We start from the raw sequence: 1,153,433 nt of genomic DNA on the forward strand, positions 1-1,153,433 counted from the left end.
CAGCAGGGATTGCCATGTCCCGCCAGAGTTTAAGTGATTTGTGTTTCCTGGCCCTGGCAACGTTAGTGCCACACTGCTAGTACACTGCCATTCCTTAGTTGATGTCCCCATACTGTTTGATGGCAATTCTGTGGTGGGGTACGGGTGTGCCTCACCACAATGGCTACAGGGGATCCATTTGTATGCACTCATGTGCGCGGACCATTTCTGATGTTGTTCAGCGTACATTTCAGTTGTGATTTTGATATGCATGTTGCTGATTTGTGTAATGGGGGAATGGTGTGTTGTGCGGTGTGCATGTTGTTTGGAATGGCCTGTTTGGCGTAATGGATTGATATGTTTGCCGTGGCACTCACTTCCGGCATGTGGTTTTGTCTCTGGTCCATTGTGGGCTGCCTCACTGTACAGTGATGCAAATATGTATGTCCATTCTTCTCATGACACAAGTTCACGCCCAGTTGGAGTATGCATCTCCCCCCCCCCATTCACGGCCAGTTGGAGTATGCATCTCCCCCCCCCATTCACGGCCAGTTGGAGTATGCATCTCCCCCCCCACTCACAATCCACATCACACTGACATGTGGTCGGCCTGCTACTCACCAAGTAGCCACGAACGTTGTCCAGCATGTCGCTCCATGTATCGTGGTATTGTCGAGTTCCGCAGGACCATTGCATCATGGGTTGAACCGGGATATCGGGCACAGCAATGTGTGATGATCTTATTGGAGTCACATACCATTTGGACGTTGATGGAGTGGTATTGCTTTCTGTTACGGTACACTACCTCATTGGCATGTGGGACCAGCAGTTCTACATGGGTACAGTCGATGGCCCCGATGCAACTTGGGATGCCTGCCAGTGAATGGAAGCCAACTTTGGTGTTGGAGATCTCCTGGGCAGTCCGTGGCATGTATATGTGTTGACTTGTGTGCTGCAGGAGGGCATCGAGCACCTGGTTCAGTGTGCGTGAGAATACTGGTTGTGATATGCCATGCATCTGACCTACCGTATGCTGGTAGGTGCCTGTGGCCAAGAAGTGGAGCACTGTTACTACCTTCAGTAGAGGGGGGATGGCAGTACGGATGTCAATGAGACTCACAATGTCGTTGTATGTCATGTCTACTATGGTGGTGATGGTATCCCAGTCCAGACGGTACAGGGTGTGTATCTGCTCAGGGGTTAGGTTGACTGGACTGGCTCTGATCCTGGGAATTGGTGGCTGCCTCTGTGGTATCACTAGGTGCACTGGTGGTGCTTGCTGCGCCTGTCTTGCCCTCCTCCTCCTCCTCCTGCGTCTCCTCTGTGCTGCCTGTTGTTGTAGCTGCTGCACAGCAATCATGTCCTCTAGCCCATGTAATGCTGCTAGTATTGCATCCATCTTGGTGTGGGGAGGGGTGTGGTGTGCTCTTATGTGCTGCCAGTCTCCATTGCCTCCACCTGTGCAGATTTTGTCCACCTGTGGCAGGTGGGAACTCTGCTGTCCTCTTTTAACGTGTGGTTCGCGATGCCGGTATTAGCGCCTTGCCGGTAAGGGTTCTTTGGGTCTACTACATGCCGGTATTGCCATGTACGCATGGCTCGTGATGCCGTGATATTAGCGCTATGCCGCTATTTCCGGTCTGAGGGGCAACGCGCTCACGGACTTGCCGCTAATAGTGCCACCGTACTTTGCGGTGCCGCTAATAGCGGTATGTCCGGGTCGTGATTGGGGAGGGGATTTACCGATACCGGTAATCCCTTACCGGTAACGGTATGTCCCTACCGCCTACCGTGTAATGAGGCCCAATGTCTCTTGACGACATAAAAAGGAAGATCAAGCAAATAATAACTCCCGAAGATTCCTTGACTTGGCTGCAGAAAGGAAAGGATTTTACGATAGATCAAGATCTATTATACTTCCAAGGCAGACTTTATTTACCGTGTGATGACTTACAGAAACAGGTCATCACCTGCTATCATGATTCCTTAATAGAGGGACATCCGGGTGTAGCCAAAACCTCCGAAAAAATTAAAAGACATTTCTGGTGGCCGTCCTGGAGAAAGGATATCAAAGACTTTGTGGCCTCATGCGTCATCTGTGCACAAAACAAGAGCCAGAGAGAAAAACCAGCCGGGCTACTACATCCGATAGACATTCCACCGTGCCCTTGGCACACCCTCTCAATGGATTTTATCACGGATTTACCCCCTTGTTCCGGATATAATACAATTCTAGTAATTGTTGATCTTTTTTCAAAGATGGCTCATTTTGTTCCACTGAAAGGATTACCCACAGCTTCCATTCTAGCCCGAGAATTCCTTGTAAACATCGTTCGCTTGCACGGGTTCCCTTCAGTCCTAATCTCTGATCAAGGGAGCCAATTCATTTCCCATTTCTGGAGAAGTTGTTGTCGTCTTGCACAAATTGACGTGCGACTCTCTACCAGCCACCACCCTCAAACTGACGGGCAGACTGAGAGGACTAACCAAACTCTGGAACAGTATCTTCGTTGCATGTTACAACAATCAGAGGGTACTTGGAGGGACATTCTTTGGATTGCTGAATATGCGTACAACAACTCAATACATACCGGAACAGGTAAAACCCCTTTCTTCCTGTTGTATGGGGTTCACCCTCGGACCTCTAATTTAGATCCGCCTCAAGATCTCGGAACACCCGCTGTGGACCATCTTCATGCGACCATAACTCAAACATTTAAGGAAGCCGTCGCACACCTTCAACGAGCCAAAGAATCTTATAAGAAAGGTGCTGATCAACATCGGAAAGAGGCCCCTCAGTACCAAGTAGGAGACCAAGTCTGGCTGTCTACTAAACATCTGTCTCTAAAAGGACCACGCACCTTCAATCCAAAGTACTTAGGACCCTACACGATCACGGCTGTGATAAATCCTGTGGCGGTTAAATTAGAATTGCCCACTCGAATGAAAATACATCCTGTTTTCCATGTTTCACTCCTGAAACCTATGCAACCCGGAACCCGTCTGACTAAACCTCCAGAGCCAATCCAAGTGGACGGCGAAAACGAATACGAGGTCCGGAACATCTTGGATTCTAAGTTTTTCAAGTCAAAACTGTATTACCTGATTGATTGGAAAGGGTATGGCCCCCAGGAGAGATCTTGGGAACCTTCAGAAAATGTCCATGCTTCTCGTCTAATCAGAAAATTTCATCGGACCTTCCCCAACAAACCAAAGCCTCCGGGGAAGACCAATTTGGGAGGGGCCTTGAGGGGGGGTGCTGTCATGACCACTGCCTCCAAGGTGTCAGACCTAGCCCAACATCCTTGGAAGCAGGGTCATGGCCCTTATTCCAGGCACAAGCCGGCCCCCGTAGGGGCCTTTTGGACCTTGTCCTGGCGCCAGCGGCGCCAGGCTCATGCTCATAAAGGGACCCAGTCCCGGCACTGGAAGCGCCGGGCTCATATAAAAAGGATTGGTGCTTGGGTGGACTTACCTCCGGCAGACCATGCTGCTTTCCTACCTGCAGGATGAACTCTTCATCCAATCCTGCTGGGACTACTTTAACTGCTGGGTGGGGCCAGCACCACTCCCAAGAATTACATACTGGAACTCTTTTCTTACCTCTGAAAGCTGTGGAAGAAGACGCCTAAGCACTACTGAAGGCTATTTAAACCACACCCGATTGGTTTCACGTGCTTCGCGTTATTCTGCAATAGCAGCAGGACGCTCACCGTGTCGGCTCCAGCTGATCTTCTTCTTCTGCACCTGAAAACAGGAAAATCTTCAACTTACCTTCCTGAATCCAGCTCCAGCCTTCCGCGACATCTGAAAAGGAAAACGAGAGCATTAGAGTAGCACGAGAAAGTACCAGAGCTGCTCTTACCACCTTCCGGCGCCTTCCAAGGCCTTGTGCCGCGATTCTTCGTTCTCCAGCCATCTGCAACTACAAAGAATACAGGTTAGCGATAACTCTGTGATATCTGCTTACCTGTGCCACGGTCACCGCGAGCTCCGTTCAGCGCCATTTGTCCGCACCTGTAAAATACAAGAAGGACATTATTAGAGCTCAGGACTCCATTTCTACTCACGTGCCTTAAGTGGTGATACCTGTCCATCCTCCGGCACGATCCTTCGGCATCAGTCTTCATCGCCGACTGCACCGCGACCTGAAAAAAAGGGGAAAAAGACTTTTAAAAGTGCATTTCACTTCAGATGAACTTTTTGCTTGCCTGCAAAAACTCCGGACTTCTCCACTTACCGGATCTGCATACCGGACCTGCAAAGAGGCAAGATTCTGAAAGGACAATAAAAAGACTCATATAAGGCACTCACCGTTCGTGCAGCTAACGACGGTCTTGCCTTCTGGACTCTACCTCCGCAATAAAAGGCTGAACTATCGTCCAGTGAAGTAACTGGCTACAGCGCCCCTGCACAGACGCAGGATGGAGAGCGCCGCTTTTACCTACCTAAGGTGAGCACGTGCGGCCTAGGAGAGTTGTAGGAGTGTCAGGAAGGGGAATGGGCCGAAACCCCGTCAGGCAGACGTTAACCCCTGTTTCTTCTCTGCCCGCAGACATCTCACTCTCCAGATTAAGATCACAGTAAGGAGGGGGCCCTTCCAGGGTGGTGCCAAAGACCTGCGAGTGACTTTGGAAGGTTCGGAGAACGCCCAGACCAGACCCGCGCCTCCGAGGGATTCAGGTGAGCGTTACACTCATGCACCAGGGTTTGTCTTTCACAGACGTGTCCGTCGGTGGGTTAGGGTTTTCTAACTCCTTTAGGATGGTGAAAAGTTCTTTAGCACTGGATCCTGCATTGTTTATTCTGACGTTGTAGGCTTCCTTCTTAGTGCAGATTATCTCCTTTTTTATAAAGGGAGAAGATATTCGTGAGATTGGTTTTATTTTCAGCTGATGGAGTCATTTTCCATAAGGTTTCCATCTTGGCTTTCTTTTTCTAAGTATTTTGAGTTCAGGTGTATACCAAGAGTTCAGATGAGCTCTAGGTTTGCCTTTGCGCAGCTTTAGTGGGGCAACGGTGTCAATGGCTTTGGTCATGACGTCATTGTAGGTATTTACTAGTAGATTGAGGTCAGCGGTGGCAGGGAGCGTATTTAGGATAGGGAGAACCAGTGGCATAAGGGTTTCCGCAGTAATGTTACGCTTGTTTCTGGTCAGACAGGCTGGTGCAGGCGGGCACTGTTTGAGGTTCTGGTTGTTAATGCTAATGTCAAATGATATGAGTAGATGGTCAGTCCATACGAGAGGTTGGGGGGCTTTGCAGGTGATATTGCAATTGTGGGCAACAAGCCAATCAATGGTTCTGCCTTTCTGATGGGTGGGTAGAATGTTGAATTGAGTGTAGTGGTGTTCAGAGAGGGCGTTAGCAAGGGAGGACGCAGGAATGTCGTTGGGGTCGTTGTACTCCAGGTTAAAGTCACCTAGAATGATATCCTGTGAGAGAGGCTTAGAGTTTTCAGCTATAAGAGAGGTAATGTCTTCCTCGAAGGTACTTGTGGGACCTGGGGGCCTGTATATTAGTTCCAGAGTGATAGTATTCTTAGGGGTAATTTGTATTTTAATGCTGAGGTGCTCGCATGATTTCAATGGAAGGGAGGTAACAGATCTAATGTCAAGCGATAATTTAAATATGATAGCTACACCTCCTCCGCGAGCATTAGGTCTGTCGGCCCTAAGGATGGAGTAATTGTCGGGAACCGCAAGGGTTAGATAGGGACCTGCTGCATCATGTAGCTATGTTTCTGTAGTGGCAAGGAAGTCGAGATCTGTTGAGCGGATGATGTCAGCAATTTCAGTGGGGTGAGCAACGAGGGATCAGACATTAAGTAGAGCACCTTTTAACGAAGCAGTGTTAGCAGCGTTGGTGGTGTTCTTATTAGTGGCCTTAGTCATAGATGTTGTAGGCAATTCGCTAGATAAGGTGTGGAGTCTGGAGCCTAGTCTATTGTTACGGGTAGTAAGGTTAGGGTTGGCTGTGGGCCGGTATTCTGGTAGCTTGGGGGGGGTTCTGGTTGGTAACGGTGTAGTCATTTTTAGAGGGGTTGGGTAGAGGGTGGTCTGAGGTGGCGCTGATTTTAGCGGTGTGGTATGAGTAGGCACTGTGGGGGAATGGTGGGCAGGAAGGGTGTGGGACACGGGATGGGGTAATGTCTTGGGCAGCCGAGTTTGGCTAGTCCATTGCTAAGAGATATGTAGCTATCTGCTGCATGGCGTATTGTTGGGCATGACACAAAAAGGGAACATGATGAGGATGAGCCAGGCGGGCATAAATGAGAAAGCAATGTAGGTCGGGCTGTAGAACTGTGGGGTGCTAAATGCTGTGGGCTGGACACATGCAGGTAAGCACAATGGGCAATTGCAGGAGATTGGGCATATGCAGGTACGACTTAGTTTGTATTTTAACAGAGTGGGCAGATTCAATTATGCTAGTGGTCTAACAGGTAGGCTACTACTGTTGTACAGGTGGCACGCACAGATAGGCAGATTCAATTTTACTAATGCAGTGCAAAAACAGACTAGATTTGACTATGCAAGTATAATACAACAATAGGCTAGTTCGATTTTGCTGATAGAATGCAAAAGATAGGCAGATTCAATTTTGCTAATGCAGTGCAGAGACAGGCAAAATTCGACTATGCAAGTATAATGCAACAATTGGCTAGTTCGATTTTGCTGATAGAATGCAAAAAATAGGCAGATTCAATTTTGCTAATGCAGTGCAAAAACAGGCTCCATTCGACTATGCAAGTATAGTTCAACAATAGCCTAGTTCATTTTTTGCTGATAGGGTGCACAAAAAGGCATATTGAGTTATGCTAATGCAGTGAGGAAGTAGGCTAATTCGACTTTGCTAAATAGGCTAATTCGACTTTGCTAGTGAAATGCGAGAGTAGGTTAGTTTGATTTGGCTGATACAGTGCAGAAGTGGGCACGCTCAGTTTAACTGCAGGAATACAGAAAGCATTGGGTGTTCATATAAATCACGCAGTAGATACCATTTGAAATGTAAAGTGTGCGTAGACACAATTGGACAGATGCATGCACAATAAGTCGAGACTCGGGAGCAAGAACAGCGATGTGCTTGGGGTTCTAGTGATCACTAGAAGTGATAGTAGAAGGGGCTGTGCACACGCATTTGGCAATGGTGGGGATGATTTGTGAAAGGGGTAATGGAGCGCATAACTCGAGGCTGGAGACCTGGTCGGAACAGTCAGGCGGCATAGACCAGCAGTTCTTGTAACAAACGGTCGCGCATACGTGCAATAGATCAGGTATGCGAGTTAGTCATCTTTGGGACGGGCGGTGGCAATGCAGCAGCTAGGCAGGGGTGCAAATGTTACCTTATAAAAGGAGAGCCAGAGGGTCTGGCAAACGGCAGTCACGGCATCAAACAGGCATACAACAGGCGATGGCCTTGATTCCCTTGGGTCTTGGAAACCGAGGGCCGGCGTCGCCTGCCGGCGACCAATGGCTGAGAAGAAGGCTCAGTAGCCAATCGGCAGAGGGCACTGACTAATGCTGGGAGCCTGGGTAAACAAAGGCAGCTCCAGGCGAGGAACGGGTGGCCATTTTGCAGTGGGTTCGGTACCTCGTGTACCTAGGTGGAGATATAGGCACAGAAAGTGCTACTTCTGGTGGAATAATGCAGGACGCTGGTATTTCAATTGCAGGGCTACCACAAACGCCTGTGTGCAACAATTAGAGGCTTAATTGCACATTTGCAAAAAAATAGCGCTAAGGTGGCAGTGCTTACCAGAATATGTTCGAGGTAGAAATATGCTGTTCCTCTGTAGGCCCGCTGCTCCTGCAGGGTCGGGACCTACTCGGTGGAGCTCCTGCTCCTCGGGTGGGGTGTAAAACTGCAGTAGGCATACAACAGTAACTTAATTGGATTGGAATACAGGGCAAAATAATTATGACAAATGTGGCATGCAGTTATTTACCTTGTTGTTAGGAATCGCTGTCCTGCACAGACAGGTGGAAAGGTTCCCGTAAAGAAAAAGTTATCCGCTCTGAAAACATCCAAGGCGAAATCTTTCCTTTCTCATATGACACGATTGAGAGCACATGTTAGGCTGCAATGTAGAGCCCCATTTCTCGCTAACTACCAGTTACCATGGCGACGAGGGGGACTCTCCTCACGCAGACACGCTACCGTGAGACCATCACGTGAGATTAGCAGACGTGACGTTCGAGAAATAAAGCCGGCCCCAGAGCTGCGTTCGGCGCTTCTGATTGAAGTGTTTGGACTTCGCTATTGTTTGCTGATACCTTGCACTCCGTTTCAACCTGTTTTTGTTTTTGCATTGCCTCGTCTCAGCCCTCCTGCAGCTTATCCCGTTACCAGGACCCATTTATCTCTGAACCAGACTTCTCTGCCTAGCGATTTCATCCCTTTCAACCCGCAATTGGTCGACCTCCCTTCTGCTACATGGATTGCTTACTTCTTATGATTCTATTCCTATGCCGTCCGTATATAGCCAACCTGTTTCTGTTTACTCTGGGCTGCCTCTGATCTTGTGTATGTACCTGTTATTGCCCGCACATCACCAGACCCATTTTGATCAACAGACTTCTTTTGCCTGAACCCTTTTCTATACATGCACGCTCTGAGTGACTCCATATCATCCATCAGGAGTGCCTGATACTGTTACACTCACCTGGACCCCACAGGGGTGTCGATCGGACCAGGACAGCTGTGGACTCCTTCAACATGATGCGTAGTGCAGAGATGACTGTCTGGGCTGGCCCGCCTAGTCTTGTCTGCTGGACCCGAAGAAGTATTTTCCTTATGTTCGTAAAAGATGAGCTCTCCATCCTGCGTGTCTTGCAGGGGCGCGTAGATACCAGTTACTTCACTGGTTTGAAGGCGTTGGGAGAGTTCCGGTAAGTATTGACTCTGAAGTCCCTGGCGGGATTGGTAAGTATCAAGGTCAAAGAGTTCAATGTGCCCGATGTTGTCCCCTTCCTTCCTTAAATTGCAACTGAGTTCGTGAGAAGAAGGTCTCGTAGCTGCTGCTGGCGTTCAGGTAAGAGTCTGTGTTACCTAATGCTGTCCGGTAACTATTGCATGCGTTAACGTGTTGTTTTTCTCCCTCTTTACAGATGCGGCATATGAAAATGTGGAGAGTTATGGAATAATACCGCCGGTATACGTCTATGGTGGTAAGAGGTTGTATTTGTTGATTCCCTTGGCTCACCTTGTTTTTTCTTGTGTCCCCTAGGTGCCGGATTACGATGAAGAAATGATGCAGACAGTGCCAGATCGAAAGATGCTGTGAGAACTGGTGAGTATGGGGCCGTGCTGGAGCTGGCGAAGCGACGCGTGCAAGACTGATGTACTTTCCAGGTCCGGAGATGAAATGGTTCCGGAATTAGGTGAGGAATTGGAAATAAGTTTGTTTTCTAACCTTGTCCTTTTCTTCTTTATTCTAGGAGCTCCGGATTTGAGGCGGGCGTAGCAGAAGACTGGATGCTGGCGGCAGGCACGCGGGCGTGGCAGAAGACTGGATGCTGGCTGCAGGCACGGTGAGCGTCACGCTGCTGGATGCAGAATAACGCAAAGCATGTGCTGCTGTTCGGGTGTGGTTTAAATAGCCTCCAAAGTAGTTCCAGGTAAGAAGTTCCCTAGAGCCACGCCCGAGTATAAAATAGTCCCTGCAACAAAATAGTCCCATCCAGGCCTCATGTAGGCTTGCACTCTTTTGCAGCATGGTCTGCATCAGGTAAGTAAAATCTATGAGCCTGGCGCCTATGGCGCCAGGACTGATTTCTATGATGAGCCTGGCGCCTAAGGCGCCAGGACTGAACCCAGACAGCCCCTAGCCGGGGCTGCTGAGGTTTAAACAAATGTCTGGATGCCTGCTCCCAGAGCTGAGGGCCTTGGTCCTGATGCCCGGGGTAGGCATCATGACAGCACTCCCCCCGAAGGCCCCTCCTAAAGTTGTTCTTCCCCCTGGCCCCGGTTTGTCTGGGAAGTTCTGATGGAATCTTTTCACCAATCGAGGTGCATGAACGTGGTCGCTAGGCTCCCATGATCTTTCTTGTGGACCGTAGCCCTTCCAATCGATCAAATAAAAAAGTTTTGATTTAATCATCTTGGAGTCCAGGATATTTTTTACCTCGACTTCAGGTTCTCCATCTATCAAGATGGGGTCAGGTGGTTTGGTTAATCTTGTCCCTGGTTGAACTGGTTTTAGAAGTGAGACATGAAAGACAGGATGAATTTGCATTTTAGAGGGTAATTCCAATTTGACGGCCACCGGGTTGATAATGGCCTTAATGGTGTAAGGTCCCAAATATCTAGGATTAAAAGTCTGAGTTCCCTTCAGAGGTATATGTTTTGTAGCCAGCCAAACTTGATCCCCAATCTGGTATTGTGGAGTTTCACTTCTATGTTGATCAGCATTTTTCTTGTATTTCTATTTTGCTTGTTTCAAATGTTCTGTGGCTTCCTTAAAGGCTTGTGTTATAGTAGAGTGCAAATGACTAACTGCGGGCATTTCTAAGTGCTGAGGCGAAATGAGTTCTGAGGTTCGAGGGTGATGTTCATATATGGTACAAAAAGGGCTTTGTCCGGTTCCTGAATGTACAGAGTTATTGTATGCATACTCTGAAATCCATAAAATATCTTTCCAATTGCTTTTGGTCTGGTCTAGCATGCAGCGTAGGTACTGTTCAAGGGTCTGGTTGGTCCTTTCCGTCTGACCATCGGTCTGGGGATGGTGACTTGTTGATAGCCTCACATCGATTTGTGCCAGTTGAAAACATTTCTTCCAAAAATGCGAGATAAATTGACTACCTCGGTCAGAAACCAATACGGAAGAGAATCTGTGTAATCGAACAATGTTTCCGAGGAACTACTTGGCCAGAATCGAAGCAGAAGGTAACCCCTTTAAAGGAATAAAGTGGGCCATCTTGGAAAAAAGATCCACAATAACTAGGATGGTGTTAAATTCATTACATGGAGGTAGATATGTAATAAAGTCTAAAGACAAGGTGTGCCATGGTGTAGGTGGAATATATCCAAAGGTTGTAAAAGGCCAGCGGGTTTTTTCTTCTGGCTTTTGTTTTGGGCGCAAATGCCACAAGACATCACAAATGACTTTACATCTTTTCGCCAAGTGGGCCACCAGAACTGTCTCTTAATTTTCGCTTCAGTTTTTGCGATACCTGGGTGCCCTTCCATCAGGGTGTCATGGTAATTGGAGATGACTAGTTCTTGTATTTCCTTGTGTGGTAGAAATAGTCGTCCTTGATAGTAAGGTAGGTCATTGACGACTGAGTAGTCTGGGCATTTCTTTACCCAGTCCTGCAGGGTTGCTGGATCGAAGAGTTGTTGGACTTTTGAATGAATATCTTCTAGTGTCTGTAGAGTAGTTATGCCAAGAATTCTTTGCTCAGGAATTATTGGCACCGGTTCCGGGTTTGCATATGCTTCTCCCATCCCTATTCGGGATAAGGCATCTGCTTTGCCATTTTTGCAGCCTGGTCGATAAGTGATCACGAAATCGAATTCGACAAAGAACAATGCCCATCGAAGTTGTCGCGATGATTGGGCTTTGGCTGTTTTTAAATACTGCAGGTTCCGGTGATCGGTGATTACGGTAATAGTATGCCTGGCACCAAGAAGATAGTGCCGCCAAGCCTTAAAGGCGGATTTGATGGCTAATAGCTCTTTATCGGTAACCACATAGTTTAACTCAGGTGCAGAGAACTTTCTGGACCAAAACGCTACTGGGTGAAGTTGACCGGTTTCAGGATCCTTCTGGGACAGGACAGCTCCCATGGCTAAACTGGATGCATCAGTTTCTACTATGTATGGAAGCTCAGGGCGTGGATGCTTTAAGACAGGTGCTGATGTGAATTTTGCTTTCAGCTCTTGGAAGGCCTTTTCAGCCTCTTCGGTCCACAAGAAGCGTTTGTTTTTTCGCAAAAGTGCTGTGATGGGGTGTACAACATGGGAGAAGTCTGGAATGAATCTGCGGTAGAAATGAGCAAATCCGAGCATGCTTTGTACCCCTTTGACTGAACTGGGTGATGGCCACTTGAGAATTGCGTCCACCTTTCGAAAGTCCATTCGGACTCCTTTTGGAGTCAGGATAAATCCAAGAAATTCAACTTCCGTAGCATGAAAAACAAATTTTTCCAATTTTGCATATAACTTGTGCTGACATAGTTTCTCAAGGACTGCACGCACGTGCTTAACATGGTCTGATTCTGAGGAGGAGTACACTAGAATATCATCTATGTATACGACGACACAGACGTCAATGAGTTCACGAAGGACATCGTTCATAAAATACTGGAAGGCTGCTGGTGCATTGCACAACCCGAAGGGCATCACCTGATATTCGAATAATCCGTAATTGGTGCGAAAGGCAGTCTTCCATTCGTCGCCTTTCTTGACATGTACCAGATGATATTCCCCTCAGAGATCTAACTTAGTGTAGATACAAGCATCCTTTACTTGGTCTAGTAATTCGGGGATCAGAGGCAATGGGTATCGGTTTTTTACCATAATCTGATTTAATGCGCGGTAATCTAGGCACGTTCTAAGGACACGTTCCTTTTTTGGCACGAAGAATAAAGCTGAGGATGCAGGAGAGTTGGAAGGATGAATAAAGCCATTAGCAAGGTATTGGTCCAAGTATTGCCGTAGGTGGCGATTTTCAGGTTTCGTGAGGGCATAGATTCTACTGCATGGGGGTTGTGCACCGGGTAGAAGGTCGATTTGACAATCGTATGATCTGTGAGGAGGTAATGTATTGGCCTGTTCTTTTTGAAAAACATCCTGAAATTCTTGGTATTCCTGAGGTAACTGCACGATTGGGTTAACGACTGTAGCCAGGCCTTTGTTCAAAGTTTTCTCCGGGTAACAGGTGTGTGCACAATCCGGGAAGGTTATTCTTTTCTCTGGCCAATCTATACAAGGATTTTGTGTTTCCAACCATGGCATCCCCAGTATTATCTGGAACTGTGGGTCTTTGATTAGATCAAACACAATAGTCTCTCGATGCCCATCTTGACTCAACAGTGTCATCTCTGTAGTGGAATGAGTTACAGGCCCGGAAGCAATCTCAGTTCCATCAACTGTGGTGATGACATCCGAAGTGGTCTTTTTACAAAGAGGTAGATTCATCCTTGACACCAATTCGTGGTCCATATAGTTTCCTACGGCCACCCGATTTCCACCACCAACCTATTGAAGGTTGCAATATAGGTTAGCAGATCCTGGTTACCTTGTCGTAAGGATAAAAGTTCGTTGTCCAGGGCTTGACCCTGTGAGTGTCTGGCGAATAGTTTTTCCATGCTCCTTTGAAAACCCTGAAAATCCCAGAGAAGAAGATCATCCTGGTTGACTAATGGAATGGACCAATCCGCTGCGCTGGCACTAAGATATGACAATACAAAGGCTACTTTGGCTTGGTCATTTGGAAATACTCCCGGTCTGCATAAAAAGTGCAAGCGGCATTGGGTCATAAACACGGCAAACCTTTTGGGGTCCCCAGCAAAGCGTTCGGGTGGAGCTAACGGAATATTTCCTGGTAAAACCACTTGCACTGGATTGCTTGATGAAATGGGGGTTGGGTTTCCCCCATATCCAGGTAGGGGTGTTTGCCCAGCTTGGTTTTGCAGTACTTGCCTAGCCAGATCATCCGTGCGCTTCTTTGAGGCAATCAGTTCTCTCCTGAGGGCATTAGTCTCTTGGCGAGCGGCATGTACTTCCGCCCTAAGTTCCCCCAATAATTGGGCCAGTTGGTCGGTTTCCGAGGTTTCCGTAACACCCGGGTGGGTATTTGTAGAGAGGCTTCGCGTTCTGTTACGCTCACCTGGACCCCACAGGGGTGTCGATCTGACCCGGACAGCTGCGGTCTCCTTCAACGTGATGCGTAGTGCAGAGATGACTGTCTGGACTAGCACGCCTAGTCTTATCTGCTGGACCCGAAGAAGTATTTTCCTTATGTTCGTAAAAGATGAGCTCTCCATCCTGCGTGTCTGGCAGGGGCACGTAGATACCAGTTAATTCACTGGTTTGAAGGCGTTGGGAGAGTTCCGGTAAGTATTGACTCTGAAGTCCCTGGCAGGATTGGTAAGTATCAAGTTCAAAGAGTTCAATGTGCCCGATGTTCACTCTTGTCCCCTTCTTTCCTTAAGTTGCAACTGAGTTCATGAGAAGAAGGTCTCGTAGCCGCTGCTGGCGTTCAGGTAAGAATCTGTGTTACCCAACGCTGTCCGGTAACTATTGCATGCGTTAACGTGTTGTTTTTCTCCCTCTTTGCAGATGCAGCATATGAAAATGTGGAGAGTTATGGAATAATACCGCCGGTGGTAAATCTATGGTGGTAAGAGGTTGTATTTGTTGATTCCCTTGGCTCACCTTGTTTTTTCTTGTGTCCCCTAGGTGCCGGATTAAGGCGAAGAAATGATGGAGACAGTGCCAGATCGAAAGATGCTGTGAGAACTGGTGAGTATGGCGCCGTGCTGGAGCTGGCGAAGCGACGCGTGCAGGACTGATGTACTTTCCAGGTCGGAGATGAAATGGTTCCGGAATTAGGTGAGGAATTTGAAATAAGTTCGTTTTTTAACCTTGTCCTTTTCTTCTTCTTTATTCTAGGAGCTCCGGGTTCGAGGCGGGCGTGGCAGAAGACTGGATGCTGGCTGCAGGCACGCGGGCGTGGCAGAAGACTGGATGCTGGCTGCAGGCACGGTGAGCGTCACGCTGCTGGATGCAGAAGTAGATTAAACCTCCCGATACTTGCAGTAGAGCCATATGCCATACAATATGCATTCTCTAATGTTTGAATCTTGCCAAATACTTTAGGTTTTCCAATACTTGAAGTAGAACGATATGTATATACTTTACATTCTCTGATGTTTTAATCATACCAAGTATTTTAGGTTTTTCAATACTTGAAATAGAGACATATGCATTATATCTTGCATTCTCTGTGGTTTTAACATTATCAAGTGTATTAGGCTGACTAACTGATAATAGCAGACACTGGCCCTATCCATAAGGGGGACGGGGATTTAAATGGGTGAAGGGTTTAGCTGTGCTAACGAAGGGCAATACTGCATTGTCTGAGCATGGCTGTCTCCAATCTCATAAGGGTGTTACTCACCCATTTGATCCTTCCTCGGTGCACCACCGCTAGGGGGACTATTGTACTGAGGATGCCCAACCCTGGCTCCATGGGAGAGGTCTCCCCCTAGGGGAGATTGGGACGGCATCCTCCGATTCATCACACAGAGCAGCAAGGAGGTGCACAGGAATACAAAGACTTTGGAGATGAAAAAAGGGTTGGGCAAATATAGCATATCTCCAGGCTATGTATGTGAGTGCTGTCAAACCCCCAAACCTGAGGCAGCTTCTTGCCAAGCCCTAGCGTATTATTGCCCAGGGGGGGCTGGATATAATCATAAGGATCTCCCTGAAAGAACAAGTAAAGCAAGAAGATCAATGCAAGCAGGAAAAAGAAGGAACATAGTAAGACCAGCTACAAAACCATTATATTAAAAAAAGACAGTCACAAGGGGCCACGGATGGGGTGGTGTTCAAACACAGTTAGGATGCATGCTGAGCAGTCGAAAAGCAGAGCTTCAGGGTATATGGGTATGGACCACTTGGATTCTTCATTATGGCCAACAAAGAGAAAAGCAGATGATAAACCTTCTTTGCCTTTTGAAACATAGGTCAAGAGCAGACTTTACTCTTTAGAGATGATATAATATGATAGGTTATTTAGATTGCGCTTAATACCCAGAGGTTTTTAAGCGAGGAGCCGGGATCGAACCTGTGTTGCTCCATGTCGTCCTGCTTCCAAGGCAAGCACTTTGCCCCTGAGCTATCCTCCCGTGACAATGCAGATGCAGAACAGCAGAGGATGCTGCCCAGCAACAATACGGTAAGTGCCCAAATAAAAGTAATGTCTAAAAATACCTTCCTTTTGAAAAACTCCCACAATTATTACAAATACTAACACACACCCACGCTAATGAAATACACAGTAAATACAGGCTGATTAGCTATTTTAGGCATGCTGCTACTGGAAATTACCACAGGAGTGATAAAATAGCCAATTGGGGCCCAAGGCAGTCCCTGCCTGAAGGTAAGGCCAAGGGTGTGAGGGTGCCGTGGATGCCTAGGAATGTCACCTGGTCGACACACCCTAGAACGGATGCAGTCCGAGTTGCTAGACAGTCTCTGTATCTACTCTTTTGAGGCTTAGGACTAGCAGGAGACCTCATAACATCTGGTGATGAGGTGGGCAGAGGGGGATTCATAAGCCCCCTTCAAGCGATTGCTGTTGCATCCTCCGGCGCTGTGTGATTCCACAAGATCCTCCCTGCGCCAGGTGGGTTGAGGACGCAGAAGCCACATTCCCAGCTGATTCAGGACCACGACCCAGCGGTTGTGGTCTGTGGCTGTTGTGCCACTGTGCCTACCTACGATCCATGAGTGGAGCTTCCTCGCTGCATTTGCTGTTTTGGCTGGCACCGGAAAATCCCAGCGCCTTAGTGGCTCTGAATCCATACATGCTGATGCAACCTGCTTTAAGCAGGTGGAGCCATATGCTGCCAGGTAGCTGCCTGGTCGCTGCAGGATCCTCCAGGTCTCATCTCAGCTCCCTGTGCTGTAAGGGTGGAGCCACAAACCAGCAGATCACTGCATGGTGATTGCTGGAGGTCCAGGCCTCTTTCAACTCCACGTCCTGAACTGGTGGAGCTTCTTACCACCCTTCCCATCTCTCACAGGCATGCTAGTTTACAGCTTTGACAAAAGGGTGCTCATGTGGCTACACTCCAGGAGTCTACCACACACACGATGAAGAGCGGGATAGCCAGTATTGCCAAACCTGCATCTGTTTGGGGGTATTGGCATGCAGCCCTTACAAGGGTGCTTGTGTGGCCACCCCCTTACGACTGGATACTTGCACAGACATTGAAAAGTGTACACAATTGTTATGGGAGATGATGAAGAAGGGGTCTCAACCCCGTCTAGGGCTCCTTCACAGGGTGGTGCACGCCCTTGAGGCAGCTTGTCAGATCGTGCCCGCAACATGGCTCCTTGTACCTTCACAGAACATTCTGTGGCCACATTTGAAGTGGCTACCACCCCTGCGACACTGGGGCCCCATTGGGACCTGTGGTGGAACGCTTAGAGATGTTCTTTGTTGGGCAAGGGGAATGGATGATGAGGCAAAGCAATCATTGCTACTGTTCTACACTTGTTCTGAAGTTCACCAACTCTTCAAAACATTACAGGTCAGAGACCGGTTAAACAGTGAAGACAGACACAAGTGATGATAGTTCAAGGGTGTTTATTGAACTTCAATGGGTTGGTTAAATGCCTATCTAAACCTAAATCTAAGGATGGGAGCAAGCTACGATCATCAAATAATAATAATGCAGTCCTAGTTAAGTCTCTGTCAAAATAAAAGGGTCTATACTAATAGACCTCTTGCCAATCCTTACTTCTAAATACAAAATGGTGTGGGCCAATGATTTATGCAGAAAAGAAGATTGTTCAAGAAATAATATGTCAGGATATGTCTACACACAATGCAAGATTCTTCAGTTTTAATTCCAGGTCTTACGTTTCCTATTCTCGAAGGCTCATGAAAGATATGGTCTTCGGTGAAAAGCTCAAGGGCACTTTCCTTCTTGCAATCCTCTTCAGTCTTGCCGTTGTCCGCCTCATATTAAACTGCCATCTTGGAACTGCTGTTTCCTCGTGTGCTTTGCCTTGCTCAGAGTGTGCTTTTGTGCTCCGCCTTTTATCCGTGTGGGGACGTGTGATGGAAGTCAGGTGTGTGTAATGATCAGTAATTGCCTGACCCTGTCTTAGCATTGTAGTGGGACATGTCAGGTAAATGACTCGGGTGTTAGTCCGTTTTCCCTCCCAGTGAGTTGTCCGTGAGAAAGTGTTTGTTTTGAAAAAGGGTGGGGGGGTGATTCCCTACGTATCCTACCTGGTAGGATGGTGTAAATGTATTACAGTGAAGGGAATATTGCATCTCGCCATCCGTTGTCCCACTTCCACTCCCCAAAGACCCCCCATCCTGGTGATCCTCCCGCACTGGTCCACCCCCAAGAACTGGATACAAAAGCAATGGCCATTTCCTGGCCACCTGGAAGACAGATCCCTGGTATCACGAAGGCTGGTGCTTGGAAGCACTGGACACGGTGGAAACTCGACCATTAGCGTGCCATCGGAGTGCAGGTATGCGGTCAAGTCTTTTTTGATTGGTTCCTATATTACGTCTTTGGGCCCGCCCCTCAGTGCATTGCAACTCTAGGAATCTTTGTTCCGCTCTGCTCGCTCTGTTTTACCCCGGTAAAACCATTCCTGCTAATTTTTGCCTTCAGTGTTTCCTCTTTCTTGCTTACAGTCTTGTGCTCTTGTCCTTGCTTCTTTTGCCCTTTTAGCCATGGGCGAGCCTCTTTGTGTTCCTTTTCGCCTATGGCTCTGTTGGTCTTTCCCGATCTACCTGCTTCTGGCTTCTATCTCTGTCTGTTATTTCAGGCTTTTCTTTCTCTCATCCGCCCTCGGACCGCCTGCCCTGTTTCCCATGGTCTCACCTTGTTTCCACGGCTCTGGGCGTTCTCAGCTGTTTCTACGGTAAGTGGTTTAAAGTTTTCCTTTTTTCTCTCTTGTTTTCCGCTTGCGTACCGCAGAGTGTAGTTCCGCTGCTTCTGCTCCATTTCTATGTTACGCAGCACGTTTACTTTCTTCCTTTTCTCTGTTTTCTATTTTTCATTTTCTTGATCCTTAGTTACGAGTCCTTTTCCTTTTCTACATTTTTACGGGGCTCGACTGTCCTGTCTATCATTACGTTGCTACTAATAACACCTGCCTCTAGTGAGTCTTTACTACGAACCTCTTACCGTCTCTTACGGCGGTGTTCTGAACACAGGGGTTTGTTCGATCCTCCTTACAACCTCCAGTGGATTTATACCGGATTAAGGAAACAGTGTGCTCTATATTGGAACTTTCCTTCCCAGCAGCCTATTACAAGCAATACTTCAATCCAGCTTTCCAACACTACTTCTGGATAAACGTCTGGTGCTATTCAAGACAATCAACAAAGGTATTTATTTTGCGCCACTTGGCTTTTTTCCCCAATAGGGCTGCGCTGTGGGAACGCACTTTGTGTTGGTTCTGTCTTCACAGTCCAACAAAATTGGCGAGCTGCCAGAATAGACCTTATCTCTTCAAAAAGAAGGGATCCCCAAAAGAAGAAGAAGAAGAGACCTCAATCTTGACGGATTCCGAGATTTCCTCCAGCGACAGTGAAGGCGAGACCCAGGTGAGAACTACAACCTTTGACACCTGGGAACTAGCGGGTAATACACCTTCAGGTTTCCTACAGCTATTTCACAGTGGAAGATTTGGAACTTGTGTATTTTGCATACAAGATGTACCAGAGGGATGTTGATTATTTGCATGAGGAATACGACTTTCTTCTTTGAGGATGTGGGCTGCCTGAAGAGACAAGAGGTCCAGCTGCATGTAGATCACTCTTTCCAGCCTATAGCTCTACGTCACCGCAGGATCCCCTTTCACCCTGTGCAAGAAGGGCTAGAAGGAACTCAACAAGTTGGAGCAGGTGGGCTATATTGAGAGGGTAGTGGGTCCCATGCCCTGCATGTACCCAATTGTGGTAGCTAACAAGCCAAAGTGCCCTGAAGAGGTGCAGATCTGCGAGGCGTTAAGAATGCCACCCCCTCTCACCCTCAATGACATTCTCACTGATTTGCAAAGGGCCATGGTCTTCGCTACAATTGATGTGAAGGCAGAGTATCACCATTATTGTTGCATGTGGACTTTCGCCCCATCATGACCTTCTCCTCCCATGTCGGTTTATTTAGATACAAACGGCTTAGCTTCAGGCTATCGTCTGCCGACAAGGTGCTTCAGCACATGATCTGGGGAGTGTTTGCTGGAATACCTGAAATCCTGAATGTAAGAGATGACGTTCTCATCTTGACCTACTCTAAGGAGGAACACATGAAGAGGCTGACCGCATTGTGCCAACTTCTTGAAGAGGGAACATCGAGATCAAACCCATGCCCCCTCACCCCAGGCGCATATACAGAAGAACAGCAGGAAGAACAAGGAGTGCACTTATCATTTGAACCAGGCCCCAGCGCACCCATGGGTGACAAATATGCTGAAACACACCCACTTCACCAACAGTGCAACTTCCATGCTACATTAGAATAAATGCTGCAATATCAGAATCTACAAACACAAAAATCCCTGTTTAAAGGCTTGCAAATGCCTATATGAATTAACATGGTCTAATTGCACAGTGTAAAGCCATGTTTCAGGAAAATTACAGCCAAGTTAATTTCTCTCACTGAACACTGGCTGCAGAAGCCTTCAGCAATGCTCCTCGCAAAACCCACGAGGAGCCAAGGTCGCGCATTCAAGATAAGATTGCTTTCTGCAGACAAACATTTTTAATTCTCCACAAATGCGAGTAAGCCACGGCAACCCAGTGTGTTTTTTTATTTTCTTTCTGGGAAAGAAAGACATTTTCGCAAAGGCTCGCACAACATTTGAAACATAATTGTAACAAGAATGGCTCAGCCCAGCCAATGAGCGCTCAGAGCTCAGGTGCGAAATGCTTGCTTCAGCTAAAAAGTAATGGGAACAAAGTCATAATGCAACAAGTTAGAATTAGGTAATGGGGGGCTGGCACAGCTAAACCAACCCACTGACGCAAAAGGCTAACATCCAATTGTCAGGCTCTCTATAAGGGCTACATAGGTAACCTATCACTTAGCAGCCAATAGCACGAGGAGATAGGTTTCTGGGAGCTGATCCAATTCTGTGAGGTCAGCCTGTAGTGTGATTACAAAGCTGGCTTGCAAGCCAGCCCCAGGGGAGATGGCGCCAGAACTCTCGATGTGCACGATGCTCTGCGTGTTTTTTTTCTTTTTTGCTGCCCAGGAATAAACGCAGTTTGGAACATGTGGCTGCCTGCTGGGGTCTCTGTTGCATTTCTGGGGGCCATATGGGAGGTGTTGGGGTCTCCCATAGATGGTGAGGGTATGGCTGCTGGCCCCCTACTGCCCTGGTGGGGGTCCAGCTTCTCCCCAACAAGTTGGTGCCCTCTGTGAGGCTCATTGTAACATGGGTGAATGAGCACTGCCTGTGCAAGCCCTGCGTTGAACTGCACTCCCTGCCGCTGACTCAAGGAAGCTGTGGGACCCTCGCCTGCACCTGAAGACCACCGGAAAACGCGTAACCGGCTAAAGGCATTGGGGGCCACTTGGAAATACCCCGCTTGAGGGCAGGTGAGAGCCCTGCAGGAGAAGGGGTCCGGTGAAGCGCCTTGAGGGGGTGTCCAGCAGCAGAGCAAGTGCCAGTGCAGCATAGGAAATGTAAGTCAACCAGCAACATGGGCTTTGAGGGGGGGAAATGTTTAAAGTATTATGATGCATTGTTGATCAGTTTGTTGCAGAAATGTTAAGTTCTTTTGTTTGGGTAGAAACTGGGGGAGGCATTGGAAATTGCGTTGTAGGTGATTGTACATTGTTGCAAAATTCGGCGCATTGGTGGTGATCGGCATGAACATTGTAGTTGGGACTGGAGCGCTGGCAGTGGTCCCTTCTTGTGTTTATGAGGATATTGGGTGGGGTAGTGGCTCCCCACATATAGAAAGGAGTGCCACGCTGGTTGGTCCGGATGGCGATTTCATGTATGGGGGTCTGGATTTCCTATGAATTGACGTTATAGATCAATGAGTAGATGAGGTTCCCTGCTAATTGAGAGTTTTAGTTCAGTGAGTGGATGATGTTTCCCCGCAGGAGGTAGCTAGATTGTTCCCGAGTGCGGAAGATAATTGACTGGTTAAGCTCCCCTGGTGAGGGGCGTGTCACACGTGAAGCGACGCAGTTTTTAAAAAGAGTTTTTATTGTGTTTTACCTTGTTCCAGTTGAGACAGGAAGACAGCTGTGGGGATTGTGGGGTTTTATTTTGGGATTTTTGTGGGGTTGGGAGAAATGGGTTATTGTTCTGTGTATGCACATTTGTCTGTTCATTTGCACTGTGTTTTTAGTTTGGTGACGTCACCTTCAGATTGATGCATAGGACAAAGAGTTTTGATGGTGAGGAGATAGTGGTGTGGTTTTGGATTTGGAGAATAGGTGACCCAGAGGCGGTGTGTGGAAGACACATGCGCAAGATTGTAGGGGTGTGCCAGAGAAGGCAATGGTTTGGTGAAGATGGGCTGCACGTGGAGTGCACTGGCTAAGGTGCGGAGCCAAGAAGGCTCACAGAAGTTGAAAAATGTTCAATTATCTTCTAACTTTTGCTCCCTGAACAGCGGACTATCGAAATTTTCAAATTGAATAGAGGTAAAATGTATCACACAATACAGAAATGACTCCCCTTCACCTGTTGTGTAGCACACAGCTTCCATGCCGAAATAAGTAAGTAAAACATAGTGTGCAAAGATTCAAAAGTACTGAAGGTAAATAAATGAGACTATGGCTGCCCATAGGCAGCTTCTCCAGAAGCGTGCAGCAATCGCTAATGACACACATGCATAGCACTTACACAGGAAAGAAGCTGGGGAAAAAGCACCTGGCTACAGCTGAACGGTGTGCACGAAGGGAAGGGAAGTGGCGAGGCATCAGCAGACGCTGAACCAGCACGAGCAGAGGGAAGAGGGGACTCACCCTTCTGCACCTCCGGGAGTGTAATATTTGATGACACAGATGGTAAGAAAGGAATGAATTGCATGAGAGAACTGAAAACAGCAGAAGGACATTTACACACCACACACACACACACAATCACAATACACTAAAGAGAACAAACAGGAAGGTGCAGAACAACCCACTAGCAGCACAGGAGTGAGCAAGGGAGGGCTGCAGTGCATGGAAGCAGATTTGAAGGCACAGGTACAGAGGAATTAAATTTAAAGGGAAGATAACGGGGGAGGTGTAAGGAGTAACAATAGCAACAGAGAGGGGGAACTGGAAAGGGAAGAAAGGGATTGGAGGAGGAGAGAAGGACTGAACGAGACAGCACAGCCAAACATGATAGAGGATCAGTAAGGGGTGGTGCAGCATGCATGGGGTTATGGAAGAGAGGAAGGAAGGATAGCGCGCTAGACATTGACTGTGTGCATTGTAGATTGTGGCAAGAGAACAGCGGAGGCAGAGAAAGGCAGATGAGGACAAGCAGGCACAAAATAAATTGTTAAAGTATGCAATGGGAGGGGCAGTTAAAAACAGCCTCAACACACACGCACAAGCATCACAATAGCAGTGTCAACAACCACCACAATATGCACCACCCATGTGGGGAGGATACATGGGGCAGGACGGGATCATTTCAGCAGACACCACAAGCACAAACGCAGGCACTGTCACCACTACATGTACAGACACAACAAATGACAGCACCACTACACCAGGACTGACAAGAATAACAACCCAGGGGCACTGCACAGCAGTAAGCACCCATACAGAACACTGACACAATAGCAACGGTACCGGTTACATGACTGGGAGGGGTCTTCCTGATGGGGAACAAACCTTTCAAAGGACATAGATTGGCATTATACACCTAATAGGACAGCCCAAGACAAACTTGATTTGACTTACTCTGCCACACACACTCATGCTCCACCTCCCCGACAGAGCGGGCGAAACGCACGCCGACACACACACACTCACGCACACTCAATAATGCAGAGGACAATTGAATAGTGGTGGTGATAGGTATCAAAACATTTTCTTTTCTGGGTACGGTGGGGCGACTAGGCCATGCATTAGGGAAGAGACATTTGTGACATCATGAGCGATGTGGATATGACCACCTTATTAACAGAGAAATCCATAACTTGTTAAACACCAGGCATACACATGTTGAAAGTAAGGAAGATTGTTTAAGCATAATGGGGGTGCATGGTACAGAGGGGGGTGCATAATGATAGCGCATCACAAGAGAGTACATTTAGCTACATTTTGAGCACACATCTTTCAGCGAGGAGAATGGGCTCATGAATACACGAATAACACAGAACAATTAAATGAGACACACAAGGTGGAGGAAGGTGCACTTGAGGGCGGGCGTACATTTCATTGACAGTTCACCACGGGAGGAGAGAAATAGAGGCAAAGGGTGGATGATCAATGTTCCCAACAGACTCAGTTTGGCGACTAAATAACACAGTGCAAGTAGTATTGCCACTAGCGCTTTTGAACACAGCACTGTCACAAAGGCATTAGCCAACACACATAGGGAAAGAGGTAATTGCTGCACGAACTGGAGAATAATGGTTGTATTAAAATTTGAGAGCAGATATTGGGGGGAGAAATATATTGTTTAAATGTAACAGTAATTACAGTAGTGGAGTAATAAAATACTAGACTAAATGAGTAATTAACAGAGTAGGTAGGGTTTAAAAAGTGGACATGGGGTGGGATAGAGAGAATGGGAGTAAATTGTGAGGGTTGGGTTTGAAAGAAAAGAGGAAATAAACAAATAAATAAATAAATACAAAGAGGGGGGAGGGACAGGTAGCGAATAATTGGTAGCGAATTTCATTAGTACCAGCTTAAAGTGCCTGCAGTTCACTGTGAGACACGCCCTGAGAAGTTGAGAGAGGAGCCATAGAAAAAAAGATTTAAAAACCCTGCGATTATCTTAACTAAGTAACATGGTCCACTTAATTTAGAAACACAGCCACCCTATATGACACATTTACCACCCTGATGTTTCCCTGTTTAGCTTATCAGTGCCTGATGCCCCACGGGACAAAGGCACGCACTATAAATAGCTTATACAGTAAATATAAAGATCCAAAGGCCCATTTGTACACTAGCACCTAAATTGTGTATATATGATCCAAGTTTTTAATGAGTATCTTCACATAAATTAAGTGCCTACCCATTTTCTGGGTACATTTCGAATAGCGCAACAAGTTACGGTCAGACCGTCATTGAACGCCACCAGGTGGTGACAGGATGGTGCATAAATGTACCATTGGCTCCTCCCACTAGGACACTGAATAGTGCAAGAGTAGTGCAGAGAGGTTAGGTCAAGAAATTTAAGAATTTGTAAATGCTCAGGTCTCAAGCGCTTCCATTTAATTTCTCGCCAGATATAAAGGACCCAGGGCAGGCCTGAAGACAACGGACAACCAACACCCAATGGCTATGGACTACAGTGGGACATTTTCCCCTCCTGACAGACTTTGTTAGATGTGTGAGGCGTCAAGCCCTACAAAGCGGTGGCCACCCTGGCAACGAGGGAGCAACGATCAACAGGGCCAACGCAAGAGATTTTCATGAACTGCAAAATAGCACGAACACTCCCGAGTTAGGGAAACATGGCCATCCTATGGTCCAACGCACACTAGCAACTAGAATAGGGACCGACACACGCATGTCCAAAGTTTAATTGAGTTTCATATTACATTTTGTGCACCTACAGCTGTAACACTGTTTTGTTCCTTCTCTTTTCCCCGCACATGCAGGTTGTTGCGTATGTATGCTGTTAGAAATGTGTAGGAAATTTCCTTAATGTTATCTTCCATTAGTAACACTGACTACTACTAATTAAACCATCGTGAAGCATTCCCCACTCAATTGCCCACCCTATCAGGAACCTCAGACCCCTTAGAGCACGTTACCCTGAAGTATATTTCCTTGCTTCCATTGAATAAACAGCCCAAGATTTTCCCTACCCATATTCAGAAATTTTGAAAACACGAAATGTCCAGGGGGAGGTTTCATTTTTGCCCTTAGTTATTGTTTAGTTCGCGGAGCTTGAGGTTACTAACAAGTACTAACGTATTAACGGTTTACAGTGATAATACCGAATGAAACAATCTTGAAAAAAAAATCTCGAAAAAAATGGCCGAAAAAAAAATATTGAATTTTTTTTTTATGACGTTTTTTTTCGAAATGGGGGGGTTCCCCCCCAACCCCCCTTTTTTTCTATTTTTTTTTATTTTAACCCTTTTTTTTTTACTTACCTGACCCCAAAAACACATAAATAAATAAATAAATAATTCAGTATTTTTTTTTCCCGAGATTTTGTTTTCGAGATTTTTGTCATTCGGTATTATTTTTTCGGCCTTTTGACCGACCACCGTATTAACCCCTTTCTTGCGATTTTCAGGCGGGCAACTTTATCATCTCATCAGCTGCAAGGACCCAGCAGCGTAAGTGATTATGGGCACGCAAATAAGGACTTTTACCTTCACGATGGGACTATTAATGATGAACGAAATAATGGGGGTGGTAATTTGAAAATTATATGTAATAGTGAGCATTACCGCTGTATCCCCTGCTAACATTCCCTAACCTAAGCAGGAAGAGTTACGGCGTCAGTGGGTGAGGAAAAGCTGCTGCTAAAGTAAGGAGAGGTAAGGGCAGACACAAAGGGAGTAAAACATACACATAACACACATAGCAGAAGTGACCAACAACATGCACACATGTACAAAATTGGTAGGGACACCACTGGAGAGAGCTGTCCTGACTGCTCTTTAACATATGCCGTGAGAGAATTGATTACAACAGAAATTACTACAGCAGAGCATGATGCCCGTGTATCCCAAGGTGTGAAGAAGATTGCAAGGGAAGACAGCAACATTGAGATTGATAAAAAAAAAGGGGGGTAATCCCCTATGGAAGATGATTACATAAAGCAGCTAATTGGAGAACAACTGTATCTGGAAAGTGACCAGAGAGAGAAGAAACAACGAGCAAATGCACAAGTGAGCAAGCTGCAAGAGAAAAAAAACAAAAGGAAAAAAAAATAAATAAATAATAAAAGAAGAAAGAAAAACAAAAAGAGAGAAGAAAAAATAAAATAAAAGAGACAAAAATATGATAAGTGCCTAACGGAGTGAGACAAAAGAGCGAAGATAGTCACTTGGATGGAGAATGAAGAAGGACGTATACTGTTAAGGTACCAGCCTTATGTTACCAGCACAACAGTGACAAGAAGTGGACAATCATGCTGGATGCAGGAAGGTTGAGAGAAGTTGCGAGATGAGAGCAGGAACATCACTGCTTATGGACTACTATTGAGCACATGCATCTAAAGATCAAGAGAAACTACCACTGAATTGGGGAGGAGACTGTTCATTGGTGCGCATCAGCATGCCCTTGTTGGTGATAACCAAGGAAGATGTGAAGAATGACACATTCACCAAGATGGAAAACAACAGAAGAAGAGAAACAGACAGAGGAGTAAAAAGAGGGGGGAATTACTTCTCGAGCGAGACAGAAGAATGATTGGGTGAAGTACCAGCATACTAAAGAATGATCAGCAAAAAATGCATCTGAAAAGAGAAAACAAAGAACTAGCTAGTGCTTGCATGGTAATGGATGACATCATGACTGCCTGGTTGATTGAAGGTGATAACGGAAGGACTTGTACCGAGCACAGCATCATTGTGCAAGATAGAGATACATTTATTTTATTTATTTATTTTATTACATTTGTTATATGCCCAGACCCGGGGGTATCACGGCGTAGTTACAGACAATGGGATAATGCAATCTTAGAATGAACATAGAGGTGTAAAGTTATAACAATCAAAAATGTACAATAATAGGAATCAATAATATACACTAATATACAAAGCAGTCAGGTAAAATAGTTGATTGGAGGGGATTAGTGCACTGGTTCAGTTAGAACTTGTTGAAGAGCCAAGTCTTCAAAAGGCTTTTGAATTTGGGGAATGAGGTTTCATTCATAATGTGGGTAGGTAGCGCATTCCAATGTCTGGGGGCCAGTGTTTTGAAGCAGCTGCCCCCTGCTTTCTCTCTTTTGTATCTGGGGGTTTCAAGGAATGCGTTTTTGTTGGACCTGAGGAGTCTGGTCTGGGGCTTCATCATGACTGTGTTGTTTAGGTATTTGGGCGCTTTGTTAGCCCTGCATTTGTGGGTGATGCTCAGGGTTTTAAATAGAATTCTGGCTTGTATGGGGAGCCAGTGGTGGTCTCTTCTGGTGTTGGATATATGTTCAGATTTTTTGATGCCTAGAGCTGCTCTGAGGGCTTTGTTTTGCATGAGTTGAAGTTTAGCTATGTTGGCTTTGGAGGTGCCAAGGAATAGAATATTACAATAGTCTAGCTTAGACAGTATGAGTGCTCTGGCTAGAGTAACACAGTTGTTGGTAGAGAGGAATTTACGGCTGAGGGAGATGAGTTTAGAGGTGTAGGAAGTGGATGAGGCTAATGTGTTTACTTGTTTAGACATGGATAGTGTGGCATCTAAGTACACGCCGAGGGTCTTGACTTGTTTAAGAACAGGGATTATGGTTCCATCGATGGTGAATGATTTAAAGGTGGGCTCAAGGGTGTTGATTTTGCTGGAGGAGCCTAGTATGAGAAGCTCGGTTTTGTCGTCGTTGAGACAGAGGCTGTTGTTAGCCATCCAGTTTTGGATGAGTGAGTAGATTTGGTTAACCAGGAGGGAGTCTTGTTCATGGTTGCCTGTGAGAGGAATGAGGATTTGGGTGACATCGGCGAAGTTAGTATAGATGACACCCAGGGCATCCAAGGCTGCAAATAATAGCTTGGTGTAGGCATTATACAGAGTGGGGGATAGGCAGGAGCCTTGCGGCACACCTGCAGGGACAGACACTGGGTCTGCTGATTCTTTGCCGATGGATACTCTGGAAGTCCTGTCAGCCAAGAAGGATTTGATCCAGTTGGTAGCGTTCTGAGCTAGGTTGAAGTTGTTTGCTAGAGTGTTACAGAGTTTGTCGTGGTCAACCAGATCGAAGGCCGCTGAGAGGTCCAAGAGCATCAGAAGGCAGAGTTTACCTGCTTCTCTGGTGGCATCCATTTGGATCTTCAGATCAAGGAGGGCTGTCTCTGTGCTATGGTTGGGACGGAAACCTGACTGGCGGTCTCCTAGTAGGTGATGTTGTTCCAAGTGGTTCTGAATTTGGCAGTAGGCTATTTTGTCGATTATTTTTAGGAGAAATGGGACCGTTGTAATGGGTCGGTAGTTAGTGGGTATTGTTGGGTCCAGGGAAGGTTTTTTTAGAAGTGGTGTCACCCAAGCTTTTTTGATACTGGTGGGGACTGTGTTTGTGAGGAAGGAGGCGTTAATTAATTCAGTGATGATAGGTGTGAGAGTGGGGGCGCATAATTTCACTAGATGGGATGGGAATTGGTCTTCCTTGCAGTTGGAGGCTTTGAGTTTCATTATAGTGTCGAAAACTTCTTTGTTAGTCACTGGTGAGAATTGGAATGGGGGACCAGTAGTGGCGTTTGAGATGGTCGTTGATATGGTGGGTGGAGTTTTGTCAGCTAGGAGTGTTTTTTTTACTATCGATTTTGTTTTGTAGTAGGAGGATTTTGGATGAGAGTGCGTTTTGAATGGTGGTGCACCAGTCTTTGCTAGCGTTTGAAGGTGCTGAGATTTGACAGGGGTTTTCGAGCTCTCTAAGAATGGTAAAGAGTTCTTTGCTGTCTGAGGACGCGTTAGCAATGCGGAGGTTGAAGGCATTGGCTTTTTGAGTGATTATTGCTGATTTGTAAGTTTTGTTGGCTTCAGCGAAGGCTGATGCCGATTCTGGGGTGTTGTTTTTCTTATGGAGGTGTTCAAGTGATCTTTTAGTGCGTCTTAAGGCTATAAGTTCTTCATTAAACCAAAAGCAGGAGCGTTTATCAGGTCTACGGGTTTTAGTGGTGATGGGTGCAAGTAGGTCGATAGTTTGGGTGAGGCATTGTTGGTATTGTTCTGCTAGATAGGAGGGGTTGTTGGTGCCTAGAACCATATGGGCAAAGGAGGCACTCAGGGCTGGAGTGAGTTTGTCGGAAGAGAGCTTTTTGATATTTCTAGTCTCAAATGTTTCTGGTTTTTTAGGGGTGATGTGTTCGGTACTGGCATTGTCTATGGTGAAGTTAATTGCATAGTGGTCTGACCAATTGACTGGGAGGATGGAGTCAATGGTGACTAGAGAGTTAAGAGTGAGAAGCCAGTCTAAGGTTCTTCCTTTTGAGTGGGTGGGTTTATCTACCAGTTGTATGAAGTTCATCTCTGACATGGCTGTATAAAATGTAGATGCTTCTGAGTCGAGGGGGTCATTGTATCCTAGGTTAAAGTCACCGAGGACTATGCATTTGGTTTTAGGCTTGATGAGGGGCGTTAGGAGTAGTGGGATGTCCAAGTCAGGGTGTGTGTTTTTGTTGGGTGATCTGTACACCAGGTATACTTGACTAGTAGGAGTTCATAACCTTGTATCTGTTCTATTGGGCATGCTCTGATTTCCAGGGTGGTTTTGGCTATTATGGCAACTCCGCCTCCTTGGGTATTTGTCCTGTCTGTTCTCAGGATGCTGAATCCTGGGGGAATAGCAAGGGCTAGAAGTGGTCCTGCTGCTGGGTGAAGCCAGGTTTCCGTGACCACCAGCATATCAAGGTGTTGGTCTACAATGAGGTCATGAATATCTATAGCATGGGCACCTAGTGAGCGGGCATTGATGAGTGTAGTTTTAATCTTACATTGCAAGATGTAAGAGAACAACAGAAGAAGACATCGGAATGCAAATAAGAGACATGGTGAAAGGAAGAGCCGGACTAAGGGAGAAGATAGCGGTGTGCGATATGGTTCCAGCAGTAATAAAGGTGGCCACTCCCTGTGATCAGAGGAAGTACGAAGGGAAGTGAGTGTGGTGGAACACAGAAGGAGAACACTCCTATATGTACTGTTCATCAACAACAATGCAAAAAATTATGGACACTTCAAGGAATTGACAAAGATTTGCAGACCGGAAGGAGGTGAATGTTGCTTGGTGGTGTGGTCGACAAAGTCGACCAGAGGGGGGACTGAAGAGGGAAAATCGAGATCAAACCCATGCCCCCTCACCCCAGGCGCATATACAGAAGAACAGCAGGAAGAACAAGGAGTGCACTTATCATTTGAACCAGGCCCCAGCGCACCCATGGGTGACAAATATGCTGAAACACACCCACTTCACCAACAGTGCAACTTCCATGCTACATTAGAATAAATGCTGCAATATCAGAATCTACAAACACAAAAATCCCTGTTTAAAGGCTTGCAAATGCCTATATGAATTAACATGGTCTAATTGCACAGTGTAAAGCCATGTTTCAGGAAAATTACAGCCAAGTTCATTTCTCTCACTGAACACTGGCTGCAGAAGCCTTCAGCAATGCTCCTCGCAAAACCCACGAGGAGCCAAGGTCGCGCATTCAAGATAAGATTGCTTTCTGCAGACAAACATTTTTAATTCTCCACAAATGCGAGTAAGCCACGGCAACCCAGTGTGTTTTTTTCTTTTCTTTCTGGGAAAGAAAGACATTTTCGCAAAAGACTCGCACAACATTTGAAACATAATTGTAACAAGAATGGCTCAGCCCAGCCAATGAGCGCTCAGAGCTCAGGTGCGAAATGCTTGCTTCAGCTAAAAAGTTATGGGAACAAAGTCATAATGCAACAAGTTAGAATTAGGTAATGGGGGGCTGGCACAGCTAAACCAACCCACTGACGCAAAAGGCTAACATCCAATTGTCAGGCTCTCTATGAGGGCTACATAGGTAACCTATCACTTAGCAGCCAATAGCACGAGGAGATAGGTTTCTGGGAGCTGATCCAATTCTGTGAGGTCAGCCTGCAGTGTGATTACAAAGCTGGCTTGCAAGCCAGCCCCGGGGGAGACAGGCCAGAACTCTCGATGTGCACGATGCTCTGCGTGTTTTTTTTCTTTTTTGCTGCCCAGGAATAAACGCAGTTTGGAACATGTGGCTGCCTGCTGGGGTCTCTGTTGCATTTCTGGGGGCCATATGGGAGGTGTTGGGGTCTCCCATAGATGGTGAGGGTATGGCTGCTGGCCCCCCACTGCCCTGGTGGGGGTCCAGCTTCTCCCCAACATTCTGTTGAAACATAGGCTGATGCTCAACAGATGAAAGTGTTGTTTCCTCCAGTCAGAAGCTGATGCTCAACAGATGAAAGTGTTGTTTCCTCAAGTCACAAGCTACCTTCTTTGGCTTTGTGTTTCATGAGTGGGGTTTATCTCCAGATCCCCTCAAGGTCAAGGACATAAAAGATGCAGCAGCCCCTACTTCCCCGTCGGAGGTGTGCAGTTTCGTGGGGATGGTGAATTTCTGTGAGCTCTTCATCTCCAATCTTGCCTCCCTGACAGAGCCTCTCCGGATTCTGTCCAAGAAAACCCAGAGTGGAGGTGGGGTCACGAAGGACAGAAGGGGTTCATCAACACCAAAGGCGCACTCATTGCAGCAAAATCCATGGCATACTTTGACCTGTCCAGGGAGAGGGAGCTGGTAGTTGATGCCAGCCAGTCGGGCTAGGGGCAGTACTCACACAAGTTGAATCCCATGGCAATAGATGTCCTATTGACTGTTGATTGTTTTCACTGAGAACATCCCAACCATGCCCCACGCTATCTGCAAGACATCAAGGAAGGTCCAGACCTGGCCCGGAGAGAATAATTCTCCAGCACCTCTCACTATGATGTGATATGATAGGTTATTTATAAAGCACTTAATACCCAGAGGTTTCTAATCGCGGACCCGGGGATCGAACCTGTGTTGCTTTGTGTTGTCTTGCTGCCAAGGCGAGCATGTTGCCGCTGAGCTATCCTCTTGAGACACCAGAAGCATGAAAGCGGGGGACACAGCATCATACCACATACGCAGCAGTTACAGTGCAATCCTCAGCACTGGCAATTGACACTCAAAGCTAGAAGTGGAGTCCCTAGACCACTAGAGCAGGAGCCAGGGGACACAAAACCCCAATCAAAGCTTACTTACTCCATGGGAGCTGGGACCAAGGTACTCTAACATGGACTGGGACGTTCAGCTTCTCGGGCCACCATCACGATTCCTCTGCAGACTTTGAAGAAAGTGGGCGTGACTTAACCTGCTATTTGTAATCTTTTCTGTTTCTAACACCTCCTGGGCAGGGAAGATGGGCCAGATTGGCTAGGGCCAGTGATCCAATTGAAGGAGGAGGGGGCATGAAAAGTACAGGAGGAAACAGAAAGCTGTGGGTTGTTCGGGTCAGAGGTCAGAGGAAGTAGAGATAGTAGACCAAGAGACCAGTAGGAGGCAGGAAGGAGAGGCGGAGTGTGGAGGCGATTTCTGGAGAAGGTGGGGTATTAGCTAGTGGATGCAAATGGTACTGCTTTGTGAGTGTGCGAGAAAGTGTGATAGGTGTGGTTAGGTGATGTTGTGTAAGGAATGAATGTGAAGTGTATGTGACTGAGTAAAAGGAGGGTATTGAGTAGGAGGTGGGTGGAGTGGTAGTAATATGGATGGGAGAGTAGTAGTGTTGGGGGTGGAGTTGAGGAGCAAGTTGCGTGGAGGAGGGTGGAGGAAATAGTAACGGAGTAGAGGAAGGAGAAGTAGTGTGAAGAAAGGATTAGTAGATTGGAGGAGGGTGTAGTAGTGTGGCAGAGGGAGGAGTAACATCAAAAGGGTGGAGGCAAAGCTTAGAAAGGATGAGAGGTATCTGAGGGACGGAGGGTAAGAGGGAAAAGAGTACAGCTGAGTGGAGTTGGAGGAAGAGAGTAGTGAGAGGTAAGGAGAGGAAGAGGAGAACTTGAGCGTGGTTGAAGGAAGACCAAGCCAAGTAGGGTGTTTGCAATGCATAAACCCATGGCCCTTAGAACACTAACAACTGGATAGAGTAGGGACAGTTTTAGGAAGTCTCAAACGAAGAGAGTGTCCCCTATCCATAAAATGCTTTGGTGGTGCCCCTCCTCTATTTAAGTAAGGCACAGTCTTGTTCCTTTCTTATCCTTACTTCTAACATCAGACAATTGAGGGCAAGGGAACTATAGATGAGTGTTGTAACTTGAATGTCGTGTAGATATGTGAGACCTCCGTCCCCAAGTGCCGCACAGGGAGAATGATAAATTCACTCCCTATACAACCTTTGAGGCCACAGGTGGAGAAGAATCCGGAACCGCGAAGTACTGGAAGCCCCACGGAAGCTGTAAAGAAAAGCAGCGTTAAGTACCAAGCAAGCAGGGTAAAGCACGGGTAACCAAAAAAACAGGAAGGATCTTACCAGGAATTGATAGAAGTAGGGATTCCGGGGCTCAAGTAGGCAAAAGGTCCCGAATAGGAGACACTTACTGGGAGTCACACCAGACCCCACCTGGAGAAGACCTGCAAGCAGGACTGAACCAGATTGTAGGTAAGGGTGGTGATGAGTCGTAGTTCATACAATGTTCCAGATTCTGTGTAGCAGTCCAAGCTGACAGAACAATGAAGAGCGGGATCCAAAGAGAAGTCCGTGACAACGATCCGAGGTCAAGAGCCAAGTGTATCAGTCCAAGCCAATAAAGCACAGATATAACGTGATCCAAAAAGAGTTCCTAGAAGAGTTAGCCGGGTCCAAGATCAATCGTAACACAAGGTGAGAAATGCAGGCCAAACAGGGTCTCTGAGAAAACAGCTGTGAAGCGCAGCACTGAAGCATTCCACTGCTTAAGTACCGTTTGCTTCCTGATCACGTGATCGCAAGTCCGGGTCACGTGATCGCGAGTTCCGGTCACGTGACCGCGAGTTCAGGTCACGCGATCGGATAGACCCAGCAGTACGATGCAAAGAAGCGATCTTGATCTTTTGATGGCTTAATCTCCACGGCAGCTGCCAATGAAGAAACGGTTGCAGTCGTGACTGTGGAGTGGTAGCGTGAAGCTGCTGCTGTAGCTGTGTGCGAGCCGGTCTGGACCGCCAACGTGAGCCCCGGAGGGTAAGTGGGGGGTGTATTCGGGCCGAGGGGGAACTGGGATCACTGGTGGGTCGGATGGAGGGCATGACAGAGCCCCCCCGCAAAGGCCCACGACCGCGTGGGCAGGAAGGATGCTCCCGATGGAACTGAGCAACCAACCGGGGGTGCCTGGTCATCCGAAGCCGAGACCCAAGACCGCTCCTCCGGACCGTAGCCCAACCAGTCTACCAGGTACTGTAGCTTGCCCCTAAGGAGGCGGGAACCCAGAATACCGGAAACCTCAAAGACATCAGGGGTATCCAGGGACACTGGGGCAACCGGGGAACGGAGGCAGGACAAGGTTTGAGAAGAGATGTGTGGAAAACAGGGTGAATCCGGCAAGAAGACGGGAGTACAAGGCAGTAGGCCACTGGACTGATGACTCGGGAAACCACATAAGGGCCCACAAAACGAGGCAGAAGCTTTCGACAACCCGCCAAATGGAGATGTCGGGTGGACAGCCAGACCCGGGAACCCACCGCATATAACGGGGCAGGACTACGTTTCGAGTCAGCGAAAGCCTTCATGGATGAATGGGCCTCCTGGAGGTGAACCACGGTCTGGGCATGGATAGAGGACATATCTCTAACACAGGCAGCTGCGGCCGGGTTGACAGAGGAAGAAGAGTCAGGAACTGGGAGAAGACGGGGGTGTTGGCCATACAAAGTGAAAAAAGGGGAAGAACCGGTGGAGGAATGTACAGCATTATTGTAGGCGAATTCGGCAAAGTGAACGACCTGCAACCAGGTTGCTTGTTGTTGCAGCATCAAACAACGCAGGTATAGTTCCATGGATTGGTTGGTTCTCTCAGTTTGACCGTCGGTCTCGGGATGGTAAGCCGAGGAAAACCGTACATCAATACCAAGCAACCTGGTCAAGGCACGCCACAACCGGGATGTAAACTGGGACCCCCTATCAGAAATGAGCACAGAAGGCAGACCAAAGAGACAGAAGACAGATTCAAAGAACAGCTTAGCCAACATAGGTGCAGACGAAGTACCCCGGCAGGGAATGAAATGGGCCATTTTGGTGAAAGTATCAACCACCACCCAGATTGTGTCGTAACCCTGGACCCTAGGTAAATCAGTCACAAAATCCATGGTCAATGTGTGCCAGGGCTTGGGTGGTATAGGTAGTGGTTGCAAGAGGCCAAGCGGGCGACCCCTGCGGTGTTTACTTTGGGCACATACTGCGCATGTGTTTACATAGCAGACAACGTCACGTTTCATGGATGCCCACCAACACCAGCGTTTCAATAGGTCCAGGATACGGGCCTGGCCTGGATGACCGTTGAAGGGGGCGTCATGAGACCACTCCAAAGCCAGATTTCTGGTATCAGTGGTGGGTAGAACTAGGCGGTTCTGTACATATGGCAGCCTGTCATAGTACAATGGGTCCCATTCGGACAGCTGCTCGGGATGCTGCTGGACCCAAGTACGGATTGCGTCCAGCAATGCCAACGGAGGTGTACATGTGCATACAACGTTCTCATGAGACAAGAGAGTGTCGGGAAAGATAGGTAGCGAAACCCCCCCGGGGGAACGAGACAACACATCGGCTTTACCGTGCGTCAGACCAGAACGGTGTTTAATTTGAAAGTCGAAGGCTGCAAAAAACAAGTGCCACCTGACCTGCCTGCTGTTCACACATTTCAGGGAGGCCAGGTCCTGTAGATTCCGGTGATCTGTAAACACAGTGATCTTGTGTTTGGCCCCCAACAGATGGTGTCGCCAAGTGCGAAAAGCATCCATCACTGCCAGAAGCTCCTTCTCAGTAACAGTATAGTGGGCTTCTGCAGAGTTGAATTTGCGGGAATGGAAGGCCACAGGGTGTAGGTGTCCTGTAGCGGAGCATACTTGTGACAAAACTGCCCCTAACGCAAAAGAGGAGGCATCCGCCTCAACAATAAAAGGTAGGTCAGGGTCAGGATGCTGGAGGACAGGGGCGGTGGTGAAGGCATTTTTTAGATCCTCAAAAGCCTGCTGATGTACCTCCAGCCATTTGAAAGGGACATGTGGACTGGTGAGGGAGGTGAGGGGTGATACTATGGAGGAGAAGCCAGAGATAAAACGCCGGTAGAAGTTGGCGAAACCAAGAAACGACTGTAATGCCTTCAGGGTCTGCGGGGTCGGCCATTCTAGGATCGCTCGAACCTTGGAATAATTCATCGCCAAGCCACCAGGTGTGACGTTGAACCCTAGGAACTCGATGTTGGTCACATGAAATTGGCATTTCTCAGGTTTCGCATAGAGCGAGTGTTTTTGCTAGCCGGGACAATACTTCTCGAACATGCTGCACATGTTCTTCTAGGGTATGGGAAAAGATGAGGATATCGTCAAGATACACAACCACGTATATGTCCAATATGTCATAGAACATATCATTCATAAAGTGCTAGAAGGTGGCTGGGGCGTTGCATAGTCCGAAAGGCATGACCATATATTCATAAAGGCCGTATCGTGTACAGAATGCGTTCTTCCATTCGTCCCCCTTTCGAATGCGGACAAGGTTGTAGGCACCTCTCAAATCCAACTTGGAGTAGATAGAGGCGTGGGTCAATCGGTCCAATAGCGGAGTGATAAGAGGTATTGGGTACCGATTTTTAATGGTAATGGCATTGAGCCAGCGGTAGTCCACACACGGACGTAGATCGCCTTCTTTTTTAGGCACAAAAAAGATCGGGCTGGCAGCTGAAGATGTGGAGGGGCGTATGTGACCCAGGCGCAAAGACTTTTCTATGTACTCTTTGAGGGCTTGATCTTCAGACTGTGACAGGGAATAGATACAACCTGAGGGTATGGAAGCCCCGGGGGTCAGATCAATCGGGCAATCATAGGGACGGTGTGGAGGTAGGGTTTCAGAAGAGCCTTGATCGAACATTGGAGCATAGTCCTGGTACTCCGCAGGGATGTTTGCGGTGACTAAACCCACTACATGCGGATCAGAGGGAGCCCTGTTTTCTGTGATACTGAGTCGGGCAATAGCGCCCAACGCTGATACAGGCGTGTTCTCCTCTCCATTCATGGGGAGACAAAAATTCTGGCACAGTTCGGATTCAAAATGCACGTGACCCGAACCCCAATCAATGTGCGGATTGTGATCCCGCAACCATGGCATTCCTAGTATAACACCGAACTGGGGCATGGCTATCAAGTCGAAGTGTATGGTTTCCTTGTGGACGGACTGGATCGTCAGTATGAGTGGTGCTGTTTGTTGTCTGATGGGTCCAGACGCGAGTTCCGTCCCATCAACTGCTTGTACCAGTTCGGGTCGATTCTTGTTTACCAGGGGCAGGTTTAAGGCTTGGGCTAAAGTAATATCAATGTAGTTCCCGGAGGCCCCTGAATCAAGAGTGATTACTACGGGATGGATGAAGCCAGGGGCGGGCTGCAAAATGGCTTGTACTCGGATGGGTCTAATTCTGCCGAACATCGGGACTGGATCCGAGGAGGAACATGAGGAGCTCGACCCTCCCCCCGTGTCTAGGGTCGAGCTGTGTGAAAAACCTGGTTCTTGAGTTTCGGTCTCCGGGGACATTCTTTCACGAAGTGGCCACCCAACCCGCAGTAAAAACAGGCATTCTCTGCTCTTCTACGTTCCCTTTCCCTAGATGTGATGGGGCTCCTTATACCTCCAATCTGCATAGGCTCTCCGGTGGTGTCTGAGGTGGACGAAGATATGGCAGGGCCTGTGGAATGGGGAAACCCAGCCTCCGCTCTCCGTTCAGAACGCCGTGCGTCTACTTGAAGGGTCAGATCCACAAGGGCTGGGAATTGGACGGGCAGGGACGGGACCACAGCTAATGCATCCTTCATGGGATTACTTAATCCTCTGTAGAAGACCACAGCCTTCTTACTTTCTGGCCATGATGTTTCGGCCGCTAGTTGGTTAAATCGAGTAATGTAATCAATGAGGGACCCCCTACCCTGGGTAAGCTCTAGTAACTCTAAATCATGAGACTGCCCCTTACACCTGGTGTCAAATACTCGTGACATCTCTGATACCAGTTGGTCGAAATCATAGAGAGCGGGGTGGTCATTTTCTAATAGAGGGTTTGCCCATGCCGCAGCTGTACCCGCTAGGTGTGACAGGGTGAAGGCCGCCTTAGTGGTGGGATCAGGGAAAGCAAGAGGCCGGCATAGAAAGTGTAGTTTGCATTGATTAAGGAAAGTCCTGAACTTTCTGGGGTCTCCATGGAACCTTTCTGGGGCCGCCAAGGGAAAAGGAGATGGCAGAACAACGGGAACGGACGTGGAGGCAGTAGGAGCCGAGGTTACAGGAGGAGGTGGCACGGGAACTGGAGCAGCGTCCCCAAGCTCCGGGTCCGCGGGCAAGGGATGTTGGGCACTCTGCAACAAATCAAGGCGTTGGTGGATTGCTGTGTTGGCAGCGACCATGTCGGCCCGTAATACCGTGATTGCTTGGATTATAGCAGCCATGGGGTCCTCCGCGGTACCCTCCATACCTGACACGACAAGGCTTCACATACTGTTGTAACTTGAATGTCGTGTAGATATGTGAGACCTCCGTCCCCAAGTGCCGCACAGGGAGAATGATAAATTCACTCCCTATACAACCTTTGAGGCCACAGGTGGAGAAGAATCCTGAACCGCGAAGTACGGGAAGCCCCACGGAAGCTGTAAAGGAAAGCAGCGTTAAGTACCAAGCAAGGAGGGTAAAGCACGGGTAACCAAAAAAACAGGAACGATCTTACCAGGAATTGATAGAAGTAGGGATTCCGGGGCTCAAGTAGGCAAAAGGTCCCGAATAGGAGACACTTACTGGTAGTCACACCAGACCCCACCTGGAGAAGACCTGCAAGCAGGACTGAACCAGATTGTAGGTAAGGGTGGTGATGAGTCGTAGTTCATACAATGTTCCAGATTCTTTGAAGAGGGGTAATCCACAAGAAGTCCGTGACAACAATCCAGGTACTAGAGCCAAGTGTAGCAGTCCAAGCTGACGGAACAATGAAGAGCGGGATCCAAAGAGAAGTCCGTGACAACGATCCGAGGTCAAGAGCCAAGTGTATCAGTCCAGGCCAATAAAGCACAGATATAACGTGATCCAAAAAGAGTTCCTAGAAGAGTTAGCCGGGTCCAAGATCAATCGTAACACAAGGTGAGAAATGCAGGCCAAACAGGGTCTCCGAGAAAACAGCTGTGAAGCGCGGCACTGAAGCACTCCACTGCTTAAGTACCGTTTGCTTCCTGATCACGTGATTGCGAGTCCGGGTCACGTGATTGCGAGTTCCGGTCACGTGACCGCGAGTTCAGGTCACGCGATCGGATAGACCCAGCAGCACGATGCAAGGAAGCGATCTTGATCTTTTGATGGCTTAATCTCCACGGCAGCTGCCAATGAAGAAACAGTCGCAGTCGTGACTGTGGAGTGGTAGCGTGAAGCTGCTGCTGTAGCTGTGTGCGAGCCGGTCTGGACCGCCAACGTGAGCCCCGGAGGGTAAGTGGGGGTGTATTCGGGCCGAGGGGGAACTGGGATCACTGGTGGGTCGGATGGAGGGCATGACAATGAGCTTATAACACTTCTATATACTCATTTTACCTGAGTCAAAAATCAAAGCAACTTCAGCCAGACATACAATTATATGTGTTTTATATGAAAAAAAAGGCAAAAACGTCAAACAGGCAAAGTGTATAGTGCAAACAGCAGTTATTCACAACGGCACATACATGGAGTGTAAACAAAACATCACATTCATCTTCTGACGCTCATTTCCTAATCAGAAAAAACATATGTTGCAACCCTAATTATTTACAGTAACATATACAATCAGAAAAGACATATGTTGCAACCCCAATTATTTACAGTAACATATACAGAAAGAAAAAGATAAAGTAAAAAATTCACATTCATCTTGTGAAAGATCTCCTAGATCATATCAAATGTAACATATTGAGTGACTTAAATATTTCTGGAAGTGAAAAAAAAAATTATTTTATATTTTCACAAATGCTTCTACGTTACACATCTTCCCAAAGTCACCGTCCTCCTAATTTGTATGATCTATGGAGTCTGGGTCTTGGATTAACAAGATATCTTTGTATTTGCCTACGTGTCAAAAAGTCAAAGTCTCACACTATTTAGAAAAAGGCAATTGAACCTTATTTATCTTCAATATTGCTCATAGTGTATTCACGTTTCGGTGGGCTATGTATAAATGTTCTACAACCACCTTCTACAGGGCGTCTAGTTGATAGACCCTGTTTAAAGTGTAAAGAGAGAAGGAAGTGTGAGGGAGTTTAGCTAAAAAGTCATCCCATCTTTAGGTCCTCATATCCAGGATGAGATAGATCTTAGGGGTCAATATTCACTATCTACAAACCTGGGTTCAGGGATGCCTGGGTTCGGGAGGGTGTATGTTATTAGACGAGAGAGAGAGAGGGATGGCCATAGAGCCCATTGTAGAACAAATAAAAATCCATTAACTGTCTGTGAATCTTGGAGTGTTTCTTGTGCAATCTGCGACACCCCGCTGAGCACCAGGGAGCCTTCAAGTGTTGGATGCACTGTGCATGTGGTAAAGATATAAAACAAATGGGGCAATGGGGGGGGTCCAGACGCAGACCAGCTGTGAGCCCCTTGGTTAGAAAGTCTGGGTAAGTTTTATTATGCTGTTTCTACAGGTTCTTAGCTTTTGGTGGGATGGTTGCTATGTTTGGTGTTCCTTGAGGGATAGTGGAAAGCTGTTCTATGTTGACACATCTTGCATTGCTCTGGAGGCTCGGTAGCATGTAAGTGGAGTTTGCATGTGGGTGTCTAGGTTGACATGCCTGGGCTCTGTGGTTAGGTCTGTGGCTCAGTGGACCAATGCATCCACTACACAGGCCTGTGTTTGACCTCATGGTCACAGGATTGAATCCTGGCAGGTCCACTCAACCCTTCATCCTTGCAAGGTTGGTAAAATGAGAACCATTAAGTTGGGTAATAAACATCTGTTATCTGTCAATAATGCCAAGATGCCCCTCTGGTGGTCAACTTGCTCCCTAAAAATGCACCTGTTATGTTATGTTACCTCCCCGACAGGTGCATCTTAGTCCGGTTATATGGCACCCTGCAGCTCTTAACCCATAGTCTGGATAATATTTCTGCACATCATATTGCTTACGCCTGGGACCAGTGTCCACCTGCTAGTTAGTAAGCTTCTAGCTAAGATGACTGAGAGGAATGTAACATGATTAGGCTGTTCAATGATTGTATGAATACTGTAAGGAAGGGAGACGTGGTGACTGGATGAATGTTGTCCTGTCCTGATAGCCAAGGAACATGAAGAGTAGGGAACCCAGTTGAGGGTGCGCTTAACACTGGTGTTGTTTGGGTAAGTGAAACGGAAAAAGGCTATTTAAGGAGGTTGGATATGCTGCAGTAGCAGGGGAACAGGTGATTTCCTTAGGTCACCTTTTGAAACAAACTGAACAAAAAGAGAGGTGTCCTCTGCTTGCTGCACTCTCCAACAAGGTTCTGTTAATTTTACTGGAAAGTAACAATGCAAGTGAAGATTTTACGCCTGTGTGGCTATGTTTATTTGTAATCAACTTGAGGCAAAATCAACATGAAAGAAATTGAGCAGACTTTCTGGGATTAGCAAAAGAAATCTCAAATTACCTCAGTGTATCCAATATTGATAAGGAATAATTCAAACAAATTAGGTGACACTGATAACTTGCTCATTTAAGAACTCAAAACATGGTGATTCCGTAAGCATCAATAAGAGAGTCAGGTGGGTAGGGTTTAACAAATTGTAAAGTGCTGGTGACTGCCTAATAATGTCCTGACAGCCATCTATGAATGTTAATGTTAAAGGCATTTGTTCCGTGCACCGTCACCACCGAATGGTCCCCAGGCGCTCTGGCGGATCCGAAAAGGGGAGAGGTTAGGAAGGTTAGGGGGATTGCGTGGGAGAAAGGGAAGAGACTGGTGATGTGCTGTTGGCAGCCTCAGTTCGGTTTGCACCGTCCGCTGAGGTTAGGTGTGCTTTTCGGTTGGGAGCCGTCATGTGCTGCTGTGTGGGGCTATGTGTAGTAACTTTGTTGCTGTCGTGTGGTGAAGTGTGTGTGGTTTGTTGTGCTTTAGAGTTATGGTTGTGTTTAGTTAGAGTTTGAGATGTGTATGTAGAGGGGTGAGATTGTTTAGTGGGTTGGTTAGTGGCACCACCGTTTAGAAGTGGCGCATGCTAATCTTCACAATCCTGTCTAGATGTGGTGAAATGCTAATCTTTACAGTTCTGTCTAGATGTGATGCAAGCTGACTTCACAAATCTGTCTAGATGCAACGCAAGCTAATCTTCACAATTCTATCTAGATGTGACGCAAGCTAGTATTACAGTTGTCTACATATGACGCAATGCTAATCTTCACAATTCTGTTTAGATTTGATGGAAGCTAATCTTCACAATTCTGTCTAGAATGGCGATAGAATGTTGATGCATGTGTGTGACTGACAGCTCAGGAGAATGTTGATGAGTGCTTAAGTGTGAATGTTCTGAACAAGTCAGTTGCGGGCCTGTGCTGGAGTGCACGAGTATGGCCGATGGGTGGTCTCATTATGTTTATACTTAAGAGTAACTGGAACCGATTAACTAATGTATTTATTTATAATAAAGGACTTTCTGACCAAGGAGGTCACAGCTAATCTGTATCTGGACTCCATCACCTTTCTTCTTTTGTTTACTCCACCTGGGCACCCTGTGCTGGAGGCATAGGAAAGAGAGAGTGGAGAGAAAGAGGTGAACAAGAGTGCGGCAGCCCCAGACCCCAACATTCAGTTTCGGATGGCCAATGAGATACAAAATTATAAGAGACCAGGATCCCGAGGAGGATCTGCTTCCCAGGTGCCCATTGTGTAACCCTATGTACCCCACACACAGATGTGTCTGGTTGAAGCAAGGGTCATTTTACCCAACTTGCTGGAACAGTGAGATATAGGGAATGGCACAGTGGGAGCCAGAGCCGTAAGCCAGCAGAATTATTTGTGTGCACATCCACACAATGTTTTATGCTGGATGCTGTTTTCCGCTGCTGAGAACTTTACATTTACAATTAGGCTTTTTTTAGGGGGGGTGATGAGGAATCCACTACGGTTTTGATACCCTCACAACTGACCTATGCTGATCTGAGAAAATGGTGAGTGCCTTAGTGGAGAGAGAATCGAAAGGCACACTCTTTAAAGATTAATAGGATATTGGTCAAGATTTGGTATCAACAGCCCATGTTAAAGTAGACAGGTGACCTCATGTTAAAGTGAAATTGTTTTGGCATTCAGGTAATACACAGGAGGTTCGAAGCCTTAATTGATACCGGGGCAGAGGCCTCTTTGATTTATGGAAACCCTTTATGATTACTGGATTGGGTGGCAAAGAAACCTCAGCCATACAAACTGAAATTGACATGAAAATTGGGCAATTAAAAAGAAGCACTTACCAAGTATTAATCTTTCCCTTGGCTGAATAAATTATTGGATTTGATATTCTGGAGGGGCTGACCCTGGGGTTGGGAGGTAAGACATATCAATTTGGTGTAAGTGCCTTCACCTGTACACCAGTCGTAGTTGGTCAATTAAAAATAACCCCTGTGCAAGTTCTGATAGCGACTAAAAGGGTGTCCATGAAATGATATCGAATATCAGGTGGGCAAAAAGAAATTTCAGAAACGATCAAAGGATATGTTGAAGCAGGTGTATTGCGTTCTGTTACTACTGCCTGGAACAATCCCATCTGGCCTTTCAATAAACCAGACGGCAATTTCAGAATGACTATTGAGTATCGCGAATTGAACAAATATACTCCTTCATTGGTGCCTGCGGTATCTGATGCCATAATGTTGGTTGAAAATATGCAGAAATTTGAGGGCACCTGGTACGCTGTGTTAGATTTGGCTAACGCCTTCTTCACAGTGTCGATTGTGGCTGAATGCCAAGAGCAATTCGCATTTTCTTGGAATGGAAGACAATATACTTTTAATCGTTTGCCTATGGGCTATATGCATAGTCCAACAGTCACTGGCTGGTGGCTGAACATTTGGATACAATTCCATGTAAGCCTGATGTGCAAATTGTGCATTATATTGATGACATACTAATTCAAGGTAAGGATGAGCAAAGTGTGCAAATACATTTGGACCTCAACAGGGAAGGTTTATGCAAGGAAGGATGGGAAATAAATGATGCTAAAATACAAGGTCCTGCAGGAACCGTAATTTTTCTAGGAATACAGTGGCACAGTGGGCATTGTGAAATGGTGCCTAAAGCTAAACAAAAGATTCTTGAATTTCCGACTCCAAAAACCAAAAAACAGACAATTTATTGGTTTATTCGGATTCTGGAGGCAGCACAGCCCACATTTGGGACTCATTTTGGCACACCTTTACAAAATTACAGGTAAAAAATGTGAGTTTCTATGGTGTGAGGAGCAGGTAATGTCATTTCAATTGGCTAAAAGTACCATTCAAAAAGTGCTTGATTTATGGCCATTAAGAGAGGGTGAAGTGGAGTTGAACGTGTCTACTCAAGATTCCTATGTAAATTGGTGTTTATGGCAAAAAACACGATAGAGAACAAGTACCTTTGGGGTTTTGGAGTAGGAAATTACCTGATGCAGCTGATAGATATACCCCTTTTGGAAAACAATTGTTAGCCTGTTATTGGGTTTTAATAGACACTGAACAGATGACTGTTGGTCATGATATAATCATTCGACCGGAAATACCTATCATGCAGCGGGTGCTTAGTTCTCCAAAAACACACAGAATTGGACATGCTGAAGAAGCTAGTGTTATTAAATGGATATGGTACATACAAGACCGTGCCAAACCTGGCAAAACGGGCATAGCAAAACTGCATGAACAAGTGGCAGGTGTGCCGCTAATAGATCTCGAACCGGAGGGTGAGAGAACTGTGAAGAATCTCCAGTAACTTGGGAATCCCATATGGACAATTGACTATTGAACAAGCTGAACATGCTTGGTTTACTGATGGCGCAGCTAAATATGTAGGGATTGAACGATATTGGAAAGCGGTTGCATACAATCTTAAAACAAAAAAGGTGCTTACTACCTCAGGTAAAGGGAAAAGTAGCCAGTTTGCGGAACTATATGCTGTATATCAGGCATTGAAACAAGAATCGCCTGGTAACTGTCATATTTACACTGATTCATGGTCTGTTGCTAATGGTTTGGTGGTTTGGCTACCAACTTGGAAAAAGAATGGATGGAAAATTCACACAAAAGAAGTGTGGGGAAAAGAGATATGGCAAGATATTGCTGACATGATAATGCAGGGGTCCCCAACCTTTTGTGCGCAATGAGCAAAATTGGCATATCAAATTAAATGGTGAGCAACATCCATTTTTCGACGGAACATATCGGCGCACAGTTGGCGGACAAATGATTGCAACACAAATTAGAAATGTAACAAAGTTAAAACTGTGTATAGAACATTACATTTGCAGTACTTATAGTTATCTAGACCACGTGTTAGTCTACCCAAGGAAATGTGCAAGGCCTTTAACTTCATTTGACATTAAGTGGTTGTTTACAAGAAATGTTATGAAAAATGAGTGGTCAGTAGTACATTTTTAGACAGATAGAACCAGTCAAAAATATAGTAGGACTAAATAAACATTGCCAGGGGTTTCAGGTTCCCGAGCAAAATATTGGTGCAAACGTTTGGACAGTAAAAATGGCCACAAATGGAGCACTGATTTTTCATGTCTACTTTGGGATTCTACTTATGAATTTATGGGCTATTTATGGCAAATGGTGCACTCCTAAGCAGACAAGATCGGCAATACTGTTCCACAATCATTGATGACTGCCTTGTGTATTGTTTTTTCTTCGGGAATGTTATGAAATATTTCATTTCTTATTGATCAAAGAGTAAACACAACCCCCTTGAGTTAATTTTCCAATGGCCATGGTAGGCACCATGAAGATGTCTGACAGTCAGAGAGGCTGGTTGGCGATGCCTACGCTCGAAAAGGAGGCATTGGAAAGAATTACTAATTCACAATAAATTAAGATATTCCCTTAAAACTGTTAAGCATTTCATAGGCCAAAAAGGAAAGTGTCAGTTTGTTTGAGTCTTTAGGAGAAACTATCCAGGACAGAGCTATTGGCAAACAGTGCCCCCAAGTGCAGGAGTTCCAGGTTACAGAAAGGGATGCACCATGGTTTGTTGCAGAATGTAGAATCTTGAAAAGAAAACTGAACCATGATTTAATGAGTGGTGTGTACACTGCTGGTCAGATGTATACTTTTAAAATGGCATAAAAAATTGCCTTAAAACAAAAAAAAGAATTTGAGACACAATGGGAGCTTTATTGAAGGACACAACATTGTTTTATGTTGAATGCTGTCGTCAAGATAGGCATTATGCCATCCCCTTAGACAAGTAGTTCTTGGACCACCAACCCCTCACAGTTGTAGGCCAATTCCCTTACTGGACATTAGGGCTCATTCAAGTTTGGTGGCATCTCAACAGTACCATTACTGCCACTTTGTCCAACGGTATCACTGCCAGATTCCAGGTGGTTGTTTGGTGGTGTGGCGGTGTTAGTCTCCAATGATGTAGTCCATAGAACTCCAGGCTGGATTACGGCGGTATTTTATCGAGAGAAACATAGTTTGGCGTAATTTACATTTTATTGGAGTCTGTGACAAATCTGTGGATGCTACCACCTCTCCCCTAGGGGGGAGACCATTCCCATGGGGCCAGGGCGGTACGTCCGCGGTACAATAGTCCCCTGAGGGTGGTGCACAGGGAGAGGATCACTTGGGAGCGGAAACCCCTCATTGGACTTGGAAAGACCCTCCCCTGAGAACGCGATATCCCCCCCAGTCACCAGACCTTAGACCCCCTTCCTATAACCCAAATAACAACCCCTTCCCTAATAGGCTCATGAGTTAAAGTTACCCTGCCATTTCTCTAGATAGGTACTGGGACTATGAAGAGCACAACCGACCCAAGGGTTATCAAGGGTAGAAATACTGAGACAAGGAAGAATGGGGAAGAGTTGAAAGATATGCTATTGACAACCACTGAGACGAAGAAGATGCATAGAGGAATGTAGAGTGCCCTGCATAACCAACGTGAACATTCTAGACAACTTGGAATAAGTACTGGGATGAAGAGGAGGAGCGGAGGCATGAAGAGTACTAAGAACCACAATCAGCAGTCTTGTTGTTGCTGGCTGCTCATTGGTCAATGCAGAGTAGAAAGGGAAAAGAGAATCAGGAAGAAGAGTTGTCTAGTCCTCCATGGAGGAGCTGCAGGAGCCAGCACAGTGCAGGAAGATGCAAGGAAGCACACAAGGATGCCAAGAGGGGAGCTCAAAGGACAAGGGCCAGTCCAGAGTGGAAGGACCAGAAGGCAAGCTGGCAGAGAGAAGCTGCCGGTGTTCCTGAAGACTGGGAAGCGCGTGAAAGGAAGACCACGCTGCCCAGGGAAAGATTGACACAACAGTGTTCCCGGGCAGACCAGAGCCCACTACAAGGCTCCCTAGAGGTATGGGGAGTACTCAGGCTGGTTGGTGGGAAACTAAGAAGGTGCAGTTAGTATCTTAATAGTCACAGTACCTGGCGTGCACGTGAACCAGGTCTGTCCGCAACAAGAGAAACTTAAGGATCTGGGACCCACCAAACGAAAGCAATAAGAGTCATCTTCCTCGTTGCGATACTTGGGAGGAAAGGGCTCCAAGTACCCGCACACAAAGAGGTGTCTGTGACCCACTACACGAGAACCACACAAGTCCTCTTCCTCATGGTGGTACATGAGAGAAGAGGGCTCCAAGTACCTGCACGCAAAGAAGGGCGTCTGGGACCCACTACACGAGAAACACAAGTCCTCTTCCTCATGGAGGTACTTGGGAGAAGAGGACTGTCAGTTCCCGAACATAACGAGGGGTCTGGGACCCAATCCCATAAAATGGGAAACCACAGAGTAATTTACTAAGGCCCATACTTGGCAGGGAAGTGGACCAAGTTAGCCCAAGCAGAAAGAGAGAGAAGCAGAGACGTGGGACCTACAAGAGAAGGAACCAGGACAAAGGAGTCATTGCCCCTGGTTGTGGTCCAAGAAATAGAGAATTGCCAAGAGAAGGAACCAGGACAAGGGTGTTGTTGCTCCTGGTTGTTGCGAGGTTTGTGCAACAGAGATATATCTAAGACCTTTATCGAACTTTGTTTTACATTTAAGAACGTTGGGTTTGGAACCTTTGTTACTTGGAACTGTTTGATTGGATCTACAACCTATTCTTCTAATTTAAGAAGACCTTTTGTTTTTTTATAGTTTAGTCAATAGTGTGAGGGATGGAAATAGGCTTCGGATTTGTGACAGTGGACTATTTACTTTAGACAAAGACATCCTGGCAGTTTCCTTAGTTTTGGTTGAGGTAGGGAAACCCCTCTTAGCTTTAGGGAAAGGCAGGAGTTTCCCCAATCCCCACCCTTTTACTTTCAATAAATGTATTTGCCAATCAACATGAGCCCACTGTGTCCGAGTCCTACTTCTACACTCACAGGTCACCAATGGTTTATTAAGTCTTATCCAACTGTGATACGCAGACATCTCAGCATCTGTCCAATACACAAGCTCGTGGAATTATACATTGTTTTCCACCACCAATAAAGGTGACAGGCAGGGATGTCAGTTGGTCCCAATGTATTCCTTTTGGATGTTGATTCTAGTACTTCTCTTAGGAAAGTTAATCCACCCTCCACCTGGAGGGTTCATTTTATAGCATGCTTCCTTATGCAGAAGACACAGCTATTTTGGACTTGGGTCCGGCAGGTCTCCAACGGGGCCTGCTAAACACAAGTTACTATTTTGGGAACTATAGTTTGAAATTAAATATGCTAAAAACAAAAAATGATGGTATTCAGATAAAGGGTGAAACCTTGTAGCTACTTTTTAAATGAATGTAGAGATGAGGGGCAGTCTCATTTTTATTTGAGCCTACACTTCTCAAAGTCTCGGGAGGATAGTTTAGGGGCAACGTGCTCGCCTTGGAAGCAAGACGACAGGGAGCAACACAGGTTCGATCCCCGGGTCCGTGCTTAGAAACCTCTGGGTATTAAGCGCGTTGTAAATAACCTATCATATCATATCATAAAGAGCGGTGCTTGCGTCAATCATTTTAAGAAGATAGCTGATAAGGCATCATTAAGGATTAAAGGGCTTTTTACATTGTTATTTCAGGTTTGGGGCATTCTGATTAGAGAAGTGCCTGGAGGTATATAAGGCAAAGGTCTGTTCCTTGAATTTAAGGCTGCAAAATCTAGGGTGGTTAGAACTGTCATTACCTGGAGGGGTTGCAAAATAAATTCTTGTGCCAAATAGCGGGTCTCCCTGCAGATACACCTGGTAGCGCCTTGTGAGCTGAATTGGGGGTGTTCAATTTGAAAGTGTCAGGCCAGTTAAGAATGTTACTTATTTTTTAAAAGCACATCTGTGATTTCCTGCTAATCATGAAGTGAATTTCAGTGTAAGTGCGATAGTAGCCTCCCCTGGTGAAGAAAAATACTTGTAGTTATGGGCAGTTGTAAGGCAATGCCCATTTGTATAGGGATGGGATATAACTAATTTGGCGCATTAAGTCACCACAAAATAGCTCCAAAAGCAAGAGCGTGTCCCATGGAAAAAGAGTCAGATGTCCAAAATATACATAGGCTGCCCACTTTAGCCTTATATACAGACCTACGTACACATATAAGATGGCAAGGAGAAATCTGTGAAATAAGATCCCCAGAATGCAGTAGGCTGGTGGTAATGATACGTTTAAATGTACCTACTCCTCAATAAATTAAGAAGGTGTGCAGGAGGAAGCACAAAGTGCGCTTGCAAAATAGGAGTCAAAGATTTGGTTCATTTTCTGTTAATTTCCCGTTGTTTCTCGGTTTTGCATAAGCATGGAATGCATGGGAGCAATGTTTTATATAATTAATTGTAATGATCAGGCTTTTATATAGCAAGTTTGAATATGTTAAAGTTGATTTTTTATTTGGGGCTTGGTCTGTGTGAATTGTATACAGGTCATTACATAGTAGGCTTTAAAGATCACTTCATTGGATACTTGGAGGTTACCTCCTAAGAATTACTTGGGAATATTATGGCAAATGATGCGTTTTAAAGCTCCAGAGGGCTGTTACATTGGTGAAAAAGTGGTTAGGAATAAAAAAATAATACCTTTCTGAATTATTTGGACCATATTTCCTCTGCCCAAAAGGGATTTTACACAAGACTTAGTGGCAAACATTGGTCAAACCTTTGAGCATTTGATGACCACTTCATAGAGGTGTGTGGTGGTGTTACCTAAGTATTTGAATTAATTAATTGGCTTGTTCGTTTAAACCTATTAACAGTTTGTTTGTTTGTTTATTTTATTTATATAGCGCTCCAGACCCGGGAGTAAAAGGGCGCTTAGGACAGGTTACAAGGCACAATACATATATAGCGTTTGCAGTAATACATTTGTAAAGTTATGTACAGTATATACAGACAGAGGAAGTTAAAACTTACAGCTGAGGCATAGGTGAGGCATGTACAATATAAACAATTTGTCGTAAGCTAGATCTAACTTAAGGTTGGTTTTTAATAAGTAGCCAATCAATGACAAGTTTCCTGAATAATTGGAAGGATTTAGTCGATTTAATGTTCAAAGGCAGGGTGTTCCAGAGTTGAGAAGCGAGGACCGTGAAGCTTGAACCGCCAGCTATTTTAGAGGTGAATCTGGGCACAGTAAGGCATAGAGTGTTGGAAGATCTAGTGATTCTAGTGGCTGGTTTCATGGTGAATTTGTTGGTGAGGTAGGGAGGGGCTAGGTGGTTGAGGGCTTTGTAGGTGAGGCTAAGAGTTTTTAAGTCATTTTTTTGTTAACTGGACAGCCATTTGCATGATATTCTTGTGGCGGATATATGCTCACGCCTAGGAATGTTTAGTGCTGCTCGTAGCGCTTTATTTTGGAGAACCTGAAGTTTGTTGACTATGGATTGGTTGGCACCTAGGTAGAGGCTGTTGCAATAGTCTAGCTTAGATTGTATGAGAGCCCTAGCCAGCGTGAGGCAGCTGTTAGTGGATAAAAAAGGTCTGCAGGCTCTAATTAATTTCCCTGTGTAGGAGGTAGCTGAGGCGGTCGTGTTAACTTGTTTGGTGAGGTTGGTATTGGCGTCGAGATAAAAGCTGAGGGTTTTCACATTTTTAGCGACAGGGATAGTGTTACTGTCGATGATGATGTTGGAGTAGTCAGGGCTCAGTTTTTGTAAGTTATTAGGTGATCCGACAAGGAGAAATTCAGTCTTCTCATCATTCAGGCAGAGGCCATGTGTGTCCATCAATGCCTGAATGATGGAGAAGATTTTGTTGATCCTGGTGTCATCAGCATTGTAGTTGCCAGAGAGTGAGGAGTATCTGGGTGTCATCCGTGTAGTTGGTGTAGGTGACACCCAGATGGTCCAGTTTGTCAAAGAGAGGCTTTGTAAAGATGTTGTATAAGGTGGGGGAAACACAAGATCCTTGTGGGACACCGCAGGTGATGGGGATAGGGTCTGCTGTTGCCGCGGAAGAAAAAACCCTCATGGTTCTGTTAACCAAGAAGGATTGTATCCACGTGACAGCCGAGGAGGAGAAATGGGCAGCGGAAGAGAGGTGGTTGCAGAGTATTTTGTGGTCGACCAAGTCGAAGGCTGCTGAGAGGTCTAGAAGGAGTAGGATGGCAGCCTTGCTTTTGTCTTTAATGTCATCAATCTGACTTTTGAGGTCAACAAGGGCGGTTTCTGTTCCATGCTGAGGTCGAAAGCCAGATTGACGCAGTCCTAATAGTTGGTTAGTCTCTAAATAATCCTAAATTTGCAGGTAGGCAACTCTATCAAGGATTTTTAACAGGAAAGGAACCGTGGTGATAGGCCTGTAATTAGTGGTAATGGCTGGGTCTAGAGATTGTTTTTTTAGAAGAGGGAGAACCCATGATTGTTTCAGGTTGTTGGGTACTGAGTTGGTGGAGAATGATAGGTTTATTAGCTTGGCAATGAAGGGGGATAGGTCTCTTGCTGCATCTTTGATGATCTGAGCGGTGCAGCTGTCCCCTTTGCAATTTGATGGTTTGAGGGATGTTATGATTTTTTGGACTTCTGGTATAGTTTCCTTTTTGAATGTGAAGCCTGAGGTGGTATTAGTGGTAGTAGGTATGCTAGGGGTGGAGGGGCTACTGTTGGAAAGTTGTAGTCTTTTGACCTCAATTTACGTTTGCAGGCCAGTGATTTTATTAGCAAGGGCATCTTGGATGCTCATTGTCATGACCACTGCCTCCAAGGTGTCAGACCTAGCCCAACATCCTTGGAAGCAGGGTCATGGCCCTTATTCCAGGCACAAGCCGGCCCCCGTAGGGGCCTTTTGGACCTTGTCCTGGCGCCAGCGGCGCCAGGCTCATGCTCATAAAGGGACCCAGTCCCGGCACTGGAAGCGCCGGGCTCATATAAAAAGGATTGGTGCTTGGGTGGACTTACCTCCGGCAGACCATGCTGCTTTCCTACCTGCAGGATGAACTCTTCATCCAATCCTGCTGGGACTACTTTAACTGCTGGGTGGGGCCAGCACCACTCCCAAGAATTACATACTGGAACTCTTTTCTTACCTCTGAAAGCTGTGGAAGAAGACGCCTAAGCACTACTGAAGGCTATTTAAACCACACCCGATTGGTTTCACGTGCTTCGCGTTATTCTGCAATAGCAGCAGGACGCTCACCGTGTCGGCTCCAGCTGATCTTCTTCTTCTGCACCTGAAAACAGGAAAATCTTCAACTTACCTTCCTGAATCCAGCTCCAGCCTTCCGCGACATCTGAAAAGGAAAACGAGAGCATTAGAGTAGCACGAGAAAGTACCAGAGCTGCTCTTACCACCTTCCGGCGCCTTCCAAGGCCTCGTGCCGCGATTCTTCGTTCTCCAGCCATCTGCAACTACAAAGAATACAGGTTAGCGATAACTCTGTGATATCTGCTTACCTGTGCCACGGTCTCCGCGAGCTCCGTTCAGCGCCATTTGTCCGCACCTGTAAAATACAAGAAGGACATTATTAGAGCTCAGGACTCCATTTCTACTCACGTGCCTTAAGTGGTGATACCTGTCCATCCTCCGGCACGATCCTTCGGCATCAGTCTTCATCACCGACTGCACCGCGACCTGAAAGAAAGGGGAAAAAGACTTTTAAAAGTGCATTTCACTTCAGATGAACTTTTTGCTTGCCTGCAAAAACTCCGGACTTCTCCACTTACCGGATCTGCATACCAGACCTGCAAAGAGGCAAGATTCTGAAAGGACAATAAAAAGACTCATATAAGGCACTCACCGTTCGTGCAGCTAACGACGGTCTTGCCTTCTGGACTCTACCTCCGCAATAAAAGGCTGAACTATCGTCCAGTGAAGTAACTGGCTACAGCGCCCCTGCACAGACGCAGGATGGAGAGCGCCGCTTTTACCTACCTAAGGTGAGCACGTGCGGCCTAGGAGAGTTGTAGGAGTGTCAGGAAGGGGAAAGGGCCGAAACCCCGTCAGGCAGACGTTAACCCCTGTTTCTTCTCTGCCCGCAGACATCTCACTCTCCAGATTAAGATCACAGTAAGGAGGGGGCCCTTCCAGGGTGGTGCCAAAGACCTGCGAGTGACTTTGGAAGGTTCGGAGAACGCCCAGACCAGACCCGCGCCTCCGAGGGATTCAGGTGAGCGTTACAGAACGCGAAGCCTACCACAAATATCCCACCCAGGCGCAATGGAAACCTCGGATACAGACCAATTGGCCCAATTGCTTGGGGAGCTGAGGGCCGAGGTACATGCATCTCGTCAAGAAACAAATGCCTTACGAAGGGAATTGATCGTTTCCAAAGAGCGAGCGGACGACCTGGCCAGGCAATTGCTACAAATTCAAGCTGGGAAAGCACCTTTGCCTACCTCGGCAACCTCAAGCAATCCGGTGCAGATTAATCTGCCAGGGAATGTGCCCCTGGCTCCACCAGAATGTTTCTCAGGTGATCCTAAACGCTACGCAGTATTCATCAACCAATGCCGCTTGCACTTTTTGTGTAGACCCGCTGCATTCCCAACTGACCAAGCTAAAGTAGCGTTTGTACTTTCCTATCTTAGTGGCAATGCGGCTGATTGGTCCATTCCTTTAGTGACACAGGATGATCCGGTCCTCCAAAACTTCCAAGACTTTCAGGCCAGTATGGAAAAGTTGTTCGCACGACACTCACAAGGTCAGGCCTTGGACAATGAACTCCTATCGCTAAGACAAGGTAACCAAGATCTCCTGGCGTACATAGCATCTTTTAACAGACTGGTGGTTGAAACCAGGTGGCCAGAAGACAAGAGGATCACGCTTTTCCACAGGGGGCTACGTGGAGAACTTAAAGATGTCTTAGCACAGGTGGTAAATCCTCCGCAAGAGTGCTCCGATTATATCGACCTAGTAGTTCAATTAGATCATCAACTACAGAACAGAAAGGCCGATCGCTCCAGATTTGAAACCCGGACGTTCTCAAAGACTCTAAACCCTGCTAAAGGAAATGATTCCGTGGAACCCATGCAGATAGGCATTGTGAAAGGACCTTTAACTCAAAAGGAACGAGAAAGGCGAAGACAGTTACAGCTGTGCCTCTACTGTGGGAAGTCTGGACACTTCCTTCGAGATTGTTCAGTGAAACCGGTCAAGAAAGCCTTGGGAGCTTCCGATAAGGATGCAAAACAACAAGAATCGGGAAACGACCTCGCCCGGCAAGCGTAGAGGTCCGCTTGCCGAGCGTAAAAACCAGTTCCTTGACCTCGCATTTCGTACTGCCCATGGTCCTCATAAGCCCCGACCAACCAAATCGTATGCATGCTATTAAGGCATTCATTGATAGCGGATCAATCGGTAACTACGTGGATCAAGATATGGCAGCTAGGATGAATCTTCCTTTATGTCCTAAATTGGTAAAAGATGTAATCAGTACAGTGGATGGTACAGAAATAGTTTCCGGACCAGTCTCTCACACCACCGTGGAAGTGACGCTGCTCTGCCAGGACGGACATCGGGAAGGAATCGTGTTTGATGTAATCAAGGCCCCGCAGTTTCAAGTAATTCTAGGAGTTCCTTGGTTGGAAAAACACAATCCTCAGATCGACTGGCGAGCCAAGGTAATCCGGTTTCCAGAGTGCGCCCAAACTTGTTATTCTCGGCCCGACATCAGGCTGGCAGCCATCGCTTCCGAGAACCTCCAATTGCCTCCTGAATACCAAGAGTTTAGTGATGTCTTCCAGAAAGATCAGGCCAACACCTTGCCCCCGCACAGATCATACGACTGCCAGATAGACCTGATACCCGGATCCACTCCACCGTGCAGTAGAATATATGCTCTTACTGAGCCAGAAAATCTTCACCTCAGACAATACTTAGACCAGTAGCTGGCTAACGGATTTATTCGTCCCTCAAAATCTCCAGCTTCTTCAGCTTTGTTCTTCGTCCCGAAAAAGGAAGGTGACCTGAGAACGTGTATAGATTACCGCGCCCTGAACCAGATTACAGTCAAGAACAGGTACCCGCTGCCTCTGATTCCCGAACTATTGGACCAAGTAAAAGGCGCCTGCATTTACACTAAACTGGATCTCAGAGGAGCTTACCACTTGGTACGAATCAGGGAGGGTGACGAATGGAAGACGGCCTTTCGCACAAAATACGGATTATTCGAGTATCAAGTAATGCCTTTTGGACTATGTAATGCACCGGCCGCCTTCCAGTTCTTAATGAATGACGTTCTCCGAGAGCTTATTGATGTTTGTGTAGTTGTCTACATTGATGACATCCTGGTATACTCCTCCTCAGAAGCTGAACACCGACGACATGTCACCGCAGTTTTGCAGAGGCTTCGCCACCATCGTTTATTTGCTAAGTTGGAAAAGTGTACCTTTCATGTAAAGGAAGTCGAATTTTTGGGGTTCATTTTGTCACCCAACGGTGTTCACATGGACACAAGAAAAGTGGATACTATCACCAAATGGCCGTCTCCGACTTCGGTAAAAGGAGTACAGAGCATGTTGGGCTTCGCTAATTTTTACCAAGGTTTATCCCCGAATTCTCTCGAATAGTCCAACCTATCACGGCTCTCCTAAAAAAGAACAAAAGATTCGAGTGGACTCCAGAGGCCGAACAAGCCTTCCAAGATTTGAAAGCCAAATTTATTTCTGCTCCAGTCCTGAAACATCCTTGTCCAGAACTTCCTTATATCGTCGAGACCGACGCATCTAGCCTTGCAATGGGGGCGGTTTTGTCACAAAGAGATCCTGAAACACACCAATTACACCCTGTGGCGTTTTGGTCCCGCTCCACCCCCGCACCGTAAAGGACGTGCGCAAGCGGTGGGATGATCTGCGCCTCCGTGTACGCAGCATTTTATCGGCCAACAGGAATCTGGCCATGGGCACAGGAGGCGGAGGTGGATCCCCGATGAAGATGCAGGAGTGGGAGGAGACATGTGCCAGCACCATTGGCATAGAATCCATCGAGGGAGTGGGCCGAATGGAGTGTGGTGTGGCAACAACGTCAGACGGAGGTGAGTGACCACGCAAGACACAGCAATGCCAAGCATGAGTCCCTCCCCCAAATGTGAATTGGGAATCAGCTAATGGATGGGGTCATCACACACACACATGTACACAACCCTGCATATATGCCCTGCACATCCCCACACAACCACATGCATGCAGCACCTCACACACGTGTCACCCTGACACATGTCCGGATGACCCACCCATCTGGCCAACAACCTGCAGGCCCAAAGTAGATGTCCAAATCCAAAGAACTGCAGCAACAACAACATATGCATGATGCACGTTGACCCATCACTGATGTTATCCCTGTCTTGCTCCCCCACAGGGTCACAATCTGACAGTGAGGAGCTGGACTCTGCAACGCAGGCCCCACCACCCAAAAAGCAGGCCAAGGGAAAGGATGCAGGCACCAGGCCCAGTACATCGAGGGGCACTGGGATATCTGGAGTGGCCCAGTGTTCAAAAGCCACCCACGCAACGACCACACCAAGGGTTGAAATGCCATCCGACACTGTGGCAGCACCCCCACCACCCACCCCCACCACTCAGGAGCCAGTGCCAGAAGGCACGCCGTCCGCAGCCAATAGCTCCGTTGGGGAAGCAGCAGCCACGGCACCTATGAGTGATGTGGACGACCCATGTCCGACACCGGAAGGGCAGCGTACACCCAGCCCCCAGCTGTCCCCACTCCACAGCCCATGCAACACATCCAATGGCAGCATCCATGAGGTGCATGCCGGAGATGCAATGGATGGGTCATTCAGTCCCGTGGCGAGCTCACCTGATGTCGGCCACATGCAGCAAGCTGCGCCGAGGAGTAACAGGGGCAGGGCCGCAGACGACACCATGAGCCTGATACGCCAGCGCCAGGAGGAGCTCAATGCCCTGGTTGCCCGGCAAGTGAGCGAGGCTGCCTCGACCAGGGAGGAGATCCGGGTGTTGTCAAGGGACATGAAAGCTGCCATGGACAGCAACACGACGCGCCTATGTGACGAGATGGCCGCTGTGAGGCAGGTCCTAACGCGCATTGCTGAGGCGATGGAGAGCATGCGTCACTCACAGGGAGCAGATCAACCAGCCACGCCCTCGTCTACTAGCTCCGACCAGACAACCATCCTGCACAGGTCCAGCCGGTCCTTGCGGCGGTCAGACTCACAACCCCCCAATGGTGGTAGTGGAGGAGGGAAGTAGGGCCAGCCTGTCCCTGTTGACACTTGGGAACTAATGCAGCACTGATGTGCACACCATGTTCGGTGGAGTTGTGGGGGGAGGGGGGTGAGGGTGTTCGGTGGAGTTGTGGGGGGAGGGGGGTGAGGGTGTTTGGGGGAGTTGTGGGGGGAGGGGGGTGAGGGTGTTTGGGGGAGTTGTGGGGGGAGGGGGGTTGAGGGTGTTTGGGGGAGTTGTGGGGGGAGGGGGGTGAGGGTTGTTGGGGTGGAGGGTACATGCACGTTTGAATGTCATAATGCTCAATACACACGTAATGGCATGGATAATCACATGACTGGACATTGATAATTGTGTATGTGTGCTTTATTGTTGAAGGGTGCACTGTGATTATGTCCTCCATACACCCCGTGCCCTGAGCTGAACACCAATTGCACCCTCCTAATCCATGTGCATCAGAAACAATGGTCTATCAGGTGCTGCCGCACAGCACGTCCCTCATGGGCATCGCCACCTGCATGACCTGCAGCCCCCTCTCCTCCATCCTCATCCCCGTCATCATCCTCAGACGGTGGTCGCAGTTCTATGTCAGGGGGCATTGGCACATTCCGTCTGATACACATATTGTGAAGCATGACACATGCCATGGTGATCTTGGCCACCTTCTCATGCCCGTACAGGAGTGCCCCGCCCGACCTGCTGAGGCACCGGAAGCGTTCCTTCAATAGGCCGAATGTCTGCTCGATCACCACGCGGGTACGGGTGTGTGCATGATTGTAGTCCTCTTCGTGCCTGTTCTGTGGGTTCTGCACAGGGGTAAGGAGCCACCTCTTCAGGGGATAACCTGCATCACCTGCATGGGTGCAACAATGGGTATGTGTAAGTGTCTACATAATGTGGAGCGTGCACATATCACACAAACAAACATTGCATATTCAACGACATCCACTGATCCAAGCACGCATGGCAATCAGGGTAACTGCAATGTGGGAAGGTGAGGTGGTCCTTGCAAGTGGAGATGCACCATGCATGCATACAGCAGGGATTGCCATGTCCCGCCAGAGTTTAAGTGATTTGTGTTTCCTGGCCCTGGCAACGTTAGTGCCACACTGCTAGTACACTGCCATTCCTTAGTTGATGTCCCCATACTGTTTGATGGCAATTCTGTGGTGGGGTACGGGTGTGCCTCACCACAATGGCTACAGGGGATCCATTTGTATGCACTCATGTGCGCGGACCATTTCTGATGTTGTTCAGCGTACATTTCAGTTGTGATTTTGATATGCATGTTGCTGATTTGTGTAATGGGGGAATGGTGTGTTGTGCGGTGTGCATGTTGTTTGGAATGGCCTGTTTGGCGTAATGGATTGATATGTTTGCCGTGGCACTCACTTCCGGCATGTGGTTTTGTCTCTGGTCCATTGTGGGCTGCCTCACTGTACAGTGATGCAAATATGTATGTCCATTCTTCTCATGACACAAGTTCACGCCCAGTTGGAGTATGCATCTCCCCCCCCCCATTCACGGCCAGTTGGAGTATGCATCTCCCCCCCCCATTCACGGCCAGTTGGAGTATGCATCTCCCCCCCCACTCACAATCCACATCACACTGACATGTGGTCGGCCTGCTACTCACCAAGTAGCCACGAACGTTGTCCAGCATGTCGCTCCATGTATCGTGGTATTGTCGAGTTCCGCAGGACCATTGCATCATGGGTTGAACCGGGATATCGGGCACAGCAATGTGTGATGATCTTATTGGAGTCACATACCATTTGGACGTTGATGGAGTGGTATTGCTTTCTGTTACGGTACACTACCTCATTGGCATGTGGGACCAGCAGTTCTACATGGGTACAGTCGATGGCCCCGATGCAACTTGGGATGCCTGCCAGTGAATGGAAGCCAACTTTGGTGTTGGAGATCTCCTGGGCAGTCCGTGGCATGTATATGTGTTGACTTGTGTGCTGCAGGAGGGCATCGAGCACCTGGTTCAGTGTGCGTGAGAATACTGGTTGTGATATGCCATGCATCTGACCTACCGTATGCTGGTAGGTGCCTGTGGCCAAGAAGTGGAGCACTGTTACTACCTTCAGTAGAGGGGGGATGGCAGTACGGATGTCAATGAGACTCACAATGTCGTTGTATGTCATGTCTACTATGGTGGTGATGGTATCCCAGTCCAGACGGTACAGGGTGTGTATCTGCTCAGGGGTTAGGTTGACTGGACTGGCTCTGATCCTGGGAATTGGTGGCTGCCTCTGTGGTATCACTAGGTGCACTGGTGGTGCTTGCTGCGCCTGTCTTGCCCTCCTCCTCCTCCTCCTGCGTCTCCTCTGTGCTGCCTGTTGTTGTAGCTGCTGCACAGCAATCATGTCCTCTAGCCCATGTAATGCTGCTAGTATTGCATCCATCTTGGTGTGGGGAGGGGTGTGGTGTGCTCTTATGTGCTGCCAGTCTCCATTGCCTCCACCTGTGCAGATTTTGTCCACCTGTGGCAGGTGGGAACTCTGCTGTCCTCTTTTAACGTGTGGTTCGCGATGCCGGTATTAGCGCCTTGCCGGTAAGGGTTCTTTGGGTCTACTACATGCCGGTATTGCCATGTACGCATGGCTCGTGATGCCGTGATATTAGCGCTATGCCGCTATTTCCGGTCTGAGGGGCAACGCGCTCACGGACTTGCCGCTAATAGTGCCACCGTACTTTGCGGTGCCGCTAATAGCGGTATGTCCGGGTCGTGATTGGGGAGGGGATTTACCGATACCGGTAATCCCTTACCGGTAACGGTATGTCCCTACCGCCTACCGTGTAATGAGGCCCAATGTCTCTTGACGACATAAAAAGGAAGATCAAGCAAATAATAACTCCCGAAGATTCCTTGACTTGGCTGCAGAAAGGAAAGGATTTTACGATAGATCAAGATCTATTATACTTCCAAGGCAGACTTTATTTACCGTGTGATGACTTACAGAAACAGGTCATCACCTGCTATCATGATTCCTTAATAGAGGGACATCCGGGTGTAGCCAAAACCTCCGAAAAAATTAAAAGACATTTCTGGTGGCCGTCCTGGAGAAAGGATATCAAAGACTTTGTGGCCTCATGCGTCATCTGTGCACAAAACAAGAGCCAGAGAGAAAAACCAGCCGGGCTACTACATCCGATAGACATTCCACCGTGCCCTTGGCACACCCTCTCAATGGATTTTATCACGGATTTACCCCCTTGTTCCGGATATAATACAATTCTAGTAATTGTTGATCTTTTTTCAAAGATGGCTCATTTTGTTCCACTGAAAGGATTACCCACAGCTTCCATTCTAGCCCGAGAATTCCTTGTAAACATCGTTCGCTTGCACGGGTTCCCTTCAGTCCTAATCTCTGATCAAGGGAGCCAATTCATTTCCCATTTCTGGAGAAGTTGTTGTCGTCTTGCACAAATTGACGTGCGACTCTCTACCAGCCACCACCCTCAAACTGACGGGCAGACTGAGAGGACTAACCAAACTCTGGAACAGTATCTTCGTTGCATGTTACAACAATCAGAGGGTACTTGGAGGGACATTCTTTGGATTGCTGAATATGCGTACAACAACTCAATACATACCGGAACAGGTAAAACCCCTTTCTTCCTGTTGTATGGGGTTCACCCTCGGACCTCTAATTTAGATCCGCCTCAAGATCTCGGAACACCCGCTGTGGACCATCTTCATGCGACCATAACTCAAACATTTAAGGAAGCCGTCGCACACCTTCAACGAGCCAAAGAATCTTATAAGAAAGGTGCTGATCAACATCGGAAAGAGGCCCCTCAGTACCAAGTAGGAGACCAAGTCTGGCTGTCTACTAAACATCTGTCTCTAAAAGGACCACGCACCTTCAATCCAAAGTACTTAGGACCCTACACGATCACGGCTGTGATAAATCCTGTGGCGGTTAAATTAGAATTGCCCACTCGAATGAAAATACATCCTGTTTTCCATGTTTCACTCCTGAAACCTATGCAACCCGGAACCCGTCTGACTAAACCTCCAGAGCCAATCCAAGTGGACGGCGAAAACGAATACGAGGTCCGGAACATCTTGGATTCTAAGTTTTTCAAGTCAAAACTGTATTACCTGATTGATTGGAAAGGGTATGGCCCCCAGGAGAGATCTTGGGAACCTTCAGAAAATGTCCATGCTTCTCGTCTAATCAGAAAATTTCATCGGACCTTCCCCAACAAACCAAAGCCTCCGGGGAAGACCAATTTGGGAGGGGCCTTGAGGGGGGGTGCTGTCATGACCACTGCCTCCAAGGTGTCAGACCTAGCCCAACATCCTTGGAAGCAGGGTCATGGCCCTTATTCCAGGCACAAGCCGGCCCCCGTAGGGGCCTTTTGGACCTTGTCCTGGCGCCAGCGGCGCCAGGCTCATGCTCATAAAGGGACCCAGTCCCGGCACTGGAAGCGCCGGGCTCATATAAAAAGGATTGGTGCTTGGGTGGACTTACCTCCGGCAGACCATGCTGCTTTCCTACCTGCAGGATGAACTCTTCATCCAATCCTGCTGGGACTACTTTAACTGCTGGGTGGGGCCAGCACCACTCCCAAGAATTACATACTGGAACTCTTTTCTTACCTCTGAAAGCTGTGGAAGAAGACGCCTAAGCACTACTGAAGGCTATTTAAACCACACCCGATTGGTTTCACGTGCTTCGCGTTATTCTGCAATAGCAGCAGGACGCTCACCGTGTCGGCTCCAGCTGATCTTCTTCTTCTGCACCTGAAAACAGGAAAATCTTCAACTTACCTTCCTGAATCCAGCTCCAGCCTTCCGCGACATCTGAAAAGGAAAACGAGAGCATTAGAGTAGCACGAGAAAGTACCAGAGCTGCTCTTACCACCTTCCGGCGCCTTCCAAGGCCTTGTGCCGCGATTCTTCGTTCTCCAGCCATCTGCAACTACAAAGAATACAGGTTAGCGATAACTCTGTGATATCTGCTTACCTGTGCCACGGTCACCGCGAGCTCCGTTCAGCGCCATTTGTCCGCACCTGTAAAATACAAGAAGGACATTATTAGAGCTCAGGACTCCATTTCTACTCACGTGCCTTAAGTGGTGATACCTGTCCATCCTCCGGCACGATCCTTCGGCATCAGTCTTCATCGCCGACTGCACCGCGACCTGAAAAAAAGGGGAAAAAGACTTTTAAAAGTGCATTTCACTTCAGATGAACTTTTTGCTTGCCTGCAAAAACTCCGGACTTCTCCACTTACCGGATCTGCATACCGGACCTGCAAAGAGGCAAGATTCTGAAAGGACAATAAAAAGACTCATATAAGGCACTCACCGTTCGTGCAGCTAACGACGGTCTTGCCTTCTGGACTCTACCTCCGCAATAAAAGGCTGAACTATCGTCCAGTGAAGTAACTGGCTACAGCGCCCCTGCACAGACGCAGGATGGAGAGCGCCGCTTTTACCTACCTAAGGTGAGCACGTGCGGCCTAGGAGAGTTGTAGGAGTGTCAGGAAGGGGAATGGGCCGAAACCCCGTCAGGCAGACGTTAACCCCTGTTTCTTCTCTGCCCGCAGACATCTCACTCTCCAGATTAAGATCACAGTAAGGAGGGGGCCCTTCCAGGGTGGTGCCAAAGACCTGCGAGTGACTTTGGAAGGTTCGGAGAACGCCCAGACCAGACCCGCGCCTCCGAGGGATTCAGGTGAGCGTTACACTCATGCACCAGGGTTTGTCTTTCACAGACGTGTCCGTCGGTGGGTTAGGGTTTTCTAACTCCTTTAGGATGGTGAAAAGTTCTTTAGCACTGGATCCTGCATTGTTTATTCTGACGTTGTAGGCTTCCTTCTTAGTGCAGATTATCTCCTTTTTTATAAAGGGAGAAGATATTCGTGAGATTGGTTTTATTTTCAGCTGATGGAGTCATTTTCCATAAGGTTTCCATCTTGGCTTTCTTTTTCTAAGTATTTTGAGTTCAGGTGTATACCAAGAGTTCAGATGAGCTCTAGGTTTGCCTTTGCGCAGCTTTAGTGGGGCAACGGTGTCAATGGCTTTGGTCATGACGTCATTGTAGGTATTTACTAGTAGATTGAGGTCAGCGGTGGCAGGGAGCGTATTTAGGATAGGGAGAACCAGTGGCATAAGGGTTTCCGCAGTAATGTTACGCTTGTTTCTGGTCAGACAGGCTGGTGCAGGCGGGCACTGTTTGAGGTTCTGGTTGTTAATGCTAATGTCAAATGATATGAGTAGATGGTCAGTCCATACGAGAGGTTGGGGGGCTTTGCAGGTGATATTGCAATTGTGGGCAACAAGCCAATCAATGGTTCTGCCTTTCTGATGGGTGGGTAGAATGTTGAATTGAGTGTAGTGGTGTTCAGAGAGGGCGTTAGCAAGGGAGGACGCAGGAATGTCGTTGGGGTCGTTGTACTCCAGGTTAAAGTCACCTAGAATGATATCCTGTGAGAGAGGCTTAGAGTTTTCAGCTATAAGAGAGGTAATGTCTTCCTCGAAGGTACTTGTGGGACCTGGGGGCCTGTATATTAGTTCCAGAGTGATAGTATTCTTAGGGGTAATTTGTATTTTAATGCTGAGGTGCTCGCATGATTTCAATGGAAGGGAGGTAACAGATCTAATGTCAAGCGATAATTTAAATATGATAGCTACACCTCCTCCGCGAGCATTAGGTCTGTCGGCCCTAAGGATGGAGTAATTGTCGGGAACCGCAAGGGTTAGATAGGGACCTGCTGCATCATGTAGCTATGTTTCTGTAGTGGCAAGGAAGTCGAGATCTGTTGAGCGGATGATGTCAGCAATTTCAGTGGGGTGAGCAACGAGGGATCAGACATTAAGTAGAGCACCTTTTAACGAAGCAGTGTTAGCAGCGTTGGTGGTGTTCTTATTAGTGGCCTTAGTCATAGATGTTGTAGGCAATTCGCTAGATAAGGTGTGGAGTCTGGAGCCTAGTCTATTGTTACGGGTAGTAAGGTTAGGGTTGGCTGTGGGCCGGTATTCTGGTAGCTTGGGGGGGGTTCTGGTTGGTAACGGTGTAGTCATTTTTAGAGGGGTTGGGTAGAGGGTGGTCTGAGGTGGCGCTGATTTTAGCGGTGTGGTATGAGTAGGCACTGTGGGGGAATGGTGGGCAGGAAGGGTGTGGGACACGGGATGGGGTAATGTCTTGGGCAGCCGAGTTTGGCTAGTCCATTGCTAAGAGATATGTAGCTATCTGCTGCATGGCGTATTGTTGGGCATGACACAAAAAGGGAACATGATGAGGATGAGCCAGGCGGGCATAAATGAGAAAGCAATGTAGGTCGGGCTGTAGAACTGTGGGGTGCTAAATGCTGTGGGCTGGACACATGCAGGTAAGCACAATGGGCAATTGCAGGAGATTGGGCATATGCAGGTACGACTTAGTTTGTATTTTAACAGAGTGGGCAGATTCAATTATGCTAGTGGTCTAACAGGTAGGCTACTACTGTTGTACAGGTGGCACGCACAGATAGGCAGATTCAATTTTACTAATGCAGTGCAAAAACAGACTAGATTTGACTATGCAAGTATAATACAACAATAGGCTAGTTCGATTTTGCTGATAGAATGCAAAAGATAGGCAGATTCAATTTTGCTAATGCAGTGCAGAGACAGGCAAAATTCGACTATGCAAGTATAATGCAACAATTGGCTAGTTCGATTTTGCTGATAGAATGCAAAAAATAGGCAGATTCAATTTTGCTAATGCAGTGCAAAAACAGGCTCCATTCGACTATGCAAGTATAGTTCAACAATAGCCTAGTTCATTTTTTGCTGATAGGGTGCACAAAAAGGCATATTGAGTTATGCTAATGCAGTGAGGAAGTAGGCTAATTCGACTTTGCTAAATAGGCTAATTCGACTTTGCTAGTGAAATGCGAGAGTAGGTTAGTTTGATTTGGCTGATACAGTGCAGAAGTGGGCACGCTCAGTTTAACTGCAGGAATACAGAAAGCATTGGGTGTTCATATAAATCACGCAGTAGATACCATTTGAAATGTAAAGTGTGCGTAGACACAATTGGACAGATGCATGCACAATAAGTCGAGACTCGGGAGCAAGAACAGCGATGTGCTTGGGGTTCTAGTGATCACTAGAAGTGATAGTAGAAGGGGCTGTGCACACGCATTTGGCAATGGTGGGGATGATTTGTGAAAGGGGTAATGGAGCGCATAACTCGAGGCTGGAGACCTGGTCGGAACAGTCAGGCGGCATAGACCAGCAGTTCTTGTAACAAACGGTCGCGCATACGTGCAATAGATCAGGTATGCGAGTTAGTCATCTTTGGGACGGGCGGTGGCAATGCAGCAGCTAGGCAGGGGTGCAAATGTTACCTTATAAAAGGAGAGCCAGAGGGTCTGGCAAACGGCAGTCACGGCATCAAACAGGCATACAACAGGCGATGGCCTTGATTCCCTTGGGTCTTGGAAACCGAGGGCCGGCGTCGCCTGCCGGCGACCAATGGCTGAGAAGAAGGCTCAGTAGCCAATCGGCAGAGGGCACTGACTAATGCTGGGAGCCTGGGTAAACAAAGGCAGCTCCAGGCGAGGAACGGGTGGCCATTTTGCAGTGGGTTCGGTACCTCGTGTACCTAGGTGGAGATATAGGCACAGAAAGTGCTACTTCTGGTGGAATAATGCAGGACGCTGGTATTTCAATTGCAGGGCTACCACAAACGCCTGTGTGCAACAATTAGAGGCTTAATTGCACATTTGCAAAAAAATAGCGCTAAGGTGGCAGTGCTTACCAGAATATGTTCGAGGTAGAAATATGCTGTTCCTCTGTAGGCCCGCTGCTCCTGCAGGGTCGGGACCTACTCGGTGGAGCTCCTGCTCCTCGGGTGGGGTGTAAAACTGCAGTAGGCATACAACAGTAACTTAATTGGATTGGAATACAGGGCAAAATAATTATGACAAATGTGGCATGCAGTTATTTACCTTGTTGTTAGGAATCGCTGTCCTGCACAGACAGGTGGAAAGGTTCCCGTAAAGAAAAAGTTATCCGCTCTGAAAACATCCAAGGCGAAATCTTTCCTTTCTCATATGACACGATTGAGAGCACATGTTAGGCTGCAATGTAGAGCCCCATTTCTCGCTAACTACCAGTTACCATGGCGACGAGGGGGACTCTCCTCACGCAGACACGCTACCGTGAGACCATCACGTGAGATTAGCAGACGTGACGTTCGAGAAATAAAGCCGGCCCCAGAGCTGCGTTCGGCGCTTCTGATTGAAGTGTTTGGACTTCGCTATTGTTTGCTGATACCTTGCACTCCGTTTCAACCTGTTTTTGTTTTTGCATTGCCTCGTCTCAGCCCTCCTGCAGCTTATCCCGTTACCAGGACCCATTTATCTCTGAACCAGACTTCTCTGCCTAGCGATTTCATCCCTTTCAACCCGCAATTGGTCGACCTCCCTTCTGCTACATGGATTGCTTACTTCTTATGATTCTATTCCTATGCCGTCCGTATATAGCCAACCTGTTTCTGTTTACTCTGGGCTGCCTCTGATCTTGTGTATGTACCTGTTATTGCCCGCACATCACCAGACCCATTTTGATCAACAGACTTCTTTTGCCTGAACCCTTTTCTATACATGCACGCTCTGAGTGACTCCATATCATCCATCAGGAGTGCCTGATACTGTTACACTCACCTGGACCCCACAGGGGTGTCGATCGGACCAGGACAGCTGTGGACTCCTTCAACATGATGCGTAGTGCAGAGATGACTGTCTGGGCTGGCCCGCCTAGTCTTGTCTGCTGGACCCGAAGAAGTATTTTCCTTATGTTCGTAAAAGATGAGCTCTCCATCCTGCGTGTCTTGCAGGGGCGCGTAGATACCAGTTACTTCACTGGTTTGAAGGCGTTGGGAGAGTTCCGGTAAGTATTGACTCTGAAGTCCCTGGCGGGATTGGTAAGTATCAAGGTCAAAGAGTTCAATGTGCCCGATGTTGTCCCCTTCCTTCCTTAAATTGCAACTGAGTTCGTGAGAAGAAGGTCTCGTAGCTGCTGCTGGCGTTCAGGTAAGAGTCTGTGTTACCTAATGCTGTCCGGTAACTATTGCATGCGTTAACGTGTTGTTTTTCTCCCTCTTTACAGATGCGGCATATGAAAATGTGGAGAGTTATGGAATAATACCGCCGGTATACGTCTATGGTGGTAAGAGGTTGTATTTGTTGATTCCCTTGGCTCACCTTGTTTTTTCTTGTGTCCCCTAGGTGCCGGATTACGATGAAGAAATGATGCAGACAGTGCCAGATCGAAAGATGCTGTGAGAACTGGTGAGTATGGGGCCGTGCTGGAGCTGGCGAAGCGACGCGTGCAAGACTGATGTACTTTCCAGGTCCGGAGATGAAATGGTTCCGGAATTAGGTGAGGAATTGGAAATAAGTTTGTTTTCTAACCTTGTCCTTTTCTTCTTTATTCTAGGAGCTCCGGATTTGAGGCGGGCGTAGCAGAAGACTGGATGCTGGCGGCAGGCACGCGGGCGTGGCAGAAGACTGGATGCTGGCTGCAGGCACGGTGAGCGTCACGCTGCTGGATGCAGAATAACGCAAAGCATGTGCTGCTGTTCGGGTGTGGTTTAAATAGCCTCCAAAGTAGTTCCAGGTAAGAAGTTCCCTAGAGCCACGCCCGAGTATAAAATAGTCCCTGCAACAAAATAGTCCCATCCAGGCCTCATGTAGGCTTGCACTCTTTTGCAGCATGGTCTGCATCAGGTAAGTAAAATCTATGAGCCTGGCGCCTATGGCGCCAGGACTGATTTCTATGATGAGCCTGGCGCCTAAGGCGCCAGGACTGAACCCAGACAGCCCCTAGCCGGGGCTGCTGAGGTTTAAACAAATGTCTGGATGCCTGCTCCCAGAGCTGAGGGCCTTGGTCCTGATGCCCGGGGTAGGCATCATGACAGCACTCCCCCCGAAGGCCCCTCCTAAAGTTGTTCTTCCCCCTGGCCCCGGTTTGTCTGGGAAGTTCTGATGGAATCTTTTCACCAATCGAGGTGCATGAACGTGGTCGCTAGGCTCCCATGATCTTTCTTGTGGACCGTAGCCCTTCCAATCGATCAAATAAAAAAGTTTTGATTTAATCATCTTGGAGTCCAGGATATTTTTTACCTCGACTTCAGGTTCTCCATCTATCAAGATGGGGTCAGGTGGTTTGGTTAATCTTGTCCCTGGTTGAACTGGTTTTAGAAGTGAGACATGAAAGACAGGATGAATTTGCATTTTAGAGGGTAATTCCAATTTGACGGCCACCGGGTTGATAATGGCCTTAATGGTGTAAGGTCCCAAATATCTAGGATTAAAAGTCTGAGTTCCCTTCAGAGGTATATGTTTTGTAGCCAGCCAAACTTGATCCCCAATCTGGTATTGTGGAGTTTCACTTCTATGTTGATCAGCATTTTTCTTGTATTTCTATTTTGCTTGTTTCAAATGTTCTGTGGCTTCCTTAAAGGCTTGTGTTATAGTAGAGTGCAAATGACTAACTGCGGGCATTTCTAAGTGCTGAGGCGAAATGAGTTCTGAGGTTCGAGGGTGATGTTCATATATGGTACAAAAAGGGCTTTGTCCGGTTCCTGAATGTACAGAGTTATTGTATGCATACTCTGAAATCCATAAAATATCTTTCCAATTGCTTTTGGTCTGGTCTAGCATGCAGCGTAGGTACTGTTCAAGGGTCTGGTTGGTCCTTTCCGTCTGACCATCGGTCTGGGGATGGTGACTTGTTGATAGCCTCACATCGATTTGTGCCAGTTGAAAACATTTCTTCCAAAAATGCGAGATAAATTGACTACCTCGGTCAGAAACCAATACGGAAGAGAATCTGTGTAATCGAACAATGTTTCCGAGGAACTACTTGGCCAGAATCGAAGCAGAAGGTAACCCCTTTAAAGGAATAAAGTGGGCCATCTTGGAAAAAAGATCCACAATAACTAGGATGGTGTTAAATTCATTACATGGAGGTAGATATGTAATAAAGTCTAAAGACAAGGTGTGCCATGGTGTAGGTGGAATATATCCAAAGGTTGTAAAAGGCCAGCGGGTTTTTTCTTCTGGCTTTTGTTTTGGGCGCAAATGCCACAAGACATCACAAATGACTTTACATCTTTTCGCCAAGTGGGCCACCAGAACTGTCTCTTAATTTTCGCTTCAGTTTTTGCGATACCTGGGTGCCCTTCCATCAGGGTGTCATGGTAATTGGAGATGACTAGTTCTTGTATTTCCTTGTGTGGTAGAAATAGTCGTCCTTGATAGTAAGGTAGGTCATTGACGACTGAGTAGTCCGGGCATTTCTTTACCCAGTCCTGCAGGGTTGCTGGATCGAAGAGTTGTTGGACTTTTGAATGAATATCTTCTAGTGTCTGTAGAGTAGTTATGCCAAGAATTCTTTGCTCAGGAATTATTGGCACCGGTTCCGGGTTTGCATATGCTTCTCCCATCCCTATTCGGGATAAGGCATCTGCTTTGCCATTTTTGCAGCCTGGTCGATAAGTGATCACGAAATCGAATTCGACAAAGAACAATGCCCATCGAAGTTGTCGCGATGATTGGGCTTTGGCTGTTTTTAAATACTGCAGGTTCCGGTGATCGGTGATTACGGTAATAGTATGCCTGGCACCAAGAAGATAGTGCCGCCAAGCCTTAAAGGCGGATTTGATGGCTAATAGCTCTTTATCGGTAACCACATAGTTTAACTCAGGTGCAGAGAACTTTCTGGACCAAAACGCTACTGGGTGAAGTTGACCGGTTTCAGGATCCTTCTGGGACAGGACAGCTCCCATGGCTAAACTGGATGCATCAGTTTCTACTATGTATGGAAGCTCAGGGCGTGGATGCTTTAAGACAGGTGCTGATGTGAATTTTGCTTTCAGCTCTTGGAAGGCCTTTTCAGCCTCTTCGGTCCACAAGAAGCGTTTGTTTTTTCGCAAAAGTGCTGTGATGGGGTGTACAACATGGGAGAAGTCTGGAATGAATCTGCGGTAGAAATGAGCAAATCCGAGCATGCTTTGTACCCCTTTGACTGAACTGGGTGATGGCCACTTGAGAATTGCGTCCACCTTTCGAAAGTCCATTCGGACTCCTTTTGGAGTCAGGATAAATCCAAGAAATTCAACTTCCGTAGCATGAAAAACAAATTTTTCCAATTTTGCATATAACTTGTGCTGACATAGTTTCTCAAGGACTGCACGCACGTGCTTAACATGGTCTGATTCTGAGGAGGAGTACACTAGAATATCATCTATGTATACGACGACACAGACGTCAATGAGTTCACGAAGGACATCGTTCATAAAATACTGGAAGGCTGCTGGTGCATTGCACAACCCGAAGGGCATCACCTGATATTCGAATAATCCGTAATTGGTGCGAAAGGCAGTCTTCCATTCGTCGCCTTTCTTGACATGTACCAGATGATATTCCCCTCAGAGATCTAACTTAGTGTAGATACAAGCATCCTTTACTTGGTCTAGTAATTCGGGGATCAGAGGCAATGGGTATCGGTTTTTTACCATAATCTGATTTAATGCGCGGTAATCTAGGCACGTTCTAAGGACACGTTCCTTTTTTGGCACGAAGAATAAAGCTGAGGATGCAGGAGAGTTGGAAGGATGAATAAAGCCATTAGCAAGGTATTGGTCCAAGTATTGCCGTAGGTGGCGATTTTCAGGTTTCGTGAGGGCATAGATTCTACTGCATGGGGGTTGTGCACCGGGTAGAAGGTCGATTTGACAATCGTATGATCTGTGAGGAGGTAATGTATTGGCCTGTTCTTTTTGAAAAACATCCTGAAATTCTTGGTATTCCTGAGGTAACTGCACGATTGGGTTAACGACTGTAGCCAGGCCTTTGTTCAAAGTTTTCTCCGGGTAACAGGTGTGTGCACAATCCGGGAAGGTTATTCTTTTCTCTGGCCAATCTATACAAGGATTTTGTGTTTCCAACCATGGCATCCCCAGTATTATCTGGAACTGTGGGTCTTTGATTAGATCAAACACAATAGTCTCTCGATGCCCATCTTGACTCAACAGTGTCATCTCTGTAGTGGAATGAGTTACAGGCCCGGAAGCAATCTCAGTTCCATCAACTGTGGTGATGACATCCGAAGTGGTCTTTTTACAAAGAGGTAGATTCATCCTTGACACCAATTCGTGGTCCATATAGTTTCCTACGGCCACCCGATTTCCACCACCAACCTATTGAAGGTTGCAATATAGGTTAGCAGATCCTGGTTACCTTGTCGTAAGGATAAAAGTTCGTTGTCCAGGGCTTGACCCTGTGAGTGTCTGGCGAATAGTTTTTCCATGCTCCTTTGAAAACCCTGAAAATCCCAGAGAAGAAGATCATCCTGGTTGACTAATGGAATGGACCAATCCGCTGCGCTGGCACTAAGATATGACAATACAAAGGCTACTTTGGCTTGGTCATTTGGAAATACTCCCGGTCTGCATAAAAAGTGCAAGCGGCATTGGGTCATAAACACGGCAAACCTTTTGGGGTCCCCAGCAAAGCGTTCGGGTGGAGCTAACGGAATATTTCCTGGTAAAACCACTTGCACTGGATTGCTTGATGAAATGGGGGTTGGGTTTCCCCCATATCCAGGTAGGGGTGTTTGCCCAGCTTGGTTTTGCAGTACTTGCCTAGCCAGATCATCCGTGCGCTTCTTTGAGGCAATCAGTTCTCTCCTGAGGGCATTAGTCTCTTGGCGAGCGGCATGTACTTCCGCCCTAAGTTCCCCCAATAATTGGGCCAGTTGGTCGGTTTCCGAGGTTTCCGTAACACCCGGGTGGGTATTTGTAGAGAGGCTTCGCGTTCTGTTACGCTCACCTGGACCCCACAGGGGTGTCGATCTGACCCGGACAGCTGCGGTCTCCTTCAACGTGATGCGTAGTGCAGAGATGACTGTCTGGACTAGCACGCCTAGTCTTATCTGCTGGACCCGAAGAAGTATTTTCCTTATGTTCGTAAAAGATGAGCTCTCCATCCTGCGTGTCTGGCAGGGGCACGTAGATACCAGTTAATTCACTGGTTTGAAGGCGTTGGGAGAGTTCCGGTAAGTATTGACTCTGAAGTCCCTGGCAGGATTGGTAAGTATCAAGTTCAAAGAGTTCAATGTGCCCGATGTTCACTCTTGTCCCCTTCTTTCCTTAAGTTGCAACTGAGTTCATGAGAAGAAGGTCTCGTAGCCGCTGCTGGCGTTCAGGTAAGAATCTGTGTTACCCAACGCTGTCCGGTAACTATTGCATGCGTTAACGTGTTGTTTTTCTCCCTCTTTGCAGATGCAGCATATGAAAATGTGGAGAGTTATGGAATAATACCGCCGGTGGTAAATCTATGGTGGTAAGAGGTTGTATTTGTTGATTCCCTTGGCTCACCTTGTTTTTTCTTGTGTCCCCTAGGTGCCGGATTAAGGCGAAGAAATGATGGAGACAGTGCCAGATCGAAAGATGCTGTGAGAACTGGTGAGTATGGCGCCGTGCTGGAGCTGGCGAAGCGACGCGTGCAGGACTGATGTACTTTCCAGGTCGGAGATGAAATGGTTCCGGAATTAGGTGAGGAATTTGAAATAAGTTCGTTTTTTAACCTTGTCCTTTTCTTCTTCTTTATTCTAGGAGCTCCGGGTTCGAGGCGGGCGTGGCAGAAGACTGGATGCTGGCTGCAGGCACGCGGGCGTGGCAGAAGACTGGATGCTGGCTGCAGGCACGGTGAGCGTCACGCTGCTGGATGCAGAAGTAGATTAAACCTCCCGATACTTGCAGTAGAGCCATATGCCATACAATATGCATTCTCTAATGTTTGAATCTTGCCAAATACTTTAGGTTTTCCAATACTTGAAGTAGAACGATATGTATATACTTTACATTCTCTGATGTTTTAATCATACCAAGTATTTTAGGTTTTTCAATACTTGAAATAGAGACATATGCATTATATCTTGCATTCTCTGTGGTTTTAACATTATCAAGTGTATTAGGCTGACTAACTGATAATAGCAGACACTGGCCCTATCCATAAGGGGGACGGGGATTTAAATGGGTGAAGGGTTTAGCTGTGCTAACGAAGGGCAATACTGCATTGTCTGAGCATGGCTGTCTCCAATCTCATAAGGGTGTTACTCACCCATTTGATCCTTCCTCGGTGCACCACCGCTAGGGGGACTATTGTACTGAGGATGCCCAACCCTGGCTCCATGGGAGAGGTCTCCCCCTAGGGGAGATTGGGACGGCATCCTCCGATTCATCACACAGAGCAGCAAGGAGGTGCACAGGAATACAAAGACTTTGGAGATGAAAAAAGGGTTGGGCAAATATAGCATATCTCCAGGCTATGTATGTGAGTGCTGTCAAACCCCCAAACCTGAGGCAGCTTCTTGCCAAGCCCTAGCGTATTATTGCCCAGGGGGGGCTGGATATAATCATAAGGATCTCCCTGAAAGAACAAGTAAAGCAAGAAGATCAATGCAAGCAGGAAAAAGAAGGAACATAGTAAGACCAGCTACAAAACCATTATATTAAAAAAAGACAGTCACAAGGGGCCACGGATGGGGTGGTGTTCAAACACAGTTAGGATGCATGCTGAGCAGTCGAAAAGCAGAGCTTCAGGGTATATGGGTATGGACCACTTGGATTCTTCATTATGGCCAACAAAGAGAAAAGCAGATGATAAACCTTCTTTGCCTTTTGAAACATAGGTCAAGAGCAGACTTTACTCTTTAGAGATGATATAATATGATAGGTTATTTAGATTGCGCTTAATACCCAGAGGTTTTTAAGCGAGGAGCCGGGATCGAACCTGTGTTGCTCCATGTCGTCCTGCTTCCAAGGCAAGCACTTTGCCCCTGAGCTATCCTCCCGTGACAATGCAGATGCAGAACAGCAGAGGATGCTGCCCAGCAACAATACGGTAAGTGCCCAAATAAAAGTAATGTCTAAAAATACCTTCCTTTTGAAAAACTCCCACAATTATTACAAATACTAACACACACCCACGCTAATGAAATACACAGTAAATACAGGCTGATTAGCTATTTTAGGCATGCTGCTACTGGAAATTACCACAGGAGTGATAAAATAGCCAATTGGGGCCCAAGGCAGTCCCTGCCTGAAGGTAAGGCCAAGGGTGTGAGGGTGCCGTGGATGCCTAGGAATGTCACCTGGTCGACACACCCTAGAACGGATGCAGTCCGAGTTGCTAGACAGTCTCTGTATCTACTCTTTTGAGGCTTAGGACTAGCAGGAGACCTCATAACATCTGGTGATGAGGTGGGCAGAGGGGGATTCATAAGCCCCCTTCAAGCGATTGCTGTTGCATCCTCCGGCGCTGTGTGATTCCACAAGATCCTCCCTGCGCCAGGTGGGTTGAGGACGCAGAAGCCACATTCCCAGCTGATTCAGGACCACGACCCAGCGGTTGTGGTCTGTGGCTGTTGTGCCACTGTGCCTACCTACGATCCATGAGTGGAGCTTCCTCGCTGCATTTGCTGTTTTGGCTGGCACCGGAAAATCCCAGCGCCTTAGTGGCTCTGAATCCATACATGCTGATGCAACCTGCTTTAAGCAGGTGGAGCCATATGCTGCCAGGTAGCTGCCTGGTCGCTGCAGGATCCTCCAGGTCTCATCTCAGCTCCCTGTGCTGTAAGGGTGGAGCCACAAACCAGCAGATCACTGCATGGTGATTGCTGGAGGTCCAGGCCTCTTTCAACTCCACGTCCTGAACTGGTGGAGCTTCTTACCACCCTTCCCATCTCTCACAGGCATGCTAGTTTACAGCTTTGACAAAAGGGTGCTCATGTGGCTACACTCCAGGAGTCTACCACACACACGATGAAGAGCGGGATAGCCAGTATTGCCAAACCTGCATCTGTTTGGGGGTATTGGCATGCAGCCCTTACAAGGGTGCTTGTGTGGCCACCCCCTTACGACTGGATACTTGCACAGACATTGAAAAGTGTACACAATTGTTATGGGAGATGATGAAGAAGGGGTCTCAACCCCGTCTAGGGCTCCTTCACAGGGTGGTGCACGCCCTTGAGGCAGCTTGTCAGATCGTGCCCGCAACATGGCTCCTTGTACCTTCACAGAACATTCTGTGGCCACATTTGAAGTGGCTACCACCCCTGCGACACTGGGGCCCCATTGGGACCTGTGGTGGAACGCTTAGAGATGTTCTTTGTTGGGCAAGGGGAATGGATGATGAGGCAAAGCAATCATTGCTACTGTTCTACACTTGTTCTGAAGTTCACCAACTCTTCAAAACATTACAGGTCAGAGACCGGTTAAACAGTGAAGACAGACACAAGTGATGATAGTTCAAGGGTGTTTATTGAACTTCAATGGGTTGGTTAAATGCCTATCTAAACCTAAATCTAAGGATGGGAGCAAGCTACGATCATCAAATAATAATAATGCAGTCCTAGTTAAGTCTCTGTCAAAATAAAAGGGTCTATACTAATAGACCTCTTGCCAATCCTTACTTCTAAATACAAAATGGTGTGGGCCAATGATTTATGCAGAAAAGAAGATTGTTCAAGAAATAATATGTCAGGATATGTCTACACACAATGCAAGATTCTTCAGTTTTAATTCCAGGTCTTACGTTTCCTATTCTCGAAGGCTCATGAAAGATATGGTCTTCGGTGAAAAGCTCAAGGGCACTTTCCTTCTTGCAATCCTCTTCAGTCTTGCCGTTGTCCGCCTCATATTAAACTGCCATCTTGGAACTGCTGTTTCCTCGTGTGCTTTGCCTTGCTCAGAGTGTGCTTTTGTGCTCCGCCTTTTATCCGTGTGGGGACGTGTGATGGAAGTCAGGTGTGTGTAATGATCAGTAATTGCCTGACCCTGTCTTAGCATTGTAGTGGGACATGTCAGGTAAATGACTCGGGTGTTAGTCCGTTTTCCCTCCCAGTGAGTTGTCCGTGAGAAAGTGTTTGTTTTGAAAAAGGGTGGGGGGGTGATTCCCTACGTATCCTACCTGGTAGGATGGTGTAAATGTATTACAGTGAAGGGAATATTGCATCTCGCCATCCGTTGTCCCACTTCCACTCCCCAAAGACCCCCCATCCTGGTGATCCTCCCGCACTGGTCCACCCCCAAGAACTGGATACAAAAGCAATGGCCATTTCCTGGCCACCTGGAAGACAGATCCCTGGTATCACGAAGGCTGGTGCTTGGAAGCACTGGACACGGTGGAAACTCGACCATTAGCGTGCCATCGGAGTGCAGGTATGCGGTCAAGTCTTTTTTGATTGGTTCCTATATTACGTCTTTGGGCCCGCCCCTCAGTGCATTGCAACTCTAGGAATCTTTGTTCCGCTCTGCTCGCTCTGTTTTACCCCGGTAAAACCATTCCTGCTAATTTTTGCCTTCAGTGTTTCCTCTTTCTTGCTTACAGTCTTGTGCTCTTGTCCTTGCTTCTTTTGCCCTTTTAGCCATGGGCGAGCCTCTTTGTGTTCCTTTTCGCCTATGGCTCTGTTGGTCTTTCCCGATCTACCTGCTTCTGGCTTCTATCTCTGTCTGTTATTTCAGGCTTTTCTTTCTCTCATCCGCCCTCGGACCGCCTGCCCTGTTTCCCATGGTCTCACCTTGTTTCCACGGCTCTGGGCGTTCTCAGCTGTTTCTACGGTAAGTGGTTTAAAGTTTTCCTTTTTTCTCTCTTGTTTTCCGCTTGCGTACCGCAGAGTGTAGTTCCGCTGCTTCTGCTCCATTTCTATGTTACGCAGCACGTTTACTTTCTTCCTTTTCTCTGTTTTCTATTTTTCATTTTCTTGATCCTTAGTTACGAGTCCTTTTCCTTTTCTACATTTTTACGGGGCTCGACTGTCCTGTCTATCATTACGTTGCTACTAATAACACCTGCCTCTAGTGAGTCTTTACTACGAACCTCTTACCGTCTCTTACGGCGGTGTTCTGAACACAGGGGTTTGTTCGATCCTCCTTACAACCTCCAGTGGATTTATACCGGATTAAGGAAACAGTGTGCTCTATATTGGAACTTTCCTTCCCAGCAGCCTATTACAAGCAATACTTCAATCCAGCTTTCCAACACTACTTCTGGATAAACGTCTGGTGCTATTCAAGACAATCAACAAAGGTATTTATTTTGCGCCACTTGGCTTTTTTCCCCAATAGGGCTGCGCTGTGGGAACGCACTTTGTGTTGGTTCTGTCTTCACAGTCCAACAAAATTGGCGAGCTGCCAGAATAGACCTTATCTCTTCAAAAAGAAGGGATCCCCAAAAGAAGAAGAAGAAGAGACCTCAATCTTGACGGATTCCGAGATTTCCTCCAGCGACAGTGAAGGCGAGACCCAGGTGAGAACTACAACCTTTGACACCTGGGAACTAGCGGGTAATACACCTTCAGGTTTCCTACAGCTATTTCACAGTGGAAGATTTGGAACTTGTGTATTTTGCATACAAGATGTACCAGAGGGATGTTGATTATTTGCATGAGGAATACGACTTTCTTCTTTGAGGATGTGGGCTGCCTGAAGAGACAAGAGGTCCAGCTGCATGTAGATCACTCTTTCCAGCCTATAGCTCTACGTCACCGCAGGATCCCCTTTCACCCTGTGCAAGAAGGGCTAGAAGGAACTCAACAAGTTGGAGCAGGTGGGCTATATTGAGAGGGTAGTGGGTCCCATGCCCTGCATGTACCCAATTGTGGTAGCTAACAAGCCAAAGTGCCCTGAAGAGGTGCAGATCTGCGAGGCGTTAAGAATGCCACCCCCTCTCACCCTCAATGACATTCTCACTGATTTGCAAAGGGCCATGGTCTTCGCTACAATTGATGTGAAGGCAGAGTATCACCATTATTGTTGCATGTGGACTTTCGCCCCATCATGACCTTCTCCTCCCATGTCGGTTTATTTAGATACAAACGGCTTAGCTTCAGGCTATCGTCTGCCGACAAGGTGCTTCAGCACATGATCTGGGGAGTGTTTGCTGGAATACCTGAAATCCTGAATGTAAGAGATGACGTTCTCATCTTGACCTACTCTAAGGAGGAACACATGAAGAGGCTGACCGCATTGTGCCAACTTCTTGAAGAGGGAACATCGAGATCAAACCCATGCCCCCTCACCCCAGGCGCATATACAGAAGAACAGCAGGAAGAACAAGGAGTGCACTTATCATTTGAACCAGGCCCCAGCGCACCCATGGGTGACAAATATGCTGAAACACACCCACTTCACCAACAGTGCAACTTCCATGCTACATTAGAATAAATGCTGCAATATCAGAATCTACAAACACAAAAATCCCTGTTTAAAGGCTTGCAAATGCCTATATGAATTAACATGGTCTAATTGCACAGTGTAAAGCCATGTTTCAGGAAAATTACAGCCAAGTTAATTTCTCTCACTGAACACTGGCTGCAGAAGCCTTCAGCAATGCTCCTCGCAAAACCCACGAGGAGCCAAGGTCGCGCATTCAAGATAAGATTGCTTTCTGCAGACAAACATTTTTAATTCTCCACAAATGCGAGTAAGCCACGGCAACCCAGTGTGTTTTTTTATTTTCTTTCTGGGAAAGAAAGACATTTTCGCAAAGGCTCGCACAACATTTGAAACATAATTGTAACAAGAATGGCTCAGCCCAGCCAATGAGCGCTCAGAGCTCAGGTGCGAAATGCTTGCTTCAGCTAAAAAGTAATGGGAACAAAGTCATAATGCAACAAGTTAGAATTAGGTAATGGGGGGCTGGCACAGCTAAACCAACCCACTGACGCAAAAGGCTAACATCCAATTGTCAGGCTCTCTATAAGGGCTACATAGGTAACCTATCACTTAGCAGCCAATAGCACGAGGAGATAGGTTTCTGGGAGCTGATCCAATTCTGTGAGGTCAGCCTGTAGTGTGATTACAAAGCTGGCTTGCAAGCCAGCCCCAGGGGAGATGGCGCCAGAACTCTCGATGTGCACGATGCTCTGCGTGTTTTTTTTCTTTTTTGCTGCCCAGGAATAAACGCAGTTTGGAACATGTGGCTGCCTGCTGGGGTCTCTGTTGCATTTCTGGGGGCCATATGGGAGGTGTTGGGGTCTCCCATAGATGGTGAGGGTATGGCTGCTGGCCCCCTACTGCCCTGGTGGGGGTCCAGCTTCTCCCCAACAAGTTGGTGCCCTCTGTGAGGCTCATTGTAACATGGGTGAATGAGCACTGCCTGTGCAAGCCCTGCGTTGAACTGCACTCCCTGCCGCTGACTCAAGGAAGCTGTGGGACCCTCGCCTGCACCTGAAGACCACCGGAAAACGCGTAACCGGCTAAAGGCATTGGGGGCCACTTGGAAATACCCCGCTTGAGGGCAGGTGAGAGCCCTGCAGGAGAAGGGGTCCGGTGAAGCGCCTTGAGGGGGTGTCCAGCAGCAGAGCAAGTGCCAGTGCAGCATAGGAAATGTAAGTCAACCAGCAACATGGGCTTTGAGGGGGGGAAATGTTTAAAGTATTATGATGCATTGTTGATCAGTTTGTTGCAGAAATGTTAAGTTCTTTTGTTTGGGTAGAAACTGGGGGAGGCATTGGAAATTGCGTTGTAGGTGATTGTACATTGTTGCAAAATTCGGCGCATTGGTGGTGATCGGCATGAACATTGTAGTTGGGACTGGAGCGCTGGCAGTGGTCCCTTCTTGTGTTTATGAGGATATTGGGTGGGGTAGTGGCTCCCCACATATAGAAAGGAGTGCCACGCTGGTTGGTCCGGATGGCGATTTCATGTATGGGGGTCTGGATTTCCTATGAATTGACGTTATAGATCAATGAGTAGATGAGGTTCCCTGCTAATTGAGAGTTTTAGTTCAGTGAGTGGATGATGTTTCCCCGCAGGAGGTAGCTAGATTGTTCCCGAGTGCGGAAGATAATTGACTGGTTAAGCTCCCCTGGTGAGGGGCGTGTCACACGTGAAGCGACGCAGTTTTTAAAAAGAGTTTTTATTGTGTTTTACCTTGTTCCAGTTGAGACAGGAAGACAGCTGTGGGGATTGTGGGGTTTTATTTTGGGATTTTTGTGGGGTTGGGAGAAATGGGTTATTGTTCTGTGTATGCACATTTGTCTGTTCATTTGCACTGTGTTTTTAGTTTGGTGACGTCACCTTCAGATTGATGCATAGGACAAAGAGTTTTGATGGTGAGGAGATAGTGGTGTGGTTTTGGATTTGGAGAATAGGTGACCCAGAGGCGGTGTGTGGAAGACACATGCGCAAGATTGTAGGGGTGTGCCAGAGAAGGCAATGGTTTGGTGAAGATGGGCTGCACGTGGAGTGCACTGGCTAAGGTGCGGAGCCAAGAAGGCTCACAGAAGTTGAAAAATGTTCAATTATCTTCTAACTTTTGCTCCCTGAACAGCGGACTATCGAAATTTTCAAATTGAATAGAGGTAAAATGTATCACACAATACAGAAATGACTCCCCTTCACCTGTTGTGTAGCACACAGCTTCCATGCCGAAATAAGTAAGTAAAACATAGTGTGCAAAGATTCAAAAGTACTGAAGGTAAATAAATGAGACTATGGCTGCCCATAGGCAGCTTCTCCAGAAGCGTGCAGCAATCGCTAATGACACACATGCATAGCACTTACACAGGAAAGAAGCTGGGGAAAAAGCACCTGGCTACAGCTGAACGGTGTGCACGAAGGGAAGGGAAGTGGCGAGGCATCAGCAGACGCTGAACCAGCACGAGCAGAGGGAAGAGGGGACTCACCCTTCTGCACCTCCGGGAGTGTAATATTTGATGACACAGATGGTAAGAAAGGAATGAATTGCATGAGAGAACTGAAAACAGCAGAAGGACATTTACACACCACACACACACACACAATCACAATACACTAAAGAGAACAAACAGGAAGGTGCAGAACAACCCACTAGCAGCACAGGAGTGAGCAAGGGAGGGCTGCAGTGCATGGAAGCAGATTTGAAGGCACAGGTACAGAGGAATTAAATTTAAAGGGAAGATAACGGGGGAGGTGTAAGGAGTAACAATAGCAACAGAGAGGGGGAACTGGAAAGGGAAGAAAGGGATTGGAGGAGGAGAGAAGGACTGAACGAGACAGCACAGCCAAACATGATAGAGGATCAGTAAGGGGTGGTGCAGCATGCATGGGGTTATGGAAGAGAGGAAGGAAGGATAGCGCGCTAGACATTGACTGTGTGCATTGTAGATTGTGGCAAGAGAACAGCGGAGGCAGAGAAAGGCAGATGAGGACAAGCAGGCACAAAATAAATTGTTAAAGTATGCAATGGGAGGGGCAGTTAAAAACAGCCTCAACACACACGCACAAGCATCACAATAGCAGTGTCAACAACCACCACAATATGCACCACCCATGTGGGGAGGATACATGGGGCAGGACGGGATCATTTCAGCAGACACCACAAGCACAAACGCAGGCACTGTCACCACTACATGTACAGACACAACAAATGACAGCACCACTACACCAGGACTGACAAGAATAACAACCCAGGGGCACTGCACAGCAGTAAGCACCCATACAGAACACTGACACAATAGCAACGGTACCGGTTACATGACTGGGAGGGGTCTTCCTGATGGGGAACAAACCTTTCAAAGGACATAGATTGGCATTATACACCTAATAGGACAGCCCAAGACAAACTTGATTTGACTTACTCTGCCACACACACTCATGCTCCACCTCCCCGACAGAGCGGGCGAAACGCACGCCGACACACACACACTCACGCACACTCAATAATGCAGAGGACAATTGAATAGTGGTGGTGATAGGTATCAAAACATTTTCTTTTCTGGGTACGGTGGGGCGACTAGGCCATGCATTAGGGAAGAGACATTTGTGACATCATGAGCGATGTGGATATGACCACCTTATTAACAGAGAAATCCATAACTTGTTAAACACCAGGCATACACATGTTGAAAGTAAGGAAGATTGTTTAAGCATAATGGGGGTGCATGGTACAGAGGGGGGTGCATAATGATAGCGCATCACAAGAGAGTACATTTAGCTACATTTTGAGCACACATCTTTCAGCGAGGAGAATGGGCTCATGAATACACGAATAACACAGAACAATTAAATGAGACACACAAGGTGGAGGAAGGTGCACTTGAGGGCGGGCGTACATTTCATTGACAGTTCACCACGGGAGGAGAGAAATAGAGGCAAAGGGTGGATGATCAATGTTCCCAACAGACTCAGTTTGGCGACTAAATAACACAGTGCAAGTAGTATTGCCACTAGCGCTTTTGAACACAGCACTGTCACAAAGGCATTAGCCAACACACATAGGGAAAGAGGTAATTGCTGCACGAACTGGAGAATAATGGTTGTATTAAAATTTGAGAGCAGATATTGGGGGGAGAAATATATTGTTTAAATGTAACAGTAATTACAGTAGTGGAGTAATAAAATACTAGACTAAATGAGTAATTAACAGAGTAGGTAGGGTTTAAAAAGTGGACATGGGGTGGGATAGAGAGAATGGGAGTAAATTGTGAGGGTTGGGTTTGAAAGAAAAGAGGAAATAAACAAATAAATAAATAAATACAAAGAGGGGGGAGGGACAGGTAGCGAATAATTGGTAGCGAATTTCATTAGTACCAGCTTAAAGTGCCTGCAGTTCACTGTGAGACACGCCCTGAGAAGTTGAGAGAGGAGCCATAGAAAAAAAGATTTAAAAACCCTGCGATTATCTTAACTAAGTAACATGGTCCACTTAATTTAGAAACACAGCCACCCTATATGACACATTTACCACCCTGATGTTTCCCTGTTTAGCTTATCAGTGCCTGATGCCCCACGGGACAAAGGCACGCACTATAAATAGCTTATACAGTAAATATAAAGATCCAAAGGCCCATTTGTACACTAGCACCTAAATTGTGTATATATGATCCAAGTTTTTAATGAGTATCTTCACATAAATTAAGTGCCTACCCATTTTCTGGGTACATTTCGAATAGCGCAACAAGTTACGGTCAGACCGTCATTGAACGCCACCAGGTGGTGACAGGATGGTGCATAAATGTACCATTGGCTCCTCCCACTAGGACACTGAATAGTGCAAGAGTAGTGCAGAGAGGTTAGGTCAAGAAATTTAAGAATTTGTAAATGCTCAGGTCTCAAGCGCTTCCATTTAATTTCTCGCCAGATATAAAGGACCCAGGGCAGGCCTGAAGACAACGGACAACCAACACCCAATGGCTATGGACTACAGTGGGACATTTTCCCCTCCTGACAGACTTTGTTAGATGTGTGAGGCGTCAAGCCCTACAAAGCGGTGGCCACCCTGGCAACGAGGGAGCAACGATCAACAGGGCCAACGCAAGAGATTTTCATGAACTGCAAAATAGCACGAACACTCCCGAGTTAGGGAAACATGGCCATCCTATGGTCCAACGCACACTAGCAACTAGAATAGGGACCGACACACGCATGTCCAAAGTTTAATTGAGTTTCATATTACATTTTGTGCACCTACAGCTGTAACACTGTTTTGTTCCTTCTCTTTTCCCCGCACATGCAGGTTGTTGCGTATGTATGCTGTTAGAAATGTGTAGGAAATTTCCTTAATGTTATCTTCCATTAGTAACACTGACTACTACTAATTAAACCATCGTGAAGCATTCCCCACTCAATTGCCCACCCTATCAGGAACCTCAGACCCCTTAGAGCACGTTACCCTGAAGTATATTTCCTTGCTTCCATTGAATAAACAGCCCAAGATTTTCCCTACCCATATTCAGAAATTTTGAAAACACGAAATGTCCAGGGGGAGGTTTCATTTTTGCCCTTAGTTATTGTTTAGTTCGCGGAGCTTGAGGTTACTAACAAGTACTAACGTATTAACGGTTTACAGTGATAATACCGAATGAAACAATCTTGAAAAAAAAATCTCGAAAAAAATGGCCGAAAAAAAAATATTGAATTTTTTTTTTATGACGTTTTTTTTCGAAATGGGGGGGTTCCCCCCCAACCCCCCTTTTTTTCTATTTTTTTTTATTTTAACCCTTTTTTTTTTACTTACCTGACCCCAAAAACACATAAATAAATAAATAAATAATTCAGTATTTTTTTTTCCCGAGATTTTGTTTTCGAGATTTTTGTCATTCGGTATTATTTTTTCGGCCTTTTGACCGACCACCGTATTAACCCCTTTCTTGCGATTTTCAGGCGGGCAACTTTATCATCTCATCAGCTGCAAGGACCCAGCAGCGTAAGTGATTATGGGCACGCAAATAAGGACTTTTACCTTCACGATGGGACTATTAATGATGAACGAAATAATGGGGGTGGTAATTTGAAAATTATATGTAATAGTGAGCATTACCGCTGTATCCCCTGCTAACATTCCCTAACCTAAGCAGGAAGAGTTACGGCGTCAGTGGGTGAGGAAAAGCTGCTGCTAAAGTAAGGAGAGGTAAGGGCAGACACAAAGGGAGTAAAACATACACATAACACACATAGCAGAAGTGACCAACAACATGCACACATGTACAAAATTGGTAGGGACACCACTGGAGAGAGCTGTCCTGACTGCTCTTTAACATATGCCGTGAGAGAATTGATTACAACAGAAATTACTACAGCAGAGCATGATGCCCGTGTATCCCAAGGTGTGAAGAAGATTGCAAGGGAAGACAGCAACATTGAGATTGATAAAAAAAAAGGGGGGTAATCCCCTATGGAAGATGATTACATAAAGCAGCTAATTGGAGAACAACTGTATCTGGAAAGTGACCAGAGAGAGAAGAAACAACGAGCAAATGCACAAGTGAGCAAGCTGCAAGAGAAAAAAAACAAAAGGAAAAAAAAATAAATAAATAATAAAAGAAGAAAGAAAAACAAAAAGAGAGAAGAAAAAATAAAATAAAAGAGACAAAAATATGATAAGTGCCTAACGGAGTGAGACAAAAGAGCGAAGATAGTCACTTGGATGGAGAATGAAGAAGGACGTATACTGTTAAGGTACCAGCCTTATGTTACCAGCACAACAGTGACAAGAAGTGGACAATCATGCTGGATGCAGGAAGGTTGAGAGAAGTTGCGAGATGAGAGCAGGAACATCACTGCTTATGGACTACTATTGAGCACATGCATCTAAAGATCAAGAGAAACTACCACTGAATTGGGGAGGAGACTGTTCATTGGTGCGCATCAGCATGCCCTTGTTGGTGATAACCAAGGAAGATGTGAAGAATGACACATTCACCAAGATGGAAAACAACAGAAGAAGAGAAACAGACAGAGGAGTAAAAAGAGGGGGGAATTACTTCTCGAGCGAGACAGAAGAATGATTGGGTGAAGTACCAGCATACTAAAGAATGATCAGCAAAAAATGCATCTGAAAAGAGAAAACAAAGAACTAGCTAGTGCTTGCATGGTAATGGATGACATCATGACTGCCTGGTTGATTGAAGGTGATAACGGAAGGACTTGTACCGAGCACAGCATCATTGTGCAAGATAGAGATACATTTATTTTATTTATTTATTTTATTACATTTGTTATATGCCCAGACCCGGGGGTATCACGGCGTAGTTACAGACAATGGGATAATGCAATCTTAGAATGAACATAGAGGTGTAAAGTTATAACAATCAAAAATGTACAATAATAGGAATCAATAATATACACTAATATACAAAGCAGTCAGGTAAAATAGTTGATTGGAGGGGATTAGTGCACTGGTTCAGTTAGAACTTGTTGAAGAGCCAAGTCTTCAAAAGGCTTTTGAATTTGGGGAATGAGGTTTCATTCATAATGTGGGTAGGTAGCGCATTCCAATGTCTGGGGGCCAGTGTTTTGAAGCAGCTGCCCCCTGCTTTCTCTCTTTTGTATCTGGGGGTTTCAAGGAATGCGTTTTTGTTGGACCTGAGGAGTCTGGTCTGGGGCTTCATCATGACTGTGTTGTTTAGGTATTTGGGCGCTTTGTTAGCCCTGCATTTGTGGGTGATGCTCAGGGTTTTAAATAGAATTCTGGCTTGTATGGGGAGCCAGTGGTGGTCTCTTCTGGTGTTGGATATATGTTCAGATTTTTTGATGCCTAGAGCTGCTCTGAGGGCTTTGTTTTGCATGAGTTGAAGTTTAGCTATGTTGGCTTTGGAGGTGCCAAGGAATAGAATATTACAATAGTCTAGCTTAGACAGTATGAGTGCTCTGGCTAGAGTAACACAGTTGTTGGTAGAGAGGAATTTACGGCTGAGGGAGATGAGTTTAGAGGTGTAGGAAGTGGATGAGGCTAATGTGTTTACTTGTTTAGACATGGATAGTGTGGCATCTAAGTACACGCCGAGGGTCTTGACTTGTTTAAGAACAGGGATTATGGTTCCATCGATGGTGAATGATTTAAAGGTGGGCTCAAGGGTGTTGATTTTGCTGGAGGAGCCTAGTATGAGAAGCTCGGTTTTGTCGTCGTTGAGACAGAGGCTGTTGTTAGCCATCCAGTTTTGGATGAGTGAGTAGATTTGGTTAACCAGGAGGGAGTCTTGTTCATGGTTGCCTGTGAGAGGAATGAGGATTTGGGTGACATCGGCGAAGTTAGTATAGATGACACCCAGGGCATCCAAGGCTGCAAATAATAGCTTGGTGTAGGCATTATACAGAGTGGGGGATAGGCAGGAGCCTTGCGGCACACCTGCAGGGACAGACACTGGGTCTGCTGATTCTTTGCCGATGGATACTCTGGAAGTCCTGTCAGCCAAGAAGGATTTGATCCAGTTGGTAGCGTTCTGAGCTAGGTTGAAGTTGTTTGCTAGAGTGTTACAGAGTTTGTCGTGGTCAACCAGATCGAAGGCCGCTGAGAGGTCCAAGAGCATCAGAAGGCAGAGTTTACCTGCTTCTCTGGTGGCATCCATTTGGATCTTCAGATCAAGGAGGGCTGTCTCTGTGCTATGGTTGGGACGGAAACCTGACTGGCGGTCTCCTAGTAGGTGATGTTGTTCCAAGTGGTTCTGAATTTGGCAGTAGGCTATTTTGTCGATTATTTTTAGGAGAAATGGGACCGTTGTAATGGGTCGGTAGTTAGTGGGTATTGTTGGGTCCAGGGAAGGTTTTTTTAGAAGTGGTGTCACCCAAGCTTTTTTGATACTGGTGGGGACTGTGTTTGTGAGGAAGGAGGCGTTAATTAATTCAGTGATGATAGGTGTGAGAGTGGGGGCGCATAATTTCACTAGATGGGATGGGAATTGGTCTTCCTTGCAGTTGGAGGCTTTGAGTTTCATTATAGTGTCGAAAACTTCTTTGTTAGTCACTGGTGAGAATTGGAATGGGGGACCAGTAGTGGCGTTTGAGATGGTCGTTGATATGGTGGGTGGAGTTTTGTCAGCTAGGAGTGTTTTTTTTACTATCGATTTTGTTTTGTAGTAGGAGGATTTTGGATGAGAGTGCGTTTTGAATGGTGGTGCACCAGTCTTTGCTAGCGTTTGAAGGTGCTGAGATTTGACAGGGGTTTTCGAGCTCTCTAAGAATGGTAAAGAGTTCTTTGCTGTCTGAGGACGCGTTAGCAATGCGGAGGTTGAAGGCATTGGCTTTTTGAGTGATTATTGCTGATTTGTAAGTTTTGTTGGCTTCAGCGAAGGCTGATGCCGATTCTGGGGTGTTGTTTTTCTTATGGAGGTGTTCAAGTGATCTTTTAGTGCGTCTTAAGGCTATAAGTTCTTCATTAAACCAAAAGCAGGAGCGTTTATCAGGTCTACGGGTTTTAGTGGTGATGGGTGCAAGTAGGTCGATAGTTTGGGTGAGGCATTGTTGGTATTGTTCTGCTAGATAGGAGGGGTTGTTGGTGCCTAGAACCATATGGGCAAAGGAGGCACTCAGGGCTGGAGTGAGTTTGTCGGAAGAGAGCTTTTTGATATTTCTAGTCTCAAATGTTTCTGGTTTTTTAGGGGTGATGTGTTCGGTACTGGCATTGTCTATGGTGAAGTTAATTGCATAGTGGTCTGACCAATTGACTGGGAGGATGGAGTCAATGGTGACTAGAGAGTTAAGAGTGAGAAGCCAGTCTAAGGTTCTTCCTTTTGAGTGGGTGGGTTTATCTACCAGTTGTATGAAGTTCATCTCTGACATGGCTGTATAAAATGTAGATGCTTCTGAGTCGAGGGGGTCATTGTATCCTAGGTTAAAGTCACCGAGGACTATGCATTTGGTTTTAGGCTTGATGAGGGGCGTTAGGAGTAGTGGGATGTCCAAGTCAGGGTGTGTGTTTTTGTTGGGTGATCTGTACACCAGGTATACTTGACTAGTAGGAGTTCATAACCTTGTATCTGTTCTATTGGGCATGCTCTGATTTCCAGGGTGGTTTTGGCTATTATGGCAACTCCGCCTCCTTGGGTATTTGTCCTGTCTGTTCTCAGGATGCTGAATCCTGGGGGAATAGCAAGGGCTAGAAGTGGTCCTGCTGCTGGGTGAAGCCAGGTTTCCGTGACCACCAGCATATCAAGGTGTTGGTCTACAATGAGGTCATGAATATCTATAGCATGGGCACCTAGTGAGCGGGCATTGATGAGTGTAGTTTTAATCTTACATTGCAAGATGTAAGAGAACAACAGAAGAAGACATCGGAATGCAAATAAGAGACATGGTGAAAGGAAGAGCCGGACTAAGGGAGAAGATAGCGGTGTGCGATATGGTTCCAGCAGTAATAAAGGTGGCCACTCCCTGTGATCAGAGGAAGTACGAAGGGAAGTGAGTGTGGTGGAACACAGAAGGAGAACACTCCTATATGTACTGTTCATCAACAACAATGCAAAAAATTATGGACACTTCAAGGAATTGACAAAGATTTGCAGACCGGAAGGAGGTGAATGTTGCTTGGTGGTGTGGTCGACAAAGTCGACCAGAGGGGGGACTGAAGAGGGAAAATCGAGATCAAACCCATGCCCCCTCACCCCAGGCGCATATACAGAAGAACAGCAGGAAGAACAAGGAGTGCACTTATCATTTGAACCAGGCCCCAGCGCACCCATGGGTGACAAATATGCTGAAACACACCCACTTCACCAACAGTGCAACTTCCATGCTACATTAGAATAAATGCTGCAATATCAGAATCTACAAACACAAAAATCCCTGTTTAAAGGCTTGCAAATGCCTATATGAATTAACATGGTCTAATTGCACAGTGTAAAGCCATGTTTCAGGAAAATTACAGCCAAGTTCATTTCTCTCACTGAACACTGGCTGCAGAAGCCTTCAGCAATGCTCCTCGCAAAACCCACGAGGAGCCAAGGTCGCGCATTCAAGATAAGATTGCTTTCTGCAGACAAACATTTTTAATTCTCCACAAATGCGAGTAAGCCACGGCAACCCAGTGTGTTTTTTTCTTTTCTTTCTGGGAAAGAAAGACATTTTCGCAAAAGACTCGCACAACATTTGAAACATAATTGTAACAAGAATGGCTCAGCCCAGCCAATGAGCGCTCAGAGCTCAGGTGCGAAATGCTTGCTTCAGCTAAAAAGTTATGGGAACAAAGTCATAATGCAACAAGTTAGAATTAGGTAATGGGGGGCTGGCACAGCTAAACCAACCCACTGACGCAAAAGGCTAACATCCAATTGTCAGGCTCTCTATGAGGGCTACATAGGTAACCTATCACTTAGCAGCCAATAGCACGAGGAGATAGGTTTCTGGGAGCTGATCCAATTCTGTGAGGTCAGCCTGCAGTGTGATTACAAAGCTGGCTTGCAAGCCAGCCCCGGGGGAGACAGGCCAGAACTCTCGATGTGCACGATGCTCTGCGTGTTTTTTTTCTTTTTTGCTGCCCAGGAATAAACGCAGTTTGGAACATGTGGCTGCCTGCTGGGGTCTCTGTTGCATTTCTGGGGGCCATATGGGAGGTGTTGGGGTCTCCCATAGATGGTGAGGGTATGGCTGCTGGCCCCCCACTGCCCTGGTGGGGGTCCAGCTTCTCCCCAACATTCTGTTGAAACATAGGCTGATGCTCAACAGATGAAAGTGTTGTTTCCTCCAGTCAGAAGCTGATGCTCAACAGATGAAAGTGTTGTTTCCTCAAGTCACAAGCTACCTTCTTTGGCTTTGTGTTTCATGAGTGGGGTTTATCTCCAGATCCCCTCAAGGTCAAGGACATAAAAGATGCAGCAGCCCCTACTTCCCCGTCGGAGGTGTGCAGTTTCGTGGGGATGGTGAATTTCTGTGAGCTCTTCATCTCCAATCTTGCCTCCCTGACAGAGCCTCTCCGGATTCTGTCCAAGAAAACCCAGAGTGGAGGTGGGGTCACGAAGGACAGAAGGGGTTCATCAACACCAAAGGCGCACTCATTGCAGCAAAATCCATGGCATACTTTGACCTGTCCAGGGAGAGGGAGCTGGTAGTTGATGCCAGCCAGTCGGGCTAGGGGCAGTACTCACACAAGTTGAATCCCATGGCAATAGATGTCCTATTGACTGTTGATTGTTTTCACTGAGAACATCCCAACCATGCCCCACGCTATCTGCAAGACATCAAGGAAGGTCCAGACCTGGCCCGGAGAGAATAATTCTCCAGCACCTCTCACTATGATGTGATATGATAGGTTATTTATAAAGCACTTAATACCCAGAGGTTTCTAATCGCGGACCCGGGGATCGAACCTGTGTTGCTTTGTGTTGTCTTGCTGCCAAGGCGAGCATGTTGCCGCTGAGCTATCCTCTTGAGACACCAGAAGCATGAAAGCGGGGGACACAGCATCATACCACATACGCAGCAGTTACAGTGCAATCCTCAGCACTGGCAATTGACACTCAAAGCTAGAAGTGGAGTCCCTAGACCACTAGAGCAGGAGCCAGGGGACACAAAACCCCAATCAAAGCTTACTTACTCCATGGGAGCTGGGACCAAGGTACTCTAACATGGACTGGGACGTTCAGCTTCTCGGGCCACCATCACGATTCCTCTGCAGACTTTGAAGAAAGTGGGCGTGACTTAACCTGCTATTTGTAATCTTTTCTGTTTCTAACACCTCCTGGGCAGGGAAGATGGGCCAGATTGGCTAGGGCCAGTGATCCAATTGAAGGAGGAGGGGGCATGAAAAGTACAGGAGGAAACAGAAAGCTGTGGGTTGTTCGGGTCAGAGGTCAGAGGAAGTAGAGATAGTAGACCAAGAGACCAGTAGGAGGCAGGAAGGAGAGGCGGAGTGTGGAGGCGATTTCTGGAGAAGGTGGGGTATTAGCTAGTGGATGCAAATGGTACTGCTTTGTGAGTGTGCGAGAAAGTGTGATAGGTGTGGTTAGGTGATGTTGTGTAAGGAATGAATGTGAAGTGTATGTGACTGAGTAAAAGGAGGGTATTGAGTAGGAGGTGGGTGGAGTGGTAGTAATATGGATGGGAGAGTAGTAGTGTTGGGGGTGGAGTTGAGGAGCAAGTTGCGTGGAGGAGGGTGGAGGAAATAGTAACGGAGTAGAGGAAGGAGAAGTAGTGTGAAGAAAGGATTAGTAGATTGGAGGAGGGTGTAGTAGTGTGGCAGAGGGAGGAGTAACATCAAAAGGGTGGAGGCAAAGCTTAGAAAGGATGAGAGGTATCTGAGGGACGGAGGGTAAGAGGGAAAAGAGTACAGCTGAGTGGAGTTGGAGGAAGAGAGTAGTGAGAGGTAAGGAGAGGAAGAGGAGAACTTGAGCGTGGTTGAAGGAAGACCAAGCCAAGTAGGGTGTTTGCAATGCATAAACCCATGGCCCTTAGAACACTAACAACTGGATAGAGTAGGGACAGTTTTAGGAAGTCTCAAACGAAGAGAGTGTCCCCTATCCATAAAATGCTTTGGTGGTGCCCCTCCTCTATTTAAGTAAGGCACAGTCTTGTTCCTTTCTTATCCTTACTTCTAACATCAGACAATTGAGGGCAAGGGAACTATAGATGAGTGTTGTAACTTGAATGTCGTGTAGATATGTGAGACCTCCGTCCCCAAGTGCCGCACAGGGAGAATGATAAATTCACTCCCTATACAACCTTTGAGGCCACAGGTGGAGAAGAATCCGGAACCGCGAAGTACTGGAAGCCCCACGGAAGCTGTAAAGAAAAGCAGCGTTAAGTACCAAGCAAGCAGGGTAAAGCACGGGTAACCAAAAAAACAGGAAGGATCTTACCAGGAATTGATAGAAGTAGGGATTCCGGGGCTCAAGTAGGCAAAAGGTCCCGAATAGGAGACACTTACTGGGAGTCACACCAGACCCCACCTGGAGAAGACCTGCAAGCAGGACTGAACCAGATTGTAGGTAAGGGTGGTGATGAGTCGTAGTTCATACAATGTTCCAGATTCTGTGTAGCAGTCCAAGCTGACAGAACAATGAAGAGCGGGATCCAAAGAGAAGTCCGTGACAACGATCCGAGGTCAAGAGCCAAGTGTATCAGTCCAAGCCAATAAAGCACAGATATAACGTGATCCAAAAAGAGTTCCTAGAAGAGTTAGCCGGGTCCAAGATCAATCGTAACACAAGGTGAGAAATGCAGGCCAAACAGGGTCTCTGAGAAAACAGCTGTGAAGCGCAGCACTGAAGCATTCCACTGCTTAAGTACCGTTTGCTTCCTGATCACGTGATCGCAAGTCCGGGTCACGTGATCGCGAGTTCCGGTCACGTGACCGCGAGTTCAGGTCACGCGATCGGATAGACCCAGCAGTACGATGCAAAGAAGCGATCTTGATCTTTTGATGGCTTAATCTCCACGGCAGCTGCCAATGAAGAAACGGTTGCAGTCGTGACTGTGGAGTGGTAGCGTGAAGCTGCTGCTGTAGCTGTGTGCGAGCCGGTCTGGACCGCCAACGTGAGCCCCGGAGGGTAAGTGGGGGGTGTATTCGGGCCGAGGGGGAACTGGGATCACTGGTGGGTCGGATGGAGGGCATGACAGAGCCCCCCCGCAAAGGCCCACGACCGCGTGGGCAGGAAGGATGCTCCCGATGGAACTGAGCAACCAACCGGGGGTGCCTGGTCATCCGAAGCCGAGACCCAAGACCGCTCCTCCGGACCGTAGCCCAACCAGTCTACCAGGTACTGTAGCTTGCCCCTAAGGAGGCGGGAACCCAGAATACCGGAAACCTCAAAGACATCAGGGGTATCCAGGGACACTGGGGCAACCGGGGAACGGAGGCAGGACAAGGTTTGAGAAGAGATGTGTGGAAAACAGGGTGAATCCGGCAAGAAGACGGGAGTACAAGGCAGTAGGCCACTGGACTGATGACTCGGGAAACCACATAAGGGCCCACAAAACGAGGCAGAAGCTTTCGACAACCCGCCAAATGGAGATGTCGGGTGGACAGCCAGACCCGGGAACCCACCGCATATAACGGGGCAGGACTACGTTTCGAGTCAGCGAAAGCCTTCATGGATGAATGGGCCTCCTGGAGGTGAACCACGGTCTGGGCATGGATAGAGGACATATCTCTAACACAGGCAGCTGCGGCCGGGTTGACAGAGGAAGAAGAGTCAGGAACTGGGAGAAGACGGGGGTGTTGGCCATACAAAGTGAAAAAAGGGGAAGAACCGGTGGAGGAATGTACAGCATTATTGTAGGCGAATTCGGCAAAGTGAACGACCTGCAACCAGGTTGCTTGTTGTTGCAGCATCAAACAACGCAGGTATAGTTCCATGGATTGGTTGGTTCTCTCAGTTTGACCGTCGGTCTCGGGATGGTAAGCCGAGGAAAACCGTACATCAATACCAAGCAACCTGGTCAAGGCACGCCACAACCGGGATGTAAACTGGGACCCCCTATCAGAAATGAGCACAGAAGGCAGACCAAAGAGACAGAAGACAGATTCAAAGAACAGCTTAGCCAACATAGGTGCAGACGAAGTACCCCGGCAGGGAATGAAATGGGCCATTTTGGTGAAAGTATCAACCACCACCCAGATTGTGTCGTAACCCTGGACCCTAGGTAAATCAGTCACAAAATCCATGGTCAATGTGTGCCAGGGCTTGGGTGGTATAGGTAGTGGTTGCAAGAGGCCAAGCGGGCGACCCCTGCGGTGTTTACTTTGGGCACATACTGCGCATGTGTTTACATAGCAGACAACGTCACGTTTCATGGATGCCCACCAACACCAGCGTTTCAATAGGTCCAGGATACGGGCCTGGCCTGGATGACCGTTGAAGGGGGCGTCATGAGACCACTCCAAAGCCAGATTTCTGGTATCAGTGGTGGGTAGAACTAGGCGGTTCTGTACATATGGCAGCCTGTCATAGTACAATGGGTCCCATTCGGACAGCTGCTCGGGATGCTGCTGGACCCAAGTACGGATTGCGTCCAGCAATGCCAACGGAGGTGTACATGTGCATACAACGTTCTCATGAGACAAGAGAGTGTCGGGAAAGATAGGTAGCGAAACCCCCCCGGGGGAACGAGACAACACATCGGCTTTACCGTGCGTCAGACCAGAACGGTGTTTAATTTGAAAGTCGAAGGCTGCAAAAAACAAGTGCCACCTGACCTGCCTGCTGTTCACACATTTCAGGGAGGCCAGGTCCTGTAGATTCCGGTGATCTGTAAACACAGTGATCTTGTGTTTGGCCCCCAACAGATGGTGTCGCCAAGTGCGAAAAGCATCCATCACTGCCAGAAGCTCCTTCTCAGTAACAGTATAGTGGGCTTCTGCAGAGTTGAATTTGCGGGAATGGAAGGCCACAGGGTGTAGGTGTCCTGTAGCGGAGCATACTTGTGACAAAACTGCCCCTAACGCAAAAGAGGAGGCATCCGCCTCAACAATAAAAGGTAGGTCAGGGTCAGGATGCTGGAGGACAGGGGCGGTGGTGAAGGCATTTTTTAGATCCTCAAAAGCCTGCTGATGTACCTCCAGCCATTTGAAAGGGACATGTGGACTGGTGAGGGAGGTGAGGGGTGATACTATGGAGGAGAAGCCAGAGATAAAACGCCGGTAGAAGTTGGCGAAACCAAGAAACGACTGTAATGCCTTCAGGGTCTGCGGGGTCGGCCATTCTAGGATCGCTCGAACCTTGGAATAATTCATCGCCAAGCCACCAGGTGTGACGTTGAACCCTAGGAACTCGATGTTGGTCACATGAAATTGGCATTTCTCAGGTTTCGCATAGAGCGAGTGTTTTTGCTAGCCGGGACAATACTTCTCGAACATGCTGCACATGTTCTTCTAGGGTATGGGAAAAGATGAGGATATCGTCAAGATACACAACCACGTATATGTCCAATATGTCATAGAACATATCATTCATAAAGTGCTAGAAGGTGGCTGGGGCGTTGCATAGTCCGAAAGGCATGACCATATATTCATAAAGGCCGTATCGTGTACAGAATGCGTTCTTCCATTCGTCCCCCTTTCGAATGCGGACAAGGTTGTAGGCACCTCTCAAATCCAACTTGGAGTAGATAGAGGCGTGGGTCAATCGGTCCAATAGCGGAGTGATAAGAGGTATTGGGTACCGATTTTTAATGGTAATGGCATTGAGCCAGCGGTAGTCCACACACGGACGTAGATCGCCTTCTTTTTTAGGCACAAAAAAGATCGGGCTGGCAGCTGAAGATGTGGAGGGGCGTATGTGACCCAGGCGCAAAGACTTTTCTATGTACTCTTTGAGGGCTTGATCTTCAGACTGTGACAGGGAATAGATACAACCTGAGGGTATGGAAGCCCCGGGGGTCAGATCAATCGGGCAATCATAGGGACGGTGTGGAGGTAGGGTTTCAGAAGAGCCTTGATCGAACATTGGAGCATAGTCCTGGTACTCCGCAGGGATGTTTGCGGTGACTAAACCCACTACATGCGGATCAGAGGGAGCCCTGTTTTCTGTGATACTGAGTCGGGCAATAGCGCCCAACGCTGATACAGGCGTGTTCTCCTCTCCATTCATGGGGAGACAAAAATTCTGGCACAGTTCGGATTCAAAATGCACGTGACCCGAACCCCAATCAATGTGCGGATTGTGATCCCGCAACCATGGCATTCCTAGTATAACACCGAACTGGGGCATGGCTATCAAGTCGAAGTGTATGGTTTCCTTGTGGACGGACTGGATCGTCAGTATGAGTGGTGCTGTTTGTTGTCTGATGGGTCCAGACGCGAGTTCCGTCCCATCAACTGCTTGTACCAGTTCGGGTCGATTCTTGTTTACCAGGGGCAGGTTTAAGGCTTGGGCTAAAGTAATATCAATGTAGTTCCCGGAGGCCCCTGAATCAAGAGTGATTACTACGGGATGGATGAAGCCAGGGGCGGGCTGCAAAATGGCTTGTACTCGGATGGGTCTAATTCTGCCGAACATCGGGACTGGATCCGAGGAGGAACATGAGGAGCTCGACCCTCCCCCCGTGTCTAGGGTCGAGCTGTGTGAAAAACCTGGTTCTTGAGTTTCGGTCTCCGGGGACATTCTTTCACGAAGTGGCCACCCAACCCGCAGTAAAAACAGGCATTCTCTGCTCTTCTACGTTCCCTTTCCCTAGATGTGATGGGGCTCCTTATACCTCCAATCTGCATAGGCTCTCCGGTGGTGTCTGAGGTGGACGAAGATATGGCAGGGCCTGTGGAATGGGGAAACCCAGCCTCCGCTCTCCGTTCAGAACGCCGTGCGTCTACTTGAAGGGTCAGATCCACAAGGGCTGGGAATTGGACGGGCAGGGACGGGACCACAGCTAATGCATCCTTCATGGGATTACTTAATCCTCTGTAGAAGACCACAGCCTTCTTACTTTCTGGCCATGATGTTTCGGCCGCTAGTTGGTTAAATCGAGTAATGTAATCAATGAGGGACCCCCTACCCTGGGTAAGCTCTAGTAACTCTAAATCATGAGACTGCCCCTTACACCTGGTGTCAAATACTCGTGACATCTCTGATACCAGTTGGTCGAAATCATAGAGAGCGGGGTGGTCATTTTCTAATAGAGGGTTTGCCCATGCCGCAGCTGTACCCGCTAGGTGTGACAGGGTGAAGGCCGCCTTAGTGGTGGGATCAGGGAAAGCAAGAGGCCGGCATAGAAAGTGTAGTTTGCATTGATTAAGGAAAGTCCTGAACTTTCTGGGGTCTCCATGGAACCTTTCTGGGGCCGCCAAGGGAAAAGGAGATGGCAGAACAACGGGAACGGACGTGGAGGCAGTAGGAGCCGAGGTTACAGGAGGAGGTGGCACGGGAACTGGAGCAGCGTCCCCAAGCTCCGGGTCCGCGGGCAAGGGATGTTGGGCACTCTGCAACAAATCAAGGCGTTGGTGGATTGCTGTGTTGGCAGCGACCATGTCGGCCCGTAATACCGTGATTGCTTGGATTATAGCAGCCATGGGGTCCTCCGCGGTACCCTCCATACCTGACACGACAAGGCTTCACATACTGTTGTAACTTGAATGTCGTGTAGATATGTGAGACCTCCGTCCCCAAGTGCCGCACAGGGAGAATGATAAATTCACTCCCTATACAACCTTTGAGGCCACAGGTGGAGAAGAATCCTGAACCGCGAAGTACGGGAAGCCCCACGGAAGCTGTAAAGGAAAGCAGCGTTAAGTACCAAGCAAGGAGGGTAAAGCACGGGTAACCAAAAAAACAGGAACGATCTTACCAGGAATTGATAGAAGTAGGGATTCCGGGGCTCAAGTAGGCAAAAGGTCCCGAATAGGAGACACTTACTGGTAGTCACACCAGACCCCACCTGGAGAAGACCTGCAAGCAGGACTGAACCAGATTGTAGGTAAGGGTGGTGATGAGTCGTAGTTCATACAATGTTCCAGATTCTTTGAAGAGGGGTAATCCACAAGAAGTCCGTGACAACAATCCAGGTACTAGAGCCAAGTGTAGCAGTCCAAGCTGACGGAACAATGAAGAGCGGGATCCAAAGAGAAGTCCGTGACAACGATCCGAGGTCAAGAGCCAAGTGTATCAGTCCAGGCCAATAAAGCACAGATATAACGTGATCCAAAAAGAGTTCCTAGAAGAGTTAGCCGGGTCCAAGATCAATCGTAACACAAGGTGAGAAATGCAGGCCAAACAGGGTCTCCGAGAAAACAGCTGTGAAGCGCGGCACTGAAGCACTCCACTGCTTAAGTACCGTTTGCTTCCTGATCACGTGATTGCGAGTCCGGGTCACGTGATTGCGAGTTCCGGTCACGTGACCGCGAGTTCAGGTCACGCGATCGGATAGACCCAGCAGCACGATGCAAGGAAGCGATCTTGATCTTTTGATGGCTTAATCTCCACGGCAGCTGCCAATGAAGAAACAGTCGCAGTCGTGACTGTGGAGTGGTAGCGTGAAGCTGCTGCTGTAGCTGTGTGCGAGCCGGTCTGGACCGCCAACGTGAGCCCCGGAGGGTAAGTGGGGGTGTATTCGGGCCGAGGGGGAACTGGGATCACTGGTGGGTCGGATGGAGGGCATGACAATGAGCTTATAACACTTCTATATACTCATTTTACCTGAGTCAAAAATCAAAGCAACTTCAGCCAGACATACAATTATATGTGTTTTATATGAAAAAAAAGGCAAAAACGTCAAACAGGCAAAGTGTATAGTGCAAACAGCAGTTATTCACAACGGCACATACATGGAGTGTAAACAAAACATCACATTCATCTTCTGACGCTCATTTCCTAATCAGAAAAAACATATGTTGCAACCCTAATTATTTACAGTAACATATACAATCAGAAAAGACATATGTTGCAACCCCAATTATTTACAGTAACATATACAGAAAGAAAAAGATAAAGTAAAAAATTCACATTCATCTTGTGAAAGATCTCCTAGATCATATCAAATGTAACATATTGAGTGACTTAAATATTTCTGGAAGTGAAAAAAAAAATTATTTTATATTTTCACAAATGCTTCTACGTTACACATCTTCCCAAAGTCACCGTCCTCCTAATTTGTATGATCTATGGAGTCTGGGTCTTGGATTAACAAGATATCTTTGTATTTGCCTACGTGTCAAAAAGTCAAAGTCTCACACTATTTAGAAAAAGGCAATTGAACCTTATTTATCTTCAATATTGCTCATAGTGTATTCACGTTTCGGTGGGCTATGTATAAATGTTCTACAACCACCTTCTACAGGGCGTCTAGTTGATAGACCCTGTTTAAAGTGTAAAGAGAGAAGGAAGTGTGAGGGAGTTTAGCTAAAAAGTCATCCCATCTTTAGGTCCTCATATCCAGGATGAGATAGATCTTAGGGGTCAATATTCACTATCTACAAACCTGGGTTCAGGGATGCCTGGGTTCGGGAGGGTGTATGTTATTAGACGAGAGAGAGAGAGGGATGGCCATAGAGCCCATTGTAGAACAAATAAAAATCCATTAACTGTCTGTGAATCTTGGAGTGTTTCTTGTGCAATCTGCGACACCCCGCTGAGCACCAGGGAGCCTTCAAGTGTTGGATGCACTGTGCATGTGGTAAAGATATAAAACAAATGGGGCAATGGGGGGGGTCCAGACGCAGACCAGCTGTGAGCCCCTTGGTTAGAAAGTCTGGGTAAGTTTTATTATGCTGTTTCTACAGGTTCTTAGCTTTTGGTGGGATGGTTGCTATGTTTGGTGTTCCTTGAGGGATAGTGGAAAGCTGTTCTATGTTGACACATCTTGCATTGCTCTGGAGGCTCGGTAGCATGTAAGTGGAGTTTGCATGTGGGTGTCTAGGTTGACATGCCTGGGCTCTGTGGTTAGGTCTGTGGCTCAGTGGACCAATGCATCCACTACACAGGCCTGTGTTTGACCTCATGGTCACAGGATTGAATCCTGGCAGGTCCACTCAACCCTTCATCCTTGCAAGGTTGGTAAAATGAGAACCATTAAGTTGGGTAATAAACATCTGTTATCTGTCAATAATGCCAAGATGCCCCTCTGGTGGTCAACTTGCTCCCTAAAAATGCACCTGTTATGTTATGTTACCTCCCCGACAGGTGCATCTTAGTCCGGTTATATGGCACCCTGCAGCTCTTAACCCATAGTCTGGATAATATTTCTGCACATCATATTGCTTACGCCTGGGACCAGTGTCCACCTGCTAGTTAGTAAGCTTCTAGCTAAGATGACTGAGAGGAATGTAACATGATTAGGCTGTTCAATGATTGTATGAATACTGTAAGGAAGGGAGACGTGGTGACTGGATGAATGTTGTCCTGTCCTGATAGCCAAGGAACATGAAGAGTAGGGAACCCAGTTGAGGGTGCGCTTAACACTGGTGTTGTTTGGGTAAGTGAAACGGAAAAAGGCTATTTAAGGAGGTTGGATATGCTGCAGTAGCAGGGGAACAGGTGATTTCCTTAGGTCACCTTTTGAAACAAACTGAACAAAAAGAGAGGTGTCCTCTGCTTGCTGCACTCTCCAACAAGGTTCTGTTAATTTTACTGGAAAGTAACAATGCAAGTGAAGATTTTACGCCTGTGTGGCTATGTTTATTTGTAATCAACTTGAGGCAAAATCAACATGAAAGAAATTGAGCAGACTTTCTGGGATTAGCAAAAGAAATCTCAAATTACCTCAGTGTATCCAATATTGATAAGGAATAATTCAAACAAATTAGGTGACACTGATAACTTGCTCATTTAAGAACTCAAAACATGGTGATTCCGTAAGCATCAATAAGAGAGTCAGGTGGGTAGGGTTTAACAAATTGTAAAGTGCTGGTGACTGCCTAATAATGTCCTGACAGCCATCTATGAATGTTAATGTTAAAGGCATTTGTTCCGTGCACCGTCACCACCGAATGGTCCCCAGGCGCTCTGGCGGATCCGAAAAGGGGAGAGGTTAGGAAGGTTAGGGGGATTGCGTGGGAGAAAGGGAAGAGACTGGTGATGTGCTGTTGGCAGCCTCAGTTCGGTTTGCACCGTCCGCTGAGGTTAGGTGTGCTTTTCGGTTGGGAGCCGTCATGTGCTGCTGTGTGGGGCTATGTGTAGTAACTTTGTTGCTGTCGTGTGGTGAAGTGTGTGTGGTTTGTTGTGCTTTAGAGTTATGGTTGTGTTTAGTTAGAGTTTGAGATGTGTATGTAGAGGGGTGAGATTGTTTAGTGGGTTGGTTAGTGGCACCACCGTTTAGAAGTGGCGCATGCTAATCTTCACAATCCTGTCTAGATGTGGTGAAATGCTAATCTTTACAGTTCTGTCTAGATGTGATGCAAGCTGACTTCACAAATCTGTCTAGATGCAACGCAAGCTAATCTTCACAATTCTATCTAGATGTGACGCAAGCTAGTATTACAGTTGTCTACATATGACGCAATGCTAATCTTCACAATTCTGTTTAGATTTGATGGAAGCTAATCTTCACAATTCTGTCTAGAATGGCGATAGAATGTTGATGCATGTGTGTGACTGACAGCTCAGGAGAATGTTGATGAGTGCTTAAGTGTGAATGTTCTGAACAAGTCAGTTGCGGGCCTGTGCTGGAGTGCACGAGTATGGCCGATGGGTGGTCTCATTATGTTTATACTTAAGAGTAACTGGAACCGATTAACTAATGTATTTATTTATAATAAAGGACTTTCTGACCAAGGAGGTCACAGCTAATCTGTATCTGGACTCCATCACCTTTCTTCTTTTGTTTACTCCACCTGGGCACCCTGTGCTGGAGGCATAGGAAAGAGAGAGTGGAGAGAAAGAGGTGAACAAGAGTGCGGCAGCCCCAGACCCCAACATTCAGTTTCGGATGGCCAATGAGATACAAAATTATAAGAGACCAGGATCCCGAGGAGGATCTGCTTCCCAGGTGCCCATTGTGTAACCCTATGTACCCCACACACAGATGTGTCTGGTTGAAGCAAGGGTCATTTTACCCAACTTGCTGGAACAGTGAGATATAGGGAATGGCACAGTGGGAGCCAGAGCCGTAAGCCAGCAGAATTATTTGTGTGCACATCCACACAATGTTTTATGCTGGATGCTGTTTTCCGCTGCTGAGAACTTTACATTTACAATTAGGCTTTTTTTGTTCCCAGTACCAATGCATTATCAGGTTACCCTTTGTTCCTACCGCTTGGACTTTACCTGGAGACTTTGAGTGTGTGTAGGTGAAGTATTCATGCAGAGAGATGAATGTTGGGCCAAGAAAAAGTCTTTATTATAAATATTAAACCCTGCTTAAATCTTCTCCATCCTACTCTCATCCCTGCCTCTCCAACTGCCATCCTTGGTACTTCTGTCCCCCAAGGTCCTAGCTCTGGCGTTACAAAGGAACATTCTGGACTTTGCACATGTGGGGCACAAGGACGCCAGTAAAACAAAGGCTTCGAGATAAGGTTGGTTCCTGGACCTGGATATCAAAGTTGATGAGACCCTCAGCTGATGTGTATGGTGCCAGGTGGGAGCTGATGTGTATGGTGCCAGGTGGGTTATTCAGCCACCAAGGAGTCTCCCATTGCGTCAACTGATAGAGCCAAGAGCTGTGGACGGTCCTGGCATGGTTTTTGGGAGAATACAGCAGTCTCATAATTTTCTGGTTCAGTTTGATGTATTCTCCCGGTATCCAATGGTGAGGTTCGTGGCTTCCATGACCGCGGCTTCCATCATTCTGATCCTGTAGGAAATGTTTGCTGCTTATGGCGTTCCCAACTCCATTAGGTCAGACAATAGGCCGCCCTTCCAGCGTGATGACTTTTCTCAATTCCTAACATTCTATGGGATAAAACAATGTTGCATCTCTCTCTCTGCGGGCCCAAGGCCAATGCGGATGTTGAGCGTTTCATGAGGATGCCCAATAAGAAGTCCCAAATTGCCCTCGACCTTAATCAACACCTGGATGACACTTTTACCCCCTGATGTCCTACCAGACAACTCCACATGCCACAACAGGGGTTGCTCTGGCGGACCAAGGGCGCAAAGTACAGTCACTGATCCCAGATCACACATTTAGAGGACTGTTGTTGCCAAATCTGGAGAATCAGTGCTTTAAGTGGCACCGTGAATCGAGCAGGGCTGTTAGGGGGTGTGGCCTGCAAGTAGGCGAGGCCTGACAGGCAACTCCCCGCCAGGCAGCCCTATACAGAAACCATCACCCGCTCCCTCATGGGAGGAGAGGGTGATGACCTCTGCATCTCTTAGCCAAAGGGATTCCTAGCAGGGGTTGGCACCTCCTCTTTTCTTCCTTAATGGTGGCGCCGACCCATACCAGGCATCCCTTTAACTAAGAGATGCAGCGATCACCGCCCAGTGATCGCTGCATCTCTTAATAAAAGGGGTGCCTGAGGCCTGCACCACCATCATGGTAGAAAAGGTGAGACGGCAGACTTTATTTCTGAAGCCTTTGAAGATCTTGCACATGAGTGAGAGCTTCAAAGGCTTCAGAAAAAAGGTCTTCTTTTCTAGCAGCCTCGCATTTTCTTCCATAAGTGTGGCAACAATTATGGGGGATTTGTTTTCTAAAGCCTGAAACTCCCACGTCAGGATTTAGACAAAAAGGCCTTGGCCTCTTGCAGTCTCATCGGCTGGGGCTACTGGGTACTTTCGGGAGCCCCGGCAGCACCCTGTCTCGGTGACACTTTTCAGCAGTGCTTTAAGTGTCCTATCAAATTGAGCCTGGGCTCTTAGAGAGGCGTGACCAAAAAGGGGCATGGCCTGGCACCACAATTGAGAGGCAACACTAGCCTCTGCGGAATGCCGCCTCTTAGGCCACGCCCCTGTAAGAGCCCCAGCTAGATTTAGCAAAAGGGCAGTGGTCTAAAAGGAGGCATTCAAATCATGTATATGTTGTCAACTAATTGCGGCACTGACCCCTCTGCTATAGGCACCACTTTGCATCGATCATCACCCTCGCACCTGGGGTTTCGAGGGTGATGATCCCTGCATTTGTAATGGAAGGAATGCCTTGCAGGGTCGGCCACAATGGAAAGGCAGGCAAGGCTTGTTTTCTAAAACCTGAAGATCTTGAGTATACGTGAGAGCTTCAGGCTTTAGAAAAAAGCTGTGGCTTCTAGTGGACTGGAGTTAGCAGGGCACATTAGGGAGCCCCTGCCCCGACCCACACAAAAAAGCCCTGCTTTTCGGAGGCTGCGAGCAGGGCTAAGCCCCAGCTAACCCCAGGCCACTTAAAGCCCTGGCTTGGTGTGACCCAGCAGAAGGTGAACACCAAGCAGACACAAAGGAGACGGCTACAAGAAGCTGCCATGAATGTGGGGGATACTGTGTTGGCAGGCACGAGGAATACATGACACAAGCTTCTGAGAGAGGCAGGGAATCACTCACACGCAACAGCAGCTGGTTCCATAGGTTCCGAGGGTATGTCAGGGTGAACTCACCTGGGTCTAAGCCAGACAAGCTTTCAATATCTGACATGGGCTGCCAGCTAGAATCGGACGACGACAAGAGAGAATGGAGGCGGTCATGACGAGCTGCTACCCAGGCAGGATGTGACAGACGTGCCTTGGTACCCCAGGAGGCAGAAGAGGAAGCTTAGCTGCCACAACATTTCCAGGACTATGTACTGGGGTAAATCCCAAGGTAGGACACCCAAAAGTCAAAAGAATCATACAGTCAGTGGTCAGTTTGTTACTATTTGTTTGGTGTTCATGCAGTGGAGTATTTAGGCTTTCTGCTGCCCTATGCCCAAATAAGTGCATGTGCCCCCCTCCAACTTTACTGCACCGCTGCCAGACTCTGTACCTTCATCAGATTCCACCCCTTCAACAAACTCTGTCTGTGTTGTCCAAACTCACCGCATCACCCTCATTTTGTCTCCATAACATTATAAGGACGTTTTTAGGGCAAGGTTGTAGGGATTAGAACGTTATTGCTTCCTCTCTATTTATTCAAGCCTGTCATCGTCCATGCTATGTTAGCTGAAAGAGTGTTTTCATATTAATTTCAGGTGCCCAAGATTTGAAGAAGGCAGTGTGTTCTACAGTGAGTGCACTGGAGGTAATTCTCTACTTTTGGTTAAGTCCAAAAAAAATCTTTTAGATGACGTGATAATAGCATAAACTGTCTGCCAACTGGACACAAGCGAGAGAAGGTTGGAATGAGGAATTTTGGTTTCATTGCTAATATTTGGTTTCTCTCACAAATATCCTGCTGTCACTCTATGAGAAGCATCTAGACTGGTCTGTAATATGAATGCAACATACCTACATTACTACACTCGGTCTTGTCAAATGGGAAAGTTTAGATATGAAATATAGGCAAGTGCTGCAGACACATCTAATGAAAATGTTGAATAAAAAGAACACAACCCCCTTCTCATGGTTACAGATCTGATTTTAGAAGGGTGCAAAATGGAAATAAGGCAAGTTACCGGCTGCAGCCAATGTACCTCTAATCCCTTGGGCTCCAACGCCATTAAAATATGGCAAAATCACAAGTGAAATTTGTAAACTCTGCCTGGATTTGAACACCTCAGTAAAGACAGTTGGAGAAGGTTCTTGGAATCTTTAGCTGTGCATTCTCACAATGGGGTAATGGATAAGGGCAACACTGAACATTCATGTGTGGGAAGCAACAGCATTCCTTGTAGCTGCACAATGCAGGCACCTTTTATAACAAATTAAGTGTTACATACTGTTTACATCATTGCTGTGTGTGCAATTGTTCAAAATACCCAACACTCCAAGAGTGAAATTGAGCAATCAATTGGGCGTTCCAGCACAACATTACCTTTGTGGGTGTGGTTTAGGCTATGGATCTTGCCATCTTGCTTTTAAGGTAATTTGAAAGGTTTGTTAACTCTGTAGTGTAGGTTGACTGTACAATAAGTGGGAACATTTTGAGATGTGTGGGTATAGATATAGATGTCCTGCTGTCGTTTGAAGTACTGTTTCACAGTAAGGGTCCTATCTTTGTATTTAAAATATATTTAATGTAAAGATTACTTCTAAGCATCACAGTTATGCATTGTGTGACATACCTTGTATTTGGTTCTCCTGGTAGTACTGGGCGTGCTTGATAAACCCAGCAGGGATGCATTTGCCTACTTAGTATTTAGCAGCTTCTGTAAAGATGGCTGAATGGATATCTTTATGGGACACCTTTAAAGCTGTGAAACAGTGTGTACCTTTGGCACACAGTTTTTGTTCTCACCCTTCTATGGCTTTGGGTATCCTTTCACAAGTCTCTTGGTGCACCTGCGCATTCAGATTTACTCTTCGCCATTTTAACTTCTCTAGGATCAATTTCATGTGTGCACCTTTTGGGGGGCCACAGACCTCTGAAATGTGTGGCCGAGGAGGGAAATTAGTGTTTGCTTCTGAACATTATTTTCACCTGCGGGAACTCTGTGCTTGACTGAATCACTAAATACCTAAAAGACACTGGGTTTGGGACGGGTTCCCTTTTTTCCCAAACTAAAGTCCCCCTAACAATAAAGCTTTTGCAAATATCAAGCATGTATACATGTTTGGCCATCGAAGACTTTAGCTGTTCGAATGGAATGACTGCTAACAACACAAAATTAATTGCAGTGACAACTAGTAAATTGAAAATAAACTGCAATATAATGCCGCCCTAGGCCTGGGCCTAGTCGGCCTTGTTGTAAATACGTCTATGTGTTATGTGTTCATGTTGTCAAAGTGTTGATAGAGATGTTGTGATGCCCTAAGTCACAGTGTGAATAAAATGACGGACACATCTACAACATCTACAAGGTGATCATCAAACCTACCCTCATGTATGCCTCCACAGCATGGATGATCTGACAGGAGCGACACCGGATGAGTCTTCAGATGGGCTGGGAGGATAGCTGAGGGGCAACGCGTTTGTCTTGGAAGCAAGACAACGCATAGCAACACAGGTTCCAATCCTTGTGTTTAGAAACTGGTCCCCTGTATTAAGCGTGTTATAAAAGAACAATTATAATGATAGTCCAGAACAGGGTCCTACGATAGCGGCTGGAGCTCCACTCTTCACTGGGACAGCTGACCTTCACAGAGAACTGGACATCGAGTTGTTGGATGAACATCTAGTGAAGCTGAGCAAGAACTTCTGCCAAGGACTAGATCAGAACGCAAACCCTCTGATCAGGCGACTCGCTGCCACCATCAAAGGCGTTGCTAGGGGGGTCTAAGAGGGCTATAGCCCCTGGTCTTTTGGTTGTAGCCCCGGATAGAATCTCAGGAACTAGAACCAAAACGCTAGCTAGCCCCCAGCCCTGACAGTTCCGACATTAGTGTAGCCCCGGGTCTTTTCCAGACCTAGCAACACCCCTGGCCACCACCATTTTGACCACTACCCACAGCCCATCACAGTGAAGACCCTGTGAAACCAGCCTTACTGTGACAAGACTACACAGACCATGAAGAAATCTAACCCACGATTACACACTCAACCCGAGAGGATGGAGTAATTAGGTTCAAGCCTCTGTATCCAATAATCACTGCTGATGGATAAAATCTATCAGCAAGAAGAAGAAGGAAGCTGCATCCTCAGCACGGGGTGCAGTCCGAGTTGCTAAATAGTCAGTCTGTTTCTATTCTTGTAAGGCTCTGGACTATTCGGAAGACCTCATAAGAGGCACAATTCCCTAGAAAAGGTTCTTTGGCCTTAGTCCTTCTATGTAGAGGAGCCGTCAGAGGAATGTGGACTCAACAGCCCTTCATCCATATGCAGTCTGCTAATTGAATACACTTACATTGACTAATACTATCATTGGAGTGCTTAGAAGCAGGAAAAATCCGCTTGAAGTACTATATGAAAACGTGATGTTATTATAATAATTGCACAATACAAAGTATAATAATCTTTTTTACCTGTATGGCCAAGATTCATAACTTGCATTTTTAGTGATGGTATAAAATGAGGGGCATGACTGTACCTCAGAGGGGAAAAAAGAAGATACTTCCAGTAGCGGAGCAAGCAGACCTGAAACACTGTCAAGCACAAGAGAGTTAGTTCAGCATCAGAAAGGAGAAGCCAGAAGGGAACACAAGACAAAGGGACAATTAGTCTTGATGGACATGGCACAGCTAACTATGGGCTAATTTAAATGAGGTACTGATAAACAATGATTTTGGTGGTTAACCATAAAGCAGCGCGAAAATACAGGAAGGTGTGAGTTTACCACAAACGGCAAAGAGGAGGATGCGCTGAATGAATACTAAAGGCCAAGTGGACGAGTTGCAGCAGACAGTGACACACTTCGAAAACGCCTGTTTATATATTATTTCAGATTCAGACTCCTCCTCCTCCTCCTTGAACAGCAACCTTAGCACGTGATGCCATACAGTGCCTCCACCCGGAGCATTATGAGGTCAGCCTCTGTACGTTCTCTTTGCGAAGACAGCCCTCCTCAAACACCCGCGCCACGTGACTGGCCATCATGTGCATCAACGAACCGAATTACAGCACAAAATCATCATGATGGGGACGTTCGGGCCACCTGGAAGCGCACGTGTTTTTTGTTTTGCGGTTATAGCCGTTAATATCCTGCAGCGAAATCTCAGCATGGGTCTGCACCCTGAAGGTAAACACACCCTCAAAGTTTTGCTGTCACGGGGCCGCTGTTTCTGATGCGTTCCTAGCTCAGTCACTGGTCTGGCCTTTGAGACAAAGTCAACAGTTTGCTTATCCCTGAGCCATTGGTAATTCTGTTTTGTTCTGTTTAGGTAAATAACATTCTAGATGCAGTTACATAATTTGAAGGTATCTATGTGTCACCCATATATGCAGCTATCCTTAACGTACATAAAGCCAATATTGTTTGGCCAAACGGTCAAGTGCAGCCCTCCCTGCACTTGACAGTTAGGCCAAAGAATATTGGCTTTATGTACAGTCCCCAGCCTCACCGACTGGGCTTTCCATACCATCTCCGAACCATCTGCATTAGTACAAGCCCTTCCTTTGAGACGATGGTCGCCTATGGGAAACCTAGAGAAGCCAATCCATAGGTTACCAGACACCTCGTTCCTACTCAAAAGATGAGTGTGCTTTGGAGCATGCCAAACAGTCAGTGAAGCACTGACACTTGTGGCAAGGCCAGTAAGAGGGAATGGGAACCCATCTCAGCCAGGGGTGGGAGGCCTACCAGGGAGCAATCGAAAGCCATTTCTTCCCCTAAGGAGGGTAGCAGTTGAGAGAGCCCCAACCCCTTTGTACTAGCCTGTGCTTGTGTAGTACTGCTTCCAGGGGAGCCGACTTATGAAATTCCCGGGGGTGCCCAAATATAGGAAGTGACATCACCAGCGGTTATAAGACTGCATTTGCACGTTGTTGCCAACTTGGTGCGAGGGGTGTGGGGGGGCGCTGAACAGGGGAAACATTGGCTAGCAAGTACTGCATATACTAAAGTCAAGTAAGAAGGAGGTTTAAACCTCCCAGTTGCATTCCAGTAGGCCAACACTGCCCCTACTCCACCCCTCTATAAGCATCCAGGTTGTAGTAGCCCTCAAAAGGCAGAGCAACACAACTAGGATGGGAGAACAAAATGTCATCCCATCCTGTGAGTGTGTCAAAATTCAGAGCAAAGACTATGCGTGTGCCTCCTACTTTGGAGCACAATCTCACTAATTTGGTGCAAATCTCGCAAGTGGGTGCATGGGAATCCCATGCGTGTGTGTGGGCTGCAGACCCCGGATCACATGCTCACGTCTTCAATGTGAAACTCTGTCCAAGGCTCTTTGGGCAAGCATTCAGGATGGGTCTCACACCTTTAAACAGTGTGATATATTGAGTGGGCACCTCACTCCTTGGAGCATAGTATCAACCTTTGCTGGTAATCTCACAACTGAACATACAGTTTCACTCTTGCTCATCACAGTGACCCAATTTATATTAATGGAGTCAGTCTCCCATCTGGGAAGACAATTATATTTCTGTTAAAACACTCTGAATTCTCACTCTAGTTTTCTCGATCTATAGATCCATACCATATTAATTCATTGTGTGTGCAGGGGTGATAACTTGTGTCTGAGAGAGCTCATTCTTTCATTCAGGAGAGATAAAGGGGTAACAACCCCCTGTATGTGGGATCAGGCTCATTTTTCCCCACGGCCCTTCACTCCAGAATAAGTGAGCAAGTTTTAAGACCCTGCAGATTCTGCTATCCTACAGGCTCGAGCCTTCTATCCATTGCCCCATCACGGCTTCCAACATTCTGAGCGGCAGTTTATGTACAGCAGGCAGCTCGAGACATGCCTGTTGCCAATTGAATGTTGCCAGATCTACTATTTAGACACTGGGAGAGTGCCATGAACCCACATTCGTGGTGAAGATGTACTCAACATACAGAACACAATGATATAGTGTGGCAGTCCTGCTGAGAAATGACAATTCGGTCTGTTTAAATGTAAAGCAGAGTGGCTGCGAAGTACACGCACTGTGCCATTAAATATAAAGCAGCTGTGGTGGGTGGAAGTGCTACTTCAGTGGCATCAAGAGTATGCAATTCCCTTTGGGGTAGTGTTGGTCATTTCCCATTGAACTATAGCAGCCCTATTGAGAAGTGCCATTAAAAGTGAAGCTATCAAGTAGGCTGGATCAGTGCTGCCCCATAAAAGGGGTAGAAGCCTCTGTGAGCAGTGGCAGTACCGTTCCAACGGTGAGAAGTGTAGTATTTTCACATTAACTATGCTTAAGCACTTTGGGTTATTGAATAGTGCTGCTACATTCTGAGTCCTTCCATCCCTTTAAATATATTAGCTCTTGTATAACCACGGCAGTGTTGAGTTATTCTGATGATGATGAAGATGATATCAGACTTGCTCAATAGTTCTGATTCTCTATCATTAAATGTACTTCAGATCTTCAGCGTCTTGGGAGGATAGCTCAGGGGCAACATGCTTGCCTTGGAAGCAAGACCACATGGAGCAACACAGGTTTGATCCCTCGGTCCGCGCAACACGCAACACAGATTCGATCCCTCGGTCTGCGCTTAGAAACCTCTCGGTATTACATGCATAATAAATAACCAATTTAAATAAATAAAACTACAGAGAAGTGCTAGGGCCTTGTCAATAAGAGTGTAGCAGCTCAACTGAGAAGTGCTGATGTTGTCCCATCAAAAGTATAGCAGCCCCACTAAGATGAACTGCCATTGCCTCAACAAAAGCATAGTATTACAATTATGGAAGCCCTTTTGCCAAGATGGGTGCACAGATGTACAAATACATCCAACTCAAAACGATTTTTAGAAATTGAGGCACATACTTGCTTTGCATCTGTGCCTCCATTTCTAAAAATCGTTTTGGGTTGGGTGTACCTCTACATCTGTGCACCCCTCTTACTAAGATGGGTGCACAGATGTACAAATACACCCAACCCAAAACGATTTTGAGAAATTGAGGGACAGGCTTGCTTTGCATCTGTGCCTCCATTTCTAAAAATCGTTTTGGGTTAGGTGTACCTCTGCATCTGTGCACCCCTCTTCGCAAGAGGGGTGCACAGATGTTCAAATACAGCCAACCAAAACGATTTTTAGAAATTGAGGGACAGTCTTGCTTTGCATCTGTGCCTCCATTTCTAAAAATCCCTTTGGGTTGGGTGTACCTCTACATCCGTGCACCCGGGTGCACAGATGTAGAAGTATACCCAACCCAAAACGATTTTTAGAAATTGAGGGACAGATGCAAAGAAAGGGCCTCTTGCTTTGCATCTGTCCCTCAATTTTTAAACATCGTTTTTTACCCGGCTTTCACCGAGGCCGCCAGAGAGAGACACAGTATGGATGGAACAAAGGGCCATCCATAATGCGTCTCTTCTCTGCGCGCTGGGGATGCCTGGGCCCCAGAGCCCCGGCCTTCTCGGCGCCCCGACTGCTTCCTCTCACGCCATGTCTCTGAAACAAAATGTTCCAGTCTCTTTCTATCTTTTCTAGAGTCAGTGTGCAAAAGATGAATCAATACTAGCAGCAACAGGAGAGCATCCTGCCCGTACCCCCACGCTATCAGCGAGACATCAAAGAAGGTGCAGGCCCGCCCAGAGAGAACAACCCTCCATAGTCCCTCACTGTCAGTTTCACCAGAGGCCGAGAGAGGGAGTGGCACAGCATCAACCGTAATATACAGCACTTACAGTGCAATCCTGATCCGGCAAAAAACACCCGCAGCCAGCAGTAGAGACCACCAGAGAAGAAACCGAGTGTACAAAACCCCAATCAATGCTCACTTACCCTGTGCGAACTGGAACTAAGGGCCCCTAACATGGACTGGGGCATTGGGCTTCCTGGACTGCCATGATGATTCCTCTGCAGACCGCGTGGAGAAAGTGGGAGTGGCCTAGCCTGCTATTTGCAATCTTTTCTGTTCCAACACATCCTGGGCAGGGGGGTGCAGGGATGACAGGGCTGTTACCCTCTTAGAAGGGTCAATAAGGAGGACGCGTACACGGAGTGAGAGCGAACAACTCTTTATTCAATGGATCTCAAACAGGAACTGGCGCTCTCGCGCCTTACCCAGAACTCCCCTTTCTTCCTCCCACTCCCCGTTACAATAGCTCTGCCTTCCCAACGGCGGGGGCCGCACTCATTAACCCTTGAGTGCCTGGCAACACCACCCCCGAACAATATGTCCAAACATCAGAGTCAACACTCTTCAACTAATCTCGCCGGCTTCTTGACGGCTCTCTGAGGTCTCTCGTCGAGGGTACTCGGCCCTGATGATTCCGGAGTTCCTTCTTCCTGACTTAATTTTCCTGGGTCTCTTCCCGGAGGGATCCACAAGTCATCCCGCGATTCTCGCGGCTCTGGAGAGATCGACCGCTGGGGCGGTTCCACTCCCTCTCGTCTGCTGTAGTGTCTGAATTGTTGACAGTTCCTGGTGACAGCTCTGTTCTGGTCCTCGGCTGTCACCATCGTGCCTTTTACTGCGGTTACCCTCATGGGGCTCGGGGCAAACCGCGGATCTGTCTTCCTGGGCGTTGGTTGTTGAACGAGCACTTCATCCCCTATGTGAAAGTCCGGTGTCACCGCGTGGCGGCGGGAATCAGTGTCCCGTATTGCTTTCTCTTTTGCCTCTGCGTCCCTCTGGAGTACGTCCATGTTAGGCAGCTCCTCATATGATGAGTTGTGAGGTATGCGGGTTCTCACATTGTAGCAGAGCATTAACTCCGCGGGCGTCTTGTTTGTGGCTTCATGGGGGGTGTTTCTATAGTCCCGTAGGAGTCGGCACAGTGCCTGGTGAGGATCGACTGCCTCTACTCTGGCTCTTTGTCTCGTCTTCTTGATTGACGCCATGAAGCGTTCGGCCATACCGTTCGCTGGCGGGTGGCGAGGGGTTATCTTCATGTGTTCAAACCCCAAGTGTTCCGCTAGTGTCCTGAACTCGTACCCGCAGAACGGTGGCCCATTGTCGGATTTGACTGTTTTAGGGATCCCCCACTCGCTGAACACTTCCTCTATTGCTGCCGCTACTTGCGGGAATGCGGTGGTGGTGACTGTCTTGACGATGGGGAATCTTGAGTGCTCGTCTATTAAAAGCAGGAGGTAGTCACCAGCTTCCGTCGGCCCATAGAAGTCCATTGCTACGCGCTCCCACGGACGTTCTGGAATCTGTGTGTGTTGTAGCGGGGGTGGATGTTCCGGAGGGGCTGTGCACTGGCATGCATGACAGTTCCTCACCCATTCTTCTACTGCTGCGTCTAAAAATGGGAACCAGACGTGGCACCTCAGCTGCTTCTTCGTGTTGTCGGCTCCTCTGTGTCCCTCATGACGACCTCGTTCCTTAGCATGGCGGGGAGGACGATCTTGCACCCTCTGAGGAGGATGTTGCTGTCCTTGACGGCCAGTTCTCTATGTATCCTGGCCAGCCTCTCGATCTCTTGTCTGCACACCCCTGGGTGTGCCAGCATTGCTCTGTGATAGTCGTTCCACTTGTTGGTCGACGTGAGGCTGATGGCGAGGGCTGTGGTAGGGTCAGCGGCTGAGGCGGCGGCAACCCTCTCAAGGGACAGCGCTGGGGGTAGTGAGTTGGATGATATGTACTGCACATAGGTGACGTCCCCTTTCCGGGTCAGTGGCGCCCCGACGGGATGTCGTGACAGGTAGTCAGCGGGGTTCAGGTCACCCCCGGGGCGGTGGACAATGTCGTAATTGTATTCCTGCAGGCGGATGCCCCACCTCTCAATTCTGGGGGGCATTTTGGTGTGTGGGTTCCCAAATAGGGACAGCAAGGCCTGGTGGTCCGTGATTAACGTAAACCTTTTCCCAATGATGAAGTTATGAAAATGCTCACAGGCCCAGACAGCGGCTAGGCTCTCCTTCTCTGCCTGGGAGTAGGCGAGCTCCGGGGTGGACAGTGCCCTACTCGCATAGGCGATCACATGTCTTGGGTGGACATCTGCGCCGCTGGTTTGGGCTAGGAATGCGCCAAGGCCCACCGGGCTCGCATCCACAACAATTTCAGTGTGCCACGATGGGTTGAAGTATGCGAGGCGGTGCGCCTCCGTAAGGGCTCGCTTGATGTCGGGGAACGCCTGACGGCAGGCAGGGGTCCACTCGAAGATCGACTCCTTTTGTAGAAGTTTCCTCAGCGGGTCGGTAATGGACGCATAGTGGGGTATGTACCTTGCACATTAGCCCGCCATGCCGAGGAACGAGCGGACATCTGCTACCTGTTGTGGCTCACCCAGGTTGGTGATCGTGTCGACCTTGTCAGGATCTGGGAGCATCCATTCGCGGGAGAAGATGTGTCCGAAAAATTTCAGTTTTGTCTTGCTGAACCGACACTTGGTGATGTTGAGAGTGAGGCCCGCTTCCTGAAGTGCTGCGCACGTAGCATGCAGGGCCTTGTCATGGGACTCCTTCGTTGATCCAAAAACGAGGATATCATTGCTTAATTTAGCGTGCCCTTAATGGGTCTGATCACCTGCCGTATAGCCTCCTGGAAGATCTCTGCAGCGGATGAGATCCCAAAGTTTAGCCGCCGGTATCTGTAGAGTCCATCATGGGTGGCGAACGTTGTGATGGGCCTGGACTCCGGGTATAACTCCAACTGATGGTAGCCTTGAATGAAGTCGAGCTTGGAGAACATCTGTGCGTTGTTTAGTTGGACAATCATGTCCTCGATGCACGGTCCCGGATGCCTCTCACGCTGAATAGCGGTGTTTGCCACCCTCATGTCCACGCACAGCCGGATCTTGCCCCCTTCCTTGGGCACGACTACAAGGGGAGATACCCATGGCATTGGCCCCGTGGCAGGTTCGATAATACCATCGGAAAGCAATTGTTGGAGTGCCTCCGACACCGCTGCTTGTAGGTGAAAACCGACTCTCCAAGGATGTTGCGGTACTGGCTTCACCAAGGGGTCCATGTGAAGCCGGATGGGAGGGGCCTTGAGCTTGCCCAGCCCCTTGCATAGGTTGGGAAAGTCTCTTGCGATGTCAGCTTGTGTGATCAGGTTTTGTGATTGGTAGCATGTTACGTGCCGACCGAGTCTCTCAGATTTAGGCTGTTCGAGGTTGCCGTGATGGTGTCTCCCGTTTTCACGTGCATCTCAATTAGCCCCAAGCGAGACGGCGTGTGGTAGCTGAGTAGGCATCGACTTCTGGCAAGTGACCGGATGATGTGTATCGTCGTGTCAACCTGCCGGCCGTTCAAGAGGAGACGTTGCGTGAAGCATCCCACTGTCTGTAGGGGGGTTGCAGCTCCCCACTGGAAAATCCTCAAGCGAGAAAGTTCGAGTGCTGGCGGGTTCGGTATCCTGGCGTAATCCTGCTCACCCATAATGTTAACAGTTGCACCTGAGTCAATCATGAATTGGAACTGGCAGTTACCCATTTTGACGGGGATTTTGGGGGCCTCTCTGGCCTCTTCAGTGTCACGTATGAGATTGACAAATTCGTCCTGGTCGTATGGGTCGTAGGACATATCGTATGCACCTTCCTGCTCGTCGTGGTAGGCAGTCTCGTACATGTATTCCATCGGTGGGTGGTCATATTCATTGGTGAGATGCCTGGGTTGATCTGCCTGGTCAGGCTGCAACAAGTATCCCTGTGGTTGGTACTCATCAATGGCTCTGATGTATCGCCTTTGTCCCTGTCCTTGTTGGTGGTATCTGGGTTGGTTGTATTGTGGAGGCGGCGGGCGGAAAGGCGTCCTGGTCTGTGCTTGAGGCTTCATCGGCGGAAATGGTATGCCTTCTCGGCACACCAAGTGAAAATGACCCTCTCTTCCACAGTTTGTGCACCGTTGGGATAACGCAGGGCATGACCCTGCATGTGGAAAGGACATCCCACAGCGATAGCATTGCCTTTGTTGGCGGGGAACTTGCGTGGGTTGCGTTCTGTATGGATGTGACCCTCTGTCACCTGGACGAGATGGCTGTATGGCCGCGACGAGCTCAGCTGTCTCTTGTTTGGGGTTGCCTGGATTGCCCATGGATGTGGCTTGGGCGTCGACCCTCTCATGTATGCGGGCGAGCTCGCTCACCTCTTGGATGGTGAGAGGTTTCTTTAAGAGCTGTTTCTTGAGGGCAGGGGAGAGACATCCTTCAATGACTCTCAGTCTTATTGCTTCCTCTAGCGAGAATGCGTCAAATTGGCAGTTTGCGCCTTTCACCCTTAGGCGGGTTATGAACTCATCGACAGTCTCTTGTGGCATTTGGGTGCACTTGTTGAACAGATAGCGTTTATAATCACGGTTGACTTCTATGATGAGGAGTTTATCTAACGCCGTGATCAAGTTTTTGAATGTGTTCTGTTCAGCTGCAGGGATCGTCTTCACTACGGTTTTTATCTCTCCTCCTACCAGATTGAGGAAGATGTCCCTGATGTTGGGAGAGTCACCATCACCAGACCCCCTTACATAATGTTGGAAGTCCTCCATCCAATCAGTCCATCTCGGTCCCTTCGTGGCTTGTGGGGTCATGGTGAAGGGCGGGGGTAGCCGTAGCTGAATTGGCTGAGTCGCGCGAACCTGTTGAGGTGCGCTGGGCCCGGACCCGGAAGTGGAACCCCTTCTGCTCATGATGCCTGGTGGTGGTAGCTTGTGGGGGTTGCACTCAGCCCGTGTGGCTGCTTCGGTTGGTGAGCGTGCGCGTGACACCCACCTGGAGTCTGCTGCCGGGAGTGGGCAGGTGGCGTCCTTGGTGTTGCAGGGAGGGGCGGCCCTCAGTATTGTCAGGCTGTTGTGGTGAGTGCAGGAGGCAGGAGGACACCCCAGGCGACCTTGAGAAGCTGTTGGAGGGCGTGGGTGGGATCACCAACACGCGGATGCAGGAGAGGCTAGGCGGGCTGTCAGGGCCCAACCACGCACTTCCTTGTGCTTCTGCTTTTACTGGGGAGCAGGCGGCCCTCTCCCGGTGGAGCGGAGGGAGAAAGGATGGTGGCGCGTGAATGCGCGCGTCTGCGGCGTGCAGCCACCGCCAAAACAGGAGGAGGAAAGCAGGAGGAGGCCCGGATGTGAGCGGGCGTGCGTGCGGCGGATTGCCGGCAGGAACGTCAGACGCGCACCAGCGCGAGTGTGTCGGACTGCCAAGGAAAGGAGTTTGGAGGCTCGGATGCGCCCCAGGCGCGGAGGTGGCGGATTGCCAAGGAGGAGGAGGACTCCGTTGTGCGCGCGGGAAGGCCTCGTTGCCAGTGTTACCCTCTTAGAAGGGTCAATAAGGAGGACGCGGACACGGAGTGAGAGTGAACAACTCTTTATTCAATGGATCTCAAACAGGAACTGGCGCTCTCGCGCCTTACCCAGAACTCCCCTTTCTTCCTCCCACTCCCCGTTACAATAGCTCCGCCTTCCCAACGGCGGGGCCGCACTCATTAACCCTTGAGTGCCTGGCAACAAGGGCCAGATTGGCCAGGGCCAATTATCCAATTGAAGGAGAAGGGGCCATAAAATGAACAGTAGGAAACATAAAGGTATGGGTTATTCGGGTGAGGTCAGAGGAAGTGGAGATGGTAGACCAAGAGTTTAGTGGGAGGCAGGAAGAAGCAGCAGAGTGTGGAGGTGATTTTTGGAGCAAGTGAGGTATTAGTTAATGAGTATAAGTGGTACTGAATTGTGAGTTGGCTGAGTCAGAATGGATCTTCATCAGTCTGGGTTTGTAATTATCTGTTAGGAATTAACTTGGGTTCAGGAAGGGACATGCTACATTAGCATCAGGAAAGTACATGACACACCAATATTTGGGGTTCGGAGGGGACCCTGTTCTTGCGTATTGGGGATATTAGTTTGTCAGGCACTATAAGAGTGTCATGGCCATCATGGAACAAGCAGGAAGCACAGTACGCTTTGGGCCATGTTGAGTTACCTGGATATCCTTAGTAAGGCAATGGAGCAAGGCAAGGCCAGGCAAGGGTCAGACAACCAAAAACCCCACTGGGGGATTTCGGAAACAGATCCGTAAGATCACGGTCCTTTCGCGAGACTTCACGGGAAAGTCTGTTTAAGGCTTCCACACTCAGCAACATGTGCCAGACCTTCCAGGAAGGAGTGGGTGAACTCCTGATTCTCCAAAGACACTAACATGGAGCTGAATCACAAACCCCTTGGTGTACAAGGATGGACAAGCGCGCTGTTAATCCCTGTGGTGTGCACGTTCTCCCAGTGGAATACAAATCAACTCTGCTACGCCTCTTTGTAGACTGGAACTGCCTCCAGGTTGTTGCTGGACAAGATCTGGAGATGTGCAAGAAAATTCTTATCAGCAAGGAGAGAGAACATCGCCCCAAGCGCAGGTACATAGTACACTAGGGACCAGGGCTGGTTGGTGGGTTGTGGGGAGTTGGTACACCAGGGCCTACAACAGTGTTCCTTTTCTGTCTCTCAGATACTCAGAAGAGAGAGGGGACCTATTGCACATACAAGAGGAGCAACGATGTTCAGAGGCTACTGGAGAGAGACCAAGCCATAATCTCTCCATTGGACACTCCCTGCAGGCTGTGCTGCAGCAATTCGGCCTTGCAGGGAGGCTTTCATGCAGGGAATCAGGAGCAGGCATCAGTATCCCAACGTTCCTGGAGGCTGGCAAACAGGTAGGATGCTACAGAACGTCTTGGCCACAAAATTGTGGCTTCCCTGGATTTTATGGATACCGATATGTGGGACGACATAGCCACATTACTCCAGGTGTTACACACACAATTGAGGGCCAGTAGAGCAGAGACTGATGCACTGCGTCAAGACCTGATTACTACCAGGGATGCCCAGGATGCCGTGGATACAGGCGACACACCATACAAGCAGTTTAATCCTGCTACACGTGGTCCTGTTAGGAGGTGTCCCAAACCCGGTGGTGGTGCACCTGTGGCAGTACTGGTCCCTATTCAGATGATCACTCCAGTCCCTGTGCTTAGGGCTCCCCGGAAAGGTTCAATGGAGATCCTTTGAAATATGCACAATTTTTTATGTATATTGCCTTTCTTTTATTTTGTTGAAATTCTATTGGCTTCAAAGTACTTAAAGGAGTGTTTTATTTTTTTATGTTGTGTTTTTCCTTTGCAATGACGTAGGTATGTTTGAGAAAAAAAAAACAATTTGAGAACAGTCATGAATCTGGAGACTTCGTCCCTTCTTCCCCACAGGTAGCCACCTGCTTTGAGGCTAGGGAGGTGAGCTCACTAAGCAAAACTCTCCTTAGGTGTTTAGGAAAGCAGGACCTCACTGGGAGTGACTCCCCTCCAAGACCAGGACAAGGACTCCTCCCCCACCTTCAGGACAAGGTCTCACATTCCCATGAGGAACTCCCTCTACCTAGAGTATTATCTGCCTACTTGGGAGTAAGAAAGACTGATAGTGCATCAATATATTGGCCTCAAAACAACCCTGACATTGCCTCTATGGGCTCAAGGTAATGCTGAACTCTCTGTAGGCTGGGCTGAAGGCTGGAATGATGGGGAACAATACATCCCCTTTGAAGTCTTAGAGCGAGAATAAAGGTCAACAACCCTTGAATGGAGAGAGAGAACCCATACGCAAAGGCAAGCCTCCGACGGATGTTGGTGAGGGGCGGAGCCGTGCGGAACAGCAAAGCCAGCTGTGGCACAGAGCAGGGACGTCATTTTAGGGTCACCAGAGGTCGCGACTGCGACCTCTGAGATCTCCCTTGCAACCTCTAAAAAAGAAGACATTTCTTTTTTTTCTTTTCTTTTTTGTAAGGCAAGCTCCTGGACTGTGGCCAGCACCATGTGGCTCTTTACTTCTGGAGTGGCTGGCTTTCTTGTTCAGGACCCTTAAAAAAGGAAGACAAATAAGAACAGGAGTGCCACAAGTCTAACACTTTCAGCACTGACCCTAAATGAGAAAGAATAGGGATACCAAATAATGTCTCTTTCTGGAATTCTATACAATAATTGCTAGACTCATTAAAAGGTTTATTTCAGGCACATTTCATGAGTACCAACAGAGGTTGGGTGATATTGGGTGTGTATTTTTTCTATATAAAGCGCTTAAGCGTAAGTGCTATATAATAACACATCATTATCATTTGGTCATGGACGTCTGCTTGCATTCACAGTAATTTGTTAATATGGGCCTATACACACTGATCTTAATGATGCATATGGCGATCCATTCTTGTATGAAATGTACAGCACATTATAGTGATATCGTAACCATATTTTTCGTAGTATACAATGCTATGTGATGCCTCTTCCTGTTTTGTCAACGGGTGAAAGATCGTGGTTCATCACTTCTCGCGATGTCACTTTGGGGTGGGGTCAAATGACATCACTTCCTGTGATGTCATCAGGGGGTCAAGGGTCATGTGATGTCACTTCCGCTACCCCTGGCATTTTGGTGAAATGACATCCCTGGCACAGAGCGAAGAGGACAGCGAAGGGAGAGCTGTCAGGCCAACTCATAGACCTGCAGGGCCTAAGAAGCAAAGGCTGCACAAATCAAAACCTACCTGGAGATGCAACCACACCAAGGACTTGGTGGACCCAGTGCTAGAGAACTGACCCCAAAACCAGGAACCAAGGGAGGATTAAATCCTCCACTCTCCATGCGAGAGCAAAAGGGAGAGAGAACGGTGAGACGAGTGGGACCCGAGAACCACTCGTACCCAATCAGGGGGAGCAGCTAGCTGTGGAGAAGGCCACTGTTGCTGAAGGGACGCATTCACCCTGAAGCAAACCCTGCAACACTGAAGGTACATGGGTTGCCCAGGTTGGAGGGAGGCGGAAAGAGCGAGTGGGAAAGAAGGAAGTATTGCCCTAATCTCATACAAGGGTCAAAGAGGCCTAGGGACAAAGAAAGCACGAGAGAAAGATAAGGGTTGTGGGACCCCGAGAAACCAGAGTAGTATCAACCTCCAGAAGGGACACAGGAACCCAAAAGACAAAAAAGAGCCACAAGGAGAGAGGGGTTACTAATACCCCAGATTGTTACATGAGACATTGGAACAGAGGAACTCAAGGGAGCCAAAGTGGCCTAATAAAAAAACAAGGAGCAGATACGAGTGGAGCACAAAGACACCCAACAGGGGAGAAACCCACCAATGTGGTAGAGAGGGATCAGGGAAATATCCGCCCCCCACCTACAGAAATTTGGCCAGATTGTTGTTGCAGGAATTTAAGACTTTTTTTTGTTGAACTTGGGAAACTTGAAGAACTTTGATAATCTGCTAAATAAGAAGAGCTATTGTTTATGGATAACCTGTCGATCCTAAGCCAGGGAGAACTCCTGGAAAACCGAGATTGATCGGGGTGAGCAGCCCTGAGTGTAGAACACTGTAGCTAATTTCCTTTTACATTTTTCTAAGTGGTAGGGCCAGTTTAATGAATAGGTTTGGAACAAGGACTATTTTTCTTTTCACTATTGATGAGCACCTTAGTTTAGTTTTGATAGGAAGGGAATGTCCCCTTTAGCAGTAGGGTTAGTGAGGCATTGGACCTCATTACGAGGTGGGCGGTAAGGGATTACCGGCACCGGTAAGGGCACCAGTGCCGGTAATCCCTTACCGCCCTACTACGAGTTCCCTTTGCGGGTCCTTCCTTAACGCCTGTTTTTTTTCAGGCGTTAAGGACGGGACCCGCAAAGAGACTCTAGTACCGTTATTAGCGCCTTCCCCATTCCCATTGAGCCCCATGGGGGCTCAAATGGGAATGGCCCTGGTGAATGGGGAATTACCGGTCCCGCCAACCTTGGAATGGACCAGTAATTGCTCCATTCACCAGGGCGGAGTCGGAAGGAGTTTGGAGGCAGCCATGGCGCTAATAGCTACTTCCAACCTCGTAATGAGGCCCATTCTCTTTTAAGTTAAATAAAGTTACTTAGAAACCATGTCCTCTGATCTGAGTCCTTCTTCTGGCTTGACACATATAGTGTTAGAAGTGGCATCTGTACCACCTGATACAAGGATGGGGCACATGTTAGTTTGATGCTTATGCTCAACGCAAAGATTCACAATAAGGCTACATCACAATCTATGGGGTTTCACCTATTAAGCACTGTCGAGGTACCCCTAGGGAAAGACACCTAATAATGGGCGGGCATTAGCATTTCCCCGTTGTGATGAATCTAGGCAATTTGTCCCTTCTTCCCAGGGCGGAGCCACCCGCTTTGAGGCGGCTAGGGTGGTGAGTCTGCTAAGCATGACCATCCCTAAGCATCAGCAAAAAGCAGGACCTCACTGGGAGTGACCCCCATCTGTGGGACAAGGACTCCCATTCCATAATATCTGCCTATATGGGAAATGTAGAAACCGATGTTATGTCTATATGGTTGGCCTGGAAAGAGGCGGATACATTACATGAACTCAAAATTGTGGATACCAAAAATAACTTTTTCAACACCATGATCTGCCAATCCGCTAACTGCAATGGAAAACCTTTTTTCGAGAGCCTAACATCTTTAGAGAAACAAGAGGCACTTCAAACTACCTTTTCGCCCACAAGATAGGACTGTTTAACAGTCCGGGCCACTTTCGCAACTAAAATTACTAATGCAAGAGATAACATTCAAAGCACTTTGACCACCATCCCTATGCCCAATGTCCAACCAACTGCGGATACACAAACAAGCCACCTTCTCACTATCGCCAATATCCATTTTAAATATGCAAAATATATGATCTTCCTTGGCATCCTACTTAATGTCCCAAAAACGTTCTCCAGCCAAAACCTATTCTGGGACATAAAGATTTATTTGCCCCTTAACCAGATTTGTAAATGCCTCTGTCAGGACACCGATTCCGGGGACACGTTCCCGATTACCCGACAGACTTTCGGGGGTTAGAGTAACGAGGGACAGCAATACGCGTTCTCAAGGTTTATTTCGAAGGCATTGGGGGTTGCCATGGCGACGATGGCCGCTACTTCGTCTGCAGTCACGGGTCGCTCCGGTTTCCCGGTCACGTGACTCCCGCGTTGTGGTCACGCATATTTAACTCCGCCCCGGTTGCTGCTTCGGTGCTTCTGATCGTTTTCTTAGGATTACTTCTTTGGCGCTTGATATATTTTGGATCTTGTCCCTTCTTGACCCCCTGCCTGTCTTTGGATTTTGCTCTTGTCTTGCCCTTGGTACCTTTGCTTCGGAACTTTGCTACTCACCTGGCTGACCCGGACTTCCTTGGCCTCGATTCTTGTCTCCCACGTTGCTTTTGGCTGCTTTCCTGGATCCTACCCGGAACTCTCAGCTATTTCTCTCAGTCTACCCGAGGAAGGATCAACACACCTAGGCGTACGCGTGCCGGCGGGAATAGGTTACAAGTGCTGGACTAGAGACTGCCTTTAGCACTTCTGGATTATTGGAACTGCCTAGGCGTACGCGTGCCGGCGGGAATAGGACTTGCAACGAACAGCATTCTTCTTGCTCATCTGGACTTCCGTGGGATCAACCTTTTCATCTTCGCTGTTTTCTGTCTTACGGAGATACAAGTAAGAATCCCTGTTGTCTGTTGTTCCTTCTATAGTCATCTGTTCCTTTGCTTTTCCTTGTCTTATCTGGTCCTTGTATATTCACAGAACCTGTCTACTTCCCGATGTTTGTCATTATCTAATCGGAGTGTGCTGCACCTACCCTACTGACATCAGTGAGCCGTCAATCGGTCCTGTGAAACCGTCAATCGTTCAAAAAAGGGAGTTGCAGCCTTCAGGAGTTCCAGAGGGTTCTAATTCTCATCAAACATCTTTCAACCAATTGACCGCTCAGATTGTTTACTTTTACACGACTGAGTGTTACATTGGTGGAAAGAATATACCACTGCACTACGGGTTCAACAGCACCTTTTCTCCAGGCGCTCACCCTATTAAGGTTCATATATCTGACAGAATCAGAAGCCTTAAAAAATGGACACTGCCAATGATCCTTTGGCTACGTTGGTTCAGTTAGTGGCTGATTTACGTGCTGACATGCAAACTGCCCATGATGCTACTCATCGCCGTATTGATGATATTCAAGCGGGATTAAGGGTTGGCGCCATTGAACCTCCATCCATTGCAGTGGCTTCCGGGTCTGGTATGGCCGGTGCTCAGGCCAGGGGAGACTCGGTCCCGGTAGTCGTGACTGCACAATTTCCATTGGCTCCTCCCGAACGTTTTTTGGGCGATCCAAAAAACTTTAGAACGTTCATCAATCAATGCAGATTGCATTTCCTTTGTAGACCCACATCGTTTCCCGATTCAACTACTAAGGCTGCTTTTATATTGTCTAATTTAGGGGGTACTGCTGCAGTCTGGGCTAATCCTCTTTTGGAGCAAGGTAGTCATTTGTTGTTTGACTGCGACGCTCTCATAGAGGCGCTTACGAGAGTTTTTGACAACCGATATAAGTCTCAGACAACTGATTTGGAGTTACTGAATTTGCAGCAGGGCGATTCTTCGTTATTGACGTATCTGGCCAGATTCAACCAATTGGTTGCTGAAACCAACTGGCCAGAAGAAAAGAAGGCAGCCTTATTCTATAAAGGTTTGTCAGACTCGCTCAAGGACGTTATTGCTACGGTACCTGTGGTCCCCGTCACCTTTTCTGACTTTTTGGATCTGGTTCTCCAGATCGACGCCCGTAGAGCAGAAAGGAAGGGGGAGAAGAAGATATCACCCCCGGTTCCTATGAGTCTGCCAAATCCGGCTTCAAGCAATGGGGAACCGATGCAAATAGGGGCGATAAGAGGACCACTCTCTAGTGCAGAAAGAGAAAAGCGTAAAAGAAACAAGTTATGCTTTTACTGTGGTGCTTCTGATCATTTCTTGAGTCTATGTCCCAAGAAACCCGCTAAGTCGGGAAACTCCAAGGCCCGACAATAGAGGGAGCCCCTATGTCGAGCATTGGTCTTCCGGGCTTCACCTTCTCAGTTCCTTTCACTATTAAGGTCGTCCTTGCTTCTCCGGACGGCGAAAACTGGTCGTCTGAAGCGGTTTTAGACTCGGGGGCTACGGGAAATTATGTTGATCTCCAGTATGTGAAAGACTGGAACATTCCCCTGATACCAAAAGAACAACCCGAAGTGGTCAACGCAGTTGATGGGACCACACTAATCTCAGGGTTGGTAACGGAGTCTACAGTGCCCTTGAATCTAGTCATAGACGATTGTCACAGCGAAATCATTTCATTTGATGTCATTACTGCACCTCAGTTTCGACTAATATTGGGTCTACCATGGCTTCGGCTTCATAATCCTTTAGTGGATTGGGTTGCTGAGTCTGTTTCGTTTACATCAGCTTATTGTTCAGGACATTGTAGTCCATCTACCCAAGAGAGCAACAACCCATCTCAAGCCTTATTGGAAGCTGTTTCAATAATAGGGGGTACTGTCAATACGGTTTTACCCCCTGAATACAAGACTTTTGCTGATGTCTTTGACAAAGGTGAGGCAGAAAAACTACCACCTCACCGTATGTATGATTGTCCCATAGACCTGAAGGAGGGAGCTAGAATCCCCTCTGGGAGGATTTACTCCCTTACCTTGAAGGAAGATGCGGTATTGAAAGGATATTTAGACAAATCTATGGCTTCTGGTTTCATACGCCCCTCCCGTTCGCCTGCTGCATCTCCCCTGTTTTTTGTCCCGAAAAAAGAGGGGGATCTGAGACCCTGTATTGATTATCGGGATCTGAATGCAGTCACGATACGGAATCAGTATCCCATACCACTGATTTCAGTTCTTCTAGATCAGCTAGGATCCTCCGTGATATACACCAAATTAGACCTCAGGGGTGCTTACAATCTAGTGAGGATAAGAGAGGGGGACGAATGGAAAACTGCGTTCAAAACCAGATACGGCCTCTTTGAATATTTGGTCATGCCATTTGGGCTATGTAACGCCCCTGCCACATTTCAACATTTCATCAATGATGTCTTTCGGGACATGATTGATCGCTTTGTGATCGTCTATTTAGATGATATTCTGATTTATTCCCCTTCTAGGGAACTGCACATTCAACATGTTACGGAAGTACTTCGACGCCTGCGTAAAAACAAACTATATGCAAAATTAGAGAAGTGCATTTTCCATTCTACTTCAGTGGAGTTTTTGGGCTATGACATCACCAACCAGGGTGTTCAGATGAGCCAAACTAAGGTCAAGGCGGTGTTGGAATGGCCCGTTCCAGTTACTCTAAAAGCCTTGCAGTCCTTTTTGGGGTTCGCAAACTTTTATCGGCGCTTTATCAGGCATTTCTCTAGCATTGTGGCTCCACTTACTGCTTTAACTAGTAATAAACATCCGTTCCGATGGAATCCTGAAGCACAAAAATCATTTGAAACCCTCAAGGAAGCCTTTACTTCAGCTCCGGTCCTTCAACATCCGAATGTCAATCAACCGTTTGTAGTAGAGGCCGATGCTTCTGATGTGGCTGTGGGGGCTGTTCTCTCCCAGTTTTGTCCGGACACAGGGGTTCTTCATCCTGTGGCTTATCACTCACGCAAACTGACTCCGTATGAAGTGAACTACACTATCACCGAACGTGAACTACTAGCTGTTCGGGAGGCCTTTACTGTTTGGAGACATCATCTCTTGGGAGCAGAAGCACCGATTCAAGTGTTCACTGATCACAGAAATCTACTAGCCCTTCAATCATTGAAATGCACTACTGCGCGCCATGCACGTTGGCATGAATTCTTCTCGATGTACAACTTTGTACTGACATACCGTCCTGGGACGTTGCACTCCAAGGCAGACGCCCTATCGAGACTGCATGAAGATCCAGTGCATCGGCCACAAGAGGGTCGGCTACTCTTACCCAACCAGGTCGTCTGTGGTTGCACGTTGCAACCATCCCTTAAGACAGCCATTCAGCAATGGGTCATAGAAAAACACCCCGAATTAGAGGAACTTAATCTGGATGTTATTCAGTCTTTGCCATATGTTCAAGGTAAAATTTATATACCAGACTCTAATACCCGCAGAATAGCCATATCTTGGTGCCATGACTCCATGTTGGCCGCACATCCTGGTCATCGAAAAACATTGGAACTACTCAAGCGCTGGTGTTGGTGGCCTGGCATGTCAAAAGACATCGCCTTGTACATCGCAAACTGCGCAGTTTGCGCTCAATGTAAAATTGTTCCGGCCAAACCTATGGGTCTTCTTCAACCTCTGCCAGTACCTGCCAAACCCTGGGTGATGCTCTCCATGGACTTTGTTGTGGAATTACCTTTGGTTGGTGGTTTCGACACTATTTGGGTCGTAGTCGACAGTTTTACGAAGCTAGCTCTTTTTGTGCCTTGCCGGGGTCTTCCTTCCGCCACTATCCTAGCTGATCTGTTTTTACGCCATGTCTTCAGATTCTTTGGTCTTCCAGAAATCATAATAACTGACAGGGGCACACAGTTCACTTCTCGCTTTTGGAGACATCTTACTCAGTCCTTGGGTATCGACGAGAGGTATTCTACGGCCTACCACCCACAAACTGATGGCCAAACAGAGCGACTCAATGCCACCATGGAACAGTACTTAAGATGTCTTATCCTACAACACCAAGAGTCCTGGTTTTCCATTTTACCTATGGCTGAATTCGCTTATAATAATTCCATGCATTCTTCTACGGGGGTCTCCCCTTTCTATGCCATGTATGGACAACATCCACGCTCCCTACCCTTGGATTTCTGTATATCTTCGGATTGTCCAGCGGTCCAATCTTGTCTTAGAGACCTGACATCGTTGCGCAGGAGCGTTTTGGAACATCTGACACATGCCCAGGAACAGGCTAAGAGGTATGCCGATCGTCATCGCCAGCCAGCACCTCGGTATACTACAGGCATGCGTGTTTGGCTATCTACCAAGAATCTCAGATTCCCAGGTCGCAAGACCTTGTTACCTCGCTTTGTAGGTCCTTATGTTGTCAAGGAGGTGATTAATCCTCTTGTGGTCAAGTTGGAACTACCCTCTACCTGGAAAATACATCCCGTTTTCCATGTATCCTTGGTCAAGCCTTGCTCAGAGCAGGTGAGGTTACCTGCCCGTCCCCCCCCCCTGTTGGTACAAGGGGTGGAGGAATACGAGGTCAATGCTATTTTGGATACTAAACTATCCCGTGGTGTACGTTTGTTTTTGGTGGATTGGAGGGGTTACGGTCCGGAGGATCGTACATGGGAACCTGAATCCAACCTCCATGCTCCGGAGCTATTGTCCGACTTTCTGAATTCGCAAGGTCTGGGGGGACCTTTGGGGGAGGATACTGTCAGGACACCGATTCCGGGGACACGTTCCCGATTACCCGACAGACTTTCGGGGGTTAGAGTAACGAGGGACAGCAATACGCGTTCTCAAGGTTTATTTCGAAGGCATTGGGGGTTGCCATGGCGACGATGGCCGCTACTTCGTCTGCAGTCACGGGTCGCTCCGGTTTCCCGGTCACGTGACTCCCGCGTTGTGGTCACGCATATTTAACTCCGCCCCGGTTGCTGCTTCGGTGCTTCTGATCGTTTTCTTAGGATTACTTCTTTGGCGCTTGATATATTTTGGATCTTGTCCCTTCTTGACCCCCTGCCTGTCTTTGGATTTTGCTCTTGTCTTGCCCTTGGTACCTTTGCTTCGGAACTTTGCTACTCACCTGGCTGACCCGGACTTCCTTGGCCTCGATTCTTGTCTCCCACGTTGCTTTTGGCTGCTTTCCTGGATCCTACCCGGAACTCTCAGCTATTTCTCTCAGTCTACCCGAGGAAGGATCAACACACCTAGGCGTACGCGTGCCGGCGGGAATAGGTTACAAGTGCTGGACTAGAGACTGCCTTTAGCACTTCTGGATTATTGGAACTGCCTAGGCGTACGCGTGCCGGCGGGAATAGGACTTGCAACGAACAGCATTCTTCTTGCTCATCTGGACTTCCGTGGGATCAACCTTTTCATCTTCGCTGTTTTCTGTCTTACGGAGATACAAGTAAGAATCCCTGTTGTCTGTTGTTCCTTCTATAGTCATCTGTTCCTTTGCTTTTCCTTGTCTTATCTGGTCCTTGTATATTCACAGAACCTGTCTACTTCCCGATGTTTGTCATTATCTAATCGGAGTGTGCTGCACCTACCCTACTGACATCAGTGAGCCGTCAATCGGTCCTGTGAAACCGTCAATCGTTCAAAAAAGGGAGTTGCAGCCTTCAGGAGTTCCAGAGGGTTCTAATTCTCATCAAACATCTTTCAACCAATTGACCGCTCAGATTGTTTACTTTTACACGACTGAGTGTTACATTGGTGGAAAGAATATACCACTGCACTACGGGTTCAACAGCACCTTTTCTCCAGGCGCTCACCCTATTAAGGTTCATATATCTGACAGCCTCCTTTAGAGACTGCGTTGTCCCACATTCAATCAAGGCAGTTACAGTCACTACGCAGCCTCAGTCCTTAAAACGCAAGAAATCTCATACCCATTACTAATTGTAAATTCTTTCTCAAGATTCTTGATAAATTTGCTACTTCCCAATTCCAACCCTACGTGGAATCTAATGGTATTCTCCACAATATACAATTAAGCTTTCGACCCTCATACAGTACTGAGACAGTTCTTTTAGACATTCAATCCCACATGTTAGAAATCATGGATGAGGGAAAAGTGGGAATGCTTGTTTTACTTGATTTGTCAGCAGCTTTTGATTTAGTTGATCACGACTGCCTCTTGTATTCCCTACACCACCTGGGTCATTGCTCCGAAGTGGTTGTCAGCCGGTTTCGCTCCTTTCTATCCAATCGGGAATCGAGAATTCAATGGGGTCCTGTCTCCTCTACAATAGCACTTATTCTGTGCAGAGTACCCCAGGGGGCGTGCCTATCGCCTGTTCTGTTCAATCATTACATTAAACCACTTTACTCACTTCTAGGTGAACTGGGTGCATTTTTCACGAACTATGCTGATGACAACCAATTATTTCTGGAGATAAGCGGTGAATACATACAAGACTCTGCCACCTTAGCCATCATCTATGACCAAATTGAGATTTGGATGTCTAACACTGGTTATGCCTGAACGGGAATAAAACAGAGCTCCTCAACTTTGGATCACGTCAGGCCTTGGCTAAACTAAGTACAGACTACAAAAGCATCCAAATTGGGAACAGGACCATCCAAGTACAAAATAAGGTAAAAATCCTGGGCTTTCAGCCGCAAGCCTCACTGGATGCAGATGCCTATGTTAATCAGGTGAGTCAGAACTGCATTTACCATCTTCGCCTTCTTAAGAACATTCGTCCCTACATCACAGAAAATAATTGTGCAACCATTGCCCAAGCAACCATTTTAACAAGACTTGACTACTGTAACTCGCTACTAATCAGAGTCTCACTTTCCAACCTGAGAAAATGTCAAATCCTGCAGAACGACACAGTGCGCATTGCAAAACAAAATCACAAGAAGGGAAACCATCTCAGATCATAGTAGGGACCTTCATTGGCTTCTGATACAGGAACGCATAAACTTTAAAACAGGTACCATATTTCATCGGTGCATCTTCGGAATAGCTACTTTATACCTAAACTCTCTGACTCCCTATGATACCCCAACCAGAGCACTACGCTCTTCCAATCAGATGCAGGTACTTTGTCCGGGCTTCAAACGTTCTAAAGGCCTAGGAAGATCTTTCCTGGATAAGGTAGCACATTTCTGGAATACACTGCCTCTTGTGCTTAGACTAGAGGCTGATTTAAAATCCTTTCAAAAACTACTAAAAACTCTGCTATTCAAGTAATCTGAGAAATCACCATTGGCATCTTCTATGCTAGGTCTATCCATCTTGTCCTCTATGTTTGTATCTTTGTGTAAGTGTTTCTGCACCCCGATGCCTGCAGGCTTTCGGTGCATTATAAATAAATAAATAAACAAATGAATAAATAATCGCCTGCAATCAATATTGACAGTACTTTTCTATCATTGGCTCAAGGTAATACTGGAGACCAGCTGGACTCAGCTGTGGATGTACAGCAACACGCCCCTTTGATATATTGGAGCGTGAATAAAGAGACCAAGAATCTTGGATGGATGAGACAGAATCATACGCACAGCGGCGAGCCTCTGGTGTACAGATGTCCTGGAGGGGTGGGGCCACGTTACACCACAGAGCCAGTGGTAGCATGGGCAGAAGCGAGGAAGCAGAGAAGCTGGAAAGCAGCGCTGAGAGAGGCGATACAGTCAAACGAGGGACGGGAGAACCGTCTTATCTCATGGTGTGACCAAACTGCCGCCATGGTGGGTCAGGGACCCACGAGCCAGCGCTGGGCCAGGAGAGAACAGAGGAAAGAATCCTCCATTCTGGATACGAGGACTGAGGAGTCTGCTATGACAGGCAGCATTCAAGACGCAGAGGCTCATGGGTCGACAACGCAGTGAAGAGAAGCGAATGGCCACAGCTCTGCTGGGACACCACTCTGTTGGAGCACACACAGAGGTACAGAAAGTACCAGGGTTGCCCAGAAACCAGAGAGATTAATATGCGCAAGAAATACTGAAACCAGCACAACGCTTAAAGAATCCAGAAAGCTAAACAGCCCTGAAGGGTCCTAGAGAAATAAGAGACATTTGGGAAACCACAAAGAGAAGGGGATATGGTGAGTTTAGGCACGTGGGTCAAGATATAAAGCCAAAGAGGAGAAAGTAGATAAGGTGGTGGAAGAAGAATAAGAAAATAATTCCTGTATTTAAAGGACTAAAGACATTTAATTTAGACACAGACTTTCAACTTTTCCTGAAGACTTTAAAAAGAGAGCCAAGTACCTTTTTGTTTTTAACTATTTGTGAAAAGAAAACCATCTCCAAAGTGAGACCCCCAGAACATTGGTTCGGAAAAACAGGGTGAAAAGGCTATTGCTCGGGTTCATTTTTAGGTTGTTTTGAATATAGTAATAGGGCTAGATAACAGATGGTTATGGAGTGAGGACTGCCTTTTTTAGTTGACTTGACTGACCAGCACCCGTGGTTTACCTTGTAGGTAGGGAAATCCCTCTTAGCAATAGGGACATCGAGGCATTTTTCTTTTAGTTTACAATAAACACATTCAAAAATGTCATCCCTGAGTCCGTCTTCTTCTTCTGGTTGGCCACATATGGTGTCAGAAGTTGGATGTCAACCAGCTGATAGAAGTTTGGGAACCATGCTATTTATAAAATAATCTCTAAGAACTAAAGATCCCACACTGGCCACCCCACAGTCAATAGGGTTTTATCTATATAGTGGCGAAGTACGGAGTCAAGTGCAGTTTGACTTCATGTTTGTCCAAGAAGGCCGCTTACCTGGTGTTTGCTATTGCTGTTCCGTGCCTGGACGAAGAGGAGGAATCACTACATAGAGGCGCCCGTGGTGCGTAGCACCAGCATGAAGTGCAGAGCCAAGTGCAGTTTGATGGCAGTTCAACAAGGCTTGATTGGCTACAGCATGTTGCAGCGGATTCAGCGTAAAGTAATCAATCCCCTATACAGAACCCAGCAGTAGACAAGTCCACGACAACAAAGTGGCTTGCATTGTAGGGCTAGCTCCCACTGAGCTGTCAACGTGCTTAAAGGTGCATGCTAGGCTCAAGGTAAGTGATGGCCTTGATTGCATTGGTGATATGTTTACATTCTGAGGCAAGTTACGTTACAAATAAAGGGCACCTCCTTTGCCGCCATGGGGGCTTGTTATTGTAACAGCTTCCATGCCATTATAAGGGGCCAGGAGAAATGTTATAATCTCAGGAGCAAGGAGGTTACTCTACTTGATAAAGAAGTAACCCGAGTTTTGGAAGAGGAGGGCACATTGACCATAGAGAAGTCTGTGCTGCATAAAAAATGTACTTCATTTTTTCAACAAATGAGCTCTAAAACATATAACCAAGTGCTACATGACCTCCTGTAGCTATGATACAGGAGGGAAGTGCTAGTGGATTAATGGTTTTACCAGCGAGGACTTCTCCGACCAAGGTCCAACATAATCAGTCCCATAGCTCCCTTTTCAAGGCCTGTCTGAGTCTTGAGGAAGAAGTTCTAGATTTAGGCTTTCCCTCAACCAACTTAAGCGCTTTGCCTTGTTTGTTTTTACATTCACAAAACCTGACAGAGGAAGTCATTGAGAAATTGAGCTGGAGAGTTCCACATGGATCGAATTTTGGGCAATGTTTGTCATTCCCTTCTAGTGGTGACGACTCAGTGCAGCCTGATTTCTCTGTGTTGGGGGGCAGTTCCTCACCTGCCCTGAACTTATTTCTTCAAGCCCTCATCAGAATTTATGACAATATCAGCCTTGAATTGAGATCACACTCGATAGTGTTGATGGACATTAAATCCTTCCAAAAAATTGGAGCTGCAAACATCACAATCTGAACACTAAAGTGAACCCCGGGTGGAGAACACCGGCTCAGTAATGTGTCATTTGTCTGATTCAGCCTCACAGAGTTCGCAGGACAATGTTGTTCAATAGCCCCTTTCGGCATGTCAGTCAGTCAGGGCCGACAAGTAAGGGGGAAGTGATTCCTAAAAAAAAGGGAAGCGGAAAAACAAGAGCCATCCCATATCTTTAGTTTAAAAAAACAAAAATCCAAAAAACTGCATACCCTATAGCTGACAGCTACTCAGGTTCAAAGAACCAAAAAAGTTTGAAGGAACATTTTACCAACCTCTCAGTCCTTAGTCAATCAGGATTGTCACTATGCCTCTAATAGGGGCCTGGATCAGGGCATGGTGATAATTTCAGACACCAAGCTCAAGTCTGATGCTATTGACCTATGTCTGGTAGTTTCTGAAGTTGGGGAACAAGCAGCCAATTCTGGTCATAGCTCGAAGAAGAGCATGGGTCCGGAGAGAAAGAATAATTTGAAAAAAATCTAAGAACATATGTTTTTCCCCCTGCTATACAGCGACAACCGGACGAGGTGATCATGTATCCAACACGGTCCCCGTCGTACAGGACTTTTCCTCAGGAGAGAATGATAAACTCCTGAGGGAGAACACTACAGACAATCAATTTGAAGATGGGGCGTGCAGAACCTTAGTGGATAAGAGTCTGCTTGTGGAGGAGAAGCAGCTGAGGAGAGGGGAAGGGGAACCCATAACTGTTAAGATTGCTCATGTGAAAAAGGGGTGGCACCACCTGTGGTCCTTTTAATCTTATATTTGAATCACCTTTTCATGAAGAACTGGATTTCCCCCTAAACAGATGCAGAATATTAGCAATCTTCAAGGGTCTTCCCTCCTTGTCGGAGCTCTCCTCTGCAGATTTCACAAATTTCACAAACCCCTCCTTGTCAGAGCTCTCCTCTGCAGATTTCACAGGTTTTCCCACACATTTCACAAATCCCTCCTTGTCAGAGCTCTCCTCTGCAGATTTCATGAGATTTCACCAATTTCACGAGGTAGGATGCTTTAATAAATGCACAGTGCATTTTTATTCACAACATCCGTGGTGGTTAGTATACTCTGCTTACGAAGAACTATTGCAAAGAGGCTATGGCCTCATTACAACCTGGCAGCTTCGGATTGCGGTGATTCCGTGACGGCGGTTATAAAGTTTCCGTGTCCACAAGGTTGCGGAAAGACCGTCCGATTACGTGCTGTCGGTCGCGCGCACCACACGGACGCAGAAACGTTGTTACCGCCGTCACGGAAAAAGCCACGGAAATGGACATAGCGCTGCCACTAGTAGCGCAAAACCGTGTCCACCTCTGTCGCCACGGAAACGGAACCAGAAATACCATGATCGCCAAAAACCGGAAACAGAGAGGCGGCAATCATATAAAGCACAATCCATTGCCATCCAGAGTCAGCACAAGCAAAATCCATACTGTGAGAAGGCAAAAGGGACCACCAGCATGTCTGCCAGGATTCCCGCGCAGAGACAGCGCAAACAGCGCTTCAGTGAGGCGGAGCTAACTGTGCTCGTGGAGCACATAGTGGAGCATGCAGAGATGCTGTTCAGTGCCGATCAACGGCGCGCCACACAGCAGCGGAGGAAGGAAGTGTGGGCAGAAGCAGCATGCAAGTGCACAGTTGTAGGCGTGACAGTGAGGAGCGTCAAGGACTGCCACAAGAGGTGGGACGACCTCAGGCTGAGGGTTCGTAACCTCATCTCCACACACCGCCAACGCAGCAGTGGGACAGGTGGAGGACCCCCTTCCTCACTGAGGCTGCAAGCATGGGAGGAGCGTTGCAGCAGTGTCCTCCACCTTGAGGGCATTCATGGGATCGGGGAGGCTGAGGCAGGAGTGAGCCCACCTGCAGATGCTGGTAAGTGGTCAAACATGAATGCCATAAAAGAATATGTTGATGGCATTACAGTGCCAAAGGACCCATTAATAACCCCCCACCCCCAGGCAGTGCATGACTGGCCGAAAGGACCAATTAATAACCCCCCCAACCCCAGGCAGTGCATGACTGGCCCAAAGGACCCATTAATACCCCCCCAGGCAGTGCATGACTGGCCCAAAGGGCCCATCAAGATCCGTATGGCACCCAATGTCACAACAATGCATACCCCAAGCAATCAGATGCATGTAACGAACACCATACAATGACCAACCTGTATGATGCATGTGATGCACCCATCAGCCACCACCACAACACTAATTGCATGTCCTCTGTGTCCCCACAGCCGTATCCAGTGACAGTGACACTGCACAACAGGCCAGGCAATCAGCACCGGCACATGCCCAAGCCACCGCCCCCACACAAGAGGCTGCTGTCAGCCCCCACTACCAACTGCAACAGATGTGCCGGCCACCACCACCGACATCCCCAAGGTCTCCACGCTGCCTGAGGCAAGACAGGTGCCACGGGAACCCACCATGCCCACCCAAACCAACACAGAAAGCAGCTGCACTGCAGAGGAGGCGGCATATAGTGACAACAGTGCCCCGGTAGATCACTCTGATACTGGGCCACAGGGGGCGACGGCCACATTTGATGACCTGGGTTCCTTTCATCAGCTGGAGTTTAGCCCCACTTCACTCAGAAGTCCCATGAGGTCACCCACCCCATCCATGGCATAGCTGAATTCCCGCATGCAGCGGATGGAGGAGCAGCAGGCAACCCTCACACAGCTGGTGGAGAGGCAGCTTGAAGAATCTAGGCTGCAGAGGGAGTGCTATAGCACGTCAGTGCGTTGCCTCTCAAGGTCTATTGGATGCTTTGCAAGCACAATAGTCACCCTTGCACGTCATGTGCGTGAGGGTAACGACAACACCTCCAGGCTCATTGAGGCCATGTTGATTGGGCAACAGGCAAATCTTGCACGGATGCCATCCATACCGGATTCTGTGCCATCAAATACCACCACCCCATCACGCTCCACTACTGCCAGTCCAAGGAGGCGCTCAAGTCGGCTAACGGGGCTCTTGGCAAGGATGCACAGGCACAGAAGCGCACACGGAAGTGATGATATGTGTGTGGGGCACTGTAGGACACACGTGGAGTTGAAGGGTGTGATGGGTGGGTACGTTAGGGTGGTGGGGTAGGTTGTTTTGGGTGTTTGAACATTTGGGGCCTGGGTGGGGGTGGGTACGTTTGGGTGTTGGGTGGGCTCGGGTGTACAGCTTCCCTAACCATTTCACCTCCTACCCTGTTGTGAATTCATCAATATATCATCATTTGAAAGCAAAACATACATGTGTGGACATCTATCATTTCATTTGCAGTACAACTAATCATTTATTGTCATCACTCTATGCATTGCTGTGAATGTGCTGTGTCTCAAAAGTAAATGCGAATCAGCTCATCCCGTGCTCTTTGGCCATCAAGTGCACCCCCAGGGGGAGGTGGTGCCATCCCATTCCCATCCCCATCCCCATCTCCATCCCCATCTCCATCCCCATCTTCTTCATCTGCGTCTGGGGGCATTGGGATGTTCCTGCGCAGGCACAGATATTACCCGTCTTCAATGGGCTGTACAGCAGTGATCCCCCAGATCTGCTCAGACAGCGGAAACGGGCCTTCAGCGGTCCGAATGTCCTCTCAATCATTCCACGTGTGCCGACATGTGCCCTGTTGTATGCCTCTTCACGCCTGTTCCTTGGTCTCCGTACAGGTGTCATCAGCCATGGCGTGAGTGCATATCCAGCATCACCTACATGGGATGAAGATGGGGGGACATGTCAGTGTTTGTGGTATCATGTCTTAATCTGATGCTGTGCTATCTTGTAACATTGTTCATTCATGCATATGTGCCATGCAGTGGTTTGAAGTGTTCATTGGGCATCACAGTGGATGTCCCCAACTGGATTTTGGCCTACACATTTATGTGCATGTGCACTGTGCCCTACGGGTGACATTGGATTGTGAGTATGTCATAGTGCAGAGATGTGCACACATGGCAGAGTGACTCCACTGTACTGAAGTAGTCAATGCACGACGTCTCATTTACAGGCATCTCGTGCATTGGGAGGGCAGTGTTCCATTTGTGGGTGGGTGTCTGCAGTGGCACAAGGTGTATGGGACAGTGACAGGATGGGCTGTGGCAGGGTGTGTACAGGCACATTGTGGTGACCTATCATGTCTTCCTTTGTGATGTTTGTCTATTTGGTAGATGGGACGGGGGGTGATGCATGTGGGGTCCAGCGGCACACTCACATTGCTCATTGGCCTGGAGACATACATGACGCTTCAACAGGGTCAGAGCATTGTCAGCTGTACTCACCCAATAGCCATGTGCTTTGTCCGGCATAGCGTTCCATGTACCGTGGCAACGTGGAATTCCGCAGTACCATTGAGTCATGGGTTGAGCCTGGGAAACGTGCGCAGCAGTGTGTAATCAGTAGCGTGGCATCACATACCATCTGTACATTCATTGAGTGATACTGTTTCCTATTGCGGAACACCATCTCAATTGCACGTGGTACTGTCAGCTCAATGTGGGTGCAGTCAAGTGCACCTATGCAATTTGGCATGCCTGCTATGGCATGGAAGGCCAACTTTGTGGCAATGACCTCGGGGAAGGCACGGGGTAGGGCTGTGTGTTCCGACACATGGCGGAAAAAGGGCATCCAGTACCTGTACCAGGATTTTCGAGAAACAGGGTTGTGATATGCCGTGCAGCTCACCGACCGTGTGTTGATAGGTGCCAGTGCCAAGGGAATGCAGCACAGACACAACCTTCAGGAGGGGGGGGATGGCAGTGGGGGTGTCTATGGCTGCTGATGTCGTCCTCAATCATGGCAGTGATGTACAGGATTGTTGGGCGGTCCAGCCGGTATAGTGTGTGGATCTATCCTGGGGTAAGGTTCCAGGGTGAGGCCCTGATGCGTGGTATTGCAGGCTGCCTGCGGGGTAGTGGTGGCTGCACAATGGGGTTTGCCATAGGTGCAGGGTCGGCTGGTTGGTGCCTGCGCCTCCTCCGCCTCCTCCTCTGCACCATTACTGCCATCATGTGCAGTGCTGCCTGTTGGTTGAGTAGGCCCAGTCCAAGTGCTACTAGAGCTGCTGCCTGCATGGTTCTGTGTTGTGTTGGGCTGGGTGTGGCCCTTTTGTGGGCTCCCATTGTGCTGCTGGGTCCAGCTGGGCTGATTTGGTGCACCTGTGCCCTGATTCTGTTCAGCAGGCACTGTTTAACGTCATGTTCGCGGTGGCGGCGGTACCGCCACCGTGATCACGGTTTTAATGACTTTTTTGGCGGTGTTTCCATGTCCGCGCTAGTTGTGATGCTCGCGGTGTTTCGTGTTGCCGGTAACGGAGGGGTTTCCGTGCAGGTGGACTTTACGGGACCCTTAACTCCGTGGTGGCCGCTTGAGGAGGTGCTATTTCCGGGGCCACGGGTCATGATTGGGCGGACGTGGAAACGGTGCCGGTATGGTTTTACCACCGGCGTTAACTCCGGACCGGTGTACTTGTAATGAGGCCCTATGTCTCTTACTCTCCTAATCTGTCTGAAGGCATTTTTCCAACTCTTTCTGTTGGGAGCAACAGTGCAGAAGAAAGGAGCCATCCCATGCCTAAACCCTCTAACATGTGTTGTAAACTTGACCCAGAGGGACGTAAGCTGGTTTTTGCCACCAGCCAAAACAACGTAGATGGCGAAGACTGGTCATGGATTCCAGCCACCTTGTCTTCCCATGTTGGAGTTCCTCCAGAAAGCTAATTGTCATTGCTTCTCCCTCCTGTGTTTAAACATACAAGGTTTCAATAGTTTCCCACAAAATGTTGGAGCATTTTAAACAGATTAGTATTTTATTATTACAGGAGATTTGGCTCGTAGAATCACCAATTATTGATGGCTTCAGAACCATTATAAAGAAAGCTAAAGAGGGTCCGTGAGGCAGACCCTCGGGAGGTTTACTGATTAGTGTTCAAAACAAAATTGCTGTTTAAAACAATTTGGGGGTGGTATATTGACATATTTGAGTTCTATATTGGTGGTATAACTGGCCAATCATCCCACTAATAAAGTGAACATAGTGTTACTGATTAATATATACTGTAACCATGGTTCAGCAAATGAAGACCACATATGGTCCGATTTAGAGATAATCTTATTGTGTTGGGTTTCTACTCACTTGTCTCAGTTGATCATCTGTGCAGGTGATTTTGTCCTGATTTAGGAAATGTACTGGACAATGTAGTTGTCTCTCACTCTTCTGGTTTATTGTTTACATCGACTGCCCTCAACAAGTGGGAAGCCAGGGGTCATGCATGGGAAAGGTTTTTGAACAAATGGAACCTCTTAAAAATCAATGGTTAATGTTTGGGAGGAATGGTCCAAGCAAGGCAACATGGTTTGGCTAGTGTACAGTTCCACAATTGATTTTATCTTTACCTCCAATTCTCTCATAAATAACATTTTCTCTCTAGTGATCTCATAAAGTGTAAATAGCGATCATGCAATGCTAGCCCTAGCAATTGGGCTCAATTTAGGGGATTCACATAGGGGGAGCACTGTATGTAAGAACACCACGGTAAACACTCAGGGAATCGTGTGGGTCAGTCATTTCACAACCTGAGAAGTTTTAATGATAGGGTAATTATAACTTGGAGAAGCTGGTCATCTGTAGAAAGAGTGAGTAGATACTCTCCCAACTGCTTCTCTGCAAACCTAAAGAAATTGGCAAATTGCCTTGTCCACTAAGGAATGTTAGAAACAGCGCCCTTTCATCACATCGCTTCGACACTCCTTTGGCATAGTGATTTAAAATTGCCACAGGGAAATGCATCAGGAAATAAGGAGTATGCAGAGTGATAGCCAATTGAGTGTGGAAGAGAGTGTTGAAGGGCCCCGAGGGTTAAACAGAAGTACAATAATTGCTACAAAGTTATATGAAATTAAACCAAGAAATTATAAAGTTATTGATTAATAATGATAATAGGAGATTTGGCGAGTGCTAAATGGCCATAAAAATGCACAAATAGTATCTGTAAATCCTCCTGGGTCCTTCATTTCCACAACTTATTTGCCAATGTGAATGATTCATCCACTAACAGTGTAGAGTTATCCCAAGCCATCTGGGCTCTGAATTTTAACATGGATGATCTGAAGTCAGTCCTGTTAAGATTGAAAAACTGAAGAGGGTGTGGACCTGACGGTCTGTCATATTTGGCTTTAAAGGAAAATCTCAATTTGTGGGCTAACATTTTGCAAACTCTGTTTACTCAGATTGCTGCAGACTTAATTATACCAGATTCCTTGCATTTATAAAAAGGGGTTCACAATGTCCCCCAGAAGTTACAGGCCAATCTCCGTAATAGACACTTCCAGTACGGTTCTTGTTAGCCTTGTATTAAAAGATTTGCTCAGTTGGATTGAAAGAACTAAGAGATTTAGCTACTATCAGATAGGGTTCAGGAGGGGTTTGGGGACTACATTAAACAGCCTATTTTTTACATTATGACAAACGAAGGACAGTAGAAGGTAGGGGCGGTCTCTATATTAGACCAGATTCGATTTGTTTGGCAGCTTTGATAAAGTGGACAGAGGTCGTCTCTGGACTAAATTGTCCAATTGAGGCATTCCTCCCGGTCTTAATGTGGTCTTGCTTTTTCACTCTGACAATTGTTTGAGAGTTCACTTAAATTTGGACTCGACACTCTCCAGGTATGTACAGGTTGAAATTGGGTTAGGACAGGGGTGTGTGTTAGCCTGCACCCTTTTCAACCTGTACATCTGTGATCTTCAGGTAACCCCTCAAATGTCCAATTCATTCCCCCCTAAATCGGATTCTCTTGAGGTTGGATGTTTGGGCCTGACTCTTCCTGACTCCACCCCTATTGGGTTAAAAAGAAGTCTGGATTGGGTTAGGTCATATGCAATAGAAAATCGACTAGAGACCTCTAAGTCCCGTATTCTGATTTTCAATAAATGCCCAAAGTATAAACATTTCTGGTGGCTTGTCAAGCGTGATGGAATTGAAGAAATTGATAATCTCATATATCTGGGGTTTATATTTGCAAATAAGAACCAACTGGCCCTTACAAAGGAGACATTATGGTCCAAAATTGAATACTTCTTCGCACAAATGAAGATCATTTTGGTCAAATGCTAATGTTACTTCTTGAAACCTCTAATAGAATTTGTCAATTCCAAAGTGACGCCGACCATCATGTATGGTCTGGAGCTCTTATTTATCAAGAGCGGGAAGATGCTTAACGTATATGAGGGTAAAATCAGGCGTGCCATTCTGGGTTTGCCCTCCTCTTTACCCATATGGTTTATTCGCCTAGAGCTTGGATTACATTCCTGGTGATACAGGTATAAATGGAATCAACTTTTATTGTACATGAAAATTAAAGGTAATGGGGGGGACTCTCTGTTTAATACGTTAAGGGAAGTCTTTCATGCAGGCCCTGACCGAGTTAATGAAGAGGTGTGAACGTTTTTGGTAGAGGCAGGTATAGACTTTGACTCTCACTCATTGGTAATGAGGAAGAAATTCAGAGCATTAGATTTCATGGAAAACATAGAAAGCCTACAAAATCGGAAACTATGTACAGAATATATGAACCCATTTTAAGGTTTCAGGTTTCCGATGGTGTACATTTTAAAATCACCATCTTGTAACCACAGAATGTGGCTTTTAAGATTCAGAGTCAGTTGTCTACATGCACTGGAGAAGGTTGGACCGCTTTTAGGACTAGCTGCGGAAAGGCGTACATGCAGACTCTGTAAAACAGAGAATCTGGAAACACTTTGCCATTTGACTTTGGATTGTCCCCACTGATCATTGCGAAGAATGTTTTACTTTGAAAGATTCAGTCATTCTCCTTTCTGTGGTTATTTCACAAAGGTTTTGGGGGAGACTGATGACAGGTAATCAACTGTCCCTTTCGATTTCTCTTGTTGCTTTTTTAATGGAAACCTTCCCAATTCTAGGTGGCATCCCGAAATTAACTAACTTGGTTCGGAGTTTACATGTCTGATTATACCTAAAGCTGATTTTATTCAAAGCTGCATGTGAGCACATTACTAAGCACAAAAGCACTTTAATTACTGCCCTGGATCTATGTTAATGTTTTTTTTTTGCTGATTAGACACTAACTTCTTCAAAGAATACTTAGAGAGGACAGAGATAACGTATATAAATATACATATATATATATATATATATATATATATATATATACATATATATATATGTACATATATATATAAATATATATGTACATATTTATATATATATATATATACACATAGCACTGGATGGAAGGGGCATACTTTGGTTCCCTGCACAATTCACCTCCACAGCTACTGATGTTCTCCTCCGACTGGTTTCTGTGCTTATAACGTCAACAGGGAGGCAATCTCACTTGCAGCAAAGAGCCAGTGCAGGTGTAATCAATCAATGTTGATTCCGCTGCAAGGAATTATGGTAGCTGTAGTTATTAGGTTTGCAGGGAACCTGCTCACTCCCAAACACCCACAGTGGGGCGGGGGGAGTAGCCCACAGTCTGGCACTCCAAAGCCAGGCATACAGCACCATGGTGCAGCACCCTCTAGGACCCTGGAGCTTGGTGGGATGGAAATGAGCATATCCCACTCCCCTAGGTGCTTTCAGGGGAGGCCACCCCATATGAAGTGTTGTAGTGTATAAGGGGGGAGACAACCGCACCATTAAACACAATGTAGAAGTAATGTAGCACCAACAGTAGATGCGCGGTACGAGAAAACACATAGAACGAAACTCCATTTTTCAGTAGGCCATGAAGCACAGTCTTGTATGATCGCACTGCACCCGCCAAACTCCATGAATCCAGTTCACTAGGCCCAAACTCATTAAGGCAGAATGAATCCGCACAGCCAGTTCTCACGGAAGCTCACTTCCCCCTTGTCCCTCCACTGTTGCAAACATTTACTATCTTTCAGAGGTTTGCGCCCTGCAAGAGCGTGAGACAACACCAGGCTCTGTGCTGCGTCCATTCATCTCCACCAAACTGCCAATAGGCCTCTAACCCACATCCATCGAGTGCAAATGCTAGGCCCACAAAACTGATTCAACCCTCAAACCTCTGCATTCCATGATAAGCAAACAATCCTCCTGTCCTAACACAAATCAAGGATCCATAAAAGATCCAAGTATGCGCGACTGTATTTCTTCCAGCATAAAACACAGCCTTTGTAACTTGGGGTACAGGGAGGGATAAATTAATGATCAAACCCAGGGTGGAGACCTTGAGTGCGGGAAGTGCGGTATCAACAAAGCCCTGAATGTGTAGGTCAGCATGACTATATTTTATCCTCCCTTCCTCCTGGCACCATTTTCTGTGCTGCCTAGGTGCATGCCACAATGATGGAATAAGGAGCTTAGCATGTTAGTTTAGATGTAACATTGTATTATACGAGCAACCTGACCTTCACCCAAAACTGAGATGAGCCCAGCTGACCCACGTGGTTCCTGATCGACGGAAACAGAACTAACCAATTGTAGCCTGGCATCCCCTATGGAGCAGGCCCAGCTATAAGGTCCTACCAATCAGTAGCACCAGTTTGTACTGTATATGATAATGCCACATGGGTTTTTAAGCTCCTGTTTATCCTTATATTAACTAGAGTGCTCTCGAGCAGCAGAGTCCTTTGCTGATATATTGTATTCTGTACAATTAAACCTTTGTTATCCTTGTTATCCTGGCCTATTTCCCTAGAGGGTTGTCTTTATTCTGGAGTGTGCGTAAAAAGGGGCTTGCCTTAATTTTGGTGACCCTTGAGATGTGATTCTATCGTCCCCGTACCTGCAGAGGAAACCAGGTGGCCTCTCCGGAAGGGCCATGCCCACCTATGGTGACCAGTCCCAAAACACGTACGCTGAGTGGCCTTGCGGGTGCTGTCTTTTTATGCCCATTTATTATTTACTTTTTGAAGGATATTAAGGATAAGGATCAACGAGCGAGAGAAAGAAAACATTCAGAGGAGGAAGGCAGAGGAAGCAAAACTAGTTCAAAATGAACTAGTGAAGGTAGCAGCAGTATCGACTGTGCCGTCCCCAGAACAGATGGAGAGGAACGCCTCCATTGCAACCCAGGCAAGGATAGCAGCAGTTTGGGCTGACGGTGGGCAAGGACAATGGGGAGGAAACCAGCACCTTTCGGGACCCAGTGGCAAGGAAGGCAGCAACAAGGACGAGGTAGGTTCTGAGGGCCTAGGGGAGTGGGATTTGGAGGGCCAGGACCAAGGGGTGGCGAGCATGGACAGTGCTAGACGTGTGGGAGGTGGGGGCACTTTTTGAGGGAATGTTGCAGCAGGCAGGGAGGGAATTATATTTACAATCAACAACAGCCTGAGTATCCCAACCCAGGTAGCCCCCAAGGGCCCGCTCGTGGAATGACTTACCATACGAGAGTCACCAGGCCTATACGCAGTTACCTCCTCAAATCCCGGCCCTTACCACCCACCACACCAACAACAAGCAATGCAGCCACACCAGCCCCGCCTCAACCAGCAGCCCGCCGATAGCAGAGACCCTTTCACAACTGCACCCAACGGAGCAGCGGCCCCATATCAAGGAGCTACCATGGTATTTCCGTTCCCCGGGACAGACATGTACCTCGATTTGGACAGGCCTCAGAGAGCACTTGTTTGTCCAGTCTTGTCAATGACTTTACATCCAGAAGAGGAACCGCTGCTGGGGGCAGAGATAGGGAATAAACAATTAATCTTCATGGTGGACTCAGGAGCAGAGAAGTCGTGCATTAGTGAAGGAAACTTCCCGCTGTCAGGAAAGACTCTCGCCCGCAGGGATTCTCTGGGGCTGTTTTAACAGTTCCTTACACAAACGATATAGACATCAAGGTGGGAGGAAAGGTTGTACGAGCTTCCCTTCTCTATTCCGAGGGTTCTCCTAGCAACTTGCTTGGTAGGGACCTGCTTAGCAAATTGAACATGACAATTTCATTTACAGACAGAGGGATCGTCTGTGTCACACCTGGCATGTGCTCCCTACGAACAATGTTGGTAATACATGACTTGGCCGGTGAAGTGGCAGCAAGGGGTATCCCCGTCAATCCTGACATGTTTGTTTACGGTATCAAGTTACTCGCACATGCTGTCCCCCAAATTACCAGAAAAGAGTGGAGGGTACCCACTGACTTCATTTTTCAACCTGTAGTGCTCCCCGAGCTGGTTACAGAGACAATCCTATCATTAGATCTGGAAGACCTGGTGGTATCTGCAAAACAGATTGTAGTGCTCGGTACTGACCCCCACAGGTGCCATGGCGGACTGTGTTATGCATCAACCATAATGTGCCCCTAAGAGAATTGTCAGATGAAGACCTTTTCGAGGATGGCTATAATAATGGAGAAATCATCCTCGAGATTTGCTTACCTTGTGAAATAATGGTGCAATATCAGAAAGTGCAGAGTCCCCTCATGGCTATTGTTAGTGGACCAGCCCCATTCAGCAAGACAGATTTGAAATACGTACCTACACATTTATGGACAATGAACCCACACGATATAGGGATAATAAAAGACGTGACTCCTGTCAAAATAACACTCAAGCCAGGGGCAGTACTCCCACGGGTGAGACAGTACCCACTGTCCAGGGAAGCAGAGGAAAGGATCCGAGAAACAGTACAGGCCCTGTTGCACCAATGGATTATAGTACCTCCACCTCCCCATGAAATACGACCATATACCCCATTAAAAAGGCAATGGGGCAGTTGGAGGATGATCCAGGATTTGAGACCCCTAGATGACGTAGTAGAGAAGGAGTCTCCACTCGTCCCAAACCCTGCCTCCATCTTGTGCAGCATCCCCAAAGAGGCAACTCATTTCGCTGTTGTGGATTTGAAGAATGTCTTCTTCTCAGCTCCCCTGCACCCAGACTCACAATACCTCACAGCCTTTACCCTGGGCGGAAAGTGATATGAGCACACTTGTTTACCCCAGGAGTACTGTGAGAGCCCCATCATCTTTAACAGGATACTAATACACGAAGACCTAGGGAACATCCGAGTACCCAGCATGATAATTCAATACGCAGATGACCTACTGGTCTGCAGAGGCAGCGAGCAAAGCTGCATTGCTGCAGTTGTTATCAAGAAAAGGGTACACAGTAGACAATGCGAAACTCCAATACTGTCAACTGGAAGTGCTTTACCCAGGGCAACTCATTTCCAAAGATGGAAAAAGGATAATTCCTGACAGGGCCGCAACAGTACATCCCACTCCCAAACCACTTACAGTGAAGGACATGCAAATGTTCCTAGGGTTATGCAACTATTGCAGGGCATGGATCTTTTTTTTCTTTTCTTTTTTTTAAATTTATTTTATTATTTCAACAAACAACACTACAAACATTACAACTTTTTAAGACGTTCTTGATCAATTTTCAAACATCATATTATTGCTCTCCTCTGTCCTCCCCCCTCCCACCCCACAAACTTGAGCCGACATATCTGTGCCACTAACTTGGGCATCTACAGGTGACTCGGTTATTGCCAACACCTCCTGATTTTCTGCATCCTGATCCACTTGGTGGGGATTTGCCATTGAGGCCACCAGCTGTCTCCAGGCTATCCGGGGGCCTACCTCTTCCTCTCCCCCACTCGTACTGCTTCATACCAGACCGTGGTTTCTGCTTCGGCCCATTTCAGGAGGTCTGCCCACCACATCTCCACTCTAGGCCTGTGGGTAGCTTTCCAGCTCATCGCAATTCTGCGTTTGGCCAAAATATACGCCATGTCTTTCATTTTACTGATATGTTTTAAGTTATGTGGCCTAGGAAAACTCCCCAGCATGCATGCCCAAGCAGACCCCAAGTCCAGCTCCACCCCCTGCTAGGCAATCTCGTTTGCAGTTCTACCCAGAATGTCCCCACCTCCGGGCAAGCCCAGAACATGTGTAACAACCCAGTCTCTTCCTCTCCACACCTGGGGCATTTCTGTATGGTCGAGCCACCAAACCTGGCTATTCTGCCGGGGGTCAAGTAAGCTCTGTGGGTGACATACTGTCATGCAACGCATTTCCAGGTGGCGTCTGTGGCCCCGTTTGCGTTTGTATCCTTCCTGATTCCTGTTACGCTCGGCACTACGTGCACTCAGCAGTCTAGTCTTTCACCCGCTCGAGTGCACGTACCGTTACTTAGACACACCCAAGCCTCTGATCTGTGCGTTGCAACCGTTCCACGGTCAGCTGTGCTTCCCTTTTGCTGCCGTGGTTCGCCTAACACTTTTTTTCTGCTCCTCTGAGCATTCGCCTTGCTTTCTTTCTCCCTCTGGGTCTGTTCGTTTCCTGTTTTTCTTGTCCTGCCTTGCCCTCGCTCACGGGGCTCTTTCTCTTGTCCTCTTTGCTATTCTCCTCTATGTGCTTTCCCTGAGCGCTACTTTCTGCGCTCAGCCGCTACTCATGTTTTGGAGTTCCACTCCCTCTATTTACCTTGTTGCCGCTCGCCTATCCTACATTCCACTTCCCTACAAGCCCAGTTGCCATCAGGAGACCTGTCAGGCCCTTGTACACAGTGTTTTTTTTTTGCCTGCATTAGGCTTTTTTTCCCCTTTCTGTCCCTCCAGGGAGGGGGTCACGGCCAGGGCGTGTCTTCCCGCTCTCACTGTGGCTTCCTCCTGTGGGGGACGCAATCAGCAGAGAAAAAAAGAAAAGAAGGATTACAGAGCACATCGGAGCCTCAGTCCAGTGGAGGAAGACTCGGACACTCCAGGTGAGGAGGTTGAGGAGGGAAGTGGGGATATTAGTACCCTACCATTGAAGACAACTGACACATACAGCTGGATCTGCTGAAGTCTTGCGTTCCGGGACACCTTCTTATGGTACCTTTGGGCTCTGTCCCACTGTCCCTCTGTCATGGGTTCTCCCATCTCTTCCTCCCAGTCAAGTCTCAATTGAAGCAACTCCTTCCCCGCTTTTGCGCTCAAGAGCTCATATATCCGAGATATTTCGTGCCCACCCTCCGAAACATCATACATCATTTCTACAGAGGCGTCAGGTTCTTCCGCCAGCACCGTCTCAGGCCACCTCCCCCTCACCCGTTTCATGATCCTGGTGTAGGTGATGTATTGGCCTCTATGTACCCTGTCTCCTCCACCAGCCTCTCGAATTCCACCGCCTCCTACTCCTGCCATATGTCCCCCAGAGTGGCCAGGCCTTCTGGCTCCCAGTATTTGCGGACCCCTTTGATCAGCTGGGAGTCTTCCCCACATAATGCTACCAACGGGACCTGCTGTGAGAGCGGGTCTGTGTCACCCACCGTTCTCCATGCTCTACGCCAGACCTCCCAACCCAGCACCAACAGTCTCCCCATCCCTGCCACTTTCGTTTTATGCAACCACACCGTTTCTTTTAGAAAGTATGGGGCGGGGATGCCCTGTAGGAGCCTGGTCTCCGCCGATTCTTTATCTGACAGTCATCTCGCCACATATGACAACTGTCCCGCCAAGTAATATAATTCAAAATTCAGCAGGTTTATGCACCCCTTGTCACACAAGTTTTGTAATTTCCATAGGGCCACCCTATTTCTGGAATTGTGCCATATGAAGCCCCTGCACAGGCTATGGAGCTTAGAAAAAAAGCGTTTGGGGAGCAGATATGGTATGTTTGTGAAGAAATGCAGCAGTCTGGGCGAGACCACCATTTTGAGCAGCGCTGCCCTTCCCATCATGCCCAGGGGTAATCTGGGCCAAAATACCATGCTATTTCTTATGCCTGCAACCGCCTCCTCTGTATTATGTTTGTGTTCCGCTTCTAACTTGTGGTATATGTTTCTGCCTAAGTATCTGAACGTCTCTGTCTGCCAGGGTATTTGTAAAATGGTTTTTAGTGGAACATTTTTGTACCTTCCCAGGGGGAATACGCTGGACTTCCCGGGTTTCACCAATATGCCTGAGAGGGCGGCATAGTGGTCCATCACCTCCAACACATATTGCAGGTTCTCCTCCGGGAAGCGCAGATAGAGGAGCATGTCATCTGCATACAGTGATATTAGATGTGTGTTCTCTGTAGTGCGCACCCCCACCTACCCATATTGTTGCCTGAGGCAAATAGCTAATGCTTCCAATGCAAGTATATATAACATAGGCAACCAGGGACATCCCTGCCTAGTTCCTCTACTAAGTTGCCATTTATCCGAAATTATAGCGCCTGTCCTGACACTTGCAATCGGGGAGCTATAGAACATCTTGACCCATCTAATATATCCCGGTTATATCCCGTATCCTTTCAGGGTCGCTATCAACCATGGCCACCTCACTGAATCAAACGCCTTTACCGCATCCAATGACACTATGGCCAACTCGCCTGGGTCATTCTCTGTTGGGTCCATGATGGCTGTCCTGAGGGTGTAGCCGCCTCCACACATCCTCCAAACCAAGCTCTACCAACAGTGTCCCAAATGCTTTGGCCGCTGGCCCTGGTTTCAATGTCTTGCTGTCTGACCTGTCCCTCCCGGGGTCCAGGGTACAGTTAAAGTCACCTCCCCACAGTATTGCACCACCCAGCAGGGGGCTAACCCAGCTATACAGGGACCGAAAATAGGCTGCAGTATCATGGTTGGGGGCGTACAAGTTTATGATGCTCACTTCTCTGTTTTCGAGGAGTCCCACCACCACCACCATTCTGCCCTCCGAGTCTGTTGTCGACCGAAGCAACTGAAACAGCTCGTGTGGTGCCACCCATGTCACCACTCCCCTAGCATATGCCGAATATGTGGCTCCTGTAACGCTACCCTTCCATTTCCTCTTCACTAGCTCTAGTTTCTCTTTTGTGAGGTGGGTTTCCTGTAGCAATGCTACATCCACCCTCATCCTCTTCAGATACATCATTATTTTATTGCGCTTCAAATAACTGTTAAGGCCCCGCACATTCCAGGTCACTACTCTGAGGTTACCTGATGCCATTGTTGCACTGTCCGCTCACATCCCTCCCCTTCCTGTATCTTCTTTGGTGGCTCATAATCCGGCTCATTCTGTGGTGTTTGGGGCCATATCCTTCTCCAGATTTCCAGTGCGCTCCGAAAGCGATCTCACGTCTTGTCTAAGCAAATTCACATCCTCCTGGACCGCTCCAACCTTAAGATCTAATGCAACTTTCAGTTCGTTCATGGCCAGGCCCAGTTTGGTCTCCCAGGCGACTTTAAGGTCCGCAATTGCCGCCAGCACCTCCTGGATAGTGCCGGGGCCTCTTCCGTCACAGTGGTGGTTTTGTCCTCGCTCCGGGCTCCCTCTGCCCCGGGTGATGTCTTTGCATAAGCCCCCAACGTGGGCTGCTTGCTCTTCGGTCTTACTATTTTGTTCGACATTATGCCGTATCGCCCGCGTATGTGTTGGCGCAGCCGCCTCTATTGCGAGGGTCCACTTGGTGTAGTGCTGTTCCGGAGGCTAGGGCTTGGTAACCTTGTTGGGGGACCTCCCCTGCTGCCCGCTGCATGCTAGGAATGGGCTGTGTCCTCCCACGTATGTGCGCCCACTTGTTACCATTCAGCTGGCCCTCTGGTGGCCGGAAGCTTCTGCCCTTCCTACCCCTTACTGCGCCGGGGTCTGTCCGGGCCTCGCGGCCTTCAGGCTCACCGACATGTCTCTGGCTTCATTGTGCAGCCCAGTATCTGTATTAGCACTATCTCGCCCCACTCATAGGTAGTGGGGCCTCCCCGGGCTCGCTCCCATGCAGGCAGCTCATGTGTGTTGTGCACCATGCGCACGGCTCCTGAGATGCAGTGTCTTTATTCATACTATTGTTAGTTTTAATGATTAAGTTCATTTCTTTTTTTCCCCTTTTCTTTTTTCTTATTTTTATAATTAAGCTTTCCCTTCTCAAAGGGTCCCCAGAGAGTCATGCCACCAAAAGTCCAGCCGCAGCCCCGAGCGGGGGGAATCCTGTGTGGCGGCCCTCTCCGGAGTCACCTTCGCCGCTTCTTTTCACTGCCTTGCCCCTCCGAGAGGCCCGGCCGGGCACCACCCTCAGGGCTTACTCTTCGTTCGGCCGGGCCGCTGCGTCTGGGGAAACTATCCCCTTCGTTCTTTCAGCACCTCACGCCGGTGCGCTCCAGTCAGGCACTGTTCTGTGGGGTCCCCGCAGGGGGGCTCTCCTGCCTGTATCTGCCTTCACAGGGGCTGGCACCCCTGACTTGCACGGCCCACCTGGCTCACACCCCACGCAAACTCTCCATAACTGAGCGTCCCGCTGGCAGCCGCCCGAGCCCGGAAGGCACCACCACAGCTGCTGTATCTTCAAAGCGCCCGCCGCCTGCGACACTGTCTGGCGTGCGCTGCCTTCAGATACCGGCCTCTCACCGCCGCCGCACCTTGGCCAGGGTCAAAGCTCCAATGCTCATGCGGCCCCCTCAGCTTTATCCTAGCGGGGGCTCCGCAATCCGGGGTGAATACGTTCAGGGCCGCCTCCAACCCTGCTCGCGGTGTGGGCTATGTAGCACAAGATGATTCACCACCTCCTTCCACTGTGTGTCCCCGGCGGTGAAGTCGGGGGTCCTCTGCCATCCAGCTGCAGCTTCCAACGTCAGCGCTTACCTCCTCAGTCTGACCGGCCACTTCCAGCCAGGCTCAGCGCTGGTAATTCGCTGCTGAGGTATATACATGCAGCAAAGCCGCAGCGGATGCCCCCGCAGTACCAGCCATCTCTATCCGAGGCACTGATGTTCCGGTCAGTTTATGACCCTTTGTGTGCCGCCGCCATTTTGGTAGCCCACAGTTTCGGGTGCTCGGCTTACTCCTTTCGGCAACAGCTCCCCTTAATCACTGTCGATCCGCCTCGCACTGCACACGGTGTGTGCCCTGGATCTTCATGCATCTCCGGGTGTGCCGCCAATCTGCTACATCGCCCGCATTCTCCCTTAATTCCAAGGATCAGTAAAGGATCTGCGGGAGCCCCGGAGAGATGCGTCCCCTCACGTAGCCATCAAGCCACGCCCCCGCAGGGCATGGATCTTAGACTACGCAGCATACACCAGGCCGCTCTTACACGGCCTTAAGGAGGCCCAGAAGGAGAGCAACAAAATTGAATGGACCCCAGAGATGATAACTAGTTCAACGCACCTGTCCTCACCACCCCAGATTACACACAGGAATTTTACATTTTCTCCCACTCAAATGGCACACTCTTGACAGCAGTACACACACAGAAGAGCACCATGGGTCATAAACCACTAGCATATTATAGTGGCACACTCGATTCTGTCATGCAGGGACAGTTCGCCTGCGAACAAGCTCTTGCTGCTGCAGCCTTTGCCATTGAAAAGAGCTCCACAATTGTCATGGAGTGCTCAGTAACATTGTACGTGTAACACTTACTTTTTGCAATCCTAGACAGCTCCAAGTCCACACTCACCACACAAAGGGCATCAGCATATGAGATAATACTGTCTAGCCCACACATAACATGTCTTTAGGTGCAAGACAGTAAACCCAACAATGTTCCCCACACAACCATGCATCAACAGAGATTTGCAACAGCATGATTGTGCCTCCTGTGAAGGGAAGATGATGATATCTGCAAAGCAAAAGACAGCCCCCTAGAAGAGGGAGAAGTGCTCTTTGTTGATGGGTCAGCATCAATTGATCAGGAAACAGGTGAACAACATGTTGGGGCAGCAGTGGTACGCCTAGAAGAGGGAGAATATGAAACATTGGTAAGGAGGAGACTACCCACACACTATTCAGGACAGGCAGCCGAACTGGTAGCGCTCATAGAAGCCTTACAAGCCTCTAAATGGTGCTATGTAACAATTTATTCAGACTCTGCCTATGTCACCACCACAGTGCACGCAGGTCTGTCACTCTGGAGAAGGAGGGGGTTCAGAAGAGCAGACGTCTCACCAGTACAGCATGCTGCCCTACTCAACATGCTGATTTCCGCCTTCGCAGAGCCCTCTGTGGTGGCGGTCGTCAAATTCACAGCACATGCACACAATACAGATGAAATATCACTGGGAAATGCAGCGGCTAATGCGGCAGCGAACGCTGCAGCATATCTCCCAATGCCAACATCGGCTGAATACGTTGTAACCACAGTAAGCAACAGGGCAGACACAGATGCATACACAACTCTCCGTATCGCACAAATAATTGAACTGCAGCCTAGGGCACTGTAACGCTCACCTGGTTCCCACGGGGGCGCAGATCTAGTCTGGATTACTGTGGCCTCTTCTAGCGTGATGCGCAGGACCCGGAACACCGATTGGACAGGACCTCCAAATCGTGCTTCCTTGGCCCGTAGGAATATCCTTCTGCAGATGAGAAAGGGGATTAACAGTCTGCAGAATGGTGTGCTAGTTCCCCCCTTTCCCCCTCCGTTCCTCTCTATTCCTCCAAACCCGGTTTAAGCTCACCTTATGGTTTGGAAGGTTGAACTCTCCATCCTGCTTCTGGTGCAGGGGCGCGCGTTCGTCCAGTTACTTCACTGGTTTTCAGAATGGCGCTGGCAAAACCCACTTGACTTTCCTGAGCGATGCGCCGTAAGTATGAAAGTTCAAAGTTCAAGTGAGGCCCCCTTTATGCTGTCTTTCTCACCTGTGATCTGTCCTTTATTTCAGGTGCAGAATGAAGGCGATGCGTCGAGGCGTTAACCTGCCAAGGTGAGTAGTAATGAGGGCGATCCCTCTAGATGTCCTTATCATTCCTCTGAAATGTCTCCAGTCCTTTCCCCATAGGGGCCAGGGTACGGTACCTGCCAACGGGGCGGCGCCGACCCGAAATGTGGAAGAAAAGCCGGTAAGTATTATGGCTGTTAATCAGGCCTTCCTTCTGTGTGTCCTTCTGCTCACCTTTTGTTTCTTCCTCTCTCCCCTAGGTGCAGAGATGTGGCGTCCGATGCTGACAGCCGCGATGGAGCCGGGAGATGTCTCGAGGACAGGACAGGTGAGTGAAGCGTGGCGCTGCAGCGAGCAACACAATGCTTTTAAATTGAAGTCTTCCTTCAGGGATGCTGGCGAGAAGATTCCGGATGCAGGTAAGAAGCTTGAAATAATCCTTGGTTTTCACCTTTCTCTTCTCTTCCTTCCTTGCTTCCAGGTTCAAGACGGGCGTGGCTGTAGTCCAGGAGCAGGAGCAGACACGGTGAGCGTTAAGCTGCAGAAAGCAGAACAACGCCAAGCATGAGCTGCAGTCTGGGCGTGTCTTAAATAGCCTCAAAAGAAGTCCCAGGTATGTATCCTTCCCCAACTAGGTATGTATCCTTCCCTGGCCACGCCTGAGTGAAAAAATAGTCCCTATGAAAAAATAGTCCCTTTCAGGTTTCAGGGAGGCCTGAAGCGTGCAGCATGGTCTGCATCAGGTAAGTGCACAAAACACCTCCCTTTATGAGCCTGGCGCCTATGGCACCAGGACTGATGTCCAACATGAGCCTGGCGCCAAAGGCGCCAGGACTGAGTCCAAAGAGTCCCTATAAGGGGCCGCTGGGCTTTTACCCGAGGGCATGATGCCTGCTTCCGGGGGTGCTGGGCCTGGCCTGATGCTCCGGGGGTAGGCATCATGACAGCACTCCCCCCAAGGCCCCTCCCAAGGTCGTTCCTTCTGGAGGTTTCGGTTTGTTTGGGAAATTCCGATGGAACCTTTTTACCAGCCGAGGTGCATGTACGTGATCACTGGGTTCCCAAGACCTTTCCTGAGGCCCGTACCCTTTCCAATCAATTAGATAGAAAAGCTTTGATTTTAAGATTTTGGAATCCAAAATGTTCTTTACTTCGAATTCTGGCTCTCCATCTATCAGGATTGGGTCTGGTGGCTTTATTAATCTGGTTCCTGGTTGTACTGGTTTCAAAAGTGACACATGAAAAACGGGGTGAATCCGCATGTTGGCTGGTAGATCGAGCTTGACTGCTACTGGGTTAATTATAGCTTTGATTGAGTAAGGGCCTAAATACCTTGGATTAAAAGTTCGAGGTCCCTTGAGCGATAAGTGTTTGGTAGCCAACCATACTTGATCCCCAATTTGGTACGGAGGTGCCTCCTTTCGATGTAGATCTGCATTCTTTTTGTATTTCTCTTTCGCATGTTGCAAATGTGCAGTTGCATCCTTGAAGGCTTGAGTTATCGTAGAATGCAAATGATCCACTGCGGGCATTTCAAGGCTCGAAGGTGAGTCCAAGTCTGAAGTACGAGGGTGATGTCCATATAGGGTAAAAAAGGGGCTTTGACCCGTTCCAGAGTGTATCGAGTTATTATAAGCATATTCAGCCACCCACAGAATATCCTTCCAATTACCCTCCGATTGGTGCAACATACATCGTAGAAATTGTTCAAGGGTCTGGTTCGTTCTCTCCGTCTGACCATCGGTCTGTGGGTGGTGGCTGGTTGAGAGTCTTACGTCGATTTGTGCCAGCTGACAACATTTTTTCCAAAAATGAGAAATAAACTGGCTTCCCCGATCGGAGACTAGTATGGACGGGAATCCATGCAAACGGATGATATTCTCGAGGAATTCCTTGGCAAGAACAAAGGCTGAAGGTAATCCTTTCAACGGAAAAAAGTCGGCCATTTTGGAAAATAAATCCACCACGACCAGAATAGTATTGTAACCATTACAAGAGGGCAGGTCCGTGATAAAATCTAGTGACAGGGTGTGCCAAGGTGCTGGTGGAATGTCTAAGGGCTGAAGAAGACCGGCGGGTCTTGTCTTTTTACCTTTGTTTTGGGCACAAACTCCACAGGACCTCACGAAAGATTTAATATCCTTTCACCAGGAAGGCCACCAGAATTGTCGTCTAACCTTTTCTTCAGTTTTGGCAATGCCAGGATGTCCTTCCATCAGGGTGTCATGATGACGGGAAATAACCAGTTCTTGCAATTCCTTTTCTGGCAAAAATAAGTGTCCTTGGAAGTAAGGTAAGCCATCCTTGACTGAAAAGTTAGACCCCTTTTTGATCCAATCCTGCAAGGCTGAAGAGTCCAGGACTTGTTTTACTCGTGCTTGAATGTCTTCAAGGGTTTGTAAAGTGTTTATTCCCAAAATTCTTTGTTCGGGAATTATCGGCACAGGTTCTGAGTTTGTGTCTATTTCTTCCATTCCAATTCGGGATAGAGCGTCCGCCTTACCATTCTTAGAACCGGGGCGGTAGGTGATTACAAAATCAAACTCAGCAAAGAACAAAGCCCATCGGAGCTGTCGAGACGATTGGGCCTTGGCAGTTTTTAAATATTGTAAATTTCGGTGATCAGTGATCACGGTGATGGTATGCCGGGCGCCGAGGAGATAATGCCGCCAAGCCTTAAAGGCGGACTTAATGGCTAATAGTTCCTTATCGGTAATCGCATAATTTATCTCCGGCGGTGAGAACTTTCTGGACCAAAATGCTACGGGGTGCAGTTGGTTGGTTTCAGGGTCTCTCTGAGACAGGACAGCTCCCATGGCTAAGCTGGACGCGTCGGTTTCGACGATATATGGCAGATCAGGAGGCGGGTGGTTCAAAATAGGTGCGGACGTGAACTTAGCTTTCAACTCCTGAAAGGCCTGTTCGGCTTCCTCGGTCCATTCAAAACGTTTATTTTTTCGCAAGAGTGCAGTGATGGGTTGCACCACACGTGAAAACTCCGGAATAAACCTGCGATAAAAGTTGGCAAAACCAAGCATGCTTTGGACACCTTTCACTGAACTAGGTGAAGGCCATTTGAGGATGGCATCCACTTTCCGTGAATCCATTCGGACCCCTTTAGGTGTCAGGATGAATCCGAGAAACTCAACCTCGGTGGTATGGAAACACATTTTTCCAGCTTGGCAAACAGTTTGTGCTGGCGCAGTTTCTCTAGGACGGCCCTGACATGTTTTCTGTGATCAGATTCCGAAGAGGAGTACACAAGAATGTCATCGATATATACGATAACACAGACATCGATGAGTTCCCGAAGGACATCATTCATGAAGAATTGGAAGGCAGCAGGCGCGTTGCACAACCCGAAAGGCATCATCTGGTATTCGAATAGTCCATATTTTGTACGGAAGGCCGTTTTCCATTCGTCGCCTTCTTTTACTCGTACCAGATGATAAGCCCCCCGGAGATCTAACTTGGTGTATACGCAAGCATCCTTCACCTGGCCAAGGAGTTCAGGGATCAGAGGCAGAGGGTAACGATTTTTAACAGTTATCTGGCTCCATGCGCGATAATCGATACAAGTCCTAAGGTCGCTCTCTTTTTTAGGCACGAACAACAAAGCTGAAGATGCCGGGGACTTTGACGGGCGAATGAAACCATTGGCGATGTATTGATCTAAATATTGTCTCAAATGCAGATTCTCAGGTTCAGTAAGGCATAAATCCTGCTACACAGGGGTTGTGCACCGGGCACCAGATCGATTTGGCAATAGTACGATCTGTGGGGAGGTAACGTGTTGGCCTGTTCCTTTTGGAAGACGTCCTGAAAGTCTTGGTACTCTGGAGGTAGTTGCACGGGGACAGAGGTTACTGATGCTAGATTAATCTTTGGATTTTCTGGGTAGCAGGTTTGTGCACAATCCGGGAAGGTTATTCTCTTCGCTCGCCAATCAATTTGAGGATTATGTGTCTCTAACCAAGGGACTCCGAGAATAAGCTGAAACTGTGGAGCCTTGTGTGTTACCGGTCCAGAGGCAATTTCGGTTCCATCTACAGTGGTGATGACATCTTTGCTGGTTTTAGGATGCAGAGGGAGGTTTATCCTAGAGACCAATTCTCGATCCACATAGTTTCCTATAGCCCCGCTATCGATGTATGCCTTTATAGCATGCAACCGTTTTGGCTGTTCCGGATCTATGAGGACCATTGGCACAATGAAATGCAAGGTCTGAGAGTTAGTTTTCAAGCTCGGCAAGCGGACCCCTACGCTTGCCGGGCGTGGTCGTTTCCCGATACAGAGTTTCCATGGATTTTATCAGCGGCTCCTACCACCTTCTTGGGCGGCTTAACCGGGCAATCTCGAAGAACGTGTCCTGAGGACCCACAATAAAGGCATAATTGCATCTGTCGTCTTCTTTCCCGTTCTTTTTGAGTTAGGGGTCCTTTAACTCCTCCGATTTGCATAGGCTCCGAGGCATCAGCCCCCTTGGGGTTAGCGTGGGTTTTGGCCCACACCCGGGTTTCAAACTTGGACCGATCTGCTTTTCTGTTTTGCAGCCTGTGATCCAACTGGACCACTAAGTCTATATATTCAGTGCATTCTTGGGGCGGATTTACAACTTGTGCCAGGACATCTTTAAGTTCTCCGCGTAGACCTCGATAGAATAACGTGATTCTTTTATCCTCTGGCCAACCAGTTTCCACAATTAGTCTATTCAAGGTTGCAATGTAGGATAGAAGGTCTTGGTTGCCCTGTCGCAGAGATAGAAGTTCGTCATCCAGAGCCTGTCCCTGGGAATGTCGAGCAAATAACCTTTCCATGCTTGTTTGAAATCCTTGAAAATCACGAAGAATCGGGTCATCTTGAGTTACCAGTGGGACTGACCAATCGGCAGCACAGCCGCTGAGATATGACAATACAAAGGCTACCTTGGTCTGATCATTAGGGAGGGCCCTGGGTCTGTATAGGAAGTGCAAACGACACTGATACATGAATACAGCGAATCGTTTGGGGTCCCCAGCAAAGCGTTCGGGTGGGGCCAGCGGCATGTTTGCAGGTAGATTAATCAGCACAGGGTTACTGGAAACCACAGGAGTGGGGTTCCCCCCGGAACCGGGTAAAGGAGTTTGTCCAGCTTGACCTTGCAAAAGCTGTCTAGCCAGGTCATCAGTCCTTTCCCTTGTTACAATCACTTCTCTTCTGAGGGCATTAGGCTCTTGACGAGCAGCGTGTACCTCGGCCCGTAATTCCCCCACTAGTTGGACCAGTTGGTCAGTCTCAGAAGTTTCCATAGCGCCTGGGTGGGAATTTGTAGGTAGGCTTCGCATTCTGTAACGCTCACCTGGTTCCCACGGGGGCGCTGATCTAGTCTGGATTACTGTGGCCTCTTCTAGCGTGATGCGCAGGACCCGGGACACCGATTGGACAGGACCTCCAAATTGTGCTTCCTTGGCCCGTAGGAATATCCTTCTGCAGATGAGAAAGGGGATTAACAGTCTGCAGAATGGTGTGCTAGCTCCCCCCTTCCCTCCTCCGTTCCTCTATATTCCTCCAAACCCGGTTTAAGCTCACCTTATGGTTTGGAAGGTTGAACTCTCCATCCTGCTTCTGGTGCAGGGGCGCGCGTTCGTCCAGTTACTTCACTGGTTTTCAGAATGGCGCTGGCAAAACCCACTTGACTTTCCTGAGCGATGCGCCGTAAGTATGAAAGTTCAAAGTTCAAGTGAGGCCCCCTTTATGCTGTCTTTCTCACCTGTGATCTGTCCTTTATTTCAGGTGCAGAATGGAGGCGATGCGTCGAGGGGTTAAACTGCCGAGGTGAGTAGTAATGAGGGCGATCCCTCTAGATGTCCTTATCATTCCTCTGAAATGTCTCTAGTCCTTTCCCCATAGGGGCCGGGGTACGGTACCTGCCAACGGGGCGGCGCCGACCCGAAATGTGGAAGAAAATCCGGTAAGTATTATGGCTGTTAATCAGGCCTTCCTTCTGTGTGTCCTTCTGCTCACCTTTTGTTTCTTCCTCTCTCCCCTAGGTGCAGAGATGTGGCGTCCGATGCTGACAGCCGCGATGGAGCCGGGAGATGTCTCGAGGACAGGACAGGTGAGTGAAGCGTGGCGCTGCAGCGAGCAACACAATGCTTTTAAATTGAAGTCTTCCTTCAGGGATGCTGGCGAGAAGATTCCGGATGCAGGTAAGAAGCTTGAAATAATCCTTGGTTTTCACCTTTCTCTTCTCTTCCTTCCTTGCTTCCAGGTTCAAGACGGGCGTGGCTGTAGTCCAGGAGCAGGAGCAGACACGGTGAGCGTTAAGCTGCAGGAAGCAGAACAACGCCAAGCATGAGCTGCAGTCTGGGCGTGGCTTAAATAGCCTCAAAAGAAGTCCCAGGTATGTATCCTTCCCCAACTAGGTATGTATCCTTCCCTGGCCACGCCCGAGTGAAAAAATAGTCCCTATGAAAAAATAGTCCCTTTCAGGTTTCAGGGAGGCCTGAAGCGTGCAGCATGGTCTGCATCAGGTAAGTGCACAAAACATCTCCCTTTATGAGCCTGGCGCCTATGACGCCAGGACTGATGTCCAACATGAGCCTGGCGCCAAAGGCGCCAGGACTGAGTCCAAAGAGTCCCTATAAGGGGCCGCTGGGCTTTTACCCGAGGGCATGATGCCTGCTTCCGGGGGTGCTGGGCCTGGCCTGATGCTCCGGGGGTAGGCATCATGACAGGCACCCCCAGAAGAACAGGATTTATGGCTCAAACGTGGCTGCATGCTATCACCCACGGATCTCTTATGGAGACAGCAGAGCACAGGGAAGGTAGTAATGCCCGTGGAATTATTGCATAGAGCCTTCAAGCAATTGCATTACGCATCTCATAGCTCAAAACAACAAATTGCAGCAGACATTCAAGAGGACTGGTTTGTCCCAAATATATAAGAGCACCTAGCAATGATGGTAGTCCAATGTACAACGTGTCAAGTATTTAGCACAGGCATGACAGTGAGAATGATGAGAGGAACTTTACCTCGCCCCATCGGTCCATTCTGTGAACTGCATATTCACTACGCACACATAGGAGAACGATGCAATAGGGCACGATATTTGATTGTGGTGGTGTGACGATTCTCAAGGTGTGTTGAGGCCGATCCATGTGCCCACACAGATGCCAAGTTTGCTGCAAAATGTCTCGTCAGAGGTCTTCCCCCGCTGGGGAGTGTGTGATGTCTTAAGGTCAGATAATGGAACCCACCTTTTCAATGAACTGTTCAAAGAAATAACTGCCCTCTTAGGAATTAAGCATCATATGTGCTCAATTTACCACCCACAAGCAAATGGTGTGGTGGAGAGGATCAACAGCCTCCTTAAAAGCAGACTGTCCAAACTATGCAACACCCTAAAGAAGAATTGGGTGTATTGCCTGCCCCTGGCCCGGTTTCCTCTACACAGCCCAGTACGGACCACCACCTGTGACTGGCTGACCTATGCAAACACCTCTGTCACCAGTACGAAGAGCATCAGATGCTCATAGAGCGGCTGCAATTCTGGGGAAAGAGTTCAAACAATATCTGTCTCAACTGACACGTGCAATAAAAAGTATTGCAAAACAAATGGCTCTGCCATACACAGAAGATGCAAATGCATCAACTGTACCACAACCTGACGGCGCACCTGTGCAAGCACTGTTACGGGTTAAATGATCTATGTCAGAAGCTTTGCGCGAAAATGGAACAATCCTAGGTTCCATGGGCCCTACGAGGTTGTGTATTCGACCCCCTTGCAGTAAAAGTGAAGGGGTTAACATACTGGGTACACCTCTCAGACATCCGTTATGACTGTGTGCTTCATTTTGTAGCGATTTTGTTCACAGTAATGATGCTTGAATTGGGAATTTACTGGGGAACGTCTTGTATCTGGGCAGGCCTCTGAAAAAGAAGGGGTCTAGGGGACCAAGAGGACCTGGTACATTAGTATATTGCCAAATGCAACTCATTTAACTACTTTAACTTCTAATGTCAGGGAATCATTTTTTTATGTAACTAAAGTATTTGTCGATGTCACAGAATTGTTCCCTGTACGTTCTGATGTAACTGATTTCACCCCAAGTACTGTATCCTCCATTGAAACAAGGCTAGGTACCAACCCAAACCAAAACCTGAATGAAAGAATGAACAAAACTGTACCTGTCAATATCTCAGAACCAAACACTATAATAAAAGCAAGACTGGGAAACCAAGAGTGAGGACGTGTCCAACCATCTCTCCTCCCAGGGCCGAGACAACTAGCTCATCAAGAAAGCATTTCGGGCGATTCCGAAGGGAACAATCAAGAAATATAATCCCTGGGAGAACGGGATTAAAAGAAAAATAGCAGCGAGGTGCCAATAGAGTATGCCAAACGACCCGCGAGCCCAGCCTGCATCACACGCGGCGCCGCAGTGGGAGTCGGCTCCCCCACCCGCCGGGGATCGTGTGCCCAACAAGCAGCATAAGCGGGACCCGCCGGAGGGAGAGGCCGCTGCAGCGGGAGCCAGCACAACATCAAAGCTGAAAGCAGCGGACCAGCTCTCCCGCCCGCCGAGGATCGAGCGCCCAGTCTGCATCATACGCGGCGCCCGCCTGAGGGAGAGGCCACCGCAGCGGGAACCGGCGCGGCAGCGGGGGAGAAGACAGCGGACCCGCTCCCCTCACCCACTGAGGCTCGTGCAGAGAGGATCGTGCTGGGGAGCCCCGGGGGGGAGGACTGTGCCCGCGAGCGACCGCGCTCCCCCAGCAGAGAAGGTATTGGGCCTGCAGCATACGCTGCACCCGCCCCGGAAAGAGGGATGAAAGTGGCGGGCAGCGGACCACGCAAGTGGACACACTAGCGGGAGGAAGGAGGTGGATCCCCATGGGTGAAGAGTGGACCCGCGTCTGGGTGGCCTCCCTCCCCCAGCAGCATCGGAGCCCCTCGGGGCACCAATGAGCAGCATTCCAGAGTGGCCCGCCGAGGGCTGGCTTGGGCCACCTGGAGGCCACTCTGATCACTAGTGGCATTAAGGAAACACGGGGCGCGGGATTCCCGCGACAGTGTGCTTTTGGTACCCCCCCCGGACTCCAGTAACCCCTGGGCACAGAGGGGCCTGAGTAGGGGCCCGCAGGGAAGAGCAGCCCCGGGAGGGGAACTCCAAGAGTGCACAGCCGTCAGCACCAGTAAGCCCCCCGCCACATAACCACCATCACAGAGCACCATGCAACGCGGTGATCACGCAAATAGACCTGAGCAGACCTGAGCCAGTTAATCCCTCCCCAAGCAACATGCACACGGCGGGCTAACAAGGAGGAAGGAGGGCCCTAAGAAAGACAAACTGCCTGGGGACTGCACTCGGAGGGGGGGGCCGAGGGGGACATTGTGCCGCGGCTCCCCCCTGGTGATTGTTGGTGCGGCGGAACTCAGAGCTTAATCTGCAGCCGGAGGCCGGCTCCCCCCTACGACACAGGTGGTGCTGTGCAATAACCCCAGAACTGCAATCAGGGACTCTCCTTGGGCACCTGGAACAGGCCCACAGAAACCCCCACAGAGAAGCACCATCAGCTCTGATACAGTGTATAAATGCCCAAGTCGCGGGCGAAGGCCGCAGCACACTCCTCCCCGCAGAGAAATCAGGGCAGGAACTTAAGGCAACTCTGTGGGACACAAGGCGACCTCACACCCTCCCAGGAAGATTTCCCCCCGCTTGGCTCCAACTCAACCCGAGGACAGATGGAGGGAACTTTAATGAACAAAGAGGACATGCAAACGTGTTTTAAAGAACTTCAATCACAGCTACTCAACTCTGTTCAGGAGCAATTTAAACTTCTAAGGGGCGAGATGGTTCAATCAATTCAAGAAATCAGACAGAACGTAACCAAGTTGGGGGAGAGAACCGACACAGTGGAAAGAAAATTGCAGCATCTAGAGGATGACTCCTTAAAATCAGAAGAAATACTAGATAGAGTAGCCCAGACAACCATGTACCTTGAACAGCAGTGCGAGGACCTGTAAAACAGATCGAGGAGGTCCAATGTGAGAATCAAAAATCTGCCGGAAACCAGAGGTGACCCTGATCTGAAATCGACGGTAACGCAATTGTTCGCCGAGATCCTGGCCGAAGAGGAGGGCCCGGGAGTAGGGATCGATCGCATCCATAGAGTGGGGCCAAAAAGAGGAGGCAAGCCGGGATTGAGGCCTAGAGATGTGCTGGTGGCCATAACTTCTTACCCAGAAAGAACAGATACTGAGAAAAGCCAGACAGGCCCCCCCCAATAAAAGTGAATGGTCAGGAAGTGTAACAATACCAGGACCTGGCTCAGTCCACCCTCCTCAAAAGACAAATGATGGGCCCGGTAGTTCACCTTCTGTCAGCGACCCAGGTGAAATACAAATTGACTTTTCCGTTTGGCCTCCTGTTTACAAGGGAGGTGTCCTAGCACAGGGTCACCTCCTGCGAAGAAGGAGAAAGGATACTGGGCATACAAAGTGGAGGGGAAGACGTACACTTGAAACCTCAGAGGAGGCTCAGGGGGCCAAATCAGCGGGAAGGGTGGGAGATGGTCCTCAAGAAAGGAAGCAACAAGAAAACCCAATCAACCACAGGGCACGTCAACGCCAATCAGGACCTCAATACAAGTTAAGGGCCGCTGTAGCACACATCAACGGGAAAAGAAGGAAGTGATTGAATCGCCTGAAGATCTATTAGCAGGCCGAGGAGAGGAAGAGGAAGAATACCAATGGATTCTCTAGTGGGGTTTAGGACTCCTCACAATGTGTTTATGAGGGGAAATACGAGCCAGGGGCACTGGACACCTCGTCCCAGGGCATGTAGCAACCCGGCTCTGACCTCAAGGGTTCTTTTGGGGGGGGAGGGAATAAGGGGAGTTAACAAGTTGAGACGGCGAGATGATTTTTTTTTTAGGCAGCATACAGAGTGCAAATGGAAAACGGGGCGACCACGAAGAACCCACCCATCAATTGTCCCATGAATACAATAAATAAAATCCCGGTGACGGTCCTCTCGCAGAATGTAAGGGGCATGAACACTCCCTTAAAGAGTGCCAAACTAGATAGGCAAGCCTGGAAGCAGAAAGGGAACAGCCTACTGTACCAGGAAACCCATATTAAGAAAAGTGAAAAAGCTTGTTTGAAGATAAAAGGGATGAGACATATTTTCCAGTCAAACGCGGAGGGAAAAAGGGCAGGAGTCCTGGTAGCCATAAAGGACACTTTGAAGGCACAGATCCAAGACCACAGAACCGATAAGGAAGCGAGATATGTCATCTTGAACATCACAATGGAGGGGAGGAGGATCACCCTGGCTTTGGTCTATGCCCCTAATGTGGGCCAAGAGGCATTCCTAAAAGAATTTCTGGGTACACTGGAAGATTTTGCGATGGGAGAAATTATACTGGGAGGAGACCTGGCCTGGCCTGGCACCCCACTCAGGATAGGACAGGTAGAGCAGGCAAAGGCTCCAAGGCCCCCTCTGTGGCATTGAAGAGGGCATTTGACTCCCTCTCCCTCCACGACACCTGGCGAACAATGAACGGGGGACGGCAGGGCTTCATGCACTGTTCTCATGTACACAACTCATTATCGAGGATATACTATATATAGGTCTCCACGAACCTACTAGGCACAATAAGGGAGGTGGAGACGGGTCCCATTGCCCTCTCGGACCACGCCCCAATAACTTTGTCTCTAGCATTCAAAACCGGGGAGGGTGGAGTGTGGGCCTGGCGATTCCCATCGGAGCTCCTACAAGACACAATGCTGACGGAAGAAGAAATCCAAGAGAAGATTGATACTCAACGAAAATGACGTGGGGGAGACCCCGCAGGACACTGTGTGGGATCCCTTTAAGGCGGTACTGCGGGGGGAATTAATAGCCTTGAAATCTAAAAGAGTTAAACAGCTAGCGCAATGGGAAAGGGACCTCGAATCACAATTGCGAGATCAGCAGAAGGAGGCAGCGGCTAACCCAAGCAGAGCCAAGAGATGGGTCATGCAGCATATCCAGGGCCAATTGGAACTCCTCCATACTCGGAAGGTGGGCCACTCTCTCATGAGGACGAAACAAAGATACTACATTCTTGCCAATAAGGCGGACGCCCTACTCGCCCGACAGCTTCGGGAGATGACCAGGGAAAGATCCATAATGGCGTTGGTGGATCCATCCGGCTCCAGGAAAACAACCAACGATGAAATGGGCGAGATTATGAGGATCTTTTATCGGGACCTGTACACCGCCAGCAATCCAAAAGAGGAGGATCAAGAAATATATCTCCAGACAGTGCCTCTACCGCAGCTCACAGAGGAAGCCCGTGAAGCACTAGATCAAGATATCTCATTGGAGGAAGTGATGCAGGCCATCAGGCAACTATCCAAGAACAAGGCACCGGGCCCGGATGGGTATACGGATACATTCTATAAGAAATTTCGACATGTACTGGCCCAAGACTTACTAGTTTGTTCAATACGTTCAAAACTCGGGTAATATTACCCCATCAATGAACGAGGCAAAACTAGTGCTCTTTCCGAAGCCGGATAAAGACCCCACCCTCCCAGGGTCATACAGACCGATTGCCGTGATAAACCAAGATGCAAAGCTCTTCACCAAAGTCCTAGCTAATAGACTGACAGTACACTTATCCTCTTTGGTGGATGCAGATCAGTCGGGCTTTGTACCCACAAGGCAAACAGCGGACAACACCAGGAGAGTGTGCCATATAATAGAAAAGGCAGAGAGTACGGGTATAGAGGCTATATTAGTAGCTTTAGACGCTGAAAAAGCGTTCAACAGAGTTGAATGGTCGCAACTTTTTCACACAATGGCACACATGGGCTTTGGAGACTCTTACATGAGAATGATCAAGGCAAACTACAAAGTCCCTCCTTAAGAATAGTCGTCAACAGCTTCTCGTCCAAAACTATCGCCCAGATGAGAAACACTAAACAAGGGTGCCCACTAACCCCCCTTCTGTATGCCCTGTTTCTTGAACCACTCCTAGCGAGGATACGACAACAGCACCAAATCAAGGGAGTGCAGATGGGTGGGCTGGAACATAAAACCATGGCCTTCGCGGACGACATGATGAGGGCTCTGACGGACCCCACCAGATCCCTGCCTACACTTATGAGCGAGTTGGAGGCATTCGGGGCCATCTCAGGCCTCAAAATAAACAAAAGCAAATCTGAAGTAATGAATCTGTCTGCCGATCCTGCGACAATATCGAGTCTGGCCCAAGAGCAAGGAGTGAAACTGGCACGGGACAGTATAACCTCGGAATCAAACTCACCTCTAGGATCCAGCAACTGTACACGGCAAATTACTCAGAATTGCTTGCACACCTCGTGGTGGGGATGCACCTCGGGGGTCAAGATGTCGATTCTCCCTAAAGTTCTGTATTATTTCCAGGCCCTCCCAATTAGGCTCCGCAGGTCATTCTTTTGCTCACTAAACAAGATGACATCTGCAGATGTGTGGCAGTGCAAGAGACCAAGGGTGGCAATGGCTACCTTGACAGCAGCAGTGAGGGAGGGGGGCCAGGCTTTCCCACATTTCAAAAGGTACTACGAAGCGGCACAACTGCGAGTCATCAAAGAGTGGGTGGCAGACTCCCCACAGGCCAAATGGACAAAACAGGACATAGCTGTCACCGGGGGCCCACTCTCGAACCTCCTTTGGTCTCACAAAAGGTACAGACACGCTAATACCCGTCTGAGTGAGATATTAAGTGCTCCCCTCGATGCGTGGGACTCGGCAGTGAAGAGGGGGAACTTGACGACACATCCATCCCCATTTACGCCGCTCTTCCATAACCCAGACTTTCCACCGGGGATGGACCCGGAGGCCTTCATGCCTTGGAAACAGGCAGGCTGCACAAGGGTGGGCAATATGTACAAAGACAAGTCACTTAGGTCATGTGAGAACTGTGTTCAAGAACTGGGAGTAGCGAAGACGGAAAGGTACCAATATATCCAACTGAGTAACTGGCTATCCACCCCGATCAATGAAGAAGCGGGGACGAGAGACCTCACGAGGTTCGAGACCTATATGATAACAGATCCTGGCATGCGCTAATTGATATCCAATTTGTACGCTCACCTGAACTCGCAAGGGGAAGAGGTTAGGTGGCTATATATGAGGAAGTGGGAGGAGACACTGGGGAAGGAAATTCCGCAATGCATTTGGAGGAGGTCTGGCAGAGTGTCACTACATTGACAAGATCTATTCACCTGAGGGAAATGTGGCAAAAAGTCCTGCTGCAATGGCTTTTTAACACCAAAGAGACTGAAAGAAATGTATCCCAACACGGATGGCTTATGCTGGCGTGGATGTCGCCAGGTAGGAGACTGGAGTCACATTTGGGGAACCTGCCCGAACATCACACGCTTCTGGAACGAGGTTAGGTTCCAAGCAGGGAAAATGGTTCAAGCATTGGAAAACCTTGGGGACAGAGTCTGGCTGGCGGGCATATGGTACCCCACTCAGAAAACGCACATCAGGAGTCAGCGGAAGGGGATCATGGTCCTGGTGGTAGCCACCTGGCTGGTGATAGCCCAAGGGTGGAAGCAACAGCCACCCCCGACACAACTTCAATGGCTCAGGAAGGTATGGCACTTTGTAACAATGGAGTGGATGACATGCAAGCTACAGGGAGCCACTGAGAACTTTCAACTGGTTTGGGGCCCAGTACTCCAATCCTTGCAGAGTGACTATATGCTTCAATGGTGCCCCCATAACATTCAAATCCTTAATCTATTCTGAAAATGTAACTCTGTATTGACTTAAAAAGGCTGGTAGCCATGCTTTAGTCATCTCGAGTCTTAGGGAATAAGGGGGAGGGGGATAGGGGGAGGGAGAGAGGGGGGTGTTACTGATGTTGACTTAAGTTGTATCCTAAAACCAATAAAAAGATTTAAAAAAAAAAAAAGCAGGACCAATGTATAATGGGACCGGTGTGAATAGTAGCAGCTCCCAAACCACCATATGTAATAGCAAAATGTTTCAACTACTAATGCCAAATGTAAAAAACTCTTTGTGTTTTGGAAGCAGTAATGTAAATATGGCTAGCAACAGGAGGACAATAGTGAAAAAAGCCACGCAATACGTAATAGAAGAAAGGAAATACAAGCACGCCAAAATAAATATGATGCGTATGATGTTTTAGGACTAGATGCAGTGAAAGATATTCATCACCCTGAACACTCAAACAGTTGGTACTCCGACATGATGTCAACCGCCGCCGCCGCGATTGGCGGATTCTTCCGCGTTGGGGTTGGCAACACAGAGGTAGGGTGTTTTAGTCCCCTCTCTGTGTCCTTGGACGCAGCTCCATTCCTCCTCCCGCTCGGCGGACACTGCGTTGCAACCCTCTCGGAAGTTTCTGTTTCTGGGTTATCTCGCTCCTGACGACTGACGCTCCACTCCGGATCTGTCAGTGGTGTTCCTTGTTTTTCTGGTTTCGCTCTGCTTACGAAGCATTTTTCGCCTCTCCCTTTCTCCGCCACCGCTCTCGGCGGTCTGCTGTATTTCGTTTACTCGCGGCCCCGTCCTCTCGGACTCGGCGCTGCCTACTTATTCTCTCTGCCCAATATCGTTCTCTTTTTCCTTTCTGCTTGTTTACTGGACCTTCGGTCTTACTTACCCTCCTTTACTTACCTGGCTGTGCTCTCCTGTGTCCTGCACGGATCCTCGGATATTACCACACCTTGGCCGGCGGGGCTCCTGCTTCCGGCACAATCAGCTGTTCTTCTTTTCCGATCCTCCGGATCTTCTGCTCCACAAAGACTCTCCAGCCTTACCTGCTACATCGCCCTCCAGTCAACAGTTCGTCTTGTCAGCGGAATTAAGAAAGAGTCTACACGCCACAAAGTTTTTTTTCTCCCTATTTGGGTTTTTCCCTTATTCCAGCTTGATTCCGGAAGAGGAGTCACGGGACGCTGTCTACCAGCGGTCACTGTGGCTTCCCTCTGTGACAAGCATGTTCACCTAAAAAAGGAGAGAGACTACCTGACCCGGCGGCACCAGCAAGACACCGACAACGACTCCAGCAGTTCAAGTGTGGAGAGTGTGAAAGAAGGGGGAGAAGAAGGAATCAGGGTACTGAAACCATCACAGATTGCAACGCCGAAAAGCTTCAAGATGTCTGCCGAAGAGCAGGTTCAAGAGCTTTGGAAGCCTTTCAAGCAATGTCCCAGGAATTACAGGGAGCAAAGACAGAGAATGCCCTCCTTAAGCAAATGGTATCCACTAGGGAACCCTCCCTTCCGGAATTACCACCCATGGTGGTCAGGAAAGTTTGATGGCTCTCCTAAGAAGGTGAAAGAGTTTTTGGAGGCGTGTACGGTCTATTTCACTTTCACTTTCAGGCCTCGTACCTTCGCAACGGATCAGGCCAGGGTGGGATTCTTAATCTCCAATATGACCGGGAACGCGCCACCCCATTGGTGACAAGTGGTAATACCATTCCTCAGGACTTTTCTGGGTTCCAGAATCTACTAAAGCAGACCTTTGAATGGCCAGAGTTGTCCTTTACAGCCTGTGAGGATTTGCTGGATGTCAGACAAGGCTCTCTGGACGTATTGTCATAAATCTCCTCTTTCAAGACGTTGGTGGCTGGAGCAGGATGACCTGAACCAGCACAATATGCCATTTTCAGAAGGGGTTTGAAGGAGGAGATCAAAGATGAGCTGGCCAGATCTCCCCGCTCACCCACTTTCTCGGATTTACTCGCCGCCGCTCTTCATATAGAGTATCGTCTCCAAGAAAGGAGGACGGAGCACCGGAAACAAAGAGGTTCAGGGTTTCCATCGGACCCCCTTTCACACTCTTCCCCTGGTCGCTCCCCTGCAACATCTTCCGACGAACCAATGCAAATCAGCGCCACCAGAGCACCTCTGTCTGCCGCGGAAAGACGGTGAAGGAGAGAGAAGGGACTGTGCGCATACTGTGGTTCTGATCAACACCTTCTCAAGGACTGCACAGAACTGCCAAACAAGAAATCGAGAAACAAACACCCTCGGCGCCAATAGGGACGAGTGTCCGGGGGTATTCAGGCTTTTCTCATCGTCCCTACGTTTCTCTTTCTGTATCCTCTCCCGACTCCAAAGATGATTCTAGACTCATGGTGATCCCAGTGATCCTCGACCGGGAGGGCAAACAAGTGGAGACCCTAGCCCTGCTGGATTGTGGAGCTGCGGGTAACTTCATTGATACCCTGTGAGCAGACAAGGTGGGCCTACGCAGGATAGCGCGGAAAGAGGGTCAGAAAGTTGAAGGAGTAGACGGGTCACCGTTGTCTTCCGGTCCCATCACACATACGACAGTGGAACTTTCCCTGACAATCAATCAATATACGGAAGTCCTGAAATTCGACATCATCCGAGCTGCCCATTTCCCCATTATCTTGGGCATCACATGGCTTCGTAGGCACAATCCTCGGATAAACTGGACCAAGAATCAGCTGAGCTTTTGTTCCCCGTATTGTACAGCCAACAGCCTTCCGGTGGAAAGTCGAGGAGACCTTCAGCCGGTAAAAATATTCTCGAATAACCACATTGGTGTCCATGCATTGCCCAGCTATTGTTCGGGTTTTTCAGATGTTTTCCAGGAGTGTCTTCATGCCAAACTGCCGCCTCATCGGCCAGAAGACTGCACAATCGATCTGGAACCAAATGCCCTGGTTCCGTTCAGAAGAATGTTCTCTCTCACGCAGACTGAGAAGCAGGTGCTGCGAAGGTATTTGGACACCAACCTGGAGAATGGTCTTATTCAGCCCTCAAAGTCTCCCGCAGGAGCTCCCTTGTTTTTCATCAAGAAGAGAGGCACCACCGATCTTAGGCCCTATATATACTACAGGGGTCTAAACAAGGTTACCGTACAGGAACGATATCCGATGCCGCTTATAACTGACATCATAGAGGCGGCACAAGGAGCCAGAGTGTTTACTAAACTTGATCTCAGGAACGCATACCATTTGCTTCGGATATCCAAGGGAGACGAGTGGAAAACAGCTTTTCGCACCCCATTCGGCTTATATGAGTATAAGGTGATGCCATTCGGACTGGTGAACGCACCAGCAGCATTCCAGAGATTTATGGACAGAATGTTTTCCGATATGCTTTCGATGTCAGTCATCATTTATCTGGACAATATTTTGGTTTTCTCCTCCAACATGAAGGAACACGTTGTACAAGTTATTCTGGTATTAGACCGCATTCAAGAGAACCAACTTTTGGTCAAGGCCGAAAAAGTGCAAATTCGCCGTCCCTTCTGTGCAATACCTTGGATATGGTTTGTCGGAGGAAGGGATAGCCATGGATCAAGACAAGGTCCACGCCATTCTCAAATGGCCTGCTCCTACTTCAGTCCGGGAAGTACAGAGATTCCTGGGGCTTTCGAACTACTATAGGAGGTTCATCCCAAATTTCTCTGAGGTAGTTTTTCCCATTACTCGGCTGCTCAAAAAGGACGCTTCCCCGTTTCAAGGGTCTGCTGAGACTGAGAAGAGTTTCAGTCATCTCAAAAGCCTCTTATGCTCAGCTCCGCTTCTTCAACATCGGGACCAGACGCAACCATTTATCTTGGAGACCGACGCATCAGCCATCGCGATTGGGTCAGTGTTACTTCGGACAATCAATGGGGTAGAACATCCGGTGGCCTACTTGTCTAAGACACTCTCTCCCAGTCGACTAAACTATTCAGTCCTTGAAAAGGAGTTGCTTGCCATGAAACTGGCCTGTGAAGAATGGCGTCACTTACTCATGGGTGCCCGCACCAATTTCTAATCAGAACAGATCATAAGAATCTGAAGGTTCTTCAGGAGATGGAATGTTCGAACTCCAGACAGGCACGATGGGCCTACCTTTTTTCACAATATGATTTTCAGATCACGTACATTCCAGGGTCGCTCAATCGGTTGGCTGACGCATTGTCTCGCAAGGATTCCTGCAGAGAACGGGCCTCGATCAATGTCGAGCTCATGTTTCACAGGAATCGGATCCTGGCTCTAGTTGGTTCTTTTCTTCAAGAGGTAAAGACAGCGGTCATTCAAGAACTACCACAACTGTCCTTGCATCCCAGCTCTCTCTATCAAGAGAAGGACGGCTGGGTTTTCTATAAGAAGCAGTTGTACATTCCGGAAGGTCCTCTACGCAAGAAGATCCTAGGTTGGTGCCACAACTCACGCACTGCGGGTCATAGAGGAGGAAACAACACCTTCAAACTCATCTCGAGATCTTTTCTCTGGCCCAATGTGAGGAAGGAGACATTGGAGTATGTGAGGACTTGTCCAATTTGTGCCAGGGCCAAGTATCCGTCGGGCAAACCCCTGGGACTGCTGACTCAAGTTGAGATACCTACTCGCCCTTGGGGACTGATATCCACAGATTTTATCGTGGATCTTCCTGAGTCCGAATCGTGTACTTGCATTATGGTTACAGTGGACGCCTTTTCTAAGATGGCATATTTCTCTCCTCTTCTGAGACTCCCTACGGCAACTAAGATGGCGGAGGTCTTTGCACGTGACATTTTCAAGTTACATGGCCTACCCGATAAGATAATTTCTGATCAAGGGAGTCAGTACATCTCTAAGTTCTGGACAGCCTTGTGAAACCGATTGGGGGTTGAAAGAGCCCTTTCCTCGGGTTTCCATCCACAATCCAATGGCCAGACAGAATGTCTTAATGCCACTCTGGAACAATACTTGAGATGTTACATCACTCAACATCAGGATAATTGGGTCTCTCTGCTCTCCACCGCTGAGTTCTCCTATAACAACACCAGACACTCTGGCACCGGTCTCTCCCCGTTCTACTGTACCTATTGGGTGCACCCGCGGTCGGTTTTACCAGAGGTACCCAGTTTTACTAACTCCCTGGCCGCTGAGGAGGTTTTGGAGAATATTAGGGAAGCACATGCCACCGCATTACGAAGCTTGGAAGTCAGCAGGAGACAGACTAAGATTGGAGCAGACAGACATCACAAAGAATGCCCTGAATGGAAGCCAGGCGACAAGGTGTGGTTGTCCACGAGGTTCTTACCCAGATGGACACGGCCTTCTAAGCTGTCTCCTCGCTTTCTGGGACCTTTTCCCATTCTCTCGAAAGTCAATCCTGTGGCTTATCGCCTTCGGCTCCCTCCCACACTTAGTCACATTCACCCAGTCTTCCATTCCTCTCTTCTTAAACCTCACTATCCTGATCTGCATCACAGAACTGTTCCCCGACATACGTCCGCGCCTACGCCAGACAGGGAGGAATATGGACAGAACATGTCACAAAGCTAACATGGATCGCAGCAATTGAAAAACCAGTGAAAGTGCACCAAGAAGAGACTATGAACTATGTTTTTACAGCAAAGGAACTGTCTCAGTGGGATCAAACCAACAGTGTAACAGAACTATACTAATTCCAGATCTCCAGAAAGGCATTGCAGCACTGATGGATTATTATTGGGTCTGCGGCCAGCAAGCATAATTGCACCTCCCACCTTCTTGGAGGGGCTATTGATCGATAGCGATGCTGCAATCGGCCCTGTTGGGTGTACTGGAAGAGCACCTAAAGGAGGGACATTTGCCTGATAGAGAGCCCACAGTGCCCCCGACAATAGAGGTGCAGCACACAATGCCACCCTCTAAATTTCGCATCCTCTCCGAGAAAGAACATTATGACCAGCTGCAAAGAAAGAAGAGATCCTCAAATGATCTATCCCAAGACTCATCCGACCTGCTTGCCGATGAATTAAGCTCTATGCCGCTGAATCAAGCTCTATAATTATCAGGTTTGCCAATCCGGAATCAGGGAACTCTCGACGTGTAGCCGTAGAATTCTCCCTGCCAACGTCTCCCTTTGTATTCCAAAAGGAAAACTACAAAGGTAGCAGTCAGCCGAAATTCAGGGTCGCTGCAGCAGCCGATAAGCAGGAGCCGAAGGGTGGTTCCTTGGACACCCGATGGACGACAGATGAAGACCCCCCGAATGGAACTCAGGAACCGGGCTTCAGACACAATTTCACAGATGCAACTTCATAAGAGTACGAACAAAATACGATCAACATATGGACTAGAACTAGCTAGGAAAGAACATGACTATACATCAAAAGGACATTCACTGAATGGGTTTGGACACTTACAAACAGCTCTCCGATGAGACTTTATGGAGGAGCTCTGCAATACCCAATCTACCCTATACCCGACGGCACGAGGACACCTAAACGGTATAATAGGCAGTCTCTAGTCCGTACCTGTCCAGCCGAAACGAGGACGCCTCATGAACCAAGCACCAAGTGGAAGTCTCTAGTCCGGGCGCACAGTATTGGGCAATGCAGGCTCCCTCCAGATTTTGTATCCGAAAGCTTGACAACCATAGTTCAGCAGGCAGTTGTAGGTAAGGTAACGTTCCGGGTCGGTAATGTGAGAGCAGCGAAGAGACAAATCAGCAGGCAGTAGCAGGTAAGGTGGCGTTCCGAGTCGGCAGCGTGTGAGCAGTGAAGTATCCAAACAGCGGGCAGATGCAGGTAAGATAGCGTTTCGAGTCGGCAATTTGCAGGAGGCTTTCAATGAAGGATCGAGGATACTAGGAGGATTGGAAAAAGAGGGGGAGCAAGGTAGGGCAGATCAGAGGAACACGGGCCAAGGACAAAAGGACAAAACAAGAACAAGAGTTGGAGCAAACCAGCTAGTGCTAAGATTGAAACAATCAGAAGCGGTGAGTGCGGTCACCCGGAAGTGTTTTAACGGGTGGCCGTACGAGCGCGTGACTCCTCCCCCATGAAGCGCGATAGCGTTGTTTGTGGAGCGGCAGCCAAAGACGCCATGGTAACATGGATGCTGATGCTTTGCGATGGTTTTGGCGTTGTGGGAACTTTGTGACCTTACGTGTACGATAATGGGGAGCCTTCCTCTGGGTATTCCTGACAATAATTCAGCAGAGACATTTTTTGCATCAGTAATGCCCAGCATCCAGGCATGAGCAAATGCAAAATGGCACCAAATTGTCAGGTGGGAGCTGATCCAGTTGGCTAATGATAGCGAACAGGGATTCAATGTCATAAGAGTGGAACTAAGAGCCCTAAGACTAATGACCATGCAGAACCGCTACGTACTGGATCTCCTGACAGCCATGGAAGGAGGTGTTTTCAAAAAGATTGCAAGTTCATGTTGCACATTCGTACCTTCTGAAGACGCTGAAAATGGGACATTGCCAGACATCATTGCAGCCATACATGAACTTGGGGTAAAAATGAAAAAAGAAGCTGGGGTCAAAGAAGAGGACTGGTTCACCATAGCCTTCAGCTGGGTCTCATCATGGCCTGGAACATTGGTGAAAATGTTGGTCCCCATCATCGTGGTTGTCCTGGTGATGATCTTCTGCACGTGCCAATTGGGCCTCCGGTGTTGTGCCAAAGCTGTGCCTAATAGCGCAATGATGATGGTTAGTATTGGGAATACTAAGGTACCTCCTGATACAAAAGAAGTAGAGGTACAGACTGATCAAAATGACCACCCGTTCACTACATGGTCCCAATTCCTATTGGAGATATAGTTGATAACTTATACCACACTGTCATGCCACGGGACTCGAGACAGGTTCCAAGAATTCCACGATTCGCCAAGAGTCTTGCTAAACCTAATGTAGTACGGAAATACGGCAAAAGACTCCGAAGTTACCTTGGCAACGGTGGAAGCCATTGTCAAGGGGAGGGAGTCGGCGTTCAGGATGCAAACACTAGTCACATGACTTGCTCTTCTTAAGCTCCGCCCTGTTCTAAGTACAGTGCTTCTGATTGAGCCTTTTTGGTTACTGCTTCGTTCTGTGCTCTTTTTGTGATTTCTGCTAACGTTTTTCGGACCTGCATTTGGATTTCCCTAGTCTGTCTTGGTACCTGGAACTTCTGGTTTTTCGATTTACGGCACTCGTCCCTGGACTCTCTACTTGCCTGCTCCTTGGCTCTGTCGCCGCCCGCTTGTGTTTTTGATTCGGACTGGTATTTGGCTCGCTGTTCTTGATCCCTTGTTTTTTTTTTTTACGCCTATACAGATTTCAGGTTTTCCTCCTTTGAGTTCCTTTCTTGTGTACTCATGTTGTTACTTCCACGTAATTTTGTACCGATAACTTACTCAACTCTCGTTTCCTTGCGAGATAGGATTGTTCAGCCTCAGCTGCACCGCGGGATAGTATTTTTTTTTTTTTTTTTCCAAACTTTATTTATATTTTACAATAACCGGTCGGCATGGCTCCAACAGGGAGCTTCTGAATGCAATATCCCACAACAATTCCCCCACCCCACCGCCCCCCATCCCCCGTTTCCACAGTATCTTTGAGAGTTCCTACTCATTGCCTTAGTCACATGGACTTTTTCTCTCCTTGTCTTCCCGCTCCTCCCTCTTACGGACCTGAGTTCTGGGTGTTTGGATTATCAGGGTCCGAAGCTACAGATTTGTTCATCAGGTAGGTGATATATGGTCCCCAGATATCAGGAGGGCGTGCGTGTAAAGGTAGTGTACGAATAAATTCAGTGTCCATATCTTGGCAATAAGTTATATCCTTTTCCCAGTCAGCTACCCTAGGGAGTGGGCCCCTGCCCCACGACATGGCTATTCTCCTTCGTGCTAGCACCATGAGGAGTGCCGCCAGCTTGCGTGACGATGGCTGCAGATGTCTTGTGAGGCCGAGAAGCGGGCCCAGCGGCAGGGGGGTCATCTGCTCTCCTATAATCTCGGATGTTGTTTGTATAACGGTGGACCAGAATTGCTGGATACCGGGGCAGACCCATGCCAGATGAAAAAAGTCGGCGTTGGGACAAACGCATCTCTCACACTGGGCCGACGCCTCTGGGTGGTGCCTGTGTTTTTTGGCGGGTGTGTAATATGTTTGGTGTACGAAATTGAAATGAATCAGTTTGTAGCGAGAATTTAGCGCCACTTTTTGAGTTTGTCGCAGAATGTAGGCCCAGTCTTCCTCACTGATTGGTTCCTGCAAAACCGATTCCCACCTGTGTTGCACTTTAGGTAGGAGCTTCCTCGTGTCACTCACCAGGGTTTTGTACAGAGTTGACACCAGTCTGCCCTCTCCCTGTGCTAATATTGTGTTGTGCAGCAGCCCGCGGGATAGTATCAGCCTCCGCTGCATCGTGGGAATAGGAGTTCTCAGCCTCAGCTGCACCGCAGGATCCTGCCAGCCTCTGCTGCTACGTGGGAGTGTTGTGTTTTCCATCCTGGCCACCCCGTAGGCTTCGTTGAAGACCCAGACCCGGACTCAGCCTCAGCTGCACCGTGGGAGAGATCTAGTGGATCTATTGCGGTACGGTAACTTGTGCTTCATTTCTGTTTACTTTTGGGTTCAGGGAAGTGGGTCACTCCAAACCATACGGGTTAGAAAGGAACTCTTCTCTCACGTTTGGCTATCCAAAGGATATTATTTCCTCCTCATACTGTTTATCTAACATAGGGGTTAGGCTATTATTTGTATCATCGATCCCTCAGTCTACTCTGTTCTCACGCAGTGGTTTCTGTTACAGGAGATTCCACGACTACTGTCTCGAGTCCTTGTCCTAATAGTTCTGGGTCTTGCCACTAACAACACAGGTTAGTGTAATAGATATCTTGCTCGAATTTTGTTATAAAGAATTCAGGTTATTAATTACTGTATCTTTCTTCACAGCCACGAGGTCTCCAAGGATTCCAGTCTTTCGATTAATCAATCTTTGTGTATGTTCCTTTGTACATTCAGAGAGGTATATTGATAGAAAGAATTCTTCCTCTACACTACGGGGTCAAGTTTGTGAGGAAGGATTCTGACACACACAACCATTGTTCCTCCCCCTGGCCCCGAAAACTATAAAGAGGTATGGGTAGATCTGGTGGGCGGTGGAGGGTGCATCTACATGACATGTACACCTGAACAGTATGCACAAAGGGGGAAGGTTACGACATGTGTGCAGACCCTGGATGGCAATTAAGGGAACATCTGCATGGGATGAGGTAGTAAGGCACACAAATGAGCGTAAATGTGGCGGGGGAGAATTTGTTACTGTAGAAGTAATGAAAGGGGGGGAATGGTGGCATAGAAATGAGCATATCCTGCCCCTCTAGGTGCTTTCAGGTGAGGTGAACCCCATATGAAGTGATGTAGTGTATGAGGGGGAAAAACCACACCATTAAACACAATGTAGAAGTAATGTAGCGCCAACAGTAGATGCACAGCACTAGAAAACACATAGAACAAAACTCTATTTTGCAGTGGGCCATGAAGAACAGGCTTGTATGATCGCACTGCACCCGGCAAACTCCATGAACCCAGTTCACTAAGCCCAACCTCATTAAGGCAGTATTATTATTTATTTATTTGCACTTATAAAGCGCGCTTGCAGCCCATAAGGCATCGAGGCGCTGTTACAGAAAATGTGAAGATTCAATTTACAGAGGGTGCCCAATGGGCTCTTGGTTGCAGGTAAAGGAACAAACATGCAAAGCATTGTTAAACGGAACAAAATGCAAGGAACTGTTGAACCACCTCATGATGGATATACTTTCAGACAAAGGCCCTCATTACGACCCTTGCGGAAATCGGAAAACGATGGCGGAAATGCAATACCGCCATCGAATAGCGCTCGGTGCGACTATGACCCGTCACCGCAAAGTACGAAGCCATTAGCGACACCGTAGTGAACGCCAACGCTAACTGCACCAAGCACGCGCGCGCGCGCGCCATGCGAAACCGCAAACACCACCATGGCGCAAGGGTACGCCAATTCCGACCCTAGCGGACATGTACCTAACGCCATCAGGCATGGCGTAATGTACCATTCCGCCATGGTGAGAAGTACGGCATCGCGAATCAACCGTAAACGGCCCCACTGAGTGCCTGTACACCGCTCCCTGCCCACAAAGTACAACTCCCCGTAGGTGCAATGAAGTCACAATGCAACCAGTGAAATGTACAAGTCACCCATGCATGGCAACGAACAAAAGAAACACAAGAGGGGCCAATGGGAGCTGCAGGGCACAGATGGCACGAATACAGAAGCCATCCCAATGGACATGACCACAGTCCCCCACCAAGAAACGCACGCAAACACAGGCACCTGTGACCAGCAATATTCCGAGAATCACATCATTCCACCAGTCCACCTGGCTGACCGGCATCTGTTACACAAAACCCAATCCCCCGCCCCTGAGCATGACAACATTCAAACTGTCATATTGGCAGCCCCCATCCCTGACCTCACGGGCTTAGTAGGCAAACGCGCCCAGTACAGTACCACGCAACTAAACTCCGAAGCTGGAACCCAATGCAGATCTCCTCACAATACATCGCCCCCCAAATAGGCATATGCCACATCACTTGCAAAGAAAAACGCTACACGGGCCAAATCAGAATAGAAATTTAATGCACATCAAAGTCACCAAGCCCATACAGCCATCAGGCCATGAACTCCAAAACACTAATCACCATTGTGGGCTGCATCCGCAAGAAATGACCAGCCACTACTTGTGTGTCGCCCTGTTCCCTCATGGTACACAGAGCCACATTCACGTACGAAAAGGCAACATGGAAGCGCACAGAACCGCAGGGCCGTCCCAATGGGGAGGCACTAGTCCAGCTGAAAGGCCGAAATGTTGCTCCGAGCCACCAGTACTGCGTAAGGGCATGTGGGCCATTGGCGATCGTCCCATAAGATCGTAATGCTGGTCCACTGATTAACACGAAGCAGCAGGTGTCGGGAGTAAAACCCATCTGCAGGAGTGGCATACAGATGGCAGTGGCAAAAGGGGAGGAGATACCTGTCAACCAAAAGAAAAGAAAAAGAACAGAATGGCCATCAGAACCACATTCCAACAACTCACTTCAATGATCACACGAAATCCACAGCCATATGCATGCTAGCCCACTCCAAAGGATCATCACCACCCCAAAACCACTTGCGACTCATAACCATCTATATCGAGGTGCAAACACCATCACAAACGAGTGTACCTGTGCATGCGTCTGTCAAAACAGAATCCATCAGATGGGAATGTTAACGTGCATGGACACAAGTGTCTGAGGGCGCGTCGAGACAGGGAGGGCTCAACAAGGCCAGATAGACGATGGTCCCACTATGGCAGCCCTGCATCACATAGCGTAGGGGAGGCGGATAGATCCCAAGAAGCCCTGTACATGGCAAACTCTGTATCAAATCACCTGCCCATGCATCCATTCATCATTCCCTCATCCCGGAATCAAAACGCCTGAATAATTACTCACATAACATTAGAAACATCCATTGAGTCTGTGCGTTATGCAGCCTGCAAAATCCACAGTGCCCCAGCCCGTAATTCCAGTGTAGTGAAGTAACATGTATTTGGGAACGTCCGGCCTCATCGCCCACGTAGCAATTGCGCATCCCAAACTATTCATATCAATCATTGCTTCCTCGCCATGGGCCCTGTCTCAAGGACATTGAACAATAGAACGTTATATTTGCAGTCAGACCTGTGGGCATCTCCTCGCCGCTAGCTGGAAACCGAAAGCGCCGCCCTTCGAATTCCTCATTTGCAACATCACGCCGAAAAGGCATCTGTGGCCGTTTGAAATCACTAATTATTCCATCGAGTGCGGCTGTGTGTGAAAATGGCAACTGCCTTCACCCACAAATGGGACGCCCCGCCCGTCGTTGCAACTCGGTACAGTGATGCATGAGGGCCCACCGTTACTCGAGTACTACGTTCCACTGACCCTTCACAAGTCTGTTCGCGACTGCACAGATAGTATGTGCAACAATGGGACCACAGCAGAATGAACATGTCAACCAATGTTACACGGCCATCGGGTACAAATACATGATTGCAATAGCAAGATGCCATTCCCCGATTTGCAGCGTTGTGCGCGGGACATGCTCGGCCAAAGGGGAGAGCAGTTTGCACAGGTGGAATTAATCACCACAGGTGGAGGCCATACAGACTGAAAACACATAAATTGCACAGCCAGTCTCCTCCCACAACCACACCGAAATGCTACCGGCAGGACTCGCGATGTTGGCCCTGGGGGACCTGATAGCACTGCAACTACTCCAACTCCAAGAAGAAGACGAACACCAACTACAACCGGCCGCACGGAGGAGACGCAGGAGGAGGAGGAGGCCAAGGCAGGGCCAGCAAGGGCCGCCAGCACAGCCACTACCACCACGCAGGCAGCCCGCAATCCCACGCCTCCGAGCACATCCGTTCGACTTCACTGCTGAGCAGATCCACACCCTCTACCGTTTGGACCGGGACACCATAGCCGCCATTGTGGACATGACACAGGCTGACCTTGTCAGCATGATAGATAGCCCAACCGCCATCCCACCCCTACTGAAGGTGGTGTCTGTACTCCACTTCCTGGCCACAGGCACCTACCAGCACACAGTCGGACAGTTGCATGGCATTTCTCAGCCACTGTTCTCACGGACACTATTTCAAGTGCTCGATGCCCTCCTGCAGCACGCAGACGACTACATCTCTCTACCACGCTCGGAGCAGGAAATTACCAACACAAAAGTGGGATTCCATGCACTTGCCGGCATACCGGGTTGCATTGGTGCCATCGACTGCACCCATGTGGAATTGGTCGTCCCACATGCCATGGAGGCCCAGTACCGCAACCGAAAACAATTTCATTCCCTGAATGTACAAATGGTGTGTGACTCCAACAGGATCATTACACATTGTTGTGCCCGATTCCCTGGATCAACCCATGATTCTATGGTCTTGAGGAACTCTACAATACCACGCTACATGGAGCGACACGCAGGGAACAGATCCTGGCTACTCGGTGAGTCTCATTACATGCATGATTATGTGGGGTATGTGATTTGGCAATGACCTGGTAGGAAGGGGCGGGGGTGTGCGTACGTAGCAATGGCATTCCACATGATACGTTTCTCGTCCACATACAGGTGATGCTGGATATCCACTGAAGAGATGGCTCCTCACACCAGTCCGGAACCCACGGGACCAGCATGAGGAGGACTACAACCATGCCCACTCACGTACCCGTGTAGTCATTGAACAGGCATTCGGCCTACTGAAGACTCGTTTCCGCTGCCTCAGCAGGTCTGGCGGGGCACTCCTGTACCGCCATGAGAAGGTTGCAAAGATGGTCATGGCATGTGTCATGCTCCACAACATGTGCGTACGTAGAAATGTGCCCATGCCCCCTGACGCAGAACTGCAAGCACCTGATGATGGTCATGATGAGGGTGGGGATGTGGCAGCACCTCATGGAGTCTGCGAGGCACCGGAGGCCCGTGACATTCGTCAGCATCTCATTGATGTATGCTTCTAGCACTCACGCCTGGTGGCTGATACATGGACACGGGACTCGTGGCACTGTGTGTGTCTGGGACATGCACAATATGGACTGTACGCCTATGATGGCCTAGTACACAAAGATCAATGTCCACACATCTCATTGGTTGATCGTGCACTTTTTATGGCATATGTGATGTCATGTTGAACACCCTATCGACCCGCCACCCAAGTGAGCCCAACACACCCCCTCCACCCTCCTACCTCCCCCCCGAACACCAGTGTCCAAAGATGCTCATTGTCAGTGGGCTGTCGCTATTGCAAGCCCCCTCTGCGGGTATCAGGGGCACCCCTGCCTGTGGAGCGCAGGTTCCTTCCAGATCTACGTTGGGGGCTGCCCTGGACGGAACTTGCAACGGATGATGTGTCTGCCTGCTCACGTCCATGCATGTCCCTAAGGGTTTGCGAGAGCTCAGTGAGCACACGGCGCACTGCGGCAAGTTCGGCACATACGTCTTTGGACGTCGCATGCAGTTCCCCCCTCAGGCTCTCGGTGCTTCTCTCCATTTGGACTCTCAGGCTCTCGGTGCTACTCTCCATTTGGACTCTCAGGCTCTCGGTGCTACTCTCCATTTGGACTCTCAGGCTCTCGGTGCTACTCTCCATTTCTGCCCTTAGCGTCTCTGTACCTCTCTCCATTTCTGCCCTAAGTGTCTCAGTTGATGTTTCTATGTCTGCCTTAGTGCCCCCACATTCATCGGCATGGTCCTTGAGGAGTGTGGCCAGTTGCTGCTGTTGTACGATTACCTGGTCGAGGGACTGTTGCCTCTGCTGGGCCATGGCCATTTGCGGGGGTGTCACAGAGGGGCTGTTGTCCTCATGTTGCCTTGCCACAGGGCTTGTGGGGGATGGCCAGTCGTCGTCTTGTGGGTGCCCCTGCGTGGTATCCTCATGTTGTACGGGATGGGACAGACAGGGGGATTGGGACAGGTCATGGATGGATCTGACTTCGACATCCCCGTTTTCTGTGTCCGAGCATGCTGCCATCAATGGGGTGTCACCTATGGTGCTGCTGCCACCAGAGGCAGTGCCTTCTGTGGCATCCATTGGGGGGACCTGTGGTGGTGGTGTTGTGGGCATGCTGGCTGCTGGGGTGCCTGTTGATGTTCCCTCCTCTGTGCTGCAACCTGATTTGTGCTGCTGCCGTGTCTTGATGCGTGCAGCTGAGGTGGAGGGTCTCTGGCCGTTGGTCTTGGCCCTCTTTGCAGGTGTGCTGGTAGGGGTGTCCTGTAGCTCGTCGTTTGGATCGGACCCTGTGGTGGAGTAAAGGAGGGCGAGGGTTATTGATGGGTCTGTGGGAATTGGAATGGCATTGTATCACATGCATTGGGGTGGTACCTGAGGGTGATTTGGGTCGGGTCCTTGGAGGTGCTTTGATTTGTGTGTGGAGTGAGGGTGCAGTTGTTTGGCAGCCTGCAATTTGGGTGTGCCTGCTGCACGTGTAGTGCGTGTATTAGGGGTTTTTAATTATTTATGTATTTATTGTGGGTTTTAACGTGCGCTATCAGGCCGATGTGTGTGGACGTTCTCCTGGACATGTGTTTCTTTTGCACTATGTGGACGCATGGTACTTCACATGGATGGACTGTGTGGATTTGGCATTGTTTTATCTGGCCCACCTACCTGAATCTTCGGATGTCTGCACTCCTTTCTCCATCCCTCCGACTCCCTCTATGCTCTCCATTCCGATGGTGGAGGCACAGATTTCTTCCCAGGGGGTCAACTTGATGGGTGATTCAGGACCTCCCCCGGTGGCTGTGGCAATGTTGCGGTTGGCAGAGAGTATGCTGCGGACGCGTATCCGCAGGTCGTCCCATCGCTTGCGGCATTGCTGTGGGGTGCGGGGTGCGGTCCCCACCGCACTTACCCGCTGTGCCACCAGAGCCCATATGGTCTTCTTGTTTGCAAGTGCCGTTCTGGTCATTTGCGTGGAGAAGACGACGGCAGCATTCTCCTGGAGGGTCTCTGTTAGCACGGTGAGTTCCTCACGGGAGAAGTGGACCTGCCGCTTGCGGTCGCACGCTTTCTTCGCTACTTTTCCCATTTGTCTTGGTTTCGCTAGGGTGGGTGACGGGTTGGGGTGTGTTTCAGGGTAGTGATTTTAGTGGTTGTGTGGTTTTAGTGGTTTTATAGGTGTACGCCGGGATGTTTCCCGTTCCGGGCCCATGTTTTTACTTCCGTTTCCGTATATTTCCGGTCACCGTACTTTCCGGTAGGCGCACACTGCGGTGACCGCTAAGAGGGGTGGCGGTATTGCACCTAGGGCGCCGTACGGCGGCGGTGTGGGCCGTTTTGGGGTCATTTCCGCCATCGCGGACTTTGCACTTCCGCCGTGGCGTGGTGCTCGTGCCCGATGGGTCGGAATGGGCCGCACTTTGCTCCTTCGTGCAATGGCGGAAACGCTATTTACGCTGTGGCGCTCCGGTCAGTCACTTTCCGCCAGGGTCGTAATGAGGGCCAAAGAGTTTAGTTTTAATAGCCTTGCGGAAGGCTAGGTGTGATTCAATCCGTCTTAGGTGAGGTGGCAGGGCGTTCCAGTGCGTGGCTGCTTGGGTGGGGAAGCTGGAGCCTCCAGCTCGCACCTTTCGTGAGGTGGGTGTGACAATCGTGTTGACATAGTGTGATCTTAAAGGTCTGGTGGCCGTATGCCTGGTGATTCTGTCGGTCAGGTAGGGCGGGGCGAGGTCGTAGAGGCATTTGTGGGTGAGGGCAAGTGTTTTGAAGACAATTCTCTGTTTGACAGGGAGCCAATGGGCTTGCCTTCTGATTTCAGAGATGTGGTCTCTTCTGGCGGTACCTGTGGCTGCCCTCAACGCATTGTTTTGAGCTAGCTGCAGTTTGGCAATGTTTTTGCTGGAGGTCCCAGCGAGGAGGGCATTGCAGTAATCTAGCCTTGACCCAATAATTGCCCTGGCAATGGTGAGACAATTGTGGCAGGCCAGGAAGGGTCTAGCCGCATTGAGGATTTTAGCGTAGTAGGCTGAGGAGGTGGCGATAGCATTGACCTGTCTATCCATTGAGAGGTCGGAGTCGAGATAGACTCCGAGGGTCTTTACATAGTTTGAGACCTTGATAGGCATGTTGTCGATGGTGAAGGATGAGTACTGGTCTCCAGGGTTGCCCAGTGTGAACGGTGATCTGATGAGGAGGAGTTCAGTTTTGTCACTGTTGAGGCAGAGCCAATTCTCTGCCATCCACGACTGGATAGTGGAGTAGATAGTGGCGAGGGTGTTGGTGTCGGCTAGGTAGTCGCCCGTGAGTGGGATGAGTACCTGTGTGTCATCCGCGTAATTGGTGTAGGATATGCCGAGGGAGTCCAGGATGCAGAACAGGAGCCTTGTGAAGAGGTTGTAGAGTGTTGGAGCTATACAGGACCCCTGGGGAACACCGCAAGTGAGGAGGCTCGGGGTGGCGGATGCAGACTCCGAGAAGACTTTCATGGCCCTTTCTTTGAGGAAGGAGGTGATCCATTGACAGGCTTTCGGGGAGAAGTTGGCTTGGGTGGCTAGATGGTGGCACAAAGTGTTGTGGTCCACGAGATCAAAGGCCGCGGATAGATCAAGGAGCAATAGGAGGGCAGGTTTGCCTGCATCTCTAAGATCGTCCATTGGACTTGCAGGTAAGCTGCAGGATTTTGAGGAGGAAGGGTACGGTGGTAATCGGTCTGTAGTTACCATGGACTGCGGGGTCCAGAGAGGGTTTTTTAAGGAGCGGGCGCACCCAAGCTTCCTTGAGTCCGGATGGGACGTGGCCTGACTGGAAGGAGGAATTGATAAAAGCTGTGAGGAAGGGGGCTAAAATGGGTGCTGAGTCTTTGATGAGACTAGCTGGGCAGGCGTCGCCCTTGCAATTGGAGGGTTTGATGGAGTTGAGCAGGGTAATGACCTCTTGCTCGGTGACACCTTTGAATTCAAATAGCGGGGAGGCGCTGGTCCTGAAGGGTGTCTCAGCGTGCAATTTGGCTATGAGGTTGGAGAGGGCTTTTTGGTGGCCGCGGATTTTTGTTTGGAGGGTGTTGAGCTTGTCGAGCATGGCCGACTGAATGCTGTTGCACCACTTGTCATCTTTGATGATTGATGGAGGGGGGCAGATGGTTTTTCGAGTTCCCTAAAGATGGTGAATAATTCCTTGTACCCTGACTTGGCTTCAGCGATCCTGGTATTGAAGGAGGCGGCCTTCGCTAAGGTAATGTTAGTCTTAGAATTTGGAGATTGTTTTGAACTTCAGTTTGGTGGCCGCAGAGGGGCTGGCTTTCCAGGCGGAGAGGGCCGTCCTTTTTTGCGCATGTTTGGCTTTTTTTGCGTTTTTTAGGGTCAGTGGAGCAATAGTGTCAACGGCTGACGTGATGATGTCCTTAAAGGTGTCAGCTAAGGTTTCGGGGTTGTTAGAGGAGGGGGCCTGGAGGGCAGGGTTGAGGAGGGAGGGTGCTAGATTCTCAGCCGTGAGAAGGCGAGAGCTCCTGGCGTAGGTTGCTGGGCACGGTGGGGGGGGGGGGTGAGGGCCACTTTCCTGGTTACGAGGGTGAATTGGATGTAGTGGTGGTCCGACCAAGGGATGGGGGTGTTGGCAGTGATGAGAATGGTGCAGTTGTGATGACTGATCCAGTCGAGGGTGCGCCCTTTTACATGAGTGGGCCCAGAGATGGAGTGTGAGAAGCCGAGGTTGGACAGGGCTTTCTTGAGGGATTTCGCCGGGTGGTCCTTGGGGTCGTTAAGCCCTAGGTTGAGGTCGCCCAGGAGTAAGACCTGTGAAGTTTTTTTGATGTTGTTGGACAGAGCATGAATAAGGGTGTCCGGGAAGTCAGGGGATGAGCCTGGGGGTCTGTAAACAATATGCAGGGAGATGGTGCAGTTGGGAAAAGCGTCCATTTTTAGAGGGAGGTAGTCGCAGTTAGTGTCAAGCGAGCCTCCAGCTTCTCTGATGGTAAGGGATTCCTTGGCGATGAGGGCAACGCCTCCACCTTTCTGCAAGGTGCGGTCTTTCCTAAAGATGGAGTACCCTGGAGGGATGGCCAGGGATAGGGCTGGGCCTGATGTTTCGTTGAGCCAGGTTTCAGTGAGGATGAGGAGGTCGAGGTCGTCCTTGATGAGCAAGTCGTTGACGTCGAGTGCGTGTGCAGGTATTGATCGGGCATTGATGAGTGCACATCTGAGTGTGTAAGCAGAGAGCGGTGTGGCGGTGGGCGGGCTGGCCGGGGTGGTGCATGGCTCGGTAGTGGCAGGTGGGGTGGAGTACGAGGAGGATATGGGGGCGGCATGGGCAGTATGCATGGCATTGGGCAACATAGTACATTGATTAGCAGTGGGGGCGGCATCAGCATGGGCAGTATGCATGGCATTAGGCAACGCAGTACATTGATGAGCAGTGGGGGCGGCATCAGCATGGGCAGTATGCATGGCATTAGGCACCATAGTACATTGATTAGCAGTGGGGGCGGCATCAGCATGGGCGGTGGGCAGGGGAGAGCCAGTGGGTTTATGCTTTAGCATAGGTGCAAAGTTAGAGTTAATAGAAGTACAATTGTTTGTGGCATCCATGAGGCTTTGTTTGTGGGTAAGGGCATTGGGAGACTGTCGTAACGTTGCCTTCGAGTGAGTGGCATTATCAGTGCTGTGGTTGGCCTTAGTGAAGCAGCGCGTGGTGCTTAGGGGCTGGCTCCTCACGCCAACCCTTGTGTTCCGGTACCCTATGTTCGGAGTGTAGGTCAGAGGAATGCTAGGCAGGGTGCGTGATCGTAGTCGTGCATTCCTGTGTTGGCAATGCGTGTTGCACATAGCAGAGACCTGGGTGGGAACACGTGGTGGGTGAGACTGATAGGCGAGAAGGCTGGTGGCCTTACCTTGTGTTGGCCTGTGCGTGCCTGGAGGCACCATCCGCATCGTCGAGCAGCGGAGAGCTGCAGAGAGGGAGCTTGACCTTTTCTCCTGGCCTTCGCTCCTCTGCGGCTTCGCCTGCCGGTGAGCCCCCCCTCCATTAGAGGCAGGAGGGGAGGGGCGAGCAGGAGCAGGGGACCAATTGCGGGCCTGGCGGAGGCTAGGCGATTCCTTGGTGTTGTGGTGGCCACGGCGGCCTGTCCGTGTAGTTTGGGGTCAGTGGAGGCTGTATGGGGCACAGATGAGCACTCCGGTGCTGCGGCGGCAGGGCGACCAGCTGATGTTGGTGTGGAGCGCCGCTGTAGTGCTGATGGCATCTCTGTGCACTCGTGTGCGACGACTGCCAATGGCACGATCCTCTTCGTGTGAATCCGCACAGCCAGTTCTCACTGAAGTTCACGTCCTCCTTGTCCCTCCACTGTTGCAAACATTTAGTATCTTTCGGAGGAATGCACCCTGCAAGAGCGTGAGACAACACCAGGCTCCTTTCAGTGTCCATTCATCTCCACTAAATTGCCAATAGGCCTCTAACCTCCACTCAGCGAGCACAAATTCTAAGCACACCACTGATTCGACCCCCACACCTCTGCATTTCATGATGAGCAAACAACCCTCCTGTCCTAACACAAATCAAGTGTCCATAAAAGATCCAGGAATGTGCAACTGTATTCTTCCAGCATAAAACACAGCCTTTGTAACACGAGGTACAGTGGGGGATAAATTAAAGCTCAAACCCAGGGTAGAGACCTTGAATGCGGGAAGTGCAGTATCAACAAAGCCTAATGTGTTGGTCAACATGACTATATTTTATCCTCCCTTCCCCCGGCACCATTTTCTGTGGCACCCAGGTGCATGCCACAATGATGGAATAAGGAGCTTATCGTGTTAGTTTAGATGTAACATTGTGTTATATGAGCAACCTGACCTTCACCCAAGACTGAGATGAGCCCAGCTGATCCACGTGGTTCCTGATCAATGGCAACAGAACTAACCAATTGTAGCCTGGTATCCCCTATGGAGCAGGCCCACCTATAAGGTCCTACCAATCAGTAGCACCAGTTTTTACTGTATATGATGACGCCACATGGCTTTTTAAGCTTCTGCTTGTCCTTAGATTAACCAGTGTGCCCTCGAGCAGAAGAGTCCTTTGCTGATATATTGTATTCTGTACAATTGAACCTTTGTTAACCTTGCAACACTATTTCCCGGCCTATTTCCCTAGAGTGATGCCTTTATTCTGTAGTGTGCGTAAAAAGGCACTTCCCTTCAAACTTTCACCCTCCAGAGCACATTAAACATAAACAGCACTGGAAGAAGGGGCGCACTCTGATTCCCTGCACAATTCACCTCCAAAGCCACTAATGCTCTCCTCTGACCGGTTTCTGTGCTTATCATTTCATCAGGGAGGCAGTCTCACTTGCAGCAAAGAGCCACTGGAGGTGTAATAAATCAATGTTGATTCTGCTGCAAGGAATTATGGTAGCAGTAGTCCTTAGGTTTGCAGGGAACCTGCTCACTCCTAAACACCCACAGTGGGGGAGGGAGGAGAGTAGTCCACAGTGTAGCACTCCAATGGCACACATATATCACCTTGGTGCAGCACCCTATAGGACCCTGCAGCTTCCACCCTGCAGAGCACCTTAAACATAAACAGCACTGGATGGAAGGGGCACACTCTGGTTCCCTTCACAATTCTCCTCTGCAGCTCCTGATATTCTCCTCCGACCAGTTTCTGTGCATATCGCGTCATCAGGGAGGCAGTCTCACTTGCAGCAACGAGCCAGTGCAGGTGTAATCAATCAATGTTGATTCTGCTGCAAGGAATGATGTTAACTGTAGTCATTAGGTTTGCAGGGAACCTGCTCACTCCCAAACACCCACAGTGGGGGAGGGAGGGGAGTAGCCCACACTGTGGCACTCCAAAGCCAGGCATATATCACCTTGGTGCAGCACCTTATTGGACCCTTGAGCTTCCACCCTCCAGAGCACCTTAAACATAAACAGCACTGGATGGAAGGGGCGTACTCTGGTTCCCTGCACAATTCACCGCCACAGCTACTGATGTTCTCCTCCAACCAGTTTTTGTGCTTATCATGTCATCAGGGAGGCAGTCTCACTTGCAGCAAAGAGCCAGTGCAGGTGTAATCAATCAATGTTGATTCTGCTGCAAGGAATTATGATAGCTGTAGTCTTAAGTTTGCAGGGTACCTGCTCACTCCCAAACACCCACAGCTGGGCAGGTAGGGGAGTAGCCCACATATATTACAGGGCTTGTGGTAACAGCCCTGTAGTTATGGTTACCTTGCTAAACCCATAGAAAGAGCACTTTTTGGGCATTTTGTAACTTCGCCCCCCCCGGACGAATGCTCACAAAACTTTGCAAAGAAAAGTATATGGTCCTGTCAGATTGATTCTGCAAAGTTTGGTGAGATTTCGTGCAGGTGGGCAAAGTTATAGGGGCGTCCCAAAATGGGTTTTTCCCCCATAGACCCAATGGAAATAAGAATTGCGCAAGGAGCGGTGGCTTGGTCCCAAGCACGTACTTTTGTAGGTTTGGTGAAAATCCGTTCAGTAGATTTTTTTTAAAACAGCCAGAAATCAGGTAAATCAAATTAGTGATATCTGGGTTGAGTACGCTGACTCACTCCCCTGTTTGGTCTGCGGACGGGCCTCCGATTAGCCCAAAGGGCGGCGTGATGTCAGCAGACATCGGACACGCCCGATAATTGGTTGGTGGAAAGCAGGAGCTGCATCATATTTTTGGGAAATGCTCGCCATGTTGGATTCGCGGAAAGTGCCCGTTGTCCGCTAACATTGCGGTAAAAACATTAAAAATTACAACATTGGCCAAGACCTTAAAAGATGGGACAATTGAAATCTATCACTCATCGGGCGCATTAACGCCCTGAAGTTGAACTTGTTCCCCAAGCTCACGTATGTTGCCATGATGATCCCTACCAGCCCTACATCAGCATCCATGAAAGACCTGGATAAAGCAATCTCCAAGTTCATATGGAAGGGGAAGAAAGCTAGAATCTGCTTATCAGTCCTGCAGGCCTCTAAGGCAAACGTAGGCCTGGCGGCACCCTTGCTCAAGGCATGTCAGCAAGCTGCGCAGCTGTGTTGGATAAAACGATGGTTGAATGCAGCTGATAACTCCAGCTGGAGAGCAATGGAAATCGTCCTAATGCAACCTCTCAACCCAATTGAGATCATGGCCACTCCCCCAGATATGCTCCCGAGCAATATTAAGAAACATCCCATACTCGGGCCAACATTATTCCAGTGGCACAAGCTCAGATCAGCGCAATGGATCCAAATGCAGCACGTACCGCCATAGGCCAGCATGAGGGCAACATTGCACCTCAGCACGAAAAGCACTTTTAACCAAAACCTGCAGAATGGAAGCAGCAGTCCTCATGCGACATCAGACTCACAACCCCACAAGAGCTCAGAAATTCAGAGAAATAACAGAACCATACATTGAGAGGAGGAAAGGTGAATGAGGGAAACACCAGCAACATGGGAAGGCATGGGCAAAAGAAGGAAACACACGCTATCAATATGAACACTAACATTCAGCGGCGCCACACCACAACAAGGACAACTCGCCTATCAGCGCCACATGAAAGCAACTCAGTTTGGGGGTAAGGAGGGTTAGTTGATGGGGAAAACAGTTAACTAGGCTGTAGAGACAGAGCATGGAGAGATCAGCCCGGAGGGAGGGTGGATGGAGGCGGCCTCAGAAAGGTCTAAGTGCAAAAACTGAAGGACTCCGTCGATCCCAAACTAGAAATGTGTATTATGTCCTCTTCTCGTAACCATTCATGCACCAGTATTTTAAATTCAATCGACTGTTATTCTGTCTAGCAATAAAAAGATGTTTTTTTAAAAAAATACACAACATTGCACTTGTCAAACTAATTAAACAATCTCTGGGGAGGTGTGGGGTGATGAGGATGGGATGGGATATGACCATAAGAAACCACAAATTAGGTGTTTTTTCATCCCTGAAATCCGTGAACAGTCCGGATGTTTAGGTACAGTCTTGTGATGTTCGCGAACATCTCAGATGTTTGGGGACATCCATGCCTATTTTCGAATTACACGGTCGGTGAAATGCAGTTTTTCGATGGCTTATAACTTTGGCGCCACTCAATGAAACTGCATGATGCAATATCATTCTAGACCTGCCCCTGAATTGTTCTGCAAAGTTTGGTGCTGTTTTGCCAAGAGGGAGAAAAAGTAGAGGGGGCGGGGGTCCCAAAATATTTGAGGTTTATAAATTTGGTCCCATTTGATGAATCTGTACAAACGTTTGCAAAAAGATTTTAGGCCCAGAATTGAATGGATTTGCAAAGTTTGGTAGGATTTTGTCAAGAGGGGTCATAAATTAGGCGGGTGGCCTCAACATTTTTAGATGGCTTATTACTTTGTTGCCATTTGACGAATGTATATACAAGTTTGGAGACAGATTACAGACCGAACCTTGAATGTATGTGCAAAGATTGAATGGATTATGTCAAGTGGTGGCTAAGTTACATGACTATTTTATATATGTACATTTTGACACTTTTCAAAAAATAGAAAATGGATGGACAAATTTGCAACAAACTCATGCAAGGAGAATTGGCCAAAGCATGGTTTTGCAAATGTGTCTGTGTTTTATTTTTTGAAAAGTGTCATAATGAAGGTACAAAAAATAGTGATATACCTCTGCGGTATAGCCTGTGGCCATGGGCTTTGCCCATGACCCAGACAATCTGGCTACTGGCCATGACCACAAGGGACCGGCAATGTGTTTAAATTGGGCATGGCCACCAGGGAGCGGCTATGTGGTAAAGTTTTTCGAAATCGCTATAGGTTTCAATGGTAAAATAATTCTGCTTGTGGCTACAGCCTGAAGTGCTGGACAAGATTGCAGCAAACATTTGCGAGGAGCATCAGCATGGACCTCAAAGCATGGTTTTGCAAATCTGTCCTGTGTTTTACTTTTTTGAAAGTGTCAAAAAGTAAGTTCAGAAAATAGTGATATCACTTGTGCCTGGCCTTCGGCAAGGACAAATGTCTACTCTGATTTGCCTATTTGGGAATGCGGCATGGCCGAAGCCTATGCCCCATGGATTGTGGAAACTCGCTATGGCTGCAAGCCATGAGCACTGGCCATTGGTCACATTATGAGGGTATAGTGAAAACTGAACTAGAATGTAGGGTGGGAGCAGTGGATAACGGGGGTGGTTCGGTGAGCTGGGGTCATGGTCGAGTCTCATGCCCAAGACAATTCAACCATGACTTACATCCCCAGCATGCTCTCCTGATACCGACACACATAAGTATGCGTTGCAAAAAATATGTTTGTTAAAGGAGGTTTACAGTTCAGGCAGCCTCCTTTCCTCCTCCACCTTGAGTCACGATGACCTGGCTGGCTCCAGTGCACTCCTGGGAATGTCGCTGCAATCTGGGAGTGGCAACTGTACTCCCCCCTTATTCACCCGAGGTCTGAATGTCTCTTGGAGAGTGGTGAGTATTTTCTTGAATAAAAAAAAGAAATCAGAAAAATGAAAATTTCATTTTACTTTTTGTGTTTCCTGAGCACGGCGACCACCACGCTTCATCTGCTAGCCATTCAACATTCTGGGTCAGCGTGCATGGGGCCAAAGGGGTGATTGCTAGAAGAAATTGCTCTTTGGTGCTGGTTGCTTCGTGGCAACTCCAAGATGGCGCCTTGGAGAAGGTACCCTAGCAGAAGGCTCAGAGTCCTCCTCCATGCAACCATCTGCCTGCCAATTGGCCCGTGTACCATCCTTATGGGCCTATCGGGGATCAGCAGGCTTTCGCCGGCCCCCTCACAAAAGGCTCACCTCCTAAGGCCCCTGTCTGCTCCCTGTCTGCTGCCAGGACATGCCCCTGGGAACTGTCTCCACCGATTCCACTACTCTAGGCTGCTCCGAATAATGCTTCTCTTTACCTCCCGACGATCATCAATATGCCTGACTGTTCTCCCAAACCACTCCATCAGGTGGGTTCTGCAGTTGCAACAGCAGAATAAAACTCCTCTCTTACCTGTATCCTACTCTACAACTTTGAAAACTGCTCCTCGCTCCTCAGTTTCCTCTGCACCTCTTTATTATCTCTTCCACCATTCCACAGTAAGGCTACACTGTTTTCGTGTGCCTCTCAAAGTCTGTTGCCTGATGAATTTACCATGCTGCTTACCTAAAACCCATAACTGGCTGTCCCCCCTTTGCTGTATTAATGTGTCTGCCTGCCTAAAACCGTAACTAGCTGTCCCCCCTTTGCTGTATGAATGTGTCGGCCTGCCTAGAACTTGTAACTAGCTGTCCCCCCTTTTGTTGTATAAAAGTGTCTGCCTGCCTAAAACCGTAACTAGCTGTCCACCCTTTGCTGTATGAATGTGTCTGCCTGCCTAAAAATGGGAACTAGCTGTCCCCCGTTTGTTGTATGAAAGTGTCTGCCTGCCTAAAACCGTATCTAGCCGTCCCCCTTTGCTGTACAAATGTGTCTGTCTGCCTAAAACCATAACTAGCTGTCCCCCCTTTTGTTGTATGAAAGTGTCTGCCTGCCTAAAACTGTAACTAGCTGTACCTCCTTTGTTATATGAATGTGTCTGCCTGCCTTCAGATTTGAACTAGCTGTCCCCCCTTTGTTGTATGTAAGTGTCTGCCTGCCTACAACCATTACTAGCTGTCCCCCCTTTGCTTTGTCAATGTGTCTGCCTGCCTAAAAATTGTAACTAGCTGTCCCCCCTTTGTTGTATGAAAGTGTATGTCTACCTAAAACCGTAACTATCTGTCCCCCCTTTGCTGAATGAATGTGTCTGACTGCCTAAAACTGTAACTAGCCGCCCCTGCTTTTGTTGAATGAAAGTGTTTGCCTACCTAAAACCATAACTAGCTGTCCCCCCTTTGCTGTATGAAAGTGTCTGCCTGCCTAAAACCGTAACTAGTTTCCTCCCTTTGCTGTATGAATGTGTTGCCTCCGTAAAAATTGTAACTAGCCGTCCCCCCTTTGTTGTATGAAAGTGTCTGGCTGCCTAAAAACTGTAACTAACTGTCCGCCTGTAATGAGGAGGCAGGAAGGCAGGGATAAAGAAATAAAGAAATCCTTTATTCAGGAAGATTCAGCAATAAATAAACCAAAAATCAGAAGATTAGGCCAGTCTTCTTATTTCTTCTTGGATATGGGTTAGCCTTCAACCTCCTCTTCTTAATCCTCGTAGGCCCAGAGCGTCTCCTGTGTGTCTCTCTCTCCTTCAGGTCGCAAATTCTGAAAGAGCATGGAGAGAATTCACACAGTCCTTTGTTAGTTTCACCCTTAAATAGGGCCTGAACACTTGTTAACCAATCAGAGGCTTCGTAGCTACCAAGTCTATAAATGCTCGCCCAAGCCACGCCCCCTTTTCCTCTGTTCGTGTTTGTCCATGCCTTGCTCTCCTCCATCCCGGCTGCCTTAATCTTACTGTTGCCGAGGGGAACTACAGGTAACCTTGCTATGAAACATGCCTGGGGAGCGGGTATTGTTGCCTCATTGGTTGTGTCCGTTCCATCTGTCCAACTCCACGTCTCTGTGCCCGTATTGGTTGACCCATGGTTGCTGCTGCCGTCCTCGCGTTCATCCGACTCGAGGTTCGGCTTGCAAAAGTCTGTCACGCCGTCGAGGTGAACACCGTCTGCCTCGCGGTCTTTAATAAATGACCCGCGGCTGTGGTTTTCCCCGCGGTCTTTAATAAACGACCCGCGGCGGCTGTAGTGTTCCGTACGGCGAACGCTGGTTGTCTCGTGGTCCTGGTTAAAAGGTCCGTGGCTGCGGTCTTGAGACTCGAAAGCCTCATGTTCACAAACCCTCCCCGAAGAATCGAGCCGTTCTGGACGATCAATACTTCTGGACAAGTAGTCTGGGACTAGCTGGAATGCAGCAGGTTTATGAACAGTTTTGAAATGATATGCCTGTAGAGTCAAAAACCATCTTAAAATACGTTGATTTGAATCCTTCTGAACGGCCAGCCATTGTAAGGGATCGTGATCCGTAAAGACTGTAAATGTTCTTCCCAGTAGATAATACCTCATAGTCTCCACGGCCCATTTAATAGCAAGACACTCTTTCTCTATCGTTGAATATGACTCTTCATGTTTCAAAAGTTTACGGCTTATAAAAGCAATAGGGTATAAATCATCCTCAGTGCCTTGGGAAAGAACTGCTCCTAAACCGGAACTAGAAGCGTCTGTCTGTAGGAAGAATTCCTTCTTGAAATCGGGACACCGGAGTACAGGTAGTGCAGATATAGCTTGCTTCACCTGGTGGAAGGCTTGGAGAGCCTTGGGGTCGGAGGTCAAATCCTGTTTATAAGAGGATTTTAATGCTTCTGTCAAGGGTGTTGCAATTGAATAAAACGTGGGAATAAATCTCCGGTAGTACCCTACAAAGCCCAGGAAGGCACGCACCTGTTTGCGATTGCTCGGTATAGGAAGTTTTAGAATAGCATCAACTTTGTCCAACTGGGGTCTAATTTCTCCCCCACCAGCCAGGTATCCTAAGTACCTAGTACGTTGTGCGCCTATAGTTGTTTTCTTGGGGTTGATTCTCAAACCTGCCATGTCCAGGTCTATTATCACTTTTCGTAGGTGTCTGAGATGATCACTCCAACAGGTACTGTACACAATTATATCGTCCAAGTATGCCGAAGAGTAATCCCCATGAGATTCTAAGATCTGATTCATAAGGGACTGAAATGTAGCCGGGGCTCCATGTAGCCCAAAGGGCAAAACAGTGAATTGGTAGAGTCCCGACGGTGTTGAGAAGGCGGTTTTGATTTTGTCCTCCTTTCTTAAAGGTATCTGCCAATAACCTTTGGAAAGGTCTATTGTAGTCAAATAGTGTGCCGCCCCCAGCCTTTCTATAAGTTCATCTACGCGAGACATAGGGTAAGCTTGATATGTTGATATGGCATTCAGCTCCCTGTAGTCCATACAAAACCGAGTAGTTCCATCTGGCTTTGGGACTAAAACGATTGGGGACGACCAATGACTGGTGGACTGTTCAATGATTCCCATTTTCAACATTTCGTCTACTTCTCGTTGAACCACCTCTCTCTTGCTTTCGGGCAACCTGTACGGTCGTATCCTCACAAACTTATTTGGATGAGTCTCAATTCTATGTTCTATTAGGTGGGTTTTTCCGGGTTTATACGAGAATACATGTTCTAACGGACTAAGTACCTCCAGCAGTTCCTTTCTTTCTTTTGCGGTCAGTTCGGACCCCCAGTGTACTGACTGAAGTGCCGATTGGTTATTCAAATCACTGGCATGTGAAACATTCATAGTCTTTATTTCCAGGGGTTTGTCAGTAGCTTCTTTCCATTCTTTTAACAGATTTATGTGGTAGTTTTTTGACTTTTCCTTTCGTCTGGTTGTTCTATTAGGTAGTTGACGGGTCCTAATACGTCTAGAACAGTATATGGTCCTCTCCATTGAGCCAACATTTTGTTATAAGAGGTAGGTAATAGTACTAACACTTTATCACCCTTTCTGAATGATCTTACTCGGGTGTGGTGGTTGTAGTACTTTTCCTGTTTTACCTGGGCTTTACCAAGATTGTCTTGTGCCATGTCCCTTAATTTGGTTAGGTTTTCTCGCAGTTCTAAGACGTAATCGGTAAGTGAGTTTTCCTCTTCCTGGCTTTCCCATTCACTCCGTACTATGTCTAATACCGTTCTAGGTTTGTGTCCGAAGAGCAACTCAAACGGAGAAAACCCTGTGGATGATTGGGCAGTATCTCGTAGTACCTTGAGTACCCATGGTAGGACTCTATCCCAGTTGGCACCTGATGGTTCAGTGATCTTCTTCAGCATGTTTTTAATGGTTTTGTTATATCGCTCTACAAGACCATCTGTTTGAGGATGGTATACCGAGGTTCGGAGCTGACGTATTTTCAGTTGTTTGCATACCGCCTGCATGATACCAGATACAAAATTTCTCCCTTGGTCAGTGATGATTTCTGCTGGTAATCCTACTCGGGCAAAGAATGGTACTAGTACACTACACACATTAGCTGCACTGATTCCCCTCATTGGGAAAGCTTCGGGGTACCTTTTTGCGTAATCCACAATGACCAGAATGTACTTGTGTCCGTGACTGCTAGGTTCCAAGGGACCTACTATATCGATCCCAATCCTATAAAAGGGTTCTTTTATTAGTGGCATTGGATGCAACAGAGCTTTGGCAGGTATCCGTGGATTGGTCTTCTGACACACTGCACATTCCTCGCAATACCGCCCCACGTCCCTGTAGATTCCTGGCCAGTAAAGTCTTTTTAACACCTTCTCCAGGGATGTTTCCTTGGCTAGATGTCCGCCTGTAGCAGTGTCGTGAGCTAGCTCCATCACTGTTTTTATGTAAGGTAGGGGTACTAAAAGTTGGTTGACTTCGTTGTCGGTCTGATCCTTGGTTACCCGATATAATAAACCCCTTGATGACTTGAACCAGGGATATCTTGTACCTTTATCGGGATGGGATATGGCTTGCTCCCATGCCACCTTCAAGGTAGGATCAGTTCTTAACTCACTGCGGTATGTGGGAAACTTGTTCTCTGGCATTCAGTCAATGAACCCTGTATACTTAGTCCCCTCAGCCCACTCCCTTTTAGTCTGTCTGACTTCTCTTCTGCTTTTCTTGTGTCTGTGGGTGGGCTTGTCCCTTATGTCTACCTGTGCGAAGGGAGCAGTTTGTAACCATTCAGTTTCCTTGACACATTCTTGGAAGGAAGGTAGGTCGGTCCCTATCAATACTGGAGAGGGTAAATGGGGTATGATGGCAACCTTCATTTTATTTTCGACCCCTTTTACTTCTATGACTACCTCTTTCGATGGGTATGACTTTGTATCCCCATGTACACATCTGATTGGAATTTGTGACGCAGCCCCCCCCCCGAACCCACTTACTTCCGGTCTGACGGCTGTCTGCTCGCTTCTGCTATCCAGTAGGGCTTGTCTGTTGACTCCGTTCACTCTCACGTCTAAGTAGTATGGATCTCTACTTTTTCGGTATTCTTTTCCTTGTATGAACCCGATTTCCATTGGTTCCGGCTGCTTGGCTTTCCTGGGGCAAAACCTTGCGATATGCCCCCAATCACCACAATCAAAACACTGAGGTTGTCTGTTGGGGTTAGGCCAGGTCACCACCTTTGGTTCTCCTCTCACTGTCTTTTGCTCTCCCGTTCCTGTTCCCCTCATGTGGGTTCCTTTGGGTAGCTCAGGAGGACCACTTTTGCCGGGACCAGCCTTCTGGAAGTCAGAAGCTATATCGATAGCTTCCGGCAGTGTGGGTCGGTGGTGTTGCCTTACCCATCGTTGCATGGGTGGTAGAAGCACCTCAGTAAACTGCTCCAGTTTTATTTTGTCCACCACCTCTTGCACGCTGCTACTGGCGGGTTTCAACCACTTGTCGGTAATATCATGAATGCGATAGTATAGTTGTCATGGGGTTTCCCCCATCTTAAGCTTGGTGTCCCTTAACCGGATTCGATATGCTTCATCGTCCATTCCCATCCTTTCGAGGATTGCCCTTTTTATTTCGGCGTAGGATGTATCTCCGGCTGGGTTGGCGGCCTGGTATGCCCCTTGCATGCTTCCGGTTAGTAACGGTGCTATGTAGTGGCCCCACTTCTCTGCTGGCCACTGAGCATTCCTAGCTACCCGTTCAAAGTTCGTGAAAAAATACCAGGGGTCTTCACTGGGTTGGAATTTCTGGAGGACCGTCGTTGGGGCCGTAGGGTTTCCTCTAGCCACCACTGCTTCTGTCATTTTCTTTAAGGCTTCTTGATTAGCAGCTTGTAATTGCAATGCTTGTTGCAATGCCTGGCGATCCGTTTGCGCTTGGTGGGACTGCACTTGGATTGCCTGTTGCAGTTGTTGTTGTCCTTCAGCCAGGGCTTTTATAATGTTTTTCATTGCGTGCTGCCGATCCCACCGCTGCCACCAAATTTGTAATGAGGAGGCAGGAAGGCAGGAATAAAGAAATAAAAAAAATCCTTTATTCAGGTAGATTCAGCAATAAATAAACCAAAGATCAGAAGATTAGGCCAGTCTTCTTATTTCGCCTTGGATATGGGTTAGCCTTCAACCTCCTCTTCTTAATCCTCGTAGGCCCAGAGCGTCTCCTGTGTGTCTCTCTCTCCCTCAGGTCCCACATTCTGAAAGAGCATGGAGAGAATACACACAGTCCTTTGTTAGTTTCACCCTTAAATAGGGTCTGAACACTTGTTAACCAATCAGAGGCTGCGTAGCTACCAAGTCTATAAATGCTCACCCAAGCCCCGCCCCCTTTTCCTCTGTTCGTGTTTGTCCATGCCTTGCTCTCCTCCATCCCGGCTGCCTTAATCTTACTGTTGCCGAGGGGAACTAAAGGTAAACTTGCTATGAAACATGCCTGGGGAGCGGGTATTGTTGCCTCATAGGTTGTGTCCGTTCCATCTGTCCAACTCCACGTCTCTGTGCCCATATTGGTTGACCCATGGTTGCTGCTGCCGTCCTCGCGTTCATCCGACTCGAGGTTCGGCTTGCAAAAGTCTGTCACGCCGTCGAGGTGAACGCCGTCTGCCTCGTGGTCTTTAATAAATGACCCGCGGCTGTGGTTTTCCCCGCGGTCTTTAATAAACGACCCGCGGCGGCTGTGGTGTTCCGTACGGCGAACGCTGGTTGTCTCGTGGTCCTGGTTAAAAGGTCCGTGGCTGCGGTCTTGAGACTCGAAAGCCTCATGTTCACACCGCCCTTTGTTGTATGAAAGTGTCTGGCTGCCTAAAACCATAACTAACTGTCCCCCCTTTGCTGTATAAATGTGTCTGCCTGCCTAAAAATGTTAACTAGCTGTCCCCCCTTTGTTGTATGAAAGTGTCTGCCTGCCTAAAACTGCAACTAGCTGTTCCCCTTTGCTGTATGAATGTGTCTGCCTGCCTAAAAATTGTAACTAGCTGTAACCCCCTTTGTTGTATGAAAGTGTCTGCCTGCCTAAATATTGTAACTAGCTATCCCCCCTTTGTTGTATGAAAGTGTCTGCCTGCCTGAAAATCGTAATTAGCTGGGCCATTGTCCGGCATGTATAGCGTGCTGTGCTGCACAAACCCCTTTTCCCCCCTCCCTGGCCTCTCCCTCTTCCCTCTTCACTGCTTACCCTTTCCTACTGCCACCCGTCCCTGCCTGTTGGTCCTTAGCAGCACTGCCATCACTCTGCCACACATTCCCCTTCCTCGGAATACACCAGTTGTAATGCCGCCTCTGCTTCAACAAACCCGCCCTGTCCAAAGTCTGAATCTGATGGCCACGTTATGGAGGTACCATCACTGCTATGTTGCCAATGCTTTGAATTGACCTTTTGATTCATGCTGGTTCATGATCATCTGTGTATCTCTGAAAGACGCAGGAAACCCTAAATTCTGGGCTAGGGTATTAGTATAACTAATTAGCTCAGAAGAAAAAGTCCTGACAAGTTTAATTTATAAACAAAGTATCAAAAAGGATTTTATTGTGGCTGATACATCATTTGAAAAGACGATTTAATTGTGACTTAATCAGCACTTAGCATATTATTTACATTGCGGAAGAATTAAGAACATAGTAATCCAGACAATTCATACAATTGACAATAAATCATTCACTTGTTTGTCCACACGCAGCCACCATACATACACATTCTATAAAGTTTTTATACCCAACACCAATACATATATGATAAAGCCTGTTAAAAATCATAGCTAACAGATTTAGTTTTATAAAGTGCATTCAATGTACACGACCACTGTAGTTATGACAGAAGTGCTCTGCTCCTGGGGTGGGCCTATTAGATATGCAACATGACCACATCCCCAATTTCTCGACTGGTTTCGGCGTATTTGAATCACTTAACAACGTCTTCACCAGGAAAAAAGATTACACTCTTGTAGCTAGGAGGGGCAGCTTCCCAAGGTATCAGAAGCTTCTGCAGCAGTGGCCAAACAGGCCAAAGGTCAACAAAATCACATAAAAAAGGGTAGTGCCTCAAAAATCGGTTTAATCGCGATTCCCCAGGCAATCACAAGTCCCAAGACAGTATTCCAATCGGGGCGTCTCAGGCCTGAGCCAGCACTGAAATCATTGTGTTATGCACGTGTCTTCTGCAAAGGCTCCTCGTAAGGCACAGCTGCAGTGAAGTGCCAGAGCCTCTTATCGAGCGTCGCTAACTGTCTACTGTCTGTTGTTAGCGTGACAGAAGTACCTGCGTGCACTTGTGGGTGGCAGGGCCCTGACAGTTTGATTTAGAAAGACCACTCTAAATCGGTCTTTAGTGAAAAGATATTTATAAAAAAGATTTTTTCACTTAGGACCATAAAAGCCTATGAAATTCACTGAAAAAACGTTGTTAAAGGGACATTATGGTTAAGTTGCACTAATAAAAACCTATGAAATTCACTGAAAAACTTTGTTAAAGGAGCGTTATGGTTAAGTTGCACTAATAAAAACCTATGACATTCACTGAAAAACTTTGTTAAAGGAGCGTTATGGTTAAGTTGCACTAACAAAAACCCATGAAATTCACTGCTAAGCAACCATAACTCGTGCCACCTCAGTGCATTGCTACGACTACCAGCCAGGACATCCAAGATGACATCACAAATGGGTTTTGCCTAAACCGTCTCAGGACCACTCCGATTCACTTCACACAATTTACACTTCATATCAATCTTCTACTGAGGCTAGTATACAAGCCTCCCTTTTCTTTTATTTAGGTATTTTTCTAAAGTGGTAGGGTCAGTTAGATACTTGTGATATGTTAATGTTAACATTAAAGGATATTTGTACTGCGCATTATCACCACCGGAGTGGTCCCCTGGCGCTCTGCCGGATCTGTAAAGAAAAAAGGGTGTGGGTGGTAAAGTTAGTGGGAGCAAACGGGATCAGTGCAAGAGAGCAGTGATGTGCTGTTGGTAGCTTCAGCTTGGTTAACACTGTTCGCTAAGCTTGGAGTGCTTTAACGTTTGGTAACCGTTGTGTGCTGTTGTGTGCTGTTGTGCAAAGCTATGTGTGGTTTGTTTTGTTGTTGAGGTGTAGTGAAGTTTGTGCAGTTTGTTGTGCTTTAGGGTTGTGATTTTGTTTGGTTAGAGTTTGAGGGGTGTAAGCAGAGGGATAAAATTGTTAGTGGGTAGGTTATTGGCCTTGATATATACAGGTGATGTGTGCTAGATTTCCACGTTCTTTCTAGGTGTGGCTCGTGAATATCTCTGCATTTCTATCTAAATCCGGCCCTGGCTAACATTCACAGTCCTTTCTATATATGACACATGCCCAATATTAACTATTGTATCCAGATGTGGTGTTGACCTACCTTCGAGCCTGTCTAGATGCAAATCTAGCTAGCATTTAGGATTGTATCTAAATGTGGCATTGTTAATATTCCCAGTGCAGTCTAGATGTGGCAGTGGATAACACTCGCTATACTATCCAGATGTGGCACTGGCCGGCATCCACGATCCTCCCCTGATGCGACGCAGGCCAACGTTCACAATTCTGTCTGGGTTTGGTGCTTGCCAACATTCACACTTCTATTTAATTGTGTTTACCATTCTAACTGAATGTGATATTTGCTATCATTCACAATTCTGTCTAGGTAAGGCACCGGCTAATGTTCACAATGCTGTCTAAATGTGGTAGTTGTTATCGTTCACAATTCAGTCTTGGTCTGGCGCAGGCTCACGTTCACAATTCCGTCTCAATGTGGTACTTGCCAACACTCACAATTCCATCCAAGTATGGCACTTGGTAACGTTCATGGGGTGGGTGAGGTTGTTGGATAGTGTTGGGCATGTATGCTGATTCTGTCCTTGTGGGTTTGTCACTTGTGTTCTGTTCCACCCTGCGTCGTCTCTCTTATTTTTGTAGGAGTTTCCCTTAGTCAGTTCTGGGTGTTGCTTGTGTCATCATATATTCTGTCAGTATGTTCTTTGTGTTTCCTGTTTGGTTGTTTAGTTGTTTCAATTTGGTTCTGAGGTGTTGAAGAGCCAGGTTTTTAGCAGTTTTCTAAATTGTAGGTGATCTTTGGTGTTTCTTATTTCTTTCGGGATGTTGTTCCAGGTTTTTGCGGCCATGTGGGAGAAGGAGGAGCCCCCTAGTTTTTTCTTGACATATGGTTTTGGTTGCAGGCGGATTTCATTGCTTGATCTGAGGAGTCTCGTAGGCTTGTAGTTTGTAATTTTATTTTGTAAGAATTCAGTTCCTTGTCCGCTGATTTCACTGTGCGTTATGCACATTGTTTTGAAGGTGATACAATGTTTGATTGGGAGCCAATGTAGTATTTTTAGTGCTGGATAGATGTGGTCTCTTCTGGATAGTTTGAGGAGGAGTCTGGCTGCTGCATTTTGGATGCATTGTAGTTTCTTCAGGAGGAGTTCTGGCATCCCGAGGTAGAGGCTGTTTGCGTAGTCGATTCTTGACATGATGAGGGTGATGGATAGAATACTTTTGGTTTGGACTTGAAGTGCAACTTTAGTTTTATTTTTGTTAGGTAGGGAACTTCCCTCATAGCAATAGGGCAAGTTAGGAGTTTTCTTTTAATTTAAATAGAATTCTTGTTGGACATGTCTCTGAGTAGTCTGACTTTTTCCTCTGGTTCACCACACACCCCAGTTCCACAGGCAGTGGTGACACTAGCGAGTACCTAAAGAGGGTCATTAGGATTTGAAGAGGCTGACCTCCCTTGAGATGATACACCGATAGAAGAGGTTGAGGATATTGTCCCGTTACCCGAACTAGCCTTTCTCAAATGACAATACTTTGCCAGATTTATACCAGACCACAGCGCACATATAACTCCATATAATCATGATAATAAACAGAAATAAACAGCTAAACTAAATAACCATCCCAAAACCTCCAACCATATTAGTATAGCCCCAAAACAAATCTGCATCTTGTTTAAGCATTGCGAAAACCCTCAGCTCCCCTGAGTGGTTCACGTAAGTGCCCCGAAAACCCTTTGAAGTTTTTAATCAGGACTCCTTACCTCTTAATGTTGTTGACGCATTCTACTGCTGAAACCCGTGCGGCTTGACATTGTGAGTGACGGGCACTGGGAGAATGTGATTGAAATCCAGCCGGTCCCGTGAGCAGAGAGGGCAGCGTGATCTGTGCGGCCCGAGCACTCTGTGGAAGTTCTGTGGACGCCATCTGGAAATGCTCTGGAGCAGGAGCTAAGAGTAATCAAGGATGAGAAGAGAGTCATTGCACACGGTGTGCTTGACTTATTACATTGACTGCCCATTGCTTATTTCACATGCCCGAGCACTCTGCTTAGTCTTGTTCCTTCTTCCCTGTGTGCTCTGCTTAGTCAAGGGTGCAGAGGGCTGGAAGTGGCTGTGCGTTCGCAGCAGTGCAGCTTGATTTTTTGACGCACAGTGTCGCTGTGTGTCGGTGTACCTGTGCCCATTGCTAGGTACTTGACTGTTGGAAGCGGCTGCTAAGCATCTTCTGCGGCAATGCGGCTTGACTGTCTTGTCTGAGCAGCAGAGCGCAGGGACATCCAGCATTGTGCCTGCGCCGTGAGCAACGGAGCGTGGGGATATCCAGCATTGTGCCTGCGATGTGTGCAGCGGAGCATGGGGACACATAGTATTGTGCCTGCGCTGTTTAGTAGTGGAGCAGTAGGTTACCTGCTGAGATTTCCAGTATTGTACCAGAGCTGAGAGCATTGTGCCTGTTTAGTAGTGAAGTATTGGAACTGGGACCCCCACTGTTAGTGGGCCACTCCAGTCGTGTCTTTGCTGGGACACCCAGCGCCTGGTACTCGGTCATTAGGCACTGGGGTACAGCTGGAGACTTATACGCTGTCGTGTGGTGAGTGGAACTTGGCGGTACTGTGAGAGAGAAGGAACTCTCCTAGAACTCTGCTTATAGCTATCATCATCTGCCCTATTCTATTTATGTCTTAGCCCTCTGTTGCTTTTATTAGGCAATTGTGGGCTTTGTTTGGTCCTGTAAAGTGAAGCAAGATCTACAGCCTGAATTTTTGGTGTAGAATCTTTGCTCTGTGGGTGGTCTATTGGCGTATATGGCCGACTGGGTCAGGATCGACTCTTGGACCAGATTGATAGCCCCTAGCGTAAGAGCACTTCTAAAGGTTCAAATTGGGGTGCATTGGAGCAACTCACTCCCTATTACTAGGAGCGCCTATGATATTTGGTGAGTAATATTTAACTCTAATACGAATCAAACTATCTATTTAAAATGCCACCAGGGAAAAAACGGACACAAAACAAATATAACTTACACAGGACAAAGAAACAACTGGAAGCAGACGCCTTGCGGAGTGAAGAGATGGGAAGCCTTAAAGTAACCAACAAGAAGAAGCACAAAAATCCTACTCCCTTGGGTAAAGGGTCAATAACTGGTTTCTCCCCCCTTCCTATACCAGAAATTAAATCGAGGACCCTGTACTCCCTGGAGATGGGGGGGGGGGTAACCCAATGAGTTCTACCAACTTTGACGACATTGACAACAACTCGTTATTAGATCTCTGTTTGAGTATTCAACGAGGGTTGACCACCCATATCCCCAGACTGCCTGGAGATAAACCCCAGCCACATGATAATAATTCTTTGTCTTCACCACTCAATGCTGTGGGCCATTCGGTACCTATGAGCCGATTGTCAGCCTCCCCTAACATGGTAATGGTTTCAATGGAGGACGCGCCTGACTTGGAAGAAGGAGAACTTTCCACCTTGTTCCCTGGGGCAAAGGAACTGGCAGAAATCCAATCCTCCGTGGCTTCTCTTCAATTTGCCCTCAAAATATTGCTCCAAATGACAGGGCTTATTCTTACAAACACTAACTCATTGACCATTACCCAGGCAGATGAAGAAAATAAGGAAGCAGAGGCAGAAATCAATCTATCTGAAGCCATTGCGATGGCTGAGGAGCAGTGGTCGAAGTGGGTGGGAGTGGTCGGGAGCGGTGCTCCTCTACTTCATTTAATTAAGTTTTACCGTTCCTATACTTTTATTTTAAAAAGAAACCGTTCCTGAACAGTTTCATTTTAAAATAAAAGTGTAGGAAGAAGTAGAAACTTGCACTTTCAGCGCACTGCACTGGACGTTCCGTTAAACAGCAGGCACATGTGTTTCAGGGTTTGTATTATGCATGGGAGGGGGCATGGCGATGGGATTTGTGGGAAGAGGTGCAGTCCAGTAGGGAGTATAGTTCCACTACTTCTTTTCGTACCCTTCGACCACTGCCGAGGAGATAAATATTACATCAGATAAAGAAGCCTCAGTAATCATGGACCAGAGCAAGGTGGTCTTTTACTGTCGTAAGTAACGCAAAATGGCCAAGAAAGCGCTAAGGAGCAGGAAAAACCCGACACAGGGTACCTAATTCGGCAGAATTGGAACAACTAGTAAGGGTGGAGCTGAGTGCAGAGGAAGGAAGAATACCTACCATGGATGAATTAGAGGAACAGGCAGACGAATGGGAACAATTTAAGAATGATGCTCAAGTGGTGGAGGAAATACATCTCAAGAGCCCTGATATATCATCTCAACCCCACCCAGTCCCTGCCGCTGCCAGTAATCTTTCTACTAGATTAGCCAAGGCCGGGTGTGATCTTACATCAAACAGGATCTGTTTGATCAAGAACCTGTATAAAAACAGCGAACGCAGATGGCTACCACGATCTGAGTTTTTAATCCGTCTGCACTCAGTTCCGTAACTATGTGTCCTGAAGTCCGATGACTTTCAGTTTGTGGAGCCACTAAAAGGCCTCAATCCCTGCGTTTCTGCCCTACATTGTAAGTTTTTATCTACCGCACAGATGATCAGGAAATATCGTGATGAGCTATGGGCTGTGGATGTTGAGATTGATGCAGATCTGGATGAAGTTGACCCCTGCGTGGAATATGAGGAAATAGGTGGGCTGGTCAACTCGGTGGTGTGCCCCTTCATTCCTAATGGAAAGAAAGTAGAAGTTACAGATGTCCAGATGGTCCTAAAATGGCTAGCGGAATCTCTCCCTGAAGTATTACCTAAACACTGAAATTTGTCTTTATTGTCTTGGAACTGCAGAGGATTTGCTCATCTTCTGGCTCCGGAGGGATCCAGAAACTTTGTTGCGAAACATAGTTTAATATGCCTACAAGAGACATGTGCAACGGACATCCTTCTACTTGATGGCTATACGAATTACCAATCCTTTGCTAAAAGGGGTGATAAAGGCAGACCATTTGGAGGGTTTCTAATAGGAGTGGCTCTTTGACCTCGAGGCGGATACCCTGCAATCAAGATAACAATATGCTGGCAGTTGAGGTTGAGTATGATCCTAAGGCTAAAAGGGGAACATTTCTATTAATAAATGTATATAATCCTCCTCACGCCCTGATAAGTGAACCACTACAAGAAGCACTTCATGATCTATTAGCCTCTTGGTCAATCCTACCTGGAAATAGAGCGGTAATTATAGTGGGCGACTTTAATTGTCGCATGCCGGCTGAGGGAGGGAAGCACCCACAAAATCCTGAGTTAAGAGAGGAACGTCTATTGATTCACACCAAAACTGATATGGAGGGGCCACGTTGGCACCAATTGTTTGATGAATGGGACCTGGAAATGTTGAATGGTTGTACTGTCAGTGACCACCCTGGGAAACACACTTGGTCTAATGGGTTGTATTGTAGCATACTCGATTACATATTCATGTGCCCTAAAATGCTGCTTGAAGTTGATGATATGATCGTATCATCGAATAAATGGAGTGATCATTCTGCACTTCAATGTGTATTAAACATCCAACAAAGAGTACCTGAAAAGAGCAATATGGGCACAGTATATGTAAACAAGGTAGGTACAAACATAAGGTGGTCTGCCAAGAATATAAACCAGGCCACATCAGCACTTGAGATTGACAAATGGCCAAACTTACCTGATTTCAACTACATGTCCATTGAATCAATAGAAGATTGGATTAAGGTATTTTCTTGTACACATGCTACGGTTCCAACCATGAGTATGATTAGACCTGAGGAAGGGCTCCCCCTGTTTAACAAGAAGATTAGAGATGCGAAGAGGGACTTAAGAAGGGAGCTGCATATTAGCAAGAAAAGGCTGGGCCCTTTCGAAGAATTAGGTGTGACTGCGAGGAAAATTAAAAACAAATATAGATCAAATATCAAAAATATAAGATATGTTGAAAAAACCTTGGCTCAACAGAAATTAGTGCAGACCATTTGCTCTAAAAATGCGCGTAGCATCTGGTCACTCCTTGGGGAAGCCAGGGAGACAGTTAAGGGCCAATTGGTCAACCCGATTAAAGCTGAGGAATCAGTAAATTTCCCAAAAGGCTGCAATGCTTTCTTACAGAGAGGGGAGACTCGCCCCCAGATAGCCTTGGCACCTTTTACGCACTTTGATATATCATATACAGCGATAATTAGCAAGATAAAGATGCTTAAATCCTCCCGAGCACCGGGACCTAACGGTCTAGCCAACATAGTCATTAAACATCAGTCCGAGTTCTGAGCGAGCTTGCTGGCTATACTGTTTGAGAAGATAATGGCGCAGGGGTCAATGCCAAGCTCATGGCAGACGGCCGTGTTGATACCTGTATTCAAAAAGGGCAACCGGTTACATCCTAATAATTATCGGCTACTCTCCATGTTGGATACAACAGGAAAACTGTTTGCCTCTCTACTGCTGAAGGAGCTCCAGTCATGGGTAGACGAGGCCGATATTTTGTCCAAATTCCAATGTGGATTCAGGGAAGGTTATTCGACGAGCCATAATCTTATGGTCATGAATTTGTTGAGATCAAGGACCCGCAGTAGGGGTGAACCACCGCTATATGCTTTATACATCGATTTCAAAGCAGCCTTTGATATGCTCCCTAGAGAACGTCTTTGGTCTAAACTTACCGGCCTAGGCTGCCCTCCTGGCATTCTGTACTACCTTAGACTGTTGCACTATAACACCTCAGTCAGGTTGAGATTAGACCAAGAGGGACATCTGACTGAAGTGCAGCAGAATAGGGGGGTGAAACAGGGTTGTGTGACTGCCCCTCTGATATACAATCTTTACGTCCATGAAATACCGGTTGCTATAACTGCCGCTTCCAATTGCTCTCCTAAAATTGGGGAGGCGGTCTGCTCTGTTCTGGCGTACGCAGTTAACTTGGTCATTTTTGATCATACGATCAGTGGACTGCGTCGATCGGCTATGGCACTGTGGGATTATGCTAAATGTAATGGTCTCACCATTAAACTTGATAAAACTAAGGTCTTGCGATTTACCAGCAAAAGAGTATCTCACGTTAACCTTATGGTGGGTAATATCATAATCCCCTATGCACCACAATATCGCTATTTGGGTATTGATTTTGAGCCGAGCGGGGAATATGTGGCATGCAAACACTCTCGGAGTACGCGCGCAGCGCAGGTTACAGCACTAATTGCTAGCTTCACAAACAAACAAGGAGGCTTTACGCTATGGGGCACACGCCAACTTTATTTGCAAGTGTTCACCCCCATGATGACCTATGGGCTAGAGGCGCTATTTGATCTAGATCTCATCTGGCTTCAGGTCATAGAGGGGAAATTTTGCCGGCGAGTATTGGGCCTAGCACCAGGAATCCCAATGGCCATTATACGTTTGGAATTGGGAATACCTTCATTGAAAGCGATTGTCATGAAAAAGAGATATGGGTTATTCCTGAAAATGCATAGCGGTACAACAAATCCTCTGCTGATAACAATCAACCAGGAACTATGCAAGAAGCAAAATTCCCTCTCACCCGCTGTCAAAATGACAAAATACCTTTCAGATATAGGATGGTCTTGGCGTGATGGGGGTTACTCTAAGCAGGTCCAGAATGCTCCTGATAAGCGGGTTGAAATGTGGCACTGGCTGGAGAACTTTGCCCACCTCAGTTTATTGAAAAGCTATAAATTTGTACAATTTAGGCTTTACTCATTCATGAAACCACAAGACTACCTCATCCTGTGACCCTCCAAAACGCTTTATACTCCTATTAAGAATGGACCAGCTCCCGACCTTATTGGTCACGGGTAGAAGAGACCAGATTCCACTGGAACAGCGTACCTGCCGATTGTGTAAAGTAGATAATGCTCTGGAGTCAGCTCAACATGCATTGACACAATGTGGAAGTATGATAGACGTAATCATCACCATATTGCAAAGTATACTCATGATTTGGCAACAATCTCTGATTTATTATTTTGGCACCACTGTATAAATTCAGAGAGTATTCGAGTTTTGACTGCCCTATACAACATTTGGCTTAGGATAGAGGAAATATTGGGCATCAAGATCTGAACATTATGTCCTTATTAAATCTTAGACTCTGCCTTTGCCAGGGAACTTTCCAGACTGTTGTGACATGAGAATCATAATGTCCTGATACTCTGAATAATGTTTTTAACCTATGTTAACTATGTATTCTGCGTTAGTTAAGGTGGCATACTTTGGATATGCTTCAGGTAGTTATGATTGTTATTTCTTATTCCTTATTTTACTGAAATTGGATATTTATTGTTATTTTGCTGTGTTGTTATCATCTTATGCTATATTATTTGATCTATTTTATGTTTAATTGATGTTAGTTATGTGTAAAGTTTATTAACTAAACTGTAACACATTAAATAAATTATTATTAATGTTGTTGTGCTCCGAGGCGTTCAAGAGGAGACTGCATGATAATGTATTTGGGGTCCTCTGTGAGGCTGCAACCAATAATTGACCAAATGTAGTCCAAGAAGGAGCGTACACCAGGCAAGAATTAACACTGTTTACTGCAGCTGGGCAAGCACAAGCCAAACATCACAGTGGAACAGAGCTGGTTGATGAGAGCCGACAAAACCGCCCACTACTGCTGGATCTTTTTATACAGCGAAAACAACATTAACATAGTGAGAAACAGTTACACTTCAGGGTACAAGTTGTCAGGTGTCCCACAAGGCTTATTGGTTTGGTTGTGCCAATCCCCTATAGCCGAGCATAGGTTAATAAGCAATGATTGGAGCAAACATTCCCACTGCCCCCACTGCTCCGTCACCTTCTCCGTGGCACCTGATTCCTTCCCACTGTGCCCCAATCATTAGTTGTTGCTACATGCTTGGTAACCTCCAGGATTTTATTCACCTGCCATTGGTCAGCATGGATTGAGAACGACATGTGATACCCTGAGCTTGGGGGAAGTGTAAGGAAGGCATGGTATCAACTAGTGAAGACAGGCACAAGTGATCACAGTTAAAGGGTGTTTATTGAACTTCAATGGGTTGATAGAATGCCTATTTAAACCTGAATCTAAAGATGGGAGCAAGCTATGGCCATCAAATAATAATTACTCAGTCCTACTGGAGTCTGGAGTCTGTCAAAATAAAAGGGCCTGTACTAATAAACCGATTGCCAATCCTTACTTCTAAATACAAAATGGTGTGGGACACCAATGTATGCAAAAGAAAAGTATTCAAGAAATTATATGTCAGGCTAGTTTAGCAGTTGGCTCCCCTTGCCCATGCTTTCAGCAGGGGACAATGCAGCACAGTTGAGCTTCATACACACTCTGGCTTCTTTGCCATGAGGAAACAGTTCAAAGCATAGGTATCAGGGCCTTCTGCCAAAGTCCCTCTCTCAATGGCAGTCTCTTATTGCATAGGGCCTGATGTAACAAACATACACAAACGTTCCTTTCTCTTTATCAGGGTTTTCACCTTCACAGGTTCGTAATTGGTCTTCCTTGTTCGGGCTCAGACCACGGGCCCTCCTTGTTTGGGCTCATACCCCTTTTCCACAATATTCACAATTGGTCTCCCTCATTTGGGCTCAGACCACAGGTCCCCCTCGTTCAGGCTCAGATCCTCTTTTCCAAAATGTTCACAACTTGGTCTCCCTCGTTCGAGCTCGGACCATGGATCCTCCTCATCCGGCCTCAGATCCCTTTTGATACCAGAATTGAAGACTTATGAATGTGCAGTGATTTTTGTTTCTTTTGTCAGGATACCGTACAGAGACCTTTCGAATGAGCACATTCACAGTGCCGGACCACTCTGTCAACAGTATTGTATCTTTCTTTCTAATGTTAAAATATTCACCAGCAATTGAGCTTCACTCCCGTCTTTCATCACACGCATTTAACAATGTGCGTTCCAGCACTCGTTTTACAATGTTGCCGCTTGCAACATTGACTTCAACACAGACCAGTCTGGCATCGGCCTCCCCAAGTCACTGGCTATGCTGTTCTCTGTCGCTTCTTTGTTCTTGGAGCCAAGTCGATACCACAGCGTCTGCTGCTCCTCCCCGCATTGGGTCAGTTACGCAAGAGGATCCTCGGTATCGCCGACACACAATGCAGGATTTTTCAGCCGGGTTTCAGGGTGTTACGTTTTCTGCCTTGAAGGTTTCTTGAAAGTAACAGATTCCTGCCAAAAAGGTCAAGGTTGTTGCCCCTCTCACAAACCTCTTGTGCCTTGACGTCTTTCTCCCCTCGTTCAGCTGCTGACTCGAAACTGCTGTACCTTTGTGTGTTTTGCCTCGCTCAAAGTGTGCTCTGGTGCTCTGCCTTTTATCGGTGTGGGGAAATATAATGGAAGTTAGGTGTGAGTGATTGTCGATAATTGCCTGACCTCGCCTGATCATAGTAATGGGGCATGTCAGGTACTCGGCTCGGGTGTGAGTCTGTTTTTTCCCAGAGCGGGCTGTCCATGTAAAAGTGTTTGTGCAGGAAAAGGGAGCGGGGGTTGAGTTTCTAACTATCCCATCGGGTAGGATGGGGTAAAGGTGTTACAGGGGAGAGAGGGATATCGGGTCTCACCATCCGGTGTCCCACTCCCCGAGGACCCCTCACCCAGGTGATCCACTCGCACTGGTCCACCCCCAGGGTCTGGATCCAAAGGCGATGGCCGTGCCCTGGCCACTTGAGAGAGAGATCTGTGGGGCCTAGTGGGTAAGACACCTTCTGGTCTCTCACAGAAGGGAACCATTCACATGGCATCCGACCAGTGAGGTGCTTCGCTGACATCAGCGAGAACACAAGATACTTTTTGCTGTATAGGGACACAAAAACGTACCTTCTGATTGGCCCCTTCACGTATCATCCCTCGCCCCCATCTTTCTTCCCAGGCCCCCCTACCACTGATCATGCTTTGACTGAATCTTCCCAGACTTGTGTCTGTGTGCTTAATTTCTCCTTGGTCCAGGCAAGCGCCCGAAGGCTTGGCTTGCCGACCTTGCGTGTATCAGCTAGTTCTGTTTCCAGCACCAGCCGTCTCCTGGAACAGTCAGTTTGTGTGCCTCTTACCCCACCCTGCTGCCGTGGAAGGTCTGCACCATTTTCTTGGTGACCTGCTATGCAGGGTCTGTCTGGACTCTCCACATGCAGTCTACTCACCTGTCATTATCACCTGTTTCGACAAGTGCAGAGATACCCTATATAATTTACGCTAGCGTGCACATCACACGTGCCCCTAAGTTCCCCCCTAAACTAAAGCACCTACACCCCCTTCAGTCCCCAAGCACCTCAGGCTGTGTGCATGCTCGAGGCACTTAGTGCACAGCCGTCAATGATGCCCTGTCCCATACCGGGGGTACCCTCTCTCTCTCCCACTACTGGTAGGTCTACCCCCCTGCGCAGTGCTGTATCAGCACTTTTGTTGCATTCCTCCCTTTGATCGATCTATCAATCAACTTTCCCACCATTTCTTTACTTACTTCCTTAGGCATCCACATTCATGTTACCCTATCCATGTTCCCACCCTCTTCTTTATGCCCTTCCAGAGTGTCCCCTATTACCAAGCAATCCCTCCCATCTTGTGAACAGGTCATTGTGAAGGCATCATGGAGTAGACACAGACAACAGATTCAAATGTATTCTCAAAAGTTGCATTTAACTTAAAATGCAGCATGGAGTAAGGCCTAACTTGCCCTATGCTAAGGTGGGGTTTGCCCTCACAACTAACTTGATACAATGTGTAGGGATGTCAGCATCAAAATGATAGTGTTCAAAAGACAATTCAGACCTTCTTCCAGCTCTTGGCATATGTGCATTTCCCCTTCCCCAAGTTCAAAACAGTTCACTAAATATCAGAGCTCTCTTGTCCAAGAGTTCAAATCTTCCAGCTTTCAAAAATAACACAGTTCCTTGGGACACTTCCCAGCTCCTTCAATATCAATATTGTGTACCAGTTCACTTAGACAATTCTGTTTCTTAACTTCAAAGTCACACAAAGGGTTGTTGCAAAACACAAGATTCTTTATGCATACTTACATTGGCTTTTTCCATGTAGGGCACTCGGGCTAGGCGCAGTTGTCGGACCACACGGGTCACGCAACTGATACCCCTTCTTAAAGTTTCCATCAACAATTAACCACTGCTTCCATCTGACAGGGATGTTTTGTTGATTCCCCAGTGTCAAACTCTATAAACACTGTGCCGTACTTGCTTAGCCACCATGCACTTTGTTACACTTTTCTGTATTCCTCTGGCTCTTGCCAACACAGGGTTCCTCTTGGCCTGCAATTCCTGGGCCCCTCTTAGCTTTGCGCCAATTCTTGGTTTGTCATTTTCATATCCGCCTTGATATTCTCTTGACTTTGCTAATACTTGTTTGATGGGCCCCTCTTAGCTTCGGGCCAATAATTGGTTTCTCATTTTCCTACCCTCTTTGGTATTCTCTCACTCACCGGTCGCACACTGCAGCTTCCTTCTGCTTGGTGCCCTTCGCAACGAGCTTCTCAAGGCTTCTTCAGCTTCCCGGCTTCCCCAGACTCTGTCTCCCCCTCATGGCATCCACAGAGAGCACCACTCGCTGGGCAGACCCGGTCAGGAGGGTAACAGGACCTCCAGACCCTCTCAAGGCTGACTACGGCCCCAGCGTTTCTTTCTCCTGCACAATCTGGGTCTCCATCCTCCTTCTCTCCAGCAGCTCTCCCTCTCCAGCCGGTCCTCCCTCTCCATGTCATGATTCACCATCCATGGAAATTGTGGAATCAATGGAGGAAGCATTGAGCCGTTTCGCCTTGGTGAAAGCACTTGCAGCATTCTAGTGTTTCTGACTTGAGAGTGATGCATATAAGTACGCACCCGAAGGTTCGCTCAATGCATTGCAACCCTGCTTTTCTTCGGGTTTACATGCTGTTCGAGTGTTCCGTCCTGCCTTTCTGCTGCTTCTCTTCCTATCTCTCCTTTGTTATCCCTCCTTGACCCTCCTCCCTTCTTGTTTGTTTATTCGCTTGGTGCAGAGTCTTCCACCTTCCGCATTCCTTTGGGAGCGCTCTCAGTGCATGCAGTGCTCCGGTGACCACATTGGAGCCGCGGTCTAGCATTACTCCATCCACCCGACTCCTCAGCTGGCTCGGCTTGTTTGCATTTCCCGGATCGCTTTGGGCTAAATGCGTTCTGGCAGAGAGTTCCTGTTACCGAAAGCTCTATTCATTTACTTACCGCAAGGATCCATTGTCTCAGCTGGTTTTTGGTAACCTCCTGGCTATTGTTGTCTCGGTGCCAGAATCTCACTTACCCAGTGCATGTTGGGAGATGTAGTTTCCTTAGTCACCTGCACGACGAGAACGGATATCCATCTGCCCTTATTTGGAGTCTTCTGGAGCTCATATGTTCTACATCAACCGGGCCATCCATCTCATTCAGGGTTTTTCAGCAAGGCTTTTCCCTGATTGTGAGGTTGGCTCACTGGGGGTCCCACTGCCGGGCAAATTGCTATTAGGCAAGGTGGCCTCTAGACGAGCCCATCCTAAGATCCTCAAAAGAAAGCATGACTCCGTCTGGAGAGAGAGAAGAGAATTGTCTTTTGAAGGATCCTCTTACGACGTGTCAACAGGTGAGGAGGAGGAGGAGGTGGGTGATAAGAATATTGAACCAGTTTGTTTACCATCAGAGTGTGAGACTCCAGCCGGTTCTCCCTCTCCAGCTGGTTCTCTTTCTCTCAATGCATCAGGCATTTTTAATCCATCAGGTGTCTTAAGTGACCACAGGTGTGGGCCATTGAGTTCAATTGCCTGACTATGGAGAACTCCATTAGGTAGACATGCCTGATTGTTCCACCAGTATGCCTCCATAACCCTCTCCTTTGTCTCACTACCAGAGTGATGTTTGGAACAGATTTCATAAAAGGAGCTTTTATATTTCTCATTTTGTCTCTGATATGTGTGTGTATCAGTCAAATAGTTGGTCTCTTCACCGTCCCAGTACTAAGGTTGTGTTTCTGGGGTGACAGTTTGGAAGGAACAAATGTGAAAGGGTTGGCAATAACCTACAAAGGCTTTAGAGATAGAGAGTTAATTGTGAAAAGGGAATAGGGGATACTATGTCTCACCTAAGGACATCCTCGCCCCACATCCCAAGTTGCCTCCACCCAGGTGATCCTCCCTTGCATATCCACCCCCAGGTGCGAGATTCAAAAGCAATGGCCTTTGTGAGAAACCTGAAGGTGTCTCCCTGACTAGACTGCGGGGGTCTGTCATCCAGGTGGCCAGGACACTGCTTTTCCTATTGGATCCAGTTCCTGGGGTTGGACCAGTGCGGGAGGATCACCAGGACGGGGGGTCCTTGGGGAGTGAAAGTGGGACACGTGTAGGTGAGACGTGGTATTCCCCTTCTTATAACACCTTTTCCCAGCCTACCAGGTAGGATACACAGAAACTCTACCCCCCACCCTTTCCCGACACAAACACTTTCTCACAATATGAAAGACAAAGCACTAATCCCACATCTGTTTACCTGACATGTCCCAACACAAAGATCAGGCAAAGTCAGGCAATTGACCAGAATCACCCACACCTGAGGCCATTTCCCTTCCTCACAGGGATAAAATGCGAAGCACGAAAGCACACTTCGAGCAAGGCAGACTGCACAACGAGACGGCTATCCCAGGGTGGCAGTTCAAGAGGAGTAGAAAGGCAGCGAGAACCGAAGGGGCGACAAGGAGGAAAGTGACCTTGCCTTTTTCGAGACAGACCCATGAAGCCTCAATCATAAAACCGCAAACAATAGCCAGTGTGTGTTGCAGCAAATGTCAACGGGACATGGAGACCTCCTACACTGATAGGGAGAGTTGCATCTCAGGGAGAGATGCTTGCTACCGTGGCACCATCCTTGACTCTAAAGACAAGAAAAGCCAATCGGTTCATCACAACCGGTGAGTTAAAAGAAGAACCAATAAAAACTACACTGTGTTGAATGAAAGTTGCGAATGGCAAATTAAGGGAAAATCAAACAACTGTTAACACCTCGGGGGAAAACCAGCTGCAGAAGGGTCCGGCACCACGTGGGTGCTCACTAGAGAGACTCTGGTTGATTCCCCTATTGTTGAAACCACTGGAGTCGCAAGGAAAAGGTCAATGTGGTCATACAGGGATCTAGCAAAAACCCCTGTACAGTCGAAAGTCTTTGACTGACAAGTAATTGGAAGATGAAGGGAAATGAATCCTGCATGGTGAGAAAGTAGAAGGAACTGTGAGGCTAGCAAACGTGAACCCGACAGAGGGATGCCTGCAGAATGGGGCAAAGCATGATGCCCCAATTAACATTGTGTTGACAAGAGTGAACCCGACAGCGGGATGTCCACAGTGGATTGTCTAAAAGGACATTAAGACTTGTGAATGCAATAGTTGAAATTGTGCAGGAAATGTAACGCTCACCTGATTCCCGTAGAGGCGCCGGTCTTGACTGGGCGTATACCGTATCTGCAAAGGTGATGTGTAACACACGGCTGGCTCTTTGGGCTGGACCTCTGTGCACTGTATGTCTGACTTGAAGGGTAAGATGTCTGCAGATAGAAAATATGGGATTAAGGAACTGGGTTATTGAATGTCTCTCTCTTCTTCCCTTTCTCTTCTCCTGTAGAACCCCAAAGGTTAACGCTCTCACCTTAGGTAAGTGAACGCCGTGCTCTCCATCTGCCTCGGGGCAGGGTGCTGTAACCAGTTTCTTCACTGGATAAGGGGAGCAGGCCTCTTGACTTCACAGGACTGCTGTCCGTCGTTTACTGCACGAACGGTAAGTTTCGAGTAATTCTAATGTCTTTAAAGTCTTTAGTAATGATGTTTCTTGTTTTGCAGGGTTCCGGCGATGGCGGATGACGGGCTGAAGTGAGTTGAAGATGGAGCCCGTGTGATGAATAGAAGCGCCTGGAAGCACGTAAGTAAGCGCTTGTTGCCTGCTTCACGATGCGCTCTAACTGTCTTTTTATTTTGCAGGTACAAGTTCGGAGCGGCTGCAGGGTGCCGGAATACCCACTGGGTTAGATGTGGAAAGGAGTAATGGCACGTGAGTATTAAAGTTCCCCAATGTCTTTAAACGCACCTTGTTTTTGTCTTTCAGGTGCGGGATGCAGCGCCGAAGGCCTCCGGAGCGTGCGAAGAGTTGGTAAGCTTTTGTCTTTCAGATGCCGGAATGCAGTGTGAAGACCTCCGGAGCGCACGAAGAGTAGGTAAGCCTTTGTCTTTCAGATGCCGGAATGCAGCGCGAGGCGTTGGTGACAGCCGATGGACCAGGTAAGTGAAGAGCTGTCACTGAAGACCGTAATGCTAACCTGTTCTTTCTTGTCTTTATAGGTGTTGCTGAAGACTGGATTCAGGATGGTAAGCCTTTTTCCTTAGGCCCAGGATCAGATGCAGAAGACACGATGAGCGTTCTGCTGCAGAGGATGCAGAATAACGCAAAGCAAGATTCATCCATCGGGTGTGGTTTAAATAGCCTCCTGTAGTGCTTATGTGTCTCCTTCCACAGCCACGCCTAGGTAAGAAAAGAGTTCCTGCTTTCCAGAAGAGTTCCAGTGTTCTGAATCTAGGGAGTGGCTCCTGCCCCACCCAACAGGAAAAGTAGTTCCAAACAGAAGAGGATCAGAGGCTCAACTGGCAGGCAAGTAAGCAGCATGGTCTGCTGCAGGTAAGTCCACCCAAGCATTATGAGCCCGGCGCTTCCAGCGCTGGGACTGGGCATATTTATGAGCCTGGTGCCGCTGGCGCCAGGACTGGGTCCAAAAGGTCCCAATTGGGACTGGTTGGCACTCGGAACCTGGGTTATGGATCTGCTTCCAAGGGAGTTGGGAAAACCCTGACCTTTTGGAAGCAGAGATCATGACAGTACCCCCCCCTCAAGGCCCCTCCCAAACCGGGCTTCTCCGGGGGTTTGGGCTTGTCAGGAAATGTTCGGTGAAATCTTTTGATTAGGCGAGGAGCGTGGACATATTCAGCAGGTTCCCAGGATCTCTCTTGGGGGCCGTAGCCTTTCCAGTCAATTAGGTAAAATAGTTTAGATTTGGAGATCTTGGAGTCCAGAATGCTTTTGACTTCAAACTCGAGTTCTCCATCAACTAGGATAGGTTTTGGAGATTTAGTTAGTCGGGTTTGAGGTTGCACGGGTTTTAATAGAGAGACGTGGAAGACCGGATGTATCTTCATGTGCGGGGGCAAGTCCAACTTGACCGCTACTGGGTTTACTATGGTAGTGATGGAATAGGGACCAAGGTATCTTGGGTTGAATGTGCGTGGCCCTTTTAGAGGTAGATATTTGGTGGATAACCAGACTTGATCCCCTACTTGATATTGAGGGGCTTCCTTCCGATGTTGATCTGCTCCTTTCTTGTATTGTTCTTTAGCCCTTTGAAGGTGTGAAACAGCTTCCTTAAAGGCTTGGGTGATTGTAGAATGCAGGTAGTCTACTGCTGGTGTTTCAAGATCTTGGAGGGGATCCAAGTCCGAGGTTCGAGGGTGACTGCCGTACAAAAGAAAAAACGGGGTTTTCCCAGTTCCCGAATGGACATAGTTATTGTAGGCATATTCGGCTATCCAAAGGATGTCTTTCCAAGTTTTTTCAGTTTGTTGCAGCATGCAGCGTAAATACTGTTCCAGAGTTTGATTGGTCCTCTCGGTTTGTCCGTCGGTCTGAGGGTGGTGACTGGTCGATAGTCTCACATCAATTTGAGCCGACCGACAGAAACTTCGCCAAAAATGAGAAATAAGTTGACTACCTCGATCCGAAATTAGAACCGAAGGAAAACCGTGCAGTCGGACGATGTTTTCGAGAAATTCTCGGGCCAGAGTTGCTGCTGTTGGCAAGCCTTTGAGCGGAATGAAATGCGCCATCTTGGAGAATAAGTCCACGATTACTAGAATCGTATTGTATCCAGAGCATGGAGGTAGATCGGTGATGAAGTCCATAGAAAGCGTATGCCAAGGGCGAGGTGGGATGTCAACAGGGCGTAAGAGGCCTGCTGGTCTTTCCTTTTGACTCTTGTTTTGGGCGCATACTCCACAGGACATTATAAAGTCTCTGATATCTTTTTTCCAAGACGGCCACCAGAAGTAGCGCTTGATCTTTTCTGAGGTCTTGGCCATACCGGGATGTCCTTCCATTAAAGAATCGTGATAACAAGAGATTACTTTTTTCTGTAAATCTGTGCTGGGTAGGTATAATCGTTCTTGGAAATACAATAAGTTGTCCTTTACTGCAAAGTCCTTTCCCTGCAGATGCCAATTCTGTATGTCTGCTGGAGTTACAAGTTGCCTGGCCTTATCCTTAACTTCCTCTATGGATTCTGTGGCGATTACACCCAGAATTCTTTGTTCGGGAATGATTGGTACAGGTTTAGGGTTGATCAAGTGTTCTTCCACTCCCATCCGAGAAAGGGCATCAGCTTTACCGTTCTTTGTACCAGGTCGATAGGTAATTATGAAGTCAAACTCGGCAAAGAATAATGCCCAACGGAGTTGTCTAGAGGATTGGGCTTTTGCGGTTTTCAAATATTGCAGGTTTCGGTGATCCGTAATCACAGTAACGGTGTGTCGGGCCCCCAGCAGATAATGCCGCCAAGCCTTAAAGACAGACTTGATAGCCAGAAGTTCCTTGTCAGTAATCGTGTAATTGATTTCAGGAGGCGAGAATTTGCGGGACCAAAATGCCACAGGATGCAACTGATTGGTTACCGGGTCCTTTTGTGATAGAACTGCCCCCATGGCAAGGCTTGAAGCATCAGTTTCCACGATGTAGGGGAGTTCTGGGCGAGGGTGTTTTAAGATTGGTGCAGAGATAAATTTAGTCTTCAAATCCTGGAAAGCTTGTTCCGCCTCGGTAGACCATTCAAAACGTTTGTTTTTCTTTAACAAGGCAGTGATGGGCTGGACTATTCGAGAGAATTCGGGGATAAACCTGCGGTAAAAGTTAGCGAAGCCTAACATGCTTTGCACACCTTTTACGGAGGATGGTGATGGCCATTTGAGAACTGCATCGACCTTCTTTGAATCCATACGCACTCCGCCAGGTGATAATATGAATCCCAAGAATTCAACTTCAGTTACGTTGAAAACACATTTTTCCAACTTAGCGAAAAGTTTGTGTTGACGCAATCTTTCGAGGACCATTTTCACGTGTTTCCGATGTTCAGATTCCGATGAAGAATAAACGAGGATGTCGTCAATGTAAACAACAACACACACATCTATGAGCTCTCTGAGGACATCGTTCATAAAATATTGAAAGGCGGCCGGGGCATTGCAAAGTCCGAAGGGCATGACCTGATATTCAAATAGTCCATACTTGGTGCGGAAGGCCGTCTTCCATTCATCGCCCTCTTTTACTCGTACCAAGTGGTAAGCTCCTCTAAGATCCAGCTTTGTATATATGCATGCTTTTCTGACTTGGTCCAGGAGTTCAGGGATCAAAGGTAACGGATATCTATTCTTAACGGTGATCTGGTTCAGGGAGCGATAATCTATACAAGTTCTAAGGTCTCCTTCCTTTTTTGGAACGAAGAACAAAGCTGAAGAAGCAGGGGACTTGGAAGGACGAATAAACCCATTTGCCAGGTATTGATCCAGGTATTGTCGAAGGTGAAGGTTCTCAGGCTCGGAGAGGGCATAAATTCTACTACAAGGAGGAGTAGATCCAGGTATCAGGTCTATCTGGCAGTCATAAGACCTATGAGGAGGTAGAGAGTTAGCCTGATCCTTCCGGAAAACATCTTGGTATTCTAGGTATTCGGGAGGTAACTGGGGAGTCTCTGAAGAAATTGCTGCCAGTGCAACACCAGGTGGAGGGTGACAAGTAGAGACACATTCTGGAAACTGGACCGTTCTTGCTCGCCAATCGAACAGAGGATTGTGTTTCTCTAACCAAGGTATTCCTAGAATAATCTGAAACTGAGGGGCCTTGATCACATCGAACACGATCTTCTCATGGTGTCCATCTTGACTTACTAGCGTCACCTCTTGAGTGGTATGCGTTACTGGCCCGGAGGCTATCTCCGTACCATCCACCGTAGTAATGACGTCCTTTACAGCCTTGGGACAAAGAGTTAGATTCATCCTCAAAACCATTTCATGATCCACATAATTGCCGATGGCACCGCTGTCGACGTAAGCTTCAATTGCATGTAATCGATCCGGATTATCAGGGTTAATGAGGACCATAGGTATCACGAAATGCGAGGTCACGGAACTGGTTTTCACGCTCGGCAAGAGGACCTCTATTCTTGTCGGGCGAGGTTGTTTCCCTGCTCAGAGTTTGTAACTTTGGTAACTGCAGCTCCTACTGCCTTCTTGGCAGGTTTCACCGGACAGTCTCGAAGAAAGTGCCCTGAGTTTCCGCAATAGAGGCATAATTGCAACTGTTTTCTCCTTTCCCGCTCCTTTTGTGTTAGAGGACCTTTCAGACCCCCTATTTGCATGGGTTCCCCAGGGTCTACTCCTTTGGAAGGAGTTGGCGGTTTGGAAAATACTCGAGCATCAAACTTGGAACGATCGGCCTTCCTGTTCTGCAGTCTGTGATCTATTTGAACGACTAAGTCTATATAGTCTGAACAATCTTGTGGGGGATTCACTACTTGGGCTAACACATCTTTGAGCTCTCCACGTAGACCTCTATAAAACAGCGTAATCCTTTTGTCCTCAGGCCATTGAGTTTCCACTATCAGTCTGTTAAAAGACGCAATATAAGCCAAAAGGTCTTGATTACCTTGTCGCAACGAAAGAAGCTCATTGTCCAAGGCCTACCCCTGTGAATGTCTTGCGAACAGTTTTTCCATACTGAGCTGAAAAGCTTGAAAATCATGGAGGACCGGATCATCTTGATTTACTAGAGGGATCGACCAGTCTGCCGCATTGCCACTAAGGTACGAAAGCACGAAAGCTACTTTAGCTTTATCAGTTGGAAAGGCTGCTGGCCGGCATAAGAAATGCAACCGGCACTGATTGATAAATACTGCAAACCTCTTTGGGTCACCAGAAAATCGTTCGGGCAGAGCCAGAGGTACATTCCCAGGTAGGTTGATCTGCACTGGATTCATAGAGGATGTAGAAGGAAGATTTCCCCCAGATGCGGGTAACGGGGTCTGTCCGGCTTGTGACTGTAGCAATTGTCTAGCGAGATCATCTGTTCGCTCCTTGGAAATAATCAGTTCCCTTCTTAGAGCGTTCGTTTCCTGACGGGCTGCATGCACTTCTGCCCTTAGTTCCCCAAGTAACTGGGCTAGCTAGTCGGTATCCGAGGTTTCCATAGCGCCTGGACGGGAGTTTTGTGGTAGGCTTTGCGTTCTGTAACGCTCACCTGATTCCCGTAGAGGCGCCGGTCTTGACTGAGCGTATACCGTATCTGCAAAGGTGATGTGTAACACACGGCTGGCTCTTTGGGCTGGACCTCTGTGCACTGTATGTCTGACTTGAAGGGTAAGATGTCTGCAGATAGAAAATATGGGATTAAGGAACTGGGTTATTGAATGTCTCTCTCTTCTTCCCTTTCTCTTCTCCTGTAGAACCCCAAAGGTTAACGCTCTCACCTTAGGTAAGTGAACGCCGTGCTCTCCATCTGCCTCGGGGCAGGGTGCTGTAACCAGTTTCTTCACTGGATAAGGGGAGCAGGCCTCTTGACTTCAGAGGACTGCTGTCCGTCGTTTACTGCACGAACGGTAAGTTTCGAGTAATTCTAATGTCTTTAAAGTCTTTAGTAATGATGTTTCTTGTTTTGCAGGGTTCCGGCGATGGCGGATGACGGGCTGAAGTGAGTTGAAGATGGAGCCCGTGTGATGAATAGAAGCGCCTGGAAGCACGTACGTAAGCGCTTGTTGCCTGCTTCACGATGCGCTCTAACTGTCTTTTTATTTTGCAGGTACAAGTTCGGAGCGGCTGCAGGGTGCCGGAATACCCACTGGGTTAGATGTGGAAAGGAGTAAGGGCACGTGAGTATTAAAGTTCCCCAATGTCTTTAAACGCACCTTGTTTTTGTCTTTCAGATGCGGGATGCAGCGCCGAAGGCCTCCGGAGCGTGTGAAGAGTTGGTAAGCTTTTGTCTTTCAGATGCCGGAATGCAGTGTGAAGACCTCCGGAGCGCACGAAGAGTAGGTAAGCCTTTGTCTTTCAGATGCCGGAATGCAGCGCGAGGCGTTGGTGACAGCCGATGGACCAGGTAAGTGAAGAGCTGTCACTGAAGACCGTAATGCTAACCTGTTCTTTCTTGTCTTTATAGGTGTTGCTGAAGACTGGATTCAGGATGGTAAGCCTTTTTCCTAAGGCCCAGGATCAGATGCAGAAGACACGATGAGCGTTCTGCTGCAGAGGATGCAGAATAACGCAAAGCAAGATTCATCCATCGGGTGTGGTTTAAATAGCCTCCTGTAGTGCTTATGTGTCTCCTTCCACAGCCACGCCTAGGTAAGAAAAGAGTTCCTGCTTTCCAGAAGAGTTCCAGTGTTCTGAATCTAGGGAGTGGCTCCTGCCCCACCCAACAGGAACAGTAGTTCCAAACAGAAGAGGATCAGAGGCTCAACTGGCAGGCAAGTAAGCAGCATGGTCTGCTGCAGGTAAGTCCACCCAAGCATTATGAGCCCGGCGCTTCCAGCGCTGGGACTGGGCATATTTATGAGCCTGGTGCCGCTGGCGCCAGGACTGGGTCCAAAAGGTCCCAATTGGGACTGGTTGGCACTCGGAACCTGGGTTATGGATCTGCTTCCAAGGGAGTTGGGAAAACCCTGACCTTTTGGAAGCAGAGATCATGACAGGAAAAGGCCATAGTGACCCGACAGAGGGAGGCTAACATGCGAGAAGGGTCTGAACCCAGAAGAGGGTGATCCACCGGTAAAAATGCATGACCCAACGTACATACGGAAAGGGACTTTTTGTTTGGTTGTTTGAACACATCAAGTCCTCGAAGGCAAGAGACTTTTATTGAATAAAAGAGACTTAACCACCAAAGAGCCTGATACCTGAGAATGAAACTGTAGTTTTGGGCTGGGAAAGCTCGAGAGTGTGCTGTGCTCAGGAGTCCCGCCTTGTCCTGTTCTCAAAATGTGGGGAAGGGAGACCCCCGGCTACCACATCCTGACTTATCATTTTGTGAACACTTCTTTCTTTCTTATGAACCCTATCCCACAGTCTTTTAGTATTTAGTTGTAAGGATTGGCAATAGGTCTTTTAGTATAAGCCCTTTTATTTGACAAGATGCCACTAGGACTTGCCTTATTATTATTTGATGGTCGTAGCTTGGTCCCATCTTAGATTTAGGTTTAGATAAGGTGTTTTTCCAACCTACCTATACAGTTTAATAAACACCCTTGAACTGTGATCACTTGTGTCTGTCTTTACTGTTGGCACCATGAGTTCTTTACACCTTTCCCTGGCCACCTGAGATGAGGATCCATGGGGAAAAGAAGTGATGATACCCTCTGGTTCCTCACACCAACCAAAAGGCGTCATAATCTTCAATGTTTACTGGTGGTGCTCCACAAGACCGCCACTCATTCTAGGATGCGTATTGTCCCCTGCATTGCCCTCCTTCCCCACCTAATTAGCAGACATTATATATCAAACCCTTTTCTTCGCACCATTACAGTTTTTGAGGATCAACTGTTCTGCACAGACGGCAAAGAGCATCACGATGAGCATGGTGTTACGCTCACCTGGTATCCACAGGGAAGCCACCCAGCCGGGCTACTTGCTGGTATGCTTCTCAGCTTTGGCTGATGTGGTCTGCGGGGAAGGTTCTGCCTGAAAATACAGGAGGACTTTGTTCAAGACTGACCGACTGGGGTAAGTATGCTCCCTCCACCCCCGTATGATTTCAGTCCCTCTGGCGCCCTCTCCTCACCTTGTGGTAGAATTAGGTGTGCTCTTCGTCCTGCCTTCTTTGCAGGGGTGCCTTGTATTTCATGGGCGAGTGCGATCCAGTTACTTCACTGACGCCGGCCCGTTTGATATTGTTCAGGTAGGTCTTATTGCTGTCCTTTAGTTTTGTTGCTATCCTGCATGCCTTTCTTTGTTTAAAATGTCTCTTTTTTCTCCCTAAACTATGCAGAGCTTCAGCGCGGCGAACTGGCTTGGTTGAGCCCCACTGGTAAAACGAGTGGAATGTCCGGAGTGGTGCCAGCCGAGAGGCGACCAGCCAGGTAAGCCTTTTGAGCAGTTTGTAATTTGTAAATGTCTCTACTGCTTTCTTTAATGTTGCCTCTATATTCCTCTTTCAGGTTGTTCTGTCCGGGAGGGGTGCAGATTTGAGGAAGCTGTTCTCAGTAGCTGCGAGTGTTTAAAGATGAAGACTGCAGGTAAGATGCTGCTGCTAATGATGTTCCTTTTGTCTCCTTGCAGGTTCTGCTTTTCCGAGGTTCGAGGGAATAGCTGGACACGGTGAGCGTCAAGTTGAATCTACAAAGTAACGCAAAGCGTGTTGTCTTGCTCGGGTGTGGTTTACATAGTCCCAACAAAATAGTCCAGGTAAAGTAGTACCTAGGCTACCACACCCAAAACACTAGACCGCATAGCTTGGTTCTTAGGAACCAAGCTATGTGGATGCCTCCATGTTGGCTGACAATACATAGGCGCCAGGACTGACCCCATGAGGGCTTTTGAAGAGGATGCCAGGCTCTAGAGGCCCGAGTCCTGACCCCACCTGGCCAATGGGTTTGCCAGAGGGGGTTTTGGGCGAGGGTTGTGACACATGAGGGCAGTTAGTTTATAAACAGGGCGAACAGCCACTCTGGCACCCAGACAAACAAGGAGTTCAGCCAACTGTCTGATTTTACATTCTGTGTCTCTTTAATAATGTTCTCATGCAGACTTCGAATCATCTCGACTGCCTCTGTAAGTGTCTCATTGGTGGCATCATTAGCACGTACTGCCGTGCAGCAACTGCTGCCGATCTTGTGGCAGACCCCTCCCTCGATCGCTGTCATTAAATTGAAAACAAAATGATTCTGAAGTGCTACCAACCGCAGAGCTTACTGCGTTGAGTCCTTTCTCAGTCAAGTTTGCCAGCTGCAGCACTTCTTACCTGGTGATCTGCAGCCAATTGGCATTTGTGGCTGCTTGTACCCCATGTAGCAATAACGACGTAAAAAACACAGAAGCCTTATTGAACAATCTTAAGTGCTGAGGGATGTCATCCATGCAGACTTTGCGAGGATTCTTCCGACATGTAATTGCTACTTCTTTTGCTCCTTGTCTGCTTGTTTTCATCTCGTTCTTTTCTTTGCTTGTTTGCCATCCTCCTTCGCCGCAGTACAGAGGGGTCATTAAACAGCAGTAAGTCAGATCGAGGCATGACCAAAGCAGGGTTGTGACCACAGGCCCAGCATCGATCCATCATTGCTGTTGTCTTCGTGCAGCCAGTGTTCACCCCTAGCTCTGTCGCCCCCGCTGCTCTGAAACACAAAGATGTATAAGAGGCTTTATATGGACTCGTTGAAGGGAAGGGAAGGGAGACCCCCGGCTACCACATCCTGACTTATCATTTTGTGAACACTTCTTTCTTTCTTATGAACCCTATCCCACAGTCTTTTAGTATTTAGTTGTAAGGATTGGCAATAGGTCTTTTAGTATAAGCCCTTTTATTTGACAAGATGCCACTAGGACTTGCCTTATTATTATTTGATGGTCGTAGCTTGGTCCCATCTTAGATTTAGGTTTAGATAAGGTGTTTTTCCAACCTACCTATACAGTTTAATAAACACCCTTGAACTGTGATCACTTGTGTCTGTCTTTACTGTTGGCACCATGAGTTCTTTACACCTTTCCCTGGCCACCTGAGATGAGGATCCATGGGGAAAAGAAGTGATGATACCCTCAGGTTCCTCACACCAACCAAAAGGCGTCATAATCTTCTATGTTTACTGGTGGTGCTCCACAAGACCGCCACTCATTCTAGGATGCGTATTGTCCCCTGCATTGCCCTCCTTCCCCACCTAATTAGCAGACATTATATATCAAACCCTTTTCTTCGCACCATTACAGTTTTTGAGGATCAACTATTCTGCACAGACGGCAAAGAGCATCACGATGAGCATGGTGTTACGCTCACCTGGTATCCACAGGGAAGCCACCCAGCCGGGTTACTTGCTGGTATGCTTCTCAGATTTGGCTGATGTGGTCTGCGGGGAAGGTTCTGCCTGAAAATACAGGAGGACTTTGTTCAAGACTGACCGACTGGGGTAAGTATGCTCCCTCCACCCCCGTATGATTTCAGTCCCTCTGGCGCCCTCTCCTCACCTTGTGGTAGACTTAGGCGTGCTCTTCGTCCTGCCTTCTTTGCAGGGGTGCCTTGTCTTTCATGGGCGAGTGCGATCCAGTTACTTCACTGACGCCGGCCCGTTTGATATTGTTCAGGTAGGTCTTATTGCTGTCCTTTAGTTTTGTTGCTATCCTGCATGCCTTTCTTTGTTTAAAATGTCTCTTTTTTCTCCCTAAACTATGCAGAGCTTCAGCGCGGCGAACTGGCTTGGTTGAGCCCCACTGGTAAAACGAGTGGAATGTCCGGAGTGGTGCCAGCCGAGAGGCGACCAGCCAGGTAAGCCTTTTGAGCAGTTCGTAATTTGTAAATGTCTCTACTGCTTTCTTTAATGTTGCCTCTATATTCCTCTTTCAGGTTGTTCTGTCCGGGAGGGGTGAAGATTTGAGGAAGCTGTTCTCAGTAGCTGCGAGTGTTTAAAGATGAAGACTGCAGGTAAGATGCTGCTGCTAATGATGTTCCTTTTGTCTCCTTGCAGGTTCTGCTTTTCCGAGGTTCGAGGGAATAGCTGGACACGGTGAGCGTCAAGTTGAATCTACAAAGTAACGCAAAGCGTGTTGTCTTGCTCGGGTGTGGTTTACATAGTCCCAACAAAATAGTCCAGGTAAAGTAGTACCTAGGCTACCACACCCAAAACACTAGACCGCATAGCTTGGTTCTTAGGAACCAAGCTATGTGGATGCCTCCATGTTGGCTGACAATACATAGGCGCCAGGACTGACCCCATGAGGGCTTTTGAAGAGGATGCCAGGCTCTAGAGGCCCGAGTCCTGACCCCACCTGGCCAATGGGTTTGCCAGAGGGGGTTTTGGGCGAGGGTTGTGACACATGAGGGCAGTTAGTTTATAAACAGGGCGAACAGCCACTCTGGCACCCAGACAAACAAGGAGTTCAGCCAACTGTCTGATTTTACATTCTGTGTCTCTTTAATAATGTTCTCATGCAGACTTCGAATCATCTCGACTGCCTCTGTAAGTGTCTCATTGGTGGCATCATTAGCACGTACTGCCGTGCAGCAAATGCTGCCGATCTTGTGGCAGACCCCTCCCTCGATCGCTGTCATTAAATTGAAAACAAAATGATTCTGAAGTGCTACCAGCCGCAGGGCTTACTGCGTTGAGTCCTTTCTCAGTCAAGTTTGCCAGCTGCAGCACTTCTTACCTGGTGATCTGCAGCCAATTGGCATTTGTGGCTGCTTGTACCCCATGTAACAATAACGACGTAAAAAACACAGAAGCCTTATTGAACAATCTTAAGTGCTGAGGGATGTCATCCATGCAGACTTTGCGAGGATTCTTCCGACATGTAATTGCTACTTCTTTTGCTCCTTGTCTGCTTGTTTTCATCTCGTTCTTTTCTTTGCTTGTTTGCCATCCTCCTTCGCCGCAGTACAGAGGGGTCATTAAACAGCAGTAAGTCAGATCGAGGCATGACAAAAGCAGGGTTGTGACCACAGGCCCAGCATCGATCCATCATTGCTGTTGTCTTCGTGCAGCCAGTGTTCACCCCTAGCTCTGTCGCCCCCGCTGCTCTGAAACACAAAGATGTATAAGAGGCTTTATATGGACTCGTTGATGTGCCTCATTTATCCAGGCCAAACCCTGTACATTAGTATTCCAAACCGCCCGGCAACATTCATCTATTTTTCTGATCACTTCTTCTTCAAACCCCACCAGCCCCTCTCCGCAACATCCCACTGTCCCCTTTCCCATTAACTGTCTTGAAACACTGAACCCCGTATTCTCATCAGGGGTCTTGTGTGGCACCACAGGATATCCTGTCCCATTTAATTTTTACTCTGCACCCTCTTATGGTTCGTGAACAGAATCTCTCCCATTTGTATCCCTTCCTTAACATATTCTAGCATTATATGCTTTATGGCTTTGAACCCGTATACCTAAGGGCCCTTTAAGACGAGGTAGCAATACTTTGAGACAGATAGGGGTGCAGAATTTACTCAAACATCAATAATCAGACCGACTCATGAAGTTGGCAAAGTTAGTCTGTTTTATTTGCAATTGTCTAAAACAGGGAGTACAACGGACATCAACGGATGTCTCACAGCATATCTCTCTGTGAGTTTCATAAAAAACACAGTTATATATTAAAAACTCGTCACCACTGACGTCAGCCTACGTGGCAAACTACAAAAACCTACTTGGGAAAGTGATAGGCTTGGAGGGAACATCTAAGTATACGTTCCATACTTGGCAGGGCTAGTGATTGAGTCTCTAACATCAGGTGGGTAACTAAGCCCCCCTCTAGTACATGTCATCTACAACATCACAAATTACATGACGTTTTATTGGTTATACAAACTATGGGGCTCTCTGTTACGTGGCCCTCTATAATTGGTTGCCACCCTCGTACCCCTCTGTAGTATTCTACACACGCCAGCAAAACACAGGCTGGTACCCCAGGTGCTCGTGGGCTGGTCTTGACCATAGATACACACCCAATGAGTCTGACATCCATCATCACTCTTGCAGTCTGCCAGTCAATTGAGCTTTGAACTTGGCCTTGTAATCGTTCCTTGTGCCTGAGAATAAAAGGGAGTATAGGCATAGTCTGTCTCTTGGTTTCGGCGTAGCTCAACCCAATGTCTATTTTCATCTGACCATGTGACTAGAGACCACGTTTCGGAGCTTTTTGCTGTATTAAATACAATTAAATGATGAACCTCTGACGTCTTCAGTGTTCTTCCACCCCACCATAGACAGTGGTTTATTCTTTTCACAAGTTTTGTAGCTACTGAATGAACACTCAGGCTCACGGTGGCTTCGACTTCTTGGTGCTGGGCCAGCCACGCCTTTCTTGAATTCTCCTCCGCCATTTAGCTGTTTTCCACACTGAAATCCTGTCTTTTTCATGGGGTCCAGACTCTGCTAAAGTGCTTTGTGGACGGTATATTCCTTGGCGTTGTGGAAGGTATATACCTTGGTGCATCACTGCAATCTATTAACTACGCTTGCGTTACTGCGTCTGTACAATTGTAAAAGTGTTTTGCATTTCCTTCATCGTTTCTGTAGCATGAGCATCTTCATTGCGATCCTGAAATGTTGCTCATCTTTAACACCTCCTCCTTAGGCCCTATAGAATGCCTATGTTCTTCAACCTCTTGCCTCTTTTCTGGGTTCATCAGCCCTGCTTTGCATGACGTCACCAGTCTTCTTTTTCACTCATTTTCACACTTCTTCCGGGATTTCGTTCAAATGGCCATCATACCTTCGTGAATGCATATATGGTTTCCTTAATGGATACCTTATTTCCATGATTTTCTGCGGTACAGGCATCCTGTTGTGATCTTGATGGTCGTGTAGATGAAGATACCTCAGTCCCCAAGTACCACACTGGTAAGAATAATATCACTACCAATGCAATTCTTGAGGCCACAGGTGTGGAGTGCCGTCAAGCTGGAACCAGGAACACCGGAAGGACCCCCTGACCACTGTAAGGCAATGAATGATTAGGGCAGACAGTCACAATGATCACAATACAATATGATGGAAGAAGCTAAAGGGCTTACCCAAATATGCTGGTCAGGATGCCTCAAAGGGGTAGGGGAAAACAGAAGGGTCATTGTGGCCACTCTTGATGGAGAACACCTGTAGGTCAGGTAGCCAGTGGATGATCCGTAAACAATCAGTTAACAGTCCAGGGTCGAAAGCCAAGAAAACAATTGCCAAGGTCCAATATCCAAAGTTCAAAATGTTTGTGCAAAGCCAAAGGTCGTGATGCCTGGAGATCAAAGTTCGCCTGAGCTGGAGGAAGAAACCAAAAGCAATCCGTACAACGTTCCGTGATCAAAGAAATCAGAATCCTTAGAGATCAAAGTTCGCCTGAGCTGTAGGAAGAAACCAAAAGCAATCCGTACAACGTTCCGTGGTCGAAGAAATCAGAATCCTTAGCGAGATCCAAAAACGCTGTGCAGCACTCCGAATAGCAGCTGTGAAGCGTTTATTTCCGCGTTTCCCGTCCTTTTGACTGCGTTGAATTGAGCATGTGATGCAGTCACGAGGGAAACGTGGAGCCGCGTCACGTGACCCTCGACGCTGCAAGGGGAGTCTGCCGGCAATTGGCCGCCTGTTGCCGGCGTTTGGTCACCTGATCGGAAGCACTCCATGCGTTGGATCGTAGTCTCCGGGCGCCCGTGGACGGGCGCCGTCCCGGAGAGAAGCGCCATGGCAGATTCCAATGCAGGAAAGGTCCTAGCCGTCCCTGGTAATTCAGTTGCTGAGTGCGGTGAGAGTCATGGGGAACACGCCGGATGAAGCGTGCAGGGTTAGGGGTGACGGATGTGAGTTTGGAAGGCTGTCTGGCAATGGTGTGGCAGGGAGGAGGCGTGACACATCCTCACTGGCACTGCATGTGTCTCAACTTCCGATTTCCAATATATAGGCAACAATGGGGCGGAGCTTTTGGTGGGGGTACTTGACTCCTTCTCTACAACTTCTTTTTCAGACATGCTTTCTAGTTTTATATTATTGTCAGCGTAAACATCTTCCCTTTCTTCTACCCAGCGGATCTCCACCGTCTGTCCTTGGAAGAACTCAAAAGTCCTTCACAAGCATAGGTGCATCATGCTTCCCTCCTCCCTCTCAGTTAGCTCTTGAGGCATGAATTGTCTTGGTGTCACTATAACTTGTGGGATAAGTGAGCACACATATGATATGACATGTCATTTATAATGCGCCTGTACATGAGTGTTTCTAGGCGTGACAAGACAAGGGAGGGAAGACAGAGTGAAGACAAGACAAATGATCTTACTAGGCCTTGTATCATTCAGATTGTGCAAGTGCAAGGAAGGGGAGAAAGGGGAAGTGCCAAGGGGAGCAAGGCCTTCCAGACATGAAGACATGAAGCTCTATTATAAAGCCACTGAACTCAGAATCCTAATACCTCACCTTTGGTCCCAGCGTGACCTACAGTGGATTGCTTTGGGCAACCTACAGTTGCACCCTGCCACATTGGGGGAATGGTTATGGGTCCCGAGAAACAAGCTCCCAAGTAGGATCTATGAGCACCCTATTGTGGGGACTATATGGAGACAAGGGGTGGATATGAAGGGTGTGACGACATGGCTCTCACCTCTGGGGCATCCCTATGTACCGGGAGTGAGGGACGCAACACAGAACCCCCAAAGATTTCAGAAGTGGTACGAAGCGGGGCTTGAAAAGATAGGACAGCTCTGGAGGAAGGGTAACTTTATCACCATAATCAAGCTAGAGGAGGCTCTGGGCATAGGCAAACTTTCGTTATTCTCTTATTTACAGCTAAAAGGAGTCCTCACAGGAACGGATCTCAAGGCAAAGATACAGAGGGACCTCACACCCTTCAAAGCACTCCTAGATAAAAGACCGAAATGAGCGGGGTGATTACGGCAATGTATGGGGCCTTGGTTAGGTAGAGTAGTGGCCCCACAGAGAAACTGAGGGGTCGATGGGGACGAGATGTGGGAACCAATATTGATTTGGAACTCTGGGGCAGACTCTGCAGGGAAGTAACTCAGACATCAATCTCCTGTCAATACAGACTCCACTCCATTAAGCTACTCCACAGGTGGCATTATGACCCGGTCAGACAATTTTCCAAAACTCAAGTCCCACACGTTGGAGAAGTTGTGAAGAGAGAGCTGTCTACTTGCATATTTGGTGGGGGTCCCGAGGGTACAAATTTTCTGGGACGAGGTCCTGGGGTGTATTATAGAACTAGACGGTATAGCCCGAATCAAATGGCCCATGTTGGTTTCGTTTGGTATGGAGGAGGATGGGTATTACACTAGAATTCTGAAAATAGCTGCAGCGTTACTGTTGGCGTCAAGGGCATGTATAGGTACTAAATGGAAAAGTGTACACCCTCCAAGTAAAAGGGGGTGGACCAATGTCGCTAAAAATGTATTTACTATGGAAAGAATCACAGCAGGGTGCATGGGCTAGCAGGCCCCCTGGCGATGGAATGGGCTGAATTAATTGCAAAATATATGGGCCCGGACCCACAGACTGCAAGGGTCTAAACGGGTGGCATAAGTGGGGGGGATCCGGAAGCGATGCGGCGGAACAAAAGTGGGCTCACCAAATAGGAGGCCAGTAGCCATTGGGCTTAACTGTTAATGCGTCAATTTGCCTAAAGGTTGTAAGGTGTGTTCCACGAAGGGGAAAAAGTTGTACCAAAGAGGGTGGAGGAAGATAAAATGGGGAAAAACAACTTGAAGTCGTTTACTTTGCCTAGTGGACTCGAGGGGGCGGGGGCACCGTTCGAATCCCGTCCACAGATGACTGTTGTATGTGATTTAAACCTTCAATAAAATAAACATTTGGAGGAGAAAAAGTAAATATGGAAAAAATTGGAGACTATTTCGAAAAATATAAATACCACCAAATCCAGACTTTTTATTCACTAAGAAACTGGCCCACAAGATCATAAAGTAAATTGTACAATTTTACAATAGTACTCGATGCCTTCTTTACAATGCATTTTGGCGATATAAAGCGTATTAATTATGTGCATATTGTTTTTCCGAATCAGCAAAATGTCCTTGATAAAAGTTGTCTTGAAAATGCCCTTGTACACTTCATTCCAGAATTACCCTCTTTGCCACACGACATAGATCATCAAACAAAAAAATGGGCGGTCGTGTTAATGAAGGTCTATCTAGTGAGCGCATAGTATCATTCCTCCGAGCTATGGATGAAACGAAACTTCACTTTTCCTTTGGGGTTGTTGACTGTTTTCTGATTGGTGACTGCATTGCATTTCATACTTCGTAAGCCGTCGACATCTTTAGGTGGGTGTGACCCTGATTCCAGCTTCTTTCAAAAGACAGTTGGGCTTCTTATCTACATAGAGGCTGGGACCCTGACAACAGCTTCAGTAAGAGAAGGTAAGACTAGGGGAGGGGTGTGGAACAAGTGGGAGAGCAATGGGTTAGGGCAGAAATACAGACCACCAAACTACCGTCCAAAAGCCCGCGCGCAGCCATTACCCCTTAACTCCCCCACCCCCTTACATAGTGGAAGCAGCTCAGCATCTTTCTACATACGAAGAGGATGGAAGCACAGACCCGGTCAACGAGGTCTCACCTACTCTCCCCTTAGAACACACGCAGCCTTCATACCGCCAACGGCGTATAAGGTGGTGGTGGGACCCAGCAACAAAGACTGGATATGCTGTGGCATCACTAGCTAGAAATTAGTATGGGGGGGGCGCGAACCTGGGGGCACAAATGCAACAAGGTGGGTTGGGCTGGTGGCACATCATATAAGGGTCAACAGACCAGGTATATTTTACCAAACTGGTTAAAAAAACGTGACATTAAGCATGTTCGGAGTAGGTTTAATGCAATAAGAGATTTGCATCAACTTAATATCCATCCTAAAAAGTTAACTCATGTTCAACAGTTGCAAAAATGCCCTTGCACTCTGAAAGAGACTGCATTCTTTTAACTTACGCAGACATCACTGCCAGCACAGCTTCAAATAATGTGCAGTCAAAAACAGTCGGTTTAATAGAAGAGTTATCACTCCTACTTCATTTTCAAATGATCTTCAAGGACAGTCTGTTTAACAGATAATGCCACATAAAGGCGCCAAGTACATGTCGCGGGAGGATAGCTCAACGGCAACGTGCTTGCCTTGGAAACAAGATGACACGGAGCAACATGGGTTCGGAGCAACATGGGTTCGAACCCCGGGTCCGCGCTTAGAAACCTCTGGGTATTAAGCGTGTTATAAGTAACCTATCATATCATGGGGGGGGGGGGTGGCAACTGCTCCCTTCGTTCTTTAGCAATGGTTGCAGGAATCTCACTTTGCCCCTATAGAATTGTTTACAGTTGTTAGTTTCTGGCAGTACAACTCTGCTGGTGATTGTTGTTTTATTGTTTTATAATTGGAGGGGCATAAATATTTCCCCCAAATATGCTAGTGTGATGGCGTTGGGGAGCTTCTCCCCCGCTGAGAACATTTGAAGAAATATTTAAAATAATGTCTTAAAATAGTACATTTTACAGCACACTTGAAAAATTGGGTAAACTGCCAAACTGTTTACAATTGGTTTTGTAGGGTAACTCAGGAAAAAATCCAATAGATGCAAGTCACCAACAGTGCAAAGAAGCATTTCGCCAACTCATTTTCATGATGCCTTTGCCCATAATATGCTGGCTGCGCCCATACATTTCCATGCTGGCTGTATCAATATATGCTAGTGTGCTTTAGCACCTTGAAGTGTCTTGTGTGCTAGATGGAATTACCAATAGTGCTCTCATACCCAGGTAACTGGACAGACTCAAAGAATGTGGCAACATACTGCTTTATTAGCATAAAATAAATTGGGGCCATCTACTGAACAATAAGCTGGCTGTAGTCCACACACTGAAACCAAATTTGATTATACAAAGGTTTTATACCTCGATATGCATAATCTATGATGTAACTCTACGTGGAAAACTGTAAAATCTATAGAAAGGGGGGTTGGTTAAGAGAACATATATAACTATATGAGGAAGGTGAGCTCAGGGCCAATGCGTGTGTTTTTGAGGCAAGACAACGCAGCACAACAGAGGTTTGAATCCTGATAAAAGAGCAATTATAATAATCATGTAAATATTAACAATATTACTGGATGCCCCTTATCTGGTGAGCACACCTTGAATCATCTCTAAATACGTATGATACAGAGTAAACAGAATAATGGCAGCGGAGTAGCCTATGCAACGTAGTGAAGCATGTTGCTACATAGACCTTATGATTGTTTGCATGCTTTCCCAACCTTGGACTTTTGGCTCATTGGCAGCACGTAAGCAAAATCGACCTGAGGTGCTGAGAGTAACGTCAGACTAGTCCCCACTTTCCCTATTAGTCCATCATCTCTCATCGGTCCGACCCTAAGCCAAGGCATCTCCTTTGTAGTTGACCTTGGACCGTGTTCTCTATTATGGGACTTTTAAGGGAGGGTAGGTACACCATTTTCTTTGTCTAGAGCTTAATGACTAGCCCTTGTTTTCGACTTCTGAATCGCATGTGACGAGACAACAAATTTGTCAATGTTGACCTATTTACTGCTATTTTATTCAATTGTGCTGGGTGTGTCATTACTCCTCTCGGCCTCTAGAGACTTGTTCACTCCACCTTGTATAGGCTTTTCGCAACCTTAATTTTCCAATACTTGATTCTTGCAAATGTCTTAATCTAAGAGTAAGATCACGTACATGACTTATCCTTTTGACTCCCCTTCTGCCGTGCAATTATCTTGAAGTACCATCCTTTATCCCACGCCAATAGACTCTTTATTTCTCACACAACGCTGTTTATCCAGAGTCTCCTGACTCTGCAGCCCTGTTCTGTCCCTGAGGTAGCTTGATTGATTTCAACATGAATCCGATGTCCATCTTTCCATCATGGCCGTCCCAGCCACGTTATGCTTTCTTCTGCAGCAAGCCTCTATATGTCTCGTCTAACTTGTGTTTCTGCGTATATACACTTATTAGTCAGCAGGTACTTTATCTTCTTTGCATACATGGTTTCTTTATATTTGATTACATGTTTCTCTTGTTACTTCAGTTACGTCTTTGTTCTTTAAGTATTAGCATATAGTTTCAGTACGTCTCATTATCTTTCCTTCATGACATCACTCTGCCCTCGTCAGATTTCACTTATAGCTCAATGATGTCCAATGGTATGTCCCGACATCCTTCCACCCTATCATTGCAAGGGTACATTCGCTACGGTTGTCTGAGTGCATATCGTCTCTCATACACTCGATGTGGTATTGGGATGATACCTGGTGTCACACAGGGCTCTTCTGCTATTCCAATATGACACAGAGGTGAGGGGGCGGGAGCTAGAGATGACATGTCCACCTGCTCTTCTACACTAGTATTCCCATATAACCATATATTCGTGTTTGCTTTGCGCATAATGCCTGTAATGCTACTTTAAGAAAAAATATCTACACTTGTTCTGCCAAATATTGCAATATCCTCACATAATTCTCCATGGGCAGGACAAAGACTGATATGTAGTGGAAATGTATTTTCTGTGAATAGATGGTGAGCTAAAGACTCTGGTCGAGACTCAAACCTGGGATATAGGCTGGTAGAGACAAACTCCCAGAGCCCCCCCATACTTATGCATATTAAGTAGCTTTGGGTTTTCACCCTAAATTACTAGGGTATTCCAGACATGAAACCCTTGCTCACTGTTCTTGGAGAGGCACAGCTCCACCTCATTGACGAGGCCCAACCATGCCGAATAATGTGTCTGGGTTTGCTGTTGGTAGTCTTGTTCAGAAGAGAATTGCCTGGCATTGCGGGGCTGGACTGCCCTTGGGCAGGACAAAGACTGATATGTAGTGGAAATGTCTCTTCTATGAAAGGATAGTGAGCTTAAGACTCTGGTTGAGACTCAAAACTTGGGGATATAGGCCGGTAGAGAGAAACTCCCTGAACCCCCTTACTTATGAGTATCCCCACATAAGAACATACTCCAGTTGGCTTTACCATTAAAAATGCCTTGAGACAGTATGAAAACATGTCCTAACTGGCTGCATCAAAATGCCAGTCCAACAACATAAGAACACTTATCATGCTTGCTTTAGCAAAGATGCCCAATAAAAAATGGCAAACCGCAATAGGAAATGGCGAGACTGGCTGCATCAAAATGGCAGTCTAGGCACATAATAGCACTGGTTGCATTATAATGCCCAAGGGTCGAAATTGAGGTTCAGTAATCAGGAGCAAAAGGCAGCTGGTATCCAGCATGACCCAGTGACCAGGAGCTACCATTGGGGATCAAGAAGCTAGGTCATAGATCAAGGAGCTAAGTCATATCGTACCGTAAGCCTAACTTTTGTATAAGATGCAAATGTATCTCGTTCGTTCGTAAATATTATTTCGGGAACACAAAACATTCACATATGAACAGCAATATGAACAACATAATTACAATTCACAAAAATAAGATTCAAACAACATAGAAACATTGAAAAAAATACACAAGGAAACCACTTGAAACAAATTTCGATAAAAATGTCCTCAAAGGTGGTGCATTCTTAAAAATGATACTAGAGCACAGAGCTGGCTTATAACAACCAAATGACCCTGCAACACTAGTTTCAGCCTGCGCTCTCTGGTGGGCGAAAAAGTTGGACATGATCTATATCTATAACGTATTGCTGTGTTTAGTACTACAGGCGCCAGCTGCTGCTCATGCCTTCTCCAGACGTGTTTCAAGGGCTGTTTTTTTTCTTTAGCCAGTCCGTGACTTGCAAGGAACACAATAAGGTGGATGACATGCCAAATCAAAGATCAAGGGCCGTATTACATAAGCCTTGCCCTAGTATAGTGTAACTTTGCACAGAGGCAAATCTGTATTCCAGCCGTACATTTTTGAACTAGCCACTTTTTGCTGTGCCGCAAAATTGCACTGCACGTGCGCCAAACTGATTGGATACAGATTGTTTTTGGTTTAGATGTTCTTACAGCTTGGACGGGTGGAGTGTAGTTGGTTATTCCTGAAGAGGGTGCATAACGTTACTACACAAGAGTATTCAGATTGGATCTGCGCCTGCACGGTGCATGGTTGAGCGTGTGTGCATCTGTCTGGATTCTGCATAGTGCACACTCGACCTACAGCTGCTACAAGGGCAGCAAAGCCGCGCGTGCTGCTAACCATCCCTGGAGCTTCGAGACACCATGGGGAAGGTGAAGCGGCAAGCAACCACTCGGGTTTCCTATTGACGTTGTCATGGTACCTCTCCTAGGACACAAGGGGCTAGTGCAGCGACCCATTCTGCACCCCATTGCCATGTCGCTGATGTAGTTCGCAGCTTGCCTCCCCACTGAACTGTCAATGTATTGCCTATGTTTCCACTATCTTTGTCTCGTTCACGGTCGTTTCTCCAAAAGAAGCATCCTGCACTGTAACTGCTGCAAATCTTCTTTGGCAGAGAACCAGATATGCATTGCTACACGTTTCTAACGCTCACGTTTTCAGAATCCACAAGAAGGATATCTACGTTCAGCAAGCGGCAAATACGCCTTGTCCTTTAAGCTCCAGCACACCTGAGCATACAAGCGATGCACTGAGTGAAAGCAAATGTTGCTCCGCCAGCTCTCTGCGCCTGCGTGATTGAGCCAGTGTTTCCGTAGCCTTCACAAGCCCGTGAAAACGGGGGAGGATTTCCATTAACGTTTTCCATTTTTCTTTCAGTGGCCCCCGCGTGTTGATGTTTTAGGCTGGTGTATTCTTCCTCCAGGGGAAGACGCTGAGGGGCGGCATTCGGGCAAGTAAGCCTATCGCCCTTTCCTCCCCAAATTGTCGCTGACGTTTTCTTGGAACCCATGGTATCTGGGATGCCATCATTTTTTTTTATTTTCAATTTACCTACAAACAACCTGACGTTATGCATGGCTTGTGCTTGATTCAACTGAGCTATTAACCACCCCTCCCCACCTCGCATACCAAGGAACAAATAAAGTCAAAGTTAATCGTAAATTAGTCCTTTTTATTTCCTGAATCGTGTAGTAGCAGAACTAAGAAATTGAGGATCACTTGGCACTGTGTCACAGGCTTTTATTTGTTTTTTTTGTAAGGACTACTGTTTCAGGACCAGGATGAAGTATGTTTGGTATTTAAGTTTCAACCCATGTGGACCTGACTGTTATTGTTATTCCATTTGTGGTGCAGAGGTGTTTAAGTAGTAGCCTTCACGGTGCTAAGGTTTTGTTGTTGAGCAAATGGACTCCTATATCTAGACTGCCAAGTAAATCGTGAAGGAAGAAATGGGGGTTTGGGCTGAGAGTGAGGAGGGGAATCATTGAGGACACTGATTGGTGGACGAAGTCTGAGGGCCTCAGGCAGAGGTAGGGAGATCATTACAGGGCAAACCCTAAAGAAAAGAAACCAACATTGACAAAACCAACATTTTGGGTTTTTGTGTAGGCCTGGAGTAGCCATTTTACAGGAACTGCCATAAGGGCACTTACTTACCTAGCTGCAAGAACTCGAAAAATTGTGCGATTCCCTGGGCATATGATAGCACTGCCTGCCAAATGCCTAAGCTAATACTGTTGGATCTGTCAATGCTTGTTTTTAACAGCAAGTAGCCAGAGGCTCTCTTGGTTAACACATTTTTTATTACACAGCACATTAAATAAAATCTTAATTAGAGATAACACTGTAGGGAAACGTTTTATGTTACTGCTTGATAAAGCTAGCACATAAAGATACTGGAGTATGTGTTTTGAGAAGGGAGTGGCGGATACTTTGTGGGAATAGCCATATGGATTAGCATGACCATAGGTAGTGAATGAGTGGGTACATAACCGAACGCCCACAAGCTTTGCGTCCCTCATCACATGTCAACCTCCTCCTAGCTGTACTCCAAAGCGAGGTAAGCATGTCGGGGGAGGGGGGCTGAAGGGGGGTGCAAGTCACTAATGTCACAATAGCTGCCATTCACAGGACAATGTTATGTTAATTGCACTTGTTGAGTGCACGTACAGCGGAGGGCATCTTGGCGCTAAAGGAGGAGATGTGGGGAAATTACAGGCCGCAGTTAATTAGAAGAGCAGAGTCTTCAATTTCCACCGAAAGGTCAGGTGGTCGGTGATCTCACGCAGGAACAGGGGTAGGTTGTTCCATGATTTGACAGTGGCAACCGAGAAAGCATGGCACCCTTTGTGGACTAGCCTAAAGCGAGGCATCACCACCCATAGGGTGGTTGAAGAGCAGAAGGTGCGAGTAGGCAGATATCGGGGGAACTTATCTTGCAGAAATTCAGCACTGACCCCATGGAAGGCTCTATGCACATGGACTTAAACATGATCCGTTGCGCGACGGGGATCCAGTGAAATTGGCCTCAACAAAGGAGTCATATGAGCACCAAAAGGTGGGCAAAGGATGGCTCTGGCCATGGCATTTTGGAGTAGTTGCAGCCCATCAGTTAGATAGCTAGGTTGGGCCAAATAAAGTGAGTTACAGTAGTCGGGGACACTCAAAACCACGGCTGAAACCACCAGGGCCTAGTTAGCTGTAGGAATAAAGGGGAGTACTTTCCGGAGGACCCGAAGTTTGAAATGGTCAGATTTACACACTGCGCTGACCTGTTCATCCATCGTAAGAGTGGCAGAAATACGTACCCCTAAATTACGTACGGACGAAACAGGTACAGGAAGCGTGCCGAGGGAAGTGGGCCAGAAACCTGCCATCCAAAACATTTGGGGGGTGGACATACCCACAACAAGAACCTCGGTTTGCTGCCATTAAGTTTCAGCCAGTTCAATGACATCCATGATCCCAGCTCCTCCAGGCAACATCTAAAACAGGAAGCAGTTTCTGACTTAGGAGATCTAGGCGCACCAGGATTTGAGTATCGTCAGCATATGCATAAAAACAGAACCCGTGGGCCGCGATGAGGAGCACGAGATATCTTATGTAGATGTTGAATAAAATGGGAGACAGCGCAAATCCCTGAGGAACGGGAGCTGAACGAAAAGGAGGAAGAGAGATAGACTGGGCGCGATCAAACGACAATGCTGGCTAATAGCGTGCTAATGTTCTGAAGAACATGACGATGGACATAATGTAAGGATTTCTGTCAGTAGCATTGTAATTTGGTCAATTATAAGACTATGACTGGCATTATTGTGACGATGTCAAACAACATGTGTGACAATAATGTGTGCATGTCTGAAAATAACGCGTCAACATCAGGCACTGGCATGAAACCTGCTGGCAAGAATATAAAGATGGTTAGAGGAGGTGATTGGAATCGTTGGAACTCCTTTCCCTCATCATCAAAAAATGGAGGTATTCTGTAAGTGTAGTCAGAATTCAAGTTTGTTCACAAAACATCTTGTTTTCTCACTGTGAATGAAGACAACATATGTTTTGCCTGTACAGGCTTCCGAAGGGCTTGCACATTGAGAGTGGGAGGGTGTCAGTTGGGTGCTAGAGCATGTAGTGCGCGCAAGTAAACCAAGTGCTCTTTCTCAAACACGGTAAATGATTTGTGGTTCCAGTGGCAGATCCTGGGATCAGCCATCATTTCTTGCCATCATATCTGCTCCCTGATCAGGCTAGTTACCCTTGTCACAGGTTCCTGCTGTGTTTTAGGATTGCCTGTTGATCAGATAGTACTGAAGTATCTAGTCAATGCTATTGTCAGCAGCGAGCTGTGGTTGAGGCGGCAAGCCGTCGTTCTGGGGAAAGTAGCTTAAAGGTATCTTAAATTGGACAATGTTTGCAGATGAGGTTAAGAGATTTGCCAATTATTCTGATAACTCTGTGTGCTAATATCAGACTATCTTCTAATAGCATGATAATTTCTGCTAATAGTGTTACAATGCCTGCCAGTAGCTTGCTAATGCCTGCCGAGAGGTCTGCTGATTAAGTGAGGTCTGTCAATTTACATATGTCTGTTAATAGCTGAATTTCGTCAATGTCATGATGTATGCCAATATCATTGCAGTGTCTGCTGACAGTATGGAGGGCAGTAACTTCACAATGGCTGCGACATTCAGTGTATGCCACTCAAATGCTATTGTCTAGTAATAAGGTGGCAGTTAGTAAGGACTCTAGGTGGCGGATAGTAAGGACTCTTACAAATGCACAATAACATTAATTAAATAAATAAGGTGGCACATAGTAGTTGTGTGCCAGCTAATAACACAATGTCTGCTGGCAACGTGCAAATCATTTGTCAATGTCTAAAATGAAAATAAAATGTGAAAATATTGTGCTTTAACCCCTTAAGTGCTAAGGACGAGTATGCTTGTCCTATTTGCATAGATTGCATAGATTTCAGCATTCACCTTCTTCCACTCTGGTCACCCGAGAAGAAGCCCTGACAGTCTTCAGCCACTGAGAGCACCTGTTCTTTCCACCAGAACATCTTCCTATAGGCCTCAAGAACCACTGTGCATGCTTGTGGTGTTGTATGGTTATATTAGGATGTGTCTGGTGCCTCGGTGTCTTGATTGCGCTTCGTGAATGGGCTACCATCACGCGTAGCATCTGTTTGAAATTGTGAACAAATTGGTAATCGTGTTCATGTTTACTCTCCCTAGGTTGTTGGGTCAACTTAGTCCGTGTTGGGAGTCTCCTGGCCTGTGTGTGCAGGGCTTTCAATATGGAATCTCTCTGGCCTTTGACATAAAGGTGGGATCGGTTGAGGGCAGGCCAGTGAGTAGAGTGCCCAGAACTATAGCCATCAGGCAGGGGAACGGGCTACTTTTAATATGTGAGAGCTGGGGCATTCCAATGTAAGCATTTCAGTGCAAGGATATTGTTCATACGCTGGTGTACGGATTAGAACTAATGTGTGTTTAAGATCATATTACCAGTAGCTAATGGATAACAACATTGCTTTAGTAAATTCAACAGAGCGCGTTTCCAGTGGAATTTCCTCCTCCACTTGCAGGGTCTGAAGATGGCTAACAGTAAATTCCGAGATTTCGGTGAATGACAGTGTTCAAGTCAGGCCCCCAAATACACGGTTATGGCCTACAATTGTCACAGCCTTGCATCAATTATATTGTCTATCTAATTGGATTTGGAGCCCAGTAAAGACGGTCATCGAATAGAAGGGAAGATACTGTACCCTCGCTGTAAGTGAAGTGCATATTCACGTCTTTGCCACACACAAAGAATGTAAACATAATAGCACAGCAAGAACTGGCCATTGAGGGGGGTGGGCTACTAGTGCGTAGGAGCGTGAGCGCTGAAGTGCTCCATTCCTGCACACGTTTACTAGGCCATTCTTGCCAGTATCCTAGAGGAACATATACATTTTTTCATTTTTGTTCATCACGTATCCTTCTCAAAAAGATGAGAGAAGAGGGTAAAATGCCCACTCCCAAAATAAATGGTATATTATTTGGTTGGTATATTTAATTTCTGTAGGTATTTGATGCCTGCAAACCCTGTGCAGATTTGGCTCTAAGAAGTGCGGAGCTTTTTTACAAAGAATATGTTGTGCTCTAGTGCAGAGCATCTCAAACATGACGTGTTGTGCACAAATTGTTGTGGTGTAGGTTTCCATTTCGGACCAGGCTGCGCAACGTGGGTGGAAACTGTACGGATAATGATAATGCTTTCACCATATAGTGCTTCATGTCTAGGGGTGTGATGCACAACGTGTTTTCCTATGGGATTGTGCCTCTGTGAATCATCTTCTAAGCGCTGTGGAAGATACATGTCTGTACTCTAGAGCCATCCACCGTCCTAGACAAACTCACTGTACCTGCTAAGGCTGTGGGCATTAAGAAGGGAGCAGGGAGGAGAGAGGGCACTGGCAGAGGCAGCGCCCAGATGGGCACTTGGAATCCTGAGAACCGTATCGTTTCATGGCTACGCTGGAAGATATTATTCTGGGGTTCTAATGTTACACTCCGGATACTATCAATATACTGGATGAAAGAAAGAAGCAGTACTGAAAGCGAAGTGCCCATTTTTCTCGCAACCTTTTTTCCCCAACACATAGCTTTGCACAACAGCACACGAGGCTACCGACCGGAAAGCACCCCCAAGCTCAGCGAGCAGTGTTAACCGAACTGAAGCTGCCAACAGCACATCACTGCTCTCTTGCACTTAACCCGCTCGTTTGCACTAACTCAACCCCCAACCCCTTTTCTTGTCAGATCCGCCAGGGCGCCAAGGGACCACTCCCGTGGGGATAGTAGGTGGTACAAATATCCTTTAACATTAACAGACAGTTTTCTTTGAATTAAGGCTTGGAGACCATCAGAGCTGCATGTGGTAAGGAGTTTGGCCGCGATGGGGAGAGGGGGGATTTCCTAGGTGGTGAGGGCACAGGCAGGGTCGGACTGGGTCATAACATTGTCTTGGGCACTAATGAAAAAGTGTCAAAAAAGTGCCCACACTAGCATTTTTGTAATTTTGGTTCGGGCATTGCCTTACTGCCCTTTAGGCCAGTCCGATCCTGGGCAAGGCGGCGGACACTTCGGAGTGAATGAGCAACGCATGAGGGAGATTGGTGGCCGCCGGTGTGTCTCACGTACAAGAAAAGGGTGGAGGTGGTGGCAGGGAGGAGTGGCTGACGGGCCGAGTCTGCGGGGCTGACCCCTGCAAAAGAGTAGGCCTGGGGAGGCGAGCGGGCTGCAGCTCCAAAACCTGACACGGGCAATGGGTCTCCGCAGAAGTGGCTTGCTGGACATTTTTCTAGAACCACTAAAAGTACTGCGGCCATTTGAGATTTTACTTCTTAAAAACAGATTACCAACTGAGCAGGTTCAGTGTGTTGGTAAGAACTAGCAATGTATTGCATTAATAGTGCAGCATTTTTTATTTGGTATTTAATGCCTGTCTGTCTGTTCTTGTTCAATGGTTGGAGACTGTTGTGAGTTCCTTTATGTTCTACTGATTTAGAGATTTTATTTTCCTCTAAACTCTCTAATGCTGTCTCTCTTTCTGCTATTTCTGCCTCATATCTCTTTCTGCCTGTTTCGTTATTTATTTATTTCATTTGTTGACAGCGCCCAAACCCGTAAGTATCATGGCGCTGTTCAACTTAGGAGGGAAGGGCAGAGGATACAATATGTACATAGTCAAGGTAGCAACAGTTGGGGTGGAGACCCAGAATTACGTTTAGTCGTATTTGTGGAAGAGCCAGGTTTTCAACAATTTTCTGAAAGTGAGGTAGGATGCCTGGTTTTGGATGTGGGGAGGAAGGGCAGTCCACAGGGTAGGGGCGATGACAGTAAAGCAGGTGCCTCCGGCTCTTTTCCCCGTGGACCTGGGGATGGTTAGTGACAAAGTGGATGAGGAGCGTAGGCACGGGCGTTTGGTTCTTTTCGAGCTGCCTTGGGAGAGGAAGGAGGGTGCCGTGTTGTGGATGCACCTGTGTGTTAGGGAGAGAATCTTGAATTCACTACGTGCTTTAATTGGCAAGCAGTGAGCGTCACTTCTGACATGAGAGATGGGGTCCGAGCGCTGAAGGCCCCAGACAGCCCTCAGGGCATTGTTTTGGATCAGCTGAAGTTTAACCACATTTTGGCACTAATTTTTTCTTCCTTTTTCTATATGATTCCTGCAATGCTGTCCGCTCATTCTTTCTTTGTCTCTGTATCAGTCTCTTTTTTTCTCTTCTTTCCCTTTTTCTTTCACCCTCCCTCTCTCTGTTGGTCTCTCTTTTTTTACTTTCTTTCCACCTGTCACTCTATATCCATTTCTTGCTCTCTCAACTTTTTTCTGTGTGTGCATTTGTACCAATGTGTGTCTCTCTCCCTTTTGGATTTTTCTCTCCTGTTTTCTCTATCGTTCTTTCTTTCTCTCACTTGCTCTATATCAAATTATTTGTCGGTACTCCCTTCACCTTTCCTCAGTCTGCCCTTGTGCTAGAAGAAAAAATTGCTCACAAGTGCAGTAGTTTAAACAGCCTTACTGGTGGTTAAGCAGACCACATCCATCACAACAACTCTATGTACTCTGCTTTTCACCCTGTTGGAGAAACCACTAAGACCCACTTTACAATGGTGGAAGCAGGCTTCATGCATCTTGTAGCCCTCTGGGTTCTGAATGTTTGAGTAGTATTTCCGTTGTAAGTGATTTCATCGACTTCCCCACCTCTGATCTCAAATGTAATGGCCTGTTGCTGCCAGAATCCATGCCTCTCTTTCTTTTTTTAGATAAAAAGTTTTCTTTCTCTTGTCCTTTGGGGCCATTGGTACCCCTTGCACAACGGTAGGCAACTTGCGGTTCACCCAATGTTTGTCCTACTACTCCCATCATGTCTCACCATTGAATATACTGGCTAGCGTTGTTAGAAGTTATAGGGCAAGACATTTGGCACGCTGCAGACTGACCCCTACACCTAAAAAGTAATTTGCCAGTATTAGTGGCTCTGTCACCACTGCACAAAAGATTGTGAGCCCCAAGTTTGTTAAACGACTAGCGTCCCCTCCGATTTCTCCCACATCTTGAAGTCACTCTGCCCCCTCTCTACCTTCACCCATTCTACCCCCTCTTTCTCTACTCAACCCTACCTCCTCTCTCTTTAACCCACCACGTACCCTACCACTTCTCTCTAGGCCCACCCACCCACCTACCCTACCCCACCCCACCCCACTATCCTTGCCAGACTCACCTTAACCCCTCTCGCTATCCCCTCTCATCCTTCCTCTCACACTCTCACTTTATTTCTTACCCTCTCACTCTCATATTTCCTCTTGCTCATCATCGATGGCACCCTCAATCAATGGCTTCCTACTTTGCTCTATTCCTCTTCTCATTCTATTGCACACCTGTACCCCTTATCACATCCTCCTTTAAAACTTTGCACTCCCCTCTTTTTTTTTATTTTTGAGCATAGTGTCAAACAAACAAGCCAAGGCTTTTTAACATGAACATTCAAATGAATCGCTGCTTTAATTGCTACAAATTATTGCGACTGGACTTTTCTCCTCTTTCCCTTACCACTTTTATTCGCTCTCAGTCTCGTTCTTTTAAGGATTCGCAGATTATTAATGATTTTCTTCCCCCTCTGCCCAGGTACCAAGCAGCACTTAAAGGTGGGTGTTCCTCGGTCAGTTTTGCATACCCACAGTTTCCGTGTTTACCCTAATTCTATGGTGAAATCCCTTAAAATAGCACCGCACCCCTTCACTCTGGCTCCACCCACCCTACACCCTTTATACCCCCACAAACCTTGCCCCACTCTGCGCCTTCTGTTCATCCATCCACATTACCCCCTCTATCTGTCCCCTCATCCTACCTCTCACACACTCTCTTTATTTCTTACCCTCTCACTCTGACCCATTCTCGCTCACATTTCCTCTTGTTCATCAATGGCACCCACTATCAATGGCTTCCTCCCTTACTCTATTCCCCTTCTCATTTTGCACTCCTTATCGCATCCTCTTTTACATTTTTGCACTCTCCTCCTTGCACCCATGTGCCTATCAATGCAACATGCAAAGAACAACCGTAAACACCAAAACGATTGGCATCGCCAATGCTTGTTTAGTTTTCAGCTGTGGGAAATGTAAAAAGGGATGCATATATTATTATTTTTGAGACATGCTTGTGCACAATGGTATCATTTCTCTGTGACAAATTCCCAGGCATTGTCACTGCTTCCATGGTGTAGGCCCCTTTCCATGAGGCCAGGGAGGTGAGGCCCCTACCCGAAAGTCCCCCTCTGGGGGTGGTACTCGGGGGTGGATCTCATGGAGAGGGTGATCCTTCATGGGACCAGTGATGATGGCCCTGGGAGAACGCGGTATTCTCGTGACCCTTTTGTGCCCCACTCTACTCTCCTTATTCTCCCCTCGGGGCCCCCCATACCTCTATATGTTATAGTAAATTAAAAAGTCTTATTGATGATATAGGGAAGAGGGAGACTTACCCAAACTTAATACCACATACCACTGAGACGAAAAAGAGGGAACAAGTAGGCAAAAGCCCACCGCAGAACCAATACTTGCCGTACAGTTTTCAAGAGGCAGCCACAGTCATTAAAAAGAAGGAAGGACTCAATGGTCAGTCGAGCCAGCCTTGGAGGAGCAGGGAACGTTCTGCGGCACAGAGAGTTGTGGCGGTCCGAAAGGTCCCAGCAAGGTAGGCCTGGCTGGTAGCAGTGAGTAAGGAAGCCAGGCGGGTGAAATCCAACCGAGAACAAAGGCGTGAGCAACGAGAGATCTGAGGAACAGCCCAGAGCTGCGGAGCCGTGAGGGAGAGAGGGCCGAGCATGACGGCATCAGAAAAGCTCTGCTCCACCTCACGGAAAGACTGGAGATCGCCCCATGACTTCACAAAGGTAGGGAAAGGATTGGACCGGTTGTTGGGGCATTGGGGGAGCTGGAAACACTGAGAAGCCTTGTAAACATGTCCTGAAAAACCCAATAACTACAACTTGAAACAAACTTTGTAAATCATGAAAATATGTCCCGGAAAGCCCAAGGAGATAGAAGAGGAATCGTGCAACTTGGTATGAACTTTGTAAAGCAGATAACCAAATCCCAAAGGGTGCAAGGGGATAGCAGGAAAACCTTGTACACTGACACAAACATTAAGAATCCACCTACTTGGGATAAGACCTGGCAGGAGAGTATACCAGGTATGTCCAAGTGGGCCCTAGGTAAAATGGGGACAAGGGTCTGGGACCCATATGAAAGCGGGGAAGCCCTGCTAATGTCCAACAGCATCTGGGAACCAAATGGAACCAAGCAAAGAGAATCAACAAAGTACCTAAAGGTTGAACACCCACCTCAAGGCAGAAGCATGCATAACCAGTGGGCCTGAACTCAGAAACAGTCCCTGAGAAGGCGTAAAAGGATAAAACAGGGAAACCAGTGGTAGCGCAAATATATTTGGAACTTAAGCACTATGAAGCCAAGTCGGGCAGGTTAGTGAGCCTGACTTGGGACACCATTGGGAAAGTCTACTGTCAGGTCTAGCAGGTTAGTGAACCAGGTCTGGCAAAGACTGATAAGGTTCAATTGTAATTCACAAACCAAGGAAGTAGTGCTTTCTAGAAGACTGGAGAACTGTGTATTGTTTTTACAACTATGTTTTGTTCAAGAGCAGGTCTCTCGAGAAGACGGAGGAACAGTGTACTGTTTTCAGACAGTGTTTATTTTGTTCAAGAGAGACTGCCTCCAAGTGAGGGGAGAACTATGTTTTGTTTATAAGCAGAAGCAAGAATCGAGGGAGAGGTTTTCCCAGGAAAGTGAGGAATTGGGTTAACGTGTGCTGAACATTCAAACAGTGAACAGTTAACTACATATTCTTTTCACAAAGAACTGTGTCCTTGAGTCTACATCTAGAACGAGAGGGGTCTCCTTCTGGGTTAATGAAGCATCCCATTTTCATTTGTTAGTTTCTAAGTGTAAGGGAAGGAAATGGATTTAGACACAGGACGGTGGACATTTACTTTATGGACATCCTGACTGGTTCATTAGTATTTTAGTTCAGCTAGGGCAACCTCTCATAGAAAGTAGGGTGAGATAGGCTTTTCTTTTTCTTTTATTATTGTAAATAAAAGTAACCATTCTACCAGAACTGTGCCAAGACTCGTACGTCTGCACCCTTAGAGCTCATATACACGCCATTTTTGTAGTTTTAAAAAAATGACTGTAGGCCGAAAAAGACACAATAGAAACATATTTTGGATGTTGAATCTAGAGTACAGGTATCAAAAGTTAGAAAAATAAAAATAAAGCTGTAACTGTATATAAATACCAGTTGTAGCACTCAATGAGAACACCCATAAACAGGAAGAACAATTGATTACAGTGAGGGGAAGCACATTTTCATTCAGTACTTGTGCTTGGGTCTGCATTCTGCGGTTCCATCTTGCCTCCTTATATAATAGGAAATGTTGGTATGCAGATGCAGTGCCATAAATGTGGTCATTTTTAGTGCTAGTGCTTTTGTCATTTGTCGTAGTGTTTTAGGTTATTTTCACTTGGTATGTAGTTTTGCTTTAGTCTTGCCACATCTTATAAGAACACTAGGCTACCACACACATGGTACAATAATGGCCAGCAAAGATATTGTTACTGGTTTTAATTAGCAAAACGGCCTCTTGCCACAATAGCCAGGGTTCTGCCATGTTGAATTAGGCCCCATCAGAGTGTGTGGATTTTTGGTATTTAGGGAACTAGGCCTCAGTTGTGAGTCTGTGTATTTCTGTTTGGACATTATCCCTGCTTCCTCCAGCAAGTGTTCAGTGGACCAAGGACGATGGAGGAAGTGTGAGATGCAGTACCCATATTAGTTATTGTGTCAGGGCTTAGCTGTCCCCGGGAAGCTTTTAGTGACACGTAGAATAACAATTTATGTACTTGACAAATAGATGTAATACAATAGTTGCAAAGGGCATATTTTGGTGGGAGCAGAGCCTTGGGTGAAGGCATTGCTAAAGCGGCAAGAGTAGATGGTGGTCATACTGCCCCCCTAGAGAGTGTTGGGACAAATGGGTCTGCAATAGGATGGATTTGTAGCACGAATAAGTACAGGAATTTAATTTCCAAGGATTGTAGCCTCAAGTATGTTTTGTATGAAGCCACCTGGTTCCCAAGAGATAGCTGGAAGAATGTGTGCTAGCGGATATTGTTGTCTAATCTGTTGACTTCACTGTTCACACCTACTACACGATTGGTTTGTTTAGGTGGGACTAACATCATAAGCTACCTGAACTTGTCTTGACCAATTAGAGAATGCCATTTTAGTAAATGTTACAGGATGAAGCATTGCCGCTTTACTGTATGATTAGGACATTTGTAGGGGGTTGATCTTAGAATCGTCATGGGTGATGTACTAACAAATGGCAGGGGGCTACTAATGTATATTGTGTTTAGATTTCTGCATAGGAGGGAGCCAATAGGTAACGTGGGATTAGCATGTACTTGATACTTTGTAAAATACTGTAACTCTATGTGGGCAGACAGAGAGCGTCATCAGTTCCACAGAGCTGACTGACCCCCCCCCTGCTGTAATTTGCATGTATTAAAACCTGTTTTCCTTGCAAATCGTTTACTCCATTATTGCTTCCTTGGATTGATTTTTTTGATCGGGTTTTGGGCCCAGCACATTTGACCTCACTGCAGGCTATTGGCAAATAGCTCTTGCAGAACATGCCAAGGAAAATACCACTTTCTCAACACCAGAGGGTCTTTATCAGTTCAGGGTAATGCCTTTTGGGTTGAAGAATGCCCCGGCCACTCTCCAGAGGCTTGTGAATGATGTCCTTAATGGGTTGGATGAATTCTGTTTTGCATATCTGGATGATATAGCAGTTTTCAGTGCCACGTGGGAGGATCATGTGAAACACCTCACGATTGTGTTGAAGGCTCTTCACAAGGCCCACTTGACCATAAAGGCCAGTAAGTGCCATATTGGACAAGGTTTAGTGATCTCCCTTGGACATGAAGTAGGTGGAGGGAGGATAAAGCCTCTTCCCAGTAAAGTACAAGCAGTACAAGTCTGGCCTACCCCCACTACTCAGACCCATGTGTTTTAGGACTCACTGGGTAGTACAGAAACCTCATGGCAGACTATGGTACCATAGCTGCCCCTCTGACTGCTCACACCACTCCTAAGAAACCCAAGAAGGTAACTTGGCCTGAAGAGTGTGGGAAGGCCTTCAATTACTTAAGACTCCTTGTGCCAGGCCCCTGTTCTCAGGGCCCCTGATTACCAAAGACCTTTTATTGTGCAGATGGATGCCTCTGACGCTGGGATAGGAGCTGTACTATCACAAGTAGATGAGAAGGGTAAGGAACACCCTATTGGCTTCATTAGTCGCCAGCTTAAGGACAGAGAGCTCCGATGGTCCACAGTATAGAAAGAATGTTCCTCTGTTCGGTGGGCCCTAAGGAAGCTGAGGCCCTACCTCTATGGGACCCACTTCACTGTGCAAACTGACCATAAGCCCTTAAGGTGGCTAATGAACATCAAGGGAGAGAATCCAAAGTTGCTCAGGTGGTCGATAAGTCTACAAGGCTTTGCCTTCACGATTTAGCATAGGCCAGGTGTCCAACATAGCAAGGCTGATGGGTTGTCCAGAATGTTTAACCGACCTGAACATGAGACTCATCCAGCAGTGGTTTAATTCCCCCCCTGTCCTTGGTCTGGGAGGGGCGAGTGTTAGGAAAGATTTCCATATTATGTGTAATTTTCCCTCCCCTTGTGTACCCCCCAACTTTTTGCTGATGTTAAACACCATAGTCTGACTTTACCAGAGGAGCCCAGCATTCTGCTGCAATCCTCTGGGCATTTCGCTCACTTTTTATGGGGAAACTGACATGCCCTTAAGACACTCAGTACTGGGAGACTTTGTTTCCCTTCGTACTTTCCACTGTTGCAACTTTTCTGCAACATGTAACAAGTGTACATAGTACCTTACAGTACAATGCACTTGGGTCTAGTCATTTCCAAAGGCCCTAGATAATCTCAAAGGATTTTCTAGATAGGGCTGGTGGCAGCTTATCATTTCGTGTATTTTTAACCCTTTCCTGCCAGGTAAACTGCGATTACTGCGTTTGGCACGAATAGGTGGCCTGGCTCCAAAATGGCCATGCCACGAGGTTCTTTGTCCTGTCCTTTGGCCATCTTGCCCCTTCACCTTCGCCAGGTCTTGCCAACCCGAGTCAGTCCTTATTTGGGCATGCGTTCTCCTGCGAAATGCCAAGCAGGCTTCTACATGCCTTGTCTGTGTGCCTCCAGGATGTGGGCTGGAGTGTCTGTCCCCAATACACATTCTGGGTGCCAGAGAGTCTGGAGTGCTGTGAATGCCTGGGACCACCGTGGTCCGTGATTGGTCCACGTATGGTTTGTCTGTATGTGAGCAGATCTCCCATTGGGTCCTCTTCGTTTTGGCGTGAAGGAGATTCTGGATACGAAAAGGCCCCAAACACCCAGTTCTCACTGAACGAAGGATAGCATCCAAGTATCCTGAAACTAAGAAGCCGAGTCGAGGAATTGCTGGTGACCCGCTGGAAGGTTTGGCACCCTGAGGCTGCTGTCGTCCCGTGGGACCCCTCTGCATTTGGTCGTCCTATAAGGTCTGCGAAGACGCTTCGAGCCATTGGAATAGTGGAACCAACTATTCTTGGCACCTTCATCAAAACCTGCAAGTAAGCCTTCTCGGAAGTGTCCCTGGGCCAACCAGTGGGCTGACCAGCTTACGCAGACTATTTGCCCTGATACAGCTGCCGTTTCGAGGAGGCCCTCGAAACTTGGAATGTCACTAGCCCTGTGGTCACGGCACTCTCACACCGAATTTCATACACTTGGAGTTCCCAGGTCTGGAGTAAAGTGAGTGCGCCCGAACCAGAGTATACATGGTTACTGTATCGCCCAGCCGTGGTGACAAACTTTGCAGATGAGCTGCATTTGTGCCCCTCTTGCCCCTGAAGCCTGCTGCAGTGAAACTGGCCTGATCCATCCACCAGGAGCAGAGAAATCGCCACTGTCCCGTTTGGGAATCATCGCTGTATCTTCGTCGCTGAAAGCCACAGAGCCGCCAAATTGCCGCACTTGAACCTGCAACCGAAGTGGACTCGACTGCTGAAGTTTGGTCCGGAGTGCACCGTGGGTCGGAGAGTAATCGCAACCCTAACTGGTGGCCCCTAGCGCCTCCATCCATTTTTACACACGAGTGGCCCTTGAGGGCCCCTCTCCTTTCCACTTCTAGTGCAAACTATTCCCAACTCTTGGAATCGACTCTGCCCTCAAGTGGAGACCCTCTTCGAATAGTGGGAACCCATTCTTCATCGCCTCACCCACCTTCCTGAGCTGCTACAGCCCCTTGAAGAGACCCCGTTTTGCCCATCTGCATTACCGCATGCGCCAGCATTGCAAGCACATTTGAGCATTAGGCTCCACTCGTCTTAGGGATTGGACTGCCTCTCAGTTAGGGTTGTGTTGGATGCAGAAGGGACTAAAGACTATTTGCACTGCCTGTTTCCTTCCCCTTGTAGGTTGTGGACCCATTTCGTGAATTAACCCTTTAGACCCCATTGATCTTGTATATATCTATATTTAGATAGAATTGTGTTGGCTTAAAAGTACTACTGTAATTTGATTTGTGTGTTGAAACTCAAAGGCCTTGAAATAAATGTATTTGTATTTTTAATATATATACACCTGACTGGGAGTGATTTGTAAGTGTCCTTTGCTCTGTGGGCTTATTGAGGTCTTTCAGTCACTCTTACCCCTCCTGAGATCTAGTCTTGTCCACCACCAAGCTACCTTGATGAAACTAGGCTGGCCTTCTGAACCTCTGCCCACCAGGTCAGAGTTCATAAATCCGTCTTAACAGGAATCTAGTGGGGTAAGTACTCCCAGGCAAGCACTAGCATACCAGGTCAGTCTGACTTGCTAGAGGCGGCATGGAAGGCTGAGCTCCGAGGGGCCTACTGAAAGGTTGAAGGATGGAGCCTAACAAACTGGAGCCCTGCTGGCACTGAAGAAGATTACGACACGTGGACCGGACCCCCAAGGATCATTGCTGAGGGGCAACCTGTCAAGCCTGCAGAGGTAGCTGTGACCAAGCTGGTTGTAGATGACAGGTGAGCAGTGAAGGAGAAAAGCAGGAAGTGTTGGGGAGCCCAGCAGGAGGGGAGTCTATTGGTGAGAACGCTGGAAGGAGGAGATGGTTTGCAGAGAAACAGAAGGAGGTTAAGCAAGGGGGTGGCCAAGAAATCCCAACAAACCAGTGCACCAGTCCATGTACCGGCCTTGCCACCCTTGGGAAACGAGGGCCCCCGTGGAACACCTGCCACGAAGGAGGACATTCAGGCAATGTTGATGGAGTTGAAATGGGACTTCGCCCAAGAAATACAAGGACGTATTGACAAGTTATCGGGATTGGTAGAGAACATGCAGGCTTGCACGACAGGGGCAGAATCACAAATGGAGGAACTGGAAACTCTGGTGACAGATCAGGCCCATGAGCAAGCAGTGCTCTTGGAGAAGATGGAGGCTCTGGAGCAGCGTCTAAAAGCAGTTGCAGTCAAACAAAAGGATGCTGAAAACCGCTCGAGGCGTAATGTCAGGATTTGGCGAGTCTCTAAACGGGTACAGGACCAAGAACTCCCAGCCCATGTGGATGTCCTGCTACGCACCATTTTGGAGTTACCGGAGGAGGAGGAGTTGGTGCTGGACCAAACACATAGGGTATACACAGAGTACCCGATTAAAAATGCTTAGTGTCTGGACGTGCTTACCAGTGTCCATTTCTATGGGCATAAAGAGTGTGTAATAAGGGAAGCCCGTAAGGCGAAGGTGATGCACTTCCGAGGAGCAGACGTGCAGCTCTTTCAGGATTTCTCGCAAACCACTCTCTTCCGGTGCAAGAAATTGAATGTGCTGACTGCCTGGTTATGTGATAAAGGCATCCCCTACAGGTGTGGCTTTCCTGGTAAATTGCTCTTCGAGGTTAAAGGGGAGAGTTATACAGTGACCAAGGAAGAATATGCAGCAAGCTTGTTGGGGGGCGAGGAGTAGCAGGGCGGAGAGAGTCGTGAGAATCGGGCGGATTCGTCACAGTCTCCAGGGAGGAAATGGGCCCAACTGCATGGGCCCACAGGCAGGAGTAAGACAAGGATGAATAAACAGGACCCGCGCAGGAACGATGCAACCGAAACTGGACAGCCACTGATTCATGTAGATGGGGCCGATGTAGCTCGGCGAATGGAGACCTAAGGAAGAGGTCATAGAGAAGCACAAAATTACAACTTTGATTTGAGTTTTCTATAAGGGGATCAGGATGCTGTAGAAAGGTATCAACACTGTTTGGTATGGTGAACCTGGGGGTGGGGGGGTGCCAACAGAGTTGGAGGGTGACAGAGAAAATGTCCCACAAGGGGGAAACACATAATGATCTGGGAAAGAGGCACCATGGGAGGGTGGCCTGTTGATGATTGGTTTATGGTTTGAGTCATAAATGTTAGTGGTTTGCAAACCAGTGGTCAAGTGTGAACGGTACATGAGTGGTGGGCTGATGAACGTGGCTGGCCGCTCGATAAGAGGATCTTAGTAGCAGTGCCAATATGGTCAGCTCGATAGGCTGACACCGACACTGCGGGTGGGCACGTGGAACGTCAGAGGCCTTAATTCTCCCATGAAGCACAAGACAATACTAGGAAGGCTGGAGACATTGGGATGGCCTGAACCAATACTCCAAGAGACCCACTTGTTGCCTCAAGATGAGAAGATAGTTGAAATCAGTGAGTTCCCTTGTCGATACTTTAGTAGTGCTAGGGCCAAATGGTGAGGAGTCAGGATATTGATCGGGAAAGGGTTTGCCTTTATGGTGAGAGTGGTTAAGGGGGGAACACATTGGGGAGGTACATAGCCCTACGAGGCGAACTGAAAGACTACCCAATGACAATGACGATAGTGGGGCTGTATGAGCTGAATGATAACCATGGCATATTTTTGCGGGACTTGGTCCTGATCATTTTGGGATTTAGTAAGGGGGCTCTAATTATGTGGTGGGGGGCTTCCATTGTGTAGTCAACCCACAAATGGACAAGACATCGCCAGCTTCTCCGGCAGACCTTCAAAAGTTCAGGGCACTAACGAGTATGCTGAGAGAGTTGAACATGATTGAGGCCAGGTGCTTTTATCATCTGGATGAGCAGGATTATACGTTTTATTCATCGGTACACAAATCCTTCTCAAGATTAGACCTGATTCTAATGTCTGCTACCGTGGTGAGGTGTGCAATTGCTGTGGAAGTGGAGCCTATGGTGCACACCGATCACGCAGCAGTAACACTCACCTTAGAGGGACTCGTAACGCAGCCCAATGAGCGGGCCCCGTGGCAGTTAAATAGTGCTGTTTTGCGTGACCCAGTGCTTAAACGGGAAATGGGCAAAGTCATCAAACTACCTTAGAGGACGACGGGGGTGAAATGGAACTGGGTTTGGTCTGGCATGTGGGAAAAGCATGGTTCTGAGGAGAGTTTATTGAGAAAACAGCAGCCACAAATCAAGCAAAGACCCAGGTGTAAGAGAGGCGTTGGAAGTAGAACTTCGGGGGAGGGAACATAAACAGAAGCCCACATCACTGCAATCCAGCAGAGGAAGGGCTGGAGCCCTCCTCCCCCGTCCACGGCAAGCTCCAGGAGGAGTCTTGCAGCAGGAGGAGCCCCGCAGCAACAGCAGCAGCCTCATCGAGCTCTGCGGCATCCACAAGATCCACAATGGTGAGATACCTACTTCTAAGAGCCCACATCTAAGAAGCACGCTACCACCATCATAGGAGCGGTCCCCCTCCCACCAGAGCCCCTCTTCGCGCTCCGACAAGGCATGTGTTCCTATGCGAGGTCCACCGTCCATAAAATGGCGGCGCACGTTCATTACCATCCAATTGTTGACACGCGTTGCTAAGCAACTAGCAAGCGTGTGATTGGCCGCATCTATTTGATCTCACTCTGGAAGGCGAGAGCCGGCTCGATTTCGAAGGCGCGATTTTAAAAGGTGCTTCACCTGTCCGTGGCTTCCGGGGCAAAGGGGCCAGAAACCCTGCCCGTCCCACTCAAAGTATTTGCTACAACTTTGCCTTATTGAACTACGACGGCACACCAATCCTTCTGGTCGCCTGGCTGACTCATTCCGCGACACCACAACTACAAATACCGACCTAGTGAGTACTTTCCAAGTATCTGCCGCACGCTCACCGAAAAAAAAATGCATCATAAAGTAATTGTTAAACTCTGCCTCTAACTACATCATTGAAGTAGATCCGCACCCGACTTAACCACCTAACCCTCTCGGAAAGCTGCCCATTCCAGTTGGCGCACACTCTGACTTCACAATTGTATTGCCTAACCTGGAAACTTGCCTATGATGCCTATGCCTAGTTACCCCTAGCACATTGCATTTTGCATGTATTTAGCCAATTGCATTGCCTAACCTGGAGACTTGCCTATGATGCCTATGCCTAGCTACCCCTAGCCCACTGCTTTTCGAACGTACTTGCGAACTGCCTACCCATCAGTGTCCACACTAGCTCACAATTATCCTATTGCCATTGCCCCTCTCTGCCTAAAACGCATACTCTTAATCTCCCGGATCCACCGTACTACAGCGATCCCTAGTGAGTATTATCTGCTCATCCCCTAACCTGAAGTCCAAAGCTACCCGCTAATCACTACTGTCAACGACTATGCACACAACAAAGTGCCAACTCTCCAGCTTTGGACTGACATCCCTCTGCGCCCTCACAATAATGGCACTCTTCAATCTCCTACCCTGCACCCTTCAGGAGAGGAGCCTAAGACTCCGAGCAAGACTGCCCCGAATTTATGACCCTAAAGCCAATAGTAGTTGCTCACCTGCCCCCTTCCATAGGCACACCAATCACACCACCACTGCTCATATCTCTGCCCCAGCAAATGCACCTACTACCAAAACATTGCCCAAACACCAGTCCAACACCTTTGCCCACTTTCAGCGACACCATACTAAAAACAACCGTGCTAAACCTACATCCCCCTCTACCCGGGATCTAAACAAAATTACCTCCGTTTCAGAAGCCCTCATCAACACTAGGTCGATTATGGTGCATACCGCCGAAATCACAGACATTCTCTCTAGTGACGCCCCAGACCTCTTAGCTGTCACAGAAACCTGGCTACATGATGCAGCAGGCCCAGCCCTCATGGTAGCTATACCAGAAAACTATCACATTCTCAGGGTTGATAGACCAAACACTAAAGGTGGTGGCCTCGCTATCATAGCCAAAACTAGTCTGCCCCTAAGACTAACCACTCCCCCAGCAATCAAATCCTACGGACTGCTTGTAGGGAAACTTACTACCTCCAATAATAGCACTCCGACTATCCTTCTGATATACCGACCACCAGGCCCTCTAGGGACTTTCGAGGAAGTCTTATCCAGTCTTCTTTCTAACGACATCAAGGACACCTCAGAAATCCTGATTCTAGGAGATTTCAACCTGGGTTTCAATGACCCTAGTGACAAACAAGTCCACGCTATTGCTACAATCCTGTCCGAACACGGCCTAACCCAAAATGTACGCACTCCCACGCACACGAAAGGACGTATCTTAGACTGGGTAGCCACTCTGCACTGCTCCATAACCATCAATAAAATAACCCCACAACACTGGTCTGACCACTACCTTATTGGTTTCTCATCTGAAATCGAGCCCATGAAACAGAAAACTAATGACATGGTCCCACCTCTACCCACGAGAAGCAAAAAAGACATCACGACTGAGAAACTACTCCCACTCATCCTACCTACCTTGTCTACCATGTCCAACAATTCCGACCCTAGTGAACTTGTAGAAATCTTCAACACCACCATGACAAAAGCACTCGACACGATTGCACCTGTCAAAACACGTAAAAGTAAACAAAAATCACACCTTAACTCCTGGTTCACACCCCAGCTTGAAGAACTATGCCTTCAAAAAAGGAAATCTCAAGCCACCTGGAGACACTCCCCTACAATCGAGAATTAAACCCTGCTCACCAATATTGCCACGCTGTATTAAAAGGAAATCATCCGTACAAAAAAAACACCTTCAATAACAGAATCACCCAGGCCAACTCTAATTCCAAAGAACTCTTTACCATTCTACGGGAAATGGAAAACCCTATCCAACAGATGGACAATATCGATAAAGACAAACCATGGTGCACCAGCGTCCAAAATGCCTTGGTCAACAAAACATCTAATCTGCAAACTAAAATAGCCAACAAAAAAGCCTCCATAAGTTCAGCTCCACTGAAACGCACCTCACCCACCCCATAGATACACCACGCAATGCCCTACCCTTCCGATTTTCCAACATCTCTATATTGGAAACCAAAAAGGTTATACTATCTCTGAAGCCCTCCAACTGCCAGGGCGACAGCTGTCCGGCACAAATAATTAAGGATGCAGCTAGAGACTTAGCACCCTTTATCTCCAAGCTCATCAATACCTCTTTTAACTCTAGCTCAGTCCCTACCAACCTCAAACAATCCTGGGTGCTACCACTACTTAAAAAACAAACTTTAGACCCAGCCATCCCCACCAATTACAGACCCATTACTACCATCCCCTTCTTACTCAAAATCATTGACAGAGTAGCCTACATCCAAATTCAGAACTACCTTGAGACCAACCACTTACTCGGCTAGCGCCAATCTGGTTTCAGACCCCAACACGGCACTGAAGCAGCCTTAATTGACCTCAAGAGACAAATCGATGAGTTGAAAGACAAAGGTAAAACTGCCATGCTACTCCTCCTCGACCTCTCAGCAGCTTTTGATCTGGTTGATCATGCAGTGTCATGTGATCACCTAGCATCTGCTGCACATTTCTCGAGTGATGCCATAGACTGGATACAATCCTTTCTAGCTAACCATACGATGAGAGTGTTCTCCCCATCAGCCTGAGCAGACCCAATCCAAATTACATGCAGGGTACCCCAAGGTTCCTGTGTCTCACCCACATTGTATAATATTTTTACCAAGCCACTCTTCGACAAACTTGACAGGCTAGGTGTCGTCTACACTAACTACACGGATGATACCCAGATCCTCATACCTTTGTCAGGCAACTTTGCTGAAGACACAGCTCTGATAAATAGAATATACCTCCTCATCCAGGCATGGATGGCCTCACATGGTCTCTGCCTGAACGACGACAAAACTGAGATTCTGATTCTGGGTTCTGCTTCCAATCTAAAAAAACTAAGTCCCGACTACGCCGCCTTTAACATCGACGGCAACATAATCAAAGTAGTAAACGAGGTAAAAACCCCAGGCTTTTACCTTGATTCTACACTCGCGCTAAAAAACAAGTTAGCTCTATGGCCTCATCAACAGCCTACACCTGCAAATTGATTAGGGCCTGCAGACCATTCCTATCCTCATCAAACTGCATCACCCTTGCTAACGCCCTAATTATGTCTAAATTAGACTACTGTAATGCCCTATACGTAGGAGCTAACAAAAAAACCATTAACAAAATACAAATCCTCCAAAACAATGCCTTAAGAGCAGCCTTGAACATTCCATGCACAGAACACATTTTGAGCATTAGAAGAGACCAGAAATGGTTAAAAATTAGTGACAGGATACTACTGAAAAAGGTGTGCCTCACCTTTAAATGTCTCAATAATGCCGTTCCACCCTACCTTGCTGCTAGACTAACCAGGAAACAGTCCACTCACAACACTCGATCCTCTGGCCACTCATGTCTCGAAATTCCCAGATTCAGACTCGCCAAAGGCAGCTCGTCGGAGGCAGCTTCCCAGTTAAAGCAGCATACCACTGGAACGCATGCCCAGTCTGCCTCAGAGTTGAACAACCCTACACCAGCTTCAGACGCAACTCGCTGAACTGGATCCGCTCCAAGGACATCTGAATTCTACCTCCTACCTGGACCCTCCACAACTGAGCACTCTCTCCATCCACCAGCATTCACAACCACAGACTCTCAGCCTCTAGTATACACTTCCCACACTTGTCACCTGTGTCACTATTGCTATACCTGCCACTATTATGTGCCATATTCCTACACCAGGCGCAGACTTGCACCTACACCCCAACAAATTGCTACTGCACTGTATGTACCTACTGCATGTTGCCATGACCTGTACTTATCCCCGCGAACTGTTCTGCTTTGTGTAAACCTACTGCATGTTGCCATGACCTGTACCTATCCTATACTGTAACCAAGCTTCGAATCTTCTTGTAACTGTTGCGCCCGGATACCCGAGGGTTTTGTGCGCATTATCAAATAATAAACAAACAAACCTCGTTGCGTTCACTTAGGGTGATGAAAGCTAAGCTGGATGTGCTTCAGGCGGGCGCAGCAGCTCAATCACTCCTACATGTTGAGCAATATTACTGTACCCGGGGGGACAAAACAAACAAAATCTTAGTTGCTAAGCTGAAATCAGTGCAATCATGCCATAGGAGCAGAGCCTTTGAGAAATAAAGAGGGGAACCAGTGTTGGGATGATCTAGCCAAGGTACAAATAGTCGAATCACACTTTTTGGAATTCCAGAGGGAAAATGGAGCTGACCAAGGTGCAATTAGGTCCCTCTTTAAAAAGCTTTGGTTGCCCAAGGTATCGGTGGAAGAGAAGGCAGATCTGGTGGCCCCAATCCCAGCACAAGATGTGGACGCGGTTATTAGAAATCTAACAAGGTCCCAGGGCCTGACGGGTTCCCTAACATTTTATAAGTGCTTCTGGGTGAATCTGGTCCCCCAACTATTGAAGTTGGTTAATTTGTTTAGGCAAAGTGGGAAGGTCTCTGGAACGATGAGTGAGTCCAGGACGTTGCTTACTTTGAAACCAGGGAAGGACCTGACTGACAGCTCATCATACAGGCATAAAGCGTTGCTCAATAGCGATGTGAAAATGTACACAAAGATCTTAGCAAATAGGCTGGCAGGGGCCTTGCCCAAGCTGATTGACAAGGATCAGACAGGGCTCAAACAGGCCAGGTTGGCATTTGACAGCATCATGCGAGCACTGAACCTCATAGAAATAGGGGTGCGTACTAAACAGAAGGTGGTAGTCCTGTCCTTGGACGCAAATAAAGCCTTTGACAGTGTGGCATGGACCTACCTGCTGGAAGTTTTGGAGAATTTTGGCTTTGGGCCACAGTACCGTCGGTGGGTGTTTGCTAGTTTTGGGGCCCTGACTACCCGGGTCAGGGTTAATAAGATGTACATAAATGCGATTAGTATCATCAGAAGGAGGAGGAGACAGGGTCACTGTTACTGTTTGCTCTGGCCATGGAGCTTTTAGCCCATTTAATAAGAGAGGACCCGGAAATACAGGGATCATGGTAGCAGCTAACCAGCACAAAATTGGGCTATATGCTGACGATGTTATATTGTATCTAACAGAGGCTTTGCGCTCAATTCCACAGGCACTAGAGATCATCCATCAGTTTTGTGCCCTCTCGGGTTGCTCTATCAATTGCAGCAAGTCACTGGGTATGGACGTTGGGGAACCAGTTGCAGAATTATAAAATATTCTTCCCTCCCTACATCTCAGCTGAACTACTGATAAAATATCTGGGTATCTATTTGACGTCCCCAACCAGATATGCTCTATAAGGTGAATTTCACACGTTTGTTTAGAGAGTGTGAGGAGGACCTAGGAAAATGGGAGCATCAGCACATCTCTTGGCTCGGAAGAGTAGCAGCAGTTAAGATGTCACTTATCCCCAAACTGTTATATGCATTCCACACCCTTTTGGTCAAGATTACGGCAAAGCCCAATTGCCAACTGCAGGGGAGGATATTTACTTTTATTTGGGGAGGGAAGAGACCTAGGGTAGCTCGAAAAGGTGCTACTATGGTCACCCTGCCACTGAGGTCTGGGGGTACTCTCACTTAAACCTTATCTTATTGCTGCCCAGATTGGGCCTATGTGTGACTGAAGGGACGAATCCAGCAAGCAGTGGGCAGAGCTAGAATAAGAGGCCACTAAGCTGATTTTGAGTAATATCCCGCTTCTTACACCTAGAGCCAGAGAAGATGGAGGTAATCTGTTGAGCACAACCAAAGCATTATTGGGCTATTGGGACATGGAATGCGAATGCTAGGAGTCCAGGTGGGATTGTGCCCCCAATCTCCAGTACTCAAGAACCCTGACTTTAGCCCAGGGATGGTCGATTCTTTGCAAAGTGTGAGGTAGTGGGGAAAATTCAGCTTCGTCAACTGTACAGAGACTCGATTCCTTTGACCGTTGAAGTATGCAAAACCAGATTTAGACTTGACGAAGGGGAAAGGTTCCGATATGCCCAAATTCACCATTGGGCCACACACAGAGGTAAAGGGCAGGGGAACCAGGGAAACCAAATGGATCGAATTAACCTTAACAGATGGACTAGACTGAAAGCACACAACCACCTTCTATAGGCTATTTGACCCGGTGGACGACTCAGAAACCCTACCATAAATGGTGAATTGGCAGAACGAGTTGTGAACTGACGCAGAGTCATGGTCGCACATATGGGAAAGAACCCACAAAGCATCCCGACGCACAGCTATGAAAGAGTGTAGGTATACAATTCTGTGTAGATGGTATATGTCCCCCAGCCACCTACATGACATTAATCCTGGGTATTCGGACAGATGTTGGTGGGGTTGCGGAGACAAAGGTACGCTGGGTCATTTGTGGTGGTCATGTCCCCGGTCTCAGTTGTACTGGAAAGAGATACTTTCCCACATCAGAGAACTTATGGGCATTAACCTTCCGTGGGATCCGAGAGTGATAGTTCTAGGGGAACTCTGCTGATGAAGTAGGTGGAATTGCACCATCACTGCAACCTCTGAAAATGTCACAATCTTTGTTATTTCGACCCCCTTTACAAAATATATAATATATACAGCCTGCATCTTTCTTCTGCGCTCAGCTCCTGCAAGAACAAGAACACTGTTAGGAACAACCTTATCGTGCAGCGCTTCTGCCCATCAGTTTTATTTATATATATATATATATATATATATATATATATATATATATTTATAGCCACGGTAATGGCCATGTAGTTATGGTTAAGTGTAGTTATGGTTAAGTTGCTGTTTCCATAGGAAGAGCACTTTTTGGGCGGCTTATATCTTCACTCTCCCTGGACGAATCCTCATCAAACTTTGCAAAAAAAAGCATATGGGCCTCTCTGAATCTTTTTGTAAAGTTTGGTGAGAATTCGTCCAGGGGGAGTGGAGTTCTAAGCGGGGTCCCAAAACGTCTTTTTTCTCCATAGACTGAATCGGGGAAAAACTTTGCGCACGGCTACAGGTGAAACCGCTGGACGGATTTTGACGAAATCTGCGGCAGGTACAGGGGCTTGGTCCAGAAAGCATGCTTTTGTAAATTTTGTCACCATACATGCAGTACGTTCATTTATAATTATGAAAAAGTAGATCTGAAATAATTAGTGATATCTATGTTCGCTCCGCGGTCACACTTCCCTGTTCGGTCGACGAACAAGAAACCGATTGGCTAAGGGGCTGCCGTCATGACCGCGTACACGCGACGTCTCTGCCCATTGGCTGCTGCGAGACGTGTTCTGTGTTAGATGGTTTGGATGCGCCCGACATCTTGGATCCGCGGAAAGTGGTGCAACAACCAGCGTACGTACACATGCTTTTCTCATTAACCTATTTTGCTGTGTCACAGAGCATTGGGAAAGGTTCAGACAGTAAGAAATGGGTGATCTATGCATTTGTTCTTCGGGCGTCATGCTGTCATTTCCATGGACACCTTGTACGTACAGTAAATGTTGGGGGTAATAACGGTAGTACTTCAGTCCATGTAGTGGGTATGAAATTTGTAACCCTTCAGTCCATGTAGCGGACAGGAAATTTGTAACTCGTGAAAGCACACGGGTATAGGTAGGCAACATTGAAATTGATGACACGTCGTGAAAGTATTCTTTCTCACAATGGCTATTTTTATATTCATTAGCACGCCGCCATGGGTGGCACATGCTACGGTGGTAGTGGCCAGGGGCTACAGTCTTAACATATGGGTAAATAATGCACTTGTTCTGGGGGTCGGTCGTCATCATGTAATGTGTATTGACATCTTGTATGCAAATTACTCTTATACCTACTTAATGACGTACATTCTATGGTCTCCTTGTACGAACAGAAAAGGAGGGGTCCAATAAGGGCAGTATTTGAGCCTGTGCACTGCATGGGGGAGTTGTTACATTTGTAAGGGCACATGCGGTGTTAGGGAACATTAAAATTGCCTACATGCTGTGAATACATTACTGTTTCAAATGGCTTTTAATATATTCATTAGTACGCTCACATGGTTGTCACATGCTACGGTGGTTGTGGCCAGGGCCTAGAGTCTTGGATGCATGGCTGTCGGCCGAAGGCCGAAGGCCTTACTTCCAAGACTCTAGGCCCTGGCCACAACCACCGCTGCATGTGGCACCCATGCATACACCCCTTGTGTTGCATTTTCATTGGCAAGTTGTGGGGAGTGCGTGCAGTGTTGGGTGCATGGCCAGAGGCCATGCACCCAAGAACAAAGAGGTAGTTGTGGGGAGATCCTGCACTCTTGGGTGCAGAGCCGAAGGCCATGCACCCAATAATACACTTATACCAACTTTATGACGTATGTTCTGTGGCCTCCTTTTACGAACAGAAAACGAGGCGTCCAATAATTGCAGTATTTCAGCCTCTGCAGTGCATGGATGGAGTTGTTAGATTTGTAAGGACACGTGTGGTGTTGGGGAACATTGAAATTGACAACATGTCCTGAATGCATTATTTTTTGTAATGATTATCATTATAATCATTAGTACGCCGCCATGGGTGGCACATGCTACGGTGGTTGTGGCCAGGGCCTTGAGTCTTGGATGCATGGCCGGCGGCCAAACGCCGAAGGCCTTACTTACAAGACTGTTGGCCCTGGCCACAACCACCGCCACATGTGCCACCCATGCACACACCCGTAGTGTTGCGTTTTGATTGGCAGGTTGTGGGGAGAGCGTGCAGTTTTGGGTGCATGGCCAAAGGCCATGGAACGAAGAACAAAGTGGTAAGTACTAGAGTTGGAAGACACTGCACACCCATCCCATGTAAGATCTACAGACACACACCTAGGAGGGAATGCTCTGGTTAGAGGTACTTAACGATAACACACAATAACCCCCACTACCACACATCGCCGAGGTAGTTGTGGAGAGACCCTGCAGTCTTGGGTGCATGGCTAAAGCCCCTGCACACAAGACTTAAGTCTTAAGCAGTGGAGTTACAAGTTAATATGCGTGTGATGGATTGTGGTCGTTGTGTTCATGCCCTAGTTTCTTCACTTCATGGCTGCAGACAATGGTCCGGAAAGTACATTCATAAGCAGCTAATTTACAAGGACCATGTTTTACATATGCAGCGATGGTTGTGGATATGAACTGTACACCTTGAAACTTGGTTGTAAGGCGTAGGTGGTAGGTTACTGTCATGATCCCTGCCCCTCATGTCCCCAGCCCTCCAAGATGTCAGGCTGGAGCTAGGCCATGATCACCTACATTGCCCTCAAGGGCCTCACCATCCCTCCAAAGACCCACTTGGAGTCAGCCCTGGCGCTTGTGGCACCAGACTCACTCTCTCCCATAGGATAACATTGGGGATTGGACTTTTAATGCATTGATGGGGACAAGATGGATGCCCCCACATATTTCGGTTCCCAGAGCTGCATGTGCGTTCTAGTCTTTTGGGTGTGGTTCAGCCCAGAGGCACCTGGAATACCCAGAGACTATTTAAGCCACACCCAGGCTGAGAAGCATGCTTTGCGTTTTCTGCGCCTGCAGCGTGACACTCACTGTGTTCGGATCGGTCTCCAGAAGGCCTGCATCTTTCTTCTGCGCTCAGCTCCTGCAAGAACAAGAACACTGTTAGGAACAGCCTTACCGTGCAGCGCTTCTGCCCATCAGTCATCGCTCCTTCTGTTCTGCGGGCATCTTCGGCGGTGTCATTCCCATCCCGGCACGCCGCTTCCTAAGGGAAAAGAACAGAAAAAAGGCATTAGTAAGCATTCTGCAAATCTTCGCTTATTTTTAAATACTGTATGAGCTTCAAACGCTTACCTGAATCCCAGCCGCTCTGGGGGAACTCTGTCTCCGGAACTTCTCATCCATCTGCAAGAGGGAAAAGGCACTGCAGGTTAGCGTGGAAACATCTAGAGGCGCCGCATACCGCGCTTACCCACCGCATTTGTTCTTCATAACCGGCATCCACGATGAAAACGTCGCGGCACCTAAAAGACACAGAAAAAGAACTCTGTTCAATGCAAATCCGAAAGGGGTGCATTGCACATCGCGCTCTCACTCGCCTTCAGCGCTACTCATCTCAGCAGCACGCCGCCACCCCCGGACGCCGGCCATCATCTAAGGAAGGAAAGGAACGAAGTTGGAGAACTGTTCAAAAGACTCATTATACTTATCTGTCAGACTCTTGCCAGTGAAGTAACTAGGCAGCAACGAGCCTGCATCAATCAACACCCCCCTGCGCTGAAGGAAGGACGGAGAGTACACTATCCAAGAAAATAAGGCCCACTCTCCAGTCGAATAGCCTCCAGGGAAGGGTTCGAGGTCGAAAGAAGTCAGAACAGGCTGAGTGACGTCCCCGTGGATACCAGGTGAGCGTTACAGGCACTGCAGCATATTACTACCATACATTAGACGAGTTGATTCCCATGTGTAGAAAATGCCTGCCAATATACTTACTCCTTACTTTGTTCAGACTCCATACATTTTTTGTACAATTGGTTATCATACTTAGCAGAAGATTGACTTTTTCCAATTCTGTGATGAAAGAAAAAGGTGTGTTAATGTTTGCAGTTTTTCCACATTTGACACATTGCATAATACACAGTTAATGTTTTTTTTTTAGACCCTCATATTTAGTTTACAAACCGGTGTACTGTGCATTGCGCTCAGTTTCTGTGTTTGCTTTTCTAATCCTTGGGTCTGGGGAAAAAAATCCTTGTCGGATTAAAAAAAAACCTCCATTTCTTATGCAACTAAGTACTTCATTTTTTCCTTTCCGTGTTTACTTCATTTTTCTAATCAATGTTATGTTTGTTGCCTTTCTGCCCATTTTTAACAACAGTTAGATACCTGTAGGCGTATTCTAACTGAGCATGTGTTCTTATAGATTTTTGATACTCATTCATTTGTGTCGTTGTTACATCCTGTTTCCTTCATCTTTCCCATTAATGTTTTCTTTGTTGCGATTTTTACCAACACTTACATACCTATAGGCATATTCTACCTGTGCATTTGTTTCCAATGATCTGTGCTTATCATTTATTTGTGTCATTCTTCCATCCTGTTGGGTAGTTAGATACCTGTAGGCGTATTCTAACTGTGCATTTGTTCCTACAGATTTGTGATACTCATTCATTTGTGTCGTTCATATATCCTGTTTCCTTTATCTTTCCCATTAATGTTCTCTTTGTTGCCTTTCTGCCGATTTTTACCAACAGGTAGATACGTTTAGGCGTATTCTGCCTGTGCATTTGTTTCCAACGATGTGTGATAATCATTTATTTGTGTCATTCTTCCATCCTGTTGGGTAGTTAGATACCTGTGGCCATATTCTAACTGTTTGTAGTCTTTCACATACTTTGTTGACAATTTTGAAGTACACCTTATTACGTAAATTTTGGCTCCAAGAACATTAAATAAGCATTTGTTAGGTTAGCTGGCAACCTCAGCTTTAGAGTAATGGTGCTATCATTACATTTAAACCATCCAGAACTCTTTTTAATGTATGCAGTGTAGTGACCTGCATTGGTTGTAGCTCCTGCATGGTAGATTATTCCTACTGTTGTAAAGGTTTTCTTTCCAAGTGACACTTGACCGTGTGTAAATCCAGTTAGTTTGCAGTTGTTTTTGGTGCCATCTGCATTATAACGTAGAAGCATAACTATTATGTAGGCACTATGTGATTGTATCAGTAAGGTAGAGCGATTGTCTGAATTGCAAATACTACATAATCTGCCATGGTTTGCATTTTGTACCAGTTGCTGAAATGGAATGCTCTCACAATTTGGTATGGTAATATACGCAAATCGCTCATTTGGAATTTCTTCCTGTATCACTTTGTTACAGAGAGTGCATGTATGTTTCCACATGTACGAAATTTGGAACATTTCATTTGCAGGTATGCTTTTGTTTTCCAATACTAATAGTATGTACATTAGAAATTCTTGTGGATCTTCTTGTGAGTTCATAGTGAATCTCACTATTCCAGCAAAGTCGTCCAATTGTTGCCTTAATCCATAAACACTGTATGTGTTGTCTGGATTGCTTGTTGCGTTTCTATGCAGCACTAACATTAGCAAAAAACAATTGGTCTGTGCTGTGCAGGTAAATATTGTTAACAATTGGTGGCAATTGAAATAGAATATTCATTGCTACGTTTGCATAGCAACTTACCCCACTTTCATTTGTAAATATGAATGGCCCAGCAAGTTCTGTATCTGAGTGCATTTTTCGTTTTTTCTGTTGCTTCTTTGCCGATGTGCCTGGTTTACATTCCCTAATAGGTTCTTCTATGTTTGCGGCAATTGATGCAACTTTACCTTCTTTTCTTTTTTTTTGCGGAATTTCCTGTTGCATTTTGTTGCATTTCTGTTTCATTTACTTTTCTTTTACCACGTTTCACTTTATCTGGAACAGGGTATTGTTTCAGATGAGGGGTGTACAGTGGACACAATCTATTGTACTTTACAATGCAAGGAATATCATCTTTGACTTTACTTGCATCAAAGTTTATTAGCATTAGACCCTCAAGTGTATGTAAGCGTGATAATGCTACGTAGCTCATGTCTTCCTTAAAAACTGTCGTTCCTGTATCTATCATTGCTTTCTCTAGGGTAAGCCCTTGGGATTTATGAATGGTAACTGCATATGCAAGAGTTAGAGAAAATTGATTGCTCTCTACGTACATACATGTCTTTGAAGAGAAGGAATCGAGCCATTGAGCGCTGTATCCTTTTTACTTCTGAAAGTTTGTCAAAGCGAATATTGACAGACTGAATGCTGCTATCACGCGGGTATGATTGAAAGCCAACAACTGTGCCCAGTGCTCCATTAACTTGCCCTTGCTCTACGTCAAGGTTACGTTTAAGCATTACTCTACAATTTAATGATAATTTCAATACTTTTTCCAATCCAGCTGTGTTGGAGTTTCTATTTTCTAAACTATTTAGTCTTGTGGCTTGTTCACACATGGGTACTGTCAAACCATGTACTTCTAGTTTGTCTGTGGCTCTAATTTCTATTATTGCTTGCATTTCTTTCTTTAACATTGTTTAATTGAATTTGAAACAGCTTGCAAGAGTTGGCATTAAGGCCATACAATTGACATTTTTGTGCGCTATTTGTTCCATAACATCAGTTGCACATGCATTATCGCCATAAAGTGCATGTATATGCCGCTTTTTCAATACAGCTTGTGCTTCTTGCGATAATACACCAACTCTAATACTTTTCAAGATGTTGCCATAAGTGAGATCTGCAGATTGCTGCATGTTCTCACTTAATTCTCTGTATGGAAATGTTGCCAAAGGTTAACATTACCTATGCTACCAACAGTTTTCCGGCAGAGTTTGTGGCCTAAGGTTTTAAAAATCGGTTCACCTTTCACTGGTGTCCATTGTAGAAGATCTCCGAAAACGATAATGTGTTTCCCTGCAAAGAGTTCTTCGTTATTACTTTTAAGTATTTCTTGCAATCTGAGATGAATCAAAGCCAACATTAGATTGGAGACCCTGCTCACTTCATCTGTTAGCAGCATTTTCATTTGTTTCAATACTCTACGTAATTCCATTGCAGCTTCTGCAGAAAGTTTGTAGTAGTCTAATTTATTTTGATGCTCTACTGGAAGCAGTAGTAATCGGTGCAAAGTCACACCGCCTATGCTGTAGGCAGCTAAACCTGTGGGGCCTGTTACAACAGCTGACAGTTTGTTGTTTGTCAATTGTTGAAGGAACTTGCCGATAATTTTGATATAAGAATATTTACCCTGATCCAGCTTCACCACTAACGTAAATGTCAGAAAACGCTCCAGGTCTTGTATCACCCCTGCGGTTCACGTGTCTCATCCTCACCAAAAGCTTCTGTCCCGTTATACCACCATACAGAAGGCGGGCTTGCGGTATCCACGCTCTACGCACGGAACACATTTGCGTCGGGAACTGCGTTCCCGACGCCTCACGTGGAAGTTGCCATGGAGACTACGTCAGTGGACGCAGCATCTTCCACGTGATAGAAAACGTGTTGGGTCACGTGACCATCTTGGTGCCGGTACTTCAAGTACTTAATGATCTGGCGCCCACTTCTCGCTGCTTCTGATCCAATAGTGACAGCGGTTTTTTCTTGCTCAGATTTTGTGGTTTTGTTTGATCTCGGATTACGTTTACTGGATTGCTCTTGGATTATCCTTACCTGTTCTTGTATCTTGACCTCGGATTGTTTATGGATTATTCTTGCCTAGTGATTTGGTTTTGTCGAAATCGGACCTCGAAGCTTGGGAGACCTCTTACCTTCGTTCTTTCCTTCCTTCCTTTTCCCTCTCCAATCCCTTCCCTGTCCTTCCCCAGGGTGCTGTAGGCGTCCTCGTGCCGGCGGGTACAGGCTTGGTGCTGGACTAGAGACTTCCTGAGCACCTTTTAGGCGTCCTCGTGCCGGCGGGAATAGGTGGTTGCTGGACTAGTGACTTCTTACACCTTGGATTGTTTGGTCCACCGAACAGAGGGCAGATACCATCACACTGTTCCTACAGGAAAGAAGAAGGACTTTGCCAGGGACGTTCACTTCCAGGGAAGAAAGGGTAAGAAACCTACCTTTCCTTACCATTATTTCTTCCACTCATTCTCTGGTACTGATTGTCTTTTCTCTTCTTCTGGTCTCCAGAGTACCCCAGTATAGAGGACATTCTTGCATGAAACACTTCTGGTTAAACCGTTTTCTGCAGGTTAGTCTGTTGAGATTTTGTTACGTGTTCTCTTGAAAGGGGTGTATTTGATTGTAATCAGTATAATATTCTGCAGTCGTTGGCTGGAACCTGGAACCATCATCTACCGGGAAGTTGCGGGCCGCTCAGCTCTACGATCCCAACGACTCTACACCATCTTCCGATCAATTGGATTCTTAGACTGTCCTTTCGTACTCCTGAGAATCACATTGGTAGGAAGAAATATATTCTTCACGACGGGTCAACGCGGAACCAGGTTCCCGGATTTCTGACAGTAAAGCAGTATAGGTTTGTAATTGTGGCAGGTGCATTCGTTATTTTCGTGTTGTACGCCATGCACAATTTGTTTTGTTACCTCGTCAAAAATGGTGCGCTGATCGTTAAGTTTTTCTTGTTGTACAGTTAAGTCCTCTGTATCTTCTTGATACTGATACATGGTGTTTTCGACTTCTGCCATAGCAACTTCAGCCTCATTTGCTATTAGTGAATGTCCTAATGGTTCATGACTTCCTGTTACAGAAGGTTGACTACTGTCGGAAGAGTCTTTATCTAGTTGGGCCTGAATTTCTTCTTCCTGTTGCTGCTCATTGTGTAACATTGTTTTGTACTGCGTAAAGTTAACATCGGTGATAATGCTTTCATTTGCTTTGAAAGCATCTTCATAGCACTCATAATTATCTAGTATGTCTTCCTCTTTTCTCCATGGTTTGAAAAGTTGCAACAGAGACATGTAATATAGTTCTTTCTGATAAGGAGTTTTTAATGACAATTTCACATGATTAATTAAGCTTCGTTTGTTAAGTTTCATTAGGCTCCCTTCACAGTCGGTCACTGTATATCGATGTTTGCTTTCATCGGATTTTACATTATTTTTGTATGCAAAGTTTTGAGCTATGTGGTATAGACACATGCTTTCCAGAGTGGTACTCCTATTTGGATAGTATGTGTCCAGTAAATTGTTTTTTAGCATGTCTTGGCTGTTGGGATAATTTCTGGCAATTGTTTCTAGGTCCTCATATGATTTTAGCACTCTTTTTCTAGATTTTGCAGGACCAAGACTGAGCCATACTATGTTGTCTGATTTTTCCATACAAAGCAGTGCCGGTTAAACGATCTGCTGCTTCATAGGCCCCACATTCTCTGAGACAACATTTTTATGCCTAGGCCGTACGATTTCTGTGATAATGTTTTGTCTGATGCTAGGTCCATCCCAGAGGTCTTGAAGCTCTGTTTTTTCTGTTTTTGTTAAGTAGGCTGTAACATATCGTGCAACAGCAGTTGAATTGTCTGCAGTGTACTGCACATCTATGTTTGCATTCCATAATAGGGCAATGATTGCATTGTAATCATTGATATATTTTGATTCTTCCCTTTTTATGTAATGTGTTTTTAGGTGATTTACCTTAACATTATGTCTAACTGAAGACATGAAGTTGTTTACTTCACCTGTTTCTGTAACTGGTCTAGGGAAACCAAAGCGGCATTTGGTGTAGTATTTATCTTTGTTTTTGTATTTACGGCGACAATATTTGCCACATTTGTGTCTTTGAAATTGTAAAATCTGCCCATGCAGCTCACTATGTGTCTGTTGTGAAGGAATTTCACATGTGACATATTTTTGGATAAACTGCAAAACAGTGCCATCACTGTCGTGCCCAAATTTCGGAGCACCTTTGATCCATAAAAGCATGTGAATATGTGGCGCTCCTCTCGCTTGATATTCATGTCTCCAAAAGAAGTGTCGCACTTCTCCAAGGGGAGTAACGGTTTTATTACAAATAAAGTGTAGCATTGCAATGAAACGATGATGGAAATATCTTGAGACATTAACTGGATCTAGAGAGCAAAGTTCTCCAAGTGTTAACATATCTATGTTGTTTTTGTTGCTGTTTGCTGTGCGTAGGAACTCATGTAAATCTTCCCATTCATATTCTGCACAACTTAGCGTAACAAACCAAGTTGGTGGTCCAAGGTTTCTGATCATGCAACGTACGTCTTCATGCTGTCTGAACCAGTATTCCTTTGTACCACGCATGTTTGCAAACAAATTTGTTATACTTGATTGTAAAACCTCATCTTTTTCTTGTACTTTTTGTATTAACTGCATAGCTGACATATTTTGAAAGTGCGTTCCAGATTTAAGAATGTGTGCAACTCCAGAACATAGTGTTGCTAATTCACTTTCATAGAGTAGGTGGATATGTATTCCACATTTTGCCTAAATCTGGGATCTTGCGAATACATTCATAAAGAGCGGTATTTTGATGCCCCAATCTGAGTGGGTCTATCATCATGTCTCCCACCTTTGCCAGTAGGAAATAGCAGTGGAAAAGCATGTGCTTCTATACTTTTCCCAGATACTCATTGGTGACCCTTTGGTTTGTCGCATTTGGTAAGTTTCTAGTGCATCATCTATGCTTTCATTGGAATGCAATGGATGAATTGTGTAATGGTCCAAAAGAGTGGATTCTGTAGCTGGATCCAGACGTTCAAATTGCCCAGTTTCTGATGGCTCTTGAATTATTTCAGTTGTTTGCCTTAAGCTTTCATCAATATTTATTTCCTTGTAGTACTCATTGTTATCTTTTAGATATTGCAATGCTTGTGTAACTTTGTGTAAGTCTACTAATTGTTGCCACATTTTTTTTATCCTTTGTTGGTACTCCATTTACCAAGACTATTGAAGAATGGTCTATTGAACGTTCCACTCCTAGAGTGTGCACATTTTCCGTTAGATCTAATGGCAAGTAAACTACTTTGCCACAAATTCCTTTCACCAATTCAGAGGAAGGTAAATTTGCTGTTTTTGGACGAAGGCGTAGAATTGCTTGAAATGGGTGAACTGTTTGAATTATTATGCTCTCATCCAAATTGAGCTGTTGCAGGATTTTTGGTAATGGAACCAATTCCAAATTATTTGTAATTGCACATGAAGGAGTGTGGTTGTTGTCTAATTTTGCAGTACAGTAACTGCAACATATTAGGCGTTCAGTTATTTCATATTTGCTTTCAGCTAAAAGATACAAAGCTAATTCAAACCATTTAGAGTCCTCATTGTTTTCTATTTTGTATGCTATGTCCACATTTTTTGAGTTCCTTTTGAAAAACATTCTGCGGCAACATACACACACATGGTTTGGTACTTCAGCCGATGACCTTTTAAATTTTAGTATTTCCTTTCTGTATGTATGTAATAGAAGGTTGCTATGTGCAGAATTGTCGCTACTATGCTCTAAAACTGTTGCATTTTCTACGTGGCTTTCAATTCCAAAACACTTTTTCTGAATACGGTCCATTTCTTCTTGTAAGTATTCGGGTGTACCATGCAGAAGAGTGATATTTAAATTGCCTAATTCTGAAGCTGGACATTTTGCACAGTATATTTTGTACACTAAATTTCTTACTTTGGAATGATGTACTGCTATTCTTTTGATATCATGGAAGGTACTTTTGCAAATAGGGCCAGAAATGCAGGCTAATAAATGTCCTTTTAGTCCTGTGACTTTACGCACTACACAAATATCCATATTTTGCAGCACTTTAATTTTACTTTTGTCTTTACCTTTTACATATTGATTAAGGAACTGACGTAAAGATTTGAAAGCTTTGTTTGGAATGGCACACATTGATTTGCACGGCCATTTGTATACTGGGCGGTGTGGTTCTGCTGAATCAAGAGGTAATTCTGAGTTTTCAGAAGACAGTCTTGTAAGCAGTGTTTCTTATTCCATGATGGTAGTATTGATTTTCTCATACCCTCGTCCACTGCTATGGATGGCAATTGTGTTTGTTTGATTTTGTTTGTATGCTTCTTCATTAAAGTATGACTCTGTGCTTGTTGTGTGACTCCATTCACCAACACAAACGTGCAAAAAAATTATTTTTGTTCACATTCCGTTTATTGCTGAGTTTAATTTGTAGTTTGGTACTTAGTTTTGTTAAGGCTTTCATTCTTTTCAACACTAATATGAACAACTTCCTTTTGAGAAGGATGGCACTGTCCACAAGTGCTTGTAGAATTAACTTTCTACGGTACATTTTAAGGGGCAAGGATGGTTTTGGTCCTCTTAGTACATTCTGAAGGACTCTGTGATGAAACATTTTTGCTAAAATACTTTTTTTACTATGGGCTATTCTTACACTATCAGGATTATTAGGAACATTGTTGGCTGTACTGGCAGCCATTTCTTTCACAACATTTCTGTGTTTTGTCACACTTTTTGATGGAGGAGGTACAGTTTCGGTAGTTGAGACTTCTTCTACTATGTTACCCAACTGCATTAGGTGGTTTGTACCAAGATTCTCCACTAACTCTACAAAAGGTGGATGCTTACATTGGGCACCTTTTATTTTTATTTGCTCTAATTCTGCATTCCTTTCTACGGAGCTGCTTTTTGGTAGGCATTCTTTGGTGTCTGTTGAGAAAAAAAACGTATACTTTGGTCTGTTGTCCAATGTATGTGTGCTGTATGCGTGTGTGCAGAAGTGTGATGGGGCAGCTCTTTTGCATGGTGTGTCAACGCACAAGTGACCTCTAACTATAATTTGGTAAGGCTACTTTACTGTTTGTATACTAGTACAGTGTGCTTTACATGAGAGTAGAAAGTGCCCTACTTGTGGTGAGAACCATTATTAATAACCGAAATGCCAAAAACCTGCTACCACAACTTACTTTCACAATCTAACCTTCTAATGGATTCCCTATGTTATTTCAGTAACAAACACACAGGGATTTGTCAGCCATTCCACCTGTTATTCTTTGTTCAATAAATGGATATTTGTAGGTAGAATGGTTTACAAATGATTGCTTGCTTTGGTGCCCAAAACAAACATAACTCACGCAGCCTCTTTACGGAGTAGTTGTAATATCAAGGTTGTACTGTACTTACTTCTTTGTACAAGATGACCAGGTTTCTTCGGATATGTCATCTGCAGTCTAGATACCGTTGATTCTCAGGACAGTAGTCTTTACTGTGAATTAAAAAAACAATATCAATTACTTTGTGTGTTTGCAGCGGTCATGATACTGCAGAATTTACTGCTACTTCTTTCGTCATAGGATTTAACTTTCATATTTGAACTCAGTCCATGTGCACATTTCACTTCTCTCTATGCAGTCTTTCCATACTACTTTCAATATGGTACTTGAAAGTCCTTCAAAATAACAACATTTTTTATGGGTTTGGAAATGCCTTGTTTGTAACAATCTCGCCAAGAGGATGAGAACAAGCCACCACCTCAATGAGTATATATAATGTGGTTTTCACTAACCTGGTCAGAATGCCGGGAAGGTAACAGCAACTGCAGAAAAGAAAAGCCTCCCTGAGGATCCAGAACCCCCTCCCGGGAAAGAAAACTCCCGCGGAGGAGGAGCACGAACCCCAGGGAAACCCTCTGGGGAATAAAACCCTGGATGTGTAGATAGATGGTCTTGCGGGTGGACGATGATCCTAGGCGCAGAATCTCTGGAGGACGGTAACTCGGGTTCTACTGAGTAAAGAGAAGACAGATAAGTTACAAGGAAGGTTGAGGGACAGGACAGCAGAAACTAGTGTCGAATAGATCTAACAGAAAGATCCTACCCTGGTTAGATGCAGGCACAGATTAACAAACACTCAGTGTCGTTGAGGAATGATGACTGGTACTCTGAATCCTCCAGGGTGTTCTGCAGTGAGAAAAGTAGTGAATAGCGGAACACGAGAAGGGAAAGGGAAATATACCGAAAAGAGAAACTCACTGAATCAATAGAAACTGGAATCCTAATATTTGCTGCTTGTGAGGATGAGGGCAATGAATCAGGTAAGTAGAATAACCTGGAAAAGAGGTCTGGATCGGAAGAGTCACGGGAAAGAAGCACTGCAAAGGAATTCTGAGTAGAAGGCAAAGAGCGAAAGGGTGAGTACAGACAAGAATCTCAATAATTGGAAAAAGTACGTCCTAGAGTTCGAACTTACGGAGCGTCATGCACAACAGTAGCGACGCAATGAGAAGCAAGTCTTCGGTCCTTAAATGATATCATGTGACTTGCCGTTGGCGTCAGTTGACCGCGTGATGTGATCACGTGACTTGCCTCTGACATTTGTTGACAGCGTGGAACAGCTAGACCGCTGAGATTGTTATCGTCAGAATCTGCCGTCTTTGAAGAAGAATAGTAAAATATAGAACCACATAATTTCCTTCTTTGCAACCAAGACCAACATCGAAAAGGTGTAACATTGTTCTGTACAAAATGTAGTATGCATAGGAGAGAGGTTTGTAAGCGATAGGGCAAAGTACTAGATGGGCAAACATTTTGTACATGTTAATGAAAAGCACGATGTCCAAAAATGGGGAGACCCTCTGAAGGACATGTGAGCACCACAATCGGGAGCAATTACTATTCTCATACGATCACATTGCAAGTAGCATTACTGTAGGCAGTATAGAGTACAGAGCTCCGACAATTTCACTTACAAAATTGAGGTCTTCCCTAAATTCTACTTCTCAACTCGCACGCTTTTGGCGGCTGTTACCTGCCTTGTAAAGGGCAGACTCGCCCGCAAGCCTCCTGCACGGCCATTCCATCCAATGGACGTCTGACCCGCCAAAAACAAAATCGGCTGATTTCAGCCGCCTTTAAGAAAAAAATGGTTGAGAGCTATGCCTTATTAGGCATGCTTGCAACGTATGCACAGGTTATGCAGAGGACAGGAAGTGGTTGTGCGATTTGTTAATGACAAATCGGCATTGTTGCACTTTAAAAGGGGGAGCGTTGTTATGTGTTCCCTATGGAAATTTGCCACCATTATTTTTCTATTTTACATCATAAGGGTTCCACATTTACTCTGATTAAAATGTACATACCTGTACTCTATACTGATGCATGTGCAATTCACAATCCTTGCACAATCGCTTGTGAAGTAGGTGCTTTGCAATGGTATGCGATTTTCATTAAGAATCATTGACAGTTATTGTGGAGTGCGCAATGTTGATGACAGAGTTAAAATTAGCCATGTTCTATGTGATTGGTGGATGATTGTGCGCCCGCTTAGTTGCGTCCAATGAGGGACTCGCTTTGCTACCGCTGTAGTAAGGGTGGAAGGACTGGGTAAGAGTTACGTGCCGCACGTAGGCAGGGCTTGTCCGCTGGTAGGGCGTGTCACATAAGGGTTTCTACAGCAAATCCTGCATGGCAAAACGACTGTAGGCATCAGCCAATCAGCTGTTCACAGTAGTCATTTGTGTCGAAAGACGGTGCACACACTGAAAATGGCAGAGGAGCAGAGGGTAGGGGTTTTGCTGCTTGGAGACATTTTTGTGCAAGGCTTACAACACTATGCCGAGAGTAGGCATGTGGCACACCATTTCGATGTGCGAGGAGTGGAGGTGGTGTGGAGCGCTGACAATGATGACAATGCTGCGGCAATTCTGCAAGTTTGCAGAGATATGCTTCGAATGACCACGCCTCATTTGGTAATTTTGCAATACGAAGCTTGCCACTTGGGATACCTGACTTCACATTCTTTGTTGGCAGATTTGGCACAGTTGGTTGAAGCACTCATGACCATCTTCCCAACATCGAAATTTATTTTTTCTGCTTTACTCCTGAGAGTGCAATGGAACAACACTTCTGTATTCTGTCCAGATCAAAGCATCGGGAGGTGCATCATCAATCGCGGCATGCGTGCATTCATGCTTTCAGAGCCTACCTTAAAGGGGAAAAAGGGGAATAGTACTTTAATGTACTGTCGTCACGCTCTGATCCTGTACATGTCCGCGAACATGGCGGTACTTAGCAGCCAGCACATGTCACCACTGGGAATTGATGGGTGGAGCCACATGTAAACGAGAATGAGCGGAGCTAGGGATTGGTCTATAAAGTTTAGTAGGTGTGTTCTGACCGACGTACTTTAGTAAGACCGTCTTCTCCCTCACAGGACACCACACATCCATGGCTTTCCATGCTCGACAACAGATTATCTGGATTGTGGGAGACTCGTGGATACATTGGTTGAAGGTGCATGCAGAAAGCTGCAGTTTATCTACAAATCTCATATTGCCACATGCGGAAGTGCACTGGCATGGTGTGAGTGGCATGAGATGGGTGGAATTGGTACCTCTTTGTGTTACTTTACAGACAGAGCGTCCTCCAGATATACTCATCATTCATTGTGGAGGAAACAGTTTAGGCCATGTATCTGGCATTTCTTTACAATTTGCCATGAAGGAAGGACTCGCGAATCTCATGGACATGTTTCCAAATTGTCAAATACTTTTTTCCCGTATTGCCCAAAGACAAAAATGGTTGCGTTCTTCAGCGTTTGGTCCACAAATGGAGAAAGCGAGACGCAATGTGAATAAGGCTGTGTGTGCCTTTTTTAAGAGATGTTGGCATGTGCTCTTTCCACAATGAAAACATTTTTGTTTAGTAGCAGTTTAATTTTCCACAGAGATGGAGTCCACCTCACATATGCTGGTAATGAGATTTTTCTTCACAATGTACAAAATGCTTTGCACCCTCTTTTGCAATCACACTAACCTACCTGACAATCCGTTTTCCCCATTCCACTGTTTTTGACCCACACAACACACCACCAAAAGACTCTTTTCAGAGCTGCCACTTACTCCCAACGTACACTTTATTGCGTTTGCGCCACTTGCACCCTCCCTTTTTCCCCTCTACGACTGTCCGCAAACATTTGCTGAACTCTGCACGGGGGACTATGGCCTTCACTTCATAGTTCTATTGTTGCACTGAGAAAGGCGGCTCTGAAAAGAGCCTTTTCTGTCATTTATGTTGTTTTTACGTTCATTAATTACCCGCACTCGCCACACTAGGAGAAGAGGCGAAAAGAGGGTAAGGAAGGGCCACCAGCCACAGGGATAAGAAAGGGCAACTCAACAGACAAATATTACGGGTGATGTTTATTTAGGTAAGGAGCAAATCTTCTGGTGCTCGGTGACTGTAGCCTCAAAAGCACTTTGAAAACTCTCCCCCATGCAGAGTAATACATCACAATATGTGCACACTACTGTCACCTTTGAAAAGTAAGGGTCCACAGCATTGCAAATGGCTTGTGAAGCAGCTGGAAGGAGGCGCTCCCCCACAGGAGTGTCTTTTGTGGTGGGAGGAGCAGATTCCGAGGATGCTGTGGAGGAACTCAAACGACTACGCTCTTCACATGGCACCACCTTGCGAATGTCCGCAGTGTGGAACAAAGTGAGGTGTCGCTTCATGGCTGTCGTACCAAAACTGTACGCTCCAAATCTCCCGGGACTCAACACCACATTGCACTGGTTACACGTCACCTGGTTCGAACATGCTTTTGGTACGTTCCCATAAACGGAAAACAACTGCTACACCCACGACTCCCGCCGAGTGCTCCTAGTGCAGAGTTCCTCCACTTCATTCTCTTCCTCCTCATCTTCCTCAATCTTTACATCCTCACCCATATATCTCTCTGCAGGCCCTTGGTGAGGTGGTGATGGTGGCGGGTTTGGGGGTGGTGCAGAGGCTAATGACCCAACAGCAGCCATGGAAGCCATACCGATTACTTTCTTTTCGTCACTACAGCAGTAAAGGCAACGCACCTTTATCTACTATAGCTAGAAGGACAATGAAGATGCGCTCGGGGTGTGGCCTTTTGAAGGGGTGCAGGGGTGTGCCTCGCGACCGTCAAAGCGGTACACACATTTTACACAGCAACTCCTAAGGAGGTCTATTGTTTGGGATGTGCCAAATTACATTTTTACCCTCCTCAATAGTTTACCTTGTGTCTACAAGTTCATTTTTAGTGTTTGCGGAAGCACACAAACCGCAGAAACTAGTCCCCACGCGCAGCATAGGTGCGGTCACAAGATGACATCCTCAACACATCTGCCCCCTTATTAAAAGTCCCCTGGATAGCAAATGCAAAGAATCAAACATGCTCATGCGCACAAGTGTCCTACGGACAGTGTTTGGGTTCTCAAACTGCTTCCAAGTGCGACACAAGTGAGACGGACAGTTAGGAACTGGCGCAATGTTGGCAATCCTTTCGTTTGCACTGCGCATGTGCACGCATGCAATGTTCACTGTACGGACAGTTCCAGTGTCCTTAGGACAACTCCATTTTGTATGCCTATGAACTTGACAGCCACCGTGCCTGTTCCAAGGACGGCATTGCTTGCGGATAGGTCGAACAGTTCACGAACATTTGACATCTTTTTTAAAAAAAAACTTTTACACACAAACTCTTTCTCTACAACTACTGTACAAAACCATTTACTAAACACATACACACACATCACTCTAAAGAAACAGCGGGGGAAGCGGACACTGAAACAAATATGGGGGAATTTGGATTTAAAACGGGCTGGTTATGAGGGGAAGATTTGTCAGGGGAAGAAGGGATGGATACTTCGTCAAAACGTCTATTTTCCTCTTGCAGGTTTGGGGCTGGTTCACTAGGGAATGGAGAAGCCGGGCAGGTGCAGGTGGGGCAATGGTACCGAACATTTCCTCTCACACAGTCCTTCACAAACTCCCGTAAACTTTGAAAATTGACGTTCAACATGTCCATTTTCTGCTCTGTCCTTTTTATCCTGACTTCTTCTGTCTCGTTTGTTGCCCTTTCCTCTTTTCTTTCCTGGCCTGTTAAAAAAAAAAATACATAAAGTGAATGCCTCTACAATACTGGTCACTATTTTGCATATGCAGAGCACTGTGTACCATTATTGTCGCTGTCTTCGGACATTTCATCATGTGGGAAATACTCCTCCAGCTACTCCAAAGTACTAGCCATTTCTGAGTCAAAACAGAAAGAAATTATTTCTCCACCACATACCACAAAAAAACGCTCACCCATGTAAAACAATGACCTGCACTCACTCTTTTGCTGTAATTTCCTTTCGTCCTACTGCGTCCGTCCACTGTCCTTCCAGGCTGCCCAGTTTCTGTGAAGTGATTATGCTGGAGGCATCCTTTCTTTTTTATGGTACCATCCACTTCATTCTACATGCTTACTAAATGTGTTGTTTTCTTTTCCCAGCTTCAGGTTTCCATATTTACTTAATACTACTTATAATATCTTTATGTCCTCCTTCTACGTTGCACACTTTTTGTGTAAAACAACAGTACATTTTCAGCTACCCCCGCCTCTTTGGGTAATGTTGATCCTGTCCAACGCCGTCCGCAAACAGGCGCTCAGTCCGTCCCTTTCCAATATCAATAGGGAAGGGGTTCTGGATGTTCTATGTTAAATGTATGTCAAGTACGTAGCTTATACTACATATCTCTCAAAATCACATGATTACAGTGTACATTCTGCTCAACGACTTCATTGCCACAATTTCATGCTTAAGTTCCACCTTCCAAAAACCTATTCAATTCCCTAAAAAAAAAAACTTTGTTAAAGGGACGTTATGGTTAAGTTGCCCTAACAAAAACCTGTACACTTCACTAAAAAAAAAAACTTTCCTCCTCCCCTTTATGCTTCAAATTAAAACCGAAAAACCCGTGAAATTCGCCAGTTATGGTAAACTAAGCCCCCACCCCTGCCACCATCCCTGTGCACTGCTAACACCAACACAGAGACCATGAAAGATGTCATCTCAAATGTCAATGCTGACATCAGTGACGACATCACTTGCTTAGTCCCTTTCTTTTCATTCCCTGCCACACATATCTATGTGCATTCAGTAAAAAAATGTCACTAAAGGAATGTTATACTTCACAGTGGAACAAAACACTGCTTCACATTCTCCCATTATAGTAAGCTAAGCAACCATAACTCGTACCCTCTACGTGCATTGCTAAGACTAACACCAGAACAAAACATATCTCCTGGCAGTAGTTGGGTTCAAGCTAACCAGGCTCTTCTAGCCTACAAGCAGGAGCTAACTAGCTCCCTGCTCCCCTCAATTTCGAACCCTGAGTAATGAACCAGTCTTGGCAACACCAGATTACAAAAATCAATTCTTCATGTTCTCACATTCAAATGGCCAAGTGGTGACGGTGGGTCTCACTCAATAGACCTCAATGAAACACAAGCCATTGGTGTAATTACAGTGGCCACCTAGACCCAGTAATGCAGGGACATTTTACATGCGAGCAAGCGCTAGTAGCAGCTGCTTCTGCAATACAAAAATCGTCCACAATCACAATGGGATGCCCTGTCGCGTTATAGGTGGAACACATAGTTTTTGTCATACTGGAAAAATCGAAAATCCACTCTCACCACAGAAGGCCATTTTGTCCAGCTCATCAATTCACATAGTGAGGTTTCACACCGTCAATCCCACAAGAGTCATTGCCGAACTAGTACAGCAAGGTGATGAAGTACATGATTGCGATACCTATGAACTGAGTATGACACTATCAATGTTACGCAAGAGCCACTCGAAGAAGGGGAAGTGCTCATCGTAGATGGGTAGGCAACTATTGATAAGAGCATGGGAATCGGGCACATGGGGGCAGCAGTAATGAGAATTGAAGAAAGTAAGAAATAGTATCTAAAGTATGACTGTCCTCCAGGGTTCAAAATGTTGATTTGATGAGCATGAGCTAAAACAAGCTCCTGGGTGTTGGGCATTACCCTGTAGGCAGGAGCTACCGCAGGTTAACAAGAAGCTACCAGAGATACTTCTTTAACTTTTTGTTCATTTTGTATGAACCATTGTGTTTAAATGTGTATTATATGTGTTCTAATGCTTCTTTATTGACATTCTCAAATACTCAAAGTTGATGTCACATTTACATGTATGGGCCCTACATAAGTTGGCCCTAGGAGCCAAAAGTAGCTCCTGGTAGACATGTGTTTCAAGCTAACCAGGGTATACTATGCTAGAAGCAGGAGCTAAATAGCTCCCAGCTCCCCTCAATTTCAAACCCTGCTCTCAAACTACTCTGCTTAAGCAGCAGAACTAATAGCACTAATAACAGCATTAGGAATATCGAATGGGTGCTTTAGTACCATTTTCTCAGACTCTGCTTCCGTCACATCGACCATACATTCAGCCCTTCCAGATGGCAGAGGCGAGGGTTAAAAAAATCAGATGGCACACCTGTGCAACATGCCGCCTTACTTTCCAAATTAATTGATGCATTAGCTGTCCACACATTAGTTGCAGCAGTGAAATGTGTTGCCCACACCAAAGGTACAGATGCAATTTCTTATGGTAACGACAAAGCAAGAGATCGCATACCTGGATGTACCAAAACCCACAGTTTCCGCTGAGGAAATATTACAGCAGGTAGAAATATGAGTGCCTTACAATGCAATTCCACTGACTCAGATTGTCAAATTGCAGGGACAGGCTCCCAAGAAAGAGAAGGGGTTGGGAGGAACCAGGAATAAAACATAGATACAGAGACTTATGGTTTTAACCATAAACTCTTATTAACAAAAGAAAAGGGGGTTGGGAAAGGCCTCTGTACCTACTGTAAGGGGTTTCCCTACCGCAAACAAAACTAAGGGTCTGTCAAATGTCAGAATGTCCAAAGCAAAACGTCCAGTGCCCAAAGTATTAGGTTGGCCCTCACATTCTAAAAATCAACTCTTAAGGTGAAAAGGGAAAATGTCTTTGGCTATTAGTAGTGTACAAATTTTCAAAAAGGAAATGCGTAACTCAACACAAAATGGCCAGAAGGATAGAGTTCCTTTTTCCAGAGGGTGGTACCCTTCCCCTGGATTTGTCTTTTCTCTGTTTTATACTTTCAAGAATATCAGTTCCTGGGTGCGTGGCCTAGAGCTCCGGCAATGCGGACGGTCTCTTAGAGGCCTCCGTGATGGGCCCACTCTGCGTCTGTTTTAGGTCAAGTTCCAGCTTTTAAAAATATGCATAAATCCCACTGGAGGTGTCGGAGGCCACGCGGCGTGCAAGGAGACAAGAACCGAGGCTGACAGCCGCCTGGAGGCCCTGATACGAGCGCCAAGCTCCGCGGCCCCTCGCCGCCTCCTTCTAAAATGGCTGGCAGAGTTTGCAGAGCCCATGGCGAAGCGGGGCAGAAGCCTGGGGATGAGCTTTCTAAGCTCCAATAATAAGTTAGGCTTCCTCCCCCTTCTGATTTGGCCTCCGAAGCAGCTGCGACTCCCGCTTGGGGACCCTTCTCACCGTTGGACTCGGCAACGGCTCTGAGACCGCCAGCACCAGGCTGCCCGTGTGCAGCATATCATTCCTATAGGGGAGTGCTCCGGCCCGGGCTACGGCATCTCTGCGGGGAAACAAGCCCCCCCCCATAGCAACATCGAGCAACCGGACCATGTGTCCCAGCGCCACAGGACCCGCTGCATCGAACTCCACTGATCCGCCCCACCTAAGGCAAAGAGGCAGCTGCGCTCCGGGTCCTTTGCGCCTCCTCCCCACGGCGGCCCTGTACACTCTCTGCTAAGCTGTAAGGGGATCAACCTTGACTGGTTTTGCGGCCTACACAAGGCGAGCCCATCAATGCCTCCCGGCACCAACTGCCCCAACGCTTCATAAGCTTCAACACACGGTGGGGTCCCAGGCTGGCAGCAGTTTCTTGTGGATCTCACCAGCTTCTCACTGGGTCAGCAACTCACCCACACCATTGTCCTGAGGAAGCAGCGCCCTACCCAGCTATATGGCAAGTCACTCCACTCCTAATTGACACTTACCCAGGACTTTTATTTCAGCGATGTGGAGATCCTCGCAGTGCTTTCCTTCAAGGATATACTTCAGTGGGTCTGCCCGGCAGTCATAGCACTCCTCCTGCACAGAATGGCTCCAGTCAGCTTCCTTGTCTAGTGCATTTGAGCGGAGCGAGACACCACCTTAACCTAGCCCTTGGGTTCAGACTGCACTCCACCTGCCCCTGACCGCAGGCGGCACCCAGCTAGCGGTGTGGAACTACAATACCCAAAGGCCTCGCAAAGCTCCTCGCTTTACCAATTCCCTCTAACCTCACAGCCAGTTTACCATAAGGCACAGTCTTCAGAGGGGACCCTCACGGCCACCGGAGACAGTTCAACGCCTAATACGAACTGGGCCCCAGCTCTTCACACCAAGGACGCCTCTGTAGGCGGGGGTGCATTCGTGATGGCGCTACTTCCCCTTCTCTCTTCACTTCCTTCCTGGGGCGCCCTGGCCCATTCTTCTGCTTCCCTCTCCCGCAGTCCGCACTAAGGAGTCAGGGACTACATCAGGACCCCACACTACGCTTGTGAAACCAAAATACCCCTCTACTCCCCACCTCACACTGGGTGGCCACAATGCACGGAAGCACCTTCCCTCACAAGCCCTAACCAAGGAACCGTGATCCTCAATTTAATAACCTGTACGCCCCGACCTCGGACAATATCCTCCCTCACTTCGCAGCGCCAAGAAATCCCGGGAATACCTATCTCGCCCCAATCAGGTGCAATGGCGAAGCAACCAAAAGCTGGTAAGAACCCAGATATCACCACTATGTTCACATCGACCAATGAGGGAGAGAACCCTCCCCCCCAAGCTTACCCCCCAAAAATCCCAAGAGGATAGAGAAGCCCTTGCCACAAAAGGAGACAGAGTTTCAAAATAGGGATTGCCTTACTGCCACAGGTTCTTCAGGCTAAATATAATTGAAAAACAAAAAATGAACCTGGGCGAAATGAAATCAGAACATCTACACATTTAAACAATACCAGGTCTTGTCAAAAAATATATATTTATTTATAAGCAATTTACACAAATATTTATTGTTCGCAACATCCACATTTAAACACCACCATTCATTCCATCATTCATTCACACTGTCACTATACATGTCAATATTCCACGCTTGTGGTACTTAGACCACCGAGAACCAATATATTAACATAAATCTCAACACCTCTTGGTGATTACAGTAAGTGTTAATACAAAAACAAATAGCATCCTGCTTATTTGCTGTAACTCAACATATGTTTCGGTCGTCACAATAGGCCCCTAATTCAAGCCGGTAAATATAAGTGACCTTCTTCAGGAGACAGATGGTTCTGTTGCAACCACTCCGAAAATGTCAAAAGATGGAGGATGTCATCAAACCTCAATCTACAAACAATGTATATAACATCAGAATTCTGATCTCTTATTTGTTTAGACACAGATATATCTTGTGTGTATATCTCAGTTATGATCAGGTAAGACAGTGAGTCCATACCATATATACTATGGTGTATTGTTTATAGGGCAGGCTTACTAAGATGCTTTGTCCGCCTCTTACGTTGCAGTATAGGCGCAGAGTTATCTAGCACCTCTGCAGGATTTAGTCCATCCTTGACACGCGTCTCCTTTATTTCACGTGGAGGTGAGTGCCAAAATGTATACACATAAACTGAGATATACACACAAGATATATCTGTGTCTAAACAAAAGGAGACCTACAGGCTTTTATGACGTCTGAATTCAGATCCTGCATGATGGAGCTCACCACTAAACTAGAGCACACCGATCAAAGGGTGACTGAGGTAGAACAAAGGCTGGGGGAGATTGACGACCGCTCCCAGGACCATGGAACCACAGTGGGGGAAATCCAACGCTCGATCAGATCCCTACAGGACAAATGTAAAATCCTCGAGTTCAAACAAGAAGATCTCGAAAATAGGGCTCGGCGCAGCAACCTCGGAATTGGAGGGATTCCATCCTCTGTTCTGGACAAAAACCTGGCGGAATATGTGGGGGACTTTTTCCAATCCCTACTCCCACAACCGGACAAACCCCAACTACTGCTGGATCGCACCCACAAGTTGCGCCCCTGTCGGGGAGTCGACCCAGACCTCCCCCCTGATGTCATAACTAGAGTGCATTTCTTCACCACAAAGGAGGCTATTTCAGCAATCAGTCGCTCACAGGATGAGCTCTCCTTTCAGGGTTCGCCTTTCCAGATTTACCAATACCTCTCTCTTCTCATCGTCCAGAAGAAGAAATCCCTCCGGCCTCTGACCCTCTTTCTTCAGGAGCATCATATTCGATACATATGGCTGTTCCCGACTGCCCACAGTTCTCATACAACTGCACTTTACGCAGAATCAGCCATCTTGAGGACGCCAACAAAATCATGCACCATGCCTCGTGCGACAGAGCCACATAGCCAAGATCAGAGGAAGCTACAGACCCGGGAGCTTCCTCTCTCCCGAAACCTAGGCGGTCCTCCTGGTCGAAGGTGCCACGGAGCAGCAGGAGAAGGTAGTCGGGTGCAAGACCGTAACCTTTGGATCTTTGCCACACGCTCCCACCGACCGCCCAGCTCCGTCCCTAAGGAACTTCACCAACCTTGAACTAGCCTACGAACAATTATAACCAATACAGGGGGCCCCACCCATGGCCCATGCCCATTTCCAAGGGACATTCCAGCTATGAGTCCTTGGAATTCTACTTTACTGTTACTTAGACGTTTGGCCCAGTTGGCCAGGGGAATGGCGGAGCCCCCCTACCAGTTAAAGTTACAGCCTCTCGTTGGGGGCTCGTGTTAAAACCCCAAGAGCAGGGTGATGCATTCTTAGCATTTCCTCGAGATGGCGGTTAACTCACACCCTTCAGACCTCCCCCCCCCCCCCCACCCCCCAGATGCGGCAACAGAGATGGTCCCAGCTCAGGAGCATCAAACCCTAACATTTCTCTACCTCAATGTCAATGGACTGAACTCCCCTGCCAAAAACTCCAGGATGAAGACACAGCAGTGGCCCTGCTTCAGGAAACTCCCCTTCTACCGGTAGACTTTGAGCGTCTCAGCTCCAGATCTTATCCACTCCAGTTCTTTGCCTCAGGGGGCTCTAAGAAAGGAGGTACGGCAATCCTCTTCAGGAAGGGCCTAAATCCCCAGCTCATGGAAACAAAAACATGCCTGGAAGGACGATTTGTGGCAGTCAAATGCCTACTGCTGGAAGACCTGTACACTTTCACTTCAGTATATGCCCCCAACTCTGGGCAGACAGCCTTCTATGACTCATTGGGCTCCTCCCTCTCCCACTTTATTGAAGGCCAAGTCATAAGTCGGGGAGACTTCAATGGAGTACCAGACCATACGAAAGACAAATCTCTCCTCCCCACCCCCGGAGACTTTACTCAAGCGCTTAGCCTCTTACGCCTGCTCAGATATCTGGATGTAGTGGACTCACGGCTGGTGCTCCACCCTTCTGAAAAGGACTACTCCTTCTACTCCTATGTTCACCGAACCTTCTCAAGGATTGACCTCCTCCTGACATCCCCTCATCTGCTTAGCTACATCAAGGAGGTATCCATCGGCCCTCGAGTCCTGTCTGACCATGCCCCAGTAGTCATGGTGATCCAAGCACATGTACCCAAGCCCAACTCTCCACGTAGATGGACATTATACTAACTTATCCCCAACGAAATGCTGCTAAGGGACAAGATTGCAACAGCAATTAAACACTTTATCAGAGAAAATCCAGTCGAAGATACCTCCCTGGCAAACACTTGGGATGCCCTGAAAGCGGTGATCAGGGGAGAATTAATCGCACAGGGAGTGGCATTTCATCGGAACAGGCGGCAGGCTCGCCTGGTTCTGGAGGAAGAACTCAAAATAGCAGAGGAAACCCATAAGGAAAAAGGCTGGACTCCCAAAACTTAGCGAGCTATCCGGATCACTAGTAAGAAGGTGGAGGCCCACTACGCTGAGCACACCGCACAGCTTATGGTTAAAGCTAGACAATTCTATTATGTGAAGAACAAGGCGAACAAGCTCCTCGTCGCTAAACTGTCTAAAGCAAAACATAGTAGCACTATCATCGGACTGCGAGAACCACAGGAGGTGATATAATATGAGGAACTGAAAAAGTAACAACTAGCGGCGGACCATTTGGCCCAGGTAATGACGGCACGAACGTGGGACCAGACTAAACAGCGAGAATACCTGCGGGAAGCAGCCCTCCCCAGACTACACGATTTGACGAAGGAGAGCCAGGAGGCTCTGATTACAAGTGAGGAGGTCGAGGAAGCCATTAAGTCCCTTAAATTCCAGGCCCCGGGCCCTGATGGATTCCCATCTACGTTCTACAAAATTTCAAACCGCAGCTGGTCCCACCCCCCCCCCCCCCGGTGGCCCTCTTCAACTCCTTCGGGGAGACGGGAACAGTAACTCCTTCAATGCAAGAATCCACCACCATCCTTCTGCCCAAGCCAGGGAAAGACCTGAGAGACCAAGCCTCCTACCGGCCTATAGCCCTGCTGAACATTGATGCTAGCCTATACTCTAAAATTCTCACCAACCGCCTATCATGCGTACTACCTGACATAATTCACCCCGACCAGGCAGGCTTTATTTTGAACAGATTGGCAGGTGATAACGTTTGTAGAGCATTGAACCTGGTGGACCTAGCCTCCCAAAGCTCCCAGGGGCTGGTGCTGATGGCCTTAGACACCATCAAAGCGTTTGACAGGGTGGACTGGTCCTTCATGAGCCTTACCCTGGAGGCCTTTGGGTTTGGTCCGGCGTTCCAAGCAATGGTCCGTGCGAACTATAAATCACTGAAAACATTCCTCAGGATCAATGGCTCACTCTCTGCCCAGATCTCTCTGACCTGCGGAACTAGACAGGGCTGCCCACTATCTCCACTGCTAATCACACTTATTATAGAACCCTTCGCCCAGAAGATCAGACTGAATAGCCACATTAAGGGCCCCCAGGCCGGTTCATCTCAGCACAAAATTGCCCTATTATGATAATGATGTGTTATTTATATAGCGCCTTAATCCAAAGCGCTTTACAGAGCACATATTTAGTACAATATCACCCAACCGAAATTGGTACTCAATTATCGACCTCGGAAGGATGAAAGGCTGAGTTGGCCTTGCTGGGGTTCGAGCCTGCGACCTGCAGATCAAGCTCAGATCGCAGCAGCGAGTGTTCAACCCGCTGAGCTATCTTACCGGCATATATATCCAGATGACGTACTGCTCACGAGAGCAGAGGCCCGCTCCTCACTAGCACACGCCCTGTCTGAAATAACCAGCTATGGGGAAGTCACCGGCTTCTCCATCAACTTCAACAAATCGGTTGCCCTGGGAGTGGGTCTCTCTCCGGAGGAATGGGAAGCACTGGTCCTGATGTGTGCAATTGCATGGAAGGGGAGGGTCATTCCCTATTTAGGGGTCCAAGTACCCGCAAACCCGAAGGACACATATAAAGTCTATTTTCTTTGACTCTTCAGGGACTTAGAAGGCGACTTGAAATGCTGGGCGACCCAAGAGATCTCCCTTATGGGACGCATAACGGCCTGCAAAATGAACTTACTCCCAAGATTCCTTTACACCTGCTCTTCCCTCCCGGTCGCAATCCCAGCTCCCGCCCTCCGCGACCTGCAGAGGAAAATGCCTCGGTTCATCTGGAGAGGTAAGATAGCAAGGTTCCCCCAAAAATCAATGCTAGAAGACGCAAGATTGGGTGGACTGGCGGTCCCCGACCTGCAATCCTACAGGGTGGCAGCACAACTAGCGCACATTCACGCGTGGCAAATAACCACAGACCGCCCTAGATGGGTGGAATTGGAACAATCACGGCTCCCGGTCCCCCTGCGGTTTCTTCCACACATCCCGCCCTCTCTAAGAGAAAGATGGGAAGGACTCCTGCTGGCGACTAAGCACATGCTGAACTCCTGGGATTGGGTGCTGAAACTGAGCCCCCTATCCCTGATCTTTCACAACCCGACTTTCTCACCCGGGGCGAACCCCCGAAAATTCCAAAACTGGATAGCGGGAGGTCTCAAAACCTTAGATCAGCTGTATGAGGGAGACCTACCTTGCACCTTTGAACAATGTAAGGAAATGTTTCAGCTCCAAGAAAGAGACAGGTTCACGTGAGACAGGTTCACGTACATTCAACTACGTCACTGGTGCTGCCAGCCCCAAACTCACCGGGCAGCCACGCGCCATCTCGCCCCCCTCGAACTAACTCTCAAGGACCTCCCAGCCCAGGGTAGGATTTCCACCCTGTACAGACGTTTTCTAGGGGACTTTCTGGCCTCAAAAACCCGATGTATGGCCCAGTTGGAGGCTGACTTGGGACACCCGGTTGAGGACCAGGCCTGGGTAGATATTTGGACCCGAACACACAAGTCATCCTCTTGCGTCGCCAACAGGGAATGTGCGTACAAAATTTCACTGGTACTACTCTCCCTTCAGGCTCCATCACATGAACCAGTCCTTCGACTACGCTTGCTAGAGAGGGTATGGCCGAACGGGCTCCTTTTTCCACATGTGGTGGACATGCCCAAAGATCCAACAATTCTGGAAACTATGTTTAGCCACCATCGAACAGATCACCCAGACAGCTCTCCCCCTGGAGCCTGAGCCCGTCCTTCTAGGGGCCCCGGTATCTGGAATCAGAGCTAAACTGCTGACTCAATGCCTTTTGGCTGGGAAAATAGTGATCACCCGCTTTTGGAAAGCCCTGGACGGCCCCCATATGTCCTAATGGTGGGGGAAAATATGGGACATACTAATCGCGGAGAAGGTAACGGCGGCAAGGGCCGGATTCCTCCACCGCTTTCAGAACATTTGGGCCCCAGTGTTGGAGTATGACCAGAAATTTCCCACATTAACCTACAAGCCTACAAATATCCGGCGGGCCTTGAGAGACCAAGACTCTCCCTGAAAGGGGAACGTAGCCGAAGCAGGCACAGAAAATACAAACTAGCGTGAAGCGTCCCCCGACCATGAGCCATGGGGGGAGGCGGTTGGGGAATTGGAGGGAGTTATGGTTTGGCCTTACATGCCTTGTTTATATCATACTGTTGTCACCCTGCCTTGGTTTAAAATAAACATATTTAAAAAAAAAAAAAAAGAATGTCAGTTCTTAAGTTTCTCTTGATCAACAACACTATAGGTTCACAAAACAACTTGGCTGGATCTTGTTGGGAATCTTGGTTGTCTCTCCTATCAGGATTTCTCTCCTCTTTAATATATTTCCACAGCCCTTTGCTAATCCTGATGTATCCTTACAGGACTTTTTTAGGTAATGCATATTACACACTTTTCAACCTGATAATGCCTGGTATGCTCTTCTGCCAGGGCTTTTGTTTTATGAAGACACTTACATCTGCCTGATATACCAGGGCTTTTCTTTTAAGAGCACATTTGCAACTTGCATCTGCCTGGTATACTCCCCTGCAGGGATATATATATATATAACAGCCTGTAGTTATGGGTAAGTTGCTCAAGCCACAGGAAGAGCAGTTTTTGGGCAGTTTATATATAACTTTGGTGCCGTTGGATGAATCCTCACCAAACTTTGCAACAAAAAAAGTATATAGCCACCTCCGAATGATTTTGCAAAGTTTGGTGCGTTTTCGTAAAGGGGAGGTCAAAGTTGTAGGGGGGGGTCCCAAATCCTTTGAAGTCCTCATAGACATAATGGAAAAATGTTTTGCTCACGGGTACAGCCCAAACCGCTGGACAGATTTGCACCGAACATGCGTGAGAAGCGGCGGCTTTGTTGTGAAAGCGAGCTTTTAAAATGTGTTGTCAATCAGTTCAGTAGTTTCTTTTTTTTAATGTCAAAAAATTAGGTGAAAAAAATTAGTGGTATCTGAGTCCAGTTCGCAGACTCGCCTCCTGGTTCGGTATCCACAAACGTCTCTTGACCAACCAGAGAGCCACGTGACGTTCGCGGACATTGTACGCGCCCACTGATTGGTCATTAAAACATGAGATACATCAAAACCTTTTGAAATGAATGGCATGTTTGATTCTCGAACTGTGCCTTTTAGTCCGCGAATATCACAGTAAAAACATTAAAAAAAACATTACAGTTGTCAAACTAATAAAACAATCTCTGGGGAGATGAGGGGTAATGGGGATGGGATGTCCAGAAAAAGCAAAAAAATTGGTGTTTTTTCTTCTACGAACTCTGCAAACTTCTCAGATATTCGGGTCCTTGCTGGGGTGTTCGAAAACTTGACAAAAGTTAGAGGACATCCGTGCATATTACTGAATTATAGGGTCGGGGGAAATCAGTTTTTGGATGGCTTATAACGTTGGCACCATTCAATGAAACTGCACGAACTCTTGCAATATTATTTTAGACCCAACTCCGAATGCTTCTGCAAAGTTTGGTGATGTTTCGCATGAGGGGCAATATTAGAGGGGGTATCCTAAATGTTTGCACGGCTTATAAATGTGGTGCCGTTTGAGGAATCTGCGTTGAAGGTTTGCAAGAAGGTTTTAGACTGAACCTTGAATGTTTTTGCAAAGTTTGGTGGGATTTTGGCAAGAGGGGGCAAGATTAGAAGGGAGTCTCAACATTTTCAGATGGCTTGGAACTTTCGTGCCGTTTGACCAGTGTGCATAAATGTTTGTAAAAAGATTATAGATTCAACTTTAAAAGTTTGTGCAAAGTTTGAATGGATTTTGTCAAGTGGAATTGTTATATCATTACAGTTTGTACGTACATTTTGAGAGTTAAAAAAATAAAATAAAAAAACATGGACGGATTTGCAGCAAACCTGCGCGAGTAGCATTGGTAAGGACCCAAAAGGATGTTTTTCAACAAATGTGTCTTGTTTTATTTTTTTGAAACGTTTCATGATGTAGGTATCAAAAAATTGTGATATACCATTTGGTGAGGTATAAACTGTGGCAAATGGTCACATTGTCCAGGTCATGGCCGGACAATGTTAGCCAAAGTCCCTGACCCGGACAATCTGGCCACTGATGATGGCCATGAGGGACCGGTGATGGGGTTAAAGTGGCCATGGCCACCAGGGACTGGGTATATGGTAACGTTTTTCAAAATCGGGATAAGTTTGAATGGGAAAACAAATTCTGCGTGTGGCTATAGACCAAAGTGCTGGACGGGATGGCAGCAAACATGCGTGAGAAGCATCGGCAAGGACCTGAAAGCATGGTTCGCAAATCTGTCCTGTGTTTTATTTTTTTTCAAAGTGTAAAAATGTCAGTACAAAAAATAGTGATATAACTTTCGTGCGTGGACAGTGAGCCTGGTCTTCGGCAAGGGCAAATGTCTATTATGATTTGGTTATTGGGGAATTCGGCATGGCCGAAGCTGTAGGTTTGAATGGGGGGACAAAATTCTGCTTGCAGCTGCAAGTGCTGGACGGAATTGCAGCAAATTTGCCATAGGAGCATCAGCAAGGACGTGAAAGTCTGGTTTTGCAAATGTGTGTTTTTTTACTTTTTCAAAAGTGTCAAAATATAAGCAGAGACAATAGTGTTATAACTTTGGTGACTGGGCAGTGGGCCTGGTCCTAGGCAAAGACAAATGTCTACTCTGATTTACTTATTGGGGCATGCAGACTGTGCCATGGATTTTGGAGACTGGTCATGTTATGAGGGTATAGTGGACAATGAACTGTGACGCAGGTAGGTCCAGTGGATAATGGGGGTGGTTTGGTAGCATGTTGTCATGGTTCAGCATCATGCCTAGGCAATTCACCTATGAACTCCAGCATGCTTTGCTGATAATGATACCCATTAGTATGTGTTGCAAAACATATTTTTGTTAAAGGAGGTTTATAGGCCACAGTATTAACCAACATTCAAACAATAGGTGATACAATGTCATTTAAATGCATACTTTGCCAATATGCACTATGACCATGCACACTTGGCCTTTGCCGATTTTCATGTTGGTTTGGAGGCCCATATGTGGAGGACTCCCACATGTGCCTGCAACATTGCAGAAATCAAGATGATTGCTGGACTAGATCTACACAAAAGACAGTAACTCAGGTCATTCTAGCCATGCTGGAGTTTGAGTGATTTATCTTTTTTTTTCTTTGTATGTGTGGCCCTGAGAGCAACAGTTTGCTGAGCATGTTGGAAAATCGACCTTTGTCCCCCTTTCCGGTCTTTCTGTGCCATCTCTATATATTAATGCACTGCTTTTCATCCATCTATATACGTGCAATATGATTTCTGAAATGAGTTTGTGCATTTTTAATCCACACATGAAAGTGGGTAGTGTGAAGAATCCTATGAATCCCTCGCCGAAACCCTGCCTAATGTCTCCTCCCATGTGGCCAGGGAACGGCAGACACTTCCTGATCCTGACCTTAGGGGTGGAGGAGACGGCCCAGGGTGGTGAGGAGATCCCGTGGGATGAGACACAGTATTTTTCCTCTGAAAGGAAGTGCCTTTCTGGGTTGCCACTGGTAATGGCATATTGCTATTATACTGTCCCTGACCCCCATATAAGATCTGTGACCCAGGGAACAAGCTCTGTTAAATCTGAGCAAACCTTGTCAACAGAAAGATCTTTTAAGAATAAATAACCTCCCTACTCCAGTTGCGGCGAGAACTAACTTTACTGAAGGGGATTACAAGTCTCATAATCACCGAAATACTGGGATGAGGAAGAGGGCTGAAGAGGCATTCTGTAGCTGTAGTCAGGCAATTAAGTCTAACAGCCCACACCTGAAGGGACCTGCGAGGCACAAAAGGCCCCATCAGGTGCAGGCAATTGAAAATATCTGTAACTTTGACTGGAATTTCATAGGTTTTTATTAGTGCAACTTAACCATAACCTCCCTTTAACAAAGTTCTTTCACTATGTATGTCTGTGTGTGTATATATATATATATATCAAGTTCCCACAAAAGTGGTGCACAAGCCTACTGCCAGTGGGTGCTCTAACCTCGGTCGCAGGACTGACTGCGAAAAACACAAACAACTATTCCGCTTGATTGCTGATTCGTAATGAAGAAGCATTATCACAAGTATGGAACAAAAATTGTTAGAGCACTAGGTCCGGTATTGAGTGCATAAACACATCTTTATTTTTCAATTGTTCATGAATACAGGAATGGAATTCATTCAACCAACATGGACTTACAAACAGGATGCGTAGTCCCCAGCGCTCTTCGTCACGCCACATGTTCCATTCCAAACACTGGGACCTCTTCAGGCGAAATTACATGGTGTTTTATCTGGGTATTGTTTGTTTCTACGCATATATGAGTCATTCATTTGATGGTCATGTGACTCGCTCTCAACTCTTTAACAAACATGAATGTGAAAAAGGCTGGCACCCATCTTAGCCTAGTTTTCTAATAATCGTATCAATACTCGCATTGTGTTATCGATTACTGGATCCTTAGATTAGGTTCAATGGATCTTTATGAAACCCCCGATTAAATAGGTTTGGAGGTCTTACCTGAGCAGACTGATATGTTCAACGGGAAGCAAATGCTGAAATCAAGAATCTCCCCGACCAACTTGCCAGACTCTTACCCGGTAGGAAAATCCAGAAGGAGAGGTACGCGCCAGTCGGGGAAACCCTCTGGGGAAGAAAACCCTGGTCGAGCGCAGGATCCGAAGATTGGAGTGTGGTTCGCAGGCTGATGTCGCTAATTCGATCGTGGCGTTGAGTATCGGAAGACTTCTTCTGGAGAGGGAAGAAATGAGAAGCGAAGTGATGAATAGCAGAAGTACAGAAAGGGAAACGGGAAAACAGGAAAGAGACTAATTCCCCTGACCTCTTAACCAGCCGGATTGGAAATACCAGGAGAGAAGCCGAGAATACGGGACAAAGAGAGGGCGACTGGAACACAAGTCTGTCAGAAGGAAGTAAAGGTGAGTTAGCCCGTAGAATAAAATCCTACAATACTCGAAGAAAGATTCAGAAAGGGACTTGGACGGGAGATTCTATTATTACCCGGAATATAGTAGCTCGAGAACTCAAAGGCGGCGTTTCAGAATGAGACGCAAGATGAATCCGGGGGGGTTGTGTCTGCAAGGAATGCTGAGTAGAGAATCTTATGAGAATGTTAAGAGAAGAGGGGTTAGTAATGGGCAGAGGTAAGAGGTTTCTGCTGAGGATTGAAATTGCCTAGTTGCGAACTCACGGAGCATCCGCTAGAGCAGAAGCGACGCAAAGAGCTGGAAGTCTCTGTGTCCTATGAAGAGTCACGTGAGCGGTAAGCCGTACCTCTGGCGAATGTGAGAGGACTGGAACAGTGATAGCAGAACCGTTCGCACTGCGATCCACCATCTAGAAGGTACCACTCCGAATGGAGCCACAGAGCCGGCTTCTGGACCAAAGAGACCAGCGCTTTGTGAGTGTAACACGTTGTTCCTAATTTCTAATATGAGTTTTAAATAAACAGACAATATGCGCAGTATCGATGACCCTATTTAGTGTGTATTCTAAAACCTTTTTTTATCCTTTCTGCCCATTAAGCCATGTGGCTTAATGTTATACAATCCTATTAGCCACAACGGTGTATCCTCCGCAGCATGCTAATGACTACTCGTATTTCAAATTGCGGCAGATTGCAATGTGTGATCTTCTTACAAATTGTGCTGAAGATCTAACAGTAGTATTACCATTGCATTGTGCATACCCTTTAAATTCCTCCCAAGTAGGCTGGATACTGATAACTTGCAACCATATCCTTTAATCTGTTCTAGTGCAACATTTCCTATATAATACTAAAGTGCCATGTATTCGGTGCATTGGCCCTCTTCAAATTTCACAAGAATTCCTATGTAATACAAAGTGCTATGCGTTCAGTGCATTAACAGTGTGCCAACCAGTCTACTGCACAAATATTCTTTTCTCAACGATGTACAATAACAAATATCTAAAATTCAATTATTTAATTGATTTTAAATTTGCTAAAATCTACCATCTATAAAACCAATTAATACGTTGATTCTACACATTCTAAAAACATTCATATATATACTCCAAATCATGATAGTTTTGTTAAATAAATGTCATCATTGGTACCAAATCCTTCTAAACGCTGCTGCCAACCACATGGGCACCCAAGCAAAAAGTGAATCCAGCCAACCGTCCTGTGTGATAGCATGTGTCTCCTTTGTCCACTTTATGTGGAGAGTGCAGATTTCCTCAAATGCCTCAGTCAGGGACCCATTGACCACATCGTTGGACATTGCTGTGCAACAGCTGCTCCCTAATTATGACAGACACCTACCTCCATTGCTATGAGCATGTCCAAACCAAATCTGTTTTGAAGTGCTACCAATTGCACCGCACAGTGTTCTTCTCTTGCTATATTCAGTCCTTTTTCAGCTGAGTTGGCAATCTGTAACACTTCATAACTTGCGATCTGGAGCAACTTGACATTAGTGGCTGCTTGGACTTCAGGCAGGGAGCAGTAGTGATGCAAAAATCAAACCAGAAGCTTTGGTGAACAATCGAAGGTGGTGAGGGATTGCGTCCATGCTTTGTGATCATTCCTCCGACAGCTAGTTATTGCTTCTCCTCCTGCTTATTGTGAGCTGCCGCCCTTTCTGTGCCGTTTGTTCCTCCATCATCTTTCTTTGCAGTAACGCAGGGTGGTCGTCGAAGGGTATTAAATCTGCTTCAGGCACGACCAATGCAGGGCTGTGGAGCGTGATGAGGGAGCACCCACCTCCCCTGTCTGGAGGCAGCTGGGCATAAGCCTTGGACCCGCAAGACCACCGTTGGTCCATCACCACCAGTGTCCCACTCTGCAGTGCTAGGATGTTCGTCTTCACCCAGTTGGTGTTGTCCCCCAAGACCATTGACCCACAGTCCTAAAACACAAGGAAGATATTCTAAGAGGCTTCATGTGAATTGGTTGTTGTCTCTCATCTATCCAAGTCAAAGCATGTACATGCTGATTCCACTCCGCCGACAACTCTTTTGCCGCAACATCCTCCTCAAATCCCACTATCCCCTCGGCATGACACTGTACCATCCCCTCTTGCCATTTTCCATGGTGAAACACGAATCCCTGTATTCTTATCAGGGGTCTTGTGTGTCACCATGGAATATCATGTCCTGTAGAATCTTTGCAGTGCACTCTGCTGTGGGTCGTAAACAACTGCTTTCCCCTTCTTGCCCCCCTCTGTTGCTTACTCTAATATATGCTTTTTCACTTCCTTCTAGACCTGTTCTCCAACTGTATATAATTATCTGCGTACACCTCTTCCCCTTCATCTTTCCAGTGAACAGATACCGTTCGCCACTGAAAAAGTCCACATGTTCTACACAAAGATGGGTGCATAGCAGGTGCATTAGCCCTCTTTTGCCCCACACATTTCAATTCCTCATATCACATGTTCCCGGATGCTGTGTCCTGCCCTCCCCCAATAGTGTAATGAAACTCTTTTGTTAAATATACTCCACTAAGCTTGTGCATTTTTTTTCATTTTATTTTATCATGCTATCTGACTCTTTATGTGCTAAAAACCAAAGCAAAAAAAGAAACCAAAAAAGGCAAAACAATCCTACACCCATCCAAAGCACATCATTTGTATAATTTCTCCCATTCCCCCCACTGTTGCCATGCACACTTCTCTCCTCCTCGACGTTCCTGCTTTAAAGTCTGATTGCAGAAAAAAAGTTAGTGATAGTTGATTAATACCCGCCATCAAGTTCGACCCCTCTCCTCTTCTCCAGAGGGGGCAACGCTGTTGTCTTTGCGAACGCCTGAAAGGTGGATCCATTCATACCTGTCTGTTACTTTAACTGCTGTTGGTGTCGCGTATACCACTTTGTGGTGCTCAGTAAACCTAGGCTCTCTCCATCTTCAGACAAAATTACGTATTAACTTTTTTTTCTCGTGGATAGAGGGGCGCTGCTTGTGGAAACGTGTCCTCGCTGTGTGCCCTTGTGGGAATTGTTTGTTGGCCGGCCAGCTTAACTGTGGATGTACCTGACGAGATATGAATTTTTCAGCTTTAGTGAGTTCAATCAAATATGCATTGAATTCCTACCACAAAATCTTTGCAGTCGTATTAGTATCTGAAATTGTTCGTGCAGGAGAGGAAGGCACATGCATTCTCCTGCCAGTAACAATTTCATGCAGAGTCAAAAGATGATCTGCGCCAGGTGAGTTACATAATGCAAAAGGCGCTAAAGGGGGCAATACATTCAATTTTTGCTCAAAGGTCTTGTTAGCTCTGCTAAGCGTTCCTTAAGCAAGCCATTTAGTTGTTCTGCAATGCAGTACGCCTACAGGCGGTACACTGTGCATAGGCAGTGCCTTATCCCCAGGAGATTTTTAACCTCCTTAAAGAGCTCATTGGCAAGGTGTTGCCCACTATCTGACCTCAGTTCGTCACATATTCCCCATCTTGAGAACACGTACCGCACCAAAAATGTTGCTGCCAAATTTGTGTCGTCACGAGCACAGGGTCCCACTTCAAGGCAACGTGAAGCACATCTATCTTGCATGTTGACATAGCCAATATGCAAGTGCCAGAAGGGAGTTACGCTCACCTGGTATCCACGGGGACGCCACCCAACCCTGGTTGGATGATTTGCACTCTTGAACCCTCTCCCGGTCCCTTGGTAATGCCTCTGGTTAAAGATGGGTCTGCAATATAGGAGAGCTGGATTCAATACCAGATTGTCTTTGTTTTCCCACCTCCCTTGGCCTCAACTCCTTCCTCGCTCTTGGGCCTTCTCCTCACCTTATTATTGTAAAAGGTGGATTCTCTGTCCTGTTCCTCGTGGCAGGGGCGCATAGATGTGGGGGCGAGCAGCGACCAAGTTAATTCACTGGTGAAAGCCCCCCTGTGGGAATCCAGGCCTGCTGCGACTCCGTAGGTTTGCTGCTTTACAGTCTTTACATGCAGTTCTTATGTTCCTCTTAGTTCGAATAATAATGTCTTGCTTCTTTCCTTTTAGGTATGGAAAGGTATTTGGTGTTGTCATGCAGTTTGAAGATGAGCATGGGCCGGTAGGCGAAAGCGCGGTGTGCGCGATGCTGTCCGGTGAGTAATGCGCGATGGGCGGCGCTGTTTCACCTTTTTATATTGCTAACCTGTGTCTACGCTCTCCTTGCAGGTTGCGATGTTCCTCGCTGAGCGCCGTAATGTTCCAGCAATGATACTGACCAGGAGAGGAATACCCAGGTAAGAATTGTGTGGCTTTCTTCATTCGGGAGGAAACATGAGTAAACGCTTACTAATGCTGTCTTTCTTTCTCCTCTTTCCAGGTTATGGTATTCCAGGATGCATGTGCTGCCGGATGATGGAGTTCGTACCTTTAGGTGAGTGGAACTGAAGTCAGTGATGGATTGAAGACAGGATACTGTTCCAGGTAAGTTCCGTAGTGTTCTTTCTCTCTCTGCAGGTCCTTGGTTTCAGGTAAACTGGCATCAAAGAACTGGACATGGTGAGCGTTACGCTGCCCACAGCAGAATAACGCAAAGCATGTTCTGCTGTTTGGGTGTGGTTTAAATAGTCTCAGGTAAAGTAGTCCAGGTAAAATAGTCCCAGGCCTGCCACACCCAAAGGACTACACTGCATAGCTCAGTTCCTTGTAACTGAGATATGTGTGTGTCTCCATGTTGGCTGAACCCCCCCCCCCCAAGTTAAATAGTCCCAAGTAAATAGTCCCATTCAAATGTTGGTCTTCATGATGGTTATGAGCCTGGCGCCAAAGGTGCCAGGACTGACTCCAAGAGAGTATTGGATGAGGTTTTAAGGCCTTTGACCTGGCCCTAAACTGGAAGGCTGACTTGCCAGTGAGGGCCAGGGGCAAGGGTCATGACAAAGGGCCCCCCCGGTCGCTGTAGTGTTGCTTTTATTGTTTTTAAATGTGTGTCCTGCCAAAAACCTTTGACATGTCAAACAATTCCCCGTAAAGTCAGCCACCAATTCATGGAGTCCTGGGACAAACCACCCCTCATTTATTTCTGCCACCACGGTTTCATTGGACACGTGGCCGGGAAAGTGGAGCTGCTCACATGCTACAGTCAACACTTTTCTGGGCATTACTGGTTTCCCTCTGCTATTCTGCCTCCACACCAAATCGGTAGGAGAGCGAGCACCCCATCTGTACCCATAGATCCTTTTCATTCTGGGGCGCACCCCTCTGTGGGTCAATTATCTGTACAATGGGAAGTGCGTTAAAATGCTCTGTATCTTCAAAGCTCTTTTTCATTTTCTTCCCTGCAATAATCATGTGTCCTCTTCCCTTTGCACCGGGGTACAACCTAGTGGTCCCTTCGGGCAGGTAGGCCGCTTCTTTGGCTGCTTTGCCAGCCATGTCGTTTCCTTGGGAGATTAAGTCCTGGCCACCCGTGTGGGTGGCACACTTTATTATTGCTAACTCGACGGGGAGTTTTAATGGTTCAATCAGCTGCATCAGTAACTCTGCATGTTGGACTGGGGACACATCACTTCTCATGAACCCCCTTCTTTTTCGTCGGGCCAACCCTGAATGTATGGTGGATATGACATAAGCAGAGTCTGAGAAAATGTTAGCCACTTGTCCTTTGGAAAAGGTATAGTACACTTATTGGGGCAATTCAGCTCCTGGGCCGCTCTACCCTGAACCGTTGGTGTGCTCCACATGTACAGCTCCCTGCTGCTTCCCTTGGGGTCAGGCAACCTTAATTAATGGAATACACCTGCAGCCCATTGAAGCACCACAGGTGTTTAAAAGGTGGACTACAGATACATATAGAAGAAGCAGAAGCAGAGAAAGCAACAGCCGAGAGAGCCAAAGAAGAGGAAGCAGCCAGGGAAGGAGCTGTGCGGTAGCGTGAGAAGCCAAGCTGCGTACCAAGGCCCCAAGAGTCCTGCTGGTTCGACTCTGCAGGAGGGTGAACCCTCTATTGGGAAAGGCGGACAGCAGGCGCTGCTGGGTATTGGAGGCAGAGCTGCGTACGAGAACCAGCGAGTAATGAATGAAGCACCTGTCTCGGGGAGAAGATGTCAAAAGGACCTGCCAGGCCTGGAAGAGTGTCATGGACACTGGAGTTACCGGGGCGCTCCAAGGGACCGTGAATAGAGTAGCAGTACATGAAAGTAAACAAAGTTACATTTATTAAATACTGAACTGAATGCATTGCGCAAAGTTGAACTTATTGAATCCCGACTTGAATGAAACAAGCAAAGTTACATTTATTAAAATACCGAATTGAAGGAAACAAGTAAAACCTGCATATATTAAATACTGAAGTGAAAAGAAAAGCAGAGACTATTCATTTTGAATAGGGAGTTACGTGAAACAGCACAACTGCTAACATTAAACCTTAAAGTGAATGCAAATAATCAACTTGCTAAGATTGAACTTTAAATTGAAAGATGATTGGAAACCAAGCTGAAGGAAAGACCCTGATTACAAAGTTGAAGTAAAGGCTGAATAAGTGCTTGTTATGGAGCTGCATTTAAGAAACCACTTGTTTGGTAAAATTGTGGAATTGCATTTTAAGACTCTGGGTCTCATCACGAGTCTGGCAGTAACCCTTAAATGCGGCGGTAGCGCGATTACCGCCGCATTTAAGGTTCCACCAGATCATGGCCTTGGTGGATTTCCCCCCATCTCTTAGCTGGGGGGAAATCCGTGGCAAATACGCTGATTTTCGGCGCTATTACCGTTGGAGGGAAATCCGCCGGCAGTAATAGCGCACATTTTAGCCATTGGGCCCAATGGGGAATGAGGAATTCCCGAATGGGCCCAATGGGGAATGGGCACTAACCGTTCTGCCAAACCTGTGATCCGGCATTAATAGCGCTTGGGGGTTTGGCAGTAGGGCTAATAGCGCTGGCGGTAATAGCACCGGTGTTACCGCCCAACTCGTGATGAGGCCCCTTATTGGTTCAGCTGCAATATTAAACTACTCGGAGAGCTGGAAGTTCCTGGTTGCGTGACCCATGTGAGGGGTCACGCAACCATCACATGGTTACTGTACCGCTGCAGATTCGTTCCTCGCTCCCTCCGGCTGCTGCCTCGAGCTCCACAGCTTCTGCCTTGCCGGCAACATCACCTGCAAGGGAAGAAAGCAAAAGAGCAAACATCAAAAGTGGAACGGACAGCAATACAATACAACTAACTTTACAATACAACAAAAACAGACGAGGAAAGACAAAGGCAAACAGGAACACTTAGCTGAAGTATAGTGGCTTAGTCGCAGCAGGAATGGACTACCACGTGCAAGGGACCAGTGAAGGAACTCGGTCCAGATCATCCAAGCGCCCCTGCCAGAAGGAGCAGGACGGAGTGCTCGCCAAAACTAATCAACAGGTGAGCTTTCCAGGGACAGCACATCCCAAGGGTACCACGGTTTGGGAGAAGGGGCCTGGAAGGGGATCAGGCGCACAAGCTGGCATACTCACGCCACCTATTCTCCACCCAGGAGCAGTCCCGAGCAGCATCACCTATTACCACCAGTCACCACGTAAGCGCAAAGGGCGAAGTCGGACCCGAGCGACCTCACCCCTGGGAGGACTACAACCGTGCCCCAACGCCTCTGCAGAGACCAGGTGAGCGTAACACACTGTTTAGTTAATGGTTAATATCCCTACACAATGTTCTGCCTTCGTTATGAGGGCAAGCATAGATTTTGGACACAGACAGACTTTTCAGTTGAACTTACTGATACAGACTTTCCTTAGTTTCTTTAGGTAGGGAAATTCTACCGTAGAATAGGGCAAGTTAGGCCTTACTCCATACTGACATTTTCTTTAATAAAGCCTTTTGTTGCACATTGAATCTGTTATCTGTGTCTCCTTCCATGATCCAACATCACACCTCCGTCTCTTCTTCTCCTTCGTCTGAGACTACAATGTCATCATCCCACATCTCCATCTCCTCCTCCCCTTTATCAGAATCTTTATTGTCTAATTTAAATTGCATCCTCCCAGATGTCCACCCTCGTCCATCTCCGGTGTCCCCCCTGCTCCTTTTCATTCTTCCTCGCCTCCTCCTCTGTGACCCTCTCTGCCTCATTAAACAAAGCATCCACCTGTTGCTGCGTGCTCTTTTCTATGTCCGCCAGATCCCTTCTGTCTCCTGTGTCCAGTCTTTCCCCCTATACACACCTCCTGCTACTCCTCTTCCCCTTTTCTCCATCTCGCCTATCTGCGGACACACACCGTGGGTTGGTATACCGTGCTGCAGATTTTAATGCCAGGTACTCTCCGTACAGAGGAGGCGGGGCTCTGACTGGTTCTGTCACAGGCTCTTCCTTTTTCTCTTCATAGAGCTTCCAAAGCCCTAGAATGTTTTGTCTGCTCTTAAGTTTAGAACCTTTCTACTCAAGTTAGCAGGCATGAGAACATGTGTTCTATAACCTTACTGTAGAATGTTCCCTCCCTGGCCAAAATGTATCAGGGTTCCCCCGAAGGAACTAATCACTGGGATGCCAAAAGCAATCCAAGAAGGAGCGTACGCCAAGCAAGAAGTAACACCATTTATTACAGCTGGGCAAACACAAATCAAATAGCACAGTTGAACAGATCTGGTTGATGAAAGCCGACAAACTGCCCAGTGTGGCCAAATCATTTATACAATTATATGTTATTTGCATAGAAACAGTTGCGAATAGTGTTACACAATATTAGACATCCTACAAAGCTGTTTGGTGGGACCACGTCAGTCCCCTACAGCTAGACATAGAATCATCAAAAAGGATTGGAGCAAACAATCTTTTTTTTTTTTGTTCGTTTTTATTGGCATTTCAAAAATGAAATCGCAAACAATGCCCCCCCCCCACCCTAACCCCAACAATTTCCCCCCAATCTTCTATCCCCCCTCCTCTCCCACCTGCATACCGCACAATTAAGATAGAGCACTTCATAATGCCACTTTAGAACTTCATCCTAGTTCAATGTTTCAAACAATGCCCAGCAGGTGTAGTCTTTGAGGGCAGTGTTGGATGTTAGTCGTTATATAAAAATGTTAGCACAACATCCCAGTCTTCGGTGAACTTGGGGAAATCCCCCTGCAAAGAATGTCATCCATTCTAGCAATCGAAAGTTCCATACTTTATGGAACCAATCGTAGATCTGGGGTGGATCTTTGCTATAACCAAGAGAGCAGCCAGTTGCAACATCACAAATGCTTTTTGAGCAGCCTTTGGCCTTCGTCTAACTAACACACATTTACGTAGGGAGAGGGGGGCAAGCATGGAAAAGATTTCACATGGGTATGTATTTACCTCACCCCAGTACTTGGCCAGCTTTGAACAACTCAACCAGACATGTTTCCAATTCCCCACGTGATCACATTCCCCCCAGCATTTGTCAGATATAGTAGGTTTAATTCGGGCAAATGCCATTGCACCATGAGTTTGAGCCAGAATTCCTTAATTTGAATCGATCTGGTGAGTTTAGGGATTGTTCTCCAGAGTGTCTCCCAGTCTTGGTCAGTGATCTCTTCCCCCCTCCTCCCCCACCCCCAATGTAGCCTGCCAATGTTTTTTTATAGCTGATCTCCGGTTTGGATGTGCCTTCCCCTAATAGTTTGTATAAGTTAGAAATAAGGGCAGTGTTCCCTGGGTGTGATATTATAAATTGTTCAAAAGATGTTAGCAAACGATTTTAGATCCGTGGTGGCCACCGCCTTAATCGGGGGAGTCAGAATCCAGTGTCTTACTTGGAAATAGTGAAACATGGATTTTTCGTGGAACCCCAGCTCCCGTTTACATTGTAAAAATTATTTTACTGTTTCTCCTGAGAACATATCTGTTTCCCGCACCCTGCCACCTTCCATTCCCTGAATGCAATTGGGTCTAGGGCTGGAGAAAATTGGGGATTAAAGAATAAAGGCGTGAAGCGAGAACGGAATGTTGTAATACTGTTTTTCACTGCGTCGTCCCAGGTGTTTTCCACTGTGTGCATTATTTCACTCACATGTATATTGGTGGGGGGATTGGATTTTGGCAACCAAAGAACATCCTTTAGTCTAGGTCCCCCCATAGCTAGTTCCATCTGTACACAGCATTTCTCAACTGATTCTGCGGACTATTCCTTTATCACTCTTATTTGCGCCGCACAGTAATATGTCAAAAGGTTTGGAAGGCCCATCCTACCCTTGTCTGGTGGTAGCATTAAAGTAGTTAGGACTATCCGCTGGGTCTTATTGTGCCATGCAAAGGTAGAAACTGCTCTATGTATCTTAAAGAAAAAAGACAGCTGCTTAAGTGCTCTAGGTAGAGTAACCATCTTCACTGAGTTAATTCTGCCCAGCCATGAAATCATGAGTGGGTCCCATCTTTTAAGTTGAGATTCAATATCTTTTAGTAGGGGGGATAATTGACAGCTTATAAGGCTTTAGGGGATGGGGTGATCTTGACCCCATATAATGTGATTCTTTCCTGTGCCCATCCAAAGCACGTCTGTCTGTGCTTGCAAGTCTAGGGTTTCCGCTAAAGATAATGATAGGTTTATGATCTCTGATTTATGTATATTTATTTTCAGTTCCGCCTCTGCTCCAAATTTTTCTAATGCATGTGTGGTTGCCCATAATGTGTTTGATGGATCTGTTACCATGAGCAACATATCATCGGGGTAAGCCATTACTTTGTGCTGCACGCCGCCGAACATGACACCTTTTTATTGCCTTGGTTTGTCTTATTTTAGCCAACAAATGTTCCTGGTGAAAAGCATGCAACATTGGAGAGAGAGAGTGGATATCCCTGTTTAGTACCGCGATGAAGGGAAATTAAGGAAGATAACGGGCCATTTATTGACAACCTTGCAGATGGATTCTGATAGTTTGCTCTGATCCATTTTATATACTGCGGGCTGAACCCCAATCTCTCCAGTGTCCGAAAAAGAAAAGACCATTTTACGTGGACAAATGCCTTCTCAGCGTCAATAGAAACTAGCACGGCAGGCATCTGTTTTTTTCAACCTTCTCCAATATATGGCATACTCTACGAATGTTATCATGTGTTTGTCTTGATTTGATAAAGCCAGTTTGATCCATGTATATTAATGATGGTAGGAGATCTATGATTCGGTTAGCCAGCACCTTAGTGAACATTTTTGCATCCAGGTTGATGAGTTCGATGGGATGGTAGGACCATCAAATAGTTGGGTCTTTACCGGCTTTTGGAAACAAGATTATTTTCGCTTCTTACATGGTCGGTGTTATTTCGACCGGTTTGCAAAAAAGAATTAAACAAGTTAGTTGGGATTGGAGCTAAAATGTTTGCGTTAGTTTTGTAAAACCTGTCAGAAAAGCCATCTGGACTAGGCGATTTATTGAATGGTAGTTCTTGGATGATGCACGTCCATCGTCGTGATAATTAAATCTAAGGTTTGACTTTCAGCCAACGTAAGTTTGGGAAGTGCTACTGAATCCAAATGTTATTTCGGTGTAAGGCTCTGGCATATCGGATTTATATAGGTTGGAGTAAAATATATGAAATTGTGTGAGGATTCAAGTAGCTTCAGTGGTTGTCTCCCCAGAGGGTAATTTCATTTGTTGTTTAATCAGGGAGGCCACCCTTTGGCGAAGTTTAGCTGTCAGGAGGAGATCCATCTTATTAGTGTTTAGTAGTATCTCTGTTTTAAGTGATAAAAAGAGCTTTTTAAACTTTCGTAGTGAGGTCAAGGTTTAGCCCACCATGCGCTTCGCGGAATGTTTTCTGCACACCTGGACCTATGTCAGTTTCCATCTATTTCATAATGCATGATAATTCAACTTCTAATTCCAATTCGAGGGACATAACTGTTTGCGTCTTTTGGCATCTGCTACTGTAAGAACACCCCACGTGGTGGCTTTAAACTCGTCCCAGATAGTGTTGAATGGGATCCCCTCAGACTGATTTAGGTCTAGGTATTCTGTGATATGCACGGCCACTTCATTTCTGATGACATGGTCTTGAAGCAGGGTATGTGTGAACTTCCAGAACCAAAGCTGTGGTTTGGCAGTTGTGACATCTAATGTTACTGTAATTGGGGCATGATCCGAGAGGGTGATTGGATGTGTGGTTATTTGTGATATAATTCCCAGCAGTGGAGTGGTTCACCAAGTGTAATCTATGTGTGAAAAAGATCTGTGAACTTGTGAGAAGAATGAATAGCCTCTCTCCTCCCCCTTCGGGGGTGAGCCAGATATCAACTAAAGGTTGGTCTGCAGAAACATGTAGCAACCCGCTCGAGGGGGAGGCTGAGGCCCAATGAGTCGCCCTACTCCTGTCCCGTACGGATCCATGTCAGGTAAAAGATCTCCATCCCTAAAAAGCTCTAGTAGGTTCATCACATGTTTCAAAAATCCATCTTGGCCCAAGTTAGGGGCATATATTGTCACCACTGTTAATTGGAAAATAATATTCTAAGAACCACAAAGACATATCTACCCTCCCTGTGTGTTTTAGTGTGGATTATTTGGAGGCCGCAACTATCTTTAATTGCAATCGATACCCCTTCGGTTTTGTTCACGGCATGTGCCTGTATTATTATAGGGTAGTGACGTAGGCAGAGTTTTTCTATCCATTTTACAGATGTGGGTTTTTTGAAGTGCCACAAAGTCAGGTTGGTGCTGCCTCAAGAAAAAATACACTTCCCTATGTTTTTGTGGGGTGATAAGCCCCGAACATTTCACATCAGATACTTGAATTTTGATTATATATAAAGTATTACAAAAGACACGCAGGTATTAACCCCTTGCTAGCATTATACATTGGTGAGCATTTGCTCTGCAGATGAGATTCCCCTCCCCAACAGGGTGACCCCTGCCTGCTCCTGATAGACCTCCAACATAACTGCCATCAGGTGTATTCTCCCCCCCCCCCCCCCCCAACTCACTGAACTCCCCCCCCCTCCCCACCTCCTATAGGTTTCCGGGTGTGAATCATATTCCGGGACTAACTCACCCGGCTGCTGCGATGAAGTCCTAGCTCCCCCATCTTTTACTAAAGGAACAGAAAGATTCCTTGATGTTGCTTTCCACTCTGTCTGCTTCCTGTCAGAAAATTGCATGCTATGTTGATTCCCTCCTGAACAGTTGACGTTTTGCTGTTCCCGATGATCTTTGTCTAATTATTGACTTTATGATGATGATTTCGGGATTGGGCCTCACAACCTTGATCGCCAGTCATCTTTTGGAGGACCCCTTCAGTTTCTTTTGTGCCTGTCGCCTAAAAGCCATTCCCCCACCGTCGGTTTCTTGCTGTGTGTCGCCGCGTTGGGTTGGGTGTCATCTGTCTGGGCCCCCATAGTTTCTTCTTCCGATTGCAGCAAAGCAATGTCAGAATCCCTAGATGTAATTTATTCTTGCCTGCCATCCAGGGTGAAAAGTAGTCCAAAGGGAAGTTTCCATCTATATCTTATACCCTGTGACTGGAGGATATTCACAACATCATGCATTTCCCAGTGTTTTTGGAGAGTCGCTCTGGAAAGGTCATGATACAGCTGTATTTCCGCCCCGTTGTGTGAGATTGATGGTTTAGCTCTCGCCTCCTTAAGTATTAGTTCCTTTTGAGGGTATAGTGCGCATGCTGCAAAGACATCTCGAGGGCGGGTGCCAGGTTCTAATCTCTTTGGTCCTACTCTATGTACACAGTGTAGTGGAATGTCTATCGGCTCCTCTGTAGCGATTAGATCAGTGAATATCCTGAGTACCGCTTCTTTTAACTCTGGATCTAAAATTGCTTCGGGAAGGTGCCTGATATTAGATCTGCAGGAGCGATTTTCAAGGTTTTCCGTAATTCAGAATAATTCTTCCAGAGCCACATCTGATTGCTTGCTCTCTTCTGCCAGATTATGAATTGCTTGTTCATTCATATCCACCCTTTCCACCAAGGAGGCGATTTCTTTGCTGACCTCCGCAAATGAACTTCTGATATCAGTAGTAAATGTTGAAAATTGTAATTGAAAGTTAGAGGTAAACATCTCTTGGAACTCTTTGAAGCTGGTGGTGAAACTTCCTTGGATGCTGCCATGTTAGAAGTAATATTCTGCTATTCTGCTGTTCTAAAGAGGGTTGCAGTTCTGATGTCCTCCTTGCAGCTACTGCTTCGTTCTATGTCGCCTAATGATCCCGCACTTACAGGAGGTTGCGGTTCTGTGCGCCTTGTCCTCCGGGAGGTCTGGGAGCCTGGCTGCTTATTTTCCCAGGAACAAACAGGAGACTGAGCGTGTGTCCACACATCTGCTCTAAGCGGTGGCCATCTTGGAATTCCGGCGCAAACAATCTTGACCCCTCTGTTTATTACCACCCATGTGACGTCCGCCCCACGAATGACTTATTGGGAATATTACATCATGCTGACCTGAACATGGAGTAATCTGCCATTGGTCCGCACACGTGAGGAACACAAGACCCCGGAGTTTGTGGGAAGGGAGGCATTCACACTATATCCAACCAATAAGGGGCCTTGTAGAGATCGGCGATAACGCAAAACTCTGTTGCATCTCACGAACACCAAAACTCCTCTGCCGATTGGCTCCCTCCTGTCTCATCCCTTCACCCAACAACATTTTTCCCAGGCCCATTTTGGCCCCACTGGTAATTTCCCTCTCGTAGCATGCCTTTATGCATTTTAATTTTCTCCTTTCCCAGCGAGAGCCTGTCTCGCTGACCTTGTATGTATCTGCCGGTCCCCTTTCTCAGTGACTGCTGTCTCCTGGGAACAGCCAGCTTGCAACCTTTCTCCAGCTTGCCACTGTTGCATGGCGCTTGTGAAATTCATGTCTGCCCACTATGTAGACCATGTCAGTGTGAAACCCAAGATGACTGTTAAGTGGTTCCCATTGCGTTATACTACCATTTCTACCCCTCGCTCCTACAGCATGTACCCTTTGTTCCCATGTGTCTTCCTCCCTTGACTGCCCCAGACATCTCGAGCTGCACTTGCACACTCGGCACATAAACTACACACTGCAGCTGTCAACGATGTCCCTTCCCCATCCAGGATACCCCATCTCTGCTCCCATCATTCCTGCAGCTGGTAGGTGCACCCCCGTTGGCAGCGCTGAATCAGCACTTTCACTGCACTATACTGCCAGGGTTCCTTTTTATAGGTGTACTGCATACACTCACAAACCTTTTTTTAAATTAATTAATTTTTAAACAACACCCTAAACATTACAAACAATGAGGACATTCTTCAATGAGCTTCAGGCTTTACATTTCAAGGGTTCACTCTTCGATCCTTCCGTCTCCGACCCCTTTAACTTGAGCCCTTGTGTCCATGTCATCCGCCTGTGCATCTTCAGGCGTGACTGTTGCCAACGTCTCTTCCTTGTCATCGTCCTCGTGGGCGGCCTGGGAAGGGCCCACCATTGAGGCCACCAATTGCCTCCATGCGATTAGGGAACCCACCTCTTCTTCCCCTCCTCTAGTGGCTGCGTCATACCAGGCAGCCGTTTCTGCCTCTGCCCATTTCAAAAGGTCTGCCCACCACATCTCAATTCTAGGCTAATGGGCCGCTTTCCAGCACATAGCAATTCTCTGCTTGGGCAAGATGTAAGCCAAGTCCTTCATTTTACTGATGTGCCTCAGGTTACGTGGTCTGGTAAAGCCCCCAAGCATGCATGCCCAAGCCGACTCCACATCCAGCTTAACCCCCCTGTCTGCCAATCGTGCTTTCAGTTCTGTCCAAAACCTTCTCATCTCCAGGCAAGCCCAGAACATGTGCAGCAACCCAGCCTCCTCCTCCCCGCACCTGGGGCATTTCTGTATCACCGGGCCGCCAAACCTGGCTATTTTACCAGGGGTCAAATATGCTCTATGAGTGAAATATAATTGGATCTGCTGAAGTCTCGCATTTCGGGACAACTTCTTATGATACCTTTTGGGCTCTATCCCATTGTCCATCCGTCATGGGCTCCCCCACCTCCTCTTCCCAGTCACGCTCCGTTGGAGTAGCTCCTTCCCTGCCCTATTTCCCAATAACTCGTATATACGAGATATTTCGTGCCCGCCCTCCAAGACATCATACATCGTCTCTATGGTGGTGTCGGGTTGTTCCGCTAGCACCGCCCCAGGCCACCTTTCTCTCACCTGTTTCATGATTCTAGAATTAGTAATATGTTGGCCTACATGTACCCCGGTATCTTCCATTAATCTCAGAAAATCCAATGCCGCCTACTCTTGCCATATATCTCCCAGGGTGGCCACGCCCATCGGTTCCCAGTATCTGCGGACCACTTTTATCAGTTGGAGGTCTCCCTCACATAACGCCACTAACGGCACCTGTAGGGAGTATGGAGCTGGAGCTCCCACTGTCTGCCATGCTCTATGCCACACCTTCCATCCAAGCACCAACAACCTCGCCATTCTAGTATCTTACATTTAGGCAACCACACTGTCTCTCTGAGGAAGTAAGGAGCTGGATCCTTCTGCAGAAGCCTGGCTTCAGCCGTGTCCCCTTGGACAACCACCTGGCCACATATAATACCTGTCCGCCAAGTAGTATAATTCAAAGTTCGACAGCTTTATACCCCCCCCCCCCTATCGCACGAGTTCTGTAGTTTCCAGAGGGCCACCCTATTCCTAGAATTATGCCATATGAAACCCCTGCACAGGCCATGGAGCTTGGCGAAGAAGTGTCTTGGGATCAAATGTGGGATGTTTACAAAAAAGTGTAGCAATCTGGGCAGGACTACCATCTTAAGCAAGGTCGCTCTCCCCATCATGGCCAGGGGCAGCCTGGACCAAAATACCATGCTATTTTTAAAACCTTCCACTGCCTTCTCCGTGTTGTGTTTGTGTTCTGCCCCTGTTGTGTGGTATATATCGATACCTAGGTATCAGAACGTCACGGTTCGCCATGGTATTGGCAAGATGGGCAGGCCACCCAATGGGGTGCCTTTTGTACCTCCCCAGGGGGAACACACTGGACTTCCTGGGGTTCACCTCTATGCCGGGGAGGACAGCGTAACGTTCCATCACCTCCAAAACATTTTGCAGGTTCTCCTCCAGGAAGCGCAGATATAAGAGCATGTCATCAGCATACAGAGATGATGCGCTCCTCCTGACGTGCGGATCCCTATCTCCCTGTATTGTTGCCTCAGGCAGTCTGCCAGCGGCTCCAGCGCGAGGATGTATAACATGGGTGACCAGGGGCATCCCTGTCTTGTTCCCCTGCCAATTCGCCATTTATCCAAGATTATAGCGCCCGTTTTAACCCTCGCAATTGGGGAGCCCATCCCATATCTTTTCAAAGTCGCCAACAACCAGGGCCATCTCACTGAGTCGAAGGCCTTGACCGCGTCCAGCGAGACAATAGTCAGCTCTCCCGGGTCTTTCTCTGTTTGGTCAATAATGTGATGGAGTCTCCTACGATATCAGTTATGTTCCTGCCTGGGACGTAACCCGTTTGGTCCGGGTGTATTAGTTTGCTGATGACGCGCTTAAGCCTATTAGCCAGCACAGCTGTAAGGATTTTGCTGTCCTGATTGAGCATTGATAAGGGCCTATATGACCTACAGTCTGTACTGGGCTTGCCCGGTTTCAAGAGCGGGATGATCACCCCCTCCCGTAGGGACTCTGGCAACCCTCCGCGTTCATAAGCCTCATTAAGCATGCCCAGCAGCGGCAGAAGTAACTCTTGTTTGTACGCTTTATAGAATTCACTGGGGAGTCTGTCCGATTCCAGCACTTTACATGTGGGCAGGTGTTGGATCACTGTCTCTAGTTCATCTGAGGTGATTGGGGCATCCAGGTCTGCCCGTTCCAAGTCATCTAAAGAGGGCAGGCCTATATCTGCTAGCGTTTCTTGGATTTCTTGATCCATATTTCCCCCCACGTCCTCATACAAACATTTGTAGTATCTAAGGAACTCTTCATTCACTCCCACTTGGGTGTCCCAGATCTGGCCCTCATCGCCCCTAACTTCTCTGATCACAGGTCGCGGTGTCTCATTTTTATATAACCAGCCCAGCAGTCTGCCCGGCTTGTCCCCACCCGCATGCTGCCATTCCACATATTTCTTGTAGTTCAGTTTACATAATCTATCCCAGAGCTCACTGCTGGCTTGTTGTAGCGACCTTATCCTTACTCCTTCCTCCCGGGATGCTCCGCCCCTACTCATCATGTCCTCCAGCTCTCTTTCCGTTTCTTGCAATTCCCGTTCTATACCCCCTTGGAGCCCTCTGGATTTAGATATGGCTACCCCCGCACTACCACCTTAAATGCCTCCCATACCGTTCCTTCGGATTGCACGCTGCCAGTGTTAATGTCGAAGTACTCAGTGATCGCCTCCCTCAGGTCCTCTCGGAATCCAGAATCCTGCAGGGCCTCAGCTCTGAGCCTCCACGTCGGGATCCGCGCCCGAAGGGGCTGGTGTCGCCATTCCAGGACCAAGGGGGAATGGTCTGAGAGCACTCTGGCCTTATATTCTGCACCCACCATTTCTCCTGCAATCTCAGCCGTGGCAAACACATAATCTAGCCTTGTGTGCAGGTCATGTGGCGCCGCACAGTGCGAGTACTGCCTGTCTGCAGGGTGCAGCCGCCTCCAGACATCTTCGAGTTTAAAGTCTGTCAACAGGGCCTGCAACGCCCTAGCAGGCGGGGTGGGCTTTTCTAGCTTACTGTCTGACCTGTCCATCTTAGGATTCAGAGTGCAGTTAAAGTCCCCTCCCCATATAATCGCGTCACCCAACATGGGGCTAATTTTACCATATAGAGACCTATAGTAAGCCGCTGTATCTTGATTGGGGGCATATAGATTATAATGCTCACTTCCCGGTTCTCCAACAGCCCCCGCGCTGCCACCATTCTACCCTCTGGGTCCAGCGTCAATTGGAGCAACTGAAATGGCACGTGCGGTGCCACCCATATGATGACTCCCCTCGAATAAGCCGAATATGTAGCTCCCGTGGTGCTCCTCCTCCATTTCCTCTTAACCACCTCCAGTTTCTCTCTAGTGAGGTGGGTTTCTTGCAATAGTGCTATATCTACCCTCATCCTTCGTAGGTACATCATTACTTTGTTACGCTTTAAATAACTATTGAGGCCCCTCACATTCCAGGTCACCACTTTAAGGTTACACAGGGCCATTTATTTGATATCCCACCTCCACTCCCCATTTCCCTTTTCGCTCCTGTTGACATATGGTTTGGCTCATTCCCCTCCCGCTCCCAACAAACCCCCCCCTTCCCCAATAACACCCCACTGCACACAACCCCTTCCTTCCCCCCTCCCCATCTAACCCCAACAAGTGCCCAGCTCCATCCCTGGATCTCAGGCCCCCCAGCGTTTGGTCCTGCCTCGAAGTGTCGAGGTCAGGGATCCGGCAGGGTGTCACTGGACTACCGATGGCCTAACTAAACTGAACGTTGTGGGGGTGTGAGGGTTAGCTCTTTAGGGCTCCCGCACTGTTATCAAAATTACTCAGTTCCAGGGGAGTTGCTAGGACTGGAAAAGACCCGGGGCTAAGTTGATGTCAGAACTGTTGGGACTGGGGTCTAGCTAGTCTTTTGGCTGTAGCTCCTGAGATTCTATCCGGGGCTACAACCAAAAGATCAGGGGCTATAGCCCACTTATCCCCCCCCTAGCAACGCCCCTGCTCAGTTCTATCGTATCCTACATGCATGTGCAGCCCTAGACGCACCTTCCCATAAGCCATGTCTTGGACTATATTCCAGTCCTCATGTCACAGGATGTGTCACCCCGGGTGTCACAGCCGCATATTACTTATCTTCTCCTTCTCCTGTCTGGATTCCCGATTCTTGGGGGCAGCTCTGCGTGTCCAACCATCCCATGGCGTCCTCTGGGGTTTCGAAAAACAGAGTTCTGTTCCTGTGGAACACCTTCAACCTGGCCGGGTAGATCAGCATATACTTGTGGCCTGTTTTCCGCAATCTTCTTTTCACTGTCCCAAACCTCATTCGTCTGTGCTGCACCTGCAAGGTGTAATCGGGATATGTGGTTATCTTCGCTACCCTCCTATCTATTGTTCCACCCTTCCGGAAAAATTCAAGAATTTTTTCCCGATCCCGGTAATTCAGGACCTTGGCTATCAGTGGCCTCGGGGGGGGGGGGGGCTCCCGGCGGCGGCTTCCTCATCAGAGCTCTGTGCGCTCTTTCCACCGCAAACCCCTGGGTCAGCGCTCCTCCAGTTATCTCCTGCAACCGTATAGATTCGACGTATTCCGTGGGGTTAGATCCCTCAGTTCCTTCCGGCAATCCCACTATTCGGATATTGTTTCTTCGGGCGCATCCTTCTGCCTCCTCCACCCTGCTTTCTAGGTTGTCCACACGCTGCACCAGGGCGTGAAGTTCTGATTTGTGGGCTGCGCAGTCAGCTGTATTTGGGGCCATCTCTTTTTCTAGGTCCCCAGTGCGCTCTGCCAGTGTCCTGACATCCTGCCGAAGAAAGTTCACTTCTTCCTGTACCGCCCCGACTTTGAGCTCCAGTGCCACCTTCAATTCGGTCATGGCCAGTTCTAGTTTGGTCTCCCAGGCCACTTTCAGGTCTGCGATTGCGGCGAGGATCTCCTAGTTCTTGCCCACTGCGTCCGTGTCCCCCGCGGGAGTTTTGTCTTTACTCCTGGCCCCTTCTGCCCCTGGCGACGTCCTGGCGTAGTCATCAAGTGTGGGCTGCTTGCCCTTTGGTCTTACAGGTTTATTGGTCATCTTGCTGCCCCAGTGAGGTGTGGGCGAGCACAACCACTTATGGTCTACCGGCCTTGGTAAAGTCAGGCAGCTCTCAGTATTTGGGCCCGGTCAGTCCGTGCCACAGGTATCAGCAGGCTGCCTATTCCGCTCCAGGAATGGGTTGTGTCCTCTCACGTGTTAGAGCAGGCCTGTCCGACCCACTCAGGCTTCGAACCAATGCACCCCCAAGTTCTGGTGTGGTCTACCCCGCTGTGTGGGCTATGTGGTCCTCTCAAGACTGCAGCTCCAGCTCAATGTGGCTTCTTGAGTTGGGGCCCTGGCACTACGCAAGGAATCTGCGCATCATCTCCCTCAGGGGGTTGAGCCCGTGGCTTCTACCTGGTATCCGGCCCCTAGTGTCACTGGCCCCAGTGCGGCCTAGCTCTGTCCATGGGTCCCGGAACACAGGCTTCTGCCGCTTAGCCAATGCTTGCGTCTTGGTGCCGCTCCGTTGCTGCGGGTGGTGCAGCCCTACGGGCCTGTGTCCCCAAGTATAGCCCACCGCTGCGGGCACGCGTACAAATGCACTCGCTGCACATCCGCCAGGGAACCAGCCTCGTACCAGGGTCTTAAGCCAGGCAAATGTCTTTTAAGGCTCCCAATGCCATATGAGAGCTCTCCCACCGGGCGGTCCTGCTTTCATGTAATGTTGGCCCAAGCGCCAAAGTCTCGTCACGGCCGGGCTCACTGGGCCCCGAAATATCCACTGCTGCCGTGCTGCGGATCAGGCCGTCTCCGTGCTCAGCCTCCGTAGGTGTGCTGCGGACATGCATGGTCATGTTGAAACCCTACTATTTCGCAGGATTAATGTTGGATCCGCGGGAGCTCTTGGTGAGCACGTCCTCTCACGCGGCCATCTAGCCCCCCCCCCATACACTCACAAACTTGGCAGTCTCTTATACTTATTCCGTTACGCCTTTTGAAGAAATGTTCACTTGCTAATTTTCTCTCATATATTTTATTCATGTTTATTCAGTTTTGGCAGGGTTGCCAATGCTCCCCAGCGTTCCCACTTCCCTTGGGTGGACTCACCGGCTCTGGTTGGTGTATGTTGGTTCTCCCGCAGCAAGCCTCTGGTGGTAATTCGTGGCTTCGCTCCCTCTCACCACCTCCGCTTCTCTGTTGCTTGAGGCTCTTGCTTGTTTGATCCGCGTCTTTCAGAGCTTGTGGTTTGGAGGCTGTCTTCCCGTTCCTTTGAATGCCCAGAAGCCTTTCAACTGCGTCTGGCATCTTCGCAACATACTGTTGCCTACAGTCAGCCTTCCTCTTTCTTGTCGGTGAGCCAGTTGGTCCCACGGACCTCCCAACAGCCCCACGTTTCTTCGGTTTAAATTTTCTGGCATCAGGTATGTTCCTGCCACAACTAGAACGTAGCTTGTGCCTTTGACCTCCATTGATCTTCATTACTCAGCTCATCTTCTTCATCACAGTATTTTCATATTAAGGGTAATAGAAGTATGTTTCTGATCTTGTTTGCAAAGTCTGGGAAAGTACTTTTCCGGAGTATCGAAAAGCAAGTCAGGTTTTGATGATTTGTATGCAGAGCCTGTGGAAGTGTCTTCAGTACCCTTCCTAGGAGGGTAAGGGGAGGTATAACAATCTGCCTATAAGGCATGGGGAATGGCAGAGGTATCCTCAAAAGAAAAAGGGGGCTACCATACCTCGTCCAAAGATGTCATGACACTGCAGGGTCAGGTAGTGGCTGACATCCCCAAGCCACATGGGGAGAGGTCACCGCTGGGAAACAAGTGATGACACCATGGGATGCATCAGTGTTCATTATCCTCTACAGGTTTAATTTGGAGACAGAATATTGCAGGAAAAACAGTAATGCCCCAAGATCTACTTACAGTTGCTCTTGATGGGTTCAAAGCAGTACGTTGCAGCTGAATTACAGGAATAATGGTTCATCCCACAACCTCCAAGAACACCTAGACAATGTCCTCTTTAATTGCACCACATGCCAAACGTACTCTACAGGTCGCACCTTCAGAACGCTGAATGCGACATTGCCCCGGCCCACAGGACCATTTTGACACCTCCACATCCATTATGTGGACGTGCTTAACAGGTGCAGTAACTTTCAATATCTAATTGTTGTGGTGTGTCCCTATTCCTGTTGGCTTGAAGCAGGTCAATATATTCACCCTGATGCCAAATCAGCAGCCACACTTCTAGTACGAGAATTATTTCCCCCAGTGGAGAATATGTGATGTCCTCAGATCTGACAAAGGGACGTACTTCTTTGATGACCTCTTCAAAGAACATTTTCATTTATTGAGAATAAAAAACAAATTGTGTACAGTTTATCACTGCAAGCAAATGGAGTTGTGGAACACCTCAACAGTTTATTAATGCAACCTCTGGCAAAAATGTGTGAAAACAAGTTGGCTATATTGTCTTCATCTAGCATTATTTGCTTTACGTAACCAGCCAGGGTCAGATCATCTTACTCCACACAAAATAGTTACTGGCAAGAGGCTGTTCACTCCACTCACACCCGCACTCAGGGCCTCTGATGCACATAATTCTGCACAGATTCTGGATGATGAGTTTCAGGGATATATTAGGGACTTAACAAATTCTGTCAGATTTAGATCCCTCCAGATTGGGCCCAATCGAAGAGAGCTTACTTCACCAGCAACAGAGACCCTAGAGCAGTTCAGCAGGACACAGCACCACCAGAGCAGCAGCAACAGCTCTTCCCCATTTCCAAGATATATATTCACAATTTTGTAGGAAAATGGAATCAGCGAAAATACGAAGGCCCTTATGTTATCTACGCCACGCCTACAGCAGTGGAGGTTGCAGCCCAGAAGACCTGGCTACATATACCAGATACCCAAAAGGACAATAGATTCAACACATCTCCCCAGCAGCAGGAGGAGGAAAAAGGGAAGAGAGCCAAAAGATGAGTAATCCTGTTATCCCTTTGAACTCTCTGAATTCAGTACACTTCTTTGGGCAGACAGACACAAATGATTTTTTGCAGCAGCAAAGGACACCGTGTTACGTCAGGAGGATTATGCATTGTATGATTTTTCTTTTCTCTTACTCTCTCTTTTTATGACTGAGTTTATTTGGTTGTTGTTTAGAGGTGATCTAGTAATGCCACTAACACTGCATATGAATCAGTGAATAGTAGTGTATCAATCACTAGAACTAGAAGGGATGTTTCAAACACAGGCGTTTATATAAATGGTGATAAATGTGTGCATAACCCCGAAATTGAGAACATGTTGTACAGCCACATGAAGCTGGTGGGAAATGAGAAGTCAAATGATTCTTGCTTTGTATGCTCCTTAATTCCCCATGCAAAGGGCACACCCAGACAGTTCATAACACAAGAATTACCATCTGAGGTAGTGCAATGTGTAGTGCATCTTACCTTTTATGTAGGATGCGAGAATTGATTAAGGCACACAAGTTCCAAGTGCACTTAGTAGACATTGACACCACAGCAGCATACACAGATAATGTTATAAAGATAAGGAAGATGGCAGGAGCAGACAGAACAAAGAAGCTTCAATTGAACTAACAGACAACGGTACAGAGAAAAGGGGAAGTTGATTTTTTTTGTACCACCCCTAATAAGGAAATGGGACCAGTACAGCTACAGTTCAAAATAAGACCTCAATTACAGATGGAAGGTGCGGTTTACTACAAAAATTAGTGGTTGGAGGGAATGGTAGGGTGCAAAGCAGGAGGGATGGTCGGACAATTGAACTGCGGGTTGCCTCGGAACTCGCCAATTAAAATTACAAAAGTAATCCAAAATAGGAGTGTACACCAGACAAGAAGTAACACAATTTATTCTGGGGCCAGGCACAGCTCGGAAAGCAAATTTCACACAGAAAGCGGGACAGAACTGCATAAAAGGCACTGTGAAAGATACTCCCCTAAGACAAGAGCATTTATAATCATACAAACTAATTAGCATCAAGCCACATTCCAACATTAGGTTAGTCCTCCATGTGAGGCTAATTGGTAGAGCTACGTCCCTAGAGGGGACATACATTATCCTGAAATGATTGGGTCCTGCAAATCTTGCCACACCACCCCGACCACAGTCCAACCCCCAATTCCCACACTAAAGTGCCAAAACATTGAGACATTTGAGATGACCAGTGGATCTTTATTCATCTGCCACTGGTCATCTCCATCCGTTTCTCATGGGAATACAACCGATCATGACACTGGAGGAGCCTTGAACCATTGACAAGTTACTGTTTTAATAACAGTCTCTTTAAATACTCCCGAGAGACAAGCGGGCACTGAGGCAAAAAGGGTGTCCAACCAATTGTTCAATTGCATTTCATTAGCTTCATTTGTCATCTTCTCATGGAGTGTCTGTATTTCATTGATGGCTGCTCTCAGTGTTCCAATCGATGCTTCTCCATTGGGACCTACGGTACAACAGCTGCTCTCTGTTTTGGCACAAACCCCTCCCTCTATGGCAGTGAGAAGGTCCAAAACGTTGGAGTGCTAACAAATGTAGTGCCCTCAGCTCTTCCTTTACCGCGTTTAGGCCCTTTGCTGTTGAATTGGCCAGCCACAGTAACTCATACCTGGTGAGTTGCAGCCACTTGGCATTGACTGCAGTTTTCACACCTGGAAACAGTAAATACATGAAAAAAGGGGTTGCCTTGGAAAAAAGTCGAAACTCAGCAGGAAGTGCTGCCAGATTTTCTGCACACTTCTCGGACCAATATTTATTTGCACCCCTTTTTCTGTCCAGCACTGCTCGCATTGTTTGCTCCTTGTCTTGCTGCACCACTTTTTCCGTCAGGACGATTGACTGCTTCTTTAGAGAAAGCCCCATGTTTTTGTTGCTTTGGGGCACCACCAGAGCAAGGCTGTGCAGTGTAACAATTGCATAAACCCCACTAGAAACAGGGGGTAGCTGGGCATAGGCCTTCAATCCACAGGTCTAATTTGACAGCTGTCCCCTGCATCAGCACCGCACTCCTCATCACCTTAGCACAGCCGGTGTTAGTTCCCAAATGGATAGAACCACGGGACCTAAAACACAGAGGGAATCTTGTAAAGCTCTTTATGTAAACTGGTTGATGAGTTTCACCTGTCCAAGTCAGTGCATGTACATACGTCCCCCAAACTGCCTGGCATCTATTATTTACTTTGGACACCACATTTTGTTCAAATTCCACCAAACCTTCATCACGACATTGCATTATTCCCCACTCCCATTGGCCACCATACCACACTGCCCCTTTTATTCTAATGAATGGTCTTGTTTGACACCAGCGAATGCTTCGTCACTCTTTATCTACACAGTGCAGTCGTTTCTGTTCACTAATCATTTGCTCCACCTTTTAGATCCTTCTGTTATATATTCTACTATCATCTGTTTGGTTTCACTTTTTTCGGCCATCCTGTCAAGTTGCACATAATTTTATGTCTAAACCTCTTCTCCTTCATCCACCCACTGGACAGAAACACTTGTTCCTTGAAATAGAATCCTAGTTTTGCAGAGGCATAGGTGCATTAGGCATCCTGCTTCCTCATATGATACTGCCTGAGGTAGGAAAAGCTTGGGTGCTCCTATTAGGTGTGGGATGAGTGAACAGACGTAGCATGTGCCATTCACCCTTTCTCTTCCCACACACATTTCTTTGTAGTAGACGTTGCTTTATGTAATCTCCTGCCACTTTTTAGTATCATGATGGAACTCCTGTTCATTTTACACATTTCTTTTGGCTCTCTTCATACTAATGTTTGAACGTATACCACTTCTTTCTTTAAGGAAAAAACCATAATAATCTTATACTAATGCATCTTAATATTATTACGCTCCACAGAATAGACATTTATTGCTGTCTGTTTATAATGACATTGTCCTGCAAAACACCCTCTCCTTCTTTCTTTGTTTGTCTTCTATAAAACCTTATTGCTGAGAAGAATGTTAATGAGAGCCGATGTATACTTCCCATCATGTTGAACCCTGCCCCTCTTCCCCGGGGGAGCTGGTGCTCTTGTCCCTGAACACGTTGATGCAATTAACCTATCCTTGGCGACCTTGAATGCTGTTGGTGTTGACTATATCACAGTATTTGGACCAGTAACATTTTCTTCTTTCCACTTTCTGATGTGGATTTTTATAAAATTCTTCTCTCCTGGATACAGAAGTGCTGCTCGTGGAAATTCCCTTGCCTACTGACCACTGTTTATTTCACTTGCTTGCTCTGTCCGTATTCTTGGATGTGTCTGTTGGGATATATAGGCAAGCAATCTTCTAAGTTCTTTGAGGTACATTTGAATCTCCTCCCCCAAGATGTTAGAAGAAGAGTTAGCATCAGAAATTGTATGTGCCAGTGAAATAGGCACCTGCATTCTCTGACCAGTAATGATTTCATGAGGAGTGAGGTGATGGTCTCTTCCAGACGAATTTCGCAGAAGCAAAGAGTGCAAGAGGTAAGCAGTACAACCATGTCTTACCAAGCGTCAATGTTAGTTTAGCCAATCGCTCTTTTAGTAAGCCATTCATTCTCTCAGCCACACCATTGGTCTGTGGGCGGTAAATGGTACGCAGCTTGTGCCATATTCCCAGAAGGGCAGTTATTGCCCCAATCGAATCATTTGCAAAATGCAGACCAGTTGTCGGAGCGAATTCCGTCGGGATTCCCCACCTTGGAAATACTTCCCTTCACCAAAAATGTTGCCTCTGAGTGGGCGTCATTACGCACACAGGGACCAGCCTCAAGCTAACTTGAAAAAGGACATACCACAGTAAGCATGTACCAATAGGAGGTACATCTGTCTTACATATCAACATAGTAGATATGCAAGTGCCGGAAGGGCCCTTCCGGTTGCGGCAAGGTTCCTTGTATCACCCTCAAAGTCTGACCAGATAACATTTTGTTGACAAATTATACAATTGTTCACAAATTCAGACACACATTCATGTAAATTTGGCAGAAACCAATCCTTCCTTATCCCTGCAGCCACATACTCTTTCGATACGTGGGCAGGGTAGGGAAGCTGTTTCGGGCCCACTTTAAACAACTTTCTTGGCATTACCACTTTGCAGGTACTGTCTTGCCTACGTAATTAAATCTGTTGGAGGGAGAGAGCATCCCCTTTTCTTCCAAAGCTCTTTTTCATCTTTCCTTGCTTCTCTCTGTAATTCTATTATCTGCACGATCAGTGTTGCATTGAAGCCCTCTGGCAATGCATGTTGTTATTTAGTTGTTTTCATCAATGGTATAAGTGATTATTGTTTCCTTCTCGCCAGGGAACAGCACATATGTCCCTTCTGGCAAACAAGCTGCTTCTTCTTGCAGCTCTGTCTGCTCTTTCATTGCCCAATTAAATAAAATCTTGACCCCCCCACCCCGAGTATGGGCTTTGCACTTATTTATTGCCAATTCTACTGGGAGTGGTAGTATTTCCAACAATTTACTCAAAAGTGGTGCATGTTGTACCTGTGTGCCATTACTTCTCCTGAACCTCTCCTTTCCCATCTTGCTAGTCCTGAATGTACTGTAGATAATATGCACGCAGAATCTGAAAAGCTATTTACTCCATGTCCTTCTTACATGTTTAGTGCCTCAATTAATGCCACCAATTCTGCTGCTTGTGCAGATTAGTGTGTTGGCAGTCGTGTTTGGGAGAAAACTGTGAATTCCCCTTCCTTGTGTATTCCACGTTTGTGTCCTACTACCTCTGAACCCGAGTGCCTCTGTCCTCAGTATGGGTTGATACCTGAAGACCCATCAATGAAGATCATGCCCCCCCCCAATGTAAGTCTTCTTTTACCAGGGGGTTCCCTTCGTTCCCGTCCATCCATGCCACTCAATTATGTATACAAGCTCCTTTTTCTATTGGTTATGCAATGAATTCTGCTGGGCTTACCATCCTGCATCTTACAATTTCTATTGCAGGGTTTGTCAGTATAATTTTATAACCTGATACTGAGTTGTCAACATTGATTTGGGCCTTTCCAGTACTGCAAACAATGCATGCTCTACGTACAAAATTACTGGGCATCCCATTATTATTGTTGATGCCTTCTCAATTGCGAATGCAGCGGCAGCCAGTGCCTGCTCACAAGGAAAGTGTCCATGCATCACTTGGTCTAGTGACCCACTGTAATATGCCAGTGGTTTATGTCCCTGACCCTTCTTTTATGTCAGTACGGCTGTCATTACTTTACCATCTGAGTGAGAAAACAAATGAAACTTCTTTGTAATTGGCTATGCCCAATACTGGTGCATGTGCCACATAATTTTTGAGCTTGTCAACATTTTCATTCATCTCAGCTGTCTAATTTATGTTGCTTTTGTTTCTCTGAGCTTCCTTAATTGCCTGGGGAGTGGCCTGATGTATGTAGAGTAATCAAAGACCCGACCCATGATCTGCAATAATTGCATAGACCCAGGACTGGTTGCATTTCTTTCACTGTCTTAGGTCAGGGTGTTTTATGTACTGCTACAACCCTTTCTGGTGTTATATTTCTCCCATCTGTTGATACTCTGCCCCAAGTAAACCACTTCTGTTTGTCAATACTGCATTTTGTCTTTGTCCACTTTGTCCCCCTTGTCAGCCAGCAACGTTGGTAGTGTCACTGAGTCCTCCCTGCACTCCCCTTCTGTTATGCTACACACTAAAAGGTCATCCGGGTATTGTATCACTGTACTTGCTACTTGCAAATTGGTCAATTCCATTTGTAGTACTCTGTTGAATATGCTGGGTCCCTCACAGTACCCCTGGGGCATGCTCGTGTGTTCGAATCTCGTCCCTTGATATGTGAATGTGGTGAGATACCTGGAGTCTGGATGCAGGGCAATGGAGAAGAAAGCATTCTTCAAATCCACTACTGTGAAATAGCGTGCCTCTGCTGGATTGCTGCAGAAAATTGTTGCTGGATTTAGAACTAGCAGGAATTCTGCTTCAGCGACGTGGTTAAGAGGGCGGGATCATGTATGAATCTTCACACCGCACCCTTTGATTTTGAAATCGCCGCATTGCATGGTGATGTAGATTCCTGTATAATACCTTGCTGCCAAAGAGCAAGTAGTCTCATGTATTTACCCTCATCTGCTTCTCGTGAGAAGGGGTATTGCTTCACTTGCGGCAGCTGTGCTCCTTCCTTTTATCTTAATGTGCACTGCTCCCATTCCTTTCAATATTCCCACGTCATGGGGTCCTTTGGTCCATACATTCTTTGGAACTTCTTCCAAATCCTCCTGCATGTATTTTCTCTTTTTTCACCATTTGTGTCATCTGTGGCACTGCTCCGTCCTTCAGTCCATACGTTCTTTGGAACTTTTTCCAAATCCTCCTGCATGTATTTTGTCTCTTTTTTCACCAATTGTGTCATCGGTGGCACTGCTCTTTCCTTTATCTGTACTGGACAGGGTATGCTCAACTGGAACACTATTTCCCCCTCCTCTTCATCTTTTGCAGTGAAAAACTCTGTGCCTGTTACTCCTGTCAGTGTTAGTGTGGGATCAATGCATATTATTGATCGTCACTCCATGTTATCGTCATCTGTACCAACTAGTATAACCATATCTTTTCACACTACTACTTCTTCTATGTATAGCAGTGTGTGTGTGCCTGATGTGATGATTCACGGGCACCGTGGTCTGAATACAAATTCATTTGACAGGTGAAAGACCTTTCCCCTTATTCCTGGGAGCAATCCTAGCAGCATGTGCACTCCATACAAGAACATCTCTGTGTGGATGGGTATCCCCCTCAATGTGCTGTGTGCATAGTACGCTTCTATCAACACTGCCACCCTGGCAAGGTACATCCCAGGCTTGGTGCACACAATCCTTTTCTCCAAAAATGAAATTGTGCTGTTCAATTTGCTTAACGCATCTCTTCCTAATATGTTAATATGTGTGTCTTTTGAATACAATAACAGCACTACAATATGTTGCGTCCCTATTGCCAGTGGTAAATCTTTTGTTAGAGGAACCGCTTGGATGGTCTCTGAAAAGCCTTGCGTGTCCGATTTCTTGTTGGATAATGGCACCCCCGCACCTTCTTTTATACAGGATCTAGTTGCTCTAGTATCTATTAGAAAGGAAAAGTCCCTCTGTTCTATTTCAACTGCTACCTTGGGCTCCTCTTCAGGGTCTTCAGTTACTGCTAGGACAGGACACACTTGTACTTCTCGTGTTCACCACTATTGGGAAAATGTGTTGATCGAAGATGCAAATGGATTTCCACTCACCACTGTGACCCCAGTGTAATGGGGCACCTAATTTTGTGCCTTCTCTTGTGCGTTTGTCTGCACTGGTCCCTGCAGTACACTTACTGTACCCTGCGATCCGCTATCATTCCCCCTTGGGCCGATTCTTGTCCGAGTGTTGGAATGACCTGTGTCTGTATAGGTTGCAATTGCATCTGTTGATGTGGCATCATTTGCATCTGTTGCAGTTGTGTGTAGGTCTGCATATATTGATGCTGCAGCTGCACTCCTCCTTGCTGTCCTGTTTGTTGAATAAGTGGGCAGGGTCAAGCATAGTGACCGAAATGTCCACAGACAAAACACTGCCCTCAAACTGTTGCCCCATTCCTCTATAGCCAAATCCCTTTCCCCATGGATAATATCTCCTTTATGGCTGATATTGTCCCATGTGCAGGTTTACTTCCCCTGGATGTGCAAATCCAGGGTGCTGTGCATTTATAAATCTGGGCTGCTGTTGCATCTGTTGTACTCAACATTGTGGGTTATATGGTGTTTGCTACCACTGTTACTGGACCCCCCCCCATACTCCCCCTACCACCCTGTGGGGCGGTGTCACTTTTGGAGTCTTCATTCCCGGTGTCGCTGCTCACTTCCTCCTCACCTGTGTCTGAAGACTCTGTGTTGTATGAATCTTTGAGGGATTTTCTCCACGTTTTGTAGTTCCGTTTTTTTTTTTTTTGTAAATGGCTGGCCCCAGGAAGAAGCCACAGTGGCAAGCAATAAATAGACTGCTCTCTCGTGGCTCCCCTTCCGGGACAGCCGGAATGGGGAAAAAGCTTTGCGGCACAAAACACCCCAGTTGTGGACGGACCACAAAATGAATAGATCAAAAGAAAGGATCCAGTATGCAATAAGGTGGAATGGAGGATGTAAGAAAACAAAAGAAGAAGCAATAACGGTAAGCTCTGAAAAGGAAAACAAGTCAGTCCACTGGAGTGAGAATAAGAGCTAACTGTAAAGAAGGAGAGGGAAAGCAGCGTACCCGAGCGTACGCAGAGAAATCCAAACACAGAGTCAGAGCGAAAAGAAAGAAGGGAGGTGAGGAGCAGGAGCCGCGGAGGGGCGCAGAGCATACAGAAAGGAAAGCAGCAAGAGTCGGCGTTAGCAGACAAAAGGATACATGGAAAATACTAGCATTGTGATTGCAGGAAAGGAAACACTGCAGTTGCAACGCGTCGGTCCGCAGGGGCGGAAGTGGTAATAAGCCCCTGCGACGGCACCCAAAACAAAGAGAAGGAAACACTAGACCGTGCTTGAGAAGCGTGAGAAAACGTAACAGACATATCAATGGCAGCGGCTCGCCTTCCAGCGCAGCCACAACCTCCAAGCACCTGGGTGCGTGGCATTATGCCCCCTCCTATACCTAGAACCACCGGGTTGAACCGGATGGTTTTGATGGTATTTATTAACCAACTGTTGGGCATGCACATGGGATGTAGGCTCCCATGAGTCTTCTGACCTAGGGTACTCCTTCCAACTGACTAAGTATTCCAGTCTGCCCATACGATATCGGGAATCAGTTATTTGGGACACTTCATATTCATCAGGTTGTGGAGGTTGAGAGAATTTCATTTTTGGGACCTTCCTACGTAACGGATCTGACACCACAGGTTTTAACAAGGAGGCATGAAACACTGGGTTTCCTCGTTTGAGGTAAGGTGGAAGAGAAAGTCTAAATGCCACTGGGTTTATTTTTGCTATGATGGGAATATATATCTAGGAGATAGTTTAGAAGGCCTAATCCATCGAGGTAAGTACTTTGTGGAGAGCCAAACCAATTTGCCCGGCTAACATTCGGGATTCTTCTTGCGATGCTGATCAGCTTGTTGTTGATATGTCCGTTGACTTAGGTTGGTCTCCAAGGTTTTATGTGCCTTTGTGATGTCTGATAACAGAGAGTCCAGTGACGGAATGTTTGTAGCTTGGATCTCTGATGGGGAAAATGGTTCTGGGGTGGTATCCATGTGTGGCAAAAAAAGGGCTAAGACCAGTGGCGGAATGGATGGAGTTGTTATAAGTGAATTCTGCTCTAGGTAACAGATCCACCCAGTTGTCTTGTTGTTGATTCGTGTAACACCTGATGTATTGTTCAAGTGTTCCATTCAGGTGTTCTGTCTGACCATTGGTCTAAGAGTGAAAACCCGATGACAAGGCTCGTTCTATGTCTAGTTTATCATAACAATGATCGCCAAAACTTTGACGTATACTGACTGCCTCTGTCAGATATGATTTTGTCGGGCAACCCATGCACGCGAAATATGTCTGTTAGAAAGGTACTGGCCATTTCTGTTGCAGAAGGCAGCTTGGGTAGCAGAGAAAAATGGGCTAGTTTAGTGTAGGAGTCCATTGTAACCATATCACAAGAACACTCTCTTGAGACCGACAGATCTACTATGAAATCCGTAGAGATAACGCCCCAAGGTCTGTTAGGCATAGGGTTTTGCTGAAACAAACCTAAGGTTTTACTGGTTCTATATTTACTCCTTGCACACACGGGACATGAAAGGAAGTATAAAGCTATATCCTGCCTCATCCGTGGCTAATAGAACAAACGAGCTACTAACTCTACAGTATTTGAACAACCTCGATGACCTGCTGTCTTATTGTCATGACCAATTCATGATCTTTTGTCGTAAGGTTCCTTCGGGAATAAACAGACGACGGTCAAAAAACAGCCCTTTCTCATTAGTTAAAAAAGAGAAGTATCTTGGAGGTATAGTGGGCCTGATCTCAATCTTGGCCCTTGTGACTTCTTCGAGAAAAGTGTTGGTTTGGGCCAATGTGCGAGTTTGGGATATAACTCTCTCCGCGGATGACTGAATTTCTTTGGGAAACTTGCCAGAGAGGGCGTCAGCTACTCTGTTAAGGCTGCCGGGGATGTAGGTTACTTTGAAGTCATACTGTGCGAAAAAAGGCGCCCATCTGGCCCGACGTGAGTTAATACAGTCCATCCATGGTTTGAAGGACTTGGAGGTTTCTATGGTCTGTACGAATGAGGAACGGGTGTGACCCACCTTGTAGTAAATGTCTCCATTCTTCACAAGCTGTTTTCATAGCGAGAAGTTCTTTTTCGATCACCGAGTAGTTTTGCTGACTTGATGAAAGTGTCTTTGAAAGGTAAGCTATGGGATGTTGCAGATCTTTGTTTTTGCATCAAGACCACACCAATAGCTGCATCAGAGGCGTCTGTCCCTAGGACAAATGGTTTTGACTGATCTGGTTGTCTAAGCACTGGTGCTGTACAGAACAGGTTTTTTAGTTGTTTGAAACTTTGCTCAGCGTATGAGTTCCAGATGTGAGGCATAGCGGATTTCTTTAACAGACTTGTAATGGGTAACACCACTTCCGAAAAGGGAGGTATGAACCTGTGGTAGAAATTGGCCAGCCCCAGGAAGCACTGCATCTCCTTGACCGATCTTGGAGCTGGACAGTCCAAAATGGCAGCAACCTTCCTATTGGCCATCTGAACACCGTCCTGAGAAAAGATGAAACCTAGATATGGAACTGTGGATACACAAAACAGACACTTTTCTGGCTTTGCCAATAGTTGATTTGCCTGAAGGTGTTCCAATACTTGGCCTAAGTGTTTCTTGTGCTCTTGAAGAGAAGAGGAAAACACCAGTATTTCATCCAGATATACTATCACCTTCAGGTATATCATGTCTGAGAAAATTCTGTCCATAAACCTTTGGAAAACAACTCGTGCGTTAACCAGGCCAAAAGGCATGACACAGTATTCATATATTCCAAAAGGGGTGCGAAAAGCGGTATTCCACTCGTCTAATGCTTCCGGCACTAAGTCAATTGCGCAGTCTTTTGGTCTGTGCGGTGGGAGTTATTGAGGTATTTTTTCCTATGAATACCTTACTGAAAGGAGCCATGTCTGTTGGTATGTTGTTTATACCCAGCGTCTTTTCTGTAGATGATGATGATGAAGCCTGTACTCTACTGTATTGGAAGTTCGGTAGACAATGTCCTTTGCAGTGTTCGGAGTCAAAGTTCAATTGGTTCCGGCTCCAGTCTGTGAGGGATTATGTTTCCTCAACCATGTTATACCCAGAATGATTGGGAAATGGGCCGCTCTTATGATGTCAAAAGTGATCATGTCCGTGTGTTGTAGTATAGTGACTTGTAGTTCAGTGGCTTTTGTTATGGGTCCTGAACTGAGTGGAGTGCCGTCCACACCTTCCACCTTCTGTCCTTTTGGATTTCTGGATGCGATGGAGTCCCACCTCATCTGCCCTACAAATGAACCGGTTGCCCCACAATCGAGTAGTGCCAAAGCCTTGATCTTTTTGTTTCCCAAACCTCCCTGAACCTCTACTACCATGAGTCTGGCATCTGCAGGCGTTAGCAAGGAAGTTATGGACAAAGTTACATAGGGACTGGTGGATTCCTCTCGGTATCCCGTCCCACTTAGGACCGAGGTTTTTCGTTTCCCGAACGCTTCGAAGGGATCTCTGTACACTCTCGTATGAGGTGGTGTTCGGAACCACAGTAGGCGCACAATCCCAGGTCTCTTCTATGTCTCCTCTCTTCGGGAGTGAGTGGAGTTTGGGTCATTCCTATTTGCATTGGTTCCTCCCGGGTTTGCGTCGTCATTGCTGGAGGAGGAAGTTCAGTGACGGGGAACCAGCCTCGATGTCGTCTTCTTTCTGAGCAACATTCTTGTATCCTATACTCAATTTGAAGAGCTGCGGATAATAAATCAGGGAAAGAAGAGGGTCGAGGGATTCTTGCCAATTCGTCCTTGATGTCTTCCTTTAATCCTTTGCGGAAAATGGAATATTGAGCTTATTCAGGCCAGTTGGCTTCAGTTGCCAAACTTTTGAAAGCGGTGATATAGGACTACAGGTCTGTAGAACCCTGATACACATCCAACAAGTCCTCACAGGCCGAATATGTTATCTCTGACCTCTCAAACATTTGTTTGAGCTGTGCTATGAACCCCCCATAGTCCTGTAATAGGGGACTAGCACCCGTTACCAGAGGGGTAGCCCAAGCCAGGGCATTACCCGTGCGATTTGATATCATAAACCCCACTCTTGAATGGTCTGGGGCATAGGTTTTGGCTCCAAACGTGAAATGCACTGAACAAGCATCCAGAAACTCTTTCAGCTTTTTCGGGGTACCATCATATTTACCAGATGATGGGGTCATGGGAGGTAGTTCTGGTGGTTGCCTATCCGTGGTGGCAACCAATTGTCGGAGAACTGTGTTTTCAGCTTTCAAGTTATGTACTTCTAGATTCAGGGCTTGTACAGCCGTAAAAACCTCTTGGACTTGTTACACCGTAGCAATGGCTGAGATCGGTCATTGCAATCTGTCACTTTTGGAGTCTTTGTTCCTGGTGTCACTGCCCACTTCCTCCTCACCTGTGTCTGAAGACTCTGTGTTGTATGAATCTTTGAGGGATTTTCTCCACGTATTATAGTTCGTTTTTTTTTTTTTGTTGTAAATGGCTGGCCGCGGGAAGAATCAGGGCGATTGCGGGGAGTAAGAGGGGTAAAAAGCAGCTCTCATCAAAACGTGTTGGTTGTGCGAGAGCTTAGTGTACACCCAGTTGCCGCCACTTTGGAAGGGTGTGTGCTGTTTAGCCACTCTGCAGTCCCCTGTGCTTGTTGTAGCAGATGGACATCTCACCACCATCAGTGAACACCCAATGTCAAAAGAAGTGCACCTCATGCATCAGCGGCACTGGAGCTCTTTGGGCATGCAACGTCATCGATTTAGCAACTATTTCTCCCAAGAATCCAATGATAGGTTACCTACTATTCCTGAGGAATTGAGGCTTTTTTAGTAAGTTTAAGAACTCCGCAATGGGGGGGGGGCGACACTGGGATACCATAAAAGGGTGTCACAGAATGCGAGACTGCATCTTATACAACTTCTGGTAACACATAGGGCATATATGACGCCCCATAGAATTTCACAGTTCCCAGGCGCAGCGGCACAGGTGTGCCTGAGCTGTAAGCAGTAGAGGCAGGGATGTTACATATGTTCTGGACATGCCCGGTGGTGGAGCTATACTGGCAAGACGTAACAAATAGATTACGGAAGGGGGGTGAAACTGGATGTGCTTTCTCCAGGAGCATGCATGCTAGGCCACTTTCCGCAACCCAAGCGTAGGAACCATGTGCATAAAATGAAGGATTTAGCGTGCATCCTAGCCAAACACAGAATAGTTATGGCATGGAAGTCTCCCAAAGGGCCAGAAGTGGAGGTATGGTGGCGGGCCCTGGAACGGTGGGCAATGGCGCAAACCAAACTGAAGAATCCTGTATTGTGTGTCGGAGATAGCGGGGGTCCTCCTGCACGGCTGACCCCGTCAGGGCGGTGGTTCCGTCCTTGGTTCCAAGGTTAAAGCAGCGCCTGAGAGATCAACACAGCCGGTGAGTTGGGGAGAACGATACAAGACCAGTCTGTGTTGAAGTCAAGGTTACAAGCTGCAACATTGTATAAAGAGAAAAGCTTAATTGCTGATGGTTGTTTGAACAGTTACAGGAGAAAAATACAATACCAGTGACAGAGTGGTCCGGCGCCGCATTGGTGCTCAATCAAAGGTCTCTGTAAAGGTATCCAGCCAAGAAGTGGCAGAAACGAAAGTAAGAACATAGTGTGAAGTAAATCAAAGTGGTCCTGCAACGGTTTAAGCAAAACCCACTGCACATTTGAAAGTCTTCAATTTTTGATATCAAGAGGAAAACGTAGAAAGTGAGATTACATGGTCCGAGCCCAAACGAGGGGACCCAAATTTGAATGTTGTGCTATAGGGATCCGAGCGCGAACAAGGGATAGTAGTTGTGAACATTGTGGTAAGAAAGTGTCCAAGTCTGAAGGAGGGAGACCCATGATGAATATTGTAAGCGAGAACTTCTGCATGTGAAAATCCTGATAAGAAAGGAACTTTGGTGCTTGTTTGTTACGACAGGCCATATGTAGTAAGAGACTGTTATTGGAAAGGAGGGTTTTCGCAAAAAGGCTGCGATACCTATGTTTTGAACAGTATTCTCGTGGCAGAGAAGCCAGAGTGTGTGCAAAGCTCGAACGTGCCACCTTGTTCCATGCTGAAAACGTGGTGATGGGAAGCTAATTGCTCAACTATCCGGACATATTATTTCTTGAACACTTTCCCTTTGTACATACATTTTTGTGCCACACCATTTTGTATTTAGAAGTAAGGATTGGCAATAGGTTTATTAGTAGAAAGAGACTCGACTAGGACTGTGTTGTTATTAATTGATGGTCGTAGCTTGCTCCCATCCTTAGATTTAGGTTTAACCAACCCATTGAAGCTCAATAAACACCCTTGAACTGTGATCACTTGTGTCAGTCTTCACTGTTTGATACTATGCCTTCCTGACACCGTGCATGAACGTGCAGGGGGGAGGGATTATTTTTATGGTGTATAGGACACACTGTCAAGAAGTGGAAGGCAATTGGCCGTAATAGTTGTAGCTTTTAGGTCTACTTACCCGATAGGGAGTGAGTGGGCAGTGGCACATTTACGTTAGAGCAGAGGGTTGCATAGTAAGTGGTGGACCTTGTTAGACGAGAGTTGCAATTGGTATAGTTACGTCATTTTTTTATTTAAGGCGTAAGAAGTTTTGAAGTTGTGAAGAGAAAGACAAAGGGCATATGCATTGGTGTTTTTTCTTAACAGTAGTAGTTTGTTGTGATAAAGTGAAGTTGTGTTTTATGTTTATTGTGGCTGTGGAAATTGCGGACGGGCCAGAGCCGAACTAATATATAAACATTGGAGGAGCTGTGTAGCATGTGCAGGGGGGCGCGGTTGAACGGAGGGATGAGCAACCAAACCCTAGGCACACAAACATAGGGCATAAATGTTAAGGTGGTGGGCCTGTGGAGAGGGCCATTGTGTGTGAGTAATATGAAAGAGAGGCCTGAGGAGAAGGCCAGTGTGAACAAAATAGGGTGAACGATTTAAATGCAAGTATAAGAGTGACTGTGTATGGGTGAGTAAGGGGTTACAAGTTTTTTGAGATGTAAGAGGGGCCAAGAAAAGAAGGGGAAGAGAAAGAGTACTCTAATAATTGGGAAAAAGGGCACAATAATGTCATCCTATCATATGCACTCACCCCTTGATCATATGTGCAATAAATATCCCCAATTTCGCGATACAATATTGAAATATCACTTTCAGTGGATGAATAACACAGTGGGGAAGTGTTATCAGGAATGGCCAGCAGAGCGAACATTTCAAAAGGATATAATTGACAGTATGTATTCATAGTTTTTAGCAACAAAGAGACAGGACATTTTAAGTCTTTGGAAACTATACGAAGAAACTAAAGTAGAGAAAAAGAAGGGGGAAGCGGGAAGGGGGAAGAGGGAACAGGAGAAGGCTCATGCTCAGCCTTCTCCTTATGGATTGTTTCCATTACTAAAGCCAGGATATACAAATCCTAGGTGGGCTTCTCCAGACAGGGACAAGACAAAAGAAAAATAAGGCAGAGTCAGAACCTCATTTGAAGGATAAGAAAGAAAGGAGATACAAAATATTTAGCCGACATTAAGGAAGGCACACAACAACAATTGGCAATTGGACTCAATGTTTAGAGAAGCGGAAAAGGTAATCAAGAGGGAGATAGAGAAAAAAGGGAAGGAACAAGGAAAAGATGAGGACCAGCAGGGATGGCCAGCAGGACGTATAAAGTTTAAAATTGATAACTGGGGACAGGACATGGAAGAGGACGAGCCAGCCATAACACAAGGTGATAACACTATTTCAGTCTAGGAGGACAGTAGTGACAATGACAGTGGGGATGACAAATTTGACCCTTGTGATTTAACGAGTGTGGGTAGAAGGAGAAGAAAAGAAGGGGAAGAAGAGGAGAGAGAGGAACAGGGAACTGGGGAAATAGGCAATGAAGTAGGAGAGCAAGGATGGCAGTAGCAAAAAGACTGCAACAAGGGACTAGTGTTACGCTAACCTGGTATCCACGGGGATGCCACCCAGCCCTGGTTGGATGATTTGCACTCTCGAACCCTCTCCTGGCCCCTTAGTAAGGCCTCTGGTTAAAGATGGATCTGCAATATAGGAGAGCTGGATTCAATACCAGATTGTTTTGTTTTCCCACCTCCCTTGGCCTCAACTCCTTCCTCCCGCTTGGGCCCTCTCCTCACCTTAATATTGTAAAAGGTGGATTCTCCGTCCTGCTCCTCGTGGCGGGGGCGCGTAGATGTAGGGGGTGAGCAGCGACCAGGTTACTTCACTGGTGCAAGCCCCGCTGTGGGAATCCAGGCCTGCTGCGACTCCATAGGTTTGTTGCTTTACAGTCTTTATATGCAGTTCTTATGTTCCTCTTAGTTCGAATAATAATGTCTTGCTTCTTTCCTTTTAGGTATGGAAAGGTATTTTGGTGTTGTCATGCAGTTTGAAGAAGAGCATGGGCCGGTAGGCGAAAGCACGGTTTAGTGCGATGCTGTCCGGTGGGTAATGTGCGGCGCTGTTTTGCCTTTTATATTGCTAACCTGTGTCTTTTCTCTCCTTGCAGGTTGCGATGTTCCTCGCCGAGCGCCGTAATGTTCCAGCAATGATACTGACCAGGAGATGACTACCCAGGTAAGAATTGTGTGGCTTTCTTCATTCGGGATGAAATGCGAGTAAACGCTTACTAATGCTGTCTTTCTTTCTCCTCTTTCCAGGTTAAGGTATTCCAGGATGCATGCGGTGCCGGATGTTGGAGTTCGTACCTTCAGGTGAGTGGAACTGAAGTCGGCGATGGTCTGAAGACAGGATACTGTTCCAGGTAAGTTTCCTAGTGTTCTTTCTCTCTCTGCAGGTCCTTGGTTTCAGGGAAGCTGGCATCAAAGAACTGGACGCGGTGAGCGTTACGCTGCCCACAGCAGAATAACGCAAAGCATGTTCTGCTGTTTGGGTGCGGTTTAAATAGTCTCAGGTAAAGTAGTCCAGGTAAAATAGTCCCAGGACTGCCACACCCAAAAGACTAGACCGCATAGCTCAGTTCCTTGTAACTGAGCTATTTGAGTGCCTTCATGTTGGCTGAACCCAACCAAGTTAAATAGTCCCAAGTAAATAGTCCCATTCTAATGTTGGTCTTCATGAAGGTTATGAGCCTGGCGCCAAAGGCGCCAGGACTGACTCCAAGAGGGTCTTGGATGCTGTTTTAAGGCCTTTGACCTGGCCCTAACTGGAAGGCTGACTTGCCAGAGAGGGCCGGGGTCAAGGGTCATGACAACTAGGCCCAGAGCACAAACTCAGTTGCTCCGTCTACAGAAGGCAAAAGGGGACATACACTACATACTCTGGCAGACAATGGATAGGGATAATTTGGCCTACAGTTTACCTTCACTAAAGGCAGGAGCCAGCAAGAAGATATATGTATTCGAGAAAGAGACAGTGGAGATCCCACTAGCCATAGGGGACATCAAGAGTTTGGCAGTTATGGTAGGTGAACAAAGTGACAAGATTTAGCAGCAAGCACGGTATGCAGGGGTAAAACTAAGCACTAACATACATTACGTAGCACCTTTTAACAATTTTCGAGCACACGTGTGGAAAGCTCAGAGAGATGTATCCAGATATGTCAGATATGGGATCACTATCAGGACGTAAAATGAAGCCAGTTGAGGACCCTGCAGAATACATATTCTCAAGCACGGTCTAGTGTTTCCTTCTCTTTGTTTTGGTTGGCGTCGCAGAGGCTTATTACCACTTCCGCCCCTGCGGACCGACGCATTGCAACTGCAGTGTTTCCTTTCCTGCGATCACAATGCTAGTATTTTCCGTGTATCCTTTCGTCTGCTATTGCAGACTCTGCTAAGCTAACCTTCCATTGCTGCCTGCCACTGTGGCTTCTTCCCGTGGCCAGCCATTTACAAAAAAAAAAAAAAAAAAAACTATAATACGTGGAGAAAATCCCTCAAAGATTCATACAACACAGAGTCTTCAGACACAGGTGAGGAGGAAGTGGGCAGTGACACCAGGAACAAAGACTCCAAAAGTGACAGATTGCAATGACCGATCTCAGCCATTGCTACGGTGTAACAAGTTCAAGAGTTATTTACGGCTGTACAAGCCCTGAATCTAGAAGTACATAACTTGAAAGCTGAAAACACAGTTCTCCGACAATTGGTTACCACCACGGATAGGCAACCACCAGAACTACCTCCCATGACCCCATCATCTGGTAGATATGATGGTACCCCGAAAAAGCTGAAAGAGTTTCTGGATGCTTGTTCAGTGCATTTCACGTTTGGAGCCACAACCTATGCCCCAGACCATTCAAGAGTGGGGTTTATGATATCAAATCGCACGGGTAATGCCCTGGGGGGGGCCATACTGGGATACCATCCCCATATGTGATCCCAGTTCCCCATATGTGGACCACCTACGCGTAATCTCTCTCCTGATGGTACCATGCAGCAGGTATTGGCCTGTGCGCATGCCTGTGTGTTTTGCCAGTTCCAAGAAGGGTATAAAAGAGGTATCCTGCAGTAAGTCCCCTTTTGTAGCCACCACACACGGTTCCCAGTTCAGGCGTATACCCTCTCCACCTTGTGTCGAGGGTGCCAGTACTGCAACTAAAGGAATCTGCACTGAAATTTGGTCTGTGAGCCCCATCGCTGCCAGAGCTCTATCCCACACTTTCACCCCAGGGACACTAGATGGGACCAACTATTTCTAGGCTTCCTGATCCACACTAATTCCTTCAGAAAATATCGCGACCCAACATGTTGCAGCATCAGATGGATCGTCTGCCAACCAATCTACTACGAATTGTACCTGCCCTGCTATGTAGTATAGCTCAAACTGCTGAACCCTTAGGCCCTCTTCTTCATATGGCCTATATAGGGGCGATGGCGCTATTCTATTTCGCCCATTTTGCCACAAGAATCCTCTACAAATACGATCTAGGGCCTTAAAGAAAGCCTACCTGGACCCTACCTGGATCTGTCCTCTAGTGTCCTCTGGTGACCTATTTGTGAGGGCTGCCAGTTGCAAATCGCCTGTTGCAGTGTGTTTGTGGCCGCTCAAGCCACCAGGGCGACAATGGCTGCCTCTACGACCACACCACCCGAGCCGGGTCCTCATGTGGCTGCCGCTATCCCACTCCTTTAAATAAGCGGTTATGTTGTTGTGTCTCCAAGGTGGCTGCTGCTGCTGGGTACACCCAGCCCTTTCTTGTGCCCCTGAAGTTACTGTGTGCAGCTTCTTACCATCTTCGTGCTGCCCGGGTTGGCCAGCACCCAGATTTGTTTCCTGTCTCAGCTCCCAGGGGTTGTATACCAGCGGCGGGGCTATGCGCAACACAATCTCGGTGCACGTTGCGTGCATTCTTAAGGAAAAGAGAAACACTTTCTCTCGGGTGCGCTATCCCTTTCTGTCCGTTGGTGCCTTAGTTTATTGTGAGTGCCAGCCATGGGTCTTCCAATGCGGCGTATACACAGCACTGATGGCTGCTTTCCCTGTTTCACCGCCCAGCCCTGGTCTTCGCAGTAATGCAGCTGCCTCACTCCTCTGTTTGGTATCCCGAAATGGGCACTGCTTGGCACCCCCCTACACGACTCGACAGTGTAGCTGCTCCTCCCAAGTTATGCTACTCACGGCCGTGCCTCCTGCTCTTCAGGGCACAGACTTTATCCAGGGGTTTATACGCAGCATTTGCCTCTTGCGCGTTGCGTCGTCCGGGGTGCCGGAGAGTTCACTGCCAGTCCTCCTTCTGCACCCTCGCTAGTCTGTGCACACTTGCATCCGGGCGTCCCTCCATTCCGGATAGTGCTCTTTTGCCGTCTGCAGCTGTAGCTGCCAGAGTTACACTTTCTCGATCTGCTTCTGCAGCTGCGTTCCAGCCGCTCTGTTGCCACCTCCCTTGGGAGCATCCGACTACTTCCATCCTCGGAGTTTCATCCTCACCTTGGGGGCTGCTTTTGTGTCACGGCTGCCATCTTGCCTGCGGGTGGCGTTTCGGTCCCTTTCTCCCACTCTTCACCCCTCAGCACTGGCGAAATCTCCACACACCTTCTTTCAGCTGGCAATCTTTGTGAGGTTCACCCATGCTTCTTTCAGCTGGCAATGTCCATGGGGTTCACCCACGTTTTCTCTGATATTCAGCTACCATTGGCCTGTCGAACTCGCTACTACTTTCGGATCATTAAGGATCGAGCGGGACCAGTCCTAGGAGGAAACCTACTCCATGGCCACAAGCCACACCTCTTTTTGCCTGACCATACTGATGGGACATGTTGGGTACAATGCTCGGGTGCGAGTCTGTTTTCTCCTAGAGCAAGAAAAGGGTTTGGGTGTTGAGTTTCTAAGTATCCTATCAGGTAGGTTGGGGTAAAGGTGTTACAGGGAAGGGGATACTGCATCTTGCCATCAGGTGTCCCAATCCCCAAAGACCCCTCACCCAGGTGATCCTCCCGCACTGCTCCGGCCCCAGGGTCTGGATCCAAAGGCGATGGCTGTGCCCTGGCCACCTAAGAGAGAGACCACTGGGGACTAGCGGGTGAGACGCCTTCTGGTTTCTCACAACGGGTACACTCACCTATCCTTCAGAGATTCCTGAGTCTTCTCGACCCATAGTCGTCCTTTAAAGGCCGGCACTCCCTTCCGAGTGCAGGGAGGTTTCAACCATGCATACCTTTGCAAACTCTGCCTCCTTGGTGTTGAGATTTTAGGAGGATTTGAAAATGCTGTCCTGCACTCCTCCGGGAGCACAGCTGGAATTCCCACGTCTGGCCGGGAAAGTGACTTCCCCCATACTGGTCACCAAAAATGTACTGCGAGTTGTCTCAGAGCTCACCAATGCAAATTACAAAAGTAATCCAAAATAGGAGTGTACACCAGGCAAGAAGTTACACACTTTTATTCTGGGCCCAGGCGCAGCTCGGAAAGCAAATTTCACACAGAATGCGTAACAGAACTGCATGAAAGGCGTTATCAAAGATACGCCCGTAAAACAAGAGCTTTTATAATCATTTAAACGAATCTGCATCAAACCGGCACCCATTGAGCTTCGCTTCCTGACCTCTAAAGTATCAAAGGCTATTCATTTTTTACCGTATGATCCTGGGAACGTGTAATTTGCTATGTGCTGCCAGCCTCTGCAGCTACTAAGCAAGTTAATAAAATGTGAATTTGTTTCTAGTGAAAAGCATGCTCTGAAGCCGGTTTACAGTGCTACGGTCTAATGTTAAGCCCTGTATACTTACCTGTAACCCATCTTCATCGTCTATATGTTATTTGCTTAAAGATCAATTATTTAGGGCATTCACCAGCCTAGTGCATAGAACTGTGTGGCTATCAATGAAGCCACCTCCCATCTTAATGGGCTAATCCAGCAGGTGATAGGTTTATGCCTTTTTACCACGCTGAACTTGCCTTTTTACCACACTATCAAGGAGTACAGTGTCAAAAATAAGAACTCTTCCGCTGTTTGGAAAAAGTTTGTTACAAAACTAACACGCAAAAAAAAACATTGATTGACCAACCGGAGAAGCCTACCTAAGTACTGAAACTCCCATGAGTCTTCTTGTGTTTGAGAGGCAACGGAAGAATGCATGTGGGAACTAACCCACTATGTAACCAGACCGTCAACCTCCCAGACCTCAGGGCGATTGCGGGGAGTAAGAGGGGTAAACAGCAGCTCTCATCAAAACTTGTTGGTTGTGCGAGAGCTTAGTGTACACCCAGTTGCCACCACTTTGGAAGGGTGTGTGCTGTTTAGCCACTCTGCAGTCCCCTGTGCTTGTTGTAGCAGATGGACATCTCACCACCATCAGTGAACACCCAATGTCAAAAGAAGTGCACCTCATGCATCAGCGGCACTGGAGCTCTTTGGGCATGCAACGTCATCGATTTAGCAACTATTTCTCCCAAGAATCCAATGATAGGTTACCTACTATTCCTGAGGAATTGAGGCTTTTTTAGTAAGTTTAAGAAATGTTTTACCTCTCTTATGGCTCCGGGTTTACAGGCAGCAGCAAACGCTAAATGACTTCAAATCACATGTTGGGAGCTTTTCCAACTGGCTAATAATATGTAAAATGGGCCAAACACCCTTGGGGGAAAAACTGCGCACAATTAGATTGACCACCCTCCAAAACCGCTATGTTCTGGACTTGCCACCATGGGTGGCGTCTGCCCAAAAATAGGTTGTTCATGTTGCACATTCATTCCCCTCAATGATGCAGAGAATGGCTGCATAACACAAGCCATTCATTCAGTACATACTTTGCGCAATAAGAAAGAGAGGAAGGTTGGAGGGGTCACAGAGAAAGATTGGTTTTCTACAATGTTTTCATGAGTACTATTTTGGTTGGGTAATTTATATAAGATATTGATTCCTTATTCTGTTACTCCTCATTCTTTCTGCTTGCCAAATGACCATGGATTGCTGCGGTAAGACAGTGTCTAATAGAATACCAATGCTGTCACTCGCTGTGAAAACAGGTGAGCCAACCACCCTTTTGAAATACATGCAGCTACAGACAGATAAACAGAATGAGCACTGTATGGTTAAAGTAGAGTGACCTATTGGCACACCAGGAATGCTTTTTTATCCCCCACTCAACCCCGAGAACTATTGGGTAGAATATGTTGATTGCACACGGGATGGGGGGGGAGGTTACCTGTACCCCAGAGGAATATGCAAAGAGCAGAGGGAACCTGTGATATGTCAGCAAGGTATGGGTACCACAGTTAGATCTTTACAAGGCAAAGGAAGCAAGTAAAGTAGTTAATGAATAACTAAAGGGGGGTAATGTTGGTATGCAGGTGCAGCGCCCAAAATGTATATGGAAGTGCAAGCTGCAGAACTTCTTTTAGCATGGAGATTTGGTCATTTTTAATGTTAGTGCTTCTGTCATTTTTTGTAGTGTTCTAGGTCATTTTGAAATGGGATGTAGCTTTGCTTTAATCTTGCCACATCTTGGAACAACACTGGGATACAATGCACGTGGTAGAATAATGAGCAACGAAGATATTGTTTCTGGTTTTAGTTAGCAAAAGGGCCTCTTGCCACAGTAGCTAGGGATCTGCATGTTGAATTAGGCCCCACCAGAGTGTGTAGAATGTTGGTATTCAGGGCACTATGCCGCAGTTGTGAGCCTATGTCTTTCTTTTTTTAAATTTGTTTATTTATGAATCAGCGCACAGGAAACCATGCATTAACAATGATTATATCTCACAAAGCGTATCAGACAAAGGTGTCCCATCTCCCAACCCCAAGTTCCCGAAAAGGCGATGATACGTGCCTCATTCAGCCAGAGCAGGTGGCGAGCCCTCTCCCATCGTATAGAGGGCTCTCGCGATCAAGCGTGGTTTGAAGGTCAGGGCCGGGTAGTTCTGGTCATATAGTCCAGGACTGCAGCCCAAATGTCGGTTCACCGGTGGAGCAGTCCCGCTTTGACTGCCGTGACCTTTTCTGCTATCAAAATGTCCCATGATTTAAGCCACCAGTGGATCATCAGGGGTCCTTCTGCGGACTTCCAGGTGCGAGCCACTGTGGTTTTGGCAGCCAACAGGAATTGGGATATCAGCGTCGCTCTCCTTCCTGTTCTCGGGTACGTGTCCGGGAGTGGGATCCCCAGGAGGACCTGCTCGGGTGTCAGGGGAATTTCAACTTGGGTCCGTCTCCCACTGGGCCATGTAGGAGGGCCTGGAATGGAGGAGGTCTTCCTGCAGCAGTTTATAGAGGGCTGAGATCTTTCCCCGGGCTGGCAAGTCCTTCACCGTGAGCTCCAGCGGGGCAAAGGGCCTTGTTGCGGCCGCCCGAGTTTGGGGGGTGAGAGCACCAGTGCCTCAGTTGAGCATAGGTAAATCTGTCTGCCTCTGTTAGCTGGAAGATCGCTTTACAGCGTTTGAAAGTGAGGGGGATGGCCCCTTCAAAAAGCTGCCTCAGTGTTTCAAGGCCTCCTGCTACCCAGTTCCTAAAGTTCTGCGGGCGAGCTCCCGGGGTGAAGGCGGGGTTAAGGGAAATTGGGGTGGATGCGCTGAAGCCTCCTGGGATGCCTCCACGTCTGCGGGCCCACTCCCATGCCTTTATCGACTGCCTCGTGGCGGTCAGCACACCTGGCCAGCTGTGGCGTAGGGCGGTGGGAATGGATGGGAGGAAGCGAAGGGGGAGAGGGAGGTGGGATTGTTCGATCTCTACCCATTAAGGGTGTCCGGTGGCGAGATCCCATGCTTGAAATTGGGCCATCTGCACTGCAATGTGGTATTTTCGAAGGTCTGGGACCCCTAGACCTCCCAGTCCCGTCTTGGCCATCATCGTTCTTCGAGGGATACGTGGTTTCTTGCCCTTCCAGATGAAGCCAATGATTTTCCTTTGGAGCCGTTGCAGAGGGGGAGGGGGATTGCGGTTGGGAGGGCAGCGCAAAAGTAGAGAAAGCGGGGAAGGAGGTTCATTTTGCATGTCGTTATGCGTCCCAACAACAAGATCCCCTGTGTCTGCAATCGAGCAAGGTCCTTTTCCAATTCTGTGAAGATAGGGGGGAAGGTGGTCTGGTAGACCTTCACTGGGTCGGCGGGGATCTGAACCCCCAAGTATGGGATCGCTTGGGTGCTGCAATGAAACGGGCTGTGGTTCTCTAAGGCTTCCCTTTTGCCTGGGTGCAGGCCTACTCTGAGGGCCGTCGATTTGTGGAAATCGATAGCGAAACCCGAGACCCTCCCGAAGGCCAGGATTTCAGCTAGGGCCGCCCTCATGGAGTCTTTGATATTCGTGATCGTCAGCAGCACATCGTCCGCGTATTGGGCAATTTTGTGTTGGGTAGTGCCGATCCTTAGGCCCGAGATCAGGGGATCCTGGCGGACTCGCTGGGCTAACGGTTCCATGGCCAAGGCGAAGAGCAGGGGGGATAGTGGACATCCCTGTCACGTTCCGCATGTGAGAGGAATCGGGTCTGACAGGCGGCCGTTGACTCTCAGCCGGGTTCTCGGGGCCTGGTAGTTCGCCAGGGTCATCCTCATGAAAGTCGGTCCAAAGCCAAAGGCCGCTAGGACGAGGGATAGATGGGGCCAGTCCACCTTATCGAAGGCTTTAGTTGCGTCAAGAGCAATCAGAGCTAGTTGTTGGGAGTCTTGACTTGCGACCTCTATTAGTTCTAGTGCCCTGCGAATGTTGTCCTTCGTTGATCTATGGAAGATAAACCCTGTCTGGTCCGGGTCTATTATGCTCGGGAGAACGGAGGCAAGGGGGTTGGCCAGGACCTTGGAGTAGATATTGGTGTCCAAGTTCAACAAGGAGATGGGCCTGGCAAGGCGGCCGGCTTCAGCGGAGGTAGGAGGGAGGAGCCCCGCGGGATCCCACAGGACTAGAGGCCCCAGCCAGAGGAAGAGTCAGACCGTAGGATGGGTCAGGCAGCTGGAGATGCGGGCGTCCCCCGCACGAGTGCTGGGTGCGGGCGGCCCTGCGCTGATGCTGGATGGCGCTGTCGGGGAAGGCAGCCGGCGGGGAGAGGGAGAAGGAGCCGGAGCGGCTCAGATGAAGGCAGGCTCGTCTGCGTGGAGGTCCGCTGCACTGCTGTCGGGCCATAGGACTCGGGCCAGCTGGTGGTGAAGGTGGCCCCCACCCGGGAGCCAGGCGGTGCCAACGTCGGCGCACAGTCAGTGAGAGATGGAAGGGGTCCGATCCACGAAGCCGGGTTCCGGCAGGCGAGATGAGGCTAACAAGCCGTGGGGGGAGGGGCACACAGTTGCGGTCGCCATCTTGGGAATTGCAGCGCCGGCGCCAGAGAATTGTCTTCGCCGCGTTCCTGCAAATCTGAGGCCGTTAAGCGTCCAGGTTGCAGCTGGCGACACAGGAGAGCTTCCAGGATCTCCACTCAAGTTGTGCTGACAATTATCATGGCAGGAACCGGGGAAATCACGCTAACGGCTGCGGACCCATGCGGAGGCCATCAATGGAGCTGCCACATCGCTGATGCTCCAGGCCACGCCCCCTTTGTTTTCAGACATTTTCTATGTCTTTCTTTTTAACTGAACGTTATTTCTGCTTACCCCCAGAAATTGTTCAGCGTATCAAGGTCCACGGAGGAATGGTGAGATGCAGTACATATATCAGTTATTTTTGCAGGGCTTGGCTGTCCTCAGGAAGTTTTTAGTGAAATGTAGAGTAACTGTGTAGTGGACAGAATACAATAATTGCAAAGGGCATATTTTGATGGGAACGGATCCTTGGGTGAAGGCATTGCCAAAGCGCCAAGACTAGATCATGGTCATACTGCCCCTATAGAGTGTTAGGACAAACTGGATCTGCCCGAGAACTACATGGGATTGCCAAATCAACTGAGCTCATAGGAGCGGATATTGTCGTGTATGTTATGTTATTTGGCATTTATATAGCGCTCTATATATCATTGGTATGACCTCAAATCGCTGGTAGAATGAACACCCTCGGGGACCGCAGTCCAGGTCAGTAGAGAGACTTAGTGTTGTAGGGTGCGTGGGTGTACCAGTTATGTGAGCAGCTGGTGTAACGGCCTGATGATAGCTGCATCCTAGCGTTAGGTGTGATGGTGGAGATATCAGGTGAATGTGAGCAGTCTGCATGCGTGGACACGCAGACTGGGTTCTGGCTGCGTTAGGCATGTAGGACGCTTATGTGAGCAGCTAGGCCAGTTTGTCAGGGGATATAGCTGCATTTTATTAGAGTGATGAGGTGTTTGTGGGGTAGTGTTCATATGTGAGCAGCTAGGCCGAATTTATTGAGGGGGAAAAGCTGTACTCTAATTGAGTGGTGGTGTAGAGAAGAGAGTAAGCATGGTGATGTATGTTGGCTCATGCATGAGGTGCCTAAGCATAATGCGCTTCGAAGCAAGTGGTGTGCTACGGACAGTAGGGAGATGCCAAGAACGGCACATGAGGAGCTGGGAGGGCTGGGTACACATGGCGGGAGTCGAGGTGGGGACAAACAGCAAGCATGCAGGGGCAAGGATATTGAGGCATTACGGGGCGAAAGGGCGAAGTATACAGTGCCATAAGGGGACTTTAGAGGGCTGGGCAGGCAGTCAGTACATGGGGCAGGAGAGAGGCATGGGTGCACAGAGATATCGGAGGATGGGCACAGTGTGTCACCGCGGGTAGAGATTAACATCACGGAACTGGCGGGGGTGCGTGGTGGTATATAGACGGCCCAGGGGCTGGAGTGGTAGGGCACAAGAGGGACTTCTCAGGGACTCGTGGGCTGGGCGTACAGTCACAGGGTCCAGACGGTTCCAGGGCGGGCCTGGTGGGCAGGCATACACAGCAACACCGTAGGAGCTGTGGGGTAGGGGCGCTCAGGGACATCGCAGTACTAGAGGACTGGGCTTATAGTGTCAGGACATGGTGCCCGAGGGATACACAGTGATTGGAAGGATGGGTTTGCAGCAACGGGACAGGGGCCAAGAAGGCAGGGTACAAGCGATACAGGAGCGCTGTGGGGGATAAAGCGACATCACCGGGACCCGAGGCGGTGGGATACTTCAGGGGGTAAATATAGCAATGTCACGGGAGTAGGAGGGCTGGGGAACACCGCGACACACAGGGCCATCAGCAGCGGAAGGCGGTGCTTACAGTAACCGGACAGGGGGACAGAAAGGTAAATAGCGACATCTTGGGAACATAAAGGCATGGTGCATAGGGAATACACAAGCACAGTGCGGTACACAGTGGCATCATGGGGACTAGAGTGGCGGGCGACACAGAGGGATATATAGGGGTATTGCGGGAGTTGGAGGGCAGGGGTACATAGCGACAAATGGGTACAGAGGGGCACACAGACAGAGGGCTGGGGCGGCAGTGATAGGACGGAGGGGCTAGAGGGATATATAATGACATGGGGAAGGGGCAGGGAACAAAGCGACACACGGGTGCACTGGGTATACAGCGAAATCATGGTGACTAGAGGGGAAGGCAATACAGATGGATGCATAGCACATCACGGCAGCAGGGGGTAGGGGTATTGAACGACACACAGGGTACAAAGCGACATCATGGGGCTAGGTGTGCTGTTAAAGTGACTAGGGGCATGGAGGGGTTGGGTGTATAGCAGTAGCATGGGTTCGGTTATAATGAATATGGGGTAGTAAGGGAGCAGGGGGACACAGGGGTAGTACGGGGACAAGGGGCTGGGTGTATCGAACATCACAGGACTAGAGGGTTGCACAGACAGCAATATCCCGCGAAAGAGAGAGGTACATAGCGAGAGCACTTTATGCCAGCACGAGGGTACATAGTGATATCACCTGAAAGAGGGTGGGGTGTGCAATGACAACACAGGGCTTGGGAGTGGGGACAGTGAGACACAGGGACTAAGAGGTATGGGGCACATAGTGATACGCAGTGGGCTGGAGAGGATGGGGCGTGTAGCGGCCGTATTGGGCCAGGGGTACACAGTGATCACGCGGGGATCCCGTGCGATATCACAGGGATCATGGGTGGGGGCATAGAGCGACAGCACGGGTCAAAATGGATACAGCTTTGGAGGAGTGATGATCCAAGGATATCCATTATTCAGTTTTTGGGATAGTGTTGTCTATGTCAGAGTCGATGATCGTGTTCATTGCTGACATGGTTGGGTCTTGTTGTATTTAGTCTCTCAGTGTCTTGGGAATTCAATCGCTTCTTAAGGTTGAGGTTGTTGTTATGGGAAGAGCCACGTTTCTAGTACTTTGCGGAAGGTCATCAAGGTTTGGGTGTGTCCAATTTGTGGGGGGAAGCGCGTTCCACAGAGTTGGGGCCAAGACTGAGAAAGTGAAACATCCAGTCCTGACTGAGTTGGTGGTAGGGATCACTAAAAGGAAGGCAGTGCTTGATCTTAGGGTGCGCGTTGGGAGTTAAGGTTTTAGCTTTTCTTGCAGGTATAATGGGCCGGTCTTGTGCACTGCACGGTGAGTGATGCCCGTGGTCTTGAAAGTGGCTCTTCGTCTGACTGGGAGCCAGTGGAGGGTTTGGAGAGCAGGAGAGGTGTGGTCTCTTGGACCCAGGACGAGGAGCAGTTTAGCAGCAGCGTTTTGTGCTCTTTGGAGTTTATTAAGGTGGTATGCCGGGACTCCTAGGTATAGGGAGTTGGCATAGTCCAGTCTCGACATTATGATCAACATAACTGTGCCAAGTCTGTTCGGGAAGGAGAGATAGGGGAAGATGCGTCTGAGAAGTTTGAGATGGTAGTGGCAGCATTTAGACACATTGTTGATCTGCCGGGAGAGGGTTAAGCCAGAGTCCATAGTGCAGCCTAGGTTTTTTACTGTGTCCGAGGGGGCGGGGGAGTTGGCCCAGGGAAAGGGGCCAAGGGAAAGGATGAGGTAGAAGCGCAGTGTTTCTTCAAACCATGATTTCGGTTTTTGTGGGGTTTAGAAGGAGGTGATTTATTGTCATCCATCGGTCGATATCTAGGAGACGGGCTTCAAGGTCGGACTGGGGATTGGTGTCTGAGTTGTGGATTTTAAGGATGATTTGGGTATCATCGGCATAGTTGTAGCACGAGATGTTGTGCGGGCGGATGATTCCAGGAAGGGTGGACATGGAAGGGTATCATTTTATTGACTTAACAGTTCACACCTACTACACAATTGGTTTGTTTCAGTGGGACGGCTCATCATAAGTTACATGAACTTGTCTTGACTGATTAGAGAATGCCATTTTTGTAAAGGTTACATGTATACCTTCAGCCAATGAGGATGAAGCATTACCAGCTGACTGCATGATTAGGTCATTTGTATGGGGGTTGATCTTAGAATGGTCACGGTTGATGTACTAACAAATAGGGGGGCTACTAATGTATATTGTGTTAAGATTTCTTTATAGGTGATATCCAATAGGACGTGTGGGATTAGCATGTACTTGATACTTGTAATATATTCTAATTTTGTGGGTTTTGTCTTTAAATACTGTAACTGTATTTGGGCAGACCGAGAGCGTTTTCAGTTCCACAGAGCTGACTGACCCTCCCGGCCTGAATTTGCATGTATTAAAACCTGTTTTCCTTGCAAATCGTGCAATCCATTGTTGCTTCCTTGGATTGATTTTTTTTTTATCGGGTTTTGGGCTTACCATACAGATATGTTCCACCTTAGTATCTACTATAACTGTGGCCACAATCCACCATGTAATATCATCCGCTGAGTGTCATGTTGTATGAAATGTTGAACTAGAGTGGCATTTAAGGGTTTGCAGCATTTTCTAGGACAGTGTTCAGAGATACGGGTGTGTGCTGCTCTCATGGTTCGTCCAATATACCGGAGGCTGCAAGGGCACTCAATACCGTATATATCACTTTAATGTTCTCGCAGTTTCTTATCGCTCGTATTTGCATAATGTTCTCCTGGATTGTGAAAGAGGTGTCCTTTTTTGGGTGAATTTCTATACAGTGCAGGTGCCACATGAGAAATGGCCAATCAAGGGGCATCGGTCCCATAAGAGTTGTTTTCTTAATATGTTTTAAGAAAATTAGAATGGACCAATCGGTCCCGCAGGTTCTGTAATCTTTTGAGGCCAGACATTGGGAGTTCCTAGTTTGGCAGTCTCGGCTTCATTGAGGGCCAGTATTTTGCCAAAGCAATTCACTGTCCTTTGCAGTTCGTTTAGCGTAATATCTAATACAAACACATCTGCACACTAACCAGCCTATATGGAGGTTAGCTAATTTAGCAGGGTACAAGTTACTCTGTGTTAACGCCTCTTGCAAATCAGAAATATATAAATTAAAAAGGCAGGGAGGAAGCACACATCGTTGCATAAGACCCAAGTCATTATGTATTTCCTTAGTCGGGGACCCCATGTATCTAATCCTATTTGCAAGGTGGTGTTACTGTAAAACATCTAAATTGAGGGAATGGTTGTCAGATCTAGTTAGTCTGCGCCAATAACGTTTCTAAAACTATTACTGTAGTAATTATGTTTGAAAGATATGACTACAATATCTCTACTTCATAAACCTTACTTTATTCACTAACTCATACGGAAGGAGAGTGCATGGTCCCAAAGACATGAAAGGTTTCATTTTCTTTAATTAAGCTCTTGGGTGTGGGCTTAGTCTATGGTGTTGGCCGCGTTTGTCTTAAAGGATGTACACAAATGTGCTGAGCCTGTACGTCGGCATTTTTCAAAGTGAATACAATTTTTTCACATTAATTAACACATTCAACTAAGTTGATTCATGTGTTATTTAATGTGAAAAAGTGTATTCACTTATGATACAAACACACCATATGACAATGTACTACATTGGCTCAACATATATCCTGTGCAGTAAACACTTATGTTTGAAAGATATGACTACAATATCTCTTTACTTCATAAACATTATTTTATTCACTAGCTCATAAGGAAGGAGAGCACATGTCCAAGAGACAAAAAAGGTTTCTTACTGTAAAAAATTATTAGCATATTCATTAATCCGCTCAGAATATCACAGGAGGCTAACTTTTGCTACAGCAAATTTATATCCACACAATCAAATGCAGCAGTTGCGTCGAAAGAGGCTAAATAGAGGGAACCACATTTTCCAAGAATGGCCTGCTGTCAAGACCCTTGCCCCTGGCCCTCACTGGCAAATTAGCCTTCCAGTTAGGACCAGGTCAAAGGCCTTACAACCTCATCCAAGACTCTCTTGGAGTCAGTCCTGGCACCTTTGGCGCCAGGCTCATAACCATCATGAAGACCAACATTAGAATGGGACTATTTACTTGGGACTATTCAACTTGGGGGGGGGGGGGGGTTCAGCCAACATGTAGGCACACACATAGCTCAGTTACAAGGAACTGAGCTATGCTGTCTAGTCTTTTGGGTGTTGCAGGCCTGGCACTATTTTACCTGGACTAATTTACCTGAGACTATTTAAACCACACCCAAACAGCAGAACATGCTTTGCGTTATTCTGCTGTGGGCAGCGCAATGCTCACCGTGTCCAGTACTTTGATGCCAGCTTACCTGAAACCAAGGACCTGCAGAGAGAGAAAGAACACTACGAAACTTACCTGGAACAGTATCCTGTCTTCAATCCACTCACCTGAAGGTACGAACTCCAACATCCGGCACCGCATGCATCCTGGAATACCTTAACCTGGAAAGAGGAGAAAGAAAGACAGCATTAGTAAGCGTTTACTCACGTTTCCTCCCGAATGAAGAAAGCCACACAATTCTTACCTGGGTAGTCATCTCCTGGTCGGTATCATTGCTGGAACATTACGGCGCTCGGCGAGGAACATCGCAACCTGCAAGGAGAGAAAAGACACAGGTTAGCAATATAAAAGGCAAAACAGCGCCGCACATTACTCACTGGACAGCATCGCGCACACCGCGCTTTTGCCTACCGGCCCATGCTCTTCTTCAAACTGCATGACAACACCAAAATACCTTTCCATACCTAAAAGGAAAGAAGCAAGACGTTATTATTCGAACTAAGAGGAACATAAGAACTGCATATAAAGACTGTAAAGCAGCAAACCTACGGAGTCGCAGCAGGCCTGGATTCCCACAGGGGGGCTTGCACCAGTGAAGTAATTTGGTCGCTGCTCGTCCCCCACATCTACGCGCCCCTGCCACGAGGAGCAGGACTGAGAATCCACCTTTCACAATATTAAGACCCATTTTTAACCAGAGGCCTTACCAAGGGACCGGGAGAGGGTTTGAGAGTGCAAATCATCCAACCAGGGCTGGGTGGAGTCTGCGTGGATACCAGGTCAGCGTAACAACTGCCTCTGACACATGTAGAAGATCAACCCATTTGCAGAAGTCCCCGTATTTTAGCGGAAGCCTGTTTGAAATAAATGCTGGGGCAACATACATACTTGGTCCATTTTTGTACATCCTTACAGACACACACGGCCACCACCTTACTACTGTCATCGGTGAAATAGGTCTGTAATTTAAAGGTGAGGTCTATCTTCCCTTCTTATAAATGGGGATTATTGCATCATTCAACTAAGAGTGTGGGATTTTCCAACTTTTAAAATATGTTCAAATACTATCATCAGTATATCTGCCCACAGAATTGTGGCTGCCTTAAGGACAACATTTGCTAAACCGTCTGGGCCCTTTGCCCTAGAACTTTTTAGATTACATAACAAGATTTCCAAATCTTCTCCATCAAAATGTAAATGCCATAAGTGCTGACTATTAAATTCCAAGGTCACACAACTATTTGTGGTCTTCGCATATAGTTATTCAAAGTGCGTGATCCACAGTTAGCATCTATACAATTTGATTGCTTGGTGGATTGATGTATCACGTCATTATTCAATATAGACCCTCCTTTTTTTCTGTCCTTATTTAGGACTCGCATTATCATGGATTGAACATCTCCAATGTTCATTAATGTTTTATGCCGCTTTAACCAGTTTTTAAATCTTTGCTCTAGAGGCTTCCTACTTGTTATACCTTCCTTACCCCTCTCCCCCAGACCCTGAATCCATGATTACTCTTTTTAAAGCAAGTCTCTGGTCCTTTTTTTTGTTGTTCTTGACTTCTATGTCGTAGATGTGTGTTTGGTATTCTAAGAATGGTTTCACTCGTATCGCTGCTTGTTCTGATCCTTTGTTCTACCATTCAGTTAGTGATCATTAAAATCATCAAGTGCACAGTGTTTAAATGTGTCCTTTACATTCCACCATCTCCAACTTTTAGTAACCTGAAAATTCAGTAAACTTAGATTGTTTAGAATTCCATTTTAATCTGTTGCCCTGGTTGTTTACCACTAAGTTACTAAAAGAAGCTACCGTTTGGACGCTCCATCCTCTCAATTGAGTGTAAGAATATAAAAACCAATTGTGCATGATCAGTGAGCGATTTACCTATGTTTAAGGAAAGGCAACACTCCTAAACTGTGGGAGAGACGAGGATAAAATCCATGGTGGAGTGCGCGTTCAAGCAGTACTAGGTGACTGGGTTTATCGCCTTTTAAATTTTCATTACTTTCCAATACATTGCAGTTTATGGAAACCTCTGCCCTATTAAGTTTCCCAAGTTAGAACTGGCTCTAAATGGTCATATTTCTGTTCATAGATGTTACGAATGAGAGGTTTATCTTCCCAAAATAATCAAGTCTGGGCATGTTCAATTAAAATCGCATGCACATATGATGTTCTCTTGCCCCACGGTCAATCCACCAGTTAAATATGTCAGCCAGCTTGACCCTCAATTGATCCTCACTCTCCACTTTAGAATTGCAATACAAATTAATAGGAGCTAGATTGATGGAGGTCTTTCTCCCTTTTGGCATCCTTGCTGGATAACACGACCATCAGGAGCAACTTTTCACCAAGGCGACGTCTATTAAATTGGCTATGAGGATATTTCTAGCTTTGATTAAAAGGCCCCTGGATGGTCTGCCAATTCTTTCCTTTGGTTTCACTCTTTAGACAAGCATTGAACCCATCTATAATAGGAGGTTAAGGAGCCAAACCTCTTGAAATATTATGTCAAAATCAAATGGTTGTTTTCGCGACTTCGGTTCGCAAAAAACTGTTATATACCCTAGTGTTCAGATTAATAATCTTAGGCCCTTTTGGTTCACCAGTCAAGGCGATTCCTTGGGCCACTTTGTGAAATTGCTGGTAAACATGTCCAATTCTGCTTCACTTTACCTTGCGTCATCTCAAAGGCAAACAAGTCACAAAATGCAACATCCGTCCTTGGGGTTGGGGGGAGAGGGCCCCCCACAAACATGTGATCCGCAAGTCACATGGTTATGGATTAAAAGTCAAATGCGTATTTCCCTTAGAGAACATCGTCCTGCTTGTCGCAAGCATGTACGTATCATTGTGTGGTCGTATATGGGTAGACTAAATCAAACCCCCTCAGCAATATAGATTCCTGTGCCTCACAAACAAACATAAGAGTAACTTTTTAGGAGAAATGGAGTCTCTTTGTTCACTTGTGATCCAGATATACATTTCACTTGTTTAATGTTGAATTGATATTTTATTTCTATCACGCTCGTACACAAGTGTTTCAGAGCGCGAAATGGCCCCCAAAGCAGGGATCTGCAAATAGTGCCAGTGTCCGTGCTCTATTCAAAGGTATCCCCACATCCTTCTTTAGTACCCACTCCAAATACAAACATAAGTTTTAGCACGATCCAGCCATCGATGAAACTCCATAACTAACAGGCAAAGTACTAACCTCCATATTTAGTAATCCCCTGCTGCTCTAAAGAGGGCCTCTCTGCTTATTGTTTAAAGGACACATGGAGACGCCATCTCTGTTCTGTATGATGGTCATATTATCCTCTTCTTGTTTTTCCTCTTCAGTCAATGCTGTGCTTTCCTGCTGACAGGCTCCACTTTTTTCCTCCTTATGGTGGTCTACTTGGTTCTGTTGTTGTATCGAGTGCGAGGACATGTCTTGTGTCCTCCTGCTGGACCTGCTTCTTTTCTTTTCTTTTCTTTTTGCCTTGATAGTAGGCAGTTTGCCATTTCGAGAAAGTTTCCATTTTAACCCTTTGGTTATCTACCCCTTGAGCCATATATACATTTAAAATATTATGCTTGGTTTTCAAATCCATTCATGGCATAGCACCCAAGTATTTATGTTCTAAATTCAAGCCACATCTTGCATCCCGTCCCCTCCGATCCACTAATCAACATCTGCTTCACATTCCTCTAGCTTGTTACTGTACTAGAGGCGACAGACGTCTCTCAGTTTATGGGCCTCACTTATGGAACAAGCTTCCGCCTGAGCTTCACTCAGTGACTTCCTTGTTTAAATTCCAGAAACAAATGAAAAGGTATCTTTTTTGTGAAACTTGCTCTATTGGCCTAGCCTTAAGCAGCTAATACATGTTCTTAGTGTTCTTTACATCTTTCTGCACCCAGATGCAGATCTCGCTGTTCGATACCTATTGTTTATATGCAATGCAAATAAATAAAAGATTAAGGACCGTACCTTTTGACATTCTTCAATTTTTTTTTTTATTTCTTTGTATTAGTTGTTGAATTGTTATCACTTCTCCCTTTTCAGCCCCAGCCACTTATTTTATCACTGGAAAGTCCAGATCTAGGGTCTCCCCTGTCATCTGCGTTCTATGTTGAATGGATGTTTTAGCCAACAACCCACAAGTCTCAGCGCCATCCCTGAAAGTTCACTTATAGTTCAGAGTCACTGATCAATGCATTGTGGATCAAAAAATTAGCTCAAAGGCATGCATATTGCTCCAGAAAATTGTATTTGTCTTAAAGGCAACATTGTTTTACCCGTAACTTTAACCAACATTTCTGAGGATGAAACATGTATGTGGTTGTCTCCATCCTTGAGAGCTCTCAACCTAGGAAAACTTTGGTGAGTTGTCAGAATGTCCGTCAAAATGAAATGTTCTGTCAGAAACCAACTAATCTAACCCTACTATGATACCCATAAGTCGTTAACTAAAGCGAAGTTCGTGTTTCCTTCACTAGGAGAATGACACTCTTCTGCGGGGTTCTTGCTTCCGTCTTATAGTAGATGTAACCCCTTCAGTGTTCCATCACAAAGGACCAGGGGAATGACTCCCTTCTCCTGGTCCTTTTATATAAGTTATCCACAGTGGTCATTAAGCACTCTTGCAGAAAACTTGGATTATTCTCTTTAAATCCTTCCATGAAGTAGAACCCCCATAGCTTTATTTGGCATCCATTTACCACTCTGGTGAGGGAGATGGCTCCTTTTCCACTCTACTTGGGCAGCAGTATTGGGTAGACCACTGCAATGAGGGAAATGACTCCCAACAGTGTCTACTTGCTCAGTGGAATTGGGTTGACGACAGCGATGAGGGAGATGACTCCTGATGCACTCATCTTGGGCAGTGGTATTTGGCTGACCACTGGAATGGGAGATAACTCCAGAGGCTCTCTGGCTCAATGGTATGGTATGGTATGGTTTGGGTTGTCACCACTGCGACGAGGGAAATAACTCCTGCTACACTTTGTCTTCTTGGTTTGGCTTTCCAGACCCCTCCTGGTCTTCCAGCCATTCCTTTTACCTTGTTCTCTGTTGGGACATGGCTCCGGTTCTTCTTGGGGTTGCAGGTTCCTTCCTCTGCGATTTACGTGGCTGTGCGGCAGGCGCCAACGGGTGGCCTCGGCACTGTTTCCAGATCTCACGGTCCACCTTTCTTGGGTCACGCCACCACTTCGATTGCTTCTTCCTTCTTGCGAGTCGGCTCCCAACTGGCTCCTGGGACGTTTTAGCAGCGTCCCATTCTTTGCGGCCTCCACCTGGAGGAACTGCTTCTCTGCATCTCTAGTCCTCCTGGTTTGAATCTCCTGGGCACGACTTATGTGCTGCTGGTTTACGCAATGAGAGATCTCTAATCCGTTCTTGCTTTCTAATTTATATTGACTACTCCATCGCGTAACGTCCACACCATCTTGAAAAGTCTCTTTGACACTCTTCGTGCCTACAGTGAGCCGCCTCTTTGCAGTACTTGATTGATTTTGCACATGGCTTCTCATGTTCTTCATCCCAGTATGAACTACATTTGTCACAGATCATGGCTTTACAATTGCACATGGTTCCACTGTCAAGGGTTATGAGACAGGGTTGTAGCAATGCTTTTCCCCAGGTGGACGTCCTTATCCCCAGAAGGGGCGTCCCTCCCTGTGAGGTCCTATTGCCTATTATCACCCCTAGGGCGACTATTAGTTAGCGGCCTGAGGGCTCCCATTTTTGGAGAAGAGACGGGACGTGGTGAAGCCCCACAGCCCTCTCCTACTGTCCCTTTAACTCCGTGTTTCCCAGTGCTCCAGAAAAGATTCTGAGGTGGGATCACTTTACTCCCTTTATTAAAAATTTGAGATTGAATGCGATTTCAAAGGAGTAAAAATGAGATGTCTTCCACAAAAGAGCAAAACGTATGTGAATATCCAGCCGACTCATCCAAAAAGTTAAAACCGTATGCAAATCCTTAAGCAGCAGCAGTCCACATCTTGACTGAAAAGCAGGTTTCTCTCAAATTAACAGATAAATCAGTGTGCAGTAGAACAAACACTCTCTCATAAATGGAGCAGATGAGCAATAACACTGTGAGCTTCCTCTGCATGCAAAGAATCAGTACAACAGCAGCATAAACCTTTTAACACTTCGCTCACACAGAACAGGTCATCTTGATTAGGAGCTGTTCAGGCTTCCCTCACACAAACGGAAAATGTGAATCAGGGCAACAGTAATATAAGCTGCCAAAGTGTATGTAGAACAAGTAAAGTAAGTTAAGTTTAGTTTATTACTTATATAGCGCGCTTAACCGACAGGTATCTGGGCGCTAATACTTAGGTACACCATGGTGGGTTACAGATCACCAAGTAGGCAGTCACAGTGCAAACATTGTTTGTTTATTTGTTTATTAATTTGTAATGCGCTCCAGACCCGGAGGTATCGGGGCGCAGAATGCAGGAGGATACAAGAATAGGTTCAGCTTAAGGTTACAAGGGTTACAAGTAAATGTACAACGGTTCCCCGGTGAGATGCTACTAGGGAGCTGTAAACAAGTATGTACATACAATAAGATTGTGACTGTCTATGATTACAAAATGTACAGTGTTAATGTACAACATATTCAAACGTTTGCAGAAGTTTTATACAGTTAGAGCTATGTTTGGACATGGTATAGGGTAATTGATACATGCTGATGAGAGACAATCGGGGTGGGTTAGTGGTCATTTTCCCCTGAGCCATTTTATGGTGTTAAATCTGAAGTTGAGAAAGTTGAGAAAGTTGAGAAAGGTTTGATCCGCCCTCAAGGTGGGGGGGGGGTGTGGGGGGTGGGAGTTCCATAACTGTGCTGCTTTGCCTGGGAAACTGATCCCCACAGCTTTTGTGAGTTTAAACCTGGGTACTACTAAGCAGTCTGAGTTAGCGGTCCTAGTAGGTCGGCTAGTAATTCTTCTATTGATTCTCTCCACGAGATAACAGGGGGCAGCATTATTAATGCATTTGTGAGTCAACAAAACTGTTTTAAGCAAGATTTTGTCTTTGATAGACAACCATTTGTAATGCCTCCCTACCTCGGAAATATGTTCCCTTCTAGCAATGCTCTGTGCCGTTCTCAGGGCATTGTTCTGTGGAATTTGGCTCTTATTAATAGTGTGTTTGCTGGTGCCCAAGTACAGTGAGTTACAGTAGTCCAACTTGGAGAGGATGAGGGCTCTGGCAAGTATGGTGCACCTGTCTTTGGATAGAAATGGTTTACCGGCTCTAATCAGCTTACAGGTATCTGTTGATGCTGAGGCCATGGCATTGACCTGTTTAACAAAGGTAAAGGTGGAGTCTATGTAAAAAGCAAGAGATTGTACCTCTTTGGCAACTTTGATAAGGTTACCATTGATGTTGAAGGGGTTTATAGTGATTGCATCGAAAAAAAGGGTCGACACACCAAAGCATCGAAAACAAAGCATCGACACTCTATCTTTAACATGGAAAAGTGCCTTTCCATCTAAACCAGTCCATAGAAAATATAAATGGACTGGTTTCAATGGAAATGCACCTTTACATGTATTTTTTTGTAATGTTAAAAAGTTATATGGAGCTGTCCAGTGCTGAAATTACGGCACTGGCCAGCTCCTTGTAACATTTTAATATTTTTTTTGTATAGCCCCAACCCTAACCCCAGCCCCAACCCTAACGTAACAATCTAACCCTAACGTAACTCTAGCCCCAACCCTAACGTAACAATCTAACCCTAACGTAACCCTAGCCCTAACCCTAATGTAACCCTTAATCTAACCCTAACCCCAGCCCTAACCCCCAACCCTAATGTAACCCTTAAACTAACACTAGCCCCAACCCTAACCCTAATGTAACCCTTAATCTAACCCTAGCCCCAACCCTAACCCTAATCTAACCCCTAATCTTAACATTCCATTTCGATGGAACCATCACATTTTATTCAACTAAATGGCCATTCTATGGAATGGCATTTCGATGGAAAATATTTGATGGTTTGGTTGTCCCTGGAATGACTGGATACCGTTGAAGGAGGCATATATTGGGCCGAGTTTGTTGAGGTTAAGAGCTGTCCCTAGATTGAGGAGCTCAGTTTTGTCATCATTCAAGCATGGACCATGGCCGGACATCCATGCTTGGATGATGAGGTATATTTTATTTACTAAGACAACATCCTTGTCCTAATCCCCAGTAAGTGGTACAAGGATCTGGGTATCATCTGCGTAATTAGTGTAGGTGACGCCCAGATGGTCCAAATCATCAAATATGGGCTTAGTAAATATATTATACATTGTGGATGAGACGCAGGAACCCTGTGGCACACTACATGTAATAGGAATAGGATCTGCAGCCGCAGATGTTGAGAAGACTCTCATAGTCCAGTTGCTAAAAAATGATTGAATCCATACTATGGCATCCGGCGCAAAGTGAGCCGCTGATGCCAGGTGATTGCATAGTACTTTATGGTCCACCAGATCGAAGGCACCCGAAAGGTCAAGGAGGAGTAGCATGGCGGTTTTCCCCTTGTCCTTAGGTTCGTCCATCTGTATTTTAAGATCTATTAGTGCTGTTTCAGTGCCGTGTTGGGGCCTTAAACCAGATTGTCTGATTCCCAGGAGCTGATTAGACTCTAAGTACTCCTGTATCTGCAGGTAGGCCACCCGGTCTAATATTTGAAGTAAGAATGGCACTGTTGCGATGGGCCTGTAATTAGTGGGTATGGATGAGTCTAGTGATTGTTTTTTGAGGAGTGGAAGGACCCAAGATTCTTTTAAGTTACTGGGGATAGTACCTGATGGAAAGGAGGCGTGAATTAGTTTGGTTATGAATGGTGAAAGATCTCTTGCCGCATCTTTGATGATTTGGGCTGGGCATTTGTCTTTCTGACAATTAGAGAGTTTTAGTGAAAGGATCATTTTTTCAACCTCAAGGATTGAAACTCTTGAGAAACGAAAGCATTGAGATGGTTTTGTGGTATGCGTAGGGGTATTGGTAAGTGTGTCTGAGTTAGGAATATTTGCTTTTTTTCAGTAATCTCATTCTGGTGGAGGGTCATTTTATTCGTGAAGGCATTCTGTATGTTGGTGCACCAGAGTTTGTCCTTCGAGCATTTATCTGTGGGGGAAATGGGGGCGTCCATCTCTTTTTAAAATTACAAAAAGTTCCTTAGTACTTGAGTTTGCTTGGAGAATCCTATTATTGTACGTTTCCTGTTTGGTATGTGTTATTTCACTCTTATATAAGGCTGAGATGTTAATGAGGTTGGTTTTATTTTCCTTGTTAGGTAGGTTGCTCCAGGTGACTTTGCATTTTCTTTTTTCAGCTCTGAGTTTTGAGGTGTGGAGAGAACCAAGAGTTCAAGTGAGCTCTTGGTTTACTTTTCCTCATTTTTAATGGGGCGATCCTGTCTAAAGCTTTGTTCATAGTATTATTGTATCCATCTACTAATGGCGCAAGGTCACTAGTGTCTGCCAGAGAATTAAGGGTGGGTATCATGAGTGGTATATGTTTATCTGCCATAATGTTCTTTTTATTACTGGTAAGGGTTGGGGGAGCTATTAGGTTGTTTTTAGGGGTGAGATTTTTCACTGCAAGAGTAAAGGATAGGAGGTAATGGTCTGTCTAGAGTTGGGAGTTATGGAGGTGATTGAGGCATTACAATTAAGTTCTGCCACCCAATCAAAGTTCTTCCTTTATTGTGTGTCGGCAGAGTTACCCTTTGGATGAAGCCAAGTTCGGTAAGCGCACTGGAAATTGTTGTGGCTTGCTGGTAATTAGGGTCATTGAAGTCTTGGTTGAGGTCACCCACTAATAGTATTTGAGATGTAGCTTTCATGTTATCCGAAAATATTATAGAGATGTCCTCCTCAAATGTGCCGATGAGGCCTGGAGGTCTATACATCAGATGGATAGTGAGCGTTTGGGAGTTGGAGATGGGAATTTTAGCAGTAAGTGATTCACATGATTTGAGGTCTAGTGCAGGGGCTAGTCTTATTGCTAGGTTGGATTTAGCTATAAGAGCTATTCCTCCTCCTCTAGAGTCGATCCTATCTGCTCTGAGAATAGTGGAATTGTCTGGGACTGCAAGCATAAGGGCGGGGTCAGCAGCTGCATGAAGCCATGACTCTATTATGGCTAGAAAGTCATAGGGCCTCATTACACAGATGGCGGTGAACCATGGCGCTATTAGCGCTATGGTTCATGCCGGTAAAATACCGGCACCGCCTTGGTGGAAAGGGGAATTACCGCCCTATTCCAAGGTTGGCGGGGCGGTAATTCCCCCTTCCACCATTGCCCTTCCCCATAGGGCTCTATGGGAATGGGGAAGCGGCTAATTACGGTACCGCAAATTGCAGTACCGTAATTAGCTCCCTGGTCCCTTTGCGGGTTGGTTTTTAACACCTGCAAAAAGCAGGCGTTAAATTCCCCAACCCGCAAAGGGACCTTGTAGTAAGGTGGTAAGGATTTACTGGTACCGGTAAAATACCGGTACCGGTAAACCCTTACCTCCATCTGTGTAATGAGGCCCATAGTCTTCAGCCCGTTTTAAGTCGGCTATCTCAATAGGATGTGCTACAAGAGATCTAGCATTGATTAATGCGCCTTTTGATGTCTGGGATGTTGTTACTGGACAGGGGGTTCAAAGGTTTACTCTGGCTTGCTACTTTGGCAGGTAGAGTGGTAGGTGATTCACTTAATGGTAGTTTTTTGTAAGAGTGACCGTTGGTCTTTGGCGATAGTGAGGTAGTATAGTTATTAATTATTGCCTTAGTGTTTTGTTTATTAGATAGGCAGTCTCTCAAGGGGCATAAATTGATATTATGTAAAAAGAAAGAGGATTCAACTTGGGAACCCTCCCGTCCCCTGCACACTTTCAAATGTTTGGATTAATCCAATACAGTTGTTCAAATTGAGTTATAGGCATTGTACATATTTTTGTTTCTAACAAATATGGTCAGACACAGAAGTGTGTGATAAACAAATATATATTTATAGCCAAGCTATATTATTTTCAGCAAGAATTATAGTTCAGAGAGAAATTATTTACGGTGCATAGAAACAAATAGGAAATAATAGATGAAGCTCAAATTGTGGAAAAAATTGAGTCCAAATTAAATAGCGACGCGTTTCGAGGAAGTTCTCCTCTTCTTCATAAGGCCAAACTTGTACTCTTAATGTAAAAGGAAAAACACAAATTCAGTAAGGAAAATATTGTAGGCACAATTCATAGATTAATTTAGTGACGTTAGTTGTAACATGTCATAATATGCGTTGTAATACATGCAACATTATAAGGTGAATTATGTGGTCCATGTTTGAGAGAGAAACTGAAGGTCAATTAATACACCCCTTCTTGTAAAATAGACAGTAAAAGGTACAACATATTATAGTTCAGTGGAATGATCCCTCTAATAGGACCTATCAAGTGGATGGTGAAACATAAGCTAAAGTGAATATATAGGGAAAAAAAGCTAGTCGTTCATAAGCTCTATCAATCTAGTGGGGAAGAAATGCGAAAGTCGTTACCTTTGTGTGTAGAAAGTGTCGGAAACAAAGAATCCGACGAAGCAGGAAAAATAAGTAAACAGACTGTCTTCATGTATCAGTTAATTCCTAGAGACAGGGCCAATTCCCAAAAAGATACTAGAAATCTGTAAATAACAGAGCCTGATCAATGTCAAGCTCATTGTTTAAAAGTAACGGACATTAGTATGAAATATATAAAAATCGAATGACATACCTAGCCAGAATGTGGATGGCGGTAAATAATCAATAGAAGAGCCCACGTAAAGTGTGGACCTCAAATATCCCGCTGTCGCTGCAGGAGTGCCTCGGAATGTAGGAGTTCTGTCACGCAAATAAACAAGCTGAACAGGAATGGAGTCCTGATTAGTATAAAAAAACTCAGCAATCTAAAATGCAGTAGTGAAAATGTAACGTGATGTTTAATAAAGGCAAACTGAAATGTTAGAAATTACCATGATTAGGATGTGCACAAGGAACAATTCTTGAAGCTGATGTGAAACTGATGTCAAGATTGTGCGGCCGGTCTACAGCTGAAGAATCCAGCAGTAATGGATTAGGTAGAGTATCAACTAAAGAAAGTGTAAGGAAAAAAGAATAATATCCCTAGTCCCTATATAGACAAATGTTAATGCATTAGCGCTTACCTGGAGCGTAGGGGGGACAATCCTGAACAGGGTCTGTTCAGCCGAGCAGCTTGTTGTTCACAAACCATGGAAACAGCATGTGACCATGGAGATAAATAGAGGACTAGAGTTATAGATAAAGAAGAAGGACTAAGGAGTAATCAGGCCGAAAGATCGGCCATCTTGAAACAAGGTTATATGTTGTGATAGAGTATGGACCTCTAGATATTCAATAAACTAGAAGTCATTTGAATCAAGAAGCGCAAAAGTGCGAAATAAGATCAATTGATACGAAAAATTCATGCGGTGCAGATACCTAGTGTAAAATGTAAATCGGGCATAACAAATACTAGTCTGCACATAGTAGAGCGGGGAGAGGAAAGCTAAGAAAAATAGTTTACTGTGTGAAATAGAATTGAAATAAGCAATGAGAAAAAGGTCGTAAATTGGACAGAACGCTCTGATCTAAGAGGGGGGAAAAATAAATATAATTATCAAATCATCAGGGCAAGGTCCCTGAATGACTGCGTGTAACCTCTCAGTCTATAATAGGTGGAAGATATAAATTCACATTATTCACGAAGAGGGAAATTAATCCTAGTTCTCTCTTTTTCACATGGAAGACATAGTACAATGTGACAGTCTCAGTTGGGTAAACGCATTTAATTTACAAAGGATAAAAATTAAATGTAATAAGTTTAACAAAAATGACATAAATAAGAGTGAACAATTTTTACATTGAATTTACAGGCAATGATTTTTATGGCAACATCTATTAGTCTATTAGTCTCAACAAAGTAGTGCCTTACATCACAGTCGGACACTGGAATTGTAATGTAACTTTCAAGTTTATGTTGTTGAAGATCAAGCATTCCTTATTGACAAATTCAAATCACAAGAAACAGTTCAATGTGAAATAGTAAAGAGCTTAACTTGTCAATCCAATACGCCTCTCTTTGTTGTAAGAGTGACTGGTAGGTCGTTTGACAACTTCTAGCACCTGGTATTTTTATTGGGCAATTGAATGTTTCTGCATGTTGAAGTGGCGGGCTACCGGTGAGTATAGGTTATTACATCTTATGCTCGACTTGTGTTCAGACAGTCTTGATTTGACAGGTCTTTTGGTCTGTCCTAAATACACTTTGCCACAAGGGCACTTCATGACACCTGATGTCAGACACGTGGAGTAGTCTCTTAATTTGATTTTTTGACCATTCCTGGGGTGAGTCACTACATTACCTTTTGATTGTGTTATTACAGTGTATACACCCTAAACAAGGGAAGGTGCCTATTTTTTTGGTGGCTAGGAAAAGTTGTTTCTCCTTTGGTACTCTTTCAGCTTTAACCAGCTTGTCTCATATTTGTACCCCTTTTAAAACACATCATTGGAGGTGTGGGGAACAATTCTAATAGAGTTTGATCATTGTGAAGGATATTCCAATGTTTCTTTATACTGTTTGTGATCTGAAAACTCTGTCTTGAGAATTTTGATATGTATGGAAGTGGGGTATCTTTAACAACAGATTTAGGTTTCAATAAATCTGTACGAGAGATCCCTGAAGCTCTATCTTTGGCAATTTCCAAAGTTTCTGGTGGGTAGCCTCGGTTCTGAAATTTACCAACACGATTTGTGCATTCCTTATCTAGAACTTCTGGGTCCGAAATTATTCTTTTCAAGCGTAAAATTTGACTATATGGTAGACTTTGGCGCATCGCCCTCGGGTGGAAGCTAGAATAGTGAAGCAGATTGTTAACATCAGTCGGTTTATGGTATACAGACGTAGCAATCGTATTGTTAACAATGCTCAAGTTAACGTCAAGAAAATGTAGATAAGGGTTACCAATCTCAATAGTAAATTTGATCCTGGGGTGCACTGAATTAAGGTATCCAAAAAACTGATCTAGGTTATCTTGTGTGCCACACTAAATGCAGAAAATGTCATCAATAAACCTCTTCCAGGTTAAAATGTATGCTGCCCAGGTGGGGTGTTCCAGTACATGCTGACTTTCGAACTGAAACATAAAAGTATTAGCGTACACGGGCGCCATCGATGATCCCATCGAGGTACCCGATGTTTGTAAAAAGTATTTGCCCTGATGTCTAAAATAGCTATTGTAAAGGATTAAGTTGAGTAGCTCCAGAATGAACTGAGGATTACCTTTCACACCTGAATTGTTAAATAGCAACCATTTAACAGAAGCTATAACTTCACTATGGGGTATTGAGGTATATAAACTACATACATCAAGGCTGAATAGTATGCAGTCTTCACTGATAGCTGAGAAATCTTTAAGTCCATTAAGAAAGTCTGTTGTATCCTTAAGGTATGTGGATGATGCCTGTATAAGTGGTTGTAGTAATATGTCAATGTAGACTGCCAGTGGGTCGAAGACACACTCTGTCCCAGCAACAATCGGTCTGAGGGGTGGATTTTGTTTATCTTTGTGAATTTTAGGGAGCCCATAGAAGACTGGTGTAATCGGATGGGAATTAGTGAGATATTGATGTGGTTTATCATTAATCCATTTGTTCTCTTTGGCTTTTAACAGAGTATTGTTAATCAGTTCTCTGATTTCTGGTAGCGGGTCCCTACCTAATATAGCATAGGTGTCTGTGTCGTTAAGGAGTTCAATGCATCTTTTAACATAGAAGGATGTATCCATGATAACAATTGCTCCACCTTTGTCAGCTGGTTTAATGGTAATGTCTTCACTTTTCGGCAGTTCATCTATTAGATCTAGTTGGCAGTTTTTGATATTGATGGGTGTTTTTCTTCTATAGTCAATTCTGCTTAAATCTTGTAGGACACTCTTCTCAAATAAATTCAGAATTGAATTTTGTACATGTGGGTCAAATGTACTCTTGCGACGTATTTCCAGTAAGTCACTTTGTGGTGGTCTAGATTCCATTTCAGGTTGCGAATCTAAGAAAATTTGGTGTTTTAATTTTCGCATCAATCTTTGTAGACAGATTTTTTTCTTGAAATAATGAAGTGTTGCACGTTGGAACAAATGATAATCCTTTGTTCAAAATGTTAAGTTGTTCTGCTGAAAGGATCTTACTGGAAATATTCATCACTAGATTGTTGTCCTTTATTTGTTTCTCTTTTTTGTTTGTGGCTTTCTTCCCTCTCCGGGTCTTTCTCTTATACCTAAAAAAGCCCCCGTTGATGTATTAGGTTCAGCGCCTTTATTAATTGGAGATGTGGACACCCCTGATCTATTGGTGTCTTCTGTTTGTTCACGTTCACTAGTACGGTCTGAGGAGGGCCTCTGGATGGGTTCACCAACACTGCTGTCGCTACTGTTGCCTGAGTTTGCGGAGTTAGAGTTTTGTTGGTTATTACGATTAAAGTTTCGCTGTCGGTAATATTCTTGCCAATTGTATACTATATCATTGAGATAGTCAAAGGTATCTCTTTTAAATTTTCTTAATTTCCTCTGTTCAATTTCAGTCTTATAGTTTGCCAATTTCAGGTTGATATCCTCTAATATCTTGGAAAGGTCTTTTGCCAATTTAAATTTAGATATCTGGTCTTGGAGAGTTTTAATTTCAGAATCAATGGTTACAAGGGATTTTGACAATTCCTCAATAGTTAGTAGTATAAGATCTAAAGAACACTTATTCAAGATCTGATCCCATTTTTGTACAAAGATTTTATTTTCACTACAAAGTGTTGGTTTTAGGTAAACCCTCAGACCTCTGGGAATTTTCTTAGCTGAGTTTTTCTAGTTTCTCAATTGTTTTTTCGGGATTATCTTCACTTTGTAAAGTTTTTTCTGTATCTTTGATGAGACCAAGGATACGAGTTGCGTCTTCTGCACTGAAAGCTAGTGTTGTGGCGTGCTTGTCGGTGAGCTCATTTAACCTAGAGAAGGACATTCTAAGGTTAAGTAGTTGTTTAAGTTAAATATGGGTGCACCCTATGGTTTGTGCCACGCTAGGTGACTAGTGAACAAAATAGCAAAGGGTTTAGTTAGAAGTGCACACCTATGCTAAGTAAGTTTAGTAAAGAAATTTGAGGATTATTTTAAATACATTTTTAGGTGCGGGGGAGGAACTGGGGTCATGGCACAAGACCCCGACAATAAACAGTAAAAAGAAAGAGGATTCAACTATGTGCGGACTAGTATTGTTATGCCCGATTTACATTTTACACTAGGTATCTGCACCGCATGAATTTTTCGTATCAATCGATCTTATTTCGCACTTTTGTGCTTCTTGATTCAAATGACTTCTAGTTTATTGAATATCTAGAGGTCCATACTCTATCACAACATATAACCTCGTTTCAAGATGGCCGATCTTTCGGCCTGATTACTCCTTAGTCCTTCTTCTTTATCTATAACTCTAGTCCTCTATTTATCTCCATGGTCACATGCTGTTTCCATGGTTTGTGAACAACAAGCTGCTCGGCTGAAGAGACCCTGTTCAGGATTGTCCCCCTACGCTCCAGGTAAGCGCTAATGCATTAACATTTGTCTATCTAGGGACCAGGGATAAAGTTCCTTAGTCTCATTATTCTTTTTTCTTTACACTTTCTTTAGTTGATACTCTACCTAATCCATTACTGCCGGATTCTTCAGCTGTAGACCAGCCACACAATCTTGACATCAGTTTCACATCAGCTTCAAGAATTGTGCCTTGTGCACATCCTAATCATGGTAATTTCTAACATTTCAGTTTGCCTTTATTAAACATCACGTTACGTTTTCACTACTCCATTTTAGATTGCTGAGTTTTTTATACTAATCAGGACTCCATTCCTGTTCAGCTTGTTTATTTGCGCGACAGAACATTCCGAGGCACTCCTGCAGCGACAGCGGGATATTTGAGGTCCACACTTTACGTGGGCTCTTCTATTGATTATTTACCACCATCCACACTCTGGCTAGGTATGTCATTCGATTTTTATATATTTCATACTAATGTCCGTTACTTTTAAACAATGAGCTTGACATTGATCAGGCTCTGTTATTTACAGATTTCTAGTATCTTTTTGGGAATTGGCCCTGTCTCTAGGAATTAACTGATACACGAAGACAGTCTATTTACTTATTTTTCCTGCTTCGTTGGATTCTTTGTTTCCGACACTTTCTACACACAAAGGTAACAACTTTCGCATTTCTTTCCCACTAGATCGATAGAGCTTAGGAACGACTAGCTTTTTTCCCATATATTCACTTTAGCTTATGTTTCACCATCCACTTGATAGGTCCCATTAGAGGGATCATTCCACTGAACTATAATATGTTGTACGTTTTACTGTCTGTTTTACAGGAAGGGGTGTATTAATTGACCTTCAGCTTCTCTCTCAAACATGGACCACATAATTCACCTTATAATGTTGCATGTATTACAACGCATATTATGACATGTTACAACTAACGTCACTAAATTAATCTATGAATTGTGCCTACAATATTTTCCTTACTGAATTTGTGTTTTTCCTTTTACATTAAGAGTCCAAGTTTGGCCTTATGAAGAAGAGGAGAACTTCCTCGAAACGCGTCGCTATTTAATTTGGACTCAATTTTTTCCACAATTTGAGCTTCATCTATTATTTCCTATTTGTTTCTATGCACCGTAAATAATTTCTCTCTGAACTATAATTCTTGCTGAAAATAATATAGCTTGGCTATAAATATATATTTGTTTATCTCACACTTCTGTGTCTGACCAGATTTGTTAGAAACAAAAATATGTACAATGCCTATAACTCAATTTGAACAACTGTATTGGATTAATCCAAACATTTGAAAGTGTGCAGGGGACGGGAGGGTTCCCAAGTTGAATCCTCTTTCTTTTTACTGTTTATTGTCGGAGTCTTGTGCCATGACCCCAGTTCCTCCCCCTCACCTAAAAATGTATTTAAAATAATCCTCACATTTCTTTACTAAACTTACTTACCACTTACTGCACTTCTATCTAAACCCTTTGATAAGTTGATAGTATGTCTGACCCGGGGCTCGTGGAGTCTGGTCAGTCTTGAGCAGAGCCTGATATTTCGTAGATGAGTAAGGCATGGGAGGTTGGTTTTACTTAAGCCAGGGTTTAGATTGTGGTATGTAGGTGGGAGTTAGTCTGGAATTGCAATGTACTGTTGGACAGATTTAGTGTCTGTCGTTGTCCCTATGTGGTGTCTGATAGGTGTGCTATGTTGAGCGTTGATGTTCATCTAGGGTGGGGAGGTAGTGTGTATGGTTCCCATTGTGGGTATACTAGAGCTTGCCCTGCTTGAGAAAGGTGGAGTAGTGTCCTTGTGTCCTACCACACTGGTCAATTGTACTAGTGACAGTAGGGCAGGCAGTAAGAGTAGGTGTAGACCGGTGGTGTTGTACATAGTGCTCTTAGAAGTATTTGCGGTACAATTAGGCCAGTGAGCGCAATAGTAGGCTGTTTCAAATATAAACAGTGGTCTGAGTGAACCAGTAGGCTAGTGTACAGCAATAGGTGAGTACAACAGTAGGCTAGATGGGGTACGATTAGGTCGGTTAGCGCAACAGTGGGCTAGTTCAGGTACAAGCAGTAAACTATTAGGTACAGCAATAGGCTAGAACAGGATGTGGCTGGGCCGATGAGCGCAGCATTAAGCTAGATCATGTTTATTGCAAGTCATAGAACATGCAGACACGGTACATATTTACAGAGATACGAGGTTCAGGCATATACATAGATTTACAAATGAATTTACAGTCGTTAAACTAATAAGCACAGGAGCATGGCAGAGTGTGCAAATGATCTATACAGTTATATACACTATGTGGTGTAGCGGCGGGTGAGTTCAGCTAGATAGTCGTTTGGGCGTGAAGCCACTCTTCAGTTTTGGCTCTGAATGACCAAAAGGAAGGTTCTGCTCTTAAGTCTGGGGGTAGGGAGTTCCAACATTTTGCCGCTAACACTGAGAAGCTGGATCCTCCTGATGTTTTTAAGTTGTATTTTGGGATGGTGAGTTGGTTGAGGTAGTTGAATCTGGTGGGTCTGCTAGACTATCAGTCAAGTATTTCGGTGCTGTGTTAAAGAGGCATTTGTGTGTGATGACTAGCGATCGTAGAGTGATTCTGTCATGCACTGGTAGCCAACGTGCCTAAAGGATGAGATGTGGCTGTGACAGGGAATGTTTAGGGCTGATCTTAGAGCATTGTTCTGAAGAACTTGGAGTTTATTTATGTTCCGTGAAGAAGAGCCAAGGAATAAGGTGTTACAGTAATCCAACTTTTAAAAGATTAATGCTCTGGCGAGTGTGATACAGCAGTTAGTCGATAAGAAAGGTTCGAGGGGATTGGGTCCTCCGACGTATTCCATATCTATGACATGTAATCACCACAGCTGCTTCGGAAACTTTTCCGGCGTCTGCGTCCTGCGTCCTGCGTCGATGACGTCGATGCGCCGACGTTGAGGACCTCCTCCGACGTCATCCGATGTGATAAGTAGGACGCACGACGCCCGTAGCCTCAGTTCCGTTTTTTCCGCGAACGTGTTGCTTCGTGTTTCTCGGTTCTAAGCCTCGACTCTTTGGAGTTCTGTTCTTTCTGGTTCTTCGAACCTGTTCGTTTGTGAATTTCCTTCGGCGATGTCTTCCACTTCGTCTTCAACCCCGCGTCCGGGCTTTAAGAAGTGCGGGGAGTGTGGGTCCAAGATGTCGGTGACTGACTCGCACGACGCCTGCCTCTGGTGCCTCGGGGAGGCCCACGACACGGATGACTGTATCGACTGCCAGTCGCTCACGTCCAAAGCCTTACGCGAACGTAAGAAGAAGTTGTCGGTAGGTCGGGTGTCCAAGCCCCGGAAGTCGAAGTCGGCGGGGCTTTCGACGGATGATTCGAGGGGTGACTCTCCGCGTCATCGTCGGAAGTATCGTCGGTCTTCTTCTAGGAGTGGGTCTCGCCACTCCTCAGCCTCTTCGAGGCATTCTCGGAAGCGCCGTCACCGGTCGTCTTCCAGGTCCTCTTCCGAGGATTCTGCACGGCACGTCGGTTACCCCACCAGCCGTGCGACGCCGGAGGAATGGGCTTCCTTCGGGAAGAAAATGTTGGCGATTCTTGAGTCGCAGGGTACTCAGCCGTCCGCGCCCCCGAGTGGGGTCGGCCGTGAGAGGTCGAGAGACACCGGTCGCAAGAGTGGTCGGCACGAGTCACGGGAGCGGTCCCGTTCGGACAAGGAGGCTCGTTCTCGCCGTACCCGTTCCAGGTCCCGGTCCTCGACGCGTTCGAGACCGTGTGCTCCTGTGAAGTCTTCGAGGAAGACATCGACGTCTGAGGCGTCGAGGGCGTCGACAGGCTTTCTCGAGGCTCCGGCTTCGAGGAAGTCGTCGACGCCGTCGACGATCAGGTCGTCGAGGGACACGCTCGGGGCTCCGGCTTCGAGGGCTGTGTCGACGCCGCCGATACTGGAGGCGCTGCATCTGACGTCGACGCCGATCCTCTCGGCGCCGTTGCCGGTTTTCTCGACGTCGGCGCCGATTCGCTCGACGCCATCGACGCCTTTCGTGTCGGAGGTGCCCCGTGTCACGGGTGTACCCCCTAGGAAGGCTCTGGTTAAGAGCAAGCACTCTCGGGTGCCTTTTCGCCACCTGGAATATATTTCAGAGGCGGATGAGGATTCTGATGGCCTGGTTCCTAGTCAGGTGCCAGATGAAATTGTCTCGGGCCATAGTCAGTTTGACGATTTGAGGCAGTCACTGCATGATGCCAGTGGACTGGACACCTCTCCGGAGGTGGAATTTTGTAGGCCTGAGCCTGGCTCCCATGCCGATTCCTCGTACCGGCGCCTTATGGCTAGGGTGTCTGAGTATCTGGGATGGTCTGCTCCCCCAGGGGAGTTTGTGCAGGATGATCTGACGGACATCCTTGATGTTGGTCCCCCAACTGACCCGGTACTGCCGTTCCATATGGCTTTACAGAGAAGGGTGGCGGCGGCTTGGACTGCTCCGGAGAGTCTCCCGGCGGTGGGCAGATCCTTGTCGCGTAAATACCGTCCAGCCAGTAGCGACCCCTGCTACTTGACCAGGCACCCCACTCCGGAAAGTTTGGTGGTGCAGGCGGCCACGGCCCCGGCAAAGCAGGCGTCGTACCCTACCATCCCTCCTGATAGGGACGACAAACGTTTTGATGGCTGGGCGAAGAAAGTGTTTTCTTCTGGTGGTATGGCGCTTCAGGCGGCCAACTCTATTTGTGCCTTGTCACGTTTCACGCACGCTCTGTGGAACTGTGTTGCGTTAGCGGCTGAACATATTCCCGAAGGGGATGAACGGGATGGTTTCCTTGCTATGGTCTAGGATGGTAAGGATGCCATGTGTGAGTCCGTTCAGTCGGGTCTGGACTTGGCTGAATGCGTCAGTAGGTCCATGGCGGCGAGCACCGTGATACGCAGGTTTGCGTGGTTGCGGAAGTCGGGGTTTGCTCCTGATGTGCAGTCCCGGCTCCTCAACATGCCCTTTGACGGTGAACACCTTTTTGGCAGCAAGGCTGACGAGAGCCTTGAGAGGTTGCAGACCTCAAAAGCTGCAGCGAAGTCGTTGGGCGCTGCAGTTCGCCAACCTCCGCTTTTTCGTCCTAGGGGACAGCAGTGGAGGGGTGGTTCCTTTCGCTATTACTCGTCCTTCAGTAAAGCGAGGGGAGCTGGCAGTCAAAGAGGCCAACGCAGGGGTACCAGAGGTGGACGACGGGGTACCTGTGGTGCCAAGGCCGCTCGGGCAGTTGCCTCTTTGCCCTCAGGTAACGCCGCAGCCGCTCCTACTCAGTCATGAGGCCAGGTCCCATGGTTCGCCGGTTGGGGGAAGGCTGGCGCAGCATCTTGTAGAGTGGCAAGCCATTACTTCGGATGTGTGGGTTCTGGAGATCATAACCCACGGCTACTGTCTTCCCTTTCGGCACAGGCCTCGCGACAATCCACCGGGGAACCTCTCTTTGAAGTGTCCGGATCCGCTCCTTGCGCAGGAAATTCAAGCCCTGCTGGAGAAGGGCGCTATAGAACTGGTGCCTGTAGCGGAGAGGAACAAGGGATGGTATTCCCCTTATTTTTTGATTTCCAAGAAAGACGGGGGATTGAGACCCATCATGGACTTGCACGGTTTGAACAAACTCCTCAGGAAGGACAAGTTCAAGATGGTTACTCTCTCTCAAGTCCTCCAGGCCCTTCAGCTTCAGGACTGGTTGGTGTCACTCGACCTCAAGGATGCTTACTTCCATGTGCCGAACCATCCCAAGCACAAGAAGTACCTGAGGTTCGCGGTTGGCGACTCGCACTTTCAGTTTCGGGTCCTGCCGTTCGGATTGACCTCCGCCCCGAGGGTTTTCACCAAGCTCATGGTGGTGGTGGCAGCGCATCTCAGGCAAGGGGGGATTCACGTCTACCCCTACCTGGACGATTGGTTGATCAGGGGGAGCTCTCCCGAGCAAGTCCTGGATCATCTGTCCGTCACCTGCCACTCCCTTCACAGGCTGGGCTTCTCCCTCAATTTAAAGAAGTCCCATTTGACGCCAACACAGAGGCTCCAGTACATCGGAGCAGTGCTCGACACTTCCCTGGGGCAGTGTTTTCCTCCCCAGGTGAGGGCTCTTCACATTCAGCAGACGGTGCACAAGTTTCAGCAGGCCCAGACGCTCCCAGCGTTCGAGTTCTTGAGGTTGCTCGGCCTCATGGCATCCTGCATTCTTCTGGTGCCAGAGGCTCGCCTGCGAATGAGATCTTTGCAGTGGGCACTCAAGACGCAATGGTCGCAGTCCTCCGGCATGATGTCGGACCCGGTTCAGGTGCCGCCCTCGGTCGCCCAGGACCTTCTGTGGTGGGCCGTCGAAGGCAACTTGATGAAGGGGGCTCCATTTTGGCTTCCCTGGCCGGAGGCGACAATCGTGACGGATGCATCCCTCACGGGATGGGGAGCTCATGCCAACGGGCTGACAGTCAGCGGTCGTTGGTCTCCGTCGGAGTCCAGACTCCATATCAATCTGTTGGAGCTGAGGGCCGTCAGGCTAGCCCTGAAGGCTTTTCTGCCGACTGTGAGAGGAAAGAATGTCCTGATCCTGACGGACAACACAGTGGCCATGCACTACCTCAACAAAAAGGGGGGGGCAGGGTCACTTCCTCTGTGCAGGGAGGCGATGCAGCTCGGGTTCTGGGCCATCCAGCAGGAAGTTTCGATCTCGGCAGTTCATCTGGCCGGAGACGAAAACGTGACGGCGGACGCTCTGAGCAGGCAGAGCGCGATCTCTCACGAGTGGGAGTTGGCTCAGGAGATTCTCTTGGAGATCTTCGCCCTTTGGGGGACCCCTCAAGTGGATCTCTTCGCCTCCAGTGTCAACCGGAAGTGCGAAAGGTTTTGCTCGCGGGAATTTCCTCCGAAAGGAGCCTTGGGAGACGCGTTCGTGGTGGAGTGGTCATTCCCGCTGCTGTACGCGTTTCCTCCAGTCCCCGTCATCCCGCAAGTGCTGCGGAGGTTACGGAAGTTCGGTTCCCGGATGATCCTCATTGCTCCGGCGTGGGCTCGGAGGACGTGGTACCCGGACCTTCTCGACTTGTCCATCTGCCCTCCACGTCGTCTTCCCTACCGAGACGATCTGCTCTCACGGGAGGGGGGTCAAGTTCTCCATCCAGAGGTCGGATCCCTCAACCTTCACGCTTGGCTTCTGAAAGGTTGAGGTATATGGATTGGGACCTCCGTGAAGACGTGATGGAGGTGTTGCTTTCGGCCCGTAGGCCAGCAACGAAGTCTCTGTACCGTTGCCGTTGGCGTAAGTTCTGCAACTGGTGCAGAGTTCGGAATGTGGATCCTTTTGCATGTGACATCCCCATGGTTCTGTCCTTTTTGCTTTCTCTGGCCCACAGGGGCTTGCAAGTGGGTACCATTAAAGGTTACCTGGCGGCGCTGTCCATCTTTAAGCGCTCGTCTGAAGAGTGTTCTTACTTTAAAATCCCTTTAATTTCACAGTTTCTGAAAGGGCTCACTAATGTGTTTCCTCCGTCACCTTTCCTGGTGCCCGGTTGGGATTTAAACCTTGTTCTTAGGTTTCTTATGGGTGCTCCGTTTGAGCCTTTACATTCTTGCCCTTTGAGGCTGTTAACTCTGAAAACTGTGTTTTTAGTTGCGGTTACTTCCGCTCGCAGAGTGAGTGAGTTACAGGCACTTTCAGTTAAGCCACCCTTCACTGTTTTTCACAAGGACAGGGTTGTCCTTCGAGTTCGTCCTTCTTTTCTTCCGAAGGTAGTGACGGAATTTCATTTAGCCCAGAAGGTTGTTCTTCCGGCATTCTATCCTCCTCCGCATCCTGGTAAGGAAGAGGAGAGGCTCCATAGGCTTGATCCTAGGAGAGCTTTAAGCTTTTATGTTTCACGCATGTCCCGGGTCAGAGTGGACGATCAACTCTTTATTGGTTACGCTGGAAAGCGTTTGGGGCAAGCTGTGACGAAACAGACTTTGTCCCGCTGGATTATTTTGGCCATCTCGGAGTGTTACCGCTTGGCGGGTAAGGACCCACCGGCTGGCTTGCGGGCCCATTCTACCAGGGGTGTGGCTGCATCTACTGCCCTGCAGAGGGGTGTTCCTATTCGCAACATCTGTGATGCAGCCACCTGGGCTTCAGTACATACATTTGTACGGCATTATTCCCTCGATTCCATCAGAGGGCAGGATCTGGCCTTTGGCAAGGCGGTCCTTTGCTCGGCTATTTGATTGGCTATTCTAAAATTTTGCTTCTAAATTCTTTCCCTCCTCCTTGTTTTGGTACTGCTTTGGGAGTCTGTCATAGATATGGAATACGTCGGAGGACCCAATCCCCTCGAAGAACAAGTTACTTTCTTACCTGGTAACGTTCTTTCGATGGGATGGTCCGACGACGTATTCCATATCGCTCCCGCCCTGCCTTCCCCGCTGCAGAATTTCTTTTGCGATTGCAGCTTACGTTCAGCAAGGCTTTGTGTCTGACTGGCAGTTGACTTATGTCACTCGTTCTGGGGAGAAAAAACTACAACTGAGGCTACGGGCGTCGTGCGTCCTACTTATCACATCGGATGACGTCGGACGTCGGAGGAGGTCCTCGACGTCGGCGCATCGACGTCATCGACGCAGGACGCAGACGCCGGAAAAGTTTCCGAAGCAGCACAGCTGTGGTGATTACATGTCATAGATATGGAATACGTCGTCGGACCATCCCATCGAAAGAACGTTACCAGGTAAGAAAGTAACTTGTTCTTTGCAGGCGTTTATGAGCTTGTTGGTGTAGGCTGTGGTTGAGGCTGTGGTGTTTACTTGTTTTTTTAGCGATAGAGTAGAGTCTAGATAAACCCCAAGCATTTTGGCTTCACTGGAAACTTTTATGGTGTTCCCATTGATGATAAATGCTGAGTAGTGTTTGTCTAATTTGTTTAACTGTGCTTGGGAGCCAATGATCAAGAGCTCAGTCTTATCATTGTTTAAACATAGACTATGAGTAGCCATCCTGGGTTGGATTTCCAGATAGATGTCGTTGATCATCTTGGTGTCTTTAGCGTAGCAGCCAGAGAGTGTAATGAGGTTAAATCTGTGTAAGTTAACCACGGGTAGAAGATAACTACACAGAGAACAGATAGGAGTGGTTCTATAGAACAGGCGCAATATAGGCTTCAGGAGTGCACACTCCCCATGGAATATAGAAAAGGTAGGCCATGTACCTCGGTGGGCATTCTTTACTCAAATGTAAAAGGAAAGTCTTAGGTCTGAACAGTACAAGATTACCACAGAGATGTTGATCACAGCAGGTTCCACTCACGTAGAGAAGAAACCGCATGGGATGGCACAGTGCAAGTACCCACACACTGAGCACATAAAAGAAGGGCATCGGCCGCTCTGCATGTTGTGTGCCAGTTTGTAAGTCTTTCCATATATTCCATACGGTTCCCTTTTCCTAGGAAGGCAAGGTTTTCTTTGCACAATTCCACCATTTCTTACTTGGTGCTTGACAGTGTCCTTGTTTTGTTTTTAAGCACTGGAACCCTCCAGATTCTCCCTCCTGCCAGTTCTGTTCACTGTGTCATGTTCGAGGACTCCCCAAAGTCCTCTGGCCCCATTACATGCTTACTGTAGCAGGGCTTTGGTGGGGCGCCTGCATGTATTGTTTTTCTGGGCTCCTGTAACCCTTGTGCATCTCCCAGCCTCAAATGTTAATGTCTCTTGGTTTTTCAGGGCTCTCCCAAGACCTCTGACCCTCTAATAGGCTTGCTTTATTGCAGCTTTGGTGGGGCATCTGCCGTTTGGGTTTTTCTGGCTCCTGTAACCCTTGTGATGTGATATGGCATGTATAACGCGATATGATATGGCATTTATAACGCGCCTATACACAAGTGTTTCACAAGTGCCCTTCCCAGCCTCTGATATTAATGTCTTGGTTTTTCAAGGGTCACAAAAGCCATCTGACCCTCTGATAGGCTTGCTTTAGAAGGTTCCATGTCATTCCATCGGCTGTTTTTATTTCACTGCATTTTTAGCCGCAGATTTTTTATCGCGAAAACCCCCCATTTATTTTTTTTATGGGGGGGTTAACCCCCCCCCAAATCCCCCTTCCCACCTATTTAGAATCTAGCACCCCAAACCCCCAGAAACATTATTTCGAGGGGATTGGGTCCTCCGACGTATTCCATATCTATGACATGTAATCACCACAGCTGTGCTGCTTCGGAAACTTTTTTCGGCGTCTGCGTCGATGAAGTTGATGCGCCGTCGTCGAGGGCCTCCTCCGACGTCTGACGTCATCCGATGTGATAAGTAGGACGCACGACGCCCGTAGCCTCAGTTCCGTTTTTTCCGCAAACGTGTTGCTTCGTGAATCCCGGTTAACGCTTTGACTCTTTGGAGTTCTGTTCTTCTCGGTTCTTCGAACCTGTTCGTTTTGTGAAAATCCTTTGTGTGAAGATGTCTTCTACTTCGTCTTCGACCCCGCGTCCGGGTTTCAAGAAGTGCGGGGAGTGTGGGTCCAAGATGTCGGTGACGGACTCGCACGACGCCTGCCTCTGGTGCCTCGGGGAGGCCCACGACACGGATGACTGTATCGACTGCCAGTCGCTCACGTCCAAAGCCTTACGCGAACGTAAGAAGAAGTTGTCGGTAGGTCGGGTGTCCAAGCCCAGGAAGTCGAAGTCTGCGGGGCTTTCGACGGATGATTTGAGGGGTGACTCTCCGCGTCATCGTCGGAAGTCTCGTGGGTCTCCTTCTAGGAGTCGGTCTCGCCACTCCTCAGCCTCTTCGAGGCATTCTCGGAAGCGCCGACACCGGTCGTCTTCCAGGTCCTCTTCGGAGGACTCTGCCCGGCACGTCGCTTACCCCACCAGCCATGCGACGCCGGAGGAATGGGCTTCCTTCGGGAAGAAAATGCTGGCGATTCTTGAGTCGCAGGGTACTAAGCCGTCCGCGCCCCCGAGTGGGGTCGGTCGTGGAAGGTCGAGAGACACCGCTCGCAAGAGTGGTCGGCACGAGTCACGGGAGAGGTCCCGTTCGGACAAGGAGACTCGTTCTCGACGTACCCGTTGCAGGTCCCGGTCCTCGACGCGTTCGAGACCACATGCACCTGTGAGGTCTTCGAGGAAGACATCCGACATCGACGTCTGAGGCGTCGAGGGCGTCGACAGGCTTTCTCGAGGCTCTGGCTCCGAGGAAGTCGTCGAAGCCGTCGACGCTCAGGTCGTCGAGGGACACGCTCGGGGCTCCGGCTTCGAGGGCTGTGTCGACGCCGCCGATGCTGGAGGCGCTGCATCTAACGTCGACGCCGAATTCCTCGACGCCGATCCTCTCGGCGCCGATGCCGGTTCTCTCGACGCCGGCGCCGTTTCGCTCGACGCCATCGACGCCTTTCGTGTCGGAGGTACCCCGTGGCACGGGAGAACCCCCTAAGAAGGCTCTGGTTAAGAGCAAGCACTCTCGGGTGCCTTCTTTTCGCCACCTGGACTATATTTCAGAGGCGGATGAGGATTCTGATGGTCTGCTTCCTAGTCAGGTTCCAGATGAAATTGTCTCGGGCCATAGTCAGTTTGACGATTTGAGACAGTCACTGCATGATGCCAGTGGACTGGACACCTCTCCGGAGGTGGAGTTTTGTAGGCCTGAGCCTGGCTCTCATGCCGATTCCTCGTACCGGCGCCTTATGGCTAGGGTTTCTGAGTACTTGGGATGGTCTGCTCCCCCAGGGGAGTTGGTGCAGGATGATCTGACGGACATCCTTGATGTTGGTCCCCCAACTGATCCGGTACTGCCGTTCCATATGGCTTTACAGAGAAGGGTGGCGGCGGCTTGGACTGCTCCGGAGAGTCTCCCGGCAGTGGGCAGATCCTTGTCGCGAAAATACCGTCCAGCCAGTAGCGACCCCTGCTACTTGACCAGGCACCCCACTCCGGAGAGTTTGGTGGTGCAGGCGGCCACGGCCCCGGCAAAGCAGGCGTCGTACCCTACCATCCCTCCTGATAGGGACGACAAACGTTTTGATGGCTGGGCGAAGAAAGTGTTTTCTTCTGGTGGTATGGCGCTTCAGGCGGCCAACTCCATTTGTGCCTTGTCTCGTTTCACACACACTCTGTGGAACTGTGTTGCATTAGCGGCTGAACATATTCCCGAAGGGGACGAACGGGATGGTTTCCTTGCTATGGTCCAGGATGGTAAGGATGCCATGTGTGAGTCCATTCAGTCGGGTTTGGACTTAGCTGAATGCGTCAGTAGGTCCATGGCGGCGAGCACCGTAATACGCAGGTTTGCCTGGTTGCGGAAGTCGGGGTTTGCTCCTGATGTGCAGTCCCCGCTCCTCAACATGCCCTTTGACGGTGAACACCTTTTTGGCAGCAAGGCTGACGAGAGCCTTGAGAGGTTGCAGACCTCAAAAGCTGCAGCGAAGTCGTTGGGCGATGCAGTTCGCCAACCTCTGCCTTTTCGTCCTAGGGGACAGCAGTGGAGGGGTGGTTCCTTTCGCTATTACTCCTTCAGTAAAGCGAGAGGAGCTAACCCACGGCTACTGTCCTCCCTTTCGGCACAGGCCTCGCGACAATCCACCGGGGAACCTCTCTTTGCAGAGTCCGGATCCGCTCATTGCGCAGGAAATTCAAGCCCTGTTGGAGAAAGACGCCATAGAACTGGTGCCTGTAGCGGAGAGGAACAAGGGATGGTATTCCCCTTATTTTTTGATTTCGAAGAAAGACGGGGGATTGAGACCCATCATGGACTTGCGCGGTTTGAACAAACTCCTCAGGAAGGACAAGTTCAAGATGGTTACTCTCTCTCAAGTCCTCCAGGCCCTTCAGCTTCAGGACTGGTTGGTGTCACTCGACCTCAAGGATGCTTACTTCCATGTGCCGATCCATCCCAAGCACAAGAAGTACCTGAGGTTCGCGGTTGGCGACTCGCACTTTCAGTTTCGGGTCCTGCCGTTCGGATTGACCTCCGCCCCGAGGGTTTTCACCAAGCTCATGGTGGTGGTGGCAGCGCATCTCAGGCAAGGGGGGATTCACATCTACCCCTACCTGGACGATTGGTTGATCAGGGGGAGCTCTCCCGAGCAAGTCCTGGATCATCTGTCCGTCACCTGCCACTCCCTTCACAGGCTGGGCTTCTCCCTCAATTTAAAGAAGTCCCATTTGACGCCAACACAGCGGCTCCAGTACATCGGAGCAGTGCTCGACACTTCCCTGGGGCAGTGTTTTCCTCCCCAGGTGAGGGCTCTTCACATTCAGCAGATGGTGCACAAGTTTCAGCATGCTCAGACGCTCCCAGCGTTCGAGTTCTTGAGGTTGCTCGGCCTCATGGCATCCTGCATTCTTCTGGTGCCAGAGGCTCGCCTGCGGATGAGATCTTTGCAGTGGGCGCTCAAGACGCAATGGTCGCAGTCCTCCGGCAGGATGTCGGACCCGGTTCAGGTGCCGCCCTCGGTCGCCCGGGACCTTCTGTGGTGGGCCGTCGAAGGCAACTTGATGAAGGGGGCTCCATTTTGGCTTCCCTGGCCGGAGGTGACGATCGTGACGGATGCATCCCTCACGGGTTGGGGTGCTCATGCCAACGGGCTGACAGTCAGCGGTCGTTGGTCTCCGTCGGAGTCCAGACGCCATATCAATCTGTTGGAGCTGAGGGCCGTCAGGCTAGCCCTGAAGGCTTTTCTGCCGACTGTGCGAGGAAAGAGTGTCCTGATACTGACGGACAACACAGTGGCCATGCACTACCTCAACAAAAAGGGGGGGGCAGGGTCACTTCCTCTGTGCAGGGAGGCGATGCAGCTCGAGTTCTGGGCCATCCAGCAGGAAGTTTCGATCTCGGCAGTTCATCTGGCCGGAGACGAAAACATGACGGCGGACGCTCTGAGCAGGCAGAGCACGATCTCTCACGAGTGGGAGTTGGCTCAGGAGATTCTCCTGGAGATCTTCGCCCTTTGGAGGACCCCTCAAATGGATCTCTTCGCCTCCAGTGTCAACTGGAAGTGCGAAAGGTTTTGCTCGCGGGAATTTCCTCCAAAAGGAGCCTTAGGAGACGCGTTCGTGGTGGAGTGGTCATTCCCGCTGCTGTACGCGTTTCCTCCAGTCCCCGTCATCCCGCAAGTGCTGCGGAGGTTACGGAAGTTCGGTTCCCGGATGATCCTCATTGCTCCGGCGTGGGCTCGGAGGACGTGGTACCCGGACCTTCTCGACTTGTCCATCTGCCCTCCGCGTCGTCTTCCCTACCGAGACGATCTGCTCTCACGGGAGGGGGGTCAGGTTCTCCATCCAGAGGTCAGATCCCTCAACCTTCACGCTTGGCTTCTGAAAGGTTGAGGTATAGGGATTGGGACCTCCCTGAAGACGTGATGGAGGTGTTGCTTTCGGCCCGAAGGCCAGCAACAAAGTCTCTGTACCGTTGGCGTAAGTTCTGCGACTGGTGCAGAGTTCAGAATGTGGATCCTTTTGCATGTGACATCCCCATGGTTCTGTCCTTTTTACTTTCTTTGGCCCACAGGGGCTTGCAAGTGGGTACCATTAAAGGTTACCTGGCGGCGCTGTCCATCTTTAAGCGCTCGTCTGAAGAGTGTTCTTACTTTAAAATCCCTTTAAATTCACAGTTTCTGAAAGGGCTCACTAATGTGTTCCCTCCGTCACCTTTCCTGGTGCCCGGTTGGGATTTAAACCTTGTTCTTAAGTTTCTTATGGGTGCTCCGTTTGAGCCTTTACATTCTTGCCCTTTGAGGCTGTTAACTCTGAAAACTGTGTTTTTAGTTGCGGTTACTTCCGCTCGCAGAGTGAGTGAGTTACAGGCACTTTCAGTTAAGCCACCCTTCACTGTATTTCACAAGGACAGGGTTGTCCTTAGAGTTCGTCCTTCTTTTCTTCCGAAGGTAGTGTCGGAATTTCATTTGGCCCAGAAGGTTGTTCTTCCGGCATTATATCCTCCTCCGCATCCTGGTAAGGAAGAGGAGAGGCTCCATAGGCTTGATCCTAGGAGAGCTTTAAGCTTTTATGTTTCACGCATGTCCCGGGTCAGAGTGGACGATCAACTCTTTATTGGTTACGCTGGAAAGCGTTTGGGGCAAGCTGTGACGAAACAGACTTTGTCTCGCTGGATTATTTTGGCCATCTCGGAGTGCTACCGCTTGGCGGGTAAGGACCCACCGGCTGGCTTACGGGCCCATTCTACCGGGGGTATGGCTGCGTCTACTGCCCTGCAGAGGGGTGTTCCTATTCGCAACATCTGTGATGCAGCCACCTGGGCTTCAGTACATACATTTGTACGTCACTATTCCCTCGATTCCATCCGAGCACAGGATTTGGCCTTTGGCAAGGCGGTCCTTTGCTCTGCTATTTGATTGGCTATTCTAAATTTTGATTCTAAATTCTTTCCCTCCTCCTTGCTCTGGTACTGCTTTGGGAGTCTGTCATAGATATGGAATACGTCGGAGGACCCAATCCCCTCGAAGAACAAGTTACTTTCTTACCTGGTAACGTTCTTTCGATGGGATGGTCCGACGACGTATTCCATATCGCTCCCGCCCTGCCTTCCCTGCGGCAGAATTTCTTTTGCGATTGCAGCTTACGTTCCGCAAGGCTTTGTGTCTGACTGGCAGTTGACTAGTGTCACACGTTCTGGGGGAAAAAACTACAACTGAGGCTACGGGCGTCGTGCGTCCTACTTATCACATCGGATGACGTTGGACGTCGGAGGAGGCCTTCGACGACGGCGCATCGACGCAGGACGCAGACGCTGAAAAAAGTTTCCGAAGCAGCACAGCTGTGGTGATTACATGTCATAGATATGGAATACGTCGTCGGACCATCCCATCGAAAGAACGTTACCAGGTAAGAAAGTAACTTGTTCATCTCTCTACCCACCCCCCATATTTTTCGATGGTTTTTTTTTCGGTAAAAAAACTGCGGCCAAAAATGCAGCGAAAAAAAAACGGCGATGAAAGGACGTTGTGCCGCTTTAGAAGGGCCTCAGTAGGGCATCTGTGCGCTCTGGTTTTCTCAGCTCCCATAACCCGTGTAGCATTCTTAGCTTCTGATGTCATGACCTGTTCGGGAGCATTTGCTTCCCTTCCACTGCTCGGCAGCTTCTACACGTCTCCTGCAGAGATCGGATCTCTCCGCTGCTGTCTGGTTTCGGCCTCCATTAACGGGTCCCAGTCCCAACCATGCCTTCTGTGTGGTTGCGTCACCAGGTGAGAAAGTTGCTTTACCGTCTCCCTCTAGACCCTATCTTCTTTGCCAGCCAGGATGCCACACTTCTGGCGTATGGTTAGCCACTCACTTGCTCTCCATGTTACTGCCGGCTCCGCAGTCTATTATGGCCCCGCCCCTACAGGACGTCCTCCCGCCATAGGCTCGTCTCTGCATAGGATTCTCTTTTTCCATTTCAGGTTCCTCGTTGTTTTATGTATGTCATTACAAATAAAATTGGTTTGTTGTTCCTTTTGTGGAATTCAGGTGAGATCCAGCATTACCTGAAGCCAAAGAGATTGAAAAAATGTCAGTACCACGAGAATCCAGAATAGAAGTAACAACAGTTTTTTTTCCAATTCCCATGCAGGCAGACAAGGACAGGGTGTTACTTACAGTCCTTGTCCCCATGAGGGAAGCCACTCCCAGTGAGGTCCCACAAGCGCAGACCCCTGGGGAGGGTCTTGCTGAGCGGGCTCACCTCCCTAGTCTCAAAAGGGAGTGGCTCCCCTCTGGGGAGAAAGGACGAATAGTCCAGATTCGTCACACTACCATGATTGAAGGTTTTTAGTACATATCATGAGTTTGCCAAGTTCAGTCATCTTTTAAATAACATCTTGGGGCCTGCCTCCATGAAGCATGCTACCCATTTCTTCTGCTACTAGACTTATAAATGAGAAACATGATGTGTGTGTGTTGTCATGTTTGCCTGTGAGTGTGTTGTCATGTTTGCCTGTGAGCTGAAAGTAATTTGCCCCATTTTGAGGATGGTGAAAATGAAATAACAGTGTTAGTTAAACTTCTAGAAAGTGACTCCGACTTTAATTGATTGCATTTCAGTGAACATTTGTGATTACTTTCCTACAGTTTTGAGTTTTAACTTTATTTTAAGGCAGTGGTCTTTTCACATTTTAAAAAGTGTCTACTAATATTTACTTGGGAGATCCTTCTTCGTTGTCACATTGTTAATCCGGGGCTCTGCTTTGGGGTCTAGTACTTGTTCACACTGGTTTTTATATGTTCTGGAAGCTCCAAAGGCTGTATTTGACACCATTATCTGCGCATTTTCATTAAAGGAAACTCCCTTACCAATGCAGCTTCCATTTATAATTTCTAGCCCGAGTAATATATTGACGATCGCACCTGTCCTAAAGCATGCAGTCAAGAGGGTGGGTTCATTTGTGGAGGTAAAATTACCACCCACTGTTCATGATCATGTATACATGCTCTTCCTGCCAAAAGATGTGTGCAGTATGAAAGACGAATATCTTACCTTGCCTCCTTTTACCTCCATAGAGTCCGAAGAATGGCATTTCTGAAGAGCGGATGGCTTCTGCGTCAAAGTGAGTGAACTTTACATTTTTCTCTTGGAGTTTTTTTTGACATTCTTTGTTTTTTGTTCTTGGTCAATTGCCCAGATAGATCCACAAACTTGTTCGAGCGACAGTCTGAAATCTGCTTTGAGAGACAATATATTACAAAAGAGGAGGCAGTGATCCATGATCCAGTCTGTTTTGGTTCTGTTGTGTGGTATGAAGCATATTCCTGTTCAGGCTACTGACTCTCTTGCAGCCTGATGTTCTTTGTAGCAATGGGCAGGACTACCTTGAAAGTATGTGTGCATGTGCAAGTATGCCTATAGGTTACAAAAGATATTTGCACTTTATAAAATCTTAAAATATTTTGTGCAGTTAGCATTGTTGCTGCTTAGCAAAGTATTTGTGGTAACCAAATTCTTAATGCATTCTCCTATAGGCAGTTATGTTGGTTCATACTTATTTAGAAACATGATAGGACTGACGTATCGCCAGTTCTGCTATGCATCTTTAGAAGAAAATTGCCCCTTTGTGCATGAAAGAATCCACTGGTATTTAAAATGTGTCACAATGCAGAGTTTTAGGCAATGATAGCTTTCGTCTCTTTTTGTACTCTCTGTGCCTGTCTGAATGTTTGTTACATAAAGTAAAGGAAGCTTTCCCAAAACCCAAAATACTGAATGGTTAACTAAGGTGAAGTGAACACATGGATTGTGATCAGCTTAATGTTTCCTTAATGGTCTCCTCTTAAAGTGTGTACTTGATTATGTTCTTCAGTGGGACGTTCCTAGTGTTCAAAGCTTGGTAGAGTTGTTCAAGTTACACTTCCTGGCATAACATCAGAAGAAGAGATCAAGCAGTCACTTTCTAGTTGCAGTGGGATGAAGGGAGACAAGGTCTACAACTATTCTGGGTCTCCTCCCAGTCTGTCCCTCTGAACTAATTCTTCAATGACAGGATCTGGGTGACCTAGTTTTGTTCCTTCTCTTAGGGTCTGAAGAAAGGGAAGGACATTTCTCAAAGCCTCACTGCCAGCTGTGAAAATATAGAGAAAGGTGCTTGTTAGGGAGATTTGTCCACGTCCCTCTAGTGAGGGATATAAAACCATCAAAATTAAAGACACAACAGGGTTTCCAAACAAAATAAATACACCTCTCTAAAGTGGTAGCAATGGCAGAAAAGTGTGGTTTTTGTACAGTCTTCCCATCTTGTCCACCTAGTTGTAGAGTCTCAAGGTAGGAGGCCTCCCTAGTCCAAAAGGGTGCTGGGACACCACTACCCCACCTCTGCTCTTTTCTGCGCCATCTGTGGGCACCTCCACTGTTGCCCCTGTTGTGGGCCCATTTTCTGCAGGCTGGCTGTTCTGTTCAGCCCCTCAACCGATCCAAATGTGCTTGCTCAGGTTCATTTGTCTTCCTGCTGCATTCTCTGCTATCGCTTTCTGTCCTTGCCTCTGGTTCACCTTCTGGGCAGGCAGATTATTCTTGTTTTGGGTCATTTTTGGTCTGGAGTTCAAGTCCCTGGGTGACCGGATCCTGAAACTCATCCTGGAAAACAAGATTACTTACTGGTTGTTTAGTCATTCTGAGCCCCGTTCTCAGAAACTGGCACAGTGAGTGCTTAACCGATTGTCCTGGGTGGGGGCTTATTCTAGGAACTTATGGTTTGGGGTCCCCTAGGTCCCAGGTTGTGGGTTTGTTCATGTCCACGTCTACTATGATTGGCCATTGACTTACATTGGCCTGAAATGTAATTTTCTTAAAGGGTTACTGCCTCCCCTTTTTTAAAAGGCCTCGGGATCATCCACCGGGGAGCCACTCTTACAAAACTCCAGATCTGCTCCTCCTGCAGGAAATTTTGAGTCTGCTACAGAAAGGTGCTATAGAACCAGAACCTGTGACGAAGAGGAACAAGGGGCGGTAGTCCCCTTACCTTTTGATCTCTAAGAAGGAGTGAGGATTGAGACCCATTTTGGACTTTAAATACTTGAACAAGTTCTTCAGGAAGGAGAAGTTCAAAATGGTTCTTTCTCAGATCCTGAAGGCTCTCCAGCTTCAGGATTCAATGGTGTCATTGGACCTTCAGGATGCTTACTTTCATGTGCTTATCTATAACATGAAAGTACCTGAGGGTTGTCGTTGGCCGTTCTCATTATCCGTTTCGGGTTCTGCCATTCAGGCTGACATCTGCCTGAGGGTTTTCACTGAGTTATTGGCGGCGGTGGCAGTGAGTCTCAGGAGAGGGCAGATTCACATCTAACCCTACCTGGACGATTGGCTGATCAGGACCCATTCTCCCAAACAGGCCCTGGAACATTTCAGCATAACCTGCCACTCTCTCCACAGACTGTGCTTCTACCTCAATTTCAAGAAGTCCTACACGATACCGTCTCAAAAGCTCCAGTTCATCAGTGCTGTCCTGGAAGTGTCCTCAGGGAAAGACTCGCCACCCGGGGTGAGGGCTCAACATATTCTGCAGATGATCACCAGATTCCAGAATGCCCAGCCTCTTCCGGCATGCAACTTTTTGAGGTTGCTCGGCCTCATGGCATTCTGCATTTTCCTGGTGCCAGATCCTCACCTGAGGATGAGGTCCCTCCAGTGAGCCCTCAGGTCCCAGTGGTCTCAGTTTTCGGGCAAGGTGTCAGATCTACTTAAAGTTCCAGGCAGGGTCGCACAACATCGCCTTTGGTGGGCCTGCAATGACTACATTCTGAAGGGCGAACCTTTTTGGCAGCCATGGCCGGAGATAACAATAGTTACAGATGCCTCACTTATGGAATGGGGAGCCCATGCCAATGACCTGACTGTCAGCGGTCTTTGGTCTCCATAGAGAGCAATCAGACTGGCGCTGAAGGCCTTTCTGCCCACTGTACGGGGGAACAACTGTCTTGATAATAATGGACTACACAGTGGCCATGTACAACCTCAACAGGAGAGGAGGTGTAGGGTCACTACCACAGTGCAGAGAGGCAATGCAGCTCTTGTTCTGAGCAATCAAGAAGGAATCTCCCTATCAGCAGTTCACCAAGCCGGAGAGGAGAACACAGCGGTGGATGCTCTGAGCAGGCAGGGCACAGTTTCCCACGAGTGGGAACTAGCTCAGGAAGTCCTTCAAGAGTTCTTCACCCTTTGTAAAACCCCTCAGATAGATCTGTTCGCATCCGGTGTCAAGTGGAAGTGCAAGATATTTTCCTCCACGGAATTCCCCCCATCCCCCCGAGTGGAGCTCTAAGGGACACGTTTGTAATGGACTGGGAGTTTCCACTCTTGTATGTGTTTCCTCCAGTCCCCGTCATTCCTCAAGTCATCAGGAGGTTGAGAAAGTTCAGGAAATCCATGATCTTAATTGTTTCGGATTGGGCCAGGAGGACATGGTACCTGGACCTTGTGGACATGGCCATCTGCCCTCCAATTCGTCTTCCACAAAGAGAGGACCTTCTCTCGTGAGAGAAGGGTTGGGTTCTCCATCCAGAGGTCAAGACAATCAACTTTCATGCATGGTTTCTGAGAGGTTGAGATACAAGCATTGGGACCTCACGGAAGACGTGATAGAGATTTTGCTTTCGACAGAAAGCCAGCAACTATTGGAACAAGTTCTGCAGCTGGTGCAGGGAGAAGAATGTGGATCCTTTCAACGTGGCACACGTATGGTGTTGTCATTCCTACTGCATCTAGCTAACCTGGGGCTCCAGCTTGATACTGTCCAGGGGTATTTGGCTGACCTTTAATTTTTAAGCGCACGTCTGAAGAAACGTCTTATTTTAAGATGCTGCTGGATATTCCATTTTTAAAGGGACTCAAAAATGTGTTCCGTCCAGACGCTTTTCTGGTCCTTGTCTGGGATTTAAATCTAGTATTAAAGTTCCTCATGTGGGCTCCTTTTCAGCTTTTTCACTCTTGTTCGTTGAGGCTACTGACACTGAAGTTACTCCGATTAACCGCTTTAACTTCCCGTGTAGGGTGAGCAAACTGCTGTCCAGTCAAATGGTCGACAGTGAATTGGTCGACAGACAATTGGTCGATTGAATTTGGTCGAATTACAATTTGGTCTAATTACAATTTGGTCGAAATTAAGAGTAAAATATTTATTTTGTTTTGTTAAATATGAATGCATTGTATTTTGTTAAACAGTTTGTTTTATTTTAACATCTCAAACTTTTGAATGTTAACTTTTAAAAATAATTATACCAACTGTTTTGTTTAAAAAAAAATAATAAATGTCTATTTTTTTTTCCAACACTAGGTGGTGCTATTGTATCATTTTTGCATAGCATATTTACATTAAATTTCTTAAATATTGTAACTCGTGACGTGTTACGTTTTCGACGTAGACGCCATTTTAGAAGTTCCGTGTTCGTGGTTGGAGACCTGTTGCTTGCGCTCCGGATTTGCTGGTGGATTTTGTTTTCTTTGGGATTTATCGATGGATTTCAAAGTGGATTTTCCCAGTTTGGATGATTTTTTTTCCCTGGATCGTGTCTTGGAAGGAGTTTTTCATGGATTTGGAGATTTTCACCGCAACGGATATCTTTTTTTGCAACGCCAGGATTCCTCTTTTTCTTGTTTTTTAATGGATTTTCTAATGGATTTTTTTTTTCTTGGATTTATCGATGGCTTTTTTTTTAATGGATTTGCCCTGTCTGGATGTTTTTTTCGCTGTATTGTGTCCAAGATATGTTTTTTTTTCATGGATTTGGGTGTTTCACTGCAACTGATGTTTTCATTTTGCAACGTGAGGATTTCTGGTTTTCATGGTTTCTCATGGAGTACGTGTTTTTTGGGGATTTTGGTTTTTTGCCATTGATGGATTTAGCAGCGAGCCCCTTTTTGGAGTTGGTTTCCTGTAGTTGGTGAATGGTTTTTGTGCCTGGAGCTGGTGTTTTCTGTCCGGTGAGTTTTTTTTAATTTATTTTTAACATTTCAAATTGTAGGCTACTGCTTCCAGGAACTGTATAGGCTCTGTATTTGTAAAATTGTGTACTATGCTTGCAATTCTATCTTCATGGTCTCTGTATTTATTTTTGGTTACTTGTTGGTTTTCTAGTGATAGTGTCTGGGATAGTTTTATTTCTTGTCTATTTTGTTCATTTTTGAGACTTTTGAGGAAGTGCCATAGTGTTGGGTTATTAGAATTAAATTCTTTATTTATCTTGCTGTGCCAACCTTCCTGTACGTTGTTTGTTCTGGTTTTTTCTTTTATCACTGATGTATAGCAATTCCATATTTTAATGTCATATTTTCCCTTTCGTCTGGTCCCATGTCTAGTAAGTTGCCCAATCCATGTGTTTTCCATGTAGTCAAGTAAATTACACAATTGTTCATCATGATTAGTGTAGTAATCAGATGCAATCAAAGTATCATAATATTTAGTAACCATGTCCTCTTTGTAAACCAGTGTGTAGTTAAATGTTGTTTGTTTCTTAAAAATGCAAAATTGAATATATAAATCGTAAAAAAACATTTGGTTTGTAATTCTATTTGCGGGACGGTTCGCATTTCTATCAACAAAAAAAAAGATGAAAAAAAAAAATGGGGGCTTAAGGGGGAACCCCCCATCCATTTATAATATAAAATTGTGTGAACCACTCTTTAATTTGCTTATTTAGTGTGTTTAACTCACCGTTTCTTTCTAGTCACGTATACGGTATTCACTTGCGTGTTTTGATCAGCTGCTCTCTCTGTCACTTTCCTGACGCACTGACAGTTTGTTTGTAACCGTCATCTGTGATCATAGGGTTCGTACAAGGTGCTTTACTCTTCACTTAATGTTATCTCCTGTGACCCTTTTTTATGTTGATCGTCCTTTCGACCCGTGTATATTATTTGTGTGTCGACCATTTGACTTTCGACCAGTTGGATTCGATGTAATGACCCGTTTACATTATGTACATGGGATGTCGCCCATTTGACATTCGACCAATTTGATTCGATCAATTTGTATTTCGATCATTTTTTTTCGACCATTTGACCTATAACCGAGCAAACTACAAGCCTTATCATGTAAGCCACCACTTAAAACCTTTTACAAGGATAATCTTGAGAGTTAACCTACCTTTCTACCGAAAGTAGTTTCTGATTTTCATATCTCACAGAAAATTGTTTTGCCAACGTTCTACCCTCCTCCAAACCCTAGTAAGGAGGAAGAAAGACTGCACAGACTAGACCGTAAGAGAGCTCTGGGCTTCTACATCGCACGTCTTGCCAAGCTGAGGCAGAGTGACCAACTTTTTATTGGCTACACCGGACATAGATTGGGTCTGGCATTACTAAACAGACCTTATCCAGGTGGATAATTCTGTCTATCATAAAATGTTATAGACTAGCAGGGAAGGATCCTCCAGAAGGTTTACGAGCTCACTCCATAGGGGCATGGCTACTTCTTCTGCCTTACAGAGATGGATGATGATTCAGGACATCTGTACAGCAACCACTTGGTTGTCTATTCATACCTTCACAAAGTACTATTGCCTAGACTATGCTTCAGGCCAGGACCAAGGTTTTGGAAAGTCTATCCTATACTCCATTCATGACAAACACTGAAATGTATTATTCTTTCCCGAAATACTTACTGCCTCCTTCAATTTTCATACTGCGTTAGGAGTCTAAAGACAAGAAATGCGTGGGAGGACACAATCCATTCAAAGAACAAGTTACTTACCCCTGGTAAGGTTTTTTCGACACGTATTCCTTTTCGCCCCTCCCAGCCTATCCTACAGTAGGATTTCTGTGTTTTTCACCTTGCGTTCCTTGAGCGTCTGATCCTGTTTGATTACACTAATGCTGGTTATTCTGTGGGAAGAAGGTGAAAAACTGAACTGAAGTGCTATTTATACCATTCATGACATCAACCTCGAGATGGAGGCCCTCGAGGGACATTGAGTTGACGATGCACGGTGACCTCTGCCGAATTTCTTTTTACGAAGCAGCGGACGCTGGAAGGGAGATATCTAAAGATGAGGAATACTTGGGAGGAACATCCAGTCGAAAGAATGTTACAATGGGTAAGTAACTTGTTCCTGTTTTGCAGGATGAGTTTCAGGACCCAGTAACCCAGGGACATGAACTCTAGACCAACAATGACCCAAAACAAGTAGAATCTGCCTGCCCAGAAAGGTGAACCAGAAGCAAGGAGGGAAAGCGATGGCAGAGAATGCAGCAGGAAGACAAAATAACCCGAGCAAGCACATTTGGATGGTTTAAAGGGCACAACAGGGTCAACAGTGGAGGCGCCACAGATGACCCAGGAAAAGAGCAGAGGTGGAGTGGTGGTGTCCCATCACCCTTTTGTACGAGGAAGGCTTCCTAACTTGAGACTCTATAACCAGGAGGACAAGATGGGAAAAAGCCCCAGAAACAGTTCCAGCATGAGACATCCAGTCCATCCAGTGAGGAGGACCAGTTTAGACGGCTGAAGAAGGACATTCAGCAACCAAAAGTGGAAGCTGAAGCTAAGGAATAGGACACCAGACACAGCCATAATGGCCTAATCTTGTCCTACAATTGCAGTAACACCGCTTCCAGGCAAAATCTACCAATACTGAGATGATATGCCCTGAGGCAGCGGGCCGACCCTGTGGGTAACAGCCCGCCGCCCAAGTCAAAGGCCCGAGTGAAGCGAGGGTCCCTTAGCAAAGCCGCCAGTGACATAACCGGGAGGGTCGGCCCACAGCAGAGGGGTATATTTCCATTAGCACCAATGTAGTTCCCTACACGGGTGCTAATGGAGTCTTTAAAAAATAGTACCTTTATCCTGCGGCTTGACTAGACGTAGTGCTGCTTGTCAGTGAAGTTTGTTTTCAATGTTGACGACTGACTTCCACATGAAAACAGACTTCACTCCTCAGCAGCGCTGAGCGGCGCTGGGCCGCGGGATAAAGATCTGTTTCTTTTCTTTTTTTAAAGACCCCATTAGTACCTGCGTAGAAAACGACACTGGTGCCAAGTGGTGAAGGGTGTGCGGGCGCTGCCCAGGCAGTACAGAACTCGTGCTTGTACCATACAGTACAACCTGCCTTCCGAATCTCCTGATTGGCCAGCACCCCCACCCTGGGTGCTAATGGTAAGTATATCCTCAAGGGTTGAGGAAGGGTTGGGGGGGGTCTTACCTAGATGTACCTATTATATTGACTCTAGCGATTTCATCACTGTCTCCCCAAGAACGTCTCTTCCCATGCGGCCAGGGAAGGGCAGCTGCTGGGATACCAACCCTGGGGGTGGCTGCCCGAGGGACGACCATATGGGGGGGGGGACAAACCTCATGGGAGTAAAGTGGGCTCGCTAGATGGAATGCGGTATCCCCACCAATCAAATATGACTAACTTCATTCTGTGTTTTCGTGTTACTTGCTGTCTTACTATTTTCTCCTGGACAAATGTCATGATATCCTTTGATCTGGGCGTTCCGTAAATGCTATAAATAAAACCCTGTATCCCAAATAATGGACCCTGTATCCCCTTCCTACAACTCTGGGAACAGCCCCTTACCTAAAAGGTTCACAAGTTATACTTATCTTCCCATTCCTCAGGCCTTAATGGCTTATTGCACCACTAATCTTCATTCATTCATTTAGATTTCCCGACAAGAAAACCCGAGCAATACATTAATTACTGAGATGAGGACGAGCCAGGGAGCAGTAATGGTTACTCCTGAAAAAATCTCATACCAGCTTCCTTAACAACACAAAAGAATCATCCATCAACTACTGAGACGAGGAAGAGACAAAGAACGGTAAAGATCACTAATTGATTGATTGATATTTTATTTCTATCGCGCTCGTACACAAGTGTTTCAGAGCGCGACAAGGCAAGGGAGGGGAACAGGGGAGAACAAAAAACAGCGATCTTACTAGGCCCAGTGACGTTGAGAACGTGCAAGTGCATGGGGGAGGAGGGAGGGGAAAAGTGCATGGGAGAGGGGGAGAGGTGGAAAGTGCGAAGCAGAGGAGAAACAGATAAATAACAATAAATAAATAATAAAGGCAACAAACAGTGGTAATGCAGCCAGCAATTTGCAAGTGCTAGGTTTAAGGCAGCAGACAGGGTAGGTCTGATAAGTGCAGGAAGAAAAAGGGGGGTGCTGTACGGGTACAGATACAGACCCCAGTGCAAGGGGTGGCCCGGAGGCAGTGCGGGAGGGTGGCAGGATGAGCAGGTACCTGGGCCCAAAAGACAGAGGGTGGCCAGGTGCAAGGTGCCAAGAGAGAACAGATCAGCAGGGGAGAAGGGGAGCGAAGGCAGAAGAAAAGAGGATGGTCTTGAGGTGCTTCCGGAGCAGTAAGGCAGGGAAGCCTATGCTATGGTCGAGTGCTTCGAAACTCTTTAATCAGACCAGGAGATTTAAAACATACACAACCGACAGCAATGGGAGAGAGCTGCAGATGCTGTGCTGTGCGGTTACCTGTACGAGCACTGGTTGGAACGTTGGGGGGAGAAGATGTTGCGGGAAACGCTGCCAAAGCTAATCCGCCCAGCAGGAGAAGCAGGGTGCATGGGAACCTCTGCACGAGCAGGAAAGGCAGCAGAAAGAGAGGACCAGCACGGCAGAAGCGCTGAAAGTGACAGGTCGTACGCTGAGCCCACAATCCAATGAGAACAGAAGCAGAGAGGCGCGAGAGACGCTTGGAGCACCCGGTAAGCCCAGGGAAGCGGAGAGGGTTACTGGGTTGCCTGAAAGTGTGCACTGCTTCGAAGTAGCTATCAGTAAACAAATATGTGAAGAAGCTAGTAAATATAAAAGCTATAAGTGATGTATGTGAAGAAGCTAAAAGACCCATACGCAATTCGACGAACGGGTCGTTGATCCCGCATCAGAAAGAAAACCGAGTAAAGGTGAATGAACTTGAGAGAGGGGCAGAAGCCCTATATATGAAGGAGAGAACCATTCAAGAAATGATATGCCAACATTGGGCTGTTATTGTTTCATGGGTAAAAGAGAATTGTAATAAAGGTATGATGTGAAAGCCCTGGCAGGAGAGTACACCAGGTTAAGAGAATGGTAATAAAGATATGATATGAAAGTCCTGGAATGATAGTGCACCAGGTAAAGATAAATGTGTGACAGGCAGTAAAGAAGTCCTGACAGAAGAATATAACAGGCCAAATCAAGTGTGTGTTAAATTACAGGAGAATCCTTAGGAAATCATATGCCCTAGGAATTTAAACTATTTGAAACGTGATTCTTTGTTTTGAACTTAGTTCCCTTCCCCAGGTTCCTTTTTGCAGCTATGTCCCTGAGAACTGTGTGCGTGCCATGAGGGAGAAGCCATCCTCTTGCGCTACAAGAAACTTGCATATTGATAACAGGAACCTGGGGAAGAAAGCTATTCCCTGGCACTGTGAACATTGCCCAATTGGAACCTTTGGTTAAAGTTATATCTTTTTGTTGAAATGTGTGCACCTTGACATCCAGAGAGAATCCTTTGCACCTTTGAGTTAATTTTTAGAGTGTGAGGGCCTGAATAGGATTTCAGACACAGAACATATTTTTACTTTGGACATCTTGACAACAGACAGACCTTGTTTTTGGTTGAGGTAGGGAAATAACTTCTAGAATAGGGATAGTAAGGCATTTCACCAACCTTTTTGATTTTAAATAAAGGTTTATAGGCAAAAACTATGAGTCTTCTGTGTCTGCGTCTCATTCCTGGCTCCTCTCACTATTCACTCATGGGCTGGCCTAAGCAAGCCCTCCAATCACACACAATGGCAGACACATTTGCAGCCAGCAATCAGGTTGACCCTAAAAACCCACCAAACATTTGGGACTGCTCACACAGCTTGTGTGTTATCTTGTCTGGGGCCAGTGACCATTCTAAACTAGTCCAAACCACAACTGAGGCTAGGGGCTGGGCTCCAAGTGAGTCCATGTTCGCACACAGCCATTCTAAGTCTGCTTGTAGTTTTTCTAAACAAAGGGTGGCACAAAACAAATGGCACAGAGTAAGACTTCAAAAATAAAGACAGAATTATTATTTGGTGAATTCTAGGATCCTTTTAGGGCCACTTGTTGTGTCTTGATGGTCGTGAGGATTATGAGAGCATCCGTCCCCAAGTACCACACAGAGAGATACTTAAACAACTCCCTGTGCGATCCTTGAGGCCACAGGTATTGAGTGCTGGAGTATCAGGAACCAGGAACGCCGGAAGCCCCCAACCGCTGTAATGCAAGCAAGGGATTAGCACAGCACAATGGCAAAAACAGAAAATGACCAGAATGTATGCTGGGAATCACTAATGGGCTTACCTAGGTGGAAGGAGGGCGGGATGTCAACCAAACCCTGTGTTGGGACAGACTGAGCAGGAGGCGTTCCGAGCACCTGCAGTGTGTGACTGGCGGCAGCAAGCGGTAGAAAACACTGGACAGCACTCTGGATGGACACACACTGTGATACCTGTGTGAGCCGCGGTTGCGGGCTGAAGCGTAACAATGAAGCTGGGCAATCCGAAAGCAATCCAAAGAGTTCCAATTTCAGAAGCCAAAGAGCACAACAAAGTGTGAGGGAGAATCTGAAGGAAAACCAGTTAGCAGTCCACGAGTCAGGAAACCAGAAGCAACAAGAAGCAGGCCGTAATCCAGGGGGAGAGACCAGAGGAATCCGTTAAACTCTCCGTAGTCCAAAACTGTGATCAAGAAAGTATGATAACGCCAAACAGTGCCAAAATGAATCAGCTGTGAAGCACTGTGCAAGTGTGTAAACGCCGTTTTTAACTGCGCTGGGTAGTCAGGTGACCAAACGCCTTGGCGGCACGCGATGCACATCCCCTAAGCGTTTCCGTATCACGTGTTCCGTGGTAACAAAAACTGGCCGACCCTTCCTGTCACGTGATGCGGAACTGAGCTGGGCTGGAGGCTACGCCGAACTGCTGCAAGACGCCAAGGCAGCTGCCAATGGAGAAATGGACGCAGGGACCTTGGGCGACCATCCATGCCCGTCTGCCTCCATGTGCGCTGCCAATGGATACCATGCTGCTGCCGCCGCCCTGATTGAGTAAGTGAGGGTAATTGGGCAGAAGGGGAACTGGAATGATGGGAACTCGGAGGGGCATTGGCACTGGATTGATGGGAACCCGCATACGGGACAGTCTGCATGACACCATTAGTCTTTTTGCTTTTTCCCCCCCATTATTTTTTGGATCACTGACCTATTTCTGGTGGCCAGAGAGACTTTTCCTGAAGTCCCTCAGCCATTTTAATGTGGTGTAGGGTCACCGGTAAGGCCCCCAATCACACGGGTGCCTCTCTTGCTCCCCATTGTTGCCTTAGGGCGATGATATTACCCTAGACTGGTGTTGGGGAGTTGGTTGGTGGCAGCTGGGCTGTAGGTTTGGATTCATCAGGGTGGCAAGTATGTGTCTGCATTGGTAGCCCAATGTAACTTTTGGTAACCATTGGGGTACCTGTTTCTTTTGAATCCTGCTTTCTGCCACTCTAGATTTGAGGACTTCATTTGTTTAGGGCAAACATACGGTATGCTCAAAATGGCAGTTTTGACTATGTGAGCTTTTTGTGAGACTCAATGGCAGCCTCCATATTGCTTTTAACAGGGTTAGACCAGTGCAGGTCCCTGAGCTCTCCCTTTTACTTTGCTGGTTTGGTCTAGTCTGAGTGGCAGTTATACTGACCAACCAGTAAGTTTGGCCATCGTACCCACTGCCCCTACTCCCTCTACTGATTGGTGGGTTTTTGCAGTGCTATGTAGGGCTCTGCCAGGTCCTTGCTCTTAGTTTTGAAACTTGAAGCAGCAGGTCTGCCAAACTGCTGAAGGACTTTTCGGTTCTATGTGTATCATGAACTTAATGTACCAATGAGAAATGTACTCACGTTGGCATTGTCTGTAGATGCGATTCTTGAATGAGGGCTTTAATCCTTTTGCTGGGTTGGTGTTGATATGGATGTTTCCCACAAGATGCCCAGAGGCCAGTGACTGTGCTCTGGGCACCACGAGGGCGGCACCCTCGGAAACTCTCTTGGGGAAGAAAACCCTGAAAACCACAAAGAGATGTTTGTGTTAGCAGCGTGACTGAAGGTGTCTTTTCAGTAGCGTAGGAAGGTCCATGCCAGCAGTATTCCTGAAGTGACAGCAGACAGGTATGAAGTTAAGCTTGCAGTTGGTTCCAATAAAGAGAATCTCTGTTGCAGCGACTGCAAGCAGGTACGGTATGGGGGACCGTTGAAAAAAGCTGGCAGGATGATAACAGGAAGCCGCAGTAAATGCGATGGCGTGCAGAAAGTTGCAGCAGCACTGAAGAGCAAGGAGGGTAGCAGCCGAGAAGAAGAGACTGCAGAACAGAAGGAAACAGAGGAAAGGACGAAGGGAGGCAAGGCTAAGTTGAGAAAATAAAAAGGGGAAATATAAAGCAGAGGGCGAAGATAGGAAATCTCAAAACAGATGGACCGAAATATGGAACGAAAAATAGAAAGGAGTTGGAAAAAACAGAAGGAGAAGGAAAGCCAAAAATGAGCTAAGGCAGAAATACGCCCAGACCAAGCTTTTGGCAATCACGAAGCGGAGCGAAGTAGCGACGCATCTACCCATTCCTCTGTAGGGATATTATAGGAATGGGGAAGGTGAACACCGCCATCTGGAGAAAGTCTAGACCTGCACACAGGCTTTGTGGAAAGGGAACCAAACAGACGCCATCTTGGTTTTTGTTTTAAATAGCATGGATGGTGTCTTTTCCAATTCATCCAGAGGGACCTTGAGGGCCTTCTAACAATGCGATTACAGAAAATAAATAACAGAATGCTTTTTCATCAAAAACAATAACAGTAAAAAAATCGAAATCCTTTTTCTTTTTTTGGGGAGGGGAGACTCTTCAGCCCACACAGGTTCCTCTGTACCTGCCCCTGTATTCAGAGTCACATTCACTTTACTCCTCTTTGTTGGCCTCTTCGCTTTTATATGCAGCTTTACACTCTTCTGGCTTCTCCTAAGTCTTTTTCCTTTGCCACAACGTGTCACACTTCTCCTGCCAGTCTTTGGCCTTACCAAACTGCATCTATTCATAAAGTTCACTTTCAGGTGGTCTTATTCATGCCCCACCTTTCTATGCCAATCTTTCACATTTGCGCTCTTTTCCGTTTGTTGCTTTCACATGGGCACTTTCCCTTTGGCTGTCATCTGCTATTTGCTTTGTCCATAAACGTGTATTCATCTTATTATTCAATATGTTTAAATTCAAGTTTTCATTCAGTTTCATATTCAATATGGATCATTCGACTTTGTTTAGAGTTTTAATTAAATTCAGTATTCAAATTGCATAATGTGGCTTGGTTTTCATTTCGGTATTCAAGATGCATAATTTAAATTAGTTTCAAGTTTTCATTTAATTCGATGCTTATTTACTTATCCACAGTCTGCTAGGAGCGCCCCAGCTTTGTGTGGCTCGTCCCAACACTCGCCAGTACTTCGGCGTCCTCCCCAGTGGCTCCCGCTGCTTCCTTCTTCTCCTGTCGACGGACCCGCTCACACACCAGCGGCAGTCCTGCACATGCCAGCAACTATGCGGTCTCTACAGGGACGTGGACGGTGTCCTCTCCTCTGTCCTGCTCTCTTGCAGCACCAGCTGCTTGTTCTTGTGTAAGGAGGCTCCCACACCTGTAACAGCCTCACTGCCTCCCTCGTTTTGGGCTCCCCAGGTCCTGCGGGATCTAGGCCGGCGTCCTGGCTCCTTCTCTGGTCCCACCACGGCTGCCTCCTCTCAGAAAGGGACCAGTGCTGGTCTCTCCCACAAAGGCCTCCCCCCCCCCCCTACAGAGGTTTCTCTGTTCCTCTCTGTTCTCTGGGTCTCCATTTATACACCTGCAACCACTTGAGAGCTTGCAGGTGTGCGTTCTCAATTGGGCTTGCCGGACTATAATTAAAGTGACATGCTTGACCCTGGCAGTATTCTGGAGGCATCTTCCTCGTTCCAGTACTAGAGTGGTGAACTAGATTACTAGTGTTCACTACCCTAGTCGCTTCTTCCTCGTCTCAGTACTGTCAGATGAAAAATGTTGAAAAATATGAGGAACTGGTTTATAATAACCCATACAGGCTGGGGGAGGGTCAGGTTGGTCTTCAGAAGGGAAAGGGGGATACCATATCTCTCCTGTGGGCACCCCACTCCCAATCCCTGAGGACCATCCACCCAGATGATCCTCCTTCGCTTCTCCACTGCCAGGGTCAGGATCCAAGAGCGATTCCATTTCCTAGGGCACCTGAGTAGAGGATCCAGGGGGAGTACGAGTTAGGATACTCTCCGGTTTCTCACAGCTCCTTGAACTCTAGTTTGGATTTCCTGAGTCCCTGTTGCCTCTCTACATTTAGACGGTTAAACTTTCCATGCTGGAATAGTTTTCTGGACAGTTATTTGCCTTTTTTTCTGCTAGGGTCCTCTGCCTTGGTGCTGGAATCTGCTGCTGCCTTTTTGAAAGGTTATTAGGACCTCAAAAAAAACATCATACAACCCTAAATAAAGACGCTTTCCTAAAAGCCACAAGCGGCTACAAAACAGCCATCCTCCAATCCAAAAGTGAGACATACAACATTATAATCTCCAACTCTTCACTATTCTTAGGGACCTTGAATCACCTGTTCCACACATTGAAATGTGTTTAAAGATAAATGCTGGTGCACCAAGATCTAAGACGCCCTCCTCAATAAAATATTGATGCTCCAAACCAAAATAGAAATAAAAAAACTCAATATTTCTACTGAACCTTTGGCAAACAAAACTCAGCCTTCCGCAGCTGAACCTTGCAGCCAATTCAAATTCACTCCCCTCTTGGTTATAGAGGTTGAGAATCTAATCATCAGTCTCAAACCCTCCAGATGTAAGGGAGACATCTGTCCGCCTAATATCATTCAAGAGGCAGCAAAAAATGTGGTCCCTTTCATATCCTTCTTTTATGAACAATTCCTTCAGGACCTGCACAGTCCCAACCAATCTAAAAGATGCTTGGGTACTTCCTCTACTGAAAAAACCCAACCGTGACCAGAATATTCCCACAAACTACCACCCCATTACTACTGTACCTTTTCTGCTGAAAATACTAGACCATGCTGCATATCTTCAGATTCAGGCCCACTTAGAAGCTCACAGCCTGCTAGGTTTACGGCAATTAGGGTTTAGACCCAGACATGGTACAGAAACGGCCTTTATAGACCTGAAAACATAAATGGACGAACAAATAGATAAAGGACACCTATCTATCCTGTTATTACTAGACTTATCGGCCGCATTCGACTTGGTCAATCACGAAGCACTATACACCCACCTGTCGACTGCTGCTCAATTCTCCAACAAAGCCACTGTGTGGATCCATTCGTTCCTGAATCAGAGAACAATGAGGGTCTTCTCACCCAACGCTTCTGCAGACCCAGCCGAGGTGACTTGCGGAGTTCCTCAAGGGTCTTGTGTATCACCAACGCTATATAATATATTTACTAAGCCTTTGTTTGACAAACCTTGACCATTTGGGTATCACCTACACTAACTATGCAGTTGACACCTAAATTCCCATCACTGGGAACTATAAACTGCTGAACAAAATCTCGTCATCCAGGCATGGATGGCCACACATGACGAGATGGAATTATTCCTCATCGGCTCCCAAACAAAACATAAATTGAACAACTTCAAAGCCTTCCACATTGACTGCAACATTATCCATCTATCCAAAGAAGTAAAAACGTTGCGATTCTACCCGGACTCCTCCTTGACTCTGAACAGACAAGTTAATGCGACTGCCTCGGCCACGGCCTACATGTGTAAATTCATAAACTCCTGTAGACCTTTCCTGACATCAGCAAGCTCTGGGCACATCCAAAAGAAATCTAACTAAACTTCAAATATTGCAAAATAACATCCTCAGATCGGCCCTCAACATTCCCTTATCGCATCATATCTCAGACAACAGACATAACAACCACTGTCTGTCCATCAAGAGCAGAATCTCTGCCAAAATACTAGGCCTAACCCATAAATGCTTAGCCAACTCAGCTCCTAAATATCTGACTTGCAAATTCTCTAAAAAACGTCTCTGACTGCCCTTCTAGAGCGACCCATCAGCACTGCCTGAGAGCCCCCAGATTCACCCTCCAGAAATCCGGGGGCTGCAGTTTCCCCGTCTTAGCTCCTAAACTGTGGAACTCCCTACCTACGCACCTAAGAGCAGAACCCTCTTTCTTCTGTTTCAGAAAGAAAGTAAAAAACTGGCTACTCATTCAGGAGCTGACATAAAGCTCTCTTCATGTACATACTGTGTATACCATTACTGTACCTATTTGTGTTTGTGCCTAGCATGTACATATTGTATATACCATTACTGTACCGATTTGTATTTTTCTGTACCCTTTTTAACTGTTTGAATGCATCTGTAACCTAATGCACCTAGATACTTGAGGGTTTAGTGCGCTTTATAAATGAATAAACTAAACTAAATTAACACCCGCCTAATCTGCTCTGTGGGATGTTGTAGCATGCGCCCTCCTTTTTGCTCCTGCTGGGATCATTTTCTGCTTTGCTGCTACCCTTCTTTGCTCAATGAGCCGGTATGATCAGTCTTCACGGGTTCCTCCATCTTCCCAGATTTTTCCTCGCCATGTCTTCCCTCCTAGCTTAAAGATTGTCATTGTGCGAAGGTCATTTGTTCTTGTTCTGTGTCGTGGAGGTCGTTGTTGATTCGGTGTACCAAGCCCCTGTGCACTGGTCCCTATAAACCGCACCTAGAAAAGAAGCCTGTACTTACTTGGGTTGTTTCACCACGCTGGATCTGTTTTCACTAAATAAAACTACCACTGTGAATAATTACCTCTTGGTCATGGGGTGGCCACCTTGTCCAGAGTATAGATTCTCTGGAGGCAAGTCTCAACCACATTTCCCATTGACTTGTATTGGGGGGAGGGGAGTTCTCCTGCATTATTGAAACTTCCCCTGAGGCTTCTGGTTCTGCAACCAACCTCTGTATCTCTTCATTGGAGACTCCTCTTGTCCTACCTAGGCTTGTTTTTTTGCAGAATCCACAAATGTTGGTAAAACAGACGTACCATACAGGTTTTGTCTCATTACATTCTGTGGAACATTCTGCCTTCCTGGGAATTCTTCTAAAGTGACTTTGGGTATTTACCCTGCCACTGGACATTTATGCAAGGGGCTCCGAGTTCTAGGCCAAGTACTGGATTTGTAGCAACTATCAGGAATATTTAATGTATGTTTAAAGTTCTGCTCTTTGTTCCTGGTAAATGTGAATGCTTGCTACACTATAACAATTTTTTGTAAATCTGTATATATTTTCCCCGGGAGAGAATTGCAATGGTAATTGTTGTTAAATGGATCCTGATGTTTGAGGGCATTGTGCTGTGTGTAGACGTTTCCTTTTCACCCTGTAGCCTGATTTTAATTATCATGCTTGCATTTGATTTATTTTAATCCTATGTCTTAGGAGGCCTAGATTAATGTGTTACCTGATGGGTCCTTTAGGACTATTTTCCTAGTAGGTTAAAATGTCCCATTCCCTTTTCATCCTACCCCTGGCCTATATATGTTAGGCCCTGACCTGTGGTCTAGGAAGGGTGGGTTGTGTCTTTAGGGTAACTTTACTACCGTGTGCAGGAATGAGGGGAGTTTTAGCTGCTCCATTAGGTTGTGTTGTGGTTCCTGTGTTCCCCCACCGCTTTTATTTTGTGATTGTGGCCCAACATAAAGGCTGTATAGTGAGCAGAGTCACTTTAGACATTTACTGTTTTCATAATATAATATGTATTTTTTCAATATTATGTGTTCAGTACTTATTGGATCTGATAGAGATCTAGATGTGTATCATAATATATCATAGTGTTGTATTTTTCTAGAGATAAAGGTACATTCAATCCATCCGCTTGTATCAACCTGCTACCCCTACCTGAGAATTAAGCCTTGTTGCTCTGTCCATGTTACCTACATTTAAGAGCGGTTTGGCACCCCTTCGGGTGTGTTAGCCCCCATTAAGGTTAGTGGTTGTATAGTTCGCACCAGAGGGTTGTACAAAAACTGCCTTAACAGCTATCATACGGGTACATGGTAAGAAAAAAAAATTGCAGTGGGCTTCTATTACTCCTTTCTATCTCCACTCTGCCCAACTTCTTTTTGTAACTCTTTCCCTCTCCACCTCAGGTCATCTCACACTTCTCTCTCACTCCCGCTCTCAATCTCCCCTTCTTTCTCTCTCCCCCGTCTCCCTTAGCACTCCCTCCTCCTTCTACTACTTCTTCCTGTCTCCAACCTCACCCTTTACTCCTGCCTCTTTTTCTCTCTCTCCATCAAACCTCTGTTGCAACCTTCTACTCTCTTTCCTATCTCTCACAACCTTTCTATCTTACACTCTTCACAGCCACAACTTCAGCCTTTCACACTTGGCACCTCTCTCTCCACCAGACCCTTACCTGGACTCTCATCCAACAGCTCCACAAACCTCTTAATACTTCCTTCCACCTCTGCCTCCCGCCTGGTCTCTTGGTGCACCACCACACCACCTGACCTCACCCAAGAACCTTTCACTCTGTCTCATGGATGCATTCCTTTTATAGCTATGATTTTTTGGTTCTCTGGTTCCTTCCTGTTCCCTTTGGCTCCACGCTTCATTTGACTATTTGGGAGAATCTAGTCCTAGGCTTTTCCGCGGGGTAGGTTTATCGCAGGGCACATTATTTTAAAACACTTTAGGCTCTGCTCTCTTTTTGCTCACAGGTCTTCATGTAGTTTCAGCGGTTCAGGCAGGTTGCCTTTCACTGGGTGTCTCGTCTTCCATTCGCTTTGGGAGGATACCGTCCGTACAGATATGTAGGAAGTTGATGTGAACCAGAGCTTCTGTTGATGTCATTCTTCATCTGTTCACTTGGTTTCATTGCAGTCGTGTTGGGTTCTGGATCTTGCCATTCTGAAAAGGACAAAAGAGAAGTGGGCCAGAAAAGGAGCTGGAGGGTATTGCGTGATTGACAATGGTACCCACAGTAACAATCAAGGTAGACTGCAGGTAGGGGGCATCGGGCAGTGTGTAATGCCCTCACTCTACGTCTGGGTTGCAATCGACTCTGGCATACTCCCTGGTCGGCTGCCTAACCAGGCCGGGAGGAGTCCCTACCAAGCCCATGACCTCGTCACACAGGGCTTTGACAATGACGATATCCAAGTACCTGCAAAGGGCGAGGACTGCAGTCTATTCAGATTCCATTCCTCTTGCAGAACAGAATTCAGCCTGGAAAGGATTAAGAACTGAAGGGTCAAGGAAATCGTAGAGAAGGGAAGTGACCGAGAATTTGAGCAATTTAGGTGAAGCAGGCAGTGGGATGAAAATTAGAAGGAATTGGAAGACTACAATCTCCAGGACATGCACTTGCCCTATCTCAAATAATGAACTCAAACAATCGTTCCATTCAAATTTAGTTAACTTTCAAAGTAACAATTATTCAGTTTCGCCAATTGTCACGATGCCTGCCCCCAGACATCAGGAGCAGACCCATCTTCCCAGAGCACAGTTACCCATGAGAACTCGGGGAGGCTCAAGGGACCGCCTAGGGGCTTTATGGACTCAGTCCTGGTGCCGTTGGCGCCAGGCTCCTATTGCCTTTTATAAAACTAAGCAGGACATCCTGTAGAGAAATCATGTACAGGCCACCGTGAGGCCTTGAAGGGATTACTTTCTTCCAGGGACTATTTTTCTTGGGTGTGGTACTGGAACTATTTTACCTGGGAACTACTTTATGGTGTCTATTTAAATCATGCCCGAAGAGCAGCACACACTTCACGTTATTCTGCATCTCTGCAGCGTAACGTTCACTGTGCCTGCAGCTCAGCATCCTGTCTACAGCTACATCCGTCTTGTTCTCCGTGAACCGAACCTGCAAAATAGAAGAGGAAAAGCAGATTAGAACAGGAGCCACACCATTAGTCGTCACTTTCATCGGGGAGTCACCGCACCTGTGAGGAAAAGAAAACATCTGTTACAGCGCTGCATTGTCAGCAGCAGCACCGCGGCATACTCACCAAGGCTCCCTTCATCCACACGATCCCACGAGGCACTCTGTTGAAATCGCCGCTTGGAGCATCTGCATCTGCAAAAGAAAGAAAAACAGGTGAGCTGCGCTCCTCAAGACATTCAAATTCATACCGCAAGATACTTACTTGGTACATTACCGCTCGAGGTGTGGCTAGTCCTCTTCCTACGTCCCTCATTCCGGAGAAGCGCCACACCTGCAAAATATAGAGAGGACAATTGGTTAATCTCTTAATGAACAATATCGGTTGCTAAGATTAGTGCTTGGTGCAAAACTGACTCTTACCTTGGCGCTACCTCAAATTTTTCAGAGACGGAACATTCACGTTGTGACATTCTGCAAGGGAAGAAATATAAATAAAAGGAGCAAGAGTGAACTATAAAACAATTGAACTCTAAAACTTGCATTATACTTTGGACTGGCATAAAACTTACCTCGGAGTCATCGTTGTCTGAAAACTCTGCCGTAATCTTACGGACCAGTGAAGTTAACTGGTTTGTACGCACCCCTGCACGCCGACGCAGGATGGAGAGCCCATCCTTCCTAACAATAAGGTGAGACATGATCAGGGGAACACAAGGTGGTTTCGGAAAAGACAAAGTTAACCCCTTTTACCACGGTCAGCTAATTACCATTTTACTACTTTATGAAAATCCTCCTATGTGTCAGACAGACGAAACTGAGTGGGCAAGTGCAGTCACTCATCACTACACTACGAGTCACATTGGTGGAGACCGCTGCAGTCCAGCTTCGTTCGTTGCCCCTGTGGAACCCAGGTGAGCGTAACACCAATTCTGTACATTTGTCAGGATAGGTGCGTTCGTAAACTGAGTGAATACATTATCAATACGTAATGTCAAAAGATAGAAATGAAAAATAGTACTGACTGTATGGCCAACAGTTTCACCCTTACTCTGGCTTCGGGGTATCTTGTTCACTCCAACCAGAAGCCAAGTTGTGTTCTAGTCACCCCTGATGGATGGATTAGTACAAAAGTCCATCCATTCTGTTTCCACCGATCCGTGGTCTCCATGAATTGCTGCTGTCAATCGTTCCATTAGGTACAGGTTTCGGGCCATCTTGACCCATTCTGTCTTTCCGTGGAGCAACATTCTCTTCCAATGTGTTGCCATTCACGCCCTCCCTTCAAGAAGTAGGACATGAACCTTTTTCAGCAGTCTAGTGTATTCACCCTCCACTTCCTATAGCCCAAACAGAACCAGCAGCAGTGCTTTAACTCTTTGGATCTCATCTAGTCCCCTAATTCAGCTCAAAACTGCATCCCAAGTAGACTGGACCATAACAAAACCCCACTGTATATGCCAGTAGTCGGCCCTCCATCCGCACTTATACCAGCACATTGGGCTCACAGACTGATACATTTTTGAAAGCCTGACCGGGTCATATTGCCACCTGTGCAATAATTTAATAGCATGCAATTTGTACTGACAAGAGATCGACGTCTTGCGAGCGTCACAGCAGTCTCTGCCAAGCTTGAGGGTCAAGTTCCATTTCCAGGTCTCCCTCCCATCGTCTCAATTTATCAGTGGACCCCCTTCATGTCTCAACTAGGGCCCTATACATTGTACAAATCAATCCCCTGGAGTCAGATGATAAGTCTAAGGCCTTTTCAAGCGGTGTAAGCTCCCTTTGTAATTTTTCTTTCCATGCCCCACACGTTAGCTCCCCATTCAGTTGTAAGTACTGGAAGGCTGAAATCGTACCCAATCCTAGGGCCTCCTTAAGCTCAACAATTGAGATCAACCTTCCTCCTTCTAGCCCTGCTTTGTACCATGTTTGAAACCTTTCTGGGTTCGGTATGGTGTCTGACTCCCAAAACGCACAGGTGTCCAAGGAGTGATGGCCACGATGCAATGCCACTCATTCCCGTTCCTTTTGCCAAATACTCCAAATCGTTTCTAGAATAGGGTGTTCCTGTTTCTGATGCTTGTTAATCTGCTTACAATCACATGCTGTGCATATAGTCTGACATCTAGTGGTAACAGCGGAGTATTGCATCTTGTCTTTCGAGGATCGAAAGGGGACGTCGACATGGGCGTGCATGTAACTCTATCCCTAATGTGACATGTAGTGTATCCAAAATCCCTCACATGTCCAGGTCCCTCAGATTGTTTTTTTCCGCCCAGCTAGCTGGTCGCCTTATGCAGAGCTCCTACTTATTGCAAAATTATTATACTTCCTGACCTGGTCGTTTGTATATTATTCACTCTCTTTGACGATTACTTCCTAACCACCGCCGAAGACAGTGTGAGAACAGACTCCAATGGCTGGTGCTCCGGTTGGCTCTGCCAACGCCTGGCCCGGCCTTCTGGCCGGCCTATACAGTAGGGAGAGTGGTGTCTGGGGGGTTGTATTCTTTTCAAGAATGTCTTTCCTTCTCCCCTCTCTTTGACCTTTTGATTTTGATCTGAGCTATGGTCACAACACCATTTAAATTTTGCCCTTCCTGTAAGAGAAAATACCCCTGGAAAGACAAGCATCGGCTGTGCAATAAGTGTCTTCCCCTCAATCAGGACGAGGAGCCTCTCTGTACTGCCAGCTCCTGCGCCCGAAGACGATCAAGGAGCATCGAGTGAAGTGGTGGCCGGCCTATGCCATTTCGCAGCCCGAGGGTAGCTCCGCCGCCGAAAGTGATGAGGATCTAAGCGACAGCCATGGCTCTGATCCGTTTGGCGTTCACCTCACATCGGAGTGTTCCACGACGTCCGGCCCCACCAGACACAACAATAGTCCTGGTATGGGGAATGTACACTCTGGCGACAGGGACGCACACAATACCCATAGACGCAAACACACAACCCCTGGTACCGCCTCGGCGGATCAGTCAAAGCGGGTTTAAGGCGCCAACAGGTACGTCGAGTTCCTTGACGGCACCCGCCGATTCGTGTGATCAGCAGCCCTCCCCGCAACCACGTCAGCGGCATGCGTCCCGGCATTCACAAGGCCGTCGAGACGCCTACTAAGAGCGCACCGACGCATACAACTCTAGTTGCATACATACAGCCTAAATAGCACAACCATCTAAACAGCCTAAACCCCTCCCGGTGACGCCGAACATCAGCAAGAGTTTCGCTAAGATAATTTCGCCAGAAAGTAAACAAAGGAACATGTATAAAGATACGTCGAAAGACATGGCTAAACGCCCAGAAGAGCGGGAAGGTTATTCTGAAATTCCCCAGCCCTTATCTAGGACCCTCCTTGACAAATCTCGGCATCCTAGGCTGGAAAATACCTAGGAGGAGCTTTTTCCCCCCCTCTGGACCCCTCTGGCTCATCTCCATGGACCAGAGAAAAATGTGAAGGGTGTATGGACAGTTTGGCAAAATGTGTGGACTTCTCTGAGATATTCCCTCCTAAAAGGCCTAGTGAAGACGACCTTTATCCTGCAGTGACCAAATTCCAGAAGACATCTTGCCCTCTTCATGAGAAGGTCTTTGACCTTACAGATCAAGAAGAGCCTCTTGACCCTTATTTACAGCGGGATGATCCCTTTGAGGATCCCACTGATCAGACCCAGAATTGGGAGTATTACCAGCAGGTGGATAACCCGCCTTGTCTGTCCCCTACCCATATCCCGGATCCTGATACCATATGTATGGACCCCCCCTCCCCCCCACCTCTGCGTCAGGCATCACCTGTATATGACCAGATGGCGTTTAACGCCATTCTGAAAAAGGCAGCAGAACACTTCCAGATAGCCACGCAAGAGGCAGTGTTAGATTCAGATTTCGTGGAGGACGTTTTAACTGAGAAGCCTCCTGCAGCCAATCTATCCTTTTACTTAATTCCATCAAGATGTGCATCGCCCCTTCCTTATTAACACTCTCTCAAACCAGGGCTGTGAACCCTCGAGTGGAAAATCTTTTTCGCCCCTCACCTTCTGACCCCCTCTATATTAGGGTTCATGACACCCCAGATTCTCTTGTGGTCACGACAACAAGGAAAAGGGCAGGGGTTCCCTTGTCCACAGGCGAGGCACCGCCGGACCAAGAATGTAAAAAATAGTATGCTCTTGGAGAGAGAATCACTACTGAGGCAGGATATTCCACCCGGATAGCCAACAACATGCTGTTGGCCAGCTACTCTGATGTCCAATGGAAAATGCTGGAGGCGGACCTACTGGAGGTCCCTGAACCAGTGTGTTCTTACCTGCTTACAATTGTATCAGAGGGTAAGCAAGTAAACCACAACATCCTCAAAAACACCTTAGATGCTGCTTGACGGCAGGGAGGACCTTAACCCAGGGTACCATTTTGAAACGCCATTCCTGGTTGAAGAACTCAGGGTTCAAACCAGAGACGCAAGCGTTGGTAATCAACAAACCGGTGGAAGACTCTAACCTATTTGGCCTCCAAAGTCCAGACGCCTAACACCAGAACACCTGAAGATCCTACTGCAAGAGGTTGAGATCCTGCAGGAAAAGTGCGCAATGGAAGTTGTCCCCGTTCTATAGGTAAACAAGGGTATTTATTCAGTGTACTTCTTTGTACCCAAAAATGATCTCACTATGCACCCTGTGCTAGACTTGCGCCCAGTGAACAAATTTGTGAAACCACAAACGTTTTGAATGGTAACGTTGCAAGAGGTAATTCCTCTACTGACGCAGGGGGATTACATGGCAACATTGGAAATGAAAGATGCATACTTTCATAGTTCATTGTTGCCGGCACACAGGAAATACCTAAGGTTCATGATAGAGGACAAACACTATCAGTTCAAGGTCTTTCCCTTCGGCATTGCCTCAGCCCCAAGGGTATTTACAAAGGTACTGGCAGTTGCAGCAGCACACCTGCGCAGGCAATCCATCCCGGTATATCCTTACCTAGATGACTGGCTCATAACTGGGGACTCCTACAGAACATGCCTGCAGAACAATCAAAAGGCAATAGACCACCTATTCATTCTGGGATTCTCCATAAACAAGAAGAAATCCAGCCTAGACCCCAGCCAAGTCGAGCAGTTTCTGGGGGCTCTAATTCGGTCAGAAGACGGCCTCGTCTTCCCCTCCAACGAGAGGGTTCAAAACATGCTGTTTCAGGTCCCTCTGTATGTAGCCAGAGGTGACGGTACGCAAGGCCATGCGACTCTTAGGGATGATGGCATCCTGCATTTACTTGGTCCCTCACGCACGTTTGCACATGCGCCCCATACAGGAGTGGCCCAACAGCCAGTGGTGTCAGGCCAGCGGACAATGAGACGATCTAGTGGTTGTCTCGGCAGCCCTCGTTCTCTCTCTGCAGTGGTGGTCGAGGGGAAAACCTCTTGAAGGGGAAGACCTTCACCACCCCCACAGTAGAAGCCACTCTCACAACAGACGCATCTTTCACAGGGTGCCATGCAGTGGGGTACCCTCCCGAACCTTCTCCTCACCTTGACTTTCCGAAGAACTGTCTCTCGTTTCAGTCTGTTTCTTCTTTCTTATTCTCCTAGATTCTGGGCTCTTTCTTTCCTTGGGTTTCTTCTCTTTCTTTTCGTGTAAGTGTGGTCTAGCTCCCTCGGAGGACACCTTGACTGGTGTAGATACCAAGTCACAGGGATCTCCAAGAAGCCTACCCCAAAGTCCAGGGGAAAAGCCGGAAGGCACCAAAAAACCCTGGATGGTGTTGCAGATCTTGCCCAGATGAGATCACAAATGATGAATGGTTCAGTCTGGTAAGTAAGTAGCACCTGATAGAAACGCTACTGCGGTTTGTGAGAATAATATCTTCGAATCAAGATGGAGACTTAAGTATGCTTGTCGGATAAGTTTCCATCAAGTCTTGAGATTAGGTGTGCCTAGACCGATGTCTCCTTGTCCAGATACAGGCGTACTCCATGAGGAAGTCAATACAGAGAGGACGGAAAGGTTACAGGAGAAAAAGGACCTTCCTATAGAACAGTGCCCAGCAACTTGCTAAGCAATGGAAGTTCAGCCGCACCACTAAAAAAGATATAACGTTAGTGAAAGGAGAAAAAGGCTTGGATAATCGGAAATGAAAGGGTAAGCGGAAATAAAGCATAAAACATAGAAAAAGCTTAGAGTAAATACACTGGTGGAGGACGAGACAAGAGTCCCGCTCGCATCTGGAAATAAACAAGGGAAGAACAGATAGCGAAGTACAGAAAGAGTGTGAGGTTCGTGGAGTCCAGATATAGAAACAGATGAAAAACGAATAGATTGAAGCCCACGGTAAAAAGCTTGGCTAAGATAGTTACAGTGTAAAGAGGGAAAGTGAAAGTAAGAGAGAGAGAGATCAGGAAGCACTACTGTGTACGGGCTGTGAGACTGGAATGAACTGTGGAACGCGGAAAAGTATAGGATACAGTAAATGATTAATAAGAAACAGTAGGGAGGTAGAGGACGGAAAGATACGTACGAGGACATCAAGACTGGGAAAAGACCCAAGAAGTAAACTGGGGAGGCTGTAAGAGAGAGATTGAACTGGAGAGGAAAACTGTGTAAGCACAGTAGCGAAGTCCAAGAGGAAGTGACGAATACAACGCACCGGTCCTAGGCAACGGTGCGTTGATAAACACTAGGCGGCCATATTGGATGAGGACTAGACTGAGTCCCCATGCAAAAACAGAACGCTACCGCTAGTGTCTCCAATTCTGCAACAACTTCCAGGGGCGTAGCCTGACACAGGGTGGGGAGCCCACCTCCTTCATCAGACGGCACTCAGCGTTTGGTCCCCAGCAGTAGCATCCAACCACATAAACCTGTTGGAGTTGTTAGTGGTATTCATAGCGCTGAAGGCCTTTCAGACACAGTTGCAGGTAAAGACAGTACTGATCCTCACAGACAGCACCACGGCCATGTCCTACCTGAACAAGCAAGGGGGCACTCACTCTCTAGGGTTGTCCAAACTGTCACAGAACATTTGGAAATGGGTTCTCAAACACAAGATGTTTCTATTATCTCAACACGTTCCAGGGGAAATCAATCTTCTGGCAGACGTGGTCAGCAGAGACTTCCCATTGCCCTTAGCGTACAAATGAGGACTACACGAAGACACCATCTCCAACGTTTTTGCATAATGGGGCTTCCCAGAGATCAACTTGTTTGCAACTCTGGAGAACTCGCAATGCCCAGATTACGCCTCCAGGTACACTCAGAACCGATCCAAGGGAAACTGTCTATGGATAACATGGTCAGGGAAATTTGTAACGCCCCCTTCCCCGACTCCCCTAGTCAACAAGATTGTGCACAAGATGCACCAGAAACCAGTCACCATGATATTGGTGGCCCGATGTGGGCATGCCATCCCTGGTTTTCCCATCTGATGGAGATGTCTCTTCTCCGATGAAACTACCTTGCCCATATAACGTGCTATCTCAAGTCAAGGAGAAAACACTTCATCCATACCCGCAGACTCTCAACTTAGCGGCCTGGCTCCTGAGATCATAGAGTTCGGTCATCTCCAACTTCCTCAGAGATGCATGGATATACTTAGGAAAGCAAGAAAGCCTAACACCAGACATTGCTACTCCAATAAATGGAAATGCTTCGTCATTGTGTGCAATTCCAAGAGCATCAATCCCATTGACTGCTCTCCTACTCGTATGTTGTTATACCTGACTCACTTACTAGACTTGGGTCTGGTTTTCAATTCCCTGAAGATTCACTTAGCTGCACTCTCAGCCTATACCACGTCCCAACGTAAAGTGTCGTGGTGAAAGATCCCAGTTATTAAAGCTTTCATGGAAGGGGTTAAGAGAATTCATCCCTCCCCCCATTTCTAACCCGGCTCCCGGATGGGACCTAAATATGGTGTTAACCAGACTTATGGGGTCTCTCTTTGAACCTATGCATAAGGCAAGTCTCAAAGCTCTTAAGCACAAGACCGCCTTCTTAGTGGCAGCCACTTCGATAAGGAGAGTCAGTGAACTACAGGCCCTTTCTATTGTAGACCCTTTTGTCACAATTCAGAGATAAGGTGGTTCTGCGCACTTGCCCTCAGTTTGCACCCAAATGTATTTCTAAGTTTCATGTGAACCAGTCAGTAGAATCACCAATGTTCTTCCAGAACACCACAATGTGGCGGAAAGAAGCCTACACACACTGGATGTGCGCAGGGCAGTCATGTACTACCTGGAAAGAACTAAACCATTGAGGAAGACAAACCCGTTTTTCATTTCAGTGGCAGCTAGTAGAGAAAGGGATCAGGTCTCCAAATCAGCCATCTCTAGGTGGATTGTCAATTGCATCACACTCTGCTGCACTCTTGCCAAAAGAGATCTGCCCTTCAAGCCTAGAGCACACTCTACGCAGGGCACTGGGGCTTCCATAGCATTCATTGCAAATGTTCTTCTCAAGTCCATTTGCAAAGCGACAACCTGGCGTTCTGTACACACCTTTACAAAACACTATTGCCCAGACACTCACTCTAGGTATGATTCTCATGTGGGACAAGCAGTACTAGGACATCTGATCACTACTGTTCCTTCTCACATCCCACCTCCAACTCTGGGTATTGTTCACTAGTTTATGCACAGGATGTGATTCTAAGCAGATTAACAAGCATCAGAAGACATGCATTACTTACCGTAATAGCATTCCTGATGATTGTATCTGCTTAGATTCACATGCGCCCACCTTTCCTCCCTGCTTGGATGGAAGGAACATAGACATCCGATGAAACTACCTTGCCCATACAACATGCTATCTCAAGACAAGGGGGAAACGCTTCATCCATCTTACTACTTCTTCTCTCTTTTCTGTGATCACTCACAGTAGTCATAAGGCTCCCTCATGGCAGAAGAAATACACTCTGAGGAACCTCGACGCGTGAGGGATTTTGGGTACACTACACGTCACGTTAGGGATAGTGTTCCAGGCATGCCCATGTCGACGTCCCCTTTTGATCCTTGAAAGACAAGATGCAATACTCTGCAGTTACCACTAGATGTCGGACTATATGCACAGCATGTGAATCTAAGCAGATGCAATCATCAGAAATGCTATTACGGTAAGAGTAATGCATGTCATCCTGGGGACCCACAACCATTCGCCCACTGTGGCCGGTCATAGATGGAGGCTGTCTAATCTCACCCATTGTGGGCCTCCCCTTTGTCTAAGGTGCAGGATCAGTACCATAAGGTGGGCAGCCTTATAGTACAAGTGTATATCCGGTAGTCCCACACCCCCACTGTCCTTGGAGAGACTTGGGACCACACTAGAAACCCTGGGCTTTTTCCCTTACCACAGAACCCTTAGAGGAGTTATCTTGGTAGCTCTGAGGTAGAGGTTGGGGATCTGAATTGGAAGCATTTGAAACAGGTATAAAAACCTAGTGAGAACCACCATTTTAAGCGCGTTCAAGTGCCCCATCCAGGAGACTGTCGGCGTGCTCCATTTCTTTTTTTTTGCTCCATTTCAGTTGTTGGGGGGGGGGGGGGGGTGTGGGGGGTGGGAGGGATTCGCTTTGTACACCCCTCCACCCCTAAGCTCTCTTGTGATATATACACCCAAGTACCGAATCGTTCCCTGGTGACTTTCATACCCAGGGGCGAGAACCGCCCCATATAGTCATCCCTATTTCTATCCAGTAGGAAGAGAACTGATTTGCACTTGTTAATCTTAAATCCCGCCATCAGGGCATATTGTTCGATCAAACCAACCGCATCCAGCACCGAGGTCAATGGGTTAACCACATGCGGGTAGCATGTCTTCCGCAAAGGATCCTACTTTGTACATCTTCTCTCGTACCCTAAATCCTTCTATTTTACAGTCCTGTCTCAGCCTATTGGCTAGAGCTTCCAGTGAGAGCTCAAAGCGAGCGTGAGAAAGCGGTCAACCTTGCCCTGTCCCTCTGCTCAGGCCAAACCAATGCGAGTATCCCCCGTTTGCTGCCACACACTCCCGTGGGGAGGAATAGATTGCCATGATACCCTTCCTGAGTCTCTTGCCTATCCCAGATTTGGCAAGCAGTGCCTCCAGAAAGGCCCACTCCACCCTATCATAGGCCTTCTTGGCATCGACAGAGAGGAGAGTGGGGTCATCCGGCCAGTCTCGAGCCTCGTTTTTTAATGCAACTTTTTCTCATGGTATATGCCCCCTGGCATCCCTTGGCAAACCGCAATGGAAGTTCAGCCGCACCACTAAGAAAGATATAACGTTAGTGAAAGGAGAAAAAGGCTTGGATAATCGGAAATGAAAGGGTAAGCGGAAATAAAGCATAAAACATAGAAAAAGCTTAGAGTAAATACACTGGTGGAGGACGAGACAAGAGTCCCGCTCGCATCTGGAAATAAACAAGGGAAGAACAGATAGCGAAGTACAGAAAGAGTGTGAGGTTCGTGGAGTCCAGATATAGAAAAAGATGAAAAACGAATAGATTGAAGCCCACGGTAAAAAGCTTGGCTAAGATAGTTACAGTGTAAAGAGGGAAAGTGAAAGTAAGAGAGAGAGATCAGGAAGCACTACTGTGTACGGGCTGTGAGACTGGAATGAACTGTGGAACGCGGAAAAGTATAGGATACAGTAAATGATTAATAAGAAACAGTAGGGAGGTAGAGGACGGAAAGATACGTACGAGGACATCAAGACTGGGAAAAGACCCAAGAAGTAAACTGGGGAGGCTGTAAGAGAGGGATTGAACTGGAGAGGAAAACTGTGTAAGCACAGTAGCGAAGTCCAAGAGGAAGTGACGAATACAACGCACCGGTCCTAGGCAACGGTGCGTTGATAAACACTAGGCGGCCATATTGGATGAGGACTAGACTGAGTCCCCATGCAAAAACAGAACGCTACCGCTAGTGTCTCCAATTCTGCAACAACTTCCAGGGGCGTAGCCTGACACAGGGTGGGGAGCCCACCTCCTTCATCAGACGGCACTCAGCGTTTGGTCCCCAGCAGTAGCATCCAACCACATAAACCTGTTGGAGTTGTTAGTGGTATTCATAGCGCTGAAGGCCTTTCAGACACAGTTGCAGGTAAAGACAGTACTGATCCTCACAGACAGCACCACGGCCATGTCCTACCTGAACAAGCAAGGGGGCACTCACTCTCTAGGGTTGTCCAAACTGTCACAGAACATTTGGAAATGGGTTCTCAAACACAAGATGTTTCTATTATCTCAACACGTTCCAGGGGAAATCAATCTTCTGGCAGACGTGGTCAGCAGAGACTTCCCATTGCCCTTAGCGTACAAATGAGGACTACACGAAGACACCATCTCCAACGTTTTTGCATAATGGGGCTTCCCAGAGATCAACTTGTTTGCAACTCTGGAGAACTCGCAATGCCCAGATTACGCCTCCAGGTACACTCAGAACCGATCCAAGGGAAACTGTCTATGGATAACATGGTCAGGGAAATTTGTAACGCCCCCTTCCCCGACTCCCCTAGTCAACAAGATTGTGCACAAGATGCACCAGAAACCAGTCACCATGATATTGGTGGCCCGATGTGGGCATGCCATCCCTGGTTTTCCCATCTGATGGAGATGTCTCTCCTCCGATGAAACTACCTTGCCCATATAACGTGCTATCTCAAGTCAAGGAGAAAACACTTCATCCATACCCGCAGACTCTCAACTTAGCGGCCTGGCTCCTGAGATCATAGATTTCGGTCATCTCCAACTTCCTCAGAGATGCATGGATATACTTAGGAAAGCAAGAAAGCCTAACACCAGACATTGCTACTCCAATAAATGGAAATGCTTCGTCATTGTGTGCAATTCCAAGAGCATCAATCCCATTGACTGCTCTCCTACTCGTATGTTGTTATACCTGACTCACTTACTAGACTTGGGTCTGGTTTTCAATTCCCTGAAGATTCACTTAGCTGCACTCTCAGCCTATACCACGTCCCAACGTAAAGTGTCGTGGTGAAAGATCCCAGTTATTAAAGCTTTCATGGAAGGGGTTAAGAGAATTCATCCCTCCCCCCATTTCTAACCCGGCTCCCGGATGGGACCTAAATATGGTGTTAACCAGACTTATGGGGTCTCTCTTTGAACCTATGCATAAGGCAAGTCTCAAAGCTCTTAAGCACAAGACCGCCTTCTTAGTGGCAGCCACTTCGATAAGGAGAGTCAGTGAACTACAGGCCCTTTCTATTGTAGACCCTTTTGTCACAATTCAGAGATAAGGTGGTTCTGCGCACTTGCCCTCAGTTTGCACCCAAATGTATTTCTAAGTTTCATGTGAACCAGTCAGTAGAATCACCAATGTTCTTCCAGAACACCACAATGTGGCGGAAAGAAGCCTTCACACACTGGATGTGCGCAGGGCAGTCATGTACTACCTGGAAAGAACTAAACCATTGAGGAAGACAAACCCGTTTTTCATTTCAGTGGCAGCTAGTAGAGAAAGGGATCAGGTCTCCAAATCAGCCATCTCTAGGTGGATTGTCAATTGCATCACACTCTGCTGCACTCTTGCCAAGAGAGATCTGCCCTTCAAGCCTAGAGCACACTCTACGCAGGGCACTGGGGCTTCCATAGCATTCATTGCAAATGTTCTTCTCAAGTCCATTTGCAAAGCGACAACCTGGCGTTCTGTACACACCTTTACAAAACACTATTGCCCAGACACTCACTCTAGGTATGATTCTCATGTGGGACAAGCAGTACTAGGACATCTGATCACTACTGTTCCTTCTCACATCCCACCTCCAACTCTGGGTATTGTTCACTAGTTTATGCACAGGATGTGATTCTAAGCAGATTAACAAGCATCAGAAGACATGCATTACTTACCGTAATAGCATTCCTGATGATTGTATCTGCTTAGATTCACATGCGCCCACCTTTCCTCCCTGCTTGGATGGAAGGAACATAGACATCCGATGAAACTACCTTGCCCATACAACATGCTATCTCAAGACAAGGGGGAAACGCTTCATCCATCTTACTACTTCTTCTCTCTTTTCTGTGATCACTCACAGTAGTCATAAGGCTCCCTCATGGCAGAAGAAATACACTCTGAGGAACCTCGACGCGTGAGGGATTTTGGGTACACTACACGTCACGTTAGGGATAGTGTTCCAGGCATGCCCATGTCGACGTCCCCTTTTGATCCTTGAAAGACAAGATGCAATACTCTGCAGTTACCACTAGATGTCGGACTATATGCACAGCATGTGAATCTAAGCAGATGCAATCATCAGAAATGCTATTACGGTAAGAGTAATGCATGTCATCCTGGGGACCCACAACCATTCGCCCACTGTGGCCGGTCATAGATGGAGGCTGTCTAATCTCACCCATTGTGGGCCTCCCCTTTGTCTAAGGTGCAGGATCAGTACCATAAGGTGGGCAGCCTTATAGTACAAGTGTATATCCGGTAGTCCCACACCCCCACTGTCCTTGGAGAGACTTGGGACCACACTAGAAACCCTGGGCTTTTTCCCTTACCACAGAACCCTTAGAGGAGTTATCTTGGTAGCTCTGAGGTAGAGGTTGGGGATCTGAATTGGAAGCATTTGAAACAGGTATAAAAACCTAGTGAGAACCACCATTTTAAGCGCGTTCAAGTGCCCCATCCAGGAGACTGTCAGCGTGCTCCATTTCTTTTTTTTTGCTCCATTTCAGTTGTTGGGGGGGGGGGTGTGGGGGGTGGGAGGGATTCGCTTTGTACACCCCTCCACCCCCAAGCTCTCTTGTGATATATACACCCAAGTACCGAATCGTTCCCTGGTGACTTTCATACCCAGGGGCGAGAACCGCCCCATATAGTCATCCCTATTTCTATCCAGTAGGAAGAGAACTGATTTGCACTTGTTAATCTTAAATCCCGCCATCAGGGCATATTGTTCGATCAAACCAACCGCATCCAGCACCGAGGTCAATGGGTTAACCACATGCGGGTAGCATGTCATCCGCAAAGGATCCTACTTTGTACATCTTCTCTCGTACCCTAAATCCTTCTATTTTACAGTCCTGTCTCAGCTTCCAGTGAGAGCTCAAAGCGAGCGTGAGAAAGCGGTCAACCTTGCCCTGTCCCTCTGCTCAGGCCAAACCAATGCGAGTATCCCCCGTTTGCTGCCACACACTCCCGTGGGGAGGAATAGATTGCCATGATACCCTTCCTGAGTCTCTTGCCTATCCCAAATTTGGCAAGCAGTGCCTCCAGAAAGGCCCACTCCACCCTATCATAGGCCTTCTTGGCATCGACAGAGAGGAGAGTGGGGTCATCCGGCCAGTCTCGAGCCTCGTTTTTTAATGCAACTTTTTCTCATGGTATATGCCCCCTGGCATCCCTTGGCAAACCCCACATGGTCTGATTGAACCAATCTCGGCAGGTGACCACCCTGTCTTGCTGGCAAAACTCTGGCATATATCTTTGCGTCTATGTTGAGGAGGGAAATTGGGCAATATGAGTCACAAGATCACGGGTCCATACCTTCCTTTGGCATCACTGAAATGAGGGCCTGGACAAATGAGTCTGGAGCCCGTCCAGTCTCCATTATGTCATTTACTTTACTTTATTTCATTTGAATAGCCCAACCATGAAACCCAGAAGCGTGAGGGCACGACAAAAAGTCACTGAACAGCTCTTTCGGGAAGGGGAGCAGGACTGAGGCAAAGGATTTGTAAAACACTGAGGTGAAACCATCCTCCCCTGGGGCTTTCCCACGCCAAATCGCCCTATCGCAAGCTTGATCTCTTCTCCCATGCTTGGTGCGTCTAGAATCCTGGACTCCTCCCCCGTTAACCGTGAGAGACAGGACTTTCCACATAGTTCTTAATCTCCTCTGCAGTGGCAGACCCTTAATTCCTGTATAACCCCTCATAGAACAAGGCAAAGGCTTCCTGGATCCCCTCTGGTGAGACCTCCATTCTCTCATTCCCAACCTCTATCTCTGCCACCCACCTCTCCGCCCTTTGTTCCCTTAATCTTGCGGCAAGAAGAGCGTCAGTCTAGTCACCCTTTTCAGAAAAATTTCTGTTTCAGAAATTGTAAATTGCATACTTATTGTCTTCTCGTCCAAAAGTCTCAATTCCTCCCTGGCTCCCCTGGCCTCCTCAATACGGTCTCCCCTGTTGCTAGTGGACGAATGTGCAAGCCTGTCTATAGTTCGTATTTTCGTAAGCAACCCATTTTCAATAAGAGTACGTTGCCTCTTTTTACGTTCCCCCTCTCTAATCAATATGCCTCTCCACGTGGCCTTAGCTGCGTCCCAGACGGCTCCCTTACATAGTTCCCCTGTATCTTGATGTCAAAGAATTCTTTGATTTTTCCCCCCTCCATTTCTTCTCTAAACATGGGGTCCTTCCACAGGGACCCATTACACCTCCATTAAGAATTTCTAGGGCAGAGGTCGCTCCAACCAATATTGACTGACACAATATCGTGGTCCGACCACCTAACAGGGTGAATCTCTGATCCCAGTGCCAGATCCCATAAATCCCTTGAAATATAGAGATAATCTATTCTCGTTGATGTCCCATGTGGGGCCGAATAGTAGGTAAAGCCCCTCACTTGTGGGTGGAGGTAACGCCATATGCCTCTCAGCCTGTATAGCTCCATGGCGGTATTGAATGCCCTTGCCCCTTTTTTCTGAGGTTCTAGTCCCCCCCACCCCCCGGATTTCTAGACTGCCTGTCTAGATCAGGGTCCATCCAAACATTAAGGTCTTCCGCAATTATAAGATGTCTCAGTCCCCAACTCATGACTTTCTCCAAGGTTCTCTGCAGGAACCCCTGATTGGGGGCCTAAATTGTGGCAAATGTGAACCACATTTCTTTGATCCGAACCTGAGACCAACACCGCCCTCCCCTCCGAGTCTGACCACACCTTAGTGACTTGCATCCCAAGTCCTCGACGGACTACAATCCCTACTCCTCCTCCTTTCTTGGTTATCCCTGAGCTCCAGTACTCCCCTTCCCTCCCCCCCACCCCACCACAATCAGGCAACAGGGAATTCTATGCTCCTCTCCCCTCAGATACTTGCTCTCCTGAAAGAATATGACGTCCATTTCGGACCTTCTGGATTCGCTTGCAACCAAATACCTCTTGGCGGGTAATTAAGTCCTTTTACATTCAATGTACCTACCCTTAGATTTTCCCCAGTCCTCCCCTTCATCGGGTCAAAAAGCAGAACCGCCTGTTCGCCTCCGAGTCACTACCCTCCCAGTGTAATGAAAAAGTCTGTTAGTGAGCAATACCATAGCCATGCCATTGGTCTCAAACCACCCCACCCCCCAAAACCCCCAGGCGTCCGGCCCGTTCCAGTTACTTTCACTAGTCGAGCGCCGAACCACCAGCCAAGCATGTGACCCCGGGCCCTGCTCTTTGTCACCTCCAAATCTGGTGTCCCTCCACCTGCCCCCCCAAAACATTGTCAACACAATAACCCTTAACCGCTTCTTCACCGCACAAAGCCACATAGCTGAACCCTGACAAATAACATCACTACTGTCTTCCCATACAAGTTTGACTTTGAGATCTTCCCCATAGTCCACAGGTGGACTCTGCCATATTGGGATTGATAGAGTCCCCCCTACGGCATCCTCCAGAAATGCATTCACAACGTGTTAGCCAGGGGAGTATTCAGCTTCATAAATTTCCTTGAGCCTGGGACTCGTCTTCTGTTGAGTCCCTTAAAGCGCCGTTGTCTATCTCCATTGTCTCCTTCAGGGCTCGGGTAGACACTCCAACACCCAACAGCTCTCCAGAGACTCGGTTTATTTCGGCCTCTGTGGCCAACTTGTACTTACGATCGTCCAATTCAAATGTGATCGAGAACGGAAATCCCCATCTTTATCTGACCCCTTTTTCGTTCAGCCATTTTGTCATTGGCAAGCACAATCTTCTCTTCGCAAGGGTAAGGGAGGACAGATCCTGAAAGATGGTGATTCTTGCATTGCCTAAGATCACAGGACCCTTCACTCTAGTCTTCTCCAATATCTTTAGCTTGTCCGGATAGTTATGGAAACGTGCCAAGACTAACCATGGGCCTCTACCCGAGCCATCAGCCCTGGGTACTCTTCATCTCGTCAGTTGAGTCATCTTCGAAAAGGAGTTTTGAGATTTCATGTATTCTTCTCCTGAGGTCCCTTTTGGTCTCCCCTTCTGTCTTTGGCATCCCAACACATCTGAGGTTATTCCTCCTTTCACGGTTTTCAAAGTCATCCATCTTCAAAACCATCTCAGCCTCTCGCCTCTCAATTTCGCCCAGTCTCACGTCCATTTGAGTTTCCAAAGAGGATTAATTGTATTCAGCTGCCTGCAGTCTCTCCTCTATTTTGTCAATTTGCACATTATTCTTGTCCACCTTGCCCCCAATGTCAACCCTCATACTTCGGATCTCTTCTAGCAGTGTGGCGACATACTTCTTCGTGGCCAGCGAATCCCCCCAAATCCCCCGGGTCCACCATGGTCTTCCCTGAGGTTTGCTGTATGTAATCCACTTGGCCAGGATATGCGAATTCAGCCAGCTTTGCTTTAAACTCCATGCAGCAGTGCACCAAAGTGAGTCACCCTGAAGGGGATGGTCTCCCCCTTTATCCCCATGGGGCAGGCCCTTCCTCTCTACCACTTGTCCTGTGCTGATTACTCTCCAGTCTATGTGGGGGGCAACCCCACTCCAGGCGAGGCAGGCACATGACCCAGGATCGGGGGGGTCACACTGAGCTCCTCCCTCGTTGGGCCCAGTCAGGTTTCACCCGCATGGCCCGCGGCCCGGGGTGGGGGGCTGCACTGTCGATACCTTGTGTGCCCTGTATTCCCCCTTGTGAATCACAGCCTTTCAACACTGTTGAAGGTGACCACCAGTCACACACTGACAGGAACCCCCAGCTACTCCAGTCTCCTTGACACCCCTGGGCACAGAGGGCCGGGAGGCGGGCACATGCCCCAGTGCCAGGGGCCACATCTCCCAGATGGTTTTCGTTGTGGCCGAGGGGCAGCCTGCTCCCAGTATCACTGTGCCTCCTTATTATCCCTTCCTGGCTCCCTCAGCTCCCTGGGTGCTCCGGAGCAACAGGTAGACCCACTCCTGACCCCCTCCAGCAGCGCTGCTGGCTGACGTGCCTGCCGCTGCACCCTGACGTGCCTGCCGCTGCACCCCTCGGGGCCAGCTCCTTGCTCCAAACAGGTGCCTCCTCCCACTGAGCATTGCCCGAGCCACGTCCCTCAAACAGGGGTAATGCAGCCTGTGGATGTGGATTTCTCCCTGATGGCCTGGCTCGCGGGTGATCCCCCAGGCGTCCTCTTGTTAGTGTCCTCGTCCGGGGGTTGGGGATGGCTCTGTCCCCCAGCAGTCCACTCTTTCCTCCGGCTGGGAGCTGGCATCTGGAGCGGGCCCGTTCCTACACACACACGGTGGAACTCCGGCTGTGTGTGGCCGATATCTTCAGTATTTGGTCCCAGATATGTCTCTCAGGGTCATCTGTCGTCCGCAGCAAGCGCTTCCTCTCTAGGGGCGGGGGGGGAGTAAGTGGGGGCACACTAGCTAATTCTGGTTCTGGGTGACAGAGGAACGCGATCAGGCAACCTACATCCTAGCCCCCTGGTGCCCATACCTGAGTATACAATTGCAATCAATGAATAGCCCTAGTAACTTAATCCATGCCTTTTCTGATCGAGCTAAATCATGCTCTAATGCTATGAAAAGTTGTCGATGGAATAAAAAAAAGAGAAAATAAGAGGAAGCAAAAGAAAATATCATAATTAATAATGCATCTGGATTTCATCATCCTTCATATACTTTCATGCATGCAAAGCCTTTTATCTCATTGATACATTGTAGGGATGTGCATGCGGGCACAAGCCCAGCATTATCCATGGAGTATTCAAAGTTCATTGTTGTGTTTGGTTTCAAATTGTGATCATGAGGTTCATGCCGTAATGCCCATGAACAATCTGTGAATTACTGTGTGACTATTGAAGTTCCCTTGTACCAAAACCGTGTGCGACGGGTGAGTTTTATAACGGGATTGGTACATTATACACCTAATACCTTTTTTTTGGGAAAATGGTATCTAGGTCGGCTCTTGTCTTCATAGAAGATACAGCTCAGTTCTGTGTATTAGAAAAACATATGCATATAATTAATAATAATAATATTTATTAATGTGATATAGTTTAGTACATACGTACAAACTTTACACATATTCCAACATAAAAGAAAATACAAATAAATAAATAGATATTCATCATCATAAAATCCTATAATCATATAATATTTCAAAATGTGCAAGATTTGCAGCTATATAGCCTCCTATAAATACATACATGAAATACATGAACATCTTTGTCCAACTCTGCTCCTTAAACAAGTATAGATGAGAAGAGGAACAGACAAGCATGCATGCATATTTCCTACTGCATTATTATTATTCCAAGGTTCCAAGGTTCCATCTACGATTTAGTTGTGCACAAGCAAAAGCATCCCGCCACACCTGGAATAGTGCTATATGTAGTTTAGGGTTAAGGGTATTGACACACTGTATCCAAAATTCTGCTTGCTCTATAAATTCAGAATTATGCACAAATCTACCTAGATGTTTAATATAACTAGCTCTCATCCCATTGCACGATGTTAGAACATGTCGAGCAGTTTCAAGTTCATTGGGCAATTCACATATTCTACAATACCTCTCCGTTTTGTCTAGGCCCATCTCCTGACCCCTGGCCGCCAGTATTGGGAGGTGGTTAATACGAAGAAGTAGAAGGAAGCGCCTCAATTGATCCGACAGGCAGAGGTTTAAATAAGGCTGCGCCTTCATAAAAGTGTAAAGAACATGTGAGACAAAACTGTAACTTTTCAGCCCTTCAAGGTGAATATAATTACATTGCCAGTCCCACAACTTGAGACGATACTCAAAATTGTTGAGCAGGCACTTGTTTTCTCGACCCCACTCCGGCAGCCAACAGGTTTCCTCACATAGTTTTTTCAGCTGAGTTTCAAAATTTTCCAGCCTGCCTGCCTCCATATCCCTGCTGATACAACTAAGAAGGCCGTTCACAGGGTCGTTCTTAAGACGGATGTATAATTCCATCCGTTTTTTCAAAACCATGGCCCTGAGAGAACTAATTCCAATCTAATCAAGGCCATCGGTATACACTGGGGGAGGCCAAGGATTTTCCTCCAGTACTTACCCTCAACCAACTGTAGCCATCCCAAGTTCATATTGTAGAGGGGATCAAGCCCATAGGTAACCATCGGGGCCAAACATTGGATATACAACTGTCGTGCCGCCCATATTGAGAAACCACTCCGTTCTCGCGTGAATTTGTATATGAGTGCTGTAAGTTGTACCGCTTTTGTTCTGCGCAATTGAATACAGGTGAGATAATTTCCTTTATGATCAAATTCAACACCTAAATATTTATAACTGGGGGTATAGTTAATTTCAGGCACTCCTATCATCATGCGAGGTCTGGCTACTCTTCCTGCCGAAAACAATAATAGATTTGTTGTCTGATATTAATCACAAGTTCATTGGCCTCAGCATAACCCCATAATTGTTTTGCAGATCTTAGGATCCCACTAGAGGTATGATCGAGGATCACTAAGTCATCCGCATATGCAAGCATGGGGCAATGACTAGGGCCAATCTTTGGTGGGCAGTTGTTGATTCCCTGTAAGCATTCTGGCGCATCAGATACGAATAAGTTGTACAAAGTGGGGGCTGTGACACATCCTTGCTTCACCCCTCTAGTCTGGGGAACGGGTTTAGTCACTGCCCCAGAATTATCTAGTCGCACCTGTACCGTATTATTTGTATGTAGAAGTTCTAAATAATAGAGTAAGGTTTCAGGGCAGCCTAATCTCCTGAGTTTATTCAAATAGCATAATATTAGAGGTTAAGTAAAGCGTGATCCTTCAATACCTGTTCCTTTGTGCCTCGTCTCATGTTAGTGGAAACTTCCTTTCTTCTATATAGTTTGCTTATGCATTTTCATGCCTGTTGTTAATACAAACGAAATAACGCTCATATAGTCCCTTTTAAGAATATATTTAGGTCATGCTGCATATATCTGAGGTTATTTAAAATGTGCTCTTTAAGTACCTGATCCTCTGAAGCTTGTCCCATGTCATTTGCAATCGTCCAGTTTTCTATATTGCTGGTGTTAGCATTTTCTTACATGTTTCTAGTCAAAACAAAATTAAAATCATATACTATCCCTTACGTAGGCGCTGTGCATACTAATAATCTTGCAGATTTTGCCAAATAGATTTCTAATATTACGTGTATTTCATGCATTAAATCCTATAACCGATCGTTGCCTTTCTCTGTACTCTGCACTTTGGCGCCATATCGGTTGTTTATATGGAAGCATAACTCGCGTCACCACGCTTGTTACGCTGCCATGGCAACGTCTTTACGGCTCAGTCTCAGTGTTTTGTCAGTTATGGTGTTTAACTTCATTATTTCCTGGGCCCACGATTTACATTCCATATCGTGTCCTTATTTTGAGTACAATACATTAAACGCGTGATAGGAGTTGCTATAAACTTTGCTGGCTGGTGAGCGACTCATTTGAATTCCTCTATATGGTATCGTTAACATAAACTGTGCTTAATTTTGTCTTCAATCTATAAAAGATTAATATTCTGTGTGATCGCACATGTTGTCAAATACATTTGCTTGGCGGCCGTCACTCTCTGTTGTTGTCATGACTGCAAATTAACTTCCAAAGTGTACTATTACTGGGATAAAGACAAGGCCTGAAGTTCAAGCACATCCCACCAATTCACTTAATTATGGCCAGGCAAGGCAAACCCTTAACCACCACCTGCATCCTGTAAACCCAACCCAGGTGTATAAAAGCTGTGGCTTCAGGAAGAACAGAGAGCAAGAGCGAGAGCACAGGTTGGATTCGTAGCAGGAGCACAGGTCGGAATCTGAGTGTGAGAACTAGAGTGGAAGCCGAAGGTGAGAAGCGGAGACACCAACACGCCAGAGGAAACCCGTGGGATCCTACTGGACTGTGAATGCTGATTGGAGATCCCACCTATGGGGAGGTGAGCAGCAGGCGCTGCATGAATGCGGAAGCGAAGCTCCATACATTAGTCGGCAAGTGCGAATAGAAGCGCCTTAATAAAAATAAGGAGATGGCCCCTGAGTTCTAAGTGGGAGTCATTGCAGCCTGGTACTCTAGCAGAGTAGTCTTGGACCTAGAGAGAACCATGGTGAGATCTCCTGCACTGAAGCTGATTGCCGGCAGAAGAGATCTGAACAGTACATGGAGTACACAATAATGACATGAAACACCAACCGGAAATATGGTCTCTGTAGTGCATCAGTGCGGGGGGTCCTGAAGCGGTGGGAACTTTTAGCGATGCAGCCCCTTGTAAGAAAAAGGGAAAAGACAAACAAAATGTATGAACTCAGCCAGAACGAATTATCCCAGCCACAATGGCAAATACTATACAGCATTGCCCACAAACGAACAGCAGTAGGACTCATTATCAGATGTATCTGGTCAATATCTATCACCAATGATAGACAATAATCATTCATTAATTAATATGTGTAAATGCCCACAGAGAACATCGCTAGGTGGCGAACAGGCCTTACCAATCAATTCAGGACAAATTAATTTAACAGGAATTGATTTATCAGCCTCGCCAGACCTAGCAGCCATAGATGCCTCATCAGGATCAGAGCCAGACTCCACAGAGACAGAAAGTGAAGACAAATCAGAGCGAGGTCAAAAAGGTAAAGGAGATATTAACACATCAGAGATGCTACTAGCGAAAGTTACAAACATCATTATGTCCAAAGTGGACGCACTCTCGATCTTAATAGACTCGATGGCCAAAGAACAAGTAGATATAAAAAAACATTCTGGCAAAGGTGGCGGATGAAATGCTGAACAAACTCATAGGCCCTGTGGCTGCTACCTCTACCTCTGCCAAGGAACTCAACAGGTCAGTGCCATTATTTTCCAAGGCAAAAAAGAAAAGTCATAATTTGGAAAAGTCAAGAAATGTAACATTACATGTCCCAGACAAAAATGATCAGGGTTCTGAATCAAGTTTTTTTAGGTGAATATCATGGTTAATTCATCCTCAAACTGGGACTATGAAGAAATACACATATCTCCAATGCCCACTACCTCAAGGGGTGTAAATGAAAATACAAGATCCACAGTCAAAGACACTGCTTCGACATCAAGGAAGTGTTAAAAAAAAATTGGGAGACTCAAAGGGGACATCAGCCACCCTTTAATGCCGACAATGTTCACAGGACCAGCAACAGTGCAAATAAAGTTAATACTAAAGCACTGGTGACAAATATGTTGACTGATGGCATGACATGCCAAGTAACATTACAAAGTCCCGTGGAGAATTGGCTACGGACTAAACCCCTCAATAGTAGGCTTTCTGTTGATAGAAGGAAATACGAAGAAGTCGTGGAACATTTAAACTCTCTGACAGAACCTTTTCTTAAGAAAGGACATGGAAATCAAGAGAAAAAGATCTCTGATCAGTTAACAACTTCGCAAGGCAATCTTTTGAATATGCAAGACTGGAAAATATACCATGTATCAGACACTGCAAGAGCAAAGCAGAGATCAACAGCTAAAAACAAGGAGGTTGTATCAAGGGGTCAAATGGCAAAGAAATTGTTATATATTCCAGAAGACCTTGTGGTGATGGGCAAATTGATTATATTGAAAGAACTTCAGCCCACTAATTATAACCCATTTCTAAATTAAGTGTCTCACTCAACTAAGAGTGATTCATACAGCTGATGTCCTCCAAATCGAATTGCTGGGCATTAGTAGTACACCGACAGGGCACTCATTGAATTTTCCACACAACTAATGTTGGTCTGAATTAAATCTAATGCACAAATGTTGGAGCAGCTGGGTTTATCACTCACTATTTGCCGAAAAATCAAAAAGCAAGTACCATACACCGCGGCCCAACGACATCGGACTAAGGAATTAAAAACAATGGATGCAGAGAGTTCAGAACGTGAAATGTTACGAGCATTGCAATGGCACAATTCTCAGTTAATCTTAAATAGCCAAGAAATAGAATGCTGGATCCCAGAATGAATTAACAATGAGGTTGTATGACAAACCCCCAAACAGAACTCCATGAAATGGGTATCATGGAACGCTGAAGGGTATAGCTCCTTTTTGATACAACCACTGGAAATAGCTATTTTATTAGAATGTGATGTTTTTATACTACAGGAAACGTGGGTCCCTCAATCTTTTAATATTGATGGCTATACGATACTTCAGAGGCTAGCAAAACCTTCGATTCAGGGACGTGCTAGTGGGGGACTGGAAATTGGGTCAAAATCCCAGTATTCACTGGCTCCTTTTAGCTATACACCAGCGACCCCCATATGTTTTGCCGGCAGTGTTACCCTCCTCTTCGGATAAGACAGACAGTACACTAATTATCAACATAAACGCTCCCCCGTATGGGTTATACACCAAAACCACCCAAAAAATAGTTTGTGATATAATTATTAGATGGCATGAAACATCTCCACATGGTTTAATACTTAATAGCAGGAGACTTGAATGCCAATGATCTGCATAAAGTTGCAGACCAAACAGAACAAAAGGACAAACGGTGGAAACAGTTTAAATGTGCACAATTTAGACTCCCTATCTTATGATACAACGATCACAAAAGAACCAATTTATACTTGGACAAATGGGAGGACACAATCCCATATAGGTTATGTGACCACGGTTGCAGTTAGAGCAGGATATTGTTGATCAGTTTTGATTCAAACAAGCGACATTAGTGACCACCTATTATGGACTTGGACGGTTGATATTGATGTCAATCGGCAAAAAAAATTGAGAGGATTAAGCATTGAGGTAAACATACAGGGAAACCGTATTAAGTGGACGGCAGATAAAAGGAGGGAAATGACAAATTGATCCATCAACAAAAAAAGTAGTGTCAGAAAGCTAGAACAACCGTCAGAGGTAACCATAGGCTGTCCAATAGTTAGAAAAGACTAAGCCTAATTAATTTGGTGACGTGAAACAGGAACTGTCTGAGACATCATAAACATTCTCTGCAAAATGCCCACTGGAAACTGCTGAATGGGTGGCACATATGACAGTAAAAAATGTTGGACATGCTTTACTAGTTTGTGTAATGCCTCCATAGAATGGAATTAAATCCAGTATCAGAAAGCACAAGGGCATATTATATAGCAGAATTGTGTACAGATGATGACAATGCACTGACAGAACCCATTTTCCTGGAGGAGACATGGAAAGCACTCGTTTTAGAGCAGGGGGATGTGCCATCTAGCTGGCAATAATCAATACTAATACCAATTTATAAGGAAGGAGATAGACTAGTGCATGCAAACTATCTCCTATTGGCAATGATGGACTGAAGCCCAAAAATATTTGCGATGGTATACTAGATAAGCTCACAAAATGGGAAGAAGCAACAAACAAATTGGGACCCTATCAAACTGGGTTTAGGAAAACTTTCAGCACAACCACTAACATGTGAACGAATGATAGCACAGGAGCAACGCTCTGGTCTTGGAAGCAAGACCACGCAGAGCAACAGAGGTTCGAATCCCGGATCTGCACTTAGAAACCAAACTAAGGTACGGTATTAGGCCCTTAATAAAAAAACAATAAATAAAATAACATATATGCCATCCAATATCTAATGGCAGAAGCTACTAAGGCCTATAACAATATTCTATATTGTTGTTAGGTGGATTATAGTAAAGCTTTTGATTTGGTCGTTCGCACTTTCCTGTGGGATAAACTAAGGAGATGAGGAATCGATCCACTATTGCTTTACTATATCCAACTATTGTATATGAATACCACAATAACAGTTCACCTGAGTCAATCTGGACAGCATACTCAGTATTTCAACACTACTAAGGGGCTGAAGCAGGGATGTACACTGGCCCCAATGTTGTACAATTTTTCCACATCGGATATGGCTAAAAGCCTTAATTCGGTTAGGAATTTCCCACCAAAGATCAATGGTGAGCAAATTAGTTGGCTCACGTATGCAGATGTGCAATCCTGTTCGACAAGACCCCGCTTGAATTACAGCACACAATTGATGCACTTGCCACTTATTAAAAGAAAAAAACATATGGCCATGAACATATCAAAAACAAAAGTAATGTGCCTAGGTGGTAAATATTTTTAAAAAACAGCATTCGTCTGGAACTTAGATGGGAAAACCCTTGACATTACAAATTAATATAATTACCTGGGATTTCCAATTATATTGGAACCACCATTAACTTACTACAGTGATTCAATATCATGGAAAATCTGGAACCAATGGCTTGTGGCGAGGCATTTCATAGTAAAATGGGGGGGGGGGTATAATGTCGAAGGTCTCCTAGAAATATATTACACAAGCTTGGTACTGAGTATATTGTACGGTATATCAGTCATAGCGTGCCGGTATATTGTTGGTTTGGACAGGATTGAGGGCAAAATGCTTCGAACATTTATACATTTGCCAGATTGTGTACCTGTTGAAGCTTGCTTGAGACTAGAATATGGCCTCACAGCATTGTCAACAACCTGGGGTCTACAAAGAGTATTACTATATATAAAGTTGCATCCCACAAATAATCATTCAAATAAATTGTTGAGGCTCATAGGCAAGAAGGGTGTAGGAGAAGTTAAGAATAGATTTATGCTAGACCTACAACAAGACCCGTTGTTCTTAACATCGATGCTCGGGGTACAACTAGAAGAACTTATGAACAATTTCATTGGCATTTTCATCGTGCAGCCATTTTTTGAGCTTTTTAATACCTGGAGCTGCCTTGCTATTTTGAAAGCACAAATTCTTCCCTACTATTGCTGCTTATGTGACTGTTTTTGGCCCTTCCAAGATGGCCGCTGTGGTTTTCTTTGTTGTGTAGGCAGGCTGTGCTGAACCACCTTTTCCCTGTGCTGCACTCCCATTGGTTGCTGAGTGTTTTCTTCCATCCAATCAGGGACCGGCAGGCTTCAGCCGGCCCTCTCAGCAAAGGCCCACTTCTAAGGCCCCTGTCTGCTCCCTGTCCGCTTCCGGAGCGCTAATTGGGGTCCTCCCTGCACCTTAACCACAATGATGCTGCCACCTCACTCCTCTAAGAAATCAGGACTGCCTTGACTTTGCCACCTCCATTTACTGGATGCATGAATACAGTGGTATTAAAATGGGAAATACAACCAGTATATGTGGGAGATCCAGTCTATTTTATATGTGGAGAGAAGGCATATACAAGGTTGCCCAGAAACTGGGGAGGTACATGTTACCTAGGTCTACTGTTCCCAGGAGTGTTCCTCTTAGAAACAGCAGACATGGCCAGACTATACAGATCTAGAACCAAAAGGAGTAGCAAAGGTGTTTTGATAGCGACTGACGTAGCAAAATCATTCATTCCATTCTTGTCCCAGATAGTGAACTCCTATAACATAAGGCAGCTGTCCAGAATACTAAAAGATACCATAAACACAACGACAGATATACTATTTAACATGACGTTGGAAGAAAAAGTAATTAGGTTAATGACACTGCAAAATAGAATAGCTCTCTGTCATCCTGCTTGATCGCAGGTGGAATTTGCAAGATTGTGGGATCAGCATGCTGTGTATTTGTAGATGACTATTCCCCTACGATTTTTGAAGCAATAAAGAAAATGCATGTCCTAAGCTCCGAACTCCCTACTGGAGAAAGGGGGCTGGGGAATAGAGTCCTGGTTTTGGGGAATACTGCGTTCTTGGGGATGGAAGTTGATCTCGATAGTAGTAGTGGTGTTTGGAATATTCATAATGTGCTGTTGTTGCATACACTGCCTACCGTTAGTTTGCACCGAGGTAACTGAGGGATGTACAAAGGGATGTATGCATATGATAACGAGAAGAAAACAAACTTATGGCTGGGATGACAAAGACACAAATGAAATGAAAACAGTGAAAGAATTAATGGCTATAGATATTAATGAAGATGATGATGCTTATAGTAGCATGCAAAACTCAGATGTAAGTGCTTTAGACTTATCATCATCGGAGGAGGATACAATAAATGAATGAGACGTTTGGCATACGGCCAAAGGAGGGGTTGTCAGTCTAGAAAAATGGATACCTCTCATGATTGACGGCAAACATATTTTGGTGGCCGTGGGCCAACCGTCTCATGCACGATACAATAGAAATACAGGTTTCCGAGTTTACCAATGAGCGGCCATTTTGATGTAACAAGGATCGCCATTTTGGTTTCTAACAATTGCTCATTGCTTTCTGTTCTTATTGCTTCGCAGCACATTTTCTGCTTACACTGCTCGACTTAATATTGTTGTCTGAACGTGAAAGGACAAGGCCGCAGGGCCGCGAGGCTAATAAGAGTTTGTTGAAACACAACGTAGGCAGCGCCGGGAAGGAATGCCCGGCTCCCTCCCGAATGTAGCCTTCAAGCAGAGCCGCAGGGCATTTAATCATTTCACAGCTGCCAGCCAGTCTCGTTATATGGTAGAATATGTTAGAATAAAGCAGCTAAAGGCTTGAATTATGCTCTTCTTACGGCCCCCCCTTTACCGAACCCTGTAGAGCGTGTCGGCTCCCAGGACACGAATAGCACCTTATAGATAGCAAGGTCTGGAATGTGACTCTTCCCCCCCATATGTAGCTCGCTTCCAAGAACAGAAGCACTGTGTTCTGTTCAACAACTAAAAGATGCCTCCGCACTTGCAAAATTGCATATTGTTACTAGAATAGATATTTGAAGGTGTCATAATTGTCGAAAGTGTCCATCACACTGAGTTCAAAGAAACCCAATAAAGGGGGGTGTTAAACATGTCACAGCTGATTGTATGATATGCATTTTGTATATATGTAACTGCTGTACGTAATTCACTCTCTTGCGTCCCTCGAGGTCTAGAGATACACGTCGTGGGGCTTGAGACCGAGTTGGCCAACTGAGACTATTTGCTTTGCAATAAACCCTAGCTTTGGGAATACAACCTCGTGTCTGGCGTATCTATCGTGTGTGGTGACTTGCCTTGTTTCCATAGACATGAGGGACCCCTAGGGGCCCCTTTCACCAGAACTATGGGTTAGTTCCCTCCTTATGGACTCACTCCTACTGCCTTTGACTATCACTGTTCTTTCTGCTTGTTACTCCCATGTTGTCATCCTGCTGCGCAGTGCTTCCTAAAACCTTTTGCTAACATCCGATTCCAAGATTGAAAAAGTCAAATCTTGTTGTTTTTGCTTTGTGCTTAAAAGTCAAATCTTGCTGTTTTTGCTTTGTGCTAAAAAGTCAAATCTTGCTGTCTTTGCTTTGTGCTAAAAAGACAAATCTTGCTGTTTTTGCTTCTTGTCCAGCTAACTATCGCCCAATTTTCATTACTCCCTTTCTTGGAAAACTCTTGGAAAAGTTGGCCATCTCTCAGCTTAACCTTCATTCCAATTCTGTTGGCTGTCTCCATGACCACCAGTCTGGCTTCAGAGCTGCCAGAAGCACGGAAACTGCTCTCCTGAACATCCGTGAAGATCTGCTCTCCAACCTTGATTCTAACATTCTTTCTGTCCTCATCCTCCTCGATCTCTCTTCTGCCTTCGACACGGTCAACCATACCATCCTGCTCAACCGACTCCGTGAAAACATGGGTATCATTGATAAGGCTCTGGCCTGGCTGACCTCTTTCCTCTCAGATCGACCCTCCCAGGTCCAACTTGGGTCCTTCCTTTCATCTATCTTCCTCTCTACCTGTGGTGTTCCCCAGGGGTCTAACCTCTCGCCCTGGCTTTTCAACCAATACCTGGCAACTCTCGCCCACTGCATTGCCACTTTCTGCTCAAATTTCCAGTGTTACACTGACGACAATCAACTCATTTACAGGCTGCCCTCTGTCACCTCCTCTCCCTCTCTCATCTCTGATTGCCTAACTGCCATTCAAGATTGGTGTTCCGCCAATGATCTTTGTCTGAATGCCAGTAAGAGTGAGATCCTCCTCATCGGCACACCTTCACCATCCTTTCCCCTCACTCTCTGGCCGGCCTCCCTTGGCCCTCCTCCTACCCCCACCTGCGAGGCTAAGAACCTCAGGGTCATCTTTGACTCCACCCTTTCCTTCTCCACCGACATCTCTGAGGTCTCTAAAAAGTCAAATTTCTGACTGCATCTCCTCAGAGGTACTCTGCCTTTCCTCTCCTTCCCCCAGAAGCTCATGGTATCCCAAGCTCTGGTTCTCTCTAGCTTGGACTATTGTAACAGCCTCTTTCTAAATCTACCTGCCTCTACTCTCCGCCGTCTGCAACTAATCCAGAACAGGACTGCAAGACGTGTCCTTGGCCTGAAGCCCTGGCATTGTATCTCTCCCGCTCTGAAATCTCTCCACTGGCTCCCAGTGGATGCAAGGATTAAATTCAAAACCCTCTGCGTTGTCCACAAAGCTTTCTGGGGCCTGGGTCCAAAATACCTTCAGCTATCCCTCCGCAAATACCTCCCCTCTCGAGCTCTTCGCTCCTCTACCTCCAACTCCCTCAGGGTCAGTCGTTTTTCAAAGAAATGAGCTGGGGGTAGATCTCTGTCTTCGGCTGGGGCCTCCCTCTAGAACAGCCTCCCTGCCACTCTAAAACTTGAGGAGAACCATCTCCGGTTCCGGAAGCACCTCAAGAGCTTCCTCTTTTCTTCTGCCTTCGCTCCCACTCTCCCCTGCTGATCTGTTCTCTCTTGGCACTGTGCACCTGGCCACCCTCTGTCCTTCGGGCCCAGGTACCTGCTCACCCTGCCACCCTCCTGCACTGCCTCCAGGCCACCCCTTGCACTGGGGTCTGTATCTGTACCCATACAGCCCCCCCCTTTTTCTTCCTGCACTTATCAGACCTACCCTGTATGCTGCCTTAAACCTAGCACTTGCAAATTGCTGGCTGCATTACCACTGTTTGTTGCCTTTATTATTTATTTATTATTTATCTATTTCTCCTCTGCTTTGCACTTTCCACTTCTCCCTCTTTCCATGCACTTTTCCTCTCCCCCCTCTCCCATGCACTTGCGCGTTCTCAATGTCACTGGGCCTTGTAAGATCACTGTTTTGTTCTCCCCTATTCCCCTCCCTTGCCTTGTCGTGCTCTGAAACACTTGTGTACGAGCGTGATAGAAATAAAATATCAATCAATCAAACCCAAATTATGAAATTATAATAAAAAAACAAATTAAAAAACTGGGCCAAAGTTAAAAATGTGGAAAAGCTGAGCACATTAAAACGGTATAAAGAACACTCACAGCGTGGCTTTCAAGTAAAACCCCCCCATTTAGATATCTGACTAAATATTGCCTGATTGAATTGAAGCATTTCATATTATATCTAAGGCTAAATCTCCTCCCAACTAGAGAGTATATTGGAGGTTGGACAACTATACCTTATGCAGAAAGAGTGTGCCGGCTGTGTCATAGGGAAATCGAGACCAGCCGACACATACTTAGCGCTTGTACAGTATTAGAGACTCACTACAGGAGAGGATATCCCCATATTGTAAGGGTGATGCATCGTATAGTCAATTATCAATTTTGGAGCACTTTATTTAGTGCGGAATCGGTAGTCATAACAGCGGTGGCTTTTCACATTTGGAAAATAGCATTGAACATTTTGAAGGATGTTTTATTGTGGTACAGGGATTTTTTGTTAATTATATAAGTATAGCCAGTCAACTCTTTTTATAATATATGCAGAATGACTGTTTTCATTATTGATCAATAGATAGATATATGAAATTTGTATTATGAAATAATGGTATGAGGTTTTAATATATTCTTTTAAATGACGATTTCTTTATCTATTTATTAAAATGTGCTTAAAGTTTGTTTAATAACTAAATACACAATAAAAAATCTATCACTAAAAAGAATACTGAACTAAAAGGCATAAGCCAAGGGCTATTTAATTTATTGAAAGCAACACAGATAACAAACTGAACTATTTATCTGAATGAAATTGTATAAGATGAACCCACCTTGATGAAAATTGAAGTAAAAATCAAAAGGAAGCTAAACTGAAGGAAAGATACAAGTGTGTCAAAATTGTGAACCTGCACTTTAAGAAACTGTCCATTAAGTCTAATATTGAACTTTGAAGGAAACCTGAAAGTTCCTGGTTGTGTGACCTGTAATAGGTGGACCATGTGGTCTGAAACTGCGCCTGGACCAGAGAACTCCTTTATGTCAACAAGGAAGCTTGCTGTGGTGAATGCAGGAAACACAACTCTTGATGACCATCAGACTTGGGGAAGGGAACCCTGAGCTGTATAAGTCCAAATGAAAGACTTAAAAGCTTCAAGATACTTTCTTTTGATATCAACATTAAGCTTGGGCGAGGGGATTCTGATTTTTGGTGTCCTGGAACGGTGTTGAACCTGGGGAAGTGCACACTAACTTTTATAAAACTGTATTTAGTTGTGAGTGCAAGTATAGGATTTAGACACAGACAGATTGTATGTTGATCTTACTGACTTTGACTGTCCTTAGTTTCTTAAGGTAGGGAAATCCCACCTTAGTATAGGGCAAGTTAGGCCTTAAACCATCCTGATTTTTATTTTTATAAAACGTTGTTCAACTTTGAATCTGTTGTCTGTGTCTCTTCCATGATGCCAACCTCACAAATTGTATCAGGTGAGGGATGCATTCAACTGATAAAAGTAGGGAAACCCTAAGATATGAAAAACTGAATGACAGAGGGTTGGATCCCTCGGTGGCCACAAGGGTTCTATAGGATTTGACATCTGTAGCAGTAGGTATTAAATGATTCCTCCAGTTGAAAGGAAGTTAATCCACACAGATTTCGTATTGATTCCACCTCTAGACACATATATCAGATTGGCTCCAAGTCTAGGTTAGCCTGTAAGTTAGGGATGGCTGTATTGCCTGGGGTGATAGACCCAGATTTTAGAGGGGATATTAAAGTGGTATTACAGAATCATGGAAAAGACCAGTTTCAATATTTATCAGGGGGGTAAGATTGCTCAAGGAGTTCTGCAGAGGGCCATGTTCTCCAAACCCATTCAAGAAAGTGGCAAAAATAGTACAAAGAGGGAAACTCAAGGTTTTGGGGAGGTTGATGAACCATCTGAAGTACCTCCCAAATCAGAACACAGAAAGCCTCTAGAAGAAGAACGCAACTTAGCCTTTGCCTAAAGGAATTACCCTTTGTTGACAGAAACCTTTATACAAAGCATATCAGAAACAGAGAGTCGTGAGAAAGGACAACTGTTTTTCTTTTTGAAACAGACTTCTCAATTGAAGAGATACCACTTCAAAGGGCTAAATCGAACTCGGTTGGTAGTCACTAAAAGTCACAAACAGATTTTTTAAGAGATAGCACAGTCTCATCTAACAGGAAGTCATCTGGGTCAATATAAAACCCAGACTCACATAACCAAACCCTTTTTATTGGCCTGGAATTCACGCAGATATCCAAGCCTGTGAGGTATGTCAGAAAACCACCACACCTCTGGTTCCCTTAAATCCATTACCAATAATTGAGGTCCTGTTCCCCGCATTGACATGCATATTGTTGGGCATTTGGAAACCTCTAAGTTAGGGAACAAAAACATTCTTGTCATTGTATATAATGCCACCTGCTATCCTGAAGACTTCCCTTTGAGAAATCATACTACTCAGCAAATTTTGAATCCCCCAATTCCTTTTTTTTCTCGAGTAGGATTTTCAAGAGCGATTTTAACTGATCAGCGATCTACCTTTATGAGTAAACTTATGTGGAAAGTCAAAGAATTGTTACACTGATGCCCAAACAACGGGTTAGTGGAATGATAAGACCCTTAAAACCATACTTCGTAAATTGGTTGAACAAGATGGAAGAAACTGGAACAACTGATACTGTGGGTTTTATTTGCTGTTAGAAAGACCCCTCAGGCTTCCACAGGTTTCTTCCCATTTTAACTCCTTTATGGGCAAGAACCCTGGGATGTTCTTGATATGTTACGAGAGACCTGGGAAGAAAGAGAAGAGATACCTATTCCACTTTCTCAAACAGCCATTAGGTTAAAAGAAAATATGTCAGCTGTAAGATCGTTGGTGCAAACCGATATGAGCAATGCCCAAGAACAACAAAAACTCATCTATAATAAAAAGCTATCACCTAGATTCTTCTCAATAGGTCAAAAGGTTCTGGTCCTATTACCTACTTCGGGGACTAAATTGGTGTCTCGATGGCATGGTCCCTATGAAAGATTAGAACAAATGGGTTCTTGTAATTATAAGGTGGCACAACTAGACCATCGCCTTAAAACCCAAGTTTATCACATAAATCTGTTAAAAGGATGGAAGGAAAATCCATCAGTCACCATTTATAATACTTTCAGGTTTACTAACGGAAGATGTAGAAGATAAGTCTATGATTTCACCTAATCTTAACAACCACCAAAAACAAGACCTATGTGATTTAATAGGACCGTTTCCTGACATGTTTCGTGAGGAACCTGGGAGAGTGATGGGTGCATATCCTCATACCTGCACTCCACCTTGTAAAGTGATTTATTTAAAACCTTATAGGTTACCAGAAACTGGAAAAGAAATTGTCGCTACGAAATTAAGACCATGTTAGAAGCCAATATCATTGAACCATCCAGTAGTCCATGGTCCTCTCCGATCGTGTTGGTGGCAAAACCTGATGGAAGTTGGAGATTTTGTATAGATTTTCGTAAAGTAAAGGCTATCTCTGCATTTGATGCATACCCCAAGCCTCGCATTGATGATTTTTTTCTTTTTTTTAAAAGTTTTATTGGTCAAACACAATTTTCAACCTTTAACATATAAAAGTTCCAATTTCCAAACTCTTAGGACGTATGCGGCCTCTTTAAGAGTCATCCTGATTCTCCCCATCTTCAGAGAATCGCTCATTCATCTCCAAAAGTGCCAAGCAGATCTGTTCCACGAATTTTAGGGCACTCAATGTCTGCCCACGTTTATCAACCGTCATTAGACGTTCCCACCATTCTTCCTCGACTATTGCATCCAATGGCACCAAGGAGTTATTAAAGTAAATGTTGCTTATTTTTTGGAATCTCGGGCGAGAGAGTGTCAGATGCCTCATAGTTTCTAGGATTTCTGATTTTCTACAGTAACTGCAGCCTGCCTCTTGAGTGGTGAGCTGTTTTCTAAGGTACTGCACTTCTCTTGACGGCAGCAAATTGAGTGTGCACCGCATCAATAGGCTCCTATAATGGGCTGATGGAAATCTTGTAAGATACGGAGGGGGATGATTAAGTTGTTTCTTTTCCCAAATTTTACTATGACAATAGATATTTTGCGCCTTATGCAGGTCCGTATCAATCCAGTCCTTCTTGCTTAGCAGTTTCTTGGCCTTTTCCGGGTTGTCTTTGAGAGTCTCTGTTAGGATATTATTTTGTTGTAATAGGTCTTTACATTTCTGTCTCCAATTACACAGGTGTTTCTCGGGCTTGTTGTTTCCTGGATTTGCCAATATCTCTGGTGAGTCCAATAAACATTTGCGATAGAGGCAGATAGTTTTCTATAGGACTATCGAGGCCATAGGTTGCAGACTTAACTCATGTGTGATTGTTTCCATTTTTAGGCAGTTTGGTAGTCTGTTTCACCAGAATAGGCCTCCGGCTTCCCCAATTCTGTCCAGGAGAGATTTAGGCAGGTCTCAGCACCATGGGTCAGAATAGGGTATAACATTTAGCTTATAAAAGGAGCTGATCGGCAACATAGAATAAGTGCTGTATCTCCGGTGTAGGGCTCTCTCCTGATTTGTTAGTTTTTCTAGTCGTTCTCTGATGAAATTAATTTGAGCCTGTTCATTGATGTTTTTGTTAATTTTAACCCTGAGGTATGTTATAGTATCCACTACTTTAAGCTCCTGTTGTTCAATTCTCCACGTGAACGTATTCCTTTTTTTCCTTGCCCCTAGGGCAGATTGCATAACCAGGATCATCGACTTGTCGGCATTGATTTTCATACTATTTATATCAAGATAAATCTTGAATTCCGCAATTCGGCGCTGAAGTCTGATGCCGTTAGGTCGATGAAAACGATATCGTCCGCGTAGAGAATCGAAGCGAGTTTGTCCCTTTGAGTTTTGGTTGAAAGGTTCGGATTTTATCCTGGTACTCTTTTATATCCGCCAGGTACAGTATAAACAGAAAAGGAGCAAGCGCACAGCCCTGATGCCCTTGGACGTCAGGATTTTCTCAGTTGTATCCCCTCCCTTATAGACAATTATTTTAATTGATGTATCTGAGTAAGTGTTTTTATTGCTTCCAAGAGATCTCTGGGGCATTGCCATTTTTCAAGTTTGGCCCATAGTTGTTCTCTGCTAACTGCATCAAAGGCCTGTTCGAGGTCCATAAATCCCAGGTAGATGTTTCCTTTTGTTATGAGGGCTTGCAGTTTTAGGAGGTTTAATAGAGAAAGGTTTAGCGAAGTGCCCACTCCAGTTAGAAACGCCATCTGGCACTTGTGCAAAATCTCTGCCTTGATTGCCCAGTTTTTCAAGTCTCGTAGTAGGATTGAGGTGAATATCTTACCTATTGAATCTAAAAGGGCAATAGGCCTGTAGTTCCTCGGGTTGGTCCGGTCGCCTTTCTTAAAGATGGGGACTATCAGGGCTTCCTTCCAGGATTGCGGGATAGTTCTAGATTTCAAGATCTATTGAAACAAAGGCAGGATGAAGTCTGCCCATGCTTCCCCGTTTTGTTTCAGCATATGGTTTGAAATGCTGTCGGGGCCGGCTGCTCTAGAAGAGCTCAGGTGTTTGTCATGATCCCTGTCCCTATCTGCCCTAGACAACGCACTGGAGCCAGACCACCATCCCCCACTTGGACCTTGAGGGCCTCCCCGGCTCCTCAGAGACTCACTTGGAGCCACACCTGGCGCCTGTGGTGCCAGGCTCAAACATAAAGCAGAAGTCTGATGAGGAACAGGACTTGGCATTGCACTTGGGGCAATATGGATGCCCCCACATAACTCAGTTCGATGAACTGAGTTATGCGGTCTAGCCTTTTGGGTGTGGTCCGACCTAGGGATGCCTGGGATACCTGGAGGCTATAAAAACCACGCCCGGGCAGAGAAACACGCTTTGCGTTACTCTGCACCTGCAGCGTGACACTCACTGTGTTTGAAAGAAAAGAACAAGGACAGCATTAACATTATACTTACCGTACCGAGAAGAACCTGCTTCCATCCAACGTTCTTCCGATCCAGTGGACAGCATTTTATTGGTGTCATCTTCATTCCGGAACGCCGCAGCCTGCAAGGAAAGAGAACGAGGGAGAAAGAACATTAGTAAGCATTCTCGTATTTGGATTCCTTAAAAACAGCAAGAATAGTCTAACGCTTACCTGAACCTGAGTCGCTCTTGGTAACTTCAGCTCCGGAGACGCTGCACTTCGCACTTTACTTACCGCAACTTGTTCTCTCACCGGCAGTCGTGTTGGGACATTGCAGCAGCCTGCTAGGCACAAGAGAGACATAGGTCAGCATGAAGACAAGCGCACAGCGCCGCACATCGCGCATTCACTCACCATTCAGCGCTCAACTTCCTCAAGCAGCGCAACACCATCCCGATCCCCTTACCAGCACCTAGGGAAGAAGGGGAGACATCATTAAGGAGCGCAAGAGACCAGAAAAGGACAATTCCACAAGAACCAACAACCTACCTTATCGGGCTGGAGTCACAGCAAGGCCGAACTCATTGGAGGGGCCGCACCAGTGGAGCACCTAGGTCGCGCCACGCCCACCTCAACCAACGCACCCCTGCGCCGAAGAGCAGGACGAAGAGCACCCTATACAAGAGAACAAGGTGAGGAGAGGACATAGGGGAAGGTTTGATCCTCAAGGGGATTGGGCGTCAAATGACTTGAGACTATTAAGCTAAAACTAGATATCCTGTATTCCAGACCCAGACCCCAGTTGAACGGATTCCAGGGATGGTTCGAGATTGTGGTTGGTCTGAGCAGGCTGAGTGGCGTCTCTGTGGATATCAGGTGAGTGTTACAGTTTAATGCGATATAGGATGTCATCTCTATCGATCTCAATCATACATGGGGACGCTGTGGTCTTTTTCGTGGGAAGTTTGGTACTTTCACCCGCTCTAAATAGAGCCGTAAAATGCTTCACCCAGTCTTCCTTTTGAGACCTGGCTGGTGGTTAAAGCCATCTTGAAGTAATTGCCCTTATTTATGATTTCCCAAAGCGATCCTGTATTAGCGGTACTTATACAGCAAGCATATGTTCTGCGTCTCCCTGGGCTCTCCAGATCTTTGAGGATTTTAGCCAATTCTTGTACCTTTGTTCACATTGTTTTTTACTAGCTTCGCTATTAGGTGAGTTTCTTCGAGATAAACTTCTTAACTCAGCACACAGTTCTCTTCGCCTTTTGACCAGATCTTCATTATAGTTATGTTTTCTTACCACAGTCACAGAATTGTTCGAGTCTCTCTTAATTTCGTATTCCTTCATCAGTCATCTATATTCCATTGATTTTTCAGAATTTGTGATATTAACTTCTAGATGTTGCGTGAGTTTTGGAATAGCTGACGCTTTAATTCTGAGTCTGTTAGTGCCCCACGATAGTTCAAATGGGCACATAGTTTGTTGGTTTGAGTCCTTGGCTTTCCAGCGGAGTTCCACCTCCAATAGCCCATGATCACTGGTTGGCTGTTTTTTAACAGTGAATAATTGGATCCACTTAAGTGTGTTTCTTGCCACAAAGCAATAGTCCAGGCAGGCGCTACTTAGATTACCAAACCAGGTGTCCGCACCTGAAATGTCACCCTGCGTCTGCCCGTTAAGCATTACCATTTCTCTAATAGTCATTTCAGTGATCCATCTGTTTTCCCATGGTTCCAGGAGTGTTCTTTGCTTCAGTCTCCCTTTTTTTTATCAAGGAGCTTCAGATTCAAATCTCCACATACTAGAATCAGCTGATTTGGGTCTTTAAGCATAGAGTTGTCAATAGCTTCCATAATGTCTGAGTGGTATTTCTCAGTTTCACACTCTTCACTACTCCGGTAGGTGTTAATAAGGAGGAGTCTGATCTCGTCACTCCCTCTACTTTTAACCAATTTCAGCACCTGAGTGAATGGATGAGGGGTTTGATGCACTCTGACCTGTAGTTCGCTATCCTCTTTGATTAAGGTCATGAGACCTGCGCATGGTCTTCCCAAAGGCCCTTTCAATGCAGGATTGAGATACATTTTATATCCCTCGCATATCAGTCTTTTTATCAACCATGATTCCTGTAAGCAAATAATTTTAAAATCACTCAGAAAGTTACATTCCCCGGAATAGAGATGACCAAAACCCTTGCTGTTCCAGGAGGCTAAGAGAGATCTTGCACCAACGCCATCCTTTGGGCTCTATTGCTTCTTTTTTTCCCACCGGGTATCAGGCTTTCCTGAGGTCTTTTCTTCTCAGACTTGTTTAGAGGGATTGGTTCCTGGGCAATTCCCCTTAGGTCTCGAGTTGTCGACAGTGAACCTTAACTTTGTCAAGGTGTTGTCGGTAGCTTTCTGTTGGTCATCTCGCACAGAGCATTTACCAGACCTAGCATTACGGGGTTGTTCCGTGTGTTGAGGTCTGTTAGGGTGCGAATTAGATGGATGCCTTGTCCGCGAGTTCGGTGAGTTAATCATTCGTAATTGGGTTTGGTCTGCGGGCCAGTCATGTCACGGACGAGAGTAGTCCTTATCTCAATATCTTCCTTCGGCAGCCTCTAAGTTCTTAAGCCTAAAGCCCAGGTCCCACAGCTTGTCCTTTGTTTTCATCACCGTTTCCAATATTTTCTGCGATCTGAAGTGAATGAATGGTGATAAGATCAATTCTGCACTCATCTGTAAAGTCAATGATCGCTATATCGTCAGGTTCTAGGCTCCCTGAAGCAAGGACCTGGTTAAGCAGAATTAATGTATTTTTCCTGTTAAGGAGGATCTTATGATCTTTTGTAGTCCTTTCTAATTTCGCTTGAGATATTTTTACGGTTTTTCCCCTCAAGTGGTCCGACCGTGTCGGTCGGTCGTTCTTTGATCCCTTTTAGAGTTCTCTCTGGGTCCTTCTCTCTCGACTTCTCCGTAATATTGGTTGATCTGTTATCAGTTTTTCTCTCATGTCGTCTTTGAGATCTTCAATGCTCCAAATTTCTCCGAAGATCCTGTTTTTTTTTTTATACGAGTCAGCCCAGACTTTTATAAACAGATGATACTCATTTTCCTTCTGGTTAGATCTTCTTTCTGGTTGACGTTGGTATTTGGATTAGGGTGTTCTTTTGTCCTCAAGTTTCTGCAGGAGATCCTTCAATTTTCCCACCTTGGATGACGGTTTTTTGCCATAACCAAGTGCCTTATGGTCATGTCTTCGTTTTTCTTCCTTCCCCATTGTATATTTTACCTTTGTTGTTTTCTCCTTAGTATCTTCCTGATTCGAGCATTTATCTATTACTTGCCAGTCCGTCAGGCTGATATTCTCCCAGGATTCCTCCTCCTGATTGGGTTTCATTATTTCAATCCGGTCACTTAAGCAGTCTGCTGAATCTAGATCTACTACTGGACCTTGTTCCTTCCGATTTCGGGCCGGCTCTTCAGAGGTGCTCCGTAAGGAATGGTTGTGTGAATTTATTGATCTATTTATTTATTGCTGAGTTTTATTTCTCGTCTCGGCTTTTTTGCTGGTGGTAGCCTTTCATCCTGAGTTGGAGTGTGCATATTCCTTAGAAACGCCCGAGAGCCATTTGCTTTGCATTTAATAGATTGTTTTTTTTTGTTTTGTTTTGAGGAGTTAGCAGGATAGGTGGCGGTAGGGTTGGTTCAGCTGTCCCTTTAGCGGGATGGTTTGGGTCTTTGAACAGTGAGTAACTTGGTCTATGTTCCTTTGCATCCACTTTAGCATTGCATGTTTTTTTTCCTTTCCTCAAACCTCCCAGGCCTTTCCCTAGGATCATTGGCCCCCCCTTATATTTAGGGGGAGTCTTCGTTGTTGGAGATTTAGAAAGGGACTTTCCTTGCTGGTTAGCTGATGGGTTAATGCATAAGGAGGCCTTTATTTCAGTAGATTTCCTAATCCACTTATGGTTTTCCAAAATAGCCTCCATGAGTTGTTGCTTGTCGTTCGACTCCTGTCCTGCCAGATCGCACAAGCGGTTTTGCCACTTACTAGAGTTATCGGATTCCTTTTTGGTTCGTGCATCCAATTTGTCAGTTTGTTTACCTGCTCCTTTATGTGCAGGTTTGATGCATGGACCGAATTCAGTGAATCATTAATGTTCTCATATAGCTTTAGAAATGGAGCAATCACGATGTTAAGTGCTGCCATCACTACATTTTGAGTGTGGATGAAGTCATCCATTCTTCCTTTGCTACAGAGTTCGCTGATTCCTTTCGAGGAGGATTCATCAATCATCAGCGAGGGAGCAACTTTGTCCCAGTTGGACACAGATTGACTTATACGTTCCTCCGATTTTCTCGCTTCCTCGTCTGGTTGGTTTGCCTCTTGAGTAATTGCAGTCAATGGGTAAATGCTAGAAGAGGGTCTTCATCAAGGGCCGTGATTTTGTCCATAAGGAATGAGAGACTTCTCCTGTTTTCCAACATAATTCTCCCCGTAAGATTCCAGATATCTTGAATCAATTTATTGGCCAGGCAAGCATTAGATGGTAAAGGTGTTCCTAACCCCTAACCCCGGGGGCACCCTCGGTGAAACAGGGGATATAGGAACCATAGATGTCGGTGCTGAGGTCCTGGCATCAGATGGGTAGTAGTATTCATTCTGGTAGGCTTCCTCACAAAAGTCCTGTTGGGCCATCGTTGGCTCCACCCACTTCTTATTTTGCTCTTTTGTCAAATCGATAAACTGGGGAGGTCTGAGGGGGTCCAAAAGGTTTTCCCAGATATTATCCTCCCCGCTAGGTGCCTTACTACGACCCAAGAGATCCTTACACTCTTCCTCAGAGATAGTTATAGTGGAGGGGCGCCCTTGATCCAATCGAGCCTTCGAGATTGGTTGGCTCGATCTTGGTGGCTCTCCATCCAAGATTGGAAGATTCGACGTTGGGGTATGTCCCAATACAACTAGTTTGGGAATGACTTCCTGTTCTTCTGGAGTCATTAAGTCCTGCAATGCCTCAGTTAGAATTTTAGGTTGTAACAATTTGGAAGGGGATATGTCGCTGATGGCAATTGGATCAATCCCCCCTTCCAAATTGGATAGACTCACGGGAGGACTTGCCATTATAGAGCCTTCCTGGGTGTTACCTGGCTGCTCCCCCAACCTTAAGTGGGAGCTAGTAACATCCTTCAAGGGGATTTCCGTCGTGTCCAGTATGTTGGCAGGAGAGGACGACTGACTCGCCTCCCCACAGATGACTAACATGGCGGGGGGGTCAGTTTGATCTGTTGGTTTCAGCCCCTCCCCATGTTTCACAAACAATCCTGGAGTACGTGTTGGAAGATCACCCCGGGGTCGAACCTCTTCCGTAGCCTTAAGGCTATCCATCAGAGGTGGATTGTCCAAGTTCCCCAATGAAATCGGGGGCCAATCCACCCCCTCCTTTTCCAGGCGAAAGGCAGACGGGATTGTTTCAAGGACAAGGGGGCTTTTAGACTAGGTGTAGGAACGGGCGACTTCATAGTCGAAGGGGCGGGGCAAGAGGCAAGGCGCTGCCTTACCTGTTGCCTGGTCTTAATCCTGGTATCAGCTTCGGCAGCCGTCGAGTTACTCATCCCGCGTTGGCTTCTACCCGTAGTGCAGTTCCTCTTGATGGTAGATTAAAGCGGGGTATAGAGTACAATTCTCACTCACCAGCGCCGGCACCCCCAGCAACACCGACAACACCACTTGCGCACCACTTCCGCTCCGCTGACACAGTAGTGGGTGCTTTTGAGTGGTAGTCGGTTTCACCTCGTGCTCCTCCTCCTTTGCCTTAATCGAGACTCCACAACACTTCACTCCTTGGAAAAACATCTCGAAATAAAGTCAGCATTCTGACTTTGCAGCACAGTAGAAAGTAGAGGCAGCAGCAAGTGGGTCCTGCACCAGCATCGACAACACCACTTCCGCATTGATGATTTGGTAGATCAGCTGGGTAATGCAGTCTGTCTTTCAACCTTAGACCTTACAAAAGGATTCTGGCAAATAACTCTATATGGACCTGATAAAGAGAAAACAGCTTTTTACACTCCTTTAGGATTGTTTCAATTTAAAGTCCTTCCCTTTGGGTTACATGCCGCTCGTGGAACATTCGAAAGACTTATGGATAAGAAATTACAACCCTTTTCTGAGTTTTGCAGAGCTCGTATTGATGATATCGTTATCCATAGCAAAACATTGGAAGATCACTTGTACCACCTCTATACCATCATGAGAGTGTTAAGAGCCGTAGGGTTAACTGCCAATCTAAGGAAGTGTAAGCCAGAGCTGGAAATAGCTCAGAACTTTGTTTGGAACGCTGTTTGAGTTTTGCTTGATGTCCCTACACATGGTTTTGGTATTAGTTGTGAGGGCAAGTATAGGGTTTGGACACGGAACGATTTTATGTTGAACTTACTGACATTGATGTCCCTTAATGTAGGGAAATCCCACCTTAGTATAGGGCAAGTTGGGCCTTAATCCATCTTAACTTGTAATTAATAAAACATTGTTCAATTGGGAATCTGTTTTGTCACTCCTTCCATGATGCCAACCTCAGAACTCACAAAACTATGCTATTTTATTCTGCTGGGTGTGTGGGCGCATGCTCATCTTATCCCTTGTTAACTGTTATCTCATAGGAACATTTCCAATTCTGTATACTTATTAAGTCCTTGTGTGGTTTCTCATAATTTACAAATGAATCGTGCTTCTTGTCTACGCAGTCTTAGTTCTCTGTTTCCTCCTCGTGCTAATGTTTTTGTTTGCGTTATTGCCAAGTATCTCAAGGGTTGTTTGTCATCTTGGCTGTGCCGGTCTACCCAATGCTGTGCCAGAGGTGACCTTGAATTTTGATTGCTAATCGAATTAAGATGTTCTCTAATTCTAAATCTTACTTCACGTATTCTGGAACCAACATAAATGTTATCACTCACGCAAAGTATGATGTACACCACATATTTGCTTCTATAGTTCAAAAAATCTTTGATATGAATATTAGTACCTGCTGTGGTAAATGTATTTGATGTGTCCAGTCCATATGCACACATTGAGCTAAAACCACATTTGTAGACTAGAGGGCGTGGCCAGTAGCGCCAGCAATGTGGCTGATCCTTTGATGGCCTCTGCTCATAGCCCGCAGCAACTCGCAAGAAAATGCTGTTCCTGAGTGCGTTTTGACCCAGAAGTAGCTCCTGTGGTCGGCATTGTCGGACCGGGAAATCTTTACTCTACTGTTGGTGCAGCCCGGATTTGGGGCTAGTGAAGCCTGCGCCCCTCACCCACCGCTCTGCAAGACAATATGACGATCGGGCTGATGCTACGCGCCCTCTGCGCTCCACCCGCGGCCAGTGGGCATACCTAACCTCACTGCACCCCACACAGCAGCACCGGAGACCTGGAGCCTCCCCCCCCTCTCTGATCGCTTCCTCACCAGCTTGTCACGAACCCTCCTGCGATTATCTCGGGACGCTGGGGGAGGGAGGGCTCGGCTCCCCAATGCCACCAACGAGGAGCCCCAAGCTGGTGTTCCCCTCTGGCCTGCGCCGCAACAAGTAAGCAGCCGTCAACACCCCAACACTCCACACGTCCGGGGGCTTGTTGGCACTCCACTATCTTCTGGACGCGGTTGCCCCCCCTCCCCTCAGCTTGGGAGGCTGAGATACGATTGCAGAGGGGTCTCTGAGCGGCCCTGAAGAGGCAGCCGCTCGTGAACCGGAGCTGATCTAGAGTGATTGGCAGCTATCCAGCTGCAGCCTGGGCCTTCCTGGAAGCCTTCACTACCGCAGTACTGTGAATTGGGCCACATGATCTGCCTCCCCTCCCTGGAGCCTGGCCTGTGCTCCCCTCCTGGACACCTACATAACTTCTATAGAGGATCTTTCCAGCACCAGCGTTGCCTGCCGCTTCCTGGGGCTCCCCTGCCCACCTCCTACCCCTGCCAGTATAAGGAGGCCTGACACCCTGACTTCATTCCGGGGGGCTCCGCCAGCACGGTAAGCAGACCGCTAACCAGTACCACAACCTCTGAGTCCCCTCCTCTCCCCTCCCCCCTCCATCCGCGCTCTGATAGCCTCATAATTTCTACAGAGGAACTTGCTGGCACCTACTCTACCTGCCGCTTCCTGGGGTGCCCCTGCCCACCTCCCAGCCTCGCTGCTGCCAAAGTAAGGGAGCTTGATCCCCCGGTTCTCATCTTGGGGGACCCCACCAGTCAATAGGCTCACCAGCGGCAGTAACAGTATTGGTACCTTACAGGGAGCCATCTCCCCCCTGAATCCTGAGACAATGGCTTAACTCCTTAAACCCCCCAAGTCCACGGACATCGCCATCATGCTCCTTGCAGCAGACAAAGGGAAGAAATCGGACCCCCCGAAACTCATGCCTCAGAAGACACCGTAGGACAAAGGGACCCTTGCAACTAAGGAAGACCTCCAAGTCTTCATGTCTGATATTAAATCAGAATTTAGATCTTGTATGTCGGAGATGACCTCAAAGCTGGAACAGATGGAGCAGAGGGTCGCGGATGTGGAGCACAGGTTGGGGGAGACGGAAGACCTGACCCAAGACCTGACCCAAGAGCATTCTACTACTCTCATGGAGGTGCAACGCACAATCCAAGCCCTAATGGACCGAACCGAGATCCTCGAATTCAAGCAAGAGGACCTCGAAAACCGAGCCCGCCGCAACAATCTGCGAATTCGTGGTGTCCCCTCCTCAGTTCCCGACAAGGTGCTACCCGAATATGTGGCCGACTTCTTCCAGTCGCTGCTGCCGCACCTGGACAAATCCCAGCTTCTGCTGGATCGCACCCACAGATTGCACCAGACGCCCCCCGCCCCACATGTGATCACGAGTGTCCACTCTTATACCACCAAGGAAGCCATTTCGGCAATAGGCCGCTCACGCGATGAACTATTGTTCCAGGGCTCCCTGCTCCAAATCTTGCAGGACCTCTCTCTCCTGACGCTGCAGAAGCGTAGAGCTCTGCGTCTGCTCACACTCTTTCTCTGAGACCATCAAATCAACTACCGGTGGCTGTTCCTAATGGCTCTGCAATTCTCCCACAATGGCACCCCCCAATGAGCCACCTTGACGACGCAGCAACAATTTTACCCCCTTGCTCCCCGGAGGGCACAGGGTCTTCCTCCCCCGGCCGGGCAGAAATTGTACAAGGTAAAGCCTCCCCCAAGCCGAGGCGAGCACTCTGGTCAAGAGTGCAGAGAAACCGCAAAGCTAAATAAGGAACAGCCGTACCCAGAAGGAACACTTAGCATTGGAACAAAACCTTCTAATCCTTTCTGCAGGCCCCGTGCGGCCCATGTCCAACTCCAAGGCGCATGTCAATGTCTTTCCCTTGGCGTGAAACCCAAACCCTCTGGTTGGCAACAGGCCGGGTTGACTAGGGGATGCACTGATGTGTCGAAATCGGTCCCCCAAGTTACGGTTTTGGCTTCCCGTTGGAGGCCAATGTTAGAAGTTCCTTCCTCCCGTTAGAGGCTACTTAGAAAACCTTAGCCACAGGAGAACCCAAACCAACTCGCACCTCTCGACTATGGCTGACTTGGGCTTCACCCAACCCCCTCTCCTAGGACCTATGACCCTAAGGGTCCAGCCTCCACATCAAAAGCTGAAATTTGTCACCTCAAATGACAGAGGACTAAACTCCCCTCCGAAAACGAAATCCACCCTGTAACGGCTACAGGACGAGGGAACTTCGGTGGCCTTTTTGCAAGAGACTCATTTGATGCCGGCAGACTTTTACCGCCTTCGCAGTAGACTCTTCCCTGTGCAACTGCTGGCTTCTAACGGCACCAAGAAGGGGGGGGGGGACTGCCATCCTCTTTGCAAAAGACCTCCGACCGCAAATTCTGGACTCATTACGATGCCCGGAGGGCCGCTTCATCGCAATCAAATGCATTATTTTCAGCCAACTCTACTCCCTTATCTCAGCCTATGCTCCTAACGATAACCAGGAGGGGTTCTACCGAGTCTTAGAAGAGGCCCTCTTCCCATTCATCGAGGGACAAGTCATCATAGGGGGAGACTTCAACTGAGCCCCTGACCCACATAAGGACAGATCACACCCCCCATCCTCTAGAGACCTAAAACTGGCAAAGAGCCTGCTTCACCTCTTTTGGACCCTAGAGGTCGTGGACACCTGGAGGGTAATCTACCTGGATGAGAAAAACTTTACTTTCTACTCATACGTACACCGTACCTTCTCCAGAATTGATCTACTACTGGCCTCCCCCCAGATCCTGGCCTTTACGGATGATATCACCATTGGCCCCAGGGTCCTCTCTGATCACGCCCCGGTTTCGCTGACCCTACGAGCACACGATCCTGATCCTCCCACCCCGCCGCCGATGGAACCTATATGTCCCTATTTTAAATGACATGGCAGTAAGGGACTCCATTGCTAGATCGATTAAAAACTTCTTTACGGAAAACCACAACGAGGACACGTCCCCAGCCAACACCTGGGATGCCATGAAGGTGGTGCTCAGAGGGGAACTGATCGCTCAAGACACAGCCTTTCACAAACAAAGAAATGTGGCCCACACCGCCCTGGAGACTGAAGTTCGGGAGGCCGAAGCCGCTCACAAGCGGAAGGGTTCGTCCCTGAAATCCTATAGGGACCTACAGGTGGCACGAAAGAGCCTGGAGGCACATTATGCTGAAGCCATGGCGCACCTGCTAACTACAACTAAACAGTGGTATTACGCCAAAAGAAACAAAGCAAATAAGCTGTTGGTAGACAAATTAGCCAAAATTAAGAAGAGAAACGCCATCCTGGGCCTTTGCGACCCACAGGGCACGGTCCAATTCGCAGAACGCGAGAAGCTACGACTGGCGGTGGCCCATCTCTCGGCAATAATGACAGCATCTCCAAGGAACCAAGCTGAACAACAGAACTACCTGTGGGATGCAGCCCTCCCGCAGCGAGGAAAGGTCTTGAGGCCCCCATCACAGGCGAGGAAGTCGAGGCCGCCATAAAAAGCCTGAAACCTACAGCGCTGGGCCCAGATGGGTACTCCACCCGGTTTTACAAAATCTTCTGCCCTCAGCTGGTGGCTGCTTTGACCCTTCTCTTCAACTCATTTGCCACCACAGGAAGTATCAACCACTCCATGCAGGAATCCATTACGATCCTCATACTCAAGCCTGGAAAAGACCCCAGGAACAACTGCTCATATAGACCCATCTCATTGCTAAACCTGGACGCCAATATATACTCTAAAATCATGGCTAACCGTTTAGCGCTTGTCCTCTCTGACATCATAGACCCGGACCAGACGGGATTCATAACCCACAGGTCAATGAGAGACAACATCTGCAGAGCCCTAAACCTAATAGATGTCGCTAACCAAGAATCGCAACAACTTGCCCTACTGGCCCTGTATGCGACTAAAGCTTTTGATAGGGTGAACTGGACCTACCTGCGCCTCGCCCTCAAGGCCTTCCGCTTTGGCCCGATGTTCCAAAAAATGGTCCTAGCTAATTACCGGTCCCCCAATACCCTTTTGAGAGTCAATAGTCTTCTATCAGACCCAATCTCTCTTACATGTGGAACAAGATAAGGATGCCCTCTGTCCCCCTGCTGTTTGTCCTGGCCATGGAGCCCTTGGCCCAATGCATCCGCCTGAACCCTCGGATCAAAGGCCCACAAGTAGGCTCTTCGCAACACAAGATTGCTCTTTACGCCGACGACATGTTACTGACCTTCACTGACATCGCAGCCTCCATGAAGGCGGCCCTGGCTGAAATCGAGAGATTCAGGAGAGTAGCAGGTTTTGCCATCATCTTCGAGAAGTCGATGGCCCTGGGGTTGGGGCTGAGCCCAGGAGAAAGAGAAGCTCTAGAGAAGCAATGCCTGATTCAATGGAGTGTCAAGTCAATCCCATACTTGGGGGTCCAGATCCCGGTCCACCCGGCAAAAGTTTATCAGACAAACTTCCCCCCCCTCTTCGAGGAGATGGAAAAAGATCTTAACCGCTGGTTATCGCAAGATATCTCCATTCTGGGCTGCATTACGGCTTGCAAAATGAACCTCCTCCCACGGTTCCTCTATGCCTGCTCCTCCCTGCTCATCTCGATCCCGCTCCCCCATGCAGCGTCTTCAAAGGAAAATGATCAACTTTATTTAGAGGGGCAAGAAACCGCGAATTCCCAGAGAACCATGATGGGCAGTGCTAAATTGGGAGGATTTGGGGGTTCCCGACCTCCGTAGATACCAAATAGCAGCACAACTAGCCCACATTCAAGTATGGGTAACCGCTTTGGGGTGCCCCAAATGGGTGGAGATCGAACAATCCCGTCTCTCTCTCCCCCTTCGCTTCCTCCCATTCATCTCCTCCTCACTGCGCTGAACTTGGCCGAACACGCTGGCCTCCACTAAACATTTGGTGAGAGCCTGGGACTGGGCCCGCAGGCACAAGGGCATCCGAGGGGGCCTGAGCTCACTCTCCCCAATCTTCCACAACTCGGTGTTCTCCCCGGGCTTCTGCCCAACAAACTTTTGGAATTGGGTGTCGGGAGGCCTCGATTCTCTGGGGCAGCTCTTTGAGGAAGGCGACCCGCGCACCTTTGAACATTGCAAGACAACCTTCCAGTTAGCGGAAACTGACAGGTTCACCTACGCCCAACTGTGGCACTGGTGCTCACACCCGCAGATGCGAACAGCAGCGACCCGAGCCCCCGTTCCGCTAGATCTCACCGCAAACGACTTGCCAGCCCGGGGAAGATCTCCACCCTGTATAAACTATTGCAGTATGACACCTATCTCGCCAGGCCTTCCTACATGTCTCAATGGGAAGCGGACCTGGGGCAGGCCATATGGGATCAACTATGGGTAGACATCTGGTCGCGAACCCGCACGTCCTCTTCTTGCATCACCGATCGGGAGTGTGCCCACAAGCTGCTCCTACGCTTGTACTCTCCCCCGCACACCTCTCCGCCTTGACCCAGCTCAGTGAGGCTGAAAGCAAAAGCTGAACCTAGGCGGTAATAGGGGAGGGATGAGGGAAATGTCGTTTTCATATGCCACGCTTGGGATTGCAATTAAATGTTAATGTATATGTTCACCTGTATGCTGATTTATAAATAAACTAATTAAAAAAAAACACACACACATTTGTAGAATCCTTCTATCTATTGTGCCTTACTCAACCAGTTCTCTTCTAACTTAGTAGAATTTAGATGACTAGGACACAATATGTTTCATAATGTCAGCACTTTACTGTATGTTATTATTGGCTTTTTGTTAATATATTGCCTGATACAATAATCCATTAACAGTAGATATCAGTTTTTATTTAACATTTAATATAAACTTGTACTGGCTTGACTATATTGAGTGATCAATCTCACTGCCTGGCTGTGTTCTACCTCTGTCAGTACTCACCAGGAGACGGAGAGGAGGAGATGAACTGAACACTACAGCGTCGGGTAACCTGGACCAGTCCTGGTCCTGGTCTCTTCACTGAGAAAGATCTTTCCAATGATACACCCCTCTATGCAGTGGAAATCACACAAGCAGAGGAGCAAATCAGTTGAAAGAGCGGGAAAGAACACAAGAAAGCCGCCAGTAGCACCAGGCTGCACGAAAGGCAAAGAAATTTAGAACAAGGCCTCAGAACCAGGATATATGCAACCCTGGGCGGAAGAACTAACCTATTAATGCAGGCGATGGTTTGGGTAATTTTGAATGGTGTTGCTCTTAATGCCAACCAGGATCTAGCTGCTATGGGAAGAAAATAGATTACACACTAGCCCTACTGAATTGAATGGAAATGGATGAAATTTCCAAATTCTTACCCAGTGGAAATGCCAAGGATATCCAGTCCAAGGGTAGAGATCCAGTCACTCTGAAAATGATGAAAGAAATGAGAGGAAAGTGGGTGTTAGTAAGGCACTAAAACCCGAGCAGCACGAGGGTCGAACTAGTAATGGGATGGTGCACGTGGTGGCTTCAGCAAGGCGTCCACTATTAGTGCACTAGGTGGTTTTAGGAGTTCCAGATAGTCCGTAGTACACTGAGTGGACTCTTGAAGATATTACCAGGTGAAAGCAGCTTCTTTGATGTTGACAGGTAGGTTTGTAAAAGTGCGTTCCACAACGCTGTAGAAATAGGAGCGTGAGGCAATCCGTAAGGCAAGAGGGAGGATTGGCAATGTGCGGGCAGAAAATCAGCAAAATAGCAAAAGGGAGGCAACCTGTATGGCAAGTGGGAGGATTGACAACGTGCATGTTATGGACCCAAGGGCACCTGCCCCTTTAAGGAGAAAGCAAAACCAGCAACGGGAGAGGGAGGGGCGGGAGGAAGGGAGGGGAAAGAGCGAGGGAAGCCAGTCTGTAGGATAAATAAATGGAGTTAAGACGTATATTGTGTCCGTGCGTCATTGCATGAATGGGCCTAGGCCACCCACAACAACTGGTGACAAGAACGATTGCCCACGTCACCATCCTGTGAGGAGGGGATGTGTGAATCCTGGTGCGGCACGGAGGGCCGCAGAAGTGAAGTGTCGGAGGAGGTGCGCACTACGCCATTGCAGGAAGGAGGCCCAGTGGAACTTTTGGCGAAGAAGACCGGCATCAGAGGAGGCGCGCAATACGCCAGTGAAGGAAGCAGACCCTGTGGAGCTGCCAGCGAGGAGGACCGGTGTGCCAGACCAGCCCGAGATCCACAGAAGTCCAGGAAGGGGGCAGTAAGGAGAGCCAAGCTGCCCAGAAGAAAAAAGACCAGCCCGGAGGGGAGGAAGCCCGACAACGCTGCCGGTGAAGAAGACCAGTGCAGCAGGGAGGAAACCAGTAAACCACGTGGGAAGCCTGCAGAGCGACCGGAGGAGAAAGACCAGACCAGAGCGGAGGACGCCCGACAACGCTGCCCGTGAAGAGGACCAACGCAGCAGGAAAGAAGCAAGTAAACCGCATGGGGCGCAGCATCAAACAGCCGCCGCGGAAAGGTACGGAGAGTGAAGGGCAACAGGCAAATGCTGAGGAGCACATAAAGCATAGAAAGGCCACTTGAAAGCGATGATCAGTTAAAGGAACAGTGCCAAGACATTAACAAAACCATTTGAAAGCGAGGACTATTAATGAGAGAAGCGAACACCAATACATACCACTAGAAAGCGAGAGTTACCAGACAGCCCACAAGGGAAGGGCACCACAAAAACAGTGGCCTACTAGCCCACTATAACGTGAGGACTACCGATACACGTGCCTCAAAGAAAGAACAACCCAGTGGCCCAAAGGTCCACTAGAAAGCGAGGATCATCAAGCAGCCCACGACAAAGGGGCACTCTATATGCCCAAAGACCCACTAGAAAGCGAGCATAATCAGGTAGCCCAAAAGGAAAGGGCATTACACGAGCCTAAAGACCTATTAGCAAGCGAGGACACCTACCAAAGAACCCACAAGGAAAGGGCAACCCACAAACCCAAACGTGCACTGGAAAGCGAGAAGCTCCCACGCGGGAAAGGCGATAGACACACGAGGAGGCAGACAGGAAATGAAGACAGGCCGTCCTGCTCCCAGCCAGCACAGAGGCGCGTTTCCCAAGGACAGAGGCTAATAAAGAGTGAACCAACACAAAAATGTCCCAATCAGTAGGCGCTGCAGCAGATGGAGCCATACCAACCACAGCAGGGATAACACCCACCAACCCAATATCCTTTCTATGTAGACCGAATCCCTTCGCGCTCGAGCCTTAAGAAAACCAGGGCCAGAGATGGCAAGAATGGATGGATGAATTTGAAGAATTCATGAGAGCCGTAGGAAATCAAGATGCACCGAATAAACTAGACATCTTTACTAACTTAGTGGGCAAAGACATCAAAAGCGTCATCAAAACCACCCCGGCCCAAGAGAGAATGACGTACCCGTTACTAATCGCTGCAATAAATGGACGCCTAGTTGTGATACCAAACGGAGGCTATGAGCGGTACACCTTCAACCAGTGCACCCAGGCACCCCATGAAACAATAGGCCAATTCATCCTGCGCCTTCAAAGGAAAATAACGTACTGTGACTTTGTGAACTTTAACAACGACAAAGCCATCCGGCTGAGGGTAATAGAAGGGTGTCTGTCATCCTAGTTTAGGAAGCATTTGCTGAAGAAGCCCCTTCCCCTGCAAGAGATAGCCGAACTGGCAAGGGTATATGAATGTGTCGATGTCCAGGCCGCCAATATCAAAAACCCGAAGGAACTGGACACAGTAGCAGCCATCACCACTAACCCGCAAGGGCAGCCTCGCCAATTTAGCACCCCATCCCGACAAGACTCCTGGAACCAGACATGTGGAGCTCAACCAGAGAGAGCGTTATCGCTGCAGGTTTGAATTTCCCCACAAAGGACAGTGCCCAGCAATTGGCCAGATGTGCATGAGATGCAGCCAGGAAAACCATTTTCAGAGCATGTGTCGAGAAAGAACATCTCTACTGCCAGCCTATAGGCCTCCTACACAGATGGCGCCGAAGAGACAATATGAACCGCCAAGGCCACTTAACACACGACTGTACCCCGAGAGGGACAACACCAGAAACAACACTCCTGGTAATATTACGCACCCCAGATTCATCCGAGCATTGGAGAACCTGCAAATGGAGCCAACAAATGAAACATACAATGACCTGGAACAAATCTACCAGGTATGGACTGTCCCTGAAGAAGATCCAAGAAGGGAATTCAATGCCCGAGACCCATACGAAAACCCCCCAGTCGAGGGGCACACACCAGGCATGGAGCAGTACCCGGAATATGACCGGTACAGCAGAGAATATGTCCGGCTCATATCTGACTCGGCTGACGACAGCACGCACCCCGAGTAACAGCTCATCTGGGAGGGATCGACACACCTTTTCTTATTGACACAGGTGCAACGGTCAACGTAATGAACCAGGAAACATACTAGGCGCTTGCAGAGACATACCCCCTACGGCCTTCCCAGGCTCACATCTTTCTATGGGGCGCGACCCTACCACTGACATCCAAGGGTCAGTTCCTGTGTGATCTAGTACACAGAGGCAGAAAGTTACCAGTGACAATCCATGTTATACACAGCCCAGTAACAGGAAGATGCCTCCTAAGCTATAAGACAGCCGTTGCGCTACTCCTGATAGACATCTGCTACAACAAGTTGGAGACCATTCAAGGATTCCCCCCAACAGCCCTATCCATACGGGCCATATCCCAGAAGGTGCTCGACCTCGAGACACAGAGAGCCATATTCCGCAACCTGTTTAAAGGCGTCGGCATGTTGAAAGACACTGTGATCAAACTACACATCGACCCTTCCGTGCAACATACACCACGACACCCCAGAAGAATAGGATTTCACCTCCAAGCCAAGGTGACGCACAAGCTGCAGTTACTACTTGACAACGACATCATCGAGAGAGCAGAAGGACCCACCCGGTGGGTATCCCCACTAGTAGTTGTCCCCAAGGGGGACAGACGCCTCCGCCTCTGCGTCGATATGAGGATTCCCAACACAGCCATCCAACGGGAAAGACACCCAGGACACATAGAGCACATGCTGGTGAGGCTCAATCAAGCCACCAGAAGTTGGATCTAAACCAAGGCTACCACCAGCTTGTAATCGACCCAGAATCCAGACCAATAACAACGTTTACGACAAATGAAGGCCTCTTCCACTATAAAAGGCTGGATTTCGGAATTTCATCAGCAGCCGAAATCTTCCAAGAGACCATCCGAAGGCTGATCAGCCCAGTGACTAACGCCTTTAACTACAGCGACGACATATTGGTCTTCGGGGTAACACAGGATCAGCATGACGAAATGCTGAAGCAGGTATTCCACATCCTCCTGGAAGCCGGTCTTACACTCAACAGCCTCAAGTGTGAAGTCAACCAACGCAGTCTGTGCTTCTTTGGGCACATTTTCTCGGATCAAGGCATCAGAGCGGACCCTGACAAAATTAGCGCCATCGTCAACCTGACGAGCCCGAAAGACGTGTCCGAACTACGCTCGTTCCTGGGCATGGCAGGATATTGTGCACGGTATCTCCCTCACTACGTGACACTCACCAACCCCTTACTACAACTGCTAAAGAAGGACCAACCATTCACCTGGGAGGAACAATGCCAACAAGTGTTCTCTGCAGTCAAGCAAGAGCTGGCGACCAACCGCCAACTGGCATATTTCAACCCACAGTGGGACACGGAAATAACTGTAGACGCCAGCCCCGTGGGCCTGGGAGCCATACTGGCCCAAACCAATCCACAACGGAACACTGAAACACATGTGGTCGCATACACCAGCCGGGCGTTGAACCCCATCGAGCAAGCCTACTCGCAGGCAGAACGCGAGAGCCTGGCAGCAGTCTGGCCGTGTGAAAAATTCCACCACTTCATCATCGGCAGGACCTTTGTACTGATTACGGACCACCAAGCTCTGTTAGCCATTTTCGGTAACCCCAAGATAAAGATGCCGCCACGCATCGAACGCTGGGGCATCCACCTCCAGGAGCATGACTACACCATTGTCCACAAACCCAGAGGTGAGGCAAATCCAGTCGACTACCTATCAAGACACCCAGACAAGCCCCCGGAAACTGAAATGCAGGGTGAAGCGGAGGACTACATTGCTTACCTGTCTCTGACCGCCCTTCCCCCAGCAATCACTATGAAACAGTTTGTCCAACGCAGCCGAGTTGACCCCACGATAATAGCAGCCATCCAACTAACGAACACCAACAGGTGGCGACAGCCACGGAACGCTTTGAACCGGGGCAGGGGAGGAAGCAGACAGGAGAGACCTAGCCAGAATGGCGAAGATATACGAGGAAGCCAAGGAATGCTATTGAGAGGAAACCGACTAGTCGCCCCCAAGAGCCTCAGGAAACCCCTCGTCATGATTGCGCACGAGGGACACCATGGCATAGCCAACACAAAGAAGGTACTATGCAACCAGGTCTGGTTCCCGCACATGGACACCATAGTAGAGGACATGTTGTGACACTGTGACCCATGCCAGATAAATGCGGCGAACTCACCGCCATGCCCACTTAGACAGTCCACCTCCCCGAGGGACCATGGCAACGAGTAGCTCTTGATTTCTACGGCCCGCTGGAAGAAGGGGGCCATCTCCTAGTGGCCATTGACGAATATACAAGATTCCCCCTAGTGAAACATGTACAGTCAACGGCATTCCATCAAGTCATAGCCGAAATAGATGAACTGTTCAGTGAATGGGGCGTCCCTAACATTGTGAAAACTGACAATGGCCCACCTTTCCAAGGACAGGAGTTCGGGAAGTTTGCAGCGCATCTCAGATTCCACCACCAGAGGATCACGCCACTGTGGCCAAAAGCCAATGGCATGGTGGAGCACCTTATGGCAACCATCAAGCGGACACGCCAAAAAGCTGCTGTCGAGCAAACATCCATGCTCCAAGCTGTCTCCCAAATGCTGAGGAGTTATCGACGCACACCCCATGGCCGGACCCCAGCGGAACTGATGATCAAATTCAAACCGCGAACCAGACTACCACAGCTGGAAGATTACACCCCGCAGGAGGATGCTGAAATAAGAAAGCGAGAGGCCGAGAAAAGAAAGAAAGCTAAAGAGTGGGCCAACCAGAAGCAGAGAGCCAGAGAACCCCAAATTCCAGTAGGCGGGATCGTGCTAGTCAGGCAAGCCCAGAACAGGAAAATTGATTCTCTATACAGATCAGAGCTCATAGTGGTGACGGAAGTCAAAGGGCCAATGATCACTGCCATAGGAGACCAAGGAGAAATAACAAGGAACGCTTTGTTCTTCCGCAAGATGTTCCAGGAGGACCCGGAAGAAGATGCACCTCCTTGAAGAGGAAAAACCAGAAAGCCAAGAGACTCCCCCGAACCGCCTGAGGACCCTCCGTCACAGGCGCAGGGTGAGGACACAAGTAACCCACCTGGCCGACCCCAGCGACTCTCAAGGAAGCCCACCCGCCTCATTGAAGAAATGTAGGCAATGAACTTCCATGATAAGTAAGGGAGGTGTTATAGACGCAAGGGCACCTGCCCCTTTAAGGAGAAAGCGAAACCAGGAACGGGAGAGGGAGGGGCGGGAGGAAGGGAGGGGAAAGAGCGAGGGAAGCCAGTCTGTAGGAGAAATAAATGGAATTAAGACGTATATTGTGTCCGTGCGTCATTGCATGAATGGGCCTAGGACACCCACAACAGTGTGGACAGTAAACCGCATGATTCGTAAGTCAGAAGCAGTCCGTAAGGCAGGCGGGAGGTTTGTTTACCATGCGGACAAAAAACAGCAGGATTCTCAAAGCAGAGGCAGTCCGTATGGCAGGCGGAAGGTTCATTTCTCCAGCATTGGATCTTTCATGGATTCACATGCTTGGAATTTTCCCCGTCGTCAGGCTGGGTATCCTCGGTAAATTATATAGACCTTTTCCATAGGAAAATTTCGACACTTTGGTGTCCTATCTATGTCGTTTTGGGCCGCGTACGCCTGCGCCATTAGGACGTAGAGGTATAAGTAGCCCCGCCCCTGCGGCTCCCTCAGATTTCAACCGTCTACCAAAGTAGTGGGATTACCTCGAGTATCTACTATTTTATTAGGTTGTGCGTTCTTCTACTTCAGCTTCGACTGTTCCTTTTCGAAGTATTTCTGGAAAGGCGTTACTTCGTCCGTGTGCTACATGCGGTCTTAAGAAGGTATATGAAGGAGACGGCCATATGGACTGTATTTACTGCCTTCACCTTCATCATACGGCGGACACTTGTGAGATCTGTCAAGGCTTCTCACAGAAGACCCTAAATGACCGCAACAGACGCCTGGTTACTTGGCTCAATGACAGGGCGGGTGCGTACCCGGCATCGGAGGTAGGCTCTACAGCCTCGAGATCTAAGTCTCCTGTCCCACCTCGTTGATCAGGGTCGGCGGAGAAATTGCGCTCATCTGAAAAACGCCCCTCGGAGAAACATCCTGCGAATTCCTCCTCTTCACATAAGGCTTCGTCTTCTTCCTCCTCATCTAAAAAGGAGAGAAAAGACCCATCGAAATCCTCCTCAGGAGACCGTCATAAGTCTACCTCGAGTCGAGAGTCCTCGTCCCACAAGTCGAGGCCAAAAATAGCGGCAACGCCTCAAGGCCCTGCTCCACAGACTTCATCAACGACGGTCCGGTCGTCGACACCTGCTTTGTCTTCGGCGACGGCTCTTCCGATGGCTATTTCGTCAGGTCAAACAGATCCTATGGGAAAGATGTCATCGTCGACGGTGGCCCCGTTGGTGGGATGGCAACGGGAGGTTTTTGACCCGATTCCGCCTGAAGCCTTGCTGCAACCAGAAGCGGCTTTCTCCATCTCGTCGGCGGAGGATGACCGTGATCCGGTCGCACATCCAACCGATCTGGGACTACAACCAACTGGTTCGGGGTCGCTCTTTAGTGGAAGTGCCATTCCAGTTACCTCTTCCTTACTGAATCCCCAGGCTGTTCTGTCCCTGGAGGTGTTGAACACATTACAGAAGCTGTTGGAGCGGTTGGACACTCGGTTACCTCAGCTTGTCCCGACAGCGCCGCAAGCCTCGTCAGTCGTCGACGAGCCAGGCCCGGCTCCTCGCCCTCCACCCAGAATTCCTACCGCTTACCCGGTTGAGGAAGATCGTTCTCGTCCGCAGGAAGAAGGGGAACTGTCAGTCGGAACGTGAAGGGTCGGTTTCAGACATCTCGTTATCCCGCTCAAGGGACCCTACATGGGACTCTTAAGCGGAGATGGAAACTCCGAAGAGTCCAGCGCAGCCATCACCACCTGATGATGTGGGTGCTTTCCAGTTCATGATGGGTAAGGCATGTGCGGAGTTTGGCCTAGTCCCAGAAGAAGAGAAAAAAGATTGTTTTCTGTTCGATCATATGGGCAAGAGAAGAAAGGCGATATTTGCTATCCCCATTTTAGACCATGTCTGGCAGGAGGGACTGAAAACCATGCGTCACCCTTTTTCAGAACCGGCAGTAAAAGGTCGATTGGAAAAGAAATTCAAGGCTCCGGAATCGACCCCCACGTGCTTGACGTCTCAACCTTCGCCAGAATCGGTGGTATCCGCGGCGGCGGCCAGAAAGGCAAGGTTGCAACACAAATGCACGACCCCGCCCGATAACAAAGCCAGGAGACAAGATGCTTTTGGAAAGAAAGTGCTATAGGTCGGAGCGACTACAGTCAAAGCAGCCAGCTCCCTGGCTATTATGGCCAGGTATGATAGGGAAATGTGGCATCGACTGGCTCCTATCTTGGACCATCTGCCGGAGGAACACAGGAAGTCTGCCATGCTGCTCGTACGTGAGGGAGAAGAGGCCTCCAATCATTCCATTAACATTGCTGTCGACCTGGCGGAATCGGGCTTTAAGCAAATTAACAATGGCGTAGTGTTACGGAGGCATGCCTGGCTTAAATGCACGACGTTCAGACCAGAGGTACAATATAAGGTAATGGATATGCCGTGCGAAGGAGAACACCTGTTTGGGGAGAAAGTCGATGAAGCCCTGAAGGGCATGAAAGAAGATTCTGACACGGCTCGTTCCCTTGGAGCCCTCCAGAGTGATAGGAATTTTCGTTCCTTTCGTCCCTTCAGAGGAGCATCAGGTAACTCCTGGTTTGGATCATCTAGAGACCGAGGTTTCACCAGGCCCTCCTACTCTTCCCAAGGCTACAGACGTGCAGCCCAAGCTACTCGAAAAGGCAGAGATTACCAAACCTCCAGATGACGAGGCGCCTACTCCTCGTTGACGAAGGATAAACAGACCAAAAGCCAGCAATAACAACTAACAGGGCGTCCTGGGGGGGCAGAGTGTCTCGTCGCGTCGACAAGTGGGCATGCATAACAGACCAATGGGTTTTGGACACAATTCATCTGGGCCATTCTCTACAGTTCAAGGACAAGCCGCCACGCATTCCACCGGTGTTCTCGACGCAGCCCCACCTTCAAATACTAAGGCAAGAGGTGACGCTTATGCTGCAGAAAGGGGCTATAGAACTGGTCCCGGTGGCAGCAAGAGGACAGGGAGTGTACTCCTGTTACTTTGTCGTCAAGAAACCCAATGGAAAATGGCGTCCCATTCTAGATCTACGAGCACTCAACAAACTGCTCAAGAATCTGAAGTTCAAGATGCTTACGCTCCAAGAAGTGATCCGTTCGATACAACCGGGAGACTATTTGTCGGCGCTAGATCTTCAGGACTCATACTTCGATATCCCGATGCGTCAGAGTCACAAAAGATTTCTAAGGTTCGTCGTCGGACAGACCCACTATCAGTTCAAGGTCCTCCCATTCGGTCTAAAATAGTCTCCCAGGACGTTCACCAAGTGTCTGGCTCCAGTAGCAGCCTGGTTAAGGAAAGAAGGTCATCATGTGTACCCTTATCTAGAGGATTGGCTAGTGAGGGGGTTGTCTCCAGAAAGAACACAGGAAAGTCTGCATGCCACCATGTGCCTCCTACAACGTTTGGGCTTCGCAATAAACTTCGAAAAGTCCTCCTTATTGCCATCAAGGACCTTGCTCTTTCTGGGGGCAGAGTTCCAGACGCAGTCAGGACTGGTAAAGCCATCCGTCGAAAGGGTTCTGAAACTGCAGCAAAAAGCATCGGAGTGGAAAGTCAACACCAGAGTATCAGTGCGAAGGTACATGTCCCTACTGGGGACCATGTCGTCCTGCATACCCTTAATCAACAATTGTCTCTTCATGAGACCGATTCAAGAATTATTGGCGGTTCGATGGGCCACAGAGTCAAGGGCTTTGGTCGGACAAATTGACCATCAACCGCAAACTCGTGCAGGCACTTCAGTGGTGGAGAGTTTCCATAAATCTGACAAAGGGAATGCCCTTACTGGAACCGGTGTTAAAGATGACGGTGGTGACGGATGCTTCCCTAACTGGATGGGGAGCTCATCTGGATTCCCTCCAGGTTCAGGGGCGTTGGTCATCAGAGGAATTCGGCCTTCATATCAATGTGCTGGAATTAAGGGCGGTGCGTTGGGCCCTGAAATCCTTTCTTCCACGGATAAAGGGATTGGTTGTACGGATTATGACAGACAACACAACAACAATGTTTTATCTAAGGAAACAGGGAGGAACTCGCTCCAGAACTCTGTCATCCGAAGCCCAGGAGATCTGGCATTGGGCCATTCAGCAGAAGATATATCTATTGGCGTTCCACTTGCCAGGAGTTTTTTCTTTTTAATTTTTTATTTGTGTATGATTCTATTACAAAGTAACAAAATAGAAATGTTTAAGTACAAATCGGAGTATAAAACAGGCATTGCAAATTGATTAACTCCTAAGTTTAAAATTTAAAATCTTCATACAATAGAAAAAATATAGACACAAACATACACAGGTTTGAGATGTAATATTGATGGTATATCACTTCACCTGAATTGATGAATTAGCCTATTTGACTTCTCAATCACCGATGTTAGCATAATTGTCTAATTCTTTTTCTATCGATTTACATAGACTTGTTAGGGCGTATATGAGAGGTTTATAATTGCCCTGCATCATTCTGGCCCAGAGGAATACTAAACAATCAGTGTAATTAATGTTTACAAATGTCATCAGTAAAACAGTTCTCTGACGTTTAAAATGAGGACAATATAAAATCAAATGCTTTAGTGTTTCAGTAGTTTCAGTACACATGGGAAATCTGCAATGCTTATTTGCAACATGGAGTCAAAAACGTGCAAGCAGACTCTCTCAGCAGGGAAATGAACTGACTACATGAATGGGAATTGAGCGACCAACAACTACACCGTGTCTTCGAGAAATGGGGTCATCCGGCCCTCGACCTCTTTGCAACGAGAGACAACAAGAAATGCCCACAATACGCGAGCAGGTGGCTGCAGCAAGACTCGCTAGGGGAAGCGTTCTCTTTCCCGTGGACGGGCAAGTTTCTGTATGCCTTCCCCCCATTTCCGCTCATACGTCGGACGCTGCAATGGATCCACAGATATCCATGTCGGGTGATCCCGGTGGCCCCGTACTGGGCCAGACAAGTGTTGTTCTCCGATCTACTCCATCTTTCAGCGGCAGAACCAATGAGGTTCCAGAAAGTCCCGAACCTTCTGTCTCAGGAGAAAGGGGTTGTTTTGCATCAAAACCCCGACAGCCTCAGTCAAGCCTGGCTCCTGATTTCTCTGAGTTTGGTACGTTAGAGATTCCAGCGGACTGTCGTCGCATTTTGCAAGCGGCGAGGGCACCGTCCACGAACGCTTCATATTCATACAAATGGAGGAGAATCTGCATATGGTGCGCAGGTCAACCAGATCTGGTCCCGCTGGATATCACACCGGAACAGCTTCTACCATACTTGCTACACCTAGTTCAAAAAGGCTTGTCTGTTTCATCCATAAAAGTGCATCTAGCTGCCATTTCGAGATTTACTCGGAAGAAACATTCAACTCCGTTATTTAGTGACCGGCTGATTAAACATTTCCTTAAAGGGTTGTTTCGAACCTTTCCTCCGGCGAAAAAGTTCCCTCCAAGCTGGAGTCTTAACCTGGTTCTGGCAGCGCTGATGAAGCCCCCTTTTGAGCCGATGTCATCGTCATCATTGAAATATTTGTCATGGAAGTTGGCTTTTCTGGTAGCTATTACTTCGGCTCGACGACTGTCAGAAATACAAGCTTTAGTGATCGATCCACCGTACTTGAGATTTTTCAGTAATAAAGTCGTGTTGGCTACTAATCCTCATTTCATTCCTAAAGTACCTACCATGTTTCATAAGCACTCTTCTATAGTGCTGCCGACGTTTTTTCCAACACCTTCGTCGGTTGCGGAGAAGACTCTCCATACATTGGACGTGAAAAGAGCTTTAAAATTTTACCTCCATCGCACTCAAAGCTTCAGAGACACGAGACAGCTATTTGTGGCTTAGGGCCCTTCGGCTAAAGGTAAGCCAATCTCGAAACAAGGACTAGCCCGATGGGTGTAGTCTACTATTTCCTTTTGTCACTCAAAGGCCGGAAAACCGCTGGAGAAGCGTCCAAGGGCCCATTCGACGAGATCCACTTCCTCGTTCGACGGCGTTGTGGTCCGGCATTCTGCTGGGAGACATCTGTCAGGCGGCTTCCTGGTCGGTACCACACACGTTTACCCGGCATTATTACCTCGAGCAGCAACATGCTGAGGATACACAGATGGGTCGCGCAGTCCTACGGCACCTGTTTCAATAAGGTAAGCCCCAATTAAGGGGTCACATCCTTTGGCTAATGTAATTTGAAGTGTGATGTTGTCACTGTTAACATAGTATACGGTGATGTTTTGCCATGATAAATATGCATTATGGTTATGGAGATATTGGTTTGCATACACACCTCCATCTATGGGGGATACTGCTGTACAATCTATTCTAAGCATGTGAATCCATGAAAAATCCAATGCTGGAGAAGGGAATAGTTTCTTACCTGTAACTCCATTTCTCCAGCATTGGTATCTTTCATGGATTCACATGTGCCCGCCAGCGTCCCCTGGCATGCAAACCAGATGTCCCCCCAGACTACTTTGGGGTCGAAATCTGAGGGAGCCGCGGGGGCGGGGCTACTTATACCTCTATGTCCTAATGGCGCAGGCGTACGCGGCCCAAAATGACGTAGATAGGACACAAAAGTGTCGAAAATTTTCCTATGGAAAAGGTCTATATAATTTACCGAGGATTCCCAGCCTGACGACGGGGAATATTCTAAGCATGTGAATCCATGAAAGATACCAATGCTGGAGAAATGGAGTTACAGGTAAGAAACTATTCCCTTACCGTGCGTGCAGTAATCTGCAAAAGCGGAGGAGGAAGCAGTCCGTCGGATGAAAGCAGAAATTAAGAAACCAGGACAAGTTTTCTCAGCCGTAATGAAAGTACAAGACTTTAATCAGAAGCACTGTGTTGAGGAAGCAGAAGTGTTTTATGGTGAGGCGAAGGGCGAGTGCCGTATCACGGGGCGGAGCGAACGGATACATGACCTTGGCAAGAGGTGCTGCATGCAGCAGATGAACGCAGTACTGCAGGGTTGCATGAGCGGGCTGCAAGCACAGAAGGTTTCCCTGACAACCTTCAACGCTGATAAAAGGGAGACGCCGTAGGAGGGAAGAAACAGGGAAAGTGCACCTATCTGGAGGGAGGTGAGTGATTGATAACTCTTTGCCTAGCATCTGTTAGTAATTCATCTTGTGTTTTGGGGCTGCTTTTGTTTACAGCTTTGTTAATGCAGTCTGTCTTAATCACCTCTTTTCAGGAATCCATTTGTCACTACTTCTAGTTCCTTTGAAAAGATATTCTCCTTGCTGCAATTTGTTTTGCCCTTATGATTTCCCCTACTAGTATGTTGTGGACCACATGTCGCTGGTGGCCTGCCCACCAAAAGCTTTATATGGTTTCGTAACTGAAATACATAAACACAAGACATTGACTTCAGTGATGCACGGACCAATGTGATCTGACACCCATAACCCTTTCTCTGAAAATTAGAAGGGTATCAAAGTTTGGGAGCTGTTTTCTTAGTATCTAAAGTGGTGGAATGGCTGTTTTCCAAAGATTTAAAGGGACAAAGCGATATGTTCAAGGTGGGCAGAGTGGATAGTACTCCAACAATCTCAAAACCCTCTGTTTATTGGAGGCAGAAGAGATTTGAGGCGTTAGGTCGGCAGATTTAGCTCTTTGGACTACAGAGTGATCTGTCTTAAGTGCTGATTTAGAATTAGCATGATCACATAAGGGATAATTGTGATGCTGCAGACAACCAGCTTGATGTGTTTTAAGTATAAGGTCCGTAAGGGTGTCCGAAAAACAAGAAGCAGACAACTTGGGACATAAATTGGTGGCAAACTACTCAGGAGCTACTTGATCAGCAGCAGGGGTAAGCCAATATGTACAATCAGGTGGACAAACAGGTTCAGAGAAATAAAAATAATGGATCCCAAATCACGAATAGTTATTTTATGTAAGGGATGAATATTTTGACCTGGCATAATTTGTAGATGAATAGGAGGCTAATCCAAAAGAATCTCAAAGATAATTAGTACATGATCCATCCAGGTTCATGGAAAACCTGTGGGGAATTAACTAATTTAGGGGAACTAAGAATGGGATCAAGCATATGACTCAACTTATGAGTGGGGCTAGTAACCATCTGTGTGAGGTCCAAGGGGGACAATCCATATTTAAAGAGTGACTGGGGAGAGTTGAGGACAATTCCAGTAAAGGCTTAAATCTCCAAGATTCACTTTCCATGGTGGATAGAAAGATCCTCCAACAAGACCAAGAGGCTTTCCAATGGTGAGTGCTCAGTTGAAGGCTAGAGATAGACAAGTAAACGTGTATATATCTCTGATGGGGCGGTAGAGATTTGAGTTGGCATAAATCCAATGCTTGGGAGCATGTGAAAGGTATTTTGTGACTTTAAAATGTTATTTAAAAATTATAGGTACCCCACCCCTGGAACCTGAAACATCCTCATAGAGGATGTTATAGCCAGTAGGAATGGACCCATAGAGATAGCCAGGTTTCAGTAAAAGCTTCCATGTCAGGGGAGCATGTATTAAGAATGTCAGCAAAGTTAGACTTGTTTTTCTCTGTAACTAAAGACAAGAACGTGAGTGCACTTGCTGAAAAATTGTCCATCCCCTAAAGAAGCAGAATCCATGCTTTGGGTGAAGGGATACATGGATCAGGCTGGGTTGGAAAAGAAACCCAGAGGGCTAAGTAAAGATGCTGTAGGCTCTGAAAGTGCCACCATCAATGCAGACCGTATTACCTCGGGCAATCATGCAGTGAGCCCACTGTGCCAGCCGCTGCAAGGGGATAACGACATATAATAATAGCAAAAAGATAACATAGCCTCACCAGGTGAATGGACCAGCTAACGAGCACAACCCTGCCCCTCAAGCAGCCTCGGTGGCCATCTTAAGGCAGGAAGCTAAACCAAAGAGGAAAATCAAAGGAAGGAAGGGATGGATGAAGATGAGGTACTCTCTGCCCCCCTTCCTGGGTCCTCCCTCCAAGGGGCCTAGAAGGTCAATAACCAACAAAAGGCAAGTGGAGAGAAACCGGTGGGACATGGGAAGTAACATTAGCAAGCCTATGACTACAGGGCTTCACAACCAAAGATCACCATCAGCACATGCCAGGTTTCAGTGGAGGGGGAATGCAAGCAAATGTTGCTAGCTGGATTCTCAGCTGGACAGCCCCACATCCGTGCGGGGGTCTGGTCGTCAATCTCAATGGGAGGGGTGTCACCGAAACGGGGAAATTCAACTGCAGCAGGCCAGGCTGTCACCATCTGTGAGTTAGGCTGCCATAACGAAGGAACGCCTGACCTCAAAATGGTGGACGGCCTTTATACCAACTGCACCCACGGAACCACATTGCTGCCCCGAGGACAAATAACCCTGCTCGGGGAAATTGTAGTTACTCCAGTCCCTGCCAGGGAAAGGCTTGCTGCCAAACAGCGCTCATCCGCTGCATGTCTCCTGATCACAAGCCACAATCCAGCCTAGCACAGATTTTAAGAGGAGACCTACCCAGAGGGGGATTGTGGGAGGTAGGAGACTGTTGGAGAACTCCGAGCAAGACAAGTGGAAAGGAAGATGGAGGAATGAGAGGTCATAGCAGAGTAAGGAGGAGAGAACGAGGAGGAGGAGGAGGAGGAGGAGGAGGAGAAGATGAAGGGAGAGGTTGGAGTAGAGCGATGAAGAGGAGCAGATGGAGAAGAGGTGAAACATTAAAGATGGCAGGAGGAGACAAAACATACAAGGAAGGAAAGGAGAGGGTATGGAGTTCCAAGCAGAGAGGAAAAGGGAGTGGATTGGGAAAGGAAGAGCTTTAAAGGAGGCATTGAATAGAGAACCGCTGAATAAGTTGAAGGGAGCCAGTTCTAGGCTGATAGGAAAGCTAGTATAGATATTTTAAGACATGAGAGTGAGAGGCGGGCTCCTAAATTGATGCAAATGGGCAAGATAAGGGGTTGGCGGTAAGCAGGGGAATCAAGACTATGGGCCTCATTACGACTCAGGCGGTAAGGGTTTTACGGCGGCGTAAACAGCGCCGACCCTTACCGCCTGAGTACGAGGTCCCTTAGCGCCATGGCGGACTTAACACCTGCTTTTAGCAGGTGTTAAAATCCATGGCGCTAAGGGACCATGGAGTTAATTACGCCACCGTAATTTACGGTGGCGTAATTAACGCCTTACCCACTCCCATTATGCCCTATGGGGCAAAATGGGAATGGGGAAGGGAAAATGGGAGAATGGGGATTTACCGCCCCGCCAAGGTTGGAATGGGGCGGTAAGTCCGCCTACCACCATGCCGTAAACGTAGTTTACGCCATGGTGGTAAAGTCACGGCCCAGGCGGTAACTTACCGCCTGGGTCGTAATGAGGCCCTATGTTGGGGGGGGGATCCCCACTGCGGCCTTAAGTGGAGTGTATGCCATTCTATGATCATCTGGGGAAAGCTGGAAGTACCCTGGGGTCTAAAGCTTGTGTAAAGATTGAAGTCTGACCACTGCTGGAATATGTAATGTGCCTGTTGTTGGTACCTGGAGGCTGTGTCTAAGAAGATCAGAGTGTGGCCCTGGCAAACTCTACCCTAGCCAAGTAAGAGTCTGAGCCAAGAAAACTGCTTGGGACACTAAAAAACACAAACTATGGCTTGCCCATGATGTGATCTTAAACTAAAGGAGAGTGGGAATGACGGTCATAAGAGAAAGTCAGTTTCCGTACAGTGTCTATCCCCATAACTGGTGGTCCAGTCAACCCTCCTCCCGCTGATGCCGTACTTTTAAGAATAACTTGACTATAGAAATTCACGTTGGTCTCAAGCCATGACAGCACATAGTTACATCTTGAGCGACCTCTATTTAGTTGTATTGGAGATGCAATGTCTCCTGAAACATGCTCTAAATTTGAGCAGTGAATTTGCTGAAAGGAAATTAAGACGGGCTGTAATTCTAAGTGTTAGCTGTCTGAGCCTCTTCAAAATACCTGACAACCTAACTTAACAGATGGAGAAAAGAAATGTGAAAGTCTGGCACTACAAAGCTACCAAGCGAGTGTATAGTGTTGACCCTTGCAGGTCAAAAAGACAAGAGCCATGTTGTGCAACCATTTAAAGGTTCAGCAGGCAATTTCAAATTCAGCTTGTTTTGTACATGGAGCCTGTGACTGCAGGCTGTGGCGGCAGAAATATGATCATATTTGTGAAGTCCGCAAACCAAATTAACGGCCACATTCCGCACCCATTGTAGTTCAGTGAGAAGATCATTAGGAAGGCTCCTGAAATGATCCAGGACTCAGGTAAGTGGTCAACCTTCTTTAGTCAAGAACTCATGTAACACCCCACCAGCTTCTTCTCTGGTCTCCTCTTAACTGCTTTCCAATCCTGCATCTTTCTTACTACATTCCATGTTCCATATTCTCGCCCTATGTCATAGAGAATGCTACAAATCTCCCATTTTTACAGTATTGAAACACATATGTTCAAGCTATAGAACCATGGCTAATCACAATATATGTATACTATATGATTAAACATACAACTATTTACAACTGCACATAGTATCACATAACTAAAAATTGACACTACAGCAATACATTGATTAGCATATCAAATTTGCATTTCAGAACATTCGTGGTTAGCATATTAAATTTGTATTTCAAAACATTTGTTTGAGAAGATTTGTATTCCTGCATTAATCACCCATCGCAGGGTTATCACTCAAAATAGTCTCTCCAATTTAACAGTCTTCTACAGACTCTCTGGACCGCCCTGTCCTAATGCAGCGTTCTCGTTATGAACATCCTGAGTAACCTGTTTACCTCTTCTGATCTGCAATTCCATATGATCAACACACTTGCATACTGACATTCCACACTCGTTCTCCTGCTACTTTCACAGCACCATGCAACCTTTTTATAACTTTTACCGGCTTAGACCAACTGAAACCTCTTTCCACTCTGTCCTGTGGAAACTTAATGCACACCCAGTCACCTTCTTTGACTGTACATTTCTTTGTGGCCATTCTGACATTGAAACGAATGTTATTAGTTACTTGCTTTTTACTAATGTTTTGCTTAACAAAGCCAATATCAATGTCTTTAAGGCATGCTCTGCCTAGCCTAGCCAAGCCAAGCCAGACATGCCCTAGCATTGGGTTTCCTTCCTCTCAGCATTTCAAAAGGTGACACTTCAGTCGTAGAATGAAGAGTAAACCTATAATCCACTATTGTGTCTTCAGCTGTTTTCCACCAGTTTCCCCCCTTCCGAAATGGCAGCTCTAATGCTGTTCTCCGTTCTTAATGACTCTATTAAATCTTTGAACCATACCATTGACCTCTGGGTGATATATTAAACTAGTCTTTTTCTGTACCATTCCCCAATAAAAAAAAAAATTTCCTCTGAAACAAGTTGAACACCATAATGATAGAAGGGTAACCTTCCATTCTAAAAATGTAATCTAGGAATGTAATGATATCTTTGGTACAAACATTCTTCTCCCAAGAAATGTCCACCCAGTCTGATAGCATGTCCAACATAATACAATACTTCAGGGTTCCCTGAGTCTTCACTGGTCCCACGATATCCAGACCTACCTGTTCCCAAGGCACGGACAAAATGGACATCAGGGTCATAGGTTCCACCCTCCTAATACAGCCCTTGGTGGTATCTTCACACACTGCACACACTCTGGTGACTCTCTCGGCCTGCAAATCCATACCTGGTCTCCAGAAATCCTGTCTAGACCCTCATGTGCATTTTCCAAAATTGAACCTTTTACTCCAACCGGAGGAAACAATTTGTCCCACCTCAACACCATTCCATCTTTAATGAGAGGTTCATCAAAAACAAGTCTCACAGCATCAGGAATTACCTCTTCTGATTTCACTACTCTTCACTCCACATTCAAGTTGTTCTTTAACATTAATCCACACTTCATCTGCCAACATTGCTTCTTGCCATTCACTCTCCAACACTACCTCTTGACTGACATTTAGAACTTGATCCTCCTTATCCACTTCACCCTCAATCACATTAGTCAGTCTAGAGAGACAATCTGCTGCCTTGTTTGTTTACTACTGCCAGATATTCTATCTCCGAATTGTAAACTTGCATACCTGTAACGCTTTCGTGGTCAGAATGTCTTTCAAAGGTTTATGGTCTGAGCGTACAGAAAACCTCACACCCCAAAGAAAAGGACAACTTTTCAACTGCCCATTTGATTGCTAACAGTTCCTTTTCAATTGTAGAGTAATTTGTCTCTGCATCCTTTAATAACCTAGATTCAAAAGCAATCGTAAAATCTCCTTCAATTTTTTGGGAGAGAACAGCACCTAGCCTATGATTACTGGCATCAATTATCACCACACTCTTCCTGCTGGAATCAAAGTTTCTTAAAGTGGGAGCTTTCATCAAAGGTGATTTTCTCTCTTGAAACTCCTGTCCACATTGTTTGCTCCATTAAAAGCTCACTCCCTTCTTTACCAGACTTCTCATATGAACAGTTTTGCTTGCTATACCCGGGATACATTTTGAATAATATTCCGCCATGGCAAGGAACAACACAATTTTTTCCTTATCAGTAGGACTTGTAAGGAAGGCATGGTATCAAACAGTAAAACAGACACAAGTGATCACAGTTCAAGGGTGTTAATTGAACTTCAATTGGGTTTAAAAAACGTCTATCTAATCCTAAATCTAAAGATGGCAGAGCAAGCTACGACTATCAAATAATGATAACGCAGTTCTAGTCGAGTCTGTCAAAATAAAAGGGCCTATATTAATAAACCTATTGCCAATCCTTCCTCCTAAATATAAATAATGTGGGAACCAATGTTCTGCAAAAGAAAAGTTTTCAGGAAATATGTCAGGATATTCTAGTGGTTGGCTTCCCTTCCCATGTTTTCAACACAGGACAAGGCAGCACACTCAAGTTTAGCGCACACTCTGGCTTCTCTAGCATGAGGATGCAGTTCAAAACCTCAACATCAGGGCCTTCTGTGCCAAAGTCTCTTTGCCATTCAAAGTCTCTTATCTCAGAGGGCCTGATGCAACACGACAAACAATTAAAGTTTCTTTCTTCTTATGATTTCACATATACAACTTCTTGGGTGATTTACTGTTCACCACGGGTCCCCCTCTGCCGGGCTTAGACTCACTTAAACACAAAACCTTCAGTCGGTCTCCCTCCACCAGGCTGTGACCAAATTGATTGACTTCATCAAAATCGAAGACTTCCGACTGTGCGCAGGCTTTTGCTTGACCAGTTGCAAGACCACTTTGATTCACAATTGCTAGTTCTCTTCTTGATATAACCTTTTTCTCACGTTCACTTGTGCCACTTCTCAGCTGGATACCTTACAGAGACCTTTGATTGAGCACCCACATGGTGCCGGACCACTCTGTCGAAGGTATTGTATTTTCTTTTTAATGTTAAATCACTCATCAGCAGTTCAACTTTACTTGCGTCTCTTTTCACTTACGTTTTAACAATGTGCATTCCAGCGCTCACCATACAATGTTGCTTCTTGCAACCTTGGCTTCAACACACACCTGTCTTGTATCTGTCTCCCCAACTCACTGACTGCATTTGCTTCACTGAAGCTGCTTTTGTTCTTGGAGCCAAGGACGGTACCACGGCGGCTGGTACATCTCCCCGCCTTGATTATTGGTGTGGGAGGGCCCTAGCTATCTCTGATGCACAATGCAGTATTCTTCAGCCTGGTTTTCTGCTCTTACGCTTTCTATTCTCTAGGCTTCTAGAAAGTAATGTTTCCTTGTCGAAAAGGTCAAGGGAACTTCCCTCCTTGTGATACCCTGTTTTGCCATCTTTCTTCTCTAGTTCAGCTGCCGGTTCGAAACTGCTGTTTCCTCGTGTGCTTTGCCTCGCTCAGAGTGTGCTCTTGTGCTCCGCCTTTTATCCGTGTGGGGAAGCTTAATGGAAGTCAGGTGTGTGTGATGGTCATTAATTGCCTGACCTTGCCTGACCATTGTATTTGGACAGATCAGGTATACTGCTCGGGTTTTAATCTTTCTGTTATTTTTATTTGTTTTGGTTACACAGTAACCTTTACAAAAATAGAAATCTCTAATAAAATGTACACATCAAAAGTAATACAACTCATTAAATATTGCATATTAGTCACAACTAAAACCATATATAACAATACACACGTTTCTTCATACATAGACTTTCAAATTACAGGACTCGACAGAATTTCACAACCTTTTCCCAAGTAGAGTCCGAACCTATATATTTAAAATCTGCATACTAATAATATAATTTCAAATGTCCTTTTCTTACTTTTCATTTACACTCAAATAAACTCCATAAGCCATTTTCAGGTAAAACAAACTTTGCACTGGTCATAAGACGTTAAATCACCCTTACAGTTCACATTTTGTCTTTAGAAAATGGAGAACAGCCAGTTGAAGCCGAACACTGGAGCCATGTAGCATATCCATCCACAGTGCTTTAAGATTAACACATTCTGTATTAGGCACAAATTTAGCAAAATGTTCAATGCGTACTTGTCTAAGACCCAGACATTCAGTCAGAAGATGTTCCAGTGTTTCTTCCCTAGCCTCACTGTTAAAGGATCTACATTTGTGCGAAGACACGGAGGAACCAACCCTAACATTCAGAATCTGACTCTTCTCTAAAACATTAAAGCAGAATCTCATAAATTCCTGTTTTAAGGCTTTGCTTGGGAATTTTATGAGATAAGGTTCTGTGGTGCCTATTGTTTTGTTGTTGGAGACCAGATGAGTATACAATTTTTTATTCAGAATAGCACTGACCGTATGGTTCCAATCTGCATGCTGCAAGAGTCTCTTGACCTTCATAGGATTCATAATAAGTAGTTCTTTAGATACCCCGACCTTTGCGAGGCACTCCTCGGCCTCCCGTTCTAAATCTCGAAGTACCAAGGATGAATCCTTGCCTGCAACCAAACGCTTTCCCAGGATTCCATACAAATTGATTTCCTAGCCCACTAACAGTTTCCTGTAAAGGGAGACTCTTCGCCACTCAATTATGCTGAGTAAAGAAAACAGCCCTAATTCATGGCGTATAGCTGCTAAGGGAACATATTTCGGTAGACACCAGACCATAGATCTCAGCAGGCGGGCCTCGTATTTAAGAAATTCCCTTCTCAACACGATGGAGCAAATTCCATCCCGTAGCACAACCGAGCAACAGATTTGCTGCGATACACATTGAGACAGGGTAACAATGAGAATTTCCCATATTATTTATCAGTTTTACGAAGCTGGGAAATAAATGGACCGATTTTCTTGTCCAAATAGTTACACACATTTACCCTGTTTACAAACCTTAAATATTGGATAACCCAAATATCGAAAAACATGACATATTGAAAGTTTGACATGGTCTAGAAACCAAGCGAACCTAATGATGCTTTTCCTGCAACTTAAGCGCATGATGATGGTCTTAGTCCGATTAATAGCTAATGAGTTTTTCACAGTGTATTTCTTAAATGAGGACAGCACCTGCTGCAGACCTATGGGCGTGTGGTCAAACAAAAGTACGGCATCAGCGTAAGCGGACCACACAATCTTAATACCCTCCACTTTGGGAGCAACGAAGGATGCACCTTCCAGATGCGGGCCAACATCTGAAAGGTACAAATTAAAAATAGTTGGCGCGAATATGCATCCCTGTTTAAGAACATTACTCGTAATAATTTCTTCCGAAAGTGATCACTCAATATTGAGACAAAACCTAATTTTAGTTTCTATATGGAATTGGTAAATGATGGATAACAACTGCGTAGGCATATCTAGGGCATGTAGTTTACTCCACATTGTGGTTCTATTTACCAGGTCAAACGCCGAGCATAAATCTATTGACACCAGATAAATAGGTTGACTGCCCTTAATCCTGGTCTGATTCTGCATGGTGTTCCACAAGAGGCCCCCCGCATCCGTGCCCACTGCTTTCCTAAAGCCGAATTGCAGGGGGGAAATAACTTCTCGGACTTCCATCCAGGTCTGGATATGTTCCAAGACCATGGACGCAAAATTTTGGGAATCTGCATCCAACAGGGCGCTAGGTCTATAGCTGGACGGCATAGACCTATCGCCCTTTTTATATATGGGTACCACATACGACAAATGGCAGCTTGTTGGAAATACCCTAGATATGACAATGTCCTTAAACAGAAGAAGCAAGATCTTTGCCCACAGAACTGGATTTCCCTTGAACACAACATTGGCGAGCAGGTTGGGGCCAGGAGCCCGGGATGACGAGCATCTAGATATCAATCTTTGGATGTCAAGCAGTGAAAATGGAAAATTCCATTTACATGAGAGCAAGTCTACCGGCACCAACCACTTAGTAGCTGGTGGGCAGTATAATAAGGCAAAATACCCTTCCCAAACCACAGAAGAAATGCACACTCCTTGTTCTCTAACTTGAGTCGCCTGTCTTATTAATAAGGGTTTAAAAATGTCGAGTATTTGTTTTGGATAAGGCCTCAAGCATACTTTCTGCATCCTTCTGAATAATTTTAGCTCTCAATGTACGAGCTTTAGTTTTTCATTTATTTTTTGTCTTTTTGATCATTTCCCCCAATTGGGGAGTAAACGGTATTTTCGCTAAATGCCGAATTTCCCGAATCCTTTCTTTTTTAAGCAAGTACATAGGGGGATCGAAAACATGCCTGTGGGTTTGGCCTAATCTCTTAGATCTCCTAATCCCGAGAAGACCCAAAATAACACCCTTAACATAACTGTTAAAGTCCATATGCGTATAGAGTCAGATTTTTTTTATCACAGTCATTTCTGTCGTAATCCTGAAAGAAAACCTTATTTACTTTTAAAATGTTGCTACTGTGCTAGTTGATTCTGTTACTTGTGTTATTAGACTCCATAACAAGTGGATATGACGCCTTAGGAGCGACCGCGGTGTGCGCCTGCAAGGACAGTTTAAGCATACAGTGGTCACTAACAGTGGAGGGTAGCATTGTAAAATCAGATATGATGTTAAATATGTGCCTATTGACAAAAATGTAGTCAATAATTGAATAATCAACACCATTTGTCCATGTGTAACTGGTCGAACCCGTCTCATGACTTCATTCACACAATTCAAGCCCCAGCCCATCAAAAAGTGATTCCACATCGCTCCCTGCACTTGCTTTCTGGAATAGCCATGGCCCAAGGAGTAAAGAATTGATTCCTTATGCACCCCTTTTGAGCAAATCCCAACTTCAGAATTAAATAACCCATGATCATGATATTAAGTATTTTGCACAACATTTGGCATTCCAGAATCATACCATCGATCAAGTTAATAAATTCATTCAAATCCAGGTCAGGAGACCAATATACGTTAATTATCAGTAGGTATCCAAGAGGATCAGGGGAAATAAATTGCAGAAGCAAGGCAGTACATCCCTTGTGGATAGAGAAGAGCTTAATACACTTAAAGGCTAACGTATTTCTAATTGCAATAAGCATGCCCCCAGAGGGTCTTCCTCTCAATTTTTTAACTGCAGGCACCTGATGTATACAATAACCATCTAGCACCAAGGGAGTAAGAGCCCATGTCTCCTGGATGCAAAAGATACTAGCTTCACATAGTTGGCTAATGCTATCAGATGCCAGCATCAGAACTTTGTTTCCCCTTGAATTCCATGAAAAAATTGTGTGACAAAAAGGAATCTATAATTTCCCGTTTAAGGCTTGAATTTTTGCCAGTGATTCACTCAATGTTTGCTAACCATTTAAGATCAGTTTCTGGAATTTGGGTTTGTAAAGTTGTCCCTTCGATCCTTTTTTGATGGACGCACGAGGTAGAATCCATAAGACTCCTCCCCTCCCACTCAACACCTCGACTAATCAGTCTATTATTAAATGGTTCAAGGTCAAAGCCGAAGCAATGTAGGGCATCAATTTCTGATGCCACAAGTTCCATAATGGCCTGTGAGAAAAAGACCAATCTTACATAATCAAATCTCAGTGGGTGCATAAAATCCACCAATTTGATATCGCCAGATGAAATCATGGAAAGTCTAGGGATTTCGCTAAATAAAGATAATAATCTTGGGCAATTTAGTGACTCAGGACCACCCTGAGGAAGCATAAAATATAACATAATACTCGGATAGTCCGTAAAAAATGTGGGGCTCTCCACTCAACTCTATTGTGCGTGTCATTAATTGATGCCCTATCATCGGGCCTATGGGGAGTATAATTGACCCCCCCTATGGAGTGCTCAGCTCGTACCGGGTTCTCCCATTCGTTCAATGGGTCATTACGTAATACCCAAATATCAGTCTAAAGAGGAATGTAATTCCCCCCCCCCCTGTAGAGCACTCACCCCATCCCAGATTCTCCCATTCTTTCAGTGGCTGGGAGTTCTTGTTCCTTTCTGGAATATTAGACTCTTCAAGCTGTTCAGATGTAAGAATACGCAATGATTTAGAATGATCAAAACAAGATTAACTGTGCGGGGTGTAAATGTATAGCCGGCTGTGCCACACTAAGGCCCCTGTGCCTCAGTGGAATGTAAGTATTTGGAGCCACACTAATTGATTCACTGCCCAACCCAATCCTAGCTGGGGGATCAGAAAGATGTTTTTCACTCCCAACACAGTCCTTTGAAGACTTAAATAATTTAAGGTCATTTAAAGATCTTTCTGTAGTATCAGTATTCTCAAATAAATGGTGCTTTGCTTCCATCCAGTTAGAAGAGGCTGGGAATCTAAGTCCCTGTCTGCTTGAATCTTCTTACGTATTTTTTAAAGCCTGTTCTACCAGGATTTTTATGTCCTCGCTAGGCACAAGAGGGGAAATCAATGTTGGAGGAAGAGGAGGAGGAAGAGGAAGAGGAAGAGGAAGAGGAAGAGGAGGAAGAGGAGCGCCCCCATTGTCCCACTTAAAGGTACACCTGGGTCATGGTGCTCCCCTGAGTTTATAGCAGAGCCCCCTCCCTTTAACACTCCAGGGTATGGTTCCCCGGCGTGTACCCTCCCTTAGGGTTTAGGGTTGGGGGGGCGATTTCCCAATGTATGTGTTAATGTTGTCATGGAAGTTTGGGGGGCGTTGGAATTGCCCTCATTTTTCCCACCACTATGTTGGCAAATTTTGGTTTTTGGTGTAAAAAAAAAAAAAATTAAAATACGTACTGTCAGTCGGTTCCTTCTTTTTTTGGTTATTTTTATTTTCATTTTTTGTTAATAGAATTTTTTTGAGAGCTGAATGTCATTAGATGATTTGAAACCCTGAGGGAGTTTTTCCCCTATATGAACATCATAATTTATTTGTACCGTTTTTTTAAAATTTTCTTTTTTACTTGTTTATATGCCTGACCGAGGCCCTTATGGCTCATGGCCTCAATCAGGGTGTCAGAAGCGTCACCATAGTCTCCTCCCTCCATGACTGCGACTTCTGGTGGACCCTGAACTCCATCATCGCAGTCGGACAAACAGCTTTTTAATGCTGTTCTCAATTCTTTCAGCTCTAATACCACCTTCTATGGAAAGACCACATATGTCTCTTAAATTGGTATTGGTATTGGCAATTTTTACAGCAGGTAAATTCTTGCTTTTTTTTATCCAGGGTTTTTGACCAGACTATATTAGACTTGGCCGCCCTGCGCTTGAGGGCCCTAGCCCTCATTTTCTTCTCTCTACAGGAAGTGTCCTGAAAGGGGAGGAAGAACATTCTGTGGAAGAGTCCCTATCTCTAGGTCCCCCTTCATCACCAATTTGATCACTTCCTTCCTCCAATACCCTTAAGAGAGCAGAGGGGCTATCTTGATTGATCGCTAATTGTGTGGCCACGGGGGAAATATCACTTGTTACCGACTTCCCTTGTAACATTTTAAAATTGGAATTCGCTGAAATGATGCTCTTCTCAAGACTTTTAGTCTGATTAACGTTTGTAGACACCAGTACTTTAAGCTCCGCCAAGCTGCACAAAAATGCGGAGGATGGATCGTTGTTCCCCTTTACCAGCGCCTCTGCATACGATTTAGGGCAGGGCAACACCTCCTGATCAGTTTGCGAGGTCTGGTCATGACAGAGCATTCTGGTTTGGGCTTCACTGTGCCCCACCGGAATCACACATCTCTCCAGAGCCAAAAGATAAACCTCCAATTTACAGATCTTCTCTGTACTAGCTACAATTAAGGATCTAAGTTCTTGGATGTGCAAATAGGTCCTCTCATGCCCCTTATCAAGTAGATTTGGGATCCTTTTTAAAACGGGAAAAGTGGCGTATGTTGAGGCCGTATCCTCTGAATTAATGCCTTCAAAAGGAGGTCCTATGAGGGGAACAGTGGATTTGTAAGGGTGATATTGAATAGGGGATGCAGGACTTGAAAATTTGAGAGGGTTGGCATCCTGACAGCCAAACCCTTCTCCCTCCCTATTATTTAACCCTTCTTCCATGACCCTAGTATTTGAGCCAGAGGATTTCTCAATATAATTACTATCAAGGGGGAGGGGAGCGGAAGCCACATCCGAAGCTTCATATAGGTGAACGTTGTCATAACCCCCCGCTCTAGGCCGAGCAGGAGTGGACGGCCCCTTGGATAAACAAACCCTTCTGTCCAACTCTGTAAGTACAACAGGCACCAGGAGGGAGGTGTCTGCCCCAGATCTCGGTTTGGCTCCCTCCTCTATCGTCCCCATTTCTTGAGCATCCAGATTTTCCTGTACACTTAATAAACTTTTCTGGATAAGAGCTGGGTTTAAGCAACTTTCACCTATACTCACTTCTGTCTGTAATGAAAAAGGGGTACCTATACTATTCACTGTGTTATTCACCAGGGGCTGTTGTTCCCCTAAATCATTGCACCCATTTAACGTCTCATTCAGCGAGCCGGCGGGTATCTGGCCCCCAAACGGAAGGCTATCCATATGAAACGCAAACACAGGTTTGGCCAAGGAATATGGTTTTTTTACCACCTGAATTGGGCGAATGGATTTGCCACTGCGGAGCGAGCCGACCATACTCCAGCAACCAGAACGATCACCCGTTCTTATTTAGCCGAGAGTATAGAGAGCGCAGCTCGCGTGGATGCAGGCGGGCACAGTCAAATGACCCTTTGATCACTTAATCCTTTAGAGACGTACATGATGGGTTTCTCAATATGGACGTAATGAGGCGAGAATGTAAACTACTAACATAAACAAGTTAAAAAATTAACCCGCTAACACCTCACCGCCCACAGAACATTCAAGTAGTCCATATACTGCTGCAGAACAATCCATAGTTCCTCTGCAAAATACAGTGAACAATATTCACCCACAAGATAGAATTTATTGTAAACTAGAATCGTGGCTACTTTTTCCCGCTACAGAATAAATGCTAGGTAAGATGAGAGCGTACACAATGTCACCCTCTTAACCATGCACACGGCATAGAGCCGGTTGTTTCACAAATTTCGTTGGACAGTGTTCACCCACTTAATTGAATATATTATAAACTGAAATCGCAGCAACTCTTTCCCACTTACAGAACGAGTGTCAAATGAGATAAGATGGGTGCAGACACAGTCAACTTTTTTACCATGCAAACTGCAGAGAACAAGATGTTTCACAAAGTACAATCAGCGGTATTCACCCGCTAGATTAAACATGTTGAACACTAGAATTACATCAGCTCTTTCTCACTTGCGAAGTAAATACCGAGTCGGATGGGTGCACACGCACCATCAGCCACTTTACCATGCACACGGGAGACGCCAGGTTATTTCGCCTCTCCATTGCAGGGGCGCATTCGAACAGCGAATCTAGCTCCAGCTCACGCCCCAGCAAACAGGCACTTTCATAGCACTTCCGCTCAGGCACGCGCCCAGTGCCAAATATAGCTGGAGCCGGTAAAAGGGGTGGAGCCTATACAAAAATAAGTGAATTAGTGCTATGAGTACTTGTATAAGCACTATATTAGATGTATATGTTAAGGCAAGTGTCCAGTACGTTTTGAAGAGCTGTTCACCTTCTATTAAGTCCAACAAAACAATGGGCGAGCAGCAACAGGAACGTAGCCTCCAGGCTAACAGGCACTTCCTCGGCACTTCCCCTTAGTTTAGTATAATCTGTTTTTTCCCATAGCAGGCTGTCCGTGTGAAAGTGTTTGTGTTGCAAAAGGGGGTAAGGGGTAGAGTTCATAATAATCCTACCTGGTAGGGTGGGGTAAAGGTGTTATAGGGAAAGGGATACCACATCTCACCATCTGGAGTCCCACTCCCCGAAGCCCCCCTCACCCAGGTGATCCTCCCACACTGGTCCGCCCCCAGAAACTGGATCCAAAAAGCGATGGCTGTGTCCTGGCCACCTGAATGACAGATCCCCGGGGTCTAGTGGGTGAGACACCATCTGGTTTCTCATGAGAAAGAAAAACAAAATTGTTCACTAAATTAAGTTTTGGTCGAATAGCCTGTTCGTAAATTATGGCAGTTTTGTTAAAATTACATTTATCTCTACTCAATGTGAGACCTGAATCCTTGAAAATATCTAAGACCTTTCTTAACCTCGCATCATGTTCTTCACAACTTCTTCCATGCACTAAAACATCATCCTGAAAGCATAGGACCCCTTTTATGTTATGAAATAGTTTATGGATGATGCGTTGAAATACAGCAGCAGCAGACACCAAAACAAAGGGCATGCGCCAACATTGAAACAGACCCTCTGGAGTGACGAATACCGTAATCTTCCTGGAAGTCGGATGTAAAACAATTTGATGATAGGCCGATTTTAAGTCCAATGTACTCATAATCTTTGCACCTTTTTATAGTGCCTAGCATCTGTTATGTTGGGTAAAGGATGTCGATCGGTTATTACACACTTATTCACAGATCTCAAATCAATGCAAAGTCTTAGCATGCCGTTGGGTTTATTCACCCCTACTAATGGAGAGACCCATTCAGAAGATTCAACTCTCTCTTTCACCCCTTGCCTTTCCATCATTGCTATTTCTTCCTTCACTGCAGATCTGATGGCTAATGGCATTGCTCTCAGATTTTGTGCAACCAGGACAGAATCGACCTTCATTCTAATATTGTGCATGAATACCTTCAAATTGCCCAACTCTTCTCGAAACATTTCATGTTGCATTAAACTCTCAGACACTTTATCATTAATACCCTCTACCACAAATACTGTCTCTTCGGCATTGGCATCAAGTTTTATGTTCAACCTTTTCTGGTCTGACCAATTTGTGAGTAGATCATTCCCCTTTTTAGAAACATACATCTTTCCCATGGCTGCCCAAGAAATTACATAACCACCCAGAACCATCCCTCTTTTTCTTCTTTGTCTCAAAGATAGATTTGGGCAGTAAAGTATACTTCACTCCAGAGTCAGTCGCCATCCCTATGTTCACCCCTTCAATCGCAATGGTGGACATAGGTTTTCAATATCAGCATCATCATCTTTAATCACGGTAATTTCATCTGGCGTACCATCAATGAGGCACATGCACTCTTCCATATCCTCACACAATTCATCCACACAGTCAATACTTTCACTCTTGGATCTACAACACGATGTGAAATGTCCTTGTTTGTTGCAGCTTCTGAATAGAGCCTTGATGGCTGGACATTTATCACTACTTGAAAAATGAAACAAACGGTCACATCGGAAGCATCTTTTCCTATCTTCTTCTTCCCTCTTCTCTTTTGATTTCCCAATCCTCTTTTTCACACCTTCTTTCTTGATGCTCTGTTAATTTTTGTCGAATTTTCTTGCCTTTACTGCTGAAATCTCCATAACTTGTGGGTATGCTCCACTTATTTTGCTACTCTTATAACCTCATCAATAGAATTAATGTTTTTGGACCACAACGTCTCCCTCCCTTTTCCAAGTGCTACCAAATTCACACACAGCTGCCAAACTTCTAAGAGCTGTGATATTTTGTTCCACAGATTCTCCATTATGCTGTTTTCTCTTGCCAAAATGATATCATTCCAATATAATCCTCACAGATTTGTCGTAATGTTTATCAAGCATCTTTATGCATTTCTCATACTCTGAAAGATTTGCTTCCTCTCCTCAGACAGCTGTGATAAGTTCTCAAATTGTTCTTGGCCATAGTTACCCACACAATGCATGCATCAAAAGATACTTCTTCCTTTCATTGGCAAAGTTCAGACCATGAACTGCAAGTACATAATGGTCAAAACGTTTTTTCCCCCGTTTCCAGAGTATGTTGGGCTCCCCTTGAACATCAAGAAAGTAGCTTCGAGGTGGTACGCGTTGCATTCTTTATTTGTACGCTGTAGTCAATATGAGTTCCACTTTTCCTTTGTGTATGCAATGAGGATGTAGATCCAACAGCACAAGAGTAACCTTTAATTGGTTTTTTTAATGTTTTTTGAGTTGACCGAGAAGGAAAAGGAAAACTTCCTCTCTCTCATCTGAAATGTCTAATCTTGGCTGAAACGTGAATGTAATTGTAACATCCTAGTATATGAAGCAAACAGCACTGTGTTTTAACAAAAACACAAAACTGCACGAAATTATGGATGTATTTACTAGGCGTCGTAGTAATCTGTTCACTTGTTACTACGGTATCTAATATGAACGCACGTTGAATTATGTTTTAAAGCACCATCCTATAGGTATGCAGTTTGTAACAGCGTTGTTGCTGGTTACCTCAGTAACCAAAATGGTGGCACGAAATGTCACGTGCAGAGGTGCTTTCCTTAATGCATTTAGTTAATTACAGCTTTTGTTGGTGGTTACTACAGTAACCAAAATGGCGGCACACAGTATTACGTGCAGAGGTCCTTTCCTCTAGTCACACAGCTCATTGCGACACGCTCTCTGCTGTTCACAGCTCTCGCGCCTTGCAGGAGTGTTATCCTTTATGCCAGGCCTTTGGCATATTGTCGGACATTGTTAATATTTTTAGCAAAACATACATTTTCCAAACGGGGTGCCTTTTCCCCCCAGACCTCTTGTCCATGGTATCCTGCTCATGTTGAAAAAGGTCTGGTGTCAAAATTCTAAGATACTTACTACTGTAGTCTTGCGTCCAGACAGCTCCTAAAGAATTTCATAGTTGCTATTACCAAAGAGGTTTTGTCACCTCTCAGCAGCTGATGCCACCAATCCTCCTGTGACCTAGCTCTTTAGTTTTCCAAGTGTTGCACAAAATACAGAGAGCTCTCCTGAGTCAAGGCCGTGCAAGTGTTGTATAGATGGGGGGAGAGTTTTCCGTCGAAGCTTCGTCCTTACAGAACGTGCAGGTTTTTCCAGCCCCAGTTTCCATTCTAATTCTGGGGAATGGCACTTCCCTTGTTCTGCATAGTTTGAATCGGAGCCGAATGACTTGAGATCTAAGAGACGGCTCTGGGCATTGTCTGATCTATTGTTGGATCTCTCCTTGTACTAAGCACTTGTGTAGTTTGTATTTACTGACGTCGTCTATGGTATTAATCCAATCGGTTGTCCATAGTTTTTTCTTTACCTTCCCGGGGTGAGTAAGAAGGTCCTCCAATGAACTCTCGATCAACGATGATAAGCTTCTGCAGTCTTCTCCCCATTTGACCAATGCGATGTTCTCATCCCTACTGCTTTTGGCTTTAATCCAGGTCACCGGGGGGGGAGGGGAGTTGTTCCAAACAGGCTTAATGTTTTCCATTGAGCAGACGTCTTCATTGATGCCAAACCCAGTTCCTTCCTGACTATCTGTATCGGGAGGGATCTGGGCAGATTGCAGACCTTTTTCCAAAAAAGGTCTTCTATGATTGCCCAGTGTTTTGATGGCAAACAGTTGGTCATTCTGCATGCGTAGAAAAGCAAAATGCCAAAGCGTGGACAACAATTTAGCCCGGAGCGCAAGTCCTCGCGACACCTGAGATGATATTCAATGGCACGCAACACCGTACTAATCACGCTCTACACCGCTCACCTTGCATCAGATAGAAGCCGTCAATGTTCAACTCGCATCAGTTGGTAGCTGTCAGTCGCTCCCGCATGGCCTTGAAACAGGAAAGTGGCAGAAACAGTAGCAGGAGATCTAGCTGCACAATGGGTCCATACAACAAAGCTACTCGGTGGGGTAACTGTGTTGGCACTCATCACCAATGAAATGATCCAGAACTCGGATAAGTGGACAACCTTCTTTATTCAAGAACTCACACAACACCCCACCAGCTTCTTCTCTGGTGTCCTCTTAACTGCTTTCCAATCCTGCTTCTTTCTTACCACATTCTACATTCCATGTTCCATATTCTCACCCTTCATCATAGAGAATGCTACAGACGTCATGCATTTTATTAGAATAGAACAGTCTTGAGTTAGCAGTACCAACTTTAAGCAACCTTTGATGTCTAATGGAACGCAAGCAAACAATATTCCTTCCCAGTCTAAGATTAAAAAAGGTAAAGGCCCAGATATTTGCCCTTTATTACTCGGAGGATTAATTTAGATGATGTGCAAGTTTTTCCTATTTCTGGTTTCAAAGAGTATGAATCACCTTTGTTTTTGAGCCATCCAGTTTTTTGAGGCCACGAAACATGATTGTAAATCTGGAAACTTACCTTCTACTCTACATCTGGTGCCTCTATGTAAACATGTCATCCATGTATAATTGTATGTGGACTTCCAGGTGTGAGACCAGCATGGTGTCAAGAGACAACACAGACAAGTGAAACACAGTTTGAAAACATTTATTCTCAATGGTCGGGATGGTATAATGCCTAACTTGCCCTTACTCTAAGATGGGAATGTTCCCTAAAGGAAAGCTCTAAGTCTATCAGACCAAAACAAAATACTGTCTATGTCAAAACCTCTGCTTGCCCTCATTTCGATAGGAAACAGGGTGTATGGGATTTGGTCAACTGAATAGTGCTCAAAGTAAAATGAGTGTGACAATGGAGTTCTTCCGTAGCCCCCTTCCCAAGTTCAAGACACTCAGGTAATGTTCAAAGTAAAGTTAGCGTGACAATGGGGCTCCTCTGCAGCTCTCTTGCCCCAAGTTCAAGGCACTCGGGTTTCGAAAGTTCCTCGGGTTCTCAGGATTTGCTTGACAAAAGTTCACAGTACCTTTTCCTTGTCAGGTTGTTCCTCTGCAACGGGTCTTTCAGGCTTCCCTCGCCTTGAGCCTGACCCTCTTTACTGTTTTCTAACCCACAAATGCTCAACTGGTTCAATGTTGCCTCGTGTTGAGTGCCAAAGTTCAATTCAAAAAGTCCTCCTAGAAAAATATGACTCTTCTCTTGGTCCCTGGTGGTACTCCCTTCCCCACTCTAAACCAAGTTCCTTTTGTTTGTTGCCTCTGTACTTCATGCAGCTCTCTTTCACAGCTAAGTCTCCCCTGGTCTTGGCGCTGTTGTCAGACTGCATGGTCCACCCACTACAGGTCACGCAACCAGGTGCCTTACTTTGTTTGAGCTCTCCTGTTCGCCTTGTGGGGTCTCTGGCTCTGTCCTGGATCAACCTCTTGCTTGGGGGCCACCCCAATGCGTCTCAACATTCTTGGTTTAGTGGAAAGTCTTTGTGGGGGTCTCTGCGGCCCTGCTAGTTCAACCTCCTGCCTGGGTGCCACCCCAATGCTTCTTAACACTCTTGGTTTATGTCATGATCTCTGCTTCCAAAAGGTCAGGGTTTTCCCAACTCCCTTGGAAGCAGATCCATAACCCAGGTTCCGAGTGCCAACCAGTCCCAATTGGGACCTTTTGGACCCAGTCCTGGCGCCAGTGACACCAGGCTCATAAATATGCCCAGTCCCAGCGCTGGAAGCGCCGGGCTCATAATGCTTGGGTGGACTTACCTGCAGCAGACCATGCTGCTTACTTGCCTGCCAGTTGAGCCTCTGATCCTCTTCTGTTTGGAACTACTTTTCCTGTTGGGTGGGGCAGGAGCCACTCCCTAGATTCAGAACACTGGAACTCTTCTGGAAAGCAGGAACTCTTTTCTTACCTAGGCGTGGCTGTGGAAGGAGACACCTAAGCACTACAGGAGGCTATTTAAACCACACCCGATGGATGAATCTTGCTTTGCGTTATTCTGCATCCTCTGCAGCAGAACGCTCATCGTGTCTTCTGCATCTGATCCTGGGCTTAAGGAAAAAGGCTTACCATCCTGAATCCAGTCTTCAGCAACACCTATAAAGACAAGAAAGAACAGGTTAGCATTACGGTCTTCAGTGACAGCTCTTCACTTACCTGGTCCATCGGCTGTCACCAACGCCTCGCGCTGCATTCGGGCATCTGAAAGACAAAGGCTTACCTACTCTTCGTGCGCTCCGGAGGTCTTCACACTGCATTCCGGCATCTGAAAGACAAAAGCTTACCAACTCTTCGCACGCTCCGGAGGCCTTCGGCGCTGCATCCTGCATCGGAAAGACAAAACAAGGTGCGTTTAAAGACATTGGGGATCTTTAATACTCACGTGCCATTACTCCTTTCCACATCTAACCCAGTGGGTATTCCGGCACCCTGCAGCCGCTCCGAACTTGTACCTGCAAAATAAAAAGACAGTTAGAGCGCATCGTGCAGCAGGCAACAAGCGCTTACTTACGTGCTTCCAGGCGCTTCTATTCATCACATGGGCTCCATCTTCAACTCACTTCAGCCCATCAGCCGCCATCGCCGGAACCCTGCAAAACAAGAAACATCATTACTAAAGACTTTAAAGACATTAGAATTACTCGAAACTTACCGTTCGTGCAGTAAACGACGGACAGCAGTCCTCTGAAGTCAAGAGGCCTGCTCCCCTTATCCAGTGAAGAAACTGGTTACAGCACCCTGCCCCGAGGCAGATGGAGAGCACAGCGTTCACTTACCTAAGGTGAGAGCGTTAACCCTTGGGGTTCTACAGGAGAAGAGAAAGGGAAGAAGAGAGAGACATTCAATAACCCAGTTCCTTAATCCCATATTTTCTATCTGCAGACATCTTACCCTTCGCGTCAGACATACAGTGCACAGAGGTCCAGCCCAAAGAGCCAGCCGTGTGTTACACATCACCTTTGAAGATACGGTATACGCCCAGTCAAGACCGGTGCCTCTACGGGAATCAGGTGAGCGTTACAGAACGCAAAGCCTACCACAAAACTCCCGTCCAGGCGCTATGGAAACCTCGGATACCGACCAGCTAGCCCAGTTACTTGGGGAACTAAGGGCAGAAGTGCATGCAGCCCGTCAGGAAACGAACGCTCTAAGAAGGGAACTGATTATTTCCAAGGAGCGAACAGATGATCTCGCTAGACAATTGCTACAGTCACAAGCCGGACAGACCCCGTTACCCGCATCTGGGGGAAATCTTCCTTCTACATCCTCTATGAATCCAGTGCAGATCAACCTACCTGGGAATGTACCTCTGGCTCCGCCCGAACGATTTTCTGGTGACCCAAAGAGGTTTGCAGTATTTATCAATCAGTGCCGGTTGCATTTCTTATGCCGGCCAGCAGCCTTTCCAACTGATCAAGCTAAAGTAGCTTTCGTGCTTTCGTACCTTAGTGGCAATGCGGCAGACTGGTCGATCCCTCTAGTAAATCAAGATGATCCGGTCCTCCATGATTTTCAAGCTTTTCAGCTCAGTATGGAAAAACTGTTCGCAAGACATTCACAGGGACAGGCCTTGGACAATGAGCTTCTTTCGTTGCGACAAGGTAATCAAGACCTTTTGGCTTGTATTGCGTCTTTCAACAGACTGATAGTGGAAACTCAATGGCCTGAGGACAAAAGGATTACGCTGTTTTATAGAGGTCTACGTGGAGAGCTCAAAGATGTGTTAGCCCAAGTAGTGAATCCCCCACAAGATTGTTCGGACTATATAGACTTAGTCGTTCAAATAGATCACAGACTGCAGAACAGGAAGGCCGATCGTTCCAAGTTTGATGCTCGAGTATTTTCCAAACCGCCAACTCCTTCCAAAGGAGTAGACCCCGGGGAACCCATGCAAATAGGGGGTCTGAAAGGTCCTCTAACACAAAAGGAGCGGGAAAGGAGAAAACAGTTGCAATTATGCCTCTATTGCGGAAACTCAGGGCACTTTCTTCGAGACTGTCCGGTGAAACCTGCCAAGAAGGCAGTAGGAGCTGCAGTTACCAAAGTTACAAACTCTGAGCAGGGAAACGACCTCGCCCGACAAGAATAGAGGTCCTCTTGCCGAGCGTGAAAACCAGTTCCGTGACCTCGCATTTCGTGATACCTATGGTCCTCATTAGCCCTGATAATCCGGATCGATTACATGCAATTGAAGCTTACGTCGACAGCGGTGCCATCGGCAATTATGTGGATCATGAAATGGTTTTGAGGATGAATCTAACTCTTTGTCCCAAGGCTGTAAAGGACGTCATTACTACGGTGGATGGTACGGAGATAGCCTCCGGGCCAGTAACGCATACCACTCAAGAGGTGACGCTAGTAAGTCAAGATGGACACCATGAGAAGATTGTGTTCGATGTGATCAAGGCCCCTCAGTTTCAGATTATTCTAGGAATACCTTGGTTAGAGAAACACAATCCTCTGATCGATTGGCGAGCAAGAACGGTCCAGTTTCCAGAATGTGTCTCTACTTGTCACCCTCCACCTGGTGTTGCACTGGCAGCAATTTCTTCAGAGACTCCCCAGTTACCTCCCGAATACCTAGAATACCAAGATGTTTTCCGGAAGGATCAGGCTAACTCTCTACCTCCTCATAGGTCTTATGACTGCCAGATAGACCTGATACCTGGATCTACTCCTCCTTGTAGTAGAATTTATGCCCTCACCGAGCCTGAGAACCTTCACCTTCGACAATACCTGGATCAATACCTGGCAAATGGGTTTATTCGTCCTTCCAAGTCCCCTGCTTCTTCAGCTTTGTTCTTCGTTCCAAAAAAGGAAGGAGACCTTAGAACTTGTATAGATTATCGCTCCCTGAACCAGATCACCGTTAAGAATAGATATCCGTTACCTTTGATCCCTGAACTCCTGGACCAAGTCAGAAAAGCATGCATATATACAAAGCTGGATCTTAGAGGAGCTTACCACTTGGTACGAGTAAAAGAGGGCGATGAATGGAAGACGGCCTTCCGCACCAAGTATGGGCTATTTGAATATCAGGTCATGCCCTTCGGACTTTGCAATGCCCCGGCCGCCTTTCAATATTTTATGAACGATGTCCTCAGAGAGCTCATAGATGTGTGTGTTGTTGTTTACATTGAAGACATCCTCGTTTATTCTTCATCGGAATCTGAACATCGGAAACACGTGAAAATGGTCCTCGAAAGATTGCGTCAACACAAACTTTTCGCTAAGTTGAAAAAATGTGTTTTCAACGTGACTGAAGTTGAATTCTTGGGATTCATATTATCACCTGGCGGAGTGCGTATGGACTCAAAGAAGGTCGATGCAGTTCTCAAATGGCCATCACCATCCTCCGTAAAAGGTGTGCAAAGCATGTTAGGCTTCGCTAACTTTTACCGCAGGTTTATCCGCGAATTCTCTCGAATAGTCCAGCCCATCACTGCCTTGTTAAAGAAAAACAAACGTTTTGAATGGTCTACCGAGGCGGAACAAGCTTTCCAGGATTTGAAGACTAAATTTATCTGTGCACCAATCTTAAAACACCCTCGCCCCGAACTCCCCTACATCGTGGAAACTGATGCTTCAAGCCTTGCCATGGGGGCAGTTCTATCACAAAAGGACCCGGTAACCAATCAGTTGCATCCCGTGGCATTTTGGTCCCGCAAATTCTCGCCTCCTGAAATCAATTACACGATTACTGACAAGGAACTTCTGGCTATCAAGTCTGCCTTTAAGGCTTGGCGGCATTATCTGCTGGGGGCCCGACACACCGTTACTGTGATTACGGATCACCGAAACCTGCAATATTTGAAAACCGCAAAAGCCCAATCCTCTAGACAACTCCGTTGGGCATTATTCTTTGCCGAGTTTGACTTCATAATTACCTATCGACCTGGTACAAAGAACGGTAAAGCTGATGCCCTTTCTCGGATGGGAGTGGAAGAACACTTGATCAACCCTAAACCTGTACCAATCATTCCCGAACAAAGAATTCTGGGTGTAATCGCCACAGAATCCATAGAAGAAGTTAAGGATAAAGCCAGGCAACTTGTAACTCCAGCAGACATACAGAATTGGCATCTGCAGGGAAAGGACTTTGCAGTAAAGGACAACTTATTGTATTTCCAAGAACGATTATACCTACCCAGCACAGATTTACAGAAAAAAGTAATCTCTTGTTATCACGATTCTTTAATGGAAGGACATCCCGGTATGGCCAAGACCTCAGAAAAGATCAAGCGCTACTTCTGGTGGCCGTCTTGGAAAAAAGATATCAGAGACTTTATAATGTCCTGTGGAGTATGCGCCCAAAACAAGAGTCAAAAGGAAAGACCAGCAGGCCTCTTACGCCCTATTGACATCCCACCTCGCCCTTGGCATACGCTTTCTATGGACTTCATCACCGATCTACCTCCATGCTCCGGATACAATACGATTCTAGTAATCGTGGACTTATTCTCCAAGATGGCGCATTTCATTCCGCTCAAAGGCTTGCCAACAGCAGCAACTCTGGCCCGAGAATTTCTCGAAAACATCGTCCGACTGCACGGTTTTCCTTCGGTTCTAATTTCGGATCGAGGTAGTCAATTTATTTCTCATTTTTGGCGAAGTTGCTGTCGGTCGGCTCAAATTGATGTGAGACTATCGACCAGTCACCACCCTCAGACCGACGGACAAACTGAGAGGACCAATCAAACTCTGGAACAGTATTTACGCTGCATGCTGCAACAAACTGAAAAAACTTGGAAAGACATCCTTTGGATAGCCGAATATGCCTACAATAACTCTGTCCATTCGGGAACTGGGAAAACCCCGTTTTTTCTTTTGTACGGCAGTCACCCTCGAACCTCGGAGTTGGATCCCCTCCAAGATCTTGAAACATCAGCAGTAGACTACCTGCATTCTACAATCACCCAAGCCTTTAAAGAAGCTGTTACTCACCTTCAAAGGGCTAAAGAACAATACAAGAAAGGAGCAGATCAACATCGGAAGGAAGCCCCTCAATATCAAGTAGGGGATCAAGTCTGGTTATCCACCAAATATCTACCTCTAAAAGGGCCACGCATATTCAACCCAAGATACCTTGGTCCCTATTCCATCACTACCATAGTAACCCCAGTAGCGGTCAAGTTGGACTTGCCCCCGCACATGAAGATACATCCGGTCTTCCACGTCTCTCTATTAAAACCCGTGCAACCTCAAACCCGACTAACTAAATCTCCAAAACCTATCCTAGTTGATGGAGAACTCGAGTTTGAAGTCAAAAGCATTCTGGACTCCAAGATCTCCAAATCTAAACTATTTTACCTAATTGACTGGAAAGGCTACGGCCCCCAAGAGAGATCCTGGGAACCTGCTGAATATGTCCACGCTCCTCGCCTAATCAAAAGATTTCACCGAACATTTCCTGACAAGCCAAAACCCCCGGAGAAGCCCGGTTTGGGAGGGGCCTTGAGGGGGGGTACTGTCATGATCTCTGCTTCCAAAAGGTCAGGGTTTTCCCAACTCCCTTGGAAGCAGATTCATAACCCAGGTTCCGAGTGCCAACCAGTCCCAATTGGGACCTTTTGGACCCAGTCCTGGCGCCAGTGGCACCAGGCTCATAAATATGCCCAGTCCCAGCGCTGGAAGCGCCGGGCTCATAATGCTTGGGTGGACTTACCTGCAGCAGACCATGCTGCTTACTTGCCTGCCAGTTGAGCCTCTGATCCTCTTCTGTTTGGAGCTACTTTTCCTGTTGGGTGGGGCAGGAGCCACTCCCTAGATTCAGAACACTGGAACTCTTCTGGAAAGCAGGAACTCTTTTCTTACCTAGGCGTGGCTGTGGAAGGAGACACCTAAGCACTACAGGAGGCTATTTAAACCACACCCGATGGATGAATCTTGCTTTGCGTTATTCTGCATCCTCTGCAGCAGAACGCTCATCGTGTCTTCTGCATCTGATCCTGGGCTTAAGGAAAAAGGCTTACCATCCTGAATCCAGTCTTCAGCAACACCTATAAAGACAAGAAAGAACAGGTTAGCATTACGGTCTTCAGTGACAGCTCTTCACTTACCTGGTCCATCGGCTGTCACCAACGCCTCGCGCTGCATTCCGGCATCTGAAAGACAAAAGCTTACCAACTCTTTGCACGCTCCGGAGGCCTTCGGCGCTGCATCCTGCATCGGAAAGACAAAACAAGGTGCGTTTAAAGACATTGGGGATCTTTAATACTCACGTGCCATTACTCCTTTCCACATCTAACCCAGTGGGTATTCCGGCACCCTGCAGCCGCTCCGAACTTGTACCTGCAAAATAAAAAGACAGTTAGAGCGCATCGTGAAGCAGGCAACAAGCGCTTACTTACGTGCTTCCAGGCGCTTCTATTCATCACATGGGCTCCATCTTCAACTCACTTCAGCCCATCAGCCGCCATCGCCGGAACCCTGCAAAACAAGAAACATCATTACTAAAGACTTTAAAGACATTAGAATTACTCGAAACTTACCGTTCGTGCAGTAAACGACGGACAGCAGTCCTCTGAAGTCAAGAGGCCTGCTCCCCTTATCCAGTGATGAAACTGGTTACAGCACCCTGCCCCGAGGCAGATGGAGAGCACGGCGTTCACTTACCTAAGGTGAGAGCGTTAACCCTTGGGGTTCTACAGGAGAAGAGAAAGGGAAGAAGAGAGAGACATTCAATAACCCAGTTCCTTAATCCCATATTTTCTATCTGCAGACATCTTACCCTTCGCGTCAGACATACAGTGCACAGAGGTCCAGCCCAAAGAGCCAGCCGTGTGTTACACATCACCTTTGAAGATACGGTATACGCCCAGTCAAGACCGGCGCCTCTACGGGAATCAGGTGAGCGTTACAGTTTAGTGGAAATTCTCTTTTCCTTTACATGGGAATGTTGCTCCCACTTCAGATTTCGCACAGCTCCCCCTTTTAGAATCTCTATTGTCATTGGTTTTCACTGCTGCACACAGCTCTCCTTTTCACAGGAGCGTCCTATTCAACTACAGAGTCTGTCAACAACGTGTACTCCTGAACGCGACCACTCTGGTACTTTATATCAACAGAATCCTCTTTGTCAGTTTCACCCGACGTGTATTTAACCATACGCGGTCGAGCGATAAGATTGTATCTTGCTCAAACATACCGGGATTTTGCATCGGTTGCATCTCAGATTGTATTTTACTAACGGCGTCCTTGTATCGTTCTAACCACTGAGTGCTTCGGTGCTTTTTATACTGTCCTGAAAACCTGACAGGCTATAGGTGTACATGGTTAATGTCATTTTCCTGACCCTGCCTGGACTTGTTAGACTTACTCAGCGCGATTTTCGAAGCGGTCTTCGACACCGTTGACGGCCACTTCGACTTTGTCAAAGCCTTTTGGCACACAGGACAAGATTTACTAACCTTCCCCAAAGAAATACTTTGTCTGTCTTCGATCTATGAGGAGGAACAGCCATCTGAAGAGGATTCCCCTCCTTTTGGGTTGCATTTTGGCATCCAGTATGTGCCAGAAGAGCTAATTTCTGAAGAGATGAAAATGAGAGACCTGTATGATGGTTTCCAGTCAGCTAGTAGTCTTGACACCTCCCCTGAACTGGAATTTGGCAGGCCTGACCCCTCTGAACATGCAGATTCGTCCTATAGAAAGCTCATGACTAAGGTCACAGAGTATATTGGTTGGAGCAGAGCTTCTCCTACATATGAACAGGATGACATGACTGACATCCTGGACCAGGGTTCTCAGAAGGACCCAATTCTGCCCTTCCACAAGGCCCTTCAGAGTAAAGTCACTGCAAATTGGGAAGCTCTGCAATCTGGACCTGCAGTTAATAGAAACTTTGCAGGAAGTACAGGCCTTCCAGCAGTGATCCAGAATACCTGACCAAGCACCCCACACCTGAAAGCTTGGTAGTTCAGGCTGCCACATAAACCAGGTAATCGGCTTATCCCTCTATGCTCCCAGATAGAGATGTCAAGTGGATGCCTGGGCACGTAAGGTTTTCACGGCAGGCAGCATGGCCTTAAAATCTACCAACGTGACTTGTACTCTTTCCAGATTCACTTATACCCTGTGGGACTGTGTTGCCATGGTGGCTGATGACATTCCGGAAGGCAAAGAAAGAGACGGCTTCCTGGCTATAGTTAAGGATGGTAAGGAGGTAATGGGAGAATGTCTCCAGTCAGTTTTGGATATTGCTGACAGCATCAGCAGATCCATGACTGCTAGCACCGTACTACTCAGATTTGCTTGGTTGAGGAAGTCGTGATTTGCACCGGACGTGCAGGCTAGACTGCTCTACATGCCCTTTTGATGACTCGAGGTTGTTTGGCAGCAAGGCGGATGAGAGTTTGGACAAGCTGCAGACCTCCAAGGCGGCAGCTAAAACCCTTAGCACCTCCGTTCAACAAACTCAGCAACCCTAGTCAGGCTCACCTTCCTGGACGGGTTGTTCTTTTCGTTTATATTCCTCAATTGGAAGAGGAAGAGGACAGGCCGCACAAAGGGGACAAAGAAGATTCCCTAGTGGTGGACGAGGATGGGGTGCTGAATTAGCCATAGCAGCAGCAACTTTACCCTCAGCCGCTGCTGCAGAAGCCTCTAAGCCACTCTGAGGCCTTGACCCACAAGACCCCAGTGGGAGGCAGAATTTCTCAGCATCTGAATGAATGGCTGGGCATTACTTCAGATGCTTGGGCTCTGGAAACGGTAGCCCAAGGATACTGCCTTCCTTTTCAAAAAAGGCCTCAAGATCATCCACCGGGATACAACTCTGTCAAAATTCTGGATCAGCTCCTTGTGCAGGAAATTTTAATCATGCTAGAGAAAGGTATAATAGAACATGTACATGTAGCGGACAGCAACAAGAGTTGGTATTCCCCAACTTTCTGATTCCCAAGAAGGGCGGAGGATTGAGACTCATCTTGGACTTAAGAAACTTGAACAAGTTTCTCAGGAAGGACAAGTTCAAGATGGTTACCCTTTCTCAGATCCTTCAGGCTCTCCAACTGCAAGACTGGTTGGTATCATTGGACCTTCAGGGTGCATACTTTCATGTGCCAATTCATCTCAAGCACAGAAAGTACCTGAGGTTCGCGATTGGCAGTTCTCATTTTCAATTTCGAGTTCTGCCATTCGGGCTGACCTCCGCCCGAAGTGTTTTAACCAAGTTGATGGTGGTGGTGGCAGCGAGTCTCAGGAGAGGGGGGGATTCACGTCTACCTCTACCTGGACGATTGGCTGATCAGGGCTTGTTCACCCGAGCAAGCCCAGGAACATCTCAGTATGACCTGCCACTCCCTTCACAAACTGGCCTTTTCCCTCAATTTCACAAAGTCCCATATGATGCCATGCCTAAGACTCCAATTCATTGGAGCAGTCCTGGATACTTCCTCGGGTAAAGCCTCGCCTCCCGAGATGAGAGCTCAACACATTCAACAGATGGTAGCGCAATTCCAAAATGCCCAGCATCTTCCGGCCTTCGATTTTCTGAGGTTGCTCTATCTCATGGCATCCTGCATTTTTCTGGTGCCAGAGGCCCGATTGAGAATTAGATCCCTTTTACTGGGCTCTCAGGACTCAGTGGTCCAATTCTCAGGGACTTGGTCCAATTCTCAGGGACTATGTCAGACCAACTGCAGGTTCCGAGCAGGGTTGCTCAGGACCTTCTATGGTGGGCTTGCAAAGACAACATCCTCAAGCGAGAATCTTTTTGGCAACCATGGCCGGAGATAACGGTAGTGATGGAAGCCTCACTCATGGGGTGGGTGCACACACCAACAAACTGACAATCAGCGGTCGTTGGTCTCCATCGGAGTCCAAACCACACATCAACCTTTTGGAGCTGAGGGCAATCAGACTAGCGCTGAAGGCCTTCCTGCCCTCTGTGCGGCGAATCCTGATAATGACGGACAAAACAGTGGCCATGTACTACCTCCACAAGAGAGGTCAATGGTCACTACCACTGTGCAAGGAGGCAATGCAGCTCTGGTTCTGAACAACACAAGAAGGAATCTCTCTATCGGCAGTTCACCTAGCCGGAGAGCAGAACATGGCGGCGGACGCTCTGATCAGGCAGAGCAACACAGCGGCGGACGCTCTGAGCAGGCAGAGCACAGTCTCCCACGAGTGGGAACAGGCTCAGGAAGTCCTTAAAGAGATCTTAACCCTTTGGGGAACCCTTCAAGTGGATCTGTTTGCGACAAGTCTCAACCAGAAGTGCGAACAGTATTGGTCCAGGGATTTTCCCCAAGAGGAGCTCTAAGAGACATGTTCGTAGTGGACTAGGAGTTTCCACTCCTTTATGCGTTTCCTCCAGTCCTCGTCATTCCTCATGCGATCAGGAGGTTGAGAAAGTTTGGGAAATCCATGATCCTAATTGCTCTGGATTGGGCCAGGAGGACATGGTACCCGGACCTTCTGGACTTGTCCATCTGCCCCCCAATATGTCTTCCACAAAGAGAGGATGTTCTCTCGCAAGTGGAAGGTCCGGTTCTCCATCCAGAGGTCAAGACACTCAGCCTTCACACATAGTTTCTGAAAGGCTGAGATACAAGCATTGGGACCTCCCGGATGACGCAATGGAGATTATGCTTTCGGCCAGAAGGCCAGCAACTAAATCATTGTACCGTTGCCGTTGGAACAAGTTCAGCAACTGGTGCAAGGATAAGAATGTGGATCCTTTCCAATGTGACACTCCTTTGGTGCTTTCTTTTCTATTACACTTAGCCCATCTGGGGCTCCAGATTGTAACCATAAAGGGATACCTGGCAGCGCTTTCCATTTTTAGGCACTCCTCAGAAGAGGATTCCTATTTTAAAATCCCCTTTATTGTACTTACTAATGTATACCCTCCAGTTCCATTTAATATACCTGCTTGCTACCTAAACCTTGTATTAAAATTCTTGACATGTATCCCATTTGAGCCTTTACATTCATGCCTTTTAACGCTCCTAACATTGAAAAAGGTCTTACTTATCGCAACAACATCAGCTCGCAGGGTAAGTGAGTTGCAGGCTCTTTCTTGCAAGCCTCCTCATACTACTTTCTACATCCTCAGGGTAAAACAATATTTTCTACTAGTCCCCGACTTCCATTTGTTGCAAAAGATAATGTTGCCAACTTTCTATCCTCCTCCTCATTCAGGTAAAGAAGAGACGAGATTACATAGATTAGACCCAAAAAGGGCTCTACGTTTTTACATTTTAAGAATGGCCGAATTTCGCCAGGTTGATCAACTTTTTATTGGGTATACCGGCCCCAAATTTGGCCTGGCAATCATCAAACAAACAATATCCAGATGGATTATCCTGGCCATTGGCAAATGTTTTAGTCTTGCGGGAAAGGCCCCCCCCCGGAAGGCCTAAGAGCTCATTCCTCAAGGGGCATGACAACCTCTGCGGCTCTTCAATGGGGTGTCCCAATAAATTACATCTGCTCAGCGGCCAATTGGTTGTCCAACACTACTGCTTGGATACTTCCAGTCAGGGAGGACTTTTTGCTAAAGCTGTCCTCCATTCGGTCCATGATTAAATCGATTGATACTCCCACCTCCAAATTGTTACTGCTTTGGGAGTCTATCATAAGATTAGGAATACATGGGAGGACACAATGCATTCGAAGATTACTTACCGCTGGTAACGTTATTTCGATTGGATGTTCCTCCCACGTATTCCTCATCGCCCCTCCCAGCCTACCCTGTCGTCCAATTTACGTGTATTACACTCTATGCTTTCTGAGAGCCTACGGTCTTCGGTACGCCTGGTTATTCCTCTAAGAAGGGGAAAGGAAAAACAAAACTGAAGCCAACGGGCGCTGCATGCGCTATTTATGCTGACAATGACGTCGACAATCCATGATATCCATCAATGCGACACCGCATACAGCGCCCTCTGTCGAGAATTTTTTTTCCAAAGCAGCAAAGCTGGAGAGAGATCATAAAATGAGGAATACGTGGGAGGAATATCCAAATCGAAAGAACGTTACCAGGGGGAAGTAACTTGTTCTTTGATAATTACCCTGCTCAACACCTCCATTTCCTCTGTGATGATAGAGAGGCTGATTACCGGTGTTGCAATTCATATCTGCGTGCTCACAAAATGAACACTGCCCCAAATTACTAACCACCACCATGCCAAGGGCCAGCCCCCAATAGTTTTCTCAAAGCTTTTGCTTGGTCATACCAGGTGTGTTGTTCATGCACCCATTCCTCAGCCTGCCTCCATCATTTAGCTCTTCCTTCACCTTCCAAAAATCTGTTGGCATTCTACCTCAATCAATGCTTTGGTGGCCAGAAATGACTGAAAAATTGTCCCATTTCTTTAAATGGCTCCTCAGCAGACACACTCAATCCCATTTCTTATTAGAAAACATGTTTGTCTTTTTTTTAGAAATTTATTTTGAGCATTTGGTTTCAATTTAAACCTTTCACAACAATTTAAAGCAAAATCAGTATACATTATTATAAATAATAATTGAAAAAAAGTAAAACATTGAGAGAACATCCTAAAACACCCAGTATAGTAGGATGGTACAAGCGAGAAGAATGGCTGAGTAGTTGGAAAAAAAGAATAAGAACATCGTCAATACAGCAACAACAGTAAGGAAATTGTATGACAATAGCTAAAATCTATTTGACAACAGACCAACAGTTTGTGTCAAAAACCTGTACAAAGCCGGGGCGCCGTTAAGCAGCCAGTCGTGATGGCGGCCTGAAAGAGTAGCTCCGTACCCACCATCCTTTACCTAATTTATCGTTGCCCAACAGTAATATCTGCATCTACAGAGCAGGTAGATTGCGGGGGACGATTGTGCACACCCCCAGGCCTGCCCGAAAATAGGGCAAAACCCTGAGCTGAGGTGGCACACACGGCTATTACAAGCGGGACCAGCGCTGACGCTGAAACAACACACCGGAGGCATAGACAGAGGAGGAACCGATGTCCGCCGGGCCTAACGAGCAATCAAAGGTGAAAGAGTGAAGCCGCGAATATCGACAGGAGTCTCAATTAAACTCCATCCGACACTGGGAGAAGCGAGCAGGACTGCATTTCGACGTCCCCGGAGCGGTGAAGCAGTAATTGGATTCAACACATACAGCGCCATACATGGCCGAGCTGAGCCTCCTGCTTGCCCCTTGAGCTGTGAAAACGTTTTAAATTGGTCTGCGAAGGAGGCGGAGTGGGCCCTAGCCGTGACAGACTCAACAGACTGGTGCCCCCCTGTGAGTCGAGGTCTGGAGCACAACCGGCCCCCCTGATCCAAGGGACACGGGGGCTCGGCTGAGACCAGAGTAGTGGCGAGTAAGAAAATTGGTGCATGGCTCGGGTAGACCACCCTGGGCACGTCACCGGCTGGTCGCTTGTCGTACAACGGAGTCCAGATGCCACTGTCATCCGGCCCCCGCAGATGATACAGAGAAGCGCATCGGATAGAACATGCCACCTTCCATACGAGGCACTGCAGTAGTAACGTGTGCTTCAGTTGTTGCCACTACATAAATTTAACCAACACGACCCCGATCGTGGCCTAGTTGGTGACGACACAGTGTCCCTTGGCGCTGAGGTGCAGTCCCACTGGGAATCCGATCTGGTGGTGAGTACTCTGGGAAAAGGCAACCGCACGCAGCAGACACACAGTGCTGACAAAACATTCCCTAGCACGGAGCGCGAACACTCGCAGACCTCATCGACACCCTAGGTTGCGAGCAAACCTCGCCACTTTACTGCACACCGTGGAGGGACCCACATCCAGGGAGGGCGCGCTCCAGATGCTACAGGGAGCCCACTGCCGGCACGGACACAAAATTGGAGCCCCAGCACACGGTAAAGCCTTATATTAACAGCCGGCAGACCACACTACTTGCTAGAACTGGGCCACAGCCTGCTCGACAACCAAACGAAGGGGTGCCTCAGATGTGGTATGCTATGCAAGACTGGGCCCTACGATCCACTTGTGCACACACGAGAAAGTCATTAATCCGATTCAGAGAGGGGAGTGCAGAGCATACGAAACAATCCCTGTCAAGCCAAAATATAGTGCCCAGGCAGGAGAGGTGGCCTAGCAATTGCAGGCAATTTGCCCGTGCTGAAATCTGGGAGCACTGATCCGATCTGCCATGAAAGTAAGGGCAGCCTTATGCTCACATCGTGGTGGCCAACGGAGAGGCCTAATCTGATAAACATATACAGGTAAATCATATTTACCTCCAGAACAACGCGTTGTCACCCTGATACGGATTCTGGTCCATAGTGCACTCCGTGGACTGTACATTTTCCTGGCAGGCAGCCCATAATACTAACAGAACGGTCCAAGCTTTGAGTCACGATTATCAGCAACGGTATAATACTATAGAGCAACAACGTACTCTAAGTGCAGCAACGGAAGGTGAAGTGAGCTAAAGAAATGTTGTTACTGTACCCACACTGTGACCATGCGTAAAATCCTCGAGCGTGTCTATATCCTATTGCCCAACCTACGCGACCAGAACAGGTGGGAACCAGCCCTACCATTCACAGACGGAGTACCGGAATCAGTGTGAGTAACCAAGCTAATACCACCGCATAGAAAACAACTGGCACTGGAGATTTGACCACAGAGGTGACACTGTCCTTGAATTCAGCAAAGTCAACACCATGACGAAAGGAGCCAACAAAAAGAAAGTACCAATGGATTCTTTCACGGGCCCACGACCATCAACAACGGCGACTCCGCCACCTCCGAGCACCGCAATGACGGAATGTGGAGATGATGACTCTAGAGACGATCATTTACTACAAACAATGCAAAATGGCTTTCTGGCTATCAATGTCAAATTGGATGACATCGTGGGCACAATAGGATCTCTAAAGACAAACTTAGAAAAAGAGAGCGGGTGCATCACAGAAGCAGAAACACGATGAAGACCTGATACAGCGCCACGACTGAACGCCATCCCAACTGAATTGAAGAAAATGACTAATAAATGCGAGGACTTGGAATCAAGATCGAGGCGCAACAACATCCGAGTGGTGGGGATTCCGGAAGCTGCATGTAAGGGTTCCATGGAACTATTTGTAAAGAAACTCCTGAAAGCTATGTTCGATCCCTCGAAACAGTCCTCGCAGTTTCTGGTTGAGAGGGCACACCGGACACTTGCTCCCCCGCCCCCACACAGGGCCATTTTTATGGGAGGGCAAAAGGGGCACTTGCCCAGGGCCCCTACCTTGGAGGGGGCCCCACAAGGCTGCCTGATCTAAAGAGGTAAGATTCCTTTGTCCACCAGACTTAAATGGCACACATCAGGATATGTTATGGCATGGTGCTGAGGCTCTAAACCTATTGCCAGTCTGTTTTGGCAAGTACATTCTGCCTCGATCAATTCATCATGTAATGCTGTCTGTGTTCACTGTGGTATATATAGTTTGTGTGTTCGTTCCTTGTGGCACAACTCCTGTAGCATTCTGTCCTTCCTGTGTGAATTATTTTGATCATGTGCAATAGCCACATTTCAAATGCATATTGGTAAAATGAGGACCACAATGGTTCAGAAGTTAGCTCAGTGTGTTAGGCACTCATTGTAGAGATATGTGTTGCTATGCAAGATTAGAATAGCATGTTCCTGTAAGGCTGGCTGAGCCTTTCCTATGTCTGAAGTTTATAAACCTGCCTGTGCATGTACTTGGTCTTGCAGCACAACAGGTGCTATTAGCAGCAATGTACCTTCACCAGATAGGGCTTGCTATAAAAACAAACCTGTCATGCTTATGGTGAAGGTCTAGAAAATGATTTGTTCAGATGGGGTGTTGTAAGACCTAGGCAATCACCTTCAACGATGAACATAAACTGTTAGTCCAAGAGATGAACAAGTATCCAAAGTTGGAACCAAAGCATTCATGCTTGTATCCTGGCATTGCCAGCAGACAATACAGTGATCCTGGTCAAATCATCTAATATCTCATACATTACTGTACTGTCTTCTGTGAAGTTTGCCTCCTAGCATGCTGGTGGCATCGTTTAGCCCATTACATGATCTTTCTTATGCAGGCCATTTGAGTGGAAGGGGTGGTAGACAGAAGGGAGCGGACCAGATGGTTCAGGACTCGGGCAAGCATATTTTAAAGTCTGCTTGTTTGATGTAAAAGAACGCTTTGCATTTTTGTAAAAATCAAAGGTTTTTTTGCACGTTTATAAATGACAATTTCACAAGCCAGTGTTTTGGAACTATGTAAAGCTTTAAAATACAAAAGACCAACCCGGATTAAATCACACTGATTAGTATGCTGGTACTTATATACTTCTCTTGATGATGGAGAGAATGAAGCTAGAATCATTCTGTGTTACACCCTTCTATAATATTTTGTTTTTAAGAATTGTCATTTTGGTAACGTGATTGGTGTACTTTCCAAGTCAGTTTTATAAAATGAGATTATTTTAGTTCATGGTAAGAACTGGTAATGAAAATGTTGAAATGCAGAAATTGCAGAGTTGGCACACATCCCAGATTCACCCCTTAACCAGTGTGTGTAATGCTGTGCATCTAATTTAATCTTGTATTGCCTAGCCTCTTGAATTTGCCAGTCCCTGACCTTTCAAAATTGTCAGCCCTTCAGAGAGATTTCCTTTTCAGGGTATGGTCTTCAAAACAGCCTCACTCATGGTTTCACTTGCTATAGTGTTGCTTCCACTGTAATAGTGAGTATTGATATATTGCACACCACAGTCACCTTATTCTTTTGATCTCTAATGGCAACACTATTTGAAAACCATGCCCCACTTATAATCTCAGTCTGTCTGGATAACGACACCTTCCTGGTAGCTTCTAATCTGCATCCACTATCCATGCTATGGTATGTGAAGCTTTCTCCTTCATACCAATCGGTCTCCTCTATCCATGCTTGAGCACGTTTGCATTCTGTGAGGCAGCAAATGTGAGTTATCTGTCTTTTCTGTGTTACATGTACCTTTTACATACAGTCCTGCATTAATACTACAGGCTGCATACCTTCCTCGATTCTATTTATTAAAAGTCTCCTCAATCTATGCTAGAACAGAAGTAACCTCTTCGTAGACTGATAATGTTGGCGTTCAAATGGTACTTGTGTATCATTCTGATTAGAGCAAGAATGAAGAGGGTAAGGGGACTTAAAGGGAGTAAACATCCTTATTTGTAATGCTTTGAGGCAGCATATCAACCTATGGGTTGTGATTGCGGTGGGGGAGCCGGGCAGATTTTCTTGATCACTTTATTCCTTTGGTTTGGTGGAGGGGGGCCCCAAATATGTCCATGCCCAGGGCCCCAAAAGTGCTTAAGATGGCCCTGTCCCCACACACAGGCGCTCCACCAAGAACAATAATTGCTTGTCTGTTAAACTACAGGGACAGGCCCGCCATTCTTTGGCTGGCAAAAGAAAAGGTTTCTTTACAATTTGAATCTAACACTGCACACATAGACCCAGACTTTGCAGCTGGCGTACAAACACAAAGAAGATCCTGTGATGCTGTAAAACATCTACTCCGAGCCCGGAATGTGCCATAATCCCTTATGTTCCCTGCCAAACTGAGGATACAACATGGGGGTAGGGCCCATTTCTTTGACAACCTTGCACAAGCGCTGTCCTATGTGGAAGCATCGATACCCATGCCCCCACAACGACCACGCCTAAATCCCAATGCACCGCAAAACAATGAAGATCAAAGAGACGACAATGGCTGAACAAGCCATGTGATCTATTACCGTAACAAGCCATCCTTTGCATCCTACAGCAGCAGCGACCAACAGTAACTGAAGATTTAGGGTACGCTGAGCCAGACAGACGGTTAAGACTGTCAGCATTGCTCCCTGGGGTTTATCCAAAAGTTCACAACGGTCACATCGAGTTGGAATGAGGGTACACGGTTGGGACAAAGGGGGAAGAAGTGTTACGATACTGTTTAATGTTCAAGCAAACTGGGTTGTTTCTGTCCCAGTAGTTTTTGGAGGGAAACTTTGGAAAATCAATGGCAATTGGTATGCAAGCTTGGTTTTACTTGATGTTGTCGGGACAATGGAACAATGGTTAACACTAGAATGAGAGAGATCATAGTGCGACATGGCGGTGCACATTAGAATGATCTTGTGGAACGTGAGAGGCCTAAATAACCCGATAAAATTGAGAAAGATCTGGGCATATTTAGAACGTCATACACCTAACATAATAATGCTCCAGGAAACCCACGCACTGGAGGCCACACACAAACAAATGGCACAGAGATAGGGGTGGAACAGATTCTTCACGAACTACTCGTCGAAGGCGAGGGGAGTGATTACATTAATTCACAAAAACATAGACTTCAGAGCCGGGTCAGTACAGATCGACCCGGAGGGCAAATATGTGGTGATATCAGGCACGATCAGTAACAGAGCATTAACTCTTGTCAACACGTATGGGCCCAACACACATGATCCCGCATTTTATATCAAAGTGGCAAGTTTAATAGGCCAGTACCCCGATACCCCAATATTGTGGCATGGATATTTTAACACAACTCTCCACCTATCCATGGATAGATCTAGTACCAAACACAGAAACGAGACTACAGCCGCCCTCGCTATTAAGCAGATTATGTCCCAATACGGATTAATGGATATCTGGAGAATAGAACACCTGACATCTGTCCAATATACCTTACAACTCCACAGTACATGATGCCCATTCTAGAATAGACCTGTGGCTCATGTCTGACGACTGGGTGGGTAAAACCACGATATTACCACGCACATGGTCAGACCACTCACCAGTGGTACTCAAAATACGCCAGGCACACTCACCCATACCAACACGAATATGGAGAAGGCCCCTGCACTATTGGATGACTCCTTAGTTGAAACACTCAGAATAGACATTGAATCATTCTTCTCCGAAACTGAGGGTTCCGTGGATACATTTTCCACGGTGTGGCAGTCGTTCAAGGTGTGGTTCCGGAGGGTGATGAATGCATCAACAGCCGGCATACTAAAAACTACCAGAAGGGAACTGGGGGAGACAGAGAAGAACCTTAGACACTTAGGAAATGAATATGGAAGAACACACGACCGAGCTCTACTGGGACTAATCAAAGGAAACAGACTGAAGTTCATATTAACAGGATTACAAAACCCGGCGGTCTAACTACCGTCAAACCTGTCGAAATAAACTACATGTTCATGGAGTATTACCAAACCCTATATTCCAACAGCGATGTGGTGTCAGAAGAGGAAGTGAGGGAATACCTGGCAAATACCAAATTACCCACATTAAATAGGGAATCCAGAAAGAAATTAAGCAGCCCAATAACTGAGGAGGAAATTGCAGAAACTATAGCCTCCTTGACATTGTCCCGGGAGGATAGCTCAGCGGCAACGTGCTCGTCTTGGAAGCAAGACGACACGGAGCACCACAGGTTCGATCCCTGGGTCTGCACTTAGAAACCTCTAGGTATTAAGTGCGTTATAAATAACCAATCATATCCAGTAAGACCCCCAGCAGGATGCATTATTATTGAATTGTACAAATTATATAAAGATATCCTAGCCCGCAAGCTGCTCAGGATATGGGAAGAAGCATGTAACACTGGTGCATTACCACCCTCCCTCGCCGAGGCGATCATAACTGTCCTCGCAAAACCAGGCAGACCCCCAAAATGAAATGTCCTCATATCGCCAACTCTCTTTAATAAATTCAGATGCAAAAATGTTTGCAAAAACATTGACCAATAGACTGGGGCTTTGTATACCTGAACTGGTGCACCCGGAGCAGTCAGGATTTATCCTAGGAAGATCTACAGCCCTAAATCTGAGCAGACTATTTGGCAATATGGCACAGATTAACCCAGACATTCTCGCTTTCAATTCCGTGTCATGGAACTTCCTCTTTGGGGTCTTTGAGCGCATGGGAGTAGGGGACGGATCTAATAAATATGTAAAAATACTTTATAGCGGTCCCAAAGCCAAGATATAAACTAATTGGAACTACTCAAGGGAAATAACATTTGCCAGAGGGACCCGCCAGGGATGTCCATTCTCCCCCCCTGCATTTTGCATTAACAATAGAACCTTTTGCAAGCAGGATTCAGAAATTTCATGGACACAGGGAAAACACATACGAGGTACCCGCAAATGATAACACTATACTCGGATGATACCTTAATGTCCCTAAAACATCCCGAAACTAACATAGAACCAATCCTTTACGAGGTCAAACAGATTCACCACACACTCAGGATATAAGATTAATACATTGAAATCGGAATTGTTCCCACTCAACGACAAAACCACTAAACCGAAGCAAATGCACGGCTTGAAATGGGCCGAGGAAACTGTGAAATACCTGGGGGTTAGGGTGGCATGATCACATAGATTTTCATACAATAAAAATCATGCCGACTATCTTAGCACACTCGAAAACAAACTTAACCTATGGGATAAGTTCCCGCTATAATTACTTGGCCGGATTGCTGTCTTGAAAATGATAGTGGCTCCAAAACTTCGATCTAGCTTTAACACCATACCGATCCGGCCGGGATGACAGTTCTTTAATACACTGCGGAAACTAGCGGTGGGATTCTCTTGAGGCGGGAAGGCTGCCCGAGCGAAATGGGAATCTCTTACTGAACCATACAATAGAGGGGGTCTAGCTGCCCCCGATTTTGAACTATACTACCTTACGGCTCAAGCCCAATACACGGGCCTATGGTATGGCCCGAACAACAAATATTCTCGAGTTGACCTCGAGAAACAGTCTGCAGCACCAAATGACATAAGGACTACCCTGATTTGCGAATACAAAGTGGACCCTTGCCTGTTTGACCCACTACGCACCACACAAGAAGCATGGAGGCGTATAATGACAAAACTATGAATCATGAACCCATATAATAAAAACATCCCGATGTGGTACTCCCCGGACCCTTCCCCCCACTATGGACACGGATATCCAAAATGCTTGGGACCCAGACAGTACAATGAAATTGCGGGACCTTTTCCCCGAGGGCAAGTTAGTCAGATTGAGTGAATTCAGAGACAAACTGGGCAATAGCCCAGTAAAAACACTGCAATAATATTGCATGCGAGCAGCAGTTAAATGAAAATGGCCATCATATCTGGTGGAGCCTGACTCAAACGAATACATGGAAATTATGGTACAAAACGACAATAAGAGGAAACTGTTGACAAGGCTCTACTCTAACATACAACAGCTTATGCCCTTATCTAATAGATTAAGGGAAAAATGGGAGGGAGTTACAGGGTTTGGTATCGACGAACATAAGTGGCAGCATATGTGCAGCCAGACCAGGGAGGTTTCACGTAAGTACAAAGTACTGAATAGACTCCATTACACCCCCATGCACATTACCAGATTGAACCCACAACACTGCCCGAAATGTAACTCCGACAAAAATCAGATACTATGCACATGCTCTGGAATTGCCCCCCGATTGCGGAATATTGCCATCATATTGCACGTACGTTATATGAAATGGTTGGTATACCCCTGACGCCTCTACCATTGAAATATCTCTTGGGAGACACAGGCAAGGCACAAATAAAGACCTGTAGACTCTTCAATCTTGGTTGCATAGTCGCCAAAAAATGTATATTATTAAGATGGAAGGCGAAAGAGGCACCAACACTGAACCAATGGTTTACTGAATTGGCATGTGTGAATGATAGGGAGGAGGGTTATGTGCAGACTATGGTAGCTACCTCACGGCCCAAAGACATACCGGCCCCATACCGAAATTACATGGAAAAAGCACCTGGAACTTAAGGCCAAGAATGGAATAATGCAAATGTTAAGCACCGGAATTGTATATAACAAAAATGAGGTATGTATGTATAAACCGAATACCACCCAACATGTACAACAGAAAATATTATGAATGTGCTGTAAATTTGACGAACCCCTTGTATGCGATTGCCATTGAATAAATAAAGTTTAAGAAAAGAATTAAAAAAAATACCTGTACAAAGCCAAAATCAAGGAAACATTTTCCCCCCACATCAAACTGGCCCAGAAAAGGTCTCCTAGCCGATTTGTGCCCTCCAAAATAGTTGTCCTGAAGTGGTGTGTTCTAATACCAGTCAAAGTAGGACATGCGAGTACCAATGAGATATTCTGTAATAGTGGTATTCCCACAAAATCTACAATGAAGTAGGCATAACCCCTCACCTGGCCAACACCCTTACTCGTTCTATAGTCGTTCGACTTTGGTAAGACTTGATCGTTTCACCCTATACTGCTTGACTCCTGCTTACCAGGCAACCTCGAGAGATGGTCAGCTGCCAAACTCATCTTACCAGGTAAGAGTTGTAGATGAAAAACATAGATGAAGAACGTGCCCCTGAATCCTTGCTATCCAATCGGAAATCCTCCTTGATGCTCCATCATACTCTTTGGTTTCCGATATCTTTATTAGTTTACGGTCTGCACCAAGTATGAAGTAGGTTCCACAAGAAAATGTGTGAAATTCCTCTTTTGCAGATACATGGAAGGGCCTCCTTCTCAATTACTCAATATCAGAGATCTGAGATCCAGCCGCTGCATCCTCCTGACATCATTCTGGATTACTTTCTCCTCACCATCCTGAACCTGAGAACACTCCACCAAGACCATGACCTCTGGAATATTATCACAATGGGCTTCATTACGAGTCCGGCAGTAACCCAGACTCATAATAATTTACCCGTAAATTGTAAGTCTCCATTGTAAGTGGGACCACAAAAGTGATGGGTGGAAGGTTTTGAATGAACCTGAACCACTGGCATTGCTCTGGGCAACCTTCCTTCCACACCACCGTTTTTTAGCCCGTCAGCGCCATTGCAAAAGGGGTCTAGCCATGTGCAAATCAGTCAGGTACTGTCACCGATGGTAGCAGCCCAGCCCGTACTGCTAGGCCAGGTCCCCTTTGCACGGAAACACAAGCAACCCCAGACATGTTTCGGCCTTGTTGGGCCTCCTCAGTGAGGTGCAGCTTGGTTCCCATTGTAAGTGGGGACACGGAAGCGCTGTTGCTAACAGTGCTGGCGCTTCTGTGAAGTGTTTGCCTACCGTGGCCGCAGCGCCCGGCAGTGTCAGACCTGTCGGGCATAGGGGCCACAGCAGGCAAACGTTTAGTTTGCCGGTCCGGAAGCAAGCCGGCACCCTTGTTTACAGACCGGCAAACTTAGAATAAGGCCCAGTGTGTTTTTTTCCTGTGTCAAATTGAGCAATGCGTTTCCCCGTGCGTTGCATCTGGTGATCAGAAATCCTTTTTCCCTCAATTCTCTTTAGGCAATACGTGTATAAAACATTTTGTGTCAACTTTTGATAAGTCAGTTTATCCTATGAATGAGTACTACTCTACTAGCTCTGGAATTTGAACATTACAAAGCGACTTAACTAAAGATGTTGAGTTAATTAAATCACATCAACGAAACGGTCATACCCCAACTCAGGCCAAATAATGTACACTCGTTCTTGCTGTGTAAGGCACGGTATTCTGCGTACATGCCATTCACAAACGAGTGGGTGACTTTTGTGGCTGCATTGCAGCTGGCCACTGGAAATGTTGCACTCTTCCATAGATAACCAATGTATATCTTTTTGAAATGACGCCTGCGTTTTGTAGTCTTGAAGGTATGTTTCTCGTGAACCATCGAACACTTCAAGAAGCACCCAATCATGATATAATTGTGTCTAGTTACCAAAATGTCTTTGGCAATTCTTGCAGAGGGCTTAAATGCGCAAATCATTTTATCACATTCTTTTGGAGCATGTAAGCTGATAAAATTAAATCCAACTCCATGCATTTCAATTCATAGACGGCCTTGTCCTTGATGAAACCAGTGATATATTTTGAGGAAGAATTAAGTTTAATGTAGCGATTTGTCACAAGTAAACTGGTGGAAAATACTTAAGCATCACAAAGTTGACACACTAATGTATTAATGTTAGGCAAGTGGTGCCTATGCACGAATTATTTGTTTATTCAAACTTCTAAAATCAAGAACAAAATGAATCTCCGTTGCCTTTGCGAACCACAGGCAATCCAGTCAGTACACCCAATGGGCTCGAACATTTCTAAAGCGTATGTCCAATTTGCACATAACCTTTTTTTCATACTTGGCGATCCATTTCTGACTTTGGATACCACAGGAATGGGTCCAGTCTTTTATTAGCTATTAATTGCATAGCCTTTTAAACAGCCTGGCGTGTTTCTGAACACCCCTGGGAACAACACACTTTCATTTTACTTTGCTCTTGCCTCCCACTCTATCAAAATCATTCATGACCATCACCTGTTCTGCATTTATTGACCTTATGTGTGCCTTCCAGTCAATCAAAGGGATCCCCTTTTCAGTCACATAAACCATCCTATCACATTCTCTGCCTTAGCATTCTAAACTGGCTACAAAATAGTCAACAATTACGGCCTGGTCTTCTGTGTACCTTGTACCTCCTAGATTGATGCCTGAGAAATCGGTTCACCTTCCCCACCTAGGATGGCCCCCAACTGTTCTTTGAAATTTAGCTCCATTTGGTTTCTGATCAAACTTTTTGACTCCATGGCTGTTTACATGTTATTATAGCACATGAACTAGAACAGTCCCAATCTACTTGTATTCTTGTCGCTTTCTCATCAACATTGGGGAATACAACCTACAAAGTGCCCCCTTTTCGTTGCATCTCGGGGAAACGGCTCTTAACTCGGGACACTCCTGTGGTTAGCTACATGGAAGTAACCACCACATTTAAAACCCAAACTACACTCCCCATTCTGCTACACATGGATTCGTTGTTTTCTGCACGTTTTCATGGGTTTATTTTTACAATTTTGTTATCCTTAATTGGCAGAGCATTCATTTTTTCCAAATTTGTTTTCTAAATCTGTTCCACACGTATGTTCTACCCTCTTATCTATGGTTTTGACATTGTTCATTTCTGCATCACCGTTGCACACAGTTCTTCCCTAGGAATCAGTCGCTAATATGTTCATCTGAGTAACCTTTAAAATTGCCTCAACAATGCCGCCTCATGGTCAACAGACTCATTCTGTAACTTTGACCACATACCTAAGTGGTACTCAGCAAGTATGATGCTAATCTTTCGGTCATGATGCAGGTCTAGCTCCCTTAAATGGATTTTAAATGAATTCATGGCCTGCCCAGCCAGATCCACTGCCCTGAAGTTGGGCAAACCGCGGAACAACCAGTGCATTCAAATCGCTTTCTTCCTATCCGCCCCAGATTTTGGCGTGCAGGCTGCTGCCACATAGTTTAAGAAATCCATTTTCCATGGATTCCTTTTCATTTTAGCGCTGCCTGGTGTGGACAGAAAGTGATCATCCTGGAATGTTGTTCATCATTGAGCCCCGTTAAAGAAAAGAAAACAATAAAGCGGAAAACACGAGAATAACCACAGGTATTCAGTGTGTATGAAAAGCATCACAGTCTCAGATGATAATTTAGTTGCCAGGAGAATTTTCTAGCAAAGAACTTGCCCAATGGAATACCTCTGTACAGTAACTAAAAGGAGATGGATTGTTGTCCAGATACAGACAGGCGTGAACCTTGGTTATAAAGGCCCACTTAGCTTGGTTATACATATATAGAGTGTCGCTAGACTCAGTCCTGCCTCAGTCCGAAAACCTTGGAAACAAACAGACTTACATGTGGCAACCAGAAGTCAAAAGAAAGCTACTCCGAGTACCATCATAATCCATACATCTCAGCATGGTTGGACTGGGCCATAACATTGTCTCCGACATCAATGAAAAAGTGGCCCACAGTTGCAAAAAGCAATTAATTCCTTTTGTGACTCTGCTTGAATAGTACCCGACGGAGTTAAAAAAAATAAAATAATAATGTGATACAAATTGTGCTTTTTAAAGAATATTTATTCAGCAACACTGGTCAAAACTTCTAGCCACACAGTGAAGTAACAAATCAGACTGGTCCACATTGGCAAAAAAGTGGCCCATTTTGATCAACAAAACTAGCCCACACTCTAATTTTCCGTTTTTGGTTCGGCCATGGGCCTATTGCCCTGAGTCTGAGCCTGCACCTGAGCTAGGAATGTAGTCGTTTTACTCCTGTTCCACGCGGACTCCTGTTGCAGCTCTGCGGGGCTGAGAGACTGAATAGATCAGCATGTGATCCCGATCCCAGTGTGAGCAGGCCGTCTTCACGGAATCCACTGGTGAGAAGGCTTGGGAACTTGTGCAGTGCAAGAGCCGACATCACGACCAGCATGACCTGTTGCCGAGTACCCCGCGGACAGTGCATTCAATTGGCTGCATTTTAGATGCACACGGGTGCATTACAACTGGGACGCATCACAGCTAAGGGATTTGGTTTTGAGCCATCTAAGCACTGCATGAAGAAATGAAGTTAGTCTTCTAGTGTTAACCGCTTCCGTCATTGGTGAAACAGCCGCGCTGCAAGTTCAGGAGGTTTTATATATCGGTAAAGTTGTTTATCCACCAATGTCCTTGTGCTTCTCGTGTAAACACCCGCTTGCTGAGAAACACGCAAATACCGTAGGTGTCGGGTCACAGTCTTAAACCAGTAGCAGCAGCAACACAGTTTACGCACCTTCGATTATTCTGATAATATCTGTCTTGCTGGAATTTTACCACCCTCTTACCAACTGTACTCTTGCCACATGAATTAGACTCACTGGATGCAGATTCTAGCTGTGTAGTTTAAACGATAATGTACAGTGAAACTATTAGAACACTGTACAGCCCCCACTTCTCCAACTGTCTACAAGAAAATCCCCTTACATCGTCACCTAGAGTGTAACTCGGTGACATCACACGCGGGCAGTCTACTGGGAGGGACGTGTGATAAATATAGCACAAACCTGTTCATTTCAACAGTTTTCGTATAATTGCATTTCGTTTTGTGTGTTAATTTTCCCTTCTTAGCCAAATTTATTCCCAGAGTAATTGCAGAAATCGGATTATCCAGTGTAGTCCTGTAAACCTTTAAACCATTCTTGATGAGCTTGTAGTGGACAACTGAGGTTGTTGTGGGATTGTTGGTATTTGCTATGAGAAACACATTGGCAACTAAAGCCACACATTTTCCCTCCTTTCAGCTGTCAGGTGAATTTTGTACAACTCTAATTTTTTTTTTAAAAAAGTCTGCACATTTGTAGGTGCTGCTCTGAATCCAGGGCGTTTGTCCATTGTCCCCAGGGGGGAGCCTCCCCCTATAAGGCTATGGAGGTGATCATGCAAAGCAAGACCCTCACTAGAGGTCTGGACAACAACCTTCTCTAGATGTCTGGGGAAGTGGGAGCTCACTTGTAGTGACTCCCCTCTTTGGAACAAGCAGAGGCGTTGCTAGAGGGATACTTATGGGGCTATAGCACCAGGTATTTTGGTTGTAGCCCTGGATAGAATCTCAGGGGCTACAACCAAAAGGCTCCCTATCCCCGAGTCCCGACAGTCACGACGTTAGCATAGCCCCAGATCTTTTCCAGACCTAGCAACACCCCTGGGGACAAGGACTCCCATTCCAACAAGTAACTCCTAGTGCAGAGAACAACATCTGCCCACATGGAGATTGGAAAGACTGTTACTTCTGTTCTCCAGCATTGGATCTTTCATAGATTCAGATGCTTGAATATTCCCTGTCGTCAGACGGGGAATCCTTGGTGATCAAAATAATTATTACATTTTTTTTTAATATACACACATTGCTACCTAGCAGTGCATGTACATAGCCCATTATGGCCTATGAGCCATTCTACTGTGTAGTCCCTCCACCTCACTTTGGTCCTTTATGGCCCCAACCAATGAGGTGGCAGGGCTTAAGCTGCGCCCCCGGCAGCCATCTTCAGATTTGTCACCGCAGTCTAACAGACATAGGGAATCCTCAAGCTCTCTGAGCTCTTCAATTCTTTTTCTACTTTTTGTGTGGAATATATTTTTCAAATGTATTCTACTTTGTTCCCCTGCTAAGGGGCTTTGGTCTCAGATACATTTTGGGACAAATATTTGTTGTTGTTGACCCAAAATCGTCGTGTAAACCCTCTCTTCAGAATGGCTGCATCTCAGGCTGTCATGAAGCCTTCCCTGTTCAGGGACTGCACGAGGTGCAAGAAGAAGTTAGTTTACATGAAGGACCCCCATGAACATTGCATTTACTGCTTGTATCCGCATGACATTCAGAAATGCGATATTTGCAAGACTTTTTCCAGCAAGACCCTTCAGGACAGGCACAGAAGACTTCTTTTACACCTGGAAGCCAGGGATCTATCTTTGGACAAAGAGTCTGTCAGAACAGCTCCTGTCCACTCCAGCATTCCATCTGAGAGGCAAACTTCGAAGAGAAGGTCCTCTTCAGTGGAAAGGAGTTCCTCTCCCATTGCCAAAAGCAAGAGGAAGCTGGAGTTAAAACCCTTCCTGGCTCCACTGGACTCCTCGAGCCAGAAGTCGTCACATTCATCAGCAAAATCTGCCTCCAAAGGTAAGGAAGAGTTTGCAAAAAACCGGGGTTGGAGGCAGTCGTCCATGGGGAAACCATCCACGAGCGAAGGGAAAGGTAAAGACCCATCGTCGGCCAGACCGTCGACGATTACACATAAAACATCATCTACAGCAAGATCCTCGTCATCGGATTCATCATCCACAAAGCAGTCGTCGACGAAGGAAACACACCATTCGTCCACGAGGCACTCGTCCACGGAGCACTCGTCGACAAAACACTTGTCGACGGGAGAGCGATCATCCAAACCACATTCGTCGACGGAGCTACCGTCGGCGGGACGCTCGTTGACGAAGGTACCATTGACCACAACACCATCAGTGACACCGCAAGTTCCTGCATCTATAGAGGAATTGGAGTCTGAGGCGCCTTCTGCTCATGCCAGGGTAACACCTGTAATTGAGGACAGTTTCCTTGAGGGTGTTGTAGCTGCTGGACTAATAGTACCACAAGTTTCTCCTTTGGGGGACATGGCAGAGCTTCCTGATGTGATTCTCCAGGAAGTATTTTTAGATGCAGAATTGGTGGAAGAGTGACCTTGTCCTTCCCCTAATCAACACAGTCCCCCTTGGCAGCCGTCTACGGAAGAAGACTATCCCCATGACCAGATACTGATGTTATCCATACAGAGGATCATGGATGAGTTTTACAGGCGTCAAAGGGAGAAGAGCATGCCGGCTGATCCCATAGAAACGGAAACTCGTCGGAGAGACACGTCTTCAATTCCAGGCCCATCAAGAAGTTCACCTCACAGGAGTAGACCTCAAAAGAGAGCACGATCACCTGAGCCTGCTCGAAGGCCTAGGTATAGGACTCTCATTGCTTCACCGACAAGAGTCCCATCACCACCGTCATCGAATAGACCTCGATCTCCAGATAGGGATCCAACAATGGTGCCATCCTCTGTTTCAGTCTCGGATTGGCAGGAGGATCCTTTTAGAGAATTCTCTGATCCAGAAGAAGGCGAAATTACACAGGAGCCTGACGCAGCCAGTGAGTGGGATGACTACGTAGTCGAGAAGCCCAGGAAGAGAGATTCCCCAGGCGATGCCTCACCTCCGGATGGTCTGGTTTCTTTCCACACCATAATAGGCAAGGCTGCAGAATTGTTCATAATTCAGGTCACATCAGAGGAAAGGAAATCAGTGCGTTATGAGCACAGGGACAAACGCAGGAGAACGGTGACCACCATTCCTCTCCTCGACACCATCTGGGAGTCCGGATTCTATCTACGCCCTTGTCTACTCCGGCTCTGGTGTCTAGACCAGAGAAGAAATATAAAGCACCAGAGTCTGCACCGCTTTGTTTGAGAGGTCATAAAAAACCGGACTCGGTTATCACAGTTTCAGCGAGGAAGAAGCTTGCCAATCCCGCTTTACCTCTGTCGGCACCACCGGACAAGGACGGGCGTAAACTGGAAGCCATGGGCAGGAAGGTATCGGCTTCGGCATTGCTTACCATCAGAGCGGGTAATGCGCTGGCCATGACCGCGAGGTTTGATTGCAAGCTTCGGCTCTGCATGTCCAAATTGGCTAAGCAGTTACCACCAGAGCTCCAGGAAGAGGCTAAATCGATAATAGCCGATGGTGAGGCAACCTCAGATCATATGAGCCTAGTGTCATCTGCATAGCACTGAAAGTTGGGGCAGAGAGCAGCAATGCAGTGGGCCAGAAGTGCCAAGTATTGGTTGAACAGCCAGGGAGAAAGGTTAGACCCCTGGGGGAAACCACAGGTAGAGATAGAGGAGAGGAAGGACCCAAGTTGGACCTGGGAGTTTCGATCAGAAAGGAAAGAAGTTTGCCACTCCAGGGCCTGACCAGTGATCGCCAGGATATCACGGAGACAGAAAACCGTTGTGCAGCAAAGATGTCTAGCTTCAAACAATGCATTATATTTGTGGAAAGGCTTCTCTTACACACCATAAACACACCATATAGATGCAACCTGATGAAAAATGCATAGAATACCGGAACTCAGAAAAATACTTGTGTCCAATGCAAGCATGGATTATTACCTAAAAAGTGTAATTTCTTAGTTACAAAGGATACTTCCCAATTGTTACTAAGTTTTCAATCTTATTACTGACAGGACCCTAACATGCAAGCAAAATAAATAATATGCATGTGTATTTCTCTCCATGAGCATCTCGATACAAAGCACAGCAAAACTTAAACAAAAGGAACCATTTGTTATCTCACTGTCTGCTTTGTCTTTTAGAAAAGCTTGTTGCACACAGTAAAGAGAACAAATGTCTTGTTTTCAGTCTCCTTCTCTACGGGCCTGCGATTTCATCCAGGCTGAAAACAATCAAGATGCTCTGGTTTCTGTCAAGTCACCTGCCCTCTCCTTTCCAATAGTGCATATATAAATATGCACATAAAGATAAAATCAGTCGTATTTGCAAGATTTTAATGCGTAAAAAGGGTATCCGTATAATTGATCGAATACAAAAAAATAGGTAAGAAATGATCAAATGTTTTAACCTATTTTTTCTGAAAATTTGGGGCACTTTTATTAAAATATAGGTGTTGGGTGGGGCCAGGGTATTCGTAAAGGAAGGGAGGTGTAGGTAGGTCCTCCCACATGATTCGAAAAAAAACGATTCGGTAATTTCTACTTTGATTTTTTTAAATTCTGTCATTTCATGGTAAACCCGTAAAAAGGCCTGATACAACGCCTATTTGGAGGCCTGAATCCACCATCGTGTTTCAAAATGCCTACTTCTATCCCTCACACTTATAACTAAGAATAAGGAGGAAAGGGGTTTTCTTGGTCCAGAGGAATTTGGGCAATGTTCCAACTGTAGGGGGGATCTTTGCCTACGAGAATGACTCCCATCTCCAGGTCTCAATTCCTTTAAGGGATGCAAAACAAAGTTCTAGCTCGTGGTATACAGTTCTCACTTTAAATCAAAAAGGTGAAAGTTCCAATTCAAACACCATTCCTTATTGCCCATAGTTAATTCCACTATTGGGTTCCTGGAGATTGCCTCCCTTTTCCAGGTGTCTTGACCTTGATGCTTCTGCTTTGCCAAGGGAATGGCTCCCTTCCCCGGACCTTCTTTGGCCTTGCTCCACGAGACGCACGGTCAAGGGTTATGGCTTCCTTCCCCTGACCCCTCTTAGCTTTCCGGTACACAATACCAAGGGGTATAGTGTCCTTCCCCTGGTGTCTTTTAGACTCTTTGCCACGCTAACGAAGGCCAGGGCATCGACTCTCTTCCCCGGGCCCTTCTCCAGCTTTTTAATGGAGTTCACAATGGTAGGGGAATGACTCAATTTCACAGGCCTTTCTTATATATTTGCACAGTTCACCAATACCAATGGGAATGCTTCCCTGTCCCGTGCTTCTCTCTATGGTTTACCTAGTTCTGTGGGCGAGGGTCGCAGATCCGAATGTTTTTCTTCTCCTGCTCAGGCAGACCTGGTTTACTTGCCTGCCAGGCACTGCGATGAAGCAGCGGGTTAGTGATCTCCTTATCCCTTGGTGATGGGTCCCAAACCCTTCTTGATTCCTCATTGGTTGCTGCTGTTATGCCTGTGCACTATCCTGCCAGGTATTCTCTTGGCTCCATTTACTTAAGGCAGTCTCTGTATTTTTAAATTAATCCCAGACCCTGATTCTTGGGCTTCCCATGTTCTTCTGGCTCCTCCCAACAACTTTGGTACCTGCTGGTTCGTTGCTGGGTCTTCTCTGTCTGCACAGAGCACTGCTGCTGCTCTGGCTGGTCTTCCACATTCTCTCTCTCGCAGGTTCCTCGCTGGCTGCGGCGGCTCCGCTGCGATGAAGGGTGGGCGGCTGGAGGCGCTCCCCACGTCCGCATGGTTCAGTGGTTACTTCCACCTGGTTTCTGTTTATCCAGCTCTCTGGCAGACCGAAAAGGGACACTCCTTTGGTGACTCTCTGATGTCCCGGTCTACGCTCTCCCCTCTGCGGGTGCAGCTGCAACTCCACACAGTGTCCTGCTCTGCTGGCTGCGTGTCTCCAAGGCACATGGTCAAGCTTATGCTGGTGTGCTCCGCTCAGTCCTTCCACCATGGACCGATTGGGGATGCTTCTGATTCCAGGGCAGCGTCTGGGAAGGCTCAATGCCTTCTTCCGGAGTCTTCCTTCTATTTCTACTGTGGTTTCTCAATTGAGCATTCTCAAGCCACTAGAAGGCTCATTGTTCTTGTCAGAAGTGCTCTTCATGGCTCTGCACCTCCTCCTCATCCCAGTACATATCTCAAGAATCTGCCTGAGATCTACTATACTAGGTTCTTCCTTGTCCCAGTATTTTGATCCTTTTGAACCTTGACGACATACATGGGACAACAGGATAGGGGTACATTAGGGAAGGTGCTTTGGAGTGTGGAATACTGCTTTCTCCCCAGAAAGTCATTCCTAGTTGTACACGGGAAGATCGCTCCACATGAGATCCACCCACTGAGTACCCCCTCCAGGGGGACTATTGGGTAGCGGACTCGCCTCCATGGCCTCATGGGAAGGGGCTCCCCATAGGGGAGAAGGGACGACATCAAGGATTAGCCACACCACCCATACTCCATACATTCTCCACCCATGCTCCTGACTCCGATTTTTCCTCAGACTTGGCAGGTCATTGGAGGATCGCCTGAGGTAAGTTTTCCCATCGCTGGGTTGGTTCTGGTCGAAGAAGCTCAGGAGCTGCAGGTGCAAGAAGAATTCTAGTTGTGCAACCTCTTCTCGTTGAAAATGCAGCAGGCATCGGTGGAGGGCTCTTCAGGATCCTCGACTAGATGCAGGAAAGCCAGTTTCAGGGACAGCAGGCTTCACAGATGTTGCGGTCGAAGAAAGCCTTCCATTTTGGGACCCTTGGTTGCTGGGACAGTCACATTTTTCAGGAAGGCTGAAGACCCCTGGAGTGCCAAGCCAAAACACGGAATGGCAAAGATTCTACCCCAGTAGCCCTAATTGCAGTTGATTAGTCCACTGGGTGGCCCGGGAACTCTTCCAAAGACTCAAAACTACAGGGCACCAACAAGGCATTGAGACTGGTTGTTCCCACCAGTCCAGAGGGTCAAAGCACCATCAAAGGTCTTCTGAGATAAGTAGCCAGACAGGGCTGCACCGGGACTGCCGCAAATGTTGGTCACCAGGCCTTCTCAGGATCGGTCCCTGGGTCTCCTGAAGTCTTCATGGCTTTTTAGGATAGTTGGCTCCTCGTCGGATCTCTGGTGGCGTAAGCACGAGAAAGTCATGGTAGGCCCAGATTTTTTGCAGAGAGACGCAGAACCAGGGAAGCGAACACTCCCACGGAAAGACTATCGCTGAAAGATACAGATACGGCAAACCAAGATTGGGAGAACCTACAAGGTTACAGGAGCCTGAGAAACCTGATTGGGAAAGTATGCTGTATGAAGCAGATCAAGAGAGATATGAAAACTTTGTGTCCAGGTTGGAAAAACCTATGCGGTTACGTAAGCCAGAGAAACCCTGTGTGGGCAAGTGCCCTGTATGAAGCCGAGCAAGAGAGATACAAACCGTTTGTGTGTAGGTTGGAAGAACTTACGAGGTAACCAGAGCCTGAAAAACCGAAACGGGCAAGTGCCTTTGTGAATCTGATCGACAGGCACAAATACAAGCAGGAAAATCTGACACGGTTACAGGAACCTAAGAAACCCGAATGGACAAGTGCCTGTTGTGAATCGAATCCAGTTGAACACAAACACTTTAAACCAAGACCGGGAGAACTACAAGGTTTCAGAAGCCTGGGAAACGGGAGAGGGCAAGACACCTGTGTGAATCAGAATGAGAGAAGTACGAATACTTTAAGAGAATGCTGAGGGGGCCTACAAGGTTTTGGGAGCCTGAGAAGCCCCAGTGGGCAAGCGCCCTTTTGAATCAGAGCTAAAAAGATCCAAACTTGTCTCGGGAGGATAGCTCTGGGGCAACGTGCTCACCTTGGAAGCAAGACGACACGGAGAAACACAAGTTCGATCCACGGGTCCGCGCTTAGAAACCGCTGGGTACTAAGCGTGTTATAAATGCCCAATCATATCATATCAAACGCTTTCAATCAAGGTTGTGAAAGCTAACAAGGTTACAGGACCCTGAGAAACCCAAGGGTTAAAGCGCCCTATGTGAAACTGCTTGATATCGATACAAAGACTTTGCATCGAGGCTGGGAGAACCAGTAGGGTTACAGGAACCTGAGGAAACCTTGTGTGCCAGAGCGCCCTATGCAAAGTACATGAACTGAGAGGAAACAAGTCTGCCAGAGAGTCAAAGGACTTCAGGGAGTCCAAGAGCCACATACTTCGTATCAAGAGACTGATATCCAGAGGAAACATGCAAAAACTCTTTGTTTTTTTAACATCGATGTCTTCCAAGAAGACGTGAACTGTTGTAAGACATTGGATAACTATTTATTCAAGTGTTGTGCTGGGCAGAAGGTACAGACCGAGGCCATTACTCTGGCCTAATTCTTTCTGTTAGGCTTTTTCTATAGTGGTAGGGCCAGTTGGTTGGTTAGGATGTTTCACTAAGGACAGTTTTCTTTTGAGCACCATTAGTCTTAGTTTCGATAAGTAGGGAACTTCCTTCATAGAAAAAGGGCAGGTTAGCTTGCTTTTGAATTTAAATAAAACTACTTTGAGCATGTCATTAAGTTGTCCGATTCCTTCTCGTTTGCCAAAGTTCACATGCGGTACAGGAGCAGTTGATTCTTCTGCTTCACTGTCCCTAATACAGCACGTTATACAATTATTAATGAAAGTTGTTTATATGTGGGGTTCATCATTTGTTTACACGATTGGTGACTTCTTTCTTCTTCATCCGGTTTCTTCTCTATTCTTTTATTCAGTGGTTAAAGTGTACGAAAAGAAGTAGTGGACCTATGTTCCCTGCTCGCCCACTCCCCACAAACCCCATCGCACACTCCCTCCCATGCCCGATACAAACCCTTTACATGGTTCCTGCCTTTCCTTCATTCCACCCGACCACTGTCTAAAGGCTGAAAAAACTAAATATAGGAACAGTGAAACTTAATAAAAAAAGGTAGAGGAGCACCGCTCAACCACTCCTGCTCGCTTCGATCACTGTTTTCATCCTCTGCGACGACATCCTCTTAGGACGCTCCATATCATTGTTGGGGAGCATTCTCTCTTTAGGCTGAATTTCCTAACCTAGTGAGTCCCCCAGCAGCTTTGCTGGATTTCTGGAGTTTGTTTTTTTCTCCTGCCAAGAGTGAGACTCTTTTTCTCCCACTCTTGGACATGATTTATGGTGTTCCTTTGACTGTTTGTGTTTTATGGGCTATGGGGTCCTTTACTCCATAGGGCCTCATGTGTTTTTACTATGTGTGTTACACAGCACCCTCCGTGCAGTGACACAGGGGTGTCATAGTGACACCCCACCATAGACTCCATACCCTGGGACTGACTACTGTCTCCCAGGGCATGTAAAGTCACCATTGGCTTTACTAGTCCCAAATTATTAATAGAAACCGGTACAAACCATCATATTGTGGACGTACTGGTCGAGGCAATTCGATTGCCCCGGGGTCTGTTAGTCGAGGGGGCACGTCTCCGTCCCCCCTGATCGGGTTTTGACTGGTGGCAGTGGATACTACTTTTTATATTCGACCGCGAATATATCCCTATGGGATTTTCCCATTGTGCGAGGCTACCAACTTTAATTATCTAATTCTCATAGCCTCGAACATACCGCCAGTTTATTTATTTAATATTAATTCGCCGGTTGGTATTTTTTGCCCGGACTCGATTCTAAAATGGCGTTTGTGTTCTCTTCTGTGACTCCAACCCAAGTCGAGCCCTTTGTTCCACTTTTTCGCGGGCTTCTCCACAGAAGCCTCCAAAGTGGTGCCATTCTGTCTGGGTACGACAGGGGGTGTGGGAGGGGGTTTAGGCACCCAGGACTGAGTTACCTTGGACTCAAGTCGCACTCTTGTGTGATTGGCCCAAGTGGTGAGCCGGCCGGCTTACCACTTAGCATGTTTGATTGACAGCTAGGCTGAGTGAATGGGGGTGTGCTGCATAAAAGCAGGGCTTTGGGGACTGGAACTTGAGAAGTCGCCACAGGACCTGAGAATCCAACGAGGGAGAAGCTGAGCTGACCTACCACGACGACACCACCGGTGGAGCCCTGCGGAACCGACTCACCACTTCCTGATGACAGAGAAGATCTCCCGGCTGGAGAGGCTTCTTCCCCTGACTGGTGGGCACAACCAGTTTACCTTCTTTTCCTCGCATCCCAGGACGTCTTGTGGTCGAATTGCCCGTGCCAAGCACCCTGGCAACCGGATAGCCACTTACCACTGGACCGCAAATAAAAGGACCGCTCCTTTTACCTGAGAACTCTGCGGCTGGTTTCTTCCCTGGCAGCGCAACGGACTCATGTCTTCCTCCCCGACGAGATCCTCTCTTCCCCGGATGAAGCACCGACTTGCATCCGCTGCCAGGAACAACTGCCCCCGCTGGAGAATTCTCACCACTTTAAGGTACCGTGTCCGCCAGGCCTCCCTTTCTAAAGATTGCTACAAGCTAATAATAATCCCTTAACCTTCTGGACTGGGCTGGCCGCCTTGACCATCTAACTGGTCCCTTTCTTTGGTCCAACTCTTTCTGAACCTTTTCAAGACTTTTTGTGCACTTCAACCGTGTGACCTTGGACACATTTTCTTCTGATCCTCTTAAAGTGGATCCGGCCTTCTGAACTCTAACTTCACGGTTTTACTTTGCCTTCCTCTCTTGTTGTGTTCTTGTGAAAGTGTTGGGATCTGTTTCAAATTATACTCTGCTTTTCTCTCCCTTTTTAAAAACGAAATATTAGAGTGCCATCTGCGTTAAGCGCTCACCGCTGTCTGAAAATAAGTGGGGCTTTTTCTTTAGACTTGTCTAATATTCTTTTAAGGGAGTGTATATCTTTTAGTGACCGTGTTTTTGAACTGCTTAATATTAGTGCCTGTGTGTTTTACTAGATGTGGTTTTAAATAATTATATCTCTTTTACACCAAGCTCTGGTCAGTGTTTACTTGTTCTACTATGTTCTTTTGACCTAATGTGAATGCTCTGTATACTGCCTAACTCTTCTTGAGGCAAGTCTGACTGCTCAGCCACAGCTACCAAGTGAATCTGTGTGGTACAGACTGCTACCAAGTGGGTTTACTGCCAAACACCTGTAGTCTTAAATCTTTTGCAGTGGTCCCAGAGGGAACTGCACAGGTTTCTGCCTAACAATCATCTATCACCTTTTGTGCCCTTGTGTAAATATCCCCAACCTTTGTTAAATTCTTCCATGTAGTACAACGCAAGCCCGGTCGAAAGCTGGAATGAAAGAAGACATTTCACTTGTCTACCATTCTTGCTGCACACTCTTCTCTCCAGTCTTCTAGTGATCTTTATCTATTTCACATGAAAGAACTCTATTAACAATGTCTTATTACTTCACTTCACTTTCCTTTCATCCTCTCAGTCTAGCCACACTTTTTAACCATCTTTTGGTTCCATTAACTCCTGATCGAACTCTGAATTCTTTACCCTCTGCTTTTGCTTCATTTCTTACTTCCAAAATGGATCACTTCCTTTCCTCTCCTTCACCTGCCTCTTTCTATTTACTACCTCTTCCATCCATTCTGCTTCCTATTGTCGTCTTCTTTAACGTCTCTCTCTCCTGATCCAGTGTTCCACCCCATCTATTGCCTTCTCCAAGGACCCTTTACCATCTTTGCTAATCTCCTCTGTGTGTCTGCATATTCTTCCTTTCTTAACCTCTTTTCAACCCCCACTCCCTTACCCTCTTTTCTAGTCTCTTTCCTCTTTCTTTTAATCATTCTACTAGTTCACTAACTGTTCAATAACCGTCCCTCGATCCATCCCTTCCTTCAAATTAATATCTGAGCTCCCTTCTTCCTTTCCTTTGAGGACTTCTTGAACATGCTGTCCATTCCCAGCTACCTCTTTACCCGCATTCTCATTCATCCCCCGCCCCTTCAGCTGCTCACTCCACTCAAATTGCTCTATAACATATCACTAATTGACCTACTTCTACTCGTCTCTACCCTTCACTGTAAGCAGTCCTCATTTCCTATTATCTTGGACCTATCCACAGCTTTTGTTATGGTGCACCACTCCATACTTTGATCTTTGTTTTTTTTCTAGGTTCTTTTCCTTTCTTTCAAATTACTTGTATTCTCTGTCTTAGTATGTTGATTCTTTCTGTGCTGTTCCTTTTAGATTTGGTGTCACGCAAGGATTGGTTCTTGGCCCTTTACTATTTTCTCTCTCTACTAGTCCACTCTATATCATTCTTTCTTCCTGGGCTCAACTGTTCATGCTGATTGCCACATTTTCTTTCCTTCTGTTTTTTTTACTGATCAACTTCACACTCCTATCCCTCTGCTATTTCGATTTTGGATGCTTGCCCAGTCTCCACCTTAGCCCATATTCTTGTTTACCCTGCATCTTCCCCCTCATGATTGCATCCCCTATTTCTGCAGTTTGTAATGCTAGTGTCGGGATGCGCATTGGCCCCCGCAGGGGGTGATGGGCGCACCTGGGATTGGGGGCACCAAGAGCCGAGGCAGCGGACCGGCCGCTCCTCTCGCGGCGGTCGCCTGCGCCGGCAGCGGGGAAGCCCGAGCCGATGCTCGGCGACGCGGCGTGTCACCGTTGCACTTACCTGCCGGAGGGCGGGCCGTTGCTCGGGGACGCGGCGCGTCGCTGCCGCATTCGCCCGTGGGAGATCCCAGACCTAGGGACGGGAGGGGAACGGAGACCCTCCCTGACAAGGAAGGGGGGCGACCAGCCCTTTAGCGTGCCGCGGATCGCGGCTGGAAGACGCCTGGAGCCAGGGCCCACCCATACCCAACGCGACCATATTTTGGGTCACGTCATTGCCTCAACAGTTCCCAGCGGATTGGATGGGACCATGCAGGCACGGCAGCCTTTATGGGAGGCGGGTCAACACGGCAGCAGCCAATAGGATGCCGGCTGGTCAGGGCTGATGGCGATTGGTGGGGGCTTGATGCTAAGGTAGCCCATAAAAGCCCGCCAAAAGAAACTGACGAGGTTCTCTCATTTTTCAGGGAAGGAACGAAGAGGAGGAACGAAGGCCAGAGTGGTGGGCCTATCCAGACACCACGATCTAGAATAAGCTTGAGGACTGCCTCACCATATTCTGAAGGGTGCATAACCCTGGTGAAGTGAACCAGAGGACATTATGTTTTGATTTGTTAAGGACCCTTTATCCAGTTGGAATAAATATAATTCTCAGCACCTGCCTGTCTCCTGAAGGTTATTTCCCACACTGGCGACGAAGGTGGGATCGACAACGACATGGAGGCACTGATCAAGACCCTATCGGAAGGGCAGCAGCAACTGCAGCAGTTAGTACAACTGCAAACCCAACAAGCGGCCGCAGATAGGCAAGCTTTTCAGCAAGCCATCCAGTTACAGGGCTCCCTACAAACCACAGCCCAGGACAAACAACACAAGACCCTAGCCCGCCTCACGGATGTGGTGGCCAATGCCAGAAACCAACCACTGGTGCCGTCTGCTCTGCTCCAGAAATACAAGGAGGGGGAAGACCCTGCCTTCTTTTTCACCAGTTTCGAGAGGATCGCCAGAAATGCCCAATGGCCTCCCGACCGTTGGGGACAGTGCGTCGCCCCTCTTCTTTCTGGGGTGATGCAGGGTGCATACCAGGCGGTGAACCCCAACGGCACTACACCTTACGGGGAAATTAAGGCCGCGGTTCTGGATCGTCTAGGCTTGGACGAAGAAGCCTACCGGATACAGCTGAGAGAGACCAGACTCAGGGTGGGGGAAAACCCGCGCCAGTTATACTACCGGATAAAGGATTTGGTCGAGAAATGGCTACTTCCCCCAACCCCTGCTAATCAACCCATTCTTGACAAAATAATCCTGGAGCAGTTCATCGAAGCCCTGCCCGGACAGATGCAGAGGTGGGTCAGGCAGCACCACCGACCCACCTTGACTGAGGCGGTGGATATTGCCTCGGCATACCAGAAGGCGGGCCACCAGAAGCTACAGCCAACTGCGGTAACAGCCCGGATAGCGATCCCAATGTCCGATCCCCTTGCGTTTAGGGGCGGCAGAACCCTGACCACGAGATGGAGACATGCTGACGACACCCCCAGAAAGCCTGAAGACAAGAAGACAGGAGTCGAGGAAAAACATCCATTAGCAGCGCCTGGTTACAAGCAACCACAATGCTACGAGTGTAACGACTGGGGGGCATATTGCCAGGTTTTGCCCCAGAAGGAGAACAGCTGAACCGATGGACATCGGGTACCTGAATCCGGGAGCGGAGGAGAGCATCCCGGGACCTTACGTGGTGGACATTAGGGTGGATGGCAGACCTTCGCGTGCTCTACTCGACAGCGGCAGCCGACAGACCGCCATTGCACCAACCGCGAGTAGCACACCATACTTGTCTAACATAACAGTGCCTATCAGGTGTATTCACGGGGATGTAAAATGTTACCCAATGAAGAAGGTGGTGGTAGAACTAAACGACACAACCACTCCCTTGAAGGCTGCCGTCCTGCCATGTCTACCTGCCCCGGTGGTGTTAGGAACTGACCTCCCCGGGTTTGAACAGGCCTTGAAGGCTCTGAAGGATAGGAAGGACCCTCCGCCCGAGCCCAATACCCCAGGGACGGAATCCACTTCCCGGGGCCCCTTGCAGGGACGGAAAAGGCGAACCCGGATGGAATGGTGTCAGGCTAGCTACATGACCAGACCCATCAACTGGAGTTTGGAGGAGAATGAAGACACCATTAGGGGGGAAACCCTAACCGACCCGACTCTACGGGTGGCAAGAGAAAGGGCAACGCAAGAAGGGGAACCAGATCTAGCCAGGGGACCGGGGTTCCTACTACGCCGGGGTCTGCTGTATCGCAGATATAAGGGCGAAGACGGGGTCGCCAAGGAGCAGTTGGTGCTGCCAAAAAAACATCGTACCCTAGTGGTACAACTGGCTCACAACCATCCTTGCGGCGGGCATATGGCTTCCCTCAAGACCCAGCAAAACCTGTTGAAACGTTTCTACTGGCCGGGCATTTATGGAGAAGTGGCCCAATTCTGTAAAACCTGCCCTACATGTCAGTTGACCAGCGGTGTCCTACCAGCAAAGGCGCCGCTACAGAAAATGCCTCTCATAACGGTTCCTTTCCAGAGGATCGGTATGGACATCGTCGGTCCTTTGGAACCCGCTAGCAGGGGGTACAAATATCTGTTAGTGATCGTCGACTACGCCACCCGATACCCGGAAGCATTTCCATTAAAAGGGACATCGGCCAGGGTTCTGTGCGACCAGCTTATCCCGTTTTTTGCTCGGGTGGGGCTGCCTTCGGAAGTAATCACGGACCAAGGCACGAATTTCATGTCTGTCCTCTTAAGACAGGTATGCGAACGACTCCAGATCAAACAACTAAGGACCTCGGTATACCATCCCCAGACAGATGGGCTGGTCGAACGGTATAACCAGACCATCAAGAAAATGCTGAGGAGAGTGACGGGCAAGACGCCAAGAATTGGGATCGGGTGTTGCCACTGGTATTGATGGTGTTAAGGGACACACCCCAATCGTCCACTGGTTTCTCCCCTTTCGAACTCCTATTCGGAAGGCAACCCAGGACAATATTGGATCTGGTGAAGGAGGAATGGGAAGCCAGCGAGGAGATGTCACTCACGGAATACACAGAGGAGCTAAAAACCCATCTAACGGCTCTACGCGCCTTGGCCGAAGCCAACCTCGACCAGGCTCAATCGTCCCAAGAAAAGAACTACAATAAGGGAAGTGGGATGAGAACTTTCAAACCTGGGGACAGAGTACTGGTACTCTTACCTACCTCTGCCCACAAGTTATTGGCCAGATGGCGAGGTCCATACGAGATCACCGACGTACTCAGCCCAGTCACATATCGGGTGCATCAACCTGACAGGACCACCACCGACAAGGTATACCATGTCAACTTGTTAAAAGAGGGGAACGAACCAAGTATGAGTGCGTTCGCAGAACCCGAGGAACCAGGTTCAGAGGAAACCGTGAACACCGTTCCCGATACCCTCGGAGCCATCAATTGGGGCGACATCGTCTCTCCGGACATGAAAGCAGACGTCATGGACAAATTATCTCCCTACGCCAATGCCTTTTCTACGTTGCCCGGTCGCACCAGTCTGTTAGAACACGGGATCAACACAGAGCCCGGACGGACTATAAGGCTTAGGCCCTATCGGATCCCCGAAGCCAGACGACGGATCATCACGGCCGAAGTGGACGAAATGCTGCGGATGGACATCATAGAGCAATCCAACAGCGTATGGTCCTCCCCCATAGTGCTAGTACCCAAGCCGGACGGATCCACACGCGTCTGTATGGACTACAGACAACTGAACTCTATTTCTCAGTACGAAGCGTATCCGATGCCACGCATGGACGGGCTCTTGGAAGGCCTCGGAGCGGCCCTGTTTCTAAGCACTTTAGATCTAACCAAGGGATATTGGCAAATTCCCTTGCGCTCCCAGGACAAGGAGAAAACCGCCTTTTCCACGCCGAAGGGACTGTATCATTACAAGGTCCTACACTTTGGACTACACGGCGCCCCCGCCACGTTCCAAAGGCTAATGGATATCATCCTACGACCACATGACGGATATGCGTCAGCTTATTTGGACGACATTGTGGTTTACAGCGAATCCTGGGAAGCTCATCTGAATCATCTGAAAGCGGTGGTGACCGATCTGCACAAGGCGGGTTTACATATAAACCCAAAGAAAAGCACGATCGGAACTCGCGAAACCAAGTATCTGGGACATATAGTAGGTGGGGGTGTCCTGAAACCGCAACTATCCAAGACTCAGGCGATACTTGACATTCCGACTCCCACCAATAGGAAGCAGATCCGGGCTTTCTTGGGGCTCGTTGGGTATTACAGGAGGTTCATACCTGACTTTTCTTCTGTGGCTGCCCCCTTGACCGATGCTTTGAGGCTCAAGGGTGCTCCAAACCTGACAAACAACAAGGACGCCTTGGCCGCCATCGAACACCTGAAACTTAGGATTTCTTCAAACCCTGTTCTTTGTTGTCCAGACTTCCAACAACCCTTCTATCTACAAACGGACGCCTCAAACCAGGGTTTGGGGGCTGTGCTCTCGCAGGACCAGGGGGGTGATCTGCGTCCTGTATGCTTCATCAGCCGGAAACTGCTGCCACATGAGGCTGCATACTCCACTATAGAGAAGGAATGTCTGGCGATCAAATGGGCCGTCGACTCCCTCAGATACTACCTGTTGGGTCGCCGGTTCACCTTGTACACGGACCATGCTCCCTTGCAATGGCTTGCGCGGCATAAAGACACTAATCAGAGGGTGCTCCGCTGGTTTTTCTCTCTGCAACCTTTTGACTTCCTCACGCTTCACAAACCGGCCCGGTTCCAGATGGTGGCTGATTACCTGTCTAGGTGCGCTTCCCGGCCCGATCGGCCTGGGACTGGGGTGGGTATGTGTCGGGATGCGCATTGGCCCCCGCAGGGGGTGATGGGCGCACCTGGGATTGGGGGCACCAAGAGCCGAGGCAGCGGACCGGCCGCTCCTCTCGCGGCGGTCGCCTGCGCCGGCAGCGGGGAAGCCCGAGCCGATGCTCGGCGGCGCGGCGTGTCACCGTTGCACTTACCTGCCGGAGGGCGGGCCGTTGCTCGGGGACGCGGCGCGTCGCTGCCGCATTCGCCCGTGGGAGATCCCAGACCTAGGGACGGGAGGGGAACGGAGACCCTCCCTGACAAGGAAGGGGGGCGACCAGCCCTTCAGCGTGCCGCGGATCGCGGCTGGAAGACGCCTGGAGCCAGGGCCCACCCATACCCAACGCGACCATATTTTGGGTCACGTGATTGCCTCAACAGTTCCCAGCGGATTGGATGGGATCATGCAGGCACGGCAGCCTTTATGGGAGGCGGGTCAACACGGCAGCAGCCAATAGGATGCCGGCTGGTCAGGGCTGATGGCGATTGGTGGGGGCTTGATGCTAAGGTAGCCCATAAAAGCCCGCCAAAAGAAACTGACGAGGTTCTCTCATTTTTCAGGGAAGGAACGAAGAGGAGGAACGAAGGCCAGAGTGGTGGGCCTATCCAGACACCACGATATAGAATAAGCTTGAGGACTGCCTCACCATATTCTGAAGGGTGCATAACCCTGGTGAAGTGAACCAGAGGACATTATGTTTTGATTTGTTAAGGACCCTTTATCCAGTTGGAATAAATATAATTCTCAGCACCTGCCTGTCTCCTGAAGGTTATTTCCCACAGCTAGATATATTGTATTTTATTTATTTGTATTTATTTATAAGACTCTTTCACGAAAGCGTTGCACATAAAAGGGCAGTACAAAAATTTGTAAAACAAAAAAGAACAAGCCAAAAGAAGAGCAATTGCGGCATAGTGGAAAGTACATCGTTTTTAAGATGAGGGAGAAAGATGGAACAAGAGGAGATGGATCTGATGTGTAGTGGCAAAACATTCCAAAGAATTGGGGCAAGAAAACGGAAAGCAGGAAAGCGGGATTTGGCGCTGGGGGGCTTTGGAACAGCAAGTAGAAATAGAGACTCAGAATGAAGGGACCGAGAGAGGGCATACAAGGAAATGCGATGAATCTGATGATTTCATCATCACTCCTTTCCCAGAGGTAGCCTCTCCTCATGTGGCCACGGGACGGCAGTCGCTATCTGATCATGACCTTGGGGTGGTTATGCGAGGGAAATGGCTGGAATCCAGATTGGGTTAAAGGGAAAAGAGAGTGGTGATCGAGATAGGAGCAGACTTGAGCATAGACCACACGTTCCAATATTTTAAAGAGATAAGGAAGCAGAAAACTAGAATGGTAGCTCGTGGGGCAGAGATTTCCAAAGGTGGTTTCTTTTATAAGAGGAAATTCCCTGCACTCATAAATTCGGTGGGGAAAGTAGCAGAGCAGAGGCGAGGCGAGGCGATCTGGTATTTTGTTAAATGTTTTGTTGTAAACTATTAATTATATTGTGTTTCATTTTATTTCAAGTTAGTTCTATGAAGATTGTTTCATTCATTGACACATACTATAGGATTATTGTTACCTTGTTGAACATTAAAAACTGTTGTCACCAGCAATTCAAGTACATGGCGACGAACCAGCTTAAATAAAAGTGAAACAAAACCTGTTTGAAATGACCAACTGAAGGAACAGTTAACAAGATCGACGTTGCTTTTAGGAAAAATATAAACTGTACTTCTGTATGTCTTTAATTGTTCTCCTGTTTCCCTCTTCCAGGCACCATCTTGCGTCGGTGGAAGAGGAACTGGTTCGACCTTTGGTCAGATGGGCATTTGATATTCTACGAGGACCAGTTTCGACGAGAAATTGAGGACAAAATCCACATGCGCAGAGATGTTATTACCATCCGTGTGGGCAACGAGTGCAGGGGTATGGTATCATGTGGCAATACTTCTCCCATACTCTACATTTTAGTGATCACCCGGGATAATTTGTTCACGGTTGGCATTATGTGAGGACTGGAATACACCTAATTGCAGAGTGTGTATGCTGCAAATATTCCCTGTACGGCCAGTCAGGGAGCATCCTCACTTTCCCCACTGTACTGCTGTACATAGAAATCAGGATAATAGTAATTGGGAACATTTGGTAAGCCAGATTCTTATTAGCTAACCATTTCAGTTTCCTCTAAAGTACTTCTGAAAGATCCTTTGATCAATACTAAGAAGCCACTTATTAGATTCCCTGAAGGATCTCTGAACATAAATTCTACCTTTTCCTTTAAACCAGCATACAATTTGTACACATATGAGAATTCTACATACTTCTTTTAGATTTTCACTTCAAAGAATGCACATTTGTTTTGCGTTAAGATGTATTCAGATTACAATGCAGCAAAGTAATATGAGGTTTTAGATAAGGTTCAGTACATATTAACTTTTTCTAAATGCTGTAGTTGCCTTAATCCAGTCCCGTATTTTTTAGCTAAAGGCACACTGATTAATGCAACCCATTGACCTATTGCTATAATAGAAAAAAGGGAAACTGCAAATACTGACTCCGTGCTGCTTACTAAAAACCATGTACTTGGTAAGGTAATGGTGACTAGCTTGTATTTAATTTACTCTGAATATTTTGTTAAGTATGGAATTATCTCCAATTGGCTACTGCCAGTCGTGCAGAGACATACTACAGTCATGCAGCAAAGGTTCCATAATGGTGGTTACATCATATGTATTGGAGTGGTGGAGGAGCTCTTACAGAGACAGGGCATGGTTTCAAGGCTCAGTTGTTGCCGCATGTACTTCTTGCGCAAGGGGAGCACCAATACAACTCTCCCCTCAAAGGTCTTGGCATTCGCTTGCTTCAGAAGTCTGCAACCTTTGGGTCTCCAGATGGTTTGGACTACCTCTCCCATTAGCCCAAATCAGCATAGTTCAAAGTGGGAATCAAAAACATCTGCGAAGCCACAGTTTGCAGGCCCCTGGCTTACACAGTTGGCACAAAATGCCATGACCCTTATGGGGAAAGAGGGTTAGGGTTATGTAAGAGGATTAGGCAGGGCTACAAATGTCAAGTTGCAAGCTAGTAGCTAGGTGCCAGGCATAAAAAGCCACTTGTCTTCTCAATTCTGTTTGCCCTACTTCTGTTTCCCCCTCCTTGTCTTATCGCGCCTAGAAACACTTGTGTACAGGCGCGTTATAAATGACTTGTATCACACCATTTATTACGCGCCAAGAGTCCATTATCACTAGCCAATGAGTACTAGGGACTTCAGATGTTGAGGCCTGGATTTAGGGATTGTTAGTAGCTGGTTAAGCCAAATATGGAAAGCCCCAAAGATGATTCAGAATTATGGGGTAGCAATTCAATCAAAACTGTAAATGCTCCATTTGTTGTGGAGAGCAGACTCAGGATAATTCTTGGGTCTAATAGGCAATAGACCCAGAGTCACTCAACTGCTTAATCCCTATTGCAGCCTGACTGAATCCCCTTGTGTTTTGTCATGCAGTGAAACACAAAAATCCCTGTCTTGCTGGAATACAGACAAATCTCGCTGTAGCTTGTCTTTTTCCGTGCAGATAGGAGTTTAGCCTAGCAGATCGGGCTGGTCTGCTCCCATTGGTGGCAATTCCAATATTGATCTGCATATGGCTGGTTCTCTTCTGCAATGGTGCAAATGGGCTGAAAGATTTAGTGTGGAAGGTTGCCCAGAGCTATGCCAGTGGTTAAGATGAATTGAAAACCTTCCACCCTTCACATGTTTCGGTTATAGTTTGTAATTTAAGTGAGACAGAGTATGCCCAGACATGGGTTCCTTGCTTGCAATACCGTAGGAAAACACGCTTCACTGAGGCCCAACAAGGCCGTAACGTGTGGGGATGCCTATGTTTCCATGGAGAGGAGGCAGGCCATTGTAGTTCTCATTAGTGGCAGTTTCAATACTGATTTGCATATGGCTGATCCCCTTATACAATTGTGCAAACTGGCTCAGAAAATGGTGGTGTGGAATGTCACCCAGAGCTATGCCAGTGGTTAAGATTTGTTTAAAACCTTCCACCCATCGCATTTTTTGGTTAGGCTTTACCATATCCTCCATACATACTGATAGTGCTCCAGCATGGGGTCTGGCATGGATTCACATGCTCATGAATATTCCCTGTCGTCAGGCTGGGAATCCTTGATAAAAAGAAAAACTGTTTCACTTTGATTTACAAACTGTATTTCTCCTCTAAACCAATCAATGTCATCTGGGTCATACTGCCCTCATCCAATGACAGCCCTCTCCCTAAGCACCTCCTTTGGCAGCCATCTTCAGATTTTTACTGCACGCTTCATTGTCGGGAATGTTCGAGTTTGCTCTGCGAGCTACTTCTATGGTTTTTCGTGTTTTTCCAAGAAAAGGGTTCTATTTTTGTTCCAAAAGAGCCTGTGTGCTCTTCTCTCCATCTGCCGACAGTGGGGAGATTGCGAGATATGCTGCCGATTTTTCAAGAAGAAGAAAAAGGACAGGCACAGTAAACTGCTGGTGTGGCTGAACGCTAAGGCCTCTGCCCCATATTCCGAACAAGGGCATACCTCAATCAAGGCCGGTCGGTGCAAGGAGCGGTCTTCTAAGTCCTGTGAGGGTGCCTCATATGTGGGGGCCCAAGATAAGGCCAATCATCGCAAGTCCAGGTCTACCAGGGTCGCCGCAGAAGCGGGTCCCACTGTAGACACTGCACGATCAACACCACCTTTCACCTCCATTGCCAGCCGGCAATCGAGCTCCTTCTCGACGAGAAAGTCGTCCAACCCGGATAAGCTGCAGGAGAAGCCGGAGAAGCCAGAGAAGCCGGAGAAGCCATGGACATACGAGAAGAAGGCCGAGCTGCCCAAGACAGCCCAGGCAGCACAGTAAAAGTCTTCACTGAAGATAGAGCTGGTGGTGGCTGCTCACTCGAAAGCTTAAGGGTCTGACCCTAAGAAGGTAACCCCCACAGCGCTGAAGTTATGCCTCCCTTTGAGGTGTGCGAGGCTGCCGTGGTGACTTTTGCAAGGGTGGAAAAAAGGGGGGGCAAGCAGGCCCCAGATCAGTCCCAGGCCGTGGCCTAAGGCATGGAAATTTCGTCCACGGACGACGAGGACTTGGAGTCCCTACACACAGTCCACGAGGATGTGGAAGAGGAGGAGGAGGACGATGGTGACAGCGACGATGACACGGGGCCTAGTGTTCCAATCACGCCAGTTCCATTGAGTGATGCGTCTCTGAACATCCTATCAACCCTCCACACCTTGGTGTCGGAGATCCAGAAGAAGATGCCACAAGGGCCTGTTCCAACGGTCCCCCAGCCAACCGCCGACAAAGAAAAGGAAACGCCATCCGACGCCCCCATTTCAGCCTCCACATCGCGTTGGGCCCTATCTCCCCAGCAGACCCAGACACTGGTACAGGGACGGATACGGCCAGGACGACGACATCGTCGGAGGAGGCAGCCTAGGGCGTCCCCACTGGACGAGATGGGGTTGTTCGATTCCATGATCGCCAGAGCCTCTGAGCTGTTCCAGCTTGTAGCCGAAGAATCCAGGAAAGGAGGGTTTCCTGTACCAGAGGCGCAAGGCCAAGAGGAAGACAATCATCACAGTGCACCTCCTGGACGACATGTGGGAGGAGGGCCTAGCCCTCTTGAATAACCTTTGCACGGCTCCAGCCAAGTGGGATAGGCTGGAGAAGAAGTACCGGAATCCGCACCAAAGTGCCTGAGGTCACAACCATCACCGGATTCAGTGGTTTTGGCGGCCATGAAGAATCAGTCATCTAACCCGTCCTCACCGTCTTCAGTACCTCCGGACAGCGAGGGAAAGAAGTTGGACGCCATGGGGAGGAAAGTGATTTACACTGCAGCGTCCACCATCAATGCGGCCGGCGCACTGGCGATCCTAGCCATATATGACCGGGAGCTGTGGTAAAAGCTGGGTCCGATTCTGGAGTTCCTCCCTGATGACAAGAGGATGGAGGCGATCGCCCTCTTCCAGGAGGGAGAGGTAGCGTTGGATCATGCCATCACAGTGGTCCTCGATGTTGCTGACACAGGGTTCCAGAAGATGGAGAACAGTGTTTGCCTTTGTCGCCAAGACTGGATGAAGGCCACGAATTTCCACCAGGATGTCCAAGCGAAGGTACTGGACATGCTTTTCGATGGAGATAACCTTTTCGGGAAGGTGGTCAACAAGTCCATGCAGGCCATCAAGGCGGATACGGAGATGGCCTGTGCCCTGGGCACCCTCCAACATCACTGCTCTTTCTTTGGCTCCTCCAGAGGAAATTCGGGCAGGTCTTCAAAAGGTTTCTCCTCCTCATACCATCAGCCTTCCAGATCCACGACCCAGGAAGCCCACAGGGGCTGTTCCCAGGCCTTACGGGGGAGGACGGTGTCGCCATTGCCATCAGTGCAGGGTGGCGGCGCTGAAGCAAGCCTGAACCGTGCACCTTGGTGGGAGGCTAGCTGACGAGGTTCCTCAGCAAGTGGGAAAAGATCACCACCGACAGATGGGTGCTGGATGCTCTCGCCAATGGACATACCCTGGAATTTCAGCAGGTGTCCGCGGATCCCTCCGGTTGCCCGCCAGGAGCAGCACATCCCTCAGCTCTTGGAGGAAGAACGGACCATGTTATGAAAAGGGGCGATAGTTGGTTCCCCATCGACTCCGCGGCTCTGAAGTCTATTCCAGATACTTCTTGGTAAGAACGAAGACAGGGGGGTGGAGGCCCATTGTAGCCCTGCGAGGTCTGAACAAGGAAAGTCTCAGAAATTCAGGATGGTCACGTTGCAGCACATGCTCAGCCAACTGGAAAGAGGGGATTTCTTGACATAGCTGGACCTGGAGGACGCCTACTTCCACATCCTCATTCATAGGAAGCACTGCACGTTTCTATGTTTCATAGTGCAGGGACAGCCCTACCAGTTCAAGGCCCTACCCTTCGTCTTGAAATCGGCTACCAGAGTGTTCACGAAGCACCCGGTGGCGGCCCATCTGCATCTATGAGGGATTCACGCATACCCATAAATCGACTGGCTATTCTGGGCCCGCTCGCGAGAGTTGGTCGTCAGACACATGGAGGCGGCCGTCAAGCTGCTGACGGGTCTGGGATTGTCCATCAATTATCCAAAGTCCTGCTTGACACCGCTGCAGAACGCTCTGTTCCTGCGGGCCAGACTCGATATAGTGTCCTGCCTAGCATCACCCTTGGAGGAGAGGGAAGCGGTCATTCAGGGAAGGTGCAGCGGCTGTTGTTGATGAAGATGGCCACAGTGCAGACCATTAAGTCATTGCCTGGCATGATGTCGTCCTGCATCTACCGCATCCGGCTCTGCAGTTTGCAGATGCAAACTCCTGGATGCTTGCTGGGCACAAGTGTCCACAAACTTCACGGACAAGTTCACTCTGGACGACGAGCTCCATCGGGCGATAAGGTGGTGGGGCATCCGCTCCAACATCGCCCAGGGTTTAGAACCCTTTGTTCCAGGAAATGGTCATGACTGGCGCTTCTCTTGAAGGCTGGGGAGCCCACACCGGATGTCTGCATGCCAGAGGACTGTGACTACCGGAGGAGAAGGATCTCCATATCAACATCCTGGAGCTACGGGCAGTGTTCTGGGCCCTCAACACATTCCTTCCATCTCTGACGGGCAAGGTGGTGAGGATCTTCTCAGACAACACCACCACGATGTTCTTCATCAGGAAACAAGGGGGCACTCGAACCCTGACACTCTCCAGGGAAGCGCAGGAATTATGGCACTGGACCATCAGACAAGAAATGTTCCTTGTCCCTCTTCACCTAGCGGGAGTCAAGAACACCTTTGCAGATTCCCTCTTCAGGGAATTGCGCTCCTGCCACGAGTGGGAACTTTGGCAGGGCCAGGTGGACCACATCTTCGTCAAGTGGGGCAGGCCCCAGATCGATCTGTTTATGATGCCAGAAGTTTGCCAGCAGATTCCACCAACCAAGGAGCCTGGGAGACGCGTTCTACTTCCCGTGGGAAGGGATGTTTCTGTAGTCGTTTCCTCCATTGCCTCTCCTGCTAAGAGTCCTCAATACACTCAGACAGTGTCAGGGCAGGATGATACTCATCGGCCCGGCATGGCCGAGGCAGATTTGGTATCCGGACCTTCTCTGCCTGTCGGCGTCGCCTCCGATCAAGCTACCAAAGGTCCTGGATCTTCTCGCCAGAAGAAGGCGCATTCCTGCATCACAACCCAGGATCGCTCAACCTGAGGGCTTGGCTCCTGCAGCCCTAGAGTTTTGAGGATATGAGTTGCCTGCGGACTGCAGGGAGATCCTCGCAAGGGGTCGTCGACTTTGAAGTGCTACGGTCACAAGTGGAAGCGTTTCGCTATGTGGTGCCGGTTGCAGAAGATTACCCCTGTGAGGGTCACGGCCCCACCAATTCTTTCCTATTTGCTATCCTTGGCCAAGGCCGGACTAGTGCATGCCTCGATCAAGCTACATCTGGTGGCTATCTCCCGCTACACCAGGGCTCCAGGAAGGTGTTCACTTTGGTCTTATTGACTCGTCAAGGAATTCCTTAAAGGACCTTTTCGTTCTTTCCCGCCGGTGAAGGCTCCTGCCTCGGCGTGGGAACTCAACGTGGTTCTGACGAGGCTCAGGGGGTGGGGGGGGCCGCTTTGAGCCGATACATCAGGCCCCTCTCAAGTTCCTCTTGTGAAAAACGGCTTTGCTTGTGACCATCACCTCCGCCAGGAGGGTGGGTGAGATACAGGCCCTATACTACAAACACCCATAGCTGTCATTCCACGAATCGAGGGTGGTGCTGCAGACTCGCCCCTCTTTCATACGGAAGGTTCGGAAGGTTCCATTGGATTTCCACCTCCACGAACCTTTGATGTTACCTGTTTTTTTCCCAAACCCTTCGTCACCGACTGAGAGGGCCTTGCACTCGCTGGAGGTTGCTCGTGCCCTGAAGTTCGACGTGGCACGCACAGAGTTTTCGAAAGACTTCACAGCTGTTTGTGAACCATGGGAAGGCCTTTTCTAAGACTTCCATCTCAAGGTGACTCTCTGGCTGCATCATACACTGTCATCGGTTGGCGAACCGACCTCTGCCCGGCTGCCCGAGAGCCCACTCCACCAGACCGATCGCTCTGACGATGGCGTTCCCAGCTGGTGTGGCCCTGCAGGACTTCTTCAGGGCTGCTATGTGGAGGTCCATGCACACTTTCACAAAGTTCTACTGCGTCGACAGGGATCCCAGGGAGGAGTCCAGAGTCGGCCAAGCAGTGCTACGTAACTTGTTGGCTTGAGGTGTGTTTGTTCCAGAGGTAAGAGTGGATTGCTGTTGTAGAGCCTTGCCACCTCCCATGGTTGTGTAATATTGTACTGCTGTGTATTCGTTATTCATGAGCATGTGAATCCATGCCAGGCCCCATGCTGGAGAAGGAACAAGTTACTTACCTGTAACTATTGTTCTACAGCATAGGTCTGGCATGGATTCACATGCAAACCCTGCCTCCGTCCCCTCTGCGGCTCTTCTTGGTCATGTTGCCACTTTTCGTGCTTACCATATCTGAAGATGGCTGCCAGAGAAGGGGTTTAGGGAGAGGGCTGTCATTGGATGGGGGCAGTATGACCCAGAGGACAGTGATTGGTTTAGAGGAGAAATACAGTTTGTAAGTGAAAGTGAAACTTTTTTTTTTTACTTTTTTTTTACTTGGATATTATTGATTTTAACATCAGAAATGAACATACACATAGGTATATACTCTGCATTCATGGTTACATCAGAATACTGCTTTGACCTAATCTAGCAATGCTGAACAACATCAATGTGTTCTGTTCCAATGAAGGGAAATTTAATGTCCTGCCTCCCTACCCTACCTCCCCTTTCCCCAGCTCATGAGTCTTTCTTGTCCTTGGCATTGCTGTGGAGAACCACGGTGGGTCGCGCAATGTTCATCGCTGGTCATCTTTTGATTGTGAAGCTCTAGTGAGGTCTGTGACAGGTTTGGAAAATTGGCTGTGAATCATATGGTGTCCAACTCCTGATTGCGCAGACTGGGTGCTATTCTCCTTGTTGTGTCGAGTCATCTGTGACTGGGCCTGTGATGTACTGCTAGGTAAAGTCCCACCAAGCTTCTTCATGTCGTGTGGCCTTGTCGTGAAGTGCTGCCGTTATTTTCTCCATGGTGTAGATGTTTGTGGCGATCTGTATCCAGTCCTTTTTATCTGGAAGGCGTGGGGATTTCCATTTTATAACCAGGACCGCCCCTGCCGCCAGTAACAGGGGGGAGACTAGTCCTCTAACTCTACTCAGTTCGTCATCCTCTTCTTCGAGGCCAAAAAGGATCAGGAGAGGGGATAATTCTCTCTCTATGCCGTCCAATTGTTTAATCCATCCCAGAACTTCTGCCAATAGATGCGGACCTTGGGGCAGGTCCACCACATGTGCCAGTAGTCGGCATCACTACCGCATTGTCGCCAACATCTTGGGCTGGAGGTTTGAAACATTTTGGACAGCCTGTGTGGGTCGTACTGCCACCTATGATGTAATTTTATTGTGTGTAGTTTATACTGGGCTGCGATTGATATTCTGGAGGGTGTTTCACAAATTTTGTCCCATGCCTGCTGATCAAATTCTCTGCCAAAATCTCTTTCCCATCTACCCTTGAGACGGAGACTTGGGGTTTCATCTTTAGTGATTAGGGCTCTGTACATTCGTGCTATTAAGCCTTTAGAAGTGCTGGTCGTGTCCAGAATCGTCTCAAAGGGTGTGAGTTCTCTTTGTGTGGTGGTTTCCTGTTCTTTCCTGGATAGTACGCCTTTCAGCCGTAAATACAAGAAGACCGGGATCGGGTGTAATTGGAGAGCCTCTTCTATTTCCATAATCAAAATTAATTTCCCATTTCTCCACAGCTGACCGACTCTCTCCAAGCCGGCATCAAACCAAGTCTGGTATCTGGCGTGTTCAGGGATTTCCTCTCTGATCCCGGGGGACCAGAGATGGCTCAGAGGTGAGGGCCACATAGTAACCCCAGACATTGCTTTCCCTTTCTTCCATATGTTCCACATCATTCCCAAGTGTTAGTGTTGCAGGGGCTACATTGTTGTTGTCTAGCTGGACCCATTGAAGGTCCTTTCTATCTCGCAGGTGCGGGATCAGGACTCTAAGTTGTGTGGCCTGGTAATAGCGTTCTATGTCTGGAAGGCCTAGTCCTCCTAGCTCCTTTGGTAGTATTAAAATGTCGTAGGGAATCCTGGGTTTCTTTCCATTCCATAAGAATTCCAATATGACCTTCTTAACTTGTCTGAAGAAGTGTTCGGGGATTGTGATGGGTAGAACCTGAAAAGGATACAGGAAATGTGGAAGACTCACCATTTTGATTGCATTTAGGCGTCCTATCCAGGCGATAGTAAGTGGTTTCTATTTTCTAAGGTAAGCTTTAAGGGTTTCAAGAAGTTGAGGAAAGTTTGTGTCGTAAAGGTCATTGAGGTGTCTCGTTAGGTTGATCCCCAGGTATCTCAATGTTGGGCCTCCAATGATCAGCCCAAGGTGTTCGAGAACTGTTTGCTGTTCTGAGGATGGGTTCTGGAGTGGGAAGAGAAAGGATTTGTTTTGGTTCATTTTAAAACCTGAGAGTGTACCATATTCCTCTATTAACTGGATTGCTCGTGGAATTGAAGACGCTGGGTTTATCACATGGAGCAGGATGTCGTCTGCGTACAAAGCCAGTTTATGTTCTCTGCCGTTCACCTGCATCCCCTCGACGGTGGGATCTGCTCGAAGCGATTGGGCGAGCAGTTCCAGGGAGAGCGCAAAGAGTATTGCCGACAGGGGGCAACCTTGTCTCGTTCCCCTACTGAGAGGAAACCAGCGTGAGAATTGGGAGTTTACTGCCACTGATGCTCTTGGGGTAGTATAGACAGCTTTGATTCCACGGCGGAGCGTGGGACCCAAGCCTATTTTCTTTAACGTAGCCTCCAGGAAATGCCATTCGACTCTGTCGAACGCCTTCTCAGCATCGATTGAGAATAGAGTTGATGTGTTTGACGATTTATGGGCCTCCTGAATTAAGTGAAGAGTTTTCCGGGTGGAGTCTGCACCTTGTCTACCTAAGAAGAAGGTAAAGCCTGTTTGGTTTGGATTCATGTGTCTCCATGCGTCAGTGAGGTTGTATGCATCCATCAGATCCGCAGCCGGTGGGGATCCAGAACCGGATGAGGGGGTCGTAGGAGAGTTGCCTGCCTGCCTGTCCTGTTTTGGGTCCATCCACGTGTTAAGATCACCTCCCAATATTACTTCACCTTCTGCTTCATTCATGACTTTGGGGATTGTGTGTTGTAGGAATCTTGACTGCCCAGTGTTGGTTGCATACACACTGATGTGAGGGTGATGACCGTGCCTTGTATCTTGCCAACTAATACTAGCGCTCTGCCACTCGCATACGCCCAGGACTTTAGGAGCTCGAATCGGATCGTTTTATTGACTAAAATGCCAACTCCTGCTTTCTTTAGTGGGCCAGAGCCCCAGTATTCCGAGCCTAGCTTGGCGTATAGGACCTTCCTTTCATCTCCTTTGCTGTATCAGGTTTCTTGTAAAAAGAGTATATCTAGTTTCGCCCTCTTTAACTCCCTGGTCACCAGGGACCTTTCAGTGGGGGAATTAATCCCCTTGACATTCGGTGTGGCAATCTTGTGTATGCCATGCCTGTCACTGGGTTTGTCATGACTGTGGGTCAGTGTTATATTCATTGAACTCGTTTGTGAAGTCGCACTGACCATCGCAAGAAATTGTCACAGTGGAAGTAGTGTGATAGCTGCCTATCTTTCCTTTCAACAGGTTAAAAACTGCAAGACTTGTTTGTTCTACCACTTCTTCTCCTAGTTGCCTAAATGTGCCAATAATTCTTGATTGCTCGTTTTTGTTGCTGGTACCATACTTGCTTTCTCTTTGGTGGGTTTTATTCTGCTACAAACCGCCGGAGTGAATGTGAGTACTGTACTTGCATCATATATCTTTTGCTACTCCTGTTTGAGAAAAAGAGTACTTTGGGGAACGTAGGTGGAGCCCTGTGCATGAACGGTTCAAGAACTGATATGTCATTTTCTTCTGTGCCAGTATGGCTGTCTGCTATTTGCCTATTATTGTTCGTTCAGTGTTCTTGCTTTTAGTGGCTGAAGCCTTCCAATCCTTATTTTTTCTTAGTTTAGTATATTGGTAGAACTGGGTCCTGCCACAGAAGTGATAGATGCTTTTTAAAAAGATACGTGCAGGCTAAATTGAATTCAAAACCATTTTGTAATGTTGCATGGGGTTGTTTAAAACATGAAGCTCTGAGAATATCACAACAGTGTATAATTGATGAATACAAACACATGTTCATAACTGATATTATATTACAAGGTGCTGTTATATATTTTTACATATTTTCTGGTTTTTGCACAGACAGTAATTCTTGCATTTTTTTTAATGCCAAAATTGATGGGAAAGATACTGTTTGTTCCCAAGCATCTTCAACATGGTTCTTCATGCTGTCTTGGGGACTATTCAAGTGCGCCCAATATCATCATTCAGCATGTTGACGATTTGCTGGTGTGTAGCAACAGTGAACAGCATTGCAGGGAAGAGTCCATGACCCTCCTGCAGCTACTGGCGTACAAGGGGTACACAGTAGATAAGGCAAAGCTGCAATGTTGTCTTCAAGAAGTGTTCATCGACTACGGGACATTGGCGAAAGGTCTAATGGATCATGCTATCTAATAGTGGTTGTGTGTCCCTTTTCACAGTGGGTGGAGACTGGCCCTTGGCACACCCTGAAGCGAAATGTGCGGCGTCATTTTATGTGAGAAAGGTCTTTTCTCGATGAGGCATGTGCAAAGTTTTAAATTCCGATAACAGCACACATTTCTTCAATGAGGTTTTTAAGGAAATGACTGCATTATTGGGCATCAAGCACCGGATTTGTACAATCTACCACCCCCAGGCCAACAGAGATCAATTGGCTTCTCAAGAGTAACATTTCCAAACTTTGTAACACCCTAAAAAATAATTGGGTGTACTGCTTGCCTCTCGCTCTGTTCACCATGCTAACGCAGCCCTGTACAGATCATCATTTATCGCCCCACAAGGTGGTAAAAGGGCCCCGCATGCACAGGCCTCTATCTCCAATCGGAAGAGCACCTGATGCTCACAGGGCTGTGTCCATTCTAGGAGAAGAACATCATAGCTACTTGTGTGCCCTAACCAAAGCCATAAAATTAATCTCAACAGATAGCGCTGCCGAGGACTGAAGAACCAACCAGCGTTGCATCTGTTCCTCCACCCACAATGCTTCCTCTTCAGCTTTTTTCTGGCAACCAAGTTTTTATTAAAAATGGTGTCTGCTGGTGGAACGAGCCCAGATATAACAGTCCTTTTGAGTTGGTCTATGCTATCCCTCTTGCAGTAAAAGTATGTGAACTACGGTACTGGATGCATTAATTTGATGTTACTGCTGCCCAAAATAAATAAAGTACTGATATCTTACAAAGTACTGGTCAACTGGAAATGCACACATTTTTAAACTTCTTTACACATTTAAAAAAAAATATATATATAAATACATATGTAGCACAACAAATGTACCTCTCTAATAAGTAAAAAGGCTGCTATGCATTATTTGCACTGAGAGCACCCTTTAGCTCTCTCCCCCCGCCTTCCTCTTTACTGTCTAGTCTCCATTTATTTACCTTGCATTGGATTGGATGTACATGGGTCCAACAACTCCATTTATAACAAGCAACGTTTTCGTTTTCAGCAAGACCCTCTTGTAACTGTGGTTTCCCCAACGTATATATGTGTGATGCATTGGGTAGCTAGTTTGTTTGCTATTTTTATGTTTGGATTAGGCCTATATTTAGGGTGTAGTTTTAAATGGAGAAGTGATATAAAAAGGGGGGTAGGAAATGCAACTAGTGTTGACGGATTGCTTACTAAGAGCCCTGTAGGATATCTAACATGTGACAATGCTACAACTGCAATTGCAAATACAACTGATACAAATGACACTGCAACCACAGCCCATGATGAAAAATGTGACATAGCTCTAAATAATACCCTTGTCTCCCAAAACAGTGCAAGGAGTGCTGCAAATCTGCTCCTGTATCATTGTTTCCTTATGTGTTCTCTAACAAACTTGTGAATGATACTTTCTTTTCTAAAGGATCAAAACTTCTTAAGAGACAAATTAGAAGGGTTAAATATGATCAATACCAAGGACTTGGGTTAGATGCAATAGAAGATTTGCACCATCCAGAGTTAAATAATATTTGGTACGCAGACATGAGCTCAGTGGGGAAAACAAAAGTTAACTGAGGTTGTTGTGTGCTCCTTGATTCCACATGGGTTGGGAACCCCCAAAGTGTTAATGCCACAGGAGATTCCGAATGTGGAGGCCCAATGCTTACTGCATCTGACATTGTGTAGGCTGCAAAGCACTTTCCAGCCACAAAGTGTATGACTAGAAGTTGTTGAACCTGATCAACTGCAATGTGCCCAAAACGCAAAGAGAGTGCAGTGTTTGCAAAGGCCAAATCTAAAACTGGAAGGTGTCAAGTTCGTGGGTAACATATGGGAAGAAACAACAATGAGCTGCATGCCAGGAGGACTAGTAGCATTCGGGAAGAAGTGATAGATAATGTGAACAGTGTGCGCAGCAGATACTGGAATGAGCAAGTGGCAAAACTCACATGGATCCAAGGCAATGGAAAAACCTATAAAAGTGCAAAAGCAGGAAGAATATGAACTGTGTTTTTAAAGCAACATCAGTGTCCTTGTGTGGGCCAATACTAGTTGCAACAAAACATCTTCCACTCCAGATCTCAAAAAGGGGACAGCTGCTGTTATGGACAACTACTGGGTGTGTGGCCAGCAGGCATTTATGCATCTTCCGTCATCATGGAGGAGCACCTGCTTGCTTGCTTTGTTTGCGCTCAGTGCTTCTGATGGTCCCTGAAAAACATTTAATAGTGGGACCAGGGGGTTTGTCCGTCCCAACAACCACACCAAAGTATGGCAACCCCACCACTGTGCCACTGCAGAAACATATATTTTGCATCCTGCCAGAAAAGGAAAAAGGAGAAAAATTGCAGACGAGTAGAAGATCGAATTACCGATCGCAAGATTCCTCACAATTACCAAAGGAAATATTAGGTCAGAACTGGCTGTATAGCAAAGAGACATTTCTTGCATCACTACTGTTACCAGGGTTGCAGACCGCCGCAAATGCCAAGTGGATCCAGATTGTGCAGTGGGAAGTGATACAGCTGGACGATGACACAGAGCAAGGTCTCAACACGATAAGATGGAAATGCACACTATCAGGCTGATGATGCTGCAGAATAGATACATGCTGGACCTCCTCACTGCTATGGAGGGATGGGTCTGCAAAAAAGTTGGAGATTCATGCTGTACCTACGTACCCCCTAACAATGCGGAAAACAGGTTCCTTAACCAATATAATGGGGGCCCTGCACATTCCCGGCACGCATATGCAAACGGAAGCAGGTATGCAAGAGACTAATTGGTTTACTGGGGTTGGTGAAATTCCGAACTGGCCCTAACTTTAAAATGGGAGTAGTCTTGACCAATAAATGAACAACAAAACAATTCCAAGTCGGTCTGACAAATGTGTAAAGGGAATACAAAAAAGGAAAAATAGTATCTTAAAATAAATTTCAGAATGGCTTAGGTAACAACTCCCTTCCCCACGTTCACAATCATAGGGTCTCGAGAGTTTCTTAAAAAGGATAGGTGGATGGCACAGTTCTATCAGTCTTGCACACTCTGGCTTGTTAGTACAATTCAGCAGTTTGGACTACGGCGTCTAGCTTTTAACAGGCTAATCAATTCTTTAGGCATTATCTGCCTTACCACAAATACACAGTTCTGCACTTGGCTTTCACTTTGCCACTAATCAACACAGGTTTCCCTCTACTGGGCTCGAGCATGTCTCTCTTCACATTCAACTATTCTTTTCATCACAGTTTAGTGCAGCCATCCCTCTGCTGGGCTTGAGTCTGTCTTTTTCTTTGTGGGGGGTCCTCTTTCCCCTGTTGTATCCTTTTCTCCTTTTTACTGTTGAAGGCTTTCGATACTGCAAGGATTTTACGTAGACCTCTGCATGAACACTTCGACCTCCTTTTCAAGAATTTGGCAATCAATAGTCTTTACAACACCGGTGTTCCTTGGTACATGTAGTTTCCTTATTCTTTTTCCTTATGCTCTCTTGGCATCTTTGAAAGTTCACATGCAACACCAATACCTCATGGTACTTGTAGTTTTTCTTTTGCCCTCTTTGCATGTTTCAAAGTTCATATCCTCTTTACTTTTGTTCTCCTCGTGGTTTTCAAAGTTCATATAGATTGCTTTTCACTCAATAAACTCTTGTTCGGGTTCACAGTTACTTTCTTGCCTTTGTTTCCCGCTTTCTATAACTCAGAACATTTCACAGAGACCTTTCAATATGCTATTCAACTTTGCAGGAACACTCCGTTACTTTGTATACATTTCTCACTCACTCAATCATTGTTCTCTCCATTACGTGTTTTATTAGCACACGCGCAACCTTCAACTCTTGTTACATGCCTCTTTTGCTCTAAAAACAAACCAGGCTTTTTTTTGTCTTCGTTAACTCACCGGTGGTGTTAATTGGGCTTCTATCTTAAATGCTTTTCTCATAGCAGTCAAGGCCATTATCAATGCCTCATCTGTTCTTCCTCAACTCTGTTGTTCACCCGGGAGGGTAGCGTGCCACCTGAAACCACTTTGAAGGTTTCTCTTTTCCGCTCATTCGTTTCCAGTCGTGGAACGCTTACGGCTTCCCGAAAGGGTGGAATTCGTGCCTGGCTCTCTCTCGTTCACCGCCGCAGAAGATCAGCCCCTTGGCCTTCCAATTTCCATAGCCTGAATCGGATCGGCCCTGAAAGAGCTGTTCCTTCTCGCACCCAGCCTCCCTCAGAGTGTGCCTGTGCGCACCACCTTTTATCCTGACAGGGAGTGTTAACAAGTGGCAGGTATATGTAATTCGTATTACGTGCCTGACTCTGCCTGATCTCATTAGAGGACTGCTCCTGGCCTCGTTAATCTTCCTCAGCTTAGTAGCATTGTAAAGGTGAAGTGGGGAGGAATTATGCGAGTTGTAGTTTCCCATAAAATAAGCAGGGATAGGGGTTAGATAGTTAGGGAAAAAGGGGGATACCATGTCTCACCATTCGGTGCTTCCCCCCGCCCCCACTCCCTGTGGACCCCCTACCCAGGTGCTCCTCCCTCGCTTGTCTACCCCCAGGGTCAGGATCCAAAAGCGATGGCCTCTCCCTGGCAACCTGAGTACGGGATCCCCGGGGACTAGGCTGTGAAACACCCTCTGGCTTTTTACATATCCCAGAAGGAATGTGACCTGCAAGGACACAAGGGGGTTGAGATCTCACTGAGAAAAGCGATCCCACGAGAAGGAGGGAACGAACCTCCGACCTTCGCTGTCCCATGTCTAAGTAATAGCATCCGAAAACCCCAGTCCATAGACCGCGGGCATTCCAAGATAACCACTAGTTCCAGACCACCAACTGTTAGACCCCCAATCGATCTGAAACATTCTGGAAACAGGCATTAGTTGCCTTTACTATAGGCTGTGTGATTTGTGCTGTAAGGTGCCGAAAGGGATAAAACAACATAGCTCAAACGAAGGTCGGGAACTTTGGTTGGGCTCCAACATGTCTGGAATCGTGCTATAATTTGTTAGAAGTGATGGCCTCTAAGTATCCTCTTAGCCCATGTCTGCAATACCAGTTGCACATCAGGTTAGTGATAGAGCCTGTATTGTTTTTCTTCATATAATTGACAATCAGTGCTAGCTTCACGCCCAATGACGCAAAAGGAAGTACCCACGTGGAAGCTGATGGACAAAATGGGCTGGGACCAATGGCCTGGCATCCCTTATGGAGCAGGTAGCCTATGTATAGGGTCTCAACCAACCATCCATGCGGTTTTTCACATTATGTAATTTACGTCATGGATGACGCTGTCTGCCTTTATAAAGTGTTGCTCCTGCTAATTTGCCCAGAACATTAAATGGCAGCAGAGTTCTTTGCTCGTGCATTTCTGTTTTTGGGGAGATAGAACTTTGTTTTCTTGGCAAGAGGTGTGCTGTGTTTATTTTCCCTAGTGGGTTGTATTTTTTTGGGTGTGAGCATTGAGGGGTTTGGCTACACCATCCTCAGCTTGTCCAAGAGATCCCCCACTATGGGGCATAGGTTATGCATTGAATTTTGACACCTCATTCAATTTCCAGATGTCTATGCAGAATCTGATGCTTCCATCCAATCCGTATTTTGGCACCAACACAATGAGTGAACACCATTGACTGTGAGACGGTTCCACCACCTCCATTTCCAGCATTGATTGTATTTCCTGGTTTACCGCTTGAGTTCTGGCAATCCTATATGGCCGTAGGTGCTCACTTTGGTTCCCGGAGGGGTGTTTATCGAATGGCATGTTTTTGTGTTATGGCTGGGTAACAACGAGAACATCTTCTGAAACTCTTTAATGAGTTGGTTCAATTCTTCCCTTTACCCCTGAAGATTGGCATTAATTTGTAAGGCCTCACCTGAGGTTGTCCCACCCAAAATGCATCTCAGAGGAAGGAGGCTGCTCCGTACTGATCAGAGCTATGGTAGTGGCAGGCTCCACCCATTTCTTGAGGTGGTTGACGTGGTACTGGAAATCTTCTGTCCTCTTGCATCTCTTTATAGGTGACCGGTCCTAGGACCTGTTCTGTAGTATACAGCCCCTGCCAGGCCACCAGCATCTTGTTCTTGGACGTTGGATTGATGACCAATACATTTTCCCCCACTTGGAAGATCTACAATCGAGTCCTTTTGTTATACTGAGTTTCTTGTAACCGTTGGGTTTGTTGTAGATATGGGTGGGCAATGGATTGATGTTTCTCCACTCTTTCTGCCAATTTATGGGCATAGTTGATGAGGGCGACCTCCTGTTGTGGTAGCTCTTCCCATTCTTTTTCGCGCTCTGAAACACGTGTATGAGCATGGTACAAATAAAATATCAATATCAAAATATCAATATCGAGCAGGGTCCAAACTTGTCTTCCAAACAGCTCAAAGGGAGCGAACCCTGTGGAGGACTCGGGAGTATTTCGAAGGATCATGATAATTGTTGGGATGCATGTTCAAATTGCAGCTGCGGAAAATACATTAACACATGGGGAATGTGTAGAGGGTGGTGTAGGGGGGAACCTTAAGGGCCGGAGCAATTGGCGAGAGACACACGTAGTATGGAAGCTTATAAAGGGGAACCATTTGCCTTGCGATAGTGATAAGGCCTCTTTCCTTGCTTGATTATCACATTCCAATCGCCAGGTACAGTAGGGAACACGCACTTACACCCACATATAAATGTATCTAGCTAGACCTTTGGACAATTAGGTAGGAATGCGAGCAGCCAAATGGGAGAAGGGCTGCGGCCCATTATGAAGGCCGTACTCGTGGGAACCAGGGCAGAGGTCTTGAGCTGCCAAACAAATGAACTGAGATTTAGGATTCTAGCGCCCCCCAGAATAATGGTCCTTCTATTTGAACTACCAGATGTGCGCGAATAAGACTTTTAAATCCATCATGATTTGGATGGATTAGTGGGGCACCAAGCCTACCTGTTGGGAGGGGTAGTTCGTATTGGGGGAGCAGAGAACAATGAGGTCTGTGATGTGTACCAGGGAGAGCAGAGGGAGATGCCAAAGTTTATAATAATGCAGTGGGGAGGCATGATGGGGCCGCCTGTGTGTCTGGGATGACAAAAGGGTTGCATTGTTTGCAAGGACCAGGCTGACCTCGAAGTTGTCTGAGTTCACGTTTGCAACTAGGTGCACATCACGTGATTAGGAGCAAAGACAGGGTGGTGCCTTTAAAGGTCTAACCAATTACCTTACAGCATTTCGAGGTGAAGAAGGCGCTATCCACGTGTGAAGATTATGGAGGAGAAGATGACATGACCAATCGCAGAGGCGCCTATATGTGAAAATTAGCATGTAAATATGCAGCAGCCAATGAGGGTGGGGGATGAATACTGTATATTGAATGCGTCATTCATGACACGTTTTATGTTTATAAAGTGATGTTCGCTTTGATGAAGAGAGAGAGTTCGGTGGCGATATACAAAATAAAGCTCCTGTTCTTCTCGAGAAAAGGTGCACTTAGCCTTTTTCCCTAGCAGGTTATGTTTTCTTTGTCTGGTTGTTGTGGAGTTGCACTACAGAATCCAAGGAATTATCCGATCCCAATCCTTGCCCGCAGGATTCATGGTTTTCCTCAGCATATGTTTGTTGATCTGGTTATATCTCTCTACCCAGACCATCTGTTTGGGGAATATATATCAAGGCTTTGAGGTGGTCTAGGTGTAGGCTTTGGCTCACTTGCTTGAGGGCGCTGACATAAAGTTAGTACCTCGATCAGTTTTAATTTCTCTGGGAATTCCCACACGGGCAATAAAAGGCATGAGCACATCACAGATTTGTTGCGTTTTGATGCTCCAAAGGGGAAATTCTTCCGGGTAACAAGTGGCATAACCACGATCACCAGCAGGTATTTGTGGCCTAAGCTGGTGGGATCCAGAGGCCACACACTATCCATTCCGATCCTGTGGAAAGGCTCTAATATCAAGGGCATAGTCTGTAGAGGTGCTTTTGGTATATTGGATTTGTTTTCTGGCTTTCGGCGCACTGTTGACAGAACAAGTGGTCTGTCCATATACCCCGGCCCAAAAGAAGTGGGCCAGGATTTTCTGTATGTTTTTCTCAGAACCCAGATGTCCTTCCCCCACTTGCACATAAGCCACTTCTAGAACCGTGAGTCGGAATTTGGCCGGTACCAGTAACTGCCGAATTGTCTCCTCGTCGGTTTGAGGTACCACCCGGTAGTACAACCCTTTGTCCTTGGTAAAGTAAGGTCTTTGGTCTTTCCTTTTTTCTTGTGTGGCCATTCGGGCATTCCGCAAGGTTGGATCCAATTCTTGTGCTAGCCTGTAACTGTCCCCTTGTCGTCTAATTTCCAAGCTATTTTCTTTATTTAAAAAATGTGTTTATTGACGAAATTGTCTCAGCTTCATAGTACAATTGCACTTTCGGCATTCCATAAGTAGTTTGACTATTCATTTTCTATTATTGTATGTAGCATCAAACTTACAACCAACATATATAACCATAAACTTTTCCGACCTGTGGAACAAAAGTAAGCAGTTTAAAGTGGCGAAGGTCAGTGCAGGGGTTCCTGGCCAACCCATTTGGTCTTTAATGTTAAAAAATAAAGGTAATGTAGGTAGCTGGCCCTTCAAGGTGGTTTATCATCTGATGGGTAAAGAACAACGTCCGTAAGGGCTTTCCATGCCTCGAATGCAACAGCGGTGTCTTCATCAGATACTTGTGTCACTTGAAGCCAATCCCTAGTTGTGGCCTCACACCAAATCCCAAGCTCCCTGAGCCATATGCCGAACTGCGGGCCCCCTTTAGACTTCCATGATATCGCTAGGCGCCTTTTAGCTAGTATGCACACAAGGTCCATGAATTTAGTGATGTTTGTATTTGTGTGGTCTAGTGTTTATACCCACTAAGCATTCGCGCGGGTTCCATTGATACCTAATGACACCAGCAGCCGCACAAGACTGTTTGATTAGGGACCAGAAGTTGTGCACCTTCACACATGACCACGTCATATGCACATGATCTGCACCCTCATGAGTGCACCAGGGACAGTTTGAGGACTCATCTGCCTTAAATTTGGCTACTCTGCTGTGGGTCATATATGTGCGATGTAGAACATTGATCTGGACCAATCTGAATCTAGCATTGCAAGACACATTTTTAACAAAACTTAATGCCAGTTCCCATTCCTTGTGGTCAATCTCTGAGCCAAGATCCATCTCCCAGGACACCTTCAACTTGTTAAGCCTAATGTTGGTGCCATCTACCAGACGCTTGTACAACCTGGACACAGGCCTCCAGCCATCCTCAAGAACATATGTCAAGGCTAAAAAGGTGTCCACCTGTGGCTCAGTGGGCCATTCGGTCCAGTTACCTCTAGCAACCCTCGCCACCTTCATATACCATAAGAATTGACCCCTGTGGGAGCCCCTCCTGCTGGGTAAGGCTGTCCAGATTCCTGAATAGCCCATTGTCATACATGTCTCCCCAAGGAGTTATGCCCACCCCTTCCCAACATCTAACCGCCTTCAATTGTTCAGCGCCACTACATGTGCCGGCCAGTATCGGGACATTGGGTGAATAAGGGTGTTGCAGCTGGAGTACCTTCAGGGTTCTATTCCAGATCTGTCTACCTAATTGTAGGATCAGCCGCTGGGGGCCCGCTCGACTTTCCTGGAGCCATAGAGCTTCTTTAAACCATGCCGGTCTCACTAGTGCATGGAGTAAGTCCTGTTCAGATGTGTGCGTGTGATAACCATTTAACAACAAAGCTTAACTGGGCAGCCAGGTAATGTAATTCAAACCTTGGGAGCTGTGCCCCCACCTTCCCCATGCAGTAGAGACAGAACTTTAAGTGCCAGTCTATGCCTTTTCACGCCCCATTGGAAGTCCCAGAGCACTACGTCAAATTCTCAGAAGAAGTTGGCATTTATGTAGAAATGCTCATTGGTAAAACTATAGAGGATCAAAGCAAACCTACCCATGAGGGATAGGGGCAGTTGGGCCCAGAATGTTATCGATCGACTCCTTCAAACTCTGCACCATTCTGGCTGTGTTAAGCATGTGCATCTTGTTTGGTGAATGTGCTATATATATATGCTCAGGTATGTAGTGTTCAGTGCGAGTGTTGGTTTGGTTGATGATATGTTGTAGTCTGCGTAGATTTAGTGTGGTGTTATGGCCAGGTACAAACCCATTTTGGTCAATGTGGATTAACAAAGAGATGCATGAATGAAGGCGCGCACCCCATACCGTGGTCAATATCTTAATTTCATAGTTTAGCATGGCTAGGGGACGGTATGAATTGTACTGTTCTGCCTGTTTCCCAGGTTTAAGAATAGGCACCATCAACGTTTCCTGCTTAGTGAGGGGAAGTATGCCTTTTTATAGGGCTTCTTCGTAGCACTGGGGCCAACGTGAGATGGTATGTTTTGTAAAATTCTGCCGGGAGGCCATCGCTTCCTGACATTTTACCAGTTGAGAGGGAGGCAATCGCCTCCCTCAGTTCCTCTACAGATAGGGGAGAATCTCATAGGTCTTTCTGGCCACTGGTAAGTTTTGGGAGTTTAATCTGAGCAAAACCCTCAGCCATACCCTTGTGGGTATGCATGTGTCATGTCTGCACAGATTGGCATAATATGTTGCAAAGATGCCATTAATTGCCCCTTGGGCACTCCAGAGGGCCCTGCATTCTTCATGTAGGAGCATGGTAAAGGGTCTAGGTTGCTCCCTTCTGGACAGCCATGCCAATAGTTTCCCACCTTTGTCCCCTTCAGTGTGTGCCCGTACCGTACGTGTGGCATGGTCAAACTTCTCCAGTCTCTCCCATGTCAGTAGGCATTGAGATCTCATCTCCTTGAGCTCTACTTCGGCCCTGGGTAAGCCAAGGCCCTGGCTTTCAAGAGTAGCTATTTTCCCCTCCAGCACTTCCAAATTACCCTTCAACACCTTGCGCACGCCCCACGCACCAGCCATGGCCTCTCCTCTTACCACCACCTTCAAGGCTTCCCATATTATCCCACAACTATGTACTCTTCCTATGTTGTCCTCCAGGTAGGTGGCCAATGTTGTTATAAGTTGGTCTCTAAACAGGGAGTCCGACAAGATTTCCGCAGGCATTCGCCACGTAGGGATAGGAGGTCTAGGTGTATTATTATTCCATGTGACCATCAAAGGGGAATGATCCGACACGATCGACCCAGGTATTGTGCGTCAGTCATTTTAGTGAGCTGTCCTGCTCTCACTAATAGGTAATTGGTTCTGTTGTTGAGCCTGTGCTGCGATTAATAGAATGAGTATCCTCTAACACCTGGGTGCAATTCCCTCCAGACATCTACTAGGTCCAAGTCAGACATCACCGCATTCAGGGCGGTAGTGGCACGGTGTGGACCACCCAGGGGGAGGGAGGTTGAACCTATCTAACGCTACATCAAGCACACAGTTGAAGTCGCCTCCCCATATAAAGAAAGCGTCTCTTTTTGAGGCAATGTGTGTATACAGCACTTGAATGTGGGCGGGTATAGTGTGGTTAGGGAAACAGGAGTTTACAATGGATATCTCTCGGTTGCCAAGATATCCTCTAAGGATTTTGTAAGGGCCCTCCCTAACTCTATCGAGGTCTAACAGTTGAAACGGCAAGTGAGCAGCTATCCATATGAGGACCCCCCTGGTGAATTTGGAATATGTGGCCCTGTATCATGTCCCACCCCAGCAACTTAAGGTAGCTTCTTACTCATCAGCCGGGGTTCCTGTAGGAGTGCGATGGAGTTCTTTTTATGAGTTAAGTAGGATTTCACTCTATGCAACGCATGCAAGTTCCCAGTCCCCTAACATTCCAGGTCAGAATTTTTATTTGTGCCATGGTCAGTTATAAGAGTCTTTGTACAGCCACTCCCCTGAATGACCTGAATGCAGTTGGCTGACCAGTGGCCCCCGCATGATGCCTGCTCTTCTGGGAGCGGCCCATATAAAGCAGTCCTGATAACAAGGGGTGGCATTCTTCTCCCCCCGCTTTTCGCTTCACAGCTTGTAATTTGTATTTCAAGCCCCCTGCCACATGTCGGACAAAACAAACCAAACCACAACAGACCCCTGAACGTGGGGTATAAACAGTGCCCAACAGAGTAGCTCCGTTCAGGCACCCCGGTACCTTCCGGGAATGCCGGCACATTCCGGCACCAGGTGATAAAGTCGGTGCCCGAAGGAAGCCGACTGTCCATCTGGACAGGGGTAGTCCCAAATGTCACCCAGTGAGCAACAATGCCAGCCCCCGCTAATGTTAGCCTATCTTGGCGATAAACAAGAACAGTGAATGTAAGGAATTGCCAATGAATCTATCGACCTAATTACCTATTTCTAGTTGCGGTTATTCCTGCAGCATATATATGTTAAATAGCGTCCCGCTTCGCTTCATTCCTTCAGTCTTCAGTGTCCCCCTTGGGTTATAGAAATATATATATATATATATATATATTTTTATTTGTTTTATTAATTTTAACAGGTACATAACTAAGTACTTAACACAACATAATCATCTACATAATCAACAGCCGTCTCATTATGGCATGGCATAAACTCCCCCCCACCATTTCCCAGCTAATCCCTCCTCTACCCTCCCTGCCTTGCCTGCTACACTCTCATATTGTGTACGCACTACATTCCAAACAATTAGGAGCCCTTGACGTTCTTGTTGAAGTCAATCCACCTCTGTTTCTAGCATGTCTTTAGTGAACAAAGATTGTAGCAAGACTTCCCATTCCATAATTCCCATTGTGGTTTCCCTTGGCCCCTCCTGCGCCGCCCCTTTCCATGCCGCAGTCTCCGCCCCTGCCCACCTATGCAGATCCCTCCACCATTCTTCTACGCCAGGGCCCTTGGGTGATTTCCATGCCATAGCAATTCTACGTTTGGCTAGGATACACGCCAGATCCTTCATTTTAGTGACATGTTTCTGGCTTTTGGGGAGTGAGAAACAGCCCAACTTACATGCCCCCGGGGAAAGCGCATCCAGTTCCACTCCCCTTTTTATAATTTATTTGCCACCTCCCTAATACACCCCCGCTACTGGACATGCCCAGAACATATGAAGCATCCCTGCATCAGTCGCATTGCACCTAGGGCATCCTTGTGCTGCTGCTCATGGAAACCTTGAAATCCGCTCTGCCGTCATGTACGCTCTATGCGTCACTAGCAGTTGTATAAGCTGCAATTGCACATTGCGTGACACTTTCTTGTGGTATGCCAGTATTCTCACCCATTGTGCTTCTGTAAAGGTTACCCCTAAATCCTCTTCCCATTTGCCCCTTATCTCCAGAGGGGAGGCAGGCCCATTAGACAATAGGAGGTCATATATGCGCGATATAGTATGTCCTCCCTCGGCTATATCATATAGGACATCCACTATCGAATGTTCCTCCATTAGTTCGCCATATGCGGGCTACCTGCATGTGATCTCTCTCTTAATAGTACTACAACATATATTGGCCCGTGTGTATGCCCGTCTGTCTCGTCAACTCTAAGAAGTGCATGAAAACAGTGTCTTGCATCATATTCCCCAAGGGGGCCACCCCACAAGCTTCCCAATACGTGCGTATACCCCTTCTCGCCTGAGTCGAAGATGACATTACCAAGACTAAAGGAATCTGTTCCGAAATTGGGTCTGTTAGCCCCAACACTGTCAGAGCCCTGTCCCATACTTTCACCCCTAGGGTCACCAGGTGCAACCATCGGCCCCTACAAGGCTTCCTTAACCACAATAACTCCTTTAGATAATTACACAGCCCAGTGGATTGGAACATCAGTGTGTCTGGGGCAGGGTCATCTGCAAGCCAATCCACTACAAATTGCAGCTGCCCTGCTATATAATAGAATTCAAAATGTGGCATCCTGATATGGCCTATACAGTGACGATAACGCTATTTTATTCCACCCATTTTGCCACAAGAAGCTCCTGCAGATACCCTCAAGGGTCTTAAGGGTCAATATGTAAAACGGGACCTTCACAAAGAAGTGCAATAGTCTGGGCAAGACCATCATTTTCAACATGGCCGCCCTCACCATCATTGAAAGAGGTAGTTTAGTCCAGAACTTCATAGAGACCTTGATGCCCTCCAGAGCAAGCAGCGTGTTGTGTATGTGCTGCTCTGCTGGGTCGTGCTACCCGTTAACCCCCAAATACCTCAACATGCGTACTTTCCACTGCAGGGCAGCACAGGTAGCGCGCTCCATTCTATCTTGCGCAATCCCGCTATCGGGAATAAAACTGATTTATCCATGCTAATCGTAATCCCTGACAGATCCGCGAAAAGCGCCATTGCTTCTAGTAGCAGCTCCAGATTGTCCTAAGGGTTCTGAACGTATAATACTATGTCATCGGCATATAGGGATACCAAATGTCTGGTCCCATCTATTTCAATTCCTGCCTCCCTGTATTTCGTCCTGAGGTGCTGGGCAATCGGTTCCATGGCTAGGACATAGATCAGTGGTGATAATGGGTAGCCCTGCCTTTTCCTAGTGCCCGTGCCTCCAAAATGCATCAGCCCATTTTAACCCTTGCCATCGGTCTACTGTACATCAGTTGCAGCCACTTGATATATGTCTGCCCAAACCCAAATCTGCGCATAGTTGCATAGAGCCTGTTCCATCTCACTGAATCAAACACTTTCACCATGTCCAATGTGCCTATGGCACACAGAGTTCCCCAGGCTGCTGTCGTATCCATCGCATGATGTAATCTTCTCAAGTTCCAGGCCATTCTTCGGCCCAGAACATAGCCAGTCTGGTCCGGCTGTACTAGCTTGTGAATCACCCTTTTCAGTCTTTGCTAATATGCACGTCAGTATCTAATTATCCTGATTAAGCATTGAGAAGGGCCTGTAAGAGCTACATTCCCTCCTGGTTTTATGGGGCTTGAGGTGAGGTATTGGGCTCTAGATTGTTATGCTCCATCCATAGTCACGGCCTCGAGACTTTCAAAGAAGAGGGCCTTGCCTCCATACAGTAACTTTAGTCATGCTGGATACAGAAGCATATACTTAAGTCCTAGCTGGTGAAGCCTTGCTTTGACTGGTACACATTTTTCTATGCTGTTGTACCAGAGGGGTGTAGTCAGGATACATAGTGATGTTTGAGCTGCCCCTCTGTATCTGCCGCCGCTCTCTTGAGAACTGGAGTATCACCTCCCAATCTCTGAAGTTCAGTATTCGTGCTATGATGGGCCAGGGATATGATCCAGGCGGGGGTCTCTTTTGGAGGGACCGATGCGCTCCGTCGACTGCGAACCCCCGCGATAATTTACCAGGGCCTAGTTCTTGTAGTAGCAGGTTATCTCTGTAGTTTGTTGGGTCTTGTCCCTCAGTTCCTTCCGGTATCCCCAGTACTCGCCTTTCTGGGCCCCAATGTTTTCATGCAGGCGACCAGGTCATTGGTGGTAGCGGCTGTATCTTTCAGTTTTGATTCTGTTGTCGTAACTCTCTCTGCCAAGGACCGCACATCCTGACGGAGTAGCTGTACGTCCACCTTTACTACTTCTATTTTATTCTCAAGGGAGGATATCAGTGCTGCAATGGCTGCCAGTACTTTGTCTTCCTGTGTGTCCGCTTGGGTCCAGGCCTGAGTTTCGTCTCCGGGCCCTGTGGTTTCCCTTGGTTTTCAGAGGACTCCATTATGGAGTCCTTTTGTTTATCATTGCGGACATAGTAGGGGACGCCTGCTGATGAAGGCACACAGGCAGTTCAGTGTAGTGATGTGCGTGTGGGCCAGGCGCGACAGCGGTTCTAACAATGTGGCCACCAGGTCTGTGATCGGTGAAAAAGTTATCAACGACACAGTCCTCAGTCCAGTGTGTGGTGAGCGTTTCACTGGGTGCTTGGTGGTAAGCCAGGTAGTCCCCAGCGCATCAGGGCGCTGCTGTACCTCGGGCTGTCGGGCACTGCCCTTTTGCAAATTGTCTATCCGCTTCCACATGTGCCAGCCCCAAAGTGCCAGCAACACGCACCAGAGACAGTGCAGTAGTGCTTTGTGTTGCAATATTAGGTGCTAGACGTTGTAGTTTGTCCCGTCTAGTTGGTCACAGGGCGTGCAGTTGCCAAGTGTGTCTGTAATCCCCACAGCAGCCTTTTTGTACAGAGGGTATTATTTGCGTGATGAGACCGGGGGTAGCGTCTCAAGATCAGGGCGCACCCAACCCGTGATCCTCTGCCTCTGTTGCAGCGGGCGTCATCCTCAGTTTAAACTCCACATCCCCCTAGACACTGGTCCCCCATATAGAGGCATTGTCGCAGGTACCCGTCTTCCTGAATCTGTACCACCTCTGGCACTCCGTTCCAATCCTCGGGTCTCTGGCCCCTGCGCTTGTCTCGTCCTGGCTCCACAGAGACCAGGTGGGGGGAAATGTGGCTGTCTTCCGTCCTGCATCCCGGCCGCACTTCACACAGGTTTCGGCCCCCGGTCGGCCCAACACGTCATTCCTCTGGGTTACCTGAGTTGGAGAGTTGGAGGCAGCCCAGCACCTCCTTTCGGTCCTGGCACACGGCCGGGAGTCACCCATGCTGCGTGTCAGCAGGGCCAGCTGTTCTTTAGTTTTTGACCAGTGTGTCCAGGCTGCCATCTTGGACCTTCAATCATGAAATCCACAACCCGCCTTAGGCAGTTTCCAGGCACCGTTTACTGTCGGGCAAACGCACACGTGGACGTCTGGGTTATGGACTTCCACACAATGTTTTTTAAATGTTCCGGTCGCCTTTTGGTACCGCAAAGCTCATGCAAGTCGCCTCCTTACTGCATGAGCCCCGGACACCCTTCCGCCTCCCTAATTTTGAATCTATGGTGATAGGCATCATGACTTTCTCATGACACTGCATTTCCCTTTTCATTGCATGACCTTTAAGGGTTCGACAAGGCTGCGCTTCGATGTCCACTCCATGAAAGGGGCACTTTCCAACCATTTCCCCTCTGTGTTGTATGATCCTAGACATTGCGGGCACATCAGACCCGACCACCAGGGTTTCAGGGAGCACAGGTAGCACTGTTTCTCTGATCTTTAATTGTTCCCCCGATCAATTTAACCCAGATATCTTTAGTAGGGTAAGTCTTTACATCCCCTTGCGCACACCTGATCAGAATTCTCTCCCCTCCCCACTCCTGTTGCCACCTACAAGCTGGGCACTGACCGCCGTTTGTAGACTTCCGGAATCCACCATAGCTCTTGTGGGAATCCCGTTTACCTCTGCCTCATAGGTATAAGGATACAGCGATCTCTGGGTGGGTTGATGGTCCATAGGATAACTTCCTCCCTTCAGTACGTCGAACAGTCCTATCTCCATAGGCTCTTAATTATTCTTCTTCGGACACATTCTGGCGATATGCCCACATTCCCTGCACTCATAACATTGCAGACTCCTTCAGTCATATTGGCCCTGCTCGAAATTCCTGTCTCCTTCGGGTTTTCGGCTAAAGGCGTTAGACCCCCGTCCGAGTACGAGCCGGGTCGGGGTGGCTGTTGACTTTCCCAAGACCCTATTTGCTGTCCATATGTCATCATTCTTCCCTCGGACAGCCTACTGGTATGTGGGGACAAGCTAGGCCGATGGTGTTGTTTCACCCACCGTTGTACTGGAATCGGTAAGGCCTCTATGAATTGTTCCAGCGCAATTCTCTCCACCATTTTGTTGGTGGTGGTAGCTGCTGTCTGGAGCCATTTGTCTGCCAGCTCCTTCACTCGATAATTGCCTGGGTGTTTCATTCGGTAGCAATATAGTGTCACAGAGCGTCACCCGGCAGGTTTCTTCGTCATGTCCGAGTCTTTCCAACACTACTTTCTTCATGTCCACATAAGTAGTGTCCCCTGTGGGATTAGCTGCCTGATATTTATTTTATTTATTTGACATTTGTATAGCACACCAAACCAGCAGGCATCAAGGCGCTGGTTACAATAAGCGCCTTTTGTGAATAATACTTATGATATAGCTTTGCAGATAAGAAGACAGTTACAGGATGCAGTTACATGGATTACATGGATACATTGAATGCAGTGTTGTTCATTTATAGGTCTTGTGGAAACAGCCAAGTATTTAGGCATTTGTGGAAAGTCCAGTAAGAGGGCTTGCTTCTTAGGGGTATTGTACGGCATTCCAGTGTTTGGAGGCCACTACCGGGAAACTGTTACCCCCAGATCTTAGTTTGAATCTAGGGATGGAAATCAAGTGTGACTGGGAGGACCTGGTTGGTCGATAGGAACGTGATTTGGTGAATTTACTGGCTAAATATTTTGGTGCTGTGTTTGAGAGGCGTTTGTGCGTTATGGTGAGAGTTTTGAACAGGATGTGTTCTCCCACCGGCAGCCAGTGAATATCTTTTCTTGCCTGTGATATGTGCTCTTTTTTGGGGATTTTAAGGGCTGCTCTTGCCGCATTGTTTTGAATGATTTGTAATTTCTTTATTACTTGTGGAAGAACCTGGAAGAGGGCATTGTAATAGTGAAGCCAGGAGACAAATGTGATACAGCTATCTGCAGAAAGGAAGGGTCTGCAGGCATTGACGAGTTTAGTAATATATGCCGCCGACGAGGTAATTGAATTGACTCGTCTAGTTAGAGATAGTGAGGAGTCTAGATAGACCCCTAATGTTTTGACTTCTTTGGAGATGGGGATTGTGTTACCATCAATGATGAAGGATTTATAAATCAAGTTTGTTTTATGGAGACTGTGAGACGATCAGGAACAGCTCTGTCTTTTCATTGTTGAGGCATAGGGAATGTGTCGCCATCCACGCTTGAATGGCTTGGTATATTTTACATAATGTATTGGAGTCAGTGTCATAGATAACTGAGATGGGTAGGAGGATTTGGGAGTCATGCGCATTGCAGCAGGTCAAAGAGGGGCTTCGTGAAGATATTATATAAGGTTGGCAAGACACAGGAGCCTTGAGGGGACTCCACAGGTGACTGGTGCTGGAGAGAGAGAAGCCAAGGTGGAAAAGACTCTCATAGTTCTTTTAGTTAGAAAGGATTATATCCAGGCTATTGCTTTAGGGGAGAAGTATCCTGCTGTCGAGCGGTCTTGGCATAGAATGTTATGGTCCACCAGAGCGAAGGGGGCTGAGACATCTAGTAAGAGGACAGCTAGTTTGCCGTTGTCTTTTATCTCATACATTTACATTTTTAAGTCTAGGAGAGAGGATTCCGTTCTGTGCCCTGGTCGGAATCGGGATTGAGGTATCCCTAGAAGTTTGTTTGCTTCAAGGAAGTTTCAGATCTATAGGTAAGCAGCTCTGTACAAAAATGTAAGTAGGAAAGGGACGGTTGTCACAGTGCAGTAGTTGGTAGGTATTTTTGGGTCTATGGTAGGTTTCTTGAGAAGGGGTAGGACCCAAGCATCTTTTATGTTGGTTGACACAGTGCCGGAGGAGAAGGATGAGTTGATGAGTGAGGTAATGAATGAGGCAATCTCCGTTGCACAGTCCTTGATGACTGGGGCTGGGCAAATGACTCCTTGGCATCTGGATGGTTTTAGGCCCTTGATGATTTTGGTTACGTTGGGGATGGAGACCGATTTGAAATCAAATCAGTCTGAGGAGGGGAGGAGCGGATAGGTCTTTGGGACAGGAGGAGCCTTGGTGGAATTTAGTGAGCTCTTCTTGTCTTGGATTTTGACTTGTATAGTTGAGATTTAATCTTCAGAGTATTATGAATATTGAGCACCAAGTAGCACCCTTCAGACAGCCAGTAGTGGGCTGAACTGGTGATTCGAGTTCACACAGTATGGCAAAGAGCTCTTGCGTACATGAGTTTGCTTTTGAAACTCTTATCATTCGTGAGAAACCAGAAGATGTCTCACCAATAGTCCCCAGGGATCTGCCATCCAGGTGGCCAGGACAAGGCCATCGCTTTTGGATCCAGTTCCTTGGGGTGGACCAGTGTAGAAGGATCACCTGGATGAGGGGTCTTCGGGGAGTGGGACACAAGATGGTAGGACGAGGTATCCCCTACCGTGTAACACCTTTACCCCATCCTACCAGGTAGGATATTTAGGAACTCAAACACCCTCCTCCCCCTTTACAACACAAACACTTTCTCACAGACAGCATGCTATGAGAGAAAAAGGACTATTACACGAGCCGTATACCTGACGTGTCCCAATGCGATGGTCAGGCAATTACTGACCATTACGCACACCTGACTTCCATTATACTTTCCTACATGGATAAAAGGCGGAATCACGAGAGCACACTTTCAGCGAGGTAAAGCACACGAGGAAACGGCAGTACCAAGATGGCAGTTTAACAAGAGGAGAAAGACTGTGAAACAGAAAGGGGTCGCCAGGAGGGAAGTTCCCATGACCTTTTCGACAAGGAACCATTACTTTCACGAAGCCTCGAGAATAGAAAGCATAAGACCAGGAAACAAGGCTGAAGACTCCTTCATTGTGTGTCGGGGTACCCAGAGCCCTCCTGCATCAATAATCAAGGCAGGGAGAATCGCCAGCCGCTGTGATACTGCCGTTGGCTCCAACAATAAAGCAGCATCAGTGAAATCAACACAGCCGGTGAGTTGGGGGAACTGATATAAGACCAGTCTGTGTTGAAGTCAAGGTTGCAAGTGGCAACATTGTATGGGGAGCGCTAGGACGCACATTGTATGAAACGCGTGTGATAACCAACGCAAGTAAAGTTGAACTGCAGATGAGCGATTGAACTTTGAAATCAAGATACAATACCTTTGACAGAGTGGTCCGGCACCGTATGTGTGCGCAATCGAGGTATCCAGCTGAGAGCTGACAAAAGTGAAAGAGTGACAAAGGTTTGTGAATCGAAGTGGTCCTGCGACGGGGCAAGCAAAATCCTGCGCACAATCGAAACGCCTTCGATGTTGATGCAGTAAAGAATGTTTATGGCAAAGTAGATAACGTTAGTCCGAGCCAGGCAGAGGGAGATCGATTGAAAGTTTTGGGTTAAAACAAGGTTCTGTTAAAGAAGACAAATTGGGCCGAGTCCTGCGGAGGGAGACTGATTAAAGATTTTGTAAAAGTGGATCTGAGCCCGGCAGAGAGGGATCTGAGGTGAATAGTAAATCACCTAAGAAAATTGTGTATATGTGAAATACAAGAGGGAAAGGAACTTTATCATCTGTTTGTTGCATCAGGCCCTCTGAAAGAAGAGACTTTGAATGGCAAAGAGACTGCCAAAGAAGGCCATGATGTTGAAGTTTTGAACTGCACCCTCATGCTAGAGAATCCAGAGACTGTGCTAAGCTTGAGTGTGCCGCCTTGTCCTGTGCTGAAAACGTGGGTAAGGGAAGCCTACCGCTTGAAAATCCTGACATATGATTTCTTGAACACTTTTCTTTTGCATAACATTGTTTCCCACACTATTTGTATTTAGAGGTAAGGATTAGCAAAAGGTTCATTAGTGTAGGCCCTTTTATTTTGACAAGACACCACAAGGACTGTGTTATTATTATTTGGTGGTCGTAGCTTGCTCCCATCTTTAGATTTAGGATTAGATAGGTGTCTTTCAAACCCAATTGAAGTTCAATAAACCCCCTTGAACTGTGGCACTTGTCTGTCTTACTGTTGATACCATGCCTTCCTTACACATTGTATGTGGTGTTTTTGGCTTGGATTACAGCCTGATTGTATGATTTTGCCATGGAGAACGAAAATAGTTTTGTTTGCGGCTGTTTGGTGATTTTTCCATGTGGTCTTGGCTGCTCTGTTGGTAGAGCGGAGGGCTCTGAGGTTAGGTGTAAACCAAGTGTTGAGGTGGGCTGCTTGTTTAGGATTCCGATTTCTCAAGGGGGCTACTTCCTCGATAGCATGGAGAAGTGAGTGGTTGTATTGTTCAACCATGGTATTGGGGGTCATCAATCCATGTTAGGAGGGCTGTCGGAGGGTCTAGTAGCGGCAGGAGGCTCGCTGGTGTGATATTTCTGGTGATTGAGGGCGGTTGGGGTGGTGTAAGGGTTGGAGGTTGTTTGCACAATGGGATGGAGAAGGAAATAACATTGTGGTCTGACCAGGGGCAGGGCATGTTAGATGAAATGGTAATGTTGCAGTTGAAGTCTGCCAGCCAGTCGACGGTATGGCCTTTGTCGTGGGTGTGGTGTAAGATACGTTGGGTAAAGCCCAAGGCTTCTAGTGAGTTGGCTAAAGCCAGTGCATTGAGGTCTGTGGTGGTGTTAAAGTCTATATTTACATCCCATATGAAGACTATTTTGGAGGAGGGTCTTGCCTCCAGAGAGAGGAGGTGTAAGGTATCTTCCTCAACAGAGAGTGGTGGGCCTGGTGGTCTGTATATGAGGTGAAGGGTAATTGTAGCGGTACTGGATAGGGCCAATTTGACTGATAAGTAGTTCCCCTGAGGGCGAGAGTGGGTTGTTAATTACTCGGATAGACAGGGAGCATTAAGCGAAGATGGCTACCACCCCCTTGGCCTCTGCCATCTTTCCTGACAATGGTGTAGTTGTCTGGGATGGCTAGCTGGAGTGCAGGGCCTGCTGCTGCATGCCGCCAGGTTTCTGTGATGGCAGGAAGTCTAGCTTATTAGAAGTGATAAGATTGGATATGTCAAGTGGGTGGGCCATAACCGACCTGGCGTTAATTAGTACTCTTTTAAGCTGTGGTTGTATGTTGGGATGAGGCAGTATTGGGTCTTCCTTCAACGGGATTGATGGTGCGTGCGTTTTGAGGAGTGGCTGGTTGGTCATTTTAGTTTTCTTGCTAGGAGTACGGTCAGTGCTCATGGAGATGGAGGAACTGTTTGTAGCCTTCTCATTGTGGAACGAGCTGAGGGCCTTTTGCTTTAGGCTGGGAGTCAGGTGAGTTTTCGATGGCCATAGGATGGTGGATATTTCTCTTGGTGGTGGCTTCAGGGAGGTTGCCAGTGTGATGGTAACAGGTAAGGTCCTTATGGACAGGACATGTGTAATTGCAATGGCCCTAGAGGTATTTCTACTAGCATGGGTATCAGGTGGGGGGTCTACTAGCATGCATCTCCCCCGGATGGGGATCTACTAGCATTCATCTCACCCGTCATCAAGGGTGTAATGTAGTGGCGCCATCTCTCTTGTGGCCACAGGGCATTCCTAGCCACTCTCTCAAAATTGACAAAAAAATGAGCCAAGTCATCCCCTGGTATATACTTTTGCAGAACCATGACGGGCACCTTTGCTCATCTTCCCACTGTTGCCGCATCTGATAGCTGTGCCTGTTGCAGCTGCAGGGCCTGTTGAAAGGTTTGCCAATCTGCCTGCGCCTGTTGGCTGTAGCACCTGCTGCAGTTGCTGTTGGCCTTCACTCAGTGTTTTTATTAGGGCTTCCATGGTGTTCTCTCTCCACCAATCCCACTGCTGCCACCACTTGTCACTAGCTTGTGGTATCAAAAGAATAAACGTAGGCTGCAGTGTGGTTTAGGCCTGTTTATACTATTCCGTGTTTTGGATGCTGGTAAAAAAGTCCCACATCAGCGCAGGTTGCTGTTACTGTCACAATGACCCCACGCGTGCAATTCCCGTCTGCTCACACCTTGTAGCACACAAATTTCTGTTCTTGGCTGGTCAAACCTCTTTGTCGGCAGTCCATAAACCGTTTGAGCACCCGCCTGAATGCCGTGGATGGCTCTGTTGAATTTCCAACGTCTTGTCAGGGGTCGCTCGGCTTCCCCCTGAGCACAAATATCTCATCCCTTGCAGTTGTCTGTGGGAACGTGCCGGCCTTTGCCTCCTGCACCTTCAGTCCCCAGCTTGTTCCTGGCTCTTAGTAAGCCCACAAGAAGGCCTCTTCAGCAGCGCTTTCCCCCTCCTCGTCCTGCTCACTATCCTTTCACAGTGCCAGCCAATGGAGAAAAATAAACACGCCTTTCATTAGTCCCGACTCCTTTCACCTGGCTCCCGATCTGTTGCCACTTCACCCGTTCCTCCACTGCTCTGCTCTCTGCTCACCCCACCCATCATGTCCCTGCAGCACTTCCTAACGCTGTGCTCCCTGCATCCCCATCCCTGTATTCTGGCCCCGCTGTATAACTGCCCGATGCATCAGTCCCCAGTAAACTGTTCTGCACAAGACGGACCGCAGCTCCCCTGCTTATCTGGGAGCTATGGTTACGGCACAAGTCTGCTGTCCAAAAACGAATCCTAACTGACCGTACCACTATTCTAACTAAGGTCAGGAGAATGTCTCTCTTCTCGTGATTCGTTTCCTGCAATGTTTCTCCTTTGCTTCAGACTTCTTATTAGGAGGTCAATTCGTCTGTACAAGTTCTTGTAACTCTTTCACAAGTTCTTTGGGTTTTCTCTCCTCCTCAGGGATTGTTTTCCAGGAATCCCTTTTCACTCTGTTTGATCAGTTGCTCCACAGTGAATTGCCTTTTGTACTTCAGTAAGATATACTTTCTTAGCTGTGGTCTATTTTCTTTGTATGTAGTGTTCCCCCTTTCTTGGGGTGGCTTTGTTTGTATATATTTTCTCTTATGGGCTTCACTTGTCTTCCGTTCCTAGAATTCTCCTTTTGGTTTACAGTCTGTGGGCCTCGTTCTGAGGTGGGCGCAAAGGGACACCGTGCACCTGTAATGACACCGGTGTCGGTAATCCCTTTGCGCCCTATTCCGAGGTCCCTTAGCGGGCCCCTCCCTTAACACCTGGTTTTACCAGGCGTTATGGACAGGACCTGTTAAGGGATACCGTGGTCAATAACGGTACCACAATTTGCGGTACCGTTATTGACGCCTTCCCCCTTCCCATTGAGCCCTATGGGGCTCAAATGGGAATGGGGAATGGCTTTTACAATGGGGATTTACCGGTCCCACCAAGGTCGGACTGGACCGGTAAGTCCCCATTGAACAAGGGCGGACACGGTCCCGTTATTGGTGCTAGTCATGGCGCCAACAGTTTCGGTGTTGTTGTATGGGTGCCCTCTACACCATGAAGTCTTCGTGGTCACACCACCACTAGGATTGGATTTTCTGTCTCCTTGGTTCTCTCTGTATCAACAATGGGTGTCCAGCGTTTTGCTCTCGCACTCAGAGCAGTTCTTAAGGCCGTGAGCTTCTTGGCTCCGCCTCTCTCAGGTGTTACGGTACATGGGGTCTTCCCCTGCTTGCGTACGCATCCCACTGCTTCGCCTAACCTCGGCATGTGCTCTTTTTTCAGAGTCCTCGTCTCAGTTAAATGGAGGTCTCTATTTAAAGAGACAGACTCTTTCTTCTTTGAAACAGTGTCATTTATTTTGGTCTTCAGTCAAGTCTCTGGATTATATACTGTTCTTCACATTTGAAAGTCCCATGTAGGCCACCATGAGGAATAACTTAGGGAGTTTTTCACAGGAATGGGAGTTCTTGTCTCCAAAGGGGAAGTCTCTCCCAGTGAGGTCCCACTTACCCAGACCCCTAGGGAGGGGTCTTGCAAAGCTGGTTCACCTCTCTAGCCTCAAGGGGGTAGACTCCCCCTTCGGAAGAAGGGTAATTTCCTCGATTTGTTACAACCATCCGACCCTAGAGACCCACCCATGTCCAGATAACTACAAATCTGAAGTTCGCTATACCAGGCCTGCACCTGTGAGTCTCCTTACACAAGAAAGGTTGGAAGGTGGGACCAAAGCCCTATAAAAGGCAGAGCCGGTGCCAGAAGGCACACGCCCAGATGGCTGGCTTGAGAAGTGAACAGAAGCAGTTAGAGCTGAAGTAAGAACTGGAGACCAGTGAAAAGTCCGTGGAGCTTGGGGAGAGCAGGAGATATGAGGATGGTGAACAGGCACAGAAAGCTCGGATAAAGGAGACAGGAGGTTGCAGGGAGGCTCAGGAGGTGTGGGACAGACTGATCCCAGAGGTTGGGAATTAAGATACCCAACAGTCTCAGAGAAGAAAGCACCTGGTAGGTGGGGAGGGAAAGGCCCAGAAGGTTGCGAAAAGAAAGAGCCACAGAGCTCGGAGGGGAAAGATACAGATGATTGGAAGGGTGTTGCACAATGGGATGAACATAATGGGAGAGAGTGAGAGATATTTGCAGAGCCATGACTGTTGCACTAAAGGTGTCCAACGGGATGACAAAGGTGGGAAGGCACGTTAAATGCTGGAACGAGAAAACATTGAGAGATGGATTTAAAAATGAGTAGATGATAAGGAGTTGGTGGAAGGGATGTTTTAAGAGGAAGAGTGGATAAGGAGGGGGTGGTAGAATGAAGTAAAGAGGAGGAGTGGTTGAATAACAAGGATGTGAAGGGGATTGTTGAGGAGGAGGAGGGAGACATTACATCAAAAGTCAGAAAAATGTTACAGTGGTGGCGAAGGTGGTGGACCCTATAATTCATAGGGTAACAACTAGGAAGAGTGGGCTAACAGGATTAGAAGTGATATGGCGACGGGCTACAGAGCCAGGAGCAGGTGTCTTGCAGACCAGAACCCTGAGAGAGATGGCAGTAGTCCGCAGAAGTCTGCTAGAAGTGAAATGTTGAAGTGGACAGTGCTAGTTGGGATGGTGGTAGGGATAGAAAAGGTGAGACAGTTGAAGGTAAGATTTTCACAATATCTTGGTTAAAGAAAGAGGGAAAGTTGTCATGGAGATCCTGAGTCCGCGGAATCTTGGAGGGAGTGCTTGCAGGGGAAATAGATGACTGCATAGTATTAAAAAGCTCTTGGAATGATGATTACCTCTCTCACTTCTGAGTAATAGTACTTGATTTTGGCAAAAGTTATGTCTTTGTGATAGACAATGCATGCTACAGCTATTGCTTTTTTGTTCGGGGATTTCGTGGTGTTTGACCAAATAGTTTCTAATTTTCGGCAAATCTTTTTGAGGGATTTCAGTGAATAGTTAAACACATTTTTGAGGTGCAGTTTGAATGATCCTTTCTGGAGAGGGCTTTGTGAGGCCACAGTCTTGTTGCCGATGAGGCAGAGAAAGAATTAAGTAGCTCCACGAGGGGCTATTTAAGGACCAGGCTTCTGCATGAAAATGTTTGAAATGGGTTGACATGATCTTTGTGCAGGTTCAAAACAAAGCATGATTTTGTTTCGACGTTGGTATGGCCGTGTTCAGGCGATGGCAAAAGATAAACTAAGTACTGTGATGAATCACAGGTATTTTTCCCCTTCTCCCCAAAGGGGAGCCTTCTCCTCTGAGGCTAGGGAGGTGAGCCCGCTCTGCAAGACCCGTCCTAGGTGTCGAGGCAAGTGGGACCTCACCGGGAGGGACTTCCACTGTGGGGTCAAGGACTCCCGTGCCTGTGAGGAACTCCCTAAACCACATACCATAGCTGCATAAATGGGACTACCTACTATAAAGAGTAGTGTGGCATCTTTACATACAAGGCAATGTAAAAAGAAACAGATAAGAAAAAAGAAAGGAAGATCAAGACACATATATTTAACTGGGGCGAGTCAGAGCAAGGTGAAAGGAAGAGAGTGATTTGCCCAGGGGAAGCCCCCTGACATCATCACTCATTGTGAGGTGAAGCCGAGGCAGGTCACGGAGCCCGTGACTTTCAACAAGACTCAGAAGGCCAGTACGAGACACTGCAGGGCTGGTGTGTACAGCTGCGAGGAAAGCGTTATGAGGAGGAAGAAAGGAACGATGTACCTGGTGGTGGCGTGACCACGCTTGGAGAGTGGTGGGCAGGGTGCCCGAACAACGCTGAGACTACCATGGTGAGAAGCGTGAATAGCTTCCGATTGCCAGTACCTGTGTACGGCACGAACCTGACAAGGAACCGAGAACGGGAAATGAGCAAGAAGAGATAGAAAGCTTACCCGAACGAGACCCGAGACCTGCAACCTTCCCCCGCATATTGAGAGGTACCTGGGAAACTGGGAAAAGCCGGTGGCCACCGGGGAACCAGAATATGTGTAAAGAAACTCGTCACAGTACTAAGGATGAGAGAGGAATCATAAGAGTGTGTGATTGGAACTGTAAAAACCTGAGATAACAAATAAACTGGGTGGGGAAGACTGGTATCATGTGAAGAGAGAAATTCGCCCCAAGACTGAGGGCGAGATATCATTGAAGAAACCGGTTAACAAGAAATTTGAAAAAGATATAAAAGATAGTTTTAACCAACCCAGGGGGTGAGCCAACAGAGACTGGAAACAAAAACCCTGGGAGGAGGGGAAAACACCCTATGTCTTCAGAGTTGAGGACTGGAGAGAGTCCAAGCTAGAAACACGTAATGAGAGAGAATAAAACTTGCAAGTAAACAAGATAAAAGAGGAGACTGTCTGAGAGAGGCTCCTTGACAAGGAAAGCTTAAGAATTGATCAAAATAAACCCAAATTAAGAAAGCCTGAATTAACAGACTGGGAAAAGTGATGACAAGAGTGTGAGGAACTATTTGAAGAAAAGATATTCTATGTATAGCACCACAGAAAGCACGAAACCCAAGACTATTTTTGAAGAGCTACAAGAGTTAATAACGGAGATTACGTTCAGAAATATCTGTGCACAAGAGAAACCTGTACATAAAGAGACTCTCAGAAGAGAAAAGAAGACCAGGCGAAGAAAAGACATTGGGACTCATTAAGAGTTTGGCGGTAACACGGGTTGCCGCCAAATTAATAACACTGTTCTGCCGCATGATATTCCAGTGCCATCGGGACAAGTCCGGGTGGCCCGGAATGTCAGGCGGCGCAAAGTAGAAGTCCCCTTTCCCAGGACTACACGGGAATGGGGACACAGAAGCACCGGCACCGTTGCTTCAGTGAAAACCATGCCTGCAGTGGCTGGTGCCCCCAGCAGATCAGACGGGCCCTGCAGGCATACATGTAGTCTGGTGGTCTGGAAAGGGTACCGCTTTGCTGCTACCTGCACCCTTATTTCCAGACCACCAGGCTTGTAATGAGGCCCATTGTCTTAGCATATTTAATTTAGTGATAAATAGTGGTAGGTGCAGGAGGTAGTTTGGATGGAGGACATTTTTACTTTGAACTTTCTGACATCTGACAAGCACCTTTAGTTCCTTTTAGGTAGGGTATTCCTTCTAGCAATTAGGACAGACGGGCCTTATTCTTATGATTTGATTAAATATAATCTAGAATGTCCTCAACATGTCCGACTCCTAAATTCGACCCACCACAGTAGGTGATGGTCAGACCAGATGACTGGAGCGATGGGGGCATCTGGGGTGTTGATGGCAGCTTGTTAGGGTAGAATCCATGTCAGTGCCACAGATAGGACCTCAAGGTTAACGCTGTTGCAGATGTCGATTAACTCCTTGGTTGCTTATATGTTGTGCTTTAGCAGGAAGTTAGTCTCCTGTTATTAGGATTTGATGTTCGAAAATATTGGTGGAAATATTGTAGCAGTAATACAAGAAAGGACAGTGGAGTGGAGTACTGCGATGGCAGTAAATGGAGGAGAGTTTAAAGTTGTTTGAAGTATATTCGGATTCCCCACAGCTCTCAATATAGCAAAGGGCATGATCTAGATGAGAGGTCTGGTCCTGCCCCACAATGATAGTCCAGCACCAAAATGCTAGGCCATTCCCCTTGCTCACATTTCTTAGAGAGGCACATAAACACAACCCCTTGTCCACAGTGCTCAGAGAGGCACAGAACCATAATTAGTAGAGGGACCCCACATTTCAGTTTGTTCAGATGTAAAAAGGGAGAAGCCGTGTGGCACAAGATGGGGAAAAGAGAAGTCTCTGAACCAAGTTTCAGAACTCATGAGGCTGTGCAGACCATGGCCCAGATCAAGTGGGTCAATATTCATTCCGAGGATAGATACATATTCCTTGTGCCACATAACCAAAATATCGATGCCCATGCATCAGAACTAAATGGTCTCAGCTCATTACAAATGTTTTCATGCCTACAGCAGCTTTACCAGCACGAATACTATGCTCCTAAAAAGCCCCTCTCCCAATATGTACATTTATTCAGATTATTTGTAACGCCCCAATTCTGAATGGCTGACCATATTGGCTGTCTGTCCTTTTACTGAGACATTTCAAGAACAATTTCATACCCTTAATTAACAGAGAGTATGGCCCTAATAATATAAGCACAGGAAAATATGACTTATCTGTTCACTTGTAAGGATCCCAGAGGAGAAACATATTGTTAAATTAACACCATTTAATGTCTAATCAATCCTCTTTTCAAATGAATACGTCCTCTGTATTAGAATGTTATCCCTATTGGATATTCTGGAATTCCTTTTTTGTATATTCCAAGCTGACAAAGGAAATCATTTTCATGACACCATTTTTTTACTTGTGATAAAATGCTTTCAGTTGCTGAGATATTTTTACTTTTTGTAGTAACGCAAGTGAGATGTATTCATACCCTGACACTTGGAAAATATATGTTAGAATTTAGGCTAACTGCGCTTTGGGGTTTGTCCTGCAGATATCAACAAAATGCCAAACTTTCCAACATAATCTCTGTTTTAGTCTTTACACCACCATTATTTTCTAAAGCGCAATAATGATTTAACCATAGTATATCTGAATTTTTTGTGCATTCATGCTACATTTTTGTGATAAATCCTATGCACTTATCGGGTGTTGCATTATTTCGGATTTAGCAAAGATACTTTATCACATTGATGTTTTCTAGGCATTGCCGATTAATCCTTATATTATGATTTTATCCCAATTTTGTGTTTCTATATTTTCCAGTATTTTCAGGCAACAGGAAGTATTGTTAGATCACCCCAATCAATTATGTGTATGGCTCTACTTGTGTATGTGGAATTTCTGATTGAGGCATTTAGCACAGATTTGGTAACTATTGGTTTGTGACTGTAACATATTACCAAACAGCACATTTTAAAATCAGAACTTCTATTTCAGTCCTGCTTCCTACATTTGAAGTATTTTCACAGTGGAATTGTATAGAGCTACTATTTACTCTATGCTACTCCCTTCTTCCACCACTGCAGTTTCAGGTTTACATGTGAGGATGCAAAGCACTTACTCATTGCAGTTTCCTGCACCTGAAAATAATGTTCATAATCAAAGTTATGTCTGACATGCATTTCATTACATATAAGAGCATAATCTTGTGGGTGCTCTCAGATGCTGACTTGGTGTCCAGGAAGTATTAATTTGTTCAGCTGCCATTTGGATGATAAATTAAAGTATAGAACAGTGATATATGTCCAGAGATGCCATGCAACTCCGCTCCCATAGAATCGCCTCCAGTTTAGCAAAGACACCCATTGCGGATTTCAAATATGTTGTTAATTCTGTCATAAATGGATCAATATATCTTTATGGCAGAGTTGCCAATAACAACTCTGTTACGGTTAAGTACGACTATCCATGTGAAGATCACTTTTTGAGATGTTAATAGCTTTGGTGCCATATGACGGAACTATACAAAGCTTGCCCAAAATAATGTTTAATTTGCCATTCAAATCTTTTCTCTTACTTACAGTAAAAAACCGCTGGACATCTACACCCTACTTTGCTGAGATGCTGCTGCCTGAGAAGTTGGCGTCTGGGCCACCTCACAGTGTTCACTAGGCTTAGTTAAAATTACAGATATTTCAGATCTATCTACCCATATAGCACTAATGAACAAATCAGTTGTTTAAGGACGGTCAATTTTGATTGGCTACAGTGGATCAGAAATGTTTTAAATCTACTGCTATCTTGGTCTCTGGAAATTTGAGGGCAGTCTGCAGATTCTGTGCTGAAAAGAGACATGGACAACCCTTTTCAGTCTGCTTCAAATATGGGGAAGCGTTTTTTGTGACTTGTGGAATCTGTCTCATCTTTAATGAACTTGTGGATGCATTTGGTAAAGGAGTTCAGGTGCAGCGATCTTTAGGGAAAGTCAGAGTAACCGTCATGCATTGTGAGTGTAGACATTTATACCTGGTCATTCTAAATTCCTAACATGTTTATATAGAGATAGTGGCTCCAAGGCAAAATGGCAGTCCTTTCAGCTGCAAGGTCATAGGTTGTGCTGATGAAAGCAGTTATGCACTCGAGCACCAGGCGCCTTTCAGTAGATTATCTAGAGGGAGTGGCTGCACATAAACTGCTCTACTGCGGTTGGGCGGCAAGAAGCAATCTGCATAAGTTGCAATAACCTCAACGAAGATTAACTATTAGTTGGTACCGGCCAGTAAGGCTTGGTCTGAGAGGGCAGTTTTCCAGGATTTCATTAAGCCTATATGGTTCGAGAGGGACAGATGCTCATGCCTGACTTGTGCCCTGAAACAAAATAGTATTTCTCCAGACCTCCATTGGCCATTGTATAAAGACATTGGGCCTCATTACGAGTGTGGCGGTAACCGAGCCGGAAAAATCGTCGGGTTACCGCCGGACTCGTATTGCCATTCCGCCTGGAGGCGGAATTGTGCAAGTCCCTATTCCCATGGAGTCCCATAGGACTCCATGGGGATGGGGGACAGTGGAAACACCGGTTCCGTCTATGACGGAGCCGGTGTTTCCATTTTCGCCTGCAGGCGGGTGGTGTTAAACCCGCCAGGTCAGACCTGGCGGGAGTGACACCTCCCGCCTGCAGGACTCTTAATCAGCCGGTCCGGAAAGAACGTTGGTGGCGGTTTTACCACCACCGTTCTTTCCAGACCGGCAGGGTCCTAATGAGGCCCATTGTTCTGTTGGCCAGTGCATGTTATGTCCGCATAATATAAAGCTACTATGCGATGAAAAAAAGCTGGCAATTATTTAGGTTTCAAATGATTAAGTTAATTTAGTTAGGGAAGTTAGGGGCAGTTAATTAGTGATTTGGTTGTGTAAATTGAGAACACCGTTCAAGCAGGTAATAAACTGGATGCAAATGAAAATGCGACAACTGCTTGCCAGTTTTTAAGATTTTTTTTCTTTGGATCTTTGGAAACACTAATTGTCATCACCCAAGAAGTCAAGGATTATAGTTCAGTTCAAGAGTAGTCTTCTGGACAGAAAATGTTTGTTTCGTTGTGCATTTTATATAGCACTACGAACCCTCAGGTATCTGAGCGCTGCTTATTTCCCACGGTGTGTGGTGCTCATTTATCGACCTCGGAAGGATGAAAGGCTGAGTTTTGGCCTTGCCGGGATTCGAACCTGCGTCAGCAGGTTCTGCGCGGAAGTCAAAGCGAGCGATCTACTGACTGGCAAAATGTGGTAAGCAATACGCAACCCAGCATTCCGGAGGGTTAACAAGCAATACAAACCGAGTAGTATTAGGAAGGTTTCTCTGAGGTAATATCAAACTCTGAGAAAACACTAATGTGTTTGTCATTTAGTAGTCAAGCAAAAAACATTTGAGATACTGGTATTTTGTGTTATTTTAGAAAATGTACCTTTCCTCTGGAACTCCCAATATGCAGTTTGAAACTGTGGGTGTGGAGTCCTAAGGTACTTGAGGGGCATAGCAACCTCTGCAGCGGTTTGGGCATCTGATCCGGACGTATTGTAATCCATGCAAGGGGCAGGGTGTGCCCTAGACGGGGTGGTAGCTGATAGTTTTAACAAACGTTTGTTTTTTCTATGAAGTTGGTGCATTTGTCAAAGGATAGTATTTTAAAATGGGGGCGGGGAAGGATATGAGTGGTGTTATAAATTATGGTCTGATCCAATGGCAGGCAAGAGAAGAAGTTAGGAATGTGGAATATGGTCTGGGACAGGGAAATAGTAATGCATGGTACAGGATTAACAGACTCCAATGTGGATCTGCTGACATTGGTAAACAGGTCCAAGGGCCTGTATTGATATTATATGTGATGGCCATTGCTTTGGAAAGTGGGAATGGTGGGTTTGTCCACTGAACCTGGGTACTGGGCAAAACATACCCCAAGCACATTGTTCACTGCCATGCCCAGTTGGCACTGTGGGTGTTTTGGGGTGCTTGGGTAAAGTGTCCCTCGCCACCGTGGGTGTGACTGTTGAGCCTATGGCCCGATTGCATGTCTGCTCTGGTTTGGGGTAAATCAGCACAGTAGTTTAAAAAATGTGACGGGGAAGGGGGTGCTTCCTGCTCCCCCAAAAATAGCTGTATCTCTCATAGTGCTTTGAAACAGAGAGGCTTTTCAGAAATAGCTGCCATGTTTTTTTATTTGCTCGATGCGAGCAATGCCCTCGATAATGGGAATGCAAAAAATTAAAAGTGCTCAAAAAGCTATTTGGGGAGCCACCATGGAGCGCCGAGATGTGAACTTTTGAATTATCGACAGCTGTGAAACCAGCGATACTTGGTAGCGGAGTCCACTAGAAAGTCTCTGTGAAAGGTGAAACGTTTTTGTTATGAAGCAATAAAGTGAATGAACTATAAAAAGCAAAGTGATAAGAAGTAACCCCAAGAAAATAGAGAAAGTAAAAAGTGAACGTTGAACTTTTGGGCTTATGACATCGCACTACCCAACCAAGAGACACTGCAGCAAATAAGAGCACGCTAAAGGGAAAGTCGAAGTGGTCTTGTGGAGGTCTATAGTAAAGGCCATGCACATTTGAAAGTCTTCGACATCAGGAAATGGTCTGAGCCTGACTGAGGGAGACTGGAAGTGTGATAAAATTAGGGCAAGGGAACCACTAAGAGATGAAAATTAAGCTTGGGGAAGGGAATTCCTGCAAGTATTGAACGCTCCAAGTCCAACAGAGGGAGACCGGCATGAACATTTTTGTTGAACTGTGTCTTCAAAGTTGGAAAAAAAGACTTTAACGTTGAACGTCAGACGGGCCTCGGTCCATGTTTTGAACTGCGTTTGTTTTGGAGAGCCTGAGCCAGAGTGTGTCATCTTGTCTACGGGGACCGCCTTACTCCGTGGTGTCTAACGTGGGGAGGCGAGCTGACTCAGCCACTGTGAGGAATTCGACCATCCACACAGGGAGAGTGTGCTCACCTGGGCTTTTTGATTTTTTGATTGATGAAAATGAATGATAGGAAAACAACCTCCAAGGACTGTGTGAGGCCATTCCGCACACAGTCCATCTGCTTCTCGCACAAAATGCATAGTCACGTGTACTCCAGGAAGACACAGCCTACAGGCGCCATCTTCCCTTCATATTCAGCTGGAATGTGACAGCCCCGGGAACATCAAAGCATCTCAAGGAGAAGGAAGGCACACCTTCCTCCAGCCATGAGCAGCCTAATTTAAATATCAACAGCTCCATGAATCTGCATTCCTTTGTCCTCCAGCTGGTGGCAGTGCATACTAACGAGATAATTGAAGCAAGCCTAGAGGAGAGGCTTGGTTACCAAAATAGACAGCAGGAAGGCGGGACTAACGCCCCTTTGGTATGCAATGTGTCAACTTGAAGCTAGTTCCCACCTTTATGTATGAAAGGCAGTGATTTGACCTGTCTGGGTCCAGCAGTTACCGCAGGTGTCCCTGCAGAGCAGACCCTTTTCAGAGGGGAGAAGTATGCGGTTTGGGGGAGACAGAAATTCTGCTTCCAGCACAGACCTCAAGGGAACCCTGCACTTTAATCAAGAGTCACAGAGGGCTCAGTTAACCAGAGAGACATTTTGATCTACAACAGAGAGGGAGAGGGGTGGGACTTAAAGTGTCACCCCCTGATCTGTCCTGTTGCAGAGCACTCTGGTCCTGACCTCATGCATAACAGAAGATTGTTAGTGGGACCCAGGATTGGTTCATTAAGGTAGGCTTAGCCTGCACCAATCACTGCTGCCCATTTGGCTTTAAAAGAGGGCTGAACCCCCCATGTTTGGGCAGATCAATTGAAGACTTAAAAAGAGGCAAGAAGGACTCATTTGGACATGTGCTGAAGGTACAGTGTACCTTACATTGGCACCAGTGAAGGAAGGCCAGGAGTTCCAAGAGGGAGGCAAGATCCCTTTCCTAAACATCTCCCAGGGAACAGAGGGAGATACTGGGCTCAGAGGACCCATCCAGCAGCTCCAGAACCGGTACCCAGCCAGTACACAGCGTGCCTTGCTAGGTTCTGCCAGCAAGCTTCCTAATTGGAAAGTGCCAGAGAGTATCTGAACTAAGGACAAGGCTGTTGCCTGCAAACATTCTCCTGACCTTTCGGGCCGTCCGCCTTGAAAGGACACAAGCACTGTGAAGAAGCTAGGAGGAGTGCCACACAAGCATCATCCAGCGTCCATCTTTTAAGGACATTTTTTCGAGACAGTCGAGTACTTGAACCGCATCCGGCTGTACTGCTGACTGTTGTCACGCCGCAGTCACCAGAGCCGTCCGAGATGCCTCGACTAGCAATTCAGATCCGCCAACCAGCACAGAGACAATGATTCTTGGGCCAGAGCCGCTGCGCCGCACAGCCTGCAGAAGTCTGTCCAGCCCCGCTTGCCGAACTGCCTGCCGTCTGGTATCCGCTGCTGTCTCCCGCTACTAACTCTGTCTGAACGGCTGCGAAGTGCCCTGGAACCGCCTTAACGCTGTCGAGCGCCAAGAACATCTTCAGCACAGGTGCATTGTAGTTCTGGCCCCTGGTACTTCTGTGAAAGCCTCTAGAGACCGTTATGACCCTTTGCGCCCTTGGTGCTGAAACCACGTAACCTTGAACAGTAAGACTGGTTACTTTACCAACTACTCTTCTGTTAGTATCCAGAGTGCATCCCTTTCCTTCGTGAAACTCTGTCCTCTGTGTTCCTTTACAGGGTGGGTTGTGTTTTGTAGTGTGCTAGAACTGTCTGTTGTGGTAATAATAAAGTAGATATTTTTATACAAAGTTTTAATGCACAGACCCTTTTATCACTGGGTAATAATTGTATATTCGCTGTGTCGCAACTAATCAACGATCCACAACCTTGCAGAGATAAGCCTGCTGTTCCGTCCATGTTACCAAAATTGGACAAGGAGGTCTTATAATTCACTTGTATTCCAATTCGTTCGGATCCCTTCTGGTGTACTAGAGGTGTGGGGTTGATTGATGGTTTAGAAACCGATATTCATCCCTGGACCACTGGTGCTCCAGAAGTTGATTTGTCACGGCCACACTTATTCTTTATATTCTAACACTGATTTTCCTTTGCATACATATTCCCCTTTTCACACTTTTTGTATAAGAAGTAGGGAAGGCATTAGGTTTTGTTAGTATAGGCCATTTTGATTTGACAGACTCAACTAGGATTATTCTTTGATGGTCGAGACTACTCCCATCCTTGCTATCAGGCAAAGTAGGAGTTTTTCCAAACCCCGAAAATTGAATAAAGGTTTTACAAACTGTACCTTTTGTGTCAGTGTCATACTTGTGATACCATGCCTCCCTTACACCTACCAGACCCCGAAAACTACACTGAACATTGGGTGGACCTAGCTGGAGATGGGGGTTGTATTTACATGACATGCACCCCTGAAGAGTATGCCCAGTCTGGAGCTAGTTTACGGCATGTTTGCAAAGCATGGGTTCCGAAGGACGTGTCCCCACCAGATTTGGAAGCTTAGAGGATGGAGAGGTTACGAAGGGGGGTAGGGAACATATACTGGAACTTAGTTGCTAATGACACTGCATGGGAGTTGGTTAATTTGGGATTAACAAAAGGGGGGAAGGAGAGAGGGTCTTCCCACCTCTATAGGCGATACCGAATGCAAAACAAAACGCTAGGGAGCACATTCAGGGAGTAGGGGAGAGGAAGGTGCACACAGAGGAGGGTGCACGATTGCTCTAGTACATGCATTAGAGACCATATAGTAGATCCAGGTGTGAGCCATCTTCGATAATGGCAGCCATCTTGGAACTTAGGCCCAAGCGTAGTAAACATATGTGTGTTAGTATTAGATCCCTTGCATGAGCGCGAACATCACCCCCACCACGGCCAGGCCTCACATAGTCCATGAAATCCTCCATTGTTCGAAAAGTTACAGGCCCTCACGCCAAGGGAAGAATGCGCCCTGCAAGGTCATGAAATGGGAGCAGCGCGTCTCCTGGCAGTACCACCCCACGGGACAGGTAGCAAGGCCCTCTTGCCCCCAATGATCCCGCCACAAGAAATACAGTTTTGCAATGCTTTTGGCCCAAGACCCCTGCATGCCACAGGACCACCCAGACCACTGTCCATAAAACTTTTACACCCCTCGATCGATCACTAAGATCAAAAGGCAAGGCTATTGCACTTTCACAAATGGGTTATGTGATTTGTGCAATGAGGTGCAGGGTGGCAGCCAATTATAGCCAAAAACGAAGGCAGAGGACCTTGGGAGTTGCTGAACTGTCTGGGAAATGAGTGGAGCATGCCAGTTAGTGTAAACTCAGCCCTCCCCCAGAGCGCATCTCCGTATCTGCCAGGTGAACAGTTACTACGATAAAATAACATTGTTTGTGTTAGTAGCCAATTAATGGTTAGGCCAACTTCACCACGGATGACGAGCCCAGAACCGCCTACGTGGACGGAGATGGACAGATGAAGATGGACCAATGGCCTGGCATCCCCTATGGAGCAGGCCCGACATGTATAGAGCTCTTTCAATTAGGATTGTAGAATTGTACCATATGCAATTGCGCGATCAGTGACGTTGTTTGTGCTTATAATTTTCTGCACGTGCCTACCGGGAACGGAACGTTCGGCGGCAGCACAGTACTTTGCTGATGCACTTCTATTTCCTAGAAATAAATGCCTGTTATTCTTGCAAGTGATGCTTGGGCCTTTGTCCCTAGCAGGTTGTATTTATTCTGGAGTGAGCCTGCAGGGGCGTGCCTTCAGAACTCGGAGGTAAAGTTCTGAAAGCCCAACTGAAAGAGGGACTGAAAGGCGAAGCAGTCAATCCCCCAACTTGAAGTCAATATTACTAAAGAGATAACCCCAACATTCGGGGATGGACAGGGCCTGTAACTGCCTGCCATCACTGGGAGGGATCTTGGCAGCTCCTATCCCCGAGCGCAGGGCATATTGTTATTAGTACACCATGGATTTCATTTGGTTTGCTACAGTTTTTCATTTTAAAGGAAAATTGCTGCCAAGATTCCCATTTTCACTTAAAATAATAAAAATACGTGTGAGTAAGTCACTTTACTATTTCAATGATGCGGGTGGGAGAGCAGCTTTTTTGGAAAGAACTGCTAGGTAATTGGTTGGGGGACAGTGGTTGGCAGTGGAAGGAATTCACGGTGGCAACAGTAAAGACAGACACAAGTGATCAACGTTTAAGGGTGTTTATTAAACTGTATAGGTCGGTTGGAAAAATGCCTAATCTAAACCTAAATCTAAGATGGGAGCAAGCTACGACCATCAAATAATAAGGCAGTCCTTGTGGCATCTTGTCAAAATAAAAAGGGCCTATAATAAAAAATAGAACTTTTGCCAATCCTTAAAACTAAATACAAAAAGAGTGTTAGTGTTTACAAGAAAGAAAGAAGTGTTCACAAATGATAAGTCAGGATGTGTTAGCCAGGGTCTCCCTTTCCCACTTTTTGAGCACGGGACAAGGCGGTACTCCTGAGCATAACACGCTCTCGAGCTTTCCCAGCACGAGATGACAGTTCCACTCTCAGGTATCAGGACCTTAAGTGGTTGTCTCTTTTCTACATAAAGTCCCTAGCCTCCGAGGACCTGATGTAGGCATGTTGGGGGATTGCCTTTCACCCCTGGATCCCGAGGCTCAGATCCACAAAAAGATTCTTGCTTCCGAGGGTCTAACAGGTTTAAAATAACAAACAAAAGTTCCAAAGTTCTTCTCTGATTGTACTTGGGTGATACCTCTTCGCCCCTGGTACACCCTCTTCCCGGCTCAGACCCTTCTCGAATATCAGCCTCCCTCTGTCGGGTTCACTCTGGCATGTATTCAAAAGACTTTCACTGTTGCATTTTTCTCTGTTGCATTCACAGGTCAGTGGGTGATGGATTTCACCCTTGGATCCCCCTCTTCCCTCCTCAGACCCTTCTCGACTGTTTGCCTCCCTCTGTCGGATTCACTATGGCTTTTCACAAATACTTTCACCTGTTACATTTGGGAGTCTTAATGCTTTTTTAAACCATGTTTCACAAATCTTAATGTCCTTTTAAACAGTTCACTGTGGACCTCCCTCTGTCGGGTTCACTCTTGTCAACACACTGTTCCTTGGGACTTCAGGCTTCGCCCCATTCGATCGGCATCCCTCCGTCAGGTTCACTCTTGCCAATCACACAGTCTTTCTCTTGAATTCACTACGCAGGATTAATTTCCCTTAGCTTTCCAATGACGTGCCGGTTAAAGGGGTGTTGCTAGACCGCTGTATGACCACTTTCACATTTTCCTTGCGGCTCTCCTAGGGTCTTTTGGTATCGGTAGTTTCAATAAACACAGGATCAACCAGAGTCTCTCGAGTGAGCACCCACGTGGTGCCGGACCCCTCTGCAGTTGACTTTCCCTTAACAGTTCTTTGAACTCATTCATTTTGCCACTTTGCGACTTCTTTCAACACAGTTCAGTTTCTTATTGGCTCTCCCCAAACTCACTGGCTGTGAGGAACCGCTTGGCTTTTCTTGCATCTGGAGTCGAGGACGGTACCACGGTAGCAGGCATCTCTCTCGGTCCTGCTTATCAGCATAGGCATGCTCTGTGTACAGTTGACATCTGCTGCAAAACAGTCTGGCTATTGTTCGCGGTCTTAAGATTTTTTCCACTGAGATCTCGCGGGTCTGGGTTGGAAAGGGCACGGTTGCTTCTCTGTTTGTCACCCTTTTGGTTCTCGCCACCTTTCATCTCCTCTTGAACTGCCATGCTTGGATAAATGTCTTATCGTATGTTCCGCCTTGCTCGTATTGTGCTCTTGTGCTCCACCTTTTATCCCTGTGGGGAAGGGAAAGGGCCATCAGGTGTGTGTGACTCTAGTCAATTGCCTGACTTTGCATGACCCCTGCATTGAGACATGTCAGGTAAATGGCTGTTGTGTTAGTCTGCTGTCTTCTCTTTGCTTGAAAGTGTTTGTGTCGGAAAGGGCGTGGGGAAGAGGGTTTTTGTATCCTACATGGGGAAAAGGGTTTACAAGAAGGGGGATACCGCGTATCACCCGTCAGTGTCTCACTTCCACTTTCTGAGGACCCTCATCCAGGTGATCCTCCCTCACTGGTCCACCCCCAGGAACTGGATCCAATAGCGATGGCCGTGTCCTGACCACCTGGATGACAGATCCTCGGGGACTAGTAAGTGAGACACCTTCAGGTTTCTCACGGCGGTTAGCATAGCTTGGTAGGACAAGCAGAGGTTCACAGGACTGGGACGGGGGAGTGGAGAGGGAGGGAGGCAGAGCAGAAGGGTAGGGTATAAAAGAACACAGGTAGAAATAAAGAGACACCCAGGGGAGAGGCACCATTGGCCGAGAGAAAGCATGTGGTTACTGACGGATTCTGCCCACGTTCCCTGCCACCATTATTTGTTCCCTTGGGTGCTAATATTTTTATCTGAGATGCCTGACTGATAACACCGAAAACTGAAATCCAAATATTTACAAGACTTAAGATAGAAGGAAATAACTCTCTCTACCCAATACAGAAAATATGATGTGGAGTATCTTAGTGTTGTGCAAACTGGGAGACCTAGGAAAAAGTTTTGGTAAAGTTTAAGTTCCCATGAGACTGACTTATTAATTCATGAATGCATTATTTGAACATTGCTTTCCCATTTTTCTCTACCTCTTGTCAATTTTGAAGGGTCACCATTTTGAATACCCTCTCACACCTCACCGATATTCCAAATACAGTGCCACTCAGTTGGAGAAGAGGTAACGCTACAGTGTGCCCGGACACACACCATGCACTAGCAAATGACCTAGCCAACCACACAGCAAATTGCCACCACGAACATCAAAAACTGCAGCATTGCCATACTGGCAACACTAGAAAGGGATAGTTAGCTTTGTTCTGATTTCTTAGGCTATTATGCGTGAAATGTTGTATAATCGACCCTGTCTATAAGGATGCCAAATGATCACCATTCTGTCATTTTCGTGCACAATGGAATTTATTTTGCATTGGTGTACTAATAAAAGATGGATGACATACAGCGATAGCACCCTGTGCCAATGCTAAATACCAACTAACCTTTCAATTGTCACCACATCCATTCAAAAGCACTAACAATGAAACGATGTATGCTAAACACACTGAGCAACAATTTCAAAACACTAGACATGTCTGAGTGAACCACTCTGGGTCACTACACTAGCTCACACCTGATGCCATACATACCCACACCAGGGTGTGCCCAGGCCAGATCTCACCATATATTGTGCCTCCAAATTTGCCTATGATGAGCCTGGTATCTTTCAACCTGCCCACTTCGATATTTTAGCAACAACTAGACTGCCGCTACTCCCACGAACGTCCATTGCAGGTCACTAAAAGAGCCATGAAATATACACAGTGAGAAATACAACTGATTAAAATAACGTTTTGTTTTGAAGAGGGACTCCAGCTAAACGTATTCTTTTGAGGAGTGGTGGCCTATGGCACAATTAACCAGCGTTGGCTTTCCCCCTTTGCTCAACCCTGCAAAATGTAAAGACCAGTGGAAAAAAAATCCCATTTCTTCCTTGCAGGGGGACGCCATTTTGGCCGTGTACAAGGTACCGCATAATAAATACATGGCTTTAAAGCCACTGACTAAACTATACTCGCACATGGCTGGTTGCTACTGTCACATAGCTCTTGCTTTGATACCCTAGATCACGCTATCACATTCACATTATATTTGACGTGAGAGAGTTGGCTTGCTGATCTGGTACTGCTAACCCATACTTTACATAAAGTGCCTTTCAAGCACTTAACATGTCAGTTCCCTGGAAATGTTATAATAGAATTTCAAAGGGCAGCACACAGGGAACTTCTAGATGTTGTTCCCCGTTATCCAGCAAAACTGTATTGCAGGTTTATTTAATTTTTCATATGCTGAGTAGAGCGAAAAGGCCAGGTTCCTTTTCCTGTAGTATCCAAGTTTACCTGGCGAGCCCTGGCAGTGTTTCTACTTGCAAACACCCGTTGACAAGGATCTTGCAGAACTTCACTCTAATCAGCACCCCGAGCCCAACCTCGTCCTCCCTTCTTTTGATTTTAATTGTTGTTTTTTGTTCACTTTCTTGGCACAGACTTTCAACCACCAGAGGGGAGGCCCAGAGACTGCTGCTTGCAGATTGTTTGCCGGGATGGGAAAACCCTCAATCTCGTTGCCGAGACTCCAGATGACTGCCTGTGAGTTTACACATCTCTCTTATGTATTCACAACAGCCCTCTTTTCAGATATATTAACCCACCCAACGAGATTATGTTTTTGATCATTATTTCTCTACATTGTTTACTGCTTAAAGTGCACCCAACAAGATTGTGTTTTTGATCATTATTTCTCTACAATGTATTCTGCTTACAGTGCCTGTGCAGATTAGGACACAAGGTCCTGTGGCAGTGTAGGTTTTCCTTGAACTCTATTTTACCAGTCACATTTTACTTTGGGTATGGTATTGTTTATTTATGTAGGGCCTATACACAGGCAAGTGTTTCAAAGCGCTCAAGGAGGGTGGCAACATGGGGGGAAAAACACAGTTGCTCAGAGCCCTTGACATTCTGAGATGATAATAGTCTGCACAGGCAGAGTAAGTGCGTAAAAAATACATTTAACAGTTTGCGATACAGCAAATAAGCCTGACAGCGATTCTGCAGTTTCAACAGTGCAATTAAGGGGTGAAGACAAGGGAGAACAGACAGGCGATCTTCAGGCGAGGTGCGTGCGGATCGAGCAAGTCGACAGAGGGACACACTGGGTGGGAAGGATCAAGTGCACCCAGTCAGTTGAGACTGGGTAAGTGCAGAGAGAGTCACTCTCTTGGGTTAATTTCTCAAGTGCATTGAGTGTGGGGGGGTTTAAGGGTCATGGGACAAGTGCGAGAGAAGACTGGTGGTGTTGCCGGGGACCAGCAAGACTCTGAGGTACACCCGGCGGCCAGTCAGCATGCTGTAAGGAAGAGGAGGGATAGAGAGAAAAAAACAAAGAACTAGGTTAGCAGGGTAGAGGGAGAGAGAAGGAAGAGGAACGTTTCGAAGAGTTTCCTGAATTTAAGGCGATCCGGCTCAAGACGGAGGGCGTCAGGGAGGATATTCCAGAGGGAGGCACCTGCAAATGTCTGCTTGGAGGACCGGCTCACTCGCAGAAGGTTGGAGGTAGGTGAGCGGAGGGCTCGTGAGGGAGATTATTTAAGTAGGCAGCGTTGCAGATAGGCAGGTCCCAGGCCCCAGAAAGCCTTGTGAACAATGCAAAGGGTCTTGAATTTGATCCTTGCAGCCACAGGGAGCCAGTGAAGGGATTTCAGCGCTGGAGAGATGCGGTCCCTGGGCTTGAGGCCAAGGATAAGTCTTGTGGTTCAGTTCGGGATGAGTTGCAGAGGGCGCAAAGCTGAGGCAGGGAGGTTGAGAAAGAGGCTGTTGCAATAGTCCACCCTGGAGAGAACCAGGGATCTCGAGACAGTGAGCCTCTGGGGGAAAGTAAGAAAAGGTAGAGTACCGCTGAGGAGGTGTAGCTAATAGACTTTTTAGAGATGTCTGAAATGTGCGAGGAGATGGAGAGAGTGGAGTCAAAGATGACCTCAAGGTTTCTTGCTTCGCATGTGGGTGTGGGCGCAGTGCCAAGGGAGGTCTGCCAGAGTGAAAGTGGGAAAGTGAGAGCAGGGGTCCTAATGCAAACAATCTCAGTCTTAGTGGCGTTGAGGCAGAGGTCGTTTGCAGCACACAATGACTGAATAGCGGACAGACAATCAGATATGACCGAGGAGGAGGAGGAAGTGGCTGAGGGTAGCCTGAAAGATGCATGTCATCCACGTAGCACTGGAAGTTAGAGGTGAAAGTGGCTATCACACGTGCCAGGGCAGCCATATAGACGTTGCTGAACCAGGGGGAAAGGTTAGATCCCTGGGGACGACACAGATTGAAAGAGTGATAGTCGAGTGGAAGGCTACGAGTTCCACCTCGGATGGGCGGTCGGAGAGGAAGGAGGTTAACCACGCCAGAGCCTGACCTGTGATTCCCAGGGATTCCTGGAGACATGCAATCAGGATGTTGTGGTTAACCGTGTCAAAGGCAGAGGAGAGGTCAAGGAGAATGAGGATAGAGGGGGTGTTACTGTCAAGATTTGAGAGCAGGTCTTCACAGATGTTCAGAAGAGCAGTTCCTGTGCTTCTGGATGCTCTAAAGCCAGATTGATGGTCGTGGAAGGAACCAATAGATTCAGTGTGGAGGATCAGCTGAGAGATAGCCAGTTTCTCCAAGAGTTTGCCCTGTAAAGGAGAGATGGAGATAGGGCGGTAGTTTGCCAGAATCGAGGGGTCAGCAGAGGGTGTCCTGAGCAGATGGTGCACAAGAGAATGCTTGCAGGCAGTTGGGAAAGCACCAGTGGAAAAGGAGAGATTGCAGAGAGCAGCCAAGGCTGGGGCGAGGGAGTCGATATTGTCTTTAATGGATTTGGAGGGGAAGGAGTCCACCGGTTTGGATGAAGCCTTCATAGATAACTTGTCTGTTGACCTCATCCAGTGTGCCCGGTGAGAGAAAACAGAGGGTAAGTGGAGGGGGACCGACGGAGGCTTCGGTGTTGCTGTATGATGTGGTGTGGAAGAGAGGGTGGAATGGATGTCTTGGGTTTTTGTGGTGAAGTGTGCAGCCAGGGCCGAGCAAAAGTCCTGGGTGGGTGAGACAGAAGAAGAGGCTGCTGCAGGATTGGCCAGTTCCTTGCAGCCTTTGAAAAGTTTGGCTGTGTTGTTTGATGGCGCGGATATGCAGGCTTGAATAAAGACTCCTTTCTTGGTGCGGATGTAGAGTCGATAATGCCTTTGAAGGAGGTAGCAGGCCATTTTGTCAGATGGTTCGCCTGACAAATTCCAATTCCACTCAGCTGCCCTACACTCGTGCTTAAGGGCAGCCAGGTCGGAGTCATACCAAGAGTTTCACTTTTTGGAAGGCCTCAGTCGGACCCTCATGACAGGGGCAAGCGTGTCAAGAGTGTTGGAGATAGAGATTGAGATTAGCGAGGGCTGTGTCAGGGTGGGAGTCAGCCGATGGAATGGGTGGAGGAGAGTAGGAGGAGGCAAAAGCATCCACTGTCACTTTTTTCATGGGCCTGCTGACTTTGAAGCCAAGTGGCTGTGTCGGATGTTTTGCTGCAAGAGAAGAGCTTCAGGTGTGTTGAGAGAATAGTGGTCAGTCCAAGAGAGGGAGGTAGTGAGAGGGATGGAGAGAGGGATGTCAGTAGAGATGAGAGCATACAAGGTGTGACCCGCGGTGTGCGTGGGGCCAGAGGGTAGGATAGGGAGGGCGAGAGAGTCGCACAGATTGCTGAAAGGACCTGAGGAGTCAGGAGAGCCCAGATGGATGTTAAGATCACCCATCAGGAGGAGTTGAGAAGAAGAGGAGAGTAGGGAGGCGGCCAGGTCAGCCCATTCAACGAGAGAAAGAGTGACTGACCTGGTGGCCGATAGGAGGTGGCCATAATGAGAGAAGATTTTGGGAATAGTGAGAATCTGTAAACTAGGCACCTAAGCAGGAGTAGGCCTGAGTCGGGATGATGGACACAGGTATCCATTCTGGGAAGATAAGCGCCACTCCCCCAACTGTCTTCTTAGGCCTGGGTGCAGAGAGGATTTTGTAGCCTTCAGGGAGTAGTGTGTCAAAGCTCGTGACAGAGCTATCCTTGAACCATGCCTCAGAGATGGCGAGCACATCAAGATCCATGAGTTCAAGGAGGTTGCAGATGTCAGACAAGTGTTTGACGGCAGAGCGAGTGTTGAGAGTGGCAATGTGGAGCAGAATGCCATCTTTGAGGGTCTTCCTCGGGGGGGCCCAGGGGACAGTGGTCCCCCCAGAGGGTGGCAAGAGGTCCAGTGGGATAGTGGTGGATGGCGAAGGTGCCAAGGCCGCCAAGGGAGTCAGGACAGCACAGCAGGGCAGGGACGCCTGTACCCAGGAGTAGGAAGGCACAGAAGGCAATGGAGCCTGTGCAGAGGGGGACAACGGCACAGAGGGCAAGGCAGCCTGTGCAGAGGAAGAGGAAGGCACAGAAGGCAAGGGATCCTGTGTGGAGTGAGAGGTAAGATTAGAGAGGCGAGGGAGGAGCCTGTCGAAGAGAAGAAGGTTGGGATGAGGACTCTGAACCATGATGGTTTCACTGAGATAAACATTAATGATGACTCTGGAAATGGCTAAGAGGTCAAGGAGAACCACCCAGCGAATGCCACCATTAATGGGAGAAGAGGCGTGTTTATATATTCTACAGTGGTACAGATCAACACTAACATTAAAGTCCTAGTTTGGTCATCATGTTAAATGTGGGTCACAAGATCTTTGCCTAACCCAGTATGGCACATGGAGAAGGAACTATCCTGTTTCTTGAATTTTGTATTCTTTTTTTTTTTTTTTTTACTTTATAGGTGTTTGATTTGGTGTGAACCAGGCACCAAGGACATCTAATGTAGACGTATCCTCTCAAGCATGACGTGCTAAAGATAGAAAAGTATGATGTTCAGGGTCTTGTTCGATGGAATTGGTGAAACTGGGTTAAGTCGGTGTGGAAAGTGTGTTGTGGTTGGTGGGTGGCAGAACATACATAATTGGAACAATACTACACTGCATGCTATTCAGTAGTTTGCATTTTTATTTTTTACTGCACTAAACATTTATAGTTCAAGGCACAGGCAGAGACAGGCATGTACTCTGAATTTTGATACACAAACTTGGGGGAGCCAGTGGATTCTCTTTTGGGTAATGCGAGATGAAAGGCCATAGATAGCAAAGCTGGCCAACAATACTGTTTTAAACGATGCAGGTCCAGTCAGGATCCTTATATAACAAACACTTGTATTATTAAACTAATACAAGAACCCATTACTCAACACAACCACGTAGGACTCCTTGTTCCAAAGTTAATCAAGGATCCAACATTATTATCCATTACAAACAAAAGAGAAAAATAGGATGTAACCATTTATACATCAAGTATTTGGGTGGTGTCAGTGGTTCCAGGTATTGGACTCAGAGGGTATAACAGTTCTGTGCTTGAAAACTTTAAAAGCCTTGGTACCCACTGCAAGCTGAGTTATGTGAAGTGAACAGGGAAGGGGAATGAAGTGAAAAAGCAAATAATGAAATACAGGAACACATATTCAAAAAGTGAGGTATCTGAACACCTTGTGTGTAAGTAATGGGGTATTTGATATCACAATAGTTTTATGGTGTATGTGTTACTCAAACGTTAGTCAGCCTGTATGTTAATTTGCAGCTGTTTTAAAAAAAAATGTTTAACAAACGTTTTTTATTTGGTTGAGCAAATGAGAAATTGTATAGAGCAACTTGCACAAATGAAATACATTAAAGGCAGAAGTTTAGGCATGTTAAACCCACCCAGGATTCCCCTGACCCACAGACTAGACCATAAATTGGCCATTGTGACGTTGAGTGGCTCTGCAGGTACATTTTAGGTTTGAGTGTCAGGGCTCCAAAGTCTCGATCATACTCCAAGAGAGGGGTCCAAATGTTTATGAACTGGTGCAATACCCCTTCCTTTGCTGCCATCACCAGGATGTCCCATATTTTGATCCACCAAAGAGATGAAGCTGGTCCTTCTGGAGACCTTCGGCTACAAGCTATCGTGATCCGGGCTGCCAGCAGAAATTGGGTTATTAATTTAGCCTGATCACCAGACTTATGGATAGACATCCACTGTTGGGGCCCTTAGGAGCACATCCTCAGGGGACTACGGGAGTTCAATCCGTGTGATTGCCTTAACCACAGTAATGATCTCTTTCCAAAAGGAATTGATAAGTGGGCTGTCCCACCACATGTGAAAGTACGACCCTTGTGCCCCACAATTTCACCAGCATGTTGGTGCCACTGATGCCTGAAAATGGTGTAATTGTATTGGGGGTATAGTAGCAGCGAAACAGTAGTTTTAAGGCACATACGTTCTTGGTCACACATCTGGAGGAAGAGTAATTTCTAGCCCAAATGTCCAGCCAAAATTGGCCCTCCAGTGGTCTACCCAGATCCTCTTTCCAGCGAGCCATATAAGACAGGTGGGCAATCAAAAGTGTGTATAGTCTGGAGACGCTTCTAGGTTGTGGACCCTCTTGAACAGTAAGCTCTATAAGGCACGGGCTGCGTGTGGAATTTTCTCTAGTTAGTGGGTGCGAAATCCAATGGCTTAGTTGTGTATAGGAGAACTGATTCCAACAGATGGAAAGTTTTCAAACGTACGTGGAATACCACCTTCGAATAGCTGAGTTAGTGTAAGCAGGCCACCAGGTTCCAGTTACAAAAAAGCACCCAAATGCATACCAGGGGAGAAGGCCGGATTATTGAAGACTGGGGAGTACGGGCCTATACCTCTAGGGATCTTTTTAAGTCGCAATACCCAGTCCCAAGAAAGCAGGGTTGTCTTTGAGGAGGTGAGGAATGTTTGCTAATGCTTCTGTACTGAGTGAGGGACAAATGGCAAAAAGCCAAGGGAAAGTGGCGATCTAGATTGTTCAGTTTCAACTCATTTGTGCAGGGACATAGGAACAGCCCATGCCATCAAGTACAAGATCTGTGCCGCTGCATGATATATGTGCAGATCCGGGACCCTCGAGCCCCCCAGCCGGATTCCCACCAACAGAACTCCCCTCGGGATCCTAGGCTACCTACCCCACCAGATAAATCCCAATACTTTAAATGGAAGGCGATCAAGTGACTTTTGCAGGATTGCTACCGGGAAGGATGAACAGAAATAAAGAAAGCGAGGGAGCAAGTTCTTCTTAACTGCGGTTATCCAGCCCATCAAAGAAATCTCATGCGTCACCATCCTATTGAAGTCTGCATCTAGCTCTCTAAAGAGTGGGGGGACATTTGTTGCAAACACCTCCTTGGGCGAAGCCGTAATATGTACCCTAAGGTATTTTATTGCTTTCTCATCCCATTGATTGAAGGGAAAGCATCTCATCATGGTTCAGTCCCACCGCTAGTGCCACAGATTTCCTACAGTTCATTTCAAAACCAGCCGCCTGTCCAAATGACTGCAATTCCTGGAGAGCGGCTCGAAGAGAGGGGCGGATGCTGGTTATTGTAAGTAGAACATCATCCACATAAAGAGATACCTGCTGAGTTATTGCGAATCCGCTGAACAAGAGGTTCCATAATTAAAGCGAATAGCAAGGGGGAAAGAGGGCATCCCTCACGTGTCCCGTACGTTAGAGGAATCGGGGGTGTTTGTTCACGGTTTACCCGGAGTAGGGTGTTTGGAAAGATATAATTGGCCAAGAGCATTTTGCGACAGAAGGTGCCAAATTGAAACGCTTACAGAGTTAACTGCATAAAGGCCCAATCCACCTTATCAAATGCTTTAGTAGCAGCCAGTGCCATCAGTTCCAGTTTGCAGTTCTCCAATTTTGCTGTTTCTGTTAGGTCTACGGCTCGCTGGATGTTGTCTCCTGTTTTCTGCCCTAGAACAAAGCCTGTCTGATCTGAGTCTGTCAAAGTCAGGAGAATTGGAGCAAGGCAGTTGGCTAGTACTTTGAATAGATATTCGCATCAATAGTCAGAAGCGAGATAGGTCTATAGAAGGTGCACTCCCTTGGATCTCTGTTGGGTTTCAACAGCCAGATAGTTGCAGAGGACTGCATAGAGGGTGCTGTGGTTCCTGTTTCTCGAAAGGAATTAAAAAGGGCCGTCAATGGGGACACCAATTGGGCTTGGAAAAACTTATAACATTTTGTTGAAAACCCGTCAGGGCCTGGGGCTCTAGGTTTCAGGGACTGGATCACTGCCTCCACCTCTTCCATCTGGATTGGGACTTCTAACGCTGCGCAGTCTTCCCTGGAAAGAAGTGGCAAAGAAGCTTCTTCAACATACTGCTTTTGTCCCTCTAAAGAGCGGGGAGGTGCTGCCATGGAGTCGGTTAAGTGTGATCTAGCCAATTGTAATTTAGCTTGCTCCCCATACTGTACCACTCCTTGCTGGTCCCTAAGGCCTATGATCATGTTCCGTCTTTTCGACTAGGCCAGTTTCCTCGCCAAAAATTGGTTGGCATTATTACTTTTGGCGTAGTAACCCTGCTTAGTTACCACAAGAGAATGTGCGGACCTCCAGTTTATTTCGAGCAATTCGTAAGGCTTTAGGGAGTTTGGGAGACCAACCCTTTTTATATTTCCCTTCAATTTCAGAAATGTCTTGTTCCATTTGGGCATGTGCTAGTTTTTTCTGCTTCTAGTAAGCCGAGGTGTGAGCTATCAGTACTCCCCTGATCACTGCCTTCATAGCATCCCAGGTGGTAGCTGTTGAGGTAAATTCGACCAGATTTTCACTAAAGCAATCCCGTATGGCTATGGCCACTGTGTCCCTAAGGGCCATATAATTTAGAATTGGATCATAAAACCGCCACTGTGGCATAGAGGATGGGCCTGGGTCACAGAGCCTAAACCTTAATTGAACCGGGGCGTGGTCAGACAGCACCTTAGGGCCAATGGATACCTTTTCAATGTATGACATAAGATGGGGAGACACCAGGATTAGGTCTATGCGTAAGGAGGAGTGGTGAAAAAGAGAAAAGAAAGAGTAATCCTGATCCCCGGGTGTAATATCCTCCACACGTTCACCACTCCCAGAGATCTGCAGAATTGGAGACTGCTTAATGTGATCTTAAAGTCTCTTGGAGTGGGGTTGTGCATTTTGCCCATCATGGAGTTGGGAACCCTGTTAAAGTGACCCCCAATGAGAACCTGACCCTCCAGGAAGGGAAGGACTGCAGCCTCCAAGTCTCAGAAAATGTTTTCCTGTCTCTCATTAGGGGCATAAATCGAAAGTAAGGAGTAAAATTGCCCAAACATACCTTTCACACCAACATATCGCCCTCCAGGGTCTCGTATAACGTCCAGTTCTTCAACGTCATACCCTTTGCCAGCAAGATGGCCGTCCCCCCAGTTTTGGAGCCACAGGAAACCAGAAATTGTTTGGAGAAGTCTTTGTTCCACAGACCATCGAAATCCAAAGAAAGAAGGTGTGTTTCTTGTAGGAAGATCACTGTGCCGCCCAAATCCTTCAAACGTCGCAGAACTGACTTGAGACTTCAGCCCCTTGACGTTGAGTGAAACAAACACCAAATTCTGATGGGCCAAAGGGGGCAACTTAGGGACGGCATCTACTGTAGAGGGGGCGCAGGGGCCAACAGAATGTCATCCGCCATTGGAGGTTAGTGTGTGCATCAGTCCATGTGGCAACCATATTTCCAATTAAACCAACAAAAACAAAAAATGAGAACTTCTAAAAAGAACACAAAAACTGTGGGGCTTCCCGCCCCTTCGGCGTCCGGGATAGTTTCCACTCGAGGCCGAGTATGAGCCACATGGAGCCCATAATTAGCCAATTTTTGTCAGTGCTTCCAGCACTCTTACCGCCCATTTCCTACCCAAATACGGGTTGTCTTGTGCAGGCGTGCCCAGGATTCGGGAGAGTTGGTAGGATTTTCTAGGTTTGCTACTTTTAAGAATCCTCGCCCAGGAGTTGCTTTTCATCCTTCGCCCAACAATCTTGCTAGCGATTTGAGGGTGGGACGGAGAGTCTCCCTCTCCTCCCGGCGCAGCGATCCCCAAAGTTTTCTTAGATTCCTCCAGTCTGTCGATAGTACGGGTTGTGCTCTTAAATGTGAACTGAAGGGTAGAAATGAATAACCACCTATACTTGATGTTTTGGTGCTGCAAGAATAGGGATGGGGCCGGAGAGCTCTTCGCTTATGGATTGTTACCGTTGCCAGGTCTTGGTAAATTTGCAGTGCGGAGCCCTGGAAAGTCAGTTCATCCTGCATATGCCACACAACCAAGTTTTCTTGCTTGGTGGTAAAAAGGTGGACCCTGGTGATAACATTGGGAGGAGAATTTGACGGTGGTCCCCTACGACTCTGCAATCTGGAGGTGCGATCCAGGATGAGCAAGGACTTATCCAGATGAGGCAAAACTGCTTGGAAAAAGTCCCCCACATAGTCGTTCAGAGCTTGGCTGGAGACGGAGGAGGGCACCCCTCTAATTCGTACATTGTTCCTCCTTGCCCTATTCTCCATATCCTCCTGCTTACTTTCCAGGGAATCATTCTGCCTTTCCAGGGATTGGATCTTCTGTTGCATGTCAGTCAATGTGGTCACTTGGTCCACTCCCACTCTTTGGTCTACTTCAACAACCTTCTGATCCAGGCGGTCCAGTTTTGTCAATATTTCAGCCATACAGTTCTGGAATTCAATCTTAATATCAGACATAAAAGCTTCAATGTCTTCTTTGGTAGCCAGTTGTCAGGTAGGTCGGTCCGGAGTCTGAGGTGAGGATTTTGCCATATCCACCCCACACCCCTTATCAGAGGGTAACAACATTGTGCTTATGTCCGCATTCTTCTGAGTTTTTGCTTTTCTCGACATGCTTCCCAGTGAAGCCCGGAGGGTGTACCCCACTGGGGAGGCTGGCAGTGATTGTACGAATATATATAGATAGAAACTATCTGCCTATATTCCCCCTGGGAAATTACTTTGCAAGTGCCAGACCCAAGCCAAAGTGGAATGGCCTGGGGAGCCGTAGCCAGTCCTGGAGATACAAGCCTGATCAGGAAGACTCCTAACACTGTGCCCCCTACAGATGATAACGCCTGGGAGCCAATACTCCTCCCCACCGCAGGGGAAAGCACTGGCCGCTATAAATCCTGGGCCGCTTATTCTCCCTCCTCCCACCCATAAATGGGCTTGGAGCATGTCTTACCTGCGGCAGAGCTGCTTGCCTGGAAGACCCTGCGAGCACTCCAAGTGAGGGATGGACACCCCCCAGGTTGGCTCCTCGAGGACCTTTGCTCTCGCCCCACTCACTGCAGTCTCCATGCGTCAGGGCAGAGGTGTGGTGCGTGAGAACAACGCTGGCTGCTCTTCAATTCTGGCACATGGCAAAGCCGGGAGCTGCACTTGCCAGCTGGTGGACTGATGTCGTATGCCTCGAGTTTCAGCGCAGCCCGCCGGTGCCATTTTGGAATGATCCGCGCTGCATCGGAGCTGCTTTGGTCGACTTCACTTGTCCCTCACTGGATGGGCCGAGTATGGCGTTGCTTTTCTTCAAGGCTGATTTGTCCAGCATCCCACATCTTTTGCTGGGGTTACCGGCTGTGGGTGAGAGCCGGAATCGCCGTAAATTAGCTTAGTTATCAGGCTTCATGTGAAGGCCATCAGCAGAGCGACCACATCGTCGGCACTGCTAGCCCCACCCTTCTATTTGTGGCTGTTTTTACATTCAGCGCCTTTCCGACAATACCCTTTTTAATCTGCAGATCTCTGTCGGTGTGGGAACACACGAAAGTAAAAAAGATTAATTAGTTATATGTTCTCTGTCACAGAAATGTGAACATGTTTTAATGTACGAAAAGTGATGCACATAGTCTCAGGATGCAAAGTACCAGTGGATCAGAGGAGCATGACCAGTAAATGTAGCAGATCTGCTTTAGCAAAGAAGAATGAGCTGTCGTCTATTACTGGTCGTGGTGGAGTGCAAATCCCATGGGTACAAGAATTCAAATTAGTTCTTTGTAGAGCAGAAAGAGGGCAATTGACAATGTTCTTACCCTAAAAATAGCTATAGCCTCGATTTAAAAAATACTCCTATTCCTATTTGTATGTGTTGACCTTTCTGTCAGTCAGTAGTGGCATAAGCTAGTGTGGGATACGTTACTGGATAGATTGCATCCTTATTTCCTCCACTCTACCTTTTTTTTAATGCTGGTTCTAATGGTCTGTGTCGAGGCTCTCAATGGGACTCAGCCCACTGACTGTCCCTGCAAGAGACACAAAATCAATAACATCTGAATGACTATGGCTGTGCTAAAAAAAGTTATTCATAGTTTGGAGCAGATCTCAGAGAAAACATATGGTACTTCCCTTGTGGCAGACTTGCCAAAAAAGAGATGCGCCACGAATCTCTGAGATGTGCGGTGTGGAAGAAACAGAGCTCACAGGATAATAATTTTGAAGAGTAGCAGGGAACAAGACAGTTCATTACATTGCAATGCAATACAATACAAAAACCAGCACCATCTCCCTTTCTAAATATCCAGCAGCAGTGCAACTTCCACCTCCCCAAATCACACTTTCATAGAAGAATTCACGCTGACAAATCCTTGTTACGTCATCCTCCTTGGATGGTCTTCTAGTGTGGGGAAGATGCTTTCTCCCTCTAAGAGAACACATGGCAATCTACTTGAAATGTTCAGACTTATCAGTAACTGTGTGCATACATCTTTCGTCCTCTCCTGGGAGATTTATACTTTTGAAGTACAGAATCCCCTACATCGTCCTCCATTGTTACAAATCTGAGTTGTGCTCTGCCTCCCAGCAACAAGGCCCTAGTCGCAGGGTCAGTAAAGTATTGTGCCAGTATTCCTGACTACTTGAGGCCTCATAATATCAAAGAGGAAGGTCTTGATGTGCTTCCGGAACCGGAGATGGTTCTCATCAAGTTTTGGTGAGGCAGGGAGGCTGTTCCAGAGGGAGGCCCCAGCAGAAGAAAGAGATCTACCACTAACTCGCTGCTTGAAGAAGCGACTAACCCTGAGGGAGTTGGAGGCGGATGAGCGAAGAGCTCGAGAAGTAAGATATTTAGGAAGGGAGAGTTGAAGGTATAGAACCCCTAGGCCCCAGAAGGCCTTGTGGACAATGTAAAGGGTTTTGAACTTAATTCTCGCCGCCACTGGGAGCGAGTGCCAATATTTCAGTCCTGGAGAGATACGATCCCTGGGCTTGAGGCCTAGGACAAGTCTTGCAGTCCTGTTTTGGATGAGTTGCAGAGGGCGGAGAGTAGAGGCAGGCAGATTTAGAAAGAGGCTGTTGCAGTAGTCCAACCTAGAGAGAACCAGAGCTCTTGAGAGAGTGAGCTTCTGGGGGAAGGAGAGGAAAGGAAGGATACCTCTGAGGAGGTGCAGTTGGTAGTGTGACTTCTTAGAGATGTCAGAGATATGAGGAGAGAAGGAAAGGGTGGAATCGAAGACGACTGAGGTTTTTAGCCTCACAGGTGGGAGCAAGAAGAAGGCCAAGAGAGGCCAGCCAGAGAGGGACAGGAAAGGAGGGAGCAGGTGTCCCAATCTCGGTCTTACTGGCATTAAGGCAGAGATTATTGGCTGCACACCACTCCTGGATGGCTGACAGACAGTCGGAGATGAGAGAAGGACACCATAGGGGCTGCCAAATTTGTAAACACTTTTGATCTCACTTCAGGCTATTGCAAATAGCGCTGACGGACCAGCCCAAGGAAAAAACTGTGTATTCTACCAGTTTATATCACGCCTTTTGGGTTGAAGAATGCGCCTGCCACCTTCCAAAGATTGGTCAATCATGCGCTCAGTTGGCTGGTAGCCTTTTGTGTGGCCTATTTAGACGACCTTGCTGTCTACAGTTCCACCTGGGCGGAGCTTTTGACTCATTTGGATAGGGTGTTGCATGCCTTGCGAAGGGCTAACCTCACTATCAAGGCCACCAAGTGACAGATGGCTTAAGGGAAAGTCACTTACCGTGTCCATGAGGTAGGAGGGGGTTGAATCCAACCTCTCCCCAGTAAGGTATGGGATGTAAAGGACTGGGAGACTCCCACTACTCAAACTCAGGTGAGAGCTTTTTTGGGCCTCACTGGTTGTTACCAGAACTTCATGGCGTACTATGGAACAATAGCTGCCACTCTGACGGCTCTGACATCGCCCAAGCAACCGAGGAAGGTTAATTGGACAGAAGACTGTCAGAACGCCTTTGTTGGCTTGAAGGAAAGTCTGTGTCGGGCACCTGCGTTGTGTGCAAACCCTTTATTGTTCTAACGGATGCCCGTGACACCGGGACTGGAGATGTCTTGTCCTAGTTAGATGACAAAGGGAGGGAACCTCCTATCATATTAATCAGTAGGCAACTCAAAGGTAGAGAACTTAGGCGGGCTACTGTTGAAAAGGAATGTTTCAGTATCGTTTGGAGCCTTGGGCGTTTTAGGCCTTACCTTTCGGGGTCTACCTTCAAGGTCCAAACAGACCATAAGCCCTTAAAGTGGCTTATGCAGATGAGGGTGAAAACCCTAAACTGCTCAGGTGGTCCATTAGCCTTCACTATTGAGCATAGACCAGGGAAGAGTCATGATAATGCAGATGGCCTTTCCAGAAGGTACGCTGATCATCTGATTGAGGGTGTCAATCTCGTGGGAGATTAGACCACCCTAACCTCAGTCTGGGGAGGGCGACTGTGATGCTGGAAATGCATTGGAGGGACAGGCCTCCATGTCATTGCTCTGTACTCCTTTATCATGTGTGTTCTGTGTTTTGTTCTGCACAGGAGTCCAGTTGAGACCCTTGGGTTCCCCCTTTGGCACCCATGGGTGGGGGTACAACCCTGTACCCCTAGTGTATGTTTTTGGGTACCTCTGTATTGCCCACATAGCAGGGTATTGGCTGGTGGCAGCTTAATGCTGAATTTGACAGGTGCTCTGAGTATCCTCCATTTTGGGATACCCAGGCCCTGCCATAGGAATCAATGGATTCCTGATAGAAGGGAAGATGGCCCCTATGGCCTCTTCGTTTCTATTGCCTGTTACCTAATTTTCCCAAAGTCCTGGGAAGCCCTGCCTCTGTCCCTTCCCCTGACTGGCTGTTGGGTGGAAGAACCATATATGGTATTGTGGGGAAGTCCAGGCCGACTGTCTGGAGTCTTCCCAGTGACTGTATGTTGTGGGTACACCCTTGGGGTGGGACCTGTGTGAATAGAGTGTGTGACCAATATGCATTCTATGTTATGGGTGTCTGGTTTCTGTGTTTGTGACACAATTAATGAGACAGCCCTGCCTGAAACTGACATGAATGCAGTGTGGTGTGCTGAAAGGCAGGGTACTTGCCCCAATCCACATTACTTGTTATGGGTGTCTGGGTGGAAGTGAATGGCCGGAATGCCTGTGAGCCTGATTGGCAGCCTGCCTGCATGAATGCCCTTCTGTCTGATTGGCTGACTGAGCTTGGCTCAGCAGAGTGGATGAGGGACAGATGTGTTAATCTGGGGACCTCTCACTTCCCAATTTGTTCAGAAGCTGAAGCTGAAGTTGAAACTTGAAGCTGCATATCCTTGAGGCCCACCTGGAAGTAGAATTGCTGCTGCTTTCCTTCAACCAAATCTAAAAACTGTTGAGTCTGTCGAGGTCTGATCCAAGAGAGGACCTGGCTAGGAGACCTCTTCCCGAGTTACGAGGGAACATCGTGCAGAAGCTGATCTTCGAGGTACCCTGGAAGCCAGTTCCGAAAGGCTGTCGACTGGGGAAGGGGTTCACCGAGAATCTTGAAGTAAAGCACCAGGACATCGAGGCCATCGAAGTCCATTGCCGTGGACCGGGGTTTGGAGGGTTTCTGTAACCGCTGGAAGCCAGTCGAAGAGTATTGCCCAGATGCGGGGACAGCTTGACGCCATACTGCTCGACGCCCGAAGCCGCAACGGTCCACCCTGGCCAAAAAGCATTGAACAAAGCACTTCCTTGCCATCACTGTTGACCGCTCTGTCCCACTGGAGAAAGTCGAGGTAGTCGACGACCGAGGAAAGTCCGCCGGTGGCTTTCCCTGCAACCAGAAGCCAACAAAGGCACCGACGGAGAGAAGATCTGAAGTCTAGCCTGTGGTCGAGTCCCGATCACCAAAGCTGTACGGACTCCTGCTGCTGGACCTAAGTTCATCACCAAGTCTTCTTTGCAGCACCGAACACTTTGCATCAAGGTGGACCGCACGACCCATCTTCCTAGGACTTCCACGAATGATCGACGAAGAGCACGCGAAGTTTGAAGCTGCTGTCTCGATGCCAGTGTTCACTTTTCTTCAAGGAATCTCAACGCCCTGTGACTCCGGCTTTAAAGGGAGTCCACCCACAAAGGATCCATCGACAAACCATCGAAGAAACTCTTCTAACTCAGGTACATTGGGGTAGTTTTAACCAGGAAACAAGACTATTTAAACTTGAATGGACTGGGCTTGTTAATACTCTTTTATTACAGGTTGCCTAGGTGGGGGGGATCCTCACTCAGAATTGTGCTTTGGCAGAGGTGGAAAACATTTTGCCATTGTTTGACTTAACTTGCCTTCCTTCCCATGATCTATGCTGTTACCCATTGCTGTATGATTTGTATGCCATTATAACTGCCAGCAGCTGATGCATTTTAAAGGAGCCAATAGCTAAGTGTGGTACCACATAGACATTATATATCTTTGCCATACTAGAATTGCCAGAGTACAAAGTGTGTTATTAATTGATGCATATATCTTTATATTACATTACATTACATAATTTGTAGTGCACACTGTGGACCCTCAGGCATAAAGGTGCAGACAGGTTTGGACTGACAACACAGAACACAAAAAGGAGGGCGTCTACTGAGCCTACCGAGCCAGAAGCTGAGACGCCTAGGATGGAAAACCCATCCCCCCATCAAGAGAATAGCGGCGTTTTCAAGTCTCTCTTGAAGACTTGTAGAGAGGTTTGACTTCTCAGTGTTCCAGCTGATTCCAGAGTTTTGGCACTATCAGGAAGAAAGCGCCATTCTCGGCTTTTGATATTCTGCACCTGTGTAGAAGTAGATCATTCTGGGTACAGGACCGCAACGCCCTGCTATTGACTTTGTCATTGATATATGTCTGCAGATAAGGTGGCATCTGTAGTAATCTGCATTTGAAGGTTATGACAAGCACCCTGAATTTGACCCTGGCCTCTATTGGTAGCCAATGGAGAGAGCGCCTAGCCTCCGAGACGTGATCACGGCGGGCCAGGCCTACCACACCTACCACAACTCTGACTGCCCAATTCTGCACTGTCTGGAGCTTCTGTACGTCCTGCTTGCTAATGCCCGACAGAAGGCTTCAGCAATAATCTATCTAGGTGTGAGAGAAGCTTAACGTTGAAGACCGATGCAAATACTACACTGGTTACATGAGCTCTCATTGAGAGAGTCTGATCGAGGGTGACTCCCAAGATTTTTGTTTTAGACATGGCGGTAATGATGTTATCACCTAGCTTGAATGAGCTGTTCATCTGGTTCGGGCTTTTGCAAGAGTTCTGTCTTACCCCTGTTTAGTGATAGATAGTTGTCAAGCATCCACTTCTCTATGAGGTTGAATATTCTGTTTGTTTCCTGTTCACCCTGTACATGGCAACCAGAGAGGGGGACGACACATTTTGTGTCATTCGCTTAGTTTGCTTAGTTTGAAAACATAACCCCCTCCTCTAACATAAAAAAGAAAAAGAAGAGAGCCATGAATAAGTTGTACAAACAAAGGGATGTGCTAGCCCCCCTGTGGGACACCGAAGAGTACAGAAATGGGGGATACTTCAGCAACGTCTGAGCAGACTCTGCTACATCTTTGCATCTTGAACCTTATTTTTATATAATGAACTTAGCACATAACATAGTGTATGGACATTCCTTTTTGGGGACTTGGGGACAACACTGTACATAGGAAGCAGCCTGCATCACCTCCTGAGAGCTTAAGCCTTGGTTGCTCATCCAAGCTACCAAATAGAGAACCTTGGCTGGGGTGCACTGTGCTTCTACTCAGCCATATAGAGCGCAGGAGTACAGATACCCGCCTCCAGTCTTTATAGTCATCAGGAGGTCCAAGTGAGGGTACTGGACATGCTTTTTGACAGAGATAACCTTTTTGGAAAGGTCGTCGAGTCCCTATAGGCCAACAAGGCGGATACGGAGACAGCCCGTTCTTTGGGAATGCTCCAGCAGCACTGCTCTTCCTTTCGCTCCTCCAGAGGGAAGTCGAGCAGGTCGTCAAAAGGTTTTTCCTTGTCGTACCATCAGCCTTCATGTCCATGACTCAGGAAGCAGAGGCCGTTCCCAGGCCCGCGGTGGAGAAGGTCGGGGCGCTGTCGGCGGCAAGGCAGGACGCCAGTGCCGAAGCAAGCCTGCACCAGCCAAGACGTCGGACCCCACCTGAGCACACTGGTGGGTGGCCGGCTGATGGGATTCGTCAGCGAGTGTGAAAAGATCACCACCAACAGATGGGTGCTGGACGCTCTCGCCCAAGGACATATCCCTGGAATTTCAGTACAGGTGTCCGCAGATTCCTCCGGTGGCCCGGCAGGAGCAGCACATCCCTCAGTTCTTGCAGGCGGTGCGGGCCATGCTGCGAAAAGGGGCGATAGAGCTAGTTCCTCAGCAGCTCCAGGGCTCCGGAGTCTATTTCAGATACGTTTTTGTCAAAAAGAAGACCGGGGGCTGGAGGCCCATTCTAGATCTGTGACATCTGAACAAGTACCTCAAGTCCCAGAAGTTCATGGTGGTCACATTGCAGCACATGCTCGGCCAACTGCAAAAAATAGACTTCTTGATGTTGTGGACCTGAGGACGCTTACTTCCACCTCCCCATTCACAAGAAACACCAATAGGTTTCTAAAAGGGGAGGAGAGCGAGATCACAGAAATACTGCAGGATATAGGCCTACCCAAAATAAGCACGGAAGAAAGAGAGAGCTTGGATGCCCCCATAACGCTAGAGGAGCTAGAAGCAGTGCTTAAGCAGCTGCCCACCAGTAAGGCCCCGGGGATAGATGGACTGCTGAGTGAGTTGTATAAAATGTATAGCGCTGAGGTACTTCCCCCGATGCTAGACATGTTGAACGAGGCACTAGAAGAGGGGAGATTGCCGGAATCCCTTAGAGAGGCAATTATCATCCCACTCCTTAAACTGGACAAACCTAGTGAAGATTGCGGGTCGTATCGACCGCTCTCCATGTTGAATCAAGATAGCAAGATTCTTACGACTGTACTGGCATCTAGATTGCAACAAGTCATAGGCAAGCTCATACACCCAGATCAAACAGGTTATTAGCCATACGTCTGTGTGGCACGTAACCGGAGGAGGCTCCACCATGTTATAGAACAAGTAGAAGGGGACACCCAGGAAATGACAATAGCCTCGCTGGACGCGATGAAGGCCTTTGACTGGGTCAGATGGTCCTGGCAGCTAGCAGCCTTGAACAAATACGGCATAGGGCCAGGGTTACCATAATGGGCGAAACTGCTGTACAGCTACCCACTCGCCAGAGTCAAGACAGGGGGCGATCATCTCAGACAGATGGAAGCTCAGTAGGGGCACCAGACAGGGCTGCCCTTGGTCCCCGATGCTGTATATCCTCGCACTAGAACCCTTGGCAATATACTTGAGACAGTAATATGAACCTGTGGGAATCTACACAAGGGGGGGGACTGCACCTCATTTCGTTATATGCAGATGATATCTTACTATATTTAAGCTACCCAGAGGAAAATCTGCAATATGTCCTGGAAGTGATGAAGAGGTCTGCGTCGCGCTCTGGGATAGTGGTAAACCCCCTGAAATCCAGACTGTTTCCCTTAGGCAGATATATAGGGACCCCGAGTGAAGACTTACCAGTTTTACAGATTCCTTGGGAGACCTTCACCTTTAGATACCTGGGGGTGAATATATACCACCGGGTGGAGGATGAGCTTAAACATAACACGGTAAGGGCAGTAGAAAACTTGGAGAAGAGCATGAGATTCTGGGCAAGGCTACCACTGGCTATGATTGGGAGCGTAGCACGTTGAAAATTGTGGCGCTCCATAGGCTATTACACTTCTTTGTTAATATCCCCTACATGATACCTAAGCGATTCTTTGGCAAATTACAAAGCTTATGTCGGGGCTTCATATGGCACAATACCGGAAACAGGATAGCCCTTTGGAAGTTGCAAAACCCATACGACAAGGATTAAACTACCCAATTTTGAGATGTACTACCTGGCCAGCCAATTACAGCACGTGGCCAGATGGCTAAGGGAAGACCCCACAGTTGAGTCCAACTTGCTTCGGTCCGAATGTGCCCCGTTCTTTCTGAAACAAATGATTTGGGTGCCCAACATAGAATTGAAAGCGAGAGCATGGCTGCTGGGCCTCGGATGGAGCATGTGGTGTAGGGCCTGCCGGGCATTTGAAAACCCGTCTTCGTGCTACCCCCAGGTGCCGTTAGTGGCGCTGAAGGGAGTAGACAAACAATTGCACAAGACAATCAGGAAGCACTGGGAAATCGTGGGCATAGCTACAGTGGGAGACCTATGGCAAGAGGGAAGGGCCATAGAATTTGATGAACTGAGAGAACAGGAGTACACCCTGGTCAATACATTACTTACGCCAGGGTGGTTCGGCTGGTGCGAGATACGTGGCCTGTGTTGGTGCTGAAAGACCAACCTGATGCGTCTGTTGAAACAATATACGATATATCGGAGGGAGGACATGAGGTCTCCCGAATCTATGAACTGCTGATGTCCAGATTTGAGAAGGAGGTAGTACAATTGAGGAGGGACTGGGAGGAGGAAGTAGGGATTCCTATGCAGGACGGGATGTGGGAGAGAGCCCAATCATACCACAAAATAGTGCCCAGGAACGTGGGGTTGCAGCAGATACAATTATATGTAACCCACAGAGCATATGTGACCGCCCCCCCCCGCACAAGCCTACCCTAACTGCGGGGAAGAGAATGCTGGAATAGTGCACATGTACTGGGCATGCCCGGAGATTGGGAAATTCTGGGGCGAAATCAACCAAAGATTAGCCGAGAAAGGAATCCGGCTGGACGTAGAATCACTGTGGGCATGTATGATGGAGGGCTTTACGAGACCTTGCAACCTGAGGCATGTAAGCAAACTTAAGGACCTGGCCTACATACTCACTAAGCGTAGAATCGCCATGGGATGGAAGGTGAGCCATAGACCCAGACTAGAAGTGTGGTGGCGGGACCTATTGAAATGGGCAGAGGCGGAAACAGCCGTATGGCATGAAGCAACCAATAGAGGGGGAGAGGAGGAAGCGGGAAATCTAATGGCTTGGAGACTCCTAATAGCTACACTGCAAGTGTCCACCCTAGATGGGTCAGAGGAACAGAATTCCTCTAGGGATACAGAACACAACAAATCTCTGGAAGACACCACGGCAGTGGAAGTGGTAGAGTAGGCTCGAGTTGAGGGGAAAGGGGAGGGGAGGACAAGAGAAAACAAAGTGAATGGGTTATAATATGTTGGAGAGTTGTCATTTGGTTTCTCGTTGTTTGTGTTATATAAATAATAAAAACATTTTTAAAAAAAACCACCAAAAGGTTTCTACGCTTTGTAGTGCAGGGACGGTACTACCAGTTTAAAGCCCTTCCGGCTTGAAGTTGGCCCCCAGGGTGTTTACAAAGTGCCTCGTACCGGTGGCGGGCCATCTGCGTCTACGGGGGATACACATGTACCGGTACCACAACTGGCTCATCCGGCCCACTCGTGACAGTTAACCATCGGACACACAGAGACGACCGTCCAGCTGCTGATGGATCTGGGATTCTGCATCCATTATGCAAAGTCCTGCTGGACACCATCGCAGAACGTGCTGTTGCTAGGAGCCACACAACACGTTTTCCTGCCTGGTGTCGCTCTCGGAGGAGAGAGTAGCGGCCATTCATACGAAAGTGCAACGACTGTTGTCATTGAAGACCGCCACGGTGTGAACCATCAAGTTGCTGCTCGGCTTGATGTCGTCTTGCATCTACCTTATCCAGCTCTGCAGGTTACGGATGCAACCTCTTCAGGAGTTCCTGGACGCTCTCTGGTTACAGGTGTCCGGAAGCTGTGCAGACAAGAACCCGCTCGACAGGGAGTTCCGCCATGCAATAGGGTTTTGGGGCGTTCAATCCAACATCGCCTGAGGCACAGGGTTACAAAACCCCATAGACCAGGAGACGGTCACCAGTGACGGTTGCCTGGAAGCCTGGGGAGCCCACACCGGACGTCTGCACGCCAGAGGAGAAGGATCTTGACATAAATATCCTGACAACACCACCACAGTGTTCTACATTAGGAAGCAGAGGGGCTCTCAAGGCCCAGCGCTCTCCAAAGAGGAGCAGGACTTGTGGCAGATTGATCTGTGTGCGACAGCTACAAACTCCAAATGTCAGAGGTTTGCCAGCACATTCCACCAACCGAGGAGCCTGGGCACGTTCTCCTTCCCGTGGGAAGGCTTGTTTCTGTATGTGTTTCCTCCGTTGCCACTCCTGCTACAGGTCATCAACACACTCAGATAGTGCCAATGCAGGATGTTACTCATCGCACCAGTTTTGCCGAAGCAGATTTGGTACCCGGACCTTCTCAACCTGTCAGCGTTGCCTACTGTCAAGCTGCCAGTGGTTCCGGATCTAAGGAGGCGCAATCCTTCACCATGACCCAGGATCGCTGAACCTGAGGGCTTGGCTTCTGCAGTGCTAGAGTTTAAAGGATACGAGTTGTCTGCGGACTGTAGAGAGGTCCTTGCCATGGCCAGGGCACCCTCGACTTTGAAGTGCTAGGGTCACAAATGGAAGCATTTTGCAACTTGGTGCCGGTCTCAGAAGATTAACCCTCTGAGGGTCACGGCCCCGCAGATTCTGTTACATACTTACGATCCTTAGCCAATGCCAGACTGGAGCACACCTCCATCAAATTACATCTGGCGGCCAGCTCCCGTTACACCAGGTCTCCAGGAAGATTTTCACTTTGGTTTCATCGACTCGTCAAGGAGTTCCTCAGAGGACTGTTCTGATCTTTCCTGCCCCGGCGTGGGAACTCAACATGGTGCGGACGATGCTCATGGGGGCCCACTTTGAGCCGATACATTAGGCCCCTTTCAAGTTCCTCTCGTGGCAAATGGCTTTCCTTGGTTTTACCTGTGTTTTTCCTGAAGGCTTCATCACCTGCTGAACTGGCCTTGCACTCGCTGAATGTTGCTCATGCCCTGACACACACAAAGAGTTTTTGGAAGACTTCTCAACTGTTGGTGAACTTTGGTCCTGTGAACCATGGGAAGGCCTTGTCAAAGACTTCCATCTCAAGGTTGCTCTCCGGCTGCATCAGTCACTGTCATCGGTTGGCAAACCGACTGCTGCCTGGCCGTCCGAGAGCCCAGTCCACCAAAGAGATTGCTGCGACAAGGGCGTTCCTGTCTGGTGTGCCACTGCTGGACATCTGCTGGGCTGCTAAGCTGGAGGTCCACGCACACCTTCACAAAAGTTCTGCGTCGACAGGCATTCCAGGGAGGAGTCCAGAGTCGGCCACGCAGTGCTCCGCAAACCTGTTTGCTTGGGGTAAGTCTGGTCCAGTTAATTGCTTTTGTTAGGCCTTGCCACCTCCTGTCGTTGTGTAATGTTGTACTGCTATTTATTCATTATTCATGAGCATGTGAATCCATGGCAGACCCCATGCTGGAGCAGGAACAGGTTAATACCTCTAACTATTGTTCTCCAGCATGGGTCTGGCATGGATTCACATGCGATCCCTCCCTCCGACCCCTCTGCGGCTCTTGTTGGTCATACTGCCACTTTACGTGCTTACCAAATCTGAAGATGGCTGCCAGAGGAGGGGCTTAGGGAGAGGACTGTCATTGGATGGGGGCAGTATGACCCAGAGGATATTGATTGGTTTAAAGGAGAAATACAGTTTGTAAGTGAAAGTGAAACTGTTTTTTCTTTTACCGAGGATTCCCGGCCTGACGACAGGGAATATTCATGAGCATGTGAATCCATGCCAGACCCATTCTGGAGAACAATAGTTACAGATAAGTAACTTGTTCTATACCATCTAACCCAATCTTTTGAAGGGTGTGCTATCTTAGTTTCTTGTTGGTAATGTGATAGAATGCTGAGCACATTATATTAGTGTCAGTACAGACAAATGTGAGGCAGTGTATCAGTTCTCTAATGCATATAATTGCCTAATTACTCCCAATGTTATTCAGCTATTTGTGATCAATATAAAAAATTATTATTCGAGGGGATTGGGTCCTCTGATGTATTCCATATCTATGACAGTAATCACCACAGATGTGCTGCTTCGGAAAATCTTTCGGCATCTGCGTCCTGCGTCGATGACGTCGATACGCCGTCCTCGAGGACCTCCTCTGACGGCCGACGTCACCAGATGTTATAAGTAGGACGCACGACACCCGTAGCCTCAGTTCCGTTTTTTCCGCGAACGTGTTCTCTTCGGAGATCTCGGCACGCCTCGACTCTTTGGAGTTTCTGTTCTTTCGGTTCTTCGAACCTGTTCGTTGTGAAGTTTATCGGGATGTCTTCCTCTTCTTCCACCCCGCGTCCGGGCTTCAAGAAGTGTGGGGACTGGGGGTCCAAGATGTCGGTGACGGACTTGCACGACGCCTGCCTCTGGTGCCTCGGGGAGGCCCACGACACAGATGATTGTGTCGACTGCCAGTCGCTTACGTCCAAGGCCTTGTGGGAGCATAAGAAGAAGCTGTCGGTCGGTAAGGTGTCAAAGCCCCGGAAGTCGAGGTCCACTGGGCTTTCAACTGATGATTCGAGGGGCGACTCTCCACATCGTCGTCGTAGGTCTTAGGGGTCTCGGTCCCGCCACTCCTCTGCCTCTTTGAGGCACTCCCGGAAGCCCCGTCATCGGTCGCCTTCCCCGTCCTTGTCCGAGGACTCCGCCCATTGGCGTGTTGCTTATCCCACCAAGCATGCGACTCCGGAGGAATGGGCTTCCTTCGGTAAGAAAATGTTGGCGATTCTTAAATCGCAGGGCACCGGTCCATCCGCGCCTCCGAGTGGGGTCGGGCGTGACCGTACTAGAGACACTGCTCGTATGCCTTCGGGCTCGGGTGGGCAACATGATTTGCGGGAAAGGTCCCGCTCGGACAAGGGGAATCGTTCTAGTCATGCCCGTTTCAGGTCCCGGTCCTCGATGCCCTCGAGACCATGTGCACCTCTGAAGTCTTTGAAGAAGACGTCGACGCCTGTGGTGCCGAGGTCGTCGAGGGACTTTCTCGAGGCTCTGGCCTCCGAGGAAGTCATCGACGACATTGGCGCCGAGGCTGTCGAAGGACACGCTCGGGGCTCCGCCCTCGAGGCCTGTGTCCAAGCTGTCGATGCTGTCAGTGCTGCGCTCGACATCGACGCTACTTCACTCGCTGCTCTCGATGCCTTTCGAGGCTGTTTTGTCGGAGGTACCCCGTGGTACGGTGGAACCCCCTAGAAAGGCTCTGGCCAATGCCAAACATGTCTTTGTCCCCCATTCTGTGCCCACTTTCCACCATCTTGATTATATTTCTGAGATGGATGAGGGTTCTGAAGATGGGATGGTTCCTGATACGGTACCAGACGAGATTATCTCTGGACATAGCCAGATGGAGGACCTGCGTCAGTTGCTGCACGACGCCAGTGGTCTGGACACCTCTCCGGAGGTGGAGTTCTGTAGGCCTGAGCCTGGCACCCATGCCGAGTCCTCGTACCGGCGCCTTATGTCGAGGGTCACCGAGTACTTGGGGTGGTCTGCTCCACCAGGGGATTTTCTGCAGGATGACCTGACTGATATCCTCGACCAAGGTCCACCAACTGACCCGGTACTGCCGTTCCATATGGCTCTGCAAAGGAGGGGGCGGCAGCTTGGACTGCTCCGGAGAGTCTCCCGGCAGTGGGCAAGTCTTTACCGCGAAAATACCACCCAGCCAGTAGCGACCCCTGCTACTTGACCACGCACCCCACTCCGGAGAGTTTGGTGGTGCAGGCAGCTACGGCCCCAGCAAAGCAGGTATCGTATCCTACAATTCCTCCTGATGGGGACGACAAGCATTTTGATGGGTGGGCTAAGAAAGAGTTTTCTTCAGGGAATATGGCTCTTCAGACAGCCAACTCCGTATGTGCCTTGTCACGTTTCATGCACACTCTGTGGAACTGTTTCCTTAGCGGGTGAACATATTCCCGAAGGGGACGAACGGGATGGTTTTCTTGCTATGATACAGGATAGCAAGGATGCCATGTGTGAGGCCGTTCAGTCGGATCTGGACATGGCAGATTGCGTCAGCCGGTCCATGGTGGCTAGCACCGTAATACGCAGGTTTGCATGGTTGCCGAAGTCAGGGTTTGCTCCTGATGTGCAAGCCTGGCTCCTCAACATGCCCTTTGATGGTGTACATCTTTTTGGCAGTAAGGCTGACGAGAGCCTTAAGAGGTTGCAGACCTCAAAAGCTGCAGTGAAGTCGTTGAGCGCTGCAGTTCGACAACCTCCGCCTTTTCGTCCTAGGGGACAGCAATGGAGGGGAGGTCCCTTTCGTTAATTACTCATCCTTAAGTAAAGCGAGCGGAGCTGCTAGTCAAAGGGGCCACCATAGGAGTTCCAGAGGTGGAAAACAAGGTACTCGAGGAGCCAAGGCCGCTGAGGCAGTTGCCTCTTTGCTCTCAGGCAACGCTGCAGCCGCTTCAGCTCAGTCATGAGGCCATGTCCCATGGTTTGCCGGTTGGTGGAAGGCTGGGGCAGCATCTTTTAGAATGGCGTGCCATTACTTCAGATGTGTGGGTTCTGGAGATCATAGCCCACGGTTACTGTCTTCCTTTTTGGCGGAGGCCTCACGACAATCCACCAGGGAATCTCTCTTTGAAGAGTCCGGATCCGCTCCTTGCGCAGGAAATTCAAGCCCTGCTGGAGAAAGGCACCATAGAACTGGTGCCTGTAGCGGAGAGGAACAAGGGATGGTATTCCCCTTATTTTTTGATTTAGAAGAAAGACGGGGGATTGAGACCCATCATGGACTTGCGCGGTTTGAACAAACTCCTCAGGAAGGACAAGTTCAAGATGGTTACTCTTTCTCAAGTCCTCCAGGCCCTTCAACTTCAGGACTGGTTGGTGTCTCTCGACCTCAAGGACTCTTATTTTCATGTGCCGGTCCATCCAAAGCACAAGAAGTACCTGAAGTTCGCGGTTGGCGACTCGCACTTTCAGTTTTGGGTCCTGCCGGTCGAATTGACCTCCGCCCCGAGGGTCTTCACCAAGCTCATGGTAGTGGTGGCAGCGCATCTCAGGAAAGGGGGCATACACGTCTACCCCTACCTGGACGATTGGTTGATCAGGGCGCGCTCTCCCGAGCAAGTCCTGGATCATCTGTCTGTCACCTGCCACTCCCTCTACAAGCTGGGCTTCTCCCTCAACTTAAACAAGTCCCACTTGACGCCAACTCAGAGGCTCCAGTACATTGGAGCAGTGCTCGACACGTCCCTGGGGCAGTGTTTTCCTCCCCAGGTGAGGGCTCATCACATTCAGCAGATGGTACAAAAGTGTAACGCTCACCTGATTCCCGTAGAGGCGCCGGTCTTGACTGGGCGTATACCGTATCTTCCAAGGTGATGTGTAACACACGGCTGGCTCTTTGGGCTGGACCTCTGTGCACTGTATGTCTGACTTGAAGGGTAAGATGTCTGCAGATAGAAAATATGGGATTAAGGAACTGGGTTATTGAATGTCTCTCTCTTCTTCCCTTTCTCTTCTCCTGTAGAACCCCAAAGGTTAACGCTCTCACCTTAGGTAAGTGAATGCTGTGCTCTCCATCTGCCTCGGGGCAGGGTGCTGTAACCAGTTTCTTCACTGGATAAGGGGAGCAGGCCTCTTGACTTCAGAGGACTGCTGTCCGTCGTTTACTGCACAAACGGTAAGTTTCGAGTAATTCTAATGTCTTTAAAGTCTTTAGTAATGATGTCTCTTGTTTTGCAGGGTTCCGGCGATGGCGGATGACGGGCTGAAGTGAGTTGAAGATGGAGCCCGTGTGATGAATAGAAGCGCCTGGAAGCACGTAAGTAAGCGCTTGTTGCCTGCTTCACGATGTGCTCTAACTGTCTTTTTATTTTGCAGGTACAAGTTCGGAGCGGCTGCAGGGTGCCGGAATACCCACTGGGTTAGATGTGGAAAGGAGTAATGGCATGTGAGTATTAAAGTTCCGCAATGTCTTTAAACGCACCTTGTTTTGTCTTTCAGATGCGGGATGCAGCGCCGAAGGCCTCCGGAGCGTGCGAAGAGTTGGTAAGCTTTTGTCTTTCAGATGCCGGAATGCAGTGTGAAGACCTCCGGAGCGCACGAAGAGTAGGTAAGCCTTTGTCTTTCAGATGTCGGAATGCAGCGCGAGGCGTTGGTGACAGCCGATGGACCAGGTAAGTGAAGAGCTGTCACTGAAGACCGTAATGCTAACCTGTTCTTTCTTGTCTTTATAGGTGTTGCTGAAGACTGGATTCAGGATGGTAAGCCTTTTTCCTTAGGCCCAGGATCAGATGCAGAAGACACGATGAGCGTTCTGCTGCAGAGGATGCAGAATAACACAAAGCAAGATTCATCCATCGGGTGTGGTTTAAATAGCCTCCTGTAGTGCTTAGGTGTCTCCTTCCACAGTCACGCCTAGGTAAGAAAAGAGTTCCTGCTTTCCAGAAGAGTTCCAGTGTTCTGAATCTAGGGAGTGGCTCCTGCCCCACCCAACAGGAAAAGTAGTTCCAAACAGAAGAGGATCAGAGGCTCAACTGGCAGGCAAGTAAGCAGCATGGTCTGCTGCAGGTAAGTCCACCCAAGCATTATGAGCCCGGCGCTTCCAGCGCTGGGACTGGGCATATTTATGAGCCTGGTGCCACTGGCGCCAGGACTGGGTCCAAAAGGTCCCAATTGGGACTGGTTGGCACTCGGAACCTGGGTTATGGATCTGCTTCCAAGGGAGTTGGGAAAACCCTGACCTTTTGGAAGCAGAGATCATGACAGTACCCCCCCTCAAGGCCCCTCCCAAACCGGGCTTCTCCGGGGGTTTTGGCTTGTCAGGAAATGTTCGGTGAAATCTTTTGATTAGGCGAGGAGCGTGGACATATTCAGCAGGTTCCCAGGATCTCTCTTGGGGGCCGTAGCCTTTCCAGTCAATTAGGTAAAATAGTTTAGATTTGGAGATCTTGGAGTCCAGAATGCTTTTGACTTCAAACTCGAGTTCTCCATCAACTAGGATAGGTTTTGGAGATTTAGTTAGTCGGGTTTGAGGTTGCACGGGTTTTAATAGAGAGACGTGGAAGACCGGATGTATCTTTATGTGCGGGGGCAAGTCCAACTTGACCGCTACTGGGTTTACTATGGTAGTGATGGAATAGGGACCAAGGTATCTTGGGTTGAATGTGCGTGGCCCTTTTAGAGGTAGATATTTGGTGGATAACCAGACTTGATCCCCTTCTTGATATTGAGGGGCTTCCTTCCGATGTTGATCTGCTCCTTTCTTGTATTGTTCTTTAGCCCTTTGAAGGTGAGAAACAGCTTCCTTAAAGGCTTGGGTGATTGTAGAATGCAGGTAGTCTACTGCTGGTGTTTCAAGATCTTGGAGGGGATCCAACTCCGAGGTTCGAGGGTGACTGCCGTACAAAAGAAAAAACGGGGTTTTCCCAGTTCCCGAATGGACAGAGTTATTGTAGGCATATTCGGCTATCCAAGGGATGTCTTTCCAAGTTTTTTCAGTTTGTTGCAGCATGCAGCGTAAATACTGTTCCAGAGTTTGATTGGTCCTCTCGGTTTGTCCGTCGGTCTGAGGGTGGTGGCTGGTCGATAGTCTCACATCAATTTGAGCCGACCGACAGCAACTTCGCCAAAAATGAGAAATAAATTGACTACCTCGATCCGAAATTAGAACCGAAGGAAAACCGTGCACTCGGACGATGTTTTCGAGAAATTCTCGGGCCAGAGTTGCTGCTGTTGGCAAGCCTTTGAGCGGAATGAAATGCGCCATCTTGGAGAATAAGTCCACGATTACTAGAATCGTATTGTATCCGGAGCATGGAGGTAGATCGGTGATGAAGTCCATAGAAAGCGTATGCCAAGGGCGAGGTGGGATGTCAATAGGGCGTAAGAGGCCTGCTGGTCTTTCCTTTTGACTCTTGTTTTGGGCGCATACTCCACAGGACATTATAAAGTCTCTGATAGCTTTTTTCCAAGACGGCCACCAGAAGTAGCGCTTGATCTTTTCTGAGGTCTTGGCCATATCGGGATGTCCTTCCATTAAAGAATCGTGATAACAAGAGATTACTTTTTTCTGTAAATCTGTGCTGGGTAGGTATAATCGTTCTTGGAAATACAATAAGTTGTCCTTTACTGCAAAGTCCTTTCCCTGCAGATGCCAATTCTGTATGTCTGTTGGAATTACAAGTTGCCTAGCTTTATCCTTAACTTCCTCTATGGATTCTGTGGCGATTACACCCAGAATTCTTTGTTCGGGAATGATTGGTACAGGTTTAGGGTTGATCAAGTGTTCTTCCACTCCCATCCGAGAAAGGGCATCAGCTTTACCGTTCTTTGTACCAGGTCGATAGGTAATTATGAAGTCAAACTCAGCAAAGAATAATGCCCAACGGAGTTGTCTAGAGGATTGGGCTTTTGCGGTTTTCAAATATTGCAGGTTTCGGTGATTCGTAATCACAGTAACGGTGTGTCGGGCCCCCAGCAGATAATGCCGCCAAGCCTTAAAGCCAGACTTGATAGCCAGAAGTTCCTTGTCAGTAATCGTGTAATTGATTTCAGGAGGCGAGAATTTGCGGGACCAAAATGCCACGGGATGCAACTGATTGGTTACCGGGTCCTTTTGTGATAGAACTGCCCCCATGGCAAGGCTTGAAGCATCAGTTTCCACGATGTAGGGGAGTTCGGAGCGAGGGTGTTTTAAGATTGGTGCAGAGATAAATTTAGTCTTCAAATCCTGGAAAGCTTGTTCCGCCTCGGTAGACCATTCAAAACGTTTGTTTTTCTTTAACAAGGCAGTGATGGGCTGGACTATTCGAGAGAATTCGGGGATAAACCTGCGGTAAAAGTTAGCGAAGCCTAACATGCTTTGCACACCTTTTACGGAGGATGGTGATGGCCATTTGAGAACTGCATCGACCTTCTTTGAATCCATACGCACTCTGCCAGGTGATAATATGAATCCCAAGAATTCAACTTCAGTCACGTTGAAAACACATTTTTCCAACTTAGCGAAAAGTGTGTGTTGACGCAATCTTTCGAGGACCATTTTCACGTGTTTCCGATGTTCAGATTCCGATGAAGAATAAACGAGGATGTCGTCAATGTAAACAACAACACACACATCTATGAGCCCTCTGAGGACATCGTTCATAAAATATTGAACGGCGGCCGGGGCATTGCAAAGTCCGAAGGGCATGACCTGATATTCAAATAGCCCATACTTGGTGCGGAAGGCCGTCTTCCATTCATCGCCCTCTTTTACTCGTACCAAGTGGTAAGCTCCTCTAAGATCCAGCTTTGTATATATGCATGCTTTTCTGACTTGGTCCAGGAGTTCAGGGATCAAAGGTAACGGATATCTATTCTTAACGGTGATCTGGTTCAGGGAGCGATAATCTATACAAGTTCTAAGGTCTCCTTCCTTTTTTGGAACGAAGAACAAAGCTGAAGAAGCAGGGGACTTGGAAGGACGAATAAACCCATTTGCCAGGTATTGATCCAGGTATTGTCGAAGGTGAAGGTTCTCAGGCTCGGTGAGGGCATAAATTCTACTACAAGGAGGAGTAGATCCAGGTATCAGGTCTATCTGGCAGTCATAAGACCTATGAGGAGGTAGAGAGTTAGCCTGATCCTTCCGGAAAACATCTTGGTATTCTAGGTATTCAGGAGGTAACTGGGGAGTCTCTGAAGAAATTGCTGCCAGTGCAACACCAGGTGGAGGGTGACAAGTAGAGACACATTCTGGAAACTGGACCGTTCTTGCTCGCCAATCGATCAGAGGATTGTGTTTCTCTAACCAAGGTATTCCTAGAATAATCTGAAACTGAGGGGCCTTGATCACATCGAACACGATCTTCTCATGGTGTCCATCTTGACCTACTAGCGTCACCTCTTGAGTGGTATGCGTTACTGGCCCGGAGGCTATCTCCGTACCATCCACCGTAGTAATGACGTCCTTTACAGCCTTGGGACAAAGAGTTAGATTCATCCTCAAAACCATTTCATGATCCACATAATTGCCGATGGCACCGCTGTCGACGTAAGCTTCAATTGCATGTAATCGATCCGGATTTTCAGGGCTAATGAGGACCATAGGTATCACGAAATGCGAGGTCACGGAACTGGTTTTCACGCTCGGCAAGAGGACCTCTATTCTTGTCGGGCGAGGTCGTTTCCCTGCTCAGAGTTTGTAACTTTGGTAACTGCAGCTCCTACTGCCTTCTTGGCAGGTTTCACCGGACAGTCTCGAAGAAAGTGCCCTGAGTTTCCGCAATAGAGGCATAATTGCAACTGTTTTCTCCTTTCCCACTCCTTTTGTGTTAGAGGACCTTTCAGACCCCCTATTTGCATGGGTTCCCCGGAGTCTACTCCTTTGGAAGGAGTTGGCGGTTTGGAAAATACTCGAGCATCAAACTTGGAACGATCGGCCTTCCTGTTCTGCAGTCTGTGATCTATTTGAACGACTAAGTCTATATAGTCCGAACAATCTTGTGGGGGATTCACTACTTGGGCTAACACATCTTTGAGCCCTCCACGTAGACCTCTGTAAAACAGCGTAATCCTTTTGTCCTCAGGCCATTGAGTTTCCACTATCAGTCTGTTGAAAGACGCAATATAAGCCAAAAGGTCTTGATTACCTTGTCGCAACGAAAGAAGCTCATTGTCCAAGGCCTGCCCCTGTGAATGTCTTGGGAACAGTTTTTCCATACTGAGCTGAAAAGCTTGAAAATCATGGAGGACCGGATCATCTTGATTTACTAGAGGGATCGACCAGTCTGCCGCATTGCCACTAAGGTACGAAAGCACGAAAGCTACTTTAGCTTGATCAGTTGGAAAGGCTGCTGGCCGGCATAAGAAATGCAACCGGCACTGATTGATAAATACTGCAAACCTCTTTGGGTCACCAGAAAATCGTTCGGGCAGAGCCAGAGGTACATTCCCAGGTAGGTTGATCTGCACTGGATTCATAGAGGATGTAGAAGGAAGATTTCCCCCAGATGCGGGTAACGGGGTCTGTCCGGCTTGTGACTGTAGCAATTGTCTAGCGAGATCATCTGTTCGCTCCTTGGAAATAATCAGTTCCCTTCTTAGAGCGTTCGTTTCCTGACGGGCTGCATGCACTTCTGCCCTTAGTTCCCCAAGTAACTGGGCTAGCTGGTCGGTATCCGAGGTTTCCATAGCGCCTGGACGGGAGTTTTGTGGTAGGTTTTGCGTTCTGTAACGCTCACCTGATTCCCGTAGAGGCGCCGGTCTTGACTGGGCGTATACCGTATCTTTAAAGGTGATGTGTAACACACGGATGGCTCTTTGGGCTGGACCTCTGTGCACTGTATGTCTGACTTGAAGGGTAAGATGTCTGCAGATAGAAAATATGGGATTAAGGAACTGGGTTATTGAATGTCTCTCTCTTCTTCCCTTTCTCTTCTCCTGTAGAACCCTAAAGGTTAACGCTCTCACCTTAGGTAAGTGAACGTCGTGCTCTCCATCTGCCTCGGGGCAGGGTGCTGTAACCAGTTTCTTCACTGGATAAGGGGAGCAGGCCTCTTGACTTCAGAGGACTGCTGTCCGTCGTTTACTGCACGAACGGTAAGTTTCGAGTAATTCTAATGTCTTTAGTAATGATGTCTCTTGTTTTGCAGGGTTCCGGCGATGGCGGATGACGGGCTGAAGTGAGTTGAAGATGGAGCCCGTGTGATGAATAGAAGCGCCTGGAAGCACGTAAGTAAGCGCTTGTTGCCTGCTTCACGATGCGCTCTAACTGTCTTTTTATTTTGCAGGTACAAGTTCGGAGCGGCTGCAGGGTGCCGGAATACCCACTGGGTTAGATGTGGAAAGGAGTAATGGCCCGTGAGTATTAAAGTTCCCCAATGTCTTTAAACGCACCTTGTTTTGTCTTTCAGATGCGGGATGCAGCGCCGAAGGCCTCCGGAGCGTGCGAAGAGTTGGTAAGCTTTTGTCTTTCAGATGCCGGAATGCAGTGTGAAGACCTCCGGAGCGCACGAAGAGTAGGTAAGCCTTTGTCTTTCAGATGCCGGAATGCAGCGCGAGGCGTTGGTGACAGCCGATGGACCAGGTAAGTGAAGAGCTGTCACTGAAGACCGTAATGCTAACCTGTTCTTTCTTGTCTTTATAGGTGTTGCTGAAGACTGGATTCAGGATGGTAAGCCTTTTTCCTTAGGCCCAGGATCAGATGCAGAAGACACGATGAGCGTTCTGCTGCAGAGGATGCAGAATAACGCAAAGCAAGATTCATCCATCGGGTGTGGTTTAAATAGCCTCCAGTAGTGCTTAGGTGTCTCCTTCCACAGCCACGCCTAGGTAAGAAAAGAGTTCCTGCTTTCCAGAAGAGTTCCAGTGTTCTGAATCTAGGGAGTGGCTCCTCCCCCACCCAACAGGAAAAGTAGTTCCAAAAAGAAGAGGATCAGAGGCTCAACTGGCAGGCAAGTAAGCAGCATGGTCTGCTGCAGGTAAGTCCACCCAAGCATTATGAGCCCGGTGCTTCCAGCGCTGGGACTGGGCATATTTATGAGCCTGGTGCCACTGGCGCCAGGACTGGGTCCAAAAGGTCCCAATTGGGACTGGTTGGCACTCGGAACCTGGGTTATGGATCTGCTTCCAAGGGAGTTGGGAAAACCCTGACCTTTTGGAAGCAGAGATCATGACAAAAAGTTCCAACGTGCCCAGACTCTCCCTGCGTTCGAGTTCTTGAGATTGCTCTGCCTCATGGCATCCTGCATTCTTCTGGTGCCAGAGGCCAGGTTGTGGATGAGATCTTTGCAATGGGCACTCAAGCTCCAATGGTCTCAGTCCTCCGGCAGGATGTCGGACCCCGTTCAGGTGCCGCCCTCGGTCACCCAGGACCTTCTGTGGTGGGCCGTCGAAAGCAATCTGTTGAAGGGGGCTCCCCGTTCAGGTGCTGCCCTTGGTCACCCAGGACCTTCTGTGGTGGGCCGTCGAAAGCAATCTGTTGAAGGGGGCTCCATTTTGGCTGCCCTGGCCGGAGGTGACGATCGTGACGGACGCGTCCCTCACGGGATGGGGAGCTCATGTCAACGAACTGACAGTCAGCGGTCGTTGGTCTCCGTCGGAGTCCAGACTCCATATCAATATGTTGGAGCTGAGGGCCGTAAGGCTTTCCCTGAAGGCTTTTCTGCCGACTGTGCAAGGAAAGAATGTCCTGATTCTGACGGACAACACAGGGGCCATGCACTACCTCAACAAAAAGGGGGGGGCAGGTTCACTTCCTCTGTGCAGGGAGGCAATGCAGCTCTGGTTCTGGGCAAACCAGCAGGAAATTTCGATCTCGGCAGTTCATCTGGCCGGAGACGAAAATGAGACAGCGGACGCTCTGAGCAGGCAGAGCGCGATCTCTCACGAGTGGTAGTTGGCTCAGGAGATTCTCCTAGAGATCTTTGCCCTTTGGGGGACCCCTCAAGTGGATCTCGTCGCCTCCAGTGCAAATCGGAAGTGTGAAAGGTTCTGCTCGCGGGAATTTCCTCCAAGAGGAGCCTTAGGAGACACGTTCGTAGTGGAATGGTCATTCCCACTGCTGTACGCGTTTCCTCCAGTACCCGTCATCCCACAAGTACTGCGGAGGTTACGGAGGTTCGGTTCCCAGATGATCCTCATTGCTCCGGCATGGGCCAGGAGGACATGGTACCCAGACCTTCTCGACTTGTCCATCTGCCCTCCACGTCGTCTTCCCTACCGAGACGATCTGCTCTCACGGGATGGGGTTCAGGTTCTCCATCCAGAGGTCAGATCCCTCAACCTTCACGCTTGGCTTCTGAAAGGTTGAGGTATAAGGATTGGGACCTCCCTGAAGACGTGATGGAGATGTTGCTTTCGGCCAGACGGCCAGCGACAAAGTCCCTGTACCGTTGCCATTGGTGAAAGTTCTGCGACTGGTGCAGGGTTAAGAATGTGGATCCTTTTTCATGTGACATTCCTGTGGTTCTGTCTTTTTTGCTTTCTTTAGCCCACAGGGGCTTGCAAGTGGGTACCGTTAAAGGTTACCTGGCGGCGCTGTCCATATTTAAGCGCTCGTCTGAGGAGTGTTCTTATTTTAAAATTCCTTTAATTTCTCAGTTTCTAAAAGGGCTTACTAATGTGTTCCCTCCGTCACCTTTCCAGGTGCCTGGTTGGGATTTGAACCTTGTTCTCAAGTTTCTAATGGGTGCTCCGTTTGAGCCTTTACATTCTTGCCCTTTGAGACTGTTAACTCTTAAAACTGTATTTTTAGTTGTGGTCACTTCCGCTCGCAGAGTAAGTGATTTACAGGCACTTTCAGTTAAGCCCCCCTTCACTGTGTTTCACAAGGACAGGGTTTTCCTTAGAGTTCGTCCTTCCTTTCTTCCGAAGGTGGTGTCGAAATTTCATTTAGGCCAGATGGTTATTCTTCCGGCATTTTATCCTCCTCCGCATCCTGGTAAGGACGAGGAGAGGCTCCATAGGTTAGATCCTAGGCGAGCTTTAAGTTTCTACATTTCACGCATGTCCCGGGTCAGAGTAGACGATCAACTCTTTATTGGTTATGCTGGAAGGCGTTTGGGACAAGCTGTTACTAAGCAGACTTTGTCTCAATGGATTATCTTGGCAATTTCTGAATGTTACCGCTTGGCGGCTAAGGACCCTCCGGTATGCTTGCACGCCCATTCTACCAGGGGTATGGCTGCCTCTACTGCCCTGCAGAGGGGTGTTCCTATTCGTAACATCTGTGATGCTGCCACCTGGGCTTCGGTCCATACTTTTGTACGTCTCTACTCCCTCGATTCTATCCGTGGGCAGGATCTAGCCTTTGGCAAGGCGGTCCTTTACTCTACAATTTGATTGGGCATTCTAAATTTCTATATTCTAAATTCTTTTCCCACCTCCTTACGTTGGTACTGCTTTGGGAGTCTGTCATAGATCTGGAATACGTCGGAGGACCCAATCCCCTCGAAGAACAAGTTACTCTCTTACCTGGTAACGTTCTTTCGATGGGATGGTCCGACGACGTATTCCATATCGCTCCCTCCCTGCCATCCCCGCTACAGAATTTCTTATGCGATTGCAGCTTACGTTTCCGCAAGGCTTATGTGGTCAGACTGGCAGAAGATTGGTGCCACACGTTCTGGGGAAAAAACAACTGAGGCTACGGGCGTCGTGCCTACTACTTATAACATCTGGTGACGTCGACCGTCGGAGGAGGTCCTCGAGGACGGCGTATCGACGTCATCGACGCAGGACACAGACGCCGAAAGATTTTCCGAAGCAGCACAGCTCTGGTGATTACTGTCATAGATATGGAATACGTGCAGAGAGTGGCCCTGGACACGATGCAAAGACCCTATGACAAGGGCGGCCTGAGGGTCCCCAACTTTGAACTTTACTATTTGGCCGGACAGCTGAAACACGTGATCCAGTGGATGGCGGTCGGTGCTTCTACAGACACCCGCCTGCTGCAGCCAAGTATCGCCCAATCGCTACTAAGAGACCTGCTGTGGGTCGAGTCAGGCCAAAAACACCAATACCCATACTTAGTCCAACTTGGAACTCAGATTTGGAAAAGAGCCAGCAAAGCTATGAGCCTTAAAGACCCCTACTCCCCATAGATCCCGATAGCCGCAATCATGGTAAACAGACCGGGGAGTCTGAAAATAATAAGAGACACTTTGGAGCTATGCGGCGTTGCCACCCTTGGGGACCTAATGGATGACCAGGGCATCTTGACCTTTGCTGAACTGCAGGAAATCTCAGGAATACACACGGGTCAATTCCTCCTACACAACGCTGTAGTGCAAAGAGTTGCTTCCCGCTGGCCATCTGTGGAAAACTTGGACACCGGACACGAAAGGATCGAGAGCCTACTGGCGGCGGCGGAAGGGGGCCATGAGACCTCCAGGGTTTACGAAACACTGCTAGAGAGTACTACCAAGCACAGCCTCAAGTGCAAGGCAAAATGGGAAACAGAACTTGGACAGGAATTTGAAGACGCTGAGTGGGAAACCATCACAAGATACCACAAAAAAGTATCTAGAAACGCCAGATTTCAGCTTATACAGTTCTACATAACGAACAGAGCATACCGCACCCCAGCAATCATTTCCAGATTCAATGGAGCCAACAGCAAGGGATGCCCCAAGTGTAACGAACCCCACGCGGACATGACCCATATGTTCTGGGGGTGCCCCGCAATACAAACCTTTTGGGCGCTAATCAAAACCAAAGTGGCTGAGGCTGACGTCACCCTGGAGGTGCATACGCCCAGGGGCCTGGGAGAACGCCCGAAGCCAGCAAAGAATGGACACCTCTGACAACCTACTGCAATGGGTGGAACTCACGTGTCGCTATTCAGCCCCAAGATGGTGGACTCCTCGAGTGAAAGCACGATCACTTTGGAATGAAACAATAAAGGACCTTGCGGTGCAGTCTGAAATGGTCTTGATAGTTGGGAGGGTTGGAGGGAGGAACCGGAAGAAGGTGGGGTGTTCTAACGGTGTTGTATGAGGCCAGTTCACGGCCCTGCTGGTTGTATATTTAACTAAATGTAATAAACAAATGAAAAAAAAAAAATGGAATAAGTCGTCGGACCATCCCATCGAAAGAACGTTATCAGGTAAGAGAGTAACTTGTTCATCTGGCACACAGCCAAAACTTGTTAGAGGAGACCCAATAGCAAAAGCAACATTGGTCTCATTTTAGAAAACAATTCCTTGTGCTCTGTATATCAGACAATGACATCATCCATGGCCTATGGTATATGTAATAATATTGCACAAAAATTGTACAAGTGGATCCATTCAGAGTCCTGATTTAATATTTTGGGTATCTAGTTCCCAGTATGCATGCAGATGTTTAGCCCAAGCCTAACTCGCCCTCATTCACATGTTATTTGGACTTCAACCAAATGGCTAAGCTTTTACTCAGTAGACGTTTCCACTGTGTTGCCTGCAAAATCCCTACCATGTCATTAAGATCCAGCACTTGCACCCAGCAACTCACCTACCGATTCAAGAACTCCAGAGCAGGGGGAGCTAGCTTTCCTGTTGCAGCGTCAAGAACCTGGATTTCGCTCCCACAGAACATCAGTAATAAACCCTCACACCCACAATTCAAGAAACTGATAAAAACTTGGCACTTCAACAAGTTCTAACATCAGCGATCACATAAACAATTTATAGAGTACAGGAACACCACTGTTCTTCTGCAAATGTATGTTTTCTATGACCCTTACAAAGGTCAGTGTATTGAAATAAGTTGATGTTTTTCCTATGTTTCTATCCCATACTTCTTTCATCCTATGTAACCAGACAAGTGCCACTGTATTCTCATAACCCACGCTGTGATACCCATGCGTGTGGTCATATAACAAATGCAATAAATAAATTTTAAAAAAATAATCTTTCATGAACTTTTAGGACAATGTTGGTAGGCACATTTGCAAGGATCAGTATATGACACTGATCTTTTCTTTCTTAAAAGACACAGCAGCAGCGCTGTTAGTCACACAACCAATTATAGCTTGCCAATTTGCGCCTTCTGTGCCTCATTACCAAGCAAATGTAATAATTCCTCATAGCCAGCACTTTGCCCAGCACGTGTGCATGCCTGTTATTTAACATAGGGCATTTGTAGGTATCACTTCATGGGCAAAGCTGGCTTATGGTGTGCCATACATTGTGACTGTTTTTTTAAATCTGGGTTCTGGTCTTGCTGCTGTGAAGACTTGCTGGCTTTTCTGGGATTTTTGGGTGCAGGTCGGTGTAGTCTAAAAAACCAAGGACTTGCTGGGAACTGCAAAAACAAGTTCAGTGCTCACATGCTGCTCTGTAGAGTGAGTATCCGGTATGCCAGGTTTTGCTTGGGTGGGAAATATTAGCGTATTGCAATGGATGAGCCCTGAGGTGGGAAGAGGGAAGCTAAAGAAATGACTTGGTTACCAGTGAGAAGTGCATATTGTGGTATCTGGGAGGGTGCCATAAATGCATAATTGCTTTTCTTTGGGCCATTAAATGAACAGAGCTCCTTAAGGAACGCAAATGACGTTGAATAGGTGCAAATATCATGAAAAAGAACAACCTACTTACCTCTAGGTAATGTTCTTTCTGATGGATATTCCTCCCATTGATTTTTAATCTGTGATGCGCTATCTCTAGCGCATCAGTCTAGCGCTACCGGGGGGTGCAGCGTTGCCCCGCGTAGGAACCACTCATCACCATTATGCGCTCCATGCCAGACGTGATCTTGAGGTCAGTGTAAGTAGAGTCTGCACGCACCGAACTCCGAACATATGAGGTGTACAAGCTATCCACCAAGAGGGGCAGTTTTGGAGGAACAGCCATCCGAAAGAACATTACAGAGAGGTAATGTGTCCTTTAACATAGATTCTATTCCATGTATTCCTTCCTCCCATGGATTCCTCATCTGATAAACTCACATAGCAGTACATATATCTGGAGGAGGGAGAACAGCAAGAGGACACTGCCTAGACCCGAAAACACTGGAGGACTGCTCTACTGAAGCCAGGGTCCTGCGCTCACAGGCAATCCATTATAATTGCTTTACGAATTAGTTTATACTTTGCCAAAAAGGGGATATATGTAGTTGACCCAATTAAGTCAAATGCAAAAATGTATTCATAAGTACAATTAGGGGAATTCATCATACATACACAGATATATGAATATTAAAATATAAAAACACCATAAAATACACACATGAAACATTACATTAACAAAAAATATATTGCACATCAGGTATATAACATCAAACTAGCATGGCAAAATGATAACTGTTGACATAATATGCCTTATTTAGTCTCACTGCATAGTTTTTAATTTTCCAAATCTGGATAGTTTGTTTATGTCTTTATGACTGCTGTATTCACGCTTGGCATGTTTGGCAAGCGTGCAGTGAGGCTCACGTAATTGCCTGGCAAATTTCCAGACATGAGTCATGTGACCCTTGGGTACATCTCTTTCTGCTACAGCCAGATTGTAGCATTCCAAGATACAGAAAATGTGCCACCTTGACAGTCTTTTCACAGCCCTGCCAGAAGGGACACACCAGCATAATCCCCAAAAAGCTGAACATCTTTCCTGATGTCCCTTGCCCGAGACACGTAGTAGCTGAGAGCACGCCCCAGACTCAATGAGCCAATAGTATTGCTCCTCTCCCTTAGAGGGACGAGGTGTAGAAGAAAACACAGGAAGATGGATCTTTGAAGAGAGAGAGAGCAGTCCAAGACTAACTTAGCAAGAGAGGACTGCCTCACTCTCAGCGTCACCTTCTCACCTTCGCTTTGGAGAAAACAATTCAAGGTCCATGCAGGAACCACAAACTGGCTTGGGTGTTCCAGTTCCCTCTCCCAACAGATGACCTTTGCAACCTGTAAGCATAAATGGACTTAGTGGTTGGACCCACAGCTGAAAGGTGTACATCAAAGACTTCATGTGACAAATCCCATTTGTTGTGTCTCAGCCGCCACACATGAAGGTGCAGGATGCCGAGGTTCAGATGGAGGACAAGCCCCTACGACTGGGAGAGCAGCTCAACTCTCGATGGAAGGTACCAGGGAGGGCATATGGATAAGTCCAGACACTATGGGTACAACGTTCCCCAGACCATAGCGATCAAAATCAATGTGGCCCCAAGCAGCTGCAATCTTCTGAAAACTAGTGGTTTCACTGGGATCGACGGAAACCCTTAGAAGAGATCGAAGTTCCACTTGAGTCAACCATCAGTGTGAACATCCCCTACCTCCCTGACCCCCGCCCCAACAGGGGCCCTAGAGCAAAACTTGCAGTTTCTGTTGTTCCTGGAGGTGAAGAGGTCTACATGAGGAGTAAACCCTCCCCACCCCTAAAACGGAGAAGATCTCCTGCAGAACTTCCTGGTAGAGCTACCACTTGTGGGAGGCCAAAGTCTCAACGAAACATTAGACTTCTTGAAATCCAGGGAGAAGCCCAATCTGTGCAACAGGCTATGCGTATAGTACAGATGTGACACCTGGTCAGGGAGAGAGCTTGGAAGAGCCAGTTGTCCAGGTATGGGAAAGACATGTTTCCATCTATCCTGGGTTGTGCTGCAACAACTGCTAGACATTGGTAGAAGAGCCGGAGCTCTGAAGAAAGACTTAATGGTAGGATGTTGAATTGGTAGTGGGAAGCCCCCACCACAAATCTCAGATACTTCCTGTGCTTGGGATGAGTGAGCATTGCGTAGTAGATGTCTTGGAGACCCAGGGACTCCAACCAGTCCTGCAGATTGGGGGCCCGGAGGATCTCAGCCAGGGTGACCTTTTTGATCTACTTGTGCAGGTACAAGTTCAAAAGCCTCAGATCCAGAATGAGATGCAAGCTCCTGTCTTTCTTTGGCACCAGAACATAAAGGAATACTACCACCTGCTGTGTTAGTAATGTGGCAACTGACAGAAGCTGACAAGCCTCAAACAGAAGAGGATTTAAAGGCAAGGGAGGCCTGGAAAGCAAAGGGGGACAGTAACCCTGATGCACGACCTGTAAGGCCCAGCTGTTGGATGTGGTACAATGCTATTTGTCACTTGGCATAGACATTTCCCATCCACGGGTGTGGTGCTGAAGTTCTGCTTTAAAGGGACTTTGCATCTGGGGCAGAATAGGGCACTCTTCCAATGGAGGGGTGGCATGGATGCTGCTTCTCCGCGTGCACTTGGCCCCTGCCATAATGGACGTAAGAGGGAAAGGTTTGAAACCCTCTCCTCCCCTATTGGTGGGAGCAAGGGACTGTTAGACTACAAGACTGAGGGTCTTTGCAATAGCATTGTAATAATGGAACTTCTGAAGTCATCGCTGTAGGCTCCAAACAGGTTATGCCCCTCTGACAGAATGTCTAGGATCTTTGCCTGCGTGTCTGGGGCGAAACGCAAGATCCGTATCCACATGTGCCTCCTCGTGACCATTCCAGCAGCCGTAGCACGTACCACACAGTGTGCTGTGCTGGGACCCTACTGAATGATTTTCGTGCAGCCTCCCTGCTATCCTGAAACCGGGCGGCAAAGCCTTGCTTCATTTCGTCCATTGGCAGATTTTATGCAGCCTCAGAGACCACAGTCCAGATGCCAAAAGAAATCTTGTCCTTAATCTCAAATTGCACTGAAGGTCTGGTAGCAGCCGACCAGCCCAGTGTGTCAACCACTTTCGCCATCAACTTCTGGAAGGAAGCATGAGGCTTCCCTGGAGTTGGCATTGGAAGAATATCCAGCACTGGGGAGGTCTTAATGCCGCTGGATTCTTGACGATTCGAGGCCAGTACTAGCAGATCCTTCCTCTCTCCATACAATTCCTCTAGGAAATCCTTTACTTTCTTGGAGCATAAAGGGACTTGACCACCCTCTTCTTCAAAGACCTCCATTTGGTCTTTGGTCGTTCAACACCAGAGGGCAGGCAACTTGACGTTAGATTGGAGCCGGGGTCAACCTCGTAGGCATGTGGTCACGGTCTCAGGGGGGTTCCTGGCCGGCTCATCCAAGCACGTTGGGTCCTGCTGATGACATCAGCACCAGGGCATTGGCGACTATGTCGAGCATCTTTAGCATTAATGGCTTTTGGGAGGGGGACAGGTGGGTGGCAAACTGTAACTGCAGAGCCAAATCCTGAGAAGCCTCTGGAATGATGACTCTTTTTCGAAGAAGATGAAGAATGGTGCTTAGAGGAACTGCTGTGAGAGAGGGACAACTTGCGATACTACTGTTTATTCTTATCCTTCCGGGTTGGGGAACGGTCTTCAATCCTCCACTCTGTGCCCAGGACCTCAAACAAGTTCTCAAGTTGTCCATGTTGCTATCCTTGTGGTAAAACCTATAGTTTTGGGGCTCGCTCCTGAATGGTCTTTGGGTGCATGGATAACAACACCACAATCCTGTGGGTCATTTCCACCCCCAAGCAATATGGACACATACCGTGTGCATGAGAGACACATTATCATCCACAATCTGCACAGGACTTAAAGCTCGAGACCTTTGAAGGATTGGAAATGATTCAGTGTTCTGGAAGCATACAGAGTGCGTGGGAAACAGGGACTGAGGCCATGTGGTGCTGAGAGTCTACTTATACTGGCCTTGATGTCCCGTCCAGCGTGGGTACAGTAAGGGCATCGCGACGAAGAGACTCAGAGCCATACTTTGGCCCCGGTGGAAAAAGCTTCCAAAGGCAGCTGCGCTGGAGATACAATATCATAAAAGAGGAATCCGTGGGTGGAAGCAATCCATTACAGCTGGAACTTATGATCTTTCTCTTCAACCACCCATGCAATCTTTGGGCTCATTTAAATCCCCACGTTTGCCTGAATTGCTGGAATGCGTCTGGCTCTTGTGAGATTTAGCATCATGGTAGGAGACAAAGGGGCAACAGATTCAAAGAATAACACAAGCTTTATTAATTAAAATGTCAGAATGGAGTAAAGCCTAACCTGCCCCATACTAAGGTGGGATTTCCCAACCTAAAGAAACTAAGGAACGTATGTGTCGATATGTTAAACCGAAAAGTCTCTCTGTGTCCAAAACCTATCATTGCCCTCAAAGCTAATACAAAACAATTTGGTGGGATGTCGACCATAAACTAAACAGTGTTCCAAAAGTAAATGTTCAGAGCTATTTCCAGCTCAAGCTTATTCTTATTCTTTAGCTTCTTTTCCCCAATATGTTTATCACAATGTTCAGTTTACCTTCTCTCGGACTTGAAGCAGTAAACTTCCATACTTTTGTAAAGGTCAGGATGCTCTTCCCCAATGTTCAATAAGCGATAAAATTCCATGCTTTTGTAAAGGTCAGAATACCCTTCTCCAAGTTCAATATTAAAGGTGACACAAAATAAATCTCTTGGAGCTTTGGTTTCATATTTCAAAAATTATTTACAACTTGGGGTTCCCTTCCCCAAGTCTAGTACACATCAATGGTTGGTTTCTTTAATCTGCCACAGCAAACTTCTTTGTTATCATGGATGGGTTCTCTGGTCTTGGTGCAGTTTTAGACCAGCCGGTCCATCCATTATAGGTCGCACAACCGGAATTTTTGGATTCACTCTTTAACAGTTCTTTATTCCACGAATAGTAGTTCTCTGGTATTGGTGCAGTTTCAGTCCATACCGTCCACCCATTACAGGTCACGCAACCAGGAGCTTCCAGGTGTCCTCAAGAAGATCAATATTCAGCCAACCAAGTAGTTTCTACTATGTAGCTCCACAACTTTAATATACAAGTGGTTTCTCAACCTTGGCTCCCACTTTGCTCTGTTTTTCATTCATATTGGCTTGCATAATTACTTTCAGTTCATTGTGCTTTATTCAACAAGTCTGTTCTTCTCCTTTTCATTCAGTTTTTTTTAACAAACTACTGGTTTTGCTTATTTCATTCATTTCAATACTCAAAAAGTGCAGGCTTGTATGTTTCATTCAATTCAGTATTCAATAAATATAATTTAGTGTTCTTCATTCAATTTGATATTCCAAGAATGCTGCTTTGTTTTATTCATTCAATTTGTTAATCAACAGATGTAACTTTGTTTTCTTCATTCAATGCTGTTGTTCAGGAAAAGCAACTTTGCGTTATTTCATTCGGCTTAGTATTCAATAAAGGCAACGTTACTTGTTTTCATTCAGTTCGACATTCAATTAAAGTAACGTTACATTTTTCATTCAGTTCGGTATTCAAAAGAAGGCAGCTTTGCCTGTTGCTGAAAATCGCTACTACTTTTGCGGCCCTTTGGAGCTCCCTGTTTGTTCCAGTGTCCAAGACACTTCCCCGGTCTTAGCAGCTCTGCTCCTGTCACCAGCTTCTCCCTGAGTGGGGAAGTCTTCTTGCTGGGTGCTTTGCTCTGCACTCTCCGGCACCCGTGCAAAGGTTTGCCTTCGCCTCTCAGTAGTGCTTGCTGCCAGCCTCCCCTTCAGTGAGATCTCTGTTCTGTACGTCACACCAGCAGGATTCCTGGGGTTTTCTTTGGCTTCTCCGCATCTCAGCTTCTTCTGCTTCCACAAGCCCTTGCTTGTTCACTCCTAGGGGCAGGTTCCAAAAGTGATGGCCTTACCCTGGCCACCTGCGTAGAGGATCCCGCAGGGAGTAGATGTGGGTAAACCCTCAGGTTTCTCACACTCTGTTTAACCACGCCAAAACTGATAATAACTCTTCTACTCCCCTCTCGCTCCATCATCACTGTTGAGTTTAGTAACCATAATTACCATGGGTCAAGTCTTGATGCCCCCTAAAGTGTGAAGTCTGACTACAAGAGCCCTCATATAAACATTGGGTTGTAATGGAAGCCTACCAAATTATGTGAATCTTATTAAAATCTGCCATCATCATTGCGTCATCCCAAACGTTTACAGATACATTTAAAAGAGCTGAGTAATCCCTGAACTTGCTGAGAAATCCCCTGGACGGTGAACTTGAATCACTAAATTCACAGAATCGTGTTTTCCAAGATCTAGCAAGGAGAAGAAAGAGATTGGGGAGTGAAGGAGAGGAGGGAGTACCATAGAAATGGACTGTTTTACACAAATGCTCGAAGTTTCAAAACCACCTAGAGAAATTTAACTATTTCTAACCCATGTCACCTTAAACAATTGCTCAGAGCACATGGAATATTAATATTTAAAAGTAGAAAATGGAAACTGGGAATCCATTAACGTAAGGTAAAAATTACCTTAGTGTGACAAATCTACTTGAAGGAAAGCAAGTAATATAGGTAGCAAAATGTTGTCTTTTAGTTTGTATCAATAGCCTGATGCCTGATGACCGTCTCCTTATTGTCAACCAAGATTCCTACTCAAAGGGCAGATTTGAACTTCTTTTTTGTAGTTGTTCAGATGCCTAATGCCAAACATGTATTTTCAGTCTTTTGGAAACTTAAGTCTGCTCTATTTCATGTTGTATCTTTAACCTAATCCCCACCCTCCCCCCCCCCCATTTACAGAGGTTTGGCCCCTATCTATGCCAACAACTAGAGGTTCCTTGTATATTAGGCACTCTCAGACCTCTATCTGTTTCTGTTCAGGGTCAACATGTTTAAGTGTGTTACTCCCACCTCTGGGATTCCACCTGTACCATGAGCAGTATTGTTGGAAGCTTTAATGAACATCTCCCTGGTATATGAACATCCCCTAGAGGTGTTCCCTTTCCCTTTTACATTCTCAGATTCACTGCAAGATTCTTCACCGGCAACTATGTTTAGAGCTATGGAAAATGGATCAGAGGGAGAAGGAAGACCCGCCCGGAAAAGAGTGGACGCTTAATCAGCATAAAGGGGAGGATGCAACACCCTCAGCTCCTCTTTCTCCTTCTGAAGGCAAGAGCACAGATACTGAGAAACAGGGATTCTATACTTTAAAGGATCTAAAAGCAGCAGTGGGGTATGTTAAACCGACATATGAGCCCATGCTTATAACAGTGAGGACAACATAGTAGAAAGCAAGACCAGAGAACTCAAATATATGTCCACACGTGATGAATATAAGGAGCATATGGACAGAAGGTATAGAAGAAGAAGCTAAGAGACCGACCGAGATAAGGAAAGGACAACGCTAAGGAAGTGACAATAGTGCAGAACGAATGAAAGGGAGGACAGATATTATTCAAACTAGATGAAAAGGGCATTGATGGAGTTAGAGAAAGGGAAGAAAGAGTGTAACGGGAAAAGAAGGAAAAAGAACAGGAGACAGCATACAAAGAAGAGAAGGAAAAAGAGAGAAAGCAAAAGGAAGAATGAAGAAGTTATGAGGAACAAAAGAAAAAGAAACAGACGCGGAGAAGAAACTAGATGAGTTAGAAACACAGAGATTGAAAAAGACTAGGTTGCAAAGAAGGCTGGAGGAAGAAGAGAAAAGGGAGATGAGAAGAAGGGAAGAAGAAATGAGTAGGAGTTGGGGACAAAGGGATGATGAAATAGATCATTTATTTAACCATTGTGTAGTGCCAATCCAAGCGCAGGAATAATGGGAAGAAGAGAGAGGGTCACAACAGCCCCGCCGGGACCTGCAAGGAGTACTCGCAGTGCTGACATGGGCTGATGAGCATGAGGCAGAAGGCATAGGGAAAAAGATTGGAGATTTATATAGGCAAATGAGGGACAAAGATGGTTACAGACCTAAAGGGAGTAACAAAGGATCTTGATTGAAGGAAGCAGAAGGCAGATCAGATGATGTAATAGCAAACGAGCACAGAACGCTGACCTTAAGTAGATTTTATCTAGATTACGAGGAATGGATGAAAGCCATGCAAGCTGGGGTATAATGTCAGATGAAGAATGGGAGGAAAAGGGAGGAAAACGAAAGGGCACGAAGGGAAGGCGCATGCACCCATTGTAGGTGGGTATGATTGAGGAGCAGGATTTACCCAATTGCCATTATTAGAGAAACGGCAGGGCGACTGCAATATATACCGTGGCCACAAATGGATAAAGCTAATTTCAAATGTAAATTGCCTAGTTTGACTGCTGGGGAAGGAAAGTGAATATATGAGCTAGAAAGAATGACAGCAGGAATGACGTTAGTAGTGGGCGACATAAAAGGCCTGCCAACAGCCATTCTAGGGGAGAGAGCTGACGACATTTGGAGATGAGCAGGGTATGCAAGTGTAACATCACAGAACAGGACACACGATGGAGCATATTTGAATAATTGTAGAGCAGTTGTATGAAGGGCACTCAGAGTGTGATATCTTGATATATCAGACGTGGGTGCAATTATGATAAGGAAAATGGGAGAGGACGAAGCTCCTGTTTTTTATTCAAGAACATTGACGTCTCGAGATGAGAGAACCGTGGGTTACTGCACGAGCCAGTGCAGCTGCAGATGAAACAGGTAGGGATGGAAGTGAAGCCATGGCCAGATATACAGCTGACTATTGTACACCATTGTTGATTGTTGCAAGAGAAGAACAAAAAGAAAGCTGAAGGCAGAAAACGGGAGGAAGCAAAAGTAGTACATGTCAAAAGTTGCTATAGAAGGGGAGCGCGGTATTGACAAGTGGCGAAGGTGTGATCACACAAGACGTACAGCCAGCACAGTCGAGCAATGTTGGGTATCCTATAGATCAAAGTAGGTACACCTTTAGAGGGAGTGGACCTAGAGGACGACGAGACAGAATTCAAAACCCTCAGGTGGGAGGAGGATTTAATGGAGGACAGCCCAAGCAATCTTGGAATTGTGGAAGGATAGGGCACATGGCCCTAACATGTAAAAGCAGAGGGTGCATGCAGCAGAACTGGCAGGCTCCAAGGGGGGGATGGGCTATTTTACGCAGTATAACACAGAACCGCAAGAATATTATGCCCAAGATCACACGCAGAATCAGAAAGGTGTCTCATGAATACAACAAGCGCAGCAAGTTCCAATGCAAGTGCAGCCGCCACAAGGGCAACCACAGCAAGCGCCTATGCAAACACAAGTGCAAACCCAGCAAGTACAGACACAACAAGCAATGTTGCCACAATGGAATACAAACACAGGTGTCCCACAGGCACCCACACCTGGAATACGGAGTGTGACCGTGGAACGAGGAAATCCTTTCACAGGTACAGGGATGAATTTATATTCACAATAGGAATGCCCACAGAGCGACCTGGTGTGTTCAGTACTATCAGTGACACATGACCCCAAGAGTAACTCAGAGGCTGGGTAACGATAGAAAGCAAGACATTTTCATTTCTTGTAGACACTGGAGTGTGACTCATTCCTGTGTTCGAGAGCGAAAATACCCAATGTCTGGCATTGCCATGAATGCGCACATATTGTCTGGGGCCATGAGCTGAGTTCCTTTTACTCATGAGTTAGCAATTTCTATAAGCAAACATGATGTGTCTATGCCACAATTTTATTCTTGGCAGACACCAGTCAACATATTCGGATGGGCTTTGATGACAAAAGTAAACATGACAATATCTTTTACTGACAAAGGAATAGTGTGTTCCACTCCAGGGATACATTATATGAATGTAAGAGAGTTTGTATTAGAATTTTCAGGCCAAAAGGCATTACGAGGAGTTCAATTAGATCCAAAAGTATTTGTGTATGGCGTTTAACATGGTTACCCAGATTGGTAGGTAAAATACTGCGGATACCTGAACAATTTGTATTCAGGTCAGAAATACCCATGCATGATGAAGAAGGGCAGGTTATTCCACTAGAATTAGAAGCTGCAGTGGTTAGAAAAGAGAGTGGTTGTCCATGGGACAGATGATGAGGGAAGAGGATGGAGACAGTAATAGCTCTCAGTGAAGTATATCGATTAACAGATTTGACAGACGAAGTACTGTTTAGAGATGACTATTCAGATGATGAATTAGTATTTTTCATAAGTCTCACTTATTGGATTAAAGTAGAGAATAGAGAATACCGCAGAGGATGGCATTAGTAAAAAGGAAACCCCATTTTTCGATGGAGAGTTAGAAAAGGCGCAAAGCATCTTATGGACTAGCAGTTCATATGACGTGGGCCTATTGAAAGGAGTAGGAGCAGTTAAAATGAATCTCAAACCTGGAGCAATTTTACCATGAGCAAAGCAGTATCCTATGTCCACAGAAGCAGATGAAGGTATAATTTCTGCTTTAGTACGACACAGAATGTTGGTGCCATCCGAATCCCCATGTAACACGGCTTTGTACCCACTGAGGAAATCAACAGGGGGGGTTGTGGAGGGCAAGGAACAAATAAGGGACTCCCTTATCCTTAAGAGTTCCTCGAAGAGGTTGACTAAGACTCAGTTAGACACTTTGAATTAGGAGCTGTCACAACCAGCGATTAAAGTGCTGTATCAAGGTATACCACCAAAGAGTCAAAAATACTTTACGTTCCTGCTACTATAGGTCGAAATTGAGGATTAGTGGGATTCTTGTGCACTTTAGGAAGTGCGTAAAATACTGGAGTCCCATGGTGTTTTTTGACAAGGAAGTCTGCCGTCTTATCCGTAATCCATTTATTTTCCCTTGCTTTGTGTATAGTCTCTTCAATAAGCTTCATGATCATGTTTGTCGGGTATTGATCCAAGACTAAGTATGTTTTAGGGTCTTGTAGCAAGTTAAGGCAACCTCATGTGCACTCTCGTGAGGCAGTGGTCTTTGAGTACACTGATATATTATCCTCTTTTGCTGGATACTTTACTGGTGATCTAATATTACATTGAACTCTTGTTTTGCCACTGTAGAACCAATATTACTTCGAAATCTCGCTTGACTTTCCATGGCTATCGTTGATTGATTGTAACTACTGTCAGTTTGCTAACAGTGTAGCATACACCAGATTGTGCACTCATTTTATGCAGGGCTCTGTGAGTTCTTAATTGTATACACTCTCATAACAGACAACAGGAGAATGACCTACGTACATAAAACTCCTTTACAGCATTTTTTCGTAGAGTCCTGGGTGTTGTCTCCAGGGTTACTATGGACATTTTTTGATCCACGTTGACTACACTGTACACACATTAGATATAGGCTAAAATAGGGGAGCGAGTTCCTTACCATGGAATTTTGGTTTTGGGAGACTCTTAATTTGGTAGACCTGTTAGGTTCACACGTTATCCCCTGAATAGTAACATCATTGACTTCTATGTACTGCATTAACCTTTGAGCAGTATGGCAATCTATACTTGCCATCTTAGTGAGGGCAGTGACAGCCTTACCTCCCCTATTCTTACATAGTGTGCCATTTTTGGGCTTTTGAGATTCAACGTGGTTTGCATGGGATACAGTGGGTTAGCATACACACCTCTGTAATTTGGATATTATCCTGAGTGATATACTGGGTTGGTTCTTTTTTATAGTGCGACCTGGTATTTCACCCCCATTATTTATTTGAATAAATGAGAGAGCTGCATCTTTCTTTGGATGGCCTCATTATATTCTGAGCTCTTACAGATACTTACCTAATGGACACTCATGGAGTGTTTATTCCCTCTTTGGGGATTCACACAGGCTTGTCGGTTCTATGCATTTAAAGTTGGAACTTGTGGACTATCACAACATAAACCTTTTCACATAGATTTCATTACTAGTATTCTTTGACCCGCTGTCGCTGCATCCGCAGTGTTTATTGACATTTGTGATGTCACAGTCATCATAACGGCGTGACATCATCACGTTCCCGCAAGATGCCGTTTTTTATGGCGGTCATGGCAGCAGCGTCCCCCTTCCCGCGGACACTGCTATAAATCATTGAGGTGGACGTCAGGATACATTCCTGAAAGGTAAGTCCAGAGGAGGTAGATTTTGCACCTCTGTAATTTCTCAATTCTTCACTTGAATTGACCCAGGTTCTCTGTTTTTTCAGACAAACGTTTTTGGTGTCAGAAGGCAGCAGAGCAAATATCTACATTATTGCTACACAACTGCACTGGCCCTGGGGGTAAGCACCTTTAGGTCAAATACTGCTTTATAGTCATTATGAGGATGCACCCTTGTGATAACATCGATAGATAGCCATACAGTATCTTACTTTATCTCTCATTTGTAGAGAGAAGATCGTTCTCCATTGATCCTTATGCACTCTATGACGGCAGTACCGGGAACATTCTTTCTGATCTCGCCTCTTCGAGGTGAGTTAGAAGCCATTTTACATTCAATATAGATTATTTCTCTTTGGGGTTGCCCCACACTAAGGTGATAATCCCTCCTACCAAGTAGGGATGCAATGTATATAATCAACAAAAGGAAGGGATAAACACCAAATAAATGACACAATAAGTGTGCCCTTGGCAAACAGTCTCTTTACGCAACCTCTCAGCAAATATAGGCTGCGCCCCGTGTGTTCAAATACAAACTAGTTGTTTCCTAAAATATCATTTTAATTCATTTTCTTATTAGAGCACACGTAACAAAGACATTAAAAAACACATATACACAAAATAGCAGTATACAATCATAAAATTATTCCACCTCACAAAATCAAGTCTAAAATACTTGATGAAAACACAGTGGCAACTTAATTCATCTCATTCCCCATTGTGTCAACAAAGCCCAACATTCAATATAGAGCCATATAGGATGCCTTGTAGACTGGGTCTATGACTTAAGACTGGCTATATCTCCTTGTAGATCTTCTGTATGAATATAAAGAATGACTCTGGTTGGACTCCTATGTTCTAGCCAAAATGCTTCTATCCAACTGATGATGGCTACCTGCTGAGGTACTTCATTGGATTTCCTTATTCAAAATAGCTTTGCACTATGAATGGTAGGGTCAGAGAGTACACGGACAACAGAGTCACAAGTAGCTAGTACACCCATTAAAGAGGGTTCACATGATTTCTAACACTGACCTAGAATGTACATTTATTCTGAGGACATGTTAGGATGTATGGATATATGCCACATAGATGAAAATTCGATACTGGAAGTTTTGTTTTTTATGCATGCCTGGACAGAATTACTACTATACTAGAATGTGATTGACAATGTATAGAATTACATATTTTTTGAAGAAATTAATGTATTTAATTGATTATCTCCTAGATATATCATTATATGAAGATCCCTGATGAAGAGTATTTATCTCAAAACGCGTTGGGTTGACTTTTTTTTCTAATGGAATAAAAGCTTTTTATGTAAAAGGAATTGTGTAATGCCCCATGTATTGGCATATATACACACACACACACAAAATCAATTGTTTAAAAGAATTGCATAATTCATGTATAAGTGATACTAAGATATTTGTAACTGTTTGGCTTTCTGTTAAGCTTGTGATAGAGTGCAGGGGACGGGAGTTCCCTTATACTTGGGAACTTTATTTGTTGCATCAGGTTGTGGAGATTTATTCAGGATCTCCGTCCCCTAAATATTGTTGAAGCAGAGTTTCCTCTAGCTCCAAATCTAGCTATGATATTATGCAGTATTCCAGCCACAGCCAAGTATTTTACCGTTGTAGGCTTAAAATTACTTTTTTCTCAATACCCCTTCATGAAGAATCACAGGATTTGACTTTTATTTTGTACAGAAAACAGTGCTAGAAACAAACAAGACTCCCTGAAGGGTGCTGTGAGTCCCCTTCAATCTGTAATAGAGTCCTCCAGATGGACCTGGGTAATGTACAACTTGAGAGTGCAATAATTCAGTATGTAGATGATATATTAGTGTCCAGTGAAACAGAAGAAAAGTGCAGAAAAGACTCAAGTTCAACTAATGACCATACTAGCAGAGAAAGGATACAGACAAAGAAAAGTTACAATATTGCCAGGAAGAGGTCCTGTACATAGGACAGCTCATATCTCAAGAAGGGAGAAAAGTGGCACCTGAGAGAGCAGAAGCAATCATGAAGACTCCTAAACCAGAGACAGTGAGGGAAACGCAACCATTTTTAGGCCTATGTCCTTATTGCAGGGCCTGGTTTTTGATTTCAGTACACATATTCAATCACTTTTAAAAGTACTTAAGGAAGCACAGGTAGACAAAAGTAAGTTACCACTGACAGATGAGATGATTGAAGGATTTGAAGAGTTAAAAACAGCAAGTTGTATAGTCCCTGTGTTAGGAATTCCAGACTATAACAAAGAGTTTGATTTGTTCTCATATTCAAATGGACAAGTAATAACAGCAGTGCTCATGCAGAAAATGACATTAGGACATGGACATAAGCCATTAGCTTACTATAGTGGGATTTTAGACCCAGTAAAGAAAGGAAATTATCCTTGGGGACAAGCGTTAGCTGCTGCTGCTGCTTTCACGATTGAAAAGGTTGCAAGTATTACCATGGGGTGCTCCATGATGAGGATATGAGGTAGGAAAGGAGGACTCTATAAATTATTGCACAACATTTACTGAATTTTATGATGATATTCCCTATGTTAGAGAAAATGCTCTAAGGAGGGGGGGGGGATTTCCTTCATTGATGGTTCTTCGAAAATGTACCAAACGACGGGAAAAAACATACGGGAACATCATTAGTAAAGCGAACTAGGAGTGGTGAATTTGAAGTATTGACCAGTGCAAGACTGCCTTCTCATTGTTCAGCACAACCTGCAGAATTAGTGGCGCTCATTGCTGCACTCAAGAGATATGAGGATGTGATGGTGTACTCTGACTCCGCCTATGTGATGTCAAGCGTACATGCAGGTTTGTCACGCTGGAAGAGCAGGGGTTTCCTCCGCGCAGATGGCGTTCCAGTACAACATGCGATTTCTTTCTGAAACCAACCCGCAGACGTTGAAGCTAAAAGGGCACCATATTTTCCAAACATTTCAGATTTCAAACTAAAAAGTGTTCAGCAAATATCATGGTGATGTATGATGGTAAAGGAAGGTTTTAATATGTAATCTAATCTACAGTTGTATTACAAGTACGAACCCCATAAGAAGGGCACGATTTATGGAAAAGACTGGCGTGTTCTTTGTCCCCCACTGAAGATTTATGGATACAAGATAGCACCAGAAATCCAGTTATGCCTCTCGCATTATCGAAGGTGGTGCTGGAGCAGCAACACTATCCTGCGAACATGACTAGAGAGAATCTTGCTGCCATGATCTCAGAAGATTGGTTCTCCCCAAATGTATTAGAACATGTGGCACAGTTTTTTGTGAATTGCATTGTATGCCAGAAATTCACAGCAGGACATACTTCAAGAACAGTGAGAGGAGCAACCCCAAGACCTAATGGTCCTTTACATCATCTACATATAGATTATGTGGATATGTTGCAAACATTTAATGGCTGTTGGTATATGTTAGGGGTAGTATGTCCCTTTTCCAGATGGATTGAGGCAGGTCCATGTACACACCCCATGCCACATGTGCTGGCAAGTTTCTCATGCATGGGGTATTTCCTAGATGGGGTGTGTGCGCGAAGTACTGCGGTATTATAATGGGCGGCATTTTGTAAATTAGTTATTTGAACAGGTCACCCTTTTATTAGGTATCAAGCACAGGTTCTCTTCTGCCTATAACCCACAGGTGAATGGCATTTGTGAAAGGTTAAATTTACTTCTTAAAGAAAGGAAAGCAAAGATGAAGATCACTTTAAAGAAGGGATGGCTGCATTGCCTACCCCTATGGTCACTCGGAAATCAGCTTAGCTCAGATCACCACCTGACTCCTCATGAGTTGGTGACTGGATGCCACATGAGAGTACCTATGTCATGGGCACTTGCCCAGGATCACAGGAGCTGCACCAACAGGTTGTGGGAGCAAGGGGTAACATGGTTCATGCACCTCCCTTTGGGACGTTTATACACAGGGGGCCCGGTCGGACTCCGTCCTGGCGCTTTAGGCGCCAGGCTCATGGAGAAACATAAGCAAGACTCTTTATTATGAGCAGGAGTGCTTTTCGGGACTTTCCACTTGTGTACAGTCAGTCCGGGTGTGGCTTTCCATCTACAAGCTGCACTTGCAACTTCAAGGAGTGGCAGGGCATGGCAAGTAGAACAGAACTAGCGGGCGTGGCCTCAGAGCTCAGCTATAAAAGCCTCCCCAAACCCAAGGCGCAGACTTCGCATTAATCTGCACTCACATGCAGCGTAACGCTCACCGCCGCCTGGGATAAATCAGCACTTACCTTTGGGAATCCAGTCACCTGCCCATACGCCTACCTTCTGGAGTCAGCATTCACCTGCATTCTTCACCGCTGAGCCTGGCGTCCATTCTTCATCCTCCGGAACGCAGGACTTCAGCTCTGGGCACCGCAGCACGACATCTTCTTCATCCTCCGGCACGCCGGACTTCGGGTCTGGGCACTGCAGCATGACATCTTCTTCATCCTCCGGTACGCAGCACGACATCTTCTTCATCCACGAAGGTGGACCCTGTAAAAGGACAAAAGGCAAGGTTAGACATTACAAACTTTCAGTTTGAGGTCGCCCTTGCAAAATTCTTTGTGCTTATCCTCAAACGCTAACGTACCTGCTGCCAGACTGCCGTGGGATCCTCCGCTCCTCATCTGGAGCCGCCTCATGCTCTGTAGCTCTGCTGGGCCGCAATCACACCTATTTGGGAGAAAGATAGACATTATTACAGAGCTGACAGCAATCTGTGAGAAAGACAATACAAACACTTCAAGACAAAGAGAAAACAGAAAGACACTTACCAGAAAGGCGTGGAATAGTCGCAGCTGGACTGGACTCCACATATGGAAGGACCAGTGAAGGAGCTTTGTCTTCATCCTAAATGCGCCCCTGCCAGAAGTAGCAGGATGGAGAGCTCACCATTAATAATCTACCGGTGAGCCTTAATGGGTCGATGCATGCTCACGGAAACCACGCTATCGGAAGAAGGGTTTGAGAGGGAATTCACTCACAGGCCAGTAAACTTACGTCCTCTCATATCTACGCAGGAGCAGTTTCCAATTCATCGCAGCAGCCCACAGCCTCTTGGCAGCGGGAGAAAGCAGACGGGGGGGTTCTACTTCCTAAGAGGGCTGCAACCGTGCCCCAACGTCCCCACAGAGGCCAGTTGAGTGTAACAACCTATTGCTCCACCCACTCGAATAGGAACTGATGCCCACAGTGTAACAAAAACATTAGGTGATAAGATGCATGATTATTTAACACACATGACTGCTAGTATTTCTTTTATTGCTCAACAGATCAAAAACCAGAGGGAGGGGTCAAAGAAGATTAAAGAGGGGAGCCAAACAGTTGATCCCATTGATTTATTAAAACGGCTTAGTTTGTACCCAGGGGACTAGGTGCTAGTAAGGAGCTTTGTCCGCACTTGGAAAAAGTCCCTCTCTGAAGGACCGTACCTAGTCGAGGAGGTCACTCCTACTGCCGTAAAATTACAAGGAAGAAGAGCCTGGCTACATCTGCATGATGTAAAGCCATACAAAGGAGAAACGCTGACCCCTCCTGCTTTCAATGACAGTGAAGCAAGAGAAGAAACTCCACGGATGACGAGATCAACTACCAAGTACCAAAGCAAAGACTAATCGAAATAATGACACTTTTAATTTCCAAAGAGTTCTCAAAGCAAAGGAGAAAAAGAACAAATAACTTTTGAAAAACAATTCCAGAACTATTTTAGATAGGAACAGGGAACAGGGTATTGACAAGCTGGATCTAAAGAAGAAGAGCCCACTGCACTTTTGTGTTACCCATAACAATAACGTTACACACATTCTTGTATGCTGTTTTCACTTAAATATTACGGTCTTACCCAGCCTTAGAAAGGCGATATGTGAACATTGTCACATTTTTCAGAAATCCTAAAAAATAGCCCTGTTATTTTCAGGATCATCATTGCAATCATTTTGCAGTTTCTGATATAAAAAGTGTGATTAATAAAAGGTAACCAAAAAATTACAGGTTAAATTAAAAGAATGGGAATTTTCCAAAATATAAGAGAATCACTGCCAGCAAGGAAATCAATAAGTTTCTTTGGAATACTAATTGTAACCTCATTTTGCACAACGATTTGTCTTTTCTTCCTTATTACGGCATTTTGACAGATAATGATTAAAAATACAGATACAGTGATTGATAATGAAACTTTTGTTCTTATACCCAACAAAAGCACAAGCCGTATTTTCCCTGATTTTTCAGAAAAAAGTATTCGATTTAAGAGAGATGCTGGAGAAGATAATAAAGATATTAATGCATATCTTGATTACTCAAGCCATTTAAAGAATAACGTGGTATCAGCACATGAAGGAGGTAGGGAGGAGAATGTCAGATGAACACTGCTACATGTGCTCTCCCATCCCTTATGCCATGAACAGAGCCAGAACATGAATTGCAAGAGAAATACCTACACTTGATGCGAGAAATTGGGCAACCCTAAGATGGAGGTCGAGAAAGACATTCCCATATGAAGATGGATACATAAAAATGCAACAAATGGAAAAGGATCCAGGCTGGATGAGTGGGATGCTTATGTATTCCCTAAGTGGTATGACTGGAGACCAGTTAAGGATTGTCAAGCAAAAGAGACTAGGTTGTGCAGATGTATGGGAAACGCCAGGATTCTGGGAAAGGGCTCGGCTATTAGTATATGGACGAGTAGCAATCAGCACAGGATGGGAAGATGGAATGCTGGCCTGTAGTGCACACTTATTGATGACGGCACCAGTAAAAAAGTACAAGTGGTTAATGATGAATGCCTGAAATCATGGGCCAAGAATGCAAAACTATTAACATGGGTCAAGAATGAAGCAGGACCTGTGTCCATAGTACCAATGAAGAATGTCACATTGTGCTTCAGAAACACAGGATCGACTAAAGTGGAAGAAAACGAGGGATGCAAACAGATAATTGATGTCCCAGGAATGAGTGACGGAACTGCTGTACTGGTGGACCACTATTGGGCCTGTGTCTCCAGAGCTTACATGCAGCTGCCTAAAAAATAGGCGGGAATATGCTCTATGGTCGTCATACATGTTCCTGCATTGGTGATTACCCAAAGTGATCTCCATATTGAAGATTTTCCGAAGGTGGATGCCCACCAGCAAAAGAAGAGGTCGCTCAACCTACTTCGGTTGAAGAGCAAGAACTATTTCTCAGCAAAATCAGTAGCAGCCTATGATGACATTCCAGCTGAGCATAAACTATTTAGTAAGACGGCAGGGAAGAATATAGCTATATTCATGCCAGGAGTACAGACTGCAGTAAACGCCAAGTGGTTGCACATAACCAGGTGGCAGCTGTTACAAAAAATAACCACGACAATCAATGCGTTTTGAAAAGAATTGAGGGCTATCAGACTTGTGACCCTCCAGAACAGGTATGCACTGGACTTGATTACAGCACTGGAAGGTGGCGTGTGAGCGAAGATCAGACCTTCCTTTTGTACATACTCACCTGCCCATGATGGAGAAAATGGAACCTGGACAGAGGCAATAACTATGCTGAAGATGGAGGAGGAAGTAGATGAGACAGAGGAGGATGACTAGTTCTCGTCCCTGTTTTTGTGGATTCGAACCTGGTTGGCAAGTGTCTTCAAGCTGCTTGGAGCAATGCTAGTGTTTGCATTGCTAGGATTCTGTCTTGTGAGAATAATTATAGGGCAATGTATGAAGACAGCAAAGAAAGCTATTGAGATGAAGATAATGATTGATTTGAATGCTCTGACTGATGAGCACACACAGACTGAAAGCACCACTCGCTAGCACTCGAAAGGAAGTCCCTTGCAACCTCCCAGGAACAAAGCTTTACTACCTCGAGAATCATAAGAACTATGTGGTATGTTGGGTATTCTGTCAACCAACTGGAGATTGTTGCCACATGAGTTGGAGTGTGGATGAAAATATAAAGAATGTAGGTCACTGGAGGGGGAGTGAAAAAGATATGGATTCCGAAGGAATCAAAGAATGGAGACAAACTGAAGAAGATTGAGGAGGAGGCGGTGGTTGAGGACTCGACCAGAGGGGGAATGTAGATGGGCAGATGTACACGTCATCTCTAGTGCCCACCCCCTTACCTCCGTCATACTGGAATAGCAACAAGAGAGCACTGTGCGTGATACCAGGTATCGTCCCTAAACTGTATTGAAGATATGAGAGACGTTATGCACTTAGACAACTGTATCAAATCTACCCTTGCACTGACATGGTAGAAGGATTTCTACATACACCATTGGACATCGAAGAGCTATAAGAGAAGTCAGACCAGAGCAAAGTGACGTCTTGAAGAGAAGACACGAGGATACACTGAATTGATATGCAAATACTTGATGAATAAAGATGTAATTTAAGTAATAAGGGAAACATGTATGCAGAGACAAAGAAATCTTATTCTTTGAGAAGATAACTGAGTAGAGAATCAATAAATGTACATACGCAGAAATGCAAGGAAGATGAGATATAGAAGCTTGCTACAGATGAAAATATAACCCAATAAGAACGGCCAGGAAGAAAAAGATGGATGTCGGACCTGTGTTAAGAGTGACCAAACTACCTCAGAGATGGACCAGGGCTGCAGAGCTGAAAGGCGTTCGAAAAACAGCTTTGTGCAAATAACCTAGAATGTCTATTGGCCTGGGATAGAGGATGCCACTTCAAAGAATAATTGCAAGGCACAAGGGGAGTCAAAGAGGATAGGCTATGTACACATGACATAGTTCTCTTAGATTATGTAAAGAAGAAAACATTTGCAAGTGTCAAGCATTGAACAATTAAAGACGTAGAAAGCGTATGTGAGATGGAACAACCAAGTCTCCAGAGGCCAAGAGGAGTAATAACACCCACTATAATTGAATTAAATAGCATCAAATAAAAGTTACAAATTGACAAAATTGTGGTCTCCTCACACATGATTCAAGATACGAAAAACAAAGCTTATTCGTTAGTCTCTAACTGAAGATAGTGATGTACCTACACTCCCTTAAAAGTCCCAGAGAAGAGAACAGTCAGCAGGGTCAACTACAAAGAAGAATCCTTGGCTCTGGGCTTAACTGATGAGAGATGGTAGGCTAGTTGACCAAGTGGGTAGGAGTCTGATGTTATTCCCTGCACCTGGGTTTAGGTTTGCTCCCATGCTGCCAACGAGCCAAAAGTCCAAGGTTGGGAGAGATTGCCAACCAATCACGAGGGCCTATGTAGCAGTGTGCTATACAGTGTTGCAGAAGACAATACTCTGCTTTTATTCGGCTATTAATCTGTATTACAGGTATTTAGAGGTAGTGCGAGGCGTGCCTTCCAGATAAGGGGCAGCCAATTACTTTAATAACACCTAAAGGATATATAGGTATATATGTTCCCTTAACCAATCCCTCCACCGATAGGTTTTACTATTTGCCACGTAGGATGTCATAGCTGACGTACATCAAAGTATAAAGCCTTTGTATAATCAAAATATCGCTGAGAGTGTGTGAACTGCAGTTTGTTTGTTCACAAGGTTTCCCTGCTTTAATTGAGCTGAGAATAAAGTAGTCTGTCCGGTTATTTGTGGTCTGAGATCGTTTATTAGTAATTCCATCTGGCACTTCGAATGCTGCACATTAGTGATCCCTCAACATTGGATAAAGAATGAGACAACTTCACTAACAGATTTACTATCGGGGGGTGGGCGGTTGGTTACACAAGGGTAATATTAGACCGAGCTTGTGGGAAAGCATTGGCTATAAATAGGACACAACTCTTGAACACAGTCAAACACTCATGCTTCTCCCCTGGTGTATGTTACGACCTACTCTGAACAAAGCAATCATATTGCAAGAATTGTTAGAAAAAACAGGGAAGTTATGACTTTAGATGCCCATACAAAAAATATTTTCCTAATCCAACTCTTATGGCATATAAGAGAGCTCGAAATTGGAGGGATACTCTGGTTAAAGCTGAGAAACCATCTAAAATATTACAAAGCACATTGGCTAAAGAAAAAACAGGCACCTAATTGCAGTAATTGCAATAATGTTCAATGGGGCAGCTTACAACACAACCCTGATTCAGATAAAAAAATCAAACTAAAGGATTATACAACATGCAATACACATAAACATAATGTCATCTCCACTATTAAGTGCCCTTGTGGCTTGCTCTATGTGGGACAGACTACCCGTAAAGTATAAACTTAGATGGATTGAACATAAATCCAACATAAGGACACGTACCATGAGATCCCCACTGATGCGCCATTTCCTAGAAAATGTCCGTAGGGTCTCAAATATGAGGTTCATAATATTGCAAGAGGTACAAAAACTCCGTAGAGGAGTGAACCTAAACAGAAAGTTGTTACAACGAGAGGCATTCTGGATATTATATAACATCTAATATTTGTCAACCTATTGGAAACTTATTCCATTGCTATTGTGATTTTGTCAATATTTTTTTAAAATCTTAAACATGACAATATATCATTTGAGGATTGGCTATACTCAGTATTGTGGTCTAATATCTGTTTTCCTGATAGTCATTTTTATTATTTATTTATAGTGTAATTGGTTAATTAAAACCTTAAACACTTATACAAATTCAATTTTTACAAATATAGTATCATTTAAAAAAAAATGCATTTTAAAATTTAAACATATATACATTGTGATATAAATCAATCAAACATACAATATTATACACATCTTACACCAATACAATATTCATTTTATATAGTCAATGAGCCCATCGCATAAATATATTCTAATTCTTGAATAAGAGAGGCATTAAAACACATTAAAACACATTGAGGCATTCCATAACTAAAATAAATTGCACATCTGATAAACTTGAGCATCTAAGCCTCCTTCCTCTCTAGCTATTCAAAGATGTGGCTGCTCAAGGAGCGGTTACAGCCTCCCATTTCTTAACAATCTCTTTCCATATGAAATGGGCCGCACCAACATACATCAAAGAAGAAGCAATATAGATGCTAGACCAAAACTGATCAGTTGATATTATTCTTGAATCACAGGTCAAATCTTTATACCCCTTTTAATATAGCTCAGATAATGTGTCACAATTTGTCAGAAGGTGTGTCACAAACTTTACCCCTAGTCCGGGAACTCGGGGCATCTGGCCCTCGCCCCACTATTCCTGCAAGACCCCAAGGGCCCAGTCATGCCCCTCTCGGAAGACTTGGAGCCAGTCCTGGCGCCTTTAGTGCCAGACTCCTATGGCATGTGGAGTTTCTATTGAGGAATGGACCAACATGGCTGCCCCCACAAGGATCGACGTGGAACTGCATCATACAGTCTAGCATCCAGGGCATGGTCTGCCCTGGAGGCACCTGGGATACCTCCTGGCTATTTAAGCCATGCCCAAGCTGAGGCACGCATTTCGCGTTGTTCTGCACTTGCAGCGTGACGTTCACCATGACCTGCTCGCAGCATCCTTGGCCTGCATCGTCTGGAATAAGAACACCACCGTTATTCTTCCTTACCTGTTCTGCACCCAGCATGCCGCTCACTCTGGAATCTTCACTAGACCTCGTCTTTCTCCACAAGCAACATCCTAGAAAGGAGAGACCAGAAGGGAAATAATTAGTGAGCGTTCGTCTTCCGACATCATCATCTCCAGACTCTGCTACTTACCAAAGCCCTCCTGGAAGTTCGACTGCCGCCCAGACATCCTCCATCCTACACTCTGCTTGCATCTGGCCGCATACCTTCCAGGACTTCTCGGCGACCTGTAAGGAAGGACAGCACAGGTTAGCCTTATTCAAAGACGCTCACAGCGCTGTGCTTAGCGCATTCTCTTACCTTCTCAAGCACTGCCCTCGCCATCAGCTCAACGTCTCCATCACCCTTCTGCATCAACGAGAGAAGGAGAAGGTGAACAGGGCAATAACCATTGCAGACACTTATCCTTCAAAACTCAAGACTTACCTCAAGAGGGGAGTCGCAGCCGGCCTGGACTCCCGGGCCAACTCGGTGAAAGGTGCCCAACCACGACGCGCCCCTGTACAGAACAGCAGGACGGAGAGCGCACCTTAACAAAATACAAGGTGAGAGAGGCTCAGAGGGGGTCGCAAGGGGAACACTTGGGAGGCGCGCCCCCCGAAGGAGGTGATTGCAGCTAAAACCAAACTACTGTCTTCCAGGATAAGCCCACAGCAGCGCGAATCCCCGGGGAAGGTGAACCAGCTCCAGAAGTGCTCCGGACCAGTCGGGTGGCGTCCCTGTGGATACAAGGTGAGCGTTACAGGTGTCTGATGGTTTCCACCTTCTCTTTACACAACCTGCAGATCCTTTTCTCTCTTGGTATGCCTGTCCATCCTCCCACATACTCAAAACATGGAAGAAGGTTAAATCTTAGTAACATAATAAACCTGGACAGTTCCATATTTGCAACTTTAAAAATAGGTTTAGAAGCTTCTAATCCTTGTAGGCTATATTCCGTAAACCGTTTCCTATTTGTAAGGGAATCTAGAATATTGCACATGTCCCACTGTATAGCTTTTTTTTCAAAATGTTAATAAGGTGTACTGTCTCAACAATTAGGAAGCTAGTTGAAGTGTGTAATAGATCTTACATGGAACAATTGTAATTATTCATCTTAATCATACTACTACAAACCATTTTCAACAATCAATTTTCCTTTTGTGATGGCATTCTTATATAAAGCTTATAGCAATTTATCTTCCATAATGTGGTGAGAGAGGTAAGTCCCAATTCACACCTAATTGCAGCAATAGGAGTAGCTACGGGAAGTCTCAGTGCTGGTCTCCACAATTTACCTCCTATTTTGTCTTGATCCACGAAGAATCTAGAAGGTAATAATTCCATTGCATACAAGGCACCTGGTACAATACAACCTTTATAAATTTCTAGTAGGCCTTCGACTGAATGACCACCTTTTGTGGAAATGTAAGATCTAATCACGTTCCATTTCCTACAGACTTTATCTGCTATCATCTCATGATAATATTTAAGGGTAGGTTTTTCACAGATTGGCATGTCCAGATAAGGGTATGCCTCTACAATTTCAATGATCTTTGTATCAATTTTCCATTGATATTTTGATTTCTTACACATGCCATGACTTCCTCCAAAGATCATAATTTTAGTTTTCCCGGCATTTATCTTAAGGTTGTTTTCTGCCGCGTACCTTTGAAGTTCGTCCAGTGACCTCTGCAGACCAATCGGCATCCTGTCCATCAGTACAGTATCGTCTGCATAGGACAAAAAACAAATGTGAGCTATATGCTGCTATGATCATATACAATTATATTGTGATCATAATATGACACTGTTTGATACCCATAGCAGGCTAGCTACACTAGCTACACACAATTGATATATACTGATTGAGTGTGTTGACTATACTCATAATTGTAGGCAATTTACTTTAGGATACTTAGATCCCTGTTTCAAGGTTAACATAATTAATTGTGATGGATGGTCTTACAGTTTAAAAAAAAATGTTTAATGTCCTTTAATATTTTTTATGGAATTATCTTATTCTGTACACACTTTCTGAGATCACAGTATTTAGTAGTAGGTTTGATCTCTTGATCTTCTGATTGCGATTTATATGGCACAGTTGTCTTTGGTCTTACCTGTTAGGTCAGGTTGTTTACATCTTTAAGTCATTATGCTAGAGACGTTAAGTCCATGATGACGTGTTTACATCCATCACGGATGGGCACCCATTTTCATTGCATGTATTAGTATGGATGGAAACGCAGAGTGAACACCTTTATCGATGAATTCACTGGGTGAATCTTCTGACAGTTTTACCGGTAAGCTTTTACATGCATGGGTTGTGTATCACAATATTTCTTCTCTAAGCTTAACACTGTGGATCATTAATAATTTGTATGGGAATATATATTTCTCTAGACAGATTTTGTCTTCTACTTTTGGCACACAACAAAGTCTGAGAGTTTTCGAAAACAATCTTATTGAATGTACTCTTTTTTTTAAAAAGAAAATTGTTTTTTTAATTTGTTTTGGCCATTATTCGCAAGCTATTTTACTAGCATTTTTTCTTTTTCTTTTTACTTCTCTACCCCAACATGTGATTTGAATTAGTTTCCCAGGTACTGTTTCTACTCACAAATTAAAATCTTTTTGCAAATACCACATATGACGTCACAAGCTCTAAATCACTAGTGAATCCCTGTACATGGATTGTTTTGAATTGAATGACATGGGTGTTGTGTATATAGTAATTTATTTTTATACTTGTATTCGATAAAACAGATTTGATTCGATTCATCTTAAATATTTATTTGAAGATTAAACATACTTTTTTTTACTTGACAGTTTGATTGACTGCTACTGATGAAGGGGGCGTTCTCTCGAAACACGTTGCGCATTTGCGGAAAACATTTGGCTATGTACTAGATCTTGATGGCATTGCATGTCATTATAATTTATGTAAAAGTGTACCTCAAATGTTGCTAGGAATCATTGTCCTTATGGATTCATGAATTATTTGGAAATCAATTGAATTGAGTTAAAACTGTTATTATCCAGTTGTATGTGTGCAGGGGACAGTGGTCTCTCAAGTTTGAGATCCTTCTTCTACGTTTTCTTTTACAACTCCTGTACTAGAGTTGCTTTGTTCCCCTGCACCAGAATAGATGGTAATACAAATACATTACTCACCATTGATATACCCAAGGTTTGCAGGTTGCAATATATAGTGTGTATTGACGGCTTCTTGGCTTTGTCAGGATTAAGGCAGAGTTTAGCCTCTTAGACTAAAATGCAATTTCTCAAAAGCTATTCTTGCTCATTTATCAGATGAAACACTTTAGCTAACCGATCTAAATCCATGTTGCACCCACAAGCTTCTTATGGTATCTGAGAACTGCTAGTCGTTTCCCAGTCCATTCTTTCCTCTCCTCGGGTCGTCATTACCAATGTCAAAAAAGCCTTTATAAGAAAACCAAGGGATATGCTAAAAACAACCAATTTTGTGGCTGCAAAACAAAGTGGACTCTGTGATCATCTGAACCATGACTTAAAAACCTGCACTTAACTCCGATAATGAATGGTACTCCTTACAAGACAGAGACCTCTTTATTGTGGTCTTGGGGTGTAGTGACTATCTGTTTCTGAACATTGTTTCTGATTATAGCTGTGCAGTAAAAAAACATAGAGTTCCACGGTGTAATAAGCAATATTCTGAACAGTTCTGACACCAATTGCACTATGTTCTTAATCTAGGCTTTCCACTACTCCATGCAATATGTTATTGTTCTCAATGTGAAGGCATATCGCTGATGGCAGTTACAACATATTCCTACTCTTTTGTTCCTCCACTATTACCTCTTTTTCCTTCCCATTTAAGGATTTCTTATTTTTTTTTATACATGTTCATGAGATGTGTATGCATTAAATGATGGCTGGCCAAAATATGTTTTTAATAAAATGTGGAACACCTACCTTTCGTTCCACATGTCAACATTGGCTACAAACCTAACATACAAATGTATAGGGTATTGCCAGCAAAACATGTCAATATTTTAATTTTATTACAGAGGTGGTGTAACCATAAACTCAACTAAGTTCTATTACAATTATTAGAAGATGCCAAACATTTGTTTAATCCAGGAACTTCTATCGATTACCACCAATGCCTTTGTTCTGCTCAACAGAGGTCTGTGAGTTTCAATAGGATAGCTGTACCAATTGCATTTGCCGTGTATTGACACCTCTTTAAATCTAAACCTATGAACTATTTTTCCTTCTCTATAGGGCATGGGAAGTAGCACTTCAGGCAGCCAGGACAAATACAGTGAGTGAATATTTTTGTTACCACACGTGTACTGCATGTTATAAATGTCGATGCATTTAGATGTGTTTTAGTCCTTTTTGCTGTATGCTGTATTTGACAGTATGTTTGAAGTGACGCTGCCATGTCTGATTTGGGCTTCACGTCTCCGCAAAAATGAAACTTGTGCTGATGCACGTTGACATTGGAGATGAAAGAAAAAGTTGCCTTCAAATGTAGGATTCCACTTCTATTTCGAGATCAAGTTCATTGGGACTACGACTTGCCTACCTAACTGTATGTTTAAACGTTTACTATTCAAAAGATTAAACATTTTACCATTAACTTGGACCTCTTTTCCCTGCGTCTGCACACACATGTGGCCCTTTCATAAGACCTACTTTCTGCACAGACCCTTCCCTATGCACATTCTTGTCTCGATCAAAGAAGTCTGAGCAGCGGCTCTAGATAGATTTGGTTCTATGTGAAAATGTCACCAATAAAATGTGGACAGTGAGGTGATGTTTTTTTCCTGACTCCTCAAAAGCCTTCCCAACCTATTTTAGGACTGGTGTTATTTGCTATTCTAAACTCCAGCTGTATAATATTCGTGGAAATGCTTGATAGTAGTCCGCATGCACGTTTAAAAAAACATTGCCTCCTGACAACATTTTCACTGACAATATTATCACTGGATACTATTGATTCTACATGTGAAATGTGTAACGCTATATCTACCCATAACACGATCAGATTACATGATCAAGCTCACATCCATGTTATAAAATGCCTGAATTTCCCAGTAATCTCTTCAACCCGTACCTGCGTTTACGAAACCGTAAAAGATTGCTTACTTGTGAAACTTTTGAATGGTTACGGTTTTACATCTCTACGGTGATTGTCACTATAGGAGCTGCTAATGTCTTGTTGTGCTAATTCATGTTGGAAGGTTTTTGTGGTCTCCAAATGTCTGTTTGGTTGGCATGCATGGCAGACAGGCAAGGTTTAGACTGAGAACAGGGGCAGGTCCATGTCCTTAATGATCGCTGTGTTGCAGCTGATGGTAGTGGTATTACTTCCCTGATGCACATTTTTTCTAATGTAAACTTCCTACAGAATTCTGGAAATGGGTCCAAAGGTGTTGAAACAGCTTTAAAAGTGCGCATTGTGACACATCATGGGAGGATGCCACTTTTCCACAGGGGGAGCCCTTTCCTATGAGGCTATGGAGGTGAGGTTGCTACCCAATAGCCCCACAGGGGTGGTAATATGTGGGAGGACCTCGTAGGGAGGGACTCCCCTCCTGGGGATAAGGACGCCTAGCTGGGAAAAAGCCTCCATATCACCACCACACCATATAATCCCCTACCCTCATTGTCACCCTTTTCATTCACTATTGATAGTGAGACCATGTGTTATTGTGAGACACTGACTGTTCCAAATATGAATTATCCCAGGATGAGGAAGAACACGAGAAGCACATGGAATGTATATGTGGAAAAGCAATGAGCTACTGTGATGAGGTGGCCCTCAGGAGGCATAAGGAATTAACAAGGGACCCTTAAAGATGGTGTCGACGTTATGCAAGGGAGTCAACGAAATAAAATAATAATCAAGAAAAGACTCGGAGAGATCCATTGCAGAAGACTCGAGTCTGTGAGTACAGCCTGGGAAGTTCAAACTGGGAATTTTGGAGCAGGAGCCAAGCGAGTCCTCAAAAGCAAAGAGTTGAGCCGAGGGACACAAGTTATGTGTCCAACTGGTCGGAAAGGAGCCAACGGGGTGAGGTCTAAGAAGGACCATGGTGATGGCGTGACCCTGAGTGGGTGGACCGGATGGTCCTGGAACGATGCTGTGACCGCCAGCAGTAACCTGCCATGGAGCCGCACAAGAAAACAGAGCGAATATGTAAACAGCAAAAAGCAAGACCTGCAGCCCCATGAAGAACCAGTGAAGTATTCCTGCAAAGCAGGTACAAGGAAAGACAGAATGTCTAGGTGGGGACTGGGTGAAGGAAAATTGATTTAGGAATGCATTGGGAGTTTTCTCCCTCGGTGCAGTGGTCAATTGCATGCAACTGCTGTAGCAGAGATTAAGGAACAGTGCATCTGGAGTTATCTCCCTCGCCCCAGTGGTCAAGCTCATACCACTGCTGAAGCAGTGATTAAGGAAGAGTGCATCAGGAGTTGTCTCCCTTGTCGCAGTTGAAAAGTCAATACTACTGTTCACGTAGAGCATTGGTAGTCATCTCCCTCATTGCAGTGGCCAAGCCAGTACCACTGCTCCTGGAGTCCTCTTCCTCGGCACAGTGGTAGCTGAAATACCACAAGTGACGAAGAGTGCATCAGGAGGCATCTCCCTTGGCAGAGTGGCAGAAAGAATAACGCTAGGGAAGCAGAGGGTATCGGGAGTCCTCTCCCTTGGTGTAGTAAACCCAGAGAAGACATCATAATGGAACCAGAAACCCCATTAATAAATCAGAGTGCCTCTGAGTACTGTCCCTCGTCACAGTACTGTCATGATCACTACTACCAAGAATGCAGGACCTGCCCAACATCCTTGGAAGCAGGCTCATAACCTTCATTCCGGGCACCAGCCGGCCCCTATTGGGACCTTTTGGACCTTGTCCTGGCGCCGGTGGCGCCAGGCTCATAAAGATCATCGGTCCCGGCACTGGAAGCGTCGGGCTCATAAGATGTGTAAAAGTGCTTGGGTGGACCTACCTACAGCAGACCATGCTGCATACTCACCAACAAGATGACGTCCACATCCTCTTCTGACAGGGACTACTTTCTTACCTGGGTGGGGCAGGCTACACTCCTTGGATCAGGAACACTGGGACTCCTCTGGAAACTGGAACTCTTTCCTTACCTAGGCGAGGAAGTGGAAGAAGACGCCTAAGCACTCCTGCACACTATTTAAACCACGCCCGATTGATGCAACGTGCTTCGCGTTATTCTGCATCAGCAGCAGGACGCTCACCGAGTCAGCTCCAGTCTTCCAGTGAAAACTCCAGCACCTGTGGGAACAAACTCTTACCTTCCTGGGATCCTGTCTTCAGCCGCACCTGCCAGCTCAAAAAAACAACAGGTTAGCAAAAGCCAACTTAAAGCCAAAAGCCAGCATTTTTACTAACCCGATCCATCGGCATCTTCCAATCCTCACGCCGCTTTCCTTGGCAGTCCATTGATCCCTGTAAAGGCAAAGAACATTGATCAGTCATTTTGCATATTTTGATCTGCTTACCTGTGCGACGCACGCTCCGGATTCCAACAAGCGCTGCATACCCGCACCTGCAAATAAAGAAAGACAGTAAGGAGCGCTTTTAAAACCATCAGCCGCCATTCTACTTACGTGCCTTCACGCGTGCCATCTTCCTACTTACGCGCTTGCACGAACTTTGGCGTCCATTAACCAAAGCCTACCGCATCCAAAACCTGCAAGACAAAAAGAGACATTAAAGAGTGCATTTAAAACCATCAGCAGCCATTCAACTTACGTGCCTTCACGCGCGCCATCTACCTACTTACGCGCTTGCACGTACTTTGGCGTCCATTAAACAACGCCTACCGCATCCAAAGCCTGTAAGAGAAAAGGACTTCATTAAAGGTGTTCAGATACATATAAGGAACCGATCGTGCAGTTAACGACGGCCTCGCGCTCAAAGTTGTCCTCTGCAAGTAAGAGGTTTACAATATCACCAGTGGAGTAACTGGTACCCGCGCCCCTGCACCAGTCGCAGGATGGAGAGCCCAGCATTCACCTACTTAAGGTGAGCACACCTATCCTTTGGGCCTCAAGGAAAGAGAGAGTGAGGAAGAGAAGTCCGTCCAACCGCCGTTCATTAACCCCTTGTTCTTCTGCCTGCAGACACCTCACTCTTCAAGTCAGGCATACCGTGAGAAGAGGTCCAGTCCAGGGAACCAGCCGAGTCCTGCGCTTTACAATTGAAGACACGGTAACAACCCAGTCAAGATCTGCGCCTCCGTGGGAATCAGGTGAGCGTTACAGAACGCAAAGCCCACCGCAAATCTCCCACCCGGGCGCAATGGAAACCTCAGACACTGACCAACTAGCCCAGTTATTAGCGGAATTAAGAGCAGAAGTACAGGCTGCCCGTCAGGACACAAATGCTCTGAGGAGAGAGTTAATTATATCCAAAGAGCGAACAGATGATCTCGCTAGACAGCTGTTACAAACGCAAGTGGGTCAAACACCCCGGCCTGCTTCGGGGGGAAGTTATACTACAGCAACCTCACCTAATCCGGTACAAATTAATCTACCCGGAAATGTGCCTTTGGCTCCGCCCGAACGCTTCTCAGGTGATCCAAAAAAGTTTGCAGTGTTCATCAATCAGTGCCGCTTGCACTTTCTGTGTAGACCAGCTGCTTTTCCAACGGACCAGACTAAGGTAGCTTTTGTGCTTTCATATCTTAGTGGCAGTGCTGCAGACTGGTCAATTCCTCTGGTAACACAGGATGACCCAATTCTCCGTAATTTTCAGGCCTTCCAGACCAGTGTGGAGAGACTGTTTGCAAGACACTCACAGGGGCAGGCCTTGGATAATGAACTCCTTTCATTACGACAGGGTAATCAGGATCTCCTGGCTTATATTGCGTCATTCAACAGACTAGTAGTTGAAACCAGATGGCCCGAGGATAAGAGGATTACGCTTTTCTACAGAGGTTTGCGTGGAGAACTCAAAGATGTTCTAGCCCAGGTAGTGAATCCTCCACAAGACTGTTCTGAATATATTGACTTGGTGGTTCAACTGGACCACAGACTACAGAATAGGAAAGCAGATCGTTCCAGGTTCGAAGCTCGAGTTTTTTCAAGACCACAGAGTTCCACCAAAGGAGTTGATACCGTAGAACCTATGCAAATAGGGGTCGTAAAAGGACCATTAACCCAAAAGGAACGAGACAGAAGACAACTGCAATTGTGCCTCTATTGCGGAAACTCAGGACATTTCCTTCGAGAATTCCCTAGTGAAACCTTTGAAGAAGACAGTGGGTGCTTCCGATAAAGGTACCGAAAAGCCAGAGCCGGGAAACGACCTCGCCCGACAAGTGTAGAGGTCAGCTTGCCGAGCGTAAAAACCAGTTCTTTGACCTCGCATTTCATAGTGTCAATGGTCCTCATAAGCCCAGAGCGACCGAATCGTTTGCATGCTATTAAAGCATACATTGACAGCGGAGCAATCGGTAATTATGTGGACCGCGAAATGGCATCCAGGATGAATTTGCCTCTTTGTCCCAAGGCAATTAAAGACGTTATTACCACAGTGGATGGCACGGAAATAGCTTCCGGACCAGTAACTCATACCACCTCGGAAGTGACGTTGTTAAGCCAAGATGGACATCGTGAGGTGATCGTGTTTGATGTGATCAAGGCCCCTCAGTTTCAAGTTATCCTGGGAATTCCTTGGTTAGAGAAACACAATCCCGAAATTGATTGGCGAGTAAAGACAATTCGGTTTCCGGAGTGTGTCCCCACTTGTTATCCTTGGCTCGACATTAAGCTGGCAGCAACTACTTCCTAGGATCCCCATCTACCTCCAGACTACAGGGAATTCCAAGACGTCTTCCAGAAAGATCAAGCTAACTCTCTACCTCCTAACAGGTCTTACGACTGTCAAATAGATCTGATACCCGGATCCACTCCTCCTTGCAGTAGAATTTATGCCCTTACCGAGCCAGAAAATCTTCACCTGAGACAGTATTTGGACCAGTATCTGGCTAACGGGTTCATTTGTCCTTCAAAGTCCCCAGCCTCTTCAGCTCTGTTCTTCGTCCCGAAAAAGGAAGGGGACCTTAGAACCTGTATAGATTACCGTGTCCTGAACCAGATCACCGTAAAGAACAGATATCCTCTACCGTTGATCCCTGAACTTCTTGACCAAGTTAAAGGCGCCTGTATCTATACGAAGTTAGATCTCAGAGGAGCTTACCACTTGGTACGAATTAAAGAGGGCGATGAATGGAAGACGGCCTTTCGCACCAAGTATGGGCTGTTTGAATATCAAGTAATGCCCTTTGGCTTATGCAACGCACCGGGCGCCTTTCAGTACTTCATGAATGACGTCTTTAGGGAACTTATAGACGTGTGTGTAGTTGTTTACATTGACAACATCCTTGTATACTCATCCTCTTAGGCAGACCATCGGAAACACGTCAGAGCAGTTCTTGAAAGGCTTCGCCAACATAAACTTTTTGCCAAGCTGGAAAAGTGCGTTTTCCATGTTACCGAGGTCGAATTTTTGGGATTTATCCTATCACCCAACGGAGTCCACATGGATTCAAGAAAAGTTGACGCAATCATCAAGTGGCCTTTACCAACTTCTGTAAAAGGAGTCCAAAGCATGTTGGGTTTCGCCAACTTCTACCGCAGATTTATTCCAGACTTTTCCCGAGTAGTCCAGCCCATTACAGCCCTTTTAAGAAAGAACAAACGTTTCGAGTGGTCTGCAGAAGCGGAGCAAGCTTTTCAGGAACTAAAAGCCAAGTTTACCTCCGCACCGGTTTTAAAACATCCCCGCCCGGAGCTTCCTTACATCGTTGAGACTGACGCCTCCAGTCTTGCAATGGGGGCAGTGCTATCGCAGAGAGATCCAGAAACTAACCAGTTACACCCCGTGGCGTTTTGGTCCTGCAAGTTCTCGGCTCCCGAAATCAACTACACCATCACAGATAAAGAACTTTTGGCTATTAAGTCCGCCTTCAAGGCCTGGCGGCATTACCTTCTGGGAGCCAAACACACAGTCACAGTAATCACAGATCACCGCAATTTACAGTATCTAAAGACCGCCAAAGCTCAATCCTCGAGACAACTCCGCTGGGCACTATTTTTCGCTGAGTTTGACTTTGTGATCACTTATCGACCAGGCAACAAGAACGGCAAAGCTGATGCCCTTTCCCGGATGGGAGTTGATGAACACATGGTCAATCCTGAACCCGTACCTATAATTCCCGAACAAAGAATTCTAGGTCTGGTCGTCGCGCAATCCATTGAAGATGTTGAAGCAAAAGTCAAACAACTCGTAACTCCGGCAGATTTACAGAACTGGCCACTTAAAGGAGAAAGCTTCACGGTGAATAAGAACCTTCTGTACTTCCAAGGACGACTATATCTACCTTGTGCAGAGTTACAAAAACAGGTAATCTCTTGTTATCATGATTCCTTAATGGAAGGGCATCCCGGTATTGCCAAAACCTCTGAGAAAATCAAAAGACACTTCTGGTGGCCGTCTTGGAGGAAGGACATTAGAGACTTCGTAATTTCCTGTGGTGTGTGCGCCCAAAATAACAGTCTGAAGGAAAGACCAGCAGGCCTCTTACATCCATTAGACATTCCACCATGTCCCTGGCATACCCTCTCCATGGATTTTATCACTGACTTACCTCCATGCTCCGGATATAACACAATTTTAGTAGTTGTGGATCTATTCTCCAAGATGGCTCACTTCATCCCACTGAAAGGTCTTCCATCAGCTTCAGTTCTGGCCCGAGAATTCCTCGAAAACATTGTTCGGTTGCACGGCTTCCCCTCAGTGTTGGTCTCTGATAGAGGAAGTCAGTTTATCTCCCACTTTTGGCGAAATTGCTGTCGACTAGCTCAAATTGACGTAAGGCTTTCAACCAGCCACCACCCCCAGACCGACGGACAGACCGAGAGGACTAACCAAACTCTGGAACAATATTTACGCTGCATGCTGCAGCAGTCAGAAGGCACTTGGAAGGACATCCTTTGGATCACCGAGTACGCTTATAATAATTCAATCCATTCTGGAACCGGAAAGACCCCTTTTTTCCTCTTATATGGAATCCATCCTCGAACCTCCAACCTTGATCCACCCCAGGATCTCGGAACGCCCGCCGTAGACCATCTACATTCTGCTATCACTCAAGCCTTTAAGGAAGCCACTACTCATCTTCAACGGGCTAAGGAGCAATACAAAAAAGGAGCAGACCAACATCGAAAAGAGGCCCCCCAATATCTAGTGGGAGACCAAGTCTGGTTGTCCACTAAACATTTACCATTAAAAGGACCACGCACCTTCAACCCGAAATACCTGGGACCCTATCCTATCACAGCCATAATAAATCCAGTGGCAGTTAAATTGGGCCTACCTTCCCACATGAAGATATATCCAGTTTTCCATGTATCCCTCCTAAAACCTATGCAACCTGAGACCCGACTGACCAGATCTCCAGAACCTATTCAAGTTAATGGAGAACTTGAATACAAAGTTAAAAATATCCTGGACTCCAAGATTTCCAACTCGAAGCTATACTATCTGATAGACTGGAAAGGTTACAGTCCCCAGGAAAGGTCTTGGGAACCTTCAGAACATGTCCACGCACCTCGGCTGATCAAAAGGTTTCATCGAACTTTCCCCAACAACCAAAACCCCCGGAGAAGACAAGCTTGGGAGGGGCCTTGAGGGGGGGTGCTGTCATGATCACTACTTCCAAGAATGCAGGACCTGCCCAACATCCTTGGAAGCAGGCTCATAACCTTCATTCCGGGCACCAGCCGGCCCCTATTGGGACCTTTTGGACCTTGTCCCGGCGCCGGTGGCGCCAGGCTCATAAAGATCATCGGTCCCGGCACTGGAAGCGTCGGGCTCATAAGATGTGTAAAAGGGCTTGGGTGGACCTACCTACAGCAGACCATGCTGCATACTCACCAACAAGATGACGTCCACATCCTCTTCTGACAGGGACTACTTTCTTACCTGGGTGGGGCAGGCTCCACTCCTTGGATCAGGAACACTGGGACTCTTCTGGAAACTGGAACTCTTTCCTTACCTAGGCGAGGCAGTGGAAGAAGACGCCTAAGCACTCTGGAAGAAGACGCCTAAGCACTCCTGCACACTATTTAAACCACGCCCGATTGATGCAACGTGCTTCGCGTTATTCTGCATCAGCAGCAGGATGCTCACCGAGTCAGCTCCAGTCTTCCAGTGAAAACTCCAGCTCCAGCACCTGTGGGAACAAACTCTTACCTTCCTGGGATCCTGTCTTCAGCCGCACCTGCCAGCACAAAAAAACAACAGGTTAGCAAAAGCCAACTTAAAGCCAAAAGCCAGCATTTTTACTAACCCGATCCATCGGCATCTTCCAATCCTCACGCCGCATTCCTTGGCAGTCCATCGATCCCTGTAAAGGCAAAGAACATTGATCAGTCATTTTGCATATTTTGATCTGCTTACCTGTGCGACGCACGCTCCGGATTCCAACAAGCGCTGCATACCCGCACCTGCAAATAAAGAAAGACAGTAAGGAGCGCTTTTAAAACCATCAGCCGCCATTCTACTTACGTGCCTTCACGCGTGCCATCTTCCTACTTACGCGCTTGCACGAACTTTGGCGTCCATGAACCAACGCCTACCGCATCCAAAACCTGCAAGAGAAAAAGAGACATTAAAGAGTGCATTTAAAACCATCAGCAGCCATTCAACTTACGTGCCTTCATGCGTGCTATCTACCTACTTACGCGCTTGCACGTACTTTGGCGTCCATTAATTAATGCCTACCGCATCCAAAGCCTGTAAGAGAAAAGGACTTCATTAAAGGTGTTCAGATACATATAAGGAACCGATCGTGCAGTTAACGACGGCCTCGCGCTCAAAGTTGTCCTCTGCAAGTAAGAGGTTTACAATATCACCAGTGGAGTAACTGGTACCCGCGCCCCTGCACCAGTCGCAGGATGGAGAGCCCAGCATTCACCTACTTAAGGTGAGCACACCTATCCTTTGGGCCTCAAGGAAAGAGAGAGTGAGGAAGAGAAGTCCGTCCAACCACCGTTCATTAACCCCTTGTTCTTCTGCCTGCAGACACCTCACTCTTCAAGTCAGGCATACCGTGAGAAGAGGTCCAGCCCAGGGAACCAGCCGAGTCCTGCGCTTTACAATTGAAGACACGGTAACAACCCAGTCAAGATCTGCGCCTCCGTGGGAATCAGGTGAGCGTTACAAGTACCTCAAATAAAGGTTTTGGGTAGAGTCCTCTTTTTTTGTTACATGGGGGCCTGACTCATGAGGGACCAATCAATTCTCATGTAAACACAATTGAGCACAGGCTACCCCATCCTTCCACACAATATGCTAAGGTAACAGCCTACAACCAGACTGGAGTATACATTCCCCCGTCAGTTTGATCAGAAATGAGTCCAAATTGTTGAAACAAAATGTAAGAGTATTTGCCTGGCCCCTGAGCCTTTTATCTTACCTGGTCCAACTCAAATAGCTGACAACCTGCCAACACTTGCAGAGAAAGCAAGCCCACTGGACCCAATTTCCAAAATGGATCTGGAGACTGATGACATTCCCAAAGATAAGTCTTCGCTCACTAGCATCTCTGTAGTGAGAACATTTAAACATGTGCTCAGGGAACAGTTCCTTCCTTCATGTAACTCCACTAAGAGGCTCTACGCAAGGCATTCAGTATACCCGACCCAATCCTGTCTTACCTGTTAAGGATCGCAGTGCCCATGAATGTAATTGCAAATAAGTGCTTTCTGAACTTGACATTAAAAAGCTACTACTGGTCTTGATAGAAGCCCAAGGGAGGGGACAAGGGGGTCTTATGGGGGAACCTCCTAATGGCCCATTGGATGCAATGGGGACTTACCCACTACCCCTGGAATGCCCCAAGAAGTTGGACATTTATGATATGACGACCCCTGTAGACCAGGCTGACTCCGACAAACCTGATAATGTGAGAATCCCAGGACATTACTTACTGCAAGACAAATATGCACACCAATGTGATACAGCCCCAAGAGGAACAACTTGCTCAGCAGAACAGACCTAGGCCATCGCTTTTGGATCCAGTTCCTGGGGGTGGACCAGTGCAGGAGGATCACCTGGGTGAGGGGTCTTCGGGGAGTGGGAGTGGGACACCGGAGGGTGAGACGTGGTATCCTCTTCCCTGTAACACCTTAACCCCATCCTACCAGGTAGGATATTTAGAAACTCACCCCACCCCTTTACAACACAAACATATTCTCACAGACAGCCTGCTATGAGAGAAACGTACTTACACCCGAGCTGTATACCTGATGTGTCGCAATACAATGGTCAGGCAATTGCTGACCATCACACACACACCTGACTTCCATTACACTTCCCAACACGGATAAAAGGCAGAGCACGAGAGCACACTTTGAGCGAGGTGAAGCACGCAAGGAAACAGCAGTTCCAAGATGGCAGTTAAACAAGAGGAGAAAGACGGTGAAACAGAAGGGGATCGCAAGGAGGGAAGTTCCCTTGCCCTTTTCGACAAGGAACTGTTACTTTCTCGAAAACCCTTGAGAATAGAAAGCGTAAGACCAGAAAAATAGGCTGAGGAATCCTGCATTGTATGTTGGAGGCACCCGGGCCCTCCTGCATCGATAATCAACGCAGGGAGAATTGCCAGCAGCTGTGGTACTGTCCTTGGCTCCAACAACAAAGCAGTGTCAGTGAAATCAACACAGCCAGTGAGTTGAGGAGATTGATACAAGACTGGTCTGTGTTGAAGCCAAGGTTGCAAGCAGCAACATTGTATGGCGAGCACTGGAGCGAACATTGTATGTATGAAACACGTGCGATAACCAAAGAGAGTAATGTTGAACTGCAGATGAATGTTTGAACTTTGAAACCAAGATATACAATACCTTTGACCCTGTAAGATATCCAGCTGAGTGTTAACAAAAGGGAAAGAGTGGCAAAGGCGTGTGAATCAAAGTGGTCCTGCAATGGGTCAAGCAAAATTGTGTGCAGAATTGAACGTTTTCGATGTTGATACAGTAAAGAGAGTTGATGGAAACATTTTAAAGTTGGTCCGAGCCCGACAGAGGGACACTAATTGAAGATTTTGTTTTAGACTGTTTAACAAGCACTAAAGAGCCCGGATGGGTTATGTTCTGTACTTCCAACTCACCTATGTACAGAAGAGGACTTTAATTTCTGATTTTACTGGTTATTGATGTCTAGATTATTGCAATTTGTCATATGTATGTTGTTTACAAATGTTTTTTTGATGTTCTTTGTTTTAATACAAACCACGTATGTTCACAACCTTGATATGTGTGTGTCTCCTTTTTCAACCTTTTTTCTTTTTGGACAATTTCATGGGTTAGAAATTTAGGGATTTAATCCATTAGTACCAATATACCAGGTTCCCCAATTCCCATTATATACGTGTTTCATTTATTGCCAAAAATTGGGTATGAACCTGTAACATAGCAGTTCTACCTCCTTTTGGTTTTGTTAGACCGGATCTGAGGAAATCCTAAGAAAATGATGTGTATGTGAAACATGAACTTTGTGTGTGTTCAAGTGGATCTGTGCCTGGGCGGAGGGGGATCCAAGGTGAACATTAAATTACCTGAGAAAAGTGTATGTAGGAGAATCTTGAATGGAACGAGCTTTATTATTTGTTTGTTGCATCAGGCCTTCTGAAAGCAGAGATTTTGAAGGACAAAGAGACTTTGGCACAGAAGGCAATGGGAGTCTTGAACTGCACCCTCATGCTAAAGAAGCCAGAGACTGTGCTAAGCTCGAGTGTGCCGCCTTATTCTGTGCTGAAACCATCAGAAAGGGAAGCCAACAGCTTGAATATCCTGACCACACTATTTGTATTTAGAGATGAGGATTGGCAATGGGTTTATTAGGATAGGCCCTTTCATTTTGACAAGACCCCACTAGGACTGTGTTATTATTATTTGATGGTCGTAGCTTGCTCCCATCTTTAGATTTAGGATTAGATGGGCGTTTTTCAAACCCAATGTAAGTTCAATAAACACCCTTGAACTGTGGTCAATTGTGTCTGTCTTACTGTCACCATGTCTTCCTTACACCTCTTTAGTGTGGTGGGACAAAGAGAGATACTTACTGTACTTTTCCTTTGACAGTATCACTTTTCTAACTCGTAACTCTAGAGCACTGAGCGCCATTCCTTCTCAGGGTGGTACGTACTAAGAGTTGGGGATTTAATTCTGAGATTGCTCTTGAGTGTTAATCTGTATTTTTTCAAGGGATTACTTACCTGTGTTTTTACTGGTTTTGAATCAACTGTTTATCTTTTCACTGCCTTTACTACATAAAGTTATTGAAAGTTTGCGGATACATCTGCTAACTGTTGCTTAACTGCCTTTAGTGTAAAGTGAAAGGGTTCCCCGTAGAACCCTCAATGGTCAAAGTATGTATGTATTTCATAGAAGATGTGTGACAATGATTACCTGAAGGTTTTATTGCTTATTGTGCATTTAAAAGGTCCAATAAATCAATGTATATTTGTGTACTTCTCAGACTAACTGAAATTATTAGGATGCTCTTTGTGTCTAAGTGTAGCCTTAGATCATTCTCACACCTCTCCTGAGTCTAAGCCTTGAAGCTCTGCTACCTACCTTGACTGGGTTTGGCTAGACGTCACCTATTCAGCATAATAAATTGTTACAAAGGAGTGTGCTAACCCCTCTACTGAGAATGAACATGGGTCTAATGCCCTGTTCTATGAAAGTTCTTCCACCCAGGAGGGTCTACAACCACGCTTTAGCTCACTATGGAGGAAATTCCATAGAACAGGGTATTTGACCCATGTTCATTCTCTGTAGAGGGACTCCAACACTCATTTAGAACTTTGGAAAACATGGGGTTTCACCCTAAGTAAACCAGGGTAATCCAGATATGTACCCCTTGCTCACTGTGTCTTCGAGCGGCTCAGCTTTACCTCACTGATGAGGCCCGACTAGGCCGAAACACGTTTCTGGGGTTGCAGAAGGTAGTCTTGTTCAGAGGAGATTTGTCTAGCATTTCAGTGCTGGACTGCCCGTGTGGGTGGGACAAAGATTGATATGCAAATGGTTATTTCTCCTCTGTGAAGGATGCAGTGAGCTAAAATGTGGTTGTTGATTTTCCCGAGTGGGAGAAATTCCATAGAACAGGGTATTTGACCCATGCTTGTTCTCAGTAGGGGTGCTCAGGTCCTGATCAGCTTGATCCACAGGAGCTGCTGAACAGAACAAACCCACCAAGGCATCTGGTCTACAGCTGACTAGCTCAAACGCTGAACCTGACACACCCCAGGGGGAAAGGGGAAATGGGTAAAATAACAAATTTTGGGGTGAACCTCAGATCTCTTTACCACAAATATGCCCACCTCTCAAGAAGTGACTGTACATTTGTCCGTAAAGCAGGTTTATTGTATACAAATGTCCAGGGAGGGGCTAAACAACTCCTTAGAGACAGAACTAACCTGATTCTCCTCGAACCACACACATGTTACACTGTATATACCCTGTTGCCACATAAAACACACTCCTACATATTCCATTACAAAGTCATCCCCCCAAATATGATTGGGTATCCCTGTAAAAGGAAATCTAATCCCCCTAAGGTCCCACACTCTTATTGGACACATTCACCGAACCACCATCCCCTTCAACATGCATTTGCATTATCTCATATTTACAGTACAACCTTTTTTTGGGCTCTTGCCATAGTCGTCGTGACATCATTACACAATTACATATTCACTTACAACAATCCTAATTTATTACAAGTTCCATGTGGACAGGGACCTCTTAAACACCTCTTAAAGCACATTGCTTTTACAAGAACACGTCATCAATATGAGGAGGGAGCGAGATAAACAAGTTTCCTTTGAATCGATGATAAACATCTTATCCACCCAGACTTGCTGGCATCCCTGGTATTTCTTGTTTCAGCTAATCTATTACAATTATTATTTCAATTCACATGGCCTCAGGCCACATCCTGGTCATTTCCCTGAGAACCTAATTGAAACCCATAAACCATTTGCCACCTTTGCCCTTCAAGCACCTCTTGCACCGGGTTCATTTCCTGGCCGAATGGAGTTCGACCTCGATCAACCAACTCTTCAGGTCGCACAAAGTGTATCTCTCCAACCCAGGTTTCTGCAGCCTAACCAAACCCAGCTTTGAGAGACCTGCGGTATACACCCTTCCCATGATTCACCATGTACCCCCTTTTCCTCAACTGTCCCAGACACATTTCCATGGACTCCTGTGTATATATGTCTGTGCACCTGTGTTCAAGACCATGTCCCTTCACAGTGGCTTCCCCATCCGCAAATCTCTTTTCTCTCATGCGCATATAAGCTCTTTGCTTCCCATCTTTAGGCACTACATTGCACATCACACAACTGCATCGTTTTCACAGTGTATCCACATACTTGTCAATATGTTCCTTCGTGTATGCAAATCTAAAATGTATCAACTATACACAAAATAACACTAATAGTAATGCTCATTCCATTCTCATGAACCATACTAAATACGTACCAGATTGCAACATTGCGCTACATTGTGTCTACCCCAGTCACCAATATGGCGTACGCAACACAAACCCTTCTTTCCCATTGAAACCACTATCGACCATCCCAACACAAACAACACAGCCTTTCAGTCCTTAAGGATGCATGAAGATCTCTGATCCTCTGCAATTAGCTTAGAGGAAAATAAACGTTTTGGTTTTGGAATAGGAGTTTCCTGCTTGACTATTTACCTTCTATATATTCAGAGCTTTAGTAGTACTTCCCAAAAGCATTGATTCAAGACCAAGCTCTGGTCAGAAAAAGGAATCTAAAAATGAAAATAACTTCCCTAACTTTCCATAAAAACTATCCAATAAAACCCTACTTCTTGTATAAGCTACTTCATGCATCACCAAAGAATTTGGTTTTACATTTTTCTTTAATCACTGTAAGGGTGCAGAAGTAAGGCTTGGACACAATGGTGACATGTTTCAATAAAGACTTTTATTAAATACGAAAGGGGGGGAAATGCCTCTCTATCCCTAATGCTAAGAGGAGTTTTCCTGCATCAAAGGAAATTACTGAAATTGTCAGGAAGCCAGAAACGAAAAAGTACGTCACGGTCGTGTCCCAAAAGCTAACTCTGTCCCTAACACTGATCTAAGATAACTGTGGAAGAATAGTCTTTCCTTAAAGTAAAAAGTGTTCTTTCTGTTGTCAAACAACAGAAATGTTTCCAGTCTCTCTGGTAGAAAAAGTGATGCAAAAATAATGTTCCATAAACAAGGTTCTAATGCTAAGGTTGTGTTCCTTTACCCTAGACGACTTCTTACACAATACCAGGTAGGATGCTTCCCTTCCCCTGGTCTCTTCTTCGCAATACCAGGGAGGACTCTTTCCTTCCCCTGGACTCCTTTTCACACAATACCAGGGAGGATGCTTTCCTTTCCCTGGTCTCTTTTTTTCTCACCTTGCTTTCAAGTCTCTGGGGTATGGGTCCCAAACCCGTAAGGTTCTTTCATGATAGTGTGGCAGATCTGGTTCACTAGCCTGCCAAGTACTGTGACTATAAAGATGACTGATGATGGTAATCTTCATCGGGTGCAGATCCCAGACCTGTCTTCCTTGGTTTCTTTCTTGGGGGGCTCAGGAAGGTTAATTTACTTCCCCAGAGTTTCATTTCTACCTCTGTTTAGCTGGTTCAGGGTATCCCACTGCTCCCCTCTGCCTCTACCAACTGGCCCGGTCACCCCTTTACCTTTAGGGTCTCTCCCGGTAGTCTTTGGTCAGTCTTGGGGCCTTTCTGCTTTGGTTTTGGGTTCTGCAGTCCAGTTCGGTGTGCTGCGGAAACTCCCCAGCATGTGGTCCCTCCCAAGTGCGTCTCCTCTCGACTACGCAGTCCCCTAGCTTCGCCTGGACTGCTGCTTCGCCCTCAAGCCGGATGGCCCTTCCACCTTGGACCGCTTGGGAGCACCTCTACAGCCTTAGTAAACCCCTGCTCCACAGCCTCTTCTCATGCAACAAAATCTCCCTGCGTCTTGCTCCTCCAGGGGGGCTTCTCTCATACTTCCTGAGTCTGTCTTCCCTTTTGTACTGTCTCTATCCAATAGGACTTGGGAAAGCACTAGACTGCTGCATATGGTTCCTATAGGCAATCCTCATGCATCCACACTTCTCCCTTGTCACAGTACTGATCTTAGGACTCCCTTGTGAGTCATTGTGGTTCTTCCTCTTCACAGTACTGGGAAACAGATCTTATGAACTTATTAGGGAAGAAGTTGTTCTTAGGGTTGTAGGAAGGGGATCTAAGTTCAGGTGATGGGTGAGGAAACCATAATATTAGGGATGGTTGTCCCTAATCCCATAAGGGATTTCCTCTCCCATGTGATGTTCCCCCGATGTACCACCCGCAGGGGGACTGTTGGACTGTGGCCGTACTGCCCTGGCCAGATGGGAAAGGTCTCCCCTCCATAGATCTGTCACACCACGCTCTATAAATTCTGTTCTTTTGATTCTAGAACTGTCAGCACCAGGGATGGCAACTTGAAGGCTATGCTCCTGTGCCCACTGATTTTGAACCTCCTCTGTTACTATGACTGATCCATGCACAGCCGATAGATCCCAACCAGCAAGAAGGCAGACCGGGGAAGAACAGTGCTTGATCTCCTGACCAAGATGACCCTGGATATGGCTGCAATCAAGGCAAAACTATCAATGCTGACGAGAGATATGTGGAGCTCACCTCAAAGGTGGATACAGTGGAGGTATATCTTTCATCAATGGATGACAAAACCCTAAGGATGGCAGACCAGATAAGAAATCTACAGATCCAGAATGAGAAACTGGCTCTCAAGTTATCTGAACAGGAAAACTTCTCCAGAAGAAATAACATCTGAATAGCCAGATTTCCGGAGAAAGGTGGAGCGGGGCAACCTTGTAACCTTTTTGGAAAAAGTACTAACACCTTTACTTATCCTAGATACAAAAATGCCCCTGAAGATGGAAGGGGCTCATAGATCACAAGTCACTACATTGTGAAGTTTTTGAGGTTCTCCATTAAGATGGTTTTGAAAAAAAGCACGTCAAATTGCTGACCTGGAAAAGAGGAGCGCTTTTGATTTGGCGAAAGAAAAGACAAGAAGCAAGAAACTAAAATATGGCATGATCTATCCAGCAATATTTCGTGTCCTCTTGGAAGGTCAAATGCACTCCTTTACTGATTACAGGAGTGCAGAAGCCTTTTTTAACTGACCTAGATAATGATTAAGATTTTTTGTGAAAATTACTGACGGATCCAATTGAACTTGTTGTGTTCATCAAAATGGTTTTTAACCTTAGAGGCGTTTAAATCTTTAATATTGGTTTTGATCTTCAAAAGTTTTTTTATAATGCTTTATACATTGGGAGGAACCGTTGCGGCGGTTGGTATGTTTATTTTTGCCCGTTGTTCGGAGCATGATGGTCTTGACATTAGAGGAAAGCACCCAGTGGCATGATGACACGTTATGTGATCGCAACACGTTTTGCCATGGTCGGTGCACCAGAGTCTTGTTCGCACTGTTCTGCAACCTCTACATGATGGGGAAGTGAGGGACAGCGGGACGCCCAATACTGTGGTTTCTGTGGGGAGAAACAGACTGGAGCGCGTAGTGTTTGGAGAATGTGAGCAGCAAATTAGATGCCGACTGGCTGCATCAATGTCATCAATCCTCTTTGGTGATGTACTGAGAGGGGGTTGGAATATGGGCAGAAAGGAGTGGGTCTGTATTAGGCTGACGGTAGACTGAAATCTAAATAAAGCTGATTTTAAGTTTCCCGGTTGTTACCGATAGGATGGACAATCGAAGTAACATTGCCTTTTGCATTTTGCTCTGTTCTCTGTCGTGACTGCATTGCTGGAATAACTATATGAGGAACTGTGTGTGACAAAGCCATGAACAATAAATGTAACAAATGTAAAACGGGTTAATATCTGAGACGAGCTGAGTAACCTGTTAGGGTGAACCCCCAGGCAGGCAGTCCCATGCTAGGAGTCTCCGGACGCCAAGCACACCGAAGACCTAACTCGGTCCTTTTGCCCAAAAGAACGCAGGGTCCACACAAGTAGCAAGGTGTAACTGAGGTATATTACAACCAACAAATCACAGGGATTACATGCACGGAGGGAAGTCCAGGCACATCTCGCCGCATTCAGGCTCGCAGGCCATTTCTGTTGACGTGTGACGTCATAATCAGCATCACACTTTAGGCCCTTCTCCAAAACCTAACTCCACTCCGGATAGGTTACTTGGTGGTAGTTTCCATATAGGAGGCCCTATACAAGGTATATTATTGGACAAGGCTACATCAGGTGTTAGGCTTGGACCATCCCCGAAAACTGTTACTCTAGAATTGTTACAGTGAGCAGGCCCCTTGATTGGTCAGTGACCCCAGCTACCCACCCCTAGTGCCATTATCTCTGATTGGTTAAGCCGCTGGCCCCCAAGCCTGGGACAAACTCTGTTCCCAGCCCGCAAGGCACCTGTTCATGGTGCATGTGCAACCATGTGTTTGTAAGGTGCAACTATGTATCAGTGCCATAACTGTGTATACACCATTTCTACCATGAGAGCGCTCCGTTTCCCTACGCAGAACTGTAGCTTGAGTGTAACGACTTTGTTGCGACCATTGTCTGATCCGTGAGACTGTTTGTTCTCCCCAGCCACCAATTCTTGGCTTCACATCGGCTCGACCGAGTCACGTTCTTGGAGACCATGAATGTGAGGACAGGGGCTCTGAATTATTTTGTATTTGTTGGACAGCGCGCCTTTCCTGCAGCCAGTGTTACTTTGGTTCAGGGTGAGCAATGTCATTTGCAACATTGCGACCTTGGCAGTGGCTTCGTTCCCGCTGCAGTGGTTCTGCTTGTACAGCATTCTGTGAGGCTTGTGGTCGCTCTCTGTCGATCGTGGCCTACCAAACTCCCTAACCCATGGTCTGGCTTCTACTATATACGTCTTTCATAGTGTCCATAGGTTAGTGGGTCATGGCTGCCAGGTCCCTCGAGTGCTCCTGCTATACCATGGGGTTATTTGCATGTAAGCATCTGCAAGCATTTACACAAGCCCTTCTTGCTTCTTGCGTTCCTGCGTTGCTGTAGCAAGCCTAACGGCAAAATAATAAATGTGCAAACAGTATGTATATGTCGCTGTCCTCTAACTCATAGAGCTGTACCTGCGTGTTCTTTGTGTAGTTGGGTGTCTGAGTGTCCCGACTGTGCGGATGGCACGTGTGCTTCATGTCTGACGTAGCTATGTCGTTGTGATGTCTCTAACGTCTTGAGGCATGGCTTCTCGGTGCTATAGTTGATTCTGTCCATGTAGCCTTTTCCAGCTCCTTCGTGTGTATCTTTGTTCACTCTGGGTAGAGTTTGTACTGCTGCAGGGTTGTAGGGTCTGCTGAGAAGGTATCTTTCGTGGTAGTTGTCCATGGTGGGGACTGTGGGAATTGGTGTGAGCTAATACGATCGGTGGCCATTGTGTCTCTGGTGCTTCTTCCGGCTAGGGGGTAATGCGGGACGGAAGGCATATTCTAACATTCCTTCTTCAAACCATACAGGCATTTACTTGTATTCCTCCATGGAATTAGATTCGCTAAATGCTGGTATTTTTTCATTTGATGAAACAAGACTGATTGCCTGTACATACACATTGATGTATTGTGATTTACACATAGAGTATACTTGTCGCTCGTTTCAAGTGCTGGTAGATATGTTGATTCTGGATATGAAGTCTGTATGTGCCATGCAATGAGGGTGTCTCTGCTGTAATAAATGTTTGGAGGCCGGCTGTCCTCACTGAATTTCTGTGAGCATTCTGTCAACACTCTATAATGAATGTGGGTCTCAGAGAAAGAATACATTTTTTGGCATGAGACATTATTTATTTTGGAAGGTAGATGAGACTGTGAGCTTCTTCTATATGTGCTGTTAAAATATTATTGCATGGTCTAGTTGCAATTACGTAGATGAGTTTTGGGATGGTCTAACTGGTTGATGGGTTGGCTGTCCAGCATTCAGTCGTATAGATAGGATGAGAGGTGAATACTAATATTGTATTACATTAGTATTCATATTCGTATTTGTCTGCCTCTTCTGGGCCTGTGGAATGCAAGGTCCTTATGTAACAAGTCATCTGCAGTTTTGGATATTTCTTAAGATTTCGTTTTCATTTCCTTTGTATCACTGAAACATGGATTTTACCCCATAATTCTACTGTTGCTGCCTCTCTCACTACTTCTCTATCTTCCTTTTTGCAAGTTCCTGATACCAGTGGCCGCGGAGGCGGCATTGGTATTCTCTATCGTTCCTCATATTCTTCTATTTCTTCACCTGTTGACTCAACTTTGTACTCTTCTTTTGAATTTATTTATAAGATTTTTACTACTCCTCATGCTGTTTCTTTTCTTCTCATTTATTGCCCACCTGGCCCTCTTGGATCATTTTGTTATGACATTGACCACCTTCTCTGTCATATTCTTCCTAGTTCTACTCTGCTGGTTTTATTAGGTGACTTTAATCTTCGTCTTTCTTCAACTCATGCCACTTCTCCCTTTCTTTCTATTCTTGAGTCTCACTTTCTATCCCCACTCTCTACTCCTTCTACTCACAATTCGGGCTCTTCACTTGATTTAATCTTTCTTTCTTCTTTTACTGCCTCTTCTGTAACTGCTTTACCATTCATGTGATCACTCGCTTGTTTCAGTATCACTTCTTCCCCCGATTTCCTCTTTTTCCTCTGTTACTTTTCTCCCTAAAACATTCTGCCGACGTAACTTACGCAACTTGTTTTCCTCACTTCATTGTGACACCTGTACTAATATTCTCCCTTCTCTCGTGCTCTTTAGTTCACTTTCCGCTGATGAGGCTGTTTCTACTTTTTCTTCAGTTCTTTTGTCAAGTCTTGATCAGTGATATCCTCTTTCTGCTTTTCAGCCGTCCCGTAAACCTGCTCAGACTTGGCTCTCGTCCCATTTTTGCTTCATGCAGCATTTTTTAGCTTGCTTGGAATTACGCTGGCTCAAATTTCGTTCTCCATCTAATCACTCTGCTTATTTTTCTTATCATGCTCTTTGACACTTGCTTGAACTCTGCCAAACGTACTTACTTTTCTGATCTTCTTCATAGATCAATCGGCTAATCCTAAACGTTTGTTTCAAACTTTAACTCATCTTCTTTCTCCCCCTCTTCCTGATGCTTCTATTAATTCTACTCTTTCTGCTCTTGATTTTTCTTCCTTCTTTTCTTCTAAGGTTTATTCTCTACATCAAGATATTGTTAACTCTTCCGCCACTAATATTCTATTTTCTTCTCCACCTAAAACTTTAACTTTCTTTTCTGACTTTACGCCTGTCTCCAATCTAGATGTAACGCTACTGTTGGCCAAAGTCCATCCTATAGCAGTTCCTATGGATCCTATTCAATCTGCTCTTATTCCTATAATGTATCCTTCTTTTGTACCATTTCTTCTCTCCTTCTTTAACATTTGCCTTTCTACATCTATTTTTCCCATAACTTTCAAACACGCTACTATTATTCCTATTCTAAAAAATCCTTCATCTAATCCTTTTATCGTCTCTAATTTCCACCCTATTTCCCTTCTACCCTACTTATCTGTGCTTCTGGAGCATCTCGTCTATTCTCATATTTCTTCCTTTGTTAATGACCTATCCCTCCTTCCACGCTTTCAATCTGGGTTTCGTCCTCGTCACTCTGCTGGGACCGCTTTAATGTGTGTTCTCAATTCACTTCTATCAGCTCGTCATTCTAGAGAAAACAGAAAGTGCCACCACTAGCTACCCTGCTTCCCTACAGCCAAGTTGTTGATGATGGAGTCCCCAAGTGTCCTACAAAAGTCTATTTGGACATCATATATATATATAGCCAAAACCAGATATAATCGAACAGCAGATTTAATAGGTAAACATATTCTTATCAAAAAACGTTGAAACAAATTACTCAAAATAAAAGCATATACAAAAACCATTTGTTTGTGTTTTGAAGAAAAAGAGAACAATGCATCAACATGTATCACGCACAAACTATAATGCAACTGTTAATTCAGCCCAATGTGGTGTTCGTAACATGGGTGACTTTTTGAGTTCATAAATAAACAACTCAAAGGCATAGGGTGTCAACACTAATTTGTGTTTCTGGGTATCGAAACAGAACACCGGAATGTAGTAACTTTATATCGGTGTGTTGTCGAAACCCGTCTTCAGTACGCTTTTTCCAGTTAATAACAGGGCTTACTGCACATAGCCCTGTGCATCGGACATACAAGCCTATAAATTTAACAGTAAAATGCTAGATTAAAAAATCTGGTCAGCCCTACTTTTTAGGTAGGCTTATTCCAAATAAGAACACAAGGGGAGTTCAAACCACTAACCTTATCTTTAGTTTCACGAGGTGTAGGGAGTAATTTTCTTTGGCAGTTATTTGGGCTCATCAGTTATATGGCAGCGTTAGGGTAATTCCATTGATACAACGGGGAGAAATACACATATATTGTTTTAATGATAACTCCTTTGTCATGCTAAAACACAGAGACAACTGCTCTGATATGTAGAAAGAGGGGGTATGTTTGTTTAGAATACCTGTATTTTGTTCCACAGAGTCCAGTTTCCAGTCTGCGGAAATAATTGTGCACATAGAAATCAGGTGCCTAAATCAGGATGACTTGATGTGTTGCATCCCCAGCCAATCTAGTGAAATAAATACATGGGAAGTTGAGGTTACCATAAGTAACTACAGCATACACATTGTAAAACGTTTTTGTCTTCCAGTCTAATGGCCAGACGCTTGTTACTTCCATCTAGTATGATTTCCTTAGAAAAGATTCTACAGGCGGCTGGTGTTACATGTATCATGGGCAGCACCAACCGTGCCAAATATGCCGTTGTGACTCTGCCGATTGTGTTGTTAAACCAGAGGATCTAGTAACCAAAAAGGAAATGCTCTGATTACTCGAGCGCTCACGGATTACACTTCGAAGTGATAGCTATTTGTCACGCAACCAATAGTACTTATTGAGTAATTCCCTTTGGTATCCTCACTCGCAGCATGATTCTAATCGACAACGCTGTGAGTTAGCCTTAGTACGTTATTACTTTTTACTATCTACGCTTATTCCATGCGTGGGACGTTACACGGAAGGCGTCGTAGGTCAACAAAGCCACCATCTTGGGTGAACTATTGCATAATTAGTCCAGAGGCAGAGAGTAAATAATGTAATGGCTCGCATACTCACAGATTGTGCTTGGACATAATGGCTATATATCACACAAACATTTATATTTACTGTGTGATTCCATTTTTGCATTCTCACTTGCGAGGTAATTCTAACCATGTGTGCTGTATGTTAACCTTAGTGCGTTTCTTCTTTTTTACTCTCTTCGCTTATTCTGTAAGTGATGTTTTACACATCAAGTGTCATGTATCAATGGAACCACGAGGTCGGGTGGTTCATTACATACACATAGTTGGTCCAAAGGTGGAGCATATTGTATATATGATGCGAGATCTTTGCAAAGAGCAGTAGTAGCTAGCAACGCCAACATCCTGTATTAGCAATCGTAATATCTACGATGTGTGCGATTTCATGTGACAAGAAGCATTACAGCCTCCAATATGTGTTATCTATGACAAACTCAAATGATGAGTGGCAGGTGCTGAAGGGATTGCCAAGTGTTGCATATGATGTCTTAACTGATATAGTAGGGTATACTATCTATCTATAGCTAGTGTTTCTATACACAGATGGAGAGACAATTTCTTCCAATGTAGGGGTTATTGATGTCCAGGTTTAGTGGATAAATAAATTCCACTCAACCGAAACATTAAGTCCCGTTTCAACAGTCTCTAGGTCATAAATCCATTTTTGTTCTAGTTTTTTGGGAGCTAGACCTCGGTCGCCCCCTCCACCCCCCGCGGATGACTACTCATTGTTAGAACAAACCAGTAAATATCATTATATGTATGTTTTGCTTCTTTGAAGTGAGCTACCAGAGGTTTGTCGACAGTTTCATTTTTTACAGCCGATCGATGTTCACAGACACGTAATTTGACAGATCTATTTGCCAATATAAATTAAGCCACATGGGCATTTAATCCCGCAAATTGCCCAATTCGTCTGGCAATTGGTAAAGGTCTTGAGATACCAGATGTGTCCATTTAGGTCGATATGTTTGATGTTACTTGTTAATTGACAGATTGAGCAGTGACCGCATTTGAAGTGACCCACAGGGGTGGTAGATGCCATCAGTTGTGTTGCTTCGGTAAATGGTCTTTTCTGACCCGATATGTATGCAATAACTTATCCTTAAGGTTTGGCATTCTTTTAAATTAAAATCTTGGGGTGTTCGGTTTCAAGTAATCTGATTGGATGATCTTTCAGTGCTTCAGTATGGCTCTCCTGAGGTCATTGCTTATGGGTGAAAAAAGACGAGATGCAAGTTGTTTTGTCATCTTTGTTTTTTTCTGCTTTAGTAAGGCAACATTCTCGCCTAGCATTACGAGCACGTTTCATGGAACTTTTGATGATCTTGGATGGATATGCGCAGTTTTTTTGTTTTCTATTAAGTTCTTGACTTTTTACTTTATAATCTTCTATGTGGCTACAGTTACAGCGTATCCGTTAAAACTGTCTATATGGGAGGTTTTCGCAGAGGCTCTGCAGATGAAAGCTACTGTATAGCAAGAGGGTGTTTTTGACAGTAGATTTTTTATATAGCATAGTAGACAGTGTGTTATCACTAGACCTATAGATTTGCAAGTCTAGGAACGCTATTCTATTTGCATTAAATGCCATGGTAAATCTGATCGTAGGAGTCTGGCTGTTAAGCTTCATGAGAAAAATTGTCAGTTATTCTTTATTGCCGTTCCAAAGCATAAAGACATTGTCTATGTAGCAGTGCCATGATGTTGTTTGTGCCTGGAATGGATTTGTGTCTGCGAATATGAAACGTTCTTCAAAGTTGTCCATGAGCAGGTTGGCCAGATCAGGGGCATAAGTGGCCCCCATGCTTGTCCCCTGTAGTCGCTGATGGTAGACATTGTCACACAAGAAAAAGTTTTTGGTCAGGGGCAGCCTTATACACCCTGAAATGAAATCGGAAGGGACTGCTTGATCTCCCCTCTTCTGTAAGTATTGGGGCATAATTTCAATGCAGTTGGTTTGGGGTATATTAGTGTGTAAGGACTCGACGTCTAACGTGATGAGAATCTCATTGGGGCCAATCTGTAGTTGTTCGACAATGTTGATCATGGCGGTAGTATCTTGAATATATGACCGCATTTTAAGAACAAATGCCCGCAAAAACATATCTGCATAAGTTGATAATGGCTCTAATAATGACCTAATAGCTGAGACGATAGGCCTCCCAGGTGGTGTTTGTGCATTTTTGTGTACTTTCAGCAGTATGTAGAAAGCAGGCGTCATAGGATTAGGTTTGGTGAGGAATGCTAATTCTTTCTGGATGATGCACCCTTGATCTAAAGCGTGGTTCATGAGGCTCAATATTTCCTCCGACAATTCTATTGTGGGGTTGCCAGCGAGTTTCTTGTAACAAGTAATATCAGCAAGCTGTTTATTTACTTCAAAGTTGTATGCCACTGTGCCCCACAAAACGATACCCCTGCCTTTATCAGCAGGTTTAATCGTGAATGAAGGGTGTTACCCTAACTCTCTTAAAGCAGTTCTTTCTGCTTTAGTAAGATTATCTTTATGATGATTTTTAGTATGACATAAATATTTGACTTCTCATAGTATTTTATTTTCGAAGGCCAATATTTCTGGAGAAACCATCATTGATGTGGGCGTGAAGTAAGAAGGAAGTTTTAGACCTGATTTATTCTCGCTGGGTGGACTCCTGTTACTGGAATTGCAGAAAAAGTATTTAAGCCTCAAAGTGCAGAAAAAGTTCCTCATTTCAACTCCAGTTTGAAATTTGCTTGCTTTTTTGGTGGGAACAAATGAAAGGCCCTTACTCAGTACGCTAGTTTCAATCGAGTTTAGGGAATGTGAACTCGGATTGAAAATGGGGACTACCAATTTGTTGTTGGTGGTTGCCCCTGATGGGTGCGCATTGTGTGGTTTCCCCACTGTCTTGTTTTGCCGCGTTTCCCTCGTCCTTGAAAAAATGGTTGTTGTCCCCTTTGTTCTAGGCCTCCTCTACTTGTAGACGGCTGTCCTCTGGTGGAGTCTGAATCACTACTGTTGGATGAGTTAGATAAGGTAACATATCTGTTATTACGAGGTTTGGTGTTCTGGAATCCCCTGTTTCCTGGATTTGTACTCAACTGTTGGAAAAAACCTGGGACAAGATGTGGATATGTAACTTCTTCTTTATAATTGAAAATATCCTTTTTTTTAATTTCCATATCTTTTTTTCGAGGGTAAAAGTTTTAAATGTTTTCATTTCCTCATTTATATTTTCCAATAACGTTTTAATATCAGAAATTATTGATTCATCTTGAATTTTCTTTTTTAAGGATAAGAAGATCCTCTTTTTGTTTGTTTGATTCTTCCTCTGCCTTCTCAATCACTAGGATTACTCAGTCGCGGCAGCACTTGTTCCCAACCCCACTAAAGTTAGCCATACATTTCGGGTTGTCCAGGAAGATGCGAGGAATGTTTTTAACCTGGAGACCTTCTGGTCGTCATTTTAAACACTCTTCTTTTCTTATTATTCTTGATCTATCGGCTGCTTTTGACACTGTTGACCACTCTTTGCTCTTGGACTGTTTTTCTTCTTTTGGTTTTAGGGGTTCTTTTCTTTTGTCGTTTTCCTCTTATCTATCTAATAGAGCCTTTTCAGTTTTGTGGGTTGGAAAGACCCCCTCACTGTTTCCTCTCGAGCACGGCGGTCCCCAGGGTTCAGTCTTGGGTCCGTTTCTTTTCTCACTCTATACTTCTCTACTTGCTCCTGTGATTTCCTACTTTGGAATCTCATCACTTTTACGCTGAAGACGCACAACTTTTTTGATCTTTCTCTTCTTTCACACCTGAAATCCACTCCACTCTTACTTCTAGTCTTTCAGCCATTAAATCTTCGATGGCTTCGCACTTCCTTAATCTTAACGCTGTGAAAACTGAGGTCTTATTTTTCCCTGCCAATACATTTTCTCCACCATCCTCTATTTCCTTTTCACCATCAACCCTTTCTATTTCCCCCACTGCTCGTAATCTTGGTCTCTATCTCGATTCTGATCTTTCCTTCACCCATCACATTTCCTTTACTTCCCGTTTTTGTCGTTTTCACTTGCACAACATTTGCAAAGTCTGTTCCTCTCTCACTTTTCATGCGACTAAATTACTTCTCTTATTTTTTTTGACTCTTTTACTGTTCTGTTTCGCTCTTTGGTATCCCGATATCTCGTCTTGCTCCTCTGAAATCTATTTATCATTCTTCGATTTGCATACTTTGTCTTCTTTCTTACTGTGGTTCCATTTCAGCTTCACTTGCATCGCTTGGATGGTTGTCTTTTCAATCCCAACTTAAATTTCATTTTCTTTGTTTAGTTTTTAAATCTATGGGCTTGCTCCACACTATCTTGCTGTTCTGCTCTCCTTTTATATTCCTTCTTGCTCTCTTCTTTCTTCTTGTCTTTTTAAGTTGACTGTTCCCCGTTCGCCCTGTGCCCAATCTTGTTTTAGCTCTTTTGAGCTTCTTGCTCCTCTCCATTGGAATCTTCTTCCGCTATCCTTTCCATCTATCACTGTCTATTAGTTTTTCTGTGTTTCTTTGAAGAATCATCTACTTCTCTGACTTGATATTTGAGTTATTTCATTTCAACAATTTTGTACCGTTGTTTTTATACTATGTAAAGCGCTTTGGATAAAAGCGCTTTATAAGAATTAATAAAATACAAAATTCAAAAATTACTGATTAAATAGGGCTAGGGGACCTATGGGTATGGTTCGGATGAGGAAACAGATTGTATATATTTGTATTTTTTATCAGTCCATTGTGTTATGGGCAATATTTCGTAAAAATGATTGTATGTTTTTGTGTTTACTGCTTGTTCTTAGTGTGGTTTGAATGTTGGGTGTATGTTGCATGTGCTTGTTTTGAACTCTCTCCATCTTTGATCAGTGATTCAATTATAATGGGTTTTGTAATCTGCTCTCGTGTACGGGAAAGGTCAACCACAAAAGTATTGGAATCATGGTGAATTCCAACAGAATAAACCTTGGGGTTAGCTTACTCGAATGGGGTGCTAAGTATAATGGTGCAACATTCACATTATATTGGTGTACAATCTTTGACTCAAAATCTGTTAAGGTGTATTTATATTCTATAAGGAATATTGTTCTGTATGGTGGAGTATTGCGAGATGAATAAGAATGAAAATAATTTTATTTTATTTTCTGGGAAAATATTTGGTAATACAGTTTTGAAATGGGTTTGTTAACGATTGTCACATGGAATGTTAAAGGATTGTACTGCCCACAGAAAAGGAGGAAGGTCTTGTCGAGGTTATGGAGAGCAAGGGCAGGCGTTATCTTCTTATAAGAGACGCATCTAGTAGAGAACTCAGTGTCTTTTGAACAATTCAAGATATGCCAAGCTTCTCTTGAATTGTTCTATTTCTAAATCAAGAGGGTTGGGCATTTTGATTCAGAAGGGATTGGGATTGAGAGTGGGAGTGATAATATAAAAAGTAACAAAGGATGATGAGGGCCGTATCATTTTGGTAGATGTGCGACATAAAGGGAAACTTATTACACTGGGATCTATCTTTGGCTCTTGCTCTGTGGGAGTCGACTTCTTTACAGGTTTGACATTATTGTTACAGGATATGCATGGTGATAGCACTATTTTGGGTGGTGGCTTCAATTGTGTGCTGGACCATAAGGTTGATAGGTCTGCATCGTGACGATACTCAGGTTTAGGTGTGAGTAGAGAATTTGAGTTTCATTGAAGGGTTTGAGCTGGTTGACATATGAAGGGTTTTTAATCCTGGAGTAAAAGAATATTCATTTTATTCTCCAGTGCATGACTCCTACTCGAGGATAGATTTTCTTCTATCGCTGATAGATTAATTGAGAGAACTGCTAGTGTAAATATAAGAGACCGTGGACTGTCAGATAATTCTATGCTTGATTTGCGGTTAGACATGGTAAATCGCAGGTCAAATTTTGCTAGATGGCGCATGAAAATATTTATACTGAATGATAGCGAGACTGTGAAGAATTTGGAGAATTTGATTTAATTCTGCTTTCAGGAGAATAGTGGATCAGCAGATACTTTGGTAGTATGGGATAGTTTTAAAGCTGCTATTCATGGAGAATCGATAAATTGGACGTCATGTTCTAGGAAGTGAGGGATGGAGGACTTGAAATGGATGGAGGACACACTTGGGAATTTGAAAAGGCAATATGAGCTGTCAAGGAGTATGAGAGATAAATTGGAGATGGATAGGGCTAAGGAGGCATTGCATGTGAAATGGATTCACAGGCAGAGGAATTTTCTTCATGAAACAAAAATATTGGGAACAGGGAGATCGGGGGGACGACTCTTCGCGAATACATTGAAGGGATTGATGGAGAGGTTGTATATTCAAAAAATAGAAAATGATGGGTGAAATTGTTTTAAAAAAATAAGACATCTGTGAATGTTTGCGATCCTTTTACGCCTCTTTAGATACAGTAGAGTTTAACCCATCAAGGTTGGATTTAGCTGGTTTCTTAAGATAGTGATTCCTTGACTGCGTTGGATGCTCCGGTAAAGGTTAGAGGTTTTAACAGCGATGGATCAACTTCACATTGGGAACTCCCCATGCGTTGACTGCTTACTCATGGAATTTTACAGATCCTTTAGCTCTCAGTTGGCACCAATACTGTGTGAATTATATAACCTCTTCCTGAAGGATGGGTGTTCTTTGCCCATCCATGAGGGAGGCGATGATAACCCTGATTCCAAAACCATGGAGGGTTCATACCAAATGTAGTAATTACTATTCTCTTTACTTAAATCTCATTACTTAATGTTGACGCTAAACTATTTACTAGGATTCAAATAGGTTGGCTAAATATATTGGAGATTTGATCGACCAGTCACAGGTTGGGTTCACGAGACAGAGATATGGTTAAGACAAAATCAGGACAATTATTGATGTTATGGAGTTTCCGGAGTCTGAAATAGAAAACACGTTGTTAGTTTTTATGGATGACGAAAAAACATTTGATCGTGCCAATTGGTCATTCTTGAACTTTATATTGCTTGAGATGGGGTTTGGGCCTATTTTTCTGAATGCAGTTGGTGCCCTACAGTCAACTATTACTGCTAGGATTTGGGTGAACTAAGAACTTTCTGCCTTGTTCTCGCTATCCAGGAGTATGAGACAGGGGCGTCTATTATATCCCTTTCTTTGGTATCAGGTAATATTATCCCTATATATATGGTCGCCGTACATAATATCGCCGGGAAAAGGTTGTGGCGATATAATATGGGTGACCATATATATGGGGATAGGGGCAGCCGAAAAAAAAGGGTTTGGGGTTGCGGGGGTGTCCCCCGCATGTTCCATGCAATAATATCCCCACAAAAAAACAGGCATTTTCGGCGATATTTTTGCATGGCGATAATTTTGTGGGGACATTATTACATGGAACCCTTTCCGTTGGCGGATTATATTAGGTAAGTGCCGGGTGTTCAGGGTCTGCGAGTGGGGGATTAGGGTGCTTTCCTATGCGGATGACATGCCAGTGATTTTGACAAACCCAAATGAGGGTGGGGCATTGCTGAAAAACATGTTTGAGGAGGTGGGTCGTCTATCGCGCCATAAAATCAACTGGGGGACGTTGGTGGTTTTTCCGCTTAAAGAATCCTTCTTATGTGAAGGGTTATCTACTTTGAATTGTCAGTGGGTGTATTCAATTGTAAAATATTTAGGGGTTCATCTTGTTTAAGATTTAAAGAAAATTGTCGAGTTCAATGCAAGCAAACTAATAAATGTGCTTCAGCAGAATGTGCTTAAATGGGACCGCATGACCTTGAGTATTTGGGTGAGAGTAAATGCTATTAAGACATTGCTTTTGCCCAAATTGCTATACGTCATTCAGTCACTCGCGCTGAACTTTAGAAAGAAAATACTTAAACGTATTGACAAAGTTTTCCTGGGGTTATTATGGGGTGTTGGGAAAATACCAAAAATACCTAGATACATTAAGGTACATAGTGTACAAGATACAGGTCACCCTGTATAGGTTACCCTGTTCTTGAAAACTACCATGGAGGATTTTTACTGATAAAATCTGCTTTTTATTTTATGGGGATTGGAGTGTTTGAACCGCTATGGGTATCAATAGAGAGGGTGAGATTTTCACCATACTGCCCGAGTGGTTTATATTATATAGGAAAGTTGCCCAAATTGCAATCTATCGAGGTTACTGAGACTGTGCTCGCATTATCGATCTTCGGTTGTGGATAGAATCTATGGTTGCATTATGAGGCCTGAATCTGGCATAATCCTGGTTTGCAGATAGATAGTAAGACATTGAAATGACAGTCGGATTGCAAAGGGGATCCTAAAAATTGGCGATGTTTGGCAAGATGATGCCCTTTGCGATCCTCAGTAGAAAGTTTGGCTTGGGCAAAAGGGAATTTAAGAGGTCCAACGATTTGGAGGCCTTATATCGGAAAAGGCAGGGGATGTCAGAGATTCCAATGAGACGGAGACCTGTGGTTTGTTCGATGCACCACCACGCATGGTTTCAACCTTTAAGATGATGCCGATGGAGGGCGCATGTGTGGCTTTGTGGGAAAGTCTGAGGGAGGCATGGGTTGAGGAAATAGGAAGAAATATTTCTGCAAAGGAGTGGGAGGGGCTATGGAGGGCGGCCACAAGGTCAAAGATGGATTTGAGTTTACGTTACACCCATCAAAGAATTTTGGGGCGCCTTTACTGGACTCCTACGTGGATGTATGGATTGGGTATGCTATATAGCGAGACGTGTTAGGGCTGTGGTTGAGAAAGAGGCACCTTGTCACATATGTTGTGGGATTGTCTGAGGGTGATTAATTTTTGGAAGGATGTGTTGGATCAGTTGGATACGGTTCTAGGAGTGGCATTTCCAAGGTCTCCATTTGCTGTGGTTTTACTTTCAATGCAAGGGAGATGTGATGTCGCTCGTAGCTTAACTTGTGGGATAGATAAAGCCCTAGTGGTGGCGACTAAACAAATCCTAAGAGTTTGGAAAACAAGGAAGAAACCTAGGGTTGATAGCTGGTTGTCTTATTTACAGACTCTGGCCAACTATGAGAAGCACATGATGAAAAAACAAGGTCGGGAAGGGACTTATTTGGAATTGTGGGGACCATTTAATGAGCTATATGGCTGAGGGTGAGTTTTGAGTGGATTGTTGAGAGTGAATTTATGCGTGTTGAGTTGTGTTACTTGTGTGTCTGGCGAATGGTATGTGTCTGTCTATGATATGGCTTGTGAGATTTGTGTTGCTTGTATAGTTCTGTTCTATTTTGTCACTCATCTTGCACAAGGAATTTTGTATATAGGAGTTTCGTGATACGTTGGTATACAATATACACATTGTTAGCAAGAATAATTTTTGTTAGAATTGATATTTGGATGTTTCATGTATCTTAAGGTGTACGTTTCCTTGTGCTGGTTTTTCGACTGTTCTTACTGCATAATTAAATAAAATGTTAAAAAACAAAATGATGTTCAATTGTGGTTGTAGTTCCACTTGTCTCTCCTAACTCTTTGTTTGTAGACAACTCTCGATTCTTTTCCCCCCCAAGTCATTCAGAGTTACTGCTTGCTGGACAGGAAAAAAAACACTTCCTTCTTCATGAAATGGAATTAGCCACAAGAGGGCGCGCCAGGGCACTACAGAGGCTCCAATTATAAGGATGTCTGCCATAGCACAGCAGAAAAAAACGACTCTTTCTTAGTTTCAGAGTTCGCTTGTTAAAAGTCATGCGCTGCGCTTGAATAGATTACCAGTCTTCATGTGATTAAACCTCTAGTAGAGTTAACTGCACTGATTTTTGCCTTCAATTAATTCTTTGGCACAAACAGCTTGCATCAATTCAGTTCGTACAGTATGCCGCGCCCCCCTGTGCCAACACCATTGACCCTCGAAGCTCCTGCAAACTTTCCTTCCTGTTTCTTGTCATTTTTTGCACAAAATACACTGGTTACGCCTGGAAACTGAGTAGCTAAACAAAGCCGGACCTTCCTAAATTGAAATCTTCCATGAAAGGCCGTTTAGAATGTTGCCTGCCATTCCAGACTAAAGTTCCAGGCAATCATCATTCAGACATTTAGAGGAGTTTCAACCTTGATGGCTTGGGAAGGATTGCGATTTCTGAAGGAGAATAGTTAAGGCATATGTAGGTAATGTAGCTTTCGTTCTTCCTGAATCCCAAAAGGTGTGTGTGGTGTGCCGGGAGCTGGGCCTAAGCGTGGGGCTCGTGCTGCACGCGGACACTTGCTGGGCTTGTGACAGGAGCGGGAACTGCCTTTTGGTGGGCTCCGCACTCCTCTTTATTTACTTGTCCACGTAATCACGGCAACGTGGACATCACATCCCCCATCAACTTTTAGATAGCCATTCAAACATGTAAACCATTTGTAACTGTTCAAAAGAGTTGCCATTGAAGCAGCATCTCAAGTCTCTCGCCAGGGCTGGTTCTCAGTCCCACGGCCTAGCCACACGTAGATGCCATTGAGGACGTAGCCTTTCAACATCGTCGATGGCACTGGTTGTTTTTGGAGTGCATATCGCTCTCCCCTCTCGCGGTGGGGGGAATGGGGGGTGTGGCCCTGTTTGTTTCTTCTTCATGGCGGACAGGAGGCTCCGGGGTTACCTCCTCACAAGGCCTTCTCTTGGGTTGTCTGTCTGCGGTGGCTGGTCCTCTCCTGAATTGCTGTCTGCTTTGCTTTCCTCCCATAGAGTTGGTGGCACTTTCTGGAAATGCGAGATGTTTCTCGACACCGACTCGTGCCCTCTGGTAGCTGACATAAGGCCATACTCTCGATGGGATACAGTCCACGGTTCAGATTCATACGGGAGTGAAATCTTCCCCTTCCGATTTCTGGTTCTTACCAACACCGTGTCCCCAACCTGGAGATCACTGGGTGCTGCCCTTCTGACCAGGTCCTCTTTGGCATTGTGTATCCGCCTCCTTGTTTCTATGCTCTCCAAGTCGACGGCGGCTGGCTTCCAGGAGTGGTGTAGGGGCAGCCCTTCTTGGATGGGGACGCTGAACATCATGTCCGCTGGGCTGACCTGAGTTGAGGAGTGTGGCGTCAGCCGGTACGTGCGTAGGAATCTATAGAGCTCGGGCAGCCACCTGCGACCTTTGTTCTTGCCAATTCTTATGGTCTTGTTAATGGACGCCGTAAATCTCTCAGCATCCTCGTTGGCTTGTGGCCATTATGGGGTCACGTGATGGTGGCGTATCCCCAGATCGTCCATGAAGCGTCGGAACTCCTTGCTTGTGAACGGCGGACCGTTGTCACTTCGGATCACCGGAATGCTGTGCGTTGCAAACATTTTCTCTAGTGCAGTGGTGACCGCTGCAGCGTCTGTGGAGAGGACGGGCTCAACTTCGGGGTACCTCGTGTGCTCATCAATCGCCACTAGCAGGTAGGTTTCATTGGCAACTGTGCAGAAGTCAATACTGATGGAGTCCCACCTGTGGTTGCTCCGTGGCAGGCAGTCCATGGGTTCTGGCGGTCCTGGGCAGTGTGAGGACCGGCAGGCACCGCAAGTTTCTATGAGGGCCATTACTCTTCTTTGCATCTGGGTCAGCCAGAGGCGTGATTTGAGGTAAGCAAGTGTTTTGACGACTCCTTGATGCCCTCCGTGCGCCAGTTGGATTGATCTCTCGTGCAGGTACAATGGCAGTATGATCCTGTGCTCCTTCTGGATCAGTCCGTCCACTGACATGGACAGCTCATGGCGTATCCTGAACAATGCATGTAACAGTTCTTGGGCTGATTGTGTCCTCTGGGCAACCGCTGACAGGAACGTCTTCCATTCCCCTATCAGAATGGCCGTCTTTGCTAGCTGCAGGCACGGGTCATTGTCCGTTTCTTATTGTATTTCATCTAGCGTCATGGTCTTCGGTCTGGTGTGCTCGATTATTTAGCAGACATGCTCTTCTGCGATTTTTGCCGCCTCTCGTTCCGACGCAGGGGCTGGCCAGGGGTGGCGCGACAAGTAGTCTGCGGGGTTGTCAGCGCCCCACGGTATTGCACATTCAGGTCAAACTGTTGCACCTGCAGCAGCCAGTGCTCGATTCTTGCAGGTAGGTGTGGTGCCGAGCCAATGAATATGGGGAAAAGAGGTTTGTGGTCGGTTAGCACTTTCACCGGGTGCCCCAAGACGTACACGTGGAAGTGTTTGCACCCCCAGATAATGGCCAGCGCTTCTTTCTCGATGTGAGCATAATTTTTCTCAGCCAGCCTGAGTGCCTTGCATGCGAACGCGATGGTGTAGACTGTTCCATTCTTGTCTCTCAGCGTGTTAGGAAAGATTTCGTTATTGTAGGGAACTTTCCTTCCATGTGGCAACCCCTAAACTTTTTGCTATTGTTTTCAACCTGTTTCTTGACTTTGCCAGAGAAGTGCAGCCTTCTGCCGTACTCCTCTGGGCTTTCGCTCCTTTCTTACGGGGAAACTGACATGCCCTTAAGACAGTCAGTACCGGGGAACGCTGTTTCCCGTAGTTTCTTTTATCGTGTCGCCATTTTAGTGCAACACGACACAAGAGGGCACTGTAAGCTAAGTTACAGCTCTCTTGGGTCTCTAGCCTTCTACAGACCCTAGACACTCTTTTAGGATGGTTTTTGGATCGGTGCAAGTCATTCAGGGACTGGGCTGGTGGCAGCGATCATTTGGTTTATTTTGAGCTCCTTTTGCTGTTCTGAGCACCTTTTTGCCGCGAACACAAAAGGGTGGCCCGGCTACCCAAAATGGCCGGACCACGAGGCTCCTTTGTCTCGTCCACTGTCCGTCTTGCTCCCTTTACCTTCCCCCGGGTCAGGCGACCCGGGGCCTTCCTTATTTGGGCATGTAGTTTCCCGCGAAACACGGTTGCTTTCGCGGGCTTCTACATGTCGTTTGAGTGCCCCCAGGATGTGGGCTGGGCTGTCTGGTCCCAATACACATCCTGGGTGCCAGAGAGTCTAGGGTGGTGTGAATGCCTGGGACCACCGTGGTCCGTGATTGGTCCACGTATGGTATGTGTGTTGATGAGCGGATCTCCCATTGGCTCCCCTCCGTTTTGGCGCGAAGGGAACCGTGGATAAGAGGGAGCTGGAAACACCACTGCCAGGTCGATCTCCTGAGTTCTTACGAACCCAGGGATACAGGAGCCAAGTATCCTGCGAACACGAGGCTGGACCGAGGAATCACTGGTGACCCCCTGAAGAACTTCTGCTCCTCATTGCTGTCGTCCGGTGAAGCCCTTTCCACCTAAGATCGAACAAGAAGGCCTGTACTGGCGCTTCGACCTATTGGAATAGCAGGACCAGCTATTCCCGGCACCTTCATCAACTCCTGCTGTAAGCCTTCGGAAGTGTCTCTGGGCCATCCAGTTGACTGACCAGCTTACTAAGGAGGCCTGCTCTGTAATCGCCGACAGGTTGGGTGGTATTCTGAGTCCGGGGCATGCTCACACGCTTCGTTTGCTTAGCAGTCCTAAGCTAGAGGTGAGCGGTGCTCGTTTGGCTTGAATACACCCGGCCGTTCCGTTGCCCTGCGGTGGCGACAAAACTGTGCTTGTTTCTTCGATCGGGACGTCTTTTTACTCTGCACGACGACGAGACGTTCCCTGCTCTTCAGAACCTGCCAGAAGCTGCATCTATCGAGGAGAAGCTCGGGCCTGCTTGCTTCGGGGACCGGTGAGTAGATTAGCTAGGATCTGGTCGCCCTCCTGCAGTGCCCTTTGCTTTTCCCCGCTGTGAATACAGCACCCCTTGTCCGTACTCGCGCCCTGCTTCTGCCTCACAGTGGAGGCTGCGCTAGAGTCGCGGACCGTGTTCTCCTTCATTAGAGCTCCCTACAGAGCTGTTCAACGTCCTCCGAAGAGCTTCACCTTCTGCCCATTGGCACCGGCGTGTGCAGGTACTTTTGAGCGCTAGGCTCCACTCTTCGTAGGGATTGGACTACCATCCAGTTAGGGGCCTCAGAAGGCGGACATATCACTCGCATTGGTTCGCACTGCCTGTTTTCCTTCCCCTGCAGGTGGATAACATATTTCGTGCTGCTAATGCTGTGAAACTGTGTATTCTGTATATATATTGGGTGGATAGTGTATGTGTTGGTTCAATATCGTTGTATATTGCTGCTTTTACTGTGGTTATTAGTTTCAAGGCCTTATAATAAATGTGTATCTATTTTTGATATAAACAACTGTTTGGAGTAGTTTGTAAGCGCTCTTGCTTTGTGTGCTCATTGTGAGCTTTCAGTCACCCTCACCCCTCTTGAGACCTAGTCTTGACCGCCGCGATCGCTACCTTGATTGGTCTGGCTTGTCCAGAGGTTACCCTGTTCCAAGTAATTAGGTTGGCCTTCTGAACTTCTGCGCCACCAGGACAGAGTTCAGAAATCCGTCTTAACAAATTGGTGTACAGCGGTGGGATACGACTGAGGGTATCCAGTGTTGCGCACGAGCTAAGGCGTTTTCAGGTTATTCCAACCAGGACACGCAGTAAAGTATTGAATATAACGTTAAAAAGGCCATAGTCCTATCAACAGTATGGAAACGAATACTTTATTAACCTTAAATGCTTCGAAATCTGAAACATTGAAGAAGATGTGTGCGGAGAGAGGGGTTTCCTCTCAAGGCACTAAATTGGAAATGATCCAGAGAATCGTGGCGTGGCAAGAAGCGCAGCTTGACGCTATAACTTCCGAGGACAGTGCAGAAGGTGGTGGGGCTGCTCTCACTGGCAGAACCGACGGTTCTGCCGCTGCACTGATCCATCACGACCACGAGGACAGGGAGGATGTAATGTCTAACGTTTCCTCTGCCAGGTTGATGGGGAGGCTATGCTTGAATTCAAGAAGCAAGAGCTGCGGTTTAGGCAGCAGGAGCTTGAATTCAGCATAGCCAAGCTGAAAATCGACCAGGCAGAAAAACAAAAAGACAGGGATCACCAGTTGGAACTGGCCAAGCTTCAGTTCGCAAATGGGTCCAAGGGTCCTGGACATGGTTCTGGGGCTTCCTCTCATCCACGGTTTCCAAAAGATCTGCTCAGTGTGTATGAGGAACGAAATGACATTATGGACTGGTTGAATGCGTTTGAGTATGCATGCGAAGTTCAAGAGGTTGATAATGCGGACAAGATTGCATGGTTACTCAGCAGACTGCCCCATTCTGGTTGCAGTGCCATTATGGAAATGTCGAAGGCTGAGCGCGCTGATTTTGCAATGTTGAAGCAGACTCTCATTTTAAAGTTTGGGAAGACTCCGACCCAATATTTGAAAAGGTTTAGAGAGTATAAGAAAAAGGAAGGTGGTACTTGGGTGTCGTATGTAGCTGAGTCCCTGAAAAACTTGACTGGCTGGGTTGAAGGTTATAAGGTTTCTACCTTCGAAGGCATGATCAATCTGGTCATGCTGGAACACATTTTTGCTTCTTCTTCCCCGGAGCTTAAGCAGCATTTGGCCGATTCGAAGGAGATAGATCCTAAGAAGCTGGCCATTGCAGCAGATTTATGGGTGTCACATCGAGTGTCCCATAAGGACAAAACTCATCCTGGAAAGCAGGAGGAAGGGAAAAAGTCCAAAGATATGGAGGGTGGGGAATCTGCCAAATCTTCTTCCCATAAGGGCCACAAAAAGAAAAATAAGGGTAAGCCATACGAGAACTCACAGGGTAGCGGAGGTTCGCCTCCGAAACAGAACTCTGGTTATAATAAGCCTCCCTACGTAAACAGACCCAATGGGGCTTGTTTTTCTTGTGGAGCAACTGACCATGTGAAGGGGGATCCCCGTTGTAAGGTTAGACCTTTGGGGGTCCACTCCGCTAATCTGGCCTTCTCCTCCTACGAGGAAGAAGAGATTACAGGAGCATCCTTCTCCTCAGACTCGTTTCCCAGCGGAATAGAGGCTGAGGTAGTTTTAGTGTCCCTGGGTTCCTGGGAGCCTAAAGTCGCAGAGGCGTATGCTAGGATTCCGGATAATACCAAGCACTACTTTAAAGACAGTGTGCTGATCAATGGAGTGGATACTCCAGCTCTTAGGGATAGTGGGTGCAGTCGAACTGTAGTGGATTCTACCTTGGTAGACTCAGAGGAAGTTGCCAGAGCTCCTCTGATGCCCACTAAGTTGGCTGACGGCCCTCTCCGTATGTTTCCCGTGATCCCTGTTAATCTAACTTTAAATGGTACAGCAGTTAGGATTCCAGTGAGCATTCAGAGAAACGTCCCGGGAAAGGTCTTGTTGGGCAATGATCTCAGAGCTCTAGGGCTCGTAGGAGACACTGCCGAAAGACCCTACACACGGTCTCAAGCACGGGCAGCATTGGCCAAGTCCAATACGCCGCCCCAGCCGAAGGGGAAACCCAAGGCGAAAGGAGTCAACAAGTCCCGACGGGGGAAAGAGAATGTTCCCCCGAGCTCGCCTACCACTGCGGTGGAGGGAGTTGGTCAATCGCCCGAGCCTGACGAGGAGGTGGCGATGCCTGAAGTGTTCGACCCCAACGACCATCCTGAACTAAAAGACTTGTTAGTTGAAGGAGGTCCTGATAGGGACGACTTCAGTAAGGGCCAACGAGAGTGCCCATCTCTGGAAGGCCTAAGGAGACAGGCCTGCTCCCAGCTTGAGGGTGAACCTCCTGGGAAGCATCGGATTTATTGGGAAGGTGGACTCCTGTACAGTGAGCCCACAGAGTCTACAGAAGGAGACCATAGGAGGTTGGTGGTTCCCCTTGCTGTTAGACCCTTCCTCCTGCAGTTGGCGCATGAAGTTCCCCTTGCTGGTCACCTTGGAATGAAGAGGACCAAGCAAAGGTTATCTATGCACTTCTACTGGCCCAAGATGGGGGTGCAAGTAGAAAGTCACTGCAGGAGTTGTGCCTCCTGCCAGTTGTCTGGTAAGGTTGGCGCGACAATCCAAGCTCCGTTGGTACCGCTCCCAGTTGTGGGGGTACCATTTGAAAGGGTAGGGATCGACATCGTTGGTCCCCTTGACCCGCAAACATCCTCAGGCAATAGGTTTATCCTGGTGCTGGTCGACCATGCAACCAGGTATCCTGAGGCCATCCCATTAAAGACTGTAACTGCCAAGTCAGTTGCAAAAGCTTTACTCGGCATATTTACTAGGGTTGGCTTCCCTAAAGAAGTTGTGTCAGATCGTGGCAGCAACTTTATGTCGAAGTATATGCAGGCTATGTGGAAAGAATGTGGGGTCACCTACAAGTTCTCTTCTGCATATCACCCCCAGACCAATGGTCTGGTGGAACGTTTCAACAGAACGTTAAAGAGCATGATTGGGGCTCTGGAGGAGCCCCAGAGAAGAAAATGGGATCTTCTTTTACCATGCTTGCTGTTTGCCTACAGAGAGGTACCACAGGAGGGTGTTGGCTTCAGCCCCTTCGAACTTCTGTTCGGTCATCCCGTACGGGGACCCTTAGCCATCGTCAAAGAGGGATGGGAGATGCCCACTCCCCCTGTTACTACCAATGTAGTTGACTATGTGCTAGGGCTCAGAAAACGGATGATACTCCTGATGGGCTTGGCTAGTGAAAAGTTGAAGGCAGGACAAGCGCTGGTGAAACATTGGTACGACCAGAAAGCTTCCTTAATTCACTTTACCCCTGGTCAGCAAGTCCTGATCATGAACCCTATAAGGCCTCGCGCTTTACAGGACAAATGGTCAGGCCCTTACACAGTGGTGGAGCCCCTGGGTGAGGTGAACTATTTAGTGGACCTTGGAAGGCCTGGACAGGCTCCAAAAGTGTTCCACGTAAATAGGCTGAAGGCTTTCGTCCCAAGAGTCGAAATCGCAGCACTGCTACTGGCGTCAGACGTTGAGGAAGAGGAGTCAGAACCTCTTCCCGACCTGTTCCAAAGCGGTCCTTCAGATAGCTCCGTTGAGGGTGTCCGAGTGGCCCCTCACCTGACTTCTGATCAGCAGGCTGAGGTGAAAAGTTTGCTTAGGCAGTTTTCCCCCCTGTTTTCCCAGTCGCCTGGTTTGACACCTTGGTGCAAACATAACATTGACACAGGAGACAGTGTACCTACCAAAAGTAGGGGATACAGGATGTCGGATAAAGTGCGGTCTTATATTAAGACCGAGGTCAACAAGATGTTAGACCTTGGGGTGATTGAACCCTCTAGTAGTCCTTGGTCCAGTCCTGTGGTATTGGTTCCAAAGGCAGGCACTTCTGAATTGAGGTTCTGCGTGGATTACAGGGCTCTGAATGCTGTCACCAAGACAGACGCTCACCCCTTGCCTCGAACTGACGAGCTGGTGGATACCTTGGGTGCCTCCAAGTACCTCAGCACGTTTGACCTGACTGCGGGCTATTGGCAAATAGCTTTAGCAGAACATGCCAAGGAGAAGACAGCATTTTCAACTCCCGACGGGCTTTACCAATTCCGGGTAATGCCGTTCGGATTGAAGAATGCACCTGCCACTTTCCAGAGGCTTGTGAATCATGTGTTGAATGGGTTGGACGAATTCTGTCTTGCATATCTGGACGATATAGCAGTTTTCAGTGCCACCTGGGAAGACCATGTGAAACACCTCGGGATTGTGCTCCAGGCTCTTCAGAAAGCCCACTTGACCATAAAGGCGAGTAAATGCCAGATTGGACAAGGCTCAGTGGTTTACCTTGGGCATGAAGTAGGTGGAGGAAGGATACAGCCTCTCCCCAGTAAAGTACAAGCAGTACAAGACTGGCCTACCCCCACTACACAAACCCAAGTGAGAGCCTTCTTAGGACTCACGGGTTATTACCGCAATTTTATGGCAGACTATGGCACCATAGCTGCTCCTCTGACTGCCCTCACAACTCCGAAGAAACCCAAGAAGGTAACTTGGACTGACGAGTGTGAGAAGGCCTTCAATGGCTTGAAAGACTCCTTGTGCCAGGCCCCTGTGCTCAGGGCCCCTGATTATCAAAGACCTTTTATCGTGCAGACGGATGCCTCTGACACTGGGATAGGAGCTGTACTATCACAAGTAGATGAGAAGGGTAAGGAACACCCTATCGGTTTTATTAGTCGCCAGCTTAAGGACAGAGAGCTCAGATGGTCCACGGTAGAGAAAGAATGTTTCTCTGTTGTGTGGGCCCTAAGGAAGCTGCGGCCCTACCTCTATGGGACCCACTTCACTGTGCAGACTGACCATAAGCCGTTAAAGTGGCTAATGAACATGAAGGGGGAGAATCCAAAGTTGCTTAGGTGGTCCATAAGTCTACAAGGCTTCGACTTCACTATTGAGCATAGGCCAGGTGTCCAACATAGCAATGCTGATGGGTTGTCCAGAATGTTTAACCGACCTGAACAAGAGACTCATCCAGGGGTGGATTAGTTCCCCCTGTCCATAGTCTGGGAGGGGCGAGTGTTAGGAAAGATTTCGTTATTGTAGGGAACTTTCCTTCCATGTGGCAACCCCTAAACTTTTTGCTATTGTTTTCAACCTGTTTCTTGACTTTGCCAGAGAAGTGCAGCCTTCTGCCGTACTCCTCTGGGCTTTCGCTCCTTTCTTACGGGGAAACTGACATGCCCTTAAGACAGTCAGTACCGGGGAACGCTGTTTCCCGTAGTTTCTTTTATCGTGTCGCCATTTTAGTGCAACACGACACAAGAGGGCACTGTAAGCTAAGTTACAGCTCTCTTGGGTCTCTAGCCTTCTACAGACCCTAGACACTCTTTTAGGATGGTTTTTGGATCGGTGCAAGTCATTCAGGGACTGGGCTGGTGGCAGCGATCATTTGGTTTATTTTGAGCTCCTTTTGCTGTTCTGAGCACCTTTTTGCCGCGAACACAAAAGGGTGGCCCGGCTACCCAAAATGGCCGGACCACGAGGCTCCTTTGTCTCGTCCACTGTCCGTCTTGCTCCCTTTACCTTCCCCCGGGTCAGGCGACCCGGGGCCTTCCTTATTTGGGCATGTAGTTTCCCGCGAAACACGGTTGCTTTCGCGGGCTTCTACATGTCGTTTGAGTGCCCCCAGGATGTGGGCTGGGCTGTCTGGTCCCAATACACATCCTGGGTGCCAGAGAGTCTAGGGTGGTGTGAATGCCTGGGACCACCGTGGTCCGTGATTGGTCCACGTATGGTATGTGTGTTGATGAGCGGATCTCCCATTGGCTCCCCTCCGTTTTGGCGCGAAGGGAACCGTGGATAAGAGGGAGCTGGAAACACCACTGCCAGGTCGATCTCCTGAGTTCTTACGAACCCAGGGATACAGGAGCCAAGTATCCTGCGAACACGAGGCTGGACCGAGGAATCACTGGTGACCCCCTGAAGAACTTCTGCTCCTCATTGCTGTCGTCCGGTGAAGCCCTTTCCACCTAAGATCGAACAAGAAGGCCTGTACTGGCGCTTCGACCTATTGGAATAGCAGGACCAGCTATTCCCGGCACCTTCATCAACTCCTGCTGTAAGCCTTCGGAAGTGTCTCTGGGCCATCCAGTTGACTGACCAGCTTACTAAGGAGGCCTGCTCTGTAATCGCCGACAGGTTGGGTGGTATTCTGAGTCCGGGGCATGCTCACACGCTTCGTTTGCTTAGCAGTCCTAAGCTAGAGGTGAGCGGTGCTCGTTTGGCTTGAATACACCCGGCCGTTCCGTTGCCCTGCGGTGGCGACAAAACTGTGCTTGTTTCTTCGATCGGGACGTCTTTTTACTCTGCACGACGACGAGACGTTCCCTGCTCTTCAGAACCTGCCAGAAGCTGCATCTATCGAGGAGAAGCTCGGGCCTGCTTGCTTCGGGGACCGGTGAGTAGATTAGCTAGGATCTGGTCGCCCTCCTGCAGTGCCCTTTGCTTTTCCCCGCTGTGAATACAGCACCCCTTGTCCGTACTCGCGCCCTGCTTCTGCCTCACAGTGGAGGCTGCGCTAGAGTCGCGGACCGTGTTCTCCTTCATTAGAGCTCCCTACAGAGCTGTTCAACGTCCTCCGAAGAGCTTCACCTTCTGCCCATTGGCACCGGCGTGTGCAGGTACTTTTGAGCGCTAGGCTCCACTCTTCGTAGGGATTGGACTACCATCCAGTTAGGGGCCTCAGAAGGCGGACATATCACTCGCATTGGTTCGCACTGCCTGTTTTCCTTCCCCTGCAGGTGGATAACATATTTCGTGCTGCTAATGCTGTGAAACTGTGTATTCTGTATATATATTGGGTGGATAGTGTATGTGTTGGTTCAATATCGTTGTATATTGCTGCTTTTACTGTGGTTATTAGTTTCAAGGCCTTATAATAAATGTGTATCTATTTTTGATATAAACAACTGTTTGGAGTAGTTTGTAAGCGCTCTTGCTTTGTGTGCTCATTGTGAGCTTTCAGTCACCCTCACCCCTCTTGAGACCTAGTCTTGACCGCCGCGATCGCTACCTTGATTGGTCTGGCTTGTCCAGAGGTTACCCTGTTCCAAGTAATTAGGTTGGCCTTCTGAACTTCTGCGCCACCAGGACAGAGTTCAGAAATCCGTCTTAACACAGCGTCAGCACCGCTCCCAGTCCTACAGTGCTGGTATCAACGAGCAGTTCCGTGGTGCGGTGGATGTCAAAGAACGCCTTTGGAACGCTTGTTCTTGACTGGTGCCCCACTGCCATGGAGCCTTGGATTTCTTGAGCTCACGTAGCGGGGCTGCGGTTGTGGCAAGATCAGGGATGAAGCGACTGCAGTACGTGGCCATTCCTAAGAAGCTTCTGACTTCCGACACTCTGGATGGTGCTTTTGCATTTTTGATGTCGCTAACCTTGCCGGGGTCTGGGGAGACACCCTATTCGTTGAATACATAGCCGAAAAAGCTAAGTGACCTCTTACCAAACTTGCATTTTTCTTCATGGAGTGTGAGTCCAGATTCTTCCAGTGGTTTCAGTGTCGCCGCTAGCCGGGCAGTGTGTTCAGCCTCTATTCTTCCATAGACCAGGATGTCGTCGCTGACATTGGTGACCCCTGGCATATCTTGGAGCACTCTGCGAATCTCGTTCTGAAAAACTTCCTCTGCCGAAGAAATTCCGAAGTTGAGGCGGCGGTATCGCCGGAGCCCTAATTGTGACGAGAAGGTGGTGATGTAGCGGGACTACTTGGCTAGGCGGATCTGATGATAGCCAGATCTGAGGTCGAGTTTGCTGAAGACAGTTGCACATGTGAGGTCTACGATCAGCTCGTCAATCGGTGCCGTGATGTGCCTCACTCGACCAATGGCTGCATTGGGAAGGCGCATGTCAATGCATATGTGTATGGCATTGGGTTGTTTGGGTTTTGCCGTGACTACCATGGGGGAGACCCACGGGGTGGTTCCGGGTGTCTTTTCAATGATTTTTAAGTCTTCCAGCTTCTTGAGTTCGGCTTCCACGGCAGCCCTTGTATGGACGGGAACCCTCCTGTGTCTCACTGCCCTGGGTTCAATAGTCGGTTCGATGTGGTGTTTCCCTGATCGACCTTTGAGGCACCCAATGCCGTTGAAGAGTTTCTTGTGCTTCTTGAGTAGGAGCTCGATATTCTCGGATTGGATGGAGAGGTTAAATTATATGACTTCCAGGCGTTCAGCCGTGGTACCGCTGAACAGGGTTTCAATACCAGCATCCACAACATGGATCTGTGTCTTACAGCTGATGCCGCGATGTGAGAGTGTCGTTTTGAAATACCCAGCCACTGGGAGGGGCTTCTTGCACCCATAGGCGTAGAGTAGAACTGAGCGCCGTTGGAGCGTCAGTTTGGGCTCATGTTTGTCAAACTTGGAGACGGGCATGATGTTCACGGTGGCCCCTGTGTCTATCATTATGGTGACTGGGATGTCACCTACCAGCACAGTGCATCGGTGGGATCTGGCGCCACTTCGGTCGTTGCTGTCTCCTGGTTTCACTGCCGAGATCATGTGCACCCTTTTCTTTTTCCGATTGTAGGTCCTTCTTTTGTGGCTAGGGGATGGCTCTCGGCTGGACTGGTCCCCATCGCTGCTGCTGGGGCTGTCTGAACCTTCACTGTCGATGGCACGGGCACGCCCCCCTCTGCTGTACCAGGGCTCCTCCGTTGGTTTTCTTTGGCGGTGCAGTTGTCTCTCCATGTGCCTGGTAGATCTTCGGGTTCCTGCGTCGTCTCTGTATCGCGGCGTGTTTTCCTTGCGGGTGGTGTCCCTGGGTGGTCTAGAGCTTAGACACACCGACGCATGATGATTCTCTTTTGCGCATTTGTGGCACATGGTGCCATACGCTGGGCATGGCTCGTTTCCGCCATGCCATGTCCGCACCATATAGTCTTTCGGTCTCGTGCCAGGTGGCCCCGTTCGTGGTCTCTGTAGCCTCAGGGCGTTGACCGTCGAGGTGTTGTTCTTTGACAGGTCAGTGTCTAAGGGCAGGCGTCTTATAATCTGCTCCATCTCCGCTGCATACTTGTCTCGCGTAGGAGCCCCATGGCTAAGATGGTGTCGAGCGGGAGGTCTTCTTCTGTCAGGACCACGCGCCTAAGCTTCTCGGAGGACAGCCCATGTATGACTTGTTGTCTGACTGAGAACTCCTCGTTCGGGAAGTCACACGACAGCACCATTTCCCTCAGACGGCTGTGGAAGTCATCTATGCTCTCTTGCGGGCATTGTCTGGCCTGGCTCATCTTAAATCTTTCGAAGTCGTGGCTGGCTAGCTTTCGGCTTGAACTTCCTCGTGAGGACGTCCTTTGCTGTCATGTAGTCGTCATCCGTACATCGATTTGATAGGGCATTGAAAATGCAAAGGGCCATTGTGCCTAGGTTGAGCATGAGAAATGCCCTCTTCATCTGTTCATCCTCGATCTTGCGGGTGTGCAGGGAGGGTTCGAACTGCTGTAACCGCAGCTCCCACCGGAGGCCAGTGCGGGCACCAAATGGTTGAAATGGTTGCATGAACGTGCCCTGTATGGTATCCAGCCACGTGCTGGTGTCTGGGTTGCGGCTCTGGCCCTGCAGTCTTTGCGGTGTTGTGATGTCATCCATCATGTTCTCTTTTGTCTTGCACTTGCGCCTGCCGTTGGGTGCAGCCTGTCTATGGGGCCCTGGGTCTTTGCAAATGGGTCTGTGGTTTGTGAGTGAGTGTGCCACCGAGCTCCCTGTGCTGGCTAAATGCGCTCTGGGTGCAGTGTTGTTGCTCCTACCTAGCGGTGCCCCGCGGACCATGCGGCGCGCATGCTGAGGTACACGTGGGTGCGCCTTAGTTTGTTGCTCGATTCTCCTGCCTCTGGCCGGATTTGTGGGTCTGGACTGAGGCCTCCAATGTAGTTGCCCCTGGTAGGGGTATTCGTCTTTGGGCCCTTCCGAGCAGGTGCTTGCATTCAGATCCTTGTATGAGTCGCTGTGCACAGCCCCCTTTTGGGAGAGCGCGTCAGTTTCTCGCGCTTTGGGTGAAGGCGGAGCTTGGGGGAAGAGGAGTGGAACAGTCCTCTGTACTTTCTCCAGTTGGTGCAGTGAGTCATGTCCTCTGAAATCAAACCCTGGATGTCTCCAACCAGTTTGTATTTGATTGGAAATGCTATTCTTTTCAGCGTCACTGTTTTTGTTTTCCAAAGACATGACATAAACAGCCTAAAGCATGTTTGAAATTTTCCGAAACCAGTGCATGAAACCGGAAGGGGATCACCAAAAAACAGAGATAAGTTATCTGTATTAAAGAGCATAATTTAGAACCGCTCGACTTCCTCCTTCTACAGAAAATGTAATATTAAATGCTCTGTTATCAATTTGGGGCTTTGTACTATGCAATGACATACTCCGAGGTGGCCTGGCATGGATCCTGCCTGTTTGCACAGGTTAAAGTAAAGTGAGAGCTGACGACTAAGGAGCGTATACTATATTCCATCAGGGTGGGACATTGGGGCCTCATTACACGGATGGCGGTAAGGGTTTACCGGTACCGGTAAGGGTACCAGTGCCGGTAAACCCTTACCGGCTTACTACGAGGTCCCTTTGTGGGACCCTACCTTGGACGGGACCCACAAAGGGAACTTGGAGGTAATGACAGCACCGCAATTTGCGGTGCCGTAATTACCGCCTTCCCCATTCCCATTGAGCCCTATGGGGGCAAAAATGGGAATGGGGAAGTGCCATGGTGAATGGGGAATTACCGCCCCCACACACCTTGGAATAGGGCGGTAATTCCGCCATTCACCATGGCGGACTCTGTAAAATACCGGCGGCAACCATAGCGCTAATAGCGCCATGGTCACCGACCGTCCGTGTAATGAGGCCCATTGACTCTTTAGACCTGGGGAAAGAGGTTGCTTGCTTGCCACCAGTAACATTTTTTTACAGCACTCTCTAGTGCTCGCATTTCATGTTTGAGAAGTCTCTTGTCCTGTTTATTCATTGCTATTCTGTGACTTTTAGATTTTTGGTTGATGAAAGGAGAACCACAATTAAAATAATTAAAATAATTTAACCAAGAGTGAAGCTGCTTGCTGTAAGGAAGGCATGGTGTCAAACAGTGAAGACACACACAAGTGATCACAGTTCAAAGGTATTTATTGAACTATAATGGGTTGGTAAAACACCGATCTAAACCTAAGTCTAAGGATGGGAGCAAGCTATGACCAGCAAATAATAAAGCAGCCCTAGTGAAGTCTATCAAAATAAAAGAGCCATTACTAATAAACCTATTGCCAATACTTACTTCTAGATACAAAATAGTGTGGGATAACAAAATATGCAAAAGAAAAGTGTTCAAGAAATGATGTCAGGATAGTTGAGCAGTTAGCCTCCCTTACCCACGTTTTCAGCATGAGCAAGGTGTCATATGTGGCACATGCAGGCTTGGCACACACTCTAGCTTCTTGGCCACAAGGTAACAGTTCAACAAATAGGCATCAGGGACTTCTGCCAAAGTCTCTCTCACAGTGACAGTCTCTTAATGCAGAGGGCTTGATGCAGCAAACAAAACACAAAAGTTCCTTTCCTTTGTCAAGGTTTTACTTTCACAAGTTCAAGACTGGTCTCCCTCCTTCGGGCTTGGACCACGGGTCCTCCTCCTCCGGGTTCAGACCCCTTTCCTACCATGTTCACCGGTTGGCCTCCCTCATCCGTTATCGCACGATGGATCCCCCTCGTTCGTGCTCAGATCCCTTTTTGATACCAGAATCGAAGACTTTTGAATGTGCGATGGGTTTTGCTTGAACCGTTGCAGGAACACTTTGATTCACTTCACACAATTTACACTTCACGTCGATATTCTGCTTTTCATTTCCTTTCGTCACAATACCATACAAAGACCGTCGATTGAGCACATTCACATTACTGGACCACTCTGGCAACAGTATTGTATCTTTTCTTCTAATGTTCAAATATTCACCAGCAATTTACCTTCATTTGCGTCTTTCATCACACGCGTTTAACAATGTTCCTTCTAGCGCTCACTTTACAATGTTCCTGCTTGCAACCTTGACTTCAACACCGACCAGTCTCCCCAACTCACTTGCTGTGGTGTTCTCTGTCGCTTCTTTGTTCTTGGAGCCAAGAATGATACAGCGTCTGCTGCTCCTTCAGCGCCTTGGTCCGTTACGCGGGAGGACCCTCAATATCTCCAACACACACAATGCAGGATTCTTTAGCTTTGTTTCCTGACCTTATGTTTTCTGCCTTGAAGTTTTCTTGAAAGTAACGGCTTCCTGTCAACGATGTCAAGGGTGTTGGCCCTCTCACGAACCTCTCGTGCGTCCCCGTCTTTCTCCCTTCGTTCAACTGCTAACTCGAAACTGATGTACCTTTGTGTTTTTTGCCTCCCTCAGAGTGTGCTCCGCCTTTCATCCATGTGGGGAGTGTAATGCAAGTCAGGTGTGAGTGATTGTCGATAATTGCCTGACCACAGTATTGGGACAGGTCACGTACAGGGCTTGGGTGTTAGTCTGTTTTCTCCTAGAGCGGGCTGTATGTGAGAAAGTGTTTGCGCAGGAAAAGGGCGTGGGGGTTTGAGTTTCTAAATATTCCATCGGATAAGATGGGATAAAGGTGTTACAGGGATGAGAGGGATACCACCTGGTGTCCCACGCCCACTCCCTGAGGACCCCTCACCCAGGTGATCCTCCCGCACTGATTCACCACCAAGGTCTGGATCCAAAGGCGATGGCCGTGCCCTGACCACATGAGCGAGAGATCCGGGGGGGACTAGCACCTGAGACACCTTTGGGTTTCTCACATACCCTCCCCTATGCGATGTAGCCGCATCTGTTTCACAGGGAAACCAGGAAAGGAAATTGACGTTCTTTTGGTCTTTGCCTTTTTGGTGTTCCACAGCGAAACAGTAGGGTTGCCGGTCTAAGAACCATTGCATGACTCGAGAGTTGGAGTCCTTTCTTTGGCTTATCCATACTAACGGCGAATGGTCTGCGACAAGGATGAATGTCCTCCCCAAAAGGTAGTATCTTAGATGAGTGATTCTCCATTTGATGGCAAGGGCCTCTAATGCCAATAGGGAGTAGTTCTTTTCACGAGGGAATGAGTTTCGACTAGTGAATAGGATGGGATGTTCTAATCTATCACAAACTTGTGATAAAACTGCTCCTAACCCTGTGAGAGAGGCATCAGTTTGTAACACACACACATTTGAAAAATCTCCACCTTTAGGATTGCGTTCTGGCTTAAGGTTTGTTTTAAATGATTGTCGCATATGTCATCCTCATCAGTCCAATGAAGCTTCTGGTGTTCAGCATTCTTTAATTTGTTGGTTAATCTAGCTGTTTTGTCCCAAAAAATAAGGAATGAACCTACGATAATAACCAACCAATCAATCCTTGGAGCGCCCTGAAGTCTCTATTAGTCTTATGTGTGGGGGTAACTAAGACTGCTTTGACTTTTTCTCATTGGGGCTGGACACTACCATTCCCTACAAAGAAGGTGCGGTATTTCACAGCTGATTGGGCCAGCTTACATGTGCATGGATTGGCAGTTAAGCCAGCTTCTCAGAGTATTCTCATTATGGAATACAGGTGGAAGAGACAGTCTTCCCAAGTCTTGCTGTAAATGACTGTCGTCAATGTAAGCCCCACAGAAACCGGAATAGGGCTGTAATATCCTGTCCATAAGCCGCTGAAAAGTGGCTTGGGACCCATGCAGGCCAAAAGGGAGGACTTTAAACTGGAATAGTCCTAGGGGCATTGAGAAGACTCTTTTCTTTATCAGGTCCATGTATAGGGACCTGCCAATATCCCTTTGTCAAGTCTAGGGTCGATAAAAAGACGGCATCTCCTACTTTATCAATTAATGAATTGATGTGCGGCATGGGATAGGCATTGAAGCGGACATGGCATTAACCTGCCTGAAGTCTGTGCGAAACCGCTAGGAATTATCCGGTTTGGTTACCAATACAATAGGGGAGAACCATGGGCTGGAAGAAGGTTCAATAATATTTGCCCTCAGCATCTTTTTAACTTCCTCTACCACTGTTTGTTTTAGGGCTTCTGGGAGTCAGTAGGGTTTTAAATGGACCACTTTTCCCTTTGGAGTTCTGATATAAGTACCTTTTATATTCCTTGTTTTTTCGCAGAATACATCAGGGAATGTCATGACTATGTTGTTTAAGTCGTCTTGCCTCTGTCTAGATAGCTCTTGGGGAATAAATTCTGAATTGTCTATCTCCTCCGGTATTAAGCAAGACAATATTGAGGTGGAAGCAGTGGAAGGATTTTGTTTACACTCCTTTAAGAGATTTGCATGGTAAAGATGGGTATTTTGCTTTTCAAGTTGGGCTATTTTATAGGTACAGGCCCCCGTTTGCTCTAGTACTTCATATGACCCATGCCACTTTGAGAAGTTTATTTAGAGGTAGGTAAGAGGACTAATTCCTTTTGCCCTTCTGAAAAGATCCTTAAATTTACTTTTTTGTCGTAGGTGGACTTTAGTTGGGCCTGGGCTTTTTCCATGTGAGTGTGAACTAAATTTCGAACAAGGTTCATATGCTCTCGTTATCAGGTAGCTGTTTGTGAAAGGGGAATAGGTGCCTCTTCCCTTTCTTCCCAGGTCTCTTGGAGCATGTCTAGGACATCTCTTGGTCCTCTACCATAAAGTAGTTCAAAGGGAGAGAAACCGGTGCATGCCTGAGGGGTTTTCCTCACTGCAAATAGGGCCCAATGGATGATACTATCCCAGTCCATTCCATCCTGATCTACCAGTATACTCAAAATCATCTTATGGGCTTTATTGAATCTCTCGACCAGCCCATCCGTTTGGGGGTGGTAAACTGAAGTTCTTAAAGTGGAGATATTTAGTAATTCCTTGACTTCACTCATCAGTTTGCTCATAAACTTGGATCCCTGATCTGTTAGAATTTCCTTGGGGAAACCGACCCTAGAAAAGAATGGTAAAAGGTGTTTTAAGATTTGTTGGGTGGTAGTGTTCCGCATAGGGAACGCCTCTGGCTATCGGGTAGCGTAATCAACGATTACGAGGACATATTTATTACCCAGTCTAGAGGTTTCCAACGGCCCAATGATGTCCATCCCAATTCAGGAGAAAGGGACTTCGATCATGGGTAAGTGATTCAGAGGGGCAGGTAAGGAGATATGTGCACTGGTTTTCTGGCACATCTCACATGTCTGGATAAAGTTTTTTTATGTCTGCATGGATACCATTCCTGTAGAACTTCCCACTAATGCGAGCCTGGGTCTTGGATTGTCCTATATGTGCCCCTGTAAAATGAAAATGTGCAATCTCTAACATGACGTTAAGATGGGTCTTGGGGATCACTAATTGCGCCTTACTTGGACCTTCTCTGGAGTTTCCTTTCTGTACAGTAATCCCTGTTTTAGGAAGAAAAAGGGGCTTCCCCTTTCTTGTCCTTCTTCCTCAGGAATCTGTACAAGAGCCTTTGTGAGTGCTGGATCATTTCTCTGGGCGAAGGCTAAATCGGAAAGGATGGTAGGTTCTTCTTCCGTCTTTGCCTCACTGGTGGATGGTTTGTCAGCCTCTCCAAGGCCTAAACTACCTCTTTCATCTGGTTTACTTTCTTCCTAACAATGGGGAAATGGAGCCTTCTCAAGAATTCCCTGTGCAATTATGTCCCCACAACGTATTTCAAATGGTGTTTCGCCATAATTCTGTAGGAGAACCTATAAGTCTCCCCGGAAGTCAGAGTCTATTATGCTGGCTAAAACATCCAGATCAAACTTCCAGGCTAGGCCAGATTTTGGTGCCTGTCTTGTATAACAACCCTTGGGGGGTATTAGGACTCAGTCCATGGAAGCTGTCCCTCTTGTCCCTGGAGGGATAGTAGTATCTCTGCTATTACAAATGTCAAAGCCTATGTATTCTTTCGTGGCGGTGGAGGGATCTGAGGCTCTGTGACTAGGTTTCTGGATTTTTAGGGTCCCCCAGTTTGTCTAAATTGAGTCACATCCCACTCCTGATACCATATGTAAGGAAGGCATGGTATCAAACGGGGAAGACAGACACTAGTGATAACAGCTCAAGGGTGTTTATTAAACTTCAATGGATTGGTAAAATGCCAATCTAAATCGAAGGGTGGGAGCAAGCTACGACCATCAAATAATAATAATAATGCAGTCCTAATGGAGTCTGTCAGAATAAAAGCACCTATACTAATAAGCCTATTGCCAATCCTTACTTCTAAATACAAAATGGTATGGGATAACAATGTACGCAAAAGAAAAGTGTTCAAGAAATTATATGTCGGGGTAGTTGAGCAGTTAGCTTCCCGGCGCCATGTTTTCAGAACGGGCAAGGCAGCACGTGTGGGCTTCGCACACACTCTAGCTTCTTCGCCACGAGGTAACAGTTCAACACCTAGGCATTAGGGCCTTCCGCCAAAGTTTCTTTCGCAGTGATAGTCTCTTAATGCAGAGGGCCCGATGCAGCAAACATATCACAAAAGTTCCTTAACTGTGTCATGGTTTTACTTTCAAGTTCAAGAGGGCTCTCCCTCCATCGGGCTCGGACCACGGGTCCCCCTCATCCAGGCTCAGTCCCCTTTCCTACAATGTTCACAGGTTGGTCTCCCTCATCCGGGCTCGGACCATGGATCCCCCTTGTTCGGGCTCAGATCCCTTTTTGATACCAGAATCGAAGACTTTCGAATGTGAGATGGGTTTTGCTTAAACCGTCGCAGGACCACTTTTATTCACTTTACACAATTTACACTTCACATCAATCATCTGCTTTTTGTTTGCTTTCATCAAGATACCGTACAGAGACCATTGATTGAGCATATTCACAGTCGGACCACTCTGTCAATGGTATTGTAACTTTTCTTCTAATGTTCAAATATTCACCAGCAATTTAGCTTCACTTGCGTCTTTCACCACACGCGTTTAACAATGTTCCTTCCAGCGCTCAGTTTACAATGTTGTCTCTTGCAACTTTGACTTCAACACAGACCGGTCTCCCCAACTCACTGGCTGTGTTCTCTGTCGCTTCTTTGTTCTTGTAGGCAATTGTTAGGGAGAATTTTCAGAAATGTGCTAATTCACTTCTACCTTAGAGAACCCCAGCTCTTTTGCTGGACTTTAGCAGAGGCGTAGCCAGGATTGCGTAACTAGTGGGGCTTTAAGCTCATGTAGTTGGGCCCACCGCAGTGACATTAACATATGTAAATGCCCAAACATCGCTGCTGGGTGGGCATTTACAGATTTTGGGTGGGTCTTGCCCACTCAGGCCCTACCCTGTCTACGCCTTTGGACTTTAGGACTTTTTATTTTTATCCTGGAGAGAGTGAGACCTTTTTCCCACTCTCACATGTTTTCCTGTGATTTGGACTCTGTGTTTCCTTTGGCTTTGGAGTGTAACAAACTCCATAGGCATCATCTTTGCATTGTGACGCACAGCACCTTCAGTGATTTCCCAAAGGTTTAAATACCTTCTCTTGGATAACTACTGTTTCCAAGAGCAGTGAAGTGAAATTGACTTTACTTACAATTGTGACTTTCTAGACCCAGCACACACTATCTTACCATAGGGTGCTGGAGAGGTTACTTACTATCCCCTTAGTCTAGTTTCTCATGTAACAATTTTATATTACCCTTTCTACAGTTAATGGCTGGTGGCCGTGCTTTACCTTTTACTACCATTGTGTGTTTTTACCGCGGTCTGCGTTCGCAGCTGCAGTAAGGCACCCATGGGTGCCCATTTTGTCAAAATGGCCCTGGTCTTCTTTTTTTCGCTATTTCTTGTTGGAAAGGTCCTTCTTGAGATTTACTCTGCGTGCCAAACCAGGTTTAGTCCCTTTGTTCGTTTTGTTCTTTGGAAGGATTCACTAGTGAAACCCGCCTCACGCTCCAGAGTGTCTGGCAGGGGCAGGAAGTGAGGGAGGTGCCCGAAACTCCCTGTGATTAATCCCCATTGGTTACAGGAATGCACCCCAAGGTGATTGGTTGGCTGGCTGTCCTTGGAGGGCCGCCACCCTGCTGTCTGATAGACAGCTAGGCTGCAAATTAATGTGAGAAACCTGCATAAAAGGCAAGGTCTTTTGGCTTGAAAGGACTCTGAAGAGGAACTTGGAAGAGACACCTGCTGCAACTCCTGAACCGTTGGTTTGCCCGGTGAAGCCCTGCTGCAGTGCTGAAGCTCCGAATTCGCCTCGACTAGAGAAGACCTGCAAAGGACGACTCCTCCCCTTGGGTTGGTGGGACCAGTCGACCCCAAGACAAGCTCATCTGGACATCCTCTCGGAGCCGGCTGTACTTCCATTGCTGCTGCAGGAACTGATTGCCAGGGAGAGGAACACCAGAATCGAGTGAGAGTCTTTAAGTCGGACCCAAGCTCCAGGAAGATCCTCCAGACTTCCATGAAGCAGGACTGACCAAGCCTTCGCCACCTCAACAGAGTCCTGGACCCCAGATGCAAGTAAAGTCTGTAGTGGTATCTGAGAACCGCGGTGGTGATATTTGCGAGAGGCGCGAGAAGCTGAAACCGCAAAGTGCTGCTGATCTGATGTTTGCCCATTGCTGAAGGCAACCTTCAGATCATAGTGCAGGAGTACCCAGACGTCCTCCCTCTTGTCCCCAGGACTGAGGCCCAGGAGCAAAGGATATGCAGACCTAAAACTGGAACAGAAGCCAGCTGGAACCACTTTCTTCAGACCTAAGGTACTGTGAAACTAAGTGGTTGCTTACCTCTTGTTGTGTAGCCTTTCTAGCGCTCTCAGTTGAGACTGGCCTTGGTTGCTTTTGCAGAGTTTCTTGCAGCTTTGGCCCTCACAAGACTCCCAGCTTGTGGACCAGCAGTGATTTCTATTTTCTACAAAGACTTCTAAAACATTGTGTAAGACATTTTACCTACCTGCAAGAAGTGCTTCAGCTCACCTAGACTTTTGCTAATTTATAATTGGATGTCCTGGCTCCCTGAAAGACTCTCCTTACCTATGACTTTGACTTTGTGCTTCAACTATCCCTAACAAAAGTCACACATTAGATAACTTGTGTAGCTGGGAAAGGGTTAATTTACTTTGCATTGGGGGTTCAAAAAGTACTTACCTGCTTAAGAATATTTGTTGACATTTGTTTTATTCCATAAAACCTTTTATTTGACACCAAACTCAGTATTCCTCTAAATGTACCAGTTATATATCAATGTCCACAGTGTCTTAGTTAATTAAGTCACCTGAGAGTGTAGGAAGTGTATGTGTGCCATCCCCAATGGGTATCTACTGATTTACTGAAACCGAGAGTGTGGATTGTGAAGTATATTTTTGTGCTACCTATATTTTCTCCCTTCTGAAGAAGGCTTATTCAACTGACTGTTAAATTAATAAATATTTTTTTAATCAAGAAACCTTGAGTGTAAGAGTTTATTTGGATCATTGTAATTGTGAATCTTTGTGTGATAACCCTACAGCTCACATTGATCCCTCTTGGGAGAAGCCTGGCTGCTCAGCCACACCACCAACCTGTGTAGTACAGACTTATACCAAAGGTTGGGTTCCTATTGCCAGGAGGACAAGGCAGGTGCAGTCTCCCACAGGGTACCGCATACCGTCTTGCCTAATAGCAATAATAATACCATGGCATCTGCTGCTCCTCCCCCCTTGGTCAGTTACACGGGAGGCCTCGACATCTCTGACACACAGTGCAGGATTCTTTTGCCTGGTTTCCTGGTCTTATGTTTTCTGCCTTGAAGGTTTCTTAAAAGTAACAGCTTCCTGTCATCGAGGTCACGGGTTGTTGCCCCTCTCACGAACCACTCATGCCTGGCCGTCTTTCTCCCTTCCTTCACTGCCAACTCGAAACTGCTGTACCTTTGTGTGTTTTGCCTCGCTCAGCGTGTACTCTTGTGCTCCACCTTTTATCAGTGTGGGGAAGTTTAATGGAAGTCAGGTGTGAGTGATTGTCGATAATTGCCTGACCTCTCCTTACCATAGTATTGGGACAGGTCATGTACACGGCTCGCGTGTGAGTCTGTTTTCTCCCAGAGCAGACTGTCTTTGAGAAAGTGTTCATGCAGGAAAAGGGGGTGGGAGGTTGAGTTTCTAAATATCCCATCGAATAGGATGGGATAAAGGTGTTGCAGGGATTAGAGGGATACCGCGTCTCACCCTCCGGTGTCCCCACTCCCACTCCCTGAGAACCTCTCACTCAGGTGATCCTCCCGCACTGGTCCACCCCCAGGGTCTGGTTCCAAAGGTGATGGCCATGCCCTGGGCACCTGAGAGAGAGATCCCCGGGGACTAGCGGGTGAGACACCTTCTGGTTTCTCACATTACACATAAGAAACAACTTGAAAGCTCTGATTGTCCTGATCAATTTAGCTATAAATCAACAGCATAGTCATAATTTAAGTGCAAAAATAGGGCTGGTGACTAAGTAGAATTGGTGTTGCAACATGCAGGGGTCAAAGAGGAGAAATGGGATATTTGTGTGGTTTAATTTGTATTATTATTAAGGTTTATATTGAGCACAGGCCTAGCTTTGGGAAGCAATGGAGCACTTTACAAGTCATGGGGGAAGGACACCGTGAGGAAAGCAGAGATACAAGGGAGCAGGAGTGAACAGCTGTCAGGATAGATGGCTGGAAGCATCAGGGTAACGGGATGAGGGAGTGTGTCAAGGAGTTTAGATCACTCAGTGAGTTGAGCAGTTGGGGCAGATATCCATTTGTAACCTGCAGGACATAGGTTTTTCCCCCTTACAAATCAATCCCCTTACAAACCGACTCCCTAGGTTAAGGTTGACAACTTAAAATCTGTTACCTACAGGTCACTTAATCAAAGATTGGTATAAGATAAATCCCTAGATTTAGGTTGAATTGAAGGTTTGTAAAATCTCTTACCCACAGGTCACAATCAAGTATTGGTAATTGGGTAGAGCAGCTGCTGCAAAGATCTATGAAACCTACATGTCACAGATTGGTTTCCGTTGTGAGAAATCTTACAATGGCATCCCACTTAAATCTACTTTCCCTGCAAAATAAAAATGGCGCACATGAGAACTGGGGAAACCTAACACACATGGGCTTGAAAATAAATGTATCTATGTTTAATTATTTTCTTTTTTTCAGACAGCAATGATACGTGTATGTGTTTCTTCTTCGTAGAAATAGCATTGCAGATGATTCTGGTTTAAAAATTGTGCACTGAAAATGATCACAGTACTTCACTTTAATTTTCTTTATTTTGTTTTATGTATTGGAATGATTCTCTCAAAAATTGTAAGGTGAATTGAAGAGATGGATAATGACTGAATTCTATTAGCAACCCGTGAACTAGCTGATACGGAAGGAAGGGTGATGCATGAGAGAAGGATGCTTGAATGTAGGAGAAGGGAATACAAACGTAATACTCTTATTTCCTCTGCTCTGTCCCCCACACCTTTGGGGCGTTTCATGGAATGGGACTAGACTGGGACCTGTTGCCAAGCAGACAATGTTGCCAACTCCTCATTATGGAAAGTAACTATTGGCTTTCCTGTCCTAAGAGTCGCTAGAGGTCTCTAAATGATGTCATCACCTAATTTGCACAATTGGCCATGTGCATGTTGTGTGATGGATGCTGTAGGAGAGAGGAATAGTGTTGTGGGATAGACAAAAAGTGAGTAAAAACACCCTAAAATATGTTCCGAAGTACAAACTTTCTTCTGTCGATTCTTGTTTTTTTTAATGTCACAATTCCAACCCTCCTCGTTTATCTGCGCTTGCTTGGGACCGGCAAAAGTGACCCAAAAGAGACAATCTAGCAGAGTTACTTAGTTTTTTTAAATGTTATTTATTAATTTTAATTTTTTTGTTTAGTTTTCTTAAATTTGGTTTGGTTTTTAACCTTATGGTCCACTTAGGAGCCTACAACAAGTCACAGTAAGACCTGAACATTTTTAATTTTTTTTGTATACAATCTACATTAACAGTCTAAATGGACCAAAAAGAGACGATAAATACTGTCAATGGCAATGTGAGAAAAGGATGGTAACAACTAGTCTGGCCCTAATTGAGGTTCATTGTTTTTTTTTTTCTCCAGCAAAAAAAACAAAAAAACGCATGCACACACACGCGCACACACACGCACGGCAAGAGTGGGTCATCGCCATTTTGGTCAAGGCTCTCTATGGCAGGTTCAGCAACTGAGGGCGCTTACTTAAATGAGTAAGCTGCTCATCTGCCAAAAAACCTGCAAACTATTATTAGGCAGCTGGTGCTTGTAGCAAGCCTCACCAGACAGCTTCAGTCCATATTGGATGTACAGGATGGAGTTAAGGGTCTGCAAGCAAATCCGATTTCTAAGTTTGCTTTTTACCACACTCATCTGGCTCTCGACTTCAGCATTCGAGTGTGGCAAGGACAGCACAGACACAGCATCCATGGCAAAATCTTGAAACCGGTTGATATCAGCTGCATCCCTGAACTTCCAAATCTCACTCCAGAATCCAAGTGTTTTTTTCTCATTCCATTTACTAAGATGGATGGCATGCCATTGCTGGACAATCTTGTCGATCTCTGCAGGGCAGTGGCCACGGAGCTTGGCTATTTTTTCTATTTCTCCAGGGCTCTTATTGTGCTTTAGAGTTTCCTCCACATAGAAAATGGACATGTATTGGGATGTACGTTAAAATAACGAAAACTAAAACCTCGAACTACAAAATCACAAACACAATAGGTTTGCATTTGGTAATTCGAGATTTTTTTGTCTCTCGCAAAACAAGTGTATGCGGGGGACACCACGGAAGACCAAAATACTGAATTAGGGGAGCAGCCTACACCCCCGCAAACCCTGCTCCCCTAATTCGGTATTTTGGAATACGATATTTTCATAGTGCCAAAATGCGAGACTTTGGATGATGCAGACATTTAAATGTGGCATTTTTGTTGAATACCCATGTATTGCAATGCTTCAATGTTGTCTGACAGACTCACCCTCAACTCATTAGTGAGGAGATGGTGAAGGCTACACACCGCTTTCAGACATTTGTTTTCATCCTCAGGCGTAAGGTGGAGCTCAGCTGCCTTTGATTGAAAAAGGCAACCAAGGTACAGTTTGGACTGATGTAGCCATATATTGGCCCTTTGAGTAAATAAAAATTTGCCAGTGGATTCAGCACCCTGCTGCTCACAGACTTGATTATGCTAACCACGCTGTCAAGTAGTTTAAGAGGATCTACCTGCTCTCCCTCAAAAGCCTTGATGGCCAACTGTACCTCACTCAGCACTGACATAAAAAAAAAGTCAGATACAATATGTATTGAGGATCACTGTACATGGAGTATAAAAACTCAGTCATGTAGCAGTGTTCACTGGACTTGGTGACTACGAAATGCAGCTTAAGCTCCTCACACTGGTCCACAATGCGTGAAACCGCAGGTTAAATGGAGAGCCAACATGTGCCACACACCTTGGTTATCTGTAAAGGTTTCTTCCCACAGTTGATGGTCTCATATATGGCCTTGTAGGCCTCTCTGCACTTTGGAGACACTGAAAAACAGTTATAAGTCTTGTGTACCAAGTACTCCACACTACGGGGGATGGTGTCATTGGAAGCCTAACTTACAGCAATCTGCAGAGTGTGGCACACACAGCGAATAAGAACCAGATCTTTGAGGCCATACTACTTCTTCAGCACTTTATGGACCCCATTGTTAATCCACGTCATAACAGAGTCATTGTCAGTCCCTATCCCCAGGAGTGAGTCATTGTCAGTCCCTATCCCCAGGAGTTTCTCTTTTTTTAAGGCAACACTTCTCGAGGGAAGCCACAACAGCACGGGCTATAGATTTGGCATCTCCTCCCTCCAACTCGACAAGCCCCAGAATTGTTGATACAATTGTCTGCTTGGTGTCACTTAAGTACCTTAGCACAACCCCCAGGTACTTAGAAACACTTACATTCGTGGATTCATCGAGGAGGAGGCTGAAATGCTGATCACCCACATCTGCCACCAACATTTTCAAACAGTATGGTGCTAGAACATCATTAATAATTTCTGTGCACTTTGATCTTCTGTGCATTTTGAAGTGGGAAGCAGCAGTGTAGTCTGAGAAAGCAGCTCTACATGCTTCTCAAATGTGATCACATGCCTGCATGGAACAGTGTTCAGCGATAGCTAATGCCATGGTGGCCTCAACCTTTTTTGCAGAGTCAATTCTTTAAACCATAAATGGCGGCTTGTTTTGGGTGGAACTGTTAAAAGGCTTTGCCTTTTGAGTATGTTTTTGAGTTGTCATGTGTTTTTTTTACATCACTAAGTTTGGCATAGAAATCAGCCTTACAATACAGGCAGTATACCGTTCGTATCATCTCCAATAAACGGTTTCAACCATCCTTTGAATTCAGGGTTTGATTCCCACCCCTTTCTGTATTTTTGAATGTACAGTTTAGACTGAGCTATGATGAGCTAGCCAACTAGATGTTTAGCGTGTGTGTGTGAGAGAGTGAGTGAGAGAGAGATATCAAATGCAGTGATTTGTTTTAGACAAAGAACATTTTACATTTACGTTCCTGCACGAATGTAAGCCAAGGTGTGATCAGCCAGCGGCTTCCCGCATGCTCGATTCATTTGCGGTCTGGACACGTAGGGGTGAACATCTCCTGCTCTGAGTGCAGCTGGGAGGGACTGCAGCGTGAGGACCTGGCCGCCTGTAAGTGCTTTGGAACAGGGCAGGAGCCAGGCCCACGGCTTCACCCACTGCTCGTTCAGAAGAGTAAGAACGATGTGTGCTTTCACGTCAAAGTCTCCAATAACAAAGTCGCTAGATTTGTCGGTAGTCCATTTTTAAAAAAAGAGTAGCTAGAGGGGTCTGAATACTCGCTAAATATAGCGACAAAGTCGCTAAATTGGCATCAATGCAAGCAGTAATTAGAAACTTTCAACGTGCTCACGTGCATGAGCGCAAATCAACAGCCGTCCACATTGCTGCGCCCAGGCGCCAGTCCCTTTTTCCACATATGATGTGATGGACCGTTGCTACAGCAGCTGCGCTATGTTTCAACCAAAATTGCGATTTCCTCTGCTTCTCATGCCCAACTGATTCATATGTTTGTTGTGTGGGTTGTCCCCTGAATTACTTCTCGGCCAACTGTCTCAAGCTTTGCCTCGTATGTTTACATGCAGGGGATCGTTGTGCTGCATGTAATTCCTTCCCAGGCTGTTTACTTCTCTGTAGATGCGTACTTGGGAGGGGGCCTTCGGGATAGCCAACAGAGCTAAAGAAGTGAGAAAGTGATTCTCAAACATGCTAATTCATTGCAGACTATGATCCAATGCTGCCTAATATATGCCTTTCTTTAGAAGCACTTAAATATTTGTTTTTGCTCTTTTAGAATTTCTTGGTTTCTGAAATTGGATACGATGGCTATCCTGCTGGCCCTGCACTTCAATACACTCCGTACACCACAGCTGCACCCCAGGTGAGTGTGAAATTAGAATGGGGTAATACTTGTATTTTCTCAACATTGCGGGTACCTGTAAACAAACATTCCACCTAATTGTGGGTACCTGTAAACAAACATGGACACAAGTTCTTTGCAGTGTTTTTGGGAAAAATGCACAACACATTCAGCATTCCTGTATCCCTTAGCACTTACACCCTATTTGTATTAGTAGACTGTCCCCCCGCCTTGGTATTTGTTTGTAGATTTGCTCACAATAATTAGGGACTTGTGACCAAATTCACTATCCCCCACTTTCAATTGCACGAAATGTGACTTTTCTCTGTTAGGAGCGTTTTTCTTTTTGCAACGTTCCTCAAGTGACTTCTAAGGAGCCCCCAAGCATATATCATTCTTGTCTGGATCCGTTTTGATTTCTGGAGTGAGGTGGGCTCTTTTGCCTCACTCACCTGTTTCCCTCATTTTGAATGGAGTGCACTGCTCAGTCCCTAAGGTTATGCTTGCAGGGAATTCACCTTCCTTTGTTCCTCACCTTTAATTTTACAGTATAGGACTAGACATCTGTGTTGGAATGCTGCAGGCACTCTTTTATCACAGTTACTTTTCTGATGTGTACTCAACAGGCTGATTGCAGTGAACCTTTTTTCATCTTTTTTTTTACGTGTACAGCCCTGCACCTTTATTTTGTATCTAGATAATGCCTTTTCAAGTACCATCTACTCAAAATGGCTGTCCCTTGTGGTACAAGCCCAGTTCTTTGTCATCTTCCTTCCTACTCGGATTGGAAATTGCACATAAGGGCATGCACTTTTGCAGCAATTCAGCTGTGGCCTGAGAGATCAGTGCTTTGTGCACGTCAACTGGCTGAAACTGGATTTTGGAACGGGCTGGTTCCAATTTCCACTTCAGCCACAAAATGCTCTTGCTGGGCAGATTGCGAGGTGGTAGGTTGTCCCTGATTAGACAGCCTCCACCTGTTTGGGTGGACGATTTAATTGATGAGCTTAGGCAGCCCCCGCCTGAATACATATGAGGAGAGGACTTGGAGTATTTTGAGATAATCAACCACGAGATCCAAGCATTCTAAGCTGGAAGACCACCAAAACCCAACTGAGGACTGCTGTGACCAGCTTTGGTCAAGCCAACCATTCAATGCCAGGCCTCTGCCTTCAAATCAACTGGTACCTGACCTGGATTCCTTTCTCCGCTGCACTGTTGGGACAAATCATTCTGAAGCCCTCCTTTGCATCCATCAATATTCCATGGTCCGAGTTTGCATTTGGCCTGCACTGACTGGAACTGGGCTATAGCTTTGCACAGGCCACTTTCTGCCTCATACTTGAAACTGCGTGCATTCTGAGAGCTCTGCTGGGATCTTGCCAACTTGTGCTGCAGTCTCAAGACAGATAAGATCCGAATTCTCACCGCTTTGCTCCCGACTGCCCCTCACCCACTGTCCTGGGACACACTAACAACTTCTCCCGTTGACTGCTCCTTGGGGGGTCCTTTTGTGTTGTTGGAATCAAATTTGAGGCGTCTTTATGTCAGCCTGACAGAAATGTTGAAGTTAGCCTTGAACCCACAGCCGATGAACCTTGTAGTGCTAAGCTTACAGTGAGTGCCATGGCCTCCACTGATTCCCTGCCCTGTGGTGTTGCAAGTCGGAGTTTGGTGTTTGAGATCATTTGTATCTCTTTGACCGCCACTATCTCCATTGATATGGTTTGGGTGTATAGCCTTTTATATAAAAGTAGCTGCTTTTCTTCTTCAAAGGTGGTGTAGCTTGGTTCAGAGCAGTCATCTAGGGCCTGGTGACTGGTAGTCTACAGCCTCCATAGCTGGATGGCTCACTGGGACTTGGCTAGAGTAGCTTTATGCAAGAACATGCTTGATAAGAACACCTGCTTGTAAATAGACTGACCTATCACAAGGATGGGGGATAAACATAAGTCTTGCTCTTGGCACACACTTTAGCCATTTATAGTGTATACTTCTTACTAAACTTCGTTGTTTATCTAAACTGGTAGGTAACCCATTATGGTGCTACCAAACTGTGGTGTGTGCATATATATGTTTTATAGTAACCTTTACTTACCTGTACTGTGTTGATTTTACTGGTTGCCTGTGCATTTCCGGTACTTCCCTGTGTGAACCTCTTTTCCTAAATCAACTTTGCTGTTGTTGACTGTACTTCTAACCAGGCTTCCCGGATCCTGGGTCTAAGCATAGCTGCTCAGCCACTCTACCACTCGGAAACCCTCTTAACATCTATGATACTTTTGGGTTTACTACGTTTTGTTTGTACTGTACCTGGTATAATTGTAAAGGCAAACAGATTGATACATTGTTGAGTAATTCTACCCATCTTTTCCCCCTAAATTGGAGTAAATGCACATGTGCAGTAAAAGCGTGTACTCCCAGACAGAATGCAGTGTGCACATTGACAGCATCAGGTTAGACTAGTTCAAAATGAGTGCGCCTGCTGTTGGCCTAAACAAATACGTTTAAAAATACACATGAGACATCGCAACTGATCCACAAGAATAAGCAGGCACCTGATTACTTTTGGGAGTATGAAGATGTATTGTCTGCTTCATGCACAAAACCTTATGCTGCTCCTCGCCCTACCTTTACTTTACAAAGCTTTATTCGTCATAAAAACCTTTAGCACTAGTTAAAAACAGATTTACAGGAATACCTTTAACAGGTTAAATTAAAAACAGGATAAAAAGAAAGAGTACATATTAAAAACGAGTTAAAACCTTCCATGTACAAAGTTATGGCGTCATTGTCGAGTATCACATTTTGAGGAAAGCATGCTCGCAGCTTGGTTATTGGAAACCATTCCCATGAATCCCTGCCTCGGTAGCCAGGTGCGGTGCACCTACCTTCAGGATGTAAATACAACACTCCTTTCTGTGGAGCACATTAGCAGTTGCCTGGCTTCGGGTGTGGTACGAGCGTTCGGTTTTTTAAATTGTGTTTTCAAATTCAGGCGCCTGAAATTAAGGGTGATCGGGCAAATTCCCGCAAAGTGTATTAATGTTTCATCAGCAGCACCTCACAGTGGGCAGAGTGCAGATCTCGTAGTTGACCATGCTCGAGTGAACCAAGCAGTGTGCAAGATCCCCCGTCTCACGTGAAATTAACAAAGAACGCTCGTAGGCGGGGTGCGTTTCCTTCAAAAGGCTCATAAATTCCCAGTTATTGCGCTGGGAAAGCACTCTGGCGCATTCTTCATGGAATCTTGTTTCACTTCCAGCTGAGCGATTTGCTTTGAGGTCTGCTTTGGAAAACTTACACCAATTCATAGGATTGTCCCAAAGGATTCTCATATCCCACATATACAGTATCTTTATTACATGAGCTAACCAACCACATCCCTGTGCCCCCTCCAAAAGTAAGAAATTAATTGGGGCATCCCGGTATGTTGATAGCCCTAAAGAGGTCCATAGTCTCACCCAATAAAGCACACGTTTCAATGCAGTCTTATCAGCTATGGGGAAAACACCAAAATGCATTAGCACCAATGAGGTTGTAGCTCTTATCGGTAATAAAAATAGTTTTAAAAAAATGTGTTCTCAAAACAAGACAGAACAGACAATTTAATGTGGCCCCACAGTTCTGACCCATATAGGGGTACAGCCAGAGCCTGCCTTGCATAGAGCTCCAGAGACGTCGAACTTGCTCCACTGCCGTGGCTTTTGAAAAAAGAATGAACCCCACCACTTTATTTTCCCAAGCTCGTCTTGGCTTTGGCTAAGTGGTCAGACCACCCCCTGATTCATGGAACCCGAGTCCCAGATACTCGAAAAATGTGACTCGTTCCAACATTGTATTGTCTACCATAATGCTCAGGGGGTGCTTTTCACAAAGGGACTTTTATAAACCCGAACTTTAGTTTTTTTAGTATTCAGTTCGAGGCCGAGCTTGCTCCATTTACTCATGAAGATAGCCAATCCTGTCTTCAAGCCTTTCGGGGGAAGTCGCCAATATGACCGCATCATCGGCATAGATCAAAGTAGGCCGTCTCCTAGTTGCGATTCTCGGGGGATCGAGAGCACTCCTTTCTAGTGCATCTATTATACCCAGAATGCAGTTTAGGAAAAGCACGGGCGCCACGGCGCAACCCTGGCGCACCCCTGTATTCAGGGCAAACGGGCTAGATTGCTCCCGCCTTGCTCCTTAACGTACAGATGCCACGGTTTCTGAGTATAACAGGTTGAATTAATCAACCAGTGGAATAGACTAGTGCCCTAACAGATCAAGACATGCATCAGATGCTCAAGCTTCTACAAAACAAACAAATACCAGAATTATGGTAAAATGATGCTTTTTCAGAGAAAAAAACTGAGGTGTGACCAAAGAATACCAGTTCAACATAAACATGCCAATGACTGAACACACAAATACACAAAACGGTGCTCTATACTGTGAATACATCACTTGCATTTAGCACTGTTTTCAGAAAATTGGTACAGAAAGTATCTATCCTGGTACTGACTGGCTTCCAGTTCCTTCTTGGGCAATGTCAAATAGACACAGCAGGGGCCCATAGTTACTCGTTTATTTATGTCATAATTCATAATTTAATTGCTCTTTTAGAAAGTTCAAAGAGCTGGCAAAAACTGACCGGGAACCTGACAAACTCCCCAGAATAAAAAAATGACATATAAAGGTTCCTCACTTCCAACGACCAATGAAAATGTACATCAAAATAATCGACTGCTTTCCATTTGGCAGCTTCACAGATCTGTAAAATATGTTGTTATTCCTGTGCCACGTTTCTTTTTGGCATACTTGTAAGATATCCAAGAATGCAGGGCATGGGCAGGAGTGTGCGTGGCTGGTGCAACCAAGAAGGTATACGTGCATTGCTTTCAGAGCAGGTGTGCTTAGGATTGCTTTATTCCAACCAAGCCCCACGTCTGCCCATTCATGCATTCCCGGCTCCCTTCCACTTGTTGTTGCTTTCTATTGGTAGGTGATTCTTTGCACACCTCATGCTATCCTTTCCATACACACAAACATGATTTGTATGTTGCGCTCCAACCATTAAGTGTTTCCCACCGATCCCTTTTATGAACTCAGAGGTGCCAAGCTTCAAGCCCTGCACTACTACAATTTTCTCTAATAAGTCGACCTACATCATATATTTCGTCATTGCATGAGCCCTGGACACTTGTGGCCTGAGTGCTGTGATGCACTTTCGGTTTGGTGTCTCTTGGAGAGATTTGTCTACAGCCCTCAGCTGAGGGATGTTTAACCATCTAACCGACAGATAAAACAGGGTTTCCAACCAAAAGGAAAACCAAATCTCTCCAGATGTTGGAACCTGTGAAGCCATCTTCCAGCAGCTCACTGGACAAAAGATCAAGGCAGCACAGCAGCAGACTATCCTAGGACAGGGAGAGTGGCTCGAGGCACCCTAGGACGTCTTAAGATGAAGAATTGGCAGTGTGGTGAGTGAAGTCTTGCAACCTTTCTGGGCACCCTCCGTGACCCGTAGCCAAGCGTGAAATGGCAGGAATGCTGCTTTGAACAGGTCTAGAAAATGGTTGCAGAGTAGAGGGCTCGACGCAGCAGATCTGGGTAATCGGAATGAGTGTTTTCAAGAACCATGGACCGGACTAACAGATGCAAAAATCCTAAACTGGGATATGCCCATGCTACTGCATTCCACAAGTTTCAACAAGTGAGGCCTCTAAAAACTGCACAAACGGTGGGAAGAGCAGTAAACTCCTTTAGTAGGTGGACAGACTAGCCTCCTCCAAGTTCCAGAAGTAAAGCAGCGATGGAGAGCAGCAGGGACAGCATGATGCCCAAATACCCTTGCACACAGGGGATGGCAGTCACTTAAGGTGGTGGCGGCAAAGGGTGAAATGATAATTCTGATTTGTTACTCGAACTTCCACTTAGCCATAGCCACCCCCACAGGATGTAGCCACCCCCCCATGGTCAGAACAGCCATTTTAAGGCCACACAGGAAGCCTGGCAACACAAAAAGGCTGAGTGACTACCAAAACGGTACATTAGTCTACCAATGCAGTAACATGTCTTTCACCCCTGGTGAAAGTACAGCTGCCAAAATAACTATTTTACACTGCTTTCCTATTTTTAAAGAAAACACTTCAATTTATGGAAATTAGTCATAGGTCAAAAAATAATGAAGAAAAATAAGGTGCTGGGGAGAAGCAAACGATCCTGGCGTGAAGATTGCAACAATACATAACAAAAACTAGTACCCCGTGGGTGTGGCCACCTCCCAGCCAATGAGGAGGGTCAGAATGGGGGAGATTAGCAGATGGTAATCCCGCCGCCCTGAGCCTTCTCAGGGCTGGAGGCCGCCATCTTCCCCCGCTGAACAAGGTAAGTGATCCCCTTCACCCCCCGTCCTCACCAACTTACCTTCTTTTGGCTCCTTTTCGGGAGCGTGCACTCTGGGAAAACCTCTGTCCCCAATGTGACCGCTCCCGATCTGCGACACGCCACCATGGAAAGGAAGAAGGGACTACACGTAGTCCCTTTACTCCTTTCGATGGCAGACGTTTTTTCAATTTCCCTTTTTCCTATATTTTGAATGGGCGCCATGGAAAGGGAGAAGGGACTAATTGTAGTCCCTTCTCCTTTTAAATGGTGGCCATTTAGTCTCTTAACTTTTTTTGGCGTTTCGCAAAGGAAGGAAGAAAGATTTTAGTAGCCCGTTCCAAAGAGCTGGGGTACTTATAGCAATAATCCCCTCGCCAGGGTGGCATTACCGAATCAGGTTATGCACCAGGGCCTTAGTTAAGGCCCTTGCTGCGCTCAAGCCTGTAACTATGGGCCCCAGGCATTACCTAACTTGGTAATGCCTCCCGCCCCTCCCCCCGGCTCCGGGATTATTGCTTAAATAGTGTCCCAATTTGGGGACCCTCCTGTCCCCTTCACTCTATCAATGGCTAAAGTTGCCAAAAGGTGAGTGAGTGAATTGGAGTAGAAACCTCCAATAAAGGAATTGGAGGTTTCTACTCCACTGCTTTACATTAATAAAAACCCTTTTTTGGCAGACAACTATACTACATAGAGTCCCTCCATTGTTTTCATGTCCTAGATCCACTGTTGACTAAATGCATTAGCTGGCATCAGCTCTAACTTGGAACACTCGAATTTGATGAACATTTAGATCACCATTAACCCATTGCGAATTTCTCTTTCTTGATTGAGCAGCACCAGCTTCCATGGAAGGTAGGAGCATTCTATTATCTTTTTTAATTGATTAGTGATAAAGAACAAAACATAGTTTGTACATTCTTTTTTTCACTGGATTCATGAATACATCTTCTGGATGAAGACATTTAATACTGGACAGTACTATATTTTACTGTACAATGGAGTATATATAACATCATTTAGAAAACAACAGTAAGCTAGACGTAATTTTTTGGTGACTTTAGCCATTGATGGCGTGCAGGGGATGGGAGTGTCCCCGAGTTGGTACACTATTTGTTTTTATGGAAAGTACAGCTGCCACCATCCTACTTCCTTAAATGTTTGTAGGGTGATACAATCACTGCAGGGCAAACACAGGAGCCCAGAGACTCCTTTGGGATAGGGCACCTTAAGAGTGACTAAGCACCGTATACCCTAAGTAAGGTGTAAATGGATGGGGGACTTAAGGACAAGTCAATCATCCAAAAACACAAAGGAAACGCAAAGGAAAAAAAAGAAAAAGTTCTGCGGACCTAAAAGGTTTTTCTAATGTCCCGAAAAATAGGAATCCAGGCTTAAAAATATCCACGTGGTGTTTTAATATTGCTTGGTGCAATAATTAAAGACTTGGTGGTTGGGCCACGTGGGCTTTTATATAGAGGAGCCTAGGTCACAATGCCTACACAACAGGCTTTGAAGGCGGGACAACCCCAGACTTGGGGTACCTGAATAACAATGAATGTCAATATTTTGAATATAGAACCATATAGAAAGTGTTTAGTATATGGCCTTTTATTTTATATTGTCACAACAGTCTCCCAAATGTGTCATCCCATTCAATCAACTTGGATGTATCCCCGACAGAATTAATAGTGATACGAACAAATTGAATAGCGACTACAAAAACTAACAATGTTTTAAGAGCCTGACTAATCCAACTGTGCTAACTCCCTATGAAAGGGGGAGTGAGTATAAAACAAATATTGTGAGAAGCCGCTGGAAAAGCGGTCTAGATTACGTGAGCCTGAGAAGCCTGAAAATATAAAAAATGTATGAAAAAGCGACGAGAAGTGGTATCAACACTGTGAATAATGGCTCGAAAGCTTACAGGGGTACAGGAGCCTGAGAGACCTGAATGTGTAAATCCCCTATGAAAGGAGAAATGATAATAAGATGAATATTGTGAATAAGAGCTGGGAAAGCTATCTAGGGCACGGGAGCTTGAATGTACAAATACCCTAAGAAAGGAGGATTAAGAAAGAAAGAAAGGACACTTTGCATCAAGGCTGAAAAAGTAACAGAAAGTACATAACTTTGATAAAATAGGGTCAACAGACGGCCTATCTTAAACAACTTAATTACAAGAAAATAACATACACAAGGATCAGAGAACCGCAAGAGAACCCAAGACATTGAAGAAGGAAGCGTTTTTGTTGTTTTCCCAGAGGAATGGAGATGTTACAAGAAGAGACAGTTTTCTTTGATACAAGAAGATAGTGATAAACCCCAGCTTCATACAAAGAGTGGGAATAATTTCCTGTGGTGCTTAAAAGAAACTTTTGAAACCCAAGCACACCAAATAGAAATTGGTCCAAACAGATACCTGGTTGAGGCTACAAAGCCTCCCATTTCCATTTTTTAGCTGTTTTCCCTAAAGTGGTAGCACCATTTAGTCGGGTAGGATTCGGACTGTAGAATTTAATTTTGGACTTTAAAGCCCACTTTAGCTGCTGTTTTGTTAGTTAGGGAGCGCTCACCATAGCAATAGGGCTAGTTAGGCGTTTTTACTCTTTTTGTTTTATTTAAATAAAAGCTCTTGAGAATGACTACTAATTATCCGAGTCCTCCTGGTTCGCCACAGCCCCCAGATGATCCATTGCAACATCTGGGAAAATCAGAGCTGGGGGCTAGTGGGTTGGGGGGGAGTTGGTAAGTAAGCATACCTGTGCCTGTGTCCCCCTGTTCTCCATAGGATAACATTGGTAACAAAACCCTTTATCTCCTATCGCCCTCTTACTTAACCTTGGCCATCAAACCTGTGTCAAGTTTCCTGCCCCTGCGTTAGCCTTGGGTCTGGAAAAGAGGGGAGAGCTTACCTGTCTTCAGGTAAATTGTTGCTGAACATGTAAATAGTTTGAAACTATTCTGGATCACCAGCAAAAGTCCATTGCATTCCTTTAGAAAATACCTACCTGTGAGAAACTTTGTGTTGGAACCTGTCACTTTGTTGCACTAAGCCCATCCATTTCAGTGTGGGCATTTCTAAAGTATAAGGAATTCAACTTATGCCTGATTCTAATCATTTCAACTACATCTGGATTCCTTACCTGTTTTACATGGTTATTTATTTGATGATGTATTGTGGATGAGCATACTGGTGATTGAATATGTTTGTATTATAGAGTGTTGCGTGATAATATGCTAATTTCACTTTCAATGTGTTCTAAAAGCCTACATGAATAACTGTATTTTTATAATTGACTGTCTAAGCTGATTGATTGTGTTATTCTGTGTGGACTCATTGAGGGTCCCTGACCACACCCACACTCTCCACACTACATTGATTGGGTTTTGGCTGAATTCTTAGAGCTTCCCTGTTCACTATAACTATGGTGGCCTCTTACAATCTGTCCACGAGGCCTGATTTTAGAAATCCATCTTAACGTAGTAAACATAATATGCACCTTATTTGCTCAGCTTCTGCAACCTGTATTTTGGTAGCAGACTCACTTTTTTATTTTACTGCTAATGGATTTCATGTACCAGAGTGTTTGTTTATAATCCCCCATACAAAGTCATTTAGTGTCTCGCAGACATTACTAGAGCTTGCTGAAATGTGTTTAAAGTGCTATTATATGCAGATGATGATCTCCTATCTCTTTCAAATACAGAGTACTCATTTCGGAATGTATTGGAACTATTTCATCATTTTGGTAACATATTGAACTTTACAATTAATATATGTCAGACAAAATGTTTCCAATTACCCTAATGTGTAACAAAAGTTGTGTTCCTGGAAATAAGTTTTGATGGGCTACAGAATGATTTGTACATTTAGGCATTAGTGTATCTAGGGATATAACTCATATGCTTGAGAATAACATGCGTCTTAATCTCAGGGAAATGATTTCACACTGTAAAAGATAGTCTAGAATCAACCTTAGAATATGAGGGAAAATTGGCATGATTAAGAGGACCATGCTTCTTAGGATTTTATATCTGTTCAATGTGTTGCCTCTTCCTTTTTTCGCAGTCTTTGTTGGGAGAATTTAAGAAGTTAGAGACTTTTTATGGGGTATTGGAGTTCACCCAAAAATTCCAATGTCAATTCTTTTGTGCTCAATGGAGGAAGGGGGCTTTGGTTTTCCAGATGTGAGGAAATATCACACTGCTTTCTCCTTAAGGAATCTACATCACTGGGTTAATGATGATTTGAGTCAGCCCCTATGTGGGTAGGCATGGACAAGGAGTTTGGATTGTCTTCTTACAATGGATTATCGGCTTTGTCTTGACAAAACCTTCCCTAAAGTATGACATATGGGGCCTCATTATGAATTCAGCGGTAGCCATGCCACTATTGGCGGCATGGCTGCCGCCGAAATCGGGTCCAGGTTCCCAGAGTGGGGAATTACCGGGCCATTCCGAGTTTGGAGGGCCTGGTAATTCCTCCCCCAGGAACCCGGGCCCGGACCTTCCCCATTCCCATTTGAGCCCCCATAGGGATCAATGGGAATGGGAGAGGGAGCAAACAATGGGCCGATTACGAGCTGCCTGTTTGCACCCTCTTCCCCTCGCGGGACCCAGTATGGATGCCTGGTTTGACCAGGCGTTACTTACCGGGTCCCGCGAGGGGAGCTTGTAATTAGGCGGAATGGGTTTAACGGGTCCACCTCCTTTAGCGGAGCCCGTTAACCCGTTCATCCTCACTCGTAATGAGGCCCATGGTGTCTGAATGGAAACGTGTGAATCGCATAAATGAGTCAAAAATCCTGCATTCTCTGGAGTCATGTATCTGGAAGAATCCAGCAATTACGGTTGACAAATAGATGCTGAATTGGCGCACGTGGCAGCGTGGAGGTAATTGGAAGCTGAAACATGTTCTAGAGAATAGCACATTATTAGACTTTGGCTTCTTGAAATTTAAATATAAATTACGTAATTCTGAAAGATCAAAGTATATAGTGCTGCAAGGTATTTTGACATTACTTTTCCCTCCATTAACTGCCAAGATCCATGACCCTACTGGCCTAGATGTCATGTTGAAGAACTGCCCTTTCTCTGCATCTGTGGTCTACTGCCAACTCTGTGACCTCTAAAGTGCCCTTGGAACGGCCAGGGCAAAACATTTGGGAGTCTGAAATGCATGTGCAGATATCCAATTCCAACCTGTCAATCATATGTAAAAGCCTGAAGAAATTCAAACTGGACCTGGATTTGCCCTATGTAGAACAGAGGGTTATAGCCTGTCTGTATTGGTCGCTGTGGAGGTTGAAAGTGTGTAAACTTTCCCAATCTGATATTTGCTGGAACTGCAAAAACGAAATTGGAACCAATACCCAAATGTTTTGGTCTAGTGCGCAAGTATCTCAATACCGGGAATAAGTCCTCTCCCGAATGGAGTTTGTAACCCAGTCAGTACTGCCACGTACTCCACTATCTGTGTTCTGGGCTTATTTCCAAATGGTTTGAAGTTATCAACTGGAGTTAAAAATTGGACAAACTAAGCATTGTTACTGGCTAAGAAAACAGATTTTGAGGAAATGGAAGTCTAATGGGAAATCCCAACTTGAGGTTTGGTTTCAGAGTATGTTGCTATTGGCTGCAGGGAAAAAGTTTCATATGCTAAAACAAACACATTTGGTTGAAGACTATCAATAATCTGCTGTATTTTCAATGACTTGTATGCTTAAAATATTACTGTTATGGAATCTTATAATGTGTGTATGAATAATGATCTGCTGGCTTGGCTCACCCTTGTCGCTTTTTGCACATAGTGTTTGCTCATGTTGTTTGTCCTATATTATCTTGTGTTTGTGTATTGTTGTGTTGGGACAAATGTGTAAAGTGGGGTTGGGATATTCTGTATTATTACAAACATATGAGATGTTTTGTTGTGTTTGTTATGCTGTGCTTTTGCAAGATCCCTCATTGGATTACTTACGTTACCCTTTCTTTGTTTTTTACTTGTATTTGATGGATTGAAAATGATAAAATATTAATTTAAAAAAAAAAACCTCCTGTTATACTTAATGAACTCCTGGATTAATTTAGAGACTGGGTGCAACTCAGTATTTAACTTAATCAGTCAATGATACAAACCCAAGTATTCACCTATAGCAGCTTGGACTGTTCCCTCATTTAAAAAAGCTGCGCCATTATGCTCATTATGATATTAAAATCCCCACACATACAGAGGGGTCGGGTTAACCCAAAGAGCTGGACCCCAGTTTTTCAGATAAATTTAAGGTCACCTTCATTTGGAGGCATACATAGAAAACAGAGTAAATATTTGTCCAAGATAGGTCATCGAAGCAAAGATCCAAGAGCCCGGGGCATGTACAGACCATGTTTTGATGCATAGTTATTCATAATAGGCATATCAACTCTCTTTATAGAGTTCTTCTGAGAAGTCTACGGTCCACAATGCAGAAAGGGGTCTCCACTAGATAGCTTATATCATACTCCCTGTAGACAGCTGATGTCATATTTCCAAAGTCTGTGGGCTAGGATAGAATTCAAAAGAGTTAAATGTACATGGCTCATTAATTGAATAGGAATATGGCCAGTTAGGGAGGTAACAAGAAGCAGTTGATCAGTCTGAAAGGAAATATAAAGTCAGAGAGAGCCATAGGAAACAGATCTCATCTCTAATTCGTATAATCTTACAGACAACAAATCTCCTGGAAGGGATCACTGCATGCAGAAAGAGTATGTGCTCAATATTAAGTGAAAACATTTGATATCAGAGAAAACATTGCAGAAATACAGTGAATGGAAGAAAGGTTGTTGGCACAATGAAGCAATGAGTGAATGAAGGAAGCAGAATGGGAAAACTATTAGTGCATCCGTTAACCTCTGTTATTTTTGGAGACATTGGCTCTTGCTAATCGATTGTGAATAATCTGCTATCAATGATATGGTCAAAAGGAAGCATTGTCTCAAATGACTGATAGGCTCCACCCAGCTGCAAAGCTTGCATGTTGACAGACTGAGTACACTCCATTCCCTCTTACCACCAAATGTTTCAGGGATTAGTAGGGGACTGCTGAAAACCAAGTAGTACATTTTTGATAATCGCCACAGAAGAAGAGGGGAAAGTTCCATGCAGACTCAAGAATCTGAGCTGTTGTGGGAATGGGTCGAAAATAAGCAAAGGAGTTCTGGGTGTGACATTGTCAATGGTTGATCAAGCAAAAATTGTATGCCAATCAGCTAAATGAAGTAAACTCCAAAAGGCAGCATCAGTATTGAAGTTACAGACTAATGATGGCATACTGTCCAACCATATGTACAGATATGACTCCCTTGGAGCTGATGAAGATGCTCAGCTAATGGGAATAAATCCAGAAATTCTGAGTCTGCTGTTTGTTGCAGAAATGTCTTAAAATGCTACTGTCTGACCTTCTCACCAACCAACCCAGTAATCTTAAATGAGGGCTGCTCATTGGTTATCAGCATGCAAAGCAAATTTAGTGTTAAGCTCAAAATCGCACACTTGCTTTGATCAGTGGCCTTTTTATGGCTATGGGTAAACAAATAACATAAATGAAGGAAACGTTAAATTATTAAAAGGTCTAACTGACTTTAACTGGAAAGCCATTCTGCGAACTAAATGAATGGGTTATGAAATTTGAAATGCAACCTCAACACACACTTGAAGTTTGGTATTGATATAACCTGCCTAATATTTAACCCCTTAACTGACGTTTTTCGCTCCCAATGCTGAGCCCTTTTTTGGACATTTCACTATGTTGCATTCAATCCCTTCGAACGTTTTTGTTACAAGTGATATCCCGACCAAATTGGCACCCCTTTCTTTCCACATGTAGCCGGTCATAACGCCACCAAGGATTTCTAGTTTGCTGTAGGGGTGTGTGAGAAAATATTACAGTGAGCACATTTTGGGCCTATTACGACCCTGCCACCGTTGTTTCTGTACCGGCTGATTCAGACTGCTGCAGGCGGGATGTGTCACTCCCGCCAGGTCTGACCTGGCGGGATTAACACCACCCGCCTGCAGGCGGACATGGAAACACTGGTTTATATATTGAAAAGGTCGAAAAAAAAAGTCACATTTTTTTTTCAATACGTTTTTTTTCGAAATGGGGGGGTTCCCCCCAACCCCCCTTTTTTCATTTTTTTTTATTTTACCCCTTTTTTTCACTTACCTGACCCCAAAAATACATATAAATAAATCATAAATTCGACCTTTTTTTCCGAGATTTTTGTTTCGAGATTATTGACATTCAAGATTTTTTTTTCGACCTTTTGACTGACCACCGGAAACACCGGCTCTGTCATAGACGGAACCGGTGTTTCCATGGTCCCCATCCCCATGGAGTCCTATGGGACTCCATGGAAAAGGAGATTTACAGAATTCCGCCTCTGGAATTACCGGGTCACCGGGGTTGAAATGCCCCAGTGATTCCGGCAATCACGGAGGTGGAATGGTATTACGGGTCCGGCGGCAGCCTGCCAGTATTTCCGGCACGGCTACCGCCGGACTCGTAATTAGACCCTTTGTGTTTTTTCAGAAAATGTCAATAAAATGATTTACAAAGAAGCCTACGTTTTATTTCTTGTAAGAGCTAGGAATAAATGGTTTGCAGTTCTGAATTCGCTATTTTCCAAGCTTTTAAGAACAGGTTGAGTGGAAGCAGAAAAACATTTTTCATAAGGTTACGATCAGTTTTGTGAGAGATGGAGCGATTTTTCCTTTTTTTTCTCAATAGGACATGCTTGGAGGGAATGGAAGAGGAGGGTAGTAAAGCTCAATGGGAACACAGAAAGGCATACGTTTCTGAAAAGTAGACAATATTCCAGTTTTAGGAAAGGGTCCTTTGCGCAGGTCAGGCAACAACTATGTACGTAAAATTCCCATAGTTTGGGAAAAAACTGGACAAATGACAGAAAACAAGTATGTGCTGGACATGTTTGGACTTGTAAAGTAATGACTGTAAATATTGAGAAAAGCAATGCACCGCTACATTCCCCCGACCCTTGTAGTTAGGAAATGACACATTTTTCGTAATGTTTCACAAAACAAACAATACCACAAGCCAAAAACTGAGACATGGTACACAGAATTTTTATGCTGACGACCTAAACAGACGTACTTAGCAGTTGAAAATAAGGGAAACAAATTTGGTGAAGAATGGCAAGCATACATTTTTTGAAAAAGCACAGGCAGTCCTTTTGAAGGATAGGTGATTTACACAGGTTACAAAAGCTGACAGTGCATAAAGGTTACATTTGCGAAATGAAAGGGTTGTGTGACAAAGTGCAGTAGGAAATGTATGAAATCGTTATCAAAACCAAGAGAAAACAACAAATGTCCCACCATGCCACATTCCCAGAGGTGTCACGATAAAAATGGTACCTCACGTGTGGGTGCACGGACCTGGGCACAAGGGGAAAAGGCTAAACCACTGTTTCACTGAAGGGCCTGGGAAGACCAAATTATTACTGTATTTGGTCTAGTGGACAACCCCCAAATTTGGGCCTGAGGTCTCACAGCCACCAAGGAAAATGGAGAACCTAATGCATTTCTGAGAAGAAGACTCCTATGGGAATCCAAAGAGGGCTGACTTGCGCGGATCACCCTAGAATGTATTACCCACATGACCTGGCAAAGTCCAAAATGTAGGGAAAAAAACACATTTTTCAGGCATTTGCCACCAGGAACCTGCTGAAACATGCAAGCAACAACACATGTCCTACCTTCCCACGTTCCCACAGGTGTCCTGATGAAAGCGGTGTCGGAATTGAAACAATATTATGCCACCTATCGCAACAATTGTATGTGTATTGGCCTACGCCAAGTTGTCTAAACATATGCGAATAAACTCCACGGCAAGGTCTTGACCTTGGAGAAAGTAATGCAAGTCGCCATCTTGGATTAAGACGCCATTTTAGGTTCTCTTGTGATATAGAAGTCACCCTGAACATCAAAATGGAGGCCGAATGACATTCTGAGTAAGATTCTGGCCATTGTAACCTCTGTACACATGAATAATTAATATGCCTGCAGGCCACTTGTCGGGGTCGCAAACTGAGACCTTGTCCTACCGTTGACCTATGTGTAAATGTACAACTATATCAGTGAAACTAATCAAAATGCATACATTAAAGGATTGACCTGGCAAGGAACCCATAGGCCCGGCTCATATAATGGTTAACCCGCGAGAGGGTTGGCCAAGGGCTGGACAAACAGGATAAAAGACCCAAGTATTCCAATGTGCGGTCTCTCTCACTAATGCATCGAACCTTCGTTGAAGTTCGTTACGTTACTCTGAGAGCCGAATAGCTATCCGTTTGTCAATTGACTTTGGTAACTGTTGTAGCTTTTGAATAAAGCACTTGTATGTTCTTTGTAACCTGTGTTGGTGTGTTTCCTTCTGGGCTTCCCGGCCTCATATTATTTTTCTGTTTCCACAGCGGTACCTCACATGTGTGGGTGCACTGTCCTGGGCGCAAAAGGAAAAGGTTAAATCACTAAAGGGCCTGGGAAATCCACATTATTACTGTATTTGGTCTTGAGGGCAACCCACATATTTGGGCCTCAGAGAGGGCTGCCACCGGGGCTCCCCGGGACCACTGCTGGAGTTGGGGACGATCGACCGACATGGAAGACAGGCGCCAAAGGCTGGGGGCCAACACCGCCGGCTGTCTTGAAGCTCTGCATTACAGCTTTTCCCTCCTGGGAGTGATGGGCATTCTTCTGGGGAACCCTGGGACTGATGCTGGGCTTGGGGGCGGTCGACCCAGATAGAAGACAGGTGCCCATGGCCGAGCACCAGAACCCCCGGCTGTCCTTAAGCTTTTGAGGGACTGCGTTGCAGCTTTTCTCTCTGGGGAGGGATAGAGACCAAGCAGGGGGTACCCTGGGACTGCCGCTGGACTTGGGGACGTTTGACCCACATGGAAGACAGGCGCCCAAGGCTGGGGGTCAGCACCCCCGGCTGTCCTGAAGTTCTGGCTGGGCTGTGTTACAGCTTTTAGGAAAAAGCCAGAGCTTCCTTGGACGGCTGAAGGACTTGGGAGATGGGTGACCCACATGGGAGACAGGCGCCCAAGGCCGGGGGCATCACTCTGACCATCCTGGAGCTCTGGCTGGCCTGCATGACAGCTTTACCTTCCAGGAAAGCACAGGGAGTCTGCCAGGGCTCCCTGGGACCGCCGTTGGGCTCGGGGACGGGCATCCCACATGGAAGACAGGGACCCAAGGCCGGGGGCTAGCACCCCAGTCCTTCATGAAGTTCTGGCTGGGTTGCGTTACATCTTTCTCTCTGGGGAGGGAGGAGGACCCTGCCGGGGCACCCTGGGAGTGCCGCTGGACTTGAGCGGCTGTCAACCATGTGGGTCGACCGCCCCCAAGCCCAGGGGCAGCCCCAGGGTGCCCTGTCAGGGTCCCCTTCCCTTTATACAAGTAGTGTGTGAGCACACCTTTCTTATGGCCAAATGTAATCAAATAGTCATAACTGAAGATATTTTGGGTGCAGAGGAGGTAACACAACCTTGACACAATGTTGGAAACCTAAGCAACAGAAAAAAGTATCCAAAGTATCGGATACTCCCGTCCCCTGCACACCTTATTGCTGAACAGATCAGCCAAATTTTGGGTGGGGAGTTTATAGTGTCTTAAGCTAGATATCGTACAATCATTTCATTAATATAATATGATTCAATTCAATGACAATCCCGTTTGTTAAAACAGTTTTTCTTTGTTCATCGGTTTCGGCACAGTGCTTTTTGGGATTTCAATCCCTTCATCAGGTGCAAATTCACAATTTTGTAAAATAATTAACAGGCCATCAACACCTTGTGTAGACATCTTTGTCAATATTACAAATTCCAAACATATTGTGTAATAGATATCCTTTCTTCAGTATATAACTCAATTCTTTAGACGTATGGAAGGCCATAGAGCATATCTTATATTGCCATCAGTAGTCTTTTGGAAGTCAATATTACATGGAAAGCGGTACAGAGTGGAAGTCACTCCCAGTTCAAAGAAAATAAAGGATAGAAACCCAACCTGAAAAGGTGAAAATACAGTTTTTGCAAAAGTCACTTATATCATTATATCAATTAGAGTGCCTTAATATGGTACACAGAATGGAGAACGTTATTAGGTGTTAATCCCAGATACAACAAGAGATTGCAGAAAAAGTACTGATGTGTCCAAAGAAGTACCTGAAATTACAAGAAGCATGGTTCAGAAAGCTTTGTTGAGTATCTAGAAAGTAAAGGTAAGTATGTATAATGAGTCCTGCACACTATTTGATCATTGAATATTAAATATCAACACATGATAGAGCTCAAGGAGAACATGTTACTTCTATTTAAAAGGTTTGTTTGTTTGTTTGTTTGTTTTATTATTTATAATGTGCAGATATACCCGGGGGTATCAAGGCGCAGCATTTACAAGTATATGCAAAGCTTAGTTACAAATATAAAATGTACATGTTGACAATGGAAGTATATACAAAGCATAATGAAAAGAACAAGCAATATATACAAGAGTACAAAGTGGGCACACGAGGTTACACAGTGTGCGGATAGCATGAAGAGAGAGCCTTGGCACTTAGCTATCTTGGTGGTCCCTGGTTTTCAGCCATGAAACTACCATGGATCGGAATTTCAGATAGGGCATGTCTGCTCTAAGGTTGGGAGGCAAGGAGTTCCATAGTTTGGCTGCTTTTACTGGGAAACTGTTACCTCCTATGGTGGCAAGTTTGAAATTTGGGACAGAGAGGGCAGTCTTTGTATGCAGTTCTGAGGGGTCTCGAGGATGCTTGTCTATGGAATCTGTTGATCAAATAGATCGGGGCGGCATTGTTAAGAGATTTGTAGGTAAGTGATGCCGTTTTTAGGAGAATTTTGTCTCTAGTGGATAGCCAGTTCTGTTGGCTGAGTCCTGAAATGTGCTCTCTTCTAGGAATTCCTAGGGCTGCTCTCAGGGCGTTATTCTGGAGGGTTTGTAGCTTGTTGGTGGTAGCCTTGGAAGTTCCCAGGTAAAGGGCGTTGCAGTAGTCAAGGCGGGAAAGTATAAGGGCTCTAGCGAGTGGGAGGCAGCTAGTGTCTGACAGAAATGGTTTGGCTGAGCGGATTTATTTGCATGTGTATGCAGTTGAGGATGCCAGGGAACTCAGTTGTCTTTTGTGGGAAAGGTTAGAATCCAAGTAGAGACCCAATGTTTTGACCTCCTGTCCAACTTTGATATTGTTCCCATCTATCATGAAAGAGTTGTAGGCAGGGCTAAGTTTCTTTAAACTGGACGTAGTACCCAGGATGATGAGCTCCATTTTCTCATCATTCAGGCATAGTCCATGAGTGTCACATCTCCCAGTGTGCCCATTACTAGGCAACCCACTAGGCAACCCACGATCAGCCCACATTTACCTGGCACATTTCTCACTGCACATCGGGGCACAAGGAAACGACCTTCTGTTCAACACTGGAGAAGGATGACTGGTTTTCCAGGTGTTTTCCGACCTTCATTGTCCTGGCAACTCCCGTGGAAAATCTCGTATATCTTACAGCACCGCCGAGGAACACGGCGATTCACGCGTCAAGTGAGATGAACTGCTGTCAATCACATTTATCCTTTGTCATCACGTGATTTTCCACGCTGCCGCGTTTTTTGCATCATGTGACTACAACTAACATTCAAAAGCACCGGAAACCATGTTGGCAGCGCTTCTCAGCTGCTTCTCGTAAGGACTGTTTGGCGTTATTGTTTTCATCAAGGATTCATTGGCTCTACGACCACGGATTGTTTTTTGGATACTCTACTTCTTCCTGGCTTTATCTGTTACCTTTGTCCTGGAACTTTTCTTGCTTGGTTCTAAAGGTATTCGACCCTGCACCTTCTTCACGGATTGCTCAAACGAACTATCCCTTGCTTGGATCTTGTGCTTTGAACTGGTTTCGATCCCATTACGTGTTTTTGAACTCCTCTTTTGGATTCCTGTTGTCAACCTGCCCAGGTGTGGAATTGCCAGCCTAGCCTCTCTGAAACCCGACCCACTGTCTCCGCTGATTGCCCCTATTGCATTACAACCTGGCCCACAGTTCACCTAGGTAAGCCTTGCTTCAATCAATTCCTTATTACTGTGTCCATATTGCATTAGTGTGATAACCGTCTATTGCCTTACAGCGGTCAAAGGGGTTCTTCCGGCGTTTCCTGGTTCCAGTTGACGGCTCACTACACCTGTGGCCTCAAAGATTGCACATACAGTATTTGGTCATTCTGTCTGTGTGGTACTTGGGGACGGAGGTATTCAATAATCGGCACGACCATCAAGATCAGAACAGACTGAGAAGCCTTTTTTGGTCGTCCTGATTATGGATCCTTCCGCTGGGGACCCCGTGACCACTTTAATGCAGGCAGTTGCGGCCCTTAGGACCGATATGGTCAGCGCAACAACGGCAATCCACCACCGTCTCGATACCTTGCAAAGCACACGCCATCCTCTACCGGCTGATGCCGAGATTGAAGACGCTCCTCAAGCCCAGTCTTCACCCGCTCCGTCCACAACTCCCACTCCTGTACTACTTCCTACTTCCTTTCCCATTGCTGCCACAGAACGATTCCAAGGTGATCCAAGGAAATACCGCACATTCTTGAACCGGTGTAAACTACATTTTTTATGTCGACCCCAAGCTTTTCCAGATTCCGTCACCAAGGCAGCCTTCCTTCTTTCTCATTTATCTGGCGTGGCAGCTACCTGGGCGAACCCGTTACTGGAAAATAACCATCCAGCATTATATGATTTCGATCTTCTAGTAACTGAAATGGCTAAGGTATTCGATACCAGGTATAAAGCACAATCCCGAGACTTGGAACTACTAGAGCTCTCACAAGGCAGACAAACACTTATTGAATATATAACACGTTTTAACCAACTTGCTGCAGAGACCTCATGGCCGGAGGAAAAGAAAGCTATCGTGTACTACAAAGGGCTATGTAATACTATGAAAGACGCCCTCTCAGTGATACCGGCCCTTCCCTCTGTTTTTTCCGAGTTTGTAGACCTAACCCTGCAAGTTAATGCACGTCGGTCTGAGCGTAAGGCAGAGGTTGGTTTTTCAAGTCGAACATCCTCGACTTTGTCGGCCCCTGAACCCATGCAAGTCGGTGGGATTAGGAGTCCCATTACTCAGGCTGAACGGGAACGCAGAAGAACGGATAATTCTTGTTTTTACTGTGGCATCAACGGACATTATGTAAAAGAATGTCCACGACGCCCAAGAAACAAGAATCAGGGTTTTCAGAAGGCTCGCCCCTAAGAGCGGGGGTACGGGCGAACACCTCCATGTCCCCCACTGAACCCGTTTTCGGTCCCATCAGACCTATCGTGGTACAAGCTTCATTGAAACCTACTAGGGAGCTTACACATCAGGTACATATAGTGATCGATTCTGGGGCCACTGGCTGTTTCATCGATATAGCATTGGCCCACAAACTCAAGTTACCCTCGATTAAGAAGGAACACCCAGAACCAGTGCAAGCAGTTGATGGTACCTCCCTTGCTTCCGGTCCTATCATGCATCAAACGGCTCCTATGGAACTGATAATCCAAGACACCCATAAGGAAACTGTCATTAGATCTTATCACCACCCCTCAATTCGGTGTCATTCTGGGCATTCCCTGGTTGAGACAACACAACCCACTAATCAATTGGGGTACGGGTCAAGTCACCTTTGAATCCGATATTTGTCAAAACTTCTGCCTGATAGAATCTCAGATGCTTTCCTCCCCTGCCAGTATTCTTGGGGCAATGGCCTCTTCCCGTCTAGAGGAGACAATGCAAAGTGTACCCTCAACACATACTGTAGGGGCTGTATTGGCTGGTATCCCCACGGTTTATCATGAATTCTTGACTGTGTTTGACAAGGCCACGGCAGAAGGGTTACCGCCACACAGACCCTATGATTGTCCCATTGATTTAGTCCCTGATGCAGTGATTCCAAGGGGCAGGATATATTCTCTATCTCAGCCAGAGGAACAGGCCCTAAAGGAGTACATCCAACAAGCCTTACGATTAGGCCACATACGACCCTCCTGCTCTCCGGCTGCTAGTCCCATCTTTTTCGTACCGAAAAAAGAAGGGGACTTACGTCCTTGTGTGGACTACAGAAAACTGAACGCTATTACCATATAGAACAGGTACCCCATTCCATTGATCTTCCCACTACTAGATAAACTGACACGCGCAACCATCTTTACTAAACTGGATCTCTGAGGTGCTTACAACCTTGTCCGTATGCGTCAGGGAGACGAGTGGAAAACAGCATTCTGCTCCAAACAGGGCTTGTTTGAATACACTGTGATGCCTTTCAGTTTATGTAACGCCCCAGCCACGTTTCAACGATTTGTCAACAAGGTGTTCAGTGATATTCTTGACATATACGTAGTGGCTTACTTGGACGACATTCTGGTGTTTTCCTCATCCTTGGAGGAACATATCGTCCATGTTAAAGAAGTATTAACACGCCTTAAAAATCATGCCTTATTCGCTAAACCCGAGAAATGTGAATTCCACACTAAGGAGGTGGATTTTTTGGGTTTTCACATAACTCCTGGTGGCCTATCCATGAACAACTCGAAAGTCTGCGCTATCATAGACTGGCCTGCCCCGACCAACCTGAAACAGTTACAATCTTTTCTTGGTTTTGCCAATTTTTATCAGCGCTTTATCTCTGGGTTTTCCTCCATTGTATCACCGCTAACCGCCTTAACCAGCCCCCTTGCTCCGTTCTGTTGGACACCGGAGCATCAAAAGGCCTTTGAGGCCCTGAAGTCCAGGTTCACTTTCGCCCCGGTGCTTCAACACCCGGATCCGGATCTTCCATTTGTCCTGGAGGCCGATGCTTCCTCCTTTGCATTAGGTGCAGTGCTCTCAACCTTGTTCAGCCACGGGGCAGCTGCATCCCATAGCCTATCACTCGAGGAAGTTTACATCCTCCGAATATCACTACACGGTTACTGAAAAAGAATTGTTGGCCATTAAGGACGCTTTGCAAACATGGCGACATCACCTTATAGGGGCAAAACATCAGACCATAGTGTACACTGATCACAAAAACCTCCAAGACCTGGCTTCCCTTAAATGTGTAAATAGCAGACAGGTACGCTGGCATCTCTTCTTCGCTGCATATGATTTTGTAGTGAAACATAGGCCGGGGACTACCCACGGCAAGGCAGATGCTCTTTCTCGTTCTCCTGGGGGGGGAATCCCTGTCTTTGTATCCTGAAACACTATTAGGGAAGGGTCATGTAGTCTGTTTATGCACACCATCCCTACCCATGCTATCCACCATTAGGCAATGGGTTTTACAACATCCAAATAAGTTGACAGATTGGGACTTGGTACTTCAGGAAGGGTTACCATTTATTCACGGGAAACTCTTTCTCCCCACAAGTGATGTACGCAATCAGGCGCTTGCTTGGTCCCACGATGCCGCCATCAATGGTCACCCTGGACAGTTACGTACCCTGGAACTACTAAAGCGCTGGTGCTGGTGGCCATCGATGCGACGCGATGTGGAGGCCTATGTGAACTCCTGCTCCATATGTGCTCAGTGCAAAACACGCCGTGGTCGACCACTAGGTCTGCTCCAACCTTTGCCTCTACCCCCCAGACCCTGGCACGCTGTTTCTATGGATCTAGTCACAGATCTACCTCGCAGACAGGGCTATGACACAATCTGGGTAGTCGTTGACTCATACACCAAAATGGCCCGTTTTATTCCTTGTACAGGGATACCCTCTGCCCCTACATTGGCCCAATTATTCTTCAAATCAGTGTTTTGTCTTTTTGGTTTGCCACAGGTCCTGGTTTCGGATCGTGGCTCACAGTTCACCTCACGTTTCTGTCAAGCCCTCACTAAGCTCCTTGGTATTGACGCCCGCTACTCCTCCGCTTACCACCCGGAGAGCGATGGGCAGACAGAGAGAGTGAACCAGACCTTAGAACAATACTTACGCTGCCTGACTCTTCAGTTCCAAGATATACCTGGTTGAATCTTCTCCACCTCGCTGAGTTCGCATACAATAACTCTCAGCATTCCTCCACGGGCTTTTCTCCTTTCTATGCATTATACGGCCAGCATCCCCGAACCCTTCCTTTCCCTGATTTCGACTCCTCTACTGCCCCTGCAGCTACGGCCTGCGCCCGCGATCTGGTTTCGGTTCATAACCAGACCCTTCTCCATTTACTTGAGGCCCAAGTGTCTATGAAGGCAAAGGCAGACCGGAAACGGGCAGCAGCCCCTGATTACCGTGTGGGTGACCGTGTCTGGTTGTCGACCCGCCACCTGCATATCCCTGGTTGCCGGAAGTTGCTGCCTCGATTTGTTGGCCCATACAAGATTCTCAAGGTCCTAAACCCTGTGGCCCTACGTCTTTTGATTCCATCAACATGGCGTATACACCCAGTATTCCATGTCTCCCTGCTCAAGCCTTGCATTCCTCCCACACGTATCATCTCTCCTCCTGCCCCTGTTTCGGTCTCCTCTCCAGATGTCTTTGAGGTCAGTGCCATTTTGGGCTCTCGTCTTAGACAGGGTCGACTGCAATACCTTGTGGATTGGTTGGGTTACGGTCCTGAGGAGCGCTCTTGGGTTTTTTCCCGGGATGTTAACGCCCCTAGACTGGTAGCTCGTTTCCATCGGGATCATCCTTCCTGCCCACGGGGTCGTGGGCCCTTGGGGGAGGGCTCTGTCACATCTCCCAGTGTGCCCATTACTAGGCAACCCACTAGGCAACCCACTAGGCAACCCACTAGGCTACCTACGATCAGCCCACATTTACCTGGCACATTTCTCACTGCACATCGGGGCACAAGGAAACGACCTTCTGTTCAACACTGGAGAAGGATGACTGGTTTTCCAGGTGTTTTCCGACCTTCATTGTCCTGGCAACTCCCGTGGAAAATCTTGTATACCTTACAGCACCGCCGAGGAACACGGCGATTCATGCGTCAAGTGAGATGAACTGCTGTCAATCACATTTATCCTTTGTCATCACGTGATTTTCCAAGCTGCCGCGTTTTTTGCATCATGTGACTACAACTAACATTCAAGAGCGCCGGAAACCATGTTGGCAGCGCTTCTCAGCTGCTTCTCGTAAGGACTGTTTGGCGTTATTGTTTTCATCAAGGATTCATTGGCTCTACGACCACGGACTGTTTTTTGGATACTCTACTTCTTCCTGGCTTCATCTGTTACCTTTGTCCTGGAACTTTTCTTGCTTGGTTCTAAAGGTATTCGACCCTGCACCTTCTTCACGGATTGCTCAAACGAACTATCCCTTGCTTGGATCTTGTGCTTTGAACTGGTTTCAATCCCATTACGTGTTTTTGAACTCCTCTTTTGGATTCCTGTTGTCAACCTGCCCAGGTGTGGAATTGCCAGCCTAGCCTCTCTGAAACCCGACCCACTGTCTCCGCTGATTGCCCCTATTGCATTACAACCTGGCCCACAGTTCACCTAGGTAAGCCTTGTTTCAATCAATTCCTTATTACTGTGTCCATATTGCATTAGTGTGATAACCGTCTATTGCCTTGCAGCGGTCAAAGGGGTTCTTCCGGCGTTTCCTGGTTCCAGTTGACGGCTCACTACACCTGTGGCCTCAAAGATTGCACATACAGTATTTGGTCATTCTGTCTGTGTGGTACTTGGGGACGGAGGTATTCAATAATCGGCACGACCATCAAGATCAGAACAATGAGTGGCCATCCAAGCCTGAATGATAATATACACCCTATTTAGCAAGGCCAAATCCTTTTCATAATCTCCAGAAAGCGGAAGGAGGATCTGGGTATCATCTGCGTAGTTAGTGTAGGTGATACCGAGATGATCCAAATCATCGAAAAGGAGCTTGGTAAATATGTTGTACAGTGTGGAGGAGACGCAGGAGCCCTGTGGGACACCACAAGTGATGGGAATGGGGTCTGCTGCAGCAGTGGGAGAGAAGACCCTCATAGTTCTTCCGTTAAGGAATTGGGTGATCCATGTGATGGCCTCTGGAGAGAAGTGTGCTGCTGTATGGAGGTGTGAGCATAGGACAGAATGGTCGACCAAATCGAAAGCTGCAGATAGGTCAAGGAGGAGGAGCAAGGCAACTTGCCCTTTGTCCCTGAGTGTATCAATCTGAGCTGTCAGGTCAATAAGTGCAGTTTCAGTCCTGTGTTGAGGACGGAACCCTGATTGTCTGGATCCTAAGAGGTGGTGTTCTTCCAGGTGCTTCTGTATTTGTACATAGGTGACCTTGTCGAGGATTTTTAGTAGGAAGGGAACAGTGGTTATGGGTCGGTAATTTGTGGGTATGGCTGGGTCCAGAGTAGGTTTTTTTAATAATGGAAGTACCCAGGATTGTTTTAGGTTGGAGGGGATGGAGCCTGTGTTAAAGGAAGCATTGATCAGTTTAGTGATGAAGGGTGAGAGGTCGCGGGCGGCATCTTTGATGAGCTGTGCTGGGCACAATCTCCCTGGCAGTTGGATGGTTTCAAAGACAGGATAATTTTTTCTACGTCAAGAGTATTGACTTTGGAGGACTTGAAGCGGGTAGGGTGTCTGGTCGTGCGCTTAGCCTGAGTTTTGGAAGGGAGAGTGTCTTTTAGGGCAGCTTTTTTGCTAGAGATTTTACTTTGAAGGGTCACGATCTTATTTGCCAAGGCATTTTGAATTTCTGAGCACCAGTTTTTATTTTTGGTGCAAGTATCAGGGGGTATTATGGGGGTTTCTACTTCTTTAAGTATAGAGAAGAGTTCTTTCATATTAGATTTAGCTTGGGATATGCAAGAGTCAAAGGAGGTTCGTTTAGCCAGGTAGATTTCTTTTTTATAAAGTGCGGTTAGTTTGGAGAGTTTGAGTTTGTTTGCGACTGAAGGTTTTTTTTTCCAGGTGGCCTTGCAATTTCTTTTTTGCTGCCTTAGGTTTTTGAGGAATGGAGTGTACCATTTGTTAAGGTGCGCTTTCGGTTTATAGGTCTGAGTTTAAGTGGGGCGATGAGGTCCAACGAGGAAGCCATGACCTTGTTGTATTCTTCAACCAGGATCTCTGGATCCAGGTTGTTGGGGAGTATGTTAAGTGTAGGGAGTAGATTCAGGATGAGCCTTTTTGGTGTAATGTTCTTCTTGTTTCTGGTGAGAGTAGGAGGGACCGTGGTGTTAGGCTGAGGTGGGGGTCTGTCAGTGGACAACAAGAACGATACCAGATGGGGATCGGTCTAGACTAGTGGTGAGGTATTTGTGATGTTCGCTAAACAGTTGTGGTCGGCCACCCAATCAAGTATTCTACCTTTCGAATGAGTGGGTGTCATACTTCTTTGCGCAAAGCCTAGTTCAGCAAGAGTGTTAGCTATAGTGCTGGCTGTTTGGTCTGTCGGGTCGTTGTAGCCCATGTTAAAGTCCCCCAGGGTGAGAACTTGAGAGGAGCTTTTAAGATTGCTAGATAGAATGGCGTTGAGGTCTTGATCTCAAACGTGCCAATAGGGCCTGGCGGGCAGTATATCAAATGGATATTGAGGGTTTGGGTATTAGTGAGTGGGACTTTGACTGATAGTGTTTCACAAGAGAGGACATTGGTGGGAGGTTGCTAGTCTCATGGACAGACTGCATTTGTGTATAATGGCGACACCCCCTCCTCTGGAGTTGGGGCGATCTTGCCTCAGGATGGAATAGTTATCTGGGACTGCTAGCATGAGCATGGGGCCTAGTGCAGGGTGTAGCCAAGTCTCGGTGATAGCGAGGAAATCAAGATCTTCTTTAAGGATCAAGTCTGCGATTTCTATGGCGTGAGCTACTAATGATCTGGCGTTGATCAGAGCTCCCTTGATTTTAGGGCTGGCTGTGTTTTTAGTAGTAGTTATATGACGTTTGTCCTGTGTTGATTTGAGAATGCCCTGACTGGGGAGGTTGTGAGGGGATCTGCAGGTAAGGTTGTAGGGTGGATTAGAAGTTTTAGTGGAAGAACTGGTTCGAGGAGGCTGCTCTTTGGACTTCTGTAAAGTGGGCAGTGAGCGGGCGAGAGGCTCATAAATTTTGGCTACTCTAGCTCTAAGTCCTAGGTTCCTATCTATGGTAGTACGAGGGAGACTGGTGGGTAGTAACTGAGGGTTGTTTATGTCTAAGTGTGGTGCCTGGTTGATAAGCGTGGTTGGAGAAGTCATGTTGGGTAAATGCAGAGCCATCTTAAGCTGAATTACACTGTTTAGGACGATGAGGACGCAGGCAAACAAACTAGTAGTGGATGGAAACATACTAAGTAGTGGTGAGAATATGGGTAGGCTAGGGAATAGGCTTAGTAGCGCTAGTTAGGCCAGTGTGCATTTATTTATGGACCTAGGCCATAGAACACCATCTAAATTCGAAATATGGCAGCGAGGCTAAAATGCATAGAACACCATCTAGATTCAAATATGGCAATGAGGCTAAAATGCATAGGATACCATCTAAATTCGAAATATGGCAGTGAGGCTGATATGCATAGGACACCATCTAAATCCAAATATGGCAGTGAGGCTAAAATGCATAGAACACCATCTAGATTCAAAATATGGCAGTGAGGCTGAAATGCATAGGACACCATCTAAATTCAAATATGGCAATGAGGCTGAAATTCATAGGACACCATCTAGATTCAAATATGGCAGTGAGGCTAAAATGCATAGAACACCATCTAGATTCAAAATATGGCACTGAGGCTGAAATGCATAGGACACCATCTAAATTCAAATATGGCAATGAGGCTAAAATGCATAGAACACCATCTAGATTCAAATATGGCAGTGAGGCTAAAATGCATAAAGCACCATCTAGATTCAAAATATGGCAGTGAGGCTGAAATGCATAGGACACCATCTAAATTCAAATATGGCAATGAGGTTGGGATGCATAGAGCACCAATTAGGTTCAAATGTGGCAGTAGGGCTAGAATACATAGAGTACCCTCTAAGTTCGAGATTTTACCAGCTAAAGTGGGTTGCAGCCCATCAGGCAGGGCTTAGTATGCAGAGGTTCGCATGCAGTGTTTACAGTTACACAGAGGGTTGTCTTGGTGTACGAGTCGGTTAAAGGGAGAGCGGGTGTGCATACTTAGGCAATGACTTGGTGCTCATACGAGTTTGTTAGGAGTCAATGACGGTAGCAGGGGTGTCGGAGTGGCGGTGAGGCATAAAGTTACCTTGGTGATGGTAGACGTGGGCCAGAAGGTCTGGTAGACAGGACGGCAGAGGCGGCCAGAGCAGGCAGAGAACGGGTGAGCGGAGCTCCTGCTCCGGTGCCAGCTCAGGTTATAAGACTCGCGGTAGAGCGCTCCAGGATGCGAACAGGGGCAAACAGGCCTTTGTACGGCCTTCGTACAAGGCCGGCACATCTGCCTGCCGGCGGAAGCAGAATGCAAATTATGGGCCGGATCGAGGCTCAGCCTCGCTATGGTGCCGCGTCGCGCCCGGCATGGGCAGGTCAGGCATGGAATGGGACACGGTCAGGCAGGCTGTGTGATGTGCAGTGTGCCGGTCTGCACTTACTTCGATTGCTGCCTGGAGATCGTGGCTGCAGGAGAGGAGGGGGGCTCCTGCCCTCTTCCCTCATCAGAGGTCGTCGTAAGAAGGTAAATCCCAGAGCCATGTGGGGTACGCCAGTGAGACGCTTACTACCTTCGGAGGATCCCCATCCCTCCCCGCAGGGAAAAGCTGTAATGCGCCACCACCAGAGATCCAGGACAGCTGGGGGTGCTGCCCCCAGCCTTGGGCATCTGCCTTGCATGTGAGTAGATTGCCCCCCAGCCCGGCGGTGGCCATCGGACGACCTGGCAGGGCCTTCATCCCTCCCCAGAGGGAAAAGCTGTGACGTGGCACGGCCAGAGCTCCAGGATGGGTGGGGTACTGCCAGCGGCCTTGGGCGCCTGTCTCTCATGTGGGTCGACCGTCCCCAATCCCAGCAGCGGTCTCAGTGAGCCCCTGCAGGGTCCCCACCCATCTCCAGAGGGAAGAGCTGTAACACGGCCCGGGCCAGAGCTCCAGGATGCCCAGTGGTGCTGCCCCCGGCCTTGGGCATCTGCCTCACACGTGTGCCGACCGCCTCCCAGCCCAGCGGCAGTCATGGTTCACCTTGGCGGGGACCCTGTCCCTCCCTGGAGGGAAAAGCTGTAACGCAGCCCAGTCAGAGCTCTAGGACAGCTGGGGCTGATGTTCCCGGCCTTGGGCACCTGTCTCCCATGTGGGTTGGCCATCCCCAAGCCCAGCGGTGGTCCTAGGGAGCCACAGCAAGGTCCACATCCCTCCCTGGAGGGAATAGCTGTAAGGCAGTGCAGCTAGAGCTCTAGCGTGGCCAGGAGTGCTGCCCCCAGCCTTGGGTGCCTGTCTACAATGTGGGTTGACCGTCCACATGTCCAGCACCAGTCCCAGGGAGCCCCGGAAGGGTCTCCATCCCTCTTCAGAGGGAAAGCTGTATTGCAGCCCAGCCAGAGCTCTAGGATGGCTCGGGGTGATGTCCCTGGCCTTGGGCACCTGTCTCCCATGTGTGTCCACAATACCCAAGTGCAGTGGCAGTCCCAGGGAGTCCCGGCAGGTTCCCCATCCCTCCCTGGAGGGAAAACCTGTAACACAGACAGGCCAGAGCTCCAGGATGGCCGGGGGTGATGTCCCCGGCCTTGGGCGCCTTTCTCCCATGTGGGCCAACCATCCCCAAGACCAGTGGCTGTTCCGGGGAGCCTCAGCAGGGTCCCTGTCCCTCCGGTAGAGCTGTAACATGGCCCGGCCAGAGCTCCAGGATGGCTAGGGGTGCTGGCCCCCGGCCTTGGGCGCCTGTCTGCAATGTGGTTCGACTATCCCCAAGTGCAGCGGCTGTACCAGGGAGCCCCGGCAGGGACCCTGTATCTCCCCGAAGGGAAGAGCTTAAACGCAGCCCGGCCAGAGCGCTAGGAAGGCTGGGGGTTCTGCGTCTGGCTTTGGGCATCTGCCTCGCACAAGTGTCGACCGCCCCCCAGGCCAGCTGCGGTCATGGGATGACACAGCAGGGTCCCCATCCCTTTCAGGAGGGAAAAGCACGAACGCGACCCGGCCAGAGCTCCAGGGCGGCCAGGGGTGCTGCCGGTCTCCCATGTGGGTGGACCGTGTCCAAGCCCAGTGGCGGTCCCAGGGAGCCCCCGGTTGGGTACCTGTCTTTCCCAGAGGGAAAAGCTGTAATGTGGCACGCCCAGAGCTCCAGGTTGGCTGGGGGTTGCTGGCCGCCCCCAAGCCTGGCGGCGGTCCCAGGGAGCCCCCTCATGGTCCCCTTACTTCCCAGAGGGAAGTGCTGTAACACGGCCCGGCCAGAGCTCCAGGATGACTAGGGGTGCTGGCCCCCGGTCTTGGGCACCTGTCTCCCATGTGGGTCGTCTATCCCCAAGTGCAGCGGCTGTACCAGGGAGCCCCGGCAGGGTCCCTGTCTCTCCCCGGAGGGAAGAGCTTAAACGCAGCCCGGCCAGAGTTCTAGGAAGGCTGAGGGTTCTGCGTCTGGCCTTGGGCATCTGCCTCGCACATGTGTCGACCGCCCCCCAGGCCAGCTGCGGTCATGGGATGACACGGCAGGGTCCCCATCCCTTTCAGGAGGGAAAAGCACTAACGCGTCCCGGCCAGAGCTCCAGGATGGCCAGGGGTGATGCCGGTCTCCCATGTGGGTCGACCGTGCCCAAGCCCAGTGGTGGTCCCTGGGAGTCCAGGTTGGGTACCCGTCTTTCCCGGAGGGAAAAGCTGTAATGCGACACGGCCAGAGCTCCAGGTTGGCTGAGGGTTGCTGGCCGCACCCAAGCCCGGCGGCGGTCCCAGGGAGCCCCGTCATGGTCCCCATACTCCCCAGAGGGAAGTGCTGTAACATGGCCCGGCCAGAGCTCCAGGACGGCCAGAGTGATGCCTCCGGTCTTGGGCATCTGCTTAGCATGTGTGTCGACCGCCCCCCCTCCCAGCCCAGCGGTGGTCATGGTGCACCCTGGTGGGGACCCCGTCCTTCCCCCAAGGGAAAAGCTCTAACACTGTACGACCAGAGCTCAAGGACGGCCAGGGGTGCTACCCCCGGCCTTGGGCGCCTGTCTCCCATGTGGGTCGACCATCCCCAAGCCCAGGGGTGGTCCCAGGGAGCCCCGGCAGGGTCCCCATCCCTCCCTGAGGTAAATTTTGTAACGCAGCATGCCTAGAGCTCTACTATGGCCGAGGGTGCTGCCCCTGGCCGCCTGTGTCCAATGTGGGGTGCCTGCCCCCAGGCCCAGCACCGGTCCCAGGAAGCCCCGACAGGATCCCTATCCCTCCCCGGAGGGAAAAGCTGTAAACGCAGCACAGCCAGAGCTCTAGGATGGCCGGGGGTGCACCTGTCCCCCATGTGGGTCGACCATCCCCAAGGCCAGCAGCGGTCCCAGAGAGATCCGGCAGGGTCCCCATCCTTACCGAGAAGGAAAAGCTCTAACATGGCCTGGCCAGAGATCAAGGGAGGCCATGGGTTCTGTGACGGGCAATGGGCCGCACAGCCGCCCACCCCCACAATCCTTTCCCTGGTGGCCTAGTGCTCCTTTCTGCTTCCCAGGGGTATTAAAATGAGGCCAGAGCCTCAATTGTGCCCCCCCACGTTACGGAAGCAGAAAGGATCTGCTCTCCGTGGGGGGATTCCTGTGAGGGCTGGCCCACAGGCACAGGGCCAGCCCTCTAATGGCCCCAGGTTTGCCACTCTACATGAAGTGGAATGTTGTTTTGCCTTCCTTGGCAGCAAATCGTGGCAAAACAGCACCAGTTCGCCCCCAAAGAAGGCAAAACAAGTTTCCCATCTTGGTGCAATTTTTGAGGGTGGAGGTAGAGGGCTGTTTGGCCTGGGGGTCGTGCCCCCACACCCATAATCATTTCCCTGGTGCTCTAGTGGTAAGTGGAATGTTGTTTTGCCTTCCTTGGGGGGCACATTGGTGCAAAACAGCACTAGATCGCCCCCAAAGGAGGGAAAACAACAGTTTGCCATATTGGTCCAATTTTTGGGGGTGGGGGGCCGATTGGCCTGGGGTGGGGGCCTCCACCCCCAAAATCAATTCCCTGGTGGTCCAGTGGGGATTGCTGGTCAAGGATCGAACAATCCTCGACCAGCAATCTCCCCTTTCCAACGAGCCCTCATATAGCCAAATTGGGCAGCAAATGCCCTTCCAGGACGCAAATGCACGTCTGCTAAATATACTTGCTGAAGCCTTTTGGCTTCAGCGTGTAACTCTCATTTCTTTATGATGTTGGTGCACGTAGCGTGCTCAGACGTCGCTATCGTACAGTGCACTATGAACGCACTGCGAAGGACCAGATGGCTCATCAACCGCACTTAAGTGGTTAAAGTAAGTGTTAAGGTTAGATTTGTAGTGTTATGGGATTCGTGTATGCACTTTAATGTTATTTCAGCTGTTTGTAGACTTAGCTTTTTGTAAGAGTAACCTGAAATCTTTTTCCCCAAAAGTAGTTTCTTTTCAATTTTCTTTCAGTGTTTCGTATGAGTATATGGTGTATGGGCATGAGTGCATGGCCTTTATATATTGTGTATGATGTATGAATGAAATTAGTGTATGGCATATAATCGTTGGATTTACGACATATGGGCATATGCGTGGATGGCTAATGGTGTGGCGTGCGAGTGCTTGTGGTATGCGTATGGTGTATTCATATCTGATGCTTTTGTTGTATGAGTTTGTCATATGAGTGTTAGGGAGTTTACACACTTTGCTGTGTGTGACAGACTCTGGAAGAGTCCACGTTAGGGGACCGGGTTCCACCTCTTAACTTATGCCTGTACCACCCAAACATTGGGTAGCAATGGCTGAGCAGCCAGGCTTAGTCTAAAGAGGGAGAACAGCTGTAGTGAGGCACCCAGTACTTGGAGCATGCACTTAGTTCAAGGAAACACTGACCCACTAGAAGATGTATAAAAATAGTGATTTATTTAATATGCACGAAGGTTGTAAAAGTAAGGTAACTACTATTCACACATTTACATCACAGTAGAATAAAAGGTAGCACACTTTAAATCAAATGTCAAGCAACAAAAAGTGAGAGAAACTATTGATACTTAATAGCAAACATTAGATCAACTCTTGGAACTTCAATGACCCCTGTATAACCAATCTTTAAAAGTCCATCCCTATACTAGGACAGTCTCTGAGTCCTGGGAGGCACTGCGGGTCAGTGACTAAGGGCTGAGGAGCAGGGAGCAGGTAAGTAGCAGGCAGAGCAGAGTCTATAAAGATGAATTCAGGTTTGAAGGTAAGTTAGTTTATCAAGTTAGGGCCCAATGGGTGGTTCACCCCAATGGGACTTAGGGTGCCCTGTAGGGAGGTGCAAGTAACAGCTTAACTGGATTCCTCCATGGACACAAGAACAACACAGCAAGACCAAGTCAAGTACCTAGGCTCGAGACAGTCCCTTTGCAGTGAAGAACTTGATGCAGCCAGCTGGCTCCCAAGGTAAGGCGGCAGGTGTCCCTGGGTTCGGATTTCTGTGCCCTTATGACAGAAGAAGGAACTTTGGATGGAACAGACAGATGCACTCGAGCAGTGGGATGCCCAGCAGTGGATCATTGTTTGCAACATGGTGCGTTGGAATCCTTCACAGGCTTCGGTTCAGCTATAGTTGTCGTCCGGTAGACTTCTCTTTGGCTCTCGGTCCATGGCTCAGCTGAGGGGATATCTAGGAGCAGTCCCTGTCACCAGACTGTCAGATGAACTTTTAACAGTTACTATAAGTTACTGGACTAGTGAGAAAAGGGAGACAATGTGTCCCTTCAGCACTCCACATAAGGGGGTGTGCTGATCTCACAAAATAAAATACTAGAGGGACGGGTGTCATTCTGCCCTGTTAACATGGGTTAACACAGGTAAAGTAAAAAGAAAGCTCTAGGAGCTTCCAGCAACACTGCACAGAAAGTGCTGTGTGCTGCAATAATAAAATGTAGATGCCAGAAAACATCGAGGAAAGCATAACTCCATTAAAAAGGACCCAACAGAGGTCAAATAAACATTCTCCAGGTTAGAATAAAAGAATGAGTGAGTTTTGAAAAAGGTTCCCACTCGCTCGGGAGAATTATTCCAAAAATCCAATTGTCCAGCAAAAATGTTGGGGGACTCTGTGATGAATCCTGCAGAGTCACAACTGAACCCCAGCCTAAGATCTCCTAGGCAGCCGCTACCTGATCCTCATGTGGTAACATGAGGGAGAATCACATGGGAGGAGATGGCTGTCAGAGGGTACTGGTGACTCCTTAATTTCCAAATACCTAATGACATGCTGTCACTGCACAAGTCCCTCCCATGTAACTACCCAAAGAATATTCTATGAAAAGTCATCTACATAGAAACATGTTTTAACCTTGGGAGTTCAGGAATTAAATATAACTTCATTAAAATGTCCTGATTCTGTTTTAGGCAACCCCAATGTTAAAACACAAACCTTTTAAACAACATTCCCTAACTCTGACAACTCTCAGTTCACAAAGCAATCACAACTAACTAAATATCAAAGGACCAAAACCACCATGGACTTCAGGATCTATAATGCTTGTCATCCTGGGATGGGAAAGAGTGACTCAGAGTTAGTAAGGCTCAAAGGTGTTATTAAACAAAATGAGCGTTCTAGTTGTTGTAGAGCAAGACACTTGAGTGGGACATTTAAACTCGGGAATGAGTTGCAGCTGTGGAGAGACATGCAAGGAATAGCAGGAGGCAAAGGCAGTCCGGCGTGCTGGGATTGCCACAGAAGGAAGATCGCCAGCTGATGCTGACGCGAGAAGTGAAGGCGTGCAACACTGCAGAGTGCACGCAGTAGGAAGTGGCATCAGGAAGAGAAGCCCAGCTGAAGGGGAGAAGTGCTCCCAACCGGACGTGTGGCGCTTCAGTGTCCAAGAGGAAGCGGAGGGCCAACAGAGCTGGCAGAGCTACAGAGAATGATCTATGCAGACCGCTGAAGTTACACAGGAGCTGGCAATACAGAGAGCAGGCGGCATGAGTTCCGCACAGCAGCAGACAGTGAAGTAGAGGTGCCAAAGAAGACTGGTGAACTGACCTAAAGTTAGAGGAGCACGGGTGCTCCGAACAGGACATTTGACAGTAAACAATAATTTTAAATACCAAAATAATCAAGTAAAGAGGCAACAAGGGCGCAATTCCCCTTCTATGGGACACCAACTGGGGGAAACCTGTAACCCGCATTGCCAAGAGGCTGTAAAGAAGCAATACAGAGGCAACAGGGGCGCAACTCCCCCCTCTATGGGACACCAACTGGGGGAAACCTCCAACCCGCATTGTGAACTGCCTAGAGGCTGTAAAGAAGCAGTCAAGAGGCAACTTGAGTGCAATTCTCCTTCTTGAGTGCCCAGGATGGCGAAATCTGTAACCCATATTGCCAGGAGTCGAAAGACTAAAAAAAGAAGCAGCCATTGTTCAGCCCTCCTTACATGATATATTAGTGTGGAGAATCTTGGAACTAATATTGCCACTAAGATCAATTGTTGTAAGAGTTTTTCTTCCTGGCATGCGAGTAAACCAGGAAAGGGATCATAGTAGTGGCAGACGGTATTACCCAAATTGTTCGTTTACAATTGTTCGAATGAACAATTGACCGAATTTAAAGGGTCACAATTGACCTTTTCACAATTGACCGAATATATATATTTCTGAGGCTTGTGGAATCTGCTTAGATCACATGCTGTGCATAGGCCGACATCTAGTGGAAGCTGCGGAGTATTACAGTTTGTTTTTCGAAACTCGAAAATGGGCGTCGACACAGGGCGTGCCAGTAATACTATTCCTAGTGTGACGTCCACTGTACCCAAGATCCCTCACGCGTCTAGGATCCTCAGATTGTTTTTTTCCGCCATACTGGTCGGAAGCATTTTGCAGAGTCCCCTGGCCTTAGCCATACTTGTGCTAACAATTTAAAATAATAATCTATTGACATCCTTCCCCACCCCAACGTCGAACTTCGACACTCAACGCCGGCTGGAGAAGAAATCGACCGTCGGCTGCTGCACGACGGATTTGGGCCTCGGAAGGCCGCTGGCCTCGGCCCGGGCCTTGGAAGGCCTCTGGCCTCGTCCCTGCAAGTAGGGAGAGTGGGGGGGTGGTACATACTCTACACTCTTGGTATATAGGTACACCTTATACATTTCCTACACTTAACAGCCCGCTGCCTCAAGGTGCGTATGGAGGGTACCCCTTTTCAATTCTGCCCCAAGTGCAATCGCAAATACCCTTGGGTCGACAGGCACGCCACGTGCAATCTCTGCTTGCCGAGGGACCACCCCGAAGCGATCTGCAGAACGTGTAGTAGGTTTAAATCTAAGACACTTAAGGACCGTTCGACGAAGCGTTGGGCCCACCACGCCAGGCAGGCGGCCATGGCAGCGGAGGGCGCCTTCAGCGACGGCAGCAACGCCGTACTTTCGGACGGCGAGGGCATTACGGCGTCGAAAGACAGCCGAGCGCAGGTCCCCGACCTCGGAAGGTCGTCCGGCAGGGCGGCTATGGGGAAGACCCCCGGCGACACAAGCGCTTCAAATACTACACACACTAAACACACTAAGTCCAACCGAGAATCGACGACGTCGAGTTCTCGGAAAGAGGCACAAACAGAACGGTCCGATTCGGTGTCCTCTGGGCGCTCTCGATCAAGATCGCCGCATGACTCCAGGCAATCATCCACTTTTGCCAAGAGTGCCTCGCTCCCTAGGCTAACAGAAGTTCGATCCTCGGAAGACGAAGACGACTTCCACCCCCAGGCCGCGCTCCAAGAGTCGGAGCCCGCAGTTAAAGCCAGCGAGGCCCCACGCTCGAAGGACAGGGACACCACCTCCGATCCTCGACGCCAGGCGTCGAAAAACTCCGGAGCCACTTAAGGACAGGGAAAACATTTTTCCACGCACGGGGAGGGGGGAAAACAGCAGAAGAAACAACCTTTGCACTCTTCCACACCTTTGTAACACACCACTCCCCCTAAACAGACAGACAAAACCAGGTCTGCTGATATGTCTACAACCAGCAAAGCTACTCAAGATAAATCCCATAGACTTGGTGAGAGAGTCATTCCCAGTTCCAAAAAATGGTCCAGTGAAGACATAGATAGGGTCATGTCAAGAATGTCTTCTTTGGCTGATTTTTATGATAAAAATCCAGAACATTTCCTCTCGTATGATCCACAAGGGGCGACACCCTCAGGCTCTACTGATCCTATCCCCTCGAGTAAAAAGCCCCGGTTTGAAACTCCGATGAGGTCAGAACCCTTCGAGGTACAACCATACGCAAGACCATACTCACGGTATCAAGGAGAGGCTTCCTTTGGTGAGGACCAAGAATTTGGTATGGTAGAAGAGCAAACTTGGACGGGTTACTATGGGGATGATGAGGACCAGGAAGAAGAAGAGGAGGACCCGGAAACATACAGAGTAGATTCCCCGGTAGAGAACAAAGCCCCGGTTACCGACTCCCCGGTCGATAACCAACCCCTCCTAAATGAGGTTCTCGCTCGCGCAGCAGAACATTTCCACATTGACACCCATGGTGTCCAGGAGGAAAGGGACTTCGCAGAAGAGTTAGTGGGAGAAAGGAGGCCTGTTGCCCAGACCATCTCTATCCTTAAGTCCATTCAGCGGAGGATAGATCCGTCCCTGGTGGACCCGAACCTCACCACGGCAGTCAATCCCAGGGTTGAAAAACTTTTCAGGGCGGCCCAGTCTGACCCTCTCTATATAAGAGGACATCTGAAGCCAGACTCCCTAGTTGTCACCAACACTCGTAAGAGGGGTGTAACACCCTTGTCATCGTCCGAAGCTCCTCCCGACAAGGAGAGCAAAAAACTATACGGTTTTGGCAGGAAAGTAGCCTCAACGTCCGCCTATCAAGCAAGGATTGCTAACTCCACCACCCTGTTGGCCAGCTACAACTGCCATCAGTGGGAAGAAGTCGCGGCACTCATAGCCTCTGCTCCTGAACCTTTAAAGGGCCAGTTAGCTCGGATTTCCACAGAGGGTAGAGCCGTGTCTGGTTGCATTTTGAAAGCAACCTTCGACGCCACGGACAACGCAGGCAGATTGATAGCGGAAGGCACTGTTATCAAGAGACATGCGTGGTTACGGCAGTCTGGGTTTAAGGCAGAAACCCAGGCGTCATTGTTGGACAAACCGGTGGAAACCGATCTGTCGTTTGGTAAGGCGGTCGAAGACGCACTGAAAAATGCCAAGGACGAATATGAAACACTCAAGTCCCTTGGCCAGTTAACCAATAAACCCCCTAACCAGAGAGGGAATAGTAATTTTCGTCGCCCACGTGGCCAAAATTCCCAGAGAGGATCTAACTATTCCCAGGGGCAGGGTACACAGTGGAACAACAACCAACAGTCTACCCAGGGTTACGGCAGGGGTAATAGGAGAGGTCATGGTAAAGGCAGAGGCAGCCCCAGCAAGGGAGGCGGCACGCCTCCACCAAAGCAGTGACGCTCAGTTCAGGGTCCCTTCTCATGCAACCCCAGTAGGGGGACGCATTTCCAACTTCACCCAGGCTTGGGAAGGGATCACATCAGACAGATGGGTGCTGTGAACAGTATCCATAGGATATTGTATAGAGCTACTGCAGCGTCCCCGGAACCATCCTCCACGACAAAGAGTACACTCTTTAGAACATCAGAAGATTCTCCTCGAGGAGATCGCCATTCTTCTAGAAAAGGACGCGATATAACTCGTCCCGGGACACAAGGTAAACAAGGGTATTTATTCAACTTACTTCCTTGTGCCAAAGAAAGATTTGACAATGCGCCCAGTATTGGACTTACGGCCTGCCAACAAGTATGTCAAGCCCCAAAAATTTCGTATGACCACGCTACAAGAGGTAATCCCCCTCCTAAGAAAAGGGGATTACATGGCAACCTTGGATATGAAAGATGCTTATTTTCATATTTCCATGTTCCCAGCACACAGAAAGTATTTGCGCTTCAAGGTGGACAGTCGACACTACCAATTCAAGGTACTGCCCTTCGGGATAGCTTCAGCACCAAGGGTATTCACCAAGGTATACTGGCGGTGGCGGCTGCACACCTACGCAGGGAGGCAATCCAAGTGTACCCATACCTGGACGACTGGCTCATAACGGGGGAAACCCAAGGAATTTGCAGGACAAACATTCAAAGGACTATCAACCTCCTCCACGAGTTAGGCTTCTCAATCAACGAGAAAAAGTCAAGCCTGGTGCCAAGCACCTCAAAACAATTCCTAGGAGCAATCCTAGATACCCAAGAGGGGTTGACCTTTCTTTCAGAAGAAAGAATTCGGAATATACTACTGCAAATTCCGTATTATCAGTCCGGTCAACAAATAACGGTACGCAAAGCAATGCGTTTACTGGGCATGATGGCGTCATGTATTTACTTGGTCCCCCACGCGTGCCTGCGCATGTGTCCCATGCAGGAATGGTTGGCGAAACAGTGGTCTCAGGCAAGTGGTCAGTGGGACGATCTAGTGGTCGTTTCGCCAACACTGGTACAAAGCCTTCACTGGTGGACAAGCGAGAATCTCGCACAGGGGAAACCCTTTACGATCCCGAAGTACAGGCAGTAGTCACTACAGATGCATGTCTGACGGGGTGGGGAGCTCACCATCTCCACCTCACAGCTCAGGATCTCTGGTCTCACTCAGTGGCCAAGAACCACATCAACCTGCTAGAGCTTCTGGCAGTATTCAGAGCGCTTCAGGCGTTCGAGCCCCACCTATTAAACCTGTCAGTGCAAATCTGGACGGACAGCACAACAGCCATGTTCTACCTGAACAAGCAAGGAGGGACTCGCTCGCCAAATCTGTCCAAGCTTGCCCAGAAAATCTGGAGATGGGCACTCAGACGGAACATCTTCCTGTCATCACAACATGTTCCAGGGGAGCTCAATTCCCTAGCGGATGCTCTGAGCAGAGACTCCCTCCCAGAGGAACACGAATGGGTTCTACACAGAGAGGTCGTAGAAGATATCTTCTCTCAGTGGGGTTTCCCCACTATAGACTTATTCGTCACAAGCGAAAACAAACAATGCCCAGGATTTGCATCCAGGTTCCCCCAACCAGACTCCGAGGGGAACGCCCTGTGGATGAACTGGTCAGGGATGTTTGCGTACGCTTTTCCACCAACTCCTCTCATCAGGAAAGTGGTGAACAAGATGAACAGAGAGTCGATGACACTCGTCCTAGTTGCTCCCATGTGGGCAAGACAACCGTGGTTCCCACACCTACGCAGGATGGCGGTGTGCGAGCCCATCAAACTTCCAGCCTGGTACAACCTACTGTCCCAGCACCAAGGTCAAACAGTGCACCAGCAACCCAACTCAATGAACCTGGCAGCATGGCTCCTGAGGTCATAGAGTTTGGACATCTCAATTTGCCACAGAGGTGTATGGACATCCTAAAGGAATCTAGGAAACCAAACACAAGGCACTGTTACTTTGACAAGTGGAAGAGGTTCGTTATCTGGTGCCAGAGTAGACAAATCAAGCCGGTTGATTGCACTCCTTCCACTATTGTTACATACATGCTCCACCTGCCAGATGCAGGATTGGTTTTTAACTCACTGAAAGTACAACTGGCAGCCCTGTCGGCTTATACCACTTCCCATAGCAAGGTTTCGTGGTGGAAAGTACCAGTAGTTAAAACCTTCATGGAAGGAGTAAAGAGACTTCACCCTCCTATTTCAAACCCACCACCAGGGTGGGACCTTAATGTGGTGCTAGCCAAGCTCATGGGCCCCCCTTTCGAACCCATGCATAAAAGCAGTCCCAAACACCTGACTTATAAAACGGCCTTCTTAGTAGCTATTACTTCTATAAGAAGGGTCAGTGAAATTCAGGCTCTGTCAGTGCAGGATCCCTTCTTTACTGTCCATAAAGACAAACTGGTTTTACGCACACACCCTAGGTTCTCACCTAAATTTATATCAAAATTCCATGTAAACCAGTCCATCGAGCTTCCGGCTTTCTTCCAGGACCCGCAAAGCTCGGCTGAGGTGAAACTACACACCCTAGATGTGCGTAGGGCGGTCCTCTACTATGTAAATAAAACCAGACCGCTAAGAAAAACAGATCAACTGTTTGTCTCCGTAGCTACAGGCAGAGAGGGGGATCGCGTCTCTAAAGGTGCCATCTCGAAGTGGATTATTAACTGTATCCAGCTGTGTTACTCACTCTCTGAAAGAACTAGAGGCATTGGGGCCACTCTGGCTTTCATTGCAAATGTACCCCTTGACACCATTTGCAAAGCAGCTACTTGGAGCTCTATTCACACTTTTACTCAGCATTACTGCATTGACACCCATTCCAAGGCAGATACACAAGTGGGACAAGCGGTACTAAGACACTTATTTGCTCATGACCCTTCTCACATCCCACCTCCTTCTTCAGGTACTGCTCGCTAATCTATGCACAGCATGTGATCTAAGCAGATTCCACAAGCCTCAGAAGGGATACATTACTCACCGTAATCGTATTTCTGATGCTTGTATCTGCTTAGATTCACATGCGACCCACCCTTCCTCCCCTCTGAGAGAAGGCGCATGATTGCTTGTAGTCTTACCTTTCTGTCTATCTGCTTGGATTATCTGTACTCACGCTACTCCTCATGCTACCTCATGTCAGAAAAAATACAATCTGAGGATCCTAGACGTGTGAGGGATCTTGGGTACAGTGGACGTCACACTAGGGATAGTATTACTGGCACGCCCTGTGTCGACGCCCATTTTCGAGTTTCGAAAAACAAACAGCTTCCACTAGATGTCGGCCTATGCACAGCATGTGAATCTAAGCAGATACAAGCATCAGAAATACGATTACGGTGAGTAATGTATCCCATACAGGACTGTGAACAAGCCACTGAGTAGTGGCGAAATGCGTCCGGCTGCCATCTGGCAAGAAAACTCTCACTGGGAGAATTAAATGGATTTTTTAAATGCTGCAAAAAGAAAAATAAAGGTTGTTTTAAACCTACAACCGGCATTTCAGTGTTTATTGCTGGCTGTCCATGATTACTACTTATCAATTGGAACAACAAAAATGAACCTGAGCGAAATGAGATCAGAACATCTGTACACATTTAAACAATACCAAGTCTTGTCAAAAAAATATATATTTATTTGTAAGCAATTTACACAAATATTTATTGTTCTCAACATCCACATTTAAAGACCACCATTCATTCCATCATTCATTCACACTCTCACTATACATGTCAATTTTCCACACTTGTGGTACTAAAACCACCTAGAACCAATATATTAACATACATTTCAACACCTCTTGGTGATTACAGTAAGTGTTAATACAAAAACAAATAGCATACTGCTTATTTGCTATAACTCAACATATGTTTCGGTCGTCACAATAGGCCCCTAATTCAATATAAGCGACCTTCTTCAGGAGACGGATGGTTCTGTTGCAACCTGTCAGGAATCGGCCCGGGAGCCGCAGGGGTCATAGGCGAGCTCTGCCCCCGCAGTCTCACAGTAAACGGGATCAGGATACATTGCTTCAGCGGTCGCTATCCATTCGGTTACCTCGCATTAAAGGTTTAATCCACGGCCACAAGAACCGGTTACAATCTCGTCCTTCAGGATTTTTGCGTTGACGGTTACCATGGAGATTAGGGCAGCAACGTCGACCCACACCACGACGGCCGCACATACAGGTCATGTGATCACGATTTTATAAAACACTAGCCTGCAGTAAACTTGTTGCTTCTGATTTTGAATCCTGGAGTATGCTACGTGTTTGCGAAAATTCTTGTCTTCCTGCTCTTGTATCTTTGTTTTCCTGTCTAGCCCTGTTACCTCTTGTCGGGACATTTTCCCCACGCTTTCTGCTTACTCGCTCCTGTCTTCTGTCTAGCCCACCTGCGGAAAACCCCGTTCTGCCTCTCTGCTAATTGTTACCGGACCGGACCTCGCCCAGGATTGCCTCTGTCTCATGATTTTGCCTTCGGAACTTTTGTCTACTATCGACCTGGATTGCCTTACGGATTGCCTCTGTCTCTCGACTTGATCAACCTGGACATTATCTCCCGTTTTGGATCCACCTGACCAGTGCTCCTTATTTCTAGACTGCCGGTACTCTACTCCTCTCCATCCCCCGGTACGGACTAGAGACTGCCTTGGTACCATTAGGGGCGGAGGTAGGAGCGTCCTCGTTTCGTCGGGAATTGTACTGCCGACCCTTAGGCGTACGCGTGCCGGCGGGAATAGTCCTACATCCCTGTACCTTGGCGGTCTTACTGGAGCATTGGATGCCCGTGGAATTCCTATCAACAACCCCGTGGTAAGAGTGTCTGTCCTACTTTCATGTTCTGTTCTTGGTGTCCCTGGTATAAGTATTAAGGATTGTTTTCTCTCATATTTTGTAACAGCTATTTCTGTTCCTTGTGACATCGGCATAAAAAGGCTGTTCTGTAGTCAGCTGGTATACTGTCAGACACGGGGGAATCAACTGGTAAACTGTCAGACACGAGGGAATCTGCTGCCACGCGCCATTTGGATCCATTCTTCCAAACAATAGATCCCTGGTGCTGGTTTATTTTATATCCAGACACAGGGTTACATTGTAGGGTAGAATTCTTCGTCTACACTACGAGGGCAACCCAAGAAGGCGATCCTGACACAACCACTCCGAAATGTAAAAAGGTGGAGGATGTCATCAAACCTCAATCTCCACGTGAAATAATGGAGACGCGTGTCAACGATGGACTGAATCCTGCAGTGGTGCTAGATAACTCTGCGCCTATACTGATCAAAGATTCAGGTATGGGGGTGTCTTGCGTCTTTAGTCAATAAATCCAAAGAGGAAAAATCCCTGTTCTCGCCTCATGTGGCAGAGTCCAGATATGTTCTATTCTGGTACCCCAATTTTTTCTCACTGCACAGTGATTCCAGTTCAATGTTCCCTGGGTTCCTTCTCTCTTGTCATCCACACACTCCAAACTGAAGTCCTTGTGTTACACAGGCAATGACAGCAGAACGCTGCCTCCAGAACGCCAAAGCCAGGCGAAGAGCTAAGAAAGGATGGGATGTTCTCCCGACCTACCAGAGTGTTGCAACAACCACCGAAGCTCACGAAGGACGCTGAAGCTGCCAGACATAACTGGTGAGCTCGGCTGGGGAAGGTGGGATGCTGGGGTGCTTCAGGGCAAGTGCTGTCCACCGTGGGAGAGGGCGACGAGCCCTGTAAACATGATACAGAAACGGTTGCTGACTAATTGGATATTAAAAGCATGGCAAAGGCTGAGGCCCAGTTTAATGTGAGTCCAAGAACCACACTTGAAATTAAGAGACTTGTGAATCTTTGTTACACAAAGTCCTGGCAGGAGAGTATACCAGATAAAGCCAATTGTGTGAAACAAATCCTAAGGAAGACCTGTGCCCTTGGGATTGTGAATTGAGTGAAATGTGTACAAAAAAGTCCTAGCAGGAGAATATAAAAAGCATAGCCAAGTCTGAGAAGTGAATTGCAAATATCAGGAAGAGGAAGTTGTCTTCTTGAGTTACAAAGAACTTGGTTATATTTTTGGAACATTTGTTTTGCTGGAAATAAACCTGGGGCACGGTGACATTCCCAGGAACTGTTAACACCATCTAAGTGGAACCCTTTTTGTTAGAGTTGTACGTATTGTTGAGCTTGAACATTTGTGCACTTTTCAAGCCAAAGACACATTAAAGTTACTTTTGGAATGTGAGCGCCAGAATAGAACTTCAGACACAGGACGTTTGGCTTTGGACATCTTGACATAAGACCTACCCTTGGTTTTGGTGGGGAAATACCTCTTAGAGCAGGGACAGCAAGGTATTTTCCAACTGTTTTATAAATTGAATAAAAGTCTATAGCAATCAACATGACTCCTCTGTGTCCGCGTCTTATTCCTGGTTCATCACAATACAATGAAGGTGCTGATTTTCCGTCAATCGGGGGTACACCTGCCAACTGAGGAAATAAAATGGGGTGGGCAGAGACACCTCCTAAGGGGGAGAAAACGAGGGAACTCTGGTAGCTGTAGTTATCTCTCTCTCTCTCTATATGCATTCAACCTGGAGAAGGATACCTTGTTTATAACAATGACATGAGGACACTCATGGGTACCAGCATGAGGGAGGGGAAACCACAGGTAAACATACACTACGGAGGGCTCCAGGTTGGGCTTCATCCTGAAGGCCTGCATCGTGCACATGGCCTGTGCACTGCAACCAAGGAAGGGGTGAAGCTGAACCCAAACTGTTCGTCTACAGCAGACTACAGCCGCTGAGACAGCATTGGGCGATGTGATGAAGGCCGGCAAACCAATCTCACTGTTACTAACTGGAGCTGGGTAAGATGGCCCGATTTTTTTCTCTCTCACTCTCTCACTCACAAAACTGTCTTCATTGCCCTTTAGCCAGAGGGCATGGGAACGAACGGGTGGATTGGAGCTGCATGCCTTGACGAACCAATCATGCTGTAATTTCTGACGTTCCTGGGTATTAACCAGCACTCACAGAGTACACTGCAATGATTATAAAGGTTGCGATCTTGCAGGTACTGTGTGATTGTCTCCCTTCTCACTAGTTCAGGGTGTCGTTTGTTCCATCAGCTGTGGTGCTGACCAATGGTAGGCTAATAAAGAACCAGAGGTCGGCAAAAATGTTTTTACTAATTGCAAACTGTTTGCGGGAGGAGAGGGAAAGCAATGTGTCCCCACATGGGGATGAAAATGAACTAAGTGAGGGCAGATCTGTTTGCTCCAATCATAATGGACTGATGTATGTTTAGCTATAAGGGAATGACATATCTTAACAAGTAGTGTTTGTGGGAACTGCAAAAACACAAAGCTTGAAGTGCAACAGTTTCTAACATTATAAACATTGTATTAAGTGTATAACAATGATGTTCACTGTAGGCCAGTTGTCGGCTCTCATCAATCAGTTCTGGTCCAGTGTTCTGTTTGATTTGTGCTCGCTCAGCTGTAATATTTATTACCAGTTTTGGAGGACCCTTGGTACAACAATGTGTGAGTTCATGGCGTACAAGTGTGTTACATAAAAGTGCATGACCTTGCTTGGTGTAAGAAAGTGGGACAAGTGCGTGGTGTGAAAAATGTGACTTACAAGTGCATGGCATAAGAGTGCTTGGCCGATGAGTGTATGACGTTTGCATGGGTGGCATGGTAAGTGCCTTTGTTGCTCAAAAGTGCATGTGTGATGTAAGGCATACCAGTTTGGTGTGTCTGGCATGTGAGTTTATGGCATAGAAGGTATGAGTGTTTGTTAAAGACATATCAAATGTCTTGTATGCTTATGAAAACTCAATGAAGTGAGGTAAACTTTTATTTGAGTTGTTATACATGTAGGAATGCATATAGGAGTTTTAAATTTCATACTTGTCCGAAGTGTACATCTTCTATATCTCTCATACATATGAAAACTCACATGAAAGTCAATCCTGACTTTGAGAGTTTTCATAGGTATAGTAGTGTACATTTCGTACATGTACATCTCCTCCATGTATGTGAACAGTTTGTATAAAAGATGCACATTCATTCTGTGCATATGTTATCGAAAATATAAATCTTAAATAACTTTAATTGTCCTGCTCTTTTTCAACATTTTATTTTCGATACACCAAATCCTGATAAGATGCAGGTACATGCAAAAAAACCTTGAAAATTGAAGCAGTAAATTTGAAGAATTTTTTTATGAAAGGGTGCAACAGTTAAGATGTTATTTTCTGAAACTTGTTAGACCATTCAACTTAATCTTAACTTTGCCATGCTCTAGCATGATGGCATAATATGTTGGAGGCTTGTGAATCAGCTTAGATTCACATGGTTTGCATAAACTGCCATGTTGTGGTTGGCTCTGATAATTGCATCTTGTTTTTTTTCAAATTTGAAAAAGGGGGTGTCAACAGGAGCGTTCTTTATCACATTATGCCTATCCTACGTATGGAGGGACCACTCCTCCTTCACGAGTCGATGTCTACGTCCTCAGATTGTTTTGTATGAAGACTATTTTCATGGATCGGTTTTCCTTTGCATCTTTCGAAGCCATCCAACTACAGTCACTAGAAATCGAACAAGCGACTGTCCCAGAACAAGATTCTTGAAGCCACCCATGGAGAATACCCAGCTTGTAATCTGTCTGGGGAGTAACTCCAATTTTCCTTGGAAGGGCACACACTGGTTGTGTACTCCATTCAAGCCCAAGACCCTTAAGGAGCGCTGAGCCAACCGCTGGGTTGCTTATTATGTGGGCAGAGAAAGTCACAGGGCTAGACCGATGTCTATGTAGACTCTCGATAGCAAGACACCAATCATTGGGATCAACACCAATCTTGAAGACCCGCAAGTTGAGCTGCAGGGAGGCCTCTATTTCAAAAGGCACAATGCCAAGTCCCGCTTCAGAGAAATTCCCTAATGTCTTAGAGATTTCCTGCATGCACAAGCCCAAACACAGATGAAAGCCCAATGCACCTGCTCCAAGGAGAGCGCCACATGGTTGGGATCACCTCCTAAGGCAAAAGTCCAGCCCAGTCCGGTTGCTGAGCTCAGTCAAAATAGAAGGGATTGGGTAGGAAAAGAGGTCCCGTAGGATTTGTATATTCACCCCACCGAAACATGGACAGAGCGGGCACATACACAGAGGGAGGGTCATCCCCTATCTCTTCATGCAAAAAAGGTCTCCAAGAGATCTGCTTCCGATGACAACTGGGAGGAGGAGAAAATGCTTGAGGTGGAGCCACATACTTGTCCCCGTTTTATTTCAGTTCCAGTAGGCAGGCCTCTCATATGACGTATGAGGTCTTGAGGATTTTAACGCCACCATGGATAAGATGCACTTATTTATAAAGGACAGTGAGCACAGGGTACAAATAAGACATCCGGGCACAATGAATGTTGATATGCATCCACACAAGAAATGTAGAATGCAGGTATATATTTTTTCATTGTTTAAAGCTCAGACCTAGCTCGAGAGCAGCAGAGCGCTATACAGAGTGTAGGCAGCCAGCATTTGGGCTGCCATCTTTTAAGAGTAGTGCAGTACTGTGAGGTCTGTACATCGATATGTGCATCCATTGGTATTTGTCCTTGGTCAGGTGTTGTTGAAAGAGCCATGTTTTGAAAGATTTGCGAAATTGGAGAATTGTGGGGGCATGCCGAGCTGACAACGGCATTGAGTTTCAGAGGGTGGGTGCATGACAAGAGAGGGATTGTTTGTGGGTCCTTTCTTTGTGCACGAGTTGTGATTCAAGCTGGTTGGTCTATTTGCTATGTGAGGAACGTGTGCCACCAGATATTTGGAGCTTAGCCGGCAGGTACGCTGACGAGCTACTCGTGACTGCTGTGTAGATGATACATGAAGTCTTCAACAATATCCTGGCATGGAGTGGAAGCCAATGTAGTTCTTAAAGGATGGGGGTCATTTGGTCACATTTCCGTGCTCCTGTAATAAGATGTGCTGCAGGTGGTGGACTGCTTTAAGGGGAGCCAAGTGAGCAGCTAGGAGGCCTTTCAGGAGAGCATTTCCCCCATCGATTTGTGAGACCACAAAGGTCTTCACTATGGTCCGGAAGTCTTGTGGCGGGAAGAAGGCTTTGATTATTCAATGGGTAGAGATTGTGGAGTCGTGCCTCACCCAGGACCAGTCGGTCCCAGGAGTGGTCTTCAAAGTCCTTTGAGGGCACCTTATCCGTGGGGGCCCAAGACAAGGCCAAGAACCGCAAGTCCTGCTCCACCGGGTTCACTGCAGAAGCGGGTCGCAAGGTTGACAGGGCGTAATTGACATTACCCTCTGCATCTATTGCCAGCTGGCAATCGAGCTCCTCCTCTAAAAGGAAATAGCCGACCTGGCTAAACTGCGGGAGAAGCCAGAGAAGCTGCGGACAGAGGAGAAGAAGGCCCAATTGGCATAGGATAAGACTTTGTCGATGAGTTGGTGGCAGCTGCTCTCACGGTGGCTAAGGGGGCTGACCATGTGAAGGTATTCCTGCCCCAGAGGCGTGAAACCGCCACAGTGACTTTGACAAAAAAATCTGCTGGCACACCGGAAAAGGGGATACCATCTTAGTTCCTGGTTACAGCCCCACAGGGTGGAAAGGGGGGTGAGGGGGGAAGGAGGCACCGGGTCAGTCCCAGGCCGTCGCCTTAACCATGAAGTTTCATCCACGGATGAGGAGGACCTGGAGTCTTTGCACACGGTCCACGAGGACGTGGAAGAGGACGACGGCAATGACGGCATGGGGCACAGTGTTTCGATCACGCCAGCTCAGCCTAGGGATGTGTCTCTGGACATATGTTAAGATGGATTTCTGAACTCTGACCTGGTGGCCAGAGGTTCAGAAGGCCAGCCTAGTTTCTAAGAACAGGGTAACCTTCTGGACAAGCCAGACCAATCATGGTAGAATTGGCGGCGGTCAAGACTAGGTCTCAGGAGGGGTGAGGGTGACTGAAAGCCCTCAATGAGCATACAGAGTAAAGGACACTTAGAAATCACTCACAGTCAGGTGTATATATATTAAAAATACAAATACATTTATTTCAAGGCCTTTGAATTTCAACACACAAATAAAATCACAGTAACATTTCTAAGCCAACACAATCCTATCAATATACATATATACAAGACCAATGGGGTCTAAAGGGTTAATGCGCGAAATGGGTCCACAACCTAAAAAGGGAAGGAAGCAGGTAGTGCAAATAGTCTTTAGGCCCTTCTGCATCAAACACAATCCTAACTGAAAGGCAGCCCAATCCCTAAGATGAGAGGAGCCTAGTGCTCAAATGTACTTGTGAAGCTGGCACACGCTGTAGTGCAGATGGGCGAAACAGGGTCTTTTGTAGGGGCTGTAGCAGCACAGGGAGGCAGGTGAGGTGATGCACAATAGGTTCCCACTATTTGAGGAGGGTCTCCCCTTGCAGGCAGAGCAGGTTCCAAGAGTTGGGAATAGTTCGCTCGTTCGCACTAGCAGTGGAAAGGAGAGGGGCCCTCAGGGGCCACTTGTGCGTAAAAATGGATGGATGCGCTAGGGGCCACTGGTAAGGGTTGCAATAATCACCGACCCCCGGCGCACTCCGGACCAAACTTCAGCAGTCGAGTCCACTTCAGTTGCAGGTTCAAATGCAGCAATCTCGCAGATTTGCAGCTTTCAGCGACAAAGTTACAGTGTTGATTCCCAAACGGGACAGTGGCAATTTCTCCGCTCATGGTGGATGGATCAGGCCAGTTCTGCTGTAGCAGGCTTCAGGGCACAGAGGGGCACAGCTGCAATTAGTTGGCAAAGATCATCCCTACGGCTGGGCGGCACGGTAACCGCATGTACTCCGGTTCAGGCGCTCACTCTTTACTCCAGACCTGGTACGCCAAGTGTACGAAATTCAGTGTGAGAGTGCCGTGAACATAGAGCTTATGGGGTACCTAGTTTCAAGGGCCTCCTCGAAACGGCAGGGGTATCAGGGCAAAGGTCCTGCGCAAGCTGGTCATCCTACTGGTTGGCCCAGGGACACTTCCGAAAAGGCTTACTTGCAGGTTTGATGAAGGTGCAGAGAATAGTTGGTCCCACTATTCCAATAGGTTGAAGCGTCTTTGCAGACCTTCTAGGACGATCAGATGCAGAGGGGTCCAGTGGGACAACAGCGAGCTCAGGGTGCCAAACCTTCCAGCGAGTCACCAGCGGTTCCTCGACTCTTCTTCTTAGTTTCAGGATACTTGGATCCTATCCTTTGTTCAGTGAGAATTCCAGAGATTGATATGGTATGGGTGTTTGGAGCCTTCTCTCATCCAAAATCTCCTTCGCGCCTAAACGAAGAGGACCCAATTGGAGATCTGCTCACATACAGGCATACCATACGTGGACCAATCACCGACCACTGTGGTCCCAGGCATTCACAGCACACCAGACTCTCTGGCAACCAGGATGTGTATTGGAACTAGACAGTCCAGTTCACAGCCTGGAAGCACGCACACACACAAGGGATGCAGAAGCCCGCGAAAGCTTGGCGTTTCGCAGGAGAATGCAAACCCAAATAAGGACTGACCCGGGTCAGCTCGACCTGGGGAAGGTGAAGGGGCAAGATGGCCAAAGAACTGGACAAAGAACCCCATGGCATGGCCATTTTGGAGCCGGGCCACCTATTTGTGCCAAACGTGGTAACCACGGTTTACCTGGCAGGAAAGGGTTAAAAATACATGAAAAGATAAGCTACCACCAGCCCTGTCCAAGGCACACCTGCACGTCTCCTAAAAAAATCCTTCGAGATTATCTAGGGCCTTTAAAAATGTCAGGAAGGCCCCGTTAGGTACATTGTGCACTTGCTAGATGTTGCAGAAAAGTTGCAACATTGACAAGGACTAAGGGAAACAAAGTCTCCCAGTACCGACTGTCTTTCAGGGCATGTCAGTTTTCCCATAACAAAGTGAGCGAAAAGCCCAGGGGAGTGCAGCAGAAGGATGTGCTCCTCTGGTAAAGTTAGACTACAGTGTTTAAACAAAGTAAAAAGTTGGGGGGGTACACAACTGGAGGGACATTTACACATGAAATGGAAATCTTTCCTAACACTCACCCCTCCCAGACCAAGGACAGGGGGAATTAATCCACCCCTGGATGAGTCTCATGTTCAGGTTGGTTAAGCATTCTGGACAACCCATCAGCATTGCTATGTTGGACACCTGGTCTATGCTCAATAGTGAAGTCAAAGCCTTGAAGGCTTATGGACCACCTGAGCAACATTGGATTCTCTCCATTCATGTTCATTTTTTTTTCAAAAACATTTTGTATTGTTTTAAGCAACAAACACAAACACAAAAACAAAGTAAGGACAAGCATGTCCCTTAGCCAACAAATAGCACTAAATTTGGCATTAATCACAAGGAGCTCTTCATGTACACACATCCGTATATTGTTCAGAGTCTCACATTATATGCCAAGTGCCACTAAGTCTCCCTTTCTTCCCACTTCCCCCATATTTTAGAAGCTTTAGTAGGGCAGCCCCTTGCATTGTACACCCTGTGCTCCACTATGGCACATGTGTCCATATCTGTTGCCCACTGATCCAGTGTCGGCGGGTTCTGGGGCTCCCCATTTATGTGCAATGTTACGTTTCATCAGCCCCGTTGCCGTGGTTAGGAACAACTTTTCCCACTTAGTAGCATCGCTCTCGTCAGGTACGCCCAGGAGAAGCACCCACGGATCCAACGGTATAGTGTGGGCCAAAACCTTAGCTAGTTAATTACAACATGCGTTCAAGAAGCTTTGGATCTGGGGGCATCTCCACAGGATATGTATGAAAGGTCCCTCTTCTTCTCCACACCGGAGACGGTTCGGGTTAGAAGCCTGTTTCCAACCGTACAAGATCGTCCTGGGGTAATATATTCGATGCAAGATGTTTAACTGTATCAAACGGAGTCTAAAAGAGAAAGCAATCTCCTGAGGATGCATTAGCACCTGAATCCAGTCCTCTGGGTCTACCATTCCCACATCTATTTCCCATCTAGCTTTTAGACTACTCAGGTCAGTAGTGGCGAAGGAGGACATAGCATTATATAGAATGGAGGTGCATTTAATGGGGTTGTATACTGGAAGAATGTTTCGTTCTATAGGTATGTAGTCGGGGACATTAGTATCTGCTGGCACGTGAGTTCTCAGGGCGTGAGCCAGTTGTATATAGTGGTACCGCTTGGTAGTCGGGATTCGGAATTTCAACTGCAGAGCATCAAACTAGGCCAATTTCCCATCCACAAGGATATCCCCAACCTTTGTAATCCCAGCCCCTGTCCACCTAGGCCAAGGTTCAAGTTCCCCCATCTCGGTCAGATTGCTATTATGCCACAGGGGTTGTGCAGCAGTTATTTTGTTTGTCCATCCCACAAAAGTGTGTGCCTGCCGCCAGATGGTGGTAATATGTGCTGCAGTTGTCAGCGGTAAGGGTCTCGGAAGATGAAACAGGTCTGTGTTATGAATAGCAGCAATTTCTGCCCTTATATGGGGCAGTTCACGGTCACCGTGGAGCAGGTCATTGACCACTGCCAGCTGTGAGGTTTGGGGGCGGGGCACCCCTATTCCACCCTCCCAAATCGATATCTGAAGCGTAGTTAATGCGATGCAGGGTTGTTTCCCACCCCATATGAGTTCCCTAAGGAGGGTCTCTACCCGGTCAAATATGGAGTCTGGGATCTTGAGCGGAGCACTCTACAAGATCTATAAGAATCTTGGGAGGGTCATCATCTTGAAGAGTGCAGCTCTGTCCATAAGTGTTAGGGGAAGGAGTTTCCAGTGGTGAACATCGCTGACAAACCGATCGATGATCAGCTGTAAATTATGTGTTGGTAACTAGTCAGGTCCCCGGATATACAAATCCCCACGTATCGGAAGCTGCGCTGTTCTACTTTGTACGGGCACTCTTGGGTGGGGGGGGAAAGCCTGTATTCCACCCGTTACTGGAAAGAGGGCGGATTTCCCCCAATTAATTCTTAGTCCACTGAACTCACCGAAGCGAATGAGCATCTGTGTCACAATGGGGGAAGTCCGGACTGGGTCTCCCAAATATATCAGGAGATCGTCAGCATATAGAGATGTCCTGTCCTCGTATCCCTCCGGCCATCTGGATCCCGTCCTTGCTGCGCTCTGGCAAAGCCACAAAGCGAGTGGCTCAATTGCGAGAGCAAAGCGGAGGGGGAGAGAGGGCATCCCTGCTGCGTACCTCTGCCGAGAGGGAAGGGTTGAGAGGTCCACCTCGGCCTCTGCCTGGGTGTTCGTGTAGAGTAATTGTACCCAGCCCAGAAAAGGGTCCCCAAACCCCATGCGTCGCATAATTTCTAAAAGGCTGTCCCACCGGACCGAGTCAAACGCCTTTTCAAAATCAATTGCCAATAAAGCAAGTGGCGTGTCTATGATAGGAGCTTGTTCTAGTGATAGATGGAGACGTCACAGATTCATTCGAGTTGACTTATGTGGCATAAAGCCACATCGGTCCTGGTGGACCAGGGTGGGAATGACCGCTTGTAGTCTATTGGCCAGGAGTTTGGCGAGGACCTTGGCCTCACTATTAATTAATGATATGGGCCTATAGGATGCGCATCTTTCAGGAGGTTTGCCTGGTTTGGGAATAACTACGATTGTAGCCTTACATAGGTCTGGTGGAAGGGTGCCTTGTCCTTGGACACAGAGAAACATTTTATGGAGGGGGGAATGCCATTTTTTCCCCACCCAATTTTTGCCCGGTTTCAACCGGGAACCCATTAGGACCCAGCGCTTTCCCAGATTGCAATTGTGCCATAGCCTCAGCGATCTCCGTCTCAGAGAGATCAGAGTCAAGTTGCACCCTTTGTTGTTCTGAGAGTTATGGCAGTGTAATATATCCTAGGGGGGAGGGGTCCAGTGGAGACGCTGGTACCCGATATAAATCAGCATAAAATTCAGCAAAGGCCTCCGCTATTGCGGAGTCCGACTGGTACTTTTCATTTTGTGGAGTTATAATCTCCCTGACATGGCGTTGACCCTCATCCCTTTTTTCAAGCCAGGCCAACATTTTGCCTGATTTGTCCCCATATTCGTATACCCTCGCCATGGAGTTACAATGGGCCTGTTTGGCATTGTCCAGCATCATGTTCCGAAGGCGCTCTCTGGCGTGCTTAAGGGGCCCATGGATCTCAGGGGTCGGATCGAGAACATATTTAGTCTCCCAATCACTGAACTCCCCCTCCACTATTTTCTGAAGTCACTCCTGTCTTTTGTTTGCAGTCCAGGAGATTATTTCCCCTCTCAGCACCGTTTTATATGCCTCCCATATCATCACAGGGCTATTCACTGTGGCTTCATTGATCTCAAAGTATTCATTGGTTACTTCCGTAAGGTGATCAACGAAGTCGGGGAACCCAAGGTGATAGTTATTCAATCTCCATGTTCTAGGGCGGGTTATACCATGCATTCGCAATTCCACCATCAACGGTGAGTGATCCGAGACACCACGGGCAAGCAGCTCTGCGGTCACTGCTCTGTGTAGGTCGGTATTCGGGAGGAAGAGTTAGTCCAACCTGGACAGGGAGCCATCGGCTCCCGAATGGCACGAATATCCTTTAAGTCCCGGATGGAGTTCCCCAATATATCACAGAGGCCCAAGGCAGATATCAAATTGGCCAGCGGGTTGCGATGCCGAATGTGGGTGCGAGCCATGGTGTTACATATGACATTGTTGGAAGTCGCCCCCTAGAATCCACATGTCGGGTGAATGTTTCCCCATAAGAGTGGTCAATTCGTTTAGCAATTCTTCCCCCAATCCTGGCGGAGAGTACACCGAAACAATGGCCAGCGTTTCTCCCCAAAGTGTTCCCAGGATTAACACATAACGACCCCTAGGGTTCTGCTCCATGACCTGTGAACAAACGGGACGCGCTTATGTATCAGGATAAGAGTGCCTCTGGATCCCATTGTGTATCCTGCATGAAATGCGGAATGATAGTTCTCTGAAAGAAGGTGCAGTTTAACCCTGCTAAATGTGTCTCGGTTATCAGGGCCATATCAGGGGAGCATCTATTCAAAAGTTGCGTAACAAGGCATCTCTTGATCCCAGAGCCCATTCCGTTCACGTTCCATGTGAGCAGTTTAAGGGACTGTCACGATCCATGCCCCTGACCCCCTCAGGTATAATAGCCACCTGGCAGCAATGGGGCTAAAGCCCTTCACACTGGCCCCAAGGGCATTAAAACTCCATCAGAAACATAAATGGAGTCCGTCCTGGCACCTTTGGCGCCAGGGTCATTCTCAGGAATAAAGCAATACCAGTTTTGGGCCTTAATCCAACATGGAGGCCTATTACAGAGCTCAGTTCTTTAGAACCAAGCCATGCGGTCTAGTGTTTTGGGTGTGGCTGGGCCTGGAACTACTTGGCCTGGAGCTACTTTACCTGGGCTATTTAAACCACACCCAAACAGCAGAACATGCTTCGAGTTATTCTGCACTCCTGCAGCGTAATGCTCGCCTTGTCCAGCTCCTGCTCATCTGCTTCTCCGGCGGCCCGATCCTGAAGCCCTAGATCTGGATTCCATTAATAACCTGGAAGAACAAGAACAGCATTAGCAAGCAAGAACACTTACCTGTGAAGTAACCAGCCTTGAATCCAACCTGCGCTTCGCTTACCTCGCCCATCTCCGGACTTCGCAGCAACCTGCAAAGGTACAGAAACAAGCACAGCATTAATAACTATTCTTACCTGGGCAAGCAGCGAGTCCTGGCAGCACCCTGCGCTTCTCTTACCTCACCCATCTCTGGGTTTCACCACAACCTGCAAGGGAGAAGGAACAAGGTCAGCATTAACAAAGCACTTACCTGGGCAAGCAGCGATTAGATCGCTCATCACTTCGGAACATCACTGCAACCTGTACAAAGAAGAGAAGAGAACACAGGTTAGCAATTAACACCAATAAACAGCGTAGCTCTCCGCGCGTCAATAACTCACCGTGGTCTTTGCCATCGGCGCGGCAACTCTGAGATCGCAACTATCCCTGAGAAAACAAAAAGGGACATCGTTAGGGAACAGCGTAGTGGAGCAAGACGCAGAGAAGACAGAGAAAATGGAGGGAAAGAAAGAGACAGAATAAAGACTGAAAAGACATTATAACTCACCTGGAAGACAGCAAGCAGAGTCGAGTCACAGCTGGTCTGGACCCGACATAAGGGCACATGGATCAGTGAAGCAACTAAGTCCACGGAGCGCCCGCACCAACCACACGCCCCTGCACAGACGCAGGACGGAGAGTTAAACGCACAAAAACCGCACAAAAACCTAAGGCGCTACCCAATGTTTGGCACATAACCAAGCAGAGAGAAGTCTGGGATAGCGCTTAGACCTCCATCCAGTATCGTGTGGCGCCCCCCTGGATACCAGGTGAGCGTAACGGGGACCTAGGACAATCAGCAGATGTTATTTGGGACTTAGGGGGCACCATCTACAGTGTCTATTGGAGGATCTGCAGGATATTGTGCTCAGAGAGAAGGGTCAGTGTACAGCCAGTGATTATTGTGGGGATGTGATGCCAGTGTGAGGTAGTGTGGGATGTTGCATATAAAAGGGTGTGATTAAATCACCGTGTGAGTATGTGGTAGCCTAGAAACAACACAAAACAACAATGCAAACTCCCCCATCCCTATACTCCACTCCAACACGAAGTACCTGTCGCCCAAACATTGCTGACACAAAAAAAAAAACGAAGGCGGCAGCCTAACACCCCACCTAAACTATACTTAACCAAGGACTTATTGCCCTTCTTGGAGGCTTAGGTTCCCGGGTGGCGGCCTAACACCGCAACCAAAACTATACTCAACAAGTATGACCCAGTCCGGCGGGACCTGGCTCTCGCTCACTTCGCTGGGGGATGTGGGGGGAGGGGGGTTTTGCGACTCTCTCCATGGCCGCTCTGTGGTGAGAAATTTCAGGCGTTTTGGATCACTGTTGACCAGGACGGGTTACTGCATTCTGGTTCTTTACACAATCACTTGTGCAATGGCCAGGTATGTATGATTGTTTGCTACAGGTCTCATTCCTCTTCTTCGTTTGGAGGTTCTGGAATTGGCAGTTGCGGTTGTACTGGAGGCATTCTCCTGTTTAAAGGGGGTCGCAGTTCTCGATTTCTGTTGTTCCGGGGTATGGCCCAATCTCGTTCTATGTGTTGCTCGGCTCAGCGCCATGCCTCCTTGGAGTCGCTGAAGTGGACCGTTGTGCCCTTGTGGTATATTTTAAGTTGGGTGGGAAACAGGAGACCGTAATTGACATTCAGCATTTGCAATTGCTTCTTAAGTCGGTCAAATGACTGTCTAGCCTTCTGCACCTCTCTCGTATAGTCTGGAAAGAAGGCGATTCTGGAGCCATTGTGCCCTTGGCGAGTGCACGTTGCAGCAACGCATCTTGGTCCCTGTAGTTCAGGAGTTTGGCTATTACTGTACATGGGGGAGCTCCGGGCACCGGTCTACCTGTTGGCACACGGTGCGCCCTCTCAACAGAGAAGAATTTAGAAAAGGTGTACGGTTAAACTAGATCCAAGAGCCATTGCTCCAGAAACACCTCCATACTGGAACCCTCTGCCTTCTCGGGCAGGCCGAGTATTCGGACGTTATTGCGTCTCGACCTCCCTCCTCCTTCCTCAACTCTTTCTTCCATCAACTTCAGTCTGGAGCTGACCCCAGATAGTTGTGGTTGCATCACCCGCATTGTGTCCTCCGTGTCGGAAATGCATTGCTCGGCCTCCCCAGTATGCGAGGTCAGTTTATTTAGGTTGTGACGAAGGAGGAACACATCCATGCTGATGCCATCCATTTTCTGTTCCATGGATGCTCGGGAGTCCGCAATAGCCGTCATAACATCTTTCAGTGACAGTGCGTTTCCGGCTTCTGTCACTGCCTCCGCAGGGCCGTGATGATCTTGCATCTGCATCGTTGGTGTTGTATATTGATCAATTCTGTTCTGCAAGGATTGTTTCTTCGCTTTGTCTCTGCCCATGTCTGGTGACAGTTAAGTACAGGTGCCAGGTTAGGTGTGAGTGTCCAAGTGCACCTGTGTGGTTGTTCGCAGTGTCCCAAGGTCGCTGTCACTATGCTAGCAGGTGAGGTGCAGCCTCCCAACGGCCAATGTTGGCCTCTTTATATGATGATTTGGTGGGGCACGCCAGGGGCGCCACGGCGTGCCAGGCTTGCAGTGCGCTATGTTACTATTTCGTGGTGTCGCACTGGGACCAATCTCTAATCTCTCTCAGCTGGAAGCAATACGGGGGGTGAAACGCAAGTGGCACCCGACTGTGGTGTTATCCCTTCCGGCGGTACAGTGTGTTGTGTCTCTATCAGGTACCATTCAGTGGTATATATATGTGATTACATCCACTGGTATTCAGCACCACTTTTGTATGTTACCAAATCTGCCACTCAAACAGCCGCCTTTCCACTCCGGGTGGGAGTATGTATTAAGTGACCACTCCTTGTAGTAATGTGCTACCTCCCACCATAGGCCAAGTCTATCCTACCAGGTGCCTGGTAATGCTGCAACAATGTCCCTTGCGCCGCACATATACACAGATCTCCCATCAACCTGTTGGCAGGACCCCGCGTGCCTAACTTAAGTGCTGGGGTGGGTCCGAGTTGTAGTTGATGCAGGCTTAAGTTGTGTGAACTAACTGGTCTTATTTCTCTTCCCCGGGGCGCAGTGTCCCGGCAGCAGGCAGTGCACCCGTGCTGCGCCCCGCTTCACACCACTATGTGTTGTTTTTTTACTTTCCTGCGCTTCAAGCCATTAGTGGTGCACATGTGCATAGGCAAGACCTGTAGTGCAGAAAGCTGTTCCTTGGTCTTCTGTATGTCCTGATTAGTGATCCGTGCCTCCAGCTGCTTCAGCCGGCACTACTAGATGTTAGAGTCTACGGCTCTGGTACTGCACCTCTAACCTGGCGGCCTATAAGTGTGGGTGTCTTCCTATGCTCCTCAAGTGTCGGGAGCCAGCTCCAGCGCCCAGGATCTTCACCGCTAGCTCTCTGCTGGTGTTCACAGGCCGGGCTCAGGCCCCTCCCATCAGCGCTCCGGCCGCTTCCACCAGCGCGTACCAGGCTCTGAACGTCCGCTGGAGGCTACCAGTGTGATTGAGTGCAGTCCCCAGAGCAGTTTTCAAGCAGCGGGGCACCAGGTGTGCACTGTCACGCCCTGTTCCTTGGAGCCCCAGCCCCGACGGTCCGGTCTTGCAGCACCGCCCCGCTTCCCGGTTCCACCAGCAGTCCCCAGTGCGGGGACTTGATGCACACAGTGAGTCTCCGGCCTTCGGTCAGCGCCGCTCCAATGAGACAGATGTATTCTGTTTCTGCAGCGGGACGCTACGGCACTTGCAGGTAAGGTTTGCAGTGCTACCAGGGCTGCTCTAAATGGGCGATAAAAGCCCTCCAGTGATTCCTCTGTGTCTTCCGCTCGGGCCACCGATGGGGTTACGTTGAGCACTACATAGCCCCGCTGTGTGCCGGGGAGCGGAGTCGAATCCCGAGCAGCAGACTGAGTTCTAAGGACCGTTACTCTTGCAAAACCAATCCGGTTTTCTCAGATTCCACCAGCTACTGATGCCGCAGGATGTATACCACCATCAGTGATCTTTGGGTGTTAATGATCGATCGCTATCGGGCTGAAATCTCAGGATGTGTGCAGGCGGCCACGGGAGCGAAGAAGGCTCACATCTGCCTTTGCTCCGCTGCTGGCCACGCCCCCCCTCCCTTCATGTTCATTTGCCACTTTAAGGGCTTATGGTCAGTTTGCACAGTGAAGTGGGTCCAATAGTGGTAGGGCCTCAGCTTCCTTAGGGCCCACACAACATAGAAACATTCTTTCTCTACTGTGGACATCTGAGCTCTCTGTCCTTAAGCTGGTGACTAATGAATCCAATAGGGTGTTCCTTACCCTTCTCATTTACTTGTGCTAGTACAGCTCCTATACCAGTGTCAGAGGCATCTGTCTGCACAATAAAAGGTATTTGGTAATCGGGGGCCCTGAGAAGAGGGGCCTGGCCCAAGGAGTCTTTTAAGCCATTTACCACACTCTACAGACCAAGTTACCTTCTTGGGTTTCTTTGGAGTAGTGAACAGTCAGAGGGGCAGCTATGGTACCATAGTTCGCCATTAAATTTCTGTAGTACCCAGTGAGTCCCAAAAAGGCTCTCACTTGGGTCTGTGTAGTGGGGGTAGGCCAGTCTTGTACTGCTTGTACTTTACTGGGTAGAGGCTGTATCTTCCCTCCACCTACTTCATGTCCAATGTAGACCACTGATCCTTGTTCAGCTGGCACTTACTGGCCTTTATGGTCAAGTGGGCCTTCTGAAGAGGCTGTAACACAATCCCAAGGTGTTTCACATGGTCTTCCCAGGTGGCACTGAAAATGGCCATATCATCCAGATATGCAAGATAGAATTCATCCAACCCATTCAACACATAATTCACAAGCCTCTGGAAAGTGGCAGGTGCATTCTTCAACCCAAAAGGCATTACCCTGAACTGGTAAAGACCCTCTGGTGTTGAGAAAGCTGTCTTCTCCTTGGCATGTTCTGCAAGGTCTATTTGCCAATAGCCTGCAGTGAGGTGTAGGGGAGGACAGGCCTTAAGGCCCCCCTCTCCTGCATTATTCTCCCCAGGTGAGGACCATGGCTCGCCGAGCGTCCCCTCATGCCACCCGGGCCCAGGTGGAGGAGGGCTTGCCCGCCGATGACATTGCCCCCACGTATCCATCATACACACACACTAACGTTTAGACAGGCCTAGAAGCCTTCTTGCCCAGCAAAGATGGCGTGAGTTCAGCGCGCTGCAGCGCGGCCCCCACCTTTGGAGGGCTTTCCAAGTATCCCTGCCGCAGTAGCCCTGGTAGATCCGCTGCGAGCGCGTTCCCATGAGAAAGTCGGGTATGAGCTAAACCCGAGATGCCAACACTGTAACATTTTATCGTTCACAATGTAATATTGCACCCCGCATGACCTGGTCCGCGAGGCCGGGGTGACGGGGAAAAAGCTGAAGCATCACTATCTGAAGAAAGTAGAAAATAATTCAAGTATTGGTATTAACGAACTACCTCTGTTTAAACAGATTCTGTAAACTGTGAATAAACCATAAAGATGTAACGTTATATGATATCACCCCAGGTCTGGACTAGTGCTGCTATAACCACAGAGAAAGATGTCGACCAAACGTATAGCCTTTATCTGTATAAGTGTTCTTTCAATTTTATGTAGAAACCTGAACTCGTATATGTTTTCTTAATCACCCAAAGCGGCGAGTATCAATCTCTGTAGGCCATAACCTAGAACTACCTCATGTAACGTCTAATGTACATAAAATAATCAAACTCTGTAGCAAATGTAATGTTAGGTAACGAAAAGGTACTCGGACTGAATATATTAACGAAATGTTTAATGAACTCGTAGTATATATGTATGGTATAGTAGTTTAAAGAAGACCAATGATATAAAAGTTTTGTATTCAAAAATTAGACAACACACGAGGAAAATACCTTTTGTGAATATATGCAAGGCCATTCTCCCTCCTATCCTACGAAGCCTGCCAAGTAGAAAAAAGCTAAGGCCTGTGCCGTGCTCCCCCACCTCCCCCGACCAAGCTGGAACCGCTTCAGAGAGTCAGAGGCCCCAACACAGCATCCAAGGCCACCGGCCGCCACCTGCGTTATTTACAGCACGGTAATAAACTTACGTTTGAATCCACTGATCTACCAGCACCCTCTCATAAATCCCACAATCTCCCAGACCACCCCAAGAAGACCCCCGACAATGGGACAAGACACAGAGCCCCCTTCATAGCAGCCCCTAACGTAGTAATAAAACATGTACCACCCGGCACAAGCCCCCAGAGCCCAGCCCCTCGACCTGGAATACCAGACGTCAGAACACCGGTAAATCCAACAGACGACCACCAGACCCCTCACAAGGTGCATTCCTCCTGTGTTGTATTGATTGAAAGATTTACTGTAGAAGTTAGATATAGGGTTTTAAGTAACTGCAATGTGCATGATCTAGGGCACCTAAGTCAGGGAAGGCATTCATCTTTGTCACAGGCTGCCCCAGCGTACCAACACCGCCCGGATGACCTCGAGCCGGCCTGCCAGGCCCAAACCAACCCACGAGGCTGACCAGTGACGTCCTCTCACCCGGACCAACCACGCTGCAACAACACCTATAGTTAGTCGACGCCACCCAATCCCAATTAACTTGTGCCCCCTATAGTGTGTAGGTTCTGATGACGTTTTTTGTATTAGAAATACGCCTGCCTTTGCGATTGTCAGGCAGAGCGCTCTCGGAGGTTGCAGAGTTCTTTGCATGCCATATTCTTTGGATAAACTCCCACTTACGCTCACCCGCACTCTGTCTTGGCCTTATTCCCATTACGGGAGTGTCCATTATTGTCTCCCATTGCGGGGAGGATCGTGCTAACTTGGGGGCGCTTCCACTCAGTGGTGACCCCGATAGCGTGATATTTCCAAATTTATTTTTCCTGAACTCCTTTTAACGACCCCCTTTTGGCACGAGAATCTCCGGTCAGAAAGGGAAACGCACGGTGGGCCGGCTCCGGGAAGCTACCCGCCAACGGCGACCGGTACGCTTAGAAGTGCGCACTCAAACTAGATGGGGTACGGGATCCCGGTTGCAAAATCCCCTTTGAGTACCGCTCGCCGGAGCCGGGGCTGACTGTTGAGCAGAAAGGCAACACCGCCTGGACGGACCCAGTTTCGGAGACTATCGGTTCAAGACGGGCACGTGAGTACCGAGTGCGAGCGATCATAAAGGGAGAGGGAGGGGAACTTGTGAACAGGAGAACGTGGGCAGATAGAGGAGAGAATAACGGGTGTCTAATAAAGACAGGTCTTAAAACTTTCTTTATCTTTTCTTTGCATATGGCCATTAGGAGTAAGAAGTAAGTGAAGAGGTAGAAGTGACGGAAACCTAGCTCCGAAAGGGGGTGGAAGGCGGCGCCGCATAGTGCTATCTAAACTAGTACTGGGAATATATGAAGAAGTAAAAAATAAGTTATTGGTGTCTGGCAAAGGGAGACACGGAGAATATTTTTAGTGATTGCTACTCTTTCTATTTCTTTTTTCCATTCCACGGGGCAAGGGGTGAAAGCGAGAAGGGTATAAGGTAAACATACTTGGAGAAGAACTATAAAATAGGGAGCACTTTTTTAGGAGTGGGATTAAGTAGTGGCACGTACAGACGTGAACACAGTAACCTTAGCAGAAAAACAGGGACAGCTGGCCAGGGAGGAAAGGGAGGAAAAAAGAAGAGGTGTGAGTGGGAAAGTATTGTGAGGGGTGCGCGCACCGTGTGAGTATTGGAGACGAACGGTTGACCGCGAGGGGGTGCTAGAGAGTGTTGGCCATAACTAGTAGTTGATTGGTTGTAAGTGAAATCACATGAGAGTGTATGGGAATGGGAAGGTGATGAGTTGTGGTGAGTAAGAAAGGACTTGTGCAGTGAATAACTTTGGGTGATATCGTTGAGACGTCCGCTCTTGTCTGTGCCATAAAGATATAGATACATATATCCACACCTAACTAAAAGTAAAGGAGGTGGACACAGTCGTTGCTAGTGATTTAGAATATGGGGGCAGAAACTCCCTTGTCGCATATTTGTAAGAGCTTACCGGGGTACGCTGAATGAATAAGTAAATATCACGATCAATGGGTAACAGAATTGAAAGGGGAGGGATTGCCCCAGATTTGGCCCGAGGGAGGGTCTTTTGACAAAAGCGTTCTTGATATGGTACGAGCATGCATTAGCCTCAAGTATAAGGGAAAACAATGGCAAAATAGGAAGGAGATATTAGACCTCTGGAGACTGTTTGAGGAAGTGCCCCCACCCAAAGATCCGGCGCCAAATGTCGATCTGCCGCCCACAACAGACAACCCACTCATGATTCCAAGAGGGGAAAAGGACCAGTTAAATACAGAACAACCTGCGGAGGTGATTAGCTTGTACCCAATATTGAACAAACCAGCCCCCGCAGCAGGATATAGCGACCCTACTTATGTGCCTCCCCCCACAACTGTTACACCACAAAGACCAACAGCCCCCCCGCCATACGAAAGCACCAGAGAGCGCGCCCAGGGAAGCACACAGAGAGTGGATATAGAAAAGCTAACGAGTGACTTAGAGTCGAGGCTTTCTGTGGCAAGGGATGAACTCTCAAGAATAAAAGACATATGTGAGCGCACAGCGTGCGCCCCTACACAATCAGGACGCACGTCTAGAGCGTCAAGCGAAAGTAGACAAATTGAGGAAGGATGGAAAAAGGGGGAAATACTGTTCAGAATTGAGGAAGAGCCGACACGAATAATAGAGGTAGGAGCAGCAGAAGGGAGCATTGGTGATGTCTCACGAGAGAGAGGGATCAGAGAGGACTTGTTATGTGATGTCAGAGGAGGGATGGATGAGAGTGATAGGTTGAGTATGGCAGTAGGAGGGGAAAGCGAAGAGGTAGACGGTGCATGCTCGCTAGGGACTATAGATGACGAATGGATGGGACGACTAAGAAATAGGGTGGGGAAGATGGCGTCATTGGAGTCAGCAGCGACTAAGGTAGGGGAGGGTGCAACTGCAAAAGGGAAGTTACAACTTCCATTAATACACAGAGGGGGGGGGAGACCAAACTATATACCGTGGGCCCAGATGGACAAGGCTAATCTAATGAAATTATTGCCCCAGTTGTCAGGAGGGGCGAGCAAGTGGATATATGCATTTGAGAAACATACCGCCGGCATACCGTTGGCAGTAGGCGATGTGAAAAGCCTACTAGTATCTGCAGTAGGAGATCAAGCGGACAGAGTATGGGCTAAGGCTGGTTTCCCAGGCGTGGCGTTGAATTGTGATCGCCACGACGGGGCTTCTTTTAATACAGTGCGAGCAAGGGTGTGGGACGCACTGCGGGAGACGTTCCCAGATACCCCTGATTTACAGTCAGTAATGCAATGTACAATGAATGACGGGGAGGATGCTATGGATTACATTCTCCGGGTGCAGGAGATGTGGAGAGCGGAAACGGGTACGCCCTGGCACCAGTCAACGTCTCTGTTTTACTTTATCATCAAGAGAGGGCTCCCAAAAGAGGTGCAGAAGGCACTCGACAAAATAGCAGGTGTTGAGGCGAAGGGGTGGCCTGAGATCCAAAGCATAATAGTGCACCATTGCAAAAGAATAAAAGAAAGAGAGAAGGAAGTAGCACAGAAAAGGTTGGCAGACGAGGCGAAGTTGGTACAGTCAAAGTTAGTGAAGGTTGCAGCAGCGGTAGCCGGACTCCCACTCATGAGGGAGGGAGACGAAGGAGAGGAGGGGCAGATAGCAATACAAGGGAGAATAGCAGCTAATTGGGCCGGACAAGGACAGCGACAGTGGAACGAACAAGAGCAGAACGGAGGTCTCGCGTGGCAAGAGTGGGCCCCAAGAGGGGGAAGAGGTGGGTACAGGGGCCGAAGAGGAGGACAAGGGTATGGAGGAATGGGAGGAAATGGGTGGCAGGGTCCCAGAGGTCCACAGGGGAGCTGCTGGAATTGTGGGAGATGGGGGCATTACTCAAGGGAGTGCAGGAGCAGACAAAACAACGGGTTCCAGGAGACAGAGCAGTACGGTCACCCCCACCCAGGAAGCCCCTACGGCCTCCCCATGGGACAATACCAGCAACCAGAAAATGTAGGACAAAGAAGTAACGCACAACTACACGGACATCAGTACAGAACACAAAACCACCCACAGAATAATGACAATATGCAATACACGCCAGGTAACACTTTCGCCACAGTAGCTAATGGAGCGCCTGCCCCCGCACCTTATAGCGAGGTGTCAGTGGTTTCGGGGAACATTTTTGATCAAGGGGGGGCAATGAGACACCCCGCATAGGACAGCCCACAGAGAACACTTGCGTGTCCAGTACTATCTACGACCCACAATGCATCAGAGGAACCATTGATAGGAGCGCAGATAGGAGACAAGCAATTCATATTCATGGTGGATTCGGGAGCGGAGAAATCATGTATTAGAGAGGGCCGGTTCCCGTTATCTAATAGAACGTTAGAGACGCAGGGGTTCTCTGGGGCTGTAATTGAAGTTCCTTACACAGAGGCATTGGATGTGACAGTGGGGGGTAAAACAGTGAAAGCACCCTTACTGTACTATGAACACTCTCCCATTAATTTGCTGGGGAGGGATCTCTTAAGCAAACTAAATATGACAATATCATTCACAGAAAGCGGTATCATATGTTCAACACCAGGCATATGTCCCCTCCGCATACTAGCAGTAATACACGGCCACACAATCATGCTAGAGACCAGAGGGTTACCAAGAAACGAGGAGATGTTTGTTGAGGGCATGAGAACATTGGCTCTCATAGTACCAGAACTAAAAAGGATGGATTGGAGGATCCCAGCCGAATTCCTTTTCCGCCCCATAGTGAGCCCCGACACTGCTCCCGGGTCAGTGCTATCGTTGGATTTGCACGCAGTACACGTGTCAGCGAACAGAATATGTGTGATTGGCGTTGACATGGAAGGATGTGAGTGGCGGACAGTACTGTGTACAAATGCAAATATCCCACTGAGGGAGCTCTCGGACGAGGAGCTATTTTCTGACACTGAGACAGATGGCGAAATAGTGATGGAACTAGCAATGCCGTGCGACATTGTAGTTACAGCCAGAAAAACTAAAGTTGAATTAATGGCAGTAGTAGGAGCACCACATACATTTTTTGATGATGACATGAGGTTAGTACCCACTAACATATGGACAAATGGCCCCCACGATGTGGGGTTACTACATGGGGTTCAGCCTGTGGTAATAAAACTTAAACAGGGAGCAATTCTACCCCGGGTAAAACAATATCCATTGTCACGCGAAGCAGAAGAAGGGATCAGAGAGACAATAGATGCACTGCTAGCGCAAGGAATAATAGTGCCCTCAAACTCCCCATGTAACACATGCATTTACCCGATTAAAAAGGCGAAGGGAGGTTCCTGGAGGATGATACAAGATTTACGCCCACTCAATGATGTGATTCAGAAGGAGTTCCCTCTAGTGCCGAACCCGGCGACAATACTATGCAACATTCCGAAAACGGCATCCCACTTCACAGTTATTGACTTGAAAAATGCATTTTTCTCGATTACCTTAGCAGAAGAGAGCAGGTACTTAACAGCATTTACACTAGGGGGGAGGAGGTTCGAACATTGCAGACTACCACAAGGATATTGCGAGAGCCCAAGCATATTCAACAGGGTACTACATGAAGATCTGGGGAATTTGTCTGTAGAAAGCACAGTGATTCAGTACGTTGATGATTTATTGGTTTGTGCACAAACTGAGGAGGAGTGTAGAAAGGACTCAATAACACTCCTGACATTATTGGCCAATAAAGGGTACAAAGTGGACAAAGGTAAGTTACAATACTGCCTGACAGAGGTCCTATATTTGGGACAGCTGATATCAAAGGATGGCAAGCGGATCATACCAGACAGGGCACAGGCGATTAGAGCAGTTGGGGAGCCCAGAACCGTAAAAGAGATGCAGAAATTCCTGGGTATGTGCAACTACTGCCGAGCATGGATATTGGATTATGCAGCATACACAAGGCCCTTATTACAAGCACTAAAAGAAGCCCAGCAGGAAAACAAACACATAGAATGGACAGAAGAAATGAACACATCATTTAACTCACTAAAAGAGCTGATATCAAGCGCTCCAGTACTGGCAAATCCAGATTATGGGCGCGAATTCTTCTTATTTTCACACTGCAAAGGAACACTGATGACAGCAGTACTGACACAAAAGACATCGTTAGGGCACAAGCCACTGGCTTACTATAATGGCACCCTAGACGCAGTAATGCAAGGTCATTTCGCGTGCGAGCAATCCCTAGCTGCAGCTGCGTTCGCTATTGAAAAAAGTGCCACGATAGTAATGGGCTGTCCTGTGACACTATTTGTGGAACACTCACTCTTTGCAATATTAGAGCGATCAAAGAGCACATTGACGACACAACGCGCCACAGCATATGAAATAATATTGTCCAGCGCAAACATCCATATAGTAAGATGTAAAACAGTGAACCCAGCCACATTCATCACAGAGGCGTGCACCATAGAGGACATGCAGAACCACAACTGCGCTACGTACACAGGTGACGAAGGTCAGGACCAAGTGGTTTTTGAGAATGCCCTGAACGAGGGAGAGGTGTATTTTGTGGACGGGTCAGCATCAATAGACATGGAGACAGGAGAGAAACATGTGGGTATGGCAGTTGTACGATTAGAGGAAGATGAATACGAGACACTAGTGCAACACCGCCTCCCATCACACTATTCAGCCCAAGCAGCAGAACTAATAGCGCTAATAGAAGCATTGCATGCCGCCAAGGGGTGCGCAGTGACAATATATACAGACTCAGCATACATGACAACAACAGTACACGGCGGGCTGGCACGGTGGGGGCGGAGAGGGTTTCGACGAGCAGATGGAACACCGGTTCAGCATGCAGAATTATTGAAAGAACTGATTGAGGCCCTGCAAGACCCCACGGCAGTGGCCATCGTAAAATGCCAAGCCCACACCACAAATACAGATTTTATATCTTTGGGGAACGCGGCAGCAGACGCCGCTGCCAAAGAAGCTTCATATTTACAGAAAGGTGAAGTAGGAGAGTACATGTTGCACCAAACAGCATGCCAAGAGGTCCACACACAGGATACAACATGATGCCCACACAGGAAATAATAGAGCTGCAAGAGGGAGCTAGTGCAGAAGAAAAATTGCTGTGGACTAAGAGGGGATGCAGCAAATCGCCGACTGATTTATTGTGGCGACAAGAAAGTTCAGGAAAAGCGGTGATGCCAGTTACATTGTTAGAAATAGCATTTCAACAACTACACTTTCCCGCACATAACGCAAAGCAACACATAATGGCGGAGATACAAGAAGATTGGTTTGCACCTTGCCTCCAGGAACACATCACAAGGCTGGCTTTGGAATGCACGACATGTCAAATTTACAACTCAGGTATGACATTGCGCACACTAAGAGGTACGATACCAAAACCAAATGGCCCATTCAGAGAGCTCCACATTGATTATGTAGACATGGGAGAAAGATGCAATGGGGCTCGCTACATGATTGTGGTTGTATGTCCATTTTCGAGGTGGGTGGAGGCAGGTCCCTGTGCGCGCCCTGATGCGAAGGGCGCCGCAAAGTTCCTAGTGCGGGAAGTATTCCCGCGCTGGGGAATTTGCGAAGTCATTCGCTCAGACAACGGCACACATTTTGTTAATGAACTATTTAAAGAAGTGACTACGTTATTGGGAATAAAGCACAAATTATGTTCGATTTATCATCCTCAAAGTAATGGCGTAGTGGAAAAGATGAACGGTCTGTTAAAAAGCAGATTGTCAAAACTGTGTTTTTCCCTTAAAAAGACCTGGATGTACTGCCTACCTCTGGCCCTGTTCGAATTGCGCAACCAGCCAAGTAAAGACCACCATTTGTCCCCGCATGAGATCGTCACGGGAAGGAGAATGAATACAACACATTCACCTCTCCGTGAACGGTCTGATGGACACAGAAGCGCAGCGGTATTGGGAGAGGAGTTCACAGAGTATTTGAAAAAACTGACACGGGCAGCGCGCATAATAGCGAAGCAACTAGCCCCCCCCTCTACAAGAGAGGAGGGGAATACAACAGAATTAGTAACACTGCCTGACAAACCATTACAGCTAATGCCCGGAGACTTTATATATGTCAGAAGTTTTGTGCGAAGGTGGAATGCGCCACGTTTCCATGGCCCTTATGAGGTAGTGTTTTGCACGCCCACGGCAGTAAAGGTGAAGGGCCTAAAATACTGGGTGCATTTGACAGACGTACGCAGAGCCTATAGCGCCGTGGAAGGTGAGGTGCAGGACGAGGCACAGGAAACAGCGGACAGTGGAGTTGTGCAGAATGAGTGAAGGTGATTTTCTGTATGTGCAGCGATTGACAATGAATGCAACTGATGACATGGCATTTGTGCGAAAAAAAAAAAAAAAAAAGAATATATTTTTTGCTCTTTAAATTTAATGGGTTTTTTTTGGTCTCACATTTTTTGACGTTTTTTCTTTCTTTTTGACGAAGCTTTTTCTATACAATATACAATGATCTAAAAGTATTAATTGTAAATACCTGTGTCTGTGGAAACAAAACCCTTCCCCCACCCACGTCCATGTTTTATGAAAGAAAAAAAAAAAAAGAAAAAAAGTTATGTTTACATGCCTGTACTTAATGCACTTTTGTATCCCAAACAGGAATTACCATGGCATCTAATGGGCAGCCTGCAACGAATAGATTTGTTAGAATTAAAGAAATGTTAATAGATAGACTTACATATTCATACGAATGTGGATTGTCAATTTGTGTTATTGCATTTTTCCTATCAATGTTTTGCCTGGTGACATATTGGTTTATAGCGCTCATCTCTATCGAGATGACCGAGGGGGGAGGGGGGAGTAACATCACTCGAGCTCCTGGGAGCAATGCAACCACAAGTGTAAATATTAAAGAAGGTGATTTTCTGGTATGGGATGGATCACATTTTGTATGGGGTTATTACACTGAACCACCAACTGTCGTCCTGTCTGATTCAAGAGGTATACAAACAGAAATGGAAAACCACACAATGTCCATACCTGAACTATATAACAGCCCCAACACCCTCCCCACCCCATCTGAAGAAAGTGACTTGTTGTTTATTGAGGAAGATGGGAATATTATAACTATTAAAGAACATAAGGAAACATATCAGAACTTTGACAAGGGGGGTGGGAAGGAGAAAGAGGGGCCCATTTTTTCATCTATCAAAAACAGCAGACGTAGGAGAAGAGAGACAAGCAGGAGGGGGTATGATGAGTACTATGGGTTAGGTCTAGACAAAATGGAAGACCCTCGGCACCCCCACCAAGCAAATAAATGGTATGCTGATATGAGTGCCACAGCCAAACAAACGACAAATGAGAGCTGTTATGTCTGCTCGCTCATTCCCCATGCATCAGGCACACCTAAAGTGTTGTTGCCCAGAGAATTGCCCATTGTAGATGCCCAGTGTCTCCTTCATCTCACGCTATGCCGAATAAAAAACACCTTCCAGGCACACGACGTCACTTTCAAGATTATACAGACTGAAAAAACGTGCTACCCAAAAGCAGCTGGAGTGGTATGTCTCAAAGAACCATTTTTTGCGATACAAGGGACACTGTTTTCTGAAAACAAATGGAAAGATGAAGAAGTACTGTGCAAAGCGGAAGCACTGAGAGGTGTCCAACCAGCCAGACTGCGATGGATGGAAGAAACATGCACACCAGTATGGAAGGAGCACATTTCCAAACTGACATGGGTAACAGCAATGGAAAAACCCTTCAAGCTACAAAGCGAGATCAAGAACGAACTATGTTTTAAGGGAGAAGGAAAAGTGGCGATAGGGACGAATAAAAACTGCAACAAAACCCTCACCATCCCAGAGATGAGAAAAGGAACAGCCGCATTGATGGACACATACTGGGTATGTGGGAACCAGGCCTACTTGCACCTTCCCCAGGCATGGAGCGGCAGCTGCTCGATGGCCACTCTGCACTCGGCCCTAATGGTGATTCCAGAAAGCCACGTTGACGAAAATAAAAGGATGCCAGGGAACATGCACCAGGGTGTGGTTCCTCCCACTGCAAAATCACACCTCTATGTCCTGTCCTCCGGAGAGAAGGGAGAAGAGCTATCACGGAACAGACGGGCATCAAATTACATATCTCAAGCTTCGTCTGATTTATTGGCACAGATCCCAGACAGGTACCGGCTGTTCAGCTCTGTAGAAACATTCTTTGCCTCGCTAATTTCAAGTGTCCAAGCAAGGGCAAATGCAAAATGGCTCCAGATAACACGGTGGGAACTGATTCAGTTAGCCAATGACACTGAAGAAGGGTTCAACATAATAAAAGTAGAACTGCGAGCTCTACGCCTGATGACCATGCAGAACAGGTATGTTCTGGACCTACTGACAGCGATGGACGGAGGTGTTTGCCGAAAAATAGGAAGTGCCTGCTGCACTTTCGTACCTTCTGAAGACGCGGAAAATGGGTCCTTATCCCACGTGATCGAAGCAGTACATAATCTGGGAGAGAAGATGAAGATGGAAGGTGGAGCAGAAGCCAGCACGTGGTTCGACAATATCTTCTCCTGGGTTCCCTCTTGGCTTGGAATGACGATGAAATTTTTGGTACCAGCTGTGGTGTTCCTCCTCGTGGCGTTCTGCCTGTGCCAGTTGGGCCTCCGATGTTGTGCAAATGCGGTCCCTAACGGCGCAATGATGATGGTGACAATGGGCAACTCTGGTGGTACAATGAGGGCAACACAAGAAGTCCATGTGCAGACAGGAATAGACAACACCCCCCAGTACCGGTTAGTGCCTATGTACCGTGACAAGTACATAGTAGACAAGCTATGGCATACCACTATCAAGGAGCCCCGAGACGTGGAATTAGAATGGTACACAGAGGTCTGGGTAGATTTGGAGGAAAGTGGTGACTGTATATATTTAACGTGCACACCAGACGAATATGCTAGAAGAGGAGAGAGCTTAAGGGGGGTGTGTAGGGCATGGATGCCCATCAAGGGAACACCTGCATGGGATGACGCGATAGTTGAGGAGCAAGAGTGTAGAAGGTTGGAAGAGCTGAAGAATTCGTTACTTTAGTAACGAAAGGGGGGAAATGTAGGGGAGGACAGGCCTTAAGGCCCCCCTCTCCTGCATTATTCTCCCCAGGTGAGGACCATGGCTCGCCGAGCGTCCCCTCATGCCACCCGGGCCCAGGTGGAGGAGGGCTTGCCCGCCGATGACATTGCCCCCACGTATCCATCATACACACACACTAACGTTTAGACAGGCCTAGAAGCCTTCTTGCCCAGCAAAGATGGCGTGAGTTCAGCGCGCTGCAGCGCGGCCCCCACCTTTGGAGGGCTTTCCAAGTATCCCTGCCGCAGTAGCCCTGGTAGATCCGCTGCGAGCGCGTTCCCATGAGAAAGTCGGGTATGAGCTAAACCCGAGATGCCAACACTGTAACATTTTATCGTTCACAATGTAATATTGCACCCCGCATGACCTGGTCCGCGAGGCCGGGGTGACGGGGAAAAAGCTGAAGCATCACTATCTGAAGAAAGTAGAAAATAATTCAAGTATTGGTATTAACGAACTACCTCTGTTTAAACAGATTCTGTAAACTGTGAATAAACCATAAAGATGTAACGTTATATGATATCACCCCAGGTCTGGACTAGTGCTGCTATAACCACAGAGAAAGATGTCGACCAAACGTATAGCCTTTATCTGTATAAGTGTTCTTTCAATTTTATGTAGAAACCTGAACTCGTATATGTTTTCTTAATCACCCAAAGCGGCGAGTATCAATCTCTGTAGGCCATAACCTAGAACTACCTCATGTAACGTCTAATGTACATAAAATAATCAAACTCTGTAGCAAATGTAATGTTAGGTAACGAAAAGGTACTCGGACTGAATATATTAACGAAATGTTTAATGAACTCGTAGTATATATGTATGGTATAGTAGTTTAAAGAAGACCAATGATATAAAAGTTTTGTATTCAAAAATTAGACAACACACGAGGAAAATACCTTTTGTGAATATATGCAAGGCCATTCTCCCTCCTATCCTACGAAGCCTGCCAAGTAGAAAAAAGCTAAGGCCTGTGCCGTGCTCCCCCACCTCCCCCGACCAAGCTGGAACCGCTTCAGAGAGTCAGAGGCCCCAACACAGCATCCAAGGCCACCGGCCGCCACCTGCGTTATTTACAGCACGGTAATAAACTTACGTTTGAATCCACTGATCTACCAGCACCCTCTCATAAATCCCACAATTTCCCAGACCACCCCAAGAAGACCCCCGACAATGGGACAAGACACAGAGCCCCCTTCATAGCAGCCCCTAACGTAGTAATAAAACATGTACCACCCGGCACAAGCCCCCAGAGCCCAGCCCCTCGACCTGGAATACCAGACGTCAGAACACCGGTAAATCCAACAGACGACCACCAGACCCCTCACAAGGTGCATTCCTCCTGTGTTGTATTGATTGAAAGATTTACTGTAGAAGTTAGATATGGGGTTTTAAGTAACTGCAATGTGCATGATCTAGGGCACCTAAGTCAGGGAAGGCATTCATCTTTGTCACAGGCTGCCCCAGCGTACCAACACCGCCCGGATGACCTCGAGCCGGCCTGCCAGGCCCAACCCAACCCACGAGGCTGACCAGTGACGTCCTCTCACCCGGACCAACCACGCTGCAACAACACCTATAGTTAGTCGACGCCACCCAATCCCAATTAACTTGTGCCCCCTATAGTGTGTAGGTTCTGATGACGTTTTTTGTATTAGAAATACGCCTGCCTTTGCGATTGTCAGGCAGAGCGCTCTCGGAGGTTGCAGAGTTCTTTGCATGCCATATTCTTTGGATAAACTCCCACTTACGCTCACCCGCACTCTGTCTTGGCCTTTTTCCCATTACGGGAGTGTCCATTATTGTCTCCCATTGCGGGGAGGATCGTGCTAACTTGGGGGCGCTTCCACTCAGAGGTCAAATGTGCTGATGTACTTGGAGGCACCCAAAGTATCCACCAGCTCATCTGTTCGAGGCAAGGGGTGTGCATCTGTCTTGGTGACAGCATTCAGAGCCCTGTAATCCATACAGAACCTCAATTCAGAAGTACCTGCCTTTGGAACCAAAACCACTGGGCTGGACCAAGGACTACTGGAGGGTTCAATCACCCCATGATCCAACATTCAGTTGACCTCTGTCTTAATGTAAGACCTTACATTGTCTGACATTCTGTATCCCCTACTTTTGGTAGGTACACTGTTTCCTGTGTCAATGCGATGTTTGCACCAAGGTGTCAAACCAGGGGACTGTGAAAACAAGGGGGAAAATTGCCTAAGCAAACTTTTCACCTCAGCCTGTTGATCAGAAGTCAGGTGAGGGGCCACGTGTACACCCTCAATGGAGCTGTCTAAAGGACTGCTTTGGAACAGATCGGGGAGAGGTTCTGACTCCTCTTCCTCAACATCTGAAACCAACAACAGTGCAGCGATTTCAACTCTTAGGATGAAAGCCTTCAGCCTATTTACATGGAACACTTTTGGAGCCTGTCTAGGCCTTCCAAGGTCCATTAAATAGTTGACCTCACCCAGTGACTCCACCACTGTGTAAGGGCCTTACCACTTGTCCTGTAAAGCTCCAGGCCTTATAGGATTCATGATCAGGACTTGCTGACCAGGTGCGAAATTGATGAGGGAAGCTTTCTGGTCATACCAGTGTTTCACCAGAGCTTGCCCAGCCTTCAACTTTTCACTAGCCAGACCCATCAGGAGTACCATCCATTTTCTGAGCCCTAGCACATAGTCGAATATGTTGGTAGTAATGGGGGGAGTGGGCATCTCCCATCCCTCCTTGACTATGGCTAAGGGTCCCCTTACAGGGTGACCAAACAGAAGTTCAAAGGGGCTGAAGCCAACACCCTCTTGTGGTACCTCTCTGTAGGCAAACAGTAAGCATGGTAAAAGGAGATCCCATTATCTTCTTTGAGGTTCTTCCAGAGCCCAATCATGCTTTTTAAGGTCCTGTTAAACCTTTGAACCAGACCATTGGTCAGTGGGTGATATGCGGATGAACACTTATAGGTGACACCACATTTCTTCCACATGGCCTGCATATACTTGGACATAAAGTTGCTGCCTCTGTCAGACACAACTTCCTTAGGGTAGCCAACCCTAGTAAATATGCCAAGTAAAGCTTTTGCAACTGACTTGGCAGTCAGTTTTCAATGGGATGGCCTCAGGATACCTGGTGGCATGGTCGACCAGCACCAGGATAAACCTATTGCCTGAGGATGTTTGGGGGTCAAGGGGACCAACAATGTAGATCCCTACCCTCTCAAGTGGTAACCCCCCCCAATTGGAAGTGGTACCAATGGAGCTTGGATTGTTGAGCCACTCTTACCAGATAACTGGCAGGTGGCACAACTCCTGCAGTGACTTTCTACTTGCATCCCTTCTTGGGCCAGTAGAAAGGCATTGAATAACCTTTGCATGGTTCTCTTGATGCCAAGGTGACCAACAAGGGGCACCTAATGCTCCAACTGCAGTAGGAAGGGTCTTGCAGCAAGGGGAACCACAACCTCCTATGGTCTACCTCTGGAGATTCTGTTGGCTCACTGTAAAGGAGCCCACCTTCCCAATAAATCCTATGCTTCCCAGGAGGTTCACCCTGAAGCTGGGAGAAGGCCTGTCTCCTGAGGCCTTCCAGAGATGAGCACTCACGTTGGCCCTTACTGAATTCAATCCCATCAGGACCACCTTCTACTAACAATCCTTGTAGTTCAGGATGGTCATTGGGATCAAACACTTCAAGTAATGCCTCTTCCTCGTCAGGTCCAGGTGTTTGACCAACTACTTCTACCTCAGTGGTAGGTGAGTTAGGGGGAATGTTTTCTTTCCCTCTTTTGTCTTTCTTGACTCCTTTAGCCTTGGGTTTCCCCTTTGGCTTGGGCATGGCATTGGACTTGGCCAGTGCAGTCTTTGTTTGTGACCTTATGCAGGGTCTCTGCTGTGTCTCCCACAAGCCCCAAAGCTCTGAGATCATTCCCCAGCAAGACTTTTCCTGGGACATCTCTCTGAATGCTCACTGGAATCCTGACCACTGTGCCATGTATAATAAGATTTACAGGCATAACTGGGAACTTGAGAGGTGGGCCACCAGCCAACTTAGTGGGTAACAGAGGAGCTCTGGCAACTTCCTCTGGGTCTACCAAGGTAGAATCCACTACAGTTCTGCTGCACCCGCTATCCCTAAGGGCAGAAGTATCTACTCCATTATTCAGCACACTGTCCTTAAAGTAGTGCTTGGTATTATCAGGAATCCTACCTTAAGCTTCTAATACTTTAGGCTCCCGGAACCCAAGGAAACTAAAACTACCTCAGTATCTATCCCACTGGGTAAGGAGTCTGAGGAGAAGGATGCCCCTGTAATCTCTTCTTCTACCTCATAGGAGTAGGTCAGATTAGCAGAGTTGACCCCCAAGATGTTAACCTTACTTATGAGGTCCCCCTTTCACATGGTCACTTGCTCCACAAGCCACACAAAATCCACTGGGTCTTGGGATATAGGGAGGCTTATTGTAACCACAGTTCTGTTTTTGAGGATAACCTCCACTACTCTGTGTGTTCTCTTGTGACTTACCTTTAAATTACTTTTTGGGGCTCTTTTGGGAGGAAGTTTTATCAGATCCCCCACCCTCCTTATCTTTGGACTTTTTCTCCTCCTCCTGCTTACCAGGATAAGTCTTGTGGGACACTCAAACACCCACAAATCTGCTGCTATGCCCTACTTCTTAGGCTCTAACTCATTTGAATCTGCCAAATGCTGCTTAAGCTCAGGGGAACAAGATGCAAAAATATGTTCAAGCATGACAAGACATATCATACCCTCAAAGTTGGAGACCTTATAGCCTTCAACCCAGCCAGTCAAGTTCTTTAAAGAATCAGTCACATATGACACCCAAGTACTTCCTTCTTTCTTTTTGTACTCTCTAAACCTCTTCAAGTATTGGGCAGGAGTCTTCGCAAACTTTAAGATGCGAGTTTGCTTCAACATTACAAAATCTACACTTTCAGCTTTTGACATTTCCATAATAGCACTGCAGCCAGAATGGGGTAGTCTGCTGAGCAACCATGCAATCTAATCAGCATTTACAACCTCTTGAGCTTCACATGCATACTCAAATGCATTCAACCAGTCCATAATATAATTCTTCTCATCATACACACTGAGCAGATCTTTAGTAAATCTTGGATGAGGAGGATCCAGACCCATGTCCAGATCCCGTGGATCCATTTGAAACGTGAAGCTTGGCCAGTTCCAACTGGTGATCCCGGTCCTTCTGTCTTTCTGCCTGCTCTACTTTCAGTTTAGCCATGTGAAATTCAAGCCCCTTCTGCCTAAACAGCAGCTCTTGCTTCTTGAATTACTGCATGGCCTCAGCATCAGAGCTTGCAGAGGAAACATTGGACATTACATCATCCAGATCCTCATGGGCACCATGAATGAGGGTAGCGGCAGAACTGTCAGTTCTGCCAGTGGGAGCAGCCCCACCTCCTTCTGCACTCTCATCATAGGTTATAGCACTGAGTTGCATCTCTTGCCATTCCATCATTTTCTGGATCATTTCCAATGTTGTACCTTGAGCCAGTAAACCTCTCTCAGTACACATCTTTCTGAATGTTTCACTAGTGTGCAACACTGGATACCTTCAGTCCTATCCCACCGCTGTACACCAATTTGTTAAGATGGATTTCTGAACTCTGACCTGGTGGGCAGAGGTTCAGAAGGCCAGCCTAGTTTCTTGGAACAGGGTAACCTTCTGGACAAGCCAGACCAATCAAGGTAGCATTGGTGGCGGTGAGGACTAGGTCTCAGGAGGGGTGAGGGTGACTGAAAGACCTCAATGAGCACACAGAGTGAAGGACACTTATAAATCACTCCCAGTCGGGTGTATGTATATTAAAAATACAAATGCATTGATTTCAAGGCCTTTGAGTTTCAACACACAAATAAAATCACAGTAATACTTCTAAGCCAACACAATCCTATCAATATACATATAAACAAGACCAATGAGGTATAAAGGGTTAATGCATGAATTGGGTCCACAACCTAAAAAGAGAAGGAAGCAGGTAGTGCAAATAGTCTTTAGGCCCTTCTGCATCAAACACAATCCTAACTGAAAGGCAGTCCAATCCCTAAAATGGGAGGAGCATAGTGCTCAAATGTACTTGCGAAGCTGGCGCATGCGGTAGTGCAGATGGGCGAAACAGGGTCTTTTGTAGGGGCTGTAGCAGCTCAGGAAGGCAGGTGAGGTGATGCAAAATAGGTTCCCACTATTCGAAGAGGGTCTCCGCTTGCAGGCAGAGCAGGTTCCAAGAGTTGGGAATAGTTTGCTAGTTCGCATTAGCTGTGGAAAGGAGAGGGGCCCTCAGTGGCCACTCGTGTGTAAAAATGGATGGATGCGGTAAGGGCCACCAGTAAGGGTTGCAATTACTCACCGAGCCCCGGCGCACTCTGGACCAAACTTCAGCAGTCGAGTCCACTTCGGTTGCAGGTTCAAATGCGGCAATCTCGCGGCTCTGTGGCTTTCAGCGACGAAGTTACAGCGTTGATTGCCAAACGGGACAGTGGTGATTTCTCCGCTTGTGGTGGATGGATCAGGCCAGTTCCACTGTAGCAGGCTCCGGGGCACAGAGGGGCACAGCTGCAATAGTTTCAAAAGTTCGTCACCACAGCTGGGCGACACAGTAACCGCGTGTACTCTGGTTCGGGCACTCTCTTTACTCCAGACCTGGGAATGGCAAGTGTGCGAAATTCAGTGGGAGAGTGCTGTGAACACAGATCTTACGGGGTACCAAGTTTCACGGGCCTCCTTGAAACGGCAGCGGTATTAGAGCAAAGGTCATGTGCAAGCTGGTCAGCCCACTGGCTGGCCCAGGGACACTTCCGAAAAGGCTTACTTGCAGGTTTTGATGAAGGTGCCAAGAATAGTTGGTCCCACTATTCCAATGGGTCGAAACGTCTTCGCATACCTTCTAGGACGATCAGATGCAGAGGGGTCCAGCGGTACAGCAGCGGACTCAGGGTGCCAAACCTTCCAGCAGGTCACCAGCGGTTCCTCGACTTGGCTTCTTAGTTTCAGGATACTTGGATCCTATCCTTCGTTCAGTGAGAACTCCGGAGATCGACATGGTATGGTTGTTTGGAGCCTTCTCTTATCCAAAATGTCCTTCGAGCCAAAACGAAGAGGACCCAATGGGAGATCTGCTCACATACAGGCATACGATATGTGGACCAATCATGGACCACGGTGGTCCAAGGCGTTAGCAGCACACCAGACTCTCTAGCACCCAGGATGTGTATTGGAACTAGACAGTCCAGCCCATATTTTGGAAGCACACACACAAGGGATGCAGAAGCCTGCGAAAGCTTGGTGTTTTGCGGGAGAATGCATGCCCAAATAAGGACTGACCAAGGTCAGCTCGACCTGGGCAAGGTGAAGGGGCAAGATGGACAAAGGACAAGACAAAGAACCTCGTGGCATGTCAATTTTGGAGCCAGGCCACCTATTTGTGCCAAACACAGTAACTGCGGTTTACCTGGCAGGAAAGGGTTAAAAATACATGAAAAGATAAGCTGCCACCAGCCCTGCCCAAGGCACACCTGCACTTCTCCTAAAAATCCTTCGAGAGTATCTAGGGTCTTTAAAAATGACAGGAAGACCCAAGTGCACTGTACTGTAAGGTACATTGTGCCCGTGCTACATTTTGCAGAAAAGGTGCAACATTGACAAGGACTAAGGGAAACAAAGTCTCCCAGTACTGACTGTCTTTAAGGACATGTCAGTTTCCCCTTAAAAAAGTGAGCGAAAAGTCCAGGGGAGTGCAGCAGAAGGATGTGCTCCTCTGGTAAAGTCAGACTACAGTGTTTAAACAAAGCAAAATGTTAGGGGGTGGGGTACACAACTGGAGGGAAACTTACACATGGAATGGAAATCTTTCTTAACAACATCCTGTCGACCCTCCACACCTTGGTGCCAGAGATCCAGAAGAGAATGCCACAGGGCTAGTTCCAATGGTCACCCAGGCTCTCGATCAGCCACCAGTGAAGAAGAGGAAGCGTTATCCGATGCCACCATTTCAACCTCCACATCCGTGTTGGAGCCCCTATCCCCCACCAGACCCAGACACAGGTACAGGGATGGATATGGCCACAACAACGATGGATGACGACGAGGATATCATTGCAACCGGCATTGGCTCTCCGCAGCCTAGGGCGTCCCCACCGGATGAGGTCAGGTTGTTCCATTCCATGATCACCAGAACCTCCGAGTTATTCCATCTTGTGCCCGAAGAAACCAGGAAGGAGGGTTTCTTGTACCAGAGTCGTGAGGCCAAGAGGAAGACAATCATGGCAATGCCCCTTCTGGATGACATGTGTGAGGAGGGCCTGGACCTCTTGAAGAACCTTTGCACGGCTCTGGCCAAACGGAATAGGCTGAAGAAGTAGAACAGGGTGCTGGAATCCACACCCAAGTGCCTGAGGTCGCAAATATCACTGGATTCTGTGGTTTCGGCAGCCACGAGAAAACGGTCGGCTAACCCGTCCTCGTCCTCTTCAGTCTCTCATGACAGCGAGGGGTAGAAGATGGACGCCATAGGAAGGAAGGTGATTTACGCCGCGGCGTCCACCATCAAGACGGCCAACGCACTAGCGATCCAAGCCAGGTATGACGGCGAGCTGCGGTACAAGCTGGATCCGATTCTGGAGTTCCTCACCGACGAAAAAAAGATGGAGGCAATCACTCTCTTCCAGGAAGGGGAGGTAGCGTTGGATCATGCCATCACAGTGGTGCTGGACGTTGCCAATATAGGGTTCCAACAAATGGAGAACGGTGTCTGCCTTCTTCACCAAGGCTGGGTGAAGGCCACGAATTTCCGCCAGGAGGTCCAAGCGGAGGTAATGGACATGCCTTCGATGGAGATAACCTTTTTGGGAAGGACGTCGACGAGTCCCTACAGACCATCCAGTCTGATACGGAGACGGCCCATTTCCTGGGCACCCTCAAGCAGCACCACTCTAGTTTTCGCTCCTCCAGAGGAAAATCGAGCAGGCCTTCCAAAGGTCGCTCCTCATCGTACCGTCAGCCTTCCAGATCCATGACTCAGCCTACAGAGGCCATTCCCAGGCCTACGGTAGCAGAGGACAGCATCGCCATTGCCCACAAGGCAGGACGCCGAAGCAAGCCTGAATCGACCAGGACGTCAGGCCCCCACCCATGCACCCTGGTGGGAAGCCAGCTGACTAAGTTTGTCAGCGAGTGGAAAAAGATCACCAACGACAGATGGGTGCTGGACGCTCTCACCCAAGGACATACCCTGGAGTTTCACTGCAAGTGTCTATGTATCCCTCCGGTGGCCTGTCAGAGCAGCACATCCCTCAGCTCTTGAAGGCGGTACAGGCCATGCTGCGAAAAGGGGCGATAGAGCTAGTTCCCCAGCGACGCCGATGCTCCGGAGTCTATCCCAGATACTTTTTGGTCAGAAAGACCTACGACGTCTAAACAAATACCTCAAGTACCAAAAATTCAGGATGGTCACGTTGCAACACGTGCTCGGCCAACTAGAAAAAGGAGCCTTCTTGACATCGCTGGACCTGAAGGATGCCTACTTCCACGTCCCCATTCACAGGAAACACTGAAGGTTTCTACACTTCATAGTGCAGGGACAGCACTACCAGTTCAAGGCCCTAACTTTCGGCTCAAAGTCGGCCCCCAGAGTGTTCACAAAGTGTCTGGCAACGGTAGCGGCCGATCTGCATCTGCCGGGTATACATGTATACCCGTACCTCTATGACTGGCTCATCCAGAGCCCGCTCGTGAGAGTTTGCCGTCGGATACACGGAAGCGACCGTCCAGCTGCTGACGGATCTGGGATTCTCCATCAACTCTCCAAAGTCCTGCTTGACCCCATTGCAGAACGCGCTGTTCCTATGAGCCAGACTCAATATGGTGTCCTGCCTGGCGTCACCCTCGGAGGAGAGGGTAACGGCTATTCAAGGGAAGGTGCATCGGCTGTTGCTCGACATGTAGTCCTGCATCTACCTCATCTGGCTCTGTAGGTTATAGATGTGACGCTTGCTGGATACTAGTGTCCGGAAGCTTTGCAAACAAGATCCCGCTTGACGATGTGTTCCGTCAGGCAATAGGGTGTTGGGGTGTCCGTTCCAACATCGCCTGGGGTACAGGGTTTCAAAACCCTCCATACCCGGAGACGGTCACCACGGATGCTTCCCTGAAAGGCTGGGGAGCCCACACCGGACGTCTGCACTCGAGAGGAGAAGGATCTCCATATCGACATACTGGAGCTACCGCCATTGTCCTGGGCCCTCAAGTCATTCCTTCTATTTCTGAAGGGCAAGGTGGTGAAGATCTTTACGGGGAACACCATCACAATGTTCTACATCAGGAGACAGGGGGGCACTCGATCCCCAGTGCTCTCCAAGAAAGCGCAGGCCTTGTGGCGCTGGGCCTTCGGACAAGAGCTCTTTCCTCGATCCTCAAGAACACAATCGCAGACTCCCTCTGCAGGACGTTGCGCTCCTGCCACAAGTGGGCACTTCGGCAGGACCAGGTGGATCGCATCTTTGTCAAGTGTGGCTGGCCCTAGACCGATCTGTTTGCGACGTTGGCGAACTCCAAATGCCAGAAGTTTGCCAGCACATTCCACCAAACAAGGAGCATGGGGCGCGCGTTCGCCTTCTGTGGGAAAGCCTGTTCCTGTACGCAAGTCCTACGTTTCCTCTCCTGCTACGAGTCACCAACACACTCAGATAGTGCAAATGCAGGATGATACTGATCGTCCCGGCGTGGCCAAGGCTGATTTGGTATCCGTACCCTCTGTCTGTCGGCGTCACCCCCGGTCAAGCTCTTGCTCACCAGAGAAGGAGGCGCAATCCTGCATTACGACCCAGGGTCGTTGAACCTGAAGGCTTGGCTCCTGCAGCCCTAGAGTTTGGCCAATACGAGTTGCCAGCAGACTGCAGGGCATCGTCGACTATGAAGTGCCATGGTCACAAGTGGAAGCATTTCGCTATGTGGTGCCGGTCGCAGAAGATTACGCTGATGAGGGTCATGGGCCTGCAAATTCGTACATACTTGCTCTCTTTGGCCATGGCCGACCTGGCACATGCTTTTATCAAGGTGCACCTGGCGGCTATCTCCCGCTACACCAGATCTCCGGGAAGATCTTCACTGTGGTCTCACAGACTCATCAAGGAGTTACTCAAAGGACTTTGGTTCTTATAGCCCGGAAATTTACCAATGGGAAAGGGTTATTCACCAGCCCAGGGTCCTAATCTTATTCATCAATCTCTGTAGACACTTTCTAATTTCTAAATGTAGCCTCCAAAAACTTGATATGGGCTATAACCATTGTCACTCTCTCACCACAGATGACTAAAGTTTACCAATCCTCCAGTGTGATCGATCTCATTTCATTCATAAACGGTCCCAGGTGAAATGTCCCTTTATCAGTTAGACCAGGACAGGATAAAAGTAAGTGTTGCAATGTTTCTCTAGTTTCTGTGTTGGTACAGAACCTGCAAGAGAGATCTGTTCCCTTTCCTTGCCTCCTTGAAATTAAAATGTCCTTTGCAGGGTACAAGTTAAGCCAAAATCTTTAAAATTGTAATCTGTAAACACTACATGGAAATTTCAACAGGTCAAGGTCAGCATTCTGCAGGGAGATTTTGATATAACTTGAATTGCGATTTTTGGTCCAGTGTTTTGGCCCAGTCCTTTCTCCATAATTTAGTTTTTACTGCTTTTTGATTTGAAAGTAGCATTTCCTCAGATGTATCTCAGTCGGTTATTATAGCACAGCACGTCATTCTCCATTCTTCGAGAATCGGTTCACTGTGGTTGTTCAAAACCTCCTTTTATCAGTTGGAAACCTCTTGTAGGGCACTCAGCTATGCATTTACGATATAGTGAAAGGGATTTCCACAAGACCATTGTATAGAGCGAGATGAGACCTAATTCATGTCTCATTACCTGGATTAGCGTCCCTTGGGTTAGCTTCAAACCTCTCCTCCAGAAGAGACCCTCCAACACAGACAATATCGTGTGTGGAGTAGAAAAAACAAAGTCTGCTGTGGAAGGTCACCACTGGGGTCAGTGAGAAACGGGCAAAATTCCTCAAAGTTGAGCCCTGTGAGTCTAGGTTTTTAACTTTGGCCCTCAAGTTCTGGCTGGTGTTTAATAGCATACCCAAATAAGTAAAAGACTCCACTTTAGTAATTTGTTCTTTGTTAAGACTCCAGGCAATAGTTTTCTCCTGTCTGCCGACGGCAGATTGAGCTACTAGTACTCTTGATATTGCCACATTCATCCTTAGTTTGTTGTTGTCAACGTACACCTGCAAAGTGTTCAATTGGTGCTGCAGCCCAATTGCCGCTTGGTCCATGAGGACTAGGTCGTCTGCAAATAGGAGATACCCCACGGGCCTGCCATTCAATCTTTGAGGAAATGCTCTAAACTCCTCCAAGGTGTCAAACAGATCAGATATAAATAAGTTAAAGAGGGCTGGGGCCAGGGGGCACTCCTGTTTCAAACCTCACCTATTCTATATTGATCTTGTTAGCTGTCCAGCACCATCCAACCTTACCCTCAGCGAGGTGTCTGTGAAAAGTGCCCTGATCACCTGCACCAGATGCAATGGACATCCCCCCTTTCATTATATTGTCTCAAAGAAGGTCCATGTCCACTGAGTCAAACGCCTGGTCGAGATCAACCAAAGCAAAATATGTTTTCCCTTTATTCATGGTGTAACGGGTCTTTAATATTTTTAGTAGGAAAACATTTTGGCTCGTACAAACATCTTTTACAAAGCCTGATTGGAATAGGTTGTATCGCCCAGACCTCAACACCCATTCCGACAGCCTCTCTAAAAGCAAGGAGGCGAACAGCTTCCCCACCACATCAAGAAGGGCGATAGGGTGGTAATTCCTAGGTCCTCCCCAACCCACTTCTTGAAAATAGGGACCATATTTGATATTTTCCATGAAAGTGGTATGCTCTTCAACTTGGCGATCTGAGCAATTAAGAGCAAAAGGAATTCTGCCCATGCGTTCGGATCTTCGTTTAACATTATATTAGTTAGTCCATCTGGCCGGGGGCCCTAGAGTTGGTCACCATTTTTATCAAGACAATAAGGTCCTCTGTCAAGGTCAAATGACCAATCAGCTACTCCACTGTCCCCAAGAGGCTCATAATTCTTGACCGATGTATTAATCAAGCTTGAGAAATGCTTTTCCCAAGCCTTCTCTGAGACCACGTTTAGTTGTAAGGCCTATTGGGGGCATTCCTGTGGTGTTTATCAATTGCTAAATTTTGACCCATGTTCTTATCATACATTTTTAGCAACATACTCTCTGCATCTTCCTGCAGCATTGTACACCTATAAGACATAACCCAATATTTGTACATTTGTTGCCGCCTTTTTAGATGACCTAACATATCCGGTCCCGATTTTATCTTTATCTTTTTCAGATCTGCTCTGAGTTTCCTTTTAGCCGTAACCAGGGCGATGTTGTAAGTATGTTTGTAGGAAAATTAATTCCTATTTCCCATACCCGTGGAAATGGTGAAATCCACCAAAAATGGGGCATATTCAGTGGAAGTGAGCGAGTTGGCATCGCTTTGATCTTTTATAACTGCAAAAAATGTTTGGTGCAAAAAAGCTATATTGGATGAATTCATCCTTAAGCGGTTATGTCCTTGTGTGACTTCCACCTTCGTAGCATATAAGCTGTCATGCAGCCTTGTTCTTAATGGACCAGGTCATTTTTAAAATGTTGTGGCCACTGCTATTTGAGTGTAGTACTTCAAATTTGGTTACCACTGATCCCGGGATGTCTTTTTCCACTTGCCCGTTTAGCATATGCAAGTTTCTATCGCCTGAGTTTGTTATAAAATCATTCAACCCCCTTAACTCCTTTTGCTGTTAACACATGACATGTTAAAGCCCCCCAAATTACCATGTTAGGGTCACACAATGTTTCACAGCATTCATCTAAAGTGTCCACAAAAGTTTCCATAAAGCCTGATCAGTGATGCAGTTAGGGTTCTAGTATAAATTACATATTCCAAACCATGTACCCTCATTTGGGGACCTTGGAATTTCTCTGAATCACCAGGATCTGAATGAAAGGGTTGGAGTGATGGATCGAAACTACCTCCATATCTAACCAGTGGTAGAAGTGTACTGAAAATAGTAGTGGAATTGTGGTCGCGGCAGGGGAGAGGGTAGGTGGAAACATAGTGCAACATGTGAAATGGTGTTGCAGAGTGCAACATGTGACATGGTGTTGCAGCTGAGACATTGCACTAATTAACTAGTAACTAATGCTCCTATTACAATGTTACACTTGCACAAGGACATGAATGGACAAATTCTCTGTATAGAATGGTGAATATGGTCATAAAAAGTAGAGGAATTGTAAACAGAAAAAGATAGAAGTAGTGGAACACCACTCCCGACCGTTCCTGCTCACTTCTATCACTGTTTCTAACCCACACTTCAAGGTAATCCGCAAAGCAGAACTCGGCCGGCCCTCTGACCCTTTCATAGCGGGGTTCAGGAAAACCGGAAACCCATCGAGAGACGGCAGCGCTCATAGCCAGGTTGCATGAAAACATAGAACAGTGAAGGAATCGAAGAGAAATTCACCTAGAGCAAAAAGATGCTTAAAGTCTTTTGTATTCCAAGAGGCCAGGGACAATTTCTCTTGCTCTGGTAAGGCCTTCACTTAATCTTTCCTTTCATTCAAAACCAAGGCTTGTGATGTCCATGCCCAGGACTCTTCACCATCTAAGTCTTGACGTTCTTCACTCTTACACACCACCTTTCTTTGTGCACCTTCATGCCTGCTAAGTGTTATGGTAAAGGGTGGTCTTAGATTAGATGTGTCAACCTTGTTTGTATGGTTGGACCCATAACCCCTGATGTTACTATAGGGATAACTCGGTCTTTACTGGAAGAATCCAACGGGACATCTCACTTATACCTCTGCTTGTCGTAACTCAACTTCTTATCCAGTACCCGATTCAAATCGGGGCTTACCTCCCTTAAATCAAAACCCAGTGAGTGTAAACCCAGAGCCGCCTCTAAAATCATTTCTTTCACCAGGTTAGAAGACAAATGGAGTAATACCCTATCTAAATGATTATCATTTAGGAATTCCCCTAGGTCAGTGTCCCATGAACCTATGGTCTTCGTTTAGGAACATGATGAAAAAGTTGCAAGACGTTTCCCTGATTCAACACAAGGGCATCATCTATGTCCAACAGTCTTTCAAGCTGAGTACAACAGCTTTGGCTATTAAAGAACTTGGGCCTGAATCTTTGTTGGACAAATAACTCTTCTTCGAATCTGACCCTTGTAGATTTTTCTTCCATTTGAGCATTCAGAGTTTTTGTTGTGGTCAGTAATTTTCGTTCCAATGTTTGCACGACCAGGTTGGGTTTAGATGTTGCGACTTCTGATATTCTATCACCCAACCGGTTACCGGTTATTGGCCCCAACTGGTCTCACAATTCATCCAGTTCTTCATATTGTTCAGGCTCTTTCTGAGACATTGCTGTTTCATCCTCGATTGAATAGGTTGATAAATTCATTAAAGCCTTTGTCGAGGCAGTTGGCGACTCATCCAGCATGTGTCACTCCTTATATTAGGGCCTAAGACACCCTGCTCAGACAACAGGGCAAGACTCGACACCCTGAATCATTTTGCACGTTTTCCCTTTACTCGTTATCACTTCACTCAGGCTTGATGGAATCATCACATTTCTTAAAAATGTCCTTGAGTCATTCGATTTTAATTTTTCCCAAGGCCCAAGTGTTTCCTTTTTTTGTTTTGTTGTTGTTTCGGCCCTTGCTTTCTTTTCTTTTTCCTCAAGAATATGGGGTCATCTCTAGCTATACTTGTATTGTTAGGTGAATCATTTGTGATTACTTGGTCTATTTCTTGAATCGATACATCACATAAAGGAAGTTCTTGGAGTATGTCCATGACTAGTGCGGTCGATACAGCCTGAGTGAAGCGATAATGAGTAAAGGGAAAACGTGAAATAATATTCAGGGTGTCGAGAGTCTTGCCCTGAGAGATTTACCACCTCAACTGTATCCCTTGTTGTTATAGTGTCACTCCCCTCTTTTTTGACGATCATGGTCGAGTCAATGTTAATTAGCTCCTGAGAAACAATGTTGCCGGTATTGCTTATATCAGTGTGAGAAGTGCTGCATGCCCCAAACACCGGATCAATGGCATCAGTGTTGCAAAATAGGCTTGTGCTAAACTCGATAGATGTTTCAATTGGCTTAGTGCCAGGCTTACCTTTACAGTTCTTTGGAGCACAGTGATTAAGAGGCTCACCTTCCCACTCTGTCACCTCTGTGCTTCGAACTGCGCTCCGATTGCTAAGACTTGTTTTCCTTGATAGGATGGTTTCACTTAAAAGACGCAGCTTCTTCCGAGTTCTGGGGCTAGGGCGGCATCCATTGTTCCTCCTTTTAGATACCTTAGCCGGTCTTTAGCGCAATTGTAGGCTAATTATCTCCAGGTCTGAGAGCACTATTATCCGCAAGTGCCCCTGGCCGCAAGCTGCCGTATGTGGGAGAATAAGAGGGAAAAAGTACCAGAAGACTATCGGACGTCCGCCGGTCCCCCCACAGACCACTGCAGACAACACTCTGCTTCACACTCTGAACCGTGCAGGGTGAATGGATATATTGCTGGTGGTTGAGACTCCGCCTGAGTCCAGTAGAAAGGGAAACAATACTTCAGCACATAAAACACCAGGAAATTACCTACAGATCACAGCAGATCACACTCTGCTTCACACTCTGCTCCACACTCTGCTCATCTGTTCTTTGAGTTCACCTGCCACCTTCATCAGGTATTGCTACGTAGAGCAAAAGCATGTGACTCTAAGCAGATTCACAGCCTCAGAAGACAAACATTATTTTCCCAGTAATCGTCTTTCTGTGGCTGATATCTGCTTAGAATCACATCCGCCTTCCCAACCTCCCCACCTGGACACAAAGGCTCAGTACAAACACTGCTGCAATCATGCAGTACATGCACATGTCACAATCTGAGAACGTTGATGTGTAAATGTCAGCGCCTGAAAGAGGGTTGGATAATATCCTTAACCTCTATCTAACCACAGAAGCCGAATAGGACACAGCCCGCCCACCTTGGTTACATGGGTGCCTGAGTTATACTCATCAGGTCGCCACGTATGGGGAAAGAGGGTTAGGGAGTGGTTGTAGCTAGGTAGGGGATTTTAGGGCAATCGTAGAGAGGTTTACAAAGCAAGAGAGGATAGGGATGGCAAGGGGTGAGGCGAGTTCAGGGGAGTTCCTTAGAACACATCCCTAACTTCTTGTACATGGAAATGGAACTGTAACTCACTCTGGATTTACCACCTTGCCTGCTAATCCTTAAAAGGATATATCTTGGTAACAGATAACCTATATAACTCACCTGTAACACTGTAACCTGGACTATAGAACAAACACAAATGTGTAGACACAGATAGCATAAGCGAAAGGCTGAGCACTTCAGCGTAGCAAATATGCGATCTTCTGCAGCACATAGTACATGCATCAAACAAACAGAACAGAAGCATTTCTCTGCACAGTTCATAATGGTTTTTCATTCTCCTGTTATTTCCTGTGGACCTTTGCACTGGCAAGGTCAGAAGGGCAAATAAAGGAGGGCTCTTCATATGAAGTGATTTGGGTAAGACAAATACACTGTTGTATAATACAGCCTTATACACACTGTTGTGTGGTGCACGCTAGTATTCTGCTATGCATGGATGCATGTTCTTATCCTAGGCCTGGGAAACAACAGTGAGGATTCCCCAGGCTCATGTCAGCAAACATTGTGAAGGCTGATCCCTGCCTCTGCGCTACGACGGTGGCCAGTGCACTGGGAAAGAGCTCTGGTGTTCACATGCTCTATCACCACGCTCACATTAATGGTGGGTGGAGTGTTAAAATTTAAGTATTTTGGGAGGCCCACCTATTATGGTGAACAGGAAAGACACTAAAGTCTACCCAAACCCAATCACGGTAGGTAGCTGTGGTAAGTCTTAGAGTCAGGAGGGATGCAAGAGTGGTCTATGGCTACAATGAGAACACAGAACACCACCAATAATTCCAGTTGGGTGAGTACAAAAATATACAATGATTTATTAGGCCTTTAAAATATACACTAAGCAGTTGAAACCTCTAGGCAAATATTGTCACATACTAACTGTAAATCAGATATATACATTCACCTTTGGGAGACGATAGAAAGCATTTGATTCAATAACAACTGTAAAACGGCTAACTACTCGGGTAAGTACAAATATTTATAGCAACCATAAAACAGGTGCCTAGCAGTTAGTAAGATGGTTTGGCGTCTTGTGCCCTAATGTCACCAGTTCCAAAGTTATACCTTTCAGGTATATGTCTTATGTGATTGGACGATACCATTGGTTATGACTCAAAGTTCAAAAATATGAGGAAAGTTTAGGTAGGTAACTCTTTATCCCACTATGCTAGGAAGGGCCTAGGAAGTGATCCTTGGCGTGGTTATCAGCAACCAAAGTCAGGAAAGAGAGAGATAGGGACAGGCCCATGTACCCCTTTCGAGGACAGGAGGACAAGTATGTTAACTTACCCCCCTGACTCCAATTTCTCCAGAGACCACTCCTAAGGTTCCAGATTCTGTTGGGGACACAGTCTTCTGTGGTACAGTCGAGGAAGGTCCAGTCGTCATGGGTGCAGAGTTCACTTTTGGATTCAGTGCTTGAATTGTGGATCCAGGCACCTTCCAGTTGAACACGCTTGCAAAGGAAAGATGAGGACTTCTGATAAGCAGGATACCTCAGGGCACTGCCCGGGAGTGAAGAAGACTGATTGCAACAAGAGCACCAAATCGGATGCAGAGACAGATGATCGTCCATGGACGAACATAGAAGCGGGCCCTGCACACCTGTTGATGCAAGAAGGATAAAAATGCAGGAGCAGGTGTCTTGTAGTGCGAGATGAAGATCCTCCAAGTTCCAAGACGGCACTCGTAATGGTGAGGGCTGCAGCGAGGTAGCCCAGGAGAGAGCTGGGCAGTACGATTTGTCCAGGCACACTTCCAAATACTTAAAAGGCACAAATCCTTGGGCAGGGGCTGTATTGTCCACCTGTGTCGCCCACTTCCCATTTTAATCCTTTGCAGCATATCTGGCAAACTAAACTGTATATATCTGCAATTCCGATATACCATGCCTGAATATTGTACATTCTGTATATTTTGTATTTTTCTGTGATCTAGAGATGTTTATTGTACATTGCATTTTATCATATGTTGTAACCATGTAAGCCTTGCATTTTCTTATTGCTGCGCCCTGCTACCCAGGGGTCTGGTGCGCATAAAAAGTGAATAAAACAAACAAACAAACTGGTTGTTCCCACGATCCAGGGGTTGAACCACAGACAAGGGTCTTCTTGGGATCAGGCAGAGGAGCAGGGCTTCACTGGAGTTGGTGTTGGTCAGCTGCAGGAATCATCCTCAGGTCGTCATCAGGCTGCTCTTCTTCATAGACATTTTGGCTCTAAGATTATATATGGAATGTCTGCAGAAGTCCTCCTTTTATACAGGATTTGGATTGGAAACTCACCCAGGTCCACCAATGGTAAGCATCTGCAGCATTCAAACTGGCAGTGGCTATCCATGATTGGCACACAATCTGCCCAGCAACAGACATTCAGGCACCAGGGTGTGGACTGGGACCAGACCGTTCCAGCCCCAACATAAGGCCACACAAATAGATCACACTTTAGCACGCAAACACAGCAGCTTTCCCTTGGAAAGGGCATTCCTATAAGGCAAATCCGGTCCTCAGCAGGAGGGAAGAAGGCCTAAGAACAATATTGCCAAAGGACATGCAAAAAGTCTTGTGGCACGGCCATCTTCGAGTGCTTGTCACTCTTAGTAGCTATTTGCAGTAATTGCAAAAGGGCGAAAGCTTAAAGGTTCAAAACATGGTATGAATATATCCGCTGCCACAGCCCATCCTGGACACATTGTATTTGTAACCCAAAAGTTACAAAAGTAAAAGTTATAAGGATACAAAGTATCCTAACCGCACTTCACTTTAGGGTGCCATCAATCTCCAGAACGAGGCTGCGATGAGCTTCGGCACACGCCGCCTCTGTCAACTAGTCACAGTAAACATCAGCGGTCATGTCCTCTTTTGTACTACCCTATATAAAAGGGAAACCCCCTTCTTTAATGCTTTGTATATGTAGGGGTATATGAAGAACAATTTATAGAGAACAACAAAGTAAACTTCCCCACACATCCAGACAGACCCATGCTCCTAAACGGAATTCCAGAAATGTATCAAAATTTTATTCAATATAGTAAAAGTTATCTAAAAAGTAAGAGTATATATGTTAAAAGACCAGAACAAAGTGCGTGTGACAGTAATTAATTTTACAATATTCCTTTACAATTATTCAACACCGATGTCAAAATGACTTCGGGCAAACGCACCTGAGAATTAACAATGACATATACAGGTTAGACAATAAACCCTCGCCGGGTTTCAAAACAATAAAGAAAACACATTTAGCTAGTACTGGCATATTTTGAAATTCCAGGTACACGCCGAGAAGCACATTTAACAGTTTTAGCGACACAGCCATTAAAAGCAGGTAATGAGGTTTCAATTACCGCGAGCAGGACTGTTGATACTGTTAACTAGTTTCTAACTGTACCTTCATTTTATTCTATTTACATGGCCTTTTCACTGGTGATTGCACGCATTACCTGATGTGAACTTTACCCGGTATGATTTTTATTTTATTTTACTTTAACTCATGGCAATCTTTTTTTCAACAACTTTTGATGGTTTGATCTAATGGATGGTATGCTATTATAATGAATATATTCTGTACCTTGTGAATACCAAACTGGGTACACATGTTGGTTCTGGAAACACAAGTATACTGTATGATTTGGATTTTGGATTTTGATTTATTGATGGTTATGTTTGTATGTTGACTATTGAATTGGTAATCGCTTGATAACAATATAATTATGAACAGTGCCTTAGCCCTGAGGATGGACTTGCTCCGAAATGCATTGGCATATTATACTTTTGGCACTAGCTTATTGGATGCATACTTTCAGCCTCCAAGAAAATAAATAATCATAATTCAGTGTGAATTTATGGATGAATTCCAAATGAGTAACCGACTGAGTGTAATTTCTATTTTTATTTGAATTCTTTTTGCAACTCTAATGGAGAGCCAAGCATCAGCACACCTTGAATTGGATTGGATTCCAGTTCTTCTTCTAGCTAGTACTTCAGTTACCGCCACTTTTCCCACACTGCCAAATTATCATTTTGGCGGATTTACCACCGACAGTAAATCTGCTGCTTTTCGAAGGAAAAGAGGAGGATTTACCTTCAGCTTGTTGCTGGAGGTAAATCCTCCACTTAACCGCCAAAAATCGCAGATTTACCATGCAATAATTCTGCTGGCTGTAAATACACCAGTAATCCCAATGGAGTTTTATGGACTACAAAAATGGGGAATTACCACCACTTGTAATCCTGTTGTAACTCCACGGGACCAAGTGGTGGCAACAGTAATTGGGTTTAGTGGTATTTCAGTGAATTTACTGCTGGAATACCGTCAAACTCATAATGAAGGCCATAGTCTCTGAGCACTGAGAAGTCTTATGAACTGATCAGTTTCCCCATAAAAATTAGCACAAAGCAAGGGAAGTAAAGCAGAAGGCTTTACCTCCAAAAGGTCAGGAAGTCAGGACTGAAGAGAAATCAAAAAGAAAGGGTGTGCCATATAAGTCTATGGAAGGAAAGCAGCAAGAAGAACAACTTTCCTAATAAAGCATATCTGCTCTTTCTCTGCAAGGGGCAGACAAAACCCACCCATACTAGATGTGACACTGCAAGCGTCCTGGCCGTGCCATGACCATTAATTACCAGCATCCGGCACATGCAGGATGTGTCTCTTTTATGGAAACCCTCGCTTCTGGAAGCACTGCTGGGATTGTTCGGTAACGTAGTCCTGAGCCGCTTCCTGGCATCTTCAGGGTATGGTTACCATCTTGAAGTGTGCATAGCCACACAGGGGACAAAGACAGCAGTTTCCTAATCCCCACCACCCCAATAATCCTGACAGAAAAGGATCACTGGTTCCTGCACATGTAGAATAGGGCTAGTTTGACAGGACTGCCCCTGTCAAACCACCCTTTTTTTTAAATTCAAACAAATAAGATGCAGCTACAAGGCACAGAAAGACAATTACTGGCTAAGTAACGTTTGTCATATATTTCTTGTGGAAATTACTATTCAATAACACATGAATTGGGTGGCACTCTCTAAAGAATTCACTGTTAAATTTATATGAATTGTCTTTAGCTCCCTTCCAATCGTAGTACAAGTGAAGATAGTTTTATCATAGCTGATCGTGCAGACTGTTTTGAACTTGACACGCTATTGCTGAAGTGACTCACTTAATTATTTGAATAAGCCAAATCCTGGTTAATATGCTTACCCCCATATTTTTCCTGTCCTGCTCAGTACACCCCTCCACATTTTCTCCACCACTGGAATATTATAACCTTTTTTTGCTGTGGTGCAGTTGACACCATTGGTACTCTCTATCATCAGGTGCTTGCGAAAGTTGCTGCAATTGCTTTCTTCATTCGGCCAATCATTACTTCTGCATCCTCTGTAGATATCTGCTTTTCACTTTGTAGTTCACGTTGTAATTGGGGATTTTGTCACTTGTTTGCTGGTTATCTCCTAGTGTCCAGTGAAACTAGGTTATAGTGCACCAAATTATAACTAACAGTTCCATTATTCTTTTCAGGCTTTTACGTATCAGCAGTTTCCTGGGACATATGCTCCACCTGGAACCCAAATTGTGTACGATGCAAATGGACAGGCATATGCACTGGGCTACCAATATCCATACCAAGGTAAATGGTTTACTGTGATCTAAGAATATCTCTATAGATAGATTATAAATTATGTGAAGAAGTTGAGTCAATTAGTAGGGATTCAGGCACCTGTTGTAGAAATGCAAACTTTGCGCGAAAAAGAGGTGCGCACATATCATGTTCGGGAATTGCTCACCGAAAGGAGAGGGGGACCCTCTGATGGTTAAATACATTTTGGGTTTTAGACTTGAGAGTGTCCTAAACAATTGAAGTTTAAGAAGATAGCATTTAAACGATAAAGATAGGTTATAGGTAAGTATGTAGGGTTTAACATTAGATCGAGGTACTGTAAACAGGCCTCACAGAATGCATGCTGCTTTACTAGAAATCAACTCACACGTTTTAATTTGCTTAGCAGCCCCAGGGGCTGAAAGCACAGTGCAAGAGTACACGGTCCCAGGATTGTATGAGAGAGAAGGTATCAACAACTTGTGATACTTTTCAAAGTCACAGGGCCGAGCTCACGGTGCAGAGGAAAGGCAGTGAACATAACCTCATTTAACAATTCCGCATATTAGTTATGGAACTGGTCTGCTGGCAATTTCAGAGTGTTCCATGGTGGTTTCAAATTGCCCCTTAGCACAACTCAGCCTGGGAAACAGTTCTAAGTGTTCTCGAGGTGCAACATTAAAACCGTAACTTGTCTTTAGTTCGAGGCTCTGTCAGTGTCATGAATCGGTAGTGTTCTCATGGGAAGCGGATGGGGATGATCGGCGTTAGATGAACAAAGATCCACTGGTCATCCCAAATGTTTCAATACCATGGCTTTATAACGTGGGAATTGTGGGTTGAACTGACACATCACAGTGGGGGTCTAGGCTGGTGAGGCTAAGATTTTTGGGACCCAATCATTGCAGGCTAATGTATGTCCTGATATAGGGGAATGACGTGTTTGCTCCAATGATCTTCATTCAAAGGCTGGATCAAATGTGTCATCCTCTTTTGATGTTAATTAGTTTAGATTTTGGCAAAGACGGACTTAAACAACGAACAACGGACTATCGTTGGCGGCACGAACCTAAAAACTATTACGAACTGTGAGCACTGAATGAAAGCTCCTCCCCTCTTTTTTGACCCACAATCCTATATTTTTGTAACGCACGTGCATCGGGCAAGAGCATTGTAAGAGCTGTGTTGGCTGGAGGTGCTTGCTCGTGAGCTTGTGGATCTGATTTGGCAAAGCCGGACTTAAACAACGAGCAACCGACTATCATTGGTATGATAACAAACCCTTAAAGATCTTGGATAATATTCACTGTTTCTCTTTGGAATTATCCCATTTGACCTCACCCGAGTCCATTTGACCTCATTTTTTCATATTGCAGGTGGAACGAACGTAAAAACTATTACGAACTCTGAGCATTGAATGAAAGCTCCTCCCCTCTTTTTTTGACGAACAATCTTATATTTTTGTAACGCACACCCATTTGTGCGCGCGCATCGGGCAAGAGCATTGTAAGAGCTGTTGTGGCTGTTTGGGCTGAGAGGGGTGAGTGTGTATTTGCTCACTGTGGAAAGCGTGATTTTGTATGCAATTGCAACTTAATACCCTGAAAACAGGGATGCCGTAGTCTATTGCTATTTCACATTCTACAATCACTTCAAAATCTACCTCGGCAAAACCATCTACCGTGATTGCTAATAGAAAGAAATTTGCGGGAATTTCTTCATTCGTTTTTGATAAAAAGAGCGTCATGGCTGACATACAGGGTTTTTGCTTGCCCAGAGATTGCAAATCTGGGAAATGTGATGATGTAGCTCAAAGAGGTAACGAATTACTAAATAAATGCGCAGACATTAATCACGCTATTTCTAGCGAGGCTAATATAATGTCTCCTTAACGGACACACAAGTACTCACTAGTGAAAAAAATGCAGCAATTATTGAAGAAATTGATAAACCTAGTGAAAGCCCATTAGGTGACCCAGTTCTGTCTTCAAATATCCCCTGTTTCAAAAAGTAATTGTAGAAATCACTGGTCAGGCTCTAGAAGAACTGAGTAAGAAACATGATAAAGTGACCCATGATGATCCAACTGAAAAAGAAGGGAAAAACATCACACTAAAAAACCAAATACCGGTTGGCGAGGTGTCAGTGGGAATGCCAGCATGTTTTTCTCCAATTGCTCGTGTCCTGCCGAGCCCGAGAAAAATTTCATACCAATCGCGCAGTATGTTTGATGAAACCCTACACAATAGTATGAATCATTCCTTATCCTATATTCACCCAACTCCGCGTCCTCCACAGCGATCTGTGACCAATCCAAACTGTGGCTCTGATCCTTGTCCAAATTGTAATGATTACAAACAATCGCCGCTCATTGAAATTGCACTTAATGCCATGAATGTAACAATGCTATCATTAACAAAACTATTTGAAACATTAGACCTTAAAATAAATAGTCAATCCCTCCAAATAGACAGGATCATTATGTTGATGAATACATTGGACATGAGACTGAATGAGCAATCTAAGGAAGCACAAAATGATGTGCCAAATGATTGCATTATAGAGAACCCCCACACGAATGAAAATAAACTACTGAATCATGTCACTCCATATTCAGCAGATTTAGCATCGACGCAATCTGAATGTGTGATTACAGGGGTGACAGAAGGTGCAGTAGTGCTGATTGAGTCGGGGTGTCGTGAGCATGAAAATCCCTTAAACACTTTCAACTTGTTTAAGGGCAAAAATACCCATGCTAATAAAATCATTGACCCAAAAACATCACGGGTGAAGTTAACAAAAGATTTACTGAATAAAGTGACAAGTAAAAAACAAACCTTAAGCTCCTTTCCCAATGTACGATTTAAATCGCACATCCATCTTGGCCATATTTCAAGATATAGAAAATCTACGAGATATCACCACATTTGACATTCGTCAAGCACAGTTTTTGAATGATGAAAGTTTCACAACAGTTGGAATATAAATACCATCTATTGTTGTAAGAAATCTTGTGTGGCAAACAAAAATGGATCTGTTCACGTTAGGATTTGTTCTGGCAAGAGACCCGGCAGTGGTAAATAGATCTTCATGGCAAGGAGAAATGATACCACCAGTTAAAATACCGAACATTTACAAACCAAAATTACCACAGGGAAATATGTACATAGATGAGAACACCAATTAAGAGAGATCATAACTAGAGCAGCAGTCTCAGATAGGGCAAGTTTCACTAGCAAGTTGGAACACACGTGATTATATATGCTTGCTTGGAACAACCGCAAAAGAAATAGCTGAGTTCAACATAATTGCCCTTCAAGAGACATGGCTAGTTGAACAACCCGTATGGAATGGCCATGAGCTACTATTGTCAGCAGCAAAATCTAATAATAAAGGCCGTCCTTCTTCAGGACTTTTAGTAGCTGTGAATACAAGTGAAGGGTTAGAATTCTTTCCATGGGCTAACCTAAGCATTCACTTGCAGCTGGTAAAAATTAAATACAGAGGTGGTATGATAGCACTAATAAATATGTACAGAAATCCGTTAGCTATGTCTGATGAGAAGTTCTTTCAAGATCTAGAAAATCTACTTGATCTAATATTGCTGAACTCAGAAATCACGAATACTGTGTTGGTTGGGGACTTAAACTTGAAATGTTTATCCCCAGGTGAGCTAAAAAAAATCTTACCACTCAAAGATGGTTGAACCTCATAAAAAATTGCCAATTTTACATGCTTAATGGCGCATTCAAATCCGATGTCCCACCGAAAAGCACGTGGAAACGTGGAAGAAGTGAATCCATTATAGATTTATATTTATAGATAAATATACATTTGGTAGAACGCTAGACTTTGAAATAATGACTCAAGAAAATAGTGACCACAAACTTCTTACAACTATGTGGTCATTTGACTTGTGTGATGGAAAAGCTCTCGTTAAGAAACAATATCCAGTGGTGTTGAACATTAATAACTCCAAAACATGGTTTAAGTGGGATGAAAGAAATCCTACGTCCCTATACAAGAGGCTTACAAATTCCTCTTACTGAGAAAAGAGCAATACACTTCATTTATGCAAATATATAAATCTCAGGATGCATTACTTAAACACTGTCCTCAAAAACCAAAAGATCCATTTGACCCAGAGATCCAAAAGCAAAAATCGCTGCTCCGAAAAGAAAAGAAGATGGCTATGAGCCTTCCAATTTTGATTCGAACAACAGTGCTAAAAAACTAAAGTGTAAATATACAAATTGGATATGTTCACATAGAGCCACATTATACCTAAATGATGGCTTATCTATGATACAAGCGATACAATCTAAGAACAGCTCAGAGATCTGGGGCCTGATGAATGTTGCAACGCATGCTAGGCAATTTACCGTGCAAATTAATGGTGTGCTTCAACGTCAGTGGATATTATACTTCACACAATTGTATGAAGTTCCAAAAGATGACAATGAGGAAATGGTGGCTACCTCGCATGGTTTTGACGAACTCATGATAACAGAGGAGAATATTCACCATTTCATTAGGAAATCAAGTAGATCTAGGGCACCTTGCCCAGATGGGTTAAGTAATCATATGTTGAAAGAACATCCTTGGCATCGCGCGAGAATTCTCCATAGTATCTTTTTAAAGGTTGTGAGAACAAGTGTCATACCTGATTCATGGCAAAATGTTGTTGTGGTTCCAATTTTCAAGAAGGGCGATCGGTCTTGTCCTATGAATTACAGGCTGATCACCCTTCTTGATGTGGCTGGAAAATGTTTTGCCAGGTTCGTCCTAAGGGACTTTAATGCATGGAGTGTAAAAAATCAACAGCGCAATCCTTTCCAAACTGGATTTGTACCAGGAATGGGTACAACAATAAATCTACTTACGATTAAGGCAATCATAACACATCATGAGAGCATCATGAGATTATCTCATATTTGTAGATTTGAAGTCTGCCTTCGATTCGATATCAAGGAAATTGCTGTTCCTAAAATTGACAAATGCAGGTTGTCCGCCTTACTTGATAAACTGCATTTAGGCGTTTCATACGAACACAAAAATGCAAGTAAAACTTGATTTAGAGGGTAATTTAACATCTGAGATTAAAACACGAAGAGGACTGAGGCAAGGTTGTGTACTTGCCTCGACGCTTTTCAATTTTTTCATTGCAGATGCACAAAAAACATTTGAAGGAGTGATATCAGATGCCCCAAAAATGGGAGACAAACCCATACCAGCTCTGTTCTACGCAGATGATTTAGTTCTGCTCTCAACAACACCACAAGGCCTGTAACGGTTGCTGGATGAATTAGATGAGTATGTAACGCAGAACTATCTAACCATTAACTTGGAAAAAACTAAAGTAATGGTTTGTGATAAAAAGTCCAAGATGACAAAACATATTTGGAAATTACATCAAGCTCCATTGGAGCAAGTCTCTGAATATGTATACTTGGGTATAACATTGGTGGATAGAAATGAACAAGTATGCAACAGATGCATTGAGAGTAAACTTGAAATCTCAATGTCTCACGCAAGGCTCATCCAAAACAAATATGGGAAATTTTCCATTAACTCCACTGTACAATTTTTCCAACAAAAAACAACACCAATACTTTTGTATGGAGCTGAAACCAAGAGGGTTATAACGGAGACTGCATGGAGTAGATTAGAAGCCACATTTTGGAGGGGATTATTAAAACTACCTAATTGCACTCCGGGCCCAATGATAAGACACAAATTGGGACTAATCTCCTTGAGTGCTAGGTATCAATGGAATGTAATCTCTTTATATCGAAAATATCTTCTAGCAGATAACCCTAAAAGCGTAATCGGGTTGTTGTTGAAACATAAGAGTCAAGCGGATGATATGTTTGTGATTGGATGGAAAAAGAAAGTTAAACAAATTTTGGAAAATGCAGAAGTACCAATTGAAATGCTAATCCAAAATCCTGTAAGAGCCAAAACCAAATTATTCCAGCATGACTGGATATGCACACAGGAAAAATGTATGAGCTACCAAAACTTTGTGAAACAACCATTTGCTGTCAAAAAATATGGGGAAATAGAACTGTATTTGAAAAAATCTCCCTCCATCCAACACAGACAGAAATTTCTGCGCTTAAGATTCAATTTATGGTGGACACGTGATGTATTGATGAATCGCAAACTGATAAATGCTGAAAATAATGTATGTCGATTTTGTACTAAGGACAACAATAAGGAAACACTTACTAGTAGAATGCGAGGCTCTGAATCCGCTTCGCATAACCTTTATGAAGTCACTATTCAAAGAATACAGAGTCCTCTCAGCAGATACGTTGTGGAACTGTATTTTCAGTGGTCAAACAAGTTTGCATAGATATGCTGCTATACATTTTTTAAATGACTAAAATATTTTTTTTAAAAGGTAGCAGGCGCTCCTCTCCAGAAGGAACATGGCATGATAACCAGTTCTGAGATGAGAGTTTGCAGCACACGCTTTTTACTCACTGTACCTTTCACAGATGTGAAATATCCATTTGCATATCAGTCTTTGTCCCGCCCACATGGGCAGTCCAGCACCGAAATGCTATGGCAATTCCTCTCTGAACAATTGAGATAACTGCATCCCTTACTCTCAGAAATTAATTGTGCCTCCATTGGTAGAGCCATTATCTTCTTCAAGGTTGATTACTGCAATGCTCTTTATGCAGGCCCTCCAGAATATGCAGCTAAACATCTTCAAATTCTATTAAATACCTCAGCAGGTATAGTTACCAACACCAAGACACATGCGTATGTCTCCAATTCTGAGGAGACATCACAGGCTTCCAGTAAAATATAGGATCCTCTTTAATCTCTTATGCTCAAAACAAAGCCCCATATGGAAACAGTACTCAATACATAAAAGCTCATCTCAAATGGCACACTTCCACTCGCCCCTTAAGATACAACCTGTGAAACACCATGCAGGTCCCCCTGTTCAAATGCACCACTGGCCTCAGCGTTGTGATGGGATGACTTCTGCCTCAGAGTACAAGGATGAGTAGTGGCCTCCTCAGGTCTACAAAACAAGAGTGATCCAAATCATAAAGGTGAAACAGGCACAATTATGAGATCTATCTCCTTTGCCTTTTGTGGTAACGTGGGATAAGCAAAGTGTGGTGGGGTCAGAAGAAGGAGACAGACTCAGTACTTCCATTTGTGACTTCCATTTATTTAAAATAATTAAAAAAAATACCTAGCTTTCCCTAAACTATGGATTTCCCTGCCTAACAAAACGAACTAGGTGCTTGCCAGTCCTAAATGAGCCCAATGAAAGTCTGTCTACAGTAAAAAACTAAGCTAGCCTGACCCTATCAATAGCAAAACAACTAAGGCACATGCAAAGTACTGCCTTCCCATGTGGACTGCTTCGTCAGCAGTATTTGTCAATAAAGAATTCTTAAATAGTTTTTGGTGATGACTTGTATCAAGCGTTTTCCCCTTTTCCTCCTTTCTCTTGACCTCTTGAGATCCTTTGCTCTTTCCACAAACGTACGTCTCTCTTGTTTCAATGTCCAATCTTTATCCTGATTAAGGCAATTTATATTCTTCCAGTTATTAGTATCACATTGCTTAGACTTTAATAATACTTGCTCTGGCTTTTCACTCTTCTTATTAATAACTTGATTATTACTGGGACTAGTAGGAGCTAGCCAGTATTGCTCTTCACTCTTTTTATTACTTCCTGGCACGAGTATGAGCTCTCCATTGAAGAGTCTCACTTTTCATATCACTTTGTACTTGTTGGGCTTTTCGTTCTTTTCAATAGGATTACTCTAATCGTTATATTTGATGCTTTACCCGGCTCTCCCGCAATCCCGGTTAGCTTTTATTTTATAAAGGGACTGTATCACTGGGTCAGCCTTCTCACAAGCGCTGGTTCTTCTTGTCAGAATGGCGTCTATACTTCTGACGACTCCCCTCGATACATTCCCGCGTGCCTCTCTGGAAGGCGTATCAGTGTCGGCCAGAGACTTCCCTGCCTCCCCGGTCATGCCACCCCTTTTCCCTAGGTCCCTCCTGGGACTAGGCTACAGCTCTAATCGGCTCTTGATCGCCGCTCTCTCCACAAGGGCAACTCTGGCACCTGGACATGCCCACTTCCTGTCGACTTGGGAAGCAGCGTCTCCCCTTGCCCATCAGCTTGGTTCCAACTGTAGTGATTTGGAACTCCCCGGCTTCTTCCTCTCTTGCTCTCTCTCCTCCTCCATGTATGACGCTGTGCTGGAACTTCCCCAGCATACCACAGAAGTCCTTCCTCTGTATCTTGCTAGTATTCTGTAGCACTCCAGTGGTTTTCTTCGTCACAGTACCAATTGAGTAATTTTCTTCAGGTTGTATGAATGTTTCAGCATGACAATAACAGACATCTACTGGTCCTTCATGTTCTCTTTAAACTGGTTTTATCACTCCGGATTTACCTGTGGATTGGGTAGGGATTTCCTGACGAGAACAGGAGTCCTTGTCCCCAATGGGGCAGTCTCTCCCAGTGAGGTCCCGATTTCCTCTACCCCTAGGGAGTGTATCGTGTAGCAGGCTCACCTCCCTAGCCTCACAGGGAAAGGCTCACCCCTGGGAGAAGTGACTGAATCCTGTGATGCGTCACAGAAGGCTATCCTCTTGAGGGGTGTGAATGTGAAACCGTAGCAACGCAAACAACCAAGTCCAACATTTCATAATAAAGGAATTCCCAATCAAGGTTCTATACAATACATATACTTTAAACACACCATATGCAAAAATAACTGAATAGAAAACACCATAAACACCCACCTCTGTGGAAAGAAAACAGAATATGCAAAGATAGAAAGATGTAACACTGTTGGTAATGAAGTAGGGGTAAAAGGCAATCAATAACCGCAATGTTTGCGAAAGGATATGCCATTGTGCGAAAAAAGTGATGAAATGTGACCTAACCAGTCTCTAGGGCCCAAAGTTAGACAGGTGGGCAGGTAGGACTCAAACAAATCTTCTTGTTCTTGACAGTTGCGAAAGTGTTGAACCAGGCTTCTTGGTGCTCTTTGAGTGGTTCATACCAGGTTCAAATGCTGCAGTGACTGTTTTCAAACTGGGAGCATTGTCAAGTCTGGGTTGAACTGAAGTTCATTGCGGTTTGAAGCAGGACTCCACAAATGCATAACTTGAGGTCCACTGGGGTCATTTTAAAGTCGACGTATGGTTCGCTGGAAGGGATCATGATGACTGGATGCATGGTTCAGGATGGTGCGGTTTTAGATAGCGTTCCAAACGGGCGGCTCGATGAAGCCACCAGGATTGATTCAGCTGTCGATGTCAACCTACGAAGAAGCAGGTGGTTCAAACAGAGTTTTGAACGAGGCGGTTGCAGCAATGAAGCAATGAGCTTCTTGTTAGAACTGGGGCAACAACGTGCTCAGCTGGCAAACGGATGGTTTGAGTGTGTTGAACAGTGCTCAAAACCTGGTTTCAAGTGGTTAGACAGTGAAAACACAGGGTTCCTGGCTGATCTGGCTCTCATGTACCTGCAAGTTTTAATCTAGGGGCTACGGGACAAGACCGGTCCTTGTTCTCATTCTCCCACCACAGGGGAGGCTTGCAAACACCTGTAGGAGTGAGTCACCTCCAGTATGGTCCTGGGTACTGATGTAGCTGGCAGAGAGGCAGCTCTGTTATTGTTCTTGTATACTTGTAGGTTAACATCGCTGATTCAAGTAATCCCCTGATCCCGAGGTCAACAAAGGACAAGGTCTACATGACCCTAACATGTAGCTTGCAGGCAGGTTGGACATTAACTCTCCTACAGAGGTTGAAGAGGTTAAAGTAAGAACAAGAGGACAGAGGTCGGCCATTTTAGGCCAGAGGGTGACTTTGCACGATAAACTAAAATGGCGGCTTTAACCTAAAATGGAGGCTTGATTCACTTAAGATCACGACCTTGCAATACGGATTTCCTCGCAAAGCGACTGGGCATAGGCCAACATATACAATGAGGACGGAACAATATTATATCAGTTTTAACAAAGTGTTTGATACATTTGGGTCGTAGCGTCTAAGACTTACAGCAATAACAACTTAGCGCCCTTAAGTGCCATCTACTTTAATGGAAGCTTACGGATATTCTCACAGAGGAGAACTTAGAACATTTAATGGACTCCAATTTTAATGGCCTTGAGGCCATTTTGAATGAGAGCGATGATGGACCAGAGTTGCCATTTCAGCCAAGGCCTAAGCCACCTGCACACTTTTCACACTTTTCACACACTGAAGCAATTAGTAACAGAATTATAGAGAAGTGCACCAGCGATTCTGCTTACACTCTTGTTAGTTCTACCACTTTGAAAGCACATGCCAAAACGTCCTGGTGTGATGGGAATTGACCCATTCCCACACCGTGAGGGCGAGCCAACCAATGAGGTGGTTGGAACACCGGGCGAGAATACACAATCCCTGCAGGCTGTTCTAGCCACCCCAGGCCCTTTCCTTGGGTGGCACCATTGTTTTTTGTTGTTTAACGTGGGGAGGCAACAGCGAGCCTCTCCCGTCTGGCTGCCATGGAAATGGAAAAGAGTCCCTTTTCCATATGGCGGCAGCTATCTTGCTTTCATTTTTTTGTTTTCCTTGGGAGATAGGGGCTGGGGTGTGAATGGCTTTCATGCCTGCTTTGGGGGGCGGACATGGCCTTTAACGGCTCACAGCCCTTGCTGAGGCTGCTGCAACCTTGGCAAGGGCTGCCGGGCCGTTAAAGGCCATGTCCGCCCCCAAAAGCGGGCATGAAAGCCACATTCTGTCCTGCGGTATAGGAGCAACAAGTGAGATACCATTTCATGTCAAAATTCCCATCATAATAGTAAAGCAACATTAGCCTGACAAGGCTGAGTAAAATGTAGTCCCTTACGAAAGAGAAAATATTGTGATGCATGCTTAAAAGGTAGCCTATTCTGCAATATTTTAATATTTGGAATAGCAACAGTAGTGCTACAAACCAGTAGACGTATATTTAAAGCGCTTTAGGCTCTTAGAGGTCTGTATTATAATATGCTGTGTATTGCAAAGTAGCTACATAGCAAGCGAGTTCTGCTATGTCTCACAAACACATAGGGAAATGTGTTTCTGCGTTACCTTTCATTAATTGATTCATGTAACCATTTATTATAACAAAGTGCTTAGCAGCTCATTCATATCATACATGCAACCATGCTTAGATATGTCGATTTGAGCAGGCCAGTGCATTAACCCTTGAGCATACACAGTATACTGGTAGGCTGTGAAATAAAATCCACTTTATTTTCCATGTTAAGGGAATAAACGGCAGTCTGCTTAAGAGCCAGGACAAAAACAATTAGTAATTGGCTTAGGACTTAGATATTTCAGCAAGATGCTTCAAAGATAAATCAGCAAGTTGCTAAGAGTTGATAAATTAGCAAGCTGTTGAGCGGAGGTACCACTCATATTGTTTACATACATCACACAAATGAGGGGAGGAACCTTCCAAGTTATCTGGTGTAGATTCAGAAGCACAAGTTCCGCCCACCGAATGACAGCATTTTATAGTAAGTGGATTTACCAAGCTAGATACCCAATAAATATGCTGCCACCACAAATGGTGGCTTGCTTGCTGTGGCGGTATTGTGCTGAGATCGGAGATTGCCGGGGGGGAACATGCAATAAGCTGCACCTTAGTCATGTTGATATTGAAATGGGGTCTGCTTGACTGAATACTGTGCAGCAATTTTGGTCTTTTGATTGATTCAGTTAATTTGTGCTTTGTAGTTAATATTGTGATGGATATATATTGATTGCTTTATTGATTTAAGCTTTGGTTTACTTCGGAAACCAAGAGTGGGTTTGAATGCCTTCATATACTGTTTCTCTAAGTGAATTGAGCATTGTATTTTGACCTTGATTTTCCTAAAGCAGAAAGGATAAGGCTGGAGAGGGCCGTTGTGCCTTTGTCAATGGAAGGATGATTTAAGCCTCATGTTGGGTTGGACAGGGCTTTATGAGATGGACATATGTTTGTAGCCCCATGGTCAGAGTATTGATGTTGATTGATTTAATAAATGTAGCTTTCTCATAATGAGCAGGAAAAAGGCAAGGAATACACAGCGGTATGTATTCCCATAATGGAAGACATGGAAGGATGGCCTAAATTGCAACTCAAAGCCCATTTTCAGCCCTCGCAACACAAGACTGTATCGAGAACAAAATGGGGCACCTGACAATGCCCCAAAGGTCCTGCAGGCTCAAGATAGCCCACAATCTGTTGTGTTGGCAGCCATGAGAAAAGTCAGCAAACTCAGTGTCACCTTGTTTGGTCCCACTGTAGAAAGAAGGGAAGCAGCTTGATGCTTCTTTAAAAAGAATCAATGCTACCGCCGCCTGGGTAGTTAAGGTAGCTAATGGTATGGCAATTGTGGCCAGCTTTGACCCTGATATGTGAATGAAGTTGGTACATAGCCTGGAACTTTTGCCAGATAGTGGCCCATGTTTATGAGGGCGAGGTGGCATCAGACCATGCTATCTCTGTGGCTGTGGACATTGTGGAGACACAATTCCAACAGCTAGGAATTGGGGCAATTCTATCAGGACACCAACTTCAGGACAGATATGCAGGCCAAAGAGGTTTAGATGCCATTCGACGTGAAGACATTTTAGAACAGGAAAGTGAAACACTTTATTGGCCAATAAACAGACATGGACATGGCCTCTTGATTAGGCTCATTTCAACAAAGACAATCCTATAATTCCTTTTGATCTAGGGCAAGAAACTCCAGATTGGAAGGAGGGTTACATCCCTTCTTTTGCTCCCATTTGTACAGGTGTTTCACACAATCCAAGAGCCATCAATATAAATCTCGCTCCCATACCTTCTGCAGAAGCTCCAGGTACCCCAGACGCAAAGGCTGCTCTCAATGAAAGGGGCACATATCAAAGCAAGTTTGACTTTCCATCCCAACTGCTCTGACCCATTAGCACCCTAATTGGAGGGGCACAGGGGTGTGGTTTATTGCACAAAATATAACTTCAGATCATTGGGTGCTAACTCTGCTAGCCTTCAACCATATGCAGGAATTGCTGCAAAAACCACTGGTAACACCACCAGTGCACTAGAAAGCACATCACAACTGTCTTGAAAATGAGGTATTAGCACTCTTACACAAGGGAGCAATAAAACCAGTGGCTCCTCTGAAAGAAGTCAAGGTGAGGCTGGACCCATTCTGGAGGTTAGATTTTTCACCAAGTTCTCAAGCACCAGTCCTTTATTTATTGGGTATTTATAATGCACCTATACAGCAAATGGCATTTCAAGGTGCAACAAGACCAAAGAGGGGGGCAACAGGGATGTAGAAAAACAAAAACGCTCCTACTAGGCCATGTGACATTCGAATTGTGCAAGTACCAAGAAGTGCAGGGGACTGGGGGGGTGCCAGTCAGAGCGGAATGCACTAATTCTAAGGGGGAAAGGAAGAGTGGCGAGCGCGCAATTGGTGGCGGGTGGCGGAGAGGGCCCATGGGCTAGGCAAGTGCTAAGTGGAGGCCAGGTGGACAAGTGCCAGGGGAAAGAAGGTCTAAATTCTAAGTGCGAAGGTGGGCTGGATGGGCTCAGTAGGGTCGCAGGCCCAAGCAAGGCTAGTGCAGGGGGAGGGAGCCCAGAAGAGGAAATGCAGAATGGTGGGGAGGGCTCAGGGAATACTGGTCGAAGAGTGCTTGGTGCCCTGTCTGAATTAGAAGGAACCAGGCAGCCAGTCAAAATGAGGCAGAGGGGGGCATTAGCAGGGGAGGGGGAGAGGGAAGGAGGACGAGATAAGGAGGGTATTGAGAAGCTTCCGGAACTTAAGGCGGTCTGGCTCAAGTCTGAGAGGGGAAGGGTGCCATTCCAGAGGGAGGCACCTGCAGAAGAGAGGATCTACCCCCACTCTGTTTGGAAAAACGTCTTATCTGCTGAGAGTTGTAGCTAGAAGACCGAAGGGCTCTAGCAGGGAGGTATTTTGGTAAAGAGAGTTAGATGTAGCGGGGTCCCAGGGCCCAGAAATCCTGGTGGATGATGCAGAGGGTCTTGAAGTTGATCCTCGTAGCAACTGGGAGCCAGTGGAGAGATTTTAGGGCTGGAGAGATGCAGTCTCTGGGCTTGAGGCCAAGGATAAGACTTGCAGTCCTATTCTGGATTAATTGAAGGGAGGATTTAGGCAGATTGAGGAAGAGGCAGTTGCAGCGGTCCAGCTTAGAGAGGACCAGTGCTCTGGAGACATTGAGTTTCTGTGTGAGGTGAGGAATGTGCGGATGCCTCTAAGGAGGTGCACCTGAAAGTGGGCCTTCTTGGCAAGGTCAGTGATGTGAGGAGAAAAGGAAAGAGAGCAGTCGAAGATGATACCAAGGTTTTTTTGCCTCACAAGAGGGTGAGGGTTGGGGGCCCATGGAGGGCGGCCAGAGAGAAGTAGGGAGCTGGGATCCCAGTGAGAAGAATCTCAGTCTTACTTGCATTAAGGCAGAGATCATTAGCAGTACACCATGCCTGAATAGCAGCCAGAAAGTTGGGAATGAGCGAGGAAGAAGATCAGGCAGTGGAGGGAAGGTTGAAGGAGAGCTGCGTGTTGTCCGCATAACATTGGAAGTGAGGAGAGAAGGCGGAGATCAAATGGGCTAAAGAGTCAAGGCAGAGCCACAGCGAGAGGATAGAGCCCTCAGGGACTCCACATGTGCAGAGTATGATGGAGGAGAGAAAATGGCCCAGGATGGTCGGTCAGAGAGTAAAGAGGTCAACCAGTCCAGTGGCAGGTCTGTGATTCCAAGGGTATCACAAAGCCAGTTTATAAGGTTTGCATGATTGACCGTATCAAAGGCAGAGGAGAGGTCAAGAAAGATGAGAACGGAAGGAGAATTGGAATCGAGATTAGAGAGCAAGTCTTCATGGATGCTCAGGGGTGCAGTTTCCGTGCCTCTGGTTGCTCTGAAGCCAGACCAGTGGTCGTGGAGTCAACCAACAGATTGTGTGGTGGAACAGCTGGGAGATGACCAGCTTCTCCAAGAGTTTGCCCAGGAAGGGGCTAATGGACATTGGGTGACATTTAGCCAGGCAGGAGGGGTGAGCGGATGGCTTTATGAGGAGAGGGTGCACAAGGGAGTGCTTGAGGAGCAATACCGTAGAAGTGACCAAATCCAATGTTTTCGAGGAAGAAGTGACCAAAATTGTTTTTTTAAATTTATTTACTGAAAAAAACAATTTTTAATAAAATGTATGTGGGGTGGGGTAAGGGATATTAATAAAGGTAGGGGGAAGTAGGGGTGGCTGCGGGGGGCCTCCACCCTCAATTAAAGAAAATGTGGTCACTTCACTCTTTCGAAAACACATGGATTCGGTCAAATCGCCTGCATCCCTTGAGGTGTGGTGGAAAGTAGCCAGTGGCAAAGGATTGATTGCAGATATCAGCCAAAGCTGGAGCAAGGGAGGCAATGTTGTCCTTGATAGTTCTGGAGGAGCAGTGGACCACCTGTTTGGAAGAGACTTTCATAGAGAGGATTTGTCTAGCGACCTCATCGGCGATATGGGTGAGAAAGGGGAAAGTAGGAGGCATGGGGCGAGAGGCGCCAAGGGGAGGTCTGAGAGCGGGTGAGGGAGAAGGGAGGGGTTAGAGGAGAGTGAGGACAGGATGTCTTGAGTTTTGGTTATGAAGTGAGAGGCCAGTGCAGTGCAGAGGATCAGGGATGGCAGAGAAGGAGTGGACACTGCAGTAAGATTGGTGAGTTCCTTGCAGATTTTGAACAGTTCAGCCATGTTGTTAGTGGCCCCAGAGATGCAGGCTTGGATATAGGCCACCTTCTTCGAGCAGATGGAGAGTCTGTAATACCTTTGGAGCAGGCGCAAGGCCAGTCTGTCAGAGGATGTGCTTGAAGCCTGCAACTTCCGCTCATCAGCTCTGCACTTGCATTTCAGAGAGGCTAGGTCGGAATCATACCAGGGGTTGCGCTTGGTGGCAGGCTTCATGTAGATACTCATGAATGGGGCAAGAAAGTCCAGAGTATTGGCAATGGAGAGGTGAAAGTTATCAAGGGCTTTGTCAGTGTGAGTCAGTGGCTGGTGGGAGAGTAAGTGGCGGCAAAAGCAGCAACTGACATTTGCGTCATTGGACAAATGACGGAGAAGGAGACTGGCAGTGCGACAGAGGCTTAGTCGGGGAACCCAGAAGATCCAGGTGAGAGGACAGGAGAGCATGATCAGACCGGGAGAGAGGAGTAGTGAGAGGGTTGGAGATGGGGATGTCTACTGAGATGAGAGCATCTGAGGTGTGTTTGGCTGAGTGCATCGGACCGGAGGGAAGAATAGTGAAGGAAAGAGTGCAACAGAGGAGGTGGAAGAGTCCAGAGGCCGCACCAGGGGAGTCGAGCAGAATATTGTAGTCTCTGAGGAGGGGAAGCTTGGAGGTGGAGGTCAGGAGAGAAGAGAAGAGGTGAGGTTAGACCACTTCAAAAGGAGGAGGGATACCGAGCCAGGGATCCTGTAGATCGTGGCAAGAGTCAGCGAAAGGATAGGAGAGACACCAAGCCTGCAGACGAGGCATTCGAAGGTAGAGGAGGACTGAGTGGGTATGATAGTAGCAGGGACCTATTCAGGGAAGATCAGGGCCACCCTGCCCCCAGGCCGTTTAGGCCTGGGCTTAGAGAGGATCTTGTAGCCCTCCGGGAGGAGTGTGTTAAAAGTAGTGACAGAGCTGGTTGTGAACTACGTCTCGGTAAGAGCGAGGACGTCAAGGTCCGGAGGTGGCAGATTTCAGAGGAGTGTTTAACGGCAGAACAAGGGTAGCTAAGTGGAGCTGGTTGCCACCTTTAAAGGTCTTCCGAGGAGGGGAACAGGAATGCAGTATTGCCCGTTGGTGGTGGCGAAGGGGTGAGAGGGGTGGCAGAAGGAGGAGTTGCAGAAGAAGGGAGGAAGTTGATGAGAGACGGAAGACACTTATCAAGAAGGAGGAGGTTGGGCTGAGAGCCCTAGACCAGGACAGTGCCATTCTGGTAGACATTAATGATGTCCCTTGAGGATGTCAAATATGCCAGGATTCCTTCTAAATTATAATGTCGCATAAGGTTTTAGCGCGGCTACAAAACAAATTTTCTCACCTGCCTGCATATTTTCACATCCCCACTCACCAAAACCACAAAGTTCCTCCCTTTTTATGGTAGGCGAGCCTCACTTGCAGTTCACCATTTTTAAAATGTATTTATGCTATCTTTTAGGCTTACACAGTGCTGCCTTCTGGGCTACAGTTAGCCCCAAGGACTTAAAATAAATGTCTTGCCCCTGGTGCCACCCACCTAAAGCCTTTACCGCAATCCTTACCTGGATGATTGGCTCATATAAGCCAAGCAAAAAGGAAGGCTCAGCGTTCTGTTGAACTTACAAAAGGACACCTGGCATCCTTGCTATTGCCCAATAACTAGTGAAAATCATTCATTATTGTAATAAATGGGATGTGTTTCTGTGTGCCCTGTTGGATACGACCATCACAAAGGGGTGAGACAGTTCGCTGAAAGAAGAGAAACCATGGTTGCAGAGACTCCGCTCATGGAAGAAAAAAGATAGCAACAGTCTGCTCTTACAAGTTCTTGTTGGGCATGCTTTTGTCTTACATCCCCAGCTTTAAGAACTGTGGACTACACATGAAACCGCTTGACGAATATTTAATACCAGATGGTGACAGATTGCATGAGGGTAGGGTGACAAGATTCTCCTGACTGTCACCTTTCACAAGGATCTCTCTTGGTGGAGAAACAGAATGATCTGTTAGAAAAAGTTTTGTTCGAGGACACGAAGTTTAGAACAACAGTTAAAATAGATACTTTCACATAGGGCTGAGGGATCCCCAATTAGAGGACCTGCACACCAAGGGCTTTCGCACCTTGGAAGAAATGTTTCACATCAATGTTCTAACGCTGTGAGTAATCACTACGTCCTAAAGTCCTTTTTGCATTTGCTACGGAACAAACCCACGTTGGATCCTCTAGTTCCTACGCCCCTTTCCTCTTGAAAATCATTGATAAAATAGCATGCAATCAAATACAAGCCCACCTTGAACAGAAAAAACTCTTAGGAGCTAGACAATCCGAATTCAGACCTAACCACAGCACTGAAACTGCTCTCACAGATTTGAAAATCCAAATAGATACTATCAGAGATTCTGGAAAAATGGCTATACTGCTGCTGTTGGATTTATCAGCAGCGTTTGACCTAGTAGACCATGACAAACTCTGTGAAACACTAGCAAAAGACTTCAATTTTTCCAACAATGCCACACTTTGGATTAAATCATTTCTAGCTGAGCGTACGTCCAGAGTTGCCATTGGCAAAGATGCTGCCGATCCCATAGCTGTTCACATAGGAGTTCCCCAAGGATCATGCCTCTCTCCTACCCTCTACAATGCCTATACTAAACTCCTATTCTCAGCACTAGACGACATGGGTGTCATCTACACAAACTTTGCAGATGGCACCCAGATCCTTATCCCCATTACTGGGGACTACGCCCAAGACACCCAGACCATTAACAAAGTTTATTGCATCATTCAAAACTGGATGGCAATGAATAGCCTTTGCATTAACGATGAGAAGACCGAGGTCGTCATCGTAGGCTCCCAATCAAGAATAGACATCCTCCACCCAGACTACACACACATCAATATTGACTGTACCTTGGTCCCAGTAGTCAAGCAAGTCAAAACTCTTGGGGTATATCTAGATGCTAATCTAACCATGAGCAAACACATGTCAGACCTCTCATCTTCCATAGCATACACGGCCAAACTCATTGCCCTAAGCTGCCGATTCCTCACACCATCCAACTGCATCAAACTGTCCACAGCCCTAATTCTAACTAAGCTCGACTACTGTAACGCCCTCCTGCTAGGGACTTCCAATACCAACATCAGTAAACTACAACTATTGTAGAATAAAGCTCTTAGAGCTGCACTAGGAATAAAGAAATCAGAACACATCTCCAACATTAGGCGAGAAAACCATTGGCTACCTATCAAAGCTAGAATCATTTTCAAAACCCTTTGTGTTGTACACACATATCTTAGGAATAAAGCCCCTAGCTACCTCAACAACACTATTATGAAAAAAACACCTAGTAGGTCCCTTAGATCAAACAATCAGGCACTTCTGGAAATTCCACGATATAAATGCACTAGAGCAGGTGGAAGTAGTTGCCCCTATTCTCTATAGTCTCCTTGTCCCTTTTCTCTGGAACTCTCTACCACTTAGTATAAAAAGTGAGGAATCCATATCGGGGTTCAAAAAAGCCCTGAAAACCTGGCTGTTTAACCAATACTGACAATCTGTGCCTTCCTGCCAGGTTCCAACCAACACAGTCATTGGATTGCATTGACCTGAATATCTCCAACAAAAAGTGAATTTCCTCCTATATATCCTTTAGGTATGTTAACTTTTGTCTTTTGTATCATGGTATAATTTGAGCCGTCAGGCTAAATGTTATGTTTTTTACCATTTGACTGTATCACTGTACAAGAAACTCTTTAAGCTGTCTGTAACTGTGCCGTGATACCCAAGGGTCTGGGCGTGTAATAAATGTAATAAATAAAATAAATAAATAAATAAACAACTTAGTCAGGATTCTTGCAGATAATACACATTTGTTATACTTAATAAAACAGGGTGGAACCATGTCAAAAAATCTTGCGCCCAGGGATTCAGAATCTCTGATCAAGGCCTTGACGTCAAGGGATTTTACTTCCATTCCACCTAACTGGCTTTCAAAACACTGCAGCGGACACACTGAGTGGAGACCGCTTCGCTTGTCTCGATTGGGAACTAGAGCAAGATCAAATCGATTGTCTTCAGGACATTGGGGTAACCCTCAGTGGACCTCTTTACCGTTCCAGAGAATTCCAAATACTTGAAATTTGCCTTCTGATTTTACCATCTGGTGAGACGAGGAGAAGCATTCTCATTCCTGTGGAAAGGCCTGTTTCTCTATTCCTTTTGCTGTTGATCCCTAATATTCATCAAAATCCATGCCAGATAATTCTGATTGCTCCAGCCTGGGCAAAGGGTACTGGTTTTCAGACCTGATGCTCCTGTCAGACACATGCCATCATTCTCTTTCCGAGGTCCAACCTTTTATCCAGGCAACAGGATCAAACTCCACACCCTCCCACAACCTCAGAGTGTGGCTTCTGAATTCAGGGATTTGGGAAATTGTACAATGCCTCCTTCGACCAAGCGTGGCTAGGACAAAACATTGAAAAGATTCTTTGTTGTGTTTGCAGCAGGATACTGCTGCTTTTGACTGTCTACCACATGAACTATCATCATACTTGCTAAGCCTAGCTAAACGGGCTTATCAATTGAGGTTCACTTGGAAGCAATTTCTTGTAACACTTACCAACCAGATTGTCCTTATTTTTGCTCACAAAAAAATATTAAGGCATTCATGAAGGGGACTGCTCAGGACAATGCTTGTGTGTCAGTAAAGTGGCACAGGCATTTTTGTTTAGTGTTGTTCCCTAGAAATTAATGGAGCACACATTCAAACCTCTGCAGAAAGCACACCTCAGATATTTACCCTGGAAGACCTCCTTTTCTGGTGGCTATCATTTTAGCCAGAATTGTTGGAGAAATTCAAGCCTCAGTGGTACACAAACCATTCTTGAAATTCCACACGTATAAGGCAGTTTTTCGGTCAACTCAAAATGTATGCAGAAGGTTTCAATGTCCTTCATCTGAATCAGCCGATGATCCATTCTTTTGATAACCTCTGATCACTGGTCGAAAGATCTCTCCGCCCCCAAAAGTGCAGAAAGCTTTGAAGTACAACATTGATCCTATGGATGAAATACATTGCTCCGCTCACCTTTTTCTTCCCAGTGGTGCAGGAAAAAGAATTTCCAAGACCCACATTGCCAGATGGTGGTAAGCCTGATACATGTCACAGATGGCCCTTAAGAATATCTAGACTCCAGAAGATGGTTCAAGGAGTTTATAAGGCACTACTCAAATGATGCTGTAACTTTTGGTATGCGAATAAGATATGACAGTCTAATGGCTGTGCCTCTTATTTTCCTTGGCCTTCACACCTCCGTAGCCCAGGTATCTCTATTTGATTCAGCTAGTGATAGATAACACCTACTATCTATAACTCTGGCTTGAGTGATGGCCTATAGGCCTCCACCTTTTCTATTTCACTCTCCATGGGATTTTCTAGGATGAAAACGTGTTTTAGCCATCTCTGGGATGTCAGGTTTTTCAGTATAGTTGGGTGCCTTTTCAACCACCCAGTTCCTGGCACTCTGTTCTTCCACACCCTTACATTCCTGTCCCTGATGTTCCTTTTCTGATTCTTCACGTCTCTCAACTCCCCTCTAAACCCCATTCTACTCTACTCTCCTCCTCTCTTTCCACTTACATTCACACCTTTCACTCTCATCAACTCTTCTCACTCTGATCTACTCATTCTCTAACCCACATTCATACCTTCCACCAAACATTTATGTACGTATACACCAGTACCACTCTCTCTCACAATCCAACACGCACCTATATCAATCTCCACAGTCTCTGCTATGTTCCGTTCCAGCATCCTTCCTTCTCCTGGTCTCTGTGTCCGCCCCCTCTCTAACTGACTTCACCCTAACAACCTGTGTTCTGTGTTTCCCTCCTTCCTCTTTTATGGGGCTAGTCCCTTTCTTCCACCTTCCCCTTCCCTCCCAATTGGCTCCTTTGCTCACTTGACCATAGCGAGTAATTGCTGCCTGTCTTTTCTCCAGGGTCCAGGTCATACATGACCAAGGCTTTAAAACATCCCCTTTGTACTACCCCCTTTGTCAGTGTGGTGCCAGTAATAGTCACTGATGCCTGTGGGTTCAGCGGTTACTTTCGCGTGTGATCTTTGTTTCGCCATATTGAGAATGCTGTCTTTCCAGCATGCAGTAATCCTTTCCCCTCGGCTTTCCAAATGTTTTGTGGGCTGCTGCAGTTCTCTCTCATGGGTCATTTGCTTCTTCCTTTTCTGCAGGGATTTCTGGGATCTGCAGTTCTGTAAAAGAGACTAGAGAACATGGGCCGGAATGGGGCACTGCAGGCATTGGTTAATTGAGTGTGGCATCTTTCTTTCTGAAGATAAGCAAATTACTGGTGGTGTCTCGCTCACACTTCCAATCTTGAGGCCGCAGAAGATTCTCAGCATTGGGCCCTGTACTGTGGAATCTGCTTCCACAGGATATTTGCAAGTCAGATTCACTTTTACTGTTTAGGAAAAATCAAAAACCTTTCATTTTCAATAATGCTTTCTTGCTGTGAACCCTTTTAACTCCCTTTGCGTCTAGATACAGGTCTCCTGCATGGGCTCCCCAGACTTGGGGTGATGCGCTAAATAAATAATAACTGCAAATTCCTTTGAACTGTCCCAAGGCAAATAAGGGAGGGGTTGGAGACAGCAGCCCCTCCCAACTACTCACCCCACCTGTGGGGCAGGACAGGCTCTGGAAAACACCCTGGTAGGCCTCCTGCCCCAGGTTGCTAGGGGTGCCTATCCTCCCTGACATGGTGACGTCCCTGACCCTGTCACATTGGTCTGTGCCACAAGAATGCCAGAAGGCTAGTGCTGGGGGAGTGGTAGAGCCCACCACGAGCCATGGCTGCAACATTAAAGGGTTACTCACACCATCATCAAGTTCTATTGCATTAACAGTAAGGCCAGAGAGGAGTCCAGAGCCATGACCGTGCCGCACACCCTTTTCTCCTAAGGTGAGCCGCTTTTACTACTCCCTGCTTGTACTCACTTTTTTGTAATCTATTGAACAGCATGTGAACCCTCGCAAGATCCGGTGCTGATGGAGACATGTATTGCTCATCTTCAACCGCAATTCCCCAGCATAACTGCTGGACCCATAGGCAGGCACACTTACATTTGTTGTGCTGGGATGTGGGTGTCATTTCTTGTGGACCCCTTCCCTCCCCATGAAATGTTACACCACAACCTTTGGTCAAGTGTTGGCAATAAAAGGCAGTAGGTTTTTATTTTTACAGATATGGTTATGGAACATAAACAATAATCACATACAGTATAGATATAGTACTTTTGGACACCGGGTCCTGAGGTTACCCCCTGTGGCCCGTGCCGCCTTCTTTGTCCCACGACTTATTGTGGTCACTGTGCAGTGTCCTGTTTTCCCTTCCCTTGTTCTTCTCCCTTTTTTCTAGGGTCGGAGGGATTGCGGAAAAGAAAAAGAGGAAGACGCTGAGTACATGGCGAACTCCCTAAATGTTTGGATCCCTGTGCAGGGTCCACAAACAGTTTGTGTTCTTCTGAGCTGAAAGCAGCTCATTATATAGGATCCAGGGGTAGCCCCTGGGTCCTTGTGCATCTGTTGGGGCTGTGAAGCCAGCCCCCAGGCCGGCATGCAGCCGACTGTCTGGGCCCCTGGGGGGGCATTTCTTTGTTCCCCTGCCTGGCTTCCCTTGCTTTCCCAGGGTGCTTAGCACTCATTTGTTATTGTGGAAGGGTGAGGTGTTCTTTCACACCTCACCCTTCCTGCGCTTTGTAGTGCTGAGACTGCGTGTCTCGCTGTGTGTTAGGGAGAGGGGAGCTGAGCCTTGGAGGAGGGGTGCTGCCCCTCTCCTGGGCCTGCTGCCATGGGGCAGCAGTTACCTGGCCTCGCTTGGGGCTGTCCGGCAGCGTTGCCCATAACTGCTGGACCCATACGCAGGCAAACTTACATTTGTTGTGCTGGGATGTGGGTGTCATGTCTTGTGGACCCCTTCCCTCCCCATGAAATGTTACACCACAACATTTGGTCAAGTGTTGGCAATAAAAGGCCGTAGGTTTTTATTGTTACAGATATGGTTATGGAACATAATCAATAATCACATATCGTAATGACATTGTACGTTTGGGCACCGGGTCCTGAGGTTACCCCCTCTGGCCCGTGCCACCAAACACGGGCAGGTTATCGGCTGCCTGTTTTCCCCCAAAAGTTAGGTTATCTGCAGCCTCTGGTAGCTAAAGTACTGGTGATTTCTCTATGAAATTGTTCCATGCCCTTCACCGATAGATGGGTGCCATCCTTGTGAAACAGATCAGGGTCGCCCAGTGTTATGGCTGGGTGTTTTATAAAACCCCAACCCTTGGCTATGCAGAATTTTTCAAGCCCTCTGTTCAACTTTCTCCTGGAGTGCTCTACTGATTTGTAACAGGTGGCCCCCTGCCATATTTTTCTTGGCAGGATTGCTGAAAAATTAATTTCTGTGTCCCTCCTATTGTGGGAAATGCCTGATAGTGAGGCGCATATTTCTTCATATAAAGTTTTTCTCCCCATGCTTACCAGATCATTTCCCCCTAAATGGATTATCAACAATTCCGGCGGGTCTCTGTAGGCGACTAGGTCGGCTGGCTTGTCATGGATGTCTGTCCAGTGGGGGCCTCTGTAGCCCCCACCATGATGCAATCGTATTCCTGAAAGCTGGGCCATCTTTAGTTTCTTCGGCCCAACGCCCTGTCCTGAATACAAAAGAGTACCCGACTATCCAGGCTGATCTTAGGGGTTTGTCCCGCTCAGCTGTTTTTCATGGGGAAAAAAGCGGGCGGTCAGGGGGCGGGGAGTGGGCAGGGGTTAGAGTTGAGGGAAACTATATTAGTTCTGGTATGATATATCTCTTATAACAATCCGACTTACACCCCCCTATTTTTTTTACTTGCTGCACGCCTAGACCTCCTTGTCATGCTGAGGTTGCTGCCCCAATCCTAAAAGAGTGAGTGCCGAAATCCTTTGGATTCCACCCTGCTTTGCCGATTGCTTTCATCAGCCCCCCTTTGAATTGGTAGTGACTTAATGCTGAGGTATCTGTGGATTAGATGCTAATGAGCCTTTTTGCCCCCGTTTTTGATCGTTTTATTTCGATGTTGACGCTGTCCCTTCTTACCCTGGTTTCCATAATGCCTAAGCCATTGTTGGCTTTAGTGCTGGAAGCTATGAGCTCTCCCATTCGAAAAGCCCCAAAGTATGCAAGAAAAAATGCTGTTTTAAATAATAATGCTTCATATGGGTGAGAGCATATGCTGTCTAATAGGCTGGTTATTTTTACTGGTTTATCAAAATCTAGTGGGCGACTAGTATCTACCTGGGGTCCCTCCATCTTACCCCAGCCCTTCAAAGCATATGAAATTAAGGCGTTTTGTGTGGCGTCTGAGTCACCCTGTAGTTTTGAAAAATAAGATATTGCTACCAGATGTCTTTTTGCCCAATCTTTTTTAAAACTCTGATTGTGAGCCCACTTTAAAAAGATTTCTATGTCTTTTATTGTTATTAACTCCACATGGTTTAAACCTGTTGTTCTAAAAACTGTTTGTAGGTACTTACTGTACTGGGCTGTAGTGCTGCTTGCCAGTGCTTTCTCCGCCATCTCTGCTAGGAACCCCGTGGCAGGGTTCATGTTTTCTGTGGGCAGCATGCGGCCGTCACCCGTTTTTGAGGTGCCTGGTTGTTGGTGTGCATCCCGGCCTTGGCCCTCCGGCACAGGCGTTGATGCAATTTTCTCTAGTTTCCCATTATCGCCCAGCAGTGTCATCTTTCCTTGGGCATGTGGCGCTTGCTCCCGGAATTTTGTCCACTGAAAGCGAGATAAAGCGCCTGCAATGTTATTATCTGCTCCAGCGATGTACTTTGCTTTGACAAAAAAGTTTTCATGCAGCGTGACCGTTGTGATGGCACATAGTACTCTGAGCACCAAATGCCATTTGGTAATTCTTTTGTTTATAATTCCTACCACTGCCATGTTGTCACACCAAACCCTGAATTCCTTGTTAGCCAACTGCCTGCCCATATGCTTATGGTTAGCCAGCTGGGAAATATTTCTAAAAGAGTGATGTTTTTTGTCCATCCTTTTGTGTGCCATGACTCGGGCTATTGACCTGCCACCCATTCTGTGTCTAGCATGGCCCCAAAACCTTTGCTCCCCGCATTCATCTGTAAATACTACCCTTTTTGCCCCTGTGTTCAATGGCGTGTGCCAAAGTGTGGTCCCGTTGAAATTTGTGATGAAATTCACCCATACTTTCAGATCTTCTTTCATTTCTTTGCCCAACCTAATGTGCAGGTGGAGTTTGATGCATTATTTGGTTTTTGACTCTATGCTCCTGGAAAATACTTTTCCCTGTGGAATGATCCTGGCTGCAAAATTGAGGCTGTCTGCCAGTGATTGTAATTCCCTCACCGTGCCCTTGTTTTTTGTGCTTAGCTCTTGGATTTTTTTTTAAAGGATCTACTACTTTTGTTTTTGGGATTCTGCATACGCCGTCTATTGTGTCTATCTCTATCCCCAAAAAGATAATGATTGTGGATGCCCTGGTCATCTTCTCTGCTGCCAGTGAGATGCCCCATTGTGCAGCCATCCTTTCCAACTGTGCCAGTGCCCTACCACATTCTTCAGAGCCTGTTGGGCCTATCACCATAAAATCATCCAGGTAGTGCACTACTCTGACCCCTGGTACTTGTTTCTGAAAGGCCCATTGGAAAAAAGAGCTGAATTGCTCAAATAGAGCGCAGGACACTGAGAAACCCATGCAGAGGCATCTGTCCACATACATTTTTTTTAATCTAAAGTGAAACCTAGCCATTGCTGTGAACTTGGGTGGACTGATAGTAACCTGAAAGCGGATTCAATGTCCAGTTTTGCCATAAGGGCTTTCCTGCCGCAGTCCTGTATTAATCTTAAAGCCTCCTGGAAATGTGTGTAGGTAACTGCAGATTCAGTGTGTGGGATGCCGTCGTTAAGAGAGTGGCCCCTGGGGTATGACAAATGGTGTATTAGCCTCATTTTACCAGGTTCTTTTTTAGGTACTAAACCTAGTGGTGACACGAGGTAGTTTGGAAATGGCATTATTTCCCAGGGGCCTGCAATCCTGCCAAGGTGAAATTCTTTCTCTATTTTTTCTCTTACTACCTTTGGGTTGTCTCTAGCTGAGACCAAATTCTTTGGGATTTTCTGGGACCCTACTCCCTTAAAAGGAATAATGAAACCTTCTTTGAAACCCAGTTTGATCGCTGAGCTTGTTTCTTTGTTGGGATAATTCATTAATGCTTTGCTAACGTTTTTTGGATTGATGGAGTTCTGCCCGGTTCCAAAAATGGTGACAATGTTTCTTTACTGATTTTTTGGGTTTTTTGGAGGGTAATCTGGTGCAGTTGCTTGCCGGGTGTTCCCCATTGCAGTTTGAGCAGTTGTGCTTATACCAGCACTCCTTCTCCCATGTGCACTGATTTTTTCCATAATTCCTGCAAGTAATGGTGGATTTTGTGGTGTTGTGAGCTTCGCTCTGTCCACTGGCATTTGACCTATGTTTTTCATTTTATGTACTTCTATTGCCTCCTTGTGTGTTTTTATTTGACTTAACGGTTGCCTGAGCAATCTCCTCCTATGATGGTGGCTCGCCGTTCATGATATGTAAATCGTTCTGAACTTCATCCCATTCTATGGCTGGTCTTTCTGACATATTCCTTCTGAATCTTATGTCGTATGCTAGCCAACCGTTCCCCTTGTGGGCAACTTTGACTTCTCTGATTTTATCCACATATGCCCATAGCTTTATCGTATCGCCCGGGAATTTCTCTTGGAAAATTGTTGCTAAAATAGTGAATGATTTTAACCAGTTGTCCCAGTTCTGTTCTACGTGTGCGTTCCTGGCTATGGCCTTTTCCTCAATCTTTTTGGGATCCCTGAAAGCATCCCTCCCCTTGCGTTGAGCCTCGATGAGTGAGAATATTTCAATTAATTCTTTTAACCTTATGGCCTATTTTATTGTTATGTCGATGTTCCATGCAAGGGATTTTTTGTACCTGTTTTGTATTTCTGTTTCCAAGGATTTCAGTTTTAAATCTAGTTGGGCACTACTGAATATCATAATATCTGTGGTGGGGCTGGTGTTTGTCTATCGGCCCTGTGTTGTTTGAGGTGGGCATCAGCCATGCTTTCAAAGGCCCTACTGGTTCTGGCCCTGTTGGTGCAGCTACTGGTGTTGGTGGCTCTATGGGTGTCATGGGATCTATGATTACTGTGGGTTCCAAGGGTATCTTCTGCCCTGTTGCCCCTTCTGGCTCTTTGGGAGCCTGTTGTTTGTCCCTACTTTCCAACATCATCTGTTGCATCTCTTTCATGTTCTCACACAACATTGACAATTTCCCGCTTTTATTACCTTTGCTAGTGCCTTCCCGTGCCTTGCTTTTCTTTGTTGGGGGGGGGGCTGACTTCATCCCCTGTTGGTCGTGGCAACCCCTCCTTTGGCAGCCCGTATAAATGTTCTCTGACCCAGTCCCATCCATAATGCTCAGCTGCTTCCACTGCCGCTTGCAGGAGTGGTGATATTGGTTTTTGTGGCAAGTTTCTTGGCTCCTGCGGCTTTCTTTTGGGTGCCATGTTTCATCCTGGAAGAAAATGTACAAAAAAGAGCATGGGGGATCCTTACCTGTAGCCGTTAGCCTTTGCGGTGCGCCCTGTGCAGTGCACTAATAAAACTCTGGCCTGCCTAATATGCTGAGACTGTGAGTACATTTCCCTTGTTATTGTTGTTACCCATAGTAGGTAACTGCTGTGTTATGCCCCGTGGCAGGGCACTATCTAGTTGTTGCCCATGTTAGGTAACTGCTGTGTTGTGCCCTGTGACAGAGTGCTGTCTGTCTGGGTGTTTCTGCATGCCTGACGTAATTTCCCCTGTTATTGTGTAGTGTATTTTTGCAATCGTGTGCCTGTGTTCAAACGCCGTTTGCCTCTTTCTAGTTTTAGACAAGATTTAGTCAGCAAGTGCCTTCAAATATTGCTTGCTCCCTGACTTGGTGCACTAACATTCTCTGCCTTGCTGCTCTGCCGAGTGAAAAAAACGAATCGTGTTGCACTTTGAATCGTGTGCCTGAGGTCACACGCTGTTTGCTTTTTTATAGTCTTAAACAAGGTTTAGTAAAAAAATTGCCCTCAAATATTGCTTGCTCCCTGAAATCGTGCCTTAAACTTCTGCCTTGCTTCTCCGCAGAGAAAATGTGCTGCTGCGACATGCGTAAAATACAAGAAATTAAACATTTTTTTTCCTTTTTTTTCTGGTGGCCGCTTTAATTGGTGTATTGATACTAATTTTCCTTCCTGGTAATTATGATTCCCCTTGAGTTCGTTTTGCACAGAAAAATGCTTTTAAAGCTGTGTCATTACTTCCCCCATCGCGCTTTTGCTTTCCGCCGCTGCTCTGTGCTGGCTCGCTTCCAATTTATTGAAAGCGTGCCCTTTCAGCCCTCACGGAACTCATTTGGAGGCCTTTTGCTGGATAACCACGGCGCAGGGGCGGACTTACTTGCAAAGGTTGTACGCCACCGGCGTCGGGTTCCTCCTGGTTGCTCGATCCTTCCGTAACAGCTTCCGGCCGCTCGTCTATATCGAAATGCTGCGTTCTCTGCCTGTAGCCTTCGGTTGGAGCATGCTGCCCAGGCCTGGAACAAATCTCCTTCCTCCCGACTGCCTGGTTACTTCTTTAGCCGCTGCACACTCCTGCAAACAACGTGCCGCTTATTGAGCAGGTCGATGTTTGTGTAGTGGCGTGATATTGGGCAAAGACGCCGAGTACACAGCGAACTTGGAGGCATGCAAAGGAGGAAAAAAAGAAAAGGTAGGAAAAAAGACGCTGAGTACACAGCAAACTTTTTAAAGAAACTCCCTAGATGTTTGGGTCCCCGTGCAGGGTCCACAAACAGTTTGTGTTCTTCTGAGCTGAAAGCAACTCTTTATATAGGACCCAGGGGTAGCCCCTGGGTCCTTGTTGTGCATCTGTTGGGGCTGTGAAGCCAGCCCCCAGGCCGGCATGCAGCCGACTGTCTGGGCCCCTGGGGGGGCATTTCTTTGTTGTCCCCTGCCTGGCTGCCCTTGCTTCCCCTGGGTGCTTAGCACCCATTTGTTATTGTGGAAGGGTGAGGTGTTCTTTCACACCTCACCCTTCCTGCGCTTTGTAGCGTTGAGACTGCGTGTCTCGCTGTGTGTTGGGGGAGAGGGGAGCTGAGCCTTGGGGGAGGGCTGCTGCCCCTCTCCTGGGCCTGCTGCCATGGGGCAGCAGTTAACCTGGCCTCGCTTGGGGCTGCCCGGCAGCATTGCCCATTCGTATCGTTCATAGTTTCGCATGCGACCCAACAGCCTAATCCCATATGAGGCTCAGCACTTTACACGCTCCATATTTTACCATAATCTGGTCATAGCCTCTGTGGGCACATCTTAGATGATTGGTGGCTAGAAGCCAAAAGGCCTGAAATGAGGACAACAAATAAACAAAGTGAATGTAGGGAGGATTCCCAGCCTGACGATTGGGACTATTGAACAGTAGGTGATGGTATGAAAGATGCCACTTGCTAGGTAGTAAGTAACTTTTTCCTTACTTTTCTTCAGCAACTGTCATTCGTTCTCATTTTGTTTTGCATTCTAAAAACAACATACATGTTAAAAATGTAAAATTTATTTACATACTCCAAATAAAACAGCTGAATATGTACAGGGATTCATGAACATTAGTTATACAATTTTTTGTGGCCGTACAAAAAGTTTTTTTTTAAGTGCCATTAATGCCTACTTAAAAATCAAATGCTTTCACTCACCCTTATCAGATTTATTTTTTGAAAATAACGAGCACCTTAGCGTTATACCTTTGTGCAATATTGAAAGTCTTTTTGCTATTGGCTTCCTTACAAGTCCTAGTATACAGAATGTCATAATTCCTATGTCATTCAGCAAAAGAAAATGCCAATTACATACTGAATTATCAATATGGCGGTTGGCTCATCAGCCTTAACACAGAAATCTTTTTCCACAGTTGGCACACTGTCATTTTATAATGAGAACTATATGTATATGAAAGTAGACTTCTACTAACTGACATAGATGTAGATATGTTAATTTCTTAAACTAACAAATTCTGTGTTCCCTTTTTCTTCTAGGGAATCCACACAACCAAGTTATTATCCGCGACGGTTATCGCAATAATAATGGGGACCTTGCTGTGGGCATGCTAGCAGGTGCTGCAACTGGTATGGCACTGGGATCCCTCTTCTGGATCTTTTAGGAACCCTGGAGGATCCTGTCCTCTGCCTTTGCAACTCCAAAGTCTTATTTGTTCTAAGTGTGCGCTAGTAATACTTTTTCCGAAAGTATCCCCCTCTGTCTTGTACTTTTACCTGCGTCTTCTAACAGTAAAGGAACATTTGCAATAGTTCTTAGTATGGTGTGACATCCTAACTGTTACTTAACTGTACTTAGCACAAGTGGAGATATTTATTTGCAATTTCTTGATACAGTCTAATGGAAAAAAGTTTACTAAGAAGGTAGATGATGGCTTCCAGGTTTCTGTCTGCTGTTGAGCAGCAGTATTAGGTGGACACAGCAGGTGCCATCTTCTTTAACGACCTTGGAGAGCAAACCATCTGGTTAATGCAGTAATGCTGTGCCTCCCCGTGATTGCCTCATCTTGCGGACTCTTGTTGGTCCTCAATAGGTGAGAGATGCCAGATTGGGTCCTCTGGAGAACAGTAAGGTACAGTAGCCGAGACAAGAAACCATTATTCCCATTTCCAGAGAAACCTCATAGATGTGCAGTTAATTCTGTAAAGTGTAATAAAAGTGTACTAAATCTCTGTTCATACCCTGCAGCATTGTAGTCCCCATGCTCAGCAATGCTGTTATTGCCTATAGGGGTGAGGGAGTGCAAAGGTAAGGGTTTTGTCGGTTTCTGCTCTGCACCTGGAGGTTTCATCCCCATGGGGAAGGAAATACTACTTCTTCTCCCACATTTCCATTGTTTTATATTTGCACACGTGCACTTTCTGTTGCTTTAATTGCCAGATTAAACAACCTCCTGTTTTTTCACCTGATTTATGGAGGAATACCCGTTTGCTTCTTTGAGAGCTTGCAGGTCTTCTGGCTATTTTATAGAGTAAAGCAATATATATTAATCCGCAAAGTCAATGTTTGTAAGCTTTGCCTAGTCCTTCACAGAAGTTTGGGTTTGTGGAAGGACTTAATTATGTGGGTTGTATTTGGGGTTCTGGGGATTAACTGTTTGGTTTGAAAAATGCTTTATATAATTATGCATAATTATAAAACATTGGAGGGCTTTATCCCTCCACTCCCGACTATGGGAAAGTGAAGGGCTCTACTAATTATGGGAAAGGGGAGGGTGCCTGGCCTTTCACTACAAGAGGGGTAAGGCGCTGGGTTCCACATGTAATGTGTGCACAACATAGAATTTCCTAACACTGTGAATGTGAAGATTGCGCATTCTCTTTGAGCGCTGTTTTCCTGTTTTTAATCATGATCAGTGACGGCCAAAGTGAAGTCATGTTTTCATTACAGGGAACTGAAAATTGAAAAAGTAATAAAATAGAACTTGTCATAAAATTGCTAGTTTATATTACATGCAGATTCTGTATCTGATGATTTATACTTGTTAAAAATTAATAAATACTAATCAAATACAATTTTACTTTCGGATGTCTTTAAGATTTGTCTCTTTATATTATCTTGCTTTGACAACATGCTCATATTGCTTGGATATACGAACTATGATATAGAAACACTGCTTTCAGGCAGGTTTGCCCTGCCATCAACAATGCACTACACTGCTAAAAAAACAGCATCTTTTCCTGTGCAAGTCACAGACCATTTAATAGGGACGTTTCGCTGACTTCATCCTTTTCCTGAACAACACTAAGGTGATTGTGGTGGAAGCATTTATTTCACTACAATTTTTTTTTATTTTTATGGAACGCTTCACGAATTTGCGTGTCATCCTTGCGCATGGGCCATGCTAATCTTCTCTGTATCGTTCCAATTTTAGTATATGTTTAAAACACAAGAAACCGACTTTGCTGTTCTTATCTTGTATGGTCTCAGCTCTGAACCCTCTTAGTCAAGATCACCAATATTAGGTGTCCATGTGCAAGAGGAGCAGACAAATATGACAGAAAAACAGGCTCTTTGAGCAAATAGAAAGCTGATTATTGCCTTTGATGTCTGATCTAATACTCCAACATTGTTAGTTGTTAGATGGGATGAGAACACCTCTGAAATAGGACCACGCCAAAAGGCTGGGTGCCAGAAATAAATATAGGTCGGGTTGCCAGAATGAATACCCTTTCAGAATGGTTAATAGAAGATGTCTGGGTCTGCAAGTCCATAAGCTTGAAATCACCTGGAGTTTGTTCCAGGGTCATCTTGTGTTATGACAACAAGGAGAACCCCTCATTACTTCTAGGTCTTAGCTCTTTTTCAATACATGTTTTTATGAGACATATAAGTGAAATAAATATCTGTTAATCTCAAGCGAGTGTTACATATCCTACTAAACGGTGCATGAGACACAGAGCTTTAACTGTTGTGCACCATTTTTTGTTAAAGAATATTTTTATCGCTTTTCAAAAGTTGCAAGAGTAATCATGAAACAATTTAAATTCCATGATACTGTACAACGAATAACAAATAAATAGAGGCAATGAGGCATTTGGGTGCAATAAACTGCCAGTGTGGAAGAATTCAGCCATTGGGTTACAAGAGGATTAATAGTAAAGTGTAACTAGGTTGAGCAACTTCAAGTTTTATCCAGGATTTTTCAAAACCATCTTGTTGTAAAAAAAAGAGCCTATTTTAGTTGGGTGCGTGTGTATCTTAAGACCGTGAAAAGGATTTCCACTGAAGAATCGAGGAGCAGTGACCTAAGATATAAATGGATCCCAGCCAGTTCTATATTTAGCTAAAGTATCAAAGTGTGGCAGTGATCTTCTCCATAGTGCATACATGGCCATTTTTTGTCCACCAAATATGCATCAGGGGTGCTTTTTGTGTTTTCCAATTGTGGGAAGTGGTAAGGCGTATAGCCGTTAACATGCCATTGGCCAGTTTATAGTGTGTAATGTAAAATGTAAAAATGTTGTCTATATCGCCCACTAGGATCACTAAGGGATTTAATGGTAGGTGGATGCTCACAATTTTGCAAATTAAGTTAATATTGGCCCAAAAGGGTGTGCTCCTGGGCATCGTCACTGTATGTACTTCATGGTGCCAACCCCTCCACATCCTCTCCAACAAAGTGACAAGTGTTCAGGGTATATCATATGTAGTCTGTCTGGGGTAGAGTATCATAAGTGTTCTCTGTGATTGTTCTGCATATGTATGTTTTGGCGGCCCTTTTCCAAATAGTTTCCGACCATGAGGGTGGAATAGGGCATTCTCACGCTTCCCATGACCTCATGTATCTTAGTGAATCCTTAGAGTTGCCATTGTATAATATCTTACCCATCCTTTTGTCTCTTGTCGGGTGTTTGTAAAAATATCTTGGATATTTGTTTTGCTATCAGAGAATTATGTATGTTCGACATTGCTTTTCCTCGTTGTTTAGTGCGAGTAAGGATTTTTCAATGTAGGCAAGGAGGCTTCCCTTGCCAAATGAAATTTCATTTTCTTGATTGTAGCTTTATGAGGGTATCCAATGGTACCTTAATTGGGAGGGTTTGAAAAATGTAAAGTAAAAATGGGTGTAAGGTTATCTTGACGGCCATACATCTGCCAAACGAGGACATTTCATTTTTTTCCAGCAGACAAGTCCTAAAACAGATTATGTAGGGGGACTTGAAAATGATGTTGGTAAAGGGGGTCATTGCAACATGTGAGGAAGATTCCAAGACATTTTTAGTTTTCTCAATTTGAGAGGGAATTGTGCGAGAAATTATATGTATGTATTAGGGGCTGCTATATAAAGCGCACAGGATTTGGTGTAGTTGATAGTGTATCCAAATATATGTTTAAAATGGTTTAGTTCTTCAATTTCTGCTGGCAGAGTCGATTTAGGTTCCGTCATCAGGAAAATTATATTCCGCAAAAATAGCGAGCTTGTGCATGCGAGGCACATTCCTGTTCCAGTAATGTGTTGATTAATTCTAATCCTAATAGCAAAAGGCTCTAAAGCAAGGCCAAACAATAATGGTGACAATGGGCAGCCTTGGCACGTTCCTTGATGGATAGAAATTGGGTTACAAAGCCTTTTGCTCATTTTGATGGATGTACATGGCCGGCTAAAATTTGCAAAAACTAGTCGTATACAATTGGATCCAAATCCAAAAGCAGTCAGGACTTTAAATACATATGTCCAGTCTATACTATCAAATGCTTTGATTGCATCCAACGTTAATGGAGCTTGAAGCGGTTTCTTTTTGGCAATGTCAATGGCGCCAATTACCCTGCAGACATTGTCATGGGTTTTTCATTTATCATTAAAACCAGATTGATCTGTATTTATCAGTTTTGGTAAAAGGGGGACTAGACTATTGGCTAGGATCTCGGAATAAATGTGTGCATCGTAATTTAAAACAGCAAAAGGTTGATATGCTGAACAGTCTTCAGTATCCTTGCCTGGTTTGGGTAAAAGATTAAATGTGGAACCTGCCACTGGCAGTGTGATGGTGGCCATCTCCAAGAAATGCCTTAGTGGATCGAGTAGCTGGGCAGAAAATCTTTTGAAAAGGGTTATGGAAAAACCGCCTGGGCCCACAAACATGCCAGTGGGAATGATTTCATGGCTTGTGACACTTCTTCTCCCTCAATAGGATGTTCCAGTTTATCTGCGTTTTGTAAGGGTGGGGAGTTGTGCTTGATCAAGACAGGTTTGCTGTCATTCTGGATTCAAGTCTTCTGCTTTAAATCAGGATGCATAACATCCAGTGAAACTCTCAATTTTGAAGGTTCTTCCAATTTAAAGGAGCCATTTTGTCTTTCAATCATAGTATATGGTTCCTCGACTGGATAGGTGTAGCTTATAGACAACTATCTTGTTTGTCTTATTGCTTTTGGCACAATAAAACTGCTTGGTGTATAGTAGGGTTTTGTTGTTTCCTCAGTTAACACTGTCCACATAATCCCTCTAGCACCCCTCAATCTGAGGTAGACATTGTGTGAGCCTGTTTGCTTATGTTCTTGTTCCAGGGTTGTGATTTGGTCTTCCAGATGGTCTAATTGGCATGGTACAACATTGTTACATCGACAGTATTTTTTCCGATGGGATTTTTAACAAATTTGTTTTCTGAAAAAACGAACTGAAACATGTATAGGGTGTGGGTAAGGGTACATAGGAGTAGGGGGTTAGGGAATAAAGTTAAATTAGTAGGGGAGGGGGTTTGAGGTGTGACCCCCTAAAAAAAGACTGTTGTTGTACTAACATATAACCAAATGGGACTGCATTAGTCTGTGTTTGGTTACAGGTAATTGGATGAACTCACCTCTAATTACTGTTTTACCCGCTTCCCACGATGTTTCTAATGAGTCTCCCCGTTCTTGTTTATTTGAAAGTATTGGGTAATATGTTCAGTTATTGTTTCTTCCAGTAGGTGGTAATGTAGCCTCCAAGTAGCCGTGTTAAGTACTGGGTCGTAGTTCAACAGAGCAATTAAATCAATGAGGGCATGATCTGATAGTATTTTGTTTCCTATGGTTGGATGGATTCAAGTGAGGAAAAGGGGGAGAGTTGATAGATCCTAGAACGACCTTTATGAACCTGTAAATAAAAAATATAGTTGTTGATGTCTGAATCGAGATGTCGCCAAGAGTCAACCAGTCCCAAGTCTGAGATGCCCTTTAGCAGAGGTTTAGAAGAATGAGGGTGGCTTATCATTGTGGCTGAGGAGATGTATTTAATGCAGTCCATTACTGTGTAAAAATCCCCTCCTAAAAATAATTCCCCTATTGTGTGTGCACCATTTTTCAATGAATATTCTCCACCATTATGTGCATGTTCCTAGGCCACATGAGATGTTTATCCATGAAGGAACTGAGGTACCAAGGGGGTACATGAACTGTGTCTGTGTGGGTGTATTGGGGACATGCTGGTCAGAAGCATTTCACGGAGTGCCCTGGCCTTAGCCATACTTTTGCAAAACATCGTTATATTTTCCCCATTCTCCACCTCAAAGTCGAGTCACCGAACTTCCACACTCGACACCGGCCCGGAGAAGAAATCGACCGTTGACAGCTGCATGATGGATTTGGGTCTCGGAAGGCCTCTGGCCTCGGCCCTGCAAGTAGGGAGAGTGGGGGGTGGACATACTCTACACTCTTTGGTATATAGGTACATTCTTATATATTCCTACACTTATCAGCCCGCTGCCACAAGGTGCATATGGAGGGTACCCCTTTCCAATTCTGCCCCAAGTGCAACCGCAAGTACCCTTGGGTTGACAGACACGCCACGTGCAATCTCTGCTTGCCGAGGGACCACCCCGAGGCGAACTGCAGAGAATGTAGTAGGTTTAAACCGAAAACACTTAAGGACCGTTCGATCAAGCATTGGGCCCACCACGCCAGGCGTCAGGAGGCCATGGCAGCGGAGGGCGCCTTCAGCGATGGCAGCGACGCCATGCTTTCGGACGGCGAGGGCAACGTGGCGTCGAGACAGCCGAGCGCAAGTACCTCGGAAGGTCGTCCTGCAGGGCGGCTATGGGGAAGACCCCGGCGACACAAGCGCTACCCATAGCACTTCCACAAAGCACATAAAGTCCAGCCGAGACTCGACGCGCACGTCGAGTTCTCGGAAAGAGGCACATAGAGAACGGTCCGAATCGGTGTCCTCTGGGCGTTCTCGATCTAGATCACCGCATGACTCCAGGCAATCATCCACTGTTGCCAAGAGTGCCTCGCTCCCCAAGGTAACGGAAGTTCGATAGTCGGAAGATGAAGCTGACTTCCATCCCCAGACCGCACTTCAGGAGTCGGCGCCCGCAGACCGCGTAACGGCGGCTCCCGATTCCCTACCTCCACGTTCGAAAGATAGGGAGACTACCCCCGAACCTAGACGCCAGGCGTCGGAAGGCTCCGAAGGGGCAAAAAAGCAGGGAAAACAATCTTCCACCCACGGGGAGGGGGAAAAAACAACAAAGGAAGTAGTCTCAGCCTCCTTCCACACCTCTAAAACTTTCCACTCCACATAAACAGACAGACAAGTCTTCGGTTATCCCAAAGACCCCTGCTAAAACCAGTAAGTCTAGTCAGGATAAGGCGGAGAAAGTTCCAGAAAGGGTCATTCCCAGTTCTAGAGAATGGTCTAGTGATGACATAGACAGGGTTATGTCAAGGATGTCATCATTGGCAGATTTTTAAGCAAAAAACCCTGAACACTTTCTCTCTTATACTCCCGACGGGTCAGCACCCTCAGGCTCTAAGGATCCAATACCTCCAAGTAAGAAGTCCCGGTTTGAAGCCCCAACACAGTCTTCGGGCCCCTTCTATATACAGCCCTACTCTCAATATCAAGGGGATACATGCTTTTGTGAGGATCCAGATTTGGGCATGTTGGAAGAGCAAACTGGTACGGGCTACTATGGGGATGATGAGGACCAAGAAGAGGAAGAGGAAGACCCTGAAACCTACAGAGTAGACTCCGCGGTAGAGAAAGAACCCCCGGTTACCGGCTCCCCTGTCGACAATCAACCTCTCCTGAATGAAGTTCTGTCCCGAGCGGCAGAACACTTCCACATTGACACCCAGGGTGCTCAAGAAGAGAGGGACTTCGCCGAGGAGTTAATAGGAGAAAGGAGACCTGTTGCGCAGGCCATCCCTATCCTTAAGGCTATTCAGAGAAGAATAGACCCTTCATTTGTAAATCCCAACCTCACCAAGGGCAGTGAACCCAAGGATTGAGAAACTTTTCAGGACAGCACAATCAGACACACTATACATAAGGGGGCATCTGAAGCCGGACTCCCTGGTAGTTACAAACACCCGTGAGAGGGCGGGAACACCCTTGTCATCGTCCGAAGCTCCTCCTGACAAGGAGAGCAAGAAACTATATGGTTTGGGCAGGAAGGTAGCCTCCACTTCAGCCTACCAGGCAAGGATTGCCAACTCCACCACCCTGTTGGCCAGTTACAACTGCCACCAGTGGGAAGAAGTCGCGGCACTCATAGACTCCGCCCCAGAACCCTTAAAGAGCCAATTGGCACGAGTTTGCGCGGAGGGAAGAGCCGTGTCCGGTTGCATTTTAAAAGCAACCTTTGAGGCCGCGGATAACGCCGGCAGATTGATAGCAGAAGGGACTGTTATCAAGAGACACGGTTGGTTACGGCAGTCTGGATTCGAAGCTGAAACCCAAGCATCATTGTTATATAAACCGGTGGAGCCCGATCTGTTGTTTGGTAAGGCGGTCGAGGATGAGCTGAAAAATGCCAAGGACGAGTATGAGACACTCAAATCCCTAGGCCAACTAACCAATAAACCCCCTAATCAGAGAGGGAATGGCAATTTTCGTTGCCCACGCGGACAACATTCCCAGAGAGGATCTAACTATTCCCAGGGGCAGGGTACACCATGGAACAATAACAACCAGCAGTCTACCCAGGGTTATGGCAGGGGTAATAAGAGGACGTGGAGAGGCAGGTAGGGGCAGCCCCAGTAGAGGCGGCGGCATGCCTCCACCAAAACAGTGACGCTCTGTTCAGGGTCCCTTCTCATGGAACCCCAGTAGGGGGACGCATTTCCAACTTCACCCAAGCTTGGGAAGGGATCACATCAGACAGATGGGTGCTGTCCACAGTATCCGCAGGGTACTGCATAGAACTGTTAGAGCGTCCCCAGAACCATCTTCCACAACAAAAAATACATTCTTTGGACCACCAGGAGATCCTCCTCGAGGAGATCGTCAATCTGCTAGCAAAGGACGCGATAGAACTCGTCCCGGGACACCAGGTAAACAAGTGTATTTATTCAACTTACTTCCTTGTGCCAAAAAAAGATTTGACAATGCGCCCAGTATTGGATTTACGGCCTGCAAACAAGTACGTCAAGCCCCAAAAAGTTTGCATGACTACTCTCCAAGAGGTAATCCCCCTCCTAAAAAAAGGGGGATTACATGGCAACATTGGACATGAAAGATGCCTATTTTCATATTTCCATGTTCCCAGCTCACAGAAAGTACTTGCGCTTCAAGGTGTACAGTCGGCACTACCAGTTCAAGGTACTGCCCTTCAGGATAGCTTCGGCTCCAAGGGTATTCACCAAGGTACTGGCGGTGGCGGGAGCACACAATCCTGGTGTACCCTTGCCTGGACGACTGGCTCATCACGGGGGAGACCCCAGTAATTTGCAGGACAAACATTCAAAGAACGCTCGACCTCCTCTTCGAATTGGGCTTCTCAATAAAGTCAAGTCTGGTGTCAAGCACCTCCAAACAGTTCCTAGGCGCTATCCTAGACACTCAAGAGGGGTTGACCTTTCCATCCGAGGAAAGAATTCGGAATATACTACTGCAAATTTCGCATTATCAGGCCGGTCGCCAGATAACGGTACGCAAAGCAATGCATTTGCTGGGTATGATTGCGTCATGTATTTACCTGGTCCCCAACGCACGCCTGCGCATGCGTCCCATGCAGGAATGGTTGGCGAAACAGTGGTCTCAGGCAAGTGGTCAGTGGGACGATCTAGTGGTAGTTTCGCCAACACTTGTACAAAGCCTTGAAAGCCTTCACTGGTGGACAAGAGAAAATCTGTCCAAGGGGAAACCTTTTTACGATCCCGAGATACAGGCGGTAGTCACAACCGATGCATGCCTGACAGGGTCGGGAGCTCACCATCTCCACCATCTCCACCATACTGCTCAGGGTCTCTGGTCTCACTCAGTGGCCAGGAATCATATCAACCTACTAGAGCTTCTGGCGGTATTCAGAGCGCTTCAAGCGTTCGAGCCCTTCCTGCAGAATCTGTCAGTGCAGATCCGGACGGACAGCACTACAGCCATGTTTTACCTGAACAAGCAAGGGGGGACTCGTTCGCCAAATCTGTCCAAGCTTGCCCAGAAAATTTGGATATGGGCACTCAGACGGAACATTTTCCTGTCATCTCAACATGTTCCAGGGGATCTCAATTCTCTGGCGGATGCTTTGAGCAGAGACTCCCTTCCAGAGGAACACAAATGGTGTCTATACAGAGAAATCGTAGAAGATATCTTCTCTCAGTGGGGTTCCCCCACTATAGACCTATTTGCCACAAGCGAAAACAGACAATGCCCAGGATTTGCATCCAGGTTCCCCCAACCAGACTCCCAGGGGAACGCCCTGTGGATGAACTGGTCAGGGATGTTTCCGTACGCTTTTCCACCAACTCCCCTCAAGGTGGTTAACAAGATGAACAGAGAATCGATGACGCTCGTCCTAGTTGCTCCCATGTGGGCCAGACAACCGTGGTTCCCACACCTACGCAGACTAGCAGTGTGCGAACCCATCAGACTCCCAGGCTGGTACAACCTACTGTCCCAGCACCAAGGGCACAAGGTGCATCCTCAACATAACTCATGGAACCTGGCAGCATGGCTCCTGAGGTCATAGAGTTTGGACATCTCAATTTACCACAGAGATGTATGGACATCCTAAACAAATCTAGGAAGCCAAACACGAGGCACTGCTACTTTGACAAATGGAAAAGATTTGTTATCTGGTGCCAAAATAAGCAAATCAACCCGGTTGATTGCACTCCTTCAACAATTGTCACATACATGCTCCACCTACTGGATGCAGGACTGGTTTTTAACTCACTAAAGGTACACCTGGCAGCTCTGTCAGCATACACCACCTCCCATAACAAGGTGTTGTGGTGGAAAGTACCAGTAGTTAAAGCCTTCATGGAAGGAGTAAAGAGACTGCACCCTCCTATTTCAAACCCACCACCAGGATGGGACCTTAATGTGGTGCTATCTAAGCTCATGGCCCCCCTTTCGAGCCCATGCATGAAAGCAGTCTCAAACACCTGACTTATAAAACGGCCTTCTTAGTAGCAATTACATCTGTAAGAAGGGTCAGTGAAATTCAGGCTCTGTCAGTGCAAGATCCTTTCTTTACAGTTCATAAAGATAAACTGGTTTTACACACGCACCCTAGGTTCTCACCTAAGTTTATTTCTAAATTCCACGTGAACCAGTCCATCGAGCTTCCGGCTTTCTTCCAAGACCCACAGAGCTCGGCTGAGGTGAAACTACACACCCTAGATGTGCGTAGGGCGGTCCTCTACTATGTAAACAAGACCAGACCGCTAAGGAAAACAGACCAACTGTTTGTCTCCGTAGCTACAGGCAGAGAGGGGGGATCACGTCTCTATAGGTGCCATCTCTAAGTGGATTATTAACTGTATCCAGCTGTGTTACTCCCTTTCTGAAAAAACTCTGCCTTTCACGCCAAGAGCCCACTCTACAAGAGGCATTGGGGCAACTCTGGCTTTCATTGCAAATGTACCCCTTGACACCATTTGCAAAGCAGCTTCTTGGAGCTCTATTCACACTTTTACTCAGCACTACTGCATTGACACCCATTCCAAGACAGATACCCAAGTGGGACAAGCGGTTCTAAGACATTTATTTGCTCATGACCCTTCTCACATCCCACCTCCTTCTTCAGGTACTGCTCGCTAATCTATGCACAGCATGTGATCTAAGCAGATCCCACAAGCCTCAGAAGGGATACATTACTCACCGTTATCATATTTCTGATGCTTGTATCTGCTTAGATTCACATGCGACCCACCCTTCCTCCCCTCTGAGAGAAGGCGCATGGATGCTTGTAGTCTTACCTTTCTTTCTATCTGCTTGGATTGTCTGTACTCACACTACTCCTCATGCTACCTCATGTCAGAAAAAATACAATCTGAGGGTCCTACACGCGTGAGGGATCATGGGTACAGTGGATGTCACACTAGGGATAGTATTACTGGCACGCCCTGTGTCGACGCCCATTTTCTAGTTTCGAAAAACAAACTGTAATACTCCGCAGCTTCCACTAGATGTCGGCCTATGCACAACATGTGAATCTAAGCAGATACAAGCATCAGAAATACGATTACGTTGAGTAATGTATCATATATATATATGTCCTTTTTACTGTTATATCAACAGTCGTTGGAGGAGCACTCCTCGGTCCAAACAGAAATTCAGGAAACCAAGTTACAAAAATCTTCCACTTTATTTTAATTGCATAAAATCCTCGCACATTTTCATGGCAAAATAGTGGTTCTCCCAAAGTGCTTGGCGCATCCTAGGTGGAGTTAACGCGTTTCGCGGGCTTCCGTCCGCTTGTTCACACGTGACATATACATCTCCCAAACAATCTATGTTGCATGTGTTGGCATACAGGATGCTGGATCTAGGCCTGTTTTTTTCCAAATGTCGTATAACGAAAATGAGCTGAACGCCCTTATTCTGAAATTTGATTCCAAAATCCCATATTAAAATCAAGCGGGACATAGTGTAGGGATAGTTGGGGGCAAGGGCGAGAAGCACGAGGAAGGGAATAAAGAAAATGTAAATTCATAGAACATTGTTGAAACCTAAATTTGAACAAACAACATAGAAGGTTATACGAAACTATAAACATAGAATTCATCTTGCATTTGTACAACTTGGCATTCACTAGCTTTAATTTGTTCGACCAGTTGGGAAACATTAAGGCAACTCGAACAAAGGTAATACTAGGCTCAAGAACAACACCATCACTGTCTTCAAATATGTGAAGGTGAAAAACAAATTGCAGCATGACCGGATGTATCCTCTTTACACATCCATTTCCACTCAAAAGCTTTTCCTCAAGGAGAGTTGTCTGTAACCTGGGCTCCCCAGATCCTTTTTACTATGACTCCTATGACCCCTAACCATTGACTATGCTGAGCGGGACTGATGGAGATTGTTGTCCTAAACATCTGGCGAGCCAAAGGTTGAGCTTGTAACACATTTGTCTGAATCCCACAAATCGGAAGTGCTTTTATGAACAAGAGGTCCAGTGTGTGAGGAAGAACTAGTGGAGGATGGATGATCATCCAGTCAGTAATTCTTTCATTTTATAGTATACGGAAATAGCATTGACACATTTCTTTCAGTTTCAGGGATAATTCTATGTTCAAACAAGGTACGGCCAATCGCTACGTCAATATGTCCGAGGATACAGTGGTCTATGCAGAAACTAATACTTATAAACCTGATCTAGCTAGATGGTTTAGATATATTTATATCACACAATGAGATCTCAGGTCATTATTAACAATTGCTTTTTACCGTTATCAATCGTATACCATTCACCTAACTTGCCCTCTAACAGATCCAACTATAACTAAACCCTTGTTTGGTGGCTATACCTAGGTTGCGCTGATGTGCCGCTTATCTACGGTGAGGGAATAGGTCAAGAAACTGGCCCTATCGCTATTCTATTACAGTCACTGTTTCCATACATTCTAAAAAACATATGTTTTGCAAATGAAATCTATTCCACTTTATTATTTTTCTTTGCTTAGCATATACAAACAATAAACCATATTTGTCTAAATTTGCTCTCATCGGTTATTAGACCGGGTTTCATCAGTGTTCCATTTTGACATTACTGGGTAATGTAGTTCTAGTTCTTATGTTATGTTAATTAAAATAACTTTTCATACTCTACAAGGAGAGAGAAACCTTTTTACCAACCCAGTGGTCTATTTCTTCAAAAAAGTCCAAATCAGGCCTACCGGTTTCAATGGTATATTCTATTTGACCATTTCCTTCAGGGCCACAGCACTATCTTGTGTGCTGTCAAAAAGACATAAGAGGGAGAATTTTCTCTGACGATTAATCACCCTATCTGTAAGTGTTAGAACGGGGTGAGGGGTTGGGAGAGACATATAACATTATTTAATACATCACTCTTTATTCTTGATGGTTCATAAACTTCAAATGAATTAAGTTCAGGTAAAAGTTCCTTACCCTTATTTTGTTTGTGCCAGACTCAAAAGTCAGTATGGGTAAGGCAACCCATAATTTTCCCTCGGATGCACTTGCATTTTGCATTCCTGTTCACCCTAGGGTAATATGATATTATCAGTCTATAGGGTGCTTGAAGAGGGATTCTGTTATAAGTCCATCATTATTTTCATATTTAGTGCATGATTCAAAGAGTTGTGTGTTAGGACACACCTCGAAATACATGTGCCCAATTATTCCAAACGAAATGGAGAAATTTTCGTTTCAGACGAGTCGGCAAGCATACAAATATTCCCTTTTGTGTGTAATCTTATTGTATTTGTTTATTTGTAGTGCGCACCTTGCCCCGGGGCATCTGGGCGCATGTTTAAAGGCAGTTACAAGTTACAGCAGTAAGATACAATATACTTGTTACTATTTAACAAATTTACAAAACCGTACAAAACACCTTATAACGAGGAGAGGAACAAATCTAAATATACAATATAAAGACTATATATAATGCGCAGTCGCTGATGGTAATGACAGATGACAGGGTTATAGAGAGGAGGCAAGGGCATCCTGTTCATGTAGCCACAGTTTGGTTTTAGCTTTGAAGGAATGGAAGTAAGGAACGTTCCTAAGAGCATTAGGTAGGGTGTTCCAGAGTTTAGCCGCGAGGACTGGGAAGCTCGACCCTCCGGCTGTCTGAAGCTTGTAACTAGGAATAGTCAGTGTGTAGGATTTAGGACTCACCTGGGAATCAGGGTGTGGGTGGAACAATAATCCTTCTTCCCCCAAAACGGAACGGTCTGCTTTAGTGTAGACAGCCCGTGTCGTAAGTCTTGTTCATAGCCGCTGCATCCGTATTCGTCATGATGTTTAATGCGCATGCGTGGAGACAGAGGGACAGACAAACGCGCTGTTGGATTCCATACCAAAACGGCAGCGCCATCTTTTAGTATCTCTTTATCTCATTATGTGTATACAATCACTGCTTATTGATGGTGGAAATTCAGGTCTCCCCATATCGTATTGGTACCTGGACAGTTTCAAAACACATCATCTGAGTCTTGTCCCGTCGGGGCATATTTAGATGCGGTTTTGCATGTTATGGCTCACTTGTTGGAAAATAGTTTTTTGTTCTTGCTTTTATCATGCAGGAAGCCTACTTACTTTTCTTTAAGTCTCTCGGCTTTGCGCATTATTCGGGACAACGCCGTTATATACAGTAGTGTTCTTGCGGATTTTGGTAGAACAAGTGTGTTCTTCATTCTGTTCAGATTTCTGTAGTCATGAAATGCTTGTAAAATCTAGCACCTAGATCAAAAGTTACAATTACAAAATTTAGATTTGAGCCTAGAATTTTTCAGATCTGTTCACTATTATGCAAAGTAGTTCAATTCAATCAAAAAATATATATAAAAATGTATATATATATTTAATTCCATCAAAAAACAAGTAAGGGGCAAAAAAAGTGTTTATTGAATTGCTCTCTTCTACTGGTTCTACTGTCTTAGTCATAATGTAGTGCCATCGGAAACCTTGTTACTACTTAAAAGGTCCCAAAAAAGGTCTGTGAAGAGACGTGTCTCTCAAAGCACACCCAGTCCTGTAATTGTTCATATCATGTATACAATGCTCTTTACAGAAATAGATGTCTAAGTTATCAGAGGAGATGTGGGCCTACATCCACATATAACCGTACAAATTCAAATCTGTTGGAGTCAGGCCCAAGTCTATTGTCTGTTAGTTGTTCACAAGGTGGCCCGGGTTTGTCAAGTAGTCTGTTTATTAAGGCCGAGAGTATCCGTTTTCAACCGGAAGATCCATAATTGCTCTCGCCTATATAGTAGATTGTGTAGATTCCCACTGCTTTTCGGTATGCCCACTTTTTCAATAATGGTTCAAGTAAAATCTGTAGGGCCATGATGTTTCAAAATAAAGTGCTCCACCATTGGGACTGTCACTTTTATTGTACGAATACACGAGCAATGTTCTACCAATCAGGTCTTGATGGGACGTGTTGTCATGCCCACATATTGCAGGGTACATGGACATGTAATTAAGTAGATTACATTAACGCTGTTGCAGCTCGTGAAGGTTCTTTGGATCCAGGGGTATCGCCAACCAATATTGATTGTTACGGATCTGGCTGTGTTTGAGTACGCACTGCACTGGCCACATGGTGTGTGGCCTGTTGGAGCTAATCAGTTCCACAGAGTGTTCAGTTCCTGTTCCTTGTACGTGTGTATTAGGGAATCATGTAGATTTCATCTCCTTTTGATTGCAAATCTGTTTCTCCAATCGTGAATCCCCGACATTGAGAATGGGCCAGAGCCTGTGAACTTCTTTTCTGATCTTGTTAAACATTGGAGAGAAACTGAAGGCTACTGTGATTTTATCGCTGGACTCCGTCCTCCTCCCAAGTTGTTCCAAAGTGGTATCTATAGGAATGTTTTTGGCTCTTTTTTGAGCATGTTTTAACGTGCGTTTTGGATAATCACAACATGATAGTTTTGCAGTTGGGTAGCCAGATTGTCTGTCATAATCAGCCATTCTGGAGCAGTTCCTCCGGTGTGTTGGTTTATTGAAGACCGTGCTGGTAATTTCTCCACTCCATATTTTTAGAATGTGGTCAAGAAAATGGATGGATTCTCGGTTCTGTGTCTCAGTGCAGTTTAATAAACTGTTTTGTTCATTTAGCCAAATCATGAAAGTCTTTAGGTCTTCTTTGTTGCCATTAAACACCATCAAGATGCCGTCAAGGTACCTTGACCACAAATCAATTTTGGAAGACCAGGGTTTGGAGGTGCAGTAGATTACTCTCTCTTTGAAATCTGCCACATACAGCAAGTTGGCCAGGCTGGGTGCAAAAGTCGCACCCATTGCAGTGCCTGATGTTTGCTCGAAAAAAGAATTCTTGTGAATTAAATAATTTTTTGTCAAAGCAACTTGGGCTAGTTGCATAATTAAAGTGACCGCTGTATTGATAGGGGATCCATATTTCTAAGTACCCTTTCTATCACTTGGAGAGTTGCCAATCCTGGTGTAAGAGGACTCTATATCTAGAGTCACAAGTAACTGTGATTCTGGATTGAAGAGACGGTTTCTGGTCATGTGCAAGACTGAAGTTGTGTCTTTTAGATAAGATCTCCTTTTGCAGAAGTCGGCAAACTGAGACAAGGGTTCTAAAATGGATCCTATGCCCGAGACGATCAGTCTCCCTGGAGGAGGGATTTTTCCTTTGTGTACCTTAGGTAAGGCATAAAAGGCAGGTTTTCTTGGTGTTTTTGGGTTCAGAAATTCATATTCCTTGGCACTAATAAGTCCTTCTGCTATTGCTTCCTCCAGGATGGGTATTATAAGTTGGCGTATATCTTCCATGGGGTCACTCCCAAGTTGTCAATAGCTTGTGCGGTCTCCAAGGAGGTCCAGGACCATCTTTCTATACTTCACTTTATTCATAATGACAGTAGCTCCCACTTTGTCTGCTGGTTTTATGACGATATCGTCATTATCAGTCAAAGATTGTAATGCCACCTTATCTCTTCTCGACAAATGATTATAGCCATGCTCCTGGTTCTGTACGAGATCTTCCAGTTTTTTTATCAGCGCTTTTTCAAAAGTGCTCGACTCAGTGGAGATACCATTAGGAGGATTTACCCTTAAGGTTGGTTGCACTCTTCTCATCCGCGGTTGTTTATATTACCAAAAAATTGTTTCAGGTAGATCTTCCAAACGAGTTGTGCTATCTCAATTCGGGGCTGGAACGGATCATGGGTAGCGTAGGTAAGAACGACAGGCCTTTTTCCAAGAGCCTGTATTGATCTTGATTTAGTGTATACTTAGATACATTCATTACCAAGGACATCGTATTGTTTTTTTTTTTGGTAACACTGTTTATTTGGATTTTAACAGCAAAAACAACATAGACATAAACATAGGCATTCATCAAAAAATTCACGGCAGTATTGTCAGTGAAAAAGGAGACACAGGCATAGAGATAACAATGATACATCCGCAGAACAGGTAATAGATGGCAGTTCTGGTTACGTCTCATGTCTTTGGGTTAGGAGAGTGGGTAAAGGGGAGAGCAGGGGGGAGGGGTTGTGTGCTTCCTGAGGTGCCTGTGGTATCCCGTTAGATGTCCATAACAGTGTCTCTGCTAAGTTATCTCTAGGTATCGTCCCAATTTGGTCTGTCACAGTGGAGGATCATTCCATCCGCAACCTCAGCTCCACGTAACCCGGGGTGATTTGTTCTGCCATTGTGCTTGCCAATGCCCTTTGCTCTTGTTCTTTGTTTTCCCCTGTCCTCTGTGAAAAAAGGGGGGAATTGGTTTCCATTCCTATTGACATTATTTTGAGCTGCAAAACCCACATTCTTATTAGTTTGGTTACTTGTTGATCCATTTGTACTCAATGTACTAGGTCTGCTGCCATCTGAGCTACCACTAGATAAGGTCCAGTTGTTTGGTTTAGGGTGAGTGGTCTGAGCTCGAGTCTTACTGTAGTGGTTGAATTGTTGTCGACTTGTCGTCCCCATGTTCTTAGTTTGATCTTCATAGTATGCTTCTGTAATGTACGAGTACACCCTTTCTTGAGAAAAAAATAGCGAGGTCTTTCTTCAGTTTTTGCATTTTTGTATTCAAATTGAATTCTTTGAAATCTTTCATGGACGCAATATATATATGCAAATAACAAGGGGGGTCCTGGGAGACTCTATGCCAGATATGAGTCCTTTTTACAAGAGCCTTACCCAGAGTCTTTAGCTCACTATCTTTCACAGAGGAGAAATATCCCAAGTCTCTCGTAACCAGGACTAATGTCTGGCAGAGGGACTCCCAGGACCCCCCTTGTCAATTTGCATATTTAAGTAACTTTGGGTCTCACCCTAAGTTTCTAGGGGAATCCAGACATGGACCCCTTGCTCACTATTCTTAGAGAGGCACAGCTCCACCCTACTGATGAGGTCCATCCAGACCGAAACACATATCTGGGGTTGCTGTTGGTACTCTTGTTCAGAGGATAATTGCCTAGCATTTCGGTGCTGGACTGCCCCAGGGCAGGACAAAGACTGATATGTTTGGGATATTTCTTTTCTGTGAAAGATAGTGAGCTAAAGACTCTGGGTAAGTCTCTCGTAACCAGGAATAATGCCTGGCAGAGGGACTCCCAGGACCCCCCTTGTTAATTTGCATATTTAAGCAACTTTGGGTCTACTGGACTACTGTAACAGCCTCTATCTTAATCTGCCTGCCTCCACTCTCCGCCCTCTGCAACTCATCCAGAACAGGACTGCGAGACTTGTCCTTGGCCTCAAGCCCAGGGACCATATCTCTCCAGGACTGAAATCTCTACACTGGCTCCCAGTGGCTGCGAGGATTAAGTTCAAAACCCTCTGCATTGTCCACAAGGTCTTCTGGGGCCTGGGGCCTAAATACCTTCAACTCTCTCTTCCTAAATATCTTCCTTCCCGAGCCCTTCGCTCATCTGTCTCCAACTCCCTCAGGGTCAGCCGTTTCTCGAAGCAACGAGCTGGGGGTAGATCTCTCTCTGCGGCAGGGGCCTCCCTCTGGAACAGCCTTCCTGCCTCCCTGAAACTTGAGGAGAACCATCTTCGGTTCCGGAAGCACCTCAAAACCTTCCTCTTTGCTTCTGCTTTCTCTCTCCCTCTCCCCTGCTAAATTCTTCACTGAAACTGCACTGAACCTGCACCTGGGCCACTCTCACCGACCTCGGTCCTTGGCCCAGCCACTCTTCACTTGCACTGCCTCCCTGGCAACCCCTGCACTGCGGGACTGTCACTGCATCCCTACAGCTCCCCCCTCCCAGCACTTGTCTGCACTTACCTTGCACTTGCCACCAGCTGGCCCTATTTATTGATTTATTTTTATTCTACTTACCCTGTTCAGCACTTCCCCCGCTCCCCTTCCCCTTGCACTTTTTCCCTTCCCCCCTACCCCTGCACTTGCGCGATCTGAATGACACCTGGCCTAGTAGGATCGTTGTCTGTCTTCCCCTTGTTCCCCCCTCCCTGCCTCGTCGTGCTTTGAAACACTTGTGTATAGGCGCGTTACAAATGCAATATCATATATCATACCCTAAGTTACTAGAGGAATCCAGGCGTGTACCCCTTGCTCACTATTCTTATAGAGGCACAGCTCCACACTACTGATGAGGTCCAACCAGACCAAAACAGGTGTCTTGGGTTGCTGTTGGTACTCTTGTTCAGAGGAGAATTTCCTAGCATTTCGGTGCTGGACTGCCCCAGGGCAGGACAAAGACCGATATGTTGGGGATATTTCTTCTCTGTGAAAGATAGTGAGCTAAAGACTCTGCTGGGTAAGTCTCTCATAACCAGGACTAATGTCTGGCAGAGGGACTCCCAGGACCCCCATTGTTAATTCACAATATATATGTCATATATATTTATGACATATATATATATTCTGGAATGGTTCCGCTAATGGAGACGATGATTTTGTGGAATGACTTAACAGACAAAATAGATATTTTCAATTCAGGAACAGCATGAGAAATAAGGAGGTGAATGTCTTCGACATTGCCATATATCATCACTATGGCACGCTTTTTAGTCAAACCTTTTAGTAAGGAGGCAGGCAGTGTAACACTTACCTGGTATCCATGGGGATGTCGCTCAGCCAGTTCTGACCTCTTGCGACCTCGAACCCTTCCCTGGAGTCTACTCGATGGAGACTGGGCCTGAAACACAGGATTGGTAGAGTTTAACTCCCTATTGTCTCTGTGTGCTTGAACCCCTTCTTCCCCGGGGTCCAACCCTTACCTTTGATCCACAGCTCACCTTGTTTTCTTGGAAAGTGTGCTTTCCGTCCTGCTTTCAGCGCAGGGGCGCGTTGATTGATGCAGGCTCGTTGCTGCCTAGTTACTTCACTGGCAAGAGTCCGACAGGTAAGTATAATGAGTCTTTTGAACAGTTCTCTAACTTCGTTCCTTTCCTTCCTTAGATGATGGCCGGCTTCCGGGGATGGCGACGTGCTGCTGAGATGAGTAGCGCTGAAGGTGAGTGAGAGTGCGATGTATTGAACTGAGTTCTTTTTCTGTGTCTTTTAGGCGCCGCGCCGTTTTCAGCGTGGATGCCGGTAATGAAGAAGAAATGCGGTGAGTAAGCACGGTATGCAGCGCCTCTAGATGTTTCCACGCTAACCTGGAGTGTCTTTTCCCTCTTGCAGATGGATGAGAAGATTCGGAGACAGAGTTCCCCCAGAGCGGCTGAGATTCAGGTAAGTGTTTGAAGCTCGTACAGTCTTTAAAAATAAGCGAAGATTTGCTGAATGCTTACTAATGCCTTTTTTCTGTTCTTTTCCCTTTTCCTTAGGAAGCGGCGTGCCGGGATGGGAATGACACCGCCGAAGATGCACGCAGAACAGAAGGAGCGATGAATGATGGGCAGAAGCGCCACAAGGTAAGGCTGTTCCTAACGGTGTTCTTGTTCTTGCAGGATCTGAGAACAGAAGAATGATGCAGGCCTACTGGAGACCGATCTGAACATGGTGAGTGTCACGCTGCAGGTGCAGAAAACACAAAGCATGTTTCTCAGCCTGGGCGTGGCTTAAATAGTCTATGGGTATCCCAGGTGTCTCTGGGCTGAACCACACCCAAAAGACTAGACTGCACATGCAGTTCAGGGAACCGAAATATGTGGGGGCATCCATCTTGTCCCCATCAATGCACTACAAGTCCAATCCCCAATGTTATCCTATGGGAGTGAGCGAGTCTGGTGCCACCGGCGCCAAGTCTGACTCCAAGTGGGTCTTTGGAGGGATGGAGAGGCCCTTGAGGGCCATGTAGGCCTGGCTCCAGCCTGACATCTTGGAGGGCTGGGGACATGCGGGGCAGGAATCATGGCAGCCAGGCACGCATTACTCCATTATACCAGTCACCATGCAAGGCATATAAAAGACAGCCTTCCATTCAACCAATTTATGAGGGTAAAGCAGAATAGTAGCACTGGTACAGCATATGAAATCGAAGCAAATAAGTTGGATTCTAAATTGAAAGCTCAGGGTTCTCCATCGACATTAGTTAGAAAATCAGCTAAACAAGCTTTATGGAAGCCTTATTAGAAAATAAACCAAAGGACAATACATAGGATGCACTTGTTTCTTAGTACATTCACCAATGTATCCTATAAGATTAAATCAATCATAAAGAAAAAATGGAAAAGATCTCATAGTGGCCTGTAACGCTCACCTGGTTCCCCCGGAGGCGCGGGTCTTGATCTGGCGAGGATACTGTCTTCAGTGTTAGGCGCAGGGTTCGTTTTGCTCCCGGACTGGGCCCCCTTCCCACCGACAGTTTAAGCTGAAGAGAGAGATGTCTGCAAGGGTAAACCAAGGTATTAGTGTTTGGAAGGTTCGGAAAGTTCCTAGCCCCTCTCGCCCTTTCTTTCCCCATGGAACTGGGTTGATATTGCGCTTACCTTATATAGGTAAATGCCGGGCTCTCCATCCTGCGTCTTATGCAGGGGCGCTGGATCCAGTTGCTTCACTGGATGCGAGCTCTGCCTCTTGATAGCAGAGGATTTGCTGAGAGCGAAGACGCCGTTAATGCACGAGCGTGCCTTGTAAGTATTAAAGTTCCTTTTGCCTTGTTTTCTTCTCTTTCAAAAGTCTTAAGTCTGTAAAGTCTATGTCTTTCCCTTTTCAGATGCTGTGACGATGAAGATTATCCTTCTAATGGCACGTAAGTAGAAAGACTGCACTAGCGCTGGAGAATGCTCCGTAATGTCTCTTTTGTCTTTGCAGGTGCTGAGGTGCAGCGCGAACAGATTGAAAGCAAGCATAACACAGGTAAGCAGTCTTGTAACTAAGCGTTACTAACCGATGTATCTTGCCTTGCAGGTGCCGGAATGCAGCGCGAGCTGAGTTGGAACGGGCGTAACACAGGTAAGCAGAACTTGTAGTTGAATATTACTAACCGATGTTCTCTCTCTTTGCAGATGTCGGATGCCGGAAGAGAAAGGCAGAAAAAGGCGCCTTGGATGCTGCCGTTGGATTAGGTAAGTAGATTCTCTGCCTTTACTTTCACCTAACCTGTGCCTTTGTTTTGCAGGAGCTGCAGAAGACTGAAGAAGACTGCAGATTGGATTCCAGCAGGTTATTTCGTGTTCACAGGATCTGGAGCTGGAGGTTTCCTGGAGCTGACACGGTGAGCGTCCTGCTGCAGATGCAGAATAACGCGAAGCACGTGAAACCAATCGGGTGTGGTTTAAATAGCCTTCTGTAGTGCTTAGGAGTCTCCTTCCACGGCCCCACCCAGGTAAGAAAAGAGTTCCAGATTTCTAAAAGAGTTCCTGTGTTCTGCTTCCAGGGAGTGGCTCCTGCTCCACCCAGACAGAAAAAGTAGTTCCAGGCAGAGAAGGATCAGGAGACCAGTTAGCTGGTAAGTAAGCAGCATGGTCTGCTACAGGTAGGTCCACCAAGCACTCTTATCCAATATGAGCCCGGCGCTTCCTGTGCCGGGACCAGTCACCATCATGAGCCTGGCGCCACTGGCGCCAGGACAAGGTCCAGAGGGTCCCTATAGGGACTGGCTGGTTCCTGGGATCAGAGTCATGGGCCTGCTTCCAAGGTCGTGGGGCAAGTCCTGACCCCTTGGAAGCAGGGATCATGACAGCACCCCCCCTCAAGGCCCCTCCCAAGGTTGACTTCTCCGGAGGTCTTGGTTTGTTAGGAAATGTCCGATGAAATTTCCTGATTAGTCGGGGAGCGTGTACATGTTCTGCAGGTTCCCAAGATCTTTCTTGGGGGCCGTAGCCTTTCCAGTCAATTAGGTAGTGTAGTTTTGATTTGGAGATCTTGGAATCCAGGATATTTTTGATTTCAAACTCAAGTTCTCCGTCAACTAGGATAGGTTCAGGAGATTTAGTCAATAGGGTTTCTGGTTGAACAGGTTTTAGTAGTGAAACATGGAAGACTGGGTGCATTTTCATGCGAGGGGGTAAATCCAACTTGACCGCTACTGGATTTATTATGGCAGTAACAGAGTAGGGTCCCAGGTATCTTGGGTTAAAGGTGCGTGGTCCCTTTAGGGGTAAATATTTGGTGGATAACCAGACTTGATCTCCTATTTGGTATTGAGGGGCTTCCTTTCGATGTTGATCTGCTCCTTTCTTGTATTGTTCCTTGGCCCTTTGAAGGTGGGTAGTAGCTTCCTTGAAGGCTTGGGTGATGGTTGAATGTAGGTGGTCCACTGCTGGTGTTCCAAGATCCTGAGGTGGATCCAGGTTAGAGGTTCGAGGATGATTACCATACAAAAGAAAAAACGGGGTCTTTCCGGTTCCAGAGTGGACTGAGTTATTGAAGCGTACTCGGCTATCCAAAGGATGTCCTTCCAAGTTCCTTCTGTCTGTTGCAGCATGCAGCGTAGGTACTGTTCTAAAGTCTGATTGGTCCTTTCGGTCTGACCATCGGTTTGTGGGTGGTGACTGGTGGAAAGCCTCACATCAATTTGAGCTAACCGACAGCAACTCCGCCAGAAGTGGGAGATGAATTGACTTCCTCTGTCTGAGATTAAAACTGAAGGAAAGCCGTGCAACCGAACGATGTTTTCAAGAAATTCTCGAGCCAGGATTGCTGCTGACGGTAACCCCTTAAGTGGGATGAAATGTGCCATTTTTGAAAATAAGTCTACGATCACCAGGATTGTATTGTATCCGGAACAGGGAGGTAAGTCGGTGATAAAGTCCATGGAAAGGGTATGCCAGGGATGAGGTGGAATTTCAAGTGGTTGTAAGAGGCCTGCTGGTTTTTCCTTAGGACTCTTGTTCTGGGCGCACACTCCACAGGACATGACAAAGTTTCTGATGTCTTTTCTCCAAGATGGCCACCAAAAGTGACGCTTGACCTTTTCCGAGGTTTTGGCCATACCCGGGTGTCCTTCCATTAAGGAGTCGTGATAACAAGAGATGACTTGATTTTGTAAACTGGTACAGGGTAGATAAAGCCGTTCCTTGAAGTATAATAAGTCGTCCTTTACTGTGAAGTCTTCCCCCCGAAGTTGCCATTTTTGTATGTCGGTTGGAGTTACAAGTTGTTTAACCTGGGTTTCAATTTCTACAATGGATTGCATGCTGATCAAACCCAGGATTCTTTGTTCAGGAATAATAGGTACGAGCTCGGGGTTAACCATGTGTTCCTCTACTCCGATTCGAGAGAGGGCATCCGCTTTACCATTCTTATTGCCTGGTCGGTAGGTGATTATAAAATCAAATTCGGCAAAAAATAATGCCCAGCGAAGTTGTCTGGAGGATTGAGCTTTGGCTGATTTAAGATACTGTAGATTACGATGGTCAGTAATGACAGTGACTGTGTGTCGGGCTCCTAAGAGATAATGCCGCCAGGCCTTAAAGGCGGACTTAATAGCCAACAGTTCCTTATCGGTAATGGTGTAATTGATTTCTGGGGCTGATAATTTGCGAGACCAAAACGCCACGGGGTGCAACTGGTTGGTTTTTTGATCTCTTTGTGAAAGCACTGCTCCCATAGCAAGGCTGGAGGCATCGGTCTCTACGATGTAAGGTAGTTCCGGGCGGGGATGTTTTAAAATCGGGGCGGAGGTAAATTTAGTCTTTAGCTCCTGAAAGGCTTGTTCTGCCTCGGTAGACCACTCAAAACGTTTGTTTTTTCTGAGGAGAGCTGTAATGGGTTGGACTACCCGAGAAAAGTATGGAATAAACCTGCGATAGAAGTTGGCGAAGCCCAACATACTTTGAACCCCTTTTACAGATGATGGTGAGGGCCACTTGATTATTGCATCTACTTTCCTCGAGTCCATGTGAACTCCGTTAGGTGACAAAATAAATCCCAGAAATTCGACCTCAGTAACATGAAAGACGCACTTCTCTAATTTTGCAAAAAGTTTGTGTTTGCGGAGCCTCTCCAGTACTGCGGTTACATGTTTTCGGTGTTCTGCCTCAGAGGACGAATAAACCAGAATGTCGTCAATGTATACAACTACACACACATCAATGAGTTCACGGAGCACGTCATTCATAAAGAACTGGAATGCAGCCGGTGCGTTACACAACCCGAAGGGCATCACTTGATACTCGAACAGTCCATACTTGGTACGAAAGGCCGTCTTCCATTCATCGCCCTCCTTTATTCGCACCAAATGGTAGGCTCCTCTGAGGTCTAACTTAGTATATATGCAGGCGTTTTTGACTTGGTCAAGTAGTTCTGGGATCAATGGCAATGGATACCTGTTCTTAATTGTAATCTGGTTCAGGGCACGGTAGTCTATACACGTTCTTAAGTCTCCCTCCTTTTTTGGCACGAAGAACAGAGCTGAGGAGGCCGGGGACTTCGAAGGACGGATGAATCCGTTAGCCAGGTACTGGTCCAAATATTGCCTTAGGTGGAGATTTTCAGGTTCAGTAAGGGCATAAATCCGACTACACGGAGGAGTGGATCCGGGAATCAGGTCTATCTGACAGTCGTGTGATCTGTGGGGAGGCAAAGAATTAGCTTGGTCTTTCCGAAAGACATCTTGGAATTCCTGGTATTCAGGAGGCAGTTGCGGACTCTCAGAAACAGTTGCAGCTAGTTTGGTGGAGAGCTGAGGGTAGCAGGTAGAAGCGCATTCTGGAAACCGGATTGTCTTTGCTCGCCAATCAATTTGAGGATTGTGTTTCTCCAACCAAGGAACTCCCAAGATGACTTGAAACTGAGGGGCCTTGATCACATCAAACACGATCTTCTCTTGATGCCCATCTTGGCTTACTAACGTTACTTCCATGGTGGTGTGAGTTACGGGTCCGGAAGCTATTTCCGTCCCATCCACGGTGGTAATGACGTCTTTCACCGTCTTTGGACAAAGAGATAGATTCATCCTGGCGGCCAGCTCACAGTCCAAGTAATTCCCGATTTCGCCACTATCAATGTATGCTTTAATGGCATGCATACGATTAGGTTGTTCAGGACTCACGAGGACCATGGGCATGATGAAATGCAAGGTCAAAGAACTGGTTTTAACGCTCGGCAAGCGGACCTCTACACTTGCCGGGCGAGGTCGTTTCCCGGCTCAGAATTCTCAGTACCTTTATCAGACGCCCCTACTATCTTCTTCTTGGGCTTCACTGGACAATCTCGAAGAAAGTGCCCTGAGTTTCCGCAATAGAGGCATAATTGCAGTTGTCTCCTCCTTTCCCTCTCCTTTTGGGTTAAAGGTCCTTTTACACCCCCTATTTGCATGGGTTCCACGGAATCAGTTCCTTTCGTAGAACTTTGCGGCCTTGAAAAAAGTCGGGTTTCAAATCTGGATCGATCGGCTTTCCGACTCTGTAGTCGATGATCCAATTGCACTACCAGATCGATATATTCGGAACAGTCTTGTGGAGGATTTACCACTTGAGCCAGAACGTCTTTTAATTCCCCACGCAGACCTCTGTAAAACAGTGTGATCCTCTTATCCTCCGGCCATCCGGTTTCCACCACTAGTCTGTTAAATGATGCAATATAAGTCAGAAGATCTTGATTGCCCTGTCGTAGTGAAAGAAGTTCATTGTCCAAGGCCTGTCCCTGATAGTGCCTTGCGAACAGTTTCTCCATACTGGCTTGGAAGTCCTGGAAGTTATGGAGAATGGGGTCATCTTGAGACACTAAAGGAACAGACCAATCTGCGGCACTGCCACTGAGATAAGAGAGCACGAAGGCCACTTTAGCCTGGTCCGTTGGAAAAGCGGCGGGTCTGCACAAAAAGTGCAAGCGACATTGATTGAAGAACACAGCAAACCTTTTTGAATCACCTGAAAAGCGTTCGGCGGAGCCAAAGGTATATTTCCTGGTAGATTGATTTGTACCGGATTCGAGGAAGCTGGAGGAGCGTGGCCCCCACTTGGGGTTGGTAGAGGAGTTTGTCCAGCTTGGGCTTGCAGCCATTGTCTAGCCAAATCGTCTGTTCGCTCTTTGGAGACCACTAACTCCCTCCTTAGGGCATTTGTTTCCTGACGTGCAGCGTGTACTTCCGCCCTCAACTCCCCGAGTAATTGGGCCAACTGGTCTGTGTCTGAAGTTTCCATTGCGCCTGGGCGGGAATTTTGTGGTAAGGCTTCGCGTTCTGTAACGCTCACCTGGTTCCCCCGGAGGCGCGGGTCTTGATCTGGCGAGGATACTGTCTTCAGTGTTAGGCGCAGGGTTCGTTTTGCTCCCGGACTGGGCCCCCTTCCCACCGACAGTTTAAGCTGAAGAGAGAGATGTCTGCAAGGGTAAACCAAGGTATTAGTGTTTGGAAGGTTCGGAAAGTTCCTAGCCCCTCTCGCCCTTTCTTTCCCCGTGGAACTGGGTTGATATTGCGCTTACCTTATATAGGTAAATGCCGGGCTCTCCATCCTGCGTCTTATGCAGGGGCGCTGGATCCAGTTGCTTCACTGGATGCGAGCTCTGCCTCTTGATAGCAGAGGATTTGCTGAGAGCGAAGACGCCGTTCATGCACGAGAGTGCCTTGTAAGTATTAAAGTTCCTTTTGCCTTGTTTTCTTCTCTTTCAAAAGTCTTAAGTCTGTAAAGTCTATGTCTTTCCCTTTTCAGATGCTGTGACGATGAAGATTATCCTTCTAATGGCACGTAAGTAGAAAGACTGCACTAGCGCTGGAGAATGCTCCGTAATGTCTCTTTTGTCTTTGCAGGTGCTGAGGTGCAGCGCGAACAGATTGAAAGCGAGCATAACACAGGTAAGCAGTCTTGTAACTAAGCGTTACTAACCGATGTATCTTGCCTTGCAGGTGCCGGAATGCAGCGCGAGCTGAGTTGGAACGGGCGTAACACAGGTAAGCAGAACTTGTAGTTGAATATTACTAACAGATGTTCTCTCTCTTTGCAGATGTCGGATGCCGGAAGAGAAAGGCAGAAAAAGGCGCCTTGGATGCTGCCGTTGGATTAGGTAAGTAGATTCTCTGCCTTTACTTTCACCTAACCTGTGCCTTTGTTTTGCAGGAGCTGCAGAAGACTGAAGAAGACTGCAGATTGGATTCCAGCAGGTTATTTCGTGTTCACAGGATCTGGAGCTGGAGGTTTCCTGGAGCTGACACGGTGAGCGTCCTGCTGCAGATGCAGAATAACACGAAGCACGTGAAACCAATCGGGTGTGGTTTAAATAGCCTTCTGTAGTGCTTAGGCGTCTCCTTCCACGGCCCCACCCAGGTAAGAAAAGAGTTCCAGATTTCTAAAAGAGTTCCTGTGTTCTGCTTCCAGGGAGTGGCTCCTGCTCCACCCAGACAGAAAAAGTAGTTCCAGGCAGAGAAGGATCAGGAGACCAGTTAGCTGGTAAGTAAGCAGCATGGTCTGCTACAGGTAGGTCCACCAAGCACTCTTATCCAATATGAGCCCGGCGCTTCCTGTGCCGGGACCAGTCACCATCATGAGCCTGGCGCCACTGGCGCCAGGACAAGGTCCAGAGGGTCCCTATAGGGACTGGCTGGTTCCTGGGATCAGAGTCATGGGCCTGCTTCCAAGGTCGTGGGGCAAGTCCTGACCCCTTGGAAGCAGGGATCATGACATGGCCGTTAAAAGGAGTATGAAAATCAAAACTATGATCATTACCAATAAAACATGGGTAATCAGTAAACAGACTACACTATGGGGTCTAATCCCAGTAGTCGGACACTATCCGTTTGGGTCATGTATTATGTGTGCTTTTATGACAACTTTAACTGTGAACATTGGGTTGCAAGATAAATGGATTTTGACTGAACATACCAACTGCAACACTGAAAATTTTGTTTATATGATAACTTGTCCATGCAAACTCCATTTCATTAGAAAGACCAACAGGAAGTGTAAAAAGAGGCTCATCGAACATGCATTAAGAATAAGATTGAACAGGCACCTTTACTGAAACATTATATCAATCATTCGCATAGCCTCACGGATTTACATTGGGTTATTCTCAAGTAAGTCAGAGGTAATGATCAAGTAGAAATCAATCATAGCTGCTGAAGTTTGATAAAAGACTCATTTTTACAACCAGGAGTCACATCACAGGTTTAAATGACAGCATTCAGTGGCATAATGTATCATATTGTTTATTGGCACAAACTCCTGGTGGCAGCTCGGATGAAGATGAGCCTTTGTTCTGGAGTTATTGTTGCACAGATCAATGTGTGCTGGTCCATGGGATGTTCACCTTCAGGGGGCCGCTCACCTCTTGGATTGTTACATGGGAAAATCAGTTGTGTACTAGGAACACAGTTTAGCTTCCTTTACTAATACAACATTGTCACAGGTTAGCTAAAACAATCTGTGTTATGGGATAAATACAATTTATAGTATCCATGAGATATTGAATTACTCACTCTTCGGACCAATAACAATAGAACACTTATATTTTATCCATATTCGGCCTGCAGTTTATATCATACACTTTACTGCATTACAAATTGATTAAAAAAATACACATTTACGCCATTGTGGTTTCCGCTTGATGTCATTTCCTCATGCAACGCAATCATATGTAATGGTGGCCATCTTGAGTGCTCGCATTAGAACGCAGACGCGATCATGCCGTGGCGAGGATGAGAAATCTTACTGTAATGTTCAAACAAGTAAGATGGTGTTTTTTTTAACCGTTTGACTCGAGGAAATGATTGAAATTGCTAACACACATAACATTGTAGGTGGCAACTCTCAAACAAAGAATGTTTTTTGCATGTAGGCCCCTTAAATTGTCCTTCAGGGACTTGAAGAGGATTCACTGTTTGGACCAGTGTAACCATCTCTATTGAAAACAATAAGGAACCATTCTGGCTACTTTGGACTGTATAGGTAAGCCACATTTAAGTCATGGTCACTTCATAAAAGTGGTGATTCATAAGGTAAATTTATGTCATGAGTCTCTGTGGGTCATTTTGCAGATCAGCCAAGTTTGTTGCATCTCTGAAGTAAGAATCCCATTAATAGTGATGAAATTAGCAAATAATTTACGCCAGGAGTGTGGGGTTTAATCAAAGGCCCTATACCAACAGAACTGAAGGGCTCGCTGGGAAAATGACCTGCCAGCATTCAGAAACTTGCATGCTGAAAATGGGCCTTTTGGGTGTCTTTCTGCAGTTGAAATCCAGAGAAAGCTAAAACAAAAATGTAATCTAACTGCAGATTGGAAAAGCACATCACGTTGCTGGCAGAGAAATAAATGTCGCAATTTCACTGAAACTGCCACCCATCAAAATGTGGTGGACTGTGACCATTCAGACTCACACACATTTCAGCATAAAAGCACACAGATAATTAAGTGTATTTTATTAATGACCGAAAGAAACAGCCATTTACTTTCAGCTGTTAATTGTTTTTAAAAAAACAATGCTGTGTGAAAAGAAACAAGAAATCCATCGATGCAAAAGTAAAGTGAACCCTGATCAGTAAAACACATCGTAGGTCAAAGAATAAAGGCTTATGTTAGAAAATGCAATGTATGAGTTCCTTTCGGCCAAGGACAATCGGTGGGTCTGTGGGCAGAATTTGCAAATGGCCTCCTCCACTGCAAACCTTGTCTGTGCATCACTACTATTTACAACTGCAATACAACGTAGCCCGCACGAAGGGTGTTGAAAACAAAGTTTCCCCAGACCTGCTGTATCTGAAGGCTCAGTTCTGTGCAGGCCAAATGTCCTAACCAGTCCGTGACTGGATTGTGGGAGGGGCTGCAATCAAGGAAAGCTGAAACTCTGAGAAAAATACAAGAAAATAGAAGCTTTTCAGATCACCAGATAACGGGACAGGATGCCAGATGTCAGCAGGGCCTCGTGACATCACAGGGCCGGCCAAGCTCATTATCTCAAGTGGGGGATTGCTGTGTAGATGAGGCTTCACAAGCATTTACGACTGGCAGCCTGCTAACTTCGAACAACAAAGAGGCTAATAAAAACACAGTCCAGGAAGCTCTGGTCACATGCTGGCCAGGAATGACAAATGGGCTAGAGTAATGGGAGCCCCCATTTGCAGATATATGAAGATTTCCCATTAGTTTAAATAAACTATCACAATTGGGGCATTTTCTCAGCCACCACAAGTCCCACTGCATACATGTATGTTTAATTTTTTAGATGATTACAAGGCGATTTGTTGAAATAAAATGTGTCCACCTGCGACTTAGGGAAATGTAATGGCAAGCTAAAATGTGTCCCGAATTTTAGAATTAGTGTGCTTTTGGAAGGTCAAATTAGGTATGTGGAGAGTAAGTTGCATATGCATAACTATTATGCTTTTGTAATAATGGCGGAAATGCCAAATGCTCATGCAACATGGTATAGACCCGACCTTCATTTTATTTAATTCCCCATGATTAGCTGAATCACAATATATATACATTATGGCTGTTACTATATTCCTGTTTTAGACTCATGAACCAATCTTTAGACAGGTGATGGGCTTGGGGGTTGGAGAGGAATGTGAAGAACCAATCAAAGGCGCAGGAATTCTTGCAGTGCACGGCCCAACATTGAAATCTTGATGGTGTCATCAATGGTATGTAAATTGGATGCATTATGAGAGAAGGGGATAGCTGCTAAGAATTACTATCTGATAGCTGCAAGGTAACACCAAAGGAGATTGCCGAAATTGCATCTTGGTGGAGCTGTCTATTGCTGGGAGTGTTGGGAAGGAGGGGTGATCGTCCCGGCCCCCAGCCCAGACCTCCCAGTGCTTTCATATGAAACAGAGGCCCTGGAAGGTACAGTAGGGGCTAAGGGAGGTTACAGGGAGTGTGGGGGTGTTGCTAGGAGCCACAATGTGAGAGGTGGGTGCGCACCTTGCCCTACTAATGCGTGCAGAATCAAAACACCATCTTAAATAGTAGCAGCCATATTGGAATCGTGGCCTAGTTCACTCTGAAGCCCGGGCTGCAGGCCCAAGTCTCATGCATAGAAATAGAGTGTATGCATGTGGGAATAGGCTGTAGCTTGGTCCAAGCTGTAGGAAGGCCAGAACTGCAGAGATTCATAGATCCTTCGGTGTCTCATGTTGCCAACATTTCATATCCAGGAGGAATCCACCCTGCAATCCCACAAAGGGGTTGTGAGCTCACTGAGAAATGCGATCCCACGAGAAGGAGGGCATGAGCCTCCACCCTTCCCTGTCCTAGTTCTACGAAATAGCACCCGAAAGCCCATGTCCTAAGACTCCCGCTATTCCAAGATACCTGCTTGTTCCAACACCACCAACCATAAACCTGTTAGACCCCCAATCGATCAGAAAAGGTCTGAAAACAGGGATCAGTAGCTTTCACCAAAGGTCGCGTGATTTGTGGTGCAAGGTGCCGGGAGGAATAAAACAACAAAGCTTAAACGAGGGTGAGGAAACTTTGGTTGGGCGCCAACGTGTCTGGAATCGAGCTATAATCTATTAGAAGTGATGGCCTTGAAGTATCCTCTTAGTCCATGTCTGCGGTACCGGGTGCACATCGAGTTAGAGATAGAGCCTGTACTGTTTTTCTTTACCTAATTGCCAATCAGTGGTAGCTTCACGGCCAATGACATGAAAGGAGGAACCCACGTGGATGAAGTTGGACAGAATGGGCTGGGATCTATGTATAGTGTCTCAACCAACCAGCCACGCGTGTTTGTACATTATGTGATTTGCGTCACTGCTGATGCTGTATGCCTCTATAAAGTGGTGTTCGTACTGACTTTGCCAGAACATTCTGTGGCAGAAGAGTTCTTTGCTGGTGCACTTCTATTTTTGTGGAAATAAAACTTTGTTTTCCTTGCAAAGGTGTGCTGGGCCTTTCTCCTAAGTGGGTTGTATTTTTCTGGTATGAGCATTGAGGGGTTTCTTTACAGGAGGCCTAAACCTGACTGGGCCCTATGGTGAAGAGCTGGGGGCCATCCTTGAGTGTGGAGTGACCAGACACCTGCCCTGTCCTCCAAGAGGGTCCTGAAATGCAGCTGGCTTTCCTGAACTCTAAACAGAGTTTTTTTAAAATGTAAGTAGAATGTAGCCATTTGAAATCAAAAGGTGGGGGTGTCTGCTGCCTTAAATCCTTTCCCTTTATAGTGGGCGGGAGGGACAAAACTGTGTAGATTCTTAGCATACCGAACTAAAAATATTTAATTCCCCATTTGGCGGAACACCACAGGGTGATATTTGTTAAAATTCAAAATTAGGAAAGTTCATTCCCAATGTGTGGTGAAAACTATAGCCTGTAATTTAATTCGGTAATCCTTTTGGTCCAGATTCCACAACACAGGCCTTGACATGGAGGGGGCTCCTGTATTTGTGAAACAATACTGGTTAACTCTCGCATCCATTGAATCACTCATGGAGATGGAATTTAGAATCTCATGGGATAATTTGTCCGATCCACAATACCTGTAATAATCCAGTACTGGGGATACTCAAACCAAACGGCCAATGGAGATTATGTGCAGACTTGAGGGAGTTGCACAAATAGGTTCACATGTCAAGATGGCCACTTCCCTACATTGATCAGGGGCTAGCACAGATACAAGGGTCAAAGTTGTGCACTGCCATTGACCTGACCAACAGACACTGGACAGCACCCGTGATTAGGGAAGACCAGTACAAGCTTGCCTTTACATTCAAGGGACAGCAGTATACGTGGACCCATAGCCCCTTTGGATACATAAAATCCAGCAATGAGTTCAACATCTTTCTACATAAGGTAATGCCCGACTTGGGCGAAAAGGGAAACCTGGCCTATATAGATGATATCTGCTATGCTCAAACACATTTTCAGAAAGCCACAGCAAAAGTGTCCTTTCAGAAGGCACAGTGGTGTAAGACCCAAGTGAACTTCTCATGTCACAAGATCACACCTGTGGCTCTTAATCCCCATGCGAAGAAGGTGGAAGCCTTAATGAAATTGAAAGACACTACTACTCTGCAAGAATTAAGGCGCCTTCTTAGATTCACTAATTCTAGTCAAAAGTTAATTGTAGACTACGTCGAAGTCACTTGACCCTTGTTCCATTTATCAAAGGCCGGAGTCAAGTGGGAGCGAGGTCCAGAACAAGCTGAGGCAGTTAAGCAACTGAAAAGAAGCCTTTCCCTGGTTCCTTGTTTGGCTTACCCCATAAAGAACTGGAGTTCTTCTTGGAGACGGGGTTCTCAGATACTTGCCTAACATCAGTGTTGTATCAAAAGCATGACAAGGTCAACAAAGTCATCTCATACACGAGCAAGACCTTGTCCTCTGTGGAGAAAAAATTCAATTATTGCTAGAAGGCACTGCTGGCAACAGTGTGGGCATTGAAAAATGACTTCCTATTCATCCAGAGGTAACACATCATTGTTGAGACTCCTCACCAACCCATGCAATATCTCCAAAGTGACAGAATTGGGGCAGGAATGGTAGTAATTCAAGAATTACTTCCTGGATTCTGTCCATGCAAGGCTTTTCTGTGGAGGTCAGATATGGCCAAAACAAGAAGAGCTCCCTAGCACAAGGGTTTATGGACTTGCATGATTGTGCTCAAGAAAACTGTCTTGAAGCGAAAGACTAATGCCCAACAACAACATGGAGGCGTACTTCCCCACACAAGGTCTACAAAGAAGACATGTGTCAGGGGATACCCACAGTTTATGTGGATGGGTGTTCCTACCATGTTGATAACAGGGAAAACAAACTAGTGGCTGGCATTGGGAATGCTTGGGTGAATGTTACCCCGGAACCCTCTGCTGCTTACAAAATAGGACCCTGGAGAAGTCATGTCGCAGAGTTGATGGCCGTTCATCAAGACATCTTCACTGCAGTGCACCACAAACTCACTGACTCTGATTATGTCAGGAATGGGTTTGTGGAGCACCTGATTAACGGGAAGAATTGAGGCATGCTTTGCGCCAACAATAAACTCTTAAAGCATGCCAAACTGATCCAGTCCATTGATAATCTGGTGACCTCCAATGAGATGACCATCTATTTGAAGAAGATAAGAGGTCATTCCAAAATAGAAGGGCTAGATAAGACTGGGAATGAGTTGGCTGACCAGCTGGCTAAAAACAGAGATCTGCAGGGGGATTTCATAGAAACGGAATCCCTACAGAGGAAATCCAAGTTGCTGCTGTCAACAGGTCACAAACAGGTGCTAATGGAGAACTTGTGACTGCACATTGGAGTAAAGATACCTCTGATGCAGATTTGATGACTGCACAGAAAGAGGACCCGATGGAAAATTCTATCAACACATGGAAGTCCCCTTGAGATTTCCTCTAACAGAGTCGCATTATACCGGTGAAGAGGATCTCCGGGTGTTGAAGTTTTCCAAGCTCTTTTGGATCCAAGACGGTTTATTGGAAAAGAGAGCCCTATCTGGCTGTGACCAGTGAGTGGTACCTACCTCATTTAGAAGCCTGATGTAGAGCCATTCCCATGACACAGCTACTGCCAGTCATGGGGGGTTTCACATGACATTAGAAATCTTGCACAAGGTTGCCTACTGGCCACACATGGGCCAGGACCTTGACATTTACCTTAAGGGGTGTCTTGTATGTGCTCAATTTCCATCCAGTTCACTCGCACACAGAGCTCCCCTACAAAAAAGGGAAATGACACTACCTTGATCAGATTTGCAAGTCGATTTCATTGGCCCAGTGATTCTCTACTCTAAAGGAAACAAGTACATGTTGACTGTGACATGCTTATTCACAAAGTGGGTAGAATGTCTTCCAGCCCCGAATTGTAAGCCGTAAACCGCTGCTGCACTAATGATCAATCACATCTTCTCTCGTTTCGGCCTCCCACAAATGATTGAGTCTAACCGAGGAAGCCATTTTACCAGTGAGGTGATGGCGAAGATGTGGTAGATTCTAGGGTTAAAAAGAAATCTCCACATTGCCTACCAAATGGCCTACATTGGGAGGGTGGAGAGATACAAGAAGATAATTGCGAGTTTCTTAAAGAAGTTCATGGCAGACTCTCGAACCAGTTGGGACATCCGATTGCCGCTTGTTCTGATGGTTATTATGTCTACACGATCTTCTGCAACAAAGATGCCTCCATTTAAGCTTTTGACCAGATGAAAAATGGTGCTACCTCAGCATCTGCTCTACAGAACTCAGGAACAGACACTGATAAATGCATCCACTACTTATTAGTACATTGAAAGTTTAATAAAAACACATCCTGCATGCTTTTTCTTATGCTCAACACAGTTCAGAAAAGTCAACTGAAGGAATGAAGACCTATTATGATCTCAAGACCACCAAGAAAAAGCATGAAGTAGGGGACAAGGTTTACCTGTACAGTTTTCAAAGGAATCAAACCAAGGAGTGGAAGTTTCTCTCGTCTTGGCGTGGTGCCTTTGAAATTGTAGATAACATATCATCTGCTGCCTACAAGACCCGCATCCCGAAAGGAGAACAGACAGAATAAAAATGGGTTCACGTCAGTCAGTTGAAAAGCTGTCATCCCAGACAATCTTGAAGATTGAGGAGCCAAATGAAAGTTGGACTGAGGAACCATCTGAGGAATGAAAAGGAAGAATGAAAAGTCAAATGGAAACTAAGATAAATATATACACACAGGGAGTCATTTTCTTAGTGTTCATTGTATAGACAAATGAAAAAAATCAGGTTTTGTGAACCGGTGAAAATGTCTTGTGTTATAATTGTATGCTGATGTTTTTGTCAATTCTGGGTAAAGATCCAGGGAAATATGTTGTGTAAAAAGTACTGAATCTTTTTTTTTACTGTAGTTGCTATATAATTAACTTAATTCACTTCCAGCCTGGAGGCAAGAGAGGAGTCCGGCAAGGGCCCCAGAGACCCGAGAAAGAAGGAAGCTGTGTTAAACCACCCAACACGAAGACTGAAGGGGAGTCCAGAGCCTATCCGCAATGAGGGAAATTGAGCCAGACAGGCTCCAACAAAAAATAAACATATATATGATTTTTTTTTTAAAGGGACATCGGAGGAAACTCCACTCAGCCCTGCTCTTCCCCTCAAAAGAATCATGGAAGAACCGGGGGGCATGTGGGGTTTTAACAAAGGCCCTAACCCCACAGAACTGAAGGGCCCACTGGGAAAATGACCTGCCAGAATTCAGAAACCTGCACGCTGAAAATGGGCCTAGTTAGGCAGAATATGTGGGTGTCTTTCTGCATTCGAAATCCAGATAAAGCTAAAACACAAATTTCATCTAAGTCCAGATTGGAAAAGCACATCACATTGTTTGCTGAGAAATAAATGCAACAATTTCACTGAAGCTGCCACCCATCAAATGGTGGTGCACTGTGACAATTCAGACCCACTTTTCAGCATAAAAACAACCGGCAGATAATAAAAAGTGTATTTTATTAATGACTGAAAGAAACAGCCCTGTACTTTCAGCTGTCACCTTTAAGAAAAAAAAATGTTGTGTGAAAAGAAAGAAGAAACCTTTTGATGCAAAAGCAAGGTGAACTCTGATTAGTAAAACACACTGTCCAAGAATAAAGGCTGATGCTAGAAAATGTAATATGTGAGTTCCTTTCAGCCAAGGACAGACCTGTCTCTGAAGGCTCCGTTCTGTGCAGGCCAAATGTCCTAGCCAAGTGAAGCTGAAACTCTGAATAAAATGCAAGAAAATAGAAGCTATTCAGATCGAAATGGTGATCTGCTACAGATAACAGGACAGGATGGCAGGTGTCAGCAGGGCCTCGTGACATCACAGGGACGGCATAGCTCATTATCTAAAGTGGGGGATCTCTGTGTAGCGGAGGCCTCACTAGCATTTACGACCGGCAGCTTAATTTAGAACAACAATGAGGCTGATAAAAACAGTCCAGGAAACTCTGTTCACATGCTGGCCTGGACTGGCAAATGGCCTGGAGGAAGGGAAGCTCCCATTTGCAGACATATGAAGATTCCCCATCAGTTCAATTGGGCTATCAAAATTGTGGCATTTTCTCAGCAACCACAAGTGGCACTGCATACATGTATATTTCATATTTTTTTTTGATAATTTCAAAGCGATTTGTTGAAATAAAATGTGTCTACCTGCGACTTTGGGAAAAGTAATGGCAAGCTAAAATGTTTTTCTGGCTACTCGGAACATGTCCCAAATCTGCAGGGCACAGGTATGTAAAGTGGATACACTATGAGGGAAGGGGAGAGCTGCTAAGAATTACCTTCTGAAAGCGCGAGGATACACCAAAGAAGATTACTGAAATTGCCTCTGGGTGGAGCTCTCTATTGCTGGGGATGCTTAAACCTGAATGGGCCTTGTGGTGAAGAGCTGGGGGCCATCCTTGAGAGTGCAGTGACCAGACCCTTGCCCTGTCCTCCAATAAAGACCTGAAATGCAGCTGACTTTCCTGAACTTTAAAGAGAGGTTTTAAATGTAAGCAGAATTGAGCCATTTGAAACCAAAAGGTGGGGGGAGTCTGTGTGCCTTAAATCCTTTCCCTTTATAGTGAGCACGAGGGTCAAAACTGGGTAGATCCTTAACCTGTTGAACTAAAAATATTAGTTTAATTCCCCATTTGGGCGAACACCACTGGGTGATTTTTGTTAAAATTTGAAATTAACAAAGCTCATTCTCAGTGTGCGCGGAAAACTATAGCCTGTAATTTTATTGGTTAATCCTATTGGTTCAGTTTCCCCAACACGGTCTATTAAGTGGAGGGGGGTCTGAAATCCAAAATTCCCAAATCATCCCAATTCGTTCTGTCATTCTTCCCCAACACAGACCAAAGTAGGGGTTGAGGGGTTGAAAAACCAACTGCTATAGCACCCTGTGTTTATTGTAATGCAAAAGTGTGGGTGAAATAATAATTGCCATATGCATTTGTACAAATCTGTAAACCAAACTGCTGGCCTTTTAAGTGTGCAGAATTATCTAAATTGCACAACATTGCATATGTTAATGGGTTTTGTTCATTGACCTGTGTTGATTACTTTTTATAGACCTCACTTCAAGAAATAAAATATTGTGTTTTTCCCAAGCAATTTGTGTGATTTATTTATGTAACAAGAAGTTTAATTGTGTGCCGCAAAGAAGGTGGCATGTGTCGTTTTAGTGTGATCTCCATTTTCAATTATTCAAATAAATCCAAATATATTTCCTGTAAACCAGCCTGGTTTTTGGCTCATTGGTAGCTCGGGGGGAGGGATCCCAGGGGCATTATGTAAGTGTGAAATAGGGCTGAATAAAGAACTGACATTAAACAGTTTATTGTGTGACACCTGGCTTGGGGAGGGAACAGACTCCCTGTGTTAAGGGTGGCCTCTTAATTAACTGCTACTGGAGTTACCATGGCCTACGTATTCAGGTACTCTTTGTAAAAAAAACAAATCTCTTTAAAATGGGGGATTATTAAGACTATGAAAGGGGAGTGGCCTAATCGCCATGTAAGAGGGACGCACTCTCCGCGAGCTTCACATGATGTGACCAGGATATGCTGTATTAATAACTAAAACGTCTGAATGAATGCCTAAGCCATCACATATGACATCGAGCGGCTCCGGCTGAAATTCTGTTTTCTGGAGTGACCTACTCGGCGTGTAACGGCTAAAGACACTGTCCTGCAAAGCTCAGCTGAAAATGGCGGCGGTGGCTCAGGAGAACGAAGGGTTGCAGTGGTGACTGTACGGGAGCGCTGCACTGAGTACGGGTGGGTCCAGACGAGTAGTGGAGCCGATTGAGGACCCGGAGAGCAGCCAAACGTTCAGCCAAAGCGGGCAAACGCTGAGACAGGGGTACAGGAGCGGAGACACCTAGCTGAGCTGCCCTGCATCAATGACCCAGGAGCCCCGTGAGAGGACTGCGGCTTGGGGAGCCCGAGCGGACGGAGCCACTGGAAATAGTGCAGTGAGTTGACTGCCGTGTGCGGAACAACTGCCAGGGTGGGAGGACTTGGAGGAGCGGCACCCAGAGAGTGGAAGGCAGCGACCGGGCCCTGAAGGGAAGCAGCGGCAGCACAGGGACTGTGGAACCTGAGCACCAGGAGGCCTGAGAAGGAGAGCGGGGAGTGAGCACCACGGGAGCGGACCGAGGAGACCAGGCTGAGTCATCGACAAGAGGTGAGGAGCCAGAGGGGAAGGGAGACCCAGCTGGACCAGGACACCTTTGCATCCTAAGGGTGAAGCGGGCTCCCGCCCTGCTGATCTCTGCATAACACGGAGAGAGCGAAGACCCATATAATTGTATTGAGTGGGTGTTGGAGATTTCAGGCTGGGGCCGGCTTGCAGTGCAGCAACAAGGAGCACATGCCAAGCGGGTGGGCCCGGTGCCGTGGTCCCTGAGTAGCGGAGCGTGAGGAGAGTGGGAACGAACTGGCACATGGACTGGAGAGGCTGCCCCGCGGAGCCGAACAAGCACTAAGGCCTGCTGGAGCTGCTGGAGCTGAAGCCAAGCCTCAGCCACGGAAGGGGCACATTTCCTCCTAAATAGCGACAGCACACGTAGCGGGCACTGGAGCACTGGTAGACCAGCACCGTCCGGCCTGGGTGGGGTGCCCATACCCGGTGAAGCGGGAGCCAAGTCTCTATCACGGGGGGGGCGGATTTCCTCCCAGATAGCGACAGCATGCGTAGCGGGCACTGGGGCACTGGTAGACCACACCCCTGAAGAGAGCACCCACCCAAAGAGACATAACATAAGGCACAATAAGACCTGCGGGTTGCACAGGCCCTGCGCCGGGTGTTGAAGAACGCGAATCGGTGGCCAGACTACCATGGGGAAGAATTGATGCCAACTGCCTCGAGGTCATGGCCTGCAAGCTCAGAGGCAGCCTAGCACATTGAGCGCGGCTGGCTTCTGGCACATGCTACACTAGCGGAGGGATGTCTTCAGAAAGAGCACACTTGTCCAAACGCAACGAAAATACGTAAAACCACAACGGAGTCCCGCTGCTCAAATAAGGCACAATCTTGAAGTGCCACATTGAATGTTATCCAGGGCCCCGGAGCTATAAGGGAGTCAACACACAGCACCACACTAAGGAGGCACCCACGGCGGGTGAAGGGAGACGGCGCTGGCCTCCAGCTGCGTCGAGTCTGCAAGGAACGCACTGCCCCAATTGGAGACCCACAAATCCCCTTGCCCTCATCACAATGTCCACAAAGGGGGCGAAAGCCAAACAAAAGCAGACCACTAGGGAATCCTTTGCGACCGGAGGACCAACAAGACCTGACACCATTCATACGGATGCGGAGATGGCGCTCCCCGGAACTCCTGAAACTGCGGCTGAACCGGGAAACGCCCAGATACTAGAGGCTATCAAGATGCTTCAGACAACCATGGAAAATAAAATTGATGCAGTGGCCATAGACTTGGGCCTATTGAGACAAGATGTCTGTAATATTGCTGGAAGGACAGACGTGCTTGAAACCCAGGTTCGTGAAAACACAGAGGCTAAAACCCAGCATTTGAAAGATGTAGATGAACTGGCACATAAAGTAAAGCTTCTAGAAGACAGAGCTGAAGAAGCGGAGGGACGGGCACGCCGGAATAACATTAGGATCTTGGGCCTGCCGGAGGAAATTGAGGGGACTGATCCTACTAACTATGTAGAGAACCTCTTGATACAAGAGATCGGAGCGCATAAACTTTCGCAAGGCTTCACCATTGAAAGAGCACACCGCTCCCTCACTAAACGCCCACCACCAGGAACCCCACCCAGGCCAATGATAGCTAAAGTGCTCAATTATAAAGATAGAGAATCAATTTTGACTTTTTCAAGAACAGGAGGTCAGATCCAGAGAGACTCAGCAAAGATTGCCATATATCCTGATTACACCTTACAAGTTCAAATGAAGAGGGCACAATTTATTTACACAAAAGTAAGGTTGAAAAAGGCAGGACTATGCTACATGCTCTTATACCCAGCGAGATTAAAAGTGCTGCACAATAAGCGAGCGCTTCTCTTTGAGACTCCTGCTGAGGCCAGAGAACGGATGGATGGAGAACAGATTCAGGACATTGAAACAAAAGGACGCAGAATACGCTAAGAACCGTCCAGTGAGGTCACATGCAAGACAAGCTCAATACTTGCAGGGATCGGACCAAACTCACCCATGCAACAGACGGAATATATACCAGTGCACGGCAAGATTGATCAGACACAGGAACCATGCCGGAGATGGTCTGCTCCCAATGAGTGCGTAGACAAAAGCGGACCTCTTAGGCCCCGGAAGTTACTTGGGTATAGTTAACCCGCCCGTAGGGCACCAGTAAACTAGTATAAGGTCAAATGGAGCAGAAACGGGAAAGTCATAACGGGGCAATCCACGCTGGACAATGTTTGTTACACGGGAGTTCAAAGTTGGGGGAGGGAGGGCAAAAGGCAGTTAATAAACAAGTTGGGAGAACAAGACAAACAAAGACAAGACCACCCAGAACGACACAGGATGAGCCACCCGCAAGAAAACATGGGTTTCCAAACACTATGGCTGACAAGATAAGAATTATGATGGGGAACATCAGAGGAATGAACAGTTTTATCAAGCAACGCCGAATCCATGCACACATAAAGCGGAATAAGGCCGGAATCGCCCTGCTACAGGAGACCCACCTAGATGCAAGTAAGCACGCAGCATTAGCCAGAACCTGGAGAGGTACATTGATAGGCTCCACAGACTCCACATATGCCAGGGGGGTCCTGATCTGGGTAGATCCTACCATTCCTCTTAAAACTATCACCACAAAAATTGATGATTAAGGACGAATGGCCTTGTTACATGGCACAATAGAAGGGAGAGAGGTCTTTTTAATCAATACCTACGTCCCCAATCACAACGCCACAGATTTTTTCCGATCACTATATAAAAGGCTGAGTCCGTTCAGGGATAGTACCTTGATATGGGGTGGAGATCACAATTGCACTATGGATTCCCGGAAAGATAGATCAGACAACAAACATTCACGGCCATGCCCACCTGCTAAAATATTAGCGGCACTGACACAACAGCTCAGGTTAAAAGACTTATGGAGGGAGCAGCATCCTGATAACAGAGAGTACTCATTTTATTCTCCGCCGCATGCTGTCTACACTAGGCTAGATTATATATTTGTTAGTGAAGAACAACAAGCTATGTCTGGGGATGCACAATACTTGGCTAGAGTACTATCCGATCACACCCCACTATTGGCCACCTGGACGGTATTTTCAACCAGACCCCCCCATGCCGACATGGAGGCTTAGAAGTGAGGCCTTTCTAGATACAGCCTTTCGTGAACAGATCAAAAAAAGCATGCTAGAATTCTGGCAGATAAACGAGAACAGTGTACGACACGTTGGCACGGTTTGAGAAGCATATAAGGTTGTTTTACGGGGAGAAATGATTTCTGCCATAGGGGGAGCCCAAAGGCCTATTGAAACCACCTTAGCACACACTGAAAGGGAACTGAGGGAACTGGAAGTGGGGGCCAAAACAAACTCTGAACATTTGAAGAAAGAAGTCGAGCTTAGACAAGCTTGCTTAACGTGTTGGGAAAAACTGGGAAAACTTAGCTACACAAAACATATTGAACAGAGCCATGCCCTTGGTGACAAACCAGGTAAATTATTAGCTTGGTTATATAAGCGAGAAGCCCCTAGGGCACCCATATGCCGGGTCTGAAATTCGGAGGGCGAAGTAGCACATACACAAACTGAAATAAACTCTATCTTTTCAGCCTTTTATTGGTATCAGGTAATATTATCCCCATATATATGGTCACCGTAAATAATATTGCCGGGAAAAGGTTGTGGCGATATTATATGGGTGACCATATATATGGGGACAGGGGTAAAAAAAAAAATGTGGGGGTTGCGGGGGTGTCCCCCGCATGTTCCATGCAATAATGTCGCCACAAAAAACTGCCATTTTTCGGCGATATTTCTGCATGGCGAGATTTTTGTGGCAACATTATTACATGGAACCCTTTTATTAGAACCTTTATGCCAATACCCCTTCGGCCACAGATGCTGAAATAGAAGATGTTCTTGACATCATTAAGCTACCCAAATTAGATGCGCAAATGGCGGATGCCCTGGACGAACCCATCACTCCTGACGAACTCCTGGTCACCATAAGATCCCTTCCATCTGGGAAAGCCCCCGGAACTGACAGACTCCCAGGAGAGTTTTACAAAGCGTGCAAAGACGTTTTGGCACCACTCCTAGCTAAAGTATATAACGCAGCGTACGAGGTAGGTGCCCTCCCTGAATCCATGAAGGAGACTGTAATAATCCCATTACTAAAACCATGGAGGGATGGAGAGGACTGCAGTTCATATCGGCCGTTGTCCATGTTAAATCAGGACAATAAGATCCTGATGGCTCTCTGTAAAGCGATCCCTCTACTGATCCATCAAGATCAGACGGGTTATGTGCCAGGGCGGAATATGTCTGAAAACTTGCTCAGACTTCACCATGTCATATACAGCACTAGCAGCAGGCCTGAAAAATGCGCTGCGGCATCTCTAGACGCCACTAAAGCTTTTGATTCAGTTTGATGGAACTGGCTATATGCCACAATGACGATATTGGGGATTTGGCCAAGCTTCTTAAAATGGACTAAACTCATATACACGGACCCTATGGCTAGAGTGTGTATGGACAAAACATACTCTGATAGATGGCAGCTGTACAGGGGCACACAACAGAGTTGCCCACTCTCCCCCATTTTATATATCATAGCCACTGAACGGGTAGCTGCATATTTAAGACAGAATTATGGCGACGGGGTTATAGTAATAGATGGGGTAACCCATTTGGTGTCAATGTACACAGACGACACACTACTATACCTAAATAATCCCAAACACGTACTACCATACATATTGGAGACACTAGACGGATTCTATAGATACAGTGGGATCCAAATCAACAAAGAAAAATCATGCCTCTTTCCCCTAGCTGCCCTGGGCGGGTTAAAATTGAGAGTTTCCCGATCATGGCCTTTCATTGGAGGACCACCTCCTTCAAATACTTGGGGACCACCATCCACCGTGACCCCAAAACTGAACACACTATGAACACGGTGAAGGCTAGAGAAACGATGGAGAAATCAATGGACTTCTGGTGTAAACTACCGATATCAATGGCAGGAAGGGCTGGACTTCTCAAAATGGTGGCACTGCCCCGACTGCTACACTGCTTTAACAACGTCCCACTCTCCCCCATGTTATATATCATAGCCACTGAACCGGTAGCTGCGTATTTAAGACAGTAACGTTCCCCCACAGTTCTTTAGGGAATTAGACGGGCTCTGCAGGCGATTCCTCCGGCAGGGAGGTAGGCACAGAGTCACATTACAAGTACTGCAGAGACCTTATGGAAAGGGAGGCCTGAAAATTCCCAACTTTACTACTTGGCTGGACAACTGCGACACGCTGTGAGATGGATGGCAGACGAGTCCACGATAGACACTAGACTCTTGCAGCCAGCCATCCCACAAATACTCCTTAGGGATCTATTCTCGGCCCCGGCAAGAGCAACACAAAATTACCCCTATTTGGCGAAACTTGGGGTCCAGATCTGGAAACGGGTCTGTAAGACTGTAAAAGTAACAGACCCAATCTCCCCCCATATCCATGTCGCAGCGACCATGGTGGGTAGACCCTGGGGACAAAGGGAAATACGAACTGGATGGGAGCCCTGCGGAGTAGCTACACTGGGAGATCTGGTGAAAGATCTGGTGAAAGGAACAGGGGATCCTGACTTTTACCGAACTGCACGAAACCATGGGTCTGCTTGCTGGTCAGTTCTTGCTCCACAGAGCGGTGGTAGAAAACCTCAAGGCAAGATGGCCCGACATCGGGAATCAAGTAACAGAACATGAAACTATAGAAAACATACTAAATGTTGCTGAAGGGGGCCATGAAATCTCAAGGCTCTATGAAACATTGCTAGACCGCACGACCAATGAAGAGCTCAGAAGTAAGGCAAAATGGGAACAGGAATTGGGCATAGAATTCGAGGACACGTCATGGGGAACAATAACCCACTATCAAAAAAAGGTATCTAGAAATGCCAGAATGCAGCTCATACAGTTCTACATCACCAAAAGAGCATACCTCACACCCGAGGTGATCTCTAGGTTCAAGGGGGCAGGAGTCATAGAATGCCCTAAATGCAATGAATCAAGTACAGGAATGACCCACATGTTTTGGGGGTGCTGGGAAATACAATCCTTTTGGACTCAAATAGCCACATATGTGGCAGTGACGGACATTGACCTGGACATACAAGCCCCAGCCGCATGCATCTTGGGCAGATGTAAGAAAAGCCAGAAGAATAAACCATTGAACAAACTAAAGGATTTGATACACATGTTAGCAAAAAGACGCAAATGGAGGGGGGGCACCTCATGCAGCCCTTCCTAGGAGCCCTAAGGAAGGCTGAATGAGATCCCCCCTTATTTGGGGTGGGGTGGGAGAAGGCCACCACAAAATGTTGGACAGGCCCCCCAATGGATGGGGCAGTGGGTTGTGGGCACCCTGGGGGCAGATTGGAACACTAATGTGCCCATCTGCGCCAAGGGAAGTTGGGTAAACAAAGAAAAAAATAGAAAATGGTAGGCTGCATTTTAGGGGGGGCTGAGGGGCACCCTAAATCGCCGGAAAATGTAATGGAAAGGGGGCAGATATCTGCTACGAGGAAGGTGCATCTGACACCAGGGAGGGCTGCATGAGATGGTCCCCCCCTATCTGCCCCCCAGGGAGGCCTGCATGAGATGCCCCCCTCCATTTGGATTGGGGGGAGAGGGCCACCCCCCTTTACATTACATAATTCCCTGGAGGTTTAGGGTGCCCCTCAGTCCCCTAAAATGCACGCTAACATTTTCAAAGTTTTTTGTTTATTTACCCAAATTCCTTTGGTGCAGGTGGGCACATAAGTGTGCCAATCTGCCCCCAGGGTACCCAAACCCTACTGCCCCATCCATTGGGGGGCCTGTCTGACGTTTTGTGATGCACTCTCCCCCCACCCCAAATGGATGGGGGACACCTCATGCAGCCCTTCCTAGGAGTCCCTGGGAGGGCTGCATGAGGTGCCCCCCCATCCATTTTGGGTGGGGGCAGAGGGCCACCACAAAACGTGAGGCAGGCCCCCCAATGGATGGGGCAGTAGGTTATGGGCACCCTGGGGGAAGATTGGCACACTAATGTGCCCATCTGCGCCAAGGTAAGTTGGGTAAATAAAAAAATAGAACATGGCAGGCTGCATTTTATGGGGGGAGGGGCTGAGGGGCACCCTAAACCGGCAGCAGATTTTGTAATGAAAGGGGGGGTGGCCTCCCCCCACACAAAATGGAGTCAGCGCCATCTCATGCAGCCCTCCCTGGGGGCAGATATCTGCACCTAGGAACGGACACCTGACCCCATGGGGGGCTGCATGAGATGCCCTCCCTTATTTGCCCCCAGGGAGGCCTGCATGAGATGCCCCCCCCTCCATTTGGGTTAGGGGGAGAGGGTCACCCCCTTTACAATACATAATTCCCCAGAGGTTTAGGGTGCCCCTCAGCCCCCCTAAAATGCATGCTAACATTTTCAAAGTTGTTTTTGTTTACCCAACCTCCCTTGGCGCAGATGGGCACATTAGTGTGCCAATATGCCCCCAGGGTGCCCAAACCCTACTGCCCCATCCATTGAGGGGCCTGTCCGATGTTTTCTGATGGCCCTCTTCAGCCCCACCCCAAATGGAGAGGGTGGGGCACCTCGTGCAGCCCTTCCTAGGAGCCCCAGGGAGGGCTGCATGAGGTGCCCCCATCCATTTGGGGTGGGGGAGAGAGGGCCCACCACAAAATGTGGTATAGGCCCCCCGAGTGGGTGGGGCAGTAGGTTTTGGGCACCCTGGGGGAAGATTGGCACACTAATGTGCCCCTCAGCCCCAAGGGAAGTTAGGTGAACTAAAAAAGAAATTTCAAAATGGTAGGCTGCATTTTAGGGGGGGCTAAGGGGCACCCTAAACTGCCAGGGAATTATGTAATGTAAAGGGGAGTTGCCGTCTCCCCCCACCCCAAATGGAGGGGGCATCTCATGCAGCCCTCCCTGGGGGCAGATAAGGGGGGTTATCTCATGCAGCCCTCCCTGGGGTCAGATGGCCCTTCCTAGGAGCATATATCTGCCCCCAAGGTGGGCTGCATGAGATGGCCCTCACTCCATTTTGGGTGGGGTGGGGGAGAAGGCCACCCCCCTTTCCATTACAACATTCCCCGGCGGTTTAGGGTGCTCCTCAGCCCCCCTAAAATGCAGCCTACCATTTTTAATTTTTGGTTTTGTTTACTCAACTTCCCTTGGGGCCGATGGGCACATTAGTGTGCCAATCTGGCCCCAGGGTGCCCAAAACCTACTGCCCCACCCACTGGGGGGCCTGTCCCACGTTTTGTGGTGGTCCCCCCCACCCCAAATGGAGGGGGGAATCTCATGCAGCCCTCCCTGGGGGCAGATACGTAGGGGCATCTCATGGAGCCCTTCCTGGGGTCAGATGGCCCTCCTAGGAGCATTTATCTGCCCCCAAGGAGGGCTGCACAAGATGGCCCTCACTCGATTTTGGGTAGGGGGAGAGGGCCACCCCCCCTTTCAATTGCTACATTCCTGGTGGTTCAGGTGCCCCTCAGCCCCCCCTTAAATGCATCCTACCATTTGGAATTATTTGTTTTTGTTTACCCAACTTCCCTTGGGGCAGATGGGCACATTAGTTGCCAATCTGCCACCAGGGTGCCTAATACCTACTGCCCCATCCATTGGGGGGCCTGTCTGGGTGGGTTGGTTTTTGGCTGGGTTGACACAGACAATGTATGTGTTTTTTATTTCCTTTTACATGTCTTGTACAGTTCAAGCTTCTCCTTTGTGGTGTAAGTATGGAATTTGGGTTATTTCAACATTGTATATTGTGCGGGGCGGATTGCTAGTGGGTGGGTGGGAACTGGGGCAGATGTTTTGGTGGTGGGAGTGGGAGTGGGTGCTCGGGGGAGGTATTGTGGTGGCCAGGGACACACTTGCAGGGGCAGCCCACGAATTGCCCCCCAGACTAGCTGAACAGTGCTATTCCCCTGGTGGGCAGTTTGTCAATATGCCATCTGCCATCTGCACAATGTTTACGTATCGGCACAGGTTTCCATATGCCCATTGGTCTTATTCCCATATCCTATCAGTGTGCAGTTCACCCTTCCGTGGTGGTAGATGACTGGGATGGGCCATGTATCTGGAGGAGGAATCAAAAAGTGTACAGGATGGTTACTGTGGTGGGAGGGACTGTGGCTGTTGAGTCAGTGGTATGGGTGTGAACAGGTTATGGGACAATCATGTTGGCAATGATGTGTGGGCCCTAAATAGAGGAAGTTGGCTGCTTTGTAGGAAAAACAAATTGGTAAACCCAAGCCTTTCGGTACAGCAGATTTTCAGGATTTTTGCTCATGCGGACAACCTACAGATTTGGGCCTAGGGTGTCCAAGCCACCAAGCCACCAAGGAAAACAGGGAACCCCATGCATTTCCAGAAAGAGGACAGCGTGACAATCCACAGAGGTCTGACTTGCGCAAATCGGCCCAGAATTTATTACACACAACCCCCAGCAAATTCTGAAATGTGGTGAAAAAACCCACAATTTCCACACATTTCACTATGGCCACCCACCAGAACATGCCACCAACACCACATGTCCTACCTCCCCGTGTTCCCACGGGTGTCCTCTTTTCAGAAATGCATGGGGTTGCCGGTTTCCCTTGGTGGTTTGGACACCGTAGGCCCATATCTGTATGGTGTGCACATGAGCCAAAATCCTGAATTTCTGCTGTGTGAAAAGACTTGGGATTACCTGTGTTTTTTTCGGCTTTTCCCTTTGCGGCCAGGTAGGTGCACCCATACATGTGAGGTACCGTTTTCGTCAGGACACCTGTGGGAACGCGGGACGGCAGGCCATGTGTTGTTGGTGGCGTGTTTCGGTGGGTGAGCCGAGTGAAATGTGCGGAAATTATGTTTTTTTTGTCACATTTCGGACTTTGCCGGGGGTTCTGTGTAATAAATTCTGGGATGATTTGCGCAAGCCAGACCTCTGTGGATTCCCACAGGTGTTCTCTTTTCGGAAATGCATGGGGTTTTCTGTTTTCCTTGTTGGCTTCGACACCCTAGGCCCAAATCTGTATGTTTATGCGCATGAGCAGAATTCCTGAAATATGCTGTGCTGAAACACTCGGGGTTACCCGTGTTTTCAGCTTTCCCCTTTGCGCTCAGGTAGGTGCACCCACACATGTCAGGTACCGTTTTCGTCGGTACACCTGTGGGAACGTGGGAAGGTATAAGTTGATTATAGAAGTGTATCCAATAGACATTCTGGAAAGTGGCATTTAGAAGTTTGACCAATAGCCTCTCTGAAAACTTGAATTTAGAAGTGTGCCCAGTAGATGCTCTGTGAAAATTGCATTTAGAAGTATACCAAATAGCCTCTCTGATAAATTGAATTCAGAAGTGTACCCAATTGCTTCTGTGTGGAAAATTGTACCTAGAAGTTTCGCCCAGTAGCCTCTCTGGGAAAGTTGCATTTAGAAGTTTGCACATTGAAAAAGCATATAACCCATCATATCACACCACCACGCTTACTCTCTCCTTTACATCACCACTCAACTAGAACACAGAGATACTATGACACCATTCGGTATAACTGTTCTCATACGAACATCCGCAGCTTACTACACATCATTCTATGTAAACACTGCTGGTCTCACACCCCCAGCCAGGCGTTTTCCTCAGGCCTAACGCAGCCACATCCGTTCCGGATAAATCCTGCCAGAACGAACACATTCTCCTGATCTCTCAACCACCACACCTACCGATAAGAAGCAGCTATTACACAAGTACCGCACGAGCTGCACACATATCCGGTGCTCACACGCACCTTTTGACTCTCCCTACTCTCTCTACTGATCTGAACTGCGGTTCCCAAGGGCGTTCAACCTACCAGCGCCTTCAGACCATACCAATGGTATATAAGGCGCTATATAAGTGCAAAATAACATAACATAACATAACATTTGTTGTGTTTCGACCCATTTGCTGCTACTCTTTGTCACGCAACCCTTTCATTTCCCAAATGTAACCAACAGTTAGTCGCTGCTTTAGGCCCTATACAGTTGTGTAACCTGCACAAGTCACCTACCCTTCAAAAAGTCTGCCTGTGCTCTTTCAAAAAATGTATGCTTGCCCTTCCTCACCACATTTGTTTTCCTTATTTACACATGCTAAGTACGTCAGTTCAGGCCGTGAGCATAAAACTCCTGTGAACCATGGGTCCATTTTTTGGCTTGTGGTATTGCTTGCTTTGTGAAACATTACAAAAAATGTGTGATTTCCTAACTGCAAGAGTCGGGGGAATGTAGCAGAGCAATGCTTTTCTCAAAATTCATAGAAGACATTGCCATACCAGGCCAACAATGTCCACCACATAACTTTATTCGGTCATTTTCCCGCTTTTAACCAGACTATGGAATTTCTCCCTACATAGTTGTTGCCTGACTTGCACAAATCACCCCTTCCTGAACTTGGAATTTTGTCTACTTTTCGGAAATGTATGCCTTTCTGTCCTCCCATTCAGCTTTCCTACCTTTTCTTCCATTCCGTCCACGCATGACCTATTGGAAAAAAAGGCCAAAATCGCTTACCTCTCACAAAACGGTTGATAACCATATAAAAAAATGTTTTTCGTTTCCACTCAACCTGTTCTTGAAAGCCAGGAAAATGGGGAATTCAGCACAGCAAACCATTTGTTCCTAGCTCTTACAAGGAAAAAACCACAGGCTTCTTTGTACATCCTTTTATTGCCATTTCTTTGAAAAAACTCAAAATGTTCTCGCTTTTTGGTTATTTTCTCTCATCCCCCCTACAGCAAACTAGGAGTCCTGGGTGCCGTTACGACTGCCTACACGTGGGAACAAAAAGGGGCCAAATTTGGCTGTGATATCTCATGTACCAAAAAAGTTACAAGGCATTGAATGGCGACATACCGAAATCACCAAAAAAAGCCTTGGCACTGGGGGGAAAGCCCATGGCAGTTAAGGGGTTAAACTGATGAAGTTGGACTGTTATTGGACTGTCCTCTGAAATCATAAACAGGCTTTTCCAATGATAGCCCCTGAGGAATGTCCAGCATTGGGTGGCATAGTTAGGACAGAAACATGTTGGGCCATTAATACATATTTTTGTATTAGTACATTACTGTATTCTAGTCAAGAAAATATGTCTTTAAGTCATCTATGTCTTGGGGTATTATTTTTTGAGCGTATAAACAGAACCGTTTGTATATGTACATGAATATCACTTGTGACAAAAGCTTACACTAGTGATTAATCATGAAATTGGATGGGTGTTTCCTACATCACTGTTTTTAAATTTGTAACATTTTTAATGATTGTGTGTTATGGATTTTAATGTATGTGTAATAAAGATCTGTATATTTTTTCATTTTTCTTTACTAAGAAGGTCCATATTTCAGGACTCTTCATATTGAATATTGGGAAAACACTTCAATATCCTTAAAATAGGTGTATCTTTCCTTTATATTTTTAATATAGGTTTTGGGAACCAAACGAAGGACATGACACATTGGTAATTGTCAACTTCTCTTTAATTCAGGTAAGCAGACATGAGAGGATACATCTACTCACTGTCCCTCTTCACATCCAATCACTCCTCTTCCACCCCTCATTCCATCATACTTCTCTCAACATTCGCACTCTGGATTCTATTGTCAGAATCCACACACACTACACATATTTGCAAGAGTGATAAATCCATAAATTCTAATAGTAGGCAAAGTACATGTAAAGAAAAGGAACGGGATATAAAGGGGACCAAACATTATAGTTAAAATAGTCAAACAAAATCCTGATACCAACACTAACAATGTTGTTGAATTTCTAGACCTCTCCAAGGTACTACTTCAGACAATACAAATACTGTTCGTACTCCCCACAGCCACATCTTCCTTCTCCTACCACCCTTTCCATGCACTTACCTTTCATATATATCTTCTTCCTCACTCAATGGCTGGCTATAGACAGTGATAAGGAACTCACTCCTGAGTCCCGATTGCACCTATGGGGTCCATCTCAAGTTGCGAAAACCTTCCCTTTGAAAGGGCGCAGGTGAGCACACACCCTTCCATCAAAGGAAACATGTTTCCTTTTTAAATGAACCTACACTATCAACGCCTTCTCTGCCCCTCAGTTTGTTAGGACTCCTTCTAGGTACTATTGGTTTCTGAACGGGTCCCTTTTCGGTTCTCGGTTTTGTAAGTGGTCTTAGTGGGTTTCCACATCTAGGGCAAGGTGTTTCCATAGACCTTAGTTTCCCAGGCTTCTAGTAGATACTCTTCCAGAGCTTTGACTTTGTTTCTTTTGAGTCTAACACCAGACCCTGCTCTAAGGATTCAGAAAAGGTATTTCTCTGTGTCTTGTATTCCAGATTTCTCCTTAGGTTTTCTGCCAGACCTTCACTCAGTACTCATGCCAAGTCTTGTCACTAGGCCATCTCTTCAGCCTTTTCTCTAGGTCTTCTGCCAAATCGTGGTTCGGTCATTGTGATAGGTATTTGTCTCCCCTCATCTGGGTCCTGGTATATTTTAATGCCCCTCCACAAATCAGTCTTTGGCCTTGCGGTTGCCTTCTTCTCTCATAGCCTTTATGCCCTTCTAAACGTTATCAGGGCTCCACCATCCTGTGGTGTTCCTGGGAAACGGATACGGAAAGCATAATCTGCCTCCCTTGGGATTCCCCTCACTGACTGTCTTCTTCAAGCCCTTTTTATCCTCCCATCAAACGGCACTGTGTTTCCTCCCTCTGTTCCCAAACGTTATTCCCCTTTGCAGTTTGAATCTGGGAAGCAAATTCCCTCTGTTCATGGTACTCCTCATCACCTCATTATAATCCGCCTGTCCAGATTCAGCACAATTTTGATGGGACTGAGTATTCCTAATCTGGGTCTATGATATGTTAAAGGGCAGCATGGCTGGCCGCGCCATCTTGAAACTCTTTTCTGGACGCGGGACATTAGACCATGGGGTTATGTGTCTTGCTATCATCTCTTTTCCAGCTTTTGTTCAGGTGTAAGTTTCGTTGTAATCAATAGTGAATTCTGCGAACATCGTGGTTTTCGTGTTCTGACAATAATCTGCTCCAGAATTCCATGTTCAGGAATTGCCACCGCCTCTGCTGATACTCATTCCTCCAGTCTGGATAGAGCTTCGCGAATGTCCAATTGTTGACTTTTATCAAACATTCAGAGGTTTTTGGTAAAGGTCTGGGTTCCCAGTCATAAGATGTCTGACAAGGACTCTGGGACTTGTAGTTCTCTAAGTTCTCTTCTCATAAAGGTCAAAGAGGGGTTATCTCATCCACTGCGGAGCAGCAGACCTGTGGGATCCCACCTCCTCTGCACTCGGGTTGGACTAGTAGTGAGCTGTCCAACCCCATTACGAGTGGCCTGCTCGTCCCACTGGAAAGGTTGGGGAGTTTGGTAAACTCGCCGCAGTACTCTGACAGTTTAGCAAAGGCTTTGTTCAATGTAGTTGGTGGAGAAATTCTCATAATCATGGCTTCCACTTTCTCTGCTGTTTTTGGTCCCTATCTGTCCAGCTCCATCATGTAATCTTTTGTGACAGAAGATTTCTCCTACTACACTACTCTTAAGTAGGAAATGCATGTTTGAGCGCGGCTATCAATGTTGCTGTCCTGCCCAGTGCTTTGTGACTTGAATGCTGCATGCAAGATCAGCATGTAAACATCCTGGTTGATCAGTGTTTCTGTTCACACTCCCTCAGCGGTAAAGAAGTAATTAATCTCCTATTTCCTTTACATTTTTCAACTTTGGGTTACTGATTGGCACAGAGAAGAACATGTTAGTCGTTTCTCAATATTTTTTCAATGCACTTATACATGGTGGCCTACCCTGTTTATTGACAGATGCCATAGAATTGAAATATAGCCTGAAAAATCCACACGGAAATGAGGTGGAAGACTAAACGTATTTTCAGGGTACCATGTGCGTATGTTGGGGAGAGAAATGTGGCAACCGCCAAGGACAATGGACAAAAACGTTTTAGAGGTGAATATGCACCGAATGCATGCCTTGCCTTACTAGTTACTCAAGAAAAATTGAAGAAACAGAGTGTGAAGGTTGTGAAAGAGTTTCTTTAGTAGAGTGGTGCGAGCTGCGTTGCTCAGTCCAGGTAAATTAAGAGCCACATGGAGGGGAAATGTAGTACCTATTCTGGAGCAAAGGGCATGTGTGCTCAGCTGGACTGTGGCAGGGTGAATGAGGGAAAGCATTGAATACCAATACACGTCAGTACAAATATTTTAACCCCCACTGTCAAACAAGTACCCTGATCCTCAATGTGATATGGGGAAATGGGATCTGTGTACTCGCGCTATTAATAAAACCTTCATTAGACCCCAACAACCCCTTAAACTACAGACCTATTACAACGGTTCCATTCCTGTTAAAAATTCTGTACCAAGCAGCTTATCTGCAGATACTGCACCACCTCGAAACTACCAACCTGCTAGGTCTGAGACAACTAGGATTCAGGATTCAGACCTAGACATGGGACAGAAACGGTGCTTATTGATCTAAAGACGCAAATTCAGACTCTAAAAGATAAGGGTACATTAGCCTTTCTTCTGTTACTTGATCTGTCAGCGGCATTTGACTTGGTGAACCAAAACATCTTATGCAAACACCTCTGATCTGCTGCTCATTTCTCTGACCAAGCTAATGCTTGGATAGAGTCCTTCCTTAACAATAGAGCCAGGAGGGTCTTTGCACCATCTGCTTTGGCCTTACCCACACCAGTTACCTGTAGAGTTCTACAGGGATCTTGCGTATTCCCCCATTCTCTACAATGTGTTCACCAAGCCTCTTTTTGACAAACTTGACTATCTGGGTGTCACGGACACCAATTATGCGGATGATACCCAGATACTCATCCCTATTACTGGTGACCACACTGTTGACATTAAGAGCGTTAACAACATTTACAGCATCATACAATCCTGGATGGCAAAGCATGGGCTTTGTCTCAATGACAAGAAGACAGAGCTGCTCCTTCTGTGTTCAACTGCCAAACTAAACAAACTAGGTACACTATTTACCTCTTTTAATATCGATGGTAACATCATTAAAGTAGCCAATGATGTAAAAACTCTAGGAACCTATATTGACTCTGCTCTCACCTTAACGAGACAAACTAATGCTTTAGCTTCGTCCACAGCCTGCACCTGCAAGCTTATTACGGCCTGCTGTTCGTATCTGACTACAACTAATTGCATCTCAGTAGCCAGAGCATTAGTGTTATCCAAGCTTGACTATTGCAATGCACTTTATTTGGGCACCTCTCAACAAAACCTCAACAAAATGCAAGTTATGCAAAATAACACTATCAGATCAGCATGCAACATTCCCAGGAATCAATACATCATGCAACCAGACATACGATAAATTGGCTCAATATCAAGCAAAGAATAGATCTGAAATCATTATCCCTCAACCACAAGTGTCTCTACAACCAAGCGCCTACCTACTTGTCCAACACTTTTACACGCCACTCCACCACTCGACCCCCCAGAACTGCGCAGTCACATTTTGTTTCCATTCCACGCTTTAACCAACAATGCGCATGGGGGGTCAGCTTCCCATTCCTGGCTGCTAACAAATCAAATGCACTTCCTGTATCGCTAAGAGAGGAACCATCTTTCTTTATATTCCGAAAGAAGGTTAAAGGATGGCTCCATGATCAAGACCTTAACCTGCCTGTATTTTAGCTTGAGTTATAGTGAGAACTTCTGTATTCAACTAAGCTATATTTCTTGTACATATACTATCTCTGACCTTGTTTTGAAATCTGTATCTCTGTATATCTGTCGCATATTTATGTAACCTTGTGCATCATTTTGTATCCCAGTTCTATATTTCTCACCTGTGTGTAACTGTATGAACAGCGCTTTACAAATAAATAAAATACAAATACTAATACTAGTGGTACAAGAAAAGCCATATTATTGTGTGCTCACCACCGTATATACAGTATTTGTTAATGGGATCCCAGAGTTGATAGATATTGTCAGGTCAAGTTTATTTGGATATAGAGTTCAATTAAGGCAGTCAAAAATGTGATGCATAACCGACAGTGCAGCGAAGGATACAAAGAATCATGTTCATTGAAACCAAATATTGCCATACATAGTTAAAAGCTTTAACAAACTTGGTTTCATTAAAATTAATAGCGAATGCAGGATTCTCATTCAATTATCCTTCAAAGCCACATATTGTAGAAAAGTGCAGTGTCTTTGATATGATATGGCATTCATAACGTGCCTGTACACAAGTGTTTCTAGGTGCCACAAGACAAGCGAGGGAAGTCAGAGGGAAGACGAGACAAACGATCTTACTAGGCCTTGTGCCATTCGGATTGTGCAAGTGTGACAATGAGAAGTACAGGGGGAAGATAGAGGGGGAAAGTGCAAGGGAGAGGGTGGGGGGAAGTGCGATCAGGGCTGCATGGCTCTGATTATGTGCAGGCAGTGCAGCTCTGGGTAAGTGCAAGGAGGCAGAAGGGCTCTAGACGTTACCGTTACAGCCCCTAAATGTGCGGTAGGCCAGGAGGCAGTGCAAGGAAGTCTGCTCATGGAAGAGCCTGGTACCCATTGAGACTTTGGGGGTACCAAGCAACGAGTCGGCGTAGCAGACAGTTCAGGTAGCAAGGAAGTGAGAGGGAGAAGGCAGAGGGGAAAAGGAAGGTCTTGAGCTCTCTTCCAGGAACTTCAGGTGGTCTGGCTCAAGTCTGAGAGGGGCAGGAAGGCTGTTCCAGAGGGAGACACCTGCAGAGGAGAGAGATCTACCCCTCACTATCTTCCTGGGGAAGCCTCTGACCCTCAAAGAGATGGAGGTAGCTGAGTGAAGGGCTCTAAAATGAAGGTATTTCGAAGGAGAATTGGATGTAGTGTGGGCCTCGGCCCCAGAAAGCCTTGTGGACAATGCAGATGGTCTTGAACTTGATCCTTGCAGCCACTGGGAGCCAGTGGAGAGATTTCAGGGCTGGTGCGATACGGTCTCTGGGCTTGAGGCCAATGATAGGTCTTGCAGTCCTGTTCTGGATTAGTTGCAGGAGGCGAAGAGTGGAGGTAGGCAGATTGAGAAAGAGGCTGTTGCAGTAGTCCAGCCTGGAGAGCACCAGGGCTCTGAAGACAGTGAGCTTCTGGGGGAAAGTGGGAAAGGGTGGGATATCTCTGAGGAGATGCAGCTGGAAGGAACTGGGCCTTTTTGGCAATGTCCGTGATGTGAGGAGAGAAGGGGAGAGAGTGGAGTCGAAGATGACACCAAGGTTTTTTTTGCCTCACAGGAAGGCTAGGGTAGAGGGCCCAAGGAGGCTGGCCAGAGTGAAGAGGGAAAGCGGGAGCAGGGGTACCAATGAGAAGGATCTCCTTCTTACGGGTATTAAGGCAAAGATCATTGGAGGCATGCCAATCCTGAATTGCCGATAGACAAGAATGAGCAAGGGAGGGGAGGAGGCTGAGGAAAGCCTGAACGAGAGCTGACTATCATCCACACTGAAAGTTAGGAGAGGAGGTGGAGATCAAAGGGGCCATATAGACATTGAAGAACCAGGGTTAGAGTAGGCTTGAAATTAAATACACCTGTTCTTTCACATCAGTAAGAAATTCATACAACAAACCTATACATTGAGTGGGAAATTATTGGGTTAGGGGTGTGACAGTTTGGACAAGGCAGGTCGTCAGAGCCTCTGCCACACAGGTTTGCATTGGGATACTAGGAGCAGACAGTTGTCTGTCACAGCCAATCTGAAATACACTTTTGGGGAACTTCTTTGAAGAAGGTATATAATTGGGCAGCAGTTTTATTCTGGAGGCTGGCAGGTGAGCAGATCAAAGAGGGACTGACCTGATCGGGAGAAGCAGTCCTAAGGACCCTGTCAACAGACAGACTGTGAGGGGTTGTTCCTGCTATAAGGGCAGGGAACACACATTAAGTGCTGGGTACAGAAGCTCTTGAATTGATCAGTGGCTCATACCATGTCTATAAATTACATATTCCCATGAAATATATTCTAGCATTTAAAGGTTACATTAGATTCGTTTTGCATTTTGATCCTGCATTTCTGAATAGCACTTGTTGAAATAGATAGTGGTGCTTTTAGTTTTCTATTGCTGAGTCTTTTGTTATATTAGTGAATTAATTTGCTTTACGCATTGAACGCTTTTGCATTAACCTGCATTGTTTATTTGCTGAACACTTTTGGAATTGAAAGTGATGCACAATCCTGTTTTTCATTGTTGAAGCTTTGGGGTTTTATGAGGTTCACTAGTAAATGCAACTGCTTCCTGAAATAGGCCATTTGAAGATTGCTTTCTTTAGCATTGTGTTTAACACTGTGAAAGATATATGTGGTGTAGGATTACTTACCATATAGGACAGGCTAGCATCTTGCAAAGCATCCTGGTGATAGCATCTAGCAAAGCATCCTGGTGATTAGTCAGCCATGATTTGCGAGAGAGCCGCTATCATGTGTTCACAAAAGAGTATTATTTTTATTTCTTAACACCTGCTCTAAAGTTCTAAAATGATGAGAAAGCTAAATGCTTAATAATTGTGTCTAGGATGCTGTGAACTGTTTAACTGAATTTAGAAAGGTTCTTTTGACTTCGACTAGTGGCTTTTGGTTTCTGAGAAGTGGCTGATATTTTATATAATAAAATAGTAAAATACAAAGAAAATAGTCAGTGCATTTTAATGGGTTCATATTTGTTTGTTGTTATGCTGAAATGACAAATTGAGATGCCATTTTATCCTGTTGCTGTTGTTCTCATTTAATGCACTGCACAGTAACTGAGGTACCACATTCAGAAAGGCCTGTCGTAAACTGACAGTGCCTATTCAGGGTTGAATGAACGTGCTTAAGGTGTGCTAGATATCCTGAATCTTGTGAGTAATAAGGGATAACAAGCAGACTGGCCTCATGAACCCATAAAATGAATATATAATAAACAATGTGTTGTAAGCATGAATCTGGTTATGTTCACAGACTAGCGGAGATGTTGGACTGGTGCTGTGTTGTATAATCTATACTGCCTGTCATTAGATAGTATGCCAGAATCCTTCTGTAACTAAGGTACAGGTTGGGGTAACCCCATACGGCTCAGCATACCTCAGCTATCCGGCATTTTTCAATAGAAAAATACGACATTTCTGTATACTCTGGCTTATACATGCAGGGCCGATTTGTTGCCGTAATTCCTGAGTATTGAAGAAGTATAAAATCAACAGTGAGAAAAATAAAACAGTTTTTGTTTGGATAAAGTGATGAAATTAGGTTTAACTTTAAAATGCAATGTGCAATTAAAATATTAGAAGAAACAGACATGTTACAAAAACCGATAATGCAAATACTAGAGTAATAGGCCCAAACTTTGACATGTAAAAAAATAGTCATGGAAATAAAGAATTTTAATATGGTTTGTTAAAGACGTTTGTAAAGTAGATCATTTGTTTTTTATACAAAGCGCTTACACTGTCAATTAGTTTGAGGTAGTGCATTTACCGGTTCTCAAACCATAATTCTTGGTAGATAGCTGAGCATAGCAACTCGTGGAGGCTGCGAGGGGAAAGACCCAGGAGGCTAGAGAGACCAAGGAGGCAAGCGAGAAACCCAGGAGGTTGGAAAAATCGATGAAGCATCTTCGGAATTGATCGACTCTGTCCAGGATCCAGACTTCACTCTTCCTAGTGTGGAGGACTTGTCCACCACCATAGAATCACACACCACTGTACTGCAGTACAATTGGATATTAAGGGAGCCAAAATACCTTGTATTTGACTGCTGCCTGCTACAGATTATCCAAAGGATTAAATGTGATCATAAATTACGATGGAAGATTTGTGGGGAGCCATTGGTGAAATTTGCTTGAGCAGTCAAAGGTATCAATCTGAAGAGCAAGGGTAGCTGTGTCCACTAACATAACACATTTTCACGGTCCACTCAACCTATCCTTGGAACAGTGCTTGCTGGAAATGTACTTTGTTCTTCTGTTTTGTACTTTGTTCTTCTGTTTTATTGTTTAGTGGATCAACGTTTTTGTAAGATTTCAAGTTTCTGTAAATTTGTAGGACTTGAGTTCTTTGCTAAAATCGCATACTACAAATATCAGAGACATTTCTTGATTCCCGCTATAGTCAGGCCCGAAACCTCGAACAGATATTAATGGACATTGCTCTCACAGGCAAAAGGCTCAAGTTTTTCTGCAAAATATTGCACTTACCACTTCCAACATTGTAAGCCCCAAAAGTTCTGTCACTGTGCAAGTGTCTGAATGTACATCTTCGATTGCCATGGAGAAATATGGTTTCATTAAATCCATTGAACTTCTGAAATCAATGGGAATGCAAACAGAACTGATAGCCACTGACAGTCACGTTGGAATAGCAAAGTCCATGTGAGAGCAGATCCCACACATAAAGCGTCAATTTGATGTATGGCACGTCGTAAAATCAATATTAAAAAATAACAGCTGCTGGTAAAGAAAAGGCACAGAATAAATGTATAAATGGTCACGGTCTATCAACAACCATCTTTGGTGGAGCTCAAAACCTTGTGAGCAATCTGTAGATATTCTTCTTAAAAAGAATATCTACATTGCTCAATGTTGCACCATTGCTGAAACATGCACCTTTGGGAATCTCATTCTGCTCGATCTCTCCTCTGCCTTTGACACTGTCAACCATGCCATCCTGCTCAACCGTCTCCGTGATAACCTGGGTATCACTGGTCAGGCTCTGGCATGGCTGACCTCTTTCCTTTCCGGTCGACCCTCCCAGGTCCAAATGGGCTCCTTCCTCTCTGACATCTTTTACTCCACCTGTGGTGTCCCCCAGGGATCCAACCTCTCTCCCTGGCTTTTCAACCAGTATCTGGCACTCCTTGCCCACCGCATCGCCGCTCTCTGCCCCCACTTTCAGTGCTATGCGGACGATACCCAGCTCATTTTCAGGCTACCCTCGGCCTCCTCCTCCCCTTCCCTCATCTCCGACTGTCTGTCTGCTATCCAGGAATGGTGTGCCGCCAATGACCTCTGCCTTAACGCCAGTAAGACTGAGATTCTACTCATCGGCACACCCACTCCCTCCTTTCCTGCAGCTCTCTGGCCGGCCTCCCTTGGCCCCCTTCCTGCCCCTACCTGCAAAGCTAAAAACCTCGGGGTCATCTTCGACTCCACACTCTCCTTCTCTCCTCATATATCTGACGTCTCTAAGAAGTCACACTACCAGCTGCACCTCCTCAGAGGTATTCTTCCCTTCCTCTCCTTCCCCCAGAAGCTCACTGTCTCCCGAGCCCTGGTTCTCTCAAGGCTGGACTACTGTAACAGCCTCTATCTTAATCTGCCTGCCTCCACTCTCCGCCCTCTGCAACTTATCCAGAACAGAACTGCGAGACTTGTCCTTGGCCTCAAGCCCAGGGACCGTATCTCTCCAGGACTGAAATCTCTTCACTGGCTCCCAGTGGCTGCGAGGATTAAGTTCAAAACCCTCTGCATTGTCCACAAGGCCTTCTGGGGCATGGGGCCTAAATACCTTCAACTCTCTCTTCCTAAATATCTGCCTTCACGAGCCCTTCGCTCATCCGTCTCCAACTCCCTCATGGTCAGCCGCTTCTCGAAGCAACGAGCTGGGGGTAGATCTCTCTCCGCAGCAGGGGCCTCCCTCTGGAACAGCCTTCCTGCCTCCCTGAAACTTGAGGAGAACCATCTCCGGTTCCGGAAGCACCTCAAAACCTTCCTCTTCGCTTCTGCCTTCTCTCTCCCTCTCCCTTGCTAAACCTGCTAAACTCCCCACTGAAGTCTGCACTAAACCTGCATCTGGGCCACTCTGTGACCTCGGTCCAGGGCCCAGCCACTCTCCACTTGCACTGCCTCCCTGGCTCCTCCTGCACTGTGGGACTGTCACTGCATCCCTACAGCCCCCTTCCCAGCACTTGCTCTGCACTTACCTCGCACTTGCCACCAGCTGGCCCTTTTATTTATTATTTATTATTTATTATTTTATTACGCTACTTACCTTGTACTGCACTTTCCCCCCCCACCTCCTCCCCCTGCACTTTCTCCTTTTCCCCTTACCTCTGCACTTGCACGATCTGAATGACACCTGGCCTAGTAGGATCGTTTGTCTGTCTTCCCCTTGTTTCCCTCCCTCCCTGCCTCGTCGCGCCTTGAAACACTTGTGTATAGGCGCGTTACAAATACCATATCATATCATATCATATTTTATTTATTTTATTTATTTATTTATTTGTAACGCGCCGAAGCTCGCAAGCATCAGGGCGCGACAAGGACACAAGGACGAAGAAGAACGGGACAACACATAGAGAGCATAGAGAGGGAGGAAGCAGAACGATGGCAACTAGAAGCGGTGTGGAGGTTGTCTAATTATATGAAGAGAAAGGTCTTCAATTGTTTCCTAAAGCGTTGGAGGTTGTTTTCCAATCTGAGGCTGCAAGGCAGTTTGTTCCAATGGAAAGTCGCCAGGTTCGGAAAAGCTCGGCCGAGACCAGTGGCTTTACCTGGAGGGCTGGGATTGATCAATCCTTGTTTTGCAGATCTCAAGCTACGGCTCGGCTCATACCAGCTGAATTTATTCTTAAGGTATGCAGGTGCCGTGCCATATAGGCATCGGTGGGTTAGGATCAGTGATTTAAACTTGATCCGTTCCTTTACAGCCAACCAATGAAGATCTTTTCTGTCCTTGGTGATGTGTTCACGTTTGGATTTATTAGTGATGGACCTAACAGCATTATTCTGTATAATCTGACATTGTTTCAGGCAGTTGTTGCTGGCGCCGAGCATTAACGCGTTCCCATAATCTAAGCGGGATAGTATGGTGGCTCTCCCTATCGTGGTGCTGTTCTTGGTATTAAGAAAAGGTCTTATCTGACATAGAAGCCTTTGGTAGTATTGACAGTTTCGCTTTAAATAAGCGGTTTGGGCTTCTGCACCTAAGGAGGATTGTAAGTAAATACCTAGTGTTTTAACCTTATTAGATACCTTAATGGTAGAATCTTTTATAGTGAATGTGGAGTAATCCGAACCAAGATTGTTTAAGGCTTTAGCGCTTCCGAAGGTCATGAGTTCCGTTTTGGAGCTATTAAGACACATCCAGTGTGCAATCATCCAGTTTTCGATGATGTCGTAAATAGCCGATAGCTTCTCGTTATCTGCGTGATGGTCTCCGCTCAGCTCTAGAATGAGCTGTGTATCGTCAGCGAAGTTGGTGAAAAAAATTCCGAGCTGAGATAACAGAGTACAAAGGCAGCGGATATATAAGTTGAAGAGCAAGGGTGAGAAACTGGCTCCCTGGGGGACGCCGCAATCTACAGGTTTGGGTGAGGTGGAATGACCTGCCCAATTGATTTTTGAGTTCCTGTCTTCTAAAAATGAAGACACCCAATCTATTGCATCATGGGAGCAGTTACCAGCTGCGCCTAGGGCCTCTCGGAGCTTTCCGTGATCTAACAAATCGAATGCCGCCGAGAGGTCCAAGAGGATTAACAGCCCTGTTTTACCTCTGTCCAGGATGCTCAACATTTCTGTTTGTAAGTCCAGCAATGCTGACTCAGTGCTGTGGGCACTTCTAAAGCCCGATTGTTGGGGGTGTAGCAAGCTGTGATGATCTACATAATCTTGTAGTTGCCTGGTCGCTATTTTGTCAAGGACCTTCAGAAGAAAGTTGCAATTAGTAATGGGTCTAAGGTTGGCAGGGTCTTGTTGATCTAATCCTGGTTTCTTGACTAGGGGGGTGACTGTGACTGTTTTGATTTCTGTCGGTACCTTCCATATCATATCATATATCATAAATTAGCATTTTCATGAACATATACATGTACCTTTGAGTAAGGAGCGTAAGAAATAGTGGTTGGTGCCAGGCTCCCCTCCTGACAGCACTTGATAAGATTGTGTGCAACAAAACGCTTACAAGAGAGATGAAGGGCCTCACAGAATTCTGCACACTGGAGATTTGGAGGTGTTCCATTATATGTGCCTAAAGTACAGGCTTAAAAGGTTGGATTTCAGGATAGACGGTATGGAGGTCAGAACAAGACTGGCTGTACATGCACACAATAATAATATTGGTAGGGAACAAGCCAAAACTGCAGACACCTTCAGGACTTTTCATTACCATGGAGTTTACAAAAAGAAACCAACAATGGGTGGCAAAGCCAATATTACAGCAGATGGATTATGTCTTTGTTAAAGATCTGACATGGACTTTGCTGGCCATGCAAACGCACAGACTGGTACCAGAGTATGTTTCCAGGGCCCAGTCTATACCACATAACAATGCTAATGTGGTTGTCCTCCAAAACCTGAACTTGTTGAAAGGTTGATTTCAAGATTCAAATGATGTGTTGTGGTGTTTACAATTTTATGCAAAGTATGTTTCAATCATTTGTATAATGTTTGTTAACTGTATGCATCACAGGAATAATGTAATTGTATCATTGAAATGTAAATGTTTCAGAATGTATTGTTTGTGATTTAATCTTAGTCGATATGTGGTAATACATCTGTTTAACATGACCTATTCTTTTGCTCAATATCATCGATTGATATCATAAAAATAAATGAGTATCAGATTATTTTATTTCTGTGCCTTTTTTTTAAAATCATGTGAAAGCCTTTTTTTATTATTAAAATTCAATATACATATGTTTATAAATTGTTTTCAAAATTGTAAAAGGTCATATTAAAATGTTCATTATGAGAAAAGGAACATGGTTGGAAAGGAATGCATTGACACAATTAAATCTTTACAGTCAGACGGGTGCCAGATGTAATAATACATTTGTTACAATTTATCATGCACACAAAACATGGAGTGACAGGAAAACAACAATTATTTTTGTGGTTTATAGTAATTGTGCATTATGGTCTCACCTTGCACAGCGCTGAGCAAAGAATCTGACAATGGCCCTCATTACAAGTCAGGTGTTAAGGGTTAACGGCGCCGTTGGCGCCGTTAACCCTTAACGCCTGATTCACACTTTAACGCCTGCTTTTTGCAAGCGTTAAAGTCCAAGGCGCTAAGCGACCTTGGTGCTAATTACGGCACCGTAATTTACGGTGCCGTAATTAGCGCCTTCCCCATCCCCATTATGCCCTATGGGGCAAAAATGGGAATGGGGAAGGGCAAATGGTAAATGGGGAATTACCGCCCCACTCACCTTGGAATGGGGCGGTAATTCCGCCATCCACCATGGCGGAATCCAGCATGGACCATGGTGCTAATAGCACCATGGTCCACCGCCTGACTTGTAATGAGGGCCAATGTATGGATTTTTATCATGCAACAAAGATGCATTTAATTGTAAAGTTTGAAGACCATTACTTCTCTGTCGCATTACAGGGACATGTAGGAATTAAATCTTTACAGACTGACTGACCCACATATGCTCAGTACATTTATGGATAAAAAAGGTCTTCCTTTCTACATGTGGTATTCTCAATCCATATGTGTGATCTCTGTATATTCAGCCTTCTCTTTTTCTCCATCGATATCTACATCGCGCTGTAGCCATCTCTCTATGACTGGCCTTGTACATGTCTTTGAATGTCTCTATGTGGACAGTTACATCGCGCAACATCAATTTAATCTATGTACATCGCTATTGATGTTTACAGACATATATTAATCCATACGTGTGCCTATATCCATATGTGCCTTAAGTCTCTATCAGTGAACCAAAGTACATTTGTACCAGAGGCCATAAATACTCACATTTATAATAATCTATCTTTGTTTTCCTCCATGTACAATGACATTGCTTCACATTGGTATTATTTTCCTATACATATTCTGTATGGCTTTCTGAAGGATGGGCAGTGATCAACTCCTTTGAACTTAGTTGTCTGTGTATAATGCTCACTGTCTATATATTTATATATATATATATTCAATGAATCAATGAAAAAACTTTGTTAAAGGGACGTTATGGTTAAGTTGCACTAATAAAAACCTATGAAATTCAATGAAAAAACTTTGTTCAAGCGACATTATGATTACAAGTAAAACCGAAAACCCCCAGAAATTTGCCAGTTATGGTAAGCTAAGCAACCAGAACTCGCGCCACCACTGTGCACTGCTAAGACTAACATGGTTGCTTAGCTTACCATAACTGGCTAATTTCTGGGGTTTTAGGTTTTACTTGTAACCGTACCATCCCTTTAACAACGTTTTTTCATTGAATTTTATAGGTTTGTATTGGTGCAACTTAACCATAACTTCCCTTTAACAAAGTTTTTTCATTGAATTTTATTGGTTTGTATTGGTGCAACTTAACTATAACGTCCCTTTAACAACGTTTTTTCATTGAATTTTATAGGTTTGTATTGGTGCAACTTAACCATAACGTCCCTTTAACAAAGTTTTTTCATTGAATTTCATAGTTTTTTAAAAAATGCAACTTAACCATAACGTCCCTTTAACAACTTTTTTTTTTTTAAAGAATTCCATGGGTTTTTACCAGTGCATGCTATTTTCCTACAACTTACTAATAGCATGCTTACCCCAATATAGCAACGTTTTTGTCCAATTTACAATGTTTCACCTTAAAACTCTGCCATTTCCCACCTTCTGCATCATTTTGAACACTTCTATACTTTTTCCACAGTTTTTGCTTCCGTCGATGTCCGCGCAGGTCTGACGTCATTGTGGACCTTCCGGACAGTGCCACGTGACCATGCTTTTGCGTGCGGCATGATGACGTGTCCATGAACGCGTTTGCACTTCACTTTCGGGTCTTTGCTTCGAGAACAGTTCGCAACTGCATTTTCTACTGATCTAGGAACTTTGAAGTTCAAAATGTACCGTTGCACAGCTCCTAAACCTATTCTTACTCATTATCCATTAACAATCTAGTACAAAGCACATACTTGGGAGAATAGTAGCAAAACTGCTATTTATCTTAACAATGGCATCAGCTATTGCCATGCCTCCTCCCCAAGAGCTACCACCACCAGCTAGAGGACCCACACAACAAAAAAGCGCAGTGTTTCCAAAGACAATGAAGAGGACCAAAAAGATGAGGTAGAGGAAGTGCCTACCGCTACCACGCAGAGAGAATCATGGGTGCGGCAGTTCTTTATCACTGTTGGGAATGTACCAAAGGCTAAAGCTACAAAAGTGAAATGCACTGAGTGCAACTATGTACTCGGTTGCGGACTACCTGGAAATTACTCTTACAGGACTACCTCCATGCGCCGCCACACCAAATCCAACTACTGCAATGCTCTCAGAAAGATTGTTCCTTTCTTAGCAAGTAGTAGGCTGCCTTCCTCCACATCATCTTCCTCAACCAATACTGTAACCACACAGCCTACTTCTGTGGGACACAAAATCCCACCAGCTACCTTGCAAGCAATAAAAGAGGCTGTTGATCCATATCTTTGGAAGACAACAGTCCTCTGTATATACTGCAACACACCACTCTGCAGGGGGAAGCAATTTCAATGTGCGTTTGAAGCTGTAATGAAGGAGCATGAGAAACACTGGCCAGTACCTTAGAAGTAACAAACGCGCAACATCTTCCACTGTCCGCCTGCCCTCCATATTAGTGCTTGGTGCCTCTTCCCTCATTTCCCTCCTCACCTTACGCTTTAACCTCTCCTGCAAAAAATGTAAAACATCGAGCAAAAAAGGTTCTGCTAGGAACCACCTTTCACAGTTAAAAAATAGAACAAAAAAAAATCTTATAGACTCCATCTACTTTACATTTCTCAGTAAAGTACATAGACTCAATACGTTTTTCCAACATTACCATTAGCATTTTGTGTTATGCTCTTGTGAATAATGACGTTCATCCCCCGTTCCAGGGCCCGGAACGGGGGATAACGGCCCGGCAGCCCAAGTTATCGGCCCAAGTAAAGTGTGTCTGTGTGCGCCTTGATGCCTGAGGGCTTGGGTGCATTATGAATAAATAAATAAATAGATAGATGACGATGGCTCCGGACCATTATCCTCCATTGCAGCCCCTGCAATGGGGGATAAAGACCATTAGCACCCCTGGTTCCCAGGGTGCCAAAAAAGAAATGTTTCTTCCTACAGCGGGACGCCGAGATGGCCACCATGGAAAGAGAGGGCGTGGCTCTGTACAGAGCCCCTCTTCCCTTTCCATGTCAGCCTGCAGAAGGTGACGTCAGAACCCTATGACCTTATTACCACAAGCAAATTTGTTTCCAATTCAAACCTATCCTACTTTCGAATAACTTTACCACATAGCCGGTCCCAGGTGGACATGGCCACTTTAACACCATTTTCCGTCCCTCGTGGTCATGGCCAGTAGCCAGATTGTCCGGGTCATGACCTTATACCATCACTCGGACAACCTGGCCACTGCCCATGGCCACAGGCTATACCTCAGTCACCAAAGGTATATCACTATTTTTTTTACCTACGTTATGACACTTGTCAAAAAATAAAACACGTGCACATTTGCAAAACCATGCTTTAAGGTCCTTGCCAATGCTCCTTACATGAGTTTACTTGAAATCCGCCCATGTTTTATTTTTTCCAAAGTGTCAAAATGTATGCACATACAATAGCCATATAACTTAGTCCCCACTTGACAAAATCCACTCAGTCTTTACACAATCATTGAAGATTGGGTCTATAATCTTTCTGAACTTTTGTGCACATTTGTCAAACGGCAACAAAGTTATAATCCATCTAATAATGTTGAGACCCCCTCTAATTTAGCCCCCTCTTGAGAAAATCCCACCAAACTTTACAAAAACGTTTATATCTAGATTTAAAATTGTTTTGCAACTTTTGTGCAGATCCGTCAAATTTCACCACATTTATAAGCATGTACAATATTTTGGGACCCCCCCTCTAAATTTGTTACCTCTTGACAAAACAGCTCCACACTTTCAAAAACTGTTCAGAATCATGTCTAGAATAAAATTCAAAATTTTCATGCAGTTTCATTGAGTGCCGCCAAAGTTATAAGCCATCCAAGTAATGCAGAAATCGGCACAGATGTCCCAGAACATCTGAAGTGTTCGCGAACATCACAGGGCTGCCTGAAACATCCTTCGTGGACTTTCGGGCGTGAAACCCCCCTTTTTTTTGCTTCTTACGGCCATATTCCATACCATCCTCATCACCCCTTACCTCCCCAGAGATTTTTAAGTTTGACAAGTGCAATGTTGTGTGTTTTTATATTTTTCTACCGCGGTGTCTGTGGACACCGCCGGAATGTCTGCGAATCCAACATGGCAGGCGTTTCCAAAATCTGATGCACTTCACGCTTTTCACCATCCAATTAGGGGGACCCATTTGATGTCCGTGGACATCACGTCGCCTTCTAGGCCGAACAGGGAAATGGGTCTGCGAAGCGGAGCCAGATATCACACATTTTGTGGACCTACTTTTTGGCCTTTTTAAAAAAAATACTGGATGGATTTGGTGAAAACCCGTCCAGCAGTTTGGGCTGTAGGCATAAGCAACATTCTTTCCATTATGTCTATAAAAAAAATAAATTGGGACGCTCTCTATAACCCCCCCCCCCATGACAAAACCTCACCAAACACACCAAAACAATTCAGAGTGGGCCATATAGTTTTTTTGCCAAGTTTGGTGAGGGTTCGTCCAGGGGGAGCAAAGTTAGAAATGCCCAAAAATTGTTCTTCCTGTGGGTTTAGCAACTTAACCATAATTAGACGTCCGTTACCACATGCCGTGTAATATAGAGGGAGATACATTCATATATATGAATTTATCATTGTCCATCCATATCTCTATGTACCTTGTAATGATGTTTTCTCTTTATGTATATCAATGTACTTATCCATCTGTCTGTCTATATACTTTGATCCATAGGCATGTCTTGATGGCTATATCCATCTGTACCCGCAAATATTTTTCTTTGCTTTTGTTTTTGTACATATATGAATTTGTCTGTCGATATACCAAAATGTTTGTCCAAGTCTGTATCTCTATAGAGCATTCTCCCATTGAAACCAGTATCCTACAACCACTATGTTTGTTTCTGGCTGTAATTCTGTCTGTCTGTAACTTTCTCTTTGTGTAGTACTGTGTTTTTCAAACCTATGGAATGTATTGCATGATCTAAAATCCCATCAGTGTGTTAAGAAGCGATATATACTTGAACGGCCATTTGAGGACCATACTCGCTCATGGGAGACGTGAAAAGAGGATTTGTAAAATTAGTTTGTGTTTTTACTCTGTGCTGAATGTGGGTAGGGACTAGCTAGTTAGCTAACAGCAACACGTACTCATCAGGTGAGTGAATAGGTGCATTTAGTAATTTTGCAATAGATGAAAGAGTCATAAAGGTGAAATGATTGGTTCTATGTCATTTCATCGCCTGCAATTTCATCCCCTGTACATTCCAACGAAAACTCTGATGATTTTTGGGTCCCCCCCTGCCAACCCGCCCTCCCACACTTATTTTTAGCTATTCCCTACCCCCAAACACTTGTCTGCCCTTTCCCCCTCCCTTAAAAAATTCGATGAGCATATTTGTTGTAATATGCACGTTAAAATGGCAGGGGACGACATTGCAGGCAATGAAAGGACGTCGTACCAAATGATTTAACTGATTGGCATAAATTCAGAAGCGTGTCTAGGTTGTATTGGGTTTGAGATGGCAATGCATGTTTTCATGGTGTGCATTCGAATTCTTTCTATTCAGAAGTGTGGAGATGGGTTGGCTGTGGCCAGGCGCGATATGGTTAGGTTTTGTTGTGTTGGTGTGCTTGACCTTACATTGAAGAAAGACTGGCACATGGTTATAAAAACTCTTTCAACAGTAATGCCATCACCCCTAGCCCGATCGGAACCGTAAGGGCAGACATATCTGAACCCCACCCCTGCAGAATGGACTCCCTTCAGGGCATTTATAACAAACTTTATAATACATGCCCATGGCACATGCCTGGTGGTGGCCCTGAGCACACAGCAATGTGTGGTGTCCTTGTCCTGCAACGCTCCAGGCTGCAGGTGCTGCAGTAGGCCAAAGCAGGGTTGGACATGGTGCCTTGAGATCATTAAAATGTAAACTGTGCGCAGAATAAATCCCAATAACATAACACAGACACTTGTTTGTGGTCAGCTAATGCTGAATTTCACATGAAACCGTGTATATAATTGTAATTTTTCTTGTAGGACAATTTTAGAATTGCGTTAAAATAAGTCAGTCGTTATTGATTGCACCAAAGTAAATTTGATTTGGAATACAAGTTATTATGTATTTGCATTGAAAGAATAGCTGACCAGATGCACACTTCTTGTTTCAGCATTTATTATTGGATGTTAAAATTATTTAAAAAATGTCAAACATGTTACGTTGAGAAAGGGTATGTGTATAGTAAAGAGCAAAGTAAATCTTTCATTCTTTGGAAGAGTTGATATGATATGACATTTATAACACGCATATACACAAGTGTTTCAAGGCACGACATGGCAAGGGAGGGGAATAGGGGAACGGGGGAAGACAGAGACAGCGATCTTACTAGGCCAGGTGTTATTGAGATCGCACAAGTGCAGGCGAGGGGAAAAGTGCGACGGGAGAGGGTAGGGGAAGTGCAGTACATAGGATAACAGTAAATAAATAAATAAAATATTTCCTTTATTTTCACTGCACAGCATGCAATTGAAAGTGGAAGATGATATTGTTCCTTTTTCGTGGCATTTGTTCCCGACAACAAAACCTTGCTTTGGCAATGTGAGCACAAAATACATGGGGCCTCATCATGAGTTGGGTGGTATCCCTTAAATGCGGCGGTAACGCTATTACCGCCACATTTAAGGGTCTGTCCAATCATGAACCTGGCAGTATTTACCCCCAGCTGTAAGCAATTTAACGTACATTTTGAGGCACAATTAGCGCTGTGCTATTAGCGTGCTCTAATTGAGCCGAAAATGCCCCATTGGTCCCAATGGGGGATGGGGAATAGCGCCGGATTGGGTGGCGGTAATGCTATTAGCCCAGGCGGTAGACCAACTCGTGATGAGGTCCATGGCCTCTTTGTTATTTGTCCTTGAATCCCTCGTACTAACAATTTAAAGGGCACAATTAGGCAAATAGCCACAAAGAATTCATAAAATTCACTGTATAATTAAAACTGTCAATCGAGATGGTTCCACAACTTTACATAGAGAGAATGGAAAATCCGCAAATAATGTAAGGAAGCTTTTACATAATATTTATGCTACTGATGTTGGCAAGTGTACTGTATGCTTTATGATTACCGATCTGCCGCATTGATGTTCAAGTTGACGCAAAGAGTAGACACCTTACATGCAAATTTACCGTAAATTGTTAACATATTTATGTACTATGTATATTATTTTTGAAAATGGGTAGTGAAATATATTTTTGCCTTCCCAAATATACATTGCTAAGTCGGGGGGGATGTGTGTATGTCATGGATACAATCTTCCCGTTGACGTTTTTTTTAAGCCACAACTGGACAATATCCACCAATAACGGAACTGTAATATCCATATTCTGGGACAATCACCAGCTTGCCCATTTTCTGTGGCAGTGAAATGAAGCAACATGCTTGCCTTTATAGTATGAATATGTGCGGAATCCTAAGTATTTCAAAGTCAAAGAGTCCTTTGTTCTCCAAAATGCAAAATCATGTGCGTCCTTCATACATCAGATATGGAAATAAGTGCATTAGATTTAACCACACAGAAGGTTGACTTTACAATGCAAATACAGGGATTAACAGAGCAATGAAAGCAATCGTCAAGATTTGATGGAAGTTGACAGTTTATGAAAAGATTTGAAGCATCCCATGTTTTCTGGCTATCACTTTTATTCGCAAAAGTTTTCAATATTTTCGTGGATGTAATCTTTTATTTTGAGCATCATGTTAAATATATAACTACTTGTTACATTACTGACTATTAGTATTTTCTTAAAAGTATACGTTGTTTTCTTCTTTTTGTTAAAAGAAAGTGACCTTTTACGCTGCTTGTGGATGTGCATGTTGAACTTCCTGGATTTGCGTTAGGTAACGTTCTGACGCAGGTGATGACAGGGTATGTTTGGCTATGCTGTCCACGACCGTCATGAGAATAACTGGGGAATATCGTTTTGACTAGTGATGTCAGCTTGAGGGACAGGTGAACTGATTTACTGCTGCAAGGGCACTTGAACATAAGCCATGCATCAACAGATAAGATTAGCACAAGATATCGGTTTCTGACCAGTGAGTTTCGCATGTGTAAATGTGAGAAGGTCGATGGTAAGATGCATTGGAATTTGATCGTTCAATGTATGCTTAAAAATACATGCCTGACTGATTGGGCCAATACAATTTTTCAGACAACTTCTCCTTTAATACATCAAGTTAAACAAACCCAGGTGGTATTGGTGCCCTTGGTCCCTACTTTGCTAAATAATACTCTTGTAAATTCTCACTGCAAGCCCCTAACTTTACTTGTACATTTTTGTGGCGTTACTTTGCGCATTCCAATATCTTTCGAATCCAAATGTACTAATTAACTATATTAAAATAAAAATCACTTGAATTATGCTGGCAATAAATACATTCACACTTTAATTTGTCATTAAAAACCTGGTAATCGAAACCACGTTTTTGAATTAAAACTTCTTGAGCTACGAATCAATACATAGTTAAAGAATCCCAATTTGTCCAATAGTGCATTGACATTAATAATACAATTTTTCGGTTGTGAGTAAGGCACAGTGGAAGACTTCAGCAGCTAATGTTGAAATGTGAAATGTGGGCTTGCTAATGTGCAAGACGGCGCTATTAGCAGCCTATGGTATAAGGCCAGTTCATGTCAATACACAAGTTAGAAATTATTTCAAATTATAGCATTTTGTGAATATATTGTGTATTACTGTTTATTGCCTTTTTTGGAACTTTTTGCTTTGTGGCGTGGTTTTGTTATTTGCAATTGTTTGACACTCATTTATCTAGTATTAACCTAGCTGTATTTTCTTTTACTATAAATCAGTAGTTGAACTTTCCCTTTTGTTTAAACTTCTACTATTTGTTTAATGATCTGCATATTACTTATCCTGAGTGTTATTTGCACTGGCCCCTGGTGCAGGGGGCCAAGTTAATTAGCACCCTCGAAGGCAGGACCGAATCCAGCAATGAAGGCCATGTTCTGAGGGAGCTATATGCTTCTCCACCCACCTGCTGCCAACTACATGCCTGCCCATCCATGCCCCCTCATCCTCTCTCGCCCACACAGCCGTCACCCTCTCTTACCTTCTGTAATCACAAACTCCGCCTGGCACCCGCAATCCTCCATGGCACTGCCATGGAAACTGGGTAGTGACTGGCTCCTAAGTGCGTCTTCGATTTCCATGGTAGTCATCTTCGGCTTCCCCTTGTTGAAAGGGTGCGGGACCATATGAGACCTTTTATCAAAGGGAAACTTTTCTGTCAGCCCCCAAACACTATCAGCACCCTGAGCTTGATTTTGTGGTGACAATAGCTTTAATGGGCGCTGCTTTGGGCTTGCAAACCCAGTAATGGCCCTAGAGCCTTGTGACGGTCTTAGCTAGTCTCATACTAGAGCACCATTACATGTTGTGTGAGCCTAGCAGCAGCCATTCAAGCTATATTAATGCATTATTTGTTCTCTAATTGCCTAAATGACTCATTCCACATAATTCCTCTAGGGATATCAGGGCCATGCCACAGAGGTATGAACTATGTGTTCACAAACACTTGAATAAGAAGACGATCCTTAGAGCCCCTCAACCATAACGTCCCTCCCTGGGCTTAAGTGCACAAAACGATCCAGACAAAATGAAGTGGAGCTTTGTGTGCAGGGTCAACAATCTGGGTGGATCACACAGGCTAAGAAGACCACTCTTTCAATGATGAAAAAGCAGCTCACCCGTATGTGCAGTCTCTGTCATTGATCTATTTTAACAAGGGATGATGTCATTAGCCTATCATTCCACTGCTAAATTGTGCATCCCCAGATGTGTTGGTCTAATTCCTGACAGGAGGCTGAAGGGAACTTGGAGAGAGAACTACTTAACAACAGAGGAAATGATGTCCCAACCTATACAGTATAAACAATAAAACCATAATACTAGATAGTGTCTGCACAATATGGCAAGGACATGTTCAAAATGATCAACAACAAAAAACAAACACCTGTTTCCAACATATCACAGACCCCATTCTAACATATGTGCATTTATATGTATTTGAAGAGCAAGGATGTAAATTTCGATCGGAAATGACTTACAATAATACATTTACAGATGGTGGAAGCATTCCCAAGAAGGGTGGCTGTACAATAGCTCAACGATGTTCACAAGTGCTGAGGAGGGTTATGATGGTGTACGTAATTTGGGAATATACAAGGGGTAACACAAACAGCAAAAAAAGATATACAAGAAAACAGGTGACTTAAAAAAGTGAAATTAACCTAAGGGGCAAGTGCTTCAAATGAAAGAAGAGTACTATTTAAATATATAAAATTACATTACTAAGTGTCCCTAGAGGCAATGGTGGGTGGGTTCAGTTAGGGAAGAGTGGAGAGAAGTCAAGGGGAGCTCCTTTTTTATTTTTATAGCAAGTAACCAAATTCTAAGCTCCACTTTGAACAGGTCCACAATTGGGCTGGCTTTGATTGTTACAGGCACTGGGTTCCAATGGAGTGGTCTGAGCAGGCTGAAAAGAGGGGAAACTAGAGGAGGCATAAGGATCCTATGGGACTGTGTGTTTTGAGTCTAGAGGAGGATCTAAGTAAACGGGATGTTGAGTAAACTGAGTTACAATCAGCATCTGAGGAGCAAGACGAATCATAGCTTTGTAGACTAAAAGAAGGAAATTGAAAAGAGACCAGTTGTGCATGGAGAGCCAGCTAGCATGTTGTCAGTAGGTAGAGGTGGGGGAGGATCGGGGGAGGTTGTAGTGTGTGGGTAGCAAAGTTGAGGACTTCCTCTAGAGGGTTGAAGGAGTATAGAGGAAGTCTAGGGAGTATGCTTGAGAAGTAGTCCAGTTTGCTGAACACGAGAGTTGAGATAGCGGTTAGTAAGAAAAGGACACATTTTCCAAATGTTTAGGTTAATACGAGCAGCAGAGGCACTGGTAGTGATGCATTGTTGCAGACATAGGTCGGTATCAGAGGACCCCAAGATTGCGAGCCTTCGGTGATGAAGCAAGGTCAGGCAGGAAGGAGATAGGAGAGGGGGATACAATGGAAACTGGGAGAAAGGCGACTTCTGTTTTTGTAAAGTTCAGCATGAGCAAACAGAGCAACATCCAGTGACGAATTGCAGTGAGACCGTTCGTTATCCATTCCGAGTTGGCTGGGGTGATGGAGGGAAAGGAGCAAAATATTAGTTTGTCATCAGCAAAAAGTTGATAGTGTGAAAGGAAAAGGAAGAGATACGTCTTCCTTGGTTAGAGGTAAAGAAGGTGAAGAGAGGGGTCCAAGGACTGATACTTGGGGGATGCCGACAGGGAGAGGGATGGGGTCAGAGGTTTGTTAGTTCCAAGACTTTTTAAAAGATCGACCTTCTCGGTACGAGGTGATCCAGGCAAAAGCAGATTTGGGAAACTGAAGGTTCTGTAGAGTGAGGAGGAGGGAGAGCACAGTGATCAACAGTGTAGGTAGCGGCAGAAAGGTCCAAAGGATGAGTATAGAAGACAGGCTGTATTGGTGAGCATTAGAGAGAAAGTTGGAGACACGCATGAGTGCCGTCTGGGTGGAGTGTTTACTGTGGAAGCCAGATTGAAGTGCTAAGTGATCCGGTCAAAGTCCAACTACTCAAGGACTTTTGAATAATGGGGTAGGACAAAAACCCAATTACACTTTATTGGGACATTTGAGTCAGCAGAGGGTTTCTTCAATTGGGGTAAAAGACTTGCAGATTTGAAGGAGGCAGCAAATAATTCAGCCTAGAGAGAGGTTAAAGAGCTCAGAGAGATAAGGGCAAGTGATTGAGACCAGGAATTTGACAATTTGAGGAGTAAACGTGTTAATGGGTTGCAAGATGGGTTGCCACAGTGAATGATGGGTACTAATTCAATAGGAGAGGCATGGGAGAAGTTTAGTACTCAAGAGGTAGGGGAAGAGGTGTTGGACAGAAGGATGGTTGGGGAGGGAGAGAGGGGAGGGCTGTGAAAGTGTCACGAATTCTAGAGACTTTAGAAGAAAAGTAGTGATTAAAGTAATTAACAGGAAGGCAGGATGCGATGGATTTTGGCATGGTGCTGTGAGCAAAGTTTGGAGGGTATGGGAAAGTTTGCTGGCTTGATTGCGTGATTGCAAAAGGGGAGATTAGGTTTGTGAAGTCAGAGGATTTGGTAGCGTCCAGTGCAGAGGTTAGGTCAGCAAGGGAATTTTTAACAACTCTGTCACTCCATCTCAGCACACTTTCATGACACAATTTGAAAGATCCAAGATCATCTAGATCTTCTCGATGCAATTCATAACCTCAGTCAACAGCCGCAACCCAGCATGCATGTCAGAAGACCCCTTCCCCTACAGAATCTACAAAGTCATAGAGCTCCAACAGCCTGGACTTGCCCTCCTATCCCAAACCTGCATAATCTATAGAACAAGCGCCTTCAAAGACAGTTTTATTAGGCCTCTAATATAAAAAAAATGACAGGTAACCCCCATGACCAGGTGAGCTGCCGCCCCATCTCCAAAACACCCTTCACTGCTAAAATCCTCCAAATAAAACCAATCTATTAGCAAATCGTGGGTCATGTGGAAACTAACAACCTCTTACATGTATCAGAGTACGGATTCAGACTGATGAGGAGAACAGCATCTACCCTTTTGGGACACTTATGTAACGCTCACCTGACTCCCACGGAGGCGCTGGTCTAGTCTGGGTTGCTGTGGCCTCTTCGAGCGTGATGCGCAGAACTCGGAACACTGACTGAACAGGACCCTCAAATCTTGCTTGTCTGGCCCGTAGAAATATCCTTCTGCAGATGAGAAAGGGGATTAACAGTCTGCAGAATAGTGTGCTTGCTCCCCCCTTCCGCCCTTCGTTCTTCTCTAACTTCCTCCGAAATCCCCGGTTGAAGCTCACCTTATGGTTTGAAAGGATGAACTCTCCATCCTGCTTCTGGTGCACTTGACTTTTACGAGCGAAACGCCGTAAGTATGAAGATTACAAAAGTTCAAGTGTAGAGCCTCCTTTTCTGTTGCCTTCCTAACCTGTGATCTATCCTTTATTTCAGGTGCAGAATGAAGGCGATGCGTTGAGGGATTGAATTGCTGATGGTAAACTCAGGTGAGTTAGCGATGGGGGCTATCCCTCTTAATGTCTTTATATTCCTCCAGTAATGTCTTTTGTCCTTTCCCCATAGGGGCCGGGGTGCGATACCTGCCAACGAAGCGGCGCCGACCCGAAATGAGGAATGGTCCACCAACAGGAGACCGGTAAGTGTTATGGCGGAAAATTATGCTTTCCTCATATGTTCCTTCTGCTCACCTTTTGTCTCTTCTTCTCTCCCCTAGGCGCAGAGATGTGGCGACCGGTGCAGACAGTCGCAGTGGAGCCAGAAGAACTCCCGAGGACAGGTAAGTGAAGCGCGGCGCTGCAGGAAGCCACGCGGTGCTTTTAAATGAGTCTTTTCTCAGGAACACTGACGTGAAGGTTCCGGATGCAGGTAAGAAGTTTGATAAAATTCTTGGTTTTCACCTTTCCCTTCTCTTCTTTCCTTACAGGTGTTCCAGGATCGAGGCGGGCGTGGCTGGAGACCAGATGCAGGAGCAGACACGGTGAGCGTTCAGCTGCTTGGATGCAGAACAACGCGAAGCGTGAGCTACTGTCTGGGCGTGGCTTAAATAGCCCCCAAAGTAGTTCCAGGTAAGTATCCTTCCCTGGCCACGCCTGAGTGGCAAAATAGTCCCAATGAAAAAATAGTCCCTTTCAGGTCTCAGGGAGGCCTGAATCTTGCAGCATGGTCTGCATCAGGTAAGTGCACAAAACACCTTCCTTTATGAGCCTGGTGCCTATGGCGCCAGGACTGATGTCCAACATGAGCCTGGCACCAACAGCGCCAGGACAGAGTCCAAAGAGCCCCTATAAGGGGCCGCTGGGCTTTTACCCGGGGGCATGATGCCTGGCCTGGGGCTCCGGGGGTAGGCATCATGACAACTTAAAACACAAGGCTGATGCATAGGCAAGTGCAATTTTCCCTTGGATGTCTACATAGAATTTAACACCATCAGCCACAAAATCATCTTAAACAACATATTAGAGAGAATTACACTGCAGTAGATTGCCTTATTTCTCAAGGACACGATAAAAACCACACACATGTCAATTTTCAGTTCACGTCCCACAACACCACATGTGGAGTACCCCAAGGATCCAGTTTTTTACTACTTTTCCTCAACATGTACATGACCCCCCCCTGCAAACTCGTTAACAACTCAAGCCTGACCTGCTTCAACTATGCAGACCATACTCACATACTCTACAAACCTGCTGGAGTGAGGGTCTTCCTGGAGTCAAGGTAGGTTTCTTGGTAAGTATTTATTTCCATATAAAATAGAGGCCCTCCTGTTGTAGATGAATCTGGCAACCAGGGGAGTTGCTCCCATAGGTAGAGTGCTGTGGAACCCTATGAAGGTTCCATGTCTCCTGGGAGAGCTCAACACATGTGTATTGTGATGTGTTACAGACATGAGGTCATGACATGTTTATGCATACAGTTTGTAGAGGAGCCACATGTGTATTTGTCACAGTCATCTTGATTATGTGTGCCCACACACATAATGGCATCATAACAAGTTATGATTTCAGTTTTCTTATTGCAAGTCTAAAGATGCATCTTACATAAAACAGATGCCAATAACCTTATAAGGTAAAAAGGCATATAATGATGGCCTATCGCCTTTCGTGCATTAAATCAAACAGCTAGGGAGAGATCTATAAGACACCTACTTACGCCTCAACCTTGGATCAACCAGTTCAAGGCACCTGCCATGCACGAATAGACTTATGGATGATAACAGATCATCTCAAACTTTACTCAACCAAAACAATGGCCCCATCTCAATTCCCTGGCATAATGAGATGGGAACCCGCCCACAGCTCACTGCAATGATGCGAAACACTCAGACAGGGGCGAGTGCTTCTCAAAGGGTTCTGTGGCTTCTTATTAGATCCGCTGATCGCCTTCTACCGTATGAAAGCCCTTGCAAGCCTAACATATGGTGCAGAAACTGTATTTTCATTCCATGAGAAAAACTGGTCTGTCATCGAAGGGATATTTTGGAAGAGAGTTTTGCGTGTTCCAAAAAGCACTCCTATGCAGGCACTCTGAATGGAATTAGGTCTAACCTCTAGGAAGACCGTGGTGGTGTGAAAATCTCTCTCTCTCTCTCTATGTAAGAAATGTTTAGAAGCGTCGGAGAGTGGTGGTTTCTTAGCCATAAGGAAAGCATTATCCAGCAACAGCAACATTATGCTAACAGAATGGGGAACGATCTGTCAAGCAATCATAACTGACCGAGGAGAAACCATCCACACACTATGGGCCTCACCACGCGTTGGGCTATTAGCCCTATCACCAAACCCCCAGCGCTATTAGCGCCGGATCACAGGTTTGGCGGAACAGTAAGTCCCCATTCCCCACTGGGCCCATTCAGGAATTTCCCTTTGCCCATTGGGCACAATGGGGAATGGTGGCACTTTTACCGCCAAGGCTATTACCGCCGGCAGTAAAAGCACCGAAAATCTGCAAAATCACAGCGGATTTGCCCCCAGCTCAGAGCTGGGCCTAAATCCGCCAAGTCCGTGATTTTGTGGACCCTTAAATGCGGCGGTAATAGAGTTACCACCGCATTTAAGGCTTACCGCCAAACTCGTGATGAGGCAGTATGTGCTAACCCGGACAAAATCAAAAAGAAACTTTACATAAAAGACTGGATTGACACAAAAGAGGAGAGACAATCCCTGAAACATTATGGGAAGCCATTTCTGGAAGCAAGGAGGCTGAATACCCTGCCAAAGTACCTCGAACTATTCCCCAAGTGGTTCTTCAGGGACCAATTTCTGAGATTGAGACTAAAGTTACTCCCAAATGCTGAAATACTGAACAGAAGAAGGAACGGCTCGGTGAAAGCTAGGTGCAGATTGTGTGAGAAAGAAAACTCAACGGAGTCACTTATTTGGTGATGTGCTGCCCTGCAATGGAAGATGCAAGGTCTACTCTGACGACCGAGTTCACGCAAAAAACACGGCTGGAGATCAAAAAAAGACTGGTGGCAGGAACTATTAATGGGAAGCCAAATCCCAGTGACGCTGGCTTTGGTGAAATAAGTATTAGAAATGTTTAATAGAATTAGGGAATTAACATCGAGAAGTCATTGTACCTAAAGGAGTGTACATGTCTTGGTATACAGCAAAAGGTTGTTATATTTTAGCACCAAAGAAAGCCTAAATTCTTTTTTTTTTTTTAAACCCACTCAGATGTTTCATGGACAGTACCCTCACACTCGAACCCCATGTACCTGACCTTCCCACACAGAACCAACAAAGTCATCACATTAGTGCCATCCAGGCTTATTGGCCATAAACCTCCAAGTCTACCCCCACAATCACCATAAATCATAATTGATGCTTCGAATAGTAAATACTCTGCATCCTGTCGGACAAGAACAGGATAAAACCTACACTTGCAGATGAGGAGCAGAGCGTAACTCTAAGAATACTTCGATTGTTCATTCATCTGAATTTTTTTCCTAGCGCCTTTTCACTGCGCCCACAGAGCACCAGACACACGACAGCTGTTTGCTTGCTGGTACTTTGTTAATCTCTGCGGAGCAGTGTCAGAGCTCACTCACATCTTCAGCCCTATCACACCCATCTCCATGCCAGTGTGGCTAAACCGGTGTGTCCTACATAGGTCTTGGGTTTTTCTCTCCAGATAAAACACATACCCAAGTGCCGCTGTCACAGGCTTGCCCTCAGGATTCAGGTGCTGGCGGCCTGCACTCATCAGCACTTCATGCTTCTCGTCATCAGCCTACCCATCTGGCCTACGGACACCCCACCTAGGCCTCTTTTTTGTGCAAAGCCACACACGAGGCACTTACATTAGTTTACAGTTATATTGCAAGGCTAGTCGATCTTGTTATAGAAAGCTGTTTTAAAAGTGCAATGCTGAACAAAGACAGCAAGTGGCAGCCAACTCCACGCAACGTTAATATCTCTCAAAATAAATTGTTAAGTGGTTTCTTCCAGGTTCATTGGGCGAATGATTATACTCTTAGAATCGTCTTCATTTATGTATTTATTTGTATTAGTTAACCACAGACGAGCTTAGACGTATAATAACAGATTGTCAAGATAATGGCGAATTAGACGATGTCAGTAGACCAGGTAGGGGGCACACGTTTGAAGAGCAGGTCTTAGTAAAGGTATTCATTCCGTACTATGCACAGCTGCATAACAGATTAAACAAACGGGTGCATAGGTGCTCATAAGGGTAGACTTCCGACCGGACATTCGTAACCCAAACCTACGTCCTTTGAAATCAACACAAAATATGTTGGGTCTGTGATAGTAATGACATTTTAAGCCATTTGTCAAACAGTTGAAAATAGTTCTAACAGTGCCTCGCGGGTTGTGCAGGGTATGGGGGGCGGGCATGTGGGTGGGGCGAAGTTGGGAGTCTCCACGGCCAAGCTGCCCCTCCGCCATCAGCGTATATCCACACCCACCCGCATGCGCACGCGCAGAAATATAGACGCAGCGATAATAGAGCCAAAGGAAGTAATTACAGCTGGGCTTGCGTGTAACATAGGCAGCGAGCAGGCAGTTATTATTAAAGTTAGTGGCTGAAACTAAGGGGGAGGTCCAACCCCTATTAAAAGAGTGCACCTGCTTGAACCAGCCACCAAGACGGTGGCCACCCAAAGGGATGATTGGGGGCTTATCAGGTTTCTGGAGCGAACCCCCATTCCTTCTTGTGTGGTGCCTCCTACCACAGGGCCTACATCAGGCTCATTCTCCATACCTTATAAATAGGTTCCGGTTCTCTCAAAGCGTCAGTCTGTGCTTCAATAAGTGCTCACTGATCTTTCTCAGCTCTGTCACTCAACAGGCAGACCATGGCCAGTAGCACAATGAGAGTTCCCACACACCGGGTGACAGTGCTTGCAGTAACTCAGTGTGCCTACCACGACAGGTGGCTAAAGTCTACCAACACCAGATAAGTTGCTTTGACCAGGTGACTCAGCTTGTGCCACGGCAGCTGCCAAACCATTAAGCCCTCCTTGGCTGAGAGGCACCCCCACCAACTAACTTCCCGAACAGCCTTGCTCCACGCCCCTAAACACCAGGAGTCTCTTGATATGATAGTTTATTTATACAGCGCCTATACACAATGTGTTTCAAAGCGCTTTACATCCATACCTCATGCATACAGCTTGATGTGCTGCCCTCGCCTCCTGCCTCTCTCCATAGGGAGGCAACATGATTTGCACCTTTTTCCAAATACCCGCTCTAGGAGAAAATCTTGTGCTGTCAAAAAATGGATAAATACTTCCTGACCCTTATGTCTCATCACTCCTCTCTCTTTCAAAATATTCCTTGCTGCACCTCAAAAAACCCTGGTGAGGGCGGAATTGTTGCCGTCTTGCTTCTCCAAGGGGACAGTTGAGTTAGTTGGATGCTGATGGAGGAATTGCTGCAGGTGGTTCGGCCGGGGGGTGAAGGGTGTGGGGGGGGGAGTGCATGGAGCACTTGCAGTGCTCTGAATGCCATAGCTCTATTTCTTTTTATTTGTCCACCTGACCCCCCTCTGACGGAGTGCTTTACAACAGGAGGGTGGCAGAATTGGGCTGGGCATTGTGTACAGTAGCACAACTCTGTTGCTGGAGGGAGAGAGGGAATTTATTTGTCCCGCAGGTATTGTTGAAAGAGCCACATTTTGACTGTTTTGCAGAACTGGAGAATGGTGGGGGAATTTCATACCTCTACCGGGATTGAGTTCCAACTGGTCAGGGCCTGGGCATAGCTAGGTTTGACTCCAACATTTTGATATTGTTACTAAGTCAGGTGCGCGTGTGAGACGCCTTGCAGCTGATACATGCAGTTTTGAATGTGTTCCTGGCGGGTGGTGGGAGTCAGTGAAGCATGCGCAGTGTTGGAGAGATAGTCAAATTTGCGGGCACCTGTAATGCAGTGGGCTGCTTTCTGGAGGGCCCTGTTTGTGGCTGGAAGCCCATTAAGGAAGGCATTTGCCCTAAAAGATGTGTGGGATAATGAAGGCTTGGACCACTGGATGGAATTCGTTCGGTGGAATGGAGGGTTTGATTTTGTAAAGTGTGTGGATCTGTAGCCATGCGGTTTGTCCTTTCTTGGCTATGTGCTTTTGGCAGGAAAGGCGACTGTCAACAATGAAGCCCAGGCATTTGGCTGAGTTTGACAGCTGAGGGGTGAATCCATTGCTGCATGAGTTGTTGGTGGGTGGACCGATGAGGAAAAATTCGTCCTTGGTCCAGTTCAGTTTAAGGTAAGCCTTTGACATCGATGTTTGGATAATAGCCAGGCATTCGTGGATGGGAGCAATTTCCTGGGGGCGGCTGAACTTAAGGTACAGCTGAGTGCCATCCGCATGCTGATGGATGGCTATGTTGGGGCCATTTACGAGAGTTCCCAAGTGTTCCATGTGTTCATTGAAGATGATTGGGGAGAGAATGAACCTTGGGGGACCCCACATGTTGCTGGGAGTCAATTTCATCTGAAAGAGCCCATCTGTATGACCTGGTGCTTCCTGGATAAGTAGAATGTAAACCATTTTACAATGGTTCAAGAGAAGCCCGTCTTGTTGGCCAGGGAGAGGAGTATTTGGACACTAAATGTGTCAAAGGCAGCTGACTTGCTTCCTCATCCTAAGATGCTGCCCTAAACGTGAACAAACATGTTCCATATCTGACTCTGTCCAATCACATGCGACCCAGGCCTCTTTTCAGCACTATGCCGAGCTGATGGATGCCTGTGTCCCATCCTTGTGTCCCCTGCCTGATGACCGTACTTACAAATACACTCTTGCTGCTACCACTGAACAGGTGCCCCTTTCTGTATTGGCTCTCAGTGACCCCCAGCCTCTCTTACTGCTCTTGAAAGTTTTTGAGACTATGATTGTATAACCCATATTGCCCTCCTCCAGCAAACTACCTGCCTAGTGTGCTTTCCTGCTGCTGTCGGCTTATCTCCTGGGCACAGCCAATTCCCTAAATCCACTGGCTTCAAAATAAGCTGTATTAAAGGCCCAACCGAATTTGCATTTTTCCTGTAAACTGTGTACAATTCCAAAATAATAAATCACATCACTCTGCTCTTGTCATGCTTTTGTCTGCCCAACCAACCATTGCCTATTTAACCAAGAAACCATTGGGAAGCTGCTCCCTGCAGTAAGCCCTAACAATGAAGGGGATTGCTGCCATCCTTACTGCTGCCCAGGACCTGAATGTCCTATGTTCAAATGCCCACAAAGTAAAATCCACCACTGCCTCTTCTCCAATCAATGCGCTGTACCCAGACACACCACATCATCCCTGCACCTGACATCCTGGAATGCGGCCTCGTATTTAGCTTTTGTGGCTGTGGGCAGTGCATTCACTGCTGGGCCTTTTTAGTTTTGGAGCCTGAAATTCCAAAGATTTTGAGGGAAGAGGGGCTTTTCCTCTCCTGCCTCTCTAATCTGCAGGGCCAAAAGTGGGATTTCAAAGGGGCTAAGAGCCACTGTGAGTTCATGGGTGCTGGACTCGTAGGAAGTATACATGGATCCACAGACTACCGCAAAGGGGTCCCTGCATTAAGGCAGGGCTGAGGCACACGGGAATGCCTCCTGCAATTCCTCCATACACCCATGGCCAACATGGAAGGAAAGGGAAGTCAAAATCCCCCCTCAAGGAAACCCCTTTGCCTAAGTTGCAACCCCCTAAAGAGCCATCCACCTCCATGGCCAGATCCAAACACCCAATGCAGGGAATAATGCATTGCACTTTATGAAACCAATGCCTAAACATTTCAAAGACACCCAGGTGCGAAGATGGACATTTCTTTAGTTGGCATCGATGCCATGGAAACAATGTTCTGTTTTTATGTCATGCTCGCAAAACCCAGGGCGTCCCCACAGATGCAAAGCTGCTCACGGGCAAGGTGAATCTGGGATACATTGTGTGCAAGAGAATGAAAACTCAAACAGCCGATTCTCCCACCCTAGGAGCTTTGCTTGGGTTCCAGTGTTACACCATTCTTACGATGGAGCTATCAATATACCAGACAACTTCGTAGATTTCCCAATATTTTGGGGGCTGAAATAAGCAATTTCTGATCTATTTTGCCTGCATATATCTTTATTTTTTCATGGTTGCCACATTAAGAGACCAGGGACATCATTTGGGGGGTTGCCAGGGGTAGCAGCTCCCTCTCTGCTACCTCTAGACCTGTACTTGCGATTCCTGGGCCACTGGACAAAGAGGCAGTGCCAAGAGCAGATATCTGTGTTGCACCTGAAAAAGGTGGATGTAAATGCAGCTAAATGTGCCACAGCTTTTTTCACCTGGAATCTAGTTCTCGTCAGCTGGAGAAATAACAGGGATGCAGGAAAAACCACAAAGCCGCCATCACTAACAGGTTGGCAGTCTATTAGTGAAGAATGTCTGAATGGTTAGGTTTAGAGACAGGGCTGCCTGTGCAGCTCATACCCAGTACTGTAGCAACAGTAAGTATATGGGATCTAGCAAGCTGGGAATGGGTGAGAGCTGCCTGCAGTACTCAGTGACAGCACAGCATGAACACAAATCTTATCAGTGTTTCTCGTTTTCTGCTTTGCACATCCAGTGAGCCACTTGGCCTGTGAGTAGAGGGGTGTGCCCCAGTGGCCTTTGCCGCCATTCCTACCTGGCCACTGTGTGACCATACCCAAATCTGCCAGACATGTGTCACAGGCAGGCTGTAGATGGTGAGATAATCAATTTACATGAAGTTGCCCTCCGCCTTTGAAGTAAACCATATGTTGCTTCCTCAACTCAATGCAATATATATTTGGAAAGAAGGTTCAGGGGCAATGCACTTCCTTTGGGATCAAGAGGATGCAGTGCAACATGGGTTTAGTTCCTGTTCCAGTGCTTAGCAGCTGGATGAGGCTGGCATTAAGCAACATCTAAAGGACCAAAGAAAATAATAAAAATTGCCCTTTTCTAGGGGTGATGCAGTGAGGCTGCTGCTGCTGTTTACATTTTACAATTAAAAAAAACTCTGCAATTACTGTGACCTGCAACACATCCTTCCCCTCTATCTCCCATCTCACAAAATAACCTGTGGGTTACTTACCAAATAGGCAAAACAGAAAGGTGATGGCTGGAAGGTTTCAGGTCATTCATAACCACTGGCAACCGTCTGGGTTTGAGGTGTGTGCTTGAGGCTCGATGTTATAGAGGCTGGTACTGGAGACTTAAGATGTTGTACTGGTGACTTACAGATGTTGGGAGAGAGTGTTTGAGATGTAATGTGTTGTAAGAGAGTTGAAATGCATTGAATGCTGGTAAAAGATGTTTGAGTAGGGTAATTGAGACACACACAAACTCTTCCTATATAGTCACGGAAGAAAAGCTACTAGGGCAGAACATGCTTCACATTACAAGAGCAATAATTCTAGTAAAAATAGACACTAGAATGTGAACATCTTGAGGATCCAATACTTGATGAATGCCATCAAGCAGTCAATAAATGGTTTATGGACAGAGGTGTTAACAATCCTAACACTAATTTACTGCTGCTGTGGCACAACCAGAAGGTCAGCCCAGGGAGACACTTTCCACATTCATAGGAAACACACAATGCAAAACTAGGAGGACTATTTAAGAAACCCTTCACATTAGGAAGGATATAGACCAAATGAAATGTGCAACTAATAGATCTTCTGAAGTAGCCTTAGAAAACGGAGACCATCAAAAAAGGTTTAGAGCAAAGACGTGGGCCCTCAACATCAGAGTGGTTAACACTAGAACACCTAATCAGAGTTCACCCAAACACAGAACATACTGATTTATATGGTAGACACGAGTGTATAATCTTGAAGAGATTCTTTGAGACAATCACTGCCTGTGCAACGGAGATAACAGCTCTAGGAGCCGCTCCATCACCAGGAGGCCCCGTGCCATGGAATCTGTCTCCAACCACCAGTTAGTGCTCAACCAGTGCAAGTGCAATGGCTGAAGCCAAACTCCGGCATCTCCTTATTCCACTGATGTTGCTGACGTTGGAATACCTCACGGACTTCAAATTAGCGATTGCCATCACCACTGAGACATTCCAAGAAGCAGCTGAGAAAGCAGGGTGCCTGACCAAACCCTTCCTGGGAGGCACGCAAACCGGGTCAGTTGGCGTGAGCACAGTCCTGAAAAGCTCTACGTTGCCTGGAGTCACTTCAGTTCTAGGAACAGTTGTTGTTCGGGTTACACATGCTGTCTTAAGTACTGCAGCAGGCCTCCTATATTTCTGTCAGGACTGAGCAATGTCATTTCACTTTTGTTTTACTTGTTTGCAGCTCGAGTGTTCCTGATTCTCCTCAACGTTCTCTTCAGGAGCCGGAGGAACCCGAAACTGTGGAGGATGCAATCTTCATTAGTGAGCCGAACTACAGAGGAACAAGATGATTCTCCTATAAGGTGGGCTACATCTTCGAAGGCTCTGGAAAAATGCTATGTGCTGTGTTCACGTCTCAAGATACATTAAGAACCATATCATCTCGAGATTGGTTGAGCAAAGAACTGCAGTTTGTGATCTGAGAAAGAAGCCGATGTAAGCTACATTAAGAACCAACTCCTATTTCCTTTTCATCATTTGGATGCAGAAAAACCCAGCAATTGGTAATCTGAGTAAGAAGACTCCATTAGCACGAAGACTAGACATCACCAGTTATTCCCGTGTGCCTCCTACAAAACACAACTGTGGGCGTGCTTGCTGCTAATTGCAGACCAGGGGGTTGAAATGCTGCAGTGAAAACAATGCTGCACAAGTCGGTGCACAGACTGAGGAAGAAGATTTATATAAGGAATTGGCACCAACCAGCCCTTCATCGTGCACACATGCAGCCATACTGGGTGATAATCGACCAAAGGTCAGCAGCTTTTCTATTTACTTTGACATGACTGGCGAAACAAATGTATATATGCATTTCACATAGGTGCATTGGCGAATGGCTTCGACACTTTCTTCTTTCCATCACAAGTGAAGAATATACAGACCATTCATTGAACCTTTCAGATTGCATGGTAGGGTACTTGTTTTCACTGCAGGCCACAAAAGCAATGTTCATTCAAACACTATTTCTTTATTTGTTTTCGTCATTGTGGAAAGCACAGAAATAGAAGAACAGTGTAAATGCCTCATCGTTAACTTGCCCTGTTTACAAATCATTCTGTCAAAGCAAATGCTCTATGTTTTGCCACAAAGAGAGAAACTAGCTATTTTATCTATTATTCATTTGGTTTGTTATGCAAATACAGTAACAGAGGGAGCAGCTGTTCAAAACAAAACTGTCTAATTGTTTAACACAAGAAGTGTATTTTGCAAAAGGCATCATACACATTGTAATAGAAATGGAATTTATATTCTCAAGCTTAGCATGGTTTGGTTTAATTGTAAAATATTAGATTTTACTCTTTTTTTATTGTCTGGTTTCTGCCATTAAAACTTTTAAAATCAATAAAATACAATATTACGCAAAATACAAAATACACGGCAACAAGATTAATACATAAAAGGCTACAAAATAGTCACTAAACCACATGTAAACAGCTTTAATCAAAGTAATACCTTGAGGCATATATAGTCTTGATAGAGCTGCAGTAATCTCATTAGCATTGCCTCTCATAAAAGAAGGGGATACATCAAAATGAATCATTAGCAGACAGAATCATATTTAAAGCTTCCAGTCTCATCCTAATTCCTAATCTTCGTAAGTGCAGTCTAATGTTTCCTCAAGCTTGTATATTCCCTTTAGGATAGCATAGAAAGTGTTATTCATCTATCCTGCCAATTTCACGATCATACAATTTGTCTCCGACATGCCCATTCTGCTACCGCTGCCTATAATGAGTCTCACGAACATTCAGGTGCACACATATTAGCATGTATTCTTCTACTTAGCGCAACACATGTCACTCAGAAGGTCACCCACAAGGAAGGAGCTTGCATGATTTGCCAATACCCAATCCCCTGCTCACAAACCTGTGCAACATATCTATAATAGAGTGTCAATAAACCCCCAATTCTGGCATTTAACTTCCCATTAATTCTCTGCTTATGTGCTTCCAAGAACAGTTTATTGATAAAGTAATACCCAAATAAGTATATTGGAGTCTCATCCAAAGACTATTTATAATTAGATCTTTTTCTCCCAAATGACATTACTTATTTTTATTCTAAATTCAGTTCCAATGTATATAATTTAAAATATTCTCTGGTGGGCAAACACATTTCTTTCTGTGTCTGTTGAGGGCAAACACATCAAAATAGTGTTACCAGCATGAAGTAAACTGTTTCTTCCAATCAAGACTTCATGTCAGAAATCATCAATAAAAAAAGAAGTGTTGCTAATGGTCATTCCTGCCTATTTTCCCTAATAGTTGTATATGCAAGAGAGACTCTAGAGCCACACCAAACAGCCATTGGTGTGTTTTTATATACCAGCTGGACCAGATTCAGTAACCTTCCTACAATCCCTATCCAGCTCAGCTTGGACCAAATGATATTCCAGTTTACTAATTCAAAGGCCTGTTTTAATGAAGCAATAGAATCCATGGAGGGGGGCCATTACCAGCGAGGGCTTTAACGTAGCTCAGCGGGCATTACCAGACCGGTAATGCCCTCCCTCCAGGGGTTATATTGCTGCCTCGTTGTACTGGAGTACCAGTAGCGTTTATTTCTGGAGCTGAGAAACTCCCTTCAAACTGTTTCTCAACACCAGAAAAAAAAGCAAAAAAATGGCCGCCAGGGATCAGGGAAACGGGACTACATATAGTTCCTTCTCACTTTCCATGGCGACCATTCAGAATATAGAAACAAAGAAAACAATAAAAATGGCCACCATGGAACGGGAACACGGACTATAAGTAGTCCCTCCTCACATTCCATGGCGACCGGTGGGGAAAGGAAAATAACTCTGGGACCTGGTGCTCTGAACGGAGTGCTGCAGGTGAGTCTTTCCCGGCCAGGTAATGACCCGGTGAGGGCAGTCAGATGATTTGTAACAATCTGATTGTCCCTTGCCATGCACTAAATCTAAAGAAGTCATGCAAAGGTTAACTCCTCTGTCCGTATTGTGTTTATCAATCAAGGGTGCAAGGATCAGACCATGATCAATTAGCTATACCATGTGTGAACAACCTGCCTGATTTTTGGGGAGAATATTAGCAGAACTAACCCAGCATTCTAATCTGATAGCTGTCCAAATTGTGAATACCTTACTTAGTATATCAAGCAGAGTGAACGGCCTCTAACAGCACAGATCTTGAACATTGACATTTTAAAAAAGAGGGACAATAATACCGAGATCTGCAGGGTCAGGAATAGAACTTGTCTGGATAATTGCTTTGACTACCTTGGTCAGTATCCCTGCCCACCAATCTTGGCGGCAAGCAATTCATTCAGATGTTATATTATCAGGCCCACTTGCGTTGCCTTTTTTAAGTCTACAAGTCATTTTTGGACTTCTTGAATTGTGAGGAATCTCCAATAAAATGTCCCCTGCAATAGGTGGACTGTCTACAGTATCAGTCACATAGCAGCTGTTCGAAGTGAGATATCCAAGTAGTAATCAGTATCCGAGAGTAGGCTGTACTCTGTAGGGTACTGGTGCCTTTGGCTATCAATTTCCAGAACATTTGAATGTCCTCTTGCTTGACTGCATTCAAAACCCAGTCCCACTGTTTTAAGACATATGCCTTTTTTATTTTAATTAATCTTTTAAACTCCTTTTTCAGATTATGCTACTCTCATTAGTAGTTCCTAAATTTGAAAGGTTTTCATGTAACTCGTACTTTGCGTTATGGCAGGTACCATCAGACCAGGATTCACAGGCTCTTACATCACCTCTTTTCTGGCATCTGGTATGCCCTACCGCACACACTCCGAGCTGAACCCTCTCTACTCTCTTTTCGCAAATCTCTCAAAACCACACTATTCACTTAGCCCACCCCTCTCCCGTAGAGACCCTAAACACACACAGACTGCAACTCTGTACTCTAACTGAAAATGCAACTTCCACGTAAATGTAAGCAATACCCAAAATGTATAAATTTGCATGTAACTAATAAGCTTTCCCCCGATGTAACCAGTAATGAACATATGTAACAGTGCCTTGATGTCTAAGGGCTGCTGTGCGCTTTAAAAAAATGTGAACAAATAAATAAATAAAATACCTGCTTGAGTTACTGTTTTTAATGACCAAAAGTCTACAAACAATGACACATTTCGCCAACAGCCGAACTCCTTCAGAATTGGTATTACAGCATTCAATGTCTTTCTTCACATCTGTTTAGAACATCATTAGTGCTTATAACACTTTCACTTATGTTCATTGGAGGGGATGCTTGGTAGACAACAATAGAGCAACCTAAGCTTTTTGGACAAAAAGTCATGTTTATGTAATAAGTGAGGGGATTATGATCTCTTTCAAAATGGTTGACAACTTTAAAATCAAAACAACAATGAATATTAAAAATATAAATTAAAATATAGTCGATTAGTGAAGGCGATTTTCCATTTACAAACCAAGGACAATTAGCTTCAAAGCGACCGTTTAGATGACAAAGAGAATGTCTTGCCATGGAATTATCTCGGATACGACCCCGCCCACCATTTTTCTTTTTAAAGAAGAAAAACTGCTACACCCTGGGGTACTTCATTTAATTCATTTTTAGAGGCCATCATTTTAGGTCTCCACTTACTTATAAATTCTTACCACTTTGAATTTCTAGTAAGTTATTAAGATACCCACCTTTCCAGGAAAGCTTTCTCAGCTTGAGAGGCTGGAAGGAAGCAGACATTTACTACGACCCAAGGCTCCTTGGATCCAAACTCAACCACTAACTCAAAGACCAAAAAGCCATTATTCGTATTATCCATGCAAGTGACATTATCAAACAGACCTCCTCAAATTAGCTCTCGTAATCCTGTGGTAATGCCACAGGACCGAGTGGCAGTAACACGATTTTGACAGTAAATCAGCAAATTCACTGCAGAGTTACTGCCACAATTGTGATGGGGTCAAGTACGCTTTACCTCCCAAAACGTATGCTCTCAATTTGATGTAGTTCATAAAGTACGCTATTCCAAAAATTCTGTGGATTTTTTGAGGAGAGGCTTGATGAAGGCTGTTTTGATAGCAGGAAGCAGGATTCCTTTTTTTGAGGGAAGCGCTGAGCAGGGCTTGCAAGGATGTACTAGTCTGAGTTGTTTCATTGTTGCTTTTTAGATGTTGTGGGGGCAAACCTCTTCCAGCGAACCTGCTGAATTGTTACTGATGACCATTGTTAGGAAAGCCTGAGTCGATAAAGTAAGATAGGGTGTCAGAATTCAAAATGGTGGTTTCCTTGTGCGCTTTCAATTGGTAGAATTGGTGATGTTTGCGCTTTCTTTCCTGCTTGGTCTTGGATTTATCTAATTTTGTTGATGAAGTGTACTGCAGTGGAGTATTACAGCTATTAGAGATTGAGTTTGGGAGTGAACCTTTTGAAGAGGTTTTTCTTTGGGGTCATAATGTCCAGGAGACCCAGGTATGGCTCTTGATATGTAGCGTTGCCTTAGGTATGCCCGAGGTCTGGGGTTACTGCGAGTTTACCCGTTCAGCTCCCAAGGCCCAACAACCCTCCCCAGTAACAAATGGAGGACTCAGCCAAGGGCAAGTTAGAACTGTTGTTTATTGCACAAACTGACAGGGATCATACAGGACATTCGAAAATTCCCAGAATCACTGCTCCCGTGCCTGAGTCAGGCCTTTTTGTTGGCCCCTTGCGTTACAACATGGGCCCTTCTCGGAAAAACCTATCAGTCGTTCTGGTTGGGTGTTCGGAGTGGTATCCCTTATAGATATCCCCTATAGATCCTAGTTAATTGGCCCTTGCATGTCAGGTGGCTGACCTGTCTCTTCTCCAAGGAACTATCTATCACATTCTTGCAGGGTCGCACAATTACCATTGGCCCTGGCCCTCTGCCATCTGCTTCTGGATTTCTGTTTCCTGATTGGCTGAAACTTGTCTCCCCAGGTCTGGGACCCAGCTCCGTTCTCAGCGCTCTGTGCACCTTTTCAAGGTGATGAGAATGACAATGTGTTGCCAAGTATTTGTTAGCAGTAACACTTTTGTCTGTGAGAGTGCCCTCAGCATTGCAACATTGTCGAAGACTTCATGTTTCACTTCATGTCTGTGTCGCTGAGAACTGTTCATCTTCCCGCCGTGGGTGAATGACCATTGTCTAGCTCGGCTGCATCATGTGGTTAAGGACCACAAAACCAAGCTCTTCTGGTCTTCAATTTATGAGGATTTATTCTGTTTTTCTGCAGATGGCCCCTTGACGTCTTGGGTTTAGAATGTGCTGCTTGTCCCTGACCTTGTCTGCGAGCCCTGGCCTGCTGTTCTGTGTAGCCTGGTTATGCTTTCCCTCATCTCTCGTCCTGCGGCTTGTAGGTTCATTTGATCCTCAGTATACTTATGCTATGAATTCTACACATCTATACTGTGCTATGTTTCCCACAGGTTAGTCATTTTTGGTCCTTCCAGGATCCTTGCATGATCCTGTAGTTCCATAGGGTTAGTTGCCGTAAGCGGCTGCAAGCTTGCTCTGCATCTCTTTGTTTGCCTTGGGTTCCGCGTTTCTACACTTGGCTAATGAGAAAAATTATAAAAGCTTTTGACAGTATGTATACGTATCTGTCCTCTATCTACAGAGCTGTGTAAGCATGTTCTTCGTGTATGTGCGTGTATGTTTGTGTAACTCTGTGCATAGTTGCGAGTGTGCTTCGTGACTAAGGTGGGTATGTCGTGGTGTCACTAATGACATCAGCAAATTGGTTTCTCAGCATTAGTCAGCGTCATCCATTGAGGCATTTGGGTCCATAACCAATGTTGGAGCACCTGTATCCATAAAGACATTTAGTGGATAGGGTCGGAATGGCTGTCGAAGAGGGTACCTTCCCTCATACGTGGATGTCACTGGCCCTCCTGGGGGCTGCCCAAATAATGAGTGGCTTTGTGCATTTTTGACTCTTTGGGCCGTCATGTTCATAGGGGTGAGGAGGGGCATTCCAGGGACTATCTCTTCAGTAGTCTTTCTGTTGTTCGTGTCAGGTTTTTGATCGAAGGCTGGGGTCTGGGCGCTGCATGTTTTTGAAGCAGCATGTTACGCTTTATCCCATTACAGGGCCAAATAAATGTTGCGGCCCTCTGGTGGACGACGTTGGTAATTGCAATGCTTGGATGAAGATGCGGTGCACTGGCGCAGGGGACTTAGGGTGGAGACAGTACTGACATTTCTGTTGCAAGAATCGTGATAGAGTGCATGTTTGGCTGGGTGGTGGTGAAGTTCTTTAACTAGTTGCCCGAGGTGTAAGGGACATAGGTTTGCTGAGGATGATTTTGTAGCTGTGCTGTCCTCCTTTTCCAGTGAGGGGTTGGAATCTCATGCAAGGTGGTCTGTGGTATGTACTGGAGTCACTAGTAATCTTTAAAAGATGGCCTTTCATATTTCAATTTCTTACCTCTGCCTCAACTAATTCCTATATTAATGTTCTATCTCCCCTCACTGCAACCTATTTTCATTTTCTACTTCTCAACTGAATTATTGTTGAATTGTCTACCCTACCTCTCCCTGCACTTAGTCCTATTTATTTTCTCTCTCCCACAACCAAAGCCCCTTAAACTGCTCTAACAACCTACACTGCCTCTGCTTCTGACTACGAAGGCTCATCCTGAAATTAAACCATGCAAACCTGCTGTATACTATTTAAGTCTAAACGACCTGAAAGATCTTGCCCACACGACTGATGTGTGTTTCGCCATAGGCCGCAACAGATTCGCCCACCTTACTTGTGAGGGATATCCTCTGCAAAACTGACTGTTTTATGGAAATAGTTGGTTTACATTTTCCTTTTTTCTTTTAAGTATATTCATTTGAGAGCATGTTGCCAATTCTGAAACGCTGGAACGATTGGTTGAAACATTCTATGACCACACACTATGTATGACGTAAAATTAGACGCCGCTATATCTGCAATTGCAAATGTTGAAATCGAACGTGATTTGTGACTGCCAGCAATGATGAACATAGCCGCTAGATGGCAGCAAACAAAAGGCAACTGAAAAAGCTGAAAAAAAAGATTTCGAATTGTATATCTCCTTCCCTAAAGTTAATGTGAAGAAGCCACAGGGAGAGAGTTAGAAATTTCTGTTTTGGGGGTCGAATCATCTGTGCCTCACTTAACCCATCCATAGCTCTCATTGGCGGGCCCCTTTCTGTGGAATAACCTCCCTCCCCCTCTGCGTCTTGAGCATGACATCCTCAAGTTCTGAAAAAGCCTCCAGACTTTTCTCCTTACCTCTTCATTCTCCTCCTCTCTTCCCTGCCAATCATCCAGTAGTGTGACAGATGTGCAGGGCCCTTATGTATCCGCGGGCCGTGTGCCCCCACATCTCTTATCCCAGCCGCTGTCTATTCACTGCACTTACATTTTCCCTTCTTAAGCACTTCCCATGAGCACTTCTCCTTGAGCACCCCAGCATCTATCCCTCACTCCCCTGCCCTCTGCACTTGCACGTTCTGATCACTCACAAGGCATAGTAGGTTCGTCTCCCTTTGCTTTCATTATCATCATTTGTTTGTACTATTAATTTGCACTATTTATCCTTTTGTAATTCATTGTCTACCTTCCCCTGTCCCCACCCTGTTGCCCTGTGGGCGTGGTGAAACAGTTTTGCTAATTGTATAAGCGCCTAACAAGGGACCAAAACTGACAGGTGCAGCACTCTGTTGCTTCCTGGCTAGTTTTGCATCGTAGAACTCCCCGAATACCATACAATGCCGTCTGTAAGAATGAGGCTGGAGGGTTTACCTAAGGCTTTTCTTATTGCATAGGAGAGGAGTGCAACAACTTGAGAGCTGCCTTCTAAACAGCCATGGATAAAAACGAAACAAGAAGCTCTTCTCAAGTGAGGATGGCAGGAGGAAGCCACTGTTCGCATCCTACGGGCTTATGTTATGTTATTGGGCATTTGAAGTTGCCTTTCACGCTTGGTATGATGAACGCCCTTGGGGATCGTATTCCAGGTCAGTGGAGAAAGAAGGGGAGTAAGTAGTGCGTGTGTGCACTCTGTATGTGTGCAGCTAGCCCGCATTATTCATGGTGGGTAGCTGCATTTTAATTCTTGAAGAGTGTGTGCGACCAGTAGTATGTGTACAGCTAGGCCGAATTGTCTTGGGGGTAGCTGCATTCTAGCGGTGGTGCTGCTTGTATATGAGATTAAGATTATGTGTACAGCAAGGCCGAATTGTCTTGGGGGTAGCTGCATTCTAGCGGTGGTGCTGCTTGTATATGAGATTAAGATTATGTGTACAGCAAGGCCGAATTGTCTTGGGGGTAGCTGCATTCTAGCGGTGGTGCTGCTTGTATATGAGATTAAGATTATGTGTACAGCAAGGCCGAATTGTCTTGGGGGTAGCTGCATTCTAGCGGCGGTGCTGCTTGTATATGAGATTAAGATTATGTGTACAGCAAGGCCGAATTGTCTTGGGGGTAGCTGCATTCTAGCGGTGGTGCTGCTTGTATATGAGATTAAGATTATGTGTACAGCAAGGCCGAATTGTCTTGGGGGTAGCTGCATTCTAGCGGTGGTGCTTCTTGTATATGAGATTAAGATTATGTGTACAGCAAGGCCGAATTGTCTTGGGGGTAGCTGCATTCTAGCGGTGGTGCTGCTTGTATATGAGATTAAGATTATGTGTACAGCAAGGCCGAATTGTCTTGGGGGTAGCTGCATTCTAGCGGTGGTGCTTCTTGTATATGAGATTAAGATTATGTGTACAGCAAGGCCGAATTGTCTTGGGGGTAGCTGCATTCTAGCGGTGGTGCTTCTTGTATATGAGATTAAGATTATGTGTACAGCAAGGCCGAATTGTCTTGGGGGTAGCTGCATTCTAGCGGTGGTGCTGCTTGTATATGAGATTAAGATTATGTGTACAGCAAGGCCGAATTGTCTTGGGGGTAGCTGCATTCTAGCGGTGGTGCTGCTTGTATATGAGATTAAGATTATGTGTACAGCAAGGCTGAATTGTCTTGGGGGTAGCTGCATTCTAGCGGTGGTGCTGCTTGTATATGAGATTAAGATTATGTGTACAGCAAGGCCGAATTGTCTTGGGGGTAGCTGCATTCTAGCGGTGGTGCTGCTTGTATATATATCGTGTGGCATAGCTGCGTTCTAAAGATTGTTGTAGGGTGCATGGTGATGTATAATTATGTGTGCAGCTAGGCTGAATTAATCATTGGGGATAACCGCATTCTAATGTTTTATGGTGCAGAGGTGAGAGTCAGCAAATTGGGAGCTATGTGTGAGTATCCGTGCAGTTGGAAGAGGTCTCCTGTTCCTGATTACCTTCTGCAACCCTTGAGCAGACAGTTCATTAAGTGCAGCTCATTAAGGGTGAAGGTGTGTATTCATCACTGCTATGTCTCACCGCTCTGTGGGAGGTAGAGAGGTTACACCATTTGAGTATTTGAGTGTGCATGCCACACTCTAACTGACTGAGCTTCATGGCCCTTGCTCCACATGGCCTTCCTCTAGATTTTAATTTTAAACGTAGCTGCGGATTCTGATTGCAAATGGCGGGTCGTCCGTGCATTAACCAAAAGAACACCTTTTCAGTGATTTCTTTCTGGAGAGCGGTTAGATTGAAATCTCTATCTCTCTGGACTCTATGGTTCCCGGCCACCTATCCAACTATTTCAGCCATGCTCAACCATAGCATATCACTGATGAACAAGCATTGGCAAAGCCAACTGTTTGCATTTTCCATACACAGACATATTTACCCTTTATATAGTACAATTTTATATAGATGATCCCAATATAATTAATAACATGTTACTACTGGTCTGTAAGTACACATAAGGGGGACCAAAGAACAGGATGTTTCCTGTACATACACCCAAACCTTTTCACACACAAGAAGTACAGCTGCAGTTTCCTGCTAAAGTGGGAAAAGATGCCAGTTCATAGCCTATTACACCCTCGAACCAATGCTAACCGTCCCCGCAGGGGTGTTCAGTCCCTAGAAAGTGCTGGTGTGCCGTCATTCTGGAGTGAGGGGACAGAGAAAGAGGCAGACAGAGACATAAATTCCCTTTATATACTATAGATTACAATGTTCTATAAATGATCCCAATGCAATTAAGAACATGTTTCTACTGGTCTTTACCTTTTTTTAATGCACAATTCAACAATATAACTAATCGCTATTAAAGTTCACACTTTCCACACACAGGAACATGAGTCTGACTACAGAGTAATTCAGGTCAGGCTGTCTACTGGAATGCTGTATTGCTCAGCTGCAGGCACAATTGGTTATGCCAGAAGCTTCTGATAGCAGTAATTAACCAGTCACCTTCCAGACAGATGATTCTGGCTTTTTCAATCACATAAATGTGACAAGAGTCTAGATAAAACAGTGGCTGCAATTTGCCATTCAAATACATGTTTTGGGGGCCAAAATTACTGTTGTAAACACATGCATGTGACAAGAATTGAAATACCAGAGAAAATATTCTCAAGCTCAAGGTACTAACACATATGTACACTTTCACGAATCTCAGGGAAAATGGCAGTTGCCATGTTCATGAAATCAATAAAACCTTCATATTTCCAACTTCATGCTCTACCATAGAGATTGACTCCCAATCTATATAAAAAGATGACATGAAGGCACTTTGTAATTACTGTTCTATTCCTTTGACTTGCTTGGCAAGATATATCGCAATATTATTGTAAACGAACACGAGGAATGGTGCTCAGCCAATAGCATTATCTCTCAATCTCTCATGCACACGTGGAGTTCTGAAGAAATTGTGTTAACTTGAATGACCAGGCATTGGCCTAAACCTTTCGATTAAAATGATGCAGTCGTGAAACAGCAAACATTATATGCCAGCATTTTGGGTCTCAAGAATGCCGCCAACAGTATATCGCAAGATCGCCCTTGAGGAATCGCTGAGAGATCCGAAGGTCATGGAAGGCATTTAGAAAATTGTTTTGCTCTGTATAGAAGTAAGGGATGAGGCAGTGCTGTGTTATGGTAGTGCTGTATTATGGCCATGCTATGTAATGACCATGCTCTTTTCCCCATCTATGTGTAGCCTTGATGTATTCTGCCCTGATGGCTTACACACATTCCTTCACCCCCAAGCCAGGGGGGCACCCCTTACAACCTCCCCCTCCCCCACAGACAAGAAACAAGCTGCGGGGGAGGGACGGGCTAGGCAACCTGCAAAAGAAAAACTGATGTTAACCCTTCCTATGGAACAGGAGATGGGCTACCCCTCCCACTCCCCCGAATTATTCCCTTCAATTATTGAGAGACCCTCACATGGGACACCAGACACTAGGATGGATTTATCAAGCCCCAACGGGGACCCCTTTTTTAATTTCAAACCATAAACAACATTTTAAGCATAAAACATTACCCATTGATAACTTCCTTCTATTTTTTTCTTTACTACCCTGATGGGATTTTCCTCCTAGGGATCTGCTCCGCCAGCCCACCCTCCCTGAACAGGTTCTCGTATGCGCCCATAGGATGAAGTGATGCAACAGACCCCTTCTACCCATCCATCATGCACCACCCACTCTGGATGAGGGGCCAGAGGATCGCCTTAGTGGGTGGTCCTTTCCCTCGGGCAGGCCACCACTTCCATCAACCCTATTACGCCAGGGTAACTACACATTTTCCCCTGACCTAAACACCCCATGTCTAAATTACTAGCCAACCCTCTATGTAAATAAATAAACGCAGCTACTTATATACATACATTACCATACACATGTTTGTGGACATATACATATATCTATTTATGAAATGATATACATTGACATTGTTATGTACATTCATTATATTGGTGTGACTGCTGCGGCCAGTCACACCTGGTCCATTGAACTCTTCTACAGTACCTTTGCTGTTGCTATTGGTGGATGCTGCCTGTTTGGGCTGGTCTTCCTCCTCCCTGATGCTTCCTAAGGGGTTGGCTCTCCCCCAGGTACAATGCCATCAATAGGTACAGTGGGCCTACACCCACGTGGGTCACCTAACTCACTGCTGCCTTTCTGGTGCTAATTGTCTTATCCTGCAGTGTCCCTTGCTGCTTTTGAGGGACCCCATTCACTGCTGCCACCCTGCGGTCATGTTCCTCTCTTCAGCAGTCCCATGTCTGTGGGGATGGCCGTGCTCGTGCCCTGAAGTGCATTTCTTTCTCTGGTGGATCTCCCTTGCCACGGGGACACCACGGGGACGCCCCCTTCAGAGCCACTGTCTGCCATATCACCCTACTCCCCACCCTATGCACCTGTGCAGCGCTGGGCGGTGGGCCCGCCCATATTTCCTTTCGCTTGATTGGCCACCTTCACCCAAGCCGCCATGTCCTTGGTGGCTCAGGACTTTTGATCTTTGCCTGCCTGCCCTCTGGCACTGGGAGGCCTTACTTAATGTGGTCCTCGTTCAGCTCTAAGCCGCTCCTGACATATGCACCCTGGGAGCATTGATCTTCTGCAGTGTGTGATCTCAGGCTGCCCGCACATGCTGCTTGGGGCTCAGCGACCCTGAATTTTGCCGGGCTTCATTGGGCACCCAGGCCGCATCTCACGGTTCAGACGAGCCACTCCTGGCATACGTAGCCTAGCTCTAACAGTCAGTTTTACTCCTGTGGGGGCTGCTGATGGCACAGCCCCCTAGGCAAAGCCACAAACACCTCCTTCTCTTTCTCTCTCACTCTCGAGGACTGTTAATTCTAAAGACATTTTCCTCTCCTCTGCCTATGCAGAGGAGATCTGGCCATTGTTCCTTACTAGGCTCAACATTCCATACATGTTTAGCCTATACCTAGTACAGGTAAGTTTACAAAACAACAAACACTAAATAAAATATTCATACTCCCCAGTGTCTGTGCCCTTTATTTTCTATCAGGGAACAAGCAGTGCAGCCCATCTAGCCAGGCCCATATTGGTCCAGGGGCTACATATGTTACCATCATAGCCAAAGAATTTATAAGACTAAAGCCAGACACTCCCTCCTTGAATGGAGAACAGTTGGGAATCTTATTTGCGAATTATGCCACTTTAATTTCCGGATCTTTCACAGGTTTCTAATTTCAGGTTGATATGTTTTCTCCAAAGGCTAATATTAATATGACAAACATGAATTGTATGTCTTGTCATACTAGTAAACCACCTTTACTGAAGCTCACTTTGCAAGAGGAAATAATTGACAAAGTCACATTTTTTGATTACTTGAGGGTGTTATTTAGTCAAAATTGCATTTGGGTCCCAAGAAATTGTAAAAAGTAAAATTATATTTACATGCTACCGCAGAAGCAAATGTATGTGAAACTGCTGCAAGGTTACTTTTAAAAGGGATGCATAAACTGTTGTACAAAGCATAGAATGGCACCATCTATATCTATAAAACACTTAGGTATGTTTCCATACTTAGCTGATGCAATTTCTCAGTGTTAGGTTGTCCTCTACTGTCCAAATGGCAAAGCGCATCTCTCTGTGCCCTTCCAATACAACAACAGCTATCATTTTAACAAACAGAATGAGCATGGTTCTACGGTGTCACCTTCACCTTCCACTATTGCAAACATTTGGAATCCATTCAGAATAATTTAAAGTTACTTCTTTCCACTCCGACTTATCTTCACACAGGGCACAGCGGTTCCAATGTCAATGAACAGTTAATTACTGGCTCAACGTTTCAGTCTCTGAAGAGCGAAACGTTGTAGGACAAATGCCTCCTCACGAGCTAAAACTGAAAGTAGTCCCTGTAATTCTACTATTACGCAATCTTATGCCATCCCGGGGACTCTGCAACGGAAGATGGTTGACAATTACATGTTTCCAATCATTTATTTGTGTAGACACCTTATAAGAGGAGTCTGTTTGGCTCACTTTGGGTTTCATCTCTTCTTACTGGGACACTTTGTTTTTTTACTTTGCACTGCAATGGAAATAAAATGACTCTGTAACATGATGTGACCTAAAATTGCAGAGTGGACTGTTTGTTTGCCAATCTGCTGTGACTCAAATTCAAGGTGATGTTGTTGCTAAATAGACTGGTATGGCCCCACTGGTTCCCACTATGGACCACGTATTTTGGGAAAGATGTGCTATTTGTCAAGAACAAAATGTGGGGAAGCCGGTAAGGGTAATTGTGAACCACATACCCCTCTGTGGGGTCTGTTGCCAATGTGCAAGCTGATTTTGCTGAAATGCTGAAATGCAAAGAGCTGCAGTATATTTTAGTGGTAGTGGACACTTTTCCAATCCCGGTGGATACACATCCATATATGAAAGTGTCCACTAAAGCAATGTCAAAAATCCTAATCCGAGGCAGAGACTAGGAGTGCATTTCAGCATTAACAGGACAGGTCATCAGAGAACTTTGTGCTGCTCTGCAAACATTCAATTTTCCTTAACATATACATTCTATATGGGCACTCAAGAGAGAATGGAGCCCTAAATGACAGAATTTCAAAAATATTTTCTGAGAAACACCTTAAATGGCCAAATGCCCGCCTGTTGGCCCACATGACTTGGCAAAGCCCAGTAAAGAGAAAGACCGGTTTAAGCCTTCTCATGCATCCCCCCATGTCGTCACCACTACATCTTGCCAGGTTGGCCCAAACTTAGCTGATGATTTGATGCTGGGCCACTGAACCTTTTTAGGAGAAATGTTAAGTCTTTCTACTTACAGGTCAACACTCCTGCGGAGCTGCATTGTTCTTTGCAGTCTGATGTTTTGTGGGCCAAGCAGCTTTTACAATGCTTGTAGTTTTTAGAGTTCAGGCTACCCCTGTAGCTGTTTGGGGCCTTAATTAGAAGATTTAGTAATTTAACATGTTTGGCCACCATGGAAAATGTATTTTCAAAAATGACTTTTGTAGTACATCTGATGTCCCCTTTCTTTTGGAATTGGGGCTCAGGAGTATTTCAAATAAGACACATTTGAAGAGACTGCATCGAATTCTGGGTTCAGATTCTTTGTTCAAATACAAAGGGGCGTTATCGTATGTTTTTAACTTTGGAGGTGCCTCTTCTCTTTTGAATTCTTTTCAGATCAGGCATGCATGTGACACCCTAGGGCATTATTATTTTATTTTCATGGTGATCCTGATAAAATTAGGTCTAGAACTCTTCAAGTTAGCTTTTGATTAATGAGTCTTTAAGGAAAATGTGTACTCCTGCTAAATCACCATGAAGCAAAGACCTAGGTGGAAGTTATCTCACTACTGTTAATAAGGGCGTTATACTTTGAATTTCTATAAGGGATGAAGAGTAAGACTCGGACACAGTAGCAATTTTGGTGTTCTTCAAAGACTTTTATTATCAAAAGAAAAAAGAGGGGTTGGGGAAATCCTACCTATCCCTAGCTCCAAGAGGGGTTTCCCTGCCTCAACAAAGCTAAGGAATGTCTGTGTCTGGATGTCTAAAGCAAAGAGTTCTTTGCCTGTGTCCACAATCCTAAGCAGACCCTCACACACTAAACTCAACATAACGTGAAATGGGGATGTCTTGTAGCTGAACACCAAGGAGGTTCTTTCCAAGGTTCCAAACATAAAGTTCTAATGTGAAGAAAAGAAAATCAATAAAGTTCCACCAGAGACGGGGGGCCTTCACTTCCCCTAGAGTTTTTCTGGTTCTTAAAATGTCACTGTTGTATATTCCACAATTCCAAAGGGAGATGGCTCTTCCCCTGAGTTTTCTTTGTTTACACAACACTTATAAATATAGAGTCCCCACTTTTCCCCTCTGATGCCTTTTGCAGAAAGGGGTATGCTTCTTCCCTTTTAATCCAGAATTCAATGATGGGGTATCTTTTACCCTAAGTCTTCTCATCGTTAATGCAATTTGTTTCACAGTTCCCATCTGGGGCTCTAGGGCCCCTTTACTCCAATCCCTGGTTTACCCTCCTGCCAGAGTTTCTATTGGCGTGCTACTTGGGTGTGCATCCCAGACTCGCTGAATGCCTGGTGTACTCTCCTGGTAGGACTTTTTGTCTTAATTCCTTGTGTGCAAGTCACAGACTCGCTGAGTGCCTGGTGTACTCTCCTGGTAGGACTTTTTGTCTTAATTCCTTGTGTGCAAGTCACAGACTCGCTGAGTGCCTGGTGTACTCTCCTGCCAGAGCTTTTGAGTCCATTCAATATTGGAGAGCAAATCCCAGGTTTATACTCTTCATCAGTATCCACTCTCTTCTGTGTCCAGTTAATTATATTCTTTATATTTTGGGTTACCTACCCTTTGCCAACTGTGTTAAATGTCCCAGTTCCCTTGCTAAGGCCTATACTCTTAACTAACGGTGCATGACATCTGCCCTCAAGTGCCCCGGTATCCCACTCAGGAGCAGAGGAAGCAATAGAGCAGAGAGATGCCAAAGCTGCTCGAGAAGACCTGCAAGCCCAGAGAACGATCTCTGGGCATACAGGTCTTCTTGGGCAGCTTCGGTGTCTCTCGTGTCTCACTGCTTCCTCCGCTGCCCATTTGTTGACTAGGAGTGCATCTTGTCAGCTTCTCGGTTCCTGCCTTGCCTTCTCCTTAGCTCTGCAGCTCCTGCTGTTCGTAGTGGCAGTGCAGCAAACATTCTTCTGCCAGACTTCTCTGGACGACGCTCTCGTCAGTTTCCTCACTTCAGTCTACAGCCTGCTTTCCTCCCGTGTCCCAAACAGTGTTGTGAGGACTGATTCTCTCATTCGGTTCAGGTGTGCCATATTTGAATGTACCAGCACCTGTTAACATTCTTCAACGACTAGAAATCACCTTTGGTTTGCCGCTTCTAGGGATCTTCCTCACTCCATCCCTCTTCCTCATTTATGAATTATTAAAGGGTGGGGGTGTACATAAGGTTGGTGATCAGTAAGCAGTGGAGGTTCTTTATCCACACTACAATATGTCATACAGTAATGGGGGAAGGTAAATGGGTGTTAACAAGGAATACAGGTAAAGGCCTGTTCTTAACCAGTGGGGCCAATTTGCCTCCCTGCAGGTTGTCCTCCCCATGTGGTACTCCCACAGATAGCCACCCCCAGGGGCAGAGTCAGGTAGCTTCTGCCTTTCCCTGGCCACATGAGGGGAGATTTCCCCTGGAGAAGTAGTGACTACCTCGCTAGATACGTCACCTATTCTACCTATTGTTGAGTTCAAAGTGAGCTAGAAAAACAGGCGACTACTAATTCTGCCCATATTGTCCTGTTATTAAAGAGGATAGTCTATATTTTTTATTTCTCTGCCCATTCAACCATATGGTGAGGAAACTTTGGTTTAGCTGACATTGAGATCTTAAGGGTTCATAAATATCCTCGAGGCACTCAATCTCTGTTACCAAAGCAAATATTTTTCTTGTGGCAAATTACTTAAAACTTGTGTGGATGCTGAGAACAAATATTTTGATCCATGAAAAATTAGATGTAACAGTGGGTATTATCATGCACCCTTTTCTTAACTTCAGATTGAATGCCACGTGGTAGGTTAACTTATGCATTAGCATTTCATACACATTTTGTATATTTTATTCTGTTGACAGAAGATATGCTATTTATAGGCTTATCCCTGTATATTCTCAGATGGCTTGTTGTTTCCAAGCCAATCATTCTTGTTAATGTCTTCTTTTAATAGTGTCAACACTGTTTCTAATGTGTTTTACCGACCTGAATTTGTTTTTATAAAATTCATTTCTGAAATAAGTGTTTTTGATGATGATGATGTACTACACCAAGATTTGTTTTCTCTTATGGCTGGCTCCGTCCACCTATGAGTCATAACTAAAAATGATTCTGAGTATTGGACACCACTGTTAAAAATCCTAGGTAACAAGAAACAAGTAGGGGCATGGTTTGGCAGGTGTAAGGTCTCGGCCGCTTCAAGACGCCCGAAAGATTCAGTGGCAATGAACCCTACTAACGGGTGCATGAGGTCTCCCTACAACCCTTTGGGAAGCTAGTGGGTGAGTTTCAGTTTCGAAGGGTTCATCCATATGGAGAACTTCCAATGTGAAGGACCTCCTGAGTGGCAGAAGTCCCTTCTCAAGATGGTGAGCCAGACGTGATGGAATGTGGAGTAAGGATGATGTCCTCTTCAACTGCAAATGTGGGTTGCATGATTCAGGCAGTAGCTGCTTTGGCACTGAGTGATTGGTAGGGATTCCCCAGAGATTATCCCCCCCAACACCCCAAAACCCCTTGAGCTGAAATCGTAGCATCCACAGAACTGCTTCTCGAGAGAGGGGGTGATGCATTTAGAGCCAGGGCACCTTTGAGTCCCAGCAGTGGTGAGAGAGACCCCCCCTCTAGAAGAGTGAAATCTTTGAGCCCTGTGGATGCTGGCAGACATTACTTGCTAGTCTCTCTGTCTACCCCTCTCCCTCCTATGCTGATGACTGAACTGACTTTCCTTAAGCTGTTTTGATCATCGGCTGGTGCCACCCCAGCTGATGGAAATCACCAGGGTAGTGGAGGAACATTGTGCTTGGATGTTGGATATCTGAGGGCAACGAGAGAAGTGAGAGCCCCCACCTCTCCACTAGGTTGAGTGGTGGTGTCTGAGGCTCTTGAAGCCCCCAACTGCTTGGCTGCTCTTCCTGCCCTCTGGGGAATGGAGGACTACACAGGGCTGCACTTGATCAACTGTCCTCATGGGTGATTTCCATACCTAGGAAGGTGGCATACTGTGGGGGCAGCAAGCAGAGGGGCAGGGGCTTCAGTTCACTTACAAATTCGCTCAATTATTTCCTTTAATTGCTTGGGGCCATGTGTTGATGCCCCTTCGAGCGGCCCTCAACCTGTGGACTACTGCAGCTTGTGGACTCAGGCTGATTTGTGCAGGTGGTTTGGAGAGGCACAATGCTCTTGCCATGAGATCAAGGGATAGTGAGAACCTCTCTGAAAGGGTCAGGAGCAGATGATAATGGCTCCACAGAAACAGAGGACCGTACGGCAGGTAACATTAAGGAGATGTTACAGATAAAAGAATCCTTCAAGAAACAACTGTTGGCTGTGGAGGTTCAACATGAGGCCTCACAATTGGTTGTTGTTGATTCCCATCTGGTAACAAAAGGGAACCTTTCACTACTGTTGGATGGAACTCCCTCCCATTCACAATAAGGACCATCAATAAGTTTTCAGGATTTGAAAAAGCTTTGAAAACCCATCTCTTTGGTTTGATCACTGGCTAATTTCTGACTTTTTCCTGCTCACACTCTACTTCTTTCCTGTTACCTGTTTCATTTGTATTGTCTTTTTGTGCACTCTGAGGCCCATCGGCATGTGGCGCCATACAAGAAATAAAATAAACTAAAAAAGGGATAAACACCTCAAGGGACATGGTGATGAAATTAACTGCAGAGCTCAAAGAAATATTTTAGCCACAGAGATACAGGTGAAGGTCCTTGGAGTGGGTCATCGTGGACTGAACCACCAGCAAGTGCAACTGGAATATAGAATTGTCTAAGTCGAAGATCAATGCCAAACTTCTAAAGAGGCAGGAAGACACTTAAACTCTATAACATCTGTATGAGGGCAATACAGACATCAATTAAATACGTGGAGTTAAAGGTTTATATACAAGAACTCCTCTGTGATAATCTGCTACCACAAGTTGCCCCTTATTTAGTAGAACACACAGGTCTATTCATACTACCAGTGGAATAAAGGCCTGATACCTGATGTGCTCACCAGGATCCTCTTCCACAATCTCCAGTAGGAGGAAATTGATGACAGTCCGCATGGAAGATCATTTTAGTGGAGCAGGCATCCAGTTTGATCTGGATTTCTCGAGAGTAACCCTTGATAATAGAAAGGGTTTGCCCTAGGCCGTTGCATGGCTGAAAGCAAAACAAACACGGTATTGATGGGGATTGCCTTGTAAGTTGTTGTTCAAAATCAAGGGTCAATCAGAAGCGGTTTCTTCAGTGGAGGAAGCAGATAGAACAAACAAATTGTTCTCTCAGGGCCAGTGAAAAAGTGATTACTAAGTTCTCCCATTGATCATTTTAATATATGCAATCATATGAAAAACTATTTAATTCCATCAAGCATTTTATGTGAGGGGTTAGTATGTGCTGGATCATATATACATCTTTTCTTTATTACAAACAAATGCACTAAACTTCATTATAAAATGCATTAAAGTGTGGTATTCCCTGTATGAATGCATATCTTGTGCTTCTTGCTGTGTATGATATTAAAATGCCCAGATCTCCAACATCAAGTCAGATACAAAAGAGTCCAGTCGTCTGCATCTTGTGGGTCCACTCAATCAAAATGTTAATTTATAACATTCCTGTAACAATATCATCATCTTTTGACACACTATGTTTCAGCCACTATTCAAGGGTGTGACAACAGAATTTTCTCACAACAGCCTTCATCAGGACTATCAAAACTTTTTGACAATCAACGTGTGTCCGCTTTTTATGGGATTTCTCTCAGCTTTTGAATTTTTCCATTTTCTTAAACTTCACAAGTACCATTCAAATGGCTTATGCCAGATTGCATCCTTCATTCTGTCACTGCAACACTGTGGGTATAGACCCTTCTACTGATTGTCTGTTTAAACACCTGAATCATTTTAAGAGGCTCGCACTCATTGAGGAAAGGCAAAGATAATGAAAGTCAACCATTGATTTGGAGGGACTATCCCTAAGAAATGACTGGAGTGGATGGTAAATGACTATTGCGGGACCAAGTAATAGTAGATAATATTTCAATGACGATCCAACACTACTTCTAGAAGAATTCTACTGGGACACACTCTGGGATACTTGCAAGGTGCTTGTTGGACATACCTTTATTGAACAAGGTGCAGTTTATGCTCAAGAGGAAGATATTGCTGTTACTGGAAGGGGTGGAGCCCTCAAGGAAAAGACCTCAGTGTAAAATTGGCAAAAGTTGGAACAAGTGGCGGGGGAGAATTTGGAAATGTTATTGCAAGACTGTAAGACCGGTTCCCTGTTTCAAACCAAACCGTGGTGCTATATAAAATGGACAGAGCAGATAGATTACTTCTCACCAAGGAATTTGGCACACCATCATGTCTTAACATTAGCACCCTCACCGAACAAGCACCGTCACTGACCTTGCCCATAGCTCAGGTATGCTTCACACACTGGTCATCACGACCTGCTACAACCTGCTACCTAACTATGTATTGAACCTGTAACTCTTGTACATGTCCTGCTCCCCTGTATATTTCTGTACATTTTTCATTTGTATTATACTGTACATTCTTTTTGTATTATTTACTATCTCTGCATTTTATTGTAACTATGTAACAAGTGCAGTGCCCAGATACCCCTGGGTTCGGTGCGCTATATAAGCAAATAAAACAAACACACACATATTGCATAAAAATACCTGTGTTTTACCGGCTTACACTACAATGCAATCTATATATTCCTTAACCTTATGTGCTATAATGCAATTTTGACAAGTATTAGCAAACAAATAGAGACATGCAAGTTCAGAGCTATTGGCTTTGACATGTATTAGTTTCAAACAAAGTAACATACACCAAACCATTATTAGACTCTTTCAATTACATGCATTTAACACTGCCTGAAGTTAAATACATCTGATGCGAGTAATATGGGAAGTGCTGAGAAAGCCAGAAAGCTTTGAGATGTTGAAAAGGTATTTTTTCTATAAAAACTGAACAGAGCATGAAGAATTATGAAAGGATTAATTTCTGTCATGAATGGCTTACGCATCACTCTGTGAAAACATTGATGTGTGCTTAATGCCAAAATGAGCGCACACAGAACATTCATTACCAGCTTTCCGTATTTTATTATGAAAGAGAGAACATGAATATTCAAAAACATAGCAAGGCCATTTGTTAAAGACATTAGGGCTCTGTAAGGCATTTTGTCTTATTGGTTATCTGTAAGATATTTTGACTTATTGGGGTAAATTTGGGGTTTGGCGGTATTTTCTTACCATAAAAAATACTGGCGGTAATTTGGTGGTAAATTTTGTATTGCGTTTAGATTGGGTTTGGCCTCATTATTTTAGTGACCATACTTTGTTAGCTTACATCGGTGGTCATTTTAGTGGTGTGTTATTTTACGGTATTTAGTGGTGAGCATGGTTTTCCTCCTTATACTATAACCCCATCATAAAACAAAACCTTGCTTTCTTTTATGATACCTCTTAGTTGTCTGTAGAGAGCCCCAGACCTATGCACTGTTGGGACCCAATAATTTTATTCAGAGCACCACCTACAGTTTGTGGTTGGTATCACTGGCTTATCTACATCTAGCAATCTATGCGCCCTTAGGTATCACTGGCTCATGGACGTCCAGCAATCTATAAATGATATCAGATTCCTTCCAATCAGCATGCAAGGAAGGTACACATTCACACACAAACCTTTTTTTTGTCACTGAATATTATTAGCTCCTTCTGGGATGTTGTTTTACCTGCAATAGTAAATTGACAAATGCACTACTGAAAAGAAATGAACCTCCGCTGTACTGTATACTTTACATGTATATAAATAAGTTCACAGATGCAAAAATGACACCAAAGTCCCATTTGTTTTTATATACTCTCATTATATTATATACAAATATAATTCACAATCATTAATTCTTACCATGAATACATTGCATCGTCATCTAGAATACAAAGAGAAAACAAAATAGAACAAGCAGATCTTTTAAAATAAATATGCATTGACTTTGCTGCCTTTCTGCCCTGTACTAAAGCTCAGTCATTCATGCGGCATTTCACAGTATCCTCACTTGTACATATCTTACAAAAAGTGTTTATTTGAAGTTCCGATCGTGACCTCGCTACTTTCGCAAATGCAGGGCCAGTATCAGCATGGACGGCTCCTGTAATCTTGTGTGTGTGTGGGGAGCACCGGCGAGAGATGTTACGCTCACCTGATATCCACGGGGACGCCTGTATGCCCTGGTTGCCAGATTTCCCCCAGATGTACTCAATTCGGGATAATGTCTTCTATGGCAGGTGGGCCTTGTTATGATGTCTGGCGTGCTCTCCGTCCTGCTTTCTGCGCAGGGGCGCGTAGTTTCTGCAGGTTGAAGCGACCGAGTTAACTTCACTGATGCCAACCCATTCAAGTGTCTTAAAGGGGTAAGTCTTTGAGGGCCTTTGCTTTCTTGCTAGCTCTTAATGTCTTTCCCTCATTGTTTCTCCCTTAGGTATGCAGAGGTTCGCTGGGTGCGCTGCTTGGGTTCGGCTCCTGCTGGGATTTATGGACGCAGAGCGTATGAAGAAAGGTAAGTTCAGCGCGAAGTGCGGCACGCTAATGTCTTTTTGGGCTAATCTGTATTCTGTATTCCTTTTCAGGTTACGATGGTCTTTCTGGGCGTGCGGTGATTTCCGGAGCGGAATCGGCCAAGATATGCCCAGCCAGGTGAGGAGATTTTGGTTACTGCTGAGCTTGCTGTGAGTAACCTGTTCAACGTTGTCCCTTTTTCTCTCCTCCCCCAGGTGCTTCGAGCCGGTGCAAGCGCGATGTCCTGAAGATGCTGCCAATGGGATGGAAGACCACAAGCAGCTGGGATCAAAGGATGGAAGACTGCAGGTAAACTGGACCTGCTAATAATGTTCTTTTGTCTCCTCTGCAGGTCCGCGATTCCAGGAACGCTGGGTGCTGGTTTCTGAACACGGTGAGCGTTACGCTGCTGGCTGCAGAACAACGCAAAGCACGTTCTTTAGCTTGGGTGTGGTTTATATAGCCTACCCTGTAAAGTAGTCCAGGTAAAGTAGTCCGGGCTACCACACCCTAAAACACTGCACCGCACAGTCTGGTTCTTAGGGACTAGACTGTGTGGGTGCCTCTATGTTGGCTGCAGGCCTCCATATGAAAAGTAGTCCCTTCAAGTCCCATTCCAAATATGAGCCGGGCACCAGCGCCAGGACTGACTCCAGGAGAGTCTCCGGTGACAATGCAAGGCCCTGGGAGCCCCAAATGAACCCCAAGCCCTAACCCTACCTGGCATGTGACCATGCCAGTGAGGTTCTGGGTCACGGGTCGTGACAGAGATATCTTCTCAAGCCAGTGCTCAGTGACCCCTTGGACCTCCGTCTGTCTTCACAGCCCAGTCTCCACTAACTCCTCTATGCAAATTTTGCCATTTTTCAAAACTCGGAGCCTTCCTACTTTATTTACGTGGCATGTCTGCAGACACTTTCTTCCAATCAGGTCGAAAGAATGTTTTCTGGACCACCCTTAATTTTTAGAACAATGAAATCCTTGCTCTCTGAGCAACTGTTTCAATTTATTTCCTGCTGCACATACTTTCCCTCTGCTCTCCACAAGTTAACACAGAAGACAAAGAAGAAAAAAATGCCATTGTGCATTTAAAATGCATTTCAGCAGTGCCACCAAAATATGTATTTTCACCTCATTTTGCACATGAGACTACATTATAATGTTAGGGAAATTAGAATTAGTAATGTTAATTGAATTAGTCAGTTATATGAATAATGTAGTCTTCTATGTATGAGGTATCCAAAAACAAAATGGTGCACTTCATTGTTTGGCCTGGCAGCACTAAGCTTCTATGCGTGCCTTTCTCTGAAGTTTCAAGTTGTGCTTGGCTGTGTTGTAAATTATGTACTTTGCATGCCACCAACAACATATTCACATGTATGCTGGCAACACAAAAATATATGTATGTGCCACATTACTGCTGGCAATCAAATGCCACTGCACTTTGCAATAAAAACTATGCCTTTACATTCCCTCCTTTTCCGACAATTCTGGCTACCCAAATCCAAAATTGATGGAAACCCAAATTGTTATTCTTTCTTCTTTCCATCATAGCAACTCAATAAAATAAACATTGACATTTTTCATAATACATCACTGCTCAATCATAATAAAAGTAAAATTCATCTCAACTGGGTTCATAAATCCTTATAAACTATTGTATACGTCTCTTTCCAACTGAAGTGTCCATGTGTATTCAAATGTCTTTGTTCAATTGTGAAATCAATATTTTAAGTTACAATAACAAAATAATAAAATAAATAAATAAAACAAAGAGCTAACAAAACTAATTAAAATAATTAAATAAAACAATAAAGTTGTGGGACTCCATCACCCATACTTCCAGTCACATAGGATTAAGTTCAATTCATAAATGATGTTCACTATTTTTATGATCGCATCTCTGAGACGTCTTGATCATCAACTTTTCATCATCTGGTTCATTCGGTGAAATCCATTTTGGCACCCTTGTATTCTTTTCCAGAGAAGTCATCTCTTTGGGTGTCCCGGTTACTTTGTCTTCACCTCCATATTTCGGTCCGGAGGCATTACTTGAGCTTCATCCCGTGGACTCCAGGACTCCGTCATCTCTCGTGTCCTCCGGTCCTGCGACATCCAACCTCAAAAGATAGATTAGTCGTTCTAAATCAGATAGAAAAGAGACAGATTAAGTACACAATACCAATTTCACCCTTTCTACCATAAAAAAAATAGTCCAAAACATTCCGCTTCATTCTGAAACTAACCACATGTTAAAGAGAAAACAAACATATACATTAGACACCATTATACATCAAAATATATTTCAACATTATACCATAATAATTCAATCTGCTTCAGCCCCTTATATCAATATTTATCAGCTATGGTATTTTCATCTACCTTTATCTCTCTAACCTCTATAATAAGGACTACAACTATTTTTTGTATTTTTATGATGTGGGATACTATGAAAACATCCACTGCATCCTCCCCTCCATGTCTTCAGGGCACCTAAGCTGTTTCTACTTGCTCAAGCCTCCTTACTTCATGTTTGGGATGACAGGGCTTAATTTGGTTAACATGAACAAATTGCTCTGTTACCGTTTCACCCTCTGTCTTCAATATTTTGTCGACTACTGGAGACACCTTATCCACAATTTGAAAAGGCCCTTGCCAGGCCACCAGAAATTTAGAATTTTTATATTTACCTTTTCCAAAATGAAATATATATACCTGATTCCCTAAATTATACTCTTTCACGGATGTCTTTCTATCATAATATGATTTTGCACAGTCAGCAGCCCTTTCCAAATTTCGCTGCACAAATGCAAATGCATGTTGTAAATACTTCCTCAGTTCTTCCACATATTTGTGAACTTCAGATGCGCTTACAAGTGTCTGTTCATGTGTCCTGTATAATAAATGTTGTGGCAGTACCATTTTCCTTCCTGTTAACACCTCATGAGGGCTGATACCTGTTGCTTTGGCAGGAGTCGATCTGATTGCCATCAAAACCAGGGGTAATCCTAATCGTAAATCCCAGTTGGAACCTGCCTCTGCTACACATTTCTTTAATATCTCCACAACAGATCTGTTGCAATGTTCAACATTCCCAGAAGAGGTGGGTCGGTGCGCAATATGCAGTTTTCTTTTCATCCCCAGTATCTACCACACTTTACTCATTAAAGCGCTTGTAAAATGACTTCCTCTGTCTCTATTCTTTGTGGTAACCCAAATCTTGAGAATATATGATTTACCAGTAATGTAGCTGCGGTTTGCGCACAACAATCTGGTGCAGGAATACACTCAATCCATTTTGACATCAAACAAACGATGCTCAAAATATAACGGTTCCCCCACCCGACGTTTTTACAGGCCCTACATAGTCTATCTGCAAATCTGACCATGGAAGGGTTAAGCCCTTCATCAGTGGAGCTCTATGCATTGGTGAAGCGGGTTTAAATCTGGTACATATAGGCACCCCCTAGCATATAATTCCACATCTTGGGACATATGTGGCCAGTAAGCATAATCTTTTAGTATCTCTAAAGTCTTTTGTGAACCTCTGTGTCCTGCAGTTATTGCATCATGTGCATGGTGTAGTATTGGCCCTCTGAAGGAAAGGGGTACCACCCATTGTACTTGTCCTGTTATGGATTCCCTGATCATGAGTCCATCCTGTAGTCTAATTCGTTTTTTATTCTTTAATAATACCCTCAATTCCTTTTTTCCTGTACAATCATTCTCAGTTAAAGGATTTTGTTCGGGATCCATCAAATGATTATAATAGATCCCCAATATTGGATCATCTTTTTGCCCCTTAATCAGATCTTGATCTGGTGTATCATAACTCCATTGCACTACTGATTGTTCTACCTCTTTTGGAGCCTTAGAGCGTGTAACTGCATCGATTTCTATTTCACCAATTAAGTGTTCAATGGGTAGCAACTCTCCCATCACAGCCCCAATTTTGGCTAAATGATCTGCTTTATCATCTCCCTCCTTATCTTCTCCTGGAGTTTTTAAATGTCCACAAATTTTCCTCCAATATATTGTTAAATCATGCTCTGACACTAATTTGTCTATAGCCTGTATCATTTTTCCATGTTTGAGTGGCTTTTTATTATATGTAAGCATGCCTCTTGCTTTCCAGCCAGGCAAATATTCCACAAAGCTATTTCGTGCATAATCAGAATCAGTCACCAGGACAATTTCACTGAATTTATTATCAACTGCAGTAGTAATTGCCTTATAAATGGCTGCCAATTCCGCTACCCGACTACTCCTAGCCCCAATTCTCATCTCTATACTAGGAATGCCTTCACATTTAAACCAGACACTCCCAATTCCTGATACCAGCTGTTTACTGCTGTCATTTTCAATGTGAAAAGCACAACCGTAAACATATACGGTTGGTAAATTCTTGAATGTTTTTTCATCAAAAGCTACGTGTGGTGATTGTTCAAACTCCTGCAAACTAGATTCTACCTCTACTTCGTCTGATACACATTCAGCTGCACAGTCATGTAGATTCGCTAATCCTTGAGCAATTGGGCTCTTTTTATTTTGGCCATACCTCGCTTTCACAGGAAAGCCTTGTAATGCCAATGTTCATGAAGTAATTCTCGACTGTGCTTGGTTGCCTGACCTAATCCTTTTACTCTGTAAAAACTGCAATGGTTGATGATTTGTCTCAATGATTACCTTTTCTCCTTGAACAATGGGGCGGAAATGCTGCAACGCCCACACAGTGGTCAAAAGGGCCTTTTCACATTCACTGAATTTAATTTCAACTTGAGAAAATGCCTTACTTGCACAAGCAATGGTTTTGTGGTTCAAATCATGTTTTTGAGATAACACTGCTGAAATACATTGTTCAGTGAAACCTATTTCTATAAAGAAATCCTTGTTTTTTATGGGGTATGCTAAACATGGTGCATTTATGAGACATTCCTTTAATTTAGCAACTGCCTCAGAGTGCTCCTTTTCCCATTTTCAGGGCGTATTCAGCTTCAACAGTTTAGTTAATGGTTGAGTACTTTCAGCATAATTTTCAATAAATTTCCTGTTATATCCCGTCATTCTGAATAAACCTTTTAAACTTTTCCCATTTCTAGGATCTTTCAATTTCTGTATGGCCTCTAACTTTTTCTTTTGTGGGTTTAGTCCATGTCCAGTTACTTCATGGCCTAGGAAAGTCACCTTTTTCTTGCACCATTCTGCTTTCTGTAAAGATACTTTGGCACCCGCATTTTGCAATTGGCCAAGTACATGTCTAATTTCATCAAAATGGCTTTTTAAGTTTTCATTTTTTAGCAGGACATCATCCACATAAACTATAATTCCTATTTCCGCTGCATCAGGCATAGCCTTTCTCAAAAATATGCCAAATTCACTTCCACTGTTGACGTACCCGAATGGTGTTCTAGCCCACGCGTATTGCGTTTTATCAAATGAAAATGAAAACAAATTTTGAATATCCTCTGCCAGTGGCACACACCAATATCCAGATGTGAGATCTAATGTAGTAAACACCTTTGAGCCATGCACCAGAGCAAGGCCTTGATCAATGAATGGCAGTGGCCATTTAGACACTGGCATTCTTTTATTTAACTCTCTCAAGTCTGCACACAGACACCATAGACCATTTGGCTTTAACACACCCAAAATAGGAGTGTTGGAGGTTCTATGAATGGGCCTAATGATTCCCCTAGACTCAAAATGTTTAATTATCTCTGCCAATGACTCTAAACATGCCAATGGTAACCGATACTGGTGCACCAATACTGGATTTCTACCACACCCCTCCGGTAATGTGGCACCATGTAAATTAGTTAGGCCGCAGTAATATGCATCTTTGGCAAAAACATCTTTAAATTCCATAAATATTTTCCTCAATTCAGCATCTGCTAACAAAATCTGCTCCTCTACCATTTTTGAAAACTCTGTGAAATCCTCCAATGGAAGAATCTCTGTGCTTTCTTCCAACTGTGTGTCTGTGTCTCTCTGTAAAGCTGCCACTTTTAAATATTTTGGCATATTAGCCTCAACTTCAATGTGCTGATTTTCTGTTTCATTTTCATTTCAATTAAATAATATACAATTCTCTTGTTGACAGCACACTGTCTCATTGGAATCATAAGGATACACAGATTGAATTTTAAAAATCCCTTTGGGCTGAGAATCTAGATATTCTGGCAACACACACTGTGCACATGCATATCTCTCAGGAATATTTCCAATCACTGTCGAAATAGAAAGTATATCGTGCCTCTTATTGTAATAAATATATTTAATATTGGCCTACGCCAAGCTGCTCGAAAGTCACTTGCGAAAGAAATCTGTGTTGCAAGGTCCTGACCTTAAATCCATGTAGGCTGCCATTTTAGGTCAAACCGCCATTTTAGGATTCGTTGTTTAAAAGTCACCCTCTGAGCTAAAAGGGTGGACAATGTCATTGCAGAATACAACATGGCCGTCTTGACCTCTGTGCATAGCTAATGTGTAATTTGCCTGCAGGCCACTTGTTGAGGTCATGAACTGAGACCTTGTCCTTCACTGACCTATGTGTAGAAGGATTACTCGTACAATGAAAACTAATCCACGAGCATATGTTGAGATAATGTATTCAAATACTGAACAAAGATCATCTGTTTAACTACATTGTATTAATGTTTAAGAAGGCCTGCATGGAAAACTTTAGAATACACAGCTATTGCATACGCTTGTTGATACATGTATTAAAGGCAAACCAGTTATATGCGGTTATTTGAGACTTGGCACGAACCCTAGATCAGTGATATATTAAAAGGAATATTAACCAGAAGTGGGGCTGGGCATCGCGCCCACTAAATGTATAAAAAGCGAATGCATTCTAATGTACAGCGTCTCTCACTGAACACACTGAAACCACACTGGAGTTCGTTGTGGTGTACTGAGGGCCGATAGCTATCTGATTTTGCTCTGTTTTTGTAATTGGATTCAGTATAGAATAAAGTACTTTGTATGTTCCTTTGTAACCCGTGTTCGGTGTATTTCCTTTTGGGGTACTCAGCCTCGTTATTCTTTTTCTGTTTTCACAGTTGGCGCCCGAATAGGGACCCTCAAGATTGATGCCGGATTGTTGAAGGTTGACACACGCTATCAGACCGGGATCGGACGGTGTGACATAAAGGGGCCCCTGGATGAGGCGCGACACCTCAGCAGCGCTGCACGACCCAATCCCTGGACGATTAGCTTGTGGTCTGAGACGGCATCTTGACGAGGGTCCACTTATCGAGGCAGGCGGATTTGCTGAAATCACCATACACGAGGTAAGATTAGTTAGGTAAGATTCTTAGAAGTACCGATCGGTCCTCCTTAGGTTTGGTCAGGTGAGTCGTGACCCGATTCTTAATTTAACGCTGACAATTTGAATTTTGGCGCATTGTATCTGCAGACACAATTATTGACCAGGCAACACCAAGAATTTGAGATATGCCTGGGAAATGGTCTACCTGCTTTAGGGCATTATGCTGCAGTGATAGACAATCATTGGAATTTAGCCGTCCCGCACCACAGGAGGGGTCACCGGCATGTACTATGTACTGTGAGTACGGCATTGGAAGTATAGTATTTAATGATATTTGGCACAGACAAACCAGACATGCCTCCGAACTTCAGTGGCCAATCAATGGTAGTTTTGAGATCCCTCGCATTGAATATTTGGAGTCAGTCTTGTTGAAGAAAAAGGCTAGACCTGCAGCATTTGATGTTTTGCGGAATTGGAAAAAAGAAGCGTTGCAACAACTTAAAGGTAGAGAGAAACATGCACGTCGTCATAAAACGAACGCTGAAAAAGCATTGTTATATGACCAAAACAAACAGGCTGAGGCGACTAAAAATATGAATAGGGCTTTCTCACTTGGAATTCAGAAAATCTATCCTTCTAAAGATCTTCATATTTCTGATGAGTTTATTGACAAAATATTAAATGAACGAAGGCCTGGTACCTCTGCGCCACCTCCGTATGTTCCTCTTCCCACTGCTGTACCTCTTCCTGCTGTTTTTCCTGCTCTTCCTGCTCAACCTGTTGTTCCTACTCCTCTGGTTTTTGTCCCTCCACCTGCTCCTCCGCCTCTTTTTATCGCACCAGTTATAGTACCTCTATCGAATTTTCCTGCTCCCTCTCTTCCAAGTGGCCCTGAGCCGCTTGTAATCGATCGAGGTACGGGAACAAAAGTTGTCACTCACAATACTGTACCGCCAGAGAAGAAACGGGAGCTAATTGCATGGGCTAAGCATTGTATGGAGAAGGATGATCAAGCTAGTGTTTTTGCCACACTTTCTAATACGGATAATTTTCCTGGGAAAAATGTTTTTATTGAAGGTTTAGGGATTCAATTATGTATAATGTGGGGAAGATTTAATAATGCGGATGTTCTGCAAGGGTTAAGGGATCTAAATACTCTAGCACTTTCCAGAGACACTGTGGAGAAGGTAAATGAGCATGTCGAGAGGTTATTTGGGTATAGAAAGGAGTTAGAAAAGATACAGAATGAGGATGATGAAGAGGAGAATATGTATGTACAGAAACGGTTCCTTCCGTGTCGTAAACCGATATCGGAGGAAATGCGAATTTGTAAGAAAGACGCGATTAGATGGATTTCAGACATATCGATAACTCCAGTTGGGGTATATGACACATATAGTCAATATACGTTGGAAATGCAGAGGAAATTGATACAGGTAATGGTAGAGTACCTGCAGGATGAGTGTGTAAAAAGGAAGATTAGTTGTCCCACAGAGTTATTGAGCATTTATAAGAGAGCTTTTTCACTTGACGCTTCTTCGACTGCTTTAGCGCTCGACTTGGCTTTGTTGCTTAGTAAGCGTTCAGAGTAGCCTACATCTCAGTTGCCTATGAGAGAGGTTCCTCCGACATTTGTCCCGAAGGTTGAGGTTGAAGCCGATCCTGTAAATAATATAGTCACTGTGAACATTCCTGCACGTTATGTATCACAGTTTGTTCACAACCCGTTCCCAAGACAGGAAGTGAATACTAATAGGCAATCTATCCCCGATATTAGGAAAAATCCGACAGGGTTCTATAAAGAGATGGAATCTGTTTTGCAATCCTCAGTGTTTACCTTAGGTGACATTGATTTGTTGTTTCCTGTACTCTTGCCTGTAGATTTATGGAAACAAGTTAGAACGATTGACGATGTACCCGGGTTGGGAGATACATGGGCGAATATAACCAGACTCGATGGGGAAAGGTCACCTGGCGAAAGACCCCAACATGTGATATTAACTCTCCCTGATAGAATCATTGCTAAATTAAAAACCATAATTCACGAAAAGAGAATTATTTGGGACAAGCTTATGGCCTGTGTCCAAGGAAAGTCTGAAGGTGCTACCGAGTTCTTTAATCGGTTCGAACAGGTATTCTTGGATTTCAGTGGACAAGACTTAGGCACAGAGTCTGGGAAAAGATTATTTGTGGACAAATTTGTACGTGGATTACTGCCTGACATCCAGTCACAGATTATGTCTTCTGAGAGCACTTTGCAGGCGAAATCACAATCAGAAGTACTGCACATGGCTCAGTACTATGAGAACCGTGTCAATAATGAAAAAAATAGGATTGAAAAACGGAAAGGCGATTTAAAAACTAAAGTGCTATTGCAGCAAATTGTTAGGGGCCCCAGAGGGGGTAATTCTCAGGTTAGAGGTCAGTATGTACCGCAGGGGAATGTGCCCTTGGGTCCTGTGAATATTAACCAGTGTGCTTATTGTCGTCGAGAGGGTCATTGGCGAGCACAATGCCCCGTCCTTCAACAAAGGTCGAATAATACATTTGGTAATATGGGTAGGCGATCCAGAGGTCGCCCGGGCATAGGGAGCCCTGGTAGAGGTGAGTTTACACAGGAGCCTCAACAACCTTTTTCGCAGGACAATCAGACTCCGAGTGCGGACACTAGGAATATATTTGATCATCCTTCCGCTGCATATTTATCTGAAGAGCTTCCTTTTGATGATATTCTATTTCGTTAGGATTGCCCGAAGCAGGGTTTGGAACCCACACCTATTCCCGTCAATCAGAAAGGTCCCTACGTTGAAATGGTGGTGGGAAATAGGAAACATCAGTTTTGATAGACACTGAAGCACAGAAGTGTTCCATTGATCATTCGCGGGTTCCAAACATTCCACTGTCAGGGCAAACCAATGTGTCTGTAGGATTTTCCGGTACACCAGTTGTTTGTCCGGTTTCTATGCCGGTACCTATTTCTTTGGGTCCCTTTACGGACCAGTGTTCTTTTCTGTTGACTTTGGATTGCGGAGAGAACTTGCTGGGGTTGAATTTGTTAAAATAATTAAATGCAGTGATTTATTGTTCTTCTGATGGAGTGCGCTTGACGATTTCACCACAGCAATTTTCTGCCTCGCAATTTTTGACTAGACTTTTGCCTCCAGAATTCATTGATGTACCAGGAGTTGAGCTGCCACACATTCCCCAGTATAAGATTTAGGTTGAGGGCGAGCGAGCTTTGAAATGTATTGTTTCCGATTTTGTGCATCGCGGTGTGATTGAAGAAATTTCAGGAAGTTTGTGTAATAGTCCGATTTTACCCGTGTACAAGAAAGGCGATAATGTAATTCCATTCCGTTTTATAATTGATTTACGTGCCATTAATAAAGTTGTGGCACCACAATTTCCAATTGTGCCTGATGTAACAACGATCCTAACCATGATTCCAGCTACAGCTACTTACTTTAGTGTTGTGGACTTAAGAATGCATTCTTTAGTATTCCTATACACAAGGATAGTAGATATTTGTTCGCGTTCACCTTAGAGGGACGCTTGTTTACATTTACTCGTGCACCTCAAGGGTACACAGAGAGTCCTAGTATTTATAGTAGGGCTTTGAAAGAACAACTTGATACCCTTGAATTGCCCTCTACCTGTACTTTGCTTCAGTACATTGACGATTTGCTTCTAGCTGCTGACTCTGAGAGTGTCTGTAAGGAGGGCACTGTGTTATTACTTATTCATCTAGCTAAGCATGGTCACAAAGCTTTGCTTAAAAAATGTCAATATTGTTGTCAGGAGGTCGCCTATTTAGGCTATCTGCTGTCAAAGGAGGGAAGAAGATTGACACCTGAAAGAATAAAACACATTTCTGGCATGTCTGTCCCAAATACACAGAAGGAAGTTAGGGCCTTGATAGGTATGGCTTCTTACTGTAGGTTGTGGATCCCAAATTTCTCACTAGTGATCAAACCGATGGTGGCTTTGACAAAGAAGGGCATTTCTTTGCCATTGCCATGGAACACGGTACACCAGCAGTCGTTTGACTTGCTTAAGACTGCATTATGCTCTGCACCAGTTTTGGGCACACCAAACTATGAAAAGGCCTTTGTATTGTTTGTGCATGAATGTGATGGATGTGCTTTGGCTGTATTAACGCAGGAACATGGAGAGAAGAATAGGCCGTGCGGTTACTATTCTTCCGCCCTTGATCCTGTAGCATGCGCTTTGCCAAGATGTTTGCGCGCTGTCGCTGCTGCTGCCGTGTCTGTAAAACAGAGTGAGGGAATGGTCCTAGGCCATGATCTAACCCTGATGGTGCCTCACTCTGTAGATGTTCTATTGAACCGAACTCAAACGCAACACCTCACTTCTGCACGGTTGACAAGATATTAATTGACCATGTTTGCTCCTCACATTAAAATTAAGAGGTGTTGTGTCCTTAATCCGGCTGAACTCCTACCTTTTCCGCAAGATACTACTTGCGGCGATGAAGAGTCACATGATTGTTTGTATACGACCGAACAAGAAACAAAGGGCAGAATTGATTTGAAAGATAAACTGCAAGGAGAGCTGTTTTGTGACGGCTCTTGCTTTAAACTTCTGGATGGTACATCCACAGCCGCTTATGCAATCACTACATTGAGCACGGTTGTGGAAACTAAGAGAATTACGCATAATTCTGCGCAGGCCGCAGGGATTATAGCATTGACCCGAGCTTGTGAACTTTCCGAAGGGCTTGCAGTAAATATATATACTGATAGTCAGTATGCCTTTCGGGTGGTTCACAACTTTGGGAGACTTTTGTCAGAAAGAGGGTTCCTAACTTTGCATGGTACCAAGATTCAACATGGCTCCCTAATAGTGCAACTACTCTCAGCACTTGCGCTCCCTACTGAGTTAGCACATTGAAAGATTGTGGATGATATTGGAAAAGGGAATGCTTTCGCTGATCAGATAGTAGCTAGACAAACTGCCACAGATCTCTTCACGGAGATGTATGTTTCAAGGGAGACTGTAGATGCCTATGTAATGGATGAGGGTGTTGGGTCTGTACGGGATATCCAAACCGATGCCACAATGGAAGAGTCTAAGAGGTGGGCTGAAGGCTTGGGGAAACTTGATGATGATGGGTGTTGACATGATCGAAGGAAAATGGATGTTACCTGATGCCTATGTCATGATGATGGTTGTCATGGCACACGGCCCTACACATGTTTGTGCCCAGCAGGTTACGAAAATGTTAGAAAAAGTTTGGGCAAATGACAAGATTTCTAAAATTGCCCAGCACTACGTCCAGAACTGCATGATTTGCCTACAACACAATGTGGGAAAGGGGACATCAACTCCAAGGGGAAGTTTTTGCCCACCTTCTGTCCCCTTCGAAGTTATTCACTTTGATTTCATTGAAATGGAACGGTGCAACAATTTAAAGTATGTCCTTGTGGTTATTTGTGCCTTTATTAAATGGGTTGAGGCTTTCCCTGTTAAAGATGCTACAGCCATGACCACTGCGAAAACCATGTTAAAGGAGTACTTCCCTCGGTTCGGTTTGCCGAGAGTTATCTGGTCGGACAATGGTCCACATTTTGTCGCAGCCTATATGGCAAATTGGTTAGCTCTTGGGGAACCTGAGCGAAAAAATTACTCATGTTCTTTTGGAAGAATTATTCTTTATTTATTTAGCTGTAATCCTACAGATATGTAAAGCGTTACAAATTGACAAACGGTTCCATTCGGCCAGACATCCTCAGAGCGCCGGACTAGTAGAAAGACACAATGGTATCATCAAGAACAAGCTCACTAGGACGTGTGCCGGCACCAAACTAAAACGGCCGGATGCCTTACCGATCGTGTTACTAGCCATGCGTACAACCCCTCAAACTAAGAGTGGGCTCTCTCCATTTGAGGTGGTAATGGGGAGACCTGCCAATATCTGGAATCTTCCAAAATGCCGAACTTTAAAGAATGTTGAAAATGTACTACTTTCAGATTATTGTAGCCAATTGACTAAAAACCTGTATTTGATTTACCACCAGGTACGAGAAGCTTTACCTGTACGACACAAGGACCCGGGCCACGGCATATGACCTTGGAGTTGGGTGCTCGTCAAATCATTTGAACACACCTCCTGCCTCGCGCCTCACTAGCGTGGGCCCTTCCAGGTCCTGTTGGTCACCCAGACAGCGGTGCGGGTAGCTGGACGAAAGAACTGGATCCACGCGTCACACATCAAGAAACTTCCTCGCCCTGTGTCACACGCTACAGAAGAAACAGAACCCCTCGCTGATACTGCAACCAACGATCCCAAAGCAGTAAGCAGCACTGAGAGTGTGTCGGAGAATATCTCTGAGCCCAGGAGGCTTGGGGAAGCTGCCATTTTGTCTCCACACTCTCCACAAATTTTGCACCCGGAAACGGCTGTTTCAAATTCAGCCTCTTCACTTGCCTCCGACACGTTGCTTCCAGCAGGAAGTGACGACATATTGTTTCCAGATCAATCAGTACGAGGAAAAGTACGATACAACTTGCGACCACGAAGATAGACTTACGGCACGGTTCGGCTGTGCATTCGGAGAAGGAAAGGAGTCATTGAGGGCTTACTTTTGCCCAAATTTGAGAAAGGGGATTCTGTTGGCTAAGGGTTGTGGAAGGACTAAGAAGCCGCGCGACCAGGGGGTCGCCAGCAATGAACATTGGGGTTTCCATCCGAAGACTACAATGCCTGCTACCGCCGCCGCTCGTATGGGACTTGTAAATAAGGGGGGACCAACCGGGACAATGGACAAAATGCCTGGGCCCCGAAAACGTATTGCTGTATTCTTGTAATGATATTTGGTTTTTTAATAGTCGCTGCCTTAGGATTATGGTACCTCGAGGAAACTGACTCTTTAGAACTTTTGTTGCCTACTGAAAGTGCACCCATTGTTCCTACTCCCTTTGTACATTTGCACACTTTATCCCCTCGGGATTCCAAGCACAGACAAAGGTACCATAATAACACTCTACTACTTATCATGAATGCTACACATGCCATTTTTAATAAATCCAACTGCTGGGTCTGCTCACATTTACCACAACACGGGGATAAGGGGCTAGGTTGGTATATTCACCCCTTACCATTGACAACTGCCTGCTATGCTTCTCTTAGAGCACTGTTCTTTGGCCGATGGAATGATAGCATCTCAGGGAACTTTGATGGCACCAATTTGAATAGTTTTGAGAAACGTGTTTTGACTCCCCTGGGATGCTCGCTTTTTGCAAATAGGAGTAAACCGAATATCGCTTCTATTAGGCCTTCTGACAAACTGTCTCGTCCTTTCCAATCTTTGATTTCCTTTAAAAGGGATCCGATAGGCAATAAGGATGCCATGCCTCCTTCTTACTGTTAACCATAGCCCCGATTCAGTTTCTTTTTGCATATAGAGGAATGGAACTCAGTCAATGGGAAAATCACCATGTTATTGAAATCTGCAGTATAATGTGATTTTTGTATGGCCATTCCTAATGAAGAATCTTCTTCTAAATGAATATCCTGACATCCTTTATCGTTCACCATAATTTTAACATACCCTTCCCCAACATCTATCAATGGGGTGTATTCATAATCCAGGCCTTGTTGCTTCATGGATTCATTCAGGCACACAAAGGCATCATAATCTTCCATTTGCTGTCCATTCCTGCTCTTTAGTGTTATAGCAACCTGCTTGGTGAATGCAGGAATAGTAATATCCTTCTTCACCTGTAATTCAGTTGCATATGGGATCAGTTGTGCGCAATGATGAGCCTTTCTCTTGTCTTCAAATTTGGGTGCAGGCCCACCTAGCCGGGACCACATTTTTTGGTTGAGAAACTCTAACACCATACACATTCTGTGCATGATATCATTGCCCATGTAAAAGTCATTTTGTGTTCCACTCACTATCCACACATTGTGGTAGATGGTTTTCTGTTAAATATTAATCTTTAGCATGCATCTTCCCGCAATTTGGTTTTCAAAGTCTGGATTGTCCAAACAAGAGACATATTGGTTTTTAATTCTAAATTTTGGGATCTCCTCCCTCTCCCTTCATTTCTCATTAATAAAGCTCCTTTCCTGTTCAAGCGCCAAAATAGCTTTTATCACTGTAAACTGGTCATTTATACCAATGTGAACCCATGGCTGCTCATCTTTCATGTGTATTTCAGCAAGGGTGGTAATGTGTTTTTCTGTGTCTGTTTTAGGAATAGTATTCTGTTTGCATTTCTTCTCTTTTAAATAGAAGCGCAAGGTGTGTTCATCTATTTCAGTTTGCCATTTCTTCCTGGGATCCAAATAAATCTGCACAGATTGTTTTTCTTTTTCATTTTGCATTTTATCCTGACACATCAAAATGACAGTGACACTAGCCACACATCTATTCTGTAGGTATATCTCCACTGCATACTGCATCATTTATTTTAGCAACAGTGTGGCATTCATTCACATTACTGTTTTGGTACTTTATTTTCTAGGTCTTAATGGTTTTTTGGTTAAGGACCACAGTACCCCATCTATGAGAGGAGACAATCTTTTCAGGCAATCTGTTCCCATTAGGAATGGAATTTCACAAATAGGTGTGATCAACACTTCCTGTTTCATTCTATGTTTTTCTATCTTTATGCCAACCCCAGTGACACCCACAATAGGCACCTCCTCACCGTTAAAGTTATGCACTGGGCCTTCACTATGCCTCACTGTGATCTGATTCTGTGGAGATCTCCCTTCATTGATACTTTTGACCAACTCTTTGGACATAATTGTGACCTGTGCGCCGGTGTCAATCATTGCAAACGTATTGCATTTCTCTTCCACAGTAATGGGAGCATAGTATCTGTCTTTTCCTTCCTCTAACACACACAAAAAGTGCAAATTCTTACTAATTTCAGGTTTGACTTTTCTCAGACCTTTTTCACTTTTGGTTAAGCGCATTGGTAAATGGAAAGACATTTTTCCTTCCTTTTTGTCCATTTCCATTTGAGAAACCTCACTCATTTCCCCATATTCAGAGGTCCTTTAGAGTGTGGCCACTGTTTGCCCTTCCATCCGGGGATCATCAGAGTTCACACTACAATTTTCCAACTGAATATGCGTAGAAACATTACTTGTTAATTTGTCATTTTCTAATTCAGGACATTTGTGGATATTTGACATGGAATCAATCTTTTTAACTTCCTCAAAAATCTGTGGCTCAAAGAACTCTTCAGGTGATTGATCTGTACCCTCCTTTTGAGTACTTATTCTTTCTGCCTGTATTTTGTTAGTGTTTTGATTGTCTAGGGAAAGCGTTGTAGCATCCCCACTTACTGCCTGTTCAATCCATTACCCTGTTGGGGTTCCGCTTCTCTCTGAATCGTCCTCACGGTAGGCCCTGCTTGCGCTGCAATGATACGCGGGATTTGGGGTATGTTGCAACCTTCTTTAATGAACACCTCGGCGGAACTGCCGAGCCTACCTCCGTCCCTCCCCTTCCCATGATGTCACGTCCGGGACGACATGTCCTTTGGCCCCAACGGAGGCCCGCCCACACAACGATGTGGGCAACCTGACATCTCCCCCCTTTTTAACATGCAAGTTCAGGGGCTCCCTTCTTACCCCATATCCTCGATGAGTCGTGTTGGCTTCATGCGGCTCCTCTGCGGTCGTTTTGCCTTAATCGGGGTTGGTCCTTCCCTGGCGAGTGTGGGGAGGTGCGCCTCGCCTTCTGACTCTTCCATGTCTCCTTGGTACGCTTCTTCGCGTGGTCTGTCCTTATCGCTGTCTCTGTCCCATGTCCATTGACCTTCTTGAGTCAGTCTGACTCGTTTGAAGTGCGAGCTGTTCCTGGTCACCATTGAGCAGTCGTCCCTTTGTGCTGTGACCATGGAACCCTTCTTGTGCGTCACGACCAGGGGTGTGGGTGCAAAGGTGGCTTCTTCTTTCCGATTCTTGGGTTGCCTGAGCCATACTTCGTCTCCTGGTTGCATTATGTTCTCGCGAGCTCTCCTTTTCCTGTCCGTGATCTCTTTTGTCTTTGCTTTTCTCGCGGTGTCATTTGCTTTCGCTTCTTGTTCTAGCGGCGTCAGTTCTTGTGGCCTCGGGTCTTCCGGTAGTCTTGTGGTGATCGGTCTTCGGAACAGCAGATCTGCTGGGCACACTCCCGTCATGCTGTGGGGCGTGTGCCTGTATTCTCGTAGTAATTGGTTAAGGGCCTGCTCGAATGGCTTGTTTTGCACATGGGCGATTTGGAGGGTCCTCTTTATGTTGGCCATGAACCTTTCGACCATGTCGTTGGCCTGAGGCCATCGGGGGGTTATACGTCGATGTTGAAACCCCATGTACTTTGCGAATTGCTGGAAGTCTTGATTTATGAACGTAGGACCGTTGTCGGACTTTATGATCTTGGGGATGCCCTAGGCAGAGAGCATCCTGTCAAGTGCCGGAATGACGCTCGATGTGGCGCTGCTTTCTACTATCTGGGCGTCCGGGTATCTTGAGTGTTCGTCCATAAGTACGACCACGTGTGTCCCGTTGTTCAGTGGTCCGAATAGGTCTACTGCTAGCTCCTCCCACACTTTGTTTGGCAGCTGTGATGATTGTAATGGGTTTGGGTGTGGCGGGGGCGCCACTTGCGCACACACGTGGCAACTTCCCACGACGGTTTCTACCAAGCGATCGAGTTGAGGGAACCAGAATTTCTGGCGAAGGAGGCGCTTTGTGGCGACTACGCCTCGGTCTCCTTCATGCGCTAGGTGCACTATCCTCTCCCGGAGCGTTCTCGGGATGACGACCTTGCATCCCTTTAATATGATGTTGTCCTCTACCACAGTCAGCTCTTCCCGGACCTGGTCCAGCCACTTGACGTCTTCCTTCGTGGTGTCCGATTCTCCTCTGGCCTGATGTTTCATGAGGGTCGTCTTGTCCGTCTGTAGGCAGTGTCGAGCGATTCGCAGCACTGGGTCGCCTCTGATTGTATCGATAGTTCCTGCCACCCTACTGGGAGTGGTTGCAGGTGATGTATGATGTAATTTATGTACGCGTCCGCTATGGACGGTTGAGATGCTGTCGTGGACATGGGATGCCGGGAGAGGTAATCCGCTGGGTTTTCTTCCTTCCCTGACCGGTGCTGTATTTGGAACCTGTAATCCTGTAGGCGTAGGCCCCATCTGGCTATTGTCGGCAGCATCCTGGCCTTCGGGCTGCCGTATATGGTGAGCAGTGCCTGGTGGTCCGTGATGATGGTGAATTCCTTGCCAAACAGGAAGAGATGAAAATATTCGCAGGCCCAGACGACCGCAAGGCTCTCTTTTCTGCCTGTGAGTATGCCTGTTCCGTGGTTGTCAGGCTCTGGCTGGCATATGCTACCACATGTGTGATGTGTGGCTCCCTGGGATCTTTCTGGGTCAATATGGCGCCGAGTCCCACCGGGATGGCATCCACTATTAGTTCGGTGTCGCGGCTGGCATCAAAATATGCCATGTCTTCTGCCTGTGCGATGGCCTTCCTTATCGCCTCGAACGCTGCTTGACACTCTTTCGACCATGTGAATGGCGTGTCCTTCCGGGTGAGTAAGCGCAGGGGGTTACTGACTGTGGCGTAGTCTTTCAGGTATCTGGAGCAGTAGCTGGTCAGTCCTAGAAACGACCTTAGGTCTGTGGTGTTAACGAGGGGCGTGGCTGAGTTGAGGGCCTCTACTTTTTCCGGGTCGGGTCTCATGCCTTTATCCGAGATGTGCCCGAAAAACCTCAAAGATCCTTTCGAGAACTCACACTTGGATTTGTTCAAGGTTAGCCCTGCGTCGTCCAGTGCTTGGCATACCCTGTGTAGTGCCAGGTCGTGTTCTTCCTGTGATTTACCGTAGACCAGGACGTCGTCCGAATAGTTCAGACAGTTGGGGACGTGTCTGATAACCTTGTGAATCTCCTCCTGAAAGATCTCAGCGGCAGAGGATATGCCGAAGCTGAGTCTTTTATATTGAAACAGGCCGAGATGGGTCACGAATGTGGTGATGTAGCGGGACTCCGGTGCGATTTCAATTTGGTGGTATCCTTTCGTGAGGTCTAACTTGGAGAAAACTCTCGCCCCGTGAAGAAGGTGAATCATGTCCGTGATCCTCGGCGCCTGATGCCTTTCCCTTTCAATGGCTGTGTTGGCTCTGCGCATGTCTACGCATAAACGTATGGATCCTTCTGGTGACTTCTTGGGGACGGGGACGATGGGTGATACCCATGGCGTCGGGCCCGACACAGGTTCTATGACGTTCATTTTGATGAGCTTGTCCAACTCTTCTTCCACCTGTCTCTGGTTATTGAATGGAATGCCTCGATAATGTTGGGCCACTGGTTTGACCTGAGGATTAATGTGGAGGTGTACTTTCCTGTTTCGCAGTTTGCCTAGGCCAGTGAAGAGCTTTGGGAATGAGCTTTCGATTGCGTCCGGTTTTGCAAAGTACTTGTGGGCCATCAGCTGGTATAAGATGTGTACTAGTCCCATGTCTACTGCTGTCCGGAAGCTCAATATGCATCCGCTGTTAGCTTCTGTGTCCAAAATGTATAGCGGGACCTTTGCGGAGTGCCCTTTATGTGTGCACCAGGCTGTGATCATGCCTTTGCATGGCAGGGGTGTCGTGGAGCCATAGGGATATATGTCTACTGTGGCCTTTCTAATTCTGGGCCGTGTGGTCAGGGACTGATATGCGCTTTCACTGATAATGTTGACCGTCGCACCGGTGTCTACGAGAAATTTTAGTGGGGTGTCGTTCACTTGAAGTGTCAATATGGGGCTGTGTTGGGTGGCCGCAGTGTTGTCCTGTAGGGCCCACACGTATCCTTTCCTCCTTTGATCCTCCTCTGATGATGGGGTGTCACTGCTAGTGGGGGACCTGGTCTCAACGTACCTTACGAAACGCCGTCTGTGTGATCGTCTCGTGTCCTCTGACGAGCGTTTATCTTCGCGCGTGTATCGGCTTCTGCGGTCGCTGTCTTCTTTTCTGGCGCGCCTTCTTTCGTTGTCCACTGCGGGTCTGGGTGGACTCTGGTGGGTGGGCCGGCACCTGTCTTGGTAGCGATGTTTAGGTGGTGTGTGGGTTGGGGCGTTTTTGCACATGGCCCTGAAGTGGTCCATTTCCCCACATGCGGCGCACTTTTGACCTACAGCGGGGCATGCCCCTGTGTGTGGGTATTCGTAACCGCATTTATAACATGTGGCTTCGAGGTGTTTGTTGCCTTGATTGGGGTGGGTATACAGTTTGTTGATCGACTCAGTGTTTTCACTGTGTTGATGTATTGACACTTTTCCTAGGCTATCTAATTGAGAGTCCACCGCTGCTTCCATGCGGGCCAGCGCTAGGATTTCTTCTAGGGATCGTTGTTTCTGTAGGAGCTGCTTGCGAAAAGGCTGCGAGAGGCACCCGGTGATTACTTGGGACCTGAGTGCCTCTTCATTGGAGTATCTGTGGAATTCGCAATGTTTCAGTTTGATGCGGAGGCGCATCACGAAATTGTCTATTGACTCCCCTTTTTCCTGTCTTGTTGTGTGGAACATGTGGCGTTCATAGTCTACGTTTGTATGTGGCGCAAAATATTCAGACAGTTTGGTGTGTAGCTCCCCGTATGTGACTGTTTCTACGTTCAGCAGCTCCCCCACAATGTCTCTTACCGCCGGTCCCACTGCCATGAACAGTGTGTTTTTCAATCTTGTGTCGTCCGTCAATCCTATGGCACCTGTGTAGAACTTGAAGTCCCGTAGCCATATATTCCATCTGGGCCCTAGATTAGAGGTATCTCTAATCTCGAAAGGTTTTGGCATGTGCATGACTTGGGATGCTCCTCCCTCCTGGTGTGCATGTTGGCTGTTGTCTTGCGCTGTATCAGCATTTCCAGACGCTGCCGCCCCCAATCCTGCCCCTCCCGAGGAGGATGCTGGCGTGGTCGCTGTGTCCGACATGGTTGCGCTGCTGTGATGAGCCCGTGTGCCCGTGGATGACTATGGCGCCTGTGACTGGGCTTGGGCAGCTCTGGCAGCGCTGCTGCTGCGTGTGGGGGACCTTCTTCCTCCACTCACCCTTTTAATGCAGTGCGGCCTTGTTTTCCTGGCCTGCGCGGCCTCACACAGCTCGTGGGAGGGAGGTCGTGATTTATGATGTGGCACGAGAGGACGGCTTCCTCCGCGCGCTAATCTCCCGTTCGTCGGTCTCACAGGGCGTGCCTGCACTCCCTCGCGCGGTGTGCCCGTGTGTTGTCCTTGGGCCCTTGTCACGCGGGAGGCGGGGCCACACAGAATCAGCGCTCCCGTGAGCTGTTCCCGGGCCTTTGTCACGCGGGAGGCGGGGCCGTGCAGAGTCGCCCGCCATGCCCGAGGCGCGCCGACGCGCTGTACTGCTCGACCGCAGACCTCGGCATGGCGCCAGCGGGAGTCCGTGCCCGCTCGTCGCCAGTGTTGGGGTTCCGCTTCTCTCTGAAGCGTCCCCACGGTAGGCCCTGCTTGCGCTGCAATGATACGCGGGAGCCGGGGTATGTTGCAACCTTCTTTAATGAACACCTTGGCGGAACTGCCAAGCCTACCCCCGTCCCTCCCCTTCCCCTGACGTCACGTCCGGGACGTCATGTCCTTTGGGCCCTGACATACCCATGCATGAGTTGTCTTTCTTAAATCTGTCTCTTTGTTCTTTTGGAATTCCATGTTTTCCTTTTTCATTTGTGCAAATTTCCAACGTTTGATTTAACTCCAGGTTAAACCGAACTTCTTTTTTAGATGTATTTGCAATTTCTGTCACATGTTCATTTGCCGGTATTTTCCTTTTAAAATCATTAAGCATCTCAGAGTCATTATGCAAAATCAAATCAGGACAACCTGTCTTTTTAGCACCGCAGGTATCATTCTTTAGTCACTTATTATCGGAAACCACCCCGTCATTGCTATGGCCTTCTGCCCCTCCTTCGATGACTGTTTTTGTGCCGTACAGAGCTTTCCTATTTGTTCAGCCAACATTTTCACTTGGGCTTTGAGACACTGGAATCTTTCCATCTCTCTAGAATCTTCTCTTTGTGGCCTAGATCGATATTGGTTGTTTTCCCCCTGATTGAATCTATCCTGATATCTCTCAAGAGAATGGTTTCTATTGGGGTTGTTTCTGAACTCTTGATTCATATGTGGAGGGGAGCAGGGTGCACCTATCCTTTGGTTATAGTCCCCTGGTAGCGGTGATTCATTGTATTGATGTGGGGCATAATTCAAACTCTGCCTCATGTCCTGTCTCTCATTTTGTGAGTATTGTCCTCTATGCTGATTCCCATTTTCAGTAAATCGATCCACATATCAGGGTCCATCCTGATTAACATATATCATGGTGTTAGGATCAAATCTGCTCTGTGTCCCAAATGTCTGGTAGGGACCATTATTTGTTTGATCCTGACTTTGTCTCTGATTATTGTTCATACCTGACATATCAGGCCGATATCCTGCTCGGGGTATGTCTCCTAAGTACCTAGGGCTAATGTAGCTCTCCCTATTACTAGGATCATGTGACTGAAACATCGGTGCAGAGAGCAGCAACCTCTGTTGATTACCCCTTTGTTCAGGTGTCACATTATTTTTGCCTGGACTTTGAGCAGACTCAAGTGACATTTTAGCTGACCTGATCTCCATCTCTGTTGCTGGGGATTCTTTAGATTTTGGTCTAGTATCTTTCATTTTATCACTCTCTCTACCCTGACAATATAGCACCTCATATAGTTTTGTAATTTGGTTCACAATACATTCAAGGGACTTGTCACGGTCAAATTCACGGACTAACTGTAATAGGATGTCTTTTTGTAGCCCATAGAAGTGGCCGTTTTAAACTCATTGGAATTGGGGTCAAAAGATACATCAAAGCGTGAAAAAGATCTTTTTAAATCTTGCAAAAATTGGCGAGGTGACGTATTAGGCCCAGCTGTAATTGTGTAAGCAACTTTCTTCTCCTCCTGTCATGACTGGAATGGAGAAAAATGACATCTAATCTCTTTTTCAAACTCTGCCCATGTCATGTTCTGCTGTTCATTTAATCCCCTAATGATGCTGGCTGTGGGAGCGTCCAGAGTTAAGTGAAAGTATTGTCTGTATTGTTCCTTAGGTATCTGGAGGGCTTTACATATATCGTGCACTGCTTCTAAGTGATCCTCTATACAGCACTCCCCTCCTTTTTTAAATGGTTTGATCAGAGCCTTGATTGATTTCATTATTTTAATGGGGCTACTCATTGCTATGCATGGAATTACACTACTTTGTGATTCAACCCTTGTTTCAGGCGTATGGGATTGGTGGCGGCCCCCAATGGGTGTGTCAAATCCCTGCAGGGAGCTGCAACCAAGTTCAGTCACCGGCCCAGCCACTGGGGCACTAATTCTCTGTGTAGAAATAGAATTCACCTCAACTCCATTGAATGTGGTGCCCTGTTGTTTGTCCTGGGACCTGAAAATGCATATTTGCTGTTCCAAATCCTTGCACCTTTTAAGGAGCCTATCTGCCTCCTTACGGAAATAATTGTTTTCATCACTCATCTTATTAATCACACTTTGCATATCGCTTATTTGCATTTGGCATTCATTGAATTCTTTGGGGGTAATTAATAGAATTCAGCGCACAAGAGGCGCCCACGGCTGGCGCACAGTGTAAAAGTCCACATGCACCCTCGGAATTCATGTACCACATCCCACGAAGAGCACGTACAGAGTGATGGAAACCCACGTGGGACCTTCAACCCCTGGTGAGGGAAACACCTGCGTGCATCACGTCACAGACACGCTTATGCGCTAAGGGCCTTTTCCCGAATTACACGCTGACGTGCTGTTTTTTCACATGCCAAATCACTCCGTATCAAGCTGGTCACGCGACAACACACGGAAGACCACACTCCTGCCCAGAAGGCCGAATTACTGCCCCCGAGAGCCGTGAGCAGCCTCCCACGAGCCATCTGCTGCTGCCTGCCTGCTGCCACCGTGCCTTGCCATTTGGTGCCTGCATATCTGCCATCTGCAGGGGTCCAGTTGCAGTGTCCACCCTTGCTGGAATAGAAAATTCCCAACTGAAGTAACATCACTCCACAGCCCAAACCCAGGACCCAGTTGCCCACCCACACCTGCCTCAGGGGTTGCCATATCCGACACAGCACCTTCCGGCACCAGTGGCAACCCCCATCCAGAAAGGCAGAGGGCTACCAGCTTCAGTGAAAATGAAGTTGGTACCTTGGTGGAGCAAGTTCTGGGGCATTATGATGCACTCTTCACACCATCGGACGGGGTGGTACCTCGCGACATCAAACACGTCCAGAAGCGCTGGGAGGACTACAAGTCCAGGACCCTCAAGAAGGCCTGGCGCCTCTTGGAAGCAGAGGATGCAGTGGGGCGCCGCGGCCAGCTTACCAACCAGCAGATGAGGGTCCTGGAGCGCATTCACCCAGTGCTTCACCACCAGATTCCCAGGATGCAGGCCTGTCTGGAGTCGAGCGGTAAGTGGCCATGCACTTATGTTCAAAAAAGGGCATGTTGCAGCGTGATGGTAGTTAGCTACTTGGCTGCATGTGTGAAATGGGTCATGTTTGGACGTGTGTGTGCAGGGACATGATGGTGCCACATGTGAGTCCAGTCAGGTGTGACCCACATGGATGGTGCATGTGTAACAATACAGCATGCGGAACGCACACATGTATGCATGCCTGTGTCTGTATTTTGACATGTTTGGGGTATGAGAGATGTGTGCTGTTGTCATGGACATGCATGATGTACATGTCCATGTGTTTGAGTAGTGTGTGCACCATGGATGCATGACACATGTTGGTGACGATGTGTTAATTCACTGATACAGCCTAGTCATCCCTGTAACCACCGGGTCTGGTGGTATACTGGGCCAAATGCATGACCCTCTGGTGACGCGTGTGCATGTGACCTGCATGTCCCATGGTGCATGTGAGAATCAGCCCACCATTGGATGCAACTACGGTGCCTTGGATATGTATGCCAATGTATGTTGCATATGCCATGCCTGTTCCTGCATGTGTGTTGCCTGCACTGACCCGTGTGTTGTGGAGGGACATGATGGAAGTGACGTTTGACAGTGCCACTCATGTGCTATTGCTTTGTGTCTAGGGGACTATAGTTCAGTACCCTGATGATTGTGTTCAATGTCTCCCTTTACACAGCGGCGAGTGAAGAAGAGGGCGTAGACGGCGCTGTGGGGGAAAGCAGCAGGGATGCCTCCACCGGCCGGCGACGCAAAGCCCTGTCACCCTCCCAAGAAATACCATCATCCAGGAGCGAGGGGACTGGTGCCACGTCTGCCACTACGGCTGCAATGGAAGGGGCAGATGAGCCCCTACAGGGGCCTGCAACGGCAGAAGATGGTGCGGAGTCATCCAGGTTGGTGGTGGGCATAGAGGAGGAGGAGGCTGCTACAGAGCCGCACATGGTGGGGGTGGTACCACTAGTGCAAGTGGTGCAGTGCAGGGGCAGGAGACAGCACAGGTTGCCGCGGAGATGCCTGTGCATGTCTCTGTCCCTGACACTGTGACTGCATCACCATGCACCAGCAGGGATGCCCCATCCCAGGCCCGTCTGCAGGTAGGGGGGGTCTATGTCATCTGACACTCCTCTACCTGTGAACGAGGGGACCCGTGACCGGATGGAGTCCGTCCTGATTGGTGTCACGTTGTGCACATGTGACATTTGTGATGACGTGCGTGGTTCCCGGGTGGATCAAGCACGTCATCACGAAGAGCGGTGTGCCAACGTGGCCCAGTTGGGAGGGTCCATGTTTGGGGGTTTCCTCCATGTGTCGGCCACACTTGCAGCTCTCTCCTCTTCTCTATCTTCCAGCCCAGATGCCACCAAGGCCCCCTGTGGATCTGCCCCAACCAACGCAGCCAGCCTTGTGGAGATCCAATCCCTGCCACAGTCGGGAGTCAGATGTCCAGCAGGGGTGGACATCCCACCAACTGGACCCCAGCGGATGGAGGGTGTGCCACGTGCACGACGGCGCCGGTGGATTCCATCATCCCAGATGCCGTCGTGCTGGCAGAGGCAGTTGCATCCCAGGCAGCGGCAGGCTCAGCGTGGGAGGCATCATGGCTCGGGGCCATCAACATCAGAGGGGCAGGCATCAGCCGGAGGGCAGGAGGACCCTGGATTGGGAGTGTCTTTCTTGTGGCAGCGGTTGGGCCAGCGGAAAGATGCAGAGCGGCGGCGGGTGGAGGAGGCACGGCTCACTATGGTCAGGGCAGAGAACTCCATGCGCAGGGCATTGAGGCGGCTGAGTGCCTTGAGGCAACTCGCAGGGAGTTGGAACAGGCCATGACTGCATCCCTGCGAGACTTCGAGGCCAGGGAAGAGGCCCGCCTCCGGGACATCGACGTGGAGTTCGATGATGCCCTGGCCTCAAACATCAACTAGTGAGCCGTTGGACTTGCCCGCCGCCATTGTACATAGTTCATTAGTGTTAGGTTTCCTTTGTTTTTCCTTTATTTTGGAGTTCATGGACATTGCTCCACTTCGTGTTTATAGTTCATTAATCATAGGACTTTTTTGTAGGTTTCCTTCTGTTTGTGGATCATGGTGTCAATAGGGTCGGTAATATCCCCTTCTTCACAAGAATACTCTGTTTCACCACCCTCCCCCACCTCCTCACCTTCGTCCTTCTTCTTGGTTTTCCTTTTCTCGTGGCTTGTGGGTCTATCTTTTTTTTTGCGGAGGGAGGGACGTCCACGGAAGGATGCCACCGTGCCACCGTAATAGGTGTGATGGGGGTAAACCCTCTGTGAACGTCACGCTAGGGGAAAAAGCCAATGACACAAAAAAAACCTTGAGAGACTTCTTTCCAGAGTATGTGGAGCAGGCTCAAGTGGTCTGGAACTTGGAGCAGATGGGAGGCTCGAGGCAGTAGGATAATCCGCAAGGTAGGCTGAAGTTAGGTTCAGTGGCGGCTGTAGAGCTTCAGACGTGTGGCAGAGACAATCCGAATATAACAGGCAGAGGTCCGGTACACAGCTGACTGGAAGGTACCAAGGGCTTGGCAAAGGCAATTCCTGTGACAGGCTGAGGTCTGGTACACCGCTGACAGAAAGGTACAAAGGGCTTGGCAAAGGCAATCCGTAAAACAGGTTTAGGTCTGGTACACAGGCGAGGAAGAAAGAAAAGAAAAAATAAGGGATAAGAAAGGGGAGCAAAGGTAGAGAGAGGGAGAGGGCTAGAAGGAGAGGGAGAGGAACCAGAGGGAAACGGAGGGAAATGAGAGGAAACGGATAAAAGTCAGAGAGTGGAAAAATACACTTAACAAAAGCAACAGCAACACAGGAGGAAACCCGGAAATGTTGCAACGCGTCCGTAACCAGGAAGTGGTACAATAAATACTTCCGGTTACGTGCGCGTGCAAGAACTAGACCGGTAAATCCGCAAAAGGGGAAGAATGTGATGGAAAACGCTATGACGGACTATAGCGCCAGCGGTTCCAAACCCGCCATCCCTGCCGAGACATGACACATGGACCATTTGGACTTCCATTGTATATAGTTACAGACTTGTACATACTTTGTTTTAAATGTTCCCATAGATCAATGGTTTTCTTTACTTTGGATTATGTTTTACTAATCAACATTGGCAATGGGCCACTTTTTATCCAACATGACATATTTCATATTTTCTTCATTGGATCTACATTTTCCCTTTTTTAATTTCTCTCATTGGACATTGTTTTTCAAGTTTAATTTCTTCAATGTCAGTTCATAATGTTGTAATACATTTTATCTAACTTCAAGATTGGTGTTGTGTTCGATCAATGGTTTTGTACATGTCTCAATGAACATTGCCTCAGTCATGTGTTGCCACTGTGTGGCTCTGTTGTGCATTCCTGCATGATATGATATGATAGTTTATTTATATAGCGTCTATACACAATGTGTTTCAAAGCGCTTCAAGGCAAGGAAGGGAACAAGGGAAAATACAACGACATTCTTACAGGCCATGAATAGTAAGGATGTGAAATTAACTATCGTACTCGGCCTGACGACATTTCAGATAGTGCAAGTGCTAAGCCATAGATAAGGGAGGGGGAGAGTGGGAAGGAAATAGAGGAGAGTGGGAAGGAAATGGAAACAGACAGGCGACTACTGTACTAGGCCTGATGACATTTCTGGTAGAGCTGTAGGAAAACAAAAGGTGAGGGAGAGGGGTGCAGAAAGGGAAGGGAGCAACAAAACAAGTGACTATCGTACTAGGCCTGACAACGTTTCAGATAGTGCTGGAGGGAGGGGGGCACCAGTAAGGGGATAGTGGAGCGACAGACGAGGTTGCTATCATAGTAGGTCCAGGGACAATTCTGATAGAGTAAGTGCATAGAAGAAAGTAAGGGGAGGAGAGGAGGAGATAGGAAAAGGTACAGGGGTCGGGAGGAGAGAACAGAGAGTAAGCAGTCAAAAAGAGTGGAGAAGCAAGAGAGGAGAGTGAATACAATTGCAGAAGTCAGTAGTAACACATAATGTTGCAAGCCAGGATACAAGATGAAGATGGAACAGCATGATTCAGGGCCACCATGAGTACAAGATGCAAAGGAAGTCCAGCATGAGAGTTGAGAAGGGTGATGCACGGTGAGTCAATCAAGTCCCTAAAAGTAAAAACCAGCATTGGCCACAAGACGGTGATGGTGAAACCAGAATGTATCAGGACACTCCTGTGTGCAGGAAGGGGGGGTGCACAAGGGAACAACACGGGGGGGACCAGAGAGAGTGGGGATGGCCTGTTGGGACAGAGTGTGTAAACATATGTTGGTGCATGCTTACCTGCTGTCTCAGCAGGGGGTCGGACCCTGGATCCTCCTGGTCCAAACAGGTCCAAGCAGCAATAGCCCTTCACTTTGGACGCCTGGGCGAGAAACGCCCTTCATCTAAGAGTTAAGAGCAGGAAGGAAGAGGCAAGGCTAAGAAGGTGGGCGGGGCTTAGGCCAGGTGACCTAGATCCACTTACACCTGCTCCCCAGCTGCAAAGGAAAAGAGGCTGGAGGGCTCCTTAAGTAGGGAAAAGAGCGGCAGGCAGGAAGGCACCAGGTGGGCGGGGCTTGCTAAGTGGTGAAAAGGAGTGGCAAGCAGGAAGGCACCAGGTAGGCGGGGCTTGCTAAGTGGTGAAAAGGAGTACATTGCAGACAATTAAACTGCTGTGCACAATATGTTACAGCCTACTTAACAAAAGCAGAAAAAACAGAGCTTCAAGACCTCTGGGATGACCTAGCATCAGACAAAACATTATCACAAAAATGCTCTCTCATAGAGAATGTGGAGCCTATGAAGCAGCAGATCGTTTAACCGGCACTGCTTTGTATGGAAAATCAAGACAACATAGTATGGCTCAGTCTCGGTCCTTCAAAATGTAGAAAAAAAGTGCTAAAATCATATGAGGACATAGAAACAATTGCCAGAAATGATCCCAACAGCCAAGACATTCTAAAAAACTATTTACTGGACACATACTATCCGAACAGGAGTACCACTCTGGGAAGCATGTGTCTATACCACATAGCTCAAAACTTTGCATACAAAAATCATGTGAAATTGTCATTAAAAACTCCTCAACAGAAAGAACTATATTACATGTCTGTTACAACTTTTCAAATCATGGAGAAAAGAGGAAGACATACTAGATAATTATGAGTGCTATGAAGATGCATTCAAAGCAAATGAAAGCACTATCACCTATGTGAACTTTACGCAGTACAAACCAATGTTACACAATGAGCAGCAACAGGAAGAAGAACTTCAGGCCCAACTAGATAAAGACTCTTTCGCCAGTAGTCAACCTTCTGTAACAGGAAGTCTAGAACCATTAGGACAACCACTAATAGCAAATGAGTCTGATTTTGCTATGGCAGAGGTTGAAAACACCATCTATCAATATCAAGAAGATACAGAAGACTTAACTGTACAACAAGCATAACTTAACAACGATCAGCGCACCATTTTTGAAGACGTAACAAAACAAATTGTACATGGTGTCCAACACGAAAATAAAGAATGTACCTGCCAAAATTACAAACCTATACTGCTGTACGTCAGTGATGAAGCTGGATCAGGGAAAACATTCTTAATCCAAATCATCAGCAAGTTCCTTCAACAATTGACAAACAACAAACTGTCAGCTGTTGTAACAGCCCCACAGGTTTAGCTGCCTACAACATAGGCGGTGTGACTTTACACCGATTACTACTGCTTCCAGTAGAGCATCAGAATAAATTAGACTACTACAAACTTTCTGCAGAAGCTGCAATGGAATTACGTAGAGTATTGAAACAAATGAAAATGCTACTAATAGATGTAGTGAGCATGGTCTCCAACCTAATGTTGGCTTTGATTCATCTCAGATTGCAAGAAGTACTTAAAAATAATAAAGAAGAACTCTTTGCAGGGAAACACATTATCGTTTTCGGAGATCTTCTACAATGGACACCAGTGAAAGGTGAACCGATTTTTAAAACCTTAGGCCACAAACTCTGCCGGAAAACTGTTGGTAGCATAGGTAATGTTAACCTTTGGCAAAATTTCCAATACAGAGAATTAACTGAGAACTTGCGGCAATCTGCAGATCTCACTTATGCCAACATCTTAAAAAGTATTAGAGTTGGTGTATTATCGCAAGAAGCACAAGCTGTATTGAAAAACCGGCATATACATACACTTTATGGTGATAATGCATGTGCAACTGATGTTATGGAACAAATAGTGCACAAAAATGTCAATTGTATGGCTTTAATGCCAACTCTTGCAAGCTGTTTCAAATTCAATGAAACAATGTTAAAGAAAGAAATGCAAGCAATAATAGAAATTAGCGCCACAGACAAACTAGACGTACATGGTATGACAGTACCCATGTGTGAGCAAGCCACAACAAGACTAAATAGTTTAGAAAATTCAATCTCCAACACAGCTGGGTTGGAAAAAATATTGAAATTATCATTAAATTGTAGAGTAATGCTTAAATGTAACCTTGACGTAGAGCAAGGGCTAGTTAATGGAGCACTGGGCACAGTTGTTGGCTTTCAATCGGTATTACCCAAGTTGTTCGTTTACAATTGTTCGAATGAACAATTGACCGAATTTAAAGGGTCACAATTGACCTTTTCACAATTGACCGTATATATATATATATATATATATATATATATATATATATATATCGGTTTGGTAATATATATATATATATAGGGGTTTTGGGGGGCTTGGCGTTGGGTGGGGTTTGTGGGGGGTTTCCCCCCACATATATGTTACAATTGACCTTCACAATTCGGTCAATTGTGAAAAGGTCAATTGTAATTCGAACAGTTGTAAAATGAACAATTCGTATACAACCTTTCAATCATAACCACGTGATAGCAACATTCAGTTTGTAAATATTCGCTTTGATAAAGTTTCAGAAGTGAAAAGGATAGGGCGCTCAATTGCTTGATTCCTTCTCTTCAAAGACATGTATGTACGTAGAGAGCAATTTTCTCTAACCCTTGCATATGCAGTTACCATTCATAAATCCCAAAATCTTACCCTAGAGAAAGCACTGATACTTATAGGAAACAAAGTGTTTAAGGAAGGCATGAGCTACGTAGCATTATCACGCTTAAGTACACTTGACGGTCTATTGCTAATAAACTTTGACTCAAGTAAAGTCAAAGCTGGTATTCCTTGCATTCTAGAATACAATAGATTGCGTTCACTATACACCCCTCATCTGAAACAATACCCTGTTCCAGATAAAGTGAAACGTGGTAAAAGAAAAGTAAATAAAACAAAAGCAACAGAATGCAACAGCAAATTCCGCAAAGAAAAGAAAAGAAGCTAAAGTTTCATCAATTGCCGCAAACATAGAACAACCTATTAGGGAATGTAAACCAGGCACGTCGGCAAAGCAGCAACAGAAAAACCGAAAAATGCACTCAGATACAGAACTTGTTGGCCCATTCAAATTTACAAATGAAAGTGGGGTAAGTTGCTATGCAACTGTAGCAATGAATATTCTATTTAAATTGCCACCAATTGTTAACAATATTTACCTGCACAGTACAGACCAATTGTGTTTGCAAATGTTAGTGCTGCATAGAAATGCGACAAGCAATCCTGACAACACATACTGTGTTCATGGAGTAAGGCAACAATTGGACGACTGTGCTGGAATGGTGAGATTCACTATGAACTCACAAGAAGATCCACAAGAATTTCTAATTTACATTCTATTAGTATTGGAAAACAAAAGCATACCTGTAAATTAAATCTTCCAAATTATGTGGAAACATACATGCACTCTCTGTAGCAAAGTGATACAGGAAGAAATCCCAAATGAGCGATCTGTGTATGTTTTCATACCAAATTGTGAGAGCATTCAATATCAGCAACTTGTACAAAATGCAAACCATGGCAGATTATGTAGTATTTGCAATTCAGACAATCGCTCCACCTTACTGATACAATCACATAGTGCCTACATAATACTTATGCTTCTACGTTATAATGCAGATGGCACCAAAGACAACTGCAAACTGACTGGATTCATACCCGGTCAAGTGTCACTTGGAAGGAAAACCTTTACAACAGTAGGAATAATCTACCATGCAGAAGCTACAACCAATGCAGGTCACTGCACTGCATACATTAAGAAGAATTCTGGATGGTTTGAATGTAATGATAGCACCATTACTCTAAAGCAGAGGTTGCCAGCTAACCGAACAAATGCGTATTTAATGTTCTTGAAGCCAAAATTTACTAAATAATGTGTACTTCAAGATTGTCAACAAAGTATGTGAAAGACTACAACCAGTTAGAATATGCCCACAGGTATCTAACTACCCAACAGGATGGAAGAATGACACAAATAAATGATTATCACAGATCGTTGGAAACAAATGCACAGGTACAATATGCCTATAGGTATCCAAATGTTAAAAATCGGCAGGAAGGCAACAAACATAACATTGATCAGAAAGATGAAGAAAACACTGAAAGGAAATGGGCATGGTGTTCCATTTAAGACTGTGATTGCATGAGTAATTTGGGAGTGGGTTCTGTGGATGGTTGCATGCTTGTACTGGGGGCAAAGGGAATAGGGTTGGCATTAGGGACATGGGTCTGTTTTGTCAGGTCATGTTGTTTGGTGGGCCATGTGTCGAGGTCTGCTGGCAGGTGCCCGTCACTGCTGGGTGGGTGGGGGTCCAGGGTGACATGAGTCGGGGCCTGCTGGCAGGTGCCCGTCAAGGGTTGGTGGGTGACCGGGGGACATGAGTCGGGGCCTGCTGGCAGGTGCCCGTCAAGGGTGGGTGTTTGGGGGACATGAGTCGGGTCCTGCTGGCATGTGCCCGTCAAGGGTGGGTGTTTGGGGGACATGAGTCGGGGCCTGCTGGCAGGTGCCCGTCACTGGTGGGTGGGGGTTCAGGGGGACATGAGTCGGGGCCTGCTGGCAGGTGCCCGTCACTGCTAGGTGGGTGGGGATGCAGGGGGACTTGAGTTGGGGCCTGCTGGCAGTTGCCCGTCACTGCTGGGTGGGTGGGGGTACAGGGGGACATGAGTCAGGGCCTGCTGGAAGCTGCCCGTCACTGCTGGGTGGGTGGGGGTGCAGGGGGCATCAGTCAGGGCCTGCTGGCAGGTGCCCATCAAGAGTGGGTGGGGGACATGAGTCGGGGCCTACTGGCAGGTGCCCGTCACTGGTGGGTGGGTGGGGGACATGAGTCGGGGCCTGCTGTCAGGTGCCCGTCAAGGGTGGGTGGGTGTTTGGGTGGCAGACATGAGTCAGGGCCTGCTGGCAGGTGCCCATCACTGCTGGGTGGGGGACATGAGTCGGGGCCCCGCTGGCAGGTGCTTGTCAAGGGTGGGTGGGTGGGTGTGTGGGGGACATGAGTTGGGGCCTGCTGGCAGGTGCCCGTCACTGCTGGGTGGGTGGGGGTGCAGGGGGACTCATGTCCCCCTGCACACCCACCCACCAGTGACGGGCAGCTGCCACCATGCCCCGACTCGTCCCCCCACCCGACACGTCATCACCCCGCAGGCTGTACATCTCCACCAGCTGTCGCAGTGAAATCATCGGCATCCATGTCACATCTGCCAATCAGCCTCCTACATGTCAGTGTCACATGCATCCATGGTGTATCACAGTGGCACACATGTCAAATACACACATACGCACATGTACATTGTGCACATACATGAAGGTGGAACCAGCATCCATGTGTCACACCACAGACATGCCACAGTACATACACAGAAATGTAGACATGTGTGCACCTACACATGCATTTGGCCAACATGCATTTGACCTCATACACCATTGATGTGCGTGACACATAACTGGACTCACATGCGGCAGGCTCATGTCCCTGTCCATACACATCCATACATGGGCCTTTCAAGACATATGTCCAACCTGCACACTCCTGGCACACCTCAACATGAACTGCGTCCAATCAGTACACATGAACACTTACCGCTCGACTCCGGACGGGTCTGCCTCTGAAGGACCTGAAGGTGGAGCGCTGGGTGTATGCGTTCCAGTACCCTCATCTGGATGTTGGTAAGAAGGACCCGACACCCCTGTGCATGCTTTGCCTTCAAGAGGCGCCGGGCCTTGCGGAGGGTCCTGAACCTGAAGTCCTCCCAGCGCTTCCGGACGTGTTGAATGTCGTGGGCTGCCACCATCCCCACATTGATGGCAGCCACGATGTCCTTCCAGATCCTCTTCCGTCCTACATTGTCGGCACGTGAACTTCTAAAGAGGGCATCATAATGCCCCAGGACTTGTTCCACCAGGATGCCAACTTCATTGGCAGTGAAGCTGGCAGCCCTATGCCTCTCTGCTGGGGGGTTGCCACTGGTGCCAGATGGGGTTGTGTCGGACATGCCAACCCCTGAGGGAGGTGTGGGTGTGCATCTGGGTCCTGTAGCTGGGTTGTGGAGCGATGGAACTCCAGTCGGGAGTTTTCTGTTCCAGCAGGGGTAGTCACAGCAACTGGACCCCTGCAGATGGCTGACATACAGGAACCAAATAGCAGGGCACGTGGCCAGCAGGCAGGCAGGCAGTAGCAGATGGCAGGTGGGAGCGGGCTTGGGGCTCTGGGGGGCAGGTAATTGATTGGCCTTCTGGGCAGGAGCGTGGTCTTCCATGTGTTGTCGCGTGGCAAGCTTGATACGGAGTGAATCGGCACGTGAAAAAAATAGCACGTCAGCATGTAATTCGAGGAAAGGCGCTTAGCACGTAAGCGTGTCTGTGACATAACACACGCGGGCGTTTCCCTCGTGACGGGTGCATAGTGAATCAGCACGTGAAAAAACAACACATCTGCGTGTCAATGCGTGTAATTCGGGGAAAGGCCCTAAGCGCGTAAGTGAAGTGACGTGCACAGGCGTTTCCCTCAGCACGGGTTAAAGGTGAGCGGGACCAGCAGTTTGCTGTACTTGCCTTTCATGGAGACCGACGTGTGTGTTGCTACTTCGTGTTGTTTCGCGTGCCATCACAATTTCACAGCGGATCAAGGACGTATCTCTTCTTTTGGTGGGGGTATTGGCTATGCATGTTTTTCATTATCACGCTAGTCTGATGGTGAGTCGCGCACGCTATTTTTCCCACTGCGGGTGCCCCTGTGTATCGCGTACCCATTTTCGAGGTCATAGTAGCCTGCATGTCCCATGCGTACGTGTTTTTCATGTCCCTGGGTGCCACTGCGTACTGCGGGAGGTTAATTCCACACACGTGGGCTACCGGGGGTTGCGTGCATGGTTTTTCTGCAGTTTTGGGGTGCCTCAGCGTTGCATGACCCGTCACTTTATCACTGGGGTCATATACAGCCTTGCAGGTGCACAGGGGTGCTGTTAACATCTTGTATCCCACCCCCTTCACCCCATTTGCCCAGGACAATTGTCGTGTGCACCTCCCATTGGCACTACTCCATCTGTGCCAGCACTACTACATCTATGCCATGGCTGGGAGGCCACGAAAGGTGAGGGGTGCCTCAGCTGGGTGTACTCCATGTGGCGGGCGTGGTCAGGGACGTGGCCAGGGTGACCAGGGAGTAGGGGAACTCCAGGGTGTCCAGGGTGGCTGCAGAGGGGGAAGAGGCAGGCATGATGTTGGGCCACGTGTTGGTGCAGTCATGCCACCACCCCCTGCGGCTCAAGGAGATGCAGTTCTTGCATCTGGCACTGGCACCATATGACCCGGCAGTCCATTTCATCGACTGCCACGGGCCCAAGGGTAATGGTAGCTGCAGGTGCAGCTGTGGACACCACCACCCAGGCTCAGGGTCTGCCAGCGCAGGCTGCATTGGCACTTGAAGAGTCCCACAAAGATTTCCAGGAGGTCGGAGGCACACCGTAAGTGCACGCAGGGCTGCCGTGACTGAGGCACGTGTCCCTGGGGCCGTATTGTCATCTGCTGCCCCGAGCAGCTGGGTGTTGGCAAGTGCATGCACAGATGCAGCCGATACCAGCCCAGTTGTGAGTCTACCATCCAGGACAGTCCCGGTCAATGACCCTGGCACAGCGGATGTTGCTGCGCAGGGTCCATTTCAGGACACCCAGCAGCCATTGGCGCAAGTCTGGGCTTCCATCTTTGTTCCACCTCCCACTCCCTTGGTTCAATCCACCAGCGCCACTGCCCATACTGATCAGGGTGACATTTGCCAGTCAGGGTCCGGACCAATGTCCAAGAGGAGGAAGGTTGCACCTGCCGTAGAGGCTGGGACCTCAGGAAGAAGCCTTTCTGCGTGCAGGAACTGGACTTCCTTGTGGACTCCGTGCGGGACCACAACCGTGATATGCTAGCGGGGCCAAATTGTCACACTACGGCTGCCCATCGTATGTCCCACTGGAAGCAAGTTGCGGATTGTTTGAGTGCATTTGGCCATGAGGTGCGCACAGCTCAAGAGTGCAAAAAGCGTTGGGATGACCTCCGACGCAGTGCTAAGGCGAAGCGTGCCTCTAATTACAACATGACTCTGGTGACTGGCAGTGGGTCACCACCTGAGGAGGAAGACCTCACTTGGCACGAGCCAGTCGTTGCGGGGTTCATACCGGCAGGATTGGTCAAAGGAGTGGGAGAGATGCTGGACTTTGATGCCCCGTCCAGTGAGTGTTGTCGCGTGTTTGTTGAGGCCATGTGATGTTTGCTTGTGTGATGTGTTGTGCTTGACTGCCACTACATGTCATGTGTACATGGTTCTCATGTGCAAGTCATGCAATGCTTCACTGATGCGTGCCTTCTGTGCAGGATGCTGGACATGTAGAGCAGACGGGGACTGTCCTCATCACCACACTTGCACCCTACTCACATGCTAGTCACCCGGCTGCCCCTCCGGTCCATGTTCCAGCTCACTGGCCCTTCTGCATGTAACCTTCGGTGTCTTTCCTCTCAGCACTGGAACTCTGTCATTGCATGACTGACGTGCATGTGTCTTCTGCCTGCATGCTGGTACTCCACGTAGGCATGCTCCCTTGCCCCTCCACCCACCCTGCACCCCAATTTCACCATGGCAATGGTGTGCATCATGTTTGCATACTGCAATGGCCTGTTCAGGGCTCCTGTGTACATGCAAACTTCCACCAGCCAACCTGCCAGACACATAAAGTGGTGTACATCCTCTGTCCTTGATGCAGGGTGTCTCACTTGGACTGTGCAGATGGCTGATGCTCCGCAGGGACATGAGTGCCCATTCATGCTCCATGTGCGTTCCATGCATGCCCCTATGTGTCTTTGACCGGATGATCTATGTAGTACGTGTCCAGGATGACCTACATTTCATGGCATTTGATCATCCATTCCATGCCCACTCTGGCTCAGTCCTGCATCACACACATGTTTAGGGTGCCACAGTCTGTGTGGGGCACAGGCCTCCCCCTGTTTCAGGCCCACTGACTCTGTTCAACTGGTATAGTTGCTTCTGCACACATGGATGTACTACTGAGGGTTCATCATGTGTCCTGCTTACTGTCCCATTATCATCTGCTGTGTTGTCAGTTGACTCAGATGATGCAATTGACACGAGTCAACTCTCTGCCAATACACAGGTCTCTGGTCACCCTTTCGCTGCCATGCAATGCCTCCCTGCATTTTCACTTGGGGAGGGGGGGTTTGCTTGTAGCCAAGCAACCCATTGCATGCACATTGCACGTGATGCATGAACTTGCCCTTACACTGCCTTCACGTTTATTGATAGACATCATAATGTACTTGTTCATGTAGATAGTGGGTAACGTACACATGTTCTGCACTGCATCAACCCACTTCTGAGCCGTGTTACACCGTTCTACATGCCTACTCACTGATGCCATGTCAAAGTGACCTGGCATGTATGGTCAGTTTTCATCCCTTCTCTGTCATGAATGCCACAGGCACAGGTGCATCCTGTGACACATGTACTCAGTATTGGAACTCCCTAGTGGTTGTTTAGATAAGTTGATTGGTCAATCTGCGGCTATACCAACTGGCATAGGGCGCTGATTGAATGTAGCCTGCCAATTGGGTTGTAATGACTGTGGAGCTTCCTTCACATGTGTATGTGTGCACTTCCACATACATCAAAACAAGCAGCGTTGTAGCTGCTTGCTTTGGTATATTGGATGCTGGTCATGTTCACAATACAGGTGTATGGGGAAATGGGTGTTTTTTTAACGCTTTCACATGTACATATGCAAGCAGCTTCAACGTTGTGTAGTGCAACATTGCGAGTACTCACTTATGTGTTTGTGAAAGTGTTCATTTACACATGTGTCTTCTGCAGCTTTTTTGTTGACTGACTAATATGTAGTTGATTGACGTTTATGCTGCTGAGATTTCTGCATTGCGCACATTATGTGGAACTGGCATGATCCTGAAGGTTCACTGTTGTGCAGTATGTGTATGCCCAGGCCCACTTAGCTAATATGGTGGGTCCTGGGCGTGGAGATATTACACAAGGAATGATGGAATAGGGCAAATTCATAGCCCAATGTCCTCGTCAGGCCCTGAGGGGTGTTGTGGAGGCCTCATGTCCTGCAGCTCGGACTGTACTGGTTGTTATGGTCCCTCATGCCTGGTTGCAGGCCCTTGCTTTGCTTGGGACATTCACTATATCTACATGGGCCATGCCACTGGGTACGAGCCGAGATGCAGATTGATGGAGCTATATTGCTGATGATGCTTTAGTGATGCATGTCTACATGCATGTTATCTGTGTCATTGTGTGTTTGGATTCACTTGCAGCAATGGTCAATTTGCAGTTCAGACATGCTTATGGTGTGCAGCTCTTAGTTGCCATCTGTCTTTTCTGCCTGTGACATGTGCCTGACAGAGGTGGTGTCTGATGGAGTTCATATACTACATGTTGTACTTGTGTAGGCTTTGCTATTTAGACACATCCATTTCTGCTTTTGGAATGTGTTTGCATATCAAGGCCACTGGATGCATGCCAGGTTCTCATTTGTGTGTGACATGTCTGCTTCATGTGTTGGCTGTCAATGTGATGTCTATGTGTGTGTGTGTTATGTGCTTCTGACATGTGTAATAATGTTTATTTTTCTCCACTTTTCAGATGATGATGATGCAATGGTGCCAGAGGATGGTGTTGTCATGCCAGGCACAGGGTTGCTATCACACCAGCAACCCAGCACAAGTGGGGGTTGTGCAGTGGTAGACCACGAGAACCCACTTGTGTTCCAGACCATCCTTTCTAGGGCTGGCAATGAGTCTAGCCCCGATGATCACTCTGACGACAATGTCGAGTTGGATGTGCGTCGGGTCCATTCGTCAACGGTGAGTGATTCTGTTGTAGACGCTCCCCTGTCCGCGACACCTGCACTGAGGGGCCAGATGGTGGTGGGACCTCTGCCTGTGGAAGATCGGGACGCAGGGTCACCCTCCATACCAGTTGCTGATGTGTCTGGGGCATCACGTCAATGGAGAAATGTAGTCCTGCAGCCGTGGGCGGTGCCAACCCAACAAGGACGTCGGCTCCTTGGGCCCCGAGTGAAGCTCAGCAACGCGGTGGCCGTGCGTCATTGGGGTATACTGAGTGGGAGCAAGCCTTGGTTGCCAATTCAGAACACCAGGGGGCAGCAATTGATAACATCGCTGAGAGCATGGAATGTGTGGCCCAATCCATGCTCCCCCCTGCTAGGCAGGTGGAACTCCAGCAGCGGGCGGCACAGTCCACGGTCAGCTCGCTCAGGCTCGGCATGGCAGCCTCAGACAGGGCACGCCTGCTGAAATAGTGATTTTTCGTCAAGCAATTGCTGTTCACGCAGAGGCACACATGGAGGCCATGAGGGTTGACTATGAATGTCTCAGATCTACTCTGGGTGTGCTCTTGATGTCCTAGAGGAAGCGGTCAGAGGAGAGGTTGGAGCAGCTAGAGAATACCAGCTCGGCTGAGCTACGTGCTTGCCGGGGGGTGTACCAGTTGTCCAGCCAGGCCATGCAGGAAGAACTCTGTTTGTTACACGTGTTACCTTGCAAGAGGAAGCACGCGTATCACGCAAGGTTCTACATGCTGACCTATGTGTCATCGCTGCACAGAACCAGGCTTACCCATCCCGCACACTTGCTGCTGACGAGGGGCAAGCTGCACATAGGCGTGGTCAGGGTACTGTGCCACGTCAACCTTTTCAGCCAGAGGGTGATGAGGACGACGACTTATCTCCCACACAGGTGGGGCTGTGCAGGCGTTGAGCCCATGGAGGTTTTTCGCATGTGGGTGTTGGGGTGCACCCTGTACCTCCCCCCTTCTGGGTGCCTCCCCCTGGGTCGTATGTGGCCATTTTTGATTTTTATAGTTAGTTTAATTAGTTCATATGGTTTTTTATAGTTAGTTTAATTAGGTACTATAGGTTTTTTTATAGTTAGTTTAATTAGTTAATATAGTTAAAATTGCTTGTCTATTGTGCATTCATGTGACGGTGTGGTGCTTTGTGGCTTTTGAAAGTATCCACTGTCTGTTCCAGCTGGGCCCTTCAAGCTTGTCTCGTGTATGTGTTTGCAGCTTGGGGTCCTGACTCACATATGCCACTCCTGCTTCCCTTATCCATGGGCTCGCAAGGATGGTTCGGTGTAACAACCATTTACACAAGGGCATTGGACTTTCGTCATATCTGTGGCCTGTCTGCTGCTGTACTACTTGTGTTAAAACCCCTAGTGGGGATTAAGTGGGTTTTCTCCACAGCATGTCTGCAATCAATTTGGGTGAGTACATGATTGATATCTCCATTAATTGATGTTGATTGTGGTGTATGTTCTTTTCTTGCCTGTATATGTGCTTGATGCACTTCATGCTGTAGAAAGTAGCCTGCACCCTTTGGCTGTCAAAGTCACACTGATGGTGGGAGGAGTTTGGTTGTAGGTCTCAAACATGGCCCAGTGACAACCAGCATGAAGACACACACACAGGGAACTTTCCAGCCTTATTTATATCTTGTATGCCCTTTCTGCAGGAAAATGAGCCTCCAGACTACCTTTCCCAGCAGACACGGGGCCAAGTACTAATGAAACCTGGCCACGTTGGGTGGTGCACACGTGCACATGTGTGCACAAGCAGAAGCACAGGGCTTGTGCTCTGACGTCCGCCAGAAGCAGACGTGTTTCCAGAAGCTCCATGCAAGGTGAGCAGCACAAGGGGCCACACCGCAGCCAACCTTCCACCAGGCCACTTGCACATGCATGCTAAGTAGCGCCAGTGCTGGGGAGCTTGGCCAGGCATTGTTGTAGAAGCGCACAGTACAGCTAAGATGCGTTGAGGAACAAATGCCAAGTAGCTTTGCAAGTAGTCAGGGGCACACTCAAGAGCCGTCACACATATCCTTGAGTCCCCCCTGCTCCATAGAAGCTGAGTTATTAGCGCAGTAGTGTTCCTAGCCAGAAACTAATACAGCACACAGGGGCACCCAGCGAGGCACAGACTCGAGTGCGGTGCATATGCCACGTGCACTAACTACTGAAATCCGCGGCTGCCATAACATGACTTGTACTGAAGTCGCGCCTCGCTATACGCATCTAGCAGCTCACCCAGGGACCATTCTATCATGTATGATTCTTGACACATTGGTCTTCCATTTACCGCGGGGCCACGTGCGCCTGCCTTACTGCATTGACAGTGTATGAACCATCACGGGGACAAGCTAACGTATACGTACAAAGCAGCAGACAAGAGTGTTTGTTCATGGAGAAGTCACTTAGTTTGGGGCATGAATGGTGTTGTGAGTGTGTTGTAAACACACACAGATTAGTAACTCATGCTCTCTTTGCAGCATTGAACTGCTCCTGAGGGTGCGCAGGCAGGAGGCTAGCACTCACCCCAGAGATAAGTCTATCTTTGGCTTCCATTTGACTCATTTAGTACAATGTGCATGAAGAACATGGATTCTCTGATTGAGTATGTGTTATTGTCAATAGTTGTATTTTGTATTTTGCCTACTTTCCTTTGCCAATCCAACTCCCCTCTCCTGCCCCTCTTTCTGGTTATCCTGAATACCAATGCCTGTCAAAAGAATGGATCCCTGACCCTCTTTCCCTGCTGGGGTCTCGGAGGCCTGTGTAAGTTTTACATTGCAGGTGCCCAGACCACGGAGGGGGTGGTTGGTTCGTGCCACTCCTGCACCTGGAGACCAGAGCTGTGACACTACCCATCAGTTGTTGCATCCTCATTGTATATTGTGTACTGAAAATGGTACCCATCCTGTTGAACCATTGTTGAAATGTGCTACCTTGGATGTTCTATCATTCTGCTTGTACATGTGCTCGGACATTTTTTGCAACTTCAAGTCATCTACTGGAGACTCTTCCATGGTTTTTTTGTGCCTAGAGGCTTCTTCCCTGGTTTGGGGGTTTGGCTCCTTGGAGTTCTCTGCGATTTGGTATTTTTACCAGTCAAGGTGGCCTCTGAGGGGGCTGGACCCTATTTACATGCAAGGTAGAACATGGAAACCAATGGGTAGGGGGATCCTGAAGCCAGGTAGACTAGAAGGAAGAAGGCTACAGACCCCAGACACAGTTGTTCAGAAGGTCATGGTGATGTCTAAATGGGGGAGGGCCTTTTGTTGTTGGACAGTAAGCTTGGGCTACAGTGTTTTGGGCACTCTCTGACATTGTCATTGTGGGGTACTATGTACATGATGTGTTCTGCTGGTCAATGGCTGTTCCTGTGTTATGTTTACTTTTCAGGTGTCAGGGGGTTGTTGTGGTTTGACATGCTGGGGTGTACACATGGGCAATGTTCGCATGTGATGTGTACAGGACACTGAGGGTCACTTGATTTCACATGCATATATTGAGTGCATGTCCCTACTGACACACACAGTTACACAATGCTCCACCACACATACAACTACCCTTGCATGCACACAGGTGCACACCTATTGCCTTCTCAGGCACGCTGTGTCCCTGCAGCGCATGATCAATTGCCATTTGGGGATCGTGTACATGCGTCCATAGGTTATTTATTTTGTTTGCCCTTTTGATGTGATGCTCAAGGTGTATCCCCAACACAATGGCTGCTCACTGTGCTTTGTGCTGAGCAGTGTGTTGCAGGAGACACACACTGCACCCGGGTTAGGGAGTAGCGATTCTGTCTTGCCCAATGTGCATGTGAACAGGCATTCAGTTTTTTGTTCATGCTACCACTGGTGGAAAGCATTTGTGTGTGACTTGGCATGTTTGGGAGGTTGTTGGTCAGTCATTTAATCTGATTCCATGTCAGCCGTCATTGTCTCGGGCCACTTTCCATTTATCACATGTCACTTCGTATCTTATTGGTCATGTGTTGGGCTTTTGCTGTTGCATGCCATGGTGTGGCAGACGAGGGTGATGTGGGTTGGGAGGGTTTGGGTGACATACCAGTGACTGTCATGGCCTGTTTTGCAGGGGGTGGTGTGATACACACCTTGCATGTGTTCCTTTTGGTCCCACAGGATTGGTTATGTTTAAGTAGCTAGGGATGCACACAATGTAGCACTTCCATGGCAACATTCTCAGGGTGGTAAGGTTGTGACAGTTGACTGTCTGTTTGTCATCATCGATTGTCACCTGGTATGTGCCAGGCCGGTGTGTACTCCGCAGGGGTGGGAGTTTAGGTGAAAAATGTGGCCACAAGCTGGGTCCGGGCTGCCTCACCACGTGCCCTTTCCCCTCCCATGGGCAGCGCCTGTGCATGTGGTTGGGGATGTGGGGGCACCACCATGTCCACCGGTACGTCCCACCGTGTTGCAACATTGTGCAGGACACATGCTGCCACCATGATCCTGCACACTACTGGGGGTGCATACAGTAGCTGGCCGCCAGAGCTGTCAATGGAGTGGAAGCGTGACTTAAGCACTCTGAATGTGCACTCCACTATGCCCCTGGTTGCATTATGGGCAGCAATGTATCTTACCTGGGGTGGTGTGGTGGGGTTCCGGATTGGCATCATCATGTGGTTGCTCAGAGAGTAGGCACTGTCCCCTGGGGAGGTGATAATCGTTGTGATTAGTTGGGTTTGTGTATTTGTGTGTGACATGCATGCATGTGCACAGGCATTTGTACTCACCTAAGAGCCATGTGTCGCCATGCTTCCCAGCTTCCCGGGCCCGGCTCAGGGCAGACATTCTGTATATGAAATTGTCATGGGTAGAGCCAGGGTAGTTTGCAGAGACAGAGGTGATAATTCCCTTGGCATCGCATACAACCTGCACGTTGATGGAATGCCAGTGCTTGCGGTTTCCATAGATGTGCTCGGTGGCCCTAGGTGGACGTAGGGCCACATGGGTGCAATCTATGGCACCAAGCACTTTGGGGAAGTGTGCCACCCTGTAAAAGTCCTGGACCATGGCCTGCCTTTCTGCGGGTGTTCTGGGCATGTAAATGTGCCTGCGGATTGAGGGACGCGCAGTCATGATTGCCAACACCTAGTGTAGGCAGCGTGACTGCGTTGCCTTTGAGACCCCCCCCTACTATAGCAGTTGTCCGCTGAATTGACCCAGTGGCCAAAAAATGCAGGACATTGAGCACCTTCTCCAAGGGGCTCAATGCTTGGGAGCACAGGGTGTGGGATGTAAGGTCATCTTCTCACTCCCTGACCAGGTCTAGGATGATACGAGGTGGAAACCTATACCTGCCATAGACCTGGTCATCAGGCATCCCAAAAAAGCTGGTCCGGGCAAAAAAATGCGGGGCCTGGCTAATCTCCTCCTCCTGCGGAGTCCCACGATCAGTGCTGCGACAAATGGGGCATTCATCGTAGCTGTACATACGTGTTTGTTGTTTGCGTGCACTTTTATACTGTGCACGGGGACGCTTCCGCTTGCCTTCGTGTGGCGGACGTGTTGACACCTGTGCGCGTCTTTTAGCGTGTGCATGTTTCTCGTATTCGATTCCATGAATACGTGTTGTTCGCATGTGTGTGGGCGTTCCATGTATTTCCCTGCAGTACTTCCCAGTTACGCCTTCTTTTTCATGCGTTGTTCCCCATTCTGCATGTTATGCCCTGTGTCCCGCCCCCTTTTTGGTGTGTGCGCCAATGTTGTGCACTTTCGCTGTGCGCGTTGCGCACAGCGTTCGGATGTTGCTGTGACGTGTGCGCCCGTGCGCGTCACACTCGGATTTGGCGCACATCCCGCATTAAACACGAGCAGGCCCTTCCATGAATTGGCCCCTTTGTCTCTTTTGTCACTTTCTTGAAACATTTTAACTATCTCTTGTTCAGAATTTTGAAGATCACTTTCTTTCTCAAAATGTTTTTTTTGTAAAATCTGCATTTCCAAAACAACTTCATCTTTATCTTGTCTAATATGATCTACCAACACTTTCAAGTGTTTTAATTCTTGCTCACTATTCTCAAACTGTTTCATTCTTTGAGACAATTGAGTGTCCTTTCGACATACCTCTAGTTCTGCTCTTAATTTTTTCTCTTGTTCACTAGCTCCATCCAGTTCAATTTTTAATCTGCTAATCAGCTGGGCATCATTTTCTTGCATTCGCAGAGACCTATTTAAAATGAACCATGTCTTGGCACATAGCCGTATCAGACAGTCTTTCTCTGCATGTTTATCAGCAGCATTTCATAATCTCAAGAGACAGACCTGGATTATGCTACCTTCTGCGAAGATGCTGTCCAATGATTCTTTCTGCACTTCACCATATATGCGGTCATGCCATTCTGTGGCATTATTTGATGACCATGTCCCATGTGCATATAGCTTTGCCTCCAGATATTGCACTAACTCTGGGAATGTGGCCTCTGTTTGAGACATTCTGAGATTCACTTTTACTGTCACACTGCTCTCATAAAATGGTTCCCTTTGATGCACATATGGTAGTGTTAGACACACCTGCCACACCCAGTAGTTGCTCTACAGCCACTTTCCCGGCCAACGCACCATTATCTGTAAGATGATGGGCCTCATTACGAGTCCGGCAGTAACCGCAGCGGTAAAACCGCCTGGTTACCACCAGACTTGTATTACCATTCCGCCTCCGTGACTCCCGGAAATACCAGGACATTACGACCCTGGTGTCCTGGGAATCCCGGAGGCGGAATGGTGTAAATCCCCATTCCCATTGAGTCCCATAGGACTCAATGGGAATGGGGAAGTGGAAACACCGGCACCATCTCATGATGGTGCTGGTGTTTCCACGTCCGCCTGCAGGCAGGAGGTGTTCAACCCGCCAGGTCTGACCTGGCGGGAAGATCACCTCCCGCCTGCAGGACTCGGGATTGTGCGCTCCGGAATTAACAGTGGTGGCGGGTTTACGTATCACTGGCTCATGGACGTCCAGCAATCTATAAATTATATCAGATTCCTTCCAGTCAGCATGCAAGGAAGGTATACATTCACACACAAACCTTTTTTTTGTCACTGAATATTATTAGCTCCTTCTGGGTTGTTATTTTACCTGCAATAGTAAATTGACAAATGCACTACTGAAAAGAAATGAACCTCCCCTGTACTGTATACTTTATATGTATATAAATAAGTTCACAGATGCAAAAATGACACCAAAGTCCCATTTGTTTTTATATACTCTCATTATATTATATACAAATATAATTCACAATCATTAATTCTTACCATGAACACATTGCATCGTCATCTGGAATACAAAGAGAAAACAAAATAGAACAAGCAGATCTTTTAAAATAAATAAGCATTGACTTTGCTGCCTTTCTGCCCTGAACTAAAGCTCAGTCATCATGCGGCATTTCACAGTGTCCTCACTTGTACATATCTTACGAAAAGTGTTTCTTTGAAGTTCCGATTGTGACCTCGCTACTTTCGCAAATGCAGGCCCAGTATCAGCATGGGCGGCTCCTGTAATCTTGTGTGTGTGTGGGGAGCGCCGGCGAGATATCTTCTGAAGCCAGCGCTCAGTGACCCCTTGGACTTCCGTCTGTCTTCACAGCCCAGTCTCCACTAACTCCTCTGCGCAAGTTTTGCCATTAGCAAAACTCAGAGCCTTCCTACTTTATTTACGTGGCATGTCTGCAGACATTTTCGTCCAATCAGGTCGAAAGAATGTTTTCTGCGCCACCCTAAATTTTTAGAACAATGAAATCCTTGCTCTCTGAACAACTGTTTCAATTTATTTCCTGCTGCGCATACTTTCCCTCTGCTCTCCACAAGTTAACACAGATGACAAAGAAGAAAATAAATGCCATTGTGCATTTAAAATGCATTTCAGCAGTGCCACCAAAATATGTATTTTCATCTCATTTTGCACATGAGACTACATTATAATGTTAGGGAAGTTAGAATTAATATTTAGTAATGTTAATTGAATTAGTCAGTTAGATGAATAATGTAGTCTTCTATGTATGAGGTATCCAAAAAAAAAATGGTGCACTTCATTGTTTGGCCTGGCAGCACTAAGCTTCTATGCGTGCCAACAACATATTCACATGTATGCTGGCAACACAACAATATATGTATGTGCCACATTGCTGCTGGCAATCAAATGCCACTGCACTTTTCAATATAAAAATTATGCTATTACATTTTGGTAAAACGCTATATATATATATATTCTTACAGCTCATTACGAGTGGTATTCTGGTGGTATGCCTGAATACCTCACAACGGAATTACAGTTACCGCCACTTGGTCGGACGGAAATACTGTCGAATTATAAAGTGTTGGTGGGGAAGTTAATCCCCATTTTTGTGAGTTCATTGGACTCTGTGGCATTTTTGGTGGAATTACGGCCGGTGGAATTTCCGCCATGGCAATTCCATTGATTTTGCCAATTTTCAACAGAAAGTGGGGGGATTTGCCTCCAGCATGATGCTCGTGATAAATCCCCCCCTCCAGGATCATACTCGTAGTATGGCGGTGCACGGCATTTGATGATAATTCCGTTACCACCAATTTGTTTCCATCCCACCATATTTGTAATGAGCCCCAATGTGTTACTTTGAGAGGATTTATTGCACACTGTAGCTTATGAAGACTGTAGGTCCATTCTTTGGGAGAACACGTTGTTAGCAATTGTAACATGGGCAGTTTGGTGGAATCATTCTCACTTCATACAATCAATGTAAATGTGAATTTCATGTATTTATTTATTTATTTAATATACTCACTGCCACACTGGCTTTGTATATACATTAACATTACATACAATTACATATAAATACATAAAATGTCATAGTGCTATCCCCATAAAACAACAATTTCATCTCCTATGACATATCATATACATATCATGTTTAGAAAAATATCACCTTAACACATAAAATCAATTAAATTTGATTAAGAACACAATGCATGAATTACCTTAGAATATCCTTTGTGATAACTCACTTAAACTTTCATTGCATTTCCAATATAGTTTGACCATATGATATATAAAATGTATGTCATTACCTTCCATAAACATTTGCCACATTGTAGTCTTATCATTGCATTATTGTCAGATTTAGCATGATTATTCCTAATCTTGTACACACGTGCACAATGGACCAAAGATGTGTTCTAGTGACTCAATAACATTATTTCCACATAGTCGTCACATTCAATCGTGTCTTGCAATTCCAGTTTTCTCCCCCTTAATTTCTAAAACCTGGCGAACATTGTATTTCAGTAGTAGATTCTGGGCATCATTACGAGGTTGGCGGTAGCCGTGCCTGTAGTACACGCACGGCTGCCGGCGGGATCCATTTTCTTCTGGCATTTTTTTCAGGCACCCGCAAATGGGCAATTACCGGGTCATGCTGAGTTTGACGGACCCAGTTATTCCCCATTTGCGGGTTCCGGTAATAAGGGACTCCCCATCCCCAGCACCGGTACTGTTAATAACGGTACCGGTGCTACTGTCCTGTTCTGCTCGTGGGTGCAAAGGCACCCGCAAGCAGAACTCGTAGTATGGCGGTACGGCAGCAACGATGCCGGTAGCGCTACCGGCACCATTGTTGCCTTACCGCCATACTTGTAATGAGGCCCACTGTCTTACCACACCACTATTGGGATAAGTTAACACATATTTAGGTATCTATTCACGCATCATTCTATATTGAATATAAGATATACTATTTATTTTCGTTGACAGTTGTACAAGATCATTCTCTAGGCCATATGCAATTAATGTACGTTTTAGCCAGCATTTACAGGCCTTCAGGTATATACCATTCTTCCTTCTCTCAAACCCTTGAAGTCATATATGATGCAACCTAAAAGTCCTGCTCAATGTTCCCATGCAGTCCGATCTGTGCAGGGTAACAAAAGTCAGGACATAGATAACCATGATGGCTCCATTGTCAAGGTGCAACAGTCTTTCATAACACATGACTTCCCTGGCAATGAACCTTGTGAGAGTTCCTTTAAGATCATTCTCTAATCTAATGTATTCGACAGATAATGTCTTCAGCATTCTAAAGAGGATGCACAATATATTGGCCTCAGATTTGCTTAATTCTATTTGTAAATGATGTCCCCCATACTTCAACACCATACATCGGCACTGGCACTATTTTAATGTGAATTTTGAATTCCACCATCATGAAATCCTGACAGCATAAAAGGAGAACAAATGATTACTCGTGAATGTCAGTCATACCCAGAAGATGCTAATTGGCTGCAACTGTAATGGGCAGGGTGTACACATTTTAAAAAGAAGTTTGAAATATAAACAACGTACACATCCATGTTATAAAAAGGGCCACAAACCTCACGATTAGGTGTAACTGACAAAGGACTGTTCATTGCAACCAACAGTGGGACGCCACTTTTCCTTGGAAGTGTTTCCGAGGTGGACAACATTTATAATATAAACATAATGAAATCCCATATTTATTTATTGTATTTATTTATAATGCGCTGGAACAATGCCCAAGGGCATGGAAGCGCAGACAAAACAAATAACACACAACATAAACAGCATCATCAAGACACAGACTTAAAGGGGAGGAGCACATACCAGATTATTCAAGTAGAAAGGTCTTATGTCCGTGTTTGAAAGATGCCAGTGAAGGGCAGGACCTGTGATCAGGGGGCAAAGCATTCCAGAGGTGGGGAGCTGTCATGGGAAAGCAGCCTTCTAGAACAAGTGACAGGTTAGCTGTGGGGGCTACCAGCAGGCCAATGTTGTAGGATCTCAGGGTGCGCCTAACTGTGAGCCATTCAAGCAAAGCTGAAAGATAGACCGGTCTCTTTCCAAAAAGACAATTGTGGGTAATACAAAGAGTGCGGAACACAATGCGTTTCCTGATTGGGAGCCAGTGTAAAGATTTCTTGACAGATATATGATTATGTCTCTGCAGCCCACAAGCAACGCAGACTGCATTATTCTGGACCACCTGGAGACGATTAAGTTCTCCCAGTCCCAGGCCCTTGAAGAGACTTCAGCAATAGTCCAGGCGTGACCCAATAATAGCCCGAGCAAACATAGCACAGCTATTAGAGGTAAGGAATGGGCGAATGAGGGCTATACGGTTTAGCTGGTAGGATGAACATGAGACTAGGTGATTCACATAAGCTTTCATATTTATCTCTTGATACAATACAAAACCTAAAGCTTTAACTATAGGTAAGATTTTAAGTGACCAGTCTGCCACTTTACAGGATGGATTTGCATAGGGTGTCAAGTTTGGGAAGCCTGTGAGAAGTACCCATGATCATTATTTCAGTTTTTGCATTGTTTAGGGCAAGTCGTTTGCTAACATCCAGCTATATATTGTTGCATATGGTATTGATTGTCTCTGTATCTTTAGCATGATCGCCTGTGAGGGGAATAAGATACTGGGTGTCATCAGCGTAGTTGGTGTAAATCACTCCCTTTGCATCCAGCAGTTCAAATAAAGACAGGGTGAAGATGTTGAAGAGAATAGGTGATACACCCGATCCCTGTCGAACGCCATGGGGCGGTATGAAACCTTTCTCCGCCACCTCCTCACTGTACACTCTGGCTGTGCGATACGAAAGGAATGACATGATCCAGTTTGCAGCTTCCACAGAAAAGGTGGCAGGTACAATCTTGTAGCCTAGCTACTAGTGTGGCCTGTTCAACCACATCAAAAGCCGCAGTCATGTCCAGAAGCATCAACAGGGTGGTCTGGCCCTTATCAAGATATTTAAAGACGCCTGTCTTCAGGTCTAACAAGGTGGTCTCTGTGCTGTGATGACTTCTGAACCCTGACTGTTTTGGGCCTAAGATATTCCTACTGTTCAAAAAGTCCTGGATTTGTTTGTGGGCAATTATCCAGGATCTCTAGCAGGAAGGGTGTGTTAGTTATCGGGCGGTAGTTGCCAGCCACTGAAGGATCCAGAGAGGGTTTATCTAACAGGGGGGAAATCCACACCTGTTTAATAGATTTTGGACAAAGACGTTCCCTAAATGACACCTTTGGAGATCATGGGGGCCAGAAGACTGGCACATGATTTAACAATTGAAGCTGGACAGATGTCACACTTGCAGTAGGATGGTTTACATTTTTCTAATGTATCTAAGACTACAGCATCTGTTACTTCTGAAAATATGAAAGTGTGTATATGTGGTGGATTTATTCATACTACTCTTTGAAGTGGTGTTCAATAGTGATGTCAAGTTGGTGTCTATGTCAGCTTTGATATTTTCCACTTTGTGGCACATAGAGTTTTGTATATTAAGACAGCATTGTGCATATTTCTTGAGGGTTTTAGGGAGAGGCTATGGATTGGAAATTCGTTCAGGATTTTGAACAGATTCCTTGAGTTAGAGGATGCACCACTATTCCTACTCACATAGAAAACAGTTTTGCTTCACAGATGGCTGATTTATGCATTTTGACAGCTGCTTAGTATCAAGCCTTATTTTCTGGAGAGTGATTTGCCAGTTTTTAAATGCTTTATCTTTTGCAGATTTTAATTTGTGAATATCCTCTGAATACTAGGGTTTAGAAGGCTAAGTCTTTACTAGTCTTTGTTTTAATGGAGCCAGAGTGTTGACTGCCTGAGTCAGCATTTTTTCATACGCGACAGCCAAGTTGCTGAGTCTAAATAGGAGAGATTATTCAACATTGATGACAAGAGAGGATGCAATGCGGCTGGTGTCAGTTCGCACAGATTGCGGCACATGGGTTTTTGTGGTGTACTTCTCTTCTTTAAATGGGGAAGTATGCTAGGTAATTGAAAACGGATGAAGTAGTGGTCTGACCAAGGACAGGGGGTTTCAACAGCATTGGTCACTGCCAGAATATGGGAGGCCACCCAGTCAAGGATTCTACCACCTTTTTGAGTTGGCTTCTGAATATGTTGCTGAAAGTTCAGTTCCTCTAATATAGCTAGCGTGGATTTAGTTAGAGCATCATCAGGGTAATTAAATCCCATATTCAGATTTCCTATTGCAAGCACCTTAGAACAGGGGTTTTATAGATGCTGATATCCAATCGCTAAATTGGATTAAAAATTATGACATACTATATGGGAGGCAATAGATCAAAAAGATGTTTACTGTGGTATTAGGATCCAGCAGCAGCTTGGCGTGCATAGTCTTTCAGTCATTGATGGAGCCCAAGGCACTCACAAGGCAAATGTTAAGGGACTTACAAACAACAAGCGCCACCCACCACCTTTTCCAGCAGTCCTGTCTGCTCATAATCGTATAGGCCTGAGGAATAGGCCGTGTTAAAGTGAGCCTGCTGCGTCATGAAGCCTTGATTCCGTTATTGCGCAAATATCGATTTTATGCTCAATCAGGAAATCCGTTACCACAGTTGAGTGTTTTAGCAAGGATTTGGTATTGAGTAATACATATTTTTGCGCTTTCTTCTGTAAGCCTAATCCCTGACACCCTAAGTGGGAATTCAACTGACCAAAATTAAGAGAAATAGCAGAAGAGCTATGAGTAATCTCAACAGTATGGACGGGACAGTTATTACCATTGATAGTACTGGCACTGAGCTGATCCGAGGATACCTCAAGGGGTGAGTATATGGGCATCTTCTGTATAGAGGACTGAGAGAGAGTAAGAGGAGATTCATATGCAGCCTCTTCAGGCCTGGTTGGATTTCCGATATGTGAATCGATAAATGTTGTAACCAATGCCTTTTTCTTAGTGTTGTGTAATGGTCGTTTACTAACGTTAGGTAAGGACTTGTTGGGACTAAGCGTACAATGACCCCCGAGAGGTGAGATAGACTAAATGACCAATGAGGATGTTGCAAGTAAAGGAACAGAATCCCAACTGTCTACCAAACAATCAGGTGTATCAGGGAGATCAGTGGTCTGTGAAAGGAGTCTATCCTTTGGTTAATCATGCATTGGCGACAAACCGAGTTGCAAATATTTATTTAACATTTTTGTTCTTTTTGGGATAGCTATGGCTATGGCTAGTGAGCATATCAGTGTCCCTGTGGATGCCATGATCCTTCAAGTTTACCTTTAGAGCTTTAGCCCATGCAGCCAGACGCAAACTGGTGATAACTGGCCTCGCAAACGCACCGGCGCTGATGCGCTGCCAACGTGTTTTTGAGGGCCAGGTTATTCTGGGAGCTGTAGTTCAGTAGAACTACTGTGTGCACCGATTAGCAGTAAGCTGTAGAACAAACACTATCTAGTGCAGGGGGAAAGCGCAAGTTCACAATAATAATAACATGTCCCTGAGGTAAGAAGTCACAGAGAAAATAACGTATCTTTGTCAAATAGAGAGCAGTCCTTATTGCTTGCCAATATTGTGATTGAAAAATACAATTCAAATAGAGGTGACAGATTCACACATGCAAACACAGATTGGGGGTCAGTATAACTCCTCACCACACACAAGCATACATATTATTTCATTAGGACACAGACCTCACATGGAATTCCATCTCATGGAGCCTAGGGATAAATAAATGGCACCTGCTAGTGAGGATCGGCCAGCAAGGAAACAAGTGTGGTTCAGGTGAGCATGTGAGGTGGGCTTACACCCTATATAACTTCACAGAATAGCAGGGACAGACATGAGCAGCCAGAGGCCAGGTTCATGAAGAAGCCAGCGGGGCAGTATATGGAGAACCCAGCTGATTCATAAACTGGACTGCCTGGGGAGGGGAAAGCAAGCAGCTAATTCAATGCATGGGCCATGAATGTAGTTCTGTCTATGATCATACATTTGGCACTTTGCCATGTCTTTCAAATTATAATTTTGTGTTCTTACTTTGCTAATTTAGAGGCAAGCTTAAATGACATAGCTGCACTGCATGGCCAAAATGGAAACAGCTCTCAAATGCCTTCCCCATAGTAGGACTGCCCATGTGCTTCAAACATGGTACTGTGCTAAGTACTCCACATTCTAATTATTTGTTTCAATATTTTGGTGTTGGAATCAGCCATTTTTAACCGGTTTTATAACATACATTTTCTTTCCCATGGCTATACCATTAAGAGACACCATGTTGTACTTTTGTTAGCTAAGCCTTTCAGCTATGTTTTTTCTGGTGAAATACTGAGTTGATTGTTATATGAGTTGCAGCACAGCGCATAACAGCAGCCTGTATTGCCCCTTATTTTTCTTTGGCCAGAGTAAGTGGATACCTCAGAATACATTGATCTGAAGAGAGGAATCCTTTGCCGGGGTTGTTTAGTATGCTTTATCTATCATTTGTAATACCAGGGTTTAGAGTGCTTCTAGATTGTTCTTGGTTAACTGCCTTTAGCAGCCCCGGACCTTCGACAGAGTCTGGCCCGGACTGCTCTTCCAGCAGCAATCCCTTCCAGAGAGTATGCATGCTAAAGAGTGCATTGTCGCAAACATCATGCCTTACAGATAGAACTCTGTATGTAATACTGAATGTCTGCCAGTAGGTATTACCCAAATTGTTTGTTTACCAATGTTCGAATGATACAATTCTTTGAATAACAAGGGTCCGAATTGACCTTCTGCACAATTGACCGTATGGTCATTTTTATATATATAATGGGTTGGGGTAATAATAATATAAGGGGTTGGGGTGGGGGTTGGATTGGGTGGGGGGCTGCCGGGGTTTCCCCCCCGCATATATATATCCTAATTGACCGTTTAAATTCGGTCAATTGTGCAGAAGGTCAATTGTTGTTCGAACAATTGTCATTCGTACAATTCGTATACAACCCTGCAGTGCACAGTGAGCATGAATGCTGATCCTCATGTGTTAGCCTGCACAGCTAGGATGCAGTGGAGCCAGCAACAGTGCTGTACTAGATCGACACTTCTGTGATGAAACTAATGCAAGGGGGTGCCTTAGATTTCACTCTTTCCCCTGTGCCAGTTGTTTTTCCTTCCTAGGCTAGCTGTGGCTCACATGTATCAGTTTCCACATATTTCAGCAGTAGCACTGGTAGTATAGAGGGTAATTCACTCTTTATTTTCCCGAAAACCCCCCAAAATTATTTTGAAAGACCACTCAGAGCGGTCTTTCTAAATCTAACTGTCACACCCCGGTGCACATGAGTGCACGCAGTGTCAGGTGCGGCCAGGATGGACAGGGGAAAACGGAAGTTGGCTGTGAGGTAAATGCTTGTCTGCGTGTCGGTGTGTCAGTTGTGGGGTAGTGTTTGCAGTGTGAGAGGAGGGGGCTGGAGAGAAGGTGTGTGTGTCTTTGTGTGTTTGTCTGTGTGTGTGCATTTATATGTGTGGGGGTTCGGCAGGGATGATTATGGCAGGGAGAAGGTGCAGTATTAAAGAAGGGTCTTGGGGGGGTGAAACCCTCGTATTTCAGGGGTGGAGTTGGGGTTAGCTGAAAATAAATATTTTGAATATTAAAGGTTGCACAACATCAGCCGGAAAAAAACTGTATTTTTTGTGTGCAGCCTTTAATATTCGAGAGTACCACATGGAACCGCGCTGGCACCATCATATGCAGTGCTTGCTCTCTTCCTTGGCAGGCATTCTGTGCCCTGCAGCAATGGGCTGCATGCTGTGCCTATTTTACGTGCTCATCTTCACTGTATGGGGCCAGGTACGTTAGCAAGAGTATTGCTACGTGCCTTGACTGTGCTGCACTATCCAGAACGGACTCTCACTGAATAGGCTACAGCTGTTTCTGGGCGGCCTGCTGATAGCAGACCTGGCCACCCCCACTTCCAAAAGCAGCAGGAGCATCGGGGCAGTTTCAGTTTGCCACTGACTCTCTTTTCAGTGTCTATTTTAAAATAGTTGGTGGACTCCAAGCACAGATGGTGGGGGTTCTGCTCCCTCAAGCAGGGCTTATCCACCGCAAATAACACGTAAAAGTATGTAGGGTCCATGTTTATTTATATTTATTTGTTTTTGCATTTATTACTGCGCACAAAACCCTGAGGTATCTAGACGCTAGTTACATAAAGTGCATTCATATAATATGGTAGGTACATAAATACAGTCTGGTCGAAGCTACTCCTCATGTTACGGGGAACTACATAAGGTTGCATATGGAGGTCAAGGTATGGTACAAAGCTACTCCTCATGTTGTGGGGAGCTACATCAGGTTGCCCATGGAGGTCAAGGTAAGGTACATAAATATAGTCCAGCAAAGCTACTCCTCATGTTATGGGGAGCTACATCAGGTTGCCCATGGAGGTCAAGGTAAGGTACATAAATACAGTCCGGCAAAGCTACTCCTCATGTTACGGGAGCTACATCAGGTTGCCCATGGAGGTCAAGGTAAGGTACATAAATACAGTCCGGCGAAGCTACTCCTCATGTTATGGGGAGCTACATCAGGTTGCCCATGGAGGTCAAGGTAAGGAAGTAAATACAGTCTGACAGAGCACTTCCCCTTTACAGGGACCGGGGTTCCAACTTCCCTGTTACACCGGTCTAGGTGAGCCCAACTTTATCTAAAATCTCACGTGCCAAGTGATTGAAGGGGGATGAGAAATCAAGTAGGTGGGTGTGCCCCAATGAGGCATAACATATTTGGAGGCTGGACCTACGAACTGTTTGGTGTGGGCTAAGAAGCGTGTATAAGTGCCTGCTGCTGGGACATGCGTGTACCCTGGGAAGAGGGGCAAGTCTGAGAAAGACACAGATACAATATGAGTTGCAATCTTCTTGATTATTGATCTGCCTTAGCTTTCTTTTGTCACTTCCCATTTCCTCTGTGTCCATGTCACTTCCCCTCCAGGCATCAAGAGGTGAAGGGCACAGAGAGGGGATGTGAATTCTACCATCGTCCCATTTCTACTATCTACCGTCTTGGCTTTCTGATACTTCATTGGGCTCTACTTTCTAATGGTGCTGGACAATGTACCAAGTTGTCGAAGTTCTCCACTGATTCAATGTCACTATCTACGTCTTTAGATTCTTCAGTGGCACTGCAGTCCGAAACCAGCTCTCCATCATGCGTAATGCTCGAAATGGGGTCTTTCTTGAGGATGGAGGAGTTTCTTGTGATATGTAAATCATCTCATTCTGATGTAACCATCGATCCTTGTATGTAACTGATGGTCAAAATGTTGGGATCTGAAGCAGGTGTTGCTTCATGTGTTTTAGATTGCTTTTCTAAAACATGATCAACTTCTTCTTACAGCAATACTTGCGCCCTACAATGCCTTTCTGCATACATCTCTATTTTGTCTTTTTCAAGAAGCGTCTCGATCTTGCACTTTCTCGAGCTTTTCCACATCTGTTAGTCCACCAGAATACTCCTGTTGAGAACGTCTCCAGAGGATAGTTCAGCCGCAACGTGCTCGCCTTGGAAGCAAGACGACACGGAACATCACAGGCTTCGATCCCCGGGTCCTTGCTTAGAAACCACTGGGTATTAAGCGTATTATAAATAACATATTATATCATATCATACCAGCTCTGAGGAACATTTGCCAGTGGTGCTTTATGGAGAATTACGATAATTGTGAAGCCATTGACACAGCGATTGTATTAGCGATGCTTAGGTGATGTGACATATCTGTAACTTCCTTTTGAGATTTCCCATGAACCATTCAACAGTTCCATTAGCCTGTGACCAGCGATGGGTAACTCTGCAATGATGAAAACCTAAATATTCAGTAGGCATGGCAAACCTTTGACCATTGAACGGAGGGCTGTTGTCTCACTGTACCACCATCGCAATGTGGTAGACTGAAACTGTCCTGTCAAGGGCTAGATTAGGGTTGCCCAACTCCAGGCCTTAAGGGGCGGAAACCTGATGGGTTTTCATGATATCAGTCATTAATATTCATGAGGAAAAAATGTGCACACATTTGGAATCATTGTATGCAAATTTATCTCATGAATTTTAATGGAGGTTATCAAGAAAATCCGACATGGATCCGGCCCTCGAGGCCTAGAGTTGGACAACCCTGGCAGCAGCACAGCATTGGAGTTTCTGAATGTAACTATTTGCATGGCAGGGTAGTCTGACATTTCACCCATTGCTGCTAAGACATAAACTGAACAGTTCTTCAGCGTGGACTCCACTATAAGGTGCATTTTGTGGAGCCACACCTTTTGGTGTAAGAGTCTTCTTTTCAAAACAATTCTAAGATGGCCTTTATGTGCCAGTGCAACTACTTTCTCCCGTAGAGACATGGGGATGATTATGCTGTTGCTTTTCACTCCTGTGAAAGTCAAATCAGACTTGTCTTCTCAGTTCAGGTGACTGTATAGAAAAAACAGATTTATTAGTTTGCTTGCAAGAGAACAGACAGCATTTTAGTCGCTAACCCATTCCCTCCCACATTAACCCGCTCCTCCCTCAAGACCCGTAATTTTTTTAACACTCTGGCCACACAACCATTGAAATGTCCAGAACCCTTACACCAGATCTTCTGGCACACTATTTCCACCTTCTGCCAGAACAAAGGAGCATATTCATTTGGATGTATAGTCCGTCGACAGTGTTGATGCAGAACTGTAGCACTTGAGGATGTCATTCTAGGTAAAGATGGCTGACCAGATTTGTTGCCAGTCCTGTCCTTCTCAAGTGAAGGGCGTAGAACCACCAATGAGAACTTGTGACCCAGAAGAAGGGTTAATTGTTTTGGCAGGCTTGTACCGGCATGATCCATTGGCCTCAGTTCAACAGCCTTGTCCGAGAGCCCTTAGGCAGACAGACATTTTGCAGTCAGTGGTTTTGGCATGCATGCAGAGTCCAGTTTATAACGAGCAGGTTTTGCCCAGTGCCAATAGGGGGAAGGGACATTTCAGCTAACTAAAGTCCGCTTTAGAGGGGCTAGTGGAGGGTCTGTTATACCTATATATTCTTTTCCGGAAATCAAGCCTAATTCTTTCATTTGATTCTACCATCCCTATTTATTTACGTATGTATGTTCTAACTCATTCAGGTATGCATTCTGCTACACTACTGAAGAGATCATTTGTCTTTTATTAGAGTCAATGGGCCTCATTACAAGTATGGCAGTAAGGCAACAACGGTGCCGGTAGCAACATACTACGAGTTCTGCTTGCGGGTGCCCTTGCAGCCACCAGGTCTGACCTGGTGGCCGTACTGGCACCCGCGAACAGAACAGGACTGTAGCATCAGTACCATAAATAACGGTACCGGTGCTACCACCTTCCCCATTCCCATTGAGCCATATGGGGCTCAAATGGGAATGGGAATGTACCGAGCCCGGCACCCGCGAAAGGGCAATTACCGGGTCCGGCTGGCCCGGAATAGCCCGGTAATTGCCTATTCACGGGTGCCAGACCCAGATGCGAGTTTGGAGGTAGCCTTGCTTGTATTACCGGCAAGGCTAACTCCAACCTTGTAATGAATCCCAATGTCTTCAAGTGCTAGGATCAGAATTATCGGTATCATGCCATCTTTCAGAGTGGATGAGTGTCGTGACTGATGCCAACAGAGGATTCATGTTTTTTTCCTAATCCAACTATTCAGGAAGTATTGGTTGTGGACATGCATCATAAACAATTAGTTTATTTTCCAGCCTTCAATATTCTGGCCTCCCTGATTGTGGGAAGTGGATGATTAGGCAGAAAGTCCACTGGGTTCTCCTTCTTTCGAGGTCTGTGAATGACATCAAACTAATATTCTTACAAGCACAGTCCCCCCCTTGCAATGAGGTAAAGTATTTTGCCATTGTGTTTGCCGTAGATGGTCATGAGTGCCTGATGATCAGTAATGACTATGAACCATTTCCTGTACAAAAACAGATGGTAATGAAAACAAGCCCAACACAGCCCTAGACTCGACTTTTCGGCCTGTGAGTATGTCTGCTCGGTTCTGCTTAAACTCCGGCTTGCGTACATTTGCCTGGAAGATGACAAGCCAAATTTAGAGTGTGCTAATCATCAACAGTGAGATTCGTGGACAAGTCTGAATCAAGATAAGCCATGCTCGTGGGAGAAGCAGTGTCTTTTTTAATTTGATGAAAAGCCACTTGTTACCTCCGAAGACCAGATAACATCTTAGCCTTGTTTTGGGATGAGACGCGCAGGTGTGCTTATGGAAGCAAAGTCTTTGATGTAATAAGTGCAGTAACTTGCCATGCCTAGAAATGATTGTAGTGCTTAGCAATTGGTGTCGCAACAAGCACAGACTTATGTACTTTATCTGGAACAGGATAACATCAATACTAAGGACATGTGTGCAAAGAAAGTTAAAGTTGATTTGCTGAATTCACATTAATCTGCATTGAGCGTAATGTCTGCAGCCCCCAAGAGCCATGCACACTCTTCTTAGAGTGGCATCATGCCATTCGTGGGTGGTGTTGAAAACTAAAATGGTCTCGCTATCATTAGTCATTTTGGAGTATACCTGATTATTTTATGAATTTGTCCAAGAAAATGTCAGTAGCCAAAGACCTGCCAAAGCTTAGCCTTTGTCTCTGAGTAGAACTAAATGCTTGCTAAATGTTGCAATGTACCTGGAGGAGTGCTGGAGCTCCAGCTTGTAATACCATGTGTTGAGGTATAAATTAGAGAAGACAGTGCCCCATGCAGAAGGTTCATCATGTCCGTCATCCCGGTAGCTAGATGACATTTTCTTTCTATTGCTAAATTTGGAGTGCACATGTCGACACATATGTGAAGGCCCCCTTCTATCCCTTTTTTGGGTACAGGTACAATAGGTGAGACCCATGGCATAGGGCCCCGGATGGATTCAATTTATTTTGCCAATGATGCACGTATCTTGTCTCTCACTTAAAGTTGAACATTTAAGGGACTGCCTCGATAATGTTGAGCAACTGGTTTCACTGTCTCATTAATGTGTACTTTAATCTATTTATCTTTGAGCTTGCCCAGACCCTGATAGAGTGAGGGAAACAGCTTTACAATGATGTCATTTGTGCTTGTAGTGTAAACTGTCATGCGTCGGTATAATTTATGGACGAGGCCATCTGTATTGCTGACTTGAAACTGATGATACCCTCTTCTGCGACACTTGTGCCGATGACGTAAATGTCAAGTTGTGCTGCTTTATCTTTCTATGAGCAGGAAGCAGTGAAAACACCCATGCATGGGTGGGCAGAGGTTGATCCATAGGAATAGATGATCTCGATAGGATGGTATTTAGAGATCCTCTGGAAATTGATACATATTCTTTCTCTTAAATTACGTTCACTGTAGCACCTGTGTTGATCAGCAACTCGATTGGATTCCTGTTCAGTTGCAGTAGCAGAACAGGGCTGTGTTATGTGGCTGTGGGGGTTCCCAATGCAAAAACACAACCTTGTGTTCTTTCATCACACAAGGAAGATCCAGACTCATGATGTGAGTGGGAGTCCAGGTAGCATAGCATCCGTTGTGGTTGTCGGAGCGAACTCGCTTGGGAGATCGACACGCATGGTTACGTGAACACCAGTACATTTGAGAGAGCGTCAAGTAGGTCTCCTTGGAGAAGATGGAGCACGCCTCGACATGGAAGAGTCATTCATTTATTGATGATGTGCTGTGTTTGACCTTCTGCATACTGACTTCAAATGATTTTCAAGACCATATGCATCATATGTGTTACCAATGGCTGTTCAGACGCCATCATGCGGGAAATAGCATCACACCAGTGGCACACACTGACTGATTGGATCGATTTTGGTGTCACTGTTACTTGGCAAATGGGTGCAGGTGAGGGTCGGGTCTTGTTCATGTTGTTGGAGCGAGCTATGGTGAGAATGGCAATAAGTGTGCAAGTCTTCTGTAATAGTTTTTTTGCAGAACTTGATGGATTCACACCCGGCACTCACTTGCAATCTCACAAACCTTTTGTTGGAGCACTTGTCAAAATCATAGTGTTTGTGGCGTCTCCTTACAAGCATGACATTATGTAGTGTCACTTCTTTTACTTGTTTTGTAGTGTGAACAATTTGCCTTCTTATATTCATCATTTTAGGAAGTGCAAAGCACCCTTTTAAACTATCTTTCAAACCTTCAAACGTGTCACAATTCTCCGGACGTTCATGAGTAATGCCATGTACTGCTGGGCCCACAGAGTACAGCAGAATGCGCATACGTCACCTTGCAAGCCCATGGCGTTCATGAAGACGTTGAAATCCTACATAGGAGCCGAATTGCTAAAGTCAGTGGGCTTCATTACGAGTATGGAGGTAGCCATGCTGCTTTTAGCGGCATGGCTACCCCCATACCGGCTACCGGATCCGGGTTCCAGTAATAGGGAATTACCGGGCCATTCCGACCTTGGAGGGCCCGGTAATTCCCTTTCCCGGGACCTGGACCCAGTACATCCCCATTCCCATTGAGCCCCCATAGGGCTCAATGGGAATGGGGAGGGTGCTAACAACGGGCCCATTAATGACAGGCCGTTGTTAGCATCCTGGTCTGCTAGCGGGTCCCGCTAAGGATTCCTGGTCTGAGCAGAGGTCCTCAGCGGGACCCGCTGCAGACCTCGTAATGGTGCGGCCCGTAATGAATGGTGCCGGTCCCTTACCTGCACCGTTCATTACGGGTCCGCACTCCTCGTAATGAGGCCCAATGACATTAAAGTGGGCGCAGGTGCAGCACCATGCTTGTGAACCGAACTTGATGAAGTGGGAGCATCTCGAATAGCTGAGGACACATCTTCTGATATGATGGCTGGAACGGCAGTAAACATGGCACGGAATGTTGATGGCGGGGTGTACAGAGGAAGGTCATGCGTGCAGCAGTAGAGCAACATGTGCAGGCCCAAAATCACAATGCTTGCTAAATCGAAGTAGGTCACAGTTTATGATGATTTCTCACATAAGATGACACTGAACATCTGTGAATATCCAGATCTCTCAGACCTAGGGTTAGGTAGTATGGAGGGTTTGGGTAGGTTCGACCAAGTTTTTTTTTATCGCGTCAAACTGACCGAAAATTATTTGCTCTGGGCCCAATTTAAACACACATTCATTTTTTTTTTCCTGCATCCAATTTTAAAGAAGCGGGGGACACCCCTGAAATTGCAAATTATCAAACATGCAGAGCAGGGGACACTCCCACAACCCCTGATCTCTAGGGTTGGTATTTTGCAATATATATGTTCAAATTGCCCCGAAGGCCAAATCACCCATGTAAAATTCAATCAAATTGGTCATTAGGTCAAATAGGCTAATACCGTATGGAGCATTATGGCAGAGACGTTTTCTTTCTTTGCTACTGCTGATGATGGGCAGCGCTCCGGTTGCATTTTAGGAAACGAACGAGGTGAACAGGAGCCTGCCGCTTGAGGGGTGTAGTGATCGGCAGGTCAGCAGGCTGGACAGCAGGAGACGAGACCTAATGAGGGAGTGACCGAGCAGGACGGCACACGCTCGATAAGAACAGGTGAAAAGAGAACGGGTATATTAACAAAAGGGATACCCCTACTGTTAGGACCTGGGGGTCTAATATAAGTAACACAAGTGGGAGCCTAACAACAACATTTGTATGCAATTAAAAGCATAATTTCTTCTGGCTAACAGTCAATGGGCCTCATTACGACTGTGGCGGCATGGTAACAACGGCGCCGGTAGTGCTACCGGTGCCGTTGTTACCATGCCGCCACATCACGAGTTCTGCCGAGGGTGCCACTCTGCACGCCTGGTCAGACCAGATGTGCAGAACGGCACCCACAAGCAGTACAGGATGGTAGCAACGGCACCGTTATGAACGGTACCGCTGCCACCATCCTCCCCATTGCCATTGAGCCCTATGGGGGCTCAAATGGGAATGGGGACGTTCCGGGTCCCGCACAAGGGGAATTACCGGGCCCGCAAAGGTCGGAATGGCCTGGTTATTCCCCTTTCGTGGGCCCCGGTGCCGGACCCGAGTTTGGGGGTAGCCATGCCCTTACTAAGGGCATGGCTACATCCAACCTCGTAGTGAGGCCCAATGTATACAAACATTGAAAACAGTCTTTCAAGAAAATAGACCACCTGTTTAGAGTGGATTTATCACTAAATACAAACAATTGCTTTTGGTATTTCATTTTATAAACACACCTTAATAACAAAAAGACAATATTCTGCTAACGTGGCACCCGTATTATTAAGTGCTAAAGTGCAACATTATTTGGCTCTAGAAATACACACATACTTTAACACAGATCCCTGCTGCAATGCATCTATTGCCAGCTGAAGTATGAGTTTCAGCAAAAGTAAGAAACTGATAGAACATGGGGTAAATACTCTTGACGCAATGCAATGTTCCTCAGTGACGTCGCTAAACAATAGCCCATATGCAAACACTTACAGAGTGTTGCAGGTGCGCGTGTGCCTGCCTTCCCTGGACGTTTCGGCGTTGTAAATTATACTGTCTTCCTCTGGGCCAAGAATAGGTGTAGCCTGTTAGGAGACACGGAAATGTGGGTTACTATTGTATGTGTCTATCAAAACAAGAAAGACTGAGATGGGCTGCACATGGCAGCCTAATACTCACTGACCTTCAGTGGAGAAATCCCAAGATTGGGAAACAGGGCGGATGCTGCTTGATTGCAGGCTTAATCCTCAATGGCGGGAACCTGTACCCCTCTGGGGCTTACAGATCTCTAGAAAAAAAGGATCAAAGTCCTATTCAGATCTAGAAAAGTTGTAACCATATTAGTTGTCGTGTCTCTAAAAGGAGGTATTACGTACCTGGGTGAATTATCTGTATAGGACAAGAAAAGAGGCTTAGGTGGTTGATCCGATGGCGACTCCTAAATCCTGTTATTCTTTGTATACTTATTGTGTTGACGTAAAAATGAAAGACCATAGATCCTTCTATGTCGCAGTTCACTGGAATTAGACAGTAATAAGCCTAAACCGTCAATTATATGGTAAACAAACGTAAGGAAATTCCAGAACTCTGCGCCATTGGGTGTAGAATTGTGTTTCTTTTATTGCTTGGTCTTGAGAGACCTAAAAACAAGTAAATAAAGTGCACTCTATATCCTGATTACACGTGTTTCGGCTCGCTGAGCCTTTATCGTAGATGCAAAAGTGTTCGAGATGCCAGCCAACGCGTGAGATTAGGATAATTCGGGATATGGACTTTGGGATCAGACCCATTCATAAACGCGCATACGGATCAATCCGTGTAACGCATACTTGCCCTGATTTGATAAAGGTTCAGCGAGCCGAAAGACGTGTAATCAGGATATAGGGCGCACTTTATTTACTTGTTTTTGGGTCTCTCAAGACCAAGCAATAAAAGAAACACAATTCTACACCCAATGGTGCAGAGTCCTGGTATATCTCTATAGGGTATCGCAATAGTGTTTCCTTTAATGTGTGAGGAGTGACTCCGTCAATATATGCGCAGTGACCTGGGAACCTGCTGTTATTCTACTGAAATACAACTTTATTCATGGAGTATAAACTGTCACCATACCTTAAATGGGCGACAATTGAAGAAAAAGGTGAAACACCATGCTTCTCACATGTAGATGGTGAGCTTAGCACTCAATCCACTCTCAGCTACGTGTGAAACAGGGAGCGCCACGAAGCTGCCGAAAAACATGAAACGGTCACGCTCAACTGTTTGCACGAAGGACTACATGATTGAAGTATCTCCCCCCTGAGGTGCATACTTAGCAGGAATAGCAATCTGTACCTTGGTGGAGCTCTCACTCGCCTCAATGCTTTCTGGATTCAGACCCACTGGAAGATGCAGAGACTGTTACTAAGGTGCCGGGGCTCCATCACTTGACAACATTCGAACTTCCAGCACATAGTGGGTGCTAGAAAGAAAGGTGGTGCGCTGCTGATCCTCTTGCCAGCTCTTAGACCAAAAGGGACATTCATGATTGTAAGGGTACGGTTATACTAATGGACCAGCTCTGAATATAGGCCAAATAAGGAATTTAACACTGCAAATACTTCATGAACAATTAGGATGCGACTACCTCAAGGCTTATATAATTCCGTCTGGCCTCATTGCCAGGAACGAACCAGTATTGTTCATAGACGATGCAGAGTACAAAGCATACTTTAGTCAAATAGCAACAAAATGCAGCCCAGATATGATGGTCTTAACGATTACAACAGCACAGCATGTTCATGCCAAAATCCAGGATGAACTGGTTGCAAAAGAGGAGACATTTCTTGGCAACACTGTATTGACCAATGCACATGAGAACCTGACCGAGGTGAACCATAAATTGGAGCAGTTTAACTTGACCATTCTCTACAAAAAGAAAAGGAAATTAGCGAGGGACATCAAAGAGTTCAAGGCCGAGGTGTTCTATCCCTACCTAGCACCCAATTACTTGGATACCAATGATAAGGAACATACTCCCGATGCTACGGGCATATATAAGCCAAGATGGAGATGATTGACGCTTTCCAATACCTCTAGCTTGGACTCGGTGCATGACGACCAACCGGAATATGAGGATTATTCCTAAGGACTGGGCTGCAACAGACGGATGCCTTTTTTAGGTAGAGGGGACCCCAGGGGCAATTGCTGAGGTCCATTCCATCAAAACCTGTTCCGGTACCCAGTATAGAGACCATTCCAACCCAGACGGCGAGCGCAGAGGAGATTAATTCTTTAGCTCAAATTCTGATATTCAATCTGTCTGAGAGGGTACTCAAGATTGATGAAGAATCTGTTTTAACAAAGGGCTTTTCAACTGTACCGCCGCAACTGACCATTTGGTTCATGGTAAGCACATAGATGCAACATTTTCTTTGCACCATCCGCCATAAACCATTCTTTCAAGAAAATGGAGTGGAGGACCCCCAACAAGATACATGATTAAGGCTGAGAGCAACATTCAGTCCTGCAGAAAATCAAGTACCCTGGAACATAATTTCCTTTGAGAAATGCATCCTAAAAGAGATTTCAAGTATGCAATCCCGGAAAGGCTGGATGTGGCTTAACCTGTCTGCACAAGAAAGAGCTGCACTTAGGACATTGAGCAAAGACCCAGATGCGATAATAGACCTTCTGAAGGATGACACTAATTATACCAGATTCAACAGAAACCTCACACCAGGGATTAAAGGTTTGATTGAGGATACAACTTCATATGGCTATCACCAGCAGTGGATCACGAGAGACGAATTTGAATATCTCAACAACTCCCAGGGAGAGTGCCAGTGTTCTATGATTTACCCAAAGTACATGATGACCAAAGAAACCCCCATGGGAGGCCCATCATCTCCGGATGCGGCTCAATTCTGGAACCACTATGTACATTTTTAGATAACTTCCTCAAACCACTGAGGCAGAACACTATCTCCCACTTGAAGGACACTAAGAACACCAATGAACACTACAAGAATGAACCATTTGATCCCACAGGAGAGCTCTTGGTCACTATGGATATAAAAGCATTGTACACAAGTATACCAAATGAGGTCACAATTGAATTCGTCCGAGAACAACTCACGCATCATATGACTCAAAAGAGAGTGCCGATGAACTTTATCAGTGAATTGCTGACCATTGTTCTGCCCAAGAATGTTTTCATGTTTGATGACATCTTTTATTTGCAAACCTTCGGCACTGCGATGGGTGCAGCTTTTGCTCCTTACTTAGCAGTACTATATATGGCTGCATATGAGGCTACATATGTATTTGGTAACAATAATCCATTCCGTCAGCGGATCAAAAAATGGAAGAGATACATAGATTACATACAATGTCAAGAGAGACTTGGGGTATATTTAACAACCACCAGAACAGTACCCCAACAACAGAGATTCAACATCAAACAAAAATGTTACTATGGTTCTATGTCCTGTATGACTTCCAAAGACACATCTTGTGGAATACTCGTGTACAAGGCCCCAACGTCCAAGCTAATAAGTAACTTGTGACTTGGATCAACGGCCAATCCTTCTACTTCTTTAATGATTTGCGTGGTATGTTTCATGTATGATGCCATACTTTTCACAAGAGGTTGAAGATAGAAATTTGGCAATTTCAACAGTGGTTCCAATACCAATTCAATACCAGATGCAATTGGTTGACCAGGGAGCTTCTCCAAGGTTTTATGAATTTTTAGAAAGTATGTAAAATTGGGGCATCCTTGGCTTGTCCATCACAAGGAAGTCCGCCTCTTTATTTGTGATCCAACCTCTTGCCCATGCTTTTTCAACTTTAAGATTGATCATCGTACTTATTTTGTTTGTGGGATCCCCCTCAAGTCTAAGATAGCTGCTTTCGCCCCCAAAAGTTGTCTTTCACACTCCTGCACATAATCACTTCTGTCCTGTATCACTGTGGGTACTCCCTTATCAGCCTTGCTTATTATGATATTCGAATTTTCTGACACAGATTTAATGGTGGCTCTTTCTAACCTACAGCCATTCTGATACCATCCCGTCTTGCAATTATTCTTTTCCAACTTAGCCAAATCGTTAAGAACCCGATTTTCAAAAACTCGTGCTTCTGGACTACGAGGCTGCATAGGTGGAATAAAGGTAGATTTATTTTGTAGGCCACTGTCATCTTCTTTCTCAATGTTCTCTTTGTCCTTAAAGAATTGTCTTAGATGAATTTTCTGCATGAGGGCACTGAATTCCGGCCTAAATACAAAACCATTATGTTTGTTGCTGGTAACAAACCCTAGACCACGTTCCAGGAACAGTAGTTCATCATTCATTGTTATGTGGTTTGACACATTCACCACAATGTTCATATGCTCACCGTGACCCTCGGTTCTATGTCCCAATTCTGTCAGTCCTGTTCTAAAAAATGTTGTTCATGTCCAGTGTAGCCTCTTCGATTACTATTTGGCTTACTCCTACCTCGTCCTCCTCTGGGGTCTCTTCATCCTATGATTCTGCCTCTTGGATAGGGCCCTTGTACTTCACTGGTACTGCCGTCCCTTGAGCTAAATGAAGTGGCCCTAAAGCACACTCTATGCTATTCTCTCCTCTGTCACCCTTGTGTTGAGTCCTCTTGCTCTCTTGGATTATAATTTTCTTGCCTAAATCTAAATGCTTATTTGTGACTGAAATGCTGTACATCCTTTTTCATTCTTCGCATTCTTTCTTTAGATAGATCTTCTTTAAATTCTTTCATTTCCTTGAGTAGGTCTTCAACTCACTTTTGACCCGGAATGACTCATGTTTGCTACAAGCACCGTAAATCTATCCCCCAAGCATTATGACATGGAGACGAAATGAGGTTTTACAAGTCTAATTTTTCCAATTTTTTATGATGTTTTGTGCATCCCCAGGCAATTTGATTGTGCTCATTGAACAGCATGGTAAAGTGTGGATCTTCGTTTCCCCGATGCAGGGATGCATTTGTAAGGTGCCGCACTGGATGGTGACCGGAACATTCGGAAAAGGAAAGAGACCGTAGATGAATAGCTACACAGCACGTGTTTCAAGTAAGTTAGGGGGGTACATTTTCCTGTTGCGTTCACTGCGCTAGAACTCACTGCATGTTCTATATGTATAGAAAATGCGAGTGGTGTGGGATCGATGGTCAGTTAGCTTTACATTACTGTTGAACAGAGCATGTCGAAATATATGTGCATTTGCGGCTGATCCTGGGGATTTGATAGTCTATGAGAGTGATTAGGGTGATAAAAGGAAACAAAAGTATACTCCTAGCAGTTAAAGTGTTGGAAAATAAACATAACCGTGAAATCGGTAGAGTTAAACAAGAAAGTCTGGTTCTAAACGCAAGTGAATGATTTAATGGTAGTCATCACAACAGTGACATAGTTATGTACTATTCCTTGTAGATCAGTACAGTGTCAAACAGCAACAGTGTGGAAAGAGCTGCAGAATAATACTGTCATGGTTTCCTGCAAATAGCAGTAGAGTGAGCACAGTGGAAGTATGCTGGTTTCTTTTGACTAGCTATACTATAAAGACTCACGTAGGGTGAGTATGTATACATTGTAATTGTTCTGACATTGATATAGCGATTTTTTTATCCCTTGCACAAAATACGTGCCCATGGCACGATTAAAATTAAATAATCTGCTGATGTGAAAAATCAAATTGAAAAATTAGGTATTCAGCCCCTCTTTGTATGTCATTCCGATAGGTTACTCCCGCAGAAGAGCCAAAACTGGTGAGGCTAAGAAGAAATAGGAAGTGTCAATAATCAAGAGATATTATGTTAGAATGTATCTAGCAAAGCAAACTGGTGTTTTTAAAACAGGATGTGATGGTTTTCATTTATTGTTCCCCTGAAGAATTTCCTAATACATTTTTAAATTGAATGGAAGGAATGAAACATGTTTGGAGATTGAGTATACGTTGATGGATTGCATGAAATGTATGCATGTGGAAGATGTGATATACTTAGTGTGATGTGCACTGTTTTTTAGTTTAATATAATTTATTATATATTGTTTTTTGAAGTATCCACCTTACCATAAAAAATTGTTTGATGGATATCATATGATAATGAACTGTTGATTAATATAAGTAAAATAAATACTTGAAAATGATCGGAATATTTTATGTGTGCCAGGTAGACCTTCTTGAGAGTCTGCGGCAGTACCCTTTATAGGAGTGACATAGAACCATAGGAACATTTTTGTTTGATGTAGAGATGCACAGATTACATCATCTTTGTGTGGCAAGGAGATCTATGCACCCTGACTGAATTCCATGAATGGGGTTACGGCAGAACCCTGCAGATAGAATTCACAATGTCAAGCAGCGCGAGTCACATCAATTTTCTTGACTTGATTATACAAAACAAAGTGGGGAGATTAACCTTGGACTCAAATAGAAAAAGTACAGACAGAAATATGCTTCTCCACTTCATACCATCCCAGAAGCCTTAAAGAAAATGTTCTGCACGCACAGTACCTTAGATTTCGCAGGACTTGCCGAGATCCAGCTGACTTTCCATTTCATGTTAATTAATTAGAGGACAGACTGAAAGCTCAGGAGTTCCTGAAAAAAAGAACTACTTTATGGAACCTGAGAGAAATCACAGGACATTATCCTTGCAGTACATGTGCAGTGTGCAGGTTTACAAGGAAGATGACCTCTTTTGAAGTCAATCAGAGAGAATAGGTCATCCGAAAAGAAAACAAAAATGTAACTGTAAAACCACAAAGGTAGTATATGTCATCCAATGCCCCTGTGGTTTGCAGTATGTAGGCCAGACCGGCTGCTCTGTGAATAAGAGAATTGGGGAATATCGATCGAAAATAAGGTGTAGGAATCACACAGCACCTATGGTACCAAATGACATTAAATTTCAGCATGGCCCAGATAATATATTCTGGTGGGTTGTGGGTTGTGGATGTTGTGGCCACCACCACCAATGTAACTAATGCCCTTTTATAGAAAGAAGCATGGTGGATCCACAAACTCCCAACCCCCATGAGGGGCTTCAATGAGCAGCTTCCTTTGTATACTTAGTTCCAGACACAAAATTCTGTGTCAGGCAGAGTTTTTGGTAGAAGTTACCATGAGGATTACAAGTAACAGCAACTATATGGGAATGCAACACATTGTGCCTCAGTGTCTGATGAGAGTATTTATGTGACACTGTTGGACCTCAGTCTACTTTGTTGGGGCTAACAGGCGTAGGCACATAGAATAGGGTGCAGGAAGCTTCTATGTAGTAATTTCCGTACATATATTCACTTAAGCTGTACATACGGTGTTATACCACAGGAGCCTGAGCAAGTGTAGCTATTCAATATGGCAGGTGGAACCCGAGAATATCGCTTAGGATCCTGCCTTGGTATTTGCGGTGTTAATTTCCTTACTTGGCCTATTTTCAGAGCAAGTGTATTAGTATAACTAGACCCTTACAATCAGGAATGTCCCTTTTGGACTAAGCACTGGCCAGAGGATCAGCAGTGCACCAGCTTTCTTTCTAACGCCCACTACATATAGGACGTTCACATGTTGTCACATGATGGAGCCCCGGTACCTTAGTAGCAGTCTCTGCATCTCCCAGAGGGTCTGAATACAGAAAGCAGTGAGGCGAGGGAGAGCTCCACCAAGGTACAGATTGCTATTCCTGCTAAGTTTGCAGCTTAGGGGGGAGATACTTCAAGCATGTCCAGAGTTGAGCGTTGCTGTTTCGCTTTTTTTGCAGCCTCATGGCTCTCCCTGTTTCACCACATAGATGAGAAGGGATTGAGTGCTACGTGCACATTCTACATGTGATTGGCATGGTGTTTCACCTTTTTCTGCAATTGTCGCCCGGTTAAGGTATGGTTATACAGTGTATGCAGCAAAAACAAAGAGGTGGTGGCTGGAAGGTTTAGAAGGCATCTTAACCTCTGGCATTGCTCTGGTGAACCCTCCAGACCATCGTTCTTCGTCTGCCAAGCCATTTCAGAAAGGAAAAGATCATATGCAAATCAGCCTTGGTCCCACCCCAAAAGGGGCAATCCAGCCCAAACTGCTAGGTTGCATGCCTTCTGCACAAGACCGTAATCATCCCCAATCAGGTTTCAACCTAGTTGGGCCTCATCAGTGAGGAGTAGCTCGGGTCTCTAGGCCCAGCAGGCACAAGACCCACATCTGGACATACCTGTCCAACTCGGGGTGACTAAAACAAAACAAAAGTTGTGATGGCTGAAAGGTTGAGAATTAATCTTAACCTCTGGCATTTTCTTGAAAGATTTTGCATTTTTTTTAAATACATTGGATGTTAGCCTGAAAAAATTATGCTTTAAATTGCATACAAATTATGTTTTTAGGCCCCGCCTCGTGTTATTGAAGAGAGAACGAGGCCGCTGCACGACGACAAGAGGCAGCATGTGGGACAATGTACGCTGTCGCTGCCAACGTATTTGAGCAAGATTAAGGAAGACAAGGAGACGAGATGGATTACAATTCTCTTTATTATTTATCTGCCTTGCCTTCATTTCATCACTTCCTTTTTTCTCCCTACCACGTCACTTCCGTTCCAGGCATTAGAAGGTGATCAGCATTGAGAGAAATCGAGAGGGCATACCCCACATGTCTGAATCCCAACAACCTAGCCCAAATGGTTAATGTGCCTGCCACAAAGTTCTGCAAGGAATATAGACTGCATTGCTCCTTCCACCAATACAACAGAAGAGATTATACCAGCCTCTCCGACTTCCTCCCAAAAATAAAAAACACTGTACTGTTCACTTTGCTGCTCAGTTAAAAAACACTTTTGAAAACACCTTCTCGTGCGATAGAAAGGAAAGGCAGAGGGAACATTTTAACAAGGTAAAGGGTTTCCTTCTATCAGTCCTCTGCAGTAATCGGCGAGGTCCTTACATTTCAAATTGTCTCCTTTTATTTCTCAATTCTCCAGTGATTGAAAATGAGGCAATGCACCGAGAGGAGCTCTCTACTCAGCATGGTCCCGTGTCAATGGCGGATTTCAAATCCTGCCAAGACCCAGTCCACTTAAAGCCATGCAAATATCAAATTCAGTTCAATGTCTCCCTAAAAACTGTTGCATCGCTGGCGTTGTGTGCGATCCTCCAAGACCACTCTGTGCCTGTCTGGATATAACCCTACACAGAAACTGCTCCTCAGGATTTTGGAAGCAGGACCAATGACCCTCACTGCTGATCTGCATCTTTCCTAGCAATGGGCCTGACACACTTCAATCCTGGCATACAGCATCCTCTATTATTCCAGTACTGAACCCCTACACAGGTGTGGGAATGTATAGAGCGACCTGGTGGAATCGCATCAAGGCCCGATCTTTGATGTAGGTGGTGCGTGGGGAGTTACAGGAATTTGAGACACAATGGCTAGGCCCTTGTTGTTTAATGATACCCTACATACCCCTCCCAGAATGATATTTAACATGCAGCAGCCTGCACTTCTTTCACCAAGGCCTGAGCAGGCAAATACACAGCTTATGCCATTCTAATCCAACACATGTTAGCCTGCAATATCTGTGTAAAGGCCTGGACGTAATGTTCATATTACGGGCTAGTTGTGACATCACAGCTGACCTGTATTAAGAAAATGGCATCACAACTGTTCTGTAATCAGTTATTACGCTTCAGGTGTGACATCACAGTACCTCCTGCTTGAGCCAGCAGAGAGAATTCCAGCTGTCACTGCAGCACTTAATTAAAGCTGTGAAAGCCTTTTCAAAATTCCTTGCTTGCAGAGTAGTTTTCTGTGACACTTTACAGCCATTCAGTGACAAGGAACTGTTTATGGTAGAATGTTTAATGTGTGCACTGCTGGAGTCTACCTCATGTGAGCGGGAATCTGCATGGTATTACTTATTTAAAAGCACAACATGAATGTTTTTTTCAATACATTTTATTAAACTGCTTCAACTATTTTTCTGCAACACATTAGGTGCCGAATTTCTGCTTTTTTAAATATCCAAACAGATTCTATATTGATTATGTGGAGCAGCAAATGGAAGATATCTTAGATTATGACACGCAGCAGGCGAGGTATTAAGGGGAATGACAGTGTGTGGCCATGTATTGTTAGGAATAAAATACCTTCTACTACACATAAAAAAGATATTGCATGTCACCTTGGTGGTTTGTGACCTTATTTGACGTGCAATATACTTATAATGTACGGTAGGGGGTACATTATCCCATATCTAATATGTAAGGTGCTTCAGGTGTTTGATGCACGGTGCTGCTTAGAAGATTGCCCCCTCGAAGAGCCAACACACCGCTTCACCCCTCTGAGACTGAACACATGTCTATTAAGGCATTGGATGATGGCCCCATGTCTGGGATAGGATGGAGGCATAACGGAGCTGCTAGGGGACGTAAACCCCAGGCAAGTTTCCTCCATCCCCAAGTAGGGACAACACTGGAGCAGCAGGTGGCACCTTCTTGTCCTGGATGGTGACAAAACTACAGAAATGCAGGGCAAGGTGCACACCCAGGTTTCTGGCCCCGGTAGGCATTTGCAAGTCCCAAACCTGCATCCGTCCTCATGGCCCGAGCACAAAGAGGGTAGCAGGTGGAGACCACTTTGCATCAGACCCCCGTCCTGCAGAGATTGACGAGAGAGTGAAAAAGTAATGCTGCAGACAGACACATCGGTAGTCAAAGACCAGGCCAAGACAGGCACATTAGGGGAGAACCATAGTTCAGAAATGCTGGTATAATTCTTTTTATAACACATTTGTATTACATTTTGGAGAAAGAGCATACCGAACCAAATCAATAGAAAATATTGATCATAGAATACCACCCTCATCCCACGGCACCACTAATAACCTAAACCTTGAAGCCCAACCAAAAATCCATCCATTGTCTCGGGAGGAGAGCTCAGGGGCAACGTGCTCGCTTTGGAAGCAAGACAACACAGAGCGACACAGGTTCGATCCCCGGGTTCACGCTTAGAAACCTATGGGTGTTAAGTGCATTATAAATAACCCATTAGAATTACAATCCATCACCATGAGACACCCTTTCAACATGTCACATTATCATTCAGATATTTTCATTCAACAACTCCAGATAAATTATAAAAAAAACAGCTCAACAAAGTCAAACTATTGCCCAGCATCTTTCTGTGTTTCCCTGGGCAGTGCTATACTTTGTATCATCGAATGAACGGCCCCAATCCAGGCTCTCTTTCAAGATAGAACTTCCCCGGACTTCTTTTGCTTGCCATTTGGAGCCGATGCCTCTCTTGGCCACCGGCAATGCTGTCAAAATGAATATTTCTTTCATATTGTAAAATATCGATCTCTTCCCAGATATTATAAAGAGTCAACTTCGGGTATTTAGTGATCGGATTGTCCAACACTCTCGATAGAGCTGTAAACACATTTTCCCAATATGGCTGCTTTTGGGGGCGTCTAGAAGACAACTTGGATCAGTGACATGACCAGATTCGTGCATACAGTTCCTGGAATAGTATACCCTATACAGTATCTTATCTTACATTTATATAAGTCATAATTTACTGCTAATTCCCACTAATATTGTCTTGGGAGGATAGCTTAGCGGCAATGCGCTCGCCTTGGAAGCAAGACGACACAGAGCAACACAGGTTCCATCCCCGGGTCCGCCCTTAGAAACCTCTGGGTACTAAGCGTGTTATAAATAACCTATCATATCATACCCGTGCAGACGTTAGTGCCTGCACCCATTCCTCCCCTTCTAACTCCCGTACATCCAATACCCATCTGCCCCTCAAGGTTGTTAATGGTGAAGAGGTAAAGCTTCTGATATTTTGATACAATGTGGATATTGACTTTTTATCCAAATCTCGCCTGAGCAGGTTTACCTCAAGCGGGAACAGTCAGGAATGTCCATGTTTAAAAATAAAAATTTGTCCAGACTACTTTCATTGGTAATTGGAATCTCTCCAATAGGAACCCTAAAAGATAGTAGTTTATTCTTTGACATCACATACCCTAACTTCAAAATGCTCCTTCAACTCCATTGGGCAAAGACTCCTAGTTTCCTAATTTCTGGCATATCAGGATTGTTTCAAATAGGGGAGACAAGGGTAACTTTCCTTTTCCAACCCAAAGCCTTCATAACATCTATCCTGGTTCCCATGACCATACGTGGTCACTCATATCTAACTGATCCTCTGTGTAGAATTCGCAGTGGTGAACTTTCCTCCATAAGAGTTTTCTCCAATCTCACTTGTGCTCCATTCCTTCCTCCATATAACCCTCAATTCCCCACTACTAGTTCTGAGACCAAGTAGTACTTGCGAACATCCGGAAGGCAAATGCCCCCTCTTAAAAAGACCGATATAACGTTTTTTTTAAAGCCACTCTGGAGTTTCCTCCCATAGAAATGATCTCTCTCAACAGAGTCTCAATTTTCCTAAATGTGTCCTGTGGTATTTCAACACAGTAGGCCTCATTACGAGATCGGTGGTAACCCTCCGGTGCGACCAGCAGGTTGCCGCGACCCGTAATACTGGATCCCATTGGACTCCATGGGAATGGGGACTCGGAAGCACCGGCACCCTCGCTGACGTTGCCGTTGCTTCCACGGCAATTCTGCCTGCTTGGGCCGCTGCAGTTGGCCTGGTCAGACCTGCTGGGTACGGCGGCCCCGACAGGCAGACTCGTAGTGTGGCGGTCCAGAAACAAGGGTGCCGGTACGCTTACCCGCACACTTGTATCCGGATCGCCACACTTGTAATGAGGCCCAGTGTTTTGTAACGCACAGAGCAGTCTTCGTAAAGTTATCCTCTTAAAAAGGTTTGCCCAAGCTAGGATGCCAATGGGCAGGGTTGATCAATATTTGGCATCTTCACTTAATATTGTTAGAACCGCATCTGAAATGCTACCAGAAACCAGGCTGTGGTATAAACCATATGAAAGATAAATGTTATTATTTTATGTGCAAGGTAACACTTGTCTACTTAGCCTGCATAGGCAAGGGTTTTTGTTTAGGGCACACTTACAGTATCTCTGAATCACTTATTGATGAAGACATAAAATGCAGCTGTGTAGAAAAAAGTAGACCATTTAAGTAGAGCGGTTTGCCCAGGGTCACACTGATTAGTTAAGAGAAGAAACTGGGATTCAGACAGGGTTTTCTGGTTGCAAAGTGAGTTTCTACCAACATCTGCGGCAGATTCTCAAAAACATGCACGTCTCCATGAGATGCGCAATGGTGCACAAATGTGCCTGTGCTGTTGGACATCTCATTGGAGGTGACACATTCACACAGAGATGACCAGAAAATGGGCTTTGCACAAGGGAGCACAAGTTTGCACTCAAAAGGTGGGCAAACAATGCACACTCAATGAATGTGCACGTTAGCACTGCATCTACTGAGATGCACCTAAAACAGGCGAAAATGACGTTAAACAAACGACGAAGCGCCCGAAAACGTGTGCATCACGTGAGAAGCAGCAAAAACAGGCGCAAATAGCAATACAAAGTGGAGAAAACCAGGAGGTTCACAGAAACAGTGCAGAGAACACTGGTAGGTCACAACGTTGCATCCTCTTGCATCCAGAACATTGAGATGGCATCCGGGAAGAGGATGCTGATGATGAAGCCGAGAAAGAGCTGCAGGCCAAGAACCTTGCTGAGTAGGAGGTAGAGGTCATGGCTAAATGTATGAAGGCACTCTCAGCCGCCTCCAAGGCCAGTGTCCCAGCCTTGCTGTCAGGACTGCACTCTGGGGCGAACTGGCTACCAATATCAATGTCCTGGGTGTCACCCAAAGAACCATGAAAGAAGTGAAGAATTGCTTGGGGGATATGAGGCCCCAGGACCAAGCAGAAGCTGGCAGACTTGCACAGTAATGCCATTGCCATAGGCAGAGGACTGTCCACCCAAATCACCCTGATCCCATTGGCCTCCACCTTCTCCTGCCTCGCTCCCTCCTCCCTGGTTCCTTCCTGCTCCAGAGTTCCCGCTTGCCCTCCTCGGTTCTGGTCCCTGTCTGTCCCTACTTGCCCGTCCAGTTAGTCCTTCCTGTTTTCTCTCTGAGTTCTACCCCACCAGTTCCGTGCTCCTCTCCTTTACCAGCCTGCTCTTCTTGCTTCCTTGTCTTCGTCCCTGGAGGGACTGTTCTGCTTCCAGTCTCCGGATCTGCCTTCCGTCGGAATCCCACTAAGGACCCCGAACCATCTATTCAGAGACTCCCCCTGCCAGTGCTTGCACTGTGCTGACGCCACGCGAATCAGGGGTGAGCCAACCCGTGGCGTTGGGAGCAGGTTCACCTCCAATCCGGTTCCATTCGGGCTGGTGTTGGGCTGGTTCCCCGCGCCATCAGTCACGTCTCTTCGGATCATCTGACAGCCTGGCCTCATCACCAAGGAACCCAACCGGACGAACAGGTACGCAGCGTTCTCGTGACGCTATTTACAACACAGGCTCTGCGGATCTCCATAGCAATGTCTCTATTAGGTGTGATGCTGTCAGGGGGCTTCCCCTGCTGACGCATGCGTCTCTCTGCTTCGCCTCATCTCGGCATGTGCTCGGCCTCAAGTCTCCTCGTCTCAGTTAAATGAAGGTCTCGTTTTAAAGAGACAGATCTTTCATGTTTATAACAGGGTATTATCGTTTTGTCTTCAGCCAAGTCTCTGAATGTTATACTGTCCTTCACGTCTGATAGTCCCAAGTATGTCACCTTGCAGAATGAGTTATGGAGTTCCTCATAGGAACAGGAGTCCTTGTCCCCTAAGAGGGAGTCTCTCCCAGTGAGGTCCCACTTGTACAGACCCCTAAGGAGGGTCTTGCAAAGCGGGCTCACCTTTCTAGACTCAAAAGGGGATGCTCCCCTCTATTCACCACCCCCCACCCCGAGAAGGAACAAAATCCCTTGATTAGTCACAGTGGTCACTCCCCTCGTGCATGCCTAATTTGGTTGTTTTACATGCAGAGGAGTTGCTAGGGGAGGGGGGTGGGTCTTGGGACTATAGCCTCAGGTCTTTTGGTTGCAGCCCCAGATAGAAACTCAGAGGCTACAACAAAAAGGCTATCTAGCCCCGAGTCCCAACAGTCCCCACATTAGTGTAGCCCCAGACCTTTTCCAGACCTAACAACACCCCTGTTTACATGCTTTCTGCCAAAGGAGCGCATCTTTGGAGCACATTTTGTGCTCCTTTTCTCAAGTGGCGCATCTCTGAGGTGCGCACTTCTTTGAATTAGGCAAATTTATTTCTGGTGCAAGTGTGGTGCATCACAGATCTGCCCACTTTTTATTTTTGAGAATCTGCCCTGTGTTTTGACGAGCTGTCTTTGAAGAGCTGATCTAGTACTCTGAGCAGGGTGCGTCAATATCTAGTTTTACTGAGGGGGAGTGCAGTCTGAAGTTTCAATCTGATCCAGCTGGAAGTGATGTTTCAGGAAAGGGACGACTACCACAAACAAGTCAAGGTGGGGTAAGAGCAGGACGTCTTTCATGGCTGCCTCATGATCATCCTTCTTAGACTGGAGAAAGAAAACGATACAGGGTGCACTCACTGTCCCGTCAGTCCCAAACACCGCAATAGTCAGCAGGAGGGGGCTAAGTAGTAAACCACTGAAAGCACTGCCTATTTACGCAACCTCTTTTTGAAGGTATGCAGAAAGAAAGCTCTCAAGGTGCCTCTTGTAAAAGTTGAAAGGTTTGGCAAGTTGTTGCTCTTGAGCGCATATCATTCTGTATTCCTGTACAGTGTTTGTAGGTTTATGTTTCCATTACAAAATGCTCGGCCAGAATGCAACATTATGGGAGCTTACAAAACAAGACCGGCTGAACATCTCACACCTGACCTGGTCCACATTAGAATGTCTGTGATCACTCCTCTGAGTTATGTATGCACGATTAAGGCACTTGCTCTTAGTTATTTTTAAAGTGTCCATGCAGTGTTTTGCCATGCATGATGTGAATATTAATTGCAGGCTCCCAAGAAAATACTTACCACAAGTAGCGGAAATTGACTGATGGCCTTAGGTTTAAGGAAACCCTCTCGCTTTGTAACTGAGTCCAATGTTTTATTGACAAACTCACAGACAGTCCTATTGAGCAAACAGCAGTGTGCTCCCATAGGCAGAGATTTCACTATGGGGTGTGTATCGCCCAATCTCACTGCTAATGACCGATACGGGCCCTGCTGTGTCTGCTACAGACCGTCATTCAATGACTACACTGTGTCTGCTGCAGGCCTTCCTTCACTGACTACACAAAGCAAACAGTTCATTTCAATAATGTGTTATTGGCATAACACACATATTGCCGAAGCTATACAGACCATGTTTATATATTACACTTTGATTGCTGATGCTGTCACTCGCTGTTCATTATTCTGCTGCTGTCACAAGCACTTTTGGGGATTCTCCTAGTAAAGACCTTTTGTTTATCTTACACCTTTGTGAATGCATTGATCTTGCAGGAGAATTCTCCAAAGCCGTAGATTCCTGTTCCCTCATATTTAGGGCAGTATATGAGGAATTAGATTGCATTCTCTATGAGGCCCAAATCACACTGTTGACAGATACGGTCTTCCTCTGCTTTCTAGGTCTGCCTGTGTCAACAGTATTCCTCACTTTTTTCCACTGCAACTTTGCTGAATTTAATTTGTATTTATCACCAAACTATAAATGGTAAGTTTGTGCTTCGTATATAGAAGATTGGGGGTTCTAGGGGGTTGAAAAAGGTATGCATAGGAGGTCTCCCCCTCGCTTTTTGTGGTGAAAATAGTGGTTACATTGTCCAAAGAAAAATTCTGCAAAGTTCTACTCCATGAAGGAAACCTCATAGATCCGTAGCCGCCTCTTTCAATCTCCAACTTGGATGACCCTGTAGGTTCTCCACTGGAAGCGGATATCTTTTACTGCCTACTTCCTGTCCACTAGTCGTTATCACTTCCTTTTGTGTTGCACTTCTAGCTGGGATTCTCACTGTCTGTGTATCTTTGGTTAGCTTCTTTTTTTAATAGTAGGAGTAGTTGGGCAGTGTGGGTGCACCCTCTGGTGTGTGCGGGTATCCTTCAGTTGCCTGCGAGTTGGCAGTCTGCTTTCACTTGCTTTGTGAAGTTTGGATTGGGAGACATGTTGCCACATCTCCTGAGGTATGTTCGAATGTCTGTTTTGCTATGTCAAGCAGTAGTTGGTGATGTCCTAGATCTGGTCAGAAGGCACCATTTGGGGGCATTTTTGTGGCCCTGCAGCATTATTTAAAAGTCTAACACATGTATGTTCTTTTCTTTTGTACTAGTGGCCCATTTTGTTCAATCTTGGTTGTAGGTGGGTTGCCTTTCTGCACCAACGTAGAGGTTTTTTGCCGTAATTACGCAATCAGTCAATCATGGCCAGAGTTCCACAGGTAGTATTGTGAATTGGCAGAGAATGGCTGCATGGCCTTGGTGTGGTATGGCTTGCTAATGTGTTATTTCCAGATAGGTTTACTTGGGGTGAATGAAATAGTCTCCCAGTTTATATTACACGGGTATTGGTTGTCTTTCATTCTGTTTTGTTTCTGGAAGACCAGGAATTTGGAGTTTGTTTTGTTTATTGACAGGCACCATAGGTTACGGCATTGTGTGTAGTCTGGTGAGGCTCGGCTGCAGACATTGTTCCTCTGGGGACAGACGTTCTAGAACCTTTGCACAAAGCTTCTCACTGTCTCCTCTAGTAGTAATCAAGGGTCTGCTAAGGAGATTGCCAGGGCATAGATACAGTAAATGAACGTTGAATGGGGTCGGGTTGAGGCAGCGCCTCTGTGCCCCCCCCTCCCCTCGATGTCCCTATGTGAAGCAGTCAGTTTTTGCGTTGGCTAATTTTGCACCGCATTCCGTCTGGGAGCCCATACCATGTACCTTCCCCCCTTTGCTGCTTTTCAAACATTTTAGGGGACGTGCTGTGGCAGACCAAGGCAAATAGTCTGTGCATCTTTCCTTTGAATTCTTTGTGCCTTATTTGTTTATTTGTGTATGTAAGGTACACATATGATCAGCAGTTGTGTGTTTGGTGAGGAGTCCCACGTGCCGCCTGTGTGGCATCTTTCTTTGAGGTATCAGGCAATATTATCCCCACCAAAAATGTCGCTGTATTCGTCGGGAACGGCTGTAGGTGATATTTTTAGTGGGGATAATATTATGTTTTTTTTAGGAGCGGGGTGTCCCCCGCTCCTTTTAAAATAATACAGGAGTTGTGGGTGTGTCCCCCGCAGGTTCCATGCCTTAATATCGCTGCAAAAATATGGCGATATTTCTGTATGGCGATATTTTTGCGGGGATATTAACACATGGAACCTTCTTTGATGTGTGTCTGGGAAGGGGAGACCATCTCGCTTGGGGCCAAAGACGGATCAGGAGAAAAGGGGCAATGGGTCAGGGGAGTGGAAGGAAGAGGGCCTTGGGTAAAACCGACACCATTTTGTTTGCTAAGAAAGGAATGAGAGGGGAGGAGTTGGAGAAAACAGGGTCGGAATTGATCAAAGAAGAGGCCCCCCACATAGCAAGAATCCTACTAGGGGGAATGTTCTGACACGACTAGGCAGAAGGCAACTGCTGTTCGTTATGTGCGTGCAAAGTGGGCATTGAGCAAGGCCTTTGGGGGCTTGCGAGTTGACGTGGTCTGAAATTATTCATGGGACCACGGGGAGGGAGGTCAATTCTGGTTGCGATCCCTAGGCCTGCCTGGGTATTAGGAGAAGGAGGGGTTCACCTGTCGGGCATGGGTTGCTACCTTTTTTTGCTGAACTTGGAGGACGCCCTGAGAGGGCGTGGGTGTGAATAGTGGGCCAGTTTTCTGCAAGATTGGGGCGGCAAAGCGGCGGAAACCCCTTTTTGCTGTGGCCGTAACTCAGGCGATCGAGCATTGTAGCCTAGCAAAGTGGGGGGCACACGGTATAAAGAGGAGGGGCACCCCCCTGGTCAGCTTCCAGCTTGGGCTGGTGGAAAAGAAAAGCATAACGGCACTCCTTGCAGCACATCAGTGGTGGCAGCCAATGTGTTTCGACCAGATCAAAAGGTTCGGGAGTGCTGGCCTAAGTATGCTGGAAAGGAATGGGTAAGTAAAAGAGAGCTTACTGTAAATAAGTAAGATGAAAGCGGGTGCTTAGGAATGCGTAAACAGAAAGGTACTGCTGATTGTCTGGGTTTGTAATAATGTATTAAAGATGTTATTTTTTGGTTTGCATTGACAGTGTGAAATGTGTGATAATAAAACTGCGGCCTTGTTATGCCACAAATGTGAGAAGTTGTCTGGCCTCAGTTATTTAGGCAATGTGGGCTACAAGAGGAGGGTTTGTATCTTACCGGTTGGGGGAGGGCGAGCAGTAGCCCACTGCCCATGTTATGAAGGTCCTGGCAGTAGGTGCCGTGCCATGCATTGCAGAGACGCGAAGCTTGGACACAAGTCTTGAGGGGGGGAGGCTGGTAGCTTAGTGTATATGGAGTCCTGGAGCACAGCCAGAGTTTTAGAGGTTAACCAGCCTCCTGAAGATGACGGGAGCAACACAGCAGGTGTCGACAGCATCTGCACTGTTTGGAGAGAACAAACTGTGGCCAAAGAAATGCACTGATGGTGCGCTGGTGTGCTCATGGAAAAGGGCATCATGGGACTTGAAATCCTGCATTATCCAGCAGTGGATGGCTGCTGGAGTTCATTGGAGTGCATTTGGGGCAAATTTGGGGCCAGGAATGAGCATAAGAGGCCCAGAGTAAGCCATTTGTGGCGTGCACTGGCTGTTGGTCCTGCATTCCAGCTGAGCGGTTGCTGGAATGTGATCCGGCCCGGTGCCATCATTGCTCCCGCGGTGAGCAGGCAAATGAGAGTAAGGGACCAGAGAACGTTTCAGCGCGTGATGATGTGTACGGAAGTGCAGACCGTGGTCAAACAGTACAAAGATAGCACGCTGCACGTAACGCATGTTATGGTGCAGAGTGAATCGTCCAGACTTGCAAGCTACTATTGTTATGTGTCGGATGGAACTGGATACTTGTCATTACATAGTGTGTGGTTGTTATATCCGCCCTGCGCCCCATAACGCAGTGACGCAGGGCGTCTCAATAAAAGCCCCGCCCCCGTGCAAGTGAGGCAGTTGCGGGCACAGACTCTAACAACGTGTGGCGTGTTTCATTTCGCTTTGGCTGGAGCTGCGCCACTGCGACCTACTAATGGCACGATATGGAAATGTACATCCACTGTTTGGCGGTAGATGTAGAGATGTGCTTTAGAATTAATGGGAGATGCTGTTTAGACCATATATGTAGTTTTAGAGATGCTGAGGTTTCAAAAGCAAAGAGGTTGTTTATCTATTTATTTATTGACACTGACAGCAGGGCTTGATCACCACTGCTCAGCCAATTGCTGCTTTACATCCTCTAAACATATTTATATATGCTTTAAGGTGAATCAGAGTGCATCTTTAAAGTGTAATGATGCATAATAGGATATGTTGTGGCACACATGCTGGCCAGGTGTGTTGCCCGCAATCGAATAAGGAGTTAGATTATGAGATATGAAAGCATTAGAACTTTCATTGACCAAGCCATACAGGCCCAATAAGCAGGTAGAGAAAGTATCGGCGGTAGTGAAGCCAAGTGAGCCATACTGTAGAACATGCCAGGTGAAAATGAATGGCTAGACTCGAGAATCATATTTACATAAAAAGGAGAAGGTGACAAGAATTACATTTTCACAGATTCACTGATCTATATCAATAGCCTGGTACAAAACCTCCCTGTACCTTGTAATCCTGAAAAAAATAGAGCAAGTACATTAATCTTATACACAATTCTAGAAATTTTAATTTGGTTTACAAAAGATAAAAAACTCCTAAAAATGTTCTAAATGAACATGACACAAAATAAAACACACATGGTAGATATAAAATGAACCTAATCACTAACATAACATATGCTTAACCACATTTAACAATGGAAAACACACGAATGACTTTGACACCTAGTACACTGTAGGAGTGTATGCGTGGGGCAGACAAGAGTACATGCGTAATGCAGACAAGAGTGCATTCGTGGGGCAGACTGGAGTATGTGGGGCGGACTGGAGTGCGCGTGGTGGACTGGAGCGCACGGGGCGGGCTGGAGTGCATGAGTGCGTCGAGCTGACCGGAGTGTGCGGAGCAGACTGGGATGCATGGAGAGGATAGGAATACATGGAACGGACTGGAGCACATAGAATTCTGTGACGTATATAGTATGGTTTGGAATGCAGAGAACGTTTGATAGAGCATATAACCCATCATGTCACACCACCACGCTTACTCTCTCCTTTACACCACCACTCAACTAGAACACAGAGATACTATGACAGCATTAAGGTATAACTGTTCTCATACCAACATCCGCCGCATACTACCCATCATTCTAAGTAAACACTGCTGGTTACACCCCCCCCAGCCAGGCATTTTCCTTAGGCCTAACGCAGCCACATTCGCTCTGGATAAATCCTGCCAGAACGAACACATACTCCTGACCTCTCAACCACCACACCTACAGCTAAGAAGCAGCTATTACACGAATACCGCACCAGCTGCACACATACCCGGTGCTCACACGCACCTTTGACTCTCTATACTCTCTCTACTGATCTGAACTTCGGTTCCCATGGGCGTTCAACCTACCAGCGCCTTCAGACCATACCAATGGTATATAAGGCGCTATATATATGCAAAATAACATAACATAACTTAACATACACTCTCTAGGTGCAATCGCTCAAAAACAAAGAAATTCTGACATGTTTCAGTTCTTCTTATCTGCAAATGCACAAACTTTCTTCAGAGGAAACACAACTGTCTTGGTTACCACCATCTAATCCAGGGCCACATAAAAAGATTCCAGATTAAACAAAAGATAAACCTAGAAAAAGAGAGGGGGACAGTCACCATAAACCACCATTGGCTACCTCATATAGTCAGCATAAGCTCAAAACATAGCTTTACAATCCCATCCATATACCCACCCATAAATGTAATGTACTGGATTAGGTCCATAGGTCAACATAAACCCTCCCTATATATTCTCAAAAAGTATGATATTCGTAGTGCTAGTGTCCAAGTACACCAAAAATAGCTGAAGACTTCATGTATCAAGTTTCTTTTTCAATTTCTTCACTGCTTATAAGTAGCTAAAGGTCCACAATTACTGCAACAAACACGGAACAACAATACGGAAGGTTGTCTGTCATCAAAGTACCACATCTGTACAGGATAATATCCTGTCACCATAGTGTGCACCATTTAACGTAGAATTACACCACTAGGTGCCAGAGACAAACACCAACACCATCATTAATCACCATTGTCCCTGCCATACCTTATAGTTCGCTTCTGGTGCACAAGAGACTCAAAAAAGTAGTCCTATCCGCTGAGATGTGGTTACACACTACTGGCAAACTTCCAACTCGATATACAACTGGAGGTTTAAACACACGTATACAGCTCCATTAAAAACACGTGTATAATACAGTTTTATTAGATAAACAAAGCACAATGCCGTCGCCACAGACCTCCTATTTTGAAACCAGAGTGTGTCTGCAACATACGAAGCTAGTAGGTAGGAAGCATCTACACTGAACGCTACCGTTATACTAACGTGTTCCCCTCGAATCCCATCAACACATCCGATGAACATAAAAAGAGGACTAGTGCGTGACATCAGACTCGTATCACAAGCATATCTCTGAGACTCTGCAAATGAGTACACTGAAAACCCACGTTTCTAAATTGGCAAGGATAATTCTTGAACCAATATAGTGCTCAAATTCCAAAATCAAAAAATTATAGAGCCAGTGGGATGGTATGTACCTGGGACCCCGAGTACGGCATAGACATAGAATACACACAAATAAGCTGCAGATAAACCCCATCTCCTGGTGATTGTCACAGTAATAATCACAATAGACAATGCCTCACATACTGAATTCTAAAAGGGCACTGGATTGCATGTTGATACATGTCAGTGCATCTACAACACTGACTCCAGACCTAAAACAGGCAACATGAAGAGCGAATGTAGAAATGCAGAGCAAGAAAGAATCATCAAAATAACATTGGCAGTAATATTGTACATAGGTCCAACAAAGATGGTAAGAAGTTTTTTTGCATATGAATCTATATCACAAGTACCTGTCCAAATGATCGTTAGCACCACACATGCATTTAATGTGTCCCAACTAATACACAAATAATATGCAAATTGGGATTGGATGTAGTGACACATAGTCAAATACATTATGTAATACATTGACTTATCCTGATTCCACTAGATCAGACATATACATGATTCCAATACATTTCTTCATTTAGACCAATGATATGACTTTGACATTTGAAAATCATTTTTTGCTCGAACAACATCAATTTTCGATTTATTTCTTCCTTACCATTCCCACAGACCCTCTTCAAAATCACCCATTTAAAGTCTTCATGGGTATGTTTCATTTTCACAAACTGTTTTACCGTTGGTGCTGTTATGACTTGGTTCTTAATGCAACTTCGATGTTCCACCATGCGTATTCGGCACTTCCTATTGGTCTTGCCAATATACTGAAGTCCACAAGGATATGTAATTAGATAGATCACATTTGAAGTGTTGCAGTTTGTCATCTAATTTAAAACCCAAGTAAGAGTCATGTTAAGCACAATCTGTTTGGTCTCTTTAGTAAAGGCACACATCACACACTGCCCAAAAGGAAAATGTCCCTTGACAGCTGGAAGGCCCCATAGAGTAGTTTGTCTCGGTTCTGATGTGCATTTAACAGATATGTCGTTTCTGACCAACATCTCTCTAATGTTCTGGCTCTTCCTAAAGGCTACCAAAGGGGGTGGAGTAGTATTGTCATTGTAAATGTTCTTCCACGTCTTGTTGATGATGCCCTTAAATTTATATGACAGGTTTGAGAAGGTGTTCACAAATACGACCCTGTTTTCCTTAATATCTCTTCTCTTTTTCTCTAGTAAAGCATCCCAGTTGTTATTATATGCTCTTTTAGAGGAGTGTTTAATAAGTTTAGCCGGATAACCTTTACTACATACTTTCTTAGAAAGAATGTTGGCACTGTCACTGTAGTCCTGCTTCAGACTGCTGTTTCTCTTAAGTCTGAGGAATTGCCGAAAGGCAAATTGGCTTTAATGTGGTTGGCATGATGACTCGAGAGTGAAGGAGAGCATTCTTATCTGTTTTCTTGCTGTATGGTTTGACTTTTAGGCTGCCCAAATGATGAAAGATGGTAATATCTAAGAAATTGATCTCTTGAACACTGATCTCCTTGGTAAACTTAAGAAACGGGTTCTGAAGGTTCAGCCACTCAACAAAGGTGTTGGCCTCTTCCATAGTACCCTCCCAAAGTATGAAAATATCATCTATATAATGTAGCCATTTCAATAGATGTTTTTTGAAAGGATTGGTACCGGGATAAACAACTGATTTCTCAAAGTATTCTACATACAGATTAGCAAGATTCGGGGCCATGGCTGCACCCATGGCAGTTCCTTCTGTTTGTTCAAAGAAAGCCCCCTGAAATTGAAAAACGTTTTTGGTCTAGGCAAACTCTGCGCACCACAAAATGAAAGCGTTGCTGACTGGATGTCCATCTTCTCTGTTGTTTAGAATATCCTCCACCACTTCCAACGTAGCTCTTTGTGGGATCACTGTGTATAACGTTTGTATATCCAGACTAATCAATAACGAATTGCCTGGACAAAAAGATAAATTCTCGATTTTATTGATGGCATCAGTGGTATCCCTCAAGTAGCTACTCATCTTGAGGACAAAAGGTCTCAAATAATTGTCCACAAACTTGGAAAGCGGTTCTAATATGGAGCTTACCCCTGAGACAATGGGTCTGCCTGGAGTGTTAGTAAGACTTTTATGTACTTTGGTTAAGATGTAAAATACTGGCACTGTCCCTTGTTTCCTAGTTAGATAGTCACGTTCTTGTCTGCTAATCATCTCTGCTTCGTAAGCACTTGACACCTTAGTTTCTATGATCTCCATTAGGTGTTCAGAGGGATCCAATGCAATGGGACGGTAAGTTCTTTCATCATTGAGCAAACGTAAACATTCCTGGACATAATCAGTGCAATTAAGCAGCACAATCGCACAACCTTTATCTGCTTGTCTCACTATGATATCATCGCTCTTAGCCAATTTAGATACCACAGCACGTTGGGCACTACCAAAGTTGGAGTGATGGGGTATACCACGTTGTTCCAGTTTGTGTGATTCCCTCAGGACCTGTCTTTCAAATACCATTGACTCTGAGGTGTTACTATGGGCCGGGGCATTAATAGTGGATTTATTTCTCAGGCCAGTGCAATTGAGATTCTCATAGTCATTATCATTCTGGAAACATTCATTAAGATGAACCTTGCGCATAAACATGTGGAACTCTTATCTAAACTCGAATGGATCGTGGAATTTCATGGTGACAAAATTCAAACCTTTCTTGAGCCCTAGCTCTTAATTTCTGCTCAAGGTGTAATTGGATAGATTAATCACCACTGATTCCTCGCTCTGCTGCGTGTCTGTATCTGTTTTCCCCAATCCCCTTGATTGGGCCCCTGTCCTAAAAAAGGACGGCCTTGTCTCTGTCAGTTCTGGTACCGTTGTCCTCGCCCTCTACCTGGACCTTGTTGGTTGCTTTGATCGTTGGAACCTGTGCTACCATCATCACTTGAACTCTATGATGTATTACGGAAATCTACCCTCTTTTTAGTATTGGTAGTGTTGGTGGTACCCTGATACATATTTTCGAATTTATAGCCATCAGCGATATAGGGAAATATCCTCTCATGAGTGAAATTGAGCAGATCATTCTACATCCTTTTAACACGCTCCAGAGTGGTGTCATTTTTAAAATCTACTAGCTCTTTTAAACGTTGGTCCAATTTGGTTTTAAAGGTTTCCAAATCTAGATCTTTCTTAAGATCATCCTGTAGTTTAGTGATGTCAATTTCAATCTGTTTGGATACTTCAGACGCTGTGTCTATTATTAGTACCAACCAATCGCGTCCACAGTTATGTGAAATATAGCTCCATTTGATCTTAAATTCTGGATTATCCGAAAACAGGCAGGGTTCATTTCTGACTATGAGACCCTGAGGTAGGGCCTGATTTTTCAAATATTGCAACATGATAGCACCGTGAAATTCTGAACGAATTAGACGCTTTCTAAGCTGTGCTAATTCGTCCCATTGATCATTGCTTTTGTTCATGATACCATCACTGGTGTCAGACAGAACGGATAAAGTGTCCAACACATTTTTCACATCTTCACTGTAAGCAAGACATTTATCTGAAGGAGATGCCATAGTGGTGACTAGTATAGGTACCCTACACGCGGTTTGTTGCAAACTAAAAAGATCATCAAGTTTCTATAAATGACTTCGAGACCACAAAGAGCCTCCTAAATATTAGTCTTACTAAAGGCTAAATACCCCTCTGGATATTACCTCACTCACACGGTCAGAGGTAGACCACAAATATTTATATAAAAAGGAGAAGGTGACAAGAATAACATTTTCACAGATTCACTGCTCTATACCAATAGCCTGGTGTGAATCTGTCAGGAGCCTATGCCAAAGGGCTGGCATGAGCCAGGCTTTGAAAGAAGAAACTGAAGAACACCCTGCTAGGGGCTCTAGCCCAGACACTGGGGGTAGCTACAAAGTCATCAGCCCCAACTAAAGGAGTTTGTAGCATTTGGAGAGACCATTGGCTGCAGGGTGGAAGGTTAGAATTACTGCAGCCTGAAAAACACCCAGGTAGGGGTTGTGATGAAGTCCCTTACCAGACTTTGGGCCTCATCAGGAGTCTTGCAGTAACCCTTAAAAGTGGCAGTAACAGAATGAGCACCGCCAATACCACTCCACCGTATCACGAGCTGGCGCAAATACCGCCGACAGTAAAATCAGCCGGTGCTATTACAGTCGGTGCCATTAGAAGTGAAGCCACAGGTGATCCGAATTCACTCCAGAGGTACATAAGGCACACCCCTACCTCAAATACTCTTTCCAACAACATGCTGCCACTGGCCACTGTGAGCTGGAACAGGCAGCTGCTCATGCTGTGCCTGGAAGTAGAGTTGCAGGACAAAGGAGGGGGGAGAAGGAGGAGAGCCCAATCAAGGTGTGCACTGATCCCCAGGGTCAGGCCCTCACCCTGGACCCTCAATGACAGCCAGTTGGTCACCCTGTACCACCTCAACAGGGAGACCATTACTGAGCTGCTTACCACAATACAGGACGACATAGGGATCAGGATAAACATCTAGAGAGCCGTGGCCCCACTGCTGAAGCTAGTGTCTGTCCTACAATTGCTCTGAACTTGCACCACCTTATGGTGACCGCTTATGGGAACTGATTATGTGATGATCTCGGTTCTCGATGATTTGGCACAGATGCGGGACCTCAGAGTGGTCAGAGTTTTGATTCTTCTTGACCTCTCTGTAGCTTTTGATACAATTGACCATACCATCCTTTTCTAGCAGCTGAAACAGATTGGCATGGGCTATCTGGCCTGTTTCCTTTGGGGTCCCCCAGGGGTCTTCCCTGTCCCCCCTTCTTTTTAATCTCAGCTTGTTCTCTTGTAGACTTTATCTCCTCACATAGCGTCCACTTATATACGTACTCAGATGATACTTAGCTGGTTTTACACCTCAGGTCCCCTACCCAAGAGCCTCCCCCCAAACTCAGGGAGTGTCTCTCCAGGATCGGGTGCTGCATGGCAGAGAGGTTTGCTGAAGTTAAATGGTGGTCCTCATGGCAGGCACGATCGATCCTCTGTCTGTCTGGAATTGCGACTTCTGAACTGAGTCCTTTGGCTTATGTCCGGCCTGAGTGCTGTGGTGAAAAGCCTAGGGATAAAACTCCTCCCCTCTGGCTTGTGTAATCGCCTCGGTCTGTAGTGTGGGCTTCCTCATGTTGAAAATACTGAGGAAAGTGCTACCATTTCTTCCACTTGCCTACCGAGCTATGGTGGTCACGTTCTTCATCATGGGATCTCTGGACTACTGTAACAGAATTTATTTGGGGCAGCCCAAATTCCTGGTTCAGAGACTCCAGATTCGCCAAGAATCTGCAGCATGGTTGGCGCTCAGCGCCCTCAAACTTGCTCATTCTGCCCTGCTCCTTGTCAAGCTTCACTGGCCCTTGGGCGGAAGCCAGATCGATTTTAAGGTGCTATGCATTGTGCACTGCACTGTTCACTCTGTAGTCCCTGCTTTCCTTCAGTCAAAACGTTAGGCATATGTACCAACACGCAGGTTACGTTCAGCTGGTTCTGTGCTTCTGCAAGACAAGTTCCAGGGGAATGCTCCTTCTCTGTCCTGGCACCAACGCTGTGGAATTCTCTTCCACAGTCCCTGTGTGTGGTCTCAGATCACCTTTGTTTTCGGAAAGCGCTGAAGGCTTTTCTGTTTAAGGCTTGACTCTGCTGTTCCTCGGGTCCTCTGCCAGTGCCCAGATGTCTTCGGGCCTTGGTTTTTTGCACATTATAAATTCAAATACAAACATACATACCTTGCAGTACTCTGTGGCCATAATGCACGGCATGGCACAGCCCACATTCTGTGCAATTTTGGCAAAGGTGCTTGAAGCCCTCCTGCTGCAAGTTTAACGCCACATTTCACTGCCTACCACCCCAGCCCAGGTCAATTCCATGAAGGCACAGTTTTATGCCATTACCCAAATGTCAAATGTGATTGCAGCCCTGGACTGTACCCATGTTGCGTTGGTTGCCCCCCAGGCCCACAAAGCAGTGTACCGTAACCGGAAGCACTATCACTCCCTGAATGTGCAGGTGACCTGCGACCCCAACCTGTACATCACCCACTGCTGTGCCCACTCCCTGGCTCTACCCATGATTCCATGTTCCTAAGGAACATCACACTGCCAGAATACATGGAGAGGCACAGAGGACAACGGACCTGGATAGTGGGTGAGGAAAATTACCTGCACGCACGCGCTTACAAGCAACCTGACCAAATTAGGCGTGGGGGGTTAATAACCACTTAAAGCATGGCATTACAAGAGATTAATAATTCATACCTAATCACCTACCGCACCAACATCACATTACAGCCCAGGGAGCATGCACATGTTGGACTTACCTGGATAGATAAGCTGATGTACACATACAGTAGCAACTGCAAACACTAACATGACCACAGGTACTACAATGCAATATGCACAATCAAAAGCAATGCAGACAAATGGCCACATTGCATCACACAACAACAACCCTGCCAGTACAACAACCATGCACCCATGTGTGCCCAGCCCACAATGCCGATCGGGTGGCCCCAGAATCTCAGGGAGAGCTGATGGGAAACCCAACATTCCACATGCACAGGCGAAAAACACTGCCCAATACAGCCACCATGTAAGCTGCACATGTCACTGACAGACACCTTACGTAACATCTGCTGCAAGGGAACAGGGTGCATGTGAGGCAGAAACAATGCATGATACAAGTGACACACCATGCACAAACATAGTGCAGACATATGCCACAAAATGAAGGCCCATATGCCTGCACACAATGTCCATTGCCCTGATAATGTTCAAGGCCACCCCCACACTTTACAATGTGACTAATGGCTGTGCCTCCCTGCATGCAGGTGACTCTGCCTACCCATAGCTGCCCTGGCTAAAACCACTGTGTGTGATCCACAAACACAGCAGGATATTGCCTACAACTACACTGACAACAGAACCCGTGTGTGCATAGAGCATACCTTTGGCCTCCTGAAGGCACATTTCCGCTGCCTCGACCATACTGGTGGAGCCCTGATGTATGCTCCAGAGAAAGGGGCAACATTGTGCTTGTGTGTGCCATGCTGCACAATATCTGCCTGAAGAGAAATGTTCCGCTACCCCCTGACGTGGACATGCCACCCCCAGAGGATAAGGATGCAGTGCCTCTGGCAGAGGCAAATGCACGCATTGCCAGAGATGACGTGATTGATGGGAGAGTGGCTCGCCAGGGACTGACAGACAATTTCTTCTGACATATGCACATGGTAGAAACCATGCACAAGTGTGTGACAATCACCTATTTCAAATAAACACGACAATGACACAATCAGGAATGTCCTTGCATTGATGAAGTTTAACAGTTTTAATGCTATGATGTGCCGCAACTATCCCCCCTCCCACCACCTACTCTCGAGCACGCCATCCTCCCTCTCCCTCCCACCACCAACTCCCCAGCACAGCCACTCAGGGAAAAAAAGTGTCTCTGCGTTAATTATGTCTGTGGCCTCTTTCCCCCATAGCAGCCCCCGGTGATCTTGATCCCAAATGGCACTGGGACCTTTACCTGGGTGTACGCTGTTGCAACTCCTCAGTGTCGTTGAACTGGAAGCTATCGAATCTGGCCCCCGGGTATGCTGGAGCGTAACCTCTGTGCTCTGGTGGATGGCCTCTGCAAGTGCCGGGACCCCTTTGGACATTTCCCTGACCCTCTGCCCATACACTGTCAGAGCGGCAGTACTGGAAGCTCCTTTCCGCCCAGTTCCTTGTCATGGACTGCACAATCCTGCAGGTAGCCCCTTGCATGCAGTCACGGATCGACTGCAGGTGTTCAGAATGGGTATGCTCAATTGCCTCCATCTCCCTCTCTCACCTCTCTATCTCCTCCAGTCTCTGAAGCACAATGTTGCTTGGTAGTGTGTGCCGAATGGAAGAGGGGCTGTGCAGTGGCTCTGGGCTGTGCTCTGGGCTGCCATAGGATGATGTGTCATTGTCTGGCAGTGATGAGTACTCTCGGGGGTTTGTTGCCCTTCTGCAGGCAGTGACACTGGGCTGCTTTCCCCCCTTGTCTATACACTCACCCTGCCTGGAGGTGTGGCCTCAGTTGTCAATCTGGAAAAGTGAATACCCTTCATTTGAATGACAGACGTAACTTGATGGCCGTAGGCCAACCGTCTTATGCACCGAATTATAGAAATACAGACTGCTATGCTTGACCAACAAGCAGCCATTTTAAACGTGGCAAGAAACGCCATTTTGCTTGTTAACCATTGCTCATTGCTTTCTGTTTAAACTGCTTTGCAGCTTGCAATTCTTGCAAATTCTGCTTACTCTGCTCAACTGTTAACATTGTTGTCTGAATATGAAAGGGCAAGGTCGCGGGACTGAGGAGTTCGTTGAAACTCCTCATGAGTAGCCCAGAAAGGAATGCCCACGCTCCCTCTCTGTAGCCTTGAGGGAGAGCTGCAGGACATTTAATCATTTCACAGCTGCCAGCCAGTTTCGTACTGTGGTAGAATATGTTAGAATAAAGCAGCTAAAGGCTTGAATTATGCCCTTCTTACGGCCCCCCTTCGCAAAACCCTTTAGAGCGTGTCGGCTCCCAGGACACGAATAGTACCTCATAGATAGCGAAGCTTGGAATGTGGCTCTTCCCCCGTGTGCAGCTTGCTTCCAAGAACAGAACCACCGTGTTCTGTTCAACAACTAAAAGATGCCTCTGAACTTTCTAAGTGCACATTGTTACTAGAATAGACATCGAAAGTGTCATAATTGTCATACCCGTCGGAAATGTCCATCGTCATCCCGAGTTCAAAGAAACTTAATAAAGGGGGGTGTTAAACACGACATAGCTGATTGTATGATATGCATTTTGTATATATGTAACTGATGTACGTAATTCGCTCTCTTGCGTCCCTCGAGGTCTAGGAAACTCACGTCGCGGGGCGTGAGACCACAGTTGGCCAATTAGGACTATTTTTGCTTGCAATAAACCCTAGCATTGGGAATTTGAACCTCGTGTCTGGCGCATCTTTTCGTGTATGGTTATTGCCGTGTTTCCATATCGCAAGGGACCCCTAGAGGCCCCTTTCACAGTGTCATTCTCTGCAGCTGTAGGAGTGGATGCAGTGGACCTTGAGGTGTTTCTGGTGGGCTGTGGTGTTGCCGTAGGCTTGGCCTTGCTGGGTTGCAGTGACTCACGGCAGTCCATAAGCCTAGGCATATCCTGACTGCGCATTTGTGGGTTGGTGTTGGTGGCTGACCTTCAGGGCCTGGATGCGCCACTCCCATATGGGCCTGCCCCCTCATCCTCCTGCGATACCTCTGGTGATGCATGAGTGCCTATAGGGTACATAGGAAATGTTGTCATGTATGGTTCTTCCATATGTGTTGGCATGCAAGACACATTTGCTATGGTACAGAGTGGGATCCCACACATTCGGCCGGATGGACATGGTTGGTCAGGGGAGATTGAATGTGGCCACAGCATTGTGGGGATGGTTGCAGCAATGAGTGTGTGACACATGGCCAGTTGGTCCTTGGCCTGTGTGTGGGCAGGTCAGGGTGTCCATGGTGAGGCAGCTGATGTATAGCTTACATGCTTATGGTCCTTCATTCCCCAACATCCCCTCCCCCGGTGGCACACACCTTGTGGGTGTGGTGGCTTGCTCTACTATGGCACTGGCATGGCTCTATGAGGCACTGCTGTGCATCCAGCAGTGTTGTACTGTGGACAGTGATTGGCTAGCTGCACCCCTGTCGGTGTAGGGGAATGTGTACTTCCATGTGGCTTGTCTGCCATGCCAACATTGGGCAGGCTAACTGGGCCCGCAACATGTTGGTGCGACTGCTGCACGGTGTCATGGTTGCTCACACACCACAATCCCGCTGGCACTTGGATAGGTCACTTGCCAACACTTCCTGCTGCTGTAAAGCTCAGGGTTGCTCTTGGTGCGCTGCCCCATTGCTGATGTGGAGGGTAGCTGATGTGCCACTCCGTCACTTCACCCTGTTGGCATGCCCAGCTTGTGGGTTTGCTGACATATGTCCCTGTCCACTGGGGGATCTTATGCTAGGCTGACATTTGTGCATGCACTTGTGCTGAAGGGGGTTGACTCACCGCCTGTCTCCTGACACCCACCTCCGACTCCCTCTATGCCCTCCATGTCCAGGACTGTGCTGCACTTTTCCTCCCAGGCAGTGAGGAACAGTGGTTCAACTGTACCATCTCCAGTCACCAGGGACTCGTGGCGGTGTTTGCACCCTGACCTTCAGGCCATTCCATCTTTTTCTGCATTCCTCCCCGTCGCGGGGTATGCTGGCCACAACAGTCACTTTCTGGCTGATGGCATGCCAGATGACTGTCCTGCACTGGCCAGAGGTTTTTTGCTGCCTACTGCCATACAGCTCCTCACAGTGGGCAACAACTTTATCAGTGAGGACCACCAGTTCCCCCTCACTGAACTTAGGTTTCCTCAAGCGTTTTTTCGGTCACCTTGCCTCTGGTCCTCTCCTGTGACATTTTTACTTGTTTCCAAGTCTGGATTACTGCCAGAAGTGGAGATTCTGGATGGATTGAATGTTTCAAGATGGCCACTGCACTGCTTACTTTACCGGCGGTGGTGACACAATTTCCGCTGGCGCTAATAGTGCCGGGTTCGCCGGCGGTAGTGCTATTTGCGCCAACATTTCAGGAGTAATCCTTATTCTGGTGCAGTTTACGCTGGGTGGTAATAGCGATACTCCCAGAGTGGGCCGCGCATTCACACAAGGTTGTGATGCAGTGCTAATACCGTTACACGAACCAGTGGTAACGCTATTTCCGCTAGGCGGAAATTGTGCCGTAATACTGTCGGACTCCTGTCGAAGCCCTTTTGAGAGTGGAGTGGTCGAATGGGCCAGCAAAGGTTCACAGGGGATTCTATGCCCACCCCCACTGTGGCAGGGGACCCTCAAAGGGCTTAATAAAGTCATGACAACATAGATGGGTATCGGACCTTGGACTGTTCCTCCATTCTTGTTGACAGTCTCCCCCTCTCTCCCCATGGCCATCAGATGGATGCCGGAGATCTCCTCTTTGCCCTTCAGGGTCTTTCCCACAAGCTCATGGTTTGGCAGAGGGAAGCAAATGGCAGTCCTCCATGCGACGAGCAAATGCTGAATATTGATTGAGGCAGGGGGGAACGTAAGTGCCTCTATTCTCTTGGAGGTCCTGCTGCTGTCACTTGGGTCTGTTGAACATGAGGCCCATGACCATCAAATCCTGATTGTGAGCTTCATTTCTAACAGTCCCACGGGAGCCTGGCGGGCAAAGGGTATTTCAGACTTTTCATATTGTTTTACATGTAGTAATATCGGCGGAGGGTCAATGGGGAAAGGTTTTTGTAATTGGGTAGACCAACCTATACAGGTTCTGAGGAGCCCTTGAATAAAAATGGTAAATCATTTTAATGGTGGGGATCTTGGGCTTTAGGAGGCTCAAGCATGTAGAAAGGGTTACTCCGGGGTTGTCCTTGCTTTCCCAGTAGCAGGTGCACCTCCCACCTCAGTGCCCGCCCCCTGATATCTTCCCTCCATTCTGACTTGAAATCCTTGGTCCTGGGCCTTTCCCCTCTCTCACAGGGCACTAATTTCATTTATCTTTGTGTTCCTTGGATTCTATCAGGAAGGTGTTTCCTTGAAGGCTGTTGATGGGTGGGGCTATGGGGATCCCTCCCTTTACCTCTTCCGGTCCCTAGTACATCACAGAGTGGTCCCCTCCGCCCCATCAAGCAGGTTGAAACACTGGACATTTTTACAGTGTATATCTGTATGAAAAAACATTTTAGATATAATCAAGTATTTACCATGAGATCATGTGGGGCGGCGGGGGGGGGGGGGATAATAGTGTCGACACTGATGTGGGGAATCTTAATTAAATGGCCTGGCCCAGTTAATCAAGGATTTCCCCTGTATGTGTCCTACACAGCATGACAGCGATGACTGAATGCTTTTGTACTTAAAATGCAACTGCCTCAGTGGTCCATGTAATAAATGTACACTGGAATGGAGCCCTGTCTTTACATCATCCTACAGTAAGTTGCAAGAGTTGAGTACACCATTAAATAGAACAGTCTGAAAAAAACATTTAGAATAAAATAAAAACCTCATCTGACCACACAAAATAGTGTTACCTGACTATGTGGGCAGAGTTTGTAAATGGTCTGCAACAAATAAATAGGGCCTAAATAAATGCAACATATGGTCAGTAGTGTTAACCGTATACTGGGGACCAAACACTGGTGGGGAGTATCAAACCCTGGTTTTGAGTTGATGGGGGATTCACCAATATTGAAACCTGGCTCCCAGTTAATTAAAGGTTTAACCAGGAAACTATTCTGTCCTCTAGTCTGCCACACTGTGTGAAATGACACGTGCCTGAAACGCCTGTGTGCTTGAAACGGTGTGCCTCGGTGTGTGTTGTTGCCAGGGCATACATTTGCAGTTGCTTCGAACCCTGATGAATGACTAGGAGACACCGAGTGGCAAAATGATAGACAGCACCGGTAAGGCTGCCTCAGCCAAGTATCAGAGATAAACTGGATCCCAAATAGTGATAAAATGTGTTTGAGAGATGACCCTCTAAGCCTATAAGAAGACCGATGTGCACAAATGCTGCTCTCAAGTCAGGAAGTGAGACCCCCGACAATCATCCAGACAACATATGATTTTCCGCTCCTGCACCAAATTATTAATCATATTTCCCTCAGCCGGAGAGTAATTGTTGTTTTTCCACTTCTGGGACAACTAGAGCTGTATATCACCATCGAATAACCCAAAACGTAACCCTAGCATTCTCTGCAGTCTCTTTCTCTCTCTGACTCACTTCTCACTCTCTCTGTCTTCCTCTATCTCACTCTATGTCTCTGTTGTCAGGTGTTCGGCTGCTAGAGTATAGCTAACTATTGCTGACAGCGGTAAAACCAGAGAAAAAACACACATATCTTGAATGGGGGTTCTGTTAATGGTTAAAAGCAGAATAAAAGCAAAGCGATAGAGGCCTGGTATTTGGAGCAATTAATTGTCATTGGGCCTCATTACGACCCAGGCATTAAAGTGATATCGGCGCTGGTAGAGCTGCCGGCGCTGTTATCACTCTACCGCCTCATTACAAGGTCTGCTTGCGAGTGTCGGACTGCACGTGTGGTCTGGCCAGACGTGCATACCGGCACCCGCGAGCAGACCAGGATGCTAACAACGGACCCGTCATTAACGGGTCCATTGTTAGCATCCTCCCCATTCCCATTGAGCCCTATGGGGTCTCGAATGGGAATCGGGATGTACCGGGTCCGGGTCCCGAGAAAAGGGAATTTTTTCTCGGGACTGGATTTTCGGAATGGCCCAGTAATTCCCTTTTTTCAGGACCTGGACTGTGGGATGTATTTACCCATGCATCCGAGCTCTACCTCAAAACTGTGCAGTACTGACATGAAAACATCATGATGGCCAGAGCTTCCCAGAAAATGCACAGGGAAATGCATGAAGAATAGGCTGCCACCCATTTTTGCCGATGTTATGGGCACAGAAGGACACTGCCTAAAACCACCATTGGACTACCCACACAGTAGTCTGAAACCATTGGGAATGGCAATGCTGATTGCCAAAAGCAAACCCATAAACTGTTGGGGAATTCATTTCTTAAATCTCAAAAATGGGTGCAGTACCAGTACTCACCACTATCCAAAAGCCGGCAGTTTAAAACCACCCTGTGTTTCTCTGAAGGCAGGCTCAAACTGTCTATTTTAAACATTGCAACACATCTAAAAACTCACTGGACACCAGCAGACATTTGGTAGAATGGAGTGTTGTGTGCCTACAAAATCTGGGAAATGAAGAGCCCAGAACAATGCTTATAACAAAACTGGCTGAGCTATGGAGTCAGCAGTTTAAGTTGCACTGGATTTAAAGACACTAAAATCGAAAATGTTTAGATTAAATGAGTGACCTATGTTTGGTGTCACATGCCTTTGTAATTGTTTAAATGTCATAGTTTTAAACTTAGAATCAGCCTTCTAGCTGCATATGTGAAAATGTTTAGTTTTATTTGAATGCAGAAACTGGGGAACAGAAATGACAGCTTAAAGAGATTCCAATTTGCCTGGCAACTACCCCCATCAGGAGTGAAACTTGAGTCACAGCTGTGTTCCCAGGCCTAGCTGCCCTTTTGCTGCTCACACTAAGGATATGCCATCTATCTGATAATTGAATTACCTGTGCTCTGCAGGAAAGTGAACAAAGCCCTGTCCTGGCTCAGGCAAAGGTTTTATTGGCAGGAGTCGTAAATGGTCGTAAAAAGTGGCTTCCTCCTGAGGAAAGGGGAGGGGCACTGCCTGTGAGAGCAAGCTGGCTTGGCAGAACTGGAAAAACCAGTATTTCTACCTTGTGCTGAGAGGAAACCACACCCCTTTGTAGCCAGAATATTGTTTAGAAAAAGATGAATAACTCATAGTACGGACATGTGAAAATTTTATAAATGACACCATAATTCTTGTGATTTTTCTGCCCACATTTTAAGAGGTTTTTCGACCCGGTGGCGTGTTCAGGGGGGTTTTAGCGGAAAAGTGGATATTACTCTAAATGTATGCATGTTAAAAATCTGAAACTTCATCAGTTAATGTCCCTACTCCCTGCACACATGTATGTAAAGTTGGGTCAATGTCAGAAAGTGAAAAATCAGTTAAAAAGTCAATTATGTGCCATTTCTGAATGCAAGCTCTTAGAAACAGCAGATTTGGACAGAGACATGGCTAAATTCAGCCACACCATGTATATGTAATTTCAAGCAACTGTGTAACTGTGAAATATGTCTTTTATTATCAAATATAGAATGTGTGCAATCTGACAGAGGAGTGTCCTATCTGCAAGCCATAAAATGACATCCCTCTGACTCACAGTTCATTCCCCAATCAAATGATAAATGGAAGTTTGACCAATTAGAAGCTGAGAGAGAGGTAGGGTCAGTGATGCTAGAACACACCCACATTCTAAACACATAAAAGCAGACAGACAGGACAGATAGGGACCTTCAATTCCATCTGCAGCGGGACGCTCTGCCGGAAAAATCCATACTTTACCTCCATCAAACCTCCAGAGAGCCAAACTAGAGACTTCAATCTATCCAGAACTAGAGACCCAGACCAGAGAACCAGAGAGAGCTGACCCAGATCACTGTGAAGTGCAGAGACCAGAGGCGAATTTAAAACCTGACCAGATCCATGGCGAGGCCCATTTCACTCAAGAATATAGTGTGAGTACCTAGAAAACTGTGCAGAACCAATCTCCTAGTTAAAATAATATAATTCAATCTATTTAATCTAAGTAGAACTGCCTCCTAACTGTCACCTGTCATTTGTAAAGCTGTCACTTGTCATTTCCTAGTTGCAAGCTGCACTTGTCTTTTTGAATTTTAAAATTTCAAATCTGAAAAACGACCTTTATTCAATCGCTCATATCTCCGCAACCGTTTGTGCTAGAGACTTGCAGTAACTTTCATTTGGAAGCTGAGATCCTAGGCTTTCCTAGGACCCCAAAACGATAGAGATAGTCCTTGTGGTTCCTCTGTAATAGCGCTCGGCGCATCCGCGAATTTTGCCGCGATTTGCAAATTTCTTCACGTGTAAAAAGACAGCAGTTTTGCTTTTCCTTGCCAAAAACTTCGTTTACCTGCTAGTTACTACTAAAGCATTGTTAAGGTGATCCTGAATTCATAGAGAGTAGATATCACTCACCCTGAACCTCTGAAAGGGAATTAAAAGCATTTTAGCATATTTTTTTAATTCATTGCCAGCACATATCAAAGCAATTTGGGCCTGTGTTTTCAAACTTCTGTAGTCTAAGCTTGCTGGGGTGAACTGAATCACATTTGATTGCATTTCTGAGAACTGTGTGTTTTCCTTCCATTTCCTTGCCTTGCATCAAGGGGGGAGGGGATTGCCAGAGAAAAATGATTACATTGTTTGGTTGAAATCATATTGAGTATTTTCTGTACTGCATTCATTGAATATTGCATCCACCTGAGCTTACATAAAGCATTCTGTACCACCTTCTTCTTTTGTTCCTATTCACCTGTGTGCTATCTTATCCATTTCATGTCAACTCCTTAGTGATTATCAAGAAGCGTGTTAGTGCCAGATTCTCCGTTGTTAATATTTATCATATTAGATTAAGTGTGATATTCAATTATTAATTTATTATAAAGTGTGATCTAGATATCTATTGTTAAATTATCAAATAAACCTTTTAACTTGCAAAACAGAACTACTTCTTGGCTCAGTGGGGTCAGGGGGATTCCAAGAGAGGGGTGTTATATAGGGGTAGTCATCCAGAACGCATGAACTGGACATAAAGATATATCAATAAGGGTTTTCATTCAGTATTATAGACTAGGCGTTGACTTAGCTGTAGTGTTGAATTGAATCCTCTTACAGGACGCAGTACCCAGTTTGGGGGTAGCCATGCCGCTAAAAACGGCATGGCTACCTCCAAACTCCTAATGAGGCCCATTGTGTGTGTCCTGCTCCTGCAGGACTGTTGCCACCACACTGACATGGCATTATCCATATGCAGGGAAATGAGGGGGATCCTGATAAGCCAAACTGGCCCGCTGTGGCCTGAAAGACGTTGTTAAGGACCAGAGAGAGGACCAGGATACAGGGGCAGTGGCCAGAACGCAAAATGAAATATTGTCTTGGTACTCACAAAAGAAACAGATCATTGGTATTACTCTGAGCGCCACCCTTTCTAAGAGGAAAGGACATTCTGAAAGAAAAAGGCAATAGTACTAACAGTGTACACTGCCAAACAAAGTGTTTGGAACTGGGAACCATATATACTCATGCAGTCAGCCTTAGGATGTGGATGTGAGGATAAAGTATGTGAGACCCCTGTCACTGCATTGGCTGCAATACTCATCTACGACTATTACAAACGTGTCTTAAAATTAGTCTTTGGAATTGCAGTCGTGTTTTTGAAGTATGCAAAATCAAAAAAGTTAACACTCAGCTTTTGCATTGAAAAGAATATTTTACTATTAATATAACATACCATATAGACAACAAAGGGAATAAAAAAAAAACATTGTGCAAGAAAACTAAGTGTAAGAACGCAACCAGCAGCAAATCTAAACATTCATTTTTTCTTTTGCTTTTATTGATGTTACATATCTTCTCCTCTTTTCTACTTCACTGGTTTGCTCTTATTTTTTTAATGTTTTACTGTTTTTCAGTTTTTCTTATTGGAAATGCACTTTTCACACTCTTGAGGAAGCGCTGGGACGAGGAAGACGTAGCAGATGTTTCCTTGTGCAGTAAAAATGAATGACTTCTTATTTATATAAATTATATACAAACGACTTTTCTCGTGAAGTTCAAGTAACACTGATTTAAAAAGGTCAGGTCCATTAGTATATTATTTGGGCGACATGCCATGTAAGTATGTAACAAAAACACCTGTTTTTGACCATAATGAGGTCAATCCAAACGCCATAGGATGGCGCAAATAAATGCTAAATATATATACTTTTGGTCGCTCACAACTATTGCGTTCAATATGGACATGTCTATCTATCTGAAACTGAAAAGCAAAGGAAGGGAGAACCAAGAAGACCATGGCAGAAATATATGGGATCCTCTTAAATCCGAGACTAAGAACCAAAGGAAGAGAAGACCAAATAAGAAGGTTGTGAGAACCCCTTAAACCAAAGGCTGGGTCCCATGGGTAGCAAACGCCTCAGAAGAAGAGAGAAAAAGGATGCTGGAATGGCTTATTCTCAAATAAGAGAAACAGGGGAAAGGAAGACCCTGAAAAGAACTAAGAAAAAGTGTGCAAGAATCCCAGTAAGCCTGACTTGAGGTCACAGGGAGAACCTTCAGGGACCAAGTAGACAAAGGGTGTGGGAACCCCTTTAAGCTTGAAACCGGTGCTCTGGGTGAACCAATAGGCACATTAGGACACAGGAACCTGCATCTGTTTCTTTGGTTCACACTTACAGTTCCTGTTTATTATTTTAGTGACCCATCCCTGACATAAAACAATGTAGTTTTGACTGGACCTGGGCAATGGTCCCTATCCCCTTGGTGGCAGTAACATGAGATGATAATCAACCGGATTGATCTTTTCTACTGCCTTGTATTTAATATTATAACTGAGTTACATTTTTTGAGGAAAGTGGAAAATGAATATGCTTGTTGAAAATTGCTCCATTGATCTTCTTTTAGTTTCCTCTCAAAGTTCTTATAACAATAATTTGTACAGATGCGGGCTTTCCTTGCCTCCTGGCATCAGAATAACCCCCCTCCTTTTAATCTTTAACTCCTATCAAGTTTGCAGAGCTTAAAGGTTCCACTGGAACTGTCCAGTGTTGAAACCTATAGGTGCAAACAAGGGTGATTCACCTGTGGAGGAATGTTGGAGAAACATGGCGTCATCCTGAAACCACCCTCCAATCCCCAAGATGTCATGCCACGATGGTCATGGGCAAGAATGCTTACAAGCCCAACTTCCTTCTTAGAACCCTACAATTTGTACTGATCAGTGCTTTAAATGGGCAGGCGCTTGCCAGTACTGAGAACCTGCCCTTTTATATTTGAAGGATGGTCCTCATTAGGAGTTTGGCATTCATTTAGTGATAATTTTGATGAATTACCGCCAACATCATTTACACCGCCATTTGGCCCTGTGGGGTTACCAGGAGATTACAAGTTCCGCTAGAGCTGTGCAATTCCCCATTTTTGGAGTCCACAAGGCTCCATGGGGATTTTGAGCAGATTTACAGATGGCGGTATTAGCGCACGATAAATCTGCCAATCTTGGAGGTAAATGCTCCACTTTGTTAGGACACTCACCCGGGAGCAAGGACGTCCGTATCCTCGCGGGCGAGGAGATGCCTGGTGGCTGTACCCGCGGTATCGTCTTGGCCGAAGGTGCATTCTCCCGGGTCCTCACTTACTTGGGGTGCGTGCCAGCACCGGGCGAGTCGGGGTGCATGCGTTCATACGCAGAAACGGCAGGGAACGGGCTTGTGGTTCAAGCCTCGTTTCCATGAATGCCTTGACTCCGCGCATGCGCCGGCTCGGATTGCGGGTCAAGCCGCGTTTCCATGCCGAATCTCTATAAAGAGCTTCCTGGTCTTGCACTCGCCGCGTCTCAACGCGGTTTGGTCCTGACCTCCCGCTCGCCTCTGGAATTCCTTGTCCTCTCTTGGTGACTCCGGTTGCCTTTCATTTTTCCCTTTCCTGTTGGCCCCTGCCCTGTCCTGCCCTGTTGGTCTGGTTCCTCTGGTTGGGGGTCTGGCTTCCCTGGTTTGGGCTTAGTCTGGTCCTGGTCCGGGGCTCCTCTTGTCCCTTTCTTGCCGCCCTACCTCTCTCCCTGCCTGCCCTCCTTTCCTTGCCCGTATTATTCACTGCCTTGTGCTTGGGTGCCAGTGCCTCTAAGGTGCCTCCACTCTGCCTTCTCTGCTGACTGCAGTTGCTGCCATTACTACCGTCTCGGCGCCTTCTTCCAGAATCATCGAGAGGGTCTTCTGCAAGATCAGCAAGCAACGCACTCAAGCCTTCTGTTTTCATCTACCGACCTTCCCTGCCAGTGCTTGCACTGTTCTGGCGTCACGTAAAATACAGGGAAGTGTCCATCCGTGGCGTCAGGAATCGGACCCATTTTCAATCCTGCAAATCAGGACGGGACCTGGGCCAGTTCTTGGCGTTACCCTGTCATCTTTCGTTCTACAATCAACGCCCTGGCGACCCCGGCACGCAAGCCTTCAGGAAGTACAGGTACGCAGCGTCCACGGGACACACATCTTGACAGATTGAGACGCCTAACCTCCGATTCGGACACAGAGATGGAGGAATCCTCTGATCTCAGAGACGAGATCAGATCTTTAAGGGCTGAAATGACAGCGCTTCATCTAGAAAATGAGACACTACGTCAGATGGTGGTGCATAGGACTAGCACCACAACTCAGGCTGATTCTGCCATGGCACAGACTACACCCATGAAGTTTGATGGGGATTCTAGAAGAGTTGCCGAATTTTGTAATCATTGCAGGATTCATTTTTTGTTTCGGGCCGCCCATTTCACCGATGAGAAGGCGAAGATTGGGTATATTCTAGAGAATCTAACCGGAAATGCTCTGGCATGGGCAGCTCCTTTAGTGTCCTCTAACAGTCTAATTCTGAGTGATTTTGCCACCTTTGAGAAAGTGTTCCTGGAAGTGTTCCAGTCCCCTAACTTGGCCACCACTGCACAAAATTAATTGATGGATTTAAAGCAGGGTTCATGCGATCTGATTACATACATCGGTCGGTTCCGTCAATTGGCGGCGGATTCTCAATGGCCGGAAGTAACACAAAAGACGCTTTTTCGTCGAGGCCTGAGAGAGGAGTACAAGGATGAACTTCTCCATATACCAGAACCGGATACTTTACAGGTACTTCAGGAACAGGTTCTTCGAATCGATCACCGTTTGGCTGAACGGAAGGGTGAAAGACGTCGGTTGGAGAATACATACTCCAGGTCATTTCCGTTACCAGCTGGTGCTTCAAGTACTTCAGAGACGGGTCCGGAACCCTTGCAATTGGGGGCACTCAGAGGACCTTTGTCCGCGACGGAGAGGAAACGAAGAAGAGACTTGCACTTATGCCTGTATTGTGGTGCCGCCGGGCACTATTTGGGTACTTGTCCGTTACGACCACTCAGGAAGTCGGAAAACTAGTAGGCCTGTCATGTATGAGGAAGGCAATGACAGGCCCATCGTTTAATCCAGCCCTTCCGGATTCTGATGGTTTCTTACAGCCCATGTCACCCGCAGCCCTCTTGGTACTTCAAATTAAAGTACTGTGGCAGGACAAGTCAACTGAAATCATGGGTCTTCTGGATTGTGGAGCATCTGGTAATTATATTGATGTTGAGTTTGTTAAGAAGAACCAGATACCTCTACTTAAGAAGAATCAAGCTACACCGATTGAGGTCATTGATGGTACACCTTTGTCTTTTGGTCCCATTCAACACCACACTGGAGTTCTGCAGTTGTGGATCAATGAACATCAGGAAAGGATTTCTTTGGATGTGATTAAGTCACCGTCTTATCCGATCGTGTTGGGTTTACCCTGGTTGTTGTATCACAACCCTAAAATTAATTGGGTAACCCGTACTTTGACATTTAATTCAGATCGTTGTTTACTGGATTGTTCCTCCTCAAGGTTATCCGTTGGGATATCCACAACTGCCACACAGACAGAGGTGAATGGAAGTTCTCATGTATGCCTGATATCTGCCGTACCATCTGAATATGCAGACTACTATTCAGTGTTTTCGGAACCAGGGGACATTCCTTTGCCTCCTCATAGAGATTTTGATTGTGCCATAGATCTATTACCAGATTCTGTGATTCCACATGGACGAGTGTACTCCTTATCCCCACAAGAAAGAACATTACAAGAATATCTAAATGACTGTCTCCAGAAAGGGTATATCACTCCTTCCAAGTCACCTGCAGGATTTCTGCTGTTTTTCGTTAAGAAAAAGGAGGGCACTTTACGTCCCTGTGTGGATTATCGGCAGTTAAATGATCTTACTCGGAAGGACAGATATCCGTTGCCTCTAATACGTGACATCCTGGAATCCTTTCACTCTGCCTGTATATTTTCAAAGTTGGATTTAAGAGGGGCATATCATCTGGTGCGAATTAAGACTGGTGATGAGTGGAAAACGGCTTTTAAGACACCCTTGGGGCATTATGAATATCGTGTAATGCCTTTCGGACTATGCAATGCCCCAGCCGTTTTCCAGCGTTTGATGGATGACGTATTTTCGGATTTATTCGGAATATCTGTGTGGGTATATCTAGGTGATATACTGATTTTTTCAAGAGATAAGAAGGAACACATTTTACATGTTAAAAAAGTTCTCAGCCGTTTACATCAGAACCACTTATATGCTAAGGCTGAGAAATGTCTCTTCAATCAAGACAAGATTGAGTTTCTTGGGTACGTGATTGGCCGTTCTGGCATACAGATGGACCCAACTAAGTTACGGGCAATTCATGAATGGCGACAACCTAATGATGTGAAGGCCCTTCAGCGATTCCTTGGATTCGCCAATTTTTATAGGCGCTTTATACCAAGTTTCTCGACTCTAACAGCACCTTTAACCAGTTTAACCAGCAGTAAGACATCGTTTGTGTGGAATGAAGAAGCAACTAATGCGTTTGAACATCTCAAGGAAGCCTTCAGCACTTCTCCCATCCTACATCATCCCGACGAGAGTAGACCATTCATTGTGGAAGCAGATGCGTCGAATTTCGCCGTTGGATCTGTTCTGCTACAGAAGGACCCGCAGTCAGATGTTGAATTCCCAGTGGCTTATTTTTCCCAAAAATTAACATCAAGCGAACAGAATTATGCTGTGATCGAGAAAGAACTTTTAGCTATCAAATTAGCTTTTGAAGAATGGCACCATCACCTTCTGGGAGGCCGGTTTCCTGTTGAGGTCCGTACCGACCACAGAAATTTACAGTACCTACGATCTCTTCAATGTCGCACTTCCCGCCAGGCCCGTTGGGCGTTTTTCTTTTCACATTACGATTTCACAATCACTTACATACCCAAAGCTCGGAATCTGAAAGCAGATGCATTGTCTCGCTCCTTGGAAGACATCAAGCAAGACAGTCAGAATCAGCTATTGCTAGCCCCAGAACATTTTTTGTTTACCGTGTCTCATTGTCTGGACACATTCTTACAAGAAACATTGGCAGACCCCTACAGAACAGAACTATTGAAATTACCCCAGGTTAGTGAGAACGAGGGGTTGCTCTTCTTCAGTGGGAGATTGTATGTACCTACCGACTCCCTTCGGATTGCCGTTTTGCAAGCATTTCACGACTCGAAAATTGGGGGCCATCGGGGCATACGTGCAATTCAAGAACTTGTCGCCAGACAGTTTTGGTGGCCAGGATTGGCTAAACAGATTAAACAATACGTGGAATGTTGTCCAGTGTGTGCCCAAGTAAAGATACCCCGAAGGAAGCCACTCGGTCTACTCCAACCAATCGAGACACTGCCATATCCATGGCATACCATAGCTACTGATTTCATAGTGGAACTACCACCTTCCGAGGGCTTCACATGCATAATGGTGGTAGTTGACTGTTTTTCCAAGATGGCTCATTTCATCCCCTTTGTTAAAGTTCCCTCTGCTAGTTCTATGGCTTGGGCATTTCTGCACAACATTTACCGGTTGCATGGACTACCCGATAAGATCATCTCGGACCGCGGTTCCCAGTTCATATCATCTTTTTGGAAACAGCTGTGTCGTCACCTGGGCATACATCGGGCGCTTAGTTCCGGCTATCATTCACAATCCAACGGACAGACAGAGAGGACCAATCAGACGTTGGAACAGTATCTGCGCTGTTTTTCCAATGCCTCTTAGACACACTGGGCATTGCATTTGGACGTAGCTGAGGTGGCTTATAACAACTCGATCCATTCTGCTACAGGATTAAGCCCCTTTCTTTGTTCCTTTGGACTCAATCCTAGACTTTTTCCGTTTGCTCCTGTACGACCAAGCACGGTTCCCTCTGCTGACCAGCTGATTCAGGAGATCCGAAGACTGCATGCTCAGGCGACTGGTACCCTGGTTAAGGCACGTGAGGACATGAAGGCACAGGCAGATAGGAGGCATACCCCTGAACCCACATTTCGGGTTGGAGGGAAGGTATGGCTTTCCTCCAAGAACTTACCTGTTCGCAACTTACCTACGAAACTTGCTCCTCGTTTCCTAGGGCCCTTTCGAATTACTAGACGGATTTCCCCAGTGGCATTCAAACTGGATTTGCCCCCATCCTGGCGGGTGCATCCCGTTTTTCATGTCTCCTTGTTTAAGCCTTACCTGGATGACCCATATGGGCGCTGGGGTTCCTGTCTTGCGGCCATTGAGGTGAGGGGTGTTCCTGAATATGAGGTCTGGGAAATCTGTGATTCTCGTTTCCATCGAGGTCAATTGCAGTTCTTGGTGGATTGGAAGGGGTATTCAGCTTGTGACCGCACTTGGGAACCTTTTGGGAATGTTCATGCTCCTCGTTTGGTGTGTGAGTTCTATTTACGCCATCCTTGTAAACCGGGGGCCCCGGGTCTTTCTAGGAGGGAGCATGGTGTTAGGACACTCACCCGGGAGCAAGGACGTCCGTATCCGCGCGGGCGAGGAGATGCCTGGCGGCTGTACCCGCGGTATCGTCTTGGCCGACGGTGCATTCTCCCGGGTCCTCACTTACTTGGGGTGCGTGCCAGCACCGGGCGAGTCGGGTGCATGCGTTCATACGTGGAAACGGCAGGGAAAGGGCTTGTGGTTCAAGCCTCGTTTCCATGTATGCCTTGACTCCGCGCATGCGCCGACTCGGATTGCGGGTCAAGCCTCGCTTCCATGCCGAGTCTCTATAAAGAGCTTCCTGGTCTTGCACTTGCCGCGTCTCAACGCGGTTTGGTCCTGACCTCCCGCTCGCCTCTGGAATTCCTTGTCCTTTCTTGGTGACTCCGGTTGCCTTCCATTTTTCCCTTTCCTGTTGGCCCCTGCCCTGTCCTGCCCTGTTGGTCTGGTTCCTCTGGTTGGGGGTCTGGCTTCCCTGGTTTGGGCTTAGTCTGGTCCTGGTCCGGGGCTCCTCTTGTCCCTTTCTTGCCGCCCTACCTCTCTCTCTGCCTGCCCTCCTTTCCTTGCCCGTATTATTCACTGCCTTGTGCTTGGGTGCCAGTGCCTCTAAGGTGCCTTCACTCTGCCTTCTCTGCTGCCTGCAGTTGCTGCCATTACTACCGTCTCGGCTGCCTTCTTCCACTATCATCGAGAGGGTCTTCTGCAAGATCAGCAAGCAACGCACTCAAGCCTTCTGTTTTCATCTACCGACCTTCCCTGCCAGTGCTTGCACTGTTCTGGCGTCACGTAAAATACAGGGAAGTGTCCATCTGTGGTGTCAGGAATCGGACCCATTTTCAATCCTGCAAATCAGGACGGGACCTGGGCTGGTTCTTGGCGTTACCCAGTCATCTTTCGTTCTACAATCAACGCCCTGGCGACCCCGGCACGCAAGCCTTCAGGAAGTACAGGTACGCAGTGTCCAGGGGACGCACATCTTGACACACTTTATCGCCAGAAATCTGCAGATTTACTGTGCAGTAACACCGCAGGCTGTACATGCACCAAAACCAATACGCTTGCCGTGCACCTATAACAGTGGTAATTCCGTTACAGCCAAAAAAAGTGGCATAATGGAATTATCACCATCTGGCACTACCAAACTTGCAATGAGGCCCAAATAGTATTGGCACTTCCCAGGAAGCCAATACTTGTAATGGAGGAGTGCCTGCACTTCTCAATGGTAAGCAGGTGCTCTGGGATATTGAGTACCTGCACTTCTCAACGGTAAGCAGGTGCTCTGGGATATTGAGTACCTGCACTTCTCAACGGTAAGCAGGTGCTCTGGGATATTGAGTACATGCACGTGCTCTGGAATGTTGAGTACCTGCACTTCTCAATGGTCGGTAAGCATGTGCTCTGGGATGTTGAGTACCTGCACTTCTCAACGGTAAGCAGGTGCTCTGGGATACTGAGTACCTGCACTTCTCATCAGTAAGCAGGTGCTCTGGGATACTGAGTACCTGCACATCTCAACGGTAATCAGGTTCTCTGGGATATTGAGTACCTGCACTTCTCAACGGTAAGCATGTGCTCTGGGATATTGAGTACCTGCACTTCTCAACGGTAAGCAGGTGCTCTGGAAAATTAAGTACCTGCACTTCTCAACGGTAAGCAGATGCTCTGGTATACTGAGTACCTGCACTTCTGTGTTCCCATTTAAGCTCTGGTACCAATACGTTGGATAATACTGTCATTTTAATTGTTAAGATGAGACAATTGACTGCGTAGAAGATCTATGTTTCGACATTTGTCTCAGTGTATTTTTCTCCTCTGAACGAAAAGGTTGCCAGCTCATCCTTCAATCTAAGGTGGCGAGAGAGGGCACTAATGTCCAAACAGCGCCCGTCACTATTGACAACCAAAGGAAAAACACAGGCATCTTAAAGTGAAGAACGACCCAAGTGCAGGAAGCTCTTCATAACTTTATCGGACGGTTGCTGGGGAAACAAGTTGGCCGTAGAACACACTGATGAAGAGAAGAAAAAAAACGACAGCAGATTGCTTAATGGCAAATCGATGAATCATTTACTTTCCCCGTGATTAATTGCAAGGCAGCTCGAGCGCCGATGAATGCTCGCTGCTGCGGCCGCGGTTTAATCAGAGAAAGTCAATCTAAATGGAGATTCTGACATTTCTGCCTCTTGTTTCTTTATGCAAAGTTGAATACCTTGGGCCGTTTCTGCACCTGGGAGTCCTCTGGAGAGAGGCTCACTTAAATGGCCCTACTAGTACTCTCCAGTCTGCTGGCAGTAGGAGGTGAACGGGGACTTCGCTAAGTATCATTGACTAGCTTGACCTGTACAAGCATTGCCAAAGCCAATCGATGATGCTTTTTCTAGGTAAACGTGTTGGTTTATGGATGGACAGAAGTATGAAAGAAGGTCATTTTGTGAATGGATGATGGATGCATTGCGTGGACGGGTGCGATCTGATTGATGTGTTTGTGTAGTTTGGATGTGCGGTTGTGTTTCTGGCAATGGGGGAAAGATGGAAGCGGTATGTCTAGTGGCCAGGGGCCCTTCTGTTCGGAGACCCAAGCCTGGGTCTTCTCCACTGTTGGTATAATGAAGACTGGACTGCATAACATTTCCACTGTTAGAGGCCGCACGAGTGTGGAGCAGGGATAGTCAAAAGTGGGCAGTGATGCCATGAGTCCCAGCCCAAGCACGTGTGTGAGTTTGGGAGTACGTGGCTCCTTGGCTCAGTAGCAGCCTACACGTCCAGTACTCGCACGTGCCATCTTAGGCATTACAATAAAACTGCACATGGTGCACACTCCACCTCCCCCAAACATGGAAATACACTTGGCCTCATTGCAAGTTGGGTGGTATCCCGGCTGGAATACCGCCTGACTGTAATAGCCTTAGAACCTACTGGAGCAGTGGTATTACCGCTGGATCACGGGTTGGGCGTTAACGGTAAATCCCCATTATCCATTGGATCCAATGGGGCATTTTCAACGCTAATACCGCGGCCTAATACAGCCAGCGTGAGTACTTCTGGATGAGTGTGGTATGTTCCTTTCTAAAAGGACAGAGTGATGCACTTTGCTGGATGAATGGCCAAGGTCAACGTTTGATGTTTGAAACATCAATACTAAACTTTTACTAGGGCTTCTTGTGAAATGGTCTCACAGCAAAGCGTCCAAAGGTAAGCTGGTCTTACCTCAAAGCTTTTCAAGGTATTAGTTCAAGATGTTATTGCAAAACGCCCCAGTAACTATTCAAGGACTGAGGTCACTGTGACAATCAATGATGCATGATGATGCTTCACTGGTACAGGCAGCAGTCTTTGCAGGCGTGACTCGCTCTCTCTTCTTCTTCTTGATTTCGTTGACACTGAATGTTCGATATGTCTTCCCTGGCTCTTCTTTTCTGACCAATGCATCACCATGTCAACCTTCTTGATGCTGTTTGGTCTCGATGTGGTTTCCTCCTTGGCGACACGAGTGATCAGGTCTCTTCCCTTTCTGGTGAGGAAACACTACTCTCATTCCTACTTTTAGCTGCGTGTCCTCCTGGCCATGATGAGAGTTGGACAGTGTTGAGGCAGCTGCCAGTCGCCTGCATTCTTCTGGACAGGTTTTGGGGTGGAAGTTAAGGATAACAGGAGTGATAAGGCATTGTCATTTGCTGATGTTTGAGTAGTTGGCAGTACCTTGCCACCCAGGAGTCACGACATGGCTTGCAGGGACAATGTGTCAAACTCAAGGTTGATACGTGATTGTGTTTGAAGATTGGTCTTCTTATTAGGAGCTTGTTTGACATATGAGTGCTCACGCTCAGTAGTCTTGTCCTTCTCATTCGCTCCATCTGAAATGGTGGTTTCTTTATTTTCATTTGCCTGGACCTGCACTGCCTCTTCTGTTGGAGCTCTTCATTGATGTCAATGAGCTTGCTCATTACCCAGTGTACGCTCCGTTGCTGAGTGTTTGGTTATGAGCATGTTCAGATACTGTGCAGCACTGTGCCTTGTGCGTGCTGAGCCGCTGTTCAAGCAATATTCAGTGGGTATCTTTGCCTGCAGCTGGACTATTTCTTTATGTGTTGCACTATGTGGGCAAGACAGTGTGTGAGCTTGTTTGATACATTCTTCTGGTGGCAGCCGGACTTGTTGTCTAATGCAGCTAAACATGCCGCGTTGTGCAGTAATGCTGTGTGATTTCTTCCTCTTTGATGTCAGTATTGCTACTGACCTATGGAGGGTACTTCTTCTTCTGGCTGGGTGTTGGCTGCTCTTATATAGAGGTGATGATGCCCTTCCCTACAGCTTTGCAATCTCCCACCCTTACCCTTTTCTTGATCATTGCTGCAGGGTGCATTATGGATGACGGAAGACACCCTCCTGCTACTCAATTTACATCTTCCCGAGTTCTGACCATGGCATAGGATTCTTTCCTTGACAAACCTCATGTGGGAGTGGGCAAAGTAGGGGAAGTCCCACGTTATTCTGATGGTGGTCCTGCAAAATATGCATGTTCAGGATGTCTTTTCTTTGGGTCAGCTGTTACACTTAAACCAGTTTACAAGTAGTCGTCAAAGGCTGCGATCGCTTCATATTTCGTTGACTGCCTTAAATCTGGATTCTCTTCGATGCCTCTTTAGGTCAATGGTGGCTTATTTATCAGATGATTCTGAATGCGTCATGCTTCTTTGATGGCGACCTATCTAGTGGAGGCACCTTTGGCATCACTCTGTAGGGATGCCAACTAACTTGTTGGGTACTGAGTGCTCTTTGAGGCGTCAGGCTTCGCAGTGCCGCGGATCTTGGACTATTCCTTTCATGATTCATACCGTTGTGCGTGGTAGACACATTTATGTCAACTTGCCTATTTTGGCATCATTGTTGGCTTTGTGCTGTTATGAGCTTGCCAGAGAACCAACATTGCCAAGGGCTGAAGACTTTGCGGTGAACATATCTTATACATTAAATGTTGAAACAAAATACACATATGTTGTATTTTTATATGATGTGTTCACACAGAAATCCTTGAATGTGCGTTAATTATTGTTGCTTAAATTTTTTATTTATACACAAAAAGACCTCCTTTTTATATAGTTTTGATTACTGATGGGTTCTCTGGTTTAATTTAATAGGTTGCCCACCACTTTCTTTGTAACTTGACTTTGCGGTGAACGGCATGCAGTGCAGTTGCGTGAGGGACTAGCCTTGTAGCAGAATTATGTAATCAAGGTATGCATCCTGTTGAGTCAAAAGTGCTCTACAGTGGCAGGAACTTTGGTATCCACTTGCAAAATATCCTTTGCTACATGAATGAGCAGGATTCTCAGAGTGGCCACCGTAGCGTGGCCTAGCTTGGAGTGACATGGAAAGGCTGGCCTATTCGGGTGGTCCACTGTGGCCCAGGAGGTTCTTCCGTGATACACGTATCTGACCTTGCAGTCGCATGTTCACCTGTCGGCTGGCTTTGCTTGGGGAAGATTTTGCCAGTGGAAAGTGTACTGATTTGCTAGGCCTCTATTTAGGACTATCATTTGCAGATTAATCTTTTGTCATGCTGGCCTGGAAGCAGCTGCTACCCCTGGCTCCCCCTCTGCTACCCCTAGACCTGACCTTGCGACCCCTGGGCCAATGGATAAAGAGGTGGTGGCAAGAGCAGATATCTTTGTTGCACCTGAAAAAGGTGGATGTAAAGACAGCTAAATGTGCCACAGCTTTTTTCACCTGGAATCTAGATCTCGTCAGCTGGAGAAATAACAGGGATGCAGGAAAATCCACGAAGCCGCCATCACTAACAGGTTGGCAGTCTATTAGTGAAGAATGTCTGAATGGTTAGGTTTAGAGACAGGGCTGCCTGCGCAGCTCATACCCAGTACTGTAGCAACAATAAGTATATGGGATCTAGCAAGCTGGAAATGGGTAAGAGCTGCCTGCAGTACTCAGTGACAGCACAGCATGAACACAAATCTTATCAGTGTTTCTCGTTTTCTGATTTCCACATCCAGTGAGCCACTTGGCCTGTGAGTAGAGGGGTGTGCTCCAGTGGCTTCTGCCACCAATCCTGCCTGGACATTGTGTGACCTGACCCAGATCTGCCAGAACTGCATCACAGGTACACTGTAGACAGACACAAGGTGAGATTATTAATTTACATGAAGTTGCCCTCTGCCTTTGAAGTAAACCACCTGTTGCTTCCTCAAGCAAATAATATATATATTTGGAAGAATAGCTCAGGGGTAACACGCTTGCTTTGGGAACAAGAGGATGCAGTGCAACGTGGGTTCAGTTCCTGGTCCAGTGCTTAGAACATGGAGGAGGCTGTCATTAAGCAACATATAAAGGACACAAGAAAATAAGAAAACTGGCCTTTTCTATGGGTGATGTCATGGAGCTGCTGAGGCTGATTACATTTTAAAAATTAAAAAAAAAATAAAATTAAAAAAGAAAAAAAGAAAATTGCTGTGACCTGCAACCCATCCTCCATGTTGGAGAATCCTGGAGACTTAAGTTGCTGGAAGGTGGCACTGTGTAAACATGAAGGTGTTGGATCAAGGTATTGGAGGTGTAAGGTGTTGAAAGGGGGGATTGGGTATCTGACATTTAAAGCTGTTGACGGAGGACCTTTAGAAACTCGCAGTGGATGGTGGGCTGCACGTGGTGAAAATGGTTGGCGATATTCAAGCTCTGGGTGACTGGCAGGAGTGGGTTGCTGTGCAGTGGTTGAAAGCACTCTATTGACAAGAAAATCCCTGCACGTATTGCCCAAGTGTAAAAGCATGAAATGGTACAGCCTCTGATTGTCTTCTGGTTGGACTTGTGTTGATCAGTTGCTGTTTCCAGTCAGTGGTCAGACACCTGCCAGGCACTGGATGTCTATGATTTGGGGTATCAGCCTCGATGCTCTGTCTGTTAACAGTTACGCTGAGTGATGTATTTTAGTCCAGGTTGTTGTGTTGGACGCCTGCTTACATTCACAGTAATTTGGTAATATAGGCCTATATACACTGATATTAATGCTACATATGGTGATCCCTTCTTGTATGAAATGTATATCATATTACAGTGACATCGTAGCCATATTTTTCTTAGTGCCCTGAGGAACAATGTTATGTGATGCCACTTCCTGTTTTGTCAAGGGGTGATAGGTCATGTGTCCTCACTTCCTGTGATGTCACTTGGGGTTGGAGACCAATGACATCACTTTCTGTGATGCCATCAGAGGTCAAGGGTCATGCAATGTCACTTCCGTTACCCCAGGCATTTTGGTGAAATGATGTCCATGGACATACAGAGCGAGTACTCTCAGCCCCTCCTCTTCATTGAGCTCTTTGAGTCACGTCAATGTACGTTGAGTCCCATGGTGTGCTAGTATTGCTTCTTTCTTTATAACTGCAGCTGCTACATGACATCTGGCACTGTGGACTGATTAGTATGCTGGGGCTGGTCCGTAGGCTGTTTTGCACAGTGTTTCCTCATGGATTCAGATTTTTTCTTGGGATGCCTATGATGGATTGACATTTGGCAAGGGTGTAGAAGCCCATACTTTTTTATTTTGTATTAATTTAATACAGTTATGCAGGTAATCCCATCTCAGAAAGTGAACTCTGCCAATCAGATTGCCCTTTCATAAGCTCCATGCCAAAAGAATAGTGTGTACATGTGCCCTGCTGCATCAGTATCCTTATCTGTAGTGCCTGCTCTCCCAGTGGCACAAAGCAGGTTCATAGGCCCCAAGTGCCCATTTGACAGCCAAGTCTCTGCAGCACAGGGGCTTAATTTAAGGCATATCTCTCTCTGTACCAAAACTTTATAATTATGAGTCTACTATACTGATGGCAGAGACAACCTTAAATATATGCCATACTTGAGTTATGATATGGTGGATGGTATCTATCATTATTATTACAAGCCACAGCAATTTGGTATCACACATCTGTCAGCCCTGTGAGCCCATGATCAGCTGTGTAAGGATTGTGTGTATTCACCCCACCTTGCCACTCCTGGCAGGATGGTAGCCTTGGGGGATTGCCTCTCTTTGTTCCTTTGTAAGGGTTGATAACGCCCTTCCCAGAAGACAGGCATTCCACAGGAAGCTGGCCTGGGAACAGGAATCAAAGGGCACACCCATTCACAAAAGGCTTGGCCTCGCAGCAGGGTGCTGCATTTCAAAGAGCCTTTGATCTTATTGAGAAGGGAAGGGGGCAGTGTTAGTGTAGAAAGAGGGAAGAAAGTTCAACCATCTTGTTACTCATTGGGCCTCATTACGACCCTGGCGGAACGGGTTAAACGGCGCCGTAAAAGGCTGCGGCGCCGTTCAACCCGTTCCGCCACATTACGAAGTCCCCTCGCGGGACACATTAAGCACGCCTGGGAAAACCAGGCATGCATACCGGGTCCCGCGAGGGGAAGAGGGAGCAAACAACGGGCCATCTCGTAATGGCCCGTTGTTTACTCCCTCTTCCATTCCCATTCAGCCCTATGGGGGCTGAAATGGGAATGGGGATGAACCGTGTCCGTGTCCTCGAGTGAGGAATTACCTGGCCATCCGAACTCGGAATGGTCCGGTAAATCCTCATTCCGAGGACACGGACACGGATGCGGTTTTGCCGGCAGCCATGCCGCCAATAGCGCCGTGGCTACTGGCATACCTCGTAATGAGGCCCATTGTCTCTATCTCACCTTTCTGCCCCCTCCACTTCCTTTAGCACAAAGAACTTTGGGTGGGGAAGGCAAAGTCCCTTTCTTTTGAGAACAGGGATTGGACCCCTAAAGCAGGCGACCTCTAGTCCAATTGCCTGTGGGATTTTGTCTTTAAAAGAAGGGGTTTCACGCCACTTCCTTGGATTCACTCTTGAACATAAACCTCGGATCAATTCATTGGAATTCAGGTAGAGGTGAGGTCTCCACTCTCACCATCCCCAGGGACCCGTGGGGATGACCTGCTGGTGGGACAAGACCTGCTTCTCTGACAGCCATAACAGTACCCAGGACCTCACTGTGTTGTAGGACATCTGCAGTTGTGGACCATCTTTCCCAGTGCTTGGGCAAACAAGAACTACTAAAAATGTATCCTTGAGCCTCTGAATTGGGATTCAGCAACGGGAGGACCAAGGCAGCCAGGAAGCCTGTGTTACTACAGCCGAACCAATTAAAACCGTGATTCGAGCCTGTTCAATGCCTTTGAACCTACAGAACCCTCTGGAGCTACTGTTGGCACTCTACCTCCTCGAACTGTCATACCGCATGTTCAAACTTGTTCCGTGCCACACCGCGTAAGCCGAGCACATTGTTGTCTCGGCTCGAACTGCACACTCATCATTACATCTGCCACCTTTGACCCGCTGCTCAAACTGCCATCATCTTCACTGACTGATCGCAATCTCCAGTTGAAGCACCCCTGATGGACCCTCTAGCCCTGATCATCGAACGCTGCATTGAACCATTTAAAATGAACTGTGCATCCAGTCTTCAGACTCTTCGCAGTCAGCCCAACGATTCATTCTTATCATGCTTCATGTTTGAACCAGAGCAAACTTCTGTTGGAACCCTGCTCAACATCACTCCTCGTCTAGAACAACATGACTGTGGCTCCCAAACTGCTGAAAAGTTCACCTTCACACTGCACAAGCTGAACATGTCATTGCCCCGGTTTGAAGCAGAAGCTCATTGTTGCACCCCTGTCTTCAAACTGCCTGTTTCACCCTCCATCATATTCGCTGCAGATCCTCATCGGCAGTCAGCCAGACCCAGAGGGACCATCGAACAGCAATCCTTCAAACACTGCACCTGAGTCGTTCCACTCGAAACACGCATCCAGTCACAAGCCGCTTCATTGACAAACTGACACTAGTGGACCTCACGATCTACACTTCTTCAAACCGCAATGAACTTCAAACTTTGACACCTGCTCCCCATCTGGAACAATGCAGCCGACACAGTCGCAACTGATTCGAACTACTGGAAAGTGATCAAGACGCCTGGTTCGACGCTGTCGAACTGCCAACAACCATAACAAGGTACAACCCCTTGGCCCAGTTTTGGGCCTTAGAGACTGGTTAGGTTACTAATTCCCTTCTTACCTTCAAGAAACATATCCAATTACAGTAACATTGTGGTGATTACTTCCCTTACACCCCTGATTCATTAGTCAGAGGGCTGCATGTGCTAACTTTGCTTATTCTCTGTTTGTTCCTCAGGGGTGGGTTTTGTGTAGTGTTTTTCTATTAAGTTACTTTTGTAGATGGTGTGTCAATTAAGGTATATCTATTTTTATAGAACGTTTATTTTGGCCTGGTACGCTTTGCTGTGTGGATCGTCACACACGCTAGGGGTGCCATTATTGGTGGTTGCTTTTGATGATGGTTTCATCTTAAGAGTCATAGGGCCTCATTATGACCATGCCGGTCAGGTAACAACAGTGCCGGTAAGCCTACTGGAACCGTTGTTACCGGACCAGCATAGTACGACTCTGCGGGCAAGTGCCGTCCTGCCTGCCAGGGTCAGACCTGGCGGGCGGAACGGCACCAGCCCGCAGAGTTTCACGGAAGCACTGGCACCTTTATTAACGGTGCCGGTGCTTCCGTGGTCCCCATTGCCGTTGAGTCCTATGGGACTCAAACGGGAATGGGGATTAACATTTACCGGCGCCTGACTTCCCAGAACGCTGGGGTTGTAATCCCATGGTGTTTCTGGCAAGCCAGGTGCCAGTAAATATTGCAAGTCCGGCGGCAACCCGCCGGGAGCACCGGCAGTGTTACCGCCGGACTTGTAATGAGGACCATAGATTTGTTTGTACCTGAAATCCCATCCTCCCGTTGCCAGTTGTTATGTTTTGTGACCGGTGGCTGATTTGTTGGGCGACTCAGGCTCAGAGACAAATGCCTGCTCTGCTGTCGGAACAATGAAGACACAAGAGACATCTGGACTCTATGACATGCCTGCTGTTTGAAACCACACGAGTGTAGAGTGATGCTCTTTAATAATTGGAGGTGACATCATGTGTCCCTACCCATGCCTGTTTGCATGCATGGGTGTATGCGATTTGCAGAGTCCCATTGCTCTCTGACCTTAACTGGTCCAGGCTTTCCTCACTGCCGTTAGCATTGATGTCAGATGATAACAATGCAGCTAGAGGCGGCTCCCCTCCCCCACTGGAGAGGCCACAGGGTGGGGGCAGGAGGCGTCGGGAAGTCAGGGGAAACTGGTGGCTGCAGTAAGCAGCCGACGGAAACTGTCTGTGTGGGTGGAGACACGCCCCTAGCCATTAAAAAGGGCTCTGGGGAGTGAGAAAGCGCAGCAGCTCTTCCACTCCGGAACCACGTTCCTGTCGACGTCTGCAAGATCCTCCAGGACCCGCCTGATCACCTCTGCCTGCCACTACCGAGGGAACCACCACTGCACCCAAAATCCTGTTTCCATCCCACCCTCCCTGAAGGATAGGAGGTGTGGAGGGTTCGTTTGGTGGGTGGGGGGCAACATGTGGTTAGTGATTTGCCCCTCCTAGGGGGATCCAGAGGCCGGTTAGCTGCAGTGGTGAGGGCACGGTTTGCCTCTCACTGGGTGGCTTCGTCCCGGCAGGGTCTGAGAAGGAGGCAGCGGATACAGGGGGGGATCCAGGACGCAGAAGGTGTCGGACAAGAGAAGGGTGCCTCCTGGGATCACCCCCCAATGTAGGGTATGGCGGGTAGGTCAGCACCAATGTAGGGGGGACTTTACCACTGTACAAACGCAAGTGGGCGGAAGTTGGTGGTCCCATCTTGACCACCTGTCACAAGAAGGAAACGATGTAAATGTGTATATATGAGTTGAGATGTACCAGTTATGATTATGCTCTTTTTAATTTTTGGGTCAAGTTTGTATTTTGGTTGTGAATTCTTTAGTAATGTTAATGATTAAACGTGGCCGTATATTTCCAAAAGGAAGGTGCTGTGTTTGTTTCTTCCACTGACTGGCACTGCCTCCCTGCTGAGCCCACTCTGTGTTGTTTTTTTGCTGCTCTCACTTGTGTAGAACGAGGATGCTTCGAACGAACTCGGTCTCCTTCTGAGGTCCCTTCCCTGCAGTTTTCATCATTCGTACTAAGAAGTGCAAAAAAGGAGCAAAAGCAGGTGAAATCGCCTTTACTCTTTTTGCACTTCAGAGTGCAAATGGTATAAATTCTACCTGCCACTGGAGTCCATGGAGCCTGTTCTAAGCTGTGTGAAAAGCAGACGGAGTCCATGGGATATGAATGGATGCCATCAACATCAATGTCATGTTCTGGCTGTACCACAGGCTGATTTGTATGCAGAGCAGATGGGTTGGTAGAAGGCATCATTCCACTATGTGCCCCTGCTGTGCCATAGAAATCAATGAAAATATGACAGACCATAAAAAACACAAGTAATATTTTTGCGCATACTTTTATGCATACGTTTTACACTCTCTATAAAGAAAAGGACCCCCGAAGGCCATTTTGCACACACACTTATGTCTCCTCTTAAAAAACCTACAGTGAAACTCCGAAGGCTGCAGTGCTATAGGAAACAGAAGAAAGACTGCAGCTGCAGGTTCTCTTGGACAGCAGTTTCCCAGTAGGTGAGGACATCTGCGGCCATTTTCATTCAGTAGCTCCATAGTTAAATTATCAAATATATACTTCCGTTGTGATTGTATTAATAGTACAACTAAATGTAGATTCTACAGGCACATACATGCCATGAGTATATGATGTGAATTCGTATTATTTATGAAGTAATTTAAAAGTGGATTTTTTCTAAAAATGTACGCTAGAGTAAGAGTGTGATTTGGAAGCATCCCACAAGCACATGTTGCACTTAATCAGAAATTACCTCGATTAAAACATGGCTGCTAATATGTTCTGCATTTTGTTTTTTTTGTTTTCCCAGATAGTATGCCTCAATTAGCATATAAACTCACTATAAATGATTGCGCAAAGTGATCTAATTCTGAAGCAAGGGGCAGATGTGTGGGCCTCATAAGGGGCAAAGGGCTTGTTCTGGCTAATGCTGTAACGCACAATGTAAACCCCTGCCTTCTTTGCTAGCAGAAAGAATAATGCAATGAAATATCAGGACAGGCTTCACTCAAGGGTCCCGTGGGCGTGAAGGGTCAGGTAGTTTGTGACTCAACAAAATCCCAAGAGGGTAAAAATATTCTAATTTTTTTTTCACGAAGTCCAGACATGGGGCTTAGTAATGCACGGGGCAGACATGTGCCTCCTGCAATCTCCAAATGACAGTGATAAATTATGGCAGTGAGTTGACACAACAGCTGTTACTTCTTGTTTTATTTTGAGGTGAAGTTTAGTGTTTAAGGTACTGAAAAATAGAACTGTTCTCAACTGAAAATATTGTCTTATTCATAATAAAAACTATTAATTACTGTTACAGAGATAGATAGGCACAGCACGTGCGAGTAACAGGTATCGTTAAATCTGGCCTTTTGTCTGCTTGCTTAAGCACCATATACCTACTTCTGGACTCGTTACAAGTGTGGTTGTATTAGCTGCATTATCTGTGCTACTACCGTCAAACCAAATGATCGCTACCTTCTCCTCCTCTACCTCTTTCTGCACGTGTGGTGTCCTCCATGGCTCCAACCTCTCCCCCTGGCTCTTTAACAATTACCTTGCTCCACTGACACTCCTCATTTACATCTTCTCTCCTAACTTCCAGTGCTACGCAAATGACACACAACTTTTCTTCAAACTCCCCAATGACCCTCTTACATCTTCCATCATCCCGGACTGCTTATCTACCATCCAGTCCTGGTACACTTCTAATGATCTCTGCCTCAATGCCAGCAAGACTGAGATCCTCCCTATTGGGACCCCTCCTACCTCGTTTGTCACCTTACTTTGGCCATCCTCTCTGGGCTTTCCCCCTTCTCCTTCATCTGAAGCCAGAAACCTTGGAGTCATCTTCGACTCCTCTCTCTCCTTCCTCCCTCACATTGCAGACATTGCCAAGAAGTCCCACTTCCAACTCTTCCTTCTCAAAGGAATTCTCCCTTTTCTCACTTTCACCCAGAAGCTCAATGTTAATCCGAGCCCTGTTTCTCTCTAGGCTTGACTACTGCAATAGCCTTTTCTTGAACCTACCCCCTTCCTCTCTACGAACCTTTCAGCTGATCCAGAATAGGGCAGCAGAACTTATCCTTGGCCTCAAGACCAGGGGTCGCATCTCTCCTGCCCTAAAAACTCTTTACTGGGTGCCGGTTCTTGAACGGATTAAATTAAAATCCCTCTGGATCTTCCATAATGCTGTCTGGTGCCGGGGACCATGCTATGTGCAACTTGCTCTTACTAAATATTCTCCCTCTTGACCTCTGCGTTCCGCTGATACCAACTCTCTGTGTGTAAAGCATTTCGCTAAACAGAGGGCCTGGAGGCCAATCTGTTTCCTCAGTTGGCTCACTCTTATGGAACAGCTCCTCCCCCTTGTCTTTGACTTGAGCCGGACCTCCTCAAATTCCAGAAGCTCCTCAAGACATTCCTTTTCACCTCCTCCTTCCCTTCTTCCCTCCTCTGCTAATCTCACAGTCGCTGTGATTCGTGACCAGGGCCCTTATGTGTCCTTCAGGGCCCTGGCCTCCCATACCCAATCGCCTCAGCCTACACACAACACTTGCCTTGGCACGCACTGGCGTTATGCCATTGTAGACCTGCACTTACCAACTTACTGCAGCTCAATGCGCCCTAGCACTTACTACACTGAGCACTTACATCTGCTGCTCACCCATATGCACAGGCACTCCAGCAGTTACCCTGCATTCCCTCTTCCCCTCTATCTCTCTGCACTTGCACGCTCTGTATGCTCACAAGGCCTAGTAGGTCAATTATTTATCCTCCTCTGTATAATTTGTTTTCATTCCCATGTTCTCTCCCTGTTTCCCTATGGGCGCTTTGAAACACAGCTTGCTTGTTGTGTAAGCGCCTAACAAATGCACAAAAAACAGATAAATCAAGTATGTGGTGATGGCAATTCACTGCACAATTTTGGGGATTATTGTTATTCCCATTTTGGAGTCCCATAGGACGGCATTGCGGATAGGTGGAATTGCCTCATGTTAATTCCGCCTGTATTGTTACCACTACTTCTCCTGGTGTTATTTCGTTAAGGGCAACTAAACCCATTATTATGTGGACCATTAAAATAGGTGGTATTTAAAAATACTGCCTGTTTTTCCATGACCACATTACTTGTAATGAGGCCCTGTCGCTCATTAGGTGTACCCCCGTATCCCGCCAGTAATTCTGGGTGAATACCGGGATACTACCGTTCCCTCTTAGCTGCCCGATATCTCAGTATTACCGGGATATTACAGGCGGCAGAGACGCTGGTAACTCCCCGTACCATGGAGCCCCATAGGATTTCATGGGGTGGAGTTGCACGAATCACTGGCACCCTTGGTAACGGTGCCAGTGATCCAGGCATTTATCTGCCGGCAGGGGCCTGATCTACTGGCAGGTCAGGCCTGCTGGCAGATCAGAGCACCTACCGACAGACTTGGAGTTGGACAGTCTGGAAAGGTGCCAGTATACATTGTTACCAGCACCTTGTTTCCAGAAAGGCCAATTTGTAATGAGCTATGACTTTCCCCCCTCCATCCATCCCAGGACTTCTCACTAATGTTCCTCAAAATCCATGTTTTCATACCTTTTATTGGACTAAATTAAAATATTATGCAGAGATGGTAAAATGCAGAAGCTTTCAAAGTACCATAGACACTTCATCAGATAAAATTACCAACAAAAATACCAGCACCGGACATATCTTTATGTACATAGAGAAAAAAGAAGAGAGAATCTTCGCTTTCAACTCAATTGGCTACAGGAACAATCATGCAAGGATCCCAGTGCTCAGATGGCCTCGTCATCTACAGGGCAATACATGTGGGCTAACACGAGGCACATACATGCACCCATTGAAAAAACAATTCACAGCTGCAGCAGTGCTGGGAAATTACATTTTCAGAACAATCTTTTTTGTATGTTGCTGAAAGAACGTTTACAATACACATCTTGGACATTTCTTTTGAATGGAAAGCGTCATTTAACGAAATCTTCTGTCCTCGCTGGGCGATTGAACCATAATCTCCTTGCGGGAGATCGAGATACTGTAGGAAGTGGGAAAGGTGCATCGAGAAGTCAAATGATTCTTATATAGACCACTGATTTTCTTTTTCAACAGTTCCAGATCCACCCTGGAAGAAATGGCCAGTAGTTTGAGATTATCTTTTCATTACAAATGAAACACTCTGTTCATCAATCGCCCAGAGTCCATCTGCAGTTTTTCCCGTTTGGGTTCATGAAGAGAGCATGGAATAGGCAACGCCCATTCCTCAGGGGGGAGAGAATTATTCTTTAAGCTTTGATCAATTCCTCAGCAACCTCCATGCCCAGTTCCTCAGATTCCATAAAGAAGCAGCCTGCCAGCCCTGATCTGCCTCACAGGTCTTCTTTCTCGCCATGCTCCCCTTCTCATTTTGTACCCCTCTGTTCTTCCTTCCTCACTGTATCCTAATTGGCCTGCAATCCGTACTGCTCTGGCTGAGGCAGACTTCTGTGTCAGAGGGTGGCTAAGGGCTCTGGCGGGTCTCATCAGAGTCTGAAATGGTGCCTAGGTGGAAATCCCTGCTCCGAATATTGGCAACCAAGGGTTGCAGAGTCTAGTCGTTAGTCTCAGTGTCCTCATTCATTGGCCTTAGACAAGGGATGGTACACAGGTAGAATGATGGGAGGTCTCTTAGACAGGTGGGGGAGTCCTGCATAGAGATCCTCTGTGGACTAAGGAAGTACGTGGTGGTGTGAGAGGGATTCAACTTGCAGAATCTGCCCATTACGAGGGTTACTAATGGACCTTGCAGTGTCTGTGTCTTCTTCATGGAACTGTTCTTCAAGTCTAGGTCCTGATCAGAGGATGCAACATCTGGCAATGATTGAGTATGCCTATCCACATGGTGCAGCTACAGTTGAGGTTATGGGGTGGCGGTACAGAGCCTTTCCTTTGCTATTCCCCTGTCTGCTCTGCATGCTTCTTCTTTTTGATTCCCAGCTGAGGTCCTGCTGCTGCATGACATTCATAGCAGGGTTGGCAAACAGAGGTTCTTTTGCGTCCTCACATTTCTGTTGTGCTACTGTCATATGAACCCACGCATCGACATGTGTATGGGGCTCATCTTTTCCCCTTGCCCACAACGGCATCCTTCTATTAGGTGTTCACTCCTGTTGACTCCTGAGACATGGTGCATACAACTGTAAGACATACCATGTTCCCACAAAAGGTTATTCATCCTGTGCTGGCGGCCATCTTGGTGCTGGCTGTAAACCCTGATCTGTATTGATTGTTTCAGTGACGGTGGCTGGCAGGCATAGTTGAAGAACATAACTTCATCCAGTATCTGATGCCCAAAGCCTATATGCATGGGAGCAACTGTCCTCGGATTTACCCTATGAATTGCACCTGAATATATGCTGATGTACTTCTAATGAAGTTGTGTTGTCAACTTTTTCCGCATTACACCTGTGTTAAGGACTGTAACGACTGGTAGGGGGTGTCTGTACTTCCGCTCTCTATATGGTAGAGGAGAGGCACAGAGGACTCCAGCCAAGAAAATCTATTATTGGTAACGTAGTTGAGAAATCAAGGCCTAGCTTCTCAGGAGGTGATGCAGGCTGGTTCTTAAGTACAGTGTAGTCCCCAAACCCCCACAAAGGAATGTCCACACACTGTATTACTGAAAACACAGTCTTTATATAATTAATATTCGAAGGTATGTACACGATCACAATAACGCACTTTGTATTCGGAAATCAACAATGATAAAAATATACAATTCTAAAGTGGTACCACCAATGTTATCAAATCTCATTAAAGTACATCAAATATACGGTTAAAATGTCACACAGATCAATAATGAGGAAACCAGCAATAGAGATAGGAAGGAACGCAAGATGGTTGAAACAATAGGCAGAATGCTGACCCCTACCGGTAGGCACAATTCTGTGTGGCGATCCCCCCACCTGGGCAACCTGTAAATAAAGATATATAGCACAAGCCCAGTCCATATGTTCAATAGTCTTATTTCCTCCTACTAAGGTTTTACCCCCCCAATGTACCTGGTGGAGTAGAGTTCTTCAAAGATGCGTCGACCGATCCTTCTTGAGTGACTCCCTTTAAAGCAGGAGCCACAGGTCGTCAAACGTCCGACGGAGAACAGGGTGAACCACGGTGGTGAAGTGCAGCTTCGTTCCTAGTGGTGCTCGTCGACGACGGAGCGTTGGCGTCCTGCAAGGAAGAGGCGTGCGGGGCACCTCAGTGACGATAGTTCTGGACCGCAAATAGAGGATGAAGAACTGTGGCCTAGCAAGGGCGTAGAGTCGTCGGCGTCTCTGTGGTCTTTAGGTGGCGAGAAACCCACCGGCGGATGCTCCTCGGCACGCCAACGGTCGGGCCTTCTCCAGCAGGATAAAGCGGGCGACGATGCAGACGAAAGCGTCTGATGATCAATTGAAGTTCTTAGGCAAACGGGAGCATGGCGGCTCTGGTCGGCGATGGTGGTCGTCCACAATGGCGGACAACAGTCCTGGTGCTTCTCTTTGAGATTCCGCGGCAGTCCCCGTCTCGGGTCGGCAGCCTGTCGAAGGTCTGTCTACCAGGGAGCTTTGGCAAAGATCAGCTGGTGCACGATGGTCCCTCGTAGCTCGGGAAGAGGGTGCCTTACCAGGTCCTCTCTGGGTCAGTCCTTGGAGGCACAGCAGCTTTCAGATTGTGAAGGAGAGCAACAGCAATTCTTCTCATCCAGCAGGTCTTCAAGGTCAAGCTTCAGTTACTCCAGTTAGTCATCGTAGTGGACTTCAGCTTCTGAACAATTTCCAGTGGTGAGAGGTCCCCAGATATACTATTCGGTCTCTCATCCACACTGCTAGGTCACACTCAGCAGCCAATCATCCAGAAGGGCATTCATGCAGTCAGTCAGCCAATCAGACACGCAGTGCATTCAGGCCATCCTCCTCCCTCTCAGACACTCACAACAAGGAATGTGGATTGGGACAAGTACCCAGCCATTCAACACTACACACTGCATTCAGGCCAGTTTTGGGCAGGGCTGTCTCAGTCTTTGTCTCTCATGCCAGAAACCAGACAACCACAACAAGAAGTGCATATTGGTCACACACTCCATTCACCCAGGTCCCACCCACAGGAGGTACCCACAACATACATCACCGGGAAGGCTCCAGCTAGTCTGACCGGGCCTTCACAACAACACCATATATGGCACTTCCACCCAACAGCCAGTCAGGGGGAAGGGACAGAGTCAGGGCTTCCCAGGACTTTGGGAAAACAAGGTAATAGGTAATAGAAAGCAAGAGGCCATAGGGGCCATTTTGTTTTCCATCAGGAATCAACTGATTCCAATGGCAGGGCCGGGGTATCCCAAAATGGAGGATACTCCGCGCACCTGTCAAATTCAGCAAGGAGCTGCCACCAGCCCATACCCTGCTCTGCGGGCCACCCACAGGTGCCCACAAACATACACTAGGGGCACAGGGTTGTACCCCCAACCATGGGTGCCATAAGGGTATCCCACGGGTCCGTTCACCAAACCAAAAGAGAGGGAGCTGCACCGCCAGGAGTCTCACATGAACTCCTGTGTGGAAAACACAACAGAACACAGGATAAAAAGCAAAAAAGGACAAGGATACGGAGGCCCTGTTCCTCCGATGCATTTCCAGCATCACAAGGACATGCACTACTACTATCTCTTTTGTTGAGCTACATTATTGACAGTCTTTTCTGTAACTACTACCTAAAACCTGTGCCGCATCATGTCTGGTAAAGAGACCAAAGTGGCTGTGCCCCTCTCCTCCTCCATTTGATGAGTATCGGGTTCTTGCCGCAAAAAGGGAACGATAGATTAATAGATGAATTGATTAGAGAATTTCTTGGAATTGCGACACGAGGACCACAAGGACAAATATGCCCAACATCTTTTAATTAATCGAACGGGGGACTAAATATAGGACTGGGAACCTATGCTAATGCAAGATAAAACAGACACGTACAAAGGCTTGAAGGAATGTCTAGGAGAATACTTCAATCCTCAGTGGAAAATTTATCATGAATGGCACATGGTTTAACTCTGAATGTCAGCTTCCTGGAGGACTGATGGCCACTTGTGACGTCCATTTGCACAAATTGGTGACATATTGTGAGTTTCATAAATCCAAAGCTTTGAAGCCATACATTTGCGCATAATAGGTGGGTGCCCATCCTCGTCTTTTATTAAAAAAAAACACTGTTCAAAGAAGCAATGCAATCATCTACTATTCTTGCAATGGCTGTAAGGCTAGAAGAGAAGGCAGAACTTAGACCCTATCAGCTCAGATGAAACTAAGCAAATCAGTCAGGGTGGGCAGATCATGTCTATCAGGGGCCAAGAACACTACTCTTCAGAGAAAAGAATAGGCCATCAGGGTCCAAGTATATCCAAGGTAAAATGTTCTAATGTTGAGGTTTGCTACTTCTACATGACGCCCCTGTGCTGCGATGGGGGCTAGAGGCAGTGACTTTGACAAAGACAACCTCTTCTCGAAAGATGAAATATTCCAATGATTCGTAATATTGTTTATAAAGGATGCGCCAAGTACTGTTGTTTTGTTAGACAGGTTCAATTCTAATTGGTAAATCCAAAAAAGATTCCATTAGGATATCAAATTATTTTTGAACCATGAACAATTATCAAAAAAGTGACTAACTCCATTTTGATGAACACATATTTATATTCACTTTGAAATGTTTTTTTTAATACTTCCTTTAGATAACGAAGACCTCGTGAAGATCTGCCAATAAAATGGTGGAGAAACACGTGGAGAGGCATTTAATTTGGAAACTCAATGTATAAAGTAATTTAATTGAGACACCGAATTTGTCTAACAAAACAACAGTACTTGCCGCATCGTTTTTAAACAATTTCGAGAATCATTGGAATATTTCAACTTCAGGGCAGGCACAGAAGTATAATTGTTTAGGAAGTGACAAGACAGAGCAGCTAAATTAGAGATCATCGCTTGGAGAGAGGATTTAGTGCCTGCAATTTTGTTTGAATAAGATTCTCTTCTCGAAAGTGTGTAACTCGGTCGGTGAGAAGAATAGTGTTAAGATGAACACGGATGAATGGGTAACGGCTAATTATCAGATGTAAGAACATTAAGGGGTTACCTCTGTCTCCGTCAATGTCTAACAGTAACTCACACGTACACTTTTACATGATGCTGGCTACTGATCAAGCACAAGGAGAAGACTTAGAGGCAGTGGTGGTTGGCCACGTGGCCAGATTTGTGAGATACGGGGGCCAAGTTCACCATTAAGTGTATACGTCTGAATATAAACTAATGCAAAACAAACTTGTATTGTAAGAATCATGGTGAATTGCCTGTTTAGCTATGGTAAAATGACAAATCTATGTCTAGGGACATAGAGGTACTGCAAGGAGCATTTCCAGCTGACAATCTGCGTGGTCTGATAACACCAAGAACCATGGACATTGCTGCTATCAACTTCTCAATAACACAATGGGCCTCATTACGAGGTCTTCTGTAAAAACCCGCCGGTAGGTGGCGGGCTGCCGCCGACCCTGCAATACTGTTTCCGCCGCCTGATATCCCGGTGCTACGGGATATAATGAGCGGCGCAGTAACGGTAATTCCCCATTCCTACGGGGTTCCATAGGACACTGAAGCTTCAGTGAAGACACTGACGCTAGGGGATTTCCGTGCCCCTGTTAGGAAAGATTTCGTAATTGTAGGTAATTTTCCTTCCATGTGGCAACCCCTAAACTTTTTGCTGTTGTTTTTCACCTTGTTCTTGGCTTTGCCAGAGAAGTGCAGCCTTCTGCTGCACTCCTCTGGGCTTTCGCTCCTTTTCTTACGGGGAAACTGACATGCCCTTAAGACAGTCAGTACCGGGGAACGCTGTTTCCCGTAGTTTCTTTTATCATGTTGCGGCTTTAGTGCAACATGACACAAGAGGGCACTGTAAGCTAAGTTACAGCTCTCTTGGGTCTCTAGCCTTCTACAGGCCCTAGATACTCGTTTAGGATTGTATTTGATCGGTGCAAGTCATTCAGGGATTGGAATGGTGGCAGCGATCGTTTTGTGTATTTTGAGCTCCTTTTGGAGTTCTGAGCGCATTTTTCGCGCTGAACCCAAAATGGTGACCTGGCTCCCAAAATGGCTAGACCACGAGGCTCCTTTGTCCTGTCCACTGACCGTCTTGCTCCCTTCACCTTCGGGGCCTTCCTTATTTGGGCATGTACTTTCCCGCGAAACGTGGTTGCTTTCGCGGGCTTCTACATGTCTTTTGTGTGCCTCCAGGGTGTGGGCTGGGATGTCTGGTCCCAATACACATCCTGGGTGCCAGAGAGTCTAGGGTAGTGTGAATGCCTGGGACCACCGTGGTCCGTGATTGGTCCACGTATGGTATGTGTGTTGATGAGCGGATCTCCCATTGGCTCCCCTCCGTTTTGGCGCGAAGGGAACCGTGGATAAGAGGGGGCTGGAAACACCACTACCATGTCGATCTCCTGAGTTCTCACGAACGAAGGAATACAGGAGCCAAGTATCCTGCAACCAAGAGGCTGGACCGAGGAATCGCTGGTGACCCGCTGAAGGACTCCTCCTTTGCACTGCTGTCGTCCTGTGAAACCCTTTCCTCCTTTGATCGAACCAGAAGGCCTGTACTGGTGCTTCGACCTTTGGAATAGCAGGAACAGCTATTCTCGGCGACTTCATCATCTCCTGCCAGTAAGCCTTCGGAAGCGTCTCTGGGCCATCCAGTTGACTGACCAGCTTACACGGGAGTCCTGCTCTGTAACCGCCGCCAGGTTGTGTTGTATTTCGAGTCCTGGTCACTCTCACACGCTTCGTACACTTGGCGTTCCCAAGTCTGAAGTGAGTAGTGTACATTTGGCTCGGATACACACGGCCGCTCTGTTGCACTGCGGTGGTGACAAAACTGTGCAGGTTTCTTCGATTGGGACGTCTTTTTTCTCTACACGACGACGAGGCATTCCCGGCTCTTCTGAACCTGCCAGCTGCTGAAACTAACGTGGAGAATCCTGGGTCTGCTTGCATCGGGGACCGGTGAGTAGTATAGCTAGGATCTGGTCGCCCTCCTGCAGTAGCCCATTGCTTTTCCCCGCTGTGTAAAAACAGCACCCTTTTGTCCGTTCTCGCGCTCTGCTTCTGCTCACTGTGGAGGCTGCGCTTGAGTCACGGAACCTGTTCTTCTTCTGTTGTGCACTAACCCGAACTGCCTGACTTCCTCCGAAGAGCTTCTCCTTTTGCCCGTTGGCACCAGCGTGTGCAGGTACTTTGAGCACAAGGCTCCACTCTTCGCAGGGCTCGGACTTCCATCTAGTTAGGTGCCTCTGAAGGCGAACTGAGTCTAAAGCATTATCGCACTGCCTGTTTTCCTTTCCTTTCAGGTGGACTACACATTTCGTGCATATAACGCTTGCGACTGTCGTATTTGTATATATATTGTGTTGATATGGTATGTGTTGGCTTAATATTGTGATATTGTGATTTTCTGGCTACGGTCATTATTTTAAAGGCCTTAAAATAAACGTGTATATATTTTTGATATAACAACTGTTTGGAGTAGTTTGTAAGCGCTCTTGCTTTGTGTGCTCATTGCGGGCTTTCAGTCACCCTCACCCCTCTTGAGACCTAGTCTTGACCGCCGCGATCGCTACCTTGATTGGTCTGGCTCGTCCAGAGGTTACCCTGTTCCAAGTAATTAGGTTGGCCTTCTGAACTTCTGCGCCACCAGGACAGAGTTCAGAAATCCGTCTTAACAGCCCCTACCAGCAAACATTCCGTTTGGCGGTCCAGAAAGGGTGCTATTATGTTGCTGCCAGCCCCTGTATTTCCAGACCGCCAAATTTATAATGAGGCCCAATGACTACCAATAGTCAAACGACTTCAGCCACTGTTTCACTGCAAATAATCAACAAGCAAACAGGGCCGCAGAAAGAGAGCAGCATAGTGGAATATTATTCACCTGATTGGCTGCCTCGATGCCACCAGGGTGCTCTTCAAATTGGATCTGAACAACAGTTATCATCAGATAGAACTGGATGAACAACATAGATTGTCTCTACGGACATGGGTCTTTATGTAATGTTATGTTATATGGCAACAGAATGATGAGGAACCTCTTCCAGTGGACACTAAATTGATCATCAAAACAGCCTACAAAGGTGGGAAAATTGTAGTAATGAACCGGCAAGACTGTATATCAATGGCCAATAATCATCTAACAATCCCACTGTGCTATGAGAAAATACTGTCCTATCCCAAATCGGAAATAGTAACGGAATTGACAGAAGCGATAGCAAGCTGGCATCACCAGGGTCTTGTAACACATGAAGAAAAACAATTTCTGGAAATCAATCATCCGGTACTACCAACTATGTATTTTTTGCCAAAAGTACACAAAGCATTTCATAAGATTCCAGAAGGAAGACCAATTTTATGTGGGATCGGTTGGGCAAACCATGAACATGGCGGAATACATTGACAACATACTTAGACCCAGAGTGAGCACAACAAAATCATACCTCAAGGACACAACTTCAGCAATCAATAAACTATCAGAAGTAGAATGGCATACTGGGTATGTTCTGGCAACATGGGACGTGTAGGCACTTATACGTCAATTAAACATGACTTGGCATTGGAAGCCATTGATTACACCTTTTCTCAAGACATAGCATCCAATTACCAATCTGTGAAAATGCTGAAAGAGATGTTGCTACTAACATTACAAAACAATGTTTTTTTGTTCAATGGCGAGTACTACATGCAAACGAGAGGTGTAGCCATGGGCATTAAATACGCCCCAGTGCTGGCAACCTTAGTTATGTCCATGTATGAAGATCAACATATATACAAGGATGAAGGTAAGGAGAGGAGGTCAATTTGGAAGATTTCAGAACAAGAGCAAATAGAAACCTATTAGGAATAGAATTCACTGGGAGTAGTAGTACATCAGAAATACATTTTTTGGATCTAACCATTTATGTGATCAATAATCAAATAAAGACAAGAACCTACAAGAAAGAAACGGAGGCCAACTCAACGTTGTTCGCGACCAGTTGTCATTACAAACCTGTAATTAAGAATATTCCCAAAGGAGAATACATACGAGCACGAATGAACTGCATGGAACAAAAAGCTTTTGATGAAGAATGTGATTTTTTAACATCAAGATTTTCAGCCAGAGGTTATGCCAAGAGAAACATAGCGAAAGCACGTGGTGAAGCAAGGAAACTGAGTAGAGAGGCCACTTTGACTCCAAGTAAGCAGAAAGTTTATAAATTTGAACAAATACACTTTATCACAAGATATTGTGCAGACAACTCAACTCTAAGAAAGATTCTAAAGAGAAATTGCACCTTTTGAAACTAGATCCACATATTAAATACCTAATTGAAGACAGTCCTTCGGTCATTTTCAGACGAGCAAGAACACTGAAGAATATTGTGAGCCCCTCCTTTCTCCCAGATGAGAAGCTTACAAACACTCCTACATGTCTACCGCATTTACCTGCAGGCTTTAGGAAATGCAGCTCATGTTCCATGTGCAAATATGCAATGGGCAATACAAATGTTTTTGAGGACAAGTTTCGAATAAAACACAAGATCATTGACATTATAAACTGCAAATCTAAATATGTTATTTATGCTATCATATGTCAATGTGAACAAGTATACATAGGATTTACCATTAGAGAGCTGAGAGTAAAAATCTGAGAACACATGTCAAGCATTGGAAGCCAGGACATCAATTTACCATTAGCACATCACTGGCAGAAGAATCATCAGCTGAGTGACAAGAAAACCATCAGGTTCCTGGGCCGAAGAAAAGTGACACTTGGACCCAGGGGAGGAAATCAAGAACTAAAATTGAGACAAGAAAAAGCGAAATTAATCTGTAATTCCAGACGGTGGAGAGGGGCCTAAATTCAGACAATGGGATGTCTTCATTTCTATAAAAATGCAGAATGAGTACCTATTATTGTTTTACTATGTGTTCTAAGGATGAGTACGGATCTCACATTGTAAGTATATAGCGACAGGATTCACTAATAGTACACTCAAAGGCTTCCCAAAATCAGTTACATATCACCAATTGATTTAATTTATGTATTTAGGTACCAATATAAGAATATGGTTGAACACCATACCTAAACAATGTAATTTTGATTGCACTTCAATTAGATGAATGCCATTTCAGGATTAGTAAAGATGAAGGACGTACTATTGATGTAAGTGAGGCATACAGTTTCAATACTCTTGGGTTTAACCCATACGATTTGATAGGTTAATGTAATAAAATAATGAAGTAGATCCTAGTATCAAATGGAAAATAAACACAGAATTTAAATATGAAACAAGCATTATAAATAATGAAAAAGTCAAAGTAATGAATCACACGATATATAATCGAATATCATGATGATTGCAGACAATCTTGTATTGTCTACTTTACAGGGTCGATAATGTTTATAAGTACGGAAAGACACACTATTTGCAACAATAGACCAGCTAAAAATCAAAAAAGGACTACTGTTTGTGAGCCTTTTGAGAATAGCCAGTCGGTAACCACAAAATGGCCGTCGTAATAGACACGGAAGAAGGACTATGTCGCTTGCTAGGTGACCGTAAGAACAACATATTAGGCATTCATTTCAGTCCGCTGGCGAACGCGGACAAAAAAGCACGGATGTCGGGAAGCTAGATCTTTTCAGGTAAACCCCAACGTGGGTGATTGAATGCACGATTCGGATTGCTATCCATGCCTTTATACAACACACGCACGCTTAATCAACAAAAACTGCCCCTACCACGTAATGCTTAGAGAGCGGATTTTAATTTATCAACGCACTTATGTGAACGATAGCCCAAACACTCTGCTAAACCTCGCGCTTCAAGCTCAATGCAGAACCTGCAATCTGGCAAAGGCCAAAGAGACAAAAACACGGACCATTTTTGCAGACACATGTGCATTACATGTCAAAAAAAAAATCTCGGCATTACAAATACTGAATTAATCTGTAGTTTTAAAACTGCCTAAATTAGTTTAAAATCTCCAACATATACAAGGTTGTTTTTACTGCTAACACCATTCAAGATTCGAATGTGGATAGGATACATAACCAGCTAAAATGTCAGAATGTATATGGATACAATACTCATACCTAGTTTTTTTGGCAGGCTGGGATTGAACCCATGACCTTTTTGCATGCTGAAAGGCTTTTTTCCAATTGTCAAGACATACAAATTGGGTAAGGTAGTGTTTACAACCATGCTTCAGTTCAAATGAACACTTTCTAGGATACAGAATGATACCAAGATGATTAACATAACTAATTCATGTCTTGTATTCTCTCTTTTCTTTGCATTTTGTTTATTCTTTTTCATCCTAACCAATCCTCCCGTACCCCCTTCATGTCTACCTAACACGTTGTGCTTAATGCGTATTTATGATTACCCCAAATAATTGTTGTTACATGAATGTCTACATGTATGTGTTCTCCTGATGATATGTTTAAACACTGAGTATAGCCCTGATTTGAAAAAGATGGTGTGGTCCGTCGAAACATGTGTCATCTTAAAGGGCCATTTCACCAAAAATATATTATTTAAATATATATATATATATATATATATATATATATATATATATATATATATATATATATATATATATATATATTACAAACAAAATTGAGTCAAGTCTCATTTGTTTTGTTTCCTTTGGTGCATGAGCATAACAATGTGTAACCCAAACTAGATTATGTGCTATGGCATTTGCATAGTGCCTAGTGCCATTGGTATGGCCTCAAAGTGTTGTAGGTGAACGCCCTTGGAGGACCGAAGTCCGAGGTTTGAGAAATGAGTAAGAGGATTTTAGAATGCGTGTGTGCATTTAGCAAGTACGAAGGTAGGTAGGGGTGGCTAAGTCCCTGTTAGCGACCCATGTTGATCTGCTTGTGGATGAGTGCTGTGGTGGGCTGTCGGGAGAGTAGGCGAGGCAAGGAGACTGATTATGTGCCCAGCTAGACCAAATGTGTTTGTGGGACTCAGCTGCATTCTTGTGGCACAGGTGATGTGCAATATGAGTTGAAGTAGTGGATGATTTCCAAAGTATGCAAGTGAGTGGCCGTGCCTTGGGGATGATACTGCTATCTTCCATTGAGATGGAGTGCAATGCATACCTGTGAGTCATGGCTGATTTTTTGTTTCGATGACAGAGTGCAAGTCCTATCGTGGGGGTCTGGGAAAATCCTTTCTGCATGATCGGTACTTTCTTGATGTCTCCTTTACAGATGTAAGAGGCTTAGTTTCAGGATCTTCTTGGCCACAAAACTTTTTCAAGAGAGATTCAAAAAGGTGAACACTTAAAAAACTGCTTTTATTACAGCAATGACATTTTCGTCTTCAGCAATACGGTGGAGCTTCCTGACAGTGCAGTGGAAGAGGAGAGCAAGAGGGAGTTAATATTCTTTGTGACCATCTTCTCGTGCTAGGAATTCAACCTGATTTAGAGAAAATACAGGCCGCTGCAGAAACACTTTCCTCCACTGATGTAAGTAACATTCCCTCATTCCTGAGAATGGCCAGCTGCTGCAGCCGCTGTATAAAGGATTTTGCAACGAGTATTCTACTGAGACAATAACGTAGACAAGATGTGCCTTTTCATTGGTCAGAATAATATGACCTGTCATTCTAATAAGTGAAGCAAGACATATTGGGCCTCATTACAAGTTTGGTTGTAGCTTTGCGGGTAAAACCGGCAGGCTGCCGCCAAACTTGCAATTTATTTTGCCACCCGCAAATGGGCAATGACCGGTTCATTACGGGCCAGCCGGATCCGGTAATTGCCCATTCGTGGGCGCCGGAATGCATTACTCCCCATTACCAATGGGAGGGGGGTCGAATGCACCGGTACCATTGAAAATGGTGTCAGTGCATCCGACATGCGCTGCTCGCGCGTGCCGGTACAGCCGCAAGGACAGACCTGGCGGCCGTAATTGCATCCGCAAGCAGAACTCGTAGTTTGCTGGTCCGGGTACTACGGTGCTGGCAAGCTTACCGGTACCGTAGTTCCCAAACCCGCAAACTTGTAATGACCCCCATAGTGTGAGTAGAACATTTGTCGTAGTTTTATCCATATAACCCAAACCGACAGTGGATTCTAGTCCAGTTCGATTAGGAGACAGGCTTGTCTGACACACTCCTGGGAGGGATTGATTTTGACATGCTGTAGCATATGCAAGCCGGTATCCCAGAGAAAGCGACCTTGCCAGTGGTGTGGACGTGCAAGCTCTTTCTCACATTCACCACCCAGGAAAGGCCCAGATGGAGTAGCGAGCCTCTCCACGACATCCTCAGCATCCAGGATATTATACAGAGGTAAGCGCTGGAACCGGAGCGCTGAATCACAAGTTGTTAATTAATGCAACTTCAACACTTGCTGCATTACTTCCACCGAAGGAAGAACAGGCTGCCTTTTTGCCTGAAACTACGTGAATTCACATTTGCTTTGCTGCATCGCCATTAAGGTACACGAGGTACCGAATCTGCTTAAAGATGGCCGCCCGTTATTGATGGGTGCCTTCCGAGCCCAACCAGGCCCTGCTATAGCTCTCCGATTGGCTGTTGAGCACATGTCTACCCCAATTGGCCGCCGGCAGGCGTATCCGGCCCACCTCATGCAAGGCCCACAGAAGTAAGGCTCCTTCCTGTTTTTGCCGGTATTTGCCTTTGCCAGACCCCCTGCATCTGCAGCGCCTTGGCCCACCTGAGGTACTCTCCCTTTACTTACAAAGTACTCTTGAGGCCACGTATTGGCTTCGCTCTACTATTGTGTCACTAACATCACTCTGCAACATTGCGTGACTCGCTACCATTATCGGTACAATTATATGCCTACCAGCCCGGTATTGCCCAGGTATTGCTACCTGTCTAAACCCCATGTTTAACCTGCCTACGGATCAGTATAGCCTTCTAATCATCCATTGACTAGGAAGCTGGTCTCCCACCGTACGTGGCCTCCCATTATTCATCCAGTGCACTGCACGAAGCTAGACGCACAGCACGCATACCGACCCAGGGACTGTTCTCGCATGCCTAAAACACGTTGTATTGAATACTGTCTGCTCACGTGCTCAGTAACGTGTCACAACACTAAAGGTAACACCGGATGTCATATACCCGATCATACTCCCAATTCATAGTACGCTCTGTGAATGTATAATGTACACAAACCATTGCCTGAATCTGGTCTTATTAGTAAATGGTACCCAGAATGTATAGCTTCTGCCACACTTGGTAAAAATGTACCTTAGCATTTTAACTTGCTTGTTCTTATCATATAGATTTGTGGTCATACTAGTAAATGGCATCTAGATTGAATAGCATCTGTCACATATAGAATTGTGGTCATACTAGTAAATGGCATCCAGATTGAATAGCATCTGTCACATATGGAATTGTGGTCATACTAGTAAATGGCATCTAGATTGAATAGCATCTGTCACATATAGAATTGTGGTCATACTAGTAAATGGCATCTAGATTGAATAGCTTCTGCCACACTTGATAAAATGTACCTTAGCCATTTTAACTTGCCTGCTCTTGCCATATAGAATTGTGGTCATACTAGCACATGGCATCTAGATTGAATAGCATCTGTCACACTTGATAAAATGAACCTTAGCCATTTTAACTTGCCTGTTCTTGCCATATAGAATTGTCGTCATACTAGGTAATGGCATCTAGATTGAATAGCATCTGTCACACTTGTTAAAAATGTACCTTAGCCATTTTAACTTGCCTGTTTTAGCCTTATAGTTATCCTACATTTAGAAATTATGAACCAAGGTAGCACAGTGCTCTCAGACTGCTAAACAATCTGTCCATCAGGACCACCTTAGCTACCTAGTATATTACATTTAGTCTTTTGCTATCCTTACCAATCCTACATTACAACCATACCTAGATCGAATCACCTCTTCCACATGGAAATGATTACTAGTAAACAGCATCTAGATCGGTTATACCATATCCAGGCAAGACCAAGAAGGTTCCCGTGGAGGTGGAATCGCCATTATATCCAAAACAAACTTATCATTAAGACTAGCCCCCGCCACAACTCTGCAATCTTGTGAAGCCCTCACTGCGAAAATCTCCATAAATAATACCCAAACTCTATCCATTCACCTAATCTACATACCTCCGGGTCCACTTGGAACCTTTGAGGAGGATTTGCACAGCCTTCTGTCCAACAATGTCAAAACTACCTCACAATTGCTGGTACTAGGGGACTTTAACCTTGGCTTCAACGACCAAGTAGATGCTCATGCATCAACTATTGCCAATACCCTTAACACCTTAGGATTAACCCAAAAAAGTTAACACTCCTACCCATGCGAAAGGTAGAATACTTGACTGGATCGCTGACTCCAACTGTACGGCCCTAGTCTCCTCTATTACGCCCCTATCCTGGACCAACCACTCACTGGTGTCCTTTAACCTACTAACCACCAGACCATCCACTCCAGCCTTACATGCGGCTCCATCCTGCCCCACAAGAAATAAAAAGAATATGACAGTGGATAATATTATTCCCGTGATCCTTCCAACCTTAAATGCATTGCCAGACAACCTCGACCCTAGTGCATTAGTCCATGAATATAATAGCATCATGAGTACTACTATGGACAAAGTCGCCCCACTCAAAAAGCGAACAAGCAAACCTAAGGCACACTTAAACAAATGGTTCACGCCAGAACTCAAAGCCTTACATTTAACAAAAAGAAAATGTGAATCAGACTGGAAACTCTGTCCAACTGAGGAGAACAAAGTTAATTTAACTAATATTTCTCGGCATTATAAAAATGAAATTTGCCTAGCAAAGCGCAATTCCTACAATGATCGAATTGGCAACTCTAACTCAAGCATGAAGGAACTCTTCTCTATTCTGAAAGAACTTGAGTCTCCCATTGCCACACCAGATACCTGTATTAAGGACCAGACTTGGTGCACAGATATCCAAACTGCCTTAGCAAATAAAATAACTACGCTGCAAAATAAAATCCAACCAAAAAAAAGAATCTTTAAACCTCCCAAATAAGCCGCCACTTAATGACACCATCAACGACCCTACCAACAAATTCTCCTTCACTAAAACCACTACCATAGAGGTAGAGAAAATGATCCTCTCCCTCAAACCCTCTAATTGCAAAGGTGACATCTGCCCAGCACAATTAATAAAAGACGCTGCCAGAGACCTTTCACTGTTCATTTCCAAACTGATAAATGCCTCCTTCGCTACAGGTAACATCCCGGCTAATCTCAAACAATCATGGGTGCTCCCGCTCCTCAAGAAGCAGACTCTAGACCCCCTTATCCCCACTAACTACCGGCCCATTACTACAGTATGTTTCTTACTGAAAATACTAGACAAAGTTGCCTATACACAAATTCAAAGACACCTTGAATCACATAATCTATTGGGAGCTAGACAATCTGGCTTCCGTCCACTCCATGGAACTGAAACTGCCCTCATTGATTTAAAGACCCAAATAGATGAATTGAGAGATCAAGGTAAGACAGCACACCTACTTCTACTTGATCTCTCAGCTGCTTTCGATCTCGTGGACCACAAGGCCCTTTGCAAACACTTAGACACTGCTGCCCACTTCTCCACCCATGCCATCAAATGGATTGAATCCTTTTTGAGCGAGAGAACAATGAGAGTCTTCTCCCCTTGGCAGTGGCAGACCCTACACCAATCACTTGTGGAGTCCTCAAGGCTCTTGCGTCTCACCAACCTTGTACAACATATTCACTAAACCTCTCTTCGATAATCTGGACCTTCTAGGTATCACCTACACTAATTATGCAGATGATACACAGATTATCCTCCCGCTTTCTGGGGATCACAGCAAGGACAGGGAGTTGGTGAATGGGGTGTACCTCATTATTCAGGCATGGATGGCATCCCATGGCCTCTGCCTGAATGATGATAAGACAGAGCTGATTATCCTGGGTACGCAGGCCAATATCAACAAGTTAGGCACGGACTACTCCATGTTTAACATAGACGGCAATAGCATTAAGTTTTCGAGGGAAGTAAAAACATTAGGTTTCTATCTTGATTCCACCATGTTTTTCACCAAACAAGTTTACTCCTTAGCTTCCACCAAAGCATATACCTGTAAATTAATAAGAGCAGGTAAACCCTTCTTATTTAATGATAGCTGCATGATCCTGGCGAGAGCCTTATATTATCCCGACTTGATTATTGTAATGCCCTTTACAGTGGTGCCATCAAAACTATCACTAAAAGGTTACAAATCCTACAAAATAACGCCCTAAGAGCTGCTCTTGGCATAAATTAAAGGGAACATATCTCCTCCGTCAGACACCAATATAAATGGCTCTCAACCGACAACAAAATCCACTTAAAAATGATCTCCATGACACACAAAGCTCTCAATAACGCTGCTCCCAGATACCTGATGGACAAAATAAAAAGAAAAGCCTCTAGTAGACCAACAAGAACCCCCAATTCCAACTGCCTGGTAGTACCTAGATTTAAACTTGCTAAAATTGGCGTTATCAGCTTCCCTGTGCTAGCTGCTAAATGGTGGAACTCCTTGCCACACAACTTGAGACCAGACCAACCTTTCTCTTACTTTAGAAAGAATCTCATCAAACACCTCAATGACAAAAACATGTAATGCACTGCTAGATACCTTTGTTGTGCTACTTTATCTGAACTGTATATATGTATTATTAGAGATATACCATAAATGTAAATAATTATAGTAACACTGTATATAACTTACTGCTTCGCTCGACATCAGTGCCTTAAACTCTTGATCAGATCTGCATCCTGCTAGGTTCGTACATACCTATCTCTTTACCACTGTAGATCATGTAACCCCGTAATTCCATGTAACATTGTAAGCTTTGCATATTCTCCTTGCTGCGCCCGGTTACCCTTGGGTCTGGCGCGCATTACAAATAAATAAACAAACAAACAAACCTCTGGAAAACCGTTCACCACTAGAATAGACTACCAAGCACTAACACCTATCTATGTAAATCCTAAATGCAAAATGCCTCCAAGAATCACTGGAATCTCAGGCGGCAGGTGTACGATTTCAAAAGTGTTCACAAACCAGGTGAAGAATTCAATGTGGCAGCCTTCATGTCCAGGCATCCCAGGACTGTCATGTCAAATCACGACTCCTTAGCAGAACATTACATCAACGTCCTCGCTTGAGCCATGCTTCTGGTCCGGTGTTATTTTCACAAGCGATCCAACACACCAAGACTGATCCTACGCTTTGCAAAGTGATCAAGCTTGTGTTAGCCCGTCGCTGGCAACTTGTCCCGTCAGCTAGCATGTTCCATGTCAAAGCTGATCTGCTAGAGTTCAAACAAATTCAGGAAAGCTGTCAATGTCATCGGAAGGTAGTCTATTTCGAGGTTCTCGGATGATTCCAAAGTGAGGGCAACAGCAGGCAGTAGACACACCCCATGAAGGGCATAGATGCATCATATCAACCCACGAACAATTGGGAGAACCCATGTGCTTTTCTTTTCTAGATGGTGGAGAGAACCGTTGGGGCATGCTGCCTATGGCAGTGCACAAGGTTTGTGCACGCACCGAAGCACTAACAGTATCTGAGCTAACGGAAGCAGTCGTACATTTCTACTGTACCTTCCAGTGTCTGTGTTTTCTATGTGTCTTCACATTTTGGTCCTGCTGCAAGGACATGACACCACCACCGCTCTCTGGCCCTTCTGTCATCATGCTTTTTCTTGTCTCTGTGTTCCAGAATCCCTTTCCTTATTACGACCCCCTAGTCTCTGGACATGCCTTTCATCCTTGAGATTGGTGTTGTGGTTCTAGCCATCATTACCACATGCGCGTTCATTGTGCGGGAAGACATGTCCGACGTAGACAGGCACAGCGAGGGCTAGTGGAGCTGAGGTGTAGTCTTTGCTATGCTAAATCCCTGCTGGTGGACCTCTCCCCTGAGTGTGGTTTTATGGGCGGAAGCATCGCCAAGTAAGATCTATGATTACCTTAGCAACAGGCAAAGGTTCCTTTCCATTTCTGCAATATGGGCCAGATGCAGAGCTCGGTTAAAGGAAGGAATGAGTCCCTCCCCCCAACAGAATTGTGGAATGTTGTGGATCACCAAGGCACAATCAAGGACTGGGTGGATATAATGTGGGAGAGGGGGTTTTATGTTACAACATCCAGAAAACAGTTTGCTAGATGAGTAAGTCGTGCGCCTTCTGCCAGTCCTGATAAATAGTAGTTTAAGCATAGTTGAGCTACAGGTCTCTTCATGGTCAATGGGTATGCTATAGGGGTCAGGGGGAACTAAATGATAGTTCAGAGTTTTTTTAATCTCTGTGTCATTTTAATGAGACAGCTCTGGACAATAGCGTTGCATTGTCAATTATTTCATGAACTGTCGCTGGTATGACATGTTGTCAATTTGGGTTTATGGTCTTTGCATCGAAAGAAATGCATTGAAAGACAAATGCATTGATGTAAATCCATAGAATGGAAATCCATCGAAATGCTATCTTTTACATGTAAAAGTAAATTTCCATCTAAACCTGTCCATCAAATATAGGGATTGACAAGTTTCAATGGATATGTGCTTTTAAATGTAAAACATAGCATAACATTCTTTTATTTCCCACATTAAAATGTTACATGGAGCTGTTTAGTGCTGACAATTCGGCACTGGCCAGTTCCTTGTAATGTTTTAATGTTTATTGTATACTGGGGGGTTCCCCGCCAGAACCCCAACCGCCACGCCCACCCCCATTCACCCTAACCCAACCCCAAACCTAACCCAACCCTAACCCTAACTTTAAGCCCAGCCCTAGCCCTAATTCTAACCCTTGCCCAACCCTAACCCTAATTCTAACCCTTATTACCATCGAAATCCATCAAGCTTTATTCAATGAAAAAGCATTTCGATGGAATGGATTTTCCATCAAATTTTATTCAATGAAAATGCATTTCGATGGAATGGATTGTTGATGAATAAAATTCGATGGAAATGACTTAGATGCATTTGTTTCGATGTAAAGTCTAGATACCGTTAGTTTGCAACCAGTTTGCTCCATTCACTCTAGAGGGTATATCTCTCGGAGAGATTCAAGTTTTCTGCAGACAGAAGCTCTGCAGACCAAGACGGTATCCAGTGTTAGCATGAGTAATATATTCGCATTAGTCTTGCCCTGAGGCCCAGACAGTGTGTTGGCAGAGGAAGACGATGTGATTTGGGGGTGGGGGGGGGGGGGAAATATGACTGAAGGGAAGGAGGCCTATTGGGCAAACTCATTGCTTTAACTAAAGAAGGAAGCAGCAGAAAATGATAATTTCTTTGACAAAGTTGGTGACCAGAGTCCACGATGTGCCAAAAAAGTACATGATTGCATATAGTTAAGAGCCGGGAGGATAGCTCAGGGGCAACGCGTTTGTTTTGGAAGCTATACAACACAGGTTTGAATCCCAATCTCCAGCTTAAAAACTGGTCTCTGGTATTGAGCGCGTTTTAAAAGAACAATTATAATTGTATAATTATAAACTGAGTAACGTGTACATTGTTAGCATATGGCTCAGTCAAGCAAGTGAGGAGGGTATTGAGGGAGATGCTGATGTCAGAACTCAGGAAGGAATTAACCCTGGAAACCGCATGCTGTATAAGTATAGCTGCATGCTGTATAAGTATAGCTGCATGCTGTATAGGTATAGCTGCATGCTGTATAAGTCCAAAAAGGGTTAAATTGAACTATTGAAGCACTGCTTCTAGTCAATTTCTTCCGAGGGCACTCTGCCTCCGATACCATCTCACAGGTCAGTAAGCCCTTCTAATGTTTGTGTTCCAACTAAGATAATCTGGGGTTCAAAATGGGGTTGCAAGGAGAGAGGTGGTTGGAAGCAGATAAGGAGAGATTAAAAGCCAATCAGGAAATTGCTTCAGATAATTACCCACTATGAACAGAAAAAGAGCCCTGGAGTGGCAAGGAAGCTCTTTCATAAGCTCTGCTCCGGGCCTCCCGGCTCCTGAAGTATGCACATGTTTGGGAACATGAATAGCAAAATTAACCATTCCATTCCGGAGATGGTAGTCAAGTTCTGATTTTTAGTTTTGGCATTTATATGGCACTTATAAGCCGTAACTACTGCCCTCCAGTACAGCTAGGAGGGAGATGAGATGTGAGGAGGGACGCACAGCCCGTAGGCGTTATGTGATTATTTACCCCGCCATTGGCTGCCCTTTGCCAATGCTACCTCGTATGGTTATTGCCACCCACTACCTGCCCTTCCTGCCCAAAAAAAATCCTCCTGGGATCTCTTTAAGCTACCTTGCAGTAACTCGGGAGGATAGCTCAAGGGCAATAAGCTCACCTTGGAAGCAAGACGACACAGCGCAACACAGGTTCGATCCCCGGGTCCGCGCTTAGAAACCTCTGGGTATTAAGCGTGTCATAAATAACCTATCATATAATATCATATCATATCACAACAAACATTGTGGTGTAAGGCCCTTATTAAAAGGCTTAATTGCAGCTATAAACCCGCTACTGGTGTAATAGACATGCCTGAACCAAGTGTGCCTTCAGCCACTTGATTCAGAAGCAACATGCGTGTCCCTGTACTGAAGTCCTGTTAAAAAAAAAAAAAAAAAACATTGTCAAAGCCAAGAGTTTTGGTTTGTGTTTAGGCATTGGCTATGCATTTGCCAGGCTCTGCTTTCATATGCCCTGGTACACACACCATTATGCAGCTCTTACCATCTAATGGCCAGGTAGTACCATTATGCCAGTGCCTTGCACATTTCTACCCTATGCCGACACAAAAGCCAAAACTCTTGGCTTTGACAGTGCTTGTTTTCTTTCCTTTTTTCCTCCCTTGTTTTCAAGTACTACAAGCCACAGAATGCAAAGATAAATAGGAAGACTGGGCCAGCACATCTGGAATCGAAAGGGACATGTTGAAATGTTGGCGTGCCATTATCAGTCAAAAGAAGGGTGCGGGTTTAAGGGTTTATGCAGGCCATATTGTAAAAGCCCTCCTTTACTCTGGAGCCAGATGTGGTGTTTTAGAGCTGTATGCCGCTCCTTGGTGTCACTTAAGGGCTAGGCTGCTACATGCATTTAACACAAGCTGCATGGATCATTCTTTGCTAATGGCATCCTTCAAGTCGTTAAAGGCTCAAATGATTACGACCGCTGATAGACCAGCCAATCAATACATCTTGTGAAAAGACAGCAGAGCGAAACTGGGCGTGAATAATGGCGCCTTCTCCAAAGGCAATAGAGCTGTTCAGATCAACAGGGATCTTGCCGCTCCTCGGGGGGCTCGTCGCGTAATTAGCGCTCTGTCTCCAGTGTTTCTTGGTTCTAATGCCTTCCTGTTGTGAACCCAGGTTACCAGGTTACCTCATGTCACCCTTTCCTTCTAACAGTCTTTACTACATGAAGAGCTGAAAGCAGTACCCGCAACCTGAGTTGTCATTGTATTTTTTTTAAACAAATTTATTATTTTCTCAAAACATAATACAATACTTTGTCATTGTGCAGAACAGCCGGCACGTGCATACTACTACACTCTGTGAACTTAGTTTTAGAAATAAACAGAGATGGCTCTGCGGACTCGTGCTTCAAACTCTGCCGATGCCGAACCCCAATCACCAACTTTCAATGTTTCACCAAGTGTTTGGGTGAAACCGAGCTGGCATCATTGCAAATGTCTCTAACTGGCACACCCTGCACTTCTGCCCAGGAGGGTGCAATGGCCCTGGTTGAATGACCATGGATTTTAGTTATGAGATGGACCACTGCTGCATTCCCAGATGCTCTGATGATAGCAGTTTAATTCACTGTCTTAAGGTTGCTGCTATTTTTCCTTTAGTCAGGCCTCCAAAGGACACTAACAAGATCGGTGGCAATGGAGGGGGACCAAAGTTTTGAAAATTCATGGGTGAGCCCTCATGGGGTGGTGAATGTTTTGCCATTGGCAATTGAACCGACCCTGATGGATTCTCGAGCCCCGATCATCGGACGCTGCATGCAACCGCTCAAACCAAAGCCTGTGCATCCAGTTGCCAGCGTCTTCGCCGTCTACTTAACTGTCAGACTAATCCTGGTGCACCTCTCGATCTGCAGCTCAGAATGCTTAATTGAACCGATCCTGCTGACCTGCACATCCAGTCACCACCCCCTCTAGCGGACTGTCAAATTGACTCTGGAGGCTCTCATGATTCTGTGCATTCCCAAGAATTGCTTCGAACTGCAATGAGCTCTGTTCGACTCCTACTCAAAGTCACTCTTCGCGTACAACACTGCGGCAGCAGTACGTACAGCACCGAGCATCCTGCTTGGCTTGTCAAAACCACCAAGAAGGTACTATTGACCCATAACTGCCACTTTGGTCCATTATGGGACTGGTTTGATCACTGGTGCACCTTCTCCCCAAGACATATCATTTTACAAAGATCATTGTGGTCATTGAAAGTGCCTTCCACCCCTGTACCTCTGTATTCTCACCCAGAGTGGTGCAATTTCTATTTTCTGCATATTCTCTGTTCTTTCTACAGGGGTGGGTTTTTGTCCAGTTTTTCTATATGGTTTTCTTGAAGTTGGTGTGTTTAATTGAAGAATATATATTTTATAGAACTTTGATTGGACATTCCCTTTATTTTGAGCTATGATACTTAGCTCTGTGGGTCCCTACTCAATCACATTCACACCCCTCTTTAAAGTGTAGCCTTCCCTCGGCCCACACTATAACAAAAGGTGAATTAGATATATCTCTTGACTGTGTCTGTTTTACCTTTATGATTGTGTTGGCTCTTGGTTTGTAGAAGTGTGAGGGATGAGTGGATGCTTTAACCTCTACTCATTATTGTACTCCTGTAGGGTAGCCCAATCAGCCAGAATAAGAGAACTGTTGAGAAACCTCAGAACATTGTTAACGATTGGGATCACTCTTGGTTTGCAGAAGTGTGAGGGCTAAGTAGGTGGTTTATTTATTACTCACCCCTGTACTCCTGCAGAGCATAAACTATGGTGTCACACACAGACATAATGCATTACATTTCACACACACACACACACTGTAAGTGATTTCAATCCAGCACTCACCCAAGTCAATGCCTGGCATGTAATGCACAACTGGAATCCTTATTTATTTTTTACTAAAAGTTCTTTATTCTGAACGATATACCACTCATATCACGCCCCTCTCCTGGAACTCCCCCCCCCCCGGTCACACTAACCAGGAATCAGGCTGGTTTGCAAAGTTAAAATGTTTATTTATGTAGTTACAATTTAATCACACTATCTTTTAATGGGTACACAATAATCACCAATGGGGTGTTGTAATCTCTTTAATACACAAGGAGTAATAGTGAGCAAAACAATTCAGCACAGAAATAATACTTTTGTGTGTGTGTTCAGGTCAAATGGCACTGTGGTGAAAGGTTCCCCCTGAACACCCCTGAACCCCCAATAGACAATGTAAAGAGATAGGAGGAGAGAACAGGTTTTCAGGAATTACAGAATTCAAAAAGAATATCAATCCCACTTTCCCCCAGCAAACACAAGAGAGAAACAGAATTGACTGGCAAGCTGTCAGAATGGTTTTTAAAGTTATCTTAGAATGTATTTAAATTGCTGAAATTGTATAAATTCTTATGGGAGCCGCTTTGGATAGTTGCACACAAACACTAGCAATGATTTAATACCAAGAAACACTTTGAAATCTTAAAATTAAGGTCAGGAGCAATCATAAGCTGTTTTACACGTGTCAGAATTTCCCAAAAACGGAATTTGCGACAAACTTTTCACTGCATGATAATCACGATAACGGAGAATCGTATGGTTGTGGGATGCGAATTGAAGCTGTGGATGTTAGCTACAAGCAGAAGTTTAAATTATGTTTCTAGCACAAAAACTGAGGAAGTTATGGACGTTTTAGTGGAGGTCGTTTTTTTGGAGATAGGCGCAAGAATGGAAAACTAGAATGCACTTTTAAAATGACAAAAAGGATTTCTTAAACTAGAGGATAACTATGAATACAGCGAATACCACCCAAGAACACAGCCACTTGATCAGGGTGACTGCCTGCAGTGCTCCCGCCTTCTTCAGATGAGAAAAGATCAGCATAGAGATAGTTTTAACAATACTATCACAGGACTAAGATAGGAGGGATTGGATAGAGAGTTCAAACAATTCAAAAATACTCCTAACAATATCAGGTTCTGAAGACAAGATAGGATGGGTTTAAGATAGGGATTGACTATGGACAGTACATATGCTAGTGACACAGTTCTTTCTAGAGATACTCACTAGATATGTTTTTAAACTGAACCGTCAGGATTCTGGTCCGTCAAGATTCTGGTCAGAGAATGAAATCTGGTTCTGGGAAAGAGAGCTGGACACATCGGATTTGATCTGCAATCAGCAAGGCGCTCTGGTCACAGCGCGGCACAGGACTGGATCGGATCTGCAATGCACTCTGGTCACAGCACGGCACAGGACTGGAGTGGATCTGCCTTTTTTGGTCCTGATGATCATTATTTCAGCAGGCAAGCAGTACAGCGCAGCCCGGCTGTATTTTGATGCTGCCCTTATCAGCAAATTTCTACACGTGTGTGCGTATAATAAGGGCATAAGTGTATAAAGTTTCATACTTCTAGCAGACATACATTTTGTATAAAATCACATTTTCTGCCATTTCCTTCCAAAATATCTCACACGATTTTGCCGCCTCTTGAAATGTGCAGCTAAAATTTAGATTTACAATTCTGTTACTTTTGTGTTTTTGACAATTTTAAGTGGCAAGTTATATGTATTTGAACAAAATGTTCTTTGTGAATGTTCAGCCACAGATGGCTGTTTGGCTCTGCCTCTTTATGTCTCCCTTCAGTCCAGAAGCATCTCCTCCTTGTTGGCCCTTGGCAGAGTCCATTTACGACTGTCCTCGCACCTAGCATTTCCTGCTTTGCAGCTGTTCATTGTTTCCTTCCCCACTGCAGACCAGGTTCTTCCCCCACCCTATAATTACTGCCTTGATGTGATTTCCTGCTGGAGGGAGCTGGCGGGAGAGGCCTTGACTCTGTGAGGAAAGCTGTTATTCCGGTTTGGTAGCTTTTAGCCAGCTTATTTTCACTGTTAATTCTGTTGAATTTTCCCTTAGCATAAAACAAACTTGTTGGATCGAATCACAGCTAAATACTTATTCAAGATTTTAAACAATGGAATGAAAACAATTACAAGATGGTTTACTCACACTAACTGGCCTCTTAGATTTCAAACATTTGATTACACTTTATACAGTTTAAAGTTTAATCAGGCAGGCTTTTGACAGCTGTCATTCAGGCGGCCCAGGGTACTGCACCCAGATTTTGACAGATCCACAGGCAGGCCCCTTTTGCTGTGGAAATCCCTTGATGCTTTCAGCTTTTCAGGACATTTTAAGTTCACAATGATTTCTTATACTAAGTGAATAGTAGCACCCAGCAAGAATTTTGGATGTTTGAGGGTATTTTTTACGGGTATTCTGCAGTTTCAGCAACAAAGAAAAAAGGATTTAAAGCAAGATTTTGGGGTTTCCGTTAGCAAAGCACTGCTTTTTCCTTCTGTACTCCATTTTCACATGTCGTGGAGACAAGTGACATGTTTCAGGAGTGAGGTCTCTGTTCCACCACTGACAACATGCATGGCAGATTGGGCAGCCAACTTTTTGTGCTTTGCAAAGCGCGATTTTCAGAGGTTTCAGCGCGCACGAGGGTTTTGCGGCCATTTTACTATTTTTGGCACCATCAGAACACAGTGATGCTGCATAGCAGAGCAAAAGTGGGTCAAGACATCCCACAGAGCCCCCCTGCCGACTTGAGTTTGAACGCCCATCAAGGGGAAGTCGGGAGATTGGGATGTTCTTTCTTTCTTTGGTCCAGGTGGAGAAAGTCGTCTGCTTCTCCCATCAGTGCTGGATCGAAATGTTCTCCTTGCCGGTTCTGGTTGGGAGTATGGAGCAATGCTCCAGGCTCGTTGGGTCTTTCCTCCCGGTCCCAAATGGTCCTCCTTGGTACTTAGAAATTCGTGGTTCCAGTGCTATTGGACAGAACAGAACATGCTTATGGAAATTTCCCCACTACTATTCATGTAGTGGGGCAAATGCATACATTGAATACAATTTACAATATTCCCCACCTGTATTTACTAATGGTTTTAAGAGGTGGAATGGTTTTAACAGTTGGAATTTTCTAAGGGTCCGGAATTTCCCCCTCTGGGTTTCCGGTTGGCTCCTCTATTTGCCGAAAATTGTACCTGGGATGGCAACTCTTCAGCTGGTTTATGTGGACCCACTTGTCTTCCCCCTCTGCCAAACTGCCCTTGGGGATGCATATTTTCTAGGTGACTGGTGAGGTTCAGTCCACAAATTCAAAAGGACCCCGCCAACTTGGGAGAAATTTGCGCTGTTTAGCTTGGTTCCTTTGGAATTTGTACAAGTAGACCCGGTCTCCTACTTGGTATTCTTTTTTAGTTGTCTTAAGGTCATAGTGGGTCTTCATACTGTCTGCAGATCTTTCTAGATTCCGCTGAGCATAGGCAAAAGAATGTTGAAGATGTTTTCTCAGATTCTCAACATACTCATGAGTTGTGGAGGCATTTATCATGGTCTGCTCTTGGGTTCTGTAGAGCAGATGCTGCGGTAGCACCATCCTTCATCCAGTCATCAGCTCAAACTGAGACACTTTTGTTGCAGAAGAAGGGGTAGATCTGATGACCATCAGGACAAGGGGTAATTGAATCTCCCAACTTGGCCCAGAATCTGCCACAAACTTTTTTAATATGCTCACAATAGTCTTGTTGTATCTCTCACCTCCACCACTAGAGGCTTCCCAGTAGGCAATGTGTAGTTTCCTTTTGATCCCCAGTATCTCCCACATCTTTGTCATCACCTCACTAGTGAAGTGGCTACCTCAGTCTGACTCAATCCTTTGGGGTAGTCCAAAACGAGAGAAGATGTGGTTGATCATCAGGGCAGCTGCTGTTTCTGCCTTGCAATTTGGGTCCGGGAGAAATTCCACCCATTTAGTGAAGAAGCATTTTACGGTCAACATGTATTTGTTCCCCCTAGATGAGCAAATCACGGGCCCGATAAAATCGACTTGTAAATCTGACCAAGGCAGTGTCATCCCCCTCTTTTGGAGGGGCGCACGGTGTGTGAGTAATGTTGGCTGAAATTGTGCACACACAAGACACCCCTTCAAGTATTGGTCGAGGTTCTGCCCCATGTGTGGCCAGTATGCAACCTCTCGCAAGATTTATAGTGTCGTATGAAACCCCCGATGACCAGCTGTGGCTGCATCATGGGCGTGATTTAGCATCAGGCTTCGGAATGAGGTGGGGACCACCCACTCGTCATGGCCAGCTATGGATCTCCTCACTAACAAACCATCCTAGATTCAGAGCATTTTTGGACATTTCATCAACACTCTGAGGTCCTCTTTCCCTATGTAATCGATATCCGTCAGGGGAAAGTTCTCAGGGTCCTCAATGTGTTGATAAAACTTCCCAATTATTGCATCCCCTTTTTGAGCCGTAATCAAATCAGCATCTGGGGTCTGCTTACTCGATTGTGCAGTTGAGAGTTCATTGTGAGGATTGTCTGGGACCTAGTGATAGCATTGACCTGGATTTCCTCCAACAAGGACTCGATCTCAAGTAGATCCCCTTGGATAGCTCTGGTTTTGGCTAGCTGATCAGATAGATCATTTCCAGTTTTGTGTGGTCCCTCTACTTTAGAATGACCCTTATTCTTTTTCCAGTGGATGGTCATCCCATTCGAGGTGACCAGATCATCAATATTTTGGATTAATTTTCCATGTTTCAATGGTTTATTATTAGCACATAGCATGCCTCTGGTTTTCCAGTGGAGTTGGTGTTGGACAGCAGTGAGGATGGCTTGATGCACCGCCATCAGCTCTGCCACTTGATTACTTTGGGGACCGATTTTGTACCCAGCGGAGGGTTCTGGGGCATCATTCACCCATGAATTCCCTACGCCGGCCACAAGTTCCTTTTCCCTGTTGTTGTCAACATGGTAGGAGCACCCATCCACATAGATAGTGGGCATTCCCTCACACTGGTCATCTTCATAGACTTTGTGTGGGGAATTAAGGTAGGCTTCCATGTTGTCCTTGATTTTAAGACTTTCGTCCTCAAGACAATTTTCTCAATCATACAAGTCAGCCAGACCTCGCGCGAGGGGACTCTTCTTGTTTTGGCCATATCTGACCTCCACAGGAAAGCCTTGCATTGACAGAATCCAGGAAGTAATTCGGGAATTACTCACATTTCCGGCCCGGATTCTGTCACTTTGAAGATATTGCAAAGGTTGGTGTGGAGTCTCCACTATGATGTGTTCCCCCTGGATAAATGGGCAGTAATTCTTCAATGCCCACACTGTTGCCAGGAGTGCCTTCTCACAATCGTTGAATTTTTCCTCCACAGAGGATAAAGTCTTCCTCACATAGGAGATTACTTTATTGACCTTGTCATGCTTTTGATATAATACTGCAGTCAAGCATGTATTTGAGAACCCTGTCTACAAGAAGAACTCCTTGTTTTTGACAGGGTAAGCTAGGCAAGGAGCTTGTGAGAGGCTTCTTTTGAGTTGTCTTACTGCCTCTGCTTTTTCTGGACCCCACTCCTACTTGAACCCCCCTTCAAAATATGGATCAGGGGTCTTGTGATCTCTGCATAGTCCTCAATGAAGTTTCTGCTGTAATGAGTTAGTCCAAGGAGGCTCCTTAGTTCCTGCAGAGTTGTGGGGTCTTTTATTTTCTGTAGGGCTTCTACTTTCTTTTCCTGGGGACAGAGACCCTGAGGAGTTATCTCATGCCCCAAGAAATTGACACGGGTTCTGCACCACTGTGCCTTTTGAAAGAAGAGTTTTGCCCCGGCAGCCCTCAACTGTGTCAGAACATAACGGATCTCCGCTATGTGTTCCTCCACAGTTGAACTTTTGACTAGAACATTGTCTACATAGGCCAGGTTACCCCTTTCACCCAGGTCGGGCATGGCCTTATGTAGAAAGATGTTAAATTCATTGCCGGAGTTGATATATCCAAAGGGAGTCCGGGTCCAAGTGTACTGCTGCCCCCCCGAAGGTAAAGGCCAGCTTGTATTGGTCCTCCCTACTGACAGGTATAGTCCAGTACCCATTGGTCAGGTCTATTGCAGTGAATACCTTTGACCCCTGGATCTGGGCCAGCCCTTGGTCTATGTAGGGAAGAGGCCATCAGGAAGTGTGGACCCGGTTGTTGAGCTCCCTTAGGTCAGCACAGAGTCTCCACTGGCCGTTTGGTTTCAAAATCCCCAGCACCGGATTATTGAAGGTGCTGTGGACTGGACCAATTATCCCATGGGACTCAAGGTTCTTAATTATTTCAGTAAGGGACTCCATTGATACGAGAGGCAAGCGATATTGCTTCACAAACACTGGAATCATGCCAAGGTCCGTGGGAATAGTTGTTGTGTGGATGTCGGTGCGACCACAGTCATATGAGTCCACCGCAAAGAGATCTTGAAAATCTAAAAAAACCTTGTTTCAATTTTTGCTTTTGCTCCAGAGTCTCAAAGGCATCAGCTAGGTTGAATCTCTCTTCAACCATCTGCCTGAAGCCTGGAAAGACTTCCGGTTTGGCTATCTCAGCGGCCTCCTCTGGCTGGGTAGAGAGGTCCCTGGTCAGGGTGCTGATTTGGACTGATGGCTTCAGGTGGGGAAGGCAGTCCTCGTGGACTTGAAAGATCATCTCATCCCTCCTGAAGTCACAGGTCACATCTTCCTTACCATAAGGGCAGGAAGAGTACACCAGGAAATTCCTTCCATGCCGGGTGAAGATCCTGTCTGGTGTTGTGTCATCGTCACTATCACTGTCAAAACAGTCCTTGGGGATTGGTCCTAACAGTTCATTACCTAAATCTATGGAAAAATGTCAGTCATCAACCGCCATTACAATAATGGTGCCTGCGCCCAGAGTGAAACTCTTTAGGTCGCTGTTATCCACCTCTATTGGAATGGTGTTGTGTTTTATGTTGACTAGTGGTGTGGGGTTTACCCCCAACCCTTGCTGTTGGAAATGAGCATTAAGATGGACATAGACATCAGGATTTTTCAGTTTCTGTCCTCTTTTAATTTTTACTTCAATTGAGAATTGTCAGGTCCGTTCTGGGATGGCGACTTCCTCTCCAATCTGAATTTCAACTGCATATAGCAGCAGTTGAGCTGACCGAAATGCCTTCTCTGGGTCATCAAAGTCCATGGGATTACCTGCTAATCGGGACCAAGCTTTGAAGTTTATTTGGTCCACACTAATGGCAAAGCGATTGAGATTGTCAATGCCTAAATAAAAGGCAGCAGGGACATCTCGCACGACCCAACAATTATGGACTATGCTCTTGTTGCCTATGGAAATTTTGAGCATACGCCTGCTAGGCAGGAGATGTCTGGAACTGGGTGTTTCCAGGTCCATTTCCCATTTGTCTAACAGTTTGAATGTGGGAATGGCTGGATCTTTTGGGAGTTTGCGGAACATGGCCTCACTGATGAAGCTCTTACTGTTGTTCACACATACTCGGGTGAGAACAGAGTCTTTCCACTCATTTAACTGAATAGGGATGAACAACTGTTCTCCAATTTTCAGAATATCAGCCAAGCTTTGAGCTGATTTCTCATCTTTTTGGACTATAGGAATGGGATTTTCTGATTGTGAATTTGTATAGAATTTTGTGTTTCCTTCCAGAGTGGAATGCCACCTTAGACTGGAAGGAAGGTTGATTTTCAGAAATAGAGAGGACTCCCCATCACCAGTTTGTTGTCCTACTGCAATTACTGTCACGTCTGGGATTTGATTATTCTGGAAGTGAAATTCAATTTGGTCAGGTTTTTGTTCAACCATGTGGCATGTGCCATTTAAACTAACATGGTTGACACTCTGTTTCAATTTTATTGGTCGGTTAGTCTGGGTCCAGAGGACCTTTTTACACAATCTATGAGGGGAGACAATCTACGCAGGATGTCATTCCCTAGTAAACAAGGTGTGCCCTCTGGAGTCACAATTATGACCGGTTGCTTCACCTTGTGTCACCCAATTTTAATGTCTAAATCCGCAGTCCCCTCGACAGGAATTTCCTTCCCGTCAAAGTTCTGAAATTGTCTAGGAAGAGGGGTGAGAGGAATTTGGTATTTCTCCCCCTTTCCCGAATTCAGCTGATCAAAGGCCCTTTTGACAGAAGGGTAGCTTGGGATCCAGTGTCCACCAGTGCCAAAATTGTACATTGCCCCTCTATTTGGACCGGGGCATAAAATCTTCCCTCCTTTTCTTCAAGGGGGCAAAGATAATGCACATTTTTGACCAACTGATGGGTTAATTTCCTTGCTTTGGATACTGACAGAGAGGTGATTTGGCCAGGATTCTGTTTGGGATCTTGGGAACCTGTAAGAAAAAGGTGACAGCTAGATATAGGGGAAGTTTTGGGTTCCCCTAGTTCTGGTTGTGGGATGTCCCCCACTTTTTGGAGGCAGTCACCAGAATGGGTTTGCACCAGGGGATTCTCGTGCTGGTCACTCTGGGGTTTTTTGATGGGTGGTTTTAACTCAGTCCCCACATCTACCCAGTCTGGATTTGGATCCTTTGGGACCCATTTTTCTTTAGGAGGATTTCCCCCATCCCTGAAGGAGAAGATCCTTTTCCCAGAATCCTATGAGGACCCCTCTCCTTCCAACTGGAGGATTTACACCTCCTCCACAAAATGGGCCTTTTTAGGCTCTTGATTTCTCCTACCCCCTCTTCTTCTCCTTGGGTTGCAGACTTTCAGGGGCAGGAGAGTTTTGTTCCTGTTCCTGGGTTTCCAGGGGCTTTTCACAAGTGGGGAAGGAAGCTTCCTCTAAGGCTTTGCACCCCCTTCCCCTTGTGCCTCCTCCCTGGAAACCGGTGGGTTGTCGGGGTTCTTCCCCAGTCATTGTTCTGGAGCACCAGACCCTGGAATTTGAGGAGTTCTGAGCCGCCATGATCATCTGAGGGTTCTGTTGAGCCCTCAGCATGCGACCCATATCCTGTGCCATGTTCTGGCTTGGCGCTCTATTTGGGACACCCGCTAAGGCTGGTACAGGGTCCTCAGGTCTACCCTGGGTTGATCCCAGGAAGGGTAACTATCCCTTCTCGCATAATACCCCTGGATAGGAAAGTTTGGGTACCCCTCCACCCTTGGCCTCCCCTCTCCCGGATTGGGCTGTCTGGGCTCAGGAAAGTGGGGAAAGAAAGAAGGGTTGTTTAGGGGGTTGAAGTTTGGCGGGTACCGGGGAAAGAAATTTGGCCCGGCATTTGGGGGATTACTGCCCTCCTGGGGAAAGTGAGGAGGGAAGTTTCCTGAGTTTCTTGCTGTCTGGTTGGATCCCCCCCTCCATTGGGCTGGGGGAGTCCACACATAGCCCAGGATGGGTCTATTTACCTTGTAGCGTTGGCTGATGTAGTCAGGGGACCCATTTGTGGGGTTACCTCCCTGGCTTCCCATTTGGGATTGGCCCGAGGGCCTTCTGGGTTTGGGGTTGGTTGGATTCTGTGCAGGAAGGTTTTTAGGCCCCCCATATCCAGATCTAAAATGGGGGCAACCTTCACCTCCACCACGTTAGCAGCAGCAGGGGTGTTGGTTGGTTTGGGGATTTTGCTCATATTTTTACTTTCCAATGGCTTCTGTACTTCATAGATGCGCGTTGCTTGTTCAATGACCCAGTCTAGTGATCTTTTCTCATGAAAGTCCCTCACTAGCTGGGTCATAATATACTTAGGGGAGCATGAAAGAAGGTGTTCACAAATTCCTTACTGTCAGTGCGCACCCTTCTAGTGGTCTGCGCAAAGGCACGTTTCAATTCCTGAACAAATTCTTGTGGGGCCTGATCGTCCCAACATTGTAAGTTGTAGGCTGCCTTGCGAGCCTCTTGAGGGTTCCTATGAATGGAAAAATGTTTCAGGATGGCCGCCCTATAGGTGTACCATCTGGAATGGTGCTGATCCTCCAGCCTCGCAAAAAAGCTGGAGTACTCAGGAGAAAACGTCCACTTTACATACTGAATACAGCTTTGGCTGTCCTTCAAATGGAAAGTCTCCATCATCTGCTCAAATAATTCAAGGTGCTCCCAAACAGAATATTTGGCATTTTTGTGGTAGGGCGTGATGACGCTCCTGATAGCTTTTATTTGTTTCAGGGGATCCTTGAGTAAAGCGCTCTTAACTTTGTTAGCCTTTTTACTTCTTGTCACCCTGGTCCACTCATCCTTTGACTCAGAGGCACTGCTACCAGAGGTGGCTATCTGGTCTTCTAGGCTCTCCCGGATTCTGCGAGCTTGGGAATGGCTGGCAGAATGTGGGGGCCTAGTCTCTAGGGACCTGTGGTGCTCAGAAGAGTCTTCTGACTCTTCCTTGCTCCCAGGATTGGCTGAGTACCCCCTCTCCCCCACTGTCCTAGCTGGGAAGAGGTTTTTAGTATGCTCTTAGTGGGCCTAGTCTCATGGAACTCCCCACCAAATTTTACCGCCTGATCTCTTGGTAAGTTATATTTCTGAGGATCCATTTCTCTGATTCTCCCCTCACTGGAGTCTCCCTGATCAGAGAAGATGGCCCTAGCTCTTGGGAACCTGTACATAGATGCCCACCCATCCATTTCTGGGAGGCGCTGACCTATTAGCCCCATATTCCCCATTGGGTTGAAGTCTACCATCCTCGTGGCCCTTGGTTCATGTGAGCCAGTGGACATGGGGGTGGCAGAGTCCATGGAATTGAAGAGATTAAAGTCCCTGGTGCCAGGGTTCCTGAGGTTATGCTCAGGGGTTTCCCTCTCCCATCTGACCTCATCTCTCTCAGCCCCTACTCCCTGATGACATGCAAGAATCTGACCCTTTTGTTCTTCTATTAAGGCCTTACTGGTCTCTATTAGTTATTCCTACATGGCTATCTGTCTATGGAGCCTGTCATTTCTCTCACAGAGAACCTCATTGTCTCTCTGTGCTTCTTGCCTAAATTGGGAGTATTGGGACAGCCTTTGGTGCAGGAGACTCACCTCCTGAGTTCTGTCCTTACTGGCCTGATTATTCTTTTCCAAAGCATCTTCCACCCTCCTGGTATGCTCTAACAGTTTTTCATAGTCCATTTTGAGTTCACCCAGTCCGTGAAGGGCCAGGTGATTTTCTTCCACCTTGGTTTTTAAATGGCTGACTTCCTGGCCTAAGGCGTCCCTTTCCCGAATTAGAGTGCCCCTCTGTGCAGCCAGGTCATCCCTCTGATTTTTTAATGCACCAGCTTTCTGGCGCTCTTCATCGAACTCTGTTTGGGATTCATGGTCTTTAAGAATTAATTTATTATTTTCTTCTTTAAATTGGTCTATCTGGTCTTGTAAAATGACCATCTGTTCTGCGCAAACTCTATTAAAAGTTAATTGTTGCGCCAGTTTTTGTTGGCTCTGTTTTGAAGAGTCCAACCTTTCTTGACACTCTTTTTGCAGTGTCATTCATTTGGTATCTTGCTCTACCTACTCTTGCTGCAGGAGATCCAGATCTTCCTTTAATTTTGTCAGGTACCGTCTGGTTTCTCTCTCTGAATCTTGGCTCTTGTCTAGCCTTTGCTCTGCAGAGTCCAGATCAGTTTGGGTTTTCTCTAGGGATTGTACTTGCCTCTTTGCCAGATCTAGGTTTTCGGCATATTTTTCCTGTATTACTCCAATGTGGAGGTACAGGTAAGCCGCTATTTTGGCAATTTTACAATTTTACATTGCTCTTCTTTTACCGTTGGGGTCATATACAGTTCACTAAGTGCCTATTGTAATGGACCATGGTCCTGCCATATATCTAATTCTGTGGCAGTGGCTTGTTGTTTGATTTCCTGCAGCCACACATTCTCATCCTGCTCAACCCATTCACCCCTGACAAACAATGTGTGGTGTAGGGGGAGTAGGTGTTATTTTGCCATATTAATTTCCAGTGGGGTCGCCTTTTCAGAAATATTAATTTCCTTCTGATTTATCTCAGGGTTACTTTTACCTTTGCAGAACAGGCCCAAATCCTTTGACTATTTCTATTGAAGGGGGTTTTTACAGTGTAGCACAGTATGGTAGCCAAACAAAGGTGTATGTACCCCCTCAGTTAGCAAGCTGTGTTAGACTGTCTTGAGTGGTATTTCTAATTCAGGATCCCGCGACAAGATCCCAAGCTCCCAAGCTGTAAGTGATTTCAATCCGCCACTCACCCAAGTCAATGCCTGGCATGTAATGCACAGCTGGAATCCTTATTTATTTTTGTCTAAAAGTTCTTTATTCTGAATGATATACCACTCATATCACACCCCTCTCCTGGAACCCCCTGGTCACACTGAACCAGGAATCAGGCTGGTTTGCAAAGTTAAAATATTTATTTATGTAGTTACAATTTAATCACACTATGTTTTAATGGGTACACAATAATCACTAATGGGGTGATGTAACACTGAATAATCTCTTTAATACACAGGGAGTAATAGTGAGCAAAACAATTCAGCACCCCCAATAGACAATGTAAAGAGATAGGAGGAGAGAACAGGTTTTCAGGAATGGCAGAATTCAAACAGAATATCAATCCCACTTTCCCCCAGCAAACACAAGAGATAAACGGAATTGACTGGCAAGCTGGCAGAATGGTTTTTTAAAGTTATCTTAGAATGGATTGGGTGAAAACACCAAATATGGTTTAAATTGCTGAAATTGTATAAATTCTTATGTGAGCCACTTTGGATAGTTGATTTAAGTTGATCAATGATTTAATACCAAGAAATCGCAATAATCACGATAACGGGAGAACCGTATGGTTTTGGGATGCGGTTTTAGATGCGAATTAAAGCTGTGGATAATAGCTACAAGCAGAATTTTGTTTCTAGCACAAAAACTGAGGAAGTTATGGACGTTTTAGTGGAGGTCATTTTTTCGAGATAGGTGCAAGAATGGAAAACAGGAATGCACTTAAAATGACAAAAAGGATTTCTTACACTAGATGATAACTATGAATACAACGAACACCACCCAAGAACACAGCCACTTGATCAGGGTGACTGCCTGCAGTGGTCCCGCCTTCTTCAGATGAGAAAAGATCAGCGCAGAGATAGTTTTAACAATACTAGCACAGGAGGAAGATAGGAGGGATTGGATAGAGAGTTCAAACAATTCAAAAATACTCCTAACAATATCAGGTTCTGAAGACAAGATAGGATGGGTTTAAGATAGGGATTGACTATGGACAGTACATATGCTAGTGACACAGTTCTCTATAGACACTCACTAGATATGTTTTTAAATGGAACCGTCAGGATTCTGGTCTGTCAAGATTCTGGTCAGGGAATGAAATCTGGTTCTGGGACAGACAGCTGGCCACATCGGATTGGATCTGCAATCAGCAAGGTACTCTGGTCACAGCACGGCACAGGACTGGATCGGATCTGCAATGCACTCTGGTCACAGCACGGCACAGGACTGGATTAGATCTGCCCTTTTTGGTTCTGATGATAATGATTTCAGCGGGCAAGCAGTACAGCGCAGCCCAGCTCTATTTTGATGCTCCCCTTAGGTGGTGGGATTCTGGTTCTGGAATTTAAGGCCTAGCTGAAAATGCTTCAGCTATGCAATGGGCCTTTCTGCTTTGCCAAGTTTCTGGAGTCTGGAGCAAGGAAGATGCAAAGTTCTGCAGCAGGGTGCTCTGCCAGCATTCGGATAGTGGGTGAATCTGTCTGTCCTTATCTCTCCTCTGCTGTCTCTATTTATGCTATGATAAAGGGTGTGCATGTGCTGATTTAGCCTAAGCTCGCCCCTTTGACAGGTGATTGGTCAGAGTCTCCTCTCTGCCTTGATAGGAGGAGAGAAACAGGGTGTCGGTTTATGAGGCTTAGAGTCCATCCCTAGCCTCTTGAACACAAAGTCTACTTTTAACACAATACATATTTACACGTGTGCAACCTCTATAACAATCGCATATACAGATTACATATTTTGTGTAGCAGCTACTCCTCAAAGCCCCGTAGCTGTGGGATCTTGTGTCTGCTTTTCACCGAATTTCGCCCTTTTCATCAGGAACACAATGTCCAATTTATCAGCAAATTTCTACAATTGTGCGCATAAAAAAAGGGGCATAAGTGTATAAAGTGTCATACTTCTAGCAGACATACATTCCGTGTAAAATCACATTTTCTGCCTTTTCCTTCCAAAATATGTCACACGATTTTGCCGCCTCTTGAAATGTGCAGCCAAAATTTAGATTTACAATTCTGTTACTTTTGTGTTTTTGACAATTTTAAGTGGCAAGTTATATGAATTTAAACAAAATGTTCTTTGTGAATGTTCAGCCACAGATGGCTGTTTGGCTCCACCTCTTTTTGTCTCCCTTCAGTCCAGAAACATCTCCTCCTCGTTGGCCCTTTGCAGAGTCCATTTACGACTGTCCTCGCACCTAGCATTTCCTGCTTTGCAGCTGTTCATTGTTTCCTTCCCCACCGCAGACCAGGTTCTCCCCCCCACCCTATAATTACCGCCTTGGTGTGATTTCTTGCTGGAGGGAGCTGGAGGGAGAGACCTTGCCTCTGTGTGGAAAGCTGTTATCCAGTTTGGTAGCTTTTAGCCAGCTTATTTTCACTGTTAATTCTGTTGAATTTTCCCTTAGCATAAGACAAACTTGTTGGATCAAATCTCAGCTAAATACTTATTCAAGATTTTAAACCATGGAATTAAAACAATTACAAGATGGGTTACTCACACTAATAGGCCTCTTAGATTGCAAACATTTGATTACAGTTTATACATGTTTAAAGTTTAATCAGACAGGCTTCTGACAGCTGTCATTCAGGCAGCCCAGGGTACTGCACCCAGATTTTGACAGATCCACAGGCAGGCCCCTTTTGCTGTGGAAATCCCTTGATGCTTTCAGCTTTCCAGGACATTGTAAGCTCACAATGATTTCTTATACTAAGTGAATTGTAGCACCCAGCAAGAATTTTGGATGTTTGAGGGTGTTTTGTACTAGCAATCTGCAGTTTCAGCCACAAAGAAAAAAGGATTTAAAGCAAGATTTTGGGGTTTCCTTTAGCAAAGCACTGCTTTTTCCTTCTGTACTCCATTTTCATATGTTTTGGAGCCCAGTGACATGTTTCAGGAGTGAGGTCTCTAAGCCAGCACTGACATCATGCATGGCAGATTGGGCACCCATCTTTTTGTGCTTTGCAAAGCGTGATTGTCAGAGGTTTTGGTGCGCACAAGGGTTTTGCGGCCATTTTGCTTTTTTTGGCACCATCAGAACATAGTGATGCTGCATAGCAGAGCAAAAGTGGGTCAAGACATCCCACAACACACACTCTCTCTCTTGCTTACCTTGGGTCTTCATTTCAGTGTGGCAGGTGCACTTCCTTGCAGCACACTGGAGAAATTCAGGAGTGCGGCAAAGCCTGGAAGGACTTGAATAACCCAGTTGCTTTGGCACCGCACGTGCAGAAACACCAACGTGGTTTCCACACCAACCCTGTGAGTGCCATGCTGCACACGTGGGCATGTCACTCACAGTTTATTTTTTAAACAATTTTATTTTTAAACAAAAGTGTCGTCACGATATACAACAATATCTTTATCATAATAGCAAATAGTGCGGGACAATCCTCTCCAATTTACCACCAACTATCACCCCCTCACTCCCATTAACAGGCAGGCATAAAAATATACAAGTTAGAAAATGGAAATATAAATTGTCCCCTTCATGTAAGAACACATTTTTGCCATGATATTGGCTTATACACTGTCCACGGATTATCATTGCAGTATTCAATGAGAGGCAAACAGATTCTAAGGTACTCCTGCAATCGTTCCTCAGCCATAGCCATGATTTTCTCAGCTACTAGTACCTCCCAGACTTTAACAAACCACATCAGGAGAACTGGCGCCTCGTTGGATTACCAAAATTGTGCCACTATGATCTTAGCTACTAATAATAAATGTGTCAGTAGCCGGGCCATGCTAGCAGTACGAGGGTACACTGTTTTGACCAACGTTTCCCCCAGCAACACTACTAAAGGATCCATCGGACAACTCAATCCAGTTATCCCCTTCAGCACATCCACTATTTCCAACCAACAGACACGTACCTTTGGGAATATCCACTACATGTGGAAATAATCACCCATTTCTCCACATCCCCGCTAACAAATGAGGGAATACCCCAGGAACATCTTATGCAACCTAGCAGGAGGGAGATACCATCTATAACACAGTTTGAAAGTGCATTCCTTATTCATAATACATCTAGACACCATGTAATTCCCTGTCCAAATATAATTCTGCATCACGTCATCGATGGGGTGCCCCAGATCCACTTCCCACTCGACTATACATGGTGAGCTCCAGAGGCGTTGCTGGGGGGGGTTTAGGTCCCAACATTAGCATGGCCTTGGATCTTTTCCAGACCTAGCAACACCCCTGGTGAGCTCCAAGAAGCAGCCTCTCTTTCGAACAGCTTATGTAGAGTCAAGATTTGGCAGTACCAAGACCCATTCCCAGTGTCAATTGTAATGCTGCAACCTGTCTAGTGCCACCCTCCTTGACTACCCGATGTGAAGCCCAATGACGAAGCTACACATATCAAAAACCTCCCCCCTCACCTATCTGGAATTTATATTTAAAGCCCACGAAGGACAAAAAAAATCCTCCATCGTACAGTTGCAATTGCGTCTGAAGTCTACTTGCCCTTCAATGCCGAAAGTTTGCTAAGTATTTATCTATGAGTTAAAGTAGGGTTGTACTATTTCAGAGTTATAGGACTCAACACGGGAGCTACCCCGTCTATGCAATCCCTTACACCGATGGAACAGGGCTATTTTAGTTGATGACAATAAGTTCTTATGAACTGACAGGTGAAATGCATCCATGGGCAACAGAGTACCTTTGGAAACCGAAGGCATTGTCTATTCAATATGCACCCATTTTGGGTTGCTAGTCCCTAATTCCCAATCAAAGACTACTGTCAATTGGGAAGCCAATATATACCTCGCCACGTCAGGAACACCCAACCCCCTCCTGGTATCACTTAAAAACACACATCTTGGCCTCTTGGTTTTTTTCCCTCCCCAAACAAATGAAAGTGAAGAACTTTCGTTGAATACTATGTTGCTATAGGATCTGGATTTTACCTGGGAAAGCTTGACACACACAGAGCATCTGGGGATCAAGTTAATTTGAACTGTTGTGACCATATACAGCTTAGATATTTCCTATTCATCCCACCGATTTAAGTCATCCTCAAAGCTCATATATATCATGGGTGGAGTGGGGGATGCTAATACCCAAATATTTAATCGGGTCTATTGTGAACTGAACCTTGTTCACATCCGGAAGTTGCTCCTTCATAGCATGCGTTATACCCACAGCCAAACCTACCGGTTTCTGATAATTGATCTGAAAGCCCGAAACCTGTTAAAACACCAAACGTTCTTGCGTCAAAGTGTGGAGGGATCTGCATACGTCAGTTAGTGTAAGTAATAAATCATCAGGGCACTGACTGAGCGCCAGCCCTATTGATATTTATACTCACAGGTTTTTTTATTTTCAATATCACGGCTTCAGCTCAGCAAGGACTGACTGGCTAAGTGCCATCCCTACAGGCGACATGGGGGCATACAGGGTACCAGGGGGAGACAGGAGTGGTGACCAACCCCCGGTTCCCACTTAGCTCTGCCTCTGACAAGGCCTGTTTTCCTAAAGGCTGGTATCTTGACCAAATACATTTTGAATGATGATGTGGCGATGTCTGAGGTGTGAATGGCTTCATCCTATGGAGAACATGGAAACACCCTGAAAACCGGTACAACAACATCCAGGGTTCAGATGAAAATGAGAACACACTTTAGAAAGGAAACCTGAAGCTGTACAAATGATGACCATTTCTGGGCTGAACGTTAGATGTGGCTCTGACACTAGGAAAGATCATAGCTCCCTAATTCTTCTTGCAAAGCTGATTACCACCAGAATTAGCTTTCTCTAGGAAATAAACCATATTTCTTGTGCTTCTGTAGACTCGCAGAATGGCACCTGCAGCAGCCTTAATATTAGGAGTTCTCTTTCTGGCAGATATGGCTTCCTGGGAGTTATTTTCAAATTCAGAACTGTGTAGAAGGTGAGAGACTAATGGTTCTACATTTGCTAGAGCTGAGCCTAAATCCTTGATGGCATGAATTGCTGCCCATTGAGTCCAAAGTGTACACAATGTCAGACCCACCTGAAAACATTCTGTTAGGTAAGCAAATATTTTCCAGACACTGCCTTTCAGTGGGAGACAGGTTCCTTGTATCACATCAGCTATATACACATGCCCAGTGATGCCAAAAAGCCTTCCTACTAGAAGGCCTATGGGACATCTAGATTTCCACAGCTGCTTCTCTAGAAACACCTATCTTCAGAAGAGCAGTGAAGTCATTCTCCACACCCTCAACCAGAGCCTCTATATGGTTGCCAGTGGAAGGAGAGGATAGTAGATTGTGGATGTGTAGAGTTAGGAGGTTAGCTTGTTCTGCTGAAGGCATGGACTGGAAAAGTGCCCTGGTCTAGTAGGGAGCAATCATTATCGGCCTGGTGGATTCCCTGAAGGACCTTTTGAGCTCCCAGTGAAGGAGAGGATTTGGAGGGAAGGTGTACAGACATTCCATAGACAAGACCACTTTCAGACCCCTTGGTCCCGGCTGAAGAACTGCACACCAGTGCACTAGCGAGTTCTCTTCAGAATCAAAAGTAGTAGATCCATCGATGGAGAACCCCATTGATTCACCACCATCTGCAATATCCTTGATAGAGACAGAAGTCCACTGAGAAAGGAAAACCCTGGCCAGCTGATATACTTTCTGATTAATCTTCCGTAGCAAGTAGGATGCTTTCAGCTACTGCAGGTGCCACTCCACCCAAGAAAATACTATGTTTGCCAGGTTGTTAAGGCACTGGCATGTGATGCCCCCTGCCTTTTTATATAGGCGTTCGCCACCTGGTTGCCTGCCCTGCAAGGATGCACCTTTCCTCCACGTGGTGCTGCTCCTGGTCGAAATTTGGTGAAAATCCGTCCAGCGGTTTGGGCTGTAGGCGTGAGCAAAACATTTTTCCCATTCAGTCTATGGGAAAAAACTAAAGTTTTGGGACCCCCCCTATAACTTTTCCCCCCCTGGACGAATCCTCACCAAACTTTGCAAAACAATTCAGAGTGGACCATATACTTTTTTTGCAAAGATTGGTGAGGATTCGTCCAGGGGGAGCGAAGTTATAAGCCGCCCAAAAAGTGCTCTTCCTATGGAAACACCAACTTAACCTTAACTACACTGCCACTATCGTGACAGTGTAATATATATATATATATATATATATATATATATATATATACATATATATATCTACAATGAGCTCAACTCAAAAATCAAGGTTTAGGAATGCATGTTTAATTTGATACCCAGCTACAGATGAACGACAGATGTGATTAGCTGTCAATTTCTGCAGATTATAAATGGGACATTACATTGCACAGATGTGAACGCGTTTTTAGCATTCCCCTCTGTTTAATCATTAACCTATATTCACAGAAAATGTAAACAAAATAGTAAGTATAAACATTTCCATTGTTAGCACACAGTGCACAGAACAGCTGTTGAACAGTACTTCTGCAGAATTACACGTTTAAAAAAATACCATTAGTAAAGCCCAAGCCATATATACATCATACATGATGTACACATTACATTATCATTTTTCACTGATGAGCTAATCTGTTATATCCTGGCAAACAAAAAAAAATGGACATCAGAGAGTAGACAGACACTAAAGAAGAAAGGTAAGAGGAAGCGAGACAATGGGCACATTAAAAAAAATATCCTTCAAAATGCAGCTAGAGACGGAGTGATGGCAGAGCATGCGGAGAGAAATCTGAGATGGTCAATATTTGAATTAAAGATATACTGAAGTGGGGCAGAAGATCAGGATTCCAATTGTGAGTCAACCAAAGTGAGAATACAAGTTTTAGTAGCAGACATGGTAAGAGAAAGAAAGTGAGGAATCAGAAAGGACACCAAGATTTTGAGCAGAAGATGAAAGAGGAAGAGAGAGATAGATGAAGGAGGACAAACTTACAGGAGAGGGGATAGAAAAGGAAAGAATCTCAGTTTAAGAAGGATTACGAAGAAGAAATTGAGCAATTATACATAGCTTAACAGCTGAAAGACATTTGGAGACAGAAGAATTAAACTGATCACAAAAGAAGGAAAAAGAGAATTAGATCTGGGAATCATCAGCATACAAGTGACAATGCAAGCCAAACACACGAACAGTAGAAGAAAGAGGAATAGTATACAAAGAAAAAAGTATTGGAACAAGGACCGGACGTTGTGGGACTCCAAAACACAGAGGTAAAGAATGGGAAGACTCACTGGCCCAGAAAACAGAATGAGGGACAATAGAAAGATAAGAAGGAAGCCAGGAGGGAACTGATCCAGGTAGACCAAGATAAGAAAGGCAGGAGCATAGAATAGAAGGACCCACTGCACCAAAAGCAGCAAACAAGTCAAGGAGAGTAAAAAAGTAGGAATGTTTAGAGTTGTAAGTAATATGAACCCCTGCCCCTGCTAAAGTGGATATTTTGGGGAAATGTTCATAAAACAACAAAGTACACTGTTTTCGGCCTAGTCCCCTTGATTTTCCCATAGAAAAATAAGTTAATAGATTTAACACCTGTAGTGTGAACACTGCTTAACGGATTTGAACCAAATCAACTTGGGCACAAAGTGTTGCAGGTGTTTCTTTTGTTGGTTTGTGGTAAATCTGTGCAGTAGTTTTTAAAATATTCAACAGAATGCTCCCACAAAACTTCTATATATCTCCCATGGTAGTTTCCAGTAGAGAGGCTGATAGGCTTTTCAGAAATGAAAAGCTACAATTTTTGTTTTCTCGCTCCAAGTGATTCCCGCGATAATACCATGGAAAGCCGAAGATGAAAAGTGGTCAAAATGCTACTTGGCTCGGGAGGATAGCTCAGGGGCATCGCACTTGTCTTGAAAGCAAGACGAAATGCAGAGCAACACAGGTTTGATCCCTGGGTCCGCGCCTAGAAACCTCTGGGTATTAAGCGCGTTATACATAACCAATTACAATTACTTGGAGGAGTAAAAGTGGTTTATTCACATCAGGTTGGATGTGGGAACGGGGGAAGAGGACATGTGAAGTTGTGGGGTTGGGTGTGGACTGGGGAGCAACATACAGGTAGGACATTTTCAGGGTTATTTTGGGAATCCTGGCAGAATTTTTAGAGATTACCGCAGTAATGTTGCAAGACGCTTTTGGAAAATAAACAATGTCACAGAAAATGAAGAGTGATAGGGGGAAATGGGAGAGGGTGAGGGAGAGAAAATGCACATGGTGAGTGCCTGTGAGGAAGTGCAACACATTCACATTTTCAAGTAGGTTTCCTGTTATCATGGGAACCAGCACACTGCTATGCTACTGCGAGAATTGGCATGATCAGCAATGACTCCCAGGAAATTATCATGGGATTTGGAAGTGGACAAAAAATTGGACACTGAACCCATCAGCTATGTTTTTACTATTTGGGGCAACATGTATAGTGGACACAGCAAATGCCATGGCCAGTGGACCAGGAGGTATCCGACTAACCATTTTGTGTAGAATTTACAGTCAGCATGGCCGAAGGGGGTTATGGGCTGCGACCTTTGGGAACGGGCCACTGGCCATATGCCATGGCCTGTGGCATTCCCTCTTTTAAAATGATTGGTGCAACATGTGAAGTGGCCATTGCCAAAGGCCATGGCTAGCGGGCAACTGAAAATGGCCAATGTGCACTGGAACCTGAAGTCGCTAGGGGGTAATGGACCACGGTAGCAATGGGCCTCTGACCATGGCCGAAGTGGCCTTGCCGCTTTTAAAATTATTGGTGCAACATGTACAGTGGCCATGGCCAAAGGCCTTGTCCATGGGCTTTGGCCGAAGGCCATTGTTTGTGGGCCCTGTAGAAACTATGGTATAACAAACCCCTTAAAACTTGGTGAAAAAACTTTAGTTATGAGAGTGTTAAGCTGATCAGATTTAATGCAACAAAACTCTTGATATTCAACAGATGTGGGATGTGATGACCATTTTAACTCGGTGTCCCTCTGTTACAAAGCCATCAAGCACATACATAATATCACATTAGGAATTCACAAAGAGACACAAAATGACATCATGGATGATGCCTAGTTAATATGGTCCTCCCTTCCCAGATCCGCTTTTGTTGTGTTACATCTCATACCTATATATACATGTAGCTGAGAATAGTCAGCATATTCCAAGAGCTTCAAAAGAAAAGGAAGCAGAATGAGATGGCAATAGTTAGAAAGAGGAGAGGAATCAGAAGCTTTTTTCAAATAGCAAAGCAAGTGGCATGCTTAAAAGAGGATGAAAAGATACCACTGGAGAGAGAAGAATTGAAAAGAGAAGTCAAATAGAAGAGAACGTAAGGATATTTCAGAAGAATAAGAGCTGATGGAATAGTGTGCATGGGAGCAGCAATGGGATTCACCAGTTGAACTGTTTTTTTTAGAAAGGAGAAAGAAATCGAAAAAAGAAAAATAAGAGAAGGTGGAGAAGATGAAGCTGGAAAAAAAGAAGAACATAAACCTTTCCCAATGTTACTTTTAAAATGGACAAACTCAGAAGCAGAAAGAGAAGAGTTAAAAGAGGGGCCAGGAGGGCAAGGAGCCAAGTGAGTATTAGCAAGGGAGAATAAGCAACAAGGATAAGACAAAAGTGTGGAAATAAGATATTGGGCCTCATTGTAAGTTGGCCGGTCTGGAAATAAAGTGCTGGTAATGACGTTTACAGGCACTTTTCCAGATTGGCCAACTATAAGTTTGCCGGTAGAGTAGAGGATTTACCTCTAGCGAAGCAAACATATAATGAGGGACATTGATAGTAAAGTTGTTTAGCATGAATTAGGTCAGGATCACAAGAAGCTTGAATGAAGTAGAGTGCAGCTAGACCAGAGGGAGAATGAGATTTTCTTTACAGCATCCTTCCAGTTTAGATACCAACCACAGGAATCCAGGATGGAAGAGGATTTAGCCAGAAGAGATAAATCAAAGAACGTTTAGGAAGAGGCGGAAGAAATATCAACAGGAGAAGTAAAATAATGCAAATTTTTAGAGAAAGAAAATGCACCAAAATGACAAAGATCACTGTGTGAAAAAGGAGCAGCAGACCAGGGAATAGAAGAAACAGAAGGAAGAAATGAAAAGCAGAGAAAAAGATGATGATCTGTGAAAAGTAAAGGGAATGCAGAAATAGGGGAGCCAAAAGCATGGGTGACAGAGATTAAGTCAAAAGAAGAACCATACATATGGAATCGCAGGATAGGTATGAAAGAGCCCATAATGGTAAGAAAAGAACAAGAAGGATGAGTAGAAGAAAGCTGAGGATAAGAGTCCCAAAGATGGAAGAAAGAAGGGAAGAAGAAAATACTGTAAAGCATCAGTAGAATCACACATGGATGATAGAGGTCTGGATGGTAGATGATTAGTAAAGTAAAACACTAGGGCTTAGAGGAAGAAGCATAGGCCTATCTTACTCCTCAACCCAACTCACCTCCACTGATGCACATCCAGAGAACAGGCTCTGTGTAACTATATGCTTTTATAATCTTCACTGAAACTCCTCCGACTAAATACCATAAATTAAGTATAGTTTACATTTCTTTTATGTTCTGTTGCACAGGATACAATATTGTGAAACATACTTGCAGTAACTATTTTCTTGTTTAAGAAACACACCATTTTCAAGACATACTAAAATAAACTAACTCATGGTCTGATAAGAGGTTATGCCAAGCTCTTGTAAATGAGTTTTGTGAATGATAAGCAAATAATATCATTACAGAGTCAGTAATAGCGACCAGGTAGTTATATTTACTTTGGACTCCATATGGAAAGAGAACTTTTGTTCCTTGCAGTTGCTTCTTGCTATGGCATCCTTGATCCTGAGCTGAGCAAATGCCCTTTGTTCTCGTGCAAAGCCGTACTCCAGCGCCTTTCAGCTTTAGCTTTTTTTCGTTTTCTTGAGGTAGCTTGTTGATTCTTTACACAATGCCAATGCCCATTTTCTCAAAATGTCTACTTTACTTGTGTTATATTTCCTTCTTTAGCAAGCTTCTACGTTTTCTTTTCTACCGTGTGTTTCTGTGTATGTGCATCTATTACATCTCTTGTCAC

The 1,153,433-nt window shown here is 46.4% G+C and overlaps 1 protein-coding gene and 1 non-coding gene across 5 annotated transcripts; one reads left to right on the plus strand and one right to left on the minus strand.

The window, feature by feature from the left end:
- Positions 1–109,601: 109,601 nt before the first annotated feature.
- PLEKHB2 (pleckstrin homology domain containing B2) lies at positions 109,602–863,937 on the plus strand. 4 transcript variants are annotated; one of them, XM_069617849.1, is made up of 8 exons: positions 109,602–109,793; positions 394,583–394,629; positions 547,411–547,563; positions 602,298–602,400; positions 670,009–670,048; positions 733,708–733,794; positions 831,352–831,460; positions 862,397–863,937. In XM_069617849.1, the coding sequence occupies exons 2-8, from the start codon at positions 394,593–394,595 to the stop codon at positions 862,519–862,521; spliced, it is 654 nt and encodes a 217-aa protein (XP_069473950.1). In that variant the 5' UTR covers positions 109,602–109,793; positions 394,583–394,592; the 3' UTR covers positions 862,522–863,937. The 4 variants fall into 4 exon arrangements, with proteins under 4 accessions (XP_069473950.1, XP_069473949.1, XP_069473951.1 ...); XM_069617848.1 differs by lacking the exon at positions 109,602–109,793 and adding an exon at positions 239,018–239,126; XM_069617850.1 differs by lacking the exon at positions 109,602–109,793 and adding an exon at positions 248,383–248,507.
- A 271-nt stretch (positions 863,938–864,208) lies between these two features.
- On the minus strand, positions 864,209–864,314 carry LOC138496842 (U6 spliceosomal RNA). Its single transcript, XR_011278308.1, has one exon. It is a non-coding gene; the product is annotated as a U6 spliceosomal RNA (small nuclear RNA).
- Positions 864,315–1,153,433: the final 289,119 nt, after the last annotated feature.

This window comes from Ambystoma mexicanum, chromosome 10 (genome assembly GCF_040938575.1).
Source record: "Ambystoma mexicanum isolate Mex_15411 chromosome 10, UKY_AmexF1_1, whole genome shotgun sequence".
Lineage (NCBI taxonomy): Eukaryota > Metazoa > Chordata > Amphibia > Caudata > Ambystomatidae > Ambystoma > Ambystoma mexicanum.

Bases quoted from the DNA above. Each gene is read 5' to 3' on its own strand.
- PLEKHB2 (XM_069617847.1), top strand. From the start codon at position 275,344: ATGTTTCCACATGTACGAAATTTGGAACATTTCATTTGCAG. The intron at 275,385-394,582 runs GTATGCTTTTGT...TTACCTCCATAG, and splicing joins TTGGAACATTTCATTTGCAG to AGTCCGAAGAATGGCATTTC. The intron at 547,564-602,297 runs GTATGGTATCAT...TTCTTGGCACAG, and splicing joins TGTGGGCAACGAGTGCAGGG to ACTTTCAACCACCAGAGGGG.